The following is a 1,153,433-nucleotide window of genomic DNA, read 5'->3' on the forward strand; positions in this document are numbered from 1 at the left end:
CTCACTTGAGAATTTCATTTCACAAAAAAATCAGACATAAATCGAGTTTGGAAAAGGCAAGCTGTTTACAATATCAGGAAAAGCTTACAATTCCTTCTTTGCAATCTGTGTAGTAATACATACAAATCAGCCATGCAATGGATTCAGGCAACTTGTAATATGACAAATTCTTAGATAGGAGCTAGGAATCCATAGATGGATTCAGGAAAGATTCATTGGCTATTTGGTTAACTAATACTGAGATGCCAAACACTGCACTTCTATGATCTGTAGCCCTTTTCATAGCCCTGCAAAGGTACTGGATGATAACTGTAGAGGACACACACACACCCCAAAAAAAAAAGAAAAAAAGAAAGATGCCTCTTTTTGTTGTCATGATTGGAGATCTTAATTTTTATTGGGACTAAATGCTATATAATAATTTCCTTGAAGAAGATGTACATTTCTGTTACTGGAAATTATATCCTCCAGTATTCTTTCTAAACTTATCAGAAGCTTCTCCAGTATTAGTCAATGCTTTCAGGATACCCCAAGTTAGAGAAGATTGTCCTGCAGATTCATTTTCTGAGTATATATCTTTATGTAACTAGAAACAACCACCCCCAAAAGTTTCCAGGTACAGTAAGACCTCAAGATTTGCAATGGGGTGGGATTTATTTCTTCAACCAGAAATCTTCTGGCTGTTTTCACTATTAAGCAACACAGCCAAGCTTTGTCAAAAATAAGATTATAAAGTATCAGAAACTGGCAATTTGGCTCTTGAATCAATGCTGGCCTCCATATAAGCCACTTCTAATATCTAGTCTGAAAGTAAGAAGTGAGGATCGAGCTAGTTAAATTCTGATGATATCACTTTGTTGCCCACAGGACAAGCAATGTTCAAGCAGGGGAAATGAACGAATTCTTGTCGCTATGGTCATAAACTTTCCTCATGGTGTAGAATAGGTCAAGAGGCAACCTATCTCTGAAAGAGCACTGGGGCACATGTTTTAAATACTCCTCTAAGTATTTAAATACTGCAGCAGCAAAGCTGAGGAAGGTGGTAACTTACCCCAGGGCCTTATGGCTGGCATTCCTGTGGTAAACCTCTATGATTTTCTTATAAGGATACTGACTGAAGAGGTCAACTTTCCTTGTGGAAAGGAAATAGGATGATGGCTTTTCAACCATTTTGTGGGGTGAAAGGGCTATTGGAGGCTGGCAAGAGAACTAGCAGTCAAAAGACTCACTTCCTCCTACTCACTCACCCCATTTGTCCTGTTATCCATGGTTGGCAAGAGAAGTTAGAGATACCACTTTTGTCTCAGTGAGAGAGCCCCTGAGTTTCCTACTGCCAAAAAGTAAATGACTTTGATGGTCAATGCCTTAAACCTGTTTTGGAACTATTTACTTGGCATGGCTTGTTCTGGCAGAAGCTGAAAAGCACCATTATTGAAACAAAGTAAGAAAAGATGACCAGAAGCTGGTTTCGCAGTGGGCCAGGGAGTTAGTGGGGAAGCAGATATGCAAATGATCCCTAAGTCTACCTTTTTCCCTTAGTACAGTAAGAACTCCTATCATCCCCAGCCAGCACAATATCAAGACAAAAAAAAGCTGTATCACATAAGTGTGTTTTCCATTCTGCTTTTCACTTCTGGCTGCCTAATAGACATTCATTCTGTTTGTTCCTCCCTCAGTTAGCTTCTATGGTTTCCAAGGTAACCTTTGCTATCCTTTTCTCACACGACGCAAAATTATGCTCATTTTCCTAACCATATACCAGTAAATACTATCCCAACAGGAAGAAAGAAGGAGAATGGTGGTCATTAGCCATGAGTCACCCAAGATTCAGCAGAAATAGAAAAGACAACCTTCAACACATTATGGCATAAAAGCTTTGCAAGGCTCCTGATGGAGAGGTTCAAATATGTGATCCGGGGGCCATCTACAAAGTTAGTCATTAGGTCCTCTTATTGTTTGATGACTCCCCAGCTATGTTTCTTTAGAAATCATGGCATAATATGAAATACTAAAGCAGGGAGACAGACGGAAGGAAGATCTAAGTTTCATGAATGATTGATACCACCTCTATAAACACAGTGCCACAATTCAGGCACTACTCTGACTCTGGCTAATTGGGAATTGCATATGTAAAACTGAGATTTACCTATAGATGTACAAGCATAATGAGATATATTAGACTAATTCACTTGGAGAAAGTCAGATTGATTTATAGTTAAATCACCAGGCTAGAAACCAAAGGCTGAGAGTTCTAGTTCTTCAGTACAAAGCTCTCTCTCTCTCTCTCTCTCTCTCTCTCTCTCTCTCTCTCTCTCTCTCTCTCTCTCTCTCTCTCTCTCTCTCTCTCTCTCTCTCTCTCTGTCTCTCTCTCTCTCTGTCTCTCTCTCTCTCTCTCTCTCTCTTTCTCTCTCTCAAAACTTTATGAATTTCACCATGGCCTTAGCTATGGACATTGTAGGCCTTTGCTACAATTTAGTAAAAGCAATGGCAATAGTCTAGTTGCTGGCGATTATGCAATCCAGTATTCTGAATCAGTTCCATTAAGGAATGAGATGGCCAAAGAATAGCAGAGGTGTTGGCCATTTTCTAGGCAGCTTTCCTTCTCACAGGGACAAATAAAGGCCCCTTTCCATTATCCCCAAATGGACAAAACATGTACAAACACCCCTCCTTGAAATAAATTAATACTGTACACCTGTTGGAATATTCTAGGATGGGGAAAGGAGATAGCATTGCAAAAGACTATATAGTAAACAAAATGCATATGCAACAAATGCAAAGCTTAATCTTGTAAGATAAAACCATACATTAAGCTGACAAGAAATTGATACAGAACATTCTTATTTTTAAGCATTATAATCATCCAAAGTGAAGTGAAGAAAGTGAAGAGGAACTGAAGAGTCTCTTGTTGCGAGTGAAGAAGGAGAGTGCAAAAGTTGGGTTGAAACTAAACATTAAGAAAACCAAGATCATGGCATCCGGCCCTCTCAATTCCTGGCAAATAGATGGGGAAGAAATGGAGGTAGTGACAGATTTTATTTTCCTGGGCTCCAAGATCACTGCAGATGGGGACTGTAGTCAAGAAATTAAAAGACGCTTGCTCCTCGGGAGGAAAGCCATGGCAAATCTAGATAGCACACTAAAAAGCAGAGACATCACCCTGTCAACAAAAGTGCGTATAGTCAAGGCTATGGTCTTCCCAGTTGCAATGTATGGCAGTGAAAGTTGGATCATAAGAAAGGCTGAGCGCAAAAGAATTGAGGCCTTTGAACTCTGGTGCTGGAGAAGACTCCTGCGAGTCCCTTGGACTGCAAGGCGATCAAACCGGTCAGTCCTAGAGAAGATCAACCCTGACTGCTCTTTAGAAGGCCAGATCCTGAAGCTAAAACTCAAATACTTTGGCCACCTAATGAGGAGGAAGGACTCACTGGAGAAGAGCCTAATGCTGGGAAAGATTGAGGGCAATAGAAGAAGGGGACGACAGAGAATGAGGTGGCTGGATGGAGTCACTGAAGCAGTAGGCGTGAGCTTAAATGGACTCCAGAAGATGGTAGAGGACAGAAAAGCCTGGAGGAACATTGTCCATAGGGTCGCGATGGGTCGGACACGACTTCGCAACTAACAACAACAACAATCATCCAACTGGTGTGTCTGTTCTCGTGGACAAGATTCAATAGTCACTGCTGAATAAGCTTATACCTTTTGGGCTTTCTGTACTTGTGAAATTGTTATCCTACAACATGTTCTGGTCGTATGTGAGGTCAGAAAGAGTGGTTGGTAAATAGTTGGAAATACATTTTTGTCACATTGTCCTTGCCAAACTCTTCTCCAATCCCTGCTCAATAAAGAGAATTGTGTAAAATGGTGAGATCCAGAGACTCAGCCCTTCCTCAATCATGAGAGTTAGTGAAAGAAACTCTTAAGGCCTCGTGAATCCATCTTAGCATTTAACGCTTCCAGAAAAAAGGAGGCCAGATGTCCCCAAATTTTCAAACGGAAGCTTAATCCAATATATGCAAAATATAATTGTGTGCTCTTAATAGGTTTATATATGTAAAGTATTAGCCAGTTTTGAGTAGTCCTAAAGCTAGAACCAGGAAACTATGAATTCTAGTCCCACGTTAGACATGAAGCCAATTGGATGACTTTGGGCAAGTCACTCTTTCACTCCTATGGAGAAGGCAATGGCAAACCACTTCAAAAACGTTTGCTAAGAAAACTGCAAAAATTAGTCCAGATAAGTGCTCAGGAATCCATACTGATTCAAAGGCAAAAACAGAATGTGTGAAGTAATATATGGAGATATTATACATATACATATATATCATCACAATTTTTTCGCAACAGTATAAAATATCTTCTGCAGAAATATACATGCCTCAAGTTATGTTATGTCCACAGCACAGGAACTGTTGCAATAGAGGCATAGAATCACAATCATGTGAAGTATTAGTAGTAAAGCCTTAGTCAGGCCACATCTGGAAGACTGAATCCAGTTTTGGTCACATATTACAAAAAAGATGTTGAGACTTTGGAAAAAGTGCAAAGAAGAGCAACTAAGATTATTAAACGTCTGGAGCCTAAAGAATGATTGCAGAATTTGGATTTGGCTAGTCTAAAAAAAAAGGACTAGAGTGACATGATAGCAGTATTCCAATACTTGAGAGGTTGCCACAAAGAGGAGGGGGTCAACTTATTTTCTAAAGCATCAGAGACAGGACAAGAAACAATGGGTGGAAACTATTGAAGGAGAGTAGCAACCTGGAATTTAGGAGAAACTTCCTAACAGTGAGGACAATTAACCAGTGGAACAGCTTGCCTTCAGAAGTTGTGGGTGCTTAATCACTGGAGGTTTAAAGAAGAGATTGGACAATCATTTGTTTGAGATAGTATAGGGTCTTCTGCTTCAGCAGGGGGTAGACTAGAAGATTTCCAAGATCCCTTCCAGCTCTATTCTAATTGATTGATTGATTGATTGACATGATACAATTTATGCTGGTGACCATTTGAAAGGTGGATATTCACATTTCAGGAAAATCTAGGTGCTCTATCATTATAGTGTATATATGATAACTCTAGCCTCCATTTGAACATGGCCTCTGAATTATGATTCTGTTTGCTTCCTGGAAGTTCCTACAGTCTTCAACAATACGGTTAACCTGAGCCTAATTCTGATTTCTGATGTATTGTAGAGAGAAAGTCCTGCAAAAAGTTAGGGGAAGGGTTTGGGTACCCCAGCTTCATGGCAGTTGCTCTTGCTTTTAATGAGAGTTTAAGTAATACAGGTAATCTTTGCGAATTTACCATTTGTTTTGTAACCATTCGAAATTATGACAATGCTGAAAAAAGGGACTTAGAAGCTGTGCCCAAAACTACGGCTGTTGCATTGTCCTGCAGACATGTGATCACCCTTTGCAATCTTTCCTCCTAACTTCCCCAGAAAGTCAGTGGGGGAAACTGGCTAGGAGGTTGTAAACCAAGCTGGTTCCTGAGGGCTAGCAAAAACAAATCTGTCTTGAAATCAAGTCTGGATTTCTACTTGGAAAGAAAGAGCTGCTTGATGGAGGGACTCCATCTTACACAGGGCTGAATCAATCTGCCAATTCTTTCACTCTGAGAGAAGCTTTTCTGCACAGGAAGTCTTCTTCTCTGTGCTGTCATTTTCAGATTATTTATTTACTTATAAGATAAATATGAAAGGATTTTCTTCTGATTTCTCCAGTACATTTTATTAAAAGCCCTGGCTTATTTAAATCTATTTTTAAAAAAATTAATTTTTTTTCTATCTCTGAACTAATTTTTAGAATTAGTTGCTAAACCTTAGTTTGCTTTTTTTTAAGTTATATTGACTCCGTTTTAAATGTTGTAATGTTAGCAATTCCATTTGAGGGCAGAAAGACCTGTTAAATATTTATCAGATTTGTGTGCTGCCCATCTCACCTAGAGGAGGGGTATTTTTAAAAATCCACTTTGTGTTACAGGACAGTCAATGAGCAAGATTATATTCATGTTTGCTTTGTTGGGAGCTTTTATTTTTGGTAATTCCTGTGTGCTATTTATAGACTGAAGTTTTAATGTTCAATGTTATTTAATTGTATATAAAACACAATATTTTATAATGCAAGACCAATGATTGAGTAAATAAATTATATAGATACATTGAGGAGAGGGAATACGGATGCCTACGGTAATTCCTACCTTAGCAGACATTGTTACTGTTATACAGTTGATACTTTTCTTTAAAGATAATGAATAATATGGAGAGAAAAATGACCAAGTGCTTCTCTATGTGTCCTTTTGGTTAATGAAATTTTTAAGGCTCAACTGGATGGAGACCAAAGTGAAAGATTAATAAATGTCACCATCAGAATAAATATTTGTATTGGAGCCACAAAGAGCCAACAAACCTTTAACTTAATTCAAATTGATCAAATTTTCTTTGATGAAAAGACAACAACACTAAGGATTTAGCTCCTTTCCAGCAATATTCTTCAGAAGTAAACAGGCATGGAATTTGGAAGTACTTCTGAATTTAGCCCAGAATTTGGCCAAGTTCTGAAGTCTTGTAGAGGCAATGGTCAGTTTGGCAATGGCTAGTTTGGGGTGGTGGATTTGTGTGCCTACATCTAGAACAGGCATATGTGGCTGCATTCACACAGGCCTCAATTTGTAAGTGAAATTTCATCTGATTCATAGACTTGTTCATTGTAAATGTGTAGATCAGCACTTTTTAATTTTTAATTAAAAATACACTGCTATTCCAGATTTCACTGTAACTAAGCAAAGTTCAGTTGCTCTGGATGGTATTGTGTAAATGACCAATTTCTCCTGCACATATCTATCTCATTTGTTGAGGTCAAAAAGGAAAGGAAACCCTTTTCTAGCCTTGGTCTTTTCAGAAACAGGACCTATCAAAATGCAGTCTCACTCCTTTTCCAATTACTATATTGCTTATCTTACAGGCTTTTAAAAATAAAATACCTGAGCGGATTAGACAAGTTTTAAATCTTTTGTCCTTGTACTGACCCAAATCAGGCACTCTCTTCTTTGGAACAAGAGTTTGTTTTAGTTTATTTTAATGCAAGTGGTAGGTTACCAAGTCACCCTTATGTGGATTATGATTATAGCAAGGAGGAAAGCCTGTTCCAGCCAGATTGCACTTTTATGCTTGCATATTTGCTAACTCTGATTCTTCTAACTTGACCCGGCATGGAGTAAAGATGGACGGAGTTCTCCATTTCTTAGTGCATCTCTCAACTATATTTTATTGAGAGCCATGGCCTACTTGAAACTGTTTTAAATTTAAATTTAATTTTTAAATTTATTTTTTTTTCTCTCCCATAGAATCATACTTTATCAGAATCAATTGCCAAATATTGGTGTGTTTGGTTTTTTTAAAAAGTTATATTGACTCAGTTTTAAATGTTGCAATGTTAGCAATTCCATTTGAGGGCAGAAAGACCTGTTAAAATGCTGGTATTTCCCAAAACTAGGAATAGGTACTTGGCCTCAAATTTTATCCTTTTTAAGCAAGAAATAACCAAGCTACCAATCTTGACTCATGTTAAAAATTATGTGGGGTTAGATCTGATTATTATCTGGATGGGAGGCTAGTAAAGAATTTTAGCATCGTATATTAGAATGAAGTTTAAAAAAACACCCAAGATAAAGCACTAATTACATCATATGGTGGCCAAGAAAATGACATGGATGTATCTGTGAAATCATTAATTGTATTCCACTTCAGGGAACTCTCACTTTAACCATTCATTTTTTCTCATGCCTCTGGCATTCAAATTATAAACTTCCATTTGCAGTTATACCGTTTACAACTGTCCACTTTACTCATATATAAGTAAAGTAAGCATGTTGGGCTTTTAATATAGTCAACTTAGATAAAGCATTCCATAACTACATTGCTACACCAAGGATCACAATATATGCTATTTCTGGATGTCCAGCTGTTTAAAGTTAAAGAATCTCTGCCAGAAAAAAATTAAAAGCATCAGGGTTATTTTTTGGCTTTAAGTACAGAATATTCTTGCTTGGTTTCTCTGTCCCATCCTTAAAGTTGCCTGTCCTCATTCCAGAACATTTGCCACCATCTCCCTTATTGTAGAACTTTCTTCAGCAGATGATATGTGGTTATAGTAGATGTGTCCTCAATGGATAGAAAACTTCAGAAGATATTTGTTTCATGGCATTTTTAGAAATTATGGTTGGTGTCTATGCCATTTAAACATATGTCTAACTGAAAGCAGCCCAGGAGAATTTAATTATCCTGACACCTCACAGTCCTTCACAAAGTTCACAGAGCCCAGCATCCTCTGTCAAGATAGATGAAGGATCTTTTAAATTAAAACTCAGTTGCTACTTTAGACTTTTAGAGCATGATCCATAGAAGAAACATCTCCCAAGATTTTCTCGGTTAATTGGACTATAGGTTTCAGCATCCATAGCCAACACAGGTTGATGCTTCCAGTTCAGCCACTGACCTTGCGGAGCCACTAAAGTTGAGATTAAATCAGATTCCGAATTTAAATCAGAATCATAAGTTGGCTCTTCAACTTCTAGTGGAAATCTCAACTCAGGCAGCATTTCCTCCTGTCATTTCTACTACAGGTGATCAGTGATATTCTGAGACCATCCATAAATAAATGATGGAAGAGCCGTTTACATGCCTGCCTGCTTGCCATTAAAAAAAAGGGGTGGGGGGAGGAAGACAATCACCTTTTCTGTTTTCATTCTTTTGTTGGCTCAAATTTCACACCTACCTTTATTCCTGAAAAACTTCAGAAATGCTTATGGAAAAGTCTTCATTTTTGTGACACTATTTGTGAACCAGCCATTGTGGCTTGTTAAAAAAATACGGTTAAATTAAACATGGCTCAGCACAATATGTAATTTCATATCTTTTCTTTCCTGATCCCATCCTCTGAAGAGAACAAGGTAGTCTAATCATCTATTTAAAAAATACTATCATTCTAAATCTAACATTCCCTTCCCCAAACTAGACATAATTTGTTCCTTCAATATTTCTGGATAGGATTTAATTTCCCAGCTCCTCTTATTCTAGTTACCAAGTCTACACATATTCCAGTTTGTCAGTATGTGACCCTTAAAAAGTGGCACTTCAAGTCAGACATATTTAAATGTGGCTTTGCTTCATCCTGGTAACTGTACATAGCATAACATCCAAAAGTGATTATAAGTTTGGTTCCAATAGAAAAAAAAATTATTCCTGGCTGTCATTGACTATATAATGTTTCTTCTCTTCTCTAGGGCAATTTCATTACTGTGCATACCAATCATTTGATTTTCTTTGGGTCATAAGCCATTTATTGACAGACAAAATATTGACTCCAACAGAGAAATAAAGTAGCAGAATTTATTTATGAGAAAGCTGAAGCTTGTAGAATCAGCAATAAAATATACTAAGAAATTAAAATGGCTATGTTCTTCAAGAGCAACTTGCTACAGCAAAAAGAAAACACTGAACAATTTGAGCAGGGAAATAATGGCACAAAAATTACTAATTAGGAAAGACGATGGCAGCTTAGCACTGGAACAATTCTAGTTTAGCATGGCTAGACATTATTATTCTCTTCCTAAAAGACTACTGTGGCAGTGAAGTGGAGAAGAAGCCTAGGTAGGATTACAACTCTCATTATCCACAGACTGTGGTTATAACATACCTGCAGGTTCCCTAAAACCAGCTGCAGGGGAAAAGAACAGTTTGGACTAGAAAATTTTCTGTCTCTTTGTCCAGCAAATGCCTGGGTTCAAACACTACACTAACTATGTTTGGATTTGGCTTCCACAGTTACAGTAGCTTATTCATCAAACCACAAGCAAAGCAAACAATGATTCAATTTTCTGTATGAATGTTGCAAATCAATGCCTCTGAATCAGTCTTCCTTAAATTAATGCTTTCCAGATCAGTTGAACTTCATCATCTTGAACCAGAAAGTTGAAGTCCAGCACATGTGGAAAGCATCAGTTTTCAAACGCTTGTTCTAATGACTGGAAACAAACCTCTTTCATCATCTTCTTGTATCACACTTTTCAAGTCCACTGAACCACAGTGAGATTAGAGTGGGATCTTCAGAATTAGAAGCCTCTAATTCCTACAATTGAGAAACTATAATAGCCAAGCAGCAACTGAATAACATTGGCTCCAGCTGGGGCTAAATTAAAAAAGCCACACGAGAAGGGGGACACAAGGAGAGGACCAATAATGCTGATAGAAATGAAAGGCAACAAACTGTTTGAATGTTACTAATATTGATTTTTAAAGTAATAGTTTTAAACAATATAGCTTACTGAGGGAAAGAAAAAATACTGATAGCTATCTCTTTTAACTAATTTTGAACACCTGTTGTTGGTTACTAATATAGTACTTGAAATAGGGCATAGAGGCTAAAACATTGGACATCTATCCTGTAGGCCAAATTTAAATTCCACTCAGCCATAAAATTTGGATGACTATGGGTCAGTCACTATTCATCGGCAGGATTCACCTCTTAATTTTGTTTGAGGGAAACTCACCCTTTCTTTTAAAGGGTGAATGTTCTAGGTCCCTTTAGGGCAGAGTAAATAAAAGTGCAATAAATAATAATAAAAGTTATGAACTACATGCTGACAACAAATTTGTGATGGGACCTAACATTGAACTATCACTTCACCTTTGTCCCATTATCTCAATCCAATGCCTTAAACTGTAGTCAGTAAAAAGTTTTCCTATGATCAAAATCTTTTGGTGAAAGGAAGTGGAGGGAGAACTAACTTTTCAGTTGAATGACTAAGTTTCAAATACTGTTTCCAGTAGGGTTTGTGCTGCAAACTTGAGTATTAGCAGTCTGTGTAGATGGAATGTTCTAAAGTCTTCAGTAGGAGCATCAAAGCTCAAGATGCCCAAGTAACCATACTATTGGCGATTTTATTAGCCCTTCCCTTGCAGGATTTTTCTATTGAGGCATATTGATCATCACAAAAGGGTTCAAAAGAAAATACATTCTTTCGGAAAAGAAACAAAAGCACACTCATCTCTAAGAAGTGTCCCTTCCTATATACTTTCCTCTCCCTGGGCTACTTGAACAGACTCCTGCCTGTCAATTTCAACTGCTTTATTTCTGGATAGAGCACTAAAGAAGGTAGCATTACAGAAACAGCTTTTTGTGCCATGCAATAAAAATGCGCAGAAGACCAAAAAGCACTGTTGAGGAGGAACTCTTGATCTAGTTGAACATTAGAACAAAATTTTCACTCCTTACATTAATAACCAGTATACATAATGAAAAATATGGCATTGGGAAATAACAGCTAAAGTTAAACAGAATTTCTTCCCTCCATCTGTCTTGAGATCAGGCAAGAAGCTCCAGCAGTGGTGTATTTAAAGGAGGACCCTCAATCAAATGTCTCCTGTTGAGGCAGAGCTGAGATGTCTGAGTTTCATGATGCTTTAAGGGGAGTAAGTGTTTGATGCCGGGAAGCCAAAAATGGTCAGCTGTTTATAAATGGTGATCACATGGGTGAATTGGCACATTCAGCAGTCATCTCCATGTCGAATACCTGCAAGGACTCTGCAAGAGATACAGAAGGAGAGGAATGCAACCCAATTTCACACTGCAACTATATATATGCTCGGCAGATTTGGTTTTGAAAAGCCAGATGAAATGTGGTCTACCAGATGTTCCATTCAAGAGCTGTTTCCACTGCCTTGTTAAATGAAGCTACTCTTCACATTTTATTAGTTTTATTCTAGCCAACTTGCCACTATTTTTTATCCTTGTGAACTATTCTGCTAGCACTTTTTTCTCTCTTTGGAGTTTCTCATCTCTCAATATTAAACATTTGTGAGGGGTATGGGCTATTGTTCTTTAATTATTTCATTAAATTTCATTGACTTCTGTCCCACAAATTTTATTTTACCCTCTGTCTTGCTCATTAATTCTAGAATATGGAAACTTAAGACTCTGTAACACAGCTATTCCTGTCATTCCTCGTGTAATATAGCTAATTTTTGTTCTTGCTTTGCCCCTGGTCTGCCCTTCCTACCAATTCCAACTCTTCATTAACAGGACATTTCACTTTGTCACACAAACAAATATTTGATCAAAATTAAGCAATAATCCTTTTAAACGATTGAGGGGACTTCCATTTAACCCCACCTCAAGCATTATTTCTTTCCTATGTTTTGGGAAATGATAAACAAGTGTTATGTTTAAGTACTCCCTCTCCTCTGGGCAAGTGGAAACGTTTTGTTTTGTAAGTTTATTTACTCATTTTGTGTGAATGGACAAACTACATTTAAACTGTCCTTTGAGATTAAACAAAGATGAAATTCTGATTTGCAAAACTGGTTGGAACATCCTGTCAACAATCATGGTTTGCAGAGTGAAATACAGTAGCAACTAAGTACATAATAAAGGAGTGTGCAGTATTTAAGCTGATGTGTCAAAAATCTGGAGACACAATGCTGCCTCCTTCAGGTTTAAATGATAGTTGGATAATTAAGAACGCACCAACCTGCTTTGCATGACTGCCTAACTACAAAAGCAGCAGGGACCAAAGTGATCCCCTATCATCACAGACAGTTGAACCATAAGGCATGCACTCACCAAATTGCCCGCTGGCATTTCCATCAGCTCCTTCACCATTACTTCCAAAATGGATCAGGGATTCAAGTGTGCGGGGAGACATGGGTAGTTCAATAGTGCTACTGCAAGTTGTTCTGAAAAGGTGGGATGTGGCGGGGGAGGGGAGGGGAAGAAGAGGAGTTAGCAAGAAGGCACAAAAGTTAGAAGCTGTATAAGATCTGGTCAGAAATGACTCTTCCAGAGTTTCATGCACTTACTCGATACCTCTGAGAGAGACTGGTAAAGACATTAGTAGAAAGGTGATGATGCTATAATGTGCTCTCAGCAAATGGCCGTTTGGGCTTAGAAGGTAAGCAGGGATCAGTCTTTTAAGCACTTGTTGGGAGACCTCCCAAGGCTTTGGGCAGCTAAAAATATCCTGGAAGAAGGCAACAGTAATCTATTTGCATATTATATTCCAGATGTGTCTATGAATTCCCCAGGAATCAAACTGGACTCAAAGGAGGCTTATGGCTTTTCATTCATTACAACAGAGACAGGAAGAGAATTTTAGAATCACCACTAATTGCATCACACACAAAAAATGTTTTTTCCTTCTTTGGGACAATTATTGAAGGTTTTATTTTGTGTTTAAAAGGTAAAGGTAAAGGTTCCCCCGCACATGCATGCTAATCGTTTCCGACTCTAGGGGCCGGTGCTCATCTCCATTTCAAAGCTGAAGAGCCAGTGCTTGTCCGAGGATGTCTCTGTGGTCATGTGGCTGGCATGACTAGATGCCAAAGGCGTACAGAACGCTGTTACTTCCCACCGTAGTGGTCCCTATTTTTCTACTTGCATTTTTACGTGCTTTCGAACTGCTAGGTTGGCAGAAGCTGGGACGAGTAACAGGCACTCACTCTGTTATGCGGCACTCGTGATTCGACCCGCCAAACTGCCAACCTTCTGATCGACAAGCTCAGCGTCCTAACCCACTGAGCCACCGCATCCCTCTATTTCAGGGGTGTCAAACTCAATTTCATTGAGGGCATCAGCATTGCGGTTGCCCTCGGGGGGCCGGGTGGGTATGGCCTGGGTGGGCGTGGCCTACTGGGTAGGCATGGCTAGAGTGCGTATGGCCTACTGGGTGGGCGTGGCCAGCTCTACAATGTACGCATGAAGGGTGCCTATGGGTGCCTGGGCAGGAGTGGGACAGATCCGAGGGTCTCTGGCAGGTGGAGGGTCTCTGGGCCAGGGCCAAGGCAGTGGGGGCCGTTCCCTCACTGTTTCCAGGATGGCTTTGTGGGCCACATGAAACCACTTTGCGGGCCGGATCCGGCCCCCGGGCCTTGTGTTTGACATGTCTGCTCTATTTTGTGTTTATCTAGTTTTAAAATGGATTGCTATAATCCATCAGTGTGCCATTGGATTTTGGTAGCACAATCAGGGGAATGGTATATAAAAATGTCTTTATATAGTGTCAAGTTGCATTACAGCTTAATTAAGAAGTTTCTGTGCAATTATATCTCTAATCTGTTCAGCAGAAGCAAGGAATGTTGCTAGAAGGAAAGGCTCTGAAATTAACACCAACCCTTCATTTTGCTACAAGTAGTCCTCAACTTATAACCATTTGTTTAGTGGCAACTGGAAGTTACAGTGGGACTGAAAAAAGTGATTTATGACTATTTTTCACACTTATAACTGTTGCAGCATCTCCATGGTCACATAGGAAAATTCAGACAATTGGCAACTGACTCATATTTATGACGGTTGCAATGTCCTGGGGTCATATGGTCACCTTTTGCGACCTTCTGACAAGCAAAGTCAATGGGGAAGTCAGATTCACTTAACAACCATACTACTAACTTAACAATTGCAGCGATCAATTTAACAACTGTAGTAAGAAAGGCTGTAGAATGACGCAAAACTCACTTAACAACTCGCTTAGGAATGGAAATTTTGGGTTTAATTGCGATCATAATCTGAGGGCTATCTATACTTTTCATTTATAGATTATCTACTTTGGGATAAAAACCATGGATAATTGAAGCACAGATAACTGGGGAGAATGATATAAACAAATACTATGTAATTGCAGGATAGAATCCATGGGTCCTAGCTTTAGTGAAGAAAGCATACTTACGGCGTTACACAGATAAACTTCGTCTTCAGATATGGAGCAGCGCCTGTTTGTGAACAAGAGAAAAATATCTATTAGTTTGTGTATTTTAAAATGCAAAAAGGGTCTCCTATTCAAACTGCGTTTTTTTTTCCAATAAAAAGATTTGGAAATAGGTAGATGAGGAGAAAGCAAATAGAGAATTATCTCAGAATTTAGGTGGTGTGAATTGACAAACCTTGATTTACCTGTAGGCATATTTAATTTACCTGTAGGTCCATTTTGTTTAATGGAAGGCTTCTTGCCTTCGCATTTGATTGGACTTGCAAAGTAAACTTTGGTTGTAACAAAAACAGACAAGATTTCTAAAGGCTTATTTTTAAATTGCTTTTTTCATTTCCCCCCAGTGCTTGTTTTTAACCAATCAACACCAAGAGTCTTTCCTACAGCACCAGAATAAATCAGAAAAGACTCTCTAGGAAAATTTACTGGTTTGTATAAGTGGCTGACAGAGCATTCACTTCTACATTTAACATGAAGATTTTATAGAGAAATCCTAAATTAAATCAGCTTTTTTTTTCAGAGAAAAACAAATGTAGTGAGTAAAAAGTCTCCTAGGTGGCTTCACGGAAATATGCAGGGCTGATTTGTTTGAAATGGAAGCCAAAGAAAGTCAGGCCTGTTTAATACTTGTATGAGAGACCATATGAGAATAAACCAACCACTCTATCCCAAGAAAATGGCATAGATGTATCCATAAAGAAATCAGGAGTTAAGTTCAACTTGAAGGAGATTTACAGAGTGAGTAGAGTGTGACTTGCTTCATAGGTTAAAGACTCCATTTTCAGTTATTGTATATATATTTATTCAAAAGTAAATCATACTAGGTTTCAAGTTTGCATTAACCATACTGCATGTAGGATTGCATAGAGTTCCCCATGAAGATACTGTATCCCTCCACACAAAAACAAAAAATGCCAGCAACTTTTAAGAATCCTTCTCCAAAGTCCAAAAGGCTCAATTTCCACAGTGCCTTTTTGCAATGTAAGCATCCTTTCAGCAGCCAAGGTCCATATTTAATATTTTTAGTCACCTGATGGAATGATAATACAAAGTAGGTAAGGTCAAAAAGGAAGGTCAAAAGTTTTTCTTTTCCCGTTGGGAGGCATTCTTTCTCTCTCTCCCTTTAGATATAATTTATACACTATTTATGGTGTACACTAACAATATTTATGTATGTCAGGAAGCTGGCAACTACATCTCTAGTGTTCTGTAGCTATGACTGAAGAGGAACCGAGAGCCTGCAAAGGGAATTTAGGACTGCACATGCATGTAGTAATCTGGGGGGAGGGGGGGGGGCGCAACAGCACAGAAAGTCAACAACTACCTGGGTCAGTAGCTTCAGGATGCTCCTGGCTCTCAGGACGGCAGTATTTTCCAAAGGCCTCTTCCTTAGGAATATCAGGGTACAAATAAACAAGTGGGGAAACCAGGATGTTGGTGGCATCCATGATCTTGTAACCCATAATAATCTCAGCAAATGACATATTATTGAGTTGTTGCTTGGTGTACGGCTCCACTGACTGAATTTGTGTTTTTCCTGTAGAAACAGGATCAAAAAGGACCAATAGATATAATGCCTTGCCCAAGATGGGGAGAAAAGAGGGAGTGTCAAACTCATAGCCATGAAAAAGTAATCTAAAAAATATCACAAAATTGAAAATAAATCTTGTACACTGATTAGAAATTGATTATCACTGATTATGCCCTTAGTAAATGAACAAATACTTCTGATGTTATAGAACATTCATTAAAATATTACACATGGTAACTTCTGTAAGAAATAAAATATCAGCATGCCTTGATTTACAAGTAAAGTATATTAGTACAGTAAGAAATTTGTTGGTTCAATCCTTGCCACTTCCATTTAAAGTATCTTAGCAAGGATGGGTACAGACTTTCCACAGAATCCTATAAAGCTTAAACAAATAAAAGTTGAAGGAAGTTGATCAAATTTATAACAGTTATTTACAAAACCTAAGAATAATTGAATGTCTTATCCTGATAAATCAATGAAAGGTTGCTTTAAATAATGTACAATTTCCTAATGATTTAATACAAATATTAAATTAAAATTGATTAATATAACCAAAAATGCTATGTCCATAGTGGACTTCTTAAATAATGTTGTGTAGTAGTAACCTTGCTGCTGGAGACGTAAGAGTATTAGTTCAAATTGTTTACACTTGTCCTATTATTGCTATATTTTGGATTGAAAATAACAGGATTGTTAATTTGTGGATCAATTGTTAAGTGTTAAATATGCATATCTTATTCCTGATCATATTCCTACTACCTGAAATTATGACAAGATCTGTGGATTTTTTAGGCATATGAAAATGGCTAAAAATCAAGTACACAACATTGAAAAGGGAAATATATAATTGATTTTCAGTAATGGATTGTCAGTATGTACTGTTTCTCAAGATTTGATGTAGGAGTTCCAAAAAACAACTGGGTGTAACTTTTAAGTAATATAATATCATCTGGAGTTACTTGGTTGAATTGGGTTGCTATAGAAATTGAACAAATAAATTGAGGAATTTTGTGTTCTAATAATATTTTTTTCTTTTCCTTTTGTATTATAAGTATGAATTTTGTGATTACATTATGCTGTTAATATTATTATGTGTCCTTTTTTTGTTTTTCAATTTGATGTAATAATGTAAACATTAAAAGATAATAGAGAATTTACCTATTTTTAAGCAATAGGCAGATTGGAATAAAAAAAAAATTATTTCACTTTTAGGTAAAGGTTCCCCCGCACATGCATGCTAGTCGTTTCCGACTCTAGGGGCCGGTGCTCATCTCTGTTTCAAAGCCGAAGAGCCAGCGTTTGTCCGAGGACGTCTCTGTGGTCATGTAGCCGGCATGACTAGACGCCAAAGGCGCACGGAACACTGTTACCTTCCCACCGTAGTGGTCCCTATTTTTCTACTTGCATTTTTACGTGCTTTCGAACTGCTAGGTTGGCAGAAGCTGGGACGAGTAACAGGCGCTCACTCTGCTACACGGCACTCGGGATTCGACCCTCCAAACTGCTGACCTTCTGATCGACAAGCTCAGCTTTTGTAAAATGTGTGTCTACACACACACACACGGGACAACTGCATACAACTGCATGTATTACAGAAACGTGCGTGCAAAATATATATTTTTACACATTTTATGTTCAAACACATAGAAAACTGACAAGGACTCATAACCTATAAAAATTACAGATTTTGAACATTCACTTCAAAGAAGCATTTTCTCTTCTTTCTCACAAATAACAGGAAATGCCTCTTCTTAGATGATGCTTGCTAGGACATAAGTGTATTGAAAAATAAAATATATTTATTGGTTCTGAAATAAATATATTCTGGCCTTGTTCCCATTTAATAGATTAAATCAGCGTGTCAACTGAAATTCTCGAATTGATATTAAATGTTTATTTTTATATTTCATTGCCTTCTGGGGAAGACCTGAGAAACATGGAAGAAAAGAGGAGGGTGACCAGCAGCAAGCTGGATGGATTCAATGTCAGTGGTGATGGATGCACCACTGGAAGACCTGAAGGACCGGTCTAGAAACAGATCATCATAGATAAAATCTATGTGGTCACTAAGAGTTGACTGTGACTTAATGGCACATAATCCAGTGCAGGGCACTTTTATCATTCAGGACTGCATTCCTTACCACTAATATCCTTCTCCACCCATGTGAAAGTGATTCCACCTTCCTTACTGCTTTCGCTGAAACGCAACAAAAAGGTTCCTGGTGGTTTTGTGCTCAGGATGGCTCTTTCCCTCTCTTTGCTGATGAAGCCCATGATATATCTGGAGGAGAAGGAGGAGGAGGAAACGAAAAAAATATCGTTTCAATGTGGTATATTTTACTTATTTTTAAAATAAAGTGTCACAAAATCATGGAGTTGGATGTAATTGTGTAGGATAGTGAGTCCCCAAGCGTTTTGCTTATTTGAAATTCTGAATGCATCTCAAGGACTATCACAAAATGACTGTCTGCTGTAGTTAATATGGCCAGTTTATTTTATGGATCCATTTATTTTATTGTTAAAGCAGTGAGAATGCTTTTAAAATTGACCAAGATCCTATATGCCAGTATCCCCAAATTTGGGGAGGGGGGTTTAGAATATCCCCCCATATCCAGAGAGCACCAAATTGGGGAAGGCTGGTTTAGAACTTTCTTACTTTTGAGGACCCACAAGTGACAAGAATAGCTTTTTCTAGACAGAGATGCTGTCAACAATTATGATTTCTCTGGTCATGCTTACCCCTCATTCCAAAGTGCCAAGATGTATTTCTTCACCAGGTCAATTATATTGTCCAGCCAGACCCAGAATGAAAACCCTTTTCCTGCCATGTTCTCCTGCAGAGGGTAAATCAAGAAGACTGTTAAGCCAACTGGCTCACAGTTTGACTCATAATCATACATCTCATTTTCCAAACCCTTACCTTGCAGAATTTGGCCCACGTTATTTGGCATCCAGAGTAATTGACACCAGGCCCTAGAAAAAATAATGGGAACGGATGAAAAAAAAGTATTTATTTATTTATTTGTATCCCACCCTTATTATTTTTACAATTACTCAAGGTGGCAAACATATCCAACGCACCTTCCTCCTCTTGTTTTCCCCACAACAAAAATCCTATGAGGTGGGTTGGCCTGAGAGTGACTGGAGAGGCATCCAGCCAGCTTTCATGGCTAAGGAAGTACTTGAACTCATGGGCTTCCACTTTTTATCCTGATGTCTTAACCATTAGGCCAAAAATATTAAAATTAAATTAAATTAAATTGAAATGAAAGAGAACCATTATGATATAGTATTAAACTTTCAGGCAATGACAAAGGAGAACCTGATTCTAATCCCCTGGCTTGCCATTGACGGTTACTAAAAAGCTTCTGGCAGCCAGCACTGTAGCGTTCTGTACATACTCTTGGCCTGGGTTTCACTCCTCAGCCAATGATTCTCAAGTGTATATTTGAAAACTCTGCTATGAGTCCAAAACTGAGATCCTTGGGCTTAACAAACCCCTAGTCAAGCTGGAAAGATGGCAATCCCTTAGGGACAATAAAGTTAAAGGGGGGGGGGGAGATTGTTACCAAGTAGCTTTTCAGCAAGGGTTGTCAACTGTTCTATGCTGAGTCCCCGTTTGGTGGTTGAGGAAAACTGCCAGCTGAGCACCTCAGCAACTTGATCCCATGTGCCAATGGGTGGCTTTGTGAAAAAGTTCACGTTCTGCCAAGAGAGGAATTATTCATGAGTTGAAATAAAGAGAAACAGCCTCTTCCCTCCCCATTCCTCTGCACTGATGTATTTACAGCACAGCATACCTTGGGATTGTTTGTCAGCATGTTGTACCACAAAATTGATGCCCATGCATTTGGCATCTGGCAAATGTTGGAGATCACCACTACTGGAAGCGAATGGGTCTATGGGAACAAAATACAAGTTACCTGAGCACAAATCTATCTTTTTCGGAGTCTTAGGCTCTTATTCTACACAAGCAAATTAAATAATTAATTTTTTTTTAGTTCTCCTATCTCACTAGGCAGGACATTCACAAAACCACTTTGCAGCTCTGCAATGAAACAAGCTGTCACCCTTTAGTATTAATTTAAAAAGAGTAATATGCTAAGAACAGTAACAATTGTTTTTGCTTTAATGGACCGCAGCAAATCCTAAGAGTGAAAGATGATCCACTTTGATTTTCTAAACTCGTTTTCATAAACATCCTTAGTCTGGGTTTTCAAGATTAGGGGCTCATATTTCAGAGAAAGGTTTAGCATAAACTAACTATTGGAAGTATACTTATTTAAGGAAGTGGATACTTGATGCATTTCAGAGGAACAATTCCCTACATAAAGGCAAATTAAATACCACATACAATGATCATACGTCCTTTATTATAAAGGACAGTCCTTTACCTGAGAAAGCTGTCCTTTAGATTTATTTATTTATGTATCAATTGATTTAATTTATCAAATTTAGAACCACCTATCTCACTATCCATTTTCTTGGTTTTGTTCTTGAACCTTCCTTTGTAAAGCAAAGTTATAAATATAAACAATTTTTATCCATAAGAACCTCTTTCAGATTTGTTCCTTTTTCAGGTTTGTCCTTTATTTTTTCCAAGAAAATACAGCCATTATACATTGTTAAAGTGAAATTGTCATATGGGCATCATTATCTCCTTTATGTATCTTCTTGGAAACTGTTACCTAAATATTGCCTTAATTCAAATAAAGCTTTCTGCTTCCTATGTTATATCTGATTTTGTTCCTGGCAAAATTCCAAGATGTTATCCCAACTATTAGTATAATAGAATACAGAAGCTTCCATTCCAGTCATAAATAAGTCTTCCCCCCTAAAGATGTCAGGCTAAAGTTAAGTTAGTAAAACTGGTGATATGACCGGTTCTTACCTCTAAGTCAATTTTCAAACCTTGGTGGTAAACTTCTGTCTCAAATGTAATAAGATGGAGTTCTTCTGTGACAATGAGAGAGGCCTGAGGAGCAAATGATGAGAGAAAAAAGTTAAAATTTGCACGAATTACATACATACATACATAGCTATCACTCACCTTTTGAGATAAGCTTAGAGTGTAAAAAAGAAGTTAAAAATAGTAAGCCAAAGAAATTAAAGGCACTGAATAAGAAAAAGACACAGCTAACAGTAATTTACACCAATAGAGGTCCATTTCTCCTTCTGTCCTGGCCATCCATCCCTGATTCCACCACAAACGTATAATACTTCATATATTGCTGTTTGTTTTTCTCATCTCAAGATCTCATTGACTCAGTTCAACCATAATTTTCCCAATCTTCCCCTTAATGTTCTATGAAAGCCTTAGATTGATGGCAAAGAAAAAGCAAGGCAGTTACAAATTTTTAACTTTTATTGACCTGTCAAGAATCATTCAACAAAAATTTAGGTAGAAACAGAGATGCTATTAAACAAAGAGCAAAGGCTTGAAAAAATAGAAGATATGAGTTCTTTCTGGGTAAACATGTCAGTGGTGTAAATCTATTTATGTGAAGAAACTACAGACAGGAAAGCTGAATCTTCCAAGAAGAGTTATGAATCAAGACCCAGAGAATTTCAAAAAGAAAACTGATCCAAAAATCAAGCCAAATGATGGGAATTCATAGGAACAACACTCAAGAAGTATGAGATTTTTTTCCCCCAACAAGGGCAGAGAATCCGCAGGTTTGCACTATATAGCAAGAATTTCTGTAATTATAGCAGTTGATAGTTCCTTCTCTGAAGTCCTGCTGATCTCTATTGGTCATAGATGGAAGTATAATTTAAAGCTTGTTACCTCATAAAACCAGTCTGGTTGTTTGCTAACCTACTCAGCAGTCTCTTGGACTGAGTCTGACTCCTCATACCGAAATATCTGAGAGCTTGCAGTCATCAAGATTACATATTGAGAATCTGCTAAGTCAGTAAGATACTGGTTTCTTCCATAAAGTATCCACAGGTCCAAAATGCTGGTGACTTCAAATTCCGCCTAATAATTGGATAATGGTAATTGGATAAGGAAGAGGTGCAAATTGGCAGCATGGATTCATTGAACCCAGTATTAATAAGTATCTATGGAAAATAAGGTAGAGTTTAGTGACAGAGGGACAAGCAATCACTAGCTTGCTGATGGACACAATTAAAAACCAATAAACTAATTGTCGACATTCTTTAGCTTACTTAAGTCCACTACACTGAAACTTATACAATGATATGCCAACTGACAGACCAGGTTGCCAGTGAGGGTCAGTGAAGTGTTTGTACGTCTCTTTGACTTGCTTGAATTGGCCCAATAGAATCTGATGAAATGCTTGCAGTTCTTACGTTTGATTTTGCTATGGCCCACAGATTCAAAATGCATACAAGAAAAAAACTAAGAATGTTATCCAAAGTTTCCAAAGAGCAGTGTTTTTTGGGTATTTATAGTCTTTGAATAAACACAAATTCTTTATAAGAATTCTATCAGGCTGTCTTATTGGAAATGGATTTCTTGTCTGGTAGACATTGGCTTGGGTATGGCAGGTTGATAGAGATATTTAGATGTTTGTCAGAAATATGCAGAGTAATGCTTGCCAGAAATGTCCAGTGAACTAGAGTCCTTGCTCCAGGTCATATGCTTTCATATAACAAATCTAATATGTGATCACGAAAAATCTAACAACCAGAAGGAAGATCTTGAAAAACCTAACATGTCTTATAGGGAACTGTTACCACTACATTTCAAGAATTTCACCCATAACAGACTAGAAAGAATGTAACAGTAGCCTTAGGGCTGCATGATATGGGGGGCATGATGTGGGATGAAAGCTGGTTGTATTTTGATTCCTTGAGTCATGATTCCGCCCAGGAATTGTTCTGCAGCAGTTGCTTGATTTGCTTTATCAAAAAGCCAGGGAATATCACAGATGCAAAGTTTCTGGAGTTATCACAGATGAAGAAGGAGGCAAATCATCATATGCAGTATTCCAATTTCAAGAAAGGTATCAGATTTTATATTATGGGCACTGGAGTTTATGTTGAAATTAAACTGCAAGAAGAATAGTGATCATCAAATCAACCTTTGATTCAGCTTAGGCACATTCTGGAGATACTCAAATTTACAGAGATCTGTCATAAACTGTGGTCTGCTAGGCCCCTTCCTATGAATGCCTCTGGGTTTTAAATGCCACTCTAATAGCACACAACTCTTTGCGATAGAATATATCAATCACAGAGATTGAATTTTCTGAAACAGTACATGGAAGGAAATCAAGGCTGGGATTTCCAAGGAACTTGTAATTATATGGCTCCTCTACTACTTCTGATATACCTGCCTCTATCACAAAGTGCTACATGGGGTGAGTATATTGCACAATTGATTGGGTGGCGAAAGCCCTCTTTTATTTTTTCAAAAGCTATATGTCCTAAGTGTCCCAGTCAAATGATCTTTACATAATATCTTGATCAAGGCAGCTATGAATTATGTAGAAGCAGAAATGGCTATGTAATACTGGTTGGCAAAGGCCAGTCACCTCTGGATGTCTTTGCTTTCTTGATGAGGTTACCAAAAGAAAGTGGCTTCCATCTTTGCCAAGTCTATCTGAACTCCTTCAGATTAAATCTGATGATGCAGGAAATCAATGGTGATTGCTTCAAATTCATACTTCTTAAATTTGGTACACAGGCACTTCTCCTGAAGGCTCAACAACTTCACCTAGACACACTGTACGTGGTTCTGGGTAAGGGAAAGAATAAATTACAACAAAATGACATCCAGATAAGTAATACGAAATTGGTCCATGAAATCCCAAAAATGTTGCTCATCAAGTGCTGGGAAAACTGTAAAAGCTCTATAGAAACTTAGCAGAGTAACTGTATTGTCAAAATTGTCACAAGGGATAGGAAACATAGTTTTGTTACTAATCACTTTCAGATTTGCCCTTCTGAGAAATCATTTGTGGATTTTTGCAGGCACAGTTCCAAACTCAGTTGGAAAGAATATCTGTTCCAGGGAATGATCTGGATGACTTTTTTAAATGAAAAAATATATATATATAAAACTGCAACTGATGGTAAGGAAAGAATGGATGGTTGTTCTTTTCAATTTTTTTGAAATGACATCCCTCAGTGTTGCCAATATAGATTCCAAGAGTCAATAAATCTGGATAAAGGAAATTTGATGAGTCAATTGTTGGGAGGGATTGTGTGAAAGCTTGAATGTTTATCAGATTCTGATTTCTGCTGAGAAATGGGAGGGGGGAGAGAAGCATTTGTTTAAAAAAATAATTAATTTACTATAACCAAGGAATGGAGAATTCCTGTTACAACTTTCAAGAGCACACATTCTAGGATAGCATTAAAGAAACACTACTGAAATCCATTATCTTCTTGCTTACTTGGCCAGCCAGTGAGATGGGATGTAACAATAAGGTAATCACAGGGATGGCAAATAGTTAGCCTCCTGCTTCCTGAACAAATGAGTCACTTTTGGCAGAAGCCATGTAAATAATTTTCTCTCTTGTCTCCTGTTAGGGCCCTGGAATGGAAACTGCTCTTTACATCATGGTGGCTTGAAACTTACCCTTCTATCTGACCAAACAATTTGAACTCATAAACCTGAAGCCATGCTAAATCCAACAGTGAAAGGAAGTAGGAAACTAAAGAATTCCAATTATTCAGAGTGTTCAGCCAGCTTCATTCTCACAGGGTCAGTAGTCCATATAATTGCACTGATCAACAGTAGTCTTCTATTGATGGTTTCAACAATTGGGGGGGGCTTTATCGAGTGTCAAGGAATATTATGTTCACTGTCAAACTTCAGATCTATGAAGTTGCTAGTTGGTTGACAGCCAATCAATCTATAAGCCAGATTACATGCAATATACAGTATATAGGCATTACGAGTGCTATTTGGGCTAACTGGACATCAATCTTTCCCTGATCCAAAAGCCCATCTAAATCATGCAAAGTTCTTATCTTGAAGCAATGGGACAGAGTTATTTTGGCTGAATATCTGAAACCAAAATGATGCTGGTTCTTATTTTTGATTTGAGTTGGTCCTGATTTTAGTGATGGTGGTATAACTGGGACCTTGATGGTTATTGTTTCAATTATCCATCAGTATAGACAAAAACGAATCGTTGTGGCTGTCCTTGAATGGGTCCACCAATGGGTCCACCAATTCCTATTCAAGTCTTGGATCAGATGCTGAAAGTCATTCACATACAGTGTTCTGCATTTGACAGTGCCCTTTGAATAACTTTCTCATATGTCAGCTGTTGCTGGAATCTTCCAATATTACTTTTAACTTATGAACTTGTCAAAATTGATTAACATAATGCTTTCTTGCAGCAGCAATGGAGCAAGCCATTTTGCAGTTGGCCCAGATAAGCAGACCAAAATCTTCAGGATAAAGGAACATATAAAGATTACAGTATGTCAGGAGTGCAGAAAACTGGCGAAAGGATCCATCACATTTTTCAGGAGTAGCCACTGGACATATCTGATGTAGTAAAAAGGAGCTGGCTAGTTTTGTTGAAATTGCTAGGCATCAAGCCAAGCCGTCAGTTGAAACAGCTGTGCCCTCAATTGCATATTCTCAGCTTCCAGTTTCTCCAATTTGGCCACTGAGGCTGAAAGAGGGAGATTTTAATTTTTGAGGTTAGAAACAATCTGTCTTATGTATGCCAAGCATTCAGTATTCATTCATTGTCGGCCATATTTCTTCTGATTTTAATACATAGACTGTAGTATCCACCTCCCTCTCTATTCAACTTTTTTATTTCATGTTATATAATCAATTCTTACTGGTATGAACCGAAAAGAGAGGAAACATACTTTTATATGCAACATTTTAACTTATTTTGATATTCATACCTTGCCAAAAAAAACACCATACTTTCTACTATAGCCCATACTATTATCTGCATGGAAAAGTACATACACCATTCATAACTACAACCAATACACCCCTAATGTCTTATACATTTATCCATAAATATATTAAACGCGGGATGTTATACATTTCTCTAACTTTCTGCATAAAGTTGAACTATTTGCTAAACCTTTTCTTCCATTCATATTTAATTCTGTCATGCGGATACATTCAGGAAGCAACCTTGTTTCACAGTCACACAAAACAATCCAAAATAGCCTACATTTTATCACACCATTCTCTAAATCAGAGTTCCCCAACAACAACATCAGCAGCATTATCGAGTTGGAAGGGACCTTGGAGGTCATCTAGTCCAACCCCTGGCTCAGTCAGGAAACCCTATACCATTTCAGACAAAAGGCTGTCCAGTCTCTTCTTAAAAACTTCCAGTGTTGGAGCACTCACAACTTCTGGAAACAGGTTGTTCCACTGGTTAATTGTTCTATCACGAAATTTCTCCTTAGTTCTCAGTTGCTTCTCTCCTTGACTATTTTCCATCCGTTGCTTCTTGTCCTGCCTTCAGGTGCTTTGGAGAATAGCTTGACTCCCTCTTCTCTGTGGCAGCCCCTGAGATATTGGAACACTGCTATCATGTCCCCCCTCATCCTTCTCTACATTAAACTAGACATACCCAATTCCAGCAACCTTTCCTTATATATCTGTTGCTCTTTTCTCTGTGCTCTTTCTAGAGCAGGGGTGTCAAACTGCTGGCCCGCAGTCTGGATGCATCGTAGCGAAACCACACCCACCCCATTGCCGGCAATGGCAAAAAAGTTGCGATACGTCACAACACGTCACGTGATGTTGCAAGATGTTGTTCTAGAATCTCAACATCATCGTGGTGACCAAAACTGGATGCAGTATTCCAAGTGTGGCCTTACCAAGGCATTGTAAAGTGGTATTAACACTTCACCTGATCTTGATTCTATCCCTGTTAATGCAGCCTAGCACTGTGTTGGCTTTTTTGGCAGCTGCAGCACACCTTCCCGCCTTTGCAGCCTGGCAGGGGGGTTGGAGAGGGGATGGTTCTGCACAAGTGGTGGGCACGCACACCCCTCATGCAAATGCAAGTGGAGTATGCATGCATGTGCTCGCCCATTGCTCACACAAGTGGGGATGTGCGCACGTTCATCCATCACTTACATGGCTTGGTTCCAAACAGCTCAAGGCCTGGTAATGGGCCGTGGCCTGGAGGTTGGCGGTCCCTGCTCTAAATCAATAAAATGAGCTTTTTTTTTTTACATTTATATACTGCTCAATGACCAGCTGAAGAGCAGATATCTGCTTATCTTTTGTCTGGCATAAAGCTGCACTGCATTTTGCAATTTTTGCTCATTCTCAGATCTTGTATTTTTTCAATCGGAATTCTAGCAGTTTTCTAAGCACACAACAATCAAATCTTATTTTTCCATTCAGTCTTTAACAGTAACAGTGTTCCCCAACTCCAAAGCAATCCTCATACACATGATAAAAAAGATCTCTTGCTCCATAAACAATTCAAGTCACGTATCTATAGCTAATCATCTATACTGTATTCTGAGCTTTTATTTTTCCTTTTCTTTGACACTAACATTTGTAGAATTCATTTCCATTCTATTCTTTAATGTATCATTCCCATACAAATCTCTGAAACATTCCTTCATCGCTTCATTTTTATCCCAAATTGTTTCATTAGTTTTATTTTTAATTCCAGGTACTCTACTGGCATTCTGTTTTAAGCACTTTATCCCTTTCTCAAACAAATTTTTATTTTCGTCAAAACTGCTCTGTATTTTTTCTCTTCTAATATCAACCATTTCTTTCTTTCTTTGACTACTTTCTATGAAATTATTTTTCTCTCTATGCACATTATATAATCTCTTCCTCTCATCCTATTTTCTACATTAATTGTGGTTGTATACAATTTGTTCTCGTCTAAATCATTCCATCAACTATCCTTTTTCATATCTCTCATTAATGTAAAGTCCATGTTAGTGACACTCTGTAAAAATATTTTTTGCTCTTTTCCAAGTAGATTTTTCATTCTAATTCCTTATGTTCATTTACCACTCATCCTATTGGGAAATTACTCTATCTTCTAATACTTTTTCATACAGAACTTGTACTTTTCTCTAATCCTTGTAAAGGTAAAGGTAAAGGTTCCCCCGCACATGCGTGCTAGTCGTTTCCAACTCTAGGGGCCGGTGCTCATCTCTGTTTCAAAGCCGAAGAGCCAGCGCTTGTCCGAGGACGTCTCCATGGTCATGTGGCCGGCATGACTAGACGCCAAAGGCGCACGGAACACTGTTACCTTCCCACCATAGTGGTCCCTATTTTTCTACTTGCATTTTTACGTGCTTTCGAACTGCTAGGTTGGCAGAAGCTGGGACGAGTAACAGGCGCTCACTCTGTTACGCGGCACTCGGGATTCAACCTGCCAAACTGCCAACCTTCTGATCGACAAGCTCAGTGTCCTAACCCACTGAGCCACCGCGTCCCTAATCCTTGTACTTTTTACTAATTCTCATAATTTTACATTATAACTGATCAAATCAATAATACTTTTAGGTTTTATATTCATTCCTTTGCCATGTATACATATGAATGAAGTCATGTTTTAATAATGTATTTGAAACCAACAGACCGTTTTCCAAGCAAATACTTATCAAATAGTCACCAGTGTAACTCATTCTTGAGTCTTCAAAAGGCACCATTGTTTTTTCTATATTCTCTTTATCTTGTTCTTACCCATATTACCTGACAAAAAATTTTTTTCTCCTGGACTACATTCATTTAGAACATTATACAGTTTTTCCTATTTTCATATCTGGTTCTTCATTTAACACCATTCACTGGACCATAACATGCTACAGACACCAACTTATGGATTCCTACTTAGAAATACACTCAAAACAAACCAATTAAAAATTACAGTTGAATTCTTTGTCCTCTCAAAAACATGGCAATTCCTATTTTGTTTAAGATGTCTTCAGGTTAAACAAGGAAATGGCAAAAGAATGGGGATCAGGACTAAAAATACCCTGTTCAAGTTATATCTAAGACTGACAATTTCTCTTTCTCAGTATTACTCTACTTTTGTTCATGAAAGATACTTTGGATGTAATTCAAAGACTGAAATGTTCTGGAAACTCGATTATGAAAGGGAGGAGGCTAAGCAAGAGCAAAACAAAGAGAATGAACAGAACTGCTGTTATTTAACTCATCAGGGAACTCTAGCACTTCCTATTTCAACTTAAAACAATTAATTTAAAACCAGCCACCTGATGGGATACTCACATCGCAATTGGCTCTTCCACCATTGCCACATCTCTGCTCTCTCAGTGTCTGTGAATGACAGAGAAAAGGGATGACATTGGGTAGGTTGGTTTGGACCTACCTAAAACCTTTCCTCCATAAGCAAATCATTTAGCATAAGAAAACAAACCTAAAAGAATATCTTTCATATTTATTTCTCTTCTTTGCTACAATTTCCCAAAAATGTTCAAAGCTTATGTTTCCATTTTATGAAGCTTGTCATAGTGCCCGCTCATGAAAAATGTGGCATATTATGAGCAATAAGAATGTAATGATTTTATACTTTATACAAGTGGTTTGTTTCTATTATGTATTGTGATATTAATCACACTTACGGGTTAAGGACGTAACTTCAAATAGCAGTCTCACTAAAATGGAAAGTGGATTATTTCATTTCAAATAAAAGAATATAGGAAGAGAGTGTGGTTGCTTTATTCATTCTTGTTACCCACATGCTGGGCCCACATTTATAAAAAAAAACGCTCACCAAATGCTTGAACTCTGCAGAAAGGCTTCCATTGTTGGATTCCTCCATGTTCATCACCTTAGTATTTGTTCCCAAGATATTAAACTTCCGAGATCTTGATAAGCCAAAGATAGGTATACCTTTAGAGTGTCTAAGCAATTATTAAAATAACAACATCCTAACAACAAAAAAGAAGCTAGGCCCTCCCAAGATGCTTTGGGAATAACATATCTGAGATCCACCAGTAACTTCTCAAATGCAATATTTAAAGTGTGACATCTTAAACTTACCCCCGGAGGGCAGCCACTTCACCAGAATCCCTGCAAGAGGGGAATAAATGTGCATCATAAAATCTGGAAAAATGGACTGGATATACTGATAAAACTACATAAAAGTAAAAAAAAAAGCTGAAGTTTTCAATTTAATATAAAATGAGCATTTGAACGTACTTGTCAATGCAAACTTTGATTTTCAGCTGATAATTCAGCTCAGGAAACTTAACCAGTAACCTACAGATGAGAAAATATACATTAATTTCTGAAAACATGTCTCTCCCTACTCCTGCTCATCAGTAACACAAACACACACAATGAATCTATAATTTATCTGATCCATACAAGGCTAAACTGATGGTGGATGGACCAGCAGCTGCTCATTGACATTAACATAAAGCCCAGTAAGAAAATGATACTTATCCTAATTTAAGGCAGAAAGGATCCATTATACCTCCACTGTTAATTTGACAGTTTCTCAATTGCAATGTGCAAGTATGGAAATAGGTAACAATGTAGATGCCTTATCTTTCATTCTCTAAAACAATGTTAAAAGTTTTCAAGACTGCTTCAGTGACTTCTTCAATTATGCGCAGCAGTAACAGAGCTGGAAGGAACCCTGTAGGTCAGGGGTCCCCAACCCCTGGTCCATGGACCGGTACGAGGCCACAGCATGCCAACAACCGGTCCGCACAAACAAGCAAAGCCCCATCCGTGGGATGCAGTCAGCACACAAAATCACACACTCTCAGGTCCATGGAAAAATCTTTCTCCACGGAACCAGTCCCTGGTACCCAAAAGGCTGGGGACCTGTTTTAGGTCATCTAATCTAGCCCCCTGCTTAAGAAGGTGACTATATACCATTTCTGACAAGTGGCTGTCCAGTCTCTTTTTGAAAGCCTCCAGGGATGAGGCACTTCACAACCTCTGAAGGCAAGCTGTTCTACCAGTTGATTGTTCTCACTGTCAGAAAATTTATCCTTATTTCTGGGTTGAATCTCTCCTTGATCAGTTTCCATCCATTGTTTGTGTGATCTTTGGGTATTTTGGAAAATAGGTTGTCACTCTTCTCTCTGTGACAGCCCCTCAAATATTGGAACACTGGTTTTATGTCACCTCTGGCCCTTCTCTAGACTAGCCATGCCCAGTTCTTGCAACATGGAAACGCCCACTTAGCCCCTCTTTGCAATACATTTTACAAATCATAAAATAATTTATAAAAGGTTGCAGAATTAGAACTTTTTCTGATGAAGAATTTAGGTGATTTTAAGTAAGTATCTTAATTTAGATGCTTGCTTGTGGAATCCTCCTTTCTATTTCAAATGTCTGTGAGCAGAAAACTCACCGCACTTTTGTTGTAAATTGTACTCCAGTTTTGATAACAAGTGGACGGTCTGGATGCATTGGCATACAGGGCTGCCGCTCCACCACAAAAGCACTGCAAGAGCAAAGAGGAAAATTAGTGGTGATTAGTGGAGAAAACTGTTAGTTCAAATTTACAAGTTCATTAAAAAGTTGTAACAAGAATGCTTGACAATTATACTTGACTGCATTTTTAAGCAAAACAGTCAGACATTTTTGGGATTCATACTTCTCCAAAATATATGGTATACTTCTCAAATGAAAAACAAAATGCATCATCAGTACCAAAAATACATGCATTTTCAAGATAAAACCTGTTAAGGAATTTATTGTGCAGAGGTCTCCTTGTGCTACCAAAGAGTTGCACAGACAAGGAAGGGCACTGAGAGCAGTAAAAATCACACACAGAAATACACTGAGTTCTAAAAGCAAAAAGTATTTTACTTTGAGGTGGTGTAAAAACAAAAATGCACAGTCAAAAATAAACAGTCCAAGTCATACACAATAGCAACAGTCCAAGGAGTAATCCAAACTACAAAGTCTTCTTACCGGTCCAGAGGTCAATACACAGTTCAGGTTTACAACAGTAGTAAACCAACAGCAGAGCAAAAACAGTAACAGTAGAAAGCAGTGAATTCAGAGAGAGAAAGAAGCTACGTTCCTAGCTTCCTCTTATGGCCATGAGAACACTTACACACCCATTGGCCAATTAACTTCTTAAAGCCATAGCATTATGGTTAATATATTTTCAACCCAACATTGTAGGCTAACACCATATGCCTAACATTCTCCCCTTTGGGTAGAATAATATATAACTCTTACAATCTTATGCACATTCTTTCACAATTAGCATTGTGTTTCACAGCACTTTGTACCTTCGTAAAATGATCTGCAATATTTACATCAGATGAACAATACTCTAGCTGTATTAATTTATCTTTGACACATTGTCTGACATTTAAATAACGAAGATCAGTATGTTTAGATCTTGTTCTTACTGCAGCACTATTAGCCATCTTTATCGCAGCTTGATTGTCCTCATACACAATAAATGGATCATTTACATTTAAACCCATATCTAACAATAATTGTTTGTACACTAGCAGTTCTGTACATAACACTGATAGACATGAAAATTCAGCCTCCATTGTAGATAAGCTTATGTGTTTTTGTCTAATAGACTTCCATCCAATTAAAGAATCACCCAACATTACAGCCAACCCTGAGGTAGATTTACGACTGTTTGAATCAGAGGCAAAACTCGCATCTGCATATGCAGTAAGGATTAACTCACGATTTGGCTCTAAATATAACGAGTAGTGAATAGTTTGCTTCAAATACCTTAATACTCGTTTAGCTGATTGCCAGTGTCTAACAGTAGGATTATTGTTGTACCTAGCTAATTGATTTACACAGTAAGAAATATCAGGTCTAGTCCAATTACTCAGATACATAAGACTTCCTATCAAAGATTGGTACATAGTCTTATCAAATACAGGACTCTCAACATTAGTGTCCTTAAAATCCATAGCCATCGGAGTTTTTGCTGGTTTACACATTTCCATGTTGTATCTCTTTAATAACTGAGATATTTTACTGGCTTGTGACACCTTAAAACCCCTATTTGTTTTCACAATATCTAACCCCAAATAGTGGCTAATTTCTCCAAGATTTCTAATTGTGAATTTATTTTGCAATCTTGAAATGATAGTTTGTGCTTCTAACTCAGTTTTTGTTATTATTGCAATATCATCTGTGAATAATAAGAGAAAAGATAATGCTCCGTTGTGTTCCCTTCTAAACAAACAAGGATCAGCATTACTGGCTACAAAACCTAATGCACTTAACTCATTTACTATACATTTGTTCCACTCATAGCCTGATTGTTTCAATCCATAGAGGCTTTTCTTTAATTCCCAACAATCATGGTCTCTATCACTGGTCAATCCTGGTGGTATTCTTAAATAAATAGTATGTTGCAATGGAGCATGTAAATATGCAGTTTCAACATCTACATGGTTAACTATATATTGGTTTTTAGCCGCCCATACTAAAGCTGCTCTTAAAGTAGTTGCCCTTAGACTGGGTGCAAACACTTCGTCATAATCCTCAGTAGTTTGGGCAAAACCTTGTGCAACCAAACGTGCCTTATGGGTTACAGTCCCGTCTACACCTTTCTTTAACTTATATATCCATTTACAACCTATAGCTTGCTCACCAGGTGGCAGTTTTGCTTTCTCATAAACGTTAAGATCCTGCAAAGACTTCAACTCCCTGTTCATTGCAGCTTTCCATGATGCCTGTTCCTTTTCAGGATACATCCTGATCTCATCATAGTTAGAAGGCTCTACACTAACTTGACATACTATACTAGCTTCATAGCGATCAGGTGGATGTCTGATACGCATTGAACGCCAAGGAATTACAGGGCTTTGAATTTCTGTCTCCTTTCCTTCCTCTGATTCATCTATTATCTCCCCTATCTCCTCTTCATCTTTTATATTTACAGGAGATGTATTATCATTACTAGTTACGTTATCAGAGGAGTCCTCAAACACTAGAGGATCAGTATTAACAGTTACTTGCTCTAACCTATCCCAACCAACGTGCTCAAGGAATTTTGCACTAGCACTGTTATATACATTAGTTGTGCCTCGTTCCCAGAAACGATAGGATCTATGGTTAGCTTCATAACCTACAAAGTATAATTGCCTAGCCCTATGTTGGCCTTTACTCCTGAGTTGTGCAGGAATGTGGACCCAAGCTGGGGTGCCAAACGTGTGCAGGTAATCAAGGTTTGGTTTTTTACCATGCCATATAGTATATGGTATTTTACCAGTAGAAGTATTAACAACTATATTCAGAACATGGTTTGCACATTTTGCTGCCTCCCCCCACAGTCTATCTGTTAAGCCAGAATCTCTTAACATAGTTCTCATCATGGCTTGTAACGTTTGCCCACGTCTCTCAACAAAAGCATTATGTTGAGGCCTATAAGGGGCTGAACGTTTATGCTCAATACCAGCAGATTCTAGCATATCAACAAAGCGCTTGTTTGTAAATTCAGTACCATTATCAGTAATTATGCACTGAACCTTTCTCTTTGTTTTTCTCTCCACGAACTTCAGCCAGTTTGCAAATTGTTGGAAAGTATCTGCCTTTGACTTAAGCAGATAACAAAAACCATATCTAGAGTAGTGGTCCAATATACTTAAAATATAACATGACCCTCCTAAACTTGGTTTCATGGGTCCAATTAAATCAGCAAACACAACTTCCAAAGGTACAGTTGTTTTGAAGCTGTTTATCCTGTTTGCAGGAGTTGCCTTGCTCTTTTCCTGATTACAGGCATTGCAATTCAAATACTTACTACATGGCTTCAGTTTAACTCCTTCTACTAATTCCAAAGTTTACATGCCCTAACCGCCTATGCAATAAATGTATACATTCATCATGTGGCTTCTTGTTCTCACATATTGAGTTAGCTTTAACTGTACTAACCTGGTTACTTGTGAGAATGAATAAACCATCTTTCAAATTAGCAGTTACACAGGTTCCATTCCTCTCAATAGTGCATTGCTCCCCTCTGAATGTTACCACAAACCCAACCTTAACCAATTCCCTTACAGATAACAAGTTGAATCTTAGTTTAGGTATATATAACATAGGTAACTGTTCATCAATGCATGGACAATAGGAATTACCTTCACCAGAGGCCTTCATCCTCCAACCATTGGCCAGTGAAACATATTGGTTGCTGTTTTTCATATTAACAAACCTCTCTTTCACTTTAGTAATGCATTGTGAAGCCCCACTATCAACAACCCACAATTCATTATTTCTGGATGTTGATTCACCAGAAATAGCCAAACCAATGCCCTTCTTAGCCTTCCCACTGCTATTCACATTCAGTTTTTTACCCTTTCTACAGTATTTAGCAATATGCCCTTTAGCCCCACAAGAAAAACATTTCTTGACATTGTAAGCAGTGGTAAATTGCTGCTCCTCTCGTGGTTGTGTCTCTCTCAGCTGGTCTCTGTCACGCCTCCTTCTGGACTCTTCCAGCAGTCTCCCAGTAATGTTAGTCAATGTCAGTTCCTCTCTGGTCAGGACTTCCAAAGAAGAAACATATCCATCATAACTCTCATCCAAAGATGACAGAATAATGTAGACCTGATGCAACTCTGAAAAAATCAGCTCCTTTTCATGAAGCTCTTGAAAAATTGCTTTCATGTAATTTAAATGGGTCAGCATATCTCCATTCTTCTGCAGACGAGCCCTAAACAGCTTACGTGTAAGGTGTATATGTGCACCCACACTGTCTCGAACATAAAGCCTTCGCAAAATATCCCAACACCTAGCAGCAGACTCCTCACCACGAATATGGACAAGCTGCTGGTCATTCAGTGTTAGTCCAATAATGCAAAGAGCTTTCTCATTGCTTCGTTTAAAGTTGTCTAACTTCTTTGCATCCTCTTCGTCATCTGGATCCCAAGCAGTAGTATCTGGTGGGTTATTTACAACAGCCCATAGTCCTTCCTTGCGCAAAAGCAAGCAGCATTTTGTGGACCAGGAAACATAGTTTGTCCCATCCAACCGGGTTATCCAGGAGATGCCTGACAACAGTTCCTGTGCCATTTTACACCAAATACAAACTCAGCTAGGAATACTGTGTGTACTTACTCTCAGTACAGGCCTGGGCCCATAACCAGTGTTAAGGAATTTATTGTGCAGAGGTCTCCTTGTGCTACCAAAGAGTTGCACAGACAAGGAAGGGCACTGAGAGCAGTAAAAATCACACACAGAAATACACTGAGTTCTAAAAGCAAAAAGTATTTTACTTTGAGGTGGTGTAAAAACAAAAATGCACAGTCAAAAATAAACAGTCCAAGTCATACACAATAGCAACAGTCCAAGGAGTAATCCAAACTACAAAGTCTTCTTACCGGTCCAGAGGTCAATACACAGTTCAGGTTTACAACAGTAGTAAACCAACAGCAGAGCAAAAACAGTAACAGTAGAAAGCAGTGAATTCAGAGAGAGAAAGAAGCTACGTTCCTAGCTTCCTCTTATGGCCATGAGAACACTTACACACCCATTGGCCAATTAACTTCTTAAAGCCATAGCATTATGGTTAATATATTTTCAACCCAACATTGTAGGCTAACACCATATGCCTAACATGTGCAATTTTTTAATATATATTTTAAATCGCAGGTTAATGCAGTAATAGTACAGAACAATTATGAATAAGGAAATGTAAAAACAGTCTGTTTCTCTCAGAGGTCTGCCTGGCTCTTTCTCTTCTGATTTTCCATGTTGGTCAAGGCCGTCTTGTCCAAGCTTTCATTTGAAGTTAATTTTTGGCTGAAATGTATATTGTATTTAATTGTTTACTTGGTTTTAATTTTTGGGCTCTAGTAAATTGCCAGGAATGAGTTATGTGCTGTTTCTTTGCTATTTAAATAAATAGACAAACTTGTGACTGATTGTAAATAGTCAATGTGCGATATTTCAGCAGTCCAATTTCAGAGAACTTGGACCTTTCCCACATACCCAAGAGACAAACAGGCAGTACCTCTTCATGAGATTCCTGAATAATTCCACAATGCGCTCTTCCAGCAAAGGCCGGTGTTGAACAATTGGATCCCCCTTGTAGGAAACCTTCTGCTGCAGCTCCTCAAGTTTCTTAATCTGCTGACGAGTTTGAAGTTGTGATTCAGCCAAGGATGTTATCCTGAATAGAATACGGAACAATAACAAGAAAAACTGCTACAGCTTATGACAACATCACAGCTGAGAAAATATACTTTGTACCTAAGGCAGCCATCATTAACTATTTTCTCCTGGTTTCTGGATGTTTATACAATTTATACAATCACCCAGCTAAGCTAGGAATGGATAACCTGCAGCTCTAGCATATCCATTTGTCAGGTAAGACAGGGGTATAGTTTAATAGTATCTGGGCCATACAAGGAACCTGAATGAGCAGAAATTCCTGATCTAAATGTACTGGTAATGTCAACTCTATAATAACTTTAGTGGAGAGACCATCCTGCACATTTTCTATTCATGAATATTTTCTATGTACTTCAATGACGCTTTTCATTTGAAAGGTGGATTAGAAAGAGCCTGTACTGACAATATATTCTCATTTTATAAATTTACTGAAAGATAACTGACAAGCTATGCAAAAAAAAATGCAGCCAGAATCCATTCTTACCAGTTCTCCAGACGATCTAGGCAGATGTTTGGTGGCCCACCAATACATGCAATCTGCTGTCTCCTCTTCCAATCAGCCAGTTCCTCATCCACCAATGTCTTCTGCACATATTCCATGGCAGATAAGAGCCCAGCCAGTTCACTCACAATCCCCTTTGAAAGGAAGGATCAGGAAAGTTGACAATTCTTTTCTGTTCTTATTTAGCATCTCAAGTTCAAGTACAGTAATCCTTGTTTAACGTATGTTTGTTCAGTGACCTTTTGAAATTAGATTCAAAGATGCTTTTTCACAAGGCAACTGGACTTTCTTGTTTTTCTTTGAAGACGTTTTGCTTCTCATCCAAGAAACTTCTTCAGTTTTGACTGGATGGTGGGGAATGGAATTGGTTGGAGCCTTGGTGGAGCAGTGGGCTAATGCCTCCTTAAGTAACACCAGCTGCCTGCAATTAGTGCAGGTTCGAGTCCCACCAGGCTCAAGGTTGACTCAGCCTTCCATCCTTCCGAGGTAGGTAAAATGAGGACCCAGATTGTTGGGGGCAATTAAGTTGACTTTGTAATAATGCCGCTTGGGGGGGACGAAAGCCCTAATAAGCAGGCATATACATAGAATGAAGGCTACTGCTAAGCTTGTAAGCCGCCCTGAGTCTTCGGAGAAGGGCGGGATATAAATGGAATTAAAATAATAAAAAAAAAAATTGGGACAGAGAGGACCGCTAGTTTGAAAGAGGGGTCAAAGAGGCCACCTATGTCAAAACTGAACAGCCCTCTCTCAACAGAGGGGGGAGGGATACAACCTCATCTATCTCCAGTCTACAACACAGTCCTTTCAACAGTTCCAAGAAACCTCCACGCCTCCAATTTGCACTACTCAGGTGGCCCTGAAGACACAGATAAGCTCCAGGTAGCTAAAAGAATGCAAACGAACAGCTGTCTGAGGGAGTATAAATCCTACCATTCCCCACCATCCAGTCAGAGCCAAAGAAGCTTCTTGGATGAGAAGCGAAACATCTTCAAACAAAAACAAGAAAGCCCAGTTGCCTCATGAGAAAGCATCTTTGCGATAACTGAGAATCTCCATTTTGAAATCACACCACCACTGAATGGACTAATGACTGATCCTCAAAGTTCCGAACACTGCAATGATCCGTGAACAAAATTCAGGTCTGCTCAGGCCCACCTGCATGTTCAACTACTTTTTGGCTGCCTTTCCACCTGCTGCTGTTGCCAACTGTTTGTTGGACCCGTGCCCCTCCTGGCTGGTTTATGCAGCTCGGGAGGAGACACGAGGCTGGTTCCAGGCAGTAATAACTGCTTCCTTGAAGGAGGGTATCTTCCCCACCGCCTTGAAGGAGGCGGTGGTGAGACCCCTCCTCAAGAAGCCTGCCCTGGACCCGGCTGTTTTAAATAACTATCGTCCGGTCTCCAACCTTCGCTTTCTGGCGAAGGTTGTTGAGAGTGTGGTGGCGCATCAGCTTCCTCTGTTCCTGGAGGAAACTGATTATCTGGATCCGTACCAATCGGGTTTCGGGCCTGGTCACAGCACGGAGACGGCATTGGTCGCGCTGGTGAATGATCTCTGGCGGGCTCGGGACAGGGGTTGTTTCTCTGTCCTAGTCCTATTAGACCTCTCAGCGGCTTTTGATACCATCAACCATGGTATCCTACTGCGGCGTCTCAGGGGCTTGGGAGAGGGAGGCACCGTTTTACGGTGGTTCTCCTCCTATCTCCTGGGCCGCTCGCATTCAGTGTTGACGGGAGGGCAGAGATCCGCCCCGAGGCATCTTGTTTATGGAGTTCCTCAGGGGTCAGTTCTCCCTCCCCTCCTGTTCAACATCTATATTAAGAGCCTTGGTGGAGCAGTGGGCTGATGCCTCCTTAAGTAACACCAGCTGCCTGCAATTAGTGCAGGTTCGCGTCCCACCAGGCTCAAGGTTGACTCAGTCTTCCATCCTTCTGAGGTAGGTAAAATGAGGACCCAGATTGTTGGGGGCAATTAAGCTGACTTTGTAATAATGCCGCTTGGGGGGGGTGTGAAAGCCCTAACAAGCAGGCATATACATAGAATGAAGGCTATTGCTAAGCTTGTAAGCCGCTCTGAGTCTTCGGAAAAGGGCGGGATATAAATGTAATAAAAACAAAAATTAAAAAAAAATATGAAGCCGCTGGGTGAGATCATTCGTGGTTTCAGGGTGGGGTATCATCAGTATGCTGATGATACCCAACTTTTTTTCTCCACCCTGAACCAATCCAGTGATGCCCTCGCCGTGATGTCCCGTTGTCTGGAGGCAGTCCAGGTCTGGATGGGGAGAAACAGGCTTCGTCGCAATCCTGCCAAGACTGAGTGGCTGTGCATACCGGCATCTCGGGTTAACCAGACTATTCCATCTTTAACGATGGGGGGTGAGGTGTTACCCCCCGTTGATAGGGCTCGCAACTTGGGCATCCTCCTGGATTCACGGCTCAATTTTGAAGATCACATAGGATCCGTGACCAGAGGGGCTTTTGCCCAGGTTTGCCTGGTGCGCCAGTTGCGACCCTATCTGGACCGAGATGCCCTACGCACAGTCACCCATGCGCTCGTGACCTCCCAGTTAGACTACTGCAATGCTCTCTATATGGGGCTGCCCTTGAGTACCACTCGGAGGCTTCAGCTGGTGCAGAATGCTGCTGCGCAAGTTGTGATGGGGGTTTCCCGATACTCCCATGTAACACCTCTACTCCGCGAGCTGCATTAGCTTCTGGTTACCCTCCGGGTGAGATTCAAGGTGCTGGTGATGACCTATAAAGCCCTAAATGGCTTGGGTCTGGGACATTTGAGGGAACACCTGCTGCCGGCATCAAGTTCCCTTCATCCTGTGCGCTCCCACATGGAGGCCCTTTTCAGGGTGCCGCTGGTAAAAGACTGCCGGCGGATAACACCCAGGGGGAGGGCCTTTTCAGTGGGTGTGCCTGCCCTTTGGAACCAGCTGCCCGTGGAGCTTAGGACTGCCCCCGACCTTCGGTCATTCCGCCAGGACCTAAAGACATTCCGCCAGGACCTAAAGACTAAAGAAAGCTCTTTGAGCTTTCCAGCCCAGGCTGAGAGTTTTTTATATTTTTCAGGGATCAATTTTAATTATTTTTAACTGTTTTTAACTTTTGTATTGTATTGACGTTTTTAAATACTTTGTAAACCGCCCTGAGTCCTACGGGAAAAGGGCGGTATATAAATTCAATAAACTTAAACTTAAACTGCCCAGCCCTGCCTGTCGCTACTGTGCCCATCATATTGCCCACCTCTACTTTACCATCAGAGCTTTCTTTGTGCCACCTTCTTTCATGCTAGTGCCACCAAAGCATCTTTTGCACTTCTTCCAGGATCTCCATTCATACCTTGGCCAGGGCCTTCTTTTGCAAAAGAAGGACTCTGCTAGAAGGACTTCTTTTGCACTGATATAGCTATGGCACTCTTTCATGCGCCTGCCTTTTAAAACTTTGCAGGAAGGCCACACGTGATTTGGATAAGGCCTTATGAAATTTGGACAAGGGCAGGTGCAGCTACCAGCTGTCTTGAAAGTGCTAGGCTAGGTGTTCATCAGCAGAGGCAGGAAGAAGACATCCAAGGGCAGTAAGGGGCAGCAAGGACAGCAAGTAGTGGGTGGCAGCCAAAAGAGCAGGGTTGGGGAAGAAATAGTTGGGTAGAAGGAAATAAAGTGAAGGCAGTCCCTTATCTTATCAAAGCTCGGAGCTGGGAGGGACTAAATCAGGAGCTGTTTGGACTGGGGTGGGTTCTCAGCTAACAACCAATGGAATTTGGTTACTGACAGCAACCATGACCACCAGAATTGCCATTGCAAAGTAATGTGGTCATGTTATATTGCTTAGCGATGGAAATTCCAGTTCCATGTGCCACTGTAACTCAAGGACTATCTGTGTATTTTTATCAATTAAATATATTTAAATATGAGTTATATCCAGACTTATCATGCTCAGAACAGAAAGAAAAACTGGTTAGTCACAAATGATGTGTTTGATTTCAATGAGTATAAATATGACTAAATTCAGATTTATCATAACAATTATAAATGGAACCATGTTTGAGCCATTTGAAATGAAACATTGGACAAATTTGCTTATAATAAACTAACATTTAGAATTCTACTTCAATATTATGATGAATTAAATCTTTATGAATTGCTTAGTGTAAAATAACCAGGATCTATGATTTGAAGAAACAATTCTAATTTAGATTTCTAGCTTGTTAGTAGACAAACCCACAAACAGAACGTCCCATTTGTTTAGTCTCTCCTACCAGCACATTTGCCACAAACCTTTACCTTTATACACACACACACACACACACACACACACACACACACACACAGAGCTCTAGGCTTACTTAAAAATTCTTTATTGCAGACATTTGAAGGGTTGTGGTGTACAACTGTCAGCCACACAATTGTCCAGAGACTCTACAGGAGCTATTTTGTGACATTGTGATGTCATCAACATGAGAGATTGCTTTTTGTGACTTTTAAGGGAGTGCTAATTGGAAAGGGGTATCTCTGGGATACAGTTTCCTACTTTAATAAATAATAGGAATCACATACTACACCAAATCACCTTCTCCAGCTAGGCATTCAGATTTGTGGACTTCAATTTTCAGAATTTCCCAGCCAATACAGCTATTCCTAAGAACTTGAGTCTTTGAAGTCCATTTATTGGGGACCCCAATAAAGGGGAAGACTGCATGAAGCCAAAATGATAGTCCAGAAAGTATAAGAGTTGGACTCACTTGTGTAGTTTGTTTACTTTTGAGTTAATATATAAATCTAGCAAGTATTTAAGGTGGATCTCTCATTCTGCTTCCTGCTGTTATCCATGGTGAACAAAGAACAAGTTTTTTCACAAAGCCTGGCATCTGCTGCACAACCTGCACAACGTGCCTTGTGGGTAAGGATTTTTGGTTTTGGGAAGTGAATAAAATATGTGGACGGCAAGAGAACTTTCTCACAATAGCCTCACCCTTCGCATTTGATCCAGTGCAGTTAGCATTTGCTCCAGCTGTTGCATCTTCTGGCGTGTCACTGACTGGTTGTTTCCATTCAAATCCTGCATATCTAAGAGGGAACGCAAGAGAGGGTGAATATTATTCAAAGTATCAGAGGAATGTTCAATTCCTTCTCTTGCACATCTGTGATTCTCAGCTCACATCTTCCTAATAAATAAGCAGCTTGCTCCTATTTTACATTTCCTTACTACTTTTGTAATTTGGTACATAGAAGTGACTTCTTCCTCTTTCTCAACCTTAATTTTTTTTTAATTAGCTCCCTTTTTATTTAGATCACAATGTACTTCAAATAAACACATCCCCTAGTCCAGCCCAGCATGAGTGGCATCAGTGGAGAAGAGAAAATGAACAAAACGGCATAAAGAGCATCTTGATGCAAGCCCTGCCTATTTTGTACCTGCACCTAAACCAGGGATCCCCAACCCCTGGTCTGCAGACAGATATGGTCTACGGCAGGGGTCTTCAGGCATACTGGCTGAGGAATTCTGGGAGTTGAAGTCCACAAGTCATAAAAGGGCCAAGTTTGAAGACCCCTGGTCTACGGCGTTAAGACCTGGGCCATGCAGCTGGAGGTGTGATAAAGGCATGCTTCTACCTCCAGGCATGCGGCAAGTCTGCAAGGGTCTGGGCAGGGATGGGAGAGTGGTGGGCAGAAGCCGTCTTGCTCAATGCAAGTTGCAACTGGCTTGCAACATCTGAGCTCTGCGTCCATCCTCCTCCTGCTTCTTCTGCTATCTCCTCCTCTGCCTCCTTCTCTCTCCTCTTCTCGGTCCTGCTTCCTCTTCCTCCTGCTATTTCTTCTTCCTCACTTTCCTCCTCTCCCCCTCCCAGCACCCCAGCTGGGCTCACGCTCCCTTCGTGCAGCTCTCCGAGTTTGCAAGACATGTGCACACCAGCCCAGCTTGCAACCTGAGGCTTCCCCAAAGCCTCGGTGGAGAGGGACACACACACACACCAAGTATGTTTGTGTGAGGATGTTTTTTTTCTTGGGGTGCAAATAAGAGGCAGGAGAAGCTATTTTCACCTTAAGTGCTGTGTCTCCAAGGGAATCCCTCTCTCGTCTGCACCTTTTCTAAGACTGCTGAGCTCCACTGCACTTCCAACTAGATTTTTTAACTTTTGTTTTGATGCGTGTTTTGGCAACATCCTGCCTGCTTTTCGTGGTTTAATTTGTTGTGTGTTTGTTCCTTCTTTTTTTGTGCAGCTCTCCAAGTCTGCAAGCCAAGTGCGCTCCTACGTGGCTTGCAGTAAGGGAGAGGGGAAGGGAAAGCTATAGTTCCCTTAAGCACCATGTCTCCAAAGGAATCCCTCTCTCATTTGCACCTTTTCCAAGATTGCTGGACTTGTGCAGTACCGAGTTTGTTTGGTTTCTTTCTTTCTTTCTTTCTTTCTCTCTCTCTCTCTCTTCTCTCTCTCTCTCTCTCTCTCTCTCTCTCTCTCTCTCTCTCTCTCTCTCTCTCTCTCTCTCTCTCTCTAATGGTTTTCTCAGCACTTCCTCAACATGCTGGGTTTTTGGTTTGTTTTGCTGGAAGGCCGAGTTTAGGATTGTCTCTTTTCCTTCCCACTTTCTTAGAAGCAGAAAGTCACTGGTCTAATCTAATACAATGTAATAATAACAGAAATAAAGTGCATTATTTATTTGTTTTGTTATTTAGAAAATTCACAATAAATGTAATGCGCTTGAATCATCCTGAATCCCACCCACCCACACCCCAGGTCCATGGAAAAATTATCTTCCATGAAACCGGTCCCTTGTGCCAAAAAGGTTGGGGACTTCTGACCGGTAGTTGGGGCTTCTCTGCCACGCTCTGCTGTTCATCTTGCCAGTGTTAACCCCATTCCAGCAAATGCTACTATTGGTACCATATAGATATGATGGGAATACACTCCCACCTTGAAGACCATATTGGTTAGAGATAATGGTTAGTTATTATACAACAGTAACCTAAACACAACAGATAAGGGAACCTTTCACCTTTACATTCTTTATAGTCACTTCCAGATTTGATGGGAATATGCTCCCACTCTGAAGGCTTTCCCAAACCCATTAATAGAGGCAATCTTTTCATATATTTTGTAGAGCATCTCTCTTTTTTAAATGTTTCAGGAATGGTTTAAAAGTTGATCTTTCTGTAGTTTTCACTGCTTTTTTTTTAGTAATAGTTAGGACGCTATGCATAATTTATTCAAGTTGCAAAATTGAACCTATTCTTTTAAGTAGAAATCTCATACAAACGGCTGTATAGCTAGAAGCTGCTGATCATAGATTTCTTGCCATTAATAGAACTCTGGCTATCCACAAATTTAGTGTGATTCACTTGTATCAAGTATGAAATTAGATGATATATATATATTAACCAGGAAATTCATTGTGATACATAAATTTATTACATACCACCTTGACTCTTCAAAGTCTTATAATTAAAATCAAAATCATCCTGCAGATTCTCCACCACTTTCATTTTCTGCTCCAGATCCTACAAAAGCCATGAAAATTGCATAGGATCATCATATTGGAAGGACTAGAAATATTCAACCAAGAATTTTGAACTATTATTGATCCAGACATTCTGAGTTACCTACCTGGACACGCTTTCTAACATCTTGCAAGTGTTGTTCCAGCATCTGCTGTTTCTCTGTCACTACAGCAGCTGTAGGGTGGTTTGCCTGCCCACCTTGCTATAGTAAAGTGGAAAGATACAAAAAAAGAAATAAGAATACTAATTAATTATCTTGCAGGTAATTGTAATTTTAATTGTGTGCTTGTACTTGAAGATTCAACTTGGGATCGCTGTTGATGAGATACTTATGTAAGACAACAGCCTGGTGCTTTGTTTTGGTGTTAGTAGCAATCATATTATTTAAGACTTAGAAAAGGGATAATTGGGTCAAACAATTTCAGAATCATTAAAAAAATGCCTTAAGATATGATGGCTGTGGAGTTCCTATAGCTAACTATGATTTGTTCTGCATATGTTCTCTTTCTGAAAGTTATCCCAGACTTATCAAGGAATTGGGTATCCTTAAAACTGAATTAAATAGCCATGGAAACCAACAATGATAGCCAGAATAAGTCACCTGTGCTGCTGTTGCTGCTGTCTGTAGCAGTCGATTCTCCTCCCAGAGACAACGGGCCACAATGCGGGCAATCTCCATGGGTTTCTCCAGATACCTGCTCTGTAAAAGAGACAGAGAACCAAATTAATGCCCAGGAACTGGATATTTTGAGAGAGCCAGTAGAACTGAATTGCTGAATCCTGTCCAGTTTCCATTGAAAATTCTACTTTCAGAAATGGCCAGCTAACAAGGTTGTACAAGGCTTTCAAAAGATATGCTTTGCAAAGCATGCTGCTCAAAGTACCCTTCTTCAAAATATCAGAGCACCTGTGTTTATCATAAGGCTTATAGTGCTTCAAAGGCTGTCCTGGATATCCAAGATGTAAATGAACAGCCATTACACTTCATAGCAGTCCTAACAGAAATACGGTGTGTATACATGCATACAACTGGGGAAACACTTCAAGGTAACTGCACCAAGCCTTCTGGATTGTGGCTGCTTTAATGCTTTAAGGCTGTGGTAGCAAACGGGTGGCACGCAGAGCCCTCTCTGTGGGCACATGCACTGTTGCCCCAGTCCTAGGCCTTCAGCTGGGTTTTATAAAACCTTTTTGCTTTAGGCCTCCGCTGCCGTGTGGGGGGAAAAAAGGTTCAATCAATTTCAACTTCTAGTGGGGGAAAAAAAAGATTTGCAAATTTGGAATTGATTGATTGAATCTTAGTCCTACCCAGTCTGCCGTTACCACCACAGCCATGCCCATCCAATGGGCCACACCCACCCAATGGGCCATGCCCCCCCCGGCACCCGACGATACATAAGTGGGTTTTGGGTTGCAATTTGGACACTCGGTCTGTAAAAGGTTCGCCATCAGTGTTTTAAGGAATACTGTTATTGCTTTGTGAACTGCTCCTTATGAATCCTTGGCACAAGCCTACTTGCCAAATGTTCTGGGAAGATCACAAAAAAAATCACACATGCTACTTGTCTTTCCCCCAATACCTGAATTTCACTGATATGTTCCCATTACATATGAAAATTCCTCAATCAGCCTTCCCCAACCTGGTTGTGAAGACTAGAAGAAGCTGAGGGAGAAACAGCCTCAGATCAGACAACTCTTTTATAGTAACAATATACAACTAGCCATCATCCTTTCTACTGAGAAATGAGCAACTCAGGCAGGAAATAATATAGAAGATTTGAACCTGAAGACTGAGATGACAGATAGTCAGAGCTTGAAGTTGTTTGTTTTCTACCCCAGTTATTTTTTTCCTGCCATTTATAATAAAGGTAGCTCATCAAAAACCTTCAATCTCTACCTGCTGTGCTTCAATCTACTAGCCTTCAAGTTCAAGTAATGTTTTGAAGGATGTCAAGTATCCTTCAGATATCTTGGATCACAATTTGCATTATCTTCGGTTATCATGCCCACTTTTACTGAATACTGTTCTTCCTGCAAATTGTAAAGCTTGATTTAGACTTCTGCATCACTACACAACAGGGAATGCATCTGTCATTTGGAGATGGTATCAATGCATAGCTGTTGTAACTTCTGCAAATTCTAGCTAAGGGATGCTTAAACAACAATGTGCCTTTGTATTCTGCCTGCCTCCCAACAGGAAGTTAGATCAAATAATTAGCATGCACATGTCCACACAACATGTAGTTGAGATTTAGGAGATGTGCACATCGCTTGTTTGCAACCTACACTTACCCATCAATCTCTTTGCAGCATACTGTAGGTATGCGTCAATGTCTACAAGTCTAAATCAAGCTTAAGGTGAAATGTTATTCTGTGAATCTATTTTTCAGGATAAAAATGGAATGTATATACTTGAGTATAAGCCGACTCGAGTATAAGCCGAGACCCCCAATTTCACCCCCCAAAACTGGGAAAAGTTGTTGACTCGAGTATAAGCCGATCCGCCGTTCTGCAAGCCTCCGCCGCCGGCGGAGGCTGGATCCGCGCTCTGCAAGCCTCTGCCGCCAGCAGAGGCTCGATCCGCCATTTTGCAAGCCTGAATACACAGGAATACCCTGTGTGGCCGCGGCTCTCGGGGAAGCCCTGGCTGTCCGCTTCCTCGCTCCACGCTGCCATTCGGGGCCCGCGCGTTCCCCGGGCAAATCGCGGCGCCCAGCAGGCAAGGAAACACGCCCGTTCCAGTCGCCCCCCCTTCCCTCAGGAGACGCGAAGCAAGTGACCACCCGGAGCTTACCGAGGACTTGCGCGCGGCCGAGGCTTCGGTGCTTCCAGGATCGCGCGCACCTCTCCCAAGCCGCCGCCGTCCGGAGACCTGCCGAAGTTTGGGGAGGTTTGGGGAGGTGCGCGCGCACCTCCCCAAACCTCCCCAAACGTCGGCAGGTCTCCGTTCCTCCGCGCAGACCTGCCGACGTTTGGGGAGGTTTGGGCGCCTCCCCAAACCTCCCCAAACGTCGGCAGGTCTCCGTTCCTCCTGCCGACGTTTGGGGAGGTTTGGGCGCCTCCCCAAACCTCCCCAGGTCTCCGTTCCTCCGCGCAGACCTGCCGACGTTTGGGGAGGTTTGGGCGCCTCCCCAAACCTCCCCAAACGTCGGCAGGTCTCCGTTCCTCCTGCCGACGTTTGGGGAGGTTTGGGCGCCTCCCCAAACCTCCCCAGGTCTCCGTTCCTCCGCGCAGACCTGCCGACGTTTGGGGAGGTTTGGGCGCCTCCCCAAACCTCCCCAAACGTCGGCAGGTCTCCGTTCCTCCTGCCGACGTTTGGGGAGGTTTGGGCGCCTCCCCAAACCTCCCCAGGTCTCCGTTCCTCCGCGCAGACCTGCCGACGTTTGGGGAGGTTTGGGCGCCTCCCCAAACCTCCCCAGGTCTCCGTTCCTCCTGCCGACGTTTGGGGAGGTTTGGGCGCCTCCCCAAACCTCCCCAGGTCTCCGTTCCTCCGCACAGACCTGCCGACGTTTGGGGAGATTTGGGCGCCTCCCCAAACGTCGGCAGGTCTGCGCGACGTTTGGGGAGGTTTGGGGAGGCGCCCAAACCTCCCCAAACGTCGGCAGGTCTGCGCGGAGGAACGGAGACCTGGGGAGGTTTGGGGAGGCGCCCAAACCTCCCCAAACGTCGGCAGGTCTGCGCGGAGGAACGGAGACCTGGGGAGGTTTGGGGAGGTGCCCAAACCTCCCCAAACGTCGGCAGTCGGAACGGAGACCTGCCGACGTTTGGGGAGGTTTGGGGAGGTGCGCGCGCACCTCCCCAAACCTCCCCAAACTTCGGCAGGTCTCGGACGGCGGTGTTGTGACTCAGGGTCAGCCTGTGGGTTCGGCACCCGGCTCAGATGTATCGGATGACTCAGATGAGGGGGAGGAGGTGTGTGTGGGTGACGAACCGGCTGATGATGGCTTGCAGGCTTGGCAGAGCTCCCAGCCGGGGCCCTCTTCTCAGCTGCGTGAGCCCGATAGTGCGGAGGATGATGACCCACAGCTGGCCCTGTTCAAGGACGCCCGACGCAGGAGGCAGTCGAGCAGGAACAAACAAATAAAGGCTGTGGGACTCCTCGGGAGGAGGCACAGGGAGACCATGCCCTGAACTCTAAATAAAAGGAGTGTTTGGGGAGGGGCTGGTTGCTGAAAGCAACCCTTCTGCTTGAGGATTCAAGTTCCAGTGTTTTTGTTTCTTGTTCTGTTAATTGACTATTAAATCTTGGCAGACGCTTTTCAGCCTTGGACGCTCTCCAGTCTCTACTGTTTGAATAGGGGTTTGCCTTATTACAAGGCCGGTAGTTGGCTGGTTCAGAACAGGCGGTGGCTTGGGAGAGGTGCGCGCGATCCCGGAAGCACCAAAGCCTCGGCCGCGCACAAGTCCTCGGTAAGTTTTTTTGTTGACTGGAGTATAAGCCGAAGTGGAATTTTTCAGCCCAAAAAGTGGGCTGAAAAATTCGGCTTATACTCAAGTATATACGGTATCTCTACATTCAAGCATATGTTGATGCAGAAATTTATTGGAGAAGGCTGTCCTTGAAATGAGAAATGATGCAATATTTGGGCTGTGGGTTTATCTTCAATGATAGGTAAAAGAATGCAATTTAAAAAAAGAGTTGAGCTGGCTTCTGATTCAGAAGAACATTATATAAGGACCAGATAATTTTTGCCCAATAAGGAGCCAATATGAAGTGATGGACCTCATTCAAACTACTACTCTGTTCTGTATCACCTTCTCTTTCCATCCTATGTCCATTTTAGTCATCCTCACATCTACAATATGGGGAGTATAAGGACTATTTTGTTGGTAGGAAATAACCAGTCAGATCTTAACTGCTGTTCAAAATACCAACAAAGTTAGGGCCAACTACATATAATGTAGTGCATATTATCAACCTGAGGTATTTTGCTAACTACAGACTTTCTTGGCTTGGGATAGACTGGCCAGAATGACTTATGCTTTAATAATACCATATTGAGATTATCATTCTATGTCTTAGATGGGACTGCCCTTGAAAAGGTATCAGCACTTTCTGCTAGTACAAAAATTCTTTAGCCTGCTATTGTATGATGTACCTGATTAAAGTCATTTTATACTCACCTTTGATAATTTAGGCTGGCTGCCTGTTTCAATATACTTCTGCTGATTTGTAAAGTCTTCAAACAATTCAAGAGATACAAATTGGCTAGAATAGTTCTTGTGGTATGTACTGGTCTACCTTCATGTAAGGTATCTTAGATATCCTGATGCAAAAAGTGTTGCCTTTCTGTTGTGGACATCCTTTCTAAAGAACTTTCCACTTGGGGTATATCAAGTTTCTTCTATGGCAGGTGTGTTAAAACTCGCCGCGACACGTCACATGCAACCTTTTTTTCCCCTTGCCGGAGCTGGGGTGGGCATGGCTTCCATGTGATGCATCCGTCCCGCGGGCCGGCAGTTTGACACCCCTGTTCTATGGTTTGGTTTCATAAGCTATTTAAGATGTTCACTTAGACTTTTATATTCCCCCAATGACCTTGCTGATGACTCCATTAGACGGTTCAATCTTATTAGTTTACTGGTCTGCTTTTGTGTTACTGATACAACTGTTCTTATTTTCTAGTTTAAGTGGGATGCTAATATTTATTATTATTATTTATTAATTCGGTTTATATACCGCCCTACTCCCAAAGGACTCAGGGCGGTTTACAAGGCAAAATTTAAAAACAATACAATAAAAAATTAAAATTAAATTAAATTAAGTCTAGCCCCAAAAAATTAAAATCACAATTTAAAAACATTAAAACCCCTCAGTCCAGACCAGATAGCTCAAAGAGACAGGTTTTTAGGTCCCGGCGAAATGAACGAAGGTCGGGGGCAGTCCGGAGTTCCGTTGGCAGTTGATTCCATAGGGCAGGTGCGCCCACAGAGAATGCCCTCCCCCTGGGGATCGCCCGTCGGCAATCCTTGACTGGCGGTACCCTGAGGAGGCCCTCCCGGTGGGAGCGCACAGGACCATGGGAAATTGACACTAGCAGCAGGTGCTCCCTCAGATAATATAATAAGTAATATTTTTTGCAAGGTTTCCCTGATTGAACTAGCAGGCTTGTAGCTTGAGATTCAAAGACACTAATAAAGTACTTTTTATTGCAGATACCAGAAAAGCCCTCATGAGAGAACAACTACTGCAGACTCTAGGATTCGCATCAGATTGATGGCAAGCTTAAGACTTTTCCTTCCACTCTTATGTCAGAATGGATTGAAAGACTGAAGTTACTGTTCAAACTGACTAGTAATTAGCACCTATGTATTGCTATTGCTATGGAACAATCTGGTCTCAGGTCCTTTGCTTCTGACTTTTTTAACTCTTGCCCTCACGATTATGTAACAATGATAATGACAACAGTAAATAATGATAATATAAGGGAATCACTTTTTTCTTTTGCATTTCAAAATATCAGTGCTGTGACTACTAGACAGCACATTTCTTGCACCTCAGACAGTTAAATCTTTGAAAGGTAATTGGAGAGGGGCTTTGTCATCTTATAGATAGGTATTCAGGAGTTCACATAATACATGATTTCCCAAATTAAAAACTGCCAGTTATTTCTACCTGTAGGAACTGTTTGATCCGGCGTAGATTATGCTGATAGAGAACATTGGATTCTTGTAGGAAGCGACTGTACTGCTGGTCAATTTCACCCAGAAGATTGTGAAATACCAATGTAGCATGGGACTCTTTGCTGGCAGCATAAGCCCTGAAGAGGATAGGAAAGGAAATCCAATTTACCACTATAGTTTATAAGATCTCTTAGTCTAATTCTGTGAAAGTTCCTATCTAGTAAAAGCAGGACCTATAATTAATGCCAAAAAGTTTCTGAAGCTTGTAAAATGCAAAAGGTTAAGGTGAATTTCCAGTGAATTTTGTAAGCATAATTCAGGAAATTTCAGATCATAACACCCACAAAGGAATTTCAAGGTTCCAACTGCCAGCATGCCAATTAAAAGAACTAGATGGCAGTGTATGGAAAACTGTGGTGGGCAAAACAGTTTTCCTTCATTTTGGGAGGTGGAGGTAGGAACTTGAAGATGCTGCTTTCTAAGATGGCTGGCCCACTGAAATAGCCTCCTGTGGGAAGTTTGACTGATTCCAATCTTATCTGTGTCCCACAAACACAGGAAGGCAGAGATTTTCCAGTGGGCATTTGTAGGTTGTTATCGGGTACAATGTTGGATTGTATAGTATGCACATGGTTGTTTTCGCCTTTTCAATAGCTACTGAGATTTCATTTGTGATGGTGGCAGGATACGTATTTGATTAATAAATAAAAAAAACATAGGTCAGGACGTCTGGAATGCATGAGATTAAATAAAGCTGATCTACAGTATTATCTAGTAGTCTGTGTGCCAGATGTGCCCCCAATTATATTCCTGACAGCTCTAACAATTTCAGCAGAAAAAGAACATAATTTTTCAAGGTAAAAAAGAAATAATCTCACAAATTAATCTTCTACATCACCAAAATCTCTGTGTCTAATAGCTACATGATTCACAATTGCAAAGCTTCTAAACCAGACATGTCAAACACAAAGCCCGGGGGCCGGATCCAGCCCGCGAACTCATTTCATGCGACCTGCGAAGCCATCCTGGAAACAGTGAGGGAACGGCCCCCGCTGCCTTGGCCCTGGCCGGCCAGGAGCCAATCTACAATTTTGTGGTGGCCATCTATGCTGAAACGCATTCAGTCTCAGCTCCACAAGGCCATCTGGAAACAGCCAGGGACCAGCCCCTGCCGTGTCGACCTCACCCCCTGGGTGTGTGCTGGGGAGGTGTCACCCTTTGTGAGGAATGAAGAAATGCACCATCGCTTGGAAGTGGCCAGCAAATGGCACTCGCCTAGTTCACATATCTGGCTTGATGGGCTCTGGGGAAGGGGTTTCGGCAGGCAGCGGGGCACTATCCTCACAGCGCCGAGAGGCTGAGTCGGACCATGTGAATCCAAAAAGAAGTGCAGTGCTGCCCAGCCCCCAGCCTGCCCAGTTTCAGCAGGCAGCAAGGTGCAAAGCTGGCGAGCTTTGCGCCGCCTGGCACAGCCTCTTGGCGCTGTGAGGAGAGCACCCCGCTGCCTGCCGAAACTGGGGAGGCTGGCGGCTGGGCGGCATTGTGCAGGTAATGTTGACTCTCCCACTGCTCATGGCATCTCCTCCTCCAGAGCCCATCAAGCCAGATATGTGAAATAGGCGAGGGTCATGTGCTGGCCACTTGCAGGTGATGGTGCATTTCTTTATTCCCCATGAAGGGTGACACTTCCCCAGCTGCGTTTCTTGCCTCTTTTTCTCCCTCACTCATCTCAAATATTTTCCCACCACTCGAAGGAAGGAAGGAAGGAAGGAAGGAAGGAAGGAAGGAAGGAAGGAAGGAAGGAAGGAAGGAAGGGAGGGAGGGAGGGAGGGAGGGAGGGAAGGGTCTGAGGGAAGTCCTGCCTTAGACCTTCCCTGCTGCCCTTTCACCATCCCCTTGTCCCCTCCTCCTGGCCTATCCTGGGGAGATTCCCATCCTATTGCTAAGGAAGCTTTGGATACAAAGCCCGGTCTCCTCCCATGGAGAGGGAGTGGGCCTCCCTCTTGTCTTTGCCCTCGTACCCATCAAGAGCAACCTGGCTAAGGAGAGCAAGCACAGTAGCAGCAGCCTTGAGGAGGTAAGTGCAGCTGGGCACCCCCTTGGGGAAGTGGGGCTGGGCTTAGTGCCGCAGGTGCTTGAGGGCTGGGCTGAGCATTTGACCTCTGCTGCCCAGGGCTCCGGGCAGCCCGTGCCACCATCCAGCCCCCCCTCCCTGAATGGCCTGAGAGGAACAGTGAAGCTCCTCCAGTGGACCATGCCTTGGCACTTGCCCCAGTCCCACCCCCTTCTGCCAGAGACTCTCAGATCTGTCCCACTCCTGCCCAGGCCCACAAGCACCCTTGACATGAATGATGTAGAGCTGGCCGTGCCCACCCAGTAGGCCACACCAACTCCAGCCACATCCACCCAGTATGCCACGCCCACCCGGCCCCTTGAGGGCAACCGCAATGCTGATGCGGCCCTCAATGAAATTGAGTTTGACGCCCCTGTTCTAAACCATTTCTCAGGCAGAAGCCTGCACTTCTTGCCCTAATTTCAAAGGGCAATCAATCAGTTCAGACTTTTGGCAAAAAATGACCTGTTTCTTTTCCAGAAATAGATGGGAGGAATAGGAAAATAAGAAAGGAACTGCATGTATAGATGGGTAAAACTGACAAAGGAAATCAGCATCTGGCTTCCTGCAAGATTACCTTAAAAGATAATCAACTTTTGAACAAAAGTATAAAGGGGAAGCAAATTAGTTTGTGTAGTCTACAATTCCCATTGTTTCTATATGCACTGACATAATAGAAACAATTTGGTTTAATGGTCAAGGCACCAGGCAATAAAGTGGAAGACTGTGAGTTCTAGTCCTGCCTTAGCCATGAAAGCTAGCTGGGTGAACTTGGGCTACTCACTCTCTCTCATCCAAACTCATCTCATAGGGTTGTTGTCATGGGGAAAACAGGAGGAGGAATGTCTGTATGTTCACTGTCTTGAGGTATTTGTAAAAATAATAGAGACAAGATACACACAAACACACACACACACACACACAGAAATACATATGCATGTGTGTATATGTGTGTGTGTGCGTGTGTGTGTGTGTGTGTGCGTGTGTGCTTCCTCACTGCTTCCCCAAAGATGCTTCCTCACCAAGTATACTTACTTATTTGAAACAATAGTATAAGTCAGTTGAGTGTCTCTATTTTACTTACTGATTTGAAGAGCTCTAGAACTGTGGTCCCCCAACTTTTTGGGCACCAGGGACGGGTTCTGTGCAGAGAAGTTTCTCTGCAGACCAGAGGGGGTATGGTTCTGTGTGCTGCCTGAATCCCATGGACAGGGTTTCATTTGTTTGCACGGATCAGTCTCTGGCATGCTGTGGACCAGTGCTGGCCCACGGACTGGGGGTTGGGGACCCCTGCTCTGGAATAGCAAGGTTTTTGCTCAAATGTAGCCAGGAAGCTGAAAAACAGAATTCCTCACCAATCCTGGCTCTCTATCCAAGGTGCAAGGAACTGCCGAAGTTCCATTGGAAAGCTGTCACTGTAAAGCTGGTGGAGCTGCTCCAAGTATCGTGTGTCCAATTGCTGCAATTGATTCCACTGTGCCATCTTGGCAGCTGACTCTGGAAAGAAGAAAACATACAGGACATTTTAATGTGAGCTCTCTATTGATGAGTCAGGATGATACTGTCCAAAAATATCTAATAATCAATAACAACCATTCCTGATTCACAATCATAAGTAAAACCTAACAGTATAAATCTGTAACAAAAAGGAAAATAAAGATCAAGAAAGAAGCATTCCTACTGGCAATTTATATGTATTTCAGTTCATTTTAAGTGATTTATATCCCATTATTTTGCTTCTGATTTTTAGTTATAATTATTGGTGATGCATTCTAGATAACTGAGAAAGCCGAAGCATACCAAAATACCAAACTGTGTGCTTCATTGAGTCCTTTCAACTTTTGCACCATTAAGGTGACCCTGAGGACACAGATAAACTTCCAAGTGGCCTCAATGACTCTCTAAAAGAATGCAAATGACAACTATTTGTAAGGAATATAAAATCCTTCCTTTCCCCACCATCCAGTCAAAGCTAAAGAAGCTTCTTAGATGAGAAGCGAAATGTCTTCAAAGAAAAACAAGAAAGTCCAGTTGTCTCTTGAAAAAGTGCCTTTGGGACATGCAAGTCATGGTATTCCCTGCAATATTCTCTGGAAATGAAAGATGGGCTTTGAAGAAGCAGAAGAGAAAGAGTACTAATGCCCTTGAACTTTGGTGTTGGAGAAAACCTCTGACCATACATACCATGGACAGCCAAAAAAAAACCCTAATGGATCATTTAAAAATATCAACCCAGAGTACTCAAAAGAGGCAAAAAAAATATTCTGCTTTGTACACATTATATGAAGATTTAGCTCTCTAGAAAAAGTTCTAATGGTAGGAAATGTGGAAGAAAGGAGAAGAGGATGACAAGCAGCAAGATGGGTAGACTCAATTACAGTGGAAAAGCTGAAAGTTTAGGTTAGGGGCAGTTTGTTAGGGAGAATATCTATATAACTAGGAGCCAACAGCAACTTGATAGCAGGCAATCAACCAACCAACCAATCTAGTCACAAAATATTTATTCAATGTCTGTATAAAATCATATCCTAAACAATTAAATCTTGCATAGCCTCTGGAGTACAGAGTTAGTGTTGATTCCTTGTTATTGCCTGGAAAGTCCCTGCTCTTTTCTTGTCAAGATTTAAGAAGTGGTTTGCCATTGCCTGCTTCTGGAAAGAAGAAAACATACAGGGCATTTTAACACGACCTCTTTATGAGAATAATGAGAGTAATGTTACATGGCATCTTAAGAGTAAACATCAAACCAAAATCTGTTTTCTAGTAGCTAATCTTGCTCTAGAATATAAGAAGAAACCTAAATAGCTTTAAATGGCACTTCAATCCCAGCTATTTTGATTCACAATTCATAATATGTTAAATTCTACTTTCCTTAATAGGTCACTAGCCAAGGTGAATTCTACCTAAGGGAAAATCTTTAATTAAAAAAAAAATCAGCTCTAGGTGCAATAGAACCTTTAGGACCATTAATGCACTAAAACAGAAAGGCAATTCCTCCCCCATTTAGCTTCTTTCAAATATTTTCCCCTAATTTGGCTAGTCAAAGCCCATTGGTTTACCTATCATAGTAGCAGGGGACCTAGAAATTAACTGGGGAGTGGTCTGAGATTGCTGTTTCCCCTTCCTCTTTTATAGAGAGGGCTGAAATTTTCTTTAAAGCTTCTATTGATTATTTCAGTTCCCATCAGAGCAGCTCTTTATCCTTAATTTTCTCTCCACTTTCCTCTTCTGACTCATCGCTTTTCTTGATGATTTCTCTGTAACTACGCCACTCACTCACTCAATCTCCCAGTAAAAGCCCATTCTGCCTCTCCTAAATCTGTCAGCTGTCACTACATTTATGCATGTTCTTCACCGTTCTGCACTCTTTGCTGATGGTTGCTCCAACAATTCATATTCCTGTTGTCTCCCCCTTTCTTCCTATGTATACTTTATTACTTGCACCACCCACATTCCTCATTTTACTTTCCTCAATGCTTCCAACAGATCTGTTTTGCAGATCTACTTCTTAAGTAATTTAAGTTTAATGGGTAAGCTATATCCACCTGTCTAGCCCAAGTTCAGTACATTGGGATGTTGCAGCCCATCCAGTATTCATTTTAAAAACTGACTGCTGTAAAGCATTGTGTGATGTTACTTTTAGTTTGTCCCTCCTCCCTATTATTAGTAACAATTGACACTGTCAATAGCTATGGCAAAATTCTAAAGGATTCTCTTTCTTCTAATCCCCAATGGCTTTAATCTGTAATTGGGCACCAGTCATTAAGACCTGGACCATGTTTTGTAGCCCTTCTAAGACACTGAGCTGGTTACTGAGATTGGGGTGATTAAGATGTCACTGACAGATTTTCCATTTAGTGGAGACTTCAAAATATGTTAATACAACCTACTCAATCTCTTGGTCAAACAAATTGTACTGGAAACTAAGTTGATGTAGTCACCAAATTCAGACCTGTAGCAATCTGATTCAGCTATCCTGTGACTACCTGTTTGTTTTGAGTATTTTGTGCTTGTGCTTGGATTTCCACTAGCACTATTCAAGCCCGGTGTGTGTGTGTGTGTGTGTGTGTGTGTGTGTGTGTTGTTGCTTAATTCCCCAAAAAGCTTCTTTCAGTCAAAGGGAAACTCTGGGATATCATCAGATATGAACCTGTTAAGTAAGCAATTTGGTAAGATTGTTGTCTTATTTGTCTGCTACATCTGACCCTAACTATGCTACATTTTTGGCAGTCTCTGTACATATTCCTAGCAGAAGTGGGTACAAAAATCTTTTAATGCAGGGGTGTCAAACTGCCGGACCGTGAGCCAGATGCATCACGATGAAAGCCCATGGGTTTCTCCGGCAATGGGGAAAAAGTTCCGATATGTCGCACAACGTCAAGTGATGTTGCGAGTTTGACATGTCTGCTTTAATGTTTCAATTTTTAATCCTACCAGAATGTTTCTGCTGTCTTAATGTCTCTTCCTGAATACATTGACTGAAAACCACTAATAGGCAATTCCAACTCTTAATAAATTATTCTATAACTTTGCAATATACCAAATCCATTCCCCCCTCCTCACCATTCTCCAGTGGAGGTAAATCACCTGGAAGGCAGGTGGTGAGTAAGCATCCTTTTGCCGAACACTCCCAGATTTCCAGAATTCACAATCTCCCAGTTCTGAGCCTAGTGTCTTAATCATTACAACAAACTGGCTCTCTTAATTTTTAGACAAAAGTAGAATTGGGGGGGGGTTGCATTTATGCAATAGTAATTTATATATAAATATGCCAGAGTTTTACTTTATGTTCTATTGAGTGCACATTATCACAGCTTCTACTACCCCATTTACCAAAATTTGTATAATAGTTAAAATAATTCAACCATCTCCAATGTCACCACCTTACGTACAAACAGATCCTCCATTCATAGAAGGTTTATCCCCTTTCAAGAAATGACAGAATACTGTCTCCATCTTCAAATGTGCAGCTTTATCTATTATGTTGACAATGTTGGGTTTTCTTCATTTACAATACAATGCAGCTTTGGAAACTTTTGGATTGGATTTCAGAGGAAATTTTAACCATAAAACTAGTTCACAGTATAATTCATTCAAGGAAGACACTTGTGGTAGAGTGTGCAGAAGAGGATGGCTATCAATTTATTTTTATAGCAGAAGCAGTAAGAACTGAAGAATACTTTCAGGCTTGGTGTCCTATCCCCAGGCTTCTCCAGGGATATTTCATTGTACTAGATAAGTCTTAATCTAATCTACTCATCTAAGAAGGCTCATCTTGTACATGTAGTCCTCAACTTACAAGGATTCAGCTACAGCAGCACTGAAAAAAACAATTTATAATTGAGCCTCACATTTACGACCCATAGACACATGATCAAAATTTTGGCGCTTGGCAACTGCCATGTATTTACAATGGCTGTAGCATTCTGGGTTGATATGATTGCCATCTGCCTCCTTTCCCAGCTGGCTTCCAACAAGCAAAGTCAATAAAGGAAGCTGGATCAGCTTAACAACATGATTCACTTAACAACTGCAGTGAACAGCTTAACAACAGTGGCAAAAAAAAGATCCTAAAATTGGGCACGAGTCACATAGCAACCGCCTTGAGACCTGGAAATTCTGGTCTCAATTGTGGTTGCAAGTTAGGGACCAACTGTTCAGCGAAATATCCCTGAGAAATCTGAAGGCAGGACACCAAGCTCAAAGGCATTCTTCTTCAGTTCTCCTTCTGCAAGGCTTTATGTTTCTACAAGTGCAAGAGAGAGATGGCCCCATGAAACACCTTTCTCAAGGCAGAATAATGTCCAAAATTTACAAAGCCACTATCTTTATTAGATCAATTCACCGTGTTTATAAAGGTTCAAACTTCTTAGAACTGTTGTTCATGTTAAATGGCTGTGAAAAGTTATAGAAAATTAATATGTTTCCAACTGTTATAAAACTTTAGTCATCTGAGTAAAGGGATTGCCTCTGTGAACTTTTTTTTCTCATGGCCAACATGCTTGGAACTGCTTTTTACAAGATAACGTGATGAGACAGCTAAATCACTTGAGTGTAGATTTTTGAATGTCTTGTTTGGTTTTCTTTATAGACCAATGAATAAAGCATTTTTATATAAAGCAGCTGAAAATGATAGCAGCAAATTACATAGTTGAATATACCAAGAGGTCTTGATTTCTCTTCTTTCCTATACAGTATGCAGGATGACTAAAGCTATATGGTTCTATATCTACTAGCTTTACTGAGGAAACCACCTAATCTTCAGAGAGGGCCAAAAATTAGCAGGGCAGGGCCATCTGGGTCTCTGAGGAACTGCTGTTCCACAGGACAGGTGGAGTCACAAAGAAGGCTTGACTCCAGAATCCAAAAAGATGCTGTTTAATGGGAAACACCTAGAGATACCTGCCCTGCTAGATCTTGTGGGACAAGCAGACACAATCCTGCAAATAGCTTGGTTCTATGCCATGTAGGGTGGTAACCAGAATCTTGAACCAAAAGCCAACTGGAAATCAGGGCATTAATCTAGTAATCTCTTTGATCATGCTCTATACTCTCAATGATGAGTTTCCTTCACTGAAGGCATGTGGGATTTTTGCAAATATTTCACTTTCCTCTGTGAAAAGAAGCAAGCTAAGGAAAGGAAATCCTGTTTTTTTCTTCTTCTTCTTCAAAACAGGAGACAATGAAGAGGAACAGGATGAGGAAGAAATGGGATTTGTGGCTACAATGAATAATCATAAAATCTTCAAAAGCAGAACTTAAGTAAATAAATGTATGACTGTGAGGTAAATTCATTTTCTAATGGACATTTAGCAAAACTAGATGACAGAAATTCAGTTTTGTTAAGTGATATTTGAAAAATTCCAAATATCTGATTAGTGCACCTAGTATGCTAAGCAAACTCTTGCTCACAGCTGAAGTTTCTGTGAAAGTGTAACAGTCTGCCTGATAGCTCAGGAAGTTGTGTCTTTAGGATAAGTAATATGTTTGAAAAGTTAAACTCATAGTAATTTGCCCAGTGACAATGAGATTTGGGCTGAGTATTTCTCAGACAGACAGCTCACATGTTTTGGTGGTACCTTCTCTCCCGAATTAGGACAAAATGATCCAAGCAATTGGGAAACAGTAAGATTTGCTAAACTTGGAAAAAAATGTTATGTTGCTCTCTTAAACTGTGAATACCTTTTTAAATACTAACACCTCAACCTGCAACAATTTGGCTCTTTTAAACTTTCCTAACATGAATTTAAAAGGGACGCGGTGGCTCAGTGGGTTAGGACGCTGAGCTTGTCGATCAGAAGGTCGGCAGTTTGGCGGGTCGAATCCCGAGTGCCGCGTAACAGAGTGAGCTCCTGTTACTCGTCCCAGCTTCTGCCCACCTAGCAGTTCGAAAGCACGTAAAAATGCAAGTAGAAAAATAGGGACCACTCCGGTGGGAAGGTAACAGCGTTCCGTGCGCCTTTGGCGTCTAGTCATGCCGGCCACATGACCACGGAGACGTCCTCGGACAAACGCTGGCTCTTCGGCTATGAAACGGAGATGAGCACCGGCCCCTAGAGTCGGAAACGACTAGCATGCATGTGCGGGGGAACCTTTACCTTTACCTAACATGAATTTACCTCCTCTTCTTCAGAGCAATCCAGTCAGCAGGTATTTTGGATTATTTTCTGAAATCTCATTTCTTAGTAACTTCAGTTAAAGCAAGATACTGACAATGCTATTTTTACTTCAGATCATGTTCCTGTAAAACTCATAGTTCTTTTCTGTCGATAATGTAAATGTTTATTACAAATGGTCTCTAGACATCCCTTTATTGAATGGCAAAGATTTTTAAGTAGATGGAACAGGAGATGAGACACTGTTTAATTAACAAGTATTTGATTTCATCACTGACTTGGGCATGGGGCACTGGCTCTTACACAAATTAAGCAACATAGCCTCTATTTAGAATACATTTGAGAAAATCCGTATGTTCTATTAAAATATCAGCCCTTCAAAGTGGGGGCTAAGAAACTGATGCCATGTAAGTCAGTACTACTTTTACTGTAATAACTATAGTCACAGAATCTTGTTAAGTCTGAATGCATTTATCCCTTCTTCCCTTTATCTTCGTGTTGGCCTGAGATGTTTACTTTCTCAAATTGGCCCTGGGGGCACATTTATTGGACTGTTGCCTTTATAGTGGCTCGTCCTCCTGTCCTCTAAGGCCATTTCCTCTTCCCTCTATAGAAAACCTCTTCTACTCTCTTTAAGAAATGTCAAGTACAAATTAATTATATACAGTTAGGGAGGTCTCCTGCTTGATGGCTTTCCAGCTGACTAATTTTGAAGTCTTTTCAAATATATTCTAACCTCCCAAGTTTCAACTACGCTCAAATTACTGTTCTTCCCAAGAATCTTAGAAGTGTTCTAATCATAAATCTATTTCACTGGTTATGTACATGCTAAGATTACAAGACTCTTTGGTTTACAGATCACAGCTAGTTACAGTATTCCAATACATATGACACAACACAGTTCAGGTTGTTGATTAATGTAACTGCTTTAACCAAAAATTGACAGAATCTAGCAGTTATTTCTTCAGATCTGACAAAGATTTTGACATGCAGGTTTTTGAAATAATTCTTGACTCATTTTGGGTTTTCCCAAAGTTTTATATTGTGGATCATTTTTTTATTACTATATCACTAAATAAGATAATGTGAAAACTACATTGTGCTTTAGAAATAAATCATACATTTCAATACTTAATCTTATTTCATTAAAGTAGAAGTTTCATGCAATAATTAATATCAGAAATTGGAGAAAATTAAATGTGGTGCCGCTTTATCTCTTCACCTTTAGGAGCTTGCTATTTGGATTAATTTGCCATGATATTCTGAAAAAGACCTTTACTTAAATTTGTTACCAGACATACAATGTAAGTTAGACAACATCTTTATATTTTTATTTAAAAGAAGAATTTAAAGTCATGGCCTTTACTTACCACAATAATTTATTTTTTTTAAAAAAACAACCTGATAAATGCAGTCTGTGTATGACTATGGCCTTTTGCTCTTTAAAAAAGAACCTGGGGATTATTGCCAAAAATACATTAAATATGCATATATACAAGAACTTTCATTTACTATTAAAAACACATCATAGTGCTGTCAGTTATGGGCTTTTGAAATTACGTTCATGCCACAAATTATTTTTTAAAGGAGCTATATATATAAAAAAGGTTATACAAAGGTATGTGTGTTGCTACAGGACAACATCCAAAGGCATAGCTGGGAAATCCCTGGTTCAAGTTTCATCTTCATCAAATGACCCTAGTCTCAGCCTCCCACTTGCAAAATGAAAATGATTACTAAAATAATGGTTTACTACATAAAATGTTCACAGAGATATTAGAGATGTAAGTAGTACAAATTATTCCAAATTCTACGTACAAGCAAAATACAGTAATGATAGTAGTAGTTGGAAAGTACATCCATAACCAGAGGATATCTTTTGGGAACTTGGCTTCTAACTGATTATCATCTATTGGTAATTCTATCAGAGTACAGCCAAGTGAAAGATGGGATTATAAAATTACTGGTTTTATTTACTTTAGCGATTTTAATATGCTATAGTCAGATTTTAAATCTTGGATTGTTGATAACTGGACACTGGGAAAAGGATTTTTTAAATAAATTACTTTGATTGTATTTCTATTTTGCCAAGCAACAAATTCTCTAATAGTTGTATTTATAATTTCTAAGTAAACATGCATGTGATTCTATTGTACAGCTAGCTCAATTATAAACATACAAAATATGTGAATCTTCTCTAATAAACTCATATCCTTATGTAAATGTATCTATCCAAATCCTAAAATAATTCAGTTCTTATCTGAGTAAAACAAGGACTAGTTCAGTTACAAAATACCACCAAGAAAATTATACAGAACTTTTATAAATGAACTAGTCCTTGTTTTACCCAGATAAGAACTTCTGAATTATTTTAGGATTTGTATAGATATATTTTCATAGAGATATAAGTTTATTGAAGAATTCATTTAGAAATTAGGAAGAGTTTTCAAACAGTGCTTTTACTGTTATGATGCAATAACAGAAAATTATTTCAATATATGGAAACCTTTAAAAACTGTGATTTCCCCACTTGTTCTTCATCCTATTAATTACTCCACTGAAAATTTAGAAGATTAACAAAGACTATCATTAAACTGCATTTACTATTCCAATGCCACTATCAGATTCTGATAAATATATATGATCAATTATAGAACAATGAAAGAGTTGGATGGCAAAATTATATTATAATAGCATAGCATAATAAAAACCTATTTAAAGGAATATGTAAAATTCTAGTGACATAGCATGTAAAGGTAACATATGCTGTGGCTGTGTTCCCTCACAAAATGAAAAATTAAAAGCACCCTAATAATACCCCCATAACAAAAACAAAAAAGAATCTTGAGGTATCTTAATCCCTAAGCTTTGTGAACTGCATCCAAGTGAAGCATGGAAGAAATTTTCACCTCAGCTGTCATTCTCCTCAAAAGCCCATTCTCTTGCATTCCCCTTGAAAAGCAGGAAAGGGTTTTACAGTAAATGCAGGAGGTAGCGCTTGCTGGGAACTATTTGGGAGACAAGGAAATAGCTGCTTTTGGATTTGTTCCATGCATACTGTATGTCATTTGAAAATGAAATATAAAGCCAATTAAGTAGAGCCAAATATAACCAGCTGCCAAGGGTCTGCATACAATTGCCCTAGGACCATGGTGCGAACCTATGGCACGTGTGCCACAGGTGGCACCCAGAGCCCTGTCTGTGGGCACGCCTGCTGTCACCCCAGTCCAAGGCCTTAAGTCCCGTCCATAACCAATCTGCCTCAAAATCTCCCTGGGCAAGTGGCTTTTTAAGTTGGGTTTTATAAAACTTTTTTGCTTTAGGCCTCCACTGCCATGTGCAAAAAAAAAAAAGTTCAATCAATCAATTTCAACTTCTCGTGGGAAAAAAAAATCTCGCAAAGTTGGAATTGATTGATAGAACTTTATTTTTAGTCCCACACTGTGGCGGAGGAAGTGACGGGCGGAGCTGGAAAGAAGGTGCCGCATGGGGGTGGGGGGAGTGGCGGGAGCAGGGCGCTCCATGCGAGGGATGGGGTAAGGCCCTTACATGGGGTAGAGAAACATGGCAGCACTAGCATGGTGGTAGACCAGTTGCTTCCCTCCCCCTGCCAGACACCTGCCGAAGCTGCGCAGGGTAAGGTTACCGTGCCCACCCTTGCCTCCCCCAAGCGTTTTTTTACTAACCTGCCTTTCAGTTGCATTCTGTTTCTTCGTTCGCTTCTCAGTCTTCGTCGCGTGTTTGTGGGACTATCTGTAAAAAAAAAAAGTTTCATCAGACTTTCTAACTTCTCATGAGATCTTGCGAGAAGTTAGAAAGTCTGATGGAACTTTTTTTTTTTACCGATAGTCCCACAAACACGTGGCGAAGGCTGAGAAGCGAACGGAGAAATGGAATGTAACTGAAACACAGGTTAGTAAAAAACCACTTAGGGGAGATAAGGGCATCTGGGCGGGGGCAGGCGTGGCAACCTTACCCTGTATGGTGGCAGGAGGGTGGGGCACGTGCTCTTCCCATGCCAGGCCAGCCCCTGCAGCCTTGGAGCAGCAGTGCTGGGCGGCAGTGGGCAGGGCGTTGAGGTGGGGGCCAGCAGGCCGACCAAAGCAACAGGTGGAGTGCCAGAGGCTCGGGGACGGAGGGTGCTGAAGCATGCAAGGAAACAAAGGAAGTTTTTTTGGGGGGGGAAAGCTCAATCAATCAATTCCAACTTTACAATCTTTCACGAGAAGCTGGAATTGATTGATTGACCATTTTCCCCACCAAAACAACCTTCCTTTGTCCTTGCAAGGGGTGGCAGCGGATCGCAAAGAAGAAATGGCACAGGGCTGTGAGTCAGGTAAGGAAAGAAAGGCTATTTCTGGGGGGAGTGAGGATTTCTTTCCTTACCTGCCCCACTTGTTCTGAGGCTGCTTTCCGCTCAACCGTGTTGCTCTTGCCGATGGCCCAACCGCCCACTTCAGCACCCTCCCTCCCTTAGCCTCCGGCGATCCACCTGCTGCTTTGTCAGAAAAGAGAACTTCACAGCTCTGCCTAGAGAGCCACCAAAGGTGTAGCTGAATGGGCAGGTGAGGGGGGAACCTGCCCCACTTGATAGAGTCTGCTGCAAACATGTCTAGTAGACCTGTAAGGAGAGGTTGAAAACCAGAATGGCAAAAACAGACATCTCTGTGATCAATCTTTTCTAACCTAGTTGCTACTATCTCCAATCTTGTAGTTCTTGCCCCTTTTCAGGCAGAAGTATAAGTTCACCTGGGGCTGAATCTCTTTTATTGTTAAAATAATGTCCTATTTTCCTTAACAAAACTGAATTCACACAGCATCGTTCTGATAAAATTTTAATACAAAACCTGGTTAATTGGTAACAAAAAACAACCAGCCAATTACAGTCTTAAAACAACATTACACAGCAGCAACAAAGTAATAAATTTTACGACATCAGAAATAGATTAACAGAAAACCAGCTGCCAGAGAAAATACTGGAAAGTCACCTGGCATTTAAACAGGGAGGACCTCTAAAAAAGAAAAGTCTATAAAATTGACCCCCTTTGAAAAAAGGCCTTCTTCTTGGAGGATTCTGGCAAAACTTTATTCACCAAGGATGCCTAAAACAGCAGATGTCAAGCAAGACGCACAGGAGACATACGGTCAAATCCCAAGCCATTTATGAACTTTTGGGTTTTAAATGGTGTTGCCTGAACATCGCAGCAACACTCTCACAGGGCAATTCACATATCACACCTGTCACTAATTCAGTTTGATTAGCTTGGCCAACAATGGTTTGTTGAACCATCAGATCAAAATGTCTTAAAACAAATGCAAATGTTTGCAAAATAATACATTATCCATGCATCAGGGGGGTTACTTACTGTACAGGTAAAACTCGAAAAATTAGAATATCGTGCAAAAGTTCATTTATTTCAGTAATGCAACTTAAAAGGGGAAACTAATATATGAGATAGACTCATTACATGCAAAGCAAGATAGTTCAAGTCGTGATTTGTCATAATTGTGATGATTATGGCGTACAGCTCATGAAAACCCCAAATCCACAATCTCATAAAATTAGAATATTACATGCAATCAATAAAACAAGGAGTGTACATAGAACAATATCGGACCTCTGAAAAGTATAAGCATGCATATGTACTCAGTACTTGGTTTGGGCCCCTTTTGCAGCAATTACTGCCTCAATGCAGCCTGGCATGGAAGCTATCAGCCTGTGGCACTGCTGAGGTGTTATGGAAGACCAGGATGCTTCAATAGCAGCCTTCAGCTCTTCTGCATTGTTCAGTCTCATATCTCATCTTTCTCTTGGCAATGCCCCATAGATTATCTATGGGGTTCAGGTCAGGCGAGTTTGCTGGCCAATCAAGCACAGTAATCCCACGGTCATTGAACCAGGTTTTGGTGCTTTTGGCAGTGTGGGTAGGTGCCAAGTCCTGCTGGAAAATGAAGTCAGCATCCCCATAAAGCTCGTCTGCGGAAGGAAGCATGAAGTGCTCCAAAATCTCCTGGTAGACGGCTGCATTGACCCTGGACTTAATGAAGCAGTGGACCAACACCAGCAGATGACATGGCTCCCCAAATCAACACAGACTGTGGAAAGTTCACACTGGACTTCAAGCATCTTGCAGTGTGTGCCTCTCCATTCTTCCTTCAGACTCTGGGTCCTTGGTTTCCAAATGAGATGCAAAAGTTGCTCTCATCAGAAAAGAGGACTTTGGACCAATGAGCAGGTCTGTTTTTCTTTAGCCCAGGTAAGATGCTTCTGACGTTGTTTGTTGTTCAGGAGCAGCTTGACAAGAGGAATACGACATTTGAAGCCCATGTCCAGGATCCGTCTGTGTGTGGTAGCTCTTGATGCACTAACTCCAGCCTCAGTCCACTCCTTGTGAAAGTCCCCAACACTTTTGAATGGCCTTTTCCTGACAATCCTCTCCAGGCTGTGGTCATCCTTGCTGCTTGTGCACCTTTTTCTTCCACACTTTTCCCTTCCACATAACTTTCTATTAATGTGCTTTGACATCCAACTTCTTTTGCAATTACCTTTTGAGGCTTTCCCTCCTTATGGAGGGTGTCAATGATGGTTTTCTGCACAACTGTCAGGTCAGCAGTCTTCCCCATGATTGTGATTCCTACTGAACCAGACTGACAGACCATTGTGATTCCTACTGAACCAGACTGACAGACCATTTAAAGGCTCAGGAACCCTTTGCAGGTGTTATGGCTTAATTAGCTGATTAGAGTGGGACACTTTGAGCCTAGAATATTGCACCTTTTCACAATATTCTAATTTTCTGAGATTGTGGATTTGGGGTTTTCATGAGCTATAAGCCATAATCATCACAATTATGACAAATCACGGCTTGAACTGTCTTGCTTTGCATGTAATGAGTCTATCTCATATATTAGTTTCCCCTTTTAAGTTGCATTACTGAAATAAATGAACTTTTGCACAATATTCTAATTTTTCGAGTTTCACCTGTATATCATGATCTGGGTGGGGGAAAAATCGGTCACATTAATTGGATTATTTGATTCCATTCCTCTCAATGCAAAGCTATAGCAGATTTATTCACTCTCAGAACATCCGTTTACAAATCAGGCAAAGAGATTTTTGTAAATGCCAATGGAATGCCTCTTTCTAATCAACTTTCATAACAACAACAAAGATTGATCTAGTGGTTAAGACACCCGCTAGAAACTGGGAGATCATAAATCTGCCTTAGCCACAAAAGCCAGCTGGGTGACCTTGGGCCACTCATTCTTTTTTAGCCCAATCCACCTCACAGGATTGTTTTTGTGGAGGGAAATAGGAGGAGGAAGGTGCCCATTTTGCATTATTTACTATGCTTTTAATAATTACAGAGATGCTGTGTTATTTAAGATAATGAAAGATGCAAGGGGTAAGAAATATAATTATATAAGCATTTGAAAAACTATTTCACAGCTTTACGAGACACCCAGTTTTCAAAGGGCATTCCTCACCAACCTCAAGTTCACATTTATTCTTACAAGTTATGTAAGGCAAGAGTCTGAAGAACTTGATCTTTCTGACAATGAGAAATTAATTTACCCTAGAGATGCAGTTTTTCTTTAAGATAAAAATTTTATGTGACATCTGCAACTCTCTTACTTTCATATAGTAATATTTTTAAAACAAAACTAATTCTAAAAATTCATTTTTTTCTTCAGATCAAATTAACAAGAAAAATAGTTCCAATTATAAAAGTTTACATTAAATTATAGAATTCAGACTGTCATATTTCTTTTCTCTCCCAAATTAAATTTTAATTATTATTAATATTTGATTCCCAATAATGGAGGCGACTAGCTCAATCAGAGAATAATGACATTACATTTTTGAGAGGATGAAATACTATTTTCAGGATGATGCTTACCTTCATATGTTTTCTTCCTTCAATGTTACTGCTTCAGTTATATGCAAAAATGGGAACATTAAATAGACAAGCATCCTGATGACCTCTCAGGAATTATCCTAATTCAATGGGAATTATTCTAATTAAATATACAATGTAAGTTATTATTACTTTATTTGGACAACGGTCAAAATTTGACACAATCAGCACTTTCTGAACTTCTTCTATCATTTTGGTTTTATTTCTATACATTTATCCCATCATTCACTATTCTGTCATTTCCTATAGAAAAATACATCTTCCTTCTTAGAATTAAACAATTGTAAATTATAGTATAGGTTTTTTTTTAAAAACAAACAAACCCACACATAAACCCATAGAAAGCAGTGCATCACTGGAGACATCAAAATTTTTTTTTTAAGTCAGCTGTTGTCATCAAATATGTCTACAGAATGATCCAATAGGCAGAAATTATGTTAGGAAAGATATGCTGGATCTGTCAAGAGAAAATAGTAAGACAAAGGGGGCACAAAAGTAGAGCCTGCCATGTAAAAATGTAATACTTGTGTTTTGTCATGGGAATGTTTGTGGAAATATTGGCAACCAAACCAGTATTCACACAAGAGTCTCATCCACCTTTAGCCAATTACATGTACTGTACCTAAGTAAAAGATAAGGCCAATGGGGCTTCCTTGTTGATAAGTGTGTGATATTAGGACCTATAAGCACGAGATCTCACCACATTTTTAGATATGGAGTTGAAAAATGTCAATATACAAGCAGTCTCTGAGCAGTCCAGTCAGCAGATATAAGCAAGGTAGTTTGTGAATCAGAAATTCTAGTCCTAACAGTGGTCTTAAGTTGAGGACTACCTGTACTCTAGGGACAGCCTCTTGGAAAGTAGGATCATAGCCATAAAGACTTAAATTCCACAAAGGAAAAATCATGCTATCACACAGATGTCTCTTAAAAAGAGAAAAGTGGGAAAAACCCAGCTAAGAATTAGCACAATGTCTCCCTGGGAAGCTCTAAAGAACAGCAATTAAAATTATCCTCTGTCAAGTCCCAATCAAAAATTTATTAGAAACTGATGGGACATTCAAAGCAAGTGCATGTTTTACAAGCAATTGTCCTTCAAGCAAGTTGACTGTCATATAGAAATTATTTTCAAACAATGCTTTTATATCTGATGCTTTTCAAACTGATGAGTACAGAAACTGAAATGTAGAATGTTTTGAACACAATTCAACTATTTCATTGTTCAGCAGAACTATATTAGATAGGCAAGCAGATAACGCTTTAATTTAATTCAGTGATTTCATATCATTTAGCCAATCAGTATTTTGCATTAGAGATACTTTTGTGTCTCATATCCCATATTGTTGAAATATAATCCTCAGGAACCAAAGGGCCCATTTGAAAGCACATGGAAACTAGTCTAGTAACCATTGGTAGACCTTCATCTCTCCACTCTTGTATTAAAAATGTCATTTTGATAATAAGTTTCTTGTCAAAAGACTTGAGTTGAAGATGGCTTCAGATTTTAACAGTTGGTAGGCCTTCTGAAATTTCAAAATCTATTCATAGCAGAGCCAAATATAATATATCTAATATTCTTTATCTCAGTCAAATAATCTGCTACCTCTTTATTCTGGGTAAACGATGGAAACAAATTTGTTCTGCATTCATGACCTTTAACAAGCTTAAATTAGTCAGGCTTTCATGTCAGATTATGACGGATTATGCCTAGAAAATATATTACTATTCTTTATAAACAAATATATTGTTGTCTTATCTTGGCTTTAAATTTTGTCCTAAGACAATGTTCAGATATTAAAAATTGTAGATGTAATGTGATAGAATAGCCAAACAAATATGATTAAACTGAGTTACTTGTATACTGTACACAGTGGAACAGGGCCTTTATTCTCATCAAGCAGCCTAGGAAGTCTATACTGCTGAACATTTCAGGCTAAGCAATACTTATTATAGAAGTTATGCTAGGGACAATATTACTTCCCCTTAGAAGTATCAAATTAACAAACATTTCTATTTCTTTGAAAGCTTTCTCCCCATCTTTCTTGTCCTCAGTTTTTTCCCCCTGAAACTGGCCAAGAGTATGGAAGCCTAAATACTCCAATGCATATAGCTGGGGTAAGGAATGGTAATCCTACAAAATGGTGGTAGAATATAATCCTTATCAGATCTACCCTGCACAGAACTCAGCTCACCAGTACCTGCAGACTTTAGAACAGCCTTCCCCAAGGAAAGCTCTCTCCCTGAACTTTATAACTGAGCAGCAAAGAAATTGAAGTAATCAATAAGTAAAGAAATGAACCTGGACTTCTTCTGAAATTCAAATTCAAGTGCTTTAGCTGCATTGCTTTCAGCCAGGAATTCAGGGAGTTGCAGTTTTAATATATCTGGAGTTATGTTAAAGCATAAGAAAACCCAGGTATACTAATCCAGTGAAGGCTGTGAATATATCACTGGAATACTAAGAACTATACCAGCAAACAAAGGCCTATTTTGGAAACAGAAAGTAAACATTTCTTAAAATGTGTAAATCTCACTAGATTACCCAGTATTGCATTGGAGTTTTTTGTACATAAAGTAACCTTCTTCCCAGACTTAACCTACTGTAGGACTTGTGAAAACAGAAACTTCCTATCATCTCACTGGTGGTATACCAAAACTCAATTTAGCCAGCAGTGTCACAAGCCACAATGAATGGCGTGTCTTTTTTGTGAGGTTACTATGAGATAAGGGTGAAATCTTCAAAACTCACGAATAGGTAAGCCACAATTAGTGAAAAATCTAATTTCTGCCTAGGCATCATGCTGACAGGGAGTGATATTACATTTGAATAATTAGCTAAACCAGCTCTGTCAGAATAAAAATGAAAACATCCATTCCATACTCTAGGCCTGTGTTACCTAGTCTTCTACTCAATTTCTTCCCAGTGTTGGGGAAGAACAGACTTCAACTTCTCTATATTGGCAGTTTGCAAAACTGTATATTATGTCTTCTTTTCCTGTTTCCTCATTAGCTCTGTAGGATATGGAGTTTCTATATACTGTTACATGTAGTTTTTTAGACTAACAACACTCAATTCCTATTCAGCCAGATTTTTGGAGCACAACTCCCATCATTCTTATGCAGTATAACTATTCCCCAGGAACTATGGGAATTGTAGGCCAAAACAGCAAACAATAGAAAACCTATCCATTCTTGCACAGCATGTATATATTCACTGGCTCCCTAAGAAGGCAATGGTTGCCAGGATCCTCTAAATTGCTTCACCAATTACCAGAGCTATTCCTGCTTGGCAAAACCAAATTAGTCAAGAAACTATCAGATACCCCAGATACCCTCCAAAACCAGGCACAGATGACTAAATGAAGACTTTGTTAATTTCCTTTCCTTTTAATTCCCACCTTTCACTGCTCTTTTCCAACTACCTACTTATCTTTTCTTCCTATTTAAGCTCCAGAAGTGAGTTGAAAGACACTTCCAATTAACGTTATCTCTAATTTGTACAACGGAAGTCGTCGATTCGAAAGTAAGAGTTTGGGATAAAATCATCCTTTTCATGCATCAGAGATATGCTCTAATGGGGGAGGGGAGCACTCTGCACATGTTTAGAGGACAGATCTCTTTTAGCAGTTGAGATTTGACAGTCTCAAAGTTCAGTTCTATTCTTAGTGGCCCCGTCCCGTCCTACCTCGCCCGTATTCCTTCTAGTATCATCTCATCTTTAGCCTACCTTCGACCTCCCCAATATAACTTAGCCACTACCGGGGTCGTCCGCGTCTCGACGTCTTGTTCCCACAGCTTCCCGTCGTGAGCTTGATCCTGCCTCCCTCACCCGCAGCATCAATACTACCCTTCGTTAGCGACCAATCGCTTGCATTTCCAGAAGATCTTTCGCCGGAGGCGCACCAGGCAGCCAATCAGCATGCGCCGCTACTTTTATTATTCATTGGGCTGTTCCGGGTTCTACTTCCCCCTCCCGCCGCTTTGCTGGAAACCCAGCTGAGTTCCGGGCAGTGTGTGTGACGTAGACGCCTCCGCTGTTGACTTGTTTAAAGAAGGGGGAGGAGAGGGAGGAGGGTTAAATTGCTCGGAGGCTTTTAATGGATGTACGTGAAGATCTTAGGGGGCGGGGCCGGGATGGGTGTGGGCGAGAGGGTTGGATCTCCATTTTCTCCAAAAAATGAAGGCGCAGCGTTTGTTACCTGCGGCTCAGCCGAAGGAACCTGATCTCTGGCGGTGCATTGAGCGAGTTCAGCGAAAGCGTGCAAAAGGGAGTAAGCAAGAAACGTTGCTGATTAGGCCTATTCACAGTGTTGAACGCGCTCCGGCTGGGAAGGGGGTGTCTCTCTGTCTCTCTCTTTCCCCACCCCACCCTGGTTTATTCTTTGAGGGGAAATAAAGGGAAATGACAAATTTGTGCTGGTTGGGAGGATTTTAATTAAAAATTATAATTTTTATTAAAAGTCATATTAGTGAAAATTACTACAAACTAAAAGAAAAATAGAAGTAAAAGGTGCAAAGGGAAATAAAAAAGACATAAAGAGTAGAAGAAAAAAGAAAAAAATGAATATAGTGAAGGAAAAGAAATACAGATAGTCCTTGACTTTTGGCCATAATTGAGCCCAAAATTTCTGTTAAGGCAGTTACTAAGTGGGTTTTCCCCATTTTATGACATTTTTTGCCACAGTTGTTAAGCGAATCATTGCAGTTAAGTGAATCCAGCTTCCACTGACTACTTGTAGGAAGCTGGTTGGGAAAGTTACAGATAATGATCACATGACCCTGGGAAACTACAACTGTCATAAATACATGCCAGTTGGTAAGTGCCAGGGTCATTTTGATCACATTGCCATGAGGATGCTATTGAAGTCGTAACTCTGAAAAATGGTACTATGTCATTTTTTTCAGCGCTGTTTGAAGTTCACTAAACAAATGGTTACAAGCCAAGCACTACCTGTATATAAACAAGTGGCTCCCGACTTCAGTCGCAACTATAAACAATTTTAGTAACTTTTCATATTGTAACAAATGATCTCTTCCTGCATCCCATTTGTTATTTAGTGCAGGTTCGCATCCCACCAGGCTCAAGGTTGACTCAGCCTTCCATCCTTCCGAGGCAGGTAAAATGAGGACCCAGATTGTTGGGGGCAATTAAGCTGACTTTGTAATAATGCTGCTTGGGGTGTGTGTGAAAGCCCTAATAAGCAGGCATATACATAGAATGAAGGCTACTGCTAAGCTTGTAAGCCGCCCTGAGTCTTCGGAGAAGGGCGGAATATAAATGGAATTAAAATAAAAATAAAATAAAAATTTATAAACAAATCCATAAAGCTTCTTCATTTCACTCTTGGTGTCAGCAGAAGTCCATTAAAGGTTACCAGAAATAACTATTTTAACCTTGATCAAATAAACCAACTTTATATTCCTTCCTTTTACATCTAAAGGAATTCTAGAGCTTGATTTCATTTATTCTTTGAGATTCTTCAAAACTTTGAGAAGACTAATAAATTCAATATAGAAAATAATTCAGGTCACTCTTATAGTTGTATGTCCCTTTTAATTATTACAACAGCCAGTTTTTTGTCCTGTGTAATGCCTTTTTCCTGTCATTCTTACAGCCTATAATTTGTAAATCCACGTTCAATTCAGTCTCTGTCTTACCAAATAAAACTTTTTCCTTCTTCATAAGGACATAGTCTGACATAGTCAGATATCACCGTTAACATTATTAATATTAATTTCTGACTCCATTTTTTGAAAATATTTCCAATATTTCCAGTCTTGGAGCAATTTCTTCTCTTCTGTAATTGTTAGTTGAGTATATATGTTATTCTCCTTTAATAGAAACCTTTAGTTCCTGTCCCAATTTTTTAAAATTTATTTTTTTTTAATTCAAAATGAAAATATTTTCCCATGGGAAGGATTCTAATACCACTTCAAATATATAAGAGCACTTAGTCCATTTGTAGCTTTTAAAAAATCAAACTTTTAATCAACTTTTACTGATTAAAGAAAAATGTTTATTTTTAAGCTTGTAGCTAAATTTGTCTTTTATTGATTGAAGACAGGTTCCCCAGATGTTTTTAGATTTGTCACTTCAGAAGTTTCTAATAGCTGAATATAAGCTCATATGCAATTGCCAAATGCGATTATAAAGAGAAGTACATGAATTTAGTGCCTTTTTAAAGGTAGCAAACAGTTTGAACAAGATGGCTATTCTCTTTCCTCATACTTTTCAAAAACCACTATCTTGCAATCTTATGAAGAGCAACTGTATGGTGCACTTGTGGGTGATCTCTGATCTTCTTTATCTGGAGAGCAATTTACTTGCCAAGTTTTCATTCTTTGCATGGTTGTAGCTCCATTTTTCACAGAACCATCTTCAATCCATGATTTTTTCCTCCAGAAGCCCATGGTTGGGAGGATTTAAAGAAAAAAGACATGGTATAATAGTCTCCCTCTCCTGTGCTGTAGGCAGAGTTGACAGCAGAAGTTCATATGAGTAACTAAGCCCTTTTAGTTTCAGTATGCTGTGGGAAAGTATGAATTGGGCAGATTTAGTCAAAGCAATTATCTTGATCAACTGTATTATGCAAACCCAGAAACCCTGTTTTGGAGCTCATAGTTTTATACTTTCATTCCTCCGATGGGGTGAGTAGAATGAAAATGCAAAAAGCTGCACTATGAAATTCACTGCAAAAATCCAATAGTCACAAAACAAACCTCCCAAACAAACATTGATTGTCTGCAGTAGCAAACTTTGCCTCTCTGGTCAATGGAAAATTGGCTTTTGATATAATGGAAGAACTATATCCCCAAAATAGTTAATATGGAACTGACCAGATCAAACCAGAACAAGCTGCAATTGGTTCACTGAGTGTCTGGAATGAGCTGTGCAGCACTTTCATCTTCAAATATATTTTGTAGCATACTGGAAAATGCTGGGCAGTAGTGGTAGCAGGCCAGTGGTGACAGGGGGCTGAGCACTGTCAAGCCATGTTGCAACAGGCAGTCAAACAGCAGTGGCGAGGTATTTGTCAGCCGCAAACCCTGCAGCCAATCCAAGGAAATGGCCTTAGCCACACTCAAAAATCATAACTGAGCCATGCTTATTGCTCAGTCAGTAATATCTTTGACAATGTCTGATCATATTTGAGCCATCACAATAAGAGTTGAGGGGTTTTAAGGGCTGTGGAGAAAGATTTGGGGAGCCAAAGTGCCTGTGAGCTTGGTCCTAGGATGAGACCCTAGGAGCAGCAAGTATGTTTGAGTGAATGTTAGTGACCCACCACCCGGAGTGAGAGTCAGGTGGTGGACGCTGCATGAGTAAGCCTCCTCTTCACTGGTTGGTGAGAGACCAGCCTAGGCTGGAGAAAAGTGTGATAGTTGAAGGGTGAATGGAGTGTGGGGGAAGCCCTTGGTGCAGAGAGTTTGAGCTATCTTATCCTACCTATCCTAACCTGTCTAGAATGACTGAGTGATTGGAGGCATGTGAGTGACTGGGGTGGGGTGGCTCTAAAGGGAGGTGGGCCAAGAGAGGGGGGTATAGATTGCCCTGGGGATTATAGAGCAGGACATCACATCAGAATAGTGATGGACATGGGTTGCTACAGAAACCAGGGAGCAAGCTGTTACAGGGGAAGATGCCCAAGTGTTAATATTGGTGGCGTATTTCAGCCCCTTGAATTCATGCTTAGTCCCTGGACAGCATTTCCTCAGAGGCCCAGAGCTTTGACTGCTGCTGTTGAATGCCAGGTCGGTCAACAAGGCTCCCCTCATTCAAAACCATATTGAGGCGTATGCCAACATGACATGATCATGAAACTTGGCAGTCAGTGGTTTGGGGGTTGGCACCAGCTGAGACCTCAGGACCAGGGTAAATGGGGTGGCTATGGTTATCAGAGAGTCTCAGCCTTCAAGGGCCTTGCTGTCCAAGTCTCTGGCTATGAGACCCTGAGATGGGCTCATGGAATCATCTGGAATTGTTGCTACTGGTGGCAAATATCTTGTAGCTCGGTTACGATGAGGGTGGAAGTTCATTCTCCGAGCTTGTGGGTTGGTTTCTGAATGTTTCATTACCAGACCAGTGGTAATCTCCAGCAGAGTTTAGGCGATGTCAGTGTTTCTCTATTTATGATGGCTTTGTGTGATCAGTAGGTCTTGTGATGGGGAGGTCACATCAGATGAGGGTCTCGTGATGGAACTTGTGATGGGTCAGGTGTGGGTTGCATCAAGTAAAGGTCTTGTGATGGGGACCACAGATTAACTGGTCAGCCAACCAGTGATGGCACCCACCCTTAATCAACCCACACAACCCCACTGCCCCATCCCAACCAGCACTTCACCTCCCAATAACCCTCACCTGATGTGACCTCCCCATCACAAGACCCACCACAAGATCCTCACCTGATGTGACCCACATCTGACCCATCACAAGACCTTCATCTGATGTGACCTCCTCATCACAAGATCTACTGATTACACGAAGCCCTTATAAACAGAGGAACACTGACAATGACATCCTCTAAACCAGGGGTGTCAAACTGCCAGCCCATGAGCCAGACACGTCATCCCAAAACCGTGCCCACCCCACTGCTGTCAATGGAGAAAAAGCTCCGATACGTTGCGTGACGTCACGTGATGTCATGAATTTGACATGTCTGCTCTAAACTCCCCTGAAGATGCTATGTAGCCTATTAATGAAACATTCAGAAATTAAGCCACAAGCTCAGAGAAAGAACTTTGACCCTCATTGTTGCTATTATAAAGACTTTCTGCCTGAATTGCTAGAAGCTGTCTTAGGACTGTCAGTGGAGTTCCCCAAGCTTACGGTTCTGAGTGACCTCAATCTGCCTTTCCTGGATTCAGCTTCAGAAGCAGCTGGGAGTTCATTTCCTCTATGATGACTGTGGGCCTATCCCAGATTGTCACAGGTTCAACTCAGAACAGTGGTCACATACCAAATCTAATATTCATATCAGAGCAATGTCCACGTGATCTAGTGGGAAATTTAATTTATCTCCCTGTTATGGTCAGATCACAGCCTGATATCCCTGAGATTCTCTTACATCACTCCCTTCTACAGGGAGACTGGACCCATTATAATGGTCCACCCCCAGAGACTGGGAATCCAAATGGATGACTGACTAGACATGACTTAGAGCCACTATTAAGATGGTTCTTGTGATAGGAGTGGCAAAACAAAATATTTCCCCACTCTTTTTTCATCCTCGGAGTGTTGCACATTCACCCTGTTCCAGATCACCTGATTTTTCCTAGCCTGGGGAAGTTTGGGTGATCATCTTCAGGGCTAGGCAGAAGAATTTCTTCAATATCTGTCACTTGGATTCGTTCCCAGTTAGAACCTTTGTGTGGTGCTAGTATTTATGAAATGCCCAGGGAGATGTCTTACCCAACAATTTGGGAGCAGTTTGACCCTGTTGAACCTAAGGAAGTGGACAGTGTCTTTTGCACTGTCAGCACAATCACTTGTCAGTTAGACCTTTGTGCCTCTTGATTGGTGAAAGCCTCCAAGATGTTGACCACCAGGTGGATTTATGGAATGATAAATTCCTCACTGCATGAGTGGACTTTCCTGGGAGGTTTTAATGAGGTCCTGGTTTATCCTCTCCTTAAGAAAATCATCATTTGACCCTACCTGCCTGGTCCACTTTCATCCAATTTTTTATCTTCCCGGTTTGGAGAAGGTGGTAGAAAAGGTGGTTGCTCAACAGTTCCAGGGGATTCTGATTTCAATTAGGATCCAGGCCTGCCTATGGGGCAGAGATAGCTTTGGTCATGCTCATGGATGATCTGTGGCACAAGCAGGATGAGAGTAATGCAACTATTCTCACCCTCCTTGACCTCTCAGCGACCTTCTATACCAGGGGTGTCAAACTCAATTTCATTCAGGGCCACATCAGCATTGCCCTCAGTGTGTGTGTGTGGCTGGGAGGGGCATGGCCAGCTCGGCATCACTTGCATCAGGGGCACCTGTGCAAGCCTGGGGTGGATCCGAGGGTCTTTGGTGAAGGAGGGTGGGACCAGGGCGAGCGCTGGGGCATGGTCCACTGGAGGAGCCTCACCATCCCTCTCAGGACGTGTGGAGGTGTCCACGGAAGGTGGTGCAGGCTGCCCAGAGCCCTGGGCAGCAGAGGTCAAGCACCCAAACATTGAGTACAGGGACCCTACAGGCCAGCCTAGCCTAGCCCCACTTCCCCAAGGGGGCGCCCAGCTGCACTTACCTCCTCTTTGAGGCTGCTGCTGCTGTGCTCGCTCTCCTTGGCCATGTTGCTCATGGTGTTGTGGGAGGGCAAAATCTGTGGCTCAGAGGGAAGCCCATTCCTTCTCCATGCGAGCAGACCCAGCTATGTAACCAAAGCATCCTCAGTGATAGGATAGGAGACCACCAGGAGATGTCATGAGGAAGGTGTAAAGTCGCGTGCTTCACAGAGAGACGGACACAGAGCTGGGTAACGATGCGTTTATTCAGGAACAGAACGAATCTGGCAAAAGGGGATACCTGGTGTCTATTTGTACCTGCCCAGGTGAATCACATCCAATCAACTCAAACCTGGGCTTCCCGCCAGTGCAGGTGGCCAATAGGTTTAAACCCTGGCTTCCCGCCAGGGCTGACCATGCCTGGGGCTGTCAACAGCTCATTCAGGCTTTTCCCGCGTAAACGGTTATAGCCTCCTTCTGTGCTGCTCTTCAGCCTCCTGCTGTGCTGTTCATTGTGTATGCTGAGTGGCATACACTGCAGAAGGGATAAGGGAATGGCAAAAGGGCAGCAGGGCTGCTCAGGGCCAAGTGCTAAGGCACGACTTCCCTCAGACCTTTCCTCCCTCTTCATTATAACCTTCCTTCCTTCCTTCCTTCCTTCCTTCCTTCCTTCCTTCCTTCCTTCCTTCCTTCCTTCCTTCCTTCCTTCCTTCCTTCCTTCCTCATTCTCCTTTCCTTCTTCTTCCTTCCCTCTTTTCTTCTTTTTGTTTGCCTTTCCTCTTTCCCTTTCTCCTTTCCTGTCCCTTCTTGGATGCTCAAATGGAAAAGGGGAAACATTTCTCAATGCCTCCTTGCCTTGTGATTAAATGCCACTTTTGCTAGTAGTCTGTGGCGACTTAAAAGACCGAGAACAAACCAGGCTCAGTTTATTCCATGCTTGCATTTAGTGGGGGCGTCCACAGACAACAGTACAGCAGAACTGTCAAAATGGTGGCTATGATAGTTGATCGGAGCTTCTCTGTTTTTTATGTGCAACAGCTTTAGCATTTAGGAACAGAGGTAAGTTAGTTGCTTTTCTATTAATACATAATCCTTAAAAGAGCTTTCCTGCAGGAACCCTGCCATGGTCTAATTCAGGCTGGAAATATAGCAAAGGAAAATATTTTTCCCTACGCTGCTTTGTCCTGTTTTCTCCACTGGAAATGGCTGTTTGCAACACAAAAGGAAGGGATACTTTCCTAAGAGTTCACAATTCAAGAATATAAATGTTAACTTGGATTGCCAATTGCTTTCTCCTTTGAGCCCAAGTCTCAATGGATCCAGGATTGAAGCAGAACTGCGTGAACTGGGGCATCTCCAACCAAGTTGCCTCTCCTTCCTTCCTTCCTTTTCCCCCTCTCTCCTACCCTCCATTCCTTCCTTCCTCTGTTTCTTCCTCCCTTTTTTCCCCTCCCTCCCTCCCTCCCTCCCTCTCTTGCGCACACACCCAGGAGGCAGGGCAGGGCTGCCCCATGGATCTAAGGCTGAGCGCATTCTGGCTTTGATGGATGCAGGCAGGTTGTAGATCAGTGCCCGGTTGGCCTGGGCCGGGCCAAGGTGTGGCGAGCCGGTCCTTCGCTGTTTCCAGAGCAAGTCCCTAGGCCAGACTGAACCACATATCGGGCCGGCCCTGGCCCCTGGGCCTTGTGTTAGACATGTCTGTTCTATACCATCAACCATGGTATCCTTTTGGATGGTTCATGTGAATTGCAGCTAGGTGGCACAGTTTTTCACTGGTTCAGCTCCTTCCTCCAAGGTTGGTCCCAATCAATGCTGATAGGGAGTGAGTGATCCAGCCCCAATCACTCATGGTATCTCACAGGGCTTGGTACTCTCTCCTCCCTTGTTTAACATCTACATGACACTGTTGGGTGAGATTATCCATCACCTTGGTTGAGAAATTATATTTGCTAGTGATACTCAGTTCTACATCTCCAAATGTTTTCTGTCTCTGCCCTGTTGCAATGCCTGGAGGCTGTAGGGATCTGGATGAGGGACAAGAGGCTTAGACTGACCGCTGACAAGACTGAGTGGCTTTGAGTGCATAAAGCCTCAGGATCCCAGTGTTTTTCATCCTTAGTTCTGGATGAGATTACACTACCTTGTTCAGACCCAGAATGCAACCTAGGCGTTCTGGGCTCATGTCTCCTTCTCAAAGAGCAGGTGGCAGATGTGATGGGAGCTTTTGCACAGCTCCAGTTGTTCACCAGTTGTGACCTTTCCTGGATCATGACTACCTGCACTCAGTTACTCAAGCTCTGTTTATCTCTTGCCTAGACTATTACAATGTATATGGGGCTATCTTTGAAGTCAATTTGGAAGCTTCAGCTCATGCAAGTACAACAGCAAGAGGAGTCTTTGTTTTTTCCCCTAGGATGGCCCCATATTACACCTCTGCTCCATGAACTTCAGTGGCTACTGGTCTGCTTCCAAATGTACTTTATGGTGTTGGTTATGATCTTTAAAGCCCTTAATGGCATAAATCCAGGCTACCTAATGAACCTCCTCATCCCTCTAGGACAAGCCTACTTGTACTGGGAGAGATCCCATTGGTCAACAAATCTGGCTAATTGGGATCAAGAAGAAGAGCCTTTTCTGCTGCAGCACCTGCCGTTTGGAACAACGTATCCTCTAAGGTAGGATCCATCACCACCCTCCTATTCTTCTGCAAGAGCCTGAAGACTTGGCTGAGAAAGTTGCACACTGGAGGTAGCGGCTAGATTGATGGCAGAATTCCACTCCCCTTGCTATCTGCTCTCCACCCATCCATCTTTTTGGTTATCGTGTTGATGTATTCTCATTATGTTCCTTTGCCATTGTTTATTTTATTATTTTTGTTCTATTTATGCCCCTTTTAATTTTTCTTCAGAAGGGACGCGGTGGCTCAGTGGGTTAGGATGCTGAGCTTGTCGATCAGAAGGTCGGCAGTTTGGCGGGTCGAATCCCGAGTGCTGCGTAACAGAATGAGCGCTGTTACTCGTCCCAGCTTCTGCCAACCTAGCAGTTCGAAAGCACGTAAAAATGCAAGTAGAAAAATAGGGACCACTACGGTGGGAAGGTAACAGCGTTCTGTGCGCCTCTGGCGTCTAGTCATGCTGGCCACATGACCACGGAGATGTCCTTGGACAAGCGCTGGCTCTTCGGCTTTGAAACGGAGATGAGCACCGGCCCCTAGAGTCGGAAACGACTAGCACACATGTGCGGGGGAACCTTTACCTTTACCTTTACTTTAATTTTTCTTCCTTTTTGTTATTGTAAGCCACCCAGAGCAGCCCCACAGTGAGATAGGCAGCAAATAAATTTAACAAATAAATAGTAAAGGTAAAGGTTCCCCCGCACATGCATGCTAGTCGTTTCCAACTCTAGGGCTAGTGCTCATCTCCATTTCAATGCCGAAGAGCCAGCATTTGTCTGAGGACCTCTGTGGCCATGTGGCCGGCATGACTAGATGCCAAAGGCGCACAGAACGCTGTTACCTTCCCACCGTAGTGGTCCCTATTTTTCTACTTGCATTTTTACGTGCTTTCGAACTGCTAGGTTGGCAGAAGCTGGGACGAGTAACAGGCGCTCACTCTGTTACGCGGCACTCGGGATTTGACCCACCAAACTGCCGACCTTCTGATCGACAAGCTCAGCATCCTAACCCACTGAGCCACCACGTCCCTAACAAATAAATAAATAAATGAAAATGAACAGATGCCATATTTGTGTTCATACATGGTGCAAAGCAGGTAGTGAATCTTAAAGCTGATGTGCTTTGTAGCTCTAACACTATATAGAATTATCAATACAGCTTTCTTCTCTTTCCAGGATAGCTAGCAAGACCCAATCCAGTCTTTAACATGCTTCCAAAGACAAAAAAAGCAAGGGTAAGGGATGTTTCTGTGTAGCTACTGCTACCTCTAGCAGCTTCTTTAAGCCACCCTGGAAGGTTTAGTCCAACTATCATGTCCCTCAAAGGAACTGGGAGATAGAAAGCAGCCAGAAGGGCCTTTCACTTCTTGTGATCTCATGGATATTATCCACCATTATTGCTGGCTCATTCTATGAGCAGAGAGACTGTGGAATGGATAATCTCGGCAGCAGAATGTCAGTTCTATCTTGGGAGCCTATCGTCAGATGAAGGTATACAAAATGTATAGACTTAGCAGTGTGGACTTACAGCCTTCTTTAAGATTAGCCATATTATCTCCTTGGTGATACAGCAGATATTTAACTGCATAAACGTAGGAAAAATATGTTTCTCTTTATGTCATCTTTCAGTCACATTGATAAAACTAGTGGACTGATTCTGGGTGAGGATCTGCTGAGGTTTTCAGTCACCCAGGTCATAGTTGTCTCAAAAACGTTCTGGGTGAGTTTTTCATATTATAAAATTTGTGCCGATAAAGGAGAATATTTGCAGCTCAAGGTTGAAATGAGGGGTCCTTGGTGTTCTCTGACCTTTGTTCTCTGAGTTTTCTTGCAGATGTTTTATTACCCAAAATAAGTAACATCACCAGGGCTACTCAAGAGTGGGGTTTGCTTTCGATTTTTCTCAATTCACATATTTTGTCTTTGGCTCATAGAGTACTGTGTAGATGAGAAAAACAATGTAATAAAAGAGGTTGGATTTTTTTTTTCTTCCAATATCCCTCTAACATTACTCAATGGGTACAGTTTGGCTCTTTCCTATAGATGTTTTAACTAAAAGGCAAATGATTCACAACCTTTTAACCAACATTTTATTCAGTCCATGAGGTGGCAGACTAGATCTGGGAAGAACTCTGTCAAACAGTGAGAAACCTTCCATATAAAGGGAAAATACTATACAGATTGAAAATTAGAAAAAAAAAACAAATAGAGAAGGTTAGATTGTTTTAATATCTTGGCAAAAATGTGGAGAAACATACACAATCTGTCGTGTTCCACCTGCAACATAATATGGCCCAGGCCCAAGTCTGCTTTATACATATGCTAAACAATAGGTAAAGTCTTAGTGTGTTCTATGAATGCAATTACATGTGATTTATTGTACTGTGACTGCAGTCAGAGATTTGAAAGCTCAGTCAGCAAGTCCTTTATGAGCTGGTGTCAGCATTCCCTGTTCACAGTATTGTACTCAGTACAGCAAGTTTTCATATGTAACACAAATGCACATGCTTCTTGGCTGCTATTTCCAGAAATGCATTTACGTTTCCTGTTTCTGAAATGGAGTTTAATTCTTCATACTATTGTATTCCTTGTAGATTATTATACATTTAATAGAGGGGTATTAGCTTTAAATATCATATGGCCAATGTATACTTCTCATATGTATTAACAGTGGCGTAGCGTGGGTTGTCAGCACCCGGGGCAAGGCAAGTAATTTGCGCCCCCTAACCCGTGGATTTTAGCACTCGAGTCTGCACTGTCCCTCCCCCAGATAGTCCCTCGCTCTCTCTCCGCACCGCACCGCACGCCTGGCACCCCCCTTCCACAGTGGGCGGCGACCCGGCGGCTCGGATCGGATTCGCACAGCCAGCACTGCAGTGAGAGTGAGTGAGCCAGGCAGGGGCAGAGAGCTGCGAGTGCGAGCGCGCCCCCCCAGATGTTGCACCCGGTGCGGCCAGCCCCCCCTGCACCCCCCACGCTACGCCACTGTGTATTAAGGAATAAGTGCTTGAGCACATCAGTCTAATAGTTTCAAATTAGTAGCAGAATAAAGTTCTTAGGTCTTTTAATGCCAAATCTATTGTTGGCTTCCTCTTCAGGAAATGAGGCTTTGTAGGTGATGCTGCACTTGCTTGGATCTCAAACTTATTTAAATTTACTGCAAATTATCCAGAAAGATGACTATCTACTTTCAGTTTTGTATTCTTTTCTCCCTTATTCCCTCCATTTAATTTGATGTATCTTTTATAGTACAGTTTGGGGAAATTGATCGTGTAAGCTCTGCTATCGGTTTGCCAAATAAATTTTCATTTTTAAAAGTAAAGGCAACAATAAACTAAATCATGGAAGTTTTGAGATAATTGAAGGAATTCTTCACAATGCGCAGCTCTATGGAGCATTAAGGCTATTTACTGCTCATAGTTATGACTATATATTTCTTCTTTTGATACCAATACATATTTTGGAATGCCTATTACTAGAGAATATAAATGGAAGAGTACTTTCATGCTAAGGTATTGGCCATTTTTGGATTACTAGTTTTTAGCCAGCTCTAGGATTCATTAGGATTCTAATTCCTTTTTGTAGTGTAGGATACTACCGATCTGTTGAAATTTAACTTTGCATGGTGACATTCTGCCTTTTCAAGCCTATTAACCATTAGGAGCAATAAAAGGTGAGAAAGTTAGCAGAGAGCTATGCGTTTTTATTTTCTATCATTGTCTAAAAGACTTATTTTGCACGTCTGTAATATACGCCTCTTATTCGTTAGGCTATTATTCTTGGGACCTTCGTCACTCTTTTCTCACTCAGTTCTTATTCTTTTCTAACTCTGAGCTGTGGAGTTCAGCCTTGGTGGAGCAGTGGGCTAATGCCTCCTTAAGTAACACCAGCTGCCTGCAATTAGTGCAGGTTCGCATCCCACCAGGCTCAAGGTTGACTCAGCCTTCCATCCTTCCGAGGTAGGTAAAATGAGGACCCAGATTCTTGGGGGCAATTAAGCTGACTTTGTAATAATGCCGCTTGGGGTGTGTGTGAAAGCCCTATTAAGCAGGCATATACATAGAATGAAGGCTACTGCTAAGCTTGTAAGCCGCCCTGAGTCTTCAGAGAAGGGCGGGATATAAATGGAATTAAAAAATAAAAAAGGTACTTGCCTGACTTTAGCTCTCTCACAATTGTGAAAGCACACTGCAAGCTTTAGGTAGATAAGTAACATTGTGTTTTATTTTTCATTCCTATTTTCTGACTGCATAAAACTATCTGCTATCCATTGTGGTCCGCCTGCTTTTTCTTTATAAATTATGTTACCACAAATAGTTGTACTGCGACAGAGAAAGTTCATTCTTCCCCTAGCTCTGCTCCAAAAAGAAGTTGCTGTTCTGAAATACAAAGGTCAAGGAGTGTGTTGTGCAGCTGACTGAGCTGACCTCAGTATAAAGTGGAAGCTATTCCAGTCCGTCTGATGACATTGTGGGAAGACCCATCGAAATAAAAGAACTCCTCACATCACAACTACTTTTTAGAAAAAGGGATGAATTACTGAGAGAGGGAAAAGATGCCAAAAGCCAAATCTCACTTTAAGCACTTTGACTAAAACCATTCTTTTCTCAAGAATCTGAATAATTTTTCAGAATCTAATCTGAAATTAATCACTGGTTCCTTCCTTAAATATCTAAGCAAAGTAGCTGCTGGATATTTTTTTCTGTATTGAGGGGCGATAGGACTTTCAACATGTGATTTAGTTTAAAAGTCTGAAGTCCAATTTGTGGTATAGCTAGACAAAATGATGGATACCATGATTATATGCTTGTAATTTTTTAAAATTACATTTTTGGATTTTGCATTTACATTTTGCATTTTTTTGGATTATATTCAAAGATTTAATTTTCTCCCATCCAATACCATTTTCCATATGTGAAACTCTATACATTCAAATGGAATTGACTTTGCAAGGGCAGAGTAGTAGACACGTACTTGGATAAGAATGATAGGGGTATATCCTTTTCAAACAGTCCCAGATTCAATTTTTGTTTATCTCCTTTGAAGGCAGGGAAAGATTCCTGAAACCAGAGAAGACAATTTCAGTTAAACAATGATTCTGCCCTGCTGTCTAAACTGATTTCTCCTCTGCTGGTCCAGTTTATTAAGCCAACTTCAGACATTCTTGTCCAGATTGCAGAGGGACTAGGCTGGTGCTCAACTCCGGACTATGGTCTTAGTAGGATCTGGTTGATCATTCCCTCTGTCTACCTCATCTTGCTGTCTGGCAGTCACGAGGACAGTCTTCCAGTGCCTTGCTCTTCCATTTTAAGGATTGCTTCCTCTTCATTGGTTCACATACATTTGCTTTCCCAGATTTGAATAAACAAACACATTCAATCTCCTTCCCACATTTTCTCTTTCAACATTGATGTAGATTATTTTTTCACATTACGGTGTCATCATTACTCTGATGTTACAATAAGCAATGCAGCAGGGGAACAGGTTGATCTCCACTGGTAGATTTTCTGTATGTTTATGAACACTTTGTAATAAGGATGTATCAATAGTTCAGCTTAATGGAAATAAAGCAGCAACATTGTGACTTTAAAAATGAAAGGGAGGGTGCATGAACTTCTGAGGCTGAGGCTAGCTTCTTGATATTGTTGGTCATCTGTAAGAGTATTAAACATGAAAGTTGACAAATGGTGGAGAACATTCGGTAGCAGTATGGCAGTCCAGGATAGAATGGTTGTCCGGGTTAGTGACCAGCCATAGCTGGGAAGCGGGAAAGTTGGCAATTGACTGGGCCTTCTGCTTAGATTGAACAAAACAGAGGGGACCACTCTGAAAGGCTTTAAATGGTTGGGAAATAGCAGTCTGAAATCAAAAGTGGAAACCATTGGAGCAGAGTAGATTTGTAATGGGTTGACAGTGGCAGTTGGAGTCATCCATTTCTGCAGGCTACTACTAGCAATAGGCCAAGCAAAATGTGTGAGTTTGCCCTAAATGGTTGGAAGAAGATGAATCAGTAGTTTGATTCCATATTTCTTATGTTCATGTGCATCTGCCGCTGGATTTGAAGAGGTAGAGCAAATGCCTTGAGGAGGAAGTGTTTTTTAATTCTACCCTTAGAATCTTACACTGTATGTACCTATGATGAATCTCTACAATACCGCTTTTTTTTTTAAACTTCACTATCAAGGTGTTGATTTCTTTAACATGGCTGTAATGGAAATATATAATTCTTTCGGGGACTCTTTAAAAAGTTTTCATTGGGAAGGATGTGTTTTTATTTAAAATTTGAGAAAGCTAAATATTATCCAGTCAGAGTTATACATATCTCTATAACACTTTTAAGAAAGCAAAAGCCTCTTCACATGCATAAAATAGTTGCAATTGTTAAAAAAATGCAAGAACTGAAATATTACTATTTTCAAATGTTCAAATTATAAACTGTTTTGCACAAGATGTAGTACACCTATAATATACTAAAAAAACTAAGACTGATTTTTTTCTCTTGCCTCAGACATTAGTGGTATCAGCGGTTTCTGTTACTTCCCAGAAAAGAGTAATGACAGTGATTGCATTTAATATGAATTCTGTTTTATAGTTTTATACTATGCTGCCTAGTCATATTTCTGTAAAGTGGGTAACATATAAATATAATAAATGAATACTTAATGATATTCATTTGGATTCAAAGGATGGGATATGAACACTTTAATTAAAACGTTGGCAATGGAGAGCAAGACCCCCCCTTCAACACATTTGATTTGGTCTGTTGCCCTTGCTATTATTATCTCTTTTGTTTTATTGGTTTTATTGTATTTGATTGTTGTGAACTGCCCAGAGTCACTCAGGTGGCATAAAAATTTAATATAGCACACTATTAAATAGGGTAGTCTGTATCTCCTTCCATCATTTCATCACATTTTTTTTCTTTTCTAGCTGGCATTCCAGTGTTCTGTGGCTACTAAAACAGGTTTTTTTGGATCAAGTCTAGGTAATCTCCACTTTCCCTCCCTTGAACTGCCAATGTACAGAAGAAAGGGGTGTGAAAAAGTGTCTGGCACCAGAACTTGAGAATGCTGCTTTAGCAATTAGAGAAAAAATAAAATGCCGAGCCATCAATTAACTGCAAGGTAAAATTGTGCAAGCCAAGGTGAACAACAGGTAGTCCTCAACTTACAAGCACAATTGAACCCAAAATTTCTGTCGCTAAGAGACATTTGTTAAGCAAGTTTTGCCCCATTTTAAACCTTTAGCGAATCACTGAAGTTTTTAAGTTAGTAAAATGGTTGTTAAGTGAATCTGGTTTCCTTGTTGACTTAACTTGTCAGAAAGTTGCAAAAGTTGATTGATCACATAATTCCAGGACACTGCAACTGTCATAAATATGAGTCAGTTGCTAAGCGGCTGAATTTTGATCATGTGACCATGGGATGCTGCAATAAAGAGTCTTCTCCAAACTAGAGTGTTTTGGTTGTATTGGCATTGCTGCTCTCACCATTCCTGACCAGTATCTTTTAGTTAGGCCAACTGGAAACTTTTGTCTCTTTGAAGGATGACAAGTTGGGGCAGGCTGATTTAGAGGGAGGACAGTCATTTGGCCAATCCTTCTGCTACTGCTGAGGCAGCTGCTATCTCCCTTCCTTCCCCCACTTCCCAATGTAGAACATCAGGCTAGCTTTGGCTTAATGAGAAGGTGTGGCTGCTCTTTCACAGATCAATTTCTGTTATATGGTCCTCAGAAGAAAAAATGAGAAACCAAATAGGTGGCCCACTACTTTAGAGAGAATTAAAGATTAGCAGCAGCATACTGTCTAGCCTTTAAAGTACACACATGCACATAGGGCTCAGAAGTGGTCTTTCACTCATTTCCAATTTCTATAGGTCAAAATGGGATCTGTCTCATTTCTTATTTGAATTAATTTCTTGCTCTCAGAAACCTTTCCTCAAAAACAGAAGGGAGGTGTTGATGTACTTTTTAAAAAATGTTATTTGATTGTGAAAATGTTCCTGCTTCTAGTTCATTAATCTGCGTCATGTTGTTCCCCAAAACACTTTACACTTGTCCATGTAGAAAAGAAAGTTTATTAGTCATGCTGCTCACCAGGATGCAGTCTTAGAAAAAAGAGCAATGCGGCTGCTTGGCACAGCACCCTCTTCCCCACATATTTATTTACCCCAGAATGAGGCAAGATCCCCATCCCATCTTTGATAGTTTGGAAGGCCAAACATATCTTACATCCTGGGCTCTCTCTTCTAGATCCATGACAAGAACTGAAAGGCTTGAAGGAAAGTGCAGTGCAAAGGGAACAATCCTTACTCTCTTACACACTTCTCAGTCCAATAAGAACACCCGTTGCACACATACCATTTCTTCTTGCTAAGGTGTGAATAGCCAAGCCATTTATGGGGATGTTAGAATAGGCAGTTCTGGTACAGATGCAGTAGATATGTTGGATGTAGAATCACAAGACATATGATGGATTCATGGCTGCAAATATTTTCTCCTTGACCATAAAGGACACTGGGGGAAGATCTCAGTAGAATGTGAGGAAGGCAGGCAGGCAGGCGGGGGCTGGGGTAAATCACAAAATCATGCAAAGGAAGGATAGTTACATGTGTCAGAAAATGGGGAAGGAGGCCATTGTCTGGTGACTAGAAAGCGAGGCTTCAGGTTCGCTTGAAAACTGTCCCCTGAAAGCCGAAGAGGTAGCTGTATGGAAGTCAGTATGTGTGTGATTTTGTGTGGTGTATTGTTCAGGCAAGGTACCTGAGAATCCCTTTCCCCATAACAAATTATCTTGTATTAGGGAATTCTTGCACTTTGACACCCTTTCTGTGTGGCAAGTTTAGTAAAAACTGCATGTACTCAAGTATTACACAAGTAGTTAAAGCTGCCCTACTGCTGGAGCCCTGGCATAAGCAGAAAACAGCCCTGCAGTGCTCTCTGGATCCAGCCCAGGAATGGAAGTCAAGATTGCTAACAGAGTAGGTGATAGTTGCCTCTTGTTTTCTTGATGCTGGTAACACTTTACTACTTGTAGCTAAAGCTGTCATAAGGCCATGTCCACTCTCTGTCCTTGAGCCCTCTTTTTCCCCCTTGACTTTCCTTACTTGTCCAATATTCCTTTCATCCACTTCTCAGCCCTAGATCAGTACCCCTATTTCAACCAAGTTACAAAGTAGCTTCACAGATCTGTGTAGCTAATAGTGCAAATGGACACCCTGTTTATATTACTTCCTGTTGATATATTTATTGGCAATCACGACTTTTACTGGTGAAATAAGGCCTACTAAGTGCCACTTTTCCCATATAATCTCTTGGAAATTGGAGTTGCACAGACTGTATGCCTGAATCAGGCATTACACGGCATCACAATATCCTTGAATTCAAGCAGTAATTTCCATGTTTCCTTCATTATCCCCTAGTTCTATGATATACTGAGCTAATTCCTTCTTTGTTTCCATGCCTGTGCTTTGTCTTCTGTCTGACAATTTGCTTTCAGGTTCCAGGAAGCATTCTTGACATCAAAGAGGATAGCTAAAGACAGCATGCTTCTTGGGCATAGAAATAGATTACTTCTTGGGTAGCACCTTTGGGAAGTTGCAGTATTGCCATGACAGGCTGGCAAAGCAAGCTTTTAGTAGCAGGAATGGTATTTTTCTGGATTATAAGTATGTCACATGTTCTATATGATGAATCAGAAATATACAAAAATGCACCTTGAAGCTGGGAGTGAGCTGTAAAATTTCTGTATATATTGTGTATGTATATGTGTGCATGTGTATGTGTGCGTGCGCATGCCCATGTGAGGCCAAAAAGAGGAAATGTGGAAGATTACATATTCAGCACTTGATGCTTTTATACTGCCACCTGCCTCACTCACTATCGCTCTTTTCTTGAAGCACTGCATCTGACTCCTCGGTGATCTGCAAAAGTGTGCTCATCTCAGGGCTTTCGCTTCTCAGCAGATCCGTGTTCTCTGTCTCATCTCCACCAACTTCCACCATCTCTGTGGCCTTCACTTCAACCTCTCCCTCACGGATCTTCTTAACATGAAAGGTGAAAGGTGGAACTTTATAGACAGCTGTCTTGGAACGTGCATAGACTACATGATCTGGGGTAAAGGACTTCTTCAGCTTATCTCGGGAAGTCTTCATCTTCTCCCTGCGTTCAGTGGTGACTATCTTAGTGCCTAACTTGTTCATTCTCTTCTCCAGATTATGTCGAGTCTTCTCCAGATTTTGCTTGGTTTTCTCCAGGTTCTCTCTGGTCTTCAGCTTGGTCTTCTCTAGGTTCTCTCTAGTTTTCAACTTGGTCTTCTCCATTTTCTCCTTAGAGAATGCCTTCTTGAAGTCATCAACCCTCCTCATGCTGCTTCTCTTAATACGTTCTGCTCGTGATTCCTCAATAATCTCTTCAACTTCAACCTCTTCATCTGAGGAGAGCTCAATATGATCCTCTCCGGGGTGCTCCTCACCAGCTGGGATCTCTTCCCCTTCTTCCTCTTTTTCCATTTCTTTTACAGACTTACTTATGCTCAGCTTGGTTGGCAGTTTTACCTCATCCTGCAAAACATAAAGAAAAACTACTGTGTGCATAATTTTTAGATCTTATAGAAATTAACAGGCAGTTAAACTTTGGCCTATGCTATGGCAAGAAAGCAATCCTATTATAATCTTATTAATTCTTTTTTGTTTTAGTTAAAATGGCTTTCCTATTCCTGATAATTTAGTGTGTTAAATACTGATAACAATCATTAATACCAATCAACTTAAAAATTAATCCATTTGTAGACCAGACTAGAATTTTACTTGGAAATCTAATTGTTTAAACCAGAGGTCCCCAACCTTTTGGGCACCAGGGACCGGTTATGTGGATAGAGATTTTTCCGCGGACAGGAGGGGGCGTAGTTTTGTGTGCTGCCTGCATCCTGTGGATGGGGCTTTCCTTGCTTGTGCGGAATGGTTGCTGGCATGCCACGGCCCAGTACTGGTCCACGGACCGGAGGTTGGGGACCCCTGGTTTAAACCTTTCTGTTATTTTGATATCCTACACTTTGAACTAAAAATCCATATCTAAGCATCATATTCATACTGGAAGTCTAGAATATGATTTATAAATATTTTGGCAGATCTTTACAATACTTACTATATATATTTCATTTTATTTTTTATGGGGATGTCCCCTTTTTCTATAAAAAGGGTATCCCTGCAGTTTTTATAATACATTAGTCATGATCAACTTTAGGGGGCAGTGCACATCTCCATTTCTTTATATATATATATATAACAATCTTTTATTGAATATACAGTTAAAAACACAGAAAACACGGTGGACATGATACAGCTTTCTTGGCTTAAACAATACTATTAGTATCACCTTGTAAAAAGAAAAAGGTCTCTTTACAAAATAACAAAATATATGTATAGAATCTGTGAACTCCCTAGTAAATATTCTTTCAATCGTGTATATTATAGTTAAATAACTTTCAATTCTATCTTATAGAGAATACTGGTGTAAAATTTCTAAGCTCTTGACTTATCAATCAACATTTGTCCCAGCCTTCCTCCTTAACTCTAGCCTTTTATACACTTCATTCCAATTTTTGTAATAGTCTGTTTCAGTTTTGTTCTTAAGCTCTAATGTTAACCTATCCATTTCGGCGCAGGATAGGATTTTTTTATTACTTCTTCTTCAGTGGGGGTTTCTTTACCCTTCCATTTCTGAGCATAGGTTACTCTTGCTGCAGTTGGAATGTGCAGTACTAAATATAAAGATCCTTTACTGAATTTATCCTTAGTAATCCCTAATGAAAAAGTTTCTGGTTTTAATTCAATTTTTTGTGATAATATCTCTTCCAGCCAATTTTTTTATCTGATGCCAAATTCTTGAGCTTTTGGGCACTCCCACCACAAGTGATAGTAGGTCCCTGGCAGTTATCTACATTTCCAACATATCGAAGAAGTTTTTTTATCCATTTTTGCTAATCTTGTGGTGAGGGGATGCCATCTGTAAAACATCTTATATGGATTTTCTTTATAGGTGGTGGCTAACGTTAGCCTCCTGTTCCTATCTCATAATAATTGCCAATTATCTAGATTGATACTATAGCCAAAAATTTTGCTCCAAATTAGCATTGTGCCTTTTACTTGTTCTTCTAGCATATCTTGCTCTAATAAATATTGATATATCTTTTTATTGTTCTATCTTCTGTTCCTAATAGAATTTTACATAATTCTGTGCGTTCTAATTTTATCCCGGGTTCTTTTTTATCTTTTCTGTATCGTAACTGAATTTGCAGATATGCCCACCATTCTAGCTCTATGCCATGTTCTAATAATTTTTCCCTTGTTTTCAACTCTTCACTTTCATCTAAAATGTCTTTATATGTAATTACCTTTCCTAAATTCATAAATTTTGGGTGCATAAATATCTCCAATGTCGATATCCAATTGGAAATTTTTATGTAATTAATTTTTTTAAATTTTAGTCCACACATCTAATAGTGCCCATCTTTACATAATGCTTCTGAAAATACTGGTGTGCCTTATGTTTTCCATCCCACAGTATCGCATGCCACCCTATCTGCCTGTCGTGGCCTTCTAATGCTAACAGTCTCCTATTCCTTAGGTGTATCCATTCCTTTATCCAATCAGATGTTGCCACCTGATAGTATCTTTCCCAATTTGGGAGGCCGAATCCTCCTCTTTCCTTTGCGTCTTGTAATAATTTGAATTTAATTCTCAGTTTCCTCCCTTGCCAAATAAATTTGGATGTAATTTTATTTAAATTTTCAAAGAAGTCTTCGCCTAATTTAATCGGTATGCATTGAAATAGAAAAATTAATTTAGGGAGTACATTCATCTTAATTGTCACTATTCTCCCTATAAAAGAGAGCTACAGGTTTTTCCATCTATCTAAATCCACTGTAATTTGGTCTATTAGTTTATCGTAGTTTTCTCTTTTAAGTGTGATGCATCTTGCCATCAGTTGAATCCCCAGGTACCTTACTTTTTTAGTTATTTGGATATTAATTTTTTCTGCAAGCTTGTTTTCTTGTGATTTGGTCATGTTCTTAACTAACATTTTAGTTTTTTCTTTGTTAACTCTCCATTTCTTAAGGCAAAGAGCCAATGATGTTTTGAGATGCTTCCGCAGTCATATGTCCAGCATGACATTGCACCACAACACAGTGTGTATGGTGAAACACAGAATGCTGTTACCTTCCCATATACTTATATGCTTGATCTTAGTGAAAAGATCAAGATGAGATAATAAAAAAATTATTCTTGAAATAACATAAGATTGCCAGTTTTGGTGTAGTGATATACCAAACTAGACAAAGAATAATCAAGAGCTATTGAACTTGTTTAAGAAGGGAATGGCTTTGCCTCAGCATTACTAATTGGTCATTTTTTAAATGTCCGCTGCTCTATTGTGTCTTCCTCAGATTTATCAGGGCTCTATAATTTTATATTTTAGATTAGTTTTAACTAATAAGAATGAAGCTTTTTAGCATATTTTTCTGTGTGTTGCCCCTTATTTATTGTTGGATGTTCTGGATGTTCGAAAACATCCTTTTTCTTCTTTTTTTCTGCTGGTTAATGACTGCATTAAAGTTATTTGGATTTTATCATGGCAAAAATATTATTCTCCTATTCTCCCTTATTTCTGCTTTCCAGTGCTACATAGAATATGTATGAGCCTTGGTGGAGCAGTGGGCTAATGCCTCCTTAAGTAACACCAGCTGCCTGCAATTAGTGCAGGTTCGCATCCCACCAGGCTCAAGGTTGACTCAGCCTTCCATCCTTCCGAGGTAGGTAAAATGAGGACCCAGATTGTTGGGGGCAATTAAGCTGACTTTGTAATAATGCCGCTTGGGGTGTGTGTGAAAGCCCTAATAAGCAGGCATATACATAGAATGAAGGCTACTGCTAAGCTTGTAAGCCGCCCTGAGTCTTAGGACAAGGGCGGGATATAAATGGAATTAAAATAAAAATAAAAATAAATAATATGATGGACTGCACAAAGCACCACTTAGCAAATCTTGAATGATAGCTACTGTGTCAGTGGTGGAAATGGAACTATTCCCAGCTTTGTCATAGTCTAATTTTGTTGACCTCTTTTTGCAAATGTTCTTTAGAACAGATATCTTGTTCTTTTCAGTAGTTATTCTTTGCTTTGGGATTTCCCAGGTATACAACAACAGCATATACTTTGAATAAGTAACTTGCCCTGAGTTACTTATAAAATTATAAAGGCAGGAGAAAAATCTAATAAGTTGTTACCATGCAGCAATTCATGGTTGATGTTCTGTCTTATGGTTGGTATGTCACATTGGGCAGTTCAATACTTATTAAATTATAAATGGTAGCTAACTTTGAGAAAGATGGTATAAGAATGACTTCAATAAGTAATTAACTTTCAAAAGTATGCTAGATAAATCATCAAAAATATTCACAGGCACTCTCACGCATGCCGTGATCTTCACTTGGTGCAATATGTTGCTCTAACACTCTTTTTTGATACCAGCATGCTCAAGTACTGATTGTCAAATGATCCTCCTCCCTGCCCTGACCCAATGCACATAGTCTGATTTGAAAACCTTAAGTAATGGAAAGAAAAGTAGGCAGTTAAAAATAACAGCAGATTTAATACACCTGGAGCAATGGTAGCAAACCAGATGTAACAAATTTTTCAGTACTCTCTTTCTGTTATTTGATGAAATGCCCTTACACTGTTAAGTCAGTTAACATTGTGTAAAATGGTTTAAAAAGCATATAATCAGAACTCAAACTTGTCTAGTCTTTTTTCAGTAGTTTCATCATGGATTCTATATTTGAAATTCATTTTTTAAAAAGCTATTTTAAGATCAGACATAATTTTGTTTGGGGAAAGTGAAATAATTAACCTACTAGTTATCAGAACTGTTCTGAAAGTTTCTTTTTAAAAGACTGGATTACTAACTAAAAGTTTAGTAGATTCAATTATTATCTAACTAGCAACAGCTAGAAGAAGTAGCAGAACAGCAGGAGAAAATATGGTTCTGTTACCTCTGCATGATACCAGCTCACTTTGTCTCTCCTGAGGGCACATATACCATCATGCTACTGAAATCGTTCCCATGCTGGCATATAATGCTGCATATAAGAATGCAGCATTAAGCTATAACTTATGGTATATAACCTATGCTTTTTCCCCCCTATCTTTTTTTAGAGATATAAAATGTTGGTATTTGTAAGCTGTATGGGGATCCTTTTAGCTAATGACAAGCATTATTTAAACAAATCAAAATAGTGGGTAAGATTAAAAAAGACATGGGATTTAATACATAGCTCTGGAATATTATGACTGTTTTGATTTCTTCATGTACTTGCAGACTGCCTGAAAGATGTTGTGTAGCCCGGCCAGAAACTATTGTTAAAACAATGACGAAAGTGATAGAGAAGGCTGTGTTCATATGTTATACTGGTAACTAGGCTAACATAACATTGACTGGGATCACATAATACACAAAAATGGGAATAATATTTTGGAAACTGGAATACCGATTTTTAAAAAATATGTTTTCAACTTCCAGTATAATATTGTAAAATGGTTGGTGTAGTGATTAGTTTGATGTAATGGTTAAGACATTGGGCTAGAAACTGGGAGACTGTGAGTTTTAGTCCTTCAGTGGGCAAAAATCTAGCTGTGTGACCTTAGACCACTTGTTCTCTGAAACCAGATAATAGCAAACTACTTCCAAAAAAACTTGTCAAGAAAACTGAAGGGGCTTGACCAAGCAGTCACCAGAAGTCAACAAATATTCAAATGCTCACTCATCCCACTCCAACTCCCACCATCACCACCCGACACACATTATAAAAATAATTTTAAAATGAAATAAAGTACAGCTGGATATGAAGCATGGCAGTGTCAATAAATCAATCCATAGGCACAGTGAGATATATTGCCATCATACTGGAGATCCAAGCCTTAAACTATAGTTTATAAATCACTATGATAGATTTTATATAGCATGCCAACCAGAGGCAAAACAACCATCTTTTGACTTAGCTTAGTGCATGGCAGAGCCCTAAAACTGGAAGTAGTAGGCACCTCTCAGAAGCATTTGTCATAGATCTTTCTCTGCAAACCAGTAGCAGAATCCCATCTGACATTTTATATTATTGGAGGATTTGTGCTTTTTGTTACTTGTAAAACTTACATCAACATCAGTAAATTTGTTTTGGGGACAATAACGAATTCACTATATATGCAAGTTATTTTAAGTACTCCAATATGGCTGCAAGATAGCGTTTAAAAACTAATGTTTTATGGACAATTATACTTGTTGATCTGGAAATGTAATCAGAAAATTTAAATAAAACATAATGCTAAACATCATTAGAAAGCAATGGATGTTTAAAAATTTAAATTAGTATTATAGCTGTGTAATTTTTTTCCACTGAACTGCAATAGATAGCTACAGCATAGTTAGATATGGAAATTCTGAAAAAAAGGCAAATGATAGAACATCAGTGAAAATCACAATGAAAGAGTGAGGATAAGTTTCCCTGATTAATTTGTTGCAAATGGGAAAATTATACCTCTTGGATACAAAAGACCAGTACCTTTTCCCCTCAAATAAATTTAGTTAACTACTGGTGTCACACAAGTTGTAAGAAACTGAAAAAAGTCTCAGGAAAGTGAAGTAATAATAATACAGCATAAAAAGCAAGTGAAATATATATCCATGTTAAAAATGTAGCTGCCTCAGTTAGAACCTTTGATGATAGTGCAGCTATTCTTGAAAGAGTAATTCTAAGCACTCAGAATATCCTACTACAAAACCCAGCTTTTTCTTTGCAAATGAGACATAAGCAATCTTGCTGAAGGCTATCTAAGCATGGCAAACCAGAGAAAATTAGTAGATTGGGTTTTTCTTGTGTGACACTTTCTAGTTATACAGTATCTGACAGATCAGAATTTCTAAAGAGAAATTAATGGAGTAAAATTTATCCTTATAGGATGGCTCATTCCTCTTTTTTATTATTATTTGTGTTAGCTAGTTGTAATTAGAAGCTCCAGGTTTCAACAGTGTTTTTGATCGGGGTCAGCAAAAGTTTTCTATAGGGTCAGGTCCTGCCTATCTGAGGCCCAGGGCCTGGCAATCTGTCAATTGCCCACTCAATTTTTAGCTTGTTGGCCATATAAAAGCAGGCAGTGAGGCTAATTCGGCCTGTGAATTGTAGTTTGCCAATCCCTATTTTAGACTAAAAAGCTATACTTCCTCATAAGAGGTAATTAATGTCATCAGCAAGAAATAAGGAATACCCAAAAATTTTACCTCAAAATTAAACAACTATTAGAGTTACATCTCTGCAGTGTTTTGATTTTTTTTTTTTGTTGTAGCTTCAGGTGCCCCTGAGGTGGTGTCTGGGATGGCCATGCTTTCTGAAAGTATTTGGGCCCAGTTATTGCAACAACAAAAACTGTACATTGGTTGGTTTGGGTTTAACTACCTAGTTTTGGCTAATTCAGTGAATCCTGATTAAAAGAACCATGGCTTTGTTTGAGACGTGACCTCATGCAATCCCTTAAGTTTTGTTCCCACCCACTGCAAGTATGTTCCCTCTCTGCCCCAATAACTTGCTGTTAGTAGAACGCAGCCTTCTCTAGTGTGGGGACTCACATTATTATTTCTGCACTAAAGCACTCCTTACACCAGCTAAGTTAGGGGAAAAGATTTTAATTAGGTTTTCTTTGTATCAAGGGTTTTTGTAATGGAGAAACTTTTAATTATGTGAGCACTCAATCTGCAATGTAAGTGGTGCATCTGAGATATAGGTAGACCACTACATATTTTTTTAAAATTCCCAACTCTTTATCTGTCACCCAACCCTTTAATCATTTTTCACAAATCACAGAGATCTGCCTAGCATTGTCACTGCAGGCAAATATAAAGTGTGCAAAAAGACATGAGGATGAGAAGGGAGCATATTTGAAATGAGATTGGTTTTCACCCAAGCAGCACATAGCAGTGCATCCTGCCTGGCATTTTCAAGCCATGCTGGAAATAGCCACTACCATACAGAGCATTGGGGCAGAAGCTTAAAGATAGGAAGATTTATAACCCAGGAGCTGTACTATTTGAAGAAAGGGAATGGGGAAAGCTGTGGAATTACTGGGGAAATTCTTTCCCATAGGCTAAGGGGAACAGGACTGAGAGACAGAAGGAAGGGAAAGAGAAGTCAAAAACGGATCACAAGAATTAAGACTTCTGGGAACATTTTAAGTATCTCAATTTTGCCAAGCAATAATCGTCAGTGTGGCTTTCCTTCTTTCCCTTTTGCTATAACAGTTGTTCGGTGGAGTGAGTTTTCACATTCTTCCTAATGGGATGTTGGTAATTTTTTCATTTCACTCCTTAAGCTACCAAGAGTTAAAACTGATTAGTGAAATGCCAGTAGCTTCAATTAGAACACTGCTTTTTAAGGGTCTGTGTTATTGTCTGATAATACAATCCAATCAACCAAAGAATATCAAGAGTCACATATGAAACAGAGAATGAGATAATAACGAATCTTTCCTGTCCAAATGAATTTTGTCTTCCAGGCAAATGCTCATATTTTTTACCACATTTTTTGCTGGCTAGCAAGAGCTGCCCAAACTTATAAGTGATAGTAAATGGTACTGTGGAAATATTTGGAGGGGGCGGGGGGGGGAATGATGTGACTGGGGGGGAAATTTAATCCTTCCTATTTCTACTGATACTCTTTTATTGCCAGTCCTTTCTCTGTAAGAATTACTAACTGAATATGGAAAGAGGAGAATCAGTGAATGGGAGGAGGAACAGAAAGCTAACTTCCAAATTTTCCCTAAAAGAAGCTTTTCCAGATTCCATTTTCACAAAAATATTCTATTTAGATTATTTTCTACATTGTTCCAAATAGCTACTTCCTACCATCATCCTAACTCTGCTATAATGAAGCTGAGTCTCAATTGAAGCTGAGTCTTTGGTTCCTTAGAGATGGGCGAATAGGACTGGGGAGATCCAAGTTCAACATCCATTGAAGCTTCTTGGGGTAATCAATCTCTTTCAGTCTAACCTATCTCATAGGAGGAGATGTGGAGGAGAAGCAGAATGCTGTTATGTTGGAAGAAATGCGTATCTAACAGAGTGCTTACAATGACACTAAAAGAAAAATATTCACTATTTACACACAACATCAGGAAACTCAGACTTATAAATAATTCCAAATTTTCTGGTTCTATAATTTCATTATTTTTTCCTACTTTTATCCTTAGATTCTCCTTCCTTTTTTGATTTTATGCAGTGCTTCAGCTTCCACTTCTTTATTCATCACTTTTTTTGTTAGCCAATGCTTTCCTGGCTCAAAGCTCTGTAGACTCTATAGATCTAGTACCAGGTTTGTAATACCAGTGACTTGCCCAAAACCACCCAGTGAATTTTTCCAGTGGCTGAAGATTGTCTAAAATCTAGACAACCCTTATTCAGTCCTTTCCCATTCCTTATTCAACAATCACTACACTATGCTTGCTGTCTTCCATCAATGGGGCTCTGCTGTATCTTCACTTTTTCCCTGCTAGCAATTCCTAATAAGCACTTATTGCATTCAAAATTTTGTATTAAGGCTACAGGTACAAGCAATTCAAGAGATGTTTTTAAGTGGTAATACAAAAACATAGATAAATATTCAAGGGTGAGGCATTAAAATAGTACAACTCTGGCTAATATGTTAGATTTGCATTTGGGGGTGGAAATTCTTGTCTCGACCTTCAGAGCCTATTTGAGTCTTAGGCCAAACTTCTGTAAAAGTAATAAAGTTGCAACTGTAGGCCAGACTTCACAATTAGGCTCTGTTGGGTGGGAAAGAGTTGCTATTTGGAATCAGGATATCCCCCACCCCTTTCATGGTGCAGGTCTATCAGTTTGTTCACAACAACACCTGGAAGGGCAATTCTTCATCTCCTAGAGACTCCAGTCATCATTGGCCAGAAACATCAGGAATCATTTCCTTCCCTGGGAAACTGCACAATTAATGCCTGAACAAAAGTTTCCCTTGCTTCAGAGTTGCATAGCTATATCTGGAAGCTAGCCATATCCGGACAGCATAGCTCTGATTCTTATCAATCTCTTCTTGGCTTCATAACATTTGTACAAGGAGAGATGAATTCCAACCCTCCCCATTGGTGCACGTAGGTCATGTCTTACTTGTTGATCTTCTGCTTCCAGGTGGCCCACATTTCAACAGGGAACTGTAACACCACAAATTATGGAACCCAATCAATATCAGAAGAGAATCCCAGCTATTTTTTTAGAACTTATCCTGACTTTTTTTTACCTGCAACTTAAAGATGCAAATATATCAATACTCCTTTTTCATCCTATTCCCCCCCCTAATACAACAACCCTATGAGGTGAATTGGGTTAAGAGTGAATGACTGACCCCACGTCACCAAGCCAGTTTTCATACCTAAAGGAGGCCTACAACTCAGTCTCCTGTTTTCTAAGCCAGTACCTTAAACACTACACCAAGCCAGCTCTTTAGAATTCAACACAACTGGAAGCATCAAGTTAGGAAACAGTGTAGTGGCTATGCTGCTGCAAACAAGGGAACTATAATTAAAACAAGAAGACATTAGGTAAAATTAACTTAAAACATAGGTAAAGGGGGGCAAAAATGAAAGATTAATGTCACAGGAATATACAGGTAGCCCTTGAGTTATATTCAACAACTGCTCAAAATTAAATAAGCTAAACGAATGGTATTTGCAATGGGTTTTGTAGCTCTGGCTGTCATAGTATGTCCACAGTTACATGTCCACAATGTCCAATATCCCCTTCCAGCTTCCCACAAGTAAAGTCAATGGGGAAGTTGTCAGGACTGCGGTTACACAAGGTCCCATACATTCCTCATTTAACAACAGCAACCTTGACTGCTCTTGTTAAGCTATTCAGTCAATGACATTATCCATTATGATTGGATTGATGATAATTCCATTGTAAATCAAGGACTGTCTGTAAACAACTCATGTGAAAGTCTTTCTATTTTGTATAAGCCAATACATTTTATGAATCAGCCATAGAACACTTATTAATAACTATGTACCCATTTGGTTTATTCTAATTTCTGAAATCACATATTATCAATGATATTAATTTATTACATCTAATGCAACTTAAACACCTGTAAGCGTTTTAGAACAAAAGTGGTGGATGAATAAAAAAATAGGCAAGAGTAAAGTGCTAAATGTGCTAGTAAAGGAGTTGTGTTGAGAGAAGGAAACCTGAAAATCACAGGTAGCCTCCAGGTAGCTTTAACAACTTGCTAAAAGGGTGCAAGTGAACAACTGTCTGCAGGAGTATAAATTTTTCCATTCCCCACTATCCAGTCAGAGCTGAAGCAGCTTCTTGAATGAGAAGTGAAACTTCTTTAAAGAAAAACAAGAAAGTCCAGTTGCCTCATGAAAAAGCGTATTTGGGCTGAAAATCACAGAAGACTATGTTTTTAAGAAGTTTATAGGAACAATAAGAAACACAAACTTTTGCTGAAAGTTACAAAAAGCTTAAAGCAGGTGGAGGATAAAGCATACCAAGGAAATGTAAACTAATCTTTCAAAAGTCTGAAATAATGAATAAATTCATTATACTGTAAAGGAAGACCTTTTTATGATGATCAGATTTTAGTATCAGTTGTGAATGTTATTTACTAAATAATTTTTGCTGCTGTTTCAAGTCCTAGTTGGATTGTTCAGTATCATTCTGGCCTGTATAGCAAAGGGTGAGGTCAGAATTTAAGCAGAGCAAGTCTGTGCACAACAATCTGCTGCTTGAAACATCTATCACTATTAGAGTGCTTTGCAAATGAGCCTCTGCTCTGCATATCTGTCAGTAAAGGCTAGGGGCACTGTAAGGGGAATAGGGATTATATGCAGACTTATATCTGATCCTTATAGGGTTTGAATCAGGCCTCTTTGTTACCTTGGGTGACCTGACAGGAAGATCTGCATCGTATCTAATATTTCCAGATAGCTGTGAACCAAAGGTAAAACACCAAGTAGTTACTGGACAAGATGATTTTTGCCATTACTGATTTTCTTACTAAGGAGCTGCAGATCTCCCCAGCTAAAATACAATGGAAATCATTTAGTAATACATTGGATTTGTATTTAAGCAACAAGAAATTGCAACAGAGGAATGAAACGAAAAGCTCCATCTATCCTCTGCAGTTAACACAATAAATAAATGACTGCCAGAGAGGCTTCTATAACCAGCAGAGAAATGCTGTGGGTTACTATGGGAGGGACAGAATTTTACTTTTATTTCTAGGGGCCCTTGGAGTACAATAAAGTCTTCATTGAATTGAACTTGTTCAGAGACAGTTGTATACCTGCTGCATTTATATTTAAAACCTCTAGCTACTCCATTTTGTCATTTGAATGTGCCTGCCTTCCAATTGTCTTCCAAAAGAAAGCTGGATCCACCAATCAGCATGCAGGATGTGCTTCTCCACGCAACGCGTAGTTCAGATTTGGGAGATGTGTGCATCGGCCTATCTGCAACCATCTACAACCTATGCTTATCCATCAACCCCTTTGTAGTGTAGATATGTGTCAATGCCTACGTACAGTTGTGGGCAAATCTAAATCATTTTTAATTCATAACAAGATCCATATACTATAGCAAAAGTACAGATTGTTTGGGCCTAGAAAGCACAATAGTAGAATCGTACATCATGCTGAACCAAATAAAATGCATTTTAACTTTACAATTGTGCATGAGCCCACTTAAAAGATCAAAAAAAGGAACAGGTTGTACTGACAGAAACCTAAATTGAAAGATATAAAAATTGAAAGATATTTCATTTGTTTGTTTTTTCTACATATTTGTATATTTCTATTTTGTGGCCTTCTGCTTTGTGGCCTTCTGCTGAGAAAAGGCAGCTATACCTTTATGAGAACTGCAGGAGGCAATACAGAAGAGCTCAGATGCACAACTCTCCTTCCCAACTTGTCAATTCCACAGTACAGCTTTTCTCCTTCTCCCTCCCTGTGTCTTCCATCCAAGTCCACATTCCTAGGCAATGAATCACTGATCCAGCGGTCTTTATGTGTACACTCAACTGCCTGGTTGCTACAACACTAATAATAAACATTCCTCTTCGTATATAAAAGGCCAGCAAGGCACAAAGACAAGTGATGTTCCTAGCCTGGTAGGGCTGGGCATTATGCAACCAGAGGGTGGAGAGGCATAGAAAGCAGAACAACAACAGTTTAATTCAGCCTTCACAGGAAGGGAAAAGGCATGCTTGATTCTCCAAATAATAAAGCCTTTGCCAGGTACTAAGATTTGTGTGCTGCTACCATGTTTTAATCTTTGGGGGAAGGCAGACAATGTTTTTGAAAATATGTGCACATTTTGATCAATCTAATAAAGCGTGTTCCTTTCTAGAGACAAGTTTGGAATTAGTTTATCCTCAGTTCTGTAAATATGAAAGAGAAGCCAGCTCTGCATACCTCTATTGGCTGAACCTAAATTGTTGTTATCAATAAACTTTTCACTCTCTTTCCCAAAGCAATGTTCCACAAGCAGAAAAAAAAGATGAAGGGAATAAATTAATAGATAGATTCTAGGTTGGTGTTCACAGAATTAAAGGGAAGAAAAAAAAAGTGCTGCCAAATGTGCAATAACTTTCTCAATTTAGGGTCCTAGGGATGGGGACAGGGAAGAGAAAGGGAAGCAAACAGAGTATATATGGATGTCAACCAAATATTTATGGGAACTAGAAGATGCCGTCTGAGTCCATTCACATCTGTGTTTGTTTGATGGTTTCACAAATTATCACTTCAAGGCAATAATATAATACTGAACTGCCCAATGGCATTCTCAGAAAATTACCTCACTTTCAGTAGTGAGTGAAACACAATTATACTCCATATTACTACTGAAAACAAGAGACCTGTTCTCCAAAGGCTGCAGAAAAGAAAACCATGTTTAAAATGCTTACATTCATATGGGAAGTTAATCTTACTATGGCAGACATGTCAAACACAAGGCCCGGGGGCCAGATCCGGCCCGTGAAGTGGTTTCATGCGGCCCGCGAAGCCATCCTGGAAACAGTGAGGGAACGGCCCCCACTGCCTTGGCCCTGGCCCAGAGACCCTCCTTCTGCCAGAGACCCTCAGATCTGTCCCTCTCCTGCCCAGGCCCCCATAAGCACCCTTGATGCGAACAATGTAGAGCTGGCCATGCCCATCCAGTAGGCCATACGCACTCTAGCCACACCCACCCAGTAGGCCACGCCCACCCTGGCCATACCCACCCGGCCCCCTGAGGGCAACCACAATGCTGATGCGGCCCTCAATAAAATTGAGTTTGACACCCCTGTACTATGTGCTAAAATAGTTATAATTATGGAGAGTTGGGAGGGATACCATCTTAAAACAGAAACACTTTTTGAGAGATATCATTTTATTTTATTTTATCTGGGGATTGGCCTAGGAGTTATGCAAATGTACAATTTCTCTAAACTTTATTATATTAGGAGAAAGAAAAAGAAAAGATGAATCAAAAAAAGCTGATTGGTAGCTTGCTTTTTAAATTCCCAAAAGTGAACTCAAAATTAGTTCCCTGATTAGTCAAACTAAATTTTCAACTGAACATTTAATAAAGTGTCTTCAAACAAATAGGCAAAATTTCACCAACAGTAATATATATCCATTTATTAGTTTAATCAAAATAGTAAAATTGTTTGGAATATGCAAAGACAGGTTAGGAAAGATTTCTTAAATAAGCATTCAGAAGTTCTGGAGCTTGGTATGAAGTTTATTCTTGGCTATCACAAGGTATTTCATTCCAAATTTCTCCCTTTTCTTTCTGGAAATCCTGTATATTCATTTAGTGCAGGGAGAGATTAAGGAAGGAATTTGAAGCATATGAGCCAGAAAAGGGCCTTTCATGTCCAACCAGAAAAATAAAATAATTTTGTCTACATTCCTTTTTCCGCAAGGGTGTGGCTGGGTGGCTAGAATTCCAAGCTTGAAGAGGCACATACTGGTACAGATAAGAAATATAAAAATTTGTAGCTTTAGTCCAGGAAATCTTCAGTTTATTAAGATGACCTGTCCTGAAACAGTATACATAAGAGCATTCATTCCTTTATCTCATGGAATGGGGAGTATATCAGTTCAAGGCAGGGGTCTCAGTCTTTAAAAGTTTCACATCAAGTAGACTATCACAGAATATTTCCACCTCATTAAGATCTCCATACTGCAAAGAGTAATGTTTTGTGAAACTGCCAATTATAAAGCTGGTAAGGTCAGAGTGGTACCATTTTGCTGAGGATAACTTGCTTTATGTCTCCATTCAAATTGATTTGAGTCAGGGACTTGCTTGCACTGAAGATTGCATTTGCTCAATTTGCTACAACTTGGTTTGTTTAACCATTTTTTTATTGAATAAATCAGTACTGACTGGCTTCTCAGACTACACAATGCCATAAATAAAAATGTATACAAGACTAAGTTCACTTATTTCTACAATTGCACAAACCACATGGTTTAGCGTTTAACTGTGTTTAAAAATTCAATACAATAAGTTAAGAATTTTAATCAGTGATGGTGTTTGAATGTCATGACAAAACATGGTTTATCAAAGTAAAAAATACTAGACTCATTGCTGTCAAAAATGCCATAAACATGTAATCATGTTTAGTGGGGTATCAACTTCAAATGAAAACATCCCTAGCAGCAGCTCTATTTAAGTTATCTTAGTTAGAGGCTAATGTAGTTGTGAGGAAGTTCAGCTTGGCAAAAAATAAAAAATGCTGACTCTGTAAACCACTTAGAGAGGGCTGCAAAGTACTATGAAGAGATATATAAGTCTAAGTGCTATTGCTATGGTCATAAGTGATATAACTTTGAATGGTCACTAAGTGAAGAATTTTACGTTGATGATAGAAGCAATTATATGAAAATGAAAAAAATAATGTAATATATGTATGCAATATGTGTTCCATAGCAAGATTTGGAGGTCTACAAGAGCTTTCACAGAAGAAGTACTTGATGGATTATTATCATTGCTGTCATTTTTACTCTAACACCAATATTGTGCATGACATTATGCAACAACCTAAGCCAAAGGATGTAGTGTTCTGGATCACATTAAATCTTAAATCATATTTACAAAGTACCATGACTAAGTTTGCACATTAGAAAAGCTACACTAGCCAGGTGCTCACATTGGACTAAGCAATAAAGTGGTTTATTTAATTTGCTTTGGTGTATAATGCAATCCTAGCCATTGCGATTTATCTACCATAGCATAAGCTTAGCAAAAAGTATGAAAACACTCATTATAGCTTGGTAAATAAATTATGGCCTAGTACAATGTACCGAATAGCTATGAGGCAATCACCCAGACCCACAAGATAATGACAAAAATCATTTAAAAATTAAGATCTGACAACTGTATAAGATTTTGAGTATATTTTATTCATTATTTGAGGGAATGAAAAGGTTGCCTTCTTTAATGTGGTGCAGTAACTTTTTCTCTGCTTTGTTCAATAAACCACAGTTAATGTTATACAAATCTTGACCACTGAGTATGGCATGGAAGATATTCTTAAAGGGACAAGATATTTCTTAAACTTGGAAATACCTAAATCAATGTGTGTATGAATGTACATATGTGTTTGTATGTGCATATGGTGTTTGTGCAAATTAACTTTTTTAGAAGCGTCCTTTGTATAAAACATTATTTCTTGTGAATGGAGTGGCTCCTAAAACAAACAAAAAACAACTAATGAAGATCCTATCGTGCTGGGAAATGGAATATATTTTTCTCATATTGAGATTATTATACATACTTATACATAAACCCATCTGTGAATAAGCTGATCCTCAAATTTTTAACCAATATATTGTGAAAAATATGCCCTCTGCACATTATTTTTATTTTTGTGAGATGGGCAACTAAATAATTATGATATATAAAATAAATAAATAAGCCAACTCTAAAAATATTTCCATGTTTTAATTTTCAGAATTAGTGTAACTGTAGATAATCCACAAATTATCCATTTTTCATGATGTTTTGATTAAAAATCTGAGGGTCAGCTTATCCCTAGTTGAGATTAAAGGTGAGTATATATATTATATATATATATATATATTATCTGACCGCTTCCATGCTTGCCCCTCTCTTCCTGAAAGAAAAAAATTGCCAAGATGTGACCTATGCCAGGACAGGATTGTCTGCATCACAGCAAAGAAAAGACAAAGCAAAATTCCAGGTCTTAGTGGTTTGATGTGATGCAGCATTCACTCCATGCATTTTTTCACTATTTCTTAGGAAGCAAATACCAGGCAGATACTGAGGCATCAATGCTGCTAAATATTCTCAGGCACTGTCCCTGGATGGCTAAAGGCACAAGTTGCTGCAGTTAATCTGTCGAGTCTAAGCTGCTTGTGACAATAAGTAGGTCCAGCAGGACACTGATAAAATATGAACAAAGGGGGGAACTAAGTATAGCGATTTTATTTCTTAATTATTTTTTGTGTGAAAGACGAGTATGTGTAGCATTATCTACACTATGTATTAAAACATAAGCAGCCCAAGCTGCTTGCCTGAGGCATATTACGTAGTACATGACTGTCCTCTACTAGCCAAGCCAGGATGCTTAGAGTCATCCAAGTTAGTTGGGCATAAAAGGAAGAAAAACGTTATCCACATTTCTTTCCTTTTGGGGCAGTAAAACCACAATGAATTATTAAATAAGGAATAATTTGCTGGTCTTTTGAGACATGCTAAATTCATTGCCAGGGATCTTGGCCCTGTTTAGTTGGATCCAAAATGTCCAGAAAAAATAAGATTGGGGAAAATTGTACTGTGACTAAATGAGCACAAGATCATAGTTTTTAAAAGTGGACTGCTATACTTTTCTCCTCCCTCCTTTGGAGCTACTAGCAAACAGCAACAAGGGTAACAAAAGCTAAAGCCACTGAACTGACCCAAAACTGCTTTACAAGCAAAAGGGCAGGGCTACAGACTTCAGTGAGGCAGTCAGCAGCTAAAATGTAGGGGCAGAAGTTTCAGAGGCCGAGAAGAAAGGGCTCAGTTTGATCCGCAGATGGCTTGGCCTTCTCTGACTCAAAGCTGCTGCCTCCATTTTCATTCTGTGCCAGCTGGTGCCAAGGCACTGTTACTGCTAAAGGGCCAGAAGGCAAAATCTCTCCAGAAAGGTCATAAGGTTCGCTGTCTTCTGAAAGGTCAAGGGGCACGCTCTCCGGTAGAGTTTCACTGGGCGCACCATGGATCATCTCGGGCTATAGTGAGGAAAATGAGTATCAATGGGCAGTATTGATGAAGCCAAAGGTTTCTCTATAAGCATAGCCACTAGGCACAGGCCAAGTCAGTGCAATGGCAGCAAGGATGATGCACAAGCAAAGGCACTTACAGCAATCTGACAATAATTCTCCCCAAAATGATAGTCTTTCCCTACTTTTACATATCTTACGTATTTGTGGCCTATATCCACTCTTTCCCTGGAAAGCACAGTTGCTCATCACAGATGATCAGGAATCCTGCACAGATATTGTGATGGTTCAAGTCATGTCCCATCATTTGTACAGTCAGAATTTAGGTAATTCCACTCTACTTTTAGATATTTCAAATCCAAGACTGCATCACCCTCAATTATAATTTATATATAGAAGTCCATTTGAATTTTTTATTTTTATTTTTAAATGTAATATATCAATGGTTCTCAATGTGAGCCATATCCCCCCTCAAGAGGCCAAGTCATATTTCCAGGCATGTCCGGGGCAGGATGTCAAAGAGGTAAATGAGGCTCAGTAGAGGGTCATGAGCAAAAAAAGGTTCAGAGTCCTTGTTACATACCAACTGACTTGCAAAGATTCCTGATAGTTTACAATAGGCTTGCACAATTCATAGAAGAAAAGGAGTCATAATGGATTTTTAAAAACTTGCTATTTTATGCTACTCAGTCACACTCTTGTGACATCATGCTCTTGTGAAGTCGTGCTTTTGTGTAATCAGCAGCTTTATAAATATCATAATTAAATAAATAAATAGTTGATGTGACAATCAGTTGTTTGGTAGAGCAGTATGACAACAGCAATGGAGCATTGTGTTTTTCAAAGTAATAGCAGTACTGGCAATCTTTGGCAGCAATGAATTTGAGTTTTCAAAAATGTTGTACAGAACTGGTTTACAATATAACTCCATTAGCTATCCAGATGCTAGCTCCTGATGAATAGTTTTAAGGGATCTACTCTTTCCTCTTTTTTATTGTTAATCTGGAGTCGGATAGTCCTATGTACTGTACAGTACAGAGAACTTGTTGGGATGATAGTATCCACCACATTTAAGAAAGCAACATAAAATGTTATCATATTTTATTTTCCTACTGAAGAAGTCTGTATACTATTGAATAAGTCAGTCAAAATAATTTGTTCCATCAAAGTTTGTCACCTATTGGAAGCTTTTGTGTCAGAAAACTGTATTACTGTATTACTCAAGAGGATCCATTTCTATATGAAAAGCAGAATTTCTTAAAGAAAAGGATACTAACTTTCCATCTCCTCTGTGGGTTCTCCCTGGGCTCATTGATGGTTGTGATGGACAAACTGGAGGATGAGTCTCTGTGGTGGATTGGTTCACTGAAGGTTAAAAAGGTAAAGGTTCCCCCGCACATGCGTGCTAGTCGTTTCCAACTCTAGGGGCCGGTGCTCATCTCCGTTTCAAAGCCAAAGAGCCAGCGTTTGTCCGAGGACGTCTCCGTGGTCATGTGGCCGGCATGACTAGACGCCAAAGGCGCACGGAACGCTGTTACCTTCCCACCGTAGTGGTCCCTATTTTTCTACTTGCATTTTTACGTGCTTTTGAACTGCTAGGTTGGCAGAAGCTGGGACGAATATAAAGTCTATCCCTGGAGTGGATGTATCAAGAGACTCCAAACAACTCTAGCCTCAGAACAATGTGTTAAACCGTGCCATTTCCCCCCTTGTCAATAATCTAATCTTAGGTTAACTTATAAATTAAGACCAAAGGTTATGCTTACTAATGACATACTTGAAACTTATATCTTAAAAATAACTCAGATTTCTCTGTGAAAAAATATTTTCAAAATGTAATCCTCTTAACTTTTAATATAAACAGGGCAGCTGGCTTATTTCAAAGCTTCTTCCTTCCTGACGTTATCCTTAACTTAGAAACTGTGTGCAGAAGAGTGGAAACATGCACCAACATCCACCCTACTTGTCTTAAAGTGTAGTCTAAATATCTAGAGACTGTTCATTCTAAATGTTTAACATGCTCTTCCTTCCTGAACATGAAATAAAATCAACAAAAGAATAGTCTGTTGCTTTGGACTTTGTTCTGTCTTGTAGAAAGATGCCAGATTGTAAATAAACTCCAGAAAGCTATACATGAATGTAGGTAGAGTTTGTTTGTTTTTGTAACAAAGAATCTGTAATAGTTTTTGAATCATGTTTTTCTACATATTTTCAAAGCTTTCCCAAATGATTCTTCTTAAGACTGGCAATTTTCTTTCATGCTTTCTCATTTCTCCATCTCACACATGCAATACAAATATAGCCATGAGATAATCTTACTGTAATAAATTCTCATTATCTCACTATAGTGTTATAGCAATAAAGAAAAATAATGTTCTGAATAATCCAGAAGTTAATGTCAAAACAATGTAATTGTTTTTATTCCTTTTTTCAAAGACTTACTGGAATACACTGAGACACACCTAATTCCTAACACATAGGATGAAAAATCAATTTTAGCTGGCAGCATGTGTAAAACAATTTAAGATTTAGAAGGATGAGATATCAGATTTCTGTTGCTTTAGAATAGACACTATTTGCCTATGTCTCTGCAATACCTGTGAAATCTATATATTTGTTCAGAAAAAAATACAGATTTGACTCTTGTATCAAATCAGCTGAAGACATTTGGTTGTTTGAACAAAAGCCTTTTCATGCATGCTTCTTAGATTGTGTATTATTTTTATATTATTGATTTTTGCATTATTTAATATAATTTTGTAAGCCATCCAGAACTGTTGTGATCCATGGTCATATAAAGCAGACAAATAATACGATCTCATTCTGTCTATTCCATAAAAATCATATAGACTGTAACTGTGACCTGTAATGCACTGTATTTCAAGAACAGGAGCAAAAGCTGTCTACATGAAACTAAATTTACAGTGCTGGGGGAATGTATAAAAGGTAAATTGCACCATAGTTTATTTTAATGATTTGTGGTATCAAGTATTTTCACTGCCGACATCAAACCATAGTGTGCAATACAATTTCCTTCAACTTCACAACATTCAGTTTTGTGGCATCCGCAAGTATGGCTGGTTATTGGGTTTTATGATTTAAACAGCACAATTGACATATGTGGCATTGTATAAACTAAGAGATGATTGCTTGCTTCAAAGAGCCTTTAGTCCAACACAAGTAGCTGTATGTGTGCCCCCACCACCACTTCTAACTATCTTATGCTGAGCACTATTGGGAAAAGATGCTTCCTTTAGTTCATCTTCTATCCTATGAGCTAATTAATCACTGGGGAACTCGTCTACTGCAACAATGCAAACTACATTCCAACAAGGCCATTTTTCCAGCCAGGAATGCTTTAAAACAACAGCAATAGAAGCAGCAATTTATTAATAAACACCAGTACAATTTACTCTATATGAGACACCACCAAGAAACAACATTATGCATTTTTAAGAGTTACAGGAAGGAGCTAACCTTGGAAATATTTTGCAAGAAGCCAATGACTTTTGTGAGATGCTGCACTGAGCTAAATTTTCTAAGCATCTCTTGGGAAACTTTTACATCAAGGCCATGAATGATACTGAAAATAGAAGAGAACAATCCCACAGCTGCCCACCAAGGGAAGATACAGCCATAGCCTTATAGGGATTTGTGTATTTTAACTGGGTTTTTTTTATGCTGAAGGGCAGAGGGTTGTCAAAATCTGCCTGCAGCATTCAAGGAAATTCAACTGTTCTTATAAAAAGGCTGCTATGCTACAGTAAATTCATGCTAGTCTTTATAATTGTGCACTTGCATACTAATAGAACCTCTTGTGGTTTGGGCTTATTTAAAATGTCTAAGTCTATAACTCTGGCTTTGAATACCGGAACATGGGAAATCCAAGAGGGGATGGGGAGGTAATAATTCTGCACTATATGTTCCTTTGGGCACTGGATTTTGCTGGATTCAGGACAGCACTAGGTTCTTATGGATTCTCTTATAATTTTGCTTTTCATACCTATAAGAAAATTAATGCTGGCTTCTCTTGTAATATGATTAGATGGATAAAAATATTGGCAGATATAAAGGAAAGATTTCAAAGTATAGTACAATAGCAGCAGTATGTGGATTTATGGAACATCATGAAACAGGGAATACGGAAAGTCCCAGTGTTTTTTGCATTTAACCATTTTTGTTCTCCTGGAAGAGAGAAATGTGCTAGATGCTGACATTTACACAGCTGAACAAATGGCATTAGAACTGAATGGTAACTCTGATATGGACCCCTCTGTAAATTCCTGCAGAAAAATAGTTTTCCATTACTATGTATATTTCATCTTTATTTTAGAGAAATGTTTTGCCTATTTTTCAAAATTGTGTCAGTAAGTTATTTTTAAATACATGTGCAAAACAAAAATTTGGCAAGACGATGGTGAACAAAATTAATGAGTTCCAATACTGCTTTGAAAAATGCTAAGAGATTTGCCCTTACAAATGAATAAAAATTAAGAGAAACAAAAATGCTACGCAGAATTATGCAAACAAAAAATATTAATTCATCTGGAAAAATGCTACAAGTACTTGGAAAGTTTGGAGCATCACTTAATTGCTCTCGGCCACCAAAAGAAGAAAGCAAACATCATTCTTAGGATATAATTACAGAGGTACTCATAAAATGTAATTACACAATGTGATTAATTTAGAAAAATCATTTCCAGAAAAACTGCCACACCCTTATTCTCTTTTCACAAAGTGATCCACATATTAAATGTTAAATTCTCTACACATTCTCAGATATTTCAGTGCACATTTGTAAACAAAGACTATGAAACTCAGGCAAATTGTTATTAGCAAAGCAAATGCTTTCATCATGGCTCTTCAGTGAGCTGTAATGAACAAAGTTTCTTTCAAAACATTACTGAGTGGCAAACACTAGTTGATTATTATATAAATGTGAAAAGAATAAAGAACAGGAGAGGGGAAATTAAAATTATATGAAAAATATAATGACTTAAATTTCTTCTTCTGCACACCTATTAAATGTGTACTTTTGTATCAAGCCATCCTTCTTAAATATTGCTTAATAGATGTCCAGCTCCATTTTATGACTGACTTCAGATAATGTTGCACAGATTGTCTTCATTTAGTGCCTGTCTTGTACAGTGATCCTTCGCTGTTATGACAATGATGCAAAAGTAACTTTGCAACCAGTGCCCACATTTATGATCTTTGCAGGGAGGAAAAGGAAAACTGAAGTAAGATTGTAAGCACAGTCACAGTTTTACTTAGCAACCACTTCATTTAATGACTGAGTTGATTAACTAAGATTACCTGTATAGGCAAGTTTGGATGGGTTTTGCCCTAAATAAATAAACTACATATGACTGCAATCTTATTATGTCAAGAGAAGAGAATAAATAAATAAATACATAATCCTAACTTTCCTACATTTCAATCCTCAGTGGAGGTAAAATAGAAGTTGTCTTCTATTTTGAAAATACCAGGTACCACTTAAGCCCCTTGAGCTCCTGTGTTATTTGCTTTAAGCAATAACAGAAGTGCACTTTAGGATATTCACAGGATTACACTTAGAGAAACAACTGTTTTAATAACTTTTTTTTTAAAAAAAAACACTGCCTCTGATGTGTTCAACAGTATATTTCTGTTGTGATTCAGGGTCAGCCTGTGGGTTCAGCAGTTGGGTCGGACGACTCAGAGGAGGAGGGGGGTGTTGAAGAGCTTGCTGAGGGGGTTGAAGATCTTGCTGATGAGAGCCCTCAGCCAGGCCCCTCCCACCTGGTCACGACGGAGACCCAGCTGTGTGAGCCTGACAGCGTGGATGAAGATGACCCACAGCTGGCCCTGTTCAAGGATGCCCGACGCAGGAGGCAGTCAATCAGGAGTAAACAGAGAAAAGCAATGGGGCACCTCGGAAGGAGGCAGAGAGAAGCCACGCCCTGAACTGTATAAAAGGGGAATGCGTGGGAGGGCTGGTTTGCTGAAGGCAACCACTTGATTAGTTCCTGTTTCATAGCTCCTGTTTCATGGTTGGTGTCTTGTTTTGCTCTGTTTTATGTTAATAAATTTGGCAGGCTTAATTCCAGCCTCTTGCCATTTGTAAAGGGGTTGTACCTGCCTTTTCTGCAGGGCCGGTAGCAGGCTGGTACAGAACAATTTCTTCCAAAATCAAGGCATCAACCCTGGTTTGCCAGCAATTCAATTTTGCCCCATGAATATACATATTACTAACACCCTCTTAAATGTTCAAATGATGTTATAGGTCACAAACTTAATTGGTTGGGAACATATTCAGAGTGGTGCAAGCCCTATATCTACAATTCAGAGAACATTAGTATGTTAGCAGCATAATCCCCAGGCCAAACAGTAATCACTGCCAGAGCTATTCTGAAACAAAACACACTGTGTCAGGCAGGGCGAGAAGCATCCAAAGCAACAGCAAAGACTGAGGTTGATATTTTTTAAAAAGCCTCTTTGAAAGGAAATCTATCCTTTTTTGTATAAAGAGAAAAGTTGTGTTGCAAAAAAAGCAAAGTTCTAGAAAATATCAATCAGCAGCTTTTCCCATCACCCATATGGTCAATTGTGATTCTTGTGTTATGATGAATCTATGTGGCAAAGTTAATTCTGCAGTTATCTTTAGCCTGCCAGCTCTCTACTCACTCTGAAATAATTACAGTTTAATCATTGGTTCTACTGTTTTTTGTAGCATACAAAAGCCATCATTCTATTATCGTTTACTCTTATAACAACACTATTTTCTTCATTGTAATAAATAAAAGCTAGTGGGATTGGCAAAAATAATGGTCATTTTCTGTATTTATTATTTTTACAAATTCCTCAAGGTGGCATACATATCCAACATACCTTCTATTTTCTCCAAAACAACAACCTTGTGAGGTGGGCTGGGCTGAGTATGATTGGCCCAAATTCACCCATCTGCCTTTCATGGCTAAGCCAGGACTTCAACTCATGGTGTCCCACTTTCAAATTGAGTCTATGCACAAATAAGTACAAAAAATCTACACTCCTAATTCTTGCTTAGATATTAAATTACACTTTATATGCATTTTATATAGATATTTTTAAAAATAATCCACCTAAGAATGTTTCCATATTGCAGGTTATCATTTCTATTAGTCTCATATTTCAGATGTAACGCTGAACATTATTTGCTTTAATGCCATCGGGAGTACTTCAGTGTGATTTAAGAACTTGCAGTCTAAGTTATAGCACAGCCACTATCAGATTCATTAACATAATGAGTATGTTATGCCTATTTCAAAATTCAATATGCCAAGCAAACAAACAAATCTATTCTATAAAATCTGAAAGTTATGTTCCACAGTATGACATTTTTTTTCAAAACTAGGCTGTTCTATAGCAATCCAAGATACTTTTGTCATAACTTTAGGGGAGGCAAACTTTAATACTTGTAAAGTAATTATATAAGATTTTAAAATGTTTTTATTCCTTCCTTTTATTTTCTCTATTTTTTATCTGATGAGCCCTGAAACTCTATTTCAGTGATTTCCAATTAAGAATAATTTTTAACTGTGTTGAATTGAGTTCATATAGATAATATGGAGTATTCCTGCCTTTGAGGCATGATATACTTGAGAATGTTCAAGACATGAATCAGTGGGTTATATCAGTCAGGTATTTGCTGGAGTCCTCAAACGGATATAACCCAATCTCCTTGCATGTTGTGGTAGTAAAAATACAACTATATTTTGCATATTTCACCCTCAGGTAGAAAAGAAGCTCAACTGAATTTTAAAAAAATGTTGTCTCAATAGTATGACTTAATCTATGATTAATTAATTAATTTAATTTAATTTAATTTAATTTAATTTATGATGCCCTGTTTTTTTTATACAGACTATAAAAGCTTAGACCATCAGAGGAAAGGAAGACTGGCTTGAAATTACATGTTTTTGTTTGTTTGATATTAACAAATTTAAAGCGGGCCAGGAAATATGAGACAGAATTTTGTGTGTGTGTGTGTGTGTGTGTGTGTGTGTGTGTGTGTGTGTGTGTGTAGAGGGAAGACTACAATGCAGAACAAAGCTGCTTTTCACCAAAGTGGCAAAGAATTCTAGGACATAAAGACAAGGACAAAATAATATTACATCAGGAAACATAACTTTATGCTTGTTACCATCTTCAAAAAGTACAATTTATACGTTATTCTCTGCAACACAACTTCTCTGAAAAGTGGCAATAAGGCATAGAGATTTCTTTCCTAAACGAAGTTAATATGAATATTTGAGAAACTTAAAAAAAGATTTCCAATTCTGTAACTATTAATGAGAAAGGTTGGTTCCCTTCTATGTTATAAAACAACTAAATTTCTCTCTCTGATTTTGATCAAATTCCTCCATGGTTTAAATGGGCATGCAGGCCAATTTTGGAATCTTAGCAAAATCTTGGGCAATGAAATATGTATAGCATTCAGTCCTTTTTCTCTCCAAGATTTCAGAAATGGGATAACTTTTGAAGATGCAATATATGGTGTTTAGTAATAAAGAAGCTTTGGAAAGCCCTATACAGAAGAGGCAATAATCTGTTTTGGCACCGATAAAGGCCAACTATAAAAAAGTAAATAGATGAGATTAAATGGCACCTTACCTGGTAGATCATGACTTTAAAATTCCTACGCTTCAGCAATTCCGTCTCATTGGATTCTAACTTCTTGATTTGTCCAGCTTGTTTTTCCAGATTTTGTCGGACAGTTTTCACATTAACACTGACTTTACGGACTTTCTCCAACATCTTATTGACTGTATTGCTGGTGGTGGTGTGGGCTTTGGTGAGCTTAGCCAGTTCTCCCTGGATGCTGGCAACTACACCATCCATTTCTTGCTGTCTCTCTTCCAATTGAGTCTGGGTCAGCTGAATCTGATCCACAGCCCCAATAATCTTGTCCAAAAGGGTAAGCACCATAACACCATTGATCTGGTCAGATTTAATGGGTTCCTCAGCAGCTGGCTCCTCCGAAGCCTCAGATACAGTTGGCTGCTCGATGATATGGAGGGTGGTGTCTGCCATGGTCACTTAAAAGTTCTGACTACGAAAATCTGGAGAAGCTTGACACTGTAGTGACAAGACAGAGGAGTGAAGGCTGAAACAGAGATCTCTCAGTTCTGGGAGACCAGCCAGAAGCCAAGAGCTGAGCGTGTGGATTTATGCTTCAATTGAAATGGTACAATCCTTGCAAAGCTGTCAGGAAAACTGTCCTGCAAAGTTTTCCAGGCTCTGAGGCCATTGGTTGACTCCACCTCAACTGAAGGAAAGGACGCTGTTGCCAAATGCCTTGTCGACCCACCCCTTTTTTTCTACAATGATTAAAATAGTTGGAGAGAAGGCAACAGCTTTAGCATGTGAGCACAGGCAATGTTTGTGCGTTTGCTCACTCCCTCACAGAGGAATGCAAAAATCTAAACTCCAACAGCCTCTGCTGCTTAATAGGTGGTGGGAGGGCAATGATTTCTTAGCAAAATTTCTCAGGAATCTAGAGGGAGGAGAGGAACAAATATTCTGTACAAAACTGATAATGGAAAAACCACCTACTCTGTGAATATCAGTGAATATGTAACAGTGGCTCGATGGGAAACAGCTGCACGGAAGAGTACAGCTGGGATAACCCAGAAATTTCTGTGTTGAGCCAGGCCAGCTTAAAGTTTCATATTTCCTTTTAAAGGCATTCAGTGACAGTTTAGGACACACACACAGCTTGGATCACTCAGCATACACAACTGGTAATACAACTGAATTCAGCAGTGCTAAAGATATGTGGTCAAAACAACATGCACGTACAGTTCCAATGTACTTCAGAAAAGTCTATCTGGATTAAAAATGGAGCTTTTTGGTCCAAAAAAACTTGCTAGTTGTATGGCATAGGCTTGTTGTTTGCTGTACAGTACTTATTAAATGTTGCCTGCAACAGCAGTTGCCATTTTATGGATATTGAAGCAATTCTGGACTAGTAACTTGCTATAAACATAACTGAGGATTATTGTGCATGCCTTCCAATGTGATCAAATGTTATGGGTCTCACCGAGAAACTTCTCCTTAATTTAAATGAAAGCTGTATGAGTGGGAATGAATTCCATAATGATCATGAATGTATGAATATCTCAGAATACAAAGAAAAGTTCTTGATTTAGGTGGGCTATTTTCATTATTTAGACCAGAGGTGGGGAAGATGACCTCTTTATGACTTGTGGACTTCAACTCTCAAAATTCCTGAGCCAGTTCTGGGAGTCCACAAGTCATAAAAGGACTATTGTTCCCCACCCCTGATTTAGATTATTGAGAGCAAAAATGTACTCCAAAAGATTTTAGGAAGCATTCTTCCATGAATTCTACAGCTTCTGTACTCTTGAAAAAAAAATCCACAATAAATCCTTCCAGTTTGAGTTTGGAAATGACAGACACTGATCTCAGCATTTGTCTAAAAGAACCCAAGAAAAAAAAGGAAAAGTTGATAGGAAAAATAAAACAGCAAACGTTTGGTTGGAATTCATGGTTCAAAAGTAGCCCTTAAAAAAAGAGCTAATCATCCCCCTAACTATTGTAAACCAGCTATGAGTCAGTGGCTTTCCAAAACAAAATCTTCTACCAGTAGCTAGAATTGGTTGTTTCTTACTCCTACCAGCATAGGCAATATTGTATCGATGAGAAAATTCTGTGGCTTTAACAGTGCAGCGGACATTGATGGACTCTATATAGCCAACCTTGTAGAGGAGCTGGGCAGTATAAAAATAATTAATTAATTAAAGATGGCTTCAGCACATCAGGAAAAAGCAGCCTGAAGTAGACCCAAAGGTGCTTTTCCAAAAGGCAACTCTTGGTTTTTTTCGTTGAAAATATTTCACTTATCAAGGAAAAAAATCAAGGAAATTCAGTTGCCTTTTAGAAAAGTACCTTTGGGACAACTATGACCCAGATGATTGAGAATCTCCACAGACATTTAACCTGGAGTACAAATAATGTACCTAGTCTGAATGCATTCAAGGAATTCTTAATGACATTCCTTATGAACAATGTAAATGGCCTAATAGTGAGTGAATCAAATGAGTGGTCCATTTGACAATATTAACTAATTCTGGTACATTTTTTATCACATATGAAAGAATAGGTATCTGACCGAGGTATTGATGTACAACACATCATTTTTATTGCTCAAATCAGACTTCCACATCCAATGTCTTGCAGATGTTTAATCCTTCAATTTCTATAAATCCCAGGCAGGATGTGGAAGTTATTTTTATTTGCTTTGGTTTGTAAAAATAAAGTCTGGTTTACTAGCCTGACATTTGGCAGATAAATATATATACATAACTGCATAAAAACACAATTCAATTGCCAAAACTACATCAGACATCATTATTTATTCATACAGATCCTGTGTCAGGCTCAGGTGACAAGCCAGTTAATCAATTTACTGTTGCAATCAATGGATCAACACTTTGTTGATCTGGAAAAAAAGATACTTCTTGCACTTGGGGGAGAATACAAGGAAGAAAAAAATACTACATATATACACATCAAGAAATTGCAAGATAAGTGACATCATGCAGAACAAATAAAAAGATATAAGAAATAATATTTTAATATCCTAAGAGAAAGGAAACATATCTAAAACTAGCTCATACCAACGCTATACTTCTTTCTTGTCTTTCTATCTTTGCAATCCATCCTTGCTTCATACTGTAGACATCCTTCTGGTTTTTTAACTACTGTACTTTTATCTTTTTCAGAATTTCATCAAGTTTATCCAACCAATGTTTTCTTGCTTTTTCCCTTCCTCCTGGCTTGTTTGCTCTTTATTTTATATCACCAAACTATCTTAAGAAACTTAAGATACTTAAGTATACTACCAAGGCCCAGACAAGGTAACTCCTTCTTGCTTGAAAGCTTGTGCTGAACAACTGGCCCCCATCTTCACCCACATCTTTAATAAATCAGATGTGATATGTTCCTTCTTGCTTCAAATACTCTACTATCATCCCAGTGCTGAAGAAACTGAACGACTACAGACTGGTTGCTCTGACATCAATAGTTATGAAAACTTTTCAAAGGCTAGTGCTAGCCCACCAGAAAACCATCACAGATCCAACTTGCAACTTGCCTATTGAGCAAACAGATTGGCAGATGATGCTGTTAATATGGCTCTGCACTAAATCCTATAACTTCTTGAATCTCCAAGGACCTATCCAAGGGTCCTTTTTGTAGACTTCAGCTTGGCAGTCAGCGCCCTCATTCCAGATATTCTTCTAACTAAACTGATTTAGCTAGCCATGCCTGACCACACTTGTAAATGGATCATAAACTTTCTAAAAGCAGGAAACAGCAAGTGAAACTAGGCAAAATCGTATCACATATCTGTACAATTAACATAGCCCCCTCCCCAGGGCTGTGTGCTCTCTCCACTTCTCTTCTCTCTCTATGGAGACCAATGATTGCATTACAAAGGATCCCTCTGCTAAAATACTGAAATACCCTCTTAAATACCTAATTTGCATAGCATTCAATTTATTTATGATGTGTGGTTAAGGCATAGACTAGAAACTAGGTAACTCTGAATTCTAGTACTGGTAACATAGGGCCAATCACTTTCTCTCTCAACCTTAGGAAAGAACTGGCAAACCACTTTAAAAATGCTGCCCCCAAAAATCTGCAAAGGCACTCGTCAAGAGTCAAAACTGACTTGAAAGAACAGGTAATCTTTGACCGATGAAGTTACAACAGCACTGAAAAAAGTGACTTATGACTATTTTTCACATTTATGACTGTTGCAGCATCCCCATGGTCACGTGATCAATAAACTGAATGTATATATTAATCAACATACAGAAGAGCATATACATTTATATCCCCAACTGACACACCTCTCAAATCACTGGAAGCATTTTTTATACATTGATTCATACGTACAATAAACAACCAAGGTAATATAGCCCATCCTATCTTATTTTCAGCACCACTCCTAAGCATTTCATTACCACATTTTCCTCATCATATACTCTTATACTCTTATAGTTGTATTCAGCGAGTAATCAAGCTACATTCATACAGAACAAGCATTCACATTATCATACATTCTGTCTAAAATAATGAATGTATAATACAATCCATGTCATTCTCTACTCGTCTTCAGCTCGGCATTCAATAACATCATTCCATAAATCCTTCTCTGTAAACTGACTTAACTAGCTGTGCCTGACTACACTTGTAGATTATAAACTGTCTAATAGATAGGAAGCAACAGGTGAAGCTAGGTAAAATCAAATTGAATACACATTCAATTACTACAGGAGCCCCCCAAGGCTATGCGTTCTCTCCATTACTCTTTTCTCTATATATCAATGACTGCATCTCCAAGGATCCCTCTGTTAAAGTACTAAAGTTTGCAGATAATATAACAGTCATTGGTCTCATTCGAGACGACAATGAGTGTGCATAGAGGGGGAGGTTAAACGACTGGCCCAGTGGTATAGCCGAAACAATCTGAAGCTGAACACACTTGAAACTATACAGACAGTAGATTTTAGGAGAAGCTCTCCTATTCTACCACCTTTTACAATATTAGACAATACAGTAAAAACAATAGAGACCTTCAGGTTTCTGGGTTCTATAATCTGCCAGGACTTGAAATGGACACCTAACATTAGAACTATCATTAAAAAGGCACAAGGAATGATCTTCCTGAATCAACTGAGAAAGCTCAGATTCCCCAAGGATCTGCTGATAAAGTTCTACAGAAGAATTATTGAGTCTGTCATTTGTACTTCTCTAACTGGTTTGACCCAGCAACCAAATAAAACAGGTACAGACTTCAATGGATAGTTAAGACTGCAGAAAAAACAATTGCAACTAGACTGCCTTCCATTGAGGACCCGTATACTGCGCAAGTCAAAGAGGGCTGAGAAAATATCTACACATCCCTCATATCCTGGACATAAACTGTTTCAACTTCTCTCAGGACAGTGCTATAGGGCATTGCATGACAAAACTAGACACAAAGTTTTTTCCCCCATGCCATCACTCTGCTAAACATCTAACTTCCATAGTACTGTCTTATGCATGAAGAATATCTATCCATGTAGTACGACTGTATTGCTATTATCCTTGTCATCTTCCCTACCTTTTCCTATTGATATATTATGATTTATGATTGTATCTTATGATTTATAATCTATAACATCACTTTGATGTTTGTATGTATACTGAAAGTTTATGCACAGGAGACAAACTCCTTGTGTATCCAATCACACTTGGCCAATAAAGAATATTCCAATATTCCAATTCCAATTCCAAATTACTCTTATTAAGGGATGCAGTTATAAGACATAGTAAAATGCATTTCTGAATTTAAGGAATCAAGACTTACAAGGGTTGTAAATGTATCATTGCAACATTTTGTAAATTAGTTATTAATGAATTAATAACTTCAACCCCTCAATGGCTAGGTAAATTTATGCATCATTTCGTGAAGACAAATTATTTATCTAAAATATTTATATGGCTGTCCAATACAGACACCATGACTTTGGGTGGCATACAAAATTATTAAAACAAAATTCAAAAGAAAACTAGAGAGCTTTGCTAATCATAAAACCCCACCAAAAAACCCATGTGTTGCATCATTTCCAAAGAAATTGTATTCATATATAAATGTGAATACTAAATATTGGGTAACAGTATTCTATTGCTCTTGCGTATCCTATTTTCTAAATGGCTCTCAAATATTTTTGTACGTAAAGCAATATCCAAAAATATTACACAGAAATCAATCAATCAATCTTCTTCAACTGCTGCTCTGTAGATACTTTGAACTAGAATTGCGAGAGTTGGAGCCTTAGAGATCTCCTGGGCGTTACATTGAAAAAGCCCGATCAGAGTTGTCCCCTTCGTTGCCCCAGATCCCGGTGTCTCCGAAAAAGGGCGAATGTGGGGATGAACCCCGTTTTTCGGATTAAATCCTCTGTTCATCGAAAGAAGAATAACAACGTAACTCCCAACGAATAAGATAACTCTCCGTGCAGACGGGCCACTGAAGAACTAGGCCGTCACTATCTTCCCACCCAAGCAACAAAATGGACGCCCCGCCCACCAGCGGGAGAACGGATCCGAGAGCAGAAGGCCGGACCATGCCCGATTTCCAGCCGTCCGGTAGGAGGGAGTTACGTCTTTACGTAGTGACGTCATTGACGGAAGCTCAGGCGGCAGCTGTGGACTGAGGTTGTGGGTCGCCCTTGGGAAGGTAGGTTGGTGGGAGTCCTTTGGGAGGAGGTTTTCTTTCGGGGGGGGGTCTAAGCGGGAATTACAGGATGCTCTTTGTTATGGGGGAGCAGTCGGGTGATGGAATGGTTGTGTGAAGGGGTTTTTGATGCTGGCGTTCTTCCAGCTTAATGCTTAGGACTCTTGCCCTCTTAATCCGTGTTGTTTCATTAAAAAGGAGAGGGAAAAAAGAGATTTTATCGGTGTGAGGTTGGGAAGCGGGACATTGGGGTCATCTCTGGGGGGACCAAGTTTTTCCTTGCGATCATACCTGGGTCGTCATTGAAAGGAGGGGACGCTTCGTCAGCATTTTTGAGAGGGCAGGCATTTTGAGGGAAATAATGTTTTATATTGCTTTAATCTTGCATATGGGGCTTTATTTTTTATGATCAAAGGATATTGGGGATTGGAATTGGATGATCATGGAAGACGGTTGGTGAAGGAGAAATATTTGATAGCTTTTCCTTCCACTTCTTTGCCATAATTGTGAAGAATTTATGCCACGAGTGGGTGGACAGTAGATCCAGTGATGTGCGAGGTACTAGCAGCTTTCTGACGTTCATTTGGTGAACTGATGGGGCAGGATCTGAAATGCAAATAAATTGAAAAGCAATACTAATTTGATAGAAGGAATGACTTTCTCAAAAATTATTGTGTCACTCTCCCCCCCATGATTACTGAAAGCAGAAATATTAATTATCTGTGGAATTTGGAAAAGGCTTTGGTTATACAGCAGAGAATAATATATAAATAAAAAAATCATTGATTCATTGTCGACATGTTATCAGCTGCACAAATCTGGATGGCCATTAGGCAGCAGCAAAGAATCTGTTTCTTTTTCTGCCATCTAGTGATAATTTGGAATTTTGTAACCTAAATCTGGAATCTCTAGCTCTAGGATCTTTGGCTATTTATTATCCTGATTTTTATTCTAATTGCTAGATCTTTCTGGTTTTGTTAGTAGGATATAGTCACTAGACATTTTTCAATTATGGAGGCTGGGAATATAGTGTACCTTGTGGTTTCCAGTTAACTTTGAATGGTAGCTTGCCTGTATCATTTTTAATGCAAACTATAATATACATAAATTAAAACTTATTGTGTATCCTATTGTTTAAAAAGAGGAAATACAAATCTTTTGAAAGCTGTTCAGGTTCTCCACGTTCTCAAGTGGATAATATAATTCTGTTTATTGGCATGCTTAATTCACTAATAGGAAGCATAGTAAGGCATTCTTTAAAGTGCTTGTGTTAGCAATTAATAAGTGATGCTTTCTAGATAGAGAACAATGCATTTTGGTTGATGAGAATTCAAATATTTCATGGATTTGCTTAGACGTATCTGTTTGCTTAGCAATTTCATGTCTATAAGCATATAATTAGTGCCTTTGCATTTTATGACCTTTATTGGAGATGCCACAGTACCAAGTATTCTTTGCTTCCATGGATCCCCAGTCTATGAGCTCTGGATAAGGGTGTGTTCCGAAAATTGAAATTTGAATCTTTGGGCTACAGGTGAATTTGCCGCAGCATGATAGGGGCAAAAAAAAAAAAGCTCCTTAACTGAAATAGCTGTCAACTATAAAGTACCATTAGTATTTCTAAAATAGAAGATACTGTTTGATGTTATGAGATGAGCTGATTTGATTTGATTTTGATTTGATTTGATTTATTAATATTTCTATACCGCCCTTCTCCCGAAGGACTCAGGGCGGTTCACAGGGCAAGAATAAAATACAAAGTTACAAATATTAAAAGGAGATTAAATAGTTGCCCGTTAAAACAATTAATATATTACATTTATAAAAAACCCCCAAAATACTACAATAAAATACAAAAATAAAACCCCACCAATCCCCCATCAGGCCAGGCCGGCTTGTGCAAACAAAAACGTCTTCAGATCGCGGCGAAAGGAGCGAAGATCGGGCGCCATCCGGAGCTCTACCGGTAACTGATTCCAAAGCTCCGGAGCGCCCACAGAGAAGGATCTCCCCCTGGGAGCCACCAATCGACATTCTCTGATCGGCGGCACCCTGAGGAGACCCTCTCTGTGGGAACGCACAGGGCGCAGGGAGGTTGATGCCGGCAGCAGGTGTTCCCTAAGGTACTCCGGACCCCTGCCATGTAGGGCTTTAAACACCATTACTAGTACCTTGAATCTCACCGGAAAGACAACTGGTAACCAATGCAGCTCACGGAGCAGAGGTGTAACATGGGAGTATCGGGAGACTCCCAACACAACTCTCGCGGCTGCATTCTGTACCAGTTGGAGCCTCCGGGTGGTCCTCAAGGGCAGCCCCATGTAGAGAGCGTTGCAGTAGTCTAGACGAGAGGTCACGAGCGCATGAGTGACCGTGCATAAATCATCCCGGCTTAGATAGGGCCGCAACTGGCGCACCAGGCGAACCCGGGCGAAAGCCCCCCTAGTCACAGCAACTATGTGGTCTTCCAAGGTGAGCCGTGAATCTAGGAGGACTCCCAAGTTGCGAGCCCTATCTACAGGGGGTAATAATTCACCCCCCATAGAAAGAGATGGAATATCCGAATAAACCCGGGATGAAGGTATGCAAAGCCACTCAGTCGTGTCGGGGTTGAGTTGAAGTCTGTTCCTCCCCATCCAGACCCGGACCGCCTCCAGGCAACGGGACATCACGTCGAGGGCATCACTGGGGTGGTTTGGGGTCGAAAGAAAAAGCTGGGTATCATCAGCATACTGATGATACCCAACTCCAAAACCACGAATGATCTCACCCAGCGGTTTCATATAGATGTTGAACAGGAGAGGCGAGAGGACCGACCCCTGAGGAACTCCACAAACGAGAGACCTCGCGGTCGACCTCTGCCCTCCTGTCAACACCGACTGCGAACGTCCCTGGAGATAGGAGGAGAACCACTGTAAAACCGTGCCTCCCACTCCCAATCCCCTGAGACGCCGCAGCAAGATACCATGGTCGATGGTATCGAAAGCCGCTGAGAGGTCTAATAGGACTAGAACAGAGGAATGTCCCCTGTCCCGAGCCCTCCAGAGATCATTCACCAGCGCGACCAATGCCGTCTCCGTGCTGTACCCGGGCCTGAAACCCGATTGGTACGGGTCTAGATAATCCGCTTCATCCAGGACCAGAGGGAGCTGATGCGCCACCACACTCTCAACAACCTTCGCAAGAAAGCGAAGGTTGGAGACCGGACGAAAGCTGATGTTTGAAGCTTTAGGTTCAAGGCTGAATTATCTGCAAATGAGCTGCCTAAATTGGGATTATTTGAATGGCACATAAGAGGCATTAATGGTACATAGAAGTCACTGGAACCTACTGGTAACGTTATACTGCAGCTTCTAAGGATTGAAATAGCAAATGGCACTTAGACTAATATACCTCTTCACAGTGGTTTACAGAGTCAGCATATTGGCCCCCAACAATCTGGGTCCTCATTTTACCAATCTTGCAAGGATGGAAGACTCAGTCAGCCTTGAGCCGGTCAGAATTGAACACCTGGAGTGAGCAGTGAGTTAGCCTGCAGTACTACATTCTAACCACTGCACCACCACGGCTCTAAATAATTACAGATATATGGATGTCTTACACATTCAAAAGATCAGATATGGTAGTCTTTTGGAAGTTATTGGTCAGACTTGATATTGAGGGTAAACTGAGCATGCCAGAAAATGACTCTCATAATCCACATTGCCACATACAAAACAGTCTTTTAATACAGAGTTCCCCAACCTTTCCGGCTTCGCAGCCTGGAAGGAAAGAGAGCAGCAGGGAAACGTGTGCACACATGGCCCCATGTGTGCATGGGCAAATGGGCATGTGCACAACAGTGGCGCTACTGTGTGCATGCATGAGCAAGTGGGCCACGCACACCCATATCCTCTGCTGATGCTTGCACATATGTGCAAATGGCACATGCGTGCCCATGGCACGCACGCTAGCATGCACATGTGCATACAGGCCATCAGCCCCCATGTGATGCTGGCAATGGTGCTAGCATCCCTACACATGCACAAATGGGGTCACTAGTGCCCACGTAGCAGTGCTACTGGGAACGGGGAGGGGCTCGCCATCTATTCCCAGCCAACAGGATGGGCCGCGATGCATAGGTTGGGGCCCCCTGATTTAATAGATAGTAAACTAGTGATACAGAAGTTGTTCACTGCTATCCCTCTGGCCTTCCAATTTTCTGTTTTCCTAATTCATATAAAGCCTACCGATTATTTTTATTTCCTAAGAACACCCTGATAATTTGTTACTATTAAAGTCATATCAGAAGTTAAACATTTTTACCCCTGCTTCAAGAGTAGTTTGTAAAATTTCAGATCTGAAATTAATTCAGATGTATAGACCCCATGAAGGATTTATGCAAACTTATCTTAATGGCTTTTTTCTTCTTCTTAAGGTATATGAAGATTCTGATCCTAATTTGACTGGCTTCTTTTTTTCACCATGGGTGAGCTCTTCCGAAGTGAGGAAATGACCCTTGCACAACTTTTCCTTCAGTCTGAAGCAGCATACTGCTGTGTCAGTGAATTGGGAGAACTTGGGAAGGTCCAGTTTCGAGATGTACGTGTTTGCTTTGATTCTTTAATATAGTTATTATGTTTCAAATGATTTTATGCTCAGAATTTTTCTTTCAAGAGCATTAATGAGAGATCTTTCAATTAAGTATGTGATAATTCAGCCCTGTGATTAGTAACTGCTATACATTTTTAAGTAATCTTATTAAAATTACAATTACAGTAGCAAAAACTATTACAAACAAAAAGAAAAATAGAGTAAAAGCTGAAGAAAAGGAAAAAGACAAAGAATAGAAATAATAGAAAATAAAGAAAAAAATAAAAATATAGTAAAGATCTATAAAGAAGTGACTCCATTCTTCATTACCATATGTATGAACAATTTTAATAATTTGTCACCCTCTCTTAAAATACAACAAATGATCTTTCTATATCCCATCCATACAAATCCATAAAACTGTCGTTTCAGTCTTGATGTTAGCAAAAGTCCATTAAAGGTTACCAGAGGTAACAACATATCTGTTTTAATTTTGATCAAATATATCAAATTTATATTCTTTTTACTTTTAACAATCTTGATCTTTTATTCCTTCAAATTAACTCCTAGAACTTATTTTTTTTATTTTTTTTATTTTTTTTTTGTCCCATCTCATATAGTTCTTCAAAGTTTTAACAAGCCTCTGTAAAGTAAATCTAAAACAGCAAACATATCCAGGTCATTGTTTTGTCTGTTTCTTTTATTTATCGAGACACCAATTTCTTTTGTGCAATATTTCAGTGTAAATGTCTTTTTCTATGTCATTTTTGTAATCTGTCATTTTAAACAAATTTTCAAATCAGGCTCAATATCAGGTAATACTCATTTTCCAGCATCTTTTAAACACAGTCTATAGAGGCAGACACTTTTAAAATTGAGTTCTGAGTCCATTGTTCAAAAATATCCGTTAATGTGTTCAGTGTTGAAATATTTTACTTCATTCTGCTTAGTTGAGTTTGTTTTCCTTTAATTGTAGTAATAATAATAATAAAGTGGAAGGGACCTTGGAGGTCATTTAGTCCAGCCCCCTGCTCAGGCAGAAAACCCTATACCATTTCAGGCAAATGGCTGTCCAGCCTCTTCTTAAAAACTTCCAGTGTTGGAGCATTCACCACTTCTGGAGGCAGGTTGTTCCACTGGTTAGTTGTTCTAACTGTCAGGAAGTTTCTCCTTAGTTCTAGGTTGCTTCTCTCCTTGACTAGTTTCCATCTGTTGCTTCTTGTCCTGCTTTCAGGCGCTTTGGAGAATAGCTTGACTCCCTCTTCTTTGTGGCAGCCCCAGAGATATTGGAACACTGCTATCATGTCACCCCTCGTCCTTCTTTTCATTAAACTAGACATACCCAATTCTTTAGTTTCTTTTTGTTTTGTCTAGTGTCCAATTTTTAAAGTCTTATTTTTAAAAAAATAATTCAAAGGAAAGCATTTTCCCATAAGAAGGATTCTTTGTAATTAGTTCCAAAACCTTATTTCAAGAAGGAATGGCTCAGCCATGGTAGGCATGCTCCTAGTCCCTTCCTTTGAGTGTTGCTATATTATGGGATCTAGGTAGCATGTCTTTTCTATAGGAGCCTCTGCTCTGTGGAACACCTTTCTCCTTGAAGTTTGGCAGTCTTCCATCCTCCTAGCCTTCTGAAAAGTATTTTAGATTTGGCTTTTCCTTCAAGTGCTGGGATAAGGTGAGGTGGATGAGAGGATTTAATGAAGTAGTGCATGTGGATGCACAATTTTGGTGCCAGGTTTTTAATGTTTATGGCTTCACACACACACACACACACAGAGGTATTGTTTTAATTGTTAATTGAGAGTTGCCCAGAATTCAATATAAGATGAGCGACTGTATAAATATTTTACATAAATAAATCCATTTACAACTTTTAAAATCAAAGTCTTTATTAACTTTTTGGTGTTTATCTCAATTTTTTTAAAAAAATTCATTAAGGATTGAAAGAAGACTCATCAAGTATTTTCAGCTTTGCTGTCACAGAAATTTCTAGTAGTGGAAAAGTAAACAATTTCCCAATATGATTAGAAAAGAAAGTATGCAAACTTGGTGTTCTTTTAAAAGCGCCAGCTGCTTTTAAAAGTCAAACTGTTTGAGCAAGATGACTATTTTCTTGTCTCTCAGTGCTCAAAATCTTCCAGAATCCACTCTTTTGTATCCTCCTGAGGTGCAACCAAATGAGCATTTGTAGGCCATCTGCTGTCTCTCTTTGTCCAAAGAGATTTGAAGAGCCACTCTACTCCCCCAAGTGAAAGCTTCTTCGCTGCAGTCATTGGTTCTGCGTTTTGTGGAGCTATCTTCAGTCTGCCATTTTGTCCTCTGAAAATCCAGGGCTCAGATTGTTGAACTAGTTTCTGAAATTTCACTTCCAAAAAGATTAGCTATTGGTAGATGTGAAGTTGTGGGCAGAGAGTTACAGTCTATTCAGGGTTTTATATATACTAGTATATGTCATTATAATTACATGCATTTATTGACAGCTAAACCCTGATGTGAATGTGTTCCAACGTAAATTTGTTAACGAAGTCAGAAGATGTGAAGAGATGGACAGGAAGCTCAGTACGTCATTCTTTTATTTGTACTCTTTGTATAGATTTATAGGACTGAATTAGGTTGTGTATATATTTGTATATACTCTAGATTCACACTTAGTGTCAGTTCTGACATGAATACAGGTGGTTCTCACTTAACAACTACTCATTCAGCAGCCATTCAAACTTACAGTGGTACTGAATTAATGGCACTTAACAATATTTGAAGTTAACTTATTAACTCATACTTAACTCATATTTAAATTGGCATAGCATCCTCATGGCCATGCGATTGTGTCATCACAGTATCCTTAGGTCATGTGATGGCCATTTGTGACCTTCTTTTCTGGCTTCTTATAAGCAAAGTCAATAGGCAATATGACAGGAGATCACAAATGGCAACCATGTGACATCCTCACTTGTGATTTACTTAACTATGGCAACCAGAAGTGCCTGAATTTATATTGCTAAGCAGTGAAATTATATGATTTTGTATTTCATGATCACATTAGTGATGGAAATTCTGATTCCAATTACTGACATTAAATGAGGATTACCTGTGAATCAAAATTGACTGGGTTCATAGATAATGCTAAGCTATTTTTTATTAATACGCTAAGCCAAAAATAGACAAACCTTATTGTATTTTAGTTTGTTGTGTATCTTAAATAAAATACCTTTATCACAATAAACTATTCTTTGTGGATAAATTGCTTATTCAATTTTTGGATGCAAGTTGATGTAACATATTGAAGCCAGCTCTGTAATGTTGATTAGCAACCATTTTGTCTGATATCTCAAACATCTTTATAAATATTGCCAGCTGCTTCCTGTTTTACTGCTTTTAATTTTTTTAAAAAACCAAGTAGAATGAAGAAATTGTGGATGTCCCTCTCCCTGCTGTATATTTTTATATCTCTGTGATACATCCTGTAGATGCTGGGAAAAAGGCCTAGGAGCATAGGAGTCTCTTTGTGCTTGCTCTAGCATTCCATACATATATGTTGGCAGAATTAACCTTAAACTTAGATTTAGAGCTAATAAGATGAGGACCAAAAGAAAAGATACAGTTGCAAGAAAAAGTATGTGAACCCTTTAGGATTACGTGGAGTTTTGCATGAATTGGCCATAAAATGCGCTCTAAACGTCATGTAAGTCACAACAATAGAAAAACACAGTCTGCTTAAAATAATACTAAACAAACATTAGCTGTTGTCATGTTTGAATTGAACATAAGATGGAAACATTCACAGTGCAGGGTGGAAAAAGTATGTGAACCTTTGGACTTAATAACTAGTTGACCCTCCTTTGGCAGCAATAACCTCAACCAAACGTTTCCTGTAGTTGCAGATCAGACCTGCACAACGATCTGGAGTAATTTTGGACCACTCCTCTTCACAAAACTGTTTCAGTGTAGCAATATTCTTGGGATGTCTGGTGTGAATCGCTCTCTTAAGGTCATGCCACAGCATTTCAATCGGGTTGAGGTCAGGACTCTGACTAGGCCACTCCAGAAGGCGTATTCTGTTCTGTTGAAGCCATTGTTTTGTTGAATTACTTGTATGCTTTGGGTCATTGTCCTGTTGCATCACCCATCCGCTGCGGACAGATGGTCGTACGTTTTCCTGCAAAATGTCCTGATAAATAAATAAATAAAAAAATAAACTCTGGAATTCATTTTCCCATCAATGACAACAATCCGTCCAGGCCCTGAGGCAGCAAAGCAGCCCCAAACCATGATGCTCCCTCCGCCATGTTTTACAGTGGGGATGAGGTTTTGATATTGGTGTGCTGTGCCTTTTTTTCTCCACACATAGTGTTGTGTGTTTCTACCAAACAACTCAATTTTGGTTTCATCTGTCCACAGTATATTTTGCCAGTAGTGCTGTGGAACATCCAGGTGCTCTTTTGCAAACTTCAAACGTGTTGCAATATTTTTTTTGGACAGCAATGGCTTCCTCCGTGGTGTCCTCCCATGTACTCCATTCTTGTTTAATGTTTTCCTTATTGTAGATGTGTCAACAAAAATGTTAGCATGTGCCAGAGATTTCTGTAGGTTTTTAGCTGACACTCTAGGATTCTTCTTTACCTCATTAAGCATTATGCACTGTGCTCTTGCAGTCATTTTTACAGGACGACCATGCCTAGGGAGAGTAGCAACAGTGCTAAACTTTCTCCATTTGTAGACAGTCTGTCTTACCGTGGACACATGAACGTCAAGGCTTTTGGAGATACTTTTGTAACCCTTTCCAGCTTCATGCAAGTCAACAATTCTTGATCGTAGGTCTTCTGAGAGCTCTTTTCTGCGAGGCATGGTTCACATCAGACAGTGCTTCTTGAGACCAGTAAACCCAAAACAGGTGTGTGTTTTTAAAGGGCAGGACGGCTGTCAGCAACACATCCAATATCATCACACTGATTGGAGTCAAGGTTGGCTCACTCCTGGCTCCAATTAGCTCTTGGAGAAGTCATTAGGCTAGGGGTTCACATACTTTTTCCACCCTGCACTGTGAATGTTTCCATCTTATGTTCAGTTAAAACATGACAACAGCTAATGTTTGTGTAGTGTTATTTTAAGCAGACTGTGTTTTTCTATTGTGACATATGACGTTTAGAGCGCATTTTATGGCCAATTCATGCAAAACTCCACGTAATTCCAAAGGGTTCACATACTTTTTCTTGCAACTGTAGAGAACCTTTTTACCAAATTTGATTACAAATAGATATTAAAACACAATTTTTCCATAATTCAGATTTGAATAGCACAGAACTGAGTGAATACCTTGAAGCTCTGGTGTGCAGCTACCAAAGGCTATTGGAAATTCTTATTAAATTATATTTTTAATGTGACAAGAATTTTCAGTAAGTATAGGAGTGGAAAGTGTTCAGTAACTATATTTAATAATAATTCAGTTTAAACAAAGATATGGTAGGCTCTTATTTAGTCCCCCAGTTTTTTGGATTGTGATCTCTACGTACTTTCAAAGTATGAATATGGTCCTTGCCTGGAAAAGAAGTGCATTCTGTATTATGATAACATGCTAGTTAGAATAGTGAATTTATTTATTTATTTCCTGACTTTTGTTCAGGAGCTCAAGGTGACATTGTAGAAATATAATTAAAGAGTATACAATTTAAAATTTTAATATTTACCCCTTTATGTATCTTTTGTTTTTTAACGGAGATGTTTGGGGAATGGAGGAATAAATTGAATTTATGGATTTGGGAATCATTGATTTGTTTTATATAATACCGCATATCTTTAATCCATTATGCCATTATGACTGTGATTTTTTTTCAGGATTTGTGGAAAAAGAAATTAAGAAGGCCAATATCCCCATCACAGACACCGGAGAGAATCCGGAAGTGCCATTTCCTCGAGACATGATTGACTTGGAGGTAAATGCGTCATATAAAGTGTTGCATGTTGACAATGCAAAACTATTTTTTCTGCAGAGAGGGCTATACAAATGCATTATTATTAATATGCCTCCTCATGGTATTAATATAAGCTAAGTGAATAGCTTAGAAAAAAGTGCAAAATACATTATTTTTCCTTAGCAAATCTCTTGAGTATTGTTTTTTAGTGAATAGCTATAGTAAATTAGGATACTTTATATTTAGCTATAAATGTTCTACTTTTCATTATAAAATATATAAAGCCATAGAAATACGTTAAATAAAGGCTACAACATCATAAATAGCAAGACTTTGATAATAAAACTAGACAGATTGCTGTAGTATCAGAAACTTTTTACAAGAAGTAGTACTATGCTAGTAAGAGAAATGAGAAAAATAAACAGATTTCGTACATTCCAGTGAAAATCAGCACCTGGATATAACAGTGTATATCATATCATAGGGAAATAGGCATATTGACATAGATTAATTCTAGGACCCAAATCTCCCTTGTTTCCTACTTTTTGTGACATAGCCGTATCTTTTTCCATTCCCTGTTTCTTATTTTCTGCCTTGTTACCTCCTTCAATTTTTTGTCACAGTATAGTGATTCAGCACTGATGCTCATAAACCATCAAACCTCTTTTTTCCTTCCCTGACACCATTTCACATTCCTGCTACTGCTTGCTATCAGAATGTGAGTGAGTGTTCAGCAGAGGGAAATAGAAGAAGCAAATAAGCCAAGGAGCAGCTTAGAACTGAGAGATCATTCTAGTTCAATTTTGTGGGGTGCAGTGTTTTTTTGCGGAGAAAAGATAGTTAAACAGGTGTCATTGAGCTTCTTTTGAAATACTGCTGCTTCGATATTGAATTATGTGGTTGTGTTGATATTAGCATTATTGTCGATATTAGGCAGGGAGAAGTATTTCACATACCGTATTTTTCGGACCATAAGACACACCTGACCATAAGACGCACCCAGTTTTTAGAGCAGGAAAACAAGAAACAAAAATATTCTGAACCAAATAGTACCGGTATACTAAAACAGGGCTTTTCAACCTTTTCATCCATTGCACCACTTTTAGGACAAGGCAATGTCCGAGTACCACCAGTCGCCCAGTGACTGTTCAGTTACAACGGCACTGAAAAAAGTGACTTATGACCATTTTTCACACTTATGACCGTTGCAGCATCCCCAGGGTCATGTGATTTACATTCGGATGCTTGGCAATCGATTGATATTTATGATGGTCACATTGTTTCAGGGTCATGTGATTGCCTTTTGCAACCTTCTGACAAGCAAAGTTAATGGGGAAACCAGATTCACTTAACAATCATGTCACTAATTTAATTTCTCTCTCTTCTCTCCTCTTCTCTCTCTCTCCCTCTCCCCCCCTCTCCCCTCTCTCCTCTCTCTCCCTCTTTCTCTCTCTCTCCCTATTTTTCTCTTTCCCTCTATTTCTCTCTTTCTCTCTCCCTCTATTTCCCTCCCTTTCTTTCTCCTTCTCTCTCTCTCCCTTTCTCCCTATTTTTCTTTCCCTCTATTTCTCCCTTTCTCTCTCTCCCTCTATTTCTCTCCCTCTTTCTTTCTCCTTGTCTCTCTCCCTTTCTTTCTTTCTCTCCCTCTTTCCCTCTCCCTCTTTCTCTCTCTCCCTTTCTTTCTCCTCTCTCCCTCTTTCTCTCCCTTTCTTTCTCTTTCTCTCCCTCTCTCTTTATTTTCTCTCCTTCCCTCTCCCATTGTCCCTTCCTTCTTTCCTTCCTTCCTTCCCTCCCTCTTTGTCCTTCCCTCTCTAAGTTAGAGCAGTACCCAGGGAGGTGGCCCTGCGGCCCGGCTTTCTCTTGCAGAAAGCAAGCTGAAACGGAGCGAGGGAGATTGCCAGGAACGCAAATTGGCTGATCTCACGCTGCTGCAATCTCCCTCTCTTGGTTTCAGAGAGAGGGAGATTGCTACAAGAGAAAGCAGGCTGAAACGAAGCGAGGGAGATTGCAGCAGCACGAGCGAGATCGGCCGATTTGCGTTCCTGGCAATCTCCCTCGCTCCGTTTCAGCCTGCTTTCTCTTGTAGCAAGGAAAGCTGAAATCGAGCGAGGGAGATTGCAGGAGCGTGAGATCGGCGTTTCTCAGCATGTGCCGATTCGTGCTCCTGGCAATCTCCCTTGCTTTCCGCTTGCGGAGGTTGGGGCTGGCTATACGGATCACCTTCGGACCATAAGACGCACCCTCGTTTTCCCCTCCACTTTTGGGGAAAAAAGTGCGTCTTATGGTCCGAAAAATACAGTATTTAAAATTCTGTGTTGATTAGGAAAAATACTGGAAGAAAGATACAGTTCGGATAATACAGATCTTTGGATTACAACCCTAATTGGGATCAGAATCAGCAAAGTGGTAATTAAGCACATCATCCTGTAATATGTTGCTGATTCGCTATGGTAGTTTCTGCAGTCCTGGTTGTGGTTGTTACACAAGGACTGTATGGTCGCTAGGTGAGATCATTAGGTAGGGTAGCTAGCAACGTGTAGGATGGACAAAAGGGTGGAGATAGGTGAAGAGATAGATGTGAGGTGATGAAGCAGAAGCAATTTAAATTCCATGACTCCTCATTAAAATGTACATTAATATGCACAATAAAAAAAATAAACATGTCTAAAGTATATTGCTTTACTTTTTCTTGTTTCCTTCCCTACCGCTTTCTAGGCAAACTTTGAGAAAATAGAGAATGAGCTCAAGGAGATCAACACCAATCAGGAAGCCCTGAAAAGGAATTTCCTAGAGCTAACAGAGTTGAAATTCATACTGCGAAAAACTCAACAGTTTTTTGATGAGGTCAGAATATCGGAATGTTTTCAATTCTTATCATCTGGGCCAGCCCATCATAACCCACTGTTTTCCTTCTTACAAATGCCTACTTAAGTGGCAGTTTGGGTCAGCAGCTCTATTTGCTTCTGAGGAGTTCTTGTAAATTGTTTTTCATCATTCATGAAAGTTTGGGAATTGGTCATAGAAAAATCTATTTGTACTCCTAGTTTTTAGGACATTTTCCAGGCACACAAGGATTTGGAATATCTCCAAGCATGTTTTACAGTTAGGTAGGAAAGAGAGCTTAGAGAGGTACAAAGACATAAAATGCTATATTTTTAGAGCACAATGCTAAAGCAGAAGTGATTGAATATCCTTATATGTTTAAACCAGGGAAAGACAATTGCCTTATACATTTTTATCCTACATTCCTTATTCTCCTTGACTGTTGACTTAATTGTCTCAAGCATCTAAAAATTGTAGTCCAAAAATTGTGAAGAACAACACCATACCTACTGTATCATTGCTATAAGCCATAATTTTAGTGGCCTGAGGTCCTAAAGTCACTTATCTGAAACATTTTTCTTCCAAATCTGTAGATTAAGAATTGATTAAAATTTTTGTAGTCTTGTTTGGCTTCAGGAAAAAAGAAAAGGGAGGAATCTGAGAAATCTGTATCTACAAATATTTTCATTGCAAAAAGTAATGTAAGTCAAAACTTTCCTTTCCAGAAATCCTGTTACTGGGCTATACCTGATGGTCAGGTATACATTCAGATTTAGGATGCTCAGTTTTAATGTTTCAGTTTACAAACATTATGTAAAAACTGTTTTTTGTGTGCATTTTCGGTAATTGCTTGAATATGCTAAAGATATGAAATCTAATGCAGTGCTACAAGAAGAAATTTGTTGTGTAAACAGAATGATTTATATTTTCTTTTAAAAAGTCTGCAGCTATGTCTGCTTTCACTTGCTTATGAATAATCATGTTGTGAATCTATACAATATTGGTTCTGGGTGCCTTCAGATGTTGAATATCAGCTTGCAGGTTGTGGTTTTGGAGTTATTGGCTTCTGTATACACATGCAAGTAAATATTTTATTTTTATGACTGCCACCATGACAAGAAAGCTCAACTACTGTTTTTTTTAAAAAAAGTTTAGTTATAACAGTTATGGAACCAGTCTTGAAAAGGTGGTGCTTTGAAAAGCATGCAACCTTGATGCTACATATTGTTGTCCAACTTTTCTTTGTCTTGTCAAGATGCATGTATTTGATCCTTGTGAGTTGCTTAAGAGTTCATTTAAATGACATTTGGGTCCAGATTATATTGGACAACATCACCTGCAAATATTTTAAGTCTTGTGATTCTTTTTATATTAGTCTTGCATATAATTAATTATTTCCTTTTCAGTAGATTGTCCAGTAACATGTTGAATATTTCCTGAGTTGTTTTCTCTTGGACATGATTGGAAAAATGCTTTTCCCCCCAAAGGGCAGTTGAAAATTAACTACGTTATTTAGATCCTTGCAGTTTGTTGAGGATACTGGCTTGAATTTTATCAACTATCGATGTGGAACAACCTGTGCTGGACATTCTTACACTTTGACAATTTCTTCTAAACCACATGACCAATTTTTTTACATATGTGATATTTTATGCAAGAACTATCTTAACTTAAACCCCAATACACTTTGAAGTGGTTCAGTCCTGACACATTGATGTATTTTTCCTGCTATTGTGAGAATTGAGCTTTTCAGCTTCATACTCTAAATAGCATGTGGTGGACAATAGTATCACTAACGGGAAAAATGCCTATGTCTGAAACGATCTTAAACAGACTGATCACTGTGGATTCTATATACTGTGCTATATACTATAACTTTACACTGAAATGTAGACTTTATAGTTGTGCGTTCTTTCATGGTCATTCTTTGAAAAGCTTTACATAACCACTCAAAATTTAGGGTGTAATTTTTAAGGTGGCATGATCTAGTTGCTCCATCTTCCTTTTTAAACCACACTGATTGCTGAATTCAACATTTTGAAAATTTTATAAATGGTTTGGGAGAGTTTTTTTAAAAAAATATTGTTTAATGGCAAGAAATGGCTCGCAAGGCTTGCAGACTTTCATTTAGTTGCGGTAGAGATATAGAATTTGGGCCTCACTGAATGAAAATGTTTGCTTTGCCAGTGTAGCCATTCGTTGCATATCAAAAAGAACACAGTGATTTTGAATCTATTGACTGCTAGTCATTTTCTCATTCTTCATATCTTTATCTTGTGAAGAGTACAGTGAGAACTGGAATAATATCTCGGAATGTATAAACCATAAGTGTTCAGAATAGACTGAAACAAGACTGGAAAAGTAATGGTTAATGGCATGCAGTTCCCATTTCTTTCCTCTGATTTCTTTCTTTTTTTCATCATGTCACATCTTTAGTTCTCATTTGCATCTGTCATTTCTTCCTTCTCTTGGTGATCCTTGCTGCAGGTGCTGGAAATCTGAAAATATGCTTCCTGTTTTATGTGTTTATGCCGGAAGGATCTTGACTTGCTTCTCCTATATAGTTGCTTATGAATAATGATCATAAATTGGGTTTACTTTCCACTGTTTTGAACATATGTTTCTTGCTTTGGCAGAGGAGATACTGACATAATTCTTACAGAAGAATATTTGTGAAAGATACCTTCCCTGCCTTTAAAAATAAACTATTCCATTAATGGTAGGTAGCATCTCAGATTTGATTTTAAAATGTCAGAATTGGACCTGAACCTCCCTGCTATTTCTTAACTTTTCTTTGGAAAGACTTCCTGAAATGCAATAATAATCATAATTTTTATTTGCAAATTCAAGATTCTTCATTTGAGTATGTTTATGCTCTTTGTATGTGTGCTGGAGTAGGTGTTTTGCAGGAAAGAAGGCTGGCCTTTTCATTTGATTGTATTTCTTGGTGGGTCCACAGCTGAAATTCAGCATGATAATGGATACAGATATTGGAATGTTAGGAGGAAAATTGTAGCTTAACAGAAAACATATTTGTGTGGAATGACAGAAATGATATTATTATTACAAATATTAGCACAAAGATTAACACTTATTCACATGATGCATTATTATTTTGTAGATATCTTTGTGTACATTTGTACAGGAGTTTTAAAATGCTTTGCCCCATGGAATGTAAAAAAGACATTTTTTGAGAAGTGACTATCCTTTAGTGCTTGAAACTAATGAAGATTCATTGCAGTAAAGAGCTTCTTGTTTAAAGAATCTTAATATTTCAAAAAATATTTTATTTTATTTTTTTATTTTATTTTAATTCCATTTATATCCCGCCCTTCTCTGAAGACTCAGGGCGGCTTACAAGCTTAGCAGTAGCCTTCATTCTATGTATATGCCTGCTTATTAGGGCTTTCACACACACCCCAAGCGGCATTATTACAAAGTCAGCTTAATTGCCCCCAACAATCTGGGTCCTCATTTTACCTACCTCGGAAGGATGGAAGGCTGAGTCAACCTTGAGCCTGGTGGGATGCGAACCTGCAATAATTGCAGGCAGCTGGTGTTACTTAAGGAGAAAAGAATTAGAAAGCATTAGAAAAGAATTAGAAAAGAATTAGAAAGCAAAAAGAATGTATTTGGCCTGGGAATCAACATATATTGTATTCCCCAATTATGTTAAAACTCTAAAGATTTTTCAGTGAGAGATTTTCTTTAGTAGATTCTTTTGTGTTGAGGTTGGTAAATCCATGCTCTTTTTTATGGCCTGCTGCTTGTTCTGATGCATACATGTCTTCAACTTCAAATAAGTATGAAAAGCCATCTATTTTACAGGAATGCCTTGCATGCATTGGAAGGTGAGAACCTTTCCTTCCAAAGCTTCATCTGCTTTTGCTTTTCTTTATTGTTTTTAACTGTGTGGTTTGTGAAAAAAATGTTTTGGTTATCCCTTGTAATGTTGTCCCTGGAGGTGTGGCCTTGTCATTCTTCCAGAGCTATATCACTAATGCTTCAGCAAGTTAAGTTCCCAGGACTCCCAACTAACAAGTTACAGAAATAAAGATTATCTGGGAATTCTATCCTATTTGCAGAGAGATGGAATACACTATATAAGAAAAATGGAAGTCACACTAAGCAAGGAATGCTGTGAATGATGAGCTAAAAATCTTTTTATATACTTACTATTTGAATTCCAGAAAAAAGCAAATTGTTCTTTACAAATGCGCTGTATACATGCATTCTTTTTGCAAAAATAACCTGGTTATTTAATGAGGGCTGTGTATATTACATATAATCGCACAGTCAGTAGTATTGGACAGAATTACAGTAGCTGTCTAGTAGCTGTTGTTGTATAGTAGCAATTAAAGGATTTTCTTCCATGACGATTTAGAATTCTATTTTCAAAAGTAATTTTTTTTTAAACATGTGAATTGATGAGAAAGAATTTTGAGGATTAGCTACTGCTTGGCAGAGACAGTTTGCTTGATGAATTTAACCATTTTGCTATGTCTGAGTAGGAGTTTTTTTCTTTCCTGCCTTGTCCAGTTATATCTTCCCCTTACTCTCATCACCATCGTGTTTTCTTTCTCTCTTTTTTACTTCTTGCTATCAGGTCTCACATTGGCATGGCTATAAATCTTGGCTCTCTAGGCACTTTAATCCCCTATTCAGGAATTGGTTTACTGTGCATGTGTGCAAGACCTTTATTGTAGCTAAGAATGAAACCATATACACCATGAAAATGTGTCCATTGCACTTAGCAGAAATCAGTCATTCTATAGGCATGTTACTCTAGGGTTGTTTTGATAGCCTTGGAAAGGCTTCTGATTTGTGTTCTAACAGATCTTGCTAGAGGGGAAACTGCTGGTTCCTGCCTTGCTCACCTTTTTGCTGACTCCTTCAATTCCATATGGTGGAAGGAAAAAGCATGTGTGGGTACATCAATTCTGTTACATTTTTTCTCATGAGAGCAATTTTTTTGGAGCAATAGTTAATCTTGTAAATAGATTATTTTATTTTACAGGCATTTAAGTTTGATTAATTATATAGTCTATTAATATAAGCCGCTTATGTCCTGACCCTGCATTTCAGTTTCAAAGCAGAAGTTATGTGGATAGCATAACAAACATACATATTAGCACCTTTTGGAAACAAAAGAGTTGTGCTCATGAGCCTAAGAAAAGATTTGTTTGATGTAATAGGGGTTAGTTGCATAGCCACATGAACTGCTCAACTCTTGTGAATATTTCCACAGATATACAAGTGTATCATGTGCACGCATTTATGGAATCAGTGGGGAAATCTCCAGAATTGATTTCAATGGAGTTATCAGCCCTAAATTGAAAAGGGGAGGGGGGAGAGACTGGATATTTACACACACACACACACACACACAAACACACACACCACTAAACATTTTTTTCTGCCTATCCTTCGGATGAATATGATATATGTTTGGAAAAAAGTGAGCTTAACTGTACTGAAATCTCAAAGAGAGGGTCAGTATATTACGCAGTGTGTGGTTCGAGCTGCAGATTTTTGTTTGGATGTGTTTGGATGCTTGTCATATAAGGAGTCGTTAAAAATGTGACATTCCTTATATACATGTTTTTAGTTGTTAATCCCTTGAATAAGAAAGATATATGGGGAAATAGCTGCTGAAATTATGGGGGGAAAAACAACTCTCAGCAGTTGTGCTTTAGTGCCCATTCTTTACTATTCCAGGGATTAACACAAACAGAATTATTTATGTAAAATGAACAAGCATAGATTGATTAATTGTAATTTAGGCAGAATTCACTTTTAAAAAATGGAATATACACTGCCTTGTATATGTTGTTTAATATCTTTGACCAGGCAACTTCTCATTATTTTAGCAATTACTGTGATTCCTTTTGTGTCATTTTCAGATTCTAGATTACCCATAGAATTCTTTGTTGTAACCACTCCTGTAGTTTTCCATAGTACAGAGTAGGTGCTCATGATTAAGTTGTAAGTTGTCATTTTAAAAAAAGATCCCCTTTTGCAGATCAACAGAAATAGGAAATTGCTTATTTTCTACCATATTCCTTTGGAGCTTAACTTGCAATCTAGGCTTATTGGTGTTCAGCTTGAAATATCTGTGATCACGAGTGTTTTGTTCCCCTCCCCCCCGGCTATATAAAGGTGCTTTGTCTCTTACTCATATTTTCTTTAAGCTTTCTCCTCTTTTGCACTGTTTCTTCTTCTCTTCTTTTCTTTTTCTCATCCATCTCCTGGTTCCTCATCCCCTGCATGCCACTAACTAGTTTCATTAGATATTAATTGATTTGTGAATTCAGGCTGAATTGCATCATCAGCAGATGGCGGATCCTGAATTGTTGGAAGAGTCTTCATCGCTGTTGGAACCAAGTGAAATAGGAAGAGGGGCCCCACTGCGATTGGGGTATGTTTTTCAGAATTAATGGTGCTTTATAAAAAATATAGTACTGATGTTAAGGAACAGAATTGCCCCAGTACCTTGTAATATTATTCTTGCATAGGAAAGTACAAGTTGACAGTCTTGTCCTACGCAATTAATCTTTTCTCTATCAGCTGAATTTGTGAATTTAGTTTTAATTTAATTTAATTTTAATTTTAATTCCATTTATATCCCGCCCTTCTCCGAAGACTCAGGGCGGCTTACAAGCTTAGCAGTTACTGGATAATAAGTATTTATTAATCTAAAATAGTGAGGCTTTGATTTATGTATTTATTGCTATTAGAATGTAATAAATTGAAAACATTTTCATTATAATTTAACAGATAATCAACAATATTTCTAGAATAGCAATGATTGTACTTCATTATTTAAGGTGTTGCTTAAAGTATCTGGAGAAGATGATAAGATATGGCTCACTAACGGCCATAATAAATAATTTTATGTTAATTGTAACTGATTCATTTGATTCTAAATTTAGGAAATTAGAAATCTTATTAGGGCACAGGAAGGTTGCCAAGAAAATAAATAGTTTTAATTTATTTTGGGGAGAACAGCAGTATGCTTGTTTTACTTCATTAATCTTTGTTGATTTATATCCCACCCTTTTCTCAGAATCCAAGGAATATATATTGCATATACTGTTCTTCTCTCTCATTTTATTCCCATAACCATCCTCAGAAATGGGCTGACTTGGGAAAGTGTAACTAGCTCAAATTCTTTAGTGAGTTCCATGCCCAAACATGGGCTTCAACCTGCATTCCTTAATCCCTTTTAAAGCAATATATTGCATTGTTTGACGTAGAGACATATTTTTCCACAGCTGTTGCCATTAATTTTGATAAACTCTTACTTCTATTAATAATGGTTTTTTTTAAAAAATTATTTTTATAATAAATTTTATTATTTTTAATGATAAAAACTAGATTTTAGAAAAGAAAAATAATGAATAAATGAGAGACAACATAAGGAAAAGAAACAAAGCAGGGCAAAAAGAAGGAAAAAGGCTAAAAAGTGGTTTATGATTTTAACAGCAGTTATAAATGCATTTAATATTTTACCCCTATATCAGGGCTTTTCAACCAGTGGTACGGGTACCACCTGTGGTACATTGATATCTGGAAGGTGGTACGCGACCATCCTAGAAAAGTAGTGGGGGAGGGGAATGAGCTGAACTGGTGGTAGCACCGCAGAAGCCTGAGCAAGAGATGGCTGGAGCTGCAGGGCTGTCAGGGCTCAGCGGAAGCGCCAGGATCAGTGCCAGGCTCCAGCTGGAGCTCGGCACTGATCCCGGTGCTTCTGCTGAGTCCAGAAGAAGCGCCGGTCAGCTGGAATGTTGCAGCATCTCCATGGTCTTGTGATTTACATTCAGATGCTTGGCAACTGATTCATATTTATGACGGCCACAGTATCCCAGGGTCAAGTGAAGTGACCAAAACCACCCAGCAGAGGGAGGGGAAATAAAAACCAAACACCCCCCCACCCCACCCCCGCTGCCAATCCAACAGAAATGCTCACAACAATGAAAACCTCAGATAAGAGGAAGAGCGCTGCCGGGTGGGCAGGCAGGTGTCTTGCTCAACTGTGGCTTGGGGGGCACTTTTTTCAGTGCAATTGTAACTTCGAACAGTCACTAAGTGAACTGTTGTAAGTCGAGGACTACCTGTACTTCATCACTTTTTTCCTTTTTTTTTTTTGGTCATCAAGTTTTTGACACCTTGCTAAGTGACTGGTGGTACTCGGATGTTGCCGTATCCTAAAAGTGGAAAAATGGGTGAAAAGGTTGAAAAGCCCTGCCCTATATCATAATGTTATTCTTTCCATAATCTGTCTTTCCAAATCATCAAACCCATAAATCACAAGTATTTTTTATTCAGCAAAAAGTCAATAAGGGGTAATTTTATTGTATAACTATCTTGATATTTTTTAGCATATCTTAATTTTTAATATGCTATTAATATGCTATTAAGCATTGAAGAATGCCCAGTTACACAGAAAAACATCAGTATTAATTTCAAATGCTGATGTGTAACATTTGCAATTTATCATGTTTTTCCAAGATCTAAATCATCCTTAAATTTTATGTTCTGATTGTACTCCTTTCAGAAATCTATCTCAAAGTATTTCCTTATATGGATATCAAGACTTTTTGATAACTGGTATTGTCAGTGAATTTACAAGTACTTTTTGATAACAGGTATTCTTGGTGAACTTCAAAAATTTAAGAATGCATGTACCTAAGTGTTGATCTTATTATACAGTAGCATTCATTCCTTGATATTGCTCCAAACAAAACCTTAGTTTATGCTGACTATTAAGAATCCAAATTGAAATATGGTAGGTATGCATTATACAAAAATTCCAAGTTGTTTCTGTCCTATTTTTTTAATCATAGATTGCAACTTCATAAATTTTCTCTATTCATAAATTTCTGAGATAGATTGAAGTTCACAGATACAGATTTTAATTGAGAAAGATCAACATTAACCATTTCTAACCTGATCTCAGAATTCTCAGCCAGCGTAGCATTGGTAAGAATTCTGAAAATTGAAATTCATACATTTAAAGAATAATCTGGTTGGGAAAGGGTACCCTAAACTCTAAATTACAATTCCCTACATTTCAGGTTATTGGTTTGATTTTATTATTAAGATATACACACAGTATCAGTTTCATTTCACTCAGAAACTAGCCAATATTTTGGAACTTAGAGGCTTTTCAAAATTAGATTGCAAACATATCCCAGAACCAGTCCTTAAAATCAGGATAGTTTATTTCTGTTTATATAATATTATTCTTTTTGCCATGATGTTTATGAAATGAAAAGTTCCATGTTTAAGAAGTATAAATTAACATAAATTAACAGAAAATGATTTAATTTCATTTTTAAATCACAAGCACATTTTATACTTTGATCCATTTAGTCTCTAGAATTGAGTATCCCAATTGTTCATTTCATAATTCAGTTATACAGTTAATACTTTTGTTTTATTTTTCTATTAAATTGCATAGTGTCTATACTACTTTCTGGGTTCAGTTAAAAATATTAGGGCCGTCCCTTATATTCTACTTGTTTTGCAATGGCAGCATCCATTTTTTTCTGGATTGATAGTTATTTGCATATTCTTCTTTTTGTTTGGTTTCTCTTGTATTTAGATTTGTGGCTGGAGTGATCAACCGTGAGCGAATCCCGACCTTTGAGCGAATGCTATGGAGGGTGTGTCGTGGAAATGTTTTCTTACGACAAGCTGAAATTGAAAATCCTCTAGAGGACCCAGTAACGGTATAAGTGGCCATTTCTAAAGCAGCAAGCTGTAGACTGGGGAGGGCAATTAATTTGACACTTCCTCAGGCTGCTTCAAGTGAGGGGTGAATGCTGCACAGGAGCAGAAAAGGCCGCCACCCTACTGGTGGCCTTTTCTGTGCCTGCACAGCATATACTCACTTGAAGCAGCTTGAGGAGGTGGGTGAATGCAACTTGAGTCACTGAAGGAGCGGACAGCAATTATGCAGAACTGGACCTGATTCTGGTTTTTTCTTCTCCCTCTTGGGTGTCCTTACTTACATTTGATTTCTAATTTCCAGTTGATCTCATGTGTACAGCCAAGGAACAACCAGATGTGGCCTGTGGTCTGTAAAATGCGTAGGTCTGCTGCAGACGCCATTTTTTTTTAAAAAAGCTATTATATGTGTGTACATTGATGAATTTAAATCAAAGTTCAATACTCTTATGGAAAATCTTATGAAATCTTAGGGTTAGGTTATCGAAATCTCACGAGAAGTAGCAATCTTGCTGGCCTGTCTGGAATCACATTCTTAAGGAGGATGGGAATCATGATAAAACAGTATTGTTGAGCCATCTGTCTGACATTTTTAAAAGCCACAGAGAAATCCAGCAGATTCAGGAGGCACAGTCCCCTTTTCCAGTTATTAAGTGTCAATCAAGATGGCCCACAAATATGATGCAAGGTCTGAGGGACAAAACATGAGGACAGATTGGAGGAATTGAATATGTACAGCCTGGAGGACAGAAGGGAAAAGGGGTGACATGATTAAACCTTTAAATATATTAATGATGTGAATAAGGTTGTAGAAAGCAGTATTTTCAATATTAAGCAAATATCAAGAACATGGATATAACAGGAGGGAAGTTCAAAAATAATGTTAGAAAGTATTACTTCACAGAAAGAGTAGTGGAAGCTTGGAATCCATTTTCACTGGAAGTAGTGAGTCGGTTATCAGTAACTGAATTTAAATGAATTTAAACTGAATTTATGCTTGTGATAAATGTATGCCCATCGTGTGACAAAAATTGAAATAAATAAAAATAATAATTAAAAATAATAAATATATAAATTAAAAAGAAAAAATCCTCAAAGGGCAAACTTGATGGACCACTAGGTGTTTTTTTTTCTACTGTCAGTTTTTTATCTTTTTATATTTCTGCTTACAAAGAAAAACAAAACCCTGGTCATAACAAGTGCTACTATTCTTATTAAGTTTGTGCAAAAAATTACTGATGAAAAATGTTTTCATTTGAACAAATGCAGGAAGGGGTAGTTGCTGTCCAAATCTAGCCATCTGTCTGAAAAATTGCTGCTGGTCTCTTGGGAAAGTTCAAGGATTTGGATTCAGAAGTATACCACTGATATCAGTTCCTTGCCATTCATTTCTTTTCTTCTGCTTGCTTACTTCAGATCATCTCCTTAATCAGCAGCGTTGACTTATCTTTGTGGCTTCTTTCCTTATGTTACAGTTTCTCATAGTAATACATTATTCAGAATATAAAAGGGATGGATTTCTTATGCTCCCTCCCCCTCTTCCATTATCCTATGGCTACTTGGTGATCTTGGTTGAAGATTTATAAGGGAAATGAGAATGATTTGAAGGAAAGTTTAATATTTGAAAACTTACTCATTTAAATTTGGATTCTTGAAGGCTTAGAACCTCATAAATTTAGTGCTAGAGATGTATCCATAAAATGCTATTCAGGACAATTATATTGAAAGGTTTTACATTCAGTAAAAACCTAATTCATTATATTTTGAGCCTAAAAGAATAATTTCAAGTTCAAAAGGTTTTTTAAAAATGATTAATTGGATTTTTTTTGTCTAGATAGGACACTGGCATTGAACTACGTGTCTTTGTTTACTAATCCATAATATTCATCTATTATTAAACCTAATTGATTATTAGTAGTTCTTTTTTCTCTCTTTTCTTACTTAGATGAGCTTGCTTAGTTCTGGAACTATTGCTGCATAAGTATGTTTTGCAGTTCTGTGCTGTATTCTTTTCTTGTACAGTATGACCTATCTCTCTTGCCATTTTTAAAGACATAATGAAGTAGTTAAGGAAAACTGAAAGCCTTTCTTTTATTCACCCTTCCTCCTCACCAACCCTGAAGTGGTTTCAAATCTTGACAAAGATTTCAGGAACTTTAGAACAGAGGTCCTCAAGCTTTTGGGCAGCAAGGACTGGTTCTGTGGAGAAAGGTTTTTCCATGGACTGGAGAGTGCATGGTTTTGTGTGCTGCCCTGATCACACAGTTGGGGCTCTGCTTGTTTATGCAGACCGGTTGCTGGCATACCGCAGCCCGGTACTGGTCCATGGCCCGGGGGTTGGGGACCCCTACTTTAGAAAATATATATGGTTCTACTTAGCAGGGATATAATAATAGGAGAGATTGGATTGAGAGGTCCCCAGTAAATATTATCATGAGAATAATACACGGGTAATAGACTAAGTGGTCTAACCTTTGAACCAGGATTTTCATGATCCAAAGCTAGTACATTTGCTACTATCAGCTCAATAGCTTTAATTCCAAATGGACCTTCTCTGTCTTTTTTTCCTAGGGTGACTATGTGCACAAGTCTGTGTTCATTATTTTTTTCCAAGGTGACCAGCTGAAAAACAGAGTCAAGAAGATCTGTGAAGGGTAAGCAAACTGGAATAAGAAGACTATTGCTTTTAATTTAAAGATCTTGTGATTCGTTTTACATTATTTTCTAACCTTCCCATCCACTTAAAGTATAACATATTGCTGGTTTGAGGGAGGCCAGCATATTATTCTCATGATCAGGTTATTATTACTATTATTTATATTGAATCATCTCTGTGTGCCTTTCAGATTCCGGGCTTCTTTGTACCCCTGTCCAGAAACTCCACAGGAAAGGAAGGAAATGGCTGCTGGAGTAAACACAAGGATTGATGATCTTCTTATGGTATAATAATGATGATAGGATAAAGCAGAAAGAGACAGTTCTTAATGTTTTTATACTGTTTTTATTTCTGAATTGGTCTTTTTAGTAAATTTACCTGTATATATACTGTAATTTGTATTGCAGAGATCATATTAATTAGATGAATTTGATGACAGGTAGCCTATATCTATTGACTAATACTGAATGGAAACCAATTACATTTGAAAAGTCACAAATTGCCTACCTGTACTCTAGCCATTGGTCTTGTTATTTGATTTGGTGCTGGCTCTACCCTGGTTATATTCTTTTGGATGAACTTTTAAAGCATTTTTGGGGGATTAAGTAATAAACCTATTACCAGTACCTGTCACATGGTTTATATTAAGGGCCACACCTGATGTTCTATGTCAACTCATAAACAATAACTTTCATGCCCAGCATTTTAATTAACTTGACATCTTAGAACACTCTGAACCAGCACTAAAAGACGGTGCCCAAATAGATGAAGACAGTAGATTGAAGTTTAATTCAGAGGTGACGGTGTGGAATTAGAGTACAGTTGACAAATACGTTTGTTTATTTATATCCCGCCTTTATGATTTTTACAAATAAGTCAGCAAATATACCTAATACTTCCTCATCTTCCTATTTTCCCCACAATAACAACCCAGTGAGGTGGGTTGGGATGAGAGTGACTGGGCCAAGATCACCCAGCTTTGTTTCATAGCTAAGATGGTACTAGAACTCACAATCTCCTGTTTTCTAGCCTGGTGCCTTAACCACTAGATAGGGCCATTATGAACTTTCTTACATACTTTCCATACTCAAGGATAAAAGTTTTAAAATTGCTTTGTCAATAGCTGATTTCTGAGGGATGTTTGAAAGCTCTAGTAATTCAGAATATTAGCTATTCCTGCTTTAATTATATTGCTTAGTTCTTGAACTTCTAGGTATATTTCAAGATTCTGATACTATATTAAAATTTCAAGAATTAGAAATTGTGGAGCAATGTGTCTTGTGTCCAGGATGTTAGTTTTTGGCAAAGGAGTATTATTGTTATAAATTAACCATTGACCATCTGTAAGAATAGATGCTTAGTGTAATTTTTAAAGTTACTATATTGCTATAGGCTTTTACTAGACTTTGCATAGAAGTCCAACCTATCAAAACAGTGCCATAAAAAGAATAGAAACACAAGTTAAGATAGGAAGAAAATGGTAAGTGAGGCACCTGTCTAGCCTACACAAGTTCAAATCACCAGGACCAGATGGATTACACCCCAAGGTTCTCAAGGAACTGGCACATGTGATCTCAGAACCACTGAACTATATTTTTCAAAGATCCTGGAGCACTGGGGAACTACCAGAGGATTGGAAAAGAGGTGATATAGTTCCCATCGTCAAAACTACAGGAAACTACAGACCTATCAGCCTGACCTCAATACCTGGGAAGATTCTGGAAAAGATAATCAAACAACAAATCAGCGAACACCTAGAGGCAAACAAAGTCATTACTAAAAGCCAACATGGGTTTGTCAAAAACAGATCATGCCAGACAAATCTTATTGCATTCTTTGACCAAGTGACAAAATTAGTGGACCAGAGGAATACTGTGGATATAATTTACTTGGAGTTCAGTAAGGCATTTGATAAAGTAGATCACAACCAACTACTTCATAAGGTACAAAAATGTAGGTTAGACAGCATCACCACCAGATGGATTCATAGCTGGCTGACTGGCCGTACTCCATGTGTGGTCCTCAATGGAACCGCATCTACATGGAGGGAAGTATGTAGTGGGATGCCCTAGGGCTCTGTTCTGAGCCCAGTGCTCTTCAACATCTTCATCATCAATTTGGATGAAGGGATAAATGGGGAACTCATCAACTTTGCAGACGACACCAAGCTGGCAGGAATAGCCAATACTCCAGAAGATAGGCTTAAAATACAGGAGGATCTGGACAGACTCGAACACTGGGCGCTATCTAACGAAATTCAATTGTGAAAAAAGTAAGGTTCTACATTTAGGCAGGAAAAATCAAATGTACAGGTATAGTATAGGTGGTACCTTGCTCAATAGTAGCAACTGTGAGAGGGATCTCGGAGTCCTAGTGGACAATCACTTAGACATGAGCCAGCCATGTGCTGCAGCTGCCAAAGAAGCCAAGAAAGTGTTAGGCTGCATTAACAGAGGGATAGAATCAAGATCACGTGAAGTATTAATACCGCTTTACAATGCCTTGGTAAGGCCACACTTGGAATACTGCATCCAGTTTTGGTCCCCATGATGTAAAAAAGATGTTGAGACTCTAGAAAGAGTACAGAGAAGAGCAACAAAGATGATTACGGGTGTGGAGGCTAAAACATATAAGGAATGGTTGCTGGAATTGGGTATGTCTAGTTTAATGAAGAGAAGGAGGAGGGGGGACATGATAGCAGTGTTCCAATATCTCAGGGGCTGCCACAAAGAAGAGGGAGTCAAGCTATTCTCCAAAGCGCCTGAAGGCAGGACAAAAAGCAATGGATGGAAACTAATCAAGGAGCGAAGCACCCTAGAACTAAGGAGAAACTTGGGTTATTCCAGAACTGCACTGTTTCTTCCTTGTCAAGTACTGACTGATTCATTGCGGTTTCTCCATTGATGGATTGGTAGAAACGTTTCTGGTTAGATTGAAATTGGAGGTTCTGCCTATAATTTGCAATTTGAGTTGCAAATTCATCATCATCATCATCATCATCATCATCATCATCATCATCATCACCTTTAAAAAGGTAAAGGTTCCCCCGCACACGCGTGCTAGTCGTTTCCGACTCTAGGGGCCGGTGCTCATCTCCGTTTCATAGCCGAAGAGCCAGCGCTTGTCCGAGGACGTCTCCGTGGTCATGTGGCCGGCATGACTAGACGCCAAAGGCGCACGGAACGCTGTTACCTTCAGGCGGCCTTACTAGGAACTGCTTCCATCCTGCTACGATATCTGTAATACCATCAAACATCCACATCTGCCTATCCCAGGTCCTTGGTAAGGACTCGATAGGTAGACAAAAATGCCAAATCCAGTCTGAACATCTGGCTGACTGTGCGATGATCAATAATGATAATGATGATGTTGTAAATAGAGTAACTTAACATTAAGAAAACCAAGATCATGGCGTCCGGCCCTCTCAATTCCTGGCAAATAGATGGGGAAGAAATGGAGGTAGAGACAGATTTTATTTTCCTGGGCTCCAAGATCACCACAGATGGGGACGGCAGCCATAAATTAAAAGACCCTTGCTCCTGGGGAGGAAAGCCATGGCAAATCTAGACAGCATACTAAAAAGCAGAAACATCACCCTGCCAACAAAAGTGCGTTTAGTCAAGGCTATGGTCTTCCCAGTTGCAATGTATGGCTGTGAAAGGTGGACCATAAGAAAGGCTGAGCGCCAAAGAATTGAGGCCTTTGAACTGTGGTGCTGGAGAAGACTCCTGCGAGTCCCTTGGACTGCAAGGCGATCAAACCGGTCAGTCCTAGAGGAGATCAACCCTGGCTGCTCTTTAGAAGGCCAGATCCTGAAGTTGAAACTCAAATACTTTGGGCACCTAATGAGAAGGAAGGACTCACTGGAGAAGAGACTAATGCTGGGAAAGATTGAGGGCAATAGAAGAAAGGGATGACAGAGAATGAGGTGGCTGGATGGAGTCACTGAAGCAATAGGCGTGAGCCTAGATGGACTCCAGAAGATGGTAGAGGACAGGAAGGCCTGGAGGAACGTTGTCTATAGGGTCGCGATGGGTCGGACACGACTTCGCAACTAACAACAACAACAAAGCCAAAGTCCTTCTGGGAAAACGTCTTGTGGACAGATGAGACCAAGATAGAGCTTTTTGGTAAAGCACATCATTCTACTGTTTACCGAAAACGAAATGAGGCTTACAAAGAAAAGAACACAGTACCTACAGTGAAACATGGTGGAGGTTCAATGATGTTTTGGGGTTGTTTTGCTGCCTCTGGCACTTGGTGCCTTGAATGTGTACAAGGCATCATGAAATCCTAGGATTACCAAAGGATTTTGGGTCGCACTGTAGAGCCCAGTGTCAGAAAGCTGGGTTTGTGTCTGAGATCTTGGGTCTTCCAGCAGGACAATGACCCCAAACATACGTTAAAAAGCACCCAGAAATGGATGACAAGAAAGCGCTGGAGAGATCTGAATCCCATTGAACACCTGTGGAAAGATCTTAAAATTGCTGTTGGGAAAAGGCGCCCTTCCAATAAGAGAGACCTGGAGCAGTTTGCAAAGGAAGAGTGGTCCAAAATTCCGGGTGAGAGGTATAAGAAGCTTATTGATGGTTATAGGAAGCGACTGATTTCAGTTATTTTTTCCAAAGGGTGTGCAACCAAATATTAAGTTAAGGGTGCCAATAATTTTGTCCAGCCCATTTTTGGAGTTTTGTTTGACATTATGTCCAATTTGCTTTTTTTCCTCCCTTTTTTGTTGTGTTCCAATACACACAAAGGGAATAAACCTGTGTATAGCAAAACATGTGTTCCTGCAATACTTTTCTGTGAGAAATACTTGATTTTCTGAAAAAATTTCTGGGGTGCCAACAATTTTGGCCATGACTTTATATGATTTTCCATTGCTCATAGGTGATGTATACATATAGACTCCATTTCCCTTTTTATAACTCTTCTTCCCATGGCAGGTACTGAACCAAACTGAAGATCATCGTCAAAGGGTTCTTCAGGCTGCTGCAAAGAACGTCCGTGTTTGGTTCATAAAGGTGCGCAAGATGAAAGCCATTTATCATACTCTGAACCTCTGCAATATTGATGTGACCCAGAAATGTCTCATCGCTGAAGTCTGGTGTCCTGTTGCTGACCTGGATTCCATTCAGTTTGCTCTCAGGCGTGGTACGGTGAGTACAAGCCATACCTCTGGCCTCTTCTAGGATATTCCATGTTATTGCTTGCCCTGACTTTCAGGAAAACACAGATTTTTCTGAGTCTTGCAAGCAAAATCTGTGCAAACGGACCGCAATAGAATTCTTTACTTCTTTAATTCCTTTTCCATCTGGATTAGAGGAAGCACGGTACTTTTATTTATTTATTTTACTTTATTTTTATTTATTTTAATCCCATTTATATGCTGCCCTTCTCCGAAGACTCAGGGCGGCTTACAATTTAAGCACAAACCAATAGCAATAACTTCAACTTTTACTTGAAATGTGTCTCAACTTTGAAAGCATATGACTTTTAATTCACATTTCTTAGCTATTTCTCAAGAGAAGGCTTGCCTTGATTTTTGTTCTCTCGGAAATAAAGATAGTCTTGAATTCAGATAAGTGATAGCCCACTTCTTTTGAAAACCTTTGGTGTTTTTAAAAGCAAAACTTTTGCAACAGTTCTGACTTTATTTATAGGAACTTCTTCATACATAATTTATATATTTGGCTGAAAGAATGATAGAATCCAGTATTTTTCTGGTTGTATACAGGAGGAAATCCAAACATCTGTTTTGCTTTTATTTTTTTGAAGATGGTCTTGTGTAACTGGTATTCACCAAAATTAAAAAGCACTTTCTAAAATAGCTAAATAAAAAGTATGCTTGAATACAGTGGGACAAAAAAGTATTTAGTCAGCCACCAATTGTGCAAGTTCTCCCACTTAAAAAGATGAGAGAGGCCTGTAATTTTCATCATAGGTATACCTCAACTATGAGAGACAAAATGGGGGGAAAGAATCCAGGAAATCACATTGTAGGATTTCTAATGAATTAATTCGTACATTCCTCGGTAAAATAAGTATTTGGTCACCTACAAACAAGCAAGATTTCTGGCTCTCACAGACCTGTAACTTCTTCTTCCACTTGTTACCTGTATGAATGGCACCTGGTTGAACTTGTTATCAGTATAAAAGACACCAGTCCACAACCTCAAACAGTCACACTCCAAACTCCACTATGGCCAAGACCAAAGAGCTGTCGAAGGACACCAGAAACAAAATTGTAGACCTGCACCATGCTGGGAAGACTGAATTTGCAATAGGCAAGCAGCTTGGTGTGAAGAAATCAACTGTGGGAGCAATTATTAGAAAATGGAAGACATACAAGACCACTGATAATCTCCCTCGTTCTGGAGCTCCACACAAGATCTCACCCCGTGGGGTCAAAATGATCACAAGAACGGTGAGAAAAAACCCAGAACCACACGGGGGGACCTAGTGAATAACCTGCAGAGAGCTGGGACCAAAGTAACAAAGGCTACCATCAGTAACACACTACGCCGCCAGGGACTCAAATCCTGCAGTGCCAGACGTGTCCCCCTGCTTAAGCCAGTACATGTCCAGGCCCGTCTGAAGTTTGCTAGAGAGCATTTGGATGATCCAGAACACGATTGGGAGAATGTCATATGGTCAGATGAAACCAAAGTAGAACTTTTTGGTAAAAACTCAACTCGTTGGGTTTGGAGGAGAAAGAATGCTGAGTTGCATCCAAAGAACACCATACCTACTGTGAAGCATGGGGGTGGAAACATCATGCTTTGGTGCTGTTTTTCTGCAAAGGGACCAGGATGACTGATCCGTGTAAAGGAAAGAATGAATGGGGCCATGTATTGTGAGATTTTGAGTGAAAACCTCCTTCCATCAGCAAAGGCATTGAAGATGAAAAGTGACTGGGTCTTTCAGCATGACAATGATCCCAAACACTGCCTGGGCAATGAAGGAGTGGCTTCGTAAGAAGCATTTCAAGGTCCTGGAGTGGCCTAGCCAGTCTCCAGATCTCAACCCCATAGAAAACCTTTGGAGGGAGTTGAAAGTCCGTGTTGACCAGCGACAGCCCCAAAACATCACTGCTCTAGAGGAGATCTGCATGGAGGAATGGGCCAAAATACCAGCAGCAGTGTGTGCAAACCTTGTGAAGACTTACAGAAAATGTTTGACCTCTGTCATTGTCAACAAAGGGTATATAACAAAGTATTGAGATGCACTTTTGTTATTGACCAAATATTTATTTTCCACCATAATTTGCAAATAAATTCGTTAGAAATCCTACAATGTGATTTCCTGGATTCTTTCCCCCCATTTTGTCTCTCATAGTTGAGGTATACCTGTGATGAAAATTACAGGCCTCTCTCATCTTTTTAAGTGGGAGAATGTGCACAATTGGTGGCTGACTAAATACTTTTTTGTCCCACTGTATGTGCAAGAGTGAAAGATTGTAAAAGCTGTCAGGGTTTCTACTCAATTGAAAAAGTAGCTTTTCTAATCTACAATTTGTTTGTGTATAACAGGAGCACAGTGGATCCACTGTCCCCTCTATCTTGAATAGGATGCAGACCAACCAGACTCCACCTACATACAATAAGACCAATAAATTCACTGATGGGTTTCAAAACATTGTGGATGCTTACGGCATTGGAACCTATCGTGAGATTAATCCAGGTACTTGCATGCATCCTATGAAACTGTCTAGCTTCTGATCATTTGTTTTGATTTGTCTCTTTTCTGACTTATTCTCTTGCATCAATTTAATTTACAGAAAGAATCTGAAGCAAATAAAAAATCAATATTTCTGTCGATTCTGTCAATTCTATGTATCAATTCTATGATTTAAAACAGACTCAGCTTTATTTTATATTACTGGAAAATTGCAAAGGAAGTTTAACATAATAAGTTTTGAGTTCCAGAGAAGAAGCCTATTTAAAAGAGGAAGTTGACATTTTGTTTTCATGTTAAGTTGGCAAATTTATTTTTAAAATCGAATCCGTTTTCTTGTACATGCCTTTTAATAATTCTGTATTTTTCCCTAGTATAATACTTTTTTTCTCTGTAAGCCCATTTTAGAGCTTTTTATAAGTGGCGAACTACGCCAAAAGTAGATAAGTATATAAAAGCATCTAATTAGATGATGGAGTTGAAGTGCAGCTAGGGAAAATTGATATTAAAGAGGGCATTAAATTAATTGGTCTGCCAGCTCCTCCTCGAGAGACCATTTTGAATCCCAGTAAATACACGTATAGAATGGTCTGGTAAGCAACATTTACTCTATTTTCAAAATGTATCAAGTGAAATCTGTCAACAGAGTTCTTAAACAAATTTGGCAGTCATAAGATAAGAGATGTCCTCTTATACGCTATTTAAATTTTTTATTCTGATCCATGGTATGACCGTTTATAAAACTTCGCTCTACAGTTCTAGTGATATTAAAAGTATTATAAAGTTGGAAAGTGCAATCAAAATAATAAAACGAGCAGCAATCTTCTGAGAAAGGATTACAACATTTGGGACTGTTTACTTAGAAAACTGTTATATACAAAGGGACAAGAGAAAAATGTATGGAGAAAATAAACTTTTCCTCAATCATAATTGCAGAACTCAGAAATAATGTTAACTACAACCACTAAGGAATTATCATCATGCTTCTAGAAACCATAGCAGTATGTAATGGTTTAGAGAGGAAAAAAGTTGCATTACTGATGTTCTATATCCCACCTATTTCATTTTTTCACTTTTATGTTTTTTTATCACTTCTAGTACTTTATATCCATTGAGTTGTATTTTTTACCCATCCCAGACAATATTTATCCATAATATTTTATACCTCACTTATCCCAGAATGCTGATGTGAAAAAGATAGTTATACTTATTTGTGCAAGGGATTCAGTTCCAAAATTATGAAGTCTATCTTAACAATAGATAGACTAAACTGGCTTGTATGCAATTTGTATGCAACTTTTTACCTTGTCGGAGCTAGGGTGGGTGCGGCCTCCGCATGATGCAACTGGCCCACACAGTGGCAGTTTGACACCCCTGCTCTAGAGCATTGTTTCAAAACTGTTTCATTCTGTTAAATAGTTTTTAATGTCCCATTCTTTCAGCTCCATACACAATCATAACCTTCCCATTCTTATTTGCTGTGATGTTTGGAGATTTTGGCCACGGCATTCTTATGACACTTTTTGCTGTCTGGATGGTGATCAGAGAGAGCCGCATTCTGTCACAAAAGAGTGATAATGAGGTAATTTGACTACTGACTTCAGAAGTTAAGATGTAAATTTGAAGGCAGGCTCTCACGGAACTTTTTTAGTAGTTTGCAATTTGAGCAGCTTTTATTTCTCAGCCTTTTATTTTATATTCAGTTGGAGAAAAATGCTTTGTCCTCTTTGGAACTCGTGTGTGGAAGATATTTCTGCTATGTGTCTTTACGTAAAACGATAGATATTTCAGTATGCAGTTTGTTCTTCTGAATCAGAACTGAGACCATTCAAGCCTTTGAAGGGATAGAGCAAAGTTAAGTAGCCTTAAGTTAGAAGCCATATGGAGCATCAAAACTTGATGGAACTTATGGCACTAAATGTTTAGGTGAGAGAGGGGACAGTTAAGGAGCAAAATGTACTCCATAAAATCTCCTTCTAAACATCAAGCCAAACTTTCCAATTTGGGGTGAAGATTTAAGGGGCAAAACATATGTCTTAACTATCTGCAAGGCCAGAGGAATCATTTTCATTCTTTGAAACCTACGTCTTCCTAGAAAAATGCAAAAAAGTCCCATCCCTTAAAGAAATCAAGAGGTTATAATAATGGTCTAAAGCTGAAAAACACTGTCTATTTGGGAGTCAAAGGAAGATGCTTGGCAGCATACTTTTGTATTATTAGTGTAACAGTATCATTGTCACATATTTTCAGTTCATTTTTTAAATTTCTCTTCTCTTTCCCTTCCCCTAATCTTCTTTCCTAACTTGGACAGATATTCAACATTATTTTCAGTGGCCGCTACATTATACTGCTGATGGGTGCTTTCTCCATTTATACTGGCCTGATCTATAATGACTGTTTCTCAAAGTCACTCAATATGTTTGGCTCATCTTGGAGTGTCCGACCAATGTTTCAGAAATCCAACTGGACGTAAGTGATGAGACACCTGCAAAGGCAAGGGATAGCAAAATATTTGGGAAACAGCTTGAAGAGGTTTGGTAAATGATTAGTTGATAAAGGACATGGAAACGATAGCATAACATCATTTAATGGTTTCTCTTTTATAACTGTGTCAGGTACATTGATTTTGCAATGTCTATTCTGCTCTGCTCAGATATTCGTGCGCTAACTTTTTTCCCCTTTCTCTACAGAGAAGACCTTCTCCAGGAATATTCTATGCTTCAACTTAATCCTGCCATTGAGGGTGTCTTTGGTGGAGCATATCCCTTTGGCATTGATCCAGTATGAACCACCATTTTCTATTTTCCCTTCCCCTTCCCTTTTACTTCACGTTGCTTCCCCTTCCCCACATTCCCATTTTACCCTTTATTAATTAAGAGATATCAAAGTATCAAAAATGTCTGATTCACTGGATAAAAAGATAATTAGTTTTGTTTACTGAATGTTAAGAGATTATCATTACATTATACAGAATGAGATGATAGAATTTTAGATTTCATCCTGGTCTTTAAAGATTACATTTTAAAAAATGTTTTCCACATACATCAGTAGTATACAACTTGTATTATGCTCTCCTGAAATGCTGAATCATCCAAAAATACAGGCAATCCTAGCTATGTCTAAAATGGATGGGGCACTCATCTGGACTACCAGAATTCCCTTCACATTCAAATCCTTTTATAGAAATGTCTCAGATTCTTTCTCTAGTCATGAGGTCCTTAAACTGGTGCTGTTGAATTGGTTATGCAAAGTGAGAATTGGTTTTCTGTTCCTTTACTTTGGTCTAACCATTAAACTTTACTCTTTTGAGTAAATAACATTTTGAAAGAAAGTATGAAATGAATACTGTTCATCTGTCCATCAGCACAATAATTCTCTGATAACTAAGTAGAACAGGGCCAGGTTTAGCTCAGAGGAAAAACCAACAAATGAAAGATCGTGTTTAAAAATTAAGCTGGGGGATTGCAGAAGAAAAAAATCCTAAAAATTCACCCAGTGTATCTTTGTGGGAGAGGCACTTGGGCAGTGATTCAACATGTTGCGACGGTTCCATTCTAAGCCCTTTACTCAAGTCACATGAACCAGAGTGGAATGAGTGCTTCCCAGTGCTTATATGAATAGAACTTATGGTCATTGCTGGAAAGAGGTTGGAAAGAATTCCAGATGCCATGGTTTACCTTTTGCCCTGTTTTGTTTAATCTATTTTGTCTAGATCTGGAATATTGCTACCAACAAGCTGGTGTTCCTTAACTCCTTCAAAATGAAGATGTCAGTAATTCTGGGCATCATCCACATGATGTTTGGTATCACACTTAGTCTGCTAAACCATATGTGAGTGTGTTCCATTTAATTAAATTATAAAAAAACTAGAGGATATGGAAATAATGACAGAATATTCATTTTAAGTTATTTTTACTCTGCTCCAAATAATTTTTATGAACAGCCAGAAGTCATGCAATTGAATTTTTTAAAAAACAAAGAATTGTTCTTATAACATATTGTTACCAAGGTAGCTAAATCAACATGTTCATAAAATTGCTGGAAGTTAAATATCGAAGAGGTCTTGGAATTTATCATTCAATAAGTAAATTTATTTAATCTTGCTTGAATCAAATTGTTTACATTTAGCACAGTATGCATATTAACTAAATTATTAATTTCACAATCTGTTGGCTGAAAGAACTGTCTAATTTTTCATAATTTTTTCCTAAGTATTTCCTAATATTTTTCCTAAAATATTTTTTTCATACCTCTATAGTTATTTTAAGAAACCTCTGAATATCTTCCTTGGCTTTATCCCTGAAATTATCTTCATGTCTTCATTGTTTGGATATTTGATCATCCTTATCTTCTATAAGTGGGCAGCATACAATGCTAAGAACTCCATGTATGCACCAAGTCTTCTTATTCACCTCATCAACATGTTCCTCTTCTCCTATGACAAAGATGCCAAAATGCTTTATAGTGGGCAGGTAGGTAGTCTAGTCTTTGTAGGGCAGAAGTCCCCAACCTGTAGGCTGCGGCCCACTATCGGTCTATGGCCACTAGGCCGCATGAGTGGCTGGCCAGTGAGTGCGCATGTGTGCGTACATTCACCCCTCCCCACTTGTGCTAGCATCGCCGTAAGGGTTGTCATGAGGGTTGTGCGTACACTAGCACAGGAGCACGGGAACTAGCATCACCGTGAGGGTCCCTGTGAGGGTTGTGCAGGTGCTCGTGTGGCCGCAAGGGTCAGGCGCTAGCATTGCCACAAGGGTTACGGGTGCTAGCGTCACCGTGAGCATTGTGCATGCTCTTGCAACCCTGTTTGCATCCCATGCATGCTCGGCGCCCCGTTTGCAGTGTGTATGCATGTCCCAGTTTGCATGTGTGTATGTGCACGTACAGATGCCTGCCCCTCCCTTTCGTTTCAGGTCACCAACCAAGAAAGTTTGGGGACCTCTGCTATAGGGCACTTTTTATTCATTTTGGGGTTTAAATGAGCTATCCTTGGGGAGAGAGGAAAAATGCCAAACCTTATTTGATGTCACATTACCAGTTAGTACAGTCTTTGGGGAAAAAAGACCCAGTTTGTTCTAGTGGTTAAGACTCCAGGCTAGAAAAGTATGAGTTCTAGGCCTTGTTTACTTATAAAAGCCAGCTCTCTCCCAATCCACAGTGTTAGGTATGGGCAGCAAGCTGGTTGGTCAGTTGCTGTAACAACTAATAGTATTTGATTCATTTGAAAAGTGACCCTGCACTTGCAGGAAAAACTTTAGATAGGAAGAAAACAATATTTGGAAAATATTGGGCAAGATACCGTATATACTTGAGTATAAGCCGACTCGAGTATAAGCCGAGACCCCCAATTTCACCCCCAAAAACTGGGAAAAGTTGTTGACTCGAGTATAAGCCGATCCGCCGTTCTGCAAGCCTCCGCCGCCGGCGGAGGCTGGATCCGCGCTCTGCAAGCCTCTGCCGCCAGCAGAGGCTCGATCCGCCATTTTGCAAGCCTGAATACACAGGAATACCCTGTGTGGCCGCGGCTCTCGGGGAAGCCCTGGCTGTCCGCTTCCTCGCTCCACGCTGCCATTCGGGGCCCGCACGTTCCCCGGGCAAATCGCGGCGCCCAGCAGGCGAGGAAACACGCCCGCTCCAGTCGCCCCCCCTTCCCTCAGGAGACGCGAAGAAAGTGACCGCCCGGAGCTTACCGAGGACTTGTGCGCGGCCGAGGCTTCGGTGCTTCCAGGATCACGCGCACCTCTCCCAAGCCGCCGCCGTCCGGAGACCTGCCGAAGTTTGGGGAGGTTTGGGGAGGTGCGCGCGCACCTCCCCAAACCTCCCCAAACGTCGGCAGGTCTCTGTTCCTCCGCGCAGACCTGCCGACGTTTGGGGAGGTTTGGGCGCCTCCCCAAACCTCCCCAAACGTCGGCAGGTCTCCGTTCCTCCTGCCGACGTTTGGGGAGGTTTGGGCACCTCCCCAAACCTCCCCAGGTCTCCGTTCCTCCGCGCAGACCTGCCGACGTTTGGGGAGGTTTGGGCGCCTCCCCAAACCTCCCCAGGTCTCCGTTCCTCCTGCCGACGTTTGGGGAGGTTTGGGCACCTCCCCAAACCTCCCCAGGTCTCCGTTCCTCCGCGCAGACCTGCCGACGTTTGGGGAGGTTTGGGCGCCTCCCCAAACCTCCCCAAACGTCGGCAGGTCTCCGTTCCTCCTGCCGACGTTTGGGGAGGTTTGGGCACCTCCCCAAACCTCCCCAGGTCTCCGTTCCTCCGCGCAGACCTGCCGACGTTTGGGGAGGTTTGGGTGCCTCCCCAAACCTCCCCAGGTCTCCGTTCCTCCTGCCGACGTTTGGGGAGGTTTGGGCGCCTCCCCAAACCTCCCCAGGTCTCTGTTCCTCCGCGCAGACCTGTCGACGTTTGGGGAGGTTTGGGCGCCTCCCCAAACCTCCCCAGGTCTCCGTTCCTCCTGCCGACGTTTGGGGAGGTTTGGGCACCTCCCCAAACCTCCCCAGGTCTCCGTTCCTCCGCGCAGACCTGCTGACGTTTGGGGAGGTTTGGGCGCCTCCCCAAACCTCCCCAGGTCTCCGTTCCTCCTGCCGACGTTTGGGGAGGTTTGGGCGCCTCCCCAAACCTCCCCAGGTCTCCGTTCCTCCTGCCGACGTTTGGGGAGGTTTGGGCACCTCCCCAAACCTCCCCAGGTCTCCGTTCCTCCGCGCAGACCTGCCGACGTTTGGGGAGGTTTGGGCGCCTCCCCAAACCTCCCCAGGTCTCCGTTCCTCCTGCCGACGTTTGGGGAGGTTTGGGCGCCTCCCCAAACCTCCCCAGGTCTCCGTTCCTCCGCGCAGACCTGCCGACGTTTGGGGAGGTTTGGGCGCCTCCCCAAACCTCCCCAGGTCTCCGTTCCTCCTGCCGACGTTTGGGGAGGTTTGGGCACCTCCCCAAACCTCCCCAGGTCTCCGTTCCTCCGCGCAGACCTGCTGACGTTTGGGGAGGTTTGGGCGCCTCCCCAAACCTCCCCTGGTCTCCGTTCCTCCTGCCGACGTTTGGGGAGGTTTGGGCGCCTCCCCAAACCTCCCCAGGTCTCCGTTCCTCCGCGCAGACCTGCCGACGTTTGGGGAGGTTTGGGCAGGTCTGCGCGGAGGAACGGAGACCTGGGGAGGTTTGGGGAGGCGCCCAAACCTCCCCAAACGTCGGCAGGAGGAACGGAGACCTGCCGACGTTTGGGGAGGTTTGGGGAGGCGCCCAAACCTCCCCAAACGTCGGCAGGTCTGCGCGGAGGAACGGAGACCTGGGGAGGCGCCCAAACCTCCCCAAACGTCGGCAGGAGGAACGGAGACCTGGGGAGGTTTGGGGAGGCGCCCAAACCTCCCCAAACGTCGGCAGGTCTGTGCGGAGGAACGGAGACCTGGGGAGGTTTGGGGAGGTGCCCAAACCTCCCCAAACGTCGGCAGGAGGAACGGAGACCTGCCGACGTTTGGGGAGGTTTGGGGAGGCGCCCAAACCTCCCCAAACGTCGGCAGGTCTGCGCGGAGGAACGGAGACCTGGGGAGGTTTGGGGAGGCGCCCAAACCTCCCCAAACGTCGGCAGGAGGAACGGAGACCTGCCGAGGTTTGGGGAGGCGCCCAAACCTCCCCAAACGTCGGCAGGTCTCCGTTCCTCCGCGCCCTGCCTGCCTGCTTCTTTCCGCTGCGGAAAGAAGCAGGCAGGCAGGGCGCGGAGGAACGGAGACCTGCCGACGTTTGGGGAGGTTTGGGGAGGTGCGCGCGCACCTCCCCAAACCTCCCCAAACTTCGGCAGGTCTCGGACGGCGGTGGCTTGGGAGAGGTGCGCGCGATCCCGGAAGCACCAAAGCCTCGGCCGCGCACAAGTCCTCGGTAAGTTTTTTTGTTGACTGGAGTATAAGCCGAAGTGGAATTTTTCAGCCCAAAAAGTGGGCTGAAAAATTCGGCTTATACTCAAGTATATACGGTATATTAAAACAACTCCCAGTTGTTTCAATGCGATTTGTATCAGGACATTTGGCAGAGAGAAATTTTTAGTGATAAAACTTTGTAGTTCCTTTTCAATAAGCTAGAATTTAAATTCTGATTAACAGCAGGTTCACAGACATTTTAGCAATGGTTCAGTGTCTCCCATGGATGGCTTGGTTAGGCTTTGTTACCAAGTTCAAGTGAGGGGCCTTATATCCCACAATTGTCATTTTGCTCCTAAATGTGCAATGCAGCTACTGTCATTAAAATCTTATTTACTTTTAGTGGAGATGTCATAGATTGTCCTATTTTTCTTACAGAAAGGTCTTCAGTGTTTCCTGGTGGTAGTTGCATTTCTGTGTATCCCATGGATGCTGGTTGCTAAACCCTTGATTCTTCGCAAACAGTATTTGCAAAGAAAGCATTTGGTGAGTGACTATAAGAATTTTTTCCTAAGAATCTTTTTATTCATTCAAGTATGGAGGTTTGATTCAATTTTCTACAATGGAGAACTGCATGCAGATGAGTCTTATCCTCGGTTATTTTCTGGTCTATGCTAAGGAACAGGTACACCCATAACTGCCTATTATTGTCTGAATCTGTCTCCTGAAATCTTGATCCATATGCATGTATTTGCCACATAGGAATCCAAAGAGCGACTTAGATATTCCCAGCCCTGAGGGATGCTTGATGTTTCCTTTTAAATGGTAGACACTTCTGTCACAAATATTTTTTCACTCTACTTTTGGTTTAGAAGATGTTAGCTGTATAGAGAAGGATGCTGCTTTTTAAGGAAACATAGCCCTCACAAACCTTTGGATATGTTTTGAGTTTGTTTTCTTTTTAAATCTAGAACCGTAAAAGGAAATTTGTCTTACTGGCATGTTACTGCAATAATGGGCCAGGCAGCCTAAAAGACAGACTGCCCCCATGATTCTCCAAAGATCTGACTCTGGCTTCCAGATCTGTTGTTCTTGTGGCAAGTACATTGTTAAGATGCAACTGCCCTTCAAAGTGCAGCTCAGTTAAAGACAATCCCTCTTCCTTTTCTGACCCTCTCATTTTCCCATGACCCCTCCATTTGTCTCCCCTTTTTTTCTCTTGTTTTTCTTCTCCTTTCCTGCTTTCTTTTCTTCCATTCACTATCAGGAAGGGCAGCCTGAGGAACCCCATGTCAGCCCAGGCCAGAGTCCGCAGGCAATAGAGGCAGCAGCGGCTGCAACAGTGAGTGGATTAAAAGATGCCACCTATACACATGACGAAAACAGAAGGTGTCAGGAGCTTTGGAAAGTATCTACCCTGAGGAAGAGAAATAGCACAGTTGCCTTTTCCTCAGAAAGATACAGTCCAATCATCTCATTCATTTCAAATTCTACATGCACAAATATAGGAAATGATACAATCTAAGTTTATATCCAGAGGGCCCTGCAGTTATATTGCAGAAGGTTTTGGCATGTTTTAAAGCATGTGCTTACTATTTTAGAGTGCCAGCCAGGGTTTTTTTGGAATTAATTATTCCTTTGTACCCTTATCCCTAGTTGCATACATCCTCTCTGAATGCAGATTGTAAAGGAAAAGGGCAACAATGAAAAAGTGCAATTTAAAGGAAGCTTGCCCACTGATACACTTCTTATTGTGGGATCCCTGATAATGTTCTGAAGAACTTCAGAGTTTCTGGGAAAATAATTTGAAAAACACATTATAGTACTTCATTAAAAGTCATCACAATCTGAAAAGAATACCCCCTGTTTTGTATTTGCTGTTGGTTTTTCCATAGTTGACAGCTTTTTCCTCCTTCTATTACAATCCAACCCAGCATTCCTCTTTCCAACATATTTTAAATTTTTCATACTATTTTTAAAAAATTACAATTATATGGTAATGTTTTTGCAGTAGTACCATCTATTCTAATTTTGCCTTGGCAGTCATCTCTATTTCTATGTATACTTCAGGAATCCCTGTGATAGTGCATTGAACTATACTGTAGACTGTCATTCACTGAAGTGGATAGAATCGTATATAATTTGATAGCTTCTTAACTGTTAAGCAGTTTCTTCTGTTTTAAACTCCTGGCTGTCGTAAAAATCATGTGAATATCATGACTTCTTGTTGAAGTATTTTGTTCTTGGGATAAATCATATGATTACTTCTTTAAAATTCAGGGATGTTATTTAACAATACAACATATTTGCAGTCTTGCTTTGTAAACTGGAATTATAAACTATATATAAAGCCCAGAATCTTAAGTATTACCTCATTTTATCTGAGATCAAGGCTGATTTCTCAGGCTCAGGTTACAGAGCCAAAGTTAAAAACATTGCAGCTGCTTTACTGAGTCAAAGGTCAGTACTATTTGCTAACCAGTAATATTCCTATGGAAATTTACAAAATAACACATTAAATCTTAAGAAACTTCTAATTTTACCTGGGAACAAGGATTATTTCCAATCTCAAGTGTACAAAGTCAAGCTTAAGTACATAAGAATTATTTTGTTGAGTCAAATCAAGTTGTAGTACCCTGCTTGCTAACCAATCAGAAACTCATGAGAGCCTATGGGAATGACATGAAGGTGGAGGCTTTTTCAATATTTGATTTTCAAGAGTGTCTGCTTATACAAAGGGTTTCTGCAGTGTGAAGATTTGCAGACAATAGTTGCATCAGTAGTTGTGCAGTATTTTAATCAGAATAATCTGGAATAGGACGGAATTAACTGTACAGTAGATAGGATGTTTGGTGATCAGCTAATGAGGATATTATGTGATGTTTCACTTTCCTAAGTAAATGTGAGCTTCCTCATTTTTCTCAGTAAATAATTTGAATTTGCTTGGCAATCAGCTAGAGTAAGTCTATGAAAAGTATATTTTTAAGATTAAGAGGAACATAAAACATGTAAATGATTTTTCATGTTATTGCTTTTGTAATGATCTAATGGAGAAACCAATGCTTGTAATTTGGGTAGAGCTGCATTTGCTAAAGTTGAGAGTGTCAAATGTCTAAACATATTCAGAGGACTTCTGGTTTTGCACTGTAGCAACCGGTCGCGGGCTTGTGGATTCTATGCACCCCCGCGGCTAATTTTACCCTAACTGGGGACCCTAAATGGGTCTACGTTGCCCCGGAGAGGCAACAAAGAAAGAAGGGTGCTCTAGCGATTCTGGAACAGCAGCGGCCATTCCGTTCAACTTGGGGAAAGCCTTCTAACTTGACAAGAGAAAGGCTGGCCGTATTGCATTGACCAGCCCAAGCTACTAGCAACCGAAATCCAAAAGCACTAAGCAGCACAACTGTGAACAGTGTGCTTGAAACTGGGTGAGAAATTTGATCTTCTCTTTTCTATTCTACATTTAATTTCCTGGAAAAGATCCCCAAGAAGCCAAATACCTTTGAAAGGGAAGGAGGGGGATTTCTGCCCCACCCTTATACTAACAGAAGCGGCGAATTAATCTCTTTAGGGAGGATCAAAATATATGGAAGTGAAATAAGTATAAAACCTGAAATTTAAAACTTAAATCTGGATAAATCTAAAATTGTTTGAATGGTTAAGACTCATTTCAAAGATAATTGTTTATTTTGGAAATTGAAAAACAAATAGTTGCTGACACCTAGTGGTAGATGAAGACTATGACAGGTATGACTTTAATATAAGACTTGGCAAAACCTGGGAAAAGCTAATCTGTGTTTGTGACCTTCGAACTTTTAACAACAAAGAACAGCTGTGACAAAAAAAAGACAGTAATCTGGGCTGTAGACAAAGAGAGAATTATACATTTCAGAAAAAAATCTTTTTTGAACTATTTGGATTGTTGTTGTTAGCTGCAAAGTCATGTCCGACCCATTGCGACCATATGGACAACGTTCCTCCAGGCCTTCCTGTCCTCTACCATCTTCTGGAGTCCATTTAAGCTCACGCCTACTGCTTCAGTGACTCCATCCAGCCACCTCATTCTCTGTCGTCCCCTTCTTCTATTGCCCTCAATCTTTCCCAGCATTAGGCTCTTCTCCAGTGATTTGGATTACAAATATCTATTTAATTGGGACTCTAAAGCTATTTGCAGAGAAAAGAAAGGAAGAGAAAAACTCAATTTCTTGGCCATCATGGATCAGAGATATGTAGAAAGAACACATCAAGAAAACATAAATACTTCACAGGAGGAGATATATAGTATACTGCAACTAATTCAAACACAATGGCTTTAAACCACAAAGAAATCTAAAATAACTTTGAAAATATAAATCTATCTATTTCTAAGTTAACTCTACAACAAAAAATTCCCAGAAAACAATAACAGAGAAGGAGCAGATAAAACAGATTACCTGTCATGCCTCCGTAGGAGTCTGAATCTGCTGAGGAAAATGAGCTGGAACTGGACCCTATGGAGGTTGAGGGAGAGGTCTCTATGGCTTCAGAGGAATGTGGGGAAGAGCAGGCCAGGGCCTTTCAGGATTGGGACAAGATGACCATGAGAAACAGAGCTCAAGCCATGAGCAAGGGCCACCCCCTCCTGATCCTAGAGCATGGAGAGTGGAGAGAAGGAGGTAACAATGCAGGTAGGCTCAATTACTTGGGAGGAGAGCGCCTTGCCCCACTCCACAAGGCACACCTGGAGACTAAGACTTAAGGAGACGCTGTGGGGAGGAGCATTTGTCAGGAACAAACGCTGATTTCTTGGAGTTTTGTGTGCTGTTGCTGATCTTGGAAACAATTCTCTGATCTCTTCTTCTTGTGATTTTCTGCTTGGAAACCCTGAAACTTTGACCATTGGATTGGCTGACAAACTTGATTTATGTTTAAAGACCTCGGATTGTATTTTGGCTTCTCTTCTGAAACTGCTCAGGCAAGCTGTGTTAGATTTTGGATGTACCGTAGTTTCTGGCGTATAAGACTACTTTTTAACCCATGAAAATCTTCTCAAAAGTCAGGGGTCATCTTATACGCCGGGTGCTGAAAATTTAGGGACAGGGCTGGCTGGAAAACCTGGAGCGGATCTCCCATTTAGTCTGCGCAGGGAAAGCGGGACCAATTGGAGAAGAAGCTGCAGTCTGTGATTTTTTACAGGCTGGGGTCTGGGCGTCTTTCCTTCTAAAGTTGAAGAGTAGCTGTAGTATATCCCAACTTGAAAGGCAGGTGGGGAAGGCAGCAGCCAGAGCAGTGGCTTAGCTCTAAGGACACATTTGACTCAGGAACTGGGCGGGCTGGCTAGAAAACCATTTGGTCTTTTTTTAAAAAAAATCCCATTTATATCCTGCCCTTCTCCGAAGACTCAGGGTGGCTTACAATTTAAAGCACAAATCAATGTGCTTAGCAATAGCCTTCATTCTGTGTATATGCCTGTTTATTAGGGCTTTCATCCCCCCCCCAAGCAGCATTATTACAAAGTCAGCTTATTGCCCCCAACAATCTGGGTCCTCATTTTACCTACCTTGGAAGGATGGAAAGCTGAGTCAACCTTGAGCCTGGATGCGAACCTGCACTAATTGCAGGCAGCTGGTGTTATTTAAGGCTCTGCGCAGGGAAAGCTTTAGAGTGAATTAGGAAAAGTGAAAAAGTGAATTAAGAAAATAGGGAATGGTTGCTGCATGTCATAAGCATTTGAATTAAAATTACCATATTAAAATCAAATCTGATGTTTTTTAATTTTTATTTGGTGTGCGTTGGAAGAGGGGTATATACGGTGAGTATAGCCCAAACCCTATAATTTAACAGGAAATGTAGGGGGTTGTCTTATACGCCCAGTTGTCTTATACGCCGGAAAATACGGTATGTATGTTTCATTCCTTGTTATGTACGTGGCCTTGAGTAAATTACTCTTCTAATCTAACTGTATGTGAAAACTATTTGCAGCCAGAGACTGCTGAAGGTGTGTGTGTCTTACTTTGTTCTGGGGCTTGCCAGAAACGTGGGAGCATTTGGGGAAAATTGGAGCAAATAAAGGGCGGTTTGAACTCTCAGTTGACTGTTTTGCCTCTGTGCTGTGCCCTGGGTCATCACATAAATGGATATAGAATTGAGAATAGAGACTTAAAGATGGAACTTAACAAAACAGGGAAACATGTTTTAATCCTAGTGGAAAAAAATTCACAAGAATTGGAAAAAACAACTTATCCCTTAAGACTACAAAATAAATCTGAGGACAAGAAAACAGATTGGATAAAATGGACTGTAGAGATGTCAGGAACATTGGAGAGAAAGGAAATGATAAGAGAAGCAGAGAGAAAGAAAAAGAAAAAGATTTTCAACAAATGTGGAAAGGCAGAAGCCCCATACAAAGACACTCCACCTGATTTACTTTTTATATCTACAGCAACATATACAAACATACGGAAAAACTTTTTGATTCAGCAAAATACATTGATTAAGAAAGATACTGGCCAAAGGAAAAAGACTAAAGTGGAAACCAAGAAAATAGATGATGGGACTTGTTTGAATATGGTTAAAGAAATAGAAAGGTTTTGGAATATATATGTCATTCTAAGAGGGATGAATTCCCTAAATAACATAGTATACTTTTTCCCCTTTTTTGTTCTCTTTCTTGATATGAATAATATCAAGTTGAAATGACTTAGATCAGGGCTTTTCAACCTTTTCACCCATTGTACCACTTTTAGGATATGGCAACATCCGAGTACCACCAGTCGCCTAGCAAGGTGTCAAAAACTTGATGACCAAAAAAAAAAAAAGGAAAAAAGTGATGAAATACAGGTAGTCCTCAACTTATAACAGTTCGCTTAGTGACTGTTTGAGGTTACAATGGCATTGAAAAAAGTGCCCCCCAAGCCACAGCCGAGCAAGACACCTGCCTGCCCGCCTGGTGGCACTCTTCCTTCTGTCTGAGGTTTTCATTGTTGTGAGCATTTCTTTTGAGGATTGGCAGCAGGGGTGGGGTGGTTGGTTTTTATTCCCCCCTCCCTCTGCTGGGTTGTTGCAGCAAGTTTTGGTCACTTCACATGACCCTGGGACACTGTGACCATCATAAATATGAATCAGTTGCCAAGCATCTAAATGTAAATCACAAGACCCTGGAGATGCTGCAACATTCCAGCTGATCGGTGCTTCTTCTGGGCTCAGCAGAAGCACTGGGATCAGTGCCGAGTTCCAGCTGGAGACTGGTGCTGATCCTGGAGCTCCCAGTGAGTCCTGACAGCCCTGAAGAAGCGCTGATCCTGGCGCTTCCGCTGAGTCCTGACAGCTCTGCAGCTTCAGTTGTCTCTCAGGCTTGTGCAGTGCTGCCACCGATTCAGCTCATTCCCCTCCCCCGCTACCACTTTTCTAGGATGGTCGCATACCACCTGCCAGGTGCCAATGTACCACAGGTGATACCCGTACCACTGGTTGAAAAGCCCTGACATAAAGGAAATTTAAGAAAATTATAATGGATAAAAAATGTTTTGAATAAGAGTTACAGGACCAGATGACTACATGTATTAAATGGAATTTTTAAAGATTAAACATATTTTTATTATGGTTAGAAATAATAAGAAATGTAGGAAATATATATTAGCTTAGGAGGGATATATATTTTAAGTAGTATGTTATTTTTTATGTTTATTCTTGCTCTCCTTTTTTCATTGTTTTATCTATTCCTTAAGAAATGTAAAAGTGTGATATGGTTCATATGGAAAAATAGAGTTAAATTTTTAAATGTAATTAATTTTTGAGAAAATCTTAACCAGTAAGAATACTTAGAATTTGATGGGAGAAACACATTAAAATAAGGAGTGTAACAGGATCTATGATAAGGCAACCAGAATGATTGGGTAGAAAAGAAATATATTGATGTGATTATTATTTTTAGGAATATTGGGAAAAATTATATATTTAACTGTTATCTGTCAAAACAATAATAATTATATTAACTCAATGTTTGCAAAAGAGGATATTTTGGGAAAAGAGGAACTCAACTAAAACCATTATGTGTATTATGGATTATAGAAATCAATTTTTAATTATTGTTTTACAATGTAACCCAGATGACACACTGTTCACCAATTATTAAGTGATTTATGTTTTTAAAAAAATCAATAAAATATATTACAAAAAATGTCTAAACATATTTTTACAATGTGAATTTCCCAGCTTTTGTCTTCAGGCAAGCTGTTAGTGACAACCATGTTTCATATAGAGGCTGGTTTGTCTTGCTATCATTCTTCTATTTGCTAGCAAACAATTATTTTAGCTAATAATTTTGTCTTTTCCTCTTTCTTCTGAATGTTACAAACTTAGTGGGAGATGTATAGATTTTTTTAAAAGAAGCTATGCCAGAAGCCATCTTAGTTTTTCACCTTTTTTATAAGTTAGAAAGGCAAATGCCAGCCCTTTGGGATAGACCAAACTAGAAATCCAAATTTATGAATACTACTTTTATTATAAGTTACAGTAACTAAATCTTACAATTCTGAATGGACTTCCCAATCCCACTTTGTCTCTTGAGAAGTAAGGAAGGTCAAGTCTGAGATGCTTACTCAAATTACATTTCTGCCTTGGACTCAAATTTCTTTTATCTGATTGGTGTCTTGGTTGTGGCACTTCTTGTTCCTCAGGTTTATTTCTAATGCACATTATATCAAACGAAATATGTGCAATTATCTACTTTAGGTGTAAAAATGTGATATCTGAACATGAAAGCTAAAATTAGATGGTTGAAGTTAGTAAAGGATGCTAAAAAGTGTTTTTGGTATTTTTAGAATAAAAGATGGCAAGTAAAAAGCTTAATGAAGACGGTAGAAGGCTAAGAGCTAACAAAGAGGAGATTCAACTGTTCAATTTTTACTTTAGCTCAGTCTTTTCTGAGAGAAGAATATGGTTTCCATTAGCCATTGATAGAGGATAGTTCAGTTTGATAGAAATATTGCCAGTGAATGTATATTGAAACTGAATGAATTAGGATTGTCTGAGCCTAATACACAGATTCTAGGATATTAAAAGAATTTGCTGATAGATTGGCTTAACTTTTTTGATCTGAGAAATGCTGGAGAATAGGGATAGTACCAGATCACTGAAAGATGAAAAATATTCCTTTGTTCAAAATAAGAGAAAAAAAGGAGGATCCAAGAAACAATAGATTGATGCTGATACCTCAGAATATTCTAAAGCAAATAATAAATGAGCCTGAAAGTACTTTGGATAAAATGAAGTGAAATTAATAAAAACTATTGTTTATCATTAATGTCTTTTCAGGTTAATTTTATATTAGTTTTGGTCAAGTAATAGATTGTGGGAATATTGTAGACATAATGCACCTTAAGTAAAGATATGATAAAATATTTGATGACATTCTGGTTTCCAGATTAGTTAAGTACAAGCTACATAATGTGTCTATGTGACTCCATAACTATTCTGAAAACTACTTGTCAACACTTATCAATACTTCTTTATCATGCTGCCTAAGATATCAGTGAGATGTCACAAGATTTAATATTAGGTTATGCACTATTCAGTGTTTCATTAATTACAGATGAAAAGGTGGACCGAATTATAGATAAAGCAAAACTTGGTGGAATACATAAAAGACTGACACAAATTTAAATAATTTTAAAACAGAAAAGTGGGCTCCTAAGACAAATGATTTTTTTTTATTTACTAAGGAAAGCCAATGACTAAGTTCATAATACAAGAAACAAGTCACAAAATGACAATCTTAATGTAAGGAAAAATAAAAAACCCCTTCTTAATAATAAAAGCAATTTGGCAGTGGAATATACTATCCAGAGAGGAGATGGTTTTTTTCTTCACTGAACATTTTCATGAAAGGGACAAACAGTCATATGTAGTTTGGATTTTTGTCTTGACCAAGGCTGGGTCTGAGTCTTAATGGATCCAAATCTATAAGTCAGTGAATTGGAAAATATAAAATATAGGCAGTCCTTGATCTATAACATTTGGTCAATACCATTCCAATTACAACAGCACTGAACAAATGGTGGTTATGACAAGTCCTTGGAATTCCGGCTGTTCCAGCATCCCTGTGGTCACATGATTGCAGTCTGGCTGCTTGGGAACCAGTTCATACTTAAGATCAGTTGCCAAAGGTCCCACAGTCACTTGATTTCCTTTTGCAACCTTCCTTGCCAGTTTTTTTTTTAAATCCCATTTATATCCCGCCCTTCTCCGAAGACTCAGGGCGGCTTACAATCTAAAGCACAAATCAATGTGCTTAGCAATAGTTTCCCCAGAAGTTGACAGGGAAGCCAACAGGGAGGGTTGCAAATCATTGGGGTAGGTTTTCTCCACCTGGGCACTCTCCTCTGTCCCCTCTGGCCTTGTGGTACAACAGCCATCCACACAATCCTGTGCAATCTTTCTGCCATGCTTCTTGCATACCCCACCCATGTCATGCTTATTGCACATCCTTCCCGACCCACTCTGACCCACACGGTGCCTCTTGCACACCCTCATGACGCTCTTGTGCACTTGAGTCATGCTGTGCTTTCCTGCATTCTCTCTGACCTTCCCCAATTCTTCCTAACACTCACCTTTTGTGCAGTCCCTTGCCACATTCAGATCTTCCCCTGAATCCCTGCCCACGCCCTCACTCCATTTCCCAGCTACTTTCTTGCCTGCAGACCTGAGACAACTTCTTTGACTTTGGTTGTGGGAAGCTGGCAGGAAAAGGCCTAACAACCATGGTATTCAGTTAACAGTAGCAACTGGAACTCCAGGGATATGCACTTTATGACCACATTGCTTGGCGATGGAAATTCTGGTCCCAACTGTTGCTGTAAATCAAGGACTATCTATCACCCAACAAATTGTTCCACAAATCTTGTTCCAATGTACATGAGAACTTTTTCTGGAATATACATATGTCTGTCTGTGTGTATCTTTTCTCCTGTGTTGGATGCTTTAGGGAACACTCAATTTTGGTGGGATTCGTGTAGGCAATGGGCCAACTGAGGAAGATGCCGAGATAATCCAGCATGATCAACTCTCCACTCATTCCGAGGATGGTGAAGAGGTATGTCTGCCCTTTAGTACTGTAAAATTTTATGTGGAAAGATTTGTCTAGGATTTGCTGCCTCTTTTGGCTTTGTTCAGACACTAATAAATTCTGCTTTAGATACGTTCCAGTAACAACTAGCTAAAGTGGGTTTTGTACATTTATCATTTTATCATTTTATTATATTTGTATACCGCCCTTCTCCCGAAGGACTCAGGGTGGTGAACAGGGCATATATAAAAATACAGAATACAAAAATTAAAAAGAATTAAATAGTAGCCCACGTCGAGGGCATCACTGGGGTGGTTTGGGGTCGAAATGAAAAGCTGGGTATCATCAGCGTACTGATGATACCCAACTCCAAAACCATGAATGATCTCACCCAGCGGTTTCATGTAGATGTTGAACAGGAACATACAGTACATGGGTTACTTTGTTATATTTTTTTACATTATTCCTTTTTAAAAATGTATTCCATTATTTGAATGTGTTTTTGCACCTTGAAAAGTTGATCTTTTAAATATTGATTAAATTAACCATATGCTTTGGCTGGCAGTCTTACTCTTTTTCAAAGAGGAATGCTAAAATACTACACGTCTGGCTAGCTATGTATTAAACTTGTGTTATCCTTATACAGTATATATTGGGGTTTTGGATAAAAACCTAATGTTTTGAACAGGACATATAACGATGTCATGGCTATGAACTGGATAACCTCATTGTTTATAGCCTGACTTCTTATACTCTGTGGGATAGGGGATATAGTCTTATCATTCTTGGACAATGGAGCATTAGTGCTGGGTTGTTCAAATGAAGAGATGCTTTTGTGATCTCTAATTATACATGACAAGCTCTGTGTTCCTTTGTGTTTTCAAGCCTGCCGTGGAGGAAGTGGTAAGCCTGTAGCCAATTTCTGTTCCTCTATTTATCCAGATTAAATATTCCATGAATTTAAACTATTTTATAGAATTAAATGGAGTTAGTGACTCAGCAGATATTTTTAATCATATGCAAAAATATTTATAATTGTAGATCATTATCAACCATTTTCATATCTTCTACCTAAAAACAAATATGTGCATGAAATATTTGCCTGAAAGATTTTTTTTGCTGAAATTTAGTTTATAAATTGCTGTTTTGAATTGCACAGATTACTAATTATAGGGACTTGCTTTTCATTTGTCTGTCTCAGACCTTGCGCTTTTCAAATCTTCTGCTTTATTTGTTGCATAAAGGTAATAAAATGTGACAAGATCATTCACCTAGAAGTCTTCAGTTAACAGGCCTACACTTACATTGTAGCTAATCAGTTTCTGTTGCATGTTGTCACTTGTGTAGTCACACATCAAAGTTCTGCAGCAATTGCCAGAATTGTTTGCAGCAATCTGTTTTTTAAAAAATCTCTGTTTTAACAAGCTACATTTTATCCAGCTACATAATAAGTTGGAAAGGCAGTGGGGTATGTAATTATCATTATTTGTGTTCCCAATAATGGGACTCCTACGGAAACTTTCATGGTTAAAAAGAGCAGGCAAATGAGTAAGAGCAAGAGATTATCTGCAGACTAAGCTAATCACCCTCTCTTCCTCTCTCTCAGCTATCTCAATAGAAACATCTGTAGAACAAGAATTTGTTGTTTCATTTTGTAATTTGGATTTGTCTTCCAGTGAAATGGTCTCTTCCACCCGGCAGATGCAGAAAATACCTTAGTTTTATTGGCTTTCTGGGAATATACAAAAAAAAATCCTTTTATTGTCTTTTACCCTGCTTAGAAATTGAGCTTGACCGTTCTAACAAAACATATGTAGATCGTATGTGTGTGTTTTTGTGTGTATAAAGAGGGAGAGAGTTTTTCAGTACAGTAAAAATAAACAAGGTATTACAATTAATTTAGGAAAAATTAGGAAAAATTGAACAAACTAGTGAAAAAATAGAAAAAGTTCAAATATGTCTTCCTGCTCTCTATTGAGTAATTATCTGTTGAGCAATTATCATTCTAACCTTTCCCCAAAAATATTTCCATTCAAGCTATATTTAATTCTTCAGAGATTTATTCTAGGATACCTGGTAGCTGTAATGCATTACATAGATTAAGTGTTCAAGTTGCCTAGTCTTCATTCAGTTTCAAGAGTCAAAGCAAACTAAGTTCTTCAAACTGCATTTTAGAATACAGGAGTGAGTGATATTAAAGAAAATTGCTTGTTCGTTATTAATAACCTTTTAAATTTTAAATTGACCAAACATCAGTCACTAGGGGAGAATTTGAAGTAAGGAGAATGAATGTCTCAGTGTGTTAATATTTGCTTTACTATCAATTCAAGATAGACATTGTTGGACAAATCAACTGGAACTTTTTTTGAAAATGTGTATTCAAGGAGGTTCCTAGTAGATTCTGTCCCTAGTGTATCAGCCTCTACTTTGCCCACTTGCTGAATGACCTTTTTGGTTTTTTTGAGGAGCTAGATCTTGGCAGCACATGATTGCAGTAGTTAAAAATAGACCATTTTATTTTGTCTCTGCCAAGAGAAGAGCAGGAACTTTCTGCAGCAGCCATTTGATAACAGGGTCTGATAATGAATCCAAATGCATTGATGGAAATGTAGACAGAGCACATGCAGCACAGATTTTCCAAATATAGCTCTCAGTTTATCTGTGATGTGCTGACTGGGGCAGACCCTTCACAAAGGGACAAAGTAAGCACACTCATTAACCTTTGGACTGCTTATCACAAAGGATTTGTTACACTTGTAGCATAAAATGGATTTTTTTCCATTTTGTTTTTTTTTGCAGCAGAATGTATATTATAATTTAGGCACAAAAAATCATGACAAAATGGTGGGTTGCCATCCTGCATCTATTAAGAATTGTAGCCAAACACAGTTTTAATTATTAGGTTCAGAGTCTTTGTATTAATCCAGTACCTGGTCTGGTCTCTTAAGCAGTTGCTTAATGCAAAAGGAGAAACAGGTTGAGAAACACTGTTCTAACATCAAGCAGTTTTCCCGGCAATGAAAAAAAATCCAGTTCTTCTGTTGTATCTTTTCTCCAGACCTACTCGTGTTTCCCCCCCCCCCCCCTGAGCTGTGATGCTAAATGGATTTAGAATTTCTGGTTGTCTTCAACTTGTGACCACAGTTGGGGCCTGAATCTCAGTCACCAAGTAAGCAATCATTGAGTGAGATGTCCACGTGACTGCTTCACTCAGTGACTGCAGTTCTGACTTGTGGTTGTTAAGTGGGCAGAGCAAAACACTTGTCTGCCATAGGAGGGCAGGCAGCTCCCCTCCTGCTTGGAATGAATGTCTGCACTGAACTGGATAAATGAAGCATTGTAATCTCCACTTCATTTCTACAGCATAGCGCAAGAGCTTCTCTCCACTCCATTCATGGAAGGGAACTTGGGTCTCAAAGATCTGAGCTTCATTTTTGCAGCCCAGCACAAGGTCCCCCTCCCAGCACTTTACCACCCTCCTGGATGGTCTCCCCATCACATTTCTGGGAAAGCCGGAAGATTGAGTTCTTGGTAACCATTTGTAAATGCAAACAAATTGCCAAGTATTCAGGTCATGATTACCTCGCCAGTGTGTGCACGTATGTGTGAGGACACGATGGTTGGAAGTGCTTTATGGATTGTAAAGCTTGATTTCTGAGCTGTTGTAATTTAATAATCATTAAACAACCAACGATGTGTTGAGGGCTACCTGTGGTCCTCCTTTAATGTCTGCTCGTTCAGTGACCATTTGAAAAATAACACTGAACAAGGGGGACTTGTCATAGGTCTTTGGCTCCAGCCATCACAGACCTCCCACAGTCACGTAATCACAATTCGGGTTCTTGGCAACCAGTCACAATCACAATGTTGCAGCACCCCACTGTCACATGATCTTCATTTGGAAACTTCATTCTCAGTTTCCAATAAGCGAAGTCAATAGGAAGTTAGCAGGAGGCTGCAAATGGTGATCATATAATCATGGAAGCTGCAACTTCACAGGATTTGCTTAATGATGGCAACTGGGACAACCAGAACTGCTGTCATAACTTGCAATCATATTGCTTTTCAGTAGATTTCTTGGTCCCAATTATTATTGGTAAGTGAGGACTACCTGTAACCATACATAGTTTTTATAAGTCTGCAGGGTTTGTGCCAGGATGTGAATATATAAAAAATATAATGCAAAACCTCTCAGGATCTAAATAGAATATGTTGTAGCTATAGCAGCAAATCAAATAGACCAGTCAGCATGTCTGTTGTGCTCTTTTCCTTTCAGTATTTTTCATGCATCTCCAGTATATTGTGTAAATGTGTTCTGTAGGGGTATGGAATGTGACTTTGTGCACAGAATTCAGCTTCCTCAGATTTTTATGGTCACTTGGCAGATGAAGCACATTTTTAAACGTTCTTGCTGTAAGTAGTATGTGGAAAGAGCATGGTCAAATGTCTGCTGAAATTGAATTCTATAGAGAGCTGGCCAGATAAACTTAGTCAACAAGGCATCAATTTAGTGTATAGTTAGCTAACCCTAACCCTAACATTTTATTCTAAACCTGTATGGTGCTTATTATAAGACAAATGTGGATAGCATTATGCAAAAACAAGTTTGATAAAGTATCTAAAACTTCTAAATACAAAATACGGAAATCCCTGGGTACCAGTAATTTCAGTGTTTACTTAGCATATTCATGAGGTTAGCTTTGGCTAAGACTATTAAAATCTTCCATAGTTGCCAATAGGAGTCCTGGATTCATTTGATCTTTGTAGTTTGAAATATGTTTTCATGTAACTTAGACATATTTTCAAATAGTGAAACTGCAGTTCATATCTGGTACTTTTAGCTGAGCATCCTCAGTTTTGAAAAGGCTCCAGAAATTCTAAAATAAATCAGCCAAAATAGATGGAATGGCTTAGTATTATTGCTTGTTTAATGTTTAATCTCTCTGGTGACTATTCATCCTTTTGTTACTGCTTTTTAAATCTTATTCATCGTGATTGCTAAACAGCCAGAATTATGAGTGGCTCTTTTTCTAAAGGGCAAATGGTAAGAAAGTGGAAAATTAGCAAATATAATGAAGAAATAGATGAGTTCCTATCCACAGCACCTACTTTATTATTGAAAGTATGAATAATGCTTGTTAATGCTCAAGTCTCACTAAGTCGTGGCAGTCCTATGCTCTTTGACAATTTTTGTCTCCTAGTACCACAGGGGCTTTGAGGAGGCATGGTAATATAGGCCATAGATATATAGAAATAAGAATTATTTCAAAATTTAATGCTGTGCTCTTTACTCCCAATTCATAGTTTTTAGCTGGTTTGCTTCTTTCTTTGGAGAAGCAGCTGTGTTTTGCAGTTCAGTGTTACTTTGCATAAACAATCATTTTATAGTAATTTTATTAGAAGCTACATTTAAAAATATAAAATCTATACAAATTTTAAAAATTAAAAGATTTGAAAAGAAAAAATAGAAAAAAGAAAAGAAAAATAATGTAGTAAAGAAAAAGAAATAAATAAACTACTTTTCCTTACATCAAAGCAAGTATAAACACTTTAGTAACTTATCATCTTCTCTTAAAGTACAGCAAATGATCCCTTCTTCCCATATCCTATCTCTTATCTGTAAACAAATCCCTAAGCCTTGTTTAGTCCTCAGGTAAATAGTCTGGGGGAATAATCTTCATTTTGCTATTTTTCCCCCCAAAGCCCACATTAAGTAAATAATCCTAAGCTTTAGCTGTCATAGACTTATGAGGGCCTAAGTACTACCTGGGAATTTTGACTATCCTTGCAATAATATTAGTTAACTGCTGTTACTTTTTTTGCCTAACTTTGCAAAAATTCTCTATTAAGTGCTTCATGCTTTGTTTCTCACTTTGAACTAACTTCATTTTCTTCTGCAGTTTAATTTTGGAGATACTGTTGTCAATCAGGCTATCCATACCATTGAATATTGCTTAGGATGCGTCTCCAACACAGCCTCCTACCTGCGTCTCTGGGCACTCAGTCTGGCTCATGCACGTGAGTAATTTCTCCATGACTTATTTGAGCATAGTGAACAGGAAAGGCAAATTCCAGCCATGAATTAAAAGATCGGTTTTTCCTTTTTGTTATTAGTGTAAATGAGGGGAAGGCAATCTAGTACTCTGTATGAATCATAATTCATATTTTTTTTATTATGGCTCCTATAATCCTTTGCTTTTGACCATGTTGACTAAAGTGGAAGTTGGAATCTAAAACAACTTGGGGATTATGGCTTGCACTATTCATTTCCTTTATTATGCTGCACCTAAAGTTAGAATGCTGGAAAATATCATGTACACCCACTATTTCTTGGTTCCTTATCAAAATCGTTTAAAGTACTATTTATTACAGTAAGTATAAAATGTTTCTTGAATCAGGATTTGTACTTTCCACTGTGGAATGGGTGGGGAGTCCTTTAGAGGAAATTGTTCCTGGGGTGTGTTTCAGATGTATGACTAATTTGAAGAGCTAGCATCTCCACACTTTCTAGGCATGGTCCTTAGATACCTTAAAAAAGGCAGCCGGAATGAGGTTAGGGCCTGCTGGTCTCCAAGGCTAGTTTTCATTGATTTACAGTTTTTTTTGTCTTCACAGAGCTTTCTGAAGTCCTCTGGACCATGGTGATTCACTTGGGTCTCAGTATCAATAATCTGGCTGGTAGTTTGGCCTTGTTCTTTTTATTTGCTGTCTTTGCTACTCTAACAGTGGCCATCTTATTGGTCATGGAAGGTCTTTCAGCTTTTCTGCATGCCCTCCGTTTACACTGGTGAGTGTCAAGTAGTTGATTTTCTGCTACACAAAAGCCAAAGTCATAACTCGGTAATAGTATTTGAATGTTAGATCTATAAAGACCCAGTTTTGAACCCTGCCAACTCCTTATGAAATATAGGTAACAAGATAAGAAGGAACCTGTGTAAAATTTTGTAGTATTTTGTAGTATTGCAGTCAAGCAGAGGAAATAATAGTTTGACTAGGTTTAGAAGGTTTCAATTCAGGGTAGAGCCAAGATTGTTTTTGTGTTAATACCTAACATAATGTCTCTGTGTCTTGATTATCTCACTCACTACTGTAAGTAAAGAGTGTTTTCCTCGTTTCCTCTGCTAGTCTTTAGTTCATGTTTGGTGACTCTATGCATTGGGTTCAAAGGTTGTACAAAATTTCCAAATAGCATGATAGTGTTCAGTCCATTTCCAGTGAACTGAGGCTATCTTCGGCAGTATTGCAGATCGCATATTTCAGACTGGCCAATTCAGATCATGAAGGAGAAAAAGCTTTCTTCCTGCAATTCAGTTGGTTGAATTCACATATTATGCTTATTTTGGCAAATTGGGAATACAGCTAAAATGATTAGTAACCCATGGTTCTACTAAGAATAATACACAACTTATTGCTTGATGTAGAGTGGTAACTCAGTAATTATCTCAAGGTCAGAATCTGAAGAAATATCTTGTCAGTCTTATTTTTAGCAATGACCCAATTGCAGGATTCTGATAGGGGAACTGCCAAATTGATTTGCCTTTCTCCCTTCTCTGCCTTGGCTTCTATGCTTCCTTAGTGTTCAACTTGAAGAGAAAACAGCTTCCCCTAGTGCACAGGAGCCTTATCTTTTACTATTGAGAATAAAATGGGAAGGAAGCTACATTATGATTCCTCCTCTCCTCTTGTCTGCATTGTATCACAGTTGAGTCTTTCTCAAAAGTGGGCAAAGAAAGATGTGTTTATTATGTAGAAGTATGTAAAACCATGCATTCTTTTTGACGGGCCCATAATGCTAATGCATGAGACATAATTCCACCCTCTCACTGATTTATTAGATAAAACTTCTCTCAGTTTTAAAGGGGTAGTCTTGATTCTGAAATGGTATTTGCCAGACTGTTTTACCAACATTTATGGAATAAGTGTGACAATAATTGTGATCTTTGAGTATGTGATTAATCAAGTGGATTATAAGTTTGCATGCTATTATTTTTGTGTGCTAAGACTATTTCTTCGAAGTCTAGCAGGCAAAGATTCTCCAGAATCTATCTTTGCTCTAGCCCAGACATGTCAAACACAAGGCCCGGGGGCCGAATCCGGCCCATGAAGTGGTTTCATGTGGCCCGCGAAGCCATCCTGGAAACAGTGAGGGAACGGCCCCCACTGCCTTGGCCCTGGCCCAGAGACCCTTCTTCTGCCAGAGACCCTCAGATCTGTCCCACTCCTGCCCAGGCCCCCATAGGCGCCCTTGATGCCAATGATGTAGAGCTGGCCACGCCCACCCAGCAGGCCATACACACTCTAGCCACGCCCACCCAATAGGCCACACCCACCCTGGCCATACCCACCCGGCCCCCTGAGGGCAACCGCAATGCTGATGCGGCCCTCAATGAAATTGAGTTTGACACCCCTGCTCTAGCCTGTCTTGGACTTGTTAGTGCTACTTTTGCTGTGCTATGATGAGTCATAGCTTGTAGCACTTTTTTTCCTTGCCATTTGATATTAAGTTGCTTATTTGTTGGCTGGGGTTTCTTTTCTTGTCAGGGAAGTCCAGCTTTCCAGAACAATAGAAGCTACACTATTTGCAATCATGACATCAACCACTATCTCAATCTTGCAGGAGGGCCTAAAGATCACTTTCCTTGCCCTGCCTTTTTTTCTTTGTGCCAAGTTCCAAACACAAAAGCTTCCCACATATTTGAAGATAGGAGGTGTTGAATCATTTTTGGATAGAGCAAAGTTCACCGTCAATACCCAGGCTTGCAGAAGTCTCTGCTGGTTATATGAGATCTTAAAGTAAAAATTTTGCTTAAGAGAAAAAACTAGATGTTTTTCAAAAGATGCTTCTGTCAATAAAAACAGAATAAATGGTGGACACACACACACACACACACACACACTCTCACTAACAATCTTTAGTATTTAGTAAACGATGCATTGTCTAGGTTTACATATTTAACAATAGTAATACAGTTTCCATTCCTACCCTTATTCCATTTTTCTAAACATTTATTTATTTATTTATTTTTATTTTAATCCCATTTATATCCCGCCCTTCTCCGAAGACTCAGGGCGGCTTACAGTCTAAGCACAAATCAACATGCTTAGCAATAGCCTTCATTCTATGTATATGCCTGCTTATTAGGGCTTTCGCCCCCCCCCCCCAGCGGCATTTATAACATTTATAAAATGTTTCCCATGTTTGGAAGTATTCTGAATCTTGTTTCTTTTTCATTTTAAATGTAAGCTTATCCATTTCTGCACAGTCCATGATTTTCTTAATTATATCTTCTTCAGATGGTATTTCTTCATTTTTCCAATATTGAGCAAATGTAATTCTCGCTGCCGCTAATACATGTAATATTAGGTATACAGATTCTTTATCATAGTTTTCTGAAATTATACCCAAAAGAGATAGTTCCGGTTTATAGTCTACACGTGTTCCTGTCATCTTCTCTTGCTACCTATGTATTTTTGACCATTTTTTTTTTTGCTTTAGGGCATGTCCACCAAAGATGGGTTGGGTTTTGTCTACATTTCCAACAATTGCTAGACATATTTTTAAACATTTTTGCTAGTCTTGCAGGTGGTTGCCATCTATAGAACATTTTATATAAATTTTCTTTATAAGTAGCTGCCCTTGTTATTTTATAGTTTCTTTCCCGTAGGTTTTGCCATTTTTCTAACTCTACATTGTGCCCAAAATTTTTGCTCAAGTTATCATTGTTTGTTTAACTTGTTCATCTTCCATCTTTAAATTTAACAAAAAGCTGTCCAATTTCTTAACCAATTTGTCATCTGATGACGATAGTATCTGGTGAAACGCTGTCTGATCTTTGTAAAAAAAAACATATTTTTGCAACTTTCTTGTATCTCATTTGCATTTGCAAATGTGGCCACCATGATAGCTCTATGCCCTGTTCTTCCAATTCTTGTTTAGTTTGTAGCTTCCCATCAGTATTCAAAATATCTTTATAAGTCACAAGTTTCTCATAATTAATTAAATTTGGGTGTACAAATGCGTCTATTGTCAAAATCCATCCTGGTATTTTCATGTAAATTCTCGATTTTATCTTTTCCCATGTCGCAATGCATTTCTTACATAGTGGTTTTGAAAATATTTATGAATTTTGTTCTTCCTATATCATAGAATGGCATGCCATCCAAGTTGTAGGTCACGCCCCTCTAGGCATAATAATCTTTTGTTTTAAGGGTTATCCATTCTTTTAACCATGTTAGTGCAGCTGCTTGATAGTATGAAACCCAATCTGGTAGCCCCAAACCTCCATATATATATATATTTGCTTCTTGTAGGGAAGTTTTAAAACAGTATTAAACTTTTTTTATTTTTTTTAATTTTAATCCCATTTATATCCCGCCCTTCTCCGAAGACTCAGGGCGGCTTACAATTTAAGCAAAAACCAATGTGCTTAGCAATAGCCTTCATTCTATGTATATGCCTGCTTATTAGGGGTTTCGCCCCCCCCAGCGGCATTATTACAAAGTCAGCTTATTGCCCCCAACAATCTGGGTCCTCATTTTACCTACCTCGGAAGGATGGAAGGCTGAGTCAACCTTGAGCCTAGTGGGATGCGAACCTGCACTAATTGCAGGCAGCTGGTGTTACTTAAGGAGGCATTAGCCCACTGCTCCACCAAGGCTCCTTAAAGAGTAGGCATATGGTGGTAGGCATAATGAAGAAGATAAAGAATTTGGAACTCTAGATTTATCTCTAGATTGAATGTATGTAATGTTCGGCTGTGGGACTTGCATGTTCAGTAGATCTTTTCTCCAATAAAATTTGCAGGATGGTGACAGATGAAGAAACTGGAAAAAGACATCCTATTGATTTAATGAGCGTTCACTTTATGCATTAAATTGGCACACAGTAATAACCTAGGAATTCTGGCTTAATATACCATAGAATGAATATACTCTATTAGAACTTACGCTGTTGGTTCCATTTTGTGTTTAGCTTCCTTTGAATGTATAAAATAAGCATAGGCTGTTGGGTCTTTTTCAGTATGGTTTATTAAGCTTGGATTGTGTCTTACCATATATATGAAAACCTTCCTATTGAGTCAGAGCATTGATCCATCCTGGTTTCTGAGATCCTTTTATCTAGAAGTGCCAAAGTTTGTACTTGGCAGCCTTCTGCCTGTGAAGGACTAGTTTATGAAATGAGTCACCTCATTTTCCCTTAGTATTCATAAGCTGTGAATGTGTTTGCTGCAAGGGAGAATGGAATGAATTCTTTAAACCACTGGAAAATTACTTTCCACTTCTCCCTGTTTTGCCATTCCTGGCTGGGATGGGTTTATCTTATAATTTTTAGGCAGTTGTACATTCCAAGGAGATGATTGCCCTGGCTGAGGCACAAACAACTTTTCAAATAAATCCTGGATTTTCTTATTTCTATGGCTGAATGAAAAGACAGTGGATATTTTACAGTTATATAGTGCTGGTAGATTAGATTCTACTTCTTGTACCACACAAAAAATCATTTGGCCAGTTTGTTGACAGGTACGAAAGGCTGGTAAGACTCATTTTATTAGTTTAGATTATTGGAGACTTGGAGGAGAAGGCAAGTAGGGGTGGAGTTGTACCCATGAGAGCCTAGCCAGCTTGAAAGTGGCTCATCCAAAGACAATCATAATTGTGCTATTAAAAAAAGGAATGTTTAGAAATGAGTTCCCTCTCATGACATGCATTTGAATGACCAAATTATATATCCCCTTCAAGTTAAGAGTGAAAATCCAAAAGATAATTATGACCAGGAACAGAAATAAGGTTCACCTGGTTCACCAAACTTACATAATACATTGGAATGAAATTGTTCCAGATCTGAATGACAAGATCTGTAGAATTTACAGGCTAAATGTAAGGAATGGCTACTATTCCAGATAGCTAGGCCAAGGGAGTGTGAGCAACAGCAACAGCAGGTAACTTGGTACCAATAGAATATGATACATATCATGCCACAAATGAGCTGAACATTCCGCTGAGAGTTGTGTATAGGTGGAAGGGGTGGGGAGAGTAAGTTTTTGGAGTCACTATTCTCAGTTATGGACTTTGGAGTATCCTAGAATTTAATATGATTTAGAAGAGGAGAATTTGTGTTTCCCTGCTTTTATTATTTTTAAAGAGTGTTCTTCTTCCAATAATAAGATTGTGGAGCTTGCCCCATGCTCTCTCTCTTTGAATAAATAATAAAAAAATCTCTAAACTAAGTCTGCAACAGTCAGTGTCATTCTTTCTCGATACAGGTAGTCCTCGACTTTCAACAATTAGTTTTGTGACAGTTTGACATTACAATGGCATTAAAAAAAGTGTCTTATGATCATTTTTCACACTTATGACTATTGCAGCATCCCCATGGTCAGAGGGTCAAAATTCAGATGCTTGGTAACTGATACATATTTATGACAGTTGCAGTGTCCTGGAGTCATGACCTTTCACAACTTTCTCACAAAGTCAGTGGGGAAGCCACATTCACTTAACAACTTTGCTACTAACTTAACAAGTCAATGATTCACTTAACAACTGTGGCAAGGAAAGTTGTAAAATAGGGCAAAATTCATTTAACAATCTCTTGCTTAGCAACAGAAATTATTGGCTCAGTTGTTTGTAAGTCAAGAACTAACTGTTCTCCTTTGCTCTTAGCAGAATTGCAGCAATTCATAAATATTTCTGAGCTGGGTTGCTGCTTCCCTTTTGGTAAATGTGAGATAGATGAACACCCCTTTCTTTCCATTTGGTTGTATTTCATACCATTTTTGTCTGGTGTTGAATCACAAATGCTAGTTGCCACAGATGTTTGCTGTTAAAAGTTCACTGACTTTTAGTTTTGTGGCAGCAGTTTTTAATGTTGACAAATGGGGCTGTTTCTCTTGCCCCCCCCAACTCTGCCAATCAACAGCTTCAATATAAGTGAAGAGAAGTAAAGTATGAGTTTTTTCTAAGCTGTTCTTCTGTTGGTGAAATTGATAACCTTAATGCAGGGGTCCCCAACCCGCAGTCCGTGGACCAGTACTGGGCCACGGCATTGCCAGCAATCGGTCCGCACAAATAAGCAAAGCCCCACCCATGGGATACAGGCAGCACACAAAACCACGCACCCTCCATTCCATGGAAAAACCTCTCTCCATGGAACCGGTCCCTGGTGCCCAAAAGACTGGGGACCTCTGCCTTAATGGGCTGAACAGAAGGTGGGAATGGCAAAGGAGAAGTCAGAGTGCTGGGGTTGTTGATGGCGAAGCAAAGGTGATTACAGGCTACATACATTAGGGAGCCTCTCTTTGCTCTGCAAATTTTTTTTCTCCAGTTCATGAGAGGTTGCATGCAAAATACTTTATCCAGTTAGATAAATTTTAGAACCTTCCGTCCCATTCTTTGCACTCCACATCCTCCACTTACTAGTAGGCTGCCCACTCTTCATTGTTTGCCATTATTGATTGCTGCCTTAAGCAATGAATATCTGTCCTGCTTGCTGTTTTTGTAGCGGGGTTGGGTAGCCAATTAGTCAGATGTGCTTCTCATTCGCACTCTTTGTTTTCATAATCCTTAGTAATTATGCTACTGAATTTTGGCTGCAAAAAATAAGAAATGCTGTACAGGTAATCCTCAACTTACAACCACCAATTGGGATCAGAATTTCTGTTGCTAAGCAAGGTATTAATTAAGTGAGTTGTACCCAATTTTACAACCTTTTTTGCCACAGTTGTTAAATGAATCGCAGCAGTTGTTAAGTGAAACATATGATGGTTAAGTAATTTCTGCCATTGGCTTTGCTTGTTGGAAGCTGACTAGAAAGAGTGCAAAGGGTGATCGCATGATCTTGGGAATTTTGATCATGTGTGTGTGGAGATGCTGTGATGGTTATAAGTGGAAGGACTGGTCATAAGTCACTTTTTTCAGTATTGTTTTAACTAAACAAATGGTTGTAAGTCAAGGGCTACCTGTACAGTTTATTGACACTTTCATTCTTGGCCTCCAGGTAGGATGTTAGATCCGGTTCCTGATTTAGGATATAATTGAATATAGGCTGTGGTGGAAAATATGTCCCTGGAACGTATCATTTTAGATTACAGGTGGGGGCTTATAAAACTGAATGATTCTTAATAAACAAAAAACATGTACAATGAAAATAACATATAGGAAGAAAAGTTTGGTTGAACATCGTTCCTCTGATAAGCTGTTTTGCTAAGTATAGGAACTTTAAGTGATGGCTTTTTGTTTTTTGTCAGATTTTAAATCAGGTATTCGGCCATGTTAGCCTAACTTCAATATGCTTGTAGTGAACAGAGTTAAGTGACACTTCCAAACTTTGAATTATACCAAATGTAGAGTTTGAAAAAAAAAAAGCAGTAATTGAAACTGATAGATAATGAATAAACTCTTTCCCATTTACTTTCTTTTCCGTAGTTTCACATTTACCTACAAACTAACTGATAATTTTGTTTGTTCCTTAGAGCCTCATTACATTCTGTCCTTGATGAAGTGTGTGTATTTTAGTACAAGCAGTGAGATGGATGTTGTTTCTAAAAAGAGGCCAGTATTTAAAATTTTCCATTAAGGTGGAAAAGCAGTAAATAATATTTTGAATTTTCTCAAAACCTGGCAGGCAAAAAGGGTGGAAAATGTTTCCTACCATGAGGCCAAAAGAAGATCACCAGACCTGTTTTTTTAATGAATCATGGAGTTTTTCTTTCCATGTTTGATGCCTGTTTATGACTGGGCAGCCTTTCAGTACACTTCTCTTTATATTCTGAGTGGAATTAAAATTAGTGGAAAGTGTAGAATAGCACAGAAAAGGAAAAGTTGGGAAGAGATTTTAAGATTCTTCTTTCCCAGAATTTTAGATGGGTATACCAATTCTCTGTGGAATTGAGATTTATTTATTTATTTATTTATTAGTTTTTATAAACCGCCCTTCTCCCGAGGGACTCGGGGCGGTGTACAGAGGAAGGAAGGTATACAGATGAACAATAAAAATAATAAAAAACAATAGTGAAAACAAACTGGGACCCCAATTAACGCTATCATGCCAGGCCGGACTGCTGGAACAGGAAAGTTTTTAAGTCGCGTCGGAAGGTACGGAGGTCGGGGGCCATCCGGATTTCGGTTGGTAAGCTGTTCCAGAGGGCTGGCGCACCCACTGAGAATGCCCTCCCCCTGGGGGCCACCAGCCGACATTCCTTGAGCGGTGGCACCCTGAGGAGGCCCTCTCTGTGGGAGCGCACAGGACGGTGGGGTGCTGACATTGGCAGAAGGTGCTCCCGTAGGTAGTCCGGACCCATGCCATGTAGGGCTTTGTATGTCATTGTTAGCACCTTGAACTTCACACGGAAGGCAACCGGAAGCCAGTGCAGCGCACGGAGGAGAGGTGTGATATGGGAGTATCGGGAGGCTCCCAAGAGTGTCCGTGCCGCTGCACTTTGCACCAGTTGAAGCTTCCGAGTGGATCTCAAGGGCAGCCCCATGTAGAGAGCGTTACAATAGTCTAGGCGAGAGGTCACAAGGGCATGGGTGACTGTACGTAAGGAATCCAGGTCCAGATAAGGCCGTAGTTGGCGAACTAGTCGAACCCGGGAGAAGGCCCCCTTGGTCACAGCTCCTATGTGGTCTTCCAGGGAGAGCTGCGAGTCTAGGAGGACACCCAGGTTGCGGGCCCTATCAACAGGGGGTAGTAACTTGTCCCCGATGTTAAGCAATGGGACGTTCTGAATATCCTGGCTTGCCGGTACGTACAGCCATTCAGTCTTGTCCGGGTTCAGTTGAAGCCTGTTCCTCCCCATCCATTCCCGGACCGCTTTCAGGCAGCGGGGCATCACGTCTAGGGCATCACTGATATTGTTTGGAGTTGAGATAAAAAGCTGGGTGTCATCAGCATACTGATGGTACCCTACTCCAAAACTGCGAATGATCTCACCCAGCGGTTTCATGTAGATGTTGAACAGGAGAGGCGAGAGGACCGACCCCTGAGGGACTCCGCAAGCGAGAGGCCTCGGGGTCGACCTCTGTCCCCCTGTCAGCACCGACTGCGAGCGACCCTGGAGAAAGGAGGAGAACCAACGCAGAACCGTGCCTCCCACTCCCAGTCCCCTGAGGCGTCGCAGCAAGATACCATGGTCGATGGTATCGAAAGCCGCCGAGAGGTCTAATAAGACTAGGACAGAGGAATGACCCCTGTCCCGGGCTCTCCAGAGATCATTCATCAGAGCGACCAATGCCGTCTCCGTGCTGTAGCCCGGCCTGAAACCCGATTGGTACGGGTCTAGATAAACCGCTTCATCCAGGATCTGAGGAAGTTGGTGCGCCACCACGCTCTCAACAACCTTCGCAAGGAAGCGAAGATTGGAGACTGGACGAAAGTTATTCAAAGAGGATGGGTCCAAGGTGGGCTTCTTGAGGAGAGGTCTCACCATCGCCTCCTTCAAGGCGGTGGGGAAGTGACCCTCACTCAGAGAAGCAGAGATGACCGCTAGGAACCAGCCTCGTGTCCCCTCTCGAGCTGCATAGGCCAGCCAGGAAGGGCACGGGTCCAGTAAGCATGTGGAGGAGCTCAACCTTCTCATAATCCTGTCCACTTCCTTAGGAGTTACAGGATCAAATTCTTCCCAGATGACGTCGACAAGACTGTCCATGTCTTGTTCTTCCATCTCAGCCCAGTTGGAGTCCAGGCCAGTTCGAATCCGAGCAATTTTATCCAGCAGATATTGACCGAATTCCTCGGCTCGACCCTGCAAGGGTTCCTCCCTCACCTCTTGGTTTAATAGGGAGCGAGTCACCCTGAACAAGGCAGCCGGGCGATTATCTGCGGACGCGATGAGGGTGGAAAAATAGTTGGATTTTGCCACCCTTATCGCAGCGAGATAAGACCTGGTGAGGATTCTTAGTCGCAATCGGTCGGATTCGGATCGACTGGATCTCCAACGGCTCTCTAGGCCCCGTCTCCGACGCTTCATCTCCCGGAGCTCCTCGGTGAACCATGGGGCTCGCTGGGATCTGCGCCGGGTCAGAGGCCGCAAGGGTACAACTCGGTCCAGAGCCTCCGTGGCTGCCTTTTCCCAGGCTTCCACTAAGGCATCCGCCGAGCTGTGAGCAGGGAGTGCATGCGTGTCCCTAAGCGCTGCCTGGAACTTATCAGGGTCCATTAGGCGCCTAGGGCGGTACCATCTGACTGGCACCGTGCACCCACGGTGGGGGGTGGCAAGGGGGAAGTCTAGCCGCAGGAGGTGGTGATCGGTCCATGACAGGGGCGTAACAGTTGTGGCACCCCCACCGATATCATCACGCCACCGTCCAGACAAGAACACCAAGTCTGGGGTGTGGCCTCTCTCATGAGTCGGTCCAGAAATTATTTGCGACAGGTCCATGGCCGCCATGGAAGCCATGAACTCCCGAGCCAGTTCGGACGATCCTCCCAGGGACGGTAGATTAAAGTCGCCCAAGACCATGAGTCTTGGGAATTCAACCACCAACCCTGAGAGGGCATCGAGTAGCTCGGGCAGGGCCGCCGCTGCACGATTAGGTGGTAGGTACGCCAGCAGCAGGCCCAACTGCGCCCCCGGGCCGTATCTCAGTAGGAGAGACTCACACCCGACCATCTGAGGGACGGTGGTCTCTCGCGGGCTAAGGGATTCCCTGATGATAACTGCCACTCTCCCGCCCCTCCCATGAGCCCGAGGCTGGTGCAGCACCTGGAAACCTGGCGGGCAGAGGTCAACCAGAGGAACACCACCCTCTGGGCCCAGCCAGGTTTCCGTGATGCAAGCCAGGTCCGCATGCTCGCTCTCCACTAGGTCACGAATGAGGTGAGCTTTGTTAGTTACGGACCTTGCATTCAGGTAGACCAGCCTTAGCATGGGAGGGTGCGCACCTTTGCTCCCGGGTCCTCCGGGGGAGAACAGAGGGTCGGATGTACACAGCAGGTCTTAAAACAAGTTGTGATCCTACTGGTAGTCCTTGACTTATAACAATTCAATATAACAATTTAATTCAAAGTTACAATGGCACTGAAAAAAGTGACATGACCTTTTTCACACTTATGACAATTTCAGTATCCCTATGGTCACATGGAAGGGACGCGGTGGCTCAGTGGATTAGGACGCTGAGCTTGTTGATCAGGTCGGCAGTTTGGAGGGTCGAATCCCGAGTGCCGCGTAGCAGAGTGAGCGCCTGTTACTTATCCCAGCTTCTGCCAACCTAGCAGTTCGAAAGCACGTAAAAATGCAAGTAGAAAAATAGGGACCACTACGGAGGGAAGGTAACAGCGTTCCGTGCGCCTTTGGCGTCTAGTCATGCCGGCCACATGACTATGGAGACGTCCTCGGACAAGCACTGGCTCTTTGGCTTTGAAACGGAGATGAGCACTGGCCCCTAGAGTCGGAAACGACTAGCACGCATGTGCGGGGGAACCTTTACCTTTTATGGTCACATGATCAAAATTCAGACACTCAGCAAAGCCCTTGAGGGGCAGATCGGGCCAGCCCTGTGGGAAGCTGATCTACTTCTTAAGGGCTTTGCACAACCATTGAGAAAGGGGAGCCTGGCCTTCCTCGCCCAGCTGGCATAGTTTTCCTGGAGCTTACCGTAGCATCCTTCCATATGAAGCGTCCTTCCTTTCCTGCCTTCTGCCAGGAGGAAAGTGGCAGAAAACAGGGCTGCCATTTCCAAAAGGGAGACACAGGCTAATGCAAGGGCGGCAAGAAAGTGCAGTGGTGGTGACTGAGGTCTCGCAGAGGGATACCAGGGTTGGCAGAGGGAGGTGGCATGGGAGGCTTCCCCCCTTTCCCCGGTCATGGTGCAAGCCATGGGAGAGTTGGTGGAGGAGAAGGGGATGGTGGGGAGTGAAGAAAGCCTCTCCAAAGGCAGACCAGGTTATTGCATAGTGAATCTTTCGCCGTCACTCCCACCCCCATCTTGGACTTTTGGGGAGGGTTTTTATTTTCCCCGCCTGGAAGGAAGTTGAACGAAAACCAGACATGTTCTAGAAAACACAGATTTATCATTATCGGTTTGCTGTACTCAACAAAAAATTAGGTATCAGTTCTGCCAAACAGGTGCGAACCAGCTGAATCCCACCATTGATTTAATCTTTTAAGAAGGGATTCTTACCCTCCACTATAAAATAAAGTCTTTTTACTTGTTCTTATTGGGGGAAAACATTAGACCGTGTCAGCGTTTGACATTCTTGCAGGGATCTTTTAGGAATGTTAACATATTAGAGCAGTCTTTCTCAACCTGATAACATCCAGACATATTGGTATTGCAACTTCCTGAATTCCTAGCCTGCAAGACCATGCTACTAGGTATTCTGGAAATTGCAGTATCAACATATTTGGTGGGTGTCACATTGGGGAAAACTGCATTAGTATACTGCTCAAAAAAATAAAGGGAACAGAAAATAAGACATCCTACTATTAAAAACAGTACATTGTGTTGTTTAAGTGTTCCCTTTATTTTTTTGAGCAGTATATATAAATTGTCACTGTCCTCAGTGCCATTACATATCTACTGGCATTTCATGCAACTTTAATCTTTAGCAAATGTACTGATGGTAACTCAAGCAGATCATAGAATATTTGGAACAGTATGTAATGCAACAAAATGTAAGAATCATAAGAAGAATCGTTGTTGTAAGGTGCAAGGTGTAAGTATGCACATTGCTTGTAATATAATTTTTTACTACCATTTGTTACTATCATATTTTGAATGGTTGCTATCTAAGGCAGTTGCTACATGATGACTATCTGTTTAGGAAATAAAATGTCAGTACTACTTTGGATTCTTAGAATAATTTCTAAAATTTATGATAGAGTGCTACTTATGACTGCTTTTCATCTGTCTTTTTCTTACCAGGGTGGAATTCCAGAATAAATTCTACATGGGTACTGGGTTCAAGTTTCTCCCTTTCTCATTTGACAGCATCCGTGATGGAAAATTTGATGAATAATCATGTAGGAGACATAATGCCTGGAAGTGTGCCACTAAATCCAGACCTTTACCTGCATACGTGCATATATATTTATATGTCTCCCTGAATCTGATGTGTTGTTTTCCTGTTATGTCCACAATATTGTAGTGATAATAATGTGATATTTCATTTAAAGTTTTTATTGAAGGAAGAAAATCCTAAAAGGATACTCAGATAATTTCAGGGGTGGGGGGATTGCTACCAAAATTAAACTGTACTTTTTTCAAGTCTTCGATGAGCCTTTGGTTTTATACCACAAGTGCTGAGAGAGGAATGTTTGTGATCATAAAGGAGGATGACCTGGTGGTCTGCAGCTGTCTTGTTCCCCAAAACCATGGTAGCTAAAAGAGAAAAATCCAAGTTTCTAATCCTATGAACTGCTTTAGATTTGGGGAAACACTTATAATGCATACATGTGTTCTGACAGCTTGATGATTAAAAGGGGCTCTATTATTCATCCATCCAACACGTACGCTTTCCTTTCACACTTTCAAAAGGATATTTATAGTTCCTACAGATTAGATTTGCTAAGTACAAAACTTGCAATCCAAAAAGCAGTCCTGTTTGCAATAGCCTGCTTAGATGCTAGTACTCTCTGCTTTTTTCTCAGTTAAATCACATCCACAGGGCAGACAATGCACCAGAAAGACCCTTCACCATCATTTGACAGACATTTTAAGCATTTGCCCCTGCACAGGACTTTTTCCATATTTTAAATGTAATTTTAATCCCCGGAAACCTCTTTTCTGTAACATTTGAAGTGTAAACTAGGAAATGTAGATGGAAAACCAATCGCTTTCTGGAAAAGTGACCCCCGAAAAATCATTGCATCTTGGCATTGTCAGAAATCTCCTTTCCTAGATGAAAAGAGCAGGTGGAAAAGCAGCTTACTTGCTTACCCTGTTATAGCTAGCCTCTGGCTCCACATGATTAATTAATAAGAAAACAATTAATAACACTGCTTAAAACTCTGAATTGCTTGTTTTGTTCAAAGAAAAGTCAGAATCTTTCACCTCAGTTCTCACATGACCTTGACACCTATTACTGCTGTAGAGAAAAACTTGGTTACTATTGACATGTCCAGAGCTGAACAGTTCAAGAGAGTGTGGTAGCTTGACAGCAGCAGTAGCAGCAGCAGCAGTATATATCTTCTTAGGACAGATTCTCCTTGAAAATAGGAATAGCTTGAGGGTAACACCTGCTTTTCTTTGAGTGTGTTTTGATGCAGGAATGAATCTAGTATTGTATGCCTCTGTAAGATGTAAATTTATTCTATGAATGTCGTGTTGTGTTGTGTTAGATAAATGTGCATTTTTCTGAAAGTGTTTCACATGAAAATCTCAGGGCACTTCATTGGCACTTAAAGAATGAGCCTTGATTTGATGTGATAACCTTACAAGAGGGTGCAAAACCAACACTTTTTATTAGAAACTGTGAAATTCTAGCTGTTGCTGTTGTGTAAAATGCAAAAATCCTGTTTTGACAACTATAATATGCAGTAAAGTGTTTCCCTATTTTCCTCATCAGCTAATTGCTGTATCTATTAAAGCAGTTGAAGTCAGCTGTAATGACTTGTGTTTTTTTAATGTATCTGGGGAATGGGATGGACGAGGAAGATTAAAAGTGAAATGGGTGAATATGGATGTAGGAACACAGAAAAACTAATACCATACAACAGGTCATTACAAAACCAAATTCTGATCAGTTACTCAGCAAAGTTCTTGGGGTATTTTTTTGTAATCTTTGGTATTTATTATACAGTTTTGCTGTTTGGTATATTTTTTGTTTCATTATAATGAATCCCTTTCAATTATGCTGAAGTCCAATCCCATCCACTAAAATCAGAGTAGTAGTTTTATTCTGCTATTCCGTTGGCTTATAAAACTTCAGTGGCTTTCCACCCACAAAAGTGGAAAAGTTTTCTGTAAACAAACTGACTCTTGAGTTTGTTTGTTTAGTGTATATCTTGCCTTTCTTTTCAGGTGCTCAGGGTGCACAAAAAGCACTTCAACCTTCCATTTCCCCCCACAAAACGTGCAGTAGGGCGGGCTAAAAGAATTAGTCATCCAATGAGCTCCCATGGCTGAGGATGGAGTTTAAACCTAAGCCTCCTCAGTGCCATTTCAGCACCAAAGCCATTAACATCATGTCAGTTCTATATTTTAGAATTCTGAAATTCTCCAGTTTGAGGCTGCTTGGTGTTCCCATCTCTTTGATCAATACCAGGTTCTTCATTTTCATGGAATTATTAGATCCACGCATCTGCTGCCTTTTGGGGCCTATGGTAGCCTATGGGCTCTGCCTCTTTAATCTTCCAGGATAAATTCCCACATTACAAAATTTTTGTTTGGACTGACCTAAAAATATGCCTTTCATATCCACCAAAAATAAATGACAATATTCCCTAAACAGATTTATAGATCTTAATTCTCAGATTCTCAGCAATGGTCACACTGGCTAGGGAATTCTAGTTTATATCCACATCTTGGAGAGTACGATACATTGGAGATTTGGGAAAGGCTTGTATAATAGCAGTGTCTGCAACTTTACTTCAGGTCCTTAATAAAATATTCGCTTCTACTTTTACTTAACTGTAGGAGGATCAGCCTGACCATTCTCAACTCAAAGGTATGTGCACAATGTCCAAAAAGTAACTGTTCTTTAATATCTTAAATCAAAAATGGATGTCAGGTTTCCGATGTATGGGCTTTTCAAGTGACTCTGAGGCATTGTTTACCTTAAAAGTCCTTTATTAGCCTAATACACCAGCAAATGCTTGCTCGAAGGAAACTGGAATCTGACATCTCCACCCCTTGCACAATATATTAAGATACAATTCCCCACCTTTCTAATTTTGTCATTAATCATATTCTCCAATTAATTTAAAGTATCAGTTTCCCTTCCGTTAGAAGAACCCGCCAAATCATATCTTCTTTAGAGAAACAAGTGGCCTTGAAAGTGCATTCCTACTTTTCCCTCCCACCTTTTTAAACTAAACTAATACATGAGTCTTAAAGCAATACACAGGTTTAACATATGAAATAGCTACGCCTTCATCTCATGTCAAGCGATAACATTCGATGTTATCAGCGTTGACAATGGAACTATTTTATTTTTTATTTTTATTTTAATTCCATTTATATCCCGCCCTTCTCCGAAGACTCAGGGCGGCTTACAAGCTTAGCAGTAGCCTTCATTCTATGTATATGCCTGCTTATTAGGGCTTTTGCACACCCCCCAAGCGGCATTATTACAAAGTCAGCTTAATTGCCCCCAACAATCTGGGTCCTCATTTTACCTACCTCGGAAGGATGGAAGGCTGAGTCAACCTTGAGCCTGGTGGGATGCGAACCTGCACTAATTGCAGGCAGCTGGCAAAAAACCAGCTTATCCAAACTGAACATCATACAGAAATGGTAGGGTTACGGAAGGCTGTGGACGAGTACAAGTATCTTATGAAGTGTCGATAGCAGGAAAGTGTTCATTTCATAAAATGGTATGCTATCTGTAACAGCATTTTTCAAATTTGGGAACTTGTAAGACGTGCTGTCTTCAACTCCCAGAATTCCCCAATTAGCAGACAGAATTGAAATGTTCTATGTTAATAACGTACAAAGCCAGTTATTCTCAAACTAGGGCAGTCTCCATGGGGACCAGTAGATCAATCGAGAAGGACAGAGCTGTAAAGCAGGCAGGGGGGCCCTTCTCCCTTTTCAGAGCTTGGCTGCTCTGAGTGCATGCTTTTAAAAAAAAATCTCCCATCGATCAGATATGTCCAGCATAATTTGAATATTTCTATTCTGGTGCTGCAAAATGGTTAGCAAGATATTTCCTTGTACGTGGTCTACTCTAGATTGAACTTTACAACCAGCCAGAGACCCATGTTAAAAAAAATTGTGAGACAGCAAACATTTCAATATGTGTGCTTGTTCTGCTGCAACACATTCTGTTGCAATAGAAAGTGCCAGGAATTGGTTCTTGAAATCACATGAACTTTAGACCTTTTTTTCTCTACCATAACACAAATTGCTTCATTCTCAGTTCATAATTATCCACCTCAAGGATATTTCAATAAAAAAGATAAAAAAAATGACTCTTGTTATTAATAGATAAATTCCAGCTTCTGGATGAATTTGTTGGTAGGCTATGATTTGGATGGACCCTCTTGTGCTTCATTCTGTTCCTGTGGAAAAAGACAATCTCAGTCTAGGACTTGTTACCAGATGCTCTTTGAATCTGTTACTCATTACCGTTACCTAGGCTGCAGGAAGAAGGATCATATGGTTTGTGGAACAGAGTTTGTAGGCCATAAGCTTGTTCTTAGGAAAGATAGGTCATGTGGTAAATTGGCTGGGTCGTGTTTAGCTTCAGAAGTATATACAGATAGTCCTTGTCTTACAACAGTTATTTAATGATTGTTCAAAGTTTCATTGGCACTGAAAAAAAATGATTTATGACTATTTTTCACACTTAGGACCATTACAACACCCCCATAGTCACGTGATCAAAATTCTGTTGCTTAGCAAATATGTAGACTCATATATGACAGTTGCAGTGTCCTGGAGTTATGTGATCACCTTTTGTGATTTTCTGACAAAGTCAATGGGGAAGCCAGATTCACTTAACAACTGTGTTGCTAACTTAAGACCTGCAGCGATTCACTTAACAACAACAACTTAGTCAAATGGGGCAAAACTCACTTAACAAATGTCTCACTTAATAACAGAAACTTTGGGCTCAATTGTGGTCGTAAGTCAAGGACTACTTGTAATGGAATATTAGTCTATGCAAACATACATTGAAATCAGAAATTTAAAATAACCTTGTCCCAGACTTCAAAGATAAATAAATACACTTGTTTTTACCTTTAATATAGTTGGTACACTGATTCATTTATTTGTAATAACCAAAAATGAATTGCAACAAATCCTGGCTTTGCAACAGACTTCTAGATTAAGCCATAATATGAAATATTTGGCTGTAATATCTATATAAATATAACCTGGTTTAACCATGTTGAGTGAATCCAACCAATGGGCTGTGTACAATAAACTCAACTCCCTTTGATTTCACTGAAGGCTTTATAGCAGACTCTAGGCCAATACTATTTATTGTCTGTCCTGTTGCTTTCTGTTGAGCCTTGGGCTTTATTTTTAATTACCTTCTCTCATTTTTCATGTTTCTCCCTTTACAAGACTGTTGAGATCATATGATTAATTTTACTTGGAGTCTGTCTCATATAAATGTTCACTTCTCTGGAACAAATGTTTCTCTATTTTTATACTATTGTTGCCAATCTTATATTGCAAACACTTGGGACAGTGATTAATGTGCTTGCACTGCCATGTATGTTGATGGATTTATATAAATAAATGGCTAGAATTGTGTATTTATATAAAAGATTTCAGTACACACACACACACAAACAAACATATATATACATACACACACACACACACACACACACAGACAGACACACACACACATTGCAAGGCCCTTCTAACAAAAGAAACAATTTGGTAATTATAAGACAAGTTTGCAGTTAATACATGTTATAACATAAATCAAGAACACCTCTGAAATGAGTCATTATCATTTCTAAAGAGAAGCAGAAACAGCAGCTTTCAGAAAGGTTAGATTTCCAATACCTTTAGAAAAAAGAAATTTGCCACTGTGATTAGGGGGTGTAAACCTGTGGGTAATTGTTGGCATATTCTGAGAGAGGTTAGAGGGCAGTGACAATTAACGGTACTGAAATTATTGGGAAGCTGAATGGGCTACTATTACCTGCTTGTTTCTGCTGATTTCAGTGAAGGATTTCACAGTTGCTATTCACTTCCATCTCTGATGCCCAGACTGGCAGAAAAGCACCAGTCAAACCCCTGAAGGACAAGTGTCTTTTATAAAAATAAAAGTAATATTAAAGTGACATCTATCTATCTATCTATCTATCTATCTATCTATCTATCTATCTATCTATCTATCTATCTATGTTTGTCAGCTATTTGTTATCTATTTATCTCTATATTTTGTGTGTTTCTCTCACCCTCTGACCCCATCACTTTAACTTAGTTCACCATCCTATTCTGGCAAGTCCAAATGATAATTAGTTCCTCCCCCTGCTCCCACCCCATATTTAAAAAGAACATTCTCAAACAGGTCTTGGAAATGTGGGGAAGAAAAGAGCAACATGATGAAAAGGAAAGTAGCTCGTTGCTTAAAATTTGAGCCCTGTGGGGGAACAAGATTAAATATTGCATTATCGCCTCTAGGAAGGGTGTATATTTTATTTGGCTGGATCCCAAGTCAAACTGTGGTTCTGTGGTGAGAGTTGGTATTTCTTCTAAGCTAAGGTAGGTAACATGGGGAACAGCACTGCTCCGAGATTTCTTTGCAATTTACAGGCTGCATGCCACCAAAATATTGTTTTAATTAAAAATTAATGAAAAGCAAAGCAGAATATTGGGCATCTTCTAAGAATGTTTCTGGACCCAATATAAGACCCATAACTATTGCAAAATAAAAAGATGTGATTGGTTTTTGCTGATAGTAGCAGTTATTTTGTGAATATACATCATGGAGTTCACAGGATAAGTTTGAGCCAACAATTCATAACTTATAAGATGTAATTTTAATAATATACAATGTAATAATATACTGTAATTTAGTATAGTAATAATATACAGATGGGAGGTTGAACAACTGGCCCTGTGGTGCAACTGGAACAATTTAGAACTGAACATACTTAAACTGTAGAGATGATAGTAGATTATAGAAGGAGTGTTAGGTAGATGACTATGGCCTAACTGGTTGGGTTGGCAATATATATAAACTATGATTGTATTGTTGTAATATAAACTGTATTGTATCACTTTAAATGTGTGATGATTGGCCAACGCTGTTTCTCCAACGGCCATAAGAGGGAGCTAGAGACGTAGCTTCTTTCTGTCTGTTATTCTCTCTGTTACATTTGCTGTTAAATGCTGATTATTGTGGTTTGTGGGTTTGCTACTGTGTGCTAAACCTGAAGAACTGTGTTTTGACTTACGGACTGGTAAGAAGACTCTGTACTGGATAATCCTTGGACTATTGTTATTTGCTATCATCTCTTTACTCATGTATGACCTGGACTGATTTTTTTCTTGGATTGTGCTATTGTATTATTCCATTAGTAAACCGTTTTACACACCTCAGTGTATCTGTGTGGTTGCTGCGTAAACTTGCCTACTCTCAGTATCCTCCTTTTCTGTGCAAGCTTTTGTTAGCTCAAGAGGTACCCTGCACATCCTTGTCAAGGAGGTCTCCTACCACCTCTTACAATATTAGGCAACACAGTATCAACAGTAGAGAGCTTCACATTTCTGGGTTCTATAATCTCCCAGGTCTTGAAATGGGTACCTAACATTAGACCCATCATTAAAAAGGCACAGCAAAGAATGTTCTTTCTGCGCCAATTGAGAAACCTCAGACTGCTCCAGGATCTGTTGATACAGTTCTACGGAGGAATTATTGATATCTGTCTGGTTTGGTACAGCAACCAAACAGGACAGGTTCAGATTTCAAAAGAAAGTAAGGACTGCAGAAAAAAACAATTGCAACCAGCCTGCCTTCTGAGGACTGGCATATTTGCACAAGCCAGAAAGAGGGCTGAGGAAATGTCTACAGACCCTTCACATCCTGTACATAAACTGTTTCAACTCTTCTCCTCTGGATGCCGCTATAGGGCATTGCATGCCAAAACAACTAGACATAGAGATAACTCCCCCCCCGTGCCATCACTCTGCTGAACATCTAATTCCCTTAGCATTGCCTTATATCTAAAAATATTTACCCATGTACTAGGGCTGTATTACTATTATCCGACTCGTCTTTCCTATTATCTTCTTCTACTGCTATTTTATGATTATATTACTTTGCTGTTCGTATATACACTGAGAGTTTATGCACTGTAGACAAATTTCTTGTGTGTCCAATCACAATTGGCCAATAAAGAATATTCTGCTCTACTCCATTGTTTGAAATTCCAAATATGCCCATTGTCCCAAATACCTTTCATTTATAAAATGAATTCTTCCTGAAACAATTGAAATTGAATCTGGGTTTCCTGAAGCTTTATGGCACTCATTTAAGCTTTTTCCACCTAGTTTTCCCCCATACATGGAATCCATTCATGGTTGGTGGGAAGGAAAACTGGAATAACTGTGAGATCTTTATGTAATCATACTTTATTAGGGGCACTGATGACAGTGCTTGGGGAAAGCAGGCTGAATCTTACACAATGGTTTATTCAGCTGTCTGTGGTTTGGCTACTTCAGTCTCAACTGAACAGAAATGTTTGAAGAACTTTGGTTAAGGTGGTAACAGCAAAATGCTTGTGAATTTCGTATTTTCCCAGTGTCTATCCTTTTCCTCAATAGTCTTCATTCTTTCAACCAATTCCTATTTTAACCTTCTAATCCTTAAAAAATATTTTCTTTCCATTCATTTATATCCTGATCATTCATAGAATTTTCATTTACCACTGCTACTTATTTTATATTAGTCATACATAAAAATTATATATAATTTCTTTCACCTCTGATGCCTCTGTTAAATTTTTATTTGGAAAAATCTATGCTCATTTTTCAGTATTATTACTAAAACATTTGTAACATTCATAACTGTATTTATCCTTGCTCTATTTTACTATTCATTGTGTGATTTTAAAATTTTGTTTTGTACCGTATTTTATTTTATAAATAGTTTGTTTATAAAGTACTCTTACTATTAATAAAGTGCAACTTGACATTTAATATATTATTTGACACTATGAATCCCTCTGTTGTGGAAGCATTATTTTTATTATCCGTAGAGAATGAAAGATTAAAAATCTTGATAAAAGGATCTTAAGATGGCCTTTGCCAGGGCCATTTGAAGGGGGTTGTAGCAGATGCAGATGTATTGGGCCCCATAAATGGGGAGTGCCCTGAGCAGATAAGAAGGCTTTAGGCAACTCTGTTCATCTCCAGACTACCACAGGTTTGGATTCCTCATACTTACATTGTTGTCTGCCTTCTTTGTTAAAATTCCTGCTTGCCCACACTCAACCAGGTTTGGGTATGTTACTCAGCATGTTATTGTGCATTTCACTAACATCCACAATGGGAAAGCCAATGCAATCTTTCCATGGTCAATTTTTTGTGCTTCTTTAATTTCACATTTATACATTCAATAAAAGGGCTGTGTTCCTTGCTAGGAGAGAAGCTTTCAACAGAATTCTAACAGATTTAATCAGTGAAATCTCTCCAGAAAAAAGCCTTGAGAAAAAGAAATAATAATAAAAAAACAACTGAATACTTTCAGAGCAAATGTCATCATCTATTTTAGACAGTTGTGCCACTCATCAACCAATCATGGTATATGATCAAGCTATTAATTACAGGCCTAATTTGTTCAGCCTCAGCTTGATTGTACTTAACTGACCTTGGCTGGTAAGTAAGAAAGTATGCAGGGACTATCTTAGCATTGGGATGAAGTAGGGGTTATCTGCAGTGGTGGGATTCAAGTATGTGAACAACTGGTTCTCTGTGTGGATGCTGCTTCCGGAAGTCCATTCTGGGCCTGGGCAACAAAAAATTAGCTACCGGTTGTGCAAACCAGCTGAATCCCCCCACTGGTTATCTGGGAATTCCAGGGCTGGAAACTAGATTACATCGGGACTCCAAAGCACTGTGCCCAGCAGGATGCATGTATATAATCAATAGATGTTGAGCCTGAATTAAGAGTGTCATTTTTATTTCCTTTGTCCTTTTAAAATTATTTCCTGTCCAGTGGGAAGTTGGAAAGAAATGATGTTGGAGGAGTTTAGGTTCTCTTCAACCCAGTAATAATTGTGAAATTTGAACAGCACCAAATTTGGAAAAGGTTGGTAAAAGGGCAATCAAGATCAAAGACAGAGCAGCTCTGACTAGAGACTAAAGAGAAAGCAAAACTGGGAAAAAAATTTCAATGCTTCTTTATGGAAAAAGCAATTGGAGAACAGCTTGTTTTTTTTCTACCTACCCACAGTACAGCAAATGCAGCTTGTCCTTCACACGTACTTGTGCACAGACATAGCACCAGTGAAAACAGAAGAACACAGACAAAACCCCATATTTACCCTGATTATACTCCCTTCTCATTCATACACTTGGAAGCAACCCCATGGTACACACTTTAATGGTGTGTGTATACCATGGTATACACAGCGACAGGCTGTACGACACACCCTGGTTGTTTCATGAGGACAAAATGTACACAACCCAATATCTCCCAAAAGGAAATACAGATGCCTTCTCTGGCCTCTGCTGGTAAAACGGTTGGAAGGGATTCAGAATTCCTGCTCTGCAGTTTCACTGCCTTGTTTCTTCTCTGATTTTGCTGCCATCTGATGCTCATGTATTGCAACTGCACTTTTTCTCTGCAGATTCTTTTATTGTACTGCACCAAGCACAATTTTTGAGGTATGTGTTAACTAAACCTGTAGGCCATTCACTGCCTGTACAGTACCCCCACCCAAAGCACTCAACAAGCACACTATGCTTCCTCATCCTGGCTCAGAATTCTATTATTATCACTACAAATTAGAATAGGTTTTCCAGGTTTTCTAAAAAAAATACAGCAGGCAATAAATATGGTATTACAGAAAACTTTCATCTAAAATAAATGAGCCTTAAATAACATAAACCTTTCAAACTGGAGCAACTGCTGCAGCAAATTCCATGTTAAATAGCAGTTCTATTCCATAAAGCAGTCTTGGTGCTGCAAAAAGAAAAAAAAACATTCTGCTCTTTGTGTCCACACGTTCTGCTTTCAGAAATAGGTAGATAGGGATCTGGAACATGGATTCAAAATATAAATCTCTAATGCTGGGTATGTCTCTTGCATTATGTTTACCTGTTCCTGCAATGCTTGCCAGCAAAGATACCTTTAGGAACTTGTGTATTATTTTGCTCATCTCCTAAAGGTAAATTCTTTAGGGCACTGCTTTTTCTGTTGCTATATTTATTTTCCCTCTTCTATACCTAGAGTTCTGTAGCACATATGTGTGGAAAAAAGCCCTGGGGCCTGGGGTTATCAGAGTGATCCAAGATCCTTTGTTGTTGGAAATGAAATTGATCGTCTCACCCCATCTATATAGAAATGCTGATCAGAGTGGTATTGTTCTTAAAGCAATAGTGTCTTCCAATGATATTGAAATGCTGGAATGAGGATGGAATCGAAGGTTGTATTTTATTTGCACAGATGTAAGAATTCTGAGGCTGGAATGTTGACAGTAGGGCATGATTGCCCAGTGGCATGGCTATAACAAAGTCCAGTAAAGTCCCTCAACCTTCTCCAGAATAACAGATTTGGGTCCCAGAGGAAACAAGTCTCCAGCTTTTGCACCTGAACCAACTCCAAACTGGCACGGGCTGCAAGGCTGTTACATCATTGTGTCCAAGGACCTATTCTACAGCTGCTAAGTTTAATAATGTCCTTTAAAGCAGTAATTTCCCTTCAACAAAATTATTTATTTCTGAGGAAAAATATTTGAAAGCAAAAGTAAACTCTGTTTTATTCCTGTCAGTGTGATGGTACATATTTTAAATAAATTTCAAACAGGAACTGGCAACTAGAGTATAACAATAATAAAGCACAGAACTACTTGTGGTGGGTGGATGGGACATGATGTGGACACTGCCAATTGTATTCTTCATCTTGAAAGGAATAGTCTACATCAGGGTTTCTTAACCTTCCTGAAAGTGTGTGGACTTCAAGTCCTTGAATTCACTATCCAGCATGCTTGCAGGGGAATTCTGGGAGTTGAAGTTCACACATCTTCCAGTTGCCAAAATTGAGAAACACTGGTGTATATGAGTGACTAACAAATGAGACTCTTCAGTCCAGAATTTAAGATTCTTTAGCTGCACCATCATTTTTTCCCTTATTCCTTGTCTTTGGTGCTTGCTTCTTTTTGCCTGTTAGCTGAGGAAGTTCTGGATTGCCCTAAAAGACATATCCAAAACGTTTCTTTTTGCATTTAACATTTTTAGAGTATATGATCTATGGCTAGTCATTGAATATAGTTACATACATTTTGTTTTATTGCATGTTGATAGAGTATGTTATCTTTCATAAAATATGTATAAGTGCTATCATACACTGTCTGAGATAGCGTGAGGTAAGTGTGAGCTATGAATCAGCTGCTCGTTTGCCTAGCTTTGGGCTGGGCCTAAAGTATTGTTTTTCTCTGTATTAGGAAGTTAGATGCAGAAGGAAAGTTAGGCTTTTCCATTTTGAATAGGGCCTGAGTTCTGAGAGTTTAAAATGATCATTACTTGTCCTTCTTAGCAATTAAAAAAGTAAACACTGCCATCTCCTGTTCTTAACAAATTCTAAAATGGAGGGGAAATGACAGAAGAATTCCAGCCTGAATATCCATCCCCTACAGCTTTTGAAAGGTTATAAGAACTGCTTTAATACGGGAGAAATTTAAGTTGCAGTAAAAGTTTCCTCTGTCTCTGCATTTGAAGTGTTCTTCTCAACATCTTTGGCCAATTAGAGCAAAAAGTATAGTGTGACAGACAGATGTAAAAAGGGTCAATTCCCCTCCTTGAATTGATCAATGAAAGAGAAATGGTGGGACTTTCTGAATTACCCTTGCTCACCATCTTGTTTGCTCTCTGGTGATTGGCCTCAGGAAGCCCTGGGAAAGAGTAAACAAGATTATTGTTGTGTACAATAAGCAGAAACTACATTAAAAACAGAACTGATTTACCAAAGTTGTTTTAAAATGTTTGGAAAAGAAAATTGTAAAGTACAAGAAGCAGAAACTACGTTAAAAACAGAACTCCCCTTCTGTAAGAAATTACAGTAGTGATAATCATACCGTAAAAGGCTTTAGTCTCTTAATTTGCTTTAGTGTTTTTAAAATTTATATTGCTTTTTTCCTTTGAATGTTCATGTGGGGTTCAGGAGAAGAGCCTTTTCTGTCATTGCTCCTGCCCTCTGGAACATCATGTCCTCCCCCTGCCCCCGCTAGAAATGAGATCTGCACCCACCTTTTTAAGCCTTCTAAAAGGGCCTGAAATGGAAGATTCTGCCAAGAGGCCTGGGGCCCCCAATGACTGCATGTTATTCTGGAAGTGGTTAATGGACTAAGATGAGAACCCACCCAGTGTGTATTTTGCTCCCTTCCTTCCCATCTGTGGCAATTTTTAAATCAAATTCAATGTTATTATTCATTGTTTTAATGTTTTATATGGATGTTTTATTGATTGAAAACTGCCTAGAATCACCTTAAGATAAGATAGGTGGCATAAAAGCTTAATAACTAAATAAATAACATGTGAGAATCCCCACAACTTTGGACTGGAAGAGAAGGTGATTGGCCAAAAATCACACAGTAAGAGTCATAGCCATTTGGATATAGGCCTCTCCAGTCTGAATCTCATGCAACATTGGCTTAGGTCAGGATATAACAATATAGAAATAATAGGAATATAAATCTGCTATGTAGAGAAAAAAACTTACTGAAAGAAGGCAGTGATAATCCACTTCCATACTGTCATTAAGAAAACCCATGTTTTCTGAACTGGACTGACAGCATCACTATTTGTTGATAATGAATGGATTCTCAAAAATAGTTTAAATGAATTAACATAATAATTTCTGTTGGAGTTAATTTGGCATTTTTCTTATCCAAGTACTGTTATATTTTATTATCTATTCTAAATTGACAGTTCTTCAAACATAACCCAATACTGAGCTTGCAACTTGAAATGCAAATACTGACATGCAATTCCATATTCTGCCCATGTACATTTTACATTACTATGTCTCTAATCTTGCTTGCAGAAATCTTGGATAAGCAAAGAAATGGATAAGGAGAAATAAAAGGAACATTATTTGAATGATCAGAGACCAAATTTATTCTTTATAACAGGAATAATGTATAACCTGTCACTGTTTCGGTTTAAATGTGCCTTTTAAGTGCAGTACTCATTTAATGACTTAGATAAAATACACTTTAAAAAAAGCTATATCAAAATAGATGCCTCCTTGAACTTGAATGGCATACTTGGTGGAACATAACTGCATTTAAAGCTACTTCCTCCTGAAATAACCAGATTAGATTTTTTTTAAAAAACCCACACAACTGAAAGTAACTTTGCATCATTAATTATAATTCAATAAATAAATCATGGTTGTCTGAGATTTTTGAGTGCACTAAGCCATTAACTATTACTCATAATCTATAATGGCTGCCATAAACAAGCCAATTTTATTATGGATTAATTCGAACTTTTCCAACATGGGATCTTCCAGATGTTTCAGACTCCAGCTATCAGAATTCCCTGCAGAACTGTCAGGTGGCATGGATAAAGGCCACACCGATGAAAAACTTGAAGTCCCAAACAGATTTTAAGGTACCGCATTAGAGTTTTGTTTAAAATTATTTATTTTATGAAATTATAATTTATTTTCAGATGAATAGGCACACTAGAAGAAAGCAAGGACAAATCCACTTTCAAATTGTTCTTAAATTAAACTACAGTATATAGCCCAATCTGAGTAGCCTTCGGAAGTGAGCTTAAAGAGACAACCTTTTAAATACAGTATGTACAAAGCCACGTGAAATCTGTGCAGTGACAACTGTATCCATGTGGATTCTACTTCATAGGATTATTTAGAAGGATAAATCTATGAGTATTACTTAAATAAAAGTTTGGGACAAATTTGGTAATAAATATTGAAAGATAGCAAAAAATAGCATAATCAGTGACAAACAGAAGAATTTACCATTATGAACTTTGCTGCATGGATGCTTCATCTTAGCAATATAAACATGATTCAGCTGAAGTATCATGATTTTCTACTTAATTCAGTAAGTAAGATGTAAATGAATATCTAGGCCTTCATTAAAATAAATATCTCCATATACATCTATATTTTCTGAGAAAAAAAATCTCTGCATGTTCAATAGAACTTACACCTTAGCAACATGATAAATAATAATAATAATAATAATAATAATAATAATAATAATAATAATAATAATAATAATAATAATAATAATAATAATAATAATAATAATAATAATAATAATTTTATTTGTATACCGCCCTTCTCCCGAAGGACTCAGGGCGGTGAACAGGGCAAACATATAAAAATACAAGAAGACAAACATTAAAACATACATCTACCTAGAAAAGTCCCAGATAAATGTATATAGAATTATAGTCTTAAACTGCTTAAATTTTGATAGATTGTTGCTTGTGTAAATATGTACATACACATATCCATATCTCTCTTGCTATGAGTGTTAATAGCTGGGATGGTATGCACTCACATATGAACATACGAGAATTTAGTGAATCAATACAACCATTTTTTTTCTATTTGTGTATATGCACACACACACACACACACACACACTATACACACACACACAAACACACACACACACACACACACACACACAGAGAGAGAGAGAGAGAGAGAGAGAGAGAGAGAGAGAGAGAGAGAGAGAGAGAGAGAGAGAGAGTCTCTATATATTCACCAAATTCAAAACATCTATTTCTCTACAATATATAACTATTAGAAGAAACTGGAATAGCCTGCAGTCATAACATACCTTGATGTTTTTAACTTTTCTCTTCTGCTGTTTCTCAGATACCAGTCCTGGATGTTAGATGGAGAGAAAGCAAAAAAGCATGCATGTTCATGTGGGAAAAAATCTGACTCTGTCAAGACTGATGGCAACCATTAAAGGGCAGAAAAAGGAAACTTATTTGCTGCTGAGAAGTGCAATGCCTTTTCTGGCAAATCTTTCCTGCCAAATATACTTGGCACTGAATCCTGGCTGCTCTCTCTTCTTGAATCAACAACTGCTCAGGGTGAAAATGTCAAATCTTTCCCAGATGCTTTGCAGTGGTATTAAGCCTGGTCATGTTCAACTCTTTTGTCCTGTGAGTTTTGTTCTTTTGCTTTCACTTGGCTTCAATTGTACGGAATTCTCAGATTAAGATTTAACAGCTGGTTTCTGTTAAGGGAATGCAGGCTGATATGAGAAAGCAGGAAAAGATGCTGGAATCCAACAGCCTGGAAAATCAGGGGGGATGGGGGTACGTTGATCCTTTAAGAGCCTCAGCTCTGTTCTGCAGTATGTTGCTGTGTTAAATGCAGCAGGCTCTTTAAATATAAAACATTAACTGATGGATTGCAAGCTCCGATTTGGTTAACTGATGGACTGCGTGCTGCATAGATTCCACCCCATCTTTATACAAACACATACACACCTTTCATCACTAGATTCTCTCATTCTCTCTCTCTCTCTCTCTCAGTGTGTGTCTGTGTGTGTGTGTGTATGTGTGTGTGTGTGTGTGAGAGAGAGAGAGAGAGAGGGAGGAAGGGCTTTGTTTCTATTGGCTGATTCTTGCCTTCCCACCCACATCTATTCCACATCACCTTGGTGTCTCCCTAAATAAAACCAGCCCTCCTTATCGCAGCAAGGAAATCAAGCAATAGAGTTGCAATGGATTTTAAATAAACACTTCCCTCCTCCCCCTGTCATTGCCAGGCTGCTGAGAAGCACGCAGGAGGCTACTGAAACTGCTACTGAAACGCACACACATAGCTATCTTGCCTGCTTTCTGACTCTACTGCTTCTTTCATCCCATGAGTGAGGGCTGGAGTACACAAGAAGCTGGCTGCAGTCAGAGGATAGAATTGGTATCTTTATGACCAATTCTTTCTCCATGGATTTGAAGGACAGCACCAGTGAGGGAAGTCTAGGGAGCCTTCAGCCTTCCAGCCTCCAGATTTTTGCTAACACCTCAACCCTACATGGAATCCGCCATATCTTTGTTTATGGACCTATGACTGTGCGGCGGGCTCTATGGGCTCTAGTGTTTGTAGCTTCCCTGGGCCTCCTCTTGGTAGAGAGCTCTGAGCGAGTGATTTACTACTTTTCTTATCAGCATATTACCAAGGTGGATGGGCTGGTTGCTAACAGCTTGGTCTTTCCAGCTGTCACCATCTGCAACTTTAATGGGTTCCGCTTCTCCCGTCTCACCACCAATGATCTGTACCATGCTGGTGACCTTCTAGCTTTGCTGGATGTGAATTTACAAATCCTTCATCCCCATCTTGCTGACCCAACAGTCCTAGCCATATTGCAAGAGAAAACCAACTTCCAGCACCATCGAGCCAAGGTCTTCAGCATGAGTGAGTTCCTAGGGCGTGTGGGCCATGACATGAAGGAGATGCTGTTGTACTGCAAGTTCCGGGGGCAGGAGTGCAGCCACAAGAATTTTACAACTGTGAGTACAAGGAACAGATTTATCCTCTTATTACCTTAATAATGGTTACAGTTACAATGGGATGTACCTAGAATTGGTAATTATATTTATCCTGGCTTCTCTTGGTGAGATAGCAGTTTTGAACTGAAATATGCTTGCTATCATTGTGGCAAATTTGGGAGATTTAAAATGGGAAGTCGACTCAAATTAAGGAATTAAGGACTGTTTCTTGAGAGATTTTAACTAGCTCTAGTTATTGGCCTGTTCAGACCCTAGATGAAAGGAATGACAATATTCAATTACACTTTGATTTCCTCAAGGAAATTAGCTTATTTTGCTGTTGAATGATGATTGGCAGCAAAGCAGTATAATAATATACAGGAAATTCTGGCTGATATGGTTAATATATACCCCACTGGTTGACAATGACTTACAACCTAGATCCTTGTATTCCTTTCTCCCTTGGTAACAATTATTTCCCATTTCATATGAAGTTTTTTCCAGATCTCTACACAAGATTCTGTAATTGGATAGCTTGGGGACAATGTTTCTTGGTAGTAATTTAGCGTTGGTGACCTACCTCTGATTTGTGGTTTAGAAGAAGTGTAGTTTTATGAGCATTAGGGAGTGAAATATGGAGCCTGTTCCATGCTAAATATACTCACCTGTTCTATTTCATTTCTTCTAAATGTTGAGTAGTGGGCAACAAGATGAAGATGTAGATGGTAGGATTTGTATTGTTTAAGTTCTCATTGGCCATATGTATTCATCATTTCATAATTGCAGCATCAATTGTTGACTTTCAAATGTGTGAATGAAGTATGAGAATAAATATAAAATTTTAATATCTTGATTACTACAACATAGTAAATACAATATTTTTCAGTTGACTTGCTTCATACATCATCCCCAGCAAACCTCGAAGTAATGGTGGAACTAAATAATGCATAAACGTAGAAATTAAGTAGATCTAGGCCTGGAACTAAAAAAGGAAGTGACTTGTTTCATAGCTATGGCTAGTTGCCAGGATCAGGATCAGAAAAACAAGATGACTATTTTTAGGCGACAAAAAAGAGAAAAGAAAAAAGAAGAAAGGTACTCTTTACCCAATTTATGTCATCCAAATTTCCAAATTGATCCCAACACATACAAAAGGACACTAGATTAGAGAAATGTTTTCTATACTAATTATTTTGTCCACTGGCTTTCTTGGAGAAGTTAAATAAGTGAAGGTGACGGGCAGTGAATGTTGGAATAAACTTTAATTTCTTTTTTTGCTCAGACTCATAAAAGTCACCAAGAGTTGAAAAAAATGTAAATTTCTTTATTTACCAATCCGTTGTTTTCATGGCAGGGGTCAGATTAAGACATTGGACAGAAAGAAAGTGGTTTTTCCCAGAGAAAGCTTTGTCTTAATTACATCATACATTAAGGGGATGTTAATGGTTTGAGCCTTAATTAATAACAGTACAGAATTTAGAATATATATACAGTAAAGGTATTTCATATGTATCAACTTGTTATAACATGCAAAACAGGAGTCCATTATTAGAAGGTTGAGACAGAAAACAGTTTGCTTTGATAAAGCTAGTAGGACCAACACTTTAAAAAGCTTTATTCTCTCAAATAGACTTCCTCTATTCATCCACTCTTGCTCTTCTTGGTACAGTATATGAAGCACATTGCCTCTGCCTGCTGCGAAGCAACCCAACTATGTGTTTAAGTTGCATAGTTCAGCTAGATTCAGATTTAGACTTTTTTTATGTAATTTAGACTTTCCACCATAGTACCTGGCTTTGGAATCAATTATGTGATTTTTAAAAAATAAACATAGGCATTGATGACAATGGATGTTTTGTTATGGAAAGAGGATATTATATTTTTCTGATATTTGGAAATTCACTGTTATGATCTAGACAGGATTGTAGCTATATGTTAAGAGCAAGCTATCAGGATGAAAACTTTGGGTTACTGTCATATTAATTGACAAGACAATATTTAAGGGACCCTTACTGAAGAATAATATTCCAAATTTATATAAAATAATAAATTCTATATTGTGATCTAGAAATGGAAAGTTTATTGTCATATGTATATATTATCAGAAGTGAAATTTTCAATATTCTTAACCATGTCTACCTTAAAAACATACAAAACAAAAATAATGTGGAGGAATTGGGTGCATTTTCTTGAAAACTGCAGAGTGAGAAAAAGTTGGGGAGAAATACATGTTTTGATGTTTTCCCACAAAAACATGATAGCAAATATATAGGGCCTAGATGGATAAAACATTTTGGGTTGCTTTCAGTGAATAAAAGTTGCCACCAGGAAAGGAAACTTTAGGGAAAGATCTGTTGTTCAGTAGTTCATTTCCAGGTGTCATCAAATACATCCTCACATAAGAGGATTGAAAATGTAAGATTTTAAATAACAAATATCAGCCAAAATAACGGACATTACCAAGTTGGTTAGATAAAATGATAACGCAACATGAGTTAGCTTTATCAATATTTCTTCTTTCCTACAATTTGCCATTTATTTGGATAAGATGTTTATTTATAGGGTTGTACCAGATAATTTTGTTCTACTTCAAGGCATCTCCTGAATCCTGACCATCATAACAATCTCACCATGGTGGGACTGGCATGTTCCACCTATGCAGGCAGAGGAGGCATGCTGTGGATCCTGTCAGTCAAGGCTGGGAGGGTCCAGGTTCTCTGCTGTGACTCCTGTTCTTGGAATATCTTGCCCCTGTCCCGAGATGAGATCTGCTCTTGCCTCCCCCCCCACCCCTGGCCTTCCGCAAGAGCCTGAAGACCTGGCTCTGCCAATTGACTTGTGGCCCCAACAGGGGATTATCACACTAGAGGCGGTTGATAAGCTAATAGAAGATCCCACCTCCCTCTCCTGTGCATCTTGCTCCCTGCTTCTCCATCGTTAATTATGTTTTGTATTTTTATTGTTATTAGAAATATATATTTTCCAGGCTTTTATTGCTTATAATATTGTAAATTGTCTAAACTCATGTGTGGTGAGACAGGCAGCAAACAAACAAATAAAATTTGATTTCTATGTGGAAGATAGAATCACTTTGCTTTGAACTGAAATGTTAAAGTGAACCAGTCTGATTTTACCAGGTTTTTTTTCAGTCCAGTGGAAAGGAACTACTACTGTAGGTTTCAGAATCTCACTTTAGCTGGATTGTCTTGAGGGACGACAGGAGACAGCAGGCACGGTCCAAACAATGCGTTTATTGGGCAGAGGTCCCGGGCGATGCAACGCCGGGAATCCCCCGTATTTATAGTGAACAGGGACATCAACAACAACATCAAGAACCAATAAACAGACGGGGTTCTCCCGCCTAACAAGGACGCCCAATGAGAGAGAGACCGACTAAAGGTAGGCGCGGCTGTGGCGGCTTGTTGCCGGGGCCAGCTGGCAGCTTTGACAGCTCCGGCTGAGCTGCGCATGCACGGTTCTCTGAAGTTTGACAGCTGTCAGTGTACTGCGCATGTGCGGCAGTTTGACAGCTGTCAGAGTCGGCCGGTTTGACAGCTGTCAGTGTACTGCGCATGCGCGGTAGTTTGACAGCTGTCAGAATCGGCCGCTAGCCGCTTGTGTGTGGGGGGGGGGAATGCCGCGGCAGCCTTTTGACGGTTGTCAACGGCTGCCGGGGATCCCTTATAGATGTGAGGGGGTTGTTGTGTGTGTGAGGCGGTTGATAAGCTGATAGAAAATCCCACCTCCCTCTCCTGTGCATCTTGCTCCCTGCTTCTCCATCGTTAATTATGTTTTGTATTTTTATTGTTATTAGAAATATATATTTTCCAGGCTTTTATTGCTTATAATATTGTAAATTGTCTAAACTCATGTATGGTGAGACAGGCAGCAAACAAACAAATAAAATTTGATTTCTATGTGGAAGATAGAATCACTTTGCTTTGAACTGAAATGTTAAAGTGAACCAGTCTGATTTTACCAGGTTTTTTTTTTCAGTCCAGTGGAAAGGAACTACTACTGTAGGTTTCAGAATCTCACTTTAGCATCTGGACTGAAGCAGAGCAATAGCTCCAATCAGATGCTTCAAAGGGGAAAGCCACTTCAGTTTGATGCTCTGCTTTGGAGATATGCTTTAATTGAAACTTTGATTGGGTTGAAGTACTCTTTTGAAGTTTGCACAGCTTTAATGATTACTAAAACATTTGCAAGCTTTTTGTTCCTGATATTTGTAAAGCCATGTGATATATGTTTTGGAGAAGGAGCAAGTTCGTTCTTACTCTATTGGGCTACGATGATGATAACTGAATAAGAGAAAAGGATAGTCCTGCCTCCAAAGGCTTTTGAATAATTTTAGATATTGTTGATATTAAAAGAGGCAAAATGATAGAGGATAAATATACATTTATCTTTTTTAAAAACATGCTTCATTTGAGGCTTCATTTCAGTTATATATGAATAAGACAGGATATTTCAGAGGAACTTTGGCATTAGTTTCCTAGCCAGTGCCTATAAAAGAAAGCAGAAATAAAAATAAATAAAAAAAAATAAATTCAAAACCTTTACTTAGAGGTATTTAGCCAAACCTTTATTTTCTGATCTTGAGTCAGAATATTTTTTCAAACTGTATCTGCTCTCAAACATTACATTGATTTTTAGTTCGTTCGTTGATTATTTGATCCCAGTTCTGCTCTTAATCCAAACATATTAACCATATCTGATTTAGCCCTAATAGTGAACAGCATATCTACTCTTCTGAGTCTTGGTGATGATTATTGGTAGAAGAAAAGCTAACAAGGATGCTGTAATTAATTTCTTGAAAGAGTTGTTAATGGGGACACAAATGGCAAAAAATAGTAGCCATTTTGAATTATATTTACACATTGTTTATTATTTATTTATTTATTTATTTATTTATTTATTTATTTTAATTCCATTTATATCCTGCCATTCTCCGAAGACTCAGGGCGGCTTACAAGCTTAGCAGTATATGAACATTATTTCAGGCTTGAATCTCCATTATTATGTATCCAAAAAGCCAAGAACAATTTCAGATATGCCATTATAAATGCTAGAATATAAAATATACTTCAGTTGAAGAACCTTAAGTAAAAAATAACTTTTTTGAGATACGCGTATGAAGAGCTCTCAAAAATCTAATTTTGTTCAACCTCAAATACAGTGGTTTACAAAATTATTTTAATCGCTATAATTAATGCAATTATCAACCCTTTCTTTTAAAAATATAACCTTGATTCTTCCGAATCAGTGCAGCAGGCCAAATTTGATTTATTTATGCAAAGCTATTTGAAATCATTATAGTATTTAAATTACCAAAAATAAAAGGCAGTTTAATTTACACCAGGTCTCCAGGTTTCCAACACATGCAAATTGGCTGCTTTACAATATAAGATAAAGCGCTATTGTGTTGGAATCAACACTTGTAAGACTATCCCACAAGAGCTGACATGCCCTGTTTATGTATATCTCTCTATTTATGTGCTGAAATATTGCTTGAAGTGACAGGCTAGATAAGCCCTGAGCAATTGTATCAAGGAGTAGGAGTAGGACACTGATGAGACAGATATAGGGGGTGGCCTGCTTTTCAGTGTTGTGAATATATTTAATTTATTGGAAAGCTTCTTGGATTTTTATTGTGAAGGTAGTATTTTTATGGTTCCCCTCTCATTTTGTTTTCTTTCTTTCCAATGTGCACATTTTTGTCACTTACTTGAAAATGTACTATATTTTATCTGGCACGTTAGTCAGTGACCCTAATGAAGAATTAAATTACTATGAACATAAACAATTAAAACTTATTTAATCTTTGTCTTGTTGAATGAATGTGCTCTGCACTCAACTCAGTTATAGATTCTCAACTCAGTTATAGATTCTGAAAAGTTTTCTCCCATAACCTTTTATTTCTTTTCAATAAAGATTCAACTGAAGATGTTTTACTAGGAACAAAAGCACAATTCATTTAAAATAAATGTTTATGAGTTTTACCACTTTGATCATCTGTATGAATACTCCATCTCTGTAGCTTTGTATGCAAATTAACATTAATGTGCTATAAAAGCAAAAACAGAAAGCCACTTCGATAAGTTATCTCAATAAACTCAATTTTTCAATTTCAATGCCAACCTTCCACTGATTCTAACATTCCATTTTTTATAATAGCTAGATCTGAATAGTTTTAGCCACTGTGTAAGACTGTGAAATCTAATAATGGATGATATACTACCTCTGAATGGGGAAAATCATTTTAGTTATCTACTTCTTATATATTACTAAAAAGCTCAGATCTTTGAATAATGTTAATTACAAAACAAAAAGAATATTGAATATAAAACAAAGAAATGTAGTAGCAAGTTTACAGAATTAGATTCTTTTTCCTAATACAGTATGTTTCCTTAAAAGACACAGAACTAGTAGTTAATTAAAAAAAACATTGTCAATCCAAATTTCAGATTCAGGGCAAGGTTATAAGTTATTTATTTAATGTAAAGGATTGAGATACTATAGCTTCATTTTGCCAAGAAGTCATATGATCAATAAATGAAGCCATTTGTGGTGTCTGCTAGGAGAGTTCAAATGAAGACTGGCTGAAGCAGACATAGCTTAAGTGGCTATTAACTATCAGTGAATGCTCATAGAGTGCTCATGCAGTTTCCGTGAATAACAAATGAATCTGTGCCCATAAAATAACAAAGATGAATTGCACATGAATAAACATGAGTGTGGTTAGAAGTTGCCATTCTCCTGAGCATATTACATACTGTTTTCTTGCAGCTTTGCACACAGCAGTACCAAGGAGTAAAAGTACCATCTCCAGGAAATTCTGCACAAATCAAAAGTGCAATTGCATTAACAATATTCAGAACCAGATTCGTGAAGTAGGGCTTGCATTGTACAACTTTTTACTGCCTTCTCTCCTAAGTATGCAATGGAGCTGAAATATATTTTGAAAAACTCTCCTGTGCTTATAAAAACTTTCTACTTAACAAATCTGCAAATTGAGTTTTATACATGTCTGTATTTTAAGTGTGTTTTATAGTTAGACCAGCAAAGATTGAATACATCAAGTTGGATGTTCCAGTTTACTCAAACATAGAATTAAGAGTCGAAGCAGGTGTGAAGTTAATAATGTGATTTGATTATGCATACTTTTTTCACTAAATAGCAATCTTGGAGTCACCTAGCCTAGTTTATATCCCTTCTACTTGGAAACATTCCTCTAGCTGGAAACAATAGCTGGAGGGTGTAGCAAGAATGAGATTTCCATGTCTTAGATCTGATTTAGAATGGGTTTCCCATAGCAAATTCTCAGGCACTAAACTTGTGATTAAGGACATGTCCCTGAATAGCTTGGTGGCAACTTAACATGAACCAATCACATGGCAAAAAGTACCTTGTTTGTAGAAGTCAGCCAATAGCTGTATTTTCAGAAATAAGAGACCAAGCCATCTTTGTCTTCATGTTCCAAAAATCTTGTTTAATATGAGATCTGCAATCTCTCTCAGAAATTAATACATTTATCATATAATTCCCATCTCAAAACTGCCCTCTAAACTGCAGACCTTATGATTAGGCTTTGTATTGCAATCAGCATCATAAAATGCTTCCATAACCAAGGGACAGTAATAGTGTGAAGTGGTGAAAATTGATAGGGCATTCCTTTGGGAAGCAAAGAAATAAGTTGGCTGTTAAAAAAATGAGGTGTCCAAAGTTTGCAACTGGGATATAGGAAATAGGCTTTAGATATAATGGAAATACAGGAGAAGATAACAGGATGAAATAAAAAGAGATTCTGTCCAGAGAAAGTGGTGTGTGTAAAGAATGTGCAAAGAAATAGGATTTGGGACTTTCTGAAGTTAGGGAGGAGGTCATTCTAAGGAAAAAGAAATAAATGTTTGAAAAAATATATATAAAATTTTGGAAATGTGGGTGTAAAACTATGCAGACCCTAGGGACTCTGCTTGATGCAAACAGACTTGACCCAAAGAGATAAAGACTAGTGAAAAGAAAAGTGCTTAGTACGATTTAGTAAAGCAACCTGAAGAGATAAAAAGGATATAAAAATGAAAAGCAAGATAAATTACTCAGGAGTATTGAGAAAGGAAGCAAAATTTGAAAGTTAAAAGATTACTTGTGAGTCAGAGAGTTTAAGAAGACAGAAGAATAGAAGAGACAAAGATCCCAACTAGCAATGGGTGTCAGAAGGACTTTTTTCTTATGAGGAACAAGACAAGTTATATGCCCATTGATATGTTTGCCTACAGCTTGGGTTCAAGGGAAATGGCTCAGTCGGCAAATTTCAGTAGTGAAGGGGATCACCTAGTGTGCCAGCTAGAAAGATGACTGAAGTCAAGCAAGTGACAAACAGTGTGTGTGTGATGGCTTGGTTTACCATTCATTCTGCCATTTAATTAATTAATTGATATAGATGCTTATCTCAAACAATGACTCTGAGGGGCTATGCCTCAATTTCCTTGCCTTCTTATTGAAGAATCTTCTGAATGGGATGCTTATTCACATATTACATTATCAGAAATCTTACTTTATTGCATTTGTAAGGCTTTACCTGCATCCTGATGAACATAAATACACCCTCAGCAGGCCTCTGCCAGCACAAGTACTATGAACTTGTCTTAATGGGATGAGATGGTTCCTCAAGTAAGCATCTATGCCACAGTAGGCTTTAAAAGTCATAACCAACACCTTGAATTGTACACAACAGCAAACTGGCAGCCAGTTTGTGAAGCAGTGGTGTAACATGGGTCATTCTATGGGCCCCAAAGACTGCTCATGCTTGTGCACTTTGTACCATTTGAAGCTTCTGAACACACTTCAAGCGTAGCCCTATGTAAACCACGTTGCAATAATCCAGACAAGAGATGACTAGGGCTTGAGTGTCTGTATGTAGGGACTCCTGATCCAGGGAAGGCCACAGCCGGTGTACAAACAGAAATTGTGCTGTGATCCAGATCTGGAAGTTCCATGTACCCAAAGCCATTCAGTCTTGCCAGGTTTTAGCCATTATTTCCTTTAAGCCTTAATATGGATTTTGGATCAGATTAATTGTAACTTTTCTCCATTGATTAATATATTTATTTCAATGTTCACAAAAGGAAAAAAAATAGTTCAGAAGCAAAAGGGTAATTTTTAGGCTGCAAGAACCTATGGAAATTGGTGTTCCCTTGGAATTAATCTTTGGGAGAAATACATTGGTGGTTGATTTTACTGGAACCTTCAAGGTAGTGCCAGAGCCCAGAGTGGCAAGCTACTATTTTTGTTACATCTTACCTTTTTTCCCTCTTTCTCTCTGCTTGGCTAGGACAAACCACACAGTAAATGTTTACTATTTCCTTGCTGACTACTTTTGAAAGTCATATGTGTTTTGAACAGATCTACAAGAGTCACGAAAATGAGAATACCTCTTTTAATTTTTTTCTACTATTATAATTTGTATATAAGAAGAATGCATTTAAAATTTTATGTTCATTAGTTAAAAAACTTCAGTCAGACTTGTACCTATCAATTAGTAACATAGTCAAATAGTGGTTGACGTTACAGCTCAAGTTTTAAGGCAGATTTTAGACTCTGATGTTTAACTGTTGTTGTTGTTGTTAGCTGCAAAGTCGTCTCCAACCCATCGCGACCCTATGGACAACGTTCCTTCAGGCCTTCCTGTCCTCTACCATCTTCTGGAGTCCATTTAAGCTCACGCCTACTGCTTCAGTGACTCCATCCAGCCACCTCATTCTCTGTCATCCCCTTCTTCTATTGCTCTCAATCTTTCCCAGCATTAGGCTCTTCTCCAGTGAGTCCTTTCTTCTCATTAGGTGGCCAAAGTATTTGAGTTTTAGCTTCACGATCTGGCCTTCTAAAGAGCAGTCAGGTTTGATCTCCTCTAGGACTGATCGGTTTGATCGCCTTGCAGTCCAAGGGACTTGCAGGAGTCTTCTCCAGCACCACAGTTCAAAGGCCTCAATTCTTTGTCGCTCAGCCTTTTTTATGGTCCAGCTTTCACTGCCATACATTGCAACTGGGAAGACCATAGCCTTGACTATACACACTTTTGTTGGCAGGGTGATGTCTCTGCTTTTTAGTGTGCTGTCTAGATTTGCCATGGCTTTCCTCCCCAGGAGCAAGGGTCTTTTAATTTCTTGGCTACAGTCCCCATCTGCAGTGATCTTAGAGCCCAGGAAAATAAAATCTGTCACTACCTCCATTTCTTCCCCATCTATTTTTTATTTTTTATTTTAATCCCATTTATATCCCGCCCTTCTCCGAAGACTCAGGGCGGCTTACAATTTAAGCACAAACCAATGTGCTTAGCAATATTTGCCAAGAATTGAGAGGGCGGGATGCCATGATCTTGGTTTTCTTAATGTTAAGTTTCAACCCAAGTTTTGCACTCTCCTTCTTTTTTTTTATTAAAAAGTTTTACAAAAACAAAGTTTTACAATATATCCCCAAATCCCCCCACCCCAAACCCGCCCACTTCCCCCCCACTTCCCAGAGCTAAATACAGGATTATAGTTATAATAATCATATTCTAAATAAAAATTATGCAAATATACAATTAACCAAATTCATAATGTGCTTTAACATAACTAAAACAAAGTACCAATAACAATATCCCACTAAAATCTACTCATAAGCTAAATGGAACTTTTTAGTCCCATATTTGTTCTGAATATAATCTATCCATCTCCTCCAAACTGAAATATATCTTTCCTGTGAATGATCTTTCAAATAAGCAGAAATCTTAGACATTTCTGCAAGATTCGAAACTTTAAACACCCATTCTTCTATAGTAGGCAAACTATCCTTCTTCCAATATTGTCCCACCAGTAACCGTGCTGCTGTTATCATATTCAACATCAAATTAGTTTCTTTAACATCACAATCTACCACAATACCCAATAAAAACAATTGCGGAGAAAACTTTATCTTTCTCTTAAAAATCTTTTGAATGTTCCACCAAATTTTGATCCAAAAAGCTTTTATATTTCTACAAGTCCACTACATGTGAAAATAGGTAGCTTCTAAACTACCACATCTCCAACATTTAGACTGTAAATTAGGATACATATTAGACAACTTCTTGGGATCCAGATGCCATCTACAGTATAAAACATTTTATAAAAATTTTCTCTTAAGTTTTGGGCCTGAGTAAATTTAACATTTCTGACCCAAATTATCTCCCAAGTGTCCAACGAAATTGGTTCCTGAATATTTTGTGCCCACTTTATCATACAGTCTTTTACCAATTCCGTTTCCGAATCCAATTCAATTAAAACATTATATATCCTCTTTATAAGTGCACAATTTAAATCTCTAATTTAGTCCCCCATTAACTATAATTTGTGCAGTTTGTTGTTGATATATAACTTTAATAGCATGTAAAAAACCTTCTCCAAAATTCATCTCCTCAACAACTCTCAATAAAAATTGCCAATTCAATTGGTCAAAGGCTTTCTCTGCATCCAAAAATATCAATGCTGCGGAGACTTGGTTGTTCTTATCCAAGTATTCAAGCAAGTTTACAATTTGTGTTACATTATATTTCATATACCTTCCAGATATAAATCCCGATTGATCACTATGAATCATTTGTTTCAAAACTTGCATTAATCTATTAGCCAATACTTTAGCAAAAATCTTATAATCTGTATTTAAAAGCGATATAGGTCTATAATTTTTAGGTTGAGTAAGGTCTTGATCCTCTTTTGGAATCAATGATACAAAAGCTGTCCTCCATGATGGAGGAACTGCACCTCCAGTCTGAATTTCATTAAACAAAATCTTGAAGGGTTCAATCATTTCAGGCAACAACTTTTTATAGTAAATTGCTGTTAATCCATCTGTTCCCGGAGCCTTGCCCAATTTCAACTGTTTAATAGCTAAAGAAATTTCTTCTGATGTAATTGGGCAATTCATCTCAAGTTGTTGTTCTTTTGAGAGTCTCGGAAAATGAGCTCCCTGTAAATACTTGTCTATATCTAAAGCTTGTATATTTTCTTTAGAATATAATTTCGAGTAAAAATCTAAAAAACTCCTCTTAATCAAATTTTGTTGGTAGACTTCTTTTCCTTTATATTCTATTTTATCTATAGTACGTGATTTCTGTTTCTTCCTTAATTGATAAGCCAACCATCTACCAGGCTTATTAGCGTTACAAAAAGTATTGTTTAGCATAGTGCAAATTAATTGCTATTTGATCAGCCACTAGCATATTAAATTGTTCTTTCAATAAATGTATTGAGATCCTTAAATTATTATCCAATGGATTCAAAATAAGCTTTTTCTCCTTAGCTTTAATCTCTTCCTCGATATCTAAACGTTTTTGCATTTGCTTACGCCTGTAAGCATTATTCATATAAATAAAAACCCCTCTCATATAAGCTTTACTAGCATCCCAAACCATTTCCATCAAGGTACCGTATATACTTGAGTATAAGCCGAATTTTTCAGCCCACTTTTTGGGCTGAAAAATTCCACTTCGGCTTATACTCCAGTCAACAAAAAAACTTACCGAGGACTTGTGCGCGGCCGAGGCTTTGGTGCTTCCGGGATCGCGCGCACCTCTCCCAAGCCACCGCCATCCGGAGACCTGCCGAAGTTTGGGGAGGTTTGGGGAGGTGCGCGCGCACCTCCCCAAACCTCCCCAAACGTCGGCAGGTCTCCGGACCTCCGCGCCTTGCCTGCCTGCTTCTTTCCGCAGCGGAAAGAAGCAGGCAGGCAGGGCGCGGAGGAACGGAGACCTGCCGACGTTTGGGGAGGTTTGGGCGCCTCCCCAAACCTCGGCAGGTCTCCGTTCCTCCGCGCAGACCTGCCGACGTTTGGGGAGGTTTGGGCGCCTCCCCAAACCTCCCCAAACCTCGGCAGGTCTCCGTTCTTCCTGCCGACCTTTGGGGAGGTTTGGGCGCCTCCCCAAACCTCGGCAGGTCTCCGTTCCTCCTGCCAACCTTTGGGGAGGTTTGGGCGCCTCCCCAAACCTCCCCAAACCTCGGCAGGTCTCCGTTCCTCCTGCCGACCTTTGGGGAGGTTTGGGCGCCTCCCCAAACCTCGGCAGGTCTCCGTTCCTCCTGCCGACCTTTGGGGAGGTTTGGGCGCCTCCCCAAACCTCCCCAAACCTCGGCAGGTCTCCGTTCCTCCGCGCAGACCTGCCGACGTTTGGGGAGGTTTGGGCGCCTCCCCAAACCTCCCCAAACCTCGGCAGGTCTCCGTTCCTCCTGCCGACGTTTGGGGAGGTTTGGGCGCCTCCCCAAACCTCGGCAGGTCTCCGTTCCTCCGCGCAGACCTGCCGACGTTTGGGGAGGTTTGGGCGCCTCCCCAAACGTCCCCAAACCTCGGCAGGTCTCCGTTCCTGTTTGGGGAGGTTTGGGCGCCTCCCCAAACCTCCCCAAACCTCGGCAGGTCTCCGTTCCTCCGCGCAGACCTGCCGACGTTTGGGGAGGTTTGGGCGCCTCCCCAAACCTCTGCAGGTCTCCGTTCCTCCGCGCAGACCTGCCGACCTTTGGGGAGGTTTGGGCGCCTCCCCAAACCTCGGCAGGTCTCCGTTCCTCCTGCCGACCTTTGGGGAGGTTTGGGCGCCTCCCCAAACCTCCCCAAACCTCGGCAGGTCTCCGTTCCTCCTGCCGACCTTTGGGGAGGTTTGGGCGCCTCCCCAAACCTCCCCAAACCTCGGCAGGTCTCCGTTCCTCCTGCCGACCTTTGGGGAGGTTTGGGCGCCTCCCCAAACCTCGGCAGGTCTCCGTTCCTCCGCGCAGACCTGCCGACCTTTGGGGAGGTTTGGGCGCCTCCCCAAACCTCCCCAAACCTCGGCAGGTCTCCGTTCCTCCTGCCGACGTTTGGGGAGGTTTGGGCGCCTCCCCAAACCTCCCCAAACCTCGGCAGGTCTCCGTTCCTCCTGCCGACCTCCCCAAAGGTCGGCAGGAGGAACGGAGACCTGCCGAGGTTTGGGGAGGTTTGGGGAGGCGCCCAAACCTCCCCAAAGGTCGGCAGGAGGAACGGAGACCTGCCGAGGTTTGGGGAGGCGCCCAAACCTCCCCAAAGGTCGGCAGGTCTGCGCGGAGGAACGGAGACCTGCCGAGGTTTGGGGAGGCGCCCAAACCTCCCCAAAGGTCGGCAGGAGGAACGGAGACCTGCCGAGGTTTGGGGAGGTTTGGGGAGGCGCCCAAACCTCCCCAAAGGTCGGCAGGAGGAACGGAGACCTGCCGAGGTTTGGGGAGGTTTGGGGAGGCGCCCAAACCTCCCCAAAGGTCGGCAGGAGGAACGGAGACCTGCCGAGGTTTGGGGAGGCGCCCAAACCTCCCCAAAGGTCGGCAGGTCTGCGCGGAGGAACGGAGACCTGGGGAGGTTTGGGGAGGCGCCCAAACCTCCCCAAAGGTCGGCAGGAGGAACGGAGACCTGCCGAGGTTTGGGGAGGTTTGGGGAGGCGCCCAAACCTCCCCAAAGGTCGGCAGGAGGAACGGAGACCTGCCGAGGTTTGGGGAGGTTTGGGGAGGCGCCCAAACCTCCCCAAAGGTCGGCAGGAGGAACGGAGACCTGCCGAGGTTTGGGGAGGTTTGGGGAGGCGCCCAAACCTCCCCAAAGGTCGGCAGGTCTGCGCGGAGGAATGGAGACCTGGGGAGGTTTGGGGAGGCGCCCAAACCTCCCCAAAGGTCGGCAGGAGGAACGGAGACCTGCCGAGGTTTGGGGAGGTTTGGGGAGGCGCCCAAACCTCCCCAAAGGTCGGCAGGAGGAACGGAGACCTGCCGAGGTTTGGGGAGGTTTGGGGAGGCGCCCAAACCTCCCCAAAGGTCGGCAGGTCTGCGCGGAGGAACGGAGACCTGCAGAGGTTTGGGGAGGTTTGGGGAGGCGCCCAAACCTCCCCAAAGGTCGGCAGGAGGAACGGAGACCTGCCGAGGTTTGGGGAGGCGCCCAAACCTCCCCAAAGGTCGGCAGGAGGAACGGAGACCTGCCGAGGTTTGGGGAGGTTTGGGGAGGCGCCCAAACCTCCCCAAAGGTCGGCAGGAGGAACGGAGACCTGCCGAGGTTTGGGGAGGCGCCCAAACCTCCCCAAAGGTCGGCAGGAGGAACGGAGACCTGCCGAGGTTTGGGGAGGCGCCCAAACCTCCCCAAAGGTCGGCAGGTCTGCGCGGAGGAACGGAGACCTGGGGAGGTTTGGGGAGGCGCCCAAACCTCCCCAAAGGTCGGCAGGAGGAACGGAGACCTGCCGAGGTTTGGGGAGGTTTGGGGAGGCGCCCAAACCTCCCCAAAGGTCGGCAGGAGGAACGGAGACCTGCCGAGGTTTGGGGAGGTTTGGGGAGGCGCCCAAACCTCCCCAAAGGTTGGCAGGAGGAACGGAGACCTGCCGAGGTTTGGGGAGGCGCCCAAACCTCCCCAAAGGTCGGCAGGTCTGCGCGGAGGAACGGAGACCTGCAGAGGTTTGGGGAGGCGCCCAAACCTCCCCAAAGGTCGGCAGGAGGAACGGAGACCTGCCGAGGTTTGGGGAGGTTTGGGGAGGCGCCCAAACCTCCCCAAAGGTCGGCAGGAGGAACGGAGACCTGCCGAGGTTTGGGGAGGTTTGGGGAGGCGCCCAAACCTCCCCAAAGGTCGGCAGGAGGAACGGAGACCTGCCGAGGTTTGGGGAGGTTTGGGGAGGCGCCCAAACCTCCCCAAAGGTCGGCAGGAGGAACGGAGACCTGCCGAGGTTTGGGGAGGTTTGGGGAGGCGCCCAAACCTCCCCAAAGGTCGGCAGGAGGAACGGAGACCTGCCGACGTTTGGGGAGGTTTGGGGAGGTGCGCGCGATCCTGGAAGCACCGAAGCCTCGGCCGCGCGCAAGTCCTCGGTAAGCTCCGGGCGGTCACTTGCTTCGCGTCTCCTGAGGGAAGGGGGGGCGACTGGAGCGGGCGTGTTTCCTCGCCTGCTGGGCGCCGCGATTTTCCCGGGGAACGCGCGGGCCCCGAATGGCAGTGTGGAGCGAGGAAGCGGACAGCCAGGGCTTCCCCGAGAGCCGCGGCCACACAGGGTATTCCTGTGTATTCAGGCTTGCAAAATGGCGGATCGAGCCTCTGCTGGCGGCAGAGGCTTGCAGAATGGCGGATCGGCTTATACTCGAGTCAATAACTTTTTCCAGTTTTTGGGGGTGAAATTGGGGGTCTCGGCTTATACTCGAGTCGGCTTATACTCAAGTATATACGGTACCTTTATGCATATTTGTAACAAAAAATTCTTTCATACGTTCTCTACATTTCTGCAAGAACAAGTCATTTGTAAATAAGTTCTCATTCAACCTCCAGGATCTTCTACTAGCATCTTCAGCAAAAAACTCCAACCAAACAGGACTATGGTCAGACATTGTCCTAGGAAAAATCTTAACGTTCTTAACAGAAGAAAAAAGATCAGTAGTAATCAAAATAAAGTCAATCCTGGAGAAAGATTTATGTCTATCCGAAAAAAAAGTAAAATCTCTGTGTCTCATATTCCTTTCCCGCCATACATCTCTTAATTCCAAATCTTCCTTCAAATCAAAAAAAGCTTTAGGCAATTTCGAATTAAAAAAGTTTTTAGAGGATCCCTTCTTGTCTTCAGATGGCACCAAAACTCCATTCCAGTCCCCCATCATAATAACAGATTTATAATCCAGTTCGATTAGTCTCTGATGTAAAAATTTAAAGAATTTTTGCTGTTGTTGATTTGGAGCATATAATCCGATAAGAAGAATTCTTTCCTTGTAGTATTAATTCAATACTAACATATCTCCCTTGTTTATCCGATTCAATCAATCTTGCCGAAAAGTCTTTTCTTAAATACACTCCAGCCTTCTTGTCAGGAGCAAAGGATGCAAAATGTGTTCCCAATCGGGAATTAATCAGATACTTTTGGTCTTTTAATGCAATATGTGTCTCTTGTAAACAAACAATGTCATTTTATGTTGTTTCAGATAAAAAAATACTTTCTTTCTTTTCTGTGGTGAAAAGAAACAACACCGCAACAAAAGGCTCTTTAGTTCTTCTTAACTTTCTGCCATTAGAGTGGTATCATCTGCATATCTTAGGTTGTTGATATTTCTTCTGGCAATCTTAATTCCAACTTTTGATTCCTCTAACCCTGCCTTCCTCATGATGTGGTCTGCATATAAGTTAAATAGGCAGGGCAACAGTATACAGCCTTGCCAGACTCCTTTCCCAATTTTGAACCAATGAGTGGTTCCGTGTCCAGTTCTCACTGTTGCTTCTTGGCCCACATATAGGTTTCTCAAGAGAATGTTTAACTGTACAGTGACTTATTAGAGGCATTTGGAGCAATAATCATATCTTATCAAGCCTAATTTACCTTGTATGATTGCTTTGAGGGTAAGAATGGGTCAGTCCCAAGTTTCTTGGAAGAAAGGCAGAGTACAAACCTGATGAATACAAATTGGATTCAGTTTATGGTAATATGAAATTACCGTATTTTCTGGCGTATAAGACGACTGGGCGTATAAGACGACCCCCTACATTTCCTGTTAAATTATAGGGTTTGGGCTATACTCGCCATATAAGACTACCCCTCTTCCAACGCACACCAAATAAAAATTAAAAAACATCAGATTTGATTTTAATATGGTAATTTTAATTCAAATGCTTATGACATGCAGGTACTTAGTAGGAAAACTGTCACTTATAAACATAAGGCTGTTTGTCATCAAACATGTAAACATAAAACAGTGCAAGTGGATTAAACTTAATAATAATAATAATAATAATAATAATAATAATAATAATAATAATAATAATAATAAGTAGTAGTAGTAGTAGTAGTAGTAGTTGTTGTTGTTGTTGTTGGAAGGGACCTTGGAGGTCATCTAGTCCAACCCCCTGCTAAGGCAGGAAACCCTATACCATTTCAGACAAATGGCTGTCCAGTCTCTTCTTAAAAACTTCCAGTGTTGGAGCATTCACCACTTCTGGAGGCAGGTTGTTCCACTGGTTAATTGTTCTAACTGTCAGGAAGTTTCTCCTTAGTTCTAGGTTGCTTCTCTCCTTGACTAGTTTCCATCCATTGCTTCTTGTCCTGCTTTCAGGTGCATTGGAGAATAGCTTGGCTCCCTCTTCTTTGTGGCAGCCCCTGAGATATTAGATCACTGCTATCGTGTCACCCCTCACCCTTCTCTTTGTTAAACTACACATACCCAATTCCAGCAACCCTTTTCCTATTTTCCTAATTCACTTTTTCACTTTTCCTAATTCACTCTAAAGCTTTCCCTGCGCAGAGCCTTAAGTAACCCCAGCTGCCTGCAATTAGTGCAGGTTCACATCCCATCAGGCTCAAGGTTGAGTCAGCCTTCCATCATTCCGAGGTAGGTAAAATGAGGACTCAGATTGTTGGGAGCAATAAGCTGACTTTGTAATAATGCTGCTTGTGGGGTGTGTGTGTGAAAGCTCTAATAGGCAGGCATATACATAGAATGAAGGCTATTGCTAAGCACATTGATTTGTGCTTTAAATTGTAAGCCGCCCTGAGTCTTTGGAGAAGGGTGGGATATAAATGGGATTAAAAAAAAAGACCAAATGGGAGATCCGCTCCAGGTTTTCCAGCCAGCCCGCCCAGTTCCTGAGTCAAATGTGTCCTTAGAGGTAAGCTGCTGCTCTGCTACGCATTCCCCACCTGCCTTTCAAATTGCTCTTGCATTCCCCACCTGCCTACAGCTGCTCTTCAACTTTAGAAGGAAAAAAGCCCAGACCCCAGCCTGTAAAAAATCACAGACTGCAGCTTCTACTCCAATTGGTCCCGCTTTCCCTGCGCAGACTAAATGGAAGATCCGCTCCAGGTTTTCCAGCCAGCCCTGTCCCTAAAGTTTCAGCACCCGGCGTATAAGACGACCCCTGACTTTTGAGAAGATTTTCATGGGTTAAAAAGTAGTCTTATACGCCGGAATCTATGGTAACAATCTGCCAGCAGAACCTGAATTTATTAAGAAGTTGACATGGTTCATTCTAAACTTTCCTTATGGTGCTATATGCCAAAATAATGATGTTGTAGATGCAAGAAATGGTTGTGGTGGTTTTTGTAAAGATCTCCTGGAGATCAAATCTTGGTATTGTACTGGAAAAGGAAGTATATGTTGTTAATAGGCTGAGATAAGGATGAAATTATTGTCTGTTTTCTGGGTCAATCCTGCCTGCAGAATTGACTGAGGAGTAGAGCTGGTTCTTATGAATATTTTATAGTCACTATTCCTGGCAGCAGTAGCAACAAATGTAGCTTGTCCTTGAAGGTGTCAATCTGAAGGACAGGTGCTATTTGCACGTGAGTCGTAAGGTGTGGACTGCCATCTCTTAATGGAATATAAGGAGAAAATATAGTTATGATTTGTAGGCTAGTTTTACACAACCCTTTTAACGAGTCATTTGAAGAACTAAGTTAATCCATTTTATTATGAATGTTTGTATTGTGTGAATCCAGCCCGTTTGGATGCAATGAGAGTTGAGGAAGAGCCAAATGAAAGATATCTAAGAATAGGCAGGTCAGTCCATCTGCTGAGAGGTCTGGGAAAAAGCCTTTCAAAGATATTCTACCTTAAGAAATCATTATTATTGAAGTTGGGAAACTCCTTTTACATTTTTCAACTGTTTATTTTTACCCCAAGTTAGTATTAAATATGTCTTATTCTTATATCCTTAATTTTGCCAGTTATGTGGGGCTGACAATACAATAGGCTAGGTTATGCAAAAAATAGAAAACAGGTTAAATCAGCAATGAAATAAGCATGAACTTAGTAATTGGTTTGGTATAATATAATTTATCATTTATATATTATCAAAATGAAAGCCTATGCTCCCCTAAGTCCGCGGGAGGCCACCATGGTTCAGATAGTCAGGTGTGAGTCCCTCCTCCTGAGATGTGGCCCTAGAGCTCAGTTGGGCTTGCTGCCGTATTACCTATGGCAGCACCTGCGGCCGGCATCAACTTCCCTCCATCCAGTGCGCTCCCACAGAGAGGGCCTACTCAGGGTGCCTCCGATCAGAGAATGTCGACTGGTGGCCCCCAGGGGGAGGGCGTTCTCTGTGGGTGCGCCAGACCTGTGGAACCACTTGCTGGTTGAGCTCCGGATGGCCCCCGACCTTTGCTCCTTCCGGCGGGATCTAAAAACTTACTTATTTGAGCAATCTGGCCTGGTTTGATGGGGTTGGGGTTGGGTTTCTAACATGGTTTTAATTATTGTATATATCGGGCATAATTATTTAATTGTTTTTTAACTTTTGTACTTTGTTTTTTAATATTTATTGCCCTGTACACCGCCCTGAGTCCTTCGGGAGAAGGGCGGTATAAAAATTTAATAAATATAAATATAAATATATAAGGTTATTTAACCATAATGGGAAAAGCAGCATGAGGGATACCTATGATTGTTCAGTTTTATAGAGATACTCATTATGATGGGCAATTCAAGATCCAAATTTTCCTTGCTTTTTGATGGTGTTTTTTTTTGCCTTTATAACAGATTGGCCCTACTTTTCCCTTTATGTAAAAGATACTTTTCAATAAACGACCATATTCTATAAAATAGGAACAGCCTTGTCTCCACAAAATGCCTAACTGGCTTGATGAGGGAACTGAAATCAATCCATTGCAGACCCAGTCATGCTCAGGATTTACTAATTCCACATAGTCTGTTGTCTCATGGGAATAGCTGAACTCATTTCATTGACTCTTTTTGCACTTCTAATCTTCTAAGCAAAAAGAATTGGAGAAAAAGGTAGCTGATAAAGTAAGCGTCTCTATTAATGTACTCAGTGCTTTTTTTGTAAAAGAAAAAGGTGCCGGAACTCACACATGTCATACAACCCGCCTTGCCTACCCTACAAGGTTCCATCCAAAAAAGGTGCCAGAACTCCATTCTGAGCGTTCTATCAGAAAAAAAGCCCTGAATGTACTCACTATCAAGGCCTGGCAGCACTTGGCTGGAATGGGTAAATTGTACCTATTATTGCTGGTATTATTAGCTATTTAGCCAATGAGGGAAAGGACTTTGTGCTGCCAGAACCACCGGTAAGAAAAATGACTGGATTAGTGGTTTCCTGAAAAGTGTGTTGTGGGAAAGAGGCATAATCATCCTATTACTGATGCTTAAAGATCACATCCAGTGTAAATAATAATGCATCTATCATAAAACAACTTAGAGATAGCATAGTATAGTGTCTAAAAAATTGGGTCATAAAATAGTGGGGGTCCAGTTCAGATATCTGCAACTAGATGACTAAAAACAAGCTCTTATTCTCTCACCCTCAACTACCTCTCTGTCTGCAAAATAAAGATAATGGCAGTCACTTATCCTTCAGAGATACTCAGAGCATATTATGCATATGAACCTCTTCAACATGTAAAATTTCAGTGAAAGTATTACACATATAAATTTGGCTGCAGTATAAAGAGAGTTTATTTAAGCATTAGCTTTCAGCCTTGCTTAAGCACATAGGTGGCCTCGTCTGTTCTCAAAAAGTTAAATATGAACAGACCTGATTATATTTGGATGGAAGACCACCAGGATTACCAGGATATATAGCTAGACTGCGGTTAAAAGAACATATTGAAAGAAAAGAATGGTTAATTACTTTTGTATTTTGCCAAGGAATGTACATGAATAAGTCCATGAGTTCCTTTGAAGGGAACATAACAAAAAGACTATGTTAATCCTATGTTGTTATTGTTGTCATTGTTAATTATGTGGTTTATTTGCTGCCTCAGTAATTCACAGACTTTAGGCAGTTCATAGATATAAAATAGCAGTAAGTATAAAATACATTTGAAAATGTCAGTTATAAAGTACAACAAGTAATATCAAGTAATAAGAAAAATGTGCATACATGCATATGCTGTTTTTTGTTAATCACAATATTTTATTTTCTTCAGATGTTTTTTTTCTTTTTTGTAACAGTAATATTTATTGTATTCTATTCTGAATAGCTGTCTGTATGAATTCATAAAACACACAAAATTTTATTGCCCTCATTTTTCTAAACCTTTCCAGCCCTAAAGTCCCAATTGTCTTTGCAAACAATGAAGCTGAATATCTGGATTTCAGTGGATGATGTTTGTAGTTTCCTCATGGAATTCCTTCCTTCCATCCTTCCTTCCTTCCTTTTTTTTGTATATATATATTATTGATTTTTTTAACAAAACATAAATTACTCAATAATTGGTAAACAGTGTGTTGTCTGAGTTACATTTGTAGAACAATCTTTAACAATTAATTTCTATAATCTATATTCCATATGTTAATTTTAGTTGATTTCCTCTTTCCCCAAAGTATCCTTGTTTGCAAACATTAGGTTAATGCAATTCTTATTATTTTGATAAATAACAGTTGAGTATATAGTTTTTACAATATTCCTAAAGAATAATAATCATATTAATATATTTCTTTTCTTATTAGTCATTTTGGTTGCCTTATCATAAATCCTATTATAATACTTATTTCAGGTTATTTCTCCCAGCAAATTCTAAATATTCTTACTAGTGACAACTTTCTCAACAATTAATTATATTTACATTGGCAGATTTAATTCTATTTTTCCCTATAAGCCCTCTCACACGTTTATATTTCTTAAGAAATAGATAAAAGAAAAAAAAGAGAAAAAAAGAGAAACAAAATAGAGAAGGAAAAAAAAAGCAAAAGCAATGAGACATAAGAAATACTACTTAAAATATATATCCCTCCTGTTAATATATATTTATTTCCTCAATTTCTTATTCTTTTTTAATCATAGCTAAGAATATATTTAATCTGTTTAATCTTTAAGCATTCCATTCAATAGATCTAGTCATCTAATCCCTTAACTCTAATTATAAACATTTTTTTATACTTTTCTTAAATTCAGTCACATTTAAGTACCTATTTGCTTTATTTAAGTCATTTCAGCTTTTTTTTCCTTTACAGAAAGAAAAGAAGCATACTATATTAGTTGGAAAGTTCATCCCTCTAAAAGTGGTATATTCCAAAGTTTTTCTCTTTCTTTAACTGTATTCAAACAAATGCTTCTTTTTAAAGTATTCTCTCTGATAGGTCCCATCATCTATTTTCTTAGTTTCCATTTTAATCTTTTTTCTCTGCCCAGTGTCTTTCTTAATCAATGTATTTTGCTGAATCAAAGGATTTTTCTGTTTAATCATAGGTGTTACTGTAGATGAAGAAGATAAATCAGCATTTGCCCACTCCTTTTTATTAGGAATCTTTTTCCTTCCTTTTCTCTTCACTTTTCTTGTTATCTTTTGTCTCTCCAATTCTGGTGTTTTTCCTCGTATCTCTGTAGAATATCTTTTCCAGTACTTTTTCTTATCCTCAAAGTTGCTTCGAAGTGTTGAGATGTAAGTTATCTTTTCTTCCACTTGAATTGAATCATATTCTTTTGTTTTATAAGGTTCCATCTTTAAGTCTCTATCCTCAGAATTATGTTCAGTCATCTCTGCTATATTTTCCTGAGAATTTTCTTGCAGTCAAATTAAATTGGAAATAAGTTGATTCATACTTTCAAAGTTGTTCTGTATTTCTTTGTAGTTTAAAATCATTGTCCTTTGAAATGGTTGCCACTTATCATATATTCCCTCTTGTGAAGTATTCATTGCCTCAGATTTGTTAGTCTCACTTTATCTATACAGCTGTGTTTATTGAGAACTTTATTGAGTTTATTGAGAAGGTCAGAGACAGAAATTTATCCCCAAATAATCCTCGTCCACCAGTAGATGTCAGCATTGGTTCATTTTTCAGATCTTTCTAGTCTTTTCCCTCCCTAAAGGGTAAAATTTGCCGCTTCCAATAGTCAAAAGGTGGGGGAAAAAACCCCTCCTTCATCTCTTGGAGGTCTTTTATTTTTGGAAATTCTCTTGTTCAGGAAAGTAGGTAGGATAGAGAAAATCAATATTCTTACCCAGATTCAAACACGCTGTTTACAATCAGTTTAAAGTAGAGCTTTTGACTTTCATTGTTTGCAGCTTGGGCTAGACTCTGAAGTTAGGCTAGCCTTTCTTCTGTTGGTTTTTGGAGGGCTTCTTCTGGACTGTTTGGGGAGACCGCCATTTCTCCTAGGTCCCTGGGACTTCCTTCCTTCATTGCCACCTCTCCGGGACAGCTCCTGGCCCATTTAGGGTCCCCAAACAGAAAGAAATTCAGCTGAAGGGCTCGGCATTCTGAATCCCTCAACTGCTTCGCTGCTTAAAAGGAACCGGAAGTCCTCATTGTTTACTTCATTAGAATTTGCATGTGTAAGAATTCTTGTTCTTTCCCCCCCCCCCATTTTCCTCATAGTTCCATTCCATGTTTCTTTTTTCAGCTTGCTGTTTTTAAAGAATAGATATATTACAATGTGACCCTCTGGGAGTCACAATCTATCAAGTAAAAACAAATATTATCCATAGCTCTGTCTTGATTTCATATAGCGCTAAACACAAATAGTGATTCAATCATAGGTATAGCAAAATATCTAAACAGAATCTTTGAGGAAAACCTAAGTTTAGATTTTACTTTGTATATTTTAGAATTGGAAACTTATAGCCAAGAACTAATTAAGTAATTATTAGCATGTCCGCAGTGTTGTACTTAACAGCATCTTGATATTAATGAGTACCTACTGAGTAAATTTTAGCTCATATACTAACTTAAAATTTAAAATGTTTAAACAGTTTTCATTTCCTACTTGTTTTGTACCTAGCAAAGATATAGATCCCTTGTTTTCAGAGATCTAAATTTTTGTTATGTATATCAACTAGATATAACAGTGTCAGTTAAACTAGTATCATCAAGTAGTCTGAGTTATCAGTATTTTTTATTAAATAAATACATAGGGAAGGGAAAATGAGAACAATTATAGATAGACCTAGTTAGTGTAGTGATGTTATAAGACTGAATATCAGTGCATTTGAGAAGATATACATTTGAGCTAGCAACTATTATTTTCTGGGTTATATTAGATGTGGGATTCCAGTCTGGGTGCTCACTCTGCACTCACTCTCACTCTTATATCTCTTCCACCCTAACATTCCATCCTCCTCTCTACAAAATAGCAAGCTTGGGGAGGAACATATTATTCTTCTCAGAGGTCTGAACTTACCTAATGCAAAGGGATTTTATAAATTAGATTGAAATTAACTTGTGAATTATTATTGTCTATTCTTACTGCAGTATAAGAGGGGCAATGTTATTCTAGCCAACTATATTCATGCAAAGAATACATTGTCTATGCTATACAGAGCATATAAGAAGAATACATTGTCTATACTATACACAGCATACAAGATGGCATAAGTAAAAAAGCCAATCTACAAGATGCAATGTAAGCATGGCATTGCTACCTATTGTAGATGATCATATGTATTAACACAGTTGATATGTTATTTGCATCTTTTATTTGCTCTTCCACATGACATCAAATTTAGCAGTGGTAATTAGCAGATCCAGTTTTGAAAATGATCTCCACTGCTGGATTTTTAGAAAGACATCCTGGGATTTCCTTTTTTTGGTTTAATAGATTGCAGGACTGCAGATCTGCTGCAGTATACTTAAAGTGGGCTGCAGATAATGCCAGTAACCTGCCAGGTGGCAGGAGACCTTTTCAAGAAATACCTTCTGGCAAGTTCCAAGGTATCTTTCCCTTACCTTATGAGCCATTGCAGCAGTCTATCTAGTAGAATTGCTCCAAATTATTCTGGCTTCATTTCTTTCAGCATTTGGGGGTGGATTTATATCATTACAGTCCATAACAATTTATAGCACTTGGGGCCAAATGACATGTTATATAGGGACTTTCATTACTCGCACTGATATCTTCTATACCAAGCTTTCTGTGAAATGTGAGACATAAAAAGTGTTGATGCATACATATAAAGCATAAAGAAGTACTGAGAAGCTGTATGCAGTATGAGAACTACCGACAAGTCTTCCTGATGCAAGTTGATTGTACGACAATTTTGCATTGGAAACACACATTTCTGATTCATATATTGTGGTGTGTGTCTATTACAGCAACTCTTAATTTTTATTGAATGAAATATGCATTATAATTAAAACTTTTTTTCAATCAGCTGAGTTTCTGATGCATGTAATTATGGAATTCATACTGAACATTATTTGAAGTAAAGCTACATATACAGTATATCTTTCGTATATAAATCTACATTTAGGTTAAATAAAATTTTCTATGGATGGAAATTTTAGAATTTGTATAACTTTTCTAATTGGAGGTTACCAAATGGAGTAATATATATCTATTCAAAATTTAGAAACAATGGAATGGCAGAGCAGATGATGTTGCAAATCATTGATTATTGCTTACATGAGCTAGGATTTATTTCTTGTTTGAGTAGTGCTAAAACCATCAGTATAAAGAGCACAGCCAGAGAGAGTAAATTATTGAACACAGACTAATAAGAGTGTCTATGGAGATTCTCAGTCATCCAGGTCATGGTTATCCCAAAGATGCTTTTTCACGAGGCAATTAGACTTTCCTGTTTTTCTTTGAAAACTTTTTGCTTCTCATCCAAGAAGCTTCTTCAGCTCTGACTGGATGGTGGGGAATGGAAAGATTCCTTGCAGACAGCTGGTCATTTGCATTCTTTTAGGGAGTTGTTAGTGCTACCTGGAGGTTTATTTGTGTCTTCAGGGTCACCTGACCAGGGCAAATGTGTGTGCAGCCTTCCTGGAAGTGTTGAAAGGACTGTGTTGTAGACTGGTAATAGATGATTCGTATCCCTCTCCCTCTGTTGAAAGAGGGCTGTTCAATTTTGACATAGATGGCCTCTCTGACCCCTCTTTCAAACCAGCGGTTCTCTCTGTCCAAAATGTGCAAAACACACATTTGTACTACTCAGGTGACCCTGAAGACACAGATAAGCCTCCAGGTAGCACTAATGACTGGCTAAAAGAATGCAAATGACCAGCTGTCTGCATCCAGTCAGAGCTGAAGAAGCTTCTTGGATGAGAAGCAAAATGTCTTCAAAGAAAAACAAGAAAGTCCAGTTGCCTCGTGAAAAAGCATCTTTGGGACAGATTAATAAGAGCGTATTATACATTTGCTACTATTATACATTAGCTATTACAGCAGAGAGAGTGATTATTTGGCAAAATAAATCATTTCATACTTTATGAGGAAGGATATTGAGGTTTATAATTTATCTTCCAACTGTCTTAAGCAAGTTAAACAACATGGCAAAACTAATACTAACTTTTTTTTTAAAAAAAAGACTTGTTTTGTACTTTAGTAACATATTGCGATATATTACTTTTGAAATTATTTTAATTAAATTTAAAACTGACAAGATATAAAATTATTGAATTTGAAAAAAATATATCGCTTAATATACGTTAGCACTTATGGAATGCAGATCTATTGAATAGTAATTTTGTCAGAGCTCTCTATGTTTCAAAAGCTGAATCTGAAAATGTTCAAAATTTCAAAAGCTCAATATTGAATATTTTATTCATCTACCTATTGCTTAAACATAGCATTTCTTTCCATTTTTGTTCCATTGGGTGTGTAGACCATGAACCAGAATTAAATGACAGCTGGCTGGTTCAGATTATGTCTGGCATCTCAGCAGTGGTTTGAATTCTCCAGATAGATTTGTGTCACTTGGAACTTGTTACCAGACAGATGCCTGCTGCTACTTAGGATTGGTTCTTTGGAAGACAAGTCACTAGTGTCTCTCTAAAGTCTCTGTAAAGCTCTGTTTAACATAATTCCTTTTCAGACAACATTTGCCTTGATAATTTGAGTAGAAAATATTTCATTGTTCTGTCAGCTCTATCAGGACTTCAGCAAGAAAATCTAAACCAGAACATTGTCTTTAAGATCGATAGGTAATCTTTTTGGAGAGCTGTTTCTACCAATGTCATCAACTCTCAGATGGACTGCTGAATCTTATCCTGATAGGTTTGTTCTCCTATGTTGTGCCATAGGTTTATGAAGTGGTTGTTTTGTTTCCCCAATGTACAGATCTGCACATTTCTCATGGCATTGTACTGCATATACCACATTGCTCAGTTCGTATCTGGGTGTTTTATCCTTGGGGTGGACAAGCGTCTGTCTTAGTATATTCTTGGGTTTGAAGTGTGCACATATGTCTTCCTGAACTTTTCTGATATTCCTGCAATGTATGGAATGACTATATTGCTTCATTTATTGTTTTCTGGGTCTTTTTTGAGACCAAATCAGTACATTGGGGAAACAACACAACCACTTCACAAACTTGGTTGGAAGTGCTGTTGTGCACAATTCCTATGCCTAGCCTCAGCAAGTCAGTGAAAATACCACTGAAATTTATGTTTCTGATTGTACTGAGGATGACAAATGGAAATGAAGATGATAAGCTATCTAAGAGCAATACACAGTTATTTTTGTGCCTCTAGTGCAACTTGAGTTACAATTCTACTGTATCTCTAGTATTGTACAGACTCCCAAGCACTATATCTCAGTGTGCCTTATGGGCTTGGAGGCTGGAAGCTTACAGATGGAAGCTTACTCATTAGAATGGTGATGTATTAAATCAACAAACAGAATCATTTTCTAACACAGAGAATCTGGATATTATAATGGAGACATAGCTGGACTTATTACTGTTTCTACCACAATAACTTTCCTAATGGGTTAAGTTAACAAATATTTGCTGTGATGTTGGTTTCTGCTTCATTCTATTTCTGAAGTCACATTTGATGGGGTGAGATCAAAACAGCTAAAAATGGGAGAGCTTAGGATGGAATGAGACTCTAGCACACAGGTCTGCAACCCACGGCTCCAGAGCCGCATGTGGCTCTTTCAGCCATCTCCTGCGGCTCCCAGTCCTTTGCAAAAAAAAAAAAAGTGGGACTAAAAAAGTTCAACCAATCAATTCAAATATGCAGGGTAGGTGCATATCTTGCCTTGGCTCCACTCTTCAGTCAAACCCTGTTCTGCGCATGCGCGCATGTACGCACATGCGCACACATTTTTTGCGGCTCCCAGTTTTTCCTTTTGTGAGGGAACCGGTTCCGAGTGGCTCTTTCACTGTTTCAGGTTGCTGACCCCTGCTCTAGCAGGATCTATCACAATGGGCTTTTGAGAGCCCAGTATTCATTATCTAACACAATAGGCTTTACATTGGTTGAACCAGAAAGCCTGACTTTAAATCTTGACCTGGTAGTTTGCAAAACTGGATACAAGCTATTGGATCCAAATTTGTGAGACTGAAGCCTGCTTTTAGTGTTGGGAATGGGATTGCCGGAAGAATACAATGATGTTTAAACATGTAGAATGTTTTATTTTGCAACAAAATTTACCTAGACCAACAGGAAATAAATTGCAAGTACTAAATAGATACTTAACCAATCTTTATATATGTGCTTTATGATTAGGGTTCATAAAGAATTCAACTCAGATAGCAGGCTTGAAGAGAGTTCGTTCCTTCCACTAAAGAGCTGCAGGTGTATGCAACATAATTGTCTGTGTTATAGAATTATTGCTGATAACAGGAATTGCTAGAGATTGGAAATAACTTTTTAGTACCAGAGTTCCTGGAGTTATGGGTCTTGGATTTACTTACATGATACCTGTTTGCATTATTATATCTAAAATCATTAACAAGGTTCCTATTTCACTTGATATTCTTTTATATAGATTGTTTTAATTTTAAAACTAAATGAGAAGTGGTATACTGCAAACTGTTAGCCTTAAGCAACCATTACTTTTAAGGATACCCTTGGGCCCAATTGGCATTCTGAGAAAATAAAAATGGTGGAAGATTGCCCAGTGCTACATTTTGAAAAATGTTCAGTTTCCATTAAGAATGAGATATATGCTGGATATTTTTATGGAGTATCTGGGGAAATTAGAAAAGGGTGACAGAGAAGGTAGATGAGGATATATTTTACCTATGCTTTGTATGAACATTTTTCTTGCTTTTTTGTTTTTAAAAAGTGTCTGTATAAAAGCAAAATCAGATATATTTATTATTAATAAACATTATCATAACCCAATATTTCCTGAAATAATGTTACTTGGCAACAATCATGCATGTATGTGTATCAAGGAGATCCAGCAAGGTTAACATCTGAAAGGATCTACATAATTTCCTAAATTTGTTTAGGCAGAAACTTTGGAGAAAAAAAGTTTTTAGGACATTGTGTTTGATCAGTATTATAAGCCCTAAACAATTAGTTACATAACTCAGGAATAATTAGATGTGCACAACCAAGTTTGCCAATAGTAAAATTGGCTTGTGCCATGTAGTTATATATGTGTGCGTGCGTGTGCATATGTGTGGTGTAAATCTTTTATTTGGGTTTTTGCCAAATGGGAGTGACTGGAGAATATTGTAAGGGAAAAAGATTTTTTTAGTTGTACTGTGTACTTGTATGTCATTATGATTTTTTTAAATAAACAGATTTGCATTTTCCTCTTTGAGCATCATCCATTTGATCATATAGACAGTGATTTGTAAGCATGAATATGTGATTTGGCATTGTGTTTCAGATCTTTGCCTTGTATACAGGTTTTTGGCAAAATTTTTGTTTTGTTTCATCTACTTGGCTGTATCTAGTATACTAATGATTGTATGAATGAACAAGTTTCTAAGGAAGCTGCTCTGTAATAATTTCAATAATATGTTATCAAGTTGAATGTAATCATTAATCAAAAGATTTGGGAATCGATTTTTTTATTATGTTTCAGCATTATTTATTACTTTAAAGTCAGTTGCATAATTTTTCTGGGTCTTTTAAATGCCATTAAAAAGCTGTTCTCTTATTGATTCTCATTTATATGGTTGCCCAAATAGGTTCTCTTCAATAAACGTGAAGTAATATCTTCAATTATTTTTGTTTCTTTTTAAACTTTTTTTTCTTTTTTCTTTTTTAAGTCTGTGAGGCTATGAAAAAAAGAGAAAAAGGAAGGCTGGAAGTTTATGGGAGTGAAGCATAAATAGAAATAGTTCTGTAAAATACATATTTTATGTATACACACATGCAATATGTATATGAAATGCTATATATATATTACACACAAATATATATATATTACACTCTCTAATACAGTAAACCACCAAAATATGTTAGGAGTTCTGATACTACATATATTTTTAGGATCTGCTCTCTCCCTTTACTTGGTGGGAAATTGCTGTAAGAAAAGGTTGTTACCATTTTCATGAAATATAAGCCTGTATTCAATACATGTCAGTGCATTTTAAGCAATGCACTATGATTGAATTTTTCATTGCAAAAGGAGTCTCTCAATTGAAATTCATCACAAATGCAGATACTTTAGGATTATGACTGCATTGACATGTGTACTGTGTGATGCGAGGCCAAAAAATGTAAAGATGTATATGGTGAAGGGAAAACCCTACCTTCCTTTTAAGTAAGCCACATTAGTGTGGAATGTCTGTTTGTAGAACCAGTGCTTGTTGAGGATAAAGTCTATGCTGATGAAAGAGAAGGAATGGAGAAGGTAGAGGAGATGGCATGTGCCAAAGGTCAACAATATCCAAGGTACTTTTTAGATATTCTTACCAGGCTGGTGTAAGGGACGCGGTGGCTCAGTGGGTTAGGACGCTGAGCTTGTTGATCAGAAGGTCGGCAGTTTGGCGGGTTGAATCCCAAGTGCCACGTAACAGAGGGAGCACCTGTTACTCGTCCCAGCTTCTGCCAACCTAGCAGTTCGAAAGCATGTAATGCAAGTAGAAAAATAGGGACCACTACGGTGGGAAGGTAACAGCGTTCCATGCGCTTTTGGCATCTAGTCATGCCAGCCACATGACCACGGAGACGTCTTTGGACAAGCTCTGGCTATTCGGCTTTGAAACGGAGATGATCACCAGCCCCTAGAGTTGGAAACGACTAGCACGCATGTGCGGGGGAACCTTTACCTTTACCAGGCTGGTACAAACAAGCTCCCTTATCCTTTTATGCTGCCTGGGCTTGACATAACTAGCTATCTTGGCAGAGAAGGCAACCTGTTTCTCAAGCTGATAACTCTTTCTTAAGAAAGAAGAAAGGGAGCAGGAGATTATACAAGTAAGGAGCTGCTCACTTCTCACCGCTAAGGCTTATCAAAACTGTGAAACAGCAAGATTTCCCTTAGATGCATGCTGAACGGCAGGCAGTCTCTTTTCTCCCGCTGACAAACAGCTGATTTGCTGCCAGAACTGGTTAACTGTCAAATAACTGCTCTCTAGACTTGAATGGAAGTATTGGGAATGACCCAGGACAACCCTCAGATGTATTGCCGGACAAGAGGGATGATGATTACGCAATTCTTGGTAGGAGCAATCAAAGGGTCAGGTCTTTTATCATTTTTTCAATTCAGCTATCTGTTTAAGCATTCCTGGGTTTTAATTGCACTTTTAAAAGCTTTCCTTATTTTTTTTATTTACAGTTTAATCGACTGGTTGAATGAGGATGTATTTTATAACCTCTTGCTGGATTTATTATAACTTTTTTCTTTGTTTTCTTACCATTTACTTTCACTTTGGCTATAAGGAACTTTCCAGTAGTGAATTCATTGATTCACATCTATACTGGACTCTTCTGTAAGGATTTTGTTTTTATTAATTTTTATTAAAAAAGCTTTGGTCTTATTTTTTTTAACTTGTGATGGAAAAATTCTTTTTTTATTTATTATTTTGGGAAATTTTATCTTTGTCTTTGGATAACCCAATGTTTGCTTTCTGTTACTTGTCAGTCAGCATCTTGCCTGTCCACCAGCAACTGATGGATTTCACCTGAAAAAAAGTTGATTAAAGATAATTTGTAGATCACTCAAAGGAAAATTGTTGTCACTTGACATTTCCCAGAAAAAGAGTGGGTTACATTGCTGATGCCCTTCAAATTGGAGGGTTCAAGGAAAATTCAAGGAATATATTTGTGGCATATGTTTGAAATAACAAAATGAAAATTGCTATGAGAATCTAGTTCAAGAGACAAAATCGAGTTATTTTGTGACATCTTAAAGAATCTTGTACTTTGTTGATAAGTGTGAGTAGCGAACAGTACTGATTATTTACTTGTCCCATTCAGATAATAAAAGAGCTCATTTTAAGAAGTATTTCCCCAATTCATTTATTAAAAATATCTGTTTAATCTAAAGCTAGAGAGGTGGAGACAGCAATTCCAATTCCCTTTTAAAATGATTATTTTTCCTGTTCCCTTTTCTTCTGATTTATTAAACAAATCAAAGCATTTTTTTAATTTTTAATTTTTATTTTTTTCCAACTCTCCCCCATAAATATCAACAAATATACTGTAATACATAAATACATACACGTAAATTTTGGTGTTGCTCGTCCATTTCCCCTTTCACTGTATCTACCCTCCTTCTCTCTCTTCCCTCTTCTCTCTCTTCTTTCTCCCTTTCTCCTCTTTCTTTCCTACTTCCATCTTCTTCCTCTCCTCTCCTTTTTCCTTCACCACTCCCCTCCCGTTTCTCCCCACTTCTCCTCCTCTTTCCTTCCAACCTTCCTACTTCCTTCCTTCCTCCCTCCTCTACTCTCTTCCCTCTCTCCTCTCCTTTCTTCCCTCCCATTCCTCTTCAGATACAATTCGGGGTAATGTCCGAGCAACTCCTCTCCCTAGATTTTCAATATCTATAGTAGATATAATAATGTTAATTTTCTATTACATTACTACTTCTATAAATCTGACCTTCTCGGTATATACTTCTTTAAACATTTATACTATCTCCAGTTATGCAATACTGTGTCGCCTGGGTCTCCCTCCTTATCTCCTCCTTTTTCTTCCATTTAATTAGTGTTAGCTAACTTTTAGGCAAGGGACGCGGTGGCTCAGTGGGTTAGGACGCTGAACTTGTCGATCGGAAGGTCGGCAGTTTGGCGGGTCGAATCCCGAGTGCCGCGTAGCAGAGTGAGCGCCTGTTACTCGTCCCAGCTTCTGCCCACCTAGCAGTTCGAAAGCATGTAAAAATGCAAGTAGAAAAATAGGGACCACTCCGGTGGGAAGGTAACAGCGTTCCGTGCGCCTTTGGCATCTAGTCATGCCGGCCACATGACCACGGAGACGTCCTCGGACAAGCGCTGGCTCTTCGGCTATGAAACGGAGATGAGCACCGGCCCCTAGAGTCGGAAACGACTAGCACACATGTGCGGGGGAACCTTTACCTTTACCTTTAACTTTTAGGCATATTCTCTTTTTCACCCAATCATAAATTTCCCCCCAGATTTCATAATACTCTGACTCTGTCCTATCTTTAATTATCATTGTCAATCTATTCATTTCCACACATTCCAATATTTTCCCAATCATCTCTCCTTCTGGGGGGGGGGGCTTTCAGTGCTTTCCAATTCTGTGCAAACACAATCCTAGCTGCAGTGGTTATATGAATAATCAAATACGTTTTCTCTTTACTATATTTCTCTGATAAAATACCCAACAGGAATACTTCTGGTCTTAGTTATATACATTGTTGTATATATTCCAATAAGTTTTAGCTTCTACACACGTCCACCACATATGATAAAAAGAGCCTGGTATTTGATGACATTTACAACATTTCATAGATCTGCCCTTAAATTTTACCTAATCTTTCTGGGGACATGTGCCATCTATAAAACATTTTGTATATATTTTCTTTATACGCTGTCGCCATTGTCAGTTTATAGTTTCTTTCCCATAATTGCTGCCATCTATCTAACTCAATCTTATATCCAAAATTTGTTGTCCATTTTATCATATACTCTTTCACTTGCTCTTCCTCTAGTTCCCTATGTAGTAAGTAGCTATACATTTTTTAAATCCATTTTTCTTCAGTTCCCATGAGTATTTCATCTAACTCTATTGTCCCCAAATTAAAACCATCTATTTTTTACATCTTTTTCATATCTAGATTGTATTTGCATTCTCATGTACCAATCCATCTTTATTCCTTGTTCCTATAATTGTTGTTTGGTTTTCAGCTCCCCATGTCTGTTAGTAAGTCTTTATATCTTATGTGATGTCCCGTTGCCTGGAGGCGGTCCGGGTCTGGATAGGGAGGAACAGGCTTCGGCTCAACCCTGACAAGACGGAGTGGCTGTATGTTCCAGCATCTCAGGAAACTCAGATCATTCCATCTCTCACTATGGGGGGTGAGTTATTACCTCCCGTAAATAGGGCTCGCAACTTGGGATTTCTCCTAGATTCACAGCTTTCTTTAGAAGATCATATATAAACTGTGACTAGGGGGGCCTTGGCCCAGTTGCGCCTGGTGCGCCAGTTAGGGTCCTATCTAGACCGTGATGCCTTGTGTACAGTCACTCATGCACTCGTGACCTCTTGGTTAGACTACTGCAATACTCTCTACATGGGGCTGCCCTTGAGGACCACTTGGAGGCTCCAACTGGTGCAGAATGCAGCCGCACGAGTTGTGTTGGGGGTCTCCCGATACTCCCATATTACACCTCTGCTCCGTGAGCTGCATTGGCTTCCGGTTGCCTTCCGGGTGAGATTCAAGGTACTGGTTATGACCTACAAATCCCTACATGGCATGGGTCCGGAGTACCTTAGGGAGCACCTGCGACCAGCATCAACTTCCTCCACCCAGTGCGCTCCCACAGAGAGGGCCTCCTCAAGGTGCCACCATTCGGAGAATGCCGTCTGGTGACCCCGAGGGGGAGGGCGTTCTCTGTGGGTGCGCCTGACCTGTGGAACCGTTTACCGGTTGAGCTCCAGATGGCTCCCGACCTTCGCTCCTTCCGACGCGACCTAAAAACCTATTTGTTTGAACAAGCCGGCCTGGTCTGATGGGTTTTGTTTTAATTATTGTTTTAATGTAATTTATTTTCTGCATTTGGGCACTAGGGTTTAATTTGTTTTTAATTTCTGTATTTTGGATACTTTGGTTTTTATGTCCCTGTTCACCGCCCTGAGTCCTTCGGGAGAAGGGCGGTATACAAATCAAATCAAACAAACAAACAAACAAACAAACAAACAAACAAATAAATAAATAAATAATACTTCCCATATTTAACATATTGGGGTGTATTAGCACTTCCATAGTTGAAAGTCAATCTGGAATCTTCAAATAATGCCTTTTCTTTATTTTCTCCCAAACCACCAATAAAGAGTTCCTTATATAGTGTCTCTGGAAATAGCTATATATTCTACTTTTCCCATACTATATGAAAGCGTGCCATCCCAACTGTAAATCATGTCCCTCTAATGTCAATAATCTCATGTTCCTCAGTAAGATCCATTCTCTCATCCATGATAATGCTGCAGGCTGATAATATAATTCCCAATTAAGTAAACCAAACCCACCTCTGAGTCTTGTAACTTGTAACATTTTTAGATTAATCCTTGCCTTTTTCCCTGCCAAATATATTTCAAAATTATTTTATTAAGCACCTCGAAATATTTCTTTTCCAGTCTTTTTAGTATTGTTGAAAACAAAAATAACAATTGTGGTAGTATATTCATTTTGATTATCGCAATCCTTCCCATTAATGATAGTTGAACATTTTTCTATTTATCTAAATCTAATTTGATTTGTCTTTCAGTTTGTGATAGTTATCTTCTTTAAGTGTTGTACATCTTGCTGTCAGGCAGATCCCCAGATACTTTACCTTCTTTACAATCTGTATCTAGCTTTCCTATCAATTCTTTTTTTTGTTTTTCAGTAATATTTTTCACTAGCATTTTTGTTTTATCTTTATTAATCTTCAAGCCCGCTACCTCACCATATTTTTCTATTTCTTCTATTAATACAGGTCCTGTCTCTAGTGGTTCTTCCAAGATAAATACTAAATTATCTACGAAAGCTTGTAGCTTATATTCTTCCTTCTTAACTTTCATACCTTTTATATCCTTATTCTGTCTTATACTTCTGTTTAGTACCTCTAATGTCAAGACAAACAATAATGGAGATAGAGGACATCCCTGCCTTGTTCCCTTCATAATATTAATCTTCTCAGTCATGTCTCAATTTATCATTACTTTGGCTATTTTCTTATTGTAAATTGTTTTAATTACATTTATAAATTTCTCCCCAAAGTCCATAGTCTGTAGTTGTCCTATGATGAATTACCAATTCACATTGTCAAATGCCTTCTGTGGATCAAGAAACATCAATGCCATTTGTTTTTCCGGGTGTGTTTCATAGTATTCTAATGTATTCAATACAGTTCGCATATTGTCTGTAATCTGTCTTTTAGGCAGAAAACCATTTTGATCCAAATGTATAAATTCATTTAAAAACTTTTTAAGTCTTTCCACCATTATCGATGCGAATATTTTATAGACCACATTCAGTAAGGAAACCAGGTCTATAGTTCTTTATTTTCTCCATTTCCATTTCTTCCTTTGGTATCAGGGTAATAAGTGCTTCTGACCACAAATCTGGTATCTTCGCTTCAAAGAGAAGTTCATTATAGAATTCCAACATTACATTGCCTAGCACTTCCTGGGATGTCTTATATAGTTCTGCTGGTAAACCATCTGGTCCTGGTGTTTTTCCATTTTTTTTGTCTTTTAACTGCTTCTGTTAATTCCATCATTGTTATTTTCCCTTCTAATAGCTTTTTAAATTTTTCTGGGGCCAGTGCCATGGTGGGACGACGCATCCTTTGGGGGTTCCCAAAGGATCATCGCTTTTCAGCTGTCTGTCCGGGTTTCAGATAGACCAGAGCCATCCTGTAGGGACAGTGAAGAAAGGAAGCACAGTTTGGCAGCACAGGAGGGATCGCAACCTCCTGGAGAACCGACGGGAGCTTCCCAGACCAACAACTGTCAGACGGCCATTGTGAGCCATCACAAGCCAGGCAGCCACTTGGAAGAATTAGAAAGTAAAATTGGAGGATTGCCTAGGTGAGACGACTAAAAGATCGTAGAAGGGAAAAACTTTCTTTTTTAAATGCTGGAAATTGCAGGGGGGAGAAATAAGAAGAATTTGAAGCTGTGGAGAAACGGGGGGGGGGAGCAGGCTTTTAAGCTGCTCCTCTTCCCGAACTGTAGCAGCATTAAACAGTGGAAGGCAAAAGAAGGCAATAAATCAAGGTAAAAATAGTGTGGAATTTGAAAAGCCTGCTGAAAATAATTGGATTGATGGAACTGATTTGAGAGTAAATGACTGCTGGAGGTATTTTAAGTGACTTGCCTCTTTTTCCTTGCTTTGCATCTTTTTTCTTCTCATATCTCAGCTCAGTACTTTAGAAGCTGCAGTGCCACCTAGAGGCACTTGGGTGTTAGTAGACTTGGTAGGCTTACTAAATAAATAAAGGAGATTAAGTGACCTTGAACAACATCTGTTGGACTTACTGATAAGAAGTTAGACATCTATTACAGAGTCTGTTTTTTGGTTTCGTGAATGGTGGATTGTTTTTACTTTGGAGGCTTTATTTTTGATTTCCTCTTTTTTTTTTATAAAGGCACGAAGAGCCTGAAATAAAGAAGTGTAACCTGTATGGAAGGGACATGGTGGCTCAGTGGGTTAGGACACTGAGCTTGTCAACTAGATGGTTGGCAGTTTGGCGGGTTGAATCCCGAGTGCCACGTAACAGAGTGAGTGCCTGTTACTTGTCCCAGCTTCTGCCAACCTAGCAGTTCGAAAGCACGTAAAAATGCAAGTAGAAAAATAGGGACCACTACGGTGGGAAGGTAACAGCGTTCCGTGCGCCTTTGGCATCTAGTCATGCTGGCCACATGACCACAGAGACGTCCTCGGACAAGTGCTGGCTCTTCGGCTTTGAAACGGAGATGAGCACCGGCCCCTAGAGTTGGAAATGACTAGCACGCATGTGCGAGGGAACCTTTACCTTTAACCTGTGTGGATTTTTTTCCCCTTATCCAGACATAAGTATATTTGGCATTTTCCTTTTTCCCCCTATTTCCTTTGTTCTCCTTTTTTTCTGCCTTTGAAATTTTGATGTGGGACATTTTTCTTATTTTTGTTTCCCCCCCTTTTTTTTGGAGCACATTTGGATTGTAATATCTCATTGATACTTGGATTATAAATCACTGGAGAAGATGAAGAAGACTACAGCACACTTAGCAACAGCTGCCCTAATATCACAGAGTCCTGTGGCACAGAAAACACTGGACACTACAACATAGCAAGATAAATCCAACATAGAATTGAAAATGATACAGGCACTACACAGAGACTTCAAGGAAGGGATAGGCAAACTAGAAGAGGAAACGAACAAAGACTGCAGCAAGCGGAACAAAACATTGAATCAACAGATAAGAGACTAGAGGAGATGGATAACCGACTTACATCAACAGACAGGAATCAGGAAAAAATGATTATTTCTTTAGAGATGGATAGAGCTGATTATTACTTAAGATTCCAAAATGTTGAAAAGGGAGAGAACATAGCAGATATGATGGTGGAAATATTAGCAGAAGCATTGGAGGAAAGCAAGGAAAAGATAATTAATGATATAGACAAGATATTTAGAATACATGCTAGATATGCAACGAGAAATAATCTCCTCAGAGAGGTTCATATAAGATTTACTAAAAAAAACATTAAGGGCAGATATATTACAGAAGCTGAGAAATGCTACAATAAAATACAAAGGAAGAGAGATAGTGATATTAAAACAGATCCCAAGAAGAGTGAGAGATTTGAGAAAGGAATATCAATTTTTGGTGAAATGCTTAATTAAAAAAGGGATAAATTTTAGATGGTTAATACCAGAAGGAGTAATGGTAAATTGGCAAGAACAGAGACATAGACTGGACTCATTAGAGAAAGCAGAACTTTTCTATGACTGCTACTTTGGGCAGCAAAAAGAAGAAAGGCTGAGAGGGGAAAGAGAAATCAGGCATCAGGGAGATGAGACAGAGAAGCAACGGAATGAGTATAGCAAAGAACAGGAGGAAAGGGTGTTGAGAGAAGGGACAAGAGCAAAAGAGGCAAAAAAGGCAAAGAGAGATGAGAATGATGAGATCAGCTAAAATTTTAAACAAATAAATCATGGCAGAAGAGATAAAAGCAATTTCGATAAATGTAAACAGACTCAATTCGGCCATAAAAAAGAAAAGAACACTAAATAAACTGGGGAAATTAAAAATGGACATAATTTGTTTGCAAGAAGTTCATATTAGGAAACAACATTAACATCTATTAGAATATCCAAAATTGGGAGAATTATTCACTTCAGTTGCGGATCAGAGTAAAAGAGGTGTGGCATTATATATCCAGAAAGCAGTACAAACTACATTGATATATTCAGATGAAGAAGGACGAATTTCAATGGTGGAAGTAATTATGAACTGTAAAAAAATCATTTTTGGTAGCGATTTATGCTCCAAATGAAAACCAAGAAAATTTCTATTCAAAATTGCAACGGAAAATAATAGAATTGGAATATGAAAGCATATGTATGATTGGAGATTTTAATGCTATTGTAAAGGCTGAGCTAGATTATAATATGACAAAAAAAAACCAAGACCCTATGGAAAACACTTCCAAAATCTTTTCATAATATGGTGGACGAATTAAATATATTAGATGTTTGGAGAGAAAAATATCCGGAAAAGAAGCAATATACTTTCTACTCTAACAGACACCTGTCCAGGTTGAGAATAGATATGATATGGATGCCAACAGACTTATTTATAAATATACAAAATATAACCATAGAAACAAGCACATGGCCAGATCACAACCCAGTCACAATTAAATGGAAAGGACAAAAAGAAAAAGAACAAGATGGACATTAAACCAAACTGTATTGAATGAAAAAGACTTTCAGCAATATATGGAAAAAGAAATGACTTCCTTTTTCAAGGAAAACAAAAAAGAAGATGTCTTTGTTGTTAGCTGCGAAGTCATGTCCGACCCATCGCGACCCCATGGACAGGAGTCTTCTCCAGCACCATTGTTCAAAGGTCTCAATTCTTTGGTGCTCAGCCTTTCTTATGGTCCAACTTTCACTGCCATACATTGCAACTGGGAAGACAAGAGCCTTGACTATACGCACTTTTGTTGACAGGGTGATGTCTCTGCTTTTTAGTGTGCTGTCTAGATTTGCCATGGCTTTCCTCCCGAGGAGCAAGCGTCTTTTAATTTCTTGGCTACAGTCCCCATCTGCAGTGATCTTGGAGCCCAGGAAAATAAAATCTGTCACTACCTCCATTTCTTCCCCATCTATTTGCCAGGAATTGAGGGTGCCGGATGCCATGATCTTGGTTTTCTTAATGTTAAATTTCAACCCAAGTTTTGCACTCTCCTTCTTCACCCGCAACAAGAGGCTCTTTAGTTCTTCTTCACTTTCTGCCATTAGAGTGGGATCATCTGCAAGAAGATACCTCACTCCAAAATGTCTGGGACATGGCAAAAGCGTACATGAGAGGACTTGCTATGACTTATTTGGGCAAAAAGAATAAACAGAAAAGACAAAATAGGGGAAAACTGGAGGAAGAATATAAGACACTTGAGAAAGAACTACAGAAAGATACACAAAACAAAAAGATTAAAAATTTAATGGAGCTAAACAAACATAAAATGAACTTAATAGAAAATGAAGAAGTGGCAATGAAAATAAAGGCAGCCAAACAAACCTTTTTTGAACATACAAACAAACCAGGGAGATGGTTGACATATAAAATCAAAAAGGAGAAAGATAAGAGATGGATTAAACTATTGGAAGATGCTGAGCGGACTTTACAACAGCGGAATGAAGAAAAAAAAAGTAGCTTGGGAATATTATGAGAATTTATATAAGCAACAAACAGTTCAAGATGATAGGATAAAACAATTCTTGGAAGAAACAGGGATACCTAAAATACCGGAGTAATCAAAGCAAATATACCATCATCACCCCCTCCCAAAACAGTGGCTGAGAATGTTAGGATTTAAAAACCCCATCTTATAATCTTATTAATAAGATTAACATATCTAGGCTATAAAAGTGTAGATTAGCTGGCACCAAAGGAGTAAAGTTGTTCATGTCTCTTTGCTCTTATCTAATGGTTGTCTGAATTTTTGCAGCCCATATATAGGAGCCATAGCTATGAAGTTTATTATGTGTTTTGGGCTCTCCCTGTTTCTCATTTATCTGACAGAGTTAAAACTGAGTCAAAGCACCTAAGGCTCCTGGTGAGAGGAGAAACGAATCAAGGAGTAAAAGAAAAAAAAATTAATTTCATAGTAATTTAAAATGCCTAGCCAATTCTAGTAAATTTTGTAATTAACAGCAACCCTACTGTAATTCTACTGTAATTCAAGCATAGCCTATGGGCAAGCTAGAAATTTGTCCTTATTCTCAAGACTTGTAGGAACAAAAGATGTTGGCTATATTGCTGCCATGATGTAGAGAAAATATGTGGGATACTCTTGTAAATGTTTGACTACTCTTTCTCTGGGGTTCTCCTTAAATTTCTGTTTATGATGGTTTGCGCTAAACAGTTAAGATTGATGAAATTCCATTATGGCTGATGCTTATAAAATTGCTGTACAAGGACAGAATTTTAAATATCTGACTCAAGCAGAGCATCAAGAGTTATGGGGATAAAACTTTTATAGCTTTGTTAAATCTGGACAATGAACAGCAACACAGAGAGTGACACCAGTGAGGCAAATTTGTCTTTTATTGTGGATTAATTTATCTGTTCTGTTTCTCAAGATTGCAAAGTATTTGGGGATGTTTTTCCCCCTCCCATGGCTTATATTTATCCAAAGAAAGAATTAAGGGTGGATTTTAAAACTTCCCAAAGCTGAGAAGCAACTTGCAAAGGTGTTTACTTTATAGAGACAGACTCAGTCCTGGTGTTTGACTTCACCTGCTGGAATATCTCTTATTGTTTTTTAACACAAGACACCCTAAAAGAGTTATGTCTGTGACTTAGTGTTAAGCTGTATTCTTCATGGTATGTTTAAAATGATGGCTTATCTAGGCCACCCCCACTACATGCAAGTACCCTACGTTGTGGGATAAGAGCCAAGTGTCATCAGATAGTAAAATAATTGACCAACCTTATTTGGATAGAGCCTTCATGGGAGGGAGGGAGAGAGAGGGAGGGAGGGGTCCCTAGACATACCAGTTTGGTAAAGAGAGCTGCCAGACTGAGCCTTATGTGGTTTGTTTACTTATTTATATTTATTACTAAATTTGTATTCCATTCATCTTACTGTTGAAGTGATTCTAGGAAGTTTACAAAATGCTCCTTGGTGGAGCAGTGGGCTAATGCCTCCTTAAGTAACACCAGCTGCCTGCAATTAGTGCAGGTTCGCATCCCACCGGGCTCAAGGTTGACTCAGCCTTCCATCCTTCCGAGGTAGGTAAAATGAGGACCCAGATTGTTGGGGGCAATTAAGCTGACTTTGTAATAATGCCGCTTGGGGTGTGTGTGAAAGCCCTAATAAGCAGGCATATACATAGAATGAAGGCTACTGCTAAGCTTGTAAGCCGCCCTGAGTCTTCGGAGAAGGGCGGGATATAAATGGAATTAAAAAATAAAAAATATAAATAAAACAATTAAAATTAAGAGAGATTAACTAGAGACTAAAAACCAAGGATGCAAGTGAGATGAAGATGGGAATTTTCTCTCTGCCCTGTCAGCCACCCCCAACATAGAGCATCTACACTGGGGCCTCAGACCAGTTGGCAAAGCCAACTTTGCAGGCTGTTCCAGAAGGCCACAAATGTGAAATCAATGCAGGACAATAAGCAATAATCAATGCAGGACAAGCAATAATCAAGGCTCACTGCAATATTTATTTATCCAGTGTGCACTGGAGGAATTCCCTCCCTCCTCCAGAGAAAAGGATACATTCATATTTATACATTTCAGAAAAGGAGAAGAAAATGGTACAGTCATACATATGCATAAGTAATGGTTGATGTAAGAATAGATACTCATAATTAGTAAAATTCAAGTTACTTCCCTGCATTTCTACTGATTCTATCCTCAAGAAAGTTATTGTCTTAATACAAAGAAACATATCAGCTACATTGACATAGCAGTTTTGATAAAGTGTACTGAGAACCAAGCACTTTAAGATTGCCCAATTGGCACACATTCCTTCTGTCTTTCTATCTTGGTAACATGATCCTACTCCTTAAAAAAATGTTTTCCTCACAAAAAGATGGAGGAAGACCTTACCTCTGGCAGGAGAATATTCCAAAGGGCAGGGGCCACAGCAAAAAAGGCTCTTCTCCTGGACTTGTGAACTGCAATTCTTAGATAGGCGGGATCTGTAGTAAGCGTCTTCTGCTGCAGTGAGTGGGACTGCCTAATCCCATTGGTACAAGATGGATCCTCAAGTACCCTAGACCCCTGCTATAGAAGATTTTAAAGGTAATAAGCAACACCTTGAATTGGACCCAGAAGCAAATGGACAACTGGTAGCATGTGCAAGCGTCTTCTGCTGCAGTGAGTGGGACTGCCTAATCCCATTGGTACAAGATGGATCCTCAAGTACCCTAGACCCCTGCTATAGAAGATTTTAAAGGTAATAAGCAACACCTTGAATTGGACCCAGAAGCAAATGGACAACTGGTAGCATGTGCAATAGCAATGTTACTCTTAAGGTAGCCACAGAAATTGAGAACAGAAGGTTTGAGTTCAGAATCTTTCCCCTAGTTTGGATGATGTTATCCTTCTGTTCTTTATTTTGTGCTATTTTTTCCTCACAACTTCTGTCAGTGAATAAGCCTTGAGACTGCTTTCTTTATATTAGCCAGTCTTAAATCATAGTTGTAATTTATTACTACCAGACAAATGACAGCTTATTCTTGAAAATCATGCTAAAGTGTGTGGGTTTGTGTGCATGTATAATAACAAAATAATACATTGACCCTGTACTGATAGCTTAGTTTGGTATCCTTCATTAATGGTAACCAACCTTGGGTAATTCTGTAAGGGTTATCTGGAATAACTGCCTTGCTATCTTGCTTCTAATGTAGGGCTTATATAACCCCTGCTTATAACCTCTTACAGTGTAATATATCTACCAATTTAAATGGAAAGAATAGTGATTCAATCCTTTCTCCTCCACTTTCCATAGCATATAAAATATATACACATATGGTGGAGGGAAGCCCTCATTTCTGCATTTATCACAGAAATGAGAGAGGCTTTAGGAGACAGCATTTAGCTTTCCATTTACTTTTATGTTTATTAGGTGAATAAAATTTTACAGACTAACACATTTTGTAAGCTTATATAAAAGACCAACCTATCTGCGAAGGAGAAAATACAATAGTGAAATGTTGATAGAAAATGTTAATGGAGAGAAAACAGAACCATTGGCATAAAAGACTGATTGTAGCCTTTGGGAAAGGGCTATTTTTATAGTAGTAGAAAAAATGTTAAATTCATTTCCATCCACATGTGACTCCAAATCTATTTACATTAATAAGCAACATTGTAATTTCATCCATCATATTCAGCAATGTAATTAGGCTCACAAAACAAAACTGTATAAATCCAGTGATGGATACTGACTATATTATCAATATTGACCAGCTTTTTTCTCCTTTTCTGCCAAGTGTGACTTCTCTGCACACTTAGTGAAAGAATCTTTTCCTGTACTGTTTATGGGAAGATAAGTCCAGTAGTCCTTGATTTATAACCATTTGTTTAGTAATTGTTCAAAGTTTACAGTGACACTGGAAAATGTGACTTAAGACTGAACTTTGCACTTGTGACCATTCAACATCCCCACTGTTATGTGATCACAATTTTGGAGCTTGGCAACTGGCATGTATTCACAATGGTTGCAGCATCCTGCTGTCCCATGGTCATCATTTGCAACCTTATAGCAATAGCAATAACAGTTAGACTTATATAATGCTTCACAGTGCTTTATAAGCCCTCTTTCAGAGGTTTACAGAGTCAGCATATTGCTCCCAACAATCTGGGTCCTCGTTTTACCGACCTCGGAAGGATGGAAGGCTGAGTCAATCCTGAGCTGATGAGACTCGAACAACACTGTATTCTAACTACTGCGTCACCACAACTCTTATCAGCCAGTTTCCAACAAGCAAACTCAATGGGGAAGCTGAATTCACTTAATGACCACATGAGTCGCTTAAAAACTGCAATGATTCGCTTAACAACTGTGACAAGAGTGAAGTTGGGCACCACTCACTTAACAACTGTCTTGCTTAACAACTGAAATTCTACCCCAATTGGCATAAGTTGAGGACTACCTGGTGTTTCTCTGATTTTTGTTAGGAGGAGGCTGGTTTCTCTCTCCCCATAATACTTTAGTAGTAAATGCAAGTAGTTCAGCAGGAAAAGAGTAAAACACCTTTTCTTTCCCTAGGCACATTTTTCACAATTCAGAGTTCTTGGAGACCAAGGAGAGGTATCTTCTTGATAACCTTAAGTAAAGGAATTGTAAAGTACAATACCAGATGCAAGCTTAAATGTGTGGTGTCCTACTAAGGTAGAGTTATATGTAGACTGTTGTTAGCTGCAAAGTCGTGTCCGACCCATCGCAACCCTATGGACAACGTTCCTCCAGGCCTTCCTGTCCTCTACTATCTTCTGGAGTCCATTTAAGCTCACGCCTACTGCTTCAGTGACTCCATCCAGCCACCTCATTCTCTGTCATCCCCTTCTTCTATTGCCCTCAATCTTTCCCAGCATTAGGCTCTTCTCCAGTGAGTCCTTCCTTCTCATTAGGTGCCCAAAGTATTTGAGTTTTAGCTTCAGGATCTGGCCTTCTAAAGAGCAGTTTGGCTGAATGAAGGACACTAAGAGACAATTTTGCTGGGCTTTATTGCAACTGGTGATAGAGCTCTATTAGGAGAGAAATCTCTGGTTGAGTTTTCAGGTGAGGAATCTCTGGATTTGAATCTAGCACCTCCTCAGTCAACAATATTATCTCATTAATCTGTGAGCAGTCACATTCAAATGACTGCTGACCTTCAGAAATATGCAAAATATTGTGACTGCCCAGATGCATGTTTATTAATGGTTGCTGCTCCAGATCCACAATTCTTGATAAAAAAAATGGTTAAAATATTGTTATTCTGGCCTGAGTGCGGGTCTCCCTTGTGAGGGAGATGGGTGGTTTCTAAATTTGATGAATGAATGAATGAAATTAGTTTCCACATATTTGTAAAAATGGCTTTATACTATAGTATAAAAAAGTTGTGATTTTGCAGCTTGGTGGACTAGTGGTGAAGATGCTTATCTCCCACTTGGAAAGTAGAGAGTTCAATCCTAGGCAATGGCACATGTTTCTCTACCAAGGTGCAAAGAGAAAATTTCTGCTGCAAAATCTGTGTAGGAGTCAGGAAGGGCATCTGGCCTGTAAATGCTCAGCTCCATTCATTTGCCCCGACTCCACTTCCAATAAAGGGATTAAAGAGTCTTAAAAAGGAAAAAAAGTAGCTGTGATGCATATGTTGCAATCTTAAACCAGTCTTATTTTGTCTTTAAATTATGGTTTGAGGCTTCTAAATTTTTTTATATACTGTTCAAAACTGGAGTTGACATTTACAATAAAATGAACTAGTATTGGAATGTATCAATTAACTTTGGCTTCAAACCTTATTTCTTACTAACATGTTTAATTAGCCTTAGATATGCTTTAGATCACTACTAAAGGGTCACATGTCACAAGGGATAAAATGGCAGTATACATGGTTCTATTAATCTCTGAGATTGCAGAATTATGTTTTGCAAACAACACAAGGTGTAGTTTGGAAAACTGGAAATTATGCCTTTTGCAGAAAAAATATTTTGGCTTCTTGTTTGTACTGAACTTGTGAGAGAAAGTTAGTAATTATTAATGATTCTTGTTTGTTTTAAAGATTATGCATTTTCTTTCACCAATGCAAGTTTGTTGGGATATTATCATATGGGCCTTTTTAAAAAAATGGATAGGAATTTTGTTCTTCAAGCATTTGTTGCTGTAAATGAGAAACAAAGATGCCCTAATGATAGAAGATTTACGGCTACCATCACTATGTTATTACCATCAATATTAGTATTTGGATTTTATAACTGGAATAGAGGCTGTGTTTAGAGAGAGGAAAAAAATTGTGGCACATAAAGCTTCCCCTCCTAATTTCATGTATTTATGTGAATTTCTATTGTACCTTTTTGTTTCTTAATCAAGATGGCTTACATTAATAAACAATATATAAACAAATATAAATTAAAATAGTAATTAATTAAAATATAAAGGAAAATTGAAAATTAAAATGAATTAATGATGTAAAGCTTGGTTCTTTCACCATCTTCTTAAATATTGGGAGAGCAGGGGCAAAACACATCTAAAGTGACTTCTACAGCTTAGAAGCCACGGTGCTCCAAATTATTAAGTTTCTACCAGAGGGATTCTTCTAAAAGGCACTTCTTGCTCATCTAAATAATGGGAATGTTCATAATAAGAAGGCAATTCTGCAAATAATCAAAACCCAAGTCAAGTCATTAAGAGTTTTAAAGGTCAGTACCAACACCATGCCTTATGTCAAGAAAACAATTATTAGGGATTTTTCAATATTTTTCAATAAAGGGACCAGATAATCCAATACTTATCAGTCAACAGTATAGCCATCACATTTTTCATCAACTACAATTTCAGAACTTTTCAAGCATAGCCCACATAAGGCATATCGGAATTGTCAAGGTGGTTTATAATCCAGTTGTGCTTTTCACTGTGAACTTGCTTAAAAAAAGTTCGTTTTAAGTGCATTCAACCTCATCTTGCTGAAAGTGTGTGAACAAGTTAAACATATTTTATTTAAATATGCTTTTGGTTCCAGCTGACAGAGTGTGGGTACCTATCTTGGATTTTATTTCAGGTTATAGAAAGGGCCAGGAAGTATTAAAGTTTAAAGAGGCTGAGAAAATGCAGATGGATTTTAATTGCAATTTTAAATGTTTTGGAAGAGGTCTAAGTAAATAAGGAGTAAATTGTAAACAAGAAGTGAATGTGGTGAAATAATTCTGGAGGACTCCGAAGTGCAGGAAAGTTGGAAGAAGTATATTAGAAATTTGTACATGAATGATAGTGAAAGGAAGTTAAGAATGCTGTGAGAGGAGAATGCTTATTAAAATGGATAAATGTTATGATATAATGGAAAGTAGTAAGTAGTATATAGTGTGTTGAGAGGAATGAATGCTGTTAAACAAAATGAAAATACAACAGCATCCATTTGGTATGTCGAACTGACAACTGGGTTTCTGGAGAAATAGAAGAATACATTGAATGTAGTATGAATAGATTTCTTAGAAGTGGGTTTGGCAAAGCAACAAATGATATGATCAAGAATATATAGATAATAAATGAATGTGGACTGAATTCACAAGTGTGAGACCAATACCAAAGAAATTTACTTATTGATTGATTAGCCCTTGGGCCATATTATAGTGCAAAGTTCCAGAAAAAAATTATTACTAAAATTTGATAAAAGCAATTTAAAATGGAATTAGATAAAATACAATTTAAAATGAAATTGGAATAAAATAAAATGAAATTGGAATAAAATATGGTCTAAAATGAGATTGGAATAGAATACAATAATTTAAAATATAGATAAAATATGATAAAATTATATTTTGGTGTCACCCCTGCAATCTACCCCATTCAGTCCCACATATGCAGATTTTAACCACTTTGCTTAAGTACTGTGCTGTGTTAAATGTTATTTTCAGATTCTGGCCGGACATAAGGTAGGTTGTTTTGATATGGGGATCCCAATGGATCATTTGTTTGGTATATAGACTGAGGTACCTGTTGTGTAGCCAGTTCTTTGCAGGCATTGAGCAAGACGGAAGGTTCAAAACAGCAACAGGCTTTATTGAAGGTCAGAACATAACAGAAGCAACATAGGAGCTGCTGTGCAGCTATTTATACAGTTGGCCGATAGGTGTCGACCAATAGGCTTAAAGCAGTGGTTTCCTGCCCAAAGACCTACTTAGCCAGCTGGAGACAACCAGTCTGGGCCAGCCCAGCAACCGTTACAAGCATACATGTCAACCAAGCACTTAGCAATTGAACCAAACAATTAGCAAGCAGTATAACATAAGCAAACACTAACAGCATGTAAAAGGCCAATACATTACAGTACCTGTCTCTCACCCTCTTATACAGGCAACAATCAAATAGGATGTGAGCCAGGTCTTCTGCCTCTGGCACTCCGCAAATGCAGAGACGTTCATTATAGGGTATAGAATGGAATCTCCCGTATCTAACCATTGTGCTGAGCTGGTTGAATCTCACTTGTGTAAATATCTCCCTTAGATGTTTTGGCAGTCAAATAGCAGTCTATTTGAAAAGTATGTTTGTATTTTCTCAGCCATTTCAAGTTACCCACCTTACTAAGGATAGCTTGTCATTTTGTGTTTCTATATCCTTAATTCTTTGGGCAGCTCTTTTTTTAAGTTGTTCTCTTGTTTTACAAGTCAGGAAGGCTTCTTACAAAATTTGTTAGTTGGTGAGCCAGAGATTTGTGATTGTAATTTTATTTGCTCTAGTAGACATAACTTGGGGAATCTATCAGTCTCCATTTCATTGACTTTATGCCAGTAGTTATATGCTCTAATTTTGGATAATGCATGAATTGTATGAATTCCCAATTCAGCTCTAACTGCTGCAGCAGATGTTCTTAGATCTACACCCAAAATACATCTCAAATGCTGGGACTGTGTGTGTTCTAGGACTGTGGTTGAATATAGGCCCCAAACCTCTGTTCCATACAGCAGCATAGGGGTAACCTTAGCTTTATATACTTTAATTAATGGAGCCAGGGACCCTGGGTAACTATGATTCTTTAGTTTAAGCAGTAAATTCAAATGAGCTTTTGCTCTAAGTGTACTCTGCTGATGATGGCAGGCCCAAGATCCAATCTTGGAAAAAAGTTTCTCCTAAATATACAAAGGTGTTAACCTGTTCAATTGGTTCACCGTCTAATTGCCATCTGTGTCTCTGTTGATGTTTTCTAAACACCATGATTTTTTATTTAGATTTACTAATGGTTAGGGAGTTATCCTGGCAATAAGAGCTGAATCTTCTTAATAGCCTACTTAATCCTACTTGTGAATACGATAATAAAACCATATCATCAGCATAGAGCAAGCTGTTACAGTATGTTTTTGGGATCATTGGCATATGTACCATGGGATCCTTCATTAACCCTAGCAAATAATTGATATATAAACTAAATAATAATGGGGCCAGGATACACCCTTGCCTTACCCCTTTATTTGTGTGAATCCTGTTAGTTAAAGCCCCATTAACCCCATACCACACCCTTAAACTGGTACTTATGTAAAAGGCTTTAATCAAAGCTAGCAGTCTAGGTTCTATTTTAAGAGCTGTCAGTTTATGCCATAGTACTTCTCTGTTTACTGTATCAAATGCTGCTGTGAGGTTTATAAAAGTAGCAAACAATGCCAGTACCAAAGAAATGAATTCCACCACTGAGGTGGTTTGGTCATATAGGAAAATTAACAAGGAGCGAATCTCAGGTTATGGAGGAAAAGTGAATTGTTTGAGACTAAGAAAGCAATGGTTGTATTAAATACTGGGATCTTTGAGACATTGACGAGAAGGTGAAAGTAAGCTTCAGCCCCGCTTCATGGAAATGCTGAAGTACGGCTTTGAGACATTCAGCCAATATTTCTACTGACTCCCCAGCTATGAGGACATCATCGAAATAAGGGCACACAACTGGGATATTTTTGAGCGTGCGCTCCATCACGCTTTGGAAGAGACCTGGGACCACACTGACCCCAAACTGCAGGCGACGAACCCTGAATGCTCCCCTGTGGGTTACTATAGTTTGAGCTTCTGCCATGGCATCGTCCACGGGCAGTTGCTGGTATGCCTATGCCAAGTCCAATTTGGTGAATATGCGACCTCTCTGTAGTGATGCCAAGATATGGTTGACTACAGGTACTGGATATGCATGCTGCTGAGGTGCTTTATTTATAGTGCACTTATAATCCATGCATATGTGTACCTCACCATTGGGTTTAAGTGGTGTGACTATGGGAGTTTCCCACAAACTGCTACAGTATATACTGGCTGAAACACACCTTGTTACACCAACTTATCTAACTCTGCATCGATTTTAGGTTTGAGGGCAAAAGGCACTCTTCGAGGCTTGATCCTGATTGGGGTTATGGTTGGATCACGGTGGAGGGCAATTGGAGCTCCCTTGTACTTGCCTAAGCTAGGGCTGAACACATCAGCATATTCCTGGCCATCATTAGTCAGATCTGCTGCTTGCATTCTATTTATGCCAGTCACATGGATGCCCAGGGCATCAAACCAGTCTAAGCCAATGAGATTTGTGTGGTGGCCTTCGACTACCACAATGTCGAGGGAACCCTCAAACTCTTTGAACTGTACCTTGAGCATAACTTCCCCTTTAACCACTACGCAGGAATTTTGAAAATCCAACAACACCAGATTTGATGGCTTGAGTTTAACTCTTTTGCCACTGTGACTGCAGATGTAGTTAAAAGTTCTTTGAGAAACTATGGACAGGGCTGACCTGGTGTCCAATTCCATTGAGCATGGAATTTCTTGAAGCTTGACTTTAAGCCTAAGCTTTTCTTTAAGAGGGTGATGGGCTCCTGTTCTAAAAATTCTCCTTCTGCTGGAGCAAAATTCAACTCTGTTTTGCTCCGAGGCCCCTGTATCTTTCCTGGGGAATTCTTCTTGTAGAAAGTCACTCTGGCTACCTTTACAAATGCTGGCGATGTGGCCTTGTTTGCCACATACTCGGCACACTGCCATACGGAATCTGCACTCAGAGTGCTGATCTCTGCCTCCACAGCCCGCACAGCTAGTGAACTGTCTTCTCAGGCGGCTGCCGCCCTCTTTCTGGTTGCCTCTGCAGCTGGTCGATCTCATTTTCAATGTCTAGGTTGTCGTTCTTTCTGAGTCTTCATGGTGGATGGTTATTGGATTGAGGATATTCTTGAGGGGCCATAAGGCTTTGACGGCTCCCCTGGCAGCCTCTTCTGCCATTACCTCTTTTAAATCATCCTGGAACATTAAGGTCTCCTTCGCAAACAGCTGCTGCTGAAGGTCCCTGTTCCTCAAGCCACGTACCAGTCAGTCCCTGAGCCTTTCTTCTAGGTCTGTGAAGTTACAGAGCCTGGATGCCTGTCGTAGTGCGGCCACAAATTCGGCAGCTGACTCTCCAGCTTACTGTTCCCTTTGTTCAAACTTGTCTCTCCATGCAGTGACGGAGAGCTTTGGTTCAAAGTGCTCTTTGATTTTTTTCTTGAGCTCAGTGTAGGTGACTGACTCTAGAGTTGCTGGAGCGACTAAGTTTTCAGCTATATCGAATGTCACCAGGCCACACATGCAAAGTAGCATTGCAGCCTTTAAGCCATCTTCACTAACTTGGTTTGCTCTTAGGTTAGTTCTCGACTCATGAGATGTACGAGCTCCACCTCTCTGGGTGCAACATGTCAAACTCAGACAGCTTGCCGACCTTGGCCATGGTTTGCTGTTACTGACCTCTCAATGCCTTGGGCTGCTAAGGGCTTCTGTGTTGATTTTAGGGATGGGTCCCTTAGGATGTGGATGCCTCCAGCGTGGCTTGCTGGCAGGCAGAGGGGGGAATGTGGTTCCTACCAGGACACTGATGCCAGGTCTTACCCCAGTGACTTTTGACTTTCTCTTCCTTAGCAGCACATCCCACCTTTGTCGCCACTATTAAATACTGGGATCTTTGAGGCATTGATGAGGCGAAGGTGAAAGTAACAGAACATTTATTAGGTTAACACAGAAGCGGCTCTAACAGCTGCCTTAACATCTATTTATATGGATTGCCGATAGGCAGCAGCCAATGAAATTAAAGCAATTCTCCCGCCCAAAATGCAAGCTTGCAAACTTGCAGACAGGAAATTAACTTTCAAACAATACAGCCGTTATTCAATTATAATGGCCCATATAATTTACTTCAATACATAACAGGTTGGGTGGAACTAAAGAAATCTTCAAAAAAGAAAAAAAATGAGAAGAAAGAAGCAGTGTATGAAGGATAATACAGATGTACAGGAAGCAAGGCTGGATTGCACAAATAGAAAGATATAGAGGGTATAGTAAATGGGCTTGGTATGAACTAGTGTAAATTGGATTTATCTATGCTTCCTTTTCTTTTTTTATGCAATGTATAAAAATATATTATCGTATTTCCATTTTTTAAATAGCATTCATTTAATATATTCTGATTATCACTATTTTTTACTCTCTTTCTATGCCTTACACAAAGCCATATGCCCAAAAGAAACAGAATGATGAGTATAAGTCATATTATTTGGCTGGTTTCATATGTTCAGTGAACCCAGCATGTTTCATTAGTTTGGGATTCAGGCATACTGTGTGAGCCTAGAAAATGGGTCAATTAGTAGCTAAATTAAGCATGTTATGTAAACCCAACCAATCTATCATAAACTACAATGAAATAAACACTGGGATTGAAGGGAAGGAGATCAACTAAGAGAATGTAAATGTATATATTTGCAAGCAAGTCCACATGAAAGATTTTTTATCACCCTAGCAGAACGTGAACAAGTTTGGTGGTTTCCATGGCCACGATGTCATTTCAGAGCTTTGCTTACACTCATCTGAGAATTTAGTTGCCAGCCCTACATGCAGTGAGCTCTGATGCTTTTCTAACCATGCTACAAAACTATTGAATTCAAAGCTTGTTTTGATTCCATTTGGCAAAGAGAATGATAAGGGAATGTATGTTTCCTTGGTGCTCAATTGTACAACAGAGCTTTGAGGTGGCTGGAAGAGCCAATGGGGAGCTTATTACACAGTCATTAAAAAGTCTCCTCAAGCTTACTACAGTTTGTAAATACTGAAATTATATTACCAGCTGGCTATAGTATAAACAGGGCTGTGTATCCTCTGTGTTTAGGAAGGAAAAGCTTTCTGTATCAAGAAAAGCTGAGTTTGGAAACTGTAATTCTAGCAAAAGTGCATACTTTCCCTCCTTTGTTTTCCTTAAAACTCTAATTTTGCTTTTATGAGTAAGGCCTAGGAATAAGAAAAAATTTAAGTCATGTACTCCTTCAGTTGACTGCCCAGCAAATCACCTGTTTATTATTGGCAGTTTTCTGAATTCACATTGCTAGTTGAAATATTGCATCTACATTTTACCAAACCAGTTTGCAGGCACAGATCCATTTTTCTTGATCTAGTTTTCTAATAGTAAATAAAGGTCGGCAGGAGGTTTGAAATGATGACTTACCAGAAGCTGAGATTGTTTTGATGGAATCTCTGGTGAATTTCAATGGACCACTGCTGATATGTGAACCACAAAGTGGGAATCATGGTGATGCAGTGGTTAGAATGCAGTACTGCAGCCTACTTCTGCTGCCTGCAGCTTGGCAGTTCAATTTTTACTTGCTCAAGGTTGACTCAGCCTTCCATCCTTCCAAGGTCGGTAAAATGAGGACCCAGATTGTTCGGGGCAAAATGCTGACTCTGTAAATTGCTTAGAGAGGGCTGTAAAGCACTGTGAAGTGCTATTGCTATTGTGAGCTATTTATGATTTACATATCCATTTGAGAGCATTTCTTTTTCCATTGGAATAAATTTTACAATAAACAAGTTGACAAGGGTAGATATGTAGTCATTTTAAGCAACAGTGTATTGGGCGTGAGACTGCTGAAACCTGTATTTAGGTTGGAATTGATTTAAAGCAGTGTTTCTCAACCTTGGCAACTTTAAGATGTCTGCACTTCAACTTCCAGAATTCTCCAGCTAGCAAAGATGGTTGGGGAATTCTGGGAATTGAAGTCCACTCAGCTTCAAGTTGCTAATGTTGAGAAACACTGATCTAAAGGAAGAATACAGTCACATTAAACTTGGTGTTCAAGAAATATGAATACAAATTTCTCATATTTTGCTTTCTTCTAAAAAGAAAAAAAGATAAAATAAGGATCACCCTTGGCATTTGAGCTCCCTTTATCCATACCGTTATTCTGTCTCATGTTTCTCCCCTGAGTTTTTATTTATCTGGCAGGGAAGTTTTCCTTAGGGAATAACTTTTCTCTCAGAAAATAAATGGGAGAGTGACCTAGTTATTTATTTATTAAATTCATATTCCACTAGATAACATAAGGTAAAGTAAGATAAGGTAAGGCAAGAAGGCAAGATAAGGCAAGACAAGACAAGATAAGATAAGATCAGATAAGACAAGATAGCCTTTATTGTCACTTTTTTTACTATGGGTACAATGGCACACATAAAAAATGAAATTTAGTTGTCCACTCTCAAAGTGAAACACATACATGACACAAACCTAAACATACTGTATACAACATATGTACAGACCCACACCCCTACATATGCATAAAAAGTAAATTTTAAATACTGTCCATCTTGAATATAACAGAAGGAGAAGAATATAACCTTGAGAGTTCACAAGGTTAAAGCTGTATGGAATGAAACTATGGCTGAATCTGGATGTTCTGCTTCAGAACACGATGCCTCCTCCCAGAAGGTAACAAGGAAAACAGGTTGTGAAGAGGATGTGTAGTGTCCTGCTCAAGCAGCACTTCTGTGCTATGTCCTGGATGGGAGGGAGGGAACTGCCAATGATCTTTTTGGCCATCCTTACCACTCTCTGCACTGAACTGTGACAATGTCGCAACTGATTCCAAAGCCCTCTGAAATGATTTGGTTTTATCTAGATTCCAGAAGGCTATAACCATTGAATTCAGTTTTGGCTTCAGGAAAAGGTTGTTTTAGATCAGGGCTTTTCAACCAGTGGTACGGGTACCACCCATGGTACATTGGCACCTGGCAGGTGGTACGCAGCCATCCTAGAAAAGTGGTAGCAGGGGAGAGGAATGAGCTGAACCGGTGGCAGCACCGCAGAAGCCTGAGTGAGAGATGGCTGGAGCTGCAGGGCTGTCAGGGCTCAGCGGAAGCACCAGGATCAGCGCCAGGATCCAGCTGGAGCTCGGCACTGATCCTGGCACTTCTGAGCCCAGAAGAAGTGCCCATCAGCTGGAATGTTGCAGCATCTCCAGGGTCTTGTGATTTACATTCAGATGCTTGGCAACTGATTCATATTTATGATGGTCACAGTGTCCCAGGGTCATGTGAAGTGACCAAATCCTGCTGCAACCACCCAGCAGACGGGGGGAATAAAAACCAAACACCCCCCACACCACCCCTGCTGCCAATCCTCAACAGAAATGCCCACAACAATGAAAACCTCAGACAGGAGGAAGAGCGACACCAGGCGGGCAGGCAGGTGTCTTGCTCGGCTGTGGCTTGGGGGGCACTTTTTTCAGTGCCATTGTAACTTCGAACAGCCACTAAATGAACGGTTGTAAGTTGAGGACTACCTGTACTTCATGACTTTTTTCCTTTTTGGGGGGCAGGGGGGGTCATCAGGTTTTTGACACCTTGCTAGGCGACTGGTGGTACTCGGATGTTGCTGTATCCTAAAAGTGGTACAGTGGGTGAAAAGGTTGAAAAGCCCTGTTTTAGATGATAGGAACCCTCAAGAACAAAATGTCTGGGCCTCAGCTCCGTTCATTTTCAGGAATGAAAATACTAATCAATTTCTCCAGGGAAAGATAGTTTGGTTTGATACATTCTAAATATTTTTCCCCAGTGGACTTCAAAGACTATCTCATGTATGATAGTACCACCAGCATGGGGATGAGTCATTATATGTCATGATGAACACGTGAAACATTGTTATAGGATCAGGTCATAATTGGATACCAAGCAAAGGATTTCTTGGTCATAGTGTCCATCTGCCCTTCAAACAGCAGATGTGAATTTAGGAGTCACCTACTATTACAAGTGTAGTGTGAAATTCTAGAGGAGAGACCATTGAGCTAATAAAGCCATGATAGGCAAATACGATATTATTAGGGATTAAATTTAACTTGTTTTTCTAAAAATGATTTGAACAACTTCTGGACATCAAGACAATTCACCCATGACATATCCAGCTGGAGGTGGAATGACAAGGTATAATAGAATATCATCAGCATGCTCATAACTCATCATAAATTCCAAATGACTTCTCCTAGTAGCTTCATGTAAATATTAAAAGCTGTGGAAAAAGACTGATCTTTATGATATCCTACATATGAGTGGTCATCAGACTAACCACTCTTCCCATTGCAATTATTACCTCTGGTCATTAAAAAAGGAGAACAACCACTGTAAAATAATGCTGCTGCCCTATAACCTGCAGATGATCCAGAAGTGTACCATGATTAATGGTATTGAAGGCTGCTAAAAAGTCAAAAACGTCCATGGGCTATGTGGTATTTCTATCCAGGCTCACCAAAAGTCATCAACTCTCAGCCTTATGTCCAGGTCTGAAAGTAGTCTGTAGGAATTCCTGATAAAATGCTTCTTTTAGGGTGCTTTGCAAATGAATATCCACTGTGTAGCAGAATAACAGAATTGGAAGAGACTTTGGAAGACTTTTAGTCTGACCCCCTGCTCAAGCAGGAAATTCTATAACATTTCAGACAAATGGTTGTCTAGTCTTCTCTTAAAAACCTCCAATATTGTTTTCCCCACAACTTCTGGAGGCAAGTTGTTCCACTGATTAATTGTTCTGTCAGGAAATTTCTCCTTAGTTCTAGATTGCTTCTCTCCTTGATTAGTTTCCATCCATTGCTTCTTGTACATACGTATGAATATGGCTTGTCTATATGTGTGTTACCGTGTTTCCTGAAAATAAGCCTAGCTTGATTTTTATGTGTGCACCTAATGTAAGACCTACCTCTAAAATAAGCCCTAGTTTGGGAGGTGAAATGCATGGGTAAAAATCAAGCTAGGGGTGGGGGTTGGGGGGTGGAGCTGCCCCATGTGTCCCACACCCACTTACCTTAGGAGCACTGCAGCCAGGCCTCCCGCACCCCAACACCTGTTGTGGCACTGCCTGACTTCTTCTGCAGCCACTTGTAGCTGCTCATGACCAAATGCCACCTGGTACATTGCACTGTGCCACTGCTTGCGGCAGGAGGCCACACAGCACTTTGCGCTGGTGCCGCCACTGTGGCAGGAGGCTGTGCGGCTCAGCATGCCAGTGCTGCTGCTCCTGGCAGGAGGCCGCATGGCTCAGCGTGCCTGTGCTGCCATGCGGCACTTTGCGCCGGTGAAACCACTCCCAGCAGGATGCAGTTTGGCACTTTGTGCCGGTGCCACTGGTCACAGCAGGAGGCCATATGGGGAGGCACCAGTGCAATGTACCATGTGGCAGCCAGCTGCCAGTGACCACAGAAGAAGTCAGGCAGCTGCACAACAGGTGTCGGGGCAGGGGAGGTCTGGCTGTGGCAGTCCTAAGGTAAGTGGGTAAGACATCAAAACTGACCAAAATTGAATGCAATATTCCAAGTGTGGACCTACCAAGGCATTATAAAGTAGTATTAACACATCGTGTGATCTTGATTCTATCCTTCTGTTAATGCAACTAGGACTCCAAGATCCCTCTTGCAGTTACTACTTTTGAGCCAGGTATCACTTATACTGTACCCGTGCATTTGATTTTTCTTGCCTAAATGTAGAACCTTATTTTTCTCAGCATTGCATTTCATTTTGTTAGATAGCACACAATGTTCCAGTCTGTTGAGGTCCTTCTGTATCTTGACCCTATGTTCTGGAATATTGGCTATTCCTGCCAGCTTAGTGCTGTGTGGAAATTTGATGTGTTTCCTTTTTATCCCCTCATCTAAATAACTGATGAAGATATTGAAAAGTACTGGGCTTAAAACAGAGCCTTGGGGTACGTCACTGGATATTTCCCTCCATGTAGATGCAGTTCCACTAAGGATTATACATTGAGCGTGATTTTTCAGCAAATTATGAATCCATCCGATAGTGATGCTGTCTAACATCATTTCAAATTGCTATGCAATACAAATCATAATGAGCAGGCAGGAGATCTACCTATATTCATTTCCCCAAAAGGAAATCCATCATCCCAATTAAAAATGCTAGCTTAGCAGGTTGCTGATACAGTAAGGAAGAAGAAAGTAACGACAGCTTGCCTTTCTTATTATCATGTATTTAGTCAAAATTCATTTGCAGTCTTTCTCCACCAACTTTATCTGAATCATCCCTGAAACTGTGAAATAGGATAAAACATTAATCCCCTCTTTACATGCTCTTGAATCACTTGTGTCCATTTTCCTTTCTTATCTTACAATTCCTTTTCATTTTTGTTCCAAATCAAGGGAAAGTTGGAGAAAAATTATTTACACTCCATGTATGTATTTCAAATAATGCTCTGAAAATTGAACAGAGTGGGACCAAATTTGTTATAAGGTGAAAAATACATGCAATAAAAAACTAAGTTTCATCTGTATGGGTCTGGAGGGAAAACATTAAAAATAGATTACTGTCAAGGTTCTAATAGATGAGACCAAACAAATCAGAACTCCGGGGCTAAAGATTTTCTCAAAGAACATGTTTATTGGTTACATGGTATTGGCACGATCAAAAGTAAAACCAAGTCTGAAATCCCCTTCAAAGAGAAACACTATTACAAAGTTAAACTTCCCACCCTGTTGCTATGCAATCAGTTACATTTCCCACCAAATGCTCATGCCCCCCATCTAACCGATAGAAATGACCTTGGTTCCCACAGGACAATGAAATGTTTAGACTAGCAAAAATCCTCCGCACCCCCTCCCAATTCTGTGGCAACTTAGAACGAGCAAGATGGCTGCAGCCAGGTTCGTTGTAGAGTTAAATGGTATAGGGTTTCCTGCCTGAGCAGGGGGTTGGACTAGATGACCTCCAAGGTCCCTTCCAACTTCTTCTTCTTCTTCTTCTTCTTCTTCTTCTTCTTCTTCTTCTTCTTCTTCTTCATCTTCTTCTTCTTCTTCTTCTTCTTCTTCTTCTTCTTCTTCTTCTTCTTCTTCTTCTTCTTCTTCTTCTTCTTCTTCTTCTTCTTCTTCTTCTTCTTCCCTCAGTGCATCCATATAGAAACCACAGGTCAATAGTGGTTTAGAAGCTTGCTTTTTTGTTCCTTTGGTTATGTGACACAGGCAGCACTGTTATGAACAAGCAAAAAAGAACCCCACAAGTTAAACTTTTCCCACTTTTGGGAAATCTTGACATATTAAAATCATTTTAGCAGGTTAAAAAACTTTTTTGCATCTCTTTAGCATGTTAAAAGACATTTCTTGCATTATCTTTTGCCCATGTTTTGTATTTATACCTGGAGCTCATTTTTAGGTTATGCTATATTATTTCTTAGGAGGTGTGATGACTCTGCTGTTAAAGACACTGAGCTTGTCAGCTGGAAAGCTGACAGCCTGGGTTTGAGATCCGAGCCCCTTTCTGCAATCGGTTGAACTCCTACTTGCTCCAGCTCTTGCCCACCTTGCAGTTCAAAAGCATGCAAATGCGAGTAGGTAAATAGATACCACTTCGATGGAGTGTTCCATGCACCTCAGCATATAGTTTTGCTATCCTTTCTATGGAAATGTCTTTGGATAATGCTGGCTCTCTTGGTTAAGAAATGGAAATGAGCACTGCTCCCTAGAGTTGGACGTGACTGGAAAGGGGAAACCTTTACCTCTACCTTTATATTATCTCTTACATCAGATATCAGACTGAATATGGAAGAACTAGGAGAAAGTGTACTGTTTCAGGACTTTCCAACCTTTGGTAAGGGTGGAATTTCTTTGCAGACTGCAGTATATATAGTAGCTTAAAACCCCCCAGTTATAATTATAATTATCTGAACCTATCTCTAGCATTTTTGTACTCTTGTACTGCTAATTGCTTTAGAGGAGTGGGGATGGGATGGTGCAGTATTTTTAGAGACACTGAAAAAAGCCTTTCACCCCAACTTCCCATGCTACAGAGTAAGAGGTTCTGGAAGTGGCCTTTCAGATGCTACTTTTTTTGGCTGAAAAATGTATATAAACTGGTTTGTGCCAGATATATTGTGATGCAAGGCTAGATGTCACAGTTCCATGGATAGAGCAAGCTATTGTCTACCGTTTCCTTGTCAGGCACTTGGTTAGGAAAGGCTTGCATCTGGGAGCTAATGCCAGAGAATACTGTTCTAGGCTAAATGGATTGAGATAAATAATATAAGGGCAGGAAGATGGAACACAACCTATGATGTTGGACCATGTTGGAACAATGGTAGTAAGAGAGAAAAATAATTTGAGAACATTAAAGTTCAGGTGTGTCCATTGTGAAAATCACTTGCTGCCAGTTTTCATCTGAGAAATGCTGGAAAATATGTTTCTGCTAGGGAGTTTAAGCTATGTTTTAGCGTCAGTCAGAAGTTGGATACTTTTTCACTTCAAATATTGGTCATTGAATGGCTTTGATAATATAGTGAATTTTCTTTCCCCACATTAATATGATGTGCTATAGTGAAGTCTAATAAGGCAACTAAAAGGCACTTGCCATCAATCTTTTCAACTTTATCTTCCACAGTTGACTATGGAGACTCAAAACCAGTTGGAAGGAACATGCCTACTGTCAAGAATATGGCTTCAAGCTGTTGTCATAGCAACTGTCTCTGCCCAGTATGATCACAAAGGCTCTGATCGTCCCCAGACCCTACTCAGTCATTTTTATGGCTTCAGTTGTAGTAATTCCAAAGCCTCTTATACCAGATGTCAATGCAACCTCTATAAGAGAAATGCCAAATTAAAACAAAAAACTAGTTTCAGCAAATGGCAGAGAGGCTGATTTAAGACAGTTAGCAAAAAAAAAGCAATAGAATTGAAGAAGGTTATCTTTAATTATGTGGATCATACCAGAATGTGGAACATGTTAAGTGTTAAGAGTATGCTGGATGATCTGATCATTCTCCCTGGGTATCTTAGCATGGTAAGAACTATAAAACTGAATTCAGAGAAACAGTGATTCAAAAACGGAAAGGAAGGGTGATAAAGAGGCACATTCTCTCCATATTGCTATAACATGTGTGGTAGGTGTATTATGACAGGATTGAGAGAGATGATAGCTACAATCAATTCCATATTGAAAGAATAACAAATTGAAAATGGAGCTAAAACTGTTACATGAAATTTCAGCCTTTATTTTTAACATTTTAATAAAAGTGATATTAGCATTTTAGCATGGCACCCATGCCTCTTTTTGAAGTTTAGGAACCAAATTTTTTGTTCGACCCAAAGCCATTTCCTTTGATGTACAAAAACCGATCACTTCAATGACTGTCAATGAAACAATAGGGCTGTATTGTGAAGTTCTTGAGTGTTACAAGCATTAAAGAAACAAACCCTGGTGAGAAAGGAGGAGATGCAACATATTTTAGGAATGGTTGCCTTTTTTCACATCTAATCAAAGTCTTTTATTGTTTCATATTTTGCTTTTTCACATGCCACATATATTGAACGAATATACATACCATGTATACCCTATATAAAAACCTAGCCTCCCCTTAATAAAAAGCCTTTTAATTTGCCTGAAATACTTGTGGTTCATATTGTTGGAGGAGTGGGGAGAACAAAAAGCAACTTTGAAAAAGCATTGAGAGTTCCTCTCTCAGTTCCAAGCATTAGATTCTTTCCAGGTCTATGCTCCTCGAATGCCCAAGTTTCATAGGTGACCAAACTATTTCATTAAGTGAAAAAAAAAGACCAAAGAGCTTACTATGAAAGTAAAAAAATTGAATTATCCTGGTTAGTATCAAATATTAAGAAGTAAATAATGTCAACCAGCTTGCTTAGCAAATTCACAGTTGACAGTGAAGAAATGAAGGTAGTTCTGTATCTTTGAGGGTCAAGAATTGATGGCCAACTCACCATGGCCAACTCGCCATGACCAACTCATTGCGGGACAACTTGCCATGGCCAACTTGCCACAGGACAACTCGCTGCTGGACAAAACTAATAACAAAGAAATGGTGGAACCGAATCATTAAAGAAAGGATGCAAAAGGAGGCACAGAAATTAATTTTTTTAAAAAATATTTTAAATAATATAATAGAATTGTTAAATTGTTTCGCAGTGAGTTATCCCATGGCAAGTTGGCTGTGACAAATTGTACTGTGGCAAGTTGGCTGTGGACCACCGACTGTGGCCAGTTGGCCATGGCAAGTTGGTCACAATGAGTTGGCTGTGGCTAGTTGTCCCATTTCTGAAAGTGAAGATGTTCTGGGAAGGTAAAGAGGAGATTAATTTTAGGGAGTAAAGCAATAACTATGTTAGAAAAGATCATGAAGTATATTTCTGTGGGACAAAGATCAGAATAATTTAAGAGACACTTAAGAAAACCGGGCATTAAGAAAAATTGGCTGCAAGAAGAGCCAATCATTCAGACTAGGATGAGATAATTTTTCTTATTGCTATCTCAAAGCTCTATGGACTGAATCTGCAACTTTCTGTATATAAAGCATTCATCTTCTCCATCACCATTATCATAATTTTCTTTGCATAAATATACAGATTTCATTAACAGATGAACAAGAGGGTCTTTTTTTCCTTTTTTGGGGAATATCTCCAACAGAATTTAACACATTTCAAACTTTTGCTGTACTGACTTCTGTGTCCATCTGGGGTCTGCCTAGAATGTTCATTTATTTCTCTTTCTCCTTTTGTTACTTTTTGTTAGATTTTCAAAATTTACTTATGATCTTAGGTTGTCTTACATACCTAGCTAGCATTTTATTTATGTGAAGCAGATATTGTTACATTTAGATTATTTGCAGATTATTTACATTTAAAGATGCTACCCAACAACTCTTGAGAGTTTGACTGCCAGCCTCACGGTATAAGGACACTTTTTTAAAATAGAATTTTATAGGGTTTTTATAGAATTTTATAGGGTTAGGAAGAGGATATATCCAGGGTAAGGATCAGGATTTGGGATGGGATTAGGAGAGGGATTGGGGTAAGAACGAGGTTGGGAACAACATTGGGGTTGCCCCCCAATAACATTTTCAAGCTTTAGCAAACAGACTATTGTCCAAGTACATATGTTCAATTAACACTAATTAATATAACAGTAAATAGCTATAATATATATGATAAAAAAGGTACGCGGTGGCTCAGTGGGTTAGGATGCTGAGCTTGTTGATCAGAAGGTCGGCAGTTTGGCGGGTTGAATCCCAAGTGCCGCGTAGCAGAGTGAGCGCCTGTTACTCGTCCCAGCTTCTGCCAACCTAGCAGTTCGAAAGCATGTAAAAATGCAAGTAGAAAAATAGGGACCACTCTGGTGGGAAGGTAACAGCGTTCCGTGCGCCTTTGGTGTCTAGTCATGCTGGCCACATGACCACGGAGACGTCCTCGGAAAAGTGCTGGCTCTTTGGCTTTGAAACGGAGATGAGCACCGGTCCCTGGAGTTGGAAACGACTAGCACGCATGTGCGGGGGAACCTTTACCTTTACCTTTATATATGATAAACGATAATTATATATGGTATCGATTAGTCAATACATATCATTCTCCTTACTAATATATATTCAAAATAACATATCACATTCATTTCTCGCTAGTTTGTTTTCCTAACCATTGGTAAAATTTATCCCATGTTTTAAAATAAATTGAATCCTCTTTCTCTTTAATCTCTAAAGTTAATCTGTCCATTTCTGTAGATTCTAAAATTTTCTTGATTAAATCTCCTCAGCTGATAAGTTTTCATTTTTCCGGTATTGGGCAAATGCTATTCTCACTGCTGTCAATACATGTAATATTAGATACTCTCCTTCTCATACTTAGCTCCTAATATTCCTAACAAAAACAGTTCTGGTTTAAATTCAACATGTATATTGGTCATCTTTTCCAACCAACGTTTTCGCTTTAGGGCATATCCACCAGATATGCTAATAGGTACCTGGTCTTTGTTTACATTTCCAGCAATTATTTGAAGTATTTTTAAACATTTTAGCTAATCTTACTGGTGTCATATGCCATCTATAAAACATTTTATACAAATTTTCTTTATATGAAACTGCTTTAGTCAATTTTTTTTTCTATCCCATAGTTTTTGCCAGTCTTCCAAATCTATAGAATATCCAAAGTTTTTTGCCCACTTTGTAATTATACCCGAGGTGGGTTGTGATCTCAGCCTCTTGGATCTATGGGAGGATACTGTGGGGAGAAAAGCCTCTCACTCTTAAAGATTATTGGCTTTAATCTTAGTTCTTTATCTTGAGGAAAATAATGACAAGGGAGACGTCATGAAAAACTGGGAAAAGAGACAAGGAAGGGAAAAATTTAAAAGTTTAATATGTCTGGTTTACACACTTGTACAAGCCTAAACCATTGAGTTCATTTATTTTCAGGTATATGTGTACCAGAAAAAAGCATACAGGGATCAAAGAGAAATCTTACTTTTCTCATTGAAACATTTTGAAACATAAGGCATCTTTTGTTGCTTAGATCTAAAGGCTTTCCTGTTTTTTTGTTTGTTTGGAAAATCAGAATATTAGAAGTTTGGGATATACTAACTACTGCTTTGTTTTCATATGTTTCTGTGATCTGATATAATCTGAATGCTGTCTATGTTTTTGAGTCAGTTTCTGTTTGGCTAAGTACAATGCATTGTAATTCTATACGCCAGACAAATTGCCATGTATGGAAGTATTGAATGAGGGTGCATAATTATAGTACATCAGGCACTTTAAAATGTACATTGTGTCATAATTTAAGATAGAATTGTTATAAAATGATGTATCATTAGTATATGACACCATTTAGCTGTCAAAAATGTACAAAGGAATAACAAACAGGTTGAAGTGTGAAAAGGAAGAGAGGAATTTTTATCATGCATAATGAACGTGAAAAAAAAATTGGATATATACAATAATGGGAAAGATATTGTGGATTAATATTATAATGAAACCTGATTATCTTATTTACAATTATCCAAAAGATTCAAAGTAGACAAATAAATTTATGGTAATGAATATATAAGACTGGCTTCAAAACAGTTTTATAATAATACACATTTAATGATGAACATGTGGTTGCTAGAAAGTATAAACTTTTACTGATATTTGAAATAGAAGAACAAATAAAACAATGTACAATAAAGTACTGTAGGCCAAACAAATGGTTACAATATGCAGACAAAATAATGGGAAATTGTGTGACTGAAAGGATTGACATTTACACTATGTTATAATCTTAAAGAAAACTGATAAATTGATGAACTATTGGTATATGACTACAGAAAAATCAACTAGAATATATAAAATTCAAATTTATGTTGGAAATGTGGATAACAAGAAGGATCATTTTAGATTAGACTAAACTGATGATTCATGGATTTGAGATTAAAAAGGGTAGCAAGAGGAAGGGGGAAGAATAATAAGGCAATTGCTCAACAGATGGAAAGAAGAATGGCAGTCAAAATTTTAAGTTTTCTTTCTTTTTCATTTCTTTTTCCAATAATAATAATAATAATAATAATAATAATAATAATAATAATAATAATAATAATAATAATAATAATAATAATAATAATAATAATAATAATAATAATAATAATAATAATAATAATAATAATAATAATTTAATTTCTATACCGCCCTTCTCCCGAAGGACTCAGGGCGGTGAGTATACTCTTTATTTTCTTATTCTTTTAATTTTTATACTTCTACTGTACTGAAAAATTCTAATTAAAATAGTATATTAATGCAACTATGTTTCCAATTAAGTAAAACCTTAAAAGGAAAGAGTAATTCTTTAAGGAAAAAAATACATATATGCTGGCATTCTGCTTCCCAAGTACATGATCTAGGATGGTAGAGGTAGGTACTTGTTTATTAGATTTACATCTTTCTTTCAGAAATTCAAGGCATTATGTGTAGCGTGCCTTTTGATATTTCCCACAACCACTCTCCAAAATAGGTTGGGTTGAGAGATTGATCGGCCCCATAATCTCCAAAATTCTGAAGAAGATACATGGGCACAATTCATTAGCAAATTCTCAGGTACAGGTTGCATTAAATTTCAAAGTGGTTTAATCTTCTGGATTTTGTGCCTCACGTTATTAAAATACTGTATTATGGTTCTGAAAAGAGTTGGCATATTTATTTTACACATTTTTAACCATACAATTTCTTTCAGTTTGCCCACCTTTTTTTGTTTCTTATTTTACTCCATCTCTTAAACAAGAGACAGCAAATCAATCTGGCTCAACAATTTTAAAAAATGAATATTAAAAGGATTTTTAAGAGTAAGCCATGTGTATGCTTTTTAAAATCTCCTCTGCAGCAAATGAAAATGAATTGACATCATGAGGTAAAAATTGGTTTGAAAAAAGTGAAACCTAAAGAGCTATTGCATGAAAGATCAATTCTATTAAAGAGAAAACTTGTTAATCTTCCTTTATCAAAGTAATTCAACTGAGGGACAATAGACATATTGAAAAATTCTAATTAAAATAGTATATTAATGCAACTATGTTTCCAATTAAGTAAAACCTTAAAAGGAAAGAGTAATTCTTTAAGGAAAAAAATACATATATGCTGGCATTCTGCTTCCCAAGTACATGATCTAGGATGGTAGAGGTAGGTACTTGTTTATTAGATTTACATCTTTCTTTCAGAAATTCAAGGCATTATGTGTAGCGTGCCTTTTGATATTTCCCACAACCACTCTCCAAAATAGGTTGGGTTGAGAGATTGATCGGCCCCATAATCTCCAAAATTCTGAAGAAGATACATGGGCACAATTCATTAGCAAATTCTCAGGTACAGGTTGCATTAAATTTCAAAGTGGTTTAATCAGAAATATTTTCTTCTGGATTTTGTGCCTCACGTTATTAAAATACTGTATTATGGTTCTGAAAAGAGTTGGCATATTTATTTTACACATTTTTAACCATACAATTTCTTTCAGTTTGCCCACCTTTTTTTGTTTCTTATTTTACTCCATCTCTTAAACAAGAGACAGCAAATCAATCTGGCTCAACAATTTTAAAAAATGAATATTAAAAGGATTTTTAAGAGTAAGCCATGTGTATGCTTTTTAAAATCTCCTCTGCAGCAAATGAAAATGAATTGACATCATGAGGTAAAAATTGGTTTGAAAAAAGTGAAACCTAAAGAGCTATTGCATGAAAGATCAATTCTATTAAAGAGAAAACTTGTTAATCTTCCTTTATCAAAGTAATTCAACTGAGGGACAATAGACATATTGGCAGACTTGATTCACCAGTAATGCAAAATGTGCCACACTTATGACAGATATAGCAATCAGACTTTCAGTTTTCCGGAGCTTGGAGGTGTGATGGATGCAATGATTAACACAGAGAGGACCCCCTTACTGATTAGCCCTCTTACAAGACATGCCAAAAATGGGGGCATCGTGAATGAATAGTGCTTTCTTTTATTTATTTCTTACCTTTTGTCACTATGTATCCATTTTTACCTTAGGAAGGACCTTATATGGAGATAGTCAAGAGCTGTATGATGAACAAAGGAAGAGACATTTTTCAAATTTCAAGTGAGTTAGGGTTTTAAAGTTAAAGCCAGCATTCTGACATGGAGTGCAGATTGTAAAACATGTTTACACTATTTTAGAACAAACTAAAATACTACAAGGTGTGGGATTCAGAAACCAGTCATCGCAGGGTGTCCAAAATGTCTGTCTGCCTACGCAGAGTTTATTACTTTTATACAGTTTTAACAAGCAGCAAAGAGCACACAGCAACAGCATTGTTATTGGTATATTCCCTTGTCAATCTTTAAGAACATCCCAGCCAGGGTAGAGTCTCACATATCTTGATGGTTCCTGGCAGTCCTTGGTGGTGCTAATTGGAGTGAGCTCATAGACATGAGGTAAACAAGATACTGAGGCAGGGAATTTGCTGCACACGGCCCCTTCATATCCTTGACCTCCATCTCTACAAGGCAAAGTGTAATGTAAATCTGAAATAACATATATAGTATCACACTTAAGAATGTGGTGGATGTTCAATTGGTTTGGCATAGACATTTCAGCCAAATTTTCCAATTTGCTAAGTCATGATTTAAACTAACTATGGCTTTGCATAATGAATGAGCACAGTTTATGATAGTATAGAATGTGGCTTGCCATCAGAAGACACATGGATAATGAGGCTCCTGATCTTTATGTTCTACTCTTGCTTTGCAAATACAGACTTCAAGTAGAGAATAGAATAGGGCTTTGTGTCATGCAGCCTTTTTCTTCCTGTGTCACTGCTTAATTACAATGGTTACCGCTTCTTTGTAATTAGGATACAAAGATTCATTTATACAACAATTTAATGTGGAAAGGTTCCTTTAATATGTGTGCCTTCCTGTATCAAATGCCAGTCAAATTTTAGCCAGAGTATTAACATATTCTACATCATGCCTTCAGACCTTGTGGTTTCTATGCTCCTGGCCATCTTTCATCATTTTTCATAGGAACCTTCTAGGTCCAAATTCCATAACTAATCAGGCATTAATTTGCAAAAGCCTGCCGTATAATTTGCAGAAACCATTTTTAGTCTTTCTAACAGGGGTGCCTTTATATCCAACATATCTGACTACTTTGTCAACATGGGGGATGCTTTTCTAAAATAGCAGGGAGGGCTGAAAGGAATTAATGCCAAAAAGAAAGATGCTAATTAGTAAGGATACAGAAAACAAAACCTGACCAAACCTGCTTGAATCTTATTTAATTTCCTGCAGCTGATTGAATATGATTCAGATGGAATGAGCAGGAATAGGTTTTATTAAACTATCTGGTAACATATCTTTATTTAAGCTGTACCTTGCCTGTTCCTCCTATTAACAGTAAGTGCTGATTAGCAGGCACTTGAAAGGCAGTGCAAAATGCTTAACAACGTCGGTACAGTTGTGTGAGAAACTAGTATGTTTCTCATCTTTTGGGGAGTATGTCAGGAAGATTTTGAGGTGATTGTGGTTGAAATCCTGACATGCATGTTTAACAGAACACATTAGTGCATTGAGCCAATTAAGACAATACAGAGATGAATGCTTAAGGTTCCAAAGGAGCAAATTTAGTTTATTATATACTGAGATAGAAAGCTTGTTTCTCTAAAGTTTGTTGTTCTCATGATGGAGGAGAAAGAGGAGTTGGTAGCAAGTATTCTATTTCTCCCGTAGAAAACAAACTAGGAATGTTTGGTTTCTAATTAAGGAAAAGCAAGACAGAGAAAAAGAGAAGAACACAAAGGAAGTTCATTGCTTTCTATATTTACTTCTACTGCTCCTGGTGATTAATAGGATAAAAAGTGCATAGAGTCATTGCTTCTAGTCCTGCTTTTCCAACAAAGAATATTTATTGTCCCAATAGGATGTTTTTCTTTAGGAATTAACAATGCTTCTTGCTTTTAAAATTCCTAGTTTGTTTTTAAATTTTGGTGTTGGTGAAAGACTTCTGAGAATACCATGGATGGCAAAGAAAAAAAAATGGATTACCAGACAAATGTCATTCAAGATTAAAATAACCAGTTTTAAATTATCATATTTTGAATACATTAGGTAAACACAGTTCTGGAAAAATGTAATGCAGGGAAAGGTGAAAGTGAAAAGAAGTCACAGTAAGGGGGATGAATTCAATTACAAAGGAAAAGGGGCCACAGATGGAAGATCAGGTTGGGCACATATTGTCATGGAGAAAATTTATTTATGTGGTTTTTAAAGGTTGATGGCATATAATGAATCAAAACCTGCTTTTTATCTATGCAATCTGTTTGCACATTATACAGCTTATTGCAAAAGAAATGCCAAATGTCACATTTACTTGAGTAAAGTTGTTCGTTTTCATGTTTATCTATTTTAAGAACATACCTATGTACACAAACATTCAAAGTTTTGTAATAATTGCTCAGCAACAGTACTGCTTCCTTGTATCTAAAATTCTATTCTTGTGGGGGTGTCTTTCGCCCCCCCACTATATACAAAAAATTATAAAAGAGGAGGAAAACAACTGAAAGAAGATACAACATACAAGATGTATATTTACAAATATACACAATGAGCGAATGCCATGATTCATACAAACATCGATAGCTGATCTACCGTATATACTTGAATATAAGCCGACTCGAATATAAGCCGAGACCCCTAATTTTACCCCCCAAAAATGGTAAAAGTTGGTGACTCGAGTATAAGCCGAGGCTGGGAAATGCAGCAGCTCACCTTATGCTCCTCTCCAGAGATCTTCCCTCAGCAGCGGCCGGCAAAGTAGCTCGCACGCGAAACAAGCCCGGCAGAGGAGCCGGAGCGGCGAGCAGAGGCGCCCGGCCCAGATCCTGCAAGGCCCGGCCGAGACGCGCCCCCAGCAGCGGAGCTGCTCCGGCTCCTCTGCCGGGCTTGTTTTGCATGTGAGCTACTTTGCCTGATGCTGAGAAGACCCGCTTGGGCACTCGGGTTGGTGTCAGTCTCCGCAGGCCCTTCTCGTTTCCAGGAAAGTCAAGCGCGCTTGGCTCCCCACCCCCACGGCAGGGCAGGGCAGGGCAGAGACTTGCTCGCCCTTCTGACGGCCCTGAAGAGAAACGAAGGGCTTGCAAACTCCCCGCGAGAAGCTGGGCGAAGCGCGCGGCTGGGCGAGTGTGTGCCTGCGCGCGTATTTACGAAAGAAACGCTCCGAGAGTTCTTCTTTCTCCGCCCCCTTGGGGGGAACTCTAGCGACTACTGTAGCCGCGCTTCTCTTCTCGGCTCCGAAAATAGGGATTTCTACTCTCTCTCTCTCTCTCTCTCCCCTCCCCACCCCGCATTCTCCTGCCTCTTCGATTGCGACAATAAAAGGGCGAAGGGTGCGCTGGTTTCTTCCTCCTTCCTCCCCCCCTCCCCTCCCCTCCCCGATTGTCAGGTGAGGCAGCTGGAGGTCTGGCCGGGAGATTGTAGCCGTTTTGAAACGCCGCGTCTTGAAACGCCCGATCAGCTGATTTTCGGGTGGAAGAGCCGCGGCTTGAATCTGTTTGCATCTGCCTGAATTAGACCGAAACGGCCTGAATTTGACCAGAGTTGCTTTGTAATGGCTGGAGGAACTGCAGAGGAGGTCTTGCCGGGAGATTGTGGCCGTTTTGAAACGCCGCGGCTTGAAACGCCCGATCAGCTGATTTTCGGGGCGGAAAGAGCCACGGCTTGAATCTGCTTGTATTTGTTTGAACTTAACCAGAAACGGCTCGTAATGGCTGGAGGAACTGCGGAGGGAGTGAATGCTCCAGCCTGGAATATTTGGAAAGGCTGGGGGAACCGGATGAACTGCAGCTTAAGCGACTGTTGCCGGAGGAGCCATGGCTTGAAACGCCCCAGTTTTGGGGCAGCGTTTGCTTGTTCCCTCCCTCCCTCCCCTTTCCCTCCTCTCTAAATCCTTCCTTCCTTCCTTCCTTCCTTCCTTCCTTCCTTCCTTCCTTCCTTCCTTCCTCCCTCCCTCCCTCCCTCCCCTTTCCCTCCTCTCTAAATCCTTCCTTCCTTCCTTCCTTCCTTCCTTCCTTCCTTCCTTCCTTCCTTCCTTCCTTCCTTCCTTCCTTCCTTCCCCAGCCCTAATCCGGAAAGTGGAAGGAAAGAAGAGTAAAGGCTGGGCGGAGGAGGAGGGGAAGTGCAACCCTGCACTATTCAGCTCAGTGAAGTCACGCTTGAAACGGCTTGAAACGCCCGATCAGCTGATTTTCGGGGCGGAAAGAGCCACGGCTTGAATCTGCTTGTATTTGTTTGAACTTAACCAGAAACGGCTCGTAATGGCTGGAGGAACTGCGGAGGGAGTGAATGCTCCAGCCTGGAATATTTGGAAAGGCTGGGGGAACCGGATGAACTGCAGCTTAAGCGACTGTTCCCGGAGGAGCCATGGCTTGAAACGCCCCAGTTTTGGGGCAGCGTTTGCTTGTTCCCTCCCTCCCTCCCTCCCTCCCTCCCTCCCCTTTCCCTCCTCTCTAAATCCTTCCTTCCTTCCTTCCTTCCTTCCTTCCTTCCTCCCTCCCTCCCTCCCTCCCTCCCCTTTCCCTCCTCTCTAAATCCTTCCTTCCTTCCTTCCTTCCTTCCTCCCTCCCTCCCCTTTCCCTCCTCTCTAAATCCTTCCTTCCTTCCTTCCTTCCTTCCTTCCTTCCTTCCTTCCTTCCTTCCTTCCTTCCTTCCTTCCTTCCTTCCCCAGCCCTAATCCGGAAAGTGGAAGGAAAGAAGAGTAAAGGCTGGGCGGAGGAGGAGGGGAAGTGCAACCCTGCACTATTCAGCTCAGTGAAGTCACGCTTGAAACGGCTTGAAACGCCCGATCAGCTGATTTTCGGGGCGGAAAGCGTGCGGTGTTGTTGTGTTTTTTTTCCTCCCCCCGAAAGTGAACGGCAGCTTTCCGTACTAGTGTATTGGCATGTCAAGACACCAGCACAAAGACCAAGGTACAAGCAGCCCTCCTTCAGTCATTATTGAAACATTTGATCAGCCCAACTTCTTCTTCTTATTATTATTATTAAATCTGTTTTTTAACCAAGCGTGACTTCACTGAGCTGAATAGTGCAGGGTTGCACTTCCCCTCCTCCTCCGCCCAGCCTTTACTCTTCTTTCCTTCCACTTTCCGGATTAGGGCTGGGGAAGGAAGGAAGGAAGGAAGGAAGGAAGGAAGGAAGGAAGGAAGGATTTAGAGAGGAGGGAAAGGGGAGGGAGGGAGGAAGGAAGGAAGGAAGGAAGGAAGGATTTAGAGAGGAGGGAAAGGGGAGGGAGGGAGGGAGGAAGGAAGGAAGGAAGGAAGGAAGGAAGGAAGGAAGGATTTAGAGAGGAGGGAAAGGGGAGGGAGGGAGGGAGGGAGGGAGGGAGGGAGGGAGGGAACAAGCAAACGCTGCCCCAAAACTGGGGCGTTTCAAGCCATGGCTCCTCCGGGAACAGTCGCTTAAGCTGCAGTTCATCCGGTTCCCCCAGCCTTTCCAAATATTCCAGGCTGGAGCATTCACTCCCTCCGCAGTTCCTCCAGCCATTACGAGCCGTTTCTGGTTAAGTTCAAACAAATACAAGCAGATTCAAGCCGTGGCTCTTTCCGCCCCGAAAATCAGCTGATCGGGCGTTTCAAGCCGTTTCAAGCGTGACTTCACTGAGCTGAATAGTGCAGGGTTGCACTTCCCCTCCTCCTCCGCCCAGCCTTTACTCTTCTTTCCTTCCACTTTCCGGATTAGGGCTGGGGAAGGAAGGAAGGAAGGAAGGAAGGAAGGAAGGAAGGAAGGAAGGAAGGATTTAGAGAGGAGGGAAAGGGGAGGGAGGGAGGGAGGGAGGAAGGAAGGAAGGAAGGAAGGAAGGAAGGATTTAGAGAGGAGGGAAAGGGGAGGGAGGGAGGGAACAAGCAAACGCTGCCCCAAAACTGGGGCGTTTCAAGCCATGGCTCCTCCGGCAACAGTCGCTTAAGCTGCAGTTCATCCGGTTCCCCCAGCCTTTCCAAATATTCCAGGCTGGAGCATTCACTCCCTCCGCAGTTCCTCCAGCCATTACGAGCCGTTTCTGGTTAAGTTCAAACAAATACAAGCAGATTCAAGCCGTGGCTCTTTCCGCCCCGAAAATCAGCTGATCGGGCGTTTCAAGCCGCGGCGTTTCAAAACGGCCACAATCTCCCGGCAAGACCTCCTCTGCAGTTCCTCCAGCCATTACAAAGCAACTCTGGTCAAATTCAGGCCGTTTCGGTCTAATTCAGGCAGATGCAAACAGATTCAAGCCGCGGCTCTTCCACCCGAAAATCAGCTGATCGGGCGTTTCAAGACGCGGCGTTTCAAAACGGCTACAATCTCCCGGCCAGACCTCCAGCTGCCTCACCTGACAATCGGGGAGGGGAGGGGAGGGGGGGAGGAAGGAGGAAGAAACCAGCGCACCCTTCACCCTTTTATTGTCGCAATCGAAGAGGCAGGAGAATGCGGGGTGGGGAGGGGAGAGAGAGAGAGAGAGAGAGTAGAAATCCCTATTTTCGGAGCCGAGAAGAGAAGCGCGGCTACAGTAGTCGCTAGAGTTCCCCCCAAGGGGGCGGAGAAAGAAGAACTCTCGGAGCGTTTCTTTCGTAAATACGCGCGCAGGCACACACTCGCCCAGCCGCGCGCTTCGCCCAGCTTCTCGCGGGGAGTTTGCAAGCCCTTCGTTTCTCTTCAGGGCCGTCAGAAGGGCGAGCAAGTCTCTGCCCTGCCCTGCCCTGCCGTGGGGGTGGGGAGCCAAGCGCGCTTGACGTTCCTGGAAACGAGAAGGGCCTGCGGAGACTGACACCAACCCGAGTGCCCAAGCGGGTCTTCTCAGCATCAGGCAAAGTAGCTCACATGCAAAACAAGCCCGGCAGAGGAGCCGGAGCAGCTCCGCTGCTGGGGGCGCGTCTCGGCCGGGCCTTGCAGGATCTGGGCCGGGCGCCTCTGCTCGCCGCTCCGGCTCCTCTGCCGGGCTTGTTTCGCATGTGATTCTGGGCCAGGTGCTGCTGAGGGCGAGCAGAGGCGCCCGGGCGACCCCAGCAGCGTCAGGCAAAGTAGCTCGGCCGCGCGCAAGTCCTCGGTAAGTTTTTTTTTTTTTGTTGACTGGAGTATAAGCCGAAGTGGATTTTTTCAGCCCAAAAAGTGGGCTGAAAAATTCGGCTTATACTCAAGTATATACGGTATATTAGTTCTAAAGTGCTGAACTTATAAATATTATATATAATATTATTATAGCAGATATTTAATCAGATTCAATCACATTACAGCAAATCATATACCAAAATACTTAGAATATAATTTTGAAAGCATTTTAATAATTTTAATAATTTTTAAATTCTTTCCTTTGTTGTATCTTTTTCCCCAAAACCCTTTAAATGTGCATATTTATTTTGGTTCTTTGGTTCTTTTTAGATTATATCTTTTTCAACAAGAAGTATTTTTAAAATGACTTTATTGTATTTAAGTTATTGTAAATGCAATGAAATTTGCACTTTATTTTTTACTTCTGAACAAAGAAAATGGACTTCCAATAAAAAGACTTACTATTCAGTATCAGAAAAATAAACATGTTGTGTAGCCGGTTCTTTGCAGGCTTTGAATGAGACGGAAGGTTCAAAACAGCAACATCTTTAATTGAAGGTCAAACATAACAGAAGCAACAAGGGAGCTGCTACAAAGCTATTTATACGGTTGGCCTATAGGCAGCAACCAATAGGTTTGAAGCAAAGGTTTCCTGCCCAAAGACCTACTTAGCCAGCTGGAGACTACTAGTCTGGGCCAGCTAGCAACTGTTACAAGCATACATGTGAATAGCACTTAGCATTTGAATCCAAGCAATTAGCAAGGAGTGTGACATAAGCAAACACTTACACATATAATAAAGGCCAATACATTACACAACATATGGGTCCAGCGGATCTAGGACAATTTGGGACGGCCAGCTGGGGGTGGCCAACTGGAGCAGGGCTTCTCGCTACTGCCAGGTTACCTGTGCCAACTCACTGATACCAGATCATTGCAGCACATCACAACATGGACAATCCACTGTGAGAACAACTCAGTGCACGCACCTGGATGGAGACCCAGGGGGCGGGGTGTGTGTGAGCGAGTGAGTGAGGAGAGTCAGGCAGGCAGGTGAGCAAATGAGCAAGCAAGTGGGTGGACAGAGTACACAGTGTGGCAGCAGTGGATGGGGTCAGATTCTGCCCAAGCCAAAGTGAGATAAGAGTTTTTAGCACTTTGGGAAGCCCACAACTGCTCATAAATACGTGGTGCTTACAAAGCCAGACAGGAAGGAAGAGAACAGGGGAAAACATCTCTTCTCCAAGAGTGAACAAATAAAAACATGCAAAACATCTGCGACTGCTGCTGCTACAAAACGGGATGCCCCCATCTCTTTGCTCCCTAGCATAGTTGGCCAAGGTTTCCCTTGGGGAAACCAAGTGGGGGGGAAGAGAAATGCAACAGAGGAGAAATTGAAAAGCAGGCTGCTTTTAAGAAAAGAGTTTGGGGTATTGGACTTGGTAGTGGGCAAGAAATGGTCAATAGATCCAAGGACTGAAAAGACGGCAGAGAAGAGTGGGAGAACTTCAATTCCTCACAGAAAATGAGAAGCAGATTTCAAGAGACATTTAGTCACTATGCAGGTCTGTGGAACGGGGTGTTTGCATGCATGGAAGGCAGAAAAGTGGGCAGTTGCTGTGCACTCTGCCACCCGTTCACCTGCTCACTTGCTCACCTGGCTCTCCGTCCAGGTGCCTGCAGCGAGTTCTCCTCGCAGGGAATTGCTCATGTTGAGTTGTCCTGCAAGGACCTGGTGGCAGTGAGTTGGCAGAAGTAACCTGACAATGGCAAGGAGGCTGTTCCCCAGCTGGCCACCCTAGCTGGCTGTGCTGAGTTGTCCCATTCCACGGCTGTGAGGGTATACAGTCAAGATTTCGACAAAGTTTCTTTTTTCCAATGTTTAAAATTCTATGGACAAGCAAAAAGTTATTGGAAAAGGAAGAAGAAAATACTCCCAAGGAGTTGGAATTGTGGAATTTCTTTCCTGGTAACTGAAGAGAGTTTAAAATACCATGCAAAGTATTTTGCAGTGCTGAAAGAAAGCTAGAGAGTTCCAGAAAAACATCTACTTCTGCTTCATTGAATATGCTAAAGCCTTTGATTGTGTGGATCATAACAAACTCTGACAAGTCCTTAAAGAGATGGGCATACCAGACCATCTTATTTGTCTCTTGAGAAACCTATATGTGGGCCAAGAAGCAACAGTGAGAACTGGACACGGAACCACTGATTGGTTCAAAATTGGGAAAGGAGTCCGGCAAGGCTGTATACTGTCGCCTTGCCTATTTAACTTATATTCAGAGCACATCATGAGAAAGGCAGGGCTAGATGAATCAAAAGTTGGAATTAAGATTGCTGGAAGAAACATCAACAACCTAAGATATGCAGATAATACCACTCTAATGGCAGAAAGTGAAGAGGAACTAAAGAGCCTCTTGTTGCGAGTGAAGAAGGAGAGTGCAAAACTTGGGTTGAACCTAAACATTAAGAAAACCAAGATCATGGCATCCGGCCCTCTCAATTCCTGGCAAATAGATGGGGAAGAAATGGAGGTAGTGACAGATTTTATTTTCCTGGGCTCCAAGTTCACTGCAAGTGGGGACTGTAGCCAAGAAATTAAAAGACGCTTGCTCCTTGGGAGGAAAGCCATGGCAAATCTAGACAGCACACTAAAAAGCAGAGACATCACCCTGTCAACAAAAGTGCGTATAGTCAAGGCTATGGTCTTCCCAGTTGCAATGTATGGCAGTGAAAGCTGGACCATAAGAAAGGCTGAGCGCCAAAGAATTGAAGCCTTTGAACTATGGTGCTGGAGAAGACTCCTGCGAGTTCCTTGGACTGCAAGGCGATCAAACCGGTCAGTCCTAGAGGAGATCAACCCTGACTGCTCTTTAGAAGGCCAGATCCTGAAGCTAAAACTCAAATACTTTGGCCACCTAATGAGAAGGAAGGACTCACTGGAGAAGAGCCTATTGCTGGGAAAGATTGAGGGCAATAGAAGAAGGGGACGACAGAGAATGAGGTGGCTGGATGGAGTCACTGAAGCAGTAGGCGTGAGCTTAAATGGACTCCAGAAGATGGTAGAGGACAGGAAGGCCTGGAGGAACATTGTCCATAGGGTCGCGATGGGTCGGACATGACTTCGCAACTAACAACAACAACAACAACAAATGACAAGTCATATGTACTAAATAGTATTTGTTTGGGCTTAGTATGCTGGGTTTTTTTATTATTATAATCAGCAGTCCTTGTTTAACATAAACCTCCGTATATTTCTGTCTCTTTTCTCCAAAGCCCAAAAATTGTAATTCCTTACTCAAAGGATATCTGACAATAATTAGTCAAAGGCTTTAGAGAAAGGAATAAAATAATGATGATTTGCTTGTTAACAATGACACTCCTCAAATAAGCATTAATCAGTTAGTCTAATTATCTTTAATAGGCAAAAAGGGCTTTGCTGGAGTCAAGGAATTAAGAAACCAGAAAATTTTAGTAGAAGAATCTAATTAATTTTACTATTTTCCAAGGCACTTTTGTCTGAAAAAAATATTTCTTCTGCTTTTTAAATTCACTGTCCCCTTTGTTTAGAACTTTCTTAGATCATGATCTTATTAAACTTTTTTGCTTTTAAATTGAAATCCTTTAAAACAGTATTTTTCTTTTTAACTTTTCAATTTTAAAACAAAGAATTTTTAACCATTTCTGATTAAACCTCTTAGGTAATAAAATAAATTGTAAAATGATTAAGAAGATGAGGCTTTTGCCAGTTAGGGTTTGTCTATGAAAGCTGCCCAGCAGTTTAATGCATGTTGTATATCCCTCAGTTCCCAAGACACTCAACTCATATTAAATAGAAGAAAATTCCTGCAATCTCTTCATGAGGAACAGCTCTTGTAGAGCACAAGTGGCTGACTGACCAATTTCTCTTTCCTCTGGTGAAATTTTCACCAACCAGAACTCTCTGCTGGCTGATGATTTCACTGCTGTGCTGTCTTCGCTTGCGTAGTCACTTGGGAAAACATCTACAGTAACCAGCCATAAAAACCTCATTCAGAATTCATAAACTTCACCTGGAAGATCAACGTTCAGTTGAATCCAGAACTTTTCCTTTTAGAACTAATGGATAAACAGGAAAAAAAGAAAATTATTTCAATGCATGATTACTTGGCAAGATGGCTATATGCATAGAGATAGAACGATTTGACACTACCCACTGGAGGAATGATTGGTGAAGTTGACAGATTTTGCTGAAATGGATAAATTAGTTTCTTTTAACAGTAGTTGCAAAGTAGCTACTGTAGTACTTCAGTGATGTCCCCTGCATTCTGGGAGGCAGAGAGCCTAATTGTGAATCAAATGTGTAGCAAGGATTACATTAAAATGGGAAAAAAAACTTGACCAAGGAGGATTATTACTATGTTTCCCTTAAAGTAAGTCCTATCCCGAAAATAAATCCTAGCTTGATTTTTGGGGGTTGGCCCCCAATTCAAGCCGTACCCCAAAAATAAGCCCTAGTTTGGGGCAAGGCACACACCTAAAAATCAAGCTAAGGTGGGCGTGGGGGGTGGAACTGCCCCACACGCCCCACACCCACTTACCTTGCAGCTAGACCTCTCCTCGCCGGCACACTTCTTCTGTGGCATCTCCAGGCCTGCATTTTGCAGTCAGAGGCCTTTCCGGAAGGCCACTGCAGTCAAAAAGGGACCTATGGATTGAACGGAGACGGAAACGGCAGCGACATGACACCAGGGACTCCCGCACCTCTGGGAGGCCACGCTCCGGATGGTCCCCAACCAATAGGGGCCTATGGAGCTGCGGCCGGGAACAACGCCCAGAGTATCAGGGAGGAAACTGTAAGGGCGGCTGAACCACCAAAGCCAACGCCAGTTAATGAATCCCTCCACCTGCCTTCTGCCCACTCTCAACCATCCTTGCCCACTCTCTCCCCACAGGACATGACGGGCCTGGGTGCAAGCCACGGTGGCAGAGTGGCTTGGCCTTACACCTGCAACCCCATAGAGGTAGGAGTTCTATGGGGTATGCTTCACCCAGAGTACGTTCTGGACCACCCCCGGATACAGAGTCACACCCATCGTGAGAGGATGAGGAGTGGCCTGCTTCTGGGGTTCACCCGGCCAAGTGGCAGCGGCTGGGTGACGGTCCAGAAACCCACCTACCTGACTCGACCCTCCTGCAAATTCACCATCCAGGGGACTGCCTTCCCGGAACCCCTTGTGACTCCATGCTCCTTCAATACTCCAGCACAGTACTGCATGCCCTCAGAAGTTCCCCCCTCTCCTGGGTGCGACCCGCCTACACTACATCCAATCTTGATGACGGGCCCGACCACTGGGCCTCTGAGAGATGGCCGGGCAGGGTCAGGGGCCTCCAGCATAAGTCCAACAAGAGGCCCCTGATTAAGTTCTTAGTTAAGTTTTTTGTGGGGTTAGGGAGGGGGGTGGGAGAAGACTATGGTTGCTCGGCGAAGGGGGGCCTTCAAACAACCATAGCACAGGCCAGGCCTATGATCGTTCGCGAAAAGGAGGAGCGGGGTTCAGTCCACGACGAAGCCCAATGGCGAGCTAACGGACAACCAATTCCCAGGACGGTGGGGAACGGCAGAAGGTGCACAAGCAGAGGGCCGTATCAACACCGGGAGGGTCATCCCCGCTTTCTACAAGCGGTGGGACGCTCCGACCCTCTGTACTTTCCCCGAGGACCCGGGAGCGAAGATGTGCAGCCTCCTGAGCTCAGGCTGGTCTACCTAAATGCCAGGTCCGTTGCTAATAAGGCTCCCCTTGTTCGAGACCTAGTGGAGAGTGAGCATGCGGACCTGGCTTGCATCACGGAAACCTGGCTGGGCCCAGAGGGTGGTGTCCCTCTGGTTGACCTCTGCCCGCCTGGTTTCCGGGTGCTGTACCAGCCTCGTGCCCATGGTAGGGGCGGAGGAGTGGCAGTAATCATCAGGGAGACCCTTAGCCCGCGGGAGACCACCGTCCCTCAGATAGTCGGGTGTGAATCTCTCTTTCTGAGATACGGTCCTGGGGCGCAGTTGGGCCTGCTGCTGGCGTACCTTCCACCTAAGCCCTGCCTAAGCTACTCGATGTCCTCTCGGGGCTGGTGGTTGAATTCCCCAAACTCATGGTTTTGGGCGACTTCAACCTACCGTCCCTAGGAGGATCGTCCGAACTAGCTCGGGAGTTCATGGCTTCCATGACGGCCATGGACCTGTCGCAAGTAATTTCAGGACTGACTCATGAGGGAGGCCACACCCCCGACTTGGTGTTCTTATCTGGACGGTGGCGTGATGATATTGGTGGGTGCTCCCCAACCGTTATGCCCCTGTCATGGACCGATCATCACCTCCTACGGCTAGACTTCCGCTTTGCCACCCCCTGTCGTGGGTGCACAGAGCCAACCAGATGGTACCGCCCCAGGCGCCTAATGGACCCTGATAGGTTCCAGGCAGCGCTTGGGAACCCACCTGCACTCCCTGCTCACAGCTCGGCGGATGCCTTAGTGGAAGCCTGGGAAACGGCAGCCACAGAGGCACTTGACCGAGTTGTACCCCTGCGGCCCCTGACCCGGCGCAGATCCCAGCGAGCCCCATGGTTCACCGCGGAGCTCCAGGAGATGAAGCGTCGGAGACGGGGCCTAGAGAGCCGTTGGAGATCCAGTCGATCCGAATCCGACCGGTTGCGACTAAGAATCCACACCAGGTCTTATCTCGCAGCGATAAGGGTGGCGAGATCCAATTACTTCTCCACCTTCATCGCGTCCGCAGATAATCGCCCGGCTGCCCTGTTCAGAGTGACTCGCTCCCTTCTGAACCAAGAGGTGAGGGAGGAACCCTTACAGGGTCGAGCCGAGGAATTCGGTCAATATCTGTTGGATAAAATCGCTCGGATTCGAACCGGCCTGGACTCCAACTGGGCAGAGTCTGAGGAACAGGACATGGGCAGTCTTGTCGACGTCATCTGGGAGGAATTTGATCCTGTAACTCCAAAGGAAGTGGACAGGATTATGAGGAGGTTGAGCTCCTCCACATGCTTACTGGACCCGTGCCCTTCCTGGCTGGCTTATGCAGCTCGAGAAGGGACACGAGGCTGGTTTCAGGCGGTCATCTCTGCTTCTCTGAGTGAGGGTCACTTCCCCGCCTCCTTGAAGGAGGCGGTGGTGAGACCTCTCCTCAAGAAGCCCACCTTGGACCCAGCTTCATTGAATAACTTTCGTCCAGTCTCCAACCTTCGCTTCCTTGCGAAGGTTGTTGAGAGTGTGTTGGCGCATCAGCTTCCTCAGGTCCTGGATGAAGTGGATTATCTAGAACCGTGCCAATCGGGCTTCAGGCCGGGCTACAGCACGGAGACGGCATTGGTCGCTCTGACGAATGATCTCTGGAGGGCCCGGGACAGGGGCCATTCCTCTGTCCTAGTCTTATTAGACCTTTCGGCGGCTTTCGATACCATCGACCATGGTATCTTGCTGCAGCGCCTCAGAGGATTGGGAGTGGGAGGCACGGTTCTGCGGTGGTTCTCCTCCTTTCTCCTGGGACGCTCGCAGTCGGTGTTGGCAGGAGGACAGAGGTTGACTCCGAGGCCTCTCGTTTGTGGAGTCCCTCAGGGGTCGGTTCTCTCGCCTCTCCTGTTCAACATCTACATGAAACCGCTAGGTGAGATCATTCGTGGTTTTGGAGTAGGGTACCATCAGTATGCTGATGACACCCAGCTTTTCATCTCAACCCCAAACAACATCAGTGATGCCCTCGACGTGATGTCCCGTTGGCTGGAAGCGGTTCGGGAATGGATGGGGAGAAACAGGCTTCAACTCAACCCGGACAAGACTGAATGGCTATACATACCGGCATGCCAGGATACTCAGAGCATTCCATCCCTTAACATCGGGGGTGAGTTATTACCCCCTGTTGATAGGGCCCGCAACCTGGGTGTCCTCCTAGACTCACAGCTATCCTTGGAAGAGCACATAGGAGCTGTGACCAGGGGGGCCTTCACTCGGGTTCGACTGGTGTGCCAACTACGACCTTATCTGGACCTGGATGCCTTACGTACAGTCACCCATGCTCTTGTGACCTCTCGCCTTGACTACTGTAACGCTCTCTACATGGGGCTGCCCTTGAGAGCCACTCGGAAGCTTCAACTGGTGCAGAGTGCAGCTGCACGAACACTTTTGGGGGCCTCCCGATACTCCCATATCACACCTCTCCTCCGTGAGCTGCACTGGCTTCCAGTTGCCTTCCGAGTGAAATTCAAGGTGCTAATGATGACATACAAAGCCCTACATGGCATGGGTCCGGATTACCTACGGGAGCACCTTCTACCAACGTCAACACCCCTCCGTCCTGTATGCTCCCACAGAGAGGGCCTCCTCAGGGTGCCACCGGTCAAAGAATGCCGGCTTGTGGCCCCCAGGGGGAGGGCATTCTCAGTGGGTGCGCCAACCCTCTGGAACTGCTTGCCTACCGAAATCCGGATGTGTGATATATAAACAGTTAATAATACTTCATTGTATAAACCAGGGAAAGCCGCCTGACAGAAAAACACGCGGGAACTTGACAGCTGTCAAAGTTCCCCGCACTGCGCAGACGCCACCACTGACAGCTCGCGGCTGTCAAACTCCGGACCATGTGGAAGCCTGAGCTGTCAAAGTTCCCCGCACAGCGCAGGCGCAACCACTGACAGCTCGCGGCTGTCAAAACACCAACCCATGCGGAAGCCGGAGCTGTCAACAGAAGATGACGCGGATTGGTTCCGGTTTGACACGGCGCCAAAATGAACACTCCTGATTGGCCCTCGCTGCCAGCTGCCGGCTATAAAAGCCGGACAAGTTATCCTATGTCGCCTTGCTCTAAATAAACCTGTTGTTAACTAGCCTGTCGTCCCGAGTGGTCCTTAGGCTACTTCAGGATGGCCCCCGACCTTCGCACCTTCCGGCGCGACTTAAAAACTTACTTGTTCCAGCAGTCCGGCCTGGCCTGATAGCTCTTGGGGTTTCATTTGTTTTTACTATTGTTTAATTGTATACCTACCTTGCTCTGTACACCGCCCCGAGTCCCTCGGGAGAAGGGCGGTATATAAAAACAAATAAATAAAATAAATAAATAAATAAAATAAATCCATTGCTTGGTTATGGGCTGCAGAGGCATTCCGGAAAGGCCTTTGAAGTGCAGGCCAAGCTCCATTCTCAGCTGCAGAATGAAGCTGCTTCTTTGGCCACAGAAGAAATGGGCCGGCTGGGCGGGGTTGTCAGTGCCAGAGGTAAATGGAAAAGACATCCCTCCCCCCAGAAAATAAGACCTGGTGCCTCTTTTGGAGGCAAAAAAAAGGCTGGGTGTTATTTTCGGGGAAACATGGTATTATACCCCTTTTTGGCATATTTCAATGAGAAAAAAAGGAATCATTTTTATTGATATCACTGATAGAGAACCAAAAGAATTATGGAATGAACTTAAAAGAAGTTAAGGATGAATGTGAAAAGAGACTGCCAAAGATGCATAAATAGAATAAAGCAAACAATTCACGACCATTACCAAGAAGAGAAGCCAAAGTCAAGAAAGATAAAAATCTCAGAAAGGAACTTAACAATTTTACAGAGTGATTAGAAAAGACAAGAAGCAGTATTATAACAACATCTGTAAATAATTGAAGATAGAAACAGACATGGAATAATAATTTTTAAAAGATCTCTGAACTCAGAAAGAAGTCTCAACCTCCAGTTGCTATGCTAAAAGATACCAATGGCCATATAGTAAAAGAGGATTCAAAGGAGATCAAAGAAAGATGGAAGAAGTATATTGAAACACTATACAGTAGGGAGGTTAACATCCAAAATACTTTAGAAGATATTCCCTTCTTACAAGAACCTCTAGTGCAGGGGTGTCAAACTGCCGGCCCGCGGGCCGGACGCATCATGACGAAACCGCGCCCACCCCATTGCCGGCAATGGGGAAAAAGCTCCGATACGTCGCGCGATGTCATGTGACGTCGCGCGTTTGACATGCCTGTTCTAGTGCAAGAAGATGAATTAAATTAGTGCTTTCATTATTAACAAGTTGGAAGGCCATAGGAACTGAATTATAAGCTGTCCAGAATCATTTATAGCTAATATGGGCAGCTATAGAAATAAAACAAACAAACAAACAAACTGATGGAATACCCTCTAAAATTTGGCAAACAGCACAAGAATATTCTAGCAAATGTGGAGAATGACATAGTAGCAAATTGACTGAAGAGACACAATTTACATTCTGACATCCAAAAAAGAGACTTAACAGTGTGTACAAACTATCATATAACATCTTTAACTTCATATACTAGCAAAATAATTCTTAGGATCATCCAACTCAGCTTAGCGCCCTACATGGAAAAATAGATGCCAGATATTCAAGCTGGATTTAGGCAAGGCTGAGGAACACAAGATATTATTGCTAATGCACACTGGATGAAAAAAACAAAGAATATAAAAAAGAAGTTACTATGGGTTTTATTGAGAGGTCTTAAATTGTGTTGATCATATCAAACTGTGGAATATAGTCAGAAAAATGAAAATTCCAAAATATTTCAGTCTTCGAATTGGCAAAGAAGGTAACAAAATGATGGATAGTTTCTGCCTTTTAAGATCAACCATCAACAATAAAGTAAAAAGCAGTGAAGAACTATGCTAGCATTTGATATGGTGTCATAAAGATATTCAAATGCCATGATGGATCTTTATCTACAAAAATCAGAATCAAGTAAGCCATGATATTCCTTGTGAACATGGAAGTGAAAGTTGGACTTTATTGAAACAGGATAGGAAAAGTATCGACACCTTTGAACTTTGATTTTGGAGAAGACTCCTGAGAATACTACGGAGAGCCAAAAAAATAAAATAAAATGAAAATAAAATAAAAATGCAATGCATCATCAAGCAAATCAACCCAGAATTCTCAAATGAAGCATGATCAGAATGAAATTATCCTATTTTGGATACATTATGCAAAGACTTAACTCTCTGGAAAAGGCTGTAATATTGGGAAAGATGGAAGGAAGCAAAATAGGATGACAGACAACGAGATAGATAGACTAAGTTACACTAGTAATGGGTGCACAATTAAAATACCTGAAAGATTAGGTTAGGGGCAGAGCCCCTTTGTTATTGAGAAAAATATATCCCTGCAGTTGTCAGGAGTTGAAAGAATTTGATAACACAAAATCACTAAATAAATTCTGGCATATTAAATGGCACTGTAGGAATGAAGGATTTTGTTTTGCTGAGAACAAATTAAAAATTAAAAAGGATTAAAAATCCTTCAGGCTGGCCAGACTCATCCTAATTTCAATAATCTTAAATGTGAATTAAACATATAGTTTTATTTATTTCTTTGACTGATTGCCTATCATCATCATCATATAAGAATGAAAATAAAAAAAATATGTGTATGTGGATGCAATCTGGTTCAATTGCAGCCTTTGTTACCTATCTTTCTGTTTTTCTTGCATTCTTCCTTTTCTTTGTCAAATATAGGAATAAATTTAGGAATAATACTTAATAAAAGGATTAATGAAGTGACCAGGGAATATGAGAGCAGGATACATGCTTATTCATAATGTGGAAAAGTGGGATGGATAATCTCTCTCTCTATCCATATGCATAGCTTGTGTGTTAATATTTGAATGGCCTTTTTCAACCTGCTATTGCTTAGAGGTAGTATGCAGACATTGTATTATGTCTTCCAGAATTTCTAGCTGACAAGTGGGAATTTTGAAAAAAGAAATTAGAAAACAGGTGGGAAATACTGCACTCAGAATTTGTGGGCATTAAATTAACTGACAATAGACTAAAGAAATCAGTAACTACTTTATTATATATTAAGTATTTCATATAGAATACTTTATCAGCCTAAGGGATTTGTTGCTGCAGAACATGGTGACGTGTTCTAGTTTGTAATTATTCATTTGCTGTTCACATTGCTGAATTTTAACCTTAGTGGAACTTGAAAACACAAGCAGGTGTGAGTTAATAATTGGATGAGAGACTACCAGGAAATATCAGAACTGCAAACTGGATTGTGAAGTAAGAGAAGTTCTGAAAGAACAAAGGGAGTGGCAAGCCATTTTTTTGCCAACAAAGTTAAATGAGCATATCCTCAAACCCATCAGAAATTGAACCTTGTTCAAAAGAGCCTTTAATTTTAAAAAAGCCACATAAACAGTGCAGTACTTTACTTTGGAACTGAAGAGGAAAAGGTACTTTGCAGCATGTGGGATTGCTCACATAGCAGCTTCCTCACTTTCTGGGACTGCACAGCTGCCTTCCTCTGTTTGAGAAGCTGTCCACTGGTATTACCTGCGTGTACTATATGCCTTTCTTTTTCTTTTAAATTTATTATTCCCGCAAATTTCAGGACACCTTGCCTTAATATTACTTGTGTGGGGGGGGGAGAGGGGGAGATTCCCCCTTTTCACTCCATGTGTAGAGCCTTCCTTTCCATCATGAAAATGATCTGTTTATGGTAATCCTTGGGTGCTTATCCATTAAGCTGTTTCTGATGTTTCGTGATTTTTCTTTTAAAAATGTAGAGCGCTTCTCTTTTGACTATGTCTTGCTGGATGAACCACATTTTGCTCTTTCGATAGCACATTATCATTTATGGGGCTCTTGGGAAGGGATAGTGTTTAAATTTTGTTAGATTCACCAGGATGATGTGATAAGCAAAGTACTCAATATTCCTGTTTACATATGGGAAATGGCAGATGATTTGAAAGGGAACCATCCAAGGCCTTACAATGACTTAAAAAATGATGGGGCATATGTTTAAATATAGACCACTGTCAGACTCAACTAAAATCAAAAGCTCTCTGCTAGCAGTTGCTACACTTTTTTTGTAAGAGCAGTCTTCTGGGACATCTTGGTAGAGGAAATTTAGAATCCATATTAACTGTACACCCTCAAGGCAACATTGATTGAGGCTGCTCCCCATTAGGATAAGAAAGCACTGTACTTTTATACAACTGCAATCTGAACAGACTGACAACATAATACTTTTCAGGCACAAAGTTGGAAGTAGTGGCAGAATAGTTGCAAGGGTGTTCGTACAATAAGATAAAGTGGGAAATTGTAATTGTACCCACATATGCACAATCTTGACATTTTTTAACTGTATGATGTGGAGCCTCTTGCATTGCTGTATATACGATGGCCCATTTGTGAGAACTCTAAGGACCTACCTCATCTAATCCTCCCAAAAAAGCAGAACTCTTGAAACAGGCATTTGTCTCAAAAGGAACTTTTATTAGGGGCTAGTGATAGCAGGGAAAACAAGGTGAGATCTGGAGTTGTGCAAGCAGTATATTAAAAGTGATATTATTATTACTCCTTCCCCCAGGGTCCATTTGAATTCCAGTCAATCTACAGGTGGCATAGTGTTTTGCTAACTGGCTCTGTTGGCACGCTCTTCAAGTTCTCTCTCACTTTGGTTTCCTTCTGGCTCCAAGCACTAACTGTTTCCTAGATAAGGCAGATGCATTCCTTCTCCTGGGGGAAGGGCATAGTGGCAAGACAGTGCAAAGCATCCCCAAAGTATCCCCCCTCCCAATAGAATGGCAGGCCCCAAAAATGTTTACAAGGGCAGGGACAACTATAAAGAGGGGAACAATACATTTCTTTTGGGGACCTGACATACAACTCCCCTAGAAAAATGACAGATCCATCTGCAGAACACAAAAGAAGGAGAGGGGAAGAAAACAAAGGAACAATCACATGAATCAGGTTTATCAGGATATTTAGAATGAAAATGTTTAAGTAACTTAGGAGCTCTAATATGTTTCTTGTAAACCCACTCATTTTGAGAGGATGGAAGATTTTTCCAAGCCACCACATATTGTGTGGAACCATGATGTTTGCATTAATCCAAAATGGTTATGGGGTCAATCGACCCACTTACCAAGGTGCCGTTCTCATAGTCTCTTTCAGCCACCTCTGACTCATCATTAGGTGGAGTCGGAGCTTGACCCTCTGTCTCATAGGTCCAGGGGAGCTCTACAAACTCCTTGGACCTCATTGCTGACTCCCTTGGGTGCAGTGGGGCTTTCGTGGGTCTCCCAGTAGATTGACTGTCTCCTCCCTTTGCTGGCACTTTGCTGTGGCAGTCGACTGCTTGGTGTCCCTCTTTTCCACATTTGAAGCAAGCAGTGGAGCTGGGTGAAGCCAGTGATATGTGGGCAGTTTCTCCTCTCTTCTCAGGCTACGGCTTGAAGTTTGTTTTCATTGGATGGTGTTGGTGCTTGTGTTGATCTATTTCCATCTCCTCTGCTAACAGACACCAATCGTACAGTCGCTTTGGTGCTCTGCAGGCCACACTGCCATTGTACAGAGGTTTATTTAATCCATCCTGGAAACAGTTTACCAGGATGTCCTCTGGCCAGTTTAAACAGCTAGCCAGGTCTCATGACTCCTCCATGTATTCAGCTACCAGCTGTCACCCCTGTTTCACCGTTTTTATACGGTCACAGGTTTTCCAGTCTGCCAGACGGTCTTTGAAGCAACGGCAGAGAGCTGCCATGAACCGATTAAAATTTCTTAATTCTGGCCCATTGCCGTTGTACAGGGTCACCATTCACTCAGTAGCAATATCTTCCAATGCCAGAGTGACCACCCTGACTTTCTCCCCATTTGTGGGCAGTGTTCGTCCATATATCTGCATATAGGTAAATACCTGGGCAAAGAAGAACCCCAATCTTTTGGGATTCCTGTCAAATTTCACCTCCAACAGAGTTGGCTTCACATCTGTGGGCTGGGGTGGTCCTTCTCTGGATCTTCGTTGAGGTTGTGCTCACTGAAGCCCTGCTGCAAGGGGGGCAGCCACCACCTCAGACACTGCTGGCTCTTCTTCATCGGCTTCTTCCTCCACATCTTCCTCCCACCCTGGGTGCCCTTTCAGCTGGGTTTTTAATTCCTTGAAAGACTGTATCACATACTCCATGGTTTGCTTTAATATTGCTTCCATCAGCTCCGATTTTGACTCTGCTTTCTCTTTTTCAGGAGGGGTAGGCTCCGGACTTTTCTTTTTGGCTTTTTTCTTTCCTCCACCTTGCCTGAAGGTTACTTTCTGAGCTTTCCCTTCCCAGTCCTCTTTCTTTCTGACCCCGAGCAACCACCTGGCTCAATCTCCTTCTGCTGAGGGTCCAGCTTGCTCCAGGTCTCTGAAAGTACCTTCCTCAGGGTCTTTGGGAGTGACGTCTTCACCCCAGGTCTCAATTTCGCCCTCTTTCATTCTGCTGCTAGGAAGGGGCAAGTCGGTTGTGACCCACCTTGGTAGGGCAGCTGCCTCTCCAGGTTGGGCACTATGCAGATCTCGCCTTATGTAAGGACCTAACTCATCTAATCCTCCCAAGAAAGCAGAAACAGGCATTGTCTCAAAAGAAAATTTTATTAGGGGCTAGTGATAGCAGGAAAAACAAGGTGAGATCTGGAGAAAATCTTGTGCAAGCAGTATATTAAAAGTGATATTATTACTCCTCCCCACAGGGTCCATTTGAATTCCAGCCAATCTACAGGTGGCATAGTGTTTTGCTAACTGGCTCTGTTGGCACACTCCTCAAGGTCTCTGCTTTTGTTTCCTTCTGGCTCCAAGTGCTAACAGTCTCCTAGATAAGGCAGATGCATTCCTTCTCCTGGGGGAAGGGCGTAGTGGCAAGACAGTGCAAAGCATCCCCAAAGTATCCTCCCTCCCAACAGAATGACAGGCCCCCCAAAATGGTTACAAAGACAGGGACAACTATAAAGAGGGAAACAATACATTTCTTTTGGGAACCTGACAATTTGGGGTCCTTCTGAATAATGGGTTCCAAACTACACCCTATGGTCTTCTATGATTTTGAAGATTGCCTTAGCAATAGCAGCTCTCTTCCACCCCATATTCTTAATTATGTTAAGATTATAATGAAATATCCATATAAGCCCTTTCTATCATATTTCTCAGGCCCTAAGCTTGGTAGGAATATGGGCATTTTTATATTTCTTGGTGCTTTTAGAAAAAGCAGCAGAGCAGTGGCTGTAAACCAATGGAAAGGTTAATAGAAAAAACTGTATATCATCTGGTTTTAGAAATCTGCATTCATAAAGATTTGCCATGACATTCAGAAAGACCTCTCTATCAGCAGTGCCCTGAGCAAGAATTAATTGTTTTTCCAATGAGCTCTGAAGTGCAATAAAATATTTTCCAGATCTGTTTGCCTGATGAAGATTGAATGCTTCTTTCCTAGATGCATCTTGTCATAATGTAATTAGCAGAGTGTTGCACAAGCAATGATTATATACTTAACTTCTTTATTAGAATACTGTACATACTTTTTACATTTCTATTCACAACATATTTTCTGGTGTGTGTGTGTGTGTGTGTGTGTGTGTATGTGTGTGTGTGTTTTAATGGCCTTAAATTGTTTTTAAAAAATATTTGAAAGCATCTGATTAAATATCATGTTTTAGATTATAGTTATGGTCTTGAGCATTCACCAAATAGTACTAAAGGCCAGAAGATAATTTGCATGTGTTCTGCTCTCATAATTATTATGACTTAATTGCAGTGCAAGCAAATGTCTATTTTTATTCAGCAGATTCCCAAGTATTGTATGCAATGCATCTCAAGATACAGCAAAAGAAGGATGTTTGCTTTTTGTGATAAGTTTCTGAAGTAAGTTAAAGTTAGACTATGAAGTGCTAGAACTTGACTATAATTATGTGAGAGAGCTTGAGCTCTTGTGAAATGCTGTTCTTTCTGTGGTACAAATATGTCTCAGGACAGAAACAGCTTCCGCATCACACGGCAAAGCTTCATAAATGGACTAACATCTGCTGTGAAAGCACTTGCAATTCCTTCATTACATGAAGCTGGGCAAAGTCTTCGCTGCCCACAGATTCTGCCATTGAAAAAGCGGAAGCCATGTTTCCAAGAGAACTCCCACATTGTGGATTTGCTTTTTCAGGGGAAGTATGACACTCTTTCCCCTAGAACCAAAATTATAGCTAAAGTTTTTGGACAAACTACATCAATCTCTTTTCTGGGATTCAATCTGAATTTGTCCATATCTCTTACAGCCCTCAGATATTAGGTGAGGACATCTCCAGCATGGCCCAGAAACAAGACCAGGCAATGGCCAAGAGCAGGAAAGATGAAGGAGACAGAGGAGCTAATTCTGGCTGCACAAAATCAAGCCTTAAGAAGAAATGCCTGTAAAATCAGATTTGAGAAGACAGTAACAGACAGCACAGAAGCTGAAAAAACAGTGGACCAGCTAGTTAGCTGCTACAAGAAGATTGCACAATGGCATGACAAAGTAGCAACAATGGCACATTGGAATATTTGCACAAAAGTATCATTTGTCTGCAAGCAAGAACTGGGGCAGCAGCGGGGGTGGGGGGAGGGAAATCACAGACAAAGTCATAGAATCATTGGCATTAATAAAATCACCACCAGTCAATTGCAAAAGGTAGCTTTGCTTGGTACAGTTTACATCCTGGGATGATACTAAATAACATCTGCCTATCTCAGGTATTCATGAAACTTCAGATCTCAGGTATTACCTGCCCATCTTAGGTATTCGTGATGTCATGATAGATGGAAAAAAATTCCAAATCCAGTCTAAATATCTGGCTGATTGTGTGACTAACCATCATTTGTTAAATTATATGCTGCCTCACTACAAATGATTCTTCCAGAAATATATAGGACAACAAATAGACCAGAAATGAATAATGTAATAAAATCAATCATTCAGTATAGAGTGCTCAAGATCAAGAAATCATAATGTGGAGAGAATAATCACAGAAGATATTGGTAAACAAATTAAGCAGTCTGCAGAATTCCTCATTTTTGTGAATATGGAATAATGAATAGAATGTAGATGCAGGTTTTGAGTATGTGCAAAAAGAAAACAAGAAAAATCAGGATAACTACAGGGGAGATAATTTGACCTCAAATGTTATTTTGAAGATTTGATTTAGTCCATTTCCTTTCAAAATGCAAAGATAACAGGTTTTTTTTGTAAAGCTTTCAAAATAAAAGTCAGGAACAAATACTAAATTATGTATTGTATCTGTCAGAACCAGTGCTTGTGTATGAACATACATACTTAAGAATGTCAGGGCTCAGACAATTTGAAATGAAAATATAAATTTACTAATGTACGTAATCCCAGAAAAAGAAATATGACATAGATATTGACACTGTGACACCATATTTCCACAAAGAGAATCAAGATGAACCCCCAGAAATCCCAGGCTCTGCTAGATAGGTAAGCCCCCCGCTCCCCCCACACAGGCAAAGACATCCAGGGCTTCGCTAACTTTTACAGAAAGTTTATACCCTGTTTTGTTCACAGAGTCAAATTCCTTACCCAACTGACAAAGAAAGGAGTTAAATTTGCTTGGGCTACACACTAGACAGCATTCAAAGAGTTAAAGCAGCTTTTTGCCCATCAGCCCCTCCTTCTGCATCTGGACCCATCAAAGAAATTTGTGGTTCAAACAGACACTTCAGGGGTTCCCATCGGAGCTATTCTTATACTAGAGACGGAGGGAAAAAATAGTCACTTGCCTTTTCTTCTCCAGAGCCTTGACTGCCCCAGAACAGAACTATGACATTTTCAATAAAGTGTTCCTAGCCGATAAATCTGCATTCCAACACTGGAGATGCTTTCTGGAAGGAGTTTTCCCATAGAAAATCAACACAGACCATCAGAATCTACACAGACCAAATCAGATGAAGCAATTCTTGTCACATTTTGATTTTATATTCAATACATCTCAGGCTCAAAGAAGTTGATGCCAGATGCTTTCTCTCACAAACCAGAATATTCCCAAAGTCCCATTTTTTATTGGAAAAAAAAATCTGTATGGGCGCTTTTCAAATTACAAATTTTCTCTCCCTTTTTAAGATGAGGTTTGTTTTGCTTGCTCAAGCAAGACATTCTCCAAACATGATAAGTTTACATAGCCAGGTCAGGCCCTCATGGGCACCTTCAGTAACATTCCATGGGAAAGATTCTTTAACAAAGGTAATAGGCTGCATTTATAATGAAGCAACAAAATATAAGTGTAGGTATATGATTGGTTACAAAAAACCCTAAGATAAAGGTAAGTGGATCTAACTGGCACTGTGTAACAGCAAAACTTTCCACTAGCACTGGCAGTCAAACCCACTTCCTCTTGCATCTTGCTCAATCCTCTTGCATCTTGCTCAATCAGTCTTTCTATTTCCTCTTGCATCTAACTTTAACAGTGTCTAATAACCCCCCCCCCCGAAAAACTACTGCTTATTGAAGCATGCTTGCTAGCTAAATTTGTATTCTTATTATGCTCAGGAGTACTATACTAAAACATTATTAATTATCATTTTGCTTCAATTCTTCCAGATCTTCCAGATTGTTTTTTAAAGTGTATAAATACTAAGCTATAGTTGTCTGACACTGATGAAAATGAACAAGGAAATTATATTCTTTAATATACAACCTACTTCTGTTAAGATGGGAGCTTGGTTTAAGAAAGGACACTTGTGTGCTAATAAACATACCTAACAGTGAGAGAAATATGTCTACAATCATAGAGATTTCTTTCATACTGCAAAATTTTCATCCAGTCTCCAACCTTTCCGTTTTATTCAGATGCCCTGATCACCTCCCACATGGATTAATGTCATGCACTCTGCCTTTGAAGAGCATCCAGAATCTTCAACTGGTACAAAATGCAGCAATGCAGGCAGTAGAGTAGTGCATGTTACACCTCTGCTTCATGAGCTACATTGGTTGCCAGTTTGCTTCTGGGTTCGGTTCAAGGTACAATGTCCTATAAAGCTCTACACGATATGGAGTTAGGATATTTGAGGGACCACTTCTCCTCAAGTCACATCTACAGGTTCAACAGGAAGGGCCATGTTCCTGTTCTGTCCATGAAAGAATGACATCTAATGGATTTAGAAGCAGAGTCTGCTTTGTTGTGTCATCTATCTTTTGGAATATAATTTTCCTTCAGGCCAGACTGGCCCTGACCTTGCTGGTCTTTGGAAAGGTTTGAAAATATGCCCTTGCCATTTTGCCTGGGAAACTTGTAATGTGGATATGGAATACGCAAAGTGACTGCATTACTATGGAGTGAGTTCTCCTGCATATCATCTACAATTGCCTTTAATTGTTTGTTTGTTTTTCAAATTTTTTTAAAATAATATATTTTATTAATTTTTTAACATGGTCACCTTAATATTTGGTAAACAGTATGTTGTCCGGGTTTACATTTAAAAAACATTAGCTAACAATTGGTTTCTATAATCCACATAATAGCTTTACTTGATTTCCTCTTCTTTCCATAATGTTCTCTTTTACCAACTTTAAGTTAATACAATTCTTATTGTTTTGATAGATAACAATTCAGTATAAATTTTTTTCTAATGTTTTCAAAAATAATAATCACATCAATATAATATTTCTTTTCTATCTAGTCATTCTGGTTGCCTCATCATAGATCCCGTTTACAGTTCTGTTTACATTTGTTTTTCCCACAATGTTACTGGTTAAGATTTTCTCAAAGTTAATTACATTTAAATATTTGATTCTATTTTTTTCTCATGTAAACCATCCCATAACTTTTATCTTACTTAAGGAATAAATAAGACTAAAAAAAGAAAAAAAGAACAAGAGTAAAGAGGGATAAAAAGATAGTATACTACTGAAAGTCCATGTTTTCCCTAAGCTAATATATATTTATTTCCAAATTTTTCCATTCTTTTTTACCATCATTAAGAATATATTTAATCTTTAAATATTCTATTTAATAAATCTAATGATCTGGTCATTTAACTCTTATTCAAAACATTTTTTTTCAATCCATTGCAATTTTCTTAAAATCAATCACATTTAAATATCTAAAATATGTCCTTATATATAAGCCATTCTAACTCTTTTATATTACTCATATCAAGAAATAAGATAAGAAAAGAGAAGAAAGAGGGAGTACCATGTTATTTGAAGAACTCCTCCCTCTTAAAGTAAAATTCATATCCAAAACCTTTCTATTCCTTTAACCATATTCTTTTTAAAATATTCCCTCTGATAAGGCCCATCATCAATTTTCTTAATTTTCACTTTGGCCTTCTTCTTTTGCCCAATATCTTCAATCAATATATTCTGCTGAATCAAAAAGTCATTCCATATTCTTGTAGGTGTCACTGTAGATATAAAAAATAAGTCAAGTAGAATATCTTTGTAAGTGGCATTTTCTCTTTCATGTTTGTTGAAAATATTTTTCTTTCTTTTTCTCTCTGTATCTCTTATCATTTTTTGTCTTTCCAGTTCTAGTGGTGTTCCTGACATCTCTGCAATTCATTTTGACCAGTATTTTTTCTTATCCTCAAATTTGTCTTGTGGTCTTAAAGTATAAGTTGCCTTTTCCAAAACCAATATTTCTTGTAAAATTTTTTCCACTTGGGTTAAATCATACTTCTTTGTTATGTTAAGTTCCATCTTTGAGTCTCTATCCTCGAATTTTTGTTCAGTTATCTGTTTTATCTGCTCTTTCTCTATTGTTATTTCCTGGGATTTTTTTATGTTGTAAAGTTAAATTGGAGATGAATTGGTTTATGTTTTCAGTTATTTTGGATTTATTTGTGGTTTGAAATCATTGTTGTTTGAATTAGTTGCAGCATCTCATATGTCTCCTCTTGAAAGGTATTTATTTTTTCTTGATAAGTTCTTTATGCAAGTCTCTGATTTTCCATAGTGGTCAAGAACTGAAGTTTTCTTTTCTTTGCAAATAGCTTTAGAGTCACAGTTTAGCAGATTTTTATAATCCAAAAAGGTTCAAAAAGGTTTCCTGAAGTTTATAATCCTCTCTTTGTCTGCAACCCAAATTGTTTTCTTTTTTTTGTCACAGCTGTTCTCTATTGTTAAAGCTTTGAAGGTCACAAGCACAGATTAGTTTTTTTCTAGATTTTGCCAAATCCTGTATAAAAGCCATAGCGCTTATAGTCTTTATCCACCACTAGATGTCAGCACCAGTTTATTTTTCAAATTATCAAAATAGAAAATTGTCTTTAAAATTAAAATTTAATTTAAAATTTAAATTTAACCATTCAACAATTCCAAACTTATCCAAATTTAGTTTTATATTCATTTCTTTTCTGTATGTTTTGCTCTTCCATAAAAGGTTTAATTCGCCGCTTCCGTTAGTAAAAGGGTGGGGCAAAAATCCCCCTCCTTCATGTTCAGAGGTTTTTTGCTTCTTGGGAATTTTTTTTCCAGGAAAGTTAATAAGTAGGATAGAGAAAATTGATGATTTTACCCAGATTCAAATGCACTGTTTATAATCAGATTAAAATAGTACTTTTTGACTTCGGTTGCTTGTAGCTTGGGACTCTGAAGTTAGGCTAGCCTTTCTCTTGTTGGTTTCTGGAAGGCTTCTCCTGGACCGATCGGGTGGACCACCGTCTCTACATGGTCCATGGGACTTCCTTCCTTCTTTGCCACCTCTTCAGGGTGGCTTCTGGCCCATTTAGGTCCCCTAACATGAAAAAATTCAGCCGGAGGGCACGGAGCCTAGAAATCCCTTGGCTGCTGTGCTACTGTGCAAGACCGGAAGTCTGTTTTTCAAAGATTTTTGTTGCTAGTTTTTGGTGTTGTTTTTTTTAAATTTTACATACCACTCACAGTCATGTTTGTGAAATGGACAGTTATATAAATGTACCAAATAAATAAATTTTGAGTTATATTTGCTCAATGAAACTTGTTGGTATAGAGAGCTCTAGAGGTCTTCTATACCTTATCATTGTTGTTATAGAACTCAGAAGAATCTGATGATAATCCTGAGATATTTAGTAAAAAATCTTCCTCTACATTTTATGTTTCTTTCTTACACTGCTTTTAAAACTGCAGGAGAATAATCTTCTGATTTCATTGAGGAATACATATGGAGTGTTCTTCTATATCAGCTCTTTTGCAACCTTGGGTTCCCTAGACAACAATCCCATTACCTTACCTTAGGGAAGAGATGTAGCACAGCACCATTTGAAGACCCAAGTTGGAGAAGATACAGCTTCAGAAAAATGTAGTGCTATTAAGTGAGAAACAGTAATTGAACTTTAATATTTGATATATGAACTTTGTGTTCATCTTAAGCATGAAATAATGCTATATTATTTTGATACTTTGATTTTGTTATTTCTATCATGATTGCTTTATTTCATTTCTATGAAGTTGTATAATAAAGATGGAAAATATGTTTTTAGTTTAATTGCCTCAGACAAGTATGCTGCCATACTAGTATGACTAGCTTAAAGCTTGAAGAAAGTAAAATAACATATGTAGCTCTTATTTATCCATGGTGAGTAATTCCAAGGACAGCTGCTGCAATGCCTGTTTCTTTGTAAAGAGAGGGGGCTGGGGCTTGTCTTTCAATCTGTTATTTACAAATTTATTTGTTGAATAGACAAACACCTACACAGTCTAGCACAGTGTCTATAGCTAGTTTGTAAAGTAGAAGCAGTTTCCTCCCAAAGAGCATCCAGTAGCTCCTTCTTCCAATATCTATCATAAATAGACATATTTGCTTAAATCCAATATTTTTTATTTATTTGTCTGAAATGAGAAATATTTAGATTTAGCACACTTCTTTAATCATATGATTTACAATAAGTGATGCTTAACTCTTAATTCCTATTATATAGCAAATTAATTTTCTAGAATTATAGCTTAGTTCCATTTATTTAATTAATTTATATCTGGACTTTCATTGCTGAAAGAAGGGTGTATAGTGCTCTCTCTCTTTCTCTCTCTCTCTCTCTTTTGATTTATCTCTACAGCAACAGCTAGGTTGAGTTGAGAGTGAATTTATGCTGCAAGCAAGTGGGCATTTTTTTTGACAAGTTGGAACCATACTTAAGTTTTTTTTGTGAGCCAAATGCTACAATGGCAGAAGGAGTAATACAAAATAGATGGGAACTGTCTTACTCAGATTGGCAGGGTTGGGATCTTGCATTTTTATCAGCTTTTGATGGGATTCTTTATTTTTACTTTATTTTTGCTTTTTAAAACCACGTTAAGCCATGTTATAGTTTATACTATAGTTTTCAACAATTTCATGCTTGTTTTTAGGAGTGTAGTATAGTTCAGCAAATAAAGCACAATTAGAACAGCTTCTAGGGATTGCAAAACATTACCCAATTCTGAGGTACAGAACTACAGCAGAGTAGAATGTAATGGGTGAATTAGGACACTCCCTGTTTAGATTTTTCCTTACAAGGCTCAGGTAATCTTGTCCCACCATCTGTACTATGGGCCAATAAGGTGGGCATATGTTATACAATTTTAGTAAAGACCTCTAAGAATATCTGCCAATTGTATCATAGGCTAGATAATTATAATGTATATAGTATATGTGCTGCCTTTAAAGACATCAGTTAATTTAAATCCAACTACTTGGCTTGTAATTAGTTATTGTTATAAGGGACAAATCTTATTGCAATCTTTGACCAGGTGACAAAATCAGTGGACCAGAGGAATGCTGTGGATATAATTTACTTGGACTTCAGTAAGGCATTTGATAAAATAGACCACAACCGACTACTTGATAAGGTAGAAAAATGTGGGTTAGACAGCATCACCACTAGATGGATTCATAGCTGGCTGACCGGTCATACTCAGCGTGTATGGAACTGCATCTACATGGAGGGAAGTGTGTAGTGAGGTGCCCCGGGGCTCTGATCTGGGCCCAGTGCTCTTCAACATCTTCATCAATGATTTGGATGAGGGGATAGATGGGGAACTCATCAAATTTGTAGATGATACCAAGCTGGCAGGAATAGCCAAACCTCCAGAAGATAGGCTTAGGATACAGAAGGATCTTGACAGACTTGGACATTGGGCTCTATCTAACAAAATGAAATTCAGTGGTGAAAAAAGTACATTATACATTTAGGCAAGAAAAACCAAATGCATAGGTATAGTATAGGTGGTACCTTGCTCAATAGTAGCAACTGTCAGAGGGATCTTGGAGTCTTAGTGGACAATCACTTAAATATGAGCCAGTGGTGTGCTGCAGCTGCCAAAAAACCCAACACAGTGCTAGGCTGCATTAACAGAAGATCACGTGAAGTGTTAATGCCACTTTACAATGCCTTGGTAAGGCCACACTTGGAATACTGCATCCAGTTTTGGTCACCACAATGTAAGAAAGATGTTGAGACTCCAAAAAGACTCCAGAGAAGAGCAACAAAAATGATTAGGGGATGGGGGCTAAAACATATAAGGAACGGTTGCTGGAATTGGGTATGTCTAGTTTAATGAAGAAATGGTATAGGGTTTTCTGCCTGAGCAGGGGTTTGGACTAGATGACCTCCAAGATCCCTTCCAACTTTGTTGTTGTTGTTGTTATTGTTATTGTTATTGTTGTTGTTGTTGTTGTTGTTGTTGTTGTTGTTGTTGTTATTATTATTATTATTATTATTATTATTATTATTATTATTATTATTATTATTATTATTAACAGGAGTTAAAGATCTACAATGGCTATCTTCCAGGAACATTTAAAAGTGCTGGTTTTTGTCTCTAATATCCAAGATAATCTGAACAACCGGATGATTCTTATATGATTGCTTCTAGACTCTGTCAAACTGGATAATCATTAATTTAGTCTGGTAAAATCAGTCTTTTAGTTTTTGGTGTGATCTTGACTGTGGTGTATTTCCCCTGCAGTTGTTATTTTGGGAGGAATATTCCCTAGAATCCCAATTCTCTTGAATAGCAGGAGGGGAAAAAACATTTACATATTTAGTACTTTAACATTGGTGTTTCCTCTTTTTGATGATATCCTAGATATCTGATGATATTATGGTGATCCGGAAAGCTTGAGTTCTTTTACCTGGCATGCAGGCCCAATAACCACACCAGACAGGAGAAAGGAAAATAAAATTTTAATTTGCAAATAGAAGGGTAACCTTGAAGCAAATTCCAGATGGATAACTGGCTTGGAGTGGATCCTTTTTATACAATTTTGAAAAGCACACATTGCCATGACCCCAGTCATGGAAACACACATCATTATAAACCAATCATTAAGAGCAACATAATGCATGCATCTTCATAATAACACATTTCTGCTAAAGGTTACAAGATAAAGATTACAAGGTAGGCTAACATCCTTATCTTATTGATAATCAAAATTCAGCTAATGGTTATAAGGTAGGCTAATACTTTTATCTTATTAATAACATTCCTCCTTACTAAAAACTTTCCTGAGCAACTGGGTCTTGTCTATCACCTTTATGGTTAGGCCTTCCTGAGTAGGAGACAGTCTGATCATTTCTGCTTTACAAAGCAGTTCAACCAATGGCTAACCACACCAGCAAATGCAAAGCATCATTGCCATGACCCCAGTCATGACCCCAGTCATTGCCATGACCCCAGCACACATTGCCAGTCATGACCCCAGTCATTGCCATGACCCCAGCACACATTGCCATGACCCCAGTCATGGAAACACACATCATTATAAACCAATCATTAAGAGCAACATAATGCATGCATCTTCATAATAACACATTTCTGCTAAAGGTTACAAGATAAAGATTACAAGGTAGGCTAACATCCTTATCTTATTGATAATCAAAATTCAGCTAATGGTTATAAGGTAGGCTAATACTTTTATCTTATTAATAACATTCCTCCTTACTAAAAACTTTCCTGAGCAACTGGGTCTTGTCTATCACCTTTATGGTTAGGCCTTCCTGAGTAGGAGACAGTCTGATCATTTCTGCTTTACAAAGCAGTTCAACCAATGGCTAACCACACCAGCAAATGCAAAGCATCATCCCCAGAGTAATAATAATAATAATAATAATAATAATAATAATAATAATAATAATAATAATAATAATAATAATAATAATAATAATAATAATCATCTAAATGATAAGTGATACTTTAATACCTAAATAAGAGATAGTTTATCAATACATAAATAAAATTGGGTTAAGGCTAAATTAATTGGACCACCTTACTATCCACGTACTTAGATAGTTTAGTGTGCATGTTCTTGTATTCTTGTATTACAGGCAGTCCTTGAATTACAACTATTTATTTAGTGACCTTTTGAAGTTATAATGGCACTAAAAAAATGACTCAGGACCATTTTTCCTACAACCATTGCAGCATCCCCTTGGTCACATGATCAGCCTCAGTTGTGGTTGTGGGTTGAGGGTTACCTGTATTCCTCAGCTTCAGTGGTCACTGTTTGAATTGTTGCTTAATGAATATTTTTTAGTGATATTTGGTATGGTTTTTGAATTTGATATTTTAATTTATTGTGTCAAAATGTTGTCAGGAATGTTTCCAGTTATGCAGTAGAAATATTTTATAATACAAGTAATCCATAAGTGTCGCAGAATACATTTGGAGTGTCCTGACTTGCCACCAACCTGTGTTTGTTCAGTGTGAAGTATATCTTCCAAAAGAGAAAGAAAAGCTTTATTAGGTTCTCCCTATCTAGTTCTGTTTAGTAGACATTAATCTGAGACTGGAAATGGCCTAGCATTTATACTTACCCAAGCTCCAAGATTCAGTAGGGAAGGGACTGTAATGTATTGGGTTTTGTCTTACTAAAGAGTATCACGTGGGGTTAATTGCTGGAAGGTTGTTTAAGCAGGGAAGCTGGCTAACGGTTCCCAGCTCCTCAGACAACCCGTCTCCAGTGCCGCCATTGGCTGCTTCTAGGGCAGCAATAGGTTGCTTTAAACCTATTGGCTGCCGCCTAGAGGCCAGGGTATAAATAGCTGCATTTGCAGCCCTGTTTCTCAGTTCAGTCCTGTAAGCAAATAAAGAATGATTCTTGCTGAACTCACTCGCCTCATCTCGTCAAGCAACGAACCCAGTATATAACACTGGCGACGAGGCTGGGATCCTGCTTCTCCAACAGAGCTGGGAGTCACTAGGGGAGAGGCCAAATGCGCCTGGTGGGAAAAGCAATTCCCCCCCATGGTTGGCCTAGTACAGTCCCTGGGCATATGGAGGAGCAGGATAAGAAGACGTCGAGCCCCATCCGCAAAGACCAGCAGAAATGGCAAAGGTTGGAAAGCTGGAAGAATTTGATATAGCTCACCTGGAAAGATGGTCTTTGTATCTATCCAGGGTCGAGAACTATCTATGCGCGAATTGAGTTGCCGATGATGGCCTGAAGGCCGCTACGCTCCTCTGTGTGTGCGGCCCAGCCATGTTCGACATCGCGGAGAACTTGTTTGTGCCAACGCCATTGGAGTCCATAATGTTCACGGACTTGAAGAAACAGTTCGGCGACCATTTCCAGCCCAAGCTGTCAGTAATCGCTTGGCGCCACGCATTCAAACAGAGGGTTCAGCAACAAGGTGAAACAGCATCTGAATTCATCACAGTGTTGAGGCAGGCCGCATGCCTGTGCCAGTTCTCCAATGTAGAGGAAAGGCTCTGAGACTGGCTTGTCTGCGTTCTCCAAAATCAAGAGTTACAGCAAAAACTCTTCGCCAAAGAAACTCTTGTTCCCAGATGCGGTGAAAGAAATCATGGTGGATGAAGCCACCGGCGGGGCAGTATGAGCCATGCGGCCTGCCAAAACAGCACAGCACGAGGGAGCCATCCACTACGAGGACACCGGACATGCAGAAGACTCCGAAGACAACACGGAAGTTGATAAGCTACAAAGACACAATGACCAACAGCGTCACAGCGACAAGCAACAAGAGGCAACTTACAAGGCAGATCCCTTCCTTAGGTGCCCAGGGTGTGGTGGCTGCCACCAATACATGGACTGTAGGTTCTGGACAGTCTCGTGCTGGGCTTATGGGAAGACCGGCCACATTGCATCTGTATGCAGAGGTTGCCAGAGGAACTGGCAATCGAATCACCAGTCAGACATTCTAATTAGGAAAGGTACCGGGGCCCTGGGGCAGTATAGCATAGGGTTTTGCTTCAGCCGCAGAAGCATTTGCCGCACAGGAGCTCACTGTCCTATTAAGCTGAAGTTTAGACTTCAGGTGGAGCTGCAAGGGGTCCCTTGCAAGACGGAGCTGGACACAGGTTCAGCCATATCTATTATATCACTTGAGACATTTAACTTCATCTGCAATCGCAGCAAGAGATGGGCCAAGCTGAGGCCATCTGACATTATACTGACCGACTTCCAAAATGCCAGAGTCGCAGTCAAGGGTGAAGTCACACTGGCCGTCAAATTTAAGGGGTTTTCTGGGTACCTGGATGTTGTTGTAGTAGGGGGTCAGTGAACGAGCCTGATCAGGCTCGATTGGTTTGATGCACTAGGTATCCAAGTAACCGGAATCAACCGGACGCAAGTCGCGAGTCTAGCGACAGTATGCAAGGAATTCACAGATGTGTTTGACTCAGGTCTGGGGACATACACGGGCCTGCCAATAACATTTAAACTAGATCCTACTGTAGTGCCGGTCAGAATTAAACCTTGTAGAGTGTCATTTGCTCTTAAACACAAGATAGACGCTGAGTTAGATAAACTCATAGAACAGGGAGTACTTCAGCCCATGGATTGGGGTGAATGGGAGACCCCAATTATCACACCACTAAAAGCCAATGGGGAGGTCAGAATCTGTGCCGATTACAAATGCACAATTAATTGTGCACTCAAACAGCATGCGTATCCAGTACCAGTAGTAAGCCACATCCTGGTGTCCTTGCAAGGTGGTACAATTTTTGCAAAATTAGATTTGGTTCAAACCTACCAACAGCTTCCTGTAGATGAGGCCACAGCTGCGGCACAGACAATTGTAACCCACAGGGGGGCGTTTAAAGTAAAACGCCTGCAATTTGGGTTCAGTGTAGCCCCTGGCATTTTTCAAGGCATTATGGAGCAAACGCTCAAGGGCATTCCAGGGGTTTGCCCCTATTTCGATGACATGCTCATCACTGGTGAGTCCACTGAGGTGCTGGCAAGGAGCTCAGAGCCGTTCTTCAAAGGCTGCACGAAGCAGGCCTCAAGCTTAAAAAGAATAAGTGTAGTATTGGAGTCCCTTCAACTGAGTTCTTAGGTTTCCGTATTAATGCCGATGGCATCCACCCTGCTGAGTCAAAAGTGAAAGCCATTCAGATGGCACCCAGCCCTAAAATGAGGGGAGAGTTTCAGGCATTCCTAGGCCTCCTAAATTTTTACCATGCGTTCCTTCCTAACAAGGCCGCAGTGTCAGAGCCATTACACCGGCTCTTGGACAAAATATTGCGTGGAAGTGGACTAGTGTTCACAAAAGCAGCTTTCAGGAATTGAAGGCCCTACTGTTGGTCAGTTCAATAATCACTCACTTTAAGGAATCGATGCTGGTATGCCTTGCGTGTGACACATTCCCATATACTTGGAGAGCGATGGGACTCAAGTCCCAATAACTTTTTATTCCAGGTTCTGGTTAAATTTTCAGACAGACCCTGGATGGGAAGTTTGTCTCCAAAGTGTACTGTTGCGAATATAGGAGTACCATTTTATTGTTATGGGAATAGTTGCTGAAAGGCCTACCCACCATTAATTGTCTTAATTCTATAAAGTGTAAAAAGATATAAGTCTTTCTTTCTCCTGAAATTAATAGATGGATTTTAAGCAAGGAACCATTCTTTCAGTGAACCATTTGCAGTCTGGGAAAACTGTCAGGAAACTGTGTTAAGGATCACGGAGGTGCTATATCTGATCTGATATATCATTTGGGCAACTATATATCAATGTAGGGAATGAATTGTCTGAGGTGGGGGGGAAATAAGGCATAAGCACTGAAGTAATGCCAAACACCTTTATATTTCATGGGCCTTTCCAAAGATTGTGTTGCTCTTGGCATGGGTCTTCAAGAGTTTAATGGAGGTGGAACTGATTAACTCTGGAAGTTATGTCAGAAAAAGCTGCAGCAGTTTTGCAATGTTTCCTCTGAATTTACAGGATGGAACTGTTCACCATTGCCAACCCCTCTATTTTATTCCATACCTGAGATTTCCCCTTCCCTTTAGAAGTACCTGGTTTTTCTCCACTACTCTTTCCTATATATTTATTACTTGAAAAGAGTTAACAAAATGAAGGAGAGGCAGAAGGGAGTCAGGGATTGCTTTCGTTTGAAATGTGGTGGGCTAATGCCATTTAAGCTCTTAGAGGCCAGAGAAAATGCAAATATAGCAAATAATAAGTAAATGCTCTCAAGTAGACCAAGTAGAGGCAGTTATTTACACCTGCCATAGAAATCCACAAGTCTTTTTGCTATGTGTAGAAGCTGATATTGTCCTCCCTTTTCACTTTCATTCCTCTAATCAAAACAAACAGGAAGCTGGTATTTCTCTAGGACAGCCCCTGCCTGATCCAGGTGACTAGTTTCATATGACCTTGATTTCATCCCTGATATAGGATATTATTTTGAGATCATCTTGTACTTTAAAATTGCCCAAGTTAATAATCTTTTTGTCTTAGCTATTAGACCATGTCTTCTCTGAAGCTGCAGAAAATCTCAGTGTATGGTAAAATCTATTCAGTGTCTATTTTTCTTATTATTATTATCACTGTACTATGCAGAAATTGAAGTCTGAATAGATTTTAGTTGCTGCATATTTAAAGAACTCCACATTGATCGATGAGGGCAGCAATTACCCAATGTATCTCTTTCTGAAGGGTAGCTTGGAAGAGGCAATGATGCACCACACATTATAATGTCATTGCTGTAGCAGATTAATAGCAGGGAGCACTGCTTTGAAATAGGCAAGTTGCTGCAAGCCATTTTGGATGAGGTTGCAGACCGCAAGCCAAGTACTTGGTGCTCTGCAGTGGGAAGATTAATTTGATTCCAGATTCTAGTTATATGGAGGAAAAGGAGACCTGGAAGCTCTAAGTTACTGTTATTTTTAAACAATCAGGTAAACCATCTCTGCTACTTATAGATGTTGAGTTCCAAGGACAATATAAAGACCTGACACTGTAGATGGATGAGATAAGATTTGTTAGCTACTCTTGCTAAGGGGCCTAGTCCTTTTTGACTTTCAGGCTTATTAAGAAGTTTGATAATATATAGTGAACTCTTTTGCAAAATGCCTGCTGAGGTTGCATGTCCATTCACAAAATGTCATGTTTAGGGGACATAACTATTTACAAACATCACTTTACCAGATTATTACTTGCCATAATCTCTTATCTCCATTCCACATAACATTCCATACTATCTGTTGTGTAGCCTGTTCTTTGCAGGCAATAAGCGAGATGGAAGGTTGCAAACAAGAACATGCTTTATTGAGGCAAACAGGAACAGAACTGAAACAGTGGCTGCTGTGCAGCTACTTATACGGTTGGCCACTAGGTGGCGGCCAATAAATTTAAAGGAACCCATTCCCACCCCAAATCAACCAATGATCTTCTTGGAGGCAGCAAGTCTGGCTTAGTCATTGACTGTTACACAGACACATCATTGAGCAACCTTTAAGCAGCATTCAAACAGACATGTGAATCAGTACAAGTAAAAATCCCAATATATTGCACCCCTTTCCCCTAGAATGTACACACATTATTTAATAACATAATCTTGAAGATATTTTGCTGGTATATGCGACCATTCAGAACACCTGGGGGTCCCAGGCAACTCCTGGTCTGCCAGCTTGCCCGCTGGGCTGGGTAGACCAGGACTCTTGGGTTCACGTGAGTCGAATTGACTTGAGTCCCTTTGGCTGGCCATTCCTGGTTGGCCCAAACCAAAGTCCAATGTGGTAGCTGGGTCAGTGGAGCTGCTGCCTTGTTTGGGTTGTCCTTCCCTGTCTGGAGACCCAAGTTGCGCTCCTGGACTGTGTCCATCTACGGCCACCTCCCCATTGTAATGACTGAATAAGTCCTGAACTGCCCTGTTAGGCTGCCGGCTGCCGGCTCTTGTTGCGGACCCGCTGTGAGGTCCTTGTTTAGTGGCCATTCCACAAAATGCCTTCGCAGCTGATCAATATGTTGGCGAGCGACTTACCCCCCATCCAGGACTACCTGGTAGGAGAGGGGTCCTGAGACCTTAACAATTTTACCCAGCACCAACAAGTTCCCATGCCCATAGTTCTGGGCCCACACCCCATCACCTACTTGCAACCCCCATGATGCCTTTGGACATGCGGTGTCTGCTGCCACCCGATCAGGATGCAACTTGTCCAGTTTCATGATTAATTTTCTTCCCTAGCAAAGCTCTGCTGGGCTTTTGCCTGTTGCTGTGCAAGGCATAGTGTGCTGGCAAAGCAGGAAATCAGCCAGCCTATGGTGCCAATCCCCTGAAACAATGTGCTTGAGTGACTCTTTTGTCGTGCGCACCATGCATTCAGCCTGCCCATTAGTTGAGGGGTGAAAAGGAGCTGACGTTGCATGCCTTATGAGGTTACCCCTCAAGAAGGCCTGAAATTCTGATGCTGTGAACTGGGCCCTGTTGTCTGAGACTGAGACGTCCGGCAGCCCATGTGTAGCAAAAAGCTTCCTAGGTATCTGGATGGTCCTAGTAGTAGTCATAGTAAATATAGGAATTACTTCCAACCATTTAGAGTGGCTGTCGACCACTATCAAAAACAGCTGTCCCTGAAAGGGCCCAGTGAAGTCAATGTGAATCCTTGACCACGGGGTATGAGTCTCCTACCATCGGTGGACAGGGGCCTGCGGCATCTCTGGTCTGAATTGTTGACAAGTGTAATACCCGTGTAATTGTTGACAAGTGTAATACCCGGTCTGAAGACCCATCTATTTGAGCAAGCCGGCCTGGCCTGATGGGGATATGTTGGGGTTTTAATGGGGATTTTTATATTGTATATTGTTATTGACTGTTTTAGCTGGGCTACTATTTAATTCTTTTTTAATTTTTGTATCTTGTATTTTTTATGTATGCCCTGTTCACCGCCCTGAGTCCTTCGGGAGAAGGGCGGTATACAAATACAATAAAACCTAAAAACCTAAACCTACTTGGGACTCAATAGCCTTATCTAACCCTGGCCACCAAAGGTAGCTTCATGCCAGTGCCTTCATCTGGACTATGCCCAGATGGCCCTCATGCAAAGACTGGAGCATGGTGCCTTAATGAACTGGGGACAATAACCCTGCTCCTCGATAGAATGCAGCCTTTGTGAGCTGAAAGCTCATGCCTCCATGTGAAGTAGCTCTGAAGCTCTGGTCCCAGGCTATTTTCCAGCCACCCTGTGTGAACCCATGACAACACCCTGCTTAAAATTTTGTCTGTGGCAGTTTCCACAACTACATCCCTAGTATGGAGGGGAAGTTCAGGCAAATCTTGAATTGACAAGATGTGAGCTGTTGGAGCTGAATCTGGCTCCACGTGTGGCAATGGCAACCTGCTAAGGCCATCTGTGTGGCCCATGTCTTTACCGGGTTTGTGAACCAGCCTGTAGCTGTAGGCTGACATAAAAATGGACCACCTTAACATTCTGGGGGAAAGGATTTGAGGTGTCTGCCTGTCTGTGGTAAATAATCCCAATAATGGCTTGTGGTCAGTGAAAACTGTGAATTTCCAGCCGTACAAATAATTGTGGAATTTTTTAACATCTCTCACTGTGCCTGCGCTCTCCTCTTTTGGATCTTGTATATTTGCCTGCTCTTGCGGCTTAAACTTTGGCTTTATGTAATAAACACCACCAATCAACATGGTTTCAGCAATAATATCTCCGTCTTTAACTAAATAGCTTGCTTTTTAAAGATGGTGGACCTGAAATTTTAATACTCTAGACAAGTGGCTCTGACTAAGCAAACTACTATTTGCTGATGGTACATAATAAACATCAGGAATAAATGCCTCGAGCTCTTCAATATAAACAGTTCCTTTTCCCATAACCTGAACAGGAAGATTTGAAAGAGAGTAAAGTTCACGAAGTTCAGGTTCAGGCTCGTGCATTTCTGTATAAAGCTTTCTATAAGTAACATGTAATGCTGCTCCACTGTCTAAAGTAGTCGTCTGTCGTACTCTGGTTGAGATTGTGGATCATTGGTTAAAGCTAATGTGGCAAGTGGAGTTTGCGGATCATGCCTGGGACCATGAGGACCTTGTCGTCCACCTCTACCTATGCCCCCTCTGGACTCTGGTCATCTAGGCTGGTATGTGTGGGTGTGTGCTGGAAATCGTTGGGGACAATCCTGGGTAACATGTCCCACACGATTGCAGACGTAGCATCTTGGCATCCTTGGAATGTAGACTCTGTCATAGCCTCTTCCATGAAAAGGATGTCTTGCTGGAGCTCTTGATGCAGGTGGTTCTCTTAAATGTGGCGCGGCTTGCATAAGTGCCACTTCTTCGGTTAAAATTCTGCATACATGATCCACTGTGTGTTGAGTAATGGGTACTTGATTAATTTTTGTAATAGCATCTTTCCATTCATAATTCAATGAGTTAATAATAATGCTGATCATTTGAAAATCATTAATAGGATAGCCTTTTTCATCCAGTTCTTTTCTTATTCCTTTCATTTTAGTTAAATGTTCTCCAATATGTTCACCAGGTCTTAATCTCGAACCATGGAACTCAGACAAAAGTACACATGTAGATTCAATTGAAGTAGGTCAATAGCATGCTTCTAATTGATTCTAAATTTGTTGGGCAGTTGTATCTTGTGAAAAAGTGAGCTGTAATTCAGTGTCCATTGACATCAATAATGTTGTGCATGCTCTAGTATTTAAGTCCCATATGTCAGGAGTCCACGGCTGGTCAGGAGGATTAAAAACCATGCAATGGGTACCTTCTCTGCAGAGCAAAAGTCCAACTTTACTGACCCATGCCTTATAGTTTTGTCCTGACCGCTTCAATTTCGAATCACCAACCAATGGTACAATAGAAGATGCCTGTTGAGAAACATGCATTTGAGGTACTGGCTGTGCAGGTTGCACAATTCAAACTTGACCTGCAGGAGGCACCAGTGGCACCTGTGCCAGGACTTGCGGCAGTTGAATTGGAGCTGTCGCAGGTACCGGTGCTGGCTGTAGCTGTAGTTGAGCTGCAATTCCACCCTGGCCAGCAGGAGGTACTGGCGCTTGAGCTGAAACATTAAATCGGCCTGTAAATGGCGCTGGTCTTTGTATTTGAGAGCCCAATGGTAGCTGCACTTGGGCTGAACACTGCTGTGCTCCATCTGGAACAGGAACCCGGACAGTAGCGACATTAATAGGAACTCCAGCACCATCAGAGGCTGAAGCCCCCGATGAATGGATCGGCCCCTGTATAGGTACAACGTTTCGAGGAGGTGTTACAGCTTGGAGCAATGATTTATTAATAGACATCTGTGAAAAAATGTGCTGCTATCTCTGTATTTGCTCCTGTAGTACATATAGTAATTCATTTCTATCTTGTAGAACAGATTCACCAGCAGATGGTGTTATAACATTAGATTCAGGCATCACTGTAGCCTTGACGATGTTGTGTATCATTTGATCCTGCACAGAATCATGGGACTGCGATGTAGATGCTTTCTGTTCCCATTCGCCTGACACAACGCCCACTTGTGGGAGTGACTTTGGCTTGGAAGAAGAAGGCAATATGGTGGATTCTGGGATTTGAATCACTTTAGAATCCCTTTTGTTCTGCTTAACCAATGATGCATATACCTTTGCCTGAAGCAGCCCCTGTTCAAATGCCTCTATTTGGTCAAAGTAACTTTGCACAGCCTTCCCATGCAAGCTAAGAGGTGAATAATGAATTTCATCTTTTCCTAGTGAAACTTTAGGTCTAGCACCGAACCTCTCATAATCTGCATAGGCCTCTTGAGTGTGAACTCTTTCTGGGGCAACTGCTTGAGAGTTTGTAAAATCCAAAGACAGTGTAACTGACCTTAAATCATTGACAGGGGCTGCAGTTTCTTCTCCAAGACACGTTGCAGAAGCAAGTGGAGTCTGTAAACTTGAAGGGAGACGCCTCTGTGAAGTGGGCTCATCCTCTTCATCAGACTGATAACGAGCCTCCTTTCTGCCTTTCTTCCTGCTCTTTTTTCTTGGCATATTCTGGTAATTAATCACAGCGTTCCTCAGTCGCTGAACTAACTAACCGACTAATAGCCTATACACTTATCAGCATCAAAAAAAATATCTCTTGAATGTGAAAACAAACCATCCTCTGCTACCATGTAGGAAATGTAAATCAAAAACTCCGTATCTTTGTTTATCAGAGGTCGATGAACCATGGTTCATCTGAAACATGGTACAAAACAAGTAAGATAAAGAAAACCTGAAACATATTTACTATAACAACACTTTAATCAAAAAACTCTTAACTGACTACATGTTCTGGCTTACCAAACAGCACAAAGAGAAGGAAGGAAGGAAAAAAAACCAATTGTTTTTTTCTTTTATGCGCACACAGTAGTAGAGACAGAGATTAAACCAGAGACATGCGCACGCAATAGTAGAGACAGAGATTAAACTAAAAACATAGTTGGATATGTGACAAACACCATAGTTACAATGACAAGATAACAGCACAGCTGGCAAAGAGCAAACTGCAACGTGCTTAGCTGACAAACACAAAAATGCAGTGACACTTCATAGGTCCTGGGACTGGTCCTCAGAACAGGCTGGTCTCCAGCGTGGCTTGCTAGGCAGACTGAGGGAGGGGGAATGCTGTCCCTACCAGGCTCTGTGCTGGTCTCACCTCTTAGTGACTTCAGGCTCTTATGAAGAAGCAGCATCCCACCTTCATTGCCAGTATTGTGTAGCCAGTTCTTTGCAGGCAATAAGCGAGATGGAAGGTTGCAAACAGGAACATGCTTTATTGACGCAAACAGGAACAGAAATGAAACAGTGGCTGCTGTGAAACTACTTATATGGTTGGCCACTAGGCAGCGGCCACTAGGTTTAAAGGAACCTTCTTTAGTAGATTTATGAAAACTGAGTAAAAGCATCAGATTAGATGCAGAACTTCATTTTTGCCCTACCATACAGACATTTCATTTTGACCCTTTAAATTCCTTATACTATATTTCTCCTTCTGCTCATTTAAATTTTTATCAAATTCCCCTTCTGTCCAAATTAGTTTTCCAATTCACTCTACATCTGAACTTTTTGGGAGACCAGAGGAATCTTGGTTGCTGAAGGAGAAAGTTACAAATAATAATCCTATGTTTATTTAAAAATGCATCTAGCTACAAATTTGAAAGACTAATTTATTCAGGTTCACATCCTAGATGAGCAGTAAGTTGGTTTTAGACAAGGTAGATCCACTATTGAGCATTGTCAGATTAGTCATACAACCCTTAGATGAAAAATGCATGTCCAGTTCAAGAGTTCACCTGTATGCCACCTTTATTGATTTCAAGATCACTTTCAATTTAATACTGCCCATTTCATTATGGTCAAGATGAGTAACTCAGCAATTGACAAACTCAGTTTACTACTCATAATAATTTGTATGAGGAAACTTCTTTGAGCAGGATTCCAGCAGTTCCTCTCCAATTATATATCTAACTTTAGAAGTATCCATCAAGGCTATATATTAACTTTGTTCAACATTATATTAATTCTTTGGTTAGTGATCACAAACCACCGATATTCAGGCCTCGAAATAGGCCATTATTCTATCCTTAATACAGGATGATTTAAAGAGGACAATTACTGCCGTAGGTCAGAATTGCCAAGAGGAACAATTGATGATCAGTTACCAGAAAACCAGCGAAAATAGTCTTCTATAGCAGATCCTTCCATTCCACAAGCAGACTATCAGAAATATAACACTAGATAAGTTAGCACCTTCAGGCAATTTGGGATTGTACTTTAAAACAGGGGTCCCCCACCTCTGGTCTGTGGATCAATACTGGGCCGTGGCATGTCAGCAACCGGTCCGCATAAACAAGCAAAGCCTCATCCGTGAGATGCAGGCAGCACACAAAACCATGCACCCTCCGGGCCACAGAAAAACCTCTCGCCGTGGAACTGGTCCCTGGTGCCCAAAAAGTTGGGGACCTCTGTTTCAAAACACTACATGAAAAGCTGCCCTTATGATCTAATATTATGTTGCTAAGTATCATACCAGTTGTTCTGAAATTACACCATATGTAAGGAAGTGGTTGTATGCCTCCTGGCAGCAAACATTTTCAGGCAAAGTCTTTGACACAACTTTTATTTAGGGAAACATTTGATTCATATAGTAACTCCAGGCTGCTTCTGATTCTGCAGTCTAGGGTTTTAGAGCTATAGTTAAGCATTCCAACTGTGCTGCTAGTACTGTCCTTCAGTTAGAGTGGAAACTAGAGTTTGGATAGCAACAAATAACTACTGTATACATTTAAAGGGCTGCCCCCACGCCAATTATAGTCCTTAATCCTGGAACCAGGTCCACTTGGTTTTGTTTGGGTTGAATTTTAATCTGTTCTTCCCTTTCAGATCCAGATACTGAGACAAAACTTCTACAGCCTCATCTGGCCAGCCTGAGATTGAGTTGTACAACTGGATATCATGACGCTATCTCGCCCTGTGCTGTCAAATGTCCTCATAGAATGGCTCCATGTTAATGTTAAATAGGAGTAGAATAACCTCAAATGCTGAGAAACTCCACAAAAATATTGGAATTTGGCTGGATTTCTCCCCTTGTCAACACAACTGGAATGAAGGAAGAGAAAGAAGGAGAGCCAACACAAGACAATGTTCCTAACTCCTGGAGCTAGTCCAGAAAGATACAATAATCATATCAAAAGATAGTGAGAGATCAAGAAAAGCCAGGATGGATGAATGATTACCCTCATCCCACTTCTTCCAGAAATTATCCACAGGAGTTATCCTTGTAGTTTTGATCCTTTTCTCAGGCTTGACATCTGATTAAAAGGGATTCTGATATATATCTTATCCTCATTGTTTCCTCTTTCAAGTTGCATCCTAATTCTCTTCTTCTCATATTCAATACTTTTCAATCAGCAAATCACCAGTTCACCAGTCCCCCTCCTTTTTTTAAAAGAAAAAAGACCATAAATGGTTTCTATTTTCTAGTATTTGTTGTCTTATCCTTCGTCATAAAGGTCAATTTTGCCAGTTTTGCCAATTCCATAATCTTTAAAATCCATTCCTCCTTAGTTGGTATTTCAGAATTTTTCCAACATGCATATAGTAATCTTGAAATTACAATATACAAAATTAGTCTTCCATAAGTCTCTTCTAATTGGTTACCCATAAGTCTCAATGAAAAAAAATTCTGGTTTCATCTGAATGTTAATCTTTACAATTCTTTGTATAAATGTATGTATTTATATCTAGTATTTTGCTTTTCACAAAGTGAAATGAATCTTCAGGTTTACCACATTTCCAACATTGGTAAGAAGTACAGGTAGTCCTCTATTTACAACTGTTTGTTTAGTGACTGCTCAAAGTTACAACATGACCATTTTTCACACTTATGACCATTGCAGCATCCCTATGGTCATGTGATCAAGATTCAGCTACTTGGCAACTGACTCATATTTATGATGGTTCCAGTGTCCTGGGATCATGTGATCACCTTTTGCAAAATTTTGATGAGCAAAATCAATGGAGAAGCCAGATTCACTTAACAATCATGTTACTAACTTAACAACCAACCACTGTGATTCACTTAACAACCATGGCAAGAAACATTGTAAAATGGAGCAAAACTCACTTAATAAATGTCTCACTTAATCCAGTTCACCTCTGTAAGCTTCACTGTAAATCAGAGGGGGCCACAAGAAAAAGAGAGGTTTATTGAATATTATCTAATCCAAGAACCCAGCCAACCTCTCATTCCAAACCATGACTTCAGTTAGACTATATACCATGAACTATAGTTTTCTGCACTTAGTCACTTCATCTGATTCAAATGAGGCTTCCTGAAAATGGTTTTTAAAGTATGGACCATCCTGACAGAAAGTTCTGTAGTTTTTAGGGAAGATTTCCCCCCCCCTCCCTCCTGTTCCTTTCTTGTTGATATTTCAGCACTATTGTATTTCAGAATATGTCAGCTGGTGAGAGTATAAAAATTAAAATTGCTTTCTGTTGCTTAATGATTTTATAGCTCTAGATGCCTATTTTAATGCATGATTTTTTCTAATGTACCTTAATATATTACCTTGTATATTGTAAGGCTTGTGATCATTTATTAGCTCTTGCTGATTTATTTAAAAAGACAGTACATCTGTTTTACAAGCAAAGATTTTCTCTTCACATTTTATGCCGTTTATATAGGATTCCATTTTCAAACCTTTATTTATGCTTATTTTACAGTTATGTGATTTATTGTTTTACCTGATGTTACAACTAATCAAGTTTAATTGATGTTTTTTATTATTTCATTGTGGACTGATATAGACAGACATACTAGGAGGAGGAGGTGTGCAAATGTGACAATAAATAAATTAATAAGTGAGCAAGCCACCTTGGAATTTTTTTCATTAGAAAGTAGAATAAAATACATTAATAAAAAAAGTTACTCTTTTTGGTCATTCAGCTGGCTATTGTGGCAATTTTCCAATTAGCAGCTCACAACAGAGGGAGTGAATTGCCAAGGCCTGGCAAACCATTGGGTCAAAGCATTTTTCAGATTTTTGTCCAGTTCTATTTTATTTAGTTTTAGGACTCAATCCTTTATGCTTGTCATAGATATAAAATAAAAGTACTTATAATGTTCTTATCCCTTTTGGTATCAAAATTTTGAAAAAAATAAGGATTTTTCCCCCAAAATTTTGATACCAAAAGGGATAAGAACATTATAAGTACTTTTATTTAAAAAATAAGGATTTTTTTTTACTAAACACCAATTTTTAAAACCTAACTCCTTTTTGCCCCCTATCTGTTGCTTCCACCTACTGAACATATCTCATTAGACAGAGATTGAAGTTGCTCCATTGATCTCAAAAGCTAAGAGATAAAAATGAAAATAAAATATATTTTTAGTGTTCCAACTTTGTTCAGGATAGAAAACCAAGTTTCAGTGTTTCAGACAAAACCTTATTTGGCAGTATGAGTAATACAAGCTGTATAGTGCCTATGAAAAACATTTTCATTGATGCTAATCGGTAGTTACAAAACTAGAAATGTCTATGAAGCTTGTAATGGGCATTTTGCAAAGTAACTGAAAGCTTTTACACTGCTGACAAAAAAACATTTTCCAAAGCATTCATCATTCACAAATAGACATTATTGTTGGCAGTAAGAACCCAAAAGTTCAGTCTTGACTGAAACACTTACCGTAGCTGTTGAATTTAGAAACGTGATGAGTTTTAATTCCCAATAAAATCTCAGGTTAGTAGTAGAAGCTAGGGGTCAAAGTATTTTGCAGGAATATTATAGTTTAATGTTAGATGGAGGAGAAAAAGAAATTACTTTACATGTATCCTCCAATACCATCATTCCACTTTTAAGTCTAAGCTTGGATTGAGTGTTGGTGGCTTAGATAAAGGGATTCTGTGTTTCCATGGTGATGGACCAAAGATTTTTGACCAGACAAAATTGGAGGAGGTTAACAACAGCATTTGACTGAAACAGGATTAGCTTAATTTATAGCTATAACTAAACGTACAATATTTTATAGTGCTACTAGGTTTCAGACATGGCTCAGCTCCACTCCCTGTAGCATTAAAAACAGTCTCCAAATCCAATGCCTTAATTAACCTGGCACTTAGAATATATGTAGACTAGATACTGTACTCCATCTGAATTTTCTATGAGTGGAATTGAGATTATGTGTTTCCCAACTGATGCTTCATTCAAATACCACATTTTTATGTGTAGGTTTTTTTTTAAAAAAAACCCTTAAGCATCCATATAGCCAAACTTTATTTCTTTATTAATTTCTTTATTTTATATAGCTACCCATCTCATATACGGTAACTAGGCAACTTACAAGAAAATAGATAAAATACAAAAATTCATAATATACAAATAAAAACATAGTCAAGCAACTTAAAAATGACCCTCAGCAAAGCCAAGAGATTATTCTAATATTTTTTTAAATGAGGAATAATCTCAGACAAAATCAAGACACTTAATAATTTAATGTGATATATATCTACAGAAGTGAGAATAAACTTCGCTCAACATTCAAACAATTTTAGATTTATCCAGATTTAAATTTTAAATTTCAGGTTTTATATTTATTTCACTTCCATATATTTTGATTCTCCATAAAAAGATTAATTTGCCACTTCCTTTAGTATAAGGGTGGGGCAGAAATTCCTCTCCTTCCCTTTCAAAGGTATTTTGCTTTTTCGGGATCTTTTTCAGGAAATTAAATGTAGACTAGAAAAGAGAAGAATGAATTCCTCACTCAGTCTCAAGCATGCTGTTCACAGTTGTGCTGGTTAGTGCTTTTGGACTTCGGTTGCTAGTAGCTTGGGCTGGTTAATGCAATACAGCCAGCCTTTCTTCTGTCTGGTCAGAAGGCTTTCCCCAAGTTGAACGGAATGGTTGCTGCTGTTCCAGAATCGCTAGAGCACCCTTCTTTCTTTGTCGCCTCTCTGGGGCAACTTAGACCCATTTAGGATTCCCCGGCAGGGCAAAATTAGCTGTGGGGGTGCAGAGAATCTACAATGTCTCACTTTTTCTCTTGGAGCTCAAGGCAACTATGTAATATACAGAAAACCTTTGTTTTATCTCCACAATGATAATCCTGTAAAATGACTAGCCACAAGAACAGTGACTGATGCAGATACTTATTGAATTTTCCTGGTTAATGACGGGCTGGAACTCATGTCTTCCCAGTCCTAATGCAATACTTGGGTACTAACTATCTATATTGTACAAACATTTTCCTTGTTTGGATTTTTTATAATTTTACTGGATTTTGTGTTAGTCATTGACCAGCGTTGTGATATTAATAAAAAAGTACATGCAAGCCTAAACGCTTTATAGCTCTGGTATAAGGAAACAAAAAAATATGAACTGAGAAAGAAGATAAAAGTGGGGAGAGAGATAAGAAAAGACATTAAAAATTAAAAAAAATGAAATGAATGATAAAGCTCTTTATATTGTATATTTCATTCTCTTATTATAATTTTGTCATGCATTATCCAATTTTCATACCTTGATTTGGTATAAATTTTATCTTCCTGTATAGGACAAAATGTAAGTGTAATATAATATTAACTGAATGAGTCTCTTAGCCATTAGAACGATCATTTTAAGGTCTTTCTCTTTCTTTCTACTCTCTCTAAGTAATTTAACATTTACATGAGAGTAAGCTGAAAAGAAAGCTGAAATCATAAGCTGTAATTATTCCATTGGCCACTATTTATTATTTGCTATTTATTAAGTTGGGAAAGAAAGAGGAAACATGAAAATATTCTTAGAGGTGGAAATTTTATTTAAAAAATCATTACACGAAGCCAAGTTTGAGAAAACTGAAAAATTACTAAATAAATTCTGTATGATTCTCATGGAACACAAATAAAAGATAAACATGAAATTAATGATAAGGAAGGACATTTGTAAATATATCTTATATTTAAAGTGCCTCTGTTGTTTATTGAAAGAAAAAAGTACAGAAATAAATTTCTTATGTTAGGAATAAAATAAATTCCACCTCAAAGGTGTTGGAAAACAAAACAAGTTTTATGGATGTGTTTGCAAAGGCTGGTGGATCCTGGCAAATACAATCCCCACCCCCACCCTCAAAATTAGTTCAGCATAAACCTTAATACCTATCCCATAGAATATGCCACATCCTTTTTTCCCAGACCCAGTTGATAGATACAGTCTGATCACATGCTTTCCGACTGCCTAGTAAAATTATTAAACACTGCAGCTGTACAATTAATAATTCTGATTTGTTTTACCTTTTTATCTTTCCCTTTTCATGTTGTAATATTCAACCAACTCAGCTCACAATAGGAGCCTGTTTGTCTGGATGAAACAAATGTTTCAACTCCATTCCTTTGCCTATCTAGCCAATGTAATTAATGCCTGCTTCAAGCCAAAAGTTGTGTATGTCATCACTTTAGCAAGGTTAAATATGGATACACTTTGGCTATATGATTATACCTTAAAATACTGACTTCAGTATAAATTGGATATGTCATTCATAAACTATATTATTCTACAATAGTGTGCACTATTCTAAATGTATGCTCTGAGTCAGTGTATATAGTCTCTCTCTGTTCCTCCAGCTTACTACATCTCCTTTTCTAAGCTAAGTGCCTCTATATGCCTATTCTTTAAGCAGAAATGGAAAATTACATATACATTTATTGCGTATCTCACACTTATGATTATTCTGATTTAAAATTAAAAGCTGAAAATGTAGGTATAACTCTTTTGAAAAATATCTTTGTGTAGTTTGAGAAAATGGAACATTTTGTTTTACCAGAGATAAAGATTGTATTTCATCAGATCAAATGGGAAGTTATTTAGTTTCCAGATCTCGAGGTTTGAATTATATCATTCAAAAGGTATTGGCTTTTATGCAAAAAATGTATTAAATTTTGATCAAGGTTTAATAGAAATAGGATAGAAAACAATGCAAGATCAGCAACAGCCTGGAGATTAGAGATGAAGATTTGGAGGAAGTAGAGGCATTTACCAAAGGAAAAGATTATTTCAGCTCAGGGAATAATGGTGGGGTCCTTTATGCTCTCTCTCTCTCTCTCTCTCTCTCTCTCTCTCTCTCTCTCTCTCTCTCTCTCTCTCTCTCTCTCTCTCTCTCTCTCTCTCCCCCCTCTGTCTCTCATTCACTGCAGAGTTTACATATCTCCCAATAGATTGCTGATTCTGTTCCTCTGAGAAGTTAGTCCCAATCACCAACACATGCCTTTTTTCCCTTGGGGAAGTCTGAGCTATTTTTCTTACTGTCACTGGAACTCTTGATGAAGTCAATTCTACAGATATTTGCTGGGGGAGGGATAGGAAACCATTTCTTCAGCTTAGTGAGGCTGGGCTAGACTGGACAGTATGCTGCTATCAGTCTAGAGCAGACATGTCAAACACAAGGCCCGGGGGCTGGATCCGGCCCGTGAAGTGGTTTCATGCGGCCTGCGAAGCCAGCCTGGAAACAGTGAGGGAATGGCCCCCACTGCCTTGGCCCTGGCCCAGAGACCCTCAGATCTGTCCCACACCTGCCCAGGCCCCCATAGGCGCCCTTGATGTGAACGATGTAGAGCTGGCCACGCCCACCCAGTATGCCATATGCACTCTAGCCACGCCCACCCAGTAGGCCACGCCCACCCAGGCCATACCCACCCGGTCCCCTGAGGGTAACCGCAATGCTGATGTGGCCCTCAATGAAATTGAGTTTGACATCCCTGGTCTAGAGGTTTATTTTTCCTGGTATTTGTTCCTTACTGTGTTCAGTTTGGATCGAGACTTCTGCCTTTACTAGGAGTTCCTTATTTTCATGGTTGAGTCTCAGAATGGCTGGCAGGAATCCATTCTGAGTCTTCCAGAAATCCAGTGAGTTTATGTTTGGTGTATGGTTCTCTCATTGGTTTGAATATTTACATGGTATACAGTTTGCAAATTGTTGCAGTGATAGTCTCTTTTTCTATGACTTTGCTTGCCTGTTATTGGACGTTGGGTGGATGTTAAGTTTATTTATTTTGTATAGCATAACAGAGTGCAGCATCAATGCATAAAAACTCACATAAACACCATATGAAATATGTATCAAAATATAAAACATCAGAGCAGTGTACCATTTTGAAAATGCACAGCATGAGTGATAAAATTATGAATAAAATTAAATTATGTATGAGCAGTTACTGGGATGGCTAAACCTATGGCAGGATATCTAGATCATTTAGCCATTGGTCAACAGTGCCCTTGAGATGATGTATTTCATGTAGAGACCCAGGGAACCTTCTGAGGAATCATTCCGTCGCAATATAATGTAGTTTGCAGGATGTTCCCAGAGTCACATTTAGTATTATCAACCAGTCCACATTTATATTTTCAATATCGGCACCTGCTGTGGATGGTTCGAATCCAGTTGATTGCTGTTTAGGTTTTTCTTGGGAGGTCAAAGCCAAAGAGGCATTTTACTGAATCACTAAATTAAATAGATCTGGATTAGAAGTTGTCATTCCTGGCACCAGGAATATGTTAAATGAATCATGTTAAGTGAACAAGCCCCCATCCCAGTGTTGGAAGAAAAGTCTTCATCATGGTTCCATCCAAGCCGGGGATGAACAACATGGAGACTGCTTTGGGAAGAGGGTTTATTGCAGAAGAAAGCCAGACTGCAAGATGGATCCAGTAGAAAAGGACTGACCTCATGTGGGTAGTGGGTTTTTATACCTCCTGGACTCTATTGTTTGGTTATTTCCTGTTTCAGGCTTTGTATTTCCTGTGTCACATATTCTGTTCTGAGTCTAGGTGTGCCTTTCTAGGAATCTTGCTGGTTGTATGTCCCAGCTCCTGCTTCCCTGGGGCTGGGGTATGTCTTTGTCTTTCCTAAGCTCCTGGCTCCAACCTTCTTGATGGCTCACATTTGCATGTCTATAGAACTGGTTTTCTGCTTGGGGGGAAGGAGACCCGAGACTATTAAGAAAACTGAGCATGCTTTCCTGGTTCTTCAATTTCTTTTTAGGAAATATATTTTTCTGCCCTTTTAATATTTCCTTCTCTGGGGAGCTGACTTTCCTCACAGGTGTTCCCAAATGCATATGTTAAACAAATGTGCAGATCATTAAGTGCATATGGGATGCCTTAGGGATGCTTGCCTTGGGCCTCCCATGGCCTCTCCTCCCCACCCCCCAGATATCACATGCTCCATTTTCACCCCCTGAACTTTCCCACAGCCACTTCTACCCATCACAATGCTTGTTTGTCTTGTGGAGATTTCCAAAACTCAGGAGATGGGGGAAGGGAAGAAGAGCAGGTCTTGGTTGCTGGGCCATGTGGATGAATTCCAGCAGTGTGTTTTTTCTATCTTCAGCGCATTTGAAAGCTGAGCTGCTCTAATTATGGGCAAAAGAACCCTTCCCCCTCACTCTGCATCACTTCTTTATGTCTTAACTATTCATTGTTTGTTTTCTGTGTCTGCAGAGGCCACTCAGGTTTCAAAATACACACTGAGCCACAGTATGAAGAGAGAAAGTTTGTGTTTTGCAAAGTAACACAGCAAAGCAGGGATGAAGGATGACTGTGAAATTGATGGGAGGCAAAGAAGGCCCAGTGCCTTTGGGGACCTGGCAGGGCAGGACGGAGGGGTGGGGGAGGATAAATAAATAAATAGGTGAGTGTACTTCTTTGTCATTAAATGATTTGTCATACCTTGAGGATTACCTGTGCAACCACATGGCATTACCACAGCACACAAATCAACTGAAGTCCTCCAAAACACAAGCAAACCAAAAGCACTGGGGAACTACCAGAGGACTGGAAGAGAGCTGATGTAGTTCCCATCTTCAAAAAAGGGAAAAAAATAGATCCAGGAAACTACAGACCTATCAGCCTGACCTCAATACCTGGGAATATTCTGGAAAAGATAATCAAACAACAAATCAGCGAACACCTTGATGCAAACAAAGTCATCACTAAAAGTAAACATGGGTTTGTCAAAAACAGGTCATGCCAGACAAATCTTATTACATGGAAGGAAGTGTGTAGTGGGGTGCCCCAGGGCTCTGTTCTGGACCCAGTGCTCTTCAATATCTTCATTAATGATTTGGATGAGGGGATAGATGGGGAACTCATCAAATTTGCAGACGACACCAAGCTGGCAGGAATAGCCAATACTCCAGAAGATAGGCTTAAGATACAGGGGGATCTGGACAGACTCGAACACTGGGCACTATCTAACAAAATGAAATTCAATGGTGAAAAAGGTAAGGTTCTACATTTAGGCAGGAAAAATCAAATGCATAGGTATAGTATAGGTGGTACCTTGCTCAATAGTAGTAACTGTGAGAGGGATCTCGGAGTCTTAGTGGACAATCACTTCAATATGAGCCAGCAGTGTGCTGCAGCTGCCAAAAAAGCCAACACAGTGCTATGCTGCATTAACAGAGGGATAGAATCAAGATCAAGTGAAGTACTAATACCACTTTACAATGCTTTGGTAAGGCCACACCTGGAATACTGCATCCAGTTTTGGTCACCACGATGTAAAAAAGATGTCGAGACTCTAGAAAGGGTACAGAGAAGTGCAACAAAGATGATTAGGGGGCTGGAGGCTAAAACATATAGGGAACGGTTGCTGGAATTGGGTATGTGTAGTTTAATGAAGAGAAGGGTGAGGGATGACATGATAGCAGTGTTCCAATATCTCAGGGGCTACCACAAAGAAGAGGGAGTCAAACTATTCTCCAAAGCACATGAAAGCAGGACAAGAAGCAACGGATGGAAACTAGTCAAGGAGAGAAGCAACCTAGAACTAAGGAGAAACTTCCTGACAGTTACAACAATTAACCAGTGGAACAACCTGCCTTCAGAGGTGGTGAATGCTCCAACACTGGAGGTTTTTAAGAAAAGACTGGACAGCCATTTGCCTGAAATGGTATAAGGTTTCCTGCCTGAGCAGGGGGTTGGACTAGATGACCTCCAAGGTCCCTTCCAACTTTTTTATTATTATTATTATTATTATTATTATTATTATTATTATTATTATTATTATTATTATTATTATTATTATTATTATTATTATTATTTAGCAGCCCCAGTTGATTATTGGATAATATCATACGACCTCCTGAAATTCTTGCAGAAGATGGAGGTTGACTCGTGACTGGAAAGCAATCATGATCCACTAATCCTTACTCTTACATTACACCAGAAATTGTTAAGAGCGGGCTCAACCTACCTACCCAGGTTAGAGAACCAAAATACCCAGGTAAAAATTAAATGGACTGAGAAAAATGCAAAGGAAGTTACTAAATGGATGTTAGCTCCAGAAACTATAGAACTACATATATCTCTACTAAGGAATAAGTTTGAAGGATCATACTTACAGGGGTTTGAAACTTTAATTTTAAGTTTGAAATCGGTTCTCACTAACAGTATATTAGCTCACTCCAAAAAGCCAGTTTTAAAGAATAAAAAATGGTTTGATAGGGATTGCGTGTAACTAAAAATATATATATAACAAGGAGTACAGAAAAAGTAAAAATGCCCCTTCTGAGGATCACACTACTTAAAGCAGTTGAAGACACAATATAAGATGCTTCTAAAAGAAAAGAAAAGTGAGGCTCTGAAAGAGTCTTGGCACAGACTAATTGCATCAGTCAGGACAAAAAATACATCCCTTTTTTGGCATATAACCCCTACCTCCAACTAACCAGGTACCGATACATGCCAGGGTAGAATATTTTAGAGAGATATATGCAGACCCCGATTATGTATCTTGTTTTTTTTAGCTGCGAAGTCGTGTCCGACCCATCGCGACTCTATGGACAACGTTCCTCCAGGCCTTCCTGTCCTCTACCATCTTCTGGAGTCCATTTAAGCTCACGCCTACTGCTTCACTGACTCCATCCAGCCACCTCATTCTCTGTCGTCCCCTTCTTCTCTTGCCCTCAATCTTTCCCAGCATTAGGCTCTTCTCCAGTGAGTCCTTCCTTCTCATTAGGTGGCCAAAGTATTTGAGTTTTAGCTTCAGGATCTGGCCTTCTAAAGAGCAGTCAAGGTTGATCTCCTCTAGGACTGACTGGTTTGATCACCTTGCAGTCCAAGGGATTCACAGGAGTCTTCTCCAGCACCAGAGTTCAAAGGCCTCAATTCTTTGGCGTTCAGCCTTTTTTAGGCCACTCAGGTATGAATTAAATCATATCCTTGTTGAATATACAGTAGAGGTGACAAATAGATTTAAGGAATTAGATCTGATAGACAAAGTGCCTGAAGAACTATGGACAGAGGTTCGCAACATTGTACAACAGGTAGCAACCAAAACCATCCCAAACAAAAAGAAACGCAAGAAAGCAAAATGGCTGTCTGAGGAAGCTTTGCAAATAGCTGAGGAAATGAGGGAAGCAAAAGGCAAGGGAGAAAAAGAAAGATATGGCCAATTGAATGCAGAATTCAAGAGAATAGCTAGAAGAGATAAGAATGCCTTTTTAAATGAACAGTGCAAAGAAATAGAAGAAAACAATAGAATAGGGAGGACCAGAGATCTTTTCAAGAAAATTGGAGAGATGAAGGGAATGTTTAATGCAAAAATGGGCATGATAAAGGACCAAAATGGCAGGGACCTAACAGAGGCAGAAGAGATTAAGAAGAGGTGGCAAAATTACACAGAGGAACTATAGAAGAATGATCTTAATGTCCCTGATAATCACAATGAGGTGGTCACTGACCTCGAGCCAGACATCTTGGAATGTGAAGTGAAGCAGGCCTTAGAAAAGCTGAGCAACAACACAGCTAGTGGAGGTGACAGTATTCCAGCTGAGCTATTCAAAATCTTAAAAGACAATGCAATAAAAGTGCTACACTCAATTTGCCAGTAAATTGGAAAACTCAACAGTGGCCACAGGATTGGAAAAGATCAGTTTACATTCCAATTCCAAAGAAAGGCAGTGCCAAAGAATGTTCAAACTATCGCACCATTTCTCATGCTAGTAAAGTTATGCTTAAAATCCTACAAGCTAGACTCCAGCAGTATGTGGATTGAGAACTACCAGAAGTATAGGCAGGGTTTCGAAGAGGCAGAGGAACTAGAGATCAAATTGCCAACATACGCTGGATCATGGAGAAAGCTAGGGAGTTCCAGAAAAACATCTACTTCTGCTTCATTGACTATGCTAAAGCCTTTGATTGTGTGGATCATAACAAACTGTGGCAAGTTCTTAAAGAGATGGGAGTACCAGATCATCTTATTTGTCTCTTGAGAAACCTATATGCGGGCCAAGAAGCAACAGTGAGAACTGGACACGGAACCACTGATTGGTTCAAAATTGGGAAAGGAGTCTGGCAAGGCTGTATCCTGTCGCACTGCCTATTTAACTTATATGCAAAGCACATCATGAGAAAGGCAGGGCTAGATGAATCAAAAGTTGGAATTAAGATTGCCGGAAGAAATATCAACAACCTAAGATATGCAGATGATACCACTCTAATGGCAGAAAGTGAAGAAGAACTAAAGAGCCTCTTGTTGCGGGTGAAGAAGGAGAGTGCAAAACTTGGGTTGAAACTTAACATTAAGAAAACCAAGATCATGGCATCTGGCACCCTCAATTCCTGGCAAATAGATGGGGAAGAAATGGAGGTAGTGACAGATTTTTTTTCCTGGGCTCCAAGATCACTGCAGATGGGGACTGTAGCCAAGAAATTAAAAGACGCTTGCTCCTTGGGAGGAAAGCCATGGCAAATCTAGACAGCACACTAAAAAGCAGAGACATCACCCTGACAACAAAAGTGTGTATAGTCAAGGCTATGGTCTTCCTGGTTGCAATGTATGGCAGTGAAAGTTGGACTATAAGAAAGGCTGAGTGCCAAAGAATTGAGGCCTTTGAACTATGGTGCTGGAGAAGACTCCTGTGAGTCCCTTGGACTGTAAGGCGATCAAACCGGTCAGTCCTAGAGGAGATCAAACCTGACTGCTCTTTAGAAGGCCAGATCCTGAAGTTGAAACTCAAATACTTTGGCCACCTAATGAGAAGAAAGGACTCACTGGAGAAGAGCCTAATGCTGGGAAAGATTGAGGGCAAGAGAAGAAGGGGACGACAGAGAATGAGGTGGCTGGATGGAGTCAGTGAAGCAGTAGGCGTGAGCTTAAATGGACTCCAGAAGATGGTAGAGGACAGGAAGGCCTGGAGGAACGTTGTCCATAGGGTCACAATGGGTCGGACACGACTTCGCAACTAACAACAACGAGTGGCCTAGTGCTTTTCCCTACTTTCTTCAGTTTAAGCCTAAACTTTGCAATGAGAAGCTCATGGTCTGAGCCACAGTCAGCTCCTGGTCTTGTTTTTACTGACTGTATAGAGCTTCTCCATCTTTGGCTGCAGAGCATATAGTCAATCTGATTTCTGTGTTGACCATCTGGTGATATCCATGTGTAGAGCCATCTCTTGGGTTGTTGGAAAAAAGTGTTTGCTATGACCATCGTATTCTCTTGACAGAATTCTATCAGCCTGTGCCCTGCTTCATTTTGTACTCCAAGGGCAAACTTGCCTATTATTCCGGTTATCTTTTGGCTTCCTACTTTAGCATTCCAATCCCCCATGATGATAAGAACATCATTTTTTGGTGTTAGTTCTATAAGGTGCTGTAGGGCTTCATAGAACCGGTCAATTTCATCCTCTTCAGCACTGGTGGTTGGGGCATAGACTTGGACTACTGTGATATTGAATGGTTTGCCTTGGATTCGAACTGAAATCATTCTGTCATTTTGAGGAATGTATCCCAGTATTGCTTTTCCTACTCTTTTATTGACTATGAAGGCTACTCCATTTCTTCTGAGGGATTCTTGCCCGCAGTAGTATACCTGATGGTCATCTGAATTAAATTCATCCATTCCTGTCCATTTTAGTTCGCTGATACCTAAGATGTCGATGTTTAGTCTTGTCATCTCTTGTTTGACCACATCCAGCTTTCCTTGATTCATGGATCTTACATTCCAGGTTCCTATGGAGAAAAAAACTTTACAGCATTTGACTTTCCTTTCACCACCAGACACATCCACAGCTGAGTGTCCTTTTGGCTTTGGCCCAGTCGCTTCATTCTTTCTGGCGCTACTAGTACTAGTACTAGACCTCTGCTCTTCCCCAGTAGCATCTTGGATGCCTTCCGACCTGAGGGAGTGTCATATCGTTTCGCCTTTTGGTACTGTCCATAGGGTTTTCATGGCAAAGATACTGGAGTGGTTTGCCATTTCCTTCTCCAGTGGATCACGTTTTGTCAGAACTCTCTGCTATGACCTTTCTGTCTTGGGTGGCCCTGCATGGCATAGCTCATAGTTTCATTGAATTACACAAGCCCCTTCGCCACGACAAGGCAGTAATCCATGAAGGGGGATTATGTAACTAAGGAGAGTCAAATTAGTTTGGACCAAATCCCTTACTGGCCCCCTGTTACACCAGAAGAGAGATCCCATTTAATTGGAGCCCTCAAGGCTAATAAGGGACCTGGTGCTGACAATATCCTGCCAAAAATAATAAAAAATAATGCCAGTTGGTGGGCTCCACTTTTATCATCTCTGTTTACATTTATAGATAGAATGGGCCATATGCCAAGAGATTGGGGATTAGCAATTATCATACCAATTTATAAAAAAGGTAATAGAAATGACCCAGGCAATTGTAGACCCATTAGTCTTCTGAGTGTTATTAGTAAACTGTATGCCAAACACCTAACCTATAAACTGCTGGATTGGCTAATTTTGGCGGGGATAATCAAGGATGAACAAGCCGGTTTTAGAGAAGGAAGATCTATAGTGGATCATATCTTGGTACTTTACCATCTAGTACAAAAAGAAAAGGTAAAGGTAAAGGTTCCCCCGCACATGCGTGCTAGTTGTTTCTGACTCTAGGGGCTAGTGCTCATCTCCGTTTCAAAGCCGAAGAGCCAGCGCTTGTCCGAGGACATCTCCGTGGTCATGTGGCCGGCATGACTAGACGCCAAAGGCGCATGGAACGCTGTTACCTTCCCACCGTAGTGGTCCCTATTTTTCTATTTGCATTTTTACGTGCTTTCGAACTGCTAGGTTGGCAGAAGCTGGGACAAGTAACAGGCGCTCACTCTGCTACGCGGCACTCAGGATTCAACCCGCCAAACTGCCAACCTTCTGATCGACAAGCTCAGCGTCCTAACCCACTGAGCCACCATGTGGCCTTCCTTGATTTTAAGCAGGCCTTCAATTCAATATCTAGGAACACCTTCTGGGAGAAATTAAAATACACTACTATCGATAAACACCTCCTTTTCCTCATACAAAAATTGTATGCCAATTCCACCTTGAAAGTGAAGTGTAATCCCCATGGGACTTTAACTGGCTCAGTAGGGGTACAAAAAGGGGTACGGCAGGGTTGCATCCTGTCCCCCTCCCTTTTTAACTTCTGATCAATATCAACCCCCTGATCGATCTCTTACAGAACCCCTGATCTGCATCCGCCTAACCTAGCACAACACAAAATCCCAATTGTCCTATTTGCTGACGATGCTTCTGTTATCTCACAAACTCCTGTAGGACTGAAGAGAGCAATTAGGGTAACACTTGGCTATTGCAGGCAGAACAAGTTGGTCCTTAACTTTGATAAATCAAAAATTTTAGGGTCTTTTGCTAAAAGACCCAGTCAATGCTCCTGGAAAATAGAAGGACATAGTTTAGAACAGCTTAGAACATTTAGATACCTTGGGGTGGTTTTCCACTCACAAGGGACATGGAAGGCACACCTGGATCATACACTGCAAGCAGCCAATAGGTCCTCAAATGCAATTAAACATTTCTTTTATACAGGCGGAGGTCAATTAGTACCTGCTGCCTAAAAACTTTTTGAAGCTAAAACATTGGCACAAATTCTATATGGGGTACAAACAGGAATCCTTGCAAAGAAAAACTGGCTAGAAACCATACAAACCAAGTTCCTGCGAGCCATCTTAGGTGCACCCAAAGGAACTCCAAATGCCCAGTTAAGAATTGAGACAGGCATGCCTCAAATTCAGGTAAGAGCCTGGAAGCTGATGATCATTCATTGGCTTAAAATGCATTTCTTTCCAGAGGGACTGTCGCCGCTAGTGTTGGCTGACAACTTCCCCTCCCCCTGGAAACAAGCGATAGATCACAAGCTGAGCTCTTACGGGCTCTCATTGGTATTCTTAATGTCCCTAGGCTTTGACCAAGCAAAGCAAGTAGTAATCAATAGAATGAAGGACATGGAGTTCCAAGAAGAACTAAATCGGTTGCCTTTCCACAGTAGGGATAGAATCAAACAGGGTGTGTGGGAATCGGCAAGATATCTAAATGATCTGACCTTCCCAAAACAAAGAATAGCTTTCTTCAGAGCCAGATTTAACATTCTCCCCTCAGCACTCCTCCAGGGCAGGTATAAGAGAACACCAATAGCAGAATGGTTATGTATATGTAGTAAAGGAGAAGTCAAAGATATCTCACATGTTTTATTGTACTGTGAGTTACACTGAGGCTATAGGTCAGCATACATTCTCCCCTTATTAGAGAGATTGCCAGGGAGGGCAGACAATTTTTATGTAGGCTTTCTCCTCCAGGACTCAAACCCTGTCCATGAGAAAAATATTGGTTACAGAATTGTAGTTCTCAACTTGTGCCAATTTTTTGGAGATATCTCTAATAATTTTTGGAACATTATATTTACTCACCAACTTATCGGCTTCCCAGTCACATAAACTAGGGAGTGACCCTAACATTTTGAGAACATGTATTTTCTTAACAGGGATGTTATTATTTATTATTAATGTAAGTGCTATTTTTTAACATATTGTAAAGGGTGTCATCTATTGCTAGTCTATGACCGTAATATTCATTCATTCATTCATTCATATTCATATGTGCAAAAAGATAGAAAACAACATTAATTGTCACAATGAAAGAATGGATGGTAAAGATGATAGAATTGGCATAATTAACTGTTTATAGAGAAGAAATTATCTAGTTTTTTTCTACTTGGAAACCACTTCTTTGTGCTTGAAACTGAAAAAAATGAATCTTTAATTTTTGGCTTTGATGACTAGAATGACTTTGTTGTTATAAAAATGGTTTGAAATAGTTAGAAATGTAAAACAAAAAGCTGAGGTTGTATTTTTTTCTATTCTATTGCACTGAAAAAAAGTCAGAAGTCACTACTTGTTTTCTTTCTCTTTGCATCTCTCTTCTTTTATCTTTGTCTTTCCTAAACAATTTTTTGTTTCTTTTTGTATTGTAACAAATATTAGTAAAAATATGAAAACTAAAATAATAATTAAACTTGCAAGAGTGGAATACGATATTAATTTTCATTATTGGAAAGTGAATGGGCTTAAGGAATGAAGTTTATGGTGAAATTTTTAAAATGAGATTTTTATAGGAATGTAGAGATGGATGTGTATTTAATATTAGAATTCTTTATTATGGTGGATGAATAACAGAAAAACAGTTGGAAGGGACCATGGAGATCTTCTAGTTCAACCCTCTGCTGAAACAGGAGATTCTATACCATTCCAGACAAGTGGATGTCCAGTCTCTTTTTAAAAGCCATTTTATTGGTTAGGACCCAGTATTCAAGTCTGTCAATATTGTTTTGGATCTTGACCCTATCATCTGGGGTGTTGGCTATTCCTGCCAGCTTACTGTTATTTGAAATCTGATGAGTTCCCCTTCTACTCCCTTATCTAAATAATTTATGAAGATATCAAAGAGTACTGAGCCTAGAATAGAACCCTGAGGTACACCACTGCTTACTTCCTCCATGCAGATGTAGTTTAATTTAGGACTACACATCGAGTTAGTTACTAATCTGTCTGGTAGTGATGCTGTCTGTTCCACATTTTTGTAGCTTATCTTACTGAAATCCAAGTACACTATGTCCACTGCATTTCGCTGGTCCAGTAATTTTAGTCACATTGACAAAAAATGAAATAAGATTTGTTTGGAATGTTTTGCTTTTGACAAACCCATTTTGGCTTCTGATTATAACTTGCTTCTAGGTGTTTGCAGATCTGTTGCTTGATTGTCTTTTCCAGGATCTTCCCTGGTATTGATATCAGGTTGATTGCTTTGTACAGGGGTCAGCAACCTGAAACAGTGAAAGAGCCACTCGGAACCGGTTCCCTCACAAAAGGAAAAACTAGGAGCCGCAAAAAATGTACATGCGCGCATCCGGAGAACAGGGTTTGACTGAAGAGTGGAGCCAAGGCGAGATATAAACCTACCCTGCATATTTGAATTGATTGGTTGAACTTTTTTAGTCCCACTTTTTTTTTTGGACTGCACATGGCAGAGGACTGGGAGCCGCAGGAGACGGCTGAAAGAGCCGCATGCGGCTCCGGAGCCGTAGGTTGCAGACCTGTGGCTTTGTAGTTTCCTGGATCTTTTTCTTTCTTTCTTTCTTTCTTTCTTTCTTTTTTGAAGATTTGGGAAGCACACCACAATAGTAATGGGGTAACTGAATTACCCTGACATCAACTGGGAGAGAAACTCTGCACCAAGTGGAATATCAAACAGTTTCTCGATCAACCTAGGAGACAACTTTGTCTCCCAAAAAGTTGAAAAGGAAATTAGGGGGTCAGCCATATTGGAGTTTAATTCTCACTAGCAGAGATGAAATGTTAATGTTGAAGTTCAAGTTGCAGGAACCAATGAGGGGGAGTGGGGATCACTTTAAGAGAGTTAATTTCAATAAACTTATAGAGAGTCTGGGAAGGATTCCATGGACGAGAATTCTTAAGGGGAAAACAACCAAGAAGCTTGGGAAATTTTTAAAAGTGAGATTATAAAAGCCCAATCCAGCATAATTTAATGAAGAAGAAAAATAAGAGATCTCAAAAGAAATCAATGTGGTTGCATAACAAACTCTCTGGTCATTCTCCGTTTCTCCAGGATCTTTGAAAGATATAGTGTAATGGTTCCAAGATCATATCTGCCAGTTCCTTCAGAACTGTGGATGTAATCCATCAGGTGTTGGTGATTTGAATTCGTCTACGGTGGGCAGGTGTTCTCTTACCATTTTCTTGCCTATTTTAATTTGTATTCCTAGTCTTTTATAGTTAAGTTTTTGGTAGTGGAGGAAATTTGGGATTTTCTTTTCTTAAAACTACATTAATGAGACAAAATAACACAGTGATGGGAAAAAAAGTAAAAACATCAAATTGTAAGTGGGAATAGAAGGCAATGGGCTCCAACATGCTAGCTGAGTCAAGTATTTAACAAACCATTCAATGATGGTATAGTTTTAGATGTTGTGGACTGAGTAGTGGGCTCAATGGTTGATTCACGGATAAGTTTTTTTTTTCCATTCTAATTTTAGCTGGCCGATTCTTATTTGGTGCAGACTAGCTAATGTTTCAAGATACATTTGTGTAAATTGGTTTACAGAAAAGGAAATAATAGCTGGGGAAAAATCCCCTCTAAATTTTAAAATCTTAGATGAATTCATCAGCCGTATTTTTTTTACAGTAATTCCCTTTCCCCAAAGCTTTCTATTTAATATAGGATTATTTAGAAACATCCAGCTGTTCCTGTTCAGGTCTTATGTTTTGTTCAGAAGTAATTTAGAATAGCCATTATTAGCCATTTCTTAAATTGGGCCAATTTATTCTAAAGTTATGTTTTGCTGGAAGTAAATTACATAACTCATGTACTATTAAAAAGAAATTGATTTGTCTTACAGCATTTGTCCACTAGATGGTAGGAAAAGACCAGCAAATATCTGAAGAGTTTATAGAAGAAATATGCCAGAAATGAAAGTGTTTGGAGATTAAGGCTGTGCAAAAGAGATTTGAAAGATGTGGTTCACAAACCTGTTAGAAAGAACAGAGCACACTCCACTGAAGCATGAAATCATTTCCATTCATTGCAAGGCTTGTGCATCTGCTTTGAAAACTGATCCCAATTGTGTCTGCTCTTTTCCCCACTGCTGGTTCGAGATGAAATATTGTGTATGCACATTTTGTACCACAGACTGGCAACTAGGGAAAGTTTTTGAAGTAGTAGTGCAGCAATTCAGTCCTTTAAAGATAGGTTTTTAATGCTGTGTTAGTGGTGTTTTTTTTTTGCAAAGCACCTCCTTTATTGCTTTATACTGCCCTATTGCAAATGGTGTGTGCCTATATAAAATCATAAGACTGGAAGGGATCTTGGAAATCTTCTAAGCCAACCACCTGCCCAAGGTAGGAGTCCTTATATGGTCCCAGACAAATGAATGTCCAATCCAGTATCGACAAAGGTTCATTTCTCATGATAACTTTTCATATCTGCTGGTTTACTGCAGTAGGCTTGATCCAAATTTAATGATGAATAACTATTAAAATCAATATAATTTGGGTAATTTGAAAAAAACCCTTCTTTCTCTAAGGACAGTGTGAACATGATTACAGGATTTCTGTTATTACAATTACTACTTGCGGGAAGTTTTAAGGTCATTATGAAATCAAAGTACAGTTGAAAATAATGTGTATACTCTAACTGTATGAATGGTAGCAAAGTGGATTGAATTAACGTTTGTTTTTATGGAATCAATATTGCCTTCATGCAAAATCCAGAAATATGCCCTAATAATGAGTTATATTAATTGGAAACAATGTTGCCACCTTGAGAACAATTTTTCCTCTATGACCAAACTGCAAATCATAGGTAAATAATGAAATAAACTAAGTAGCTCAAAATGTTATTTTGTCTCTTAATATGGCATCCTCAGAAGAGGTAAAGATAAAATATGTATTGTTATGCAAAATACCATGTTGCTGTGTTATAATTTGTTATTCTGAGTCATTGCCAATTTCTACTGAATGATCACCATTCCTGAGCCATATCTTTTGGGAACTTATCTGGGCACTACAAAAGTGGTATTGGGGAATGTTGTCCATTTCTGGTCAGAAGGCTGAGAAAAAAATTACAGTAGTTTGGTGTTGTATTATATATGTAAACATTCCCTTAAGTGTATATATTTGCTAAAAAAGCATCGTCAAAGCATACATAAGGAAAGCCGCCTGACAGGAATACACGCGGGAACTTTGACAGCTGTCAAAGTTCCCCGCACTGCGCAGGCGCCTCCACTGACAGCTCGCGGCTGTCAAACTCCGGACCGTGAAGAAGCCTGAGCTGTCAAAGCGTCCACCACACAGCGCAGGCGCAGCCACTGACAGCTCGCGGCTGTCAAAACACCACACCACGCGGAAGCCGGAGCTGTCAACAGAAGACGATACAGATTGGTCCCTGCCTGACACGGCGCCAAAATAAACACATCTGATTGGACCTCGCGACCAGCTGCCGGCTATAAAAGCCGGACAAGTTATTCTCTGTTTGCCTTGCTCTTAATAAACCGGTTGTTAACTAGCCTGTCGTCCCGAGTGGTCCTTCGGCTACTTCACTGGCGACGAGGATGGGATCGCTCCGGAGCTGAAGTCACGGCCGAGGAAGAGAGTTCCCGGCAAGAGCTGTCACGGAAGTTTTAACTTCCATCGGAGCAACCCAGGACCGGACGACATGGCAAACTTCGGTCGTGTGAGGGAGTTTGATACCCGCCATCCCGAGAGATGGCAATCACACCTCGGCCAAGTTGAAGGATTTCTCCTCGTCAGTAAAATCACTGACGACCGAGCAAAGGCCGCCGCCCTGCTGTACATCAGCGGGCCCCCGGTGTACGACGCAGCCGTCGGACTGTTCAGCCCAGTGCCCATCACGGAAGTCTCCTACGCGGACCTGGTGGACCAGCTGAACAAGTACTACATGCCGGCTCGCTCAGAACTGTACTGGCGGGTGCAATTCGCACAAAAGAAACAACGGCAGGACGAGCCCGCCAACGAGTTCATCGCCGGGGTCAGGCACGCCGCGCGGAACTGCAGCTTCCCCGACCTGGAAGACCGCATCAGAGACCAGGTGGTGGTCGGTCTGAGGGACGAGAAGCTACAGAAGAAACTGACGTCCAAACCCGACATGAATCTGGCAGAGCTGACCAGGGAGATCATGGCATACGAACACAGCCACAAGAAGAAGCCGACGAACACGACCCCAGAGACTCCTGCGACCGTCTATCAGGAAAGCGCAACCTTCAGCGACAGCGGAGATTCGGTAGATTTCACCGATGGAGAAGCCCTACAGCGCAGGATGGAGCACCGACAGCCGAGGAGGGGCAAAACGGCGGACCGCCGAGGATCCAGGAACCCTCCACAGCCACCACCGCGTTACGAGCAACGAGCCGCCTGTGCCAGCTGCGGGGGCAACCATGCCCGAGGAAGCTGCCGCTTTCGGAACGCGAAATGCCACAACTGTGGGAAGACTGGCCACATCAAGCCGGTGTGCCGCAGCAAGGGCCGGGACAACATCAATGAGGTGGAGGCAAACTCCCCAGGTAGGCCGGCTGCCCAGGCCAGCAGGGAAACCCCACCAGGCCCCCTGGTTGAGACAATTGATAGGGTAAACTGCTTAAGCTCCAAGGTTAAGGTCTGGGTCAGAATTCAGGGGGTACCTTGCCACATGGAGGTAGATTCAGGGTCAGCGGTCTCCTTAATTTCGCTGACCACCTATCAGGAGATCTGTCAGAAGGGCCAAAGACAAATTCCCCTGAAACAAACTCAGGTTCACCTTGCAGACTTCCAGAAAACCCCTATTCCGTTGGAAGGGAAAGCCAAGGTCCTTGTGCAGTATAAGGGATTCAAAGGTCCCCTGGAGGTTTTAGTTACGCCAGGGAACCGTACCAACTTGATAGGGCTAAACTGGTTCACTCCACTAGGCATCGCCTTATCGGGGGTTAATACCATTCAAACACCCAGCCTGGAAGCCGTTTGCGAAAAGTACGCCGACGTTTTCGATGGCACTTTAGGGAAATATACAGGTTCCCCCATTTCCCTGCAACTAAATCCAGCAATCCAACCAATTAAAATAAGAGCTAGGAGGGTACCCTTTGCCCTCAAAGAAAAAATTGAAAACGAGCTTGACCGCCTCGTGGGTCTAGGGGTGCTTGAGCCAACAGATGGGGGAACCTGGGAGACCCCTATTGTCACCCCAATCAAACCTAATGGCGAAGTGAGAGTGTGCGCTGACTATAAGGCGACAGTCAACCTAGCCCTCAGCCCCCATGCTTACCCGGTGCCAGCGGTAAAGGACGTATTTGCTTCCATCCGCTCTGGCACCATTTTCGCCAAGCTTGACCTCACGCAGGCGTATTTACAACTGCCTGTCACAGACGACACCGCGGAAGCTCAAACTATTGTCACCCACCGCGGTGCTTTTAAAGTTAAGAGGCTACAATTCGGCATATCTGCAGCCCCGGGTATCTTCCAGGGTATCATGGAAAAGACCCTGAAGGGAATACCCGGGGTCTGCCCCTATTTCGACGATGTTCTCATCGCAGGGGAAAACGAAGCTAGTTTAGCTGACAGGTTGTCAGCTGTGCTGAGCCGGCTCAGAGAAGCCGGTCTCAAACTTAAGCGGGAAAAGTGCTCTATTGGAGTCACTTCTACAGAATTCCTAGGGTATAAAATTGATAGCCAGGGCATCCACCCCACCTCTGAGAAACTAATGGCTATTCAAACTGCACCCAGCCCTAGGAATAAGCAAGAGCTTCAATCCTTTTTGGGACTGTTAAACTTTTACCATGCTTTCATTCCTCACAAAGCCACTATTGCAGAGCCTCTCCATAGGCTCCTAGACAAGGGTACAACTTGGTCCTGGACCAAGGAACATGAAAATAGTTTCCAATCGTTAAAAAAGATTATCTGTCAAAGCTCAACCATCACCCTTTTCAGAGAAGACACACCAATATGCATTGCTTGCGATGCCTCTCCCTATGGAATTGGGGCGGTCTTAAGTCACCTATTCAAGGACGGTACACAAAGACCCATAGCCTTCTATTCTCGCACTCTGACCAAAGCTGAAAGAAACTATGCACAAATTGACAGGGAAGCCCTAGCGATAGTAGCAGGGGTCAAAAAATTTCATGATTATCTGTATGGAAGACCATTTACTATATTTACGGACCACAAACCCCTGCTAGGCATATTTACTTGGAATAAAATTACACCACAAATTCTCTCTCCGAGAATTTTAAGATGGTCAACATTCTTAGCAGCCTATTCTTATCAACTAATACATAAACCAGGTAAGGAATTGGGACATGCTCATTGCCTCAGCAGACTGCCCATACAAACCAGGGACTCAGATCCAGCCCCAGCCAGCCTAATTTTAGCAATCTCTCAACTTCCAGAATGCCCCCTGACTGCAAACATTATAGCTAATAATTCAGCAAAAGATAAAATACTTGCCAGAGTCCTCAAATGGGCCACAACAGGGTGGCCAGCTCAAAACCCACAACCCCAATTCCAACCTTATTATAACAGGAAAAACGAGATTTCAACACATAGAGGATGCCTACTATGGGGAAATAGGGTCATCATACCAGAGAAGAACATAGACCAAACATTACACATTTTACATGAAGGGCACCCGGGAATAGTAAAAATGAAGGCGATGGCTAGAAGTTATGTGTGGTGGCCGGGCATTGATAAACAAATTGAAAAGTATGTGGGTGGGTGTTATACCTGTCAGGAGACCAGGAATGAACCCCCCCACGCACCGATCCATAAATGGGAGACTACAAGGAACCCTTGGTCACGTATACATATAGATTTTGCAGGACCCATCCAGGGCCAAAGTTTCTTAATAGCAGTAGACAGCTATTCCAAATGGCTGGAAGTCACGCCCCTTAGAAAAACAACGTCCGCAGCCACTATTCAAGCCTTACGAAAAATATTCGCAACACACGGCCTACCTGACACCATAGTTTCCGACAATGGACCTCAATTCACCTCTCGTGAATTTCAGATCTTCGCTACGAGGAATTGTATTAGGCTGGTCACGTCGGCGCCGTTCCACCCGTCGTCGAACGGAATGGCTGAAATTATGGTACGATCCACGAAAGAAGCGTTAAAAAAATTCGTTAAAGGGAACTGGCAGAGGCGACTCAGCCAGTTCCTCTTATCACAACACACAACGCCATGCTCCACAACGGGCAAATCGCCGGCGGAATTAAGATGGGGGAGGAGGCTAATAACACGTCTCGACAGACTGCACCCCGACACATACCCAGAAGAAAAACAGCACCCCCACCCCGGCCGCACACTCAACCCTGGTCAATTAATATGGGCAAGATCATACACAGATAAAAACAAGTGGGTCCAAGGGACAGTAATAAAACAAACAGGGCCCATCTCATACCTTATAGCTACGCAGGCACAGGGCAACATACGCCGCCATATTGACCAGCTCAGACCCAGACAACCGCCACACAATCCTGAGCAACCAGCCAGCACCGACTTACAACACCCACCGGAAATGCTGCCTATCCCAAACCAGGAAGTTGAACACCAACACGAAGAACCAGAACCAGACCATCCACCACCCCTTCGCCGGTCAACCAGGAATCGTAGGCCACCCACCTACCTAAAAGACTATCAGTGGGCAGGTTCAAACATCCAAGAGGGAAGAAACGCACCAGGGGAGGGGTAAGGGGTGTATTATATATGTAAACATTCCCTTAAGTGTATATATTTGCTAAAAAAGCATCGTCAAAGCATACATAAGGAAAGCCGCCTGACAGGAATACACGCGGGAACTTTGACAGCTGTCAAAGTTCCCCGCACTGCGCAGGCGCCTCCACTGACAGCTCGCGGCTGTCAAACTCCGGACCGTGAAGAAGCCTGAGCTGTCAAAGCGTCCACCACACAGCGCAGGCGCAGCCACTGACAGCTCGCGGCTGTCAAAACACCACACCACGCGGAAGCCGGAGCTGTCAACAGAAGACGATACAGATTGGTCCCTGCCTGACACGGCGCCAAAATAAACACATCTGATTGGACCTCGCGACCAGCTGCCGGCTATAAAAGCCGGACAAGTTATTCTCTGTTTGCCTTGCTCTTAATAAACCGGTTGTTAACTAGCCTGTCGTCCCGAGTGGTCCTTCGGCTACTTCAGGTGTAGTGGTTAAGATGCTGGCCTAGAAACCAGGAAGCTGTTACATTCTAATTCTGCTTTAGACAAGAAAGGTCATCTGCTGGGTGACCTTAGGCCAATTAATCTCTCTCAGTTCAACCCACCTCAAAGGGTTCTTGTTCTTGAGAAAATAGGAGGAAGGAATGTTATGGATGTTCACTTCTTTGAGTAACTTATAAAGTAATAAAGGCATAATAAAGATCAAATAAATAAATTTAATAAATAAATCCAGTGAATAAAATACTTTTGTCTGTTGCTAAGTTGAATTGAAAAACATTTCTCATACTTAGAGATTCCCCTACCATCTCCTAATCCCCAACTTCTCAAAATTAGGAGGCGAGCCTCATTTCTGCCAACCTTAAAACACTGAAATAAGGGAGCAAAGGAGGTCATTGGAGTTTAGCACAAGGGATAATCCTCCCCATTTCATATCTGGTAAATTAATATAAATCCTTACCATCCACTCCCTTATTTCATGCCATGCACATGTATAAGAAAAAAAACCTGATTTTTTTATCACCATATAAGGCTATCTGAGGGACACGGTGGCTCAGTGGGTTAGGATACTAAGCTTGTCGATCAGATGGTCAGCAGTTTGGCGGGTCAAATCCCGAGTGCTGCATAACAGGGTGAGCGCCTGTTACTTGTCCCAGCTTCTGCCAATCTAGCAGTTCAAAAGCACGTAAAAATGCAAGTAGAAAAATAAGGACCACTGCGGTGGGAAGGTAACAGCATTCCGTGCACCTTTGGCTTCTAGTCATGCCAGCCACATGACCACGGAGACGTCCTTGGACAAGCGCTGGCTCTTCGGCTTTGAAACGGAGATGAGCACCAGCCCCTAGAGTTGGAAACGACTAGGACGCATGTGCGGGGAAAACTTTACCTTTACCTTTTAAGGCTATCTGGCATTTGCACGTAGTTTTCAAATATGAGAACATTTTTTAAAAATTGAAAAACTGCATTTATTAAATTTAACAGCATAACATAATATTTCTTATGAAAGACAAAGGATATTCTGAGCAGCGGTTGTATGTTCTCTGCATGCTACATGACAAAGATTCTTGAATTCAGAAGATGAAGTTTATAATTGGTCAACTATATTATAATGGAGCTCCATTATAAAGAGCTCCTTTCTTGTTGTATCCAGGCTCCTTATTTTACTCTGCCTGGTATTTTTTTCCTTTGTTCTGAGCTTTGTTGCTTCGTTTGTTCTTTCTCTGGGCGTTCCCAAACCAGCCTTTAAAGAGAGATGTAATCTTGCTTGGCTTTTTCGCAGCACCTAAAGAAAATCAAAAGCAAAGTTAGGTCCAGCCATTGGAGGATGAGGATGAGGGATACAGTAAATGAATAGGGCTGTGCCAGGATCCTTAGCATAAAGATGATAGTTCTTTAGATTTTTCTAATGCTATGTACTGCTCGATGCAAACATCTTTAGAACTGGGTTTTCATCTTATGGGACATACAGATATATATGGGTGGAGGGATTATATGTAAAAAAAGTGAAAATAATTCTGGGAGTAATCCTGCTGGCTATTTTTACATAATAATGATTAGCTTAAACATAGCTTGTAAATTTTTTGTGCTTGTGCAGCGTGCTGACCCATAACTGTACTACAGAGACTATTTGCAGAATGCAGTTTTTATTCCATTTTGTAGGAATAGAATCTGAGGGATATAAAATAACTGCTCTGCTTAGCTCAGCATTAGTTTTTCCCCAGTTTTTTATAGACATTCTTTTTGTGTCATTATTTGTTTATCCATATTAGAACAAGAAAGCAGAAACTGTGTCCAGACATGCAGATTTCAGTCTAGTTTTAGAAAGGTAGTAATCCATTTTGTGCATAAGCTATGTCCATGGTTGATTCTGGATATGCTCAGTGATAGATTGTGGACATTAACATATTTTAGCAGGAGAACCATATATTGTTAAAGGAAAAAGGTTATTCTTCAGAGCTTTAGGAGGTGCTGCTAGGAATTAAACCTGGGGACTTTGTATGTAAATCATGTGTGTTCTGCCTGTAAACTATTGTTCTACCTTGTTAAGGTGAAGAATAGAGGAAATGAGGGATAGTGCTAAACCATATTTGAGTTATCTTACCACAAGAAACTCCAGGATCCATGTAGTTTAAGTAAGAAAATTAATGATGTGTACTGGGTTCGTTGCACAGGAATGAAGACGAGGCGAGTGAATTCAGCAAAGATCATGGTTTATTGCTTGCAGGATCTGAACTGGATAACTGGGCTGCAGCTGCAGCAATTTATAGCCTGGCCCCTAGGCGGCAGCCAATAGGTTTAAAGCAACCTATTACCGCCTAGGGGCAGCCAATAGCAGCACTGGAGACAGGGTGTCTGAGGTGCTGGGAGCCATTAGCTAGCTCCAGCTTACCACGTGGTGTTACACTCAAGCCCAATACATTACAATTAACATTTTAAATTTTAAAAAGTTAAAAATATATGAGCTGACAAGTCATGAAAATTTCAGAGGGCAACCCGCTAGAAGCCATTGAAATTATACTTCAATGTAATTTTTGATCTTTGACTCTAAAATATCATGGAATTTAGCTACTATATAAACGTAAGAACGTATGAGTCAAGACTGTTACAGAACCAGAATGGAAAATTCATGAGAAGGGGGAGGGGGGATTCAGTTTTCATAGAGCTGTATAACTTTCAAAGTCTTCCAACCATTAATTTCAGACATATGGGGCATACTGTTGTAGTACAGAGCATAGCATTTATACGGTGGACAAATAAACTTTTCCTGGAATCTGGAGCTTTGGTAATGATCTGACATTTTTCTTCTTCAAGTGCTTTAAAAAAACTTTTTAAAACAACAACAACAACAACCCGGCACTGCAATAATAATATTTATTTTGATCTGATCTTCCTTTAAGAACACAAGGCTGAAACCAAGATATTTCTAGTCCAGCATTTCAGATAATTTTGTGCATTGAAAGTATCATTTCTGCCAGCTGCTCTGAACACAAATTGCCAGGAATTACATTTGAGTGTAGTGAATGGGAAGAAATCCTATCTGCATCGAAGTCAAACATGAAAACTTAAACCTGATCTCTTAATCAGATTAGATCTGTCCATTTGGACAGTGGGCAAAGCCAGTCTAAATTAAGAAAACCAAATGTTAAATACGACAGGGCTTTTCAACCTTTTCACCCGTTTTACCACTTTTAGGGCATGGCAACATCCAAGTACCACCAGTCACTTAGCAAGGTGTCAAAAACTTGATGATCAAAAAAAAAAAAAGGAAAAAAGTGCTGAAGTACAGGTAGTCCTTGACTTATAACAGTTCACTTAGTGACTGTTCGAAGTTACAATGGCACTGAAAAAAGTGCCCCCCAAGCCACAGCTGAGCAAGACACCTGCCTGCCCGCTCGGCGGTGCTTTTCTTACTGTCCGAGGTTTTCATTGTTGTATTTCTGTTGAGGATTAGCAGTGGGGGTGGGGTGGGGGGTGTTTGGTTTTTATTCCCCCGCCCCATCTTCTGGGTGGTTGCAGCTCCAGCAGGAGCCTGGCGCTGATCCTGGTGCTTCTGCTGAGCCCTGACAGCCCCAAAGAAGCGCTGATCCTGGCACTTTCGCTGAGCCCTGACATCCCTGCAGCTCCAGCCATTTCTCGCTCAGGCTTGTGTGGTGCTGCCACAGGTTCAGCCCCTCCCCCGCTACTACTTTTCTAGGATGGTTGTGTACCACCTGCCAGGTGCCAATGTACCACAGGTGGTACCCATACCAGTGGTTGAAAAGCCCTGGACTAGATGACCTCAAGGTCCCTTCCATCTCAGTTACTGTTGCAAGCCAACAGTTCTGTAAACTCCATCCCCATCTCCCTCTGCATGCCTGCCTGGAGACGCTTAAGCTAAAGCTACTTACTTTAGTGGCAACTGCAATTGGAGAGTTCTCCACCACCACCCCTCTGAAGAAGCTTGAACTGCCTAGCAACAAATGTTTTTTTTAAAAAAGCCTGCTGCCTGCTTGGGAGGCAATTTACAGTAACGTATTGTAGTTCCTGAAACCTGAAACAGCTGACTGGCGGCCGGAAACAGCCTGCAGCAGTGGTGGGAAAAGTCTCTCAATTCAGGGAGCCAACGGAGGAAATAATAAGTCAAATCTTTGTTCATTTAATGACCCATTTGATTCAATTAATGGGTTTGTTTTTAAAATGTTATATTGAGTCTGATTCATCTGATGATTATGAGTCTAAATGTGCAGGCTCTATTAGGCTCGTACCTCAGGGACTACCTGTATTGTTTCTATTGACCTCAAGTCTTTTCTTCCCCATCTAGACCAGACATATCAAACTCGTGACATTGCGAGATGTATTGGGACTATTTTGCCATTGCCGGCAATGGGGTGAGCGTGGCTTCCAGATGACACATCTGGCCGGCGAACACCCCTGATCTAGACAGTCAGGTGATGACTGGTCCACGATTAAGGTATAAAATTGGATATTATCAACCAAATCAGGAAACTAACTCCAAGGGGGGGGGGTAAACTATAGTTTATATAAGATAGGCTATAGTAGCAAAATCATGCATAATTTCCTATTTCTTTCCTGCCCTCACAATTGGAAGGAGGGATAACTCATCTGAATAAGACTCCTGGATATTTTTTTAGGACTTCCGGTGGCGACGCGACGTCGAAAGACAGCCATTTTCGGGCTGCCCGCTCCGCAGCTGTGTTTTTCCATCGTAAACAGCGTCGATCAGCTGTTTAGATGGATTTGAAGCCCCCTCCTCGGGAGAAGAGGAGGGGGTGAGGCCCCAGGTAGGGGTTGAGCTCTCCGGGGCCGCCTGAGCTGAGAGCTTGGGTGGCTGAAGGATGAGCCCCCCCAAAGCCTGGGTTGCTCCGAGCTGCGCAGCGCCTCTGCTCTGGGATTTTTGGAGCAGAGCCAGGCGTTAGCAACCACCCCTGCCAAAAGGAAATACTTTTGATTATCAAGATGCAGGCAGAGCGGTACAGGAGGTCAAGGTGAAGTGGACTCTTTATTTTTACTCTCTAGCTCAATGGATTTTATAGCTTTAAAGTGAAAGTGCGTAATAAGTGAAAGTGGGGGAAGATGGCGGCTAAAACTTCTAAAGCTCTTCGGAATGCGGGGTCTTCCCTGGTGCAAGAGACCTCATTGCAAGCTTTGCTTCCTCCTGCATCTCCCCCGGTATTGACGCTTAAGGATTTACAAGACGCTCTTGGAAAGCATGCACAATTGATGTCTGATATGATGGATGAAAAGTTGAAAAAGCTGGAGGAGAAATTGGAGGAGAAAATGGAGAAATTGGAGAAGAAGATGGAAGAGAAGCTGAGAGCAATGAGGGTGGACATCTTGTCTAAGGTTGAATCCGTAGCTGAATGTGTGCTACAGCTGGATATAAAAGTGGAGGATCTCAGTCAAAAGAACTCTATATTAGAAGCAAAGGTATTAGAAAATGAAAATATAAGGGATAAAATGGACGAAGAATTGAGCCTTGTTCAGTATAATCAGATGCAGTATGCTATTAGAATTAGGGGTTTAAAGGAGAATGGTAAAGAAGATTTAAAGCAGCTGATCTCTGAGGCTCTGGAAGGGGTACTGGGCCAGTCAGTATCTGAAATTGAGGGAAATATGGACAAAGTTTTTCGTGTAAATTCATGGATTGCAAGACAGAGGAAGTTACCCAGAGATGTGGTGGTCTATTTTACAAAGAGAGTAATTAGAGATGAAGTCATTCAAGCTGCTTATGATACTAATTTGGTAGTGGCTGAGCAAGAAGTTTTGGTTTTAAAAGAGATCCCTCCGAAGATCCTAAGGAGAAGGAAAGATTTTGCATTTCTAGTACAGGAACTTAAGAAACGTGATATTAAGTTTAGATGGGAGATTCCAGTTGGGTTGGTGGCGACGCACGAAGGTAAAAGACATCGTTTGGTTACTGTGGCTCAGGCACGTGATTTTTATAGTAATGTGTTAAAAGCAACCCCCCTATCATTTTTGGAAGCTGCAAAAGGATACGGTGTGGGAAAGCTTCAAGATGTTGCAGATAGACAGACAGAGGACAATGGTGTTGGAGGGGATCAAGCCACAGTCTCATCGGTTGCTGCAGGAGGCCAGAAGATGACGCGTGCCGCCCTAAGAAGAGCGAGACGAGAGCAAGAGCAAGACCAGCAGAAAGCTATGGAATCTTCAAAGTGTGCTTACAGTGAAGATGTGGCAGGAGAGCGGTCTAAAGAAGTTTTGGGGGTCATGACAGAGGTGCTCCAAAAGTTTTGGGGCGTTAAGATTGCTGATTAAATTTTTAGATTAGAATGTCAATGGAGTAAAATTATTATAGAGGAGAAAGAAAGTTTTTTTTTTAATATTTTACACAATTTAAGATTGATGTTATTTGCTTGCTAGAAAAGTATATTAGGGTTATGGATTTAAAGTATGTGTTGAACTAAGAATGGGTATGTAAGCTCCTAATTAACAACAAGTTGTCTTAGAGATTGCCTAAATTTTTTTTTTATATACTCTTTTTATTTGAACTTTTATTTGAACTTAAGGATGATTTGGAACTGCGAGACATTTGGCGTGATACATGCAAGAACTATTTTTGATTATAGTTTAGTTTGGTCGGAGATTATTAAGATTAATAGAGATAAGCGCTTTTGGCGCGTAACTGAGAATTTGTTTGGAAATTAGAGAAAGGTGGTAGAATGCAAATAGCAGGTGAAAGTTTTTTTTTTTTTTGAAATTAATATGAATAAGGACTGGGATTAAGAAAATTTATTTTGAGTAAAGATCTTTTTCTGTTTTCCTCTTTTTCTTTTCTACTTTATTTGTAATATTAATATTGTTTGTACTCATTTTATATGAGCTAGAGAGAGATAGAATTTATAGTTTATTGTTGATAACATAGGGGTGTTTATGTTTGTTTTTTGATTTTATGCCCTGTATTTAGCTCTGGGAAGTCGGGGGGGGGGAGAGGAGGGAGTGGGGGAGAGGGATAGGGGTGGGGGAGGGGGGGATTAAAGTCAAAATGTATTGTAAAACTTTTTAAATAAATAAATAAAAAAAAGACTCCTGGATATTTTTTCCCCAAGATAATTTCCATGGGTCCCTACATGGATGATGCCTCTCAACAGTTCATGTAGACGTTAAATGAAATAAGGGAGTATTAGAGTACCTGAAGGCATGATCTTCAGTCTCCTACAAGGCCTGACTGAAATTGTCCAAATAGGAAGGATTGGAACCAGTGCAAAATAATGTATATTATACATTATATATTATATACACATGAGGTCTGTGTCCTTTCTAAGACATCCTACCTTGAACATTTCATTCTCCATTATGGCTTTAATGGAACAAATATATATCCTGAACTAGGAGCAAATTGTACTGATCATAAAGCCAAGTTTTGCAGGGTTTTTGTGTGTGTGCCTTTGAATCAGTCTTGATTCCTGGTGACTGCCTGGACAAGTCCCTGCAGTTTTCTTGGCAAGACTTCAGAAGTGATTTGCCATTGCCTTTTCCTTCTTAGGGCTAAGAGACAATGAGTGGTTCAAGATCACCCAGCTGTTTTGTGTCCAAAGCAGGACTAGTACTCACAGTCTCCCAGTTTCTAGCCTTAACTACTATACCAAACTTGCCTTCACACAAACCCAGTACACCTACCCAAAATGCAGATGGACATACCTATATTTGGTATAGTATATTGGATACCCCAATGTATCTAACTGACATACTGACTGGCTACTGACTGCTTGTCTGTATATATTATTTAGGAATTGTTAGACAATTTCCTCAATATATCAGGGAGACAGTGGGAGGCAGTTTCCTTGCCATGCTTCATCATGTATTAGTTCATCTAATTTCACTGCAATTCTTAAAGAAAAAAAAATGACACTTGTGTTCACAGAAGCATTGGCTGAGGCAGTGATATTTTTTCAGCTGGGGCTTCCATGTGCTTTAGTATCAGTGAAAGGACCAGTGGATCCTGTGTGACCTGTTTGGTTAATGACTATGAAGATAGTAGTTAGTCATTCTGTTATATTCGTCTTTGCTGCCATTGTACAGCACCATTTCCTGTAAATTGGTGTGCAGGGTGAAGCTGCATTAGGTTCAGAGTTCAGCTTTAATTTTGTTGTTTGGAGAGGGAAGTGTCAGTTTTGTTTCTTGTTTTAGTGAAGTGGTTAGTTTGAAGGTTGTAAGGATCCAGTGAAAAGTAGAAACAGAGGATGCAATACATCATTTTCTTGCACAAACACAGTCCTCTTTAAATCAGAGTTATACTGGAACAGTTTCTGATATAATGTGACTAACCAGAGCTGTATCTTGCACAAGAGCTAAACATAATGTCAAAACAAGAAAAATTCCAAGCAAGTTTTCAGTCTGAAGTTGATTGGGAGGATTTTTTTTTTGGGGGGGGGGAAACATTTGAGTTTTTAATATTGTACTTACGAGAAAATTTTAGCCTACATTTTAAAGTTCAAATCTTTAGAGGGTATTCACTCTGATATGAATAAAAGTATGAATTGATATGTGATAAAGTAAAATTTCCAGAAACAAATGGGAAATGCAAGTAATCACATGATCACAACATGCAAATAGATTAAAGTATTTATAGATTAAAATTGAATAGTGATTCAGTGAACTTGATAAAGAATCTATATAATATGGTCATAAAACCAAAATTTATCACAAGGTTTTTCTACAATAAATATAATTTTTTTTAAATTCGGTTTTAACTTTTGTATGTTGGATTTTTTAATTCCCTGTAAACCGCCCTGAGTCCTCAGGGAAAGGGCGGTATATAAATATAACTAAATAAATAAATAATTTAGCTTTGATTGCTTGTATATGATTGTTACCCAGGCAATGTCTGTATGTAGAATCAGGAATGATTAAGAGTAAAAAATGGTTTATTTTCTTTGTATAAAAAATAACACATTTATAATCTCTTACCTCTGTGTCCAGACCTGCTTTCACTGGAGTGACTCTTCCTATCTGGTTTTCTGAAATAAGAATAATCGCGCAATATTAGAAATTTGTTACTAAATACCATAAGCGTGTTTCCTCTTTTCTCCGACTAATAAGTAAACAAATTTGCTGTTTGTAACATTCCACATGACAACTTGTTCCCCATTTAACAGATGCTTAAATAGGATTGATTCTAATGTAATTATATATAGTTACAATTTCAGGACAACAGTCTTCAAGATATGGAACACCCCCTCCCCTCACCCATTCTAGTTTTATGATTCATGGTAATATTAAATTACAAATTACATAAAGAGAAAATGGAAAATAAAATTGACAACCATCTGCACCATTGCAGTAAAAAGTAAAATATAGTGCACTAAATAAAAATCACTGGAATAGTTAAGTTTCTCTTATTAGTTCTTTCATATGTGAATGTTAAGTACAAAATAAAGTAAAGTAAATGAACATCTTAAGGGCTTGTTTGTCTCGCATAGGGGTAGGCAACCTTGGCTCTTTTATGACTCGACTTCAACTCCCAGAAATGGCTGGCTCAGGAATTCTGGGAGTTGAAGTCCACGAGTCATAAAAGAGCCAAGGTTGCCTACCCCTGGTATCGCAGTTACAAGCAGTTCTTGACAACTTATTTTGTTTGAAGCTACAACGGCACTGAAAAAAGTGACTTGTGAACGTTTTTCACACTTACAACCATTGAAGCTTCCCCAGGGTCACATGATCAAAATTTGGATGCTTGACAAATGGCATATATTTATGGTGGTTGCAGTGTCCCGGGGTCATGTGATCACCTTTTGTGACCTTTAGACAAGCAAAGTCAATTTAGGAAGCCAGATTTACTTAACAACCATGTTACTAATTTAACAACCAGATTACTAACTTAACAACTACAGTGATTCACTTAAACACTGTGGCAAGAAAGGTTGTAAAAGATTGTGACACACTTAATAATTGTCTCACTTAGCAACAGGAATTTTGGTCTCAATAGTGGTTGTAAATCAAGGACTACCAAGTATATTGAAACTGAAACAGATTTAAAGCCAGGAAATATGCCTTTAAATTTTTAGGCTATTGCCAAAAAAATGCCAGCTCTTCAGTGCAATGGAATTTTTCCCAGAGTCATGACATTATATTACTACTCATGACGTGAAAAAGTAAAAAGGGGATTGGCATTGCTAGGAAGGGTATAGCAGGACTGATACTTGGCTACAATGAAGTCAGTAAGATTTTGTCAGGCAACCTTAAATATGACCACTATCCCAGTTTATTCTCTAACCATTGATGCAGAAGAGAAGGAGGCGACTTGTCAATTTTATGATTAAGTTCAATTTGAAATTGACAAAACATGCAACTCAGATATGTTGCTTATGACTGGATACTGGAGTACCAACATTGGAAATATTGATGACAAAAACGTAGTTGGCTTAGGAAATTGAAATAAAATGGAAGGAATTCTGCAGTTAACCCTGCAAATATCTGAGAAAGACACTTCTATATTGGGTGATATGAAATAAACTTTTGAAAGTTTATAAAATAAGCATGGAATTTAAATGTTTAATGTGGAATATAAATGGGGTAAATGGCCCCCCAAAAGAAAAAAGATACCTGAGAAAATTAAAACTGGATGTAATTTGTCTAGACTAGGAAACATACTGTACATGAATGAATTTATAAAAATTTGGGAAAAGAATTTTTGCAATCAAAATGATATTATCTGATGACAAAGACACATGTGAGGTTGAGATTAAATGAGAATGAAACCAGGATTGCACTAGTGGGGGGCTATGCCCCAAATAATAACAAAGCTATATTTTACAATATATTTTACAATAGATCTATTTAAAAATGAGTGGAGTTGGAATTAGATACATCTAATTTCATACATCTACTTTCAAAAGAAAGAAACAAGATTTAGTGTTAGAAGATGCAAAAAAAGAGGAAGATTGGGTTTACTGGATTTAAAATTGTATTTCATTGCTCAGTGTTTTATAGCAGCAGCTCCCAAATTTTTGGGCACCAGGGACTGGTTCCATGGAGAAAGGTTTTTCCACGAACTGGAGGGGGCATGCCTGCATCCCATGATTGGACTTGGCTCGTTTGCATCTTCTGGTGCATGGACCGGGGGTTGGGGACCTGTTTTATGCAATAGATGTTTCTGAGAAATTTTTATTTATTTATTTATTTTTATTTTAATCCCATTTATATCCCGCCCTTCTCCGAAGACTCAGGGCAGCTTACAATTTAAAGCACAAATCAATGTGCTTAGCAATATAGTTAGAAGATCACAACCTGAAGCTTGGACCACATGGATATTTATACTATGATAAAGTTGATATGAACTTTAAAAGTCATTTTATTATTTAGAATGTGAAATAAATTTAAGCCCAGTTTGTGACCAAAAACACTTTTATGAATCTCAGCTCAAGAAGTGTATTACAGAAGAGAACAACAGATAAAGATAAATGTTTGTGGTAACAGGACCTTTTGGAAAATTACCAAGGCAAATTTAAAATCAAATCAAAAGAACAAATAATAGCAGAATAATATAGTTGTCCATGTTTCTCCCATTTACAGTTATTTGAAAGATTAAAAATAGATAAAAAGACTTACAGTATGGTGCAAAGTAAGTCAGAATTTGAAATACAACTATGAACTCATAATGATCATGTAATTGCTAAAATGTACAAACCTTGGTTGAAATTTGAAACAGAAAAAGAAAGGTTAAAAAATGTATGATAAAGTGGGATAAAAATTTGGTTTTATAAAATGATGTATGATTGTTACATTATGCTATAGAAATTATCTAGAAGGCACTTGGAAATGTGAAAATATGACAGGACATTTATCATGCATGATGGACATATGAAAAAGCTAAAAAAAAGTTTGGATCCAAATGCTTATTTTGATACAGAAGATACAAATATCAATCAATATTCAATTGAAGACTTTTTTTTAAGGATTAATGGATAAATAGCCATGGAAAATTATTTCAAAATCTGATCACAGTAGCAAGATTACTTGTATGCATAGAGATGGAAAGATCTCCCACTATGGAAGAATGGTTGTGAAGCAGACAGATTTTCTGAAATAGATAAATTAGCTTGTTTGATTAGAAAAGAGACTGGAAGTCTCTTATGAACCTTCTGCATAAAAATGAAAAAAATGAACTTGTGACTTACAATTTGATGGTGAGACAGGATTGATTAGTAATATGATGTAACTTTAGAGAGAGGTTAAATATATATTTATAGTTAGCACTGCTGTGAAGGATACAGGAATTCACTTATTTAACTTTTTTATTTTTTTCTCTTTTTCTTTAACATTTTTCCTCTTTCTTGCACTTTTTTAACTTTATTTCTTTTTCTTTTTTCTTCCCTATTAAAAGTTTTAATAAAAAGTATACATTAAAAAAGAGATTTCATTCTCCTTCACTAGGCTGGGAATATTATGATTGCCTGTGGAATTGTCAGTATAGCAGCCATAGCAAAAATTTTACCTACCCCTTTAGAAAAACATTTGTTAGAACCATGCACAAATGGAACTTAGCATCCTATAACCAGCAGACAATAAATGGAGTTTGGTGACCAATCTCAAAATATTATATGAATAGGTTTGTGTAAATATTATGAGACCTGATCACACACCTTTTAAAGTTTTTTTTTAATCCCATTTATATCCCGCCCTTCTCCGAAGACTCAGGGCGGCTTACAATCTAAGGCACAAATCAATGTGCTTAGCAATAGCCTTCATCCTATGTATATGCCTGCTTATTAGGGCTTTCGCCCCCCCAAGCGGCATTATTACAAAGTCAGCTTATTGCCCCCAACAATAAGAAATATGTCATATATCTACTTTTCTGACCAAAGAAGTTTGGAGTCAGTGTTGCACAATCCCTAAGAGACATCACTATATTTGAATTTAATTTGAACTTGGTTAAAACTTGTTCAAGGTTTGCATTTAAATTTTATTTAGTATATGGCAAAAATGTTAAAAAGTACATCACAATTACATTCTCAATGCCAAATATAAAACTATTTACTTTAGTTACAAATTTAAAAGTAGACTATAGTTCTCAACTTACAACAGTTCATTTAGTGACTGTTCAAATTTACAACAGCATTGAAAAATGTGACTTATAACTGTTTTTCACAGTTATGACCTTTGCAGCATCCCCATGATCATGTGATCAAAGTTCAGATACTTGGCCACAGACTCATATTTATGATGGCTGCAGTGTTCCCAGATCCTGTGACCCTCTTTTATGACCATATCACAAGCAAAGTTAACGCGGCAACCAGATTCACTTAACTACAGGTTTTCTAACTTATCAAATGCAGTGATTTACTTAACAACTGTGGCAAGAAACATCGTAAAATGGGGCAAGATTCACTGCACAAATGTCTCACTTAACAACAGAAAGTTTGGGCTCAGTTGTGGTTGTAAGTCGAGGACTGCCTGTAGTCAATACATGGTGGAGTTGCCTATAGAAAGTCTCCTGGGTTTCCCTGATATGTATTCAGAGGCCATTGTTCCACAGTATGTCTCTCTCTGTCTGTCTGCCTGTCTGCTCTGGAGCCCCACAGCTATATTTCGAAGAGGAGAGCCTTCCCTATTTATGGAGGAGACTAGCGCACCTGCTAGTCCTAATTCTATTGTGGCCCCATAGCCCCGTAGAATGGGTAGAGCTGAAAGGCTCTGAGGGGGGAGATAGAATAATATAATAATATACCCGCTAACTCTGTTTAATTTTCACATACCTGTTAATGTGCAAGTTATCTTTTTCATCAGCAGCACCAGGATTCTTTATTTTCTCCCCTTTTAACTTTTTTGTGATGTTCTGCTCCTCTGGGGTTGTATTAAGGAAGGCCTCATCAACATTCTCTATTTTGAGATGTGCTGGTTTGATTTCAGGAGTAGGGGATCTCTTAGAAAATACAGCAGTTGGATCATTTTCTTCTTTTGTTTCCTTTGCTTGAGTAGTGGTGTTCTGAATACTCTTTTTATTCTTTTTCTTTGTCTCAGGTGCATATTGAGATTCTCTCTGAGGAGGTAGGCCCTGAGGAGGGGAATATTTGGAGTTTGAATTTTAATTTCCATTTGCTATAATTCTGTAAACTGGAGTAGACAATTTGTAAGTTTGAGACTTAACATCCCAGTATACTGACTCTTTCTGTATTTCAGCTTCCAACTCTTGTACACTACAGTATATACAAGTATAAAGGGAATGGATTTAAAATGTCCTTTGTCTCTACCTCAGGTATTGAATGAGATACTATTGTGTCATGATATGTCATTATGCCTCCAGGAATCTCACAGTATTTTTCAGCTAGGGTCAACACCATTTCTGCTGGTTTGGAGGAGTTGAGGAAGGTTAAAGTGTTGCTCCTGAGATAGTGGACAGCATCCTTGGGAGTGTGCGCACAAACACCTGTGTTTTAGATGCATATCCCTCCTGGCTAGTGAAAGCTTCCTGGGAGGTGACAGGTGGGTGGACTCTGACAGTGATTAATGCTTCTGTACAGGAGGGGGTAGTGCCCCAGCACTAAGTAGATTGCCCAAAGAAGTTGTGGGTACTCCATCACAGAAGGCTTCCAAAAAGAGACTGGACAATCATTTGTCTGAAATGATATAGGATCTCCTGCTCAAGTGGGAGGTTGGACTAGAGATCTCTGTGATCTCTTCCAACTCTATTTTTCTGTGTTCTAACTCAATTCGAGATTTCATCTGTAACATCCCAGCCTGTGACTTTAATCTGAGATTGAGGCAAAGGTTTAATTCATTCTCCAGCAGGAGAAATTGCAGTTTCTGTTAAGATTCTTAATGTATTTCAGCTGCCAACTCCCATATGTATATACAAGCACAGAGGAAATAGATTTAAAATCTCCTTTGCCTCTACTTCAGCTGTTGAATGAAATAGTATTGTGTCACCTTATGTCTTTGCAGATCCCAGAAGTCTCACAGTATTTTTCAGGTAGGGTCTATACCCTTTCTGCTGGTTTTTGGAAGTTGAGGAAGGTTAAAGTGTGCAATTAATGTATTGAGCCTTGCAGGAATTGAAGGCATCCATTTTATCTCCTAAAATGTTTACTCCCCATTTTGAGTTGTTTATTTCTAATTTGAGTGGGTCTAGGGAGAAAAATAAATGCCATAATACTGCATTCCTTTAAATGGAGAACATAAAATTTGACACGGGTGACACTATACTATCACGGGCTAATCAGTATGTGATTCCTGAAAGAAACAAAAAAAGCTTATTGCCACAAGAAGGTTACAGATAGCCTTCATTTAGTGACCACAATCCGGACCGACATTTATTAAGTGAAATGGTCAGTGAGTGAAACCGCAACTGTGATTATGGTCTTTCGTTTTCTTTACAGATCTGTAAAGATCATAAATATGAGTACTGCTCATAAAGTTACTTTTTTATCACTATTGTAACTGTGAATGGCTGTTAAACAAGGCAATTACTAACCAGGGACTACCTGCATTGTTCTTTGACTTAGACAGAGAACTTAGTTCAGCCTCGCCCCTTGTTCCTACCAATATACGGTATATCTCTTGCCTACAATACCACTGTCACTTAAGAGCATAGGAAGCATCCTGCTCAGTGGTGGGATTCAGCCGGTTCGCACCACTTCGGCAGAACCGGTAGCTAATTTTTTGTTGCCCAGGCCCAGAATGGACTTCCGGAAGTGGAATCCACATAGAGAACTGTTTGTTCACATAGTTGAATCTGACCACTGATCCTGCTGGATTAAGTCAAAGATCTATCTAGTTCAACGTTTTGTGGAAAACGATGATATGATCAGTCAGAAAATTCATAAGAAGGACAAAAGGGAGATAGCCTTCTTCCATTATTGTTCTTTTGCAACTTTAGAGTACATTATATCTATTCTGCTACTTAATTCTTTTGCAAACAGTATTGCGCAGTATGGGAAGTAACTCTGCATATTAAATGAGTACCTTGCCTCAAATTTTGTTACAGTTTTGGATGTGAGAGAAAGAGATGAAGACCAGTTGACTTGTTTGGAAATGCAAATTTGGCTGGCTGTGAGATCTTTGCTCAAATCAGGTACATTCCTGGAGCAATTAACTGATTCTAATAGTACCAGAAAAGTTATGTGCTCCGAAACAAAGATCCGTTTTTTGGAAATTAAATATATATCTGTAAATAAGGGGTCCATTCATTTCCAGTAAGGGAAATGAAAGATTCTTTTCTCTTTGTTGTGCTCCCTGATCATTCCCAGGACTTCAGAATTAATATCACTGAAGAGAGTCTCACTTTAGGTTTCAGAGGTGGAACTTGAGGTGCACCAGGATTCTTCAATTTTTTGTTCTCCAACTTCTGCTGTTTGAAATTTATTTCTGAAGATGGCCGTAGTATTTCTATAATCCTGATCCAGCTGGCGAAAAGGTCTAGTTGCTCATGTAGTGGAGGATGCAGCTGAAGGTAGTATGTGCGGCCTGTGACTAGTTTAAGTCGCAGCTGCTTCTTTTCCAAGTTGTGAATTGAGATCTTGACCAAGGACAAAGGTAATATCCTATGTGATACAAAATGGTTTCGAAACATTGAATGACATTTAGATGTCATGTACCTCAAGATAATATTTAAAAGATTCACATGTAGGAAAGCATTTCAGGTTCACTTATTAATTATGGTCAGCTGGTTCATCTTTATATTTTAATAGATGGGTGTTGATATAGATCAATATCTTGTGCTGGTCCTTTTAAGCTTCAGTATTTTAGCGAGTAAACTAATGGAGAGATACAGGATCTGTTGCTTAGACAAAATTTACTGAAACATTTTTAAATCCTCAACAAGACAATATTCGGAAGTAGCTCAGGCAGATGCTACCTAATTCACTGAAGCAACAAGGAGAAAGAAATATAGAACACCGATGTAAGAGAACATTTTAATATATAAATGTATATAAATGTAATAAAATAAAATAAATAAATAAAATAAAATAAATAATAGTTCAGAGTTAAGCACTGATGATATTATCTAGTTTGGTAATGAAAGGTTTGCAAAAAAGCCATCAAGCCCACAAAGTACCAAATACTCCAAACCCTAGATTTTCAAGATTCCATTATTATATTCAGTCCCAATAAATGTGTTTTTAGCCTAATAGTTGATTAGCTGATCTAGTATAACATTAGTTAGTGAAGCTAACATCAATCTTGCAACTCGTTTCTGTATCCCTTCCTTCTCTTTATAATTCAGTATGTTAGTGAGATATAGCTTCAGAATGTTATCTTGCTGTAGATGTTAAAAATGATTCTGCCCCTTTTGCCTAAGCTGTGGATCCTATTTATCTATAACAAGGTTATCTTCTTACTCCATTCAATGTATAGTTTTAACAGGGTATACAGTATTTTGAAAAAGGTATGTGCAAAATTTTAGGGAACTGTTTTATGAAAATTGCATTTGTGTTCCTAATATTTTTTTTTGGTTTGGATCTCCCTTGTTTCAAAAATCTGCAGTTGCTGAAGGGAGTTTGGATTAGAGTTCAGAATTAATTAATTAATTCTGCACTCTCCTATTATTTGGTCACAAAGGCAAAAATGCTGCAATTACAGAAGAATAGAGAAAAAGTTAATTTTCTTAGTTAGAGCAATCTAAGGCATGAAACAAGATTTTACAAGATTTACAGTTCATAAAATAAACTGGTCTGGAATTTCTATAAAGAGAAATTGCTCTATTATCATTCCATCCAATTCAAATTTATATTGTGTTAACATATTATAACCCTGTAACAATATTATACCAATCCATTGGTAGGTATTTAACCCAATTCTGAATATAGATTTAGGAATTATTAATTCAGATTAAGCACTGGTGTATTCATTTCAGTCATATTGTATATTAAACGTAGGTATTTTGTATTGGCTCATAAATAGAACAAAATCACTTTTATTGTTTTTGTGTAAAAAGAAAGAACTGAATGCACTAAGCAATGTGGTTATGAAAGAGTTTGGGGAAGAACATCAGGGGCAAGGAGGTCCTTAGCAGGTTAGATGATAAGATGATAGTTCAGAAGTTACTATCTTAGAATGATTTCAATATGGAACATTATCATCTGGACATGATTGTGATAACATTGAAAGACTTACCTTTTAAGTTCTAAATTCTCCATAGTGTGCTGATGGAATATGGATCTGGATTCCAAAATACATTCTTCAAGTGGATCAATATAGCTTGCCACAAGCAGGGTATCAGGGACTGGTTGCATGTGAACGGTAGAAGTGACTCCAAGTATAATGACTCTCTTCCTATTGTGGATGTCACTTGGTTTACCTTTCTTGTCGATCTAAGTCACATGATAAAGGTTTTTGATATTAGTATTACCTTGTATTTAAATATATTACAAATACATTAAAAGAATTTATTATTGTCATAATATATAAAATATTTAACCCTTAATGGTTTATATTTATTTATGCAATTTATTTTCCACCTCAATCCAGACAGACTCTAGGCATTTTATAGCATCTGTTTCCAATCCACCAAATGATCCATGCTACTAGAAAAAGCTTAAGATATGAAAATGAAAGCAAAATTGATACATGCATGGTGGCACAAGGGCGATTGTCAAAACACATTAGGGTGGGGTAGATAATAGAAGTTAAAAAAAGATAGAAGATGACGGCTTGTAAAGTGTACACAGCGGGGAGAGGACTGGTTCTCAAAACAATGCCAATTTTAACTTGATAGTGGTAGATAGATACGATAGATAGATAGATAGATAGATAGATAGATAGATAGATAGATAGATAGATAGATGATATAGAATTTTTACTAAAGTAGTTTTTTTTTACATAGAATAAGAACAGTACAATATTTTAAGTTAAAGATAAGACAAATGGGGAAAGTAATGTAAAGTGAACGAGAAATGAAAAAGAAACAGAAAATGGAAAAAAGAATACTTCCAATATTTTTAACAGTGGTTATATCTAAGATGGCAGTGCCTGGAATGGCTGCAGCTGCTTTGGCTCTTGAAGGCGAATAGTTTTGGGAGGGATAGTAAGGGCTATAGGCCACATGATCAGGAAGATTTTAATGTGTTTGAGCAACATGGTGGAACTAAGGTAACATACGACATACGACCGACAATCTTTGCTGGCCTGGCGAGTTTCTAGTTGTTTTGGAACTGTTGGTGAGACCGTTAAAAGTCGTTGGCACTGTTTGAATTTGTTCTACCAGCAGCAAGATCTGACTGCTGGCCCAGTGATGGATTCTACTGCAAATCAGGGCTGTTTCCAGAGGAGGCAGAGGAGGAGAGGACCTGAGGCTTATGGAGCAAAGGAACTGGATGAGGCTGTCGGCAGGCCCAGAGGAAGAGAGAGAGGCTTTTGGAGGAGTTGGTGGCGGCGGCAGCAGCGTGCTCCAGGGGCGAAAAGAAGCAAGGCCTCTTTAAGGAAAAGGTGGAAGAGTCAGGATCAGAAAAAGAAAAGAAGGCAAGGTTGTCAGAATACAAGCGAATTTGAGGGCTAATCCGCATGGAGCCCCATTTCCATCTGTCCTGTTTGCCATCGTTCACTCCCTAGAGACTAAAATGGACAATGTGAAATTTGAGCGGGCCCCGAACAAGGAGTATATATCAGAGGTGGTGAGCCTTTGAGAGCTGTATGCAACAAAATTTCATTTTGATGTATGCCGATTGGTGTACATTCAAAGTGACAATAAAGTTATCATCATCATCAAATACATTTATATTTTACTTTAACATGATCCTGATTTTTTGAAAACTTATTATCACATAGTCAGCCAGATATTCAGACTGGGTTTGGCATTTTTGTCTACTTATTGAGTCCTTGGGATAGGCAGATTTGGATGTTTGGTGGTGTTAGATATATTGTCGCAGGATGGAAGCTGTTCCCAGTAAAGATGCCTTTTACAATTGACTGATGACGAATTTGTCGATGCCAATGGTGTTCAAGTGGTGCTCCAGTTGTTTTGGGATTGCACCCAAGGTGACTGTTACTATTGGTACTACCCTTGCGTGCCTTTGCCACAGTCTTTCTATTTCTATTTCTATGTCTTTGTATTTTGTTCTACAGTTCTTTCTCATCTATTCTGCTGTTTCCAGGCACTGCCTATCCAGACTTTTTTGTCTTTCTTATCAACAGTTGTTAATCCTGGGGTGTTATGTGGCAGGTGACTGTCTGTTTGAATTCTAAAGTTCCAGAGCAATTTAACTTCTTCATTTCCTATGACTTTCTCTATTTTAAGGTTCCACCAGTTCTTGCAAATGATATTTCTTGCAGATCTTCCAATGCACCATTGTTGCTATTTTGTCATGCCACTGCTTGTAGTCAGTCTGGGTGATCTTCTTGCAATAGCTTAGCAGGTGATCCACTGTTTCTTCAGCTTCTTTGCATAGGCGGCACTTACTTTCTGTTCCTGTCTTCTTAATTCTGGCTTTGTACGCATTTGTCCTTGAGGCTTGGTCTTGTGCTGCCAAAATTAGTCCCTCAGTCTCCTTCTTCAACTTTCCTGCTCTTAACCATTGCCGGGTCTTGTAATTATCTGCTTTCTATCTCAGCTTGGAGCATTTAAATGAAAGAAATACTCATGTGCGTTTGTTGTTTGTCGACTTCAGTTCAGCATTTAACATTTCCCAGCATCTAGTAGACAAACTGGCCCTTTTAGGCTTAAATACCCCTTTGTGTAACTGGATTCTTGATTTTCTTACTAACAGGCTCTAGTATGTATGAGCTGGAACAAATATTTCTAACACCATTTTCTTGAACACAGGTTCTCCTCAGGGTTGTTTCCTAAGTCTGCTGCTGTTCACCCTGTTGACCCATGACTGTTGTGCTAGGTTTGCCACCAACCATATTGTGAGGTTTGCAGATGATACAACAGTATGTTATTCAAGGTGACAATGAGGGTGCTTACTGCAAGGAGGTTAAGGGTTTGGTGAACTGGTGTAAGGAAAACAGCCTAGTTTTAAACATTGGAAAAACCAAAGAGATCATTGTCAATTTCAAAAAAGGCAGGCACAGCCACACTCCTCTGTGCATTAATGACTCACCTGTGGAGATTGTTACCAACATCAAATTCCTGGGTGTGCAGTTAACAAGTAGGCTGACTTGGTTGCTCAACAGTGAGACACTGGTGAAGTGGGCACAGCAGGGTCTGCATTTTCTGCATCACATGAGAAAAGCACATCTTCCTTCCCCTGTCCTTACCACTTTCTACAGAGGGAGGTTCGAGAGCATCCTTTCATACAACCTCACAGTCTGGTTTGGAAGCATCACTGCTTCAGACAGGAAGGTGGTACAGAGAGTGGTGAGGATGACTGAAAAGATCATTGGCAGTTCCCTCCCTTCCATCCAGGACACAGCATATAAAAGTTGCTTGAGCAGGGTCTGCAAGATTGTCTGGGACACTACACATCTTCTTCATGACCTATTTTCCTTGTTACCTTCTGGGAGGAGGCTTTGTAGTATCTGAAGCAGAACATCCAGATTCAGTCACAGTTTTGTTCCACGTAGTGTTAACCTTGTGAATTCTGAAGCTTCCTCCTTCCATTATATATTCAAGATGGACAGTGATTAATATTTCTATGTTACTTATATGTAAGGGTGTAGGTGTAAGGGTGTATATGTTGTATATAGTATGTTTAAATGTGTGTTTTATGTGTACACTTTGAAGCAAGCAACTAATAATGTGTGCCATAGTACCCACAGTAAAAAAAGACAATAAAGGCTATCTATCTATCTATCTATCTATCTATCTATCTATCTATCCATCCATCCATCCATCCATCCATCCATCCATCCATCCATCCATCCATGTATCTTTCCCTGCTATTTTAATAATGTACTGGCCATGTAGTGCTTTGTCTTCCCATGCCTCCATTCTGTTCTTTATTTGGTCTTTCTTGTAAGCCAGTTTGGTCTCTCCAGTAGTCAGTAAGCCTTGCTGGCATACTAACTCCAGTGCATCTTTTTCATTGTCCTTCAGATATTTTTCCAAAGCCTTTTTTCTTCTTCTTCAACCATTTGATATGCTTGCAACAATCCATGCCCACCTATTTGCCTTGGTAGGTAGAGTCTGTCAATGTTCCTTCATGGATGAAGACCAGGATTCATTGTCATTATTTTTCTATTCTTCCTATCTATTGCTTTTTGTTCTGCTTGAGTCCAGTCCACTATTCCAGCTATGTATCTAATCACTGAAATTGCCCAGGTGTTGATTGCCTTGATGGTATTTCCTCCATTGAATTTGGACTAAGATCTTCTTCACTCTCTTTTTTTGTATATATTTTATTAATTTTTGTAGGCTTGGTATTAGGGTTAGGGTTTTGGTTAGGATTAGGGTCAGGGTTAGGATTAGGGTTAGCTTTTTTAAAAATAACATTCTTAATATTTAGCAAACAGCACATTGTCTGGGTTCATGTATTTAAAAACAATAAGTAAGAATTTCTATATTATCGTAATCAATATGCTAATCGCTCAATAGTCTTATTACTAATTATTACTAATTATTACTCAATAGTCTTATACTAATATTACTGGTATATATTCAATGTTACATAGTACATATCTTGTTCCTTTCTCTCTAACTCACTTTTCTAGCCATTGGTAAAAATTGTTCCATGTTCTAAAGTACACTGAGTCTTCTTTCTCTTTATCTTTGTCAATCTGTCCATTTCTGCACAATCTAAAATTTTCTTAATGTGTTCTTCTTCCACGGTAAGTTTTCATTTTTCCAATATTGGGCAAATACAATTCTTGCTGCAGCTAATACATGTAAAATTAAATATATACAATCTTTCTTGTAGTTTCCTCCTATTATGCCTAACAGAAACAGTTCTGACTTGAAATCTATGTTTTTTAGTCATTTCTTCTAACCATATGTATATTTTTGACCCAAATCTTTAAGCTTTAGGGCAGGGGTGTCAAACTCAATTCCATTGAGGGCCGCATCAGCATTGCGGTTGCCCTCAGGGGGCCGGGTGGGTATGGCCAGGGTGGGTGTGGCCTACTGGGTGGGCATGGCCAGCTCTACATCATTGGCATCAAGGGTGCCTATGGGGGCCTGGGCAGGAGTGGGACAGACCTGAGGGTCTCTGACAGAAGGAGGGTCTCTGGGCCAGGGCCAAGGCAGTGGGGACCGTTCCCTCACTGTTTCCACGATGGCTTCAGGGGCCACATGAAACCACTTCACGGGCTGGATCTGGCCCCCGGGCCTTGTGTTTAACATGTCTGCTTTAGGGCATGTCCACCAGATATGATAATAAAAGTGCCTGGTTTTTGTTTACATTTTCAACACTTATTTGATGTATTTTTGAATGTTTTCACTAATCTCACTGGTGTTAGATGTCATCTGTAAAACATTTTGTATAAGTTTTCTTTGTAAGCCACCATTTTCGTTAATTTAGCATTTCTTTCCCATAATCTTTGCCAGTTTTCTAATTCTATATTATATCCAAAGCTCTTTACCCATGTTATCATTGTTTCTTTTACTTGTATCTTTTCTGTCTTTAAGTTTAACAAATATTTACAGAGTTTTTTTAATTAGTTTTTCATCTGTTTTAGCAGTATCTGGTCAAATTCTGTCTGTTCTTTATAAAATCTCGTTGTTTTGGCATCTTTTTCATATCTCATTTGAATTTGCAAGTCTGGCCACCATGATAGTTCAATACTTTGTTCTTGTAAATCTTGTCTGTCTTTCAATTTCCCTTCATTGTCTAAAATGTTTTTATAGGTCACAACTTTCTCGTAATTGATTAAATTTTGGTAAACAAATGCTTCCATTGTTGAAAGCCATCCAGGTATTTTAGTATACATTTTTGCTTTTATTTTTTCCCATTCTAGAAGAAGTGCATTTCAAATAAAGTGGTTTTGAAAGTATCTGTGTATTTTATTCTTCCCATACCACAGAAAGGCATGCCATCCAAGTTGTAGGTCATGCCCCTCTAGGTATAATAATCTTTTAGCTCTAAGCATTATCCATTCTTTTAGCCATGTTAATATAGTCGCTTGGTAGTATATAGCATCCAACCTGGCAGTTCAAGTCCTCCATTTTCTTTTTCTTCTTGTAACATTTTCAGTCTAATTCTAGCTTTTTTTCCTTGCCAGATAAATTTCAGTATTGTTGTATTTAGTTCATCAAAAAAGGTTTTTCCCAGTCTTATAGGTATCGTTTGAAATAAAAAGAGTATTTTTGGTAAGATATTCATTTTCACTGTTGCTATTTTCCCCAGCATTGAAAGTTGTTTTTCCACTTTTCCAGATCCAATTTTATTTGTTTTAACAATCTTTCATAGTTGTCTTCTTTTATTGTTGTCCATCTTGCTGTTAAATAAATTCCTAAATATTTAACTTTTTTGACTATTTGAAGGTTTGTTTTTTTTGCTAGTTGATTTTTTGTTTTTCTGTTAAGTTTTTAGTTAGCACTTTAGTCTTTTCTCTTTTACTTTCAATCCTGCCACTTCTCCAAATTCTTCTATTTTCTCCATAAGCTTAACGCTTGTTTCAAGCGGTTCTTCTAATATGAAAACCAAGTCATCTGCAAATGCTTGTAGTAATAATAATAATAAGTTGGAAGGGACCTTGGAGGTCATCTAGTCCAACCCCCTGCTAAGGCAGGAAACCCTATACCATTTCAGACAAATGGCTGGCCAGTCTCTTCTTAAAAACTTCCAGTATTGGAGCATTCACCACTTCTGGAGGCAGGTTGTTCCACTGGTTAGTTGTTCTAACTGTCAGGAAGTTTCTCCTTAGTTCTAGGTTGCTTCTCTCCTTGACTAGTTTCCATCCGTTGCTTCTTGTCCTGCTTTCAGGTGCTTTGGAGAATAGCTTGGCTCCCTCTTCTATCTAGACCGGGATGCCTTACGTATGGCCACTCACGCCCTTGTGACCTCTCGTCTGGACTACTGCAACGCTCTCTACATGGGGCTACCCTTGAAGACCACTCGGAGGCTCCAGCTGGTACAGAATGCAGCCGCGAGAGTTGTGTTGGGAGTTTCCCGACACTCCCATGTTACACCTCTGCTCCGCGAGCTGCATTGGCTTCCAGTTGTCTTCCGGGTGAGATTCAAGGTGTTGTTAATGACCTACAAAGCCCTACATGGCATGGGTCCGGAATACCTTCGGGAGCACCTGCGGCCGGCGTCAACTTCCCTCCGCCCAGTACGCTCCCACAGAGAGGGCCTCCTCAGGGTGCCACCAGTCAAAAAATGTCGACTGGTGGCCCCCAGGGGGAGGGCGTTCTCTGTGGGCGCGCCAGATTTATGGAACCATCTTCCGGTCGAGCTCCGGATGGCGCCTGACCTCTGCTCCTTCCGGCGCGATCTCAAAACCTACCATTTTGAACAAGCTGGCCTGGCCTGATGGGATGGGGTTGGGTTTTATTAATCTGTTTTAACCTACTTTTTAATGTGTTTTAACTTATTCGTGGGCATTTTGTTTAATCGTTTTAAATTTTTGTATCTTGTTTTTTTAATATGTATTGGTTTTCGCGGGTGTTTGTATGTAGATCTTTGGTCATTTGGGTTTTTTCCCATGTAGAATTGGAGGTATCAGGGCGACATTTCGACAAAATCTCACTCATCATCCTCAGGCTGGTGACTTCAGCTTCGTTCTTCTGGGAGAAGTGTGTGGTAGTGGCTGTTTTTTCTTTTTTTAAACTGCCAGATGGGTGTGTTCTGTGGGTGGAGGTGTGCTCTGATTGGGTGGGGGGTTAGCTGTGTTCTGATTGGGTGGGAGTGTGTTTTGAATGGGGGCTGTGTTCTGATTGGGTGGGGATGTGTTTTGAGTGGATGGGCTGGTCTCAGCTGCCAGCCTTAGACCTGAACTGGTGAGTTGTGCTGCTTTTGTTCGGCTCTGTTTTTGTGGTGGTGCCGTGTTTTTATAGTGGGTGTCAGTTTGCTTATTGTGTGGTTTGGAGGGGTTTAAAGTGGCTAATGTTGCAGCTGTAGTTAGGTTTCTGTTTTGTGGTTGTGTGTCATTATCGTTGTGGGTTCGGATTTGCTTTTTGAATGGTTGTGTGGTGGTGATGTCATGTGATGTTATCATGAGTTTGGGTCTGGTATCATTCTTGGTGGTTGGGACTTGTCTGTCAATCAAGGCGGGTTTCCAAATGGCTGGTAGGCGAGAGGTATCATCTCATTTGTTCATGCTGTGAGGGCGTTTTTCTACCTCGATGGCTTCTCTGATTATTCTGTTGTTAAAATGTTCAATTTTGGCCATAGTTCTGGTTTTCTTAAAATGAATTTCATGTCCCGTGGCTTTAAAGTGTTGGACCAGGGATGAAGTTTGTTCTCCCTTTCTGAGTTAGTTCCTGTGCTCTTCAATGCATGCACTTATTCTTCTGTTGGTCTGTCCTATGTATGTGGTGGGGCAGCTGGTGCATGGGATTTCGTATACTCCTTGGTTTTCTAACCCAATTATGTCTTTGGGGTTTCTTAGGATGGTGGATATTTTTCTGTCTGTGTAGAATGCTGTTTTGATGTTGTGTTTTTGGAGGATCTTGCTGATTCTGTCTGTGGTCCCTTTTAAGTATGGGACGAGGGCTTTGCCATTTTCTTGTTCTCTGTCTTGGGTTTTTGTGGGTGTCTCTCTTCGGATTAAGTTGGTAATCATGTTTCTTTGGAATCCGTTGGCTGTTAGTACATTAGTGAGAGTGTGTAGTTCGGTTTTTAGGTGTTGTTCGTCAGCTAGGTGTTTTGTTCTGGAGATGAGTGTCTTGGCTACGGAGTTGGTCTGTGCTGGGTGGTGGTGTGAGAGTGCGTTCAGATAGCGGTTTGTGTGTGTTTTTTTATGGTAGATAGTGTGTCCTAGGGAGCCGTTGGATTTCTTGTAGACTAAGACGTCAAGGAAGGGAAGTTGATTGTTAGCTTCTGTTTCCATGGTGAATTGTATTTTAGGGTGTAGGCTATTGAGGTGTTTGAGGAAGTCATCCAGTTTTTCTTTGTATTGGTTTGTACTAATCACAAGCAATTAATTTTTCTTTATTTGTGATAAAAGATAAAGTAATTTTTCAAGCAGGATTATGCTTTAAGAGCCTTTTCTTGTTAGAAATTAAATTATTTCCCCACCTATATAAGCTGGTGCCTTTGACTCATTTCACCTCCTTTTCCCCAAGGTCTGTATGAGAGAAAAATCACTTACTTGGTAAAAATCACTTTCAAATATGGGGGAATTTTGAAACATCATATATTCGCCCTGCTGTAATAGGCATTTGAGTGACCCCATTCTCCATTGTCCATTCTCCATGTCGAAAAAGCTCCTTGTGCAGGTTGTTTCAGGCCCAACACCTCAAAACTGTTACAGCTGTAAGGGAAAAAAAATGCCAGTCAGAAATGTGGCTAATCTGGGATTCAGATGTGAACATGAGGAATCCTTGGTGCTCTTTGAGCTTGCTTGTTTCCTTGCAGACGTTTCATTATACTGTATATATAAGGGGCAACTTTTATCAAATAAGTTACTTGGTGCTCAGGTAACTGTCCATTGTCAACCAGCTGTTTCATTTGAAAAATATATGAAATAAAATAGGTTCTTTTAGTCGTGTTTAGCACACTAAGTCCCTCAGCTTCATATCTGCTTTCCTTTCAGCAGGGTTGGCTCCACCTCTGTGAGATTCTCAGGATAGCTGGTTTCCACATTCTCCCATTAACAGTTGCTTAGAAATCTCTGAAGTGAGTAAGTGGCTTTGCAACTGCCACAGTAGCCCCATGTCATTTTACAGTATAGGAAAAGGAGACCTTGGATAATGGGATTTGTCTAGCAGTGGGCCCTAAGAAGCAGCCTAAACATACTGCTGGCTCATCTTAGATGTGCCTTTCTGCGAGCAGCAAAAATATGGTGTTTTTTTCATCAGGGAAGTTGTTGCTAAATTTATTTCAAGACTTCAGCTTTTAGCAATTTTATTTTTTTTACTGTGGCCTTTTTCATCAAAACTGTTTTGTTTACAATTAATATGTGACTGTTTTTAATGTAATTTGCTTTTTTGTTGGAAAATTAGGGTAGAGCTCCAATTCTGACTTTCACAACTGAGTAAATATATCTATCCTGTCCATTTAAACTACCAATTGCTAATTTCTCCTGATCACCAATTCTATATGACAGATCCTCCTACTTTCATTTCATCCCGACTGTTTCTGAAATATTTTAAAGTAGGTGTGTCCAATCAGCAACCCACAGGCCACATGTGGCCCTAAACACTAGTAATGCAGCCCCACAATATTCTAACATTATTATGTGATTTACGTACATTAACAATGTTACATATTTTATATGTGGTTAAGAAAGACAATCCCTCTTCACTCAATGTGGCCCAGGCAACCCATGTTTTAAAGTCATCTTCAGTGAGTTCATTTTTAAAATAGAGCTTTCTTCCTTTGCTAACACAGTTTTTACTCAAACCCCATTTAGCATGCTTCTTGGATAATGTTGTTGTTGACATGGTAGGATCTACCCAGCTTTTCTTGAACAGTTTATTCTTCTGTTGGCAATTCCCCCTCCTCTCCAGTCACTGGGCAATGCAAGCCATGGCTATTTCAACTTTACTGCAGGAGTGATTGTGATTGGATACTGGAATGCTGAAATTGGAAATATTGAGGAGGAAAATGTAGTTGGATTGTATGGCTTAGGAAATTGAAATAAAATGGAAGGAGCTTTGCAGTTAACACAGCAAAAAACTGAGGAAGACATTGGGTGACATAGACTTTTCAAAGTTTATAAAATAAGCATGGAATTTAAATATTTAATGTGGAATGTAAATGGGACAAATTCTCCCCCCCAAAAAAGAAAAAAGACACTTCATTACCCCCCAAAATTAAAATTGGATGGTATTTGTCTAGAGCAGGGTAGGCAACCTTGGCTCTTTTATGACATGTGGAATTCTGAGAGTTGAAGTCCAGGAGTCATAAAAGAGCCAAGGTTGCCTACCCCTGCTCTAGAGGAAACATACATGAATGAATCTATAAAAACTTAGGAGAAGAATTTATTTTCCCTGAGACAAGAAAAAATAAGTGGCAAATAGAAGGGGAAGAAATGGAGGTAGTGACAGATTTTATTTTCCTGGGCTCCAAGATTGCTGCAGATGGGGACTGTAGCCAAGAAATTAAAAGACGCTTGCTCCTCGGGAGGAAAGCCATGGCAAATCTAGACAGCACACTAAAAAGCAGAGACATCACCCTGTCAACAAAAGTGCATATAGTCAAGGCTATGGTCTTCCCAGTTGCAATGTATGGCAATGAAAGTTGGACCATAAGAAAGGCTGAGCGCCAAAGAATTGAGGCCTTTAAACTATGGTGCTGGAGAAGACTCCTGCGAGTCCCTTGGACTGCAAGGCGATCAAACCGGTCAGTCCTAGAGGAGATCAACCCTGATTGCTCTTTAGAAGGCCAGATCCTGAAGCTAAAACTCAAATACTTTGGCCACCTAATGAGAAGGAAGGACTCACTGGAGAAGAGCCTAATGCTGGGAAAGATTGAGGGCAAGAGAAGAAGGGGATGACAGAGAATGAGGTGGCTGGATGGAGTCACTGAAGCAGTAGGCGTGAGCTTAAATGGACTCCAGACGATGGTAGAGGACAGGAAGGCCTGGAGGAACGTTGTCCATAGGGTCGCGATGGGTTGGATACAACTTCGCAGCTAACAACAACAATTGCAATAAAAATGATATTATCTGATGTGGACATTGAGATTAGTTTGAATGAAACCAGGTTTGCTTTACTGGGGGGGGCTATGCACAAAATAATAACAAAGCTATATCTTACAATGGATCTATTGAAAAATGAATGGAACTGTCATATGAAAATTTTTACAATGGCCTCAACAGCTCTCAGAGAGAATGCTAACAACCAGATAACTGCAAAGAAATACAATTCTTCCACCACCATCCTCCTATCTGAACCTATCCTTCCATTCCCTCCCATTATCAGAACTGATGAATCTTTTTGGATGAGAAGCGAAATGTTTTCTTCTTCCTCCTCAAGGAAAAATCAGTCCAGTTGTGTTTTGAAAAAGCATCTTTAAAACAACCATAACCTGGATGACTGAGAATCTTCACAGACTTTTTTTTGAACAGTTTTATCCTTCTGTGGGCAATTCCCCCCTCCCCTCCAGTCACTGGGCACTGCAAGCCATGGTTATTTTGGCTTTAATTGCAGGAGGGACTGGATACCTGCCTTGCAGAGAGTTTTCTGCTTGTATGCTACTTGACCATTGCTTCCAAAGCCCTTGTCAGGTTCTATATAGGTGTCTGGTCCTATATGTGTGTCTTATAAATGCTAAATATAAGTTTAGCTTTCTTTTGAAAATACAATAGACCTGCATTTTAAAAACAGAATTAACACTCTTTTGAGAAATTGCTAGTCTAGAACTGTACTGGTGATTAATTTAAACTGGGAAGGGAAGCTGAGATCTGCCAAATTTGTTTTGTTACCATTATAAGTTTCTTATGATTTGCTACAAAGGAGCTCACATAACTACCCTATTTACAGGTTTATCATATGTAGGGGCAGTCCTTTTTTTCTAAAAAAAAGGTGCCAGAACTCTCATCTTGGCGGGCGCAGAAGGCGGGGTGGGGGTGGGGGGTGGTGCTGCTGCAGTCACAGGTGGAAAGGGTGTTGGCGGCGGGCTCCCCTCCCTGGGGCCGGAGCCGGCGCGGCTGGTGCTGTGGGAGCAGCAGAGCCCACTCTATATGGCGGGGCTGCGCAATGTGGGCAGCGGAGGCGGTGCGGGCCAGGCGATGTTTTAATCTTATGATTTTAAAAATATATTTTTTCTATTGTAAGTTTCCCCAAACCTCGTCATGTGGATTGCATACAAATATTATATAATTGGTAAATAAAGGTAGAACATATGTTAAATATACATCAAATGATAGTATGCTTCCCTACAAAGTAAATTCTTGTTCAATGACAGACCAGGGAGTTAACTCGGAAAGGCAAGAGGAAAATCTAGAAGAGGTCTGTGCAGCTCTTCAACATCTTCATCAATGATTTGGATGAGGGGATAGATGGGGAACTCATCAAATTTGCAAACAACACCAAGCTGGCAGGAATAGCCAATACTCCAGAAGATAGGCTTAAGATACAGGGGGATCTGGACAGACTTGAACACTGGGCACTATCTAACAAAATGAAATTCAATTGTGAAAAAAGTAAGGTTCTACATTTAGGCAGGAAAAATCAAATGCACAGGTATAGTATAGGTGGTACCTTGCTCAATAGTAGTAACTGTGAGAGAGATCTCGTAGTCCTAGTGGACAATCACTTAAATATGAGGCAGCAGTGTGCTGCAGCTGCCAGAAAAGCCAACACAGTGCTAGGCTGCATTAACAGAGGGATAGAAATAAGATCACGTGAAGTACTAATACCACTTTACAATGCCTTGGTAAGGCCACACCTGGAATATTGCATCCAGTTTTGGTCACCACGATGTAAAAAAGATGTTGGTACTCTAGAAAGAGTACAGAGAAGAGCAACAATGATGATTAGGGGACTGGAGGCTAAAACATAGGGAACGGTTGCTGGAATTGGGTATGTGTAGTTTAATGAAGAGAAGGGTGAGGGGTGACATGATAGCAGTGTTCCAATATCTCAGGGGCTGCCACAAAGAAGAGGGAGTCAAGCTATTCTCCAAAGCACCTGAAAGCAGGACAAGAAGCAATGGATGGAAACTAATCAAGGAGAGAAGCAACCTAGAACTAAGGAGAAACTTGCTGACAGTTAGAACAACTAACCGGTGGAACAACCTGCCTCCAGAAGTGGTGAATGCTCCAACACTGGAAGTTTTTAAGAAGAGACTGGCCAGCCATTTGTCTGAAATGGTATAGGGTTTCCTGCCTGAGCAGGGGGCTGGACTAGATGACCTCCAAGGTCCCTTCCAACTACTACTTCTTCTTCTTCTTCTTCTTCTTCTGATGATGATGATGATGATGATGATGATGATGATGATTTATCTTGTAGAAAGGAAAGGCCCACACTGATAAATTAAAAATCTTTGTGGTCTGCAAAGGAATGCTGGTGGGCTAATCAATGATTTGGTGACTAGAGGAGCATCTACAGTGTTGGAGCTTGTGGTCATGGTAAGCCATGGAGGCACTAGGCAACATGACTTTCAGGGCAGTGGTGGTGATTTTATTACTTGAAAAAAAAAGTCTGTGCTCTGTCCAAGGGTGCTTGGTAGGCTGCATGTACAGGCCTGGTCTAGAATTTATTTTGGAGCATTCAACTATCTAGAGCAGGCATGTCAAACTCATTTTGTTTGAGGCAACTTGTTATAAAAGAATTGCTATTAATTTGTTTTAATAAAATAATTTAAATCAATTTTTCACTTGATTTCAAATTAAATGAATGAGATTTTTTTTAGTACAATTGCCAAATGCAATAAACTAGTTTTAGGTATATGTTACTGGAAGGAAAAAGCAATCCCTGTTGCGTTACTGATCCCAGAGAAACATTAATACCCCCAGAAATTAAATGTTGTTATTGATGTTAAGCTCACCAGAGAAAACATCATATATTGTTATGTATATACTAGGTTAATTATTTAAAGACTGAAGTGCAACATAACTAGATTCTAAATAATCTATTTTTCTAGACACACAACAGTCCAAACAGTAAAAGTAAAGTCCAAATTAAGAATATTTCATTCTTAAGAATTGTTTAGATTCAAAATAGTTTTCAAGAGTGTACAAAAGATACTATTTTTTTCTAGAATCAGCTAAATTAGACATATTACATTGAGAAAAATGTTTCTCATTTCTTTCCTGTTACCTTTGATTTCATTGCAGAGATGTTAACATAAGAAATAGATTATTTTATCTAATTTTACCTTCCAAAAGACAGAAGCAGATGAAAAATGTGAGGTTCTTTCCTGTTGGCTTTTCTGAATTAGCTGTTTTAGATTCTAAAAGTTTAGTTCCTAAAGAAGTAATGTCCTCCTCTAGTGCAGGCTCTTTTATGACTCGTGGACTTCAACTCCCAGAATTCCTGAGCCAGCATGGCTCAGCTTGGAAACCTCTCCCTTTCCCCTCAGCATGGCTGGCTCAGGATTTCTGGGAGTTGAAGTCCACGAGTCATAAAAAAGAACCAAGATTGCTAGCCCTGCAATAGGCTTAGGAAAACCAATAAGGGAACTGTTTTTTTTTTCCAAAAAAAAAAAAAAGCTTCCAGAATGCCGTTCTGAGCGTTCTATGAGAAAAAAAAGCCCTGTGTAGGGGGATTATTTTGCCTCCTCCAAAAACTACTCCTGGATCCTTCCTCCATGACTTTCCTCTGCACCTATTGACCCAAGTGATAGGTAACAGACACTAAGGAGAGGTAGAAGGTGATGTGGGAGGAAGCTCTCCTGATCTGTTTTGACACTGCTGCTTCCTTCTGTGTTCTCCTGCTTACCTGTCTCCTTGCTTGTAACTTCTCATTCAGCAGCAGTAAACCTATGTTCAGAAATATCCTAGCAGATCACAAATGGAATACACCTCCATGTTCTAAAATGGGCAGCTTGACCAATAGTTAAACCTGCCACTCAAAGCATCATCTCTACACTCACCCAGAAAAGCCACTGGTTATTCTTTTTCCCCCCCCACTACTGAGAATAAAGTCGGAGGGTTCCTTAACTTGTTCGCATTACATTGCAAGGACATCACTGGTGGATTACAATTTAATGTGATTCTCTAGTTGTGCCTGTGGTTTGTACTGAGTTTTTTGTCAAATCATTCTTAATTTTATGATTGGGAATCCCTGCCTCTTTCTCCAAATAGCTACAGTTCTCTAAAGATGGATGTTGTCTGTAGTGTGTCTTTTTAATTAGACATAATGTACTAAATTTTATGACCGAGCAAAAATTTGTATATATATTTGTATATTAAAAGGTAAGTCTTTTAATAGTCGAGATATTATATATATAGATGTATGTGCTGAAGTTATAAATAAAAAGATCTTTTGTAGTATTAACTTGATGCATGTGATTTTATTTATTTTTATTTTTATTCAATTTATATCCCGCCCTTCTCCGAAGACTCAGGGCGGCTTACAAGCTTAGCAGTAGCCTTCATTCTATGTATATGCCTGCTTATTAGGGCTTTCACACACACCCCCAAGCGGCATTATTACAAAGTCAGCTTAATTGCCCCCAACAATCTGGGTCCTCATTTTACCTACCTCGGAAGGATGGAAGGCTGAGTCAACCTTGAGCCTGGTGGGATGCGAACCTGCACTAATTGCAGGCAGCTGGTGTTACTTAAGGAGGCATTAGCCCACTGCTCCACCAAGGCATTTTAGCAACCTGAAAGTTTGAAAATAATTTTAATTTCAGTAGCCTCTGCCTGCTATTGTCTGAACATCTTCGCTTTGGGCCAAGAATCATCAGACTAAATGTTTAAATCTTTATTTTATTGTCCAGATGTGAGTTTAAATAATTGATGATGATTAATCAATAGTTAAGATTAGATGAAAAGAAATTAAACATCAATCAAGCATAGGTGTGCCTGTGTGAATATACAAAGTACCGTTTGTTCCTACCTGAATTACCAGAGTCAGCTCCCCACAAGGTGGGGTTAGAAAGTTCAGCTTCCAGATAGGCAAAGTATTTTAAACAGCTTTTAGTCACTGCATGTTTCTGTTTTGAAATTCTTGTTCTCTTTTTCTAGTGGTGAGAACCTTCACTTACCTGTGCTCTCTCAACTGACATTAGCTGCTGACACTCAGAGGGCATGGTTCATTGCTCCCCTCCTTTGTCACACAGAAGTTGCTTTATGACATCACTTTTTGACATCATTATGATTGGTACCCAGCTCAGTGGCAGGGAGCTGGTGAATTGGACACTCTTGACCTTCCAGCTTTTCAACTTTTGACTGATGGACTGCCTGACTGGACTCCCCCGGACTAATGGTTTTATCTTACTCCAGCACAGCCTTATTGGCGCTCAGGGGTGCCCCCCTCTCCTGGGTGCGACCCGCCTTCCTTTCCATCGTGCCTCTTGATGACGGGCCCAATTATTGGGACCCCGAGAGATGGCTGGGCAGGGACAGGAGCCTCTTTTCCAAATTTAACAAGAGGCCCCTGGTGTGTTTTTTAGCGAAATATTTTGTGGGGTTAGGGAGGGGGGTGGGTTTACAGGTTCGGTTGGAAACTATGGGGGTTCCACCTACCGTTTCTCAGACCAGGTTGGGGATCGATCGCGCCGTGGTGGGGGTTGGGCTGGGGGCCTACGGGGCCTCGGAGCGGGGTGTGGGATTGCCTATTCCCATGGCAGTAGGGAATGGCCGCAGGTGTATGAACAGAGGGCCGTATCAATATCTGGGAGTGCATCCCCACTGTCTCCAAGCGATGATGCGCTCCGACCCTCTGATTTCAGCCCGTGGTACCGGGAGCGAGGATGAGCAGCCACCTGAGCTCAGGCTCGTGTATTTCAATGCCAGGTCCGTAATGAATAAAGCACCTCTCATTCGGGAGCTGATTGAGGAGGAGCATGCGGACCTGGCTTGCATTACGGAGACCTGGTTGGGCCCAGAGGGTGGTGTCCCCCTGGTTGATCTTTGCCCATCAGGCTTCCGGGTGCTGCACCAGCCTCGGGCCCAGGGTAGGGGTGGTGGAGTGGCAGTAGTTGCGAGGGAGACCTTATGTCCGCGGGAGGCCACCATGGTCGAGATAGTCGGGTGTGAGTCCCTCCTCCTGAGATTTGGCCCTAGAGCTCAGTTGGGCTTGCTGCTGGTGTACGTTTCGCCTAGTCGCGTAGCAGCAGCCCTGCCTGAGCTTCTCGATATCCTCTCAGGGTTGGTGGTTGAGTTCCCCAAACTTATGGTTTTGGGTGACTTCAACCTACCATCCCTGGGGGGATCATCTGAGTTAGCTCAGGAGTTCATGGCTTCCATGACGGCCATGGACCTGATGCAGGTTATTCAGGGCCCAACTCATGGGGCGGGTCACACGCTCGATATGGTTTTTCTATCTGGACGGTGGTTAGATGATCTCGGGGGCGTGGTTCCCCAACTATTATACCCCTGTCATGGACCGATCATCATCTCCTGCGGTTGGTCTTCCGTTTTGCCACTCCCCGCCGTGGGGTTGCTGAGCCAATAAGATGGTTCCGTCCTAGGCGCCTGATGGACCCTGAGCGGTTCCAGACGGCGCTTGGGCCCCCACCTGTCTCCTTTGCTCACAGCTCGGTCGATGCCCTAGTGGAAGCCTGGGAAAGGGCAGCCACAGAGGCACTCGACCAAGTTCTACCCATGCGGCCCTTGACCCGGCGCAGATCCCAATGGTCTCCATGGTTCTCCATGGAGCTCCGGGAGATGAAGCGTCGGAGACGGGGCCTAGAGAGCTGTTGGAGATCCAGCCAATCTGAATCCGACCGGTTACGACTAAGGTCGTTTACGAGAACGTATCTCGCGGCGATGAGGGCGGCAAGGTCTAACCACTTTGCCACCCTCATCGCGTCCACAGATAATCGCCCGGGTGCCCTGTTTAGAGTAACTCGCTCTCTCCTTAATCAGGAGGTGAGGGAGGAACCCTTGCAGGGTCGAGCCGAGGAGTTTAGTCGATTTCTGTCGGACAAAATCGCTCGGATCCGGACCGGTCTGGACTCCGACTGGGCAGAGTCTGACGATGAGGATACGGGCAGCCTTGTCGATGTAATCTGGGAAGTGTTCGACCCTGTGACTCCTGAAGAAGTGGACAAGATCATGGGGAAGCTGAGCTCCACCACGTGTTTGTTGGACCCGTGTCCCTCCTGGCTGACTTATGCGGCCTGGGATGGGACACGAGGCTGGCTCCAGGCAGTGATTACTGCCTCTTTGAGTGAGGGTAGCTTTCCCGCTGCCTTGAAGGAGGCGGTGGTGAGACCCCTCCTCAAGAAGCCTGCCTTGGACCCAGCAATATTGAACAACTTTCGTCCCTGAAAGGGCCCAGTGAAGTCAATGTGAATCCTTGACCACGGGGTATGTGTCTCCTACCATCGGTGGACAGGGGCCTGCGGCATCTCTGGTCTGAATTGTTGACAAGTGTAATACCCGTGTACTTGGGACTCAATAGCCTTATCTAACCCTGGCCACCAAAGGTAGCTTCATGCCAGTGCTTTCATCTGGACTATGCCCAGATGGCCCTCATGCAAAGACTGGAGCACACGGTGCCTTAATGAACTGGGGACAATAACCCTGCTCCCCGATAGAATGCAGCCTTTGTGAGCTGAAAGCTCATGCCTCCATGTGAAGTAGCTCTGAAGCTCTGGTCCCAGGCTATTTTCCAGCCACCCTGTGTGAACCCATGACAACACCCTGCTTAAAATTTTGTCTGTGGCAGTTTCCACAGCTACATCCCTAGTATGGAGGGGAAGTTCAGGCAAATCTTGAATTGACAAGATGTGAGCTGTTGGAGCTGGATCTGGCTCCACGTGTGGCAATGGCAACCTGCTAAGGCCATCTGTGTGGCCCATGTCTTTACCGGGTTTGTGAACCACCCTGTAGCTGTAGGCTGACATAAAAATGGACCACCTTAACATTCTGGGGGAAAGGATTTGAGGTGTCTGCCTGTCTGTGGTAAATAATCCCAATAATGGCTTGTGGTCAGTGAAAACTGTGGATTTCCGGCCGTACAAATAATTGTGGAATTTTTTAACATCTCTCACTGTGCCTGCGCTCTCCTCTTTTGGATCTTGTATATTTGCCTGCTCTTGCGGCTTAAACTTTGGCTTTATGTAATAAACACCACCAATCAACATGGTTTCAGCAATAATATCTCCGTCTTTAACTAAATAGCTTGCTTTTTAAAGATGGTGGACCTGAAATTTTAATACTCTAGACAAGTGGCTCTGACTAAGCAAACTACTATTTGCTGATGGTACATAATAAACATCAGGAATAAATGCCTCAAGCTCTTCAATATAAACAGTTCCTTTTCCCATAACCTGAACAGGAAGATTTGAAAGAGAGTAAAGTTCACGAAGTTCAGGTTCAGGCTCGTGCATTTCTGTATAAAGCTTTCTATAAGTAACATGTAATGCTGCTCCACTGTCTAAAGTAGTCGTCTGTCGTACTCTGGTTGAGATTGTGGATCATTGGTTAAAGCTAATGTGGCAAGTGGAGTTTGCGGATCATGCCTGGGACCATGAGGACCTTGTCGTCCACCTCTACCTATGCCCCCTCTGGACTCTGGTCATCTAGGCTGGTATGTGGGGGGGTGCTAGAAATTGTTGGGGACAATCCTGGGTAACATGTCCCACACGATTGCAGACATAGCATCTTGGCATCCTTGGAATGTAGGCTCTGCCATAGGCTCTTCCATGAAAAGGATGCCTTGCTGGAGCTCTTGATGCAGGTGGTTCTCTTAAATGTGGCGCGGCTTGCATAAGTGCCACTTCTTCGGTTAAAATTCTGCATACATGATCCACTGTGCGTTGAGTAATGGGTACTTGATTAATTTTTGTAATAACATCTTTCCATTCATAATTCAATGAGTTAATAATAATGCTGATCATTTGAAAATCATTAATAGGATAGCCTTTTTCACCCAGTTCTTTTCTTATTCCTTTCATTTTAGTTAAATGTTCTCCAATATGTTCACCAAGTCTTAATCTCGAACCATGGAACTCAGACAAAAGTACACATGTAGACTCAATTGAAGTAGGTCGATAGCATGCTTCTAATTGATTCCAAATTTGTTGGGCAGTTGTATCTTGTGAAAAAGTGAGCTGTAATTCAGTGTCCATTGACATCAATAATGTTGTGCATGCTCTAGTATTTAAGTCCCATATGTCAGGAGTCCACGGCTGGTCAGGAGGATTAAAAACCATGCAATGGGTACCTTCTCTGCAGAGCAAAAGTCCAACTTTACTGACCCATGCCTTATAGTTTTGTTCTGACCGCTTCAATTTCGAATCACCAACCAATGGTACAATAGAAGATGCCTGTTGAGAAACATGCATTTGAGGTACTGGCTGTGCAGGTTGCACAATTCAAACCTGACCTGCAGGAGGCACCAGTGGCACCTGTGCCAGGACTTGCGGCAGTTGAATTGGAGCTGTCGCAGGTACCGGTGCTGGCTGTAGCTGTAGTTGAGCTGCAATTCCACCCTGGCCAGCAGGAGGTACTGGCGCTTGAGCTGAAACATTAAATCGGCCTGCAGATGGCGCTGGTCTTTGTATTTGAGAGCCCAGTGGTAGCTGCACTTGGGCTGAACACTGCTGTGCTCCATCTGGAACAGGAACCCAGACAGTAGCGACATTAATAGGAACTCCAGCACCATCAGAGGCTGAAGCCCCCGATGAATGGACTGGCCCCTGTACAGGTACAACGTTTCGAGGAGGTGTTACAGCTTGGAGCAATGATTTATTAATAGACATCTGTGAAAAAATATGCTGCTATCTCTGTATTTGCTCCTGTAGTACATATAGTAATTCATTTCTATCTTGTAGAACAGATTCACCAGCAGATGGTGTTATAACATTAGATTCAGGCATCACTGTAGCCTTGACGATGTTGTGTATCATTTGATCCTGCACAGAATCATGGGACTGCGATGTAGATGCTTTCTGTTCCCATTTGTCTGACACAACACCCACTTGTGGGAGTGACTTTGGCTTGGAAGAAGAAGGCAATATGGTGGATTCTGGGATTTGAATCACTTTAGAATCCCTTTTATTCTGCTTAATCAATGATGCATATACCTTTGCCTGAAGCAGCCCCTGTTCAAATGCCTCTATTTGGTCAAAATAACTTTGCACAGCCTTCCCATGCAGGCTAAGAGGTGAATAATGAATTTCATCTTTTCCTAGTGAAACTTTAGGTCTAGCACCGAACCTCTCATAATCTGCATAGGCCTCTTGAGTGTGAACTCTTTCTGGGGCAACTGCTTGAGAGTTTGTAAAATCCAAAGACAGTGTAACTGACCTTAAATCATTGACAGGGGCTGCAGTTTCTTCTCCAAGACACGTTGCAGAAGCAAGTGGAGTCTGTAAACTTGAAGGGTGACGCCTCTGTGAAGTGGGCTCATCCTCTTCATCAGACTGATAACAAGCCTCCTTTCTGCCTTTCTTCCTGCTCTTTTTTCTTGGCATATTCTGGTAATTAATCACAGCGTTCCTCAGTCGCTGAACTAACTAACCGACTAATAGCCTATACGCTTATCAGCATCAAAAAAAGTATCTCTTGAATGTGAAAACAAACCATCCTCTGCTACCATGTAGGGAATGTAAATCAAAAACTCTGTATCTTTGTTTATCAGAGGTCGATGAACCATGGTTCATCTGAAACATGGTACAAAACAAGTAAGATAAAGAAAACCTGAAACATATTTACTATAGCAACACTTTAATCAAAAAACTCTTAACTGACTACATGTTCTGGCTTACTGAACAGCACAAAGAGAAGGAAGGAAGGAAAAAAAAACAATTGTTTTTTTCTTTTATGCGCACACAGTAGTCGAGACAGAGATTAAACCAGAGACATGCGCACGCAATAGTAGAGACAGAGATTAAACTAAAAACATAGTTGGATATGTGACAAACACCATAGTTACAATGATAAGATAACAGCACAGCTGGCAAAGAGCAAACTGCAACGTGCTTAGCTGACAAACACAAAAATGCAGTGACACTTCATAGGTCCTGGGACTGGTCCTCAGAACAGGCTGGTCTCCAGCATGGCTTGCTAGGCAGACTGAGGGAGGGGGAACACTGTTCCTACCAGGCTCTGTGCTGGTCTCACCTCTTAGTGACTTCAGGCTCTTATGAAGAAGCAGCATCCCACCTTCATTGCCAGTATTGTGTAGCCAGTTCTTTGCAGGCAATAAGCGAGATGAAAGGTTGCAAACAGGAACATGCTTTATTGACGCAAACAGGAACAGAAATGAAACAGTGGCTGCTGTGAAACTACTTATATGGTTGGCCACTAGGCGGCGGCCACTAGGTTTAAAGGAACCCATTCCCGCCCCAAATCAACCAATGATCTTCTTGGAGACAGCAAGTCTGGCTTAGTCATTGACCGTTACACAGAAACACCATTGAGCAACCTTTAAGCCACATTCAAACAGACACGTGAATCAGTACAATAAAAATCCCAATACATTACACTATCCCTGCTTAACATTTAAATATTTAACCTTTAAGTCATTTAACAGAAATGGGCTCATGGCCAATCTGTAACCATCTGTTTATAATTTTATATCCATAGGAAATGTATGTGATCTCTTTGGAGTTCAGAGACACTTTTGTAAATAAATATGATGCTGAGGGGTGGCTCTTTGCAATGTTCTAGGGCTTCCAATTTCTAAAATTAAGTTTTTAAGTGTAAAGAACTAAGAAAGGCAAGACATTGATAAGCACAAATGGTACCACTTTCTCTTCTTTTTCCCATAAAGGCTGAGACAATTCTGTTATGATAACTGCCCTCCAGAACACCTTACTTTACATCAGAATGTCCCCAATCCTGCTTGCTTTCTGGGAAAGAAATTAAACCTGTCTATCTGCAAAGGCATGGGGTTTGGGAAGTTACTGAAGTCTACGTGGTTCAGAAGTTTCCATTTTGAGTTTCCATTTTTCTTTTGATTATATATTGTGTACTTTTCTAGTTATTTATATTGTTATTTTCAAATCTGGAAACTTTGTTAGCTTCCCAGAGTTTCTTGAATGAGATAGATGGCTTACTCTGGATGGATGGATGGATGGATGGATGGATAGATAGATAGATAGATAGATAGATAGATAGATAGATAGATAGATAGATAGATAGATAGGTAGATGGCGAGGATGTCCATAAAGGAACAGATTAAAAAAATATTGTACCATATATGTAAAACAGGGTTGAATTTTTCATCTGATCTTCCCCCAAATATCCCCCAGGCTAATGAACAATCCTCTTCTTTAGTAGATTTATGAAAACTGAGTAAAAGCATCAGATTAGATGCAGAACTTCATTTTTGCCCTACCATACAGACATTTCATTTTGACCCTTTAAATTCCTTATACTATATTTCTCCTTCTGCTCATTTAAATTTTTATCAAATTCCCCTTCTGTCCAAATTAGTTTTCCAATTCACTCTACATCTGAACTTTTTGGGAGACCAGAGGAATCTTGGTTGCTGAAGGAGGAAGTTACAAATAATAATCCTATGTTTATTTAAAAATGCATCTAGCTACAAATTTGAAAGACTAATTTATTCAGGTTCACATCCTAGATGAGCAGTAAGTTGGTTTTAGACAAGGTAGATCCACTATTGAGCATTGTCAGATTAGTCATACAACCCTTAGATGAAAAATGCATGTCCAGTTCAAGAGTTCACCTGTATGCCACCTTTATTGATTTCAAGATCACTTTCAATTTAATACTGCCCATTTCATTATGGTCAAGATGAGTAACTCAGCAATTGACAAACTCAGTTTACTACTCATAATAATTTGTATGAGGAAACTTCTTTGAGCAGGATTCCAGCAGTTCCTCTCCAATTATATATCTAACTTTAGAAGTATCCATCAAGGCTATATATTAACTTTGTTCAACATTATATTAATTCTTTGGTTAGTGATCACAAACCACCGATATTCAGGCCTCGAAATAGGCCATTATTCTATCCTTAATACAGGATGATTTAAAGAGGACAATTACTGCCGTAGGTCAGAATTGCCAAGAGGAACAATTGATGATCAGTTACCAGAAAACCAGCGAAAATAGTCTTCTATAGCAGATCCTTCCATTCCACAAGCAGACTATCAGAAATATAACACTAGATAAGTTAGCACCTTCAGGCAATTTGGGATTGTACTTTAAAACAGGGGTCCCCCACCTCTGGTCTGTGGATCAATACTGGGCCGTGGCATGTCAGCAACCGGTCCGCATAAACAAGCAAAGCCTCATCCGTGAGATGCAGGCAGCACACAAAACCATGCACCCTCCGGGCCACAGAAAAACCTCTCGCCGTGGAACTGGTCCCTGGTGCCCAAAAAGTTGGGGACCTCTGTTTCAAAACACTACATGAAAAGCTGCCCTTATGATCTAATATTATGTTGCTAAGTATCATACCAGTTGTTCTGAAATTACACCATATGTAAGGAAGTGGTTGTATGCCTCCTGGCAGCAAACATTTTCAGGCAAAGTCTTTGGCACAACTTTTATTTAGGGAAACATTTGATTCATATAGTAACTCCAGGCTGCTTCTGATTCTGCAGTCTAGGGTTTTAGAGCTATAGTTAAGCATTCCAACTGTGCTGCTAGTACTGTCCTTCAGTTAGAGTGGAAACTAGAGTTTGGATAGCAACAAATAACTACTGTATACATTTAAAGGGCTGCCCCCACGCCAATTATAGTCCTTAATCCTGGAACCAGGTCCACTTGGTTTTGTTTGGGTTGAATTTTAATCTGTTCTTCCCTTTCAGATCCAGATACTGAGACAAAACTTCTACAGCCTCATCTGGCCAGCCTGAGATTGAGTTGTACAACTGGATATCATGACGCTATCTCGCCCTGTGCTGTCAAATGTCCTCATAGAATGGCTCCATGTTAATGTTAAATAGGAGTAGAATAACCTCAAATGCTGAGAAACTCCACAAAAATATTGGAATTTGGCTGGATTTCTCCCCTTGTCAACACAACTGGAATGAAGGAAGAGAAAGAAGGAGAGCCAACACAAGACAATGTTCCTAACTCCTGGAGCTAGTCCAGAAAGATACAATAATCATATCAAAAGATAGTGAGAGATCAAGAAAAGCCAGGATGGATGAATGATTACCCTCATCCCACTTCTTCCAGAAATTATCCACAGGAGTTATCCTTGTAGTTTTGATCCTTTTCTCAGGCTTGACATCTGATTAAAAGGGATTCTGATATATATCTTATCCTCATTGTTTCCTCTTTCAAGTTGCATCCTAATTCTCTTCTTCTCATATTCAATACTTTTCAATCAGCAAATCACCAGTTCACCAGTCCCCCTCCTTTTTTTAAAAGAAAAAAGACCATAAATGGTTTCTATTTTCTAGTATTTGTTGTCTTATCCTTCGTCATAAAGGTCAATTTTGCCATTTTTGCCAATTCCATAATCTTTAAAATCCATTCCTCCTTAGTTGGTATTTCAGAATTTTTCCAACACGCATATAGTAATCTTGAAATTACAATATACAAAATTAGTCTTCCATAAGTCTCTTCTAATTGGTTACCCATAAGTCTCAATGAAAAAAAATTCTGGTTTCATCTGAATGTTAATCTTTACAATTCTTTGTATAAATGTATGTATTTATATCTAGTATTTTGCTTTTCACAAAGTGAAATGAATCTTCAGGTTTACCACATTTCCAACATTGGTAAGAAATACAGGTAGTCCTCTATTTACAACTGTTTGTTTAGTGACTGCTCAAAGTTACAACATGACCATTTTTCACACTTATGACCATTGCAGCATCCCTATGGTCATGTGATCAAGATTCAGCTACTTGGCAACTGACTCATATTTATGATGGTTCCAGTGTCCTGGGATCATGTGATCACCTTTTGCAAAATTTTGATGAGCAAAATCAATGGAGAAGCCAGATTCACTTAACAATCATGTTACTAACTTAACAACCAACCACTGTGATTCACTTAACAACCATGGCAAGAAACATTGTAAAATGGAGCAAAACTCACTTAATAAATGTCTCACTTAATCCAGTTCACTTCTGTAAGCTTCACTGTAAATCAGAGGGGGCCACAAGAAAAAGAGAGGTTTATTGAATATTATCTAATCCAAGAACCCAGCCAACCTCTCATTCCAAACCATGACTTCAGTTAGACTATATACCATGAACTATAGTTTTCTGCACTTAGTCACTTCATCTGATTCAAATGAGGCTTCCTGAAAATGGTTTTTAAAGTATGGACCATCCTGACAGAAAGTTCTGTAGTTTTTAGGGAAGATTTCCCCCCCCTCCCTCCTGTTCCTTTCTTGTTGATATTTCAGCACTATTGTATTTCAGAATATGTCAGCTGGTGAGAGTATAAAAATTAAAATTGCTTTCTGTTGCATAATGATTTTATAGCTCTAGAAGCCTATTTTAATGCATGATTTTTTCTAATATACCTTAATATATTACCTTGTATATTGTAAGGCTTGTGATCATTTATTAGCTCTTGCTGATTTATTTAAAAAGACAGTACATCTGTTTTACAAGCAAAGATTTTCTCTTCACATTTTATGCCGTTTATATAGGATTCCATTTTCAAACCTTTATTTATGCTTATTTTACAGTTATGTGATTTATTGTTTTATCTGATGTTACAACTAATCAAGTTTAATTGATGTTTTTTATTATTTCATTGTGGACTGCTATAGACAGACATACTAGGAGGAGGAGGTGTGCAAATGTGACAATAAATAAATTAATAAGTGAGCAAGCCACCTTGGAATTTTTTTCATTAGAAAGTAGAATAAAATACATTAATAAAAAAAGTTACTCTTTTTGGTCATTCAGCTGGCTATTGTGGCAATTTTCCAATTAGCAGCTCACTACAGAGGGAGTGAATTGCCAAGGCCTGGCAAACCATTGGGTCAAAGCATTTTCCAGATTTTTGTCCAGTTCTATTTTATTTAGTTTTAGGACTCAATCCTTTATGCTTGTCATAGATATAAAATAAAAGTACTTATAATGTTCTTATCCCTTTTGGTATCAAAATTTTGAAAAAAATAAGGATTTTTTCCCCAAAATTTTGATACCAAAAGGGATAAGAACATTATAAGTACTTTTATTTAAAAAATAAGGATTTTTTTTTTACTAAACACCAATTTTTAAAACCTAACTCCTTTTCGCCCCCTATCTGTTGCTTCCACCTACTGAACATATCTCATTAGACAGAGATTGAAGTTGCTCCATTGATCTCAAAAGCTAAGAGATAAAAATGAAAATAAAATATATTTTTAGTGTTCCAACTTTGTTCAGGATAGAAAACCAAGTTTCAGTGTTTCAGACAAAACCTTATTTGGCAGTATGAGTAATACAAGCTGTATAGTGCCTACGAAAAACATTTTCATTGATGCTAATCGGTAGTTACAAAACTAGAAATGTCTATGAAGCTTGTAATGGGCATTTTGCAAAGTAACTGAAAGCTTTTACACTGCTGACAAAAAAACATTTTCCAAAGCATTCATCATTCACAAATAGACATTATTGTTGGCAGTAAGAACCCAAAAGTTCAGTCTTGACTGAAACACTTACCGTAGCTGTTGAATTTAGAAACGTGATGAGTTTTAATTCCCAATAAAATCTCAGGTTAGTAGTAGAAGCTAGGGGTCAAAGTATTTTGCAGGAATATTATAGTTTAATGTTAGATGGAGGAGAAAAAGAAATTACTTTACATGTATCCTCCAATACCATCATTCCACTTTTAAGTCTAAGCTTGGATTGAGTGTTGGTGGCTTAGATAAAGGGATTCTGTGTTTCCATGGTGATGGACCAAAGATTTTTGACCAGACAAAATTGGAGGAGGTTAACAACAGCATTTGACTGAAACAGGATTAGCTTAATTTATAGCTATAACTAAACGTACAATATTTTATAGTGCTACTAGGTTTCAGACATGGCTCAGCTCCACTCCCTGTAGCATTAAAAACAGTCTCCAAATCCAATGCCTTAATTAACCTGGCACTTAGAATATATGTAGACTAGATACTGTACTCCATCTGAATTTTCTATGAGTGGAACTGAGATTATGTGTTTCCCAACTGATGCTTCATTCAAATACCACATTTTTATGTGTATGTTTTTAAAAAAGACCCTTAAGCATCCATATAGCCAAACTTTATTTCTTTATTAATTTCTTTATTTTATATAGCTACCCATCTCATATACGGTAACTAGGCAACTTACAAGAAAATAGATAAAATACAAAAATTCATAATATACAAATAAAAACATAGTCAAGCAACTTAAAAATGACCCTCAGCAAAGCCAAGAGATTATTCTAATATTTTTTTAAATGAGGAATAATCTCAGACAAAATCAAGACACTTAATAATTTAATGTGATATATATCTACAGAAGTGAGAATAAACTTCGCTCAACATTCAAACAATTTTAGATTTATCCAGATTTAAATTTTAAATTTCAGGTTTTATATTTATTTCACTTCCATATATTTTGATTCTCCATAAAAAGATTAATTTGCCACTTCCTTTAGTATAAGGGTGGGGCAGAAATTCCTCTCCTTCCCTTTCAAAGGTATTTTGCTTTTTCGGGATCTTTTTCAGGAAATTAAATGTAGACTAGAAAAGAGAAGAATGAATTCCTCACTCAGTCTCAAGCATGCTGTTCACAGTTGTGCTGGTTAGTGCTTTTGGACTTCGGTTGCTAGTAGCTTGGGCTGGTTAATGCAATACACCCAGCCTTTCTTCTGTCTGGTCAGAAGGCTTTCCCCAAGTTGAACGGAATGGTTGCTGCTGTTCCAGAATCACTAGAGCACCCTTCTTTCTTTGTCGCCTCTCTGGGGCAACTTAGACCCATTTAGGATTCCCCGGCAGGGCAAAATTAGCTGTGGGGGTGCAGAGAATCTACAATGTCTCACTTTTTCTCTTGGAGCTCAAGGCAACTATGTAATATACAGAAAACCTTTGTTTTATCTCCACAATGATAATCCTGTAAAATGACTAGCCACAAGAACAGTGACTGATGCAGATACTTATTGAATTTTCCTGGTTAATGACGGGCTGGAACTCATGTCTTCCCAGTCCTAATGCAATACTTGGGTACTAACTATCTATATTGTACAAACATTTTCCTTGTTTGGATTTTTTATAATTTTACTGGATTTTGTGTTAGTCATTGACCAGCGTTGTGATATTAATAAAAAAGTACATGCAAGCCTAAACGCTTTATAGCTCTGGTATAAGGAAACAAAAAATATGAACTGAGAAAGAAGATAAAAGTGGGGAGAGAGATAAGAAAAGACATTAAAAATTAAAAAAAATGAAATGAATGATAAAGCTCTTTATATTGTATATTTCATTCTCTTATTATAATTTTGTCATGCATTATCCAATTTTAATACCTTGATTTGGTATAAATTTTATCTTCCTGTATAGGACAAAATGTAAGTGTAATATAATATTAACTGAATGAGTCTCTTAGCCATTAGAACGATCATTTTAAGGTCTTTCTCTTTCTTTCTACTCTCTCTAAGTAATTTAACATTTACATGAGAGTAAGCTGAAAAGAAAGCTGAAATCATAAGCTGTAATTATTCCATTGGCCACTATTTATTATTTGCTATTTATTAAGTTGGGAAAGAAAGAGGAAACATGAAAATATTCTTAGAGGTGGAAATTTTATTTAAAAAATCATTACACGAAGCCAAGTTTGAGAAAACTGAAAAATTACTAAATAAATTCTGTATGATTCTCATGGAACACAAATAAAAGATAAACATGAAATTAATGATAAGGAAGGACATTTGTAAATATATCTTATATTTAAAGTGCCTCTGTTGTTTATTGAAAGAAAAAAGTACAGAAATAAATTTCTTATGTTAGGAATAAAATAAATTCCACCTCAAAGGTGTTGGAAAACAAAACAAGTTTTATGGATGTGTTTGCAAAGGCTGGTGGATCCTGGCAAATACAATCCCCACCCCCACCCTCAAAATTAGTTCAGCATAAACCTTAATACCTATCCCATAGAATATGCCACATCCTTTTTTCCCAGACCCAGTTGATAGATACAGTCTGATCACATGCTTTCCGACTGCCTAGTAAAATTATTAAACACTGCAGCTGTACAATTAATAATTCTGATTTGTTTTACCTTTTTATCTTTCCCTTTTCATGTTGTAATATTCAACCAACTCAGCTCACAATAGGAGCCTGTTTGTCTGGATGAAACAAATGTTTCAACTCCATTCCTTTGCCTATCTAGCCAATGTAATTAATGCCTGCTTCAAGCCAAAAGTTGTGTATGTCATCACTTTAGCAAGGTTAAATATGGATACACTTTGGCTATATGATTATACCTTAAAATACTGACTTCAGTATAAATTGGATATGTCATTCATAAACTATATTATTCTACAATAGTGTGCACTATTCTAAATGTATGCTCTGAGTCAGTGTATATAGTCTCTCTCTGTTCCTCCAGCTTACTACATCTCCTTTTCTAAGCTAAGTGCCTCTATATGCCTATTCTTTAAGCAGAAATGGAAAATTACATATACATTTATTGCGTATCTCACACTTATGATTATTCTGATTTAAAATTAAAAGCTGAAAATGTAGGTATAACTCTTTTGAAAAATATCTTTGTGTAGTTTGAGAAAATGGAACATTTTGTTTTACCAGAGATAAAGATTGTATTTCATCAGATCAAATGGGAAGTTATTTAGTTTCCAGATCTCGAGGTTTGAATTATATCATTCAAAAGGTATTGGCTTTTATGCAAAAAATGTATTAAATTTTGATCAAGGTTTAATAGAAATAGGATAGAAAACAATGCAAGATCAGCAACAGCCTGGAGATTAGAGATGAAGATTTGGAGGAAGTAGAGGCATTTACCAAAGGAAAAGATTATTTCAGCTCAGGGAATAATGGTGGGGTCCTTTATGCTCTCTCTCTCTCTCTCTCTCTCTCTCTCTCTCTCTCTCTCTCTCTCTCTCTCTCTCTCTCTCTCTCTCTCTCTCCCCTCTGTCTCTCATTCACTGCAGAGTTTACATATCTCCCAATAGATTGCTGATTCTGTTCCTCTGAGTTTAGTCCCAATCACCAACACATGCCTTTTTTCCCTTGGGGAAGTCTGAGCTATTTTTCTTACTGTCACTGGAACTCTTGATGAAGTCAATTCTACAGATATTTGCTGGGGGAGGGATAGGAAACTATTTCTTCAGCTTAGTGAGGCTGGGCTAGACTGGACAGTATGCTGCTATCAGTCTAGAGCAGACATGTCAAACACAAGGCCCGGGGGCCGGATCCGGCCTGTGAAGTGGTTTCATGCGGCCTGCGAAGCCAGCCTGGAAACAGTGAGGGAATGGCCCCCACTGCCTTGGCCCTGGCCCAGAGACCCTCAGATCTGTCCCACACCTGCCCAGGCCCCCATAGGCGCCCTTGATGTGAACGATGTAGAGCTGGCCACGCCCACCCAGTATGCCATATGCACTCTAGCCACGCCCACCCAGTAGGCCACGCCCACCCAGGCCATACCCACCCGGTCCCCTGAGGGTAACCGCAATGCTGATGTGGCCCTCAATGAAATTGAGTTTGACATCCCTGGTCTAGAGGTTTATTTTTCCTGGTATTTGTTCCTTACTGTGTTCAGTTTGGATCGAGACTTCTGCCTTTACTAGGAGTTCCTTATTTTCATGGTTGAGTCTCAGAATGGCTGGCAGGAATCCATTCTGAGTCTTCCAGAAATCCAGTGAGTTTATGTTTGGTGTATGGTTCTCTCATTGGTTTGAATATTTACATGGTATACAGTTTGCAAATTGTTGCAGTGATAGTCTCTTTTTCTATGACTTTGCTTGCCTGTTATTGGACGTTGGGTGGATGTTAAGTTTATTTATTTTGTATAGCATAACAGAGTGCAGCATCAATGCATAAAAACTCACATAAACACCATATGAAATATGTATCAAAATATAAAACATCAGAGCAGTGTACCATTTTGAAAATGCACAGCATGAGTGATAAAATTATGAATAAAATTAAATTATGTATGAGCAGTTACTGGGATGGCTAAACCTATGGCAGGATATCTAGATCATTTAGCCATTGGTCAACAGTGCCCTTGAGATGATGTATTTCATGTAGAGACCCAGGGAACCTTCTGAAGAATCATTCCATCGCAATATAATGTAGTTTGCAGGATGTTCCCAGAGTCACATTTAGTATTATCAACCAGTCCACATTTATATTTTCAATATTGGCACCTGCTGTGGATGGTTCGAATCCAGTTGATTGCTGTTTAGGTTTTTCTTGGGAGGTCAAAGCCAAAGAGGCATTTTACTGAATCACTAAATTAAATAGATCTGGATTAGAAGTTGTCATTCCTGGCACCAGGAATATGTTAAATGAATCATGTTAAGTGAACAAGCCCCCATCCCAGTGTTGGAAGAAAAGTCTTCATCATGGTTCCATCCAAGCCGGGGATGAACAACATGGAGACTGCTTTGGGAAGAGGGTTTATTGCAGAAGAAAGCCAGACTGCAAGATGGATCCAGTAGAAAAGGACTGACCTCATGTGGGTAGTGGGTTTTTATACCTCCTGGACTCTATTGTTTGGTTATTTCCTGTTTCAGGCTTTGTATTTCCTGTGTCACATATTCTGTTCTGAGTCTAGGTGTGCCTTTCTAGGAATCTTGCTGGTTGTATGTCCCAGCTCCTGCTTCCCTGGGGCTGGGGTATGTCTTTGTCTTTCCTAAGCTCCTGGCTCCAACCTTCTTGATGGCTCACATTTGCATGTCTATAGAACTGGTTTTCTGCTTGGGGGGAAAGAGACCCGAGACTATTAAGAAAACTGAGCATGCTTTCCTGGTTCTTCAATTTCTTTTTAGGAAATATATTTTTCTGCCCTTTTAATATTTCCTTCTCTGGGGAGCTGACTTTCCTCACAGGTGTTCCCAAATGAATATGTTAAACAAATGTGCAGATCATTAAGTGCATATGGGATGCCTTAGGGATGCTTGCCTTGGGCCTCCCATGGCCTCTCCTCCCCACCCCCCAGATATCACATGCTCCATTTTCACCCCCTGAACTTTCCCACAGCCACTTCTACCCATCACAATGCTTGTTTGTCTTGTGGAGATTTCCAAAACTCAGGAGATGGGGGAAGGGAAGAAGAGCAGATCTTGGTTGCTGGGCCATGTGGATGAATTCCAGCAGTGTGTTTTTTCTATCTTCAGCGCATTTGAAAGCTGAGCTGCTCTAATTATGGGCAAAAGAGCCCTTCCCCCTCACTCTGCATCACTTCTTTATGTCTTAACTATTCATTGTTTGTTTTCTGTGTCTGCAGAGGCCACTCAGGTTTCAAAATACACACTGAGCCACAGTATGAAGAGAGAAAGTTTGTGTTTTGCAAAGTAACACAGCAAAGCAGGGATGAAGGATGACTGTGAAATTGATGGGAGGCAAAGAAGGCCCAGTGCCTTTGGGGACCTGGCAGGGCAGGATGGAGGGGTGGGGGAGGATAAATAAATAAATAGGTGAGTGTACTTCTTTGTCATTAAATGATTTGTCATACCTTGAGGATTACCTGTGCAACCACATGGCATTACCACAGCACACAAATCAACTGAAGTCCTCCAAAACACAAGCAAACCAAAAGCACTGGGGAACTACCAGAGGACTGGAAGAGAGCTGATGTAGTTCCCATCTTCAAAAAAGGGAAAAAAATAGATCCAGGAAACTACAGACCTATCAGCCTGACCTCAATACCTGGGAATATTCTGGAAAAGATAATCAAACAACAAATCAGCGAACACCTTGATGCAAACAAAGTCATCACTAAAAGTAAACATGGGTTTGTCAAAAACAGGTCATGCCAGACAAATCTTATTACATGGAAGGAAGTGTGTAGTGGGGTGCCCCAGGGCTCTGTTCTGGACCCAGTGCTCTTCAATATCTTCATTAATGATTTGGATGAGGGGATAGATGGGGAACTCATCAAATTTGCAAACAACACCAAGCTGGCAGGAATAGCCAATACTCCAGAAGATAGGCTTAAGATACAGGGGGATCTGGACAGACTCGAACACTGGGCACTATCTAACAAAATGAAATTCAATGGTGAAAAAGGTAAGGTTCTACATTTAGGCAGGAAAAATCAAATGCATAGGTATAGTATAGGTGGTACCTTGCTCAATAGTAGTAACTGTGAGAGGGATCTCGGAGTCTTAGTGGACAATCACTTCAATATGAGCCAGCAGTGTGCTGCAGCTGCCAAAAAAGCCAACACAGTGCTAGGCTGCATTAACAGAGGGATAGAATCAAGATCAAGTGAAGTACTAATACCACTTTACAATGCTTTGGTAAGGCCACACCTGGAATACTGCATCCAGTTTTGGTCACCACGATGTAAAAAAGATGTCGAGACTCTAGAAAGGGTACAGAGAAGTGCAACAAAGATGATTAGGGGGCTGGAGGCTAAAACATAGGGAACGGTTGCTGGAATTGGGTATGTGTAGTTTAATGAAGAGAAGGGTGAGGGATGACATGATAGCAGTGTTCCAAAATCTCAGGGGCTACCACAAAGAAGAGGGAGTCAAACTATTCTCCAAAGCACATGAAAGCAGGACAAGAAGCAACGGATGGAAACTAGTCAAGGAGAGAAGAAACCTAGAACTAAGGAGAAACTTCCTGACAGTTACAACAATTAACCAGTGGAACAACCTGCCTTCAGAGGTGGTGAATGCTCCAACACTGGAGGTTTTTAAGAAGAGACTGGACAGCCATTTGCCTGAAATGGTATAAGGTTTCCTGCCTGAGCAGGGGGTTGGACTAGATGACCTCCAAGGTCCCTTCCAACTTTTTTATTATTATTATTATTATTATTATTATTATTATTATTATTATTATTATTATTATTATTATTATTATTATTATTTAGCAGCCCCAGTTGATTATTGGATAATATCATACGACCTCCTGAAATTCTTGCAGAAGATGGAGGTTGACTCGTGACTGGAAAGCAATCATGATCCACTAATCCTTACTCTTACATTACACCAGAAATTGTTAAGAGCGGGCTCAACCTACCTACCCAGGTTAGAGAACCAAAATACCCAGGTAAAAATTAAATGGACTGAGAAAAATGCAAAGGAAGTTACTAAATGGATGTTAGCTCCAGAAACTATAGAACTACATATATCTCTACTAAGGAATAAGTTTGAAGGATCATACTTACAGGGGTTTGAAACTTTAATTTTAAGTTTGAAATCGGTTCTCACTAACAGAATATTAGCTCACTCCAAAAAGCCAGTTTTAAAGAATAAAAAATGGTTTGATAGGGATTGCGTGTAACTAAAAATATATATATAACAAGGAGTACAGAAAAAGTAAAAATGCCCCTTCTGAGGATCACACTACTTAAAGCAGTTGAAGACACAATATAAGATGCTTCTAAAAGAAAAGAAAAGTGAGGCTCTGAAAGAGTCTTGGCACAGACTAATTGCATCAGTCAGGACAAAAAATACATCCCTTTTTTGGCATATAACCCCTACCTCCAACTAACCAGGTACCGATACATGCCAGGGTAGAATATTTTAGAGAGATATATGCAGACCCCGATTATGTATCTTGTTTTTTTTAGCTGCGAAGTCGTGTCCGACCCATCGCGACTCTATGGACAACGTTCCTCCAGGCCTCCCTGTCCTCTACCATCTTCTGGAGTCCATTTAAGCTCACGCCTACTGCTTCACTGACTCCATCCAGCCACCTCATTCTCTGTCGTCCCCTTCTTCTCTTGCCCTCAATCTTTCCAAGCATTAGGCTCTTCTCCAGTGAGTCCTTCCTTCTCATTAGGTGGCCAAAGTATTTGAGTTTTAGCTTCAGGATCTGGCCTTCTAAAGAGCAGTCAAGGTTGATCTCCTCTAGGACTGACTGGTTTGATCACCTTGCAGTCCAAGGGATTCACAGGAGTCTTCTCCAGCACCAGAGTTCAAAGGCCTCAATTCTTTGGCGTTCAGCCTTTTTTAGGCCACTCAGGTATGAATTAAATCATATCCCTGTTGAATATACAGTAGAGGTGACAAATAGATTTAAGGAATTAGATCTGATAGACAAAGTGCCTGAAGAACTATGGACAGAGGTTCGCAACATTGTACAACAGGTAGCAACCAAAACCATCCCAAACAAAAAGAAACGCAAGAAAGCAAAATGGCTGTCTGAGGAAGCTTTGCAAATAGCTGAGGAAATGAGGGAAGCAAAAGGCAAGGGAGAAAAAGAAAGATATGGCCAATTGAATGCAGAATTCAAGAGAATAGCTAGAAGAGATAAGAATGCCTTTTTAAATGAACAGTGCAAAGAAATAGAAGAAAACAATAGAATAGGGAGGACCAGAGATCTTTTCAAGAAAATTGGAGAGAGGAAGGGAATGTTTAATGCAAAAATGGGCATGATAAAGGACCAAAATGGCAGGGACCTAACAGAGGCAGAAGAGATTAAGAAGAGGTGGCAAAATTACACAGAGGAACTATAGAAGAATGATCTTAATGTCCCTGATAATCACAATGAGGTGGTCACTGACCTCGAGCCAGACATCTTGGAATGTGAAGTGAAGCAGGCCTTAGAAAAGCTGAGCAACAACACAGCTAGTGGAGGTGACAGTATTCCAGCTGAGCTATTCAAAATCTTAAAAGACAATGCAATAAAAGTGCTACACTCAATTTGCCAGTAAATTGGAAAACTCAACAGTGGCCACAGGATTGGAAAAGATCAGTTTACATTCCAATTCCAAAGAAAGGCAGTGCCAAAGAATGTTCAAACTATCGCACCATTGCACTAATTTCTCACGCTAGTAAAGTTATGCTTAAAATCCTACAAGCTAGACTCCAGCAGTATGTGGATTGAGAACTACCAGAAGTATAGGCAGGGTTTCGAAGAGGCAGAGGAACTAGAGATCAAATTGCCAACATACGCTGGATCATGGAGAAAGCTAGGGAGTTCCAGAAAAACATCTACTTCTGCTTCATTGACTATGCTAAAGCCTTTGATTGTGTGGATCATAACAAACTGTGGCAAGTTCTTAAAGAGATGGGAGTACCAGATCATCTTATTTGTCTCTTGAGAAACCTATATGCGGGCCAAGAAGCAACAGTGAGAACTGGACACGGAACCACTGATTAGTTCAAAATTGGGAAAGGAGTCTGGCAAGGCTGTATCCTGTCGCCCTGCCTATTTAACTTATATGCAAAGCACATCATGAGAAAGGCAGGGCTAGATGAATCAAAAGTTGGAATTAAGATTGCCGGAAGAAATATCAACAACCTAAGATATGCAGATGATACCACTCTAATGGCAGAAAGTGAAGAAGAACTAAAGAGCCTCTTGTTGCGGGTGAAGAAGGAGAGTGCAAAACTTGGGTTGAAACTTAACATTAAGAAAACCAAGATCATGGCATCTGGCACCCTCAATTCCTGGCAAATAGATGGGGAAGAAATGGAGGTAGTGACAGATTTTTTTTCCTGGGCTCCAAGATCACTGCAGATGGGGACTGTAGCCAAGAAATTAAAAGACGCTTGCTCCTGGGGAGGAAAGCCATGGCAAATCTAGACAGCACACTAAAAAGCAGAGACATCACCCTGACAACAAAAGTGCGTATAGTCAAGGCTATGGTCTTCCTGGTTGCAATGTATGGCAGTGAAAGTTGGACTATAAGAAAGGCTGAGTGCCAAAGAATTGAGGCCTTTGAACTATGGTGCTGGAGAAGATTCCTGTGAGTCCCTTGGACTGTAAGGCGATCAAACCGGTCAGTCCTAGAGGAGATCAAACCTGACTGCTCTTTAGAAGGCCAGATCCTGAAGTTGAAACTCAAATACTTTGGCCACCTAATGAGAAGAAAGGACTCACTGGAGAAGAGCCTAATGCTGGGAAAGATTGAGGGCAAGAGAAGAAGGGGACGACAGAGAATGAGGTGGCTGGATGGAGTCAGTGAAGCAGTAGGCGTGAGCTTAAATGGACTCCAGAAGATGGTAGAGGACAGGAAGGCCTGGAGGAACGTTGTCCATAGGGTCACAATGGGTCGGACACGACTTCGCAACTAACAACAACGAGTGGCCTAGTGCTTTCCCCTACTTTCTTCAGTTTAAGCCTAAACTTTGCAATGAGAAGCTCATGGTCTGAGCCACAGTCAGCTCCTGGTCTTGTTTTTACTGACTGTATAGAGCTTCTCCATCTTTGGCTGCAGAGCATATAGTCAATCTGATTTCTGTGTTGACCATCTGGTGATATCCATGTGTAGAGCCATCTCTTGGGTTGTTGGAAAAAAGTGTTTGCTATGACCATCGTATTCTCTTGACAGAATTCTATCAGCCTGTGCCCTGCTTCATTTTGTACTCCAAGGGCAAACTTGCCTATTATTCCGGTTATCTTTTGGCTTCCTACTTTAGCATTCCAATCCCCCATGATGATAAGAACATCATTTTTTGGTGTTAGTTCTATAAGGTGCTGTAGGGCTTCATAGAACCGGTCAATTTCATCCTCTTCAGCACTGGTGGTTGGGGCATAGACTTGGACTACTGTGATATTGAATGGTTTGCCTTGGATTCGAACTGAAATCATTCTGTCATTTTATTATTTTTTATTATTTTATTTTATTACATTTATATCCCGCCCTTCTCCGAAGACTCAGGGCGGCTTACAAGCTTAGCATTTTGAGGATTGTATCCCAGTATTGCTTTTCCTACTCTTTTATTGACTATGAAGGCTACTCCATTTCTTCTGAGGGATTCTTGCCCGCAGTAGTATACCTGATGGTCATCTGAATTAAATTCATCCATTCCTGTCCATTTTAGTTCGCTGATACCTAAGATGTCGATGTTTAGTCTTGTCATCTCTTGTTTGACCACATCCAGCTTTCCTTGATTCATGGATCTTACATTCCAGGTTCCTATGGAGAAAAAAACTTTACAGCATTTGACTTTCCTTTCACCACCAGACACATCCACAGCTGAGTGTCCTTTTGGCTTTGGCCCAGTCGCTTCATTCTTTCTGGCGCTACTAGTACTAGTACTAGACCTCTGCTCTTCCCCAGTAGCATCTTGGATGCCTTCCGACCTGAGGGAGTGTCATATCGTTTCGCCTTTTGGTACTGTCCATAGGGTTTTCATGGCAAAGATACTGGAGTGGTTTGCCATTTCCTTCTCCAGTGGATCACGTTTTGTCAGAACTCTCTGCTATGACCTTTCTGTCTTGGGTGGCCCTGCATGGCATAGCTCATAGTTTCATTGAATTACACAAGCCCCTTCGCCACGACAAGGCAGTAATCCATGAAGGGGGATTATGTAACTAAGGAGAGTCAAATTAGTTTGGACCAAATCCCTTACTGGCCCCCTGTTACACCAGAAGAGAGATCCCATTTAATTGTAGCCCTCAAGGCTAATAAGGGACCTGGTGCTGACAATATCCTGCCAAAAATAATAAAAAATAATGCCAGTTGGTGGGCTCCACTTTTATCATCTCTGTTTACATTTATAGATAGAATGGGCCATATGCCAAGAGATTGGGGATTAGCAATTATCATACCAATTTATAAAAAAGGTAATAGAAATGACCCAGGCAATTGTAGACCCATTAGTCTTCTGAGTGTTATTAGTAAACTGTATGCCAAACACCTAACCTATAAACTGCTGGATTGGCTAATTTTGGCGGGGATAATCAAGGATGAACAAGCCGGTTTTAGAGAAGGAAGATCTATAGTGGATCATATCTTGGTACTTTACCATCTAGTACAAAAAGAAAAGGTAAAGGTAAAGGTTCCCCCGCACATGCGTGCTAGTTGTTTCTGACTCTAGGGGCTAGTGCTCATCTCCGTTTCAAAGCCGAAGAGCCAGCGCTTGTCCGAGGACATCTCCGTGGTCATGTGGCCGGCATGACTAGACGCCAAAGGCGCATGGAACGCTGTTACCTTCCCACCGTAGTGGTCCCTATTTTTCTATTTGCATTTTTACGTGCTTTCGAACTGCTAGGTTGGCAGAAGCTGGGACAAGTAACAGGCGCTCACTCTGCTACGCGGCGCTCAGGATTCAACCCGCCAAACTGCCAACCTTCTGATCGACAAGCTCAGCGTCCTAACCCACTGAGCCACCATGTGGCCTTCCTTGATTTTAAGCAGGCCTTCAATTCAATATCTAGGAACACCTTCTGGGAGAAATTAAAATACACTACTATCGATAAACACCTCCTTTTCCTCATACAAAAATTGTATGCCAATTCCACCTTGAAAGTGAAGTGTAATCCCCATGGGACTTTAACTGGCTCAGTAGGGGTACAAAAAGGGGTACGGCAGGGTTGCATCCTGTCCCCCTCCCTTTTTAACTTCTGATCAATATCAACCCCCTGATCGATCTCTTACAGAACCCCTGATCTGCATCCGCCTAACCTAGCACAACACAAAATCCCAATTGTCCTATTTGCTGACGATGCTTCTGTTATCTCACAAACTCCTGTAGGACTGAAGAGAGCAATTAGGGTAACACTTGGCTATTGCAGGCAGAACAAAAAGACCCAGTCAATGCTCCTGGAAAATAGAAGGACATAGTTTAGAACAGCTTAGAACATTTAGATACCTTGGGGTGGTTTTCCACTCACAAGGGACATGGAAGGCACACCTGGATCATACACTGCAAGCAGCCAATAGGTCCTCAAATGCAATTAAACATTTCTTTTATACAGGCGGAGGTCAATTAGTACCTGCTGCCTAAAAACTTTTTGAAGCTAAAACATTGGCACAAATTCTATATGGGGTACAAACAGGAATCCTTGCAAAGAAAAACTGGCTAGAAACCATACAAACCAAGTTCCTGCGAGCCATCTTAGGTGCACCCAAAGGAACTCCAAATGCCCAGTTAAGAATTGAGACAGGCATGCCTCAAATTCAGGTAAGAGCCTGGAAGCTGATGATCATTCATTGGCTTAAAATGCATTTCTTTCCAGAGGGACTGTCGCCGCTAGTGTTGGCTGACAACTTCCCCTCCCCCTGGAAACAAGCGATAGATCACAAGCTGAGCTCTTACGGGCTCTCATTGGTATTCTTAATGTCCCTAGGCTTTGACCAAGCAAAGCAAGTAGTAATCAATAGAATGAAGGACATGGAGTTCCAAGAAGAACTAAATCGGTTGCCTTTCCACAGTAGGGATAGAATCAAACAGGATGTGTGGGAATCGGCAAGATATCTAAATGATCTGACCTTCCCAAAACAAAGAATAGCTTTCTTCAGAGCCAGATTTAACATTCTCCCCTCAGCACTCCTCCAGGGCAGGTATAAGAGAACACCAATAGCAGAATGGGTATGTATATGTAGTAAAGCAGAAGTCAAAGATATCTCACATGTTTTATTGTACTGTGAGTTACACTGAGGCTATAGGTCAGCATACATTCTCCCCTTATTAGAGAGATTGCCAGGGAGGGCAGACAATTTTTATGTAGGCTTTCTCCTCCAGGACTCAAACCCTGTCCATGAGAAAAATATTGGTTACAGAATTGTAGTTCTCAACTTGTGCCAATTTTTTGGAGATATCTCTAATAATTTTTGGAACATTATATTTACTCACCAACTTATCGGCTTCCCAGTCACATAAACTAGGGAGTGACCCTAACATTTTGAGAACATGTATTTTCTTAACAGGGATGTTATTATTTATTATTAATGTAAGTGCTATTTTTTAACATATTGTAAAGGGTGTCATCTATTGCTAGTCTATGACCGTAATATTCATTCATTCATTCATTCATTCATATTCATATGTGCAAAAAGATAGAAAACAACATTAATTGTCACAATGAAAGAATGGATGGTAAAGATGATAGAATTGGCATAATTAACTGTTTATAGAGAAGAAATTATCTAGTTTTTTTTCTACTTGGAAACCACTTCTTTGTGCTTGAAACTGAAAAAAATGAATCTTTAATTTTTGGCTTTGATGACTAGAATGACTTTGTTGTTATAAAAATGGTTTGAAATAGTTAGAAATGTAAAACAAAAAGCTGAGGTTGTATTTTTTTCTATTCTATTGCACTGAAAAAAAGTCAGAAGTCACTACTTGTTTTCTTTCTCTTTGCATCTCTCTTCTTTTATCTTTGTCTTTCCTAAACAATTTTTTGTTTCTTTTTGTATTGTAACAAATATTAGTAAAAATATGAAAACTAAAATAATAGTTAAACTTGCAAGAGTGGAATACGATATTAATTTTCATTATTGGAAAGTGAATGGGCTTAAGGAATGAAGTTTATGGTGAAATTTTTAAAATGAGATTTTTATAGGAATGTAGAGATGGATGTGTATTTAATATTAGAATTCTTTATTATGGTGGATGAATAACAGAAAAACAGTTGGAAGGGACCATGGAGATCTTCTAGTTCAACCCTCTGCTGAAACAGGAGATTCTATACCATTCCAGACAAGTGGATGTCCAGTCTCTTTTTAAAAGCCATTTTATTGGTTAGGACCCAGTATTCAAGTCTGTCAATATTGTTTTGGATCTTGACCCTATCATCTGGGGTGTTGGCTATTCCTGCCAGCTTACTGTTATTTGAAATCTGATGAGTTCCCCTTCTACTCCCTTATCTAAATAATTTATGAAGATATCAAAGAGTACTGAGCCTAGAATAGAACCCTGAGGTACACCACTGCTTACTTCCTCCATGCAGATGTAGTTTAATTTAGGACTACACATCGAGTTAGTTACTAATCTGTCTGGTAGTGATGCTGTCTGTTCCACATTTTTGTAGCTTATCTTACTGAAATCCAAGTACACTATGTCCACTGCATTTCACTGGTCCAGTAATTTTAGTCACATTGACAAAAAATGAAATAAGATTTGTTTGGAATGTTTTGCTTTTGACAAACCCATTTTGGCTTCTGATTATAACTTGCTTCTAGGTGTTTGCAGATCTGTTGCTTGATTGTCTTTTCCAGGATCTTCCCTGGTATTGATATCAGGTTGATTGCTTTGTACAGGGGTCAGCAACCTGAAACAGTGAAAGAGCCACTCGGAACCGGTTCCCTCACAAAAGGAAAAACTAGGAGCCGCAAAAAATGTACATGCGCGCATGCGGAGAACAGGGTTTGACTGAAGAGTGGAACCAAGGCGAGATATAAACCTACCCTGCATATTTGAATTGATTGGTTGAACTTTTTTAGTCCCACTTTTTTTTTTGGACTGCACATGGCAGAGGACTGGGAGCCGCAGGAGACGGCTGAAAGAGCCACATGCGGCTCCGGAGCCGTAGGTTGCAGACCTGTGGCTTTGTAGTTTCCTGGATCTTTTTCTTTCTTTCTTTCTTTCTTTCTTTCTTTTTTGAAGATTTGGGAAGCACACCACAATAGTAATGGGGTAACTGAATTACCCTGACATCAACTGGGAGAGAAACTCTGCACCAAGTGGAATATCAAACAGTTTCTCGATCAACCTAGGAGACAACTTTGTCTCCCAAAAAGTTGAAAAGGAAATTAGGGGGTCAGCCATATTGGAGTTTAATTCTCACTAGCAGAGATGAAATGTTAATGTTGAAGTTCAAGTTGCAGGAACCAATGAGGGGGAGTGGGGATCACTTTAAGAGAGTTAATTTCAATAAACTTATAGAGAGTCTGGGAAGGATTCCATGGACGAGAATTCTTAAGGGGAAAACAACCAAGAAGCTTGGGAAATTTTTAAAAGTGAGATTATAAAAGCCCAATCCAGCATAATTTAATGAAGAAGAAAAATAAGAGATCTCAAAAGAAATCAATGTGGTTGCATAACAAACTCTCTGGTCATTCTCCGTTTCTCCAGGATCTTTGAAAGATATAGTGTAATGGTTCCAAGATCATATCTGCCAGTTCCTTCAGAACTGTGGATGTAATCCATCAGGTGCTGGTGATTTGAATTCGTCTACGGTGGGCAGGTGTTCTCTTACCATTTTCTTGCCTATTTTAATTTGTATTCCTAGTCTTTTATAGTTAAGTTTTTGGTAGTGGAGGAAATTTGGGATTTTCTTTTCTTAAAACTACATTAATGAGACAAAATAACACAGTGATGGGAAAAAAAGTAAAAACATCAAATTGTAAGTGGGAATAGAAGGCAATGGGCTCCAACATGCTAGCTGAGTCAAGTATTTAACAAACCATTCAATGATGGTATAGTTTTAGATGTTGTGGACTGAGTAGTGGGCTCAATGGTTGATTCACGGATAAGTTTTTTTTTCCCATTCTAATTTTAGCTGGCCGATTCTTATTTGGTGCAGACTAGCTAATGTTTCAAGATACATTTGTGTAAATTGGTTTACAGAAAAGGAAATAATAGCTGGGGAAAAATCCCCTCTAAATTTTAAAATCTTAGATGAATTCATCAGCCGTATTTTTTTACAGTAATTCCCTTTCCCCAAAGCTTTCTATTTAATATAGGATTATTTAGAAACATCCAGCTGTTCCTGTTCAGGTCTTATGTTTTGTTCAGAAGTAATTTAGAATAGCCATTGTTAGCCATTTCTTAAATTGGGCCAATTTATTCTAAAGTTATGTTTTGCTGGAAGTAAATTACATAACTCATGTACTATTAAAAAGAAATTGATTTGTCTTACAGCATTTGTCCACTAGATGGTAGGAAAAGACCAGCAAATATCTGAAGAGTTTATAGAAGAAATATGCCAGAAATGAAAGTGTTTGGAGATTAAGGCTGTGCAAAAGAGATTTGAAAGATGTGGTTCACAAACCTGTTAGAAAGAACAGAGCACACTCCACTGAAGCATGAAATCATTTCCATTCATTGCAAGGCTTGTGCATCTGCTTTGAAAACTGATCCCAATTGTGTCTGCTCTTTTCCCCACTGCTGGTTCGAGATGAAATATTGTGTATGCACATTTTGTACCACAGACTGGCAACTAGGGAAAGTTTTTGAAGTAGTAGTGCAGCAATTCAGTCCTTTAAAGATAGGCTTTTAATGCTGTGTTAGTGGTGTTTTTTTTTTTTGCAAAGCACCTCCTTTATTGCTTTATACTGCCCTATTGCAAATGGTGTGTGCCTATATAAAATCATAAGACTGGAAGGGATCTTGGAAATCTTCTAAGCCAACCACCTGCCCAAGGTAGGAGTCCTTATATGGTCCCAGACAAATGAATGTCCAATCCAGTATCGACAAAGGTTCATTTCTCATGATAACTTTTCATATCTGCTGGTTTACTGCAGTAGGCTTGATCCAAATTTAATGATGAATAACTATTAAAATCAATATAATTTGGGTAATTTGAAAAAAACCCTTCTTTCTCTAAGGACAGTGTGAACATGATTACAGGATTTCTGTTATTACAATTACTACTTGCGGGAAGTTTTAAGGTCATTATGAAATCAAAGTACAGTTGAAAATAATGTGTATACTCTAACTGTATGAATGGTAGCAAAGTGGATTGAATTAACGTTTGTTTTTATGGAATCAATATTGCCTTCATGCAAAATCCAGAAATATGCCCTAATAATGAGAGTTATATTAATTGGAAACAATGTTGCCACCTTGAGAACAATTTTTCCTCTATGACCAAACTGCAAATCATAGGTAAATAATGAAATAAACTAAGTAGCTCAAAATGTTATTTTGTCTCTTAATATGGCATCCTCAGAAGAGGTAAAGATAAAATATGTATTGTTATGCAAAATACCATGTTGCTGTGTTATAATTTGTTATTCTGAGTCATTGCCAATTTCTACTGAATGATCACCATTCCTGAGCCATATCTTTTGGGAACTTATCTGGGCACTACAAAAGTGGTATTGGGGAATGTTGTCCATTTCTGGTCAGAAGGCTGAGAAAAAAATTACAGTAGTTTGGTGTAGTGGTTAAGATGCTGGCCTAGAAACCAGGAAGCTGTTACATTCTAATTCTGCTTTAGACAAGAAAGGTCATCTGCTGGGTGACCTTAGGCCAATTATTCTCTCTCAGTTCAACCCACCTCAAAGGGTTCTTGTTCTTGAGAAAATAGGAGGAAGGAATGTTATGGATGTTCACTTCTTTGAGTAACTTATAAAGTAATAAAGGCATAATAAAGATCAAATAAATAAATTTAATAAATAAATCCAGTGAATAAAATACTTTTGTCTGTTGCTAAGTTGAATTGAAAAACATTTCTCATACTTAGAGATTCCCCTACCATCTCCTAATCCCCAACTTCTCAAAATTAGGAGGTGAGCCTCATTTCTGCCAACCTTAAAACACTGAAATAAGGGAGCAAAGGAGGTCATTGGAGTTTAGCACAAGGGATAATCCTCCCCATTTCATATCTGGTAAATTAATATAAATCCTTACCATCCACTCCCTTATTTCATGCCATGCACATGTATAAGAAAAAAAACCTGATTTTTTTATCACCATATAAGGCTATCTGAGGGACACGGTGGCTCAGTGGGTTAGGATACTAAGCTTGTCGATCAGATGGTCAGCAGTTTGGCGGGTCAAATCCCGAGTGCCGCATAACAGGGTGAGCGCCTGTTACTTGTCCCAGCTTCTGCCAATCTAGCAGTTCAAAAGCACGTAAAAATGCAAGTAGAAAAATAAGGACCACTGCGGTGGGAAGGTAACAGCATTCCGTGCACCTTTGGCTTCTAGTCATGCCAGCCACATGACCACGGAGACGTCCTTGGACAAGCGCTGGCTCTTCGGCCTTGAAACGGAGATGAGCACCAGCCCCTAGAGTTGGAAACGACTAGGACGCATGTGCGGGGAAAACTTTACCTTTACCTTTTAAGGCTATCTGGCATTTGCACGTAGTTTTCAAATATGAGAACATTTTTTAAAAATTGAAAAACTGCATTTATTAAATTTAACAGCATAACATAATATTTCTTATGAAAGACAAAGGATATTCTGAGCAGCGGTTGTATGTTCTCTGCATGCTACATGACAAAGATTCTTGAATTCAGAAGATGAAGTTTATAATTGGTCAACTATATTATAATGGAGCTCCATTATAAAGAGCTCCTTTCTTGTTGTATCCAGGCTCCTTATTTTACTCTGCCTGGTATTTTTTTCCTTTGTTCTGAGCTTTGTTGCTTCGTTTGTTCTTTCTCTGGGAGTTCCCAAACCAGCCTTTAAAGAGAGATGTAATCTTGCTTGGCTTTTTCGCAGCACCTAAAGAAAATCAAAAGCAAAGTTAGGTCCAGCCATTGGAGGATGAGGATGAGGGATACAGTAAATGAATAGGGCTGTGCCAGGATCCTTAGCATAAAGATGATAGTTCTTTAGATTTTTCTAATGCTATGTACTGCTCGATGCAAACATCTTTAGAACTGGGTTTTCATCTTATGGGACATACAGATATATATGGGTGGAGGGATTATATGTAAAAAAAGTGAAAATAATTCTGGGAGTAATCCTGCTGGCTATTTTTACATAATAATGATTAGCTTAAACATAGCTTGTAAATTTTTTGTGCTTGTGCAGCGTGCTGACCCATAACTGTACTACAGAGACTATTTGCAGAATGCAGTTTTTATTCCATTTTGTAGGAATAGAATCTGAGGGATATAAAATAACTGCTCTGCTTAGCTCAGCATTAGTTTTTCCCCAGTTTTTTATAGACATTCTTTTTGTGTCATTATTTGTTTATCCATATTAGAACAAGAAAGCAGAAACTGTGTCCAGACATGCAGATTTCAGTCTAGTTTTAGAAAGGTAGTAATCCATTTTGTGCATAAGCTATGTCCATGGTTGATTCTGGATATGCTCAGTGATAGATTGTGGACATTAACATATTTTAGCAGGAGAACCATATATTGTTAAAGGAAAAAGGTTATTCTTCAGAGCTTTAGGAGGTGCTGCTAGGAATTAAACCTGGGGACTTTGTATGTAAATCATGTGTGTTCTGCCTGTAAACTATTGTTCTACCTTGTTAAGGTGAAGAATAGAGGAAATGAGGGATAGTGCTAAACCATATTTGAGTTATCTTACCACAAGAAACTCCAGGATCCATGTAGTTTAAGTAAGAAAATTAATGATGTGTACTGGGTTCGTTGCACAGGAATGAAGACGAGGCGAGTGAATTCAGCAAAGATCATGGTTTATTGCTTGCAGGATCTGAACTGGATAACTGGGCTGCAGCTGCAGCAATTTATAGCCTGGCCCCTAGGCGGCAGCCAATAGGTTTAAAGCAACCTATTACCGCCTAGGGGCAGCCAATAGCAGCACTGGAGACAGGGTGTCTGAGGTGCTGGGAGCCATTAGCTAGCTCCAGCTTACCACGTGGTGTTACACTCAAGCCCAATACATTACAATTAACATTTTAAATTTTAAAAAGTTAAAAATATATGAGCTGACAAGTCATGAAAATTTCAGAGGGCAACCTGCTAGAAGCCATTGAAATTATACTTCAATGTAATTTTTGATCTTTGACTCTAAAATATCATGGAATTTAGCTACTATATAAACGTAAGAACGTATGAGTCAAGACTGTTACAGAACCAGAATGGAAAATTCATGAGAAGGGGGAGGGGGGATTCAGTTTTCATAGAGCTGTATAACTTTCAAAGTCTTCCAACCATTAATTTCAGACATATGGGGCATACTGTTGTAGTACAGAGCATAGCTTTTATACGGTGGACAAATAAACTTTTCCTGGAATCTGGAGCCTTGGTAATGATCTGACATTTTTCTTCTTCAAGTGCTTTAAAAAAACTTTTTAAAACAACAACAACAACAACAACCCGGCACTGCAATAATAATATTTATTTTGATCTGATCTTCCTTTAAGAACACAAGGCTGAAACCAAGATATTTCTAGTCCAGCATTTCAGATAATTTTGTGCATTGAAAGTATCATTTCTGCCAGCTGCTCTGAACACAAATTGCCAGGAATTACATTTGAGTGTAGTGAATGGGAAGAAATCCTATCTGCATCGAAGTCAAACATGAAAACTTAAACCTGATCTCTTAATCAGATTAGATCTGTCCATTTGGACAGTGGGCAAAGCCAGTCTAAATTAAGAAAACCAAATACGACAGGGCTTTTCAACCTTTTCACCCGTTTTACCACTTTTAGGGCATGGCAACATCCAAGTACCACCAGTCACTTAGCAAGGTGTCAAAAACTTGATGATCAAAAAAAAAAAGGAAAAAAGTGCTGAAGTACAGGTAGTCCTTGACTTATAACAGTTCACTTAGTGACTGTTCGAAGTTACAATGGCACTGAAAAAAGTGCCCCCCAAGCCACAGCTGAGCAAGACACCTGCCTGCCCGCTCGGCGGTGCTTTTCTTACTGTCCGAGGTTTTCATTGTTGTATTTCTGTTGAGGATTAGCAGTGGGGGTGGGGTGGGGGGTGTTTGGTTTTTATTCCCCCGCCCCATCTTCTGGGTGGTTGCAGCTCCAGCAGGAGCCTGGCGCTGATCCTGGTGCTTCTGCTGAGCCCTGACAGCCCCAAAGAAGCGCTGATCCTGGCACTTTCGCTGAGCCCTGACATCCCTGCAGCTCCAGCCATTTCTCGCTCAGGCTTGTGTGGTGCTGCCACAGGTTCAGCCCCTCCCCCGCTACTACTTTTCTAGGATGGTTGTGTACCACCTGCCAGGTGCCAATGTACCACAGGTGGTACCCATACCAGTGGTTGAAAAGCCCTGGACTAGATGACCTCAAGGTCCCTTCCATCTCAGTTACTGTTGCAAGCCAACAGTTCTGTAAACTCCATCCCCATCTCCCTCTGCATGCCTGCCTGGAGACGCTTAAGCTAAAGCTACTTACTTTAGTGGCAACTGCAATTGGAGAGTTCTCCACCACCACCCCTCTGAAGAAGCTTGAACTGCCTAGCAACAAATGTTTTTTTTAAAAAAGCCTGCTGCCTGCTTGGGAGGCAATTTACAGTAACGTATTGTAGTTCCTGAAACCTGAAACAGCTGACTGGCGGCCAGAAACAGCCTGCAGCAGTGGTGGGAAAAGTCTCTCAATTCAGGGAGCCAACGGAGGAAATAATAAGTCAAATCTTTGTTCATTTAATGACCCATTTGATTCAATTAATGGGTTTGTTTTTAAAATGTTGTAATATTGAGTCTGATTCATCTGATGATTATGAGTCTAAATGTGCAGGCTCTATTAGGCTCGTACCTCAGGGACTACCTGTATTGTTTCTATTGACCTCAAGTCTTTTCTTCCCCATCTAGACCAGACATATCAAACTCGTGACATTGCGAGATGTATTGGGACTATTTTGCCATTGCCGGCAATGGGGTGAGCGTGGCTTCCAGATGACACATCTGGCCGGCGAACACCCCTGATCTAGACAGTCAGGTGATGACTGGTCCACGATTAAGGTATAAAATTGGATATTATCAACCAAATCAGGAAACTAACTCCAAGGGGGGGGGGTAAACTATAGTTTATATAAGATAGGCTATAGTAGCAAAATCATGCATAATTTCCTATTTCTTTCCTGCCCTCACAATTGGAAGGAGGGATAACATCTGAATAAGACTCCTGGATATTTTTTTAGGACTTCCGGTGGCGACGCGACGTCGAAAGACAGCCATTTTCGGGCTGCCCGCTCCGCAGCTGTGTTTTTCCATCGTAAACAGCGTCGATCAGCTGTTTAGATGGATTTGAAGCCCCCTCCTCGGGAGAAGAGGAGGGGGTGAGGCCCCAGGTAGGGGTTGAGCTCTCCGGGGCCGCCTGAGCTGAGAGCTTGGGTGGCTGAAGGATGAGCCCCCCCGAAGCCTGGGTTGCTCCGAGCTGCGCAGCGCCTCTGCTCTGGGATTTTTGGAGCAGAGCCAGGCGTTAGCAACCACCCCTGCCAAAAGGAAATACTTTTGATTATCAAGATGCAGGCAGAGCGGTACAGGAGGTCAAGGTGAAGTGGACTCTTTATTTTTACTCTCTAGCTCAATGGATTTTATAGCTTTAAAGTGAAAGTGCGTAATAAGTGAAAGTGGGGGAAGATGGCGGCTAAAACTTCTAAAGCTCTTCGGAATGCGGGGTCTTCCCTGGTGCAAGAGACCTCATTGCAAGCTTTGCTTCCTCCTGCATCTCCCCCGGTATTGACGCTTAAGGATTTACAAGACGCTCTTGGAAAGCATGCACAATTGATGTCTGATATGATGGATGAAAAGTTGAAAAAGCTGGAGGAGAAATTGGAGGAGAAAATGGAGAAATTGGAGAAGAAGATGGAAGAGAAGCTGAGAGCAATGAGGGTGGACATCTTGTCTAAGGTTGAATCCGTAGCTGAATGTGTGCTACAGCTGGATATAAAAGTGGAGGATCTCAGTCAAAAGAACTCTATATTAGAAGCAAAGGTATTAGAAAATGAAAATATAAGGGATAAAATGGATGAAGAATTGAGCCTTGTTCAGTATAATCAGATGCAGTATGCTATTAGAATTAGGGGTTTAAAGGAGAATGGTAAAGAAGATTTAAAGCAGCTGATCTCTGAGGCTCTGGAAGGGGTACTGGGCCAGTCAGCATCTGAAATTGAGGGAAATATGGACAAAGTTTTTCGTGTAAATTCATGGATTGCAAGACAGAGGAAGTTACCCAGAGATGTGGTGGTCTATTTTACAAAGAGAGTAATTAGAGATGAAGTCATTCAAGCTGCTTATGATACTAATTTGGTAGTGGCTGAGCAAGAAGTTTTGGTTTTAAAAGAGATCCCTCCGAAGATCCTAAGGAGAAGGAAAGATTTTGCATTTCTAGTACAGGAACTTAAGAAACGTGATATTAAGTTTAGATGGGAGATTCCAGTTGGGTTGGTGGCGACGCACGAAGGTAAAATACATCGTTTGGTTACTGTGGCTCAGGCACGTGATTTTTATAGTAATGTGTTAAAAGCAACCCCCCCTATCATTTTTGGAAGATGCAAAAGGATACGGTGTGGGAAAGCTTCAAGATGTTGGAGATAGACAGACAGAGGACAATGGTGTTGGAGGGGATCAAGCCACAGTCTCATCGGTTGCTGCAGGAGGCCAGAAGATGACGCGTGCCGCCCTAAGAAGAGCGAGACGAGAGCAAGAGCAAGACCAGCAGAAAGCTATGGAATCTTCAAAGTGTGCTTACAGTGAAGATGTGGCAGGAGAGCGGTCTAAAGAAGTTTTGGGGGTCATGACAGAGGTGCTCCAAATGTTTTGGGGCGTTAAGATTGCTGATTAAATTTTTAGATTAGAATGTCAATGGAGTAAAATTATTATAGAGGAGAAAGAAAGTTTTTTTTTTTAATATTTTACACAATTTAAGATTGATGTTATTTGCTTGCTAGAAAAGTATATTAGGGTTATGGATTTAAAGTATGTGTTGAACTAAGAATGGGTATGTAAGCTCCTAATTAACAACAAGTTGTCTTAGAGATTGCCTAAATTTTTTTTTATATACTCTTTTTATTTGAACTTTTATTTGAACTTAAGGATGATTTGGAACTGCGAGACATTTGGCGTGATACATGCAAGAACTATTTTTGATTATAGTTTAGTTTGGTCGGAGATTATTAAGATTAATAGAGATAAGCGCTTTTGGCGCGTAACTGAGAATTTGTTTGGAAATTAGAGAAAGGTGGTAGAATGCAAATAGCAGGTGAAAGTTTTTTTTCTTCTTTCTTTTCCTTTTTTTTTTTGAAATTAATATGAATAAGGACTGGGATTAAGAAAATTTATTTTGAGTAAAGATCTTTTTCTGTTTTCCTCTTTTTCTTTTCTACTTTATTTGTAATATTAATATTGTTTGTACTCATTTTATATGAGCTAGAGAGAGATAGAATTTATAGTTTATTGTTGATAACATAGGGGTGTTTATGTTTGTTTTTTGATTTTATGCCCTGTATTTAGCTCTGGGAAGTCGGGGGGGGGGAGGAGGGAGTGGGGGAGAGGGATAGGGGTGGTGGAGGGGGGGATTAAAGTCAAAATGTATTGTAAACCTTTTTAAATAAATAAATAAAAAAAGACTCCTGGATATTTTTTCCCCAAGATAATTTCCATGGGTCCCTACATGGATGATGCCTCTCAACAGTTCATGTAGACGTTAAATGAAATAAGGGAGTATTAGAGTACCTGAAGGCATGATCTTCAGTCTCCTACAAGGCCTGACTGAAATTGTCCAAATAGGAAGGATTGGAACCAGTGCAAAATAATGTATATTATACATTATATATTATATACACATGAGGTCTGTGTCCTTTCTAAGACATCCTACCTTGAACATTTCATTCTCCATTATGGCTTTAATGGAACAAATATATATCCTGAACTAGGAGCAAATTGTACTGATCATAAAGCCAAGTTTTGCAGGGTTTTTGTGTGTGTGCCTTTGAATCAGTCTTGATTCCTGGTGACTGCCTGGACAAGTCCCTGCAGTTTTCTTGGCAAGACTTCAGAAGTGATTTGCCATTGCCTTTTCCTTCTTAGGGCTAAGAGACAATGAGTGGTTCAAGATCACCCAGCTGTTTTGTGTCCAAAGCAGGACTAGTACTCACAGTCTCCCAGTTTCTAGCCTTAACTACTATACCAAACTTGCCTTCACACAAACCCAGTACACCTACCCAAAATGGAGATGGACATACCTATATTTGGTATAGTATATTGGATACCCCAATGTATCTAACTGACATACTGACTGGTTACTGACTGCTTGTCTGTATATATTATTTAGGAATTGTTAGACAATTTCCTCAATATATCAGGGAGACAGTGGGAGGCAGTTTCCTTGCCATGCTTCATCATGTATTAGTTCATCTAATTTCACTGCAATTCTTAAAGAAAAAAAAAATGACACTTGTGTTCACAGAAGCATTGGCTGAGGCAGTGATATTTTTTCAGCTGGGGCTTCCATGTGCTTTAGTATCAGTGAAAGGACCAGTGGATCCTGTGTGACCTGTTTGGTTAATGACTATGAAGATAGTAGTTAGTCATTCTGTTATATTCGTCTTTGCTGCCATTGTACAGCACCATTTCCTGTAAATTGGTGTGCAGGGTGAAGCTGCATTAGGTTCAGAGTTCAGCTTTAATTTTGTTGTTTGGAGAGGGAAGTGTCAGTTTTGTTTCTTGTTTTAGTGAAGTGGTTAGTTTGAAGGTTGTAAGGATCCAGTGAAAAGTAGAAACAGAGGATGCAATACATCATTTTCTTGCACAAACACAGTCCTCTTTAAATCAGAGTTATACTGGAACAGTTTCTGATATAATGTGACTAACCAGAGCTGTATCTTGCACAAGAGCTAAACATAATGTCAAAACAAGAAAAATTTCAAGCAAGTTTTCAGTCTGAAGTTGATTGGGAGGATTTTTTTTTTGGGGGGGGGAAACATTTGAGTTTTTAATATTGTACTTACAAGAAAATTTTAGCCTACATTTTAAAGTTCAAATCTTTAGAGGGTATTCACTCTGATATGAATAAAAGTATGAATTGATATGTGATAAAGTAAAATTTCCAGAAACAAATGGGAAATGCAAGTAATCACATGATCACAACATGCAAATAGATTAAAGTATTTATAGATTAAAATTGAATAGTGATTCAGTGAACTTGATAAAGAATCTATATAATATGGTCATAAAACCAAAATTTATCACAAGGTTTTTCTACAATAAATATAATTTAGCTTTGATTGCTTGTATATGATTGTTACCCAGGCAATGTCTGTATGTAGAATCAGGAATGATTAAGAGTAAAAAATGGTTTATTTTCTTTGTATAAAAAATAACACATTTATAATCTCTTACCTCTGTGTCCAGACCTGCTTTCACTGGAGTGACTCTTCCTATCTGGTTTTCTGAAATAAGAATAATCGCGCAATATTAGAAATTTGTTACTAAATACCATAAGCGTGTTTCCTCTTTTCTCCGACTAATAAGTAAACAAATTTGCTGTTTGTAACATTCCACATGACAACTTGTTCCCCATTTAACAGATGCTTAAATAGGATTGATTCTAATGTAATTATATATAGTTACAATTTCAGGACAACAGTCTTCAAGATATGAAACACCCCCTCCCCTCACCCATTCTAGTTTTATGATTCATGGTAATATTAAATTACAAATTACATAAAGAGAAAATGGAAAATAAAATTGACAACCATCTGCACCATTGCAGTAAAAAGTAAAATATAGTGCACTAAATAAAAATCACTGGAATAGTTAAGTTTCTCTTATTAGTTCTTTCATATGTGAATGTTAAGTACAAAATAAAGTAAAGTAAATGAACATCTTAAGGGCTTCTGTTTGTCTCGCATAGGGGTAGGCAACCTTGGCTCTTTTATGACTCGTGGACTTCAACTCCCAGAAATGGCTGGCTCAGGAATTCTGGGAGTTGAAGTCCACGAGTCATAAAAGAGCCAAGGTTGCCTACCCCTGGTATCGCAGTTACAAGCAGTTCTTGACAACTTATTTTGTTTGAAGCTACAACGGCACTGAAAAAAGTGACTTGTGAACGTTTTTCACACTTACAACCATTGAAACTTCCCCAGGGTCACATGATCAAAATTTGGATGCTTGACAAATGGCATATATTTATGGTGGTTGCAGTGTCCCGGGGTCATGTGATCACCTTTTGTGACCTTTAAACAAGCAAAGTCAATTTAGGAAGCCAGATTTACTTAACAACCATGTTACTAATTTAACAACCAGATTACTAACTTAACAACTACAGTGATTCACTTAAACACTGTGGCAAGAAAGGTTGTAAAAGACTGTGACACACTTAATAATTGTCTCACTTAGCAACAGGAATTTTGGTCTCAATAGTGGTTGTAAATCAAGGACTACCAAGTATATTGAAACTGAAACAGATTTAAAGCCAGGAAATATGCCTTTAAATTTTTAGGCTATTGCCAAAAAAATGCCAGCTCTTCAGTGCAATGGAATTTTTCCCAGAGTCATGACATTATATTACTACTCATGACGTGAAAAAGTAAAAAGGGGATTGGCATTGCTAGGAAGGGTATAGCAGGACTGATACTTGGCTACAATGAAGTCAGTAAGAATTTGTCAGGCAACCTTAAATATGACCACTATCCCAGTTTATTCTCTAACCATTGATGCAGAAGAGAAGGAGGCGACTTGTCAATTTTATGATTAAGTTCAATTTGAAATTGACAAAACATGCAACTCAGATATTTTGCTTATGACTGGATACTGGAGTACCAACATTGGAAATATTGATGACAAAAACGTAGTTGGCTTAGGAAATTGAAATAAAATGGAAGGAATTCTGCAGTTAACCCTGCAAATATCTGAGAAAGACACTTCTATATTGGGTGATATGAAATAAACTTTTGAAAGTTTATAAAATAAGCATGGAATTTAAATGTTTAATGTGGAATATAAATGGGGTAAATGGCCCCCCAAAAGAAAAAAGATACCTGAGAAAATTAAAACTGGATGTAATTTGTCTAGACTAGGAAACATACTGTACATGAATGAATTTATAAAAATTTGGGAAAAGAATTTTTGCAATCAAAATGATATTATCTGATGACAAAGACACATGTGAGGTTGAGATTAAATGAGAATGAAACCAGGATTGCACTAGTGGGGGGCTATGCCCCAAATAATAACAAAGCTATATTTTACAATATATTTTACAATAGATCTATTTAAAAATGAGTGGAGTTGGAATTAGATACATCTAATTTCATACATCTACTTTCAAAAGAAAGAAACAAGATTTAGTGTTAGAAGATGCAAAAAAAGAGGAAGATTGGGTTTACTGGATTTAAAATTGTATTTCATTGCTCAGTGTTTTATAGCAGCAGCTCCCAAATTTTTGGGCACCAGGGACTGGTTCCATGGAGAAAGGTTTTTCCACGAACTGGAGGGGGCATGCCTGCATCCCATGATTGGACTTGGCTCGTTTGCATCTTCTGGTGCATGGACCGGGGGTTGGGGACCTGTTTTATGCAATAGATGTTTCTGAGAAATTTTTATTTATTTATTTATTTTTATTTTAATCCCATTTATATCCCGCCCTTCTCCGAAGACTCAGGGCAGCTTACAATTTAAAGCACAAATCAATGTGCTTAGCAATATAGTTAGAAGATCACAACCTGAAGCTTGGACCACATGGATATTTATACTATGATAAAGTTGATATGAACTTTAAAAGTCATTTTATTATTTAGAATGTGAAATAAATTTAAGCCCAGTTTGTGACCAAAAACACTTTTATGAATCTCAGCTCAAGAAGTGTATTACAGAAGAGAACAACAGATAAAGATAAATGTTTGTGGTAACAGGACCTTTTGGAAAATTACCAAGGCAAATTTAAAATCAAATCAAAAGAACAAATAATAGCAGAATAATATAGTTGTCCATGTTTCTCCCATTTACAGTTATTTGAAAGATTAAAAATAGATAAAAAGACTTACAGTATGGTGCAAAGTAAGTCAGAATTTGAAATACAACTATGAACTCATAATGATCATGTAATTGCTAAAATGTACAAACCTTGGTTGAAATTTGAAACAGAAAAAGAAAGGTTAAAAAATGTATGATAAAGTGGGATAAAAATTTGGTTTTATAAAATGATGTATGATTGTTACATTATGCTATAGAAATTATCTAGAAGGCACTTGGAAATGTGAAAATATGACAGGACATTTATCATGCATGATGGACATATGAAAAAGCTAAAAAAAAGTTTGGATCCAAATGCTTATTTTGATACAGAAGATACAAATATCAATCAATATTCAATTGAAGACTTTTTTTTAAGGATTAATGGATAAATAGCCATGGAAAATTATTTCAAAATCTGATCACAGTAGCAAGATTACTTGTATGCATAGAGATGGAAAGATCTCCCACTATGGAAGAATGGTTGTGAAGCAGACAGATTTTCTGAAATAGATAAATTAGCTTGTTTGTTTAGAAAAGAGACTGGAAGTCTCTTATGAACCTTCTGCATAAAAATGAAAAAAATGAACTTGTGACTTACAATTTGATGGTGAGAGAGGATTGATTAGTAATATGATGTAACTTTAGAGAGAGGTTAAATATATATTTATAGTTAGCACTGCTGTGAAGGATACAGGAATTCACTTATTTAACTTTTTTATTTTTTTCTCTTTTTCTTTAACATTTTTCCTCTTTCTTGCACTTTTTTAACTTTATTTCTTTTTCTTTTTTCTTCCCTATTAAAAGTTTTAATAAAAAGTATACATTAAAAAAGAGATTTCATTCTCCTTCACTAGGCTGGGAATATTATGATTGCCTGTGGAATTGTCAGTATAGCAGCCATAGCAAAAATTTTACCTACCCCTTTAGAAAAACATTTGTTAGAACCATGCACAAATGGAACTTAGCATCCTATAACCAGCAGACAATAAATGGAGTTTGGTGACCAATCTCAAAATATTATATGAATAGGTTTGTGTAAATATTATGAGACCTGATCACACACCTTTTAAAGTTTTTTTTAATCCCATTTATATCCCGCCCTTCTCCGAAGACTCAGGGCGGCTTACAATCTAAGGCACAAATCAATGTGCTTAGCAATAGCCTTCATCCTATGTATATGCCTGCTTATTAGGGCTTTCGCCCCCCCAAGCGGCATTATTACAAAGTCAGCTTATTGCCCCCAACAATAAGAAATATGTCATATATCTACTTTTCTGACCAAAGAAGTTTGGAGTCAGTGTTGCACAATCCCTAAGAGACATCACTATATTTGAATTTAATTTGAACTTGGTTAAAACTTGTTCAAGGTTTGCATTTAAATTTTATTTAGTATATGGCAAAAATGTTAAAAAGTACATCACAATTACATTCTCAATGCCAAATATAAAACTATTTACTTTAGTTACAAATTTAAAAGTAGACTATAGTTCTCAACTTACAACAGTTCATTTAGTGACTGTTCAAATTTACAACAGCATTGAAAAATGTGACTTATAACTGTTTTTCACAGTTATGACCTTTGCAGCATCCCCATGATCATGTGATCAAAGTTCAGATACTTGGCCACAGACTCATATTTATGATGGCTGCAGTGTTCCCGGATCCTGTGACCCTCTTTTATGACCATATCACAAGCAAAGTTAATGCGGCAACCAGATTCACTTAACTACAGGTTTTCTAACTTATCAAATGCAGTGATTTACTTAACAACTGTGGCAAGAAACATCGTAAAATGGGGCAAGATTCACTGCACAAATGTCTCACTTAACAACAGAAAGTTTGGGCTCAGTTGTGGTTGTAAGTCGAGGACTGCCTGTAGTCAATACATGGTGGAGTTGCCTATAGAAAGTCTCCTGGGTTTCCCTGATATGCATTCAGAGGCCATTGTTCCACAGTATGTCTCTCTCTGTCTGTCTGACTGTCTGCTCTGGAGCCCCACAGCTATATTTCGAAGAGGAGAGCCTTCCCTATTTATGGAGGAGACTAGCGCACCTGCTAGTCCTAATTCTATTGTGGCCCCATAGCCCCGTAGAATGGGTAGAGCTGAAAGGCTCTGAGGGGGGAGATAGAATAATATAATAATATACCCGCTAACTCTGTTTAATTTTCACATACCTGTTAATGTGCAAGTTATCTTTTTCATCAGCAGCACCAGGATTCTTTATTTTCTCCCCTTCTAACTTTTTTGTGATGTTCTGCTCCTCTGGGGTTGTATTAAGGAAGGCCTCATCAACATTCTCTATTTTGAGATGTGCTGGTTTGATTTCAGGAGTAGGGGATCTCTTAGAAAATACAGCAGTTGGATCATTTTCTTCTTTTGTTTCCTTTGCTTGAGTAGTGGGGTTCTGAATACTCTTTTTATTCTTTTTCTTTGTCTCAGGTGCATATTGAGATTCTCTCTGAGGAGGTAGGCCCTGAGGAGGGGAATATTTGGAGTTTGAATTTTAATTTCCATTTGCTATAATTCTGTAAACTGGAGTAGACAATTTGTAAGTTTGAGACTTAACATCCCAGTATACTGACTCTTTCTGTATTTCAGCTTCCAACTCTTATACACTACAGTATATACAAGTATAAAGGGAATGGATTTAAAATGTCCTTTGTCTCTACCTCAGGTATTGAATGAGATACTATTGTGTCATGTTATGTCATTATGCCTCCAGGAATCTCACAGTATTTTTCAGCTAGGGTCAACACCATTTCTGCTGGTTTGGAGGAGTTGAGGAAGGTTAAAGTGTTGCTCCTGAGATAGTGGACAGCATCCTTGGGAGTGTGCGCACAAACACCTGTGTTTTAGATGCATATCCCTCCTGGCTAGTGAAAGCTTCCTGGGAGGTGACAGGTGGGTGGACTCTGACAGTGATTAATGCTTCTGTACAGGAGGGGGTAGTGCCCCAGCACTAAGTAGATTGCCCAAAGAAGTTGTGGGTACTCCATCACAGAAGGCTTCCAAAAAGAGACTGGACAATCATTTGTCTGAAATGATATAGGATCTCCTGCTCAAGTGGGAGGTTGGACTAGAGATCTCTGTGATCTCTTCCAACTCTATTTTTCTGTGTTCTAACTCAATTCGAGATTTCATCTGTAACATCCCAGCCTGTGACTTTAATCTGAGATTGAGGCAAAGGTTTAATTCATTCTCCAGCAGGAGAAATTGCAGTTTCTGTTAAGATTCTTAATGTATTTCAGCTGCCAACTCCCATATGTATATACAAGCACAGAGGAAATAGATTTAAAATCTCCTTTGCCTCTACTTCAGCTGTTGAATGAAATAGTATTGTGTCACCTTATGTCTTTGCAGATCCCAGAAGTCTCACAGTATTTTTCAGGTAGGGTCTATACCCTTTCTGCTGGTTTTTGGAAGTTGAGGAAGGTTAAAGTGTGCAATTAATGTATTGAGCCTTGCAGGAATTGAAGGCATCCATTTTATCTCCTAAAATGTTTACTCCCCATTTTGAGTTGTTTATTTCTAATTTGAGTGGGTCTAGGGAGAAAAATAAATGCCATAATACTGCATTCCTTTAAATGGAGAACATAAAATTTGACACGGGTGACACTATACTATCACGGGCTAATCAGTATGTGATTCCTGAAAGAAACAAAAAAAGCTTATTGCCACAAGAAGGTTACAGATAGCCTTCATTTAGTGACCACAATCCGGACCGACATTTATTAAGTGAAATGGTCAGTGAGTGAAACCGCAACTGTGATTATGGTCTTTCGTTTTCTTTACAGATCTGTAAAGATCATAAATATGAGTACTGCTCATAAAGTTACTTTTTTATCACTATTGTAACTGTGAATGACTGTTAAACAAGGCAATTACTAACCAGGGACTACCTGCATTGTTCTTTGACTTAGACAGAGAACTTAGTTCAGCCTCGCCCCTTGTTCCTACCAATATACGGTATATCTCTTGCCTACAATACCACTGTCACTTAAGAGCATAGGAAGCATCCTGCTCAGTGGTGGGATTCAGCCGGTTCGCACCACTTCGGCAGAACCGGTAGCTAATTTTTTGTTGCCCAGGCCCAGAATGGACTTCCGGAAGTGGAATCCACATAGAGAACTGTTTGTTCACATAGTTGAATCTGACCACTGATCCTGCTGGATTAAGTCAAAGATCTATCTAGTTCAACGTTTTGTGGAAAACGATGATATGATCAGTCAGAAAATTCATAAGAAGGACAAAAGGGAGATAGCCTTCTTCCATTATTGTTCTTTTGCAACTTTAGAGTACATTATATATATTCTGCTACTTAATTCTTTTGCAAACAGTATTGCGCAGTATGGGAAGTAACTCTGCATATTAAATGAGTACCTTGCCTCAAATTTTGTTACAGTTTTGGATGTGAGAGAAAGAGATGAAGACCAGTTGACTTGTTTGGAAATGCAAATTTGGCTGGCTGTGAGATCTTTGCTCAAATCAGGTACATTCCTGGAGCAATTAACTGATTCTAATAGTACCAGAAAAGTTATGTGCTCCGAAACAAAGATCCGTTTTCTGGAAATTAAATATATATCTGTAAATAAGGGGTCCATTCATTTCCAGTAAGGGAAATGAAAGATTCTTTTCTCTTTGTTGTGCTCCCTGATCATTCCCAGGACTTCAGAATTAATATCACTGAAGAGAGTCTCACTTTAGGTTTCAGAGGTGGAACTTGAGGTGCACCAGGATTCTTCAATTTTTTGTTCTCCAACTTCTGCTGTTTGAAATTTATTTCTGAAGATGGCCGTACTATTTCTATAATCCTGATCCAGTTGGCGAAAAGGTCTAGTTGCTCATGTAGTGGAGGATGCAGCTGAAGGTAGTATGTGCGGCCTGTGACTAGTTTAAGTCGCAGCTGCTTCTTTTCCAAGTTGTGAATTGAGATCTTGACCAAGGACAAAGGTAATATCCTATGTGATACAAAATGGTGTCGAAACATTGAATGACATTTAGATGTCATGTACCTCAAGATAATATTTAAAAGATTCACATGTAGGAAAGCATTTCAGGTTCACTTATTAATTATGGTCAGCTGGTTCATCTTTATATTTTAATAGATGGGTGTTGATATAGATCAATATCTTGTGCTGGTCCTTTTAAGCTTCAGTATTTTAGCGAGTAAACTAATGGAGAGATACAGGATCTGTTGCTTAGACAAAATTTACTGAAACATTTTTAAATCCTCAACAAGACAATATTCGGAAGTAGCTCAGGCAGATGCTACCTAATTCACTGAAGCAACAAGGAGAAAGAAATATAGAACACCGATGTAAGAGAACATTTTAATATATAAATGTATATAAATGTAATAAAATAAAATAAATAAATAAAATAAAATAAATAATAGTTCAGAGTTAAGCACTGATGATATTATCTAGTTTGGTAATGAAAGGTTTGCAAAAAAGCCATCAAGCCCACAAAGTACCAAATACTCCAAACCCTAGATTTTCAAGATTCCATTATTATATTCAGTCCCAATAAATGTGTTTTTAGCCTAATAGTTGATTAGCTGATCTAGTATAACATTAGTTAGTGAAGCTAACATCAATCTTGCAACTCGTTTCTGTATCCCTTCCTTCTCTTTATAATTCAGTATGTTAGTGAGATATAGCTTCAGAATGTTATCTTGCTGTAGATGTTAAAAATGATTCTGCCCCTTTTGCCTAAGCTGTGGATCCTATTTATCTATAACAAGGTTATCTTCTTACTCCATTCAATGTATAGTTTTAACAGGGTATACAGTATTTTGAAAAAGGTATGTGCAAAATTTTAGGGAACTGTTTTATGAAAATTGCATTTGTGTTCCTAATATTTTTTTTTTTGGTTTGGATCTCCCTTGTTTCAAAAATCTGCAGTTGCTGAAGGGAGTTTGGATTAGAGTTCAGAATTAATTAATTAATTCTGCACTCTCCTATTATTTGGTCACAAAGGCAAAAATGCTGCAATTACAGAAGAATAGAGAAAAAGTTAATTTTCTTAGTTAGAGCAATCTAAGGCATGAAACAAGATTTTACAAGATTTACAGTTCATAAAATAAACTGGTCTGGAATTTCTATAAAGAGAAATTGCTCTATTATCATTCCATCCAATTCAAATTTATATTGTGTTAACATATTATAACCCTGTAACAATATTATACCAATCCATTGGTAGGTATTTAACCCAATTCTGAATATAGATTTAGGAATTATTAATTCAGATTAAGCACTGGTGTATTCATTTCAGTCATATTGTATATTAAACGTAGGTATTTTGTATTGGCTCATAAATAGAACAAAATCACTTTTATTGTTTTTGTGTAAAAAGAAAGAACTGAATGCACTAAGCAATGTGGTTATGAAAGAGTTTGGGGAAGAACATCAGGGGCAAGGAGGTCCTTAGCAGGTTAGATGATAAGATGATAGTTCAGAAGTTACTATCTTAGAATGATTTCAATATGGAACATTATCATCTGGACATGATTGTGATAACATTGAAAGACTTACCTTTTAAGTTCTAAATTCTCCATAGTGTGCTGATGGAATATGGATCTGGATTCCAAAATACATTCTTCAAGTGGATCAATATAGCTTGCCACAAGCAGGGTATCAGGGACTGGTTGCATGTGAACGGTAGAAGTGACTCCAAGTATAATGACTCTCTTCCTATTGTGGATGTCACTTGGTTTACCTTTCTTGTCGATCTAAGTCACATGATAAAGGTTTTTGATATTAGTATTACCTTGTATTTAAATATATTACAAATACATTAAAAGAATTTATTATTGTCATAATATATAAAATATTTAACCCTTAATGGTTTATATTTATTTATGCAATTTATTTTCCACCTCAATCCAGACAGACTCTAGGCATTTTATAGCATCTGTTTCCAATCCACCAAATGATCCATGCTACTAGAAAAAGCTTAAGATATGAAAATGAAAGCAAAATTGATACATGCATGGTGGCACAAGGGCGATTGTCAAAACACATTAGGGTGGGGTAGATAATAGAAGTTTAAAAAAGATAGAAGATGACGGCTTGTAAAGTGTACACAGCGGGGAGAGGACTGGTTCTCAAAACAATGCCAATTTTAACTTGATAGTGGTAGATAGATACGATAGATAGATAGATAGATAGATAGATAGATAGATAGATAGATGATAGATGATATAGAATTTTTACTAAAGTAGTTTTTTTTACATAGAATAAGAACAGTACAATATTTTAAGTTAAAGATAAGACAAATGGGGAAAGTAATGTAAAGTGAACGAGAAATGAAAAAGAAACAGAAAATGGAAAAAAGAATACTTCCAATATTTTTAACAGTGGTTATATCTAAGATGGCAGTGCCTGGAATGGCTGCAGCTGCTTTGGCTCTTGAAGGCGAATAGTTTTGGGAGGGATAGTAAGGGCTATAGGCCACATGATCAGGAAGATTTTAATGTGTTTGAGCAACATGGTGGAACTAAGGTAACATACGACATACGACCGACAATCTTTGCTGGCCTGGCGAGTTTCTAGTTGTTTTGGAACTGTTGGTGAGACCGTTAAAAGTCGTTGGCACTGTTTGAATTTGTTCTACCAGCAGCAAGATCTGACTGCTGGCCCAGTGATGGATTCTACTGCAAATCAGGGCTGTTTCCAGAGGAGGCAGAGGAGGAGAGGACCTGAGGCTTATGGAGCAAAGGAACTGGATGAGGCTGTCGGCAGGCCCAGAGGAAGAGAGAGAGGCTTTTGGAGGAGTTGGTGGCGGCGGCAGCAGCGTGCTCCAGGGGCGAAAAGAAGCAAGGCCTCTTTAAGGAAAAGGTGGAAGAGTCAGGATCAGAAAAAGAAAAGAAGGCAAGGTTGTCAGAATACAAGCGAATTTGAGGGCTAATCCGCATGGAGCCCCATTTCCATCTGTCCTGTTTGCCATCGTTCACTCCCTAGAGACTAAAATGGACAATGTGAAATTTGAGCGGGCCCCGAACAAGGAGTATATATCGGAGGTGGTGAGCCTTTGAGAGCTGTATGCAACAAAATTTCATTTTGATGTATGCCGATTGGTGTACATTCAAAGTGACAATAAAGTTATCATCATCATCAAATACATTTATATTTTACTTTAACATGATCCTGATTTTTTGAAAACTTATTATCACATAGTCAGCCAGATATTCAGACTGGGTTTGGCATTTTTGTCTACTTATTGAGTCCTTGGGATAGGCAGATTTGGATGTTTGGTGGTGTTAGATATATTGTCGCAGGATGGAAGCTGTTCCCAGTAAAGATGCCTTTTACAATTGACTGATGACGAATTTGTCGATGCCAATGGTGTTCAAGTGGTGCTCCAGTTGTTTTGGGATTGCACCCAAGGTGACTGTTACTATTGGTACTACCCTTGCGTGCCTTTGCCACAGTCTTTCTATTTCTATTTCTATGTCTTTGTATTTTGTTCTACAGTTCTTTCTCATCTATTCTGCTGTTTCCAGGCACTGCCTATCCAGACTTTTTTGTCTTTCTTATCAACAGTTGTTAATCCTGGGGTGTTATGTGGCAGGTGACTGTCTGTTTGAATTCTAAAGTTCCAGAGCAATTTAACTTCTTCATTTCCTATGACTTTCTCTATTTTAAGGTTCCACCAGTTCTTGCAAATGATATTTCTTGCAGATCTTCCAATGCACCATTGTTGCTATTTTGTCATGCCACTGCTTGTAGTCAGTCTGGGTGATCTTCTTGCAATAGCTTAGCAGGTGATCCACTGTTTCTTCAGCTTCTTTGCATAGGCGGCACTTACTTTCTGTTCCTGTCTTCTTAATTCTGGCTTTGTACGCATTTGTCCTTGAGGCTTGGTCTTGTGCTGCCAAAATTAGTCCCTCAGTCTCCTTCTTCAACTTTCCTGCTCTTAACCATTGCCGGGTCTTGTAATTATCTGCTTTCTATCCCAGCTTGGAGCATTTAAATGAAAGAAATACTCATGTGCGTTTGTTGTTTGTCGACTTCAGTTCAGCATTTAACATTTTCCAGCATCTAGTAGACAAACTGGCCCTTTTAGGCTTAAATACCCCTTTGTGTAACTGGATTCTTGATTTTCTTACTAACAGGCTCTAGTATGTATGAGCTGGAACAAATATTTCTAACACCATTTTCTTGAACACAGGTTCTCCTCAGGGTTGTTTCCTAAGTCTGCTGCTGTTCACCCTGTTGACCCATGACTGTTGTGCTAGGTTTGCCACCAACCATATTGTGAGGTTTGCAGATGATACAACAGTATGTTATTCAAGGTGACAATGAGGGTGCTTACTGCAAGGAGGTTAAGGGTTTGGTGAACTGGTGTAAGGAAAACAGCCTAGTTTTAAACATTGGAAAAACCAAAGAGATCATTGTCGATTTCAAAAAAGGCAGGCACAGCCACACTCCTCTGTGCATTAATGACTCACCTGTGGAGATTGTTACCAACATCAAATTCCTGGGTGTGCAGTTAACAAGTAGGCTGACTTGGTTGCTCAACAGTGAGACACTGGTGAAGTGGGCACAGCAGGGTCTGCATTTTCTGCATCACATGAGAAAAGCACATCTTCCTTCCCCTGTCCTTACCACTTTCTACAGAGGGAGGTTCGAGAGCATCCTTTCATACAACCTCACAGTCTGGTTTGGAAGCATCACTGCTTCAGACAGGAAGGTGGTACAGAGAGTGGTGAGGATGACTGAAAAGATCATTGGTAGTTCCCTCCCTTCCATCCAGGACACAGCATATAAAAGTTGCTTGAGCAGGGTCTGCAAGATTGTCTGGGACACTACACATCTTCTTCATGACCTATTTTCCTTGTTACCTTCTGGGAGGAGGCTTTGTAGTATCTGAAGCAGAACATCCAGATTCAGTCACAGTTTTGTTCCACGTAGTGTTAACCTTGTGAATTCTGAAGCTTCCTCCTTCCATTATATATTCAAGATGGACAGTGATTAATATTTCTATGTTACTTATATGTAAGGGTGTAGGTGTAAGGGTGTATATGTTGTATATAGTATGTTTAAATGTGTGTTTTATGTGTACACTTTGAAGCAAGCAACTAATAATGTGTGCCATAGTACCCACAGTAAAAAAAGACAATAAAGGCTATCTATCTATCTATCTATCTATCTATCTATCTATCTATCTATCTATCTATCTATCTATCCATCCATCCATCCATCCATCCATCCATCCATCCATCCATCCATCCATGTATCTTTCCCTGCTATTTTAATAATGTACTGGCCATGTAGTGCTTTGTCTTCCCATGCCTCCATTCTGTTCTTTATTTGGTCTTTCTTGTAAGCCAGTTTGGTCTCTCCAGTAGTCAGTAAGCCTTGCTGGCATACTAACTCCAGTGCATCTTTTTCATTGTCCTTCAGATATTTTTCCAAAGCCTTTTTTCTTCTTCTTCAACCATTTGATATGCTTGCAACAATCCATGCCCACCTATTTGCCTTGGTAGGTAGAGTCTGTCAATGTTCCTTCATGGATGAAGACCAGGATTCATTGTCATTATTTTTCTATTCTTCCTATCTATTGCTTTTTGTTCTGCTTGAGTCCAGTCCACTATTCCAGCTATGTATCTAATCACTGAAATTGCCCAGGTGTTGATTGCCTTGATGGTATTTCCTCCATTGAATTTGGACTAAGATCTTCTTCACTCTCTTTTTTTGTATATATTTTATTAATTTTTGTAGGCTTGGTATTAGGGTTAGGGTTTTGGTTAGGATTAGGGTCAGGGTTAGGATTAGGGTTAGCTTTTTTAAAAATAACATTCTTAATATTTAGCAAACAGCACATTGTCTGGGTTCATGTATTTAAAAACAATAAGTAAGAATTTCTATATTATCGTAATCAATATGCTAATCGCTCAATAGTCTTATTACTAATTATTACTAATTATTACTCAATAGTCTTATACTAATATTACTGGTATATATTCAATGTTACATAGTACATATCTTGTTCCTTTCTCTCTAACTCACTTTTCTAGCCATTGGTAAAAATTGTTCCATGTTCTAAAGTACACTGAGTCTTCTTTCTCTTTTATCTTTGTCAATCTGTCCATTTCTGCACAATCTAAAATTTTCTTAATGTGTTCTTCTTCCACGGTAAGTTTTCATTTTTCCAATATTGGGCAAATACAATTCTTGCTGCAGCTAATACATGTAAAATTAAATATATACAATCTTTCTTGTAGTTTCCTCCTATTATGCCTAACAGAAACAGTTCTGACTTGAAATCTATGTTTTTTAGTCATTTCTTCTAACCATATGTATATTTTTGACCCAAATCTTTAAGCTTTAGGGCAGGGGTGTCAAACTCAATTCCATTGAGGGCCGCATCAGCATTGCGGTTGCCCTCAGGGGGCCGGGTGGGTATGGCCAGGGTGGGTGTGGCCTACTGGGTGGGCATGGCCAGCTCTACATCATTGGCATCAAGGGTACCTATGGGGGCCTGGGCAGGAGTGGGACAGACCTGAGGGTCTCTGACAGAAGGAGGGTCTCTGGGCCAGGGCCAAGGCAGTGGGGACCGTTCCCTCACTGTTTCCACGATGGCTTCAGGGGCCACATGAAACCACTTCACGGGCTGGATCTGGCCCCCGGGCCTTGTGTTTAACATGTCTGCTTTAGGGCATGTCCACCAGATATGATAATAAAAGTGCCTGGTTTTTGTTTACATTTTCAACACTTATTTGATGTATTTTTGAATGTTTTCACTAATCTCACTGGTGTTAGATGTCATCTGTAAAACATTTTGTATAAGTTTTCTTTGTAAGCCACCATTTTCGTTAATTTAGCATTTCTTTCCCATAATCTTTGCCAGTTTTCTAATTCTATATTATATCCAAAGCTCTTTACCCATGTTATCATTGTTTCTTTTACTTGTATCTTTTCTGTCTTTAAGTTTAACAAATATTTACAGAGTTTTTTAATTAGTTTTTCATCTGTTTTAGCAGTATCTGGTCAAATTCTGTCTGTTCTTTATAAAATCTCGTTGTTTTGGCATCTTTTTCATATCTCGTTTGAATTTGCAAGTCTGGCCACCATGATAGTTCAATACTTTGTTCTTGTAAATCTTGTCTGTCTTTCAATTTCCCTTCATTGTCTAAAATGTTTTTATAGGTCACAACTTTCTCGTAATTGATTAAATTTTGGTAAACAAATGCTTCCATTGTTGAAAGCCATCCAGGTATTTTAGTATACATTTTTGCTTTTATTTTTTCCCATTCTAGAAGTGCATTTCAAATAAAGTGGTTTTGAAAGCATCTGTGTATTTTATTCTTCCCATACCACAGAAAGGCATGCCATCCAAGTTGTAGGTCATGCCCCTCTAGGTATAATAATCTTTTAGCTCTAAGCATTATCCATTCTTTTAGCCATGTTAATATAGTCGCTTGGTAGTATATAGCATCCAACCTGGCAGTTCAAGTCCTCCATTTTCTTTTTCTTCTTGTAACATTTTCAGTCTAATTCTAGCTTTTTTTCCTTGCCAGATAAATTTCAGTATTGTTGTATTTAGTTCATCAAAAAAGGTTTTTCCCAGTCTTATAGGTATCGTTTGAAATAAAAAGAGTATTTTTGGTAAGATATTCATTTTCACTGTTGCTATTTTCCCCAGCATTGAAAGTTGTTTTTCCACTTTTCCAGATCCAATTTTATTTGTTTTAACAATCTTTCATAGTTGTCTTCTTTTATTGTTGTCCATCTTGCTGTTAAATAAATTCCTAAATATTTAACTTTTTTGACTATTTGAAGGTTTGTTTTTTTTGCTAGTTGATTTTTTGTTTTTCTGTTAAGTTTTTAGTTAGCACTTTAGTCTTTTCTCTTTTACTTTCAATCCTGCCACTTCTCCAAATTCTTCTATTTTCTCCATAAGCTTAACGCTTGTTTCAAGCGGTTCTTCTAATATGAAAACCAAGTCATCTGCAAATGCTTGTAGTAATAATAATAATAAGTTGGAAGGGACCTTGGAGGTCATCTAGTCCAACCCCCTGCTAAGGCAGGAAACCCTATACCATTTCAGACAAATGGCTGGCCAGTCTCTTCTTAAAAACTTCCAGTATTGGAGCATTCACCACTTCTGGAGGCAGGTTGTTCCACTGGTTAGTTGTTCTAACTGTCAGGAAGTTTCTCCTTAGTTCTAGGTTGCTTCTCTCCTTGACTAGTTTCCATCCGTTGCTTCTTGTCCTGCTTTCAGGTGCTTTGGAGAATAGCTTGGCTCCCTCTTCTATCTAGACCGGGATGCCTTACGTATGGCCACTCACGCCCTTGTGACCTCTCGTCTGGACTACTGCAACGCTCTCTACATGGGGCTACCCTTGAAGACCACTCGGAGGCTCCAGCTGGTACAGAATGCAGCCGCGAGAGTTGTGTTGGGAGTTTCCCGACACTCCCATGTTACACCTCTGCTCCGCGAGCTGCATTGGCTTCCAGTTGTCTTCCGGGTGAGATTCAAGGTGTTGTTAATGACCTACAAAGCCCTACATGGCATGGGTCCGGAATACCTTCGGGAGCACCTGCGGCCGGCGTCAACTTCCCTCCGCCCAGTACGCTCCCACAGAGAGGGCCTCCTCAGGGTGCCACCAGTCAAAAAATGTCGACTGGTGGCCCCCAGGGGGAGGGCGTTCTCTGTGGGCGCGCCAGATTTATGGAACCATCTTCCGGTCGAGCTCCGGATGGCGCCTGACCTCTGCTCCTTCCGGCGCGATCTCAAAACCTACCATTTTGAACAAGCTGGCCTGGCCTGATGGGATGGGGTTGGGTTTTATTAATCTGTTTTAACCTACTTTTTAATGTGTTTTAACTTATTCGTGGGCATTTTGTTTAATCGTTTTAAATTTTTGTATCTTGTTTTTTTAATATGTATTGGTTTTCGCCGGTGTTTGTATGTAGATCTTTAGTCATTTGGGTTTTTTCCCATGTAGAATTGGAGATATCAGGGCGACATTTCGACAAAATCTCACTCATCATCCTCAGGCTGGTGACTTCAGCTTCGTTCTTCTGGGAGAAGTGTGTGGTAGTGGCTGTTTTTTCTTTTTTTAAACTGCCAGATGGGTGTGTTCTGTGGGTGGAGGTGTGCTCTGATTGGGTGGGGGGTTAGCTGTGTTCTGATTGGGTGGGAGTGTGTTTTGAATGGGGGCTGTGTTCTGATTGGGTGGGGATGTGTTTTGAGTGGATGGGCTGGTCTCAGCTGCCAGCCTTAGACCTGAACTGGTGAGTTGTGCTGCTTTTGTTCGGCTCTGTTTTTGTGGTGGTGCCGTGTTTTTATAGTGGGTGTCAGTTTGCTTATTGTGTGGTTTGGAGGGGTTTAAAGTGGCTAATGTTGCAGCTGTAGTTAGGTTTCTGTTTTGTGGTTGTGTGTCATTATCGTTGTGGGTTCGGATTTGCTTTTTGAATGGTTGTGTGGTGGTGATGTCATGTGATGTTATCATGAGTTTGGGTCTGGTATCATTCTTGGTGGTTGGGACTTGTCTGTCAATCAAGGCGGGTTTCCAAATGGCTGGTAGGCGAGAGGTATCATCTCATTTGTTCATGCTGTGAGGGCGTTTTTCTACCTCGATGGCTTCTCTGATTATTCTGTTGTTAAAATGTTCAATTTTGGCGATAGTTCTGGTTTTCTTAAAATGAATTTCATGTCCCGTGGCTTTAAAGTGTTGGACCAGGGATGAAGTTTGTTCTCCCTTTCTGAGTTAGTTCCTGTGCTCTTCAATGCATGCACTTATTCTTCTGTTGGTCTGTCCTATGTATGTGGTGGGGCAGCTGGTGCATGGGATTTCGTATACTCCTTGGTTTTCTAACCCAATTATGTCTTTGGGGTTTCTTAGGATGGTGGATATTTTTCTGTCTGTGTAGAATGCTGTTTTGATGTTGTGTTTTTGGAGGATCTTGCTGATTCTGTCTGTGGTCCCTTTTAAGTATGGGACGAGGGCTTTGCCATTTTCTTGTTCTCTGTCTTGGGTTTTTGTGGGTGTCTCTCTTCGGATTAAGTTGGTAATCATGTTTCTTTGGAATCCGTTGGCTGTTAGTACATTAGTGAGAGTGTGTAGTTCGGTTTTTAGGTGTTGTTCGTCAGCTAGGTGTTTTGTTCTGGAGATGAGTGTCTTGGCTACGGAGTTGGTCTGTGCTGGGTGGTGGTGTGAGAGTGCGTTCAGATAGCGGTTTGTGTGTGTTTTTTTATGGTAGATAGTGTGTCCTAGGGAGCCGTTGGATTTCTTGTAGACTAAGACGTCAAGGAAGGGAAGTTGATTGTTAGCTTCTGTTTCCATGGTGAATTGTATTTTAGGGTGTAGGCTATTGAGGTGTGTGAGGAAGTCATCCAGTTTTTCTTTGTATTGGTTTGTACTAATCACAAGCAATTAATTTTTCTTTATTTGTGATAAAAGATAAAGTAATTTTTCAAGCAGGATTATGCTTTAAGAGCCTTTTCTTGTTAGAAATTAAATTATTTCCCCACCTATATAAGCTGGTGCCTTTGACTCATTTCACCTCCTTTTCCCCAAGGTCTGTATGAGAGAAAAATCACTTACTTGGTAAAAATCCATTGTCCATTCTCCATGTCGAAAAAGCTCCTTGTGCAGGTTGTTTCAGGCCCAACACCTCAAAACTGTTACAGCTGTAAGGGAAAAAAATGCCAGTCAGAAATGTGGCTAATCTGGGATTCAGATGTGAACATGAGGAATCCTTGGTGCTCTTTGAGCTTGCTTGTTTCCTTGCAGACGTTTCATTATACTGTATATATAAGGGGCAACTTTTATCAAATAAGTTACTTGGTGCTCAGGTAACTGTCCATTGTCAACCAGCTGTTTCATTTGAAAAATATATGAAATAAAATAGGTTCTTTTAGTCGTGTTTAGCACACTAAGTCCCTCAGCTTCATATCTGCTTTCCTTTCAGCAGGGTTGGCTCCACCTCTGTGAGATTCTCAGGATAGCTGGTTTCCACATTCTCCCATTAACAGTTGCTTAGAAATCTCTGAAGTGAGTAAGTGGCTTTGCAACTGCCACAGTAGCCCCATGTCATTTTACAGTATAGGAAAAGGAGACCTTGGATAATGGGATTTGTCTAGCAGTGGGCCCTAAGAAGCAGCCTAAACATACTGCTGGCTCATCTTAGATGTGCCTTTCTGCGAGCAGCAAAAATATGGTGTTTTTTTCATCAGGGAAGTTGTTGCTAAATTTATTTCAAGACTTCAGCTTTTAGCAATTTTATTTTTTTTACTGTGGCCTTTTTCATCAAAACTGTTTTGTTTACAATTAATATGTGACTGTTTTTAATGTAATTTGCTTTTTTGTTGGAAAATTAGGGTAGAGCTCCAATTCTGACTTTCACAACTGAGTAAATATATCTATCCTGTCCATTTAAACTACCAATTGCTAATTTCTCCTGATCACCAATTCTATATGACAGATCCTCCTACTTTCATTTCATCCCGACTGTTTCTGAAATATTTTAAAGTAGGTGTGTCCAATCAGCAACCCACAGGCCACATGTGGCCCTAAACACTAGTAATGCAGCCCCACAATATTCTAACATTATTATGTGATTTACGTACATTAACAATGTTACATATTTTATATGTGGTTAAGAAAGACAATCCCTCTTCACTCAATGTGGCCCAGGCAACCCTTGTTTTAAAGTCATCTTCAGTGAGTTCATTTTTAAAATAGAGCTTTCTTCCTTTGCTAACACAGTTTTTACTCAAACCCCATTTAGCATGCTTCTTGGATAATGTTGTTGTTGACATGGTAGGATCTACCCAGCTTTTCTTGAACAGTTTATTCTTCTGTTGGCAATTCCCCCTCCTCTCCAGTCACTGGGCAATGCAAGCCATGGCTATTTCAACTTTACTGCAGGAGTGATTGTGATTGGATACTGGAATGCTGAAATTGGAAATACTGAGGAGGAAAATGTAGTTGGATTGTATGGCTTAGGAAATTGAAATAAAATGGAAGGAGCTTTGCAGTTAACACAGCAAAAAACTGAGGAAGACATTGGGTGACATAGACTTTTCAAAGTTTATAAAATAAGCATGGAATTTAAATATTTAATGTGGAATGTAAATGGGACAAATTCTCCCCCCCAAAAAAGAAAAAAGACACTTCATTACCCCCCAAAATTAAAATTGGATGGTATTTGTCTAGAGCAGGGTAGGCAACCTTGGCTCTTTTATGACATGTGGAATTCTGAGAGTTGAAGTCCAGGAGTCATAAAAGAGCCAAGGTTGCCTACCCCTGCTCTAGAGGAAACATACATGAATGAATCTATAAAAACTTAGGAGAAGAATTTATTTTCCCTGAGACAAGAAAAAATAAGTGGCAAATAGAAGGGGAAGAAATGGAGGTAGTGACAGATTTTATTTTCCTGGGCTCCAAGATTGCTGCAGATGGGGACTGTAGCCAAGAAATTAAAAGACGCTTGCTCCTCGGGAGGAAAGCCATGGCAAATCTAGACAGCACACTAAAAAGCAGAGACATCACCCTGTCAACAAAAGTGCATATAGTCAAGGCTATGGTCTTCCCAGTTGCAATGTATGGCAATGAAAGTTGGACCATAAGAAAGGCTGAGCGCCAAAGAATTGAGGCCTTTAAACTATGGTGCTGGAGAAGACTCCTGCGAGTCCCTTGGACTGCAAGGCGATCAAACCGGTCAGTCCTAGAGGAGATCAACCCTGATTGCTCTTTAGAAGGCCAGATCCTGAAGCTAAAACTCAAATACTTTGGCCACCTAATGAGAAGGAAGGACTCACTGGAGAAGAGCCTAATGCTGGGAAAGATTGAGGGCAAGAGAAGAAGGGGATGACAGAGAATGAGGTGGCTGGATGGAGTCACTGAAGCAGTAGGCGTGAGCTTAAATGGACTCCAGACGATGGTAGAGGACAGGAAGGCCTGGAGGAACGTTGTCCATAGGGTCGCGATGGGTTGGATACAACTTCGCAGCTAACAACAACAATTGCAATTAAAAATGATATTATCTGATGTGGACATTGAGATTAGTTTGAATGAAACCAGGTTGGCTTTACTGGGGGGGCTATGCACAAAATAATAACAAAGCTATATCTTACAATGGATCTATTGAAAAATGAATGGAACTGTCATATGAAAATTTTTACAATGGCCTCAACAGCTCTCAGAGAGAATGCTAACAACCAGATAACTGCAAAGAAATACAATTCTTCCACCACCATCCTCCTATCTGAACCTATCCTTCCATTCCCTCCCATTATCAGAACTGATGAATCTTTTTGGATGAGAAGCGAAATATTTTCTTCTTCCTCCTCAAGGAAAAATCAGTCCAGTTGTGTTTTGAAAAAGCATCTTTAAAACAACCATAACCTGGATGACTGGGAATCTTCACAGACTTTTTTTTGAACAGTTTTATCCTTCTGTGGGCAATTCCCCCCTCCCCTCCAGTCACTGGGCACTGCAAGCCATGGTTATTTTGGCTTTAATTGCAGGAGGGACTGGATACCTGCCTTGCAGAGAGTTTTCTGCTTGTATGCTACTTGACCATTGCTTCCAAAGCCCTTGTCAGGTTCTATATAGGTGTCTGGTCCTATATGTGTGTCTTATAAATGCTAAATATAAGTTTAGCTTTCTTTTGAAAATACAATAGACCTGCATTTTAAAAACAGAATTAACACTCTTTTGAGAAATTGCTAGTCTAGAACTGTACTGGTGATTAATTTAAACTGGGAAGGGAAGCTGAGATCTGCCAAATTTGTTTTGTTACCATTATAAGTTTCTTATGATTTGCTACAAAGGAGCTCACATAACTACCCTATTTACAGGTTTATCATATGTAGGGGCAGTGCTTTTTTTCTAAAAAAAAGGTGCCAGAACTCTCATCTTGGCGGGTGCAGGAGGCGGGGTGAGGGTGGGGGGCGGTGCTGCTGCAGTCACAGGTGCGAAGGGTGTTGGCGGTGAGCTCCCCTCCTTGGGGCCGGAGCCGGCGCGGCTGGTGCTGTGGGAGCAGCAGAGCCCACTCTATATGGCGGGGCTGCGCAATGTGGGCAGCGGAGGCGGTGCGGGCCAGGCGATGTTTTAATCTTATGATTTTAAAAATATATTTTTTCTATTGTAAGTTTCCCCAAACCTCGTCATGTGGATTGCATACAAATATTATATAATTGGTAAATAAAGGTACAACATATGTTAAATATACATCAAATGATAGTATGCTTCCCTACAAAGTAAATTCTTGTTCAATGACAGACCAGGGAGTTAACTCGGAAAGGCAAGAGGAAAATCTAGAAGAGGTCTGTGCAGCTCTTCAACATCTTCATCAATGATTTGGATGAGGGGATAGATGGGGAACTCATCAAATTTGCAAACAACACCAAGCAGGCAGGAATAGCCAATACTCCAGAAGATAGGCTTAAGATACAGGGGGATCTGGACAGACTCGAACACTGGGCACTATCCAACAAAATGAAATTCAATGATGAAAAAAGTAAGGTTCTACATTTAGGCAGGAAAAATCAAATGCACAGGTATAGTATAGGTGGTACCTTGCTCAATAGTAGTAACTGTGAGAGAGATCTCGTAGTCCTAGTGGACAATCACTTAAATATGAGGCAGCAGTGTGCTGCAGCTGCCAAAAAAGCCAACACAGTGCTAGGCTGTATTAACAGAGGGATAGAAATAAGATCACGTCAAGTACTAATACCACTTTACAATGCCTTGGTAAGGCCACACCTGGAATATTGCATCCAGTTTTGGTCACCACGATGTAAAAAAGATGTCGGTACTCTAGAAAGAGTACAGAGAAGAGCAACAATGATGATTAGGAGACTGGAGGCTAAAACATAGGGAACGGTTGCTGGAATTGGGTATGTGTAGTTTAATGAAGAGAAGGGTGAGGGGTGACATGATAGCAGTGTTCCAATATCTCAGGGACTGCCACAAAGAAGAGGGAGTCAAGCTATTCTCCAAAGCACCTGAAAGCAGGACAAGAAGCAATGGATGGAAACTAGTCAAGGAGAGAAGCAACCTAGAACTAAGGAGAAACTTCCTGACAGTTAGAACAACTAACCGGTGGAACAACCTACCTCCAGAAGTGGTGAATGCTCCAACACTGGAAGTTTTTAAGAAGAGACTGGCCAGCCATTTGTCTGAAATGGTATAGGGTTTCCTGCTTGAGCAGGGGGTTGGACTAGATGACCTCCAAGGTCCCTTCCAACTACTACTACTTCTTCTTCTTCTTCTTCTGATGATGATGATGATGATTTATCTTGTAGAAAGGAAAGGCCCACACTGATAAATTAAAAATCTTTGTGGTCTGCAAAGGAATGCTGGTGGGCTAATCAATGATTTGGTGACTAGAGGAGCATCTACAGTGTTGGAGCTTGTGGTCATGGTAAGCCATGGAGGCACTAGGCAACATGACTTTCAGGGCAGTGGTGGTGATTTTATTACTTGAAAAAAAAAAGTCTGTGCTCTGTCCAAGGGTGCTTGGTAGGCTGCATGTACAGGCCTGGTCTAGAATTTATTTTGGAGCATTCAACTATCTAGAGCAGGCATGTCAAACTCATTTTGTTTGAGGCAACTTTTTATAAAAGAATTACCATTAATTTGTTTTAATAAAATAATTTAAATCAATTTTTCACTTGATTTCAAATTAAATGAATGATTTTTTTTAGTACAATTGCCAAATGCAATAAATTAGTTTTAGGTATATGTTACTGGAAGGAAAAAGCAATCCCTGTTGCGTTACTGATCCCAGAGAAACATTAATACCCCCAGAAATTAAATGTTGTTATTGATGTTAAGCTCACCAGAGAAAACATCATATATTGTTATGTATATACTAGGTTAATTATTTAAAGACTGAAGTGCAACATAACTAGATTCTAAATAATCTATTTTTCTAAACACACAACAGTCCAAACAGTAAAAGTAAAGTCCAAATTAAGAATATTTCATTCTTAAGAATTGTTTAGATTCAAAATAGTTTTCAAGAGTGTACAAAAGATACTATTTTTTTCTAGAATTAGCTAAATTAGACATATTACATTGAGAAAAATGTTTCTCATTTCTTTCCTGTTACCTTTGATTTCATTGCAGAGATGTTAACATAAGAAATAGATTATTTTATCTAATTTTACCTTCCAAAAGACAGAAGCAGATGAAAAATGTGAGGTTCTTTCCTGTTGGCTTTTCTGAATTAGCTGTTTTAGATTCTAAAAGTTTAGTTCCTAAAGAAGTAATGTCCTCCTCTAGTGCAGGCTCTTTTATGACTCGTGGACTTCAACTCCCAGAATTCCTGAGCCAGCATGGCTCAGCTTGGAAACCTCTCCCTTTCCCCTCAGCATGGCTGGCTCAGGATTTCTGGGAGTTGAAGTCCACGAGTCATAAAAAAGAACCAAGATTGCTAGCCCTGCAATAGGCTTAGGAAAACCAATAAGGGAACTGGTTTTTTTTTTTTGGCAAAAAAAGGTTCCGGAATGCCGTTCTGAGCGTTCTATGAGAAAAAAAAGCCCTGTGTAGGGGGATTATTTTGCCTCCTCCAAAAACTACTCCTGGATCCTTCCTCCATGACTTTTCTCTGCACCTATTGACCCAACTGATAGGTAACAGACACTAAGGAGAGGTAGAAGGTGATGTGGGAGGAAGCTCTCCTGATCTGTTTTGACACTGCTGCTTCCTTCTGTGTTCTCCTGCTTACCTGTCTCCTTGCTTGTAACTTCTCATTCAGCAGCAGTAAACCTATGTTCAGAAATATCCTAGCAGATCACAAATGGAATACACCTCCATGTTCTAAAATGGGCAGCTTGACCAATAGTTAAACCTGCCACTCAAAGCATCATCTCTACACTCACCCAGAAAAGCCACTGGTTCTTCTTTTTTTCCCCCCACTACTGAGAATAAATAAAGTCAGAGGGTTCCTTAACTTGTTCGCATTACATTGCAAGGACATCACTGGTGGATTACAATTTAATGTGATTCTCTAGTTGTGCCTGTGGTTTGTACTGAGTTTTTTGTCAAATCATTCTTAATTTTATGATTGGGAATCCCTGCCTCTTTCTCCAAATAACTACAGTTCTCTAAAGATGGATGTTGTCTGTAGTGTGTCTTTTTAATTAGACATAATGTACTAAATTTTATGACCGAGCAAAAATTTGTATATATATTTGTATATTAAAAGGTAAGTCTTTTAATAGTCGAGATATTATATATACAGATGTATGTGCTGAAGTTATAAATAAAAAGATCTTTTGTAGTATTAACTTGATGCATGTGATTTTATTTATTTTTATTTTTATTTTAATTCCATTTATATCCCGCCCTTCTCCGAAGACTCAGGGCGGCTTACAAGCTTAGCAGTAGCCTTCATTCTATGTATATGCCTGCTTATTAGGGCTTTCACACACACCCCCAAGCGGCATTATTACAAAGTCAGCTTAATTGCCCCCAACAATCTGGGTCCTCATTTTACCTACCTCGGAAGGATGGAAGGCTGAGTCAACCTTGAGCCTGGTGGGATGCGAACCTGCACTAATTGCAGGCAGCTGGTGTTACTTAAGGAGGCATTAGCCCACTGCTCCACCAAGGCATTTTAGCAACCTGAAAGTTTGAAAATAATTTTAATTTCAGTAGCCTCTGCCTGCTATTGTCTGAACATCTTCGCTTTGGGCCAAGAATCATCAGACTAAATGTTTAAATCTTTATTTTATTGTCCAGATGTGAGTTTAAATAATTGATGATGATTAATCAATAGTTAAGATTAGATGAAAAGAAATTAAACATCAATCAAGCATAGGTGTGCCTGTGTGAATATACAAAGTACCGTTTGTTCCTACCTGAATTACCAGAGTCAGCTCCCCACAAGGTGGGGTTAGAAAGTTCAGCTTCCAGATAGGCAAAGTATTTTAAACAGCTTTTAGTCACTGCATGTTTCTGTTTTGAAATTCTTGTTCTCTTTTTCTAGTGGTGAGAACCTTCACTTACCTGTGCTCTCTCAACTGACATTAGCTGCTGACACTCAGAGGGCATGGTTCATTGCTCCCCTCCTTTGTCACACAGAAGTTGCTTTATGACATCACTTTTTGACATCATTATGATTGGTACCCAGCTCAGTGGCAGGGAGCTGGTGAATTGGACACTCTTGACCTTCCAGCTTTTCAACTTTTGACTGATGGACTGCCTGACTGGACTCCCCCGGACTAATGGTTTTATCTTACTCCAGCACAGCCTTATTGGCGCTCAGGGGTGCCCCCCTCTCCTGGGTGCGACCCGCCTTCCTTTCCATCGTGCCTCTTGATGACGGACCCAATTATTGGGACCCCGAGAGATGGCTGGGCAGGGACAGGAGCCTCTTTTCCAAATTTAACAAGAGGCCCCTGGTGTGTTTTTTAGCGAAATATTTTGTGGGGTTAGGGAGGGGGGTGGGTTTACAGGTTCGGCTGGAAACTAGGAGGGTGCCACCTACCATTTCTCAGACCAGGTTGGGGATCGATCGCGCCATGGTGGGGGTTGGGCTGGGGGCCTACGGGGCCCCGGAGCGGGATGTGGGATTGCCTATTCCCACGGCGGTAGGGAATGGCCGCAGGTGTATGAACAGAGGGCCGTATCAATATCCGGGAGTGCATCCCCGCTGTCTCCAAGCAGTGATGCGCTCCGACCCTCTGATTTCATCCCGTGGTACCAGGAGCGAGGATGAGCAGCCACCTGAGCTCAGGCTCGTGTATTTCAATGCCAGGTCAGTAATGAATAAAGCACCTCTCATTCGGGAGCTGATTGAGGAGGAGCATGCGGACCTGGGTTGCATTACGGAGACCTGGTTGGGCCCAGAGAGCGGTGTCCCCCTGGTTGATCTTTGCCCATCAGGCTTCCGGGTGCTGCACCAGCCTCGGGCCCAGGGTAGGGGTGGTGGAGTGGCAGTAGTTGCGAGGGAGACCTTATGTCCGCGGGAGGCCACCATGGTCCAGATAGTCGGGTGTGAGTCCCTCCTCCTGAGATGTGGCCCTAGAGCTCAGTTGGGCTTGCTGCTGGTGTACGTTTCGCCTAGTCGCGTAGCAGCAGCCCTGCCTGAGCTTCTCGATATCCTCTCAGGGTTGGTGGTTGAGTTCCCCAAACTTATGGTTTTGGGTGACTTCAACCTACCATCCCTGGGGGGATCATCTGAGTTAGCTCGGGAGTTCATGGCTTCCATGACGGCCATGGACCTGATGCAGGTTATTCAGGGCCCAACTCATGGGGCGGGTCACACGCTCGATATGGTTTTTCTATCTGGACTGTGGTTAGATGATCTCGGGGGGGTGTTCCCCAACTATTATACCCCTGTCATGGACCAATCATCATCTCCTGCGGTTGGTCTTCCGTTTTGCCACTCCCCGCCATGGGGTTGCTGAGCCAATAAGATGGTTCCGTCCTAGGCGCCTGATGGACCCTGAGCGGTTCCAGACAGCGCTTGGGCCCCCACCTGCCTCCTTTGCTCACAGTTCGGTCGATGCCCTAGTGGAAGCCTGGGAAAGGGCAGCCACAGAGGCACTCAACCAAGTTGTACCCATGCGGCCCTTGACCTGGCGCAGATCCCAATGGGCTCCATGGTTCTCCATGGAGCTCCGGGAGATGAAGCATCGGAGACGGGGCCTAGAGAGCTGTTGGAGATCCAGCCGATCCGAATCCGACCGGTTACGACTAAGGTTGTTTACGAGAACTTATCTCACGGCAATGAGGGCGGCAAGGTCTAACCTCTTTGCCACCCTCATCGCGTCCGCAGATAATCGCCCGGCCGCCCTGTTTAGAGTAACTTGCTCTCTCCTTAATCAGGAGGTGAGGGAGGAACCCTTGCAGGGTCGAGCCGAGGAGTTTAGTCGATTTCTGTCGGACAAAATCGCTCGGATCCAGACCGGTCTGGACTCCGACTAGGCAGAGTCTGACGATGAGGATACGGGCAGCCTTGTTGATGTAATCTGGGAAGAGTTCGACCCTGTGACTCCTGAAGAAGTGGACAAGATCATGGGGAAGCTGAGCTCCACCACGTGTTTGTTGGACCCGTGTCCCTCCTGGCTGACTTATGCGGCCCGGGATGGGACACGAGGCTGGCTCCAGGCAGTGATTACTGCCTCTTTGAGTGAGGGTAGCTTTCCCGCCGCCTTGAAGGAGGCGGTGGTGAGACCCCTCCTCAAGAAGCCTGCTTTGGACCCAGCAATATTTTTTTTTATTTTTTATTAAGTTTATTGTTTAAAAACATTGGACACAGTACCAGCGGGCTGACAAGCCTTCTTGTCTACAATGTTCAAATATATATATATACATGTATATATGTACATCAAAAATACACTTAAATACACTTAAATTACAAATCAGTGAAATAACACAATATTTAAAACAATAAGTTAGTCTGTAAAACCTAATAGAGACATTTCTTTTTATCCCTCCAAAGATACAATTTGTTCCAAATTCTATAATAATCTGATTGATCTTTATTCTTTAGTTCCAAAGTTAGTTTGTCCATTTCTGCGAAATCCCAAATTTTCCTAATAACCTCTTTTTCTCCTGGGATCTCATTCTTTTTCCATTTTTGCGCAAATGACATTCTAGCTGCTGTGATAATATGGATCATCAAATATATATGGACCCGTGTCCCTCCTGGCTGACTTATGCGGCCCGGGATGGGACACGAGGCTGGCTCCAGGCAGTGATTACTGCCTCTTTGAGTGAGGGTAGCTTTCCCTCCTCAAGAAGCCTGCTTTGGACCCAGCAATATTGAACAACTTTCGTCCGGTCTCCAACCTTCGCTTTCTGGAGAAGGTTGTTGAGAGCGTGGTGGCACAACAGCTCCCTTTGTTCTTGGATGAAGCTGATTATCTAGACCCATACCAATCGGGTTTCAGGCCCGGGTACAGCACGGAGACGGCATTGGTCGTGCTGGTGAATGATCTCTGGCGGGCTCGGGACAGGGGCTAATCCTCTGTCCTAGTCCTTTTAGACCTCTCAGTGGCTTTTGATACCATCGACCATGGTATCCTGCTGCGACGTCTCAGGGGGTTAGGAGTGGGAGGCACAGTTCTCCAGTGGTTCTCCTCCTACCTTCTGGGACGCTCGCAGTCAGTGTTGGCAGGGGGGCAGAGATCGACCTTGAGACCTCTCATTTGTGGAGTTCCTCGGGGATCGGTTCTCTCGCCTCTCCTGTTCAACATCTATATGAAGCCGCTGGGTGAGATCATTCGTGGTTTTGGAGTTGGGTATCATCAATATGCTGATGATACCCAACTTTTTATTTCGACCCCAAACCACCCCAGTGATGCCCTCGATGTGATGTCCCACTGCCTGGAGCCAGTCCGGGTCTGGATGGGGAGGAACAGGCTTCGACTCAACCCTGACAAGACTGAGTGGCTGTTCGTGCCGGCATCCCGGGAAATTCCGATTATTCCATCTTTGGCCATGGGGGGGTGAGCTATTACCCCCCGTAGATAGGGCGTGCAACTTGCAGGTCCTTCTAGATTCACAGCTCTCTTTAGAAGAGCATATCGGAGCTGTGACTAGGGGTGCCTTTGCCCAGGTTCGCCTGGTGCGCCAGTTGCGACCCTATCTAGACCGGGATGCCTTGCATACAGTCACTCATGTGCTCGTGACTTCTTGTCTAGACTACTGTAATGCTCTCTACATGGGGCTGCCCTTGAAGTCCACTCGGAGGCTCCAACTGGTGCAAAATGCAGCCGTGCGAGTTGTGCTGGGGGTTTCCCGATACTCCCATGCTACACCTTTGCTCCGCGAGCTGCATTGGCTGCCGGTTGCCCTCCGGGTGAGATTCAAGGTGTTAGTAACGACTTACAAAGCCCTACATGGCATGGGTCTGGATTACCTACGGCAACACCTGCGGCCGGCATCAACTTCCCTCCGTCCAGTGCGCTCCCACAGAGAGGGCCTCCTCAGGGTGCCTCCGATCAAAGAATGCCGATTGGTGGCCCCCAGGGGGAGGGCATTCTCTGTGGGTGCGCCAGACCTATGGAACCGCCTGCTGGTTGAGCTCTGGACGGCCCCCGACCTTTGCTCCTTCCGGCGCGACTTAAAAACATATCTATTCGAGCAGTCTGACCTGGTCTGATGGGTTAGGGTTGGGGTTTTAATATGTTTTAATACTGTTTTAAACTGGGCTAAATATTTAATCATTTTTTAACTTTTGTATTCCGCTTTTTTATATATTTATTGCCCTGTACACCGCCCTGAGTCCTTCGGGAGAAGGGCGGTATAAAAATATAATAAATAAATAAGTAAAATAAATCACTAATGTCTTTATTATCATTTTAGTTAGGCATTTTCTCCTGTTTGAAAGTAAGGAATAGAGGCATTATAGACAAATAGAGAATTTAACTTAATTTATTGCAGTTTTTCTGTCCCAAGAAATATAATGACAAAATTCAAAATTCAGCAATAATATTATAATGATGTGATATGTGATAGAAATTTTAGATCCCAATGTATAGATTTCATTCTTAGAAATCACTCAGGTGTGGGACTTTAGGGACTATGAGCTTGAGCATACTGTATAATAAGACTGGTGTCTTCTGAACTGCCTTAGCAGGGAGACAATATAGACTGTAGCCCTGAAGATGCAACATACTGTACCTTTGATAGATGATATGAAAATGGAATTTTAACTGGTACCAGTTTCTTTTGACGGAATAAGCAATACCAACCTTCCCAAATTATCTTCTATTGTACTCCAAATAGTAAATAAATAAATAAATAAATAAATAAATAAATAAATAAATAAATAAATAAATAAATAAATAAATAAATAAATTTTATTTATATACCGCCCTTCTCCCGAAGGACTCAGGGCGGTGAACAGGGCAAATATATAAAAATACAAAAATACAAAAGTTAAAAAACAATTAAATACAATGCAGCTGGAGTCCGTTACTTATGTGGACCAGAAGAAACAGCTTGGTGACCATTTCCAACTGAAGCTGTCAGTGATAGCATGGAGGCATGCCTTCAAACAAAGAGTTCAACAACCCAGTGAGACGGCCACAGAATTCATCGCGGCGTTAAGACAAGCTTCATGCCTGTGCCAATTTTCAGACTTGGAAGAAAGGTTTTATGACTGACTCATTTGTGGACTCAGGAGCAGAGAGTTACAACAAAAACTTTTTGCAAAAGAGACTGTCTTGCTCCAAGAAGCCTTAAAAGAGGTCATGGCAGATGAAGCCACCGGCGGGGCTGTGAAGGCGTTGTGGCCCACCAAAAGCACTCAGCATGAGAAAGCCATCCACCATGACGACACCGAGCATTCTGAAGACGTCAACTCCAACCACAACATTGACAAGATCCAGTGGCACCATGACAAGGAATTGAAGCCCCCTTACAAGGCAGTTCCCTTCCTTTGGTGTTTGGGCTGTGGTAGCTGCCACCAACAAGTGGACTGCCAGTTCCGGACAGCCACGTGTTGGGCCTGCGGGAAAACCGGCCACATCGCAGCATTCTGTAGAGGTTGCCATAAGGACCGCCAATTGGACAATCTGATCAGGAGAGGTACCGGGGCCCCGGGGCAGCATAGAGTAGGGTTATGCTCCAGTTGTCGGAGTGTTTGCTGCACTGGAGCTCGCTGCCCCCTTAAGCCAAAACTTTGGCTTCAAGTCGAGCTGCAAAGTGTCCCTTGCAGGATGGAACTGGACACTGGTTCAGCTGTTTCTATTATTTCCCTGGAGACTTTCCGGTTTGTGTGCAACCGCAGCAAGAGATAAGCCAAGCTTAGGCCATCCGACATCATCCTTATTGACTTCCAGAATTCCCGAGTAGCCGTCAAAGGTGAGGCCACACTGGCCATCAAATTCAAGGGGTTTTTGGGGTCCCTAGATGTGAGCCAGAGAACGAGCTTAATAGGGCTTGCACTGGGCATTCAAGTAACTGGGACCCACCGGACACAACTGGCAAACTTGGCATCAGTTTGTGAGGAATTCACAGATGTTTTTGACATGAGCCTGGGAGAGTACAAGGGCCCTCCGATAGCCTTTAAGCTTGATCCTGCCATAATGCCTGTTAGGATCAAGCCCCATAGAGTGCCTTTTGCACTAAAACACAAAACTGATGCAGAGCTAGACAAGCTAGTCAATCGGGGTACTACAGCCCATAGATGGGGGAGAGTGGGAAACTCCCATTGTCACGCCACTTAAGGCCAATGGGGAGGTCAGGATTTGCGCTGATTACAAGTGCACCATTAATCGGGCACTACAGCAGCACACGTACCCGGTGCCAGTCGTTAGCCATATTTTGGCATCACTGCAAGGGGGGGTACCGTGTTTGCTAAATTAGATTTGGCACAGGCCTATCAGCAGTTACCTGTGGACGAGGACACAGCGGCTGCACAAACACCTCCAATTCGGGGTTAGCATAGCCCCAGGAATCTTCCAGGGAGTTATGGAGCATATGCTCAAGGGCATTCCGGAGGTCTGCCCCTATTTTGACGATGTGCTCATCACTGGTGAGTCCACTGAGGTGCTTGCAAGGAGGCTCAAAGCCATCCTTGAATGGTTCCGCACAGCGGGGATCAAATTAAAAAGGAACAAGTGTAACATTGGGGTTCCTTCCACTGAGTTCCTAGGATTCCGTATTGATGCTAAAGGCATCCATCCTGCAGAGTCCAAGCTGAAGGCAATTCAAGCCCCAGGTCAAAAGGAGGGCTTCAGGCATTCTTGGGTCTCCTTAATTTTTACTACGTATGCATTCCTTCCTAACAAGGCCACAGTGGCAGAGCCATTACACTGGCTCTTAGACAAAAACACTCCATGGAAGTGGACCAAGGTTCATGAAAATAGTTTTAAGGCAGTAAAATTACTACTGTGAGGAGGTTGAGCTCCTCCACATGCTTACTGGACCCGTGCCCTTCCTGGCTGGCTTATGCAGCTCGAGAGGGGACACGAGGCTGGTTTCTGGCAGTCATCTCTGCTTCTCTGAGTGAGGGTCACTTCCCCACCGCCTTGAAGGAGGCGGTGGTGAGACCTCTCCTCAAGAAGCCCACCTTGGACCCAACCTCATTGAATAACTTTCGTCCAGTCTCCAACCTTCGCTTCCTTGCAAAGGTTGTTGAGAGTGTGGTGGCGCATCAACTTCCTCAGGTCCTGGATGAAGCGGTTTATCTAGACCCGTGCCAATCGGGCTTCAGGCCGGGCTACAGCATGGAGACGGCATTGGTCGCTCTGATGAATGATCTCTGGAGAGCCCAGGACAGGGGCCATTCCTCTGTCATAGTCTTATTAGACCTTTCGGCGGCTTTCAATACCATCGACCATGGTATCTTGCTGCGGCGCCTCAGGGGACTGGGAGTGGGAGGCACGGTGCTGCGGTGGTTCTCCTCCTTTCTCCAGGGTCGCTCGCAGTCGGTGCTGGCAGGGGGACAGAGGTTGACCCCGAGGCCTCTCATTTGCGGAGTCCCTCAGGGGTCGGTCCTCTCGCCTCTCCTGTTCAACATCTACATGAAACCGCTGGGTGAGATCATTCGTGGTTTTGGAGTAGGGTACCATCAGTATGCTGATGACACCCAGCTTTTCATCTCAACTCCAAACAGCATCAGTGATGCCCTCGACGTGATGTCCCGCTGCCTGAAAGCGGTCCGGGAATGGATGGGGAGGAACAGGCTTCAACTCAACCTGGACAAGACTGAATGGCTGTACGTACCGGCAAGCCAGGATACTCAGATCATTCCATCCCTTAACATCGGGGATGAGTTATTACCCCCTGTTGATAGGGCCCGCAACCTGGGTGTCCTCCTAGACTCGCAGCTATCCCTGGAAGATCACATAGGAGCTGTGACCAAGGGGGCCTTCTCCCGGGTTCGACTGGTGCGCCAATTACGACCATATCTGGACCTGGATGCCTTACGTACAGTCACCCATGCACTTGTGACCTCTCTCCTAGACTACTGTAACGCTCTCTACATGGGGCTGCCCTTGAGAGCCACTCGGAAGCTTCAACTGGTGCAAAGTGCAGCTGCACGGACACTTTGGGGGCCTCCCGATACTCCCATATCACACCTCTCCTCCGTGCACTGCACTGGCTTCCGGTTACCTTCCGAGTGAAATTCAAGGTGCTAACAATGACATACAAAGCCCTACATGGCATGGGTCCGGACTACCTACGGGAGCACCTTCTGCCAACGTCAACACCCCTCCGTCCTGTGCGCTCCCACAGAGAGGGCCTCCTCAGGGTGCCACCGCTCAAGGAATGTCAGCTGGTGGCCCCCAGGGGGAGGGCATTCTCAGTGGGTGCGCCAGCCCTCTGGAACTGTTTGCCTACCGAAATCCGGATGGCCCCCGACCTCCGCACCTTCCGGCGCGATTTAAAAACTTACCTGTTCCAGCAGTCCGGCCTGGCCTGATAGCTCTTGGGGTCTCAGTTGTTTTTACTATTGTTTTTCACTATTGTTCAATCTGTATACCAACCTTACTCTGTACACCGCCCCGAGTCCCTCGGGAGAAGGGTGGTATATAAAAACAAACAAACAAACAAACAAACAAACAAACAAACAAACAAATAAATACTGTCGTCCAATTCAGTGCTTACCCACTTTAATAAAACATTGCCTGTATGCATTGCATGTGAGGCATCCCCTTATGGGGTGGGGGCTGTTCTAAGACATTTGTCTAGTGATGGGACTCAAGTCCCTATTGCCTATTATTCAAGGACATTGTCCTCAGCTGAGCGCAATTATGTTCAGATTGACAAAGAGGCCTTGGTCATTGTGGCCAGGGTGAAGAAATTCCATGATTACTTGTATGGCAGTAAATTCACGGTCTTCACTGACCACAGGCCACTGTTGGGGTTATTTACTACAGATAGGAAGACGCCTCAAATACTGTCCCCTAGAATGCTAAGATGGTCCATTTTATGTCAGCCTACGGCTACAGGCTGGTTCACAAACCAGGCAAAGACATGGGCCACACTGATGGCCTTAGCAGGTTGCCATTGCCACAGGTAGAACCAGCTCCAGCTCCAGCTCCAGCAGCTTGCATCTTGTCAATTCAGGATTTGCCTGAGTTTCCTCTCCATGCTGGGGATGTGGCTGCAGAAACTGCTGAAGACAAAGTTTTAAGTAGACTTTTGTCATGGATTCACACCGGGTGGCTTGAAAATAGCCCTGGACCACAGTTCCAGAGCTATTTCACACATAGACACAAGCTGTTAGCTCACAAAGGCTGCATTTTATGGGGGAGCAGGGTTATTGTCCCCAGTTCATTAAGGCATCATGTGCTTCAGGCTCTGCATGAGGGCCATCTGGGCATAGTCCAGATGAAGGCATTGGCACGGAGCTACCTATGGTGGCCAGGGCTAGATAAGACTATTGAAGCCCAAGTACACGGGTGTTACATGTGTCAACAGTCCAGACCAGAAATGCCACTGGCCCCTGTCCACCGATGGGAGAAGACTCATACACCGTGGTCAAGGATTCACATTGACTTCACTGGACCCTTCAGGGACAGCTGTTTTTAATAGTGGTCGACAGCCACTCTAAATGGTTAGAAGTAATTCTTATATCTACTATGACTACTGCTAGGACCATCCAGGTGCTTAGAAAGTTTTTTGCCACACATGGGCTGCCGGACGTCATAGTCTTGGACAACGGAGCCCAGTTCACAGCGGCAGAATTTCAGGCCTTCTTGAGGACTAACCTCATAAGGCATGCAACATCGGCTCCCTTTCACCCCTCGACTAATGGGCAGGCCGAACGCATGGTGCGCATGACAAAGGAGCCTCTCAAGCGCATTGTGACCAGAGATTGGCACCATAGGCTGGCTGATTTTTTGCTTTGCCAGCACACTACAGCTTGCCTAGCAATGGGCAAGAGCCCAGCAGAGCTTTGCTGGGGGAGAAGGCTAATCATGAAACTGGACAGGTTGCATCCTGACCAGGGTGGAGCAGACAATGCATGCCCAAAGGCTCCAAGGGGGTTGCAAGTGGGTGATGGGGTGTGGGCCCGGAACTATGGGTATGGGAACTTCTGGGTGCTGGCTAAAATTGTCAAAATCTTGAGCCCTCTTTCTTATGAGATGGCTATAGATGGGGGGTGAGTTGTTCGGTGCCATATTGATCAGCTGAGGTAGTGCTTTGCAGAACAGCCACTAAATGAGGACCTCATGGCAGGTTCGCAATTAGAGCTGGAAACCGGCAGCCAGACTGGGCAGTTCACACGCTCTGAGGATTCAATAAGTCAGTACAACAGGGAGGTGGTCATAGATGGACAAAGTCATGGAGTGCAACATGGGTCTCCAGATGGGGAAAGTCAACCCAAACACAGCAGCAGCTTGGCTAACACAGCTACCTCATTGGACTTTGGTTTGGGCCAACCAGGAATGGCCAGCCAAAGGGACTCGAGTCAATCTGACTCATGTGAATTTAAGAACCCAGGTCTACCCAGCCCAGCAGGCAAGCTGGTAGACTGGAAGTTGCCTGGATCCCCCAGGCATTCTGAAAGGTCACGTAGACCACCACAATATTTACAAGATTATATTCTTAAATAATGTATGTACATTCTAGGGGGGAAGGATGTAATGTATTGGGATTTGTACTTGAACTGACTCACATGTCTGTTTGAATGCTGCTTAAGGTTGCTCAGTGGTGTGTCTGTGTAACAGTCACTGACTAAGCTAGACTTGCTGTCTCCAAGAAGATCATTGGTTGATTTGGGGCGGGAATGGGCTCCTTTAAACCTATTTGCCACCGTCTAGTGGGCAACTGTACTGTATAAATAGCTGCACAGAAGCCTCTGTTTCAGTTCTGTTCCTGTTTGCCTCAATAAAGCAATGTTCCTGTCTGCAACTTCTTGTCTCGCTTACTGCCTCCAAAGAACTCACTACACAACACCAGGGATAAACAACATGGCGATTGCTTTAGGAAGGTTACAGTTTGTTGCAGAGGAGAGCCAGACAGAAAGATGGTTCTAGCAGACAAAGGACTGAGCACATGTAGGGAGTGGATTTTTATACCCTCTGGAGCCTTTTGTTTGGAGTTGCTTCCTGTTTCAGGCTTTGTATTTGCTGTGTGACGTATTCTGACCTGAGTTTGGGTGTGGGTTTCTGGTATCCTTTTTTAAAAAACAAGTTTTATTAGTTTTTCAATTTATAACCTATGTATTTAGAAAGCATCATGATTCCTGGGTAGTCATCAATTGAGTAACAGAGTTTTCAATACATAGCTTGGGTTACCTTATCATAACATCCTTCTCTATTTCAACATTCAATACAACGTATTTAAATTAAAAAATTTCTTGGAATAGCATGGCCAATTAGAGAAGATTTTGTCAATCCAATTTTGATAAGGTATATCTATATCTTGTTATTAAATTTTATCTAATTTTGAGGTTAATTATAGTATCCAAGTTTAACCTTTAACATCCCAAGTTGTATTCACAACCCAAAGCTCCCTTATCTTATTACACCAAAGATTGTATCATCTAACATACACCAATAGTTAAATAGCTAGCTTCTACCTAATAAACATTGTTTATTTCATATCCTAATACATCACAAGTTACCAATCGGAGAGTCTGCATTCATCAAACTACATCTACTTATGCATAACCAAAATTTTAACCTCAAACATAGGATCTATAAGCCAGATTTCCATTATATCAATATATAAATTTATAGTATTTGGAATAAGCTTAATAAATACTTAAACGCATTTTAATTCTATCTCATGAATATTTTCTATTTCAGGTCCTAATAAGTCACTAATTACTAACAAAATGACCTACAATAATTCTCTAGGAATTCATTTTTTAAATCTAACTCTAGGTTTCTTTTTTTGCCAGTCAGGTTTCCAGACCCAGGGCTTTAAATTGCCAAGTAGGTCTTCATTTACTCGCATGCATATTATTTGCACCAGAGGAGGCCATCCAATCATCAGCAATATACCAAGGTTGAACCATTTATAGACATTGTTGCCCTGTTAATTCCACTCTCTTTATTTGCTCTGACATCTCTGTCTGCAGTTCAATCTGGATTCTTCTTCCATCTGGGTTGATCTGTTTTGAGTAGAAAATCTTATCCAGTTTTATAGTTAGTAATTGACTGTCCAAGCTTTCCACAGGTTGTCTTTGTTGGTCTTCGGCGTCATCTATGTTGGCATCACTATCTTGCATGTAGTGTACTTCTGAAATTGTAGGCTCCTTAGAGAGGGTCTGAAGTTGAGCATTAAGTTTTTCCCTAGTTTGTTGTTGGTCTTTAAGATTGTCATAGTAGTAGTTCCTTGTACTTTAAAAATTGTAGGTTCTTTGAGTAAAGTCAGGTTTTGGATATTAGTTTTTTCAGTACTTTGTTATTGTTGCTTATATTCCTGTGTCTCAATAGTAGTATCTTCCAATTTTATTATATTCTGAAGTGTAAGTTCTTTAGTTGCAGTCTGGGTTTCAATTTGTAACTTAAGGTTGGCATAAGGTAAAGGTAAAGGTAAAGGTTCCCCCGCACATGCGTGCTAGTCGTTTCCGACTCTAGGGGCCGGTGCTCATCTCTGTTTCAAAGCCAAAGAGCCAGCGCTTGTCCAAGGACATCTCCGTGGTCATGTGGCCGGCATGACTAGATGCCAAAGGCGCACGGAACGCTGTTACCTTCCCACTGTAGTGGTCCCTATTTTTCTACTTGCATTTTTACGTGCTTTCGAACTGCTAGGTTGGCAGAAGCTGGGATGAGTAACAGGCGCTCACTCTGTTACGCAGCACTCAGGATTCGACCCGCCAAACTGCCGACCTTCTGATCGACAAGCTCAGCGTCCTAACCCACTGAGCCACCGCGTCCCTACTAAGCTTGGCATGTAAATTATTAAATCTGGAGATAGACATCTCAGTGACTCTATAGATTGTTTCAAGTATAAGGTTATAGTCAAGCAAGGTTTGTGGCTGATCCTTCTCCATTTTGTAGTATTTATAAATAGTCCTTAGTGGAAGCTATTTTTCAAACAAAAATCTGTAAGTGTCCACCTCCACAAGTCTAATCCAGATTCATCTCCAGCTGTTTCAGGTTTTTATTTCAAAGCCAAGGTTAGTCCAAAATGTAAACACTTGCTGTAACAGGCTTAGCCACTAGATTGCCCCAGAGTACTTCAAATCCTTTTCAGACGGTCTTTTTGTTTATTTCTTTTATTATCTATTTTCTTTTTTAGACTAATAGGTAGAATAGTCCATTTCTGTGAATATAGGAACTTTGGGCCAAAAGTAAAAAGGCAGTAAATCCAATTAATCAGTATCATTTAGTACAGGGCCTTTTCTTTTTTCTCCCAATGTACACAAAGGCTGCTATTAAGGAGGGTGGGGGGAAAAACAGAAATCCCTTCCCTCTCTCCTCGCAAGGGGAAGCAAATTCAGAAAGCTTTTGACAGGTAAAGTAGATGATTAGGAAAAGAAGAAGGCAATTCTCACCCAGTTTTCAACTGCTTTCAAGTACTTTGTTGTGCTTTTGGCTTTGGCAGGAAATGGTTAAATGATGGGCCATGGGAGTGGCCAATCCTTCTTCTTCAGTTTGGAGAGTATCTCCAAGCCAATGGGAGAGCCACCGCCCTTCTACCGCTGACTGGAGAGACCTCTCCCTTGCTCATTGCCCCTCCAAGGCAACTTTCGACCCCTTTACAGGGCGACCCAATGAAGAAATCCAGGTGACGCGAACAGCAATTTCCTCACATGTCTGGCTGCACTGAAATCTGGAACCAGAAGCCCCCTTTCTGGTATTCTTGATGGTGGTGGGTCAATCCTATTATGTCCAAAGGTCATATCCTGCTTCCCTGGGGCTAGGGTATGTAGATTTTAGGGCTCTATCTTCCTAAGCTTCTAGCTCCAAACTTCCTGGTGGTTTACATTTGCATTTTAAATAGAACTGGTTTCTGCTTGAGGGAAGGAGACCTGAGATTATTAAGAAAACTGGGCATGCTTTCCTGGTTCTTCAATGTGTTTTTAGGAAATATATTTTTTCTGCCCTTTTAATATTTCCTTCTCTGGGGAGCTGACTTCCCACAGTGGATTACCCAGGTGAGTATCTGCATAGAGACAGCATGATGGGGCATGCATAGGAGAAAGTCTCCAAGTACTCAGCGAAAAGCAGCTTGATTTCAAACTATATCCAGTAATAAAAAGATAGTAGCTTGCTTGATCACTCCAGAGAAGATCTTCTGTGTTTTTTGTAATATGGATCCTATTGTATCTTTCATGTTCTGATACATATTATAGAAGTTACAAATGAGCATAGCAATCACTAATTTAGAAAAACAGTGTTTATTCTTATACAAATTTGGTAATCAGATTTTAATTTAGAGCTGCTTAATGCACACAGAAATGCACACATATATCCCAAATCCTAGAGATGCTTGCATCTCCGAACCTGTAGTGGATCTTAAAGGTTTGAGTCATGGAAACAATAATAGCAAATTAATTTAGACATAGGTATGCATATAGCTGCCCAAGTCGTGCTGTGCTGCCTTATGGTAGTCGTGGTGGTGCTGTTCCTGGGACATATGAACAAAGAATGTTGGTAAAGTGTGGTGGAATCTGGCACTGAGTTACAAAAAGGGAGCAAAGAGACAAATTAGTCTTGAGTCTTTAGCAATCAGAAAGAGAAACACAGAAAGGATCCTCCCTGATTCTTCACATATTTATCTGATTGTTATGCAGAGTTTGCTTTAATCTGTCAAAATTCTGGTCTATAGGCAAACAGCAATAAAGAAACTGCTTGAGCCATTCCATTTTTTCTCCCATGCATGATGGGGTATGCCATGAATATACTGAATATCCAAACAAAGTCATTCAATGAATGAAGGTCATCCCAATTTTCTAACTAAGCATACCTTATGTTGGGCAGCAGTGATATAGCAAGATGCTGGATGATCACTTAAGTGACAATGTTGTGCAAAGGCTTCAACTCATTCTGGGCAGAAGTAGGCAATGGTAAACCACTCTTGTATTTTTACCAAAAAACCTATACTGGTGGAATATCAGCCCTTAGATGAGGCAAGGGAACCAATGCCAGAGTTGTTGAGAGTCAAGAGCACATTAAGTTTAATAAATTGTGGTTTGTTGCACAGTCAGCCAGATGTTCAGACTGGACTTGGCATTTTTATCTACTTATCAAATACTTCCCAAGAATCTGGGATAAGCAAATCTGGATGTTTGATGGTGTATCATGATTACTTTTTAGAATAGAATAGAATAGAATAGAATAGAATAGAATAGAATAGAATAGAATAGAATAGAATAGAATAGAATAGAATAGAATAGAATAGAACAGAACAGAACAGAACAGAATAGAATAGAATAGAGCTGGAAGGGACATAGGAGGTCTACTAGTCCAGCCCCCTGCTCAGGAGGACCTATACCATCTCAGACAGGTGATTGTTCAGTCTCTTTTTAAAAACTTCCAGCAATGGAGCGCCCATGATGTTTTGGGGTAAGCTTACTGGTTGATTGTCCTCACTGTCAGGAAGTTTATCCTTAATTCCAGGTTGCTTCTCTTTGATCAGCTTCTAACCATTGTTTCTCGTCCTTCCCTCTAGTTCTCTATTAAAGTATAAAGCTATATTAACAGAATATTGCCAGTCTGAATTTGCTTCCCCTTCTCTCTCTTTATCTTGTCTCAAAGGAGGTTGTCTCAATATTTACTCATGTTACATTCTTGTCCCCAACTGAGAGTTTTTATTGTAGTAGTGGCTTTTCCTTCTGTCCTATAAGACAATTATCTCTGTCTTCTAAATAGAAATATAAAATGATTGATGATGTAATGTTGGATGATGGGCCTCTCAAGTCATATGGCACTCAATATCAATTGAGGAAGAGCCGAAGACCTTTTAGAATACTAATAGTGTTTATGCTGTGGCTAGAATAATACCTTTGGGTATTATCTAGTTGCTAATGTTGCCATACAGGAAAAGAAATTCTGAAGCTGCAAAGAGAGAACTATAGTGGGGACCTGAAATGTATGAATCATGAACACAAGCAAGCTCAACACAGTGAAAGATGAAGTAAAAAATTACAAATTGAGATGAACTGGAAGTGGCCACTATAGTCATAGGGTCACACTGTTTATTACTCAGGACATCAAAAACAAATAATATTTTATTTATTTATTTATTAATGGGACTTATATCCTGCCCTATCTCCCGAAGGACTCAGGGCGGCTAACAACAACAAAATTAAAGGTCTCTGTACAATAAATTAAAATTAAAAATTAAAATAAATTAAAGATTAGAGTTAAAAATTGTAAACATAATTAAAATCCCTGTCAGTTCAGGTCAGCCAGGTGGAAAAGGAGTGTTTTGAGGCCACGGCGAAAGGACTGGAGATCTTGGGCCATCCGAAGCTCAGGGGAGAGCTGGTTCCACAGGGCTGGCGGTCCCACAGAGAAGGCTCTTCCCCTGGGGGTCGCCAGCCGACATTGTCTAGCCGACGGTACCCTGAGGAGGCCTTCTCTGTGTGAGCGTACTGGGCGATGGGAATTTGTTCCCGGCAGCAGATGGTCCTGCAAGTATCCCAGGCCTAAGCCATGTAGGGCTTTAAAGGTAAGTACCAGCACCTTAAATCTCACCCGGAGGGCAACCGGCAACCAATGCAGCTCACGCAGGAGGGGTGTAATATGGGACTATCGGGGTGCTCCGATCACTACCCGTGCAGCCGCACTCTGCACCAGTTGAAGCTTCCGGGTGGTCTTCAAGGGCAGCCCCATGTAGAGAGCATTGCAGTAGTCTATACGGGAGGTAATGAGTGCGTGGGTGACTGTACATAGGGCATCTCGGTCCAGAAAGGGGCACAACTGGTGTACCAGGCAAATCTGGGCAAATGCCCCCCCTAGCCACGACTCCAATATGATCTTCAAAACTGAGTCGTGAATCCAGGAGGATGCCTAGATTACGTGCTCTATCAATGGCAGGTAACATCTCTCCTCCTATAATCAAAGATGGAACCTCTTGGACTAAACAAGATGTCGGTATGTAAAGCCACTCAGTCTTGGCCGGGTTGAGACGGAGCCTGTTCTTTCCCATCCAAATCTGTACCGCTTCCAGGCAACGGGACATCACATCGAGGGCATCACTGGGTTGGTTCAGGGTGGAGATGAAAAGCTGGGTATCATCAGCATATTGATGATACTTCACCCCGAAGCCACGGATGATCTCTCCCAGCGGCTTCATATAGATGTTGAACAGGACGGGCGAGAGCACCGACCCCTGAGGCACCCCACAACTAAGGGGCCTAGGGGTTGACCTCTGCCCCCCTGCCAACACCGTCTGCGAACGGCCTGAGAGGTAGGAGGAGAACCACTGCAGAACGGTGCCTCCCACTCCCAACTCCTCAAGACGACGCAGCAAGATACCGTGGTCGATGGTATCAAAAGCCGCTGAGAGATCTAATAGGACCAGGACAAAGGAATAAGCCCTATCTCGGGCCCGCCAGAGATCATTCACCAGCACGACCAATGCTGTCTCTGTGTTATACCCAGGCCTGAAACCCGATTGGTACAGATCCAGATACTCAGTTTCCTCCAGGACCAAAGGGAGCTGCTGTGCCACCACGCTCTCAACGACCTTCGCAAGAAAGCGAAGGTTGGAGACAGGACGAAAGTTGTTTAAAATAGCTGGATCCAATGCAGGTTTCTTAAGGAAGGGCCTTACTACCGCCTCTTTCAAGGCGGCAGGGAAGTACCCTTCACTCAGTGAGGCATTGATAACTGCTAGGAGCCAGCCTCATGTAACCCCCCGAGACGCATACACCAGCCACGAGGGACACGGGTCCAACAAACACGTGGCGGCACTTAATTTCCCCATGATCCTGTCCACTTCATCTGGAGTCACAGGATCAAACTTCCCAAATGTTCTTGGCCAAGCTCATCGTTTTCCTCTTGTCAGATACTGCCCAGTCAGAGTCCAGACCAGCCTGAATCTGAGCAATTTTGTCCACCAGATATTTACTAAATTCCTCGGCCCATCCTCGTAAGGGGTCCTCTCCCGTCCCTTGATTTAAAAGGGAGCGGACCACTCTAAACAGGGCAGCTGGGCGGTTATCTGCGGACGCAATGAGGGTGGTGAAGTAAGTGCGCTTTGCCACCTCCATTGCCACAAGATAAGATCTAGAAAAGGATCTTAACTGTGTTCGGTGAGACTCGGACCGACTGGTTCTCCAAATGCTCTCTAGGCTCCTTTTCCGGCGTTTCATCTCCCGCAGGTCCTTGGAGAACCAAGGAGCGAGTCAGGACCTGCGCCGGGTCAGAGGATGCAAAGGCACAACGCGGTCGAGAGCCTCCGAAGTAGCCTGTTGCCAGGCATTAACTAAGGACTCGACCGGGCTGTGGGAGAGGGAGGTAGGAATCAATCCAAGCACCATCTGGAACTTATCTGGGTCCATCAGGCGCCTGGGGCGGAACCATCTGGTCGGTTCCGCCTCCTGACAGCGGGGGGTGATGTGACGGAGGCCCAACCGCAGGAGATAATGGTCTGTCCATGAAATGGGTTGAGATGTTGGAGTAACCCCACCCAGCCCATTAAGCCACTGCCCAGAGATAAAAATAAGATCAGGCGTGTTTCCCCTCTCGTGAATAATAGTAATCAGACTTTGTGGATAAACCTTTAACATGACTATTATCATTGGTGGCACAGTGGTTAGAATGTAGTACTGCAGGCTACTTCTGCTGACTGCCGGCTGCCAACAGTTTGGCAGTTCGATTCTCACCAGCTCAAGGTTGACTCAGCCTTCCATCTTTCTGAGGTATGTAAAATGAGGGCCCAAATTGTTGGGGGCAATATGCTGACTATGTAAACCTCTTAGAGAGGGCTGTAAAGCATTGTGAAGAAGTATAAGTCTAAGTGCTATTTCTATTGCTATTGTTTATGCTGCAACTATTGATGCAAAAAAGAGGATGAGTGTTATGATAAAGTTGAATTTGAAATTGAAAGCATATGCAAGTAACCTATGCTGATTATGATTAAACACTGTAATGCCAAATTTGAAAACATTACAGAGGAAAATGTAGCTGGTCAGGGACTAAAATGAGGCAAGAAACTGACTTGTTCATAGCTAACACTCTTCAAACAACCAAAATGATCCTTGTATACAAGGACATAATTAGATAAAATGCATAGAAATAACAATGATTTTATTGGTTTTAAAGGAGGTGAAATAGCTCAGTTATATTATCAGAGGCATGGCCATCTGCTGTCAGATCACAATTTGCTCATGTGCAAATTCTGAGTTAAGCCAAAGAAGAAGAAAACCTTTCGAGGCAGACTAGATTTGAACAATAAAGTTAATGTAACTACATTATTGTATGGCTACACTAACAGAGTCTTGCAACTCTGAATGTGCCTTTCCCTCTCTGTCTTTATCCTAAAGAGAACTAGGAAAGGTCAAGTCTGAAATATTTTCTTAAATTCCATTCCTGTGTTAGGCTCAAATTTCTATATCTGTTTTCATGGCTAGCGCTTTTCCTCTTCTTTTTCAAGGTTATTCTCAAAGCCCATTTCAGATATTGAAGTTATACCTATCACTTTCAAGGAGAACCTAAGGAATCACTTGAAGCCCAGCCTTCATAGAATTATGGAATGAACATAAATAAGTCATTGAGGGTGAATGTGAAAAGAAACTGCCAAAGTTGAAGAAATAGAACAAAAAAGATATGCTCATGGAGGTTTTAGAGTATCATCCCCCTACCTCTAGTTTTAACAGTCACACACTACTGGGATCAGGAAACCAAAGTCACATATGCCAATATGAGAAAAAAACTTAATGGATTCCAAATATATCTGGTATTATTATCTCATATAAGAGCGTTGCTGCCATTGAATTTTATGAATGAAAGAAATTGATAGCTTTATGGGACACTACCACTAAACCGAAGGCAAGATTTCCCAGAATCAATAAGGTTAGTGTCCCATCACAACTAAGCATTTTAAAATCCTATGGAATTTGGTATGTAAAATTTAAATATGTGCTCAAATAATTGCAGTCTATAGGATTTTGAATCCATATAATTTAATAGCCCATTTTAACTGGACTGTAAACTCCCCACTTTAATTGTTTGGCTCTTTTAGTCAAAGAAATGGATAAATTGCTTCTAAGTTAATTTCCTTCAGTCTTGTACTCTATACATCCCAGGATTCCCCCATGCAGTGCTTGAAACAGAAATGTCAGATTTTATCTTGTAAATGATTCATATTCTAAAAGGAAGAACAAGCCCAATGGGGACAGCTGTTCTGCAGAAAGTTCATGCTGAGAATCAAAATAAGACTTGGGAGGAGTTACCTTGATAAACTTTGATTGCCTCCTCATTCTCCCCCCCCTCCTCAAATTTTCTATGGATTGCCTGCAACAACTACCTTTATAATTAGATGCTTCTTGCCTGCTGGGCCCTCCACAGAGATCAAACACTTCTCTTCTCACCAACACTTGAACAAACTTATGTCTGCATGGAATACAAAGCACTGTTTAACAGCTGTGCTTCACACTTAGCAGGAAAAGTTTCTGGAAACATGACCTTTCTGTGGAACTAGTAATTGAAGGGACGTTCCTTGGGGAATATGAAAAGCTTCAGCTTGTAAAAAATAATCAAATGGTGTTCCTTCTTGAAATGCTTGGTTCCAAGAAAAATGAGAACCACTGGTTTGCTTTATCTGCAAGAATATAAATTATTTGCAAACTAGGACTGGGAAACATTTCCCCCCCTCTGCTAGGAGGTGAATTCTTTCATAGTTATCTGATACAGAACACATGCTAGTTTCTATCCTACCCTATCTATTGGACTTCTTTTGGAGGTTTTCATCATTCACTCTTACAGTTGGTCCAACCTGTTTGCCTTAAAAAGTACTGAGGGAAGTCAGCTCCCCAGAGAAGGAAATATTAAAAGGGCAGAAAAATATATTTCCTAAAAAGATATTAAAGAGCCAGGAAGGCATGCCCAGTTTGCTTAATAGCCCTAGCTTTCCCTTCCCCAAGCTCTGTACAAATGCAGATGTAGGAGACTAGAAGCTTAGGAAGACAAAGAGACCTAAAATCTACATACCCCAGCCACAGGGAGGCAGGGGCTGGGACATACAGCCAGCAAGATTCCTAGAAAGGCACACCTAGACTCAGGACAGAATATGTGACACAGGAAATACAAAGCCTGAAACAGGAAATAATCAAACAATAGAGTCCAGGGGTTATAAAAACCCACTACCCTACATGTGCTCAGCCCTTTTCTGCTGGATCCATCTTGCTGTCTGGCTTTCTTCTGCAGTAAACTGTAACCCTCTTCCCAAAGCAGTCTCCTTGTTGTGTATCCCTGGCTTGGATGGAACCATGATGAAGACTTTTCTTCCAACAATTTAATAGGCTATGGTAGATTCTCAATGCATACTATCACCTCCTTTACACAATTTATTGAATATTGGTGTGCATTCAACAAAAACATATGGTAGGTGACAGTGTGAGAAATTAATTCTGATTGTAAAAAAAGTGGGGGAAAGGTTTTCACTTTGCTTGAATATAAGCATCATTTGGTCTGGGAAATCATAATATAGGCAAGAGCTAGGGACTGTTTTCGAGAATCTATTTTCATCTGCAAATGAGAATGAGGCTTTGAGCACATACAAGAGCAGAACATAATGTGGTACAGATTTTATTACATATGAGACAGTGAACAAAAGGAATGCTGAACATGTGTAGAAGGCTATTTCCTTACCACTAAGCAGTCACCATTAGCTTTTAAACATTTTAGAATGAATTATTTATTATGATTCTCCCATATTCATTTTAAACTCAAGTTGCTTGCCTCACAGTGCTGGCTTGTTGTTACCCTGAAGCACAAAGGGTGAAGCTGCCTAGTTCAGAGGCTTTTATTCGTGTTATGGACCATCAGCTTAATTGCTATCAAGCAGCAAAGCCTAAGGAACAGTTATTTTCCTTCTTTCCTTCAATTTATAGACATTATCCTCACTGGACACCATTTACTGAATTTGCTCATTTAGTCAATCTGCTTTGTAAGACCAACACAGATCAATTCTGCCTTTGGAAAGGAAAAATACTTTTTTAAAAAAATAATGGAAGCCATTAATACTCTAAAAAATAATGGAAGCCATTAATGGGACAAAAAGTGGATGGAGATGCTGAATGAAAACGCTAATAATGTCTATGGGAAGGTGTCAGTGAATGGAAACTTGATGCCTCAAGACTGGGTAATAGTCTGAAATCACCGGTGAATACAATATAGTAGTCCTTGATTTATGACTGGTTATTTACTGATGACTCAAAGTTACAACAGGACTCCACAGGGCAGTTTATGACCTGGATTTGAAGTTCTGATGACCTCTCCACCCCCAATCATCACTTTTGGGGTTCTCAGCAACTGTCTTGCATTTACAGATGTTTGCAGTATCCCGTGGTCACGTGACTACAGTTGATGATATTTTTTTGCCGAAAACCAATGTTTGCATCCAGTTTCTGACAAACAACCATTTCATTTAACAACCACCTAATGATTGTTGCATAAAAGGTCATAAAATTTGGCATGGTCACATAAAGGTAAAGGTTCCCCTGCACATGCGTGCTAGTCGTTTCCAACTCTAGGGGCCAGTGCTCATCTCCGTTTCAAAGCCGAAGAGCCAGCATTTGTTCGAGGACGTCTCCGTGGTCATGTGGCCGGCATGACTAGATGCCAAAGGCGCATGGAACGCTGTTACCTTCCCACCGTAGTGGTCCCTATTTTTCTACTTGCATTTTTACGTGCTTTCGAACTAGGTTGGCAGAAGCTGGGACAAGTAACAGGCGCTCACTCTGCTATGCGGCACTCGGGATTCGACCCGCCAAACTGCCGATCTTCTGATCGACAAGCTCAGTGTCCTAACCCACTGAGCCACTGCATCCCTTTCTACAGTCACATAGTGAACTGCTTAATGACTGGCATGACTTACAACTATAATTCTGAATTCAATTATAAATCAAGGACTATCTATATTGGGTTCAATCTCACTCTTTTGTACCAATCCAGGATTCTGGACTAATTTCAAACATGCCACATAGATATCCCATTGTATAGTACTTTATGAAAGATTAATACAGTGTGGCTAGATTATCCTTGACTAGTTTAACAGATCAGTTTAAATTGGTAAGAGGAAATTCAGATAACTGAAACTTCTTTGTCTGCTGTGACAATGCTGGATGAAAAAGCATCCTGAGATTATGAACAGGTCAGAGTGCAAACTCACTGGAACAGTTGAACTGCAATCTACCTGGCAGCATGAGGGATTTGGGGAAGTAGAGGATAAAGTGTTGAATGTTGATTTTAGAAAAGGCATCTCAGCTGCTGAGAAATATGAGACATTTCAAAGAGACCTCCTTTATTAGCTCACTATAACTGTGGCCAACAGTTTTCAAGATTCTGTATTTACCACAGACTAGCATTAACAACATTTTAACATCTTCCTGAAATCTGCATTGTCTTTGTTTCCTTGATTTTGCCAATTACAGTGTGTGATGCTTGACTGGCATACAACTACCACTGATAGTGTCATGATTTTGTATGAGCTGAGTCTCAGTTTTCTAGCCCTTATCTAGTTAATTGCTATATAGCAGTGGTGGCGAACCTATGGCACGTGTTCCAGAGGTGGCACTCAGAGCCCTCTTTGTGGGCACACATGCCATGTCCCAAAGATGGCAACCATCCCTCTTCAACCAGCCCCCCGAGGTCCCACGTGGCTGGATGCATCCCGGCACAGCTGGTTTCCCTCCCCACCTGTCCCATCCCTCCTGGCCTTGCATGCTCTCCTTTTCCTGGGCACAACCCACTGTATCGCCTCCTCAGCTGTGAGCCAGCTGTCCAGCTCAGAAGCAACTTCTCTGAACTGCTGGCGGCGGGCTGTGGAGCTCCAGAGTGCACCGGTCAAGGAGCTAGCAGGCTCTGGCTAATGACGGACACCATCAGCCCCCAAGCACTTGCTGGCCTCTATGTGCGGGGGCTAATGGTATCAGGCAGCAGCTGCCCTGGCCCCTGCCTCGCCTTGCCCCGTGGTAATGGCACCCCCATCCTGCTTCGCTTCACCCCACAAGACGAGCCTCTTGCCCACCACCCCACCTGCCAGAGACCCCATGGATCTCCCCCAACCCTGTCCAGCCCCCACAGGTGTCCCTTCCCACGAGCAACATCGAGGTGACCACACCCACTTTGGCCACACCCACCCAGTCTGCCATGACCACCACAGCCATGCCCATCCAGTGGCCACGTCCCACCTGGCACCCAGTGATAAATAAGTGGGTTTTGGCTTGCAGTTTGGGCACTCGGTCTCTAAAAGGTTTGCCATCACTGCTATATAGTTACCAAGAAAATTCAGATATCACCTACATGTATTTCACGCCATGGCTCTAAGCAATGGCTAGTGGCTTGTGTTGATATTGCTGAACAACAGGAGGATGAATAGAAGACTGTAGAATTTTGTAACATTATTTATTTATTTATTTATTTATTTATTTATTTATTTATTTATTTATTAATTTAATTTAATTTATATACCGCCCTTCTCCCTAGGGACTCATAAATGCCAAGTGATTGAATAGTACTCCCTGAGCATCTTAAAAGTTGTCCTGGAGCAGACATGTCAAACTCACAATGTCACATGACATGGCGCAACGTATCGGAGCTTTTTCAAGATTGCCAGCAATGGGGTGGGTGTGGTTTCCCGGTGATGTGTCCAGCCCGCGGGCCGGCACTTTGACACCCCTGTCCTACAGAATCAACATTCCCATGAGGTAACTCAAGTAATTTCAATAAAAATTTCAATAAAACATTTGATAATTCTTCCATATCATGTCTAGAAGTGAAATTGGCAGATAACTCTTCTTCAGCAACTGGTGTTGAATAAAAAAGTTGGAAATCAGTCTTGTTCAGATGAGATTTCTTTGGTGAGGTTTCTTTGGTGATTCCTGTGTAAAGTATGTAATAAAGAAATCATACAAATCTCCATGGGCCCCTTTGCTTTAGTTTATAGAACAAGTATATAGTTTATAGAACAAGGCTGGGAAAAAGGTTCCTGAGATAAGAGATTGCAAAGAGAAAAAGAACACACACACACACACACACACACACACACACACACAGACATCCCTTCTTAATAAATAAACATTATATAAATATGCAGATTTGTCTTCAGTATGTTTTTCTAATACAGGCTCCTGAAGTGATCTCTGAAGCTTTAGTTACCTCGGTATATGACCTTTGGTCTCCATGCAGTATTTTCCACTGTGTAATCAACAGTTAGGGGTCAGTTTGATAGCCCCTGAGAGAGCCTTCCTTGCAAGTATTATTTGTTTGTTTGTTTGTTTATTTTATATGCCATCCATTTTGCTGCTCACAGTGACACAAATATTGTTCTGAAGTAGAAATGCTGCCCTGAGTTCCTTATTAGAATAAATGATTTAAAGAGTAAATAAAGCCTAGCAGTGCTGCTTTCAATCTCTCTGTCAACTCTGCAACAAACCTGACTGAAGCCATCTTGCTTGTTTTCGGTTGCCACAAGAATGGGTGGAGGAATGGGGAGTTTTATGCTAGTCTAAACAATTCTCTGTCCCATCGGAACCAAGGTCATTTCTGTTGGTTAGCCTGCGGGTTTAGCCTGAAGTTAGAAAGCCCGCCAAACTGTTCTATTGGAAAACATAGCTGATCCCATAGTTTCTGGGGTGGGAAGTTTAGCTTGGTAATACTGTAAGTTTTTGGAGGGAATTTTAGCCTTGGTTTCACTTTTGACCATGTGGATACTTTGTAGCCAATAAACATGTTCTTATAGGAAAACTCAAGCCTTGGAGTTCTGCTTTAATTGGTTTCATCTATCAGAATCATGGCACTCTCTTGATCCTTTAGCTCTTATGAATGTCTCCCTTAGAGTAGAGAAAGGATGAAAACAAACAACTTAATGGTAAAACTCTCAAGAGAAGATAAGACATATGAATGAACTTCTGACTTTCTTTGTTTAGCTGAAATAGAACAGATGTGGCTGCCATTATGAGCTGGAGAAGAGGAACTAGTTTACTTAGTTTGTCCTTCACCCACCTTTACTTCACTTGAAATCCATCATAGTTTTCAACTGCTTCGCCTGTATCTGTTATGATACAAAGCAACCCAGTAAAAGTCATTTGGAAATAAGAATTGGTAGAGAAAAAAACAACCTTTCATTCCTGTCAATTCTCTTAGCTTTTCTTTTTTGAGCTTAAAATAAATTGTAAAATTTCAGAACTCTTTCAAAACTCCAGAATTCTACTGTGCCACATGCTGTGGTGTATAAACCACAAATGAGGTTTATATATAAAAACCCCTCATTTGTGGTTTATACACCATAGCACCACAAAAAATCCTAAGCCAACAATTCTCATTATGGATTTAAGCTTGGCCTTTGAAAGAGTGTGAAGATGGTCTGTCTCTACACCCAGACAATGAGCTAAGATGGAAGGAACTTTAGCAAGTGTAATTGTAGACTCAGTGAGGTGTTTTGATTCTGTAATTGGAATATGATGTGTTGTGGAATGTTCTTGTTATATTTATTCTTTATTATTGAATGTCATTGGGACCCACCAAAGTTATAGATCACAATATAACTCTTCTAAATAAATAATTGGTACACATACCTAGTCTTTTTTATTGAAAAAGTTTTACAATAGATTTTTGAATACAAACAACCCCCCTCCTCCCCCACCCCCCTCCCCGACCCCTCTCCTCCCTCCCCGACTTCCCAGAGCTAAATACAGGGTATAAAAATACAAACAAACATAATCTAAAATATGCAAACAACAATAAAATATTAAATTCTATCACACTTTAACTCTTAGTAAAATAACTACTAACTGGTTATACATCATATAAATCCGCTACTTATTCAAATGCTAAGTGAAACTTTTTAGTCCCATATTTATTCTGAATATAATCAATCCATCTCCTCCATTCCACAATGTATCTCTGTTGTGATTGGTCTTTCAAATACGCTGAGATCTTTGCCATTTCCGCCAAGTTAGAAACTTTTAAAGTCCATTCTTCTATAGTCGGCAGTTCTTCCTTCTTCCAATATTGCGCTACTAAAAGTCTCGCTGCCGTAATTAAATTCAACATCAACTTAGTATCTATAACAGTGGTATCTGTAATAATACCCAATAAAAACAATTGCGGAGAGAACTTTATCCTTTTCTTAAATATTTTTTGCATATTCCACCAAATTTTAATCCAAAAAGCTTTAACCTTTTTACAAGTCCACCATATATGAAAATACGTTGCATCCTCACAACCACACCTCCAACACTTAGGCTGGCAGTTCGGATACATACTTGCTAATTTTTTAGGATCTAAGTGCCACCTAGAAAACATTTTATAAAAATTCTCTCTTAAATTTTGGGCCTGTGTAAATTTTACATTTCTAACCCAGATCTTTTCCCAAGTATCCATTGTTATTACTTCTTGAAAATTCTGAGCCCACTTTATCATACAGTCTTTAACAAGTTCCGTCTCTGAATCAATTTCTATCAATGCATTATATATCCTTTTTATATGTGCTTGACCTTGATCTCTAATTTGCTTTACCAAGTTTTCATCAGTCATCGAAAAACCAGTTTTCTGGTCCTCTTTCCATCTAGCCTACAGGTCTGCAACCCGCGGCTCCAGAGCCGCATGCGGCTCTTTCAGCCGTCTCCTGCGGCTCCCAGTCCTCTGCCATGTGCAGTCCCCAAAAAAAAAAGTGGGACTAAAAAGGTTCAACCAATCAATTCAAATATGCAGGGTAGGTGCATATCTCGCCTTGGCTCCACTCTTCAGTCAAACCCTGTTCTGCGCATGCGCGCATGTATGCGCATGCGCACACATTTTTTGCGGCTCCCAGTTTTTCCTTTTGTGAGGGAACCGGTTCTGAGTGGCTCTTTCACTGTTTCAGGCTGCTGACCCCTGATCTAGCCTGTAATTGCCCATACTGAAACCAAGTTTGTACTATCTTTTCTTCTTTTAAAATATTATATGGCTTTAATTGCCATACATTCCTCTCTAAACTTAAAATTTCCTTATATGCAATCACATCCGGTTTAAATCCCACATTTATATTTTCTATTGCGTGTTTAGGTATTGCCCAAATAGGTATCTTATAGTTTAACTTATGTCTATACTTTTTCCAAACTCGCAACAGAGCATACCTTAAAATATGTATCTTAAACACATTATCCACCTTCTTATCATACAATAAATGTGAGATGGCCTCACGAGACCGATAGTTCGTTGAGGTGTTTCCAAGAAAAAGGCAGCACGCAGGGATGCAATCAGATGAAGCTTTATTTAAAGATAGAGTAAAGAGAAAGGGTTCCCTGGCATGGAGGCATCCATGCCTGGATTGAGCTCATGGATCATTCCCAGAGGGAGCTTGAACAAGAAAGCAACAAGAGAGAGAGCAGCCCCTGAGCAGAGGTTTTTATGGGGGTCCCCAGCCCTTCCCTTACCAATGAGAGTGAGGGGGCTGGAGGGCCATTAACTCTCTCCAATGGGGCTGCAGGGGCCGGAGACCCCTGACCCACCAGTGGGAGCAAAGATGCCTCTTTGCTCCCATCTGATGACCTTTTTGGGGAACTGCCATGGCTGGCACAAAAACATATAACAAATCCCCTTCTTGCCAGCCAATGACAGAGACCAGTGAATGTATGTGAGGGGGCGAGCAGGTGTCATAGACATGCATATACACGTTCAGAAGACCAAATACAAACACTTACACAGAAGGTTGTGCCAGTCAATGGGTACAGGTTTGGTGAACAGGTCAGCTATCTGGTCAGTTGTATTACAATGCTCAACATGTATAAACCCCATTTTGGCAAGCTGCCTGACATTTTTATAGCGTATGTCTATGTGGCGGGACCTGGAGCCCACTACATATGCCCCCGAGATTGCAATTGCAGCCGAATTATCCTCTTGAATTTTGATGGGCAGAGGAGGAGGTGCCCAGATGCTCGTTATCAGAGCATCGAACCAAATCAAATCATTGGCCATGTCCGACAGACTGGCATATTCCGCCTCGGCCGTGGAGCAAGAAACAAATTTTTGCTGCCTAACATGCCAATGGATAGGACAGCTATTTACCAATATGAGGAAACCAGAGGTGCTCCGTCTACTCTTAGTGTCACCAGCCCAGTCTGCGTCCGAGTAAGCGGAGAGCTGGGCCGTCTTCCCCTTCTCTGGCTCCAGCACAAGGAGAGCATTGGTCGTGCCCCTGAGGTACCTAAGTACCCTCTTAACAGCAGTCCAGTGGAAATCCTTTGGGTGTTCCACATGCCTGGACAGTAGATTCACAGCTAAAGCTATGACAGGCCTGCTCCAATTGCTGATGTATAGCAAGGAGCCAATCACAGATCTGTACAGCTTATTATCTGTGAACTCAGGACTGTCCTTGTGAGTGTGACTGTAATAGTCACTTTGTATCGGGCTACGCGTTGCATTAGATTCTGCCATTTTGCATTTGGCCAATAACTCCTCAATCTTTTCTTTCTGAGATAGGGCGAACCCCTCCTTAGTGGCCAAGATGTGCACACCCAAGTACCTGTCAACCCGCCCCAAAGACTTCAGGGTAAATTTTTCCCCCAGGGCCTTGGCAAATTCATCACACCCTTCCTTGTCAGGCCCTACATATAGGAGGTCGTCCACATAAACTAACACCCGTTCTGTGTTACCCTTGGAGTTGCGTGTGAAAACACATTCATCTGCATGGGATGCACTGAAACCAACTCGTTCTAAACTTTTTCTAAGGCAGTCGTACCATAGTTTCCCCGACTGCTTGAGGCCATATAACCCTTTTCGGAGCAGCCATGTGTTTCCCCCCTCCTGCTGGTAGCCAGGAGGGGCCCTCACGTAGATCTGCCGGTCCAAGTTGGCGTGGAGGTAAGCCTTCTGGATGTCGAATTGGAAGACTTCCTCCCCCAGAGCAGCTGCAGTTATGAGGGCGGCCTTGACGCTCTCTGCCTGGACGGTTGGAGAGTAGGTCTCCCCGTAGTCCTCCATGTAGCGCTGGGCGAACCCCTGAGCTACCAAACGGGCCTTATACAGGTAGAGGCCATTGGCAAGTGGTTTGGCCTTGAAAACCCACCTTGTGCCAATGATTTTCCTCTCCTTTGGTGGTTGCTGGGGGGTGAAGACCTTTAACTTTCTCAGGCTCGCCATCTCCTGCTCCATCGCAAGCTGCCATTTCTCCTGATCTTCTGAGTTGTGGTGCCTCCTGCTGGCTCACTGGGTGGTGGCTCTGGCGTATTCTCCTGCATCTCTACGCCTCCTGTCCTCCTTAATGAGCCTCCCTGTGACGTAGGACAGAGTCATGGCTTCCTTCATTGTCCCCTCCAGTGAAACAATGAAACTGCTCCAATTTTTGTCCAGGGAAGCCAGAATGACAGCGACCATGTTCGCCTCAGGTACAAGGTAGTCTCTGAACATCAGTTCTGCCCTGAGCGCCTTCAATTTTCCCAGGTGCTCGGCCATGTTAGCCCCAAACCTCAGTCTGGTGGTGTAAAACTCAGTTGTGAGTCTGGTGATCGAACTGATGCTGTCGCTGTTGAATAAATTGTATAATAACCCCCAAACTTCGCCAGCTGTGAGCCCATCTGGAATGCTGGGGTACAAGTTAGCATCCAGTGAGCTCAGTAGAGTGGTATATGCTTGTCTATGATACCACTCTTCTTGCGGTCCCCAGGGAAGAGGTGGAGGATCCAGAACCATCTCTAGAGTCCCTTCCTTTAATAGACATATCTGCACTTCTTTACTCCAACTGTTGAAATTCTCCCCCCCAAGATGCAGTTTTGCAAAATTATTTGGGAGGGCAGAAGCAGAAGAAAGGGAATTTTCCTTAGCTCTTTGTCCATTTCTATACATCTGTGTGTTCTCCATTGAGGTGAATGGAAAAGGGATCCCTCTGCTGGCAGGTGGTGGTATTTTTCTCTGATTTTTGGATTGCCCCGACTGGGCATGCTCAGAACTCATTTGAGCCCAGGAGGCGGAGGGAGAGGATGTCTCTCTCTCTGCTTCTGGGCCAGGCCCAGGCCTAGGCCTGCAGGCCGGGATTTGGGCCTGAAGAGAGGCTGAAGGCCGCAGAAGCCCCGAAGATTCCTCCTGAAGTCCCCCCGGCACTGGAACACTCACCGGGGGGCAAAGACTGCAGGATGGGGCCGGGATGGCACAGAGACGCCCAGGATCACCCGGAGGAGCCCATCGCTGGTCCTGAAGACCCTGGAGGCAGCTGAAGACGGCACTGGAGGAGGGGGCCTCGTCTGGAGGCCCCCTGAAGACCATCTGGCAAGCAGGGCGTCTGGGCGGTGGAGAAAAGTAGGCTGGAGGGCCCGGGGGTTCACTGGGGGCCCTCTGGCATTGCAAGACGTAGCTGGGAGGCTCTAGGCCGGACGCCTCCCGGCAGTTAGGCCCCGGGGAGAGGGTTGGAGACCCGGAGCTCCTCCGGGAGGCTCCTGGGGTAGCGAGGGAGGCTGGCTACCCCCGATGTCGAGGCTGCGGTCGTTTTGGCCTCCAGGTCCGCAACCAGGGTTCGGATAGTTGCTCCAATCTCTGCTGCAGTAGGCTCGGCTGGGCAGGCTTTGAGGCCATCATAGGGCTTGAGGCTTTCCGGTGGGGAAGACCGGGTGGTTTCTGTGCCACTTCGGCTGGATGCCACCGATTGCTGGGCCTTGAGGCTTGGCTGAGGCCTATCAGACCACGTTGGTGTCCTGGGGGCCGCCATCTTGCTTCCGGTTGGCCCCAGAACCTGCAGATCACAGTTTGGTGGGAGATAGGGTGGGATATAAGTCCCTTTAGTAAATAAATAAATAAATAAATAAATAAATAAATAAATAAATAAATTTCCCGCCAAAAGCTCCAGGGCCCCGGGGTCGCCAAGGGTGGCCGGTGCCATGTTAGGGGGCCTTGTGGGCGCTGGGGAAGGACTTACCTGGTGTCCAGAGGCCCCCTGCGCTGGTATCCCTCGTGGAGAGGCTTGTGGCATCCTTTGTGCTGGAAGGAACGTTTGGAGCAGGTCCCTGCATTCCTGGTTAGTCATCTGGTCCATGCTGCGCTTGGCCTGGGTCCGGGCCGCTTCCCTGGTGTCTGGGCAGTCTTGGGTGGACTGTAAGCCTTCCATGCTTCCCTCTGTGGCTTGCAGCTGTAGGGAGGCATGCAAAGGGGTCCTTGGCGCTCCTCTGGGGGAATAGAGGTCATCTGTATTCTCACCTGGAGCGAGGCTTGCGTCAGGGGCTGGATGCAGGGCTGTCATCCTTGATTGGAGACTCCTGGTTACAATCGGGGATCTCCTGCCATCCGTCTCAAATGGGTTCTTGCTGGAACCTCCAGGCATCTTGCTTGTAGCTGCTGGTTTGGAAGCGTTGCCTCAAACCATCCTCTCTGCTACCAATTTGTGAGATGGCCTCACGAGACCAATGGTTCGTTGAGGTGCTTCCAAGAAAAAGGCAGCACGCAGGGATGCAATCAGATGAAGCTTTATTTAAAGATAGAGTAAAGAGAAAGAGTTCCCTGGCATGGAGGCATCCATGCCTGGATTGAGCTCATGGATCATTCCCAGAGGGAGCTTGAACAAGAAAGCAACAAGAGAGAGAGCAGCCCCTGAGCAGAGGTTTTTATGGGGGTCCCCAGCCCTTCCCTTACCAATGAGAGTGAGGGGGCTGGAGGGCCATTAACTCTCTCCAATGGGGCTGCAGGGGCCAGAGACTCCTGACCCACCAGTGGGAGCAAAGATGCCTTTTTGCTCCCATCTGACGACCTTTTTGGGGAACTGCCATGGCTGGCACAAAAACATCTAACAATAAATATGCATGCCAACCAAATAACAAATCATGACCCTCAAGATTTAATAATCTCGCTTGTGTTAAATTAAACCAGTCGCTTAACGCTGACAACGCAGCAGCCTCATAGTATAATTTGAAATTAGGCACTTTAAGACCACCTCTTTCACACATATCTTCCATTATCTTAAATTTAACTCGTGGCTTTTTCCCTGCCCATACAAATTTATTAATTCCTTTTTGCCATTCCTCCAAATTTAAATCCTTTTTAAGTATAGGTATCATTTGAAATAAAAATAAAAATTTTGGCAAAACATTCATTTTCACTGCTGCGATTCTTCCCAGTAAAGATAATTGTAATTTTTTCCAACTGTCTAATTCTTTTTGTACTTTTCCCCATAACTTTTCATAATTATTTTTATATAACTTCACATTTGAGGCTGACAAATATATCCCCAAGTATTTAACCCTTTTAACTATTTCAAATCCCGTTAGCTCTTCTAAAACAGCCTTTTGTAATACTGTCATATTTTTAGACAATATTTTAGTTTTTTGTATATTAATCTTAAATCCAGAAACTTTCCCATATTGCATTATTATCTCCATCAATTCTACAACTGAATAATCGGGCTGAGTTATTGTAACAACCAGATCATCTGCAAACGCCCTCAATCTATAATTCTGATCTCTTATTTGGATTCCCCTAATTTTATCCGAATTACGTATTTTAATCAGTAGTATTTCCAATGTTAAAACAAATAATAGAGGTGACAATGGGCACCCCTGCCTTGTACCTTTTTCAATATTACATAGTTCAGTCAAACTATTATTAACTATTATACGGGCTGTTTGCTTTTGATATATAGCCCTAATTGGTTGTAAAAATTTATCCCCAAATTCCATTTTCTCTAATACTTTCATCAAAAATTGCCAATCCAATTGATCAAAGGCTTTTTCAGCATCCAAAAAGATCAGCACTGCAGGGATCTGATTGTTTCTTTCCAAAAATTCCAATAAATCTACAATATGTCTCACATTATTCTTCATTTGTCTACCACTTATAAATCCAGTTTGATCACCATGAATTACTTGTTGTATTACCCTCATTAATCTATTAGCTAATTTTTTTGCAAATATCTTGTAGTCAGTATTCAAAAGTGATATTGGCCTATAATTTTTAGCTTGGGTGGCATCCTGATCTTCATACCTAGTCTTATATTCATTTCTCTTTTAGTTGTCCACAAGAAGCCCAAACTATGTCCAAGCTCTATTTCCCAGCCCAGCAATTGTCAAAAAGCAGGGCTGCCCTTGAGATCTGGTTTCAAGATTGGTGGAAAGGGAGTTGCTAAATCTTTTAAATGTCTCCTTTATATCTGATATTTGCTCCCTGCTAACTTTCATTCAGGGACACGGTGGCTCAGTGGGTTAGGACACTGAGCTTGTTGATCAGATGGTTGGTAGTTTGGCGGGTTGAATCCTGAGTGCTGCGTAACAGACTGAGCGCCTGTTACTCGTTCCAGCTTCTGCCAACCTAGCAGTTCGAAAGCACGTAAAAATGCAAGTAGAAAAATAGGGACCACTACGGTGGGAAGGTAACAGTGTTCCGTGCACCTTTGGCATCTAGTCATGCCGGCCACATGACCACGGAGACGTCCTCGGACAAGCGCTGGCTCTTCGGCTTTGAAACGGAGATGAGCACTGGCCCCTAGAGTCAGAAATGACTAGCACACATGTGCAGGGGAACCTTTACCTTTACCTCCAGCCTCTTTTCTTAAGAAAAAATAGCAACTGATTTTAATTATTAATCTTAGAGAAACAGAAATTCATTAAAATATGTTGCTGGCCCAAGAAGGATCAGAAATGTATTAGCATTTAGTAATTACTCTTGAAACAGAAAAATGAATGTATTATTAGGATTTGTGTATTTATTTATGGGTTTTTTATATTTATGCTTCTATTATTGTGCTATAGCTAGTGGGATGAGGGAATTCTGTAGGGTTCATAACCAGGATCTGACTTTGGAATGGAAAAGGCTCATCTGTTCCTAGCTGTTCTTTTATTTCCCATTATGCTTTTCTCTTCACTTCAGAGTACCCACAGGTAGTCAAACTAGGAGGCTAAATGAGGATAGACTGAGATAGAGTGTAAGATGCAAATCTGTTGTTGATAGAGGTCACTTTCTCTTGCAATGAAAAATGATTCTAATTAACCCCCTTTAATATGAATTCCTTACAGCAGCTGAAGGCTATAAAGGGACTTAGTTTCCATTTGATCATAGAACTTGAGCAGCAGAAAGTCAAAGCTAAGACAGTATTAAGAGAAATAGAGAGGGCTTTCTTCCTTTAACCAGGAGTGGGGGGGGGAAAAGAAAAGTGAAGTTGTATTTTTAAGCTTGGGAAAATTCTTCTTAGTTCTAGATTGCTTCTCTCCTTGATTAGTTTCCATCCATTGCTTTTTTCCTGCCCTCAGGTGCTTTGGAGAATAACTTGACTCCTTCTTTGTGGCAACACTGCTATCACGTCACCCCTAATCCTTCTTTCCATTAAACTAGGCATACTCAATTCCAGCAACCATTGTTTATATGTTTTAGCCTTTCCCTGATCATCTTTGTGCTTTCCTCTGCATTCTTTCTAGAATCTCAACATCTTTTTTACAGCATGGTAACCAAAACTGGATGCAGTGTGGCTTTATGAATATGGAGTGAGCTTGGTACTAAGCAAGCAAGCAAACAAGCAAAACATTGATAGGCTAGAAAGTTATTAGCCCCTCCCCCACATATAATCATAGGCAGGTTTCAATCAAGGCATGTAAAAACACCTATTATCCAAGCCTATGCACCAAGTGAAGAAAGATGATGCAGAGACACAATAAAAGAAATCCCAGGCTATGATCTGAAACTACTACAGGTAATCCTCAGGTTATGATAGTTCACATAGCAACTATTTGAAGTTACGACACAATCCTGAAGTTACGAATATTGCAGCACCATGGCAGTCATTCACCCTTACGAATGATTGCAGAGGCACTGCCTATTCTTCCCCCCTTGCCAGGTCTCAACAGGCAATGGAACTGTGGACACTCATGTACCTTGCAAAGATCTAGTGAGCATGAGATCTTGTGTTACTGATCTTGTGTGATCTCGTACTGTTCTCTGCAAATTGAGGCCTGGATGAGATATACTGCAAAAAGCTTTGCAAATGGAAGGATGGCTTCGGTCCTTCAGGCCTTCCCTCTATTTGCCGTGTCCTTGCCAAAGCCTGCAGGCAGATTGTGTCCCTGTAGGCTCTGGTTGTCTTTGCAAAAAGCCCTTGCTGCTGAAAATGGAGCCTGGGAGCCTGTTTTTTGCAAAGACGATTGGAGCTTAGAGGGATGCAATCTCCCTGTAAGCTTCAGAAAGCCTTTGCAAAAGGCCTTTGCCAGTAAAAATGGAGCTCAGTAGAGGCTGGCATGTCACTCCTGGGCTCCATTTCTGGCAGCAAGGGCTTTTTCAAAGATGATCTGAGCCTAATGAGAGATCGCAAGCTGAGCAGGGCCAGCTCGTTCAGCTCTCCCCGCTCCACTTTTGGAGTGCCTGGAGCAGGCAAACTGCAGCAGAGAGGAGACAAGTAAGTGAGACCTGGTGTGGCAGAATGGGGGGGAAAGCAATTGTGGGGAGCATGAAGTATGTCAGTGGGTCAGGGGAGTCCTTGGGTGGCCTGTTCCATCACTAGCTCTCCCCCCAGCCTTCCCCACCCTGAGATACCTCACACATTTGATTAGCAAATGCATGGGCGAAAGGGAGTTTTTACATTCACTTTACGTGATTCACTCCACTGAATCCTCAGATACAAATGTAATTGGCAGGCTCCATTACATTCATAACTCAAGGACCACCTGTACTTAGAGATTTACCGCTCAGATTGGTTGAGATTGAGATGGCTTGAAACATCTCTGTCACAAGATGATAGAGAACTTTCATAAGAAGACATAGATATCACCTGATGATGTAACAACGGATGAGATTGGCTACATATGTGTTAGTAAACAGTGGAAGTCACCCTTGCAAGATATTGCATCTGATCATTATCTCTTGATGTCATGTTTGTCTTTGCCTGAAAAAATTGTTCATTGGCTGTTGAAAGACTAAAAGAGTAAAAAAAAAGAGTTCCAAATACAGTTGGTTAAAAAACAGTTCCAAATATAGTTGCCAAATCAATTTCAGATTTGGCAAAGTATTGAAGATTCTGAAGCACATTGGAAATCCTTTTAAAAATCATTGTTGAGATGGAGCATACAATTGGCTGAAGAAGGAATCCAATTCACAAAAAACATTATTCACTACAAAAATTACAGTGAAAAACTGCAAACAAATGTACTTAGACCTACATTTATATGAAATTACGTCAGAAAAACATTTTTCCATCATAATATTTTTCCAACAAATCTTTATTTTTAAGAACATATGCTAGTGATAACAGAGACTCAACAATGCTTTTCAAACTTCATCCCAGAAATGTATGATGAATCATGGGGTCTACAGAATACATTGATCATAGATCTGAAGGGACTAGATTGAAATCGATTGCTAGAATCAGGAAATAAATAATGTAATGTAAATAATGTAAATTTAGGGTGTTGAGTCTGTCAAGAGATAAGAAAAAGAATGAAGCACATAATTTACAAAGTCACAATACATGAAAATTTCAATGACTATTGTTGTGAAAATAGTAACAAAAAAATCCTCAAAAGCCGGATATTATTTGATTTTAAGACTTTGCATGCTGAATGGAGGATATGATGTCCTCCCTTTGCCACATATATGGTAACCCTGTTCAGGAGGAATATGATCTAGGCATGCCCTGTTTGATAACATGCAGTTGCCCATAAGATTGTAACAAACCCTAGAGACTAATTTCAGCAAGAAAAATGGTAGGGTAGGTTTGCAAGAGAATTCAAAGTAAACTGCTTGTTCAGCATCTGAAGCTCAATAGAATGTTTTTATTCCTTTTGAGATCCAAAACCCTTCAGGCTCTCCTTCTTTCAGAAAATATTAAGGAGTACTTTTTTCACCTGGGGCCTAACAAAAATTTGTCTGTCAGCTTTTCCTCCTTCAAATACAGGAAGAATGGTTCAGTGGTGGGCCTGTTTGATCAGAATTGTTTTAGTTGTAATATATGTTTTTCCCCCCAGTTAACCTAAGTTTGTTTTTTGCCCTTTTTTTGCTTTTTGGGATAGTATTTTGGTTTTTAATTATATATTGTCCAGAGTCAGTTATGAATTAGGATGACCTTATAAATTGAAAGTATAAATATATAAATTATAAATATATTCTTTACTATTAAATGGTCACTCCAAGAATAGACCTGCCCAAGCCAGGGGAATCAATCTTTTTTTTCAAAATAGCTTTATTGTGAATTTCTCTTTTGTTAGTAACTTATTTAGCTCTGTCAATATTTCCCAATGTTATATATCTTGATACAAATAGTTTCCTATTAGTTGCTAGTTACTAATGTGCCACATGAAGTGAATTAAAGCCCAAAAGCTGCATTTTGTTAAAATCACAAGAAGAAACAGCTTATTACATTTCAACATGATTGCTTTTTCCCAGCTAAGGAGTTGAGTGGTTATCTTACTCAGAAGTGTTTAGGGGCGATGAGGATAAATCATATTTATGTTGTGGCAGTAATCAGCTTATTGGGATGTAAAAACTGAGTTTGCCTCCAACTTTATTTAGAAGGAAAATCCTATCTCAGCTCTTAGATACAAGCAAACACCCTCTCTGCCCTCCTTGGCACCTTTGAAAGGACAAAGTTTTAGGTAGCAAGTACATAAATGACAATATTATATGCCAGTTGAAGCTATCAATATTTTTAAAAGAAGATATATGGTTGGGGTTTAGAGGAACTTCAGAAGAAATACAGGGTTTGTACTTTTTTTCTTCTTTTAGATTCAGCTAGATATATTCAAGAATTTTATTTGGCCTATATTTTAAAGAAAAAGTTCAGAAATGACTTTCGGGAATAACTTCATATTGAACTTGTTGGAGAGAAAAGTTGGGACTAATATGCAATTCTTCTTGCTCGACTGAATATAGTAAAGTTGATCCCAATCTATTTGTCTACTCAATCAAGGTTATGAAATCAATACTCAGTCTCCAGATAGTTTATTTGTAATAGTCTGAAAAACCTCATCAGTCACACATTAGATACATTACTTCCAAGATTAAAGACCACCTCCAATCATCAAATACAGGATATATCTACTTTACAGACTCAAAGTGCAAACAAATTATTGGTTACAAGATACAAGTAGGTGCCAAGCAACTCCATATTTAGCTTCAGATGAATTCATGATAAGATGCATGCATGGATGTTATATTTTAGGGAAAAAATGCATTAATCAATTTCTAATGTTTACTGTTCTATATACCAGGTTGTACTGCTTGTCACTGCATTGTATCCATAGCAAATATAAACAACTCTTATTTTTCTATAAACTTCAACTTTCCTATGCTTATACTGTACAGTGAGGTTTCTGCTCAAAGATCATTCCAATATCCAAAATCAGTATCTGTGCCTATATGCTTTTCTACCTACTTGGCACTGCATGTGTGTATGAGTACTTTTCCATTGAATGAATATTTTTTGTCAATGTATCATCTTCTAACAATATATTGGAAATATCTGAACAAGAAATGTCCTTCATATTGAATTTTATGGCAAGTGCTGCAGCCAGAGTATCAACATTCATTCTCGATTTCTCACTTTTCCAAAAATCATTAGCAATTGAAAAAACCCTTTCAATTGCTGCATTAGTTGCAGGGCAGCATAACATAAATTGAACAAGAATAAATAAATTTTCACATGGAATATGTTCATTTTTGAAATGGCTGAATATTTCCACCCATCTTTTATCAATTTCAATGTGTTTATTTTCCTTCCTTTCTTCCTCCCTCTTTGTCCGTTCCTACCTTCCCTCCCTCTCTCCCACTGTCCCTACTTTTCTTCTTTCCTTTCTTCCTTCCTTCCTTCCCTCCTTGTCCCTTCCTTCCTTCCTTCCTCTCTCCCTCCCTCCCCTCTTTGTCCCCTCCCTCCTTCCCTCCCATTGTCCCTCCCTTTCTTCTTTCCTTCCTTGCAAGCAGGAAATCTTGCACAGGAATTGCAGCTGGGGATTTCTCTCTCTCTCTCTCTCTCTCTCTCTCTCTCTCTCTCTCTCTCTCTCTCTCTCTCTCTCTCTCTCCCTCCCTCCCTCCCTCCCTCCCTCTCTCTCTCTCTCTCTCTCTCTCTCTCTCTCTCTCTCTCTCTCACACACACACACACACACACACACACACACACACACACACACACACTTTCCCTGGCTTTCCCCCGCATCTGGGATTTCCTTCCTGGCAGTCTGGGTCCTGCGAGAGGGCAAGCGGGGAAGGCGGTGGCAACGGTTGTGTTGAGCCCCGTGGGGGTGGGGGTGTTCCAGGTCTCACTTTTCCCCTTTGCAAAACGGGCTTCAATTAAGCTGTGCTCTGACTTCAGGTGCTGTTCCTTGGGACACCTATCTCCCCACCCCAAAAAGCAGGGCTTTTACTCGCTTTTTGTGCTGCGAAAGGGTGAGTCATGCAAAGCATGGCAGCACGAAAAGCAAGTAAAAGCCCTGCTTTTTGGGGTGGGGAGAGAGGATTCCCAAGGAACAGTGCCTGAGTCTCCCCACCCACAAAAGCAGGGTTTTTACTCACTTTTCGTGCTGCGAAAGGGTGAGTCGTGCAAAGCGGGACAGTGCAAAAAGTGAGTAAAAGCCCTGCTTTTTGGGGTGGGGAGGAATGGGATCAGAGTTTCTGAGCTCGACTTCTGAGCATGGCTCAGCTGATCCCAGGCTCCTGCCCTGCTCGCTTGCGGAAAAGAGGCTGCTTGCTAAGTGAGCTGGGAAGCGCTCAGAAACGCTGCCCAGTCGTGCTCAGAAATGCTGATCCCAGGCTCATGCCCAGCTTACTTAGCAAGCAGCCTATTTTCTGGAAGCAAGTATGCTGGGCAGCAGCCTGGGATCAGCTGAGCCATGCTCAGAAGTTGCGCTCAGAAACGCTGATCCCAGACTCCTGCCCAGCTCATTTGTTTGCAGAAAATAGGCTGATTGCTAAGTGAAGCCCCAGGATCAGCGGGCTACCCGGCGCTGATCCTGGGGCTTCATTTAGCAAGCAGTATGTTTTCCGCAAGCGAGCTGGGCAAGAGCCGTTCGCTTGCTAGCCCTTCCCCCCAAACACGCCACTTGCTCACTCATCCTTCCTCGCTGGCTGCTCCACTCATTGTTCCTCTGAAAACAGGCTGGTCTGCCCCTTTTATACTTTTTCTTCTCTCCACCCTCCTCCTTTCCTCTTCCAGATGCACCGGAAGCTCCAATTAGCATGTCACCACAGATCCTGGGTTTTCTGGCAAGCTTTGCAGCTACAGCTGATCTCTAGGTTTCTGTGACTCTGTTTTGACTTGTTCCCTCCCCCACTGTAATTAGCTAGGCTGGGCTCACGTACCACCGGTGGTACGTGTACCACTGGTGGTACACATACCACTGGTTGAAAAGCCCTGGATTAGTCTTCAAATATTGAAAAGGAGGACATATAGGAGGACGCTTTTCAAGAGAGGACAGAACTTACAAAAGGAGGACTGTCCTCTCTAAAGGAGGACAATTGGTCACCTTAATATATATATAAAGTTAAATAGCATGGCAGAACAAGCTTATAAAAGTGCAGGACTGGAAGAAAAACCTTGATCCAGCTTTGCTAAAGCTTGAATTCCAGGCATCTGTAGAAGACTATCTTGCTTGACATTTTGCTTGGATGTTTGTTTATTTCCTTTGACTTCTTTGTATTAATAATCTCAGAAAATTTTACTATGTTGCAATATGATATAGCTGTATAATTGAAATATCATACACTGAAAAACATAATTCATTCAAACATTGTTTTAATAAATTAAGCGGATACCTGGGATAAAATTTATTATAGTGTTTAAAACAGAGTGTGCAGCTTCTGTGTGGCTTAGGACTGTATGCAACTTTTAAAGACATGGAGCTGTGTTCCAAATGTGATGGAGCAAGGTACAAAAAGTGGATGTGGCTCAAAAAAGAGTGTCTGGCTTTTTTAAAAAATGAACTCATTATTAAGTTTTAAAGCTCTCTCCCCAGATCCCCTGCAGTAAGATTAATTTAAAAAGTAGGATTAACTAATAAAGGCTTATAATTAATTCTTTCCATTTAAATATTTAAAATATACCTTCCTTTTCTCCCAGATCTAAAACATCATGTTAATTTAAAATGCCAGAATGAATAAAAATGTCATATCTGTGCCTAGGAGACAATAATGTAACCATCAACTGAGTTTCTCTAAGAAAGGTATAATTTAATTATAAAAACTCTTATGTTTGCTTGTATTATTGCTTGAAAATACACAAGTATCTAAGATTGTAAGTCATGATGCGATTGGTTTGGTTTAGAACATTGTGCAGACCCTACAAACAGTGGCATATTTAAAAAAACCATGGGTAAACACACATTGGCTTATTGATATGGGAAACAGATATTAATAGAAGTTTTTAGAAGTTTTAGGTTGATGTGAGAGAAAGGGTTGATGTGAAAGAAAGCCTCAAGATCCCTAGCTGATGGTTGTATGATGAGATAAGGAACATGGGCATATCCAGCATTGCCCCCTCTGATGAGTGAAGCTGTATTTTTTGTCATCATGATGAGGCATTCAATTAGTGTGGAACTGTCTTGTCAGATTTTTGATTTCCCTGTCCTCAGTACCAGGACATTCTCTGTATAGCAATTATCTTTTAAGGTGCCATCCCTTTTTAGTTGTTCTCCTTTCCTGCTTCCTCATAAAAAATATTGCAGATATTTGTAAATAGTGTTTTTCTCACATCTTTCCTAAACTAGTAAAGAGTTCTTAGTGTGATAGTTTAGATCACAGGTGTCAAACTTGCCTCGTCACATGATGTGTCACAATGTGTCATGACTTTTTTTGCATTGCCAGAGCTGGGGTGGGTGCGGCCTTCTCGTGATGCAACTGGCCCACCGGCCGGCTGCTTGAAATCCCTGGTTTAGATCTTTGAAGCACTTAAGACATATTAACTAATTATCATCATAACAGCTGTCAAATCAGGATGTCTCATCTCAGTTTCTTTCATCAAGACAGAGAAACGGGAGAAGCTGTGAATTGCTGCTCTCTTCTTTTCCTCCTCCTCCAAATATCTGGCAGAATTTGCTTCATTTTAAAAAGGGAAGCAAGAGCCTTAAAAAAACGAAAAAGAAAAAAAAAAACCCAGCAGGGACTTTTGAGTTTGGATGCCTGTTGGTGTCCAATTTCTATAGAGACAAATGTTAGTTTAAAGACAGGGTGAGGCATTTATTTTCGCTCCAAAAGGAGCACAACTCAATTGAGTCAGGACTTCCCCCTGACTCAATTGGGGTTTTTTAAAGGAAAACTGTATTTTAAAACTTTTCAATTAAAAAAAAAATTGAGTCAGGACTTCATTTGACTTTGGGTTTATGGATCAATAGAGGGATCCTAAGCTCCACAATGTGCCTGACAGGTATTTGAGAAGAAATCAAAAGGCTGTTTCTTCTCTATTTGCATTGGCAGGTCCAGGTAATAAAGGAAAAATATATTTCATTGTCCTTAACCTATTGTCTGTTCTTTAAGAATCTCACATTAGTAAAATACATGTAAAATAATAATAGAAAATCACACAATACTTTCATATAAAATCCTATAAAACAACTTGCAATGATGTTGGTGACATTCAATTTAAATAAATTGATTTCTACTTCACAGAAATCACAAATACAAATAGTCCCTGACTTATAGCAGTTCATTTAGTGACTGTTCAAAGTTACAACAGCATTGACAAAAATGACTTATGGCTGTTTTTCACACTTACAACATTTGTAGCATTCCTGTTGTTATGTTGTGGGCTCTAGCCCTACAGTAGCAGCCAATATGATTGAACCCACACTTGCCACCTGGGGCTGACCAATTGCATGACCGGAGACGGCCTGTCTGGGTTGCTGGAGAGCCATTAGCTCTCCAGCAACGCACGTGGTGTGGTACCACAAGCTCAATACATAACACCCGTAGTCAGATGTTTTACATTTGGAGGCTTGACAACTGGTTCATATCTATGACAGTTGCAGTGTCCTGGGTCATGTGATGATCTTTTGCAATGCTCTGACAAGCAAAGTCAATGGGGAAACCAGATTCACTTATCAACTGTGTTAATAATTTAACAACTGCAGTGATTCACATAACAAATGTGGCAAGGAAAGTCGTAAAATTGGGCAAAACTCAACTAATTTCTCACTTAGCAATATAAATTCTGAGCTCAATTGTGGTTGTAAGTTGAGGACTATATGTAATTGTCAATGGAGATCTAATAAAACTATGTGAAATACAAAAAGAAGTAATATAAGGCTGCCCATTGTCCCTTCTCCTGTTTATTTTGGTTCTTCAACTAATGAATAGAGACATAAGACAAGAAGAGAGGATTCTAAGAGTAAAGTTTGCAAATGAGACTAACAGGTACGAAATACTAAGTCCATATATGAAGGTCCAATTAAACTGATTTATTTATTAAAAAAAAACCTATGCACAGTAATCATCTCAGCTAATAGTCAGCATTTGCTTGGAGCTAAATAAGAGTTTCAGTGGAAAGTGAGTGGGGCTGAACTTAATGCATTGGTGGCTGTATTCTAGGCTGGTTTTCTTTAATTCTGCTGCCTGGTACTGCCAATCTTTCTCCTGCAGAGTCTTATAAATTAAATTACACCACGATGTAAAAAAGATGTCGAGACTCTAGAAAGGGTACAGAGAAGAGCAACAAAGATGATTAGGGGGCTGGAGGCTAAAACATATAGGGAACAGTTGCTGGAATTGGGTATGTGTAGTTTAATGAAGAGAAGGGTGAGGGGTGACATGATAGCAGTGTTCCAATATCTCAGAGGCTACCACAAAGAAGAGGGAGTCAAGCTATTCTCCAAAGCACCTGAAAGCGGGACAAGAAGCAACGGATGGAAACTAGTCAAGGAGAGAAGCAACCTAGAACTAAAGAGAAACTTCCTGACAGTTAGAACAATTAACCAGTGGAACAACCTGCCTCCAGAGGTGGTGAATGCTCCAACACTGGAGGTTTTTAAGAAGAGACTGGACAGCCATTTGCCTGAAATGGTATAAGGTTTCCTGCCTGAGCAGGGGGTTGGACTAGATGACCTCCAAGGTCCCTTCCAACTTTATTATTATTATTATTATTATTATTATTATTATTATTATTATTATTATTATTATTATTATTATTATTATTATTATTATTATTATTATTATTATCAGGAAAAATCCTTTTTATGTTAAAATCAACACACGAAACCATTCTTAGTTGTGATAAAACACAATTCAAGAGTGTGCAGATGTGAGTAGATGAATATATACCATTTCAGAGGATCTTAAAGATTATAGTAATATTATTTGAAACCAGGGGTTTTTCTTTTGAAATTGATGAACAAACATCTGGAAAAAGTCACAGAACTTTGTTTTTTTATATTATAATTGCAGCAATAGTATTATATACACAAAAGTGGCACTACTCCAGATGGATCCAGTCTGCAACTTGGAGGGTCTCCTGGACTCCTTCTCAAAGAACAGGTGGCAGTTTTGACGAGGAGAGCCTTTACGCAACTTCAGGTTGTGTGCCAGTAGTGACCTTTCCTGGATCAGGAGTCCCTGTGTTCAGTCATTCAGGCTTAGTCATCTTAAAGTTGGACTACTGCAATGCATTCTACATGAGACTAGCTTTGAAGAGCATTTGGAAGCTACAGTTAGTGCAGAATAATGGGCAGTTCTTGGGGTCCCAAGAATGTCCATGTAACACCACTGCTCTGCGAGTCACATTGGCTGCTGGTTTGCTTCCAGGTGCAATTCAAAGTGTTGATAATCACCTTTAAAGCCTTTCATGCCATGGGTTCAGGCTACTTTAGGAACCATGTCATCACATTGTGATTGTCTCATCATACCCATACTGGCAGAGGAGGCATGCTGCAGACCCCGTGGTCCCAATTAACCTGACTGCCAGGGTCCATTAGAAGGGTCTTCTCTGCCATTGCACCTGCTTCCTGGAACATCTTGTCCCCTGGAGTGAGATTGGCACCAACCCTCCTACCTTCCATAAGAGCCTTAAGACCTGGTTCTGCCAGTTAGTTGGGGGCATGAGGAGTTCAATCCTGACTAGTTCAAAGTTGCCTCAGCCTTCCATTGTTCCAAGATCAGTAAAATGTGGACCCAGATTGTTGGGGGCAAAATGCTGACGTTGCAGGGTGAATCATATCTGGAAACCGAGGGATTCCAAATTGCAAGTAAAACACCGGCCCGGCAGACCTTTGACAGTTGACAGCTGTCAAATGGCTGCCAGAAGCATCTGCGCATGCGCGCCGCCCCGCCGGCCGCCATTCCCGATGACAGCTGTCAAAAGGGCTGCCAGGACCAAACACGCACGCGCCGGATTTGACAGTTCCCAGAACTGTCAAATCCGCAGTCCACAATCTGGTCCTCCGAACTGAGCTAAGCGCTCAGCTGAGAGGAATTCCCCGACAGCCGCCGAGCTGTCAGAATGCCGCTCGTCGATTGGCTGTTCTCCGAGCGGCGGGAAAAATACTGTTACCTGATTGGTTATGATGTTTGACAGTTCTCTATATAAGCCAGGATTGTTTGACAGTCAGCTGTCTGGAGCTGAACCGAATAAATTTATGAACCTCTGCCTATGGTTTCGCTCTTGTCTTTGTAAAGACAATTCACCTGGCGACGAGGATGGGATCCCGGTACTATAGAGCTGCCTGCTGAGCTAAGTCACACCGCGAAGGAGTTCCGATCCCTCTCGCTGACAAGTCACTGCTGAAGCCACTTTGAGGGCAAAGGAACCCTTCGGCAGCTTGAACAGTACTGTGGACCCAGACCATGGCAAATTTAGGTCACGTCAGAGAATTTGACGTCCGCCACCCCGAGGGATGGGAGTCGCACTGGGGGAAAATTGAAGGCTACCTCGTTGTCAACAAGATAACGGAGGACCGCCACAAAGCCGCAGCCCTTCTCTGTCTCAGCGGGCCCGCCGTTTACGACATTGCTGTAGGGCTCTGCAGCCCAGACCCCGTCGCGACCGTCCCCTACGCTGTGCTGACCGACTGCCTTAGCAAGCATTTCATGCCCCGTCGGTCTGAGCTGTATTGGCGCCTCCACTTCGCCCGCCGCCGCCAGCAACCCGGCGAAACGTCCACAGCCTTCGTCGCGGGGGTACGTCACGCCGCCCGCAGGTGCCAATTTCCAGACCTGGAAGACCGCATCAGAGACCAGGTTATCGCCGGTCTCTCCAATGAGCGGCTCCAGCGGAAATTGGTAGCCAAGGCCACGATGGACCTCGCTCAACTCATACTAGAAATCATGGCCTACGAAGACAGCCACCGCGAGGGCTCCCCAGTGTTCAGAAGCAGCCCGGCCGGGTCAGTCCACCACACCTGGGAGCCGGACAACGAGCAACCAGAGGCCTACAACGGCGTCGACGACATCATGTCCCGCTTCAACAAAATGAGCGCCGACTATGGAAGAAACCGCAAGCCATTCAAACCAGCCGGTCCAGGCCAAAGACCCATCTCCACCGGCCCCAAACCCAAGTGCGCCAGCTGCGGCGGGGCTCACGCCAGAGCCACATGCCGTTTTAGAAATGCCAAATGCCATGGATGTGGGAAGACCAGGCACATTCGCTCCGCGTGCCGCAGCCTGAACCAGGAAACCCTCCACGAACTTGAGGAAATTCCGGCAGGTAGGACACAAATCCATTCCCCTGCCAATAAAATTCCCCAGTCCTCAGTATTGTCAATTAGGGCCAAACAAAAAAACTCGACCATCCACCATTTACAACCCAAAATTAAGATCTGGGTTAAGATTCAAGGGGTGCCCTGCGAAATGGAGGTCGACTCCGGGTCCTCTGTTTCAATAATGTCTTGGGACACTCTCAAAAAAATCGGCTTTAAAAGTAGACGCCGTATCTCCCTACAGCCCTCTAAAATACTCCTCGCAGACTTCCAGGGGGCTGCTATCTAATTAAAGGGACAAGCACAAGTAAAAGTAGAATACAAAAAATTCCTTGGGCACTTAACGGTCCAAATTACAGAGGCACCCAGGACCACCCTCATCGGGTTAGACTGGTTTGAGGCTCTGGGCATCCACCTGGAAGGCACCAACCGCATACAATCCCAAACACTAGAACAGGTCTGCCAAGCGTTCGCGGATGTTTTCGACGGAACGCTTGGCAAATATACTGGCACCCCTATAGACCTCAAACTAAAACCTGAGGTAGGTCCCATCCACATTAAGGCAAGAAGGGTCCCCTTCGCGCTGAAACAAAGAATCGAGGCCAAATTTGACCGCTTAGTCAGCCTAGGGGTCCTAGAACCAACAGATGGGGGAACCTGGGAAACTCCCATCGTGACACCAGTTAAACCAAATGGAGATGTGAGAATATGTGCGGATTATAAAGCAACTCTAAACCGCGCATTAAATCCCCATGCATACCCAGTACCTGCAGTCAGAGACGTGCTATCAGAAATAGGGTCCGGCTCAATATTCGCCAAACTCGACCTGGCGCATGCCTTCCTTCAGCTACCTGTCACCCAAGAAACAGCTGAAGCCCAAACCATTGTCACACACCGCGGCGCTTTCAAGGTAAACCGCCTACAATTCGGCATCTCAGTGGCTCCTGGTATCTTCCAGGAGGTCATGGAAAAAACCTTAAAGGGAATCCCAGGTGTCTGCCCCTATTTCGATGATATACTCATCGCTGGGGAATCGGAAAACAACTTAGCAGACAGGCTACAAGAGGTACTATCGAGATTTAGGAAAGTGGGGCTAAAACTCAAACGAGAAAAATGTTCCATAGGCGTCCCATCCGCAGATTTCTTAGGCTACAAAATTGACTCACAAGGAATTCACCCCACCAACTCAAAAATCCTTGCTATCAAAGCCGCCCCAACCCCTAAAAATAAAACTGAGCTCCAGGCTTTCCTTGGGCTTTTAAACTTTTATCATGCCTTCCTGCCTGGGAAGGCAACCATCGCAGAGCCTCTCCACAGGTTACTCGATAAAGGGGCAGCCTGGCAGTGGACATCAGCCCATGAAAACAGTTTCAAATCACTCAAACAAATGCTTTCCAGCAACGCCACCATTTCCCACTACAAAGAAGACAAACCTCTCTGCATAGCCTGCGACGCATCCCCATACGGGATCGGAGCAGTTTTAAGCCACTTAGACAGCGATGGCACTCAAGCCCCGGTGGCCTATTATTCCAGAACTCTTTCCAAAACGGAAAGAAATTATGCCCAGATAGATAAGGAAGCCCTGGCAATAGTGGCGGGAATAAAAAAATTTCACGACTACCTTTACGGCCGCCCCTTTGTGATTTACACAGATCACAAGCCACTGTTAGGATTGTTCACCTGGGACCGCCAAACCCCCCAAATCTTGTCACCCAGGATGTTGCGCTGGACAACATTCCTCGCAGCATATTCCTACCAACTAGTATACAAGCCGGGACACCAAATGTGTCACGCTGACGGCCTCAGCAGATTGCCTCTACCCCACTCGGAACCAGACCCTGCCCCAGCGAGCAACATCTTAGCCATTCAAGAACTCCTGGAATGCCCACTGACAGCGAACGATATCGCTGCCGCAACATCCCAAGACAAAACGCTTAGCAGAGTGTTAGCGTGGGTACATACTGGCTGGCAATCCTCCTGTCCAGGCACAGAATTCCAGCCATACTTCTCAAGGCAAAATGAATTAACTTCTCACTTGGGATGTTTACTCTGGGGGTGCAGGGTAATCGTGCCACCCAAACACAGACCCAAGGTACTGCACACATTACACGAGGGCCACCCTGGCATCGTAAAAACAAAAGCCTTGGCCCGCAGCTACGTTTGGTGGCCGGGAATAGACCAAGACATAGAAAAACACATCGCTGGCTGCTATTTGTGCCAGGAATCCCGCCCACTCCAACCCAGAGCTCCGATTCACAAATGGGAACTCACAAAAAACCCCTGGTCTCGCATCCACATTGATTATGCTGGACCTTTCCAAGGGCAGGTCTTCCTCATAGTCGTGGACAGTTATTCCAAGTGGCTGGAGGTTCTCCCGGTTTACAGCGCAACATCCACCGCAACCATCCAAGCCCTCAGGGGAATCTTCGCAACACACGGTCTCCCCGATGTTATAATATCAGACAATGGCCCTCAATTTACTTCTCATGACTTTCAGATCTTCACGAGGAGCAATTGTATTAGGCACTCAACATCGGCTCCCTTCCACCCATCGTCCAATGGCCTTGCAGAGGTTATGGTGAGGACCACCAAAGACGCCCTCAAAAGAATCATCACGGGAAACTGGCACCGTCGCTTGGCACAATTTCTTTTAGCCCACCACGCTACGCCCTGCTCCTCCACCGGCAAAAGTCCGGCCGAACTCCGATGGGGTCGCCGCCTGGTGACAAGGCTCGACAGACTCCACCCCGACAGACCTGCAGCCGAATTGTCACCCAACACCCAGCCAAAAACATTCTCCAGGGGTCAAAATGTTTGGTCTCGAGATTATGGGGGAAGGGATAAGTGGGTTCAGGGGGTTATCCTGGACCAAACAGGACCGTTGTCATATACAGTGGACACTGGGACGGGACTTACGCAACGCAGACACGCAGATCAGCTCCGACCCAGGTCACCCCCCAACCCCCCTCTGCAACCGATTCTGGGCGAGCCTGCGCCATCCAACACCCCCGGACCCAACAAACCTTCCCCTCCCCAGGACCCACAACCGCCTGCCGAATTCCCTTCAGAAACAACTCCACCGGCTACGCAACCCGAAGAAAGCACCCCCTGCCTCCGACGGTCCAGCCGAGCCAGAAGACCCCCTGCATACCTCGCGGACTTTGAATGGAAGGGAAACCCGCCGACAGCCAAAAACCCTGTTAACAATACTTATTTTAAATGTTCAACTGTTGTTACAAATAACGTACCAGTTCAGGGGGGGGGAAAGGGGGTGAATCATATCTGGAAACCGAGGGATTCCAAATTGCAAGTAAAACACCGGCCCGGCAGACCTTTGACAGTTGACAGCTGTCAAATGGCTGCCAGAAGCATCTGCGCATGCACGCCGCCCCGCCGGCCGCCATTCCCGATAACAGCTGTCAAAAGGGCTGCCAGGACCAAACACGCACGCGCCGGATTTGACAGTTCCCAGAACTGTCAAATCCGCAGTCCACAATCTGGTCCTCCGAACTGAGCTAAGCGCTCAGCTGAGAGGAATTCCCCGACAGCCGCCGAGCTGTCAGAATGCCGCTCGTCGATTGGCTGTTCTCCGAGCGGCGGGAAAAATACTGTTACCTGATTGGTTATGATGTTTGACAGTTCTCTATATAAGCCAGGATTGTTTGACAGTCAGCTGTCTGGAGCTGAACCGAATAAATTTATGAACCTCTGCCTATGGTCTCGCTCTTGTCTTTGTAAAGACAATTCACAAACTGCTCAGAGAGTGCTGTGAAGCGGTTTATAAGTCTAAGTGCTATTGCTCCTATTGGGGAGCATCACAGTGGAGGTGGTTGATGGATTAACAAAAGATCCTACCCTCTCATCCTGCTCCCACCCTCTCCATGGGCAGTCAATACATTTTATTTAAAACAAACAAACAAACAAACAAATAAACACACAAGTACATAAATGAATAAATAATAAATAAATAGTTGGTACATCATATTTTTGGATGATATACATCTCAGCATATTATCATTACATCAAATGCCACTTCACATTTTCCTTTCCCACATCTTTTCTGCAGCTGTCTGACCGAAAATAAATTCTAACTGTATCTATTGTCAGTTGTTGGGAAAGTCTTCAGTTTTAGTGTTACAATAAACATTTCTTTCTAGCCCTGCCATATTGGGTTCCTGGAAAATTTCTGCCACGTTTGAGACTGCTAAGCTGAGTGAGACTCTAATTTTTATCAGAATAACTGTTATTAAAGATCATAGAGGTGAATAGATCTCATTGTTTTGACTGAATTCTTAACTCAGGTGATAACAACCCTTTATTTATAGTATGGGGGACTGCAAAAGAGCACCAGGAGACCAGACATGAATTTATCTTTTATCCTGTATCCCTGTTTCCTCAGGAAATGTCAAGGAAAGTCTTGTTTCTTTTGTGTGTGTGTGTGTGTGTGTGTGTGTGTGTGTGTGTTTCTTAAACATTTTTGGAGGTTTGTGTTTTAGCTTTCTTTTAATTTTTTTTAAAAGGAAATTTCAAGACAGCTGTGAGGATCTTTTTGCAGCCACATCAGAAGTAGTTAGATGGTTAGCTTCCTTAGATATCAAATTATTACATCTTTACCAATGAGATTCTTGGTGCCATTATGGCAATTTTATTATGGTTTTATCTTACTTTAATATTTTATATCTTGTTGATAGATAGATAGATAGATAGATAGATAGATAGATAGATAGATAGATAGATAGATAGATAGATGCTATATTTAAACTTATATTTGTATATAGTGATTGCATGACCTCTGTAAATGCCATATACTAAATAAATAAATAAATGTCGGTATCATATCATATTATATTGGAGTCCCGATGGCTCAGCAGTAAAAGACATTGAACTTGTCAACTGGAAAGCTGAAAGCCCAGGTTCAAGAACTGAGCACATGATCTCCCATTCCTGACCCAGCTCCTGCCCACCTAGCAGTTCAAGAGTAGATGAATACATATCACTTCAGTGGGAAGGTAACAGCATTCCATGTTCCTTTGGCATACAGCAATGCTGGCCACATGACCATGGAACATGTCTTCGGACAACGCTGGCTCCCTTAGCCAAGAAATGGAGATGAACACCGTGCCCTAGAGTCGGACACGGCTGGACAGGGAAACCGTTATCTTTTATCACATTATATAGATCAGGCCCATCTGTACTCTGACCATAGAAATGAAGAGTAGCTGCTAAGACTTGACTTTGTATTTGAACCTGCTTAGATCTGCCTAGTATTTTGTTTCTTGATATGAACCTGGATAGAACACAGAGAAATATTTCTTTAAAAATGCATCACTGATAGGAATTAAATTTCCTTAGCCTTGACTTTAAAGTTTTTCTTAAAGTTTATATTCATTTAATAGACATCAAATCACTTTTTGTCAAATTCCATCAAAGCCTTTTGTTTGTGTATGCATGTGTGCATTTGACGGTGAAGGATCAGGAAACTTTTGCTAGTCATTGAATTTTCCATTTACCAATCTCTTCTCAACTCTCTGAATTTCAGCATCTGCTGCCTTCTACCCTTTCTTCCAGATATTTATCTTCTATTGATTTTCTCTTGGTCAGTGGACCATTATCTAACATTGTTGTTGTTGTTAGTTGCGAAGTCGTGTCCGACCCATCGCGACCCTATGGACAATGTTCCTCCAGGCTTTCCTGTCCTCTGCCATCTTCTGGAGTCCATTTAAGCTCACGCCTACTGCTTCAGTGACTCCATCCAGCCACCTCATTCTCTGTCGTCCCCTTCTTCTATTGCCCTCAATCTTTCCCAGCATTAGGCTCTTCTCCAGTGAGTCCTTCCTCCTCATTAGGTGGCCAAAGTATTTGAGTTTTAGCTTCAGGATCTGGCCTTCTAAAGAGCAGTCAGGGTTGATCTCCTCTAGGACTGACCGGTTTGATCGCCTTGCAGTCCAAGGGACTCGCAGGAGTCTTCTCCAGCACCAGAGTTCAAAGGCCTCAATTCTTTTGCACTCAGCCTTTCTTATGGTCCAACTTTCACTGCCATACATTGCAACTGGGAAGACCATAGCCTTGACTATACACACTTTTGTTGACAGGGTGATGTCTCTGCTTTTTAGTGTGCTGTCTAGATTTGCCATGGCTTTCCTCCCAAGGAGCAAGCGTCTTTTAATTTCTTGGCTACAGTCCCCATCTGCAGTGATCTTGGAGCCCAGGAAAATAAAATCTGTCACTACCTCCATTTCTTCCCCATCTATTTGCCAGGAATTGAGAGGGCCGGATGCCATGATCTTGGTTTTCTTAATGTTTAGTTTCAACCCAACTTTTGCACTCTCCTTCTTCACTCGCAACAAGAGACTCTTCAGTTCCTCTTCACTTTCTGCCATTAGAGTGGTATCATCTGCATATCTTAGGTTGTTGATATTTCTTCCAGCAATCTTAATTCCAACTTTTGATTCATCTAGCCCTGCCTTTCTCATGATGTGCTCTGCATATAAGTTAAATAGGCAAGGTGACAGTATACAGCCTTGCCGGACTCCTTTCCCAATTTGGAACCAATCAGTGGTTCCGTGTCCAGTTCTCACTGTTGCTTCTTGGCCCGCATATAGGTTTCTCAAGAGACAAATAAGATGTTCTGGTACTCCCATCTCTTTAAGAACTTGCCACAGTTTGTTGTGATCCACACAATCAAAGGCTTTAGCATAGTCAATGAAGCAGAAGTAGATGTTTTTCTGGAACTCTCTAGCTTTCTCCATGATCCAGCGTATGTTGGCTATTTGATCTCTAGTTCCTCTGCCTCTTCGAAATCCTGCCTGTACTTCTGGTAGTTCTCGATCCACATACTGCTGGAGTCTAGCTTGTAGGATTTTAAGCATAACTTTACTAGCATGAGAAATGAGTGCAATGGTGCGATAGTTTGAACATTCTTTGGCACTGCCTTTCTTTGGAATTGGAATGTAAACTGACCTTTTCCAATCCTGTGGCCACTGTTGGGTTTTCCAAATTTGCTGGCAAATTGAGTGTAGCACTTTTACTGCATCGTCTTTTAAGATTTTGAATAGCTCAGCTGGAATACTGTCACCTCCACTAGCTTTGTTGTTGCTCAGCTTTTCTAAGGCCCACTTCACTTCACATTCTAGGATGTCTGGCTCGAGGTCAGTGACCACCTCATTGTGATTATCAGGGACGTTAAGCTCATTCTTGTATAGTTCTTCTGTGTAATTTTGCCATCTCTTCTTAATCTCTTCTGCCTCTGTTAGGTCCCTGCCATTTTGGTCCTTTATCATGCCCATTTTTGCATTGAACGTTCCCTTCATCTCTCCAATTTTCTTGAAAAGATCTCTGGTCCTCCCTATTCTATTGTTTTCTTCTATTTCTTTGCACTGTTCATTTAGGAAGGCATTCTTATCTCTTCTAGCTATTCTCTGGAATTCTGCATTCAATTGGGCGTATCTTTCTTTTTCTCCCTTGCCTTTTGCTTCCCTCCTTTCCTCAGCTATTTGCAAAGCTTCCTCAGACAACCATTTTGCTTTCTTGCATTTCTTTTTCTTTGGGATGGTTTTGGTTGCTACCTCTTGTACAATGTTGCGAACCTCTGTCCATAGTTCTTCAGGCACCCTGTCTATCAGATCTAGTTCCTTAAATCTATTTGTCACCTCTACTGTATATTCAACGGGGATATGATTTAATTCATACCTGACTGGCCTGGTGCTTTTCCCTACTTTCTTCAGTTTAAGCCTAAACTTTGCAACAAGAAGCTCATGGTCTGAGCCACAGTCAGCTCCTGGTCTTGTTTTTACTGACTGTATAGAGCTTCTCCATCTTTGGCTGCAGAGCATATAGTCAATCTGATTTCTGTGTTGACCGTCTGGTGATGTCCATGTGTAGAGCCGTCTCTTGGGTTGTTGGAAAAGAGTGTTTGCTATGACCATCGTATTCTCTTGACAAAATTCTATCAGCCTGTGCCCTGCTTCATTTTGTACTCCAAGGCCAAACTTGCCTGTTATTCCGGTTATCTTTTGGCTTCCTACTTTAGCATTCCAATCCCCCATGATGATAAGGACATCATTTTTTGGTGTTAGTTCTATAAGGTGCTGTAGGGCTTCATAGAACCGGTCAATTTCATCCTCTTCAGCACCGGTGGTTGGGGCATAGACTTGGACTACTGTGATATTGAATGGTTTGCCTTGGATTCGAACTGACATCATTCTGTCATTTTGAGGATTGTATCCCAGTATTGCTTTTCCTACTCTTTTATTGACTATGAAGGCTACTCCATTTCTTCTGAGGGATTCTTGCCCGCAGTAGTATACCTGATGGTCATCTGAATTAAATTCACCCATTCCTGTCCATTTTAGTTCGCTGATACCTAAGATGTCGATGTTCAGTCTTGTCATCTCTTGTTTGACCACGTCCAGCTTGCCTTGATTCATGGATCTTACATTCCAAGTTCCTATGGAGAAAAAATCTTTACAGCATCGGACTTTCCTTTCACCACCAGACATATCCACAGCTGAGCGTCCTTTCGGCTTTGGCCCAGTCGCTTCATTCTTTCTGGCGCTACTAGTACTAGCCCTCTGCTCTTCCCCAGTAGCATATTGGACGCCTTCCGACCTGAGGGGCTCATCTTCCAGCGTCATATCGTTTTGCCTTTTGGTACTGTCCATAGGGTTTTCATGGCAAAGATACTGGAGTGGGTTGCCATTTCCTTCTCCAGTGGATCACGTTTTGTCAGAACTCTCTGCTATGACCTGTCCGTCTTGGGTGGCCCTGCACGGCATAGCTCATAGCTTCATTGAATTACGCAAGCCCCTTCGCCATGACAAGGCAGTAATCCATGAAGGGGTATCTAACATTACCTGAGGCTTAATATAATTGAGAGGGGACCCACAGGATAGCCATTTTGTTCATAATGGAGACACAGAACAGATAGTGTTTGAACAAAAATTAATCTTCTAAAATAAGAGATGCAGTGAAAGGACTGACTCTTAATAAGGCCATGATTAGCATCAATGGAGAGCAAGCAATTCAGTACCTTGCTTTTGGCTAGTCATTGGGAATCACAGAAATTTACCTAACATGGCAAGCATTTAAAGGGAACCCTGTTGCCAATAGAAGATTTCCCCCTCCCCTTCTTTATCCCAGATGACCTTAGTTTTATAACCACCTGTTCATCTCATTCCAGGATAAGGGATCTTGGTGGTTTCTTAGCAACCAAAATATGTGCTTGGTTGCTAACTTTGAAAAATTCATAAGAAGAAAATTCTCTTCTCTGAAATATGCCTCTTATCCCCATTATGTGGACATAACTAAACTAACAGATATTTTTATTCAAATCATATTCCTAACAGTATGTTATAAGCAGAAATATTATAAAACTGTCTCTTGTCAACATTTAAGACAGAACATTAGACTTAAGCACCTTTTTTTCCAGTATATGCCTTCCAATAAGCTTTTTCTTAAAAAGACATTAAAAAGGTTTTTTGAACACCTCCCTCCCTACACTTTTTATCTAAGTATGACAATATCATCATTATTCCATGGCTCCTTTTCAAACCAGATCCCAATTGTTTGGATAATTTTAATTAATTTTGGGTTGTAGCTTCAGATTTCAATACCTGAGCTATAGGTAAAGGTAAAGGTAAAGGTAAAGTTTCCCCCGCACAGGCGTGCTAGTCGTTTCCAACTCTAGGGGCCGATGCTCATCTCCGTTTCAAAGCCAAAGAGCCAGTGCTTGTCCGAGGACGTCTCCGTGGTCATGTGGCTGGCATGACTAGACGCCAAAGGCGCACAGAACGCTGTTACCTTCCCACCATAGTGGTCCCTATTTTTCTACTTGCATTTTTACATGCTTTTGAACTGCTAGGTTGGCAGAAGCTGGGACAAGTAACAGGCGCTCACTCTATAACGTGGCACTCAGGATTCGACCCACCAAACTTCCAACCTTCTGATCAACAAGCTCAGCGTCCTAACCCACTGAGCCACCACGTCCTTGATACCTGAGCTATAAGTTTTCCTAAATGCACAGAGTTCAGGTGGTTTGTCTCTCTATAGCAATTCAATCACCTGGAGCTTTCCCATCCTTCTGCCTCATCTCTTTAAAGAAGAGCAAGCTTGCTGTTGCTCTTAAGCATCCCTTATGTGCCAGATGCTCTTTCATATTTTTTTCTTCTTTAATGCCTTCCATGATGATTTAACTAATCTTGCAAGCTTTTTCACAAGCAAACTAATCACATTTGTGCTGCACATAATATTTTCCAAACCTGATTTCAAAGGGAATGGTATTGATTATTTCTGTCTCGCCAGTATGTCTGAAAACAGTTCTATAAGCAGAAAGCTGTTTGGCATTCATCATTACTTTGTGTTGCACTAAGTGAACCAGGAAATAGAATTAAACCCTGTTCACGCAAAACATGTACATTAGGCAGTAGTTATTCTGGGCTTGCTAAGCCATAGAATGAAAACAGATATTATATTCAAAGTTGAGTCTTTTTTTACCAGCAGTTACCAGAGTCCAATTATTTCTTGCTTTCAATTCACATGATAGATACGGTATATATTTTAGATAATGGTAGACTTCAGGCTTGTGGGATCTAGTTTGCAGAGGAGAATTTCACTAATTTCTCAAGATCTATTTACTAGAACCCTCCAAAACTGACATGCACAGCATACCTTCTTTTTTTCCAGAGTTCTGTTAGAACATATCTCAAAATAAGATACAGAACTGCTTGTGTGGAAATGTTAAACTATTTATACTTGCTTTTTGCTCACAGTTGTTCAACTGTTTTCTTCAGTTTCATTCAATCTTGGAAAGAAGTGATGTTTTTGACAGCTAGTCTTACTGTTCTAAAACTTCTACATTTATATTTCCTACTCAGTGTGAGAGATTACATGGAGATGAAAAAATAATTAGTAAATGGAGCATGCATTTACCTGAAAATAGATATTTCTCATTTATCTGGAAAACATCATCCTTTGTTTTCCCTAATCTAAACCTAAAGGATGAGCTATGTATCATATCTCTCAAGAGTTGGTACTGTACTTTTTCCTTTCAGCAAAAAAGGAAAGTACAAAAGTAAACAGAATTAGGACAAGAAAAAGAGAAGAAGAAAAAAGGAAATTTATTCAGTTAATGGATTAGTTCATTTGAACAGAAAAATAGAAAACTAATAGCAGAAAAAGACCTAGTGATCTGCCCTTTGACAGTGACCCATTAACACACTGGGACTTATCCCTGAGGCAACTTCCTATCCACTGAACCATCAGTGGTTAGTTCTAGATGTACAACTTTTTTATATACTCATTATGTGGAACTGTAGCCAATGCTTTGCTAAAATCCAGAATATGATGAGAAACTCTCCTCTTCTGATCACCCCATTCTTAGGATTTTATTACTCTCAGAGTAACTTTCAAGTTATAGCTGCCACCTATCTCCAGATGATTTGAAAGGTTGTTGAAGTAGAAAAATATCCACACATTGTTATAATGTTTGATGCTGCAAGGGTTCTTATTGAGAGGTAGGATTCCAGCACCAGTGTCATTGGGGGGGGGGTATCTTCACAATGAAAGAGAAAAATTACCTGTTAATCTCAGTAAATTTTTGCATTCAAAATGTTTTTCTCGAGGCACCATGTTGGAGACCACAGAGTTGGTCTATTATGACTGCTAATGTGCCACATACCAATTTTTCAAATAAATTGTGAATATAACAATCGTTTGGTGGTAAATGTGTGACTGTGCTTTTAGAAAGAAAGGTGTAGAAGCTCTAATTTAGGTCATTCTAGGATATCCTTGGTAGAGGACAGGAAAGCCTGGAGGAACGTTGTCCATAGGGTCGCGATGGGTCGGACACGACTTCGCAACTAACAACAACAACAGGATATCTTGGATCAGATTTCTCTTGTGAGCAAAATATAACAAAACAGGACATAATTCAAAGAATCCTTGTAGGTGAGGGTACATTTTTGAGGTCTCAGTTCTTTGGACCTACTGATTTCCAATGTGGGCATTGCCTCATGGGTAAGGTATGGTGAATTAAATATATATAAGATTCCTGGTCTCTCAGCTATGTTGAAATCTCATATCAATTTTTCAGTTATTGATTAAAAGGGAAAGCAAGTTTTTTTAATGTACTATATTGAATGAGTAATGTGAGAGCAGTACATAGATACATGTATATGTCTTCCTCTCATAATAGCAGCATTCAGGATCAACCGTGAAACTGACAGTAATTTTTGGACTGACAAAATAAAGTACTTCTTCACACATAATTAACTTAAATGTAACAGGGATAGCTAGCTCTAGAAAGCTTTTATATACATTCATGGAAGATAGAGCTATCATTAGCAAAGACAGCTTAACAAAATCACAATTTATCATCGTTTGTATGATCTATACATTCATGTTTGTTTTTATGATTACACTCTTACAAGTAAACCAAACTAGGCAACAGACAACACAGTGCAATTCTGTATGCATTGACCTTTTCTTCTTAGGAAGAAAAATTACTTGAGATGTGTGGAGAGAACAAGTCTGAGTATTATTTATTTATTTATTTATTTATTTATTTATTTATTTATAGCATACATTTATTCACCCATATCATATCAAATGGGGAAGGTCCTAATCAAGAGTTAAAACATCAATAATAAAACAACATTACACATATACATATACATATGCATAAGCATATACACATACGGTACATCTACAGAGAGTGTTATCCCTCTGGGGGGAGTCACTTTAAGGAGGAAGAAGAAGAAGAACATGGCTCTTCCTCCTTGGCCTGGGAGAATGACATTTTGGTCTTATTCAAGATTAAATTTCTTAAACAGGGATTAAATTAAAATATCTAAGGACAAACAGGGAGAGGATAAAAGTGCTGAGACTGAGTGTGTGTTAGGTGTGATGTGTTAGATAACATCATCAATGCAGTGCATCGTCAGAGATAAACATGTTTCCTGGGAATAAGGATTGTTGTTGATTCTAATGATTTTAGAATTAATGTGAGATTGCTTGATTGATTGATCACTAAAATTTTGGCATAGTCACAGATGTGGATATTTGAGGCTAGCACAGGAATAGAAGGTTTTGAAATGAACTTATTATGTTTTGAAACACACTCTATGCTTCCTGTATCTTTCTTGCATCTCATTTCTTTTTCCTGCAGATGTCTAGAGGATTAAAAGAGCATTGAGGTGTTAATTTTTAGGACTGAGTACATTAATATCATGAGTAAAAATGTAACAACTGCTGGGAGTGAAAACAATTTCCCAGAATCTTTATTATTAGCAGTAGGTACTAAAGGTTAAATTATAAAATGCTTTTTCCAGCTTTTCAGAATGGAGTCTTGTTCATTCTTAGGCATTTGGTAAAACTTTCCTTCAAAAAAGGAAAAAAAATGGATTCAGGAAACTACAGACCTATCAGCCTGACCTCAATACCTGGGAAGATTCTGGAAAAAATAATCAAGCAAGGAATTAGCAAACACCTAGAGGCAAACAAAGTCATTACCAAAAGCCAACATGTGTTTGTCAAAAACAGATCATGCCAGACAATTCTTATTGCATTCTTTGACCAAGTGACAAAATTAGTGGATCAGAGAATTGTTGTGGATATAATTTACTTGGATAAAGTAGACTACAACCTACTACTTGATAAGATAGAAAAATGTGGGTTAGACAGCATCACCACCAGATGGATTCATAGTTGGCTGATTGGCCATATTCAGTGTGTGGTCTTCAATGGACCTGCATCTACATGGAGGAAAGTGTGTAGTGGGGGGCCCTAGGGCTCTGTTCTGAGCCCAGTGCTCTTCAACATCTTCATCAATGATTTGGATGAGGAGATAGATGGGGAACTCATCAAATTTGCAAATGACACCAAACTGGCAGGAATAGCCAACACTCCAGAAGACAGACTTAAGATACAGAAGGATCTTGACAGACTTGAACATTGGGCTGTATCTAACAAAATGAAATTCAACAGTGAAAAAAGTAAGGTTCTACATTTGGGCAAGAAAAACCAAATGCACAGGTATAGTATAGGTGGTACCTTGCTCAATAGTAGTAACAGATGGATCTCAGAGTCCTAGTGGACAGTCACTTAAATATGAGCAAGCAGTGTGCTGCAGCTGCCAAAAAAGCCAACACAGTGCTAGGCTGCATTAACAGAGGGATAGAATCAATATCATGTGAAGTGTTAATACCACTTTACAATGCCTTGGTAAGGCCACACTTGGAATACTGCATCCAGTTTTGGTCACCACAATGTGAAAAAGATGTTGAGACTCTAGAAAGAGTATAGAGAAGAGCAACAAAGATGATTAGGGGACTGGAAGGTAAAACATATAAGGAACGGTTGCTGGAATTGGGTATGTCAAGTTTAATGAAGAGGACGAGGGGTGACATGATAACAGTGTTACAACCAGTGTCTTAAACTTCAAAAGTGCTGACTTTAACAAACTCAGAGAGAACCTAGGAAAGATTCCATGGATGAAAATCCTAAAGGGGAATACAACCCAAGAAACGTGGGAAACTCTGAAAAATGCGATTATGAAAGCCCAGACCAGCACAATATCACTGAAAAAGAAAAACAAGAAATTGAAGAAGAAGCCAACATGGCTGCACAAAGATCTTTCTGACAAACTGAAAGACAAAAAGGACAAATACAAAAAATCAAAAGAGGGGCACATAACTAAGGCCAATTATCAGCAGACAGCCAGAACATGCAAACTTCTGAAGATGAAGTCAGGAAAGCAAAGGCTCAGAATGAACAAAGACTTGCAGCAGAAATCAAGGATAATAAAAAAAAGTTTCTTCCAACATATTAAAAATAAGAAAAAAGTCAAGGAAACTGTAGGTCCACTAAAGAGAGAAGATGGCAAGGAAATAACAAGCAACAGGGAGAAAGCAGAGCTGCTTAACTCATACTTTGCATCAGTCTTCACACAAAAAGAAACTATAGCCCAACATACCAAAAAAACCACTGCAAAGGACAAACTAGAAACAAAAATTAAAATAAGCAAGAAAATGATAAGAGAAAACGTATCCGACCTTGACAAATATAAATCACTGGAACCCGATAGATTACATCCCAGAGTTCTGAAGGAGCTGGCAGATGTTATCTCAGAACCATTGCACCACATCTTTCATAAATCTTGGAGCACCGGGGAAGGGAAGTACTGAGGATTGGAAAAGGGCTGGTGTGGTTCCCGTCTTCAAGAAAGGAAAAAAAAACAGACCTAGGAAACCACAGACCATCAGTTTAACATCAATACCTGGGAAGATCCTAGAAAAGATAATAAAAAACAGATCTGTGAACAACTTGAAGCAAACAAGTTATAAATAGTAGCCAGCGTGGGTTTGTTAAAAACAGATCATGCCAAACCAATCTTATTTCATTTTTTGATAAAGTGACTAAACTAGACCAGAGAAATGTTGTGGACGTTGTATACTTAGATTTCAGTAAGGCATTTGATAAAGTAGTCCACAACCTACTCCTTGGTAAGCTAGAAAAAAATGGAATAGACAACATCACCATCAGATGGATCTGTAGCTGGCTGGCAAACTGTACTCAGTGAGTAGTCCTCAATGGCACTACGTCTACATGGAGAAAAGTAAGCAGTGGGGTAGCACAAGGTTCCATCTTAGGCCCAGTGCTCTTCAGTATCTTCATAAATGACTTAGATAAGGGAATTGAAGGGGAACTCATCAAATTTGCAGATGACACCAACCTGCAGGAGTAGCCAACACCCCAGAAGACAAACTCAGGATCCAAAAAGATCTTGACAAACTTGAACAATGGGCCCTATCCAACAAAATGAGTTTCAATGTGGAGAAAAGCAAAGTTTTACCTTTAGGCATGAAAAATCAAAGGTACAAGTACAGACTGGGCAAGACCTGGTTCAAAAACAGTAACTGTGAGAGGGACCTTGGAGTCCTAATGAATGATCACTTGACAATGAGCTGTTCAGCAGCAGCCAAAAAAGCTAATACAATCCTGGGTTGTATAAACAAAGGCATAAACAAAGATCACGTGAAGTATTAGTATTGTTTTATAAAACCCTAGTAAGACCCCACCTGGAATACTGCAAACAATTTTGGTCACCATATCACAAAAAAGATGTTGAGAGTTTGGAAAAAAATCAGAGAAGAGCAACTAAAATGATTAAAGGCATGGAGACTAAAACATACAAAGAATGGCTGCAGGACTTGGGTTTGGCTAGTCTAAAGAAAAGAAGAAATAGGGGTGACATGATAGCAATATTCCAGTATTTGAGAGGCTGCCACAAAGAAGAGGGAGTCAAGCTATTCTCCAAAGCACCTGAAGGCAGGACAAGAAGCAATGGATGGAAACTTACCAGAGAGAGAAGCAACCTAGAACTAAGGAGAAATTTCCTGACAGAACAATTAATCAGTGGAACAACCTGCCTCCAGAAGCTGTGAATGCTCCAAGACTGGAAGTTTTTAAGAAAAGACTGGACAGCCATTTGTCCGAAATGCTATAGGGTTTCCCTCCTGAGCAGGGGGTTGGACTAGATGACCTCCAAAGTCCCTTCCAACTTTATATCATCATCATCACCACCATGATCTATTCAATATCTTAGTTTCTTAATTTCTTCAGGTAGAATAATTGGAAAGTGAAGAGTTAAATGTTCTCTAGCTAGAGTTTAGCTATTGTTCAACACTGTTGTCTCAGTTGAAGGGAAATTAATTGCAGCTGTTTTCATTTTACTATGGTATATTTTAGTATTAAGCGTGGACTCAGAATAAGAGAGCAAATACTTATATTGAGAAAAAAATACACCTGGCATAGACTTCCAGGGGCATCATCTGAGAACAGTACACCATTTACAAAGCAATCAGTTCAGTGAAGCTTCTAGGAAAATGACAAAATTTTGCACTATTGTTATTGCTGTTGGAAGCTACTAGAATTAATTTACATGCTGTAAAATGTGTAATGTATTGTGTTTTTCACTTCTTTTACTCAATCTTCACTCTTCCTTTTTCCTTCCTCTTTTAAGCTAGTTTGATCTATTGCTTAAGAAAACAGACTAGAAAGTGGGAAAATGTGAATTCAAGTCCCAACTTAGCCATGAAAGCCAGCTGGGTGACTTTGGGCCAGTCACTCTGTTTTGGCCCAACCCATTTCACAGAGTTGTTGTGGGGAAAATAACACAAGGAATATGTGAGTGAGTGTATGTGTATGTATGTGTGTGTTTGTGTGTGTATGTACATTATTTGCATATATGTATATGTGAAACAAATTCCTTGTGTCCAATCACACTTGGCCAATGAAGAATATTCTGTTCTGTTTTGTTCTGTTCTGTCCTGTCCTCTCCTTATGTATTTATAAACTGGTATGTTTTATTCAGTACTGTATTACTACACTTTGTCCATGTGTTATTTTTACTTGCTGGCCTTTGGCTATAATAAAGCATATCTATCTACTGCATAGGCCAAATGCTCAATCTGTTTATTGCCATTCCCTTCTGCAAGACTGAGGGGAGCCCAGACCCCAAAAACATAAGTTTCAGATTGATTCCTGAACATTTCAAAGATTTTTTAATGATATGACTGGTGCATCTGCTAAACCAGGGGTAGGCAACCTTGGCTCTTTTATGACTCGTGGACTTCAACTCCCAGAATTCCTGACCCAGCATGGCTCAGCTTGGAAACCTCTCCCTTTCCCTCAGCATGGCTGGCTCAGGAATTCTGGGAGTTGAAGTCCACGAGTTATGAAAGAGCCAAGGTTGCCTACCCCTGTGCTAAACCTTAGCCTTGCTATGAATTAGTAGGATGACTTGGGAGAGCGAGAAAATTATATCTTTCCATTTATGCTCCTCAGAATTGTTTAGTTTATTTATTAAGCAACATAGAGCAATTAGCCTTGTGGACACCCCTTTAATATACCATCCATTCAAGTGTCTGTTCCAGTCACCAATACAGAAGAAGAGGTTGATTAGTTCTGTGGTCAAATTTAATTTGAAATCAACAGAACATGAAAGCAAGATGTTGCTTGTGATTGGAGACTGGAATACCAAAGTTGGAAACATTTAAAAGGTGAGTGTGGTTGGATAGTATGGCTAAAGAAATCAAAACAAGGCAGAAACTGACTTATCAATCAATGATTTATTGAAAGTAACACTGTCTGATCTAATAAATATCAAGGAGATAAGTAAAAAAATAGAACTAAAATGAAATAAAAGAAAGCAAAACTAATGACAACAACCAGTTTTAAAGTTGATAAGATATTGAAATGGCAGCTAGCTTCTGCTTTCTAATAACAACCATCAACTGTAAAGGAACAAACAGTCCATAAATATAATACAGACTAGCACAGGGGTCGGCAACCTTAAACACTCAAAGAGCCTCTTGGACCCATTTCCCAGAGGAAAAAAGCACTGGGAGCTGAAAAACCTGTGCGTGTGCACACGAGGAGGGGGGATTTTTTTAAAAATCCCATTTATATCCCCCCCTTCTCCAAAGACTCAGGGCGGCTTACAATCTAAAGCACAAATCAATGTGCTTAGCAATAGCCTTCATTCTATGTATATGCCTGCTTATTAGAGCTTTCACCCCCCCAAGCGGCATTATTACAAAGTCAGCTTATTGCCCCCAACAATCTGGGTCCTCATTTTACCTACCTCGGAAGGATGGAAGGCTGAGAAGAGTTTAATTAAAAAGAAATAGAGGCTGCTGTGTATGAGTTCTCTCTCTCTTTCTCTCCTTCTCCCTCCCTCTCTCTCTCTCTCCTCTCTCGCTCCCTCTCTCCGATCTTGTGCTCACCTGGCAAGCTGGCTTCACGCTGTTCTTGGATTTGGATTGGATTTATTAAATTTATATGCCGCCCTTCTCCCTAAGGACTCAGGGCGGCTCACAACAATAAAAATTAAGAGACATAAAATACAAAAATTAAAAGAATTAAACAATGAATATAAGAAATACGGGACAATTTAACACAATAAAAACCAAATTAAAAACCATGGTAAGTCTAGGCCATTCTTATTGGGCTGGCTCTCCTGCCCTGCTTTCTGCTTCTTGCTGCTTCCTGTGGACACGCAGCAAAAGCAGGAGCCCCACCCAATAAGCTTGTTAGCTTCTTGGAGAACAGCGTGAGTTACACACACACACACACATACACACACAGAGAGAGAGAGAGAGAGAGAGAGAGAGAGAGAGAGAGAGAGAGAGAGAGAGAGAGAGAGAGAGAGAGAGAGAGAGAGAAAGAGAAAGAGAAGGGAAGCGCAAGTGCCTCTCTCTCTCTGTCTCTCTGTCTCTCTCTGCAAATGGCAGAGGATGACTGGGAGCTGCAGGAGAAGGCTGAAAGAGCCGGGGGTTGCCGACCCATGGACTAGCACTTGGTAGAGCAGCCATGAAAGCCTTGGAAAAGGTATTCAAATACTGAGATGTACTTATATCTACAAAGATCAGAATTATGCATGCTACGGCATTCCCTATGACACTATGGAAGTGAGAGTTGTACTTTGATGAAGAGGATAGCAAAAATATTGACATTTTTGAATTATGCTTTTTGATAGGATTCCTGAGAGTACCTAGATAGGGAAGAAAACACTCAAATGGATCACTGAAAAAAAAAATCAACTCCAAGTTTTCATACAAGGCTTAAATAACCAGACTACTCAAATTATCTTGCTTCAAACACATTATGCAAAGTGTTATGTATCCAATGCAGGCATCTGCATAGCAACAGCCACCAGGGGGCGTTGGCCTGGACGGTTTTGGCGGGAAACTTAGTTTTGGTGGGAAACCTAGGGCCAACCCCATTGGCTGTACGCCTACCTGGCTAGGTATTTAAGGAGACCAGGTAACCCTCGTTCCTCAGTACGAAACCCCCCCCTCCACAATAAAGAGCTGAACTCGTACTCCGGCTGGCATCTCTTCCTTGTGTAAGACCCACTACATTATAGTGGCGATGAAGGTGGGATCCTGCCGACAGAAGAGCTGAAGTCACTAGGGGGAACACACCGCGAGCTGAAGGAAAAAGGCATCTTTCCCCCCTTTCCCCCGACGCGACAGCCAGCCACCGTGAGCAACCTAGACCAACACCGGTCACCGCAACCGCAACAACCGAACAAGCGATGGCACGGGCTGGACAACCCCACGAATTCAACACCCAACACCCCGAGAAATGGGCCCGATACCTGGCGCACGCCGAGCTGTATATGCGGTTCAACCAAATCTCGGAGGACAGCTCAAAGGCGGCCGCCCTGCTCTGCATAGGGGGACCCGCACTCCTAGAGATCGCCGCAAACCTGTTCGCCCTGGAGGCCATCGATACCGTCTCTTACTGGGACCTCATTGCCAAGCTTAATGTCAACTTCTGGCCCCAGCTGTCCAAGTTGGCTTCGAGGTCGCAGTTCGAGAAGAGGGACCAGCATCCTGGCGAGTCTGGGGCTGAATACATCGCCGCCCTGCGAGAAGCTGCCGTCGCCTGCCAGTTTTCAAACCTGGAGGAGCGGCTACGAGATAGGCTGGTCTGCGGCCTATGAGACACGAGGCTGCAGGAGCGCCTGTTCAAGAAGGAGGAAGTCTCACTCCAGGAGGCCCAGGACGCCATCCTGGCCCACGAGGTGGCCTGCGGGGCAGTCCAGGCCATTCAGGAGTCCAGAACCGGCAGCCAGATGGCCAGCATCCACCAGCAAGTCATCGCAGCTGAGGACGAGGAGGACGAACAAAGCATCGACCTCCTTCAGTGGAAACCAACCACTGACCAACGAGGTGGGCGCCAGGACAAGCCCAAACCGGCCAACAACTCACAGAAGTGGGCAGGCTGTGGCGGAAACCACGTGCGCAGCCTCTGCAAGTTCCAGTCAGCCACATGTCGGGCCTGCAAGAAGACAGGTCACATAGCCGTGGTCTGTTGTAGCCGCCGTACCTGAGAAGAGATCCACGAGCTGCGCCAGGAGGAGTCGCCATTGAAAGGTACTGGGGCCCCGATCCAAATTAAAATTGGTCATGTTGAGAGCTGGCTGGGCATACACCACACGGGTAGCCGCCGGCTGCTCAGACCCAAAATTAGACTAACAATCCGCTTGCAGGGTGTCCCCTGCAACAGGGAGCTTGACTCCGGATCAGCGGTCTCTGTCATTTCAGACGAGACCCTTAACTATATTAATAGCCGGAGCAAGCAGCGGATTCAATTGCGGCCCTCAAATTTAGCCCTGACTGACTTCCAAAACTCGCCGGTCAAGGTAAAGGGGGAGGCCACTGTTTCCGTGGGGTTTAAGAGTCACGAAGAGCACCTGGAGGTCGTCGTAGTAGTAGAAGGCCGGAGAGCCAGTCTAGTCAGCCTAGACTGGTTTGAGGCCCTGGGAATCACAGTCTCTGGGATCCACCGGATCCAGGGGGAATCCATTGATGCCGTCTGCAAGGAGTTCGCAGACGTCTTTGATGAGAAGCTGGGTAGGTACACGGGGCCCCCCATCGCATTCAAGTTAAACCCAAATGTTTCCCCGTTAGGGTCAGGCCGCGGCGAGTCCCCTTCACGCTCAAGCACAAGATCGAGTGCGAACTGGATAAGCTGGTGGCCCAGGGAATCTTAGAGCCCGTAGATGGGGGAGAGTGGGAGACCCTGATAGTCACCCCACTTAAGGCCAACGGGGAGGTGAGGATCTGCGCCGACTACAAGTGTTCGGTGAACCGGGCCCTAAACCCGCACACGTACCCGGTCCCCACGGTCAGCCACGTTCTCGCTTCCCTCCAAGGCGGTGCCATATTTGCAAGGCTCGATCTTGCGCAGGTGTACCAACAGCTCACGGTTACCAGGGCAACAGCTGACACTCAGACGATAGTGACTCACAGGGAGTGTTCAGGGTAAATAGGCTGCAGTTCAGGATCAGTGTAGCTCCAGGCATCTTTCAGGAGATCATGGAGAAAACTCTCAGGGGCATTCTGGGAGTCTGCCCTTACTTTGATGATGTCCTGATTGCAGGAGCATCAGCAGAAGAGCTGGCAGGTAGGCTGAGGGAGGTGCTATCCAGGCTACGCACTGCTGGCCTCAAACTGAAGAGGGAAAAGTGCAGCATTGGTGTTCCTTCCACTGAGTTTCTGGGATTCAGGGTAGATGCCAAGGGAATCCACCCCACAGAGTCCAAGGTAAGGGCAATCAAACTGGCACCCACACCCAAGAACAAGGTAGAGCCACAGGCATTCCTGGGCCTGCTCAACTTCTATCACACCTTCCTGCCCCACAAGGCAGCCATTGCAGAACCACTTCACAGGTTATTGGACAAGAAGGCAGTATGGGTCTGGACTTCCATCAGAGCTTTAAAAGCACTGCTGTCTGACAAGTCCACAGTAACACACTTCATCGAAACAAAGCCCATATGCATCGCGTGCGATGCATCCCCTTATGGCGTGGGTGCAGTACTAAGTCACCTCGAGCCTAATGGGGCTCAAGTTCCAATAGCCTACTATTCCAGGACACTGTCTGGAGCAGAGAGGAACTACGCCCAAATAGATAGGGAAGCTCTGGCAATCATGGCAGGGATTAAGAAGTTCCACGATTATCTGTACGGCAGGGAGTTCATCGTCTACACAGACCACAAACCACTTCTAGGCCTGTTCACCACGGACAAGCAGACCCCCCAAATACTATCTCCCAGAATGCTCCGGTGGTCCATCTTCCTTGCAGCTTATAATTGTAAGCTGGTGCACAAGCCAGGGAAGGAGATGGGCCATGCAGACGGCCTAAGTAGGCTACCCATAGACACCACTGAACCAGACCCGGCCCCAGCAACACAGATCCTAGCTCTGCAGGAACTACCAGAATGCCCAGTACATGCCAAGGACATTGCAACCAGCACAGCCTCTGACAACATCATGAGCAGGGTACACTCATGGCTTTGCAGTGGGTGGCAGGACAAGTCCCCGGGGCCCGAATTCCAGGCCTACTTCACCAGGTGACACAAGCTCTCCACGCACCGGGGTTGCCTCCTTTGGGGAAGCAGGGTCATCATTCCCACAGCAGTCCGGGCCAGGGTACTGGAATCTTTACATGAGGGACATCCAGGTGTGGTTAGGATGAAGGCACTGGCCAGAAGCTACCTGTTCTGAACCAGCCAACTACCGGCCTTGTAATAAGGCAAACCCCTGTTCAAGCAGTAGAGACTGGAGAGCGTCTGAGGCTGCAAAGCGTCTGCCAAGTTTAATTCACAAGCAAAACAACAGAACAAGAAACCAAAAGCACAGGAACTTGAATCCTCAAGCGGAAGGGTTGCTTTCAGCAACCAGCCCCTCCCCAAACACTCCTTTTATTTAGAGTTCAGGGCGTGGTCTCCCTGTGCCTCCTCCCGAGGAGACCCGCAGCCTTTTTCTGCTTAGTCCTGCTCGACTGCCTCCTGCGTCGGGCGTCCTTGAACAGGGCCAGCTGTGGGTCATCATCCTCCGCACTATCGGGCTCACGCAGCTGAGAAGAGGGCCCCGGCTGAGGGCTCTGCCAAGCCTGCAAGCCATCATCAGCTGGTTCGTCTTCCACACCCTCCTCCTCCCCCTCATCTGAGTCATCCGATACATCTGAACCGGCTGCCGGGCCCACCGGCTGGCCCTGAGTCACAACACTACCTCTGGTGGCCAGGGCTGGACAAGGACATTGAGGAACGGGTCAAGGCCTGTTACACATGCCAGAGATCCAGGCCTGAAATGCCCCACACCCCCAGTACACAGATGGGAGGCCACACACATAACCTGGTCCCGCATTCACATCGACTATGCGGGACCTTTTCAGGGCCAACAGTTCTTAGCAGTAGTGGACAGCCACTCTAAGTGGCTGGAGGTAGTCCCTGTTCCCAACATGACCTCAGCAAGGACAATCCAGGTGCTCAGGGCCCTCTTTGCCACACACGGCCTCCCCGACATAATTGTGTCTGATAATGGGCCTCAGTTTACCGCTAATGATTTCCAGGCATTCTTGAAGGCGAATTGGATTAGGCACGCCACCTCTGCACCCTTCCACCCATCGACTAACGGACAAGCTGAATGGATGGTAAGGACGACCAAGGACGCACTCCGGTGCATCATCAGTGGGGACTGGCATCACAGACTGGTGAAATTTCTGCTTGCCCAACACACCACACCATGCGTTGCCACCGGAAGGAGCCCAGCAGAACTACGATGGGGACGGCGCCTCACCACCAAGCTTGACCGTTTGCACCCTGACCGAGTGGCAGCAGAGACGGATAGGCCCTCATCACACAGGGTACTCAACGTGGGGGACCTGGTTTGGGCAAGGAACTACGGGGCAGGGCATCCATGGGATTCTGGGGACCATGGTTGAAAAAACGGGGCCTCTCTCTTACATCGTGGGGGTGGAGGGGGATCGACACATAAGGCGACATATCGACCAGCTCAGAGAAAGGGTCCCTGAGTACACCACCCACGGCCAACGGGATAGTCACACCCCAAGGGAGGTCAGTCCAATCGAAAATGACCCAGAACCAGAACTAGAGGAGGATGGCCTCCTGCAACCAACTCTGCTCAACCCAGCACAAAGGCATCACGAGCCCGCTGCCCAAATCCAGGGCCAAGCCACACCCAGACGGTCCACCAGGCCCCACAGGGCACCGGCATACTTAGTGGACTATATGTGCAAGTGACCACCCAACAGGTGCATGTGTATTAGCACATAGTGTATATAGTTATGTATATAGTTGTAATGTTGGTTCTACAGTTGTCATGTGGTTCTTCTCTAAGGGGGGAGGATTGTTATGTATCCAATGCAGGCATCTGCATAGCAACAGCCACCAGGGGGCGTTGGCCTGGACGGTTTTGGCGGGAAACCTAGTTTCAGCGGGAAACCTAGGGCCAACCCCATTGGCTGTACGCCTACCTGGCTAGGTATTTAAGGAGGCCAGGTAACCCTCATTCCTCAGTACGAACCCCCCCTACAATAAAGAGCTGAACCCGTACTCCGGCTGGCATCTCTTCCTTGCGTAGGACCCACTACATTATACAAAGACCTATCTCTTGGGAGAAAGTCTTAATACTTGGAAATAGGGAAGTAAGATAGTTATTCTCAGGTTTAGTCAACTGTAAAAAAAAGTGGTAGTGGTGTAATAGGTTATCAGCCAATATATTGTATGGTGGTACTTACCTACAAATAGATCAGAACTGGGATTGCAGATTTATTTTTCCAAGCAACCTCACATCAAGTTCACATCACAATCCAACAACTGGGAAAGCCTGCTGATGTTCATGCATCTACAAGAGCTTGATAGCAGAGCTGTAAGTAACTGCATTAGAGCTTTGGAATAAGTTTCCAATAATCCTGAAGCAGGCCCCTTTGAATTCTTAAAAGACATTAGAAGACCAACCTGTTTATCCTGACATTTCTTAAAAAGCAAATATGATTTTAAATATTTTTATTGTTTTATATTGTTAACAAAATATGTAATGTTTGAGACTATTTTGATGTTTAAATTTTGAATGTCATTTTAAAGTCTTTTTATAGTTGAAAAACACCATGAGCAACAGGACAACACCCTGAGATGGTAGGGTGAAGTATAAATCTACATAAATGGAGCATTTTGTAATAGTCACTGACATGAATAGAAGGCAATTTTGTAATATATTTACAGGAAAAAATGGCAAGACATAAGTATTTCTGATTAAATTAGGGAAAAAAGTATAAGAAAATGCAGGAATATAATATAGCTACTAGACTCCTATAATTTTCAATACTTCATTAAACTATAAAACTACTTTCCAAAAATACAAAGGAAAAACATAATTGTAAAATAGTCCTGATGGAAAATAACAATAAAAATTAGAATGTTGCCAAATTACAACATTTGTAGTAAATTAATAATATTCTGTTCCAGGGCTGAATAGTTTTTATTTCTGGAAAGTTAACCCCTTCCCCCCAAAACCGACAGGTCTTAAGGCAGGCATGTCAAACTCGCGATGTCATGTGACATATCGTGACTTTCCCCCCATTGCCGGCAATGGGGTGGGCATGGTTTCGGTGTGACACATCCGGCCCGTAGGCTGGCAGTTTGACATGCCTGTCTTAAGGGCTGTAAGTGTGGAAAATTGTGGTCTCTTGCATGCTTTTTATTATTATTATAGATTGGATTCAGACACAGAATGGTCAGTAGTCAGAAATGTCATTACTGTTTAATGAAATTTAGGAAGCTGTAGGTTCCCCATCTCAGTGTTGAGGTTTGAGTCTTAGGCCATAGAGTCAAGATTTCAAATTTCATAACCTTGCAATTATCAGGTGCTAATATTTTACAAGAGGTGAACGATACACCAAGCCTCATGTAAGTATCTGCTTTTCCAGTGTCAGAAGCCAGATTGCCGAGTTGGAGCAATACAGCAATTTCTGTTTCTTAAACTCTGAATTATTTATTCATAGAGTGCATTGCATAGTTCCTGCATCTGCTTGAAGCAGAGCCACAGCCCTAGAGCATTTAGCAGACATTCTGTTGCCTTCCTGAGTCACTATAAGTGACACAAGCTATCAGCTTAAACACGACTTTCAAGTACCTGCTGAGAATAAAGAGACCAAAAAAATATCTAAAAATATTTTTCAGAAATGCTCCATGATTATAAAAAAAATCATGTAAACAGTTTTATAAGGTTAGAAATGTTGATTTTGACACTTTTTAATAAATTTGCATGCAAACTGCTGTAAAGGAATGAAGATGCAGAAGGTTTCAACTACCACGTGTCATGTTTCATATTGGTAATGCTGTACCTCTTACAATCAAAGCAGTCTGCTATAAAAGCCAAAAGAGCCTTTGAAGGAATCAAAGGATTGCAGTTCAAATCCTATTCAACCATAAAAGCTGAAGCCCATGTCAAAGAGAGAGTGAAATTGAAATCAAGTCTAATTCAGTGTTATCTTCCATGGGAACATCTGAAGGCTATAGGAAGTTACAATAAAATGTTCTCTGGTACTGTGTGCTATTTTCCAGTATTAATAGTTCCAGACAGTTAACCATATCTTCTTTATGGAGGCACTGGAGAAAGCAATTATGTTTCGAAGAGTTAGCAGTAAAAGGAAACCAGACCATCAAAGAATATGGTGGCTAGACACTATCAAAGCTGACACCAGGCAGGGCATAGAAAAACTGGCCCATAGAATCACCATGAGTCAGACACAACATAATGGATAACACCATCATCATCCTTATGGAGAATCCTTCTGATAATACACCCTCAATTTTCCTCCACTCAAATGGTTCATTCCTTTTATTTGGTACTTCTGCACCATATTCATTTGGGTAGGTCCACTGCCCAGAGTGACAATACCAATTAAGTGTTGGGCATGTTCCAGTGCTGTAGTCTAAGGTTTTTCTGTATTTCATCTCATGGGTAGTTGACCAGGTAAGTGTATAACATTGTAGGGTTACTAGTATATCCTCTTTCAGGCCAATCTGTTTCAGGCCAGCATATAGCAGAATTCAATATGTGGTTAAAGGAGTGGTGTAAAGGGAAGACTGGTTATATTAGTCACGATGTCTGCAGCTGGTCCAATGAAAAAGTATACAAAAGAGACGGTTTGCATCCATCAAAGAAAGGGACTGAGTTACTTGGCAATAAATTCACAGATTTACTGGAGAAATATTTAAACTGAACAACGGTGACAGTGAGTTAATTGATACAAAACATTCCTGTCCCTGGCAATCTTAAGATTATAGGGTTATCAGTGTATGTAACAGAGGGCTGTGTGGGCAAGAATATCAACCTAGCTGTCAAGCAAAATCAAGCTTTTAATAGTGAGTGCCACACCAAGTACACTAATCAAACAGGTAATAAGAAAGTAGGGGAACTAAGGCACCACACAAGTTATGTAGAAAGTTAACACAGGGTCAGTCATAAAGGACTTAAATATCTGTACATCAATGCACAGAGTATGAGCAATAAGCAGCGTGAACTAGAAATTCAGGTAAATGAGGACAGATATGATATTGTTGCCATTACGGAAACTTTAGTGGGATGAAATCCACAAATGGAACACACAGCTAGAGGGATTTAAATTATTTTAAAGAAACAGACCAAATAAAAGAGTAGGTGGAGTTGCTCTCTATATAAGAAATAACTATATTTCTACAGAAATAGAGCACAACAATGATGAAAATTGTCTTGAATGCATTTGGGTCAATATAAAAGGGGGAGAAAATGACTGCTATATCTGTATACTATAGGCCACCCAAGCAAACAGAGGAAGTAGATGAATTTTTTGCTAGTCAGCTAACTAAGGTATGTAGGAAGTATTGATTAGTGGGCTTCAGTAGGCAAGGAGCAGACCAGCATAGTTACAACATCATTTATTCACTCAAACTAGAACTGGAGAACTGCAAGCAATTGCCTGTAATTTATACTTTAAGCCCACAGGGCCTTAATCAATCACAATACTTGAAATCCTACCCAAATATGAATGTTCAAAGTTTCCCTCCAAAACAGTTGGAGTTAACAGTCAGGGTCATCTAAAGGTTAGTTTCATTTTAGCTTCACAAGCAGTTGGAGTTAAGTTAGTTTCACTTTTGCAGGGATTAACACAACTTTATATATATTCAATACATAACACCCCTTTCCCTTAGGATACTTATCATCCTCAGTCTGTTTAATATTCATAGTCTTTGAGATAGGCCTCAGGATCCTCACCCAGGACTGGCCCGGCCTGCCGATGCCATAACTGATCAATGTAGCATCTGACCATATGATCATTTTCCAGAATAACCTCGTATGACAAGGGCCCCATTATCTTAGTTACCCTAGCTGTCACCCAAGGTGCCCCACTTCCATAGTTCCTGGCCCAGACCAATTCACCCAGCTGTAAGTTCCTGGGGGGCTTTGGCTGAGCTGTCTCTGCCACTACTCTGGGTGAAGTTGGTTGAGCTTCATGGTGAGCCGGTGGCCCTACCTCAGCTTCACTGAGCTGCAACCTGTTGCTGTACTGAGAGTTGTGTGTTGACACAGGAGGAAGTTCGCCAGGCGGTGATTCCAGTCCCCAGTCATCATCCGCTTGAGCACCTCCTTTGTGGTCCTGACCATTCGTTCTGCCTGACCATTGATTGTGGGGTGGAATGGAGCGGATAGTACATGCTGAATCATGTTGGCAAGATTCATGAGGAGAGATTGAAACTCTCCTGCCATGAATTGTGCCCCGTTGTCGGACATGATTACATCTGGCAGACCATGTTTGGTGAACAGCAGGTGCAACTCTTGGATGAACCTGGTTGTTGTCATCAATGAGACTGGTGCCACTTCCAACCACTTGGAATAACTGTCTACTACAATTAGGAACACCTGCCCTTGGAAGGGGCCCACAAAGTCAATGTGCATGTGAGACCATGGGATGTGTGTGGTCTCCCAGCAGTGCACCAGTGCTTGTGGCATTTCCAGTCATGTTTCTTGGCAGGCCTGACAGCTGCTTACTTGATTCTCAATGTCCTTGTCCAGGCCTGGCCACCACAAGTCGCTCCTGGCTAGAGCCTTCATTCGAACAATTCCTGGGTGCCCCTCACGTAAGGAATCCAGCACCCTGGAGCAAAGACTGGGTGGAATGATGACCCTGCTGCCCCACAGTACACATCCCTTGTGCGCTGACAGTTCATTTTTCGGAGAAATGTAGTGATGGAACTTAGGGCCTGGCTGGGTCTCTGGCCATTCCCTTAACACCCTATTGAGAATGTGGCTAAGCATTCTGTTTGTGGTGGTTTCAGCTGCAATGTCCCCTGCATATAGAGGTGCTTCAGGCAGGTCCTGGATCACCAGGATACAACAAGCTGGGTCTGGGTCTGGATCAGTCAGCAATAGAGGCAGTTGGCTGAGAGCATCAGTGTGGCCCATTTCCTTATTTGGCTTGTGGACTAGCCAGTACGAGTATGCAGCCATGAAAATGCACCATCATAGCATTCGTGGCAAAAGAATCTGTGGTGTCTGTTTGTCTGCTGTGAAGAGACCAAGCAGAGGTTTGTAGTCTGTAAAGATGGTGAAGGTTTGTCCATATAAGAAGTCGTGGAACTCCTAAATGCCAGCCACTATGGCAAGAGCTTCCTTGTCTATGTGGGCATAGTTTCTTTCAGCCGATGATAACGTTCTAGAATAGTATGCGATGGGGGCCTCTCTACCATCTGGCATCCTGTGGCTTAGTACTACTCTAATACTGTATAGTGAAGTGTCACAGGCTAGTGTTACTGGTAGGTTTTTGTTGAAATGAGTTAGGATGGAGTTCAAGGATAACAATGATTTTACCATCTTCGGTGCGCGACCAGACCCAGGGCTTTTTTTTGTCCAGTAGGTGGTGTAGCAGTTCTGCCAGGGCAGCCTTATGCGGTAAGAAGGAGTGGTAAAAATTGAGCAAGTCCAGGAATGCTTGTAGCTCCCCCTTGGATTCTGGTGTGGGAGCTTGCTGAATTGCCTTTAGTTTTGTGTCAGATGGGTGGATTCTGGCAGCATTGATGTGGAAACCCAGGAATTCTGTGGATTCCACACTGATCTGGGACTTTTCCTTCTTGAGTTTTAGGCTTGCCTCATGGAAACGTTGGAGTACTGCATGGAGATGTTCCGCCAGGACTCTGCTGATTCCCCTGCATCAGGATGTCATCAAAATACAGGCAGACACTGGGAATGTTCTTCAGTGTTTGTTCCATAATACTTTGGAACAACCTTGGTGCTACGCTTACACCAAACTGCAAGCAGCACACTCAGAATGCACCTCTGTGTGTGATTATTTGTGCTTCTGCAGTAGCGTCATCTACCGGTAGCTGCTGATAAGCCTGGGAGAGGTCTAACTTAGTGAAGATTCGGCCTCTGTGGAGCGAAGTGAGGATGTGGCTCACTACTGGTACAGGTGCTTTGTTTATGGTGCACTTGTAGTCTGCGCAAATGCGGACATCCCCATTAGGCTTAACTGGGGTCACTATTGGAGTCTCCCACTGGCTACAGTCCACCGGTTGGAGCACTCCCTGCTGTACCAGCTTGTTTAGTTCTGCATCAATTTTAGGCTTCAATGCAAAGGGAACCCTGCGTGGTTTTAATCGGATTGGAGTTACTGCTGGATGGAGGTTGAGTGAAATGGATTCCCCTTTGTATTGTCCCAACTCTATTCTGAATACGTCAGCATATTGTTGGCATACTGCTGCTAGATCAGCTATTAGTGTTTGATGGATACCCATCACCCTGATGCCCAGGGTCTCGAACCAGTCTAGTCCTATCAGGCTGGTGCACAATCCCTCTATGACCACTACACTGAGGGGACCCTTGAACTCTCTGAATTGTACTCTAATGGTAGCTTACCCCCTTACAGGAAACAGCAATTCTGGAAGTCCGTTAGCACTAAGCTTGATGATTTGAGTAGGACCCTCCATCGGCTATGTTTGCAAATGTGATCAAAAGTCCTGGAGGAGATAATGGACAGGGCCAATCCAGTATCTAGTTCTATGGAGCATGGGACCCCTTGCAGTCTTAGTTGGAGTCTTATCTTTTCTTTGATGGAATATTGGGCTCCTGTGCATTGGATGTTATGCCTTCCTGAACAGTATTCAACTCTGTTCTGTCCTGAGGGCCATTTCCCCTTGTGCTGCTGTGTCTCAGGTTTCATTTCCCACTGACAAGCTCTGCAAATTCTGGCAAGGTGCCCTTGCTTTCTACAGGCACGGCATACTGCTGTGCAGAATCTGCACTCTGCCCTTTCATGCTGCCCCCCCACAGCTTGCGCAGCTTTGTGGGAAAGTTGCTTGGTCTGTAGAGCGTGGCCATCTGGGTGGCTCTCTCCACAAATGATTGATTTCTTCACTCTCACTGGCCTCCCCAAGCCTTCTGCGGTCTCTTGGTGGATTGCTGTGGATCGCTGTGGGGCTGGTGTGTGTTTTAGGTGGCCAGAGAATCTTCACTGCCCCTCTGGCAGCCTCTTCTGCTATGACTTCCTTCAATGCATCTTGGAATGTCAGTTTCTCCATGGCAAATAGGCGCTGCTGTAATTCTCTATTATGCAGGCCACAAATAAGCCTGTCTCTGAGATGGTCTTCCTGGTCAGGGAACTCACATTGGTGCGAAGCTTGGCAAAGGACTGCCACAAACTCTGCTGCAGATTCCCCAGATATCTGCTCACATTGCTCGAATGCATGGCGCCATGCGATTACTGAGAGTTTCCGCTCAAAATGTTCCCTTAATTTTTTCTTGAGGTCTGCGTAGGCCAGTCTCTATACTTGCCAATGCTATCAGGTTTTCAGCGATATCAAATGTGACTTGTCCGTAGACACATAGTAAGGTTGCTGCCTTCAGGCCATCGTCTGTGATCTGGTTAGCCCAGAGATAGTTGTCTACTCGGGAGACATATGAGCTCCACTGTTCTGGATGAGTAATAGTGAACTCGTTGAGCCTTCCCAATTTAGCCATTTTGGGGAGGCCCCTGTGATGCTGGTTAATGCCTGTACTGCTGCGGTTGGAGCTGTGCTGCACTTTGGGATCCTGGGAACAGATCCCTCAGGTATATCTGTGCCTCCAGTGTGTCTTACTGGCAGGCAGGGCGGGGAGCATAGGGATCTTTACCTGGTCTGACACCCAGTTATTTCAGCATGCCTCCAGTGTGGCTTACTCGTAGGTGAGAACTAGGCCTGTCGGGGCTCTTTACCCAGCCTATCACCCAGTCATTTCAGTCTCTTAGTTAGCAGCAGCTCTCTCCTCTGCAGCATCCTATCCTCATCGCCACTATTGAGTAGTGGGCTTCAGTAGGCAAGGAGCAGACCAGCATAGTTACAACATCATTTATTCACTCAAACTAGAACTGGAGAACTTCAGGCAATTGCCTGTAATTTATACTCTAAGCCCACAGGGCCTTAACCAATCACAATAATTGAAAAACCCGCCCAAATATGAATGTTCAAAGTTTCCCTCCAAAACAGTTGGAGTTAACAGTCAGGGTCATCTAAAGGTTAGTTTCATTTTAGCTTCACACCTGGTGGGAGTTAAGTTAGTTTCACTTTTAGCAGGGATTAATACAACTTTATATATATTCAATACATAACAGTTACCCACATTCAGTTTATAAAATAGTATACTAACAGGAAAAGAAAAGAGCAGTTTGTAAGAACAGCCAGTAATCAAATCTCTGTTAAGAATCTGAATGCTACAATTATGCCTAGACCTCTCAGTGGATGCAAAGCATCCAAATCAAATTTCACATTCACAATGAAGTTGTTATAAAGTAAGTAAGAAAGTAAGGAAAGGAGAATACCACCTTTCCACCTCCCACCAAAATGCTGTGACTGCTTCCCATTTTTTCCTCACATTCCTCCTATATATCAAATTTATAGGATGAAACAAGACTTACCAGAATACCAATAACATATTAATGTACTACAGCAGTCAAAAATTGATTAAAACAATTTTTGTCCACAGCTCCTACTCTTAAAAACATACCAGCTGACACTAACTTGAGGACAAAAGTCCTCCCAGACACTCACTTCCATTAGAAGCACTAATTAAACTATGATCAGGTTCAAAATGAACCCTCCTGAAAGAGTTTGCATCATTAGTCCAGAAAGAGATTACACTCAGGATATTTCATTGTCTTTGCCAAACGCTCTGGGATTTGACTAATGAGGTGATGATGAGCGGGCAGAGGAATGGGAAAGGTGACATGAAGAATGCTCATTATTAACAGGCTATTGGAAAAAAGAAAGGGACAGCCAAAATCTCAGTGAATATTGCTCCTTGCCTAGAAGAGTGACAACCTACTCACCCCTGAAATTCCTGTATCAATTAATGTAAAATGAAATTCAATGGAGAGAAAATTAAAGCTCTACATTTACGCAAGAAAAACCAAATGCATAGGTATAGAATAGGTGGTACTGTTTCAATAGTAGTAACTGTGAGTGGGATCTTGGAATCCCAGTGAACAATCACTTAAATATAAGAAAGCAGTGTACTGCAGCTGCCAAAAAAGCCAACACAATCTAAGATTGCATTAAGAGATGTATAGAATCAAGATCACGCAAAGTGTTAATATCACTTTATAAGGTCTTGGTAAGATCACACTTGGAATATTACATCCAGTTTTGGTCGCCATGATATAAAAGATATTGAGACTCTAGAAAGAGTGCAGAGAAGAATAAAAAAGATGATTAGAGGACTGGAGGCTAAAACTTGAAGAATGGTTGAAGGAATTGGGTATGTCTAGTTTGATGAAAAAAGGACTGGGATGATCTGATAACAGCATTCCAATATCTAAGGGGCTGCAGAAAGAAGAGGGGGTCAATTTATTCTCCAAAGCATCTGAAGGCAGAACAAGAAGCGATTGATGGAAACTAATCAAGGAGAGAGCCAACCTAGAACTAAGGAGAAATTTCCTGACTTGCCTCCAGAAATTGTGGGTGCTCCAATACTGACAGTTTTTAAGAAGAGATTGGACACCATTTGTCTGAAATAGACTGAAAGACCTCCAAGGACCCTTCCAACTCTGTTGTTCTGTTCTGTTCATTAAACTGCAGCCTGGGTTGAACTAAAAAGGTAAAAGTTTCCTTGCCCAATTGTGTCCAACTCTATGGCATGGTGCCCATCTGTTTCTTTGCCAAGGGAGCCAGCATTATCTGAAGATATTTTCCATGGTCATATGGCCAGGATGGCTATATGCCAAAAGTGCATGGAATGCTGTTATCTTTCCACTGAAGTAGTACCTATTCATCTACTTGCTTTTGCATGCTTTCAAACTGCTAGGTGGGCAGAAGCTGGGGCAGGAATGAAAGTTCACCCCATTGCGTGGTGCGCAAGTCTTTAATCTGGGCTGTCAGCTTTTCAGCTGACAATCATGTCTTTAACTGCTGAACCAACCTGCCCCTACCTGTGTAGGACTACAATGCCTATAATCCCTAGCTAGACTCTGGAAGATCTGGGGAAGTCTTGATTAAGGTAGAGAAGACTTCCTGGACATTCCAAATTATTCTTCCAAATTAAAATTCAGTTCATGGTGTCCAGAGGGTATGGTGCTGGCATAGAAACCAAAATATCATGAGCTCTAGTCCTCCTTTGGGTATAAAAGCCGTCTGGATGATTTTGAATCACTTACTCTTTCTCAGATCAGCCCCTCCTCCAAGGGAAAATAAAAGTTGGAGCATTATATATGCTGCCTTGAATTATTCAAAATAATGGTGGGATATAAATCTAATTTTAAATAAAATGAAAAAAGAGAAGATATCTGTGATTCAATATCTTAGTATTTCCTTCTTTATAAACTGCTCCAAAAATGGAATGGGGAACTCTGTTTTTTATCAGAGCATCACCATTTGGATCTTTTAATCTTTACCTCCTATGCTTTTTCTGAAATCTAATCTGCACCCTGCCTATAGCTGCTATCAAAATCAAGTCTGGCTTTTCAGATGAACATCAGAAAAATTCAGATCATGGAAAAATAGGTAAAATCTCTCTCCTCCAGGTTTGTTGTTCCAAATGAAATTAAAAACAAATTATTCTTAAAGCAAATAGAGTTTAGGGAATCTCTCTCTGCTCCCTAATGGCAGAATCAGCCCTATTACTTCCAGCTGAAGTAGGAACTCGTCTAACTGAGTATTCCTCCAGGCAAAAGAATTCCCTGCATCAACAAATCTTATACCACAAAAAGAAGGATTTTTCCAACATAGCTTTTTATCTGACACACCAAATTACAAGATATTATTTGGGATTTAGGAGTATTCAGTCATGCAAATTCCAACCAGCAAGTTCAAACCAATGATCTCAAATCCAATGGGCAGAAATTAATCCAGTGGCATATTCCAAAACAAGATATTTTATTTCAGAACAAATTATCCTAGATCATTAAAGCCACATAAAAATTCAGAATTGGCTGGTGGGGAGGCAAATGACAGTACACAATTTATTTTTTAAGATTACAAAAGATGCTTTGACAAGTTTAGCTACAATCACTGCCAAGTAGCTGGTACAGTTAAGTCAGTTTAGCAAACTTCAATTAGTAAGATCAGTTGTGCAATCTAAAGAAAGGAAACATATTTATGGGTTCTTATTAAGTTATATTATTACATGATTATAAGAATAAGAAAGATTCTGGAATATGGTGCCAATGTCCGATTTGAATTGCCCACATTTCTTATTTCTTATTAACTCTTCGTGTGAGGCAAAAGAAACAAAGATAATTCCAAGAAACCCTTATCCTTTTGCTACTTCACTGGATCATACTGTACTGCTCTTCTGGATATGGATTTCACTCAGATAAGCTACGGTTAGGGATTTTAAGCCAAATAAAGAAAATGCCATACTGCACCGTACTTCTATACTTTAGGCGTTTCCTTAAAGTAGAGGTTCTCAGACTTCAAGTTGTGGCATCTTGTAGGATCACAAGCAAATCTGAAGAGAATTGTGAAGTATATTATTAGTCTGTGGGAGTGGAGAGTGGAAGTCAAGCAAGTTGCAGATAGACAGGCAAGCGTGCTGCCAAGCTGGCCACAAGTCCAGCAGCAGGAAATGGGCTTGGAAGTAAGCTTTAGGAGTCTATGAGCAAGATGGAGGACAACAAGGGAAGAAATCCCTGAATATGGTCTTCAAGATGAGAATATTGGCATCACCAGATGATTTGTCAGGCTGCTACTTCTTTCTGATCTTTGAGACTCTGGGTATACTATTCTTTCCCCCCCAAATTATATCACTGTGAGAATCCATTCTCCCTCTGCCTAGGAAACGTGTTCAGTTTCCTCTCCCTCTGACGCTCAGCATTACAAAAAAATAAATAAAAAAATAGCAGCATAAGGTTTGAAAAACCATACTTTAAAGTCTTACTAGACACATTGACCTGATGGAACAAGAGACATGGAGCAAGGAAGATTGTACTTTTCTTCATGAAATGAGACTTCCATTCTAGTTTTTTTCAGTCAAAGAATGCAAATACTGGGTTCAGTAATAGGATGGGGCTGTTATTGACAAGCACTTGCTGCATCTTTCAATAGTATTTAAGTAGTTGCTATTAATATCAGAATACCGACCTCATGGGATACTTTATTGGAGGAATATTGGAGTCAACACAAAATGGCAGATTTCCCAATTTGGTACACTTATGAGTTATAGTATATACTGTTCAAAATTATTATAACTAATCATACTGTTTTTGTAAGTTTTAACTTAGCATACTAATATATTTTCATGACATGTTATAGCATTAGGAGCAATTGACTACAAGTAAGTCCTCAATTTACAACTGGCTGCTTAACAACAGCAAATGTCCATTATGATAGACCTCCTCAAAATCTATTTATGACTCATTTTTGAAGTTCCAGTGGCTTTACCAAGGCCATGTGATCACATTTTAAATACATGTTGTAATATTTTTATGTAAAAGTTATATTGATTCTATATGATACAAATAAAATATAGTAAATCTTGTTCTAATAAGTCTGTATTTAAATACTACCTCATGTCCAACTTTGGAGCCTCATTTTGAGAGATAAGTAAAGAACAGCTGGGATATATTGTAAAAATGTGCACTCCTAGCAGAGTCATCCAAAACATGAAGATTATCCCAGCTGCTCTGCTAAAGCAAGCAGTCACCTATATCAAGCATCAGTGATATAGGAAGATACTGGAGGCAGATTATCAATTTAGTGACAATAGCAATGGCATCATTTCACACTGGGCAAGACAGACAATATAAAGTGATTGATGATATAATGTCAGATAATGGTCTCCTCTGATTGGATGGCACTCTAATATAGCAGAAAGAGATTGATGACTTTTATGGTCAAGTTCAATCAGAAATTGACAGAGATGCAAGCAAAATGTGCACTTTTTGGTTGGAGACTGGAAATCTGGAAACAATAAGAAAATATAGTTGGACTACATAACCTAGGAAACTAAAAGAATCAAGAGAACAATTATTAGTTTGTACAATCTAATGGCTGGTAGCAATCTTCAGACATGCAAATCAGTGCCTATAGTATATTCCTTCTCTCTTCTTCCATGTCCTATTTCAAAACAGTTTAACAGCTAGAACATGTTAATCTCCTCAAGTTAATTTCCCCCCCAGCTAACTACATCCAAATCTTATACGAAGCAAATAGGCAATGTATTTTGTGAATTTTGCAGGGGAAATGTGATAAGTAGAAGAAAGGGAAAAGGGTATTTTAAAATGAATTCTAAAAGTAATTAATAGAAAAAGAATAATCTTTGGGTTACACAGAATCAAAATATGTCACTGTCATAAGAGTGAAGGAAGATATTTGTAGCCTGCATAATCACACTTCATATATATATATATATATATATATATATATATATATATATATATATATATATATATATATGAAGTGTGATTATACATATACACATACATATATATATATATATACATATACATATATATATATATATATATACACATACATATATATATACACATACATATACACATACATATACACATACATATATACATATATACATATATACATACATACATACATACATACATACATACATACATACATACATACATACATATATATATATATATATGTAGATCTTTGGTCATTCGGGTTTTTCCCCACGTAGAATTGGAGGTATCAGGGCAACGTTTTGACAAAATCTCATCTGTCATCCTCAGGCTGGTGGCTTCAGCTTCGTTCTTCTGATTGAAGAAATGAAATGCTGTGGCACGACCTTAAGAGAGCGATTCACACCAGACATCCCAAGAATATTGCTACACTGAAACAGTTTAGTGCAGAGGAGTGGTCCAAAATTACTCCAGATCGTTGTGCAGGTCTGATCTGCAACTACAGGAAACGTTTGGTTGAGGTTATTGCTGCCAAAGGAGGGTCAACCAGTTATTAAGTCCAAAGGTTCACATACTTTTTTTACCCTGCACTGTGAATGTTTCCATCTTATCTTCAATTAAAACATGACAACAGCTAATGTTTGTGTAGTATTATTTTAAGCAGACTGTGTTTTTATATAGTTGTGACTTACATGACGTTTAGAGTGCATTTTATGGCCAATTCATGCAAAAACCCACATAATCCCAAAGGGTTCACATACTTATTCTTGCAACTGTGTGTGTGTGTATAGATATAGATATAGATATAGATATAGATATAGATATAGATATAGATATAGATATAGATATAGATATAGATATAGATATAGATATAGATATAGATATAGATATAGATATAGATAGATATATAGATAGATATAGATATAGATATAGATATAGATATAGATATAGATATAGATATAGATATAGATATAGATATAGATATAGATAGATAGATATAGATATAGATAGATATAGATATAGATAGATATATAGATATATATGAAAATAGAATAAGCACAGAAAAGAAAAAAGTGAAAAATATAATTTTTAAACAGTTAAGTACAAATAATTTAATAAAGAAAAAGAAAAGAAATATATAAAGAGGTGATTTTCCAACCACATCTTAAGTACAAATAATTTAATAAGCTTGATTGGGCTATTGTTTACTTGATTGTTGGTCAAGTAACTGGTGGAGAGGTGCAATCCTAGTTGACCATCCTAGACCAAGCCAAGTCCAAAACCACTAGGGAATTTCTAGAAGCCTGGCATTCTGACAAATTAACCATCAATAGACACAGACATAAACAAAGATGCCTGCAAAGATGAAGTGAGGAAAGCTAAGGCTCAAAATGAACTAAGGCCTGTGACAAAAGTCCAAAATAACAAAAAAAAACCCTGCTTTCAGCATGTAAAAAAACAAGAAAAAAGTTAAGGAAATGATTGGTCCATTAGTGGGAGAAAGTGGCAAGAAGGTGACAAGCAACAGGGAGAAAGCAGAACTACTCAACTCATTTTTTGCATCCATCTTTACACAAAGGGGAAAAAACAATCCAACCTATCAAAAACAGTACCATAAAAAACAGATTAGAAACACAAGTTAAGATAGGCAAGAAAATGGTAAGTGAGCACCTGTCCACCCTAGATGAGTTCAAATCACCAGGACCAGATGGACTACACCCCAAGGTTGGCAGATGTGATCTCAGAACCACTGAACTATATCTTTCAAAGATCCTGGAGCACTGGGGAACTACCAGAGGACTGGAAAAGAGCTAATGTAGTTCCATCTTCAAAAAGGGGAAAAAATGGATCCAGGAAACTACAGACCTATCAGCCTGACCTCAATACCTGGGAAGATCCTGGTAAATATAATCAAACAATGAATCAGCAAACACCTAGAGGCAAACAAATTCATTACCAAAAGCTTATATGGGTTTGTCAAAAACAGATCATGCCAGGCAAATCTTATTGCATTCTTTGACCAGGTAACAAAATTAGTGGACCAGACAAATGCTGTAGATATAATTTACTTGGACTTTAGTAAGTCATTTGATAAAGTAGACCACAATCTTACTACTTGATAGGATAGATAAATGTGGGTTAGACAGCATCACCACCAGATGGATTTGTAGCTGGCTGACCGGGTGTACTCAGCGTGGGGTCCTCAATGGAACTGCATTTACATGGAGGGATGTGTGTAGTGGGGTGCCTCGGGGCTCTATCCTGGACCCAGTGATTTGGATAAGTGGATAGATGGGGAACTCATCAAATTTGCAGATGACACCAAACAGGCAGAAATAGCTAATACTCCAGAGGATAGGCTTAAGATAAAGAAGGATCTTGACAGACTTGGACATATCTAACAAAATGAAATTCAATGGTGAAAAAAGTAAGGTTCTACATTTAGGCAAGAAAAACCAAATGCACAGGTATAGTATAGGTGGTACCTTGTTCAATAGTAGCAAATGTGAGAGGGAACTTGGAGTCCTAGTGGACAATCACTTAAATAAGAGCCAGCAGTGTGCTGAAGCTGCCAAAGAAGCCAACACAGTGCTAGGCTGCATTAACAGAAGGATAGAATCAAGATCATGTGAAGTTTAATACCATTTTACAATGCCTTGGTAAGGCCACACTTGGAATAGTGCATCCAGTTTTGGTTACCACGATGTAAAAAAGATGTTGAGACTCTAGAAAGAGTACAGAGAAGAGCAACAAAGATGATTAGGGCAGGGCTTTTCAACCAGTGGTACAGGTACCACCTGTGGTACATTGGCACCTGGCAGGTGGTATGTGACCATCCTAGAAAAGTGGTAGCAGGGGAGGGGAATGAGCTGAACCGGTGGTAGCACTACATAAGCCTGAGCGAGAGAGATGGCTGGAGATGCAGGGCTGTCAGGGCTCAGTGGAAGCGCCAGGATCAGCACCAGGCTCCAGCTGGAGCTTGACGCTGATCCTGGCACTTCTGAGCTCAGAAGAAGCACCAATCAGCTGGAATGTTGCAGCATCTCCAGGGTCTTGTGATTTACATTCAGATGCTTGGCAACTGATTCATATTTATGACAGTCACAGTGTCCCAGGGTCATGTGAAGTGACCCAAACCTGCTGCAACCACCCAGCAGACGGGCGAAACAAAAACCAAACACCCCCACCACCCCCGCTGCCAATCCTCAACAGAAATACTCACAACATTGAAAACCTTGGACAGGAGGAAGAGCGCCGCTGGGCGGGCAGGCAGGTATCTTGCTCAGCTGTGGCTTGGGGGGCACTTTTTTCAGTGCCATTGTAACTTTGAACAGTCACTAAGCAAACTGTTGTAAGTTGAGGACTACCTGTACTTCATCACTTTTTCTCTTTTTTTGTGGTCATCAAGTTTTTGACATCTTGCTAGGCTTCTGGTGGTACTCGGATGTTGCCATATCCTAAAAGTGGTACAATGGGTGAAAAGTTGAAAAGCCCTGGATTAGGGGACTGGGGCTAAAACATACTAAGAATGCTTGCTGGAATTGGATATGTCTAGTCTAATTTATTTATTTATTTTAATTCCATTTATATCCCGCCCTTCTCCGAAGACTCAGGGCGGCTTACAAGCTTAGCAGTAGCCTTCATTCTATGTATATGCCTGCTTATTAGGGCGTTCACACACACACCCCAAGTGGCATTATTACAAAGTCAGCTTATTGCCCCCAACAATCTGGGTCCTCATTTTACCTACCTCGGAAGGATGGAAGGCTGAGTCAACCTTGAGCCTGGTGGGACGCGAACCTGCACTAATTGCAGGCAGCTGGTGTTACTTAAGGAGGCATTAGCCCACTGCTCCACCAAGGCTCTAATGAAGAGAAGGACGAGGGGGGACATGATAGCAGTGTTCCAATATCTCAGGGGTTGCCACATAGAAGAGGGAATCAAGCTATGCTCCAAAGCACCTGAAGGCACGACAAGACGCAACGGATGGAAACTAACCAAAGAGAGAAGCAACCTAGAATTAAGGAGAAATTTCCTGACAGAACAATTAATCAGTGCAACAACCTGCCTCCAGAAGCTGTGAATGCTCCAAAACTGGAAGTTTTTAAGAGGAGACTGGAAAACCATTTGTCTGAAATGGTATAGGGTTTCCTGCCTGATCAGGGGTTGGGCTAGATGATCTCCAAGGTCCCTTCCAACTTTATTATTATTTTGTAGACTATGGAAAAGTGACAATCAACAAACCAAAAAGGGAACAAAAAGTCTTAAGCATCTCTTCACCAGCAATCAGACCTAGATCAGCATAGATTAACTCCAAGATTAACATCAGACCAACAATCAGGTGAACAATACCCTAATCAAGAAATTGCCAAACAAGCTAACAGTAAACAGTCCAACCAAAGAAGCTCTAGCCATTAGAATATAAACTGAGAGCAAACCCCATTCCTTACTACCACTGATGATGTTACCTACCATAGTTTGGGTAATGAAATGTCTGCAAGAAAACAACCAAGCTCAGAGAGCACCAAGGACCCTCATTTCAACCCTGCTCTGCAAATATTCTCCTTTAAAATTAATTTTTGGGTACATCACTCAAAAATATTCTTCAATATGTCCAATGCTAAAATATTTTGCTTCATTTTGTATCAAAAATTGAGTTTACGTGTCCTTTAACTATAATTTTAGTACCTTCTAATTCCCTGTAGCATCTAATTTTTAAAAGTTTATGTTATATTTTTTTTAAAAAAATCAAAATATGTATTTTCCCCCAGGAACAATTATTTATAATTAATTCCAAAATCTTTTTTCAAATTTATTAGACTCTAGTCTGATTATAAAATCAAAGTTTTAATTATTCTTTTGATATTTATTTTCATTTTTTTAAAAAAGTTCTAAAACGTATAGATGTAGTCAACAACTCACATCCAGCCACTTAGCAATTATTCAAAGTTACAACTGACCCTAAAAAAGGACTTAAACCTTGGATTCCAAGTTCTGAAGGGCAGGGATCCCTCCACAGTTATGTGACTGTACTTTGGGTAGTCAGTAACAGGGCATTGTTTACAGCCATTTGCACATCCTGTGATCCTTTGACTGTGTTTTATGATGGTTTTCCTGAATACTAGCACACACTTTCAGTTTTTGGTGAAACCATACCTTTAGGGAACCATTGGTTTGCTTAATGACTACAGTATTCACTTAACATCAGAGGATTCACTTACAGCCTTGATGATTCACTTAATGAGTGTGCCACATGACCAATCCATTTTATAACCACTGCAAGATACAAGATCACAATTGGCAGGCTCCATTATACTCACACGTCGAAGATTACATTTAAAACTTCATTCACCAAGGATTGATCTGTTGATCCAAAGGTTCCTAATACCTGACTAAAAAGGAAGTCTGCAAACTTAGTGTCCTTTGAAAAATGTCCAGTCTAGTTTGAGCAAAATGTTATCTCCTGGTGCTCTAAACTCACTGGAGATTTCTATCTTGCAGTCTCCTCATAAAAATCAGCTATGTGAAGTACTTATGGGTGATCTCTCCTTGTCCAGAGAGAAATTATTAAAGAACCAATCTACTTGCCAGCTCCTCATTCCTCCTCAGTCATCAGGTCTGGGTTTTGGAGCTGTCCTTCAATCTAGCATTTCTTCCTGGGAAATCCCATGATCAGCCTGAAGTGGATCTGTACTTACTCTTTTTGGATAAACATAAAAATGTGAAAGTGTTGGCTGGATAATCTTTATAATAATTAATGAGGCCACTTCCTCAACCTTACAAAAAAATTAAATCAGTTTTCCTAGTTTGATCCCCTTGGATACTTTGGGTTACATTGGCCATTGATCATTCAAGCAATAAGAGGATAACCCACATATCTTGAGGGCACAGATGTGGGAAACCTGCTTTTAATCTAACATAGATACAAGCAATTTACCCACTAGCATTTATGGCATGTTCTAGAGTTATCCAATCATTATTGTGTCCAAAAATAGTAATGAAACAGCCTTTATATTAAACTAAACTGGATGAAGCTACAAATACATTCTAAGGCACTATCAGGGAAATAGTTTCACATAATCAGAGATTGGCCTTTATTGTTGTCACTGTTCAATCATTTCAATCCCTCTATGACCCCAAAGACAGCATTTTGACATGACTGTCAATAAAAAATTCTTTGATTTCTTACAAGGTCATGCTTGTGTTATCATTGCTGATATCTAGCCATCTTAGACATGATCTTCATACATGTTTATGAGATGAAACATGTAATTTCTGCAAGCATTAAATTATGCTTGATTTGCAGCTTGATATTTAGCATAGCAGTAATAAGGCAGAGACTGGCCCAAGCACACTTATATCTATAGGAGAAAACTAATGTTTATTCTCAGAGGGAGAGGCATCCATCTTCATCCTATGATAGATAAGTACCATCAGGAAAATATTAAACATAAATTTCTATAACTTCACTGAGGAAATCATTCTCTCAATGGAACTTTAGATTTAAATATGTGGCCTTGAGGGCAACAGAAAATGTTCTGTTTGCACTTATATCTAGGGCACATCCAGACAGTAATTTAAAGTGATTTCTTCTACTCCATGAAGCAGCACAAAAATATTGTCAGCATAATTTGCTCAGTCCTGATAGTCAGTTCTTATTTTGCCATAGCAATGAGGCTGGCAAATAGTGCTGTTTCAACAGTTACTGCAGGGCAGGATAGGGTAAAGCTACTGGTGAATATCCTGTCAAAAAGAAAATCATCCACCAATCACACTCCTTAATGTGATATGGGGATGATGGAGGGAAAGAGGAGTCTTGATAGACAAACTGTTCTGTGGAGTAGGGTTGAGCTTTCCATCTCAGTGTAGAGGTCAGAGGGAATGGCTTTGAGTGCCCAAACCTAGACAAAAAACAGATAAAAGAGCACTGAGTCAGTGCAAGAATGTAACTCAGGTAAATGTCTCAGACAAGACCATCCCTCTCTTGTTCTCGCCAAGATAAGTGGGGACAGGATGCATTTAATTTTGCAAAATTCTATTACTATTACAGTAAAAGTAGCCTACTGTCAATTGACTTATTTATTTATTTATTTATTTATTTATTTATTTATTTATTTATTTATTTATTTATTTATTTATTTATTTATTTTAATTCCATTTATATCCCGCCCTTCTCCGAAGACTCAGGGCGGCTTACAAGCTTAGCAGTGTCATTGGATTCCTAATCTGATTTATCTTGAAGGGCTAGCATTCTCATGCTTTAGCCCCCATTGTCCCCATAGATCATACACTATTCAAATCAAATCTTTGACCAGCATGAGGTGGTGTACAGTCATTAAAAAAGCACATAGCACATCAGAGTAAAAATAAAAATCTAAAAATATTTATGAAAAGTCAGAAGATATAAAAGCTATATGAGTTAAAAATAGAAAGTATTTATAAGAACAATAATATACAAGAAGGGATAGGAGCATTAGCTGGAACATCACTAAATGAGGAGCATCCTGGTGGATGCAAAATAGTACTTTGTTACCCCTGTTAACGGCAAAATCAATCAGGCCAGTAAAAATTTTGGATGTTAAATGAAGTGCAATACAACAGAAACAAAGAAGCAGTACTGACATTGTGGATGACAAAAATGACTGCAACTTTCTCCTTTTTCTAACAATAAATATGATGGAAAATGTGGACACAACTGTAATTTCTTCATACTGTGATCATGATTTCCTGCTCCATGCAATTGTCCTTTCTTGCACTTTTCTTTGAAATAATAGAGTTGTTGTTCCAGCATAACTGACGTATCAAGTTGTGAAAAGTTAGCACGTACCCTCATAAACTGCACTCGCCCATGTTTCTCTTTTGTTATTAGCAGCTATCTCCTTTCTTCTTTTTATTCTCTCCTCCTCTGTGGAAATGTACTCTCTGAAGCAGCAGTCTCACCTTTTGTTTATATTAAAATATTGTAGTCACTATATTTATGTACTATATATTAAACAGAGATTAAATTTACTTAATCCTCCACTACTACAGCCTAAGATCTGAGAGACGCCAAAATAGCCTTCCCTTATATGAAACATTCTGGGATACCACCGGTATCATTAGAATTCCATTATAAGTTTGGTTAGATTGATGGAACTTTTGTTCCAATGACAACTAGAGAGCATGAAGTTGGGAAGGCATGATAAGATGCTCTCAAGTCTCTCAAACCATGTGGTGCTTGATTCTGAGCATTAACCCAGTCTGAAATGGTAGATCAAGCATTATTATGATTCATATCAAATTATACATATCTGGAAGTTTAAAATGATTGCCCCCCCTCTCTCTTTCTCTCTCTCTCTCTTTCTCTCTCTCTCTCTCTCTCTCTCTCTCTCTCTCTCTCTCTCTCTCTCTCTCTCTCTCTGTGTGTGTGTGTGTGTGTGTGTGTGTGTGTGTGTACACACATGTGTGCACCGTGGTGGCTCAGTGGTTAGAATGCAGACTACAGGCTAACTCTGCCTACTGCCAAGAGTTCGATCCTGACCGGCTCAAGGTTGACTCAGCCTTCCATCCTTCTGAGGTCAGTAAAATGAGGGCCCAGATTGTTGGGAGCAATATGTTGTTATTTGTAAACCATTCAGAGAATGCTGTAGAACACTATGAAGCAGTATATAAGTTTAAGTGCTATTGCTAAGTATCTCAGAACTGTACTGCAAGGGAAAAAGAGAAGGGAAAAACAGGAAAAAAAACCATATCCCCATAGGGCTTAAAAGATGGGTTTTCTGGTAAAAATGACAGATTTAGCCTAATTTCTATATCTGCATTTTGTTTCTGCATTAACTTATTTTTGCTTTCTTTTCAATTTTTGTAGGGATTAAAAGTTGTTGTGAAGCCTTTCAAAAGGAAAGAGAGGCTCTTGGTAGGAATGGATCTCAAAAGCACAAGACTCATATTGGTTTTCACTTACTTTCAGAGATCTACAGTAACTAAGTAATTAGCGGGGCCACAGTGGCTCATATGGTTAGGATGCTGAGTCAGAAGACTATGAAAGGTTAACAGCTCAGCAGTTCTAAATTTGATAGCATGAACTATGTGACAGAATGAGCGCCCGTCAATTTGTCCCAGCTCCTGCCAACCTAGCAATTCATAAGCATGCAAATGCAAGTAGATAAATAGATACCACTTCAGTGAGGAAATAATAGGGATTAAAAGATTCCCTATTGGTGTCCCCTGAGCAACAGTAGTGTCACCAGCTAAACCTTTCAATTCGGAAACAACCTTTTAGGTGCTTCCAACATAAATGGAGTAGTAATACTAAGTAATTTTAATTTTAATCCATAGAATTCTCTTCCCTAACTCTTTTTTTTTCTCCAGAAAAAACTAGTTGTCAGCTTCCATATTCTCAAAAGACCTGGTGCCTAGGAGAATATGAAAACCATCTCATGTGATGGAAACTAGAGGTCACCATCAATAGTATGAAATAGCACTGCATTTGGAAATCTTCATTTCCCTAATATTTTCCCAAAGTTTAATTCTAGCAATAAAATAAGAAATTCTTTCAAGTCAAGTGTAATTCTTTGTGGCTACATGAACACTTCCATATTGTTTTCATAGCAATAGTGTGAAATGATTTGCCCTCTGCACCTTCAAAACATTTTTTTTCAAATTCCTGGTATTCTCCCATCCAAATACTAATGCTGCTTAGCTATTCAATATCAGCAGTGGGAAGTTGGTGCTGTCAGCCAGAGATATGAGAGATATGGTATGTAGATATTTATCTTTATGGGCACATGACTTTTCCTACAGTCACACCGATTGGTGAAAGTGTAAAAGAATTCAACTGTCTCATGTTTATTCAGGGCATTATTAAATTGCTACTCAATTTTCCTTAGTAATATTTAAGATGCCTTTAGATCATGGATATTTCTATCTCTCAACATTTAAATATTTTTAAAGGTCATTTTTATTTCTCTGTCTTATCCCTAAAATATTCTCCATCCTTCCCTGTCTCCATTATTTGATCCAGGGTGAAAATAAATCTGGGATAAGGAGATAAACATATTTATTAATTCCTGCCACATTGCTAAATATATGTCAAAAGCAAATACATGATAGTGGTTTCAGCACAAGGATGCTTAAACATTTATACTTGTAGATGTATATCCAGATCAGACCTTTATGACAGACTTTATTTTCCTGGGCTCCAAGATCACTGCAGATGGGGACTGCAGCCAAGAAATTAAAAGATGCTTGCTCCTGGGGAGGAAAGCCATGGCAAATCTAGACAGCATACTAAAAAGCAGAGACATCATCCTGCCAACAAAAGCTCATATAGTCAAGGCCATGGTTTTCCCAGTTCCAATGTATGGCTGTGAAAGTTGGACCATAAGAAAGGCTGAGCACCAAAGAATTGAGGCCTTTGTATTATGGTGCTGGAGAAGACTCCTGCGAGTCCCTTTGACTGCAAGGTGTTCAAACCGGTCAGTCCTAGAGGAGATCAACCCTGACTACTCTTTAGAAGGCCAGATTCTGAAGTTGAAACTCAAATACTTTGGCCACCTAATGAGAAGGAAGGAATCACTGAAGAAGAGTCTAATGCTGGGAAAGATTGAGAGCAATAGAAGAAGGGGACAACAGAGAATGAGGTGGCTGGATGGAGTCACTGAAGCAGTAGGCATGATCTTAAATGGACTCCAGAAGATGGTAGAGGACAGGAAGGCCTGGAGGAACGTTGTCCATGGGGTTGCGAAGGGTCAGACACGACTTCGCCACTAACAACAACAACAATAATACATATATCTTTCATATATACATTGATAGTCCAGCCATCTTTTCTTTTGATTACCTTGTTGGGATATGAACTTGCATATTGAAAAATCTGAACAAAATATTGCTTTGGTTTCTAAAAGAGCTAGAGAAGAGATGGAGCTTTTCAAAATAGTTTGGCTGTAGCAACTCAGCCTCATGAGAATTTAGTTCATTAATTAATAACCTTGTTTAGTGAAGAAAATTGAAACTATGAAATTGATGTTAATGATCTCATCACTGAGCCTGTATTCTAGAAAAGAAAGGAAGGACAGTAGCATAATACTTAATATAATGCATAAGTAAAGAGCCATTTCTAATTTATTCCATAATCTTTATTATCAAGATATGTACATAATTTTACTCTTTAAAATCCATGCAGGTTTCAATGCTTCTTCTCTGACCAGTGGTTATTGTTTAGATTGTGGCTGATGCTTTTTATTTGTAGGGTATAGAGGGTTGACAAGAATATTCTTTCAGTGGAATATTTTTTCTTTGAGGATTTTTATCCTTCACGGGGCAACATAAAATTATTTAGTAGTCCTGGCAAACATTACCAATCTTGAATGTTAATAGAATTTGCCCAAGGGTCACTGACATCCATTGGCTAACAAGAATACAATTCTTCATGCTGTATTTTATGAGCTTCATAACACAGCCTAGTTTGAAAGAAAGACATTAAATTTGTCTTGTCTAAATAAAACAGGAGAAGCAATGTGCCAGCTTCACTACCAGCAATCTATGACAATCTTATTCAACCTGCCCCCTTCCAGCATATTGGGGATGTACTCCAGAATTTCAAGCCAATATGTGTCTAGTGATGGAAATTTGGTGAGCTGTAGTCCCAATATGATTGAAAGATACCTGGTTAATGAATCATGGCCAAAGACTTAAGCTCAAAATAATAAACAACAGAAAGAAAGGTTAGAAAAGTAACCACTCTTTCTGTTGTTTATTACTTTGAGCTTAGTTTTCTTAGAAAATATCTTTAAATTTACCCTAAAGCTCTGTTTCTTACATCCAAATGTATAAAGGCTATCTCAGGTTGTGGAGCAAATCTCTTTGTAACTATCACCTTCTATACCAGGGGTGTCAAACTGCCAGTCCACAGGCTGGTTGCATCATACAGAGGCTGTGCCCACACCAGCTCTGGCAATGCAAAAAAAGTCATGATACGTCGCAACACATCACATGACATGGCGAGTTTAACACCCGTGTTCTATACACTGTCATTTGCTGAAGTACATAACAGCTCTGAAAGCAGACAATGCTGCTACAGAGCATTGAATCTTGAGGCATATATTTCCTTTATTTCATATACTTTCCCTTCATCAAACACAATGGCAATGATATAAATATAAATATTTAATTTTGCTTTTTGTATAGATCAATAGCAATGATCCTATCTGTATTTCCACTACTCAGTACATCATATTTCTGGGATTTTAGTTCAGATAGGCTCAAACTATTCATCTAGAGGACTGTTAATTATGTGAAATTGATCAACCTCCTTTTCTCTGAAGAAAAATTAGGAGAATAATCAATAAGCAAAAGAAATGCCAATGCATTCTAGGATTGTTTGGCCCACATAGAACCAAGATGATCCTACTGATTGTGGTAAGATGTCAGTATTTTAAAATTAAATATCCGAAGTTACCTGGTTTGCAGATGAGCATTCAAAGCAGTCCCAGAAATACAGTGAATAAATAATAATAAATAATAAAACAGATAATCAAAATGACTCCATTTACTAATTAACATAGAGGAAAACTCTCTAGGATAGGGATTGGCAGTTTCTGCCAATGATCAGATGATGAGCTTTGTGACCTACCACCATCTGTACCATCACAAGTTCCACTGTTCCTTAGATTTTGATCCAGTGCGTTTCATTCTCCCATCAATAGTTCAAATATTCCTCTAAATATAACACACTGATTGTATTGTTGTTTGATTAAAAATGCTATTTTATATTTAATAGTAATATGATCACCACCACCATCATCACAAATATATACAGTAGAAGAATAAAAGTTAAACAGCAAAATTGCATTATAATGATATAGCTTATTAAAACAATTTTGAAACTTATGTAAAATGCTATTAATTTACAGAATTTATAATTACCTGACCTTTGACTGAATGAGTAGTGCTGTTATTTCCATGCACCTTTATTAGATTGCTCCCAACAAATACCAACTAAACAGAAGTTAGGAAAGAATAGAACTGAGGTTCAGTTGACCTGGAATATACATGGACTTTTGCTATACTTATGCTCTAGATTTAAGAGAAATTAAGAATTAAAATTTAAAGGCTTAGAATTACTCAGATGGTTGCTATTTCCCAATCCTACATATGTACTATCCCTAGTGTGCAGACTCATAGATGTCCCATTGAATTAAGTAAGGCTTACAATAGTAATATAAAAACAGGGAGACAGAGCTAGGACATCTAAGTTATAAGTATGGTTAAAAATATATACTTTTACCGAACTGAAAAATAAGTCAGTAGAAGATGCCTGAATGAAAGCTTCAGATATGTCCATTGAATATAATACTTGCATCTTCAATGTCACAGCAGTTCTGTCTTATTTGTTTGAGAGATACAACTTTTTCATGTGGAAAAATGAAGATTGGAAGCATTTTCTGAGTTACTATAACTTATGTATTTTAGCAAATATTATCCACTAAATGGGACCTGTTGACAGAGGAACTTCCAATCAGTGAAAATATTTGTTGTTACTCCAGTACCACCCAAAGATCTCCAAATGCCTTCTCATTTTTTAAAAAGAATTTGGTGTGGGTTGCTATGGCTACCAGTATAGATGCAAACTACAAAAGATTAATTATAATTATTTTTTCCTATGACCCTTCCTCCTAATGTTCATTCCATCTAAACATATACCCATTTGAATTTATATAAGAAAATGTAAATTAGCATCCATATAAAGAAATCAGGCTTGAGAGTTTAAAGAAGATGCAACATATTATTGGAAAGGACAAATGAAAATCTTTACGCATCCTCCTCCTTGATATTTTATATTCAAGTACAAAATATGAGAAAAATCATTTGATTTAAATAGCTACATTTCTTTCTAAATGCACTGAAATGATTACCTTGATAAGGCTAAGGCTTCTTCTATGTATATTAAAAGGAAGACGATTATTCAAATAGATGCCTTGCACAAGCATTTTATCTTTGGGAAGGCAATCCAGTCTTTAATACAATGACATCATGCCATTAATAGCTTCAATTAACAAAATCAGCAGCATATAGATGCTGGGTGATAAGGAATAATGCTAGTTCAAAGTTAACCTTTCCATGAAGCTAACTCTGTAGTAAGATTGCCACCCTGTGTCCTAATAGATTGTAACACAAATGAACAATATGAAAATTAAAATTCAATTATAGCTTTGAATAAAAGGGGTCATAGGAAGGATTGAGGACAGGAAAGGAAAGAAGGACCACAAGCAACTTCTGTTTGAAAAACATTCTGGGAAAGAAGATGGTCACTTTGAACTACATAGGTGAAAACTGCAATTGTCTTTTTTTAAAATAATTAAGTATTTCTAGCCCCAGTGATTCCAACCATCTTAGTGGCCAAAGTATTACATGGACATTATTTCTGCAACTACCCAGTTATAAAATAAGGGAAGAGAGAGGAGTTTCAGCTTTTCATATCCTATATGATCCCAATCCCTGTGTTTATTTTCACTGAGTCTCAGGAGATATGTCATATTCTATATTTGGGCAGTAGATCCTGCTATCTTTGTTAAATTGCTGCTAATATACAACTATAAAAAGACACAAAACCTTGTTAGGAACAAAACAGAAATGGCAATTGGATTGAGTTACCCTGGACAGGTCAGATTTTTATATTTCATCCTGCTTTAATAAATGATTACAAAAATAAAGGGTCAATAAGAAGGAAAAAAGAGAGTGAGGAATGTTAAGGAACTTGTAAAAGTATTTTATTATATGTTCCTACTTTCGCTGGCTTCTGTCCAATGACCACAGTAGGAAGCTCTTTAATTACAAGAATTAAAACCATTGCTAAGAACACAACTGCTAATCAAACTGTAAACAATATTAATGAGTTTGGCAAAGTGCCCAGAAGGTGATTTGAACTAAAAAAGCAGTGGTGCATTTTCTCCTAGGAGCTAAGAATCTAATATGGTAGCTAACTGGACTAGTTGCCAATCAGATTTCTTTGTCAGTGAGTGTTTAATTCATAAATCCTTAGCTATAAATCTCAATTTCCTCATTTGGATAAGACATAATCTGTAGCATTCCTGAAATCAGAGGCACATTTTAGATATTCTGTCTTGCATTAAAATAGCAGCAGCAACAGCATTATTACAAAACATTAGCAGAATAAGAAAAAGACTAATTTGCAGCCATTCTTCCTCTAAAATTAGCTTTCCTTGAATAGGGAGTTCTTTATGGGAAGGAACTAAATATGCAACATAATACCTGTTTATTCTCTAAGCTTTATTTGTTGTACGTATTTATCATATTCATATGGTTGCCTATCCCACAAAAAACATGACTATGGGCAATGTGCAGGTGCACATGAGCAGAGTCTCCAAATCTAAGACTGAGCAGAACTAGCACACAGTACAAAGCTGTGCAAAGAGCAAATGTTAAGAAGGATCTTCAGTTTGATGCATTTCCAGCTGTTTTTGATCCAGCTGTTTCTTTGTTTGTTTGTTGGTGTCACATCTAGTGCCATATTGAGCACATAAGATGACATATTTCCAGCACTGTTAAACCCCCAAACTCCAAGTCTCTTAATCTTGCCAGGGTTCAGTCTTTCTGAAGTCTCTTGTTTCTCATCCAGAGATCTTCACAGCCTCCAAGTATCAGGATAAGACATCAACAGCATTGTTTAGATTACTGGAACAAGATAAATAATTGGGTATCATCAGCATACTGATGATAGCTCTTTCCCTGGTGATGGATGAGCTCACCCAGCAACTTCAAGTAGATGTTGAATAGGAGCATAACACCAAACTCTTAAGAGCTTAGGGCAAAGAAGAAACAAATATCATAGAGAGACATGAAAACCTGTCAAATTAATTCAAAGTGCAACACTTTGTGTTCAGTTCTAACAAGTTTTCATGTCCTTCTGCAATATTTATGATTTCTTTGCCCTTGGCTTCTTTATTGGATTCACATAACTAAGAGCGATAACAATGCCAAACATTCTTTGTTGAGAATCATGATCAAATGTTCAGCTACCCCATTCCTAATAGTAGCTCTTTACATGCCACTAATTAATTTATAAGAAATGCCTGATGGAGACAGATCTGTCTCCATTCAGCCACACTTTCTGTGCAACATTACTCAGTCTCTAAGACTCCTATTCCACAGTTAGCTGTTATATATTGTGGCTAAAACAAATTGTTAGATGTAGCCTACACAAATCTGTCCAAATTCTTTCAAAGCCATCTGTGCATGTAGCAATGAGAGCTGAAACTTTATTGTGAGTTGCCTGAAGCAGTACCTGTTTTTCTTTCTCCTTATCTACTGAGGATCAATTTCATTGCATGACCCCTGTGTTTGTGTTTTTAAAAAGGGTGTCTTTTGTGAGGGGCAGGAGTTTAGAGTGACAGGATTGCCACACAGGATACTTGAAGTCACTGCAATGCAGATGTATGCAATAATATTATAATGCATGCCTGTTTGGCATTGTTTCCTTTTTGATCATTCTGATAGCAAAGAATATAATTTTTTTAACTGTTGTGCTCCACCATCTTTCTGCTTCACTTGAATATTTATGGCAATATATATTTTTCAATTTCTCTTTCAAGCTTCTTCCCAAATTAATACAATCACTACTCTGCAATATTTGCTCTTCTTACCTGATCCTAGCTTGGCTTTCTTGCTTTTTCTCTCTAAAGCTGCTTTTTCAGATCTTGCAATTGGAAGACTGGTCCATTTAAACAATTGATCAATTTAGCAGCAGCTGTCTGGGAAAGACTTCAAGGCATATCTAGGGTTCCAAATGGAACATAGTTGCTTATCACATTTTAAACTAGGTAGAATAATATCCACTGTCCCTTCTGCAAGATCTGTAAGAATTAGAAGACCAAATTACCCTATATATAAAAAATGCATTGTGCAGCTGTCTTTCTTTGTTTAGAAAAAATTACCCAATCATTCTGCATAAGCATTAGTATTCTTTCCAACCCAATGGAAAGAGATTATGTAAAAAAACAAAAACAAATTCAAGGCTATGTCTATCTGTCCAACAGCAGCAGGATAATTTCCCCAAAACTTAACAGAATGGGACCAAATTTGCTGTGGCAAGGGGTAAAAAGCAGCAAAAGAAAGATGGCAGTTTGAAAATGGGCCTGATCATTTTCTGGAGGAAAAGGGCTGGAGGGAACCCCCCCTTCCCCAAAAATACAGTGCATCTCTGAGAGAGGTGGTTGGCAAATGGTCATCTACTTCGGTGGTCTTTCTTTCTTCCACCTTACAGACCCAGAACAGATCTCCTGCAGTTCACACTGCTTTCCAATAAAAACAAACAGATGCAACACTGAAAGAGAGCAGAAATCCATACACTTAGATGCAATATGTTATTTCATTACCAGAAATAACATATTACCAGACACTTCTTATCGTCATTACTGGTAATAGAACTGGAATTTCAGAATTTTCCATCACTTCTTTTAACAAAATGGAATGTTTGAAATAAATCGTATAGAAAGGGGATCAGAGTGTGTATCAATCAACGGGAAAGTTGTCCAAAACTTGAATAGAATGCACCAAAATTTGGGTAGAAGCTAGTCAAAGAAAATGGAGTTTCAGATTGCATCAGATCTGGCCAAGGGATGCAAAGGTGAAAAATGGTCTCAGTGCATTCCACATGGGACAGGCAGTTGAGCAGTAGCTTGGAATATTGTTGACTCTGCCTTTAACTAGGTTCTTTCCTGTCTCTTGACCTATTTGCAGGAAAGTGTGTGTATCCTCCATATGCTTCACAGTGCCCACATAAAATACAGAGAAGCAACATACCATTTCCTTCTACAGAAAAAGAAATGCAGATACTTTTTGTGTTTCTATGCAGGTAAAGGCATTGGAAAGAAATCCGAAAACCATTTTCAACATATTCCTCTTCCTGGTGTGAGAATGAAGGATAAACCCTTCCACCTGTGTTGGGATGTTGCTTGATTAGGACAATATGTGTTTGTTTCAATTAAAGGAAATGAAGATGGAATGGCAGCAATATGATATATGTTTTACATATCTACAATAGTGCTCAACAACTATACTATTTCCAGGGACATGCCACTGATTGCCTTCCTGGTGGCAGTTCTTCAAAGCTTTCTGCTACAACTCTTGCCTTTTCCTTGCCAACTGAGGTAATTGTGTGAAGGAAGGCAAGGGATATCAACTGCCAGAGTGACTGGCTCTTTTTAAACTCTATTTCCTCTGTAGTACTTAGGGTACACATCATACATGGATTTACTTCACATTCTCCTCACAAGAGTTCGAATTCAAACACTAAACTGGTTCACCTAGCATGCTAAGCTTATCTAATCTTTGAGAGGCAAGGAGCTTCCTGTGGTTATTTTCTATACAAAATTTGTTATTGTGGGTACCAATCATAAAAAAACATTTGCCCAGAACAACCTGTGAAGATTGCTCTCTACCATCCCAACCAGCTCTAGCCTCCCTGGGTGCTGTTTATTCACTCAACCCAGCTGGTGGGCACACTTGAACAAAAGACTGTCATTCCTTTTTTAAAAAAAAAAAATCCCCCTACATCCAAAAATTCTTCCTTGACTCTAGTATATATTAGTGCCTGGAAGCATTCTTGGTTATAAAGTATATGAGTGATTCTAGAATCTTGCTGTGTAACATGTCAGCTCCCATTTTGTTTTCAGTTATAATGATTTCATTTAAAATCTAAATCTGGTGGGGTGCATAGCGTACTGGACACCAGTAAAAATTGTGCCCATTAGTGACACAAATAGGCATATATAATGTGGCTTAATAAGTCAGCTGTTTCTGAATTAAGATTCAAAAAGTAGTGAAGTCTGAGTATCTCTATCGCAATTGGTACATTTATATTCGGCACATTTGTTTAGATTGTGTTAACCACTTTCACTGGATGTGTTATCCAGACTGAAGATCCATAATCCCTCCAGGGAGATAATTCAAGAGTAGCCAGGAAGCAGATGATATAGCAGCATCTTTGCTATAATGGTTTTGCTTTCATTTATACAGGTACATTTGGGAGATAATCAGGGCTCACAAACTCCATATGGGAGAGTCTTACTTCTTCCAATCCTGCATAATTGCTCCAATCTTAATCATGTTAGAATAGGTTTCTGGTTTTGTGCTGAAATATTGACTATTGAGGAAAGTGAATAGAAAACCTTGACTGTCTGTGGCTTTCATGTTCACTGGGTAACCATCTAATCCATTCTTAACACTAAGCCATACTCTCACTGACACGATTCATATTGTATTGTAGGTATTATAATAAATGTATCAGAATAGCCACTTGCATTTTTATTCTCTTCTTGAATCATAATTATCTGTAAATGCATCTCCAGTGCTAGCACCTTTACATCACTACAGGAACATTTTAACTCAAAATAATAAGAATTGAATCTGGGACCATTTATATCCAAAGCATGTGTGCTACCTCTAAACTACAGCCATTCTGGCAATGGTAATTTCAAAGAGATTCCAAGTGAATGTGTCTCACAAATCTGAAAATAATTTTGAAGGGGAGAATTTTATGATCTGTTTTTGCCCAGCCAGGTGACTAGTAGAAGCAAACTAACAAGTAAAAAATGATAAATAATGAAGCTTTGTAGAAATGTAAAATTCAGTTTCATTTTCACAAAATTTGGGTTACCTTGGTGCAGAATTTTTAAATGCTTGTATCTTTGAATAAAACAAAGTTAAGTACACCTCCAAGTGTCTATGTCCCATATAATATCTGGCTAGCTACTAGCATAGAAGCATCCAGGGGAGGGGAACACCCCAAGATGGTGTCCAGAACTATGCATCCTAAGCTTGTTGCTTTTTAACATCATAGTTGCTGATGCTACCTTTATATTTTTGATATCTCTTCCCTTAGGCACCCCTGCCCTGGTAATATATGAATGATAAGGAAACATATTGCAAACCCACTAAAAGAACTCTTGGTCATGAAACCTAAAAAAAAAAGTTCTGAAAGATAGAAGCAATATCATCACTACCTCACATCTCACGGCATGGATATATTTTTTTTCTAGATAAGTACTTCTAGTGACAGCACATCATGTGTTTTGTAGTTCTGAGACCGTAGTAAGCATCATTTGTGTCTTGGTAAGAAGATGCCCCGTGAGATAAAGCAAAAAGTCATAAAGGCAAGCTACAAAACCTTAGAACTGCTCCACTTAGACATTCTTTGGTGCAAACCAGGCAATCTATTGGTACTATGGAAAAAAATATACAGGCAGTAGAGCAGAAAAAAGATATCTAAATCAGCTCTAAATAGAATGACTACTCCAGCACTTTCCCCATTTATTGTCTACAATTAATTGGCATTGCCCTAAAGAAATAGTAAATGTCAGTACTTATTCCAGTAAGGGTTTATTTGGGGTTGAATCAATGTTTTTTGGTACATCAACTGGATTAAGATTGACATTGAAGCATTAAAACCTCATTAGATCAATTGGCTTGATCTTGCATTTGCGTATAACTGTTATGAAAATATGTAAGGTTTGGCAGAGAACTCAATAACGTGCAGTTTTCCTAAAATGTATACTTTCAATTTAGCCAAATGTGATTTATTTACAGCAGAGCTTATTCCACCTGAAATATCAATACTAGTTAGAGGAATTGGGTATGTCTAGTCTAATGAAAAAGCGGACTAGGTGTGACATGATAGCACTGTTACAATATTATTTTCCAAAGCACCAAAAGGCAAAACAAGAAACAATGGTTGGAAACTAACCAAAGAGAGAAGCAAGCTAGAACTAAGGAGAAACTTTCTAACTGTGAGGAGAATTAACCAGTGGAACAGCTTGCTTTCAGAAGTTGTGGATGCTCCATCACTGGACACTTTCAGAAGAGAATGGACAACTATTTATCTGAAATGGTACAGGATCTCCTGCCCAAATAGAGGTTTGGACTAAAAGACCTCCGATGTTCCTTCCAGCTCCATTATTCTATGTTCTCTATGCTCTATGAATTAGTATTGAGATACCACAAAATCTTAATATTCCATCTTTTTTCAGATTTTGAGGATCAAACCAATATTTTTAAAAGTAGTGGCCCTTTAAAAGGTAACAGTTTGAGAAAATTTGAAAAATATGGAGGAGAAAATAATTGACTTTAATGTTTTTCCTAAGTATCTATTACAAAGAAACTAAAACACACTCAATTGGGGAAGCCATGTTAATCTTTACATTAAAAGGAACAGAGTCTCCCAATGCCTTAAAGCAGACATGTCGAACACAAGGCCCGGGAGCTGGATCTGGCCCGCGAAGTGGTTTCATGTGGCCCACAAAGCCATCCTGGAAACAGTGAGGGAACAGCCCTCACTGCCTTGGTCCTGGCCCAGGCTGGCCAGAAGTCAATGTACAATTTCGTGGTAGTCATCTATATTGAAAATACATTCAGTCTTAGCTCCACAAGGCCGTCTGGAAACAGTGAGGGACTGGCCCCTGCTGCGTCGGCACTGCCCCCTGGGCACACACTGGGGAGGTATCACCCTTTGTGAGGGAATGAAGAAATGCACCATTGCCTGGAAGTGGCCAGCACATGGCCCTCCCTACTTCAGGCAGACTAGGGGCTGGGCAGCATTGCGCTTCTCTTCAGATTCATGCCACCCGGCTCAGCCTCTTGGCACTGTGAGGAGAGGCCCCCACTGCCTGACAAAACCAGGCAGGCTGGGGGCTGGGCAGCATTGCACAGGTAACATCAACTCTCACCGCTGCTCATGGCATCCCCTCCCCCAGAGCCCACCAAGCTGGATATGTGAAGTAAGCGAGGGCCATGTGCTGACCACTTCCACGAAGGATAACACTTCTCCAGCTGCACTTCTTGCCTGTTTTTCTCCCTCATTTCAAATATTTTCTCACCACTCTGTTCTAAGGAAGGAAGGAAGGAAGGAAGGAAGGAAGGAAGGAAGGAAGGAAGGAAGGAAGGAAGGAAGGAAGGAAGGAAGGAAGGAAGGAAGGAGAGGGAGGGCCTGAGAGAAGTCCTGCCTTAGTCCTGCCCTGCTGCCCTTTCACCATCCCCTTGCCCTCTTCTCCTGGCCTATCCTGAGGGGGTCTCCCATCCTATTGCTAAGGAAGCTTTGGATACAAAGCCAGGTCTCCTCACATGGAGAAGGAGTGGGCCTCCCTCTGACTTTGCCCTCATACCCACCATGAGCAACCTGGCTAAGGAGAGCAAGCACAGCAGCAGCAGCCTTGAGGAGGAGGTAAGTGCATCTGGGCGCCCGCTTGGGGAAGTGGGGCTGGGCTTAGTGCCGTGGGTGCTTGAGGACTGGGCTGGGCATTTGACCTCCGCGCCACCATCCAGCCCCCCCCCCATGGCCTGAGAGGAACAGTGAGGCTCCTCCAGTGGACCATGCCTTGGCACTTGCCCCGGTCCCACCTTCTTCTGCCAGAGACCCTCAGATCTGTCCCACTCCTGCCCAGGCTCCCATAGGCACCCTTGACACAAACAATGTAGAGCTGGCCATGCCCACCCAGTAGGCCACACGCACTCCAGCCACGCCCACCCTGGCCACAGCCACCCGGTCCCTCGAGGGCAACTGCAATGCTGATGCGGCACTCAGTGAAATTGAGTTTGACACCCCTGCTTTAAAGCCTATCCAGAAAACATATTCTGTAGTTCAAAAAGCTTAAATAATAATAAACTATTTGGTTTTAGATTCCACATGTCGAATTATTTATCTTGAAGAATTATTCTAAGAAAAAGAGGAATCAAATTAATCTAATTACAATACTTAACATTTGTGCAACATGCATCAAATGATCAGTATGTGTGTGTTATTTCAGGGATCCTAACAATAATTCAGTAAGGTAAGTCAACAGGTTATATTTTAACAGCAAGTTCATATGGTGACTTATCATAACTGTATAGTATAAAAACAGGCTGCTGAGATAAAAGTGGAAAGAAATAGAATAGAATAGAATAGAATAGAATAGAATAGAATAGAATAGAATAGAATAGAATAGAATAGAATAGAATAGAATAGAATAGAATAGAATAGAATAGAATAGAATAGAATAGAATAGAATAGAATAGAATAGAATCAGAGCTGGAAGGGACCATGAAGGTCTTCTGGTCCATCCCTTGCTCAAGTAGGAGAACCCATCTCAGACAAGTGACTGTCCAGTCTCTTCTTAAAAACCTCCAGTGATGGAGCAGCCACAATTTCTGAAAGTAAGCTGTTAATTGTCCTCACTGTTAGGAACTTTCTCCTTAATTCCAGGTTGCTTCTCTCTCAGTTTCCAACCATTGTTTCTTGTCCTGCCCTCTGGTGCTTTGGAGAATAATTTGATGCCCTCTCCTTTGTGGCTGTAGTGTATGCTGTTAAGCACACACGGAAATGCCAGCGCAGCAGGGGGCTGGACAGCTCCAGGCTATAACCGCTTTGGCGGGAAAGCCTGAATAGAGCAAGTCGTTGACAGCCCCAGGCATGGTCAGCTCTGGCGGGAAGCCAGGGTTTAAATCCATTGCCCACCTGCACTGGCGGGAAGCCCAGGTTCAAATCTATTGGTCACCATTCACCTGGGCAGGTATAAGAGACGCCAGGTAAACCCCTTTTGCCCCAGCTGCATTCACGATCCAAATAAAGAAGTATTACCCAGCTCAAGTGTCCGTCTCTCTGTGCGACCACGCGACATTGCAGTGGCAGTCCCTCAAATACTGGAATACTGCTAATATGTCTCCCCTATTTCTTCTTTTCGTTAGACTAGCCAAACCCAAGTTCTGCAGCCGTTCTTCATATGTTTTAGTCTCCAGGCCTTTAATCATCTTAGTTGGATGAACAGGAAACTTAACTGAAATCAAGCATGAAAAGTTGTAGAGCATATAAACATTGTTCCAGATGCATTGGATTTGCAAATAATCCTTTGCCAACTCCTTTGCCAGCTGCTAGATTCATAGTGCCAGCAAAAGTAGTATAAGAAGTATTCAGGTACATACAAAGATTCGCCTTTGCTTGGACTGTTAGCAGTTGGTATTTTTAGGAAGTTGTCTCATGCCTTTTGCAGTTTGTTCACTTTTTGTTTTTTGGCAAATGAGAACTGAGATAATCAGACAAGTTCAGATTCCTCCACGCTTTGTCCTCTCTCTCTAGAAAAGTCTAGTCTGGAGAGAGGGGTAACTAGATGAACAGGAGCTATAGTGGTGGTGATAAGACAATGAGCACTGTTAAGAACAGACTGCAAAGAATGTCTTGCCCTGTTACCCTACAAAACATATAGTTGGCACAACTCTCTGAGCCATATCAAAGTGCAAAGTTCCAGCAACACACCGTCACCAAAACTTGATAAAAGCAATCCAAAATGGAATTTGATAAAATACAATTTAAAATGGAATTAAAATAAAATACAATTTAAGATGAAATTGTAATAAAATACAATCTAAAATGAAATTGTAATAATGTACAATAATTAAAGATATAGATGAAATATGATAACATTATATTTCGGAGTCGCCCTTGCAATCTACCCCAATCAGTCCCACATATGCAGATCTTAACCGGATCATTTTGTTTAAATACTGTGCTACGTTAAATGTTATTTTCAAGTTCTGACCGGACATAAGGTAAGTTATTTTAATATGGGGATCCCAATGGGTCATTCATTTGGTATATAGACCAAGATACCTGTCTCTCACCCTCTTATACAGACAACAGTCAAATAGGATGTGAGCCAGGTCCTCTACCTCTGAGGCTCTGCAAATGCAGATACACTCATTGTACGGTATAGCATGAAATCTCCCATATCTGACCATTGTGTCAAGCTGTTTGAATCTCACTCTCGTAAATATCTCCCAGTAGTTATAAGCTCTAATTTTAGATAATGCCTGAATTGTATGAATTCCCAATTCAGCTCTAACTGCTGCAGCAGATGTTCTTGGATCTACACCCAAAATACATCTCAAGTGCTGGGACTGTGTTTGTTCTAGGACTGTGGTTGAGTAAAGACCCCAAATTTTTGCTCCATACAAGAGCATTGTGGTAACCTTAGCCTTATAAACCTTGAGTAATGGAGCTAGGGACCCTGGGTAACTATGGTTCTTTAGTTTCAGCAATAAATTCAAATGGGCTTTTGCTCTAAATGTACTCCGTTGATGATGGCAGGCCCAAGATCCAGTCTTGGAAAAAGTTACTCCCAAATATACAAAGGTATTAACCTGCTCAATTGGTTCACCATCTAATTGCCACTTATGTCTCTGATGGTTTCTTCCAAACACCATTATTTTCGATTTAGATTTGCTAATGATTAGGGAGTTATCCTGGCAATAAGAGCTGAATCTTCTTAATAGCCTACGTAATCCTACTTGTGAGTATGATAAAATCATATCATCAGCATAAAGCAAGCTGTTACAGTAAGTATTTAGGATCATCGGCATGTGTACCATGGTATCTTTCATTAACCCTGGCAAGTCATTGATGTATAAATTAAATAATAATGGGGCCAGGATACACCCTTGCCTTATCCCTTTATTTGTGTGAATCCTGTTAGTCAATGCCCCATTAACCCCATACCGCACCCTCAAACAGGTACTTGTGTAAAGGGCTTTAATCAAAGCCAGGAGTCTGGGTTCTATTTTAAGGGATGTCAATTTACTCCATAGTACGTCTCTATTTACCATATCAAATGCTGCTGTAAGGTCTATAAAAGCAGCAAACGGGTCTCCTCTTATAGGCATATTTGGCAATTAGATGGTTCAAGACAAAGCAGTTATCAATAGTAGATCTGTTTTGTCTAAAACCTGCTTGTTCTTCTGTGAGGATGTTGTCTTCCTCTACCCAGATTTCAATTCTGTTCAAAAGGTACCTAGCACATATTTTTGCTACAATGTCAATCAGGCTGATGGGCCTGTAGTTACTAGGATCCTTTTTATTCCCTTTTTAATATATGGGGACAACTATTGCCATCTTCCACCCTTCTGGCATAAGGCAGGAGTTATTTATGTGTGTAAAAAGACCTGCTAATACAGGGCCCCACCAACTGGGAAATTTCTTAAATACTTCTGCTGGTAAAAAATCCTCGCCTGGGGCTTTATTGCTCTTTAAGCTTTTAATGATGGACTGTATCTCCTTTTCTGAGACTGGTGGCCAAGGGGGGGAGTTCTAGGGTTTACTAAATCACTGTTTAAAGATAGTTTCTTTACCAGTTTGGTGGGAGCAAACAAGCACTGATAATAATTCTCCCAGTCCGCAGCAGAGATTGGTAGGTCGAATGCAAATCTCCGTTCCTTCAGGATGCTTGCTATAGAGTGCCAAAATAATACTGAGTTATGACTTCTGGCAGCCAACTCGAGTTCTGACCAGATGGAATAAAACTCGAGTTCTGACCAGATGAAATGGCAAAACTTTTTTCTTTAATGTTATAGTTTTTTTTTTATATTACCTTCTTGTGCGCAGCATTTTAGCTTGTATATGGGCAGTAGGATTCCTCTGGGCAAGGCTCATGGCTGCCCTCAATTTCTTTTTCAGTTGCTGGCAATCAGGATCAAACCAGCGAGGTCTACCCACTCGGGCTCTTTTTGTAGCAGGTTTAGCTGTTAGGTGTTTCTTCAGTATGTTACAAAGTTTGGAGAATGCATTGAAAGCTGACATCCAGTCAGTAGTAGATGACTGTATTGTTCTAGCCCACTTAGTAGCATTCTCTGTTTTAAGGCATTCTGATATTGCCTTAGTATCAACTTTGGCCCAAATTAACCTTTTATTTTGGGTCACCTCTACCTTTTTGGTGAGCCATCTGTCAGCCATGTTATATGGTCTTAAATCTGAGCAGCCTCGCAATGTCACACTTACAGGCTGATGGTCGCTATTGTCGCTAAGGTGTACTGTGACCTCTGAGAAGAGGTCAGCCTTATCTCTAGACACACAAAAGAGATCCAGTACACTACTTGAATTGGCTGAGTGGTATGTATAAGGGTATGTATAATTCTTGTCCTTACCTCCCAAAATTTGGAGATTACCCTTAAAAATTAAGGAGACAGCCAAGATGAATTTGTATTATATTTCTTCTAAATTGGGATTACAAGAAAAAGAAGGATTTGGTTTCTGGTCAGGTTGTCTTCCTTAGGGCTAGGAATGATGAAAGAATTTGATCTTTGAATGTTCCTGGGTGAATTGACCCAACTGGATCTCTGACTAATGTGCAAATCAAAATATAATTATCCTTTGTATTTTACACTTCTATGAATATTTGCAATTCAGTTCCAAGCACAGCTGAATTTTAAAATATGCATTTACAGATAAAATAATCAAGAAGTGTACATTTTATAAGCTGTCATATTTGAAACCACATTTAAATGTTTCTATGTAGATCAGGTTATAAAACGGATTACCTGTATGAATAAATATGTGCAGAATGGACACAAATAAATAACAGATTGGTCTATTTATCCCATCTTGGTAGCAGTTCTTTTCATCCTATGTTTGTTGCAATAGATATTTGTTTGTTTTCTTTTATTGGCTGCGGTGAGGGCAGAGAACTGCAGTTTTTAGCTTTTGGCAATACATCTATTACTTATTATGCTCCAGAAGATCTCAGACTTGGAAGAAGAAAATCAACAACCAATTAGAAGACAAACTGGAAACAGACCAGAGTTACCAAAGCATTTCTGGGATCTAAAGCGAACGGAGAAAAAACAACAACACTCCTATAGAGAAGATGGGGAATATGCCAAGGAAAAGACCATTCTCTAAACTCTTGGTTCATATTGGCTGGAGTTGAAAGGAAATGTTATTTTTCCTTCACTATCTCAAGGGTAAAGTGTATTTATTTTCACTTTATTTATTTGACTATATAGAAAAGCATTACCTTTATCTTCCAACAAATTACCATTTTTCGACAGTCCTTTTCTGTACATACAACACAAGTCCAATAAATTCTAAATATTATTTTTTCCCACAAATGAAGGCAAAAACTTGCCTAGTCATAAAAGGCTGGAGTTTTATTTAGTCTAGAATGAGAATATTTGAAAGCAGATCAGGTAAACACCTTTCCAATTTGCTGAAAAATTAGAGAGAGGAGGAAGTACAACACAATCAGATTTTTCAAAATTCTATTATTATAACCAATCTTAATAAAAGTAATTTTGGCCTTCATATGAAGTTGATGTACTAATCTAGTCTACCCAGAGGGACTAACATTATTTTTCTCACCCTTATTTATTGAGCATAAATGCTCATATAGAAGAATATAATCTTGTTAAGCAATCCAAGAAATTTGCTCCTTACGGTCAGCAGCAAAAGGAGATTGACTTCTGGACTAGAAGATTTGGATTTAATTATTGGTATGGTTCCTATACATAACAGGGTCAAAGGCAAGCTATTCTGTTGAGGATAAGAATAAAATAACACTCATTTCTATCTTTTCAATAGGCTATAGTTGGACTGGTTTGCCATTGAATTTTATTTCAGCTTGCCAATGAAACAACATATGCTGCTTTTCAGGTTCATACCCTAACATATCCTGTACTGGGTAGACTGTGTATACAGCTCACATCTTTCCTATCTACCAGCCTGTATTTCCTGAAATAACCACCTCATTTCTTGTAATGATAGTATCACTTTTGTATGCAGGATCCTTACTTTCTGAATTGCTTGTTTCTTTTATATTGGTTTTCTACTTGCAGGAAGATTTTTGAAAAAGTATCATGGAGTAATTCAGATATGGTCCTATCCAGTGCTTTTTTTGTAAAAGAAAAAAGGTGCCGGAAGTCACACATGTCATACAACCCGCCTTGCCTACCCTACAAGGTTCCATCCAAAACAGGTGCTGGAGTGTTCTATGAGACAAAAAGCCCTGGTCCTATCCAAAATGAAATCTGATATCTTGTGTTTCATTTTGAGAACCAATTTGATGTGATGATTAAAGACACGGGGCTAGAAACAGAGACACTGTGAGTTCTGACTAGGCATGAAAGGCAGCTGGTGGCTTTAGACCTGTCCACTCCCTCTCAGCCTTAAGAAAAAGAAAATGACAAACCAGTTCCAAAAATGTTGCCAAGAAAACTTCATAGTCTACAAGTAGTCACCAGAAGTCTAGACTGATTTGAAGGCAGACATAAAGCATCTTTTTATTGTCTTAGATTTAATTATTCTTGTTCTGCAAGTGGAGCTCAGGTTTCTGCTTCTGTTGTCCTTCTAAAAATAGGAGAATCAACGTCCATATTAAAAAACATAATTTTGATAGAAAAATAAATAGAGCTCATGTAAACTAATATCAAATGTAGTAAAGTACCAGGGATATAGCAAAACTGTTTTCCCTTCCCATTCAGTATAGTCAGAGAATGAAAAAGCTTCTATATGGGCAAATGTTAATTAAGAATGCTCAATCCATTGAAATACTTCTTATCCCCCAACCAGTTTGGTTAATAATTGCATACTTCAGGGGGAAGCAAATTTTGGCATCTGAAAGCAGTACTTTTTCTCCCGACTGTTGAGAGAAGTAAAAGATGGGGCAATTAAAACAATTCTATTAAAATAACCCTGAAATAGTGCTATTATCATAGAAGAAATAAGACAATCTTCTCCTCCTCCTCCACAAAGTGGGACTGTGGTGCAGAGGATTTTTTTTTAAATAGTAGTGGGTATGGAAATGTGTTGGGGGCCACAGGCCATAGGCTTCCCGTTCTAGGCTGCATGAAGTAAATCCTGTGCAAAGTAATATGCACAGAATGACAAAATAAATGTTTTCATTTATTAGAAAGTTTTTTTATAGTGTTGTGTTAGTTACCACAATGGCAAGAAAGCACATTATATAATTCATACATGAAGCTTTATTAATTTGGTCCCATATTGGTCATGTAAACAAAAAAGTGCAGATATTCAGTAAGAAAATAGATTTTGCACTAGCTTCCAAGAAAAAAAGGGAAAAAATAGAATAAAAAAGAACAAATTGTAATGGGAAAGGTCCTAAAGATCTACTTGCCCCATCTTTTTATCTTCAAGTCCTACTCAAAACACATTTCTGATTGACTTTTCTCTTCCCCACATGCATTACAATGGTTTGCATAAATATGGATATTTACCTTGATATCCAGATTTAGAACAAAAAGCTCACGTATTTACAATAATAAGTAAGTGAAGTGGAATCGTCATGATCATCCTTCGAAAAGGAAAGTCCTCTCTCTCCTTGATGGGCTGTCTGATGACATGTCTCATTTTGAAACTGGGCTCTGATTTGTACTAACCATAACACCAGTTCTAAGATCAAGAATAGTAAATTGGATTGCCCAAAGAAACAGAGCCATCTTGACAGGTGACAGAGCGAGCAGGAATATTGTTACCCTGTTCAACCTTTTTCTCTTATGATTGAGACATAATTTATTTTCTTAAATTATACTTACTGATCCCCAATCTTTATGTATAGATAGAAGCCAGCATGTAGAAATTATGATGCAGAAATATCCTATTTTGTGATAATCCATCTCCTGTTTTTCAGCAAACTGTAAATAGCAAGTGAGTATCAAAGTGTAGGAGGAAAGGGGAACTGTGAGAGTGTGTGAGAGGCTACATCTCTTATTTTGACTCCTATGATATAATCTCCCCTTTTAAGTTATCTGCAGTACACAGAAACACGGTTGAGACAGCTGTTTCTCTGACTGGCTTCTGAAGATTGCGGCGAGCACTTCTGCGTATGTTGCCTCAGGACAAATGATTATCCATATATGTATTGCATGGAATAAACATCTTACACTATAATCTATATTCCAGGGAAGTATAATTCTTTTGGTCCATTTGTTGATTCATCAGTTGTGTTGCTTGTCAGTGTAGTGTCAATCTGCAGAACACATAATGAGAATTGCAGTAGTCTGGTAGTTTAATAACTAGGAAGAAAATCAAGGGAAGAAGGCAGAGTTCCCATCTCAGGGGCCCCACTCTTCTTTTTTGAAAAAGAGAAGAGGCAGGAGTTTGCAAAAGAAATCTAAGGTTTTATTCAGTAAAACACATGATAGTTTAAAGGAGAAGGTGTGTTTGGACATTGATGGCCAAATCTGGCTTCTAGATAAGAGCCTTGGTGTGCTAGACCCCAGTTAAATACCTAGATTATTTAATTTATGATTTAGTTGAAACATTGCAACTAAAAAGGATTTTCTTATTGAATTCACAAAATAATATCTCTTATAATTTTCATAATAAAAAGTACAAAAGAACATTTTGATTGGGTAAGAATTAAAATATACAGTAATGTGTGAGCATTTGGGATTAAAAAGAGCATTGCATTCTGAATAAAAGCAAAAGAAACATTTGCAAAGGAAAAATGTCAGAATGGGTAAGATACAGTCTCAGAGTTTTCCAAGGTTGGGCTTGAATACTTGCTTTGTTCATGGAGGTTTGAGAACAGCTGAAAATGAAACTTTTATCTATAATATAATTTAATGCTTTTCTACCAATCCTGGTTTCTAAAAGGGAGACTTTTCTTGAAGGTAAAGGCTTATGGCAGATCATTAGCAATTCATCTGAAAAATACATATCTAAAATACCAGAAAACCCATGTCGGTACAGTGCAATAGTACTACAAAAACTATATTGCAAGTGTTAGAAAGACCATACTGTATGGCCTTCAGCATACAACTAAAATCTAAAAAATCCTTAGCTTTTGCACATGCCAGAGGTACTCCTCAATTCTAAATATCACTGGAAGTAGGAACTCACAAGCAAGCTGTGTTATATCAAAGTGGATGCCAAAGCTGTTGCACTAGGATTCTAACAAATGAGCAGAAAACGAATCTGCATATAGTGATACCATGAAAGGTAAAAGGTTGGTTTATTGTCCATTTTTTCTCATTAAGATGTATGGTTAGTACAGTGAGCTCTAATCTTCTTGTTAATTTCAAGCAGGTGGGGCTTCAGTTCTAACTTCTAAACAAGAATTAAAGTGATCTGCATCAAAGCATTTGCTCACTTCCCTGAATTTATTTCTATTTCAACATGACAGCTTAATTAAAACCCAGGCAGACAGGATGCAACTTTCTCAGCATGTGACATTTGCCATGATTGCATTGCCAGAAAAGAAAGAAATTAAGCTTCGGATAACTTATTATAGTACTGGAGCTGTGGAACTGGATGGAGAATTTTTAAACCAATTCTCCACATTCAGATGATAAGGAAAACATTCACTTGTTTTACTCTCTTAGCTGTTTGCAATTGTCCCATTCTCTGAGGCTGTATAATTTCAGAATATGTTTAGCTTTTGGGATTTAGGATTTGAAAACTGACATTTTAATGTTTTAAAATTTGAATTAAAGAACTATGTATAATAAGATTTTTTGCAGTCATACATTAAGGTTTGTGAGATGGGATCAGACTTTTGGTCTTAAACAGTATAAAATGCAGGTATTTTCATTTTGTATCTTATATGCAGCACACACTATGATTTGCTTTTCTGTTTACAATGGTTTACTGCAGTGCTTCCCAGACCTTGTATAAATTATCCAACATTGGATAAAAGTGATTTTCTTTGGGTAATGATACATGAACCCATTACCCAATTACAAGGGCATTTAAATCGAGTTACATAGGGTTAAAAAGACTTTCTGATGAGTGGTTTTGGGTAATGAAGAAAAAAGTTTGGGAAGCACTGGTTTATTAGTTACATTTTAGGAAAAAATTATGGTGTTCACAAAAAACAGACAATTTAAAGATAGTGAAGAAATTAAAAATATTTGATAACTGCTTTGGTACCATCATAATACAATATTGATAATCTAATATATAATATATTTTATACTGTTGGAATAATATAAATACAGTAATAAAATACAAAAGCTAACTGAAATTTCCTAGGTGACTTCTACGTCCATTCAGTTCTAATATAGTGCTTATATTAGAACTGCTGAGATATTCACTGTCCCTTTGGACTGAACACTTAGAGTAATTAGGATGGAAATAGACTTGTGCTGTTTTGCATTGCTTAATTTCCATCTTTTTCTCATAAGTATTCACCAAAATGGCTTCAAAACATTTTGGCACTGTTGCTAAATTATTTAATGTCTGAACAGATGCCTGTATAAATGATGCCTGTGAATGACAAGACTTTCGTGCATGTCTCCTACACTTTCAGTCTTCACACATACCCACAAAGATCTGGACAGATGTGCAGCCAAGAATTAACCAGAGTAACTGGACCTCTGAAAGTGGGTACAAGTTAAATCACTCTACATTTTGACTTAAATTTGATATTTCCAGGACTAATTCATTTACAACATTGAGATGGAAAAGTAATAATGGAGAATATGATACAATTTAACATAGGAAATACAGTAAATATTCATTCTGCAAACTGTAATTTACTGTTCTCTTGGTGGGGGAAAATTCTCCAGAATCTGATACCTGTGGAAGTATCAGAGTGACAGAGAATATAGGTCTCAAAATTGTCCATGGACATCTACAGAGCTGTCGCAATGGGGAAGCTCATTTTAAAGCAACTATGTATCCTATAGAGATTATATTTCCACCTCTTGACTCTAAGAACCTGTCTCAGATATTCTAAATGTAATGTATTGGCTTGAATCCTGGGTTAATTCCACATGTATTTGTTAACTGCTGCTCCTTATTGTATCTTTGTTTCATTGAAAAAATGTTTATGGGTGGTGAAGCAATATGTTAGTCTACCTAAATGGACCTGGCTAGAAGGTGGACCAGCCTTTCTTTTTTGTGGCAAAGCAAGGCTGGTGGAGACATTTGTATTGATACGTTCAGAAATAATTTTCTTTGATATCATCTTTCTTCCCCGCCCCCCTTATTTCTTGCCTGCAGAGAAAATTAGACTAACATATGGAGGGGGGGAAAATGTTTCCAAATTTTTGAGGACTTTTGAAAAGTAATCTTTTTCTAACTTATGCACATAGAGATGCACATATTTTTATTTATTTATTAAATTTTGAAACTGACTATTTCTCTCACAGAGGGACTCTGGGTGGTATACAATAAAATATTAAATGATAAAACCAGTATGTGACAGATAAGATTTTTAAAAGGCAAGGATGATTAAAACAATGTTAAAATTAATTAAAAGTTGAAGGGAGGCCTTCAGGAGATCCATGGTTGTGTGTGTTCCCCACGGGATGCACCACATTCACATGTATAAACAGTATACACTATATTTCATAATTCCATAAAATTGCTATTGGAGGTTATTGGCTGTCATTGCAAAATGGATTATTTCCTCTAGATGTTTAAGGACAATGTTAACCTCCTATATCCAAAGCAGCATATGCTAATGGGGCAATAAAGAGAAGGCGATTAATTGGATGAGTCATTTCATTAACAGAACTGGGTGAATCACTCAGCAGCAAATGATCTGCCGTGTTTCTCCTTTGCTGTAAACAGGTTGCACTCACAATGGATAAATTCCTCACCCAAAAATTGCTCTGCTAAAATCCTCAGGTTTACTGGTAGCAGATAAAAATCTGGTTCTGGGCAACAATAATTCTAAGTACTAATATGCCGGAAGATAAATAGATTGAAGAGAAAGCTAGCCTAGAATCAGTCTCCTCAAAATGAAGTACACAGAATTACAGAATAACAGAATTGAAAGGGGCCTTGGAGGTCTTCTAGTCCAACCCCCTGCTCAAGCAGGAGACCTATACCATTCTAGACAAGTGGCTGTCTAGTATCTTCTTAAATGCTTCAAGTGATGGAGCACCCACAACTTCTGAAGGCAAGCCTGGTTAATTGTTCTTGCTGCTAGGAAATTTCTCCTTAATTCTAGGTTGCTTCTTTCCCTGGTTAGTTTCAATCTATTGTTTCTTGTCTTGTCTTCTGGTGCTTTGGAGAATAGCTTGACTCCCTCTTCTTTGTGGCAGCCTCTCAAATACTGGAACATTGCTATCATGTCGCCTATTATGTCGTGGGCTCTGATGAGCAGGAACGAGAATACGCAGATGAGTACAGACAAACTCATACTTTACTTAAGCAGAAACTGTACTGAGGATTTGGAGTCACCCTGCTACAGTATATAGCCAGGCCCTCTGGAAGCAACCAATCAGATTGTACCCGTGTTTGCCGCCCAAAGTTGACCAATTGCAGGACTGGAAATGTCCTGTCTGGGTTGCTGGAGAACCATTAATTCTCCAGCAACGCATGTGGTGATATTCCAAAAGCCCAGTACATAACACCCCTCCCTCCTAAGATCAGGCTATAATACCCTTGACGACTGTCAAAGGCCCAAAAACTAACATAATATTAAACAATAATAAATGTGATGTTTTGTTAAGCCAAGGTAGTTAGAAGTCATTATGCAACCTTCTCAGACGTGCCTTGTAGAGTGGACTACAAAGAAATTAAAGAATAATATGTCAGTGCAATATACTACAAAGAGATAAAACAACATCTCAGTGAGCATGCCTTACAGCAGTTACATTTTATCCCCAATTTCTGTAGGTAGTGGCATAATGTCATACAATTACACATCACTTTATTTTACGACATAGTCTTTAATATATGCTGGGGGTTTATGTGGTCTGGAGGAATGCCTTGGGGTTCCAGTCACTTTGTGGTCTACCAGCTTACCCAGTGGGCTGGGTAGACCCATGTCCCCTTGTGCTCCTGTGTCCAGGGGAGTTGAATTGCTCTGGCTGCCCTCTCCCGGTGGGCCCAACCCAGAATCTGATTGTTTAGCAGAGTAGGCACAATGGTCGCTGAAATTTGGCTGCTTTGCCTGGTCAGGGGTTCCATGTTGCACTTCTGAGCTGCCATGTTCCTCTTCTAGATCAAGTTCCACTGAGAAAGGAAAACCCTGGTGGTACTAGTGTAAGCTGGCTTGGATGCCAGCTTGAGGACCTTGGGAGGGACTTGTACCATAGTCCTCACTTAGTGACCGCTCTGGGAATCTTTTTCTAAGTTGGTCAATATACCTTCTGACCAGTCACCCTCCCTCCAACCCCACTTTGTAAGATAGGGGTCCGGATTCTTTGACCACCTGACCAGGAACCCACAAGTTTCCAGGTCCATAGTTCCTGGCCCAAACCCAATCACCTGATTGCAGCCCCCTCAGGGGTTTTGGTTTAGAGGCTTTGGATGCCACTCTGTCTGGATGCAACCTGTCCAGTTTAGTAATTAATTGCCTTCCCCAATGAAGCTCAGCAGGACTCTTTTTTGTGGCTGTGCAGGGTGTAGTGTGTTGACAGAGCAAGAAATCTGCCAGTCTATGATGCCAGTCACCTGTGATGAGCACCTCCTTTGTTGTCCTCACCATGCATTTGGCTTGTCCATTCGTAGAAGGGTGAAATGGTGCAGACATATGATGAGACATATGATGAGGTTAGCTCTGAGAAAAGCCTGAAACTCAGCAGCAGTGAATTGAGCCCCATTATCAGAAACCAAAATATCAGGCAACCCATGTGTTGCAAAGAGTTTTCTCAGCACCTGGATGGTCCTAGCAGTAGTCATATTAGTGACTGGAACTACCTCCAGCCATTTTGAGTGGCTATCCACTATTATCATAAAAAGCTGTCCTTGAAAGGGCCCAGCATAGTCTATATGAACCCTAGACCAGGGAGTATGTGTTTCTTTCCATCTATGAACTGGGGTCTGAGGCATTTCAGGCCTAGACCTCTGACAGGTATAGCAACCATGGACTTGATCCTCCACAGCCTTATCCAGGCCAGGCCACCAAAGGTAGCTTCTAGCCAAAGCTTTCATCCGTACAATGCCTGGATGGCCTTCATGTAAGGAATGTAAGACTCTGTCCCTCAATGATGTGGGAATAATAACTCTGTTGCCCCATAATATGCAGCCCTTATGTGCAGACAATTCTTGTCTCCTGACAAAATAACTTTGGAACTCAGGGCCTGGACTTTTTTCCAACCAGCCTGTGTGTAACCATGACAATACTCTGCTCAGAATTTCATCTGTAGCAGTCTCAGCAGCAATATCCCCAGCATGGAGGGGAAACTCAGGTAAATCCTGAATAGATAATATTTTAGCAGCAGGAGCTGGATCAGGATCCATTAGTGGCAGTGGTAGTCTGCTGAGGCCATCTGCATGGCCCATTTCCTTTCCAGGTTTGTGAACTAACTTAAATTTGTATGCAGCCAAAAATATAGACCATTTCAGCATTCTTGGAGACAGTATGTGGGGAGTTTGCTTATCTGTGGTGAATAGGCCCCAAAGGGGGTTGTGGTCAGTGAAGACAGTGAAATCCCTGCCATATAAATAATCATGAAATTTTTTGACTCCAGCCACTATGGCTAAGGCTTCTTTATCGATCTGTGCATAATTACGCTCAGCAGCAGATAAGGTTCTAGAATAGAATGCAATAGGAACTTGTTTCCCATTCTTCTCTATGTGGCTTAAGACTGCCCCCACCCCGTAGGGAGATGCATCACATGCAAGACATACAGGTTTAGACTCAATGTAATGAGTTACAGTGGACTTTTCTGAAAGAAGGGCCTTTAGATCCTGGAAACTTTTTTCATGTAATTCAGTCCACTTCCAAGGGGCTTTTTTATCAAGTAACCTGTGGAGAGGCTCAGCTATTGCAGCCTTATGAGGTAGAAATGTGTGATAAAAATTCAGGAGGCCCAAAAATGCTTGCAGCTCTGCTTTTGATTGTGGCCTAGGAGCCATTTTGATGGCCTTAACTTTTGACTCAGCGGGGTGAATCCCAATACGGAAACCTAAGAATTCCGTTGAAGAAACCCCAATACTACATTTGTTTTTCTTTAACTTGAGGCTCACATCGCGTAGCCTTTGTAACACAGTCCTGAGCCTCTTGGCCAATACTTCTGGGGATTCCCCGGCAATGAGAACATCATCAAAATAAGGAGAGACACCCTGAATTCCTTTAAGTGTGCGCTCCATAATTCCTTGGAAAATGCCCAGTGCAACACTAACTCCAAATTGCAAGTGTTTGACTTTGAATGCTCCTCTATGAGTCACTATAGTTTGAGCCGCAGCTGTGGCCTCGTCTACCAGCAGCTGCTGATACGCCTGCGCTAAATCAAGTTTAGCAAAAATGGTTCCCCCTTGCAAAGAGGTTAAAATATGGCTGACTATCGGGACCAGGTATGCATGTTGATTTAAGGCTTTATTTAACGTGCATTTGTAGTCTGCACAAATGCGAACCTCCCCGTTGGGTTTTAGTGGGGTGACAATAGGAGCTTCCCACCCACCCCATCAACAGGCTGCAATACCCCTTGCTCTACTAACTTATCGATTTCAGAATCGATTTTGTGTTTTAAGGCGAAAGGAACTCTTATTTGAACGTTAGGATCTAATTTAAAAGAGATGGGTGGCCCAGTATAAGTTCCTAGTTTTGACTCGAAAACATCTGCAAATTCCTCACAAACAGCATTGAGGTCTGCTGTCTGTGTCTGGTTAATGCTTGTTGTTTGAATGCCCAAAGCCTCAAACCAATCAAGTCCTATAAGACTTGTTCTTGGACCCTCTACTACTATGACATCAAGGTGCCCCAAAAACCCTTTAAATTTCACCAATAAGGTGAAATGTGAGATTTGGTCTGGCAAATAATCTCTGCTGCAAGGTTCTGTCTCTCAGTCCACAGATGAGTCAGTCTCTCAGGCACTCCTCTAAATTGGAAAATTTGCAGAGACGTGCAGCCTGCCTTAGGCCTGCGATAAACTCAGATGCTGTCTCACCAGGAAGCTGCACTCGTTGGCCGAATTTAAACCGCCATGCCATCTCCGACATTTTTGGCTGGAAATGCCCAGTCAGCTTCTTCTTCAGGTCAGCAAAGATACTGCTTCGATGGGCATTGGCGCGAAGAGGTTTTCAGCTAGATCGAAAGTCGCTGACCCACATACACCCAGCAATGTCACAGCTTTTAGGCCTTCCTCGGCTATGTGGTTAGCTTGTAGGTAATTTTTTACCTGTGAGAGGTAAGACGGCCAATCTTCTGGATGTTTGATGTCGAATTCTCTGAGTTTGCCGAACTTTGGCATCTTTCCTCAATTCCTGCGCTGTTGTTGAATCCTGCTTCTAGTCTCAGGGAACGCTTCCTTTGAGCACGCGGCCGGTAGCATAGTTTACTAGCTGGCTAGAGAGAGGGGGGGAAGATGCCTCTTCCCTCCAGCGAGTATTGCTGTCCCCTCATGACTTCAGCCCTCAGACAGAGAAGCAGAATCCCATCCTCATTGCGACTATTATGTCGTGGGCTCTGATGAGCAGGAATGAGAACACGCAGATGAGTACAGACAAACTCATACTTTATTTAAGCAGAAACTGTACTGAGGATTTGGAGTCACCCTGCCACGGTATATAGCCAGGCCCTCTGGAAGCAACCAATCAGATTGTACCTATGTTTGCCACCCAAAGTTGACCAATTGCAGGACTGGAGATGTCCTGTCTGGTTGCTGAAGAACCGTTAGTTCTCCAGCAACGCACATGGTGATATTCCAAAAGCCCAGTACATAACATCACCCCTAGTCCTTCTTTTCTCTAGATTAGCCATACCTAATTCCTGCAACTTTTCTTCAGATGTTTTAGTCTCCAGCCCCTAATCACCTTCTTGCTCTTTTTTGCTCTCTTTCCAGAGTCTCAACATCTGTTTTATAATGTGATTAAAACTGGATGCAGTATTCTAAGTATGATCTTGTTGTTGTTGTTGTTGTTGTTGTTAGTTGCGAAGTCGTGTCCGACCCATCGCGACCCTATGGACAATGTTCCTCCAGGCTTTCCTGTCCTAAGTATGATCTTACTAAGGCTTTATAAAGTGGTATTAATACTTATATGATCTTGATCTTGATTCTATCCCTGTCTTAATGCTAGGATAGCATTGGCTATTTTGTCTGCTGCTGCACACTGCTGGCTCATATTTAAGTGATTGTCCACTAGACTTCAAGATCCCTCTCACAGTTACTGCTATTGAGCTAGTTTTCATCTAATCTTTATCTGTACATTTGGTTTTTCTTGCTTAAGTGTAAAACCTTACTTTTCTCTACATTAATTTCATTTTGTTTGATAGGGTCCAGTGTTCAGGTTTGTCAAGATCAGTCTGGATCTTGAGCCTATCTTCTGGGGTGTTGGCTATTCTTGCCAGTTTAGCATCATCTGCAAATTTGATGAATTCCCCTTCTAGAAATCTGCTTTATGCTGAGTGAGAACATTGCTTTGTATACCATTGCCAGTGCATGACTAATAGTGCTCTTCAGGAATTAAAATAGAAATCTTTTCCAACATTGAGGATTGCTAGGCACTGAATCTTGTGCATTTAAACTTTAGGAGAAACAGTATATGTACAAATTTATCTATGCTAATTCTCTTCTTCAGTCCTATAGCCTAGTCATAATGTGCTTACAATTAAAACTATTTTAAGGAGTAGTTAATGTTCAGAATATAGTTGTTCCAAATATGTTGATTACAAGCCCCAAACTGAAAAATAATCATATCATTTTTTGAGGAATCCTAATTTTGTGAGTTCGCATTATCTCTAGATTTTTTAATAGGGTAGGAATCTTTCATACAGTCAAAAGTAAAATGATTCATACTAACATATCTGTTCCAAATTCTGTCTCATGGAGTGACAAGAGTCATATAGTAATGAAACTCCTTTGACAATTAATCTTCTGGGTGTTTTATTTTATTTATTAATATAATAATATGTTAAACTGTATTAACAAGAGGTTTAGAATGCATATTCTGTATCCCTTGTTCTGAGAATTTAAAACATGCATATAGAAACTTCAACCATAATCAAAACAATAATAAATTGGAACATAGTTAGAAACCAAATAGAGGAACTGTTGGGACTCCCATTGTGCAGATCATTGTTCTTTTGACAGAATAAGAATCATTTGGGGGAAATCACAAAAAGTATTTAAAAGCTTTAAATTGCCTGCCCATAAGTAAGGATTATATCTGAAAGGTTATTTTGCATGTCTGAACATATGTAATCCTAAGTAACTCAAAGAGTAATCTGAATAACACAAACCATGATTAAACCTTTGAGTCCTTGACCATAAATACTGGTTAGTCTATACAGTATGTCAAGAAAGAGTTTCCTGGACATAACATTATTACCATTTTAATAAGCACTTGGATTCATTCTTCCAAAATTAGAGGATAGGCAGACACTAAAAATTGCTTCCGAATATTTCATACGGTTCTACCTCAGTTAGATGGAAACTGGGCTAATAAATTAAATTGAACAATTACATTAAATGTACTAAAGCTGAGTGAGCTGCTTATTTTCATGTCAATGGCAAATGTATTATATTTTCATTTATTCTGCAATTGACCTAGTCAAGTTTCATATTTTAACTCTTTGGAAATTGACAACGCTTGGATTTTGGATAGATTCAGTTGATTGACTATGGAAACACATATACCCAAAGGATAGTAAATCCAGTAAGTTAACTCCTGTCATGGAATAGATGGTCCCCTTGTGTTCCATTATTCATGCTCTGAAATTTGATGCTGTGTTTAGGATTGATGACTTACAGTTACAGATCCAGTAAATTTAGAAGATTTAATGTGCTTAGAGAATACCCAAAGCTCCATTTTTTTTACATCTCCTTATGTAGGATTGAAGATTGTTAGAATTAAGTATTTTTTTTTCAAAAATATTTCACCACACTATCTCTATATACTTTGATCTACTGGTTTTAAAACAATTCTCAGTCTGATTTCCTGTTCCAAGTAGTAATTAATCAAGACTGTAATATTTCTGTACTAAGGAAACCTTTGGAAAATAATTAGGGATCCAGCAATATTAAAAAAGGGATTTTTTTTCTTATAGTCATGCATCCACTTATACATTCCTTAGTGAAGCACACATGCCTTCTACCTCCTTTGCTTTCTAACTAGTCCAATGACTAAATTGTTGGGATTCTACCAATAATGTACATTAGCTTGCAAAATAATATTTGGATTAGTGTTGCTGGCTTACAGATGATAACATGACTGTGCTTGACTGGGCGTTGTGTGTTTTATACATGCTGGACAAAATGTACCTAAAATGATTGGTACTGTTTAATCATTTCCAAATAAGTTTGTATAGTGCACAAATACAAATAAGGTTTGTTTACAACTTTTTTTTATTATTTGAAAAAAAATATTATATGAGACTTAATTGAACAAAGCCATGGTACATTAGTTATACATTATCTATTGGCCCATCTGATGGTAACCATGACAAATGGAAAATTGTGACTTGGAATGTCAGAGTTTGAATGATGAAGAATATGAATTAGCAAATGGAATGAAAGAAAGAGAAATAGATGTGGCTATGAAACTAAAAGAAATGGCAAAATGTAATGAATCTGTTCTGGTGGAATGGACTTGAAGATTCCATACAGGAAAATGATACAGGTTTAGTGATGAATGAAAGGGCTAAAATGATTTTCAGAAAATATAAATTGTGCCATCTAGGCTGTGGGTGTGTATGAAAGAAAAAAGCCATAGGTGAGTGGCAGTTGTATGGTACACTCCAGTGAATTTGCTAATGGAAGAAGAAAGGATGGATTTGGGGGGAAATTGTGCAATGTTCTGAATGAATGAAATCTAGGCTAAAAAGATACTATTAGGTGACATGAATGAATGGATCAGAATCAAATGAAGGAGTACAGAAAAAGTGATTGAGCCATAAAAACTGTAGAGTATCACTTTAGAAACACTTCTTTTTCAAAAAGGTGATTAGATTTAGGCTATAAATACACACGATAAAGGAATAAATATAATCCTGAAAGTATCTCACTACTTATGATGAAAAAAGAATAATTAATAAAGGAAACAAGGGTGATGATGATGATGATGATGAAAAATTATTTGGAAGAAAGAGAAGTGGATCTTGGGGGAAATTGGCATATTAAAAAGTGTGCTAGCTATACCTTTTCTTTGGTTGCATTGACATGCTTACCTTTTGCCAGACTTGAAAAAGCGAGCTGCAAGAATGGGGAACATTCCTTCCTCCTCCCTAAGCAATTTTTGTTGTTGTCTTCAACTTTTTTTTTTTTAGAATTTTTTAGAATTTCTTCCTTGCTATTTGTCATATGTGCAAAAAAAGGGATAATCTTGGGATCAAAAAGGGAAGAAATTGTTTTTAAAACAAAATGGATATCTTTGCATAGTCACTGCAAAGAATAATCAAAAACATATAGCACTGAACCCATAAGATTGAATGGCCACAACCTTGGTTTCCTGCATAGTTAGCCATTGTATTTTTTAAAAAATTCCATTTATATCCCGCCCTTCTCCGAAGACTCAGGGCGGCTTACAAGCTTAGCAGTATTGAGATTGTTCTGAGTTTTTTTTATATTGTTCTGTCCAATTCAATTCAATCCAGTTCACAGAAGCTCTTATTCTAAACCAAAACGATTTATGATAGCCTAGTGAGAATTTTATTGAAAACTTGTGAAAATATAAGGTTTGATAGTGGGGACAGGAAAAAAGCTGGTGAAAAAGGTTATCTTTAATCAGGTAAGATGATAATGATGATGATGATGATGATGATTGCCAAATCCTTAAATTGATTTCTGTTCTCTGAATTTTTTTAGACTACATTTCAGGAAACAAAATCCTTCCAATCCTTATATAATAAACATGAGAAATGAATATTGCTGTTGGCTTTAAGACAGATATCGTTCTTCTCAATGTTTGACTGTATTTTGCTGGATGGTTAAAAAAATATTTGCAAAATAACATTTAGACAGTTGGGCTGATTAAAAGTATATCTATACATGATATTATTTCCAATTAGTTTTTCTGGAGCCCATCCAAATCTATTGGGTTAAAGTGACAGATACATTCAATATAAGATTGCCAAATGTACAGTAAAATAAGAAATGTCTTCCTTTTTCTCCTCATGTCTGGCATCTGGCAAGCTTGGCCTTAAAATCATATATTGTCTGGGGGGTTTTCCAGTATCTTTTTTTTTAAAATTGGACTGTTTTCACAACGTCATTCAAACTTTGACATATTGTGACCTTCTAAATTGTTTGTTTCTTCGTTGATAAACTTACCAGCCTAGATTTACATTAATTATTTCCTGATTCCAGCAATCAGCTTCAACTGAGTACTTTCAAATCTATGATTGCTGTAGTCTGTAGATGACATGACTTGTCATATATTTCGGTAGTGAAATTTGAAAAGTGTGTCATCGGCAACTCTATATTATTGTTGGTATGTGTTTTTGAAAACAACATTTGTTGGAAAAATATTGTGACTGAAAGCCCAGTCTTTCTGATTGGTAAATTTATACATGTGTAGTCATATAAAACTATAAGTACATTTCTGGTTGGAAATTTTTCTCTGTAACTGTTGTTATGGCGGATATTGTTAAACAGTCAATATAACCACCTCTCCCTTCTCTGCCATTTCTTCTCATTTCCATTGTCTGTGACCTCCTTTCTTGTTCTTATATTTGATAACATTGATGAACCACATTTTGAAAGAAATAGTCAAAAGAAGGCTGATGCTCATGAAAACCTTTATGAAATTGCTATGATTAGATCTCGGGCTAATCAGGGCAAGTAATCACATACCTTTGCAGCTTTTATCATACCAGTGAAACTATTGTAAGAAATCTAACTTCCTGCGCAGTATCATGTAGGACAGAATTCACCAACCTTTGTCGGTTGGTGGACTGGAGGAAAAGGGAGGGGGAAGCAATTTACATGCATGCGTGTGCATGTGCGTGCATGGGACTGCAAGCACCCACATGCCACAAACGGGGTGGGGCTAGTGCCTGCATGATACTAGCCCCACCCCATTCCTGCATGGCACAACATCTTGCTTCTGCACCTCGCAGCATGGCGGTGAGCCATTTTCACACCCTGAGGCACTGAGATGGCACCCCATTTTCGCACCCTGAGGTGCAGCAGTGGCAGCCCATTTTCATGCCCCAAGGCATGGTGGTGGCAGCCTGTTTTTGCACCCTGAGATGTGGCGATGGCCCATTTTTGTGCCTGGATGCTGAGCTTGTGCAAGTGAAGGTGTGTGTGTGCACACATGCACACACACTGGCCAGCCTGTCCCATGGCCCGGTGGCCAGCAGGCCACAGCCCACTACCAGGCCATGGCCCACAGGTTGGGGAACCCTGATGTAGGAGATGAGCATGCTGAACCTGAGGGTGAGGTCAAAGGCATCACAGTTTGGAATCATTGCACTCCCACAAGAGACCCAAATCCAACTCCCTGTGAATTCTATTGACTCTTATCTAGCACCAGTTTGCTTTGACCATTAGTAGATCACATTCTTGTGTGTACATCACATGAAATAAACTCTTTGTACTTTGAACTCATGTTTCTGGTTACTTGCTCCTCAAATATTAATTTGTATATGCTTGCAAAATTATGAATTTCACTTTAGCATTTTAAATATATACTTGCTATTTCCATTCCAGAAAATTGCTGATTGTGAAAAGCTGCTTATTCCTTTGATCTACTTGCAACTCTAAAAACTATGAAATCTGGATGCCTGTCAAATAAACCAGAACATTAGATTTTAATTAAGACTGATGGGGTAGTCCCAGTTTACTTTTAGCTACCTCTAACTCAGTGATATTGCTGAATTACAGCAACAAACATAGTTAGAATTGGATATACCAGCCAGGCTTTAGGATATTATAAATGAGCAACATTTGGAGAGCCACATGTTCCTAATCCCTGCCATAGCAATTTTGGAAAGGTTCTCATTGTATGGAAAGACAAAGTCTCTGCATTAAAAATTGGGGATCCCTCAGTTACCTAGCTACTGCTTATCCCCTGTATTTGCTGCAGAGGTTAATCTTGAGCTTGTTATAGGAATTAATAATCTGATGGCCAATTCACAAATTAATAAGAAACTTAAAGTAATTGTCTAGCATACTATTCTCTTCTCTGGCTGTTTTATTATGTAGATCTGCATAAGCCAGATGTGAAATATGCTGCTTTCCATTATTTTCTTTAGTATACATTGAGTGATTCAGCCTCTGTAGAGTTGGCCTTGTTGATATATCATCAGTAGATCTACTTATCGATCTATGTATTCGTTTGTTTGCACACTTACCTATATACTGTACAAGTTAGAGCTCCTTGTATTACAAATGCATCCAACATAAAATATGTACAAAAATGTGGTTTGCAATTTGAATGAATCATTAAAGTGGTCCATTCAAAAGGAACGTCCTTTATTCTGGACATGCTAATACTCGGGTGGAGGTCCATCTGAGAAACCAACAGTTAGATGTTAGACTTGCAACTTGGAAAGCTATAGTGGAAGAGAACAACAACACATTTTGGTTGAGAAAACTGCATGCATGTGTCCATGTAAATGATAAACTTGATTTGAATGTAACTTTATTTTTGAAAGATTTTTTACAACTTATTCATAATGTTTTCCCTAACAGTTTATCTTCTCCTGCACAAATGTCATTATGTATATAAATGTTTAATATAAATGTTAAAAATATTGGTGTTTCCTGTAAGGATCCCAACTGTATTCCTCTGTCCCTTCCTCTCTGTCTCTCTTTCTTTTTCATTCTTAGCTTTGTCCTTCTTCCTCTTCTTTTAAAGCTTTACAAGTATTTAGGATTTCAGCCTTAGAATAGCCCCAAAGCAGCAGCAGCAGCAGCAGCAGCAGCAGCAGCAGCAGCAACAACAACAACAACAACAACAACAACAACAACAACAATAATAATAATAATAATAATAATAATAATAATAATAATAATAATAATAATAATAATAATAATAATAATAATAATAATAATAAAGTTGGAAGGAACCCTGGAGGTTATCTAGTCCAACCCCCTGCTCAGGCAGGAAACTCTATACTATTTCAGACAAATGGCTTTCCAGTCTCTTCTTAAAAACTTCCAGTGTTGGAGTATTCACAGCTTCTGAAGGCAGGTTATTCCATTTTTTTAGTTGTTCTAACTGTCAGGAAATTTCTCCTTAGTTCTAGTTTGACTTCCTCTTCTTTGTGGCAGCCCCTAAGATATTGTAACACTGCTATCATGTCACCTCTCGTCCTTCTCTTCACTAAACTAGACATTTCCAATTCCAGCAACTGTTCCTTATATGTTTAGCCTCCAGTCCCCTGATCATCTTTGTTGCTCTTCTCTGTACTCTTTCTACTCTTATATCATGGTGACCAAAACTGGATGCAGTATTCCAAGTGTGGCCTTACCAAGGCATTGTAAAGTGGTATTAACATTTCACGTGATCTTGATTCTATCCCTCTGTTAATGCAGCCTAGCACTAGGTTGGCTTTTTTGGCAGCTGCAGCACACTGCTGGCTCATATTTAAGTGATTGTCAACTAGGAGTCTGAGATCCCTCTCATAGTTACTACTATTGAGCAAGGTACCACCTATACTATACCTGTACATTTGTTTTTTTCTTACCTAAATGTAGAATCTTACTTTTTTCACCATTGAATTTCATTTTGTTAGATAGTGCCCAATGTTCAAGTCTGTCAAGGCAATAGGCAATCATTGAGTTATAAGATTGGTTCACTGCCCTAATATGAAGGAAATTTGGAATCAAACCTTTTCCTTCCATCTCCTTATTTAAAGTAATTCTTGAGGATATATTGAAAACTTGGTTTAAATTGGTTTATTACTTCACCTTCCAAGTGCCCATTATCTTCAATTGGCACAATTGTCATAGACATTGTGGTCAAAGAGATGTGGAGGATAGTAGTTTAGAGAAAGCCAACTTTACAATGAGCAACTTGTGGTTCTATAGACACTGCTAAACTTTGTCTCCTAGTAGCCCCAGCCATCATGGCCAGTGAGGAGAAAAACCAGATGTTGCAACCTAGCAAGGCATGAAAGACCATGAATTTTTCCCTGCCTTTGAATCCCCTAATGTGTTCCTGCTTACCTTTGTGTATCTCCTTTGTTTATTTCTGTCTCAATGGTATATCAAGGGCAATATGATGTGATTGTTCTCCTGGGTTATGCAAGCACATGGTGCATTGTCTGAGGAGATCACCCAGAGGATCAGCAACAGATATAGAATTGAGTTACTGCTGCCAGCGCACCAGTCAATTGTTTGGGGATGGAGGTCATCAAGGTGTGGTATAGTGATGGTGCTGGAATAGTGTGGATTGATAGTGGTGTTTGGTTGGGTTGCCAAGATGCTCCTCAGCCCCATGATCTGTTCAGATTATCAAATACACTAGGTGTACCACTGTCTTGCCTCGACACCTTCTCTTTTTATCCTTTTTTGTTGTTGGACCTCCTCTTTTCTTCCATTTAATTTTAAGATTTTCATCTCTTTCTTTCTGCTTTCTAACTTGTCTGCTTTTTCAAAGGCAACAATCTTTTTGCATTCCAATGCCATTTAAACAACAACAACAACAACAACTGAAGGCTGCAAGAGCTGTGATAAAGATGTAGTGACATCATTGGACATGTTTGGGTGCTTCAGGGGAGATTGAAAGTCAAAACAGGTAGGTTAAGCATTTGGAAGAAATGTTCAGAAATCATACTAGCATAAGTGGAGTACATAAGCATGAAGATGAAGAGCAGTGACATCCTTTGGGATGCTTGCATGGCAGCTACTGATCTCAGTATAGGTATCATTAATCCATGCACACGCAGAGCACTGGGAACACATTTTGAAGCAGCCATGCATTCGTAGGGAGTTTAATGCTGTGAGGAGAGATTATTTGCTTGTGCTAATGTATTTTTTGAAGCATTTCCTTTAACTACTCTGCACAATTCCACTAACATATTTATCAACCTTTCTAGTGGGAAAAAAATATGATAAAATTGTTTCAGTGAAAATCGGTAATTTGCAGGCCTTGTGAAAATTGACCACCCTCCACTATTTATTATTATTGGAGCCCTTCCCAACCCTTTGATATCTACTTGGCACTTTCCTCAAGAACATATTTTTTCTCAGATTTTCCTTGTTTCATTAGCTTCCTCTGTTGGTTCTGCTTTGTCGTCATGTTTCTTCACTGTTTATAAGCCTCTGGGAAGGACACAGCTCTTCCTGATGCTTGTAAGCAAACTCTATTTAGGTGTTTAATAATTTCTTGCTGAAAATATGAAGAGCAGGTTCACAATTGCCTTTGCCCTAACAGTGTCTCTCTTCTCACATTTTCCAACTTGCAACTTAATAAACTTACTTCATAATTATGGCATCCCAGAGAATATGTTGCTTTCCCCTGACTCCTAAAATGGTGAAATGAACAGTTGCAAATACCAAAACAATGCAAGTCATTAAAAAGCATAAATTATTCTACACAGTATCAAGGAAACCAGCAGGCTATGTGATAGGGACAGAAGTTAACATCATTAGCTTATAAACGGATTGCTATGGCCTCTTCTTTCTCTGTTTCCTCTCCCTCTCTAAACTATAATGAGCACTGGATTTTTAGTTCACTCATCCGTTACAGAAACAGAAGATACATTTGCTTCAGATTTGGGCACATTAATGAATTTAAGTATATTCAGTACGCATTCCATTCTTTAACCACATTTAGTCATCCTCTCAAAAAAACCCTCCCTTTTCTAATATTGTTCTATTTGCTTGCTTTTTTACTTTTTTAAAAAAAATCTGCTTAATTGTATGTTGTATTCTATTTTTGTAGGTTTGTTTTTGTATTAACTACATGTTTGGATATAATTGTATGACTATTTTCGTCCATTACCTTGCCTTCTTTGAATTGAGGGTAATCAAAAATATATGGCATAAAAAGGGGAAATTCTATATAATCTTATAATACAATGGTCTACATTAGGTCAATTAATTTTTCCTCCTGAATCCGTTTGCCAACTCTGGCTTGAGAAATACTGCAGACAGTAATCATTTGCTTCCTCCTCCATTATGCCTTCTTTATATAGAAATAACAGAAGATCAATCGCCTACAAGCCAATCCTTCCTTCTTCTCTCAGATCTATTAGAATGAATTTATAACATTTGGTTTTAATTGCCAAGCAGTTGCTATGCATTTCGGGCTGCTAATTTCAAAGGCTATCTAGCAACCATCTGGATTTCACTCTAGATTTCGTCTACCTTCTTTTGCTATAACTTGTGGCCAGTCCATCAAGATGCTACGATAACAACTTATATCATACTATTGATGGTGACTGATGGTCATATAGCAAACTAAGCATAGATAATTTGAATACAGTGTAATTATATGGAATCACATGACTTACTAAACCCCAAAAGAGAGATGAAGAAACTTTTAGTAGTTACAGTGTACATTTAATGGAGAACTGAGCATTGCAAAGTGGACAGGACTATGTGATATATAGGCATAACTATTTAAAAGAGGCATTCTTGGTTTTATTACATGTGTTGCTGGGTTTATTTTAAAGAGCATAGTACTGTAGAGCTTTCAGTTATTTTTAATTTCAAAGTGGTTAAAAAAATAGATTTTCAGTTTTTCTCAATTTCTGTGAGAGGGCTCTGAGAAAAAAGGCTGTCGTATTGAGCCCATAGGTGTGCCAAATTCATTTCAATATTGCTGATTATGTCAATGCTGTTGTGAGCATTTCATCTGAAAAATAACACAGAAATAATAAATTACACTGCAAAATTTCTGCTAGCGTACCAAAAATCTATTGATAGAGTTCCTCAATAAGGTAGCCAAAGTGCACCTATGATTTCTCAACTGGTTTTCTCAGATACCTTAATTTTATTTCCCCCTTAGTCTTAACACTAATTATTGAGTCTTTTTTAATCTTTAGACTTACAGTATCCACAGAAAACCTTTCATTTTCTTGCTACTCAGATATCGATTGATTGCTTTATATATCATCTTTTTACTGAAAACTTCAAGTGATATTAATGAGGAAAGCCCCCAAGATTGTAATCACATACATTTTGTACTATTAATCTATAAAATCTTATTTCAATGTATAGGACTTGTCCAAGGACTTGTCCAAGGACTCCATAATGGATACCCTTGTAAGATAATATTGGTCTTCCCTTGCAAATAAAGTATAAAATAACATCCAATAAAACTACAACTTTTCATTTTATTTGTGATTACAGTGATTGTAGCCTTGGAAACTCTCAGATAGAGGTGGAAAAGAAGGGTCTTACAGTTTTAAAAGAAGAGTTTGTATTGTTCTTCTCTGTTAAGTAAGGACAGGTAGTAGCTGCAGAAGATCTTGGAGGAAGTGGATTATCTGACCCTGTATTAGTCAGGTTTCATGAGCAGATACAGTATAAAAAAAGGTAAAGGTTCCCCTGCACATGCGTGCTAGTCATTTCCGACTCTAGGGGCCGGTGCTCATCTCTGTTTCAAAGCCGAAGAGCCAGCGCTTGTCTGAGGACATCTCCGTGGTCATGTGGCCGGCATGATTAGACGCCAAAGGCGCACGGAACGCTGTTACCTTCCCACCGTAGTGGTCCCTATTTTTCTACTTGCATTTTTACGTACTTTCGAACTGCTAGGTTGGCAGAAGCTGGGACGAGTAACAGGCGCTCACTCTGTTACGCGGCACTCGGGATTCGACCTGCCAAACTGCCGACCTTCTGATCGACAAGCTCAGCATCCTAACCCACTGAGCCACTGCGTCCCTAGATACAGTATGGAGATGACCATTTGTAAAATCAGGATGGAGATGGTGTATCCATCTTTTTGCTTTCAGTACTGTTGACCACAGTATCTTTTTGGATTTGCTGCAGGAGGCTTGGGAGCAGGTTCGTTGTGCTGCCATGATTTACCACCTTCCAGAGTGATTAGTTGGTTTTGATAGGAGTGGAGAAATCATGATCACAGACCCTCACTTTTGGGTGCCTCGGGTTTCAACATTCTCATCCCCACTGCATAATATCTATATAAACCACTGGGTGAAGTCACATCTCAATTCACAGTCTGGTATCAACAGTGCTAATGATGATACCCAAGTGGATATTTCAATCCTGGATGCACATCTGCACACCTGCCCCTGCACTGTATCTGAAGGTTGTATGGGTCTGGATGGAGAGGAACAGGCTTCAGCTGAATCCTAACAAGACTAAGTGTCTGTGGCTGTTTGTGCTACCTAGGTTGAATTTCACTGTTGAATTTCACTGTTGAATTTCACTGTTTAGTTGAAACCATACTTCCCCATTTGAGACTGGTGTGCAAGTCAGAGATCTTTCTGGATTTCTGGCTATTACTCAGATAGTGTTAGTTGTAGCCAGGAAGGGGTCTAAAACAATTGATCATGGACAAATGGCCATGCCACTTCATCCTGTCCCCTTGGGGGGGGGAAGCAGACACTTGCACAGAAGTGCCTGCATGATTGTGGCCTCCATGGAGATGTAAGGGGGCATTGGCAGCACCTGTGCAGGGAAGCAGTGGTGGCAGTTACAGGATGGCACAGGGGGAGCTGTAGTAGAAGATGGGGTATTGGCAGCAATGATTCAGGAAAGAAGCAGCAGTAGTATTCAGATAGCATGGGGGCATGGGGGGATGGCAGTGCCAGCAGCCAGATCAGGGAAGCGCGGGAAGTACAGCGGTGCCTGGCAGCCAGATTGGGAAAGTTCTAGGAAGGCTCTGGAAGGCATTTTCCAATCTGGCTGCTTGGCACCACCACCACCACCACCCAGTGCCTTCTCTGCTTCCCCACACTGCTGTTGCTGACACCCCGCCTGCCAGCTAACATGGTCACATTGAGGAGGAATAACTGACTCTGACAATTGTGTGGCAGACGGGTAGCCCTGGTATCAGCATTGTGGGAAGCAAAGGCTCCACCCCCTACAAGGGAGATGATGAGGGTGTCTTTATTTCTCATGTCTGGGGAGGGCCCAGCAGCAAGTGGGGACACTCTCCAGGAGGTGAACGGGATGTCTGAGCACCATGCTGAGCACCGTGTGGCAGTTGAAGCTCTCTAGGGTTTGCGCAGCAGCATCTCAATGATAGCGGAGCCCGAGTACATCATCAAGTGATTCCATGCAGAAAAGGCATGGAGGGCTGTAATTTGCCCCAGGGGCCAAGGTAGCCAACCTGACTGAACGGGTCTTGGCATCCCTTGTGCTGAATGAGAAGCCTAGTCCTCAGCATTGCCAGGACAAGGGTCATACCAGCTAGGTGCTGGGGAGCAGTAGTGCTGATTGTCACTGTTGCCCCCTAGAGCCTTTCTGATGGTGGTATCAGAAAGGCTCTAGGGGGCAACAGTGACAATCAGCTGGAACAGAAAGTGCCTTCCAAGTGCCTTCCTGATCCATCTGCCTGGCACCGTCACCCTTAGCGCCTTCTCAATTTGGCTGCTTGGCACTGCTGCCACCCAGCACCTTCCCGATACTGCTGCTGCTGCCTCCCCCAGCCCCTTGCTAGTACGGGCTGGAGCCCTGGCCCTTGCAAACAACCCAGGCTCAGAGAGCACCAAAGATTTCATCGTTCAACTCCAAGCTATGTATTTTTCCTTAGTTTCTATTTGTCAGGAAACTAAGGCCTCCTTGCCTTTCCCTGCAAGCTCTCCTGTATCCCTGTTTCTTAATAATGCACAGATCAAGGGGGAAAAAGATCAGTTCAGGCAGCACATCTGTCTGCAAACACAAGATTTTACTCAGAATGCTTTGTGTGGCCTAATGACGTGTGTGGCAAAGCAACTTCATTTAAGAGAGCGCTAGAAGATACTGAGCTTTGTAGAAACATTATTTGCTCTTATTACAGAAGCAAATTAATGCACCAGGATATTTATCTATTCAGAGGAGAGTAATATAAATCTGTGTTAGTAAAATCAATTCAGAGACAAATGCTACTGATGCATTAGGAAAAATCAAAGCACTTATGTGAAGCAAATGTCACTCTTTCTCTCTGTTCTGAGGGAGGTGAGACCTTGATCTGAATTCTATGCTGGCTGCTCCTGGGCACTCAAGATGACTGGCAAATCTCTGCCCCCTTCAGTGCCTTCCTGATTCCATTGCTGCCACCCCTTCCAGTGCCTGGTCAGTACAGGGTGAAGCCTTTGTCCTCGGCAATACTGAAGCCAGGCCCCTCTGATTCCACATGAAGAAAGCTGAGAGCCGCTTGGTCAGGGCGATACTCTTGGCCTCTGCAGCAAAGTACAGCCCTTAACGCCATTTCTGTGGACTGTAATCATCTTTGGACTGCAGGTGTTGAGGGGTGGCGGTACCAGGCATTTGGATCAGGAAGCACCCTTCAGTATCTTCCCGGCCCCTTCCTCATCCATCTGCCTGGCACTGCCACTCCTCAGCGCCTTCCCAATATCACATTCCCCTGCTGCTGCTTCCCCTGTGCCTCCATGGAGGCCACAAACGCAAGGGCGCTTCTCTGCAAGCACCCACCCCTGTCCCACCTGCTGCTGATATCCTTTGTACCTCCCACTGGCAGGGACATGAAAGGTGGGGTTAATCATCCCATGGGGAGAATCAGCCATGGAGATTTGTGTCATGGCGCATTGCCCACAGCTAGACAGTGTAGGAGAAGTGGTGGACTAGTAATGGTGACAGTATAGTTCCTGGGGAGGGCCAGCCATGGATGAAGGTCTGTGGTAAGTCACCTGAGGCAGGGCGGGCTGCTGTTAAGTGTTCGTGGATGGACAGCCAGGGGTCAGCTGGGCCAGGAGGCCAGGGTAAAGTGGGCATGGCCATGTTTCTGTGATCAATTGTCTCATTCCAGTTAGGAAGACTTTTACAGAGATTCACTTTATGTGCCAGTTGTACCCTTTCCTCAACTAAGAGGCATTTTACAGTCTCTCATGCTCTAGTCATCTCTTGACTGATACTATATGTATGTACTCTTAAAGAGCATCTGGAAGCTACAGAGAGTTCAGAATGCAGTGGCACAAGCAGTAATGTTTCAGTTCTCACTATGTCTATGTGGCAGCACTGCTACACCAGCTGTATTGATTGCCGTTCAGTTTCTGGATGCAGTTCAATGGTGGTGGTTGTTACCTATGAAGTTTCTCATGTTGTAGGACCTGGTTATTTGAGGGACTGCCTGTCTCCAACTATTTCTGTTCCTTGGCATACTTGGGCAGAGTGGATATGCTGAGACTTCCCTTAATTAAATTTTGTCATCTTGAGAACCCAGGAAGTATGCCTTCTCTGTTGTGGTCCCTACCTCCTGAAACACCATCTTTCTAATGTGTGCATAACTCCAACTTTTCAAGTGTTCCATAAATTTATTAAGACTTGACTTTGTTCCCAGTCCTGGAGTTAGGGTTTCTAGGGAGACCCTGTCATTTTTTTTTTAAAAAAGTTATTTATAATGGTTTTGTCCTTGTAATTGTATGTGTGTGTGTGTGTGTGTGTGTGTGTGTGTGTGTAATTATTGTGAATCTGCATCACTGTGAGTCAAGTTCAACATCTTAATTATTTCATTGCAGTAGCTATCTTTATAAATTTATATATCATAGCAAATGTGTTGGTAGAATTTTTTTTATATATTTAATTCATTATTTCTATATTACTTTTAAATTGAAATACATAGAACAATTACAAGCACAGATAAAACTGGCTGTCCTGGAATATAATATGTATAGCTGAAGCTGTACAGATACATAGATGTAAATGGATTAAATACATGTATGTAGACCCATAAATATATAGGGGTTCACTTTCAAGCAAATTTAAACCAGAAGAATTTGGGAGAGAAGTTCTCCTCCTATAAATAATTTCAGCTCTACGAACAGGAACAGTTCATCACTTTGTCTGATAACTTATCTTGCAGTGCTGAGCTGCACTTAGAGCTAGATTTTTCCTCCCCAACAATTGATCAAGCTTTCTTCCTTTAATTTAAATCCATTCATCTTTTGTAGATAAGGTGAACAATTGTTCCCATGCCTGTGGTAGTTGATGACTGAGATACTGTGGTATTCACTGCATGTTTGGGATTATACAGAGTTTCACAGTTGTTATTAGACTCCAAAAGTAATTGATCGCTTTTCTCCTCAGAATGAGTAACAAAAAGAATCAAGACTATATTTTTCTTTGCTACAATTATTTCCTATGTTTCTTCTAAAGATTTCTGGTCAGCATAAAAGGAGTGCCGTTGTCAATTTTACTACTGAAACAATTCTATGTGATAGGCCATGCTGGGGGATGGTGAATGGCTCAATATAACACTAATGTTCCTGTACATGCATAAGCACTTGCAGATTTAAAATTCAAGGAAATATTTTCTCGTTTCCACATCCACAGACCTAAAATGGGCTCATGCCTCTCGTCCTTGCCTTGTTGGTGTGAGTTTATGTTTGTTTAATACCTCATAAAAATAGAAAGGCATATTCAAAAGAAGCCGAAAATGTACATTATTTGTTTAGTACATTCCCATGCTACTATTCTTTTGCTGTGGAACTCAAGGCAAAGAAAGTTTCCAAATGGCATCCCACTCAAGTATCCTTAGATCATTATACATAGAAATTAAAATTGACTACATGTCCCACTTGACTCCAGATGACTGCCAGACTTCTTAGAAGGCACAACAATAAATCTTAGTTCTCTGGAAACTCTATCTGTGTTGGAATAACAGCAGACACTTCAAGGACTGACATAAATTCAAATAAACTCTGCTTTATTGCTGAAAAGAAAGAATACACATGCACACAGAAGAAGAGAAAAGTGGAAATCTGAATGTATCCGCAAGAGGCTTGAAAGCTGGAGATGAAAGAGTATAAAATCCATGCAAGTACAGGATACAAGTGCAGCTTGGTGTTTGGCTTCTTAGATGGTCATGTGAAAGGAAAATTCTGGTAAAAAGTCAGATGTGATCTCCAACAGCAGTGAAGTGGAACTCCTGAGGGTGATAATTGGCAAGTTGGAAGGAGCTGTAAAGAGTAAGGGGGGTGACATTGATGGAGATAGCCAAGATCCATCCCAAAGCAATGAGAGGAAAAATATATATCAGATGCAAAACAAGTAGAAAATACTTCCCTAATTGACATGAGTATATGAAGAAGAAGAAGTACAGCATAATCAGATCTGCAAGATTCTGTTATTATAGTCATTATTATTAAAAGTATTTCAAGCCTTCCTATGGAGTCGATTTCTGGTCTAGTCTACCTGGTGGTGAATATGTGGACCTTTGTAGTTATTCCAAGAGGTCTAAAATTAGAAGAAGAGGATAGTAATTCCTAACAGTTATAGAGTTTGGGAGTCTATAATCCCAAAAGGTCACTATTTTAACAACAAAATGGTAAGGATCAAACTATTTTAGACAGACTAAGTTTACCATGATATTTTTCAGATTTCTTTTTTTAATATTATTTATTATTTTATCACATTTCTGAACTCCAGGAATGCCATTAATAATACACTCACAAGAATGGGGGAGTGGCAGAGTCCAGGCATTTCCCTTTCAAACCAATCTGCATAGCTACATATTTAACATGCAAAGGAAGAGGGACAACTTGCAACAAGCAGTGGAAGTTTGACACCCTGCAAACTGCGAATTTTGCATGATGCAAAATCAAAGGTTAAAGTCTCCTTGCTCCAAGGAATATGTAGACTGTAAATCTGAAGATAGCCAATTCCCAAAGCTATTGTAAAATGTAATGAGAAAGAAAAGCTAAATAATGTCATAGGTGATAGCTGATGCAATTATGAGCAGTCTAGTGCACTCCGTGATAGTCTTGAAGGTAAGAAGCAACCATCTACAGTTTCAAAGTAGGTGATTTAAACCAAACAAACCCAAGCCTATTGTCTATCACCTCAGTAAAAAGGAAAGTAGATTGAAGGTTGAATGTTATGGAAAAAATTGTAGTAGTAAAAGATACTCAACAGTGAAACAAGTTACCAAGTGAGATCATGTGCATCTCTTTTCTGGAATCCCGAACGTGCTTTTCATGAGGCAACTGGACTTTCTTGTTTTTCCTTTGAAGATGTTTTGCTTCTCATCCAAGAAGTTTTTTCAGCTCTGATTAGATGATGGGGAATGGAAGAATTTATAATCCTTGCAGACAGTTGGTCATTTGCATTCTTTTAGAGAGTCATTTTCTGGAGATATTCAAGGAGAAACCACTTTCAACTCTATAATTTTCTCTTTACACTTTGGTAGAATTAAGTACGCAGGGACCCAATCACAAATTTGAATGGAAGAACATGGGGAAATCATAAAGTTTTTGAAGTATAATAACTTCAAAAACCTGAATTGACTATAATATTATATATTTATAACTCATAACCAAAATAGAAGTGATGACATCCATGTTCTAATCATGGAGAAAGTGATCTCTGGCCTGGGTCATAAATTGTGCTAGAGATTTCTGGCATTCAATTTTAAAACATATGTTCAACACCAGAATAGAGTATTGAAATATATGAAGTAATAAATAAAATATCTTTGAACATGGTGCAACTGCAGCAATAATGTCACCACAAAGATAAACAATTTCAAATCTTTAAAATGAATAACTTATATTAGGAACGGGTAGTCTGAAGGCCACCAGCAGAATTTCAGTGCCTAATAATCCCATCCAGCATGGTTAGTGGTAAAAGATGCTTAGAGAATATGTGGAAGACCATGGCTTTTCTGATACTGATTGGTACAGCAATATTTTTGTGCAAATAAATGCATTCCCATCCTAGAAAATACATGCCAGACAAAGAGCTATAATGATTGATTTAAAACACAAAAACAAAAATAATAATAGCTTGCTAAACCTGAGATTGTGGGCTCATTTGGATTCCCATACCAGACAAGTGGATCTTTGAAATGGACTATACGGACCTCAAGGCAGCATTTCTCCACCTTGGAAACTTTAAGATAGGGAAATTTGATTCTGGGGACTTCAATTCCCAGAATTTTTAAGCCATTATCTCAGAGTTATACAATCTGAAGCCCAAAAGCTTTCAGTGCAACTACTCAAATCTCCAAGTGTTATCAAATTATAATTTTTAATATGCCAAAGCAGGAATTATTAAATTCACGACATGATGATAATTATAGTAACTATATAATTTCAATTAAATGTAAATTAAAATATGCTTTGATATTTATTTATAGGTTCCACCCACTGTATTTTGGAGTATGGCTTTCTGCATGCTGCTGAATAGCTGAGTGCAGTCTTTCACTCAGAAAAATTTGCACAACTTATGAAAAATACCCCTGGATCAATCCCTGGAGTCTCTGTAGTGTCAAGGCTGAATGCAGCAGTAGAGCCAATTGGAAAGGGCACTCGGGGAAAAAACCTGAATTCTTGATCTGTTTCTATACAAAATAATCTTCAATTTTATGTACTCAAATTTTGCATGGAAAAATATCACTGCAAGGGCCAGGATTTTCTAACTTCCAGAATGTATTTCCTATGAAGTGTTTCTTAAACTGTTTGACTCAATTATCCCCTGTTCTGGCCTCATTTGCCCCCTTCCAACAACAACACCAATGACCCACCCCTAGATGTGTTGTTTTACACAAGTGTCTCAGCAGAAGTAGTCCCAAATTGGATCCTGACTTACAGATAAGCAATTACAAAATGCTCCATTACTCCCAAGATACCCATTCCCCCTTTTTTTGGGGGGGGGTAATTACTCCATATTTAAGAACGTCTTGAAATATTATTTTTAAACTCTATAAAGTTCTTTAAATTTGTTACTGTAAGAAGTAGTACAACAATATTTTTAATAAAAGTACTTTTAATTACTTATTAGCTGATTTAAGCAATTCATTTTTACCCCCAATATTATGCAAGTAATATCTATGTATATTCATCAAAGAAGGCAAGTCTGTGTAATTTTGGAGTTCATTTTCCTTGATAGACTTCCTTTCCTAGAAGTGCACAAATCACCAACCCTATCATTTTCCAGTTCCTAAATCAATATCATTTTAACAAATTAGGTGGTAAGCATCTGGACAGAAAATAGCTGTGTTACATTATTCTTTTGAAAGCAGCTAGCATGTTGCTTATTCTGTTCTCACATCTATTTGTTGCTATAATAGTCTCACTGGCTGATGCTTCAGCCTTGAATCACTGAGCCATTGGACTGTTTGTCCTCCATTTTACAAATGGTGAAAAAAAACCATTGAGCAATTTGTGGGAAAGAACTGTAAGTGCCTTAGTTTTCCCTTTAAATAGTAAGTGCCTTACTTTTCCCTTTAAATAGAAAAAAAAGAGATAAAGTAGAACAGAGCAGAGACCATTAAAGATACAGTGCAAAAAGATTTAATTTCCCCATTTGCCAGCATGAGTGTGAATCAGCAGCTCAACAGAAAAAATGCTAGCATTTTCAGATCCTTTGCACAGAAAGCAGTCATCTTATGCCATAATTTCTTCAGCAAGTCATAGGCTGGCATGGTGACATTTATAGCCCCTCGCTTTGACAAACACCATTAATTTCTGGCTGAGGATCCTCTGCCTGTTTTGGTGACTGTGCCAGTCACTTTTGTTTCATGTGGAATATGATAATGCCTTTGTTGACCCCATACAGGTGAGACAAAGGAGATGAAGCAAAGAAACATTACATTTGTATGAAATGGAATGTGACAGCTTAGAAAGTAGACAAGTTCTCTCATTAGCAACTGCCAGCAGTTTTGTGCTGAAAAGGTCTCTGCCTGCCTGAGTGCAAAAATTCAGTTCCTTAGGCCTTAGAAATGTTTCCACTGAAATTATTTCTCATGTACCCATGCTAAAATTCTTACTATTTTCTCTACATTATTTTCTCTGGGTTTTATGTTTCTGAGAAAATCCATCATTTATCTGACCTTTGTATAGATTTTGTATTCCTAATTTTCTTACAGAGAGCATTCTGGCATTCTTCAATTTGGCATGCTCATTATAGTGAGTAGGGAATCTTTTAACATTTCATTTATTTTGCTCAGTGTGATTAAATTTTCATATAATTATACTTTAGTTTTCCAGTCCAACCTTCTTATCAGGCTGTGCATTAGTAGACCTTGGGTATGTAAGCAGACACAAACTGAAGGTTTATTGCCTTTCTATAGTTTCTTTGGATTAAATAAATTGGCTGGATTGAGCTATGTTCATGTGGGTGAAGAACAAGCCTGATTGTCGGAGGATATAAGAAGTAAAGAAGACCAGATGAAAGTAAGAATTAGGCTGCATCCTCATTTCATCCTCCTTAAGAATCTTGCCTCTGTGACTGAACAGGATTAGGGCTGGCTCTGATTAAAAGATATTTATGCACTCCTCTGTGTGGGCCTCAGCATCCACTAAGTTGGAGCAGTAACTACATGTGCATAATATAGTTAACTTATATAATTTCTGGCTATCAATTTTGCTGTTGCCTGGTAACTTAGACCATTTTTTTAAAAGCCCTCAACAGTTCTATGAAGAATCAGATTCTCTCTGACTACTTATTGTGAAGTTATAGGTTACTGGCTTCTTCTCCCGTGTCTGAGAGCTTCTCAGCTGTTTGGCCAATGCAACGCTGTATTTTTTCTTCTAAAAAGATTGTTGATCTGAACCAGCAGGGTTTTTCTTATGTCTTATGAGTAATTGTATATATGTTTAGATTTGCCTCTTGTTTTAAATCTTAGAAGTTCCTTGTAAGTCCCATATCATTAATCACGTTTTCAAGGCAATTTATGCTACAAGGGAAGAAAATTATTTTAATGTTATCATTGTGAATCTTCTTATTTCACATTCCTGAACCAGTAGATAAAACAAAACAGAGTTATACATAATTAGTTGCAGTTCTTCAAGTTTTAAATGAATGTTATTCTGTCAAAAAGAACATATGCATGTTAGGGAAATGTTAATGCAAAATGCATATCTTAATTAAAATAAGATTTGAAAATAGAATACTTTATTAATTTATCTATTTATTAATCAAATATATCTGGATGTCTATCTTACTGAAAATGACTGTGGACAGCCTACAACAACCCAGTAAAAACAGTAAATAAATAAGACAATCATTAGTTAGAACTTTTATATAAAGAATGGTTGCTGGAACAGGGTATATTTAGTGTAATGAAGAGAGGGGCAAGGGGGGACATGATAGCAGTGTTCCAATATCTAAGTGGTTGCCACAAAGAAGAGCGAATCAAGCTATTCTCCAAGGCACCTGAAGGCAGGACAATGGATGGAAACTAATCAATGAGAGTAGCAATCTAGAACCAAGGAGAAATTTCCTGACAGTTAGAACAATTAATCACTGGAACACTTGCTTCCAGAAGTTGTGGATGCTCCAACACTGGAAGTTTTTAAGAAGAGATTGGACAACCATTTGTTTGAAATGGTATAGTCTGAGCAGAGGGTTGGACTAGAAGACCTCCAATGCAACATTCCAAGTTTGTTATTCTATTCTGTTCTGTTAAAAAGGACTAGAAATTATAAAAGTAGAACCTAAGCAAGAAAAGAAACTAATAAGATGGAAGAATGTTCATAAGAAGGGAGCCACCTTACATGTTCACCCATTCCCAGGAGTGATAAGGCCAACTTTATCTCTGGGGTGGAGAAGTTTCCGTAATACAGGCACCACAGCAGAAAAAGCCTGCTGCCTAAGGCCTGCCACATGTAGCTTTGTAGATAACAAAACGTGTAGCATTTGGTGGGACAGGCAGATGAAATTGAGGAAAGATAGTCCCTCAAATAACTCACTTCCTAATTTTTTTCCCTAATTTGAACTGGAATTCTACTGTTTGACATTTAAATATTACTTCCAAAGTTGAATCTTACAGCTATATAGCCTTATTTGCAAAAAAAATGGAAGAATGGAAGCTATCCATTTCTCTTATATGCAAATTGCAAATTCTATTCCTTAATTGCAGATAATATTTACTGTAATATAGCATTGAAAGATTGAAAGATGTTGTTTTTAAAACATTTGTAAACTTAAAAAGAAATAATATGGCAGTTTGTATAATATGTATAAATTGTTGGAGATGACCAGGCTGAGCCTGAGGGAGGGGTTAAATGCATCATCAGTCTTGAATCCTTCATGCCCACAAGAGATCTAAGTCTAGCCCACCTTGAATTCCATTGACTCTTATCCAATTTGCTTTGACTGTTAGTAGTTCAGATTCTTGTAGAGAGCTTAAACTTGCAATAAACCCTTATATTCATTTGAACTGCCTGGTTTCCTGATTTCTGCACAATGCATACATTTGGAAATTTGAATATAAAAATGTACAGGAATTTTCATGTGAACTCAAATATTTGAGGGTAGTAAAAATGTGGATTTTTTTTAAAAAATCAGTCAAAAATGACATTTATCCAACTGTAGTCTTCTTTCTCTCACAGCTGGCTTCAGTGATAGCAGAACTTAATCCTTACCTTGAATCTCAGGTACTAAAGGAGGCATATCAGCATGCAGCATCTAATTTCATAAATATTGTAGTGAATGATTTAATGTATCCAATGCCATCAAGCTAAATTAATTCTAATTTCATTCTGTTCATAATGTTGTGTATATATTAGAGGCAAGAAATATATAGTACAATTTTGAAGGGCACTTATATATAATTCAAAATATTTTATCATATTGGGGGTGGGGGAGAAGAAGAGTATCTAAATCAATCAATCCACAATATGTCATCAAACCTGTTGCTGGGTGAGGTTATCTGTTAGGTTGAGGTTTGGTATTGTCAGTATGCAGATGATATAGAAATGTACATCTTATTCCAGGTCTGCACTGGTAACACTGCCAAGGGACTAAGTGATTGTTCCCACACCTCTGCAATCAGCCAGGAAACAAATGACTCCCCCTTTGCATTATAGGCATTAGTTGTTTCATTCACAATGAAAGCTGATACTATATCTCTCCGAGATGGCTATTTCAGTAATGCAAATATATTCAAAAGGAGGTGCTGGCATGGCATTGGAGGTTTTACAGTATTTCTGAAATGAAAGAGATGCTTCCTCAAACAAGCTATAGTCACTAAGCAGAGATTCTACCAATCATATATTCTTGTAATATTATACTTGATAATGATATGGGTGATAAGATTTCAGGGTCTGGTTTTTAAGGATCTAAAAAACTTTTCTTCTTCTGGTAAGCCTATTTTAAAGAATAATGGTAGAAAATTAACCCATTGTTACTAATAAATTGAAATTGAGAAGAGTGAAATTAGACCTTGGATATGTTATCCAAGACAGAATGATCTCAGTTCAAATCCAAGGCAAACCATTCAATATCACAATAGTCCAAATCTATGCCCCAACCACTGGTGCTGAAGAGAATGAAATTGACCGGTTCTATGAAGCCCTACAGCACCTTATGGAACTAACACCAAAAAAATGATGTCCTTATCATCATGGGGGATTGGAATGCTAAAGTAGGAAGCCAAAAGATAACCGGAATAACAGGCAAGTTTGGCCTTGGAGTACAAAATGAAGCAGGGCACAGGCTGATAGAATTTTGATAAGAGAATACAATGATCATAGCAAACACTCTTTTCCAACAACTCAAGAGACGGCTCTACCCATGGACATCACCAGATGGTCAACACAGAAATCAGACTGACTATGTGCTCTGCAGCCAAAGATGGAGAAGCTCTATACAATCAGTAAAAACAAGACCATGAGCTTCTCATTGCAAAATTTAGGCTTAAACTGAAGAAAGTAGGGAAAAGCACTAGGCCACTCAGGTATGAACTAAATCATATCCCTGTTGAATATATAGTAGAGGTGACAAATAGATTTAAGGAATTAGATCTGATAGACAGAGTGCCTGAATAACTATGGACAGAGGTTCGCAACATTGTACAAGAAGTAGCAACTAAAACCTTCCCAAAGAAAAAGAAATGCAAGAAAGCAAAATGGCTGTCTGAGGAAGCTTTGCAAATAGCTGAGGAAAGGAGGGAAGTGAAAGGCAAGGGAGAAAAAGAAAGATACACCCAACTGAATGCAGAATTCCAGAGAATAGCTACAAGAGATAAGAATGCTTTCTTAAATGAACAGTGCAAAGAAATAGAAGAAAACAATAGAATAGGGAGGAATACAGATCTCTTCAAGAAAATTGGAGAGATAAAGGGAACATTTCATGCAAAAATGGGCATGATAAAGAAACAAAATGGCAGGGATCTAACAGAGGCAGAAGAGATTAAGCAGAAGTGGCAAAATTACACAGAAGAACTATACAGGTTAATGAGGGCAGATATGATATTGCTGCCATTACAGAAACATGGTGGGATGAAACCCACAAATGTACACACATCTAGAGGGATTTAAATTATTTAAAAGAAACAAACCAAATAAAAGAGGAGGTGGAGTTGCCCTCTATATAAGGAATAACTTCATCTCTACAGAAATAGAGCACAACAATAACGAAAACTGTAAACTTGAATGCATTTGGGTCAATATAAAAGGGGGGGGGAAATGACATTGCCATAGGTGTATACTATAGGCCACCCAACCAAACAGAGGAAATAGATGAACCTTTTGCTAGTCAGCTAACTAAGGTATGTAGGAAGTACATTACAATAATAATGGGGGACTTTAACTACCCTGACATCAACTGGGAGACAAACTCTGCACCAAGTGGAAGATCAAACAGATTCCTGACAAACCTAGCAGACAACTTTGTCACCCAAAAAGTAGAGAAGGGAACTAGGGGATTAGCCATATTGGATCTAATTCTCACTAACAGAGATGAAATGATAGAAGGTGTGGAAGCCACAGGAACCTTGGGAGGAAGTGATCATGTAATATTGGAATTCAACATTCTGGAAGCACAAGCAATAGAGCACAGTCAAACTAGAGTCTTGGACTTTAAGAGAGCTAATCTCAATAAACTTAGAGAGGGCTTGGGAAGGATTCCATGGATGAGAACCCTCAAGGGGAAAACAATTCAAGAAGCTTAGGAAATTTTGAAAAGTGAGACAATAAAAGCCCAGTCTAGCACAATACCAACAAAGAGGAAAAATAACAGCTTTCAAAAAAAACCCAGCATGGCTACATAAAAAACTCCCTGACAAATTGAAAGATAAAAAGGACAAGTATAGAAAGTGGAAAGAGGGGCACATAACTAAGTTGGAATATTAGCAAATAGCCCGAGCCTGCAAAGATGAAGTGAGGAAAGCTAAGGCTCCAAATGATCTAAGGCTTGTGACCAAAGTCAAAAATAACAAAAAAAGCTTCTTTCAACATGTAAAAAACAAGAAAAAAGTGAAGGAAATGATTGGTTCGTTAGTGGGTGAAAGTGGCAAGAAGGTGACAAGCAACAGGGAGAAAGCACAACTATTTAATTCATTTTTTGCATCTGTCTTTACACAAAGGGAAAAAATAGACCAACCTATCAAAAATAGTGCCATAAAAAACAGATTAGAAACACAAGTTAAGATAGGCAAGAAAATGGTAAGTGAGCACCTGTCCAGACTAGATGAGTTCAAATCACCAGGATAAGATGGATTACACACCAAGGTTCTCAAGGAACTGGCAAATGTGATCTCAGAACCACTGAATTATATTTTTCAAAGATCCTGGAGCACTGGGGAACTACCAGAAGATTGGAAAAGAGCTGATGTAGTTCCCATCTTCAAAAAAAGGAAAAAAATGGATCCAGGAAATTACAGAAGCCTGACCTCAATACCTGTGAAGATTCTGGAAAAGATAATCAAACAACGAATCAGTGAGCACCTAGAGGCAAACAAAGTCATTACTAAAAGCCAACATGGGTTTGTCAAAAACAGATCATGCCGGACAAATCTTATTGTATTCTTTGACCAAGTGACAAAATTAGTGGATCAAAGGAATGCTGTGGATATAATTTACTTGGACTTCAGTAAGGCATTTGATAAAGTAGATCACAACCTTCTACTTGATAAGATAGAAAAATGTGGGTTAGACAGAATCATCACCAGATGGATTTGTAGCTGGCTGACTGGCCATACTCAGCATGTGGTCCTCAATAGAACCACATCTACATGGAGGGAAGTATATAGTGGGGTGCCCCAGGGCTCTGTTCTAGGCCCAGTGCTCTTCAACATCTTCATCAATGATTTGGACAAGGGGATAGATGGGGAACTCATCAAATTTGCAGATGACACCAAGCTGGCAGGAATAGCCAACACTCCAGAACACAGGCTTAAGATACAGGAGGATCTGGACAGACTTGAACACTGGGTGCTATCTAACAAAATGAAATTCAAAGGTGAAAAAAGTAACGTTCTACATTTAGGCAAGGAAAACCAAATGTACAGGTATATTATAGGGGGTACCTTGCTCAATAGTAGTAACTGTGAGAGGGATCTCGGAGTCCTAGTGGACAATCACTTAAATATGAGCCAGCAGTGTGCTGCAGCTGCCAAAAAAGCCAACACAGTGCTCCACCTAATGAGAAGGAAGGACTCACTGGAGCCTAATGCTGGGAAAGATTGAGGGCAATAGAAGAAGGGGATGAGGGAGAATAAGGTGGCTGGATGGAGTCACTGAAGCAGTAGGCGTGAGCCTAAATGGACTCCAGAAGATGGTAGAGGACAGGAAGGCCTGGAAGAATGTTGTCCATGGGGTCGTGATGGGCCAGACATGACTTTGCAGCTAACAGCAACATGTTATCCAAAACAGTTTATTAACTGAGCTAACAATCATTTAACCCATGCCCAAGAGGAGAAATTGAAAAATAGTAATAGTGGGTCAACACATTTTTCTATGCTCTACTCCCATTCAAAGGGTCCTCCATAAATTGAGAGAAAAGCTGCTTGTGGAAGTTTCACTTTCAGGAAGTGAAAGAAATAAGGAAACAATTAAAATCACATCTCCTTCCATTTTCATTTCCTATTTATGATTCTTCCTAGAAGCAAGTTATTCTGTAATGGGAAGCAAATTATAATTTCTATGTAATTCCAATTATCTGTTGCTGCATATGAAGATTGTGCAGGGAAAGTGCTTGATTTGTAACAAGAGGATTAAAAGAGAGAGGTTCAGAATGTGAAATGTTGGAATATGGCCATGAAAATGAGATGGGAGATGATCTAGCTATACTTATTCATTATGGAAGATTTTCCCTCCCCTCCAATCTCCCATTCATTACGCATGGGAGTGCAAATCTACAATCATGTTATGGTATTTCAGTCAGGAGCATTGTTTCACAATTGCCCTCTAGTGTGCAACTAGTTCCTCTATCTTGGTAACTTCATGTACAAAACTACACATTTGGGACTGGAGGGGCTGTTACTATTACACACTACTGAGGAAAAGATAATGTTTGTCTGGCAAGAAACACTCGTATTATTTTTCTCATTCTGAGGAAGGACTATAATACAATCCTTTCTTAGAGTAAAACTACTGGAAGGAAAATACTTCCTGAGATTTTCCTGTGAGTATACAGAAAGAGGAAAATACAGCATTGGCTAGGCTGTGATGGAAACTCTTGTGCGCTCAATTCAGCAAGTCAGCAACTTGAATGAGGAATGTTGGGAGGATAAGGCCAGGGATCTTAGTCCCAATGTCACTGGATAGCTTTCTGGCAAAGAAGGCCATTAGCAATTTGTTTGTAATAACTAGAGATGTCAGTTTACTGGATTATGAGATTTGGGAAAACCCAAAGGCACTTATTGATTCTTCACTACCATTGTCTAAATTGTTTTTCCTGAATCTCGAGATTATCACGGATGATGCTAAAACATTCTTGCCTACATGTTCTGGACCTTCACATGACTGAATGCCACATGCTGTCTCTGGCAACAGTGGATTCTGGAAATTGTACATATTTTTCTTTTAATTGAAAATGTTCTGTGGAGGCCTTCATGTATGACTCAAGCTGAAAATTATAGTATCAAGGTCTGTGTACCTATTTAAGAGGTTGATGTGTTATTTTAGCCGAGCCCTTTCTTCATTATATTTATGCCTCCCTCATTCTACTTTCTGCTAACTAAAAGAGAAAAAGAAAACTGACAAATAAAGGAAAATTTGGCTTTGGTTCAAGGATATACATTATCCTTACAAGAACACAAGCATCTGCTTTGTTGGATAAGATCAAGATATGTTCAGCATGTTGGACTGAATCCAGAATTAGTCATAAACTGAAAGAAACGAATGAGATGTACTGTAAGTTACTCATGTCATGAGAAGTTTAATTCCCATTGATTCCAAACTTGATTAAGTCTGTAGCTAATTCTTTATCTCCAAGAATCACCAGTGAAACGTATTTGGAAGATTGTAAACGATGGATGTTCTTGTGTAGGTCTTTATTTCTTATTCCTAGCCTCTGAAAAAGCCTCTGCATCAAAAGGGTTTACTCAGCTATAGTTATAACTGCTGTCTCTTAGATTTATAACCCTATTTAATCATTTTAAAGTGCCTCATAGGTAATAACCATCGACACGTATTTTATGACAATGATTCTGTGAGTTAGTTCTGGAATATGTGAAAATGACACTGCTAGCACACAAAAATGTTATTCATTGAACTCGGAGTTTTAACATTCTAGGAAAGGATGAAGAAACATTTCCTTCTCACCTTTTTGCCTTTTCACTATGAGACTCCTTTCTTTTCATTGACCATCCTTCTTTGTTCTTTACCTTAAATACTTCCCCTTATTTTACCATTGAAAAGTCTATTGGGCTTCAGAACAGCAGTGTTTGTTGGGGTTCTCTTAATATCCTACCACTTTACTCTACAATGAGAAATTACTTTCAAAATTCTGCCAAAAAACCTTCAAGAACTTGCCTAGGCAGTCACCAGAAGTCAACATTGGCACACACACACACACACACACACACACACACACACACACACAATCACACATACACAGAGACACAAATAAAAATTAGAACATAATTTCTTCATCTATCAATCCCAGTTCATTCTTATACATCTAAATTTATCTGAACTGTAGCTCATTTCAAGGGAATTATTCTGACTGTTGATAATATAAAAAAATAAGAACCTACTAAGAATGTGAGCCTCTTCTTGTATCACTGGCTTCCAAGTTACATGTCCACTTTAAACTTAAAGTTTGTTTTACCCTTTCTTTCAGTTTAAGTACATTGCCTCAACTTCTATATTCAATCCTTGAGCTCTCCCACCTCCACCCCCAATATTAATTACTGCTATCCCTGAGAACAGGATAGGGGGGTGGTAGGAAGCTTCCCGACTCTGCTTTTATTAGTGGATGAAGGCTGGGGATAGGCCAGTGGTTGGGGGCAAAAAAAAGGTCACAGCAGTCTTAGAGGTTGAGGCAGGAGGATCTTTGAAAGAAAAACTAGGAATGAACAACCCAAAGAGTTATTTGGTTATGAGCTCTGTTGCTGCTCATTATCCCCTCCAATGAAACACTAACACTAGAAGTTCCTAAAATAATCCAAGGATTAAACACTGATGGCAATAGTGAGTGATTGGCAGTCTCAATAATTAATATATAAAATAAAATAAAACTAAATAGCATAACAGAACCCACTCTATATTTGCAGTAGGAAGTGCAACCAGTCATTTGAATTAATTTTGTGAATGGGCTAATTTTTAAAAAAATCATCCATAACTTTTAAGTCAGTTTTCCTAGAGTCAAATAGATTAGCTAAATCTACTTAAGACAAACCAATTCTGTGTTGTGCCCTTCCCTTGGATTTAAAAACTCAATAAACAACAACAACAAAAAGCTTTACCAAAGCCCTGAGAGTTGATATGTTTTATACATTGAATAGCAAATTAGCTATGTTTACATATGTTAGTTTAAGTTTATTTAAGCCTTTTCTGAAGCATACGGCTACCCTTCATTAGCTATCTTTCTAGATGCAGAGGCAAGCTTTTCAGTCTGGTCTTGGCGCTGTGTGGTTTTGAAATTCAGCACTGGACAGTTCCTAAATAGCTTCTAAAATGTGCATTATGTAAATGTGAGCTGAAACATTGTTGAAGGAAATGGGAAACTGTTTTGAAAGAAGCAAAAAACTAGTTTTCAGCAAATATATGCTGTTGCTCTGGAAACCCAGGAAGGCCAGACGTGCCATTGGGATGTGTAACGCTAGCATCTATTTTGTACCTGATTCCAGTAAAGGTAAAGGTTCCCCCGCACATGCGTGCTAGTCATTTCCGACTAGGGGCCGGTGCTCATCTCCATTTCAAAACTGAAGAGCCAGCGCTTGTCTGAGGACGTCTCCGTGGTCATGTGGCCGGCATAAGTAGACGCCAAAGGCGCACAGAACACTGTTACCTTCCCACTGTAGTGGTCCCTATTTTTCTACTTGCATTTTTATGTGCTTTCGAACTGCTAGGTTGGCAGAAGCTGGGATGAGTAATAGGTGCTCACTCTGTTATGCGGCACTCTGGATTCGACCCGCCAAACTGCCGACCATCTGGTCGACAAGCTCAGCATACTAACTCACTGAGCCACCGCGTTCTAGTACTTCAGTACAGTTTGCTGTGAAAATCTTGGCTTTCCACCTTAGAGCACAGACAGATGCAGGCTAGCAGCAGATTGAGCAATGTTCCATTTAGCCCAGTGAGGACAAAACAAAATCAAATATTTCTCTCCTCCTTAGTTGTGATTACTATTGCTACTGCTATTAAACATGTTATTATAAGTACAATTTATATTTTGCAGATTCCAGAATTTTACTTGTCTCCTTATTTGCTGTCTTTTTGCTGATGTTATAATAAATCCTTTTGGGGACCACCTAGATCAAGAAAATAGTGTGGGGAAATACTTAAACTCCTGTTCCCAGTATCATCCCTGAGCTGAAATCAGCTTCCTCCAGTTACTTTCAAATAACATTTAAAAAAGCAATAACAGGAAATCTGCTCATGGATGTCCTACATCAAGGCTGGATGAAATTTAAAAGATTAAAGGCTGTAATTAAGTTTTATGGATAGCATCAGCTAATATTATTTTGACCCTAGTCTTTATGAAGCTCAGCTTGAACTTTCTTCATCTGTGCCTCCCATTTCAGTAGCCAGATAGAAGATTGATCGGAAACTTCAATGCTTTTTACATTTGCATATTGAAATCAATGAGACCTATGTTAATGGTAAATTTAAAATTTATCCATTTGATTTAAAGAAGACTTTTCTGAAAAAAAAATCATTGGGATTTATGTTAATTATACATTTAAAGTATATTGATTTAAAGGACACTTTTCTGAATGTTGTTAGGTCTAGCTCCAACTTTTACTTTAGTCATGTTGCAAAATTGAGTTATTCTTGGCTAGATGATGTGGTTGAGGATGAGGATGATGGTGATGATGGTAAATATTTTAAGCACAATGGAGACTTAAAATCTTGGCTATAGCATTGGTAATTAAACCTTCTTGGTTTAGTGTCCTGAAATAGGTTTGAATGACACCTTGACTCCAAAAATAAGAGGAAATAGCAAGTTAATTTCCTCATATTCGTGCTGGGAGACTATGTGGGTGACATCTTAATGGCAGAGAAATGAGAACAGAATAGGAAATCACACAAAGAGATTGTTTTAAAGCTTGTGTTATGACTACGGAAATAAAAATGAGATTTTTGCTGCTGAAAAAGAGAATTTACACAGCACCGAAAAACATAACATAAATGCAATGACACTGAAGTTATTCCCCGGTTTTTGCAATTGCTAAATAGCCTACATTTGTATGGTTTGACAGAGCAATTTTGGATCTTCCCAGGAATCTATCAGTGTTGGTACTGAGCAAATCTGAGAATATTGATATTAGCACAGCTGGGAATAGGTAAATGCAAAAGATAGTACATCTTTTAATACAGTTTTGAACTGATTTATTTAATGGAACCAAAGCTCTTCTATCATTAGGTAGTAGGTGACAGCTGCCACATTTCCCTTGTTGCCTAAGCTAACTAGCTGATGGTCTAGTAACAGAAGCTTCTCATCATCAGTGTTCACAAGATTCAGTTGTCAGTCAACTTAGCAACTTGTGAAATAGGAAAGGGGCTTGTAATCTTTTATCTCCAGCAGAAAAACATCTCGGGCACTTCCTAGATTGAATGTATAAATATATATGTTTAGTTGGTCTTTTCTAACAATAGTAGTAGCTCTGCCTCTCCAAGGATCCAGGAACTGTTATCTTTTCCACTGGTTGTGTTTACACATTAAGCTAAGCCAAAAGGTGCTTTGTTTGATTTTGGCATATGCTGTGATCCCAGTGATGGGGTTTCTATGTCATGCTTTATGAGGTAGTATAAAGGTAAAGGTAAAGGTTCCCCCGCTAGTTGTTTCCAACTCTAGGGGCCGGTGCTCATCTCCGTTTCAAAGCCGAAGAGCCAGCGCTTGTCTGAGGACGTCTCCGTGGTCATGTGGCTGGCATGACTAGATGCCAAAGGCACACGGAACGCTGTTACCTTCCCACCGTAGTGGTCCCTATTTTTCTACTTGCATTTTTACATGCTTTTGAACTGCTAGGTTGGCAGAAGCTGGGACAAGTAACAGGTGCTCACTCTGTTATGCGGCACTCAGGATTCGACCCGCCAAACTGCCGACCTTCTGATCGACAAGCTCAGCATCCTAACCCACTGAGCCACCGCGTCCCTATATGAGGTAGTGTACTTAGTAGCAAATCCAAAACATTGTAGTTTATTCTGTACATTATAAATAAGTAATACAATCATTTTCTAGTATCTAAGACAATTTTTAATGCTGCTGCAGACTGATCTTACTAGCTTTTTCCATGTAAGCATGGAAATGAAGCATTATCCTTCCACCAAGATTAATAGAAATAGAAAAAGAGAGAGATTTGCCCAAACCCACTAAGTGAGGTACTACACCGCACAGTTTTTACCATAAATTACTTCATGAATATTTAACTGAATGACTTAAATTAAGGTTGAGCTGAATGGTCATGATTTAAAATTTCAGATTGATTCGCCTTAATTTTATTAAAATTGTGTTGATTTTTCATTAGTTAATACTTGCCTATTTTGTATTAAAGATCTTTTAAGGAAGCAGTTTTAATACAATGCCATGTTTGCTCATTTAAAAGAAAGTTCAGTTGATTTCAGTATGGTTTACATACAAAATAGATTGTGTATAGATCATGTATGATTGAGTTCATGTGTTTGTACTGTCATTTAATAATTGATCAAAGCTAATGTGTTTTCTGGTGTGGCTTGTTCAACATGTTGTGATTTAAAAAGCACAGTTTAGCAGAATTTATGAATTTAGTCTAAATATATGTAAGCTGTAAGGTTTTCCTAAAAGCTGGTGTAAAATTCTAGACTACAATTTCAATTCAGAAAAGCAAACAAAGGCTTTCAGGTCCCAGGGATCTATCCTGTACTACATCATAGATTGCAGGTTTCAGTTCCTGAGCCAAGCATAAATCACAGTTTGGTGGAAGAACACATGTTTTGCATGGAAAGAACCCAGTATCAGTTCTTAGCCAGATACAACTAGGAAAGCATCCAGTCTAAAAACTATGGAAAGACACTGTGAACTACTGTAAATCAGTCTTCCAAATAGTGTCCTTCAAATATGTCAGATTCCAATTGTCATAATTTCCAACCAACAAATAAAATGTGGAAAGGAGTTTTTCCCCTTACAGGCAAAACAAATTCATTAAAATTACAAGTTGTAATAGCTTTTGTGTTTTTTTTAGTAAATGTTAGAAACTTCAAGCTGATGTGGTTTAACTAATGCACATAACTTAAAACAATGTTTTAATATTCCCTTTTCACTCTTACAGACAGTCTGTGTCTTTCTTAATCTTGGATCTTCTAACAGAGGCCTGTGAGTTTCTAGCACTGTACATTTCTGGACAGAGAGCTCTGATATCATTACTTTTATCTGTTGGAGCCATCTCCCACTTAGGAGTCACTGCCCTGACTGCTCCCATCACTACTGATATATGGATGAAACAAGAGAATCTGGATTGATGGGATGCTACTACAACAGCAGATCTAAGGAGAGGGGATATATAAGTGTATTAGGGAACTACGGATGGACAGAAGACCTGCATCCACATTAACTGAATAACAGCTAGTTACCCAACACTTCGACAAAGTGAGAGGAAGCTGTTTTCACAACCGGCAATAGATCAACTATATATTACATCCCATACTCAGGAAGAACTGGAAGAACAACTAGATGTGCAGCCAACACCTTTTTTTTAATTTAAATTTTTATTAATTTTCTAATATTACATCTACAACGTGGTGGCTGAGTACAATAATTCCATTACATTTAGTTATCATTAGTACAGATATCAGAGTATTACAATAACTATTCCTTCTCTTTCCCCCTTAATATATACTGTCTCTTATTCAAACCAACACAATTCTTATTTTATCAATCAAACAAAAAATAACTTTCTAACCTTTATCAATAGTTTTTAGTTTATATATTGTTTTAACATTGGATAGTTAGACAATCAATGACCTAATAATTTTTTCTCAATTTTATATTTCCATTAATATTTAAATTTAACATTTAATATTTATCATTTCCAAATTTTAAATGACCCCAATTCCTATCCAATTCCTCCCAAAGTCTGGTGTTCAGGATACACATCTTATCTATCTAGGTTCTCGTCATCTACATCAACCACTTAATAATACGAAATAATATTCTTATTTTCTAATAATCCTCAAATATCTTAAAATCTTAAATTTAATAACCAAAATTTCTTTTATTTCCATGTCTAGTATTTCCTCTTTCTTCCTCTTTTATTTACTATCTCATATTTAAGACTAATAGTTTTTTAACTATTAGTATTTATACCGCAAACCAACATTCAAATTTAATTGATAGTTTATACTTCTAAATTTTACTTAACCAAAATTTTCTTTATTTCAACTCATAACAGTATCTTGTATTCAAATCTTAATTGTTTTAACATTCAATCTTTTTGACAATCAATGACAGTAAATTTTTCCCAATTTTAATTTTCCCTTAATATTTAAATTTAACGTTTAATATTATCATTTCCAGATATTTAATTGACCCCAATTCCTTTATCACAGTGCCTCTCAAAGTCTAGTATTCAAGATACACATCTTATATATAGGTTCTTACCATCTATATCAACAGATTAATAATACAATATAAGATTCTTATTTTCTAATTTTTCCCAAATATCTTAAACTTAATAACCAAAATTTCTTTTACTTCAATGTTTAGTACTTCCTCTCTCTTCCTCTTTGTATCTACTATCTCATATTTAAATTAATATTTTTCTTCTGCTACATATTTATTACATTCGTCAATAGGTTTTTAGCTTATATATATATATATATATATATATATATATAAAACACCTTTACATGACCTTTATGCACAAGTCAATATTCAAGTTTAACTGTTAGTATTTATACTTCTCAATTTTACATGACCAAGATTTTCTTTATCTCAATTCATTACAATATCTTATATGCAAAATACATATCTGTTTAAGTATATTCTATTTTAGATCTCATATATAAATCAAAACCCCATTCTTTTTCAGTCTTTTTCTAGCTTTCTTTCTTTGCCAAATCATCTTCCATATCCTTGCTTTTGGATCATCGAGCAAAACTCATTGTGTTGTTGTATCTGTTAGGTGGCATAGAAAAAACCATCCAATTGCCATTTTTTAAAGAGGGCTAGCAGATCTGGCAGGTTGTCTCCTTGTTTTTCCATCTCAGTGTAGTTGTCCTGAAGTATTTGTCTTCTCTTCCATCTGTTTTTGGTCCTCAGGTTCTTCTGATTTATAAAGGAAATCTTTTCCTTTTTCTGAAATGGTATAGGGTTTCCTGCCTGAGCAGGGGGTTGGACTAGATGACCTCCAAGGTACCTTCCAACTTCTTCTTCTTCTTCTTCTTCTTCTTCTTCTTCTTCTTCTTCTTCTTCTTCTTCTTCTTCTTCTTCTTCTTCTTCTTCTTCTTATTATTATTATTATTATTATTATTATTATTATTATTATTATTATTATTATTATTATTATTATTATTATTATTTATCATCATCATCATCATCATCATCATCATCATCATCAATTTCTTTTCTGTATTTTCTATTATTTGTATTTGTTGAGTAGTTAAATCTTCTATCATAGTATTTGATTGTTCCACATTTTCTGTAGTATTCTGTATAGATGATTCTTTAGTTGGAGTCATAATTTGAGTTTGCATATCTGGGCTACCTTCTTGCTTTTTTCTGTAGCTTCTTATTTCATCACCAGCTATAAGGAGGGTTTGAAAAATCACTTTCAACATACACAGGGTTTGTTCCCATTATTTTTTCAACATTTTAAACTCCCCTGGGTAGTCAGTCACTGCAGTTTCTGGAGGGAGGGCTAAAATCTCCCTTCCCTCTCAAAAGAGATGAAAATACATAGCAGCTTATACAGGTACAGAAAGTAATTAGGGTTTAAGAGAGGTAGATCTCACCCAGTCTCTTCCACGCTGCTTTGAAGTTGCCAGATGGGGAGTGTGACTTTGGCTAACTGCAGCCTAGTGATGGGCCATATCTCTATGTCTGGTCTTTTGTCCGCCGGTTTGGAGGGATTTGCCAGCTGTAGTGGGAGAGCTACTGCTCTCCTGCGATCCAACAAGGGCCCCTCCTTGCTGGTTGCCTCTACTGGGCAAACTTTGACCCTTTTCAGGTTCCCCCAGCAATCCGAAACTGGACAGGGAAGACAGAGTTTATCTTCCAAGGCATTCATGGCAGCCGTGTGGTAAACCAGAAGTCCACACCTTATGCTGTAACATCATTACCATCCTCTGTTACAAAGGACAGCTATTGGTACAAGGCATAAGATCATGGATAAGCTAGCTACAATCAACCTCAAGATTGATTTCTGAGGTTCAGTAAAGAGGTACCATGAGATAGATGCCAATAGAGCACCCACAACAATCTCTAAATCCCTTCCCCCTCCTTCCAGAAAATAAATTAGAGCTTAAAGTCAAGACAACTTGGAGAGAGGTTAGTCAACTGGTGGAATTACAGAAAGGTGTGAAGAGCTAGTAACAGCAGAAACTGAACAGTACTAGAACAGCATATAGAAAAAAGAGAAGAGACATAACACCAGTGCAAAGTGGTTGTGAAACCTGAGAGTGGACCACAGCAATCTCCTGAACAAAAATCAAAGTAGGAAACATCTAACATCTAAGAATATGAAGAGCTAGACAGCATCCAGTCCAGACATGATCCATACCTACTAGCTAAAGAAACTTAACAGCAGTGCATGAACACTTAGCAGAATAGATGAACCAGCTGCTAGCAGTAGGCTTCCAACCAGACTGGCTAACTTAAGGAATGACAGTGCAGAGCATAAAAGACCCCCCACAAGAGAAAAGCACCAGACAACTACCGGCCATTAATCTCCTTCTGCATAACATAGAAAGTCCTATCAGGCACAATAGCTGAGAGTAGCACTGGGAATAACATGAAGCTCAAAACACCATTGCTTATAGATAAAGCAGTTGCACAGGACTCAAGGTTTAGACAGATCAATATGAGCACAGCCTGGATTAATTACAGAAAAGCCTACGACTCAGTGCCATACACATAGACCTTTGATCTGTGAATGCCTGGTGCTATATAAAGTCAACAGAAAACTAAGAACTGTTCCCAAGGACCCAATGGGACTGTGGAAGACAACACTAGAAGTCAGTTCAAGACAGCTCACACAAGAAATATTGAGTGCCGTATAAACCAAGGTTCCACTGCTGTTTTCTATAGGCTTGGGATGTACCATTGATAGATAGCTGAGGAGCAAACATTGAGAATTCCTACCAGTGGCAGTAAAGGCTGGATTAAAAGACAGCACTGAGGCATTGATCAGATCAACACAAGAATAGTCACTAAGCACCAGTTCCATTGAAACAGGGGTCTACTACACTAGACAGGACCCAAGGTGGAGACTAAATAGAGAAGATTCAGAAACAGTTCAACATAGTGGCAGGGTGTAAGATGCAGGCAGGAACAGCGTATACTGAATGGCACCACCAAATAGCTGGTATTGTGAACAGGAATGTCTGTGCAGAATATGGGCTAAATCTCCTAAATCTAGTGGGAGATCCCACATAGCTTTGTGGAAAATAAGAGGGCTAAGATCCTATGGAATTTCTAGATCCATATAGATAGGCAGGTACTGGCCAATCAACCAGACATTATGACAGTAGAAAAGAGCAGAAGTCAGCACTAGTGATGGATGTAAGAATGCCAAGTGACACCAACATCAGGAAGAAGGTGTACGAAAAACTGGATAAGTGCCAAGACCTGAAGGAGGAACTGGAAAGTATGGAGAAAGTAAAGGCCAAAGTGGTAGCAGCATTATAGAGCAGGACAGTGACTCCTAAGCTTGGGAAAATTACTCCAACTGATCTCAGGAACAAAATCAGAGCTCTCTGTCCAGAAAAGTATGGTGGTGCTAGAAAAAGCTAAGATCCTATGCAGAATCTTCAAACTTACAGGCCTCTGGTAGAAGACTCAAGTTTGAGGAAGATGCAGACTATCCATAAGGCTGAGAGGAGAATTTTATATATAGGTATTGACTTAGAACCATTTATTTAGTAACTGTTCAAAGTTACAACAGCAACAAAAAAAGCTTTTCACACTTATGACTGTAGCAGCATCCACATAGTCACATGATCAAAATTCAGATGCTTGGCAACTGGTTCATATATATGATGGTTGCAGTGCCTTAGGGTTATTTGATCACTTTTTGCAATCTGACGAGGAAAGTCAAGGGGATTCCAGATTCACTAAACAATCACATTACTAATTTAACAACTGCAGTGATTCACTTAACAACTGTGGTAAGAAAGGTCATAAAATGTGGCAAAACTACTTATCATCTGCCTCACTTAGCAACAGAAATTTTGGGCTCAATTGTGGTTGTAAGGTGAATTCATTTTCAGCATTTAAATAAGCCTGCTCACATGTTTATAAGGAGTTAAATAAGTTGTGAAAAATCTTAACATATCCAAGACAATCCAGTACTATATTTATTTTTAAGAAATGATTTCATTATCAGGTTATTTTCTTCTCAAATGTATATTTCTTATTTATGTAAAAGAGTTATGTATTATTTCCATGTTATTACTTTCTTTAAATCTGTTAAAATACAATTATTGATAATTTGTTCTATAATGAATAATATAGTGCTAATTTCATTTTTTAAATGTCCACTGTTTATGTGTTTGTGCCTCAATCAAGCTGGTTTTTCATGGTGATATATTTTCACTGGAAGTTGGGATATTTTTCTTTCCCTTTTAGTCCCAGGAATTATAACAGGGAGATTGGGAAAGGCTGTTGTATGAATGACCAGACTCATGCAATAACACATAATCATGTTTTTAGGATGTATCCTTTGTTCAAAAGGGATGCGGTGGCTCAGTGGGTTAGGACGCTGAGCTTGTCGATCAGAAGGTTGGCAGTTTCGCGTGTCGAATCCTGAGTGCCGCATAACAGAGTGAGCGCCTGTTACTCGTCCCAGCTTCTGCCAATCTAGCAGTTCGAAAGCATGTAAAAATGCAAGTAGAAAAATAGGGACCACTATGGTGGGAAGGTAACTGCATTCCGTGTGCCTTTGGCATCTAGTCATGCCAGCCACATGACCATGGAGACGTCCTTGGACAAGTGCTGGCTCTTCGGCTTTGAAACGGAGATGAGCACCAGCCCCTAGAGTTGGAAATGACTAGCATGCATGTGAGGGGGAACCTTTACCTTTACCTTATCCTTTGTTCAAACCAGATTTTGGAGTAATTACTGTTCCTTGGTAAACAAAACTTAACACTTTGGCAGAATCTGTAAAATCCCCCAGTTGCTTATCACTTTTATGTGGCTATTGGCAGTACTGTTGGTGACATTATGATTACTGATTATATAAGTCATAATATGTAAGTTCAGTGGCTATATAAATTTGTTTAATAAGTAAATTATATAAGCAAAAGAGGATTTGAAGGGATTTTTGCTCAGTTAAATGGAGAATATTCCAGCAGCTTTATTTATTCCATCATGTGCAATGAAGCTGATAAGGTGAGCTACAGAACCTATAGAAACGTTAGGGGCAAAAACATTGAGAGGTATTCATTCTGCTTCAAACTGAGTCCAATTTTCTACAGTCTAGCTCCTAGGTATTTAAATTGTGAATTTCCCGCAAACACAATCTAAAACAAAAAATGGCCCATGTGTACATAAAAGAAGCCTTAGCAAAATTAAGACACGTTACCATAATAGTTCTATGATAAAAAAAATCAATTGTCCTTAAGCCAGAATTTGCTTATATAGCTAATTAATGGTTCAAAACACTTTCTAGCAAATCCATGGCTGAGCAATGCTTTGAATCAAATTATAATCTATATGATTTTCAGTCACTACTCACTAATCTGTTGGCTGAAATTCATAAGTTCTTACTATTGATATTTCACAGGTTTGTTTTGAAAGGACATGGAAGAATTATGTTCCAGGTCTATGTAACTATATTGTTGTTAGCTGCGAAGCCGTGTCTGACCCATCGCGACCCTATGGACAACATTCCTTCAGGCCTTCCTGTCCTCTACCATCTTCTGGAGTCCATTTAAGCTCACTCCTACAGCTTCAATGACTCCATCCAGCCACCTCATTCTCTGTCATCCCCTTCTTCTATTGCCCTCAATTTTTCCCCAGCATTAAGCTCTTTTCTAGTGAGTCCTTCCTTCTCATTAGGTGGCCAAAGTATTTGAGTTTCAACTTCAGGATCTGGCCTTCTAAAGAGCAGTCAGGGTTGATCTCCTCTAGGACTGACCGGTTTGATCGCCTTACAGTCCAAGGGACTCACAGGAGTCTTCTCCAGCACCATAGTTCAAAGGCCTCAATTCTTTGGCGCTCAGCCTTTCTTATGGTCCAACTTTCACTGCCATACATTGCAACTGGGAAGACCATAGCCTTGACTATACGCACTTTTGTTGACAGGGTGATGTCTCTGCTTTTTAGTGTGCTGTCTAGATTTGCCAATTGCTTTCCTCCCCAGGAGCAAGCGTCTTTTAATTTCTTGGCTACAGTCCCTATCTGTAGTGATCTTGTGGTTAGAAATGAACCTCATGTTTTTGTGGCTTTTATTTACATTCCAGAGTTAGCAAACTTTGCTTTGTCAAATCTTTGAAGACTAGCTCAGGTGGAACATTTTTTTTAATGATTGCAATAATAGTGAGATTTTATGCACTGATTTCCCTTGTAAAGTTGATATAAGTTTTTAATAGGTAAGGGTTAGAAAATATAAGTGAAGATTAATCTGGCTGAACTACAAGCAAAGTTACGTGAAATTAAATTTCAGCTGAGAGAAAAAAAGATCATTTCCCCCTATTCAGAAGGAGCTAATTAGCAGACTAATCACACTACTAAAACAAGTTGTATATTTAAAAGAACATGTTAAAATATTTGCTGCATTTTGGACTCTCTTATATGTGGGATATGCATTGATTACATAATTTATTTAGAAAACTACTACTAGATTAATAAAAAAATGTAGTTGCCACACTGATTCTGGATATTTAGTAATGAAATATTTTTTATTCAGCAATTCTATAAAAAACATAGTCCTATAGTCTTCTATTATTAGCTTTCTTGACTCTTATTAATTACTTGGTCAGGAGCAGTGGCGTAGCATGGGTTGTCAGCACCCGGGGCAAGGCAAGTAATTTGCGCCCCCTAACCTGTGGATTTTAGCTCTCGAGTCTCTTCCACTAGCTCAGGAATTCTGGGAGTTGAAGTCCATGAGTCATAAAAGAGCCAAGGTTGCCTACCCCTGAGTTAGGTTCAAGGCAAAAAAGGGTCTCTGGAGAAGAGGGAAAATGCTAGTTTAACACTGAAACAAGGCAACTTTAAGGTGCCTCAGCTGTGATTTAGGATGAGACAAAGAGAGGACATGGCGTTGAAAATGGTTAATGGGGCATGTTTGTTCCACTCTTAGTGGACGTCAGGATAAACCCCACGAGAGAATGACCTTACAACAGATGTGAATAGGCTTGGACTACGTTTGTAGATTGAGTGCATACATCACATGGAGCGATGATGGGCTTCATCAAGATTTATGATCCCACAATTGACTAGTTTTCTCCATCTTGTCCTAAACCCTGGATACCAACCACGGTTTATGGCTTAGCATGTGGCGTGGGGTTGACCCAACATGTTAGGCGACAAACAATGACTTCCAACTTACAATGCCTCAGCTTCCCAAGGTTATTCCAAAGCCGGAAAAGCCAACCAACCCACCCTGCAGCTTTGCCTGCTTAGGCTGAACCCCAGGAATTCATACTTGCTGCGGCGCCCAACCTATTTTCTGCCCAGACGCTGCTTATCCAAGCCAAGCCGCCTCCTTCTCTTTGGCACCTCACCCCAAAGATTCGCCGGCCTGGCTGGAAACTCTCGCTGCTGGCGACGTGTGTCGGGGGGGGCGGTCCCGATCGCCGATGCACGGTTGGATCGGCAACCTGCCGACGCAGCTTTCGTTCCAGAGCAGGGACCCCCGGAGAGACGCTGCAGCGATCCTCCCCCTGCGGGAAATCCACCCTCTTTCAAGCCCCGCTGCGCCCCCCCACCTTTGGCAACCCCGGGAGCGCCTTGGGAGAGCCTCCGCAGCGGAGCCCCAGGCTTGCAGGAGGGCCGCGCTCTGTGCACGCTCAGGAGCCGCCTTCTCCTTTGCGGGGGGGGAGGAGGGAGAGAAGGCTTCCGTCCAGCGCCAGAGCGAAGGCGGAGCGGCCCGATGGAGGAGTCACACTGTGTGGTTGTGTGTTTGTGTGTGTGGGGGGGGGGGCGCCGTGGGGCATCAGGCCCTTCCCGGCTGGGGCTCCGGTGCCTCCGCCCTGCCGGATCCCGGCGCCGTCGAGCGCGCCCCCCCCAGATGTTGCGCCCGGTGCGGCCGGCCCCCCCTGCACCCCCCACACTACGCCACTGGTCAGGAGCATCTCCCTCTCCTTCTCTATCCCTACCTTTCTATCTCTGTCTCTCTATATAACATTTACAGAGAGCCCTCAGGACTTATATAGATAACTTTTGAAACTCAGGTAAGGAATCAATGTTTTATAGGGAGTGTTATGCTGAATATCTTACTGGAACTGTAGAATGGGGACCATAGAGCCTTGGTGGAGCAGTGGGCTAATGCCTCCTTAAGTAACACCAGCTGCCTGCAATTAGTGCAGGTTCGAGTCCCACCAGGCTCAAGGTTGACTCAGCCTTCCATCCTTCCGAGGTAGGTAAAATGAGGACCCAGACTGTTGGGGGCAATTAAGCTGACTTTGTAATAATGCCGCTTGGGGGTGTGTGAAAACCCTAATAAGCAGGCATATACATAGAATGAAGGCTACTGCTAAGCTTGTAAGCTGCCCTGAGTCTTCAGAGAAGGGCGGGATATAAATGGAATTAAAATTAAAAAAAATATATTTCAAGAAAAAAAAGTGTCTCTGAATGATAGTGTGAGAGATCGATGAGGCAAAAACATAACATAAACGTGGGCTAGCCTTAACAAATGGAAAAGTTCACACACAATAATCATTGCCATATAGATTAAAAGCATATTGGTATGCATATCCAAATGGTATTAATATAGCTGTTAAACAAAAGGGCCATTTTAAAAAATTAAATCAGACCAGTAGAGAGCATACAGCATTTAAGTATTATATTTTCTATTAGCTACCGCTGACCACTTTCAGAACCCCAACTCTTACTATGTTATCAGCAAAAGGTTTTCCCTCCCATTTCTTTTCCTCCTTGCTAAGCAGGTTATAGGCCCAGGTCAATAGGTTCTTACTTTGCTACCAGAAAAATTTAAAAGAAAATTATTTTGCAGGATGTCCCCAAAATCATGCCTGAGCTACGATCCTGTTTCCTTCTGAGACTAGCCTAGTCATTTTGTCTTATTCTAGTTGTCCATTGACTTCTTACAGTTTCTTATTCTTTCTAATCCTGATTGCAGCCATTTTCACATACCGGTACTTGATATTCCTTCTGCCTACAGTGAAATGCAAAATAATATTCACATTTCTCCTCTGGTGAAGAATCTTCAAGCTAAAAATAGGTTAGGTGTTAACTGGCATATTCATTTTAACTTCCTAAAGAGGAGTTACCTGAACAGGGAAAAGCCCAGTACTATAATAATTTCAGAGGCTTAATTCCTTTTTATTCATTCATGTTAGTATGCCATTCATAACTCTTGACACTATTATTTATTATTTAACATAGTCTGAGTCATGTGACTGTTCTATGTAAGAAAATGCAGTTTTTTAAAAAATGCATTTGAAGTGATCTCTAAATTTTGTGACCATTCAGGCCTGGATTACTTCATTGTGTATGATGGTGGTATAATGGATTTTTTTTAAAAAAAGTTCCTCCTCCCTATATAAAGCTTCTTCATAGTAATGTAAACCAGGATTTCAACAACATTACATTGAATGACTTCTCTGATATACAAGTTAGCTACAATTAGACTGGGTATTCTCTATGTGTACCTTTATGGAAATTCAAAAACAGTAGTCAAGTAGCAAAGTTCATAACTCAGCTGTTAAATTATTGTACAAATCTTGTGATGGCAGTTTATCCATAGCAACTCACTGAGGCAAGGATAACACTTAACACTTTTTCAACAGTGATAAAGATGTGTGGGGTGAAATGAAATGCAGTATTTTTCTTCAGGAACTGCATCTGTTAAACTACATTTACTGCCAAACCCAAATGCAGTATTTATAAAACATATGTGATTTGAAAATTGTATGTTTTTTTTAAATTTTGACAATTTGCAATGTTAGAGTAGCTCCTTTTTCTTAGCTCTATGCCTCAGAACCAAAAGAGTTGATAGCTCAGCCAATCTTACTGTATAGATGTTGTGCTTTGATAATAAAGGTTCATTCATTCAATTCTCAGAGGAAATTAGTCCTCCTCAACCATTTGCTTCTGAGAATCTTCAGCCCTTCCTCACTTCCTATTCCATCTTCATTTTGATTGATATTTTTTACATTTTATTTTATTTTCATGTGCATGTCAGCCTTCAAGAACATGTGAGCAGCTCACAAAAGCTTTTGCATTACAATTAAACATGTTAGTTTTTCTGGGTTTTGGCATTCTGGACCAAGATTTGTTTCTTGGCTTACAGCATATTAAAATCAATTAGAATTCTGAATACCTAAAATATATTCTAAAATTCAGTAATTCAAACATATGGCATTAAAATGGTAACACAAATAGAGTTGGGTACACAAGTATGTTGGGAAAGCATTTCAGATGCAGCATTACAGGACTAGAACAATATACTTTGTGACCTGAACATGATATTCCTTTCCTATTCCATGTATAGAATATTTATTGGTCTGGCAGTTAAGTAATACTGATGAAGAAGTAGTTTCTGGGGGCTGCAAGCTAGTTTACAGGGTCCAAGAAGAGAAAAGAAAAAAAAGCTACCAACCAGATGTGCTACGGTATAAAAAAAGGTGTAGGGCCTCTGGAAAGAGTGCAGAGAAGAGCAACAAAAATAACTAGAGGACTGGAGGCTGAAACCTATGAAGAATGGTTGCAGGAATTGTTTATGTCTAGTCTAGTGAAAAGAAGGATTAGGGGTGAAATGATAGCAGTGTTCCAATATCTGAGGCGCTGCCACAAAGAAGAGGTGGCTAACCCATTCTCTAAAGCACCTGAAGGCAGGACAAGAAGCAATAGATAGAAACTAACCAAGGAAAGAACCAACCTAGAACAAAGGATAAATTTTTGGGCAGAGAGAACAATTAATCAGTGAAACAGCTTGTCTTCAGAAGTTGTGGGAGCTTGGTGGCAGTTTTTGAGAAGATATTGACAGCCATTTGACTGAAATATAGGGTCTCCTGCTTGAGCAGGGGGTTAGATTAGAAGACCTCCAAGGTCCCTTCTAACTATTATTCTGATATTTTTGAGAGAAGAATGGAATTTTCACACCATAAAGAGTTGACAGTGGCGATTTCAATCATTCGTTCACTTTCAGCATATAGCATTATTGCAACATCCTGCAGTTTATGTGTATCTGGTTAAGTGGATCTATGGAATATATTAGCTAGTTTTAGTTCAACTGCCCATCACAAATAGGACAAGTGGCTTTAAAAGATTTCTGCAAAAAAATCAGATTGAAGTTAATATTTATAGTAAGTACAAGCTTACTTGTGAAACAAGGAACGGCAAAAAAAATTTCTAATCCCACTACAAATTACAAACTCTTGGTCAACCATGTTATGAAATAAAATCACTGATGATCTCATCAGTTTTGACAAAAATCAGCCAACATTATCAAAACTATTTATTTATGCTATCATACCTACCAATATATTTACAAACTAAGCCTTGAGAACATGAAAACAACCCTCCCTATTTTGTGCAGTGATGCTTTAAGTCATGCAATCAAGTACTTCATAAAACTTTACCAAAATTAATCACAAATGTTTAGAAGCCTGTTCCTTTCCTCCTAGGCATCTTGACTATATTCCACCTTACATTTTGAGGTTTTGAAATTAATAACAAAAGAAAAAAAGCCACACAGCATTGGGAAATCTTATGAAAGTCACAAAGAATTACTGTTTTGTGAGCCATTAAAGGAAAGATTTCCACAGAAGATATATTTTCAACATTAAATACCTTCTTCAGTAAAAGCAGTGTTTTATGGAAAAACTGTACAAGGTAGGCAGTGATGGAGTAGCAGCTTTGACTGGAAGGAAAAGAAAAAAATTCAAGGAAAGGTTACAGAGATAACACCTCATGTAAAATTTATTCACTTCATCATCATAAGCAAGCTACTACAGCAAAGAGGTTGGAGTCCAAAGTGCATGAAATGCTGGAGAATATCATCAGTATGTTTATTTTTATAAAAATAAGATCTTTGAAACAGTAGAATTTTTACTATGGGGAGATTAGCACCTATATCAGGACACAATTGAAAGATATGTAAACATAACGCTGACGACTGAAAGGCAGTTTACCAAAAAATTTACAGATGTTATATATTGTGTATCGGGTTCTGAAGTGCAGAGGAGACGCCAGGCAGATGAGTACAAGTATTGCTTTATTGGCAATCATGTCTGTACTGGGGAGTTAGGGCATACATGCAAGCTTATATACTTTCATACAACCAATCAGATTGAACATAACAATCCTGCCACTAAGACTCCTGCCAGAACTGTTAAGAGTTCAAACATGTGAATAGTTGCTTTCCCAAAACCTAATACACAACATTATATGTACAGTTTGTTATACTCTGTCCTGTTATAGAATGTATTTTAAGTTTTTGTTATTTCTTTCTGTAACATAAAGTAATACTAATAGTAGTGTTGTAGCCAGGGAAGTTGAATCATGTCCACTTCTGTTTTTAAATGTACATTTAATAAAATTTTCTTTTAAAAAAAAGAAACAGTAGAATTTTTACCATGGGGAGATGGGGAGTGTCACAAAATATTTTTGTATTACACAGAGGTTGCCTGATTGCTTCATGGCAAAATGCTTAAAATAGTTACAGAACTAAATTATGAGTTTTCTGCATCTTTCCTTTTACAAAAAGACAAGTGTTTCCAATTTGCTGATCTTTTCTGTGAAATCAAAGTGCTACCAGTAGTATGTTAACTAGAAGATATTTTCAAAATAAAGCACGTCATTTTTGTCTTCAAAGAAAATGTGATGTTTTAACAATGAGTAAGAAGGATTTTTTGTAAAAAAAACATTTGTGCAATGGAATGAGAATTTTGAAAATGGATGTTGGGCTATGTTAAATTGTGACTTTCTATCAATATATAATTTTGTTGCCCAAAACAATGTAGGTGTGCTACCTATAAAAATCCTCATATCTGCACATTTAATCAATCTGAAAGCAAAATTTTATGTTTGAACTTTAGTTATATATTTTTTAAAAATATAAGAGATAGTGCAGATACAAAACTTAGATTGGTAAAGAAATATTGATGGACAACGCTGAGCTTGTCAATCAGAAGGTCGGCAGTTTGGCGGGTCGAATCCCGAGTGCCGCGTAGCAGAGTGAGCGCCTGTTACTCGTCCCAGCTTCTGCCAACCTAGCAGTTCGAAAGCACGTAAAAATGCAAGTAGAAAAATAGGGACCACTGCGGTGGGAAGGTAACAGCGTTCCATGCGCCTTTGGCGTCTAGTCATGCCGGCCACATGACCACGGAGACGTCCTCGGACAAGCGCTGGCTCTTCGGTTTTGAAACGGAGATGAGCACCGGCCCCTAGAGTCGGAAACGACTAGCACGCATGTGCGGGGGAACCTTTACCTTTACCTTTTAATACATCATTACAAGCTCATAATATTACTTCATATCCACTTTCTAATCAAAATTCACATATTCTGTAGATCTTTAAGTTAAACATGCTTCACTTTCTATGTGAGATTTACCTTTTATGTAAAAATGTTTTCTACATATAAAGGCATCCCCCTGCAGTTTAGTTAGCCATTCTTTCAAAAAGGGAATCAAAAGTCTTTTCCAAAAAAAAAGAACTATAATTGCATCTGTTAATGCATACAATGCCAGTTCAGTATATTTTGAAGGGATATATATAGTTGTTAGCCCTTCAACATAGTCCAGGCAAGAAGCACAGCTAATATCTTTACTGTCAATAAATTTACAATAATAAAATCTTTCAAGTGTGGAAACATTTATCTTTTCCTTTCTTTTCACTTTCCCAAAAACTAGGAAGAGTCTTTTCTAAGATGCTTTCCATGCCCATATTCCTTCTTCGAACTCAATTCCCTCTTTTCTGACCCTTTTCTAGTCTGCAGTGCTTTCTCCTGTCTCCCAAGGTCTTTCCCACATAACACTACAGTAGTTTAGTTCAATGTAATATAAATATCTCAATGAGATTACATCTTTCCATTCTATTATCAATCACTTTCCATTCTATTATCAATCACTGGGCTTTACAGTATTGTCGCCATGTATGAAAAAGAGGGATGCAATCTGTTGTTTACCTTTCTAGACTGACAGGACATACCCATGTTAAAATAGCTTATACCATTTTTATGTATGTTTGAAATACATTTGATTTTACACCTTCATTGATGTTCCCACTATTGGTATCTCTATATTCACATTTTGTATTAATTTAATTATATAATCTTTGAGTTGCTTGGAATTTCTTTACATTCTTTGTTGGTAATTTGTAAACCACACCTGTCAACTTAACAGTGTTATTTTTTTATTTTATTTTAATTCCATTTATATCCCGCCCTTCTCCGAAGACTCAGGGCGGCTTACAAGCTTAGCAGTAGCCTTCATTCTATGTATATGCCTGCTTGTTAGGGTTTTCACACACACCCCAAGCGGCATTATTACAAAGTCAGCTTACTGCCCCCAACAATCTGGGTCCTCATTATATGTGATAAGATTTCCAAATTCAGTCAAACTCAATATCCTCCCTTTTTCTATAATTCTTTTTATTGCTGCATTACCTATTTCAAGATACCTGTACTGTGGAAATATAGATGAACACTGTATAGTAAGAGGTTCATGAGGTTTTATCATTTTTATCCTATTATCTTGTAATCTAAATAAAAATATATCTCCAGGAAGCAAATTTCTTAGTATCTTCATCTTTGTACAAATAGATGTTTAATAAGAAGGCCGGGGGTGGGGTGGGGTGGAGGGGAAACAGAGGGAAAGAGAGCTGGACTTATTTTTTTCCTATACTTATCCCTGCTTTCAGTTGGTTATTTAGTACTGCACAATCTCTTATAGATTGTTTATTTCTATGTGTGCAACCTCTCTGAAAAAGCCATTTCTTTCATGGAAATAATAGAACTATAGCAAAATATAATTCATTCTCGAATCTATGTTAACCAATTAGCATAATAATATATTTTGAAATTCAGAACCATTAGCCCACCACTGTCTCTTGAATCTTGCATATTTTTCAACTTAATCCTTTTTATGTATTCAGATTGCTGGTGATACTAATGCTTATTAAAACAAGAGGAATGTACTTCAATATAGTATATTTTTTTATATTTATTAGATTTTTATCCCATCTTTATTTCTTTATAAGTAATTTAAGTTAGCAAACATACATAATACTCCTTCCTTTCCCCAAAACATCAACCTGCAAAATAAAACCATTCTCTATAACAGTGATGGCGAACCTTTTAGAGACCGAGTGCCCAAACTGCAACCCAAAACCCACTAATGTATTGTTGGGTGCTGGGTGGGTGTGGCCTTTGGGTGGTTGTGGCCAATTGGGTGGGCGTGGCTACGGTGGTAACGGCAGACTGGGTGGGACTAAAATGTTCAATCAATCAATTCCAACTTTGCGAGATTTTTTTTTCTCCATGAGAAGTTGAAATTGATTGATTGATTGAACCTTTTTTTTTTGCACACGGCAGCAGAGGCCTAAAGCGAAAAGGTTTTATAAAACCCAGCTGGAGGCCTAGGACTGGGGCGATGGCATGCGAGCCCACAGAGAGGGCTCTGTGTGCCACCTGTGGCATATTGTGATGGTGATTGATAATGATTTTTTTTTGCTCCTTGCTATTAGGATGCTGAATTAAAAAGTGTGAGAACCCCTGAATAAGCCATTGTACATTTATGAAACTAAGTATAGTCCTAATTACTCCAGAGTTACATAAAAATCTATCTTTGTAAATTGTAGCAAAAAATAAGAATTCATTAATGATGATTATTTCCAAGACACTCGGTTTTACTTCCCATGTAAAAAACTAAAGTATCTGTTTCTACTTACATTAAGATATATGCATGTATCATGTTCTGCATGGTTAATTGTCTTACACCAATTTTATTGGCAGATTTGTTAGTGGATCCTTCTGTACTGTATGTATGTTTGTTTTCATATGGTTCAGCTGATAGCTGGAATTCTTTGTGAAAAGGTATGTCACCTGTGCTGCCACAGTATGGGTGGGAGAGTTGTTGATTTTTCTGGCAATGCATTTCAAGCAGAAAGGGCTTAGCTTGAAATTCCTTGATGCAAAATGTTGATTTTCTGCTTTTCACTGCACATTTCTGCACTTGGTACCCCTAATTCTGGATTATATACTGCCAAAATGTTAATATTTCTATAACAATTTTCAAATAAATTAGACCTACCTTTTATGAAAATCTTTTTAAAAAAAATACTTTCCATGATCTGTTCTTTACATTTAATGAACATAGACTACTGCCAACATGCCACATATATTTTATATATATAGGCAACATAAATGTCCAGGAGTCAAACTGAATTTCCATTAATGGCCAATGGGGCTTTAGTGGTCTTCTTTCATTAGTAGAGAAAATCCACTTTACTACATAATCCAATACATGAAGATAGCCTCCATTTACTCAATATTTATAGAATCAGCAGAATTTAATTTTTCTAGGAAAAGAACTTGGCATGGAATATCTTAAAGTACAAAGATGCATCTTTTGCCATCAACATGAATTTTTAATATAAATGTACTGTGAACACAATTCAGTTTCTGAGTGCTTGCGTTTAGAAGCAATTGACAGAATAATAGAATCTAGAGGCAAAGCTTCTCTTTTCTTTCCTTGGACTTTATCATACTAGGCTGGAATAAGAGGGGTGGTATGTGTAAATGAATGGATTTTTAAACTTTGTAATAAATTTTCATGCCAGGGAGAAAGGTTTAGGCTATTTTTTTCACTATGATTTATAACATCTCCCAACTATCGCAATGCCTATATGATACGCTTTATATTACCACAATAATAGCTGGGTAACCACTATAAGATGCTATAAATCATCAGTGACGAAATGACCAAAGTCTAACCTTCACACCAATATGCTATTTTCAAGGTGCATAAAATTATGTTCCAGGAATAACCCGTCCTCCCAAAAAATGTATTTTCTATTTAGATTTTATATAGATACAATCCATAAAAAGTGTACTACTCTATAATTAAATCTTCAAGCAAAAAAACTCAATTGACTACATCACCTATCATCTCAGGCTTTGGGGTGAAAGCTCAGAGCTGACCTTCCTTAACTGCTATTCTCTTAATTTCTTGCCTGAATATTTATGATATCTTTACACACTGCAAAACACAGTGTGAAATAACCAGCTGCTTCTATTAGACCCTGCTTTTGAATCTGAAAGAAATTATTGTAAGCTTTTAATGTTATAAGTCCTTCCTTACCTGTTTTTATTAAAATCCACCTGTTTCTAATTACAAAGCTGAATGCAAATTCTAATATCTAATGGACATAAGCTGAGAGATCAGGCTAATTTCCCTTCCTTTCTGAAGTATGGAATCATATAATTCGGAGGAATTTATGAGTTATCTATTCCAATCTTCTAACTGATAGGAAATAGTCTACATTACTGTAATCCCTACTTAAAAATGCCCAGTTAGAGAAAACATCACAATGCTGAAGAATTAGTTGCACTATTGAACTCCTATTACTATGGAACAAAACAATCTATTTTCCAACTGTTCCCCTAAAACCCACTTTCCTATAACCTAGATGTAGTTTTCCCTTTGAAGCATTCTAGTTGTGGCCTTTTCTATGTGGCAGTCCTTCAAGAAATTGAAGAATGTTATCATATGATTGAAGGTATTCATTTCTTTCTTTTTATATAGATATTTTTATTAGAAAAAAAACTTTGTGCAGGATTAAAAACTATTGAAAGAAAGAATTTTTTAAAAAGAAAGACAAAAAAAGAGAGAAGCAGAAAAAGTCATGAAAAGATAGGAGAAAAGGAGAAAAAAAGGAAAATATCTAAAGGAGCGACTTCCAATCTTCTTAGTACAAGTTACAAATATGACTATTACCATTTTTACCCTCCCAAAGGACTTGTTACACTTCCCTTCTGCCCACATACCAGGAGCCTCCAACATGCAAGTGGCTGGTGAGCGCATATGCGTGCAAAGCTGCATTTGTGGAAATGGCACACATGTCCGTAAAACCATCCCCTCTCTGCCCCCACTGCTGCCTCCGCCAGTCTGCTAAGCCAAAAATGTTGGGGATCACTGCCATAAACAATTAGTAAATCGCAAAGTCATCCATTCATTTTTGTCCGTTTTCAGCAAAAAAAAAAAATCTATAAACTCCAGTCTTTTAATAAGTTCTGCCATCTTCGAAGTCCACTCCTCCAGGGTAAATAAACCTATCCTTTATTTTTTTTAAATTTTTTTCCTGATCAGATTTGTTTTCCACCTTCCTGACAATCTCTGTACCACCCTCTGTGTCAACTGCATTCCCATCCCAGACTACTCCTTGGTCCCTGATTTTCCATGAATAGGACATTCTTGGGATGTACTTGAACTGTTTTCACCTGTCTTTGAATGCTGCTTGAGATTGCTTAATTAGGGTGTCTGTGTAACGGTTGTTGGCTGCCTAGACATGCAGTCTCCAGGACGATCATTGGTTGGCTCTGGGGCGGGACTAGGTTCCTTCAAACATATTGGCTGCCGCCTAATGGCCAACCATATAAGTAGCTGTGAAGAAGCCTCTGTTCTCAGTTCTGTTCCTGTTACTTCAATAAAGCAATGTTTGAACCCTCTCATCTCACCTCCTACTTCCAAAGAACCCACTACACAACAGTGTTTATCTCATCTGTTTCTTTGTAGGATATGAGGATTAAAGTGTTATGCTGCTGCTATAAACTGTTTTAGTTTTCACATGTTGCTTAAAAAAATTGAATTCAATTTAGATACCACCAACTTTCAGACTAATTCTGGGTGATATACAATAAAATCAAATAATAATAAAAAATACAGTATAATAAAGTTTTTTTAAAAAAAGAATAAAGAATAAAGAACAAGAAAAGCTGAGCATGGGAGGAACTGGCAAACATACAAACTGCTGTTGTAACTAAGTGTGTGTGGATTTAAAATTTCAGTAGCAGTTAAGTCTGAAGCCTATATAACCCAGATTGAATTAGCCCAACGTACTAATGGTTACCCCTTCATGGATTACTGCCTTGTCGTGGCGAAGGGGCTTGCGTAATTCAATGAAGCTATGAGCTATGCCGTGCAGGGCCACCCAAGACGGACAGGTCATAGCCGAGAGTTCTGACAAAACGTGATCCACTGGAGAAGGAAATGGCAACCCACTCCAGTATCTTTGCCATGAAAACCCTATGGACAGTACCAAAAGGCAAAACGATATGACGCTGGAAGATGAGCCCCTCAGGTCGGAAGGCGTCCAATATGCTACTGGGGAAGAGCAGAGGGCTAGTACTAGTAGCGCCAGAAAGAATGAAGCGACTGGGCCAAAGCCGAAAGGACACTCAGCTGTGGATATGTCTGGTGGTGAAAGGAAAGTCCGATGCTGTAAAGATTTTTTCTCCATAGGAACCTGGAATGTAAGATCCATGAATCAGGGAAAGCTGGACGTGGTCAAACAAGAGATGACAAGACTAAACATTGACATCTTAGGTATCAGCGAACTAAAATGGACAGGAATGGGTGAATTTAATTCAGATGACCATCAGGTATACTACTGCGGGCAAGAATCCCTCAGAAGAAATGGAGTAGCCTTCATAGTCAATAAAAAAATAGGAAGAGCAATACTGGGATACAATCCTCAAAATGACAGAATGATCTCAGTTCGAATCCAAGGCAAACCATTCAATATCACAGTAGTCCAAGTCTATGCCCCAACCACCGGTGCTGAAGAGGATGAAATTGACCGGTTCTACGAAGCCCTACAGCACCTTATAGAACTAACACCAAAAAATGATGTTCTTATCATCATGGGGGATTGGAATGCTAAAGTAGGAAGCCAAAAGATAACTGGAATAACAGGCAAGTTTGGCCTTGGAGTACAAAATGAAGCAGGGCACAGGCTGATAGAATTTTGTCAAGAGAATACGATGGTCATAGCAAACACTCTTTTCCAACAACCCAAGAGACGGCTCTACAGATGGACATCACCAGACGGTCAACACAGAAATCAGATTGACTATATGCTCTGCAGCCAAAGATGGAGAAGCTCTATACAGTCAGTAAAAACAAGACCAGGAGCTGACTGTGGCTCAGACCATGAGCTTCTTGTTGCAAAGTTTAGGCTTAAATTAAAGAAAGTAGGGAAAAGCGCTAGGCCAGTCAGGTATGAATTAAATCATATCCCTGTTGAATATACAGTAGAGGTGACAAATAGATTTAAGGAATTAGATCTCATAGACAGAGTGCCTGAAGAACTATGGACAGAGGTTCGTGACATTGTACAACAGGTAGCAACCAAAACCATCCCAAAGAAAAAGAAATGCAAGAAAGCAAAATGGCTGTCTGAGGAAGCTTTGCAAATAGCTGAGGAAAGGAGGGAAGCGAAAGGCAAGGGAGAAAAACATAGATATGCCCAATTGAATGCAGAATTCCAGAGAATAGCTAGAAGAGATAAGAATGCCTTCTTAAATGAACAATGCAAAGAAATAGAAGAAAACAATAGAATAGGGAGGACCAGAGATCTTTTCAAGAAAATTGGAGAGATGAAGGGAACGTTTAATGCAAAAATGGGCATGATAAAGGACCAAAATGGCAGGGACCTAACAGAGGCAGAAGAGATTAAGAAGAGGTGGCAAAATTACACAGAAGAACTATACAAGAATGAGCTTAACATCCCTGATAATCACAATGAGGTGGTCACTGACCTCGAGCCAGACATCCTAGAATGTGAAGTGAAGTGGGCCTTAGAAAAGCTGAGCAACAACAAAGCTAGTGGAGGTGACAGTATTCCAGCTGAGCTATTCAAAATCTTAAAAGACAGTGCAGTAAAAGTGCTACACTCAATTTGCCAGCAAATTTGAAAAACTCAACAGTGGCCACAGGATTGGAAAAGATCAGTTTACATTCCAATTCCAAAGAAAGGCAGTGCCAAAGAATGTTCAAACTATCGCACCATTGCACTCATTTCTCATGCTAGTAAAGTCATGCTTAAAATCCTACAAGCTAGACTTCAGCAGTATGTGGATCGAGAACTACCAGAAGTACAGGCAGGATTTCGAAGAGGCAGAGGAACTAGAGATCAAATTGCCAACATACGCTGGATCATGGAGAAAGCTAGGGAGTTCCAGAAAAACATCTACTTCTGCTTCATTGACTATGCTAAAGCCTTTGATTGTGTGGATCATAACAAACTGTGGCAAGTTCTTAAAGAGATGGGAGTACCAGACCATCTTATTTGTCTCTTGAGAAACCTATATGCGGGTCAAGAAGCAACAGTGAGAACTGGACACGGAACCACTGATTGGTTCAAAATTGGGAAAGGAGTCCGGCAAGGCTGTATACTGTCACCTTGCCTATTTAACTTATATGCAGAGCACATCATGAGAAAGGCAGGGCTAGATGAATCAAAATTTGGAATTAAGATTGCCGGAAGAAATATCAACAACCTAAGATACGCAGATGATACCACTCTAATGGCAGAAAGTGAAGAAGAACTAAAGAGCCTCTTGTTGCAGGTGAAGAAGGAGAGTGCAAAACTTGGGTTGAAACTTAACATTAAGAAAACCAAGATCATGGCATCTGGCCCTCTCAATTCCTGGCAAATAGATGGGGAAGAAATGGAAGTAGTGACAGATTTTATTTTCCTGGGCTCCAAGATCACTGCAGATGGGGACTGTAGCCAAGAAATTAAAAGACGCTTGCTCCTGGGGAGGAAAGCCATGGCAAATCTAGACAGCACACTAAAAAGCAGAGACATCACCCTGTCAACAAAAGTGCGTATAGTCAAGGCTATGGTCTTCCCAGTTGCAATGTATGGCAGTGAAAGTTGGACCATAAGAAAGGCTGAGCGCCAAAGAATTGAGGCCTTTGAACTATGGTGCTGGAGAAGACTCCTGCGAGTCCCTTGGACTGCAAGGCGATCAAACCGGTCAGTCCTAGAGGAGATCAATCCTGACTGCTCTTTAGAAGGCCAGATCCTGAAGCTAAAACTCAAATACTTTGGCCACCTAATGAGAAGGAAGGACTCACTGGAGAAGAGCCTAATGCTGGGAAAGATCGAGGGCAATAGAAGAAGGGGACGACAGAGAATGAGGTGGCTGGATGGAGTCACTGAAGCAGTAGGCGTGAGCTTAAATGGACTCCAGAAGATGGTAGAGGACAGGAAGGCCTGGAGGAATGTTGTCCATAGGGTCGCGATGGGTCGGACACGACTTCGCAGCTAACAACAACAACAACTAATGGTTAATTTATCTTCCACATAAAGTAATATATTGGTCATGAAAAATGAGTCAGGAAAACAATTAAACCTCCCTTCCTAAGTGCAACATCTTAAACCAGATCAACATATAAACACATTCAACAACATATGTATGCATCCATAGGAAATTCTTATTCCTGGATTTGTCATTCTAATATATAAACAAGTATCAGTTCCCCAAAAGCTCTCTTCTTTTTTGCAAGAGCAACTGCCAGAATGAAGAGTACTTTTTCCACTAGACTGTATTTCAGTTAGTGACTTCTTTTCAGCTCCATTCTTGACAAGCAAGTGGGTGTGAGTTTCATAATTAGCCATCATCAAAAAGATCAAGAATGATTTAATAAATATAATCAAAGTTTCAGTGCCCTCTAAAAGAGAAAAAAATGTATTTGTTATAAATTATTAACTATACAGAAGACTAGAGGAAAGGTTATCTCAAAGCTCTAAATATAAAATACAGGTAAAGCTCTCATCTGAGAAGTGCACCCTCTAAAAAAAAAACTTCAAGAGAATGTACTTCTAGAAAACAATTTATAGAATTATTGCTGCCGAAGAAAACTCTGCTGGCATTTTTATTCATTCCAATATTTTTTTTCAGTTGGCACCAATTTAAAGTTTGCTTCCTCCGGGGCTGCCTAAGTACTTGACTGCTTATAGCCTACAGCATCTCTGAGTGAATTAACTCTGGAAATATGTTTTTAGCATTATTGTGTACTCTGGAGAGGCATTAGGCCCTTTTGTATACCACCTGACAATGAGTTCGTAGAGGAAAAACATTTGTTTTCCATTTGAAGCTGACCCTAGAATTGGCTATTGGTATAATTTGCACTATAGACATTGTCTGGTTTGACATGTAAAATAGAGATAAGTTAGGAAGGCTAATTTCAGGCATTTTCCACATACTACACTGTACTTTTAGTGTGATTGCTAGAAGACTAAATCCCAATCTCTCAATTCCTAAATGGAAGTGAGTTCAAGATGGCCTCTACGGTACATTTAACTCCAGATAAATGATTTGTGATTATAATACTAACCATGTAAAAGTTTTGCCCTGAAATATCTTTCCTCCACCTGTTCCATTTGTGTAGCTAAGTGGCTACCATTGGAAAATGCCTAGAACTTGCTGATGGTAGAGAAAGTAGCATCTGGAAGGGAACTTGCATTATCATATTTTTCTGTGTATAAGACGCTATTTTTTTCCTGCAAACACCCTGTTCAGAAATCAGGTGCATCTTATACAAGTGCAGCATCTTATACACGGAAAAATAATGGTAACCTCTGCAGCCCAGGGCATGCCTCTGTGGGTTACCATGCCACCTGGTGCTGGTGTCAAATCGCTGTGGGCTTGCCACTAATGGGAGGGGGGAGAGGGCAAGATTGTCAGCTGGCTGAACTTCTGGATTTGCTGGTTCAGCTGTTCGGTGTGGAGAAACTCTCATGCCAGAGTGTCCTATACAAAGGTGCGTCTTATAGTCGGAAAAATGCAATAAATGGTTGCTAGCTGCTGAGTGGATATAATGAGAGATGTTAGTATTGACATTTAGAGGCCTCAGTGGTTTAAGCACTGAGTACCAGATAGAACATTATTCTTGCTATCAATCAGTCTGGCTGGTTATGCAGGAGAGGTTCTTTGAAGACATTCCTAGTGTCAAAGATCAGTCTTTCTGGCATGTGGGAGACTGTTTTTCCCCACATCCAGTGGTGGGATTCAAATATGTGAACAGCCAGTTCTCTGTGTGGATGCCGCTTCTGGAAGTCCATTCTGGGCCCGGGCAACAAAAATTAGCCACTGGTTCTGCCGGAGTGGTGCAAATCAGCTGAATCCCACCACTGGCCACATCCAACATTGCTTCTGAGTTAGCCTTCCCTTAAGAACTGTGTCTGGTCTCCACACTCTCCTTTCTCCCATTTAGAGGATCTAGGGGGGAAAAGCATTATTTAATTTTTAACTGATCTGATTTTTTATTTGAGTTTTGATTTTCATCTGTATTATTTTAATGTTTTATAATAAGTTTCATTAATCATCTTGAAATTGATGAGGTGAATCGCTTGAATTGAAAAGTAAATACAAAATAAATAAATACATAAATAAATTGCGTTTAAAATTCTAGCATTCTGGAAGTTTCCAACAAAGTTATATTACAGATTATAATAGCTGATGCCTAATATGGGGAGTGGGGGGGAGGTTAAGCTGTCCTAAAAACACTGACAACTGGAAAATAATCAGGTAAAAGAGAGCAACTTTTAAAATCTAAAATTTAAACTAAAAAGAGAAAATTAGATTATATATCTATCTATCTGCCACCTTTTCTCCAAGTATTGATTTTTATGTTAATCTCTGACTCTGTGGAAATATTATTTTGAAAAATTCTATCAGGCATTTAAAATGAAGAAAAAAAAACTTCACAGGTCCATGACTGATTTCAAAGGGAAGCAAGTGATCTAGGATATTGTTCTTGGGCAGTTTTTGGATATCATGGACATTTCTCTATCCATTTCTCTAGCCACTTGCTTTGTATCCACTTCCTCCTTTACTTCCAGAAAAGAATTCTGTGGTTTCCTAGCAACCCCAGAACATATTATCTTCCAAAGTTGGGAAATCGATAAAAAGGAAATTAAAGCTTCTGAACGCACCCCACCTTTCCCCTTCATATTATGAACAGGATATCCTAACCTTTGCTGAAGTTATATATTTAACAAGATATCAGAAACAAAACATTAGGAGGTTTCATCTTATCTCTATTTAAGGCACAGCAAGAGATTTTAAGATTCCCTTTTCTATTATACATTTTCAATTCTGAAGATAACTTTGGAAGGAAATACCTTGAACATGAATTGCTTCAAAAGCTGTGAGAGAAGAAAGATTCATCCAAACTAAGACGCCACTGAACACCTTCAGTAATTAGATATTTTCCATTCAAACTTTACCTAATTTAAATATCAATCCAATAAAGTCTGCTTTTTACAGATTGAGATAATTGTGCAGACTGTGTCTATCACTTCTTTTTAACTTCCCTCCTTCAGTTCCTTGCATTAAAATTAAAGATAGGAATTCTGTCTACACCACCTTAACTGCTGGAATAAAGTCAGATATATTTAAATATGTGTGGCCTTTGTAAAGCCATAAGTCCCATGAATTGGAACAAGCTGGCAGGAATAGCCAAGAACATAGGCTCAAGAACATAGGCTCAAGATCCAGATGGATCTTGACAGACTTGAATACCGGGCCCTATCTAACAAAATGAAATTAATGTGAATAAAAATAAGATTTTACACTTAAGCAAGAACCATTTGTTCAGGTACAGACTGGGTGAAGCCTGGCTCAATACCAGTATCTGTGAGAAGGATCTTGGAGTCCTAGTGGACAATTATGTAAATATAAGCCAACAGTGTACGGCGGCAGCCAAAAAAGCCAATACAATTCTAGGCTGCATTAATAGAGGTATAAAGATCATGTGAAGTATTAGTACCACTTTACAAAGCCTTTGTTAGACCACACTTGGAATACTGCATCCAGTTTTGATCACTACAACATAAAAACAATGTTGAGACACTGGAAAGAGTGCAGAGAAGAGCAACTAGGATGATTAGGAGCTGGAAGCTAAAACATATGAACAATCGTTGGAGGAATTGGGTATGTCTAATCTGGTGAAAAGAAGGACTAGGGGAGACATGATAGCAGTATTCCAATATTTGAGGGGCTACACAAAAATGAGGGGGGTCAATCTATTTTTCAAAGCATCAAAAGGCAAGAAAAGAAACAATAGATGGAAACGTATCAAGGAGAGAAGCAACTAGAATTAAGGAGAAATTTCCAAACAGAGAACAATTAACCAGTGGAATGCCTTGCCTTCAGAACTTGTTGGTATTCCCTGACAAGAGTGAAGTAATAAATAAAATATGGGCGTGTGCAGAAATGGACAAGTTAACTTTGGAAATAAAAATAAAGATGAGTCAGATTATTACAAAATTTGGAATAAGTTTTACCTATGGTGGGAACAGAAAGGAAGGTCTCAATAGATATATACAAGATGCTGATTTCACATATTACTAGAATAAGGTGGTCGATAAGATTGAATATTGTATAATTGTATATAAATGATATGTATATAAAATGTATATAAAACACAAAAATGATGTAAGACAAGAAGGAATGTCAGACCGTTAACACCTTTTCCAAAGTTTTAAATAATAAAATTTGTAAAAAAAAAGAAAAGAAGTTATTGTAATTCCATCACTGGAGGCTTTTAAGAAGAGACTGGACACCCACTTGTCTGAAATGGTATGGGTCTCCTGCACAAGCAAATCTCCAAAATCCCTTCCAATGCTGTTATTCTATCATTTATGTTTAACACTTGAAATAAGAAGTGTAGTTTACACTTAGACTACAATTTGGCCTTTTAAATTAAGATTCATCCATGATACAACAACAACAACAACAACAACAACAACAACAACAACAACAACAACAACAACAACAATAATAATAATAATAATAATAATAATAATAATAATAATAATAATAATAATAATAATAATAAAGTTGGAAGGGACCTTGGAGGTCATCTAGTCCAACCCCCTGCTCAGGCAGGAAACCCTATACCATTTCAGACAAATGACTGTCCAGTCTCTTCTTAAAAACTTCCAGTGTTGGAGCATTCACCGCTTCTGGAGGCAGGTTGTTCCACTGGTTAATTGTTCTGTCAGGAAGTTTCTCCTCAGTTCTAGGTTGCTTCTCTCCTTGATTGGTTTCCATCTGTTGCTTCTTGTCCTGCTTTCAGGTGCTTTGGAGAATAGCTTGACTCCCTCTTCCTTGTGGCAGCCATTATATTTTATACCTAGAACTCACTCCGCCTTTTTTCAGTTAAGATTTAATGGAAACTAATTTAAGAAACCTTACAAGGATACAACTGAGGAAGAAATAAGAACCGATGCCATAAATGAATACCAGTTGTTGATTTTCTAGCTGTCTCACAACACTACGTTATGAAAAAAATTCTAAATAACACTGATTCTTAGAGCAAAAGTTTTGATCTGGGGAAAGAAAAGGTAATTTGAGTGATAGGAAAAGCTAGATACATTGTAGTCCTCTGTGCTTAAATCATAGTGGAAATTTGTATATGTATCCCTATCTCTAAAAACATATATACTGGCCTGATTTTTTAATTGTACTAATCAATCATATAATTTATTTTTATTCTGTTTAGAAAATATTCTGTAGAGGCTGTCTTTATAATTTATTTATAGCTGAGTGTGCTTTGTGAAATCAGCTAATTGTGGTTTAGCTAACCAGTTGCAATTATTCAAACCATAGCTTAGGGCATTGTATGAAAACAGTTAATGGTTCAACTCATTCCTAAGATTGCAATTAAATGGTACTAAGTTGAAATTATGTGACATTAAAACCCTGACTAAAGGTCAGCAACAAAAGCAAACTTCCATGTCAGTTTATAATCAAATAATGAACATACATTTGTGGCTCATCTGTAATTGGGATGTCTCAAGCTTTTACTAGGTTAGACAACTCCATTTTAGCCTAGTATGTTGGAGGACAATGCGAACCAGTTAATCTATAGTTCAAATAAGTTATGCAAGCTCAGCCAACTGAGTTAATTCAGTACACTAAGATTAAATTAGCCATGAATGTGTTATGCAAATATACTTGTTGCTTTTCATGGAATGTGTATTTGTGTATCTGTATGCAGAGCTGAAACTCTCCTATTACTTTTAGATGTTTGCCACTTCTTTCAAAAATCTTAATATTTATGTAAATTTGTCCACTATGATTAGCCCTTAGGGAATATCCAAAACAATAATAAGAGGGAACTTCAAGAGCAGAAATGAAATTAGTGTTTAGATATTCTGGATCTCTTTTCCCCATTAGGAAAAAAAAGTATTGTAATTGAAAACAGGATGTTAAATTGGGGAGGGTTTTTTTGTTTTTTAAAGTATTAGTGCAAGTTTGGGAAGCTTTGCAGTAAGGGGAAAAACATTCATTAAAATGGAGTGAAAGGAGTTATGTACATTTTCAGGATGCTGAAAAAGATGACATCTTATTTCAAAGTGGGAGGAGTTTCTGCCTCCCTTAACAGCAAGTCTCTGAAATCTGTCACTCTAATGTTTCCTGAAAACCTCACTGCAAATAAAGCCCTCTCCTATTCTGTCTCCATTTAAACCATCTATCCCCAATATGGGACCATGACTTCTCCAGCTACCCATCCTGTGGACCAGGCAGAGAAAAACATAACTGCTCCAACAGCCTTAAGTACTTTACAGAGATAAAAGCAAAATAAAGAATTTTAAAGTTTCAACGAATTGTTAATCAAGATAGTAAAAAGCAAAAGGGAAGATACAACAGGGAAATAAATATGGCTGACATTCTTTTATTAAAGCTTCTTTGAAAACATAGTAAATTATGTTATCCTGCAAATTTTGATTACCTGGCTCCACCTTCCTGCAATTTGGGTTATTGGTTTGGTAGTTCTTACTTCTACCACATATCATCTAGCCAATATCTTGGTTTTTTTTATTCCCTAACTACAGTTATTGGTTTTTAAAAAATCAGAAAGGAAATATTGGAATAATTTCTATAATACCTCCTCTTAGCTATACAGTGAATAGCCACATTGTTAGAGGATTCAGCCCTTTCTTCCCTTCGTTGGATATAAAGCAATCTCACAAGACATAAAACATAACAATCATTTTAAGTATGAAATATTAAAATGCAAACATTCAGTATTAAATAACTGAGCTGACCAGCTCACAAGAAAATCAGATTACTTACCGTATGTAAAAAAGAAAGGAAAAAAAATAAGAAATGCAATGCTCCAGGCAGACTTGAACTTGGTCCTATCTGTTCCATAAAAAGAGAGAAGATAGGGAATTCCAGATTAATATTGCTGCTTATAAGAAGTTTCTAAAGGAAAATTTATGGCTTTGGCTTTGTGAACATTGCCTGAGGTATTCATGAAGGCATATATCAAATATCATATTTCAGATTTTGTACAGAGAAATATAGCAAATTAAATTTAGCACCACACAGAAAACAAAAAGCTAGTATCAACTCCAGAAATGTTTTACCTATTTACAAAAATAAAATATTCTTGAAACAGGGTTTTTTTTTCCTGTTTCAATTACCTGGAATTCTCTTTTCCCTAGGATTTTAAAAATTAATCAGAGGCTATAGAAAAAGTTAATAGTTTCTCAGCTTTGGTCTTCCACAAGTTCATTTTTTTCTCTCTCCAAAGGACACTTTTCTTATTGCCAACAAAAAAGTTGTACTTTTGATTCTCTGTGCATGAGACAAAGAGCAACTTTGCCTTTAGGAATGTATACTGAGAATATCTGAGCTTGATGGACAAGCAGGTTATAGTTATCATAATCTTTCTGAGTTAGCCCAATGCTGATTTTATTCCAGCATTTTTTTTATCAGGAGCATTTCCCATCTGAATTTGGAAGCATACTACCTCCCTGTCATTATTAATTCACAAATGACATTTGGAGACATTCTGTTCCCAATATGGAAATAACACTGAGTTTTAAGACCAATAGTCCTTGATAAGCCTAAAGGTAAAGCTAAAGGTTCCCCCGCACATGCATGCTAGTTGTTTCCAACTCTAGGGGCTGGTGCTCATTTCCGTTTCAAAGCCGAAGAGCCAGCGCTTGTCCGAGGATGACTCCATGGTCATGTGGCCGGCATGATTAGACGCCAAAGGTGCACGGAACCTTCCCACCGTAGTGGTCCCTATTTTTCTACTTGCATTTTTATGTGCTTTCGAACTGCTAGGTTGGCAGAAGCTGGGACAAGTAACAGGCGCTCACTCTGTTATGCGGCACTCGGGATTCGACCCGCCAAACTGCCGACCTTCTGATCGACAAGCTCAGCATCCTAACCCACTGAGCCACCGCGTCCCATTATAATAAGCCTATAATAAGCCTACCCTCCTTGAATTTAACCATTCCCTTTTAAGGTCATCAAAATGAGTAGGTATCACCATGCCTTGTAATAATGAGTTCCATAGGTTAATGAGCTGGGTGAGATGCTTTCTTTTGTTTGTTCTAAACCTTTTAACCAGCTTTCTTGTTTACTTTCTCCATGCCATGAATATTTCTATAAATTTTAATTTTGTCAAATCTAATAAAATCTATAAATCTATAAATCCTTCATCACTTTTTTATAAGCTAAAGTTTGCCCAATGTTCTTACCTTTTCTCATAGAGATTTGAACCCTAATCATCTTACCTGCCCTCTGGTACAGTTTTTCCCAGCTATATCTTTTCAAATATGGCAATTAGTACTGTACACAATGTTCCAACTATGGACTGACAATTTCATTTCAGTCCTTTTTTCGAATGATCCCTAGCATAGAATTTGACTTTTTCAAAATGCTCTAAAGTTGACATCTTCATCTTCATTGAGCTTCCACTTTGATCCCAGGATTTTTTTTTCCTGGATAATTGCATGTACTCAGATCCTATCAGTATATATGTTACTATCAGTGTTCAGTGACATGTTAAGATATGTTGTGATTAAGCATATTGTTGCTAAATTTGATTAATGAGGTATCATTCAAACTCAGATGGGAAAAGAAGCTAATGTATAACTTTCATTTCCAGCCTCTGAAAATACAGCTGAACAAAAAAAAAAAATGTAAGGCCTCCATCTCCATAATTTTAGTTTAAATAGGGATATTTAATAAATGAAACATTGAAATGATCTCTTTTGTTTCTTGTTTTTTTCTTTTCCATTTAAAGACCACAATTTGCTACACACATCTACCAACAATGTATAAGCTTTTTAAAATTTTGAGTCTTCAATCAGGTCTGACAATCCTCTCCATCTGAGTCAACAAATGCCCATAAATGTATTCTGTTAGTTTTGGGAAACGTAGAAATTATATCATGTCAAGCTTGGACTATACAGTGGATAGACTGTGAGATCCAAATTTACAATTGCCTCTTGGGTGGTTCGTGAAATGTCATGTCATAGCATTGTCACAGTGCAGCAAAAATTTCTTACTGTGCTTTTGATCTCTTTCTACTCTTTTTTTCAAACATTTGAGTTCTGTAATATAGTTGAAAATATAGATGCCCTTTTCAAGGAAAACCATGTGAACATTCCCATCCCGCCCCCCCAGCAGGTAACCATTATTTTTTCTGCTGTGGCTTGGGTTTTGTTTTTCTTTTATTTGGAAGTGAAGTTTTGGGTTGATATTCCATGGACCAACACTTTGTTTCTGGGTTATAGTGATGAACCTATATTTTATTGACTGTCACAATGCTGTAAACATTCTTTTGCTTCATCCTTGTAGCATGACAGTTGCTGGCAAATTCCAACTCTTTAAGCTTTCATCTCTGCTCTTAGCATGTGTGGAACTTGTCTTGCATAAATTTTCCAATGTTAAAGAACATCAATATTGTGACCACACATTCCTATGGAAATGCCAAGCTTGACAGCAATTTCCCTTTGAATGATCTCCTGATTGTCTTTAATCAGTTCATCAACCTTTCACTTCTGAAACTCATCACTTGCTGTCACAGGTCATTCACTTTGTTCTTGATCACACAAATCATCTCTTCTGGTTCACCCTCTTTACATTTGTTTGCCCTCTGATGCACAGTACTCCTGTCAACCCAATCATCACAACAAACAGCCTGTATTTGGTGATTATGACTTACAATTGTACATTCTTCTTTAGACACTCAAACATTCAATCATGGCATGGTGTTTAAAGCATACTAATAAGTACTCACTACAAGCTTCCATTTCACGAACAATAGCAATGCAACCTTTTTTCATGGTGCCAAAAAAATTCTAGCACATCAGTGTTGCCATCTATTGGTGACTTATGACATTGAAGATATTATTTTTAATTGTAAAAACAAGAGGCTGAAATTGACATAAACTGGGCTATTTGTGCTTTTTCATCTGTAGAATCTCTTATACTTATTTCTTTGTCATGGAGGTAGCACAAAAAACCAGGTTAAAATCTAACCTGTTTTATACGATGCTTTGTTGCAGAAGCATGATGTAGGACATGTTTATATAATATTTAGTTTTCATTTTAATATTGTTCATTGCCCAGAGTAACTTGTTAAGATGGACAAATTTAAACAAACAAATAATATGGTTATCCAAGGGAAACATTTCTCTTGGGAAATTAGTTACTTGATTTTTCAGTGCTAGATGTTCCTAACCCTAACTCTAAGGGCTTTTCCAATTGTATTTGGACAAGCCATTTTTTTCTTTCTCTTCAGAATTTTGGGACAACATGAGCTTTGGACTAAAACAGACAGATTGGGAAGAGACTCCTTTCCATATTTCAACTTTTATTTTTGGGATTTGTATAGGCTCCCATCATGGTCTCTATCACTAGAATAGAGGTCTACAAACTTGGCCCTTTTATGACTTTTGGACTTCAACTCCCAGAATTCCTCAGCCAGGCACACTAGCTGAGAAATTCTGGGAGTTGAAGTGCACAAGTCATAAAAGGGCCAAGTTTGAAGACCTCTCACCTAGAAGAACTTTCTAGTTAAAAAAAAACATGAGGAACCCTAGGGCAAAGTATGTTATCTACCCAAAATCATGTTTAGAAAATGCTTAATTAAGGTGTTCCACTTTAATCCCATTTTATCCCAGATTCTTAATTACACAGCATGCTAAGTCTTCAAATTATATAGCTGTTATTTTAGATTTTTTTAAAAAATCAAATGTTGTAGCATATTTTTTCTTATAACATCAAACTTAAAAAGATCTATTATGGTTGCAGTTTCTTTCTGGAAAAACCCAGTAAACCTAATACCTCAGTTAAAGAGGGGTTAAAAGGCTCAATTTATATGTTTGTTGATGGGTTTATTATTGACAACTACATAAAAACATAGCTACATTATGCCTTCCTATGAAGAACAAATTCCATTAGTGTATGGTGAGTTACCATGGTAATATGATCCATTTACATTCTCACTATTCTTATTTACACATTACCATGAGATGTTTTAACCATGATTATCTGAATAATCTACAGTGGCCAAATTTACACATTACACTAAATCAAAAATATGGCAAATGTCATGACCTAATTACATGTGCATATCAGGACATTTTGGCTAGTTCAACAAACTACAATTTAAAAATCCCAGTACAAGGAAATAACCTTATTTGCGTAACATCCTTAATTGGGTTATTGGAGTAAGTAATATAGATAGTTAATGTGATATATGGAAAGGAGGGAGGGAGGGAGGGAGGAAGAGAGAAAGAAAAGAAAAGAAACAAAGAAACAAAGAAAGAACCACTCACTAAATTACAGTAACTAATTCCTGCCAGTTCTGTTGTGGCAATACCTAAACCTTGTCAAGTAACACAAATGACAGGAATCAGGGAGCAAGGAATCTACAGCTATTGTTCCAGCAACACCCATTTCTGTGGGTGGGATTAAATAGGCAATACTGATACGGCCCCTCATGATGAGCGAGGCAGCCTCCTTATAAGCCTTGTGCCTATCACCTCATTGCCTTGTGCATCCTTGGATCGAGGGAAGGTGTGGCATCTTCGCTGACTGCAGGCAGCTGCTCCCATTCTTTGCCTGTAGCCTCCATCGAATACAGGACCGAGGGAGGCAGGTGCAATAGAGGTGGGTGAGGCTACTCATGAGGAGGAGCCTTATGAGTGCCCATGTTGGCAGCTGTTTAGCTCAACATATGGAATACAATGACATTGGAAACAACTCATCTGTTTCTTTCCATACATTTTCTTAGACATTATGATTCTTGCCATGGATTGAAACATTGACTTTGCTGTTGGATTTGGACTTTGCTCTTCAGACTTTGGACTTTGCCTCTTAAAACTTGGTTTTGGTGCTTTGTGTTTGGACCTTGGACTTGTCTTTTGATTTCAACCTGGTGGGTGATTCTACGGCCTAATTGGACTTATTGGTTTTTGTGCTTGTTCCTGCAAGGGGTGAATCTGGGGAAATACTATTTGGAGCTGGCAAACCCTCAATAAAGACTTTAAGCCCACTTGGGGTGTGAGGTACAGAACACCTTCATCTAAATTGTTTATAAATGTGTTGAAGAATACTGGGCCTAAGATCGAATCTTGGGGTACCCCACTGCTTACTTCTCTCCATGTAGACATAGTTTCATTAAGGACTACACATTGAGTATGGTTTGTCAGTAGTTACAAATCCATTTGGTGATGATGTTTTCTATCCCACATTTTTCTAACTTATTAAGAAGTAGGTTGTGGTCTTCTTTGTCAGATGCCTTACTGAAATACAATTATACTATGTCACAGCATTTCACTGGTCCACAAATTTAGTCACTACATCAAAGAATGAAATAAGATTTGTTTGGAATGATTTGTTTTTGACAAACACATGTTAGCTTCTGGTTATAACTTTGCTTGCTTCTGGGTATTCCCAGATCTGTTGCTTGATTAACTTTTCCAGGATCTTCCCAGATACTGATGACTTTAAGCTGATTGGTTTGTACTTTCCTGGATCCATTTTTCCCCTTTATTTAAAGATGGCAACCATGCCAGGTCTTTTCCAGGCTTCTGGTAATTCCCCAGTGCTCCAGAATCTTTGAAAGATATGATTCAATGGTTCCATGACCATGTCCGCTAGCTCCTTCAGAACTCTGGGATGTAATCCATCTGGTCCTAATGATTTTAATTCGTCTAAGGTGTACAGGTGTTCTCTTACCATTTTCTTGCCTATTTTAATTTGTATTCCTAGTTTGCCTTTACAGTATTGTTTTTGGTAGATTGGGCTATTTTTTTCCTTTTATGTGAAGACAAATACAAAGAATGAATTAAGCAGCTCTGCTTTTTCCCTGCTGCCCATCACTTCTTTTCCATCTACTCCCATTAGTGGATCAATTGTTTCCTGGACTTTTTTTCTTGTTTTTTCATGTTGAAGGAATCTTTTTTATTATTATTTTTATTTATTGCAAGTCTTAGTTCATCCCAAGCCTTAGCTTTCCTGACTTTATCTTTGCAGATTCGGGCTTGGTTATATGTTCCTCTTTCCATTTTTTGTACTTATCTTTTTTTTGTCTTTCAGTTTATCAGAGAATTCTTTATGCAGCCATGCTGGTTTCTTCTTGGATTTCTTATTTTTCTTTTTTAGTGGTATTGAACTGGGATGGGCTTTTATAATCTTATTCTTCAGATTTTCCCAAGCATCTTGATTTATTTTCCCCTTTAAGATTTGTATCCATGGAATCCTTCTCAAGTTCTCCCTAAGTTTGATGAAACCAGCTCTTCTAAAATCTAAGTCACTAGTTTTATATTGTTCTTTTGCTTGTTTCTGCATTATATTGAATTCCAATACGACATGGCCATTCTCCTCCCAAATTGCAGCAACTTCAATCCCTCTATCTCTTCTTCTCTGTTAATAAGAATTAAGTCCAGTACAGCTGACCCTCTAGTTCTTTCCTTTAACTTTTGGATGACAAAGTTGTCAGCTAGGCTCATAAGGAACCTGTTTGATCTCTCACTTGATACAGAGTTTATCTCCCGGTTGATGTCAGGGTTGTTAAAGTTCCCCATTGCTACTGTGGTGTGCTTCCTCCATGCATTAGTTAATTGATTAGTAATAAGTTTATCTATTTCTTCTGCTTGGTTGAGTGGCCTATAGTATACATCTAAAGCAATGTCATTCTTTTTTCCTTTTATATTAACCCATATACATTCGAGTAGGCTTGCATCCTTGGTTTTATGCATTTCTGTAGAGGTGTAGTGATTTTTACATATAATGCAACTCCACCCTCCTCTTTTGTTAAGTCTGTTTCTTTTGAACACTTTATATCCTTCCAGCATTACATTACACTTGTGAGTTTCATCCACCAAGTTTTGGCAATGGCAACTCTACTGTATTATACCTGCTCTCATATACTAGTACTTTGTTCAACCTGTTTGCTCCCCAGACTTTGAGCGTTAGTGTATTGGCATCTGAGTCCTTTATGACTGATCCTGGGTATGCTTCTTACATCTCCTGCTTTATATCTGAGTTTTTCTTCCTTTCCATCTCTCCTTACCTCCTGGTTTGATTAGTTGTCTTGTAGGACCTAATGCTTGGCATTAGGTCCTATAGATTATAAAAATTGGTCACCCTCCCTCCATAGTTTTAGTTTAAAACTCTTCAGATAAGCTGAACCAGTCATTTTCCAAATACATTCTTCCCAGTTCTTGTGAGGTAAAGCTTGCTTCCTGATACAAAGGCACTTTCTAGAATAACTGAAGATACATTTTGCAGTAAATCTATGTATCACTTTGTTGAAAGAAAAATCTTCATCAGTAGAGTCCAAGCCGGGAATAAACAACATGGAGACTGCTTTAGAAAGAAGGTTGTAGTTTATTGAAGAGGAGAGCCAGACAGAAAGATGGCTCTGGAAAAAACTGATCACATGTAGCAGGGAGTGATGGGCTTTTATACCTTCTTGAGCTTTTGTTTGGAGTTGTTCCTGTGGCATGAACTTTGACCTGAGTCTGAGTGTGCCTTTCTGGTATTCTGATGGTGGTGAGTTAATCCTATAAAGTCCCAAAGGTCATATCCTGCTTCCCTGGGGCTGTCGCTGATGACTGTTGGATTTTTGGTGTGAGGGATTGTTGATTCTAGGGATCTTTTTCTAATCCAAGCTTCCTGGCTCCAATCTTTCTGACAAGATTACCACATCTGCATTTCTGCAGACATGGTTTCTGTTTGGGACAGAGAGACCTGGAGTGGGGGTTGGTTTCTGCCTTTAAAATCCTTTGGGAAAATATATTCTGCCTTTTTAATATTTCCCAAAATATTTCTTTCTCTGGATTCTTCCCACAACTTTAAGCTATAAATAGTTTGGCTTTTGTTTACCATATAGCTGAAACTCAGTCAGTTGTAACTAATTCAACAATCCATACCTTTAGTATAATGTGTGACCCGAAACCCCAAAGTCACAGATCTGTGAAAAAAAATCCTTCTGTACTGTTGTGAGTGCCACTGTATTGCCGTTTCTTTTCCCAAAGCCTGAGCTAGTGGATAGAGATCTCTCTCAACACACAGCTGCTGTTTTGCCAAATAAGGTGGCAATTTCAGATCCAAATGTACATTCCTTGTGTAATTATCCTCAATTGCGCCTTTTCTTTTTTAGTTTAATTTGACAGCTAATTATTTGAAAAGATTTTTAACAGTGGTTCCCATTCATCTTAATTTAATTATAGGTTAGGTCTTACTAATTTAACATCAGGGATTTTTATTTTTTAAAAAATCTTTGCTCTTATGTATCCTTTGCTAATGCAGAGAAAATGGCCTTATTAGAAAAGGCAGGCACTAAAAAACCCCAGTGACTTAAATAAGACAGATTCTTGTTTCAGAGAAAGCTGATATTCTTTACCAGCATGCAGCTGCTCAAACATGAGAGTTAAAATAAAAATATGTGCCAGCAATAAATAGTTGAAATTTGAACATGTGATTAAGCAACAAGTTGTCAAACAAAGAAAAGGCCAGGCTGGTGACATAGAAAGAAAAGCATCTAGAGATGAAACTGAGTCCCCCTAACTCAGTTGGTGGCACAAAACTAAGGTGTGTTATATGATTTTTTAAATCCTCAGATTCATACTTTAAATGCATTTGGGCAACATTTTGAGTCAGGCTGAGCATATACAAAATCTGTGAGTTTTGGATTGGATTGGTTTTCTTTGGTTTGAATAGCAGATGAATGAAATCCTTCTGTGTCCCTCAAACCAGGACTTTTAAGACAAAAAGAATGAACGGACATAAATCTCAATCTATTATTTATTTCTCTATAATTAGAAACTCTGGTGTCAATAGCAATTTTGTAAGGAAGATGGCAACTATTCTGGATTATGATAATAGTAGTAGATGAAAGCATTGGGTATTTCTGTACTTTCTATGCCATCATTCCATCCTGTTTTATGCTGAATGGGACAAGGAAGGGTTTACACAAACAAGACTGATGAAGGTTCATAATATTTGAACCCAACACAGCTTTCTATTATTTGTTGATAAATAGGAAGGCAGTAAAATTAAGGAATAGGGACGCGGTGGCTCAGTGGGTTAGGACGCTGAGCTTGTCGATCAGAAGGTCAGCAGTTTGGCGGGTCAAATCCCAAGTGCCGCATAACAGAGTGAGCGCCTGTTACTCATCCCAGCTTCTGCCAACCTAGCAGTTCGAAAGCACGTAAAAATGCAAGTAGAAAAATAGGGACCACTGCGGTGGGAAGGTAACAGCGTTCCGTGCACCTTCGGCGTCTAGTCATGCTGGCCACGTGACCATGGAGACGTCCTCAGACAAGTGCTGGCTCTTCGGCTTTGAAACGGAGATGAGCACCGACCGGCCCCTAGAGTCAGAAACGACTAGCACGCATGTGCGGGGGAACCTTTACATTTACATTTTTTAAATTAAGGATTTAAAATTAAGGGTTTAACTACAAATGTTCAGGTTCAAATTACCCTATTTTGAACACATTTTGTGTTAAGCCAGCTCTCTGGAAAAGACTCTAATGCTAGGAAAGGTAGAAGGAAAGGAAAAAAGATGACTGTTATAGTTTTGTTTTTCTAAACCAGCTATCTTGAGATCTGTTTTGCAGCATTATAGGAGTTTAACAAACCCAATGTGACAAAATGTCTCACAATTTCCAATGTTTGGGAGACCAAGCCATTGTGGTTTATAACTTGTGATTCATGGCTTAATGTACTGTGTTTCATAGCCATGTTTGGTTTATTCAAGAAACTTTAAGAAAATATGCAAATCAGCTGTTAGTATAATCCATAAATTGTAAGGGACAAGGTTTCTCTTTTGCCTAAGGTACTCTATGAAACACTTGTTGCACTGAATATGTTATGCTTATAATGATAAGTACCTGACAGAAAAAATTATACCTCACGTAAGCCATGGTATTCCCAATGTCACACTATGGGAGTTGGACTTCAAAGATGCAGGTTAGGAGGAATACTAACACCTTTAAACGTTGATGTTGAAGAAAATTCTAAGAACACTGTGAATAACCAAGAAAATTTCTCACTAGAAGAAGGAATGCTGTTTGTGCACTGAATGCATGTATTGTGAATGTATTGGGGGATAAGGGCGGGTACTGGATGTATAATCTGGGGGTTCTCCTGGATTCTTGACTCTTGCTCAAAGAGCAGGTGGCAGTCATGGCCAGGTGAACCTTTACACAAGTGTGGATTGTGTGCCAGTTATGCCCTTTCCTGGACCAATACTCCCTACTTATGGTCACTCATGCCCTGCACAAATGTTTTTTGCCACAGTGTGAAATTAGTATTGCCAGGACAGATTAATAATTATAGATCAGAATGAAGAAACTCAGGATCAAATTCTTCTTCAGCCATGGAACTCTGTTGGAGATATTTATTTATTTATTTATTTATTTATTTATTTATTTATTTATTTATTTTATTTATTTGTTCTTATATACCGCCCTTCTCCCGAGGGACTCGGGGCGGTGTACAGAGTAAGGTAGGTATACAGAGTGAACAATAGTGAAAAACAATAGTAAAAACAACTGAGACCCCAAGAGCTATCAGGCCAGGCCGGACTGCTGGAACAGGTAAGTTTTTAAATCGCGCCAGAAGGTGCGGAGGTCGGGGGCCATCCGGATTTCGGTAGGCAAGCAGTTCCAGAGGGCTGGCGCACCCACTGAGAATGCCCTCCCCCTGGGGGCCACCAGCCGACATTCCTTGAGCGGTGGCACCCTGAGGAGGCCCTCTCTGTGGGAGCGCACAGGACGGAGGGGTGTTGACGTTGGCAGAAGGTGCTCCCATAGGTAGTCCGGACCGATGCCATGTAGGGCTTTGTATGTCATTGTTAGCACCTTGAATTTCACTCGGAAGGCAACCGGAAGCCAGTGCAGCTCACGGAGGAGAGGTGTGATATGGGAGTATCGGGAGGCCCCCAAAAGTGTCCGTGCAGCTGCACTTTGCACCAGTTGAAGCTTCCGAGGGGCTCTCAAGGGCAGCCCCATGTAGAGAGCGTTACAGTAGTCTAGGCGAGAGGTCACAAGTGCATGGGTGACTGTACGTAAGGCATCCAGGTCCAGATAAGGTCGTAGTTGGCGCACTAGTCGAACCCGGGAGAAGGCCCCCTTGGTCACAGCTCCTATGTGATCTTCCAGGGATAGCTGCGAGTCTAGGAGGACACCCAGGTTGCGGGCCCTATCAACAGGGGGTAATAACTCATCCCCGATGTTAAGAGATGGAATGATCTGAGTATCCTGGCTTGCCGGTACGTACAGCCATTCAGTCTTGTCCGGGTTGAGTTGAAGCCTGTTCCTCCCCATCCATTCCCGGACCGCTTTCAGGCAGCGGGACATCACGTCGAGGGCATCACTGATACTGTTTGGAGTTGAGATGAAAAGCTGGGTGTCATCAGCATACTGATGGTACCCTACTCCAAAACCACGAATGATCTCACCCAGCAGTTTCATGTAGATGTTGAACAGGAGAGGCGAGAGGACCGACCCCTGAGGGACTCCGCAAACGAGAGGCCTCGGGGTTGACCTCTGTCCCCCTGCCAGCACCGACTGCGAGCGACCCTGGAGAAAGGAGGAGAACCACCGCAGAACCGTGCCTCCCACTCCCAGTCCCCTGAGGCGCCGCAGCAAGATACCATGGTCGATGGTATCGAAAGCCACCGAAAGGTCTAATAAGACTAGGACAGAGGAATGGCCCCTGTCCCAGGCTCTCCAGAGATCATTCATCAGAGCGACCAATGCCGTCTCCGTGCTGTGGCCCGGCCTGAAGCCCGATTGGCACGGGTCTAGATAAACCGCTTCATCCAGGACCTGAGGAAGCTGATGCGCCACCACGCTCTCAACAACCTTCGCAAGGAAGCGAAGGTTGGAGACTGGACGAAAGTTATTCAATGAGGTTGGGTCCAAGGTGGGCTTCTTGAGGAGAGGTCTCACCACCGCCTCCTTCAAGGCAGTGGGGAAGTGACCCTCACTCAGAGAAGCAGAGATGACCGCCAGAAACCAGCCTCGTGTCCCCTCTCGAGCTGCATAAGCCAGCCAGGAAGGGCACGGGTCCAGTAAGCATGTGGAGGAGCTCAACCTCCTCATAATCCTGTCCACTTCCTTCGGAGTCACAGGATCAAATTCCTCCCAGATGACGTCGACAAGACTGTCCATGTCCTGTTCCTCCAACTCTGCCCAGTTGGAGTCCAGGCCGGTTCGAATCCGAGCGATTTTATCCAACAGATATTGACCAAATTCCTCGGCTCGACCCTGTAAGGGTTCCTCTCTCACCTCTTGGTTCAGTAGGGAGCGAGTCACTCTGAACAAGGCAGCCAGGCGATTATCTGCGGACGCGATGAGGGTAGAAAAGTAGTATTGACCCAATTCTCCCTTCTTTAATCTAACACATGGTATAATTGAGATGAATTGTGGAGAAACTGACCTGGGTTTGGCAAGGAAAGATGAGTCACCTGACTTTCCTTCAAAATAATGAATGACAGAGCTAATAGATTGCATACATCTTGAGGCTGTCCTTGTTGAAATAAGACATAAAATACCTCTATAACAGAGGCATCAAACTTGCAACATCATGTGACATGTTGTGATGTATCACAACTTTTTTTCCATTGCCAGCAATGGGGTGGGTGTGATTTCAGCATGATGCATTCGGCCCACGGGCTGGCAGTTTGACATCCCTGCTCTATAACATCAGTTCAAGTTAAGAGAATTGAAGGCTGTCTGACATTGGCTGCTAACAAAATGAGACCAACATCATGAGAACATATCATTAAAGAGATATTGTCAGGCAATGTTTGTATCATGGTTAGTAGCAAGTGGGAACCATCTCTTAGTGGGATGTGTATTGAATAATTGAGATTTCCCATAGTTGAATTCCTGCAGTCCTGTAAAATATTTCTGAGAAGAATCTAATGGCCTATTTATTCATTATTGGCTGAATTATAACTAAAATTCAGGCTGGAGTTGTTTGGATGTTCTGGTATTATTAATTTTGCAAACTAATTTTGTAGCTATGTGACACTTTCTGATGTGGATTGGATTTTTTTTCTCAAGATCTATATTTATTTAGAAAGAAGGATAGTGTCTGCCCAGTCCTGTCTTACAGGAACTCTAGAATTAAATATTACTTGGATCTATTCCAACATTATAATGTTGGGAGAATGAGTCCATTTTTTAAATACATTTTAGCATTTCAGAATCAAATGTATTAGTACTTGATGTGTTATGATTAGCCTAGTGAAATTAAGGTACAGACTTATTCAGTGAGAAATCAATGGAATTCCTTGAAATATATTTGGAGTTTTCAATACAAAGACAACTTATAATTAAGTGCCAGGTACCCTGATACAACAGGATTCTGAATGAAATACCTTAGGTTCTAGCTCCAGTTCAGCACTAATTATATCTCTATTTTGAATGCATTTGATTAAAACAACTTATGAAACTTGTCAAAAACCAAACTTTAAAGCTTTAAAGTGGGAATATGGCCCCATGAAAGGCACTGTTTTAAAAACTCCACAATAGATATTCCCTTACTCCAGTCCAGGTATGCAGCTAAAAGATGGCACAAGCTGGAAATAACAAGCCACACTTGTTCTGAATGTTATGACTGTCTGTCTTATGCTGACATATTATCTTCTGATAATTCATATCATATTATTTTGTAATTACTTGGAAAATGTATCTGCCAACCTTCCTATTTGCTCTCTGTTTGCTTGCAGAAATTTCATTTCCCAACTAAGTAACATAATTAGTACATTATCAACATTATTTGCCTTCTATCCTGATTTATATCTTTTGTTGGGAGTATCTTTAGTCTACTAGGGACGCGGTGGCTCAGTGGGTTAGGACGCTGAGCTTGTCGATCAGAAGGTCGGCAGTTTGGCGGGTCGAATCCCGAGTGCCGCGTAACAGAGTGAGCGCCTGTTACTCGTCCCAGCTTCTGCCAACCTAGCAGTTCGAAAGCATGTAAAAATGCAAGTAGAAAAATAGGGACCACTACAGTGGGAAGGTAACAGTGTTCCGTGCGCCTTTGGCGTCTAGTCATGCTGGCCACACGACGACGGAGACATCCTTGGACAAGCGCTGGCTCTTCGGCTTTGAAATGGAGATGAGCACTGGCTCCTAGAGTTGGAAACGACTAGCATGCATGTGCGGGGGAACCTTTACCTTTACCTTACCTTTACTATCTTTAGTCTTGAACTAGCCTGAAGAGCAAGTGCTATCCTATCATTCCTAGAGAAGTAGTTACATTATCTTGCAGGATCCAACCTGGATTGGTCACCAGGAACAGAGGTTTAGTCTTCCAAGCTTTCAGACTTGTGCTGGAGCCCATCCTCAAAGAACCTCAGAATGTGTGCTTTGGGCTATTTTATAAGTAGTATTTATGTGGTGCCTGGTTGTGTGTGGCTTTTTAGTTGTTGATTGTGGTGTTGATAGCTGGCTATTAAGTGGTTGGCTGTTGTTTCCTTGTGCTGCCAAGTCCATGGCTCCTGAGTACCTGATAAGCTGGTGGTACATCAGCACTCCTGTTGACTGATAAGGAGCCCATTTCTCAGGCTTCAATCAATAGGACTTGGCAGCACAATAAAACAACAGCCAATGACTTAATAGCCAGCCATCAACAACCCAATCAACAATTAAAAAAACCACACACAACCAGACATCATATACAATAAATGCTATGTATATAGTAGCCAAAAGTACACATTCTGTGAGAGAAAAGTCACCTTGAGGATGGACTTCAGCATGAAACCAAAAGCATGGAAGGCAAAACCTCTGGTCTCAGTGTCCAAGCCAGACTGGATCCTGCAAAATTATTCTGGGACAGATATTTTTGCCTTCATTCTTGAGATAAGTTATCTGCCTGGGTTTTGAAAGCATCTTCTCCTTATACATAATATCTTGCTAATTGCAGACTCCTCCAGATGCTGCTAGCATTTACATGGCTTGTGCCAAATGGAACAGAATGTAAATCCAACTTTTAGTTTATATCATTCTGTTAAATCTAACAACTATGCAGGAAGAGGCCCAGGTCCATATTTATTCTATTTTGTTGTTCCGTCATTGTTGCTGAGATATGCCAACTGTTTGCCATCATATTCAGCTTTTAAAAAAATCTTACTCACTTATTTGGAAATAATTATTTCCCAGTTCTGCCAAAGTTAAATGCAGCTTGCTTGGATCTGGATTACTGTGTTATATGAAACAGCTATTGTGGTTTGTAAGCCACATTTAATTAATTATTAACAAACTAAAAACTTTATTGATTAGCTCTTGGGCCATATCAAAGTGCAAATTTCCAGCACAAATTGTTACTAAAATTTGATACAAGCAATTTAAAATCAAATTTGATAAAATACAATTTAAAATGGAATTAGAATAAAATACGATTTAAAATGAAATGGTAATAAAATACAATCTAAAATGAAATTGTAATAATGTACAATAATTTAAGATATAAATAAAATATAATTTCGGAGTCGCCCTTGCAATCTACCCCAAACAGCCCCACATATGCAGATCTCAACTGGACCATTTTGTTTAGGTACTGTGCTACGTTAAATGTTATTTTCAAGTTCTGGCCAGACATAAGGTAAGTTGTTTCAATATGGGGATCTCAATGGGTCATTCTTTTGGAATATAGACCAAGATACCTGTCTCTCACCCTCTTATACAGACAACAGTCAAATAGGATGTGAGCCAGGTCTTCTACTTCTGCTGCTCCACAAATGCAGAGACATTCATTATAGGGTATAGCATGAAATCTCCATATCTAACCATTGTGTCAAGCTGTTCGAATCTCACTTGCATAAATGTCTCCCTGAGATGTTTTGGGAGTTGTGACTTCAAATAACTGTCTACTTGAAAAGTACGTTTGTATTTACTCAGCCATTTCAAGTTACCTACCTTACCAAGGATAGCTATATCAGTTTGTGCTTCTATATGCTTAATTTTTTGGGAAACTCTTTTTTTGGATTGTTCTCCTATTACACAAGAGATGGGAAGGCCACAGCTTCTTACAAAATTTGTTAGTTTGGTGATCCAGGAAATTTGTGATTGTAGTTTTATTTGCTCTAGTAGGCATAACTTGGGGAGTCTATCAGTCTCTATTTCATTAACTTTGCACCAGTAGTTATAAGCTCTAATTTTAGATAATGCATGAATTGTATGAATTCCCAATTCAGCTCTAACTGGTGCAGCAGATGTTCTTGGATCTACACCCAAAATACATCTCAAGTGCTGGGACTGTGTTTGTTCTAGGACTGTGGTTGAGTAAAGACCCCAAATTTTTTCTCCATACAAGAGCATTCTGGTAACCTTAGCCTTATAAACCTTGATTAATGGGGCTAGGGACCCTGGGTAACTATGGTTCTTTAGTTTGAGCAGTAAATTCAAACGGGCTTTTGCTCTAAATGTACTCCATTGATAATGGTAGGCCCAAGATCCAGTCTTGGAAAAAGTTACACCCAAATATACAAAGGTGTTAACTTGTTCAATTGGTTCACCATCTAATTGCCATTTATGTCTCTGATGGTTTCTTCCAAACACCATTATTTTTTATTTAGATTTGCTAATGATTAGGGAGTTATCTTGGCAATAACAGCTGAATCTTCCTAATAGCCTACATAATCCTACTTGTGAGTATGATAATAAAATCATATCATCAGCATAAAGCAAGCTGTTACAGTAAGTATTTAGGATCATCGGCATGTGTACCATGGTATCCTTCATTAACCCAGGCAAGTCATTGATGTATAAATTAAATAATAATGGGGCCAGGATACCCCCCTGCCTTATCCCTTTATCTGTGTGAATCCTGTTAGTCAGGGCCCCATTAACCCCATACCGCACCCTCAAACAGGTACTTGTGTAAAGGGCTTTAATCAAAGCCAGGAGTCTGGGTTCTATTTTAAGGGATGTCAATTTACTCCATAGTACTTCTCTATTTACTATATCAAATGCGCTGTAAGGTCTATGAAAGCAGCAAACAGGGGCCTCATCTTATAGTCATATTTGGCAATTAGATGGTTCAAGACAAAGCAGTTATCAATAGTAGATCTGTTTTGTCTAAAACCTGCTTGTTCTTCTGTGAGGATGTTGTTTTCCTCTACCCAGATTTCAATTCTGTTCAAAAGGTACCTAGCACATATTTTTGCTACAATGTCAATCAGGCTGATGGGCCTGTAGTTACCAGGATCCTTTTTATTCCCTTTTTTTATATATGGGGACAACTATTGCCATCTTCCACCCTTCTGGTATATGGCAGGTGTTATTTATGTGTGTAAAAAGACCTGCTAATACAGGGCCCCACCAACTGGGAAATTTCTTAAATAATTCTGCTGGTAAAAAATCCTCGCCTAGGGCTTTATTGCTCTTTAAGCTTTTAATGATGGACTGTACCACCTTTTCTGAGACTGGTGGCCAAGGGGGGGGAGTTCTAGGGTTTACTAAATCACCATTTAAAGATAGTTTCTTTACCAGTTCAGTGGGAGCAAACAAGCACTGATAATAATTCTCCCAGTTCGCAGCAGAGATTGGTATGCTTCCCATATAAACACAGTTGTTGTGAGGTTCGATATTTCTCCTTGTGGGTTGCAGGACTTGTTGTTGCTCCTCTATATCTCGGTTGCCAGTGTGCCTCTGCTCTTGCTCCAAGAATGACCTTTTTTTCCAATGGGCAGGTACTCTGGCTTAAGTCTATAAATGTAGATTTATGTCCAATTTTGGAGGGGTGTAGCTGAGGATTCATCTTGTGAAAAGATGTTGTGGGAACTTCTAAATCAAATGAGGATGGAAGCTGGATTATATCCTTAGTGTTTGTCAGTTTAGGGGGCACTGTGTGATGAAGCCCTTTGTCTTTCAGCTGTTTCTCAGAGGCTGGGTCAGTCAGTGCAGTTACCCCATTGTCAGCCTGTGTGACAGTACCTTTTTTTACTATTGAGGTAAAGGCAGATTGTTGATTAAATATATTGTCACAAGGGTGCGTGATTAGTGGAGCCAAATTAAATAGAGGCTTTGCTGTAGATCAAGGGTGTCAAACTGCCGGCCCATGGGCCGGAGCGTCACGGAGAAAACACGCCCATCCCATTTTCGGCAATGGGAAAAAGTTCCGATACGTCGCATGATGTCACGTGACGTCGCGAGTTTGACATGCCTGCTGTAGATTGAGTAGTTGTCAGTGCCTCTTTTAGGTCATCCAATCTTTGAATGATATTAACTTGCTCAGGTTCCGGCAATGCACTGAATAGGTCAATCAGCATTTCCTCTGGCACATCCTCAGCAGTTCCTGCAGCTGTTGGTAACACAGTTTATATATTGCTCCTTTGCCTTCTCAGGGTCAGTTCAGTTGCAGCAGCCTCAGGCTTAGTAGTGTGAGGGCTGTTGCAGCCTGGATTTAAAGTGATGGTTCCCTCTTGGTGACGCTGTTTCAGGAGTGGGCACACTTTATCTGAGCAAAAGACCCTTATTGGAAATATTGAAAAGGTGCTCAGAAAGGGCTTCATTCTGAAGAGCATGGAGGGAATTGTGGGCTGCTTGAATGATAGGAGACTTCTCATACATTGCGTTCTTGCTGGCAGCCACTCTGCATGTAGTAGATCTATCAGAGTGAATTCACAACGAAGCAGCTGGCTCAGGGACAGCCTAACAGCTTCTCTATTACTCCAACACTCTCTATTCACTCTCTTGTCATAAATTTGCTAAGTAACCTGGTTAGTTTGCAGACTGTAGTTATATTGGTCATCTCTTAGGCCTTTGCCTGATTGAGTGTTTTCTCTATGAGTGTTCAAATTTTTGGAATGAAGACAAGGTCCTTCTCTACTTTCATTTTCTGAATTAGCCATCCCATGTCTATCCATGGTTGTCTTCCCAAGTCCTTCTACAGTATTTGGGTGGCTCCTAACAAACTTTGCAAAAGATTCTTTCAGGCAGTCGACCTTATTTATGACAATTGACAAAAGATCATATATTGAATTTACAGTTTGAGCTGTAAGCAAACATTGTCTAGAGAGGAAGTCTGTCACATTTTCCCCCTTTAAATTTGTTACATCTCCCTCCTGTGCAAAAAAGGCTGTTGCTGGGTTCCAAGGAGGGGAGCCATTCTCCAAGAGGGAGGAGGACAGCTCTACACGCTGTTTGCTCTCCAGTTCGGTTTGTAAGTCTCATTCCAATGAGTTGCATAAATTAAATTTATCTGATAAGGTGCCTGCAAATGAGTTACTAACTGAAACAGACTGTCTGTTTGCAATATAATCTTCCATTTTCTGCTGCTTCAATGGCTTGGATAAACTCTCTGCAGCAGAGTGCTGTCTCTTCCTCCTTTTCCCCATTCAAGTTTGTTAAAACAGGTTTAAAAATGTTTAAAACTAGGTTTAAAAAGGTTAGAATGGGTTAAAAATGGGATTAAAAGGTTTAAAAAGGTTAAAATAAATTAAAAAGGGGTAGGTTAAAAATACAATATTAAAAGAGGTTAAAAAGTTAAAATAAAAATAAAGTAAAATAAAATAAAGCTTTTACTTTTGGAAGAGCTCTTTACAGCCTTTGCTGCCTGTCCACCATCTTGGCTCCTCCCCCCCAGAACCTTAATTAATTATTACATATCTTGGCAACATCTATGAACCCGCCCCCCCCCCTCAAGATTTGATGATCTTGTGAAATTTCAGCTGTTGGGATGAAAGGGTTTTATACCTGCCTCATTGTGCAAGAATCCATAATGTTTGCCAATAACTGAAGTAGTGCTGTGCCACATTCAGCAAATCATTGTTGAGCAGACCACAATGTAATGAAATCTGAGAATTGTATGAATCACATTTTAATCTTCAATAGCTTCCCAGGTGAATTGTTTCTTATTGTGGTGAATATGGTATTCTGATTAAGACAATGAAGATGAGGTTTTAACATATGCTGTATTAATAGATGAATGTCTATCTTATGTAAGTCTATGGCAACATTTACAACTACATTGGTTAACAACTTTGGACTAGTGACATGTTCAACTTCGATACACTTGCGATGCTGGAACAATTTCTTAAATCCTTTAAATCTAACTTCCTGATATTTTTATATATATTTGTTAGCAATAAATCAATTTGATGCTAAAAATGAGTGGAATAAAGAATTAGAGGTTTCAATATTGTGTAGACAATAAGAAAGCAATTGCAGCAAAAGTGTCAGTGGACCTTAAACTATGAAGTGTTGTACAACAAAAATATTTAGAATTTATTGGTACATTTATACAGACAAAATTTGTTCAAGACAGCATTTTGTGGGATAGATAGATAGATAGATAGATAGATAGATAGATAGATAGATAGATAGATAGATGATAGATAGATAGATAGATAGATAGATAGATAGATAGATATAGATATAGATATAGATATAGATATAGATATAGATATAGATATAGATATAGATATAGATATAGATATAGATATAGATATAGATATAGATATAGATAGATATATAGATATATATATATATAATAAGGGATAATATTCTTTAAAATATGTTTTTACAATGTCCTATACTAAATTTTGGAAATGAGTAGTGGATTATGTAAGTATGATTGTGTAAGACAAGCTAAACTTTTCAGAGAATAATATTCTCAATCAGTCAAAGTAGAACTGGAAGGGACCTTGGAGGTCTTCTAATCCAAACCCCTGTTCAAGCAGGAGACCCTATACCATTTGAGACAGGTGGCTGTCCAGTCTTTTCTTAAAACTCTCCATTGATGATGTACCTACAACTTATGAAGGCAAGCTGTTCCACTGGTTAATTGTCTTCACTATTAGGAAGTTTCTCCTTAATTCCAGGTTGCTTCTCTCCTTGATAAGTTTCCATCCATTGTTTCTTGTCTTGCCTTCTGGTGCTTTGGAAAATAAATTGTAGCCCTCTTTTTGTGGCAGCCCCTCAACTACTGGAATACTGCTATCCAGGACTGGCCTATTCCTGCCTGTCTTTTCATTCAGTGACACCTTGTTGAGGCTGTGGCTTCAGCATCACACAACAGACCCAACATTTCATAAAGCCTGTATTGAAGGCTACTCACCATGGGCTGTTGAGATTTGGCATTAGTTGACTAAGCATCACAATTAAGATCTAAAGACTGCAGGGTTGCTTGCCCACCTCCTAGAGTTTTGAAGCAACCTAGTTTTGGCAGATCTTATTAGCTACCATCTAGATCTAATAGTGAATTTAATTCTTAAATGGACCTTTTGCATTATTATGAAGATATGAAAAGCTAGTAAGTGGTTTGCCTTCAACAGTCAACCAAACCAAGTGGCTAAAATGCTTCTGTACAATTATGGTCTTCACATGTACAGGAATTTTAGATTCTGAGCCAAAGCAATATTCAAGCTCAAGGGTTCCCAAGCAGGGGTGCTTATACCTCTTGGTGGTGCGAGACAATATTTCAGGGGGTGCAAAAACTTGGGTTTAGAAGTTTCAAAATTATAGTGTATATGCATAATTTGTTATTTTGAACTTTTGTAAGGGGTGCTAGAATATATCAGAAGCATTCTAGGGGTGCGGGGTACAGAAAAGGCTGGAAGCTGCTGTTCTAACTTTTAAAATGCTGTCTCATTAGAGCTAGTGATTTAGCTAAAGACACTCGCACCCATAACAAGACTTCAGCATCAAAAGCTGTGAATGGAACCAAAAGGTGAACACCACTGATCTATCAACAACTCCCCACGTATTTAAATGGTTTCCAATGTGTCAAGAATTCCTAAAACAAATGGAAGAAATTCCCATATACCAGTCATATTAGCACATAGTTTTAAACTGAACAGTATATAAATCTCTTGATGTACATCCCTACTACATGGAGTTTGTCAATCAGGCAATGTAAATAAATTGTTTGTGCCCTTATTATGGCCAAAGGCCTGCTATTGCAGCTCTGGAAAAATAAATCCTCCTTTCACTCAATGAATTGAAGACTGATTATACTTGGCACCTATAAGTGGATTCTCTAGAGACTCGAATCTTTGTATGGATAATGAAAAATGGAACTCATTTATACAAAATATTGTTGTTAGTTACGAAGTCGTGTCTGATCCATCACGACCCCATGGACAACGTTCCTCCAGGCTTTCCTGTCCTCTACCTTTCCTGTCCTCTTCTGGAGTCCATTTAAGCTCACACCTACTGCTTCAGTGACTCCATCCAGCCACCTCATTCTCTGTCGTCCCCTTCTTCTATGGCCCTCAATCTTTCCCAGCATTAGGCTCTTCTCCAGTGAGTCCTTCCTTCTCATTAGGTGGCCAAAGTATTTGAGTTTTAGCTTCAGGATCTGGCCTTCTAAAGAGCAGTCAGGGTTGATCTCCTCTAGGACTGACCGGTTTGATCGCCTTGCAGTCCAAGGGACTCGCAGGAGTCTTCTCCAGCACCATAGTTCAAAGGCTTTAATTCTTTGGCGCTCAGCCTTTCTTATCGTCCAACTTTCACTGCCATACATTGCAACTGGGAAAACCATGGCCTTGACTATACGCACTTTTGTTGTCAGGGTGACTTCTCTGCTTTTTAGTATGCTGGCTAGATTTGCCATAGCTTTCCTCCCCAGGAGCAAGTGTCTTTTAATTTCTTGGCTGCAGTCCCCATTTGCAGTGATCTTAAGCTTATGTATACAAATTACATTAGCTTAAAAAGAATGCTAGTTATATGTGTGTATTAGAAATAAATATATATGTACTTGAATAAGATGTATATTGAGATGTATATTTAGAATTAGATATTACACCTTGTTTCTTTTTTCTTTTTTTGTTGTATTTTTTCACTTTTTAAAAATTACTTTTATGTCAGTGTGTGTTTTAGAATTTATGTGTTTGCATAATTATTTTAGCATTATGTTCCTTTTCTTTTTCTGTTACCATATTAAAAACAATAAAAATAAATAATTATAAATGTGGTATTTCGCAAATGATACATGAATAACTGTTTTAGACAGAAAGGACACACTGGTTACTTGGCCAGAGACAATTGTGAATATGTAAATGGACTTTCCTATATCTGAATCCTCTTCTAAATACTTTAAAACAAAGTTCATTATGGCATGTTTGACAAACTATAATTAAAAAACTAGCTTAGCAATACAAGCAGACCAGAACATGATTGGTTCAAGAAAACCTTTGCTTCACATTATATGCTAAGCAAGCTTAGTTTGCTGAGAAAGATTGAAACGCAGCATCAGGTGTCCTAGGCCAAGAGATTTGGTAAGTTTGCATTTCTTTTTCAAATGCTGTGGAACTGCTTACCCATTCTTCAACAGAATACAAATGTAGTCAGTTTCTCTTTCCCAAACAAAGCTTTATTTGTAATATTTGCTTTTTCAGAGGATTTGCTTCTCTCTATTTCGAGTGTTTAACTAAGAAGCTTCCTCCCAGTACCTGATCATTTACTGTTATGTATGGTGCCATTATCCTGTATCTAGGAGCTCTAAGCAAACACACAGCACTAGTCTGCAAACAAAAGTATTATTTCTCTTGTAGATAAGAATGGAGAACTATGATGCAGTAGCTGAGTATTGAACAATATGGGAATGCCAGACTATGCCAATCTAAAACTCATTTCTCTGGTTATTAAAACCTATTGAAGATATTACAGAACATCCCAATAATAACATTTTAAAAGAATCCCTGTCATGGAAGTATTAGCTGGATTTTAAATGTTTGATGAAACTGATGTGTCCATCTCTTGCTTTTTCTCAATCCTGTAGTCTGAGTATAAGACTGGGTTCATATGACATGCACAGTCATACAGTAATTTGTTTTCCCATGGATAGTGAATAAATCACTATTGGCAGGTTTTATATTACCGGTATATACTATAACAAAAAAACCCCCACATACTTTAGCACTATATCTAGATCAAACCTAAGAGTATCCAGGGTGCTTAAGCATGAATAAGCCATAACAAATGGATTCGTGCAGTATGCCATCTTACGTAGAGTTAATGGAAAGTTTCAGTACCTTGGTAGGAAGTGTATTCTTCCTTTGTAAGGCTAAAATGATTGTTTTGTTTCTGTTTTGTTAGTTTTGTTGTGAGTCACCCAGGATAATTATAGGTAGACAATGGTATACATTCTTTGAATAAATATTATATGCTAAAAGTAGATTAAACTATATTGTGACTTAGCATATTTTTTTCAGGATTCATCAGGGTTCATCTCCCCAGTTTAACCTTATTTAGCCATCTATGATAGACATCATTTTGGCTGGGTTCACCCGATATGCTAAATGTGTGCCCTAATGTGGCTAAGTTTAAAACATTCTAGGTATTGGGGTTTAATTAATAAATAATGATTAATATAATAATTTTATGAGAACATCCTGCATGATAGTTGGGTTAGATAGAGCTACAAAAGAGAGTTTTCTGTATTTTTTTTTCTGCCAACTGGCAATTATTGAGATTTTTTTGCAGCCCTGATCTGACCAGTCATCATTTATTCAAGGTACAAGTTTTGAGGTTTTTATCTTTTTTCTTACTACTAGAGTTTGCATAGAATACGAAGCCCTGTTATTAATGCGATGTATAATCTTAGCCAATGATTAGAAGTGTTATTTCATTATTCATCAGGTATTATTTGAATAGGATGTACATTATAGTAAGTAAAATTCAAACCATCTGTTTTTGTACCTTAACATAATTTGTGAATCTAGACATTTTTAAAGGTTCTTGACGTCAGTTATGTTGATGCTTTCCACCACTTCCATTGTATTTTTGATATTTGTAAATATGCCGTGATCACTTTGGGGTTTTTTTGTTTAGATAATATCAGTACTGCTCTCAAATCTCAGTGGTGGATGCCACTAAAAAGGGAATGAAAATGGAATCATGAAGAACACGGGACAGCCTGTCTTGGAGAATCTTAAGATTTTTCCCCACAATAAGAGCAGTTCCATGAAGATTATACATTCTTAGTAGTATGTAATGTTGACCAATGACTGGGAAAGAAAAAAAGAGAAACCAAGAATGAGGAATGAAGTAACCTGCAGGAGAGGCCTGGATTACTGTGTGGAACCATAATGTTTCTCTTCAGGATACTAGAATTCTGCAACAATTTATTGTGGCTTCCACTTGTTTTGTAATTAGATTTTTTGTGGCATCAGTGCTCATCCATTTTATTAATCAGGAGTTCTTTTTAGAATTTTAATAAAGGTTTCTAACCATTTAGAACAACTAGCAGTACACCGGAGGCTTATAACTGTTTATCCTTTGGGGGCTAGATAAACAGGCTATGAGGCAGAGTTTTCAAAGAAAATTCATGCCAATTTTCTTTCTTTTAATGTTTTTTTAAGGTGAGAAAGAACTGCAAGAGCATCTCTCTTCCCACTAAAACAAAGTTACAATGTTTGTTCTAATATATTATGCAAGGTTTCTATTTTTCAAATAACCAAGTGAGTGGATGAGTTTAATTTCTCCTTCAAACACAATGTGTTATTGTATCCTTCAAAACATTCATTCAGACTGTTTTGATAAGCTATTTTTTATACTTCATTAGGAGAATCATGTCTAGTCTCTTGTAAGAACTTCTTTTTGCAGTAAGAGGAAATGAACTTAATATCTCACAGTGAGTAAAATTCCAAATTGTCATGCTTCCTTAACTGAATATTCAGAAAACCTGAGTCCAAAAGATGCAATCCAAATTGGTAATCCAAATTATGATTATGATATGAAAATTATGCATAACAATTAGCTAGAACCCATCAATAAAAAGGGCAACAATCCAATCCCAAGGTTATATTTCAAGAAAAATAACGTACCATGCCAAGATGGGGCTTACAACTGTGCTACCTATATATTTGTACATAATTTGATTGTTAATGAGCAAATTTATTTTATTTATTTTATTTATTTGTTCTTATATACCGCCCTTCTCCCGAGGGAGAAATATTGGACATGTCTGCCATGGATTTTCTGAGATTTGTAACATGTAAAAACCCAGCTATAATAAAGGTGCCCACTTTGACATGATCATGATATGCAATAGAGATTTAATGATTATGTTGACCCAAATCCATGTAGAAATATCAGAACTCACACTCTTATCTAATAGTGCATTGGCACTGTTACCTTTATCATACCATATATGGAAAGGCAGGAATGGGAAGACAGGTGTAAATCACTTCTACCCTGTATTGTACTGTGATTATGTGCCATCAAGTTGTTTTTGACTCCTAGTGACAAGGTAGGCTTTTTTTCCCCATGATGATCTACCCCTAACTTGGCATTAGAACCTTTTCCAGAAGGTTAGATCTTTACTTAATGTGTTTGAAGTAGGATAAGTAAGCTAGTCATATATGCCTCTAGTGAGAACTCTGGGTTGACTTGCTTAGTATACATAACTGGTTCATTTTCTTGACTGTCCAGTTATTTTCAGAATTTTTTTGCAACACCCATATTCAAAGGGGTCAATACTTTTTCTATCCTGCCTCTCTAGAGTCCAACTTTTGCTTCCTTATAATACCACAGGAAATACCATGGCTTGCATGAATCTGATTTTTGTAACTATAGATTGTACTGTGAGGTACTGATAATTATAACCAAGAGATATTTAGTGCACCAGGTATTTCACAGAGTAACAGAGGCAGAAAATAAATTTCTGTCTCATGGATTTTAAAGATTATACTGAACTAGTTTGCATATTCTGTTAAGGTTCATTGAATAACTCAAAGATGGCTACAATAGCACAATATTTATTTATTTATTTATTTATTTATTTATTTATTTATTTATTTATTTATTTATTTATTTATGTATTTATTAATTATTGGGACTTATATGCTGCCCTATCTCCCGAAGGACTCAGGGCGGCTAACAACAATAACATACAATAAATACAGAAGTTAAAATAAAAATTAAAATTAAAGGCCCCTGTACAATAAATTAAAATTTAAAGTTAAAATAAATTAAAAATTAGAGTTAAAAATTAAAAACATAATTAAAATCCCTGTCAGTTCAGGTCAGCCAGGTGGAAAAGGAGTGTTTTGAGGCCGCGGCAAAAGGACTGGAGATCTGGGGCCATCCGAAGCTCAGGGGGGAGTTGGTTCCATAGGGCTGGCGCTCCCACAGAGAAGGCTCTCCCCCTGGGGGTCACCAGCTGACATTGTCTAGCCGACGGTACCCTGAGGAGGCCTCCTCTGTGTGAGCATACTGGGCGATGGGAAATCGTTCCCGGCAGCAGATGGTCCGGTAAGTATCCCGGGCCTAAGCCATGTAAGGCTTTAAAGGTAAGTACCAGCACCTTAAATCTCACCCGGAGGACAACCGGTAACCAATGCAGCTCACGCAGGAGGGGTGTAATATGGGAGTATCGGGGTGCTCCCATCACTACCCGCGCAGCCACACTCTGCACCAGCTGAAGCCTCCGGGTGGTCTTCAAGGGCAGCCCCATGTAGAGAGCATTGCAGTAATCTATACGGGAGGTAACGAGTGCGTGGGTGACTGTACGTAGGGCATCTTGGTCCAGAAAGGGGTGCAACTGGCATACCAGGCAAACCTGGGCCAATGCCCCCCTAGCCATGACTCCAATATGATCTTCAAAACTGAGTCGTGAATCCAGGAGGACGCCTAGATTGCATGCTCTATCAACGGGAGGTAACATCTCTCCTCCTATAACCAAAGATGGAACCTCTTGGACTAAACAAGATGCCGGTACATAAAGCCACTCAGTCTTGGCCGGGTTGAGCCGGAGCCTGTTCTTTCCCATCCAAATCTGTACCGCTTCCAGGCAACGGGACATCACATCGAGGGCATCACTGGGTTGGCTCGGGGTGGAGATGAAAAGCTGGTTATCATCAGCATATTGATGATACCTCACCCCAAAGCCACGGATGATCTCTCCCAGCGGCTTCATATAGATGTTGAACAGGAGAGGCGAGAGTACCGACCCCTGAGGCACCCCACAACTAAGGGGCCTAGGGGTTGACCTCTGCCCCCTGCCAACACCGTCTGCAAACGGCCTGAGAGGTAGGAGGAGAACCACCACAAAACGGTGCCTCCCACTCCCAACCCCTCAAGACGACGCAGCAAGATACCATGGTATGCTAAGCCCTGAACCACACGTTTTACACCATATGGTTGGCTTATATACATTGAACCAAAATCAATAAGTCACTGATTGTGAGTCACTGCTACACTGGGCTTGTTAAGAATTTCTGTTAGAGCAGAGCAGACTTTACAGAAAAGAATTAATGGATACACATTTGGCGTCAACACTCAAAGTACGGAAGACATAATATCAGAGTATTTTAACCTCTCAAAACCTCTTTTACAGATAGTAAGACAGTTATTTTAGAACAATAAAATTACACCAGCATTGTCTAATGAGCCAGAGACTAGTCACGAGGGAAATCACCTACATCAAAAAGTTTCAGGCTCTTAGAAGGTCTTAGCAAATACAATGTATATTTTTAACATATTACAATTGCTAATTATTAAGGTACCTATAATCTGTCTCATACGTAACCTGTATTGTCTCATCCCAATTTAACTCTTGTATAATTTTAAGTACTCAGTGCTTCTGATGAAGTGGGCTACAGTTGAATACAAATCAGTTTATCTGCATTTCATCAGACATATAAATAATTTTAGTAACTTTTCATCTCCTTTAAATTTACAACCATTGATCTCTTCATTCCATGTCCCATCTCTTATTGGGAAGGAGATCCATAGAACCTCCTTATTTCAGTCCTGGTATCAACAAAAGTCCATGGGTTGCCAGAAACAACAACTTATGTATTTAAACTTGGATCAAATGAACCAACTTTATATTCTTTCATTTTACTTCTAAAAATCTTAATCTTTATTTCATTCAAGTAAGCTGATAGAATTTGGTGTTTTTTTATTACCCCTTCTCACAAGATTCACCCAAGCTTTAACAAAGTTTTTTTTAAAAAAAAAATCCAATGTGAAATAATTATCCAAGTAACTCTCTTGGTTTATCATTTGTAATTGCCCATTATCTTTAAAGCATCAACTGATTTCTTTGTATGTCCAATGAAACATCTTTTACCATGTTATGCTTGTAGCCTTCAGTCTGTCTGTTTGTCTGTCTGTCTGTCTGTCTATCTATCTATCTATCTATCTATCTATCTATCTATCTATCTATCTATCTATTAAATTTATATGCTGCCCATCCGTCCTGGGGTGACTGTAGGCAGCTATTTATTTTTAGTTTCAACTATGTCTCTGGCTTGTCAGATAAGCTTGTCCTGCCATTTCTTCTCAAACAGACTACAGTAGAAACAAACATTGCTTCTGACATTGTTGATATTAACTTCTGATCCCATTTTTGAAAGATATCTCTCAGTATTTCTAATGTTATAATATTTTCTGTCATTCTGTAGTTGTTAATCAGGTTCATATATTCTTCTGCTTTAATCAAGTTATTTAGTTCTTTTTTGTGTCTAGTTTTTCAAATTGTTTATCTCTTTTATGTCATAGAAATAATTCAAAATAAGTTGACTTTCACAGGAAAGTTTTTATCATTAATTACAGAATCTTATTTCAGATTTATCTGGACCTTTCATGATTTTCTAAATATAGTCTTCATTAGCTTTTCCCTATTTGTTTCAAATATTTTATATTCTTAAGCTTGTAGTTTTTATTTTGTTTTATTAAGGATTGAAGGTAGATTCATTCAGATTTATGGATCAAAAGGTGGACTTCTAATAGCTGAAAAGTAGTTAATGTTGAATATATTTATTATCTATCTATCTATCTATCTATCTATCTATCTATCTATCTATCTATCCATCCATCCATCCATCTATCTATTGTCTATCTATCCTATCTAACATTGTTTAAAGATTTTTTTTAAAAAAGATTAAAAACTAATACAGACTAATATTAAGAAAAAGAAAAGAAAAATAAAGAAATCAAAGAAAAAGCTAAAAGTGCAAGAAAGAAAAAAGAAAAAGAAAAATAGAAGTGACGTCCAAACTTCTTTACAGTAGTTAGAAATACAATTACAAATTTACTACTTATTCAATAGTTACCACATAATTCTCTTCTATGTATAACCTTTCCTGTCTTCATCAAAATCATAAATCATAAGTTCCTAATTTTCTGTTTTACACAAAAAGTCCATAAGGGTTGTTTTTAGTCAGCATTAACATAAATATTATCTTTACTCCAATTGATTTAGCAATCACAACAACAACAACAACTTTATTGATTAGCCCTTGGGCCATATCAAAGTGCAAAGTTCCAGCAACAAACCATCACCAAAACTTGATAAAAGCAATCCAAAATGGAATTTGATAAAATACAATTTAAAATGGAATTAAATAAGATACAATTTAAGATGAAATAGTAATAAAATACAAATTTAAGATATAGATAAAATATAACATTATATTTCGGAGTCGCCCTTACAATCTACCCCAATCAGTCCCACATATGCAGATCTTAACTGGATCATTTTGTTCAAATACTGTGCTACGTTGAATGTTATTTTCAAGTTCTGGCCGGACATAAGGTAAGTTATTTCGATATGGGGATCCCAATGGGTCATTCGTTTGGTATATAGACCAAGATACCTGTCTCTCACCCTCTTATACAAACAACAGTCAAATAGGATGTGAGCCAATCTCAACAAGTTCTAGCATCTTCACCATTTCCTCCAGTGTGGGTAGTGCCAAATCCTTCTATCTTTGTGCCTATCATAATTTCAATGCATACATGAAAGTTCCATGTGTCTGTCCATCAATCTTTAAAATCCTATAAATCAGTGTATGACTTTAAATCTAGCATTTTCTACCTTTTCTACACATCCACTGAACTTGACAAAAATTTAAGACCAGAAAGTGGGGTTCCCTGTCTTGTTTTTTTTCTTTTTTTCTTTTTCTGTTTCTCACATGGTTTTATTAGCTCTTCATGAACAATTATTTGTGCTTTCTGCAAGTTGATCTTACTCATTTATACTCTCTCTAAATTTTATATCTTCCAAAATCTTGAACAAAAAAGCCCAGTTCAAATTGTGAAAGTCTTTCTCTGCATCTAAGAAAATAAATATAGCTTGTTTTTAATTATGTTGCTCCAAGTCTTCCAAAATGTCCAACACATTCCTTACATTTTAAATTGTCTGTTAGGTAAAGAATCACATTGAACTTCATTAATAAAATCTTGCAAAATTATTTTCAGTCTATTAGCTAAAATTATTGTAAACAATTTGTAATCATTAGTCAATTGGCCTATAGTGGCCTATAGTTCCTTATTAAAGTCAGATCTTGTCCCTCTTCCTATATTGGCCTTTTTCCAACTCTCTAGCTTTTTACCTCCTTGTAGGATAGAGGTCCCCAACCACCGGTCCATGGACTGATATCGGACTGCGGCATGCCAGAAACTGGGCCATGCAAACTATTGAAACCCCATCCATGGAATGCAGGTAGCACACAAAACCATGCCCCCTCCAGTCCATGGAAAAACCTTTATCTACATTAAAATTCATTTTGTTGGATAGGGCCCATTGTTCAAGTTTGTCCAGATCTTTTTGGAACCTGAGCTTGTCTTCTGGGGTGTTGGCTATTCCTGCCAGTTTAGTGTCATCTGCAAGTTTGATGAGTTCCCCTTCTATTCCCTCATCTAAGTCATTAATGAAGATGTTGATATTCTGTCTCTAATTCTCTGTAAAGGTAAAGGTAAAGGTAAAGGTTCCCCCGCACATGCGTGCTAGTTGTTTCCGACTCTAGGGGCCGGTGCTCATCTCCGTTTCATAGCCGAAGAGCCAGCGTTTGTCCGAGGACGTCTCCGTGGTCATGTGGCTGGCATGACTAGACGCCAAAGGCACACGGAACGCTGTTACCTTCCCACCGTAGTGGTCCCTATTTTTCTACTTGCATTTTTACGTGTTTTCGAACTGCTAGGTGGGCAGAAGCTGGGACAAGTAACAGGCGCTCACTCTGTTACGCGGCACTCGGGATTCGACCCGCCAAACTGCCGACCTTCTGATCGACAAGCTCAGCGTCCTAACCCACTGAGCCACCGCGTCCCTCCCTTCTCTGTACTCCTTGGTAAATATTGTTTCTGTGGATCCATTGCCTCTGGAGAAATATTGAATCCTTTATAAAAATTGGAATAATGTTTTTTTTATTGAAAAGTTTTACAATACATTTTTAAATTCAACCCCCCCTCCTCCCCCTCCCCTCTCCCCAACCCATCCCTCCCCTCCCCTCCCCCCTCTCTGACTTCCCAGAGCTGAATACAGGGTATAAAAATACAAACAAGCATAATCTAAAATATGCTAACAATAATAAGACATTAAATTCTGTCGCACTTTAACTCTCCATCGTCAAAATATTAATAAAATAACTACTAACTAGTTATACATCATATAGATCCACTACTTATTCAAATGCTAAATGAAACTTTTTAGTCCCATATTTATTCTGAATATATTCAATCCATCTCCTCCATTCCACAATGTATCTCTGTTGCGATTGGTCTTTCAAATACGCTGAAATCTTTGCCATTTCCGCCAAGTTAGAAACTTTTAAAGTCCACTCTTCTATAGTCAGCAGTTCTTCCTTCTTCCAATATTGCGCTACTAAAAGTCTCGCTGCCGTAATTAAATTCAACATCAACTTAGTATCTATAACAGTAGTATCTCTAATAATACCCAATAAAAACAATTGCGGAGAAAACTTTATCCTTTTCTTAAATATCTTTTGCATATTCCACCAAAAATTGGAATAATGTTGATGAAATATGTTTTACATGGCTGCATTGTCCATTAATATAGTATCTCCCTCTTGTAATTTTACATCATTTTCTTTCCTTTATATTTTCATAATTTATATACTAGCGACTTCCCTAGTTTATTTGTAAACTCAAAGTTTTTATAGTGGAATGTGCACAGTCATAGGAAGAAGTGGGTCTTTTCCAAGGAGTTAAAAGACAAATAAGATTGAATCCTTGGTAAGTAGAGGTATCACAAGGCTCTGTCTTAGGCCAAGTACTCTTCAATATCTTCATCAATGATTTAGATGAGATAAGCTGGCTGTCAAGCCCCATGGGTTCGACAACTTGCGGGAAGCCGGGGGAGCACGTGTACCGGCCGGGCGAGATGGCTAGAAGCCATTTCATGCCCATGGCTCCGGCAGCGGCAGCGGAGCAGCCAGGAACCGCTGCGGTCTCGAGGGGCGGCTGCCCCGGAAAATCCCGTAGAGCCCACGCCCGCAGAGCCGCCGGAAAGACCTGCGGGCGTGCAGGAAGACAGCCGCCTCCTTCCACGGGACTTCTCTGCTGCCTGCTCAGCGGCAGCAGCACCGGGCGGTCTGCATCCACGCTCAGGCGATGGGGGCTGCCGGGGGGTTGCGGCACGGGGCGATAGGACGGTGGAGGGGAGCACATCTGGGGCTCCGGGCCATGGGGTAGGGGGGTTTTGGGAATGTACCTACCTGCGCGCTGTATGGTCCTTGGGGCCAGGGGGAGAGGCACGGTGTGGGGAGACGGGAAAAGGGGTGGGGCTTTACGCAGGCTCAGCCGGATGCTGGCCTGCTCAGGGAAGGGTGGGGCTAATTACCCAAAGTATAAAAGGCGTGTTGGGGGTGAGTAACTCCCAACGCTGACTTTGTATTTGCATGGACTTTCTGCAGTAAAGAAAACTCCTGCCGTCAACCGTACCACGTTGTCGTCATTCTTGTTGCTACTAGCGTGGACGGGTTTGACACTGGCAGGGATAGCCAACACTCAAAAAAAAATAGGCTCAAGATATAGAAGGAGCTTCATAGACTTGAATACTGGGTCCTATTTAACAAAATGAAAAGAAGGACTAGAGGTGACATGATAGCAGTGTTCCAATATCCCGGAGGTTGCCACAAAGAAGAGGGAGCCAAGCTATTCTCCAAAGCACCTGAAGGCAGGACAATGGATGGAAACTAATCAAGGAGAGAAGCAACCTAGAACTAAGGAGAAATTTCCTGACAGCTAGAACAATTAATCACTGGAACAATTTGCCTCCAGAAATTGTGAATGCTCCATCAACCATTTGTGTGAAATGATATAGGGTTTCCTGCCTGAGCAGGAGGTTGGACTAGAAGACCTCTGAGGTCCCTTCCAACTCTGTTATTTTGTTATTCTATTATTCCTTTCCTGAACAATTTTATTAAAGGGTGACAAAGGTCACTTATGCTTGATTGGCTGGCTGTTTTTGCTTCATGTTACTCTGAAGTCTGAACTTTTACGCAAAATGGATTCCAAAACCTAGTTATTGTTGTTATTGCTGTTTTTATTTATTTATTTATTTATTATTTATTAATGGGATTTATATCCCGCCCTATCTCCCGAAGGACTCAGGGCGGCTAACAACAAAACATATAATAAGTACAGAAATTAAGATAAAAATAAAATTAAAATCATCTGTGCAATAAATTACAATTAAAAAACTAAAAATAAATTAAAAATTGTAAATATAATTAATTAAAATGCCTGTCAGTCCAGGTCAGCCTGGTGGAATAGGAGTGTTTTGAGGCCGCGGCGAAAGGATTGGAGATTTTGGGCCATCCGAAGCTCAGGGGGGAGCTGATTCCATAGGACTGGCGCTCCCACAGAGAAGGCCCTCCCCCTGGGGGTCGCCAGCCGACATTGCCTAGCTGACGGTACCTTGAGGAGGCCTTTTCTGTGTGAGCGTACTGGGTGATGGGAATTCATTCCCGGCAGCAGATGGTCCTGCAAGTATCCCAGGCCTAAGCCATGTAGGGCTTTAAAGGTAAGTACCAGCACCTTAAATCTCACCCGGAGGGCAACCGGTAGCCAATGCAGCTCACGCAGGAGGGGTGTAATATGGGAGTATCGGGGTGCTCCCATCACTACCCGTGCAGCTGCATTCTGCACCAGCTGTTTTTGGACTTGTCAGAAGCAGAATAGCAAATTTCTTGGGGAAAATGTTTTATCGGAGAGAGAAAAATTATTTTAGGGCTACCTGTATTCTTACCTTTATACATCATAATGTTGTCCTGAATTCTGAAATGCATAGTCAGTTACAATTAAAAAAGTTTCTTTCATCAGAAGACGTTGTCAGCACAATTCTACAGAGCTAAATCTAATATTACATGAGTAAGCCTTTGCTCATTCTGTCCTCTAGTTATTTTTGTAGTGTTTTCTGTTGCTCAAGCAGATTTGGGCTGCAGAGTTAAGGGACAATTTAATTGTCCTACAACATCCCAACACTGGTTAAAGGATATTGTATAATACAATGCATTACATTGTGTTAGTAGCTTCTACTGCTAGTGTAATATAGTCGTAATTGTATATAAATAGCAAATGAAGTGAAACAAGAGCTAAGCCATCCACTTCATGATGCAGTGTACTGAGACAAAGAATCTTGTAAAAAGGGCAAATAGAAGTAGCTGTTCTGGTGAATGGGTGTACCAACGTCTGGGAGTGAGTATACAACATCTGGATTCCTTGAATTTTATTTGTAGTACCAGAAGTAACAAAAAGTTATACTAGTAGTTTCCAAACAACTCAAAAGGCTAAGCACCCATGGTACAGAACTAATAATTTCTAGTCTGCTATTTCTATATGACTTAGGTCTGGTCATTTCTATAAAGGTGCCAATGAGACGGGAAAATGAAAGCCATTTTATGATGGCTGCTTTCTATAATATCCATACAGTATAAAGAATTTTCTTTGTTTTGCTTCACTCTGGATTTTTTTTTCTTGTTTGTGTTTTCATAGATCATATTTAGATGGCATGGACTGTCTTGCTCCTATTACTCCTAAGCAGCAGCCCTGAGAGCTTTTTTGGCTAAAGATCAGGTTGTTCATGCTTCAGATAAATCAACAACTTCAACATATATTCCCTGTTGATCAGAACTTGTAATCAAGATAGGGCACAAGCCTTATAAAACATCTGGGAATGGCAACAAAAGGAAAGGACACAGTATATGGAAAATAAGCTTTATCTAATGCTTAAACGTCATGTTTATTTAACCTGAAGAAGAAGCAAACATATAGCTAGGAAAGACATATATGTAGCTAAATAGCTTGAAGCTTGGGGCTAGGGAGCATAGTTCTGTGCTGGTTTGACTCCTTTCTCCAAGCTGAGCCCAATCAAGTTTTGATAGGGAGTTAGAGACCCAGCCCCCAGCCGTTCTCCTTTGGCATGCCACAGGGCTTGATATACTTTCTACTCCTGTTTGACATCTACAATGCTGAGTGAGATCATTTGTCACCATGGGTTAAGATGTCATCAATATGCTGAGGATATTCAACTTTACATCTCCATATCTGGTGACTTCAGTGGTGCTGTTGCTACCCCTTTACTCTGTAGGGGCTGAATGGGGGAGAACGGGCTATGATTCAACCCTGGCAAGACTGAGTGGCTTTGGGTGCAAGGAGCTTCCAGATCTGGATTTTTAGTTCTGGATGGGGTTGCGCTATCCCATTTAGACTCAGTTCACAACCTAGGGTTTCTCTTGGAGTGGTGACTCCTGCTCAAAGAGCAGGTTGCCATTGTGCTAGGAGATTCTTTGCACATCTTCAGCTTGTGCATCAGAACTCCTTGTGCTCAGTCACTCAAGCCCTAGTCATCTCTCATCTGGATTATTCAAAGGAACTTTATATGGGCCTACCTTGAAATGCGTTCAGACGCTTCAACTAGTACAAAGCGCAGAAGTACGAGCAGTCTTTGGAGTCCATAGAATGGCCCATGTTACACCACTGCTTCATGAGCTGTATTGGCTGCCGGTTTGCTTCTGGCTGAGGTTCAATGTGTTGGTTATCACCTTTAAACTCTCCATGGCGTGGGGCTAGGTTACTTGGTGAACTGCCTGCTAAGATAAGTCTGCCCTGCTCATACTGGTAAAGGAGGCCTGCTTCAGATCCCATCGGTCAAGGAAATTTGGCTGGTGACATCCAAAAGAAGAGCCTTCTCTGCTGTAGTGCCCTCTGGAACATCTTACACCCCGGGGTAAGGTTTCTTATCCTTCTATCCTTCTGCAGTGGTCTGAAGACCTAGCTCTGACAGTTGACCTGGGGTCCCATAAATGAGTACCACACTGGAGGTGGCTACTGGACCAACTAGATGACTCCACCTCCCCCCTGTACTTCCTGCTCCCTCTCCACCCATCTTTTAATTCACATTATTGTGCTTTTATTATTTTTATTGTTGTCATTGCTTTGCTATTGTTTGGTTAATTTTTTATCATTTTCCCCCATACTGCTGAAAGTCCCCCAGAGTAGCCCCATAGCAAGATGTGTGCAAATAAATGTAATAAACAAACAAATAAATAAATAATACATATAATTATACATTATTGATATCATCTCATCAGATATTGATACTTTGACAGCTCTTGTCTGGGGCAGGTTTAATTTGTACTTGGATGAGAATATAAGATAGACTGGGGATATACCCTCAGCTGGGGAATCAGGGTAGGAAACATCATGGAAGAAGGCAGTGGCAAACCATTTCTACATCTTTGCCAACAAAACTGTATGATCTCTCTATGTAATCACCAAGCATCTAATTCAAATGAAATAGAATGGAATAAAAACCAGAGTAATCCTGGTCTGTATATTTATTCACACAAGACTGAAAGCATTCTTTGTTGGAGATATAGAGTGATCATGTGGCAATGTCCTTGAATGAAAAACTCGGAAGCAAGGTGTTAATGTTATTTAGATGCTATATTACTAAGCAAATTGCTAATAACTTGGATGCTAGAATGTGCTTGTATTAGAATCTTTACTCTAAGGATGCATTTGAACATATTGCTGAAAGGGAAGACACAACTTTGCTGCTTAATAAACAAACATATTATTCCCTGCTCTTCAGATTTTTGAGGGGTAAAATTGTTGCACCTTGTTTCAAAGCATTAGAGCTCAAATGGGGAAAAAACCCACATGCCATGACATTTATTGATTTGTATTACACGAAAGCAGATCCCAGCTTTCTTTTCCAGCTTGAAAGATTTTTAGTCTTTTAAAAACGTTGTTTTTTATTTTAAAAAGTTAGATGAAGACTGCATATTACATTAATTTGTGTATTTGTAGTGTATTTTTATAATCTGCCTTTTAGGAAAACTCAGTCATGTTGCATAAACCCACAGGTTGCAAAACTGAACATTTTAAAGACCGTCTGAAAGATTTAGGTTAATTGTTGCTGAGTTAGTTCACACAACGTGTTCACCATAATATACCTTATTTGATTTTGCTTTAATCTCACCTACAAATGTAGGGTAAAAGCAGAATAATTCAGCTCTGTATTTTCACACTGGCTACAGAAGATGGAAAGTCCCATTTGTGGTAGAATAAGCATGAAGGCTATTAGCTAGTCAGCCTGTTAATTAAAAAAATAAGACAAGGAAGAAGTGAGTTTATTTTTACAGAAATAATTCCTCATAGAGAATGTTCTGAAAGACGTTAGGGGATTTATTTCTTAAGGTATCTTGTGAAACTTTATCTCTCCAACTCGGATTATTTGATGCCTCTCCTTCCTTGTAGAGGGTTACTTCATTTTACTTATTTATTTGTTAAATTTATTTGCCACCCATCTCACCTTGGAGCTTCTCTGAGTGGCTTGCAACAATAAAACAGAAAAAAAGTTTAAAAATGTAAAAGTAACGATAGTAAAGGAATAAAACATTAAGCAATGGAAGTGCAATAATATAAAATTAAAAAGATGAGTGGAGGAGGAGCAGGAGGTGCAGCAGAGAGGCGGTTTTTTAATTGTAAAATATGTAAAGGGGAAAGCAGGAAGAGATCCTTTGCTGATCCACAACCTGCAGCTTTCCCATGCTTACTGCATAAGTTTTTTTTTTGTTCCCCTTTGCAGCTAGCGCAGGAACAGATTGATAACAAGGAATAGACTGATTAATTTTTGCCACCAGACTGCTGGATAGGTTTGCCACCCAGGGAGGAAAGAGGTCCATTCTTTTTCTACTACTGTATACAGAGGTAGCTGTGAAGAAAATATGTAGCATTTGTAACAAAAATATCAGCTTCACCTGTAAATTCAGGAAGGGGCGAGAAAGAAACTGAAGATCAGTCTTATACCTCTTGCGGGTATAAGGAGAAGAAAAGAAAAATTATATCAGGCTTTCAAGATTCTGTTGTTAATTATTTATTTATTTATTTATTTAATGATTAATAATAATAATAATAATAATAATAATAATAATAATAATAACAACAACAACAACAACAACAACAACAAAACAGTAATAGTAATAGTAATAATAATAATAATAATAACAAAACAGTAATAGTAATAGTAATAAATAATAATAATAATAATAATAATAATAATAATAATAATAATAATAATAATAATAATAATTTATTTATTTTATTTATTCTTATTTTATTGGATTTGTATACCACCCTATTCCCGTAGGACTCAGGGCGGTTTACAGGGCAGTTAAAACCATGAAATACAAAAAATTAAAAACAAATAAAACAATTAAATTAAATTCAAGCCCCAAGAGTAAATCTAAAACCCAGTTAAATTAACTACCCCACAGTCTGGACCAAACAGATCGAAGAGCCAAGTTTTCAGGTCCCGGCGAAATGAGCGAAGGTCGGGGGCAGTCCTAAGTTCTGTGGGTAGTTGGTTCCATAGGGCAGGCGCGCCCACAGAGAACGCCCTTCCCCTGGGAATAGCCCGCCGGCATTCATTAACCGGCGGTACTGGTTAAAGCCCTTATCAATAATGTATCTATTTCAAAAGGTTGGCATTAATCATGGATACCATGCAGACTAATTAAGGAGGGTGTGCTGCATTTCTCCTCTATTCAGCCTTTTACTCACTTGTGTGAAATTCCATTTTGCATTACAAAGTTACTTACAAAAAAAGGGAAAACAGTAACAGAACAACACACTTTTTAATTTGTTGAAAAACACTCTTCCTGAATTATATGGGAAGATGGATGGTTGAGTCATTTGCTCCTCTTCCATGTGTACCAGTCACATAATTTGTGAAGAGGCCAAATATAGTATGTAGGTGGAGAACCAATAGTAACTTTGTTAATGTGACTTTCCTCAACCTGCAGTGATCAGCACTTTTTTTAAAAAACAAAACAAAACACAACCAATTGCTCAGTATTGTTGTGGGGTGTTCCACGGCTTCAGAACAAAGCTAAACATTCTTTATTTCACTGATTTATAGTTAGGAAAATAAGCATGCCAACACAAGATCTTTTGACAAGTCATTGTTAATTGGAGGAATCTTTTTAAAGCCATTCACAAATATGAAGAGATTCTAGTAAGCCAGTAGCTGAAGCTGGCAAATCAGATATGGGTTTAAAGCTTCATAGGATCCATAGATAGTCAGCTGCTCACAGAAACAGTGCCTGCTAAAATGTGTGATCAGTAGGCTGTTCCAAATGGCACTGCCCTAATTTCTTAATGTTTGTTTTTACAGCTATATTTTTATACTATCATAATCACAGAAATCTGACTGCGGTACAAAAACATATTAACTACAAAAATACAATCAGTTAAAATAAACATAAAGAAATCGAGACCTGTACAACATGTTGGTGTCATTTTCTAACTATTTAAGAAATAGTATTCAGAATTCACTTGCTTCGCCCCCAAAAAATCAACAGAATGGATCCAGGAGATGGCTGTTCCACCATTTGTAGATCATGACAGAAAAACTGTTAGTGGGGAATTGTCCCAAGAAGTTCATATGAGAAGGGTTAATCCTAGTTAATGGGGGTAATCCCGAAAATATTTTGATATCATGTATGTGATACTTTGGGAGAAAGGAACTAAGCCTCCCAATAGCTGTCATCATCAGCACTACAGCATTTTTTAAGCTAGCAACAAACCATACTTGATTCACCCAGCCTATTAAGTCATGAGCAAATGAAAAAACGCTGCATTTACACAGCATGCTGAACCCAAAACAAGCTACATTGTGACTTTTCTCATGGGAGAAAACATTGGCTTGGCTTGTAAAACCCTGGCCACTTGGCAGTGTAATGCTATCCTTCAAGCATTATAGGTATGACATCTTGCCAGTCCTTGTGGATGCTGTGTGTTTATTGGAGTATATTATTTACACAAAGAAGTATTTGGTACCTCTCAAGCTTCAGTTTTCAATGCATGACCATGCATTTTAAAATAAATATACAAACAGAACGTAACAAGAAGGGAGAAAATGGAAAGGAAAGCATACATTCCCTATAGTAGAGGTAATGTTTTATTGCTTCAGGATGGCAATTTTAAGAATAGCAAATGAAACAGAATTTTTGTTCTGGCTACCATTTCACAACACACACACAAGGAAGGGAAGAAAATATACCTCTATGTGCACAGAGTGAAAATATTTTCTGCTGGGATTGCCAACACAACCCTTTGACAGACTTGGACAATACATGATTCTTACCTAATTATTTTTCTTTACCTCCCCACTCTCCCCATGACATTATTATTGGGTTCTCAGAGTAGCAGCACTAAAAGGAGAATCACAAAATAGTCTTCAGTCACTTTCTAGTTTCTTCTTTAAAAAAGTTGATCAGAATTGAAAATAGTCAGCTAAAATGGTGAACGCTGAAATCTTGAGGGTCACTTTCTTCATTTGTTTTTTTTTAAAAAAAACAGTATTTCTTGTTTGGAGAGTTTCCAGTGCACAGTTTTGTAAAATAATTTTAGAACTGTATTGTTTGCTTATGATTCTAATAATGGATTTTTAGTAGCCTTTTATTTTGCTATTTTATTGTAAACTGCTGTGAAGAGTCCTGTAAGCACTGTAAGATGATAGTGATAATAGTAAGCAATCAAAACTCCAACTTCAATGCATGAGATCCAAATTTTTATAAGAAAGCATAGAAAGATAAATCATGTATGTATGTACTGGCTTTATTTTTCATAGTGCATTCTGCTTTTCAGTATCAAGGTTACAATACATCTGAAGTTTGGGAACCAGGGAAGATGAAATAAGGCCATGGATATTGCAGTGAATTTGTGGACAAAACAGGAACAAGAGAATTACTGTATTACACTCCTTGAAGAAGAGTTTTTACAGAGTCAGATTTTGGGTGCTTTCACCTTAAAAGAACTGTGACCTTGTTGGCTTGAACTGATTATTTAAATAGTTTTAAAACTTAATTCAAGTTTTAAATTATCAAACTCTGATTTGTACTTTTACCATTATTGGTTTGGTACTTAGTATGTACTATAACAAGAGGGACATGGTGGCTCAGTGGGTTAAGACGCTGAGCTTGTTGATCAGAATGTCGGCCGTTTGGCGGGTCAAATCCCGAGTGCCGCGTAACAGAGTGAGCGCCTGTTACTCGTCCCAGCTTCTGCCAACCTAGCAGTTCGAAAGCACGTAAAAATGCAAGTAGAAAAATAGGAACCACTACGGTGGGAAGGTAACAGTGTTCCGTGCACCTTTGGCATCTAGTCATGCCGGCCACATGACCACAGAGACGTCCTCGGACAAGTGCTGGCTCTTCGGCTTTGAAACGGAGATGAGCACCGGCCCCTAGAGTCAGAAACGACTAGCACACATGTGTGGGGGAACCTTTACCTATTAACATTATTTACAGTGTATGTACTATTATATGTGGTGTTAACTTTATATATATACATTTTATCACATCCTTTATTGTAAAATACTTCCAGGATTCATTTCATGTAATAAATCATCAGCTAAAATCTAATAAAAATGCAAAACAATGGGAAAAATCAATACACTATTGTTTTATTATAATTGTTTATTTTATACAAGTTGTTTGGAGAGGGCAGTTGTTTCTAGTCTAATCCTTCCTGAATGAATGCAACAGAAAGAAGTTATCTTCTTTTGTACAATTTCAACAGGAAGTCAAGTGGGGCAATTTTTGTGTATGGCTCAATTTCTCTCTGTCCTCTTCTGCCTCAGAGCTGGAATTGTTTGCAAATGCAGAAATGTGATTGCAAAGCCAAGCAGGTAGCTATAGATTTGAGGATATTGCAGATGGGATTGTTAAAGGAGATGTAGTACATGTACGTATGTTATTGGATCACAGGAACTTTCAGCATCTGACTAGCCTTCTAATTAACCAAATACTGCAGGTGGCCTTTCTGCACTAGGAGTCTCAAATACATTCCCTGAAATTGTTCCTTCCCACCACCAAGTTGCTGTGGAATATTTTGATGGAAAGACTCCAAGGGGCATTTTAGGACCAGGATAAAACTGTGGAAAATTGAATATATATATTAGTGTGCTGGAATTTGCAGGTGAAATGTTGGAAGATTTCTGCAAGGTGAACTAGATGTCAGGCGGACCAGCAAAATTTTCTAGGTATAGCATGAGGATTGGCTAAAGTATTGAAGGGTAAGAAATATTCTGCTATATACAATAAAGCAGTTGTCTGTTTAAATGAATATGTGAACTCAGGTCTATTCTTAAAACCATTGGAATGAATGGCAGAAGCAAACTCATGATTATTGCCCCTAGTGAAGCTTAGAGGTTCCGTGTGCTCTATGATGAGTCCTAAACATAAAGTAGCTATCAATATTCTCAACCCCGATGAAAAGGAATCAAGTGACATTATACTTCCAGAATCTGCTGAGGACTACACTTGTAATTTCAGGGGCAGTCTGCATCTGAAAAACAATAGGGATAACTAAATGGCAATGCATAGCTTTGCATGTCTGATCACTTAATCTCTGGCTGCCTGTAATCACCTGATTTTCCAACAAATCAGATTTGGAGCATTTAGGACATCTATTTCCAAAATGCCCCCTTACCCATGCATAAGTCTTAGTTGTTGTTTTCAAAGGGAGTGCTATTAACAGTGTACTCCTTTGCAACATACTGTAGTCAGGTTTTTTTTAGAATGTAGAAATAGGCTTGTTTGCAAGACCCCTTTCTGACAGATAATACAGGTAGTCCTTGACTTACAACCATAGCTGAGCCCAAAATTTATGTTGCTAAGTGAAACATTTGTTAAATGAGTTTTGCCTCATTTTATGTCCTTTCTTGCCACAGTTGTTAAGTGAATTATTGCAGTTGTTAAGTTGGCAACACTGTTGTTACGTGAGTCTGGTTTCGCCATTAACTTTGTTTGTCAGAAGGCCACAAACCCTGATCACATGATCCAGAGACAATGCAACCATCATAAATATGAACCAGTTGCCAAGCATCTGAATTATGAGCACAGGATCAAGGAGATGCTGCAATGGTCATAAGTGTGAAAAAAGGACAAGTCACTTTTTTTCAGTGCCGTTGTAACATTGAATGGTCACTAAATGAACTGTTGTAAATTGAGGGCTACCTATATTGCTCTTCTAGCTGCCAACCTGTATGGGTTAAGCATCCAAAGACTTATTTGCAAATGGAAAGGATTAAACAGAATAGTGGCATGTTTCTTTTCTACCCATTCCCTCTCTTAATTCCTTGAATCTTCCATCACTGCCCAAGCAGACTTGGAGTGATGTTTTTATAGAATCTGGGGTTCCTTGACAAATTAGCTTGTCCCACGTTTCATTTGATGGCCCCTCTTTGAAATGGTCATTTAATCCTTTTTTATTCCAGCCACATTCTGAGCTAACACATGAAAATCCTCAATATATTTCTCAATCAAGTCCGTAGGTGGCAGATTTCATGATTGCTGGTCACTCACTTGACTGGATTCTTGATGTTAGGTATGTTGTTGTTGTTGTTAGCTGCAAAGTCGTGTCTGACCCATCGCGACCATATGGACAACGTTCCTCCAGGCCTTCCTGTCCTCTACCATCTTCTGGAGTCCATTTAAGCTCACACCTACTGCTTCAGTGACTCCATCCAGCCACCTCATTCTCTGTCGTCCCCTTCTTCTATTGCCCTCAATCTTTCCCAGCATAATGCTCTTCTCCAGTGAGTCCTTCCTTCTCATTAGGTGGCCAAAGTATTTGAATTTTAGCTTCAGGATCTGGCCTTCAGCAGTCAGGGTTGATCTCCTCTAGGACTGACTGGTTTGATCGCCTTGCAGTCCAAGGGACATGCAGGAGTCTTCTCCAGCACCATAGTTCAAAGGCCTCAATTCTTTGGTGCTCAGCCTTTTTTATGGTCCAACTTTCACTGCCATACATTGCAACTGGGAAGACCATAGCCTTGACTATACGCACTTTTGTTGACAGGGTGATATCTCTGCTTTTTAGCGTGCTGTCTAGATTTGCCATGGCTTTCCTCCCAAGGAGCAAGCATCTTTTAATTTCTTGGCTACAGTCCCCATCTGCAGTGATCTTGGAGCCCAGGAAAATAAAATCTGTCACTACCTCCATTTCTTCCCCATCTATTTGCCAGGAGATGTTAGGTATAAGGCATTATAAAAACAGTTGTCCAGGCCGAGACATTTTTGAATCAGGGGACAGGAGGGGGAAATTTTACACCTTTCACACCTCCTCCAGAAGGCAAACATTTGCTTGGTTTTCCATCATATTTGTAGGCATGGAAGTTGGCACTCAAGCTTTAGGCATGAAAGTCAGTTGGATGGCTTTGGGCCAATCACTCTCTCTCTCTCAATCCAACCTAGCTCACAGAATTGAGGTTGTAGGGAAAATAGGAGGAGGAAAGAATATGTTCGCCATCTTGAGTTACTTACAAAAATAAAGGTGGTATAAAATGTTGAACAGCTGGCCCTGTGGTGTAGCCGGAACAAACTGGAACTGAACATGCTTAAAAACTGTAGCAATGAGAGTGGATTTTAGGAGGAGAAGAGCCCTCCTACTCTGCCACCTCTTACTATTACTTACTACTACTTACTACTTACTACTACTTCTCAAAAGTGCTTCTTAACCTCATTCTTAACATTGTATATCTTATCTATGTGTGGCAAAAGCATCACTAATAAGGATAACCCCAAATTAGATAATGTTGTCATTTTTTTACTGTGGGCACATTGGCACACATTAAAAATGAAATTCTGTTGCTTGCTCTCAAAAGTGTACACATACATAGCACACATATAAACATGCTATACACAACATATGTATATACCGACACCCATATATAATTGCAATTGGGCAGACTCTTTGAAAATATCCTCCTATATCCATTTTAACCTCTTCTTCCAAACATGGGCTTATTAGAAGACAGTTGCTGATGCCATTTTGATCTTTTCGCAATGCTTCACAGCATGATATTTTATCAGATGCCCCGTGATTAGGATCATACTATGTACGAAAACTGACATGCTGAGCAAAGCCAAATCAAAGAAATAAGTGGCCCAAATGGTATCATTTGTAAGTGAAAGTGACTATGAAAGTGACTTGATCCCAGCAGTAGAACTAGTTTGATTCACTTAATAAGCTAAGCCATAAACCATGGTTTATCAATCAGGATGTGCTAAGACAAAAGTAAATTAATAATCTGATGTGCCATAAACCAGTTCTTTATGGGTATCATCTAAGGCAGAAGTTCTCAACCTTTTTTATACCCTGCACCCCTAGAACACTTCTGATATATTCTCGCACCCCTTACAAAAGTTCAAAATAATGGCAACGAATTATGCATATACAGTATAATTTTGAAACTTCTAAACTCAAGTTTTCACACCCCCTGGAATATCGTCTCCCATTTGCTGAAGCAGAGTTTCTCTAAGGCAGGGGTGTCAAACTCGTAACGTCATGTGACATGTCGCGACATATCGCAACTTTTTTTTTCATTGCCGGTAACGGAGTTGGCGCAGTTTTGCCATAACGTATCTGACCCGTGTGCCAGCAGTTTGACACCCCTGTGCAGATGAGTTGTAAGTGGAAGAATTCCAACATGCTAATTGATATGAATAGCCAGAATTTAGAAATAGTTAACCAAATTTATTTAAATGTCAGAGAAAATAAGCTAATTAATTTTTCATCCAAGACTCTCCAGTTTTCTTAGTTTGCACCCAATCACCCAATCTATTTAAATCAGCAGTTTCTCTTCAATTAAACCACTCCAATTAATTTTCCAAACACATCTAGCTTGTATTTCTTTTCAGTAAATTCAATTCCCTTTCAGTAAATTACCTTCCTCCATCATACTCCTATCACCTTTAGAGAAAACATACTTTGGATAATGATCATAAAAAATAAATATTTAACCTACTTTTAAAGTGTGCATATGACATAGAAATAGCAGCTGCTTACGAAGGAGTTCTTCTGGGAAATGTTTTAGATGAACAACAGACAAGACAGTTGTTATCTTCCCTGTGGATAGGGAAAGTCACACAGTGGCTTTTATTTTTTAAAAAAATATTTTATATCTTATTTATCTAACAAACTTAATTGCTAGGCCTATTCTATCTTGTATTATACCTACGTTTATATCTTATTCGTAAACGATCTATTCTCCTTTATTGCATGGACTTACATCAAAGTCTCTATTACCACTTAGCTATCTTCAAATTGGTTCTGTTGCTGTCAATTACTATTCTAAACTGCTGAAGCTCTGAAGTGGCAGCTTCTCAGTTTGTGCTTGGGTGAGAGAAGGAAGCTACCTCATTAGCTGCTGGCTGTAACTTCTGAGCATTGGCCCTGAAGTGGTGAAGCTGCTGAATTCTGCTGTTGGTTTTGTGAAGTCCAAGCCTGCTCTTCTTTTATCATCAGTTTTCTGTTCAGCTTCTAGCTGTTTTACTATCTTAGCTGCAAATTCCTCTTTCTGGTTCACTACACAGCATAAATCATTCCCCCAAACACACCTATGCACTAGTGCTCTCAATGTTTTCCTAAAGCCCCCCCCTGGGGGGGGGGAGAAATCAAAGGGGAGTAAGAGCTCATTCTGGCCACTGCAAGCCTTTCCTTCCACACTACTCAGTATCTCTGCTCTTGTGCTCACAGTCGTAAGGCAGAGCACAAAACGTAAGACATTACTGACATTTTCCAAAAGCAAATAATATAATAGATCTGCTTCTTGAATCTGCACCAATCTAAACATCATTTGCAAGGCCCATATGTTTAGCATTAATGAGCTACAAAGAAGCTGGGTACTTTTGAGAGCAACCATTTTTTTTAAACTGGAGAGGAGGTGCCATTCTTGTGACCTTAGTATTTTTCTATAGCTACATATGGTAATCTGAAATTCATCTGTTTTTATTACAGCAGCTTGTGCATCTCTAATAAATAGTTAAAAATCTCCTCCTGGAATGTCCACCATTTCCCCACCCCACCCCCGAGTTCTGGGGGATGGATTTATCATACAACTAGGTTAAAAAAGTTCCATCCAAGCAGGTTGCTACAGATATCCTTGACTTACAACCACAATTAGGAACAAAATTTCCATAGTTAAGCAAGGTAATTGTTAAGTGAGTCATGCCTTTTTTTAATGATCTTTTTTGCCACGGCTGTTAAGGATATCACAATGGATATGGAAATCTGGCTTTCCTCATTGATTTTGTTGGAAACCAGCTGAGAAGTTTGCAAATGGCTATCACATAACTCTGGGACACTGCAACTGTTGTAAATACATGCCAGTTCCAAGCACCTGGATTTTGACCACGTGATCATGGAGATGCTGCAACAGTCATAAGTGTGAGAACCAGTCATAAGTCAGTTTTTTTCAATGCTGTTGTAACTTTGAATGATCACTAAACAGTTGTAAGTTGAGGACTACCTGTATACTGCTATCATCAGTCCTTAAATAGGGATCTAGATGGGACACAACTGGAAATTCACTTTCCTGGGACCAAGGACTGAAATAAATATCTAGTGTTTTCTTTTAATCAAGGTCAAGCTGTTTATTAATACAAACCCAACGTCAGAGAAACACGAAACAAAATCTTACAGTATTTTAGTAAAAGCAATGAAGTAAAAGGAATTAATGTACCAAATGATGCCGGACTTAGTTCCAAATATCAAAGCTAATAGGCAGACTATAAATAGGATGAACAAAACAAGGAAGGGATGGGAGATACAAAGCTACCTAACTGAACAAAAGAAGTATAAGATCTCTGATTGTTCTGTCTGCACTTTCCTCACTGAGTTTACCTTGCTAGTTACAGTTCACCCATACTTTTTAGAGTGCTGTGCCACAATTCCAAACCTAGCCAGGAAACCTGCTCTTATCATTCCTGCTTCTCTGAAGCCCTCTTTGCCTGAGGACAATGAAAATTCTAACTTTCTCTTCTCCTGAATCCCATCCCCAGCCTCTTATGGAAGAAGGCAGTGGCTTTAGAGTGACAGAACTTAAGAGTTTAATCTACAGATCTTTAATCCTGCTATTGAAATCCAAAGCAGAACAGGCACAGGGGGGAGGAAGGGGGAGCATTTAAGAGCACCTAGCAGTGCTTCCTTAAAGAAGCTTCACTCCTGGTCTCCCACAGTAGGTGTACAGCAGCAGGAAAATGCATTCTCGAGTTACAAAAGTGAAGATGAGTCACTGTAGAGTTGTTGTATCTGTTACCACCTGCTTAGTTAAAGGCATATTTTGCTGAGACTTCTTGAATTCAGAAAAAGGTATGCTGGACACACATACCCAGGGGTTTTTTTTCTCATAGAACGCCCAGAACGGAGTTCCAGCACCTTTTTGGGATGGAACTTTGTAGGGTAGGCAAGGCGGGTTGTATGACATGTGTGAGTTCCGGCACTTTTTTTTTTTTACAAAAAAAGCACTGCACATACCCCACCCCAAAACAACTTTTCTGTTTTGTATCTGCACAGCAGTGTATATGGTCATCTATCATTCTTACAAAAAATCATTAACCCATACAGAAGTCAAAAGCCTTTTCTCATAGATTGGTTTTTCACAATAAAAAAAGAATAACACAGCAAGATTTCTTTATGTGAGCAGCTTTTGCCCCAAAGGAAGACAAAATTAAGACAAACTTTAACCATAAAAGGAAAGTAAAATCAAAATAAGTGATTCTTTCCATTAATCAATTAATTTTATTTATAGCCTAAAGATCCAAAAGTTACAAATATAATCTAAAAGTTTAACAAGTAAAATTTTTAATTAATATTTCATAATACTTAAAAATCCAGCTCACTGATTTAAAGCCTTGTTTTTAAGAGATTTAATAATTCTATTGACTAATGTTTATTTAATATTTTGTTAAACTGGTTTATCCAATGAGAGGTTTAGATTATAAATTGTAACTTGCTTTGGGACCAATTGACAGTAATAAAATGGGCTGTTCTCTTCATTACTGTATTCTTAATAAAACTGACAACCTTCATATTCAAAGGTAAATTATTTTGGGGGAGTAGAACATATTCTTCTTTTTGATCGATAGAGTAATTTGTGGTTAGTTACAGAGGAATGCTGTTGTAAATCAAGAGGCACTATATGTAGTCCTCGACTTACAATAGTTCATTTGGTGACCCTTGGAAGTTACAACAGCACTGAAAAAAGTGACTTATGCATGTTTTTCACACTTACGACCGTTGCAGCATTCCCCATCGTCACATGATCAAAATTCAGACGCTTAACAACTGGTTCATATTTATGACAGTTGCAGTGTTCCGGGGTCATGTGATCAGCCAGATTCATTTCATAAACATATTGCTAACTTAACAAATGCAATGATTCACTTAACAACTGTGGCAAGAAAAGTTATAAAATGGGGCAAAATGTTTAGTCCAAGAGGTTCCATCTCTGACTATAGGAGGAGAGATGTTACCTCCCATTGATAGAGCACGCAATCTGGGCGTCCTCCTAGATTCACGACTCAAGTTTTGAAGATCACATTGGAGCCGTGGCTAGGGGGGCATTTGCACAGATTCGTCTTATATACCAATTGCGCCCCTTTTTGGACCGAGATGCCCTACGTACAGTCACCCACGCACTCGTTACCTCCTGTATTGATTACTGTAATGCTCTCTACATGGGGCTGCCCTTGAAGACCACCCGGAGGCTTCAGCTGGTGCAGAATGCAGCTGCACGGTTTGTGATGGGAGCTCCCCGATACTCCCATATTACACCCCTCCTGCGTGAGCTGCATTGGCTACCAGTTGCCCTCCGGGTGAGATTTAAGGTGCTGGTACTTACCTTTAAAGCCCTACATGGCTTAGGTCCGGGATACTTGCAGAACCATCTGCTGCCGGGAACAAATTCCCATCGTCCAGTACGCTCACACAGAGAAGGCCTCCTCAGGGTACCGTCAGCTAGGCAATGTCGGCTGGCGACCCCCAGGGGGAGGGCCTTCTCTGTGGGAGCGCCAACCCTATGGAATCAGCTCCCCCCTGAGCTTCGGATGGCCCAAAACCTCCAATCCTTTCGCCGCGGCCTCAAAACACACCTGTTCCACCAGGCTGACCTAGACTGACAGGCATTTTTATTAATTTATATTTAGTATTTTTAATTCATTTTTTAAATTCTCTAATTTTATTTTACTGCACTGATGTTCTCAATTTCATTTTTATCTTGATTTCTGTACTTATTATATGTTTTGTTGTTAGCCGCCCTAAGTCCTTCGGGAGATAGGGCGGGATATAAATCCCATCAATAAATAAATAAATAAATAAAATGTGCCTAACACGTTTCCTTTAGCAACATAAATGTGGCTCAATTGCGGTCGTATGTGTTGTGTACTGGGTTCGTTGCGCAGGAATGAAGACGAGGCGAGTGAGTTCAGCAAAGATCATGGTTTATTGCTTGCAGGATCTGAAATAGAGAACAGGGCTGCAGATGCAGCAATTTATACCCTGGCCCCTAGGCGGCGGCCAATAGGTTTGAAGCAACCTATTGCTGCCCTAGGGGCAACCAATAGCAGCACTGGAGACGGTGTCTGAGGAGCTGGGAGCCGTTAGCTAGCTTCCCTGCTCAAACAGCCTTCCAGCAGTTACCGTGTGGTGTTCCCTTAACAAAGCAAGCCCAATACATTACAGTATGTATGAGCTCTATTAATTTGTTTCGAAGTGGGGAGAGAAGAAATGAAACTCTAGACAAAATGAAAATATAGAGGCAGTTACTACAAGGATAAAGATAAGGCTAAGAAAAAAAGCATGAGAACTGAATTAAAGATACAGAATTTTTCAGGAACTAAATGCTTTTGGAAAGCCAACAAGCTTGGAACAAAGTAGCAATGGTTGTATAAAGTTTGCCCCCAGAAACTATTGAAAAAAGCATTACGCTTTTGAAAGTGTGTTTTCTACGATCATGGCTAATATACGCCACGATAGTGATGGAAGTGTTTAATCATTTTTAAAAAGCCATCAATTCCACAGCTTTCACAGTAAGTGGACTATATAATTTAATTAAATATTAAGGCAGAATTTTGACAGGAAACTAGAATGTAATGTGTCACCTGTTGCTTATTTGGTGCCAAATTTTACAAGAGGTACATTCCCCTTTGTGTATTGTTACTTTGTTGATCCTTCCGGAACATCTTGTCTTCTCATCCACCCTCCCTCCCTATTTTCATGCATAGCCATGGTTCATCAATAAGTCTCAGAATAAGCATTATACAAAAAAAAACAGGCTATCAAAATACTCAGAAATAAATTTATATAAAATGTAAAAAACCTGGCAAATTTAGAAAGAGCACAGATGGTCTTGCATCAGGAGGATTCTATGCATTCAAATATTTGGAAAAGCATGGTAAAAGAAATAAATGTGACGATCTATCACGAAACCTTTAACCTTAAATCAGAGGATCAGACCTAGCAACTCCCGTTTCCTATCAGAACCTTTTAAGCGAGTAACATCTTTCATGCTGGTGCACAATTCCACTGCGTTCTCCTCAATCCCCAGTCACACACGTGTGAGGAAGAAACCTAAAGCCTTGGTAAGCTTTTTCTCGTCCCCTCCCTTTAAAAATAACTTTTGGAAACGCCAGTCTCGGCTAAGCTGTACAATTCAGTTCCGAAGCCAAATGATTTATGACGCATCTTTTTCCTTCGGCAAGGTTGATGCTGGCCTCAGTTCATCACAAGGCAATTATAATAATATCCGCGTTGTAAAAACCGATTTAACCTCACCTCTTACCTCCCGCCCCCCCCCCAACCGCACCGGCTGGTCGTACACGCCCCTTCGCCCAGCCTTCTGGAGAAGGCGGAGCCGCAGCGCATCCTCACTCTCCCCGCGGAAGAGGCTGCTGTTCGCGGGCCAAGTCTGGCGGTAGATCTGCTGCAAAAGCAGGAGGGGTACTGTAGTCCCGTCGGCGGGGCGGGGGGGGGGGCTAAGTTGAGAGCCCTCCCTTTCATTCCTATTTCCCCGTTAGGTCTTCCCTCCGCTGTTAGCGAAGGGCGCTGAGGGGTAGCCAGGGAAGTAATTGCGGAGCTCAGCACCGCCTTCTTTCTCTTCCACTCGTCTTCCTCCCGCCTCTCCTCTTCCTCGCCTGGATCTGCGGAGATGAGCAGCGCTAGAGACCGACGCCTACATTGGCAAAACTGGTGGGAGAGGAGGCGATCGGGTTCCGGGCTTCCCTGAGGTGGCACGAGGATTCCGCCCGCCAGCATCCGTCTGAAGTGAGTGGAGCGGCCGTCCCCTCGGCCAAGCGCTCCCGCCCCTCCTCCTCTGGATGCTACCGCTGCTGCTGGTCCACGGCTGCCCCCCCTGCGAGGGCGCGGGAGGCGGGGAGCTCGCATGGCGGCGGCGCAACGGCGGCGGCGGGCTTCGAGGGGGCGGCCCAGACAGCGTCCGAGGTTGCCGGGTCTGCGGGTGGTACGCTGGGGGCGGGCAGCCCCGTGGCGGCGGGCGCTGTGGCTTCTGGCCCTGGGAACCTCGCTGGGTCTGCTCCTGGCGTGGTCGTCTAATCGGCTTCTGCATTGGCTGGCCTTCCCGTCTCACACGACGGTGCGCACTGAATGGAGCCGTCAGCTGGCCTTCCCCGCCGTCACGTTGTGCAACAATAATCCGCTGCGTTTCCCGCGCCTCTCCAAAGGCGACCTCTACTACGCCGGCAACTGGCTCGGCCTTCTTCTGCCCAATCGGACGGCGCGGCCGCTGCTTGCTGAGCTTCTGCGCGCCGAACCGGAGCGCCTGCGTTGGTTCGCCAAGTTGGCCGACTTCCGGCTCTTCTTGCCACCGCGCCACTTCGGTGGCATCAGCGAAGAGTTCGTCGACCGTCTCGGGCACCGCCTCGACGACATGCTCCTCTCCTGCAAGTTCCGAGGCGAAATGTGCGGCCCGCATAACTTCTCCGCCGTGAGTAGAGGAAAGGAGGGATGGGCCAAATGGGGTGGCTCCGCGGGGGCGGCGCCGTGGGAAAACCCTTGGAGCGGTCCGACAAGCCGAAATCCTGGTTGTAGATTTTGGTCGCCGCCCGCGCTGAGCCCCAGTAGTGCTGGAAGAGAGGCTGCACCGTTTCGCGTAGTTTTTGCATGAGCAGAGCCGCTTTCTGTGGATAAGGTTCAAGTGTCTGTTGAATGTCTAAAATCGTGCACTTTGAAGTGTTAATATTTTATTATATTACCATTATCTATTTGATAATAGTAGGCAGGGATCAATCCTTAAGCAATGTCTGAGCTAGGTTGGGCTGAGAGAATAGCCTAAAATGACCCAGCTAATGAGTTTAAAAGAGGGCCTCCCTAGTGCTGCTTTTAACATTTTAACCACTAATGGAACCGGCTTTCTTTTTACTTTTATTTTTAACTGAAACAAGGTAAACAAGGTTTATATGGGCCTTCCATCAGTGGGAAACAAGGCTATACCTGTTGAATTTCTGCATGTTCTGTAGTGAATAAAAGTGGCTTATGTAGAAAGAAATTTGATGTTGAGCAATGATGTATGTGTATGCTTGTATTCTTTCAATAAAGAAAATATTTTCTTCCAGATATTTTTTAAACAGCTGTGTGAAGAGCACTTTATTAGGCAAAGATTTTTCACTTCTCTGATTACACATCCTGAAAGTAATGCCTATTGAATTATTTTTCCTTTTTATGGTTCTGTTTAGAGATACAATTATAGTAGAAAGAAGAATCTAATCTATTCTAACCTAATCTTAATCTATTTTTAATAATTTTTGGGAAGGTAGGGATGTGTAGAGACTTAAGAGACATGTGTCCTATTCTGGGTAGCTAGAAAAATTGTGGTGCTGATGAAATACCTGGCAAAGGAACAGGATTTGTGAAGTGAATATAATTTATAAATGTATTGAAGAGAACTTTTACTTTTCCTGACTCTTTAGACTCCAAGGAGGAAAAGTAATGTTTTCCCTCCTTTAATTCCTTTGGAGCTGACTGAAGTATGTAAAAAAGCAAGACTGATTTCTGTTTCTCTTTGTATGAGGAGTACTTGACATTTTATAAACAAAATTATGAGAAGGAAGCTGTGCAGATTTGCATTATGGCAAGGGAAAGGAACAAGAGATAGAAGATAACTTCCCTTCTCAGGACAGAGTAATGGCTGGTACAAATGCCTTCCTTAACAAGGCACTGGAGAGAAATTTGAAACCAATTTCAGACAAGTGCTTGTGCTGTCTACAAATAATTCTGGATGGATTCATTCTGGGTTCTGACCCCAAGCAGTTTAGAAAAGTGTTACACGAGTATGGTGATTTGGCAATAATAAAAAATAACTTATATTGTAATATTTTCTGGATAATCATGATATTAGTGATTAAAGATCTGTATTTTTAAAAATGATGGTATCAACAATGAATAGTGTCTCAAGAAGCGGCCTGATAACCTTCAAATTTAAAATCAATTGTAATTTTGTGTGTAGTGTTAAACAAGTAAGTCAAACAGAGGGCATGTGAGTAAGAAAGCCCAACATTAATACCTGTTCAAGCTGTTAATTCGAGAAATCCTATGCTTTCTGCAGGGGACTTGGTGGCTCAGTGGGTTAGGACGCTGAGCTTGTCAATCAAAAGGTCGGCAGTTTGGCGGGTCGAATCCCGAGTTCTGCATAACAGAAGTGAGCGCCTGTTACTCATCCCAGCTTCTGCCAACCTAGCAGTTCGAAAGCACGTAAAAAATGCACATAGAAAAATAGGGACCACTACGGTGGGAAGGTAACAGCATTCCGTGCGCCTTTGGCATCTAGTCATGCCGGCCACATGACCATGGAGACATCCTTGGACAAGCGCTGGCTCTTCGGCTTTGAAACGGAGATGAGCACCAGCCCCTAGAGTTGGAAATGACTAGCACGCATGTGCGGGGGAACCTTTACCTTTATGCTTTCTGCAATAATATGAATAGAAGGTTTCAAGCCAAGGACACCTACCAAAAGTACTTCGCTATAGGTAGTTCTTGAGTTATAACTATAATGAGCCTACCCATCATGGTTGTAACTCATGATAGTCTAAAAGTGGGTAAATCATGTGACTGAGCCACATTTATGACCTTTTTGTGGTGGTTGTTAAGCATGGTTTCTGCCAAAAATCAGAGGTTGATGCTGGTTTTCGGCAAAACTGTGTTAGAATATGAATATGAATCCTACTCAATATTTCTTTGCTTTATCACATGTCCAGCATAAGTGGTAAAAGGTCCCTTATTTACATTTTCATTTCCAATATTCACCTAAAATACCTTTATATATTTTAGATAGCTTGTCTGGTGTTAAAACATAGTCATGTAATTGCAATGCTGCAAAAGCTGTAAATGTGGCCTGCTTGCTGAGTGTGGGAAGCGCAGCCATATGATTGTGGGATGGAAGCCCAACCATTGGAATTTTGAGTGCGACAGTCATAACTGTCCCTGCCAGGTAGGTCTGTCAGAACTTTGAGTGATCACAAATTGAGGACAACCTATATTAAATCAAAAACATTCATTTTACCAAATTCCATTTTCTGGGTAAGGATTGAAACTAATCTATTTTGTTATCTTTCACAACAGAAGTTCACGGGGCTGCCTTCAGAGAGCATTCAGAAGCTTCAACTGATGTAAAATGTAGCTGCATGGGCAGTTATGTGTTTCTTTAGAGGACACATGATGTGTTCTGCGAGCAGTGTTGGTTACCAGTTTGCTTCGGGGTCTAATTTAAGGTGTTGGTTTTGACCTTTAAAGCCCTAAATAGCACGGGACCAGGTAATCTGAGGGACTGCCACTCCTTGATTACATCTACGTGCCCCATCAGGTCCAGCAGAGAGGCATGCTATGGGTCCCATCTGCCAAGGAATTCCATATGGTGGGACTTAGGAGAAAAGCCTTTGCTGCCTCGGTACCCACTCTTTGGAATATCATTGCCGAACCATTAGGGCCTTTAGGAATGCTCTTAAAACAGGAATCTACAACTCTCGGTTCGTGGACCGGCAGTGGTTGGCAGCATCCAGAAATCGTCTGCACAAACAAGCAAAGCAGGCAGTACATGAAACCACGCCCCCTCCGATCCATAGAAAAACCTCTTACCATGGAACTGGTCCCTGGTGCCCAAAACAAGGTGAGGGTTGTTGTTTTTTTTCCACCAGGCCTGGGCATCCCCTGACAGCGAGGAACCCATGCAATAGCTATATCGCACTAAACTATTTATGATTTTAATCCTCTCATGACCCTTGTTTTATTAATTATTTTAATAAATTATTGGTAAATAATAAATTTAATAAATTATTGGTTTCATTGTATACTGCCCAGCTTGTGTGGGATGGGCAGCCATAAAAATTTGATAATTAAATTTATTCTGAAGAAAATTATATTTCCTGTTCTTCCCCTAAAACAGTAAAATGAGAGGAGGTATAAAGACTTTACTTTAAAGAGGTCGCATCTATTCATGTGAAAGTGAGCAGAAGAAAGCATTTTGCTGTCAGGGTATGTTCTTTCCAAAGCTTCTTCATTAGAAAGCAAAGTTAAGAATTACAGTATATAAATTTTCACATGATATCACTGAAAAGGCATTTCTTTTTTAAAATGTAGGAAATGTGAACTGAGGAGCAGAAGTTCTGAGGATGAAAGGTGCACATTCAACATTTCCTAGTCCCTCCTTTTAACCTGTATTTTTTATGTGAAAGAAGAAAGGGTATTGTACCTGGAAATAATAATTGTATTTAATTGATCTAATTTTTAATAAACTTGATTTATAAAAAGCTGGTCCATTTTATTCTTAGTCTGCCCAGTTTTGGTGTGTAGCTCCTATGTGACACTTGGGTACAATTCTTGGTCCCAAAGGTTAGGCATCTGGGGCAGTGAACAAAACACCCTTGCTATTGTTAGTATAGGATCATAACTTCCATGTGTAGCAGGTCACAGGCACTCATAGTAACATGTGATAAACATCTATTTCTGGAGTCTGATTTGCAGTGTTTGTGTGAGTTTGTATTTAACGGCAAGAGTTAATCGAATTCACAGCAGGGATCCAGATTCCATTTAAGGACTTGCAGCAGGTTAGCTAGGTTTGAAAAGTAAGGTGATACAAGAAATCAAGGATACAACATGGTTTTATGACAGAAAGGTAATTTGAGGTCCCCCCCAAAATTGGAAAACACTTGACACTAATAGAGAATTTAAGGGTTTTAAAAATATAATTAGAAAAACCAGAAAGTAAGAAATAGCTATTGATAGTTACATCAAGCATTATACAGCTGGAAAGCTGCAAAGTTTGGCAGGGTAGTAGAAATGTTCTCAGTTTCAATTCTCAGCATATAAGCAGTCTTCAGCTTATGACTGGTTGTTTTAATTTCAGAGTTACAATGATTTCCAAATAGGGCACTGTAAAATGCTCCACCTTCTCCACTGTCACCTGTGACTGCATTTCAGGCACTTGCCTTTACGATCAGCTGCAGTGTCCCATGACTCCGATTTGGGGTGGGAGATGGGATTGCTTGTTTTTCCAGTTTCCAGCAAAAAGTGCCTATTTGGAAGAATGGCTTTGTTTAATGATGGCACCATTCACTTAATGACTTATGTGATTCAGTTAACAACTGCCCCCCCCAAAAATGTCAAAAATCAAGTCCAGTCTTCACTTACAACTGCAATGACTTATGATCAGATTTCTGGTCCCATTGTGGTTGTATGTTGTGGATTACCTGTATCTAGCAAGGGGATTTGTTGTACTGACTTCATGGATGAAGATCACTAAGACTTCAAGAGCAGATCACTGCTCTTTCATTCCAGAGAAAGCTTATCGTTAAGCCATTCTTTAATTTTCTACTGCTTATTACAACTCCTGCAGTTACATAATTTGTCAGCATTCTGTCTTGATAATCTGGTTGAACATACGTTAAAATTAAATTTGTTTCTACTGAAACTTTTTTTAAAAGTTAAAAATTAATCCAAACTAATGTAAAGGAAGAAAGCAAAGAGCAAACAATGACCAAGAAAAAAGAAAAAGTTGTAAGAAAAATAGAAAAAATTAAAATATTTTAAAAGTGGCTTCCAAAATGTTTCTGTTCTCATCCAATCAGCTTCTTCAGAACTGAAGAAGCTTCTTGGATGAGAAGCAAAATGTTTTCCAAGAAAACATCAAGAAAGTCCAATTGCTTTTTGGAAAAAAATACATTTGGGGCTTAAGTGGTACACCTAAAATTTTGAGCTGGTTTCTTTCAGACTTCTGGATATTCAAGAATTGTAGAAGCAATTGGAAACTGTATGTATTCAAACAATTTCTTAAGAACTAGCACTGTGCAAGATACTTCAGTTTCAGGGAAGTTTATATAATTTTTTTCTAGACTTATTTTATTATAATACATTTCTGGACAATATTCAGAGCATAAATACGAGTAAAGAATATCAGAAACCCATCACATATAAAAACAGATATGTAGATGTTTGATTTTGTGAATGGGACATTATGCCACTTTGATTTACTCCAGTGCCAGAGCTCTTTGGAAGAATCAGTTGAGTTCACGCAGATATACCACAGAATATATTCATCAGATATAATCCTGTGTAATAGATGCATATGCTGCCCCAGGAGTTCCCACCAATACAGAACCATTATAAATAATTAAAGTTACTGTGGCTTTGCTTGTGCTGCAGGAGAAACTGACCTATCAGAAATGGAACCAGCTATCCTGGAGGAGGAAAGAGGTGGGGACTCAACCAGTTGCGTAACCAAAAAATCTCAGGAGTTGATGGAAATCCTGCAGAGTTGCTGAGACCACTGCCAACAAAAGTACTGACAGCACTTTGCCAAAGTGTATTGAAGTCTGGTCAGTGGCCAAAAGAATGGAAAAGGTCAATATTTATTCCAATATCTAAAAAAAGTGATATAAGACTGTTCTAACTACCAAACCATAGGCTTGATACCAAATGTGAGTAAAAATATCTTGAAGATAATTCAGCAACATTTGAATTGAACCGCCCACAGAAAACTGCCTGATATGCAAAGAGGATTTTGGGAAGGAAGAAGAATGGATGATCATATTGCCAATCTACGTTGGATGATGGAAAAAGCAAAGGAATACCAAAAAGACTTCTACATATACTTCATTGACCTACACAAAAGCTTTCAACTGTGTTGATCATGACAAACCCTGGAATTGCCCCAAAGAACTGGAAATATCACCATACTACATCCATCTCATTCAGCCATTGTACTCTGGTCAGGCAGCCAGTGTAAGAATGATATATGGAGACACAAAATGGTTTAGAATTGGAAAAAGCATCCAGGAGGTTTGCATCCTGTTACTTATACTATTCAATGTGTACATAGAAATAGTTATGAGAAAAGCACTTTTGGAGGAATCTATTATTGAGATTAAAATCGGTGGTAGGAATATCAACAACCTCTGATATGCAGATGATACCTCATTGCTCTTGGAAAGCAAGGAGGATCTGGAGTAGCTAATCCTGAGAATCAAAGATGAAAGTAAAAAATTTGGATTGTACTTTAAAGAAAGAAAACAAGAAAACAAAAGATAATGACAACTGCAGAGAACACATAGGTCAGAATACAGATCAACAATGAGACTGTCAAAACAATTAAGGAATTCATCTTCCTGGGCTCTAACCGTCCAAAGTGGTGAGTGCAGCCCTGAATTCAGAAGGTGTATAGCACTTGGAAGAACGGCAATGTCTGGCATGAAAAACATTTGGAAGAGTAAAGACATCAGCCCTATTGTGTTATAGTTAACACAATAATTTTTCAGCCAAGAAATTAAAAGATGCTTGCTCCTCGGGAGGAAAGCCATGGCAAATCTAGACAGCACACTAAAAAGCAGAGACATCACCCTGTCAACAAAAGTGTGTATAGTCAAGGCTATGGTCTTCCCAGTTGCAATGTATGGCAGTGAAACCTGGACCATAAAAAAGGCTGAGCGCCAAAGAATCGAGGCCTTTGAACTTTGGTGCTGGAGAAGACTCCTGAGAGTCCGTTGGACTGCAAGGCGATCAAACTGGTCAGTCCTAGAGGAGATCAACCCTGACTGCTCTTTAGAAGGCCAGATCCTGAAGCTAAAACTCAAATACTTTGGCTACCTAATGAGAAGGAAGGAGTCACTGGAGAAGAGCCTAATGCTGGGAAAGATTGAAGGCAAGAGAAGAAGGGGACGACAGAGAATGAGGTGGCTGGATGGAGTCACTGAAGCAGTAGGTGTGAGCTTAAATGGACTCCAGAAGATGGTAGAGGACAGGAGGAACATTGTCCATAGGGTTGCGATGGGTCGGACATGACTTTGCAGCTAACAACAACAACAATTTATGGCTTGTGAAACTTTGGGACTCTGAAAAAGGCAGGTAGGAGAAGGGTGGACGCCTTTGAACTATGGTGCTGGAGATAACTATTACGTATCCCATGGACTGAAAAAATAACAACCTCCTAGACTGAACCTCACCAAAAATATCACTTGAAGCCAACGCAACACAGGCTGTCCTACTTTGGTCATATTATGAGAGCTGACTCATTTGAAAAGTTAATCATTCTGGGAGTGATCAGTGGAAAAAGGACAAGGGGCCGACTTAGCACCTGTTGGCTGAACACTACAAAGGTTGACACTGGGATGACCATGGTGGATCAGAAGGAGGCGATGTGAGACAGAGGGGCATGGAGAGTGCAGATCCATGGAGTGGCCGAGGGTCAGACATGACTGAATGGCAGATGACGATGCTTTGCTGCTTTTTATGGCTGAATAGGAATAGGCTGAATATAACAGATTTTCAATTCTATAAAGTAGAAGTATCTGATTATTGTGGCTGAAACTAATAGGTTATGTATGTATGCATGCATGTATGTATGTGTGTGTGTATGTATAGCTTTGGAGTCAGTTTTTGCCTCCTGGCAACAACCTGAAGTAAGTCCCTGCAGTTTTCTTGGCTAGGTCTTATGGAAGTGGTTTGCCTTTGCTTCCTTCCTAGGGCCAAGAGAGAATGCCCCAGTCACCCTGCTGGCTTTATTCCTAAAGTGGGACTAGAACTCACAGTTTTCTAGTCTCTAGCCTGATGCCTTAACCACTATACTAAACTGGCTCTGGTTTATCCAATATCTTTGTTTAAAAGTCAGATGACAGTATATGTGCCAAGAGATGCCTAGGTTTGAAAGCAATTTGATAATGCAGAAGCTTAAGACAACATGTTCCTGGCACGTAGCTAATCAGCTACAGACATGAAAAATGTTTAGTGTTGGGAATCATATAATCCATCCTTGAAATCCCTAATCCATGGTTCTGTAATCTGTGTATAGAGGCTTTTCTTGTTTTGCAGTCTCCTTTTTTCCTTGCGAGATATATTTTTTTCAGTATTGAAAACAGGAAGACAGACCTACTCATTCTTGCAACCAAAGATAAACCTTGAAGCAGCTTGTGCCCAGTGACGTTCTAAGTCACATACTACCTGACACATTCATTCAATTCACAGGTCTCACTGAGGCTGTGATCTTTGTGGCTAAACCTGTGCTCACAAGGCCAGCAAATAATGATGTAATGTCTTCTCACCTGCTTGTTAATTCTACACTATTTCCTCTAAAGTGGGGAGTCGTAATTCTCACTTTGGCAGTAACCCTTACGCCTCAGGGTTGTGATATTGTAGCATCTCAACAGAAGCCAGACTGGCAAGAATATTAGCCCTGCCATCATCTGATGTTCTGAAGTTCAGCTACCTTTTCTTCCATTTGAAAAGTGCCTTTCAGCACAAAGAATACTTGTTATCAATGTTGCTCTTTTTGAGAACTAGAAAGACAGTGTCCAGAAAGAGCCATGATTGATGACTTCCTGGAATTATAGCTATTTTCTAGGACTGACTGTGTTTGTAATATTCTGGCTGTATCTGGATAATATGGGTTGATAGGATAGAAAATAGTTGGACCTCCTCTTTTTTGCTTTAGTGTTATGGCCTTAATCACTAATGTTTTTTTTCCCCTTGGTACATTTTTTATTTATTTCAAAGATAGGATATTAAAAAAAACTACAAGAACAAAAAAGACAAAAATCACAGACACAATGCAACAAAGATTAAAAATAAGTGTGCATAAATGTGGAAAAAGACAAAAAAAGAGGTTAACCTATGAAGCAGAGGCTTATCAGAATTACATGGGAAAAGGTATTAATATAAAAGATTCAATTATAACAGAAATTACAAAATGTATGAAAGATGATCAACTGGAACTGACTGAGTTGGCAGAGATGGCAAAATTAACTATATGGCTTGGAGACAATATTTTGGATAAAAGAATGGGAACTCTCCATGGAGTTTATGCAAGTTTAATATGACAGTAGACTGTTAACGGGCCCTTTAAGATTAGCTTATTTCTTTGGACCGCTAGTTAATAGGGGTTGTGTGTGTGTCAATCTGATTAATAAATATTAGATTTCTATATTTGAGTTATTTTTTAAAGAACTGTGATATAAAAATGGTAATATACTATATATTGCAAGTTTAGATGAGAAACTACATAATTATTTGTAGACCCATTGTGCAAAGGGGGGAATTTATTACATTTACTTGAGACATATTTATCAAGAGTCAACCAGGTGGGCAATGTATGTTTAATGTTGGTTTTATATATGTTGTGTGCTCACTAATGTTGAAGCCTTTCTGGCCTAGACTTTCCTTAAAGAACTGCCTGAGGTGAGAAGCTGGGCTGATTTTGCCACTGTGGTGAAAAGAGTGAAATAAATGTCTTCAAGTCTCTGTCAAAGTCCTGAACTCACTCAATGAATGTCCTAGAGCAAGTTTAGAATATGTCATCTGAGGTTATCCCATCTGTAAAGGGGGGGTAACTTGATCTCTTTTATACAACCCTTCTGAGGAAGAGTGATAAACATGTTGAGCTTTTATGTTTTTATGTAGTTAAGTCATTGTTCATGTTTGGTAGTTGGATTAGTGTTTCCATTTAGTTCAATTCCTAGTTAACTCATTATGGGGTATTATTATGCAAAATATTGAATGAGAAGTTTATGTATGTATGTATGTATGTATGTATGGGACTTATATGCCGCCCTATCTCCCGAAGGACTCAGGGCGGCTAACAACAATAAAAATACAATAATACAAAAGTTAAAAAAGAATTAAACTAGCAGCCCCAATAATAAGTTAAAAACATTTTAAAACTCCTTGTCAGTCCAGGTCAGCCTGATGGAAAAGGAATGTTTTAAAGCCGTGGTGAAAGGACCGGAGATCCGGGGCCCTCCCCCTGGGGGTCGCCAGCCGACATTGTCTAGCCGACGGCACCCTGAGGAGGCCCTCCCTGTGTGAGCGCATTGGGCGATGGGAAGTCGTTCCCGGCAGTAGACGGTCCTGCAAATATCCTGGGCCTAGGCCATGTAGGGCTTTAAAGGTAAGTACCAACACCTTAAATCTCACCCGGAGGGCAACCGGTAACCAATGCAGCTCACGTGGGAGGGGTGTAATATGGGAGTATCGGGATGCTCCCATCACTACCCACGCGGCCGCATTCTGCACCAGCTGGAGCCTCTGGGTGGTCTTCAAGGGCAGCCCCATGTAGAGAGCATTGCAGTAATCTATACGGGAGATAACGAGTGCATGAGTGACCATACATAGGGCATCTTGGTCCAGATAGGGGCGCAACTGCGCACCAGGCGAACCTGGGCAAATGCCCCCCTGGCCACAACTCCTATATGATCTTCAAAACTGAGTCGTGTATCCAGGAGGACGCCTAAGTTGCACGCCCTATCAACGGGAGGTAAAAGTTGAAAGTAAGCCATGGATCTGGAATCAGGAGTGAAAGCCAGGCACATGGAACAAAAATGGTCACAAGGAAGCCAAATTCTTAAGTAAGATAGCCTTTCTCAAACAGATGCTATCTAGATCAGGGGTCCCCAACCCCTGGTCCGTGGACCGGCACTGGGCCACGGCATGCCACTGGGCCACAGGATGCAGATAGTACATGAAACCACGCCCCCTCTGATCTGTGGAAAAACATTTCTCCATGGAACCAGTCCCTGGCACCCAAAAAGGTTGGGGACTTCTGATCTAGACCCTCGGGTCTGCCAGGATTTTTAGCAGCAGACTGGCAGAGTATCTTGAAGTTGGAGCCCAATTCTGTTCAAGAGTATCAACCTGAGAAGGCGTAAAACTGAACCTAGACATAAAGGATGGTATAGGATAGGAGATAAGGCCATCTGTCCTTCGTGAGGCTATTCCAGTAACATCTGAAATTTAATAGGTGATATTAACCTTTGTAGCAAAAATATGCAGACAGCTGAAGCAAAATTTTCTTTGCCTATATTCATGAACACACTTTTGCTTCAAGCAGTTTTCTTCCCCAACATGACAAGAAAAGACAAGATTCAGTTTCCTTCATGCGTGCATATTTTTCTCAAAAATATACAGCTTGATTACCTTTGTTTTAGACATGAATAGAGCAAGTCCATGTACTTCCTGTCATATCTGATTTGACCTTTAAGCTACTTTCCATTTAATATAGTTTGATGCCTGTATTCTCTAGCAGCTCTCTTTTTTCCTTTTAACAATGAAAATAATCCTTGGAAGATTATTATCAGAAAAAATAGGATGAGAAAATGATGTTTCTTTTCTCTGTTATTGCCCCCCTTCTATTAGCAAAAAAAAAATTGTACTCTTAAGGAAAAGTAATAGCTTCAGGTGCAGTTTTGGAAAAGAAACAAGAGGAAGAGTTGGACAGATTTTATTCTGATTCTGTGTAAAGTGTAAAGGTCCTTAGATACAGTATTATCCAGAGAATATCAAGAAGCCTGTAAGAGTAAATCTCATTCAGTGGGTGATTCATTTCTTTAAGATCAGATTCCAATTCAATTTTCAATGGTGCAAAATTTGCAATGAAGTCTCAGATATGACCACTAAGCTGTCTCTGGAAAAAAATATATGATGGAGGGGTTGGAGAACTAAGTCTAAAATTCTAGTTAGGGCAAGCCTTAAATGTTCTTTCTGCATGTAATTACAAGTGCAAGAAGAAGAAAAAAAACTCTCTTTCCAACAACTGGATGATGCTGTGCAATAAAGTCCGGTTTTTGTGTCGTAAAATTGCAGTGGGATTCCCAGTTCACATGGGGAACAGATGTTTTTGTTCTGAATTTTTATGACAAACAGCCATAGCTGGAGCTGTGGATCTTAGTCAAACCCACCCCCCAACTCCATTTTGCATTGAATCGATCTGACTTCTCTGAGAGTGTTAATAGCTTTTCCTTTCCCTTTTGTGGAATTTCATTTCATTGGATGTTCAGTTTAGAGAGACTGTTTTGAAATTTACTCTTGCTGCCATACCTGATTGTTGCCTCCTTATTGTTGCAGAACAAGGGAAGGCTAATTTCAGATTGCTCTCTTGAGAAATCTAAATTGGTAGGCTGTCTTTCCCCTCCCCCACTTTTTCTTCCTTAAATGAATGATTCCAGACTTTCAGTGAGGAATATGAAACTGGAAAGTATCCTTTCCTCTGGCATGACTGCAGCGTAGGGTTTGCCCCACTTTCCAGCCCTTCCCCATTTTCCTGAATTGTAAAGAAGGAACAGGAGAGAGATCTTGAGATTCATTAAGTGATGCGGTCAGCACCTGCTGCAAATAAAAAAATAATGTTAACATTTTCAAACAGTGAATGGTATGACAGTTCTATCACTACTGACAATATATATGAATGGGTCTTGTTCCCACACTCGTGTGAACTTTCTGCAGATTCCAGTCAAACAGATACTGCAGATATATTGCTCTCTTTCAAACTGAACTGGAAGAACTCCAGTTTTTCTTCCAGGAGAGGGGAAAAGGTAGGCTAAGTCAACAAGTTAGGAGTGAGTAGTGGGCATCTTTTGAATCATGCCCAGGGCAGGCATCAAGGACTTATTGTACATCTATCAAGACATACGCCACAGTAGGCAACCTGCTGCGATCTCTGGATTCTTCCAGCTCTATTGCACCTTCATCTTATAGTTGTTCTTGTTTCATCTGATCTCACTAATAAATGAGAAATGACAGCAGCAAGACAAAGAAACACTAACCTCTATTTTCTTGTCATTTCTTCCTGTGTGTCTTGGATATATGGTACAGATGAAGCCTAGATGAAGAGGTGAGATATTAGAATAGCAACAACAGGGAAGGACAGTACAAGTCTAATATCTAAAATGTGTTTTATTTCAAACAGGAAGCAAATAATAACATTCTGGAAGTTTTATCGAACTATTTCAGTAGATTTTTTTGTAAATCTGTAAAAATAAAAATAAAAACATTTTAGTGGTATGGGGTTTGGATGAAACAAAATCCAGAGCAATTCCAGAGTGATAGAGTAGAGCAAGGCTGCTATGCACTAACTTCTGTCTTGCCTCTTTTCCATATATTCTGCATGTTACCCACCTACGCCCATTGAATTTCCCTGAGCCTTTCATTCCCAGACGTTTTTAACTGCTGCTACTAGTGATAGTCTGGCCTGTGTTCCTGTTTCTTACTGAGATGGACTCAGCAATAAGGAAAGGCTCCCAGCATGGCATATTCTACAGTTCATTCACCTTCTCAGACTTCCAAAGCTTCCCCTCCAGCTGCTGCTATCAATCTCTCAGTGTAGCATATCCCACCTCCCCACATGTTCTGACGTTCCTATCCCTTCTCTCCCTCCCTGCCTCTATTCAACTGTTGTTGCCATTATTATAATACAAGCACATACCATCACCAAGCTCAGCTTGTCTTTTTCCACTGTTAACCCCCACTGGCTGACCCAGGGATAGGGCCTTCTCGGTGGGAGCGCCTGCCCTCTGGAACCAGCTGCCGGTGGAGCTGAGAACTGCCCCCGACCTTCGATCATTCCGCCGGGGCCTGAAGACCTGGCTCTTTGAGCTCTCGGGCCCAGACTGAGGAGGAATTTTTAATTTGGGGTTCTTTTTAACTGACTACAGGGTTAATTTAATATTTTTTAATTTGGTTCTTAATTTTTGTATTTTGGATTTTTAATTCCCTGTAAACCGCCCTGAGTCCTCAGGGAATAGGGCGGTATATAAATATAACTAAAAAAAAAAAACATTTTGGTTGCATTAAAAACTGAACAGCCCTGTGTCAATCTGAATACAAATCACAATATCTAAAGCACAAATGTTTCTGACCGGGCACAGTACACCAAATCAGCTGTGCTTTAAAAGAATGGAACAATTCACAGAATGTTTTATAGAATGTTTTATATATCACCACTCAATATACAGAAGTAGAATATCATGCATACTACATTGGAGACAGTGCTGAAACTATAATTTTGTTCCTACATTAATTTATTTTATTTGTTTATTTACTAGATTTATATTTTTCCTTGATTTTGTGCAAATCAGGGGAACGTATATACTGTAATGCCCTCTCTTCCTATTTCCTCCATAACAACAGTCCTATATGGATTGGAATAAGAAAGAATGTCTTGCAGAAAATTATCTAGTCTGTTCCAATTTCTAGTCCAACACCTTTAACTAGAGCCCCAGACTGCCTCTGCACAATCTCTGCACTCTCTCTACTTGGTAATTGTCAAGTATTACATACTAAAGTTAGATCTTTAGTTTTCCCAGAATTGAACTTTCTATTTACTTTCATTTTTTTGTCTGATAAACCAAACTGTCGAGTTTATTCAATTGTAGTGGGTGCAAATTATAATAAATTGATAAATAAACAAGCCAAGTTTATAGTGAGGTGGACTGGGCTGAGACAGAATTACTGCCTCAAAATCATCCAGCTGACTTTCATGACTAAGGTGGGATCGTGAATTGATCTCTGCTTTCTAGCCTTACTCTCATATCATCACTTCACTGTTTTATGGTACATTAGAGATGTACCATATACATCAATTTGTGTAAATCCAAATGAGACCTCATTTACTTTGTTTATGTATTACAATAATTTCTTGAAGACTGTTATAGATGAGTGACTGAATTATGAGTAGGTTTGTGACCATTAACAAATAATTATTAAGTAATTGTGGCACATATTTTCTTGCATTGATGAGCTGGTGAACATATATGGTGTGATTAATGTGTTTAATTGGTGAAAAATATTGTTAAATCACCTAATGACTTATTTGAGCTGTTTCCCAATTAAATTTTTTTAAAAAGTCCTTTTCTCAAGAACTGCTATTTCAGAGTCCTAGAAAGTGATATGTTTCCCCCACAACTTTTGAGAAACTTGTCCATTCTTTTTCATAGAAGTTGGCCATTTTATCCAATGTTGTATAGAGGAAACAGATGACGATGATGATCGAAGCTAATTATGTATAACTTTGAACTCAACAGGAAATGATGCATCTACAACTCATTTGCAATAAATATGCGTATTGAATATCTGTCTTAATACTTCAAATGTACAAGCAAAAGCCATCTGTTGCACCACTGCAATCTTCCAATCATTTATGATTCTTCTCTGTTCCTCATCTCTTCCATTTTCTAGACCAGGGGTAGGCAACCTCGGCTCTTTTATGACTCATGGACTTCAACTCCCAGAATTCCTGAGCCAGCTGGCTCAGGAATTCTGGGAGTTGAAGTCCATGAGTCATAAAAGAGCCGAGGTTGCCTACCCCTGGTCTAGACTGTTGTAACCCTTACCAAGGCTGTTTTTGTTTGGGATTCACATGAATTACTCCTTCATTTTGTTCTTAGATTGTCTCCCCCTTCCTGCATAGTTTCTTTGTTAATTACTTTCTTAAACCCGAGGTTTTTGCTCCCTTTAATTTGCATGCTCCTTGCTTTCATCAGCTCATTTAACCTGTGCTTGAACAGTTCAATCTTTGGCAGCCTAGCATCTTCTGCCTTGCCAAGTCCATCAGTACAACTCAACTGATCATGACAAAAGGCTCCGCTGTCAATAGTGCAAGATTATTGTATTCATCACAATATAAAATATAATACATATTAAAAGCGCTATTTTAACTGTATTAATGCTCTGTTAGCTTTGTTCATTTACTCCATTGGAAAAAGAGATGGGAGGTTATGCCAAGTATTGCCTGTGATAGCTCTTTAAATTGTATTTGTTTTGATTTCAACGTTCTTCTGATGACTTACATTTTGACTCCTTCATCATCCTAGTTGTTGTGGCTTCTATTAGCCTTGGAGTGTAGAATATAATACTTTCTACTATTGATTTTCATCTTTTCATTGCAAGTTTTATCCACATGTTTGTTTGGTGCTTCCTGTTTAAAAAATAATCTGGTTTTCCACATTTATTGACAATGACTCCCAGCCCCGTCATCAGCAAAATTGTATTAACATTCAACTGCTTCAATTCTTTTCTTAGCCAAGGATTCTAATGACATTTGGGGGTGGGGTGGGGTGGGGTGGGGTGGGGAGACACTTTTTAAGAATGATCCAGGAACAGTTTTATCTGTCATTTCTTTCCAACTCAGTGATTCTTGCTTTTCAATAACCTTTCAGCACTCTGAAGGTGAAAGGTGAAGTAGAAAATATTGTTTTCCTTCATTCATACAGAGTTGTGAAGATTCCGGAAATATGAAAAACAAACTGTTAAAAAAAAGGATTGAAAAACGCAAGAGAAAAAAAATATGGCAAGACTTGACAACACAATGTTTCAAAAGATTTCAAAAAGATAGTTACAGCCTTTTTCTTTTCTGCTGAAACATAAGTGTTAATTTAAAATAGTAACTATTAAGAGCCCTTAACATATTGCACTGCTAAGGATAAATATTCAGAAATAAGTCCCGTCACCAATAGTAGAACATACCGTATGTAGCTCAGGATTGTTAAGTTCCTGGTGTTCACTAGTTTGATTGGTTTCTTGCAAAGCTTTCGTTACAAGGCTATGTAATATCAATGCATTAAGTCTTGTTAATTAAATTTGCATGTAATATGAACTAAATATATTTAAGATGCAGGCCTTAAACTATTAAAAAAAATGAGAAAATAAAACTTCTTTGTAATAAAGGAGAATATTTGTAGCTCAGCATTTTAATGGGGGGGGGGGCTTGGTACTCTCTGAGTTTGATCATTTTCTTGCAGACATTTCATTACCCAAACACCATTAGTGCTGGTATGGAGTGGGGTCTCTCTCGGTTATACTGTTATGGCTTGCCCTGTCACTGTTGCTGGAAGTGGTTTTGGAGGTTCTTTGGTTGGGCTGTTTACTATTAGCTTGTTGGTAATTCCTTGATTAGGATATTATTTACTTCTTGATTCTGGGTAGCAAAGGACTGTAGTAGCAAAGGAGCTCATCAACAGTTCTGTTGATTGCTGATGAGGAAGTATTTTGGTCTCTTTGTTCCCTTTTTGACTTTTTGATTGTCTCTTTTGCATAGTATGTAAATATTGTATATATCTATGTGTCTATTGATGGCCAGTTTGTCAGAGTGCTGGGCTTCTAGAAATTCTCTTAGCATTTTTGGATTTGACTTGGTCTAGGACAATAACAGTTTCCCAGTTCAAACTATGGTCAAGTCTGTCCATATATTGTGAAATTAAAAGAGTTCTCATACTATCTTCTGACTGCTGTTCATGGATGTGTTTGTTAGTCTTCTGCCTGTTTGTCCTACATAGTGGCTGTTGCAGTCATTGCACTGTACATTGTAGATGACTCCTGTTTTTAATTCCGGGCTGATGGATCTTTCGGTTTACTTAGGATATTTTGGAAGGCTTTAGTTTGTTTGTGTGCAATGGGGATGCCATGTGGTTGTAATTTGTTTCTCCTAGTGTGTAAAAAGCATTGAATTCAGTCTTGAAAGGAGTCAAAACTCTGCTGATTTGAAGGGATGCTTCAGGCTTTGTGGGGTGTGATCGTATATCAACTATCTTTTCATTTTCCAGTTAGGAGCAAAACTAGATAGAGACTAGATTGTAAAAAAGACTAGATAGTTTTCTTTGCAAAGTAATTTTGTTAACAAGCTCTTAGTACAGTGTGGGATTCAGCCAGTTTGCACCACTTTGGCAGAACCGGTAGCTAATTTTTGTTGCCCAGGCCCAGAATGGGCTTCTGGAAGCAGAATCCACACAGAGAAACGGTTGTTCACATATTTGAATCCCACCACTGTCTTAGTATGTGGTTCAGCAGCAGCTGGGATTGGGTGGTGACTGGGGGTTTCCCACTGGGGATGTGAAAATGGGAAGCCAATGGCCACCACCTCCACCCTGCCTACCACCCCACTGCCACTGCTGTTGAATGGTCCAAGCTCCAAACCACCTGGAACTTGGTACGGATATAATGGTGGCGACAGTAGTGGTGGCAGGGGATGTGAAAATGGGAAGCCCCCTAGTTGCTGCTGCTGCCGCTATGTACTCTGCCCACCTGCTCACTCGCTTGCCTGCCCAGCTCTCCATCTGGGCACCTGCAGTGAGTTGTCCCCATGTTAAATTGCCCTGAAACAATCTGGTGGCAGTGAGTTGATAAAGGTAACGTGTCAATGGTGAGGGGGCCTGTCCACAGCTGGCCAACCCCAGCTGGCTGCAAGAGTTGTTCTAGACTCCCACTCCTTTTACAAGCTTAAATTTTTTGCTTCTTTGCTGTGTTTCAGCTCATTTTTCATTACTAGCGCTTGATTTCTTGGTTTCTCAAAGAAAACTTTTTAAATTTTGACTGCTATTCAAAATAATTTTACAAGCTATCTTGTAATTTAGTTGTTAACTGTTAAAACTCATTTATCTGTGATTTAATTTAGACAGAGTTTTTCCTTTGATGGATAGCTTAAAGAAGTTTATTGGGAACAAGCTACTAAACTGGACCACTATATTAAGGGCTCTCAAAAGCAGTTGCCACAAGTCCCCCAGTCCACATTGCCAGACAACAAGTCCAATAGAAAAGAATGGGGAGAGAAGGAAAGGGTGCTAGAGGAAAAATGACAAAGTAAGAGTAAAAAAAAGATCGCTAAGCAGAGCAATGCTCTTTACATGGGGCTGCCCTTGAAGAGTACCCGGAGGCTTCAACTGGTGCAAAATGCGGCCGCGTGGGTGCTTATGGGAGTATCTCGGTACTCCCATGTTACACCACTCCTGCACGAGCTGCATTGGCTTCCGGTTACCCTCCGAGTGTGATTCAAGGTGCTGGTAATAACCTTTAAAGTCCTACATGGCTTAGGCCCGGGGTACTTGCGAGACCACCTGCTGCCATTGTCAACCTCCCATCGCCCGGTTCGCTCCCACAGAGTCAGCCTCCTCAGGGTTCTGTCAGCCAGGCAATGCCAGCTGGCGACCCCCAGGGGGAGAGCCTTCTCTGTGGGCGTGCCGACCCTATGGAATGAGTTGCCTCCGGAGCTGCGGATGGCCCCTGACCTTTGGTCCTTCCACCATGACCTGAAGACGTGGTTGTTCCAACAAACGGGCCTGGACTGACTACGGTTTTTAATTAGGCTTTCTACTGGGTTAAATTGTCGCATAATTTTGCATTTATTGTTTAATTCTCTTTTAAAATTTTTACTCTTATGTTTTTTAATTTTTATTGTTGTGAGCTGCCCTGAGTCTTCAGGGAGAAGGGCAGCATATAAATTTAATCAAATCAAATCAAATCAAACATTATTGTGATGTGAGATTCTGAAAGGCATGTAGCTCGAAGTCATCTTGGTCCTTGCGGTACCAAAGATTAGGCTGTGTTAAATCTTTTGGAAACAATGGAAACTTGGGATGGTGTTAAAGCTTAATTCTGTCTGAGATTCTAGTGCAAATGAGGGATTACATAGTTTAAGATCACAGGAATGACCGGAAGCTCTTGTAGCTATATCTATTTTCCCTATATATTATATTTTTTTCTGGTTAGACAGTGTAATCCTGATGGGGCAGTAGGCAAATTGATATCCTACAGAAGCAGAAAGAAATAAAAACCTGCTTCCTAGATTTAAGATTGCAAATATTTTCTTGGAAGTTTGTGATGCAGGTGAAATCTCAGGAGCTTTCAGACATGCTCTACAATATTGCTACTGGTGAGGGACTTCAGCACTCTATATACTGCTCCTTGCCACTACCCGTAATTAGGAGCAGTAGGATAAATTGTGCTTATCTGAAAGAGAACACACACATTTAGTTAACATATAAGATTGATGCAATTTGCAGAATTCCATGTTTGACATCAGGAAATTTGCTGAATTTTGGAATACAAACATTCTATGCTGTAACATTGTTGGGTGGGTAGGCTAACATCTGAACACTCTAATTCCACTTTTGGATTATTTTCTTTCAGCCGATTCTTTTTCTGGCCTTACATGATCAGCATACATTCTTTTATTTTATTCTAAGTGGAAAGCTTATCAATGTTGCACGTTGCACTAAAGCTGCACTCATGATTCAGTTATCCCAATTAAAGGACTAAACAAAGAAAAGTATAGCCATTTCATCTAAGATAACATGAGCATGGAAATAATCATTGCAATTGAATGCTTTGTAGCACTAGAAGAGAGGTTCAGATTGTGGGAGAGGGGGATGAGGTGGTGGAGGTGTTGGGAAGAGTCTGCAGTGTTTTCTCATTATTTGATTGTGAAGCAAAGCATGGCAAGAGGCGTGATTAATGGGACACCTTTGAAATCTCCAGAGTTAATTACAAGTAAAGTGTATGTGTTATTTTCTTATGCTACCGCCATTTGCTTCCCAAATAAACAACTTCTTGTAGAACAATCAGAAGGAAATTTCTGTGTTATTTTGCTACCTGGTGAAATATTTGTCCACTTTCCCTCAGGTTGTAAAAAGAAGTGGTTCTGCTTTTTCCTAGACACAAAGACTAAACTTTGTTTTAGCAGCCAGCCCAGGGATGCTGAGTTAGTAAACACACTCTTCAGGTCTGAATTTGAGAACTTCCCTAAAAAAATGAAAAGGTTAGAAACTTTTGCATGTAGTTTTAACTACAGGTTATTACATCATCAAAATCAATGATGCCTCTAATCTTAACTATGGTTTGGTTGAAAGGAGCCAATTTCAAGTGAAAAGTTACAAAGTTGGGCTTTTCAATAAAACCCTAAATATTAATCACAGTTTATAGTTTGGATGAAACACTTAATGGAAAATGGAAGTGAATACCTCTGGTCTTATTATGGGAGTACTAGGGCTTCTGCCAATGAAAAGGAGTCTGCTCTTGTCAGATATTTCAATCATGGAAAGAGAGCATTGTTACATTTTCATATCAAATGCATGTTGAAATCTCTGTTTAAAAACTACTAATTTTCAAAAATGCATCCAAAAAAAGAAACACATTTTAGAATATGTGCTAAAATGTATTTTTACATTATATATATATATGTGTGTGTGTGTGTGTGTGTGTGTGTGTGTGTAATTTTTTTGGGAGGGGCTTGCTAACAAAGAATAAAGAGAGACCGATATGATAATTTCAAACTTATTTGTTCTCATCAGTCAGCCATACCCCTCTGAGATTCGAACAGGCTCTCTCTCTCTCTTTGTTAGCTGAGAAGCAAGGGAGATAACAAATAGAGAGAGAGAGAGAGAGAGAGCCTGTGGCCTAGGGGTTAAAACAACTGCTTAAGATGCAGTCGGCCCAGGTTTGAATCTCAGAAGGGTATGGCTGACTGATGAGAACAAATAATTTTGAAATGATCATATCGGTCTCCCTTTATTCTTTGTTAGCAAGCCAAAAAATTTAAACAAATATGAGCTGCCACTGCTGTGGCTACTGCCTGTAGATGGCCTTGGGCTAGGCTGAAACAGGAAATAAGATTTGTCCCGTGTCTGGGACCAAGCAAGTGTATTCTGAATGCTTAACAAACATTTAACATATATACATATACATATACACACACACACACACACACACACACACACACACACACACATATATATATATATATATATATATATATATATATATATATATATATATATATATCAGTATGAAGTTCTCGAAATCCGGGAAGAATATAAAACAGCTGTTTATTGTTAAAATAGTAAAAACAATAAAAACAACTATTTACCACCTAGCTTTTGCTGGTCCACTGCTAGCATCATCAGGAGATCGACTGGAAAGAGCAGAATCGATCAGACGAAGAGAGGAGAAACAGGAACAACTGGGAGGCGAGGCAGGCATACGGGCATGCCCAACCCGAAGTCTGGAGGGGATTCGACAGATCGGTAAGGGTGGAGCGATACAGGGACTGCTGGAGGAAGAACAACAAATAGAGGAGGATGGTGCAACCCATAGAAAAGAGAAGCAAGATAAGCAACAGCTGATTGAATGCGGACCGCGGAACAAGATCAGGAATGACCCCGCAAACACTCCAATCAACGAACAAGTATGAGACAGGGAGGATGCCGCAACCCACGTGCATGCCTACGCGTGAGGAGCAACCTGCGGAAAGCGGACAGCGCAACAAGACGGAGAATGATCCACCAGCCACTCTGACCCACTACATGTGGACGAGGCAGGGGGGATGGGCACCACAGCATGTGCCCATACCCACATGCGACGAACGATCGGAGGGGATGAGATCGGCAGGATTGAACGGCAGAGGGTGGAAACAATGGACAGATGCACTAGAGAAGGAAGAGGGGAATGGTAATAGAGTGGTGTATACAACGCCAGCCCAGGACACGCAACCTATGATGATTGCAGGAGGGGGGCGTTTGGAAGTTGGAATAATAATAGCATCACATGGCTGGATGCAAGGAGGATGGGTTAAGACGATAAAAAAGCAGGAGAGGAGACACAACAACGAAGGGTAGGATTGACAGAGGTGAAAGGGGCAAAGAAAGGAATAACAGGAAGAAAGCAATAGGACTGGAACACGCACAAGGAGATGCGGGACAGCTAGGATATTTACAGTAAGTTAGGACAGGTGGCCCTATTACACAATCAATGGGCAGGGCACTGAGTCAACAAGGCTTATAAACAAACTCCCCACCCCCTAGCATTTACCCTGATGATGCTGGCAGTTGACCAGAGAAAGCTAGGTTGTTTTAGGTTTGTAAATAGTTGTTTTTATTGTTTTTATTGTTTATACTATTTTAACAATAAACAGCTGTTTTATATTCTTCCTGGAGTTCGAGAACTTCATACTGCTATACAGATATGCCCGGGATTTGCATTTTTATAATTATTAAGGATATATGTACATGTATATATATGTATATGTATGTATGTGTATGTGCATGTGTATGTAGCCTTGGTGGAGCAGTGGGCTAATGCCTCCTTAAGTAACACCAGCTGCCTGCAATTAGTGCAGGTTCACATCCCACCAGGCTCAAGGTTGACTCAGCCTTCCATCCTTCCGAGGTAGGTAAAATGAGGACCCAGATTGTTGGGGGCAATAAGCTGACTTTGTAATAATGCCGCTTGGGGGGGGGAAAGCCCTAGAATGAAGGCTATTGCTAAGCACATTGATTTGTGCTTTAGATTGTAAGCCGCCCTGAGTCTTCGGAGAAGGGCAGGATATAAATGGGATTTAAAAAATGTGTATATGTGTGTATACACACATATATATATATATACAGTACACACATGTATATATGTATACATACATATATGTATATATGTACTGTATATGTGTATATGTATATATATGTGTGTATATGTATATATAAGTGTGTATGTGTATGTATATATATATGTGTGTGTGTAGCTATAGATAGATATATAGATTTAGATACAGATTCTTGCAAAAAATTCAAATGGATCTAGATTTCTGGTAAATTTTAGGAAAAAAACCATTTTAATGTTAATGGTGAGAGCCTGTGACATATTATATTAAGTCATTTTGATTTTCTGATCCCAAATTATAGTTTTATCCACCATAATAGATAATAATTTGTGACCCGTCTCTCTCTCTCCCTGCCCCCCCCCATGAATTATTAGGAAGGAGTAGGATTAGTAGAATAAAAAGAAATAATAATAAATAATCCTTAATGAATAAATGATTATTTTATTATTATGATGGGTTGCACAGTCAGCCAGATGTTTAGATTGTATTTGACATTTTTATCCACCTATTGAAGCAGATGTTGTTTGCTGGTGTTAAAAGTACCTTGGCAGGATGTAAGTTGTTCCAAGTAAAGCAGTCCTTTGCAATTGACTGATGGTGATATAGTCAATGCCTTATCTGCAAAGATGTTGAAGAAATAGTAGACTATCTAGTTAGCTGCTGCATAGTCTAACTACTAACAATGGCAACAATGTACATTAGAATATCTGCACGAAATACCATTTGCTTACAAGCAAGAACTGGTGAAGTAGACACAGTGATAGAAAAATGAAGAAGTTAAGGTGATCTGGGATCTACCACATAACAATTGTTGATAAGAAAGACAAAGAAGTCTGGATAGTAAATATAGCTGTATCTGATGACAGCAGAATGGAAGAGAAACAGCTTGAGAAAATTACAAAATACAAAGACTTACAAGTAGAAGTAGAATGACTGTGACAAAATGCAGAAAGAAAGTACCAATAATAAAAGGCCCCTTGGATGCAGTTCCTAAAGAATTGGAGCATCACTTGAACGCCATTGGCATTGACAAAATTACCATCAGTCAATTGCAAAAGGCAGCTTTATTTAGAATAGCTTATATTCTGCAGCCATAACTTTAACACCATCAAACAACAACTTCTGCTTATCCCAGTTCCTTAGGAAGGACTGGATAGGTAGATAAAAATGCCAAATTTAGTCTAAATATCTGGCTGACTGTGCAACCAAACATAAATAATACCAGTAATCTTTATGTATGTCATCATTGGGTTTCAAACTGAACATTTCAGTAGCTTTATTTAGGTTCAGAGGAATAGATTGAACTAATGATTTACAGCCCTGAAGCATAATTGGTATGATTAGGGATTTTAAACAGCTGCTTGCAGCATGTAATAATTCATAATACCTATTTGTGAATCAATGTGAATTTTCTTTGCAAGTGTGAGCACACATGGAGCTTCCAGAGCCATCTTTAGCTTTATGAAGTTTTTGTTGCATATCGACAGGTTGTAATCTACCATTAAAACCAATTAATTATGTATTCTTGTCAAATCTGTAGATGATTAGTTTCCTGTTTTTCAACAAGCTGTATAAGTTTGCCTGTCCCTTTTTGTTTGGTTTTGGATGTAAACAGACAGTTTCCATTTTTCTCTAACGATTTCTGGAGTGAGGCACAACTGCTCAGGGAAAATGCTGTCTAGTTCCCATGCTAGTAGCAATCATGTCTCTATTAAGCTCTGCTTGTGAGTGTCCCTAGAGCTTAAGGCTAGCTAGTAATGAAAAAGGTGAGATTGGTTCAATAAAGCTATTCTTAATGTAGTCTCAATGTAGGGATATAGAATTTAGCATGAGAGTAATGGAGCAACTCTCACAAAGATCAGTCAATGAGCATATGGCATTTAAATTCTTGTTTGAACCTTTAAAATCTGAGAAGCAAATCTAACTTATGCCTGTACGTTCTGGTTAAAAAAGTGATTTAAAACCTGTATTATATCACATATATTCTGTACTGTAATTAGTTAAAAAGGAAGCACATAGGAAGCTTTCTTGTAAATGTCTGATCTAATTTATCTACCTCTCCCGGCATCAGATTTTTAGAGGGAGAGACTTTTACAATTCTATTTAGAGATGTTAGGGGTTGAATTTGGGGCTTCCTCTCTTCAAAATAAGTAACATTTGGCTACAGAGTCAGAACACTGATTTGTGTTGCAGCTTTATGTGTGGGAGTAAAAGATGATTGTTCTTCAGGCTATGTTTCCAGTATTTGTTTCTGGTGTGACTAGTCTGGAGTTCGATATTGCTTCCCATTTGGGATGGGAGAACATCCACAGAATATCCAGTATCTTTCTGTATTTCAAGAGAGTTGTGAACCTTCTTCACAATATTTGTTTATACTGAAAATCAATTGGTTCCCCTTCCCTAAACCCATCTCCCTCAAATTGTGTTGGGACATAACATCCAGGAAGAATAGCCATGTATGCATATGCACAGATGTACATATGTGCATGTATGTTTCCTTAGGTTGCTAGTTCAAGTCCCCAACTTTTCACCAGTACAGAAGCTAAACAAGACAGATATAACTTGATGGGGCAGAAAAGACAAGGTTGGGATGTTTTAGAAGAGCTTTGTAGGCATTAATGTAAGACTTTAAGGGATTTGGGCTATTCTGATTATCCCAAATGACTACTGTAGATTCTAGAACCTGAACTTTATGAGATAAAACTTTGCAGTATGATTGAATTAAAATGAATGTGTAATTTGCTTATGCTTCCTCATTTATGTTTTGCATGTGGCAAGGGTATTTTTTTTGTCCTTATAAAATTTCAGTAATGACACACTTGATTAATTTATTTACTGTTTGGGGGGGATTTGTTTTAATCATTCATTCCAAAGAATACTGTTTCATGCAATGAGTTTTGAAACTTTCCCTTTTTATTTTCCTTTTTATACTTTTTCTATCCTCCTGCCTCACCCTACTGGATCTCTTAATATTTGTAATTTACTTTTTGAATAATAGGCATTCCCACTTCCCTCATGAAGAAAATTATCTTTAGGCCCTTGAGTTTTAAAGTTTCTTAATAATATCAGAGAGAAGTACAAATTAAAAATTAAAGCAATTGCTAATCTCCTGGAAGCACACATACACACACAACAGGCACAAAGATTTTCAAATGCTATTCAGTTATGAAGAACTGCTTATTGTGATATAATGAGATGTAATTTTCAAATAGGATTTTCAGCTTGGGAGAAAAAGAGAAATAGGAAATACATTTTTTTCCCCTACAGAGCTTTTCTCTAGTGAACTCATGAGCTGCATGGTCATAATGAGAGCGAATTATAGCCAACACAAGAGGCCACATGTGAACTAGCTTTTAGTACTGAACCTGGTGTGATAGCATAAGAGTGTTTTAGGATTGCAAAGTTAAATGAGGACCCACTGGAACTTGTGTGCACATAGAGTTTAGTTATTAGATTTGGTTGTGGTCTCTGAAGAAACCACCTTTTATCTTTAAAAAAACAAAAACATCGCAAAGCTGGAGTATCAAATAAGATCTGATTTTCAACAAGACAAAGATTTTCAAGATTTTGTAGAACATAATGCTCTGTTTAATGGAAGCTCTTTAAAAAGCTGTTCTAGTGGTTGCTATGGCCCACTGGGGTCTTAAAAGCCAATAAGACTTGAGTGACTACTGTTGAATGTTTTTGGCTGCTCCAATCATGAAATAACTGATTTCTGAAATCTCACTTGTATACATATAGTTGAGGTAGAGTTATAGGTTTTGGTTAGATTCTTCTTTAAATATTTCAGCTGTTTGCAATAGGCAAGGACAAAAATAGGCATGGCAGGAATTTCAGGAATACTCTTGTAGAGTGATGATGCTTCAATTGTGTCTGATTCTCTGCAATTCTATGGACTAAAATTCTTCCCACATTTTCCAATCTTGCATGGCTTCTTTCATTTATTTTATGCTCTGGCTGATATCATTTTTGATGTTGTTCAGCCACTGTAGGTTTTTTTGGGGGCTGCTTCATTTCCTTTTACTGCTGACAGTTCCAAGCCTAACTGCCTTTTCTAGTGACATAAAATAAGTAAGGCTGACTTCTGTGATTTTGCCTTCCAATGATATATCTGGTTTTATATGCTCTAGTTCTTGATTGTTTGTCACATTTGCTGTCCAAGGAATGCACAGGAGCCTTCTCCAACATCACAACTGAAGGAGTCAATTTTTTTCCTATCTAATTTTTTTTCATACTCCAACTTTTGCAGTTTTTGGTAGCAATGGTAAACATAATAGTGTGGATCAATTTGCCTTTAGTTGTCATGCTGATATCCATGCTGTTCCATACATGATTCATGCTCATAATTTTGCAATCAAATGCAATTCAACATTTTATTTCTGGATCTCATTCAGAAAGAGTGAATACATGCGATCCTAGAAAGTGAATTCTTCCATCCATTTGATCTCTTCATTGTCGATTGTTATTGTGACATTTCCATTCCTTGCAGTAGTCATGAATTTAGGCTTTTGATGTTCAGGAACAGGACACATTTCTCACTTTTTTCTTTAGTTCTTTTGATCAGATCATTGAGGCATTCTTTGGTTTCTGAATGGGTAGAAAAATGTGGGTTAGACAACATCACCATCAGATGGATTCGTAGCTGGCTGACCAGATGTACTCAGCATGTGGTCCTCAATGGAACTGCATCTACATGGAGGGAAGTGTGTAGTGGGGTGCCCCAGGGCTCTCTTCTGGGCCCAGTGCTCTTCAACATCTTCATCAACGATTTGGACGAGGGGATAGATGAGGAACTCATCAGATTTGCAGATGACACCAATCTGGCAGGAATAGCCAACACTCCAGAAGATAGGCTTAAGATACAGAAGGATCTTGACAGACTTGAACATTGGGCACTATCTAATAAAATGAAAATCAATGATGAAAAAAGCAAGGTTCTACATTTAAGAAAGAAAAATCAAATGCACAGCTTTAGTATAGATGGTACCTTGCTCAATAGTAGTAACTGTGAGAGGGATCTCGGAGTCCTAGTAGACAATCACTTAAATATGAGCCAGCAGTGTGCTGCAGCTGCCAAAAAAGCCAACACAGTGCTAGGCTGCATTAACAGAGGGATAGAATTAAGAATACATGAAGTGTTAATACCACTTTACAATGCCTTGGTAAGACTACACTTGGAATACTGCATTCAGTTTTGGTCACCACAATGTAAAAAAGATGTTGAGACTCTAGAAAGAGTACAGAGAGGAGCAACAAAGATGATTAAGGGACTGGAGACTAAAACATATAAGGAACGGTTGCTGGAATTGGGTGTGTCTAGTGTAATGATGAGAGGGATGAGGGGTGACATGATAGCAGTGTTCCAATATCTCAGGGGTTGCCACAAAGAAGAGGGAGTCAAGCTATTCTCCAAAGTACCTGAAGGCAGGACAATAAGCAACAGATGGAAACTAATCCAAGAGAGAAGCCAGATGTTCAGACTGGATTTGGCATTTTTGTCTACCTATCAAGTCCTTACCAAGGACCTGGGTTAGGCAGATGTGGATGTTTGATGGTATTATAGATATCGTCGCAGGATGGAAGCAGTTCCTAGTAAGGCCGCCTTTTGCAATTGACTAATGGCAAATTTGTCAATGCCAATGGTGTTCAAGTGGTGCTCCAGTTGTTTTGGGATTCTACCCAAAGCACCTATTACTATTGGTACTACCCTTGCTTGCCTTTGCCACAGTCTTTCTATTTCTATTTGTTGGTCTTTGTATTTTGTTATCTTCTCCAGTTCTTTCTCATCTATTCTGCTGTCTCCAGGCACTGCCACATCCACTATCCAGATAATTAATTAATTTTTATTTTTTATTTTATTATTATTATTATTATTATTATTATTATTATTATTATTATTATTATTATTATTATTATTATTATTTCTTCTTCAATGGACAGTAAATTTCAGCTCTTTGTATCACTGATCTTGATCAAGCATTAGATTGTATCCAAAAAAATTTGCCCATTTAATTATGCAATGCGCCAAAGAATTGAGGCCTTTGAGGCCTTTGAACTATGGTGCTGGAGAAGACTCCTGCGAGTCCCTTGGACTGCAAGGCGATCAAACCGGTCAGTCCTAGAGGAGATCAATCCTGACTGCTCTTTAGAAGGCCAGATCCTGAAGCTAAAACTCAAATACTTTGGCCACCTAATGAGAAGGAAGGACTCACTGGAGAAGAGCCTAATGCTGGGAAAGATCGAGGGCAATAGAAGAAGGGGACGACAGAGAATGAGGTGGCTGGATGGAGTCACTGAAGCAGTAGGCGTGAGCTTAAATGGACTCCAGAAGATGGTAGAGGACAGGAAGGCCTGGAGGAATGTTGTCCATAGGGTCGCGATGGGTCGGACACGACTTCGCAGCTAACAACAACAACAATTATGCAATCTTTAACATGTTCATCTGCCATATTCATTTTCAATAAAAGTGTATACATCTCAATAATAACATTTTCAGCCTTGGTTGAATTCAATTCAAAGTCAGTTTCCTTATTTGTAAAATCATTATTCTTCTTGTCCAATTTAAATCTTTCTGTCAGTTGAATATAAGCAACTATTGACAAATATGATCCTCAATTTCTAGTTCTTTTGTTGATTTTAATTTAGATTCTCCTTTTAAAAAAGTCAATAAATCAGCAGAGGTCAACCAAGTTTGTGTTTCTCTTCTTAAAAAAGCTTCTTGGTGTGACAACTAAGAAGGATTTTTGAGAATCAATCTTTCTTTACATCTATTCCAAATCCTCAATGTGGCCTAATGAAGTTACTATTAAAATCTATATTAACCTTCACTTTATCTTACCATAAATAGCTGTGCCATGTTGTTGTTGCATGCTCTTCAGGAGAATCTTGCTAGTGTGAGGAATGAGGGCAATGATATGGTAATTGGAACAATCCTTGAAGTTGCCCTTTTTTTTAGCTCTTGTAGGGTAGAAAAACAGAATTTTAAGACTGTCTTGATTTCTCACTGTCTCATCTTATACCAAACAAAGTCATGTTTCTCAGAATTTAGTTCTATTTTCTAAAAGTCTCCCTTAACAATTCATTTCTTCCTCATTCTCAGGGTGAGTTTTATATCTCTTCAGAAAATATGAACATACTAAACATCTTGTGATACATAATGTTGTCAAGCCAAGAAGATGATTCTGAGTCCTTACCCTGTAAAGGGCTAACCTGAGCTTTTCACTGTTGGTCTTCTGAGTATGGAGTATGTGCAGTCTGTAGCAAGACAATAGGACAAGTTTATTGGTGATTAGCCATTAGGCCATAGGCAGTCTGTAGTAGATCCAGTCTGTTTACAGGCTCAGCTTTTAGATAGCAAATCTTCTTACCAAGTGATTCCTTCAGATTACATGTCGAATGCCCTGATTGCACAGATTAGAATGTTTTCAAAGATACCTCTGCAGACATGGGTGAATCACAGATACTGTAACATCATATGTTAGTTTTTGTGAAGACCTATGTGTGCCAACCAGAAGCCTGCAAATACATAGTAACAACAAGCCTTAGTTCACAACTAAACTCAAGCAGCTATGCCATGCCAAAGAGGAAGTCTACAGGAAAGGAGATAAAATGCTGTATGATCAGGCCAGAAAGGTATTAACAAGGGAGATCAGAAGCTAGTCTGAAAAGCTAAGGAATCAACAAATGAAGCAGCAAACAACAAACTTTCTTTCCATGTTGAAGGTAATCTACAACTGGCAGATGACCTGAATGTGTTTTACTATAGGTTTGAGAGGAAACCACTGTCACTTATCACCACCATCTCCATCTCTGATACACCAACAACAGCCAAGCCCCCTACAACTGACACCATCCCTTTGCGCCTCCCACCTCTAGTGATCACAGAAAATGATGTGCAAGGTCAGTTTCACAGACAAATGCCTGGAAAAGCACCAGGCCCAAACAAGGTAATTCCTTCTTGCTTGAAAGCTTGTGCTGACCAACTGATCAAACATCTCCACCCGCATCTTTAACAGCAGAGATGTTTTATGTTCCTTCTTGCTTCAAACGTTCTACTATCATCCCAGTGCCGAAGAAACCCTTCATCAAGGAGCTGAATGACTACAGATCGGTTGCTCTGACATCCATAGTTATGACAATCTTTGAAAGGCTAGTGCTGGCCCACCTGAAATCTATTACAGATTCATCGTTAGACCCCTTGCAATTTGCCTACTGAGCAAAGAGATCGGCAGATGGTTCTGCACTACATGCTACAACATCCTGAACCTCCAAGGACCTATGCAAGATCCTTTTTGTAGACTTCAGCTCAACATTCAATACCATCATTCCAGATATTCTTCTAATTAAACTAATTCAGCTGGCTGTGTCTGACCTCACTTGTAAGTGGATCATAAGCTGTCTAAAAGCAGAAAGCAGCAGGTGAAGCTAGGCAAAATCATATCAGATATTGTACAATTAACACAGGCCCCTCCCCAGATCTGTAAGCTCTCTTCTTTCCATATACTAATGACTGAATCTCAAAGAATCCCTCTGTTAAAATGCTGAAGTTTGCAAATGATACAACAGTGATGGGTGTCATTCAAGACAATAACAAATCAGCATACAGAGAGGAAGTTGAACGAGCCTTGTGGTGCAGCTAGAACAATCTTGAACTGAACACACTCAAAACAGTAGAAATGATAGTAGATTTTAAAAGAAGCCTTCCTATTCTACCTTTTACAATACTAGACAATACAGTATCAACAGTAGAGACCTTCAGGTTTCTAGGTTCTATAATATCTGAAGATTTAAAATGGACACCTAACATCAAAAATGTCATCAAAAAAGGACAACAAAGAATGTTCTTCCTGCGCCAACTCAGAAAGCTCAGATTGCCAAAAGAGCTGCTGATGGAATTATTGAGTCTGTCATTTGCACCTCTATAACTATCTGGTTTGGCACTGCAACCAAACAAGACAGACACCGACTTCAATGGATAGTTAGAACTGCAGAAAAAACCATTGCTACCAGCCTGTCTTCCATTGAGGACTTGTATATTGCATGAGCGAGAAAGAGGGCTGTGAAAATATCTACAGACTTCTCACATAAATTGTTTCAACTTCTTCCCTCAAGACGACGTTATAGGGCATTGCATGTCAGAACAGCTAGACACAAGGACAGGTTTTCCCCTGTGACATCACTCTGGTAAACAAATAATTCCTGTCAAACTACTGAGTAAGGCTGTATCATCTTTCCTATTATCTATCTCCTTATCTTCTTAGGATTATAACTTTGTAGATATTAATTGTTTTATTTAGTATCTTACTATGATTTATGTTGTTTGCTTATTTAGTATCCTATGACTATCATTAAGTATTGCATCTGTGATTATGTTGAATGTATTTTATGTTTATTATGATCATGATTTATCACCTGTTGCTTGCACCTTATGCACTACAGACAAATTCCTTGTGTGTCCAACTACACTTGGTCAATAAATAAAGAACAAGAATAAAGAAATTAGACACTTTAAAATGACTGGAAACACCAGATAAGTGCTTTTAATCTTTAATATAAGAAAATGAAACTTTATAACTTTTAAGAATTCAGACTATATAGCAAAACTCAAGACAAAGTGTTGCTATAGAAATATTTAAATAGATATTTAAATATTTAAATGGATAAAGGGCTCAGAAAATTTGCATATTTCATTTTGAATATTAAAACTTTGAAATTAATTTTAAAGAATAAATGCATTTTTATGGGAAATAAAAGTTATTTTGATGTTGGGAGACACAAGATTAAACAGCAAAATTGTTTTATAGACTCATAGAATCATAGAATAACAGGGGAACTTGTTTGGACTTTCAGCTGAAACCTGGATTGGAGAACATGTTTATTGGAGTAGAGTTATGGGATGAAGAGTTTTTTAATTTGTTAACTAAGAGGAGGTGAGGAGATACTGAAACTGGCTATATTTATGATGAGGGTAGGAAATAACTTAATATCTAGAATATTTAGAAAAATAAATATCTTATTTTTTTTCTTTCTTTTTTCTGTCTTGCGTTTTTAATTATCTTTTCTTTTTAGTTTCTGTTATTATCTTTTATTATTATAATTGACACTTTTAATAAAATATTATTGAAAAAATTACATGGCGAATTCTGTGCTATCCTTTATAGTGTAGATAGCTACAGGAATAACGCTGCTGTCTAAATGCTGGAAGATAAGTACTAATATTTAGAAGCAGTTCACTATGAAACAAAATAATTTGTAAATCCAAGACCAGCCCAACAGATGTGCAACTAGTCACAAATATGATGAGCTCTTAATATTTTTTCATCGATCTATTATGATATGTTTGTAATCAGGTAGATTTTTGTATTATCACCTAAAAATGTAAATAGTCAGTTTCTTAAATGAAAATGTAGAGAAGTCAATAAACAGAATGAGAAATCAAGTAAATTAATAAGTTCAAGTGGAATGAATGGGGGGTGTACTATGCAGGAAGCTTAGCAAACATGGAAACAGAAATGAGAGAAAGTGGTGCACAAAAAGGAGCTTGAATTAAATTTGTGGTTTCCAGTTAGTAAACTGTTCTTGAAGAGTAAGGGACATATAATTCATAGTCTGGTTGAATGGTTGCCTGCTTTATGATATGAGCCATATACAGTATTTGATGAGAAGAAGAGGAAGAAAATTGGAAGCAATGTCCCAAATGTTTCAGAAGATTTTTTTCATTAAAAAAAAGAATGAAAGAAAAGCTTTGCAAGACAGAACTCCTGTGACCTACAGTATATACCTACCGTATTTTCCGGCGTATAAGACGACTTTTTAACCCATGAAAATAATCTCAAAAGTTGGGGGGGTCGTCTTATATGCCGGAAAATCAGCGAGCCCGGGAAGGCACGCCCTCCCCTCTCACTGTGGAGGAAGCAGGGCAGGCTGGCGTCTGGCGGGAGCCGGCAGGGCAGTCCTGCGCACGCGCACGCTCCCCAGCTGTTAAGGAGCACTCCTTAGCAGCCGGGGAGTGCGCGTGTGTGCAGGACTGCCCTGCCGGCTCCCGCCCGACGCTCTTCCCTCTTGAGGCAGCATCCCCGAGGAGCCGGGGAGCTCAAAAGTCTTATATGCCCAGTCGCCTTATACGCCGGAAAATACGGTACTGTATATTCCAGGGCAGAGTTTGTGCACCAACTTGGAAACAGAGGTGATAATCACTGCCTTGTTTCTGAGTTGCTGATTTCCTTTCATTAAATGAATGAGACGCACAATTTCTGATAGGCAGGGAGCAGTTCAGCTTCTGCTCTGATTTATCAAGAACTGAACTTGACCTCCCACCAGGACGTGAGCAGAATTAATGCCTTTTTAACCCTGCCCTGGAATTTGTGGTGAAGCTCAGTAGCCTCACAGCCCCTGGCTTTTAACATAAAGATTTCTTCCAGGATTGACCTCTGATCACTGTGTGCTAATTAGAGGCTGTAAAAAGCAGAACCTAGTTAATTTTCACAGAAATTAGGACTAATATTTGCGCATGGGCAATAGGACTTGATTGCCATCCTTTAAGCACACAGGGTTAGAAGAATTTAATTGGTGGAATAAGTGATAGGGGTACCAGAACATTCAGTCCCACTTTCTCATATGCAAAGATTTTTATCATATTTTAATGGAGCTGATTAATATCTGATTAATCTCTGGATACCGAGTGGGATGCATAGGATTGGAAAGTGTTTTTTTCTTCCTTTCTTTGTTTTGTCTTGCATATGGACATCATGAAAATCAATGAAACAAGCATTCTTTCATTCTGTGTTTGATGAATACATTTTCTAGATGCTATCTAGTTTTGGATTATTTTCCAGAGAACAATAAATAAAACATTTCAAAACAAGGCGATGAATAGAACAATAGCACAGTTCCTAAAATATTCTTTAAACAGAAACTGGAATATTCTCATACTGCATGATTTGAAAACACTTGTAAGCCCTCTTCTAGCATAGCTGTATGAAATATGATGTCATCTGTAAAGATTTATGCTGTAATAAATTCATAAGGCGGGTAACACCCAGGGGTAGGGCCTTCTCAGTGGGTGCGCCTGCCCTGTGGAACCAGCTGCCTGCGGAGCTTAGGACTGCCCCCAACCTCCGTTCATTCCGCCGGGACCTGAAGACCTGGCTCTTCGAGCTCTCTGGCCCAGGCTGAGAATATTTTTAATTTTAATTTTAACTGGGTTTTAATTTTCTCAGGGTTCTATTTAATCTCTTTTAATTTGTTTTAACGTTTGTATTGACTGTTTTTTAAATGCCCTGTAAACCGCCCTGAGTCCTTCGGGAAAGGGCGGTATATAAATCTAAATAAATATAAATAAATAAATAAGTCTGTGTTTTCACTCCAGTGAAGTGATTCTGCCATAGAAGACCTTAAATGAATAAAAGGGGACTGATAGATAATCTTACATCCACCACCAGGTCATGCTGCCATTGCTCTGATAAAAAAAAATCAAGCCTGGCGTGTGGCCACTGTCCTGAGTCAGTTCATTTATAATCTGGGTGGCCATGAATTCCTGGGCTGCTTCTGTGGCTGATGGCATCCCCCAGAACCGTAGGTCTGGGGAACTCCACCAGCAGCCTCCAGCAGCTCAGGCAGAGAGGTTGCTATGCAGCAGGGAGTCCAGTATATTAGCAACAATCCCATCTGATCCCGTGAGCCAAGTTATTTTCTGAAATAAATACATCTTCTAAAATATAATTTTATTGAAAATCTTTTTATTTTTTAAAAAAACAAGGGAAATACAAACTAGAATAGAATGAGAAGGGGGGGGAAGGAAGAAATAAGAGAAAGCTAAAGTGCAAAAAGAAAAGAAAAATGGAAAGAAAAATAGAAAACAACCCAAAAAAGATATAAAGGCTCACGGGATCAGATGGAGTGTCCATCCCACACTCCTATGACCAACAGCAAGATATCTTGATTTACTCCTTCACAGTAATATCCCCCTCATCCAATCCTATTTCATTGAATTACTAATGTGGGGGGGAAAATGGAGATGAGAATACGTGTGTTGTCTAGAGCAGGGGTCCCCAACCTGTGTACTGTGGCCCATTACTGGGCCGCGGCTGCTTGGCCACTGGGCCACATGAAGGGATGGCCAGTGCATGCACACACGCGTGTGCACTCACAACCTCACACTTGTACTAGCAGTGAGCATCCCACCAGCGCTAGCACTGCCTCACCCCCAAGTGTCCTGCTGGTGCTAGCGCCGCCCCACCCCCAAGTGTCCCGCTGGCACTAGTGCCTCCCTGTCCCCCGAGCGTCCCACCCCACTAGCACTGCCCTGCCCCCAAGCGTTCTGCTGGTGCTAGCGTTGCCCCACCCCTGAGCAGGGCAGTATATGAAACCATGCCCCCTCCAGTCCACGGAAAAAACATTCTCCACGGAACCGGTCCCTGGTGCTCAAAAGGTTGGGGACCTCTGGTCTACAGTTTCTGGAGCAAAGGCAAGATATAAATATAATATTTACATAAGAGTTGGTAAAGTGGGCAGGAAAGGTAAAGTAAAATGATAGCTGATATTTAATTCATTGAGCTTGCATTAATTATATTTTTGAGATATTCTGTTGGAGTGGACTGCAAGTAATCAAATTAATTTTTGACATGTTCTTAGTAATAAATGTATACTCTCTTTTTCAACCTCTGCTCCTTTTCTAGGCTATCTAGTGATTACCAATGGTTGAAATATATCTGCAGATGTCTTGGCTTCTATGAATCTGAACCATTGCTAAGCTTTTGTGAACCCACAATGTATTTACTTTGCTTTAATCGTTAATCAAAGGAAGGAAGGAAGGAAGGAAGGAAGGAAGGAAGGAAGGAAGGAAGGAAGGACAGACAGACCAGAGAATGTGGGAAAGGGATGTAAAGACATCCATATACACAACTTAAGGAAGACAAAGGAAAACAATGAGGAAGGAACAGTCCCTAAGGAACTTTGAGGAGGAAACAATCCTAAGGGAAAAGCAGACGTTGATAGATTTGTCCAGATAAGCCACCCAATGAGGCTTGCCTTTGCTCTGGGAATAGAAAGGGTAGAGAGGAAAAATAAGTTAGGGATTATGGTGGCTGTACTGTAGTTTGGATCAAAGATAAATCTGCTTCTGTTGCCAAATAATTGTAGTCCAGGACAGAATTATTATTACATTGGCTTCAGGATCAACTAGGAGCTGGACAAGAGACAAGAAACTAAGCTGCCATGTTGCATTGTCCTAAGAGATAATTATCCTAAGAGATCTTTTACTACTCATTGAACTTGATAATTGTTTGGAAGAAAGGCAAGATACATATTTGTTTGTAAACAGGGATTTTTTTTCACTTGGCCATATAATATTTTGTCCATACGGCATTACAGGTGTTCTCTGTGCTGTAGATTGTTTATAGAAAATGTATCTTAATTGCCAGTTAGGCTATTTAGGAGCCAAACATGAAGTTAGGAGGAAATGCAGGGAAAGAGCGTAGGAGATGAGCGTTAACAATGGCACATGTATATATGTGTATATCTTTCACCCACTGAACAACATGGGAGAGTTTCAGTCTTTCTAATTAGAAGTATGATTCACAGTTGTAGTAGCTGAAAATGAACACCTAGAAAGGGAACAAAGCATAAGAGAAAATCAAAAAGCAGGATGAGGCAATTAATAATAAGCAAGAGGTCAAAAGGAAATTACTTTTCCCATAAGAAGTGCCATCTGGGTTCTTTTGTCTGCCACACAACTGACAGTTATGGTGTCATTTTTCAGAGGAATTGTCTCTGAAAGTATGTTTGCAGCAGAAACAACAAAGTACGTGGGTTTGAACATAAAAGCAAAGCTGAAGTTGAACAAAGCAGAATTGGATACTTCTTTGGAGATTTGGTTTGCATTACGGTTAATCTGTTAACCTGTTATTTGTTTAACTATTGTTGATTGACTAGATTGCAACTGGTAGACTTTCTGAAATATATTTTATCATAAACCATTATCTACAAACTGTATCATACTGAATTTAGAAATCAAACTGTGCTATACTATAACAACTCAATGCATTATTCCCACTTGAATCTTGATTGTTATCTCTGTTATCTACTAACATTTCCATACAGTTTTGTGCCATCTGCTGATTTGTTATCTCCATCTGGTTAAGTACTAGCTCATGACAAAACCCTGTTGGTATCACATTCAGAATTTCTTCCAGTTTGGTAGTAAAATATAGGTTATCCTTTATTATTGGCTTTCAGGCCAGGTAATGGATCCTCTTATTAGACACATTAGCCAAACTCAATATAGTAGAATATTTGTACCTCAAGGCTGAAATGAGAGATCTAGTGCTAGTGATGATGTTACCTAGTTTGGGTAATGAAACATCTGCAAGAAAACAATGAAGCTCAGAAAGCACCAAAGACCCCTCATTAGCCAACCCCTTTTTAATTAGCTTATTAACCAGAACGGTTCTTTGCTGAATGCCTTGGTAACATCACAATACAGTATGTTTCCATTATAATTCCATAATTTACTAAAGAAAACATAGTGATTTTTACATACAGTATGTTATGAAAGGACAACCAGGAATATAAAGGTAAAGGTTCCCCCGCACATGTGTGCTAGTTGTTTCCAACTCTAGAGGCCGGTGCTCATCTCTGTTTCAAAGCCGAAGAGCCAGCGCTTGTCCGAGGATGACTCCGTGGTCATGTGGCTGGCATGACTAGACCCCAAAGGTGCACAGAACGCTGTTACCTTCCCACCGTAGTGGTCCCTATTTTTCTACTTGCATTTTTACGTGCTGTCGAACTGCTGGGTTGGCAGAAGCTGGGACGAGTAAAAGGTGCTCACTCTGTTACGCGGCACTCGGGATTCGACCCGCCAAACTGCCGACCATCTGATCGACAAGCTCAGTGTCCTAAGCCACTGAGCCACTGCGTCCCTAGGAATATACCTCATTACAAATTTTCTGATGTCTGTGAATGTAGGATTTAAGCAAACATAAAATGCCCACTCAAAACAATCAGTTTGATAACAGTATGGGGAAAAATCAAAACTAGAATATATGTAAAAATCCCAGGGTGGTTATCAACGATGGAAGCTTTCTCACACACAAATTTGGTAGATTTTGAAAAAAATTGGGCATATAGAGATATTTTGAATGCTGATGGGACATTAAAATTGAAACAAGAGCTGGAAAATCAGCTTGTCAACATGTCAACATGTCATAGTGGGCATTGTTACAAATACAAAATAGATATAAAAAAGATGTGAAACTCTATGGATTTTATAAAGAACAAACTGTATTTGATAAGATATTGTTAACTTCTGATGAGAAATTAATTAAGAAAATTTATAAATTTTGTTAATTTTAGAGATGGAAAGTGAACAGACTAAAGAGACAATGACAAGGTGGACGAAAAACTTTGGTTATAATATAGAATTAGAAAAATAGCAAAAATTATGGGACAGAAATTATAAACTGACAATGTCAACTGCGTATAAAGAAAATTTATATAAAATGTTCTATCGATGACATCTGCCACCAGCAAGATTAGCAACAATGTTTTAAAATATGTCAGATAGATGTTGGAAATGTAAACATAATTCAGGTACATACTATCATACAGTATCTGGTGGACATATGATAAAGTAAAGGCCTATTGGAAAAAAAATACATGCTTGGCTAGAAAAAAATATTAGGAGAACATGTAGTATTTAATCCTTAATTTTTCTATTAGGTATAATACTAGAAAAGATTAATAAGCAAAATTCATATTTGGTTCTACATATTACAACGGCAGCAAGAATAATCTATGTGCAATACTGGAAGAATGAAGGAATACCATCAGAGGAAGAAGTAATTAAAAAAATACTGGAATGCACTGAGATGGACAGATTAACTATGAGACTGAAAGACAAAGAAGAAACAGAATATTACCAAAGCTGGAATCTATTCTACAAATGGCTAGAGGAGACAACCAAAGAATAGGACTTGATTATGTATTAGCGTTTTTTGAACCCAGATCACACGCTGATTGAAAAATTAACATATGTATGTAGAGAAAAAATAATAATAATAAAAAAACGTACTTAAAAAAAAGAAGAAGAGAAAGAACTGGAGAAAATACAAAGATCTGCCAATAGAAGTGAAAAGACTTTGCCAAAAGAAAGCAAAAATAGTACAAATGGTAATATGTGCCTTGGGTGCAATTGCAAAATATCTGAAGCATCATTTTAACTCCATCAACATTGATAAATTCACCATAAGTCAATTTCAAAATGCAACTTTATTTGCAATAGCTTAGATCCTTGACAATACCTTTAACCCTATCAAACAATATCTGCTTATTCCAGGGCCTTGGGAAGGGTTTAATAGGTGGATAAAAATGCCAAGTCCATCTGGTTGACTGTAACCAACCATGATAACAATACGCTTATTCTGCCTAATCTTCAATGATTCTCACAGCAAAAAAAGTATCAATAACATAAAAAATAAGGATACAAAGGATAATAAATGCAATGAGTCTTACTCTCCCTCTCCAAAGGCCTGGGTGAACCTAAGTTTTCACAGTTGTTCTGAACAAGTCCAGATCTGAGGAGGAACTTCATTCCAGAGGCAGATGCTGTTACAAAGAAGACACACTTCTGTGGTTCTGAGAGATGATATTGTTTAACTGAAGGGACCTGAGGTGCACCAACCTTGCAAGATCAAATCTGTGTTTCCAGTTCCCCAGAATTAATACCATCCTTTGAAGTGGGGCCTGAGATGACATCAAAGCATGGAATTGTATTGTCTGATGTTTTTCCTGAACTTACTTGCAATCAGTTCTCATTGCTATGTAAGTTGAGGTGGAATGGGACAACTTGCAGCTGATTCACCTCAAATTGGCTCACTGTAGCTGACTTGCTGCAGCTGACTCAACATGGCAGACTCAGCGCAGGATAACTTGCTGCAGGAGAATTGCAGCAGGCCTTGTCTTGATTTAGATTTGAACCTTCTCAAGTTCAAAGTCGTTGAAGCTGGGGTGAGCCAGAGCATAGAGTCCCAGCAGCCTATAAGCTAAGGTGTTTGCTCCATCGGCCAAACCATGGAGCAAGCACAGCATATTCAGGTAATCCCTGCACGGATCCAGGCTCAGGATGTGTCTTGAAGAGGGGGTGTGCTGCCACCTCCGCTTCTTCCTGGCACCCCTGCTACGAGGGCCAGCTGCTCTGCTGACATCCAGGTATGGGTTCCAGGCCTCTGGCCTCCCCAAATGGACAGGGCTGGAAGGGAAATCAGTGGGTTCAGGTCTCTTCAGTAGCTTCCTTTTAAAAGGGGTCACAGATTTTTCCAGGGCTATTTACTTAGGAAGAATTTCTAAGATTTTTCCAGTGGCATTTCCACAGCCAGTCAATGAAGGATTCAAATGTGGGGGGGAAATGACAAGAACAGCCTTCGGGGTGAGTGCCACCGTAGCTGCCGCTCCTGAAAACCGTCCTTTTTGTCTTAAAAGAGAGAGAGCAGCATAGCTAGAATAAATCTCTGTAAGCCGCTAAACTTGAGTTTTGTGCAAATTGATCATTCAACTGTGATACAGGCTTTCCCAAATCAAGCAACATATCCAACTTCAATCTGCTTTTAAAATGAAGCTACCAAAGAGCCCCATGCCCACTGCTTCCCCTTCCAGGTCTGGGCATTTGGCAAGGCTAGAGGTGTGGGACCGATACCTGGGTGTCAGCAGAGCAACTTGCCTTAGGCCTGGATCCACGCATGGACTACCCGGATGTGCCATGCTTGCTCCACAGCTTGGCTGACAGAGCACATGCCTTGGCCTAAGGCAGGAGTAGGCAACCTTGGCTCTTTTATGACTCGTGGATTTCAACGAAGTCCACGAGTCATAAAAGAGCCAAGGCTGCCTACCCCTGGCCTAAGGGCTGCTGGGATGCCATGGTCTGGCTCCTCCCTGCTTTGAAGACTTCTAAATTGTGAAGGTTCAAACCTAAGTAAGACAATATCTGCTGCAATTCTCTTGTGGCAAGTTGTGTTGCTGCAAATTGGCTGTGGAGAGTCGTCCTACACCTAGTAGTGGGATTCAGATATGTGAACAACCAGTTCTCTGTCTGGATACTGCTTCCGGAAGTCCATTCTGGGCCTGGGCAACAAAAAATTAGCTATCAGTTCTGCCAAAGTGGTGCGAACTGGCTGAATCCCACCATTGCCTACACCCAAATCCAGGAGTTCATTAGGTAGATGTTGCAAATTGCCTATCCTGACCTTTCACTGCATACAGCAGAAATTGGTGGTTTCTCTAGAAAATACGAATACACAACATGGAGGACAGCCTTTCAGCAAAAATATTACATCATGAAAGTCATACATTTTGCATCATGCTGTTGAATTTGTCTTGTTGAAGGGGAGTATTGTTGTACTGAGAAACTCTCACAGAAGTCATTATTTACCATACATTGTCACACTGATCTTCCCTTTCCTCTTCCCTCTTTTCCTGTTTTGTCATTCTGCACCAGGGTGCTGTTCACCCTGTTGACCTATGACTGTTGTGCTAGGTTTGCCACCAACCACATTGTGAAGTTCGCAGATGATACAACAGTATTCATGATGACAATGTGGAAGCTTACCACAAGGAGGTTGAGGGGTTGGTGAACTGGTGTAAGGAAAACAGCCTAGTTTTAAATATTGGAAAAACAAAGAGATCATTGTCGATTTCAGAAAAGGCAGGCACGGCCACACTTCTCTGTGTATTAATGATTCACCTGTGGAGAGGGTTACCAGCATCAAATTCCTGGGTGTGCAGTTAACAAGTAGGCTGGCTTGGTCGCTCAACAGTGAGACAGTGGTGAAGCGGGCACAGCAGCGCCTGCATTTTCTGTGTCACATGAGAAAAGCTCATCTTCCTTCCCCTGTTCTGACCACTTTCTACAGGGGGACGATTGAGAGCATCCCGTCATAGAGCATCACAGTCTGGTTTGGAAGCATCACTGCTTCAGACAGGAAGGCGGTGCAGAGAGTGGTGAGGATGGCCGAAAAGATCATTGGCAGTTCCCTCCCTCCCATCCAGGACATACAGTAGCACAGAAGCATTGCTTGAGGAGGGTCCGTAAGATTATCTGGGACACTACACATCCTCTTCACGACCTGTTTTCCTTGTTACCTTCTGGGAGGAGGCTTCATGGTATCCATAGCAGAAGATCCAGATTCAGCCATAGTTTCATTCCATATACAGCATTAACCTTGTGAACTCTCAAGCTTTCTCCTTCCGTTATATATTCAAGATGGACAGTATTTAATATTTATTTGTTATGTATATGTATATGTAGTGGTGTAGGTCTTTACTTATGTTGTATATAGTATGTTTAGGTGTGTTTCATGTATATGTTTCACTTTGAGAGCAGGCAACTAAATTTCATTTTTGATGTGTGCCGTTGTGCCCACAGTAAAAAAATGACAGTAAAGGTTATCTTATCTTAACTTTCCTTGTGATTCTGGAGATAGGCAGCCCTTTGCATTCTCTGTTTCTTCATTTTTCCCCCCCGGCAGCATCTTGACAATGTTTAGTGTCACTTCTTGACCACAACATCTTTTCATGTAACAAATTATGCTGACAATATTTTATTTGAATTTAACTTTTTAAAAACACCATGTCATACATTGCCATTTTCACCTCAGAACAGTTTAAAATCCACGCTGGCTCCTTTATTGAGTCATAAGCAGCTGACAAAGGCTGTTTAAAAATAGAATCAGATGGCTTCCTGAGGGCTACAGTAGGGACTGGTCTATATGATCTTTGGTAGCTGAGGGGCCAGCCTACACTCAGTTTCAGATTAGGAAGCAGTTGAAAAACGAAATGGGCAAAAACCAAGATATAGTGGCTAATGCATTTGACTGACACCAAGAGATCCAATTTCCACTCCCATCTACAGCCACAGCAGCTCACTTGGTGACTTTCAACCCAAGCAACATCACAGACTTGTAAAAAAAAAATAGAATGGAGCACTACCTATGTCCTTTGTGTTCCTGAATAAAGATAGAATATAGATACATTTGCATGTTTGTGTGCCGGAGAAGGGACAAATAAAACTGTCACAGAACATGGAAAAGGATGATCACATCACCACTGCAGCAATGCAGAAATATTCAGTAGCACTGAAGCAGCCATAACTTCTCCAAATTTCATTCCCTTGGAAGTCATGGGTCCTGGATTAGATACATTCTGTAAGCTAACCTATTTGAGGTAGCTGATTTCAAAAATTATTATTCCATGATGCACCATTTTCCCAGGTAGAGATTATGACAATGAGAATTTTAGTTGCAAATGATTTGGATGGATTTAATGCCATTTGTTGAAAACATTTTATGTTTTGTTGAAAACATAAAACATTAATGCCACTTGTTGAAAACATTTGCATTTATACCAGGGATTGACAATTAGTTTTCCCAAGTGGCCACACGAGAAATTGGGACTCTCATGGAGGGCTGCCACTTCCAATTCAAGTAGCAGAATTCTATAGCCAATTTTGCATTACTTAAACTGTGATATTTATCTTTTTCATAGTTAAAGTTGTTTTATTAGTCATGGGAAGGGGCAAGAACCTTCACAGGCAATCAGCAAACAGGCAATCCCAGACAAGATCATACAAGCATAAGTCCCATTGTGCTCAATAAGCACATTTAAGTGCTTCATTGGATTGCAAACAAGTATTCTGTTCCCTTGCCACTATCTCTTCCTTATTTAACAAATCTTTAGGTTTCTGCAATTTCATCAACGATTGTGTTTTCATAAATTTTTAATTATAAGAATGAAACTTATTTTCCTTTTAAAACATGTGAAAAGGTTCTGGCAAGCTAAATTTGGCAACTAGTAACTTTCAAATAGGAACGTGGTGGCTCAGTGGGTTAGGACGCTGAGCTTGTCGATCTGAAGGTCGGCAGTTTGGCGGGTCGAATCCCGAGTGCCACGTAACAGAGTGAGCGCCTGTTACTCGTCCCAGCTTCTGCCAACCTAGCAGTTCGAAAGCATGTAAAAATGCAAGTAGAAAAATAGGGACCACTGCAGTGGGAAGGTAACAGCGTTCCGTGCGCCTTTGGCGTCTAGTCATGCCAGCCACATGACCACGGAGATGTCCTCGGACAAATGCTGGGTCTTTGGCTTTCAAACAGAGATGAGCACTGGCCCCTAGAGTTGGAAACGACTAGCACGCATGTGCGGGGGAACCTTTACCTTTAACTTTCAAATATTTGGCTTAAAAGTCCCATGAAATAGGAGAGTAATAATATACAAAATACTGCATGAGGAAATAGAGAATACAATGCTTTGTCTAGAATTATGGCAGAGTTAAGTAAGATATTTTCTTGGCTCAGTTTCAGTCTCCTGTACTCTTACTATTCTAATTTAAAATGCTGGGCATTTTTTCATGGATTTCTAATTTTTGTGCATTCATGTTTGAGTTAGGAGTGGTTACTGTTTAAGAGGGGAACTATTTTTCTTCTTTCCTTTGCAGTAGTATATTGCATGATTCCTTTGATCTTTTAAAGCCATATTCAACAACTTACAGTTTGCAGCTGGATATAATTCTTGGGGCAACCCAAGATCTCTCTTTTTTGTGTACTTGAGGGATTAAAAAGATGTTTTAAGCTTCAGTTTTAGCACATTTTTAAAAAACCTCTCATCTCCCTATAGCACCAAAAAAAACCTATCCAGATTTTAGAAAGTTTAAGCCAGTGTTCTTAATCCTTTATTTTAAATTAGAGTAACCATTTATTTCTTGGAAAGTACCTGTGAACAACAGCATGGCAAAATAACATATTTTGTATGTGTTCTTTCTCCACAATTGTATCTTCATACTAAGAAAAATCTATATCTTGTGAGGATCAGGAAACAGGTGAAAGGCCTGTGTAAACTATGGCAGCCTTGAAATGCTTTTTCAGCAACATGTTAGTCCAGCTTCCACCTTTATATGTGCTATGCAAGATAGCTTTTTATTGGCTATAGTGCTGTATGGCAGGACAAATAATAATGAACAGGCTCCTCATTCAAGCCTCTTCCTCTTCCATGAAGCTAGTCTGGCCAGGAGCTTTTCACTCAAAGTGAATGTCTTTCAAATCAATGTCTTCAGAATCAGCGCTACTGTTTATTTCTAGGTATTCTGGCTTGAATGAGAAAGCTAAGAAAGCCAACGAAGATTGGTTACATATTAAGAGAGAAAGGCACACAAACATGTAATATCAGGGAGTTGAAGACTCTGTTATTTAAGGTATATAGACAAGTGTTAGGGACGCGGTGGCTCAGTGGGTTAGGACGCTGAGCTTGTCGATCAGAAGGTCGGCATTTTGGCGGGTCGAATCCCGAGTGCCGCGTAACAGAGTGAGCGCCTGTTACCCGTCCCAGCTTCTGCCAACCTAGCAGTTCGAAAGCACGTAAAAATGCAAGTAGAAAAATAGGGACCACTCCGGTGGGAAGGTAACAGCGTTCCGTGCGCCTTTGGCGTCCAGTCATGCCGGCCACATGACCACGGAGACGTCCTCGGACAAGCGCTGGCTCTTCGGCTTTGAAACGGAGATGAGCACCGCCCCCTAGAGTCGGAAACGACTAGCACGCATGTGCGGGGGAACCTTTACCTTTACCTTTTAGACAAGTGTTGTTCCAAGACTTGCCTGTGGTCCATTGAAGCATTTCATAAGCCATAAAACAATAAGTGGCTCTTAAGACTTGCTTGCTAAAACCTTTTACAAAATCTCAAATTTCCAAATAGCTAAGAAAATGGGAAACCATGGGAAAGTTGTCTTTTCATTTAATGGAAGAGGTATATATTCAGGCGGAGAGGACCCAATGAGATGGTGAGGATTTTGCCTGAATGCTGGTGACCTGGATAAGTCGGCATACTCCAAATACACTTGTTGGACATCTGATCCTGGGGACATCCTTGGATTTTCTTTAATAAAATAAGCTATTTTTTTAAAAAAAAAATCAATCCCTGAATTTTCAGACTCTGAAAGTAGTGAACAAAGTTATACATGTTTAGTATTAATAAAAGCAACCTGTGAACTTTCAATGTTAATCAAATCAGGAAACAGACACTATGTAATGAACAACTATCGTTATAGAGTAGAATCACAGCATCATGAAAGTACAACATAGATTCTTAATCCCTCTCTTCTTTCTTATAATGAAGAGAACCACACTACATTGATGCTTACAGGATAGTCACTGAATTCCTTTTTCAAGGCCATCTCCATAGTGCTAAATCCTAATTCCCTTGGCTCCATCTAATACAATGAAACCATCAGGTTTAACTTGAACTACTGACTTCTGTTAACTTCAAGAATGTATCTATGTATCTTAGTACAAGTGGTTTACCATGGCTTTCTTCTAGGATGTTTCTTAGCTTCCCAGGATAGCCTATTGGCTGCAAATTCCTTGGAGTTCTTTCATCCAAATATGAACCAGTCCTCTTTTGCTCATCTCTCGAGGCCAGATAGGGTCAGCCAAGTGCTTCCATCTGCTGAGATTATTATATGATTTCCACTGGAGGCACAGAGAGGATAAGCAGATGGATGATAAGCTATGTATACCTAATAAGCCGGATGACTCTGGCTCTGTATTTGCAGTATCCAGGAGATATAAAGAGAGAAGAAAGTCTATAGGGGGGAAAAATAGATCTTTTATTGGATAGTTGCTTTGTTTTCCCTCATTTTCTTCCTGAAATACCCAGATGTAAGCTGTGACCCTTTAAATTAGCCCCATATGAAACTGGTCCCCATCATTTCCAAAGTGTTGCCGTATGTGCTGCTTCTGCTTTTTGGCATTTCAGAAGAGGCCAAGAAATCCACCTATTTTTCAACCCATTTAATACATATTGTCATTCCGCACAGATACAAACCTATTTACAGTATACAAACAATATGCCTACAGATTTCCATAGATATTTATACTTAATTATTTGCTCAGTAGATTTAGCATATAGGAATTGTATTGAGGCACAGTAGCAGGGATGAATATTGTAAATTAAGAGTGAGTTAGTTATTTTCTCTGCATGTTAATACTGTGGTGCCAAGACAAAACAGGTGTGAATTATACGATAGATGTAAAAAGACTTAAGTTGGGGGAATTGGAACTGTCTTTCCCTGGCCAAGGATTATATAAGAATCTTTAGCAAGTATATCTGAAAATAGAGATGGCAACATAACATTCATTACTGATAATAGGGAGGCTGAGTAATTTAATAACAAAGGAGTCTGAGCAGAGCAAGCTGGGATAATAAGTAAAGACAGTTCTCAGTATTCTCCTCAATGTGCCATCCAGATAAATTAGGACTGTAAACCAGGATTCCTAACCATCTAGAATCTTAGATCCAGTTTATCTTGAGCCTGCTAGGAAAGAGTGCTGTAGATATTTAAGTTTTCTGGTTGGATGCCAGGAGAATTTAAAATCAAAGCTTTGAACACAAGTGTACACTAGTTTGTGATGCCTTACGAAATACCTAGAGTACTGCAGCATATTATTATTTTCTGATTTCTACTACAGTTAGTCCTTGACTTACAACAGTTCCTTTAGTAATCATTTGAAGTTATAATAGCACTGGGAAGAAAAAAACACAGCACTGAAGCAGCACTGACTTATGACAGTTTTTTACACTTATGAATGTTGCGGCATCCCCATGGTCATGTGATTAAAATTCAGATGCTTGGTAACTGGCTGATATTTACAATGGTTGCAGTGTCCCAGGATCACCTTTTGTGATCTTTTGAAAAGCAAAGTCAGTGGGGAAGCCAAATTCACTTAACAACTGCATTACTAACTTAACAACTGCAGTGATTCCACTTAACAACTGTGAAAAGTCATAAAATCGGACAAAACTCGCTTAACAACTGTATTGCATAGCAACAAAAATTTGGGGCTCAATTATGGTCATACGTTGAAGACTACCTGTATTTTGGTGCCTGCATATTAAATGGTCCACTCAGATTTGTTGGAGGGCAATATTTGTTTTCTGCCTTTCCTGAGGGAAGACACATTTGATATTCTTTAGTTTGCTCTTATACTAGGTTGAGAACATGTAAAACTGATACTACTATGGAGATTAAATATGTACAAACTTGTTTGTATACATTTAAATCAATTACTAGTTTCTAATGTATATACTATGGGCTATCTTATAAGGATTAATCAGCATGTAAAAGTAATCACTCCAATTCCCATTGAAATGCTGTATGCCCAGATTGGGGAAAACTTTGACCTATGATTTATTCAGTTAGATGTTAACTCTGGATGATGGGTTATTCCAAGTCCTTTTTGCTCTCCCTTCATACAGCCATCTTCAGATAGATACAGTAGTTGCTCTCTGTAATATAGGACACACAGCTTTGCAATAAAACTTTTCTTATACCAACCTGAGAAAATGCTGTGCTTGTCACTAAAGAATCCAGGATTCACTACCATTAGGATATTAATCTAAATCTTGTTCTCTTCAGTGTAGAAAGAGACTTTGGCAGGCCCTCTCTGGGGTCATTTGTGCTACCTCTTCTGTGCCTGTCTTTCTTGAACCAGGCTTTTCCTTATTTGCACCATTTGATGAATGAAGACGTTGATGTTTATTTATTTTATTTATTTTAATTCCATTTATATCCCGCCCTTCTCCGAAGACTCAGGGCGGCTTTACAAACTTAGCAGTAGCCTTCATTCTATGTATATGCCTGCTTATTAGGGCTTTCACACACACCCCAAGCGGCATTATTACAAAGTCAGCTTAATTGCCCCCAACAATCTGGGTCCTCATTTTACCTACCTCGGAAGGATGGAAGGCTGAGTCAACCTTGAGCCTGGTGGGATGCGAACCTGCACTAATTGCAGGCAGCTGGTGTTACTTAAGGAGGCATTAGCCCACTGCTCCACCAAGGCTCTTTAACATGTTCCCATGTTAAATATCTTGAATATTATTGTTACATTATGTTCCAGTTATCCTTTATCAAGAACATTGTGGAACAAATGAGAGATATAGCATTTTTAAAGTGAACAATGCATATGGAAAACTTCAAGTACATCATGTTAGAGAAACCCTGACTGTTATTACAAGATTTCAAAAGGCTCTGAATAAAGTTTTATCTCTGAAGGGAATAAAAATGCTTATAGAACGAAGGCTGTAAAGTTTGCTCTCTTTTGATGTTTTTATTAGCAGGAGAGCAAGAAATGGAGTACATCATAGCCATTTCATTTAGCATTTCTAAGTGGGTAGAGTCATTTTTCAGCTGCTCTTCTATTGCTCATTTTAATTGCTGCCACTTTTCTTGATTGGGCTCCCTCTGAAATAGTTAGAAAGAGTTGGATATTTTCCTGCCTTGTATTAAAATGTACAAAGTGTAGAATTTAAATTTATTAAATTACTCTAATACTGTGGTCAATACAGACTGGATTTAGAAGTCGAAGTTTTCCCATCTGCATATTTTGCATGATTTATTGTACTTCTGTTTATTGCTTTATTTCTGTATTCTCAATCTGCTATTTGGCTCAGGATTAGTTAACTAAAGAGAGTTCTTTTGAAATACAGCCAACACCATAATGTAAGAACCTTTAAGGCAAGCAAAACCAGCTCAAACCCTTAACAACATAAAAATGTCTAGATATATCTACCAAAGCTACTAGTGTTCAAATATGTTTGTTCTTCTTATTTCAGAGCATTGAAAGGGAATAAAAACAGAATTGCTTCCTACATTTAATTCCCCCCACACAGCTGTTTCTTAGGGATTTATATCCAGAAGAAACAAATGATATAGTAACTCCTTGGCTTTTAGAGGTTTTTAGTCTTGAATGCCCATTGGATGCCACTTCTCAGTTTACTGTTTTATTGTGACCACATTCAGTTGGCCAGGTTAATTATTTAAGCTTTCAATGTTTTCTTGCTTAAAGTAGGCATGATTTATTGTAGTTTTCCCCAGTTCCCATAATTGTAGCCTTTGAAAACCTCTAATTTTGCTAGCTATCCATGGTGGATTTCTAGGCTTAACGTATCAGGAGAACATCAGATTGGAGAAAGGCTGATCTTTGAATCTGATTTCATATTTTCAAAAATGTTTTTATGATTGGTTTTACTCAGCTAGAACTCACTTTGAAGTTAGCATTGACAGAAATAGTGGGATAAGAAACATTTATTTAAATAAATTAATGAGTTGTTTACAAGTCTTGGCGCAAACAGAAGAAGTACTAACAACCCCAATTATAAAATAATGAAATAGCTGAGTATACATTCTACATTCTAAATGTTTCTAGCTGTAAGGACTAGCCTTATAGTTGAAAGGGAATAAAGAATAATACTTATCTTTTAAATTCTTCCCCTCTTTCTCTTTATCCTAATTTCTGAGAAATTGTAGGATAATGTGCACATTGTTTTCAAGCCTCTTAGCTCAGGATTGGTCACTGAGCCAAACTGAATAACCAGGAGAGTTAGAGATTTTAAAATTCCTTCTTTCCTTTTTCTCTTTTAAAAATATTCCTAGATTATGGTGCGTATATAGTCAGGACTCTGATATGTATCACATCTGGCATTTATACATCTGGTTTCTTGCCTGAGCAGAGGGTTGGACTAGATGACCTCCAAGATCCCTTCCAACTTTACTATTATGATTATGATTATATACCTAGCACATTTGGAAAATTGGGTGGCCTTTTCCAATGCACAAGCAAGCAGAAGAGTGGACTAGACAAGTTTGGTTATGGTATGTTTAGCATTCATTTGTCTCTGCAACTTTCTGATAAGCCCAGTAATTTCCACAAATAAATTACATGTGTGGTGTTTTATAAATTTAAAAAGTGACAGGTAATAAATTTAGATCTCTTGTGATTAAAAATGTTGAATCCTGTGTAGCAACAGAAACTAGTATTGCCCTCTCCTGTGGAGGAGCTAAAGATCTGTCTGTTTGCTTCTGGAGATTTCCAGTCTATCTCCAACAGCTTCCACCTGAGGGGGACAGACTGCAACAGGAGATTTTTTTGCAATCAATAGTCTCTTTTACCTCTTATTCTGTAAGATGACTTATGTCTGTGTGGTTTCCCTCATAATTTATTTTTATGGACATCTCCTAAACTTTTAAACTACTATATCTAAGGTGCCTATTTAAATTGCTTAAGATTTGCAGATGATGTTGTTCTCTTCTCACAAGACCCAGAAGAGCTACAAAGAAACATACAAGAGTTGCACAAAGCAGGAGAACCATTTGGTTTAAAAATAAACCTGAAAAAGAGCCAGGTTATGTTTAATAAATTCACCAAAGAAAGAAAAAGTTATGTCTGGAGAAGAACTAGACATACTAGACCTTGGCCAGAGGAACTCAATGGAAGGTGATACAATAAAGGAAATTGAATGGCATGTTTATAGATAGTTGGTAATACAAAGTGTTTGATAAAATTAGTTGAAAACTTCCTCAATATGGTATTTTTAAAAATAATGATAAATTTACTTAATTAAATGTGTGACAGACTTTTTAAAACAGTTTAAAGAAACATGCATCACTATAATAAGCAAAAGGAAACAGGCATGTTTAGTAGGAAAAAATACTTAAAATCTTTTCTCATTCCTGATGAGTGAAATCTGATTCCCCAAAATGTTCCATAAAGTAAACAGTACTTTAAATCTTGACTCCAATAAATGCATGGTTTCTGATTTAATCTGCTAAAGCTGAATTAATTTTTTTGTTTATTAACTTGCTGTTCTAAATGTTGTAGCCTAATGAGATATGTCTGAGTGGCATGGACATTTCTGCTGATAAATTATTTTCAGGGGAATTCAAAGAGACACTTGTCTACAATATCTCAACTGCCACGTTTTTCCAGCACAGACTGAAGAAGCAGATGTAAATTGTTGCATTTTCTCCTGTTCTTAGCAGCAAGTGCATTTGAGCAAATGTTCCTTTCTACTTGAAAATGCCGCTCTTCTCTAAATTAGGAAAGAAAATTAGTACCTTGAAATATACTACAAGCAGAGAAAATAGTCTCATTATGCAAAGTGCACCACTTCATGCAAATGTGATCATGTACTTCCATATTGCTTTTTTGTGTCCTAATGTTTTACCAATCTTAAATCCATTTGTTTTCAGAAGATATGCTATTGAACTAATAAATCAAACTGTTCCTAATAGAGTCTCATTTTATTATATTTCTGCTCATGAAAAAAACCCTCTCATCTTATTAGTTCTGAGTTAAACTAGCTAGTTGGTGACATCCATTTGACCCTCAAATTGCATCTTCAGTTAAAGGAACTGAAGTAGCAAACTGTTTTAAAAACCTCTGGCTATGAATGAGAAAAAAAATGCCTGAGGAGATTGCACTAAGACAGAATAAAAAAAATTGCTTCCTTTAAATCACACTCCCCCAAGCTCAACCCCTCCAGTTGTGTTAAAATAATAGCAGAGCTGTTTGGGAGTTCTGGAGTTGCAGTTTCAATATAGATAGAATTTGCCGAGTTGAGAAAAAAATGCTCTAAATTGAGATGGGTTATTCAACTTGGCAGTTTTCAGATTGCTTTGTATTCAAGACACACTCTGCTTGTTGTAAGGCAGGTGTAGTCACCTTGTTGAGTATTAGTACAATGTAATTGTATCATGCTAAGATTTACTAAGATTCAAGTTCAAATCTCACTCAACCATAAACTTTGATCTTTAGCAAGTAATTATCTTTAAATATGAACTACACAATAGAGTGTAGGGAAGATAAAAATATGATGGAGAGAATGAGCTATGACATCTAGAGATTATTGTAGGAAAGGTGAGCTGTAAAAGAATTAAGTAAGTGTTGAAAGGGAAAATATAAAATGGGCCAAGTCATAGAAAGTTCAGGAGCCAATAGATTTAAACCAAGCTCTGTGACATATGTTCTGTATAGCTTTGAATGAGTTATTTGATTGCTTAATCAGGCATAAAACAGTATGGATGCCATCTTACAAAACAAATTACAGGAGTGAAAAAAAACCTAGTGAAATCAATGGGGTTTTCTTGTAATCAGGCATTGAATTTCACAGGGTGGCATGTTGCCCTAAAAATTTGCATGAATTGAACATTAGTATGACAAACAGTCTACCTGCACTGCTTTTAAATCAGGCTGGTCAGGCTGTGGTTGCAGTGTGAATTAATATAAATTGGAGATAAATACTGTAAAAAATAAAAAGACACCTTTGGCTGGGCAGAATTGTGGATTGGGGACAGGACTGAGGTAAAGGGTTTAGCTCTCTAAAAAGATTTCCTGTTTTCACATATTTGAAAAATATGTAGTGCCCACCCCACTTCACATTATGTATGTAATATCACAGTAATAAAATCACTTTTTATAAGGCAGGTCCTGAGATCTTTAACATAACAATATATTGAGCTTGGTTTTACATTCACTAATTTAAAAGATTTTTTCCTAAATCGTAAGATAACACCATGCTTGGTAAAACTGGGGGAGAGGAAGCAGTAAGATAATGTCCAGAATACATTTATTGAATATGGAAAAGAATACATTTTTTTAAAATCCCATTTATATCCCACCCTTCTCCGAAGACTCAGGGCGGCTTACAATCTAAAGCACAAATCAATGTGCTTAGCAATAGCCTTCATTCTATGTATATGCCTGCTTATTAGGGCTTTTGCCCCCCCCCCCAAGCGGCATTATTACAAAGTCAGCTTATTGCCCCCAACAATCTGGGTCCTCATTTTACCTACCTCGGAAGGATGGAAGGCTGAGTCAACCTTAAGCCTGGTGGGACTCGAACCTGCACTAATTGCAGGCAGCTGGTGTTACTTAAGGAGGCATTAGCCCACTGCTCCATCAAGGCTTTGCATAATTATGTCAGATTTGCATAATTTTAATGCAGATTTTCACCAGGGTTTTGAAATCTTTTATATTGAGTAAAAAGTTTGGCTGAATTGTCAAGAGGAAAAGAAAGTTTTCCTGAAGAAAAATTGGATTTTACAAGTTTTTAGGGACCTTAAACTTTGGAGCACAAAAATAACAGTTCATTTAATTAAATCAATCAAATTAATTAAATATAGTTCACTTGTTATTCCCCATATTTTCAATAATTTATATCACTTATAAATTATACGTTATTGGCAATTTGTGGGGTATTGTGTAGCTTGTGGACCTTGAACATTATATTCTATTAGAGCTTTGAGATCAAGCTTGTTTAAGTACTCAGATGAGACAATTTGGGGTGAAATTTCTGGCTTGCTCTTCCACTGTTTTTCTGTCTCAGCCCCATTGCTCTTCCTAAATGGAAAGGGTAATTGCAGCAGTAAGGATTTAATTGCTATGGTACATACTGCCTGCAGTGCACACTCTTGCACAAATGTAGTTTTAATTTATATTGTCCCAGGTAGAAAGAATACAGGAGAATGTTGTCATGGCTCTTCATAATCACTTGGAAAATTGGTAACTGCAACTTTCTAGAGATGCAAGAAAATAAAGGTGTTAATTGTTGAAAAGCTTTAAGAAGAAAAGATAGTAGGAAATGAAAATGTAATAGGGCAAATAGTGAATTAGGGAAGTTTATAATCACATTCTTCTTTTCTTTTCTCCTTTCTTTCCCTGAAAAAGCCCTATTGTTATTTGGCTTTGGGTTTGTTTGTTTCAGGTTCAACAAAGATGGACCAAAGCTCCCAATTTCAACCTTGATGTAGCCCAACTAAGCCAAAACAAAAAGAAAGTGAGGATTGCCAAACTATTATTGGTAGCCCTTGACTTACAACCACAGTTGGGACTGGAACTTCAGTCACTAAATGCAGTTGTTAAATGAGTGGCACCCAAATTTATGACAATTGGTAGTTGTTACGCAACTTATGTGATTGTTTTTTTTTTATTGAAAAGTTTTACAGTACATTTTATCTTTAACAATCCCCCCTCCCCCCACCCCTACCTAACCCTCCCTGTCCCTCCCCCCATTCCCCCCTCCCCCCGACTTCCCAGAGCTAAGTACAAGGTATAAAAACAAAAAACAATCATAAACATCCATATGCTAACAACAATAAACTATTAATTCTATCGCCCTCTATCTCATATAAAATGACTACAAGCAATACTAATGTTACATACAAAAAGGAAAAAAAAGAAAAAAGAAAAGAAAACTTATTCAAATGCTAAATGAAACTTTTTAGTCCCATATTTGTTCTGGATATAATCGATCCACTTTTTCCACTCCATAATATAACGTTCTTGCGAATGATCTTTCAAGTAAGCTGAAATCTTTGCCATTTCCGCCAGGTCAGAAACCTTTAGAGTCCATTCTTCTATAGTCGGCAGTTCCTCCTTTTTCCAATATTGACCTATTAAGAGTCTTGCTGCTGTGATTAAATTCAACATCAACTTAATGTCCACAACAGTAGCATCTGTAATTATGCCCAATAAAAACAATTGCGGACAAAACTTTATCCTTTGCTTAAAGATCTTCTGCATATTCCACCAAATTTTTATCCAAAAAGCCTTAACCTTTTTGCAGGTCCACCATATATGAAAATACATTGCATCTTCGCCACCACACCTCCAACATTTACGTTGATAATTCGGATACATACTTGCAAGCTTTTTAGGATCTAAATGCCATCTATAAAACATTTTATAAAAGTTCTCTCTTAGGTTTTGGGCTTGCGTAAATTTTACGTTCCTGACCCAGATCTTTTCCCACGTGTCCATTGTAATAACTTCTTGAATATTCTGGGCCCATTTTATCATACAGTCTTTAACAAGTTCTGTTTCTGAGTCAATATCTATCAAAGCAAGATAAATCCGTTTAATATGTGCTGGACCCTGGTTTCTAATTTGCTTTATCAAATTTTCATCAGTCATTGAGAAACCAATTTTCTGATCTTCTTTCCACCTGGCACATAATTGAGTATATTGAAACCAAGTTTGAACGATCTTCTCATCTCGCAAGAGATTGTACGGCTTCAAACACCAGACGTTCCTTTCCAAGCTTAAAATCTCCTTATACGTAGTCACATCATGTTTGAAGCCAACATTTATGTTTTCTATTGCATGTTTCGGGATTGCCCACAACGGCATCTTGTAGTCTAACTTATGTCTATACTTCTTCCAAACTCTCAACAATGCCTGTCTTAAAATATGCACTTTAAACACATTATCTACCTTCTTATCATACAACAAATATGCATGCCAGCCAAATAACAAGTCGTGTCCCTCAAGATTTAATAATCTCCCTTGTGTCAAATTAATCCAATCACTTATTCCTGACAACGCAGCAGCTTCATAATATAATTTAAGATTAGGCATTTTAAGACCACCTCTTTCACGAGTATCCTGCATAATCTTAAGTTTAACTCGTGGCCTTTTCCCTGCCCACACAAATTTATTGATGCCCCGTTGCCATTCTTCCAAATTAGAGTCTTTTTTAAGGACCGGTATCATTTGGAATAAAAATAAAAATTTAGGCAGGACATTCATTTTCACTGCTGCAATTCTTCCCAGCAAAGACAATTGCAGTTTTTCCCAGCTCTCCAATTCTTTTTGAATTTTTCCCCATAACTTTTCATAATTATTTTTATATAACTTTGCATTGGAGGGTGACAAATACACCCCCATATATTTAACCCTTTTAACAATCTCAAATCCAGTTAATCCTTCTAAAAGGGCCTTTTGCGATGCTGTCATATTTTTGGCTAAAATTTTTGGTTTTTGTACATTAACCTTAAATCCAGAAACCTTCCCATATTGCATTATTATCTCCATCAGGTCCACAACAGAGTTTTCTGGCTGGGTCACCGTAACAACCAGATCGTCTGCAAACGCCCTCAATCTATAATCCTGATCTCTAATTTGAATACCCTTAATTTTTTCCGAGTTCCGTATTTTATCAATAATATCTCCAATGTTAAAACAAATAATAAAGGTGATAATGGACACCCTTGTCTTGTGCCCTTCTCAATATTGCATACTTCAGTCAGACTATTGTTAACTATTATTCGGGCAGTTTGTTTTTGATATAATGCCCTAATTGGTTGTAAAAATTTATCCCCAAAATTCATTTTATCTAAAACTTTCATCAGAAATTGCCAATCCAATTGATCAAAAGCTTTTTCAGCATCTAAAAAAATTAGCACCGCAGGGATCTGGTTGTTCCTTTCCAAAAACTCCACCACATCAACTATATGCCTCACATTATTTTTCATTTGCCTACCACTAATAAACCCAGTTTGATCCCCATGAATCATCTGTTGCAAAACCCTCATCAATCTGTTAGCTAACACCTTAGCAAATATCTTGTAGTCTGTATTTAAAAGTGATATTGGTCTGTAGTTTTTAACTTGAGTAGCATCTTGATCTTCCTTCGGAATCAAAGAAATAAAAGCAGTTCTCCAAGACGGAGGCACCCTTCCCCCCCTCTGAATTGTCTGAAACAATTCCCTTAATGGCTTTATCAGCTCCAGTTGTAAATTTTTGTAGTAGACCGCAGTCAGACCATCCGTACCTGGCGCTTTATCCACCTTCAATTCCTTAATTGCTATAAGAATTTCTTCTTCTGTTATCAATTGATTAATCTCCTCCTTTTGTTCTTGTGTAAGAACCGGGATGCTAGCATTCTTCAAATATACATCAATATCTGTTTCATTAATCTTCTCCTTAACATATAGTTTAGAATAAAAATCCACAAAGGCTTCCTTAATAAGATCCTGTTGAAACACAACCTTTCCTTTGTATTCAATTTTATCTATATTAGAAGCCCTTTGCTTTTTCCTTAACCTGTAGGCTAACCACCTACCTGGTTTATTGGCATTGCAAAAAGTATTATGCCTAGCAAACCGTAGGTTAGTTGCCACCTGATCAGCCATCGTGATTGTTAAGTGAATCTGGTTTCCCCATTGAGTTTGTTTGTTAAAAGTCTCCTGGGTATTATAGGAGATGACCAGGTTGAGCCTGAGGGAGGGGTCAAATGCACCATCAATCTCAAGTCCCTTCGTGCCCACAAGAGATATAAGTCCAACCCATCTTGAATTTCATTGACTCTTTTTTTATTGAAAAGTTTTGCAATACATTTTAAGCATAAACTCCTTCCCTCCCCCTCCCCCCAACTTCCTCTCCCTCCCCCTCACCCCCTGACTTTCCCTCCATCCCCCTCCCCCCCAACTTCCCAGAGCTGAATACAGGGTATTGCCTCTAACAAATTTAAGCTAAAATATGCTAACCATCTATAAATAACCATCTATAACTTCCGGGTGGCAAGGCTCTGTCGATGGTGGTTATTTTTGACTGTCAGCCCCGTTGTTCCGTTCGAATCGTGAAAACAGTGACAATCAGCTGTTTCACGGTTTGGGAATCCTCCCCTCGGGAGAAGAGGGGAGGGTGAGCATTCAGGTAGAGGTAGAGCTCCCCTAGACCCCCAGAATTTCAATCTGGGGGTCAAAGGGTAAGAGCTCCCTCAGAGCCTGAATTAACTCCGGACTCGGGGACTCCTCTGTTTTAAGGTTTTAAAACAGAGCAGGATGCTGCAACCATGCCTGCACTCAATATTGTATTCTGGATTACTTGGATGCAGGCAGAGCTGAGCAGGAGAATATTGAAACAGCAACTATATCTTTAACTCCGGTTTAACTTAAAAGAAGGGGAGGAAGATGGTGCTGGAATAAATTTTTTGGAGAAAGCGGGAAGAACAAAAGAATAAGGAAAATAATATAAAAGATCAAGGAGGAAGACAGAAAGTGGATTTTTAAAGCTGTAAAAGACTGTTAAAAACATTTGAAGTTGGTTTAAAAGAGACTTAAAAGATTTGGATATTTAACAGTAAAGCATCAAAGTTGCAATTTGGGCGGAAAAGTGAAAGTGAGAAACGAAAGTTAATTGGGTGTTAAAATGGCTTCCAAACCACCTAGATTTACTGTTTCTAAAAGTGCAGGGGCATCACCAGTTCAACAATCTGGACTTCAGACATTGATGCCACCCCCCGCAGCACCTACACCCACATTAACACTAAAAGACTTAAAAGATGCTTTAAAACTTCAATCTGAGCAAATATCTGAGCAAATGGCAGAGCTTATTAATGAGAAAAATAAAGAAATACGAGAGGATATTCTGCTGGCATTTCAGGGACTGACAGTTTGTATTGAGAGTCTGGATGAACGCGTGGAAGAAGTTAAGCAAAGTAATTTGATATTGGAGGCTAAAATGTGTGAAGCTGAGAATAAAATGGATAAAATTGATGAGGAGGTGGTAATGATACAATATAGAGACATGGAGTTTGCCTTGAGGATAAGAGGTTTGAAAGAAAATCCACAAGAAAATTTGGAAGAGACATTGGCAAAAGCTGTGGCGCCTATTTTGGGTTGGCGAGCTGAAGATTTTATATTGGAAATAGATAAAATATTTCGTGTTAACTCCTGGATTGCTAGGCAAAGAAAATTACCAAGAGATGTGGTTGTCTATTTTACAAAGAGAATGATCAGAAATGTGATTATTCAAGCCTTTTATAATAACAGATTTAAAGTGGCTGATCAAGAGGTCTTAATTTTGAAAGAAATCCCACCAAGAATTTTAAGAAAAAGGAAAGAGTTTGTTTTCCTGTCAGATGAATTAAAAAAATGACAGATCCAGTTCAGATGGGAGATACCAACTGGGATAGTGGTGAATTATGCTGGTACAAGATATCGTCTTAATACAGTTCTGAAGGCACGGGATTTTTATTGTAACATACTGAAAGCAGACCCACCGCCATCCCCAGAATTTAAAAGAGGGAAGGAAGAAGGAGTGCGACAGATACAATCGGAAGGTATACAGCAAGGTGAAGAAACCACCTCGCTGATTCCAAAAGAAGCACAGCAAACTCTGGAAATTGTGCAGCCCTTGGTCCCATTAGAAGAATCAAAGGCTCAAAGAGTGACACAGGCTGCAACCAGACGAAAGGAACAACAACAACAGCAACAGAAACAGTATTCTACAATTACAACTCAAGAATCTAACAGTGAAGCAGTGGGAGGAGCGAGACCAAAGAGGCAGATGCTTGTGGATCTGCAAGATACGCTCCGAAAGCTTCAAGTTGCAAAAGATGGTGACAAAGTTTCTAACATGGAATGTTAATGGTTTAAACTCACTGCAAAAGAGAAAGAAAATATTTCAGTATCTGAAACAATTTAAAAATGATGTTATATGTTTGCAGGAAACGCATATCCGTGTATCTATCAAAAATATTTGATAAATTCCAGACTGGGTATACAGTTTATTGCATCTGCTCCAGAAAAGAAAAATGGTGTAGTTATTTATGTGAAGAAGACTTTAACAGCTAACCTAATTGAAGCAGATAAACAAGGAAGATATATTATAATTGAACTTTTAATAGAAGGGAAGAAAATACTTTTAATTGGAGTATATGCACCTAATCAACAACAAGGAGAATTTTACAAACTTTTACATAATAAAATAATTCAATGGGATTATAAATCGTGTATTTTAATGGGAGACTGGAATGGAGTGCTGGACAAACAGAAAGATAAAAAAGGACCTTTTAAAAGTACTCCAAATCATGCTAGATTGCCTAAATCCTTTTTTGATATGAAAGATGATTTGGAACTGAAAGATGTCTGGAGAGAACAAAATGTGGAAGAAAGGGATATGCAGGTAGCAACAGTGCTCTGGAACGACTGAAGCGAGGCATTATTCATGCCTGGGCACTAGTAAGAGAGTGTCTGGCAAAGACAAATCACAATGCCCGCATGTAACATTTGCTTCCTCCTGGCACCACCCTTGAAGGATCCTAGCACTTTCCAGTTAATCAACATTTTAGAATCTGGAGTTTTCCCCTTCCTTTCAAATCTTTTTACCAATCAGTGTCTCAAGTCTTAGAACTGTGATCACCTTCAAAGACCTTTATTCCAATTGGCACCTAAGAATCTGAAGTATCTCCATTTGCATCACAGAATTTCCCGTCAATTAGCATTCTGGGAATATATACAGAAAGCGTTCATTGTGCATATCCTTGGTTTACTATAATTGCTGGTGACAAGTTCTATATCTTTATAAAATACATGGGTTTTTTTGAATAAATAAAAATCTTTAGAATTTGGAAAATAGTTTGGAGATGATTGTGGTTTTGGCCTGTAATTCTCTTTGATTGTCCATATTAAAAGACAGAATAGTTAAGCCATAAATAGTTAAGCTAAAAGTTAGCTACTAGAGTCAAATAGTTCAAGGGGCAGACAACTGCTCTCTTGCCTGCATGTAAGGACTCAGTGTTATGTATTCTTAATCTTTGCAGATATGCATTTATGTATTTGTTTTTATTCTGAGATATCCTTCAGGCTATTAAACATTCTTGTATATACATCTTTGTGCAAGCAGGCACAATGAGAATGCTAGAGTGTGTATGTGGAGCCTCATGAAAATTCATGTACATTAAAGTAGAACAAACAATGGTCCTCAGTGCCAGTGGGATCAAGCTGCAACAGAGCAAACTGAGGGGAAACAGCCCTCCAGTTGAAGGCTGAACTTTACAGTAAAATTGACAAAGCAGTTGGGTCTAAGCTGTTACTGAACCAGATTTTGAACAACCTTGGAGCCTGTAATGATCAGCTGGTCAGTTTTGTCTCTTCCAATCAGCCAAAACAAGAGAACTCTCTAATGGCATTCAGCAAACAATGTGTGCAGGATGACAACTCATTCCTAGAAAGTATTTCAAAGGGAAAGCTGTTTTAAGAAATAAAATATTAAATTGAAGGCAGAAATTTTACAAATTTTCCTAATACAAATTTGCTTGCATACATTTTAAGGTGATGGGCTTTCCCCCTTCTTTTATTAGAACTTCGTCATCTTGAAAAAAGTAGGGGAATGAGGTATCCAGTCACTGAATTGGCAGGTAGGATGCTATTACATACTACTTTAAATCAAAGAAGTAGGTAATTGTAGTTTTGTGATCTAGTAACCAATGCCATAGATGTCCATTCTGAGAACAACACCTAACCTATGCGGGCTCCGTTCAGCTTTCACTGAAAAGTGTGATGTGAGTGTACTGCTCTGATTCTTTTTTATTTTGCTTCAGTGGTTAGAGGGTAGTCCTCACGTAATGATGGTAATTGGGACTGGCAACTCTGGCAAGAATGTCCTAAAGCACGATGTCACCTGACTGTGTCAACTTATGACGGCAGTTGCAGCAGTCCCAGTTATCTTCTTGCATGGTCGCAATGTCTTCAAGTCATGTAATTGCCATTTTTCATTTCCTGCCAGCTTCTCTATTGACTTTGCTTGTCAGAAGCAGTAGTGAAGGTCACAAATGCTGATCATTTGACTGTAAGATGCATCCAGATCTCAGTCACATGACAACTGCTGCTATGAGGATCCATCATAAATCCCCTTGTTCAGCACTCTCTTTAGTTGGAAAAGTTGCTGAACAAGTGGTCATTCAGTGAGGATTACAATATTCTGTATGACATCCAGGGAGAGAAATTGAATACATTTAACACTGACCTTCTTGGCCAATTCTTAAGTCATAAGATAACTTCAGTTATAACAGTTCTTACTCTTTCAGGTAAAGTTTCCTCCAAATAAACAGAATAAAGGATTGCCAAATAGTTCCGTTGATCAGCACGGTTTTAAAGGCATTTGTAAAATAGACATCATGTTAACTTCTTTGTTCAGAAACTCCCTAGAAATTCTGAGCAGGCTGTAAAATATGTATAAAGCATATGTCACTTTCCATTCCTTTTAATCTCCTTGTCCCCAAATCATAGATGAAACTGAATGCTGTAGGCTGATAAATCTGCTATCAATGAAATCTGTGGCATAGGCTGGTCTCTAAAGGATCCAAAACACATTTAACTTTAATCTAAATTCATGTAAAGAAGATCAAATCACACCAGCAGTTTCTTTATCTACATGTTTTCCACTGTCCCCTGACTCAGAGGTTTGGGAAAAGCATTTTATTGGGCTGCATCTTGTGCATTTTTCCTCTAGGAAAAGAGATGTTTCTACCAAAGCAGGGTGATCTTTATTAAATTTTAAATCCCTTGGTGCCCAAGAAAGCAAATGGATAGTCAAACGTGGTGATATAATCCAGCTATGCTTGGATTGGAAGACTGTTCTTTTCTTTGGCTGTTACCACGGTAGTATATTTTGTGTTTGACTGCATAAGGTGCTTCATAATATTAATTAGTTGTACCAAAGAGAAAATGAAACTGTTAGGTACTGGGCTTGTGGTGATACACCACGTGCATTGTTAGAGCAGCTAACGGCTCTCCAGCAACCCAGACTAGCTGTCTCCTGTCCTGCAATTGGCTAGCCCCAGGCAGCAAGTGTGGGTTCAAAGCTATTGGCTGTTGCCTAGGGGCTAGACTATATATTGTGGCTGGTTGCAGCCCAAGTTTCAGTACAGTTCTAGCAAGAATAAAGTATGGGTTATCCTGTACTCAGCCTCGTGTCATCATTCCTGCACCCAAGAGCCCACGACTTAACAGAAACCATTCACCAACCTCTTCTCTTTTGGTTATAATGTGTACCAGACAAACCATGACCCTCCAGTTAGGGATTCTGTTCATCTCTAAAAGAAAACAATAATTAGTATAGCTTATCCATTCCAAGTTTATATCCCTATTTACCTAATATTAAATCCAATTTACATTTTTTAAAAACTCCCCTTATCTCTCTGCTTTCCTAAAGGGAAATTAGGAACCTGACCCTAAAGAGCATTATGGATTCAAAATGAATTGGAGACAAAGTTGGGAAGAATTAAGATCAGAAGACAAAAAAGCTGAATGATTTGGGCTACTGATTAGCTCGCAACCCAACCTACTTCACAGGATTTTTTCTGTGAGAAAAAAACCAGAGTGTTTACTCTTGGAGCTATAAACAATAGATGAAAAATACCTCTCATAAATCAGTTAAATAATCTACCCAGTAGAAAAAGTGAAGTGCAGGATAGTGTCAGATCTGGACATATTTACAGCCAAGCCAAGTATAAGCAATGGTTTATATGAAAGATGGAGCCAGACTAAGCTGCATAATTTTCTATTCCCTGGTAATTTGCTTAACCTAAGAAAATCCTGATTTATTGTATATCTCAGGAGACACTGGCATAGAAAAATTCATTATCTGAACAGATGTAAACCCTATCTTGATCCTTCCGAATAAGGAATCTTCTCAGCTAAAATGCATTGGATTTTACCCAAAGATTTCTGTATGGTAACAACAATGATTGAATCCAAAAGAAGGGATATGTAATTATTTCAGTGCAGCTAGAACTTATCAGTGCATGGAATAAAGTGGTCAATTAAGATTTCTGCCTTTAGGAGAAGGCCTTGCTAAAAAGGCCACCAAAGATTCTCTGAAAAGAATCTCTATAAAAGCAGAGCGTCATCTATTTGATTGTGGGGGGAGCACAGAAGAATACAGTCATTTGACAAAGAAATATCTGTCTGAGAATATTTTATTTATCAAATTATATGCTGCTTGTCTCACAATGCAGGATGACACTGAGAAACTTACAATGTAATAAAACATATGGAAGTAAAAACAATAATAAATATAAAACAAATTAAAAGAACAAGCAATTAAACAAACTAAAAAAATCATTGGTAAGTGAGATGGTGGTGGCTTCTCTGTTACTACAGTAGCCATCTCCAGACAGTAGCTTTTCTTTAGGGCCCCCTGCCAAGTGGCATAGCCAGGTTTTTACATATTTCCTGAAGGCCAAAATGGCGATGACAGACATCACTTCCTAGGGGAAGATGTTCTAAGGCAGGGGCGTCAACCTTGTAACGTCATGTGACGTGTCACGATGTGTTGCAGCTTTTTTTCCATTGCCAGCAATGGGGTGGGTGTGGTTTCACCATGACGCACCCAGCCCATGGGCTGGCAGTTTGACACCCCTGTTCTAAAGGTCTGGAGACATGGCAGAAAAAGCTCTTCTGGATGCTGCCAGCCACAATTCTTTGGCTGATGGGGTCTGCAATAGGTCTCTTCTGTCAGCATGAGTGGGGCAGTTCAATCCCATTGAAGCATAGATATTCTGGATCTAAGGCTTTTAAAGGTGATGACCAACATCTTGAATTGGACCCTGAAGCAAATTGGCAATCAGTTCAGGTCATGTTACAGTGCTATTACATGTACCACCTTAAGGGCCTCCAAAATTGTATGTGCTGCTGCATTCTGGACTAATTCTAGCTTCCAAATATTCTTCAAAGATAGCCCCAGGTAGAGTGCATTGCAGTTATCCAAAACGGAGATGATCCAGGCATGAGTGACTGAGCACAGACCCTCACAATTCAGAAAAGGGTGCAATTGGCACATGACACAAAGTTGTGCAAAGCCATGACTGCCACTCTTTCATCAGGAGTTGTAAGTCTGAGTTGCAAACTGGGTCTGTCTGGGATAGTGCTACCCATCCAGAATGATAGATGGCAGACCTTCAGATCCCAAGGCTCTGCATATCCACAGCGACTCTGTCTCGCCAGGTTTTAGTTCACTAACTGCCTCAAATCTGATGGCAAATATATGAAACTACAATTTCTATAATTCAGGGTGTTGGCCTTTTGCTCTAGACCTCTTACTGTATTCCCTCATGTGTGAAGGAACGACTTCCCACCTAACTCAAATCTGAAGTGTAGGTGGGTAACTCATGGACCACATGTAGATCCCAGCATATGGTTCCAGAAGATTGCCAGATTGTACTGCGGTAATATGGCAGCCAAATGGCAGTTTGCCAGTAGTGTGATATTTAATCATTTTCCTTTTTAAAAGGTGATGGTAGATACATGTCCTCTATGTCAGAAAGAAAAAGAAAAGGGGAAAAAGGGTGGGAAAAGAAAGGAAAAGGTGATAAAGCCTTTCTTCCAAGATTCCTCTTCTTATCTTGCCTGCCAGCCACATGCGTTGCTTTTGCTTTCTATCTGCTTCATTTCCTGTAACACTGGATGACCAAAACCACAAAATCTCTTCATCAGTATTTGTAGAAACAAACAAAACCCATCAGCGTTTTGATAAGCAGCTGCTGCCCGCTGATCCTGAACTTCCTCACCTGCTGTCTGCTCAGTGATGGGCTGGCAACTCAAGCAGATAAATCTATTTTCATGCTTTTTTAGTAGCCTCTTTGCTGTGATGCAATTGTTCCTAAAAGAAATAAAAAAGAGAAATGCTCCATAGTCATACAGCATCAACTCTTCCTTTTTCATTAAAGATGAGCTGCATGCTTTGCATACCTGTGCTACAAATGTAAGCTGATTTAGCTGTCATGGCTTTGCTGTAGGACAACTATAGTTCACACGGGAGGGTAGAGACAAGGAAACTGCAACAGAGAGTAATGGATGGCTATCATTTTCTAGTCTCTGCACCCCTCAGACAATTGTTCAGAGGCAGATGGGACCTCTCTCAAAGCCCAGTCTGCTTGTGACAGAGTCACTTTGCAATTGTAAAGCTTGACTCTAAATAAGCAAAGATTCTATTTTCTACTCCATTACCACATTCTCCTATAAAGATCTGGCAGAAGAGAGGGTACACCTAGTGTGTTTTTTGCAAACAGTATATGAACTCATCTAAAACCGAATGGATTAACAGCATTTGCTAAGCCCAGCTAGTTAGGGCTATAGTTGGCTGGATTTCACACATCATTGCAAATATAAAGCATAGTTTACAAACCACAGTATTCCAGAAACAAACCATGCCAACCTATAGCTCATACATGAATCCAGCCATGTAAGGTCAGTAATCTCATTCCAAAATTGCCAGTACATTATAATGAAAAGCTCATAGGCAAAAGAAGGGCTCCATAGCTCTTTTGTGTTCATGTTCACCATCCTTTGGTATTCAGGGTTCTATAGAACTTGATAATGGAGGTAAAGTGAGGATCCAGATTGCTGGGGGCAATAGGTTAAAATTGTAAACCGCTCAGAGAGTGCCGTAAGTCTAAATGTTATTGCTATTGCTATATCCCATAATGTATAATAATGGATTATCTGTGGGGGCGCCTGCCCTCTGGAACTAGCTGCCTGTGGAGCTTAGGACTGCCCCCGACCTTCGATCATTCCGCCGAGACCTGAAGACCTGGCTCTTCGAGCTTTCCGACTCAGGCTGAGTTTTAATTGGGTTTTAACTGGGGTTTTACATGTTGCAGGGACTTAGTTTAATCTTTTTTAAATTGGTCTTAATTTTTGTATTAATGTTTTAAAAAACTATACCCTGTAAACCGCCCTGAGTCCTTCGGGAAAGGGCAGTATATAAATTCAATAAATTAAATTAAATTAAATTATCGTATTTGAAAACTAGCTACACCACTACATTATGCGATATTTTGTGTTTTTAAAAATCACAATGCATTTTTTTTACTAAAATACAATTTTTCATATAGTTAAGAGGCTAGTTTTAAACATAATGTCTGTGATGTGTGACTACGATTTTTATCAGAGTTAGTTATTGGTTTAGGTACCCTTTTGTACAATAATATCATTAGGTACCATAGCAGGATGCACATCTCTTAACTGGTCTAGTCCAGTTACAGGTTTATTTGTTTTTGTTTTGTTGCATCCTGCAGCATGCCAATGGGTGGCAACCATTCCCTCTTCACATGTGTTGTACCTCATAGATTTGGAGATAGAAAAGCTTTACCCTTCTGGATGGCAGTCCTTTCACCTGAATGTTGTGTTCCCAAGTGGAACCAGAAGCAGAGTCTGGGTGTAATCTCTCCATTTTATTTCCTCTTAAGAAGGAATTAGTTTAGAGCTAAGACATAACAGCTTTATGGATGGGACCAGGGCTTTTTTTTTTGTCATAGAACGCTCAGAACGGAGTTCCGGCATCTTTTTTGGATGGAACCTTGTAGGGTAGGCAAGGTGGGTTGTCTCAAGCAATGAAGTGTATTTCTCTTGCAGCTCTACAGCTCTGAAAGTCAGATAATATTTATATTTGTAGTTCCAGCAAGCCAGTTTCAAAATAGTTCATCATCTCTGCCACATCAATAAACAGCCCAAAAGTTCTTATATTTTTCCCTTTTCCCAACTGCAATCTTCAAAAGTGAAAGCTTCCAAGGTCAGCAAGAGTCTTATTTAAATCTGGGCTTCAAGCCAAGTTTCCTTTAGACATAACAAATTGTAGTGCCATAATTCACCACTAGATGTCATTAGCGCCATTTTCCAGCTTTTTAAATCCCAAGTTATAATGTAAGCTTTTCAAATCTCTTTTTTTAAAAAAAAGTCTCATAAGCACTTTTACCATTAATGTATATTAATTCCAAATCAATCTTGTAATTTTCTCTGTTTCTCCCAAGTAAATAATTCATCGCTTTTCTTTTTCTGAGGGAATGGGGTGGAAACTCCCCTTCCCTCCTCATCGGGGAGGGTGCTTTGGACTGTTTTTTCCAGGAGGAGGTCTTAAAGTCTTAAAGAGAGGATAGAGTCTCACCCAGTTTCATCCACGTTGCTGTAAAGTTGCTTGTTAGTGCTTATTGTCCTCCATTGTCAGCAGCTTTTGACTGGCTACACAAAAGTAACCAGTCTTTCCATGCCAGTTTGGAGGACTTTCTCAGATCAAACAGAAGGGGCACTGCCCTCCAATCAAATGAGGGTCCCCTCCTTTCTTGTCACCTCTACAGGGCAACTTTCGATGCTTTCCAGAGTCCCCAGCGGGGCAAAATTGAACACGAAAGATGGAGCTCCATCTTCCTGCATCTGTTCCACCATGATCTTTCACATTTCTTACTCAACCTGTAAGCCAAGAGGATAATGAAGAAGCTGGAACTTGAAAAACACAAAAATTTGAAAAAGATTGGAGGGCGGAACATCGGTAATCTGATGTGCTGATAAGAAACTCATCTCTAAGGAAATAAGAAGGCCTGAAACATCTGATCAGAAGCATTAAAGAAGAAAGTAAAAAAATTGGCTTTTTCCTAAACATCAAAAAAACCAAGCTCATGATCACTGCATAGAAAGGAGAAATCAAAATGACAATCAACTGTGAAGAAATTGAATGTATACAAGAATTCACCTTCTTAGGATTCCAGGTTGATCAAAGCAGTAAATGCAGTCCAGAAATAAAGTGTTGGATTGCACTTGGTTGCACAGTAATGATGAAAGAAAGTACGTAAAAGCAAGGACATCAGCTTGGCAACTAAATGCAGATTAGTCCACACTATTGTGTTTCCTGGAGTTACCAACTGTTGTGAAAGTTGGACCATGAAAAACTAGATAGGAAGAAAATTGTCTCATTTAAACTTTGTTGTTGGAAAAGGCTCCTATGCATTTCTTGGACAGCAAAGGTAACAAACAAGTAGTGGAGTGTATAAAATCAGACATATCGCTGGAAGGTAAAATCACAAAATTCTGCCTTACTTACTTTAGCTGTATCATGCAATCACACTCAGTGGAGTTTGATTCCATGCTTGGAATGGTCAGCAATAAAAGGAAACAATGTTGTCAAAAGATACAGTGGCTAAACACTATCGAAGCTGACACAAGCCAGAGCAAAAAACAACTACAAGAAGCTCTACAGGATTGAAAAATGTGGAAAGAGCTGGTCCATAGAACTGCTGAAAATTATCTATGAATGAACAGATAGCATCATCATCACCACATAAGGATGAGCATGAGATGATTCAAACAAAGTAAGTCGGAATATTAGATTACAGAAGAGGATAGAAATCTGCTGTTGGTTTTGCTAATCAATCTGAGATCATCATTTGCATCTGCCAAGATAAACCGAAAAACTGACACCACTTAGAATCATACACAATATTGGACCATGGAACGTATTGCAAATATTGTCAGAATGTTTTGAAGATCTTAAAGAATTGCCCTGGAGAAAAGGAAGGATATAGGGAGGCCTCATAACTGATCTCCTCATAAATTTTTGAAGCAATGCTCTGTTTGGCTTGACAATGGGTTATCAGGATAGTTTCAAACGTTGCCCAAAGGATTGTCATAAATCAATGAAAATCTTTAATAAGCAGTCAAACCTTTTTTTAAAAAGGAGTGTTGCTTGCCCTTGGGGAGAAATTCAGTCCTTTTACATACAAATAAAGAAGAAAACCATTTAAAGAAAGAAATAAAAACTGCTCCCAAAGAGAAAAGCCAAATCTCTTTCCATAGAAAAACTCTTTCAGTTTCTTTCCTGTTTCCAACAAATTATTATCTTCTTGCTGAATTTGATTAAATCTATTGCAAATATTGTGCTTTCACTACACACCAACATTTTCAAAGAGAAACTATCCAAACTATCCAAAGAGAAACATCTAGTGAAATTTGTTGTTCTCTTGAACTTCCATTCTTTAGGAATCTTTGAAATTATTACTTCCTAAGTAATTATAGGTAAAAATTTTATTTGGAAATATAGTTGGACATATGTTATTTTATGTCTTTCCTCTGCCTCATCAAAAAAACATAGGTGGTTTGGAAACTGCCAGAATTATCTAGTGGATATTGGGGGAATAGATTTGTGTCTCCTATAAAAACAGTAATCCTTTTGAACAAAAGATTTTGTTAGGAGAACTTGATTGACTGCTCCTCAGAAATGCTGGAAGGTAAGAATGATTTATGTCCAGAACTACAGGGACATGGAAAGATTGCATTGAGTGTCTCTGTATTTTATGGAGAAGGTTGTCACTGATACTTCTGTGGTGAAATCTATACTTACTTGGCTTTAGAATTCAGAGTGTGAAAACTGGCTTATTTTTAAATCCTGTAATGCTGGTTAGAATTGTGATGGTACTTCTCTTTTAACCTTTTTCTCTTTCTGTGTTGGCTATTGTTTGAGGTAAATAAAGAAATTTATTTGAGGTCATAGAGATTTGACCGAAGAGATTTTGCCAGATAAGGTAGAATATCTCCAAAATAACTGTGGTTTACTCAAGGGGTTGGAATGTCGTCCTATTATTGCTAAATTACAATTCACATACGTGGCCAATGGTAAGGGATTCTGAGAGTTGTATTTTCTATATATTGTGTTTTAAAATGCACAGAATTTATGTATATAACTCCAAACCTATGAAAATTCTTCATGTAACTAATTTATGGAGAATGATAGATGGATTCTAAGTTTTTGATTGTATTTTCTATAGAAAATTCAGTATTTCCCTGAAATTGCAAAGTATATAAAATATAACATTTGGTAAGCTGCAGAAATATTAATGTTCTTTATCTAATTATCTCCAATGCAATCTATTGTACATAATGAAAACACATATGAAATAAGTCAGTTGGCAAATCAAATATTTCATAGAGCCAAAAATCTGATGGTGCTTGGAGAATTGGCTTTCTGCTTGTTTACACTGCAGCTTTAAAAACAGATTTCTTCTGGCTTTTAGTATTTATATTACTTTGCTATATTTATGTTTTCTTTCTTTTTAAAATGTATGTAAAATAAGATTTTCAGTTCTTCAGGGAAGGGGGAAACAAACTGTTCAGCAAATGATCTAATAATGTCAAAGATCGTTATGATTGAATGCATCTTAGGTCAACCATTTTGCATTAATTAGAATCCTCAATTCCATGAACTCTGGAATATGATCTGCCAGTTTTGCTGTATTTGTGAGATATCGCACCCATAGTTTGAAAACCTAGACCTCAATTTGAAATTAAAACTAAAGAGAAATGAAGAATTGCCCCAGCAATTTAATTCTGCTTCAGAATTGTTATATCTTCGGTTCTTACGCATTAAGCGAGATGAGGTGTTGAAACAGCAAGCAGGTTTATTAACTCAGAACAGAACAGAAGCAAGCTAATGGTTGCTGTGCAGCTATTTATACAATTGGCCTCTAGGCGGCGACCAATAGGTTTAAAGTAACAATTTCCCATCCCAAACCTAATTATCAGTCTGGAGACAGCAAGTCTGGCTCAGTAACAGCAACCATTACATAACACAGAAAAATAGGTCAAACATTAAGCAAGTGATCAGACATTAAGCCCCCTTCATGGATTACTGCCTTGTCATGGTGAAGGGGCTTGCATAATTCAATGAAACTATGAGCTATGCCATGCAGGGCCACCCAAGATGGACAGGTCATAGCAGAGAGTTCTGACAAAACGTGATCTACTGGAGAAGGAAATGGCAACCCACTCCAGTAGCTTTGCTATGAAAACCCCATGGACAGTACCCAAAGGCAAAAAGATATGACGATGGAAGATGAGCCCCTCAGGTCAGAAGGCATCCAATATACTACTGGGGAAGAGCAAAAGACTAGTACTAGTAGTGCCAGAAATAATGAAGCGACTGGGCCAACATACACTGGGCCAACATACACTGGATCATGGGGAAAGCTAGGGAGTTCCAGAAAGATATCTACTTCTACTTCATTGACTACGCTAAAGCCTTTGATTGTGTGGATCACAACAAACTGCAGCAAGTTCTTAAAGAGATGGGAGTACCAAACCATTTTATTGGTCTCTTGAGAAACCTATATGCGGGTCAAGAAGCAACAGTGAGAACTGGACACGGAACCACAGATTTGTTCAAGGAGTCTGGCAAGGCTGTATACTGTCACCCTGCCTGTTTAACGCATATGCAGAGCACATCATGAGAAAGGCAGGGCTAGATTAATCAAAAGTTGGAATTAAAATTGCCGGGAGAAATATCAACAACCTAAGATATGAAGATGATACCACTCTAATGGCAGAAAGTGAAGATGAACTAAAGAGCCTCTTGATGTGGGTGAAGAAGGAGAGTGCAAAAGTTGGCTTGAAATTCAACATTAAGAAAACCAAGATCATGGCATCCAGCCCTTTCAATTCCTGGCAAATAGATGGGGAAGAAATGGAGGTAGTGACAGATTTTATTTTCCTGGGCTCCAAGATCACAGCAAATGGGGACTGTAGCCAAGAAATTAAAAGACGCTTGCTCCTGGGGAGGAAAGCTATGGCAAACCTAGATAACACACTAAAAAGCAGACACATCACCTTACCAACAAAAGTGAGTATAGTCAAGGCTATGGTCTTCCCAGTTGCAATGTATGGCTGTGAAAATTGGACCATAAGAAAGGCTGAGCGCCAAAGAATCGAGGCCTTTGAACTCTGGTGCTGGAGAAGACTCCTCCGAGTCCCTTGGACTGCAAGGCGATCAAACCGGTCAGTCCTAGAGGAGATCAACCCTGACTGCTCTTTAGAAGGCCAGATCCTGAAGTTGAACCACCTAATGAGAAGGAAGGACTCACTGGAGAAGAGCCTAATGCTGGGAAAGATTGAGGGCAATAGAAGAGGGGGACGACAGAGAATGAGGTGGCTGGATGGAGTCACTGAAGCAGTAGGCATGAGCTTAAATGGACTCCAGAAGATGGTAGAGGACAGGAAGGCCTGGAGGAATGTTGTCCATGGGGTCGCGATGGGTCGGACATGACTTCGCAACTAACAACAACAGCAGACATTAAGCAAGCGATTTTTATCAGAAATGGCCAATACATTACAAGAATGATTTGTGTTTGGATTGGTTATTGGTTCCAATTCATTTATGGTGCCTTTGGAGGCCGAGGCAAGAAATGGACTAATGCAGGGCTTTTCAACACGTAGTATGTGTACCACTGGCAGGTGATATGCATACGATAGGTTGAAAGGCCTACTGTAAAAAAAAGTGTAAAATAAAAAGTATAAAAGTGGATGAGCTGAAGCAGTAGCAACCCCAGAGAGTCCTGGGGGAGAGTCAGCTGGAGCTGTGGTGTTGCCAGGGCTCTGCTGAGAGCTCAGGATCAGAGCACGTGGCTCTAGCTGAACAGCGCTTCCAGCACACCCGGAAGAGAAAAGGAGGAGGAGGAGGAGGAGGGAGAGAAGAGAGGATGTAAAAGGAGGAGTGAAACCAGTACTTTTTTCCTTCTTTTTTATGGTTTGTAACATTTTAGTAGATTATAGAATAAAATATAAAAATACAAAACCAAATAGTAGAACAGTCGGGAGGAAAAAGGGAAAGAAAAGTGAGGGGGAGAAGGGAAGGAGAAAAGAAAAGGCATTGGCTTCCAGCTTCCTCTGTTGCAGTAGAATGAAGCATTAACATTGAACCTCAACTTTTTACTTTTCTATAATAGTATAAACTAGCCATTGCAATAATAACAACAAATCAATCTAATCAGTGAAACTTAAAATCCCCCCCTTTTTTTAGTCATCAAGTTTTTGACACCTTGCTAAGCACTAGGTAAAGGTAAAGGTTCCCCCGCACATGCATGCTAGTCGTTTCCAACTCTAGGGGCCAGTGCTCATCTCCGTCTCAAAGCCGAAGAGCCAGCGCTTGTCCGAGGACGTCTCCGTGGTCATGTGGCCGGCATGACTAGACACCAGAGGTGCACGGAACGCTGTTACCTTCTCACCGTAGTGGTCCCTATTTTTCTACTTGCATTTTTATGTGCTTTCAAACTGCTAGGTTGGCAGAAGCTGGGACGAGTAACAGGAGCTCACTCTGTTACGCGGCACTCGGGATTCGACCCGCCAAACTGCCGACCTTCTGATTGACAAGCTCAGCGTCCTAACCCACTGAGCCACCGCGTCCCCACTGCTAAGCACTGGTGGTTCTCAAATATTGTCATGTCCTAAAAGTGGTTCAATCTGTGAAAAGTTTGAAAAGCCCTGGACTAAGGAACTAACCTTAGAAGACAGGAGCAAAACCCACAACTTAGACAATAGTCTGATAAACAAAACTTTAGAAAGAAGAGTTCTAGCAAAAGGAAAGAGGCCCTCCTTAATTTTGGAGAGAGTAAAAGTGAGGGAAAATAGAGGGAGGATACTGTCTCAATGGTAGATGGTAGAGGACAGGAAGGCCTGGAGGAACATTGTCCATAGGGTCGCGATGGGTCGGACATGACTTCGCAACTAACAACAACAACAACAACAACAACTGTCTCAATGAAACTTTACAATAATGAAAGAGCTAGTATTTCTGTATGTGTTTCTTGTCTGACTACCTTGCATGACTAACATGAGGGAAGCAAAGGAATGAGATCTTTCATCATGTGAAATCATATCTCTGTTAATTCGGTTTTTAAAATACTACTATTAGAATCCAGGAACGTTGACTTTAGTGCCTTCTGGTAAAACTTAGATATTTGAAGAATCAGATCTCTGTGTATTTCATATACAGTTGATGGTGACAATAAATATTTTAGGCAGTCAGCTTTTAAAAGTTGGCATTTTTAGGATGAATATAGCCTAATTATAAAGAATATACTCTATATGTCACAGATGTTGTGCAAAACGTTAAAAGTTTATATATGGTATGGATTTTGACTACACTTGTCAGCAGGTTAATTAGCTGCTAAATTAGCCTTATGGCTTAGTGTGATACATGAATATAGTTGTATTTTATTAAAAAATATTTTCAAACGTGACAATTTTAAGCTAACATACAGGTTAAACTCGAAAAATTAGAATATCGTGCAAAAGTTCATTTATTTCAGTAATGCAACTTAAAAGGGGAAACTAATATATGAGATAGACTCATTACGTGCAAAGCAAGATAGTTCAAGCCGTGATTTGTCATAATTGTGATGATTATGGCGTACAGCTCATGAAAACCCCAAATCCACAATCTCAGAAAATTAGAATATTACATGCAATCAATAAAACAAGGAGTGCACATAGAACAATATCGGACCTCTGAAAAGTATAAGCATGCATATGTACTCAGTACTTGGTTTGGGCCCCTTTTGCAGCAATTACTGCCTCAGTGCGGCGTGGCATGGAAGCTATCAGCCTGTGGCACTGCTGAGGTGTTATGGAAGACCAGGATGCTTCAATAGCGGCCTTCAGCTCTTCTGCATTGTTCGGTCTCATGTCTCTCATCTTTCTCTTGGCAATGCCCCATAGATTCTCTATGGGGTTCAGGTCAGGCGAGTTTGCTGGCCAATCAAGCACAGTAATCCCACGGTCATTGAATCAGGTTTTGGTGCTTTTGGCAGTGTGGGCAGGTGCCAAGTCCTGCTGGAAAATGAAGTCAGCATCCCCATAAAGCTCATCTGCAGAAGGAAGCATGAAGTGCTCAAAAATCTCCTGGTAGACCCTGGACTTAATGAAGCACAGTGGACCAACACCAGCAGATGACATGGCTCCCCAAATCAACACAGACTGTGGATACTTCACACTGGACTTCAAGCATCTTGCAGTGTGTGCCTCTCCATTCTTCCTCCAGACTCTGGGTCCTTGGTTTCCAAATGAGATGCAAAAGTTGCTCCCATCAGAAAGAGGACTTTGGACCACTGAGCAACAGACCAGGTCTGTTTTTCTTTAGCCCAGGTAAGACGCTTCTGACGTTGTTTGTTGTTCAGGAGCGGCTTGACAAGAGGAATATGACATTTGAAGCCCATGTCCAGGATCCGTCTGTGTGTGGTGGCTCTTGATGCACTGACTTCAGCTTCAGTCCACTCCTTGTGAAAGTCTCCAACACTTTTGAATGACCTTTTCCTGACAATCCTCTCCAGGCTGCGGTCATCCCTGCTGCTTGTGCACCTTTTTCTTCCACACTTTTCCCTTCCACATAACTTTCTATTAATGTGCTTTGATACAGCACTTGGGGAACATCCAACTTCTTTTGCAATTACCTTTTGAGGCTTTCCCTCCTTATGGAGGGTGTCAGTGATGGTTTTCTGTACAACTGTCATGTCAGCAGTCTTCCCCATGATTGTGATTCCTACTGAACCAGACTGAGAGACTATTTAAAGGCTCAGGAACCCTTTGCAGGTGTTATGGCTTAATTAGCTGATTAGAGTGGGACACTTTGAGCCTAGAATATTGCACCTTTTCACAATATTCTAATTTTCTGAGATTGTGGATTTGGGGTTTTCATGAGCTGTACACCATAATCATCACAATTATGACAAATCACGGCTTGAACTATGTTGCTTTGCATGTAATGAGTCTATCTCATATATTAGTTTCCCCTTTTAAGTTGCGTTACTGAAATAAATGAACTTTTGCATGATATTCTAATTTTTCGAGTTTCACCTGTATCCCATAGTTATGTTGGACAGAGTAGAGCAGTGTTTCTTTTCTTTTTCCTCTTAGGACCCCTGCCCACTTTTAAAAATTATGGAGGATCTCCAAAGAGTTTTGTTTGTATGGGTTATATTTATTCATTGTATTAAATATTAAAATTGACACATTTGTATAATACAGGTATCATTTGCTTAACAACCAAAATCGGGACCAGCAATTTTGTTGTTAAATGATGTAGTCAATAAGTAAGATGTTGTGGCTTTGATGAACTCACATCTGCTACAATTGCTAAGTGAATCACCAATGGTCATTAAGTGAGACATCACAGTGACTTATGATTTTACTGCCAGCTTCTCCATTGACTCTGCTTATTAGAAACCAGGTGTGAAGTGTGCAAATGATCACATGACTACATGTGACAGTTGTAAATGCTGTACAGTTGCAAAGAACAGAATTCCAATGACATTACCACAAAAATGTTACAACAGTTGTAAAAGTAATTACAGGATGTAAAGTTACTTTTTCAGACTAGTCATAACTTTAATGATGTGGTTTGTTGTTAAGCAAGGACCACATACATTTATTTATTGAGTAAAAATAACAATACTAAATCCTTTAAATATTTCTTGGTTGTACACAGGTGTGTGTGTGTGTGTGTGTGTGTGAAATGTGAATTGCTAAAGTCTCTTTTACTTGCCACATTAAAAAAAAACACATTAAAATGAAACTTCAGAGGTGGGACCCACAATTTTGTTAAAACTAAATGGATGTTATAATTTATCTCAATAGCAACAAATCTATTATTGGTAACATTAAGGACATATGATAAATGTGTAAGTCTATAATACTTGTCCCTTAATTTTCAGTAGAAAATTTTTTATACTATTTTCTCTATGTATCATAGATGTGTGTTATTTAGTTAATAATGTTTGTTAATCATAGTTCAATTCAAAAAATAGGTTATAGAAACTAATTAAACTGTGTAATATAGTGCAGCATAATTTTTGTCTTATAAATGTTAATATATAAAATTATGCAATAGTTAAATGCAAAAATGACTAAAACAAACAATAAAATCACTACATGACTTAAATTCACTAGAAAAATTATAATTAATATGAACGTTGAAACTATACGCTATTAAATCTTGTGTCTGTTTCCTTGTAACCCTTAACTGGGTGAAGCTGAAAGTTATGGAAAAGCAATTATTAAATCAAATTAATCCAAATGGGCTAATTTATAGAATATAAGAACCCATGACTCCCTTGGGAATGAAATTTGGAAATGCTATGGCTGCTTCAGCAGCTCCATACTTTCTGAGTACATTTCCCAGAAACCCATAGGTTGCATGGTTCAAAGGAAGATGGGATGGCTGTATCCCTGCCCAATTTCCTGCCTGTCTCTAATGTCTTCTCTCAATTAACTCAAGGCAAGGCCTGACAGACAATTGGCAATTGTTTTGTTTAGAATCAAGGTTATATTTGAAATCTCTTAACAGTGGTGGGTGGCAAGGGAAGGGCAAAAGAGCAACTCAGATGTCTGCTGGCAAGGTAGGGCTAGCTGGGAGGTGCTGGCAATCAACAAATGAGCACTCTATTCCCTGGAGAAAAGGGGCTGTTAGGGATATGCCAGAATGAGGGAGTGCAGTTTTCTTTGAAGTCTGTGGCTCTCTATGTGCTCCCTCTCCACAGCAAAATGGTAGGCAATTCTGTGGGTCAGCCAAGGAAGGGGAGAAGTGATTTCCAATGCTCCCTGCAGCTTCCCACAAGCAGGGTCAATGGGGAGGCATGCAGGAAGTTGACATACTACCACTGCTTCTTTGTCTGTTCGTGATCATTCCCTTCCTCCCAGCAAAATGGCAAGCAGTTCCAAATGAGGAAGAGGAGGAGGAGGAGGAGGAGAAGGAAGAGAACTAATTTCTGACGCTCCCTGCCAGCTACCCAAAAACAAAGTCAATGTGAAGTCGGACTTCATTCAGTTCCCACTGCTGCTCCCAATACACTGGCCACAAGTCCCAATGGAGCAATTTTAATGCCTTCTTGCAAGAGTTAGGGTTGGCTGGAAGATGCCAGTGTTTGACAGGAGAGCCCTCTTTCTCCCTGGGATGGGGAATGGAGATTTTCCTCATAATCCATGTCTCCCTTTGGTCCTTCTGCCCTCAAGAATGTGGCAGGCAGTTACATGGGTCAGGCAAAGAGGAAGAGAAGGATTGTCTAGTGAAAACTATAATGCCATGTAGTATAAAATAGCAATAGTAGTTAAATTAAGAAGCTAAATAACTAAAAATAAACCAATAGAATGTTCCTGTCCAGATTTTACTTATGCAATCAGGAAACAGTTTAATTATATCTTTGTTTAGGAAGTATGAAATAAATACTTTATATACTCTGTACATAAAATAATATATACATATATTGTACACGTAACTTATTTTCTAGAAGAGTAATGTATCAATTTTTCTTTTAAATTTGTTTGAGATAAATGTCATCACATATGTTTGCCTACCGATTTGGCAGAAATAGTTTCTATATATCTGTTTTTAAAGTTCACCAGAATGTATTTTGTAAGACTCTGTGTTTATGGGAAATCAAGTTTTTACTCAGCAAAAACATGACTCCATGGAAAATTGATAGGGGGTTATAAAACTATTAATCTTTCAGAGGCAATTATTCTCTTTCAGCATTAGATGAAACAGATAAAAGTTGCTTCAGGATTTTTTAAAAAATGAGATATTTTTTCTGCAATGCATAATTAGCTCAAAGGAATCTTTGTTATTAAATGTAGAGATGGCTAATTAATTGGATGCCTTTTAAATAAGGATGGGCTAGCATCGTGTTCAAACTTGGCAGTGGCTAAAGGAAGCTGCAATTTGGGAATAAGAGATTCTGTTTTTTAGAGTCAGTTGGCAAATAATTGTGTTTAGCCAAAACATATCTGAGCTACAAAATCCTAAGCAAAATTTAGCTAGTGAAAAAGACTGTTCAGCAGAAGCTATTTATGACAGCTCTTAAATATTAATAAGACAGCCTAAGGCAGATGAGGGTTGACATCTGAATTTTTAAAGCTAAGGAAGAAAAGCATTACTTTATCTAGAATCTGTGGCCTCAAGGAGTTAGCAGTGTTTGTAAGAAATGTGAATGATAAATTTGAATAGATATTTTTTTAATGTCCAGCTACAAAATTGTGTTGCCATTAGCTGAATTGTTATGATATCATCAAATGCGCTCTGTTCATTGGGGCACAATTTAGAACATTAAACAATAATGGCAGTTCCAATGTACTTGATTTGTCCAGAAGGGAAACACATTCTGTATAGTAGTGTATAACTGCTGTGAGAGTACATTAAAAAATTGCATTATGTTATATATAACATGAGTGGCTATAGAATAAGGTGAAAGAGGCAGATGAAGCCTAGGTCTTTACCTTTTTTATAAAACTGGCATGGAGAAATGGGATGTTAGAGTACAAAACTAGGTTTTTAAATAATGGTTCTGAAAAATACATATATTACTAAAAAAGGAGATAACATGTACTGGATATTTTGGGTAAGAGAATATTATCCTGGTACTATTTCCAAGTGTGGGTTTAATACATCTTGGCTGATTTCTCAGCCCAGGTTTCATTTTTAAAAAAGCAGCTATAAAAGGCAACAAATGGCCTTTAAAACTTTATAGCCTTGCTAATATTTAAATATTAAAAGGTTGTGTTCTCATTCTTGATCTATACTGTGTTAGTCTGGAGGGAAGGAGACAGGAAGGATCTGTTCTCCAATTAGCAGTTTTCGAGTGGGAATAGGGTGGGGGCATTTTATCTCAATAGAGAGATTCCAAAATGGGAAGGCTTATATCAGGCCAAGCCCAGCTCTTAAGGGCTAAATCTACACCCTGTTCTTGACAATAGTGGAGAAGTAACTTCATTCTCTTCTTATGAGATGTTTTTAGCAATAGGTTTTTAGCTGATAGTGCTGATATTCTTCAGCAAGTACTAAATAGAAGTGAGCCTGTTGTCCCCAAAACTGGGTCTTAGCGTGGTGTTGAAGCCAGTTGATCACCAAACCCAAGGTGTGGAAAACAAAAAGACTTTTATTTTGGTACCAAGATGAAAGTGACCTCAGCTTTGAAAGCTACCAAGGCCGCCAATTAAAGTTTTACAGTAGTTTCTGTAATCAAAGGTAATTCTCATACACCGCTTTGCCCTCCCAATACACCCCTTTGCCCTCCCCCCAATAATGCATGCATAATGTATAATATTGATTGGTTACCTGGATTGCAGCCCCCCAAAGCTTTATCATTTGCTATGCAAAATAGCTAAATGTCACACCACCTATTGCCCTTCTTAGGTCACCGGAATCTTGCAAAGTTTCTAGTTTCCTGTGCCAACTATGTGGTTTTAAGTTTTCTTTTAAGTGAGACTCAACATCCTGGCTAAGTGTTTGAACCTGTGAATCTGTCTCACTTTTAATTGTTCCTGTAGCCTCCCCCCCACAGCCCCCACAGCCCCCCTCACACTGCTCAAATGTTTGTGTTGCAAAATCCTCAGTGAGCAGAAAGGAAAAAAGCTCTTAAAGAAAAAGTTGTTTAAGAGTAAATGTTTCTTCTCAGAATTCATCTTCCTCACTCTCATGTCCATCACAACCACACCTGGATCCTATCTCCACATATGACCCTTCTTCTGATCCCCAGGGCCTCATTTGCACATACAGTCTTTTATCCTATTAGTACCAGCAGACAAAACCTACTGCAGATTCCGTCAGTCACAGAACTGCCAACTGTCAGGATCCAGAAGAAGAGCCTTCTCTGCTGCGGTGACTGCACTTTGGAACATCCTAGTATCTAAGTAAGATCTGCCACCATCCTCCTATCCTTCCAAAAGTGCCTGAAGACATGGATCTGTCAGTTGGCTTGGGGACCAAGTGGGGAAGTTCCTGGAAGTGGCTGCTAGATTGATGGCAGACTCCATCTCTCTGCGCTCTTGCTCTCTGCACCCATCCATCCTTTTGGTTATCATATTATTCTTGTTGTCTTCCTTTGCCTTGTTTATTTTATTGCTCTATTATTTTACTTCTGTCCAGTTTTTACTCCTTTCATGTTTTTCCCTTTTTATTATTGTAAGTTGCCTAGAGCAGGGGTCCCAAAACCCCAGTCCATGGACTGTCACCAGTCCGCAGCATGCCAGAAACCAGTCCACGCAAATAAGCAAAGTCCCATCCGCAGGATGCAGGCAGTACATGAAACCACACCCCCCTCTGGTCCTTAGAAAAACTCTCTTCACAGAACTAGTCCCTGGTGCCCAAAGGATTAGGGACCTCTGGCCTAGAGTAACCCTACAGCAAGATAGGTGGTAAATAAATTTAACAAATAATACCATGCATCATTGTTGTTGTTAGTTGCGAAGTCGTGTCCGACCCATCGCGACCCTATGGACAACATTCCTCCAGGCCTTCCTGTCCTCTACCATCTTCTGGAGTCCATTTAAGCTCACGCCTACTGCTTCAGTGACTCCATCCAGTCACCTCATTCTCTGTCGTCCCTTTCTTCTATTGCCCTCAATCTTTCCCAGCATTAGGCTCTTCTCCAGTGAGTCCTTCCTTCTCATTAGGTGGCCAAAGTATTTGAGTTTTAGCTTCAGGATCTGGTCTTCTAAAGAGGAGTCAGAGTTGATCTCCTCTAGGACTGACCGGTTTGATCGCCTTGCAGTCCAAGGGACTTGCAGGAGTCTTCTCCAGCACCACAGTTCAAAGGCCTCAATTCTTTGGCGCTCAGCCTTTCTTATGGTCCAACTTTCACTGCCATACATTGCAACTGGGAAGACCATAGCCTTGACTATACGCACTTTTGTTGACAGGGTGATGTCTCTGCTTTTTAGTATGCTGTCTAGATTTGCCATTGCTTTCCTCCCGAGGAGCAAGCGTCTTTTAATTTCTTGGCTACAGTCCCCATCTGCAGTGATCTTGGAGCCCAGGAAAATAAAATCTGTCACTACCTCCATTTCTTCCCCATCTATTTGCCAGGAATTGAGAGGGCCAGATGCCATGATCTTGGTTTTCTTAATGTTTAGTTTCAACCCAAGTTTTGCACTCTCCTTCTTCACTCGCAACAAGAGGCTCTTTAGTTCCTCTTCACTTTCTGCCATTAGAGTGGTATCATCTGCCCCATGCATCTGCACCATGCATCATACTTTGGGCTAAATAAGGCAAGAACTGTGCTAAAGTCTCTACTCTGTATTTTCTTCTAAAAGCATTTTTTAAAAAACAAATTGATTTGGACCTAAGCATATTGATATGAGTCAGAGAGAGTGTTTTGAAGTTCCACTGCACCCAACTAGATGGGATCAAAGAATCTTGCTATATTTTATTTTATTTTATTTGTTTTTATAAACCTCTTAAGGCAACAAACATAACTAATACTCTTTCCTCCTCCTATTTTCCCCACAACAACAATAATCCTGTGAGATGGGTTGGGCTGAGAGAGAGTGATTGGCTCTAAGTCACCCAGGCATATCTTTCATGCCTAAAGGCAACCTGGTGCCTTAACCGCTACACTAAACTAGCTCTTATAATGATAATCTGTTTTAGTTACTGAGATCCGCTGGATGTCTGAAAATACAGACAGACTTCTTCCCCTCTATTGGATTATAATTGCTACAATGCCCAGCCAGTGAGGGCTGTGGTTTATACAGATATTTGTCTAAAAGGGTGCCAGATTAGAAAGTGCCTTAACCCTGACACAGATTAGAAGAAGCTTCTAGAAACTCAAATAAATATATATTCCTTATTTTAATTAATACTAATACTATTAATAAGTGGTATTAGTATTAGTATTATTAGTATTAGTACTAATATTAATGCCACTTTACAATGCCTTGGTAAGGCCACACCTGGAATACTGCATCCAGTTTTGGTCCCCACGATGTGAAAAAGATGTTGAGACTCTGAAAAGAGTACAGAGAAGAGCAACAAAGATGATTAGGGGGCTGGAGGCTAAAACATATAGGGAACGGTTGCTGGAATTGGGTATGTGTAGTTTAACGAAGAGAAGGGTGAGGGGTGACATGATAGCAGTGTTCCAATATCTCAGGGGCTGCCACAAAGAAGAGGGAGTCAAGCTATTCTCCAAAGCATCTGAAAGCAGGACAAGAAGCAACGGATGGAAATTAGTCAAGGAGAGAAGCAACCTAGAACTAAGGAGAAACTTCCTGACAGTTAGAACAATTAACCAGTAGAACAACCTGCCTCCAGAAGTGGTGAATGCTCTAACACTGGAAGTTTTTAAGAAGAGACTGGACAGTCATTTGTCTGAAATGGTATAGGGTTTCCTGCCTGAGCAGGTTGAACTAGATGGCCTCCAAGGTCCCTTCCCCCCGTCATCATCATCATCATCATCATCATCATCATCATCATCATCATTATTATTATTATTATTATTATTATTATTATTATTATTATTATTATTATTATTATTATTATTATTATTATTACATTATTTTAAAGACGTTTCTTTGGCAAAACCATTACATATATAGATTTCACAGTAGATGACCATGAGTGTTATTAAGACAAAAGAGAATAAATCCTCACTGGCTCTTTTGCCAACAGGCATTTTGTTTAAATCACAAAACTGAACAGGACCACTACTTCTAGTTTATAGAAGATGGCATTTCTAGCAATATTCTAACCTGTCGGCTATTTATGTTGTTGTAAAAGTCATGAATTTCTCCCACTTTTCCAGAATAAAATAACCACCTGCTTCCATCCAAGTAGAAGGTTCCTGTTTGAATGTAGTCTGTTAACTGTGTTGGACATAAGTAGCTAATGATGGGAATGGACATCTTACCTTTTCGTAGATTGAGAAGGCTGGTTTATTGGAGAAAATGCCTTCCTTGAATGCTTACGATCTGAGATTCAGCCTTTTCCATTTCTGGTTCAGGGAATTTCCTTTATTCTTTGTGTAACTTGGAAGAACTTTTTTTAGTTAAAATAAAAGGGCCTGATATAGAAAGATCAAGAAAGTGCCTGAAAAAGATAAAATCCTGTATTTAAATGCTTGTTAAGAAAAGAGAAGTCATTCACCGATTAGCTGAACACATTTTTAATAGCAGAATTGCATTCTGAGATAATCACGCTGATCTTATGAATTACCTTGAAGCTGTTGACTCCTTCTTACTTTACTTTGGAGTCTAGCCATCCTTTCCCTTGTTTGATGTCTCTATATATTTGGTGTTGTTTTTCCAGCATAAAACACTTCATATTCAGCTCTGCTGAATTTTATTGCACCTTTTCAGTTTAGAGTGTTGATTTATCAAGGTCACTTTTATCAAGTCGGTTATAAAAACTCCTAAGTGGGATAGAGGGAGAAAAAAATGGTATTATTGGAGATAGGAGTTCCAAAGTTCTGGTGGTGAATACAAAATTGAAGCAATGCCTGGGAGCCAGATAGCTTGCAGGACTCTTAGGCAAGTTATTTGTCAACTTTCCTACCTCACAATTTTTGTTGCAAATACACCATTTTGTAGAATATTAGCAAAACAGTACAAAAAGGAGATGGAGCAAAGTGAAACATTCTGTACAAAATCATGTTCCTTTCCTGCTTCCACAACTATCCAATCTAAAATATTGTGCAAGAAAGGTATCCTGTGGTAATGAGAGAATTACAGGTAGTCCTCGACTTATGACCACAATGGAGCCCAAATTTTCTCTTGTTAAGTGAGAGAGTTGTTCAGTGAATTAAGTGAATTTTGCCCCATTTTATGATCTTGCTTGCCACAGTTGTTAAGTAAATCACTGCAGTAATCAGGTTAGTAATATGGTTGTTAAGTAAGCCTGCTTCTCCATTGCTTGTCAGAAAGTCGCAGGACTCTGTAACCATTATAAATGTGAGTGAGTTGACAAGCGTCCAAATTTTGATCACATGACCTTGTGGATGCTGCAATGGTCATTAGCATGAGAAATGGTCACTCCATGCTGTTGTGAGTCAAGGATTAGCTGTATAGTGCTTCTCCTTTGCAAAATGAACCTCTTTACATCTCTTTGTCCAAAATGTAGGAGTTTGCCAGTCCCCATTGTACAGCTAGATAATTTTAATGCTGGGCTTGATGAATTTCTTTTTTCAGTGTCCATGTTTATTACCTAAAAATAAGCACTATTTTGCATGTTTAATATATATTGTAAATGTTATATTTGTAACATTTTATGTTCAAGTTAAAAATATGTATTGTTAATATGAGCATTTGACTCTAGACCTATCAAGCCACCCACCAGCTAAGTATAATTTTATTTAAAAAGGAGAAAGTTTTTGACAGAAAATTGTCAGTCCTATTAGGCTCAGGGCTTTTTTTCTCATAGAACGCCCAGAACGGAGTTCCAGCACATTCTTTGGATGGAACCTTGTAGGGTAGGCAAGGCGGGTTGTATGACGTGTGTGTGTTCCGGCACCTTTTTCTTTTACAAAAAAAGCACTGATTAGGCTCATGTAAATCCAGGAAGTGTTATGTTCTTTTTCTTTACTTAATGCTGCCTAGATGATGATGGGCTCTGGGGTCCTGAATTTTGGGTGTTAATTCAAATTCTAACCAAACCAGAGTCCAGCTTTGTCACTGATGACAGAGAATTGACTTCTGGGGGGGGAGGAAAGGTAAAAATCCAAATCTAATAAATATAGAAAGAGACTAATATGTTGATCACTTCCTTCTTCTCTTTCCCCAATCACACCAGCAATTTTTTTTTACAATTCTATATAACACTTAAAATGCCTAAAGCAATTCAAATTTAAATTATTTGTGGATTGAGGACATCATTTTGCAAAGCACTTATCAATCTTTTTAGGTTCCTTTTTCTGTTTTAATTTTTCAGTTCCAGAACTGTACGCAACACATGTGATAATGATAGGCAAGTCTCAGCTTCACTTAAGTAGTGTGAAATAAACACCTGTTAAAGGCTTTATTTTTTAATTAACTTGAGGCTAATTGCAGAAAAAGATCAGGCTCTTCAAAACTTCATTTGCATGGAAAATAGGATACTTGAAAAAGATAGCACATGCTTTCTTTTTTAAAGAATTAATTCCAAAGTATTTGTGATTCAAGGCAGGCTTTTGGGCTCAAACCCTAAATTAAATCTGAGGATCAAGCAGAAGAAAGTTTTGAGAATGTATTGGTCCTGTGGTTAGTAACCCATTTATTTCAGTCAAAGGTTATTACAACTATTACATTAGCTATATATTTCAAAAGATTTAAGAAATGTGAGTTTTGAATAAATTAAGTAGAATTTTGGAACATATGGCATTATAATGGGGACAGTTTGTGAATCCTTTATAGTCAAAGGAAGTCCTGCAGTTCAGTACCCTACAAAGTTGTTTGTATTTTGCATCTTTAATTTAATTTTTAAAATCAGATTAATCAAGGCTAGCCAAAAATAGTATACTATGTTAGGACCTTTTTGAACACATTGAGCCATTAGCGCTGTCCTTATTGAAAAAAAGAATATGAAGTTTTCAATTTGGAAGATGGGAATACTTCCTTTGGCAGCAGTAAGTTTAATCAAACTTGTTAAACATGATCAATCCAACATTTTGCTCCCTGATATTATGAGGGTTTCCTGCAAACATGTTACTTCAGATTATGTGTCACAGCTTTTCATTAGGTTTAAGGCCCTGATGGGGATTGACTTCTGGAACGTGACGTTTCTACTGTTTAAGCTATTTTTTGCAGATGTATAGTTAGAATTATTGTTATATTATTCCACTTAAGTCTAAGCTTCAGCTTGCAGATGAATTGGATATCTTGATATTTTCCTGTACAATTTGCTGGTACAGTCTAAAATTTATTACTCCCTCAATTATTGTGAACTATACAGCAAAGTAGCCTCAAACCATGGTACTCAATTCACCATAATTTATAGTTGGGATGAGATTCTTTTTGAGAATGAGTGTTTTATTTCAAACATAACATTTCTCATTAATGCCAGAAATTTTTATTTTTGTCTCTGCTTACAGAATGCTGTTCCAGTAGCCTATTGAATCATCCAAGTGATCTTTTTCAAACTGGAATTAAAGATAGTTCTGGAAGATTCACACATTTTCTTTCATCGTTTTTCACTGCTATTTATCAAGGTCTTGGTCAAGAAGGTTATTGTTTTAATGTTTCAGTTTTAGTTTACTGGTGTTAATATAGCTTTTATGCTGTTTTAATTTTATTGGGACCCATCCAGAGTTGGTTACAAGATGGTCAGCTCTATAAATGTTTTAAATAAATAATAGAAATTGTTTTTATATATTCAACTCTCAGCCCCCCAAAATAAATTTTAATCAGATACAAATACTGTATATGGTTGTCTATTTGGAATTATGGCTAAACTAGCTTTCTACAGGCAACATGACCTTTAGATGTGTTGGATTTAATTATTTATAAAACTTGTTCTCTGTACAATTCCCATGACGTTGGACTTTATCTAGAGATCACCTGGTTGGGAAAAAGTTGGGTTATAGCAGTTTTCTGAAGATTTATATTCCCCTGATGTGTTTTCTTCAGTTCCCATAATCTCTGCCAAGGATGGCCTGATATAAAGTGAAAAATGATCACAACAAACTGGGAAATGTTCCTATATGTATTATGATACAGAAATGAGCTTAATATGTATAGGAAAATTTTCCAATTAGCTAGAAACAATTGTTTTTCAAAGCTAACAATTGTTATTGACTTACTTACAAATCTGAAGAGATGTGGAGTCACCTAAAAGAAAAGGCCAGATATTAGCTGAGATATATAGGAGGGGTAAAGAGCTAATTGAGAAAAGCAGGAGGAAGCAACTGTACCCAGCCCTTACAAAACAGTTGTATTCATTTATCTAGAACAGGGGTGTCAAACTCAATTTCATTGAGGGCCGCATCAGCATTGCGGTTGCCCTCAGGGGGCCGGGTGGGTGTGGCCTGGGTGGGCGTGGCCTACTAGGTGGGCGTGGCTAAAGTGCATATGGCCTACTGGGTGGGCGTGGCCAGCTCTACATCGTTCGCATCAAGGGTGCCTATGGGGGCCTGGGCAGGAGTGGGGGAGATGTGAGGGTCTCTGGCAGGAGGAGGGTCTCTGGGCCAGGGCCAAGGCAGTGGGGGCCGTTCCCTCACTGTTTCCAGGATGGCTTCGTGGGCCGCATAAAACCACTTCACGGGCCGGATCTGGCCCCCGGGCCTTGTGTTTGACATGTCTGATCTAGAAGGAAGAACATCAACCTGTATTACTTTTGTCAGCTAAGAGCAACAATAGTGGAAACAATCCATCCTTCATTTGATAATGCTTCTTAATTCAGCAACAAGCAAAAGCCATATTTTTTAAAATTAAAAATTAATAACTGTTGAACATAGTAAGGATATCATTGCCTAGATCAGGGGTAGGCAACCTTGGCTCTTTTATGACTCATGGACTTCAACTCCCAGAATTTCTGAGCCAGCATGGCTCAGCTTGGAAACTCTCCCTTTCCCCTCAGCATGGCTGGCTCAGGAATTCTGGGAGTTGAAGTCCACGAGTCATAAAAGAGCCAAGGTTGCCTACCCCTGGCCTAGATGGAAAAGTTTGTTTAATGTTGGCTGATGGACTTTCAAAAAAGCCATGTGAGAATGCTGGACTGCAAACAGCTGCTTATGGCAAGAGCCTTATGACACAAATGAAATACAAGGTAGCTAGTCCCTGGCAGCTTTCTGTTATCAAGTAATATATCATAGCAGCTGGTTCCTTTGGTTTTCAGAAGTCTTTAAAGTGATTTGTCATTTTATTCCCTGGCTTTTAATGGAGTGATTGAAGCAGGTTGTAACTAAACCATTAAGCTTTTCATTATTTTTATCCATATTTATAACATTTACCTTTATACACTGGCACAAAGGATTTTTTCTCTCTAATATAAATTATTGCTAGGTATACACCCAGTGATATTACCAACAGATGTGTACAATTTAAAATCATTACTGTTTACCATATTATGTACTGTACAGTTTATCTTACCTCAGAAAATTGAAGTAAACTGTACATTTGTTCCCTTGGTAAATTGTTCAAGGCTTTAATTTTTAGGGGTTTTTTTCTCTGTAACTGGGAATATAATCCATTTTGATCAATTCATAATTCAAACTGCTTAAAAGCCTCAGCAAAAGGAATAAAATATTTTCAATAACAATAGCCAAAAACATTCTGCCATCTAGCAAGAATATGGTAAAATTGCCTTTAAAAAATGATATAAAGTTCCTTTCTCCTCCACCTTTCCTACAAAATTACAGAGAAGGGATAAAAATGTAGATGTCACTTTTTCCATCAGCTTGAATGGCTTTTTCTGAAAATATGAACTTATCCTTTCTTCTCTGAAAAGTCATAATCCAGTAAGCTTCCTTGCAGCAGCCCTTCACACCTTTTTTCTCTCTTAAATCTCTCTCTTTTCTTTCTGGGATAAAAGTGGAAGATTAGAGAGAAGCCAGTCACAAATAGAACCACAGAGAAAAAATGGACAAAAGAAGAAAGCAATCAATTTACAAAGCAGAACAGCCTGTTGTTTTTAAAATTCTGACTGCAGTTGAAATGAAACAGCAGGAATCTGTTGAATGCAAGAATTTGGAAGGAATATAGCTACTTCAAAAATGGTACAGGCTGGTCTGGCTCTTCTCACAAACAAGAACGGCCTGGTCTGATGGGTTTGGGGTTTTAACATTGATTTTAACTAATTTATTGCATCGGGCACAATTATTTAATGTTTTTTTTTAACTTTTGTATCTTGTATTTTTTATATTTATTGCCCTGTACACCGCCCTGAGTCCTTTGGGAGAAGGGCGGTATAAAAATCAAATAAATAAAATAAATAAATAAAGACATGCACTGGGAAAAGGATGCAAAAGATCTGAAATGCCATACTCCACAGCACAAGAAATTGAAAATAAAATAGGTAACTCACCACACTTCAGCCAAGGTTCAGGAATTTAATTATTTCCAAAAAGGAGAGGAAGAAACTCATAACTTCCTTTCAGAAAAAAAGGACAGATGCACTCCAGCTTTTCCAGCTTTTCCAATTTGCTAGTCGCTAATAGTAGTAGTAGTAGTAGTAGTAGTAGTAGCAGTAGTAATAGTAATAATAATAGTAATACTGAGAGACTAATTCTGACTGCACAAGACCAAGCCTTAAGGACAAATGCATACGAAGTCAAAAGTGAGAAGTCAGCAACAGACAGTAAGCACTGCCTATGCAAAGAAGCTGAAGAAACAGTGGACCACCTGGTAAGCTGCTACAAGAAGAAGATTGCACAGATTGACTACAACCAACGGCATGACAAAGTAGCAACAATGGTGCATTGGAAGATCTGCAAGAAATATCATTTGCCTGTAAGCAAGAACTGGTGGGATCATAAAATAGAGAAAATCATAGAAAATGATAAAGTTAAACTGCTCTGGGACTTCAGAATTCAAGCAGACAAGCACCTGCAACGTAACACCCCGGACTTAACAATTGTCGATAAGAAAGACAAAAAGTCTGCATAGTGGATGTGGCAGTGCCTGGAGAGAGCAGAATAGACGAGAAAGAACTGGAGAAGATAACAAAATACAAAGACCTACAAATAGAAATAGAAAGACTGTGGCAAAGGCAAGCAAGGGTAGTACCAATAGTAATAGGCGCCTTGGGTGCAATCCCAAAACAATTGGAGCACCACTTGAACACCATTGGCATTGACAAATTCACCATTAGTCAATTGCAAAAGGCAGCCTTACTAGGAACTGCTTCCATCCTGCGACGATATCTATAATACCACCAAACATCTACATCTGCCTATCCCAGGTCCTTGGTAAGGAATCGATAGGTAGACAAAAATGCCAAATCCAGTGTGAACATCTGGCTGACTGTGTGACAACACGACCTGGCCATCAAAACTGCACGGTTATGGATGAAACGTGTAACAGTGATACCCATTGTCATCGGGGCACTGGGAACTATGTCCAAAAACTTTGCAAAATACATCAAGAAATTGCAGCTTCCTGCAATACTCCAGCAAAGCTACAAAAAAACTGTGCTACTCGGAACATCTTACATTTTAAGGAGATACCTGGTTGATACCTAGGATGCTGGCAGCAACCCGTGTCAACCATTAAGTGCCAGTCAATTTGAGTGTTCAGTTGACTGAGTTTCATATTTAATGAATAAAAGAATAATAATAATAATAATAATAATAATAATAATAATAATAATAATAATAATAATAATAATAATGATGATGATGATGATGATGATGGTGATGGTGATGATGATGATAGTTGGAAGCGACCTTGGAGGTCATCTAGTCCAACCCTCTGCTCAGGCAAGAAACCCTATACCATTTCAGACAAATAGCTGTCCAGTCTCTTCTTAAAAAGTTCCAGTCCCAAGTCATGCTAGACTGTCTAAATCCTTTTTTGAAATGAAGGATGACTTGGAACTGCGAGATATTTGGCGTGAAAGACATTCGCATGAAAAGGATTATACTTTTTTTTTCTGACAGACATCAATTTTTTTTCAGGATCGATTTTATTTTGTTGACTAATGACTTTTTTTTTAAGGATTAAGAAGGTGAAGATATGTGTAAGAACTATTTCTGATCATAGCCCAGTTTGGCTAGAGATTTATAAGGAGAATAGAGATAGGCGCTCGTGGCGCGTAAATGAGAATTTGTTTAGAAACCAGAGAAATGTGGAAGAATGTAAACAGCGGATGAAGGGGTTTTTTTTTGAAATTAATATGAATAAGGGCACCTCTATGGATATGGTTTGGGATGCTAGCAAGGCCTATTTGAGAGGGGTGTTGATATATATGAACAATAAACATAGATGTGCTGTGGAAGCTAGGAGGGAAGAATTGGGGAATGAAATAAAGGAAAAAGAAAAGGCTTTGATTTTGAATCTAGAGGTTGTGAAGTCTAAGGAGGCTATTAAACTGTTAAGAGGAATGGATTGAGTATATCCAGAACAAATATGGGATTAAGAAGTTTCATGTAGTATTTGAATAAGTCTTCCTTTCTTTTTTTTTCTGTTTTTTTATATATTCTATATTAATAGTGTTTGTAGTTATCCTATGTGAGCTAGAGAGTGATAGATTTTAGAGTCTATGGTTGTTAGCATATGGTTGTTTATGATTCTTTTTTTGTTTTTTATACCTTGTACTTAGCTCTGGGAAGTCGGGGGTGGGGGGTGGGGAGGGGGGGAGGGGTAAGGAGGGAGGGATAGGGGAGGGGTAGGGGGGACTGTCTAAGATAAAATGTATGATAAAACTTTTCAATAAAAAAAAAGTTCCAGTGTTGAACCATATTACACTATGCTACACTATCTTAGATTTATTATATTATAACCTCTTGCATTTATTACAGATAAAATACAAATTTTCATTGGTGCCTTGTACTTTTAGGTGTTGTTCAAAGAAAATGTCTTTGAGGCAATCTTTGTACTAAGGAATTTTAATTGTTTTTGCTTTTACTTTTTGCAGTTTAGATTTCAGAGTTACTCATTTTTTTATTGTGCATTTGGGAACATCCCTCGTTATTTGCCTAGTATTGTATTTTTTTCTGACTATTACATAAAGAGCCTAGGAGTGTAGTATACCCAAGTTGATGAATAGCATAAAGCAAAGTACCAAATATGAGCTCTTTTCCATTGATATCCATTGATGCTTTCTGTTATACCACACTAATGTAATCTTGAGATATGAATCAGAATTAATGGAAAAATAAGATATTGGCCAGAATCCTATTAGACATTTGCTTGGTCACTCTACCATGCCTAGAATTCTTTCTAAATATATATTGAAAGGAATTGATTTTCAAACAGAAATCAAGAGAATGGCTGAAGTCATTGATAGAATTGTTTATATAGTGTTAGAAGAAAAGGTAGGTACATAAATTAAATAAAAAGTTAAGCTAAAACACACAAAACCCCCTAATACTAACAAAAAATTTTTTTTTCAATATCATTAGTTAAATGGAAGAAATGGACCCACTGCTAGGAAAAGATGATACTATAAGGATAAGTAATGGGAAGAGGGCAGGATGTCTCAATTCTAACTTTCCTTTGATCTTCTCCCAAAGAGAAATTCTTTTCAAACAGACCTACAGTAACAGAATGATTGACACAAGGCAGTGTTCATTCCTATATTCAAATATATGCTAATTGCCAGCCACATCAAGTCATTGCTTTTTTTGCATAAATATCATCTGGATCCTTTGTGGTCAGGTTTCAGATCCAGATATTAGACTGAAATGGTATTGACTATGTTCACAACATCCTTCTTGTTTTTGGTATCCCAGGTGTTTTTGGTACCATTAGTCATAGTATCTGGATCTGCTTAGAGGAGTAGAGTGGGGGATGGGGTATACAGTGTTGCAGTGGTTAACCTACTCCCAGAGATAATTCCAGCTGGTGCTGATGGATGCATTTTGGCCTGTGTCTCCTTTGTGAAGGTTCTGTTCCCTCTCCATTCCTGTTTAACATCTACATGAAATTGCTGGGTGAAGGCCTCTCATACATATGATAAAGTATTATTATATGCTTATGATACTCAGTTGTCCATCTATATCAGGCATGTCAAACTCGTGACGTCACATGACGTCGCGTGACGTATTGGAACTTTTTCCCATTGCCGAAAATGGGATGGGCGCGGTTAATCTGTGATGCTCCGGCCCGCGGGCCGGCAGTTTGACACCCCTGATCTATATCTTCAAGCAACTAAATATTTCTATTGAGGGGTTGTTGTTTTTCCAATGCCTGGAGGCTGAGGGATTCTGGGGAGCTAGTAGGGAAGATCTAGCTTCAACTCAACCCTAAGAAGATCAAGTGGTTTGGCCTTTTATGGTATCCCAGATCCAGGAATTTTGCATCCTTGGTTCTTGATAGAATTTCAGGGGAAAAAATTATTATGTACTTTTGAGAACTTTCCTAGATTTTCAGTTCAAGGAACAGATGGCACTCTTGGCCATATATTTATCTTGTGCACCAATTATGTCTTTTCCTAGATCAGGAGACACTCACAATTACTTGTGTCTTGACAATTTCCTAAATGGATTGTTGCAATTACATTCTATTTGAGAATACTCTTGAAAACATGTTGAAAGTTACTACTGGTCCAGAAAGCATCAGTATGGACACCTAAGAACTCATCTCAGTATGCCCATATTACAAAACTATTTCAAGAGTTACATTGAAGGCTTCAGGGTACAATTTAGTGTTGATTACTATCAGTAAAGCTCTTGAACCTTAAGGCCAGGCTAATTGTGAGACTGCTTTTCTTCTGTTGTTTCTGCCTGGCAGATCAAATCTGGTGAGGTGAACATATTATTTATTTTATTTTTATTTTTATTCCATTTGTATCCCGCCCTTCTCCGAAGACTCAGGGCGGCTTACAAGCTTAGCAGTAGCTTTCATTCTATGTATATGCCTGCTTATTAGGGCTTTCACACCCACCCCAAGCGGCATTATTACAAAGTCAGCTTAATTGCCCCCAACAATCTGGGTCCTCATTTTACCTACCTCGGAAGGATGGAAGGCTGAGTCAACCTTGAGCCTGGTGGGATGCGAACCTGCACTAATTGCAGGCAGCTGGTGTTACTTAAGGAGGCATTAGCCCACTGCTCCACCAAGGCTAATGTCAACATGCCTTGACTCTGATCTATGAAGCAGTGCTATTTGGCAGAATTCAGGAACCACGCCTTTTCTGTTGCAGTGTTTGCTCTTTATAACATCACATTCCATGGAAATTTGTGGTGGCATTTTTAAGACCTTGAAAATCTAGATGTTCCTTCAGGCACGGTTGGGTAAGTCCATTGATGTAATTTTTAAAAAATGACTGTGGTCATGGGGGCTGACTTAGAGTATTCTCAGATGCCATTATGCTGTGACTGCTGTTGATATTTTTATTGTCTTAGTTTGTTTTAACCTTATGCTTACTCACCCACAGTTTTCATTGTGAGATTGGAGGTCATATAAACTGATTAAATATGCACATACATATGTACATGCTTCCAGTTATTTTAACACACTCTTATGTGTATGCATACATCTGAATTTAGGAATATATACTATCACTAAACTGTGTTAAGACTGCAAATCTTGTTGTAAGTGAATGTTGCAGAGAGAGATATTTCTGCATGTTCTGTTTCTGATTTTTTAATAAAAGTAGTCCTAATTTAGCAACCGCCTTGTTTAACAACAATTCATAGTTATGACAGTGATGAAAAAGTAACTTTATGACCAGTGTTCATATTTACAACTTTCACAGATCTATAAAGCAAAGGAAAACTGAAATAAGATCATTAGCACAGTTGCAGTTTCACAAACTGATTGCTTTACTTAACAACTGAGTTCTGGTTCTCAATTGTGATTGCTAAATGAGACTAACTACACCACTAACTGCACAATCAAACCAAGTTATCTTCTGAGCATAAGAAGAGCCAACAACATCTTTCATATTTCCTGTTTGTAGAATAAAACTGGCATAGTTCCTAGACAGGTTTTGCTTTCTGACCACACTTTGGTCCATGTATAATGCAATCCATTTATAAAACCACTCTTTAAAATGTTAAATATATTTCCTTTGAAGGTCTGTGCCATCAATCAGCCTTGTAAAGAGCCTCAGAACAGATGACGAGCTGAAGGCATTGTAAGAAATCTTTAAGCAAATGTCCATCAACCTGATCTCTGACATTTTATAAAAGCTGAAAACAAGAATGCTGTTGAAGGTCGTTTTGTTTGTATATAATCGATGTAGCAAAGCACCACAGCCCAATCCTGAGTCCCCCAGTTAGCAAATAGGTTACAGGCTCTGCCTCCTGTTCAGGTCTTCTCATGGGAGAGATCTAATTCCCTTCTCTACATGAAATGACAGCCTGCAAAAATATCAGCCAGACAAGTAACAGCATTTACATTTACTGACCAAAGATCTTTCAGGGTGTGATTTGAGGCAGGCCAAGTGCTGTTTTGAAGACGGAACAGCTTTATTTACAGTCTACTTTCTGGCTTATTATGAAAGTTATATCCCAAGAGCTCATGATCTAATTTACTGGTAAGCATGAATGCCCTAATGAAACAACAAGAACTAACATGTCAAAGATTCCAGTCATTCTCCTTCTCTCATAGTACAATTACCCCTATTAAGGTGTTTTATCTGCCCCAGTTTTGGTGCTATAGTGGCATGGATAAAGGAACTCCTTCCACTTCTTTTAAATAGTGAATTCCTGATCATTTTTAGGTGGAAGAAACACTTTGCTAAGGATTAGTTTTAGCAGGGCTTTTTTTGTCATAGAACGCTCAGAACGGAGTTCCGGCACCTTTTTTGGATGGAACCTTGTAGGGTAGGCAAGGCGGGTTGTATGACATGTGTGAGTTCCGGCACCTTTTTCTTTTACAAAAAAAAGCACTGAGTTTTAGTATTAAGAGCTGATGGTAGTAGTTATAAGTAATCTTGTTTTCTTCTCTTGGTCCTTTACATTATAACTAATCTTTGGTGAGAACAAGCTTCAGGAAAGACCACTACTGATTTTTTATAAAGTACTCTACATAAGCCCAAAGGTATTCTTTTAACTTGAAGATGCCATAAATTATATCCATCCACCCATCTATATTTAGATTCTTTTTTCAACAAAGAATAATTTCCATATGTGTTTTATTATTCTAATATGGCTCAGTTCTCAGTTCTTGCTTAAGATTAAAATGGGCACTTAAACATAGTGCCCTGTATGTGTCCAAACTTCAGCAAGATGTTTATTTGTTTAACTTAAAGTTAATTAAATCAACAAGCTTATTTAGTCTGTTGGATTCAATGGTTTAGAAATCTGTCTTCCAATTCATATTTTGTTACGTTTTGCTTGTTAAGAGATGTGTTGCAGTGTCCAATGCAGCTCCTTTTCTTCCTCCCATTATCCAGCAAAGTCAAGTGTACTTCCTAGCTTTGTTGTAATCTTCCCACAAAAGCTTAAAAAAAGCTGGTATGATTGCATGACCTCTGTAGGTGCTATGTGCCAAATAATAAATCTGTACTGTAGATATATTTACAAAATCACAGGTGTTGGCGACCAAGCCGTCCTATGGAACTCTAGGGAAGTTGTATTACAGTATTTCAGATTTTGTTGGAATGGTCTTGCTATTAACTTCACATAAAACAGTATTTAAGTGAGGAATCATCAGCTTCAAAAAGAGTCTGAAGAGCCATGAGTTGCTATTAATATTGTTGTGCCTGAAAGCTAAAAACATTTCAAGTCTCCAAAGTACATTAGCCTACCACTCCAGTCAAGTGGCTGTAAACATACATAAGGGATAACAGAGGTTTTTACAGCCTGGAGGCCTATTTTCTGCTAAATTCATTCTTCATAGTATACCCACTATGAAGTTCTGGAGGTTTTCTGTCTCTGAGCCTGCTGATTGAGAAGTGGAATATTTATTAGACTATTATTACTTGTGTCGGTGGGAAAACGATTAAAAAGAAACTTTGTTTGACCAGAATCAGGCAAGGTCATCCTCTTAAGTCTAGGTCTACACTGCATTGTCTGTTTTCAATGTTGTACTACCAGTGGAAAATAAAACTCCTGCATATTGAAAACTTTCCATTTACAGAGAAAGCTGAAATAATATAGCTTGTATTGAGCATTTGAATGATTTGTCATCTGCTGCCAAAAGGGTGCAGCCCTGGAGGAGTTTTAAATAATATAAAAATCTAAAAGAAAGGAGGGGCATAAAAAGAATGAGGATAGTGATTGGAGGAGAAGACTTACTTTTATACTCATCTCAAAGCGTATTTTAGTACTAAGGCTTTTTCTGAGACTGGGACTTGTTAAGAAGAGCATGAAGACTATACTTCCCACCCTCCAGTGGGGGAAATATAGTTATCAGACACATACCTGAATGTAGGTGAGAAGGACATGGGAAGGGTCTGATGTTTTAAGGCAAAATTGAAGCTCTCTGTTTCTCCATTTGAGAAGAAAAGCCAAAATGAAAACAAGCATAAGACAGAGTCATAGAAATAGTTTAGCACTCTCCTTTTCTCAGTTGAGATGCCATAAATAGCAGTATCAGGAAAACAAAGATTCCTTATTTTGATTTAGACTGTAATTTGCCATAACCATAACCACAAATGAACAGAAGGCTGTGTTTCACTGGCGGTCTTTAGAAGCATGTTAAATCATCTGCCAAACAATCAGCACTATTTAGTGTTGCTTGATTGGTTATTTCAAAAGTAATAGCTAATATTCAGGCAACACGAAAAAAAAGTGGTTGTGGTCAGGCTTTAAATATGACACACTGTAATTGAACTATAAAGTAAAGAAAGTGTTGTCATCATGGCTGTTTCCCCAAAGTATTAAATTGCCTAGAATGAAGAATAATAGGAAAATGAAGAGCAGAGGGAACTCAAGCCCTCCATTGTACAATAATAGTTACACTTTTTTCCAATTCTCACTGCCCAATCACCAGTATCTCAATATTTGATACTGATATGAATGCGAACAGGTAGTCCTCAACTTATGATCACAATGGAGCCCAACACTTCTGTTGCTAAACAGAATATTTATCTGAGGGAACACCTGCTGCCGGCATCAAGTTCCCTTCGTCCTGTGTGCTCCCACAGGGAGGGCCTTTTCAGGGTGCCGCCGGCAAAGGATTGCCGGCGGGCAACACCCAGGGGGAGGGCCTTCTTTGTGGGTGCGCCTGCCCTCTGGAACCAGTTACCCGTAGAGCTTAGGACTGCCCCTGATTTTCGTTCGTTCCGCCAGGACCTGAAGACCTGGCTCTTTGAGCTTTCCGGCCAGGACTGAGGATTTTTTAATTTTTTAACTTATTGTAATTGGGTTTTTAATCAGAGATATACGGGTTTAGATTTTAATCAAGGAAAATTTAATCTATTTTAATTGCTATTAATTTTTGTATTGTAATGTTTTAATTGCCTTGTGAACCGCCCTGGGTCCTACGGGAGAAGGGCGATATATAAGTTTAATAAATATAAATATAAATAATATGAGTTTTGCTCCATTTTACAACCTTCTTGCCACAGGTTTTAAGTGAATCACTGAAGTTGTTAAGTTAGTAATATGGTTGTTAAGTGAATCTGGTTTCCCCATTGACTTTGCTTGTCAGAAAGTCGCAAAAGGGGATCACATGACCCTGGGACACTGTAACAGTCATAAATATGAGTCAGTTACCCAGCGTCTGAATTTTGATCACAAGACTATGGACATGCTGCAATGGTCATAAGTATGAAAAACAGTAATAAGCCACTTCTCTCAGTGCCATTGAAACTTTGAACAGTCACTAAACAAATAACTGTAAGTCAAAGACTAACCATATAAAAAAGTATGACCTTTTAGCCCTAATTTTGCTTGCATGTTTATCATACAAAACATGTCTCTTTGGATTAAATGAAATTCCAGGTTTCTATTTCCACTGTGAAGCAAGAATCAGAGAGAAGCCTTGGGTTGCTTTCAAACATGGTATCAAGATCAAACTTCTTTGCTTATATTGAGTATACAGTAGAGACATATTTCTTCTGTACTTAAAACCTTTCAAGCTGTCATGCTTGGGACTCCGTTGATAGGTTTATTTAATGTCTTACTATTTTTACTTTTGAGTTCTCCTATGGTAGTGAATTCCATTTGTTAATACTATTTCCTGACTTTAATCCAAATTCATCTTCTTTGAATGATTTAGAGTTTTAATATAAGACTGTGGCTCCACCATTATCAGTTTCTTTCCGCATACAGTAGCTTCGGCAAGATTTTAATATATTCATGAAGAGTTGCATATGTTCTATGTAAGGAGAATAACTAGCCTTAACTAGTATGGCTAAAATACTAGTATGTAGTACTAGCCTTTAGCAGTATGACCAACACTGTAGCCTTAACTAGAATGACCAATACTCGTGCATATTTACACTCACAAAATAGTCTATTTTTGTAGCTGGTGTCTCTATGATAGCTTTATAAGAGTTCTCAGAAGAGTTGAAATAGGAGGGGTTCTGTAGATTGAATAGATACTAAGAAATAATTGGCAGATATGTTCATTTCTAAGAGAAATCAAACCACTAGTGGTCAGTGTCAGTGGCTAGCCAATACTTGTTTTAATTGGTCATATTAATACTGTGTTTCCCTGAAAATAAGACCTACCCCCAAAATAAGATCTAGCTTGATTTTTACATGTGTGCCTAATATAAGCCTTACCCCCAAAATAAGCCCTAGTTAGGACCCCACCCACTCCATCCCACTGTCCGGATGCTCACAGCCACAACAGAGGGGCTGGAGGGTGCGCAGTGTGCCGCTGCCACCTGCCATAAGGTGAGATGAGACAGGTGGCTGGGGGGTGGAGTTGCCCCATGAGCTCTGCAACCGTGCATCTTAGGCACTGCAGCCAGGCCACCCACGCCCCGCCACTTGCCTTGCCTCACCTCAACTCATGGCAGTGGCACTGGCTCCCCTCTATAGCACTTTGAAGTTCCCTCTGGATGCCCCAACAGTCCCATCATTAGGAAAGACCTGGAGATGAAGGGACTCCCTGAATGCCCTCAGCTCCCCAACATGGCACTCTGGTTCCTGCAACCTTCAGCTCCTGCACCCCTGGGCCAGATGGGTACTCACTTTCCTACAAAGTCCCCGAGGGTCTCCTCTGCACCACGGTGCCAGCAGCAGCAACAACTGTGACATCCCTTCTCCACCCCAAACTTCAAAACTGCCCCCCCCAAACACCACCCATTCCTAGTCCAGGCTCCAAGGTGGGTCTACCCAGCAGGCAAGCCAATGAGCCCCGGCCTTTTTGCAATCACCCTGGGACATCAGCTGGCTGGGCAGCAGGTAAAGGTGGAGCTTGGGAGGCAGCAGCAGGGCACAGCCCACCAGCAGCAACAGCAACAGCAGAATCCCACCAGGATGGCCACACCAGTACCCAGCTGCACACTATTTAACCCTGAGCACCCAGACAGAAGCCTCGGGCTGGTAAGGAGGCGGAGGTTCCAGGTGGGGATGGTGGCTGCAGCAAGGCAGGGCAGGCAATGAACAGAATGTTCCTCCTCTACCGCTGTTTCCCCCTCAGAGCTGCAAGCATGAAGCAGCTCCGAGCAGCACCTCTCTCTTTAAGCCCACCAAGGCTCCAGTCTGGGTGCTTAGGGTTAAATAGCGTGCAGCTGGCACTGGCAAGGCTGTCTTGGGGGCCTCCTGCTCCATGGTGGCCAGGAGCAAGCAGACGGTGGGACGGAGTGGGCAGGTGGCCACAAAATAAGACATCCCCCCAAAATAAGCCATAATGGATCTTTTGGTCCAAAAAGAATATAAGACCGGATCTTATTTTCACGGAAACACCATAGAAATCTATAGAAATTAGATTTTGCCCACTTCAGCTGCATTAAAAATTTTGATCCACCAAATACATTATACTTGAAAGCAAATTTCATTGACAGTTTCAACATTTTGGCAGATTTTAATGGAGAAATTTAACCATTTTGTCTAATATGGAAATTTTAAAAAGTTCATTTTAAAACAGTAGCCAGTAACTTAAATGTTGTTTGTGATTCTCCTAAGAAAGATTAACAAGTTGAAAGCCAAATTAAAAACACAATACTACTTAAAAATCCAAACTCGATTACTGTGCCTCAAGCATTTTTACCTCAACTCCCACACCATTGTTTACATGCTTGTACACAGCCATGATCTTCAGATGTTAGAAGGTTTGCGTCAAAGTGGAGGGCTTCTATAGTTTTTCTGCCCCTTCCTTTTTTGGAGCGTCCTCCTAGCATCTCTACTGCTTTAGTTGCCTTTTTTAGTTTATTTTATTTTCCATCTCAAATTTTGATGGCATCTACGCCCATTATCATGCTATTTGCATGATATTAGAAAAACAAAATTCCTCATCTTACCAGCAGCAAGTGACCCGTCTTGGTTTTTAACCAGCTTTTTTCCCCTTTGTATGTAATACTGAATCTTGAAAGATCTACAAAAAGGAGCTCAGTATTTTTATTATATCAGGTTTTCCCCAACCTGATATCTTCCAGGTATCTTGGGCCTCAATTCCCATAACATCTGGCCGGATAACACTGCTGGATTTGGATTATGGGAAGTGAAATCCAACAGATTCACAATCTCGAGATTATGAAGTTGGGAAAGGTTGCTTCTGAGACAAAGTATTTAAATAGACTCTGTAAAATAATGATGCAGTGTAATTGACTGGACTCAGTCAAGGGCCCCAGAAACAATATAACTTGTAAAAATCCCAATGGAAAATGCCAATTTAAGCAATGATAAGAGATCACTTATTTTTCACTCAATCCATGTATGCTGTAGTACAGGGCCAGTGAGCCGGATGCATCATGCCAAAACTGCGCCCACCCCATTGCTGGCAATGGAGAAAAAGTTGAGATACGTCATGACACGTGACATTGCGAGTTTGACACCCCTGCTGTAGAAGAATGCACCAATGACCGTATCATAAAATAAAGTGAACTTAAATATACTCACAAGTAGAAACTGTAAGGTTATGTTGCAGTGTTATGTCAGCTGCTTTATAAGAGACAGCTGGTTAAAACTAAAAGCAGTTTAACTGAAAGCTTTTTGAATGGGAGAGCAGAGTGATGAGGCCAAGAGCCTTGGTGGAGCAGTGGGCTAATGCCTCCTTAAGTAACACCAGCTGCCTGCAATTAGTGCAGGTTCGCATCCCACCAGGCTCAAGGTTGACTCAGCCTTCCATCCTTCTGAGGTAGGTAAAATGAGGACCCAGATTGTTGGGGGCAATAAGCTGACTTTGTAATAATGCCGCTTGGGGGGGGGCGAAAGCCCTAATAAGCAGGCATATACATAGAATGAAGGCTATTGCTAAGCACATTGGTTTGTGCTTAAATTGTAAGCCGCCCTGAGTCTTCGGAGAAGGGCGGGATATAAATGGGATTAAAATAAATAAATAAATAAATAAATAAATAAATAAATAAATAAATAAATAAATAAATAAATAAATAAATAAATAAATAAAAAAAATACAGAGGTAATACAGAGTATTCTTATAAATTTACCTTTTGACAAATGGAGGTTTGTGAGAACAGGTACCATAATTGAGCCATAATATCGGTTACAAGTTGTGACAGTCAGGGGGAAAAAACACATGATCAGATCTAATTTTATGAACTTTTCTGAAGTGGTCACTAAGTGACACATTGTCTGCTATGGAGTAGTTTTTGCCAGAAACCAAAAATAAATGCTGGTTCTGCCAAAAATATAAATTGCAGTCAGCATGACATGGATGGTGCAAATTTTAGTTGATTGCTGAGTACCCAAAATGTAGTCACATGACAGTGGGCAGTTTGACATAAGAATTTTGAATCCAGGATGTAAGTAGGTTTTTCAGGGTCTGTTATAACTTCAAATGGTCCCTAAAGGACCAGTTATAAGTTGAGAACTACCTATAGCTAAATCCGTTCTGAGGGATTTTGTGAGTAGCATCTGTTTTTAACATCAACATTTTCTCCAGATTCCAGATAAGCTGATACTTCTCTTTTTTTCTCATTTATATATAACATTATAGAAAATAATGTTGCCTGCATAAATTCCCTCTCAAAAACCCTTCTGTAACATATAATGGTGGTTGTTTTGCTGTTCCTCCCTTTGGACAAAAGTTGGCAGCAGAGCCAATGTTAAAAAAATAGTAGTATGTAAGATCTATCCCACCTCCATACCATGTTATTGATAATTTTTTTTTATTTTTATAATAGTCCACTTAATGACCAATTATTTGGTAACCATTTGATATTATGATGAACTCTGAAAAGCTACTCCTAATTTAGCTTCGGAGTTTTGATGGTGGCACGCGCATACACACACACATACATATCCCTTGCCTGTGGTCAGATGACCACATTTCAGGTATTGAAAACTGGCTCACCTCTCTGGCTGGTGGCAACATTTCACAATTTACTACATTTTTTTGCCAATTTCCAGCTTTTTTGAATGGTTTCTGGCAAAAAGTGCACATAAGAATGAATTCACGTAGTGATCATCACAAAAACAGTTGTAAAATTATGTTGGTTTTGTGCCTTGACTTATGACTGTCATGACTTACAATAGAATTTATTACAATGATACGTTGAGCCAATTTCCAACTAGTTCATTAAGCTGCTCCTTGTTGGTCCTTTATATAGTATTTATTAAAACATTTTTCATTTAAATTATAAACTTTTTACTTTTTTGTATGTTGAAAATCCCCTGAATTTATATAATTTTCAAATGGAGAAATCCTTTATTAAGCACTTATTAATAAAGTTAAAAGAAACTAAGGAAGAAAAAATAAGAAATAAAGTGTAAATGCCAGGCCTAGTTGCTCACTTCTGCTAGGGCCATTCAAAAGCAGAATATATTATGCAAAAATAAGGAAATTTGCTCAAAGTGCTTTACATATAAGGGTTGCAAATATCAGTTGTAATGGGAAAAGGCAGAAGAGGAAAGGGTATGCCTGTATAACTCAACAATGGTTATTTTGCTAGTTTTTTGGATTTTATTGTTATTATATTTGCTATTATATTATTTGTAATGTCTTCTGGATAATCAATTGACTGGGATGGTATAAGACAGGGGTGTCAAACTGCTGGCCCGGATGCCAAACGTGTCATCCGGAAGCTGCACCCATCCCATTGCCGGCAATGGCGAAAAGGCTCCGATACGTTGCGTGACGTCACGTGATGTTGCAAGTTTGACATGTCTAGTATAAGGTCTCCTGCCTTGAGCAGGGAGTTGGACTAGAAGACCTCTGAGGTCCCTTCCATCTCTTTGTTCTATGTTATTAGCATTTTTCTTAAATATTGAGTTTAAATTACATAGTTTATAGTAAAAATTTTAATATTACAATATTCCACATCCTGAAGCCGTCTTTAAAAAAATTTGTAAACTATAAAGATGTAGATACTATAATGCATAAATTTGCTGAAAGAGACTTCCTAGTGCCCGGGATATCTGCAGGACCGTCTGCTGCCGGGGACGACTTCCCATCGCCCAGTGTGCTCACACAGAGAGGGCCTCCTCAGGGTGCCATCGGCCAGACAATGTCGGCTGGCGACCCCCAGGGGGAGGGCCTTCTCTGTGGGAGCGCCAGCCCTTTGGAATCAACTCCCCCTTGAGCTTCGGATGGCCCCGGACCTCCGGTCCTTTCGCCGTGACCTCAAGACGTTCCTTTTCCATCAGGCTGACCTGGATTGATGATGGGTTTTTAAAAGTTTTAATTTTTAACTGTGTAATTAATATTTGGGGCTGTTATTTAATTTTTTTCTTAACTTTTGTACTGTTGGTTTTTTTATTGTTGTTAGCCGCCCTGAGTCCTCTGGGAGATAGGGCGGCATATAAGTCTAATAATAATAATAATAATAATAATAATAATAATAATAATAATAATAATAATAATAATAATAATAATAATAATAATAATAATAATAATAATAATAATAATAATGCATAGGTGTATGAAGCAGTTGAGTATTGTACACTCTTATTTTTCCTCCAAGATGAGGCTGGTGTCTGCAAGAAACAGCATTACCTATGGCGATAGTCACAGAACAATATGTTTGTAAAGCTGTCTCTACTAGGACTTTTAGATGACTAGTTTGGGATTGTGAGATGGATGTAAAATATGTCACAATCTACCTCATTGCTACTGGCAAAATATTCTATTCTATTACAGTATCTACATTTTATCTACCACTTAATGATCATATATGTAATGACATTAATTACATTATTTAGATTTTTAAAGTTCATCATTTATTCATGTATTAATTTGGCTTTTTTAAAATTAGGAACCGCTTTAGCAATCTATAATTTAAAAATAAGTGCCATCAAATGGTATGGGTCTTGGTATTCGTAGTTAATGTATATACATATGTTTGAACTGTAGGAATTATTTTATATGAAGGTTTCAATTAGTTAATTAGGCTTTGAAAGATGATTCTGTGAGAGTGTCCTCCTCACAGCAACCCATATGATTCCTACTCTGGTGTTATTCAGAAAGTCACTGAAAACTTGGGTGATCTCCCAGGACTTGGGCAAGGTGGTAATTGGGTCTCTGTCTTGCTTGTTATAGAAAGTTTACCTTCTAGATGTATATGATCTGTTTCTTTTTAAAAAATTGTTTCTGCTTTTTTAAGTTGAAGCTTCCCAGAGTTATGTCCTTTAAATTCTATTAAATAGCATTAAATAAAGTTATATTACTTAGACCAGGGGTAGGCAACCTTGGCTCTTTTATGACTCATGGACTTCAACTCCCAGAATTCCTGAGCCGGCTGGCTCAGGAATTCTGGGAGTTGAAGTCCATGAGTCATAAAAGAGCCAAGGTTGCCTACCCCTGACTTAGACTTTCTGAAATTAAGTTCACAGAACCTAAGAATGTTTCTCAGCTATGATTTTTCTCCCTTTCTTCCCTAGGTGTTTACAAAATATGGGAAATGCTACATGTTTAACTCAGGAGAAGAGGGGCATCCACTGTTGACCACGTTCAAGGGTGGGACAGGCAATGGATTGGAGATAATGCTGGACATTCAGCAAGATGAGTACTTGCCAATATGGGGAGAAACAGGTGAGAGGAGAACTATTTGTTCTGTTTATCTGTTGCCAGATCCATATTTGCTGATCTTTAGCCAGTTCATTATTAAAAATAAGTAGAAGTTGAATCAACGTAATCCAGTATAGTGGAATTGTAGTTCCCATGCCTCCCAGATTCCAGCAAACATAAAGTTTATTTTAAATCAAACTTGCCTCTTTGTGACTTAATGAAATCCATGTAGGATTTTTATCCCACCTTTATTACTTTATAAGTAACTTAGGGCAATGAACATACATAATGCTACTTCCTCCTCCTATTTTCTCCATAACAAGAAACCTGTGAAGTGGGTTGAGCTGAAAGAGAATGATTGGCCCAAAGTCACTCAGCCAGCTTTCATGCCTAAGTGAAAATGTAATTCATTGTCTCCTGATTACCAGGCCATCCTCTTAACCGCTACATCAAACTGGCTCCCAGTAAAGGGTATTTTTTGGGGCAACAGTACAGATATGATTCACCAGTGACTTCTTTCAGAATATTTCCATTTCAGCCTATAGCCATGACAATCTGTTATCTAAGGGTTATTCAGGCCAGACCCTACATAATATGCAAACCAGACAAGTTCAGCCTGATGCTACTACCTGCTCACACAGCCTTCCTTATTTTTTATGGCATTAATTGAAATTACAGTGAGGACATGTAAAGTCTGGTCGTTCTGTTCTCAGCTATGACTATCACACATATATGTGAAATTCCAAAACAGGACTTAATGGAGACAAATGCTTCTTGTGTATTTCCAGCATTTCATATTTAACAGCATACTGCTTTCACAGCTAAACCTACTGATAGACTTAGATCTCATTTGAATTTATCACAACTGTGTCCTTAATATGTTCCTGTTGTTTGGAAGGCATAAATAAATAATGGAGAATTGGTACCTTCCCGTTTTGAACGTTAGATCCTTTTCTCCCATTAGAAAATTGATAGCCAAATTGAAATGCGGTTAGTTATTTCAGTGCAGTTCTCTGAATAAAACATTCATGGAAAAGGTTACACAAATGTGCATGCATTTCTGAAAAAGGACAACACAGTATTTCATTAAATAATTTTATTGCTATTATTGTGTCATGAGCCGATCTGAACAACCTTAATGATAAGAAAATATAGAACAGACAGGTCAAACACAAGGCCTGGGGGCCAGATCCGGCCCATGAAGTGGTTTCATGTGGCCCACGAAGCCATCCTGGAAACAGTGAGGGAACAGCCCCCATTGCCTTGGCCCTGGCCCAGAGACCCTCCTTCTGCCAGAGACCCTCAGATCTGTCCCACTCCCGTCCAGGCCCCCATAGGCACCCTTGATGCGAACAATGTAGAGCTGGCCATGCCCACCTAGTAGGCCAAATGCACTCTAGCCACACCCAACCAGTAGGGCACGCCCACCCTGGCCATACTCACCTGGTCCCCTGAGGGCAAGCACAATGCTGATGCGGCCCTCAATGAAATTGAGTTTGACACCCCTGATATAGAATATAAAAACAACTTGAGAAAATTGTTCTTATTCCTAATTACTACCATGGTTGGAGTTTGGTATAATCTTGTTTTATATATAGGAAATTCTCTGCATATGACTATAATTGGGACCAGAATTTCTGTTGCTATGTGACAGTTGTTAAGTGAGTTATTCCTGATTTTATGACCTTTATGCCATGGTTGTTAAATGAATAACTGCAGTTGTTAAGTGAATCATGCAGTCATTAAATAAGTCCAGCTTCTCCACTGATTTTGCTCGATAGAAGCCGGCTACAAAGGACGCAAATGATGATCACACGACCCAGTGTGCTGCAACCATTGCACATACATCCTGCTTGCCAAATGCCTAAATTTTGATCACATGACGTGAGGATACTACAGTGGTCATAAGTGCAATTACTGGTTATAAATCACTTTTTACAGTGCCTTTTTAACTTCAAATGGTTGCTAAATGAATGGTTGTAAATTGAGCACTACCTGTAAACAAAAATAGAAATAGTTTATTCTGTGATATTATTTATTCTATTTTTTCTTTGATTCATAATTATCCAACATTGTTTAAGAGGAACAAGAATTTGAATCCAGTTCTTCTCTCTTTAAATGCAACAGTATCATTTTACACATCATCATCAGTGGAGCTTAGATTTCAAAGCAGAACTCCAAAATTGTTTCATATATATTAGGCTTATATTGATTCTTTTTTCAGTAAAGGTAGTAAGTAGTTAGCATTTGAAAGTTACTGTGGACATGTGCTTACTTTAAGATATCTCTGCTCTGCCAGAGGAGCAATCAGGTTTTAATATTAACAGAACAAGGATAACAGCACTATATTATTCTTGTGAGAAAATTCATTCCAGCAGCAAATAACTGGGTAGAATATGGGATATGGTTCAAAAAATCAGTTCTCCTTTTGTCACATTAGCAACAAAATCTTAAATCTCTGAGATTTAAGAAGCAATGTTAGCATCTTGCTGAATTTTGTTTTAAGATTGTATCTGGAATTGCCATAACTACAAAACCAGACTTGAGAATTTGGATAACATTGGAGGAGAGATATGAAAAGATAGGGGGAAAAACTTTATAAAGAACTTTTGTGACAAGTCTACACAATTTCATCTGGCCAGAAATGCTCTCCAAAATGGAAAGCCTTAGACTAAGACAAAAAAATGAATTATTTTTACTTATAATTAATTGATTAAATATAGCTGAAATAAATATACTCCATATGTATTTAATCATTTATCATATATTTTATTCATACAGTTCCCTTTTGGGGTAAACTACATTATGAAAAGCCTAGGAAGGGAATAAGAAAAATAAGGCAAAGAAATTAAAAGCCACAGTTCAAAGAAAAGACATATAGCTAAAATCTAGTTTCTACTAATCCCATCCCCCAGATCTTATGTTTACATTCTGGATTTCAGACAAAACAAATTCTGAATGAGGCAAATAGGACATGGCTAGTGCAGTCTCTGCAGCTGCCAGTGTGGCATATTCTGCTGACCTATCCAGCTCTCCCCAATCTGCCCAGTGTCTTTCCTTCCTATTATGTAGGAGCAGGAGGGTGTTGAATGGACTTTTGCAATGTGCTTTAGATGGAGCTTCCCTTGAAGAATAGCTGGTGCAAAATGCAGCTATGTGGACAGTTATGTGCATTCTTCAGTCAGTAGACATTATACATCTGGTCTGTGAGCTTTATTGATTTCCAGTATGCTTCTGGTTTAATTCAGGTGCTGACAATTTATAAAACCCTTCATGTCATGGTACCAGACTATTTGAGGGACTACTTTCCTGCTTATTAAGTCTGGCAAAAGACACATGCTTTGAGTTCTTTCTGTCAGGGAATGACAACTGGTGGGGCCCAGAAGAGGCCTATCATAATGTTTGTCCTTCAAAAATTCATCCTCCCAAAGATCAGATTGCCCCAATCTACTGGCTTTTCATAAGGTCTGAAAGACATGGTTTTACCACTGGAGTTTTAAGAATGCAGTAGATCTTCTACAATGGTTATATATTGATTGTTGGCAGTGGCTTTTTTATACTTCAGCTACTGATCTGTTGCATGGATTTTATATGTGTTTGTATATTTGATTTTGCATTGTTCTTTGTTTTTATATAGTTTTTAATTGCTGTAAGCGACCCAAAGTAATGTATGAAGTGGTCAGCTAAACTGAACTAATAAATAAATAAATAAATACATTTCAAGAATGCACAGTCATGTATTTTAGATAACCAAAAACTGAACTGCTTATACCATATCCCACCAAAGCTAAAATCTTACTAAGAGCAGCCATCCACAACTTTACGCTTTTTAAATGTGGTGGATTAGTTTCCATCATCCCAAATCATCATGGCCATGCTTCCTACTTATATAGACCTAAGAGCTCCAAATGTGGGGAAATTGCTATATAAGGTTTCCTTGGAAGGAGGAATTATCTTTCCCTCAGTTCTCAGTCAAGGCCGTAATGGAAAGTACTACATAAAGTTCTAACAATTAATACTTTCATTGTTATCTCCAAAAGAGCAAACTAAATATGAGTGCTTCCTTAGATCATGACTATATGAACAGAACTAATTTCTTTGTATTTTCTGTATGTGAAGGTCTCTCAGCACTCCCAAAATTATCACATATGATCCTACTAAGGAATTCATCCAACCTGTGATTTTATTTTCATGCACACCAGGAAAAGCTTCTATTTCACCAATTCATGTTTTCTGACATACATTTTATTTAGTCCCTTCATTTGTAATTAAGCCTACACTTTTACATGATACCTCCAGTATATGCTTTCACTTTATTTGATCAGATCACCTTCATTCAGCTATTATACAATTATACTTTTTTTAAAAAAATTCTCAGTCATATACCTATATTTTTTCTTCAATTTATTAACTCATAATCCTTATTATTTTATCCCTCTTATATTCCAAGCAGCAATCTTTTTTATCATTTCTAAATGGGTCCATATCTCTTCTGCCCATGATGGCTTGGCTTACTGAAAGTGTCTTCCAACACTTTTAATACAATGTCAAAGGGGTACATTGTACTTGTTGCACATGCAGTATTACCTACTAATGCCAAAGTAGTGCTGGTTAGCTTGGAAATATTTTGGCCAGCATGCCACAAGAACAATCAAAATTCATTGTTAGCATGCTCACATTATTCTGTAAAAATTAGAATTGCTAATCTATAGATTACCTTCCAAACCAATATAGTTGCATTGTTGTTGTTGTTAGTTGCGAAGTCATGTCTGACCCATCGCGACCCCATGGACAACATTCCTTCAGGCCTTCCTGTCCTCTACCATCTTCTGGAGTCCATTTAAGCTCAGGCCTACTGCTTCAGTGACTCCATCCAGCCACCTCATTCTCTGTCGTCCCCTTCTTCTCTTGCCCTAAATCTTTCCCAGCATTAGGCTCTTCTCCAGTGAGTCCTTCCTTCTCATTACGTGGCCAAAGTATTTGAGTTTCAACTTCGGGGTCTGACCTTCTAAGGAGCAGTCAGGGTTGATCTCCTCTAGGTTTGAACGCCTTGCAGTCCAGGGGACTCACAGGAGTCTTCTCCAGCACCATAGTTCAAAGGCCTCAATTCTGTGGCGCTCAGCCTTTCTTATGGTCCAACTTTCACAGCCATTCATTGCAACTGGGAAAACCATGGCCTTGACTATACGCAGTTTTGTTGACAGGGTGATGTCTCTGCTTTTTAGTATGCTGTCTAGATTTGCCATTGCTTTCCTCCCGAGGAGCAAGTGTCTTTTAATTTCTTGGCTACAATCCCTGTCTGCAGTGATCTTGGAGCCCAGGAAAATAAAATCTGTCACTACCTCCATTTCCTCCCCATCTATTTGCCAGGAATTGAGAGGGCTGGATGCCATGATCTTAATTTTCTTAATGTTGAGTTTAAGCCCACTTTTGCACTCTCATCTTCACCCACATCAAGAGGCTCCTTAGTTCCTCTTCACTTTCTACCATTACAGTGGTATCATCTGCATATCTTAGGTTGTTGATATTTCTCCCGGCAATCTTAATTCCAACTTTTGATTCATCTAGCCCTGCCTTGATGTGCTCTGCATATAGGTTAAATAGGCAGGGCAACAGTATACAGCCTTGCCAGACACCTTTCCCAATTTTGAACCAATCAGTGGTTCCATGTCCAGTTCTCACTGTTGCTTCTTGACCCGCATATAGGTTTCTCAAGAGACAATTCCCATCTTTTTAAGAACTTGTCACAATTTGTTGTGATCCACACAATCAGAGGCTTTAGCATAGTCAATGAAGCAGAACTAGATGTTTTTCTGGAAATCCCTAGCTTTCTCCATGATCCAGTGTATGTTGGCAATTTGATCTCTAGTTCCTCTGCCTTTTCAAAATCTTGTCTGTACTTCTGGTAGTTCTCAATCCACATACTTCTAGAGTCTAGCTTGTAGGACTTTAAGCATAACTTTACTAGCATGTGAAATGAGTGCAATGGTGCGATAGTTTGAACATTCTTTGGCACTGCCTTTCTTTGGAATTGGAATATAAATTGACCTTTTCCAATCCTGTGGCCATTGTTGAGTTTTCCAAATTTGCTCGCAAATTGAGTGTAGCACTTTTACTACATTGTCTTTTAAGATTTTGAATAGCTCAGCTGGGATACTGTCACCTCCACTAGCTTTGTTGTTGCTCAGATTTCCTAAGACCCATTTCACTTCACATTCTAGAATGTGTGGCTCAGGGTCAGTGACCACTCCATCATGGTTATCTGGGACGTTAAGCTCGTTCTTGTATAGTTCTTCTGTGTAGTTTTGCCACCTCTTCTTAATCTCTTCTGCCTCTGTTAGGTCCCTGCCATTTTGGTCCTTTATCATGCCCATCTTTGCATGAAACATTCCCTTTATAACTCCAATTTTCTTGAAGAGATCTCTGGTCCTCCCTATTCTATTGTTTTCTTCTATTTCTTTGCACTGTTCATTTAAGAAGGCATTCTTATCTCTTCTAGCTATTCTCTGGAATTCTGCATTCAATTGGGTGTATCTTTCTCTTTCTCCCTTGCCTTTCGCTTCTCTTCTTTCCTCAGCTATTTGCAAAGCTTCCTCAGACAGCCATTTTGATTTCTTGCATTTCTTTTTCTTTGGGATGGTTTTAGTTGCTACCTCTTGTACAAGGTTGCAAATCTCCGTCCATAATTCTTCAGGCACTCTGTCTATCAGATCTAATTCCTTAAATCTGTTTGTCACCTCTATTGTGTATTCATCAGGGATATGATTTAGTTCATACCTGAGTGGCCTAGTGCTTTTCCCTACTTTCTTCAATTTAAGCCTAAATTTTGCAATGAGAAGCTCATGATCTGAGTCAGCTCCTGGTCTTGTTTTTACTGACTGTATAGAGTTTCTCCATCTTTGGCTGCAGAGCACATAGTCAATCTGATTTGTGTATTGGCTGTCTTGTGATGTCCATGGGTAGAGCCGTCTCTTGGGTTGTTGGAAAAGAGTGTTTGCTATGGCCATTGTATTCTCTTGACAAAATTCTATCAGCCTGTGCCTTGCTTCATTTTGTACTCCAAGGCCAAACTTGCCTGTTATTCCAGTTATCTTTTGGCTTCCTACTTTAGCATTCCAATCCCCCATGATGATAAGGACATCATTTTTGGTGTTAATTCTATAAGGTGCTGTAGGGCTTCATAGAACCAGTCAGTTTCATCCTCTTCAGCACCAGTGGTTGGGGCATAGACTCGGATAACTGTGATATTGAATGGTTTGCCTTGGATTCGCACTGAGTTCATTCTGTCATTTTGTGGATTGTATCCCATTATTGCTTTTCCTACTCATTTATTGACTATGAAGGCTACTCCATTTCTTCTGAGGGATTCTTGCCCACAGTAGTATACCTGATGGTCATCTGAATTAAATTCAGGCATTCCTGTCCATTTTAGTTCACTGATTCTTAAGATGTCGATGTTCAGTCTTATCATCTCTTGTTTGACCACGTCTAGCTTGCCTTGATTCATGGATCTTACATTCCACGTCCCTATGGAGAAAAAATCTTTACAGCATTGGACTTTCCTTTCACCACCAGATGCATCCACAGCTGAGCGTCCCTTTGGCTTTGGTCCAGTTGCTTCATTCTTTCTGGCGCTACTAGTACTAGTCCTCTGCTCTTCTCCAATAGCATATTGGATGCCTTCCAACCTGAGGGGCTCATCTTCCAGCGTCATATCTTTTCGCCTTTTGGTACTGTCCTTGGGGTTTTCATGGCAAAGATACTGGAGTGGGTTGCTATTTCCTTCTCCAGTGGGTCACGTTTTGTCAGAACTCTCTGCTATGAGAGTTGGTGGCCCTGCACAGCATAGCACCCTTCGCCGCGACAAGGCAGTAATCCATAAAGGGGATATAGTTGCATACATCTTACCAACAGCCAGTAATGCTATAGGCAGACGTTTTCCTCTTCTGTCAGATTAATGCAGGTTTCAGCAGCAACAGTGGCAGCATGATAAGCCTGTGGGGCAAACATCCAAGGGCTTCTCAGAAATGTCTGTCAGAGATTCTCAGTCATCCAAGTCATGGTTGTCCCAAAGGTTGTTGCAAAAGGCAACTTGCATTATGTTTGTTTTTCCTTGAAGACATTTTGCTTCTCATCTAAGAAGCTTCTTCACTTTTCACTGAATGGTGTAAAATGGAAGGATTTATATTCCTTGAAGTTCTCTGGTCATTAGCACTGTTTCTGAGAGTTGTTGAGGCCACATGGAGGTTTGTCTGAGCCTTCAGGGCTACTTGAATAGTGCAGATGGGTGTGGAACCTTCTTGGAACTGCTGAAAGGACTATGTTGTAAACAGGAGATAGGTAAACTACCACCAGCATAAAAAAAACTATTGTTGGCAATTTGAAATGATGTAGTCCAAATATGGTTTTGTCTGGGAAATAAATTTCAGTTATGAAGAAACAAATAATACCATGAACACAGATAACATCCCTCATAAGTATAAACTGTATGAGAGGTCTACTTGGTTATGTATAGTTTCATCTCTGCAAGAGAAGGAAAGTAGGGAATAATGGTTTCATGTCACATTAATGAGATCTATTTGATGTTGGATTAATAATTCTGGTTTGTAAAGTACAGTTTTATGGTTCAATATGTTGTAAAACCCCATCCAGTTATAATTTATTCAACAGTGTTTAAGCAAATCATAGCTTAGCCATTATATAAACTCAGCCAAATTATATGAAATATATTTTCTCCTTCCTCCTTGTTTTCAGAAGATAGAAACCCAGAATTTTCTTAGCTAAGAGGAAAATGACATATACAAGAATGAGCTGACTCTTTGTTGTTGTTGTTAGTTGCGAAGTCATGTCCAACCCATCGCGACCCCATGGACAACGTTCCTTCAGGCCTTCCTGTCCTCTACCATTTTCTGGAGTTCATTTAAGTTCATGCCTACTGCTTCAGTGACTCCATCCAACCACCTCATTCTCTGTCGTCCCCAAAGTATTTGAGTTTCAACTTCAGGATCTGGCCTTCTAAAGAGCAGTCAGCAAAGAGTCAAGCTTAAAGGAATATTTTTGGAGAACTTAAAAAGGAGTGTGTGGATAGACATAGTGGTATTTGCCTTATTTGTTACATTTTGTTTTGCCCTTTCTTGGAAAATACATGCAACAGAAATAGATTAGAAATGGACTGTTATTTGACCAAGTTGCCAATGACTTTCATGACTGAGCTGGAATTTAATTTTACATCTTTCCTGTCTGTGCTTATTCTGCTGATGACACCGACTTGTCATCTCACCACAGGGATTGAGAATATTAGGAATAGATGAGATGTTGGAAGTACTTGATCAGATCTCCCACGTCTTTAATTTTATTTAAAAGCTGTTAAGGGAGTATATGTGTGGTGAGTTGGGACTTGCATTATAGGGAAAAGCAATTTAATTCTTTCTTCATCCTGTTTCCCAGATGTAACTCTGCCCTCTCTCCTTTTGAGCTGTTACCCATTACGCTACAAAAATATATTAGATAAGTTCTCTTAAAAGCAGTGTAAACAATCAAAAAGCCCAATTACAGATCTTCAATATCTTTAAATTGTCCTTGTGCTAGGAAAAATTAACCAGGGTGGAATATTTCCCCAACAGGATTCCAAAAGCAATTTAGGCTGGCAACACTCCTGGCTGATGATCCAGTATAAGAACTTCTAAATCCTATCAATCACTCTGCCTTTGCTACACTGTAAGGCAGCTGTGAGTTCCTTCTTTACCTACCCTAGATTGGACTCAAAGGAGGAGTTCAGTCTCTCAAGCAATCTGCTCAGTGCAATCCAGAATATTTGTTTGGATGACCAGGAGTGAAAAAAATTAATGTAAAATATGAAGTCTCCCAGACCTGGTAATGTAATGACCTCTGGAATCAGTTCCTTACCTGTCCATGGCTCTAGAATTGCTGTGCTGTTTCAATCTGAGCAGCTTGTTTGCAAAGAAGATTATTACGGGTTTTCCTTTTCTTTCTAAGTGCTTGTTTTTATTTTAGGTGCTTCTTCCACCTTCCACCATTGGAAACTGCTTTCTTAACAGTCTAATCTAGATCTATAACTCTTTAAAGTCATCATTTGTGCCCTAAGTCTGGCTCATCAAAAACTCTTTTTTATCTTTTTTGCAGAGGTAAGCATTCTCCCCAAACTTACAAACAATGTGTATTTGATCGTTTTATACACATACAGTATATGCATATAACACATGTATTACCATGTACTACACATGCACATTCAGTAATCAGCAGCTTTGGTTGCCATAACAACATATAATTTGGTGCAGAATTGAGGAGATCCAAATACTAGCATCAAAATATGTCAAATAAGCCCTTTTCCTCTCTCCCTCCTCTCCCTGAGATTTTAGGTGCTGAATCTCTTAAAAATGCAAGGAAAATGATAATGTACAGGACACTAAAATTTTCAACTTGGCAATATATCTCTTCTGATATTGTTATCAAAGGAAGGGACTGTACAAAATTTGGGACTATTCTTACAATGTCTACTTCAGCTTCTATCCTTCCCCAAAGGATGGGGAGAAGTGTATCCACTTGCTTTATATGGCTATTTGTACTCATCATGGAAATCAGTATTTGGAGATAAGACTGTCAGTGCAGTTTGGAAAACTGTAACCCCCTCCCCCCTCCAAAAAAAAAGATTATAGAACTACAAATCCCAATAATTTCAGCCTACTGGACCAATGGTATGTTGCAGTTTAGCAAAATCCAAAGAACCTAACATATTAAATCTTCACTCCCTCATTCCTTTTGTCCATACATATTGAACAGCAACTGTCAATGAATATGCTGTGTCAGTATGGGAAAATGCTAGTTGATGTTCATAATTTTTTGAATATGTGGCTTGTGTAACGCAAACAATAATACAATGTCATAGTCTAGAAAGAATTACATTATTTATGTAGAACAGCTTTTGTGCTGTCTGAGGTACCTTTTTCCAGTGTGATTGTGTAGGGATAGAAAAATCTCCACCTGCAAATTTCCATTTTTGATCCTGTCTTGATGCTTGAGGACAGGGAATAGGCAGAATACCTGAAAAGTTGGCAGTTATAGCTCAAGTGACTTAATATGTGACTGAAAATAGGTGACCTATTAGATTCTACTTCCTTTTCAAAGAAAAATGAGGCCTGAAATGGTTACCAGTTCATATTTTGCATATAGAAAGTCCTCAGTTCCATTCTAGCTTTCTCCACAGAATTGCTGGAGAATTGCTATGCCAGTGTTACTGACCTAGAAAAAATGTGGTTTGGTTTGCTTTGCTTTGAAGTAGCTTCCTATCTTATCAAATAATCATGATTGCTTTGATTATTGCTTCCTTGGTTTGCATCTCTGCTGATGATCTACAGCTTGTTTGGAAAGAGGTGGATTTGAAGGTTACAATCCATGAAGTCTGTGGCCTCTTCACTTCTTTTCCTAAGGAATTTCAATAGAGGAAGCCACTCTATTTAGTCCCTGACAAATAAGCCAGGCCCCAATGGGGCAGCATAGACAGATGGGGAGTCTGTTCATATAGGCCTTGATAAGGAAAAACAAGGTCCAGTTGCCTTTTGAAAAAGCACCTTTGGATACACATAAGAAAATACTCAAATTCATCAGAAGAAATAACATGCTATAAAGGTAAAGGTAAAGGTTCCCCCGCACATGAGTGCTAGTCGTTTCCAATTCTAGGGGCCGGTGCTCATCTCTGATTCAAAGCCAAAGAGCCAGCGCTTGTCCGAGGACGTCTCCGTGGTCATGTGGCCGGCTTGACTAGATGCCAAAGGTGCACGGAATGCTGTTACCTTCCCACCGTAGTGGTCCCTATTTTTCTACTTGCATTTTATACGTGCTTTCAAACTGTTAGGTTGGCAGAAGCTGGGACGAGTAACAGGCGCTCACTCTGTTACGTGGCACTCGGGGTTCGACCCACCAAACTGCTGACCTTCTGATCGACAAGCTCAGCGTCCTAACCCACTGAGCCACCGCATCCCTTTTTTCCCTATAGCAAATGCTAAACTTTACTGTAGTAATGTTACTGTTGAGATTTGAATTAGATAGTGAATACATTTTTTCAGGGGTTTCAAAGATAATGAGTATGCTAAAACTTGAAACATTAAATTGTGTTCAAGAGAAATAACATGTAACAAACAAGGCAAAAGAAGATGCACCAAGGGTCTCACCTTGACCCAAAAAAATTTTTTAATAGAAAATGCATGATCATCCTAAGTGTCTCACAATAACATTCAGTAAAAAAGAACAAATTTGAGCAAAAGAACCTGACAACAACACCATAGTATGTAAGACAATCATAGTGCTGCAACAATCCACTAATTCCATATTTACATTTACTTCTGTCTTAGCACAGTACTGGTGAAGAGCCAGGTTTTCCAGATCTCAGAAGAAAAGGCTGTTCTAAAGTGTTGGAGGAGCCATGGGAAAAACACATCTCTGAAGTCCAACTAGATAGCAATGTTTAAGGGAAAGAATATGGAGTGCACTGCATCCTGTCTAACTTGGTAGGATGAGCATGTACTTCCAGGGAGGAGCAGTCCCACAGATAAACTAGCACCATGGCATTTAGGGGTGTATTGGTGATAACCACCATCTTGAATCTCATCCAGAAAATAACTGGAAGCCAGCATATGTGGAACCTACACTGGGTTATCTTCAAGGATAACTTCTGGGTTATCTTCAAGGATAGCCCCAAATTGCAGACTAAGTAACACAAATATCTTTAATTTGCATTATTAATATAAATCACACTATAGTTCTCTATATATGTCTTAACATCCTGTATATATGATGGAGTAGAGGGTTTAAAATAACTTGATTCAAGTTGTTTTAGAAAACAGTTCCTATAATCCCTTTCTTTTTAGCTGTTTTGATTGGGGCTGATGTGAATTGAAATCCCTAACATCTGGACAGTGTCAAGTAGTTTATTGCTGTTCTGTTTATGGTTTTGCCAATATCTTGGTCTGCAGAGTAACTTTTTCACCTTTCCTTGTGATCAGAAACTGATCCTTAGTCTTGTAAATCTTTATGGCAGTTCTTTTGACCTAAGTGGGTTTGGGACCCCTGTATTCAACTTCTCCATAAAACAATCTTGGATCAGACATCAACAGTCTTACAAGAGGAAGGACACAACTTTCTTTTAAATGATCTTAAGATGCTGTATTGTTTATTATTTATTTATTTATTATTTGGATTTATATACCGCCCCTCTCCCGAAGGACTCGGGGCAGTGTACAGGGCAATTAAAACACTATATACAACACATAATATACAAAAATTAAAATAAATTAAACCAAGTAGCCCTAAACAATAAAACACGTTCTAAAATTTAAAATTTAAAATCTAAAATCCCAATCCCTCAGTCCAGGCCAGCAAGTTCAAATAGCCAAGTCTTCAGGTCGCAGCAAAAAGAGCGAAGGTCGGGAGCCATCCGGAGCTCAACAGGGAGCTGATTCCAGAGGGCAGGAGTGCCCACAGAGAATGCTCTCCCCCTGGGGGCCGCCAGTCGACATTCCCTGACCGACGGCACCCTGAGGAGGCCCTCTCTGTGGGAGTGCACAGGATGATGGGAAGTTAACGCCGGCAAAAGGTACTCCCGTAAATAATCCAGGCCCATGCCATTTAGGGCTTTATATTACCAGGTAGCAATACTTAGTTGTAGCCATAAAAAGCTGACGAAGTTCTTGATTTATGTTGCTGGGAATGCTAAAAGTGCTGCTGGATGAATAGCTTTCTTAAAAATGCTACAAAGCAGAAAAATAAATAAAATTCTCAGAAGTGATGGAGGAGAGAGTGTTGGCCTGAGAATTTGTCTCTAAGCCAGCTCTTGCTGCCCTTGACCTTCATAAGGACAGCAAGAGATGTCACCCAGAGGAGCACGCAAATGTTCTCTCATCTCATTACATTTTGGACCTTTTCCTAATGAACAGAGAAATACAAACAATTAGCTATGTTTTTCTAGAAAGAAAAGGTCATTGGCATTTCCCTTCTCTACCAGTGGCCTAGAGACCATAGAAAACAAAGTGCTTTAAGTTATTTTATGCACTTACTCAACTGATGTGAAAGAGGTTCAGTGTATTCACTCTACATCCTGGACCTAAAAATCATGGCTTAACCATTAATATTCAACTGATTATCCCTTTCTACCATTCCCCAATCATAGAAGTAGAAAGTGGATAATTTGTGGTTCCCTACAGTATTACAGAATTCCAACTTGAGCATGCTTTCTTATTACCCACATTAGCTGGAGTTTCTAATTCAACAACAGCTGGAAAACCTTAGGTTTGCTATCCTTGACATACGTTAATGCAAAATAAGAATTCCATGACCCAAAAATGACCCAAATCATGAGCTCTGAGAAACAACAGTAGATCTTACACATCAAAGTAGCACATAGTATGACTTGTTTGATTTTATCTTAATCTAATCACTGTAGTGTTAGATCAAAACTATAGAGGCCTGAATTTAATCCTGTACTTATTCCTGAAAATTACCACTTTCATTCATATTATGGTTAACCAATACAATTACAAACTTAATAGCTACATTCACATAACTAGTCTTTATCAATTTAAACATTGCAAGTGATTTTTAATTACTTAGTATGAGTCATTAGAAAAGTTGAGCTGTAGGCTTGCAAGCACTTAGAAAGAAAAAGGTGATGATTTCAAGCCAGCATGATTTTGTTAAAAACAGGTCATGCCAGATAAAACTTCTGCTTTTCCTTTTTAACAAAATTACTAGACAAAAGGAATGCTATGGATGTTGTAGACTTAGACTTAAGGTAAAAGGTAAAGGTTCCCCCGCACATGCGTGCTAGTCGTTTCCGACTCTAGGGGCCGGTGCTCATCTCCGTTTCAAAGCCGAAGAGCCAGCGCTTGTCCGAGGACGTCTTCCGTGGTCATGTGGCCGGCATGACTAGACGCCAAAGGCGCACGGAACGCTGTTACCTTCCCACCGTAGTGGTCCCTATTTTTCTACTTGCATTTTTACGTGCTTTCGAACTGCTAGGTTGGCAGAAGCTGGGACGAGTAACAGGCGCTCACTCTGTTACGCGGCACTTGGGATTCGACCTGCCAAACTGCCGACCTTCTGATCGACAAGCTCAGCGTCCTAACCCACTGAGCCACCGCGTCCCTGTGACTTAGACTTAAGTAAGGCTTAATTCAAACTGTACAATGTGGGAAGAATGGCCAACAACCACAATTCACAGCGGATTAAGAACCATAGTTAAGGTGTATGATTTTATATCAACAGGGAATAAGATTTCTAATAATTCACTGGACCCAGTGCACTTCAATATTTTCATAAATTACTTAGATAAGGAGAAAGAAGGGGTGCTCATTAAATTTGCAAATGACACAAAAAGAGGGATGGATTGCTAACAACTCAGAAAACAGGTTCAAAGTTCAAAAACCATCTTGATAATTTCAGTATTTGTTTGTTTATTTAAGACATTTATTGGGCACCCATTTTACCATAAAGTAACTCTGGGCAGCTTACATTCATAAAAGTATATCTACATTAAAACATAAATAAATAACAATCAAAGATTAAAATTTAAGGACACATGGGAAGGGCAGGGGAGGAGGTGGGATCTGTTGTTACTCAATCAAGCCCCTCCATTGTGCTGTTTCCCCCATTGGGGCTCCAGGCCAACTGGCAGAGCCAGGTCTTTAGAACCTTATGAAAGGATAGGAGGGTTGGGGCTGACCTTACATCGGGGAGGGGGAGATGTTCCAGAGGGCAGGAGCCAACAGCAAAGAAGGCCCTCCTCCTGGACCCCACCAGCTGAAATGATCAGGCTGACAGGACCCACATCACACCTCTTCTCCTGGCACAAGTGGGATGAGCCAAACCCAGTGGGGTGAGACAGTTCCGGATAATATTGAGACCTATCCAGCAATCTGAGGTTTAGTGATGAGAAATGTAGGTTCTGCTTGAAAATAGTAAAAGACACGAATGAGTGCAGAATAGGTGGTGATACCTGGCTCAGCTTGTGAGACAGAATTAAGCATTCTGGTCGACAACAGATTATGAGTTAGTAGCTAAAAGAATAAATACAGTCTTGTGCTTTAGGAAAAGAGATGTGGCATTGAGATCATGTGATATGGTAGTTCTGCTGTCTGTCACATTGGTCACATTGCACTTGAAATAAGGGGTGTTGTTCTGGTTCTTATAATACAAGGAGGACTCTGAGAAGCTGGAAAGAGTGCAGAAGAAAACACTAAAGATGGTGAGTTGCATGGAGGCTGAATCCTGTGATTTAGTGAAAAGAATTAGGTAAGTTTAATCTAAAGAAAGTCTTGATAGCAGTCTTTCAGTACTTGAAGAGTTGTTGCAGAAAAGTGTGCAGAGTTATTCTCCATAGAGTTGGGCAAGTAATCCGGCAGAGTGGAGAGGTCAGGTCTTGATCATACCATTTGGGGTGAGTTTGACCCTGTGACTCTGGATGATGTGGACAGGATCATGTGTAGACTGAGCACTACAACTTGTTTACTGGACCCATGTCCCTCCTGGCTGGTTTCGGCCACCTGGGAGGTGACAGGTGGCTGGCTCCAGGCAGTTGTCAATGCTTCTTTGATGGAGGGTGTCTTCTCCTCCACCTTAAAAGAGGCGGTGGTGAGGCCCCTCCTGAAGAAGCCTGTCCTGGACCCGGCCTCGTTGAATAACTACCGTCCTGTCTCCAACCTTCGCTTTGTACCGAAGGTTGTTGAGATTGTTGTGGTGCATCAGCTCCCGTAATTCCTGGATGAAGCGGACTATCTGGACCCGTACCAGTCTGGTTTCAGACCTGGCTACAGCACGGAAATGGCATTGGTCACACTGGTGGATGATCTCTGGCAGGCCCGGGACAGGGGCTGTTCCTCTGTCCTGGTCCTACTTGACCTCTCAGCGGCTTTTGATACCATCAACCATGGTATCCTGCTGCGACGGCTCGAGGGGTTGGGAGTGGGAGGCACTGTTTTACGGTGGTTCTCCTCCTACCTCTCGGGCCGCTCGCAGTTTGTATTGGCAGGGGGACAGAGATCTACCCTCCTCACTTGTGGGGTTCCTCAGGGGTCGGTTCTCTCCCCCCTCCTGTTTAACATCTATATGAAGCCACTGGGTGAGATCATCCGTGGCTTTGGGGTGAGGTATCACCAATATGCGGATGATACCCAGTTGTTCGTCTCCACCCCGAGCCAACCAATGATGCCCTTGACGTGATGTCCCAGTGCCTGGAGGCGGTGCGGGTCTGGATGGGAAGGAACAGGCTCAGGCTTAACCCCTCCAAGACCGAGTGGCTATGGATACCGGCATCTCATATTGTCCAACAAGTTCCATGTCTTTTGATGGGGGGAGGTATTGCCCCCCTCAGAAAGGGCTTGCAACTTGGGTGTCCTCCTGGATTCACGACTTAATTTGGAAGATCATCTAACAGCCGTGACCAGGGGGGCCTTCACACTGGTTCGCCTAGTGCGCCAGTTGTGCCCCTTTTTGGACCGAGATGCCCTATGCACGGTTACCCATGCCCTCGTCACTTCTCGCCTGGATTACTGCAATGCTCTTTACATGGGGCTGCCCTTGAAGAGCACCCAGAGGCTTCAACTGGTGCAAAATGCGGCCGCGCGGGTGCTTATGGGAGTATCTTGGTACTCCCACGTTACACCACTCCTGCGCGAGCTGCATTGGCTTCCGGTTACCCTCTGAGTGCGATTCAAGGTGCTGGTAATAACCTTTAAAGCCCTACATGGCTTAGGCCCAGGGTACTTGCGAGACCACCTGCTGCCATTGTCAACCTCCCATCGTCCGGTTTGCTCCCACAGAGTCGGCCTCCTCAGGGTGCCGTCAGCCAGGCAATGCCGGCTGGTGACCCCCAGGGGGAAAGCCTTCTCTGTGGGCACGCCAACCCTCTGGAATGAACTGCCCCCGGAACTGCGGATGGCCCCTGACCTTAGGTCCTTCCGCTGTGACCTGAAGACCTGGTTGTTCCAACAAGCAGGCCTGGACTGACTATGGTTTTTAATTAGGCTTTTTACTGGGTTAAATTGTCTCGTAATTTTGCATTTATTGTTTAATTCTCTTTTAAATTTTTTACTCTGTTTTTTAATTTTTATTGTTGTGAGCCACCCTGAGTCCTCAGGGAGAAGGGCGCCATATAAATTTAATCAAATCAAATCAAATCAAATCAAGTACCCAGTGGACAGAAGCTTTACAGAGAGAGACTGAAACTCAAAATAAGGAAGAATTTCCTAAGAGTTATTCAGCAATCATTCCTGGAGTTATGGGTGTGTCATTACCGGAGATTTTCAGGTAAAGGTTGGATAGCCATTTGTCTGGGATGGTTTAAAGATTCCTGCCCTGGGCAGAGAGTTGGACTAAAATTTTATGATTCTAATACTGTTTAACTTAAGATTAATTGACTAAGAAAACCCAGAAAATGGATTAGCAATATAATATTATATTAATTCACTTACTATAGCATTCACCATTTTCCAGAATATTGCTTTCATTAAATGATCTCTTCAGAGTATTGCTTCAGAGTATTGCTTTTGTTAAATGATCTCTTTAATGCTAGAGAGAAGAAAGTGGGCATAAATTTGTTCATTGGAAGAAAGTGGGCATAAATTTGTTCTTTGTGGCATGCTCAATGTATAGCCTCACCCATTGGTCCTCCAGATAATTTGCTTATGGATTTTTTTAAGTGACCCTTTTATTGGGGCAGAATGGACATAGTCAAACAACAGTTGTATGGCTTTGCATTTCTAACTCAGCTATTCTTCTGCTTCTAAGTGATCAATGCAGCTAGCAAACTTGAAATCAAGTCTTCTTGTTTTACTCTTCACAACATGATACGTAAAGACATATTACCTCTGAACATGAAATAAGTTTAATGTATAATAGCTGCTAGTTGACCTATCCTCCATCAATTTGTCTGAAGCTCTCTAAAGCCTTGTAAGCATATTGACAACATTATCATATCTTGCCTGTGGCAAGTGTTATAACATCATGCATTGTAAAAAGCACCTTATTTCAGTTTAACTTTTGACCTACAGTTAAATCAGTGAATTCTCATTTAAGATGAGCAGGAGAGAAAGTTGGGGAATTTTCATTCTGCCTTTAAAACCAATTTACCTTTTAAAACAAAAGTATATAATTCAGTTGTCTTTATGTTATACTTGGGAGCATTGAGAGATACTGTATGTCAGAAATGCTACACAATATCTTTCATTTTTAAACTCTTTTGTTAAAGCCAAATGTTCTGACAAATGTTCAGAATGTGTGATCAGTTGATACTTCAAAACATAAAGGCTAATTGAATTAGCATTCATAATTGTCAGTGAGAAAACAACTGTAAAATATTCTAAGCATATAGTCTCAGCCAGATTTTTACATATAAACCTGCTGTATTATATGTGGTTCATTCTTGTTAAGAGTTAGCCCACATGTTTATCCACCTTTCTAATGTGCCTACCATGCAATCTTGTTAAAACTTGGGATCTCCAACTCTTTAACTGCAATTTGTATCTTAGTCAATGTGGCCAGTCATCATGGAGGATGGAAATTATGCTCAATCATATCTAGAGTATGACCTCCTAGGCCCTACCCCTCAGCTAGACAAATATTCCATCTATTTGTACCCAGCCTCTGATAACCAGAAGAAAACAGCCTATAACCAATGTTCTGTGATAGTCTCCTGTCTCCATGTATTTGTCTACTCCTCTTAAACTTTTGCTGTAAGAATAAGCAAGAGCTGCATCTTTGGGGAGATTTTGTTTTAGCTGCACAAATTGATCGCTGATGGACTTGAATGAAAAAGTGCTGCTGTTGACACTTACTTTGTCCATTAGCCCATTCCATTCCATTGCATTATGCTTTGGTCCAGTCCACCAATCTTTTCTTAAGACCTCAGGCTGTTTCAGCTTCCCTTATGTACATTGGGGATTTTTCCCCCTTTTTTATTTTGGGACTTGAAAAGAACATTTAATAAGAATTCAAAGTTCAACACTGCATCATACTTTGATGAAGAAGAACTGAAGATGTAACTGAGTAAAGGGCACATTTCATTGCCTGCAGTGGGTAATTGTCAGTGTTTGACTAGTTTTTATTAGATTGAATAAGCATTTTGCTTATTTGTTTATTTATTTATACAAACCCTGAACTAAATATATGATTGACTGAGCTTATAAAATCCGGAAGATTCCTAAATTTCCTTAGGATAGACTGCTGGTGAATTTCCTTCTTGCAGCCTGATGGGAGCCCATCTAAATCAATAACCATTCTTTATATTTGAAGTATTGCTGTACTCTGGAATCATCTTAGAGAGTATATACTCTTGGGCCTTTCAAAAAATACAGAATTTCTAGTATGTGCATGCTTTCCTCTGCATCCCCAATTTAGCAGTTGGTCTTTGCTACCAAAATCCAGTGGTGTATTCTCTAAAACGCCTGAGGGCAGGGCAAGAAGTAACAGATACAAGCTTACAAGAGAGATCCAACACAGAACTAAGGAGAAATTTCCTGACAGTGAAAGCAATTAATCAGTGGAATGGCTTACTTCCAGAAGTTACGGATCCTCTATCACTGGAGGTTTTTAAGAAGAGTTTGGAGAGCCATTTGTTTGGAATGTTACAGGGTCTCCTGCTTGAGCAGAATGTTGGACTAGATGCAACTAGAACCTCCAACATCCCTTCCAACTTTGGTATTCTGAAAACAATTCTGTGGTTAGGATTGGGGTATATTTATAGAATTTATATTCTAAAAAGAATTCCCATATTCAAATCTGATAGGAGTTTGAGAACATTTTCTAGCATTGCAACTGATCGCTGCCAGATTTACCCCAAAGCAATAGTTATATTTTTAGGATAATGTATATATTACAGAATACTCTCATGCTACCTAGGAAAAGCTAGTTGTTTGCTGATCCTAGTTAGATAAGCACTGGATGAGAGTTCTTAATTTGTTAAACATGCAAGGTATTCTAAGAACTGATATTAAAGAGGATTCAGATATGGGCAGGTTAAGGAGTGACCATAGAGTAATTTAACTAGCAAAAGGTAAAATCAGGAAATGACTTGAGCGTAGATGTTTCTGAAAGAAGTGAAAAGATTTGGGCCAAAGAAAATGGTTCCCAACTTGGAGAGTATCCAGGCTTATGGTGCTTAAACAGAGCAGTTCACTTATTATCACTAGTTGTTTGTTTCCACATTCTTGTCGTTAGAGCTCTAAGCAATAGATAACAATAACAGGTCAGCTGAGAGCCTCAAGGGTTCCCTTTGCCCCCACTACTAACTTTCTTTTCTCCCCCTATTCAATTTGCTTTTTTCATTGCCAGTACTCAAACACCAGTAGTAATGGCTTCAATATGAAAAGCTGTTTAAATTTCAGTATGGACTGTTGTATTAACATTCATTTTGCTTTCTATCTGCCCATCTGAAGATGTCAAAAACATTTCAAAGTAGCGGATATCCTTCCTAATATTCCTATCGTCATTTTTTCTTCAAAGCCACTGTATAAACTTTGAAAAGGAAGGCAATGCATTCCTGGTTCTAACAGAAAAGGTATTATTAGTATGCTATGAAAAATTCCAAGTCATTTTGTGGTTTTTAGTAACATTTTTGAATTGTGAGGTGAGGGTAGGAAGGGAGGGTGTTTGATCATGATAGTTCTGTGGAAAACTAACAGGGCTTTTTTTTGTCATAGAACGCTCAGAACGGAGTTCCGGCACCTTTTTTGGATGGAACCTTGTAGGGTAGGCAAGGCGGGTTGTACGACGTGTGTTGAGTTCTGGCACCTTTTTCTTTTACAAAAAAAGCACTGAAAACTAACATGCAAAAGCTAACATAGTGATGGCTGAGATATAGGAATAACAACTGACTTTAAGAGCCAAATCTGGCTTCCAAAAATTCTGCCTCCCTCCATCTGCCAACAATAACCAAAAAGAAAGGTAGTTATGGATAATTCCACATTAGTAACTACAGAATTTGCATGCAAGTGATTTTAGGTGATTGGTAGTATCCCATTCTTTTTCTTCTTCTGATTAGTTTCTTGTCTCTCCATTCCTATATGGCTGCCTCAGTGGTGGGATTCAGGTATGTGAACAACCGGGTCTCTGTGTGAATGCTGCTTCCAGAAGCCCATTCTGGGCCTGGGCAACAAAAAATTAGCTACCATTTCTGCTGAAGTGGTGCGAACCGGCTGAATCCCACCACTGGGCTGCCTGCAACTGACCTGCAGTTGATAGAAACATGTTCTCAACTAACACCTTGTTGCAGCTTTTCCACCAGACGGCAATAAAAGAAGGGGAAACAGGCCACTCCATCTGCTCCACTGAAAAATGAGATGCTTTTGGCTCTTCTTCTCCCCGAATTGTTTGTGTCCCATCTAGTTATTATGTGTGACATTGAACTAGAACTGACGCCTGGGGTTGCTTGGTTCTCCACTCTTTCCTCCCTCTTATCCCTTTTGTGCCATGTCTTTTAGGTTGTAAACGAGGGAAGATCGCTTTTTTTAAATGTACTTGGTTTTCGTTGTTTGCTTTAATCTCTAAACTCACTGGAAGCTTTTGTCTGAATGACAAGATATTTAAAAAAGCTACCTTCAGTCACCTAAAAAATATTCACCATGTCAAAAGAACTGCCTGCTTATAGTTAAAGGTAAAGGTAAAGGTTCCCCCGCACATGCGTGCTACTCGTTTCCGACTCTAGGGGCCAGTGCTCATCTCCGTTTCAAAGCCGAAGAGCCAGTGCTTGTCCGAGAACGTCTCCATGGTCATGTGGCCAGCATGATGACGCCAAAGGCGCACGGAACGCTGTTACCTTCCCACCGTAGTGGTTCCTATTTTTCTACTTGCATTTTTACGTGCTTTCGAACTGCTAGGTTGGCAGAAGCTGGGACGAGTAACAGGCGCTCACTCTGCTACGCAGCATTCAGGATTCGACCCGCCAAACTGCCAACCTTCTGATCGACAAGCTCAGCGTCCTAACCCACTGAGCCACCGCGTCCCTGTTGTTTATAGTTACTATATACTAAATTTACTGTATTTCATCCCAGGACTTGAGGTGTTTCAGGCATGAAAAGAAAGGCTAGGCCAGGGCAATTCCATAGCTTTACCTTAAAAACAACTTTCAGTTCTGGGCTCTTTGGAATTGTTATTTAGTTATTAATTCTTATCCAAGCCAAAGAATATTGATTATTTCTTAATCAACTTGATCTTTTAATTTACTAAGTGCTTTACATTTTGCTAAATCTTTAAAATTTCTCCTTTAAGGCAATAGGTCTAGAAATGGTGCAGGTTGATATTTTAAAATCTTTTTCCTATTGATGATGTTTTCATTCCACCATTTATTCCTTGTTATATATAATTTTCATTAAAGAAAATTTTTAAAAGAATAAAAATGATAAGAAATTTTGAAAGAAAAATGTTAGAAAGCAAAGGAAACTAATAAATAAATTTTAAAAAGTACAAAGATAAAAAGACTTCTGTTCTTCTTAAGAACAATTATATTTATATTTTACCCTCTCTCTTTCTAACATAATTACAACATAATTCCTTCTTTCCATAATCTGTCTTTTTTAGTCATCGAACTTATAAATCACAAGATCATTTCTTTCTTTTTGTTTTCAGCAAAAAAAATCCATAAGGAGTTTCCAGTCCCAAATAAATGCAGGTTTTGCTCTTTCTCTAATCAAACAAGTCAGTTTTGCTATCTCTGTTAATTCTGCCACATTTTCCAGCTATTCCTCTATTGAGTTTTTTTGTTTTCATGGATATAATAACCTTGCAGTAGTTACCATATATGAAAACATTATTTCATTGCTAATTGTCTATCCATCAGTTCCAGCAAAAAACAAAGCTTTGGTTTCAATTCAGTATTAATCTTTAAAAAACTTGTATTTTCTGACATTTTTGCAAGTACACTAGGCATGATAAAATGACTTTTCATATTTTCCACATTTCCAACATAAACTTGAACTATTTTTATATGTTCTAGATATTTTTTTCAGGAGTTATGTATCAACAGGTGCATCATCTTATACAAGTTTTAAGTTATAGTGTAATGTAAATGTCAGGCCTTTCACCCACATATTTTTCCCATTGTCCCATCCGTACAGTATGTCCAAAATTCCATTTTATCATACACTACTTTACTTGTTTTTACAAATTCAACAAGAGTTTATACATTTTAGCAATTGCACAATCATCATTTATACATAATTTAGCTTCAAATTCTGCTTTGTGCTGTTCAATTCCAAATGTCCTCTTATCTATCTTACGTCTTCCTCTTAACTGTGCATATGAAAACTGTTAAAAAAACTAAATCTGCTGCAGTCAGGGGAGTAGTCACTCTAACTTTCTTCATTTCATCTTATATTCTCTTGTTGTAATAGCTCTCTATATGTTTACCAAGAGAGATGGTTTCTGGGCCAACTCATCAGGAGGGCTTTAAACTAAAATTGAGGGGGAAGGGTGACCAATCTTTAGAATCTCTAGAACATGAGTCATAAATCCCAAGAAAACAAATCAAACAATGAGTGATGAGAAAAAAGAAAATCTACAACAACAATCAAGAGTTGCAGGAGACATACCCACGGACAGGCATTAAGGTCTTAAATGCTTATTTACAAATGCTCAAAGCTTGGGGAACAAACAGGGTGAACTACAAGCAATAGTACATGAGAGCAGGTATGACATAGAGGGCATTACAGAAACCTTGTGGGACGAAACCCATGAATCTACTGATGGATGGATACAAACTGTTCAAAAGAAACAGATCTACAAAAAGAGGAGGGGGAGTTGCACAATATGTAAGAGAACACTACATATCTGCAGAAATGCACATGATTAAAGATAAAATCCCTCCAGAATGTATATGGGTCAATATAAAAGGAAAAAAGTGACATTGCCATAGGGGTATATTACAGGCCACTCAACCAATCAGAAGAAATAGATGAACTCTTTACCAACCAGTTAACAAATGTATTTAGAAAGCATACCATAGTAGTAATGGGAGACTTCAACTATCCAGATATCAGCTGGGAGACAAACTCTGCAGCAAGGGGGAAATCAAATAGATTCTTAACCAACCTAGCTGACAATTTTGTCATCCAAAAGGTGGAGGAGGGAATTAGAACTAAAGCTATACTGGACCTAATCCTTACTAATTGAGAAGAAGTGATACCAGAAGTTGAAGTTGCTGGAACTTTGGTTGAAAGTGACCATGTCATGCTGAAATTCAATATAATCCAAACACAAGCAATAGAAAATAATCCAACCAGTGTCTTAAACTTCAAAATATCTGATTTTAACAAACTTGGAGAGGACCTAGGAAAGATTCCATGGACGAAATTCCTAAAGGGGAACATAACTCAAGAAGCATGGGAAACACTGAGGAGTATGATCATAGGGGCCCAGTCCAGCACAATACCACTGAAAAAGAGAAACAAGAAATTCAAGAAGCCAACATGGCTACAAAACGATTTTTCTGACAAACTGAAAGACAAAAGGACAAGTGCAAAAAATGGAAAGGGGGACATATAACTAAGGCTGATTACCACCAGACAGCCAGAACCTGCAAAGATGAAGTCAGGAAAGCAAAGGCTCACAATGAACAAAGGTTTGCAACAGAAATCAAGGACAATAAAATAAGTTTATTTCAACATATTAATAACAAAAAGTCAAGGAAACTGTAGGTCTTCTAAAGAGAGAATATGGAAAGGAAGTAACAGACAGTAGGGAGAAAGCAGAGCTGCTTAATTCATTCTTTGCATCAGTCTTCACACAAAAAGAAATTATAGCCCCACATACCAAAAAACTACTGCAAAAGACAAACTAGAAACAAAAATTAAAATAAGCAAGAAAAAGGTAAGAGAACATCTATCTGACCTTGATGAATATAAATCACTGGGACCCAAAAGATTACATCCCAGAGTTCTGAAGGAGCTGGCAGATGTTTTCTCAGAACCATTGTACCATATCTTTCAAAAATCATGGAGCACCGGGCAAGTACCTGATGATTGGAAAAGGGATGATGTGGTTCCCATCTTCAAGAAAGGGGGGAAAAACAGAACCAGAAAACTACAGATTTATCAGTCTAACATCAATACCTGGGAAGATTTTAGAAAAGGTAATCAAAAAACAGATCTCTTAACAACTAAAAGCAAAGTTATAACTAGTAGCCAGTATGGGTTTGTCAAAAACAGATCATGCCAAACTAACCTTATTTCATTCTTTGATAAAGTGACTAAATTAGTAGACCAGCGAAACGCTATGAACATACTATTCTTAGACTTCAGTAAGGCATTTGACAAAGTAGATCACAACCTGCTCCTTAGTAAGCTAGAAAAAGTGGGTTAAACAACAACACCATCAGATGGATCTGTAACTGACTGACAAACCGTATTCAGCAAGTAGTCCTTACTACATCCACATGGAGAGAAGTAAGCAATGGGGTACCACGAGGCTCCGTCTTAGGCCCAGTACTCTTCAATATCTTCATTAATGACTTAGATGAGGGAATAAAAGGGGAACCCATCAAATTTGCAGATAACACCAAACTGGCAGGAATAGCCAACACCCCAGAAGACAAGCTCAGGATCCAAAAAGATCTTGAAAAATTTGAACAATGGGCCCTATCCAACAAAATGAATTTTAATGTGGAGAAAAGCAAAGTTTTACATTTAGGCTGGAAAAATCAAGGGTACAAATACAGATTGGGTGAGACCTGGCTCAAAAACAGCAACTGTGAGAGGGACCTTGGAGTCCTAGTGGACAATCACTTGACTATGAGCCAGCAGTGTGCAGCAGCAACCAAAAAAGCTAATACAATCCTGGGTTGTATAAACAGAGGCATAGAATCAAGATCATGCGAAGTATTAGTAGCACTTTATAAAACCCTAGTAAGACCACACCTGGAATACTGCAACCAATTTTGGTCAGCATACTACAAAAAAGATGTTGAGACCCTGGAAAAAGTTCAAAGAGCAACTAAATTGATCAAAGGCCTAGAGAATGGCTGCAGGACTTGGATTCGGCTAATCTAAAGAAAAGAAGAAATAGGGGAGACATGATAGCAGTATTTCAGTATTTGAGGGGCTGCCACAAAGAAGAGGGCATCAAACTATTCTCCAAAGCACAATGGTTGGAAACTGATCAAAGAGAGAAGCAACCTGGAATTAAGGAGAAACTTCCTAACAGTGAGGACAGTTAACCAGTAGAACAGCTTGCCTTCAGTAATAGTGGGCACTCCATCGCTGGAGATTTTTAAGAAGAGACTGGACAGTCACTTGTCTGAAATGGTATAAGTTCTCTTGCTTGAGCAGGGGGCTGGATTAGAAGATCTCCAAGGTCTCTTCAAGCTCTATTCCAGGGGTGTCAAACTCAATTTCATTGAGGGCCGCATCAGCATTGCGGTTGCCCTCAAGGGGCCGGGTGGGTATGGCCAGGCTGGGCGTGGCCTACTGGGTGGGCGTGGCCAGAGTGCGTATGGCCTACTGGGTGGGCGTGGCCAGCTCTACATCATTCGCATCAAGGGTGCCTATGGGGGCCTGGGCAGGAGTGGGACAGATCTGAGGGTCTCTGGCAGGAGGAGGGTCTCTGGGCCAGGGCCAAGGCAGTGGGGGCCGTTCCCTCACTGTTTCCAGGATGGCTTCGCGGGCCGCATGAAACCACTTCACGGGCCGGATCCGGCCCCCGGGCCTTGTGTTTGATTCTATTCTGTTCTGCTCTGTTCTGTTCTATTCTATTTTTAATAAAATGATTCTTATTCTGAAACCCACAAATACATTTTCAGGAACCATCTAGATTAATACATATTCCCTATTCCAATATGACACTTCTAATACAGCATTTTTTTTATTGTACCAAAAAAAAGTCATACTATCCAAACCTCAGGTTGTGCTCTTCTAGTTAATTGTCAGGAAAAAAAACACATTTTTTCATTCAGTCTAAGCAGCAGGCTACAAAATACAGCTTCAAATCAGGTAGTCCCAGTGCTCCTCATTCTTTTGCATCTCAGGGATTTTATATTATCTGTAGCCACTGCCTTTTTCTATTGTCATAGGTTATAAATATTATTGCCATTGCATAAATGGAACATCATTTGTCAAAATAAATATTGTTTGAACAAAAACAGCATTTTAGGCAATATATTAGTTTTATCACAGAAATTCTCTCCAACACTGACAATTATAATTTCTCCCATCTTAAAAGGTAAAGGTTCCCCCGGACATGCGTGCTAGTCGTTTCCAACTCTAGGGGCCGGTGCTCATCTCTGTTTCAAAGCCGAAGAGCCAGCGCTTGTCCGAGGACATCTCCGTGGTCATGTGGCTGGCATGACTAGACGCCCATCTTAGCATATCCTTAATTCCATTCTATGATTTAACATAATTATCCTGAAATAACACACAATTCATATTAATCATAGTAATATAAATATTTAATTTTTTCCTCAAACTAAAAACAATTTCTATGAGTTCTTTTTGTTCCTCCATCCTCATGTTTTTGTTAAGATCTTCATTTTCTCATTATTAATTTTAAATCCAGATAACACATCAAAATTCTTTAATTTTTCTACTCTTTCTATTATTTTCAAACTATTTTCAAAAATTATCAATTTATCATTGGCAAAACATGTAATTTATATATCTTACTTTACTTTTAATCCTCATTTCAGCATTTTTTTTGTCTTGTCTCATGTCTCTATTCATTATTTTCAGAGCTGAGATGAATAACAATGATGACAAGCAGTATCCTTGTCTTGTCTCTTTCTGTATCTCACAAAGTATCATTAATTCTCCATTTACAATTTTTGTTGTGCCTTTTGTGAGACATTTTTATTTTTCAAATTTATATGTCATCCATCTCACTATCAGGTCGCTAGGCAGGTTACAGTAAGATAAAAACAACAAAATAATATACTAAAATGAAAAATACTAACTTTAAAATGAACAAAGATGGCTAAAAGGAAGGAAGCAATATGTAGTGGATAGAGGTAGAGTCTTTTCATGATCACCTTCAACCTGAAACACCCCCCAACTGGACCCCAAGCCTAAAGGCAGAGCCAGGCTTTTTAAGGTGCTTCCAGAAGGACAAGAAGGTGGGTGTGGATTTCACCTCGAGGAGCAGGACTTTCTGGAGCAGGGGTCTTCAAACTTGGCCCTTTTATGACTTGTGGACTTCAACTCCCAGAATTCCTCAGCCAGCATGTGTATGTGTGTGTGTGTGTGTGTGTATATATATATATATATATATATATATATATATATATATATATATATATATATATATATATATATATATATATATATATATATATATATATATATATATATATATATATATATATATATATATATATATATATATATATTATTTACATTATCATTCTTTTTAAATCTCATGCACTTGTCAACTACTGAGTGTTGAGATGGTTTAAACAATGTTAGCACATCAGAAATTGTTCTCTATTGTTTCCTCTTCCCATTATATTATCTTTTCTTATATCGAGGAATGTAAATAAAATACTCAGCTGGTAATGAATAAGGGCAACTCATGAATCTCTCAAGGGTGAGCTAACTATTGCCCAGACCCATTCACACATCCTGTCCTGCACAGCCTTAATTAGCTAGGAAGGGCATAGATCTAACACAAGTGCTAAACTAACAGCTGAGAGGGCCTTGTCCAGTTCCTCAGGTTCCACAGCTCAAACTCTTCCCAGATTACTTTGCAAGATTCAGTCTCCACCACCTCCACTGACTCTACTGTATAAAGGTAGAGTCCAATGTAGAGCAAATGCAACTGAATGTTCTTATATTCATACCTTTTGTTTGTTTATATAACAAAAGAACAGTGCCTGGAGCTATTATGTTTCCGCCTTGTTAAGAATGACACTGATTTCTAAATGGATTGGATCTGATAAGCTGAAGATGTTTTTTTACATATGCATGCCCTTTACTTGATTTTTCTGCATTTTTTTTAAATCCCATTTATATCCCGCCCTTATCCGAAGACTCAGGGCGGCTTACAATCTAAGAAGCACAAATCAATGTGCTTAGCAATAGCCTTCATTCTATGTATATGCCTGCTTATTAGGGCTTTCGGGGGGGCCCCAAGCGGCATTTTTACAAAGTCAGCTTATTGCCCCCAACAATTTGGACTCAGGTCTGATTTGCACCTACTACTGAAGGAAATGGTAGAATGCAGTTTGTTAATTCTGTTTTGAGTGTTATTCTCTCTATGAAACAATCTGCAAATGGAAAAGTAGCATCTCTGCTTTTGACAAAACAGCAGTACACTTTTTTAATTTAGATGAGTTTCCCAAATTTGTTGAATTATCTACAGTGTGTATTACAGTCCATTTAATACCTTAGTTTCATACCACCTCATTCTGTGTTGACCAAGCTTACATTGTTGTTTGGATCCTAAAAGCTGAATGTGTTGAAACTTAAAGCCACTGATGGGCATGGTGTTTCAGGTGATAAGAAAATACTGCCTGTGCATTGTCTGTTTTTACCAATAGACAGATAAGTTGTTTGCCACAAATAGCAGATCGTATGCCCTTATCCTCCGTTAGAGGGCTATCTGTTTACATTGCGACCAGATACATATCCCTGGTGGGGCTATTGAAGTAATAACTGCAGTTGCCTTCCCACCTGCCTTTGCTTGTGGGGCTGTGCGCATTTTAAAAATGATTTAAAAGAAAAGCTTCATGTGTCACACAAACGCAGCATTTCCCCATTATTCTTTGTAAATAGCCTGATTTCTTTTGGCTTTCCACATAAATCTGAAAAATGTTTTATGGATAGTAGAGAGACGCTGAACTTTCAGGAAGTCCAAACTTTTCCTCTGAAACATTTTTAAAATGAGTGCAGAATTGCTACTGATATTGCAACATTTGCCATAGCAATAGACCCTTTTGGAGGGTTAGGGAATCTGGAGCAAAACACTAATGACTACTCATATTCCACCTTTATAACAAATACATAAACTTAGTGGGCCTACTGATTTAGGTGGGTTTTGGTCACCTCTGCAGTTGCCACTAAGGCAACAGCAGAGAGAGAGAGGGGAGGGGGAGGGAGGAAGGGAGAGAGAGAGAGAGAAAGGGGAGGGGGAGAGAGAGAAGGAATGTCTTCCTCCTCCTCCTCCTCCTCCTCCTCCTCCTCCTCCTCCTCCTCCTCCTCCTTCTTTTGAAATACTGTAGTGACTCTAGTGTAGCTCACTGGTAGGCCTGAGTGCTGGTTTCTCATCATTTTAATATATTCTCAGGCTCATTTGTCAAGCAATGTTCAATAGAGGTTGGTAACCACATTTCTGTTCCAATAGAACTCTGTCTCCTGTCAGGGTTTGCACTTCGTGATTACCTTCTCCAAAATGAGCTGCTAAGAACAAGGTGACCAAGAATAATGAATTGGTATAGCTGCAGGAAAATAAAAGAAAAAGGCCCGAGAAGACCCTCAGTCCATTGCTGGCAGAACAGTGTGAGAATTTAAAAGCTCTGGGCAATAGCTGCTATTTGGGGAAAGGTTGGAGGGAACCCAGGTAATCAGATGTCTCAGTGGTCAAGAGTGTGAGTATGAATTCAGCAGGGTTGCCATGGAGATGCTATTAGTAAAGTCACGTAAACGTCTTGGCTGTAGGGAAAAGAGTCTGGCTGGAGCCAATGCTAAACCAGAGTGAGATCCAGCAAGAAAAAGGAGGTTTTGAGGAAAAAGATGGAGAGATACAATTGAAAATTAAAGAAATATAGTATAACATACAGTTCTGGAAGTGGTCCAAATAACAGTGCCAGAATGGAAAGACATGGAGCCAAAAAAAACTGCAATGTTTTGAGGCTCTGAAAGAACAGCTGACTAGAAACAGCAGCAGAATTAATGAGACAGGAAGCAAGGCAGGGAATATTGGAGAAAAGAAAAAGTGGAGGTTAAACCTACCATCCCATATATTGTTAAAGCAAATCATTGTGTATAGTTTCTTGCTCTCCAGGGATAACATCCTCCAGCAACCTGGTGTTCCCCTGACCCATTGGGACTACAACTTTCAGGGAAAGGCTGTTCACAAGCTTAGCTGGATTCTATGGATTTATTCTTGATCCAGGAATACATCTGGGATCACCAGATATTAGTGATAAGGTTTAGAAAAGTTTTTTTTTAGAATTCTGATTTGCTGTTTCTCAGAATAGATGTTTTTCCCCTCATCTCAGACTTCAGGAAGCAAGAAATTTCTGCCTGAAGGAAACAGCTGAATGTATACTTACCTGGAGTCATCCAGATTGAGGCAGGTGTTAAATAGCGGGTTCTTTGGTGCAGGAATGAAGACGCGGAACAGAGTACAGGATAACTCATTGTTTATTTTGTGCTGGAACTGTACTAGGGAAATGTCTGCAACAAGCCACAATATATAGTTTAGCCCCTAGGCGACAGCCAATAGGTTTGAATCAACCATTGCCGCCTGGAGATAGCCAATTGCAGCACAGGAGACTTAAAGTCTGGGTTGCTGGAGAGCTGTTAGCTGCTCCAGCAACCCACGTGGTGTTTAACAAGAGCCCAGTACATAACACCCCTCCCCTCTTAGATCAGACTATGACAACAGCAATTAGTCTCAACAATTGTCAAGACTCATTATTCAAACATACTAAAGTAAAGTGATAATAATAAAAAAAATAAAAAACAATGTAGGTTACAATGAGATTAAACAATGTCTCAATGATTAGGCTTCTCTTTGCAGTAATAGACAGTTACAACATAGTCTAGTGGCCACAGGTTTTACAACAATATATTTTACAACGTAATCTGCAACATATGAAGGAGGCTTGTGTGCCCTAGAGGAACATCTTGGAGTTCCCGTCACTTTGTGGTCTACCAGCTTACCCAGTGGGCTAGGTAGACTTGTGTCCCTTTGTGCTCCTGAGTCAAGGGGATTAGATGCACTCTGGCTGGCCTCACCAGTTTGGCCCACCCCAGAGTCAGACTGTTCGGCAGAGTAGGCACAGTGGTTGCTGAAGTTCTGTTGGCTTGATCCTTCAGGGGGTCCATGTTGCACTCCAGAGCTCCCCAGTTCTCCCTCTGGTTCCACCTCAGTGAAGAAGGAAGAACCTGGTAGTCCATGTGAGGGCTGGCTTGGCAGCAAGTTTGAGGACCTTGGGAGGGACCTATGATGCAGTCCTCGCTTAGTGGCCATTCTGGAAACCGTTTCCTGACCTGATCAATGTGTCATCTGACAACTTGCCCTCCTTCCACCCCCACTTCATAAGATAGGGGTCCGGATGCCTTGGTGATTTGACCAGGAACCCACAGATTCCTATGACCATAGTTCCTGGCCCAAACCCAATTGCCCATGTGCAGCCCCCTTGGGGGCTTTGGTCGAGAGGCTTCTGCTGCCACTCTGTCTGGATGCAACCTGTCCAGTTTAGTAATCAAACACCTCCCCTAACCCAGTTCTGCAGGACTTTTGCCTGTAGCAGTGCAGGGCATAGAATGCTGGCAGAGTAAAAAATTTGCCAATCTGTGATGCCAGTCACCTGTAACAATGCACTTGAGTGCTTCCTTCATTGTCCTCACCATGCGTTCAGCTTGACCATTAGAAGATGGATGAAAAGGCGCAGACGTTGCATGTCTGATAAGATTAGCTCTAAGAAAAGCCTGAAATTCAGCAGCAGTGAATTGAGCCCCATTGTCTGAAACTAAGACATCTGGCAACCCGTGTGTGGCAAAGAGTTTTCTCAGCACCTGGATGGTCCTAGCAGTAGTCATGTTAGGAACTGGAGTTACTTCCAGCCATTTTCAGTGGCTGTCCACTACTATCAGGAACAGCTGCCCCTGAAAAGGCCCAGCGTAGTCTATGTGAACCCTAGACCAGGGAGTATGTATTTCCTCCTACCTGTGAACTGGAGCCTGTGGCATTTCAGACCTAGATTGCTGGCATGTATAACAACCATGGACTTGACCCTCAATGGCCTTATCAAGGCCAGGTCACCAGAGGTAGCTTCTAGCTAAAGCTTTCATTCTGACAATGCCTGGATGGCCTTCATGTAATGAGTGTAAAACCCTGTCTTGTAGGGAAGTGGGAATTATGACACTGTTCCCCCATAATATGCACCCTTTATGTGCAGATAACTCATGCCTCCTGACAAAATAGCTTTGAAATTTTGAGCCTGGACTTTTTTCCAACCAGCCCATGTATACCCATGACAACACTCTACTAAGTATTTTATCTGTGGCAGTTTCAGCAGCAATGTCCCCTGCATGGAGGGGAAACTCAAGTATGTCCTGTATGGACAATATTTTAGCAGCAGGAGCCGGATCTGGATCCATTAGTGGCAGTGGTAGTCTGCTGAGGCCATCAGCATGGCCCATTTCCTTGCCCAGTTTGTGAATTAATTTAAAATTGTATCCAGATAGGAAAATAGACCATCTCAACATTCTTGGAGATAGCATGTGGGGGGTTTGTTTGTCCATTGTGAAAAGTCCCAACAGTCCCACGGTCAGTGTAGACCGTGAAATCCCTGCCATATAAATAGTCATGGAATTTTTTTATTCCAGCAACGATGGCTAGGGCTTCTTTGTCAATCTGAGCATATTTGCACTCAGCAGAAGACAATGTCCTTGAGTAGAATGCTATTGGAACCTTTATTCATTCATTCATTCATTCATTCATTCATTCATTCATTCATTCATTCATTCATTTATTTATTTATTTATTTATTTATTTATTTATTTATTTATTTATTTATTTATTTATTTATATTAGACTTATATACCGCCCTTCTCCCATAGACTCTTTGTAGTGAGTTACAGTGGACTTTTCTGACAATAGTGCTTTTAATTCCTGTAAACTTTTTTCATGTAAGTTAGTCTATTTCCATGGAGCTTTCTTATCCAACAGCCTGTGGAGGGGCTCTGCTATTGCAGCCCTATGAGGTAGAAATGTGTGATAGAAGTTTAGGAGACCCAACAATGCTTGTAGCTCTCCTTTTGATTTGGGCCTAGGAGCCATTTTAATGGCCTTCACTTTAGAATCAGCAGGGTGAATGCCATTAGCGTCAATTTGGAAACCCAGGAATTCTGTTAAAGAAACCCCAATACTACGCTTGTTCTTTTTTAATTTGAGGCCTGCTTTGCGAAACCTCTGCAAAACAGCCTTGAGCCTACTGGCCAACACTTCTGGGGATTCCCCTGCAATAAGAATATCATCAAAATAAGGGCAGACGCCCTGAATACCCTTGAGTGTACGCTCCATGATTCCCTGAAAAATACCCAGTGCAACACTGACTCCAAACTGTAAGCATTTAACTTTGAAAGCCCCCCTATGAGTCACGATTGTTTGAGCCACGGCTGTGGCCTCATCAGCCGGCAATTGCTGATAGGCCTGTGCTAAATCAAGTTTAGCAAATATAGTACCTCCTTGCAAGGAGGCTAAAATATGGTTGACCACTAGGACCGGGTACGCGTGTTGCTTGAGGGCTTTATTTAGTGTGCATTTATAGTCAGCACAAATGTGAACTTCCCCATTGGCTTTAAGTGGGGTGACTATAGGAGTTTCCCACTCCCCACCATCAACAGGCTGTAACAAACCCTGTTCTACCAGCTTATCAATTTTGGAATCAATTTTATGTTTTAAGGCAAAGGGGACCCTACGAGGCTTAACCCTGATTGGAACTACATTGGGATCAAGCTTAAATGAGATAAGTGGGCCTGTGTATGTTCCAAGGGTTGAATCAAAAACATCCGCATATTCCTCACACATTGACGCGAGGTCTGCAGTTCGTGTCCGCTTTATGCCAGTAATCTGAATACCTAAGGCATGGAACCAATCGAGTCCAATGAGACTCGTTCTCTGGCCCCCTACTACTATTATATCCAGGTGCCCCAAAAACCCTTTAAACTTAACCAACAAGCTGGCTTCTCTCTTAACTTTAACATGCGCATTTTGAAAATCTGTTAGGATTATATCTGAGGGTCTTAGTTTGGCCCAATTGTTAATACGCCCACACACGAAGTTAAAAGTGTCTTGAGAAATGATTGAGACTGCAGAGTCAGAGTCCAATTCCATCTTACATGGAACTCCTTGTAGCTCTACCATGAGCTTAAGTTTGGGTTTGAGGGGACATCGAGCCTCGGTGTGGCATATGCTTCTATGGCTTCTGAAGAATCCCACACTAACTGGACCCTGGGCCCCAGTACCTCTCCTATTCGGTTCTTCCAACTGGTGTTTGGGTGGCCGGTCTCTCTGTCGGGCTCTGCAAACCACCGCGATGGGGCCTGTCATTCTACAAACTCTACACGTGGCTGAACAAAATCTGCAGTTGGCGCGGAAGTGGTTGCTGCCATACCCCTTACATCTTGGTAAGAGAACTGCCTTGTAATTGTCCTCTCGTGGCTGGCCGTTGCAGTGTGGCACGTTGAGTTGCTTTTGGAGTCGGTTGATTTCAGGTTCTTCTTCCTCGGAGAGTTGGCGTCCTCACGGTGGACCGTTTCTTCTAACTTTGTCAATTTGGTGGGCTGTATGGTTTGAACGGCGCCCCCGACAGCTTCGTCGGCCATCACCTCATCCTGTGCTTCAGAAAATGTTAAATTTGGCCTAATAAATAGTCTCTGCTGAAGTGTTCTGTCCCGTAGGCCACAGACGAAGCCGGTCTCGTAGACGCTCTTCTAAATTTGAAAACATGCATAGGCGTGTGGCAATGAACTCCAACGCTGACTCCCCGGGAAGCTGCACTCTCTGGTCGAACTTGAACCGCCAAGCCATCTCAGACATCTTGGGCTGGAAGTGCCCAGTTAGCCTCTTTTTGAGATCTGCGTAAGAGACTGCTTCGATTGGTGTCGGCACGAAAAGTTTCTCAGCTAAATCAAAGGTAGCTGGGCCACACATACAGAGTAGCGTTGCGGCCTTCAGTCCTTCTTCCGTGATCTAGTTGGCTCTGAGGTAGTTTTCTACTTGCGATAGATATGATGGCCACTCCTCCGGGTGTTTCACGTCGAACTCTCTCAATTTGCCAACCTTCGGCATTCTTCTTACTGGTTCCTGTGTTTTCTGGATCCTGCTTCAGGCTCAGGGAATGAGTCCACCGAGCACGAGGTCGCTAGTGTAGCTTATTAGTCGACCTTGAGAGAGGGGGGGGAAATGCCTCTTCCCTCTGGTGTGTGCTGCCTTTCCCTTGTATACTTCAGCTCTTTAGTCAGTGAAGCAGGATCCCACTTTTGTTGCCACTGTTAAATAGCGGGTTCTTTGGTGCAAGAATGAAGACACAGAACAGAGTACAGGATAACTCATTGTTTATCTCGTGCTGGAACGGTACTAGGGAAATGTCTGCAACAAGCCACAATATATAGTCTAGCCCAGGGGTCAGCAACCTGAAACAGTGAAAGAGCCACTCAGAACCAGTTCCCTCACAAAAGGAAAAACTGGGAGCCGCAAAAAATGTGTGCACATGCATGTACATGCACGCATGTGCAGAACAGGGTTTGACTGAAGAGTGGAGACAAGGCGAGATATGCACCTACCCTGCATATTTGAATTGATTGGTTGAACTTTTTTAGTCCCACTTTTTTGGGGGGGGACTGCACATGGCAGAGGACTGGGAGCCACAGGAGACGGCTGAAAGAGCCACATGCGGCTCTGGAGCTGTGGGTTGCAGACCTGTGGTCTAGCCCCTAGGCAGCAGCCAATAGGTTTGAATCAACCATTGCTGCCTGGAGATAGCCAATTGCAGCACAGGAGACTTAAGGTCTGGGTTCCTGGAGAGCCGTTAGCTGCTCCAGCAACCCACGTGGTGTTTAACAAGAGCCCAGTACATAACAGCAGGGATAAATTCCATGAATAAAATGTAAAATGCTAACCAAAGCTTTACACAACCTCATTGTTTCATTTAATTCCTCTGTTCTCAGCATCTGAACCTCTGGATAATGTAAGCCATTCTCTGTTGTTTATTCCCTTGAATATATTAATCAGAGCTATATGCTGTGATGAGGGCTGGTATATAGTTGCGGTTAAGACACCAGGCAAGAAATTGGGAAACTGTGACTCAGAAGGCTAGACCAGGGGTCAGCAACCTGAAACAGTGAAAGAGCCACTCGGAACCAGTTGCCTCACAAAAGGAAAAACTGGGAGCCGCAAAAAATGTGTGCACATGCGCGTACATGCGTGCATGTGCAGAACAGGGTTTGACTGAAGAGTGGAGCCAAGGCGAGATATGCACCTACCCTGCATATTTGAATTGACTGAACTTTTTTTAGTCCCACTTATTTTATTTTTTTTGGACTGCACATAGCAGAGGACTGGGAGCCGCAAGAGACGGCTTAAAGAGCCGCATGCGGCTCCGGAGCCGCAGGTTGCAGACCTGTGGGCTAGACCATGAGTTAGAGTTAGACCATGAGTCAGATACTCAGGAGTCAGGCTCAGCTTGGGAGAGAAAAATAGTCATTTAGAGTAACCAAATATTAAATCTAGGACATGGAAAATGGAAAAAATGTACAAAGTGTAACTGTCCCATATTTTAAAAAATTACAAGCAAGATTCATCACCACACTTTATGCAAATCAAAGTTTGACATTGGCTAAAATCACTATTAGTTTTTCTAACATCAATGATTCCAGTATTCAATGGACATTGATTATAAAACATTTAGTTTTAAAATGTCTCTCTGTATCAGTGACATTCCCATACTTGCATGGATAGCCTAAGAGACTCAAAAACTACATTCCTACAACACTATCTTAAACTCTGTGCTCAGATATTGAGTATTTTGTAGATGATTTTAAGATTTCATGCATACTATGCATGTTGCAGTGATCATGGATTTGTATGAGCAATCAAGGTTGAAACTACATTGATAAGAGGGAGGAATTATTACTCAATGCAGGAGTAATAATTATTACTTGAGGAATTATTATTACATTGAGGAATTATTACTCAATGCAATAATTATTACTCAATTATTACTCAATGTTTATTACTCAATGCAGGAATCTACAGGATGGCTCTTTTTGTGGTGTGTTTGTCCTGTGTGAATTGTCCTGCCTCTCAAGCCCTAAGGGAGATATTGTCAGTGTTTATCCAAACTAACTTTCAACTTGCTAGCACCAATCCATCTTGGCTGTCTCAACTTGAAAGCTGCCAACAGCAGATATTTATATCCATAACATTCATAACTGCCTGAATTGGTTATTTACATGGATATTATATGGACCTATAAATATTCTGCTTGCTGCAAGAATAATTAAGCATTGTTGTGGTGATGACTGAGAGTGAAATACATCTTCAAAAGCTCATATATGCAGGGATATTGGCTCCTATCTCTCAACACATCCATTCCCTCCCTTTTGCAATCTACAGAGCTGGTCTGGGAGATTTAGCCAGAGTGGTACTTCTCCCCCTATAAATCAAGGAGTGCAGTTGTATTACTTTGTGATGTAAACAGTACTCCCCTTATTGGCTAGAAACAAATGCAATGACAATAAACAGTTAAAAATTTCTGCTTTCCCATAATAATCAAAATTACTTGCTTCTCAGGCAACTCTTCTCATGGTAGACAAGTCCTTCAAATTTGTTTGCACCCTTGGTTTTTTTTTAAAGATAAGTGTTTTGGAGGCAAGGGGCATTGAAGCTCAGAGAACAGTTGGATAAATTTTCACACCGAGGCTTGAGAATGGAGTGGTTCTATCTGTTGGACAAAAGTATCTTTCTGGATTTGAATAGCATATGAACTTCAGTCAACTGATGGATGGAAAAGCAAAGGAGGGCTGTCTCTTATGTAGCACACAGATCATGAATATAATTTCATAGAATTTAGCCAAGCAGTACATACATTTCTATTTTCTATTTTCCAGATGCCATCCTTTTGTTATGATAGATAATAATTACAAGAGCCAAGTGCAGCAATAATCATGGAATTGGTTCATAAAATGAAAAACAGTGTAACCATAAGAGGTTCCTCAGCTAGCTTGAAAAGACATTAGTACTTTCCAGTGGGGATAATTTCATAAGGAGAGCACTGCAGCCAATCAACCTCTTTTTTATATCACTATCTGTCTCACTTTGAACAAGTTTTAGATAGAGAAAAGCTTCTAAATGTGAAGTGAACATAACAGATGTAGCTTATGTGTCTCTATTAAGTGTGTAACAACTCTTGTATCATTTCCTCACAACCTGTGGCCTTCTACATGTGCTGAACTATATGTAGATGGAAGTATATCTTATGCTAGGTAGGAGTTATAGCTCTTTTAATAGTTCAATCTGGAAAGCTGTCTTCATAGGAAAAACAACTTGCTTACTCTTGCTGATGTTCATTATTGCACAGTTGTAGAAGTGCCAAGTGAATTCCCTAAAATGTTTTTTTTTCAGAATAAGAGCACATGCTTTAAAGTTCACATGGCAACCATGAGGAGTAATTGTGCTGGAGCTGGTCATATATAACAATAGCTGACACCTTGTATTGGCTGATGGCCCAGAGAGTTTTCACACAGTTTGAGTTGCCTTTTAGAACTATTTAGAACCACTGGGCCTCTGAATACCATTTTCAGAGGATAGCAGGAAAGCATAATCGTTTTCATTCAGTTTTCAAATCACTGAAGCCTTTTGGCTGGTCACTGCAGGAATAGGCAGCTGGACCAAATATGCTCTTTTGTTAAGTGAAACCCTGAGATGGGAATTGCTGTGAAAATTGTCACTACTGAACATGCTACTCCACTTTCATAGAAGACAGAGTAACATCACCCTATACAAATAGCAAGGAGCATTTTGGGACACATTGTTACGTAAAACAGCATGTAATCAGTGGTGGGATTCAAATATGTGAATATGTTCTCTGTGTGGATGCCGCTTCCGGAAGTCCATTCTAGGCCTGGGCAACAAAAAATTAGCTACCGGTTCTGCCGAAGTTTTAACCTCTAGGCCACAGGCAAACTGACTGAATCCCACCACTGTGTGTGATCAACTAAAAAAAAACCTACTGAGAATTTTACATAAAGTAAAAGACAAATCTAAAGAAGAAAAACTGAAGTTATGAAATGACTGGTAATCTTCTCTACAACACATAATTATGACCTTATACAACCGATAAGCTACACACACCCTCCCAGAAAATATGCAAATCCCTTCAACCATTGTGATTGATATTCTCCTTGAGTTCACAACTTGGGAATTCATCTTGTTAATTTCAGATGTAGTTGGATGTAGGAACAGTTATAGTTAGCAATCATCTGCATCGCTTCCTGAGATGTTAGTTACAATTATTCATGCCTTGGTTGCAGTCCTTCTTTCACATAGGACTGCCCTTTAAAAGTGTCCAGAAACCTTTGCAAAATGAGGCAGTCAGATTGCTAGTTGTACAGGCTACAAGATTTATATGAAAGAACTGCACTGGCTATTAATTGCCTACTGAGCCCAAATGAAGGAACCGGTGTTGACCTTTAAAACTTTACATGGTTTTGATTATCTTGCAAGAGTGTTAAGTCTCTACCCAGATTATGAGGCCAGGAGAAGCCCTTATCAGAAGCTCAGTTATCAGATAAGTGGAAAAGGGCCTTCTCCTGTGAAGTTTCCAAACTCTGAATTGTGCTACCTAAAGAGGTCTGTTTGACTTCACTAGGATTTAGGAAGATGGCAAAAATACATATTTTACTAATATGTAAACTTTTTTAAAAATAGGGCATGTTAAGTTTTGACTGCACTTTTTTTGTGGTGGTTTATACTCTGTATTTTTTTTAAAAAAAATTAAGCCTTATAGGATTGGAATAAACAGAAAAGCAGAATACAAATTCAATAACAAAATAATGTTGCTGAGATGGCAAAGCTGAACTGAGAAAAAAAATAACAAAATTCTTTTTGAAAACCTGAAAACCTGATAATGGCCTTTTTTTACTGAAAGAAGAAAAAATGTTATGATTTGCACATTTTAAAAAGGTATTCAGTGAGGGACCGAAGGGATTTGTGTAACATCTGAAAGTGAGGAGGTATAAGATTCTAATTTGTTGAACAATAGATTGGAAGTCATTATATTTCATAACTAGTTTCTTTCATTGTTTTCTTCGCACTATTCTCTCTTGTTTTTCCTTAGATTTATCTCTAGTTTATGTAAAATTCTCAAATAATAAAATAAATATAGCTGAAATTTAAATTTGTGACATGGACATCTTATGGTTCACTTCAGTTTATAGGTAAACAACTCAGGCTAAAAATAGTGTGACTTCCCAAAACTGTAACGAGTTGGATCCCGTCTTATGCAAAAACCAGTTAAACTTAAAATTCTGGACTAAGAAAAGTTGAAGGGCACAACTTATTGATGTGTGCCATTGTGCCCACAGTAAAAAAAAATGACAATAAAGACTATCACTTATCTTATTTTAAGAAAAGATGACTTTGCCTTACCTAATATTGGTGTCACACCAATCTTGGAACACAATTCTGTGTTAGCATAAAATTATATTTACCTTGCCTAAAATGCTTCCTATAATCTCAGGTGTACATCAAAGTAATTTCTCACAACTGGCAATCTTCAGATGTGTGGAGCTGTAATTCTCTGGTTAGACAAAACTGCCTTAGAGCAATGAACAGAAATAAATTTGAAGGGCGGAGCTTTCCATCTGTTAAGGAACAAGGAATACATGATCATGCATGTGTATAACATTTGCCTCCAGCTGGCTTCTCAATAAATTGGCAGTTTCTCTTTGGTAAATATTTGACAACATTCACAGATTGCCACAATGGACGCATTGAAGAATCCTTTGGCCCCAACTCAAGCCAGCAAAATTATTGGTGTCCAGCACAACTCTTCTAGTCCTTTGTCACTGAGAAATTTGAGATATTGGAAAGAGTAGGAAGTGTTAATCTCTGATTCATATTTTGCAAATATTTCTAGTATTGTAAGAAACTACACAATTTCTTCTTCATGGGTATAGATTGCTGACTATCCCAGACTCTCAAACATGAGTTTACCACAGTAAACTCATAAACTACTCTTGTCATAAATCCAAGTTCAGCATCAAAACAAGCTCACTGTGGATACAGCATCTGAAGGAGTAAATGAACTTAAATGTAAATGTATGAAGTGAAATCAAATGCTAGGAACTTGGCTTAGCAAAGCTTCTGTGAAAGTCAGATTTGGCCTTGGCAAAGCTACATCCTTCCAGGACCACTGCCCTGCCCTGGTTGCTTCCTAAGTAGCAGATGCTCTGACCTTGTTGGAGTGCAACTTGCCTCAACAAACTAGATTTCTTTCAGCAGGTTACTTCAAAGGAGCTCTAATGTAGTCCAGATATTCCTTGGTGAAACTGAGACATAGTTGCTGTGCCTTGCCATCTTCTGACTTTCTTCTCTCAAATGACAACATTATTGAGAGCAGAGGAGGACTGTTAAATCCAAGACAGGGAATGCAGGTTCTGTTGCCCGGTAGGCATAGTTGTTTTGTCTATCTACCTGTCTAGCTCTTGGTCCTTCCCTATGTTTGAAGAGAAGTCTTGATAAGACAATAACATTGGCACTGGGTGTCTGTCATATTTGCATTGGTTTTCTCATTTTTAAAAAATAATAATAAAATGCATCTATCTGTCTGTCTGTCTATCTATCTATCTATCTATCTATCTATCTATCTATCTATCTATCTATCTATCTATCTATATAATATAAAGGAAAATATGAGAGACACTCAGCCCCAAAGTTGATAAGTGAGTTCATCTTAAGTATCATGGATCACTGATAAAGTTAGTACCTATCCATAGGAAACCTCTCTCATTTTAATTATAAGTTGGTCTTTGGAACAGAATCAAATGCAGCCATTAAATCCTTAGCATCACACATAGTTTTCCTTCAAGAAGACTAGAATTATTTCTTAACTAGGTAGGTTAGCCATGCATGAGTGATCCAGGGTTGAGAAACCTTGTTTAAAAGCTTCAAGGATTCAATTTGTAAGCAAAAAAAATAGTATCTTACTTAAAAATCTGACATAACAGCTTTTTCACAATATATAGTAGGCTAAAGACCTCTAGTTATTTGGAATTCATTCTCACTCTTTTTGTATGTGAGAATCTCTGTTATTATCAAAGGGCATTCTACCAACTCTGTCATTGTAGTGGTGTCCATAACTCTCAATGTTGCTTGTTATCCTGCCTGGTGCTTTCCCTGGCTTAAAATTGCTGAATCAGCTGCAGATATCCTTAATGAATACCAGAGTACACTGTACAAAACCCTCAAATTTCAGCTTTGTTACTCATTGAATTAGACCTCCTACAAGTGATCAGAACATTTATAGAAATACAGTTTGGGATCTGGAATGGAGATTTTAAAAAGTCAATAAATTAGTAAGCAAACTATGAAAATACTTAAGTTCTTTAAACTTAATAATTTAATAATTTAATGATTTCAACTTTAAACTTATATTTAAAGAAACATTAGAAATAATTAGAGCTCTTAATCTTTCTTACATGTAAAGTACAAAAGTGTCTAATAATCCTTTTTAATTTATGTTAACTAGAAGGAAGATGACATTGATCAGATTGGTTGTAACACGCATCTCTTAGATTTGTTGACCTCATAAAATTATGCTTCAAGCTATTTTGGCCTGTTCTGTTATGCAAGCTAGAAGAATCACTAAAATTATTAGAATTTTTAATTGTGGTAGTCAGATCATCAGAAACCTTTCTAATTTCCAAGGAACCCTCATTTGTGATAAACCTAAGAATTCTTACTTTATTTGCATTCAGTGTTGCACTCATATTTATTAAGCAGTTCTGTGCATATGATCCTAATTTTATTATCATAGAGGTTAACATCTTAATTGAGATATTGTTAGATGGACTTCTTTTCAGAAGTTAGAATGTTTAATATTAAAAATTATAACTACCTGTTCATGGAAAGAATGTAGCAGTTAATAACAGTATAATTATGAAAGTAAACTCTCTGAATCTTCCCACAGGAGTTTTGACACTTGTAAATGTAGTCTGCTTCATAATTAAGCAGACATAAATCCAGCAAAATTTTAAGAAATATTTTTGGATTATCTTGGACTTGGCAATGTATCTGAGCCCGAGGCTGGTGCAGCACACAGAAACCCGGAGGGCAAAGTTCAACCAGAGGGACACCACCCTCTGGGCCCAACCAGGTCTCCGTAATGCATGCCAGATCTGCGTGTTCCTCCTTGATCAATTCCCGGACGAGGGGAGCCTTGTTCACAACGGATCTGGCATTAAAATACACCAGTCTGAGCTCAGGGTCCTGATCCCCCTCACCCCTGGATACAAGGGTACTAACCGGAGGGTCGGAACACGCCACCGCTCGGAGACAGCGGGGGCGCGGTCCCGGATATTGATATGGCCCTCCGTGTAACCTGTAGGCTACTTTATCATCTCATAACTAAATAACAGAAAGTACACCATAATGCATCCAGAAGATTCTAATGAATCTCTTTTATTTTATTAGATTTATATACCGCCCTTTCCCGAAGGACTCAGGGCGGTTTACAGGGCATTTTAAAATCATACCAATACAAAATACAAAGTTAAAAGACAAATAAAAGATTAAATTATCCCTGAAAATAAAACCCAGTTAAAATTCTCAGCCTGGGTCAGAGAGCTCAAAGAGCCAAGTCTTCAGGTCTCGGCGGAATGAACGTAGGTCAGGGGTAGTCCTGAGCTCCACGGGCAGCTGGTTCCAGAGGGCAGGCGCACCCACAGAGAAGGCCCTTCCCCTGGGTGTTATCCGCCGGCAATCTTTTACCGGCGGCACCCTGAGAAGACCCTCTCTCTGTGAGCGCACTGGACAAAGGGAGCTTGATGCTGGCAGCAGGTGTTCCCTCAAATATCCCGGACCCAAGCCATTTAGGGCTTTATAGGTCATTACCAGCACCTTGAATCTCGCCCGGAGGGCAACCTTTGAAATAAAACACAAAAGTGAATTTTAATGGAATGAGAAACAGATTTTTAAAAATCCCTCGCCTAATTCCCTTGTTTTAAGCAGGGATCTGAAAGAAGAATCCCAGAAAGTATGGAAAAAGTATAAAATTACATTTCACAGGTCTATATTCTTCCTTCGAACATGGGGTGTCCTCAGTAAAAGGCCACAGCCAAGAAAGAAAATAAAAGGCCTTTTCCTAGCCTGTTTCCCCATTCAGCATCAAAGGACAGAGTTCAAGAAAATGGTATTTAGTCATGCCCAGATGTCTATTCTTAGTTATCATTTGGGTTTCTGGCAGGAAGATCAAGAAGCCACATGCTTAGTCTTCACTCGTGGCAGGTGAGTTCTCCTTAGGGATCCAGGGACAACTTCTTTCTGTCCTAGATATTTTATAATCTACTTCAGGGCAAATGGCCTCTGGATTTTGGCTGTGAGCACAATCTGCTCTGCTAAAAATACTCTACTAGTTGCAACACCTTCTGTTATTCAGGCAGTCGGAAATCACAGATTTATGGTACATAGTAACTTGAAGGAGAAAAGATAAGAATTAGGCTTGTCAAAAAGTTGCTGTTTTGGAGCAGACTGTAAGAGGAGTATACTGCACAGAACGGCTGGTTTGATGTGATGCTACTCTTCCATCCTATCCTCTGCTTTTATTATGTTTTGAAAACCTTGACATACTAGTAACTTCTTCATGTAGGTAGACATTTGCAGTGGTGAATGCATTCAACATCACCAAAGTGCAGTTTCTTTTGCTTTTTAGGAATTAACCATCAGCATGAGAAATGTGGGTTGGAGCATATGGAGTTCAGTTGTCACTGTCCTTAGTTTATATTACTTTTTTAATTGACTGAAGAGGGCTATTGTTGCTTTGTAAAATTAATAGGAATCTAACCTTCCAGTCTCATTTATGGATTTGTTTTTTGTACTTGGACAGAAACCGAATAGTCATATTTCGGGAATGCCATACTAGTGGATTCCTGCACTAGGTAAGGGGCATCAATTTAGAATTTATTTTTTAGAAGATCCTCCAGAAACATTCTTTACATAGGGGACTTTTTTGATTAATTTGAAACTTCCTGTAATGTACAAAATGATCTTAAATAAAGAACCAAAGGAAAGAGGAAATGCCGGCTTTGCAGACTATACCAATTGATTAATGGCCATTCTAGAAGTTCCCTTAAAAAGGGAATATTTGAATTTTACTTCAGTGACTCCCTTCTTTTTCATTGGAAAAATAGAAAAAAGAAGGCAGAGCCTACATTATTTATTTATTAAATGTATACTGTATGTTGCCCAGCTCAGTGTCAAATGACTCTCACCATAAGAATTGTACATAAATGAAAATCACTTGTGTTTGGTTATAGGTGAAGTTTCTAAACAAACTTTAAATTGGCTTTTGTGGAAAATACTTGAGTTTGTTCTTTTCAAAATGAAAAGGTCCGGAAAGTTTATCCTCTGTCCTGAAATAGTTTTATGCATTTTAGGCTTGTAATTTTTATGAGCCTTCCCAGTCTGTCTCCCATCTATCTCCATCAAGGATGATTAGTAGCCCTGCTCCTGGGAATGATGGAAGTTGCATTATAATGCATCTGGCTATCATCAGCTTGGAGAAAAAGTATATATCTGTGCAGTGGTGGGATTCAAATAAATAAACAACCGGTTCTCTGTGTGGATGCTGCTTCCAGAAGTCCATTCTGGGCCTGGGCAACAAAAAATTAGCTACCAGTACTGACTTCTGTTTTTTTGTTTGTTTGTTTTTTGCCGTAGCACAGCAGCTGAGGGATTTGGGGGCTCCGTGCCCTTCAGCTGATTTTCTTCCTGTTAAAAAAAGGTAAAGGTTCCCCCGCACATGCATGCTAGATGTTTCCAACTCTAGGGGCCAGTGCTCATCTCCGTTTCAAAGCCGAAGAGCCAGCGCTTGTCCAAGAACATCTCTGTGGTCATGTGGCCGGCATGACTAGATGCCAAAGGCACACCGTAGTGGTCCCTAGTTTTCTACTTGCATTTTTACATGCTTTTGAACTGCTAGGTTGGCAGAAGCTGGGACGAGTAACAGGCGCTCACTCTGTTATGCGGCACTCGGGATTTGACCTGCCAAACTGCCGACCTTCTGATCGACAAGCTCAGTATCCTAACCCACTGAGCCACTGCGTCCCTATTTTCTTCCTGTTAGGGGACCCTAAATGGGCCAGAAGTTGCCAGAAGAGGTGGCAAAGAAGAAAGGAAGTCCCATGGACCACGGAGAGACAGCAGTCGACCCAATCGGTCTAGGAGAAGCCTTCTAGAAACCAACAGGAGAAAGGCTATCCTAACTTCAGAGTCTAGCCCAAACGTCAAGCAACCAAAGTCAAAAAGTACTACTTTAAGCTGATTGTAAACAGTGCATTTGAATCTGGGTAAGAACATCAATTTTCTCTATCCTACTTATTAACTTTCCTGAAGAAGAAGAAAAAATCCCAAGAAGCAAAAAACCTCCAAAAGTGAAGGAGGGGGATCTTTGCCCCACCCTTTTACTAACAGAAGCAGCAAATTAAACCTTTTATGGAGGACCAAACACATAGAAATGAAATGAAATGAAATGAATATAAAACCTAAATTTGGATAAGTTTGAAATTGCTGAATGGTTAAGATTCTCATTTTAAAGACAACTATTAATTTTCAAAATTTAAAAATAAACTGGTGCTGACATCTAGTGGTGGATGAAGACTATGACAGCTATGGCTCTCATACAGGACTTGGCAAAATCTGGAAAAAAAACTATTCTGTGCTTATGACCTTCAAACCTCTAACAATAGAGAACAGCTGTGACAAAAAAATAAAACAATCTGGGCTGCAGACAAAAAGAATTATAAACTTCAGGGGAAAAAACGTTTTTGAACTCTTTGGATTACAAATGTCAACAGTGACTCCAAAGCTATTTGCAGAGAAAAGAAAACCTGGATTCTTGGCTATCATGGAAAATCAGAGACTTGCAGAAAGAACTAATCAAGAAAAAACCAAATACCTTTCAAGAGGAGATATATGATATGCTGCAACTAATTCAAACAACAATGATTTCAAACCACAAAAAATTCAAAATACCTTTGAAAATATAAATCAATTCATCTCCAATTTAACTTTACAACAAAAAAATTCCCAGAAAACAATAGAGAAAGAGTAGATAAAACAGATAACTGAACACAAATTTGAGGATAGAGACTTAAAGATGGAATCTAACAAAACAAAGAAGTATGATTTAACCCAAGTGGTAAAAAAATCACAAGAAATATTGGATTTGGAAAAGACAACTTATACTTTTAACACCACAAAACAAATTTGAGGACAAGAAAAAAGATTGGATAAAATGGACTGCAGAGATGTCAGGAACATGGAGAGACAAGAAATGATAAGAGAAACAGAGAAAGAAAGAAAAAGATTTTCAACAAACATGAAAGGGCAAATGCCTCTTACAAAGATATTGTACTTGACTTACCTTTTATATCTACAGTAACATCTACAAGAATATGGAAAGATTCTTTGATTCAGCAGAAGATATTGATTAAGAAAGATACTGGGCAAAAAAAGGCTAAAGTGAAAATTTAAAAAATAGACAATGGGACCTTTCAGAGAGAATATTTTAAAAAGAAACACTTGTTGGAATATGATTAAAGAAATAGAAAGATTTTGGATATGAGTTTTATTTTAAGAGGGATGAGCCCATCAAGTAAGATAGTACTCTCTTTTTCTTCTTTCTTCTCATTTTATTTCTTGATATAACTAATATAAAAGAGTTGGAATGGCTTATATAAAGGAAATGTTTTAGATATTTAAATGTGATTGACATTAAGAAAACTACAATGGATAAAAAATGTCTTGTATAAGAGTTAAAAGACTAGATGACTAGATTTATTAAATGGAATATTTAAAGATTAAACATATTTTTCATTATGGTAAAAAAGAACAGAAAAATTTTGGAAATAAATATGTATTAGCTTAGGAGGAACATGTATTTTAAGTAGCACGCTGTATTTTTATTTTTATTTTTTTTATTCTTCTTTTTCCTTTTTTTAGTCTTATTTATTCCTTAAGAAAGAAAAGTATTGGGATTGCTTATATGAGAAAAATAGACTTAAATATTTAAATGTAATTAACTTTGAGAAAATCTTAACCAGTAAGAATGTCTTGAACATTGTGGGAGAAACAAATGTAAATAAGAATTGTAAACAGGATCTATGATGAGACTAGATAGAAAAGAAATATTGATGTGATTATTATCTGTAGAAATATTAGAAATTTTTTAATACATAATTGTTATCTACCAAAACAAGAATTGTATTAACTTAAGGTTGGCAAAAGAGAACATTATGGGAAAAAGAGGAAATCAAGTAAAGCTATTATGTGGATTATAGATCATAGAAACTTACTGTTACTGAATGTTTTTTAAATGTAAACCCAGACAACGCACTGTTTACCAAATATTAAGGTGACTATGTTAAAAATCAATAAAATATATTATAAAAAAAATAGCTACCGGTTCTGCCGAACTGGTGCAAACCAGCTGAATCCCACCACTGTATCTGTGACTTTTAAGCTTTATTGACTATAGGTTTTCATTATAATTTGCTTTTTTGGCAGCTCCAGGAATACACCTGCTGTTTTATCAGCCAAAACTGGAATTTGGCCAGGTGAAGAGAGAACTGATCTGCATATTTCCAATTTTAGATTTAAAATTCAATCTCAGAGAACAGATAACCAGAAATGGGTTTTGAGGAACAAGACTGTTACTAGTTATACAGAGACACATGGTTGCAACAGGAATTTCAGTTGATACAAGTGTAATCTAAATCTACTAGATAGAAAGAAACTGAACAATTGGCCTATGATACCACAGAATCAGAAGATACCTGTGTTTGTTGAATCCAATACCAAGTTGATTCTAAAGAGCCTCCAAAGATAGCAGATACCAGTTAGACCTCATTTAATTAGTAGATTGTTGAAAGTTCATGAGTAAAAAAAATATAAGTGAAAACTCCCCTATTGTTACTTTTCTGCATATTTTTTATGATGTAGAAATCATCTTTATTTTCCCAATTTCTTTTTTGGGACACAAGTGGGTGTGTGTGGGGGGGGTAGAGTCTTGAACAGATTTTTTTATTATTATTTTAAGCTCAGACAGCCAGAAATGGTGGAGGACAGTAATCTAGTCAGATTTTAGAAGTTCCATGGGGGGGAAAAAACTTACTTTGATCCAAGCAGTCAAGAATCTACTAGCAAAGATACCAGCACCAAGCAACACAGATTAATTAGATTTCATTGCAAATAAGCTGCCCTGATTATTTCACTCGGATTTGATGACAAATAATACTTTTCTTTTGTCTAGGTAAGTAAACAATACCTGAATCAAGGAACTACCAACTCAGACAATCAAACAGTAAACAACACCTTAATCAAGGAACCACCACAACTGTCCAAGACATTTGTATATAAACAGACCGCAAATCCCACTCCCTCCTAGCACTGATAATGTTACCTAGTTCAGTAATGAATATCTGCAAGAAAACAACCAAGCACCAAGAACCTCACAGTTTAACCCTGAGCTACAAATATTCTCGTCTATTGAGGACAATGCATCTTTTGTCAAACTGCACTTGGAGCTTCACAAGCTGCCAGCTGGTAGCAATACTTTTCTCTCATTACAAGTTTTGATGGGTGTTGTTATGAATTATTAATAAGATCCAGAAGGGTGCAAGTATATGAATCTTATTGAAACATTGGGTGAATTGAGGGCATTCACATTCAGATTTACAGCCAATTATTTAACCATTATTTCTAATGGGATGTTTGTTGTACTGTGCTTCAAATGCACATCACCATTAACTTTCTGACACATTTGTGCGAACTAGGTCACGATGGAAAAGATCCTTCTTCCTCATCCTGCACCTTATCCACTTGTAAAGAGCTCCTCATCCTTTTAAAATGAAATGTGAACTGTTTTCAAAGGAGATAAGTTTTAGAAAGAGTGAGCCAGCTCAGCCATCCTGCTAAGCTGAGTAAGAAATAGATCTGCCAAGAATACATCAGAGTCTGGATGGAGCCAAACAATCTGAAGCTGAACCCAGGAAAGACAGTACTGTTTGTCCATTAAGGCTGTGCTAATGCCAGTCTTTCTTCTAATGGCAGAGCTCTATCTTGAAGGAGAGCTCCTGCTGAAAAAACAGAAGACATGACTACATGGGCCTTTGCCTAGCTTCAGCTGGTATACCAGTTGTGGCCTTTCCTAGTGCAAGAGAACTTTGCTACATAACTCATGTCATTATCATCTGGTTAGACTACTGCAGCATTGTCTATATGGGACTACTTTCAAATTGCATCTGAAAACTGCAATAAATGTAAAATGCAATGGCCCATGTATTAGCTTACACATGTTGCCAGGAGCATGTTATCCTTGATTGACGTCCAGCTACAATTAAAGTGTGGGTTTGACATATAAACCCCATTATAGTTCAGTACCTGAGTACCTGCAGGTTTGTTAACTCCAACTTGAATAAAAAAGAAACTGCTTATAGTTCTCCATTTTTGAAAATCAAAATAAGCTGAAGTTAAAATGACAATGAGGGTTCGTATCGCAAGGAGGTTGAGGGGTTGGTGAACAGGTGTAAGGAAAACAGCCTAGTTTTAAATACAGGAAAAATCAAAGAGATCATTGTCGATTTCAGAAAAGGCAGGTACAACCACACTTCTCTGTGCATTAATGATTCACCTGTGGAGATGGTTTCCAGCATCAAATTCCTGGGTGTGCAGTTAACAAGTAGGTTGGCTTGGTTGCTCAACAGTGAGACACTGGTGAAGCAGGCACAGCAGTGTCTGCATTTTCTGCTTCACTGAGAAAATCACAACTTCCTTCCCCTGTCCTTACCACTTTCTACAGGGACGATCGAGAGCATCCTGTCATACAGCATCAGAGTCTGGTTTGGAGCATCCCCGCTTCAGACATGAAAGGGGTGCAGAGACTGGTGAGGATGGCCAAAAAGATCATTGGCAGTTCCCTCCCTCCCATCCAGGACATAGCACAGAAGCGTTGCTTGAGCAGGGTCCATAAGATTATCTGGGACACTACACATCCTCTTCATGACCTGTTTTCCTTGTTACCTTCTCGGAGGAGGCTTCATGGCATCCGTAGCAGAACATCCAGATTCAGCCATAGTTTCATTCCATACAGCATTAACCTTGTGAACTCTCAAGCTTCTTCCTTCTGTTATATATTCAAGATGGACAGTATTTAATATTTATTTGTTACGTATATGAAGTGGTGTGGGTCTGTACTTATGTTGTATATAGTATGTTTGGGTGTGTGTCATGTATATGTTTCACTTTGAGAGTGGGCTACTAAATTTCATTTTTGATGTGTGCCGTTGTGCCTACAGTAAAAAAAATGACAAAAAAGTTTATCTTATCTTAAAAGGTGTTGCTTTTCAGTAGCACTGCTGGCCTCCTGAAAGTCTCCCAATTGAAATCAGACTGACCTTCTTGCTGATTGCATTCAATTTATGTGGGTATGTGTACTTTAATGAAGAGAAGGATGAGGGGTGACATGATAGCAGTGTTCCAAGATCTCAGGGGCTGCCACAAAGAAGAGGGAGCCAAGCTATTCTCCAAAGCACCTGAAAGCAGGACAAGAAGCAACGGATGGAAACTAGTCAAGGAGAGAAGCAACCTAGAACTAAGGAGAAACTTCCTGACAGTTAGAACAACTAACCAGTGGAACAACCTGCCTCCAGAAGTGGTGAATGCTCCAACACTGGAAGTTTTTAAGAAGAGACTGGCCAGCCATTTGTCTGAAATGGTATAGGGTTTCCTGCCTGAGCAGGGGGTTGGACTAGATGACCTCCAAGGTCCCTTCCAACTTATTATTATTATTATTATTATTATTATTATTATTATTATTATTATTATTATTATTATTATTATTATTATTATTATTATTAGGTTTTATTAATTTTTTTTAAAAAATACAATCTTTAAAGCTTGGTAAACAACATGTTGTCTGGGTTCACATATTTAGCATTAATTTTTTCAATATAAATCTGTCCAGTACTGCACAATCCAGTATTTTTTCCTTGATCTTCCTTTCTTCCCCATATTTTTTCCCTTTTTTCCCTCATTAAACAATTACAATTCTTAATACTGTTGATGTATACAAAATTAGATATAGACATCTTCATCATATTTTATTACTATTGTAGAAGTAACAATAATATCAATTCATAAGTCAATATCTTGTTTTTCATGCTCTTATTAAAGTTTGATTTCCCATCAATATTTTAAATATTTTTGTCAGTTATGATTTTCTCCATATTAATTACATTTATATAGCTAAAAAAATTTATTCATACCAATCCTCTTATTTTCAAATTTCCCATATCAAAAAAAGAAAAAAAGCTGTTTTAATTCTAAATCATATCTTACATTATAAAAATCTAGTTATATCTAAGGGTCATCTGTTCTTTTAATCATATTCAAACAAGTATATTAAACAGATAGTGCCCCCTCTGATAGATCAAATCCTTTACCAAGCAGCTTTCCAGGCCAGAGCAATTAAATCACCCAAGAATTTCCTTTCTATTTTTGTGCAAGCTGCTTGGCATGAGGAAGAAAATTTAGGTAGAGTATTTGGGGGGGGGGGAAGTCCACCCATCCACATTCCCTAGACATTTCCCCTGTCTGCTCTATGTTCTTTTTTCTAGAATCTTCTTCCTTGTCATCAAGTAAATTTTGGAGAAAGGAGTAGAGGGTCTTTTGTATTTTCATTGTTATAGGTAGGTCTTGAAGTATTTTATTTGTGTATGGCAATCCATATTTCCCTTCTATCTCCTCCATCTTTAGTTCTATTTCTTCTGTTTCACCCTCTGATTTCTGATTTATTTGTTCATAGTTTGTAGTTGTTGTCTGGGAGCTTTCCAGTTGTAGCTTCAATTTGGAGATTTGGTTCTTTATATCATCTAGGTTATTTTTAGTTTCATTATGGTTTCTTTTTATGTCCTCTTTGTGTGCAACAATTGTTTGATGAATTTGCTGTAGCATAAGAGTATTTCCTTCTGAAAGGTTTTTTCTTAAGGCATCATTCCTAGAAATCCTCTAGTATCACCAGTCTCAGTAAGAATGGAACAAAATTTCCTCTAGTCTGGTCTTTATATATAGCCTTTATAATCCAGTCCTAATATTTTATAGTAATCCTTTGTCTCAAATATCCTGAAAATTATTACTCAGGCAAGGTTGTAATCCACAATGTTCCATGTGTTCAAAATGTTCAACCTCCCTGCAGCCAGACATATTCAAAAGTCAGTTTTTTCTTTCTCTCCCACTAGCGCTTGAGATTAAAAGTCCAAGCTCAGTAGGTATTTGTAGTCCAAGAAGTCAGGATGATAGATATGCCAAAATATTTTCTTTTATTGCCAGCTGTTCTCCCTTAAGCTGAAATTCACTGAGCAGCTAAAGAGCTAGTTATAGTGCTGTACTCAAATCAACCATTATATGTCATTCAAAGTCCATTTTCCACTCTTAAAGGGTTGATTTCTTATATTTCACCTGAATAATTTTTTTTCCAAAGAGAAAATCTTAACAATTTATCTTCATTCTCAGATTTATCAAAACTGAAGCTTTGTATTACTTTCAGTTCAGTATTGTGTATTTCTGTTCCCCCTAAAAAATTTTAAACGCAGCTTCCATTCACATCTGGAGGTTTTAAGCTTCTTGGGAGCCTTTCCCAGGAAATTCAGTTGTAAAATAGTAAAGAAAGGGTCAATATTCTCACCCAGTCGAAACATGCTTTTGTTCTTCGGTTGTCAGCAGCTAATGGCCGGCTGCAGAGGTGTAGCCGGTCTTTTCCCTGCCAATTTAGAGGGCTTTCCTTGGATTGAACAGAGAGACTGCCATCTCTCCATGATCAACAAGGCATCCCTCCTTCTTCATCACCTCTTCGGGGTGACTTTAGGCCCTTTTCAGGGCCCCCAGCAGGGTTTAATCGGGTGTGGAAAGCAGAGCTCTGCCTTTCTGTGTCCCATCTCGCCACAACGCAAAACCAGAAGTCCATGTCAGAGTTTGTTTCATAAAGTATTTTACCTTAGATCTGACCATCCATTTAATTGAGGAGGTTAGTTTTTAATGATATGATTTTTGCTTAAAAGTTTTCAATTTATACTGTGGATATTTTTATGATGTTTTATATTGTGTAAACAGCTAAGAGTCATTTTATTTATAGTAACAGGATAAAAACACAATAAATAGCAAAGTGCAGTGGGGGATATAATAATAATGGGTGTGTTACTAGTCCACTCTGCAAATGGACTTTTGTGTTCTATTATTATATTCCTGAATATGGTAGGCATATTGACCAGACAGGGCAGAGCTTGAAATGTGGCTTTTGCTGATTAATGCAACAGTGTAGTCTATTGGAACTAAGATGCATGACTTTTTATATATATTTTATTTACACACACACACACACACACACACACACACACGAGTTATTTGAAGTGGTGCAGATTTTAAAGTATATAACTAAACAAGCTGAATGCTCTTCCTTTCACCCAAATTGTATAACTGATATTCATGAATATCACAGATTGCCAAAGAAGCTTTTCAACATGATATAAGGGAATTCTTGTGTATGTTTGGGCTCTCTTAAAAATAAAATCATGCTTATCTTTGAGATGTTTCTGTAGAAATGAAGGCAGCATCAGAAAAAAAAATACAGCATTTATAAACTGAGCCAATCTGACCAAACCTTCTGTGTTTTCTGCTGCATCTGTGAAAGCACAGCATTAAAACATTTAGTGAAAGAGACTCCAGTTGTATTTTCACGTTTCACTTCCACCTCTATCAATTCATTATTCTATTTTGTGAGTATACAACTAAAATTAACCAACTGAGGAAAATGACCTCATTGTCAAGGAGATTTAAACTAGAAAGTTTTTTTCCCCTCTGTGATATTTTTTTGCCAAATATGAAGGAGTTATTGGAATTACCTGTGCAGCACTCCCATCTGCAACTCAAGCAGACAGCTGAGTTCCTAGAGGGCTGCTGTCAGATGAGTTGAAATGAACAGAGGGAAACAAAATGCTCTCTTGAATATGGAAAAGTATTGTGAAATGTGAACAAACATGCAGAGAATGCCATAAAGAGTTATTAGCTGGTAGTCCCCAAACAGGCAGAGGATGTGTTTGACAGCTCAGTGACCCCAATTCCCAGATAATCTGTAGGGAAAAAATGGATCCTCAATACCGTCATGTATCAGTAATACATGCATCAATTTATTTGTTGCTTCTTGCAAGATAGGGTGCTATTTGCCAGAAATGGAGGTTAGCTGTGTTTTCCACTAGCACTGAGTTTGAGCTTTAAGTCCACTTTTTGAAAATCATTCATATATGAGTTATACTGAACAAATTCAGATGTAGTTAATCAGGTAATACAAAGCAGACAATTTTAGATGTAGCTATGCAGAAACGAAGGACTGAAAACACTGCTGTTTTGTCCATGCAACAGGGTTAAGTCTCCATAATTTCCAAATTCAGAAAAAAAATCGAACCAATGATCAATTATCCTGGGAGCTTTACTGAGCTTCAACGTTAATGTCAGGCAGTTTATGGGAGACAGCTTAATTATGGGCAACTAGTAAGAAAAACTCTGTAATGGACTTATTGTACTAAAACAAAGAGTGAGGGGAATTGATAGAGTAGTATGGATTTCAGCATGATATCATATCTGCACCAAAAGAGAGATTAGAAATAGAATTATAAATAATTTCCCAGATGAAACCTTTGGGGCTTAAGAGAATTGTTTCTGTTTGGTTTACAGACAAATTAAGCTTTCTCATTTTGGGTTTGGCATTGAGTATTTACTGGTGCCATCCTATGTTTCTGTAGTAGCATTGGACTCTTCCTATGAGTTGGCATCACAGTATATTTTACACATACAAATTAAAAAGACTATATGATTTTACAAGGTGATGGGTGATATAGCTTAGCTTCTATGCAGCACTAATTCTCAAAGAACATAGTGTTCTCTTGTTCATTCATGTATTCTGTTCTCTTTTTAGATGAAACAACATTTGAAGCAGGAGTCAAAGTCCAGATCCACAGTCAGTCAGAGCCGCCATTTGTTCAAGAACTTGGGTTTGGTGTAGCACCTGGTTTCCAAACTTTCGTAGCCATGCAAGAACAAAGGGTAAGTTATTTTCCTCAGGCAGGTTAGGTACCTGTCTTGTTTTACTTCTAAGGCAGAAAGAGAAGAAAAGCTTCCTTGGTTGAATGCTTTGATGACAACCTTAACAAAAGCAGACTGATCTTGAGATTGGGTCTTATCTGTTGACTTTTGGGTTAAGAATTATGATGAAGACAAAAAAAAATCATAGCTACTGAAAAACTGGATTTATAATAGTTTAATTTATACTTGCAAGAATCCTGAGAATTGTCTTTTAAAAAGAATTCCCAGAATTCTATGGCCTAATTCATTCTGAATCACTCATAGAAAGAACTGTGTGGGGGATTTCCAGGAAAGAAGTTTCCGCATGTGAGGTTTAAACTACATGTCAGTCTGCCTTGTGCAGTTTATATGAATGTGAAATTACCATTGAAGAAATATCACAAAAGAAACAATATTCTGAATTATGTCCAATATATAGTCTGGCATCATTGCATAACTGAAAGCTTTTTCAAATGTAAGCACACACGTAGTCTTACTTGAGATCAAGGAGAAGCCAAGGTTTTGCCAGCTCATTGATTGATTTGATTCTTTCAGCAGAGCTTGTCTTTATTTTTTTTATTTGCTTATAAATAAATGCACAGCAACAGCATTTACATGCCTTTGTCCATGTAGTCATAGTTCTAAATCACATATAAGAAAAGTAAGTATTCACACATAAATGTGGTTTGGTGAGCAGTTGTTGGAACAAGCGGTTCCAACAGTTTTTCCAGCAGTTGTTGGAACAAGGGAGTGGCAGATGTCTATAATGCCTTCTCAAAACTTTTTTTTTTGGGGGGGGGGGAATTGGTACATGTTTAGTCCACACTATAGTATTATGAAAGTAATTACTGAAGCAGCAGAACCTTTCCTTCCTTTGCAGTAATTATGCTGCCAAAGGCAGTATGTTGAGAAAGATGAAATATTCCCTGAAAAACCATTTCTGCCAATTTGGCCATAAAAATTAAAGAAGTTTCAATTAAGCAAAAACGTTGAAGATGTGGTGATACTGAGTAGGAAGGCTGAAGTGGGCCTTTGTGATTCATTTTGTGAAATGTTCAGGCAATATGGAAAGAGGGAAAGACCATCAAAATATGAGGAAAAATATCTGAGGTTGATTTTATTAAAAAGAGGATGGGGATTCCCATTATACATTCTGTGGCTTGGGAACCATATGTGGCATATGGGTTATAATAATGGAAAATAGGCTGTTGGTGAATTGAGAGGCAACAGCTGACATGGGGCACAGAGAGTATTAGGCAAAAGTGAGCTGGCAAGAGAGACAGAGGCAATAGTAGAAGGATTGTTGTGTAATGGATGTGGGAAGACTGTCAGATGTCTGTCCCAAAACTTTACTCTCTAAAGAGTAAAGCAGTAGAGACTTTTCATCTAAAGGAGGAGGAAGCAGCCTGGTGTTTTTCCAACCTTTTTGGTCATCAATTCCCAGCACTCCCAAGTCAGCCTGGCCAACAGGAGAAGATTGTAAGAATGGCAAGCCCAGAAGAGAAGCTGATTGTCTTCTCTGGTCTGTGCCAACCAATATTCTCAGTCTGTTGCTGCTTTCTATAAGCATTGCACTACAGTTCACATTATCCCAGCAGAAATAACAGTTTGCTATGGAATATATGAGTGAAGTAAGTCTTTGATCATCATGTGAGAAGTCGGCAATATAAGGTGGTGGGAATGAGACATAACTTTTGGGACCAGGATTGCCATCACTAAGCAATGCAGTCAAAAAGTGACATTGTCCCAACACATTCAGAGCTCTTTCTCTCTTACCCAACACAGTTGATTCCATCACAATATTTACAGAAAAAAACTCTCATTATTTATTGTATTGAAGTAATTCATGTACAGCCTTTTATAAATGATGTTCTCAGTCCTGTGGAATAGCTAAACATTACATAGAAATACACATCTAGTAAAATTCAGATCTCTTGGTTATGCACTGAATCCATTCTTTTCCTTGTTTTTTGGGGCAGTCATTTCCAACCTATTATTTTCCAAATAATTATATGCAAGTTCCTCCCCATAACGTTGAAGGAGTACATGACCCTTGACCTTTGCTGAATACTGAACTAAAAACAAGATATAATTGTTCTTTAATGAGACATCACATCAGATTACACAAGTAGAATTGCTTCTCCATTTCAGCCTGCCCATGACTCCCTTTTGTCCATCTGCTCTCATTGTCTGTTAAGTTTAGCACTTGCATCTGAGTTCTCTCTTCATTTTCTTTCTTTCTTTCTTTCTTTGCAAAAACCATCAAATAGCAACTGATACATTTCTTAATTTATTCCCTTCATTTTTCCTTTAAGATTATTTAATGTTGCTTGTTAACCAAATTGATTTTGTTCAACAAATGGAAATGACCAGTTTATGCTGATGGTAGAATCAAAGTTCTTCCATTTGGAAACCATGCATTTGAATACTTTCTCTTGTCTCAGAATATCTCTGCATTGATACATAATATATAAAGATAATGTTCAGATTAATTCTTAATATGATTTTTTTCTACATGGCAAAGAAAATTTTACTTTTTAATTATTATAATTATTCAGTTGGATAGCTTAAGAATTCTGAGAGTTGAAATCCACACATCTTAAATTTGCCAAGTTTGAAAAACACTGATACAAATTAATCCTGATAAATGTGGGATTACAAAGATGCCTATCTATTTTCCTTTGACCAGAGTCTAGAAAATTTTTGGATTACAAATCCCATTATCAAATTGGAATCCCCAAAATTCTTTCTTTCTCTTTCCAATTAAGGGATAGAAACTTTTTAAGTTTCGTTTACTTGATTGCTGCAAAATAATTGAAGTAAAAATGTATTGTTGGTAACCACTGTAATCCTTTTGATTTTGGGGGGGGAGAGACTGAAGTAGTTTAAAAGGGGGGAGAGACCACAATTATATTACCAGGTGTCATCTATGCTCATCATATCAAAACAGTTTGGATGTTCTAAGATACCAAGCAAATTGGTATATCTTGCTGTTGTTGTATCTTGCAAATAAGCCTCGCTTGGCACCAGTGACAATGTATAACTTCTTAGAAGAAAAAGAAGATTGAAGAAACAGAACTGTCTGGCCCTGATCCCTTTTACTTGGGTCAAGCAAGTGGCCATCAAGGAAATTAAGCTTCTAATCTTTCTCAACTGTGCTTGTTTAAGAGCGGTTAATGAGATACACTTCAAACATAACCTGATTGTATGAATCAGAACATGAAAGGTATTCAGTCCATTGATCAGTGAACAATGGTGAAAACCAAAGCACAATTTGTGCACTGAGCACGGTTAACCAGCAGCAAGGAAACAAAAATAATCTGCCTTGGAGACTACAGGAGTTGAACTATGAACTTTCAATAAATCTACACAGTTCTGAAGAAAGAAAAACATATACTTAAATTGGTCAGATCCAAATAAATAATATTGTAATGTATTGGGATTTGTACTTGAACTGACTCACATGTCTGTTTGAATGCTGCTTAAGGTTGCTCAATGGTCTGTCTGTGTAATGGTCACTGACTAAGCCAGACTTGTTGTCTCCAAGAAGATCATTGGATGATTTGGGGCAGGAATGGGTTCCTTTAAACCTATTGGCCACTGCCTAGTGGCCAACCATATAAGTAGCTGCACAGCAGCCTCTGTTTCAGTTCTGTTCCTGTTTACCAAAATAAAGCATGTTCCTGTTTGCAACCTTCCGTCTTGCTTATTGCCTGCTAAGAACCTGCTACACAACACTGGCAATGAGGATGGGATGCTGCTTCTTTGCAAGAGCCTGAAGTCACTAGGGGGTGAGGCCAGCACAGAGCCTGGCAGGGACCGCATTCCCCCTCCTCAGTCTGCCTAGTAAATCACACTAGAGACCACCCATCCTGAAGACCAGTCTATGAAGGGCCTATGAAGAAGCAAGCAGCACAAGGCAATGTGAGACACAAGCTGCAAAGACCTCACCATGTTGAAGGTCGGAAAGCTCGTAGAATTCGATGTCACTCACCCAGAGAGATGGTCATCCTACATTTCAAGAGTGGAGAACTACCTCCAAGCAAACCAAGTCGCCAAAGATGGCCTGAAGGCTGCAACACTTCTTTGTGTCTGCAGGCCTGCAACGTTTGACATCGTGGAGAACTTAGTCACACCAGCACAGCTGGAGTCCGTTACTTATGTGGACCTGAAGAAACGGCCTGGTGACCATTTCCAACTGAAGCTGTCGGTCTTAGTGTGGAGGCATGCTTTTGAACAGCGAGTACAACAGCTGTTCAAAATTCTGGCCACAGAATTCATTGTGGTGTTGAGACAAGCTTCGTGTCTGTGCCAGTTCATGGACTTGGAAGAAAGGCTTCAAGATTGTCTTGTCTGTGGACTAAGGAGTAGAGAGCTCCAACAAAAACTTTTTGCGAAGGAGACTGTCTCGCTCCAAGAAGCCTTAAAAGAAGTTATGGCAGATGAAGCCGCCGGTGGGGCCATGAAGATGTTGCGGCCTGCCAAAAGCACTCCACACGAAGAAGCCGTCCACAACAAGGATGCCGGGCAACGAGAAGACGTCAACTCTGACCACAAAGTCGTCAAGGTTCAATGGCACAAAGACAAAGAACTGAAGCCTCTTTACAAGGCAGTTCCCTTTCTTCAATGTTTGGGATGTGGCGGCCACCACCAACGAGCGGACTGCCGATTCCAGTCAGTCATGTGTCAGGCCTGTGGAAAATCCAGCCACATCGCAGCCATCTGTAGAAGTTGCCAGAAGGACCATCAACTGGACGAGCCATACAGGAGAGTTACCGGGACCCCAGGGCAGCATAGAGTAGGGTTCTGCTCCAGCCACACGAGTGTCTGCTGCATGGGAGCTCGACGTCCCCTTAAACAAAAACTTTGGCTTCAAGTCAAGCTGCAAGGCATTCCTTGCAGGATGGAACTGGACACTGGCTCAGCTGTATCCATTATTTCACTTGAGACTTTCCAGTTCATGTGCAACCACAGTAAGAGGTGGGCCAAGCTTAGGCCATGCGAACAACATTCTAACTGACTTCCAGAATTCCCGAGTGGCTGTCAAGGGTGAGGCCACCTTGGCTGTAAAATTCAAGGAGTTTTTGGGGGCCCTAGACATAATTGTGGTGGAGGGCCAGAGAACGAGCTTAATAGGGCTTGATTGGTTTGATGCATTGGCCATTCAAGTAACTGAGATCCACCGGACACAAGCAGCGAACTTGGCGTCAGTATGCAAGGAATTTGCAGATGTTTTTGATACAGGCTTGGGAGAGTACAAGGGCACTCCGATAGCCTTTAAGCTTGATCCTTCCATAACGCCCATTAGGATTAAGCCCCGTCGAGTGCCATTTGCACAAAATTGATGCAGAGCTGGACAAGCTAGTCAGTCGGGGTTCTACAGCCCGCAGATGGGGGTGAATGGGAAACTCCCATTGTCACATCACATAAGGCCAATGGGAGGATCAGGATTTGTGCTGATTACAAGTGCACCATTAACCAGGCACTGCAGCAGCACGCATACCTGGTGCCAGTCGTTAGCCACATTTTGGCATCGCTGCAAGGGGGTACCGTGTTTGCTAAATTAGGTTTGGCACAGGCCTATGAGCAGTTACTAGTGGATGAGGCCACAGTAACAATTGTGACACATAGGGGGGCTTTTAGAGTCAAACGCTTCCACTTCGGGGTTAGCGTAGCCCCAGGAATCTTCCAGGGAGTTATGGAGCACACGCTTAAGGGTATTCCGGGGATCTATTTTGATGATGTATTTATCACTGGTGAGTCCACTGAGGTGCTTGCAAGGCAGCTTAAAGATATCCTTCAACGGTTCCACACAGCGGGACTTAAGCTGAAGAGGGACAAGTGTAAAATTGGGGTCCCTTCCACTGAATTCCTGGGGTTCTGTATCGATGCTGAAGGCATCCATCCTGCAGAGTCCAAGCTGAAGGCAATTCAGCTGGCACCAAGTCCCAGATCCAAAGGAGAGCTCCAGGCATTCCTGGGTCTCCTGAATTTTTACCATGTGTTCCTTCCTAACAAGGTTAAGCCCTTGCTGATTGGACCCTGTTTGCTTTTAAACTGCCAGAGGCTGCTGGGAAAAGCTACAATACTGTGAGTTAAGGTGGGTGAGGAGCATAACTAAAAATCACATAACTAAAAATCAAAACTAGTGGTGGTACATTCAGGGCAAGTGCATCTGAGATTCCTTTCATCTCATCATGTCTGGCTTAGTTCTGTGCAACACTTGTTTTGCAGCTGTCTTTCGCAGCACTCTTTTCAAACTGGGAAAATGTCCTATCTGTACACAAATCACTAGTCTACAAGGACAGATTATTTATCTAGGGTCTGTAATCTGTGCTCTTCAGGCAAAAATTATGTGTTCAGCTCAGTCCTTCTACTCTACTGAGCCTCCGCGCTATCAGTCCCCTCTACCGCAAAGATCCTGCAGGAGAAGGGCAGTGTGGACAACCGTAGGATCTGGCAGGGTGAGAGCTGTGAACCATAAACCCAAAGCTTTCACTGTGTCCCTGCGTAACAGATACAGTGCCCTTGCTGACCTTAATAGGGACATTAAGGAAACAGGTCAAGATAGTTGTGATGATAACTCAAATAAGCAGGGGACCATGGTCCAAGATGAACTTGTTTTTGACAGGGAGAAGTGTGAACCAGGTATTACACATCAGTCATACAAGAAAAGAAAGGTACCTAAAAAGAGAAGCCACTTTCTGGTTGGTAATTCAATTATAAGGGATGTAAATTTAGGAAAGGATACAGAGATTTCAAAAGAGGTCAGGTGTCTTCCAGGTGCTACTGCCATTAGGGACAAGAAGCGTATTTTCAAAATAGTCAACAATGCCAGCAATGACTCTGATGTGGATGCTATTGTACATCTTGGAACAAACGATCTGTCCCAAAAGGATGTACTCTGTGTGTAGAATGATTTCCAGAGCTTGGGGCAGGAACTCAGCAGAATAGGCTGTAGGCTCACTTTTTCAGAGGTCTTACCAGTGTATAAGGAGCAAAATGGAAAAGGCCAGCATATAGCAGAATTTAATATGTGGCTAAAGGAGTGGTAGGGACGTGGTGGCTCAGTAGGTTAGGACGCTGAGCTTGTCGATCAGAAGGTCGGCAGTTTGGTGGGTCGAATCCTGAGTGCCGCATAGCAGAGTGAGTACCTGTTACTCGTCCCAGCTTCTGCCAACCTAGCAGTTCGAAAGCACGTAAAAATGCAAGTAGAAAAATAGGGACCACTACGGTGGGAAGGTAACAGCATTCCGTGCACCTTTGGCATCTAGTCATGCCGGTCACATGACCACGGAGACGTCCTCGGACAAGCGCTGGCTCCTCGGCTTTGAAATGGAGATGAGCACTGGCCCCTAGAGTTGGAAACAACTAGCACACATGTGCAGGGGAACCTTTAACTTTTTAAAGGAGTGGTGTAAAGGAGAGGGCTTTGGTTATATTAGTCACGATGTCTGTAGCTAGTCCAATGAAAAAATGTACAAAAGAGATGGTCTGCATCCATCCAAGAAAGGGACTGAGTTACTTGGCAATAAATTCACAACTTTTCTGGAGGAACATTTAAACTAAACAATGGGGACAGTAAGTTAATTGATACAGAACATCACTGTTCCTTGCAATCTAAGAAAATAGGGGAAGTCAGGCACCACACAAGTTATGTAGCAAGTAAACACAGGGTCAGTCATAAAGGACTCAAAAGTCTATACACTAATGCGCAGAGTATGAACAGTAAACAGGGTGAACTAAAAATTCAGGTAAATGAGGGCGGATATGATATTGTTGCCATTACAGGAACATGGTGGGACGAAACCCACAAATGGAACACACAGCTAGAGGAATTTAAATTATTTAAAAGAAACAGACTAAACAAAAGAGGAGGTAGAGTTGCTCTCTATATAAGAAATAACTTTATCTCTACAGAAATAGAGCACAACAATGATGAAAACTGTAAACTTGAATGCATTGGGGTCAATATAAAAGGTGAAAAAATTGACATTGCCATAGGTGTATATTATAGGCCACCCAACCAAGCAGAGGAAATAGATGAACTTTTTGCTAGTCAGCTTACTAAGGTATGTAGGAAGCACATTACAATAATAATGGGGGACTTTAATTACCCTGATATCAACTGGGAGACAAACTCTGCACCAAGTGGAAGATCAAACAGATTCCTGACAAACCTAGCAGACAACTTTCTCTCCCAAAAAGTAGAGAAGGGAACTAGGGGATTAGCCATATTGGATTTAATTCTCACTAACAGAGATGAAATGATAGAAAGTGTCGAAGCCACAGGAACCTTGGGGGGAAGTGATCATGCAATATTGGAATTCAACATTCTGGAAGCACAAGCAATAGAACACAGCCAAACTAGTGTCTTGGACTTTAAAAGAGCTAATTTCAATAAACTTAGAGAGACCTTGGGAAGAATTCCATGGATGAGAATCCTAAAGGGGAAAACAACTCAAGAAGCTTGGGAAATTTTGAAAAGTGAGATAATAAAGGCCCAGTCTAGCACAATACCAGCAAAGAAGAAAAACAACAGCTCTCAAAAGAAACCAGCATGGCTGCATAAAGAACTCTCTGATAAATTGAAAGATAAAAAGGACAAGTATAAGAATTGGAAAGAGGGGCACATAACTAAGTCAGAATATCAGCAAATAGCCCGTGCCTGCAAAAATGAAGTGAGGGAAGCTAAGGCTCAAAATGCGACCAAAGTCAAAAATAACAAAAAAGCTTCTTTCAACATATAAAAAAACAAGAAAAAAGTTAAGGAAATGATAGGTCCATTAGTGGGGGAAAATGGTAAGAAGGTGACAAGCAACAGGGAGAAAGCACAACTGTTTAACTCATTTTTTGCATCTGTCTTTACACAAAGGGGAAAAACAGTCCAACCTACCAAAACCAGTGCCATAAAAAACAGAATAGAAACACAAGTTAAGATAGGCAAGAAAATGGTACGCGAGCACCTGTTCAGCCTAGACGAGTTCAAATCACCAGGACCAGATGGATTACACCCCAAAGTTCTCAAGGAACTGGCAGAGGTAATCTCAGAACCACTGAACTATATTTTTCAAAGATCCTGGAGCACTGGGGAACTACCAGAGGACTGGAAGAGAGCTGATGTAGTTCCCATCTTCAAAAAAGGGAAAAAAATAGATCCAGGAAACTACAGACCTATCAGCCTGACTTCAATACCTGGGAAGATTCTGGAAAAGATAATCAAACAACAAATCAGCGAACACCTTGATGCAAACAAAGTCATCACTAAAGGTCAACATGAGTTTGTCAAAAACAGATCATGCCAGACAAATCTTATTACATTCTTTGACCAAGTGACAAAATTAATGGACCAGAGGAATGCTGTAGATATAATTTATTTGGACTTCAGTAAGGCATTTGATAAAGTAGATCACAACCTACTACTTGATAAGATAGAAAAATGTGGGTTAGATAGCATCACCACCAGATGGATTCGTAGCTGGCTGACAGGCCGTACTCAGCATCTGGTCCTTAATGGAACCACATCTACATGGAAGGAAGTGTGTAGTGGGGTGCCCTAGGGCTCTGTTCTGGACCCAGTGCTCTTCAACATCTTCATCAATGATTTGGATGAGGGGATAGATGGGAAACTCATCAAATTTGCAGACGACACCAAGCTGGCAAGAATAGCCAATACTCCAGAAGATTGGCTTAAAATACAAGAGGATCTGGACAGACTCGAACACTGGGTGCTATCTAACAAAATGAAATTCAATGTTGAAAAAAGTAAGGTTCTACATTTAGGCAGGAAAAATCAAATGCACAGGTATAGTATAGGTGGTACCTTGCTCAATAGTAGTAACTGTGAGAGGGATCTTGGAGTCCTAGTAGACAATCACTTCAATATGAGCCAGCAGTGTGCTGCAGCTGCCAAAAAAGCCAACACAGTGCTAGGCTGCATTAACAGAGGGATAGAATCAAGATCACGTGAAGTACTAATACCACTTTACAATGCCTTGGTAAGGCGACACTTGGAATACTGCATCCAGTTTTGGTCACCACGATGTAAAAAAGATATTGAGACTCTGGAAAGAATACAGAGAAGGGCAACAAAGATGACTGGGGGACTGGAGGCTAAAACATATAGGGAATGGTTGCTGGAATTGGTTATGTGTAGTTTAACGAAGAGAAGGGTGAGGGGTGACATGATAGCAGTGTTCCAATATCTCAGGGGCTGCCACAAAGAAGGAGGGAGTCAAGCTATTCTCCAAAGCACCTGAAAGCAGGACAAGAAGCAATGGATGGAAACTAGTCAAGGAGAGAAGCAACCTAGAACTAAGGAGAAACTTCCTGACACTGGAGGTTTTTAAGAGGAGACTGGACAGCCATTTGCCTGAAATGGTATAGGGTTTCCTGCCTGAGTAGGGGGTTGAACTAGATGACCTCCAAGGTCCCTTCCAACTTATTATTTTAAGGCCACAGTGGCAGAGCCATTACACTGGCTCTTGGACAAAAACACTCCATGGAAGTGGAACAAGGTTCATGAAAATAGTTTTAAGGCAGTAAAGTCACTACTGTCCTCAAATTCAGTGCTTACGCACTTTAATGAAAACTTGCCTGTATGCATTGCGTGTGACGCATCCCCTATGGGATGGGGGCTGTACTAAGCCATTTGTCAAATGATGGGCCTCAAGTCCCCATTGCCTATTATTCAAGGACATTGTCTGTGACTGAGCGAAATTATGCTCAGCTTGACAAAGAGGCTCTGGCCATCGTGGCTGGGGTGAAAAAATTCCATGATTATTTGTATGGCCAAGAATTCACGGTCTTCACTGACCACAAGCCATTGTTGGGGTTATTTACCACAGACAGGCAGATGCCTCAAATACTTTCCCCTAGAATGTTAAGGCTGGTTCACAAAGCGGCAAAGACATGGGCCATGCAGATGGCCTTAGCATTGCCACACGTGGAGCCAGACCCAGCTCCAGCAGCACGCATCTTGTCAATTCAAGATTTGCTGAAACTTCCCCTCCATGCTGGGAATGTTGCTGTGGAAACTGCCACAGACAGAATTCTAAGAAGAGTATTGTCATGGGTTCACACTGGGTGGCTGAAAAATAGCCCAGGACCAGAGTTCCAGAGCTACTTCACATGGAGACATGAGCTTTCAGCTCACAAAGGCTGCATCTTATGGGGGAGTAGGGTTATTGTCCCCAGTTCTTTAAGGCACTATGTGCTTCAGTCTCTTCATGAGGGCCATCCGGGCATAGTCCAGATGAAGGCACTGGCACGGAGCTACCTTTGGTGGCCAGGGTTAGATAAGGCTATCGAGGCCCAAGTACATGGGTGTTACACGTGTCAACAGTCCAGACCAGAGATGCCGCAGGCCCCTATCCACCAATGGGAGGAGACTCATACACTGTGGTCAAGGATTCACATTGACTTTGCTGGGCCCTTTCAGGGACAGCTGTTTTTCATAGTGGTCGACAGCCACTCTAAATGGTTGGAAGTAATTCCTATGTTTACTATGACTACTGCTAGGACCATCCAGGTGCTTAGAAAGCTTTTTGCCAAACATGGGCTGCTGGACGTCTTAGTCTCGGACGTTGGAGCCCAGTTCATAGCAGCAGAATTTCAGGCCTTCTTGAGGGCTAACCTCATAAGGCATCCAACGTCAGCTCCTTTTCACCCCTCGACTAACGGGCAGGCTGAATGCATGGTGCGTATGACGAAAGAGTCACTCAAGTGCATTGTTTCAGGGGATTGGCACCATAGGCTGGCTGATTTCTTGCTTTGCCAGCACACTACGCCTTGTACAGCAACGGGCAAAAGCCCAGCAGAGCTTCACTGGGAAGAAGATTAATCACAAAACTGGGCAGGTTGCATCCTGACTGGGTAGCAGCAGACATGCGTGGGAACTTGTGGGTGTCGGGTAAAATTGTTAAAATCTCGGGACCCCTTTCCTATGAGGTGGCTTTGGATGGGGGGGACATATTGATCAGCTGTGGAAGCATTTTGCAGAACGGCCACTAAGCGAGGACCTCACAGCGGGTCCGCAATTAGAGGCAGCAACTGGCAGCCTAACAGAGCAGTTCACACACTCTGAGGACTTATTCAGTCAATTCAACAGGGAGGTGGTCGTAGAGGGACACAGTCCAGGAGTGCAATATGGGTCTCCTGACCGGGAAGGTCAACCCAAACAAGGTAGCACCTTTGCTGACACAGCTACCTCGTTGGACTTTGGTTTGGGCTGACCAGGAATGGCCAGCCAAAGGAATTCGAGTCAATCTGACTCATGTGAACCCAAGAGTCCTGGTCTACCCAGCCCGGCAGGCAAACTGGTAGACTGGGAACTGCCTGGATCCCCCAGGCATTCTGAACAGTCACGTAGACCACCATAATATCTACAAGATTATATTCTTAAATAATGTGTGTACATTCTAGGGGGGAAGGATGTAATGTATTGGGATTTGTACTTGAACTGACTCACATGTCTGTTTGAATGCTGCTTAAGGTTGCTCAGTGGTGTGTCTGTGTAACGGTCACTGACTAAGCCAGACTTGTTGTCTCCAAGAAGATCATTGGATGATTTGGGGCAGGAATGGGTTCCTTTAAACCTATTGGCCGCCGCCTAGTGGCCAACCTTATAAGTAGCTGTGCAGCAGCCTCTGTTTCAGTTCTGTTCCTGTTTGCCTCAATAAAGCACGTTCCTGTTTGCAACCTTCTGTCTTGCTTATTGCCTGCTAAGAACCTGCTACACAACAAATATCATTCTTCTTCTATCCTATTTTCTCTTCCAGAGGTTTAGATAGCAAAGAAAAGTCTCTCTGGATCAGTCTGAACCAGTGTTTCTCAATTTGTGAAAACTTCAAAGGGGTTCTGGAAGTTGAAGTCCATACAGCTTCGAGTTGTCAAGGTTGAGAAACACTGGCCTAAACACTAGGAGCCTCATGTTACTCTCACACTAGTTAAATATTTTATGTGCATTACATTTCAGGTTCTGGTTGCTGTTTCACTGCTGGTCCCAAATGTGGTCCTGCTGAGCATTCTCTCAGAGCAAAGCAAGTCTTTCTTCTTGCCATTTCTGCAAATCAAAGGGACAACCAGGAAGGCCCAATTAAGTATTCAAGCTATGCCTTCCTGCAGACATTAGGCCAGCTCAAGGGCCACGTGACCAACTCAGAGCTGGCATCCTGAGAAACATTGAAATTAAATATGTATTTATTCCATCATTGCCGAGCTCATCATCTACATTGCAGCACACTTTAAACAACTTCAAAGATTTGCACAGCAGCCAGTCTGGAACAGACGCCAGGTCATCAGGGTTGACGAATATTTATTCACCAGTATCATAGTATCTGCAATATATGGGTGTTGCTCTCCTCTCCAGATGACTAAATGGTGGCAGATGCTGTGCTATTATCTCGATAGAAGAATGTAAATGAGGCAGGGAGGCCCTTCAGTGGCATTTTGTCCGTCATAAAGAAACTGATAATTCTATCCTCTAGAAGAACTTCTCTGATGGTATATCATGCTCCCCACAGTATAGTTTTTGCAACCAATTGGGGAAGGATTCCAGATGCAACTTCTTTGACACATAGTTTGTTTCTCCACCTATTTGGATTTTAAAGTTGAGGAGGAACATCCACATTTCTTCAGCTGAAATCGGTATTAATATTTATGCCTGTATCACATTTTACTACCAATAATTTCTTTCCTGTAGGCAGCTTAGAATACAAAAGTAGGTAGAACAAAGACAGTTGAACAAAATACTTAAATCATGTAAAAACAAGGCAGATTCGCTAAATACTGGCTTACAGAAGTTCAGCTTTAAAGCTATCAGTGGTGTGTGCCCCCCCCCAGTCCCAGGAGAAATGTTTCCCAAGTTCCAGTACAACCAAAGAGAAGGATGGCTTTCAATAGCTATTAAAGGGATTAGCAGAGCTACAACTGTAGTTCCCCAGATGAATTTAGTGGTAGTCTCTCTGGTGATTTGGATCTTTACCATTTAAGGATCTTTACAATAGTATGTTGTATTTTGCATGAAAATAAATCAATGGACAACAACTTTTTTCAGAAGTTTGCTTCCGGAAAAATGTTTGGTGATTATGGTAGATCCCTTCAAACTGAACACAAATGTAATTTCAGAGTGACTGTATCATGTAGGAATTGTGAGAAATATGAAATTAACTTTTAATGACTATAATGTATTAAATCACATAATTTTTCCAAGATATTGAATGAGTTCAACAGAACTACAAGTATTTAGTTGCTGATTTTTGCTCATATTCAATATCTAATGCCTCTTCCTGCAGTGTCCAACAACAGTCAGCCAGCTTCTAGCCATGGGCTTTCAGGCTCTTGAATCGGAAATAACTTTATGTATGATTGACTTGTGAGGCCAGTGTGTTGTGCAATTAGCTCACATGGTGTAACAAGATGGTGGGTTTGTTGTCACTGTGAGTTGTGGTGATGGGGGGGTTACAAAGGGAGGCAATCTCAATGTATACATGTTGTATTTTGTATACTTTGTACTTTGATAATAAAGGTTCATTCATTCATTCATTGATGGATTCCAATTGTCCTGATACCATGTTTTCATTGTGGCAATGTCCTGGTGGAAACTTTCACCAGGTTTGTTACTGATTGTTCCTAGATTTTCAGGAAAAAACCCTCCTGTGTGAATGCAGAAAATGAATCTTCAGTGACATGTTGTACTTCATGGTCTTATAAGACATTTGTCAACTAGTTGATTGCAGTTTTGTGCTTTGTAGTTGCCAAGAAATTTCTCAACAACATTCTTGAATGCTTTCCAAGCAATTTTCTCTGGCCCTACTAACAAATCTTCAAACCACTTCTCATTAATGACATATTTGATCTGTGGACCAAAAAAATCCTATGGACCAATCCTGAAGCTGAAGTGCAAATATTTTGACTACCTAATGAGAAGAGAGGACTCATTGGAAAAGACCCTGATGTTGGGAAAGATTGAAGGCAGAAGGAGAAGGGGACAGCAGAAGATAAGATGGTTACATGGTATCATTAATGCAATGAACCTGAAATTGGGCAACTCTGGGAGATAGTGGAGGCCTGCTATGGTTCATGGGGCTGTGAGGAGTCAGACACAACTTAGTGACTGAACAACAACAACAATAACAACAACTGAAGAGTGTACATTGCCATTATATAAAAATAGAAGATTTCTATAAAATAGTACATGATAGGTTACATTACAGCTAATTTTCATAATTAACAGCCTAAAATCTATAAGACACACCCAGATGTATCCAGGAAGCAAAATCGTTGTTGAAGAGTGAAATCAAGCTTTATAAAACAAATCTATTCAAATTTTCCCTGAGAATCATCTGTCTTTGATGAGCTTCAAAATCTTCAACGTGTATACCATAAAAGAAGAGGAAAGGTAAATTGGCAGAAGGAAAAATTTTGTGACATTCAGATATATATAAAAATGATTTTAGGACTACCTTAGGTTGCTATTTTTCATTTTGTTAACTTTAAATTTAGAATATGGAATCAGGGTGTCCTGTACATAAATGTCAGTGCAAGAGCATTTGTCATCTCTATGACACATTTATGTGACTTCCAAATTTAAAATAATGATTAATTTAACTAAAATTACTATTTAATGGCTATTGCAAATCTTTTCAAGAAAAAAATTGATAGGTTCAGCTAATTATGAAAATGTGATACTTACAATGCCACATTGGCTCATTTAGTGTGATCTTGTGCTGCAGTGATTTCTTGTCAGAGAAAAGTTATTTCACATATTACTTATGTTCCAGAAAACTCACTGATTTTTATAATCTCATGTTTCATTAAAACATATACCAGTGACTTGGAAGCTAAGAGGTCAGAGAAAATGGATATTGTGCATTTTTATGATTAGAAAATAATTAATGGTACAGGGTTTGGAAGATGCCGATTTGCATCAATTACCCAATGGAGTGAAGAATTTACTTCTCTTTCTATAGTCAAACAAGTGTTTTAGGATTGGGAATCCCAACTGGGAGATGCATATGCTGATTAAAAATTTCATTTCCAACTTATTTTCCATGGCAATTGAACTAAATATTAATAATTTAATTATATAATAGAATATACATTTAAGAGTGGCTTTCATTTGCATATGAGACGTTGCTCTTACACCTTCAATTCTACGTGGGGAAAAACCTGAATGACCAAAGATCCGTCATCCTCAGGCTGGTGGCTTCAGCTTCCTTCTTCTGGGAGAAGCATGTGGTAGTGGCTGTTTGTTCCTCTTTTTTAAACTGCCAGAGGGGGTGTGTTCTGTGGGTGGAGGTGTGCTCTGATTGGGTGGGGGATTAGGTGTGTTCTGATTGGGTGGGAGTGTGTTTTGAATGGTGGGTGTGTTCTGATTGGGTGGGGGTGTGTTTTGAGTGGATGGGCTGGTCTCAGCTTCCAGCCTTAGACCTGAGCTGGTGAGTTGTGCTGCTTTTGTTTGGCTTCGTGTTTGTGGTGGTGCCATGTTTTTATAGTGGGTGTCAGTTTGCTTATTAAACCCCTCCAAACCACACAATAAGCAAACTGACACCCACTATAAAAACATGGCACCACCACTGCTATTAGTACATGCAATATTAAATATCCATTCTTCTCATAATTAGGTCCTAATATTCCTAACAAAAACAATTCTGGTTTAAATTCTAACTGTCTTTTAGTCATCTTTTCCAACCATGTATGTATCTTAACAAAACTTTTTTGCTTTAGGTCATGTCCACCAGATATGATAGTAGGTACCTGGCCTTTGTTTACATTTCCAGCAATTATTCAAAGTATTTTTAAACATTTTCGCTAATCTTACTAGTGTCATATGCCATCTATAAAACGTTTTATACAAATTTTCTTTGTATGAGGCTGCTTTAGTCAATTTAATATTTCTGTCCCATAGTTTTTGCCAGTCTTCCAAATCTATAGAATATCCAAAGTTTTTTGCCCATGTTATCATTGTTTCTTTTAGTCGTTCTTCTTCCATCTTTAAACTTAGCAGAAATCTATAGTTTCTTAATCAAATTTTCATCTGTTTTTAACAATGTTTGATCAAATTCTGTCTGTTCTTTATAGAATCCCATTGTCTTTAGATCTTTTTCATATCTCGTCTGAATTTGCAAATATGGCCACCATGCTAAATCAATACCTTGTCATTGTAAATCTTGTCTATTTTTCAATTTTCCTTCGTTATCCAAGATATCTTTATAAGTCATGACTTTATCATAGTTAATTACATTTGGGTAAGCAAAAGCTTCCATTGTTGAAACCCATTCAGGTAGCTTAATATAAATTTTCTCCTTTATTCTTTCCCATTCTAAAAGAAGTACATTCCTTATAAAATGGTTTTGAAAGTATCTGTGTGTTTTATTCTTCCCGTACCATAGGAAGGCATGCCAGCCAATTTGTAGGTCATGCCCCTTGAGGTACAATAGTCTTTTATTCCCCACTGAAGTAACTTATTAAGTTTCTGCATTTGTATGTGCAACTTTCTCCCCAGGGATTAATCGGGATATGTGCAAACAGAGCCACATCCAGACAGAGGTGGAAGCAAAATGAGATACAAACAATATTCCAGTTAACCGACTGTCCCTGGTGATGGTGGGGCTTGTACCATCATCTTGCCCTTTTCTGGCCTCTTCCATGGATACTGCTGTGCAGACCTCTCTTTGTGTATGTGTGCACATGTATGTGTACCTGTGAGAGTATAATCAGGGGTAGATGCTTATATGTTGTCTCTATGTATATGTGCATTTCTGCTTTCCCCTCATGCTAAGAAAATTGATTTCTGTTGTCTTCTTATGCTCATGTCATTTTGGGGGGACAATAGAAAGATTACCTACTCTTGGATTTGTGTCATGACAGGTTGGAATGGGGGGGCTTAAAATGGAGTATTTGGGGTATTCCAAACAGCTGTCCAAATGCTTCTTCCCCAGGGATGCATGGGATTTCCCCCCCCTTAATTTCTTTTTAATGCCTTTGACTGTATCCAAGCCATTCTCATGCTCCATCTTACTTTTGCCAGCTCCTTTCCCCAAACCAGATTGGATCCTGTTCTCTTCAGTGTCTGAAGAGTTGTCCTTCTAGCAGACCGGCATAGTCCTGACTCTCTTTATATTGTTTATTTTTGATTTTCTTTTTGGTTAGGAAGAATAAAGATAGGTTTACTGAGTGAACTTTCTCTGAACTCCTTAATACCTAGAGATTTCTGTTGGGGAACCTTGACCAACCAGTTTGCAGAAATTTTGTTTTGGGATGGGATACATAAAATAATTCATTTGATACTAAAAGATTTGTAATTGAGATACAAAAAATTAATTTAAAAACAATTTTTAAAAGGGAGAAAGCCAGATCTACATAACTGTGACCGTACTCATGACCCCTCTCTCCAAATATGTAAGCTCCCATGCTCATAATAGCAAAAACATAGGCAGGATTGTGTTTCTTAGAATGTCCACAATTGCAAAAAGTTTGAGAAACATTACTCGTGCATACACCAAATCAGGGGAAGTGGCCAGAAAAGAAAAAGGCATACTATCTATGTTGTTTTTATTATTATTTTTTAAACATGTGTCTTTTACTATTATTTTTACTTCTCTTTTTGTCAGCATTTTTTTAACATCACCCAGAGAAATTCAGTACTGTACCTTTACTGAATTCTGAGTGTTTAGAATTCTTACGGTTAGGAACAAATGCCATTATTTGCCACTGGTTGATTTGGATCTCTGCCTTTTTCTTACAGCTGACATACCTTCCACCTCCATGGGGTGAGTGCCACTCATCAGATTTTGGCCTGGAATTTTTCCCCATCTACAGCATCACTGCATGCAGGATCAGTTGTGAGACCCGCTACGTGGTAGAGAATTGCAATTGCAAAATGGTTCACATGCCAGGTAAGTCTTTTGAAATGAGTTCTGCCAAAACACAGAATGCATGTAGAAACTATCTTTGAACCCTCTAACTTATCTGGGATAAATGGCTCTAGAGATAATTGTGGTTCGGCTTGTATCCACCTTTCAACCTCTTCTTTGAATTAGTAAGCCTCATTTTCAGGTTATCACTATAAGGGCTATTTTCAGTAACCAAGTCAGATGGTCTCTAGCACACAGCACAACAAATTCAAACCTTGATCACTCAGAGGTGGTTTCTACTGTTAATAATGTTATGTTCCTCAAAATACTGGTGTATTAATAGTACAGGTTTGTTTTCTTTTAAGAGCAATCTGAAGTAATTGGAATAAACTTTTGTAGCTAGATATAAAGAGCTTCTATGCCCAATAATTACAGAGCTTAAGAAATATCTGCCTGATTTTTTATTTCAAATCTTTTCCCTTCCTTCATTTTATGGGTTTTTAGAGACAAAGAGGCAAAAGCACTGTTTTTGTGTAAATCTGCATGCTTTAAATTATATACTTCAGGGTAAGCCCTAATGAATTCATTTTTAATAGTAATTTTATTCAAAGATTATAAATTATAATATTAAAAACTAATACACACTAAAAATTGAAGAATAAAAAGAAAAAGTAGAAGGTACAGAAAAGAAAAAAGGAAAATATAGGAAGAGAAATAGAAAAGGAAGAATATAGTACAAAGCAGAGAAATGCATAAGTGATTATCCACCTTCATTACAACACCTATAAACAATTTTAGTAACTGATCACCTCCTTTTAAAATACAACAAATGATGTCCTCTTCCTGTATCCTTTCTCTTATCTGTAAACAAGGCCATAAAAGACTGCTTTTCCAATCTTGGTGTCGGCAAAAGTCCATTAAAGGTTACCAGAAATAATGACATATCTTGATCAACTAAATCAGCTTTATATTCCTTCCTTTTACTTCTAACAATCTTAATTTTTAGTTCATTGAAATAATGTCATAGAATTTGATTTTTTTTAAAAAAAAAATGTTCATTTGTTCTTTTTCACAAGATTCTTAAAAACTCTTTTGTAAATCCAATATAGAAAAATTATTCAGGTCTTTCTCTTGGTTTATTGTTTGCATATCCCTTGTAATACATAGGCTGGTTTCTATTTTTATGTCCAGTGTAATATCTTTCTTCTCATCATTCTCATTCTCAGTCTTGTCAGGTAGAATTTGTTCTTCCATAACATCTTTTGGACACAATCTCCAGAGAGGCAGATGTCTCTATTGGCACTATTAAAACTAATTTCTGAGAACATTGTTCAAAAATATGTATTTGTCTAATTTTATCTGTTATCTAATTTCATATAATTTATCAGGTTTTATCTAATTTATATAACCACACACCACCCAAGCAAGTGATTCTCACGATTTACAACAAAAATATCCTTCAATATGTCCAGTGTTAGAATATTTGGTTCCATTCTCTAAGGGAGTTCATGTGTTTGTCTCCTTTAATTGTAATCTTTAAGTCCCTCTAGTGTCCAGTTTTAAAAATCTTATTTTAAAAAAATCAAATCAAAAACATTTTTTCACAGTAAGCCTAATGAATTTGATGGGATTTATTTTAGATAAGCATTTAGGAAATGATGCAGTTATTTTTCTAACAATAGTCCTTGATTTAACAGATAGCTGTTAATTGTGGCTGTTCATCTGCATGGATGCATGAAAATAGTTGCACACAGTCACACCTATATTCACATTCATACATACCTACATCTCCCAGATCTCTACCTTAAGGGTACCTTAAGTACCTTATGTTTCACAGACAGGGTACCTTAAGAGTACCTTAAGTTTCGCAGACACACTGAATGAACTTCATACTTTCCTAAATCAAATCATGAATGCTGCAAACTCACCAAACAGTTGTAGACCGTTAGGATTCCAATCATCTTGAGAAATAAAACAAGAAGAGACATAGGCACCCATCTTCTTCCATTATATTATTGTGACAGAGCCAACTGAGGAGGAAAAAAAATTCGGGAAATGCAATATCCATCCCTGGAACACCACCTATGTGATCTCTAATTGCTATATTTCCCTCAGGAATTTTGTTTGTCAATATGTGACTGAAACCTGATAGTGATTTTCCTAAGCATTTTAGAAAGAAAACCATCATTTCTAAGCTTATAATAAAAAATGACCCCCTTTTTATATATATATATGTATACAGGGGATGCTCCATTTTGTACACCGGAGCAGTATAAGGAGTGTGCAGAGCCTGCACTAGGTAAGTTCTGAAGGAATTCTCTCACCATCAGGATTACTTATTTCTTCTAGGCTGATATTTCAAAACGATCACATTTCAGACATTGTTACAGAATATGTTATATGAGAATGAGAGGGTGTCTTGCACACAACCAAGCAAATATCAGCTGCCTCCTTGTAGATGGGCTTATGCAAACCTTCCATAGCACATGACATAACTCAGTTGCAATGTAACTGGTTTTCCCAGAACTTGCAATTTCTGCCTGTGATGGCCCTTGGGAAAAACTGGGAAGAATGAAATTATAAGTTCATGTTTAAATTCAGTTTTTCTCCCTCAGTTAATTTAAGGAGGTGAACATTTTTGCCTTGAAATTCATTACAAACATGTTCTGTAAAGAATTCTCATCAAGTCAGAATTCAAAAGCAAAATTTTATTTTTGACATTTTAACTTTGTGAACACCTCTGGGCAGCTGAGGTGTTCTCTGGTATTTATTTAGATTCACATCTCCCTTGTTCTTCATTCTCCTATGGTATCTCTATTCACGTACTGGTTTGTTCCACAAGACAGATGATTTCTGGGGTAGGAAAAGAAAGGACTAGGCACTAATCAGCTCTGCTTACCACTCCTTTTGTTCCTTTGAGCTTGGATCAGTGCATGTTGAACTCAAAATGGAGTGCTTTAAGCTTCGGCTATTTCAAATTTGAGCTTGGCACATATTTGGAATGATGAGGGCAGCTGTTTCAAACTCAGCATTTAGCATTTTGAATGTAAATCAGATGTTTTTGAGTTTGATATGTATTAAACATGGAACAATTTGTACATTTCTGTTTCATTTGTAAAGTTACATATGCTGAGCATGGAGTATAATCTAAGAACAAGTTTCCACATATTACTGCAAAAAAAACCAGGGAAGGCAGAGGCTATTTCTGGCAGCAAGCTCACTGTCACTACAGCATATAAATTGGACTGTTAATAGACGTTTTAAAAGGAGGACAGAATTCATAATGGATTACCCCATCAGTGCCTTTTTTTAAGCTATGATTGTTAACAATAGAACTTTAATGAATGTCTTTGGTGAACAGAAAAGAGAACAATAGATTCCTAGTTATCTCTGCCATGAGTTAAATAAAACATTCTAGGGACACTGGCCTAGCTATTATTGTGTAGATATAAATCTGCCTTCTCCAAAAGCATATTCTTCCATTTTATATATAACCCCTCTGGATATAGCCTGGGTGGGATCATGGGAATTATAGTCAACCACAACTGAAAGGCACCAAGTTAAATAATGCAGGTCTAGTTCAATTTCTCATCTGGGTCAGAAAAGTACTTCCTCCATCTACATGTGGGGGCATTGTATTTTACCAGTGACCCACCTGGTTCTTACTTTGCCTTACAGTGCTTCTCGGTGAAAAGGGAAATGATTATTGTGAGTGCCAAACCCCATGCAATTTGACCCGTTACAACAAGGAGCTGTCCATGGTTAAGATCCCCAGCAAGACCTCAGCTAAATACCTTGAGAAGAAGTTTAACAAGTCAGAGAAATATATCTCGTACGTAATCCTGGTTGAAACAGGGGTGGAATAATAGTCTTATTAAGTAAAGTAACCCAAAGGGAAGTTGTGTAATAACAAAAACATATGGTGGTTATTGTCAAGTATCAGTTGGGATTTGTTCATTTGGGATTCACTCAGGTTTCCAGATTAGTTAGATTTCAAATTTCAGAACAATTATGTGTTACTTGCTACTAAGGCCACTGAATAAGGCACCCAACTGGACCTGGAATTAGAAATCCAATCAGTAAAAATTTAGGGTTTTCAGAGTATCAAACAAGGTTCAGTGTTAGAGGCAAGCGCCTAATCAAACATAGAAGACACAATCTAAAGTCTCCAGTTAAAGGTCAGGAGATCCAGAAGTAAGTACACAGTCAAAACAATCGATAAACTAGATTGATGAAAGATGCAAATATTCTGTCCTTGTACTGTTCAGAAGAGATATATTGGAAGTCAGGATTTTACAGGACACTGTCTCTTGGGTTTGGTCCCTACAATCAATTATTGTGTTCTGGTAAGCTGTTTTTGCAATCAATATTCTTGAAACCAAGGATCTTTGCACAAATGTCCAGGTCAAAATCCCCAAACCCTACATCTTAGTCCATTGGTAAAATTATTAGTATGGACCCTCCAGGTTCTTTAGAGTCTGCACCTGACTATCAGTTGTTGAGAATAGCAATAGCTTCAAAAGGTTACTGCCTTCAAGCCCTGCCTCCATATCATTGTTTATTATGGGAAACAGAAAGATGGACTCCAAATTTGGTAGGACTGTAATTTTAAGCATTCTGAATTATAACCAGCATAACTGGAAAGTGCCAGTTTTGAGAAGGGAGATCAAACCTAGTAAGGCATGCCTATTGTTTTCCGGGACTTTGTGGCATATTTCTTCCTCTCAGTGTCCAAGGGAATCAGGGTTGTCTGCAAGCAGCTTTTATTCTTAATCACATTTGGAACACGTATTCAGGGGGAAATGGTAGATAAGAGAAGAGTGAATATTCTGATTATCAAGAAACTATAAGAGAGGAATGGGATATATGGGACCCTTTGTACCATTTGAATTATAGCAGCAACTAATATTATCAGTGGTATTGTACAATAGAAATCATAGTCCAACAACCTGGATCTTGCATATTCTTACTTACTCTCAAGGTATGAATTGCTTCCTCTTGATGTCCACCTGGCTGCCTGTTTTCTTTCCTTAGGGAGAATATACTTGTACTGGATATATTCTTTGAAGCTCTTAACTATGAGACCATTGAGCAGAGGAAAGCCTATGAAGTGGCAGCATTACTTGGTGAGTAAATATTCTATGCCTAGGGATGCGGTGGGTCAGTGGGCTAGGACACTGAGCTTGTCGATCAGAAGGTCGGCAGTTGTAGTTTGTACGCAATGTGGAGCTTCAGCCCTATAAACTAATCTCAGGGAACTCCTGTCAATTGGTGAGGAACAACAGGAAGCAGAAACAAAGCAACATGGGCACAGGAAGAAAAAGAGACAAACCCAACAAGCACTAAGAAATGCCCTAGGCTGCAATTAGCCCTCCTTATTACTTTGACCACTGAATAAATATGATCCATAAGCCTTTAGCTCCACTGGCCTACTCTGCTCTATAGGTAGTTCTCGAATTACAACCACAATTGAGACAAGAATTGCCATTATTAAGCAAGGCAACTGTTAAATGAGTCGCATCCAATTTTATGACCCTTTTTGCCACTTTTGTTAATCAAATCATTACAGTTGTTAAATGAATCACATGGATATTAAGTGGATGCAGGTTCCCCCAGTGACTTTACATGTTGGAAACCAGCTGCAAAGGTCACAAAACAATTACATGACCCTGGCACTCTGCAATCATCATAAGTACTTAATGATCACATGACTGTGGGATGGTATGATGGTTATAAGTGTAAGGACCCATTGTAAGTCAGTTTTTTCAGTACTGTGGTAACTTTGAACAGTCGCTAAATAAATGCTTATAATTCAAGAACTACCTGTATTATTGTGAGGCTTCTATTCTGAGCTCATAAAAATCTGATTCTACCAGCTCAGAATCAGAGTATGAATTCATGACGTTTATGCCAGTCTATGCAGGGAAAATGGAAAAATTGGAAAATGAAGATCTGCTTGCACCACTTTAAATATTCAAGGTAAATCTATCTGTTAGGAGAGTATCAACCAAGCCCGCTATTCTTATTTTCTCTGTTGGGCCTTATCCAGTTTTGATGTGAAACTTTCTTGAATTAAGGCACAATAAGGCTTATTTGAGTTGGCAAGGAGACTACGGTTCTCAGAAAATAATGAAATAATAAAGGAAAAAAATTAAACAAAAATAAAACAACATCATTTTTTGCCAAACAGGCAAAGAAAGGTGAGACTAGACTCCATAACAGGGAAATTTCTTGCATCAGATCTTGGGCTTATACAGGGTTGCACCTATCAATTAAAAGAGTCATATCTCTGTGTTGCTATATTTGAAATATTTGTTATTTTATATGGTATTCCATCAATATATCAAATCTTTTCTCAGATCATCTGGGCATCCTAAGTATGGGATTGCATGTCTAATCATAGAACCAGTAACTGAAACAGTATTGAAGTAGATGAGAAAATATGGGTTGCCATGATAGAAGCTGTGGCTTACCATCCATCTACCTAATAAAAACTGTCTTAGGAAGTCAAATTCCAAACCTTGCATGAAGCTTGGGTGAAAAGAAGACAGTTTTGGCTTGTGTGTCCCAAATACTTTGTTAGTTGCATTTAACCATATCCCCTGTTGTCATGGAGATGTAAGCCTTTTACTTTCTAAACAATAAAGAGAGAGATTCCTTCCTGTTTGTACAGAGATCAACTGTGATAATGGCAGGAAAAAAGGGGGGGTGTATGTTTGTGTGCATACAGTTTTACACCAGCTGTAGGGTGTTTTTTTTCTTTCACTACTTTTCTTTCATTTTAATATTTGCCTTACAGTGCTTTATCCTGTGAATTGAAATCTTGCTTTGAAAATAGGCCTTTGACCTGTTAAAACCAGGCATTGTGTTCAAGCACCTGGCAGTTTAATTTAGTTTAACTCTTTGTTCAGTAACCTGGGGAAGAGAGAAGTATTATAGGAATTAAGAGTAGGAATAGGAATGATCATTTCTGGAATGTTAGAGGAAGTAAAAGTTGAAAGTTTGATGAAGAGGAGAGAGGTGGCTTTGATTTTGCCCCAGGAGTCAATCGAGTTTACACAGCTGTAGTTGGAAACCTAAAAACTTCATTACTCTGGATATTGATTTTTATTTATCTATTTTTTTTAAAGTGGTCTATCTGCTAATAAGGGATATATGACCTGGAGTTCCATGCAACTGCAGCAGGAAGAGGAGGAGGCATCTCTTTTTCTTTACAGCCAGCATAAAAATGCTCAATATATATATATTTAAGTTTACTTAGCTGAGGGGGCTTATTTCTGGGTAGAGGCTCCCAGTCCAAGCAATTTACTATGATGTGCACCAAAATGCAAGATTAAAATGTCCATTTCTGTTTTTCCCTCTTTCTTCCCTAGGTGATATTGGGGGTCAGATGGGTCTTTTTATTGGTGCTAGTATCCTCACTATTCTGGAAATATTTGACTATATTTATGAGGTAAGTTGCAGCCCTTTCCCTGAGGTGGTGAATAACATAGTCCAAAGGCCACGTATTTTCATGCTGAGGAGATGCAGGAACAGATTTCATCCATGGGTCTACCTTGACCCAATAATATAATAAGCTCTAGAATATACATTTTGAAATCTTGGAGCACAAAATCTAATCATCAGATCTTACATTTCTTCTACAAGATTCAAAAATACCAAGGTTTAGAATATAAATTTGAGTCCAGAAGGATAGCACAAATCCTGATGCTATATCTTTCTGTCCACACTCACTGATTAAGGGGAGAGAGGTTGTAGCAGTATGTATTTTAGGTAACACCCCCTCCCTGAGTAAGCCATTAAATACATATTTTATGTTAACATGTGTGGGTATGTGTGTGTGGATGTGTGTGTATATATGTATATGTTTGTATATGTATATAGAGAAATATATACATACATGCACACACACAGAGAGACATACACACACACAATGGTACCTCGGTACTCATTGTTAATTGGTTGCGAGAGGCGCAGTGAGTACCAAAAACGAGTATCAAACTTTTTTCTCACAAGGAATAATGTAGTAAGCAACAAGGCAGCCAACACCGACTTCTAGTTTGTGTGTTGAGTACCAAACAAAGAACAAGTATCTGGACAAAATTTTCACGTCAAAATGCATTGAGTACCCAATTTTTATATATATAAAAAACACAGATCATCGAGACTAAAGAGTTTATTTAAAAACTTAGCTTTTATATATGTTCGTTCCAGTGGTTAAGGCAAGACCACACAGCCTGATATTTTATCTGGTTTGGGATGAAGTGATGAAAACTTGATTAAACAGTTTGTATCTTTCCTTTGCTTTTCATCCGTTGGCATCAGAAAATTGCATCTGTCCAAAGGCAAGCAGAAAGAGAACAGGAAAAGGTATCCAGGGGCTCTAAGCAGCCTGTGGATTATCCACTCCTGCTTTGCAGAGTTGTTATAAGAAAGCGTGTGCCTTTATAGGCTGGTAGCTGTCAACATTTGCTCACGCTTGCTGATTAAGGGGAGAGGGTTCTAAGCTAACACTGCTGGTTTGGGGATGCTTTCCCTGCTTCTTCTAGATGCCCAACACCAGCAAGAGCAAATGGCATGATTCTCATATTGGATTTCCCACATCTGAGGTACCAGGGTCTGCAGAGAGAAAGAGAAAGAGATAAAAACTGGTCCAGAGTTATCCCTATTAAGCTTCTGTTGCTGGGCTGAAGATTGGGTCTGGGTTTTCCTAATCTGCATGCAGCACCAGTTTGATCGGTGTAATTTGCTTATTATTGTCCACACTGAATAAACATTTTTCTACATGAAGATGCTGGGAATCGAGCCTGGAATCTATTCTATGAAAAACAGGGATTCTTACGTTCAGAAGTAACCCATTTTCAAACCTCACAGTATTATTCTTGTGTGCTATAAATTGCTTAGGATCCTGAAGAAGAAGTGTGATATACATCTAACAAAAGAGGAAGGGAATAACAAATAAACCTAGGAAGGAAAAGGTGATTTGGGATCTTGGTTCCCACTTCTATGGCTAGCTCTCTCCAGTGTCTCCTCAAAAAGACACACTTTAGGATTGGGGTAAGATATATCAGTAGCCAAATGTCCTAACCTTACTGTATACAACCAGCCCAAAGGAAAGTAGAATTTAAGCTAGCCTTTTGGCTGGCATCATTTTTTCCCCTGCAAGCAAAGGCAGAAGAAGCAAAAATGATTAAATGCCAGTCCAAAAATTGTCTATTCATTTTCAAGTCTTGTTCCTGGACTGCAGGTAGTTGGGTGCTTAAGCATAGAACAGGGTAGGACCTCCCCAGTATATACAGGTTAGGGCCTATGGTATTAAACAAAACAGTTTCTGGGAACAGATTAGAAAATCATAGCATGATTCACTTCATTGAATTTGGCAAGACAACCTGTTTTGCATACAGGTTTGCCCTGCAACATCTGCCTTTCTCTGAGATAATTCAGATGCGGGGCTTTGAAAAAGGACTCCCCTCCCCTTTTTTCTAGTTAGATCAATATAATTATCTCTGAAAAGTAATCCAAACTAAGATAATAATCATTTGCTGAAAATTGCCCTCATGAGAGTTGCAGTATGGAAAGAAGAATTTTACAATATTAAAATTAAATCTTAGCATTGTTTTTAATTTTTTAAACAAAATGTATTTCTAGGCTTTAAGAAAGCTAGAGCAGCCTTAAAAGTAGATGAACAGAGCTGAATAAAATTTTAAATTCAAAAAAGAGTACTGGGTCAGACTTCTCATGCAAACAGGCTTCAGAGCCCTGAATTTGCTACATGGATTAAGAATAAATAATTAATCAGCACAGTGCTGTATAAAGAAGAGGACCTCTCTTTCTGCTGCCAGAGAGTTGGGATGTATCAGCTTTTTACTCGAATTGAGAATCTTATCCTTTCTCCTATTTCTTTTAGCTGATCAAAGAGAAATTGTTTGATCTTCTTGGACCAGAGGAGGAAGAAGGAAGCCATGATGAGAATGTGGTAAGTAGACCCACTTCCCTTCCAGGACTCACAAGAGCAGAAGCCAACATATAGCACATTGGCATATTCCTTGGCAGAGTCTATTTTCAATCTGGCAGGGGAGATGACCTTAATTTCTGCACAGAGTGGCACTGGGTATGCCACAAGTTTATGCTTTCTGCTTCAGTAATTTACCCTCCAATCTCAGACGCAGCAGTTTGTAGTTATCCTTATGCAGAAGGCAAAGTCATTTGCATTTACTCAATGGGTCCTTTTTTAAAAATTCACATTGTACAGATTGACTTCTGGCTTGACAAAAAAGCTCTGAGTGAGCCCTGGAGCAAATGGTCATCTGTTAATTAAATAAGGAATGGGCAGAAGTTAGCTCTGGATAGCTTTACTTCTAGATCTCTAGTTGTCTTGCATTGGATTGACAAGGATTCCACTCCTGCCCTACTTAATGCTACTTAAATGAAGAAACCTTCCAAAAGTTAGATTCCTGAGGGCCATTCAATATTATCATTTTGCACCACTTTGTGATTAGCTCTGATCCTGATTGATTTCATACCATCTTCTATTAGGGCAAGCTGACTCATATATATTTTTCTGATGTTCCGTTGATTTATTGAAAATTGCTGCAAAATTGGAAATTTTCTTTGAATTATTAAGACTCTTCAATACATTTTCCCATTGGCAGAACTCTTGAGTCACCCTGGGTCTTAGGGTCCCTCCCAGCCAACAGAAGTTCCAGTGCCTGGAGCTTGTTTCTCCCTAGAGACATTATTTAAAAATTCCCCTTCTCTCCCCCCAACCCCATTTTCAGTTGATTGCAAAATTGCAGGCATGGCAACATTTCACCTCCACAGCTCACAGGGGGGTGTTAAAGGTCACAGAGGAATGGCAGCGAAGCATGTAGAGAGCTTTTGGAAAATTTTAATACTTACTGTTTATTATACATTACAATTTATTTTATTTTCTTTTTGCATGGATAATGGCTATATGAGTGTGAGGGGGATTATTGCTCAGTGCATTAGATACCAATAGCATGATATTCTTTGGAGTCTCCCCTTTAAGAGAAAAGGGCAAACCTGATTAGCTCTTGATGTTCCCTATATGTTGAGGCTGACAAACGTGAACATTCAGACAGCTTTGTGAGGGGATTAGAGGAAGTAGAAACATTAGCAATATGGAAATGTGTGAGGAGTACAGGAACAATTAAAATTAGATTTTTTAAATCAAATCCCTGAACTCCAATAGCTACTTAATTCCACCTTCAATTCCAAAATGAGACTCTTCTTACTAGCTTCAGTTGACTGATCTCATAATCAACAAAATAAACGCTGCAGATTGGAAGTGTGCCCACATGATTTTGAATGACCATTTTAGCTTACTGCTTCACAAATATTTATTTCAAAATAATTTTATTAGCCTATTAGTTAGAAGTCTGCCCAGATGCAATATTCCTGCTCCTTTCCCTCCTCTTCTAACAACCTGATTTGTTATAGGCAGGGCTTTAGCAATCTTACAGTTGTCATCATTGCAAGAAAGAAATTAAGAATACCTTAAAAGGTAAATGTAAAGGTTTCCCCTGCCAGTCGTGTCTGACTCTAAGGGGCGGTGCTCATCTCCGACGATTCACAGCCAAGGAGCCAGCGTTGTCCGAAGACGCTTCTGTGGTCATGTGGCCAGCATGACTATGTGCCGAAGGTACACAGAACACTGTTACTTTCCCACCAAAGTGGTACCTATTTATCTACTTGCATTTACAAGCTTTTGAACTGCTAGGTTGGCAGGAGCTGGGGCCAGTAATGGAAGTTCACTCTGTCACACAGTACTTGGTCTCAAACTGCCAATCTTCTGGTCAACAAGCCCAACGTCTTAACCGCTTGGCCACTGCGCCCCTCTAAGCATACCTTATCGGCTACAAAGGGTGATTCTTTTTATTCAACAAAAACAGTGAAATTGGATATTGTAATTTTGTGTATGTCTTATCTGAGAGTAAGTTCTATTGAATTAACAGAATTCATTTATGAGGAAACAATTGCAACATAATCCAATCTTTATTTGGGAGTGTTTTTAATTGGGTTTAAGAAAGCATGTGACTTTAGTCTTTGAAATCCTAAAGAATTTTGCTTTTCAAAACTTTATACTTTCTCCCTCCCCCGGATGAATCCTATTTCAAATTTCAAAGTGTAATTGTTTCCAATATCAAGCTTCATGGATATCTGTCTTCATTTGTTTGTGTGTGTGACTGTGTGTGGGTCTACATGCATGTGCATGTGTATAGGTGTATATAAACCTAGCCCAAATTAAATTCTTTCACATTCCATTGATTTTAATGAGATAAATTAAAGAAGTGTTGTACACGTATGAACAAGATTTAAACATTTTAAATGCATGCGTTCATGCATTTTTGCTCAAATATATGTTGTGTCATTAATAAGCCGTGTCCGTACAAATACAGAATGTGATTCCCTCAGCCATCAAAACCCTTTCTGAATTTTTCCTTGGGGCTTTCAGGATTCACCATTTGAAAATGGTAGGTTGAAACACACTTGTATTTTGAGAACCATCATGTTTAAGCAATTTATTAGGACAACTCAGAAGTTGTAGAATAATGTGTAAGACAGTAAACAAATACTGGCTGGAATATTTGGGAGGGAGAGTAGCTGGTGTTGAGGCCATCAGCTCTGAATTTTATCACAACTTGAGAAAAAATGTGAGAAGAGTAGCTTAATATAAATGGGAAATCAGCTCTATTTATATCCTTGAAATGCCTATCTTTTTTGCCTGTAAAACCCCATACAGTGATTTTAATAATACCTGGCATTTATGAATTGCAGCAAAGCTCCTACAATATTGTATCTCTGAAAGCTATACCAATACTATTATCTTGGACGTAGACAGCAAAAGCCAAAAGAGGAATGGCTGCCTAAACTATTTAGTGAGCTCTTAATTGAGGTAAGATTTGAAGAATGGATTTGTCCACTTATTCTCCCTTGGTCGTCTTCCCTTTTTCTGTTCACAGAGCACGTGTGAGCCCTTGTCAAACCACTCTGATCCCACGAGCCACACTGTGACAGTCCCACTGCAGACAACACTTGGCACGTTGGAAGAAATTGCGTGCTGACAATGCTTCCTCAGCACTCTGGATGGCAGAACCTACAAAAGCCAGGGAATCCTACTCAGGCTCATTAACAGGGTGGGGGAACCACTGAGGAAATTGCTATGCATCCAATTGTTCTCTTTCTCTCTTCTTGCCAAAATCAGTGAAAGATTTCATGGACTCAGTTGCATCAGCCTGTCCTGCCAGGATGAGTGGATGAGGATGTAGGAAAGGGCAAGGTTTATCTCCACCAGTGGACAACACATCTCAGTTTTTGAACTGGAGAAGTGTGATGACCAAGGAATCATTCTTTCATAGACAGCCTACAAGTTATACAAAAGAAGCCTGCATGCCAGTCCTTTTGATGGCAGTCTCTCTTTTTCCTTACAAGCCATGTCTCCATCCAACAACTACTCCCTTTTTCTTTTTTCTTTTGCCACAACAAAAGTAGAGGACATGGTACAGACTTTCCTGCTCAAGAGTTTTACCATTATTTAACAACATATGCTGAATTAAAAACAAGCAATGGTCCATTTCCATTCTTTTTTGTTGTATGCTAAATGTGACAGGGTCTCAAAGTTCTGGTCAAATTGTTGAGTGAGCCAGCTCTTTGATGACCAAGGTGAGCATGCTCAAATAGAATGGCTCACCTTATCTACCATTATAGACCACTTCTTAAATGCAGGCAGTCACAAATGCACCAGCCCCATTGACACTAGTTAGCCATACAGCTACTGTCTTGTCTAGATTGGCGTGTAATGCAACATGTGTGTGTCCCAGGATTGGGGGAGGTGGGTTCCAGTTACCTTTCTGACTTGCCCTGCTTCCTCATTCTTAACAGCACTATTAAAGGTGATCTTGTGGAAGGGGAAAAACTGTCATTTCTGCTTATTCCACCTTTGTGGATGTTTTACTACAACGTGGGAACTATCAACATTAAAAAGAGTAAAGAACAAAATATGTCCTTTTAGGCTATTTATAAGCAATGTTTTAGCAGTTTCCAGAACGATAATTTTGGTATGTTGTATAAGTCATATGACAGACATTGATTGACTGGGCCTAAATCTTTGATTTGCACAATACATGTAAAATAATCACATAAACTAGATTCTCACAACATATTAAGTCACAACCTGGATGGCTAGTTTATAGTTCAGGATATATGGTGCCCTAACAGCCTGTTAAAGTAAACCACACAGTTTTATGGACTATATTTTATCATATCTCTACAATATATTGAGATAGATTATGTGTACATTTCTAGATTGAGTAGTTGGTGAGGCTCAATGGAAACTAAATGCAGAAGATTCAAGCAATTATAATTATGAGGGAGTTAGTTGCACATTTGTCTTTTGTGTAGAAACTGATCTGTGTATCATACGCAGAATTTAGTAAAATAGCACTTACAAACAATGGCATAGGTGACATTGGAAGATAAATAATAGATCATTCATTTCATGTTATGAATGACACTATTAAGTTCTGTAACAGTCATCCTAAAATAAATATTGAGACTCTATACATATGTTTGTGTGTGTGTGTATATATGTATGTGTATATGTGTGTGTGTGTGTGTGTGTGTACATATACATATATATGTAGTATCTTTGCCACCTGACAGACTGTAAAAGTAAATGCCCAAACAAGAGCGCAGTTATCATTGTCTGCATCTTCTGCATTTTATTTTCTTCCAACCACAGTGTTTTCTATTTCCACCGATGCCTTCAGTTAAATATGTGCATATCTGAATCTCACAATATACTGTAGGTATCTAATGAAACAGACTTACTCTGCAAAATCTAATATCACGTTGTTTTAGCATTCTGGTTGCTTTTATGTCCATTTTGTTTCCTGAGCAGTCCTGCAGCCAGACAAAAGGAAGTTACTGTTAACTAATCTTCCTGTCTTTGTGAGGCCCACTACACCCACCCATGTGCTTTTATTATTTTATGTATAAGTTTCAGCAGGTGTACTCTGAAGCATCTTCTATATAGTACAAAGTTCCATAATGACTGCTCAATGAACATATGATCAGTAGACAGTGTTAACATACACATTGAGCCTTCTTATACTGTTACCTACTTGGAATGCAAATTATCTCCAGGGAAGAATCAAACTAGCATGCTTATGATGATCTCACTGACAGAGGTTGCAAAACAACCTCACTAGAAGTGTAGGTGTGGCCACCAGCCAGAGGTGAATTTTGTTCCAGTCTGAAGCAGAACATAGCTTTGGGTCTGGAGGAACCTATTAACTATGGTATATACTGTATTACTTTATTGCTAGAGCTGTGAACATTTATCTATGGGATGGAGAAGGGACTAGGGAGCAAAAAGAAAGCAGATGCTGAGAAGTGTGACATCATTATAAACGGTAAACACTGAATGACATCCTGGGGTCAGGCATCAAGATGAATACAAATAGGTAATGGTGGCATTTGCATAACAATGCATCTTTTTGGCATCATGCTTCCCTGCGAATGTTGCTGTCTCTGCCTTTAAGAGTCCCACGAGAACATCACTTTTAGAGAAATTACATCATCTCATCTCCAAATTTACAAGATGAAGACGAGGCATATATCTTGAAACTAGGCAAAATGGGGGGGGGCGGATATAAGACAGAATACATAGTTACATACTTTTAGTTTTATATCTAGAATATTATTCAACTTTTTTGCTGGCAATCATTCTCTAGTTCATGTCTTTGCCTTAATTCACTCCACAACAAAATAAAATGGTGGGGGTGGCAAGAATGGTCCATTCTAGTGAAAGGCCCTGAGGATGCTTTTGGGTCATAAAAGGTATCCTAAAGGCCAGAGGCATATGGTCTGGGATAGCAAGATCAAGATGCCTCCATGCTGCCACCTTCCCTCTAGTGCAGAGTTTCTCAATTTTGAGAATCCAGCAGCTAGCAAATATTGCTCGGGTGCTTTGCCTGTGACAGCTTCATAAGTGGATCTTACTAGCTAATCAAAGGATAATTTGGTTAGTGTCATAGTATTTATAGAGGTTTCCAAGGATTTTATGTGCAAAAGTAGCCTGGGAGTCCCCTACTCTGTCTATGTCCCTCTCCTCCCTCCCTCCCTCCCTTTCTCTTTTTCTCTTGGGCATAAGCATTCCGGTCAAATAAATGAAAAGCGGAGTAGGATAGGCACTGCTGTGAGATGCCACATCCAACTCCAAGACAATTAGGAGGATTTTGCTTTCATTCTACCACAGCTCTATCCAACAATAACAACAACAAAAGCTAAAGTCAGAATTTAGTGCAGCTGTCAGAAGAATTCAGCTAAGTCCATTTATCTTCATTCTCTTTACATTACAGACTGAGCACAGTGGGGAAAAATGGCCACCTCCCTGTGTTGAACCCAGGTAATATATTAATAGATAACTTGGACCAAAATGCTAACTTCTTGTGACTCAAAAATCAAGAAAGAAAGATAATCTGTTCTATTTCTAAAGAGCTCTCTTCATGGAGTAGATTTAACTCCGTTTCAAGAAAGTAGATCGTTTATTCAGTGAAGAGGTCAAGTAGGCCTTAGAGAAATGCCAAGGAAAACATTACAAAAGAGGAATTTTCAAAATTGGCAACTATGAATTTGGTCTACAAAACATTCCAGTCCAACTGCTGAGATGCCAATACTTCCTCAATGTAACTTTTAAGGAAGTAACAAGTAAGTAAGGAAGGAAGAAAGCAAGTGGAAAAACATTTCAACTTCAGATCCCAGATATTTGAAGGATCTGCTGATTATAAATTCCTCAAGCTGTAAGAAAAATGAAATCCCATCACCTAGCTGCTACTTTGCTTATACATTGGACCCTCCTTTGGAGCATATCTGGAAGCAAGCCGAGTGCTCAGTGCTAAGAGGCTGGCATTTCTCTTCTTCTGAAACCGGAGAAACACTTAGGTGTGTGAACGGGCTTTAAGGATGGATCCCACCCCACTTCATACTTGGAATTCAGCAAAACATGATTAAGAACACTCTCACCTACAAGTCTCAAGGTTCTAGAGCCAGGGTCTTCAAACTTGGCCTTTTTATGACTTGTGGACGTCAGCTCCCAGAGTTCCTCAGCCAGGCATGCTGGCTGAGGAATTCTGGGAATTGAAGTCCACAAGTCATAAAAGGGCCAAGTTTGAAGACCCCTGTTCTAGAGTAAAAACGAGGTGTTCTTACCACACCATTTCCATCTCCAGACTAATGGAATTTGTATGTCTATGGAGATTCTCCATCATCCAGGTCATAGCTGTCTCAAAGATACATTTTCAAAAGGCAACTGGACTATATTTTTTCCTCAAGGAAATTGCCTTTTGAAAACACACCTTTGAGTAAACCTTGTATGGCACTTTCCTGGGGGCCATTTTATGAATTCCTATCATCCACATGTTGCTGTGACACTTATTTAAATAAGTGACATATTGCTAGATAATAAAGAACCTCTTTGCTCATGGTATGACTACCTTTCCACAATGAATTAAAAGTTCAGATTTTTATTCCTCTTAATTTTATTCACTTCTACAAGGCCCTCATTATGTGAATGTTGCTATTATTCCTATGGTCCAAGCAAAGACTGATAGTATTTTGCTCCCCATTCCAGGGACAGATCATTGATGGAAAGACACTCCTTTACTGTAATTAGGCCCTTGTTAGTTCAGGCAATCCAGAATTGCATGCAGGTAAATGAAACATTAATATGGCAGAAAACAGTAATAAGGAAAACGATATCCCTCAGCTGCATCTGGCATAGGTGCAGGTGGGCTATTGGAAGAAGGAAGTTGGGGGCATAGAGCAATTGTTTCTGACTCCATAAATGAAATGGGGAGGTGTAGACAATGTAGTTTGTTGAAATGGACATTTCTTAAATCAATTCAATGGCATAAATGGCATAAAGGCCACAAGAATTAAAAATTCAAGGCTGACTGTTAAGATTTCCTGCATGCTCTTTTTACTGGATTATTTATTTAGACCTACATATGCCTAAATATTCATTTTGGTATAAACATTATTCTGTTGTGGGGTAGGCAGAACTCTTCACCAATCTATTGTATCTTTAATTACATATTTATTGCAGGCTAGTTATTTATAAGATTGAAGGTAAGACTTGCTCATTTCTATGTTATATGGGGAGACTGGAGTGGCAAATTTAATGCTAGCCAAATAAGTTTACAACTCAGCTATTATATGGTTTCTTTCAGACCAATCAAGTATTATGTCCATTTGAATATTACATTGTAGTAATCTGGCATGTGATACAAATATAAGCTTTCTGAAACCTTGGGTATAATTCCTCTTTATTTTATAGATTTATTAAATTTCTATACTGCCCATCTCACTTAAGTGGCTCTTTCATTTACTAATAGGACTTCAGCCTTTGTTCCAAAAAGTTGTTCGATGTAAGTAGAACATTTTACTACACTTCTTTTCTTGAGATTCATTGCAGCTGCAGAGGTGATTTTAGAAGGAAGATGTGTCTGGTTTAAAGAACTGCAGGCTTGCACTTACACATACCCCAAAGCCAATCTGATGCACTACAGAGTCCTATTACTTATCAGACTTTTCTTATGCTAGTAAATATATAGTCTCCTTTGATGTCAGATCTGTTACAGAATTCTCTCCAAGCCATCAACAATTTTCGGTTCTTGAATTACCAAACCAGGATAAAAGTCCTCACCACTTCATCCAACCCCAAGACCATGTCTTATCACTTGAAGCACTCCTCACTAGTTCCAAAAATCCTTAAAATGTCATGTGAATGCTTCTCTTACCCACCCCTTCATTCAAACTTGTTTAAAAAAAAGTCCATTAGTTTCATGCAGCCAATTTAAACTCCCAATATGAAATCATCTCTGGCCCACTATTCTTGGAAAGGAAATTAGAAAAACATAAAACATCATGATTGGAGAAAACCAAATGTTTAATCAAATAATGAGTTTTTATGTGAAGAATGGGGAAAATGAAAATAGGCAGGCTGTATTCTGAATACTCTTTCATAGACGTGTGTTGCCCCCTAAAGGAATGGGTGTCACCTTCAGAATCATATAGCAGAAAATCTCGTGAGTTTTATGTTCCCCCTGCTTTCCCGCCATCCTCTTAACACCAAGCATCTCGATGATGCATGGCTTGTTTTAGACATACTCTTGTTGTTGAATACTAGAAACTGCGGATAAAAGTGATAAAACAAAATCTGATAAGACACAGCAGAAGCAAAATGAACAACAATGCTAGCTTTCTATTGCAATTGCTGTGCCTTTTGGAAGAGGAAACTGCAATGCCAATCCTACCGTTAGGCGTCTGGTCATAAATGCTGGGGAGGCTCAGGGTCTGCAGAAATCGTTCATCACTACCCGAAATAAATGAGAGTAGACAGCATGTAAAATACTTCAAGATTAAATTCGGGTAAAGTAAAAAGAGGGAAGAGAGAGAAAATCGTAATAAGCATAGCTAATAATATTGTAATTTTCAGGAAATGTTTATATTAATGATTATTGCAGATCTTTTGCTTTGGAGAATTCGTGTTTCTAGAAGAGAAGTCAAGTATTACAAGGCAGTAGGAACTCTTGGCTGATCTATGGAATTAGAAACAAAATTAAAACCAGTCACTGCATATTTGATGCAACTATGTATCTTAATTTGATTGTTGTGGTTTTAAACTGATCTGTGTCAATGGCTCTCAAGACAGCAATGCAATCCATCAAAACAATAAAAAGATGAACCCTCCTTTAAATCGAGTTTAACTTTTATTGGCTGTGTGGTCATACTGATGAGGTTTGCTCAGGAACAATGTAGAAATGGTTTGTCATTCCCTTCTTCTTGGACGTTAGTCTAGCTTACAGCCCTAGACTTTTCTTGTAATCTGCCATCCAGGCCCCAAAATACAAGAAAAGTATCTGGCTTCAAAATAACAAATCCTAGTCTCCAGTGTCCATAGTGCAGACATGTCAAACACAAGGCCCGGGGGCCAGATCCGGCCCATGAAGTGGTTTCATGTGGTCCGCGAAGCCATCCTGGAAACAGTGAGGAACGGCCCCCACTGCCTTGGCCCTGGCCCAGAGACCCTCCTTCTTCCAGAGACCCTCAGATCTGTCCCACTCCTGCCCAGGCCCCCATAGGCACCCTTGATGTGAACGATGTAGAGCTGGCCATGCCCACCCAGTAGGCCATACGCACTCTAGCCACGCCCACCCAGTAGGCCATGCCCACCCTGGCCATACACACCTGGCCCCTTGAGGGCAACCACAATGCTGATGTGGCCCTCAATGAAATTGAGTTTGACACCCCTGCCATAGTGAATTAAAGAGACATGGCACCATTTCTTTCTGCAATATCAGATGCAATCCAAAAGATCCTTCCAGGCAGACGGTTAGGTAAATTATGGACTAAAGAACACCTTGTTGTCCACCTGCTCTGCTCTCTTAAGGTGTTGCCTGAAGGGGCTGCTTCATCTCAGAATGCTGCTTCATCAAAGACTGCTTCTATGCATTTTCATACCTGATTTCTCATAAAACTGCATTTTCTCCAGCTGAGCTAAGAGATCTGTCAAACAGGCTTTGGATTTAGAAGAATGCTGTGAGGTCCAACTAATCTGTTCACTTCTTTGTGACACTGATGAATAGGACCCTGTAAACTGAATGAAGTAGCTCTAGGACTGGATTAATCTTCTGTCCCTTTTCAACACTAGGATCTGTCCAACACATTCAAGGACATTTTTCTTTATCTCTAGAGATTTTTTTGTTTTCAGGAAAGACAAAGTATCTCTCCAGCTAAGTTATGAACCAGATGCAAGAGTTGTAATTCTGGGGAGAGGGTTGAATTAATGAACACTACAGAGCTATCCCTGTTGAGATTTTTTTTAAAAAAAGATTTTTTTTGAAACACATGCAAAGCAGATCCATATACATTTCTTTGACAATAAAAAGAATGAAACAATGAGAATGTTGTTTGATTATGATTCTTAGCATTCAACGATGGGCATATATGATGGGAATTGGACTTCACTAATCTTGCAGGCTGCAGATTTCCTGCCTCTGCAACATCTGTGATTCTCCAGCTGGAGTCCCAAGAGTTTATCTTACAATAACCATCCACCGCCAGAACAGAATATTTCAAAAAGAGCCTTTGCATTGTTTGGAAGCTGGGAGTTTACCAGCAATGTTTGGAGGAAAAATCTGCTTGGTTTCTGTTTATTTAGATCAATCTGGTAACCCTATATGGGCAAAAGGGAGACTGCAGAGGTGATGGGAAACAAATACAGGTAGTCCTCAACTTACAATCACAACTGCAACCAGAATTTCTGTTGCTAAGTAAGGTGATTATTAAGTGAGCTGCGTCTGATTTTATAACTGTTTACTATGGTTGTTAAGTGAATTGATGCAGTTGTTAGGTGAATCACAGAGTCTTTGAATCCAACTTCTATCATTGAGTTTGTTTGTGGGAAACTAGCTGAGATGGACACTGCAACTGTTGTAAATAGATGCTGGTTGCCAGGCACCCAAATGTTGATCAAATGGCCATGGGGATGCCAGTTGAAAGTGCAAGCACCAGATGTAAGTCACTTTTTTTTTAGTGTCTTTGTAATTTTGGTCTATAAACAATAGTGGTAAGTTGAGGACTACCTGTAACCAGTGGGTGAAATTGATTCCTGATTGTCAAATTGATTGCAGAAGTTTACATAAACATTGATTTATTAGCATGCAATTTAGCATTAAGGAACAGAACACTTGAAGCAGTTGGAAGCCAATGACTGTCCGTGTAACTTGTTAAGCCAAATGTTTGGGCACGGCATGTCAAAAATTCAGAAAATGCCTACCTTGACTCTGCTGGCATGTCTCACACACACATATCCCACCCCGGTCAAAAGAGACCTCTCCAGACCTCCTCTCAGACTCTTCTCTCTGGATTCCATGGAAGTAGCACAAGAAGGCCCTGCTCTCAAGGAGCCTTTGAAGCTTCAGAAAAAAACACAAGAAGAGGCCCCACAAATCAAGGCCTTCTTGCACATTTTCCAGAAATTTTGGAAGCCTGGTGTGTCATCGAAAATGGCATGGCATGTCTCCTGTAGCATATGCATCATAGGTTCATCATTGTGTTCGGTCATGGATAACTAAACCAAGTACTACTCATCTCAATTGCCTAGGTTGCAATATATGCAGTACCATAACAAAAAATTCATCTTGTGTCCCTGGTAGCTATGCTACTGCAAGATCTGAGTCAAAATCAGCATCAGATCCTAACATTCTGCAGATGTACAAAATTACTTCTGTTATTATCCCTAGCATTCCAGGTTATGATTAATGACAATTCTATTTAAGCCATCTAGTGTCACCTTCAGGTGAGATGAGTGGCATATGAGATAATCAATCAATCAATCTCACTGTTTCATTTTGAGCCAGCAATTTTTCTCAGCCTAAACTATAGAAGTTTTAAATTGTTGAAAGAAAAATCTTCATCAGTCCAAGCTGGGAATAAACAAAATGGAGACTGCTTTAGAAAGGAGGTTGTATTTTATTGAACAGCACAGCCAGACAGAAATGTGACTCTGGGAAAGCTGACCACATGTTGCTGGGAGTGGTGGTTTTTATACCTTCTTGGGCTTTTGTGTTTGGAGTTGTTCTTCCTGTTCCTGTGGCATGAACTTTGACCTAAGCTTTTGAGCATGTCTTTTTGGTATTTTGATAGTGGTAGGTTAATCCTACTATGTCCTAAAGATCATGTCTTTAGGAGTGTGGTATATAGATTTTAGGGGTCTTTGTCTTTCTAATCTCAGCTTCTAGCTTCCTGGCTCCAACCTCCCTGAATAGGATTATCAAATCTGCATTTCTAAAAGCTGACCTGTTTGGTTTCTGCTTGGGGGAGGGAGACTTGGGGCTGTCTTTGCTTAAGATTTTTCATTATTCCTTTGGGGAAATATAATATTCTGCTTTTTAATAGTCCTCAAAATATTTCCTTCTGGGGGGGGGTGTGCTGTCCTTCCACAAAATGTAAGTGCTCTGCAAAATGAAGAATGCAATTCTTTAGCATATTTCTGTGACCCAAGTGTTCACACAGAGTGATTTACAAACATAAATCTCAGCAGAGTCAGCAGATATAAAAGAGAAGAAGTAGACATCAGTTGGATCAGTCCAATGGACTCTATAGAACCAACCATATTCCATTTCCAAGAGCCATATGCTTTCCAGAAGATGGTTCCTCCAGCATCTGGGCAAATAAGTTGTAATACAGTACTAGGGTATATAATGAATACTTGTTTCAGTCCCAGCCACTCCATTTCTTCTTTTCCTCTTCTTCTTCCTCTGCATTATCCTCTTCTATTAGTTGCAGCTTTCAATTTTTTCTTCCCACTCCAGACATCAGCCTTCAATTCCCAGTGAACGCATTCACTCCCCTTTTTGCCCTTAATAATATGCTTGAAAAGTCAGGCAGACATATCACCAAGTAATGTCAACTTGGGTGTTTTTTTAAGACCAAGTATTATAGCTGAGAATTTAAAGCTAACAGCTCCTCCTGGTGGCTTGGAACAACTTGCATTGGCTACTTAGTTGTTAACTGCAAGTTCTGCATTTGGCATCCTCTTTTTATTTCTGCAGTAGCCTGCAGCCCTTGTTCCTTGGCTTCTCACTGTGTGGATATTTTTTCTTCTAGGAAGAGAATCAGTACCAGATGACTTGGAGTTGAACAGTTAGGTCACTTTGATATTGGATGCAGGGACATGCTTTTTCTTCAAGGTTCTGAGAATATTAAAATTAGCTTCTCCAGAAGATAGAAAAGCTGTTTTCTTCTTCTTTTCCTTCTCCTGCTTCTCCTCAGCATGGATAGGTCCATTTTAGAGCTATAATTTACAACTCTTGGTCAAACTGATTGAAAATTGTGGGTACAATAGTACGTTAGCAATATTTGGACAAAAAAAATCTTAACTTCTAACGGTTGGGAAGGAACTAACCAAAAGACTATCGTGAACAGATAATATTAAATCTTAAATCTCTCAATTCAATCATTATTTTGATGGTAGTCAATAGTGCTAATTCCATAGTCAAGTGATACTTCTCCAAATACTGTAGCTATAGATTTGTGTCTTGCCTGTACTGACTTCAGTTTGTTAAAACAACCCTTTCTCTGCTACCCCATGTGGGCAGCAGGAGGATCACTAAACATCACTGACAGATGCATGTGGCATATGTCAGAAACCAAAGGTCAAGCTCACCAACCTTATAGAGAAGCATAGTCCTGCAAATTCGTAGGTTCAAAAGTACTCAGTTATGCCCTGGGAGAGATTTTAAAAAGGCAGACATGCAGGCAGTATGGGGCTGGATTGAAATTCCTGATTTTCAAACCTTGTTCTTTCCCTTCTGAACCTGACATGTTGGAACACTTTTCATCGCTACCAGCCAACCTGTTGTGGATCACCTGATTCTCTTCCTGCTTCCCCACTGCTTCTTTGGATTGAATGGCAAGATTGTCTCCCAACTCTGGAATCCTATGACCATCTATTTCTGCTCCAGCTTTTATAAAAATGTGTTTGAGTTAATTTACATTACAAACAGGCATGGTTTTATATTCACTTGCTTTGTATATTATAAATCTAATAAATAAACAGGAAAAAAGCTACAATCATAAAACTATAAAAGTAGAACTAAGAGAGTCATTAGGATTAAAACTGCAGCTTCAAAACTGAAAAAAATGAAAACTGGATTCAGAGAGCTGTCTTTTCAAATGCCAGGTGAAATATATGACAAGACTGTTCCACAACCAATAATCCCCTTTTAGAAGAAAGCTTCACAACCTGATACTTTAATAATAATAATAATAATAATAATAATAATAATAATAATAATAATAATAATAATAATAATAATAAAAAAATAAATAAAAGCTAAGTTAATCCATCAGAGACATTAATTAATGCAAAATCTTGCATTTTGAGATATACCTACTCTGCAAGCCCTACAAATCTTTCTATTGAGAATAACTTTTCATTTAATGAAAAGCTGAGAGAAGAGCTTTAAAATATCTTGGAGTATTTTCTCATGCTATGTTTAATTTTTCTTGAATTGGAGCAGGGGTCAAGAAACTCAAGAGAATAGTGATTAGTGCAGTGGAAGTTCTGCCCTTTTTATGTGTGTCCCTTGAACTAAACAAGAACAGAAATATTGCTGTACCATCTCCATTATTGAGCTTTAGTGTGCCAGGGAGTAGTAGAGCACATCCTTAGTAGCTCAGGGAGTAATGGTACACTTACAGTTGTGATGTGCAATAGTTTCAAGGCAGCAGGTAGTGGATTTTCATTTTCTTTTCCTCTCCTAGCCAGCAGGAAAAAGTTTCAACTACTAACAGGAAACTAACCACCAACTGCTCTTCACAAAGGATTTGTTTCAGGGATATTATGTTCTGCCTTCCTTCATCATGTGTCCCATCAGCCAGGATATTAGATTTTTTTTTTATTTTAGTTTTTTGGGCATAGGCCTATCAATCTTCTGGGTATTGGGTAGATCTCTATCCAAACAAAACCCAACATTTTTCCTCCTCTTATAGCACCATTTCCACTTACTAAATTGCAATCTATAGGATCTTTACTGAATCTCTCAAAAATTAAAAATAAATTAGTATGTCTCTAGATATTTCCAAAGTAAATTAAGCGATATGAACTTTCCAATGTATGGTTATCATGAACTTTGGCACATTTACTCAGAAATAAGACTATAAACACACACACACAAACACACAAACCAGCTCATTTGTTCCTTCTATACATGCAAAGCATCTTTGCTTTCACCATGCCCGTTTGTTGATTTACCTACTGCCTTTTGTTTTGTTTTTTATATTTCTCCTCTCTTTTTAATTCCATCCAGCCTAACCTTCCCCTTCGTTGCATCCCATTTATTTTTTCCACAGATATTTGTTTTCTGATTTCATTTTCATCATTTATTTCAAGATGCTCTCACATCTATTGTGTCCATTTTCTATTTTGATTATTGGAAGATTAATCTAACTGTCAATCTGCATTCAACTGCATTCAAATTATTTTTACTTTTTCATTTTCTTTTTTGTATAATTTCTCCCCTACAACTATTTTTAACACTACCAAGTAATTTAGAATCTCTTATCACCTTTACATCCTTCATTAATTCTCTTGTGTTTCATCATAACCAATCAAATCAATTATGTTCTTCAAATTATTCCTTTTCCATATGTACTTATGAAGAGACATATGCTTGAATCATATATTTGAAGCAAGCATGCTTGTTTCTAAGCAGATACCCACCACTCAATCACTATCCTTACTTATTCATGGATTTCATATGACTCAATGTGCACACAGGTGCCTTGACCTCACCCACATTCATGTCACCCCTTCCATAGTATTTGTTTAAAAAGTTGCACATATTTTCTCAAAACTCATATCTTCCATTAGCACCACTCTAGGGAATATACTGCAATATGCAAATTATCACCAACTTATACATTCTTATTTCTTTCTGCACCCACAACAATTTAAAAGATGTCCGTTTATGCTTTTTGACATGAATGTCAGTCTCTTCACTCATAATTTTATTTTATTTTTATTTATTTTAATTCCATTTATATCCCGCCCTTCTCCAAAGACTCAGGGCGGCTTACAAGCTTAGCAGTAGCCTTCATTCTATGTATATGCCTGCTTATTAGGGCTTTCATACACACCCCAAGCGGCATTATTACAAAGTCAGCTTATTGCCCCCAACAATCTGGGTCCTCATTTTACCTACCTCGGAAGGATGGAAGGCTGAGTCAACCTTGAGCCTGGTGGGACTCGAACCTGCACTAATTGCAGGCAGCTGGTGTTACTTAAGGAGGCATTAGCCCACTGCTCCACCAAGGCTCAGTAATTAAACCTCTATCTTCCCTGTGTGTATTAGTCAATTCCAGTCCATATTATAGGGCCACCTGTCTTCAAACCAATTACATCTTTTCCAGTTCTCTTTGTTTTACAGACAAAAATAGGTTCATTTCATTTCTTTTACATTCCACATTACAATCTTCCATATGCCAGTTTTGCCAACAGATAAGCGCATAGATACCAGTTTTGCTATTCATCATGACTTTGATCTATCATTATTTTCAAGTAGCATATTTTAGATTAGATTGAGTCATGACACAGCCTAAAAACATGACACAGGAAGCACTCCCTGGTAATAGTGAAGATAATGTCAGTGAACTGGGACATATTTTGTTAATACAGTATGCACAAGGTACAGCCCAAATCCAGTTATTCCCAAGAATATTCCTGCTATTCTACATACAAATTAGGATCCCTAACCTAGAAACTCCTTAGAAACCTATAACCTTTTGCCACCATCAACTAATACATTTGATATGTGACCCACATCCCTCATATTTTCAGCATAGATCATCCCATGACTTGGAAAAGAATGTACATGCCTTAGCCCTTCCCATATGGGGCTCCCCAAATTGAAAACAAAATTATCCTGCCTAACTTTAATTATGTCTCTTTTGAACAAGAGAACACATTGCAGATTTTGCTTCTAAATTTATTTTGCCTGTAAATCTTTCCACTCTTCCAAGTTGAGATTTTTTTTTCTCTGTGGAGTATAAGACTGTAGGTCTATCCATGTGCCTGCCTATCCCTCCATTCATTTAATCGCACAGCCATCTTTTCCCTAGTGAGAATAATAGCCTTATTAGGAGGCAGGTTAATTTAGAACAGAAGAAACAAAGCAAAACTCAGAAAATCTTTCTCAACTACACTTCTGTAAAGTGAGATGGGAGAAATATGGTCTTTTTGAAGCAAAGAAAAGATTCACAAGTTGGTAATGTGGAAGGAGCAAAAATCTCCCAATGAACAAGTCATAAAAGCAGAAATTATGATTTAATTGAATTTATGCAATAACATTATGTAGCCTCCCAGTTCTATGACTATTGTGCAAGAAGTCCCCAAGGCATATACAGAATCCCCATTGGGTAGAATACTGATAGTCTAGTTCACTTACCTCCTCATTCTGCCTAAGCTTATTTTTTTCAGCTGATTAGCCTAATATTCCCCAACCTGTAGCAATGTAGTAACTACTGGCTGACACTGCAGAATATTTTCAGGTCCTCAAAAAATTCTGGCTAATTAAGGGAAACCCTGTATAAAAGGACAGATTATTTTGCTCTGATTTTCATTTGCTAAAATGCATACTGCCTTACCTTATTTCACTGGAAAAGTTTGCATTTAATCTTTTTAGGACAGAGCCTCAATAAAAGAAGCTGATGACATAAAACCTCATTAAACAATTCAACATTGGGAGGAGGGCTCATAATTTATGCTCAATAGGTTTGTGGTGGAGCAGGTGTTTTTTTGGAAATGTGAGGCTCTACTTTATGGGCCTTTCTTCATACAAGTCAATACAAGGCTGGTAGACCGAAATCCAGAACACTCACAGCACATGCCATTTGTTTACCCATTCTCAGGATGAGAAGCAGCTGCACAAGGGCTATGTGCACACAAGGGCTATGTTTCCCCAACTACGTCTTGGGGGCTGCCTTCACAGGACATGTTTTCCTGGTTAGTAGCAACTCTCCCTCCTCCTCCTCCTTTCTCCCCTCCTCTCTCCTTTCTGTGCTACAACAGCCTAGCCAGTTAACTCAGTCCAGTGCTTTTTTTTTGTAAAAGAAAAAGGTGCCGGAACTCACACATGTCATACAACCCGCCTTGCCTATTCTACAAGGTTCCATCCAAAAAAGGTGCTGGAACTCCGTTCTGAGCGTTCTATGAGAAAAAAAGCCCTGACTCAGTCTGTGATTTAATGAATTGTTCAGTAACTATTTTGAGCATGTTTTATGAACTTAACCAGAATGGTTTGAGTGGAGAAGCAGTTTCATAAAGGAAGGCAGCTTAGATGTTTGGGTGATATTCCCCAGGCTATTCCAACAGGAACCCCAGCTGGGACCAGTCAGGATCTAGCTGAGGATAATCAAGCTGCACTCAGACAACTGGTAGGTAACTTCTTTTATTTCTTCTATCAGCCCCTTTCTTTAACAAATATTAATTTCTCAGAAAACAACCTTGTCTTCATATGCTGAACAGGTCAATGTCTGGCTGGAAAAAATAGCCTCCCAATCCATTTGTATACTGGAAAGGCAAAATTCTAAAAATAAAATCAAGTGACTTAGAATTATTATTGAGACTCAGAGTTAACTGTTGGGAGACTACTGTGATTATTAGATTATTTGCTGGGTAAACTCAATGCTCGTGATAAGCTAATTATAAACTGAAGGAGGAAAAACACCTACAGGAAGGGAAGGCTAAGTATGTTTAAACACAGCTCCCTTAGCAACCAGTCTGACAGCTTTCTTCCTGCTGGTATTTTCTACTGACCAGTGAGGCCTTGCTATGGATCCTGAGGGCAACAGCACTGTCTCCCCACAAGTGTACCTCATTCAGCAACCAGTAAGTCACTGCGGTGGGTGGGAGTATTAAAAGGTATCTGATTCTGGCAGCAGAGAGAAGAATCTTTTGTAATCCTGCATGTCTTTTTGATTCAGTTCCAACCAAGAAAGGTTCTGGGTGGCTACCAAATCTGTGGGTTAGACGACACGGCAATGGAAGAGGCAATATATTTTATATGCTATAGCTAATTGTAACACCCTTCCTGAGTCCCAAATGGAGAACAGAAAATGGAAATATAACAATAATTCTTGTGTCACCTAAAAGTCTAGCATATTTATGACTGCATAAAATTTACATATCTCAATCCACTTCAGCAGAGGCAGGGAATATAGTCATAGAGAACAGTATTATATAATGCAGATGTGGATGCTGGAGGAGTTAGGTATAATATCCCTGCCTTAATTAAGCTGATGAAGTAGACAGAGGTATACTAAAGCTTACGTGATAATAAAAGAATTAAATCATACAGACCTCTTTTACACTGGCAGTGAAAAACCAACATAATCACCTTTCTGGCAACTGAAAATGAGGAGACAGAAAAACTTTGTGTAAATCTATGCCCACAGAACATAGATGGCAAATAGTTGTGCCATGCCCAATTGCCCTTAGAGCAATTAAACAATGTTAAACAATAGCTTTGTTTAACATCTTCACCTGGGCAGCAATCCTGAGAGGCATCTGAAACCCGCCCCTCTTCATCTACTCATGAAAAAACATGACTTCATTTTTTCCTGTCAAATTATGATGATGTTGCCTTCATCTGATCAGTGGTCCATATCTGAGATGCCTTCAAGTTGTTCTTAGCTGTATTTATGTTGAGGTAAATTCCTTTAATTTTAAAAATATTGGGACATCTCTCACCAATCATTCCATTAGTATCTCCCAGGACTGGGACTGTATCAGCACCCAGTGGCCATTTTGGGATGGTTCAGGCCTGCCTCAATCTTTCTTTTCTTTGGGCACTTCCACATTCTCCAGAGCCCTTCTGCCGTGAGCAAAGGAGAGTCTGTAGCAGTTATTCCAAATGAAACTCTCCCGTTGAACTCATTAGATCTTCCAATCTTAGAAAGAGGAATTATCATAATGAATAAATGATGGGGATGAAGGAAAGGGCTGTGCAGTCCAGTGCAACCCTGGGAGCAATTCTACCAACCTGTCAGCTGCTAGGTGGTTTATTTTAAAACATGTATTAAGAGTTCTTCCTCTAAATCACTAAAATTGTGTTTAAATATAGCTAATCCAACTGCTGACAAGCACAGGAAAGGGATTGTACAATGCTACAGGAGAGGGAATCATGCTTTATCACCGTCTTTCATCAGCTTCTAGGTGAGGTGAAAGAGCACTACATCATGTTTAAAGATAGCTTGACAAGCATGCTGTGCATTGTGTGATGCAGCAGCCGCCTCCCTTCTGCTAAAGTATGCAATTTCCTCCTGAAAGCTGTACATCGCAGAGGAAGTTGTGTGGTGCAGTAGGAGGAGACTTCTGCCGAATTGTTCAACTGAGTGGGCTTCTGCAATGCAGCAGGAATTCTGTGATTCAACTTAGAAATAAGAGCAAAAATCTGGAGTCTCTGGCTCAAATTCAAGAAGATATCTTGAGCTGAATAATTAAAGATCAGAAAAAGGGCAGTGCTAGATAAGAGTCAGTTTAGAGGAGGGATTTGCCGATACAAACATTATTTACCCATTTGTAGTTTCAATTTTAATTTTTAATAAACTTTTTTAATGTTAATTTTTACTAATTTCATTTTAACTAATTGATTTAATTAGGCAATCTGCTTATACAGTATGTTGTTCAGATGTTCTTTAAATCAATATGTAATGTAAACTGGTGTTCTGATTTTGGTGAATTTGTCCCCCCATCCTGGCTTGAAAGACAAGGGCAGCAAGGGATGGCATCAGTAGGCATTAGAGCAGGTTATTCTGGGAATCTTGGAGAAAATCTAGTCTTAGAGGCTTATAGGAAGTGGACCCTCCATGGAATCCTTAAATCACCCAGCGTTTACAGTTTTGCCCATGGTTGGAAATCTGAATAAAGCTTCACTTTAAGGAGATGGTGAAAGGTGTGACAGCATCATTGTAGAGAATGAGCCTGAAAAGTCATCCTGGTGCAAAAGAGGTCCACTCTGATCTACCAAAAGATTCCTGGGAGATCCACAGTATATAGGCCAACATTTCTGTTTGCAGAAGAACTTGGATCCCATCTATTCTAAATTATACCACTGGGAGGAAAGAAGCCAGGGATGCCTAGCTGTGCATTTAGCTTAAGTCCAATCTAGCTCAATCAGATGTATAACTTTTGTATAAAACAACAATAATAACAGAATCTTATCCAGAAAGAAGTGGTAAGAGGCAGGTCCCCAAGACAGCCTGCTCTTCTTTGAATTTCCTTCCATTGTTTCTCAGATTACTCAAGAGCCAGAAGTGACCATTCTCCAACAGATGCCACCAACATTTCCTCAGTCCAGTTGCACAAGCCACTTCAGAGAAAGTAAGAAATCAAGTCTACCAATTTGCTAGAGAACTGAGATTGATGGAAGGAGGAGATCCTAAAAGAAACAGCTGATTATCTTGGAACATATCTATGTGTTACTAGTCTGAAAAACTCCACCCCACCCCATACTACTATCTGAAAATGAATAAATTCAGAATATTTTAAAGTTTAAATTATTTTTGAGTCTCTTTTAATCTATTATATCAATATATTCTAATAATGCTTTTTAAAGTATGGTTAATATCAGTTATTACAAAGAAAGAAAGATGAAAAATTGCAACAAAATACGTGTGAGACATGTAATTCCATCGGACATACATCTCTGCTACATTTGAAATGCATATATTCACTAGCGATGCTGCAGGTATTGGTCAGTAGAGACGAGTCACTGTCTGAAAACTGATTCCAATGATATATTAAGACATGTAATTGCTGCATGATTGTCTGGAGTAGCAATGCATAGTCCAATGGCAAAAATGTTATTTCTTGGAATAAGTGGCTATTTTATAACTCTTGAAACAGCTTTATGAATCTTGTGTCTAGTAACAGCCACTTTTCTTGTTCTTAGTTGTGGTCTGGATTAGATGTGTAACTACTTTGAGAGCAGGTGTATTAAAAGATTGGAAACATGAGCTGAGATTTGAGAATGTTTCAATTTTAATCTGTGTTTGTCAGATAATGCAATCATTTATTAAATTCCAAGGCTTGCCATTTTCTTCTTTTTATGCTACATTTTTGCTTTGTAGTTTCATTTTTAAGCTATTCAAATAAAATTTAATGGATTAAAAGTGTCGTGATTTTTAAACATTAAGCTCTATAGCAAGAGTGCATAGCTTCTCCTATGCTGAAAATCAAATTTGGTCTTTGAACATATGGAAGTGCAGTGTTAAAACTAATTTTAATCTCATTTCACTTGCATTTAATTAAAACTAAATATAGTTAATGTTTATTCTGCAGTCAAGTATTTAGAAAGTTTTACTTTCTCTCATGCACATTGAAATCTTGAAATACTGAAAGTTTGTGGAACTTGTGAAAATACCGAAATACTGAGAGCTTGTGTGTAATGCTATAGGTTCAGGTTGTGCACCTTGTTCTTATGGTTCTGTAATTCCTCCTTTCACGTTACATATTTCTGTTTGTATATATGTATAAATAAATCAATGCATATTGATGTGTTCTTAATTTCTGGAAGATTTAATAGAGCTAATGATGATACAAAATGCCCAGATGCATCAAGTGATAATGAACAACCTGGCTATGTCAGCAGCAGCATGCTTTGAATCCAATCCAAGCCCGGTAGGTAGATTGCTGATCTAGGGTAGATCTACATATGACAGAGGAGTTGACTCAGGAAAAAAAAGGAAAAAAAGGCATTTCTGTGCCAACTGTCTTGCCTTCTACTGGCTTCAACTGAAGGGCAGGAGAGCAGAAAAACATGTGCCTTGATGTCACATCATAACATACCAGAAGACAATCATGGAATAGATTGCCATTTTTCAGTGACAACATTATAGGTTCCATTCTTAAATCTAAACCTGTTGTGAGAATGAATGTGCCTAGGTTTATTACAAAGAGATATCTCTGATGCATAATGATTTTGTTGTTCTGAAATTAATTGGCTGCCTAGCATGTGAAATGAAGCTACTAATGAATACGGACAGGAACAGTTATGCATGAAGCAATGACACATCATCTGAAATATATATGATGTCCATAAAATACTGAATGACTCTGCCTGTGTAATTGGATGTAAGAATAACCTTGAGAAACAGGAGGAAGAGGTGCAGCCAAGGCAATCGTTAGATAAGAGAAATCTGAGTCCAACGCAGAAATAGAATTTGGGGAAAAAAAATATTCAGATATGACCATCCATAGTTCTCTTAGGATAAAAAGCAGAGAGAAGCTCATTTAGATTGCAAGATTCTATTATTGTAACTTATAATAAAAGTGGTTATAGTACTCATAAATTCAGGATCTACCTTCAAAAGCTGATAGCTTCAAAGCCTAACTTGACAACCACATATCTCCACCCAGGAGAAATAAAGGAATGTAATGCACCAAGTCAGTTTTCAGAAGTTTTTAACTTTTTCTGTCGGGATCCAGAATATATCTTGGGACTAACTTCATGACTCCTAATTGCAATTATTATGTGCAATGAATTATTATTTTCACTACTCACCCTTTCAATGTCTCTTTTACATACTGCAGCCAGATGTTCTGCCTAAAACGGTCACAACAGCAATATTAATAGATTTGAGTATAAATGGTTTTCTAAGTCAAAGCCACTGTGAGTTTATAGAAAGGAGAAAGGAATAATGCTGACAATTGGAAGGGTCTGTAGAAGGTGGCTAGAGAAAAACCTGGAGATACTAGATTGCTAGCCTATCAAGGCAAAATAGGTCTTTACTATTTTTTAAAGGTAAACTTGGATTCGTTGAGTTAATTCACTTCAATTTATTGCTCACCTCATGCTGTTGCAACAGGAAATACAATTTATTAACAGGACTATATCAGTGCAGCCACAGGTAAAACCATTTTGGGTTTATGATACTTGAGATAAGAACCATTGTCTTAAGTGTCCTAATCTTTCTTTCTAGCAGATACCCCTTATTCCCTGGCAGACAGAGGATGAAGATGAGATGGACATGGTATTCCACCACCATTATGCACCCTATCCATGCATCCTTCCATTCAGAACATGGAAGCCTCCATCTCAATCCTCAGTTTTGACACAGCAGCAGCAGCCCATCATTCGCTATGTGGGCCCAGATCTTCAGTCAACGGGGAGACAAGATGATGGGTGAGCAGAACTGTGCAGATGGGAAAAGGATTATAAACAATTGAAGTGTTGCATTTCAGTATCCCAATATGTATTACAATAATTCATCCAAATGTTACATATAAAATATGGAAGGCTAAGACGAGTGATAAAATAGTAATATTCATCACAAAATTAGTGGAAGGTAGGATACACCTGGACTTGGGACCTTCTCTAGATTATGATAAGCCAAGTGAAGCATACTTACATTGTTTAGTCACCACCACTAATATCTTGTCTGTGTCATTGCTACTATTCTTTATTGTCTGTATTCCCAGATTCTGCATATAAATGTTTTCTAAATGTGTAAATATCCCAGATATTTACCATTGCTTATTCTTGTAGAATTTATTCAATTACTTCAAATCTTGAAAAACAATGATATTTACAGAGAATTAAAAATTCAGCAATATTAGAAGCTTCATTTGGCTCCTAGTATTTTATTAGGCATTTCAAAGACAAGGTCAGATGAAATTTCTGCTAATTTAATAAAAGGGAAGAAACTTGCTTTAACCAAAATGGGATAGGATCTCGAATGTTTTCTAAAGTAAGCAGAACTATCAGTGTAAGAAAGTTCCCCTGGGTATTGAGAATTAGCCGTGGATATTTCCCACCACCTTGCCTGCTGTAATATAAACATCCCATTTTAATTTATATTTGTTTAGTCAAGCGGTACCCCCACCCCCACCACCAAGTGCCACTGGAACTGTCACAGCGGATGTCTTACCAGCTTCAGGTAAGGATGCAGTGGATGGACCACAGATGCATTTCAATAATATGCCCATTATTTGTATCATAACTTTCTGATGCAGGCGGATTTGTAGAGTCTATTTATCCTGGTAATTTCAGTACTGGCTTAGTGACAGTTTGGCCATTTACTACAAACTCTTAACTTGGCAGCTTTAACATGTAGCTAGACTGATCTAAAAAGGTAAAGGTAAAGGTTCCCCCGCACATGCGTGCTAGTCGTTTCCAACTCTAGGGGCTGGTGCTCATCTCCATTTCAAAGCCAAAGAGATAGCACTTGTCCAAGGACATCTCCGTGGTCATGTGGCCGGCATGACTAGACGCCAGAGGTGCACGGAACACTGTTACCTTCCCACCGCAGTGGTCCCTATTTTTCTACTTGCATTTTTCTGTGCTTTTGAACTGCTAGGTTGGCAGAAGCTGGGACAAGTAACAGGCGCTCACTCTGTTACGCGGCACTCGGTATTCAACCCGCCAAACTGCCGACCTTCTGATCGACAAGCTCAGTGTCCTAACCCACTGAGCCACTGCGTCCCTAGACTGATCTAGATGGATGTAAACTAGGAAAGTCAAATCAAGCCTAATCAGAGGAAACTGTAATACTGCTCTGTATTGTTCACCCCTTGGTGATGTTTTAGACAGATTACAACTTTACAGTCACAGGACTGTAACTACTTTTTTTAAAAAAAAATCATTATTTTTAAAAGCTAAGCAATTTAAAAGGGCCCAGTTTCACCAGATTCTATACATTTCCTATGAAATCTTGCAAGATTGCCAATAAAAGGGATTTTATGACATTTAGCAATGTTATATGATTTAATCATTTATCATTCAACAAGATTTTTATTATTATTTTATTGGGGGAGATCCGAGTTGCATCTAAGTGTTGTAAATTCTCTCATGCCCACGGTATTGCATTGCCAACACTGACTAAATAATATTTGAATTTATTTAAAAGTCATTTTATAGATATGAAAGAACTATTTTCTCTCTAGGAAAAGGAGACGGGGACAGCAGGAAAGCAAAGAGAAGTGTGTGGCCAGTGGCAGTTTAAGCACCTTTCCTTTGCTAGAAATTCTGTCAAGATAATCTATGCAATTTTCTCCTTCCAGAATATTACGACTACACTGAGCAATGGAAGTGAAATTAAAGCTTCAACTATTCTTCCTACAAAAAGATGCACATTCCTAGCTGCAAAAAGCCTAAAAAGCTCTTCTGAATTGCACCGGAGTATGGCAGGACAAACTTTGTATTGTATGTTTTCCCAATAGAATCAAAGCCTAGGATCAATGCTAGTATGTTTATATTTGTGCACATATTTCAAACTTTGTAATAAATTGTATATTACATTATATGAATTATGCATAATACCTCTATTCACAAGTCCTGCTTCCATTTTCTACAGAGCAGCTGCACTTTAATATTTTGCCTTGGTTTGTCAGGCACTCTTCCAAGAAGTATATCTCTTTTTATTATTGTTATGAATTCTTGAGCCCAAGAAGATTAAGTGTGTACTGATACTTCTTCACTTTTCTGCTTTGGACTGGCACCTTGCTGTTACCATCTCAGTGTTTTTTTGTTTGTTTGTTTGTTTAAGCTGAGCATCAGACCAGCCTTTGTCCTTTTTCAATAGATATTCCTCAAGTCTTCTTCATTTTAAGATACTCAGGTGGTATCAACAGCATTTTTTAGCCATTTGAATTCAAGTTTTGTTTCTCCTGGTCCAGCATTTCTCATTATAACTTCTTGAGATAAACTGGGTAGATAAGATGGCAGTACACTATCTTAAAACAGTTCTTTACCAATTTTGAGCCAATTAGTTGTTCCTTAAGTCATTCTAATGTTCGCTTTCTGGTCAGCATATAAATAGAAATGAAGTTCTCTGATATACTTAAGAACTATTCTATTAAATGTGCATAGATTTTGCTTTTCAAGGGTGATCTGTGACTATTCTTCTTTCCAAATAAAAGTAGCTGGTGCTTTTTAGATTTTTTTTTACTGCTGTGTATTGTTTTTATTAGCACACTTCTGAGACTTTTATTTTCTTGATTGACATAGTACTTTTTTGAGACTTTTATGCTTTCTTTTTAAAGAGTTTCTGGATTTACTCTATTAAATATTTCCTTGGTGTGTTCCATTACTATTTTAAGATTTCATAATTTAATTATTTAATTATAAAAATGAAGGGAGATAATTATGAAATCATAACAATCATGCAGATGATACCACTCTAATGGCAGAAATTGAAGAGGAACTAAAGAGCCTCTTGTTGCGGGTGAAGAAGGAGAGTGCAAAAGTTGGCTTAAAACTTAACATTAATAAAACCAAGATTATGGCATCCAGCCCTCTCAATTCCTGGGAAATAGATGGGAAAAAAAATGGAGGTAGTGACAGATTTTATTTTCCTGGGTTCCAAGATTACTGCGGATGGGGACTGCAGCCAAGTTGAATGAACCCTTATTGTCAAAGTACAACCATGTATACATTGAGATTGGCTGAGCCTCCCTTCGTGCCCCCCCCACAACTCACAGTGACAACAAACCCACCAACTTCTTACATGTGAGATAATTGCACAACACACCGGCCTCGCAAGTCAATCATACATAAAATTATTTCCCGTTCAAGACCCTGACAGCCCATAGATAGAAGCTGTTCTTCAGCCTGTTGGTATGGCTGGCTATACTCCTGTATCTCCTACCTGATGGTAGGAGAGTAAAGAGGTACCGACCAGGATGTGAGTCATCCCTGAGAATTTTTCTCACTCTTACAAGGCAGCGAGCCCTGGTGATGTCATCCAGTGGTGTCAGGGGACAGCCCACAATGTTTTGTGCAGTGCTCACCACCCTCTGTAATACTTTCCTATCCATGGCTGTCAGGCCAGCATACCAAACCACAATACAGTGCGAGAGGACGTTCTCTATTGTACACTGGTAAAGAAGGTCATTAGCTGTTGTTCTATCCTGTTCTTCCTCAAGACTCTGAGGAAGTGGAGTTTCTGTTGGGCCTTTCTGGCCACCTGGGTTGTAATGACTTTCCAGGTAAGATCTTCACAGAGGTAGACTCCCAGGAATTTAAAGGAGGAAACTCTCTCCAGGCAGCCCCGCCCTCCCTGATGTAAAGTGGGGCAGGTTCCTCTCTTTTCCTCCAGAAGTCCACCTCATTTGTCTTGCCAATGTTCAGGTGCAAGTTGTTCTCTAAACACCATATTGATAGTTTTGTACCTCCCCCCTGTACGCTGTTTCATCTCCACCTGTAATAAGATCCACTACGGTGGTATCATCTGCGAACTTAATTATCGCAGTAGATGGGTCGGACGATACACAATGATATGTGTACAATGAGTACAGGTAGGGGCTAAGCACACAACCCTGTGGCGAGCCCGTGCAAAGCTTCAGGGGGGTGGATAATCACTGTTTGTAGCTGGTCCCTTAGAAAGTCTTTAATCCAATCGCAGATGGAGGAAAAAAATTCAAGTCAGTCAGCTTTTCAATAAGGATGCTCAGCAGAATGATGTTGAAAGCCAAGCTATAATCCATGAAAAGCATCCTGACATAGCTTCCAGATTTCTCTAGATGGCTTGCTACGGAGTGCAGCACAGTAGCTATGGCAACGTCTGTTGACCTGTTCCCCTGTAGGCAAATTGATGTTTGTCAAAGTCCAGTGAGAGGCATGTCCTAAGATGTTGGAGAACCAGTCTTTTGAAGCATTTCATCACTACAGACGTTAATGCAACAGGTCTGCAGTCATTCAGGCACTCAACTGCTGTTTTCTTCGGGACTGGGACAATGGTAGCTGCTTTCAAGCATGAAATTAAATTAAATTTTCAAACCAAGAAATTAAAAGACACTTGTTCCTAGGGAGGAAAGCCATGGCAAATCTAGACAGCACACTAAAAAGCAGAGACATCACCCTGCCAACAGAAGTGCGTATAGTCAAGGCTATGGTCTTCCCAGTTGCAATGTATGGCTGTGAAAGTTGGACCATAAGAAAGGCTGAGCGCCAAAGAATTGAGGCCTTTGAACTATGGTGCTGGAGAAGACTCCTGCAAGTCCCTTGGACTGCAAGGCGATCAAACCGGTCAGTCCTAGAGGAGATCAACCCTGACTGCTCTTTAGAAGGCCAGATCCTGAAGCTAAAACTCAAATACTTTGGCCACCTAATGAGAAGGAAGGAATCACTGGAGAAGAGACTAATGCTGGGAAAGGTTGAGTGCAAGAGAAGCATGGGACGACAGAGAATGAGGTGACTGGATGGAGTCACTGAAGCAGTAGGCATAAGCCTAAATGGTCTCCAGAAGATGGTAGAGGACAGGAAGGCCTGGAGGAACATTGTCCATGGGGTCGCGATGGGTCGGACATGACTTCTCAACTAACAACAACAATACAATCATTGCATCTTGTCAAGTTACATAGAGTTCCCACTTCCTCTTTTCTTTCATTTGAAGGGGGCTGCCTTATATGAATTTCCCCAAAATGAGTGTCCTCCAGATTTGCATCATCTGATATTTCCTAAACTTAGCCATCATCCATATGCTATTATTTGCTATTTGTGGTGAACAGTCCACTTTGAATATCTTGAATAATTTTGAGATACTAATCTATAATCCCTCACCATGCTCAGATTTCACCTAAAGCCCAAGAAGCAAGATCCCTCTTCAGGCCATTGATTCACCATGAATGTGCAGTTACAGGCTCATAAAGCTAATTGGCAGAGTTTGCCCAGATAATAAAATGAAATAATTCTACAGCTTTTGCATTGAAAGCTACTACTGCCTGAGGCCCTGAAGTATAGACAGAATATTTTTGCTTAGCATTGTACCCAAACTTCTGTTTTCATTAGATCACCCATCATTATTTCAATCTACAGAAAAGGAGATAAGAAAGCTCCAATTTTCTTCTGGCCCTATTAAGTGTAATTAGCAAGGTGTATGCCAGGTACTTCCATGGAAAACCCATAAACGGGTTGGTGCAACATAACATCCTGGAAGAAAAACAAGCCAGTTTCAGGGAGGGCAGTTGAAGCTCAGTCAATATCTTTAGTCTTCATCTTCTACAGAAAAATACATTGTTCATCCATGCAGGATTCTTTACTGTCTTTATTGATTCAAAGGCAGCTTCTGGCTCCCTACAGTCAATGGAGAAATAGAATGCTGCTTCTACTGACTGATGCCTTTTGAAAGCAATATACTATATAGGTTTACTGGGTTGCTTCAAGACACCTGTCATCCATAATCCACATTCACAAGGTGTGAGAAAAGTTTGTATTCTGGTGCCCTCCTCCTTTTCTACCTCTATATTAATTTGTTGATTTAAGCTTTGATAAACCCCAAGTTTCATTCCTCCTCCCAGGTTACTAACTGGCTAAATCAGAGGTCCCCAACCTTTTGGGCACTAGGGACCGGTTCCGTGGAGAGAGGTTTTTCCGCAGACCAGATGGGGTGTGCTTTCATGTACTGCCTACATCCCGGACCAGCTTCTGGCATGCCACGGCCTGGTGCCTGTCCATGGACTGGGGGTAGGGGATCCCTGTGTTAAATAACTGACATCTTTCCATCCTTCTATATGTAAATGTTGTAGCAGTCCTTTCTTAAACACCAGTGAGCCTGAAATAGACTCTAGGTGGTCTTGCTTCTTATTCCAGCAAAGAGCAGCAGGTTATCTATTACAATAAAACTGAAGTAGTCATATTTTGTAAATGGCCATTCCTCACTCTAAGAAAATGTTGTTAGCATTAATCAAAACAAAGTCTTTAAGTATTTGGTTATATCTTTCCAAGCCTTGGTGATTTAGAAAAATCAGCAATAGTAGGTCACCCCTAGAGCCCATAAACTTTAAAACACAGTTTTGCATTTTGCTAATTGCAATGGCAATAAATATATCCCAGCTGCCATATCTTTAAAAAAAACCCTTTTATTAGCTATTATTGTATGATGTACAGCTTGTTCTTTAAGCTGTACATGACTAGTTTACTCTAACTATTTGGTGCTTTATTGCAAGTGCTTGCTGCATATTAAATTCCTGGCTGACCTAATTCCTGGGGCGACCTATATGCTTTGCTGGTTAGAATATTGGTTTAAATGACTTTAAATGGATACTTAGGTCTCCATGAGCTTACAGTTAATTGTATATCTCAATGGAAGCTAGGCTTCCTCCTTTCTTTAAAATATTATTAGTTATCAGCCTACTATCTGACTTTATTTGGTTCTGAGAAGATCTAGTTTGCTCCGCCACAAAGAGCCCTCAACACCAATATTCAGCAAACTTTGTAAATGTGAATATGTACCTGAGTCAGTCATGTCTCTGATGACTACACAGAAAAGTTCGTGGAGTTTTCTTGGAAGCATTTTCAGAAATGGCTTGCCAGTGACTTCTTCTTAGGCTGAGAAAAGACTGACTCAAAGATGCTCTACTGGCTTCACACTCCTAATACAGGAGTGGCACTCACATTCTCCCAGCTTCCCCTTCAATGTCTTTACTCGCACATCAAAGTGGCTTAGCCCTATTGTAGCAAAATCCTGTTCTCATTAAGAGTGGGCTTCTTCAGGATGCTATTCTCTAATGCTAAATACTTAATAAACATTCTCTGACAGTCCTACAGAACAACTTTCACTCTAGTCCAGCGTTTAACATTCAGAGACATTAAAATGTGTGATTTTCTTAAGCTCTTCTTTTTAGAATAATTTTTAATTGAAAGTTTTCCAAGAACATAAAAACTAAGACAACATAATAAAGAACAAAAGCAGCAAAGAAAGTAAAAAAGGAAAAGGAAAAGTACAGAAAGAAAGAATAAAGAAATAGAAGTTTCCAATTTCCTTTGCAGCAAATATAAATACAGTTACAAGATTGCCTTACTCTATGATTACAAAAGAAAGCTCACTCTTTTCTATTATCCAATTTTTGATGGTGATGGGGAAAATGAAGGGGAGGGGGAAGAAGAAGGAAAAAAACCAATACTTTTCTTAGCCACATTAGCCAGCTCATAGGAGGCATATACTCTACTCTTATAAACTAAACAGGCACTGCATATCTCCATACTTATGTATTGCAATTGCTTTCTCTATCAAATGGTTGTTCAGAAATTTGGGTAGCTTATATACTTTCTTATGTCAGGATTTGTTTATAATTTTCAGTTACCTATAATATCCTTTACTGTTTTCTACTGTGCTTTGGTCTTTGATTATCAAATTGATTGATTGATTGATTACATTTCCACCAAGGAGGATGTTGATTAGAACTCAAGTGTTCAAACATTTTAGAATAGAATAGAGCTGGAGGTCTTCTAGTCTTCTAGTCTTCTAGTCCAGCCCCCTGCTCAAGCAGGAGAACCTATATCATTTCAAGCAAGTGATTATCCAGTTTCTTCTTAAAACCTTCCAGTGATGGAGTGCCAACGATTTCTGAAGGCAAGTTGTTCCACTGGTTAATTGTCCTAAATGTTAGAGGTTTCTCCTTAATTTCAGGTTGCTTTTCACTTTGGTCAGTTTCCAACTATTGTTTCCTGTCCTGCCCTCTGGTGCTTTGGAGAATAATTTGACCCCCTCTTCTTTGTGGCAGCCCCTCAAATACTGGAATACTGCTATCAGGTATTCCCTGTTTCTTTTCTTTAGAGTAGCCAAACCCAAGTCCTGAAGACTTTCTTCATATGCTTTAGTCTCCAGGCCTTTGATCATTTTAGTTGCTTTTTCCAAAGTCTCAACATCTTTTTTGCAGTATGGTGACCAAAATTGGTTGCAGTATTCCAGGTGTGGTCTTATTAGGATTTTATAAAATGGTACTCATATTCAAGTGGTCACTCACTAGGACTTCAAGGTTCCTCTCACAGTTACTGTTCTTGAGCCAGGACTCACCTAATCTGTACTTTTACCTTTGATTTTTCTTGCCTAAATGCAACACTTTGCTTTTCTCCACATTAAAATTCATTTTGCTGGATAGGGCCCATTGCTCAAGTTTGTCAAGATCTTTTTGGATCCTGAGCTTGTCTTCTGGGGTATTGGCTATTCTTTCCAGTTTAGTGGAATCTTTCCTAGGTTCTCTCTGAGTTTGTTAAAATCAGCTCTTTTGAAGTTTAAGACACTGGTTGGATTATTTTCTATTGCTTGTGTTTGGATTATATTGAATTTCAGCATGACATGGTCACTTTCAACCAAAGTTCCAGCAACTTCAACTCCTGGTATCACTTCTTCTCTATTAGTAAGAATTAGGTCCAATATAGCTTTTCTTCTAGTTCCCTCCTCCACCTTTTGGATGACAAAGTTGTCGGCTAGATTGGTTGGGAATCTATTTGATCTCCCACTTGCTGCACAGTTTGTCTCCCAATTGATATCTGGATAGTTGAAGTCTCCTATTACTACTGTGGAATGTTTCCTACATACATTTGTTAACTGGTTGGTAAAGAGTTCATCTATTTCTTCTGATTGGTTGGGTAGCCTGTAATATACCCCTATGGCAATGTCACTTTTTTCCCTTTTATATTTTTTTTAATTCCATTTATATCCCGCCCTTCTCCGAAGACTCAGGGCGGCTTATAAGCTTAGCAGTTGATCCATACACATTCTGGAGGGATTTTATCTTTGATCATGTGCATTTCTGTATATATGTAGTGTTCTCTTACATATAGTGCAACTCCCCCTCCCCTTTTGGCAGATCTGTTTCTTTTCCACAATTTGCATCCATTCATCAGTACATTCCAGTCACGGATTTCATCCCACCAGGTTTCTGTAAGGTCAATTATGACATACCTGCCCTCATGTACTATTACTTCTAGTTCACTCTGATTTGTTCCCCAAGCTTTGAGCATTTGTATATAAGCATTTAAGACTTTTATGCCTGTCCATGGGTATGTTTCCTGCATCTCCTAATTGTTTGAGTTTTTCTTTTTTTCTCATCACTCCCTACCTCATTCTTTGATTTGTTTTCTTGGGATTTATGGTTGGTTTTGTGTTCTAGAAATTCTAAAGACTGGCCACCTTTCCCCCTCAATTTTTGTTTAAAGCTTTTCTGATGAGTTGGGCCAGTCTTTTTCCAAGTCCTTTTTTCCCTGTTTTCGAGAGGTGCAGCCCATCCCTTGCCAAGAGTCCTTTGCATAAGAAATGCAGTCCATGGTCCAGGAAACAAACGTTTTCTCGGAGACACCATCCCTTTGTTGTTGTTGTTAGCTGTGAAGTCGTGTCTGACCCTTCACGACCCCATGGACAATGTTCCTCCAGGCCTTCCTGTCCTCTACCATCTTCTGGAGTCCATTTAAGCTCATGCCTACTGCTTCAGTGACTCCATCCGGCCACTTCATTCTTTGTCGTCCCCTTCTTCTCTTGCCCTCAATCTTTCTCAGCATTAGGCTCTTCTCCAGTGAGTCCTTCCTTCTCATTAGGTGGCCAAAGTATTTGAGTTTCAACTTCAGGATCTGGCCTTCTAAAGAGCAGTCAGGGTTGATCTCCTCTAGGACTGACTGGTTTGATCACCTTGCAGTCCAAGGGACTCGCAGGAGTCTTCTCCAGCACCATAGTTCAAAGGCCTCAATTCTTTGGCGCTCAGCCTTTCTTACATTGCAACTGGGAAGACCATAGCCTTGACTATACACACTTTTGTTGACATGGTGATATCTCTGCTTTTTAGTGTGCTGTCTAGATTTGCCATGGCTTTCCTCCCCAGGAGCAAGCATCTTTTAATTTCTTGGCTACAGACCCCATCTGCAGTGATCTTGGAGCCCAGGAAAATAAAATCTGTCACTACTTCCATTTCTTCCCCATCTATTTGCCAGGAATTGAGAGGGCCGGATGCCATGATCTTGGTTTTCTTAATGTTAACATTCAACCCAACTTTTGCACTCTCCTTCTTCACCCGCAACAAGAGGCTCTTTAGTTCTTCTTCACTTTCTGCCATTAGAGTGGTATCATCTGCATATCTTAGGTTGTTGATATTTCTCCCGGCAATCTTAATTCCAACTTTTGATTCATCTAGCCCTGCCTTTCTCATGATGTTCTCTGCATATAAGTTAAACAGACAGGGCGACAGTATACAGCCTTGCTGGACTCCTTTCCCAATTTCAAACCAATCAGTGGTTTCGTGTCCAGTTCTCACTGTTGCTTCTTGACCCGCATATAGGTTTCTCAAGAGACAAATAAGATGGTCTGGTACTCCCATCTCTTTAAGAACTTGCCACAATTTGTTGTGATCCACACAATCAAAGGCTTTAGCATAGTCAATGAAGCAGAAGTAGACATTTTTCTAGAACTCCCTAGCTTTCTCCATGATCCAGCGTATGTTGACAATTTGATCTCTAGTTCCTCTGCCTCTTCAGAATCCTGCCTGTACTTCTGGTAGTTCTCGATGCACATACTGCTGGAGTCTAGTTTGTAGGATTTTAAGCATAACTTTACTATCATGTGAAATGAGTGCAATGGTGTGATAGTTTGAACATTCTTTGGCACTGCCTTTCTTTGGAATTGGAATGTAAACTGATCTTTTCCAATCCTGTGGCCACTGCTGAGTTTTCCAAATTTGCTGGCAAATTGAGTGTAGCACTTTTACTGCATCATCTTTTAAGATTTTGAATAGCTCAGCTGGAATACTGTCACCTCCACTAGCTTTGTTGTTGCTCAGTTTTTCTAAGGCCCACTTCACTTCACATTTTAGCATGTCTGGCTCAAGGTCAGTGACCACCTCATTGTGGTTATCAAGGATGTTAAGCTCATTCTTGTATAGTTCTTCTGTGTAATTTTTCCACCTCTTCTTAATCTCTTCTGCCTCTCTTAGGTCCCTGCCATTTTGGTCCTTTATCATGCCCATTTCTGCATGAAACATTCCCTTCATCTCTCCAATTTTCTGGAAGAGATCTCTGGTCCTCCCTATTCATTGTTTTCTTCTATTTCTTTGCACTGTTCATTTAAGAAGGCATTCTTATCTCTTCTTGCTATTCTCTGGAATTCTGCATTCAATTGGGTGTATCTTTTTCTTCCTTGCCTTTCGCTTCCCTCCTTTCCTCAACTATTTGCAAAGCTTCCTCAGACAGCCACTTTGCTTTCTTGCATTTCTTTTTCTTTGGGATGGTTTTAGTTGCTACCTTTTGTACAATGTTGCAAACCTCTGTCCATAGTTCTTCAGATACTCTGTCTATCAGATCTAATTCCTTAAATCTGTTTGTCACCTCTACTGTATATTCAACAGGGATATGATTTAATTCATACCTGAGTGGCCTAGTGATTTTCCCTACTTTCTTCATTTTAAGCCTAAACTTTGCAACGAGAAGCTCATGGTCTGAGCCACAGTTAGCTCCTGATCTTGTTTTTACTGACTGTATAGAGCTTCTCCATCTTTGGCTGCAGAGCACATAGTCAATCTGATTTCTGTGTTGACCATCTGGTGATGTCCATGTGTAGAGTCATCTCTTGGGTTGTTGGAAAAGAGAGTTTGCTATGACCATTGTATTCTCTTGACAAAATTCTATCAGCCTGTGCCCCGCTTCATTTTGTACTCCAAGGGCAAACTTGCCTATTATTCCGGTTATATTTTTTTTATTTTTTTTATTTTAATTCCATTTATATCCCGCCCTTCTCCGAAGACTCAGGGCAGCTTACAAGCTTAGCAGTAGCCTTCATTTTATGTATATGCCTGCTTATTAGGGCTTTCACACACACACCCAAGCGGCATTATTACAAAGTCAGCTTAATTGCCCCCAACAATCTGGGTCCTCATTTTACCTACCTCGGAAGGATGGAAGGCTGAGTCAACCTTGAGCCTGGTGGGATGCGAACCTGCACTAATTGCAGGCAGCTGGTGTTACTTAAGGAGGCATTAGCCCACTGCTCCACCAAGGCTCTTACTTTAGCATTCCAGTCCCCCATGATGATAAAGACATCATTTTTTGGTGTTAGTTCTATAAGGTGCTGTAGGGCTTCATAGAACCAGTCAATTTCATCCTCTTCAGCACTGGTGGTTGGGGCATAGTCTTGGACTACTGTGATATTGAATGGTTTGCCTTGGATTCAAACTGAGATCATTCTGTCATTTGGGGGATTGTATCTCAGTATTGCTTTTCCTACTCTTTTATTGACTATGAAGGCTACTCCATTTCTTCTGAGGGATTCTTGCCTGCAGTAGTAGACCTGATGGTCATCCATTTTAGTTCACTGATTCCTAAGATGTCAATGTTCAGTCTTGTCATCTCTTGTTTGACCACGTCCAGCTTGCCTTGATTCATGGATCTTACATTCCAGGTTCCTATGGAGAAAAAATCTTTACAGCATCGGACTTTCCTTTCACCACCACATACATCCACAGCTGAGCGTCCTTTTGGCTTTGGCCCAGTCACTTCATTCTTTCTGACGCTACTAGTACTAGCCCTCTGCTCTTCCCCAGTAGCATATTGGACACCTTCCAACCTGAGGGGCTCATCTTCCACCGTCATATCATTTTGCCTTTTGGTACTGTCCATAGGGCTTCATGGCAAAGATACTGGAGTGGGTTGCCATTTCCTTCTCCAGTGGATCACGTTTTGTCAGAACTCTCTGCTATGACCTGTCCGTCTTGGTGGCCCTGCACGGCATAGCTCATAGTTTCATTGAATTATGCAAGCCCCTTTGCCATGACAAGGCAGTAATCCATGAAGGGGACCATCCCTTTACTCAGTGGCTTATTTCTAAAATTCTTTTTTCTGTCAATGGGTGTTGGCCTTTCATTGGGAGTACTAATGAGAACACTACTTGTGCTCCTAGCTTCTTAACTTTATTGCCTAATTTTATTTATTTATTTATTTATTTTATTTGTATACCGCCCTTCTCCCGAAGGACTCAGGGCGGTGAACAGGGCAGTACATGTTAAAAGACAAGATACAAAAATTAAAAGAGATTAAACAAAATGCCCACAACTCTTACAATAGGTTAAAACACAATTAAAAGTAATAAAACCCAACCCCCACCCCATCAGGCCAGGCCAGCTTGTTCGAAGAGATAAGTCTTTAGATCGCGCCGGAAGGAGCGGAGGTCAGGTGCCATCCGGAGCTCAACCGGAAGACAATTCCATAAGTCCGGCACGCCCACAGAGAACGCCCTCCCCGGCATTCTTTGACCGGTGGCACCCTGAGGAGGCCCTCTCTGTGGGAGCGTACTGGGCGGAGGGAAGTTGATACTGGCCACAGGTGCTCCCCAAGGTATTCCGGACCCATGCCATATAGGGCTCTGTAGGTCAATACCAGCATCTTGAATCCCACCCGAAAGACAACTGGAAGTCAATGCAGCTCGCGGAGCAGAGGTGTAACATGGGAGTATCGGGAAACTCCCAGGACAACTCTCGCGGCTGCATTCTGTACCAGTTGGAGCCTCCGAGTGGTCTTCAAGGGCAGCCCCATGTAGAGAGCGTTGCAGTAGTCCAAACGAGAGGTCACGAGCGCATGAGTGACTGTACGTAAGGCATCCCGGTCTAAATAGGGCCGCAACTGGCGCACCAGGCGCACCAGTTTATAATTGCTTATAAACTCTCAATATTGTACTCAGGTTGTTTGTTGTCATTCATCCCAATGTGGAGGACAATTAGGGGGTACTAATCTGTGGGCCTACTTATTTTGGTTAGGTTCTCAGCCACATCTTTAATTTTTTGCTCCGGTCTGCAGATGGCTGGTTCTGTTCCTTTGAGAGTAAATCTTCAATTAACAAAACTTGCCTTTTCTTTAAGGGGGAGGTTGTGGGTCTGCGTATTTCCATCTAGGGGAAAAAATCAATTGCTCAGTTTTAATGCGGCTGCTTCTGGTTGGGTTAGATTAGGCCAGGGGTAGGCAACCTTGGCTCTTTTATGACTCGTGGACTTCAACTCCCAGAATTCCTGATCCAGCCATACTGGCTCAGGCATTCTGGGAGTTGAAGTCCACGAGTCATAAAAGAGCCAAGGTTGCCTACCCCTGGATTAGGCAGTAGGGGTTTATTAGATCTATGCTGCTTCTTTCTATGTGTGACATACTGTATCTCTATTTGTCTTCCTCCAAGGATTTATAAGTAGGGTCAAATCCTCTGGGAGTTATTTGTTCTTTATTTGGTTTGGTTTAGATATAGCTTTCTTGCATAGGTTGGAGTTTGGCTAGAGTTGCCTCTAAGTCAGACGTGTCAAGCTTGTGACGTCACATGATGTTGCGCAACATATTGTGATGGTTTTGCCATTGCCAGTAATGGGGTGGGCATGGCTTCTGGATGACGCATCCGTCCCGTGGGCTGGCAGTTTGACACCCCTGCTCTAAGTCCTTTACTTTTTCCTCTAGCAGTTCACATATTTTACATTTAATGCATGTTTAATTTGGGTGTTCTTTGGGCATAAGCACATACATGGAACATGTATTGTAAACCACAATAGTATCAATTGCCTGTTCCATGAGTTTGTTGTTTGAAAATCCCTCTTTTTGGTTGGTGGATGTGCTTTGCTGTTAGCCTTGTTACTACCTTCTCTGTTCTAGGCAAGTATGCCTATTTTTTTCCTATCCTTTTTTCTGCCTGTTTGTGCTCATTTTTCTACCTTGTTATTTATTTATCCTTCTTACTACTATGTTAGTTTTATTTATCCCTCTTATATTTTTTAAAGTTTTTGAGCTCCAATTTCTCTCTTCTTATTTAAGATTTGCCTTGTTAAGATTTGCCTTTTTATTAATCCTATTCTTTCTTGATTTCTAATGTTCCACTCTTGTCCTTAATACTTGCCTATTTATTTATCTTTTATTTTCTGTCCTGTATTTATTTTTATTCTCTATTGGGGTCTTCTCTCCCTTCCTATTGAGACCTCAAACTCAATTGTCGCCTTCATTTCTTTTATTCACTGCTCTGGCCTCTTGTCATTTTCTCTGCCAGCTCCAGTCTGTCTTTCGGTGCTCAGGTCTTTTTGACCTCATCTCTGCTCTGGTCAGGCCTTGCTGTTCAGCTTTCTGGATGGCTCAGCTCAGTTGTCTGGTCTGGTCTTCTCAGCCAGCCACTCAGATTTAGAGATCAGAGCTCTCTAACTCGATGCGCCTCTGCTGCTGTCCTGCCTGTCTCTGCTGCTACTGTGCTTGTCCCCTCCATAGTTTTTGCCACCATCAATTTCTCACATTTGGTGGATTGCTCCAGGACCTTTGTCCTCAGCCAGACCAGATGGGCTGCCAGGCTGAGGGAATGTTGGTCAAGTCCTCCACTTGGGGCAAGACACTGGGGAGGGTTGTTGGGCTGAAAGGACGCAGGGGGAGGACTGTGGTAATCGGGCTGCCTCTAGTTTGCTGGGTCCTGGGTCGGGATGCCTGGTTGCCCCCATGAACTGGGCTGCCTAGATTGGAGTATGGGTCTAGGCTATTCCTGAAAATACTGTGACCCACTGGTTTGCTGCCTCCAAGAGCCTCCCTTCTTGTCTGCTGTTCAACTGTCGGTTCGCTGCTCTCAGTTGCCTCTTTTCCAGCCTTGGGCTACTTACTGTAGTTGCACTCCTGAGCTGGATCTGTTCTCTGTTGCCGGCTGCCTCAAACTCCATGTGCAGCCCTTCATTTGCTGCACTGCTGTTTTGCTGTTGTTTTCCTACTTACCCCAATTTCTTCTTTTCCTTTATCCTTCTGAATGAATGAATGAATGAACTTTTATTGTCAAAGTACAACCATGTATACACTGAGATTGGCTGAGCCTCTATCTTCCTTATCTAACTTTCTGATCCTTTTTCCTCCCTTTTCCCCCCTCTCCTTGTATCTTCCTACTTAGTTTAGTAACTTCTCTCCCTGTGATCTGATACTGCTTACTATGCTGCCACCATCTTGGAAGTGACTCAAAACACACACACAAACACAAAAAGCTGTTGGAATTTGCCTTTTTTGAATAACACATCTGCACAACAAGCAGAAATGCAATCAATATTTTCAGCATAGAAATGCAGTATTGAGCATCTGTTTCTTTTACATTTTTCTCTCCCATAAAGAAAATTGAAGTGTCCATTGCTTACTTAAAATATTTTGTAGGGATATTTAATACAGAAACTAACCTGGATTTTTTTACCAAAACTAAAATGAAGGCCTGTCTTTGTTTCTTCAAAGGGAGGCCAAAGAGGACCATGGTAAGAGAACTAACAAGATGAGAAAGGGTGCATAACTTTGATTCCATATAGCTCCTGCACAGTTCATCCACAAGAGCAATTAATGCAGTTTCCATTCTTGTATCTAAACCCATTCTAGAAGGGATTCATGTTATCTTTAGTTCCGGTACCACTATCTCCATAGCAGTCTTCCCTAACTGTACAATACAGCTAGGTCAAGTGATGGCTTTTTGAAGAACAGCATCTCACCCTCTTTCAAGATTTGCACCATCACTCCTCTCTATCTAAGAGACTACCTCTTGCATAAAGCTTTTGGTCCCCTTTCTGGCCACATGTACCAAAGCAAGTAAGACATGGTTTTAGCATGGTTTTAGTCTACAAGTGGCAAAATTCAACTTAGAATCATGTCTACTCTCCCAAGTGTTACAGACTCAAAAGGTCCCACTTGACCTTGCAGTGCATTACCTCTGTCCTTAATAGATGAATCTTCCAGTACAAAAGTACATTGCTGAAGTAGGTATAGAAACATATTGATACCTCATTCTCCTTATTGCCATGATTGAAGTTCACATCTGAAGTTGAATGCATGTCTGTTTTTGCTAGCATCATCTCCAGAAATGTTCCTTTCCCCAAAGCAATTTATAAGCCAAAGATACGTTAGGGGAAGGTGTATGGGAAGAGGCCTTTTAGGAGCAATCCTGTGAAGCCCATGAAGAAACTTGATGGGAACTTATCTGGAATACTATAGGGTCTCCTATTTGAACAGGGATTGGATTAGAATACCTCCAAGTTCCCTTCCAACTCTGTTATTTTGTTATTTTGTCATCTCCATATATCAAACCTCAGCTAAGTGCTCAAATTCCCAAGGGACCTGCAGGAGACCAATTGGTTCCATAAGCACCTAGAACAGAGTATATTAATGAAGCTGTTTCCTATATAGAAATCAAAGGTGGCCACAAGTTTTAAAATGACCAGAAAGTTATCTGACTATGATGAGAGGGTGATGTTAATGTTTCCCATCTTTAGGTCATGTAGAAATTTATCAAGGATGAAGTTAACTCTCATGTATAACCCCCAGTATGTATCAGAGCCATGATGATTTGGAACAAACCAGAATTGACATGGAGATTGTGAATTCCCAGCTGTCTCAGGCCTCTCCACAAAGGCATGGAGGTTGAAAGGCCCAGCAAACTTAGCCTGGGGAATCCGCCACCAACTGCAAATGAAGTTAAGCACACAGAAAGGAGCCTGCAGGTCCACAGTGGAAAGTGTACACTAGTAGTATCTCCATTTTGTTCTTCATATGTAACTCCACACAAAGACCTCATATCCAGCAACCTACAGAACAACATAGTTGATCACCATGAAAATTGCCACCTCTCCTCGCTGACTTGGTATTGAGGCTGGTGTCCCAAGAGATCTGTCCATGCAGATCTCAGAGGAGTTCCCATACTCTTGTCTAAGTAGATCTGAGGGAGAGATACCAGGTCCACTTCCTGTTCTGTCACTAAACCATGGAGGAACCATGGCTTCTTAAAAAGTTTTGTCATCCCCCCCAAAAAAACCTCCAGAAATAATAACAAATCTGAACCCAAGGCCTCCAGCAACCCAGCATCCAGGAAACAATGCTGAGACTTGAATCACCATCAACCGAAGCAGTCTCAGAAGCAGGCATCCCTTGGCATCGATCCTATTACCACATATAGCAACAGACACTTCTCTTCCAACACACCATCTTCAACTCATTGTTTCTCTCCAACAGCAGGAGTTACCCAACCATTTTATTTTAGGTCTTCACCCCTTCTTCTTCTTCTATTAGTGTCAGAAATACATGAAACAGAAAGCAACAAAAATTATTTCGTATTCTCTTTCAATTAATCTTAACACTCATTTTGGAATAAGGAGGGGGTCAGGTTTTGTTTTAATTCTTCTGAAGCAAATATGTATGTCACTTGGATTTATCTTGCCACAGTATGCTAATCTTAGTAATGTTAGAACATAGCAAACTAGCTTGTCATCCATAAAGGAAACTGAATGAGGATGAAAAATGTTTGACAGTCATATTTTTCTAATCATTTCTCTAATTAATATGCTAGCAAGGGTGGCAATGGAACTGAGGCCAAAGTAATAGTCATATAATGAGTAAATAATTAATAACACACCATCTCATCACATGCTGCTGCACATAATATGAAGTGTTGTCATAAACTAAGTATTATGAATTTTATATTTGATTCAACATTCTCTTATATACACATTTAAAACCTACTGCAGATTTTAATTGCTTCCTGATTACAATTAACTGCTGCCATCTAGTTACTGTTGGTTGAACTTGTACAGGCAGACCTGTAGACTTATGACTACAGTCAGCACTGGAAGTTCAGTTGCTGGCCATAAGTGAGACATCATGTGATCATATTACTTAGTGACCCATAATCCTGCAATCCCCATTGCCATCATTAAGTAAATTTTACCAGAAAAGCCTCTTTGCACAGAGCCCCTAGACAGGGATTGGCAGGCTTTCCATTACATAAGAAAAGAGGGGGAGGCTGATTTGGACTTTTCTTCTTTTTTCACAGTGCAAAGCCAGCCCCATATGGCTCAGGAGCATGGTACAAAGGGGAATTTTGGCATACTGCAGCTCCTTTAAACTTTCTTCTTCTTCTTCTTCTTCTTCTTCTTCTTCTTCTTCTTCTTCTTCTTCTTCTTCTTCTTCTTCTTCCTTCTTCTTCTTCTTCTTCTTCTTCTTCTTCTTCTTCTTCTTCTTCTTCTTCTTCTTCTTCTTCATCTTCTTCTTCTTCGTCTTCTTCTTCTTCTCCTGATAAAGCCAGCCCTATATGTCCCAACAACCAGGCAGTGGGAACACGAAGAATAGAATAGAATAGAATAGAATAGAATAGAATAGAATAGAATAGAATAGAATAGAATAGAATAGAATAGAATAGAATAGAATAGAATAGAATAGAATAGAATAGAATAGAATAGAATAGAATAGGGTAGGGTAGGGTAGGGTAGGGTAGGGTAGGGTAGGGTAGGGTAGGGTAGGGTAGGGTAGGGTAGAACAGAACAGAACAGAACAGAACAGAATAGAATAACAAAGTTGGAAGGGACCTTATAGGTCATCTAATCAAACCCGCTGCTTAAGCAGGAGACCCTATACTATTTCTGACAGATGGCTGTCCAGTCTCTTCTTGAAAGTTTCCAGTGATGAAGCATCCACAACATCTGAAGACAAACTGTTCCATTGATTGATTGTTCATACTGTCTGAAGATTTCTCCTTATTTCTAGGATGAATCTCTCCTTGATCAGTTTCTATCCATTGTTCCTTGTCTGGTCTTCAGGTGCTTTGGAAAATAGGTTGACCCACTCCTCTGTGACAGCATCTCAAATATTGGAACACTGCTATCATGTCAGACTGGTCCTCCTCTTCACTAAACTAGCCATGGCCAGTTCCTGCAACGGTTCTTCATACTGTATGTTTTAGCCTCCAGTCCCCTAATCATCTTTGTTGCTCTTCTCTGCACTCTTTCTAGAGTCTCAACATCTTTTTTAGTGTGGTGACCAAAACTGGATGCAGTATTCTAGGTGTGGTCTTATTAAGCCTTTATAAAGTGGTATTAGTACCTCATGTGATCTTGATTGAATCCCTCTGTTAATGCAACTCATATTTAATTGATTGTCTACTAAGACTCCAAGTTCCTTCTCGTAGTTACTGCTATTAAGCCAGGTTTCACTCAATCTATATCTGTACTTTCGGTTTTTCTTGCCTAAGTGTAAGACTTTAATTTTCTCTACACTGAATTTCATTTTGTTAGATAGGGCACAGCGTTCAAGTTTGTCAAGCTCCATCTGGATCTTGAGCCTATCCTCTAAGATTTTGGATATTCCTGCCAGCTTAGTATCATCTGCACATTTGATGAGTTCCCTTTCTATTCCCTCATCTAAGTCATTTATGAAGATATTGAAGAGTACTGGGCTTAAGATGGAACCTTGTGGTACCCCATTGCTTACTTCCCTCCATGTAGATGTAGTACTGTTAAAGACTACTTGGTGAGTACAGTTTGTCAGCCAGTTACAAATCCATTTGGTGGTCATGTTTTGTATCCCATTTTTTTCTAGCTTACCAAGAAGTAGGTTGTGGTCTCCTTTGTCGAATGCTTTGCTGAAGACTAAGTATACTATGTCCACAGTATTTTTCTGGTCTACTAATTTAGTCACTTTGTCAAAGAATGAACTGAGATTGGTTTGGCATGATCTGTTTTTAACAAACGCATGCTGACTTCTAGTTATTACTTTATTTGTTTCTAGATGTCCGCAGATCTGTTTTTTTATTATCCTTAATAGTATCTTCCTGGGTATTGATGTTAGGCTCATTGGGCAGCCAGCAGAGGACTAAAAGGGGAGTGATAGGTGGTGAGGGGGAGTGATAAGTGGTGAGTGCAGTTGCAGCAATCCCATTGTCATGGGAGTGCAGGCTGCCCAGTGCCCAACTTGGGCCACAGGATTGCAAAGGGTACGGCAATAGTCATAACTTTAGGCATGTGTTGTAAGTCCATTTGTTCAACAAAATTGTAGCTTTATTGTTCATAAGTCAAGGACTATCTGTAAAGCTGTAAAGCTGAGCAGAGTTGAACCGGATTAATAACAACAGGAAATGCTAGAGCTGCAGACTAAGAAGGCAAAAAATATCTGAAAAAGGCAAAGACAAAACATTATATTGTTGCCAAGACAGTTATGCTGATATGTCCATAAGTCACCTGGAGTAGAGCTCACTCTGAAGGTGATTTAATCTCAAAGACAATCCTAAATAATTTTCAGTAAACTACATTCGGTGGCCATTGGAAAAGTTCTTGTTTAAATGAAGCATATTGGAATTTAATTGCTTAAAGCCCAGCTTGGATGAAGTTTCAGTACAATTTGTTATAGAATATTTTTCTAGTCAATTTTTACTTTTAGCAACTGCCTGGACAAGCAAGATTTCAGAACTAGTTTGCCATTACCTCCTTTCTAGGCCTGAGAGATAGTGATTGGCCCAAGGACACCCAGTTGGTATTATGCCTAAGGCAGGAGTAGAACTCACAGTCTCCCAGTTTCCAACTTGAAGTCTTAACTACTACACCAAACTGGCTCTCATGTTCTAGAACTCTATGTTCTAATTGAAGAATCATGGACTTTCCCATTCTGCTGTCCTAAAGATATGACAACATGTTTCATCTTCATAATAGCAGTTTGGTGGAAATGACAAAAATTATGAAATCTCTGGAGGAAGAAATCATGAGCTGACAGACAGCTCTGAAAAGCTGAGCCGACAACTGCAGCGAAGGATTAACAGCTTGTGAGTAGACCAATACTTCAGAACCTCTCCGGACAAGGAGAGGACAGGTGATTGCTCCTGTGTGCTACAAACAGTTGCTACTTACAAGAAGACTGCAAGACAGAGGCAGGTTTTAAGCACTGGGAGCACATCTTGCTTGCAAATGTGGGCAGTGCCTTTTAAAGAACCCTAAGTTCACAAACTTCCTTTTCTAATCACATTCAGAAATTGCTTAATACTTTTAAACTATTAGAGATTTTTGGATTGGCAGGTCTGAAAATGGAGGGTGAATTTGCTTTCAATCTTTTACATAAGAAAAATATTAATTATAAGTTTAAGAATTTTTAAATTGAAATAAACAGCAAAATAAAATATTGTAAGTTATAAAAAATGTAAGGCTCTAGCCAAATTAGGATTAAGATTTTGGAATCACTTATAAAGTAGTCCTTTCCATGGGAAATAGATTTATTTGGACTTTTGCAAGACAAAAAAAAATCATTTCTAAAAATTGGACAGTAGAGGGAACTAAAGGTTTTAATTAAAGGAAAATATACACAAATCTGATTAACTGTGACATAAAATGACATTAAACATTTTAATATTGAAAATACTGAAGGACACTTTTGAAAAATGGAATCAGAAGTTAGTATCAAAAATATCAATAGCAATGTTTGCTTTTATCAATAGACTATGTTCAAACGCGGTGGCTCAGTGGGTTAGGACGCTGAGCTTGTCGATCGGAAGGTCGGCAGTTTGGCGGGTCGAATCCCGAGTGCCGCGTAGCAGAGTGAGCGCCTGTTACTCGTCCCAGCTTCTGCCAACCTAGCAGTTCGAAAGCATGTAAAAATGCAAGTAGAAAAATAGGGACCACTACGGTGGGAAGGTAACAGCGTTCCGTGCGCCTTTGGCGTCTAGTCATGCCGGCCACATGACCACGGAGATGTCCTCGGACAAGCGCTGGCTCTTCGGCTATGAAACGGAGATGAGCACCGGCCCCTAGAGTCGGAAACGACTAGCACACATGTGCGGGGGAACCTTTACCTTTACCTTACTATGTTCAAAAATGTTATGGAAGAAATTGAAGATGAGGAATAAGTTTTATTCTGATGGCATCAGAGTGGATCTATGAATGACGGACTGTGAGAATTATATGGAAAAAGATTTCCCACCAAACATACAAAAGTAACCAGTTGATGTTTTAAAAATAAAAAAGCTGGTCATCAGGCAGACAAAGATTTTCATACAGTGTATATATATATAATTGAAATGCACCTTATGAAAATAACCCAAGGGCCATATGTCAAATATAAGAGCTACAGAAAAGACATTAGCTGTAAAATAGTAGCTATGATGTTGGACTAGGATAGGGGATACCAAGTCTACCATAGTGACTCTCTTTTTCTTGTTTTGTTTGCTTCTGCTTGATTTATTTCACAGGTTTGCTGGGGGAATAACATGCAAAAAAAGTATTTGCAATTTCTTTCACTTCCAGAGAAAAGATGGAATAAAAAGGCAATCACATGATAAATAAATATCATTCCCCTACATCCATAGGATCCATGCATCTGAATAATTACATGTCTTAATGAACAATGGAATTCCAGAAATATAGTCTAGCTGTAATATAAACCTCTAAGAAAAGGTATGCTGCTGCTAATGCACAGGGAAATAGCAATTTGACTTCAATAATGATTTATTGAAGAAAAGCAGAGGAGGTTGGAGATTAGATTGGGGGAGGGGTATGGGGAGAGGAAGCTGCGTATCTAAAACAGTGCATTGGGCCTGTGGAGGTATCAGTGAATCAAACTGTCTGGGTCAACTATAGTCAGTCTAATGTATCTGTTTGGAAGTCAGGTGGCATTTACCAGATTGACAACTGCTTTCTAAACAAGAAGGGTACATCTTCTCTGCCTCAAGTAAAAGCAAAAAGATTTGGGCATATATTTCCTTATTTATTTTTCACATTTCTGAACTGCCCACCTACCTCACTAGAGCAGACTCCCCATCCCACTCCTGGCTCAATCCTCCCCTTTTTAAATAATCAGGAAAAAGTTGATGCCTGGGACACTGGAGACAAGCAAGATTTAACATCTCCCTTCATACCCAGTTTTAAGGTAGAGTTTTCAGAAAGTTTTCGAAGTAATAAAGTAGCACAGAGATAAAATCTATCTCAAGGGTTGTGTAAGTTCTAAAGATATTTCTGTTCTGGATCTGCTAGTTAACTCCTTATTATGCCCATATCTTTGTCTCTATACAAGTTTTGTCGTTATATCCTTTTTTTGCAACTTTGCTAGCATCTTTCAGTGATCTGTCAGAACATTCTCATTTTCTGTATATTTGTTCTTTTGAAGGTTAAGAATAGGTTTATAATTTTAGTAGCTTGCTCTATTTTCTCATCTCCTCCACCACTGAATGTCTTGCACATGACTGCTTAAAAGATAAAATATTTCTTTTCTTTTTTTATAAAAAATTAAGTCAATTCTCTGTGTATTTTTTAAGATTGACTCAGCTCCCAAAGAGTAGGATGTGTGTATATGTGTGTGTGCGTGTGTCTGTGTCCTTATTGTCCTAGTCACTTGCCTAAAGGTACAAAGCACTATAGAATTTATTTCTCCTTCATCTCTTTCTCTTTTTAATTTGCCAGAAAGGAGCACAATCTGTGGGAGTTTGCACAGTCTGCATCGAGGTTTGGAAAGGAAAAGATATTTCCCAGAAAGTAATGATGGAAGAGTAACTGCCAAGTTTCTACAGCAAGGCAGGAGGAGAAAGTAGGGAATGTAGAGGAGTGTAGAGTGTAGTGGATCTCTGGCACTGTTAAGATCTTCCATATCATCGAAAGGTGCTACAATAGCAACACTTGCAATAGCACAGACTTATATACTACCTCACGGTGCTTTACAGCACTTTATGGGTAATTTACAATGTCAGCATATTGTCTGCAACAATCTGGATTTTCCTCTTAGAAGGATGGAAGGCTGAGTCAACCTCAAGCATCTTTAGGATGGAACTCCAGGCTGTGGGCAGAATTGGACTGCAACACTACATTCTAGCCACTATGCCACCAGTGGAACTCCTCCAGCAGCCACTCTGCACTTGTTTTAGATAGGAACTATATGGGAAGGACCCATTACAAAAGTTAAATTCTTAGATTCTGTTATTGCTGTTATGCTTTCAATTATGTTATATTGTTTTTTCATTGCATTATCTTTCCTGCCCTTAGATGTAGGTACACACTCAGTTAGTAGTTCTGAACTGTTTGACTCAACTACCCCTTTTCCCAGTCTCAAATAAGGTCATTAGCCCTACCCCCACACACACCTTACATGCATTGTTTACATAAAACTTTGCAGCAATGGTAGGTCCAAATGAGATCCTCAACTCAAAAGCAAGTCATTACAAATTATTCCATTACCCCCAAATATGTCCAAATTAACCCCTAACCTTGGAGGTTATTACTTAAAAATAAACTAAATAACAAATTTCTGCTATCCCCAAATGTATCCTTTCATGCTAGAGTGGTATCCGTGTTACCAGCCAAAGGTCATTTTATGAAGAAAGCTTTAGATATTTGTGGGGCTATAAAAATATCTTCATGAAAAATTCAACCAATCTGATATTGATACCAAGAATCAGAAACAATTTTGAGTTGAGTAACCATATTTTGTTGTGACCAACCATACATATATTCTAGTAGTGGTCAGGGTTATACAGAGAAGTGGAGACAAGAGTTTACAAGCCTCAGGCACTTCCATTTGATGATTTTGCACCAATTCAAAAGGAGTTATAATCTTTTGTGTTGCCAGTGCTGTAGAGAAGAGTCAATTTATTTTGTTTCAATTGCACTGTTATTGAAATTGCAATTTAAATTACAGCTAGTATTTCTCTTTGCAACACTTGGAACAACAAGAGATGACTTGTCACTCTTTCTGATTTAACCTAAAGTGCTGCGTTGTGGACTAATTACCTTACTCCTTTAAAGTCCCTGGCCTTTAAGGGATGAGACATTGTCTTTACAGAGATAAGACAATTGTTCACACTGCAGCTCCTTAGACTAAGGAAGAAAGAATGACATTATCTCATGTTCTTCAATTTTCATCTATTCTTCAGCAGAAAATGAGCCATCATATAAAGCCCCAAGCCATTTAGGTTTTTTAAATTTGTTTTAAACTGGTCCTATACACAGGAAACTGAGAGGAGATTCTAAATGAGAATTTAAAATAATTCAGTGTTCCCAATAACATCCTCTAATCATTCATCTAATTAATAGCAAAGGTAGAAATGTAATTGCAGTCACATGATGGATAGATAATTATAGTGAAGCACACTATTTATCACATGCAATTGCACATACATATGGTATGTCCAGTCAGCATCTATATGTGAGAGAGTGTTGAAGGAAAAGTCTTCATCATGGTTCAGTCCAAGCCGGGAATAAACAACATGGCAACTGCTTTAGAAAGAAGGTTGCAGTTTATTGAGAAGGAGAGCCAGACAGAAAGATGGCCCTGGAAGAAAAAAAAAGAGCAAGCACATGTAGGGAGTGGGTTTTTATACCTTCCTGAGCCTTTTGTTTGGAGTTGTTCCTGTGACATGAACTTTGACCTGAGTCTGAGTGTGCCTTTCTGGTATTCTGATAGTGGTGGGTTAATCCTATTATGTCCCAAAGGTCATATCCTGCTTCCCTGGGGCTGTCGCTGATGACTGTTGGATTTTTGGTGTGAGGGATTGTTGATTCTAGGGATCTTTTTCTCATCCAAGCTTCCTGGCTCCAGTCTTTCTGACAAGATTATCACATCTGCAATTCTGCAGACTTGGTTTCTGTTTGGGACAGAGAGACTTGGGGGCGGGGTTGGTTTCTGCTTTTAAAATCATTAGGGAAATATATTCTGCCTTTTAAATATTTCCAAAAATATTTATTTCTGGGGGGGGGAAATGACTTTCCACAAATCCCCCCTTTGTGCCATAATAGTGTGAGTGACACACTTTTACTGGCACCAGATCAAAATTGATCTGATCAGAGAGACTTGGTAAACAAACTTTAAACTGTTAATGCAAAAAAGGGAGGCACTAATAGAGTTCAACCATGAAGGTCTAACACCAGAGCAAAAATTCTGTTAGATGGAAAAGAAATTTATAGTGTCCAATATTCTGTGCCAATTCTTTTTAAATGTTGGATGTCACTTTGAGCTTCCAGTCAGATTTTGAAGCACATGTCTGTCAAAATTCTTCACAGCCATGGTCTTCATCAGTACATAACCACTGGCTGTCCATTTTCAAGTTGTTTCCTGCCTTAGCTCTTAGTTCAGTTCATCCAGGTTAGTGATGTCCAATTGAGGTTAGCCACTATGCAAGCCAGGCTATTACATTTTCTTAAATTGCACATAGTGAGCCCTAGGACTCCCAGTCTGAGTCCACCAGTGCAAGATATTCAGGGCTTAGGTTTGGAGATTTCTTTTCTGCTACCTCCTCAGTGAGGGCATATGAATTGTAAATCACTTGAGGGGGCTGGTTCCCTCCCCCTTGGAATTTTACTGGAAGTTGTTTCTACAAAGTTTTAATGACACAGGGCAAGAATCAGGCTGCAGCTTTACTGAAGGTAGGTGATTATGAATGGTGTGTGCGCGCATCTGTGTGTGCAGCTATTAATACAAACAGGCAATACAAACATTCTGCGTAAATTTTCCCTCCCACCAGACAGAAGTCCCAAGGTGTTCAGTACTTGCTGTGCCAACTATGCCCAAATGCCATCACTCCATAAATACATTCAATTGCTTAATTACAATACAAATGGGGCAAGAAAGAAAACCTTACAATGAGTTTCCACTCTTCCCCCATAGTCTTCCTAATTTCTTCTCAGGCTTCACATGGGGACCAATGGCTCCAGGATTTCCTTTCTTGCTCTGCAGCTTTCACAGGCATCTGGGGAATGGTAGGACTTGGGAAGATCTGTTCCACTCTGGTTTCATGGTGGCTTTTTAGTGGATGGCTTGGTTCAAAACCCAATTCCATGGCTCAAATGGATGGAGGCAGAGTCTGGGTCAGTGTGGTCTGCTTCCAAAAGATTGTTGAGTCATCTCTGCAGGGCTGAAAGATATGACAACAAGATTTCCTCCCCCCCACCTTTCTGGTGGACTTTCTCAGGAGAGGCAGACAAAGGCATGGAGAACAGAGGATAAGAAAAGGAGAAGTAGAACTGGGAGGGATAGCTTGCAGACAGAGTTTGAAAAGGCATTAATATTGCAGTGATTAAAGGAACAGATAAGATGGGGACAACACAGATGAGGACAAAAGGAAGGCTGGATTCTGGTAAGAGAACATAAAGGAAAGGTCTCACTACATCCATTTGTAACATGTTAGGACTTAAGGACTTGCAACTTCAAAAATTGTGGTCATGTTTCCGGATAGACAGATAAAACCCATTTACAACATACAGTAAATGCAAGAGTGAAACTTTTCCCACAGATGAACTTAAAACATTCCCTCCTGCTAACTTTGGGCTGTTCTTAAGAGTACAGAGAGAGAAAGGTGAAAAGAAAAAAGAAAAATATTTTTCTTCACTCTGTTTGTTGGCCAGACAAAGAGAGTGAAGGTATTTTCCTTTTGGTGGTTTATTTTAAGCAGGATTTCTAGCAGAATTTTAAAATTCTTTTCTCTTTGGATTAGAGACAGTTAACATTTACCTCACACACAAAGACTTTGACACACATATATACACAAAGACAAGAGAACAGAAAAGGAAACAGAAGTCTTAGTTTTACACATCCTAGTCATTCCCACCATAAATCTCTGTTAGCTCAAATTAGGGAAGGCACAAATCTTAAACATACCATGTGGTTGCAGAGAGAGAGAGAGACAGAGAGAGAGACAGAGACAGAGAGAGAATCACTATTTCTTATTTTCCCTTTAAGTACCTTTATCTAGCCAAATTGGTTTCCCAGCAAAAGCCCTGAGCAAAGTCCATTTTTCTGTAATAGTTTCTCTTGTTGTTGTTGTTGTTAGTTGCGAAGTCGTGTCCGACCCATCGCGACCCTATGGACAATGTTCCTCCAGGCCTTCCTTTCCTCTACCATCTTCTGGAGTCCATCTAAGCTCACGCCTACTGCTTCAATGACTCCATCCAGCCACCTCATTCTCTGTCGTCCCCTTCTTCTATTGCCCTCAATCTTTCCCAGCATTAGGCTCTTCTCCAGTGAGTCCTTCCTTCTCATTAGGTGGCCAAAGTATTTGAGTTTTAGCTTCAGGATCTGGCCTTCTAAAGAGCAGTCAGGGTTGATCTCCTCTAGGACTGACCGGTTTGATCACCTTGCAGTCCAAGGAACTCGCAGGAGTCTTCTCCAGCACCATAGTTCAAAGGCTTCAATTCTTTGGCGCTCAGCCTTTCTTATGGTCCAGCTTTCACTGCCATACATTGCAACTGGGAAGACCATAGCCTTGACTATACACACTTTTGTTGACAGGGTGATGTCTCTGCTTTTTAGTGTGCTGTCTAGATTTGCCATGGCTTTTCTCCCAAGGAGCAAGCATCTTTTAATTTCTTGGCTACAGTCCCCATCTGGAGTGATCTTGGAGCCCAGGAGAATAAAATCTGTCACTACCTCCATTTCTTCCCCATCTATTTGCCAGGAATTGAGAGGGCCGGATGCCATGATCTTGGTTTTCTTAATGTTTAGTTTCAACCCAGGTTTTGCACTCTCCTCCTTCACTCGCAACAAGAGGCTCTTTAGTTCCTCTTCACTTTCTGCCATTAGAGTGGTATCATCTGTATATCTTAGGTTGTTGATGTTTCTTCCGGCAATCTTAATTCCAACTTTTGATTCATCTAGCCCTGCCTTTCTCATGATGTGCTCTGCATATAAGTTAAATAGGCAGGGCGACAGTATACAGCCTTGCCGGACTCCTTTCCCAATTTTGAACCAATCAGTGGTTCCGTGTCCAGTTCTCACTGTTGCTTCTTGGCCTGCATATAGGTTTCTCAAGAGACAAATAAGATGGTCTGGTATGCCCATCTGTTTAAGGACTTGCCAGAGTTTGTTATGATCCACACAATCAAAGGCTTTAGCATAGTCAATGAAGCAGAAGTAGATGTTTTTCTGGAACTCTCTAGCTTTCTCCATGATCCAGCGTATGTTAGCAATTTGATCTCTAGTTCCTCTTCCTCTTCGAAATCCTGCCTGTACTTCTGGTAGTTCTCGATCCACATACTGCTGGAGTCTAGCTTGTAGAATTTTAAGCATAACTTTACTAGCATGAGAAATGAGTGCAATGGTGCGATAGTTTGAACATTCTTTGGCACTGCCTTTCTTTGAAATTGGAATGTAAACTGATCTTTTCCAATCCTGTGGCCACTGTTGAGTTTTCCAAATTTGCTGGCAAATTGAGTGTAGCACTTTTACTGCATCATCTTTTAAGATTTTGAATAGCTCAGCTGGAATACTGTCACCTCCACTAGCTTTGTTGTTGCTCAGCTTTTCTAAGGCCCACTTCACTTCACATTCTAGGATGTCTGGCTCGAGGTCAGTGACCACCTCATTGTGATTATCAGGGACGTTAAGCTCATTCTTGTATAGTTCTTCTGTGTAATTTTGCCACCTCTTCTTAATCTCTTCAGCCTCTGTTAGGTCCCTGCCATTTTGGTCCTTTATCATGCCCATTTTTGCATGAAACGTTCCTTTCATCTCTCCAATTTTCTTGAAAAGATCTCTGGTCCTCCCTATTCTATTGTTTTCTTCTATTTCTTTGCATTGTTCATTTAAGAAGGCATTCTTATCTCTTCTAGCTATTCTTTGGAATTCTGCATTTAATTGGGCATATCTTTCTTTTTCTCCCTTGCCTTTCGCTTCCCTCCTTTCCTCAGCTATTTGCAAAGCTTCCTCAGACAGCCATTTTGCTTTCTTGCATTTCTTTTTCTTTGGGATGGTTTTGGTTGCTACCTGTTGTACAATGTTGCGAACCTCTGTCCATAGTTCTTCAGGCACTCTGTCTATCAAATCTAATTCCTTAAATCTATTTGTCACCTCTACTGTATATTCAACAGGGATATGATTTAATTCATACCTGACTGGCCTAGCGCTTTTCCCTACTTTCTTTAATTTAAGCCTAAACTTTGCAACAAGAAGCTCATGGTCTGAGCCACAGTCAGCTCCTGGTCTTGTTTTTACTGACTGTATAGAGCTTCTCCTTCTTTGGCTGCAGAGCATATAGTCAATCTGATTTCTGTGTTGACCGTCTGGTGATGTCCATGTGTAAAGCCGTCTCTTGGGTTGTTGGAAAAGATTGTTTGCTATGACCATCGTATTCTCTTGACAAAATTCTATCATCCTGTGCCCTGCTTCATTTTGTACACCAAGGCCAAACTTGCCTGTTATTCCAGTTATCTTTTGGCTTCCTACTTTAGCATTCCAATCCCCCATGATGATAAGGACATCATTTCTGGGTGTTAGTTCTATAAGGTGCTGTAGGGCTTCATAGAACCGGTCAATTTCATCCTCTTCAGCACCGGTGGTTGGGGCATAGACTTGGACTACTGTGATATTGAATGGTTTGCCTTGGATTCGAACTGAGATCATTCTGTCATTTTGAGGATTGTATCCCAGTATTGCTTTTCCTATTTTTTTATTGACTATGAAGGCTACTCCATTTCTTCTGAGGGATTCTTGCCCGCAGTAGTATACCTGATGGTCATCTGAATTAAATTCACCCATTCCTGTCCATTTTAGTTCGCTTATACCTAAGATGTCAATGTTTAGTCTTGTCATCTCTTGTTTGACCACGTCCAGCTTTCCTTGATTCATGGATCTTACATTCCAGGTTCCTATGGAGAAAAAATCTTTACAGCATCGGACTTTCCTTTCACCACCAGACATATCCACAGCTGAGCGTCCTTTCGGCTTTGGCCCAGTCGCTTCATTCTTTCTGGCGCTACTAGTACTAGCCCTCTGCTCTTCCCCAGTAGCATATTGGATGCCTTCCGACCTGAGGGGCTCATCTTCCAGCGTCATATCGTTTTGCCTTTTGGTACTGTCCATAGGGTTTTCATGGCAAAGATACTGGAGTGGGTTGCCATTTCCTTCTCCAGTGGATCACGTTTTGTCAGAACTCTCTGCTATGACCTGTCCGTCTTGGGTGGCCCTGCACGGCATAGCTCATAGCTTCATTGAATTACGCAAGCCCCTTCGCCACAACAAGGCAGTAATCCATGAAGGGGCTTTTCTCTACCTATCTCTTTTTCATACCTGCCTGAATGTGTAGCTGATTCCCATCCCAGGCCTCAAGCAAGCTTTTACTGGGGAGCCTATCTCGACCCTTCAACTAGAACACCCCATGATTCCTTTATTCACTTTGGTTCTATTGGGTCCAGCGCACTGAAGCCTCCTATTGAGACTTCTGCCTACCACCATGGTTTTAGGTAAAAACCATGGAGGACTCTGAATCCCTCACAGAGTACTGGAAGCTCCTTTAGGGATCTACCACCATAGTTTCAGATCAAAAGGGGGTCTGTCAAGGACTCTTCTGCTCCCCTGCAAAAGGTACGGGATGCTCTCTTACTGGCTTTACCTTCACTTTTCACCACCACTGTTTGCAGACTTCAAATATACAGGAGGACCTCTGCTTGCTTTTCAGAGGTAAGGGATGCTTCTAGCCCGGCGCTTAATTTCCTAACTTGGTGCTTTCCTTACAGGACCTTACCAACTGGTTGCCCAAATCCAATTCTCTCATTCACTCATTCCATTCCATTTTCACAAAGCCTCTCCCTTTTCCCTAACAAAAGGTCCTGTGCTCTGGCCAGACCCCCATGCTTTCCAGGATCTGCCACTTGAACAGATCCTTTCTGCAGTTAGGAAAGGCCAGAGGGAGCAAAATCCAACTGTGCTTGGGAAAAGGGTCTTCTCACTCACATGCATAGAGACATACACACATTTCTCTCACTCCCCTGGGCTTTAAGGTTAAAATTTAGAGGTACTCACTTTCACCCTCTTTCCAAAGCATCCCTTGAGCCACACCCCAAACTCCCTTTACTACCCTGGCTCCACATGGGCAAGGCCTTGGAAACCCATCCACAGACACAAAGGGTCTACTGCTGGCAAGATGGGGCTTACTAGTCTCAGTTCATTGGAGAGGTTAGCTTAGAGTCCCATCTGGGTTGCCAAATTGTTGAAGGAAAAGTCTTCATCATGGTTCAGTCCAAGCCAGGAATAAACAACATGGTGACTGCTTTAGAAAGAAGGTTGCAGTTTATTGAAGAGGAGAGCCAGACAGAACAATAGTTCTGGAAGAAAAAAGAGAGAGCACATGTAGGGAGTGGGTTTTTATACCTACTTGAGCCTTTTGTTTGGAGTTGTTCCTGTGACATGAACTTTGACCTGAGTCTGAGTGTGCCTTTCTGGTATTCTGATAGTGGTGGGTTAATCCTATTATGTCCCAAATGTCATATCCTGCTTCCTGGGGCTGGGGCTGATGACTCTTAGATTTTTGGTGTGAGGGACTGTTGATTCTAGGGATCTTTCTTCCTAACCCCAGTTTCCTGACTCCAGTCTTTCTGACAAGATTATCACATCTGCAATTCTGCAGACTTGGTTTCTGTTTGGGACAGAGAGACTTGGGGTGGGGTTGGTTTCTGCTTTTAAAATCATTAGGGAAATATATTCTGCCTTTTAAATATTTCCAAGAATATTTCTTTCTCTGGGGAGGGGGGCTGACTTCCCACAAGAGAGAGAAAGAGAAAGGGAGAGAGAGAGAATTTGTTTTGGTCAGTAAAAAGATAAAACAGAAAATATATAAACTAAATATAGTAATGAGAGAAAAGAAAACAAACAATTTACATAGCCATTAATAAGTGAATCGGGTATGAGAAAGGGCATAGTCATCAATTCATTGCACACATTTCCAACAGCTTTACAGAATTTTGCTTCATTAGTTGATAGCGTTATCTAGAAGTGTTCTCATTGACCCTTGATTCGAATTCCTTGCCCTCTGAACATGAAATACAATTCATTGAAATGTAATTTATAATTAATGTTTACACTAGAAACTCTGAATATCCATATTCTGCCCAACAAAATGCAGTGTTAATCTCAGTGAAATGAGGGCTGTTACACTATTAAATGGGAATTGCTTAGGAGTGCAATTTGTATCTGACCAGAGGACAGTATATAAAAATAATTGTGGTCCATGGTGAATTTGAATAACTGGGATAAGAATCCAGGTATCTTGAATACTCAGTTTGCCTAACCTTTCTCTTGTTTCTTTTTTCATCTTTCTTCCTCTGCTATTCTACTTTTCCTTTTCCTTTTTGTCCTCCCTAAAGTGGAAGAAAGGTAATCTTTATTACATGGAATATGAACACACATTCAGTTCCCCATATGTTGTTTGCTTATTCTGGAAAATGGATACATGGGGTTAGGCCTGGAATAGAATTCTACTTAGCTACATTAACTCCATTTTTCTGTAAACGAGAAAGTCACCTGCTCACAGGCAGAAAATTAAGGTATCCCTGCAAATGTCAGGGTGCAACAACAAGAAACCTGGGCATTATGGATAGAAGAACTCAGCAAAAGATAAGCATTGACTGGTATAACCACAAATATAAAAAAATCCTGGTTTCTTAGTAGCACAGACATGGACAATATTTACTGATATACTTTTCCCCAATTGTACTCTTATTTAAACTATCTAAATAAGCTGCCCTGGCCATATGTTCAGTGTCTTGGCCAAGGAAACACTGCCAAATATGTTCTTTCAGTGCTTGACCAAAATATGCTGATTCTTAAGGATTCTTAACTTCACAAATGGTGTCCAGAGTAGAATGATAGACCTGAACCTTATCACTTAAGTGACTGAACAGGAACAAGAGTGCTTGGGAAACTCAGGAGTTATTCTCCAACAATATGCATATGAATGAATGAATGAACCTTTATTGTCAAAGTCCAACCATGTATCCATTGAGATTGGCTGAGCCTCCCTTCGTGCCCCCACCCCCAACTTACAGTGACACAAACCCTCCATCTTTATTACACCATGTAAGCTAATTGCACAACGCACCGGCCTCGCAAGTCAATTATGCATAAAATTTATAAAATTATGTCCCATTCAAAAGCCTAATAGCCCATGGATAAAAGCTGTTCTTCAGCCTGTTGGTATGGCTGGCTATACTCCTATATCTCCTACCCGATGGTAGGAGAGTAAAGAGATACCGTCCAGGATGTGAGTCATCCCTGAGAATTTTCCTCACTCTTCCAAGGCAGCGAGCCCTGGCGATGTCATCCAGTGGTGTCAGGGGACAGCCCACAATGTCTTGTGCTGTGCTTACCACCCTCTGTAATACTTTCCTATCCATGGCTGTCAGACCAGCATACCAAACCACAATAACATACGAGAGGACGCTCTCTATAGTAGACCGGTAAAAGAGGGTCATAAGCCGTTGTTCTACCCTGTTCTTCTGCAAGACCCTGAGAAAGTGAAGTCTCTGTTGGGCCTTTCTGGCCACCTGGGTTGTATTAACTTTCCAGGTCAGATCTTCACAGAGGTAGACTCCCAGAAATTTAAAGGAGGAAACTCTCTCCACACAGTCCTCCCTGATGTAAAATGGGGCAGGTTCCTCCTTTTTCCTCTGGAAGTCTAGCACCATCTCTTTCGTCTTGCCGATGTTCGGGTGCAAGTTGTTGTTACAACACCATATGGATAGTTTTTGTACCTCCACCCTTTATGCTGTCTCATCCCCACCTGTAATAAGACCCACCATGGTAGTATCATCTGCAAACTTAATTATCGCAGTAGATGGGTCGGATGATACACAGTCATATGTGTACAAAGAGTACAGGTAGGGGCTAAGCACGTAGTCCTGTGGCGAGCCGGTGCAAAGCTTCAGGGGGGTGGACAAAGCACACCCAACCCTCACTGTTTGTAACCAGTCCCCAAGAAAGTCTTGAATCCAATCACATGTGTGTATGTATTGCTGTCTATCATAGTTGAAAAATTATAATTAAGCCAGGATAAAAGCATTGAACTAAGTGTATAATTTCATGGAATGGAGGGAAACTGTGAACTTGATTGGTACACCAATAAGTTAAATAGCACAATTTTTCTGAGGGTATTTTAAAAAGTCTGCTAGTTATGTCTTTATTAAATACTTTGAACATAACAAATTGTGAGATGTTATCTTTTTGAGAATATTACATATTAAATTAAGGACAATGATGGATAATATTAACCAAGCCATCGAACAAATAACCCAAAATTTGGATAATCTAGTATCAAAAGCCAATTACCACTCTCCCAAAGTAGATATAGACTTAGGTTGGAAATTACTATCTTTGCTAAACAAGTTCACTGGGCAAAGTAAAATTTAGTTATAGAGCATAGCCAGAATGTGCTCTAAATTTTTATTGGATGCTAGTATTATTATTTATCTTCTGTCTATTTTGTTTCCTGTTTATTTTATGAGTAGACATTTAATTCTTGTTTAACAATCTTAACCACAATGTTTTGTAGGTATATGAGGTAGTCCTTATAAATACAGTGGTTATCTCAAGAAGAATTTGAATTAACCAGTTATTATCAAATAATCCCAGACTTCAATTTGCTAATCTTGGACTTCACACAGCCTGCTAATCCACTCAGTCTTCATAAATGAGGAAAAAGCTCAACTGAATTATCTAATTAATACTTGACTGAGCTTTGATTTTAATCACTTCAGCTTATGTCCTTTAACATTCATATGTCAATATGATTCATTAAGATTTTCCCTACTACATTATATCTGTCACTACACACCGATCACTGTGTGGATTTGTATGTATTCCCCACAAATAAAATGTTTTAAAGAGCACAATCTATAACGCAATGAGAGTAAATCCTGATGAAACATTCTGTCAGAGGAAAATATTCATCTGTGTTACAATAGATTATTTTTTAAAAAATATTTAGATAAACGATGATCATCAGACTATAGACATTAGTTTATGGATTTCTGAATCCAAGCATTTGCCTTGGTACTAAACTGAACAATCTTCCAGCAAAAAAGTCTACTTCAGGTTAAAGTTATCCTAAAATTTCTTCATTTTATTTCATACATTGTTATGATATGATGATATGATATGATAATTTTATTATTTCCTTTGTTAAATAACTGAAAGACAAAATGCTTGCCAAACACTAATAAATCAAGAGACTTGCTGCAATTTCTGATCTATCATTTCTTCAACTCTGCAGCAGGGGAACTAATCTCTATCACCCTCTTTCTGTATATTATTATGAGAGGGCGTGTCATATATTGTAGAGAATATAAAACTAAGATATTCACTGAACTGTTCTCTCAACTAGAAAATCCTAAAAAGATTTGAGTGGAGCAAGAAATGAGAGAAGTTCCTAGCTCAGAGTCAACCGGAAAAAGCTTCTAGGATCAGTAAAACACCTGGGAAGTTAATAGTGAATACAGGGCTAATCCCTTTATCAATTCAAAGAATCTTTTAATCAGGGAGATCAGAATTTAGGCTTAATCTCAGGCTCATATTCCCTTTATGAACTAAAAAATTTAGTTTTTTTCTTTCTATTGTAATCTTCTCCTTTGCACTAGATATATTTTAAATTTCAGATGCTTTTAAAAAAATATTCAAGAAAAGTTAAAATATAGAACACCAATTTTTTTAAAAAGGCCAAGAAAAATCCTCACAGCAAACAAGACATTAAAGAGAAAAAGGTGTCTTTAAAAAAGAATTAATATATATACACATAATATCCTCCTTAGTTGGATGCTGGTTAATATAATACAATAATATTAGTTTCCCACTCCTTGCAAAATGAGCCAAAAGAATTTTAAATTACTAAATATATTTACAAATTGTTAGCCTGTCATCTATATACTGGATTAATAACAAACAACAATAATAAAAGTATTATATAAAAGTATAAAACTAATAAAATTATAAATAATAATAAAAGAGAGACAGGATTGAAATTCCAAAACCCTCTGATAACAAGCTACTGTTTTAATAGCCATGGTGGTACAGTGGTTAGAACACAGTATTGCAGGCTAATTCTGCTGACTGTCAGCAGTTTGATTCTCATCAGCTCAAGGTTGACTTAGCCTTCAATTTTTCTGAAGTCGGTAAAATGAGGATCCAGATTGTTGGGGGCAATATGTTGTTTCTGTAAACTGCTTAGAGGGCTGTAAAGCACTATGAAGTAGTATATAAGTCTAAGTACTTTTGCTATTGTAATCAACTTGTAGAAAATTTATCACCACTTCTTAACTATCCCAAATCATCCCCAAAATTAATCCTGATTGGTTCCAGGTCAAATATCCACATTTGTTTCTTAATATCATCTCTTATCAATTGCTAATTGATTGTATACAATAAGTCCAATCTCCAAAGCCAATCTATCTTACCCCAAAAATCCAGATGAAATTCTTCCCCAGTTAAATGTGAGAAGTCCATTCCACACTCTCCTTCAAACCATAAAAAAACATTTACCACTTAGTTCTCTGGTATTATACAGAAGCACAGGCTTGAGCTTCAGGAAGGTGTAGGAAGTCAACTGTTATTTCTGAGTATGTATCTTCTTGGCCAGTGCTTAGAAATCACATTTCTCTTGACTCTGAATATTTCCCACCATGTCTGTTCTTTCTGAGTCCTTTGAAATCAAGTTCCTTTTATGAGATTAATGTATTTAAAGTCAGTTTCTTCAGAATATTTTGTATGATCTTTATAAGCTTATCAAACATTTTAGAAACACTTTCAGCTAAAAATTGCATGTTGCCAAACAGTCTTTCACCTCGCCCTGAGTGTCAGCCTCCTCTTTCTCTTTCTGTTGTTGCTCAAATAGTAGTTAAGCAGAACAGGGAATAAACAAAAAAACAGGGAAGGTATTTTCTGAATATTTTGATTCACAAACCTTTTGCAAGTTGTTAAAATAAAATTTCCCTGCAATGAATATTCAGTCAAATATAATTCAAATAGAAGCACTTTCATCATTCAGAGGCACATGCTGTGTTTCCTTACAGAAAAGTAGAAGTTGATAAGAACAACCAAATAGATGAAAGAGAGAGAGTGAGGGGAAAAAACCCCAGATAGAATCCTGCAGGAGATTGAAAGAATTCAGCATTCAGCCAGCCAATAAATATTTACAGATAGAAAACAAGGCAAAAATTCAAAAAGTGAAGTTATAAAGCCTAGGCTTTCCTACAAGAACATTCTGCTGATAGGAAGATATGTAAAAAAAAGACCAATGACTTTCCAGCTGCTCCCACAGGGAGCTGCAATCATCGAGATTCCTCTCCTGGGTGGGCCCATAGCTGTCTAAAAGTCATCTTAGGTCATTCCTAAGAGCCCCGCTTAAAAGTATGGGAGTAAGACTGCCAAAGAACTAGCTCTGGCAACAAACAGTAGATTATGAGGAGAAGAAATTGTTCTACCCAGGAGCAGCCACCTTGGGGAAAAGTCTTTTCAAATATCAGATGCTTTAATGCAATTAGAGCTTTAGCCCCAATATTTGATTTGGGGATCACAAATGAGGCACTCCCAATCTAATATGAATGTTTTGAGCTCTTAGTGACTTTTCCAAATCAGAAAAATCCCCATATTGTAGTGCTTACCTGCAAAGGGGAGCTAGAATAACAAGTGAGATACACATTAAGCCGAATCTGGCATGCAAGAGTTCTGAACTTTTTTTCATAAAGTGCCTAAAATCCATTCTGATACTTACTCCAATTTATCGCTAACTTACTAGGTAGGGCATGAAATTTCTACCATAGTATTGTTTCAACATTGGCCCTCACTGTATTTGCTGTTGGGTGGGAACAGAACAGACTTTCTCCTTTCCAGCAAAGTGAAAACATTAGTTTCAGCCAGTTTTGGGGGCGAGGAGGGGGGACATGTAGTCTGTAAACTCACAGACTTAAGAGAGTATTGCATTTGAGATACATTTCAGAGAGCAAAATCTCTTGGATGAGCACTAAATGGAAAAGATCACCAAACCCTTAAGTGAAGCAGTGAAGTGCAAGTGAAGCAGTTTGGGGCACAGATTGTGCAAATCTGTGACATCTATTTACTGTGTCTTCCTCTGCACAATAAGCGGTAAGACATTCTGGGGGGTTCTAAACTGATACAATAAATGCAGCGTTCTGACTGGTATAAACATATAATGCAAATTGCCATTGAAATGGAAGCAAGCATTTTTCTAAAGGTTAGAAGAAGCTCAAAACATTTACTTTCTCAGACTGTCTTTATTTTAGGTTCTGGCCAGAGCTACTAACAGAGTGGGCAGCATATAATATTTCTAAATATATAAATTAAGAAGCTGAAAAAATGGACCTACAATAATGAGATCTAAATTGCAAAAATACCTACTAGATGGCTCAAAGGAGGTACAGAAAACTAGTTCTGACATTTAGTTCCTCTAGATTTGTTTAAAAAAAATCTGAAGTAATTTTGGAAGCAAACAAGCAATGGAAAGAAGAAACTGCTCAATTATTTCCCCTTCTTACCATTTGCTCCAAATCCCCTCAGTTGCTTTCTTCACACACACACACACACACACACACACACACACACACACTAGGACAAGAACAATTGTAACTGTTATCTATTGGTGTAAATTACTTAAAAACTTTTATTGATAGTAACTGCTGTGTCTGTTTAAACTCCAGAATGCTTGTCTCCAGCATTGTTACTTGTGTTTTAAGCGGGAAATACTACTTTAATTCCATTGGCTGCTGCCTAGCAGTGGTCCGTATAAATAGAAGTTAAGTGGCAGTTCGTGCCGCTTCTGTGTTAACTTAATAAATGTGTTGTTGCTTTTCACCACCGCCTCGTCAATGCCTCACCGATCCCAATACTTAACAGTGGCGACAAAGGTGGGATGTGCTTCTGAGAGAGAGCCAAAAGTCACTAGGGGTAAGACCAGGCATCAGCGCACTGGTAGGAACCACGTTCCCCCCTCTGCCTACCAGCAAGCCACGCAGAAGGCAAACCCATCCTAAGGGACCCATCCCTAGGATCAACACAGAAGCCCTTAGCAGCACAAGGCATTGAGAGGTCAGCAACAGCTAACCATGGCCAAGGTTGGCAAGCTGTCGGAGTTCGACGTGTCGCATCCTGAGAGGTGGAGCTCGTACATTTCATGAGTTGAGAACTATCTGTGAGCTAACCAAGTTAGCAAAGATGGCTTAAAGGCCGCTACTGTGGCCAAGTGACATTCGATATAGCTGAAAACCTAGTCGTTCCAGCTACACTAGAGTTGGTCGCCTACTCCAAGCTCAAGAAAAAGCTCAAGGAACATTTTGAGCTGAAGCTCTCCATCATTGTATGGAGACACATGTTCAAGCAAAGGGAGCAGCAACCAGGAGAGTCTGCTGCCAAATTTATAGCTGCGCTACGACAGGTGTCCTGGCTCTGCAACTTCACAGACCTTGAAGAGAAACTGAGAGACCATTTGGTATGTGGGTTGAGGAACAGGGACCTTCAGCAGAAGATGTTTGTCATCACAATTATGACAAATCACGGCTTGAACTATCTTGCTTTGCATGTAAAGAGTCTATCTCATATATTAGTTTCCCCTTTTAAGTTGCATTACTGAAATAAATGAACTTTTGCACGATATTCTATTTTTTCGAGTTTCACATGTATTTCTCCTATTGATGGTGTGGCACATTTGCCCATTCCAAACTCCATTGCAATATTTTGGCTGTAAGTATAGACAGTATTGAACAACAATTCTATGTCAGATGGTATTTTTCCATATAGCTTTAGACTGTCTGTGTAAAAGAGATGTGATAGAATACTGAATTGAAAGATTATTGAAACAAGATAGCATTATTATTATTATTATTATTATTATTGTTGTTGTTGTTGTTAATCATCGCACAGTCAGCCAGATGTTCAGACTGGATTTGGCATTTTTGTCTACCTATCGAGTCCTTAGCAAGGACCTGGGATAGGTAGATGTGGATGTTTGATGGTATTACAGATATCATCGCAGGATGGAAGCAGTTCCTAGTAAGGCTGTCTTTTGCAATTGACTAATGGCGAATTTGTCAATGCCAATGGTACTTCAGATGTTTTGGAATTGCAACCAAGGGGCCTATTACTATTGGTACTACCCTTGCTTGCCTTTGCCACAGTCTTTCTATTTCTATTTGTAGGTCTTTGTATTTTGTTATCTTCTCCAGTTCTTTCTCGTCTATTCTGCTGTCTCCAGGCACTGCCACATCCACTATCCAGACTTTTTTGTCTTTCTTATCGACAATTGTTAAGTCTGGGGTGTTATGTTGCAGGTGCTTATCTGTTTGAATTCTGAAGTCCCAGAGCAGTTTAACTTTATCATTTTCTATTTTATGATCCCACCAGTTCTTGCTTACAGGCAAATGATATTTGTTGCAGATCTTCCAGTGCACCATTGTTGCTACATTGTCATGCCTCTGCTTGTAGTCAGTCTGTGCAATCTTCTTGCAGCACCTTATCAGATGGTCCACTGTTTCTTCAGCTTCTTTGCATAGGCAGCGCTTACTGTCTGTTGCTGTCTTCTCAATTTTGACTTTATATGCATTTGTCCTTAAGACCTGGTCTTGTGCAGCCAGAATTAACCCCTCAGTCTCTTTCTTCAACTTTCCTGCTCTTAGCCATTGCCAGGTCTTGTTATTATCTGCTTTCCCAGCTATTTTTTTAATGTAGTGCTTTGTCTTCCTATGCCTCCATTCTGTTCTTCATTTGGTCTTTCTTGTAGGCCAGTTTGGTCTCTCCATTAGTCAGTAAGCCTTCCTGATATACTGATTTCAATGCATCTTCATCATTGTCCTTCAAATATTATTCCAAAGCCATTTTTTCTTCTTCAACCATCTGATGTTCTTGCAGCATTCCACATCCACCTATTTGCCTTGATAGAGTCTGTCAATGACAATGCGTGGATGAAGGGCATGATTCATTGTCATTATTTTTCTGGTCTTCCTATCAATTGCTTTTAGTTCTGCTTGAGTACAGTCCACTATTCCACAATCTCTTTCCACCCGAGCAGAAAGGAAACTGCCCCAATAGCAGAGGAACAAAAGATCAACTCCTAATAGACAAAATGATCTTGGAAAACTGCAAGAAAAGGAAGACCAACCTAATAAATTGGAATATAAATCCAATGTGATGGATACAATGTAAAGAAATTGATATGTATTATCATCCCTGGTGGTCTTATAAAGTTGTTTAACTGGCTAAGCTGGCAGGAATAGCCAACACTCCAGAAGATATGCTTAAGATACAGAAGGATCTTGACAGACTTGAACATTGGGTGCTATCTAACAAAATGAAAGAGTAGCAACTGTGAAAGGGATCTTGGAGTCCTAGTGGACAGTCACTTAAATATGAGCCAGCAGTGTGCTGCAGCTGCCAAAAAAGCCAACACAGTGTTAGGCTGCATTAACAGAGGGATAGAATCAAGATCATGTGAAGTGTTAATACCACTTTACAATGCCTTGGTAAGGCCACACTTGGAATACTGCATCCAGTTTTGGTCACCACAATGTAAAAAGATGTTGAGACTCTAGAAAAGAGTACAGAGAAGAGCAACAATGATGATTTGGGGACTGGAGGCTAAAACATATAAGGAACGGTTGCTGGAATTTGGTATGTCTAGTCTAAGAGAAGGATGAGAGGTGTGACATGATAGCAGTGTTCCAATATCTCAGGGGCTGCCACAAAGAAGAGGGAGTCAAGCTATTCTCCAAAGCACCTGAATGCAGGACAAGAAGCAACGGATGGAAACTAAACAAAGGGAGAAGCAACCTTGAACTAAGGAGAAATTTTCTGACAGTTAGAATAATTAATCAGTGGAACAACCTGCCTCCAGAAGCTGTGAATGCTCCAACACTGGAAGTTTTTAAGAAGAGACTGGACAGCCATTTGTCTGAAATGGTATAGGGTTTCCTGCCTCAGCAGGGGGTTGGACTAGATGACCTCCAAGGTCCCTTCTAACTTTGTTGTTGTTGCTGCTGCTGCTGCTGCTGCTGCTGTTATTATTATTATAAAACAAGAAAGCCCACTTGCCTCATGAAAAATGCACCTTTGGGACTACCTGGTTAAACCTTAGTAATTAAGTACAGTAAAGGCATAATATCTACTACCCAGTTTCAGGTTCCTATATAATTTAATCAAGGCTACAGACATGTTATTTTTATATTTTCTACATTGTATAAAAGAAACAATTATTATTATTTTAAGTTATTTTTTAAGCTGCAGGTTTCTGTTAATAAATAATTTGTTGATTCTCTGTAACTCTGAAAGAGGGTAAGTCTTGCTAATTCAAGACCTGTGTCAGCACCTGGCAAGGATTACTGACTTGGCCAGTGGCCTAGATTTAAATATGTTTAATTTATGAGTCATTCTACATCCAAAGTTCTCAGGGCAATGTAAATAAATTCAAGAATTATGAACAATAACCGAAATTGCATATAGTAAAACAAAATCTAGGCACAATAGCAATTTAAAAGACTAAAGTCTAATTTTGTATCACAAAACAAGTAATAAAACAAATTTAAATGTAAGATATCTGTAGTGAATATAAAGAACTTCTACTTCTAAAGATCATATAAAGATTAAAGAAAAGTTAGCTATGTGTCCATCCAACCTACAGGTAGATACAACAACAGAAATCCAGGAAAATCAAATTCAGAGGAGACAATCAAGAAAATGAGTTTCACCTTCTCAGGTGAGCTTTTAAAAAGTGGGGTGGGTACCCTCCATTTTTGTCATCATCTTTTAGGATTGGTGTTTTCTCATCTAAGGCTGGCTGAAAGTCCCCTCAACCAAATTACAGTAACAGGGCTGGATCTAGTAATTTGAATAGTAAGGTTCATGACAGATTCTGGGGTTTCCAGAACATTAGTCTCAAGTTGATAGTGATTGACATCAACTTCAAAAAAACAATTGTTTATTATTCCTCTTTTGATTTTATTTTTAAAGTAATTTTATTAAATATATAATTACAATTGTAAAATAATAAAAATTAAAGAAATAGAAAAATAGAGCAAAAAGTGCAAAGAGAAAAAAAAGACCTAAAGAACAGAAAGAAAAAAGAAAAAGAATATAATAAAGAAAAAGAAATGTATGAAGAACTTTCAACACAATATAAACGATTTAGTAACTTTTTGTCTCCTTTCAGATTGCAACAAATTACCTTTTCTTCTCATACCCCATATTTTATTTATAAACAAATCCATAACGCATCATTTCAGTTCTTGCGTAGTTCAAAATCTATTCAACTTTCCAAAGATACGTGTGCAATTCTATAGCTCCATATTATGGTGATTTTATTATGGTTTCATCTTAATGTAATATTTTATCCCCTAGACTTTAAACTAAACTATATCATTGATTGCATGATCTCTGGAGATGCCATACACTAAATAAATAAAACTAAAGATAACAATATACTTATTTTAACCCTGATCATATAAACCAACTTTATATTCCTTCCTTTTAACAATCTTGATATTTAATCCCTTCAAATAATACCCTAAAAGTAGATTTATTTTCAATATATTTGCCCTTTCTCAAAAACTTTAACAACTCTTTTACAAATCCAATATAGGTGTCAAATGCTGGGAAAATCGGGAAATCCAGACAGTTCAAATGAATATAAAGTTTATTGCAAGCTTAAGCTCTCTACAAAAATCTGAACTAATAATGGTTAAAGCAAAATGGCAGTAGATAAGAGTCAATAGATTTCAAGATGGAGTGGACTTAGATCTCTTTGGGCATGAAGAGACTTGAGACTGATGATGCATTTGACTGGTTTAGCTTGGTCATCTATAATAAGAAAATTATTCAGCTCAGTTTCTTGCTTTACTATTTGTATAACCCTTTTAATTATTAAGATATTAATGGGTTTTGTAGATGTAGCAACTTTTTCCATATCATTATCATAGCTCATCATTTTCAAATCCACTTTCAGATCAAATTTAAATATTCTTCTCTTCTATTTATTTTAGTTCCCTTAAGTGTCCAACTTTCAAAGCCCCATTTTATCATATTTTTTAAAGAATTCATACAAAAATTATTTTTCCACAGGAAAGATTCTCATAATTAATTTCAAAATATTATTTCAAACTTATCCGAACCCTTAATTCATTTGTAATTTTCTAAAATCAAAGTTTTAATTATCCTTTTGCGATTTATTCCAGGAAAAAATGAAGCCCTTAAACTTTATTTAAAATTGCTTTCACTAAGGATTGAATTTGTCAATCTAAAAGATTTCTAATAATTGAAAAGCAGTTAACAAGCAATTTCTGAAAGTGACTACAAAAAAGTATTCAATCTTATTGTCCTTCCAAACATGTCAACCACAGTTTGAGCAAGTTGGTTATGTCCAGTGCGCTCCCACAGGGAGGGCCTTCTCAGGGTGTCGCCGGTAAAAGATTGCCGGCGGGTAACACCCAGGGGGAGGGCCTTCTCAGTGGGTGCGCCTGCCCTCTGGAACCAGCTGCCCGTGGAGCTGAGGACTGCCCCCGACCTCCGTTCATTCCGCCGGGACCTGAAGACCTGGCTCTTCGAGCTCTCTGGCCCAGGCTGAGAATTTTAATTTTAATTTTAATTGGGGGCTTTTACTTTTTCAGGGACTGTTGTAATTTTTTTAATCATTTTTAACTTTTGTATTTCTTGTTTTAATTACCCTGTAAACCGCCCTGAGTCCTTCGGGAAAGGGCGGTATACAAATCTAAATAAATAAATAAATAAATAAATAAATAAATAAATAAATAAATAAATAAATAAATAAATAAATAAATAAAATATTTCCTTGTCTCCCAGAGTTCTAAAATCACCAGAGACTACTGTCATGAAAAATAAGACTATGGAGCACTTTTGGGTGATACCAGATCCTCTCTTTATCCAGACAGGAATTATGAAGAGCTGGTGTATTTGTTGCCTCTTTATTCCATTGCAACCATCTTCATTTTTTCATTTCTTTCTTGGAAGTTGACTTTTTCACATTTTGAATGAATCTGTTGCAGTGTATAGCAACTCATCCCACCTAATTTGCTGCAATATCCTACTGTATGGTGCTGCTCAAGTGTGGGCCTTGAAAGTCCTCATCAAACCTAAGTCTAGGATGAGAATCAGCATAACTTTAACTTTATCCTGCAATCAAATTTCATGTTTGATGAAGTGCCAGAGGAATGTTGGACTTTGGAAATCAGCAGAGTTGAGCACTGGGATCATCATACCTTTCTGTCTGATTAAATAAAACAGATGTTGCATCAATAAAATCATTTTTTCATTGTTCATTTTTCATTGTTATTCCTTTGCTCAGTTCCCTTTAATGGAGTCCCAACTTTCTAAAGTATATTTTGTTGCTGCTTTTTATAGCATTTGATCCTACCATATTATATTATGTCTTATGTCTTTCTGTTTATGGTTTCATTATTTTTACATGGCCAATAGAAAGTAAGGTGACTCATACATTCAATAAACAAAGCTCTTATTGTTAATTGCTGTTAAAAAATACAGAAACCTATCCATTCTTGTTTGTATGACAGCTATCTCTTGCCTAGTTATCTTCCTTGAATATCTCTCTCTCTCTCTCTCCTTCCTGCAATTTTGAGCCAGTTTTTCCTACATAAGTTGTATACCATACTTATGCACAGACAGACACAAAACATTATGGCACATCTCCACATCCTACAACAAATGTTTTAGGTTTTGCTCGCACATTTCAGAAATAGAGAGAAAACTGACTGCAAATTAAGTTCTACTAGAAAGCAGTACAATACTCATATGACAAATGTATTATTTGAAGTCCCAAATGCTTAAATTAACATATGTTTAAAAAGTATTTTTGCAAAGCTAATTTTGGCCATTTCTATTAGATGCTATGTTTGCAAAAGTGGAGTTCTATTGTAGAAATCTATGACCCTGTAAAAGTTTAAGGAAATTTTCTGTTATCTCTTGGAAGTCTCCCAAATACATTATTAACATCACATAATGGATTCTTAATACAATGCAGAATACTGCACTTACTTCCTGACAGGGATTAATTATAAGTATAAGCAAGTCTGTTATGCAATTCAGACAGCTGGGATCCTTGTGAGATACTATTTTTTTTTTCATCCTCTGAAGCAACATAGACTGAATAGCTGTGTTTTGAAAGTGGGGGTGTATAATTCAAACCTGTTTTATAGTTGACCTATCAATTTAATGTGTGTCTCACACAAACACACAATGTATATGTGTGCAGTGTAATCTCCCTTGCCCTGTATTCCAATTTTAATAAAAAAATGGTAATGGGGGTTAATTCATAAATGATATAATCAAAACTAGGCAACAGTGCTAATTCATGAAAACACAGCCTTTGCTTCATATTCTACTGATGTATAGTATCAATGCAGTCATCTCTTATGTGCACATACAGTTGTGTGTTCCCACAACTGAGTTTCCCCCATCCCTATATCTCCTACTTGTTACTTTCAGGTTCAGAATCTTTTTGGTCTATTGGATCGTCTCTTTTCCTTATATATGCTATTGTAGCAGAGGCAAGAGAGAATTGCTGGATTCACCTGGGCCCCAAATGATCTCTACTGCCCTGTACTTTCACTGCTGCTGCCTTGAGTGTATAACCAGCTGCTTCTGTACCAGACTGTTCTTTTTTTCTGAGAGCCAAAGCTATCCATCAGGATGTGAGGTAAACGTTTTCAATCTAAAAGTGTTGCAAACAAATATTCAACTGTTAACAATTGTTGACCATGAATTAAAAAACAACCCTTCTTGCATTTTACTAGCCTGTTTCAGGAAAAAATAAATGGGGGATTATTTTCCTTGGGTCCCATGTAGAACAGCAGGTTCTATATACCTTCTGTTCTATAGTTAAACATAAGATGTAGGCATTAAACCAATGTTCTCTTTTCCTCTAAAGATATAAAATATATAAAAATGACCTTAAATCAGCCCTAGCCACTGATTTCCACAGTCTAAACCAAAAGATCATTGCGGCGACTGTCATATTTTAGGGGGGTTGGAAGAAGGGGAACAGTAAGAAAATATTAGTCACATACTTGTCCCTTTTTGTGTTCAAAATTCAAAAAGGATGCATGGTTTCAGTCCTAGCTTTAAGTTCCTAAAAAAAGGAGCCCTCTTGGGGAGGAAGCATATACCTTGCAATATTTTATCATAGGTCACATTTGGGTTGAGATAATGGATGGTTACTAATATATGTTTACTACGACACTATAAAGACAGGTTATGACACAGTTAAGATTATTGGATGCAATGATAAAAAGCAGCTTCCTTTGATTTAATCCTGAACAGTGAATAGGCCTCTTATCTGAAATGCAGCAGAAGCAGCAGGAGTATTAGTAACAGTAAATAGTAGTAATCTGAAAGTTACGACCTGAAATCTTTGGAGAACAGAATGTCAGTTTCCTGACTACAAGGTTTTTAAATTTTATGTTTGAAGAGAGGTGTCTATTATCTCAATCAGACAAACGTCTCCCACTCAAGGAAGTTAAGAAAAACTAGGTATTATTTTCCATATTATATGGGGCTACTCTTCTTCTCTCCAAGAAGAGAGTGGCTTCCAATTATATGAGATGTAGAAAGTCTACTGGCATGGCATGTGGAAAGGATCTTTTTAATGTTATAAAAGGATGAAAATGGTCCCCCAAATTGAACTACATCCTGTACCAGGTTGTTTCTTAAGAGAATGCTTGGTTAAGCAATGAAATGAGCTTCGCACCCTGGCCAAAGTTCACATGCTCTGACTAGTTTTGCCTTAAAAATATTTTTGTGGTCATCAGTAGCATGGCACAAGAACATATATTGGTCCATATCTCATGAAAATTTCCCCTCCTTGGTTCTGGATCTTTCCAGCTTTTAAAAACAAGTTACTCATTTCAGAAGGGTGCCTAATAGGTTTTTTAAACACATCACCAAAGGATGCTCACCTAACAGAGTACTTCTACCTGTTCCTCTCTCATTTCAAACATCAATATCTACTTGTCAAAATCCTGGATAAGTATTCAGGCTTTGTACAAAAAAAAATATGAAAACACAGGCTGGTTTTATCTGCAAGAGACTGAGTGCCTGGCCAAAAAAAAGATATAATATAAATTCAGAATGATTTATTCTGTTGTGGTTCAATCTTCTCATCTTTCAGAATACACACCACATGCAGTTCTAGAGCATTCCCTCCCACACTCTCTGCTGACCTATTTCTGTGTCAGTGTCCCTCCTCTATCCTTCCCACAGGCAACACCAATTGAATCTTATAGAAGGGCCACCCCCTTTCTCCACCCTGGGATATCTGTTTTCCTCCCCTAGTGTTATTTGTTCCTCCATATTTATCTGCACCTTTATTCCAGCAACAATGGATCTTCTCTTACCCACCTTCATACTAATTGTGATCTTTCTACTTTATCAATGGAGCATGATCTTCAGATTCCTCTGCAAGTTGGCCTTTGTCAGTTGCTGGGTTTTATTCCTGTCTATCACATTATCTCCTTGGGTAGCTGTATTCAATGGACAAAGAGTGGAAAACTTTAAGTGAGTAGATGTTAATTCCAGCTTCAGTTTGGGGGATGAGAAAAAGATGTCTTGGCATCAGATTTTTCTGAAAAATAGGCCGGTGATAGCCAAATTCTTCAGCCTAGGAGACAAAGATTTACCTACAAAGCAGCATGAGAACCTTTAGATTTAGATCAAGAATAGCCTTTTTTTCCTTCAAGAAATTAGAAGTACAGTGAAAAAAATGATGGATCTTGCTATTAAGGGCATCCTTTTTTGGCCTGATTTATGTCCATTTGCAAGTGGTTTATTCAAGACTGATGGGACAAAAGAAAGAGCAGAGAAGTGGGGGTAATTCCTGCAAAGAGTGCATAATTACTTTTAATATTGGTTTTGACTTAATCAACACCCATTTTTCACAAGCCTATCCTTTCAAAAATCCATTGGCACTGAAAAGATTTAACAATTATTTAGGGTATGAACTCATGGTTATGGTCCATTTCATCAGATGTCTGAAGTGTTTCCATAGATAATCAGAAATATTTCTATGTGTATACAGACATGATAGGCGAGGGGGCATTATAAGTGGCAATGGTAAAAGAAAATTGAATACAATGCGTAGAGGCAATGCCGTTATTTTAATATTTAAATGAAGGTGTTCAAAATCTTTACAGTGCCCAATCATAAAATAATAAAAATGCAAACCTCCTATTATTAATAAAATTAACTTCAGTAGTAAAATAAAAATATTTTACAGATGCACAATTGAATTGATGCAGCTATTCTATTTCAATGTTTTCATTTAATTTATGTTGTGATGCCCACTTTAAATTCAATAATAGATGAAACCTGAAAGGTATTCTAATTGATTTCTGAATATTTACTTTCTCATGGCAAATTTATGCTTATTGATTGGTTGGTTCCTCTCCTTTTTTAAAAAAGCCCTAACCTTTTTACAGTTTTTGTCAGATGTAAAAAAGTCAGGGCTGTTTGTAAAAGGAGGGGAATCAATCAATTGATACATAATACTTTATAATAAAATAAAATTTTATTTCAGCACTTTGGTTGACCATGTACTCTTTACTAGAATACTGATGTTAGTGGACAAAAAGCAATGAAGAAAGCTTATTTTGAACAAGGATATAAGGAGAAGAATTGTGGCAGAAAGAGGGGTTTTTGTTCAAATAAGCATTCTGTCTTGGGATTCTTAATTGATTATTCTGCCAATGGATTGTTGAAAGGCCCTTTTGATAGATAATAAGATAAATTGGAAGATGAAATGATAAACAAATTGGATGTTGTGAGGTTGATGCTGTTAAGCCTTCTAGTATGATTCCTTGGATAGAGATGAAGAGGATTGGCATCTGGATTTATTATATTTTGTTCCAATTGGCTAGCCTGGTTGTTGCCTGTTTAAGGTTAAGGAATCACTTGTGAGTTCTATCACTCAAGCCTCATAAGAAGCTTTTAATAAATTTTAAACATTTCTTCACAATCACTTTCTTCCATGCTATTAAGCTGACTGGAATACAGCTAAATTACAATGAAAGCATGTTTCTTACATGTATAGCCACTGTGTGAGTGTGTTGTGTGCTGTATGGCAGCACGTGACAGAAGAGATGGGTAGATGAGTAAGAGAATGAGGCTGATGGACCTGTGGCTAAACAGAAAGACCCAGAAGAGGAATGTAATTAGAAGAGTGTATATAAAAGAAAAACACAAAGAAATGTGGAACACCAACATTTTGGTTGGGTTGTAGTGATATAAAAATATGCATAAATGAGGCATTATGAGTTTGTGTAATGCAAGTGGATGTGCAATGCAGCCATTTGGAGTAAAATGGTCCCCATTCTCTAAATTCTTTCTATTCTTTTTTGCTGGGTTCTGTCTGAGAGGTAATGACTGACATGACTGTTTTAATTTTTTTTAAAATAATGATTGATAACTGACTAATTAAATATCCCTATACTGACTCATTCCCCCCCCTCACTGTCAACCATCCCAACTTGGTCAGTTAGAAAAGAAAGACTCTGAAATCCATTGTTAATGAAAGTACACTTTAGTAAAGCCATGTAGTTATAGAAGAAGCAAAGCTGTATTTGGGATTTTTGTACTCAAAAGCATATAGTTAGCTTTTCCCTGGTTTCGACCTTTCTCCCTGGTTATCTTCAAGTGTCCAATTAAATTCTAACAAATTGTTTGGGTAACAGTCCCTGGCTTTTATGGGCTGAAGGGTTCTGCATTTCATAGTGTGACCTTGGAATGGCCGCAGCTCTCACGGGATGGCACAATGCATTGTTTCGATTCCTCTCATGCCACCATGGCAGGTTGGCAGCAAGCAAGCATGGTGTAGCAGGATGGTAGTCCTGATATTCTGCCTCTCCTGGAAAAGACTAGTCCATGGGGTTATCTTCTCCTCCATTATCGCTCTCAAGAATGACCTCAGTTGTCTTGGTTGGAGTTTCCTTGCCATCATTAGAGGATGGTGTGAAGTCTACAATCTCCACTCCTTTCCGCCCCTCTGCTTCAACTTAGAGGGTCTTTCTCTTTCTTCTTGATGCTTCTTGCAGGGATGACTGTTGGCCAATGAGCTAAGCACTCAGCAGCCCACTGGCCCTCTTTGCTAGTAGTATTTGGTGGAGCATCGGGAGTTTGGCCCTCCCTTACCCGCTTTTGAGGGTTCTCTTCTCTGACGTGTAGGGATTCTGCATCTGCTGTACAGTGCATTCATGGAATGTGGTCAGATCAATCCCAACTGCACTGGCCAGGATGTACTACCCTTGAAGATTTCTTGGTGCACCCCAGGACAGGCAGATGTAATACAGCTCTCAACTCAGCACTTCTCAGAAGTAATCCGTCAGGATCAACTGTGGCTGATCCCCCAGTTGAACAGCTAGACTTTAGAATTCTTAAATGTACACTGTAATGGGTCGTTTTCCTTGTCTGATGATCTCAATTTGAGTGGCAGTGCGCTGATCTGCTACGGGGTCCTCAAAATGTCATCTCAGGGTATGCATGAAATGGTCAAAGTGATGTAGCAGGATGCTAGTCCTGACACTCACTCTCCACTCGGAGCTAGAATGAAACTCTGAAATTCATCAAGGCCAAATAAATATGTATTTCTCAATACACATTTAATTATCTCAGAAGAATATATTACACACCTCCAGTCCTTTGTGTATTCTCTGATAAGCAAGCTTAAGCAAGTTCAGAAATATCCACACCTAAATTACATTTGATAACAGCAGATAGAATTATATATAGAAAAATATATTGCATGCCCTAAAGGGAATAACAAATGATCACTGAACTCTTGCTGGGTTACTTGGAGCCCTGAAAGATATTTGCTTTTGAATATGAAGAGCAAATAATAAAGGCAGAATTCCCTGACATTCCTCCATTTGTTTATGTCACTTTTTGAAAGGAAGCAGTCTGACCTGGAGGAGGGCAGGTGGAGAGGGAAGCTTTTTAATAGTTACCTCTTAATTTGGGCCTGTTATTTCTATCATTTCTCCATGTCCGTTTCAAACTGTTTTTACTCCCCACTGAAGAATCTGTGGCCATGTTTGTGCAGTACATAAACCCTGTTTAAACGTTTTTTGGGTGCAAATAAGATAGGTAAACTAACTACATGAACTCTATTTGCTTAACATACTAAATTAAAATGTGATTGGAGTGTGATGGATTGCATGTTATGTGAAAACAACATTGATGTAATTTTACTGTGTCAGAATAACTTGAACAGTTCTGGACCATTCTATTTTATGACATCCTCTGTCCAGTTCCAGCCTCATTAACAAAATGTTTTGGCAAGAACTTTATGATCTTCCCTAGTATTCTATCCTTACAGGTAGTCATCAATTTATTATCACAAATGAGCCTGAAATTTTGATTGGATGTTGAGGCATCCACATGGCTGTTTCACTCAATGAGCACAATCTTGGCTTTCCCAGTTGCGTCATTAAGCGATTGTGTTGGTCATTAAATAGAACGTGGGGGTGTTTCAAAGGATGGGAGAAGCCCTGGGAGGCTTGCTGCCATAGGCCAAGCTGGGAATGTGCTGAAAGTGCAGCTGCCCCAGCTCAGCCCTGTAGCATTTGTTAGCAACATGGCCAGGCTTGGATCTGAAATAGAGGCCTAGGCTCTTTAGCAGTCTTGGCCAGCTGCCACCAACCCAGGCCTCTACATCCACTCTAGCACTGCTGCTACAGCTCACAAATATCTTGTGCCATTCTCCACTGCCTTTGCTGTCCAATGCTCCTTCATGTGCCACTTACCACCAGGCATTTTTCTCCTGTTGTGGAGAGGCCTATGTTACCCATCTGAGGCAGTTCCCGTTTGCACAAAGCCTTCATTCCTGGAGCCTGTTCACTCAAGAGTTTGCATGGAGCCACTGAAGACTTCCCCACTTGTGCAGAAGCCACTTCCAAATGTTCCAGAAGCCTGTCATGGCTTTTGAAGGCCTTGGAAGATATTGGAGAGCCTTGCAGAGTCTGTGAGAATTTGTGAGCATGGGGGTGCTACAACGGGGTAAGGGCAGCTGAAGGACCGGGTAGCACAAGCCGTCTCCCTTGCCCTTCAGTTGCCCCCTGCCTGTCCACACTGCTCTCCTCACCTGAAGGTGTGTTCTGCCGGCACTGCCCTCGCCTCTCAAGCATCTGCCCTGGAAACCTTTGTAAGCTGTTGCAATCACAGGCAAGCAGACGCTGGGAGAGAGCAGACAGGCAGCTTTAGCAGGTGTCTGGCAGGTGGAAGGAGGTGGCAGGGGAGGCTTGTGCCACCCAGTTGGTGGAGAAGGAGGCAGTGGTTGCCACTGGGCATGTGATCTACAGAGCGAAGCAGGGGCAGCCAGGACCGAAAAAAGCCCCTCCAGTGGTGGATGAAACTTTTGTGCAGCTGTTGCGGAGTCTTTTGCCATCACTCCGTCCTGGCTCCAGAACTGCAGAGGGGGACTGGGTAAGGTGACCAATCCTCCCCTGTCCATCCTCCATAGCATGACAGTCCAGCTTGGGAGGGGAGTGAAAGGGAAGATGCGGGTGGGCAGCTGGGTCATTGAATGGGTGGGGGAAGGTCACTGAGTGGCAAGTGGTCTGGCTGCAGGGGCCCTGAAATAAGCAGGTGCGGGGAATATACATACCCCCTCTCTCTCTCTCTCTCTCTCTCTCTCTCTCTCTCTCTCTCTCTCTCTCTCTCTCTCTCTCTGTGTGTGTGTGTGTGTGTGTGTGTGTGTGTGTGTGTGTGTGTTTCGGGGAAACATGGTACTTCTTCCTCCTGTTTTCCCCATAGCGACAACCCTGTGAGGTGGGTTTAACTTACTACATCTCATCATTACCACATGATGTGTTTTTATATATATATTTCTTGCATACAGATGCTTTTTAAATCAATCAGACAATATAGAAAGGAGAGGAAATAATAGAAGCAATGATAGAAAGAATATCTTGATGCAATTGAATGATCAGAAGGTTGAATAAAACAATGATTAAAAGTGCCAGACACAGTGTCTTGTAAATGAAGAAGTTTAAATATTGTATGCTTGTAGTCAGATATAGGTGAATCTTATTTGTGCCTTGTAGGAGAGATTTTAATCTCTTTAGTGGTGGGAGAAAGACGTTGAGGAGGCATTGAAATAATAATGGAAAATCAGGGAGGGGAAATCAAGATTAGAGGAACAGGTAGGAAGAAATATGGATCCATACTTGTATTATTCTAAAACCCAAGATGGTCATAAATAAAACAAGGGAATGAAAAGAGGCTTTTCTTCTACAGTAATATAAGAGTAAAAAATTAACAGAGGAAATATATAGCCATATAATATTTCCATAACATAAGTAAACATTAAAGGAGGATAGCTATGTTATTCTAGAATGGCAAAATATCAGGAGATTGGTATCACCTTTTCTGAATAATGTTATTAAGGCATATACACTTTTGTGAACTACAGCTCACTTACTCAAATACATAAAGTTACTCAATTGATGTAGGTTTTAAATTGGCCACCAAAAAGATCAATGGATAAATCAATGGAGCCAGATCAATTTTCAGGAGGATCTATTAAAGGGCAGACCACAGAAACAGAATATTTAGAACCAAGATTCTACAGCAGGGGTGTCAAACTGCCGACCCACAAGCTGGATGCACCCCATTGTGTCCACCCCATTGCCGGCGATGGCAAAAAAGTCGCGATATGTCACAACAGGTCATGTGACGTTACGAGTTTGACACCTCTGTTCTACAGTTTGTCACCTACAGCTCAAACCATTCAAATACATTATAAATAGGTTACAGCCCATGCTGTACAATGACATTGCATTTTCTCAAGCATTGAGTAAGCAAGCCCATACTAGCATACAACCATCCAGCCTGATTATTTTTTCACAATCAAAAAGTAAAACAGATAATAAGATCCTACAAGCAGATACCATTTTTGATTTGTCCCATCACAGGCCCCAACAGATACAAAAAGAAAATTAGAGATGCCTACACATGCCATCATCTGCCAACAATGCCTTCTGAATTTTATGTAGAATAAATTGAACAAATATTTTGTAAAAAAGGATTAATGGAAACAAGTTTGAAATCAGGACTCAAAGTAATATCAGAACATTTCAATCTTCCAGCACAGTCCACAGCAAACCATAAAGTGACTTTTTAGGGAAAATAGGATTTTAACAACATCGAGCAAAATCTTTTTGAAGATACTTCAAAAGATTTCAAGCAATTTCAAAAGATGTCAACATACGCAAATTGTTTTTAAACATGTTATAATTGTTAATTGATAAAGCTTTAATTTGTCTCACATGTAATATTCATGTTCATAATCAATTTATCTTCCCATCTCTTTCCCCCACAAACTATTTAGTTTATTTTATTACTTTTAGACTGCCCATGTCATATAAGTGATTCTGGGTGTTTCCCCCTACCATCACACCCCAGTTTCAGTCCTCCTTGTTAGCCTTCCCAAGGACATTAACAGAGAAAACAGATCAAATGAGCTAAATTCCATTCCAACTCTATGGCCCCTTCCAACATTATTATTGATCATTGCACAGTCAGCCAGATGTTCAGATTGGATTTGGCATTTTTGTCTACCTGTCAAGTCCTTACCAAGGACCTGGGATAGGCAGATGTGGATGTTTGATGGTATTATAGATATCGTCGCAGGATGGAAGCAGTTCCTAGTAAGGCCACCTTTTGCAATTGACTAATGGCGAATTTGTCAATGCCAATAGTGCTCCAGTTGTTTTGGGATTGCACCCAAGGCACCTGTTACTATTGGTACTATCCTAGCTTGCCTTTGCCACAGTCTTTCTATTTCTATTTGTAGGTCTTTGTATTTTGTTATCTTCTCCAGTTCTAATGAGCTAAATTCCCTTCCAACTCTATGGCCTCTTCCAACATCATTACTACTACTACTACTACTACTACTACTACTACTACTACTACTACTACTACATTCTACTTTATTGCAAGGGTACCTAGCAGAATCTTGCAAGTCTGAAAGTACAAATCTCCTACCATCTCTTTTTTCAACCTCATAAGTCAGAAAAGATTGTTTCTGAATTTTTCCCTCTTACCATTAAACAGCTATGGGCTGCTCCCTCTTCTCTGGGCAACATCTCTTCCCACCCCCAAGGTCATTCGCTGGGCAACATCTCTCCCATCCCTCTCCCCAAAGTTATTCCCATGTACCATGTCATAATATTATACATCTGATTAAGTGAGCTGCAGTGAATACAAGATGGAAAAGAAAAGAAAGAGTTGCAATGTGTTCTTTTTTTCCTAAACCATGTGTCCCCAAATTCTTTAGGTGGTCAACCCCCAAACATTTTTATATGAAAATAATGTAATAAATACTATTTAACTATGAATAACAATAATAGCAACAACAATAATGTTCTTCAGGGGGTGTTAATATTGATTACTTTGAAGACGTTTCCCCTAAACTATATTTTTGTTTTCTGCTCTTTACAGGTTAGCCTGCTACTGCATTCGTCCACTCAAATATATCTACAACATCACATTCACTGTGCAGGGCTCTGAGAATTTGAATATCAAGCAATCATATGTGATTGTTTGCAACCATCAGACAAATTTTGATCTTCTTGGTATGCAAATAGCCTATCACATCTGGAATGTTGTATGAATGTTTTGAATTTTGATTCCAAATGATTTGAATGTTATTAATGACTTTTATTTATATTGTCCTCTCAATCTTCTTTCCCCATGAATAGAAGGCAAGATAAAAGCACAGGATGAATCTTAGTAGATAGAAGCTTCCAGTTTTAAAGAGATGTTTTAAAATAAAGTAAAAATTCCAAATAAAGTAAAAATTACTAAATCTGAGTTCTGCAATATTTTGATGCATCCAGATAAAGTTGCAAAAGGTTTGCTCACTTGGAAATTATTGACAAAAGGTCTACCTGCTTATTTTTTTTATAAATATACACTTGGCAAATCATACAATATAACTGAACAGATACAGTATTGTATAATATCCACTTCAATTGCTGCTGGTAAACTTAATACTATATAAAATAATAAGACAACTTTTAATTTAAGATCACCTCCAAAAAAGTAGATAGAAAGAACAAAGACAGAAAAAAGACCATATGTAATGTCCCTCACCTAATTAGCTTATGGTTAGCAACTTCAGCTCATGCAGTTCCTAGAAATATTCTCTCACCCACCCACCCAACCCTATAAATGTGTGTATCGTATTATGTGTTGCATTTACCTACTGGAAGCCATACACTGTTCAAGGCAAGGCCATGAAAAAAATATACTGAAAAACTACTGATTAAAACAAATTACCAGTAAAATAAGGTAGCCCACTTAATAATATTAATTGACTCCCATCTGCATAGAGCAACCATTATGTTGCATTCAGAAACACGCCATTACAAGTAGTCCTCAACCTACATCTGTCTGCTTAGTAACCTTTCAAAGTTATGACAGAGCCCTCCAAAAGCTACTTACAACCCCATTTTGAAGTAAGGGAAGCTTTTCCCTCCCACTGGTCCTCACAAGCTTTGGCCCTTCCCACCTTCCAGATCTTCACCCCCTCCTCCCCCACTGTGCATTTACTTTTCAAAGATAAGAACAGGGGCTCTGGATTTCAAGTTAGGGAAGAAAGGCAAGCCACTTTACCCCATTGTGTCTCTGGGCTGAGTGGCTGCATCCCAGAAGGGCTTGCCATTTTCTAAGCAGCCACAAGGAATTGTGACTGATCTGAACATGATGGCTGCTTCTGGAATGCAACCACCCAGCCCAGGGACAAAACAGTCAATTCTGCTTCCCTAATTTACTCTGTGCAGCACTACAGAAAGCATCAGAAATCTCCACAGTATGGTACAGACCGTATTAAGGAAGCAGAACAGACCCTTCCAACCCTTAACTGCACAGTTACCTCCTGGAAGTGGCTGCCATTTTGGTATGACAACAGTTTCTTGTGGCCATTCCCTCCTGTGAAATGAGAATAGGCCTACAGGAACCCAATGTAGGGAAAACCAGGTCCAAGACCTGTGAGAACACTGAGGGGTGGGAAGTAAAGCATGGGGGATCTCAGGGGTGGGGGAGACTTTGGAACCCCCTAAGGCAATTTTACTTAATGATCTGGGCACTCATTTAATGATTGCATCAGGGAGAGCAAGGATCAGGGTTATTAAGTGAGGCAATCATGTCACCTCACTTAATGACCATCACAACTTGCAACCATAGCAGGCAGACTCATGAGTCGAGGACTACCTGTAAAAACCTATACTGTCTTCAATAGATATAGCCAAAAATTAGGAGGGAAATAGAGAAAGGAAAGAGAAAGAAAAGAGAGATGGATGGAGATAAAACAAACACCTGAATGGGAAAAAAGAAAGAAAAAAGTCTATTAAGACATTACAAAAAGGGTTAAATTCACCAGACAGTCTCTCCAAGCCACTGTCAATCTCAAAAGTCATCCAGTTTTTCTGAACACCGTTCTGCGCCACTCGTCTATTTATTTTTTTGTTTAATATGTATTTCATAAACTACAGTGACTGAATTCACACAAATAAAATAAATCACATTATGGCTTAATACAGTTTGTAAACCCAGAGTAAGTATGATTTTGTTTTCCACTCTTCCCAGCCTCAAAATTGCATAGAAGGTTGATTTGGGAGATACGTTAGGATGTGCAGCCCCTGAGCTCCGGCTGGTGTACTTGAATGCCAGGTCTATTGCTAATAAAGCTCCTCTCGTCCGCGACTTGGTCGAGGGTGAGCAGGCGGACCTGGCTTGCATCATGGAGACTTGGTTGGGCCCAGAGGGCGGTATTCCTCTGGTTGATCTTTGCCCACCAGGTTTCCGGGTGCTACACTGGCCTCGGGCTCAGGGCAGGGGTGGGGGAGTGGCTGTTGTTATGAGGGAGACCTTGTGTCCGCGGGAGGCCACCGTTCCCCAGATAGTCGGGTGTGAGTCTCTCTTCCTGAGATGCGGCCCTGGTGCGCAGTTGGGCTTGCTGCTGGTGTACCTTTCGCCTAGTCACGCAGCAGCAGCCCTGCCTGAGCTTCTCGATGTCCTCTCTGGGTTGGTGATTGAGTTCCCGAAACTTATAGTTTTGGGGGACTTCAATCTACCATCCCTGGGAGGATCATCTGAGTTAGCTCGGGAGTTCATGGCTTCCATGATGGCCATGGACCTGACGCAAGTAATTTCGGGACCGACTCATGTGGGAGGCCACACCCTTGACCTGATTTTCTTATCTGGACGGTGGTTAGATGATCTTGGTGGGGGCTCCCCAATTGTTATGCCCCTGTCATGGACCGATCATCATCTCCTGCGGCTGGTCTTCCGTTTTGCCACTCCCCACCGTGGGTGTGTGGAACCAATTAGATGGTACCGCCCCAGACGCTTAATGGATCCTGAGAGGTTCCAGGCAGCGCTGGCGTCCCCACCTGCCTCCTTCACTCACAGCTCGGCGGACGCCTTAGTGGAAGCCTGGGAAAGGGCAGCCACTGAGGTTCTTGACCGAGTTGTACCCTTGCGGCCCCTGACCCAGTGCAGATCCCGTCGAGCTCAATGGTTTTCCGTGGAGCTCCGGGAGATGAAGCGTCGGAGACGGGGCCTAGAGAGCGGTTGGAGATCCAGCCGATCCGAATCCGACCGATTGCGACTAAGAGCCTATATTAGGTCTTATCTCGCTGCGATAAGGGTGGCGAGGTCTAATCACTTTGCTACCCTTATCGCGTCCGCAGATAATCGCCCGGCCGCCCTGTTTAGGGTGACTCGCTCCCTCCTTAATCAAGAGGTGAGGGAGGAACCCTTGCAGGGTCGTGCCGAGGAGTTTAACCAACATCTGTCGGACAAAATCGCTCGGATTCGGACCGGTCTGGACTCTGACTGGTCAGAGTCTGACGATCAGGACACGGGCGGTCTTGTCGATATTACCTGGGAGGAGTTTGATTCTGTGACTCCGGAGGAAGTGGACAGGATTATGGGGAGGCTGAGCTCCACCACATGTTTATTGGACCCGTGCCCTTCCTGGCTGGTTTATGCAGCCCGGGAGAGGACACGAAGCTGGTTCCAGGCAGTTATATCGGCTTCTTTGAGTGAGGGTAGCTTCCCCGCCGTCTTGAAAGAGGCGGTGGTGAGGCCTCTCCTCAAGAAGCCTGCCTTGGACCCAGCTGTGTTGAACAACTTTCGTCCGGTCTCCAACCTTCGCTTCCTTGCGAAGGTTGTTGAGAGTGTGGTGGCGCATCAGCTCCCTCTGGTCCTGGATGAAGCGGATTATCTAGACCCGTACCAATCGGGTTTCAGGCCCAGGTACAGCACAGAGACGGCATTGGTCGCTCTGGTGAATGATCTCTGGAGGGCTCGGGACAGGGGACATTCCTCTGTCCTAGTCCTATTAGACCTCTCAGCGGCTTTCGATACCATCGACCATGGTATCTTGCTGCGGCGTCTCAGGGGATTGGGAGTGGGAGGCACGGTTTTGCAGTGGTTCTCCTCCTATCTCCTGGGACGTTCGCAGTCGGTGTTGACAGGGGGGCAGAGGTCGACCTCAAGGTCTCTCGTTTGTGGAGTTCCTCAGGGGTCGGTCCTCTCGCCTCTCCTGTTCAACATCTATATGAAACCGCTGGGTGAGATCATTCGTGGCTTTGGAGTTGGGTATCATCAGTTGGGTATCATCAGCTTTTTATTTTGACCCCAAACCACCCCAGTGATGCCCTCAATGTGATGTCCCGTTGCCTGGAGGCGGTTCGGGTCTGGATGGGGAGGAACAGACTTCAACTCAACCCCGACAAGACTGAGTGGCTTTGCATACCTGCATCCCGGGTTAATTCGGATATTCCACCTCTCTCTATGAGGGGTGAATTATTACCCCCCCGTAGATAGGGCTCGCAACTTGGGAGTCCTCCTAGATTCACGGCTCACTCTGGAAGATCACATAGTGGCTGTGACTAGGGGGGCTTTCGCCCAGGTTCGCCTGGTGCGCCAGTTGCGGCCCTATCTAGGCCGGGATGACTTATGCACGGTCACTCACGCGCTCGTGACCTCTCGTCTGGACTACTGCAACGCTCTCTACATGGGGCTGCCCTTGAGGACCACCCAGAGGCTCCAACTGGTACAGAATGCAGCCGCGAGAGTTGTGTTGGGAGTCTCCCGATACTCCCATGTTACACCTCTGCTCCGTGAGCTGCATTGGTTGCCAGTTGTCTTCCGGGTGAGATTCAAGGTACTAGTAATGGTGTTTAAGGCCCTACATGGCAGGGGTCCGGAGTACCTTAGGGAACACCTGCTGCCGGCATCAACTTCCCTTCGCCCTGTGCGTTCCCACAGAGAGGGCCTCCTCAGGGTGCCACCGATCAGAGAATGTCGATTGGTGGCCCCCAGGGGGAGATCCTTCTCTGTGGGCACCCCGGAGCTATGGAATCAGTTACCGGTTGAGCTCCGGATGGCGCCCGATCTTTGCTCCTTTCGTCGCGATCTAAAAACATTCTTATTCGAACAAGCCGGCCTGGCCTGATGGGGGATTGGGGGGGGGTTATTGTTGTTTTATTGGGGTTTTAATATTGTATTTACTGTTTTTAGTGGGCATATATTTAATCCTTTTTTAATTTTTGTAACTTTGTATTTTTATTCTTGCCCTGTTCACCGCCCTGAGTCCTTCGGGAGAAGGGCGGTATATAAATATTATTAAATAAATAAATAAATAAATATATCTGGATTATTCAGATTATTTGAATTTCAGATTATTATTTCTCATTCCTCTGTTTCTTTCTTTCTTTCTCTCTAGCAATGGCGGAGGTCCTGCCAAAGCGCTGTGTACCAATTACCAAAAAAGAGCTGCTATACTGGGGGCCTCTGGGTTTCTCTGCCTGGTTATGCAACTTAGTTTTCATTGATCGCAAAAAGAAGCGCCAAGCAAGGGACACCTTAGAGCACCTTGCAGAGAGGATGCAGCATGAGAAGGTGAGCACTGAGAGAGAAATTTGGGGATATTATTTTATTTTGGAAGAAGCATGAAAATGGAAGGGATCCAAGTATGGTTGTAAAACTGCTGCAGCTGTTGGTATGGACTATTCGTCAAGGTGAAAGCCAGTGATGGGATTCAGCCAGTTCGCACCACTTCGGCAGAACCAATAGCTAACTTTTTGTTGCCTAGGCCCAAAATGGACTTCCGGAACCGGTTGCTCACATATTTGAATCCCACCACTGGTGAAAGCTATGTTCTTTGTTCACAGAAGATCCCAAGTTCTAGTATTTACAATTAGAAGGAGCAAATGAGAATTCAATTTCTGACTGAAATCTTGAAGTCATTGGCAACCAGAGAAGATTGGACTTGGCTAGATGGACAGATAATCTGACCTAGTATTCAGCAACTTCCTCTTCTCCAAGCATCTTCCCCACTCTCCTTCAATGAGTGAAGTTGGACTTATCCTTATAATGAAAGCCCTGCTAGTTGAGGTTTATGGGTATTTGAAATCCAACACATCTGGATGGCACTTGCTGGGAAAGATAGCCTTAGGACAATAGTTTTAAAAACCTGCATTGTATAGGTACTATACAAGGAGTCCAATATGCTACTGGGGAAGAGCAGAGGGCTAGTACTAGTAGCGCCAGAAAGAATGAAGTGACTGGGCCAAAGCCGAAAGGACGCTCAGCTGTGGATATGTCTGGTGGTGAAAGGAAAGTCCGATGCTGTAAAGATTTTTTCTCCATAGGAACCTGGAATGTAAGATCCATGAATCAAGGAAAGCTGGACGTGGTCAAACAAGAGATGACAAGACTGAACATCGACATCTTAGGTATCAGCGAACTAAAATGGACAGGAATGGGTGAATTTAATTCAGATGACCATCAGGTATACTACTGCGGGCAAGAATCCCTCAGAAGAAATGGAGTAGCCTTCATAGTCAATAAAAGAGTAGGAAAAGCAATACTGGGATACAATCCTCAAAATGACAGAATGATCTCAGTTCGAATGCAAGGCAAACCATTCAATATCACAGTAGTCCAAGTCTATGCCCCAACCACCGGTGCTGAAGAGGATGAAATTGACCGGTTCTATGAAGCCCTACAGCACCTTATAGAACTAACACCCAGAAATGATGTCCTTATCATCATGGGGGATTGGAATGCTAAAGTAGGAAGCCAAAAGAAAACCGGAATAACAGGCAAGTTTGGCCTTGGAGTACAAAATGAAGCAGGGCACAGGCTGATAGAATTTTGTCAAGAGAATACGATGGTCATAGCAAACACTCTTTTCCAACAACCCAAGAGACGGCTCTACACATGGACATCACCAGACGGTCAACACAGAAATCAGATTGACTATATGCTCTGCAGCCAAAGATGGAGAAGCTCTATACAGTCAGTAAAAACAAGACCAGGAGCTGACTGTGGCTCAGACCATGAGCTTCTTGTTGCAAAGTTTAGGCTTAAACTGAAGAAAGTAGGGAAAAGCACCAGGCCAGTCAGGTATGAATTAAATCATATCCCCGTTGAATATACAGTAGAGGTGACAAATAGATTTAAGGAATTAGATCTGATAGACAGGGTGCCTGAAGAACTATGGACAGAGGTTCGCAACATTGTACAAGAGGTAGCAACCAAAACCATCCCAAAGAAAAAGAAATGCAAGAAAGCAAAATGGCTGTCTGAGGAAGCTTTGCAAATAGCTGAGGAAAGGAGGGAAGCAAAAGGCAAGGGAGAAAAAGAAAGATACGCCCAATTGAATGCAGAATTCCAGAGAATAGCTAGAAGAGATAAGAATGCCTTCTTAAATGAACAGTGCAAAGAAATAGAAGAAAACAATAGAATAGGGAGGACCAGAGATCTTTTCAAGAAAATTGGAGAGATGAAGGGAACGTTCAATGCAAAAATGGGCATGATAAAGGACCAAAATGGCAGGGACCTAACAGAGGCAGAAGAGATTAAGAAGAGATGGCAAAATTACACAGAAGAACTATACAAGAATGAGCTTAACGTCCCTGATAATCACAATGAGGTGGTCACTGACCTCGAGCCAGACATCCTAGAATGTGAAGTGAAGTGGGCCTTAGAAAAGCTGAGCAACAACAAAGCTAGTGGAGGTGACAGTATTCCAGCTGAGCTATTCAAAATCTTAAAAGACGATGCAGTAAAAGTGCTACACTCAATTTGCCAGCAAATTTGGAAAACTCAACAGTGGCCACAGGATTGGAAAAGATCAGTTTACATTCCAATTCCAAAGAAAGGCAGTGCCAAAGAATGTTCAAACTATCGCACCATTGCACTCATTTCTCATGCTAGTAAAGTTATGCTTAAAATCCTACAAGCTAGACTCCAGCAGTATGTGGATCGAGAACTACCAGAAGTACAGGCAGGATTTCAAAGAGGCAGAGGAACTAGAGATCAAATTGTCAACATACGCTGGATCATGGAGAAAGCTAGAGAGTTCCAGAAAAACATCTACTTCTGCTTCATTGACTATGCTAAAGCCTTTGATTGTGTGGATCATAACAAACTGTGGCAAGTTCTTAAAGAGATGGGAGTACCAGAACATCTTGTCTCTTGAGAAACCTATATGCGGGCCAAGAAGCAACAGTGAGAACTGGACACGGAACCACTGATTGGTTCCAAATTGGGAAAGGTGTCCGGCAAGGCTGTATACTGTCGCCTTGCCTATTTAACTTATATGCAGAGCACATCATGAGAAAGGCAGGGCTAGAGGAGTCAAAAGTTGGAATTAAGATTGCTGGAAGAAATAACAACCTAAGATATGCAGATGATACCACTCTAATGGCAGAAAGTGAAGAGGAACTGAAGAGTCTCTTGTTGCGAGTGAAGAAGGAGAGTGCAAAAGTTGGGTTGAAACTAAACATTAAGAAAACCAAGATCATGGCATCCGGCCCTCTGAATTCCTGGCAAATAGATGGGGAAGAAATTGAGGTAGTGACAGATTTTATTTTCCTGGGCTCTAAGATCACTGCAGATGGGGACTGTAGTCAAGAAATTAAAAGACGCTTGCTCCTCGGGAGGAAAGCCATGGCAAATCTAGACAGCACACTAAAAAGCAGAGACATCACCCTGTCAACAAAAGTGCGTATAGTCAAGGCTATGGTCTTCCCAGTTGCAATGTATGGCAGTGAAAGTTGGACCATAAGAAAGGCTGAGCGCAAAAGAATTGAGGCCTTTGAACTGTGGTGCTGGAGAAGACTCCTGCGAGTCCCTTGGACTGCAAGGCGATCAAACCGGTCAGTCCTAGAGGAGATCAACCCTGACTGCTCTTTAGAAGGCCAGATCCTGAAGCTAAAACTCAAATACTTTGGCCACCTAATGAGGAGGAAGGACTCACTGGAGAAGAGCCTAATGCTGGGAAAGATTGAGGGCAATAGAAGAAGGGGACGACAGAGAATGAGGTGGCTGGATGGAGTCACTGAAGCAGTAGGCGTGAGCTTAAATGGACTCCAGAAGATGGTAGAGGACAGGAAAGCCTGGAGGAACATTGTCCATAGGGTCGCGATGGGTCGGATACGACTTCGCAACTAACAACAACAACAATAGGTACTAAAACAAATGCTCCTAAGATCTCAAATTACCTAAAACCTCTTTGTCTGCAGAGGAAGGATCCCTGAAATCAGGAATGCTCTTGTGTATTTTGTGTGTGTGTGGGGGGGGATTATCTTTGTTAAAGGACCATTAGTTCTTTGAGCCTACTTTGCTCACATAACTGGAAGGGACAAAGTGATATATGGATGCTCAAGCTTTTAGAAATGATTGCCTCCCTCTATTTCTCCTCTTTACTATTATTCTCAGCTTAGTTCCAAATACTGTTAACGGTGAGAATGTGAAGAGAAGTTAATTTATGATACCATCTTACTATAAAAAACTGGCCTCTTCACCACCCTTCTTTTATATGGAATCTTAAACAATTAGCCACTGAATATATTACACCTCAATGGCCACACATGGAAGAAACCAGTACATCTCATTATAGCTGAGTTATTCTGGAGCCTTCTAAATTCACATACAGATGCCGTACTGTCTTATATTAGAACATGCACTGATAGTGTGACAACAGATAAGTGCATTAGAGTTTACGGGAACTGTAAACCCTGGATGACTGCAGAGATACGATCACTCCTGAGAGCCCGGGATTCTGCCTTTAAGGCAGGGGACAGGGATGCATACAGAGAGGCCAGGGCAAATCTCAGAAGAGGCATTAGGATGGCAAAACAACAATACAAACAAAAGGTGGAGAATCACTTAGCGAATAACGATCCGAGGCAAGTATGGCAGGGACTGCAGCACTTAACCAACTATAAGGGCAGCACGAGGAGCATGGCAAACACTGATGCCTCGTTGGCTGAGGAGCTGAATATCTTCTTCGCCCGCTACGAGGTTAAAAGACCAGACCCCGTAGTCTTTGCTGGCCGGCCTTCTGACTCTCAGCCACTCACCCTGTGTGAACACCAAGTGAGAGCTGTATTGAAGCCTGTGAATCCCAGATGGGGTGCTGGGGACAGTGGTCAGGAATTGTGCCGATCAATTAGCAGGGGTCCTGACAAGGATTTTTAACATCTCCTTGCAAACGCCATGTGTACCATCATGCTTGAAAGCAGCTACCATTGTCCCAGTCCCCAAGAAAACTGCAGTTGAGTGCCTCAATGACTACAGACCTATTGCATTAATGTCTGTAGTCATGAAATGCTTCGAAAGATTGGTTCTCCAACATCTTAGGACATGCCTCCCACTGGACTTTGATAAACATCAATTTGCCTACAGGGGAAATAGGTCGACAGACAATGCCATAGCTACTGCTTTACACTCTGTAGCAAGTCATCTCGAGAGACCTGGAAGTTATGTCAGGATGCTTTTTGTTGACTACAGACTACAGCTTGGCTTTCAACACCATTTTGCCGAGCATTCTCATCGAGAAGCTGACTAACTTGAAATTCTCCCCCGCCATCAGCGATTGGATTCAAGACTTTCTTAGGGATCGGTTACAAACAGTGAGGGTCGGGTCTGCTTTGTCCACCCTCCTGAAGCTTTGCACCGGCACGCCACAGGGCTGTGTGCTTAGCCCCTACCTGTACTCTTTATACACTTATGATTGTGTATCATCTGACCCATCCACTGCGATAATCAAGTTCGCAGATGATACAACTGTGGTGGGTCTTATTACAGGTGGGGATGAGATAGCATATAGGGCGGAGGTACAAAAACTATCCATATGGTGTAGTAACAACAACTTGCACCTGAACATTGTCAAGATGAAAGAGATGGTGTTAGACCTCTGGAGAAAAAAGGAGGAACCTACCCCATTTTACATCGGGGAGGACTGTGTGGAGAGAGTTTCCTCCTTTAAATTTCTGGGAGTCTACCTCTGTGAAGATCTGACCTGGAAAGTTAACACAACCCAAGTGGCTAGAAAGGCCCAACAGAGGCTTCACTTTCTTAGGGTCTTGCGGAAGAACAGGGTAGAACAACGGCTAATGACCCTCTTTTACTGGTTTACTATAGAGAGCGTCCTCTCGTATGGTATTGTGGTTTGGTATGCTGGTCTGACAGCTATGGACAGGAAAGTATTACAGAGGGTAGTGAGCACAGCACAAGACATTGTGGGCTGTTCCCTGACACCACTGGATGACATCGCCAGGGCTTGCTGCCTTGGAAGAGTGAGGAAAATTCTCAGGGATGACTCACACCCTGGACGGTATCTCTTTACTCTCCTACCATCCGGTAAGAGATATAGGAGTATAGCCAGCCGTACCAACAGGCTGAAAAATAGCTTTTATCCGTGGGCTGTTAGGCTTTTAAATGGGATATAATCTCTGTGAACTTATGGAGAATTGACTTGGGAGGCCGGTGTGTGGTGTAGTTGGTTCACATGGTGTGGTAGGATGGAGGGTTTGTTGTAACTGTGTGTTGGGGGGAGAGAGCACGGGGGGAGGCTCAGCTAATCTCAATGTACACATGTTGTACTGACAATAAAGGTCTATTATTATTATTATTATTATTATTATTATTATTATTATTATTATTATTATTATTATTATTATTATTATTATTATTATTATTATTATTATTATTATTATTATGAATACAATCTCTTGCCAACCTGATTGGATGTCAAAGAAGCTAAGCAAGATTACAGCCAGCCAGGACTTGGATGAGGGACTGCTAGGAAATCCTAGAGTTGACTAGATTACAAAATTAGGAAAATATCCTAGAAGATAGCACTGGCAAACCATTTTCATACATGATGCCAAGAAAATACATGAATATGTCCATGTAAAGGATACAGTTCTGCCACTATTATCTCAATTTTGGCTCTAAAGACATTTTCTCTCTGTCTGAATAAAAGACAAATGGAGGGAGAATTGGTATTTGGTGCTTTAGGGAGAATAGAATAGAAATAGATGTGTGGAAAAGTTTACTTCAGAGGGGCAGATGGTGAATGCTGGGATTGCTAATATGGAGGCACGACAGTGTCCAAACTAGGGTATCCTGAAACCTGGAAGAGTTTTTCTACCTCCCCTCCCTTGCTAATATCCCCAGCCTTTAACTGATGCAGCCTTTACCAAACATGGAAAGGCAATGACAATCCAAGCATACTACTCTTGGACTATGCCTTTCTGGAATCACAGATCTACTCCTATGAGGAAAAAAATTAGAATAAAAACCTTAGACCTGCCACTCATTAGAATTTAAAATGAGTGGCTGAGGTGGGGCATCACAAAATGGCTCCTCTGAAAAATGTTCTGTTCACAAAATGGCTGCCACTCTAGCCATGGTTCCTCACTAAATACCTGTTGACCTTTACCAAAAGATGAAAGAGTTCCTTCCCTCTCCCACCCCCTGATGATTTCTACTAACCTTGCAGGACCTTTGCAACATATGTATTTTCTTTCTTATTTTGAGAAATAAGAAAGAAATAAGGTGGGCAGAGATGCTGTTGACATCAATTGAGAGTGATTTATTCATATGTAGTGTGTTGTTTATTCCTGGAGTAAAAGGATGAGTTAAGCGGAAAACTCTAGCTATTTTATAGAAACGGTAAAGATGAGTAATATGGCAGACTTTTTCCAGATTCCCTGACTTTTATGAATTCAGCCAGAAGATTGCAGAGAGCCTCTATTTGTCTATCTTAAAAGCAAATGTCCCTAATATGCCTCTTTTTTTATTGGGACCTAGTCATTCAAAGGTTCTTCCTTGGGATATGAGCTCATTTTTCACTCCATCCTTTCCCAGTCAACCTGGGGCAGTTAGCATAGGAAGTAGCAGATTAAGAATGAGTCAGGCTGTGCATTTCTTTTCTGGGTAGTAGGACAATTCTTTAGACAAAATAGCTGAATAAGGCCTGAAATGTTTTCAGAAGATAGGCTGCACTTTTCACATTGTAACTGGTGGTCTTTTTTGTTTTCCCCTGCTGTTCACCTACCCAGTTAAGGATATGGGTTTATCCAGAAGGTACTAGGAACCGAGAGGACACCATGCTTCCCTTCAAGCGGGGTGCCTTTCACTTGGCTGTAAAGGCTCAGGTAAAAAGTTCCTAAAGCTGATGCTTTGTGGAAGAGAGAAATTCTGACTCAGATGTTGTCAGCACTGCAGGGTAAACCAGATAGGAATCACAAACATTAATTCTACTTTATTGTAATACTATATTGACTGAATAATCTTACAAGTATGAAAGTACAATTTGTCCGCCTTCTTTACTGCCTAAGAAACTAGAGAAGGTCTCTTCTGAGTCTCTTTCCTTGCTTACTATCCAGCTATGAGCTCTTATCTGACTCTGAACTGAGCTATGGGTTCTTATCTGACTCTGGAAGTGCCTCTTTACCTAGGTTCCCAAGGTCTTTCCCATTTTCCATTACAGATGTCAAGTGCTATCATAAATACCGCAGTTCAGATTTAAAAGTGATTAGTAAAATACCTTTGAGAAATTGCGACTTTATATAAGTAAAATGAAATTGCTGTTTCCATTTTTTTCATTCTTTCTTTTCATTTTACATATGGATAAAAGCTTACTTGAGCAGAAATAAAAGTAAGATGCCTTCAGGTGGAGCTTAACTCCTGATAACACATATTGCTGTTATCTTGGAACAATACAACAGTGGTGTAGCTTTGCCTCCTCTTGAGGTGTTTTTTTTTTACTTCCAAGGCTATCTTACAATCCTGGGATTTCTTAGTGGTCTCCCTTCCAACTACTAACCTGAGCTTTAGCTCTCAAGCCTAGACACAGACATCCAGGTACTACTGAGGCATACCTATTAAGGCTGGGCATACTTCAAAGATTATTTGGAAAAGTGCTTTGGAACTTGCACAAATGTAATAAGGTAAAAGGTAAAGGTTCCCCCGCACATGCATGCTAGTTGTTTCCGACTCTAGGGGCCGGTGCTCATCTCCGTTTCATAGCCGAATAACAGGGAAGTGCCATACTTGTGTGAAGTCTAAAGAATTTCTGCCTAATCATTTTTGAAGTATACTCAGCCTTGATACACATGGCAACATATTTAAAAGCTGATAATTCAGAAATGTGTTATAAACATTTTGTGGCATTTCAACATCTAATACATTTCTTTTGCTTGTTTCGTGATCCTAATGACATCCAGATATGGCCTCTCATAATTCCCACTCAACATTGCCATACTGACTGGGAGTTATAGGGCTTGTAAGTCAAAACAATAGGACTTCAATGGTTTGGAGAAAATTATATAGTGTAAATTTCATGAAGTAGCACCCACTTCTCCTAATACATCAAGTAGAATTTATTTCCACAGAAAATGGAGAAATCAGGAGATTTATTGACTTGTTGATCCTAAAATGATTATTCCTAATCAATTACAAGTACTATTTAAAACTTTAGAATCCTGTTCAGAGAAGGTGTGAATTAATCTTTACCTATCTGGACATTTTCCAGATATCTCCAACTTCTAGAACAGTCAGCAATGGCCACATTGGTGAGGGAATTCTGGAAGTCCACACATCCAGAGATAGTTAGATTAGTGAAAGTTGTTGTAAAACTGCAGAAAACTGTTAGAAAGGAGGGAAAAACTAATGATGCAATTCTCCAAGATTCTATCTTTCAACTGCCTTTTTATCTTTTAGGTCCCCATTGTCCCCATTGTGATATCTTCTTATGCAGATTTTTACAGTTTCAAGGATAAGAGATTTGAGCCAGGTAAGTCTAAATGGCAAAGAACCATGCCCAGATTTTTCTTTTTAATTGCCATCAGTTGCTCAGTCTTGCTTAGAAAGCAATGTAAGCAATAAAAATTCTATTCACCCATTTTGATTATGGTGATATACAAATTTCATAGATTAATAGTTCTGTTTACAGAAAGAATTTTTTTCATCACCTTTCACCAGAGATTTGTATGATATTTCCATATAGTAGTTTACATATTTAGATGCAAATTTAGAATTTTTTGCTTATAGTTTAGATCAGCGGCTCCCAACCTTTTCTATACCCCGTACCCCTAGAACACTTCTGATATATTCTTGCAGCCCTTACAAAAGTTTGAAACAATGGCAATGAATTATGCATATGCACTATAATTTTGAAAAGCCAAGTTTTCGCACCCCCTGGAATATCATCTTGCATCCCTGGTTGGGAACCCCTGGTTTAGACAGTAATGACAATTGAGGTATTTGTGAAATTTAGATTATCTAGAAATATGCAACAAATAGAGGCAACTAACCTAGGCTCCCCTATTGAAATCCATCATATCCCAAGATCCAGCTCATTTCTTCTATCTCTGTCCTATTATTCATCCTAGAAACTATCTGTCTGTCTCTTTCTGTCCTTCACACAAACCTGGACCTTTAACATAAAATATTATTCAACTCTTTTAATGTATGCACTGTGCCGAAAAGCAAAGAAGCAGAAATTTACATTCTCTTAAAATACTAATTTTCTCACAGACATATAACTGCATCTTATCCTATGCTCCAAATTCAAAGGGCACTGTTTACTCAATTTGACGTCCTCTGAAAAAGATTCTTGAATCTTATGATTACTGGTTGTAATTATAAAAATATTAGAACATTTCTGGCAACAATATTTATTCCTACCAGATTTGTATATTTGTACATAATCAGGATTCTAACTAAAATACAGTAAATCTAAATGTTTCTCTTGCTGAACATTTAGGAGCTGAAAGTCTCATCCAGAGAACTAGAAGTTAATCCTCATTTACTTATGTTTATTTTTTATATAAAAAGACCTTTCCTATACAAATAGTAAACAAGATGATAAATCTACTTCCAAATGGACCCAGTTAAATAAGCTTCAGTAAGGGAGAAGACTAGATACTGTAAAGAAAGAATTCTAGCCTTTTCTTTCAAAAAGATTAATGCAATTTCTTTATGTAATTTCTAGGCTTTGTAGGAAAGTATTCAGATTTCCTTTGTTTATATTCCAACTACAGTTTAAGCATGTGAGATTTTTGTCTAGACTATGTTCATTCCAGAATTAAAGCAATTATACTTTGAGGCTGCAGCCCAATATTCATGTTAATAACTGTTCAAAACTCCTCCAAATATGATACTTATGTGGTGTAATTCCAAGCAGTTTCCTGGACAATATTCTGTAATTTAACAATCATCTGCATGTGCCTCTAACATCAGCTGCAGCGAGAATATAGGTGCTATTTAAATGCTATTCCTATCTCTTTCTTGAGCAACTTAATCCTTTCTGGAAATATCCAGTTTCTACATAAGATTATGAGGACCCAGATTGTTGGGGGCAATAAGCTGACTTTGTAATAATGCTACTTGGGGGGGGAGGCAAAAGCCCTAATAAGCAGGCATATACCGTTACATAGAATGAAGGCTATTGCTAAGCACATTGGTTTGTGCTTAAATTGTAAGCCGCCCTGAGTCTTCGGAGAAGGGCGGGATATAAATGGGATTAAAAATAAAAATAAAATTATTGTCTTTCATTTTTCTATCTCTCTTTGATCTCCAATAGGTAATATAATTGTTCGGATTTTGCCCAAGATAGAAACGCAAGGGCTTGACTTACAGGATATTTCTGGATTGGTTGAGAGCACTCACAAAATGATGCAAGACACTTTTAATGACATTTCTGGGAAGATTGTGCAGAGAAGGATGAGAGACAGTAACTGCTTGTGATCATGGAAGCTTCAGAAAAAACACTGGTCATGATGGAAGTAAAATAAGAACATTTCTCTCCTAAACAAGGCCAGGAATCAATCTGATCCTGAGTTGGAAAAAGACTAGCACCATACATTGTTACCTTGCTATAACATACTAACTACATATGATCTTTTTAAAAAATTTTTCCATAGACTCTATTTTAGAGATGATGGTACAATAAGAGGAAATCTCTGTGTCCACTTAAATCCACCATCACTAAATATGGTCTGTTTGATCATATACCTGCCATCCAAGATTTGAGTTATAATATGTACTTTATTACTGCAGGTAAATTAATTTGAATTAATGCTAAAGCTGTGAAAAAGAGGTGCTGTGGGATTCCCAAGATAAAACATGTGAATCTACTTTGAATGAGATACATTATTTATATCCAGGAAGTCATCTTGGGGAAAAAACTAAGCTGAGTCACTCAGCAAAGCTGGATTAGGCAACCCAGTCAGATGGGCAAAAATGTGTTCCCAAGGTGTGATCTTCCAGACTTCTCAAAGTATCACTCTATACCACGGGTGTCAAACTCGCCACATCACATGATGTGACTTTTTTTGCATTGCCAGAGCTGGGATGGGTGCAGCCCCTGTATGATGCAACCAGCCCACGGGCCGGCAGTTTGACACCCCTGCTCTATACTATCATGTTGCAGATTATTCTGACTGCAATACAGACCATTCCTTATATGGAACTATTCTAGCAATATTCAGGCTCGCCATTTAGTTGGAAGATTCCAAAATGGAAAGTTTTTTGTATTACCACATTCTGCGAGTACAGCCAATTGTACAATAGCTTGTTTTAATTGGCTGCCACTGTACAGTATTAATCTTTTACTTCTTGTGTTTAGATTTATAAAATTGCTATGAGGGATCGTATTTTATTCTTCATTTCAAATGCTTTGGACAGGCCAAAGAGTAGGAGTAGAGAAATATAAATATATTCTAAAGATATGTAGGATGCATTATGGTGTTTGAGGTTAAAGACTGATTGCAGCCCTAAGCAGATTTGTAAGTTGGCTGCAGCTCTAATATTTAAAGGACAGTTTCTATAAAACCATAATAGAAAGGTTAGAGTTCACCACATTTGGAAGGTAGAGGTTCAACACTGGAAGTTTTTAAGAAGAGACTGGACAACCATTTAACTAAAATATTACAAGGTTTCCTGCCTGAGCGGGGTGGAGGGTGGGGGTGGGACTAGAAGACCTCCAAGGTCCCTTCCAACTCTGTTATTAAATTCTATTCTATACTAACTCTGAAATTCCTAAATGATTCCACTCTAATATAAAGTCTTTGAGAGTTTGACTCTCCTTTTAAACATTTTCAGCCTTGGACATTTCTTATTTGAAACTAAATCACTAAGCAAGCCTTTGGAAATATTAAGAAAAAGCTGACATGGAATACAACCTGTCTGAGACCTATTATGCCCAAAACTTTATTCTGAGGCTGAGGCTAGAAGTGATCTCTGTTGATTGTACATAGCACGGAAGAACAACTTCTAAAAGACCAACCCAGCAATTAAGGCTCTTCTCATATTTATTATCAGAAGATCTCTTATCTGTGATCTGAAGGAAGTGCCTAGATATGAACATGAAGTATGGAGTTTTCTTCCTTGTAACAGCAGGATATTGCCCAATGTCACAGGTGAATCAGGTTCTCCTCAAAAAGCAGGTCTTGGACTAGCTATGTTGATAATAAGTCCAAGACAGAGCTGGCAATTAAAAGGTGCTGTATCTGATATGGAACTGCAGGCAAAGATGACCTTTCCTATTATATTCAGAAATTGTGTTAAAGAAACATCACTTCAGTTAGCATTGCAAGGCAAGCTACTTGTACTGTATTGTGTCCAGACCTCTTCAAAATGCTGAAAGAAAAGTCTGGGTTTGAATAAAGAAAAAAAATTACTTTTTGCTTTTTCAAAAGAGAACTGGAATTTCTTCTTGTTTTTTAAAGAATGTTTTGCTTCTCATCCAAGAAGCTTCTTCAGTTCTGACTGAATGGTGGGGAATGGAAGGATTTATATTGTTTGCAGTCATCTGGTCATTAGCACTCTGAGGAACAGTCGTTCTCTGAGAATCATTAGGCCACTTTATCTGTATCCTCAGAATCACCTGAGTCAGAGTGCCAAATGGGTATGGAACGTTCTTGGGATTGCAGAAAGGACTGTGTTGTAGACAGCAATTAGTTGGTGTTGTATCCCTCCCCCTCTAATTGAGAGAGGGCTGTCCAATTTTAACATAGATGGTCTGTTTGATCCCTATTTCAAAGCAATGGTCCTTTCTGTCCAGAATATGAACTTTACTATCTCCAAAAGTCCTTTCAGCAGTCTCAAGATGGTTCCATACTCATTTGCACTCTGATTCAAGTGACTCTGAGAATACAGATAAACCCCCAAGTGGCCTCAACGACTTTCAGAAAGCTAACTACCGACCCTCAGAGTGCTAATGACCAGATGACTGCAAACAATATAAATCCTTCCATTCCCCACCATTCAATCAGAACTAAAGAGGCTTCTTGGATGAGAAGTGAATTGCTTTAAAAAACCCAAGAAAGCCCAATTATTTTTTGAAAAGCACCTTTGGAACAACCATGACCTTGATTAATAGCTATTTACTGATGTAGAGCCAACATCAGTCTTTGAAACAGCAGAAATGTGCAAGTTGGATTCAGGGCCAATCTGATTTTCCAGTTAGGTGACATGGGCTATGCTCTAAAAAAGTAGGTGGAGTATACAGGAAAATGAGAATTCATGTAGTTTCATTGAAATTATATTAAATAATTATATTAATGATTACTCTGATGATAGTGTGATAATTACAATTCATTGTCTCATGTTCAGGATACCAAATGTGTAGAATGTACACTTTAATAAGAAGTTTCAGTGTAATGCCAGGCTGGGTGGATCAGATTATATACTCATGATAATGATATGGATAGTACTTAAAAACCAGCCTGGGTTCCTCAGAACATTTTTTCTGTGCAAGGTACTATCCATACAATAGCACTTTTTCATTTTAAACTGTTAAAACGAACAAACGATTGGCTGGGAACTGCATGTAATTTCTAAACGAATAAAGAAATTTATAAATAAATAAATTATAAATAAAGTGGTTTGAGTCAAGATGTGTTCTTTCCTGTTAGAAAAGGGAAAAATTAGAGGCTTTTTAATTTTAAAATTTGCTTTCATTACTTTTAGATATCCTGTATATTTTTCACACCTAAAATGGCAGGAAAACATTTTTGTCCATTATTTATGAATGAACTAGAAGTGGCTATAAGGGCACAAACAATGACTTAGCAGCTTCAGGAGGTTGCCCACTGCTATGCTAAATGAATGGCTTAATACAGACAAGGGTACTTTACAATACTATTTTAGAGTGAATATATTTCTTAACTCACATAGAAAAGTCCTGTCTGAAAGGCTACATAAGGACTTTATGCTGTCCAGGTCAAATGCACTTTAGAGATATAAAATTAAAAGAAAAAATGAACCTCTTTTTATTTTTTTACATTTTGATACAAAGTGTTTGAAATTAATTGATTTTGTGGTACTTTTATTGACTGTCATGGATTGTTTTATCCAGGCCTCTTAAACTCATTAAAACTATTAAGCTTTTAGTCTTCTGTGCTGATTTTATATCAATCTTGTGAATTCAGCTTTCAGACAGTTATTATATTTTAGCTGTTGACACTCATATTAACAACAATGAAGTGAAGAATAGCTTTCCTCACCCCTTAAACAGTTTTCTCACCATACATCTGCAAATAGAAACTGTGTGTGCACATTTGTGTAAAAAAAAGAATAGATTTAGCTATTTTGTGTTGGTGGAGATGCAAGAAGCAAAAGGTAAGCTTGATCATGTGTGCAGTAATCTTTTAAAGTTGTATTATGAGAAATATTGAAGATTATATATTATATATTCATTTATATATATAATAAAACCTTGAGATTCTATTTCAAGGCTATTTGTACCATAGAAACAAAAAATAGAAAACAGTGAAAGATCCCGTGGTCCATTGAATCTGATTTATTTTTAATTTTTTGTTGAATGAGACATATGTTTATCCCAAACATGTTTAAACTCAGTTATCGACGCCTGACCCACTACCTCCACTGGACGTTTCTTTCAAGCTTCCGCTATTATCTGTGACATAATACTTTTCTTTTGAACCTTGTCCATTTGAAGTTATGCCGCCATATTTTTGATTATTGCCTAATAGTGAAAATGCTTTCTAAAACCTTATTTGCATCCTTAATATATTTAAAGGTTTCAATCATGTCCCCTCTTTCCCTTCTGTCCTCTAGGCTGTATATATTCAGTTCCTTCAATCCCTCGTTATGTTTTGTCCTTCAGGCCTTGCATCATTTTTGTTGCCTGTCTCCAAACTGTACATTTTTAAAACTTAAACAAAAAAAACAAATACATAAATAAATTCTAGTGTGCCTGGTGTTTTCTGATAGCAAAACTTAAGTCATCACAAAAATTCCCATTTGTCCCCTAAAATCTTACCTATTTGGTAAATAGGTAAAAACCTTGAAAGGCTGATCGCCAAAGAATTGAGGCCTTTGAACTATGGCGCTGGAGAAGACTCCTGCAAGTCCCTTGGACTGCAAGGCGATCAAACCGCTCAGTCCTAGAGGAGATCAACCCTGACTGCTCTTTAGGAGGCCAGATCCTGAAGTTGAAACTCAAATACTTTGGCCACCTAATGAGAAGGAAGGACTCACTGGAGAAGAGCCTAATGGGACGACAGAGAATGAGGTGGCTGGATGGAGTCACTGAAGCAGTAGGCGTGAGCTTAAATGGACTCCAGAAAATGGTAGCAGACAGGAAGGCCTGGAGGAACATTGTCCATGGGGTCGCGAAGGGTCAGACACGACTTCGCCACTAACAAAAACAAAAAAGAAATGGATAGGATAGGATAGGACAGGACAGCCAGGATACTTTGTTTGGCCAAGTGTGATTAGAGGTATTTGTCTCCGGTGCAAAAGCTCTCAGTGTACATGCAAGCAACAGGGTAATAATAATCATAATGATACCAGTAAGAAGGGGTAGTAGAGAAGATGAGGATAATAATACTAGTCAAACAACATGAGTGAATATACTTAGACATAAGACAGTACTGTGAGGATTAGGTGTTCAGCAGTGATGGCATGAGAGAAAAAACTGTCAGTGTCTAGTTGTTTTGGCATGTAATGCCCTACAGCGGCATTCTGAGGAGAGTTGAACCAGGTTGTGTCCAGGATATGAGGAGCCTGAAGTAATTTTTTTAGCCTTTTTGGTCTATGCAATATACAGGTCTTCTACAGGAAGCAGGCAAAAATGGAGAGAGCACAAAGTCCTGAGGGACGCCTGTGCAGGTCCTCAACAAGCTTCTCTTGTTGCTTCCTATCTGTCAAAAAGCTAGTAATCTATCTACAAGTATGGACAGGCACAGCTAGCTGAATCAGTTTAAAGTGAAGAGTTTCTGGAATGATGGTACTGAATGCTGACACTGAAGTCTACAAAAAGTTCTTGGCAACCGGCATATTAGTAGTGTTTGAAGCAAGAAGGGACATAGCACATCTCCAGTGATTTATTAACAATGTGGTTAAAGATGGCAGCCTGTTATCTAGCACAGATTTTCAAGCAAGGAGTTACTCCATCTGGATCTGGTGCTTTTCGGATCTTTAGTTTACGAAATAGACCTCGCACATCTTTTTCTAAGATCACCAGAGGGATGGAGATAAGTACAGGAGATTTGGCTACTGTTGTTGAATCTGAGATGGTTAGTTTAGGACACTGTTGGAGGCACTATTCTGAAACAAATAAAATTTCCTAACTTTAAAGCCGCAGCATTATCACCCATATCTACGTAGGGCATTTTTCATTCATCAGAACTTGCAGAAAGACATTTTCAGATGGCCATAATTTAGTATTATGTACTGAGCCAGGCCAAGAGGAAAATCAAACATAGAACCAAAAGATCCTGGACCTTCCAGGGCTTGCTGGTGTAGTACCGTGTTTCCCCGAAAATACAACCTACCCAGAAAATAAGACCTAGTTTGATTTTTGGGCTTGGGCCTAATATAAAGCCTACTTCAAAAAATAAGTCTACTTAAGACCCCGCCCACTCCGTCCCATTGTAGGGTTTTTGGCAGGCCAGACTGTGTGCTTTCTCCCTCCCCCCCGCCTTGCCTGCTGCCGGTGCCGTCACTGCAAGGTGGCTGAATGTTAAGACAGCCAGGGCCTGAATCCAGTGGGCAGACGGGGGTGGGGACTGCCCAGGGACTCAACCAGCAGCTTCTCTCTTTCACCCTCACCCTGAAGCAGCATCCAGAGGCGGCCTTGCACTGCTCCGTGGGCTTTGCTGGTTTTCTCTTCCTCTGCGGAAGGGCAGGAAATAAAGCTGGGCATCCTGAGACGTCCCACTCTGGGAGGCAACTCAGGTTTCCCTCAGTGAGGGAGGAAGGCTTTGGAAACTGCCTTTTCATTTACATTCATCATCAATATTGTATTCCATCCCTTTATTTTTTTAAAAAAAATGATTTATATTTACTACGATTAGCCTCCTTGATCGCCAATGAGAAGGCGCGGTGTGAATTCTGCACATGAGCCATGGAAATGCAGACACTCGCACCCTCAAAGCTCATGCCACTTCCTCGCTCGGGGCACACCACTGCTTTACGTGAACATTCAACTTGGTGGCTCAGCTACTCTTCAGCTGCAGCAGGCCGCAATTCCCATCAACTTCAGGAAGCCTGGGCATTGGAAACCTTAGGCCAGGCTCCTCGCAGCTGAAGCAATCCGGCTCGCCCGGGGTCAGGTTGGCCATCGCTGGAGGCGTGGCCCATCCCCATCCTCCAGCTCTGCTGCACATGCGGGACGAGCCTCCTGCAACGGCCAACCTGACCCTGAGCGAGCCAGATTGCTTTCAGGGAGAGGCTGCGCATTGCAGGATGACTACAAAGGGCGTGCGTGGATCCCTGCAGCTCCTGGAGGCTTCAAGCACTGTTTTTGGTGCTGCGTCTGTGTGCGTGTCTGCCTCACTGTTTAGGAAGTGCTGTGGATCAGCTGCAGTGCACCATGGGAGAGACTGGCTGAGGTTTGGGGGATGGCCTATTCCCATTCGTAGCATGGCTGCCGTCCAATCGCCGCACCGCCTCTCTTGACAGCAGTGTCAGCTGCCAATACAGCAGTGGGAAAGGCAGAAAACAATCCTGCCCACCAGATCAGCCTGGCAGGGGTGGGGTGGGAAAATGAGCAGCACCAAAAACAGCGCCCAGAGCAAGGAAGCAGCGTGAGCTTCCAGGGTGTGAGTGTCTGATTTCTGCGGCTCATGTGCAGAATTCATACCGTGCCTTCCCACTGACGATCAAGGAGGCTAATCGTGGTAAATAAAGAGATGGATTATAATATTGATGATGAACGTAAATGAAAAGGCAGTTTCCAAAGCTTTCCTCCCCCACCAAGGGAAACCTGAGTCACCTGGTGGGGCAGGGTGCCGGCCGGGCTGGGCCTTGTGGTGAAAAAAAATAAGACACCCTCCGAAAATAAGCCCTAATGGGTCTTTTGGACCAAAAATAAATATAAGACTGGTTTTATTTTCGGGGAAACATGGTATATTTTTATGCATCGTTTGATCAAAGAAAATGAAGTAAAAATTAACTAAAAAAAAATCTCTACTGTTTTTTAACATAAGACTTATAAAACAATATGAAGAAAGGAGGGCTCACGTATACATTTCTGAGAAATAGGCTACTGAGGACTATGAGAAAATGATCTTACATACGCAAGATATACTTTTTTAAAAATTATATGTTCAGTAAAGTTTAATGTCCTCCTAAAACAAAGACACAGTAAAGTACGACACCTGGTACGACTTTCTACATTTATTCCACCAGCCTCCTCTTGAACCTGGACATCACTTGACTATTTCAAACATTTCTGGGAGACCTTCAGTTATAGCAAATTCTATTTTTTTTTTCTTGGCAAGAAAATTTAAAACAGTCAGAAACAATTGTTTTCCAGGGAAAAAAAGAGTGTTTAATAAAAGACAAATTACTACAAAAACTTGGGGGGAAAAAGACGGTCGTCAAGGGCATAGGTGTCACTTGCCCCATCTTTATGCAACTTACGTTATCAGTGGCTGAATGGAACAAAAGCAGTTTGTAGGATAAGGACTAGCCCACCGAGAATGAGCTTATGGTTATGTGGTTAAATGTCTCAGATGTATTCAAGAAGTCAAAAGAGCCCACCCTGGTCAAAAAAAAATCATTAAGTTACGACAACTTTACTTTTGCTTCTTGCGTCTTGGTTTCTGCTCCTTGTGTTTCTGTGCTCTCATGTCCTTCTTGAGACGTCTGTCCACCACTTTGAAATGGCCCTTGACTCCAGCAGGGCGTCGAACCTTCCGTCCTGCACCCTTCTTGGCCATAACATAAGTCACCTGCCTTTTTTCTTTCCCTAAACCTGCTTTCTTGTAGATACTGTTAGAGAGAGGGGAAAAAAAAGATTTGGTGGAAATCTTCCTTTCAGAATCTTTTGTCAAACTGAATAATTGTTTCCCCAGATTTCAGTCCAAGCCACTTTCCTCTTTCCTTTTGTTACTACACCTGTTCACCTATATCCCCCTCTAGATTGAGTACCACACAATGAGGTGACAAAAAGGCCAAATTTCATAAGTATTATTAATCCTGTTTTAAATAAGGACAGTCACGGGAGTAGAAAACCTCTATATGTCAAACTGCCCCCCTTTTTAACTTTCAATCCACAGGAAACAAAGACAAATCATTTCATTTTGCTGCTACTTTCCTGGAGACTTCTTCAGAGGTTGAGAAGACTGAATTGCAGCCCTTGACAAGTTGCCCATCCCAGTTAAACTGAATCTCTTTGTCCCAAACTGGAAACCAGATGAGTTTACTCCACAAAACGTAGTTAGCAAACTTATTAGAAATCCAGGAAGTTGTTCAATGTGTTATTTCTTGTTTTCTTTATTTCCTCTCTTCTGAAGCCTATCAAGCCTAAATCTGACCAGATTCTAATATGTGGGGAAACTTTACCAAAAAGATTTAGAGGTCAATGTAGTATAGCTGTTAAAATATTGAACTAGGATAGAGAAAGCCCAAATAACTGTTCAGCCAAGGAGCTCAAATTAAGTTTGTTAAAAATCTACCGAGGAACCTGTGAGTTCTACTTAAGAATAGGAACAGTGCCCTTTAGTGGCTGGACTTTTCTTTTTGTAAGGAAGATTGAGAACTGTTTAATTGTCCTGGACAAACTATCTGTAACTATCTCAACATTTATCTTAAAGCCTAACTTGAGCCTTGACAAACAACTCCCACATTCCATCTAAAACTAAATGCAGTATTACACTTTCCTCCTATAACTTTGCTTTGTTTATCATCTTGACATATACATTCCATCAAGATGATAAACAGAAACTTGCAGCACTCAGAAACTTGAAACATTATTTTTGGGCCTTTTAAACTGATCTACAAAAAGATTGCTCTAGTACAGATCAACCAGACATTCTTTCCCCCGTTTCAATGAAATATAAAATTCAATAAAGTCAAACAAGCTTCTTCTGCAGCCCATTCACTTCTCTCAAAGAAGAGGGAAAGTGTAGGGAAGCCACCCAGAGTCACTTTGCCCAATGAGATGGGCAATATATAAATTTAATAAACAAACAAACAAACTCTAATATGTAATTCAGGAAGCCTTAGGCTATCTGATAACAAAATACTTAAAACTCAAGAGAAAAGATGCTGTCTCTAATCTTGAGTTTGGACCGGGGGTGGGGTGGGGAGATGGGAGGAATTTATTCAGAAAAGTGAAAACCCACCTGCGTAGTTGGGCAGCCTTTTCACGCTCTGAGATGTCTATAGTATTCACTACAGATTCTGCTTTTTTCTTCATCTGCTCCAGTTTCTTCAACATCTGAGGGGAAGGAGACAGCAGTTATCACAGGAAAGAACCTCAAAGCATGGAGGTATCTATGTGTGGGGATATGTATGAGTCTCTACCTGGCTCCATCCTTTGAATGTTTAGTTCAAAAAAAAATCATACAGCAGAGAAGGGAGAAAATCTTTCTTTGTAGCCCTTACATATCAAGATGAATAAAGAACACTAGTATATATACATAATGCCAAGCAATAAAGTGGCCGAGTTGCTTCTGGACTTCTGTAAATGTAGTCATTATGATGAATGCAATGTGGCCAATAACTATGGCTAAAATTTTAATTTGGTATTGAGCAAACCAGTCAACAGTCTGGCTGGTTATATATAAGACAACCAGATTACATACGGTCTGCTTGGTTATAAAGAAGCATGGCCTTGCTTACTCGTCGTTTCTTGCGGGCCTTAGCTTCTGCTACTTTCTTGATGGGCCGAGCATTAATTTCACGCCAACGCTGGCGGTACTCTTCCACAGTCTGATGGTCCACAGGCAATGGTTTGCGCCGGTGCTGGTGCTCTTCCTGTACAAACCATTCAGGTAGCTCCCCTTCTTCCTCATTGAAAGTATACCTGGGAACAGGGAAAGAATGATAAAAGGGGAACAGTCAAGAGAAGCCCTCCCCAAACGTGAGGTAGCCAAAGCTTCTCTATCATAGTAAAAAAAAATGGATGTACATTTTACTTTTCTACAAATGAAGAAAGGAAGCGGAATTTAATTTTTGAATTTGGTAAAGATTCATGCTTGTCTTTTGACGTGGGGAGGGAAAGGGCCACAGTACAAGAAGGCATGGATGATACAGGGATGGAACCGTATTCTCTAAGTTGATTGGTCAGATTTTCCTTTTTCATGCTTTGGTCAACCCAAAACTGTCCATCTTTCCCAGACTTAGGTAACATCAGTAGTTTTCATTTTGCTGATGGCTGAAACTCCCAATGTTTGCTCTTTGTTACATAGGTCTAACTCGGATAAAGCAAACTTTTCTTAAACATCAGCCATCCGCAGCCTATCACATTCCTCTATTCAGGAGTCTTTTTTTCCAGCTGTATTTGCTTATGCTCTTGTACTTTCAAATCACCTGTTGAAAGAGTCATCAATCAAGTCTCTCTTGGCCTTGTGGGAAGTGGCAATGACTGCTCCTAATGCCAGTCCTTCAGGGTTTAGAACCCGAGCTCGCTTCACTGGAGAGAGAAAACTGCAGTCAATATTCTGGGCCAGCATCCCAGCACTATTCTTTAAAAATCATAAACAGATGCAATTGGTCTCCATTGCTCTTTTATTCCTTACCTGGATCAATAATGGGGACAACCTCAATACCACTTTGGCTATCTCGGATACGCTTTATTCCTGCCTTTGAGGCTGACAGCTCCCTGAAATATAGAAACACAGGGTGTAATTGATGGACCATCTCCTTTCTGGCATCACCTTAGGTGAAATGAGGAAAGCTACTTTAAATACACTACCCACCCCTCAAAAATTAGTGTCATAAAAATTGAAATTTGGATTACAAATATAGTCATATTTGCTGCCGTCTGTACACAGATAAAAGCTAATGGTAATAATCCAGATCTGAAAATATGGACATTAAAAATCGAATTCATTATCATTCATGTAGCTAGTATTTTAAAAATGAATTGCTGGCAAGTTAATTTGATGCCACATGAAAAATCCTATGATGACTGGTTTAAATTTCTAGTAAATTCATTTAGTAGTATATTGAAATGAGGCCATCAGGGAAAGCAAGGACCAGATTTATGTCAAATGCTAAAAGAAATTTGAAGATTAATATCAACATTTCCTTACATAAATCCATTTGTTCCTAAAACCAAAGCAAATTGGGTAGCTTTTTTCTTTTTTTAGATCAAGCTTATTCAGATATATAATTTAAAAATGGCAAACCATTTGTTTAAAGAAACTAATTTAACTGAATAATAAAGTTGCAATATATTAGATACAATTGGGACATTCAATAAAACCAATTTCAGAATGCCACTGAAGATAAATACCGTAACTTTTTTTAAAACTTGGAGATATATTTCGTAATGCAGAAAAATCAAATATCTATTTTATCAGCAAAGCACATTTATTCTATCAAATTATGTATTGATTTCTTTCTTCTAAAAATGAAGGAAGACCAAGGATTGGGGAGAAAGGAGACAAGACCAAGATTAGAAGTGTATTGTGTGACAAGGGATGGATTTCTCCCATACTTCATGTTTGAGGAAAAAAGACCTCTTGCTGCTTACATTCTTGTTGTGATAGCTTTCTTGTGGGTTGCATTTGTGAGAAAATGTGTGGAGGTAAGAGGGAAAATGTTTAAGACTGCAGCATAGGAAGAAAAGGTTTAGCTCCTTCCTGAGTTAAAGCAAGCATGAGAAACCTCTACAACTGTGGGTACTCTGTGCCAAATTGGTTCAGAAATATGGCTCAAAATTCACAGAATACTGAAACATGTTGTACAGAAATAATTTAGTGTCCCTTATTTTTCAAAGGTTGTTTATTCACTTTCAGCCTAAGACAAACAAACCTATACAGATAAAACACATTGCTTATTTTATTTGGAAGAGACTTCTATGAGGGAAAGAATAGAAGGACTTCCCAAAATGCAGTACTAACTCCTCCCATCTCAAAAGCAACAGAAAGCTCAGGAAAGGAACAGAACAAGCCTGGGGTTATATACTGTATTGAGCAATGGCTTTAGCCATAACTGACTGAATTATCTATACCCGTAGGAGTTCATGCCATTGACTAAGCCATAAACCTAATTAATATACCAAAACAAAATAACAACAAATATAAAGATTAATTATGGTTTGTTGCATAGTCGGTCAGATGTTTAGACTGGATTTGGTATTTTATCCACCTATCAAGTCCTTCCCAAGGACCTGGGATGGGCAGATGTTGATGTCTGATGGCATTAGAGATATCATTGCAGGATGTAAGCTATCTCAAGTAAAGTGGCCTTTTGCAATTGACTGATGGTGAATCTGTCAATGCCAAAGGCATTCAGGTGGTGCTTTGGCGCCTACTACAATTGGTATTACCTTTTCTTTCTTTAGCCACAAATAATTATTAGGGTTCATACTCAGCCAGATGTTTAGCATTATTATTATTAATTATTATTATTATTGGGAAGAATTTGAGAGATGCATAAAAATGCCAAATCCACTTTAAATATCTGGCTTACTCTGCAATCAGCCATCATGATAATAAACATATGACCTCTTAGTGCAATATATGCATCCTGTCCGTCATGACCTTACCTGTCTTCTTCATCGCTGCTGTTGCTCTCCTCTCCCTCAGAGGACTCCCCTTCAGACGACTCTTTTGTTCTTTCAGGTTCAAGACGTTCCCTGTTCATAGATTCAGGCACAGTTTCATGTTGTAGCAGCTTCTTTTGCTTCTTGCCATTCTTTGAGACTTAAAATTATTTAAAACATTTAAATTAGTGAAAAATCTTCCCTCCTTTCTTTCTTCTCATTACTCTAGATTCCTTGGCACTTAGATTTATGAAGGAGAAGAAAAAAAGATACAGCAACAAAATTCTCAGAAACACAGACATCAGACATGAAATGCTAATGACTTTTTAAAGGAGAAGTTATTAGGGCAAGAAAGGGGAAAGAAAAAAACAAACCAGTTGTCTGAGCCACTACTTTTTGAATTAGAAAGTAACATACTTGGGCAAGGTCCTAACTACAACCCCAAAAGCAATGCCTAAGGTTGTTTCCTATTCTGGACAAATAAAGATATACCTTTACATCTTTCCTCAGTATGATGCCCACCTAATTTTCCTAAAGTAAACATCTTGATTACAGAATTCTGTTTCTCATTGTGGTTGGTGCCATAACCAAGAAAACCTGCCTGCTGGCCTAAGATTTTTTAGACTGAGCTTGGATTTTTCTGATTCGAAGTCAGGATTTTAACATTTGGAATTTTGTGTGGTTTTGCTGGTTTGGGTTAACAGTGCCCTGCTTCTGGGATTATTTTGAATGAAAAGTAGAGTAGGACTTGCAATAAACAAAATGCCCAATTGAAGACTAGCTTATCATATTCTGAGTTCTCTGAAAATAGCAAGTTAAATAAATAGTCCTTGTATTGTAAAGACAAGGCAAGATCCATTTTCTGCTGAGCTGCTAAATTGTTTCAGTTCTTTTCTTTAAAAGTCCAATATAGGCAGTGGTCATCTTTCAACAAGTTTAAGTGTTGGAATTTAGCACCACACAGATTTAGTACTGATATCACATTTAATGCTAATGAAGTGCAAAGCACGTTATGAAGCAATGCCCGGAGAGCCTTGAAGGCATATGAAGCAATAACATCTGTAAAATTCCATGTATAATAACAAATGAAGAAGCAGTTTTAAATCCTTCCTCTCTTAACATTTACCAGGACATTCATTTTACAGTTCAAATTTCCCAACCTAATTTCAATTTGACTCTAGGGATTACTTTGAATTGCAGCCAATTCATATGCAATGGAATTTACATAGTTATGTTTATTACCAGGGAAGAAAGATATGGGACAAGTAGTTTTTAAAGAGGCTGCAATTTCATCCAAGTTACTCCAAAGAAGTGCTAGATGGATTTTCAGTGCACGCTGATCCCATATTTTCATTTATCATCCAACTTAGTCCAATACAGTCAAATAGTTTTACCTGGTGGATGTTCTGCCCAGTTCTGGGATAGGACTTGTGCCTGCCCAATCTCTAGTGCTTCATCAGCATCATCATCAATTCCAGCAAAAGCTTCCTGAACGAAGTAAACACAAAATTATTTAGATTATTTCTGGAAATGCTACTCAAAATATTACCTGACCTTCGCTCATTCCGCCGGGACCTGAAGACCTGGCTCTTTGAGCTCTCTGGCCTGGTCTGAACATATTAATTGGGATTTTAACTGTTTTTAACTGGGGTTTTATTGCAAGGTTTATATAATTTTTTAATTGATTTTAAGTTTTGTAACTGTTGTATCTGTTTTTAAATAACCTTGTGAACTGCCCTGAGTCCTACGGGAGAAGGGCGGTATATAAATTGAATAAATAAATAAAATTGAATAAATACTTTGTGAAACCCTGGTACTTCAGTAGTTTTAAAACAAAAGTCTCAGGTAATGCCAAAAGAAAGGCACTTCAGACCACTGGGAAAAGGAAGTACCATGTGGAGGTACCACAGGGAATGGAAGGAAAATATTGCTGTGGCAGCTGTTCCCAACTTGAATGCTCTCTACCTATGTGACTTTCCACTTCCAGAATTCTTAGCAATGACCATGCTAGGGAAGGGTGCATTAGACTCTTGGGCAAAGTTAACTCACTTTGCCAAACCATAAGCTCATCCGATGCTGCTCACGTTCTTCCTTGTCCTCCAGTGGTACTAACAGAGGGTTTCCTCCTTCAGCATTGTCTTCCTCCATCTCATCTTCAGAGGCAACTCTGAAACAAATAAAACAATGCTGCGGGAAAGCATAGACACCTTTCTAGCTGATCAATGTGGTAGTGAAGGCATAATTAAACAGTTGCCAGGAAAATTCAGGAACTGAATTGAAAATCCCATCTTAATCACTTATTGAGGAATAACTGGATTGCTCTGTTTTTCTTTTGCTCATCAAATCTGCATTCAACAAGTCCTTATTTCAGTTTCCAGTGTTTCCAAGTAGAAATGGAGGAGATTCATGCTTGAAATATTGGAGAGATACTGTGAATTAATCCCATCAATACCTAGCAAACAGACCAATATTCTCTTCACCTAAGCCTTTCAAAATTCCACTATTGCTACAGTATTAGGGATATATTAGGATTAGGATATGCTTTTTAAATAACGCCATCATTACTACTACTACTACTTTGCTACTAGTAATACTAATTAATTATGATGATGGAATAAAATAAAATAGAATACAATATTTTGCCAAGTGTAGTTAAAATTTGTCTCCGGTACAGAAGCACTCAGTGAACTTGCAAAACAACAGATAACAAAAATAATATGATGATGATGTGTATCCAGTAGAAGAAAATAAAGAGATAATAAATCTGAAAAGAGCCTGGAATGGTATGTAAAAAAAGGTAAAGGTAAAGGTTCCCCCGCACATGCGTGCTAGTCATTTCCAACTCTAGGGGCCGGTGCTCATCTCCGTTTCAAAGCCAATTAACTCTCAAATTCCCATGAAATAGCAGCATAGTTAAGTCAAATGGACCTTTCCAGCAAATTTGAGGAAATGGGTTGGGTGTATTCTTGTGACTCGGCATGTGTGCAAGCACTCAGAGAATCTACAATTGCTTTCCCAGATGCAGCTTTCTTTCCCTCTTTAACATCATTTCCACAGAAAGACCACTTGCATAAAGCCAATTTCAGCACAGAGCAACCACCACACTGGAACCAATTCTCTGGCACCTTCAGTTACCTTTCTGAGACACAGGCCTGCTTCAATTGCTTGGCCCGTTCCTCAACCTCTGCCATCTCCTCATCATCCAAGTCACTGGCCAAGGAGATGTCATTATCAGAGCCTCCTTCTTCAGAGAGAGAGAGGTCATTGTCAGCATTTGCGGATGATGCCACAAAAGCATCTGCAGCTGCCATGTCACCCTGGACCAACTCATGCAGTAGCTGGAAGTAAACAAGAGGAATGGTGATGATCACATAGTCTATTCCTTTTAGGTGATATTTTCTGAGAAGAATCAGCATAAACAAAAGAAATGCTTTTTGAACACCCAGAGCCATAGTAGGTGCAAGATAGGTGAGGCTAATTTGAGCATGTGGGCAAGGACTTTTGGGAGGATGGGATGGTAAGAATTTGTGATTAATTCTTCTAAAATCTACTAGAGTGCACTTTTTTTTGTATCGTAAGGTGAGCTTCCATGATGGAAATAGGATGATGTAATGCTCTTAAAGATTTTTTTTTTTGCCAAAACCAGGCTCAGTACACGCAGACACTGAAAAGCTTCATGACTCATTAAAATATTTGAATATGGGCATGTTGCCCATAAATAAAAATAAAGAAAAGGGCAGAAACTTATTAGGAACTGGATGGGGGTAGTGCCCCTCTCCCAGTACTTTTAGACCTCCAGGTGGCTCTGATATCATTAATCGTGGTATCTTTCTGGCTCACTTGTGGAGTCTGGGAATTGGGGGCACTGTTTACACTGCTTTCATTCTTCGTTCATGGTTGGTTCAGTCTGCTAATGAGGCAGAAAAGGTGTTTGTGTGTGTTTGTGTGTGTGTGTATGAGAGAGAGAGAGCAGAAAAAAACCATTCAAACAAAAGTTGGTTATATTGTGTTCAAAAACCTAGAGCATTAATAATATATTCTTTGTGTGCTATCTTGTCATTTAATGTAGATTATACAATCATTCCCAATTCCTTGGTGGTTATTTTTTCACTGAATCCCCCATATGTGTGTTTGATATATAAACTTCCAAACACTGATCAAGGTTCAATCTCCAGCAATCTCAAAATGCCTGTTCCTTTCCTTTTACAGACTGTGAAGAATAACATGTATGCTTCAATATGTGATGAAGGGGAAAAAATGAGTGAGACACAATTTCTGGTTATTCACCCTGATTCAGTGTCATCTCCTAACCAACTGGCATGTTCTCAGATCTTCTCTATTACCTGGTTTTTGCCAACTGCCCTAAGAGAGAACATCCCGGTGTCCCCATCATCTGCAACAGAAACTCCAGGAAGATCCATCTTCAGTTCAACACGTTCTCGTTGACGCCTGCGCTCACGCAGAATTTTACGTTTTTTCCTGGTAATGATGAAGAGAAAGGTTAATAACTTGAAGTACTTCGTATGAGTCCATTCTGCATTATGACTTGGTCTGAGGATGAAGTATGACCCGAAACAAAAAGTGGGGGAAACCAATATTACAACAACCCCAAGGCTTGGAAATTGGTGATCAGGGCAAATCAGCAGGGTGCTGGAGAAAAAGGGATCAAAGATGGATCTCCATTCCACACTAAATCTCAGTGGTCAAAGAATGCAAGAAAGTAGAAAAATATATGGGATGCATGTGTGTATATGTGTGTGTGTTATGTATGTGTGTGTATTCACATACACACACACACACACATATGCTCATGTAAAGGAGGGGGGAGGAGGACTGACTTCCCAATTCACTCATCCCAATTTTTTTCATCTTCCCAATTCCTTAAATCTTAAAAACAAAAGGTGATTAAAATATGAAAACAGAGTAACTATTATAAAGTGAGAAAAGGAGATTGTAAACCTACCAGAAATCCTATCAATCTCATCTTGAGTTCTACCATCCTTGCTCTAGATCAGGGGTCCCCAATTCCCGGTCTGTGGACCAGTACTGAGCCATGGCATGCCAGCAACCAGTGTGCACAAACAAAGCCCCTTCCACAGGATGCAGGCTGCACACAAAACCGGGCACCCCCAGTCTGCGGAAAGAACTCTCCATGGAACTGATCCCTGGTGCCCAAAAGGTTGGGGACCTCTGCTCTAGATGACAATAGATTTTATCCCAACTTTTTCATATATGATTCATCTTGATTTGAGCAGTGTGAATCAGCATGCTATACATTTTGAACTAGGGAAATCCTACTCTAAGTTTCTCACACTTTCTAAAACGGAATCTATTTTACAGAATTTCTACTTTTCTCTAAAATGTCAACTCTGGAAAAATTAGTCTGAAGAAGAGAAATGCTTCAACACACACATACAAATTTTCCCCAGAATTTTGAGCATTTTCACATATCCATATTAAAGGTAAGGATTAGAAGACAAAAAAAAGGACTTTCCAAGATTCTAGTTCTCAGACTACTGTAATAATGTCCACAATTTCCACTCCATAACTCTTGCTTGGTATAGCTTTACAAACATATTGATCCTGACTCAGATCTCCAATATGAGGTTACAAGAAGCAAGTATCCTTAACACCTCACAAATCCCAAACATTTCTCCAATTGGAGCAGATTTCTAGTCCAACATATGGCAGACTCTAAGTTGAAAAAACTGATCTGAATTCTGGGTCAAAATATAGTACCTAAACAAATGTAAATATGCAATTAACATATTTCCCATATTTGTCTTTATACAAAGCCTGATTTCTTATTGTAGTCATTTATTAGTAGGCAGGCAAAGGATAATTACAAAATGGACTTGTTGCTTTCTCCAAACTCACCTCTTTAGTTCAGCTATCTCCTCAGCTTTGAGCTGAGCAAGTTGTAATTCTAATTCTTCAGCTTCTTTTTCTTCTTCTCCTCTCCCTTGAATTTCTGGAGCTGTCTGCTTGGATCGCACTTCTTCCTCTCCTTCTTCCTCCTCACCAGAACTTAAACTAGAAATGGCAAAAAGAGACATCTTTTGAACTGTAAGCCGCCCAGAATCACATGATTGAGATGGGGAGCTACAGAAATTGAATTACATAAATAAAAATCTTTTCTTAATTAAAAAAAGCTGAAAATACTTGAGACTTACTGAAATTTACAGTCAAAACTAGACAATAAACAAGCAGAAAATTAGCTGAGGAAGGGGAAAAATCAAATAGAACTGTGTCTTAGCAAATTGAACAAAATGGTTCTGCCCTCTATCTCTCCCTTGGCCATAAGCTGGTAGAAAGCTGTGGTCAAGGAAGAAGGCCCATCAAACCAAGATGAGTCCCCTGTTTTGTAGCCAGTAAACTTCAAGCTAAACTTCCAGAGTTGGGTCCAATTCACTTACTTGATATCTATTTCCTTAGCTTGTTGTTTCAACTTCTTTACCAGAAACCGCCTCAATTTTGTTCTCCAATTAAGCAGGGCCCTAAGTAAGGAGAAGAAGACAGTGAGAGTCTACACATATCATTCTTGGGTTTCAGAAACCTCACAAGCAGGAAAGTTAATTGGTTGCTAGTAGGTTGGCGATGACTGACATGACATTTTTGGGATACTCAGGTGATTATAGTTAGGAAACTAGGATGGATCTTATTCCTCCTTAGCTTCTTACATCCCATTCTTATAAGCCAACTCCCATACCGGAGCTCCTTACGTCCAAGAACACGGATGTCTTGACAACAATGACGCACTTCCTCACTGGTTGCACTGTGATGTTCCAACTCTTCATTGTCAAAGACAATCTAGGAGATAAGGCAGAGAGGAGAAAAATAATGGAAAGGGTTCGCTCACTGGTACTTTGTCCTAACCAGAATTCTCTACTTTCTAATATAGTGACATCTTGATAACTAACAACTTCCAAAATCCAGCGCTCCCATCCCACATTCTAAAAGTTTCCACCTCTGCTGCACAAATCCTTACCTCACTGGCCTTGGCCAAGAAGTCCACTGGATTGGAAGCTTTTAGAAAATCTGTCAGACTGCAGCGGTTATAAAGAACTGTGGCTCCATCTTCATATCCTTCAGCCTAATCATAAGTAAAACAGAGCAAAATGGGTGAATAAAATGTGGTCTCAAGTAAGAGCCATATCTTTCCACCTAACCCTCTATAGTCTAAACACCAGACCTTTCCATCTTTCAATCATTATTTCCACTCATAATGAATACTCTTCTCAAACTATCAACAGAAGCTCCCTCCATAGCTATCGTTGGAGAAATAGCAATGTTCCCCCATACTGACCTTTGGCTTCCTTTTGGACACCAATTCACTCACAGACTTTGCCTGCACCTCCACTTCTTTGAAAGCAAACTTGGGGTCAAAAAATTTATTGTCAATTTTATCTGGAGCAAAGTAACCTAAAAAGAGATGAAAGATATTCATAACCAAGCAAGTCACTATTAATTAAAATGATCACTTTTTTCTCATCACATGCTTTCAAGCCATGCTCTGGAGAATTTGGGAAACAAATTAACTATTTACAGGATAGTTTTATCATACTAGAATAATTAGAAATGGCAATTTGTCACATCCTTTTTCAGACTACAGAATATTTTAGCCACACAGTGGCAGCAGAGGATCCTCTATCCATCAACAACTTTTGTATATCCAGCCCAGAGTTGCTTTGCATTGTAGACTGGTTGGCATATACATTTAATAAATAAATAAATATATATCCTGCAGCACCACTTGCAGATAACAAAGCAAACTCCAATGCTATATTATGCTGGATTTGCCAAATCAACCAGATTCATTTGTCCCCCAGCTGGCAATCCATTCCCTTTCCCCCATTCTAGCACTCACCCTGGCAAATCACAAAGATCTCAGCTGACTCGTTACGTGAGGCTTGTGGCTTGGTGGCTTGCACTTTATGGAACAGCTGCTGAAAGATCCACAGAAGGGGCTGGTAATCCCGGGAACGGAAGACCTTCGTGATGAACCAGCCACCCTTTGACAAGAAGTCACAGGCCAGCTTCAGGGCTGATAGTGTAAGGCTTGCTGTCAGGAGAGGTGGAACAGAGAGGAGAGAAAAGGAACAAAGCTAAGGAAAAGTTAGATTAGCCTCTGAACTTGTAAATTTACTCTAAGCTGCCATCAGTTGTACACTCATTCCAACTGCATCATCACACGGTAAAGATAATAAAACTCACCACCCATTACACAGAAGGGTTATAAGGATGGCAAGATGCTTATTTAATGCCATTTATAACCCTTTTTTCTGATAAAACTTCAATAGAAGACAGAAACCCATTTAATGTGATTAGAGGCAAGGGAAGGAAAATGATTTAAACCCAGAGAATAACCCTGATGATCAACAATACAATCTTTGTTCTTCAGAATTAGAATCATGGAGATAGCTAAAAGTTTAGGTTCAATTATTGTACTAAAAATGGGAAACAAAATCAATTTAATGTGTTATTTGCATATTAACACAAAATTCAGTTAAACGACAAGGAGTTATTTCAAGCCTTCAAGTAGCCAAGTAGCTATTTGCTTCACCGGGGCAATCAAGAAGGGAGATAGAGGGAGAAAGTGAGTAGCATCACTGCTGAAGCTGTTAAAAATGCAGACCATGACTTCCAGTTTGCCATCGCGGCCTCTGCGGACGCTGGAAGACGAGCTCCATCTTCCGCATTTGATTTTGCTCCATTGGGGGACCCTGGAAAGGGTCGAAAGTCACCCTGTAGGGGTGATGAGCAAGGAAGGGATCCCTCCTGATCGCGGGAGGGCGGCAGCCCTTCCACTTGATCCGGGGCAGCCTTCCAAACCGACAGAGGAAAGACTGGCCATAGCAACATGGCTCGTCACTAAGCTGCTGACAGCCAAACTTACCATCAAGCACCTTTAAAGCAACGCGGATGAAACTGGGTGAGATCTGATCTTTTCTTTAAGACCTTAAGTATTTTTTTTCTTCCTGCAAAAACTGCCCAAAGTATTTTTACCCCTGTGAGGAGAGAGGGAAGATAATTTCTACCCCACCCTCTAAGAACAGCGGTGACTGACTACCCAGGGGAGTTAAAGCACTATAAGAACAATTTTAACCTAATTGGATCTATATGTTTCTGAAATTTGGGGATCAAAAGTTTTCTTATTCTTACTGGAGACTTTTGTTTTTATCTAAAAAAAAAGAAATTAAACTGAAAAAGGATTTTAGAAAGTTTGGACTTAAAAAACTTTAAACGGCATCAGTGACATCTTGTGGCAAAGTATGGTATCACAACTTGTTATAGCCTAAAAGAGACTTGGCTTGAAGCCCAGACTTCAGATAAAACTCTTTCGACCTTGATAGATACCATCTGTGAGAAACTCAACTGTAAAGAAAATTTCTGGATAGCATAATTAGCCATTGCATCCTTATTAGCTCTCTTTATGTAATGGGAGTTCTATAGAATACTTTAGGAAACGTCAGGGAGTCCATGAGATCGAAACAATTTTCATAATAATACTAAGATGAATTTGCTTTATTCACTCTCAGTGAGTAAAATTGCTGAAGCCTTAGCACAAATCAAGGCAATGGCACCAAACAGTCCTAGCAGTGACTATATCTGTCACCATCAAACACTTTCAGTTTTTTAAAAGGGTAATTTCACTTAAGAATATCCTTGATAAAGCAGTAAATTTATTTTTATTAAATTTTGAGTGTATCCTTTTACTATTCTATGTAATGAAAACTATGCAAAAAACATTTCTTTGGCATATTTAAATACAACTGATGGAAAATAACTTGTTTGATTGAATTGCAAGCTAAACTCACAGAATGCTGTTTTTACATGAAAGAAAAACTGACAAGATAAATTATGGATATTCAGACAAGGGGATCCAGACATTTTCTTGAAAATGAATCAAGTAGGCCTATCACTTCAAGGAAAACAACTGACAGTATGTGTTGCCAATAATAAAATTCAAGCTTTGAAGTAAAAATCAAGTTTTTTTGGAAAACTAGTAACAGTGTAACAGAGTTGGAAGGGACCTTGGAGGTCTTCTAGTCCAATTCCTTGCTCAAGCAGAAGATTCTGTACCTGAGCTCCTCAACCTTTCCAGCTTGGTGGCCCGGAAGGAAATAAAGCAGCAGGGAAATGTGCACATGTGTAACTTGCATGCACATGCACAAACAGACACATGCACAACAGCGGCACTAGCACTCACGTGCATGCACAAATGAGCCATTGGTGCCCACGCACAGGCGCAAACGGGCCGCTGGAGCCCATGAGATGCTAGCAGCAGTGCTAGCGTCCACGTGCATGTGCAAATGTGGCTGCTACTGTCCATTCAGTGGTGCTACCACAAGTGGGGGGGCTCACCAGCTATTCCCAGGGCCCAGTGGCCAACAGGGGACCCCTGCTCTATACCATTCTGGATAAATGGCTATCCAATTGTTTTTTTTAAACTTCGGTGATGGAACACTCACAATGTCTAGAGCAGGGATCCCCAACCCCGGGTCTATGGACCAGCACTGGGCCGCGGCATGCCATAAATCGGTCTGCACAAACAAGTAAAGCCCCATCCGCGAGATGCAGGTAGTACATGAATCCACGCCCCTTCCGGTCTGCAGAAAAACCTCTCTCCATGGAACCATTCCTTGTGCTCAAAAGGTTGGGGGCCTGTGTTCTAGAGGACAACCATTCCACTGATTGTTTTCATTGTTAGGAAATTTATCCTTAATTCTAGGTTGGATCTCTATTTGATAAATTTCCACCCATTACTTTTTGTCCTAGGAAACTGATATCAGGATCCCTAGTCCTTCTCTTCATTAGAGTAGACATACTCAGTTCCTACAATTGTTTATCAATTCACCAGTGAGCCTAACAACTTCTCGTAAGATCCATAATGATATTAGCAAATGTGATTATTTGACACAGGCAGTCCTCACTTAACAACCCTAACTGGGACTGTAAACCTTACCGCTAAGCAAAGCAATTACTAAGTGAGAATCATGCGGCCATGACTGCTTTCCAGGTAGAAAAGAGTTAATTTCACATCTTTGGATTTTGTTTACACACTAACCATCCCCCCCCTCTTTGGAAAGTTTAACTGCCTAATTACTGTCTTGAACACAGTGAAAGCAAGCAAATTGTGCCACAGGCTATGCAAACAGCTTGGTCTCTTGAAAGCACTTCCTTTCTTTCTCTCCAATCTTTTCACTCTGAAGGAAGGAGAGAGAAAAAGCAAACTATTTCTGTAGGCAAACTCTCCTTTGCTTTGACTTTCCTGTTGCCAGCAACCTCCCCAATCTTTCTGCTCTGTATGTGTGTAGAGGTAGAGGGGGGTTAGAAGGGTCAAAGATTTAAGTGTAGAAAAACAACCTATTAATTCCCATATTTTAATCAAACGGGCAGAAACCACAACACCAAATTTCAACAGCGTGATCTTTGAACAAGAGGAACTAAACATAGCTTTTGGGTAGCATGGTACCAACATAAGTACTGGGCTATCAGGCATATCATGTTTACATGTTATTTATTATTGCTCCTGTATCAAATTAGATGTACAAGATAGTTTGTTGTAAAATCCAACTTAAAATTTAGGCTATATTGATCAGTGTCTATTCTGCAAAGCCCCAAAACCTGTTTTCTTCTCTTCTAGAAGAGGCCCCCATACCTTGAGCAAAGGCATCATGTACCCAACTGGCACCTACGTTGGGAGCCCCATCATTCAACACAACATCCACTTTCCACGTCTTCAACTCCTTGCGCAAGGCCTGGGGAGAAAGACAGCTTAAATAACATCAAAAGACTGAATAAATGCTGCAGCTTTGTGCTAAGAAACGTTTGATACTATCAATAGTAAATCACTGCCCATCTTGTGGCAAGTGACGACAACAGAGAGACAAGGCAATCTTTTAGCCTGCTTTTAAAATTAATACTATTTCTTTTCTGAGGTCCTAGACTAATTATGCAATTTTTACAATACCAATATTTTAACAACATAAAGTCTACTAGGATTTATTTACTTGCTTATTTCATGGATTTACGTGCATTTTTGACTCCTAGCGACCACTCAGATAGACTTTGTCCATGGCAGTCCTTATATGATGAAAACCTCTGAATGAAGCTGGCAAGTGCAAAGAAAGCAAAAGCCAAAACTAGCAGCTGTCAAGGCAACGGCATCAGGGAATCATACAAAATAATTACCTGGCGACACTTCTCGGTGGTGATGTCCTCCTGCAGTGTTACCACATTAGGAATGGGCTTGATGGGGACCAGATCAACCCCTAAAGACGGAAGAAGGGAGAATAAAGAAGCTAACAAGATAAGACAAAACAAAGCTATCAAAGCTGTCATTCCAGGCTTTTTTTCCCTGTCTTTCTCAAATCCACCCTATTTTTTAAAAATTTTGTTACATGTTCCTGTGATGTCTTAAATGTTATACAGCACCTTGAGTTTAATTTTGTTCTTTTAATTGGAGGCCATGTACACCAGCTAGTCCTCAACTTACAACCACATCTGGGACCAGAATTTCCATTACTAAGCAAGGCTGTTGTTAACTGAGTTGTGACCAATTTTATGACTTTTTACCAGTTAAGCAAATCACTGAAGTTGTTAAGTCAATCCAATTAAGTGGATCACATGGTCTCTAAGCGAGTCTGGCTTCCCCCAATGACTTTGCTCAATGGAAGCTGACTGGGAAGGTCGCGAAGGACAGTCCCATGAATCTGGAATGCTGTAACCATAATAAATACATGCAGATTGCCAAATGCTGAAATCTGATCACATGACCATGGGGATGCTGTGACAACTGTGTGAAGTCTGGTCATAAGGCTTTCTTTTTGGTGTTGTAACTTTGAGCAGTTGCTAAATTAAGGATTTTAAATCTAGGACTATCTGTACATTTATTTTTGGTTTCTTTCCAGCATTTTTCTTAAAAGTGCAGGGTCTGCTTTATTCAAACGAAATGTTGAGCCATTGCTGCTAAAGAAATTGATCTACTGACTTGTCACCCAAGCCTGATATCATGGGCTGAGGGAGAGTAACTGGCCCAAACTCACCCAACTGGCTTCAGGACTAGAACTCAGTTTTCTGGTTTCTAGCTTGGTGCCCTAACCAGTATACCAAATTGGCTCTTATCTTATAAATCTGAATAATACGACCATACTGCTTAGATCTGCACATATTTTTACATTAAGAGTCTGTATCAGGGTCCCTAACCCGAGGCCACTGCCCTGTACTGGGCCACAACTCATTCAAAACTGGGTGGTGCAAGTGGTAAGTGAGCGCACTTGCATGTGAAGCTCCATTTGTGCTGCAGTGGACGCACATGCCCACCACTTGCACAAATGGACCTGCACACGCAAGCACAGGTGCCTGTTACTCACACAGAACCGTCCCCTCTCCCTCCCCCCCCCCCCGTTGTCAATGGCACCGAGCCGCAAAGCAAGAAACGTTGGGGACAGCTTGTCTATATGATATATGCAAGTAATACTGGACATCAGTGACAAAAACCTGTGCCCACAAATGCCATGCAATGTCCACTTTCTGGATTACCGTATATACTTGAGTATAAGCCGACTCGAGTATAAGCCGAGACCCCCAATTTCACCCCCCAAAACTGGAAAAAGTTATTGACTCGAGTATAAGCCGATCCGCCGTTCTGCAAGCCTGAATACACAGGAATACCCTGTGTGGCCGCGGCTCGTCGGCAGGTCTCCGTTCCTCCTGCCGACCTTTGGGGAGGTTTGGGCGCCTCCCCAAACCTCCCCAAATGTCGGCAGGTCTCCGTTCCTCCTGCCGACCTTTGGGGAGGTTTGGGCGCCTCCCCAAACCTCCCCAAACCTCGGCAGGTCTCCGTTCCTCCTGCCGACCTTTGGGGAGGTTTGGGCGCCTCCCCAAACCTCCCCAAACCTCGGCAAGTCTCCGTTCCTCCTGCCGACCTTTGGGGAGGTTTGGGCGCCTCCCCAAACCTCGGCAGGTCTCCGTTCCTCCGCGCAGACCTGCCGACCTTTGGGGAGGTTTGGGCGCCTCCCCAAACGTCCCCAAACCTCGGCAGGTCTCCGTTCCTGTTTGGGGAGGTTTGGGCGCCTCCCCAAACCTCCCCAAACCTCGGCAGGTCTCCGTTCCTCCGCGCAGACCTGCCGACGTTTGGGGAGGTTTGGGCGCCTCCCCAAACCTCCCCAAACCTCGGCAGGTCTCCGTTCCTGTTTGGGGAGGTTTGGGCGCCTCCCCAAACCTCCCCAAACCTCGGCAGGTCTCCGTTCCTCCGCGCAGACCTGCCGACCTTTGGGGAGGTTTGGGCGCCTCCCCAAACGTCCCCAAACCTCGGCAGGTCTCCGTTCCTGTTTGGGGAGGTTTGGGCGCCTCCCCAAACCTCCCCAAACCTCGGCAGGTCTCCGTTCCTCCGCGCAGACCTGCCGACCTTTGGGGAGGTTTGGGCGCCTCCCCAAACGTCCCCAAACCTCGGCAGGTCTCCGTTCCTGTTTGGGGAGGTTTGGGCGCCTCCCCAAACCTCCCCAAACCTCGGCAGGTCTCCGTTCCTCCGCGCAGACCTGCCGACCTTTGGGGAGGTTTGGGCGCCTCCCCAAACGTCCCCAAACCTCGGCAGGTCTCCGTTCCTGTTTGGGGAGGTTTGGGCGCCTCCCCAAACCTCGGCAGGTCTCCGTTCCTCCGCGCAGACCTGCCGACCTTTGGGGAGGTTTGGGCGCCTCCCCAAACGTCCCCAAACCTCGGCAGGTCTCCGTTCCTGTTTGGGGAGGTTTGGGCGCCTCCCCAAACCTCCCCAAACCTCGGCAGGTCTCCGTTCCTCCGCGCAGACCTGCCGACCTTTGGGGAGGTTTGGGCGCCTCCCCAAACCTCCCCAAACCTCGGCAGGTCTCCGTTCCTGTTTGGGGAGGTTTGGGCGCCTCCCCAAACCTCCCCAAACCTCGGCAGGTCTCCGTTCCTCCGCGCAGACCTGCCGACGTTTGGGGAGGTTTGGGGAGGCGCCCAAACCTCCCCAAAGGTCGGCAGGAAGAACGGAGACCTGCCGAGGTTTGGGGAGGTTTGGGGAGGCGCCCAAACCTCCCCAAAGGTCGGCAGGTCTGCGCGGAGGAACGGAGACCTGCCGAGGTTTGGGGACGTTTGGGGAGGCGCCCAAACCTCCCCAAACAGGAACGGAGACCTGCCGAGGTTTGGGGACGTTTGGGGAGGCGCCCAAACCTCCCCAAAGGTCGGCAGGTCTGCGCGGAGGAACGGAGACCTGCCGAGGTTTGGGGAGGTTTGGGGAGGCGCCCAAACCTCCCCAAACAGGAACGGAGACCTGCCGAGGTTTGGGGACGTTTGGGGAGGCGCCCAAACCTCCCCAAAGGTCGGCAGGTCTGCGCGGAGGAACGGAGACCTGCCGAGGTTTGGGGAGGTTTGGGGAGGCGCCCAAACCTCCCCAAACAGGAACGGAGACCTGCCGAGGTTTGGGGACGTTTGGGGAGGCGCCCAAACCTCCCCAAAGGTCGGCAGGTCTGCGCGGAGGAACGGAGACCTGCCGAGGTTTGGGGAGGCGCCCAAACCTCCCCAAACAGGAACGGAGACCTGCCGAGGTTTGGGGAGGCGCCCAAACCTCCCCAAAGGTCGGCAGGTCTGCGCGGAGGAACGGAGACCTGCCGAGGTTTGGGGACGTTTGGGGAGGCGCCCAAACCTCCCCAAAGGTCGGCAGGTCTGCGCGGAGGAACGGAGACCTGCCGAGGTTTGGGGAGGTTTGGGGAGGCGCCCAAACCTCCCCAAACAGGAACGGAGACCTGCCGAGGTTTGGGGACGTTTGGGGAGGCGCCCAAACCTCCCCAAAGGTCGGCAGGTCTGCGCGGAGGAACGGAGACCTGCCGAGGTTTGGGGAGGTTTGGGGAGGCGCCCAAACCTCCCCAAACAGGAACGGAGACCTGCCGAGGTTTGGGGAGGCGCCCAAACCTCCCCAAAGGTCGGCAGGAGGAACGGAGACCTGCCGAGGTTTGGGGAGGCGCCCAAACCTCCCCAAAGGTCGGCAGGAGGAACGGAGACCTGGGGAGGTTTGGGGAGGCGCCCAAACCTCCCCAAAGGTCGGCAGGAGGAACGGAGACCTGCCGAGGTTTGGGGAGGCGCCCAAACCTCCCCAAAGGTCGGCAGGAGGAACGGAGACCTGCCGAGGTTTGGGGAGGCGCCCAAACCTCCCCAAAGGTCGGCAGGAGGAACGGAGACCTGCCGAGGTTTGGGGAGGCGCCCAAACCTCCCCAAAGGTCGGCAGGAGGAACGGAGACCTGCCGACGTTTGGGGAGGTTTGGGGAGGCGCCCAAACCTCCCCAAAGGTCGGCAGGAGGAACGGAGACCTGCCGACGTTTGGGGAGGTTTGGGGAGGCGCCCAAACCTCCCCAAAGGTCGGCAGGTCTGCGCGGAGGAACGGAGACCTGCCGAGGTTTGGGGAGGCGCCCAAACCTCCCCAAACGTCGGCAAGTCTCCGTTCCTCCGCGCCCTGCCTGCCTGCTTCTTTCCGCTGCGGAAAGAAGCAGGCAGGCAAGGCGCGGAGTTTGGGGAGGTGCGCGCGCACCTCCCCAAACCTCCCCAAACTTCGGCAGGTCTCGGACGGCGGTGGCTTGGGAGAGGTGCGGGCGATCCCGGAAGCACCAAAGCCTCGGCCGCGCACAAGTCCTCGGTAAGTTTTTTTTGTTGACTGGAGTATAAGCCGAAGTGGAATTTTTCAGCCCAAAAAGTGGGCTGAAAAATTCGGCTTATACTCAAGTATATACGGTACTTGGCTAAAATTCAGCAGTAATTGCACGCACACACACATACATGCAAATTGGCTTAACACAAGTCCATTAAATTACTGCTAGGTTTAGTGCGCTAATTTTAAGTTGATCTTAAATAACCCTCCCATCCTAACTCCTCCTGTAAAAAAAGGATAGAACCTTTCAGTCTCACTTCTCTGGAGATGTCACTCCATTGCACCAGGCTCCCTACGGCCTCAGCAATCAAATTGTTTTAAGTATAGGTCCTTCACCTACTGCTCTGCCCACCCACAATGTTTTGACTATTTGAAAATGCTACATTACTATCCTATAATCACAATATCCTTTCCCCTTGTTTTTGCTGCACTTGTGCTAGATAGCATGCTGGCAGAGATCAGCTCATAGGTATTGGCACTGAGAGAGAGCTCATGTCTTTATTCTGGTGGAGACATCTGGTGGGTCATGGCAGAAAATACATAAAATTATTTTATTTTTTGTCCCAGATCATTTCTCCACCCAGGTTACTCACCGATAATAAGACTGGAAACCGGCATAAATTTTGAGGCCACCTGCAGCCTATAGATAGAACAGAATCAGATGTAACTCTGAGCATCTCTCAGTCAACAATGACACTGGAAAAGCGAGAATGATTTTACCATGTGTTTTAAGTTAAGAACAGATTTGTTTTAAATGTCAACAGAAGAATATGCAACTACCGTTTGAAATGAATGAGCTGGGGTCTATAAAATTCATAGTCCAAATCTTAGCTGAAGTGTTATCAAACAAATTACTCCATACTGCACATCTAAAATACAGAACTGTGAATTCTGGCTTGCTTGCTTGCTTGCTTGCTTGCTTGCTTGATTGATTGATTGATTTATATTTATATACCGCCCTTCTCCCGAAGGACTCAGGGCGGTGAATTTTACAGTGTTTTAAGAATATTTTTAAAAATTTTGCAAACCAGAGGCCACAAGCAAATTAGTGTTTGATAATGAAAGTGCAGAATCAGAAAAATCTGAGCTTTTCTTTTCAATAAAGCATGGAGTCTTACCCAATGAACCACTAAACCTGAATATATTCAGAACACAATGGAGGTTACATGACAAATTAGATTTCTTTTATAAAGAAAAGGAATAGTTTTCTTAGAACGTATTATGGTATGGATAAAATGCAAAGGAAGATATTTTTTTTCTTCCTTTCTCATACTAGGAGCATTAAGGATCAGCTAACAAAAATAAATGCTTTTTTTCTATAGGTAAAGGTAAAGGTTCCCCCGCACATGCGTGCTAGTCGTTTCCAACTCTAGGGGCCGGTGCTCATCTCTGTTTCAAAGCCGAAGAGCCAGCGCTTGTCCGAGGACGTCTCCGTGGTTATGTGGCTGGCATGACTAGACGCCAAAGGCGCACGGAACGCTGTTACCTTCCCACCGTAGTGGTCCCTATTTTTCTACTTGCATTTTTACGTGCTTTCGAACTGCTAGGTTGGCAGAAGCTGGGACGAGTAACAGGTGCTCACTCTGTTACGCGGCACTTGGGATTCGACCCGCCAAACTACCGACCATCTGATTGAAAAGCTCAGCGTCCTAACCCACTGAGCCACCGCGTTCCTTTTTTTTATAGCACTTAGTTAAATATCAAATGACCACAAAAGGCAAATAATTGGCAACAATTCAAAAAAGTTTGAAAAGGGCATTATGAGCACAAAGCTATTAAAGGCTATACGTTGCCTCCAGGATCGGAGGCACAATGTCCCTGAATGCCAATGGCAGCAGGATGAACAGAAAACGTCAACAGGATCATGTTGGCTTCCCAAAAGCACCTGCTGGTCGCTCTGTAAAGACAGGCTAGATCAGTGGTGGCGAACCTATGGCACGTGTGCCAGAGATGGCACTCAGAGCCCTCTCTGTTGGCACGTGTGCCACCACCGGCACCAGCAGCAGGTCCATCAGGCCGCCACCACCTCCTGGAGCAGGAGTCCCGCTCAGCACAAAGGAGGCAAAGTGGCCGACTAGCAAGCTCAAGTAGATGTGGTAGAACAGAGTCACCAACCATTGTCGATTGGCGGACTGGAAGAAAAGGGAGGGGGAAGCATTTTACATGCGGTCATGTGTGCATGGGGCTGCAAACAGGCACATGCGGCAAATGGGGCGGGGCTAGTGCCTACGTGATACTCACTAGCCCTGCCCCATTCTTGTGTGGCGCAGTGCCCTGTATCTGCACCCCACGGCACGGCAGCGGCCATTTTGTTGCACCTTGCAGCATGGTGGCCTGTTTTTGCGCCCCTGGTTTTTGCGTGCCAGAAGTGGCACTCAGAGGCGCCTCCCTTCCCCCCCCCCCGAGGACACCACAATGCTGATGCGGCCCTGGCACTTTGCAATAAATAAGTGGAGTTTAGGTTGTGGTTGGGGCACTCGGTCTCTAAAAGGTTCGCCATCACTGGGCTAGTTATGTGTGGCTTGATCTGGCATAAAACTTCTTGTATTAAAAAATAACCAGAGCCCTAATATTTAATAATCTAAAATCCTGGAAATCTTAGAAAAACTTTCCAGAGTGTTCACTGATATATTTGAAGGGTTCCTTTTTAAAACTATTGGATTTAATTATATTTATGGCACTGTAGCTCCACTGGAATCAATATCATGATTCAATTATGCCTCACTGATTTCAAGAGCTGAATTATAAATAAGACTAAATTTGAAACCAACTGTCCACATCTATATTTATATAAAATATGTTAGCAATTATAAATACTAAGTATTTCCCCCCTCAAGGCAGTGAGATTTCTCATTGCTTTTGGAGATTTAACAAAACAAGCATAACCATACTTTTCTTACTCAAAACAGTAGAGGAACACAGGCAATTCCTATTCCTGGGGATCATAATCATGCATTTGTGTATGTTCTAGCTATTTTGCTATACTGATGGACTGGGAACATACATTTGGCTTACCTATTAGAATAGAAGAATAGAATAACAGAGTTGAAAGGGACCTTGGAGGTCTTCTAGTCCAACCCCCTGCTCAGGCAAAAACCCCTACACCATTAACTTGCCCTAATCTTGTGGGCTGACTTCTAAAGAAAATCTACAATAATATTGCCTTGTTTCCTCAGATGGCCAAATTTTCATAATCCACTTAATTCTTCACTGGATAAGGAGAATAAGAGGACAGTTTGAAGCAGTGACAAGACTACTTGTCTAGGTGTATCTAGTGCATCAAGAACTGGAGGGCTATAATCTTATAGAAAAAGACTCACAAATACTTGAACTGGATACTAACCATCCTCCGGGAGCGGCACACAGATCCAGCAAGGCACGTGACTTTGGGAGGAATTGGAATTTGCGGTTCAACTGGATCAACTTAAAAGAAGAACGGGAGCGAAACCCTGGAAAAGAAAGGTCAACATCAGGCACAATTCCAGCTATAGCTATGAGGCTCAAACTCTACCCCAGCAATTTGAAGAGTGAGCTGTGAGCTTTAAGGAGTCCAATTAGAATTTCAAAATTAATTCATTGTGTTAGAAACACAAGCCAATGCTTGCCAGTGAAAAAAGACCATGCCCAGCACCAACCCCATAATATTGATAGTGACACAGGGTTAAGTTCAAACTATGAGCAGAAAAACTCAGATTCTACTCTAACTCAGTCACAGAAGTTCACTCTCAACTTGGGGCCACTCTCTTTCTCAACCCAATCTATCCCACAAAGTTGTTGCTGGGGAAGAAATGGAAAAGGGAACACTATATATGCCTTGAGGTCTTAAATGTAAGGAGGAATAAACATCAAATAAGTAAGTAAATAAGCAGAGGAAGCACCCCCCCAAAAGAAAAAAGAATGAATCACGATGCCATGATTCAGGTCACCATCCAAATGATCCCAAAAAGCACTTAGAGTTGAACAAAGTGCTTACATGAATTTATTTTGGAGGCAGTATCACTATTAGGCAGTCACATTAAATGAGATACCTCTAAAGCAGACATGTCAAACACAAGGCCCGGGGGCCGGATCCGGCCCGCAAAGTGGTTTCATGCGGCCCATGAAGCCATCCTGGAAACAGTGAGGGAACGGCCCCCACTGCCTTGGCCCTGGCCCAGAGACCCTCCTTCTGCCAGAGACCCTCAGATCTGTCCCATTCCTGCCCAGGCCCCCATAGGCACCCTTGATGCAAACGATGTAGAGCTGGCCACGCCCACCCAGTAGGCCATATGCACTCTAGCCACGCCCACCCAGTAGGCCACGCCCACCCTGGCCATACCCACCTGGCCCCCTGAGGGCAACCGCAATGCTGATGCGGCCCTCAATGAAATTGAGTTTGACACCCCTGCTCTAAAGCAAGGGTCCCCAAACTCTTCAGCTCATCAACTCTTTCATGAAGTTTCAGATTGTTCACTGACCCTCAAACATTACATACAAATAATTTAATAAACACTACTTTAACAGTACTACAAATGATAACAGTAAAAATAATAAAAGGCTGCTTTCACTGGTTTACCATCCAACCCTGGGTAACCCTGTACTGCTAGCCATTTTACCTTCAGGACTAGGGACTAGCATGGAGATCTACAGACTCCAAAAGATTGATTCCAATGGGAAAACAGCCACTTGACTCTCCTTTTGACCTCAGCCATTTATAGATCCTTTAGTTTAGATAGTCCCATGAAATCTTGTTGGCTGATACTGCCCATGTTGGGGAACATTGCTTTAAACCAAGAGAATGAATGCCTGTAGTGAATGTTTATTCAGATCTTACTGTTTTGCTCTGGCAAATGTTTGAATATAAGAACTTTGAGATTTTGGCTGAAACCATCTTTTAACTCTTTTAATCAACTAAACCCCCCCCCCCCTAGATTTCATTAATGTTGTGTTCGGTCACAACTCCCATTCTTCCAGCACTCATGTTGGAATTTGTCACATAACGAAGGGATTTGATACAGGAAACTTTTTTATTCCTGCATTCTGATTGGCAACCATGAATATGTGACAGAAAGAGAGAATAGATATCTGACAATCAATAAACACTCATTAGCCAAAACACCGCGCCACAGACTCTCTTACATAAAGGATCAACTCTAGGACGCCAAGAGAGCGGTCAGGGTGACTATTCATTTCTCTCGAGTATCAACTGAGCGTAGGGACAGAAATATATTTTTCTCTCCTGGCGAACAAACTCTCCAAAGTTGATGTGAAGAACAATAAACCGAAAAAGAAGATAATGTATATTAAACGTCCCATTTTCTCACCGGTCTCTTTGGCCAGGTGATAAAACTTGTCTCTTCGGCTCTTTCCGACTTTCCCCTTCTTGCCCATCGCGACTAAGAATCAGCGGCCGCAACAACTTGGACCCAAAAATTGAGGCTCCTGCACCAGAATCACACGTGCGCAGGACCTGCTAGGACCGCCTCCCTCCTTGTAGTTCTTCCTCTTCCTTTTTTTCGTGCCAGACTTCCGTCCGAAGTTTTTTTTTCAGCCATTTTGTGTGTGTCATTAGCCCTTTTTCCGCTCCTGCTCCAAAACAGACGGAAGAAAATACGAAAATATATAATGTGCCCAATCATGTTAACATAGAGATACAGGAAATCTTTAATTTTTTGCTTACTGACTGAAATTAAGGAAGTCAATGTTTTCAACGAGTCTAATTCTAAATTTAATTACGTCTGAATCCAAATGTTATAAAGACTGCTCTTTTTGGTATCTGCAGAGACTCTACTTCCGGGACAACCTCTCCACGGGAGACGCGCCGGAGTCCCCGTTTGTTAAGGGCAAGAACCAGGAAAAGGAGGAGCTTCGTGCTATTTCTGTCTTCGCTTAGCGCACGCGCATTTCTGGCCAGTGTTGATACCGGCGAAGGAAAATGGCGGTGGAGGGGTCAGAACAGGTAGGCGAGTTCTGCGGATTGCTGAGTCACAGTAGTTGCTGCCACTTTATAAAAAAAAATGGTAGAGAAGGGGGAGAGTTGGCAGCGGCTATTTTTTGTTCTGTTAGTGGGACAGAGGTCGAAGGGATGTAACTTCGGAAATAAATGGGCGATCATTGTATCCGGGAAGAGCAATAGGAAGGAGATGCGGCCTGCCTGAGGATGGCACTTCGGTCTAGAAGGGCGTTTGTTGCAGGAGGGCAGTAATTACAAAGGGGGGGGGGGAGATGGGAATGTGTCTCGTGTGTATGTTTACCTCTGCGGATGCGCGTGTGTACATCCGCTATACCTCGAAAACCACGTCGGGAGCTGAGGATATTTATTCTAAGTGGGGCTAAATCTTTGGAAATGGGATTTAGGAGTTTTAAGAGAGCTTGAGCTTTGCTTTCTGCCATAAACCTTCCCGTCCCCGCCCCACTTCTAAAAATTATATTTTTGGCTTGGGTGGGGTGGGGGCCTTTGGGATCACAAAAAGAATGATAGGCTGCCCATTTTTACACCTGGTCTATCTTGTACTGAATTTCCATGATGCATTTTTGTGCTATCGCCTGCCATGTAAATGTTTGTAATGAGACAGATAGATAAATTGAAAGGTGGGGGAAATGGATATATTGTGATATATTGTGAATTTTCATGTTGTTGCTAATTCAGATTATTTAAGAGGACTTTTCTGTGTAAGTGGAGTTGTGAAACATGTAAATTAATTATTTTTACAGAAAGAAAATGATGGCTTAGGGACTGAAGGAAGTATAAAATGGCAGTTACAAGGTGCCAGGAATTACATGTGGTCTGACTGAAAGGCTACACTTGAAAGGGAGGTTGTCTTATCCTGTTCTGCTTGTCCTTGACAGATGGACCTGGATGAGGGCAAGGGTGGGACAGGGCTGCGCCAGTATTACCTGTCCAAGATTGAGGAGCTGCAGGTAAGAGTTACTGATTTCCTAAAAGCTTAAAATGTTATTTTCTTTGCAAATAGACATTTTCTTCTGATGGGTATATTAAGCTTTGAAACGTTTGGAATGTAGTTGATTTGAAATGTGATTTCTAGATAACTTGCAACTGTATCTTCATTATGACTGATGGTAATTTGTGTAGCATAATGTAGCATTTGCATTAATGCTTCCAAAAGGAAACAGTAGATTGTAAAACCTAGGGCTCATAATTGTGAATAAAGACAGGTATATATTACAATATGCAGGAAAAATGGGGTTTTGACATATGTTTATGATGTTTGATATGAATCTTTAAGGCACAGTGCATATGGTCCTAAAAATGAAATAAACTGGGGAATGAACTCCTTGCTAATATGAGAGCTATAACACTTGGTAATTAGTATTTTATCTAGTTTATACCAGACTAGAATAGAAATAGTGCAGCTACCTTTGATTGTCTTAATGGATAGCTTAACGTGGTACAAATGTATTGTAAACTCCTTTGCTTCAGATTATATAATGCTTATAGCAGTGCAGATATGCTTTTTATTTTATTATTGTGACCTCTAAGCAATGGTAATTGATTTCTGCCCTGGTTTTTCATGAGGTATTGCTTTTTTCCCCTTTTCCTTGAAGTTGATAGTCAATGATAAGAGTCAGAATCTCAGGCGTCTGCAGGCCCAGAGGAATGAACTTAATGCCAAAGGTAAGTTGGGAATAGTATTTTGGATTGATTTTGTGATCAAGAAATAAAGAGCAGAATAACCAAAACTCTGTAAATATTTTGGGAGTTGAATATGGTATTTTAAGCAAGAGTGGTATAAGTTAATTGAGATAATTATTATAGGTAGTTACTAATGACACAGATAAAATTATTTTAGGCTAGAAATGACACATTATACAGAATTAGAAAGAAACTGATGCTTGAAGTTGGCTCATGAGGCTACACACCTTTTGGCTAATTTCTTGATAATGACAATATGGAGACAGTTTTTAAGCTCCAATAATATTCATTAACGTTGATGTGGCTATATTTTTATATTATATCTTCTAAATAGCTAAAACCAAATTTATATTGTAGAGCACAATGGTATTGGTCTGCATATTTATTCATAATTATATGAATAAATTAATTATTTTAATATTAAATATAAGCAGAACAGTTTTATGAAACATGGTTTACTAGTTAAATAAGTTAGTTTAAATAGATATCTTTGCAGTCTTCAAATTTTTATGCATATGAAGTTTATGTATAAACTTATGTATTTTATAAGCTTATAGAATGTGGTTTTCTAGGCAAGGATAGATGAAGAGAGTAGCTTAGTTGATGAGTAGGAAATTGTCTTACTCGAGATGTTCAAGACATCTGAATGCCAATTTGAATACATTGACTTAAGTTTTATTCTTCTGCCATCTATTCAATCACCCCATGTTGATGCATTATTTATTGTGTAAATACTTTACATATTCTAGTACGCCTGCTTCGTGAGGAATTGCAGCTTCTGCAGGAACAGGGTTCCTATGTGGGTGAAGTGGTGAGGGCTATGGACAAAAAAAAGGTGCTAGTCAAGGTATGGTCTTCCTTCCACACATCTATCTATATTTCAGATATTTGTTCCCTCATTTGGAAATAGACTGAAGTAGGAGCAGGGTCTGAGAATAATAGTGTTTAGTATTTTTGAATCTTTATAGCAAATGTATAGGGTTAAAAAACCTCTGCTCAAATCTTCACAGTCAAGATTGTTAACATAAAATTGCTGTGGAAGGAGGGGAAAAGAGAAGAGTTACATGTATATCATAGGTAGTCCTTGACTTGTAATGATTTGAAGTTACAACAACACTGAACAAGTTACTTATGACTGGTCCTTGCATTTATGACTATCACAATATACCCATTATCATGTGATCAGATTAGGTGCTTGGCAATTGATATGCATTTATGATTTTGCAGGTTCCAGGGTCATGTGACCATCATTTGCAATCTTCCCAGCAGCTTCCAACAAGCAAAAAAAAATGTAAAATTGGGTGCAATTCACTTAACTATCTTGCTTAGCAACAGAAATTCTGATCCCAATTGTGTCCCTAGATCTAGGATTGCCTGTACTTAGACAATTAATATAATAAATACTTTGTAATCTTTGTAATCCTTAGATCTGTGAAAAAAATTAGTAGCAGCTATGTTATATTTGTGATGTTAGATCAAAATTGACAGTGACTAACACAAATTTATTTAGGGTTATTGTGGCAGCTGAAATGTTTAAATCAAAGACTACCTAGTTAACAGTTAAGCCTCTTATGTAGCTTGCCACAATATTTCAGGACAAGAGCAGCAAATATTTTATTGTTTATTAGATCTTGCCCTCATTTCATAAAGTAACTCAAGGCAGCAAATATACATAACATGGTTTAATAGTGAATGTTGAATGAATCCAGTTTTGACCTGCCTTGCAAAATAAACTATACTAAAATAGTGGAGGGTTTTCTTCATAGCTGTTTCATTTGCTTTTGCAAAAAAAGCTATGGGCTTTTTTTGCAAAAACACCCTTGCTTATTGACCTTAGTTTGTTAGCTGTTACAATACAAGAAATGTTTTTTTCCAGAAAAAGTTAATTAACCATTCTGTCTTTCAGGTTCATCCAGAAGGCAAGTTTGTGGTTGATGTGGATAAAAACATAGACATCAATGATGTGAGTAAGCTCTTTCTAGATTCCTGGGGATAAGGAAGACCATATATTCTTTCCTAGATCTTCTGGATTTGTGATTCCCCCCTCCCCAAATAGTTCATCAGAAATTAGACCTGCTTGCCTTATGTACAACTTATTTTCCTCTTTCTGTCCAGGTGACACCAAACTGTCGTGTTGCTCTGAGGAATGACAGCTACACACTGCATAAGATACTACCAAACAAAGTGGATCCTCTGGTTTCATTGATGATGGTGGAGAAAGTTCCAGATTCCACCTATGAGATGATTGGTGGCCTTGACAAGCAAATCAAAGAAATTAAGGAAGTGATTGAGCTTCCAGTTAAACATCCAGAGCTTTTTGAAGCTTTGGGCATTGCTCAACCAAAGGTAAGTGAAAAGTGTTTCAAAGGGGTACACAAACCTTAAACAATTTGAAAGGATATTAAACTGCTTTTGAAAAAGGCTTCAATAAGAGGGGAATGTCAGAGATTAAGAGGATCTATAGCAGACATGTCAAACACAAGGCCCGGGGGCCAGATCTGGCCCGCGAAGTGGTTTCATGTGGCCCGCGAAGCCATCCTGGAAACAGTGAGGGAACGGCCCCCACTGCCTTGGCCCTGGCCCAGAGACCCTCCTTCTGCCAGAGACCCTCAGATCTGTCCCACTCCTGCCCAGGCCCCCATAGGCACCCTTGATGCGAACGATGTAGAGCTGGCCACGCCCACCCAGTAGGCCATATGCACTCTAGCCATGCCCACCCAGTAGGCCACGCCCACCCTGGCCATACCCACCTGGCCCCCTGAGGGCAACCGCAATGCTGATGCGGCCCACAGTGAAATTGAGTTTGACACCCCTGATCTATAGCATATGTTTTGTTTGGTGTATATGGTCCAAAAATCTTAGTACCTCTTACTACCTAGACCTGGGGAATAATGTGCTTGAGGTGTTGGAGCACCATTGTGGTTCTCTGTACATAATGGGCTAGGTAGATTGAGGATCTCCATATGCAGTGTTCTCTGAAAAGCAGTAGGTAGGCATTGTGATAATTCAGTGGGTGTTGAGGCAAGTTTATTTGAAGATTTCTTCTGTGGTTATTTTTCTCTTGCTATATAGTTTAGGTTATAGCTGTTAGATTTAGACATCCCTTTCCTCCATAAATTTTAATTTATTAAATTGATTTCACACAAAGCATTGTTTCTCTATTCTCTGTCCATAATAACCTTGTGAAATGAAATAGACTGAGAGAGAATAACTGAGAATCAGGTAATCAGTTTCCATTGGTAAGTTGGAGCTTTTGCTTGAGTCTTTCCAGTAATAAACTTCTGATTTAATTCACTTGAGAAATGGATATGAATAGGAAGGTGGCTGAAGCCTTGGACCTGATTCTATTTGTGTGGCCCCTCTTGACCTTTTGTTCTTGGTATTCCCTGTGTTTTATGGAGGAATTGAGAGAGCTGAAAAAGGTCAAGACACATATACAATGCCACTGTAGGAAGATGAAGGATGAATCTAATCACAAGTTAGAGCCACTATTGAGATCTACATTGTACAGTTAAGAGTGAGGAAATGTCAGTATTTCACCACTCTTACTGTGTCGAGTGCTTCCTGATGACGTTTAGCTTTCCTGGGTAAAGGGGCTTTAAAGGTTTGCCTTCAGGCTATGCTTAGAAAATTTCAGTTGCATCCGATAGACAATGTCTATCTGGATTTATTCTCAGTTGGAGACAAAGCATGGTGCATGGAGATACCTGGGGAATAAACATACCCAGTTATCTGGGAACAGTTTGATCCTCTTGACCTAAGGTAGTGGACAGGGTCTGCAGAATTGTAAGAGTTTATCCTTCACGATGGACTGAGTATCAATTTGCAGATAATATCCAAGGTACATCTCTATCCTGGTGCCCTTTTGTGGTGCCTGCTGTGATCTGCATGGGGAACAAAGGGCTTCAACTGAACCCTGGTAAGACGAAGTCATTGTAAGTAGGAGGCACCTCTAAATCTAAGGGGTTCAACCATGTTTGGTCTTGGATAGGTTGTCCCAGACAGACTTGGTGTGTAATCTGGTGTCTTCCTGGACCCATGACTCATAGGTGGTAGTTATGATTAGGAGGGCCTTTTTGATTGGCAGAGTCTAAGAAAACAGTCTTCTCTGCTGTTACCCTTGTGCTGTGGACCATCTTACTCACCAGATGTGATGGGCCTGCACTCTGATGGCCTTCTGGAAGAACACCAAGACCTGCTTCTGATAACTGGCATGGGGATCTGACAGCAACATTCAATCCTGGGAGTGGCTGGTGTCTCCGTTCACCTTTTTAACTTGTTAACTTTTGTTTTTATCTATGTTTCTTTTGTATGGCTGTGTGGCTTTTGTTTGTAAACCAACCAGATGGGTAGAGTATAAATTCGATAGATAAATATTGCAATTACAGCCACTTTGGGAACTTAATTGCTAATTGCTAAATGATACTGAAGTTGATTCTTAATGAAGCACATCACTACTTCTCCAAGACAATGTATTAAACTCATAGCCATCTTTCCGTGCCTATGAATGTCTTGTTTCATTGAGTAAGAATGGAAGCTGCCTACAGAGTTGGGTGCCACCGTACTGCATAAAGTCCCTGATTCACTCTTTGAACTTTGAACTTTTTTATATTTCCCACTAATCTTAAGTGCTCTCATATAGGGTGTGCTATTGTATGGACCCCCTGGTACTGGAAAAACTTTGCTGGCCCGGGCTGTGGCTCATCACACTGACTGTACCTTCATCCGTGTCTCTGGCTCTGAGCTTGTGCAGAAATTCATTGGAGAAGGTAACTTTTGGAAAAGGATTATGTGGTTTGGAATTTTAATTTAATTTATCCAATTTATGCATTGCCCAATTTCCATCACTATGGAATTGCACACAATTTTATGAGCTTTTTGCTGCAGTTGTTAAGTGAATCTCATGGCAATTATGTGACCATAGGATGCTGTGGACATAAATGATGACTGCCAGGTATCCAAATTTTAATCAAGTGAGCATAGGAGATGCTGAAATGGTCATAAGAGCACATACTGGTCACTATTCACTTTTTTAGCACCATCATAACTTTGAATGATTGTAAGACAAGAACTACTTCTAATTGACATGTCAAGGGTTCCGATAGACAAGACCAAACAAATCAGAACTCCAAGGCTACAGATTTCCTCAAAGAACATGTTTATTGGCTACATAAGTATCGGCACGGTCAAAAGTGAAACCAAGTCTGAAATCTCCTTCAAAGAAAGTATCCCACCCCAGTGAAACCAAGTCTGAAATCTCCTTCAAAGAGAAAGTTTCCCACCCCATTGCTATGCAATCAACTGTTTCCCAATAGAATAGCTTGGCGGGCTTTCTACCCAAATACTCACACACCCCACCTAACAGATAGAAATTACCTTGGTTCCCATGGGGCAGCGAAATGTTTAGACTAGCAGAAATCCTCTGCACCCTCCCATTCTTGTGGCAACCTAGAACAAGCAAGATGGCTGCAGCCAGGTTCGTTGTAGAGTTGACACACTTTGAATTGCACCTAGGAGACTGATAACTAGTGCAACTAGTGAAGCAGAGTTGTCACAAGGATACATTGAATTATGCTCATTACTATCCATGCTGCTGAATTCTAGACCAGTTGAAGCTTCTGACTGCTGTTCAAGGATAGCCCTGTGCATTGCAATATTTAAGCAGTATTTTCCAGGAGATGCACTTCAGCAATATAGTAATTGTGTGCAATCTGGAGTTAAAAAGATGCTTTGGAAAGGAATTCAGGCATAGACAATGGAATTAAAATTAGAACTGCAGCAAAATATTTAAAAGAATCCATGTTTGTGGAAGGATTAATGTAATCATTTCACAGGGCTAAAGGAGTTAATATGCTTGATTTATGATGGCAGGTGCACGAATGGTGCGTGAGCTATTTGTCATGGCACGGGAGCATGCTCCTTCCATCATCTTCATGGATGAGATAGACTCCATTGGTTCTTCCCGCTTGGAAGGTGGATCTGGTGGGGACAGTGAGGTTCAGCGTACAATGTTGGAATTGCTCAACCAGCTTGATGGTTTTGAAGCCACTAAGAACATCAAGGTATGTTGAGAGAGGTGTGACGTCATAAGCTTGTGTTCACTGTTTCTGCTAAGGTAGAATTTTTAAAATCTTGCTTACATGACAAAGTCATTGTGACATCAGACATAGTTCAGACTTTTGAAGAAATTTATAAATAATGACAGGCCAAAATGAAAGAACGTAATGATTTTTTAAAATCTATGAAGGCTTCAGGGGGTAGGTTTTTTTATTTTTTTGCTTTTTTTTTAAACGGTTTGAAGTTTTTTTCCCCTTAGTGGCAGAAACATTTTTAATCTTAGATAATTACATATATGAGTATAAAGTTATGCCACCAATGAAAATAAAGGAGAGGGGATGGATAAAAAGAATTTGGATAGAGAAAGTTCGTTATATAAGAGACTTGTAATAGATAGCTCAAAAGACACACTTTTTAGGCTTGGGAGTAGGATAGGATGAATGTAAAAAACACATGTAAACATTAACCAAAACAGGGTCCTGGCACCAGGCTGCAGCATGCAAAAACTGGGCCACACAAACAAGCGAAGCCCTATCCACAGCATGCAGGTAGCATGTGAAACCACACCCTTTCCAGTCCACAGAAAAAAAATCTCTCCATGGAACTGGTCCCTGCTGCCCAAAGAGTTGGGGGCCCACTGCACTAGAATATTGACTACAGATCAGTAACTATATTTTTGCAGGTAATTATGGCAACCAATCGCATAGACATCTTGGATTCAGCCCTGCTTCGACCTGGCCGCATTGATAGAAAAATTGAATTCCCACCTCCAAATGAAGAGGTAACAGAGTTAGTGGGTCAGCTTTTTATTTGCTTATTCTAATAGATTTTCTCCAATAAAGAGATGCTGGAGAGGAAATGTCTGTCAGCTGTATTGTATCGTACTTTCTATACTGTTTTGGCTCTCCTTTTTGATTCCAATAGGCTCGCCTAGACATCCTGAAGATTCACTCTCGTAAGATGAATCTGACAAGAGGAATCAATCTGCGGAAAATTGCAGAACTAATGCCAGGGGCTTCCGGGGCTGAGGTCAAGGTAATGGAGAAATTTGGATTTAAATGGATGCCAGATTAGTTGCTGAATCTTTTAAAGTGAATTAATTTTTTAAAAAAAGATCATGGACTATTAGAAATATGTGGGGATATAGTTTTTCAACTTAGTTTTGCACCTGCGAAGAGAAGGGATATTGGCAAATATTTTCCTGATATTTTTATAATACCATTCAAATGTTATTTTGGCATTCTGCTGTGATAAACTGTTTTTCAACACTGAAGAGACCATTATTTTCATGGTTCTTTTTTACAATAGATGAAAATAAATGTTGGTGTTAAAGCACATAATTGCTAAATGTTTGAAAAGAAGTATTTCCAAGAATTAGTGCTTGAATTAAAATTAGCACCTTATGTATACGTATGATTAAAAATCTCCACTCAGCATTAGGAACAATTGTATTGTTTTTATATGAGGCAAAAGATGGTTGAGCTCTATATTTGAATGGAACACGACATATGGATATTGTACAAATTTGTGTTGCAGGGTGTGTGTACAGAGGCTGGAATGTATGCACTAAGAGAGAGGAGAGTACATGTAACTCAAGAAGACTTTGAAATGGCTGTAGCAAAGGTACTGTTGGTGGTAGATATAGAGACAAAGGGAATACTCAGTATTTACAGCTGCCTTCCAACAAGTTTTTCTTATATATTGAATTATAATGCTTTTAATTTTGATTCAGAATATCCACTAGGCATGCTAACTGTGTGATATCAGTACTCCTGGACTTTTAATGACAATTAGGATTGGAATTTCTGTCAGTAAGTGATATGGTCATAAAACACGGTTGCATCACTTGATGGCAATCTCTGCAATCCTGGTTGCCATTGTTAACTGAATCCTGTAGTTGTTTGGTGAGGCAACGTCCTGTTGGCTTCCTAAAGCAAGAGCAACCAGCAGGAAGTTGTAAGTCCTAGACTGGCACACACATAAAAGGGTGAGTGTACAAGAGGCACACATAGAAAGTCCACAAGAGGCATGAGGTAGGTCAGGAAGAGTGCATGGGGGTATATTTGCCTTCATTTGTGTACAAGAAGGGACGTTGTGCATAAGCAACATGGGTCAGGTGCAAGAGGGAATGTGAGGCACAGATCACTGATTGTGCAAATGGCCAGCACAAGCACAAAGGGGCTGTGGAGTATGCATGGTAAGGGAGACTTATTGCAGCAATTTCTGATTGTCCCTGCTGGCTTCTCCATAAATTTCTGTGGAAGTCAGCATGGAATGTTGCAAATGGTGATCATGTGATTGTGGGGTTTCAGTCTTAAGTATGAGTTAGTTGCCAGGTGCCAAGATCACAGTCACACGACAACAGGGGTGCTGGGAAAGCTGGAATTCTAACTGGTCATAACCACCATTTGTTCAGTGCCATCATAACTGAATGACTGTGAATAAATAATTAGGGTGATTATTAAAATTGTAACTGGGTTCTGCTTGTGGTTAGAACCAGAACTGCCTTTTTCCAGAGAAACTGTATCAGCATGTATTAATGGAGTTCTCAAAAGTTGAATTATTTGAAGTTTGATATTTAACTGGGTAGGTGAGTGATAGCAGACTTACATCAAAAACTGCATTTTTTATTAAGATAGGATAACGAAGGTAACTTGAAGGTACAACTTATGGAATTAATAAGTTGAGAGGGATTTTTTGTCAGAGAGAGATAATAAAATGTATGGATTTAAACAGCTAGCCTAGCGGTAGAAGAAAGCTTTTAAGAAGCTGCAATTTATGTGTTATCTTCTACTTTGTTTTTAATGCTGCTTCTCCCTTGACAGGTGATGCAAAAAGACAGTGAGAAGAACATGTCTATCAAGAAGCTCTGGAAGTAATAAAAAGTTGCTGCTGTTTCATCAAGTTATTTCCTATTACGTCATTTACTTGTTTTTCATGTAATAAAACAATATAAATGATCATAAACGGAGGAGGAAAAAGGTTTTTTTTTTAATTTGTTCAGTTTTTCAGCATCAAAATTAGTTTATAAAACCGAATGAATTACATGTTTTCTCACTGATGAGGTCCTCCTAAAAGCCTGGTTAAGTCTGTCTTAACATCTGTCTTTGAAAGCCTTTTCAGTTCTGTTTTCACGTTTTCGTACTTCTACTCTAATTTGTAGCTTGGAAAGGTACATGTTAGTTATGTGTGCAACTATGCTACTCCATGCTATTCCAGGACAATTCTGGAAGTAAGTCTTCCAAACCAGACTGGTGTAGAAAACAACAAGAGTCTGTTCCTGGGTTGAAAATGTTTGTGCATCTCTGTACCTATCAAATGGCAATAAATATATTGAAATTGTAATAAGTTTAAGATAGAGGGGAGAAAAACTGCTTAGGGAGAATGACTTGAAAAAAAAATGTTATAGTTAGTGATATTAAAAGAACTCATTCACACTTTATTGATTAGCTTATTTTGATCTCTTCAGCAAGAAGTTAAATCATGCATCCATGAATAGAAACAGTTAACTAAATAGGTTCCTTTGCTTTATAAAGGGAAAATTGTGCCATAACAAAGATTTATCTACTTAATTACTACTGTGAATTTCTGGAAATAGTCCTGCCAATTAAACTTAGTAATTCAATAGAAAGCCTGATTCCCCACCCTGTTCCCCCTCCTCCAATAAACTTAGCAGTAGCAACTATTTATTGGGCTGCTTTTGTTAAAAATTACAAATTTTTGTGTGCAGTAAATCAGGACATGCAATTGTTGGGAGCCTAAGTAACTTTCAGTGAACTCATGGCAAAGTCTAAACTTTTGGGGAAGAGGTTTCTTAAGTCATCCTTGAACTATGTGATCAAAATAGTGTTTCCCCAAAAATAAGATCGGGTTTTGTTTTTTAAAGAAGCACCAGGCCTTATTTTGGGGGGATATCTTACCGACAGCCCCGCCCAGGTCTTCTGCAGCTGAAAGAGCAGCTTCATTCTGCAGCTACATTCCGGTCTGCATTTTGCAGTCAGGCCTTTCTGGAAGGCCTATGCAGCCGAGTGTGGAGCTATGGATTCAATCCATAGCTCGGTCCTCGGCTGCAGAGGTCTTACAGAACCGCACTATGGATTGAATCCCTAGCTCAGTTCTGGGCTGTAGAGGCCTTCTAGAAAGGCCTGTGACAGAAATGCAGGCCTGGCTGCAGAAGACGCTGCAAAAGTGGGCAGGCGAGGAGAGACCTGGTTGAAAGTTAAGTGGGTACGGGATGCATCTGGCAGCTCCACATCCCCACACTAGCTTGATTTTTAAGTGTGTGTATCACCCCAAAACTAGGGCTTATTTTTGGGACAGGGCTTATTAGTCCCACCCCCAAAAATCAAGCTAGGGCTTATTTTTGGGGCAGACCTTACAGTAATAACAAAGTAATAATATCATATATGTGCCATTGTAAATACGGATGAGTTCCTAATGTGTTACTGAACAATACTTTGAAACTACTGCTCTTTTTAACAAGTTCAAAGTAGCCTTGTCATTACATTCAGAACCAGCTGAATTATCTCTGGTGATCAGCCACAAAACTAGATGATTTCATGTACTCAATATAGTTGGAATTGTTTCCTTTTGAACACGCTGCATATGAAAAATAATTTTGCAGTCTACATCAGAGGACCCTATCCTCTGGGCCATGGCCAACTGCTGAGCCGTGAGCCATTTGGAACCGGGCAGTGGAAGTGGTGGATGAGTGCACATGCACATCCCCACTTGTGCAAGCAGCGGGAAGGCATGCGCTCAATTTGTGCAAGTGGTGGGCATGTGCGCCTGCTGCTCACAAATGGAGTGCATGTGCACGCTTGCTGGCCACTCGTGGAACCATTCCCCCCCCCCCCAATCTGCAGAGCTGGAAAGGTTGGGGAACATAGAACACAGCGCTGCTCAAGGGATATGCAGTTAACATCGTGTCTTCTTAATTTATAGTATGCTATTTACCTTTTATAAAAAAAATTCCCATTTAACACACTAGCCAGTCTACCACATGGTTTAATCAGTGTCCCCAACATCCACCCCCCTGCGGAATTGGAAAACAAGATTTTTAACATCAGTTGCTGCTAAAATGTATGTTTATTTTTTAAAAAACTAACATAAAAACTGGTAACATACTTGCTTATAGATAAACATCCCATCAGCTTCTACTTAGCCAAACTATATCAAGGAGCAGGCCAGGAAGCAGGGTGATAATCTTTGGAAGATTTAAGTGCTGAGGGCCCAAAAGCTTGGAAATTGAAGGCACTTGAAGGAAGTTAGAAAAGGTTGAGGAAATTACTACTTACATCCTTTGCCAGGAATACTACTTCTGGCACTCTAACCTTATCATGTAATATACTCTCCATTGTTCTAAATCACACGCACACACACATACATGTATATATTAATGGGAAATGATTGTCATTAACAGCATAGTAACATCTGAGCACCGGCCTTTCTTTTTGATATTGTGGAATATCAATTGCATAGGGTAGAACAGAAGTCACCACCAAGTATACATTAAAAAACTTTCTACAGGAAACAGCTCTGCACCGCAGCCCGACAAAAGAAGAGATAGTGCAAAGATTAAATGCCAGCAAAACTGGCAGGAATGGACACAAGCTTTGATTAAAAGTGAGCAGCACGTTCTTGCATTGCAAGACTGCAAAAGCTCTGCTAAGAGGTAGAAGCAACTCAAAACAAAAATTCCCAGTCTCCCAAAGGCTAAGCACATATGAAGGGCAGGTTTTGGTGAAGGAGAAGAGCTCCCTTTTCTCTGCTGAAGGATACCTTATATGAGCCCACAGAGAGTACTGAACATATAATATGCAATAGCAGCAGAATCCACCCCCACACCTTCCAAGAGGAAAGGACAAGGACTGTCTGCCTATTGGTCCATTCCAAAGTACCAAGAGGTGTGGAAGAACTGCAAAAGAAGGCAGCACTAAGTAAGGCGAACACCAAGCACTTGTTCCAGTTCTTGTCTGCGCTGCTGAACCTGAAAGACAGAAAACCATTATAGAGTTGGATGAGAACCACAAACAGAACAAGCATCAGATGCATATATGGCTCCTTCCTTACAGAAATAGTATGGAAAACTCTTTAAGTGCTCTAATTGCCATTTCAGGACAAATTATCCATGGGAGAGAGAAAAACAGGGAAGTCAAATATTTTTTATTTTATTTTTATTCCATTTATATCCCGCCCTTCTCCGAAAACTCAGGGCGGCTTTACAAACTTAGCAGTAGCCTTCATTCTATGTATATGCCTGCTTATTAGGGCTTTCACACACCCCCAAGCGGCATTATTACAAAGTCAGCTTAATTGCCCCCAACAATCTGGGTCCTCATTTTACCTACCTCGGAAGGATGGAAGGCTGAGTCAACCTTGAGCCTGGTGGGATGTGAACCTGCACTAATTGCAGGCAGCTGGTGTTAAGGAGGCATTAGCCCACTGCTCCACCAAGGCTTTTATAAGAAAATATAAGAAAATATAAGAAAAGCACCTTGATCAGCTTTGAAGACTGCACTGAAAGAGGTGCTGCATTAAAAATACAGTTCTATGTTCACTCTGCCTCCATGTTGAAGGAAAATATGTTAGGTATTTTTTTAAAAAAAAAAAGCTACACTGAATTATGCTCTCCTACCTTTGCAAAGATGTGTCGTCCAACAGCTTCTTGCATCCATGGTTGCTGATAGAAATCAGCCCTTCTCTCTTCTTCTGGGTTCCCAGCCACATCTGTAATAATCTAAGCCAAAATGGAGGCATGGAAGATGGTATTGTGGGACATTTAATGTTTCAAAACTGAGACTCGGTCATACTGAAATTTAGCTAATTGTGAATATTGTAAACTTAGTTAGATTTCAATCTAATTCTGGGGTTCCCAAAGATTGAAAAAAATATACAATATAAAAAATATAAAGGGAGGCAGTAATACAGAAATGCCTGTATTATATTGCACCATATAAATATTATAACCAAATAAGGTGTATAATATTGGGCAGTCAGAAGCATTTGAAGAATACATAAACATGTTATCTCTATTTTATTTTTCCTTCCTATTTAAAATTCATCTTTCCCACTCTGTGGAATAAATGATCTGCTTTGCATATTTTTCCTTTCTTGAAGATATGAAAAAAAATCAGGAATTTTTGGGGAAGGAAGGAAGGAAGGAAGGAAGGAAGGAAGGAAGGAAGGAAGGAAGGAAGGAAGGAAGGAAGGAAGGAAGGAAGGAAGGCTTCAAGCCTCATAAAAGAGTGGGATCAGCAAACATGTAAACAAAAAGGCAACTAATTTCTATCTAGAATGTAGCCTGAATTTCAAAATGTATGGGTAGCTGACAGGATAACTTGCGTAATTTTGACTGTTAGTCTTAAAGGAACTGAATATTTGAATTCAAATTCATAGAAGCTGCCAAATAAAGGACAGTAAAAGCCAAATTATGTAAGCATTCTAGTAATTCCACAAAAAACAATTATGCTAACAAGCCTTATTTAATTCAATGTAGCTTACTTTGAACTATACATGTATGGAGTTATAAACCCCTGCATAAATCCTCCCAAGTCATCCAAATACTTACCTTCAAATCCCTCTGTTGAGATCTGATCCACTCCTGAATAAAATCCTGAGGATTATTACTAAAACTCAGCATAAAATCTCGTTGTGTCTTCAACTGATTAATAGATTCAATTGTTTCATGAATCTGTACAAAAATACAAAAAGTTCCTTATGAAAAAGAACAAATTTGCCAGGACTGAATAAGTCTGGTAAACATACAACATAACCCTTCTAAAGCTGTTCTATTAATGTGGGGCTCCCAAGATTTGGAGGGATATCTGTATGTATACTGCCTGCAACAGACTAGTAATGACCATCGATCAATAGTCTTCAAATCCCGCAACACTGTATAGCACCAGCTGCTATTTTAAATCAATACATTTGATATTCTGGAGCAGAAAACAAGCAGAAAAAAGTAATAGACATACAATATGAATAGAGAGCAATGGGAATGAAAGAAGTGAGAACAGTAACTTCCTATTGTCCTTAGACAACATGGTGTGGAAGAAAGATTAAAGAGATAATACAAATTACTTTTACTTCTTTTTCTAATTTTGATTTTTCCTTTGCTTTTTCTTTGTACTGTCATAATTTTTAAAGGTCAAGTCAGGCACAGAATTTACTCATCTCTCTACTGATACTTTTCTAAGTTCAAGCAACAGGAAGGTAACAAAAATTCAAGTTTTGAAAATCCATTTAAAAGGAAAGAAAGATACATGGCATGCAATGTAAATCAGGCACTAAATTTGTATACTTCCTTTGTTTGGATCTTTACAATTAAAGGTCTAAAATACCGTGTGTGCGCACGTGCACATGTGCACGCACGCGCACACACACACATTTATACAAACTTATATTAGGTGTAATATAATTCTAGTTTAATGTTTTTAGATTTCTTTTTCTTTTTGTCACTAATTCCAAAAAGGTTCTAAGTTGCTTAAAAACAATGCTGAAGTAAAACAGAATAAAAGAAAACTACAAAACAACAATTACCTATTGCAGGGAAGGCACCTCTGATATCATTATTCCCCAGAAAGCGTCTAGGGATTGATGGTGCAGTGGACCCCCTCTCTGAGATAGGTAATTATTACACTTTATTTTGGTTATTTGCAAATTGCTTATAATCTCTTTTGTAAATGAATACAAAAATAAAATTAAGAACAGTAATATTGCACCACTGAAAATATGTCACTAAATTGTGGCAATGAGATTTTGTTGGATTGCAAATGGGATTGTTTGCTCCTCTATTTATTGATCTGTTGTTCTGAGACACCTTAGTAGCCAGTTTGTTTTTTATTCTCAAACATAGATAGAAAGCATTGCATATGAGAAAGTTTTCCATGCCAAGTATTTTATGAATGCTAGTAGAATTAAGTAGATCTTTTTAAAGGGGATGTGTGTAAATATAGCATCATGCACACTACATTATTCCTCAAGCTAAGAAAGATAACAAGTTTTAGTCTTTTTCCTACCGCATAGTTGATAATGTGTTACCTTGATATCCAGGGAAGCAATTTCTTGCTGATTAGTGGTGGAGGCCAAGAAGTTGCTCATTTGGGCTTTCAAGGGATCATCTACTTCTACGTCAATGTCATAACAGGCTGTTTTCTTTTGATCGTTAGGGTCCACGCTAGACAAGTCAAGACAGGAGGATATAATTAAGAGGTGAGAAGTATCCTTCCTTAGAGTTATGTCTTTACCACCACACTGTACAGATAGGTATAAGGACTAGATTCTCTCTTACATTACCGCAGTAGCCTTCTAGAGAGACAGTAAAAATCTGAAATGTAAGTTTTCCTTATACCAAATAGGATGTGCAAATTTGAACAGCTCCAGGGATTGTAATATTTGGATATGCATCATAAAATATTTTGTTTAAAATATGTAAACATTGCCTTTCCTGGGCTCCTGTGGTGGAACCCCTGGCTGAAGGAAAGGAGGCCCTAATGGGGTACTTAAAAGACATTCCAGTTTAGAGTCCATTTGGAGGAAGAAAGTGTTGACCTTTCTTCCTTAGGTCTATATCTGCTGTCTCCCAAGGAAAGGCAGACTGTCTGATGAGACAATAGTATTGATTGGTAATCAGCTATAAAAATATCTATTTGAACTTTTCTCAGGGCTGTTCTAATTGCATTGGCCTGATAGCTCAGAAGAGTTTGCAAATGGAAAATGATTATAAAAAACCAGATAACAGAATTTCACAATTCCATTTATATCCCGCCCTGAGTCTTCGGAGAAGGGCAGGATATAAATGGAATTAAAAATAAAAAATTTTTTAAAAAAACCTTTCTTTTAAAATTATCTGAATTAGAGAAAGCTTGAAATTCAAAAGGTCACTAATAGAATAATTCAGATATAAATGAGGATAAATTTCTCCAGAGATAAGAAATGTAAAATAGATAAGCAGTAATATTATTCTAATTGTTCAGATTAAATACTTTCTCTATATTCAATTTATACAGAAGCACACCAAGACTATTTCTAATTCACAAGTAACAACTCAGAAAGCATACGGCTTGTTAAAGACCCAGAAGGCTCTCCAAAGACAATTTTTAATGAATACATGTGATATGTATATGGATACAGTTAGGTATCAACTGAGCGTGTAATTAGGTTGTTCCTTAATAATTTTAGGGAATCTAAAATCTTATAGTATCAATCATACCTGATAATGTGATTGATAACAATGGGATCTGGATGTTGTAAGAGTCCTGCCAGTTTCATTGGAATCTCAGAAAATCTCATACGGCTGCAGTTGAAGATCTAAAATGAAGCAAGAAGACAAACCTTAGTAATTCCAAAGGAATAACATCTGGAGAAATAGGTGTGCTCAAAGTAAACCCATGGGACATTCTAATTCTAAGGATCGGATCTATAGTGTGATAAACACTATTGTACAGGCAGTCCTCGACTTATGACCACAATTAAGGCCCAAATTTCTGTTGATTAATGAGACATTGGTTAAGTGAGTTTTGCCCCATTTAACAAACTTCCTTGCCACAGTAAAGTGAATCACTGCAGTTGTTAAATTAGTAACATAGTGGTTAAGTGAATTTGGCTCCCCCATTGGCTTTGCTTGTCAGAAAGTCGCCAAAGGTGATCACATGACCTTGGGACACTGCAACCGTCATAAAGGTGAGTCAGTTGCCAAGAGTATGAATTTTGATCATTTGACCAAGGGGATACTGCAATGGTCATAAGTGTAAAGAACTGTTATAAGTCACTTTTTTCAGTGCCGTTGTAACTAAATAAACTGTTATACGTTGAGGACTATCTGTACTGACTGTTTTTAATCTAAATATCCACGTGTGTACCTACTCATGGTGAATTACTGTTACTGTTTACAATCTGCCTGGCTGATTCGATCTTGCAAGATCCGTGCACTGGGTTCCTTCAACTAACAATGTCCTCTATCAGAACCCTGAAGTATGCCTTCTCTATAGCAGTGCCTATCCGCTGGAATGGTGTTCCCTGAGATCTGGACAGCTGCACTCTTCTGCGATTTAGAACAGCCCTTCCCCCAAGTGGGACCCCCTGCTTCATTTCCTTCCAGTCTGTAATTCTTTCACCTTTGTATCTTTTTTCACCTTTTTTCTACCCTTTAGTTGCTTTTCTTTGTTTTAATTGTTCTGAGCCAACCAGTCATTGGGCATTGGCTGCGCGCATGTACAACAACAACAGCAATAATGTGAACTGAGTAACAAAATAGTGGACTTCCAATTTTTTTAAACAATATAGTTAAAACTTATCTGAAGAGATTCTGACAATCTACTTTGTTAGTGTATTACCTCATCAAGCTTGCAAGATTGACAATCTGCAATTTATTCTGCTTCTGTTATACTATTTTCAAATTAATGGTAGTGGTAATAGAACTAAGCAATGGATATGAACTTGAGAAGATATAACAGATACAAAATCAGGAACTAAGAAGCGGAATTATGTGTGAATTGACATTCTAGTTCCCAAACATGAAAACTGCTCAGTCCCCAGCTTCCTTTTTTATTTCTTGAATATAGTTGCTAATGAAAGGGACGCTGTGGCTCAGTGGGTTAGGACGCTGAGGTTGTCGATCAGAAGGTCAGCAGTTTGGCGGGTCGAATCCCAAGTACCGTGTAACAGAGTGAGCGCCTGTTACTCGTCCCAGCTTCTGCCAACCTAGCAGTTTGAAAGCACGTAAAAATGCAAGTAGAAAAATAGGGACCACTACGGTGGGAAGGTAACAGCGTTCCGTGCGCCTTTGGCGTCTAGTCATGCCGGCCACATGACCACGGAGATGTCCTCGGACAAGCGCTGGCTCTTCGGCTTTGAAACGGAGATGAGCACCGGCCCCTAGAGTCGGAAACGACTAGCACGCATGTGCGGGGGAACCTTTACCTTTACCTTATAGTTGCTAATACTTAATGTTCATATAATGCCCATGTGCAAAGAATCATATGCAATATAAGCAATACATACTCAACACCAAGATAGATTACAGACTATTGATCAGCTTGTGTTTAGGACTGATATGGAGTGAAGCTAAATTAAGATGATTTGTGAAAAAACAACTTCATTTAATAAAATATCCTAAACAGCAGAGACATACTGACCTGGCGAAAGTAGCGGTTGCAATTGATATATTCTTTCTCATGACAGTCCTGAAGTTTGTTATATTTGATATAGAGCCATAGGGCCTGCATTATGCTGGCACGAGTCTGGGTGTGGACACCAAGCAGGCGAGCCAGACGTGGGTCTAGCTTGTATTGAGGAGGCTGAAATGACAATGTTGCCTAATTAACATATGTGCTGTCCCATCAATTTTGCAATCCCAGTTCCCTTTTCAATTTTTAATCTGTTTTCTCTAAAAAATGAAATAAAGCATGACGCTTCTGATGAATATGGAGCAAGAGAACACACAGTCTAGTATTAAATTTAACTTTAAGCTTCCTTAAAAGGAAATTAAATGCAACTTTATAGTTATCTTTATCAAATGAGCCACAATTTACAATGGAGAGCAATTTTAAAAAGAAAATTGTTAAATTCTGGAGGCAAACGTAAGTTGTACAGCTTTGCTCTAGGTAGAGAAGCTGAACATTTCACATAATGAACTATTGAAAAAGCTGCCTGTGGGCCAGGATCTGTTTATCTTCTTTCCAGTAAAGCAGGGATTCCTAACCTTTTGCTACCATATTTCCCTTTAGTGCAGGGGTCGGCAACCTGAAAAAGCAAAAGAGCCACTGGGAACCGGTTCCATCACACATAAAAAAAAGTGGGAGCCGTGCGCGTACATCCACGCACGTGCATGCGCATAAAACAAAATGTTTTGCGCATGCGCAAAATGTTTTTTGCGCATGTGCGTGCGTGGATACACGCATGTGGTTCCACTTTTTTTATGTGGACGCACCTGCACGCCAGCGGCGACGGGTCTACATGGTGACAGGCGCTGGGTTGCGGCGCCGCCTTCAGCCCAGGCGTCGCCGGAGCCACCCCCGGGACCTCCAAACTGCCACCCGACCTCCGCCCGAACACCAGCAGGTCTCGACACGGGTGTTCGGGCGGAGCTACGCGCGCACCTCTGCCTTTGGAGAGGTGCGCGCGCAGCTCCGCCCAAACAGCGGTTTGGAGACCTGCTCGTGCCGGTTTAGAAAGTTGCTGCGGGCCGCGTTTGGAGACCTGCTGGTGTTCGGGCGGAGGTGCGAGAGAGGTGCGTGCGCAGCTCTCCAAACCTTTGGAGTGGTGTGCGCGCACCTCCTCCTGTTCGGAGTGGTGCGCACGCACCTCCTCCCGTTCGGAGAGGTGCACGCGCACCGGGAGACTGGGAGCCGCAGGAGACGGCTCAAAGAGCCGCATGCGGCTCCGAAGCCGCGGGTTGCCGACCCGTGCTTTAGTGTAATCTTAATATACATACTTCCCTTAAATATCCAAGGACTAAAATGAATACAAATGAACAATGAGATCAATATAATGAAAGTTTGGAAAGGGTGGCTTTATTGTAAAATACCTTTTCTGGACTCTTAACTGCACTACCCCAAGAAGATAAATCTCACCGTTTGGGAAACTCTGACTTTGCAATGGTAATTTGCCTTCTTACCTGATGATCCAGCATGAGAAGCAGAGTGCATTTTACGTTCACATCACCAGGGCGCTTGACTTGAAAGCCATCTGTCTCTTGGGTTGTTGGCATCCGGTGCCACTAAGGTAAAAAAGGTATAAGTAATAGGACTTTTTAGTGCAAAACAAGTGAAAAGTGAAAACAATCAATCTCCATACAGTATCTTACATGGTAATAATCAGGTTCCAGATTAGTGGCTTACTGCTTAGTTTTGTAGTGGGTGGAAATTAGAAATGTGAATCTTCTGCCATAATTAAGAAGAAATATCCTTGTTATAACAAAATACAGTTCAGGTAATAGCCTTCTCCATCAATTCTTTTCTATTCCATATATCTGTCAATTTCTGGTAGATGCACCATTTTGGGGGAGGGCAAAGCCTACACCTGGACTATAAGTAAAACACACTGAAAAATGCACAATCAAGAGTTGGTGGGGTCATGAAGATTCTAGTCAACATGGAAGGAATCCTAATTCTAATTTGCCTACAGTATTGACTAACCTAGCAGTTCGAAAGCACGTAAAAATGCAAGTAGAAAAATAGGGACCACTACAGTGGGAAGGTAACAGCGTTCCGTGCGCCTTTGGCGTCTAGTCATGCCGGCCACATGACGACGGAGACATCCTCAGACAAATGCTGGCTCTTTGGCTTTGAAACGGAGATGAGCACCAGCCCCTAGAGTTGGAAACCACTAGCACGCATGTGTGGGGGAACCTTTACCTTTTATTGACTAAATCTTGGTTAAGCAATTTTTATAATCAGTTTGAATAAACTAAGAAATTAAATTCTTTCAAACTATTGTGCTAAACTTACTAATAAAAGATGAATCCATTCAATAAGTTAATCAACACTACTTCAAATTAAACAAGCACAACAACAAAAAAGAAAAGAAAGGTGGGTGGAAATTATAAACAAAACAAATTCAAAAACCTTTGGCCTAACGGTGTAAAAGAGAAACTTTGAATATAAAATTAGTAGTCTTTATGTCAATTTCTTATCCATGAATCTAAGTTTAACATGACGTTGTAAACGCTGTGAGCTATTTTACACTGTACATACCAAAATACCCACCTCCACCAGGTGATTGTCTGGTCCATATAATTCTTTGTCTAATTCAATAACCAAGCTCTTGAAAAAGGATGAGAATTTTCTCTTCTGTTTACTTGGCTGTGACAGAAAGACAAATGAGGAAGTGAGCTTTACCATTCTCACAATCACTTTAGAAGAGGTCCCCAACCTTTGTGGTTTAGTGGCCTGGATGTGTCCGTGTGGGGGGGGGAGATGGCAACTGGGCCACATGAGAGGCGGGCCAGGGCGTGAACACATGCAGACCTTATATAAAAGAAGGGTCAGCTTGACTTATGCAAGTGGCAGGCTGGTGCAGATGTGTGCGAGTGCCCTCTGGCTTGCCACTCATGCAAGTTGAGCTTCACGTGCATGTACGCACACTCCAGCCCACCACTGTAGTGGGCCACGGCTGGGGGTTGTGGACTCCTGCTTTAGAAAACACACTTGTCAAAAACGCTTCATTAAGTGAGGGATAAGTAAATAATATCACCTTTATTATTTGTAACATATACTATTATACTAATTATGCAATATTTATTACCATTGCAATCCATATACTCTGGGCAGTAAGGAGCAGTAAACTAAGGAACAGTTTGATCTAATGCTTAAGAAACTGGAGCGAGCAAATTGAAGTTCTAATTCTGCCTTAGCATGGAAGCTAAGCATTCATCTGTGTGACTGGTGCAATTAGCTTCTTTCAGCCTTAGGAAAAAGGCTATGGCAAACCACTTCAGAAAAGCTTGCCAAGAAAACTGGACCTGTCCAGCCAGTAACCAAGAGTCAATAATCACTCAAAGACACAAATATATGTATTTTGGGTAAGGCTGCAAATAGAAAAATAAAGAATACTTATTATTGTTATTTTGCCTAAAAGTATAATTCTTCTATTATATTTTTTAAGAATGAGAGATCATTTGAGCATTTAAATTACATGTATTAAGCCAGATCCCAAGAATTCTAATTTAATTGGACATTGCAGTAAGCAGAAACTGAACTAGTCTAGCCTTTGGTCCGCTCCAGCAACACCCTTAAACATAAATTATTGCTCAAAGAGGACAAACACATATAATGTCTTTGGTATATGCAAATTAAGAAAGGATTAGTCAACAGCTAAATGAAGCAATAGTTAGCTGCCTGATGCAAGATCTGTTTAATGGGTGGATAGGAAGCAGGGCAGTTATCCAAAGGAAACACACATTTGTCATTTTCTATCTGGCACAAGGTTACCTCTTAACAAAGAAATTTCATGCTTACATCATCAAGAAGTTTGCCTTCCACACGAAGTTCCCATGAGGCTATACGCTCACCACCCTCAGACTCCTCTTTGCCAGGAGTAAAAGTATTAGAGATGTAAATACGCAGCTTCCGTTTTTGCTGAAAATTTAGAGAAAAACATTAACTGCAAATAGCAAAGAAATCATCATACAGGCACGTAACAAATCCACAAACCAGTTTTATGGTTTTGACCTTTCTCCAAGATAACTTAAAACAGCAAAACTAGTCACAATGGTGGATTCAGATTGCCCCTAATAGAGATTTAGCTGATCCTCTCTCTCTACCGTCAAAGGTTTCTTGATTGCCTCTTGGATTTCCATTCTTTTGCGGGCAATTGTCTGGTCCAGCTTGCGTTCAAAGGCCAGTAAGTCCATGTAAGCCTGAGACTCGGGGACTAGTTCACGAATCTACAGAAAAAGAATGGATTATTAGATAGTTATCTAACAAATGCTATCACATTTTCTAGTGCTTTTAAAAAAATAAATGTTAGGTGAATATCAATTAGTATTATTGTCCAGGATTGTGATCTCCCAGGATACAGACAGGGCTTCCCTATTTTTTTCTGTCACTGGGAAAAAAACAATGTAACTTTGCCCTAATTTAGAAAAGAGTAAACGTACATCAACCTGAAAGGTGATTGTGAACAAAAGCAGCACAGAAATCTCTTTCTAAATTAAAAGTGATTTAATAATTTGCTAGGCTGGTCAATAGGATGTAACACATGCCAGGCCCTCGGAAGTAACTATAATCCATATAGGAAGATTTGACAAAAGGTAAATAAAATTTCATAGTAAGTTCATTTAGTTTCTATGAAAGACAATCAGCAGCAAATACTTTATTCTAGAAAGACATGGATGATTGATAGTCTCAAAGTCTGCAATATTTCTCCCCATTTGGATCAAATGTGCTCACTGTCCTAACTTTTTATCTTTAATGCCAATAATGCATTGGTGGAGCAGTGGGCTAATGCCTCCTTAAGTAACACCAGCTGCCTGCAATTAGTGCAGGTTCGCATCCCACCAGGCTCAAGGTTGACTCAGCCTTCCATCCTTCCGAGGTAGGTAAAATGAGGACCCAGATTGTTGGGGGCAATTAAGCTGACTTTGTAATAATGCCGCTTGGGGTGTGTGTGAAAGCCCTAATAAGCAGGCATATACATAGAATGAAGGCTACTGCTAAGCTTGTAAGCCGCCCTGAGTCTTCAGAGAAGGGCGGGATATAAATGGAATAAAATAAAATAAAATAAAATAAAATAAAATAAATAATGCTTCCACAAAATGAGAACTTACCCGTTGTGGCAGGATTTTGTCAGCCATCTTTCGCCTTTTCAATCTACAAGAATTGTACATAAAATAATAAATAAAAGACCCTTGTGGAAAATTCATTTTCATTTTCTACAAATAGACTGAACTGATTGCAATCTATTCATCTGTCACAAAAAAATAATATAATCCCAAATGTTCTCCCCAACATTTAAGTGAAGATAGAGAATCTATCACTTTCTATAAGCTGCTAAACTATTTTAGCAGTTTAGTCAATAGGGCAATGAACCCTCGAGGGCCTCAGATGTACCACTTAATTTGTCTAAATTAGGAATTTCCAGACTTTTCAGTATCACAATATCTTATCTCGGTTAGGCCCTTTCAACAAAAAAATAATTCACAATTAAAAAATGAACATACAATTTTGATAAATATTTTGTTTTTAATTAAAGATAAATTGCTTTTTAAAACAAAAAGGTTAGATGAAAATATTTAATATTATAAATGACAGAAATAAATTTAATGTAAAGGTGCTGCTGCATTTTATTTACAAATTGGGAAATTCCAAATTTGTCAGAAATCTGTTTGATCTTCCACTTGGTGCAGAGTTTGTCTCCCAGTTGATGTCAGGGTAATTAAAGTCCCCCATTACTATTGTGATGTGCTTCCTACATACCTTATTTAGCTGACTAGCAAAAAGTTCATCTATTTCCTCTGTTTGGTTGGGCAGCCTATAGTATACCACTATGGCAACGTCATTTCCTCCCCCCCCTTTTATATTAACCCAAATGCATTCAAGACATTTTTCATCATTGTTGTGCTCTATTTCTGTAGAGATATAGTTATTTCTTATACAGAAAGCAACTCCACCTCCTCTTTTGTTTGGTCTGTTTCTTTTAAATAATTTAAATCCCTCTAGCTGTGTGTTCCGTTGTGGGTTTCATCCCACAATGTTTCCGTAATGGCAACAATATCATATCTGCCCTCATTTACCTGAATTTCTAGTTCACCCATTTGAAAGACAGAAATGAATAATGCAGATTTCTTTAAGAACAGAACAGAATAGAATAGAGATGGAAGGGGCCTTGGAGGTCTTCTAGTCCAGCCCCCTGCTCAAGCAGAACCTATATTATTTTAGACAAGTGGCTGTCTAATCTCTTCTTAAAAATCTCCAGTGAAATCATCTCCCATGATTTCTGAAGGCAAGTTGTTCCACTGGTTAATCCTCCTCAGTTAGCAAATTCCAGTTTGCTTCTCTGTTTCCAACCTCTGTTTCTTGTCCTGCCCTCTGGTACTTTGGAGAATAATTTCTTTGGGGCAGCCCCTCAAATACCGTAATACTGTTATCATGTCACCCCTATTTTCCCTTTTTTTTAGACTAGCCAAACCCAAGTCCTACAGCCATTCTTCGTAGGTTTTAGTCTAGGCCTTTGATCTTCTTAGTTGCTCTTCTCTGATTTTTTCCCAAAGTCACAATATTGTTTTTGTAGTTGACGACCAAAATTGGTTGCAGTATTCCAGGTATGGTCTTACTAAGGTTTTATAAAGCGGTATTAATATTTCATGTGATCTTGATTCTATGCCTCTGTTTATACAGCCCAGGATTGTATTAGCTTTTTTGGCTGCTGCTGCACACTACTGGCTCAGTCAAGTGATAGTCCACTAAGACTCCAAAAGTCCCTTTGACAGTTACTGTTTTTGAGCCAGGTCTCATCTAATCTGTACTTGTACCCTTGATTTTTCCTGCCTAAATGTAAAACTTTGCTTTTCTCCACATTAAAATTCATTTTGTTGGATAGAGCCCATTGTTCAAGTTTGTCAAGATGTCTTTGGGTCTTGAGCTTGTCTTCTGGGGTGTTGGCTATTCCTGCAAGTTTAGTGTTATCTGCAAATCTGATGAGTTCCCCTTCTATTCCCTCATCTAAGTCATTTATGAAGATATTAAAGCGTACTGGGCCTAAGACAGACCCTTGTGGTGCCCCACTGCTTACTTCTCTCCATGTGGATGTAGTACCATTGAGAACTACTCATTGAGTACAGTTTGTCAGCCAGTTACAAATCCATTTGGTGGTGATATTGTCTAATCCACATTTTTGTAGCTTACCAAAAAGTAGGTCGTGGTCTACTTTGTCAAATGCCTTACTGAATCTAAGAACTGGATTTCAGTTCTCCCACATCGTTCATAATATCTTTGTACAAGATGCTATTTTCCAAGTTGAACAAATTTGGATAAACTATCGCCTTGTGGGTGGACAGCCAGACTGGTATTTTAATGTAATTTTGTTTTCTAATTTTGTTCCAAATTTTGAGTAGCGCTTGTCTAATCCAATGTTTTTGAAAATGTTGATATAGCCCGTTTTTTATTCCACAGGAATGCGTGCCAGCCTAATTGCAAATCATGGCCTTCTAAAATTAATAATCTTTTATTCTTTAAAATTATCCATTCTCTAATCCAGGTTAGGGCCGCTGCATGATAGTATGTTTCCCAGTCCAGTAGTCCTAAACCCCCATTTTCTTTGGCATCCTGCAAATGTTTCATTTTAATGCTCGATTTTTTTCCCTTGCCATATAAAAGTGTCAGTTTGTTCAGGTTCCCGAAAAATTTTTGATCTAGTTGTATAGGAATATTTTAGAACAGGAATAGGATTTTAGGTAGTACATTCATTTTTACAACAGCAATTCTCCCTAACAGTGAGACTCAAGTTTCCCCATCTTTCCAGGTCTTCTTTTATTTGTTTCACTATTTTATTGTAATTGTCTTCTTTGATTGAAGTACATCTGGCCGTAATAGTAATTCCTAGATATTTTACCTTCTTAACTATTTGTATATCCATAAGGTAAAGGTAAAGGTTCCCCCACACATACGTGCTAGTCGTTTCCGACTCTAGGGGCTGGTGCTCATCTCTGTTTCAAAGCCGAAGAGCCAGCGCTTGTCCGAGGACATCTCCGTGGTCATGTGGCCAGCATGACTAGACGCCAAAGGCGCATGGAACACTGTTACCTTCCCACCGTAGTGGTCCCTATTGTTCTACTTGCATTTTTACATGCTTTCAAACTGCTAGGTTGGCAGAAGCTGGGATGAGTAACAGGCGCTCACTCTGTTACGCGGCACTCGGGATTCGACCCACCAAACTGCCGACCTTCTGATCGACAAGCTCAGTGTCCTAACCCACTGAGCCACCGCATCCCTTGTATATCCATAATCCTAGCCAAATTTTCTTTCTGTTTATTCGTCATATTTTTAACAATCATTTTAGTTTTGCCCTTATTTATTTTTAGCCTAGCGGCTTCACCATATTTATCTAGTTCTTCCAACAGTTTTGGTCCTCCTTAATTATGGATCCTCCATAATTAAGACCAAGTCATCCGCGAATGCTTGAAGTTTAAAAATTTCTTTTTTAATTTCTAATCCTTTTATATGCAGTTCATTTCTAATTATCCTGGTTAGGACCTCTAGCGTCAGTATGAATGATAATGGGGATAGAGGGCATCCTTGTCGTGTTCCTTTTTGTATTTGAAATTTCCTGGTTACTTCCCCATTTATTATTATTTTGGCTTCCTGATTAAAATATATTGCCCTAATTATGTTTATAAATTTTTCACCCATATCCATATACCTAAGTTGTTGATATATAAATGACCACTTAACATTATCAAAGTCTTCTGAGTGTCTAAAAATAGTAACGCCATTTGTTGTCCACTATGTATTTAATAGTATTCTAGCATGTCCAATATTATCCTAATGTGTTTAGTTTGTCTTTTGGGTAATAATCCGTTCTGATCCACATGTATAAAATCTTTTAAAAATCTTTTTAATCACTCAGCTATAATTGTTGTAAATATCTTGTAATCAGAGTTAAGTAAAGATATTGGTCTATAATTTTGGATTGATGTATGGTCCGTGTTATCTTTTTGAATCAGAACAATATTTGCCTCTGACCATGACTTTGGAATTTTTCCTTCATCCAGGACCTCATTGAACACATTCAATAAAGGTTGTCCTAAGATGTTTTGTTGTAGATTTCTATCTGGAGACCATCAGGGCCCGGTGCTTTATTATTTATTGTTTATTAATGGCCATAATCACCTCTGTCATCCTAATTTCTTCATTCAACATATTTTTGATTTCATCTGTAACTTTTGGTAGTATTGCTTTTTTGAAACATTCCTCTACTTTCTCTTCATTTTCCTGGTTATCTTCCTTGTATAATTTCTCATAGAATTTCTGGGCTATAATTTTTTTCTCCTCTTCTTGATAATGTATTCTCCCTTTGTCTCTTAATTTACTAATCCAACTTTTCTCCTTTTGTTTTTTCAATTTGTGTGCAAGCCATCGACCAGGTTTTTTGCATTTTCCAAAAAGTTCTTTTTTATAAGTCTTATCTGTTGTGCTAATTTTTCTTTTTCTAAAATGTTAAGTTTATGTTTAATTAAATCCATTTGTCGTTTTACATTTTTTTTGTGGTTCTTGTTGGAGAAATGTTTCTAATCTTTTGTATTCCCCTTCTAACATTTTCTGTTGTTGTTTTTTCTCATTCTTTTTCGCCATATATGCTATAGCTACTCCTCTCATAATTGCCTTAGCAGTGTCCCAATGATTTTGGACAGAGGTGTCTTCAGTTTTATTTTCTTTAAAAAAGAAGTCCAATTCCCTCTCCATCTTTAGTCTGAAGTAATCTTCTTTTAATATTGATCTTTGTATAGTCCACAGGTCTGCAACCCGTGGCTCCGGAGCCACATGCGGCTCTTTCAGCCATCTCCTGTGGCTCCCAGTCCTCTGCCATGTGCAGTCCAAAAAAAAAAGTGGGACTAAAAAAATTCAACCAATCAATTCAAATATGCAGGGTAGGTGCATATCTCGCCTTGGCTCCACTCTTCAGTCAAACCCTGTTCTGCGCATGCACGGATGTACGCACATGTGCACACATTTTTTACGGCTCCCAGTTTTTCCTTTTGTGAGGGAACTGGTCCCGAGTGGCTCTTTCACTGTTTTAGGTTGCTGACCCCTGGTATAGTCCATCTAGATGTTTTTTTGGATCCTTTCCAGCTAAATTTCACAGGATTGTGGTCTGCCCAGGTACTTGTCTCTAAAGTCACATCTTCAACTTCAGAGTTAATTTTCCCTTAACATCCACACCATGTCGATCCTAGACCACGAGCTATGTTGATTAGAGTAATATGTATATTGCCTTGCTTCCCAATTCCTTTCTCTCCATATATCTTGAATGTTTACTTCTTTGGCCAATTTGAAAAAGGATCTTGGTAATGTTCTTCTTTTCCTTTTCCTGGTCTTGTTACCCTTGTAATCCAAATTATTATCAATAATAGCATTGAAGTCTCCTAGCACACAATATCATCGTAATCTATATCACGTATCATATTATGTAGTGTTTTGAAAAACTGTTCTTGATTTCCATTCGGGGCATATATTTCTACTATCACTACTTTTCTATAGTTTATTTCTACCTCTACTATCAATATTCTGCCTTCTCTATCTTTATAAACTTGTTAAGCTACCAGTTTCTCATTCACATATAATACCACCCCCCTCTTTTTTTGTTGATCTAATGATACAAATATATTTCCTAGTTTTGGCTGACCTTTTATATGAACTTCCTGAATTGCTATTATATCTAGTTTTTCACGAATAAGTTTATTAAAAATTTTCCATCTTTTCATTGGTGAATTTAAACCACTGATATTCAGTGACAGAATCCTGCATTCTTCTCCCTTTATTTTACTTATATCTGGGTCTTGTGCTTCTCATTGTGCGGATCTCTTTTGTTTCTTTGTCTCTGTCTTCATATTTCTCTGTAATCTCTCCAGATTTATTTCCTCTATCCTCTATTCCTAGGACCTTCCCTTCTATAGCCATCTGTCTTGCATCTTTCTCTTATTTCCCCTCCATCTTGGTCTTCTACTTCATCTTCATTATTAAAATGGAGCTTATAAAAATCTTCTGCCTTGTCTATCGAATTTAATCTATACCTTCTATCTTGCCACGTGACTAGGATGCCTTCTGGAGTTAGCCATCTAAAGTTCACATTGTATCTAATCAGTTTCGATGTCAAAAATTGGTAGCCTCATCTCAAGTCTCTCATTCTTTTAGGTATTTGTTTGAGAATTGTTATTTGTTGTCCTCCATAATCTAGTGGCTCCTCTCTTGATCTATGTAGTAGTTCATCCCGGGTCGATTTTTTAACCAATCTCACATGTACGTCTTTCGGAAGATTATGTCTCCTCACATAATTAGTTTGGACCCTATACATCTTATCTATTTCCACCAACATTTCATCTTTTCCTATGCCTAATGCTTTCACCATTAGATCTGCCATCATGTCCGGCAAGTCTTCACCTTTTTTCCCTTAACATTTTGAAAGCGCAGATAGTGGGTGGCTTTCTCCGCTTCCAGGAAGATCACTGTTGTTTCAAGCTCTTTGTTTGCCCGGATTAAAGCTTCACTTAAGTCCTCTACTTTCTTCTCCTCCTTCTCCATTCTTACTTCCATTTCCTGTAATCTTTGCTCATTTTTTATTAATTGTTGAATCACCTCAAATTTACTGTCAATCGCTTGTATTTTTTCCTTGAGCTCACCAGTATCATTTCTCACTTGGCCTATCTCTTTCTTCATCTCTTTTTTCATCTCTTCATGGTTCCTAGTCATAGCTTCTTGCATAGAGTATTTTGCAAAAGTGCTTGTAGATCTTTAAGGGAGTTTGACCTCTGTAGCATGTCGTCAATGGACTTCTGACTAGAAGGACTTGAGGACATCCCTAACCCCATGGCGCTGCCCTCTTTCCTGTGCTGATCTTTATTAACTTCGGTATGCTTGTCATATTTAACCAGATTTTTATAAAAATACTCTTTATGGAGTATTCCCACCTTCTTTTCTCCCCTCTATCTCCCCCCCACCACAACCTCCTATCTATTTCCTAATTCGGGGGAGATATGTCAAAATCAACAGCCACCCTATCCTCTATCTCTACTCTATTGTAACTCGTATAATATTGATATTCAACCAAACCCCTAAGACGTTGCTCATTTAATATCACTCTTTACAAATACCTGATTCCTTTAACCTTAAATAACCCTTTATCAATATATCAATTAAATTATTTATATATCTGTCTTTAACAATCAAGTGATTAATTAGCTATTTGATTATTTCAATTCTATTAATTTATCCAATTATAGCAGTCAACAATCGCAGCAATATAGTTGTTGCACAAATATAGCAAGCAGTCAGTCTATATATTTATGTGTGTCTTTTTATCTATATTTATATATCACCTTTATCTTCCTGTCCCATCAAAGTCACTTTCCTTTTTGATTATAAATTTCCAACTCCGATTTGTAGCTCCTTTTATATCTTCTTCTTCAGCCAGTGGCCAGTAATAGTCTCACTAACTGAAGTGCAGTCCTAAAGTTGCTGTATCACTTTCTCCATCTTGGATCCGTTTTACTCCCATGTCTTATAACTCAAAAGTTCAAAGTCTGTCCAAACAAATCACTTTCCTTCTACTTATAGTCCACACTCATTTTTCCAAAAGTTCAGTCTCCAAGACTCAAAAACTTGTCTTTTCCCGTTACCTTTCGGTCCATTCACCTGGTCTCATGGCTAGTTTATGATCTTCTAACTTCCCAGCTTCCTCTTTTTGTCGCTCTCGCCTGCCGCCTTATCCCTCGTTGCTTCTCTCGCCGCTCACTCCCTCTTGGTAAGGCACCCTCTTCTAGCCAGCATCTATTTCAAAAGTGCTCCCTTTCACTTTTTAAATATAAAATCTTGGAATTACTTTTCATCAGATCCGATACACAGTTGTTCCACTAGGTCGATGCTAGTTCCGTCCCTCTGTCAGATCTTCCTGTCGGCCATTACTGGCCTCCTTCTCTCCGGTCCACTTGCATTGGGTTTTCTCCGGATCTCCAACACGGGCCGCCGCTCATGTACAGTAGGTTCTCCAGGACACCTGCAACTTCGGCTGTCCCTCCAGGACCTCCTATGGCTCCGAGGAGCCCCCGCGGACACTGGGTGAGAGGCTGTGCGATACAGAGAAGCCCATTCACACAGTCGCCCACTCTGACAGCTGGCCCCACCTCCTGTTTTTTTTTTTCCTTTCTTGAAGATGGGAACCACATCAGCCCTTTTCCAATCCTCAGGTATTTCCCCACTGCTCCAAGATTTTTCAAAGATATGGTACAAGATATGGTATTCTGAGATAACATCTCCCAGTTCCTTCAGAACTCTGGGATGTAATCTGTCAGGTCCCGGTGATCTATATTTGTCAAGGTCCGATAGGTGTTCCCTTACCATTTTCTTGCTTATTTTAGTTTTTATTTCTAGTTTGTCTTTTACAGTAGTTTTTTTGGTACGTTGGGCTATAATTTCTTTTGTGTGACGACTGATGGAAAGAATGAGTTAAGCAGCTCCGCTTTCTCCCTACTGCCTGTTACTTCCTTGCCATCTTCTCTCTTTAGTGGACCTACTGTTTCCTTGGGTTTTTTTCTTTTTATTAATATGTTGAAAGAAACTTTTTTTATTGTCCTTGACTTGTTCATTGTGAGCTTTTGATTTCCTGACTTCATCTTTGCATGTTCTGGCTGTCTGCTGATAATCAGCCTTAGTTATCTGTCCCTCTTTCCATTTTTTGTACTTGTCCTTTTTGTCTTTCAGTTTGTCAGAGAAATCTTTGTGTAGCCATGCTGGTTTCTTCTTGAATTTTTTTTCAGTGGTATTGTGCTGGATTGGGCTTTTATGATTGCATTTTTCAGAGTTTCCCATGCTCCTTGAGTTGTTTTCCCCTTTAGGATTTTCATCCATGGAATCATCCCTATGTTCTCTCTTGAGTTTGTTAAAATCAGCTCTTTTAAAGTTTAAGACATTGGTAGGATTATTTCCTATTGCTTGTGTTTTCATTATATTAAATTCCAGTATGATCTGGTCACTTTCACCCAAGGTTCCAGCAGTGACATTAAGTATGACAATGGATTGGAGTGCCCGCAGCAGCAGCTGAGAGAAGCATGGTGGACCAGCAGTTGCTGAGAGCAGAATGTCAGAGCAGAATACCCAGATTAGCACATCATATCTGAAAACCACAGCAGTGAACAGGCAACTAAACAGTAAGAAGGCAGGGAGGAAAATGATAAGTACAAAACTTTCAAAGCAGAGAGTAGAGGGCTGAGAGCAAACCACCTCTAGAAAACAGCCTGAGATTTCCAGTAAAAAGAAATGCTTATCACTTCATAAAGGACCAAGAACTTTTTTAATTTTTTTAATTTTAAATCTCTAAATTTTTTAAAAAAATCTTTTGTAAACTATTGTAAACTTACAATTCACAACAGTGGAAATAATTTTTAGAAATTTTTAATTCTTTTAACAAACCAAAGTAGTCATGGAAATAGAGACTAAATTATAGTGACTTGCAAAATATATCATACGTTTTAGCTTATGACCACAGAAGACCCAAACTATGTATTAAATATAAATTATATGAATTACTAGAAGAAAAGGCCACTCTGAAACTTAATGAAGCTAGAAACCCCAACCTAAACAAGAAGACTACACCAAAATTAAACACAACAGGGAGCAAACAGCTTCTAAAAAAATGAATCTAAAGAAGAAAACCGATATACCCAAATTGAACACAATTGGAAAAAAACAGCTTCTATAAAAAATGATCCTACATATGAACCTAAAGAGGAAGACCAATGGAAACATGTCACTTTTAGAAGAAAACAAGAACCAAGAGCAAAGCCCCTACTATCTACCCTAGCCCACTCCAATAAAGCCCTTCTGGAACTGAACAATTGCTTTCATAGCTTCCCCCTGGAAGAAAATATGCAGACACCTGTAAAAGAGCAGTCATTAATAGTTTCTCGAAAGAGGCAAAACCTAGCATTCCTGTGACAGAAGAATAGTATCTCAAACTTCCCTAGGGGAAAAAAAGATGAATATTGGTGATAGGACATTCAATTCTTAGGGGAACAGAAACTATAGTCTGTAGACCAGACAGTCAATCTAGGAAGGTATGTTGTCTCCCTGAAGCAAAAATCAAAGATGTAACTGAGAATCTTACTAAAATAATCAACTCCAAGGATTACCACCTCTTTCTTCTCCTACATGTAGGTACCAATGATATAACAATGAATCTGAAAACAATAACAAGAGATTTCAAGCAATCAGGGAAGAAATTTAGACAATGTCAGCTGGCGACCCCCAGGGAGAGGGCCTTCTCTGTGGGAGCGCCAGCCCTGTGGAACCAACCCCCCTTGAGCTCCGGATGGCCCCGGATCTCCGGTCCTTTCGCCGCGACCTCAAAACTTTCCTTTTTCATCAGGCTGACCTGGATTGACGACGGGTTTTTAAAATGTTTAAATTTTTAATTGTTTAATTAATTTATTTTGGGGCTGTTTATTTAATTTTTCTTAACTTTTGTATTGTTGTTTTTATTGTTGTTAGCCGCCCTGAGTCCTTCAGGAGATAGGGCGGCATATAAATCCCAAAAATAAATAAATAAATTTTAAAAATGAGGAGCACAGGTAGTTTCATCTATACTTCCAACAAAAGGCCAACATCCAATGAGGGAGCAAAGGATTAAAAAGACAAACCACTGGCTTAAAAACTGGTGTCAAGAGAACTTCAGTTTCCTAGACCATGGTCTGCAGTACCTACATGAAAGGCTCCTGACAAGAGATAGACTGCACTTCAAAAGTACTAGAAAGAATATTTTCAGAAAATGACAGGCTCATCCCAGTGCTCTTCAACATCTTCATCAATGACTTGGATGAGGTGACAGATGGGGAACTCATCAAATTTGCAGATGACACCAAGCTGCAGGAATAGCCAACACTCAAGATAGGCTTAAGATACAGAAGGATTTTGACAGACTTGAACATTGGGCACTATTTAACAAAATGAAATTCAATGGCGAAAAAAGTAAGGTTCTACATTTAGGCAACAAAAAACAAATGCACAGGTATAGTATAGGTGGCACCTTGCTCAATAGTAGTAACTATGAGAGGGATCTCGGAGTCCTAGTGAGACAATTACTTAAATATGAACCAGCAGTGTGCTGCAGCTTCCAAAAAAAGCCAACACAGTGCTAGGCTGCATTAACAGAGGCATAAAATCAAGACACGTGAAGTGTTAATACCACTTTACAATGCCTTAGTAAGGCTACACTTGGAATAATGCATCCAGTTTTGGTCACCATGACGTAAAAGATGTTGAGACTCTAAAAAGAGTACAGAGAAGAGCAACAAAGATGATCAGGGGACTGGAGGATAAAACATATAGGGAACGGTTGCTGGAATTGGGTTGCATGAGCTATACTGGCTTCCATTTTTTCTTCTTTATGTAATTTAAGGAGCTGGTTATTACTGAGTTGGGTTATTATTATTTGCAGGATCACCTTGAGGTATCTACTATGCTACCAGATTGGACAGAGTAGGCATGCCTTCTAGTGGGACCTAGGACCTTTCCATGAACATTCCTTCTCTATGGAATACTCTTCCCTTTGAGATCAAGCAGGCTCCCACTCTATTAACCTTCCAGAAAGGTTTTATATAACTGTTGTGAGCCACCCAGAGTTGTAGCTCTAAGACAGAAAACCATACAAATCTTTCCAATGAATGTGCCTAAGTGTACTTCTTTTTTTAAACTCAATTTTAACGTAAATATAAAAACATTCATGTACAAAATGGGATGGGGAAAAGAAGGCAATCATTATTTCTTTTCCTCATGCATGTTAGAAATGGTATCCAAACGGTCGAAGTTTGATGCCGCAAAATACAGTAGATGACAGAGGATTGTGAGAGTACTAGTGCAGTATTCTGAAAAGCACAAGGAAAGTGTGGCTAGTCAGAAAATAAACCTGGAACATGGAGGAACAGGAAAGCATGTGCACTCAAAGGAGAGGTGCAAAGGGGCAGCTTGAGGTCTCTTCTTCCTTTGAATTCCAGCAAAAGAAGACAAATAGAAATGTAGGACTCAGATGTTTTTTTTTTATTTAAAAAGTTTTACAATACATTTTGACTTTAATCCCCCCCTCCCCCACCCACCCCCAACCCTCCCTCTCCCTCTCCCCCATTCCCTCCTCCCCCCCCCGACTTCCCAGAGCTAAATACAGGGTATAAAATCAAAAAACAAACATAAGCACCCCTATGTTATCAGCAATAAACTATTAATTCTATCTCCCTCTAGCTCATATAAAATGAATACAAACAATATTAATATTACAAATAAAGTAAAAAAGAAAAAGAGGAAAACAGAAAAAGAGCTTTACTCAGAATAGATTTTCTTAATCCCAGTCCTTATTCATATTAATTTCAAAAAAAAAGAAAAAAAAACCTTTCACCTACTATTTACATTCTCCAACCTTTCTCTAATTTCTAAACAAATTCTGTTACGCGCCAAAAGCGCCTATCTCTATTAACCTTAATAATCTTCAACCAAACTAAACTATGATCAAAAATAATTCTTACATGTATCACGCCAAATGTCTCGCAGTTCCAAATCATCCTTGAGTTCAAATAAAAAGAGTAAAAAAAAAGGTTTAAGCAGTCTGTAAGACAACTTGTTGTTAATTAGGAGCTTGCATACCCATTCTTAGTTCAACACATACTTTTAGTCCATAACCCTAATATACTTTTCTAACAAGCAAATAACATCAATCTTAAATTGTGTTAAATATTAAAAAAAAACTTTCTTTCTCCTCTATGATAAATTTAATCCATTGACATTCTAATTTAAAAATTTAATCACCAATCTTAACGCTCCAAAGCTTTTGGAGCACGTCTGTCATGACCCCAAAAACTTCTTTGGACCGCGCCCCTCCCACAGCTTCACTGTAAGTACACTTTGGAGATTCCATAACTTTCTGCTGGTCTTGCTCTTGCTCTCGTCTCGCTCTTCTTAGGGCGGCACGCGTCATCCTCTGGCCTCCTGCAACATCCGATGAAACTGTATCTTGATCCCCTCCAACACCATTGTCCTCTGTCTATCTGCAACATCTTGAAGCTTTCCCTCGCCGTATCCCTTTACAGCTTCCAAAAATGATAGGGGGGTTGCTTTTAACACATTGCTATAAAAATCACGTGCCTGGGCCACAGTAACCAGACGATGTCTTTTACCTTCATGCGTCACCACCAGTCCAACTGGAATCTCCCATCTAAACTTAATATCACATTTCTTAAGTTCCTATACAAGAAATGCAAAATCTTTCCTTCTCCTTAAAATCTTCGGAGGAATCTCTTTTAAAACCAAGACTTCTTGCTCAGCCACTACCAATTTAGTATCATAAGCAGCTTGAATGACTTCATCTCTAATTACTCTCTTTGTAAAATAGACCACCACATCTCTGGGTAACTTCCTCTGTCTTGCAATCCATGAATTTACACGAAAAATTTTGTCCATATTTCCCTCAATTTCAAATGCTGGCTGGCCCAATACCCCTTCCAGAGCCTCAGAAATCAGCTGCTTTAAATCTTCTTTACAATTCTCCTTTAAACCCCTGATTCTAATAGCATACTGCATCTGATGATACTGAACAAGGCTCAATTCTCCGTCCATTTTATCCCTTATATTTTCATTTTCTAATACCTTTGCTTCTAATATAGAGTTCTTTTGACTGAGATCCTTCACTTTTACATCCAGCTGTTGCACACATTCAGCTACAGATTCAATCATAGACAACATGTCCACCCTCATTGCTCTAAACTTCTCTTCCATCTTCTTCTCCAATTTCTCCATTTTCTCCTCCATTTTCTCCTCCAGCTTTTTCAACTTTTCATCCATCATGTCAGACATCAATTGTGAATGCTTTCCAAGAGCATCTTGTAAATCCTTAAGCGTCAATGCCGGAGGAGGTGCAGGAGGAAGCAAAGCTTGCAATGAGGTCTGTTGCACCAGGGAAGACCCCGCACTCCGAAGAGCTTTAGAAGTTTTAGCCGCCATCTTCCCCCACTTTCACTTATTGCGCACTTTCACTTTAAAGCTATAAAATCCATTGAGCTAGAGAGTAAAGATAAGAGTCCACATCACCTTGACCTCCTGTACCGCTCTGCCTGCATCTTGACAATCAAAAGTATTTCCTTTTGGCAGGGGTGGTTGCTAACGCCTGGCTCTGCTCCATAAATCCCGGAGCAGGGGCGCTGCGCAGCTCGGAGCAACCCAGGCTTCGGGGGGGCTCAATCCTTCAGCCGCCCAAACTCTCAGCTCAGGCGGCCCCGGAGAGCTCAACCCCTACCTGGGGCCTCACCCCCTCCTCTTCTCCTGAGGAGGGGGCTTCAAATCCATCTAAACAGCTGATCGGCACTGTTTACGATGGAAAAACACAGCTGCGGAGCGGGCAGCCCGAAAACGGCTGTCTTCGGCGTCGCGTCGCCACCTGAAGTCGAGGACTCAGATGTTTTTGTCTCCTTCCTAGAGCAGTGAGTAAAAAGACTGGAAACACTTGAGTGGAGCGACTGGTTCTCCTTCAGTCACTACAAATGTAGCCTCTAATGTTTTTGGGATGCTAAAATAGCTATATACTACTAAAACTCTATTTATTTGATGGTTTGTAACCTTCAATAGGGCAAAACAGTGCAACGTTGGGCAACAATTTTAAAATCAACATACCTCAAATGGGCTAACTTACAGAATCCGGGACCTATGGCTCCTGTAGGATTAATATTTGGTAAAGTTGTGGCAGCTTCAGTACTGCTGTACTGTCAGAGTCATCCACAGAGACTGTGTAATAGATTTAAAAGAGCAATATAGCAGTAGCTATATTGCGGAAGGGAACCCTTAGATTTCTTTTTCTGAAATATTTTAAAAACCCAACACATTTGAGTTCTAAATCATCTGAGGACACCTTAAATCTTTTATTTACTTAAATACAGTCACATTTATAGATGATAAAAGTGTTCTGTCCAATAAATTTAGATGCATATGTTTTATGTATCCAAAGATTCAAAGAGAAGACTAAAGTTTGATATTAATCAGAGAAAGGAAGAAAGCAAGTTGTTGTGTAAGTCAAGTAATTATTCTGAATAATAATGAAATGTTATAAAGTACCAAATGATTTAATGTAGGTATAATATAAATTAATGCATAGAATATATTTATCTATAATAAATATATGGATAATAAATAAAAGGGACAAAATAACACACTTTAGAGCTATAGTGTAGGAAATGAGATTCTCCCTAAAACAGATCAATTTCATCTCAGACTTATCATAGAAGGAAAAAATATAGCAACTTAAACTGAATAATGATTTCCAACATTTGAAAATGAGAACTAGTAAGTCAACAGTTTTCTACTGATTTACACCTTTATTTTCTCTCTGCAGAATTTGGCCTCTGAAATCTCAGTGCCAGATGTTTACAGCTGCTCAGTTCTCTATATAACATCACCTTTGGATCAAGCTGGAGAAGAGGAAATTGCCAAGAAACTGAATGTCATTTGCAAACCATTTGCTTTTAAAAACAGCTGGTAAAATGAGGCCAAGCAGAGTCTTTTGATGGGCCAGAAATATTTTTGAGAAAAGAACAACCCACAGCTGAATTCAGTAGAAACAGCTTACATAATTAGAATAAGAAATAAACTTGAAAGGAGTAAATGAAGGATAGAAATCTATATTAAATGAGGTGAGGAAGAATGAATTACAACTTCACCTTAACATTGTATGAAACTCTCTAAAAATGTAATCTATAAGCCCAAACGTGAATTTAAAACAATATGTGTTTCTCCACTACTGTTCAATTCTGCATAATCAAACAAATGTTGCATTAAAGCATAAAGTAAAGAATTTTAACAGTTGGACAAAACTTGATATCTATCTCACCTTTATTGACAACTATACTTTCAACTCTAAGGCAGCAAAGTATCTTAAAATCTTCTCCCTAAACTTCTATATAGCATTTACACTTTATAACATTTTATCTAATTATAAATATTTTAGGACTGTGATAAATATTATATTAGATACCTTCTGGATATACAAGGCCTATTTAAACATTCCTAATTACTAACTTTTGTAACTTAACCAGTAAGACCAAGTTTACAGCTTGGTAGACAGGTGGAATACGGTTGAGCTTAGTTTTCTCTCACAGTTTATTGTATATGATATTTGATTCCTCCTTATATTTTGGCTTGTGATTAAAGTTTCATCTATCTACTTTTTTTTTAGAAATTGAAAAAAGTATCTGATTTCCCTAAAAATGGTACAGCCCTGAATTTAAGACAATCCCAGAAAGAAATTATTAGCACAATCAAATTATTTTCAATGCCCAGTTTCCCAAATTCTTCCAACTAATCAGTGCATATGACATACTTCTATAAGTGTATAAACATGCCTATCATAAGCTCCTCTCCAAAACAGTACAGGAACAAAAGAAAAAAATAGGCATTTATATTAATAATTTTTCATTAAAATAAACTGCTTACAGATCATCCTTGATTTACAATAGTTTATTTAGAGATTGTTCGAAGTTACAATGGCACTAATAAAAGTGACTTATGATTGTTTTTCACACTTACAACTGTTGCAGCATCCCATGGTCACTTGATCAAAATTCAGATGCTTTTTTTTTAATTGAAAAGTTTTAGAATACATTTTAAAAACATAAACTAGCATGATTTGGTATGCTTTTGAAAAGACCTTTTTTGTCTTTCTGTGTGTCCAGGACACCTTTCCAATCTCCCATCAAAATACACGATTTAGAATCCCATTGAATTATCTTACTATGTAAAACTTTATAAAATTCTCCTTGCTGTTGATTAGGAGCATATAATCCAACCAAAAGTATTTTCTTGCCTTCTATTAAAAGTTCAATTATAATATATCTTCCTTGTTTATCTGTTTCAATTAAATTAGCTGTTAAATTCTTCTTCACATAAATGACTACCGTATTTTCCGGCATATAAGACGACTGGGCGTATAAGACGACCCCCTACTTTTCCTGTTAAATTATAGGGTTTGGGCTATACTCGCCGTATAAGACTACCCCACTGCATACAAAGTCTGCTAGGATTGGGTGGGTCAGCTCTCCCTCCCTCCCTGCCTGCCCAGCCCTCCCTGTCTCCAAGACGCAATTTTTTAAAAAAAAATCCCATTTATATCCCGCCCTTCTCCAAAGACTCAGGGCAGCTTACAATCTAAAGCACAAATCAATGTGCTTAGCAACGTACAAAGTACACTTCCGGCATCCAGAGCCTGCCTGCGTTTCTTTAACCTCCACATGCTTCCGACTCTCGACAACTTCAGCGTTGTAAACCTTGCTGCTGTTAGTATCCTGGGTGACTCTTCTCCAAACCCCCTCTACCCCAACCCGGGTGAAAACGCTAACGTGCTCCCAGTGTGTGCCTATCCCTCTCCAACCAACTGCCCCCCCATCTGTATCTGGCTCCAGCGGGCTCCTCCACATGTCCCAGGGCTGCCCTCCAGCAGTCCCCGGCTCCGGTCCATCTGACACCGACGGAAAACAGCCGGCCCTTGCCTCCAGCGCACAGGCTATAGAATGCAGTCCTGGCACAGGTCCGTCGGCAGGCAAGGGAACAGCTAGCATGTTTTGTAGTGCCCAGGCTCCCTGTATGGCAAGGCAGACTGGGCTGTCCTCCTGAGTGCCTGTGGGGTCCTCAGCAAAGCCCTGTGATGCAGGCGCGTGCAAACGCCGTGAAGCAGCTGGTCTTCGGGTTTGCAGAGCCAGGAACCGGTGATCAGCTGATAGTCAGGCTTGCTGATTATGGGCGACCTCCTCCCTTGTTTGTCGGAGCGCCAGGTCATGGAGCGAGCCGTGTGCAGTGGGGGGGGGGGTGAGTAGGTGAAGCAGGGCTTGTTTTTGGAACGAGACCCCCTGTGTAGTGTCGGGCCCGCAGGGCTCGACAACAGACAGCAATTTTGTGATTCTCTCCCCCTTCCTCCCTCATCAATGAGCTGCCGAGGTTGCCTGCGTGTGTGTATGTGTGGAGGGGTGTTGCCTCTGGTTTTTCCTGTAACATCGGACAATAAAACCGCCCCTAACCCTAACACCCGGCGTATAAGACAACCCCCGAATTTTGAGAAGGTTTTCATGGGTTAAAAAGTCGTCTTATACACCGGAAAATACGGTACTCCATTTTTCTTATCTGGAGCAGACGCACTAAACTGTATACCCAATCTATAGTTTATCAGATATTTTTAACAACTGCACGAATATGCGTTTCTTGTAAACAAATAACATCATTTTTAAATTGTTTCAAATACTGAAAAACATTCTCTCTTGTGCAGGGAATTTAATCCATTAACATTCCAGGTTAGAAACTTTGTCGCCATCTTTTGCGACCTGAAGCTTTCGGAGCGCCTCTTGCAAAACCACCTGGACCTGCCTCTTCAGTCTCGCTCCTCCCACAGCTTCACTTTAAGTAAATTCTTGAGATTTGATTGCAGCTTTTTGTTGTTCTTGTTCTTGTCTCATTCGTCTAATTGCAGCCTTTGTCATGCTTTGTTCTTTAACCTCTTCTGTCGACGTGTGGGGCTGCTCAACTTCTACAATTAGCTGAGATTCTTTAACCATCTGCGAAGTAACTCCTTCATCTCCTTGTTTAGTCTCCACTTGAGTCTGACGCTCTCCTTCCTTCCTTCCTTTCTTTGAATTCTGGTAATGGCGGAGGACCTGCCTTCAATATGTTAGAATAAAAATCTTGTGCCTTCAAAACTGTATTAAGACAATATCTCGTGCCAGCATAATTCACCACCAAGCCTACTGGTATCTCCCATCTAAACTGAAGCTGCCGTTTCTTTAATTCATCTGCCAAAAAAGCAAATTCTTTTCTTTTCCTTAAAATTCTTGGAGGAATCTCTTTCAGAAGTAAAACTTCTTGCTCAGCAACTTTAAATCTATTATTATAAAAGGCTTGGATAATCACATTTCTGATCGATCTCTTTGTAAAATAGACCATTACATCTCTAGGTAATTTTCTTTGCCTGGCAATCCAAGAATTAACATGAAATATTTTGTCTATATCCCCCATAATATCTTCTGCTTGACGCTCCAAGATCGGTTCGAGGGCTTGTGCCAATAACTCTTTCAAATTTTCCTTTGGGTCCTCTTTCAATCCTCTAATCCTCAAAGCAAACTCCATATCTCTATATTGTATCATAACTACATCATCCTCAATCGTTTCCATCTTATTTTCAGCTTCCAACATTTTAACATCCAATCTCAAATTATTTTGATTCAACTCTTCCACACGATCATCCAGGCGCTCAATGCAGACTGCAAGCCCCTGAAATGCAGCCAAAATGTCTGCTCTTATTTCAGTATTCTTCTCCTCAATAAGTTCAGCTATCGACCATGGTATCCTACTGCGGCGTCTCAGGGGGTTGGGAGTGGGAGGCACCGTTTTACGGTGGTTCTCCTCCTATCTCCTGGGCCGTTCGCAGTCTGTGTTGACGGGAGGGCAGAGATCCGCCCCGAGGCCTCTCATTTGTGGAGTTCCTCAGGGGTCGGTTCTCTCGCCCCTCCTGTTCAACATCTATATGAAGCCGCTGGGTGAGATCATTCGTGGTTTCGGGGTGGGGTATCATCAGTACGCTGATGATACCCAACTTTTTCTTTCCACCCCGAACCAACCCAGCGATGCCCTCGCCGTGATGTCCCAGTGCCTGGAGGCGGTCCAGGTCTGGATGGGGAGAAACAGGCTTCGTCTTAATCCCGCCAAGACTGAGTGGCTGTGCATATCGGCATCTCGGGTTAACCAGACTATTCCATCTCTAACGATGGGGGGTGAGGTGTTACCCCCCGTTGATAGGGCTCGCAACTTGGGCGTCCTCCTGGACTCACGACTCAATTTTGAAGACCATATAGGAGCCGTGACCAGGGGGGCTTTTGCCCAGGTTCGCCTGGTGCACCAGTTGCGACCCTATCTGGACCGAGATGCCCTACGCACAGTCACTCATGCGCTCGTGACCTCCTGTTTAGACTACTGCAACGCTCTCTACATGGGGCTGCCCTTGAGGACCACTCGGAGGCTTCAGCTGGTGCAAAATGTGGCCGTGCGAGTTGTGATGGGGGTCTCCCGATACTCCCATGTAACACCTCTACTCCGCGAGCTGCATTGGCTTCCGGTTCCCCTCCGGGTGAGATTCAAGGTGCTGGTAATGACCTATAAAGCCCTACATGGCTTGGGTCCGGGATATCTGAGGGAACACCTGCTGCCGGCATCAAGTTCCCTTCGTCCAGTGCGCTCCCACAGGGAGGGTCTTCTCAGGGTGCCACCGGTAAGAGATTGCCGGTGGACGACACCCAGGGATAGGGCCTTCTCAGTGGGGGCGCCTGCCCTTTGGAACCAGCTGCCAGTGGAGCTGAGGACTGCCTCTGACCTCCGTTCATTCCGCCGGGACCTGAAGACCTGGCTCTTCGAGCTCTCTGGCCTAGGCTGAGGATTAATTTTATTTTAACTGGGGTTTTATTTATACAGGGACAAATGTAATTTTTTTTAAAACTTGTTTTTAACTTTTGTATCTGGTTTTTAATTACCCTGTAAACCGCCCTGAGTCCTTCGGGAAAGGGCGGTATATAAATGTAATAAAATAAATAAATAAATAAATAAATAAATAAATAAATAAATAAATAAATAAATATTTGCTGGGATTGTATTTTTAAAGCATCTTGTAAATCTTTTAATGTTAATGTGGGTGCGGGTACCACAGGAGGAGGCATCAAAGCCTGTAATGAGGAATGCTGAACTGGTGAAGCACCAGCACTTCTAGGAACAGAAGCTTTGGTTGATTTAGAAGCCATCTTAACACCCAGTTAATTTCCGTTGCGCACTTTCACTTTCCACACCACTTGCAACTTTTTCTTTCAAAGTAAACCAGAGTTAACGTTCAAATACTTGCTGTTTCAATATTCTCCTGCACAGCTCTGCCTGCATCCAAGTAATCCAAAGTTAATTGTTGATTGCACGGATGGTTGCAGCGTCCTGCTCCACTCCAAAGCCTTGGAGCAGAGGAGTCCCCAAGTCCAGAGCAAATTCAGGCTTCAGGGGGGCTCTCACCCTTCAACCCCCAGAATTTAAACTCTGGGGGTCTAGGGGAGCTCTACCCCTACCTGAACGCTCACCCTCCCCTCTTCTCCCGAGGAGAGGGTTTCCGAGATGCAAAACAGCTGATCATCGCTGTTTTAGTGGTTCCACGGAAAGCAACGGGGCTGACGGCCGAAACGGCCATCGACAGAGCCTTGCCACCCGGAAGTCCAAAATTCAGATGTTTTTTATTCATATTTATGGCAGTTGCAGTGTCCTGGAGTCATGTGATCAACCTTTTGCAACCTTCTGACAAGCAAAATCAATGGGGAAGCTAGATTAACTTAACAATCTTGTTACTGACTTAACAACTATTCATGTACAACTATGGCAAGGTTGTAAAATGGGGAAAATTCACTTAACTATCTTGCTTAGCAACAGAAATTTTGGGTTCAAATGTCCATGCACAGAAAGGGAAAAAAAAGAAGCAGAACAGAGGAAATAAGGAAAAAAGGCATCTCACTTAATAGGGGAAGAAAAGAGAAAAAAAACTTGGTAGAGATAAGGGCAGTAGGTAGTTAAGGAAAGTTTGCTTGTCTGACCACATAGTGTGAATGAAAGGAACTAAAGTTGCAGATTCACTGATCAAGTGAATAGTTGCTAGGTGGCAGTTGCATTCCCTCAAGAAACACCTCCAACTTAACTAGCACTCTTAAAAAGAGAGGCAGTTCATTGCCTATGAACTAAGAATAGAAGAATAAAGAAGAATAACGGAATTTTGTGACTCAATGGGTCAAGCCCTGACTTTCCACTTTCATCAATTAAGCATAAAATTCAACTTAGGGCTGACTTGAGGAACCAGAATAGTTATATTTTAGATAATTCAAATTTATTAATAGTAACGGGTGGGAAGAGGATGCTTTTTAGTTTATTACACAGTCAAATGTGTAAATATCTGCTTGTTCAGTATGTATAGTATATGACTAGAACAATGAACTCTTGGTTGTCAAGGTCCAATTAAGGCAGTTGAGTTGGGTATGTTTAGAGACAGAGAGCATGTAGACAAAATCTTCCAGGATGTGACAACTTAATCTCCTTTCCGAGATAATACTTTCTTTGTTCTCAAGGAGATCAGGGATGACATATTTTCAAGGATGAAGGAAATGTTCCTGTAGATGGACCGCATCCTTGAGTAGTAGACCCATGCGTCCTTGTACAGAAAATATTCCTCAAAGGGGGGCAGGGGAGACAATTCAATCATTAGAAACATAAAAGACTAGTAGACTTATATTCAGAAATGTTCAAAGTAACATATTACCATATGGAGCACCAGTCATTAAGTAAGTTGAAAGCTAAACCCTTCATTCCAGGCATCCACCTATACTTGTCCAAGTCCAGTTTACTGTATTTTATGAAGAACAATTAATATCTTTTTCTTGATATGGTCAGAAAGGGAAATAAACCTAGTGAAATACACAAATTACTCTCCATACGTTGTCCTACATTAAAGGTGGTAGTCCTCTGCCTCCCGTCCAAAAAGCTACTTATGACTTGGTTTCAAAGTTACAGATGATGTCACACCCCACAGTCCCATGCAGAACATTTGGGAAAATTTGCCCTTATGATTAACCATAAAAATGCTGCATGCTCCACTGTGTTGTAACTTGAGGACTACATTAAATCTAGTAACTGGAGAAGATTAGAGCTAAGGCATTGAGGCAATGCAAATTAAGTTAGCATACATTTTTGCTGACAAAGTCTAAAAGAATGCGTAACTAGAAGGAAGATCCTTTTGTCCTGAAGGATCAATGTAAACCCTGGATTAATGGCAACGAGCCTCTAAATACCATTATAGTCTCCATCTCCTGCTTTGTAGTATCCCAGAAGTACCTTACTGGTTACTGTAAGAAACAAGATGTGAATTAAAATGGACTTGATCTAGCCTAACAGAGCTATTCCAATGCCCTAAAACAGAGAGAAGCTTCGTATAGGCATTACAAAAGGATTACATTCATCAGGCAAGCAGCCCCTCCCAAGCAGCAGTACTGTCTGCTGCTATTCGCATCTCCACCCATTTCCTTGTTTTCAACAATATTGTCTATTCTTCTCAGTAAATGCATTTAAGTACTTTACTAACCAAGCCAACAAAGCTTTATTTATTGATCAGTTAAGGCCAGTAAGGTACTGCAAACTAGCCAGGCAATTCTTTCATGTTACTGGAGAGGATGGGCTGTTTTGGGGAAGTGGATCGTTTTAAGTTTTTTTAAGGGTTCAACTAAAAATTATCATCTTTGAATCATCAGAGAAGGTAGCATGAGGATCACATTAATACTTTGAATCATTCCATTTCCACTAACTTAAGAGGTTGAGAAAGCCTGGTAAGTATTTTTGATTCTGGCTAACTGAAAACAGAACTTGAACGGATTCAATCTCTTTTTTGGCTTACCACAGCAACAAGATCTCCAACAGTCCCTCCCCTGTTGTGTTGGGAATTTGCAGCTAAACAAAGCATCCTGACAAAAGTTATGCTTCCAGAGACACAGATAATTTTCACAACATGCCATAAAACAATTCTAAATCTTGTGGAATACCTTAACTAAATGATTTAACATAAGTAAAACAAACAAACAAATGCAGTCTCTTGATAATAGAAAAATCCATTAAGGTCTAGTTCTCACTGCAATAGTAAATCTAAGTGAGCTACTTTACCTTCAGGCAACAGGTGAATATTCCTTCACATCTCTCTCCATTTTAAAACTTAGACAGAAAAACAGGAAACACTAGGCTTGAACCTGATAGCTGTGGTTTTAAATTGTAGAAATTTTAATATGGCAATTATGCTCAGAAATGCTGCAAATATTAGTTAATTCTTAACAGAAATATGCTAATTAACTGTTAATATTTTCATTAACGAATCATATATTTTATGGGATGTAGTTTAAAGTTACGCAGTAATAGAGCAGCTTCTGATAACATTCAGACACCCAGTAGTCTCATCCCATCTCATCAGCATGTATGACTGAAGCAAGGGAGATCTTTAAGATGGAAGAGGTAGTCAAAGAAAGAATAGTAGCTAAAACTTTTTCTATCTTTATAAATATCATACATTTCAAGTTTCATATACAGAAGATTAAAAAGTAAAACAATGTATAGCTGTCTTTTCTAGTCTTTTATTCATACATTTATTCAAAATGTATGTTTTTTTATCAAATGTACACAATCATAAAAGACTCTTGTGTTCTAATAAACAGAACACAAAAATAAACAGAATGTAGAGCTTATTGGTGATCCTTGGTAATCAGGACCAAAATTTTCATCGTAAATCAATGTGATTATAAAGGGAAATATTGTGTGTATCTAACTGCTTAGTAAAGCAATCCCAGCACTCCCCGGATATCATTATTAAGCATATCACTGTGGATCATTTTCATATGACCATGTCTCCAACTTCCTGCAGGCTTCCCCTTTTATGTGGGGGAAGGTTGCAAATTGTCATCATGTCACACAGGACACTGCAATAATCTGAAATCTGGGCCAGTTGCTGAACACCCACATCATAATCATGTGACTGAGGGGGCACAGTGACAGCTGGAACTTTGAAGATATTCATAAATAATAATTGTTCAGTGCTGTCCTAATTTCAAATAATTGCTGAATGAGTGGTCATTAATTCATGGTCAACTGTGCAACAAACATTCCACCTATTGCACATTCTTACCCTCGCCTTTGTGTAAGTGCTGAAGGCGGCTGTGCCTGAGGAACAAGTAGACGCTTTCGGAAGGGATCCATCAGGGATGGTGGCATTCCAGGTCTCATGGAAGAGGCTGTACCATACGGAGAACCTGAAGGGGATCCCACTTGTAATCCTGCCATAGGCATCCTTCCACTAGGCAGCATTCCAGGGCGCTGGTGTAAAAGAAAAAAAAATGGGCATTTTACAAAACTGGGCCCTGCAACTCTCAAGAATTCATTGGAAGCTTAAAAGACATATTATCAGACAAAGTTTGATAAAAGTATGGAATGTTATAAAGTGAATAGTAGTAACCCAAGAATTTCATCCTGGTTTCTCCCTTCAAATGCTTTTCATGCTGGACAGAATTAAAGCAAAATTACGTATGCAGATTAACATAATAAATTACATACGCAGATTAAAAACAGAAACAATTACTCAGTAAAGACTGAAATATACGTACAATGGTAACAGTGTAATAAAAAAAACCCATGCATTATAAACACTCATATAAAATCAGTATAATATGCATACATCTCTTATTTAGAAGTCATAACAAAGAAAAAATGGAATGACAAAATGGAAGTAAAATTTCCAAGAAACAGTCATAATGCAACAATGGAAGGAACTACTGACTAAATCTACATTTACATCAAATTATAGCTTAAAGGAAAATTAAGTTGGAGTTCTTTACCATCTATACTGGTATTCTTCATCATCATCATCATCATTCCAGCCATTGTCTATCCACTGCATGTTTCCAACCATCATTCTACATTTTTCCAACTAATACAACCTTGAACTTTCTTTTGCCAATTGGGCCCACAATACTTGCTGATGTCATTGATCCATCTTGTTTTAGGTCTCTTCTTATCAAGTGGAATCCATCTATGATTGCCTTAGTCCACCTACCATCAGTTTCTCTTGCTATGTGACCATTTCCATTTCAATACTTTTACTCTCTTGATATCATATACATTCATTTGTTCTCTAATTCATGTGCAGATCTTTCTATCTTGTCTTGTGATGCTGAGCATGTATCTGTCTATGGTTCTTTGCGCCACTCATAGCTTTTGTGTTATTGTGAGGTTTCTGTCCATGTTTCATTGGCATATGTTAGAACTGGTAGCACATATTATTGGAAAACTTTTCTCTTCAGGCATAGGAGATGGTTGTTTGAATGGTCATTATACTGTAGAGTCTACTTTATACATGGTAAACAACTGCATCAATAATATTTAGGATAGACAAATCATATTACTATTATTATTATCAGAGTGGATTTGATTTAAATCAAGTTATTATGATTCCTCACCAGCCAGTGGATCCGGCAGCCAAATCTGAGGACTCAGATGAGGAGGAGGAGCCTGGAGTGACATTGGAGCCTGAGGAAGGTACTGAGGAGCACCAAGACTCAGTCAGACGAGGAGCCCGGCCCCTCTACTCACGCTCGGGCAGAGACACAGCAGTTTTGGAAGCTCGAGTTGGGCGACAATGAGGAACAGGTGGGGCCAATCCCGGATGTGCAGATGCGCAGAGAGGAGAGGTGAGCAAGACAGAGGCAGTGGGGCAGCTCCAGAGGCAAAAGAAAAGTCATTAAGAAGCCACGCCCTGGCTGGACTATAAAAGGGGGAGGTGTGAGAAGTGCTGGTTGCCAAAGGCAACCATTCACCCTGCAGCTTTGTGTTTTTTTGATTGGGTTGTTTGCCTCCGAAGTCTTGGACATTGAGTCAGGTGTGTAAAAATAAAAAGGGGTTTGTTTTTCTTGTGGGTCCTGCCTGGTTCCATGAAGAGAGGTTTTTCCTCGTGAGTAAAGCGGTTGAACAAGTACTTGCATAGGCTGCACAGAACACAAGTCAATTTAAATCACGACTTAAATCATGATTTAAATTACTAGTAAAAAGGCTTGATTTAAATCAATTCGCAGCGGCTCCTCATCTGACCCGGTGTTGACTCACCAACAGTCCCATTCACTTTAATGGGACAGCTGCTGATGTGGCAGTGACACAACAAGTTAAGGGATGTGCCGCCACAATGAGGCAAGGCAGGTGGGGGAGGGGGGAGCTGACCCACACACCACACACCTACTTCAGCCAGGCCTTTTCTTGCTTGGCGATCTTCCCTTTCACACTCCTCCCGAGCCAGACTACCATGCTACAGAGGATGGTGGGATAGGCCCAGTCCCCCTTTGCCGTTTCGGAGTCAGGGGGGAGTGACGGCAAAAGGCTCCGCTGCCATTGTGCGCCACTGGAGGGGCTTTCTTTGCGTTTTGCAAGAAGTTGGAAATTCTGACTGAACTATTTTTAGTCCTACAAACTCTGTTTCCCTGCAACAGGAGAGAAATGTGCCAGAGCTGAAAAGCAGGTTAGTGAAGAAATACTTTCAGGAAGAAAGAAGAGCTGGGTGGTGGTGCGCCAAACTCTACAGCAGTGCCAGGAGAAGCATCAGGAAACAGGGGTGCCATTTCCAGAAATGGAATGGCCTGGCTGGTGAGGCCCTGAAGTGAGCGGGTGCGGGGCGCGTAGGGCAGCGCTGCCCCCTCCTCTATCTGCCTCGCCTCATGGCAGCAGCACGATATGCCTCATGGCCTCCTGCCAAGAGTGGCCACAGCAGAAGTTGGCTGACAGCCACACGGGCACCTGCTGGACGGGGCTGTTGGTGCCACCACCGCAATGCGAGGCAGGTGTCACAAAAAATATTAAGACATCCCCAAAAATAAAACCTAATGCCTCTTTTGGAGGCAAAAATAATATAAGATCGGGTCTTACTTTTGGAGAAACAGGATAGTTGGAGAACTACTCATTCTTTTATTTAATTAAAACACTTAGAGCCTGGTACAGATGCATTTTTCTTCAAACAATCATACAGTTTGTAGTGTACATAGATTTGCAAAACAATGGGATAACAAAATATTCCTGAATTTTGTTTTATGATTTATCTCATGATTACTGTGAAATTGTGTGAATGCATCAATGCAGTGCATGTTATCTCAGCTTGCAAAGCATGGATGCATTGAATGAATTTACCAAAAATGTAAATATACAGCCTCATGCTACATAACTAAGCTCCATTAAATGCTGAATAAGATAAATTATTATTGCATCTCAAATAGAAAACTATAGACAGATTTTTAATCCCAAAGCATTTTATTAAAATAAATTTGATAAAAATAAAAAAATTCAGGGAGAAGGGCGGTATACAAATATTATTAAATTAAATTAAATTAATTAAAAATATCCATTTTTTTTCATTTTTTTAAAAAATCATCAATTATTATCCACCCTGGTTATTATTAATATTTAATCCCATCATACAAACACATACAAGTACAAACAAACACACATATACACTATCCAGGTGGTGAACATTCTTAATACTCCTATTTCCTATTTTCCACACAACAACAGCCCTATGAAGTAGATTGGGTTGACACAAAGTCATTCTGTTGGCTTTTGTATCTAACAGAAGCCTAGAACAAACAGTCTTCTAGTTTCTCAGCCAGTATCTTAATCACTACAGCAAACTTGCTCTTTAATTCCAAGACAATTCCAAGATGTAATTCCGAGACAAGATTTACTATATGTGATGGACATATAAAAGAATGCAAAAATATTTGAAAGACATATATAAAGTAATGCACAAGATCTTGAAATTTAAATGTGAAATGAAAGTACAACTTTTCTTACTAGATATCATCTCAGAAAAAAATCAATGAGAAATGTAATAATTCAATTAAATACTTACAGCAGAGAGAAAACTGGAAGAAAGATACAATCCCGACAATATCTCATTGGGAACATGAATAGGGTGAATACATAGCAATGGCAAAAACTAACAATGCACAGGTAGTCCTTACTTACTGGCCATTCAAAGTTACTGTGGTGGTGAAAAAATAACTTTATGATCCATTTATACCTTTGCATCCTCCTTCAGTCCTGTGACCTCCATAATGCTAGTACATGTTGTTCAGTGCCTGAGCTGTGGGGGGGGGGCTTCTTGCAGAGCACAGAGATTGGAGAGAAAGGGATTACAAGAAAGTAAGTTGTTTGCTAGTTAAAAGACATACTAAAGCAATGCAATTGCAGCAACAGCTCAGGGAACTGGGAACTACAGATGCACTATGCAAATAGCTTACACTACTTTCTTGAAATTTCTTTCTCCCGAATTTCTCTGCTGGGTAAAGAGTAGTGGGGAGGGGGATAAAAGCAAGTCATTTCTATAGGCAATCTCTCCTTTACCTGACTTTATCTTGCTGCTGTCATGATCACATTGCTCTCAATGTGTAGAAACAATGCTTATTCTCTTCACATCTGTCTCTCTCCAATCCCTCTGCTCTGGGGAAATGGGGTGGGGTTTAGAGAGAAAGGAAGCAATTTCCATAGGCAATCTCTCCTCTGTCTGACCCTTCCTCCCCATCCCACACTGTTATTCAGAGAGTTATCATCTCTGTTATAAATTATATGGAAATAATATAACCAATAATATAACCATGATTGATTATCATATTTTTCTTCTCTATTAATTTATTTAATCCTTCTGTAAAGCCATCACTAGATCTTCTGACCATGAATATCAAGTTTAAATATGTGCTGAACAATATTCTTTTTATCTATCTTGAATTTTCCACTATTCAATTTGATCAGATTCCAATATTATGAGAATTAAAAGCTACTTAATATTGTAGTATTATGAGAATAGCACTAGCACTTAAGACTTATATACCACTTCATAGTGCTTTACAGCCCTTTCTAAGTGGTTTGCAGAGTCAGCATATTGCCCCCAGCAAAATGAAAAGTTTCTCCCCAGCTAATTTAATAAATTGCAATATTATGACAATCAAAAACTTCTCCATGGCTGTTTAATAAATTATTTCATTCTCATATTACAATCTATGATCGAATTGAATATCATATATAGCAATGTAATTCTTGATTATATATCTTTCTTCCGTTCTCCAATTTACTATTTTTCCTGATTATCTTGTAAACATTCTCCACAATGGAGTTGTTCGTGCTTCTGCTCATTTTGGTTTAGCTTCTCTAAGCACTTGTGAGTTTTGCAATGGCCCTTCTAATGTGTACTCATTCCAAGGTTGGTCATGTGATAGCTTATATAACAGCTTTTTTATACTGACTCTTTTCCTAGTGATTTCTACTGTAAATGCCTTTTTCAAAACAGCTGCAATCATACCTAGATTACTTTCCTGATCAACCACTGCTACGGTATCTCATGTCTTATCAGAGTTTAATGAAGAGAAGGGTGAGGGGTGACATGATAGCAGTGTTCCAATATCTCAGGGGCTGCCACAAAGAAGAGGGAGCCAAGCTATTCTCCAAAGCACCTGAAAGCAGGACAAGAAGCAACGGATGGAAACTAGTCAAGGAGAGAAGCAACCTAGAACTAAGGAGAAACTTCCTGATAGTTAGAACTAACCAGTGGAACAACCTGCCTCCAGAAGCTGTGAATGCTCCAACACTGGAAGTTTTTAAGAAGAGACTGAACAGCCATTTGTCTGAAATGGTATAGGGTTTCCTGCCTGAGCAGGGGGTTCGACTAGATGACTTCCAAGGTCCCTTCCAACTACTTCTTCTTCTTCTTCTTCTTCTTCTTCTTCTTCTTCTTCTTCTTCTTCTTCTTCTTATTCTTATTATTATTATTATTATTATTATTATTATTATTATTATTATTATTATTATTATTATTATTAATTCTCTATTCCAATTCACTTCTCTATTTCTGTGTAGATAACGTTGCTTATGCTGAAACTCATTTATCATTCACTTCTGCAGTTCTTTTCTGTGCCTTTAGGTCTTAACTGTCATAAGTAATTTATATGCACATAAACACAAACACACATCTAAAAATTCCTCAGAAGGGAGAATTTTCTTCCATTACTAGAATCCTTTATAAAGAAAAGCTGCACTGTCAACATTTCTTCTCCGTATAAATTGTTGGAAGATGGATCTCTGACTAAACTAGATAATCTAGCTACTCCTATTTTGAATAGAGAACTGGCTGAGTAGCTCTGTCATTTTTACTCTACTTTCATTTCAATTTATTTATGTACTGGAGTGATTTATGAAACACTTAAGAGGCACTTGTTGGAGTATGTGTACACACATGCCTATGTCCTTGAATCTGCTTTAGAATACATTTCCCATGTCTCTCCCTCTATAATCTAAAAGATGTTCTTTTTGCCAAGTGGTTAACACAGCTGCCAAAGCAACCAAGCCAGCAGGGCAACATTTCAGTTTTCCCCAACAGGCCCAGGCACTGTCTCTGGTTTGATGCCACTCCCAAACAAAACACAAGCAAAAGGATTAAGCAACACTATACAAGTTCAACAGAGAAATGACTGCCCAGAGCACTTAATTATAAAAGAAGACAAAAATCAAAGGCATGAGAAAAGACTGGCACATACAAAAAAACTGAATGAAATCAATATATTGAAGTATAGGTAAAAGATACTTCACTGATTGGTGACTACATGGACATGTCCATGAAATTCTCTTGACAGGAATATGAAAATGGTTAGCCACTGACCTATTCAAAGTCTTATAAATTCACAATCTAGTCTACAACCCTAGTTTTTTTTTTATTTTCTTCCATCCAATTACTATCTAGGTCCAGCCCTGCCTAGTGCTTTTGAAGATCTGTCAAAGTTTCTGGTGCTACCACCTTCTGTGAATAAAGAAGCAAAAAATTAAAATACAGTAAAACACTGACATAGTTTTGAAAAGATGTCACAGAGGAAGAACTGCAAATTCTACTTTAGCAATGGATTCAAGTTTCATTGAGCTACTTTACTTGACTGAGCTACATACAAGCTAACTTCTAATGTCAGTTGTCTGTTCCTTCTATTTTCAATATGCAGAGCAGAGCCCTGAAAAAGTTTAGATAATTCATTTTTTCCACCATGACTCTTTGATCCTGCAGCAAGATCACCCTCTCAACCACCTCGTCTCAATATAAATAAAACACTGAACACAAAGCAGCACAAATTTCTCAATAACCTTATCACACATCATCACAATATATACTGGGCTCTACTAACATTCTGGCTCAGCACCTGAGGGAAAAACCAAGTCTTCAAGGCCCACCTGAAGATTAATAGGGTCAGGATTATCTTAATCTCAGGGCGATTAAGAAATTCCATTGGGCAGTCGTCATAGCAGAGAAGACACAACTCTTGGGTCTCAGAAGGCATACAGAGCATGCCCACTCTAGCATATTCATTTGTCACAAAACTGATTTCTTATAATGATATCCAGAAAAAGGTTATGTAACACTAGTAAGATAAATTATAAAGAGTCTTCTTTGAAGAACTTCCATGGCTGTATTCCTTAATGAGAACCTTACCTATTACCCAGTCCTTTCTTTTCTCCTTAATTATCTCATATATTCTCTGGGTCAGTGTTGGCTTTGACCGCAATTGACCTCAGAAGTTGATAGGAAAGGTAGGAAATAGGCTTCCGGTTTGCCAAGTCAGACGACATGGACGTCTGGAGGACGGCTCTCATCTTCCACATCCAGTTTCACATCGCTGGGGGGGGTCCTAAAAGGGCCGAAGAGCCACCTTGAAGGGGCGACCAAACAGAAGGGGCTTTTGCAGAAACGCGGGGAGCCACAACCCCATTAGTCCCTGCATTCCCTTTGTACCGGCGGACGAAAGACTGGCCATAGTAATATGGCCAGTTACTAGGCTGCAGACAGCCAAAGTCAAACTTACCATCTGGCAACATTAAAGCAGCATGGAAGAAATGGGGGTAAGATTCCTCTCTTATATCTTAATCTTCTTCTTTTCACCTAAACAAGCTGCCATGTGGAGAGGGAGGGGGGAACTCAACCCTCCCTTCAAAGAAGCGGCGAGCAAGCTCAGGGGTGTTTAAAAAAAACGTTGAAAAAAGAAATGGACTAAAAGAAAAGAATTTTCAAAGTACTTGGGGGGCACCCAGTGGCTAAACCTGAAATTGCAATCGGACTTTCTCTTTAAAAAAAATCAAGAAAATATTTAAGAAAAACAAGGTAAAATTAACCTTGAACACCAGATGTGAAACTTCACTATGGAAGAGTTTCAAAAACAAATCTATGTTATGTGGGAAATATCTTACCAAACTTATCAGTTCCTTTCTACAGCTGGTGATGAAATAAGAGCTTTTGGAAAAGAATTAGAAAGCATCTCGAAGAAACAAATTCAAACTGTGACTACAACTAATATTTTATTGGGACAGAACTTAACAGAAGAAATTGAACAATCAAATACATTGGCAGAAGAATTAAATATTCAACAAATATAGTCTTTTGAAGATTATAATGGAGAACAGATGGAAAAAAATCTATTCAGACCAGGACAACTATATCAAGAGGTGAAAATAATGAGAAGAGTCTTCAGAGAAGGGCGGGATATAAATGGGATTAAAATAAAAAATAAAAATAAAAATAAGATTTGGTGCTGTTAACAGACTCCTCAATCCTTCAAAAGTGGAGACCGGAGGGCCACTTCAATATGATATAACAACACAAGAATGCTTTGATGACCCTGAGGCAAAGAAGCGAAAAATAACATGGCAAAGGAAGAAAGCAAGAATAAGATTGAAGAAATATGGACATTCTTAAGAGGCCTGATATACATATTAAAATTGACAGGATTGTACTTGGATTACGAGAGATTGTTTTAATGAGTAGATAAAATATACTAATATATACTATATATAAAATATACTGAGGACCCAGACTGTTGGGGGCAATAAGCTGACTTTGTAATAATGCCGCTTGGGGGGAAAGCCCTAATAAGCAGGCATATACATAGAATGAAGGCTACTGCTAAGCACATTGGTTTGTGCTTAAATTGTAAGCTGCCCTGAGTCTTCGGAGAAGGGCGGGATATAAATGGGATTAAAATAAAATTAAAATAAAAATAATTAAAAAAATAAAATAAAATACAGATGTATGAATACTAACATTGAAATATTGAGTTCTTTAAATGATATGGATTAAGATGTATATATGTTAAACATGATAGAATGTAACTAATAAACCTGGTTGTAGTGACATGAGGGGATGTATTAAATGTTGAAATGGAAGAACTTTTTTTAATTTTTAATATGTGGAAATTATAAATGAGAAACAAGAATATTATATTGTCTTCCTCCTCTTTCTCCTCCTTGTAATTGGTATTTTAATGATTACTATTTTAATATTGTACTACTAATATTGATATGGAAATGAGATAAATAAGAAGTGTATTATATTACTAGGTATTGGAGAAAATTGTGTAAAGGGAAAGGAGGTTATTTAGCAATATGAAAATGAGAAATTTTAAACATTTAATTTTAATAGCAATGTAAAATTAAAGCTAGAAAAATATATATAAGGTGTTTGATGTTTTAAAGATGAAATGTTAAAATATAAAATATACTAAAGTATTGATAAATTTAAGAAAACTATTAAATGATTGATGGATAGTAATAAGAAGTATGTTAATTTAGATAAGAGATAGTATGCATTAAAGGAAAAAATAGAGAGGAAGTATTGGTTACGACAATTTGGAGATTTGTAATAATATGTATTTGTCTGAAATGGGACTATTGTAACCCGGACACCACGTTGCTTTTTAAAGATGCTATTGTAATATTGGAAAACTAATTTTTTAAAAAAAGGAGAGGTAGGAAGTAAACCTCCTCCACAGTGCACCCATCCCCAGTCCTTCAGTGCTTGTGTCATGCCAGTCATTCAAGCATTCTCCCTGACCTGTGCTTCATCCTCACCAATATGCACCACAATCCTGCACACTCTACCTGATCCATGTCCCCCACATATCATTCCCTAAGCCTTGCATACCCCAACTCAAGCTCTCATATTGTCGCGCACCCTTGCTGACCCATGCCAAAACCTTGCACACTTTCTCCAACTCATGTCACATTCTTTCTGACCCTCTCATATACCTTCTCCAATACTTCTTGCACCTCTCATGCACCTATCTTGATCATCACACCCTCCCTGATCCTCCCTACATCTCTCTTGCACCACCACTCCTAATACTTCTTGTTCCCACCCCCACCCATCAGCAGTCATTTATCTGCTTGCTGGTCTGGGATTTGCAACTTCCTACTAGTTAGGGAAGATGGCAGAATTCAGTTTGCCTGTGGGATAATGGGTACTTACTTATAATGGGTAGCTTAATTCATTTGACTGAATAATCTGTAAAGCATTTTCTTTCTCCTTATAAGTTGGAAAGCAAGCACTGTTTTGGAAACAATGGGTTTTATCTTATGCTGTGAAAGTTCAGGCAATATCCCTATGATTGTACTTTTAACAAAAGTTACATTTAACTGCTTGTTATTGTTCCAATCTACACATTTCTCTTGAGAGCAGTATTAGTTACGTAGTCACGGCAGCATATAATTCCTTGCCCCAAGAGGAATATTCATGTCAGACTGGTAGAAATATAAATTGCCACCATTTTTTCTCCAAGGCATTGTAAAACTACCTATAGTCTTATTAACTCCTTTTATTCTTATATAACAAGGGGCATGATTTCAAATTAAAACATCAAGATTCACATCCTTCAGTATTCAACTAGGAAGGACAATATATGTATGTGTTTTTGTCTTTTCTTAAAGTACTTTTTTGAATTTTTTTGCCTAGTTTTAGCTTTGTAAAAAAGTTTTTTAAGTTTGTATTTTAATTTTTTGAATAAAATTAAATTATAAAAAAGAATTCATAAATTAAGCCAGGTGAAAGCAGACACAGAATAAGAAACCAATCTTAATTTCACACAAAAATCCACTCCTATTTATTCCCCTACCTCTAGCTTTTTTTCTTTTCAGTAATATAATTTGAAGTTATTTTTTTGTTGCCATGTTTAAATGATCAGAAGCCAATTATGCTGACCTGTGTGTGTGTGTGTGTGTGTGTGTGTGTGTATAAAGTTGCATTTAAAATATTTTAAACAAAGATAAAAATGAAGGCAAATTAATATAAAGTAATAAAAAGAAAAAATAGAAAAAAATCAAAGACAAAGCTAAAAAGAATAAGATAGGGTAGTTATAAGAAAAACAGAGAAAGGCTACAAAGAAGCTTCTTCTTTGCAACAGTTGCAAGTACAATTATAAATTTACCTCTTTATAATTACAACATAACTTTCTTCTTACTATAATCTATCCCACAGGTCTGCAACCCGCGGCTCCAGAGCCACATGCGGCTCTTTCAGCCGTCTCCTGCGGCTCCCAGTCCTCTGCCATGTGCAGTCCCCCCCCAAAAAAAGTGGGACTAAAAAAGTTCAACCAATCAATTCAAATATGCAGGGTAGGTGCATATCTCGCCTTATCTCCACTCTTCAGTCAAACCCTGTTCTGCGCATGCGCGCATGTACACACATTTTTTGCGGCTCCCAGTTTTTCCTTTTGTGAGGAAACCGGTTCTGAGTGGCTCTTTCACTGTTTCAGGTTGCTGACCCCTGATCTATCCGGTCTAATCGTCAAAACCATCAATCATTCATTTTTTTCTATTTCACACAAAAAAGTCTAATAAAGGGATTCCAGTCAACAATGAATGTAGATATTCTTTTCTGATCAAAGAAATCAGTCATCTCAGAAAATTCCACTATTCTCATCAACCATTCCTCTATAGTGGATAATGCCAAATTTTTATGACTGTGCATAGAATAATCCTGCTGAAGTTATTATATACAAAACCAAGTTGCATGACTTTTTTCAACTGTTCGTCCATCAACCCCAAAAGAACTCTGCTCAAAACTGTAAATTAATCTTTAAAACCATCTGAATCAGTGTACGTATCTGAATCCAGAATTTTCTAGCTTGTGTTACATGTCCATCAAACATGAAAAATTATCTTTTCTTGTTGCTATTTTCAACATAAATTTGGAAGTGATTTTATAGGTCACCAATTTCTCTGATAACATATACTAATGGTACATCATTTTATAAAAATTCTTTTTGAAGATTATAACACGATGTACATTTCAATCATTTCAGCTACATATTTCCCATTGCTCCTTCTGTATATTATAACCAACATATTAGCTTATTTTATCATACATTCTTTCACTTGTTTTTCTGGTTCAAATTTCAAAACAATTTATATACTTTAGCAATTATATGTTCACCATTTGTACACAATTCTGATTCAAACTCAACCTTACAATGTTCAAAACCATAAACTTTTGTCTACTTTAAATATTTCTAATAACTAGTCCAATTCTAATATTTTTTTATATAATTTTTGGTAAAATTGTTTTTGTTTATTGTTTGGTGCATATATTCTCAATATGGCACGTCTAACATAATGATTTTATCCATCCCACTCAAATCTCAAGTCATGTCCTAACTCCAAAAACTTCTATTTCTGAGCAACAGCCACTCTTTCATCCCAACCAAAAAAGTTTCAAAATACAACCTCAAATCAAGTAAACTTAATCTTTTGTAGTCTTTCACTTGCACACAAATTTAGATATATCCTTCTGCCACTGTTTAAACAATAGTCATTATATCAGTCTATAATTTATTAAAGTTAAATCTTCTCTCTTTGGGTATGCTACATTGGCCTTGTTCCAATTTTCTTACCTCCTTATAGGATAGAATTAATCATGTTTTGTTAAGGGATGTAAAAGTTCACCCTCAAAACATTTATAATAAGCAGCAGATAATCCATCTGGACTAGATATTTTTCCTGGTTTAATCTTTTTTATACCTTCAGAAACTTTCCTTATTATTATAAACTTTCCTTATTATTATAAATCTATTCATAATCAGTGTCTGTTCCCTGTAATCCATGGTGAATGTTGTTGCTTAAGATATTCATCTATTTTCTCTAGACATGTCACATCCTTTAGTATTAATATTGATAAAAGCTTTTTATATGGCCATATCATCCATTAATACATTATCTCTCTCTTATAACATTGATATATATTTTTTCATAATTTATATTCTAGCCACTTTTCTTATTTATTTCCTTTTCTCTTAAGGAACATAGTTAACACAGATAAAAATTGTTATAAAAGTTTAATTTTTTGAGAAATACTTCTCTGGAAATTTCTTTAATTCTTCTTTTCTTTATTTCAGAATAGCTTATGTTTTCTCCTGACTATTCTTTTTAAGTTCACTGTAATGTTGTATAAAATAACCTTTAATAAAATCTTTACTCTCATCCCAAACAATTCTTAAATCAATGCCTTTACTTATATTTTTAAATAAATTCTTTTGCAGCTTCTTTCTATAGTAATATTTTGTTTAGTCTTCATCTAAGAGAATTAGATTTTTGTTTATAAAACAAACTCATAGGATTATGATCTGAAAAGTTCTTTGGTAATATCTCTACTTTAAAAACCTAGCGGTTTGCTAGGCATAATACTTTTTGCAATGCTAATAAACCAGGCAGATGGTTAGCTTATAGATTGAGGGAAAAACAAAGGGCATCTAATATAGATAAGATTGAGTATAAAGGAAGGGTTGTGTATCAACAGAATCTTATTAAGGATGCCTTTGTGGATTTTTACTCGAAATTATATACTAAAGAGGATATTAATGCAAAAGATATTGATACGTATTTGGAGAAGGCTAGCATCCCGGTTCTTACGCAAGTACAAAAAGAGGGGATTAATCAACTGATTACAGAAGAAGAAATTTTTACAGCTATTAAGGAACTGAAGGTGGATAAAGCACCAGGCACGGATGGCTTGACTGCGGCCTATTATAAAAACTTACAATTAGAGATGATAAAACCGTTAAAGGAACTGTTCCAGACAATTCAGAGGGGGGGAAAGGTGCCTCCGTCTTGGAGAACAGCTTTTATCTCTTTGATTCCGAAGGAAGACCAGGATGCTACTTTAGTTAAAAATTATAGACCGATATCGCTTTTAAATACAGATTATAAGATATTTGCTAAGGTTTTGGCTAATAGACTGATGAGGGTTCTGCAACAGGTGATTCATGGTGATCAAACGGGGTTTATTAGTGGTAGACAAATGAAAAATAATGTGAGACATATAGTTGATGTGTTAGAGTTTTTGGAAAGGCACAACCAGATCTCTGCAGCGCTAATCTTTTTAGATGCTGAAAAGGCTTTTGATCAATTGAATTGGCAATTTTTGTTGAAAGTTTTAGATAAAATGGACTTTGGGGAAAAATTTTTACAGCCGATTAGGGCATTATATCAAAAACAAACTGCCCGCATTATAGTTAATAATAGCCTGACGGCAGTATGTAATATTGAGAAGGGCACAAGGCAAGGGTGTCCGTTATCGCCCTTGTTATTTGTGTTAACATTAGAGATACTATTGGCTAAGATTCGGGGCTCGGAAAAAATTAAGGGGATACAAGTTGGAGATCAGGATTATAGATTGAGAGCATTTGCAGATGATCTGGTTGTTACAGTGACTCAGCCAGAGAACTCTGTTGTGGACCTGATGGAGATAATAACGCAATATGGGAAGGTTTCTGGATTTAAAGTAAATACACAGAAAACTAAAATTTTGGCTAGAAATATGACAATTTCACAGAAGGCTCTCTTAGAAGGATTAACTGGATTTGAGATTGTTAAGAGGGTTAAATATCTGGGGGTGATTTTGTCGCCCTCTAATACAAAGCTATATAAAAATAATTATGAAAAACTATGGGGGAAAATTCAAAAAGAATTGGAGAGTTGGCAAAAATTGCAATTGTCTTTGTTGGGACGGATTGCAGCAGTGAAAATGAATGTCCTGCCCAAATTTTTATTTTTATTTCAAATGATACCGATTCTTAAGAAAGATTCTAATTTGGAGGAATGGCAGCGTGGTATCAATAAATTTGTGTGGGCAGGGAAAAAGCCACGAGTTAAACTTAAGATTATGCAGGATACTCGTGAGAGAGGTGGCCTTAAATTGCCTAATTTTAAATTATATTATGAAGCTGCTGCATTAGTAGGAATAAGTGATTGGATTAATTTGACGCAATCGAGGTTATTAAATCTTGAGGGCCATGACTTGTTGTTTGGCTGGCATGCATATTTGTTGTATGATAAGAAGGTAGATACTGTGTTTAGGATGCATATTTTAAGGCAGGCATTGCTGAGAGTTTGGAAGAAGTATAGACATAAGCTAAGCAGCAAGATACCATTGTGGGCAATTCCAAAACACGCAATAGAAAATATACATGCTGGTTTCAAACATGACGTGACTACGTACAAGGAAATTTTAAGTTTCGAAAGGAATGTTTGGTGTTTGAAATCATATAGTTTCTTGCGAGAAGAGAAGGTTGTTCAAACTTGGTTTCAATATATTCAACTACAGGCCAGGTGGAAAGAAGACCAGAAAAATGGATTTACAATGACTGATGAAAACTTGATAAAGCAGATTAGAAATCAGGGATCAGCACATATTAAACGGATATATCTTGCTTTGATAGAGATTGACTCAGAAACAGAGCTTGTTAAGGATTGTATGATAAAATGGGCCCAAAACATCCAGGAAGTTATCTCAATGGACACATGGGAAAAGATTTGGGTGAGGAACGTAAAATTTACTCAAGCTCAAAATCTAAGAGAGAATTTTTACAAAATGTTCTACAGATGGCATCTAGATCCTAAAAAGCTTGCAAGTATGTATCCGAATTATCAGCCTAAATGTTGGAGGTGTGCTGAGGAAGATGCAACATACTTTCACATATGGTGGACATGTAAGAAGGTTAAGGCTTTTTGGATAAAAGTCTGGTGGAATATGCAGAAGATTTTTAAACAGAGGATAAAGTTTTGTCCGCAACTTTTTCTGTTGGGAATAATTGCAGACGCTACAGTTGTGGACACCAAGCTGATGTTGAACTTAATTACGGCGGCAAGACTTTTGATAGGCCAATATTGGAAGAAAGAGGAACTGCCGACCATAGAAGAGTGGACTTTAAAGGTTTCCGACCTGGCAGAGATGGCGAAGATTTCGGCCTATTTGAAAGATCATTCGCAAGAACGTTATATTATGGAATGGAGAAAATGGATTGAGTTTATCCAGAACAAGTATAGGGTTAAGAAGTTTTATGTAGCATTCGAATAAGTCTTCTTTCGTTTTCTTTTTTCTTTTTCTATTTTAGTTTTTTATAGGTATTTAATAATGCTAAGGTTTGTTTTATCCTATATAAGCTAGAGAGTGATGGATTTTAGAATTTATAGTTGTTAGTATATGGTTGTTTATGATTGTTTTTTTTTATATATATACCTTGTACTTAGCTCTGGGAAGTCGGGGGGGGAGGGGGGGAGGGGGGGAGGTAGGGGGGAAGGAGGGAGGGGGGGAGGGGGGGGTGGCGGGGGGAGGAGGGAGGGGGAAGGGGGGTTTTTTAAAGGAAAACTGTATTTTAAAACTTTTCAATAAAAAAAAAACAAAAAAAAAACCTTAGTAGTTCAAATTATTTCTATTCTTGAAAAAAAAACTATTTGTGTCAGAAAATTAGGTATCTTCTTTTGAACTGTCACTTTTCTGTCTCCATATACCAAATTTGTAGTAATTCACCTTGAACAATTTTTATATTTCTCTCAGAAATTCTGTCCAGTTGTAGGGGAGATCACTCAATTCCAATACCCCATGAAACACCAATTCTCATAAGAGAATCTATTTATCCTTCCATAAGTCATTTATAAAACAATAGCAATAGCACATAGACTTATATACTGCCTTAAGTGCTCTACAACAGTCTCTGGGTGGATAACAATGTCATCATATTGCCTCTAACAACCTGGGTCCTCATTTTACTGAATTTGGAAGGATAGCAGGCTGAGTCAACCCTGAGGGTTGTCAGGATTGAACTGTAGGCTGAGTTTGCCTGCAATACTGCATTTTAATCGCTACATCATCATTGCCTCATGAGACAGAAATTTCCAGTATCAAAACCTTAGTCCCATGAACTTCCATTTCCACCTCAACTCATCATGCTCATCAACCAGTACAAGTTCTGGTTTTAGCTGGGGATTTATATACCTAACCACTCCAATTCTTTTTTCTTTTTCTTTCTTTTTTTGTTCCTGCTAATATAAAATCTTTAGCAATTTTTTTTAAAAAATCAAACATTTTATGTCCTTTCTTCTACTATGCATCTCTTGTTGACAAAATATATATCTTGTTTTAATTTTTTCAAATAATGATTCTGTTGCTCTTTTGGGAAGCATTTGCTACATTCATATTCCATGGGGTGCCTTAGCAATGGAAGACCCTGGGAGGCCTAATGCAGAGGCAGGCTAACCTGCCCCAAGCCTCCCAAGGCCTCCACCACTATCCAAGACACCCCATGCTCCACTTTCTGCCCCGCCCGGGCACCCCCAGGTTCTTCTCCCACCAGGTCCTTGCAGGCCAGGGTTCTACTCAATATACTTAAATTGCAGCACTTGAGAAATTAAACATACAACATACAGCCAAATGACTACCAAGTTGGCAAATACATCAAGAGAAAGCAAAGAGTAGTATCTTTGTATACTGTATGACTCTTGATGCAAAGTTAGGGATTTCATAAAATCTGTTTTTCTTTCTTAAAGAATGAAGAGGATACAAATTATTAAATGCTAACTTCATACAAAGCTGCTTATGCTTATTATTCTTGGAAAAATTTAGTCAAAACAATGATATATGAATTTTGTGGTAAGCAAGTATGGTAAGGTTCAATAATAACTAAACAAAGCAATTTTCTGGTAAAGTGATAGCAGATTTAAACTTTTACTTGTCCAATTTTTGTTGTTTTTATTATTTTAAAGTATGTCATTCCATATCTTATTATGGTTTTTATATTATTTTAAATATAAATGTTTTAAATAAATAGATAAATAAAATAACTATCAAATATCTCTCTAAGCCACTGACACTAGAAACGTTTGGTTGATGACAACATAAGTGAATCAGCATTTAATTGCCAGAACAATTTTCCTTTTAGGGTTTTACAAAATTTCTAGATACAACTAGAAAACCAAAGGCAGCAAACAGATATAAGATAGTGTAGAATACTTGACTATAAGGTGATGTGCTGATAAAAATATTTGTATATGATGTAAAATATTTGGTTCAGGAATAAAACATGTCAATATTATCTTACCAGCTTAATACATCTGCACCACTTCATCTTTTAATATCATTAATAGAAATTTTAGAACTGCAAGAGTTCCGTTTTAATTTTAACACTATAGTGATATACAACTTTTGATAAACTAAGTGTGCCGCATATATCTGTATACCATTTTCTATTCTCAAATAATCCACACTCCTACAACACATACGATATAACATCTGGCTCTCATCCTAACACAGTGCTACCCTCTCTTGAAAAAATCCAAACAATAAATAAACTATTCTGTATATGTAATCATTAAAAAAGGTAAAGGTAAAGGTTCCCCCGCACATACGTGCTAGTCGTTTTCAACTCTAGGGGCCGGTGCTCATCTCCGTTTCAAAGCCAAAGAGCCAGCGCTTGTCCGAGGACATCTCCGTGGTCATGTGGCCAGCATGACTAGATGCCAAAGGAGCACGGAACGCTGTTACCTTCCCACCGTAGTGGTCCCTATTTTTCTACTTGCATTTTTATGTGCTTTTGAACTGCTAGGTTGGCAGAAGCTGGGACGAGTAACAGGCGCTCACTCTGTTATGCGGCACTCGGGATTCATTAAAACAAAGTTATAGGCAAAATGACTAATAATGATATGAGTGTTAATTAAACTGCTGATACCTAAAATTAGTCATTTTAGTTAAATTAGGACAATGATTCCTAATCATTTTAAGCATAACTTTACTAGCATGTGAAATGAGTGCAATGGTGCGATAGTTTGAACATTCTTTGGCACGGTCTATCTTTGGAATTGGAATGTAAACTGATCTTTTCCAATCCTATGGCCACTGTTGAGTTTTCCAAATTTGCTGGCAAATTGAGTGTAGCACTTTTACTGCATTGTCTTTTAAGATTTTGAATAGTTCAGCTGGAATACTGTCACCTCCACTAGGTTTGTTGTTGCTCAGTTTTTCTAAGGCCCACTTCACTTCACATCCTAGGATGTCTGGCTCAAGGTCACTGACCACCTCATTGTGGTTATCAGGGACGTTAAGCTCATTCTTGTATAGTTCTTCTGTGCAATTTTGCCACCTCTTCTTAATCTCTTCTGCCTCTGTTAGGTCCCTGCCATTTTGGTCCTTTATCATGTCCATTTTTGCATGAAACGTTCCCTTCATCTCTCTAATTTTCTTGAAGAGATCTCTGGTCATCCCTATTCTATTGTTTTCTTCTATTTCTTTGCACTGTTCATTTAAGAAGGCATTCTTATCTCTTCTAGCTATTCTCTGGAATTCTGCATTCAATTGGCCGTATCTTTCTTTTTCTCCCTTCCCTTTTGCTTCCCTCCTTTCCTCAGCTATTTGCAAAGCTTCCTCAGACAGCCATTTTGCTTTCTTGCATTTCTTTTTCTTTGGGATGGTTTTAGTTGCTACTTCTTGTACAATGTTGCGAACCTCTGTCCATAGTTCTTCAGGCACTCTGTCTATCAGATCTAATTTCTTAAATCTATTTGTCACCTCTACTGTATATTCAACAGGGATATGATTTCATTCATACCTGAGTGGCCTAGTGCTTTTCCCTACTTTCTTCAGTTTAAACCTAAACTTTGCAACAAGAAGCTCACGGTCTGAGCCACAGTCAGCTCCTGGTCTTGTTTTTACTGACTGTATAGAGCTTCTCCATCTTTGGCTGCAGAGCACATAGTCAATCTGACTGTGTTGACCGTCTGGTGATGTTCATGTGTAGAGCCGTCTCTTGGGATGTTGGAAGAGTGTTTGCTATGACCATCGTATTCTCTTGACAAAATTCTATCAGCCTGTGCCCTGCTTCATTTTGTACTCCAAGGCCAAACTTGCCTGTTATTCCGGTTATCTTTTGGCTTCCTTCTTTAGCATTCCAATCCCCCATGATGATAAGCACATCATTTTTTGGTGTTAGTTGTATAAGGTGCTGTAGGGCTTCGTAGAACCGGTCAATTTCATCCTCTTCAGCACCGGTGGTTGGGGCATAGACTTGGACTACTGTGATATTGAATGGTTTGCCTTGGATTCGAACTGAGATCATTCTGTCATGTTGTGGATTGTATCCCAGTATTGCTTTTCCTACTCTTTTATTGACTATGAGGGCTACTCCATTTCTTCTGAAGGATTCTTGCCTGCAGTAGTATACCTGATGGTCATCTGAATTAAATTCACCCATTCCTGTCCATTTTAGTTCGCTGATTCCTAAGATGTCAATGTTCAGTCTTGTCATCTCTTGTTTGTCCACTCCCAGCTTGCTTTGATTCATGGATCTTACATTCCAGGTTCCTATGGAGAAAAAATCTTTACAGCATCGGACTTTCCTTTCACCACCACATACATCCACAGCTGAGCGTCCTTTCATCTTTGGCCCAGCCACTTCATTCTTTCTGGCACTACTAGTACTAGCCCTCTGCTCTTCCCCAGTAGCATATTGGACACCTTCCAACCTGAGGGGCTCATCTTCCAGCGTCCTATCATTTTGCCTTCTGGTACTCTTCATAGGGTTTTCATGGTAAAGATACTGGAGTGGGTTGCCATTTCCTTCTCCAGTGGATCACGTTCTGTCAGAACTCTCTGATATGACCTGTCCATCTTGAGTGGCCCTGCATGGCATAACTCATAGCTTCATTGAATTACGTAAGCCCCTTCACCACGACAAGACAGTAATCCATGAAGGGGATTGCACTCATACAGTTAATTTTTTTACCATTAGATGTTAGCTAAGTGATGTTCAGTTTGAAAGCTTCCATATCCCTCAACAGAAAACATTGATTCACTGAATAAAATTGTGTTTTATCTATTAAGTATTTTGAACTCAAATGCAACATCTTTTATCTTCACATTTCTGACAAAATAAAAAAGGAAGGAATGTTAATGTTCTACATTAACTCAGCTTTTTAGCTAAAATGCAAAACATAACAGTCAGTATCAGAGGCTTGCATAAAACCACCCAGCAGGTTCATCATTGCTAAAGCTGCTGCATTTGGCTGCTGCTGTTTCCTGCTTCCTCACTACAGAACCACCAAGGGAAGTGAAGAAACGTGCAGGGGTGCAGCCTCTTACTGCTAAAACATTCATGTTTCCTTCATCTGCAGAACAAAATAATCCTTACTTGTGGGATATGTAGCATTTACAACGTGTATGTCTTCCAGAGAAATACTATAAAACCAATGCTATAAAAATTATTTTGCAATGCCATTAGCATGAAGAAAAAGTTTGAAACATACTAGAACATAAAAGATCTTATTACCAAACTTTTCTCTAGTTGTATCAACAACAATAGAATTGGATAATCAAATATCCCATTCTGCTTTCAAAATGCAAGACCTCATTAAATGATTATCTATCTTGAAATTTATCACATTTTCCTGGTAAACATTTTTTAAAGATCTGTAACATAGGATGCAGGTGAGAACCACATATAATTGGTTATTTGTCTATATTCCCAGGATACATACCAGCAGGCTTCCAAATTCTGGACTTTTTTCTAATTCTCAGCTCAACAATCAACAAGACACTTCAGAAAAAGCCCTGATATAGTACATATTGTACCATGTTACAATGCTCTTTTTAAGTCCAACACTGAAACCCAGCAAAATCAAACAGAAAGAACCTTGAACCAAAAAAAGATAATTTCACTTCTAACAACACTGTGTCAAAAATTAATTCCATAAAGTCTGTGTTTGGTATAATTTAAATATGATTTATCAAGATGTGAAGTACTGGTAGTTTAAATTTCCACATTCTCTCTAACAGGATTGCTAATTCAAAAACGTCTCCATCCATGACTTTTAATTAACCACAACTTGTCAAATTATCCAATATTTACACAGGGACGGTGAAATATATTTCACATTAAGCTATGAGTTGATCATCATTATTTACTTTTAAAAATCACATTATACACACATCATGCAATGCAAAACCAAGCCACTACATTTTGACTTTACATACTATGTGAACCAGGCCTATAATTTATCATACCATATTTTACAAAAAGTAATTCAATTATTTCAATTAACTCAGCAAGTTCTGATTAATCAGAGCAGAAAGGGAAGTTTCTGAATTCTTCTAACTGCTTCAGAAAAAAGGGGGGGACTGAAAAGAGTCTACAGTCATTTCAACTACGATCAGTGCTTTTTTTGTTAAAAAAAAAGATGCTGGAACTCACACACATCATACAACCCGTCCTGCCTATCCTACAAGGTTCCATCCAAAAAAGGTCCTGGAACTCCATTCTGGGCGTTCTATGACCAAAAAAAGCCCTATGATAAACAAGCATTATTAGCATGTCTGATCACACAATCCTGCTATTAAACAGTGCATTCTATAAGATTCTGCTTGTTATTATGAAATAAACTTCTATAGTTTTTAATTTTATGGTTTGAGTTAATAATCTACCTTTGCAAGTCTTCCATAATTTGGCAACTTTATTTTATATTTTAGTTAGAATTTACTGAGTTGTATGACCCCTATCTTTTTTATATGATCTAGGAATTCTTGTTCCATTTAATCTGACATAATCCTTCAATAAAACATTTCAATTTTCTTTTTTTCTTTTATTTTCTTATGCAAGAAGCAAAACTTTAATTACCGGTATGTCTTTTTAAATACCCGTGATTCCTTTTTATTATGGTTGGCAATTTATAAAATCTAGGGTTGTATAGAAATCTAAATTAAAATCCAAAAAGTGATTTGGAGATTATGGGGACATACAATTAGCTTCTTAAAGAACTGCATCTTTCCCCAGAACTGAGTGACTATCTCCACAGTTTCATCTCAATCTTGGAAAAAGATTTGTTTAATAAAAAGATTCCCAGCAGATGCTATGTGCATGCCCATATGAGCAACATTAATTAATACTCTGCAGAAATTAAATCCAGGTCTTTACACAGCTGTAGCAAAATTATTTTTATATTTGGAAGAATAAAGGTATTAATTTAATTGCTTAGTTACAAATGTGTTTTTCATTTGTCTATATATTGACATATATTTTATAAGTCTTACAGAATTAACCAAGCTTAAACTACACTATGTATTACATATGAATTTATATTTTTAATTCCAATAGAAATAAGCATAAGTTTTCTACAAACTTATTTTCAAATAATTTTCCTCTCCCTAACTTTATCAAAAAAGACAGATGAAGCTTACTGGCATTTCCTACATTCTTTTATTATACTTACATTATATTCTTTATCAAGAGTATATTGGAATGATTTGACCTATATTAATGATACATTATTTTGCTGTACTAACATTAAAAAAATATTATAGAAATGTTCTTCTTTTTTCTATTCCATATTTTCTTTAGATTCAAACTTGCTTTAACCTAAAACTTATTCATCTTTGGAAAAATGTCAAACACTATGCATGTATTGCTAACGTTTAAGATGCAGTTGTTCTTCAAAAAAAAGGCTTTAAATTAATAGCCATGGAAATCAAACTGCCATCACTTCTGTTCTTGTTTTCTAAAAGAGCATACAACCTAGTCAGTTTATTGGATAAAGTGAAACAAAGACCTTATCAACTAGAACAAAAAGGTACGGTAATATTGTATTATGGCAATTTCACCCAAGTAAAAAGATGTCATACTTTTAGTAATTTAAATTTATCTAAATGTAGAAGAGGTAAATTGTGCAAACAATGTTTAAACATATGCATGAAAATAATTTACACAATATGGGCAAACATGCAGTAAGGTAAATATTAATTTATATTAAAATTTTAATTTGCTAAGCTTGACTTCAAATTCAATTTGCTCTTCCTAATTTATAACAGTAACTTTTTAATGGCTTAATATGAGGCCAACATGTTGGCTGCTTCCAAAAGCACTTGCATTTTAATGGAATCTGTGACGGAAGTAAAATTCATAACCTATCTTTTTTGAAAGGTGAAGAATATAGCTTTAAATAAACATTTCTGGAATATTCTAATTATTGATAAAAGAACCAGAATTTTTAGTAATACTAAATAGCTTCATCTTTTTAAAAATGTTTAAATGATATAAACTGATTTGACATTAGAGCTGATTTATCAAAAATGTATTTAGAATGCGTTCGACTCCCCAAAGAATGTACTTGGAAAGAAAGATATGAGATTTTCTTTGATGAAGGTGTTCATTGATCCATGTAATATGGTCCTACCATCCTTTGGTACTTTTGGGGAGTGGCCTTTTTACCTTTATGGGGAAATTTTAAATGTTAAAAATGTTAATGTGATTTTAAATTATACACTAAAGTTTTATAAACTGTTCATCAAGAATTATATTTTTATAGTAGCATACATGGCTGATGGCTAGAAGAATTATACTGAGAAATTGGAATGTATAATAATATTTTGTAATTGATTACATTATAATACCATACATACCTACAAATAAATCAGAGACCTTTAATATAAGGTATGTTGTTAGAAAGTTGAAATATTTGCTATTTGTTGGAGAGTTGAAATATTTGCTATTTCAACTTTTTTATTTTATACAGTATTTTACTACTTGGCCATAGCTGATTATATTTTTAAAGTTTTTTGAATTGTTTGAAGCCAATTTATGAAAAAGTAATATGTAACATAGCAGTGCAATGTTTTCGTTTTAAAGGCAAAACTGCTTCAATGTGCATAAGGCCCAAATGTAACACTTATCTGCAATTCCTTAAACCAAATGTGACTTTTCCTAGGTTCCATAACAACTTGAATCTGGGAAAAGAAGGCTGCTTTAAAAGTTACAGATGGATGCCACATTCTCCACATGCTCCAAAGTACTGTTCTGTTTATGAATCCAAATCACACCCCAACTGTAATATATAAACTACATAATTAAATGAATCTACATTTTGCAAGAAATGCCCTATTAGAAATGTATACAATATATAGTCAACCAGGTGTGTAAAGAATCATGTAAGCAGCTTACTTCCCACACCTACCCAGGTATTGGAGCTGAGTCACATGGCAGATTATTTTTTTAAGTTCCTGTGAAAATTCTAAATGTAACAATTGGTCTGTGTTTAGTTTGGTGGTTCAGAAACTATACAAACTTAATGTACATTAATCTTACTTTTTGAAAATCACATATTTAAGAGTTGCTGGAACTGCAAGATGGGCAGCAAATAAAATTGATAAATAAAATAAATCAAAATAAACCATGGAGAAAATATCGCTTTCCAATGTTGGCATGGCTATGACAAAAATTGGGAGGAGAGGGTTTACTCATATTATTTTTAAATGGTTTATAAAATATATTCTATGGATATTCTTCAAATCAATATCATTTTTATTTCACTGATGAATATAAAATATCGCCAATAAATTATTATCCCAAAAAGGGTAAGCACTTAAGGTGTCAGAAATCTCCTTGTGGATATATACTGCAATGCCTTAGGGAGTGTACTTGTTGTTGTTAGTTGCGAAGTCATGTCCGACCTATCGCAACCCCATGGACAACGTTCCTGCAGGCTTTCCTGTCCTCTACCATCTTCTGGAGTCCATTTAACCTCACACCTACTGCTTCAGTGACTCCATCCAGCCACCTCATTCTCTGTCATCCCTTTCTTCTATTGCCCTCAATCTTTCCCAGCATTAGGCTCTTCTCCAGTGAGTCCTTCCTTCTCATTAGGTGGCCAGTTTCAACTTCAGGATCTAGCCTTCTAAAGAGCAGTTGATTTCCTCTAGGACTGACCGTTTTTATTTTTTATTTTATTTATTTTATTTAATTACATTTATATACCGCCCTTTCCCTGAGGACTCAGGGCGGTTTACAGGAAATTAAAAACCAACAATACAAAAGTTAAAACCAATTTTAAAAAGATTAAACTTAACCCTGTGCAATTAAAACCCCGATTAAAATAAATTACTCCTCAGCCTGAGCCCGAGAGCTCGAAGAGCCAGGTCTTCAGGCCCCGGCGGAATGAACGGAGGTCGGGGGCAGTCCTCAGCTCCACTGGCAGCTGGTTCCAGAGGGCAGGCGCCCCCACTGAGAAGGCCCTATCCCTGGGTGTTACCCGCCGACAATCTCTTACCGGTGGGACCCTGAGCAGACCCTCCCTGTGGGAGCGCACTGGACGAAGGGCATTTGATGCCGGCAGCAGGTGTTCCCTCAAATACCCCGGACCCAAGCCATGTAGGGCTTTATAGGTAATAACCAGCACCTTGAATTTCACCCGGAGGGCAACCGGAAGCCAATGCAGCTCGCGGAGTAGAGGTGTTACGTGGGAGTATCGGGAGACCCCCATTACAACTCGCGCGGCCGCATTCTGCACCAGTTGAAGCCTCCGAGTGGTCCTCAAGGGCAGCCCCATGTAGAGAGCGTTAAAGTAGTCCAAACGGGAGGTCACGAGCGCATGAGTAACTGTGCGTAGGGCATCTCGGTCCAGATAGGGGCGCAGCTGGCGCACCAGGCGAACCTGTGCAAAAGCCCCCCTGGTCACGGCTCCTATGTGGTCTTCAAAATTGAGTCGTGAATCCAGGAGGACGCCCTTTTCATCGCCTTGCAGTCCAAGGGACTCGCAGGAGTCTTCTCCAGCACCATAGTTCAAAGGCCTCAATTCTTTGGTGCTCAGCCTCTCTTATGGTTCAGCTTTCACAGCCATACATTGCAACTGGGAAGACCATAGCCTTGACTATATGCACTTTTGTTGGCAGGGTGATGTCTCTGCTTTTTAGTGTGTGGTCTAGATTTGCCATAGCTTTCCTCCCCAGGAGCAAGCTTCTTTTAATTTCTTGGCTGCAGTCTCCGTTTGCAGTGATCTTGGAGCCCAGGAAAATAAAATCTGTCACTACCTCCATTTCTTCCCCATCTATTTGCCAGGAACTGAGAGGGCCGGATGCCATGATCTTGGTTTTCTTAATGTTAAGTTTCAACCCAACTTTTGCACTCTCCTTCTTCACCCACAACAAGAGGCTCTTTAGTTCCTCTTCACTTTCTGCCATTAGAGTGGTATCATCTGCATATCTTAGGTTGTTGATATTTCTCCCGGCAATCTTAATTCCAACTTTTGATTCATCTAGCCCTGCCTTTCTCATGATGGGCTCTACATATAAGTTAAATAGGCAGGGCGACAGTATACAGCCTTGCCGGACTCCTGGAACTCCCATCTCTTTAAGAACTTGCCACATTTTGTTGTGATCCACACAATCAAAGGCTTTAGCATAGTCAATGAAGCAGAAGTAGATGTTTTTCTGGAACTCCCTAGCTTTCTCCATGATCCAGTGTATGTTGGCAATTTGATCTCTAGTTCCTCTGCCTCTTCAAAATCCTGCCTGTACTTCTGGTAGTTCTCGATCCACATACTGCTGGAGTCTAGCTTGTAGGGTTTTAAGCATAGCTTTACTAGCACGTGAAATGAGTGCAATGGTGCGATAGGGAGTGTACTAACATTACTTTAAATCACCAGTAGTCTGCAAGTCCTTTTGAATCATTGCTATATTTTCTTTCATTCCTTACATTCAAACTAGAAGTGTATTATCTGGATACTCAAATACTGCTAAAGACTCAATTCTTCTAATATACAGTCTTGTATAATCAAAAGTCCTAGAGTATGGGAAAATTCCTTTCCAATAAAATACAAGAGGCAAAATATATACACTCAAGTTTCAAGGGAAATATTTCAGATCCTTCTTTAAGTAAAACGTTGCTTGTTTTCATATTCTCCATCTTTTTAATATCCCTTAATATCCAACTTCTTATTAAAGAAAAATCCATGTGATTCTAGCTAAAGTTCCAAACATGCTGATAGCAAATGATATGAAAATTTATTACATAATGTCTATGTCACTATCTCAAAACAATATAAAAATGAAGCACAATTTGATTCAAGCAAAATTAAAGTAGACATTAAAGTAGCACATTAATTAAAAAGATGATGTTCAAGAGAAATGGAAAACAATGTAATCATTCAGCCTTAACTTTCAGGCAAGGAAGGACTGAGGGGAGAAATCTGCAAAAGACTTCTTAGGTATATATATTACCTTTAAAAACCAAGAATTTGTTTTCCAATTGCAAAACATTTCAAGCCTCACAGAATTCAATCACCACAAAATCACTGTAAGGTTGCAATCCTACACATACTTATTAGAATGGAATAACTTACTCCATTAAACATAGAAGAAATTTCTCCTGAATACCAGTAAACAGTATTACACAAACAGACCTATAATTTGCAGTGCAAACTCCACCTCCTCTTGCCACAACCATAGGCCTAAGACAGACCAGATGGCACATGCAAGCCAATATTTAACTGTCTTTCACTGCCCCATTAGAGTACATCTAATTATTCAGATCTTAAGGCTTCCTCAAAAACATAAGGAAACATTAAATATTTAAATTAGTAAAAATTACCAATATTTGTCAAAGTAAAATTAAAAATAAACCCATATAAATTATACTAGCCTAACTAAAATTTTGTGGATTCTTTTATTGTTCTGTTGTTTTTTAAATTGTTTTAATTGCTTTATAATTTTAGAACTGTAAACCTACTACTGAGAAGTGACTATAGAAATCAAATAAATAAAAAAATATTTAATACATAATTTATTAAAAATTTAATAATTTTGTACTTAGATTTTGACTATTACAAAATAAGTTGTTTCACCTTTTCGACCCTTCAGCAATTTCTAATAATAAGCAACCCAAGAAACTGAAATGCTGCTGTCTCTGATGTCTCTATTTTCCGCAAACACAATTTCTTCATCCCACCTAACATATGTCACTTATTCTCACTCATATGTTCAATTTCTTTAAAATACTGAAAAGATGCCCATAAAACTTTTCCTAATAGATATTGTCGCCCCTGCTACAGCTGCCAGTCTCTTCACTTGTCTCCAAACTGTGAAAGCCTCCAGAGTAACTTTTCTCAATGTGACGACCTGCACGACTATAACTCTTATAGTTCCCAGTTCGCGGATGATGGGAATCATAGCTCTGTAAATTCAGAGGACTCCGGTCAGGGTCGAGAAACTGCCTATATCTTCGGCGCCACTGCTTCCGCACTTTTCCCGAACTGACAACACATGCACACGTGCGCGCCTCCCCACTTACTTGGAACTGAGCTCCGTGGCCCATGGGCCGATACGATCCAGCCCCAGCAGGACTTGGTCCTCGCAGAAGCCCGCTTCCAGGTGCTGGGACGGCAGGCGAAGGGACGCCCGCTGCCACTGAGACTGCCGCCGATGGTCCCTCCGGGGGCGGCGGAGTCAGGGGAAACCCGCCGCGTCCGGCCATAGGAGCTGGAGGCTGGAGGCAGCTGAATATACCTCAAGCGCGTCCAGAGAAGGAAACAGCGCTGGCTGATAGACGGAGAGGGCAGTTCAGTACATGCCACGGACTCCTCCTCTGGGACCGCCCCTCTCAACCGCCTGAGCCCAGCCTGGCCCTGCGGCGGGTAAAAGTGGGGGGAGGAGGAGAAGGTGGAGACAAACAAGCGCCTCTCAGGGCCGTGCGACGAGCCATTGCCGCCGCTCTGAGGCGCCAAAGAACAGCCTTGGGAACCGACATGCGATCTGGTCACGAGGGAGAGCTGCACGCGCGGTCGCTGCCACCTCGCCCCGGACCCAGCGCGTGAGCAACTTGCCTGGAGTTTTGCGCCTCAGTGTCCTTTTCCTGGGGAAGGGGGGGAAGAGTTTTCTTTCCGTGAAATTAGAAGGGAATGTTTGGGGGAAATGTGGAATCAATCTTTTACATAAGGCATTAATAGGGCGGTATTACAGTGCCACAGAGATGGTAGTTCTTGAGCCGGTGAAACAGTTTGCTACGAAGAGTTCGCATTTGCGGCTCAGGGCCCTATTCTGCCTCAAAAAGAAAAAGAAAAGCCAGCAAACGTGTTTCTCTGTGCTTTTCATACTTTTGTTAAAACAAAATGGTTTATTATGGTTTATTCTCTCGATGATGTCCGTCCCCACTAAGCATCACCCATCATAAAAACCAGCAACAGTCTCTGTCATTAATATCTGTGGCATGCACCTTAAGGATTTCAAGTGATACTTTCATTCGTGGGTTTCTCCATCTTTCAAATGGCCAAAACTTCAGAAAGACAGGGACACTCCACTCCTGTGACCTGCTGTTGTCTTTGCAGGAGGAGAAAGAAAGAGAACTTTTCTGATGCATCAAACGAGTTAAAGGGGGAGCCATCAATAATTAGAGAGCTTCATGTTCTGCTAACAATATTGCTGGGGTAACAATGCTGATGACAAGTGACCAGCAACACTTCTAAATACCCTGCAGGAAGCAGCAAAATTGAGTTGGAGTAGGCAGAATGGCACAATCTTCTCTGGAACATAAAATATAGCCATATGAAGTGCCTTTTCAACAGAAGCAGCAAAAGAACTATGATGGTCTCATTGGAGACAGACTCATCAACACAAAGCTGGCAGAACCCAGCTCTTTTCTCAGGTTTTCCTATCTTCATCCTCCTTCAAAAGGTTGCTAAACCCTAATATATTATTAACCTTGAATATCTTCCAACTTCCAATTTATTTAATAGGCTTGTATACAGTGTTATGTATGCAGGCACCTGCATAGCAACAGCCACCAGGGGGCGTTGGCCTGGACAGTTTCAGCGGGAAACCCAGTTTTGGCGGGAAACCTAGGGCCAACCCCATTGGCTGTCCGCTTACCTGGCTAGGTATTTAAGGAGGCCAGGTAGCCCTCATTCCCCAGTTCACTACCCCCCTCCAATAAAGAGCTGAACTCACACACCAGCTGGCGTCTCTTCCTTGCATCGGATCCACTACGCAATATACAGCCCATCTGTTCAGGAGGTGACTTCCAATTACAGTGTGGCTCACAACTATTAAAACAAGGAAATTAGAATAAAACCAAAATTTTAAAATATATAAGAAATGTGACTTGGACAATTGCTTGAGAAACCAGTCATCAGACAGTACACAGACTGATTCCTCTGCAGTGGGTTGAGCTATATCAACATATGTGGGCAGGCTTTTCAGCATTCTGCCTTATGCCCTCTTTGAGTGTTTTTCTCTTTTCATTAAACAACTTTGCTTCCAGATTAGATGTGTACAATCTTCAGATGCACAATAAAAAAGTAGCTTAGATCAGTTCTGGGATTCGTACCACTTCGGCAGAACCGGTAGCTAATTTTTTTGTTGCCCAGGCCCAGAATGGACTTCCGGAAGCGGCATCCAAACAGAGAACTGGTTGTTCACATATTTGAATCCCACCACTACTTTGGATCCATCATGGGTAGATGAAACTATAAACTTTTTCTGGGCTTGCATTGCTATCTAGGGCTTTTTTTCTCATAGAACACTCAGAACGGCATTCCAGCACTTTTTTTGCCAAAAAAAAGCTCCCTCTGAAAGCCTATTGCAGGGCTAGACAAGCTTGGCCCTTTTTTATGACTTGTGGACATCAACTCCCAGAAATCCTGAGCCAGCCATGCTGAGGGGAAAGGGAGAGGTTTCCAAGCTAAGCCATGCTGGCTCAAGAATTCTGGGAGTTGAAGTCCTTGAGTCATAAAAGAGCCTGCACTAGAGGAGGACATTAAAATTATTTACAGGGTTACTTCTTTAGGAACTAAACTTTTAGAATCTAAAACAGCTAATTCAAAAAAGCCAACAGGAAAGAACCTCACATTTTTCATCTGCTTCTGTCTTTTGGAAGGTAAAATTAGATAACAAAATAATCTATTTCCTATATTAACATCTCTGCAATGAAGTCAATGAAGGTAACAGGAAAGAAATGAGAAACATTTTTCTCAATGTAATATGTCTAATTTAGCTGATGCTAGAAAAAAATAGTATCTTTTGTACATACCCTTGAAAACTATTTTGAATCTAACCATCTATTACAACTAAACCACTTTAAATTAAACAATTCTTAAGAATGAAATATTCTTAATTTGGACTTTACTTTTACTGTTTGGACTGTTGTGTGTTTTGAAAAATAGATTATTTAGAATCTAGTTATGTTCACTTCAGTCTTTAAATAATTAAACTAGTATATACATAACTATATGATGTTTTCCATGGTGAGCTTAACATCAATAAGAACATTTATTTAAAAAGCTAAAATAATTTCTGGTGGTATTATCTGTACATTAAAATTTTGTTTAGTCACAATCTTTCACTTTTCACATTCTGGAAAAGCAGTGGTCATGTATCCTAGCAAAAGATGTTACATGTGTGCATAAGCGTAGTCAGTATCATATGCCTTTTTAAAAATATCAAACATGCAAAGAAACAAAAATAAGTCCAAAATATCTGTATTACATCCAGAAATGTCAACTTTGCAACCAATATTTCTCATTCATAACTATGGCACCCTAAGGATACCTGCATACACAGCAGGGATTGCTTTTTCCTTCCAGTAACAGATTGCTGGGAAATATCAAACATGGGCCTTAAGAATTCCAATCTTTGTTACAAATTTTTCTGGATGTGGTTGGAAAGAGGCCTAGAAATGCCAGCACAAATACATCACACTTGGTGAACGTGCACACGGAACTAATTACAATCTTCAATTATATGTGATATATCCAGGGCTTTTTCCCCCCATAGAACACTCAGAACGGCATTCCAGCACCTTTTTTTGCACACACACACACACACAAAAAAAGCTGAAGGAAACTTCCAAAGAGCCAAATTCTCTTCAGGCAGCCAGGTTGCAGAGCAGCAGAATGCATCGCAGCGACAGGCCTTCAGATGGCTCAAATAGAAGGAAATGCGATCCGTACAGGCTAATTTAAAAGTGGGAGGGTAAGAAGGGCCGAGTGTGAACAGGTTGCTTAGCAACCTGCTTAAACAGTGTCTGTAACTTTCAGCTCCCGGTACCTTGCCCTTTTTAAGATGGGAAGTTGAAAAAAAGGCTAAAAAGAAGGCAATAGAATGCTATCAAGGAAAATGTATAGATATAGCCAGCAGACATTTAGGGAACCTTTATTTTTCATACACTGTTCGAATTTTGTTTTAATGCCATGGTGATACACAATCAAATGTAGTCAGTCTTTTTTTTAATCCCAAAGCATCTGTTCGTTAAATACAGTATAACAAAGTTTTGGATGATGGAATTATTTTTTATCTAAGGATAACTAATGATAACAGCTCTTAAATCTGTTATTTTGTTTTATTTTTGCACAAAAAATTGTATAATTTGCATTTGCATTCATTTACAAATAGAATATGTTGTTAAAATGTATTGGTGTTGAAATAATTAGTGCACACATATACCTAAAACCAGTTTATTGCATTTGGCAATTGTACTAAAAAAAATCTCATTGTCAACCAATATAATTCATTTAATTTGAAATCAAGTGAAAAATTAATTTAAATTATTTTATTAAAACAAATTAATGGCAATTCTTTTATAAGAAGTTGCCTCAAACAAAATGAGTTTGACATGCCTGCTCTAGATAGTTGAATGCTCCAAAATAAATTGTAGACCAGGCCTGTACATGCAGCCTATCAAGCACCCTTGGACAGAGCACAGACTTAAAAAAAAAGTGATAAAATCACCACCACTGCCCTGAAAGTCATGTTGCCTACTGCCTCCATGGCTTACCATGACCACGAACTCCAACACTGTAGATGCACCTCTACTCACCAAATCATTGATTAGCCCACCAACGTTCCTTTGCAGACCACAAAGATTTTTAATTTATCAGTGTGGGCCTTTCCTTTCTACAAGTTGCACAGATCTCTTCTAGATTTTCCTCTTGCCTTTCCGAGTTAACTCCTTGGTCTGTCATTGAGCAAGAATTGACTTTGTAGGGAAGCATATTATCATTTGATGTATATTTAACATATGTTCTACCTTTATTTACCGATTATATAATATTTGTATGCAATCCACATGGCGAGGTTTGGGGCAACTTACAATATTTTTAAAATCATAAGATTAAAACATAAAAGCAGGGCTTTTTTTCTCATAGAACGCTCAGAATGGCGTTCCGGCACCCTTTTTTGCACAAAAAAAAGCTTTTGCACAAGCTACTCCCTCTATTGGCTTTCGAAAGCCTATTGGCTTTCGAAAGCCAATAGGAATTGCTGCTGAGCATGCCAAAAGACTTGGCCGGCAAACGTTGCAGCAGCAAGTTGTCTACAGCGAAGATGAGTTGGCAGGAACCTTGCAGCCCTCCCTGCTGCCCAACTACACCATCTCAACTAGGTAAGTAACAGAGGACAAGGAGTGGGAGATGAGTTCTGCAGAGTCCATGTGCACTCCTTCCTTGTGCTCACCCGTGTCAGCCAGGCTGGTGGCCTACCTGGTGCTGGACCTGTGCCACCGTCGCCTTGCCCTGCGTGCCTAAGTGGCCGCCCTGCATCGCCTGGCCCCCACCGCCTCCGCTGCATGCCCCGCGCAGCCCCGCCATATACAGCGGTCCCCGCTGCTCCCATAGCACCAGCCGTGCCAGCTCCAGCCCGGGGGGGAGCCCACCACCAACACCCCTCGCACCCGTGACCACAGCAGCACCCACCCCCCACCTCCTGCGCCCGCCAAGATGAGAGTTCCGGCACCGTTTGTTTTTTTAGAAAAAAAGCACTGGCTATCTCAATACCTCTGTAACTCAAAAATATATTTTCCCTGGACTGCACAGCCTTAGTGCAAGCCCAAGAAAAAGTGTGACTTCTTTAAGGAATGAGGAGAGGTAGAGCAAGCACACTAACACTACACTAACACCAGAAATGTTTGCAGAAAAGTTAATTGTTTCAAAATGGTAGATAGAACTGGACAATTGAACAACACATGTTGCGCACACATAATGAGCAGGGTTTCAAGTCTATGATTATGTCAATTATTTTGACTACCTCTGAAAATGCCTGTGTCTCATTTTGAATAGTATATATACCCTCTGCTGATGCAAATTGGGGGCGCTCTTACAGCTATCAGTCAGTAAATACTCTAGTGACTTCTGTACCCAGAAGTATATGTTGAGAGAGAGGGAGGGAGGGAGGGAGAGAGAGAGAGAGAGAGATAGATTTTGGACTAAGGCAAGACTAGAATTCTCAATTTCCTGGTTTCTAGGCAGTGCTTTAACCAGTGGTGGGATTCAAATATGTGAACAACCAGTTCTCTGTGCGGATGCCGCTTACGGAAGTCCATTCTGGGCGTGGGCAACAAAGAATTGGCTACCGGTTCTGCCAAAATGGTGCAAACCGGCTGAATCCCACCACTGGCTTTAACCATTATCCCACTACAACCACTACCCCAAACTGGCTCTCAGTGTGAACTGGTCAAAACTTGACATCATTGGAAGAGGCCTTGTTTCATGGGCTAAGAATAGCAGAGTAAAAATAGGAGAGAATATATGAAGCTCAAGGTTGGACTGTGGAGTCCTTGGTGCCTCCAGAGTTTGTTCACAGACATTACCTGACAAGATAGCGTCACTAGTGCCGATGATAGTATAGTGCCATCTGGTGGTTACTGATACATAGGCCTGCTCTATGGTAAGGTCAGATCTTTGCAATTGCTCTTCCCATTTTTTCTTTCTTTCAGAATGCTAGGTGCATGGATAATTTGTTTTTTTGTTTTCCTTCACCTTTTTATTGAGCATGTTTTAAATTGTTTTACTGATTTTATTATTGCATTTTATATTTTAGAAATCAAGATGGTTGTACAGGAAGTGGTATAACAATATAAAATGATACATTTATTATTTATTCTCACGAACAACAACAAATACATGTATGATAAAAATGTTCTCAAGTGTTATCATAAAATGATCAAGAATGCAAATCTAGTATAGGCAAATATATCAGCCAATTGAAATACCTGCATAAACAAATGCTGAAATAAATCTCTTAAGATCATCAGCAATACATCATAATTAGGAGAGGAATATAGAAATGGAATGCTACAATCAAAAAGCTTTCTTCCTTGTTGCTACATAATGTTCTTAAGACATTTAAAGAAGAGTCATCTTAAACCATGAGTAGACTGATATTGAGTTATATGTAACATCACACCATTAAGCTTTTATGTATATCTGCAGTGGTTCACTAACTGGGCTGCACTACTTTGGATTCAAATACCAAAATACGTGTAGAATTGTATAGACTGACAACCTGGCATCTTGTCTGCAATTTTTTAAAAGAGCTGTGTCCTTTCCTGAGCAGCTGTATGATATTGTGAAAAAGTGGGATTGCTTTAAGGAATTGCAGGAAAATGTTGCATCTTCACATGCTCTGAAGCATCTTTGGGGAATCCAAAAGCTCCCACACACACAAAAAGGGAAGACTGTCATACTAAAAGAAATATAAATCATGGTTAAAATTCAATATTTTAGAAACATAATTGCCTTTAAAGGAGAATATTTGTAGCCCAAGGTTAAAATGAGGGGTCCTTGGTACTCTCTGAGCTTGGTTGTTTTCTTGCAGATGTTTCATTACCCAAACTAGGTAACATCTTCATCATCAGTGCACTGATAATGTTGCCTTTCATTATATGTCATATACAATTTCCACATATAGTACCAAATTTGAGAGATTTAATTGCATATTTATTATTACATTGCTTTGGGTATGGAATACATTTGATATCTCCTTAGTTATTCTACTAATCTAATATGCTCATACTAGATATTTCATTACCTTTTTGTATAAGATGATTTCAAACAATTTTTCAGGGATTTTATTGTACTTCAGGGATTTTTCCCTACTTAGTTAAACTTTATTATAATTTCCTGAAAGTATTAACATATTAAAATTTACAGATTGAAAACTGCTATGAATATAGTTTTATTTACAAGTAGTGTTCACTTACAACTGTAATTGAGCTTGGAATTATAGTCATAAGTTGTTATGGCCATAAGATACATCATGTGACTGGACCCAATTTTTTGGCATTTTTTGCAGTGGTTGTTAAGTGAATGTTACAGGTGTAGGAAAAAATGTCAAAATTTGCAATCATGATTGTGGGATCCTACAAATGGCTGTAAAACTGAGCAGTTACCATGCAACCAAAATTCAGTCATGTGATCCCAGGGTGGAGATGTGTCCATTGCAACTTCAAAATCAGGTTGCTAAATCATATAACAGTTAAGTAGCTTTTGGGGGAGATTTGTGATAACTTTGAACCATAGCTAAGCTATAGTCGAGGATTACCTGTAATACAAATGCAGGAGCTATATGCAGAGGGAAATTGGAAAGAAGAAATTACTAATCTCCCAATTTCCCAAAGGTACAATCAAACGTGTCCAGATACAAACGCATAAAGATAGGATTTGCATCATGACATCAATCACAATTTGCTATTTTGATGTAATCTCATTTTTCTGTAGATATCTATGAAAAAACTCCCAGGTTTATTGTTGGCATTCCTGAGAAAGCTGACTGGCTGGGACACCAGAGCATTGTCAGGTTTTTGCCTTCTCTAAACTGTCATAATTAGTCACATTGAGATGCAAAAGGACAAATGTAGATATTTGAGATGCTATTTGTTTAATTTTCCTATTATATTGAATAATTTTAATTATTGTGAGGTAGAAACCAGGAAAGGGCAGCTTTTCTGGGCCAAGGGCTGCACATGCACTATACACATATGCAGCCCTTGGCCCACATTCCAGAATATATTGCATGAAGCTGGAAAATATCATTTCATTTACAACTAATGAATTAAGTATAATTAATGGAATTCCTTTGCAGTCATCTCTTAATAATTTCCCCTGACTGTTAGTTCTATCCCCAGCTCAGCTTTGCCAGCATCAAATTTATCTTGAGAAACAGCATACAAGGTATACATTAAAGATATTGCAGGTTTGATTCCAGACCACCACAATGAAGCATATACAGGTAGTCTTCTATTTATGACCACAATGAGCCCAAAATTTCAGGTAGTCTTCTATTTATGACCACAATGAGCCCAAAATTTCTGTTGTTAAGTGAGATAGTTATGTATTAGGCTTTATTGGAACACCTAAAGTTTGTATAAGAGTCACCACAAGGAGGCATTGAACTGTAACTGTTTTGGCGGGAAGCATTTTTGGTGGGAAACAGAGGTTCAATCCAATTGGTTGGTTGAGTATCTGGCCAGGTATGTATAAGAGGGCAGTTAGCCCCTATTCCCCAGTAGAGTCATTTCCACCAAATAAAGAGCTGTTATGTTGTACTCATCATCTCGGCGTCCTTCCTGCTCTCCAGAACCCACTACACAACAGTGGCGACGAAGGTATTCACAGGGTGGCAGGACAAAAGTCCAGGCCCAGAATTCTAAGTGTATTTTGTAAGGAGGCATGAATTGTCCGCACATAAAGGATGCCTGTTGTGGAGTAGTAGGGTTATTATACCATCAACACTAAGAGATAGGGTGCTACAGTCTCTACATGAAGGGCACCCTGGCATAGTTCGCATGAAGGCTTTAGCAAGGAGCTACCTTTGGTGGCCAGGGTTAGATAAGGCAGTGGAAGAACAGGTACAGGGATGCTACACTTGCCAAAGGTCCAGACCTGAGATGCCCCAATTGCCTGTCCACAAATGGGAGGCAACACATACACCCTGGTCCAGGGTCCATATAGATTATGCTGGTCCATTTCAAGGACAGCTTTTCCTAATAGTGGTAGACAGCCACTCAAAATGGCTGGAGGTAGTGCCAGTCCCAAATATGACCATGGCCAGAACAATCCAAGTGGTCAGGAGACTTTTTGCCACACATGGTCTGCCTGACGTTGTGGTATCAGATAATGGGGCTCAATTTACCGCTGCTGAATTTCAGTCCTTCATGAGAGCAAACTTGATTAGACATGCCACATCTGCGCCCTTCCACCCGTCGACCAATGGACAAGCAGAAAGGATGGTGAGAACAACCAAAGACGCACTCAGGCGCATTATCGTCGGTGATTGGCACCACAGGTTGGCGGAATTCCTATTATCACAACACAACACACCTTGCACAGCCACAGGGGAGAGTCCTGTGGAGCTCCATTGGGGCAGGCTCATCACCAAATTGGACAGGCTTCACCCCGACAGAGTGGCGTCTGAGGCCGCACAACCCAAAACCCCAAGAGAACTACACCTGGGTGACTTGGTTTGGGCCAGAAACTATGGTCTGGGACACTTGTGGATTTCGGGGGTGGTGGTTGACAAAACTGGGCCCTTATCTTACGTAGTAGGGGTGGAGGGGGATCGTCAGGTCAGATGGCACATAGACCAAGTAAGGAAAAGAGTTCCAGAAAGGTCAACAAGCGACCACGGGGAAAATTACCCCTCATTGAGTTTCCAAGCTGGCACACAAGCTAGCTCACATTTCCCCTACCAGCACCACCAACAAACAACCGCGTCCGAGCCTGAGGAGGATCAGGAGAACCCTGATCAACCTGGACAGCAACCCTCCCAGGACTGCGGAACTAACCCTACCACAGGGTCTGACTATGGGGTGGGCCCACCAGAAACAGGCAGCCAGAGCTCACCTGCGGACTCTCCAGTTGAGGAGAACTTGGACGTCCAGAATATGCCGAGTAAGGTGCCAGCCCACAAGGGGGAAGAGACCCTAAGACCTTGACCCCATAGGCCACCCGCGTACCTCACAGACTATGTGCACAAATAAGGGAAGCCAGGGGGCTACGTCCACTGGGAAGTTGGTTGTCATGTATGTAAGTTCATTGTACGTGTATATAGTTTCATCCTTAAGGGGGAAGGGGTGTTATGTATTAGGCTTTATTGGAACACCTAAAGCTGGTATAAGAACTGTAACTGTTTTGGCAGGAAGCATTTTTGGTGGGAAACAGAGGTTCAATCCGATTGGTTGGTTGAGTACCTGGCCAGGTATATATAAGAGGGCAGTTAGCCCCTATTCCCCAGTACCATCATTTCCACCAAATAAGGAGCGGTTATGTTGTACTCATCGTCTCGGTGTCCTTCCTGCTCTCCAGAACCCACTACACAACAATTACTATGTGAATTTGCCCCATTATATGCCCTCTCTTGTTAGAATTGTTACATGAATCACTGCAGTGGTTAAATTAGTGACATGGTTATTAAGTAAATCTGGCTTCCCTGTTGACTTTGCTTGTCAGAAGTTTGCAAAAGATGATCATATTGTTATGTATATATGTATATAGGAGATGTTCACAGAGATAGCTACTGACACCACCAGGTGGCAGGGTGCCCTGTCAGGATTGGCAGGGCAGTCTTTGGCGGGAAATCCGGACAATGGGATTGGTTCCAAGTATACCTGACTAGGTAGATAAGCGGGGCAGTTGCCCCTTTGTTTGCCAAAGTCTGTGCTACATCAATAAAGGAAGTTATGCTGAACCCTGTTGTCCTGCGTCGTCCATCTTGGTCATGCGGTCCTGAGCCAACGATTTAACAGTGGCGACGAGGATGGGATGCTGTTTCAATCAGAGCTGAAGTCACTCTGAAGTGGGAAAGGCAGAAAAAAATTCGGAGACCTACCTAACGAAGCAGCATTCTAGGACCGGTGCAACATGGCTAAATTTCGAGCGACCAGCGAATTTCGTTTCAACATCGACAAGCCAGAGTGATGGGGAGCGCATCTGGGATGAGTCGAAGGGTTCCTGATGATCAACAAGATCACAGAAGATAAAATGAAAGCAGCGGCGCTTCTGTGCTTAAGCGGTCAGGATGTGTATGATGTGGCTGTTGGTCTGTGCTCGCCGATGCCCATTGAAAACGTTTCTTATGCTGATTTAAAAAAGAAGCTGGAGGAGCATTTCATGCCAGCGAGAACTCCAATCCATTGGCAGCATAAATTCATCCAGCGTAGCCAGCATCCGGGTGAGCCGAACTCGCAATTCATCTCGGCGCTGAGACAGGCTGCTTGCCAGTGTAAATTTCCTGATCTGGAAGACAGGATCAGGGATCGAGTGGTGTTTGGACTGAGAGACCAGCAATGCCGACAAAGGATCCTTGCAAAGCCACCGATGAATCTGCAGGAGGTTTTAGACGAGGTCATGGCTTACGAGGCAGCCAATGACTCTGACAAACACACACACCGCAATAGCAGCAGCTCAGGAGCGACCATACATCAATAAGTGTGCTTCGAGCAGCAGAAGCAGCGACCTGGACGGAGAGGCAGAGGTAGATGTGGTACAGCACAGACCCGGGAAACATCCACCGCGGCGGGACAACGACGGGGCCAGCGGAGACAATAATCAGCTACAAAGAGCACAGCATGCAGCTGCAGATGCAAGGAACCGAGAGGAGCCAACACATCCAACCAGAAATGTGCCAGCTGTGGAGGAAACCATCTGCTTGCGACCTGCCAGTTCAGATCCGTAAAGTGTCGTTCCTGTGGCAAGACGGGGCACATTGCAGCCGTCTGCCAGAATCAGAGCAGAGACAGCCTGAACGAATTACAAGCCATGGCATTGGAGCTTGAAGGTACTGTTTTTCCTTAGCACAAACCCTGGCACAATCCCTCAGTCCCTGGAAAGAGCAGACGGACCGTGTCTCACACGGAAGTCCATCAGCTGCTCAAACCAAAAATAACAATACAGGTCCATCTGCAAGGGTACCTTGCATGATGGAGCTGGACTCCAGCTCTGCAGTCTCAATAATCTCCTATGAGACATTTAAAAGAATTTGCGATCAGAGCAGGCAGAGGGTTCCTTTAAAGCCCACCAATTTACAGCTGTCAGATTTTCAGCACACCCCTATTAAAATCAGGGGAAAGGCCACCGTGTCTGTGGGGTTTAAGGACTTCCAGGGTCCCTTAGAGATTTTGGTGACCGATGGGTGGAGAACTAGTTTAGTAGGGCTGGATTGGTTTGATGCCCTGGGCATTTGGTTGGGGGGAGTGAATAGCATCCAGCACAAACGTCTTGAGTCCATTTGTAATGAATTTGCAGATGTATTTGATGACAGGCTGGGGAAGTACACGGGCCCTCCCATTAAATTTAACTAAACCCGAACGTCCCACCAGTTCGTATCAAGCCCCGAAAAGTCCCATTTGCCATCAAACATAAGATTGAGAGCGAACTGGACAAACTGGTGGAGCATTGAGTGTTAAAACCGGTGGACAGGGGAGACTGGGAAACTCCAATTGTGACTCCGTTAAAGGCAAATGGAGATATGTGCTGATTATAAGGCTACGGTAAACCGAGCCTTAAATCCGCACGCTTACCCGGTTCCATCAGTCCGGCAAGTTCTCGCTGCTGTCCAAGGTGGTGCGCTCTTTGCAAAACTTGATTTGGTGCAAGCATATCAGCAGCTGTCAGTGAATAAGGAAGCAGCTGATGCTCAAACAATAGTGACACATAGAGGAGCTTTCCGAGTTAACCAGTTACAGTTTGGTATCTCAGTAGCTCCTGGGATTTTTCAGGAAGTGATGGAGAGGACTCTGAAGGGCATTCCTGGTGTATGTCCCTATTTTGAAGATGTCCTCATCACTGGGGAATCTGAGGAGATCTTGGCTGACAGGCTGCAAGCTGTTTTAAGCAGATTTTGCTCTGCTGGGCTTAAACTTAAAAAAAAAGTAAGTGCAGCATTGGTGTGGCATCCACTGAGTTCTTAGGGTTCAGGATTGTTGCCAAGGGTATTCACCCCACTGACTCTAAGGTGAAAGCAATTAAGTTGGCTCCAACCCCAACAAATAAGGCTGAATTGCAAGCTTTTCTGGGGTTACTTAATTTCTATCACACGTTTTTACCCCACAAAGCAGCAATTGCAGAACCTTTACACAGGCTGTTAGATAAGAAAACTCCATGGATCTGGACCAAGGTCCACGAACAGATTTTTACAAATCTTAACCAACTGTTATCTAGTGATTCTACCATCACACATTTTATAGAAAATAAGCCTATCTGCATCGCGTGTGATGCATCCCCTTATGGGGTGGGTGCTGTATTAAGTCATATAGAGGAAAATGGGGAGCAAAGGCCTATTGCATATTACTCCTGAACTCTGTCCAAAGCAGAAAGCAATTATGCACAAATTGACAAGGAAGCACTGGCAATTGTGTCAGGAGTAAAAAAAAATCCATGATTACCTGTATGGCAGGGAGTTCACCATTTTTACTGATCACAAACCATTGTTGGGGTTGTTCACAACTGACAAACAAACACCACAAATTCTTTCCCTAAGAATGCTAAGGTGGTCCATTTTCCTATCTGCTTATGCTTGCAAACTAGTCCATAAACCGGGAAAGGACATGGGCCATGCAGATGCATTAAGCAGGTTGCCAATGATGAGCAATGACCCAGATCCAACACCAGTGGAGCAGATCCTACTCATCCAAGATCTTCCAGATTGTCCTCTACAGGTGAAGGATATTTCTGCTGGCACCACAGCAGACAAGGTACTGAGCAGGGTCAGCTCATGGGTAGTGTCTGGGTGGCAGGACAAGAGCCCGGGGCCGGAATTCCAGGCATATTTTATTTATTTATTTATTTATGAGGAGACACGAGTTGTCTTCCCATAAAGGATGTTTGCTGTGGGGTAGTAGAGTTATTATTCCAGAGAAATTGAGGGAAAGGGTCTTACAATTGTTACACGAGGGGCATCCTGGCATAGTAAGGACAAAGGCACTAGCTAGGAGCTATTTATGGTGGCCTGGTCTTGACAAAGCCTGAGGTCAAGGCCAGAACAGCCACAGGCTCCCATTCACAAATGGGAGGCAACTCACACCCCATGGTCTAGGATACACATCGATTACGCTGGGCCTTTTCAGGGGCAATCGTTCCTGGTAGTGGTTGACAGTCACTCTAAATGGCTAGAAGTAGTCCCAGTCTCTAGCATGACCACTGCAAAGACAATTCAAGTGCTGCGGGGACTATTTGCCACTCATGGATTGCCTGATGTCTTGGTCTCTGATAATGGCCCACAATTCACATCTGCTGATTTCCAGGCATTTACCAGAGCCAACTCGATTAGACACGTCACATTGGTGCCTTTCCACCCATCGACTAATGGTTTGGCAGAACAAATGGTGAGGACAACCAAGGACGCATTGAGGCACATCATCAGTGAAGATTGGCATCACCAGTTAGCTCATTTTCTTTTGGCACAACATACCACTCCATGTACAGCTACGGGCAAGAGCCCTGCTGAGTTGCGTTGGGGACGGCGACTCATTACTAAGTTGGACAGACTACACCCAGACAGAGTATCAGCTCAACAGGAGCAACCGGACACCACCCGAGAATTGCACATTGGTGAAAAGGTTTGGGCCCGGAACTATGGTCTAGGGCCTACCTGGATCCAGGGGGTGGTAGTGGGAAAAACGGGGCCTGTATCTTACATTGTAGAGGTGGAGGAAGGTTGCGAAGTGAGGAGACACATTGACCAGTTGAGGAAGAGACAACCTGAAAAGCCTCAAAATATGTCTCCAGAGCAACATCTGGCCAGTAGTCAGGACCCTGATGGCTTCCCAAGGGATGACTACATTGCAGACTCAGTTGCCCTTGCTGATCCGGGCGACCAGAATGTGGGGCAAGCAGTGAAACAGTCAGCAAGGATCCATAGGCCACCGGCGTATCTCAAGGACTATGTAAGGTCTCGAGGCTAGGGTAATATAAACAAAATCAAGCTCAACACTGCAGGCTTTATTCCATTAGTTGTTTATTGTTCCCATTATTATTTGTTTCTTTTTGTATGGGGGAAGGGGTGTTATGTATATATGTATATAGGAGATGTTCACAGAGATAGCCACTGACACCACCAGGTGGCAGGGTGCCCTGTCAGGATTGGCAGGGAAATCTTTGGTGGGAAATCCGGACAATGGGATTGGTTCCAAGTATACCTGGCTAGGTATATAAGAGGGGCAGTTGCCCCTTTGTTTGCCAAAGTCTGTGCTACATCAATAAAGGAAGTTATGCTGAACCCTGTTGTCCTGCGTCGTCCATCTTGGCCATGCGGTCCTGTGCCCACGATCTAACAATATGATCCTGGGACACTCTAACACATAAATATGAATCAGTTGTGAAGCATCCAAATGTAAATCATGTGACCATGGGGATGCTGGTCATAAGTCACTTTTTCACTGCTGCTGTAACTTTGATCAGTTACTAAGTGAACTATTGTAAGTTGAGGACTCCCTATATGGAAATAAACGGAGACATACAAATAATTTGGTTTCTCAGTGCATATAAAATTATGTTTACACTCTATTGTAGTCTATTAAGTTTGCAATGGATTTATGTCTAAAAATGTACAGTCCTCAGTTGCAAGCATTTGCAATAAAGCAAAGCTCAAAAAACAAGGTATACCTGTTTAAGTCACATACATGTTAGATTCCTAAAATTCACCTTAGAAATATATATAGATGCAAAATTTCTACATTGTTTCTAATCCTATTAGCCTCCCCCCCCCACCACTACACTACATGGAAGAAAACGAGGTAGCATAAATACTACTGGGGGGGTGGAATCTATGACTCAGTACAGGTTGCAGAACTACAGCTCCCAGCATTCCTGGCTGCGATTCTTGGTATTTGTGATCAGGGATGTCGTCGGTTCTTCTCTTTAGCCTGTTTAGTTTTCAGAAGCACAGAAATTGAAAGGAATGTGAGCTTAGAGAAGAAAGATCTGTCAACCACAAGAGGGCCCTGCTTTGAGGCCGACCGCGGGAAATGAAGGTCTTCTCTCTTTCTCTTTCCTTCTTTTCTCCAGCCAGGATGTGGAATTGAGCTTCCTGGATCTTGCAGCTGGTTTACCTAAGCCTCTCTTTTATCCTAATTCCCTGCAAAGGAGGGGGGAGGGCTTTCTAATCGTTCATCACCATTCCCGTGCAGGCGCCAGACGCTGTAGTCTGTGCCTTACTGCAGGTAAACCTTGTGGAACAGCGTAGAGGGTGCGAGAGAAGCACACAAGAATCTGGCCTCCTCAGCCCGTACCCGGACTGCCTCCCCTTCCCAGCGCAAGATGCGATGCACATGGAGGAAACAATGGAGGCTATGCGGGACATAGATGGATCTCGGTCTGGGGTTGATCTCCCGTTTTGTTGGCCGGACTTTCAGATCTGCATGCAAATCTCAAAGGAAGGGACAATACTGTAGTACCACGTGAGGATGGGTTACTTTGATGGAGGAAGGGGATGAGGAGGGTCCAGTGTTAATTGCCTTTTGTAATCTTTTCCGTCCCCTTGAGCCCACCTTCTTCACAGATACATATGTATCCGCTCCCACATGCCAACTCCCACATAATTTAGATCTCCTTCTTGTGTCAAAACATTGTGATTCACCCAGGATTGTCTTAAGTAAAGATGGGCAGCTATACAAATCTTTTAAATAAATAACTTCAAGTGTTCTTGGTGCCACCTGTGATACGCCTATTCATTAGCATGCATATATTATCCCATATTGTGGAATAGTTTGTTTCCACAGGATGTGTAATAGCTCCTGAAGCTTTGCTGTTGGAGATGTTTAGTATAGGTCCTTAAAGTAAACTCTGTATATTTGAAAAAGGAAATTTTAATCTATGACAGCTTTATGCCAAATAATAATTACTTTCATTACAACAGAGTAATTCTGCTGTCCCACTGGAATTTGCACAGCATGCCATCTCTTATTTTTTTCATATACGCCTACCGTATTGTTTTTCACCATTAAAAAATTAAATTTTAGCTGTTTAGCTGTAATAAATGATTCAAATGCCATTAGGCATAAGAATTTATATTTTAGTATAGAGGACTTAAGGACTGTTTGTAATAAAGAAAGAAACCCAGATTTACCATTTTATATACTGTACTTCTAAAGAGAAGCTGCGTTCACTCTCAGATCTGGGATAGCCATGCCTATGTGAAGTGATAATTTGTAAATATGTCTGCTGCAAATCACAATTTACATTAAAATGTATTTTTGAAAGCATTATTCTAAAATTATACATATGTATGCTGATATACGCATGTTTAGGACAGTCAACTTATTTCCTATAGTTTATATTCAATTGTATCATATTGCTCCTTCCCCCCCCCCCAAGAACAAGGATCCACAGTTCTCAGAGGGCAGAAAAAAAACATCTTCCCCACGGAGTTACTGGCCTCAAAATGTATTCAGATCACAACTCCAATTAATCTACGGACTAGGAATTTAGGTTTTGTATATTCCAGTATAGATAAAGTTTGCCAGAATCAAGTTGGCTGTTTTAGGTCTTATATGATTGGGAAGAAATCCTTTATTGTGCAACATATGAAAACAGCATCAGTAGACTATATAATACATGGGCCTGCATATCTGGAGCATGGGTTTGCATCTGTTCTCTCTCATACAAGCACCCACACATGTACATAGTTCATCCTTTCAGTTCAAAAGGGGACTACTTCTGGGAGTAGTGCCTTCTGGGAGAATATAATCTTATGCAAAACCCTCAAGCAGTATTTTCTCTTAGTGTCCTGCTTTTTGCTTTCTATGCTTCCCATGTAAGTCTGTCTGTCTGTCTCCATCCATCCATCCACTATTTATATGTTGCCCATCTCATTCTGAAAAGCAACTCTTGATCTAGACTTCTAGATTGACATAATAATCTAAATTACTATTTGTATATCTGATTGCCAAGATAACTGAAGTGACACTCAATGATTTCTGTGACGAACAGATTCTTCAATTACTTTTTAACTTGATTTAAGTGCTGTCTGCAGCCTCTTGAGAGAGATAAGAGAGAAAAGTCATCAAGAACTTTAGAAAGAAAATTCTTCTGTGGACCAACATGCAGGAGAGCTATGAAACAGTGATCTCATTGGGTAAGGGATCCCATTTCTTCAAATTTCAGTGCTAGACTAGAACTTGACCCTCAGCTGCGTGTTCTTATAATAAGCTGGGAAAGTATTAATATCATTTCAATTAATTAATATCATTTCAGTTATAAGTAAAATTGAAGCCAAATAAGACCTATTCAGGGAAGATTTCAGAGAATAAGTAGTTAAAACGTGAAAATGAGCATTGTTGTGTCTCTGGATCCACATAGCAGTCTGGCTAATGGGTGCTATGTCTTGTAAGAGCAATTTAATGATTTTGAAGACGCGCAAGTATAAAATTGAGTGATGGTACCAAATTCAAGCCATTTTCCAGTCCTTTTACTTCATGCATGTGATTGAGACTTAGTGCAATAGCATATTCTTTAAATTCTAGAGTTTCTCAGTGTGATTGATACAGGATTGTACTAAGACAGAAGAATTGTTTTTCATAAACAATCACACTTATAGGCTACTAAAACAAAATAAAGCACTTAAATGGAGAGTTCAAAATGTGCTACTTGTAAGGAATCACTTTCTACATAAGAATGTCTATGAAAGAATCCTGCCTGGGGCATCTTGTGAAGTTAACACAGACCAGTTTCCTTGTGAGTTAAGTCTTTATGGATACTGTATTGCACTCAAGATGCATAGATGCCTTGAGGTTGCCTTTGGGTGTTTGGACTAGAGCACCACTCTTGGTTATCTGTTGGCTGGCAACTAATGGGAATTGTAGCCCAATGCTTATGGAAGGCACCAGACCACTTACCTCTGTCTTTGAAGATAGTCCCCAAATTTCCCAACAGCTGCTTGTTACATGGGGGGGGGGAGGGGATGATTAATGAAGGGCAAAAAAGATAATAGGTACAAAGCAATGATTCTTCCAGAGCTGCATTTCCAGACTAAGTTTTAGAGAATATTATCAGTAAAATCTAATTGTTTTTTACTGAGGAAATCTAAATAAGCTGCCGTGCGCTTCAGAATACAATATTAAGCTTGCTCAGCAAAATAGAAAACACTAAGCATTTTGAATTCTCCAAAAGTTATATATCAAACATTTAATGGTTTTTGCCTAGTTTAGTCTCATTCAACCTTCTTTGATCTGATGCCATCTAGGTGCCTTCAATTTCCAGAATCCTAAGCCAACACAGCTGTCTGAGTAGTAGAAGTCTATTATATTTTGACAGTAAAGTGATAACAAAAAAGGCTGTCATTTTTTATTTTGGCAGAATCTACCTTGGGTTTATTAATGTGTTTTCTTCTGTTTTTTTTCTTTTTTTAGCAGAAGAACTTGCCATAAGCTGGCCCCGGATAACTGCCTTTACAGAGACTAGAGGACGCCAAGGTTTGGCTCATGGTAAGACCTTTAAGAAAAGCCATGGTGATTTTTCCTGAATGGATCCTAAATAGTTCCCCATCTCCAAATTGTGAGTTCTCCATCTCCAGCTTGTGAGCATTGTGACCTCAGGTTCATATAAAACACCCAAAAGGCTTGTATAGAATCCTTCCAGAAGTTATTGCAACATTATATATGTTAATATGGTAGAGAGGGAAGTCATTAAATAAACTGGAGTAATTATTAATTTAAGAGCCATTGTGGTGTAGTGCAGGGCTTTTCAACCAGTGGTACTGGTAGCACCTGTGGTACATTGGCACCTGGCAGGTGGTACGCGACCATCCTAGAAAATTGGGGGAGGGGAATGGCAGTACCGCAGAAGCCTGAGCGAGAGATGGCTGGAGCTGCAGGGCTGTCAGGGCTCAGTGGAAGCGCCAGGATCAGCGCCAGGCTCCAGCTGGAGGTTGGTGCTGATCTTGGCGCTTCTGCTGAGCCCAGAAGAAGCGCTGATCAGCTGGAATGTTGCAGCATCTGCAGGGTCTTGTGATTTACATTCAGATGCTTGGCAACTGATTCATATTTGTGACGGTCACAGTGTCCCAGGGTCATGTGAAGTGACCAAAACCTGCTGGGGGGGGATTAAAACCAAACACCCCCACCCCACCCCCGCTGCCAATCCTCAACAGAAATGCTCACAACAAAGAAAACCTCAGACAGGAGGAAGAGCGCCGCCGGGTGGGCAGGCAGGTGTCTTGCTCGCTGTGACTTGGGGGGCACTTTTTTCAGTGCCATTGTAAGTTCGAACAGTCACTAAGCGAACTGTTGTAAGTCGAGGACTACAGGTACTTCATCACTTTTTTCCTTTTGGGGGGAGGCAATGAAGTTTTTGACACCTTGCTGGGCGACTGGTGGTACTCAGATGTTGGCATATCCTAAAAGTGGTACAGTGGGTGAAAGGTTGAAAAGCCCTGGTGTAGTGGTTAGAATGTATCTTTGCCGGCTGACTCTGCTCGCAGCCAGGAATTCTATCCTTCCAAAGTCAGTAAAATGAGGACCTAGATTGTTGGAGGCAATATGCTAACATTTGTAAACCACTCAGAAAGTGCTGTAAAGCACTATGGAGCAGTATATAAATCTAAGAATTATTTATATTGCTATTAATATAAATAGGTTTGTGATTGAAATAAATATTTGCCTTAATTTTATATTACAGGTAAAATTCTTTTAAAAAATGCTCCCGAGCGTTGATGTATTTGTTGTTGTTACTTGTGAAGTCGTGTCCGACCCATCGCAACCCCATGGACAACTTTCCTCCAGGCCTTCCTGTCCTCTACCATCTTCTGGAGTCCATTTAGGCTCATGCCTACTGCTTCAGTGACCCCATCCAGCCACCTCATTCTCTGGCGTCCCCTTCTTCTATTGCCCTCAACCTTTCCCAGCATTAGGCTCTTCTCCAGTGAGTCCTTCCTTCTCATTAGGTGGCCAAAGTATTTGAGTTTCAACTTCAGGATCTGGCCTTCCAAAGAGCAGTTAGGGTTGATCTCTAGGACTGACTGGTTTGATCGCCTTGCAGTCCAAGGGACTCGCAGGAGTCTTCTCCAACACCATAGTTCAAAGGCCTCAATTCTTTGGTGCTCAGCCTCTCTTATGGTTCAGCTTTCACAGCCATACATTGCAACTGGGAAGACCATAGCCTTGACTATATGCACTTTTGTTGGCAGGGTGATGTCTCTGCTTTTTAGTGTGTGGTCTAGATTTGCCATAGCTTTCCTCCCCAGGAGCAAGCTTCTTTTAATTTCTTGGCTGCAGTCTCCGTTTGCAGTGATCTTGGAGCCCAGGAAAATAAAATCTGTCACTACCTCCATTTCTTCCCCATCTATTTGCCAGGAACTGAGAGGGCCGGATGCCATGATCTTGGTTTTCTTAATGTTAAGTTTCAACCCAACTTTTGCACTCTCCTTCTTCACCCACAACAAGAGGCTCTTTAGTTCCTCTTCACTTTCTGCTAATAGAGTGGTATTATCTGCATATCTTAGGTTGTTGATATTCCTCCCAGCAATCTTAATTCCAACTTTTGATTCATCTACCCCTGCCTTTCTCATGATGTACTCTGCATATATGTTAAACAGGCAGGGCAACAGTATACAGCCTTGTCAGACTCCTTTCCCAATTTTTAACCAATCAGTGGTTCCGTGTCCAGTTCTCACTGTTGTTTCTTGACCTGCATATAGGTTTCTCAAGAGACAAATAAGATGGTCTGGTACTCCCATCTCTAAGAACTTGCCACTGTTTGTTGTGATCCACACAATCAAAGGCTTTAGCATAGTCAATGAAGCAGAAGTAGATGTTTTTCTGGAACTCCCTAGCTTTCTCCATGATCCAGCATATGTTGGCAATTTGATCTCTAGTTCCTCCGCCTTTTTGAAATCCTGCCTGTACTTCTGGTAGTTCTTGATCCACATACTGCTGGAGTCTAGGTTGTAGGATTTTAAGCATAACTTTACTAGCATGTGAAATGAGTGCAATGGTGCGATAGTTTGAACATTCTTTGACACATTCTTTGGGAATAGGGCGGTATATAAATTTAAATATAAATAAATATAAATAAAGCAAAGGAAAGCTGAAGTAAGATCACAAGCACAGTTTCACTTAGGGACTGCTACGCTTCAAAACTAAGTTCCTAGCCCAAATATGGGCACTAAATGAGGACCATCTATAAATTCAAAGTGATGAATGACTCCCACTGTCATTAATCCATGTAATACTTACAGTATGTATTTCACCCCATAGGATAGTTCACAGTTATTCAATGAGAAGGGGGCTAAATTTGTCTTTCCCCCTGCTTCGGTCCTGATCTATTGGAATTGGAATATAAACTGATCTTTTCCAATCCTGTGGCCACTGTTGAGTTTTCCAAATTTGCTTGCAAATTGAGTGTAGCAATTTTACTGCATCGTCTTTTAAGATTTTGAATAGCTCAGCTGGAATATTGTCACCTCCACTCACTTTGTTGTTGCTCAGCTTTCTTAAGGCCCACTTCACTTCACATTCTAGGATGTCTGGCTCAAGGTCAGTGACCACCTCATCATGGTTATCAGGGACGTTAAGCTCATTCTTGTATAGTTCTTCTGTGTAATTTTGCCACCTCTTCTTAATCTCTTCTTTCTCTATTAGGTCCCTGCCATTTTGGTCCTTTATCATGCCTATTTTTGCATGAAATGTTCCCTTTATCTCTCCAATTTTCTTGAAGAGATCTCTGGTCCTCCCTATTCTATTGTTTTCTTCTATTTCTTTGCACTGTTCATTTAAGAAGGCATTCTTATTATCTCTTCTAGCTATTCTCTGGAATTCTGCATTCAATTGGGTGTATCTTTCTTTTTCTCCCTTCCCTTTCGCTTCCCTCCTTTCCTCAGCTATTTGCAAAGCTTCCTTGCAATGCTTTCTTGCATTTCTTTTTCTTTGGGATGGTTTTAGTTGCTACCTGTTGTACAATGTTGCGAACCTCTGTCCATAGTTCTTCAGGCACTCTGTCTATCAGATCTAATTCCTTAAATCTATTTGTCATCTCTACTGTATATTCTTCAGAGATATGATTTAGTTCATACCTGAGTGGCCTAGTGGTTTCCCCTACTTTCTTCAGTTTAAGCCTAAATTTTGCAACAAGAAGCTCATTGTCTGAGCCACAGTCAGCTCCTGGTCTTGTTTTTACTGACTGTATAGAGCTTCTCCATCTTTGGCTGCAGAGCACATAGTCAATCTGATTTCTGTGTTGACCGTCTGATGATGTCCATGTGTAGAGCCGTCTCTTGGGTTGTTGGAAAAGAGTGTTTGCTATGACCATCGTATTCTCTTGACAAAATTCTATCAGCCTGTGCCCTGCTTCATTTTGTACTCCAAGGCCAAACTTGCCTGTTATTCCGGTTATCTTTTGGCTTCCTACTTTAGCATTCCAATCCCCCATGATGATAAGCACATCATTTTTTGGTGTTAGTTCTATAAGGTGCTGTAGGGCTTTATAGAACCGGTCAATTTCATCCTCTTCAGCACTGGTGGTTGGGGCATAGACCTGGACTACTGTGATATTGAATAGTTTGCCTTGGATTTGAACTGAGATTATTATGTCATTTTGGGGATTGTATCCCAGTATTGCTTTTCCTACTCTTTTATTGACTATGAAGGCTACTCCATTTCTTAAATTCACCCATTCCTGTCCATTTTAGTTCACTGATTCCTAAGATGTCGATGTTCAGTCTTGTCATCTCTTGTTTGACCACGTCCAGCTTTCCTTGATTCATGGATCTTACATTCCAGGTTCCTATGGAGAAAAAATCTTTACAGCATCGGACTTTCCTTTCACCACCAGACACATCCACAGCTGAGCGTCCTTTCAGCTTTGGCCCAGCTTCATTCTTTCTGGCGCCACTAGTACTAGCCCTCTGCTCTTCCCCAGTAGCATATTGGATGCCTTCCAACCTGAGGGGCTCATCTTCCAGCATCATATCATTTTGCCTTTTGGTACTGTCCATGGGGTTTTCATGGCAAAGATACTGGAGTGTGTTGCCATTTCCTTCTCCAGTGGATCACATTTTGTCAGAACTCTCTGCTATGACATGTCTGTCTTGGGTGGCCCTGCACGGCATAGCTCATAGCTTCATTGAATTACTCAAGCCCCTTTGCCACGACAAGACAGTAATCCATGAAGGGTGTTGATATATGGATTCTGTGAATAAAGGCTTAGGGTTAACATCAATGATAGATTATAGACTGAGGGTCACTGATGTTCTTCATTTGTTAAGGATCATCCTGTATCATTGGCTACACTAGTAAGGCTGATGGGAGCTGCAATTCAGCAATTTGAAGTACTATAATCAAATTGAGAACAAAGAAAGGCTTTGCCCAACAACACATTATCCAGACTGAATAATAGCATATTTTGAGCTTTAGAACAATCAGTGACAAGGGATTGGGTAAATGAAACTTCATGATTCCAGGAACCAGGATGAATCTGATCTGTGATACTACTTTTTCAGCAGTTTATAGATTTTGCTTTTTTGAAGCAACAACCTGTCAAATCAGGTTACTGATCTGAATCTTCCTCTATTTAATACAGATATATTCTACAACATCAATGTTTTATCTTTACTTTCTTGGAATCTGGAAGAAATACAGATTAGATCAAAGTAACACACCCATCTCTTTTTTCTCCTCCCTCTCTCCTGCTTGTTTGTTTTTATATTCTCTGTTGAACTCTGATCTCCCTTTTCTTCAGGATTCCTATAAAAATATTGTATTATTTTTCCTTCATAGGCTTAGAAATGGAACCTGAGCAAGGGCAGCTGGCTCCCTTACAGGGCGAAGCAGCAGCTGCTACAGCTGGGTCAATTGGGGAAGGGATTTTTCCAGACTTCCGAAGGCAACTTGGGGTAATTCTGCAAACTATAGGGAAGGCTCAAGTGGAGAAGATGCTCAGGGAGCTGGTAAAGGAGCAGGAGGAGCAGCAGGGAAGAGTCAGGCGGCGGAAGAGAGTGAGCAGGAGCCCTCGACGTGGAGGTAGGTATTTTGTTGGAGCAAGTGTGAGTGGCTTTAAAGAAAAAAAAATCCCCAGCAAATTGGATCTGATTTTCCCTCATTTAAATTGGCAATATTAGTGATATCATAACCATGCCTCCAGCAGCCCTTTGAGGACAAATGTATACGGACGTATATTTATGCATCCAACTCTTGGATAAAATTATTGCCTATCCTGTCTTAAATATTAAAATTTTAAAGAGTTCTGCACTCCCAAAATTGGCCATTTTACACTCTAAAATCACTGTTATCGTTTACATTTTTTTCTCTCTTAGAGGATCTCCTCTAACTGAATCTCTACAGTAGCAAAACTTACATTGAGTCTGCTTACACTCGTACCCACACTTTTAGGATGTATGGTCAAGTTCATTAACACGGGCATAAAAATAGGGGGTTTGTAGGCTCTGTACACTACACACTGAATCTGAAATGAAACACTCAAGATGTGAGCAAAGTGAAGATTTGCAGCTTTAATTCAAGGAGTTTGACAAAAGTGTGGTGTTAACCACTGAGAAATGGTTGAAAGTTGGGCCTGATTTTACAGCCACTTTTGCTGTGGTTTTTAAGTGAATCACTGTAATTGTTAAGGGAATCACATGGTCGTTAAGTGAATTCATCTTTTCTCATTTCCTTTGCTTGATGGAAGCCAGCTGGGAAGGTTGCACATGGTGACCACATGAGTTTGGGATGTTGAAACATAAATATCTGCCAGTTGCAGAGACTTCCCAAGATGGCATCCTAATTCAGCAAGAAATTTTTTTTCCTCTGACAAACAGCTGGTTTTCCTGCCAAAACTGGCTCTTTGGGCAGAACAATTCCCAGATTTGAACAGGAGCTAGTAGGAATGACTCAGGATGACTCTTGAATGAGAAGAGGACCTAGAAAGTTGCAATTCTTAGCGGGGAGCAGTCAGAGGATGAGTCTCCATCTTTCCTTCCAGCTGTCTTGTGTTTTAAGAACATATGTGTTTTTAACAGCATGTTTTGATATTTTTTTTCTTTCTGATTTTTACCTTCAAATGTTAATCAACCAGTTGAATGCTGATTTAATTTAACTCCCTGCTGGGTTTTAAACATTTTTATTTGTTTTATTAGCTACTGTGATCACTTCCACCTTTTCAGTATGGAAAACACAGTAAGATTTGGGTAGTAAACAAGATCTGATTTGATTTACATCTGTCTGAAACTGTATCAAAATACAAGATTTTGTATTTTATAATCTTTTTTAAAAAAAATTCTAGCCTTAATTTTTTAATTTTTGATGAAAACCTTTTTTCTTTTCTTTTTTCTTGGAAACCTTAAGGTGTTTTTCTTGTCTTAGAGGAGTTTATGACCTGCTGTAAAAGTTTCAGCTGTAAAAGTTTTAACTATTGAAGTATTTTGGACTATATCAAAATATAGTCAAAATACAAGCAATATATCAAGATAAAGCTTGTTGGGAAAGCTGGGCAGAAAGAATATTTTTCAATTTACAAATCCAACTGAAAATTTGGATAAAAAGCTTGATAAAGTTTTAAACCAATTTGAAGATGGTAACTAAATGCAAGTGACAACAGAACAAGATTTACAATTTGTACTATCCAATTGGAAAACAAATGTTAAGAGATGTTATGTTGCAATTTACAGGAGACTTCTTTGTACAAATGCTGTGGAGATATACACAGCAGGAACTTATGATTTTAGGGAATAAAATCCAATTGTCAGGAAAGATTCTGCTTCATATCTTAAGGAAAAGCCTCATTATTTAGAATCAGTCAAGAATATTTGATCCTGGTTGGACCAGAGACAATGATTGTGGTGACTTACAGTAGACCAGAAGCTGTTGTGGACTTTATGTGAAATACAATAAATACACTGTTAACAGAGGGTTTTGAAGTTTAATTTAATTGTTGGTTTAGCCTGTTAACAATGTTTCCATATAGTAGATAGATGTCAGGCCAACTGGGTTGGGTAAATATTGTTCTAGAAATTTATAAATTGGGCGCCTGCTTCACAAGGGGGAGGAGTTACCTTTGAAATATATTTATCAGTATTCAACTGGGAAAAATTTATCTCTGGTTTGTTTGTTATATTTTATGCACTCTTTTTTGTGTAGTGTAGTTGTGTTTTGTTTTGGTTTTTTGGGGGAGTTTATGTTTTAATGTTTTGAATAAAAATAATAAATTGTGAAAAGAAAAGAATATGCCAGTCACGAGTCACCCAAATTTTGATCATGTGACTGTAGAGATGTTGTGCTAGTCACAATTTTGAGGACTGGTCATAAATACTTTTTGTTCCGTGTCACTATAACTTCGAACAGGCACTAATATATGGTTTTAAGTCAAGAACTACCTATACTTGTGATGTTGATGATTTCATTGTGATTTTGTTCTTCATTGAGTTATATGCTACATAAGTTATTGTATTCTGTTTTTGTAAACCACTTAGATTTTTTTTAATGACAGAAGCATTTGTTATAAATAAGTGAATAAATAAATTTCTGTGGAAAATAGGTTGATCTGAAGGAAACGGCTAGCCTAAAATCACTCAGTGAACTGTATGGTGAAGCAATGACAGAACTTCCAAGTCCATATCTAACACTTTAAACATATTTATTCATATCATTATTTATTTATTAAATATATTTCCTGCCAGGATCCTCTAGGCAGCTTACAACAATAAAAAAGAAGAAATGAAAAGAGTATAAACAAATCAGAATAAAATAATAGAACAATAAAATGAACAATGAAAAAGAACACAACAAGAACATCAATATTCTAAACAAAAGATGGATGGGTGGAAAATAGAGAACAAGTGGGGGGGGAGAGAAAGAGTCTGCCATCAATCCAGCAGTCACCTCCAGCATAGAAATTCCCCATTTGGGCCCCAGGCCAATCAACAGTCAGGTCTTTAGGCTCCTATGGAAAGATAGGGTGGTGTGGAGGCAGATCTTACCTTACCAAAGGACATGCATGTATGAATTCCAAATATATTTATATATACTTCAAGCATACACAATGCTATCTATGATCCGGAGCTATTTCTTGATACTAAAAAAATCATCTTGGCTTCCATGGTTTAAAGCTGCTTACTCTCACCCCTGACCCCCCCCCCACGAGCTATCCTTTCTTCCTGTTAATAGCAAAACAGGGTAAAAGTATGCTGATACATGTACTGCATTCTTTTTATCCTTTCTTCATAGATTCCTTCCTTAGCCTACCTTCTTTTCCCTGATTCCTCAAATCCTTTCTTTGAGTAATGTAAAATGTCTGATAGATTTACTGGATCTTTACCAGATAGAGACTGCCATATCTTGAAACAGAATTCCAAGTGCAACAGTCCTAATTATAATTAAGAATAAACATTGCAATTGTCTATTTCTGTGGTATGGTGAAGAAGAATGATGGAAAAATCAAATAAATAAAGTATCATGAAAATATAGCATATATTTAGCAATACCTTGTGGATTCGGTTTGGGATGATGAGGAATTCAGACTCCTGAGCTAAATCTGCGGTTAAGAAACCTAATTTTTAACTTAAAAATCTTCACCAGTGAACTGAATCTTTTATTCTTAATAAGCTATCAGGTAGGCCATTTGTAGACTCATTAATGTTTGACATCAAATTTCTGAGCTCTGACCTAAAGGTACTGCTTGAGTTATCTTGACTGAAATCTGAGGGACTGAATCTAAATCTTATGTAATCTGATATAACAAAATAACTAGCGATATTCTCTTAAACATGTAGAAGAGGTAACCTCATAGATGGGGAACTGTGGTGCTCCAAATGTTGTTGAACCTCTGCTCCAGTCCATCATAGTCTGAATGGCCATTGGTTGGGTTAATGAGAACTGATTTTCAGCCAGTATTTTGAAGGTCACATGTTCCCACCCATGTTTATTCTCCCAGATGCTGAACTATAACCACATTTCTGCTTCAACAGGTGATGAAACAGTGGGACAAAATAACTTGGAGATTTCAAGGGAACTCCATACTGGAATAGTGGAAGGACCAGCTGTGCTATCCAGAAAACCATTTGTGAATGAAGCTCAAGTGTCCCTCAAGCGTCCAGGACTGGCAGAACCAAAACAACCCAAGATGATTCGTGGGAATATGAGAGGGTGTAAGAATACTCTTACCCAGCAAATTCCTTTAGGAACAAGATGGGGGGCAGGTCTTGAGCCTAGAGAGAGTATTAACCACAGTCCATTCCCAAATATGAGCCATGATTCCCAGGAAGCTGGGAGAATCTGCCCATCTTTAGTTGAAAGAGCCCAGTTCTTAGGATGGCAAAAACCACACTACACACAAAGGCGTCAGCGTTTACCTGCAGGGGAGAAGCCTCATCACTGTGGGTCATGCAGGGGAACTGTTGCAATCCCATCATTAAGACCTAACTCTCCTCATAATTCTGCATTGATTCCTTTCTTGAATTCTGCCCCTGAATTTTCTTCTACTTTGACCCTAAATTCTATAGGGCCACTGAATACCCAGGCTCTGCCAGGTAACCCAGCTTCTACCCAGTCTCGAAAACCCCATGCCTGTGAGGAATGTGGCAAACGATTCCGGATCTTAGCAAATTTGGAACGGCATCAGCAACGTCACGCAGCAGAAAAACCACACCAGTGCAGAGACTGTGGGCGCCGTTTCCGCTGGGGTTGCCATTTAGAGCGCCATAGGCGATCACGCCGCTGTGTGGAATGTGGTGGAGGCCTTGCAACACCACCTCCACCCCCACCTCCACCTCCAGAACCTGACCGACCCTATTCCTGTGGGGAGTGTGGGAGGCGATTTACACAGCGGTCAGCGCTCAGCAAACATAGGCGTCTGCACTCAGGGGAGCGTCCCTATGGGTGTGGAGAGTGTGGGAAACGCTTCCTGCAACGCTCTGACCTCACTATTCACATCCGCTCACATTCTGGTGAGCAACCCTATGCCTGCACAGAGTGTGGACGCCGTTTCAGTGTCAGTTCAAACCTCAGTAAGCACAGACGTATGCATCGAGGGGAGCGCCCTCATGCATGTTCTGTCTGCTCTAAACGCTTTCTGCAGCGCTCAGAGCTTCTCATCCACCAACGTGCTCACACTGGGGAGCGCCCTTATCCATGCACAGCTTGTGGAAAGCGCTTTGCTCGCCGGGCTCATCTCAAGCGCCACCAGCGAACCCATGGGGGACTCCCTGACACAACTATTGCATCTCGGCACCAAAATGCTCATCTTTTAACTACTCCCTCATCAGATGCTGTATCTTTCATGAGCATCAACAGCATGAACTTGGGGTGACAGATGTCCTAGAATCACATGCTCAAGCCAATACAGTTGCCACAGGGTCATGCCCACCTGTAGTTGGGCCTACTGCTTTCTCAATGGCTCGAAGTTCTGTGACTGCTTCTTAACTGGGCCTACCCTAGACTGTCCTTTTTAGAATCTTCCCTTCTGCTATAGCATTTTTGCTGGGAACAATCTTAGTTCTGATTCTGGCATATTAGCCCCTTATCCTTGTCTGTTTGGAGACTTGGCAGGTTTTGTTTTTTTTGCTTGGGCCACCTTAGAACTTTTTGCATGCCCTTATAGGGCATGGAGCCAGTGAAATATTCATGATCATCTGCTACATTCCCTGAATTACTGATTTATCTTGGTAATACCACTAGTTTGTCAAGTTCGACTATCCAAAATTAACTGCAATTCACTGATGCAAGTAATTATGTCTTGGAAACCACAGTCACAACAAGTATTTATTAACAGATCCCACAGACATAGTTCTTTTTCCCCTTGACATAGTCCACTACATGATTCTCCTCCTCTTCCCTATTTTTGTAAATTTAACCAGTGCCCAATGTTACCCTTGGCCAAAAATCTCATTTTGAGCAGATTGCCTTTGTTTATTTTGATGGCAACTGTCATGAGAGAACAGTAGTTCAGAATTGGGAAACGGTATTATGTTGTGATTTGGACTTCACTGCTGTTTGTGGAATTTGGGAAAAGATGACCCATGCCTTCAAAAGAGTTATTAGTGCTTTTTTACCATCAGCTCCTGAGAAAGCAAACTTGGAGGAAAAAAGTTAGGAACTGCCTCTTTTTTGAGAATTCTGGACTGGAGCATTTTAGAATGGAAAGTCTGCTTACTACATCTACTGGTAATTCAGCCAGTTTTGAAGAGAATGGTAAAGCTGCTGCTGTGTAAGGACTACAATATTTTGGTCCACACTACTGTGACAGGCAATTCCAGGTGTATGATTATTTACCAGGCCAGTGTTATAGTTCCAACTTGTATATTCTTGATATATGTAAGGCTGCCATTTTGTTTTTCATCATAAAGTTGGCCATGGCCTCTAGGTTAGGGAAGCAATATCGGATTTAAAATTAATGCAATAGAACTTAGTTTTATCATTTTTTTAACCAAGTATTTTCTTTTAAACCACATAGTTCAATCCCGGAACGTATACAGATATGAACTAAATAGAATATTTTGTAACAATCTTCCACAGAAGTTGTTCTGCATCTTTCATATTATAACAAGTATTTGGGGTTGAGGTCACAGCCTCAAAATGGTTTGGAGCTTCTCCATTTTATAACTCTGAACATCAGGGAGCACATGACAATATGAAACATGATTTTTTTTGCATATGCAATTTTTTTTATCATAGTACCCATTATATCTTACCCAGTGCAGGTTTACTCTTTCTCAGGTCTGCGTATTATATTAAAGCATGCATGGAGAAATACAATGTTGGAATGACCTGACAATCCAAGAAACAGTCATCAGGTTAGACTAATTAGCTGGAAGGGGTGTTAGGAATTGGATTCCATTGCCACAATAGTGGGCTAATCTGACTTATGAATGAGGGCAAATACACGTGTCCCAGGATAATGATGCAAGATTGAATTTGGGTCAGTCACCAGGACCAGAGATTTACTCTTCTGAGCTTTTGGACTCATGCTGGAGCCCATCCTCAGACTTAGTCAGACTGAAGACTGACTCTTAAGACTCTTCAGACTTTAATCTGACTTAGCAATAGCTATTTTGATAAACCTTTTATAAAGATGAGTGAGAGATTGCTACTTTATTCAGTTTATTCAGAATGACCAGAAAATGGTTGCTGATTAACTAGCTGGGCATTTCAGAGTCTTGTGGAGAGAATAACGTATAGATATTGATAAATAGAAAAGAGGGAATTGTTAATAACAGCTTTGATCTGTAAGTTTTTAAATCACTGCTAGTGGGTCATTCTGTCAGTGGATATTGCCTTCCCTGGATATTTTTTTTGAAATGTAGAGTACGTTTGATAGGTTTTACCTGTTGCAAGGCTATTGACTCAGACATATTATCAAGAGGGCTTTTATATTCAGCTGGACAGCACTTAAAGAGCTCTGATAAGTAATTTAAATGTTCCAGATTTACACACCCTGTGATTTCTACACTACCAGTGATTAAGTAGACATTTGCTTGGACCTCCACCATCAGAGCCTTTCCCCTTTCTCTCTTTTTGCATTAGGCATTTCACAAAAGTTGTTGGCTTAATAAACTTTGGCTACTAGTCTAATTATAAGAACTAGATAATATGGAACAAGAATTGGTTCCACTTCTAAATCTATATATTATTAAAAATTCTTGTTCTCATGACCTTTAACTGATCAAAATGGTTCATCATAGAGCAACATTTTTTGAACCAAGGTACCTCAAATTGGTTAATTTACAGAATGTGTCCAAAATATGGGACCCATGACTCCTGTGGGAATTAAATTTGGGAAAGTTGTGCCTGATTGAGTGCTGCTGGATTGCTGCTGTGGTCATTTTCAACATATCCAGGGAAGGCAATATCCACTGACAGAATGACTCACCCGCAGTGATTTAAAAACTTAACAGATCCAAGCGCTTATTAACAATCCCCTCCTTTCTATTTATCAATATCCAAATGATATTCTCTCCACAAGACTCTGAAATGCCCAGCTAGTTAATCAGCAACCATTTTCTGGTCATTCTGAATAAACTGTCTTGCAATCCCTTGCTCCCTTCCCCTCCCTGCAGCTGTCATTACCCGGCTGCTGAGAAGGGAAGGGAAGACAATTTCAGATTTCCACAAGGAAATTCAATGCAGAAGTCTGTAGGAAGTCAGGTTGCTCCTGTTCCCACTGTTTCTTTGCCTGCCTTTGCTTAGGTAAAGAAATATCTCTTAAAATAATAACCCAATGGGGCATGGATTGTCTAGTAATATATAATGCAAAGTTTTTGGAATCCCCTGTTAGCAGTTCACTTCTGCTAGGATCTTCTCTAACATCAAGCTATTAGAAAATGGCTCAATTACTCTCAGAGCCTGAACTTCATTCACACAAGAGTACTCCAAATTACAAGAAAGAGACATCTTAATATTTAATCTTGGATTTTTGTTTATAAATTCCAACAAAAATGCTAATGATGCAGGAACTATTTTTATGGGAATTGTGGCCCAAGACACAAAAAATCAGACATTCAAGTGAAGACTTATGAATATTAATCCAAATTCTGCAGAAAGCTGTGTTCCTATATTTACAATGAAAATTGTCCTATAAATTTCTAATCATAGGAAAAGGTAAGGTAGTATTTTTTTTATCACAAAAAACCTTGGTTAATCTCATATTATGACTTCTGGGATGTTACCAGAATTGTCAGCATGCTTTCAAATGTTCTTCATTAAGCAGTTGGCTTTGAAAAGCAAAGTTGAAGAAGCAACAATTTTTGGGAATTTTGTGCTCGGTCCTGTTCTTCCTCCCTCCCCTCTCTCCATAGTGTAATACATATGTAAAAGGTAAATGTAAAGGTTCCCCCGCACATGCATGCTAGTCGTTTCTGACTCTAGGGGCCAGTGCTCATCTCTGTTTCAAAGCCGAAGAGCCAGCGCTTGTCCAAGGACATCTCCGTGGTCATGTGGCCGGCATGACTAGACGCCAAAGGCGCACAGAACACTGTTACCTTCCCACCGTAGTGGTCCCTATTTTTCTACTTGCTTTTTTACATGCTTTCGAACTGCTAGGTTGGCAGAAGCTGGGACGAGTAACAGGCGCTCACTCTGTTACGCGGCACTCAGGATTCAACCCGCCAAACTGCTGACCATCTGATTGACAAGCTCAGCATCCTAATCACTGAGCCACCACGTCCCTGTTAATACATATATAGATGTGGCTAAATTTTTCTGGGCAAGGAAAGAATTGTGCAGGAGATTCCTAAAAAATTGCAAGCAAGGATAAAGGATGGTACTATTTTTTATTAAGAGATACCAAAAGGAATGCATTATTGTCCCACTCCATTTTGGGGCTCAAGTAGGCTGTCTATGGTGAAAATCAGGTAATACCAGAATCATGGAACAAGGTTAGTCATCATCTTGAATGAGAGTCCACCAGGCTTTAGATCTTTGGCGTCACCTGCAGCAGATTTAGATGAGGAAGAACATAGGAACAGCTCTACTTTCTCTTACCACTGAAATCTTCATATAGGAGTCAGATGTCCTAAGGATATTTACTAAGGGAGTTTACATAATGGCAGTGTCCACCAGCTCTATTTATTGCACAGAATCAGATACATGGTCCTGAATGTGAGATTTGTGCCTTTGCCTTGTTTTGGACATTAGCTACTTCTATCTTAATGAACTCATAAATGATTTTTAAAAAGCCTTTTATGTGCTTTTTTATGTGAGACAGTATTCCAGGATTAATCTTGCTGCATTTCATTTTGCTTATTGCTCACCAATTCCAACTGCTAACTTTTTTTCTGCAGCGCTTGTGATAGATAAACATTTTCCAAACCAGTAAGCAAATAGAACAAAAATCTTCAGGTGTATTAGAAAATAAAATCGGCCATAACTTCTTCTTTTTTTAGGATGAAACGTTGCAGTTGTAGGCCTTAAAGTTCTCCTTGTCTCAGAACCGCTTGGTTTGCCAGGACTTGCAGTTCCAACCTCACAAACATTCCCTTCCAATGCAAACAGTTTGTACCATAAAATGTCTGCAAAATGTGGACAAAATCTTTTGGCCTTTCCTAAACTGTAACTTAGGAAAGACAGTAAAAAATTTCTCCCTAAACTTTGACTCTCAGAGAGCAGTTGATTGCTTGATGCTGTGGAAACTGACACGAGTTGGGGATGTAGGAATGGACATGGCCCTTGCTACTCGGGCACGGATGGAGTGTTTGTCCTGCCATCGGTGCCACCTCTTTCGTACTGCAGAACGGACCTGGAAAAAAAGAAATCACAAAAAAATAAAAATAAACATTATTACTTCCCAATTTCTCCTCTGAAAGGAGACCCAGATTCAATGAAGACTAAGGCCATTCTAGATGTATTAGAGCTGCCTTGGGTGTCTCATAACTTTTGGAAATATTTCAACCCAATATGTGATCACATTGAAGATGATGAAATTTATTTTAAAGGAAAACCCCCCGAAGGCCAAGGTTTTTAGATCACAACGAATCTGCTTTGTACAAAAATATTAAAGGGTGCACTGTGAATCCTTAGCTTTCATAAATGCAAAACCACAGTCTAAAATCTGTAATGAGAATGTTTATCAAAGTTTTATCAAAGAAAATTGTATTAAGTGTCCACATGTGAAAAATTCTTATTTTCTCAGGAAACCTACACAAATAATTAGAGAAAATAGTTTAATTAATGTTGGGCAGCTATTATTTTAATTTTCCATAAGGCAATGGACACAGGATAACTCTTAAGCACTGTAAGTAAAATGGTTGACAATTCTGAAAGAAAAAACAAAAATCTTCTGGAGCAAATTTCAGTCCCAGTAACCACATTCCTGGGGATACTCTGTAGCAATGGTATGTTTATTTATTAATTCACCTAAAGTTGGTTATACAACGAGTAGGTCTTTTGAGATAAAGTAGATACCATAGCAATATTTTCCAGCTGATTAAAAATAATGATAGAAGTAGGATTCAATTTGAAAAAAATAAAAGATTTGCTGTATCACAAGCAGTGGCTGAAATTGATTTCTGGATAACTAAGATGTAGGGAGACAAGATAAAGAAGGAGAAAAAAGGTCTTGTCCTGTATGTTGGACACAGATATTCTTCAGGAATGAGTGTTCCTTGTTCAGACATAAGACTACCAATATGCAGTTTGTCTTGATTCTCTTTAAGCCAATCCTCCAAACCCATGTTTTGCACCTATTTTAGGAATACACGTAATCCTTGACTTAACATTCATAAATTTTGTGACTGTTCAAAGTTACAACAGCACTGAAAAAAGTGATTTATGGCTGTTTTTCACATAATCGTTGTAGCATCTCCATGGTCATGTCAGAATTTGGATGCCTGAAAACTGGCTCATATTTGTGACGGCTGATGTGTCCTTGAATCAGCAAGCAATGGGGAAGCTCAGTTCCCTTAACAATTGTATTAATTTTTTTAAAAAGCTGCAGTGATTTACTTAACAATTGTGGCAAGAAAGCTTAGACTATTTTTTAAAATAAATAAAAAGCATATCTTTGATGGCATGCATTTCCTTCATTTCCAACCCCAACTCACCTCACTGTTCAGGAAGCAGTAGAAAACGGAGACAAAAAAACCCTGGATGGAGAAGAAAAAAAGATGATGAATCAATTACTGTTTAGAGAAGAGAAAATAATGATCGTAATCTTTTCCCCCAGGCTTTCTACAAGCAAGTTCAAAGATTAATTTCTAAAGCATTCATGTCTGTAATCAGTAAATCTGCTCTATAACATGACTTATCTTCTGCCTATTATTTAATAGGGAAGTGGGCTCTCTACTGCTAGATTGCTTGCACGTTGGCAATTTCTGAATTTTCTACATAATAACAGTATTTAATAACAGTATTTGTAACAAAAATGCACAATCTGAGTCCTTGGAACACAACATGCAGTGTGGGTTCTCACCAAAACCTGTCGCTCAATTGAAATTTTAATGTCATAAAGAATATCATTCAATTCTTGGAGAGTTTTCAACTAGTTGCATTTTTAGAAATGTAGTTACATTTAAATTAAATATAAATTCAAACACTTATAGCGTTTGACTCTGTCAAGTGGTCCTCCTTAAGTTATGTTGATGTGGTTTCCCCCCATTCCTTGAAACAGGAGGAAAGTGTGTGTGTGTGTGTGTGTGTGTGTGTGTGTGAAAATCACTGCTCCTGCAACTTATCTTTTATCAGAACAGAGTTCATAATTGGGAATGGTGGAGGAGCAGTATGTTAAATAAATACGTAAAATACCTTTGATAGGTATTTATTTAGGTAAGGTAAAGGTTCCCCCGCACATGCGTGCTAGTCGTTTCCAACTCTAGGGGCCAGTGCTCATCTCTGTTTCAAAGCTGAAGAGCCAGCACTTGTCCGAGGACATCTCCGTGGTCATATGGCCGGCATGACTAGATGCCAAAGGCGCACGGAACACTGTTACTTTCCCACTGTAGTGGTCCCTATTTTTCTACTTGCATTTTTTACGTGCTTTCGAACTGCTAGGTTGGCAGAAGCTGGGACGAGTAACAGGCACTCACTCTGTTACGCGGCACTCAGGATTCGACCTGCCAAACTGCCGACCATCTGATCAACAAGCTCAGCGTCCTAAGCCACTGAGCCACCGCGTCCCTGTCAGGTATTTATATATCTTATATATAATATCACTGAAAGATCTATATTAATGCCATGATTCCAACCTCCTAATTAATTTCAGCTCTAATTTTTATGATGTTCGGCCTACCTGGAAGGACTCCAAAAGGGAGTTGAAGTAAATGAAGACTATCCTGGATATTTCATCTTCTCCGGGGTTAACAAAGAAAAGCATGTAGGTTATTCCTAGTAATGGAAGAAGCACAAGGGTGGCCTTCACTGCTTTCCTGAAGGAAGAGGATACATGTTACCATCCAGACTATAACCTTAGTACCTCATTGCTGCACCAGTGAATTATAATGCTGGACCTTAGGGTAGCAGAACAAGTGGGGAGAAGTTGATAAATTTCAGAGGGGCAATGTGTGTGCATGACTTTCTGCTGATGGAGTCATTGCAAATAGAAAAATTGGACACCAGGCCAAAGAATAATTGCAACTTCTGGTCTGTTAACAAGCAATATTCTACATGAGAACATTAACAAAGTGTATCCTTCACCAGTAGTCTGAGGCAGTAGATTTTACATTTTCCCATCTTACTGTGCTGTAAGATTGGACTTGATATCAACATTCAACCCTACAATCTGTTTTCCATGCCAGACACCCTTTTTCATCATGGGGAAGAAGGCGTGATAATAAAACTTGAATTGGTCTAGTACTGAATCCTATTTCAGTGCAGGCAATGAGCCATTATTCTCTGTCCTCTTTGAGAGAATAGTAGGTAGCAGTAGTAAGTAAGTAGTAAGGGGTGGTGTTGGTTTGGTATACTTTCTCCCAACTACACTGTTGCCTCCCAGTTACTCTGCTGACTTCCCTCTCCTGCATCTCCCTCCTGAAGCAACTGTTTCAGTCAGCTTCTTGGTGGAGTTACTCTTGTGTTTAGGACAGACCTTCTTATAATCCTCTCTCTCTTTTACCTTTTGCACTGCTCCTTCCCCAGCTATGTTAATACCTGTACTGCATGGTCTCTGAGGTGGTCGAGGCCCGAAGCTTGGTCATCAGGATTCTGACAATATTGAATAAAAAAATAAAATTGATCTGGAACAGAAACAGAAATCAATTTGAAACTGATAAAATAACTGGACAGGGAGAGTTTTATACTGTACTACATTGTGTGTAAGTTATTCCCTAACTGAATCCATTACAGAGTGTAGAAGAGTTGGAATAGTATGGAAACATAATTATCCCATTCTTGTACTTTAAATCATCTTTATTGCTTACTATTCCTTGCATTTTTCTTCCCCAGCAAGCCACCTATGAATAATCCAATTGGGTACAAAATGCTAAGAAAAATAGACAGTCTCAACATCCCCATTCTTCAAAGTAGCAGCATGTTATTTATAGAAGATGTTCTAAAAATGAGAAAGTTAGAAAAGCTTACAAAAGCATAGTTTCAACATTATCACAGTGCAACCATTTCGTCAGATTACATTACTTATTAGCCTCACATAATGGACTCAGATACATCTCAGACTCAAGGTCTAAAGTTCAGGAACAGTCAAATAATAAGTTAATGATTGAGTTCTTATTTAAACCATGGTCTTTCTGAATATCTGATATCCAACAATACTTATGTACAAACATCTTCAAGTTCTGGGGGCTCCATATCAATCTATATGACTCATGGTAACCTTTGGGTATTTGGCTCTGCATGATGTATATACTAAATGTCCTATGGGGATCTTCTCTTGAGCATTGCCATTTGCTTAGTTAATCCTGGTTCCATCCTCCTACGACCATATTTTTATATATACATTTAAGAAATGCAGTCTAGTTTCCAACTGTCAGAATGTGCACAGTGTGTCTTGAAAATGTATTTTTATATATTATTTTTAAAGTTTCCAATGTAGCAGCAAAATACACTTTTTAATTTTAATTTTTCAGCCAACTTAATTCTCTGCCACTGAGTGGAGCTATTTTCTCAACTATTTAAAGCAAGAAGGAGATGAATTTTATTTGTCAGGAGTTTATCAAATGTACTTTTCTTCCCTTGGAAGTTTTTTGGTATAAAATTAGAAAATTCAGTTTGTCATTTTTATATTCTGTTACTAACTGATAGAAAACAACAGGTCTCTGTTTAATTCAACATTGCCTCCATTCCCTGGTTATATTGTTGGTTGGTGTTTGTGCAATATTATGCAATAGCATTCATATTTTTTTAACAAGCTTCTAAAAGTGTCCCCCTCCCCCTGCCTGAATCTTTAGCACATCATCATTGCTGTATTTCTTTGTTGTGCATTTATGAGTATACAATAGAATAAGGAGGCATTAGCCCACTGCTCCACCAAGGCTCCTTTGTAAAAATGCCGCTTGGGGAGGCCCCTAATAAGCAGGCATATACATAGAATGAAGGCTATTGCTAAGCACATTGATTTGTGCTTCTTAGATTGTAAGCCACCCTGTTACATGTTGTGCTTGTTAACTAATGTGATTATTTTAGTGATCTGTTTTTACTTCTTGCTGACACCTGGATTGGAAAAGACATTGCTTACTGGATTTGCCTATAGTTAAGTGTGGAGGTATGGAGTGAAGAGGTTTCTATTTGTTAACTAGGACGAGATTAAGAGATTGTGAAAATGTTTATACTTTTCATGATGAGGGTGGGAATGCCACTTTTCATAGATTCTTTCCTTTTCCTTTTTTCTTTCTTGCACCTTTATTTTTCAGTCTTTCTTTGTCTTTTTAGGCATTTAAAAATAGTTCAGTAAGTTTTCAGACTAAACTGAGGAAAACCTACTGATGGGAATGCCTAATAATGTCTATTATGCTGTGCATTGCCTACAAATATACAGTATGATACCACAATTCTTGGTACAGTTTTAGAACTGGTTCTTTATAATTTTGGTCATGTTAAAGAACATGGGTCTCTTCTTTATATTACATTGAATGTCGTGACTGAAGTAGAATAAAATACCTGGGTCATATTTAGTACTAAATTCTGGGTTAGCACATGTATAAAAACGAAATGGAGAATGGAAATCTTAGGCAAGATTCCCTTTCTTCTTCCTGTGAGAAAGTATTAAATCGGCATTCAATTTCTTCTCCTGTCTTACGTTACATAGGAAACAGAAGGTCAGTGCCTAACATACCCAGCAATATATCCTGAATTGTTTAGTTTATTTCAACCATACAGAACACCAAGCCATTGGGGATTATGGAAGCTATAGTCCCATATTTGAGAAGCTTTCATTTGAGGAAAGTTGCTTTGGAAGAATGGAATATAAACAACTTTGGACTGAAAGACCTTCCGGAGATAAGATTGCTGTAATTTCTGGTTGAGGATCTTGTCTCCTCTTGCCTCTATCAATTCAAGTATAGTTTAATACTCAAATTCGGAAACATAATGACCACAGTTCACAGAGAGCACAAACAATATCTCTGTCTGCCTGGCATCAGCCTCTAACAACACAATCACTTCCCACTTTCTCCCCAGGACTCTGCATTGATCAAGATTGCAACAGAGACGTACTTAATAAGGCAGTGACTATTATCCTCATCAAAGAACATTATTAGCAGGCTTGCTGGGAATGGGGAATATGTGTGAAATATGCTGAGTACAATTGAAACAGTGGTGATAGGGAGAGAGAAATTGGCAGGGAAGTACAGCAGCAGGACAAAAATGGAGAGGAAAGAGGACTAATAGGAAGAAAGAAGGAATAAAAGAAAACTAATTCAAGTAACATGTCACTCTTTCATTGTTACTTTAAGATAGCAAAATGTGACATTGCTTTGGAAGAGATCTCTCTACCCCTGTAACCCTAAAGGTAAAGGTAAAGGTTCCCCCGCACATGCGTGCTAGTCGTTTCCGACTCTAGGGGCCGGTGCTCATCTCCGTTTCAAAGCCGAAGAGCCAGCGCTTGTCCGAGGACGTCTCCGTGGTCATGTGGCCGGCATGACTAGACGCCAAAGGCGCATGGAACGCTGTTACCTTCCCACCGGAGGGGTCCCTATTTTTCTACTTGCATTTTTACGTGCTTTCGAACTGCTAGGTTGGCGGAAGCTGGGACGAGTAACAGGCACTCACTCTGTTACGCGGCACTCGGGATTTGATCCACCAAACTGCCGACCTTCTGATCGACAAGCTCAGTGTCCTAACCCACTGAGCCACCGCGTCCCTATGCTGTAACCCTACTCTTGTGGAAATAATTACCCACAAGGAAAGAAATCCTTAGACTTCTTAGGTTTTCCTTTTTTCCCATGACTGAAAAAATGGTTTGGTATTCTTAGTGGACAAGAGGCTTGCAAGAAAAAAAAATAGTGCTCCCTTTGTTTCTCATCCAGCCTACTGACAATAATAAAATTAGATCTATCTGTAATGTCATGAGTAAAAAAGGAAATAAAACAATCGGAGAATAACTCCTTGATGCAAAGCAAGTCAAAATATTATTTTTCCAGTATGAAAGTAAATAAAGTAAATAAAGTTACATTCAGGAGTACCAGAGGCA

The 1,153,433-nt window shown here is 39.8% G+C and overlaps 10 protein-coding genes across 13 annotated transcripts in view; 5 read left to right on the plus strand and 5 right to left on the minus strand.

Annotated features, from left to right (window-relative positions):
- Window positions 1-9,374: 9,374 nt before the first annotated feature.
- On the minus strand, window positions 9,375-73,431 carry STAT3 (signal transducer and activator of transcription 3). Of its 2 annotated transcripts, none has more exons than XM_081346521.1 (24): window positions 73,338-73,431; window positions 55,431-55,572; window positions 51,955-52,099; window positions 45,940-46,038; window positions 45,445-45,540; window positions 45,257-45,338; window positions 42,816-42,910; window positions 37,813-37,964; window positions 37,168-37,326; window positions 31,573-31,665; window positions 30,405-30,464; window positions 30,246-30,275; window positions 29,977-30,070; window positions 29,472-29,519; window positions 21,183-21,266; window positions 20,092-20,190; window positions 19,861-19,996; window positions 19,212-19,264; window positions 19,031-19,125; window positions 18,433-18,572; window positions 16,082-16,294; window positions 14,719-14,761; window positions 12,621-12,733; window positions 9,375-11,582 (listed from the first exon to the last, which is right to left on the minus strand). In XM_081346521.1, the coding sequence occupies exons 2-24, from the start codon at window positions 55,556-55,558 to the stop codon at window positions 11,524-11,526; spliced, it is 2,316 nt and encodes a 771-aa protein (XP_081202647.1). In that variant the 5' UTR covers window positions 55,559-55,572; window positions 73,338-73,431; the 3' UTR covers window positions 9,375-11,523. The 2 variants fall into 2 exon arrangements, with proteins under 2 accessions (XP_081202647.1, XP_081202646.1); XM_081346520.1 differs by having other exon boundaries at window positions 16,079-16,294.
- Window positions 73,432-86,631: 13,200 nt separating this feature from the next.
- Window positions 86,632-120,146, minus strand: CAVIN1 (caveolae associated protein 1). Its single transcript, XM_081344849.1, has 2 exons — window positions 119,457-120,146; window positions 86,632-93,061 (listed from the first exon to the last, which is right to left on the minus strand). Exons 1-2 carry the CDS (start codon window positions 119,874-119,876, stop codon window positions 92,372-92,374), a joined length of 1,110 nt encoding a protein of 369 aa, XP_081200975.1. The 5' UTR covers window positions 119,877-120,146; the 3' UTR covers window positions 86,632-92,371.
- A 5,904-nt stretch (window positions 120,147-126,050) lies between these two features.
- On the plus strand, window positions 126,051-199,877 carry ATP6V0A1 (ATPase H+ transporting V0 subunit a1). 3 transcript variants are annotated; one of them, XM_081346517.1, is made up of 21 exons: window positions 126,051-126,096; window positions 130,511-130,674; window positions 133,149-133,227; window positions 136,501-136,598; window positions 139,293-139,421; window positions 145,715-145,818; window positions 149,008-149,134; window positions 151,704-151,786; window positions 151,979-152,072; window positions 156,735-156,947; window positions 159,321-159,471; window positions 160,908-161,047; window positions 161,777-161,934; window positions 162,156-162,246; window positions 163,178-163,296; window positions 163,724-163,937; window positions 167,736-167,843; window positions 178,261-178,368; window positions 184,242-184,359; window positions 184,957-185,128; window positions 198,202-199,877. In XM_081346517.1, the coding sequence occupies exons 2-21, from the start codon at window positions 130,558-130,560 to the stop codon at window positions 198,293-198,295; spliced, it is 2,517 nt and encodes an 838-aa protein (XP_081202643.1). In that variant the 5' UTR covers window positions 126,051-126,096; window positions 130,511-130,557; the 3' UTR covers window positions 198,296-199,877. The 3 variants fall into 3 exon arrangements, with proteins under 3 accessions (XP_081202643.1, XP_081202644.1, XP_081202645.1); XM_081346518.1 differs by having other exon boundaries at window positions 145,733-145,818; XM_081346519.1 differs by having other exon boundaries at window positions 145,736-145,818.
- A 15,181-nt stretch (window positions 199,878-215,058) lies between these two features.
- On the plus strand, window positions 215,059-899,516 carry LOC308679182 (acid-sensing ion channel 2; the record flags this gene model as incomplete). Its single annotated transcript, XM_081346523.1, has 10 exons — window positions 215,059-215,640; window positions 809,344-809,494; window positions 867,429-867,556; window positions 886,323-886,473; window positions 888,674-888,730; window positions 890,110-890,263; window positions 891,466-891,557; window positions 893,805-893,884; window positions 896,339-896,407; window positions 899,415-899,516. The coding sequence occupies 10 exons, from the start codon at window positions 215,059-215,061 to the stop codon at window positions 899,514-899,516; spliced, it is 1,566 nt and encodes a 521-aa protein (XP_081202649.1).
- Window positions 899,517-915,850: 16,334 nt separating this feature from the next.
- PRR29 (proline rich 29) lies at window positions 915,851-923,112 on the plus strand (the record flags this gene model as incomplete). The annotated part of the gene is made up of 6 exons (XM_081346180.1): window positions 915,851-915,907; window positions 918,316-918,400; window positions 919,596-919,699; window positions 921,025-921,203; window positions 921,887-921,957; window positions 923,081-923,112. 6 exons carry the CDS (start codon window positions 915,851-915,853, stop codon window positions 923,110-923,112), a joined length of 528 nt encoding a protein of 175 aa, XP_081202306.1.
- Window positions 923,113-971,637: 48,525 nt separating this feature from the next.
- Window positions 971,638-996,371, plus strand: LOC308678950 (1-acyl-sn-glycerol-3-phosphate acyltransferase alpha-like; the record flags this gene model as incomplete). Its single annotated transcript, XM_081346181.1, has 6 exons — window positions 971,638-971,813; window positions 979,749-979,882; window positions 985,045-985,220; window positions 992,681-992,776; window positions 994,344-994,416; window positions 996,208-996,371. The coding sequence occupies 6 exons, from the start codon at window positions 971,638-971,640 to the stop codon at window positions 996,369-996,371; spliced, it is 819 nt and encodes a 272-aa protein (XP_081202307.1).
- Window positions 996,372-1,004,185: 7,814 nt separating this feature from the next.
- FTSJ3 (FtsJ RNA 2'-O-methyltransferase 3) lies at window positions 1,004,186-1,031,745 on the minus strand. The gene is made up of 21 exons (XM_081344861.1): window positions 1,031,560-1,031,745; window positions 1,029,600-1,029,705; window positions 1,026,850-1,026,896; window positions 1,021,792-1,021,871; window positions 1,021,259-1,021,358; window positions 1,017,464-1,017,658; window positions 1,016,903-1,017,018; window positions 1,016,585-1,016,689; window positions 1,016,306-1,016,406; window positions 1,016,013-1,016,093; window positions 1,015,474-1,015,629; window positions 1,013,940-1,014,075; window positions 1,012,732-1,012,934; window positions 1,011,646-1,011,763; window positions 1,010,991-1,011,084; window positions 1,009,600-1,009,756; window positions 1,007,624-1,007,706; window positions 1,007,415-1,007,517; window positions 1,006,725-1,006,908; window positions 1,006,226-1,006,320; window positions 1,004,186-1,004,870 (listed from the first exon to the last, which is right to left on the minus strand). The coding sequence occupies exons 1-21, from the start codon at window positions 1,031,624-1,031,626 to the stop codon at window positions 1,004,675-1,004,677; spliced, it is 2,523 nt and encodes an 840-aa protein (XP_081200987.1). The 5' UTR covers window positions 1,031,627-1,031,745; the 3' UTR covers window positions 1,004,186-1,004,674.
- A 359-nt stretch (window positions 1,031,746-1,032,104) lies between these two features.
- Window positions 1,032,105-1,043,614, plus strand: PSMC5 (proteasome 26S subunit, ATPase 5). Its single transcript, XM_081343478.1, has 12 exons — window positions 1,032,105-1,032,194; window positions 1,033,085-1,033,156; window positions 1,033,802-1,033,871; window positions 1,034,639-1,034,736; window positions 1,035,796-1,035,852; window positions 1,036,005-1,036,235; window positions 1,038,532-1,038,658; window positions 1,039,761-1,039,951; window positions 1,040,629-1,040,727; window positions 1,040,871-1,040,981; window positions 1,041,483-1,041,569; window positions 1,042,772-1,043,614. The coding sequence occupies exons 1-12, from the start codon at window positions 1,032,171-1,032,173 to the stop codon at window positions 1,042,823-1,042,825; spliced, it is 1,221 nt and encodes a 406-aa protein (XP_081199604.1). The 5' UTR covers window positions 1,032,105-1,032,170; the 3' UTR covers window positions 1,042,826-1,043,614.
- A 1,407-nt stretch (window positions 1,043,615-1,045,021) lies between these two features.
- SMARCD2 (SWI/SNF related BAF chromatin remodeling complex subunit D2) lies at window positions 1,045,022-1,111,201 on the minus strand. Its single transcript, XM_081343479.1, has 13 exons — window positions 1,110,974-1,111,201; window positions 1,081,896-1,082,083; window positions 1,057,216-1,057,258; window positions 1,056,211-1,056,333; window positions 1,055,906-1,056,025; window positions 1,054,655-1,054,750; window positions 1,053,565-1,053,666; window positions 1,052,084-1,052,245; window positions 1,050,160-1,050,257; window positions 1,048,989-1,049,124; window positions 1,047,517-1,047,639; window positions 1,046,584-1,046,685; window positions 1,045,022-1,045,935 (listed from the first exon to the last, which is right to left on the minus strand). The coding sequence occupies exons 1-13, from the start codon at window positions 1,111,154-1,111,156 to the stop codon at window positions 1,045,882-1,045,884; spliced, it is 1,530 nt and encodes a 509-aa protein (XP_081199605.1). The 5' UTR covers window positions 1,111,157-1,111,201; the 3' UTR covers window positions 1,045,022-1,045,881.
- Window positions 1,111,202-1,146,423: 35,222 nt separating this feature from the next.
- Window positions 1,146,424-1,153,433, minus strand: part of LOC308677318 (corticotropin-releasing factor receptor 1) — a gene marked incomplete at its 5' end in the record, with an annotated part of 16,447 nt that continues 9,437 nt past the window's right edge. Inside the window, 4 exons of the mRNA XM_081343588.1 lie at window positions 1,146,424-1,146,596; window positions 1,147,900-1,147,941; window positions 1,149,084-1,149,219; window positions 1,149,941-1,150,026. Coding sequence (XP_081199714.1) covers window positions 1,146,456-1,146,596; window positions 1,147,900-1,147,941; window positions 1,149,084-1,149,219; window positions 1,149,941-1,150,026 — 405 coding nt within the window. The 3' untranslated portion in view covers window positions 1,146,424-1,146,455. The remainder of the gene's footprint in view (window positions 1,146,597-1,147,899; window positions 1,147,942-1,149,083; window positions 1,149,220-1,149,940; window positions 1,150,027-1,153,433) is intronic.

Source organism: Vipera berus, assembly GCF_964194415.1.
Source record: "Vipera berus genome assembly, chromosome: Z".
Lineage (NCBI taxonomy): Eukaryota > Metazoa > Chordata > Lepidosauria > Squamata > Viperidae > Vipera > Vipera berus.

Excerpts from the sequence above, each read along its gene's own strand:
- STAT3 (XM_081346520.1), bottom strand. The coding sequence starts at position 55,558 with ATGGCACAGTGGAATCAATTGCAGCAATTGGACACACGATACTTGGAG. Across the intron at positions 29,520-29,976 it reads CTGCAGAGTTCAAGCATTTG|ACACTGAGAGAGCAGAGATG; the intron begins GTGAGCGTTTTT and ends TGTCATTCACAG. Across the intron at positions 21,267-29,471 it reads GTGGAAGAGCCAATTGCGAT|GCCTCTCTCATTGTCACAGA; the intron begins GTGAGTATCCCA and ends TTTGCTCCTCAG.
- CAVIN1 (XM_081344849.1), bottom strand. The coding sequence starts at position 119,876 with ATGGCAGACACCACCCTCCATATCATCGAGCAGCCAACTGTATCTGAG. Across the intron at positions 93,062-119,456 it reads TTAAAGTCATGATCTACCAG|GATGAGGTAAAACTGCCAAC; the intron begins GTAAGGTGCCAT and ends TATGTTTTGCAG.
- ATP6V0A1 (XM_081346517.1), top strand. The coding sequence starts at position 130,558 with ATGGGTGAGCTCTTCCGAAGTGAGGAAATGACCCTTGCACAACTTTTC. Across the intron at positions 156,948-159,320 it reads TTGCTCTCAGGCGTGGTACG|GAGCACAGTGGATCCACTGT; the intron begins GTGAGTACAAGC and ends TGTGTATAACAG. Across the intron at positions 162,247-163,177 it reads ATCCCTTTGGCATTGATCCA|ATCTGGAATATTGCTACCAA; the intron begins GTATGAACCACC and ends TATTTTGTCTAG.
- FTSJ3 (XM_081344861.1), bottom strand. The coding sequence starts at position 1,031,626 with ATGGGCAAGAAGGGGAAAGTCGGAAAGAGCCGAAGAGACAAGTTTTAT. Across the intron at positions 1,021,359-1,021,791 it reads CCACCGAGAAGTGTCGCCAG|GCCTTGCGCAAGGAGTTGAA; the intron begins GTAATTATTTTG and ends CTTTCTCCCCAG. Across the intron at positions 1,012,935-1,013,939 it reads GGGCAGTTGGCAAAAACCAG|CTACTGCATGAGTTGGTCCA; the intron begins GTAATAGAGAAG and ends GTTTACTTCCAG.
- PSMC5 (XM_081343478.1), top strand. The coding sequence starts at position 1,032,171 with ATGGCGGTGGAGGGGTCAGAACAG. Across the intron at positions 1,038,659-1,039,760 it reads GCAGAAATTCATTGGAGAAG|GTGCACGAATGGTGCGTGAG; the intron begins GTAACTTTTGGA and ends TTATGATGGCAG. Across the intron at positions 1,039,952-1,040,628 it reads AAGCCACTAAGAACATCAAG|GTAATTATGGCAACCAATCG; the intron begins GTATGTTGAGAG and ends ATATTTTTGCAG.
- SMARCD2 (XM_081343479.1), bottom strand. The coding sequence starts at position 1,111,156 with ATGGCCGGACGCGGCGGGTTTCCCCTGACTCCGCCGCCCCCGGAGGGA. Across the intron at positions 1,053,667-1,054,654 it reads CAGACAATCACCTGGTGGAG|TGGCACCGGATGCCAACAAC; the intron begins GTGGGTATTTTG and ends TTTTTACCTTAG. Across the intron at positions 1,047,640-1,048,988 it reads TTGCTTCCCTGGATATCAAG|ATTCATGAAACAATTGAATC; the intron begins GTAACACATTAT and ends ATTTTTGTACAG.